Genomic DNA, 1,153,433 nt, shown 5'->3' with positions numbered 1-1,153,433 from the left:
ACATTCAGAATAAAAGGCTCCTTGGTTTCAGTATGCCTACCTTGGATAGATTTGACTATTTAAGACACAATAGCAATGTTTTTTGTTGTTGTTGTTGTTTTGTTTTTTGATATTTGGCTCATCATAAGGTTGTCCATTCTTCCCTATTGTTCCTAGGCTGGGGAGAAGGAGAGTAGAGTTGCATCTCCAAACTTCAATATGATGGTATGGATTTCATGTCAAACACAGTAGCACCAGTCAGTCTATGTATAAGGTTCAGACCACCTAAGTGCTTTCTCGTTTTTTTTCTGTAAGAGCATAGCAATATTAATACCCACTTCTCTTCCTCAAGGACCAGAAATCGAGTTCCTATATGTATTGGCTTCCCCCCACCCCCACCCCTCATGGTACTAACAACAGAACAGGGGATTAACTAATGTCAGTCGAACAAATTTATCTTACTTGGGGACACAATTTTTAAAAAGTGAAAACTTCATTCCATATAGGTACTGCTGCTGAAGTAATCTGATCTTTTGATGTATGATTGTGAGACCAAACTATGTAAGGGGAGAAAAAACATCAATAGTGAAAACTTGGCTGCACTTCCTTCATTTTTTCATTTCAGATGTCAAAATTATTAATCTCACATGGAATTGTAAGGGATATATACAACACTCCATTCCTTGATTATGTGCTTTCTCTTGTTAATATTGACATGAGGAAGATAGATTTTTATACTGGGTATTGATTTAGTCCTAGGTACCTCTCGATCATGGCTAGTAGGCCTTCCAGTTGGCCATGTAAATCTGTAGTTAATCTCTTTTTTAATTATTTTGCAATTTTTTTGATTCTAGTTTTTTTTTATTTTGCTCTTAATGTTTAATTTATAAAAGAAAGCAAAAGGACAAAATGATGGACATAAACACAGTGTATAATGCAAGTAGGTGAAGTTTACTTTCTGAAGAAACCCTGTTTACACTTAGCTATATCCTCTATTACTTCTTGCTGGAAATGTAATCTTTTAGTAGGAGGAGAATGACAGACAACTCAAATTCCAATTCCTCACTCAGGTAACGTGGGAGAATCAAGTACAAATTACTACTACGGAAATGTATAATATATCAAAATGACTCACAGAGAATGGCTGGAACAATGTAGGTTATTTCTTGATTGCCAGGGAAATATTATTAAATTGTGAGGAATAAAAATTGACTAAAAGGTGTTACTCATCACCATCATCTTCATCATCATTATCATCATGATAATAAAATTTCCTCCCTCTCCCAGGACAGTTTACACAGTAATAAATTATATCCAACCGATATTGTGTAATCACCATGGTTGGTAAATGGTAAAGGGGGGGAAATGGCACTAGACAATCGAACAATTAAAGAGAATTTAGAAAACTGATGGGAGGGGGGTATCAAGAAAAGGTAGTTCTCTGATAATCTCTGCCTAATACCTAGACTTTATGCTAAAGAATTAAGTTTGAAAGTCATCAACATTTATTTTGTATATAAAATGCCAAAACTTGTTTGACTGACTTTGTTGACTTGTTTGTTGTTTGTTTGGCTTAACTGACAGATTATGCCATATTTTTTTTTTCTGTCAGTTTAATACATTTGTAAAATGGCTCTAAATTGGAGAGTGCTTGCCTTGTTGAATTTTTGCTCACTCCTACAAAATGACACAATAGTGACAGTCTGGCCATAAATATACTGTTGAATAAATCTAAGAATATGCATGTTCAATATGAACTCAACTTTAAATAATAGACTGTGAGCACTTAAACTCCAACCAGTCCTTATATTAATATTCCTATCAGAGCCCTTTGACTAAATAAAATCTAAAATTTACTTCCACACAATCCCTGAAAGTTATTGGTTGATATGCCACAGTCTCTTTACAATAGGCCATGATCTGAATATGAAAATTATTTACTAAAATAAATGAAAACCTCAAAGTACTGTAACTTATTAGGCATTCCTCAAAGGTTATTTGCAATTACTCTCTAATAGCCCTAAGTGTATGGCAGAAAATATCTGAGAACCAGCAAATAGAATCATAAGCAGGAGCTGACACTGTAGTTAAAATTTTAGAAAAGTATTTATTAAACTAAAACTTGGTGTCATGGTACTTACTTCTGTAATATGTAAAGACAAGTGATATATACTCATGCACATACAATGCAAAAAAAAAAAATCCTCTGATTTAATACCCAGGAACTTTGCTCAGTCAGGTTTTAATTACTATGTACTATTTTATAAATTAAAGTGATTACTTCAAAAAATGTTGGACAAAAGTTCCTTTGACTTTGAAAAATTGTATCTTTAACAATACACATGAATGTAATGGTTGTAGTTTTAAATACAGAGATCCTAAGTCTAAGGATAAAATTAATTTAGTTTGTTATAAAGTGAAAATGTAAAATTCAAGTCTCCAAAGAATTTTCTTCAGGTTCTCTCAAACCACCCACAGATGTTAGAGAGCTCTGTGCATACAAAATCATGTTAATACATCTTATTTTTAAAGGGTTAAATACCTTCCTGGAGTAATAAGTTTTCTCTAAATAAACAGACATTCATTCAAGGCATGTGGTGATCTCTTGAAAGGGGAAGAAATGCTCTCTGGACCATAAGACACTAAAGTTGGTGTCACACACTGCCCTGATGATCTCAAAAAGAGAGTTGTGTTTCAGTGTAAAGACTTTTTGGGACTGTGTGTGGACAGATGTCTCGAGTTCTGGTTGCATCTCCTTCTCCCTAGAACTCAGGTCTAAGCCCACAAAAGCTGAGCCTTTTTTCAGTTTCTCCAACAATCTTGTCACTGTCACCCCAAAATACACCGCACCCCCAATAACTGTCAGTGGGGTCCCTCACCAAATGCTTATCTTTTTTTTTTCAGTTGCTCATTATATGCCCTGAGTTTCCTAATCAGCTAATCTGTGCATATTTTGCATTTTTCTAGACTTCAAGACTGTTGTTTGTACCTATGCATTCTAAGTTTTTCCTATCTTTAGAAAACATGTCTGAAGAAGATATTGGATAATTATTTGTTTATTCATTGGAGCAAGTGATAGTCTAGCTTTGTGTTTTGTTTGGGTGCTGATATAAAAAGGGTAAAAGCACATATAGTCTTTTACTATAACACCTTGAGCAACTCCACAACCTCTCATTCTTTCTTATGTAGTTTCTGCTGCTGTTATAGTTTCTGCTTTGTTAATGAATTCCATGGTTCCCTTGTATTATGCCTTTCTGTTATTTACTCATATATAAATTGCAATAAATTCTTCAATATTTTCTTGTAGCATTTATCCTTTATCTTTAAGAATACACATACATTAGATCCTAAGCTTAATGATAAAATTGATTTTATCATCTTATTTTATTATATTTATCATATTTGTTTATAAATAAAACTACATTTTATATCATTAAACTGAGATTAGTGCTCAATGATCTATGTTTATGGGATTGGTTTCCAAAATTCTGTTTAAATCAATATTCATACTTACTATCAAGAATTTAATGGCGTACATAAAAGTGGAAGCTAAATTTTTCAGTTATGTGTGTGAGAACACAGGTGTTTCCATTTAAAATTTTGAGAAATTTTAATTTACTTGTCTTACTTGAAAGTAATAAGACTATCTGATTATTTGTAAATCCACAATATTCCATTGTGCAGTTAATTTATTTCAGCATGGGAGGAATACGCTTTAATATTAGTTTTTAATATAGTCACTTTTTATTGCATCTTTGAATGTCAAGAGTATGTGTATGTGAGAGGTGAATCAGTGCCCGATATGTATGTTAAATTTAAGAGACAGAAACCAGACAGGTAGTTTTAATTAACATATAGGCTCTTTGGTGATGGGCTATAAATGTAATAATAAATGTAATAACTCTGGAAATGTTTGCACATGAAACTCCAGAAGGACCTTTAGAAGCAAACCTCAGATAATCTCAGAACCTCTGGATTTGAGCAGCTCTGGACTCAGGAGAAGCAATCATAGAGCCATGCACTCCCCTGCCAAGTGAACTGTGTTGGGGAGGAGAATGCAGAATCAGTCGTATTGTTGGAAAACAACAAGACTTGAGAAATTTTAAACAAACAGTTGACCTGAATGATAATCTTCATGATTTTTTAAATCTCACAACAGCAACTCCTAAGTTTATTTTTCTTTCTTCTTTTTTTAAACATTCTCCTCTATGGAATAGATTGACTTTGACAACTGAAATATTTTCAACTGTATAAACATAAGCACTTTATATAAACTGTCTTCTGGTGAATAGTATGCCTAGATCTCTAGCAAGGTGAGGAGAGAAAAATGTATCTGAAAATTGCTATCCTCCTTTATCTCTTGAAACCATATTCTTTATCTGACATAGTATGAAGTCTAAGTCAGATATGACAGCAAAACCCAATAAATTGAAGAGAATAAGGAGAGTTGGGATAACTTGTTATAGTATTAGCTCTGGCAGTGTTACCATTGCCTTTCAATTTTAACATCTGCACAAAGAGGAAAATCAGAAAATCATAAAAAATGATGGTGAGACTATTGCATCCGAAGATCGTACAGTATCTATGCCAATCCTATAAACAAGAATTGTTTCAGTGGAGTGTCATAACCTACAAAATACACTGTTTTATTAATAAATAATCCAATTTCCTATGAAGAAATAAAAGACAGTTATTGCCATAGACCTGAGCTTGTAATCATCACAATAACTACATGTTAGTGAGTTCATTCAAATCTGATAAAAAGCAAGGACACTTGGAAATTTAATTGTTATGTGCAGCTTTATCACAGCACAAGAAAAAAATCCAATTGACATTTTCCATACTGAATTTTACTTGACAGTCTTACATTTGTACTTTTCCCATCTACATTGAGGATGGAGGCCAGAAATTAGGAATTTGGAAACCACCTTCACAGGTAATTACCATTACACATAGGGTTTATTTTTAAGAAATCATTTTTATTCCTTTTTCACAACCAAGTAATCAAGCTAGAAAAAAATATTTAAATCATTTTAATGATCAAAACTATTTTATCACCATACACTAATATATTTTAATGGGGTGATAAGGGTAACATTTTGACTTCCAGTGTCAAATTTTGGCCAAAGATAAAATATGTAATTTGCATATCTCTGGAGGTAATTTTAAAAATATAAATAGAATATTAGTGCATCTTTATGCATTCTAAAATTAAATTTATATTTGATGCATGCCTATCCTAAGTCAAGATTTTTTTTTGCTCTACTATAACATTTTAATTTTCATGTTGTGCTAAATATGTGAAAAAGTCTATTCTTTGGAAACACAAGGTCTCTAAATATTTCCTTAAATACCAACTATAAAATATAGGGTGCATTTTTTCAATTTTAAATGCTGCTCCTGTCTTATTTATTGTGGAAACCTATATTTCAGCTTATGTTACAGAAATTGCACATATATAATTTCATAAATACTTATTGCTGGTCCTCTAAAACATGTTGTAGGTAAAATAGTTAACTTGTGATAACTACCAGTTAATGCTTAATGGTACCCACACCTTAAGTCATTTGTAATTTAATGGTTTATATCACTGAATCATTCCTATCTTACCTAAAATTAAAATATAACTATTTACATATTAATATCACATTTCTAGCATCAGAACAGAGTTAATATTATCATTTTACTAACTTTGAAAACATTTACAAAGATATGAGATACCAATATTTTTATTTTTTCATTAATTTGTGAAATATTTACCAAAAATTAATTAAGCACTACTATAATGAAGTAGCATGGATTTAAAGATTGGTAATGACAAGCATATTGCAGTGCAAAGGATTCATGAATAAGTATGTAAAAAGAGTGGACACTACTCATTTATGTCTCCTTCATTTCTGCTGGAAGCCTGCCAAGACATCCTTCTTTAATAAATCTCATGGAGAGTGAGGTATCCACAGGGCACGGTTGCCAGAAAACTATGGATTCTCTTCCTTTTATACCAGGTGTCAGCAAACTATAGTCCACAGGTGAAATCTAGCCCTCTACCTGTTTTTGTAAATAAAGTTTTATTGGAACACAGCCATGCCTGCTCATTTACATATTGTCTGTGGCTGCTTTCACTTTACAATGGCACAGTCTAGTAGTTGCACTAGAAACTATTATGGTCCATAAAGCCTAAAGTATTTATTATCTAGTTCTTTAAATAAAAAGATTGATGACACCTATTTTATATTATTAAATTGAGGAAAGGACTATATTAATGCTAAATGGTCTACATAATCCCATCCAAGGCAAGCACTTACTGTGTTAGAGTTGCATTATTCTATTTCTATTTCATTCTCTGTGGTCAGATCCAGAGCATGTTGGGTGATGGCCCACTAAACTCCATTCCTTTGGTTGGGACATGGGTATCCATCCCTTATTCCTCACCAGTTTCTAACTCTCACTGATACATACAGATGTCACCTTTTTAACATAGCAACAGCATATCCCCCTCCAAAAAAAAAACAACTACAAAATGAAAACAGGAAATATTAATTATTATGGCAACATTGTTTAGAAAAACCAACAAGCCCAACTGAGTTTTGCAGCTCTAGAAGGAGTTGAAGGGCTTAATTGCTCACTACTTAATTTTAAGGCTAGAACTATGCCTGACATAGTGCCTGTGCCTGACAGGCATTTCTCTCACTTTTAATTCAAAATTTCTTTTTTTAAATGAAACAACATTAAGGATGATTTGTCTGGGTATTCACCCATTGAAAAGGGGATAGTGAGTATCAAGACAAGGATAGTCTATGTATGATAAAGAAAATCATCCTCAGGAAGCAGGCTCAGTGCCAGATTGACCAGAAGAATATATTTGCAACTTTGATTTCCACCTGGCTATTTGTGATAGCCCTGTGCCCAGCTTCACTAGGAAACAGACAAGAGTAGCAAGCAGAGCTCGACAACAAGATATGGTAAACAAGGGCCCAGCTATCTCAGTATTGAGGGTCTGGGCTATTCCACCAGATAAGTCATATGGACCAGCAAATATGCTCATGACTGGTGAGAGGAATATAGAATGGTGGTACAGGAGAGGGGTGGCGCGTATCACCTGTGTCCTTGAGATCAATTGCACATCAGGGCTGTGTCTTTCTAAACCTTTCCTTGTAAGTTTCCCAAGATACAATACAAGACCAACAAGATTCCTGGAAAATCTGTTTCTAGATGGGACAAATTTATGTTAAGAAGCCGGTAAGTTTTAGCTACATTTACTGTATTAGATAATATGGTCCTGTCTCATATCCTCTCTTTAGGGACAATTAACCCAACCCTTATTTGCTGAGGGTAACAGTAGCTGGTTGCTCACAGCTTTACCCTTCATTTGGAAAGTGCCCTTGACTGCAAGGCACTACATCATACTTCATGGTTATGCCCTCCTGAGGGATACAGTCGGGGGCAATAGAAGAGGTACATGCCAACTCCAAAGTGTCCCATAGATTTGATTAAGGTGTGATTTGCAATATTATAGCATTTCCCTCTACCAAATTGTGCCTCCATCACTTCCTTGTAGCTGTATATCCCATGAACACATCCCAGTATTCTTCCTGCATATAATTCTGCATCTCTGAGTTGGTTTACAGGGAGCTACTCTAGTAGTTCTTGATAAATTTATTCTTGATAAATCATAAGACCATTATTTCTAACCCTGCTACATCCCCACAGACTTTAAAGGTCTTTCCCAAGAATGATGACTTAAATTTGGCTGAAGTTCATTTTTTAAGTTATTGTTGTTTGTTTTTTAATGTTGTAAGAATACAAGTAAGTGCATGGCTCTCTGATGTTTCCTGGATATGCTATGGAAACTTATCTTAAAAAACATGAGAATTTTGTAATTCATACAGGAACACCATGAAGCCAGGAAGATTTTTTTTTAATTTATTCTAAACCAGAGGCACCTAGGTGGCTCAGTAGACTAAGCATCTGACTCTTGATTTCATGATCTCATAGTTTGTGGGATCCAGCTGTACTGTCAGTGCAGAGCCTACTAGGGATTCTCTCTCTCCCTTGCTCTCTGTCCCTCCCCAGCTTGTGCACTTATTCTACCTCCCACCCCACTCTCTCAAAATAAATAAATAAACTTAAAAAAATTCATTCTAAATCAATGTGTTAACATTTTGAGTGGTAAGAATGAATCTAAGAAGACATAGTCTAGGTAGGTGGTAGTAGTTTAAACAAAAAAAAAAATAGTAGTGTTAATTAATAGAAGTGGATGGACTCAAAGTATGTTTAAAGGTAAAAAAGAAAGTAATTGGTGATCTATTAGGTGGGGAGGATGTGGCATGTTTCCATGATGACTCCTTTGGTCCTGGCACATACTACCAAATAAATGGTCCTATTCACTATAATAAAGTATATGGAAGGGGATACATGTTAGAACTGTTGAATTTGATGATTTTTAGGGTATGCAAACAGTATTTCCAAAAATTTTTTTAGTTTATTTGAGACAGAGCAAGCATGAGCGGGGGAGGAGCAGAAAGAGAGGGAGAGAGAGAATCCCAAGCAGGCTCCACACTGACTGTGCAAAGCCTGATGCAGGGCTCAAACACACAAACCATGAGATCATGACCTGAGCCAAAAACCAAGAGTTGGATGCTTATTTGACTGAGCCACCCAGGCACCGTATAAATATCATTTTCAAGCAATTGGTTACATAAACTGATCTATAACTCAGAGGCAACATATGGCTAGAGATATGCATGTGGGGCTCAGAAGTATTTAACTGGTAAATAAATAAATTTGTGAATGAGATTACCTATGGAGATAGGACAGAGTGAGAAGAGAATGTGTCTGGGATTCAATTTTATGGCATTGTATCATTTAATGAGCAGTAAAGCAGAATGTGTCTGTATGGGTATGATAGAGACCAGAGAAGGAGTTGGGAGGCAAGGATGCTATTATTATGATTAATCAATTTAAAATATACAAAGTGTGTGAAACAGAATCTAGCACCTAATAAGCCCTACATACATGTAAGCTATGATTGTTATTGGATGGAGGAGAGGATGGTATAAACAATTCATGAGCTTCATGGAAGTGATTCTTTTTACAAGAGGTTAGGGAAATGACAGTCTTAAAGCAGCAAAGGTGAGTAAGAAGAATACTAACCCATTTTCCTACAATGAGATATATGATGTTTGAGAAAATCAACATTTCCCACTTTAAAGGCCCTGGGTGAGGAAATGTGTTCTGGGGGGAGTCTCTGAGAAGGTGATGTGACTATAGAGGTGTCTGGTGATAAAGAAGAAGGCCTAGTCGAATGTTGGAAAGGAGAGGGAGTGGAGAACTGGGAAGTATAGACTATCATTAAGATGGTCATGTGGATATGAATTAGGAGCCTGGAGACATATACTTTGGAAATGGAATTGGAAGTAACATTAAAAATAGGCATGATGGGTTTAATCCAAACTGCTTTTCTGAAGAGAGATGCCATGGACCTCACGGAGTAGAGCGCTTTGACATGCACATGTGTCTGAGGAGCAGTAGCACCTCACCTTTGGCTCATTAGGACCAGGATGAGGTGACGTGGCAAGTGGTTGCTCTGTCTGCATCCTGATGGCTTCTGGGATTGTCGGCTCCAGTGACTATAGACTCTGTACTAGAGGGGAAAATATGTATCTAGCGTTTAATGTATTCATTCCCAGTCATTCAAACAGGGCAAAAACTTAAGGACAAGGAAAAGGTCTTTTGAGACAATGAAAATGTGGATTTTATCTGCCTGTTGTAGGTCTCTTTTGCTTCTTTTATTTTAATCTTTTTTTAAAGTTTAACTGTTTATTTTGAGATAGAGAGCATGAGAAGGGGAGGGGCAGAGAAAGACAGAGAGAGAGAGAAAATCCCAACCAGGCTCTGTACTGTCAGTGCAGAGCCAGATGTGGGGCTCAATCTCATGAATGTGAGATCATGACCAGAGCCAGAATCAAGAGTTGACCATTTAACTGACTGAGCCACTGACTGTGCCCCTCTTTTACTTCTTTTGTCTCCACAATCGTTGTCTCCTAGGATTACATAACCTTTTCTCTCAATGTAAGCAGAGTAAGAAGAAAGATTTCCCTAACTAAATGGCAAATGAGAAGGTAGACACTCATCTTCTTCTAAATTTCCTAATTTATCAAACTCATAAAATAACAGTACTTTAAAAACTGTGTACCAGTGGTTTTGCAGAAATGATCTATTCACTTTTGATTGTTATATCACCATGAGTGATAATGATTAGATCTTTTAAATTTTTTAATACAGAAAACTGAGACTAAAACACACAGTACAACATGTCTTGGATAACAATGGTTGTTTTTTTTTTCTCCATTTGGTTTCCCCTCTTATAAGTCCTATGTGACACATCAGTAATGTTCTCTCGAAAGCCCCATCAATATTATCACTTGAGTCCCCTTAACCATTGCTATACTATTACCTAGCACTAGTATCTGGATTGTCTTGCTACTATATATCCCACTGCCCATTTTTATCCCTCAAAAATTCAAAACCTATTTGATCCAGCCTCTAATAGTCATCTTATTATATCTGAGTGCTTTGTGATGATAAACGCCAATTCTTTGGACATAACCATTGTCATGTTTCACTTCCAACAGCCTCATAGGCATAAATCCATTTGACTCTTAATAAATCACATCTTCCAAATCTGATTTTATCTAATGTTTAAATACAAATGGGATGACAATTCCTGCTTTTCCATTTCATTTCCAGTCCGATAATAATTGACTCCTTTACTAGCCTGAAGCCTATTGTCAACCAATTTATTCTTGGTCCACATGGCATTTAGGAATATAACTTCTAAATCCAAATGATCTATACTTGAATTCAATATCATGTAGAAACTTTGTTCCTGAGTTCTCTTATCTAAAAGTGGAGAGAGCTACTGCATAAACTTGTGTTAAATGTAAATGGAGATAATGAGTGTCAAGCATCTTAGACAGCCCAGTACATATGAGTCCCCTTCAAGTCCCAAGGACTAAATGAGATAATTCTTATGAAGTATTTAATCAGTACCACACAGTCAGCATTCAACAAATGCTATATTCTAAAATCAATAACACTAATAATAGTAATAATAATCTGTCTATGAACCCAATAACATTTACCTTACAAGATGTTCTCAAGGTTGGTGATAAGTTCTATGAAACAGCCACCACAGTGCTTGGTTCATGGTGGATGTCCAATAATTAGCAACCATTATTAGCACCCTAGTCTCTCTTGCCTCTATTTTGTTCATCAATATTGTCCCTTTATGCAAAAAAAACACAAGAAACAAAAAACCCACAAACCCACAAACCAAAAAAATAAACATAACAAAACAAAACACATCTTAAGTTTTATTTGGGAGTTATAAAAGTGAAAAAAAAAATGAAACCCACCACAAAATCATGTTGTCATAACTTTAATTGGGACTTTATCTTTGTTCTAGAATTCTTTTATTAAGCCCTGAGACTGATTCTTTATAATGTTTTTTTTTCAGTATTTTTACCAGAAATTGTTGCAATATTTTTTTGATTTTTATTATTTTTTTAGAATTTCTTTTATTTTTTATTATTTTTATAATTTACTTTTTAAATTTATATTCAAGTTAGTTAGCATATAGTGCAACGATGATTTCAGGAGTAGATTCCTTAATGTCCCTTCCCTTGTAGCCCATCCCCACTCCTACAATCCCTCCAGCAACTCTCTGTTCTCTATATGTAAGAGTCTCTTATATTTTGTCCCACTTCCTGTTTTTACATTTTTTTTGCTTCACTTCCCTTATGTTCATCTATTTTGTATATTAAAGTCCTCATATGAGTAAAGTCATATGATTTTTGTCTTTCTCTGACTGACTAATTTTGCTTAGCATAATACCCTCCAGTTCCATCCATGTAGTTGCAAATGGCAAGATTACATTCTTTCTGATTACCGAGTACTTCTCCATTGCATATATATACCACATCTTCTTTATCCATTCATCCATCGACGGACATTTGGGCTCTTTCCATACTTTGGCTATTGTTGATAGTGCTGCTATAAACATTGGGGTGCATGGGCCCCTTCAAAACAACACACCTGTATCCCTTGGATAAATACCTAGTAGTGCAACTATTGGGTCATAGGTAGGTAGTTCTATTTTTAATTTTTTGAGGAACCTCCATACTGTTTTCTGGAGTGGCTGCACCAGTTTGCATTCCCACCAGCAGTGCAAAAGAGATCTTTCTCTGCAATCCTCACTAATATCTCCTGTTGCCTGAGTTGTTAATGTTAGCCATTCTGATAGGTGTGAGTAGTATCTCATTGTGGTTTTGATTTGCATTTCCTTGATGATGAGTGATGTTGAGCATTTTTTCATGTGTTGGGTGGCCATCTGGATGTCTTCCTTGGAGAAATGTCTATTCATGCCTTTTGCCCATGTCTACACTGGATTATTTGTTTTTTGGGTGTTGAGTTTGGTAAGTTCTTTATACATTTTGGGTGTTAACCCTTTATCTGATATGTCATTTGCAAATATCTTCTCCCATTGCATCAGTTGCCATTTTGCTGATTGTTTCCTTCACTGTGCAGAAGCTTTTTATTTTGATGAGGTCCCAATAGTTCATTTCTGCTTTTGTTTCCCTTGCCTCCAGAGACATGTCGAGTAAGAAGTTGCTGTGGCCAAGGTCAAAGAACTTTTAGCCTGCTTTCTCCTCGAGGATTTTGATGGCTTCCTGTCTTACATTTAGGCCTTTCATCCATTTTGAGTTTATTTTTGTGTATGGTGTAAGAAAGTGGCCAGGTTCATTTTCCTGTATGTCGCTGTCCAGTTTTCCCAACACCATTTGCTCAAGAGACTGTCTTTACTCCATTTGATATTCTTTCCTGCTTTACTACAGATTAGTTGGCCTTACATTTGTGGATCCATTTCTGGGTTCTGTAGTCTGTTCCATTGATCTGAGTGTGTTTTTGTGCCAGTACCATACTGTCTTGATGATTACAGCTTTGTAACGCAGCTTGAAGTCTGGGATTGTGATGCCTCCAGTGCTGGTTTTCTTTTTCAAGATTGCTTTGGCTCTTCAGGGTCTTTTCTGGTTCCATACAAATTTTAGGGTTATTTGTTCTAGCTCTGTGAAGAATGTTGGTGTTATTTTGATAGGGATTTCTGATTCCTTATAATGTTGATGATAAGTGCTCAAAAGGTTTGTTTTTTCCATGCTTTAATTCATCCCATTAATTTTAAGGAGATGACATTTTTTAATAGACTAATTTTAGAGCAGTTTTAGGTTCACAGCAAAAATGAGAGGAAGGTACAAAGAATTTTTATATACTCATGCCCTGTATATACATAACGTTTTTTTTACATTGCTAAAATATCAAGTTTAACTGGCATGACTTCACCAATATACATCTGCATCATCCAAAATACTTCAGTCTTTACAATAGTCTTTTTTCCTTTTTTTATGTTCTCAGAGGCATTGATATACCGCTGTCTGTTAAGTTTCTTTAATTCCATTTTCTTCTTCATCCTCTGGGGACCTGCTCCTTCAATTATCCCTGAACAGTGTAAAATATCTAATCCGTGCTGAATTGGTCTCTAAACTTTCACTCTCCAATGTCTAAATCTTTGAAATATCTTCATATGATACTTTGGTTTTCTTTTCCCCTTTTCAAGCTCACTTCCAATGTTTTTAAACAATTGGTGTGTACTGACTGTCTTTATTTTGTAAACTTTTTTTTAATGTTTATTTATTTTTGAGAGAGAGAGAGAGAGAAAGAGTGAGCAGGGCAGGGGCAGAGAGAGAGGGAGACAGAATCTGAAGTAGGCTCCAGGCTCTGAGCTGTCAACACAGAGCCCAACATGGGGCTTGAACCCACCAACCATGAGATCATGACCTGAGCCAAAATCAGATGCTTAACTGACTGAGCCACTCAGGTGCACCTTGACTGCGCTTATTTAATCACCAACTCTCAACTTCTTAAGAAATATTTAACATATTTTGGCTTCTAAGGAACCTTCTCTTTCAAAAGTTACTCATTACCTCTTCATTCCAAAACTCGGTGTTCTCTCAACCTTTCCTCTCCCTAGAACTCTCTTTAGCATTTGACCACTTAAAACACTCAGAAAAATGGCATAAGGAAAGGCATAAAAACAGGGAAGCATGCATGTGCTCTAGGAACATACCCAAATTTTGTCCCTAAATTTATAAGAACCAGGAACAGGAGAATCAGTTAGAGTTAGAAAAAAAAAAGCTTCTACCATGAGATGTCACTGTCTAAACACTTATTGTGTACAAGGCTAGGGATCAAGCTTGCATTTAACCTGGTTATGTGTGTATATGTGAAATTGGCATAATTAGCTCAAATCAACAAAAAGTCGACAGTCATTACTGAGCTGGCTGGTTTTCCTTTCTGTGACTTCAATATTATTGATTAAAATAACAAATTAAAATGAATGTGAAGAGACCTGTGAAAGACACTCAGCACAGCTGGAAATATGACAGCAGTGAGTCATCAGAAGGACAAAACTTTTAAACACTGTTCTTGGAAATATGACTGCATCAAATTATCCTTGGCAGTAATTGATTACTAGCAACTGACAATTGTTCATACCATATAAAATCATCTACCTTAGTGCTCGATATGGAAAGTCTGTGTCACATTTATATAGAACTAGAATAGTAGATGTAAGGATGGATTTCAGTAAAATAAGCAGAAATTTCTGAGCAAAAATAAGCTCCTTACATCAAAAATCAATCTTCATGTGCTAAACACAAATGCCGTCTTATCCTGAGACAGGAGAACATGGAAAAAATGTGCTCCATAAGTTCATACAGAGCAACAGCTATGCGAAAGTCTTTTGTAAACACAGGATGTTGAGTCTGTGTAATGTAAGCTAAATTAAGGTATTTTATACCGTTTGAGAGATAACACTTCAGAAAAATAAGCATTAGTTGTATCACAGGGTACTTCTTTTACTTTTGACTGGAAATTCATTCCAAGCAGCATTTAAAGGACACAAAATAGTTTAATATCTAGGAATATTAAACCATTGGTAAAAGGATTTTGTGCACTTGAATCAATGACTATAATGAATGATGATTTGTACTGTTTAAGAAAAGAGTGAAATTTGAAATGAAATTTAAAAAAATAACACAGTGATTTGGAAACTAATGGAATTGTTAATAATTGAATGATTGTTTTTGCATCATCTTAAAATTTTTGTTTAATTTCTTCTAACTAAAGTTTACTAATATTACCTGAGATTTGTAGAATACACCTGGAATGCATTTCCACCTATTTTAAGATGAAGCTAAAATTCACATGAAGTTATGGTTTTGATATATACTTGTACTTTTCCTAATATATATTGAAGAAACATATAACTGTGAGTTTTTAAAAGTACATGCCACCTAAAATCATCTTGTATAGAAACTAGTTGTGAGGGGAGAGGGAAATAATTCTTTAGAAACTGACTGTCGTAGTCAGGTTGGGCTGCTATAACAAAATAACCATAGATTGGGTGGTTGAACAACAGACATCTATTTCTCATAATTCTGGAGGCTAGAAAGTCCCAGATCAAGTTGCTGGCACGATTCAGTTTTTGGTAAGAACCCTCTTTCTGGCTTGTAGATGTCTAACTTCTCACCGTGTGCTCATATGGTTGAAAGACACAGTGCTGGTCTCTCTTCCTCTTTTTAGAAGAACACTAATCCCAGCATATGCTCACCCTCATGACCTCATCTGCATCTAATTATCTTCCAAACCTTCACATACAAATACCATCACATTAGGGGTTAGAGCTTTAACATATGAATTCTGTGGGGGACACAAACATTGAGTCCATAACTCTGCTTTCCATATATTTGAAGAAATACTCAGTTAACAGTTTAATTGCAAAGCAAACAAGAATTTTTCTCATTATAGCATCAAAGATGATATTATAACTTTAAAATTTATGTCCAATTCTACCCTATTATTTTTGTGCCAAGTGGAGTTTGATGTATTATGCAATTTTCGTATTATTTGTGCACCACATTTGTTCATTTTTCTTCAGTAGTCTTCATGCCCAGCGAGGACCTCAAGAGGGTGCTTGAATTCACAACCCTGAGTTTAAGACCTGAGCTGAGATCAAGAGTCAGCTGCTTAACTGACTAAGCCACCCCAGCACCCTGCATCACCTTTCCTTTTAAACTAGGTTTAACATTCTAATCTCTGTCATCATTCCACAAGATAATACTATCGAACTTAACAAATGAGTCTTAATATCTAGTAACAGAGTAAAGTCCAAACGTTCTCCCAGTTTTATTTGATTATCCCAGTAATGTTATCAACTGAAAAGTGGCTCAACTTGTCGATAACGAGTGGTAGTGGAGGGAATGAATCTGGAAAAGTGAGTAATATTATACCATGGAAGTGACTGAGGACAAATGATGAACATGAAACTGTTAAAACACAACCACAAGTTTTTCATAATATGAGATTTTAAAGTCACCTTATTGTGATGTAATTTGCATACAGTAAAATTGTCCCATTTTAAGTGGAAGTTTGATAAGTTTGGACAAATGTATACACCAATGTAACTGCAACTCCAATCAAGAATATAACTTTTCACATCCCAAAATTGTTCCTTCAAGCCTTTTACTCACACTATAAATAATTTTTGCCTATCTGAGAATTTCATATGAATGGAATGATATAGTACATTTTTCTGTCTATTTCTTATTTTCAGCATAATGTTTTGGACTTCATCCACAGTGCTTTTATATCAGTTGTTCATTTCTTAATTGATAATTAGTATTCCCTTTTATAAACACAGCACAATTTGTTTAAGAATGAACTTTTTGATAGACATTTTGGACGGTTCCAATTCTGAGTTATTATGAATAAATCTATTCTGAAGCATCATCCTCAAGTTTTGGTGAGAAGGTAAGTTTTGCTTTGCTTGGGTAAATACCCAGAGTGGGATTGCTGGATCATATGATGGTTTTGTTAAATTTGTAAGAAACTGTCTAACCCTTTTCCAAAGTGTTTGTTCCATCATGTGCATCAACAACAGATCATACAAGGGTCCAGTTATATCACAACCTCACTAAACTTGAATTCTTGGTCTTTTTAAAATTTTAAGCTATTGCAGTAATCATGTGGTAGTATCTCACTGGAGTATTAATTTACATTTCTTTGATGCCTAATAGTGTTAAACAGCTTTTGAAGAGTTTCTTTCATGATGTTTCTTTAATGTCCTTTGCATATTTTTTTTATTATCTTCTTATTGGATTCTAAGAGTTTTTATATATTCTGGATGCAAGTCTTTTTTCAAATATATGAATGCAGATATTTTCTGCCTATCTGTGTTTTGCATTGTCATTTTGTTAATGAAGTGGCAAATTTTGAAGAGCAAAATATTTTTTTTTAATTTTGACAAAGTTTACTTAGCAATCATTTCTTTCAAATTTGGTGCTTTTTGTGTACTATTTAAGCCACTTTTGCCTACCCCAAACATTTTCTTCTATGTTTTCTTCTAGAAGTTTTATCATTGTTGCTTTGACATCTGGAGTTACCACTCATTTTGAGTTAAATTTCACATATTGCACTATGTAGAGATTGAGATATATATGTACTACTAAAACCATACCACATTGTTTCAAAGTTATTCTTGAAATAACTATTTCCCTATTTAATCACCTTGACATCTTTCTGAAAATCACTTCATCATGTATGTGTGGCTGTATTTCTCTAATCTCTACGTTTATGCCCATCCTATTGGCAACACCATAATTTCTTGTTTAATTTGACTTCATGGTAAGTTTTAAAATTGAGATATTTAACTTCTCTAACACGGCCCTTTACATTTATGATTCTGTTTGCTGTAATATTTCATTTTCAAATACTTATAGATTCTAGAAGAAGCTTATAAATTTCTACCAAAAAGAAAAAAAAAAGCCTGCAGGGATTTCTCTTGGGATTGTACTGAATCTATAGATTAATTTGGGAATAATAATCATGTTTACAATACTGAGTTTCTCAATTTATGAACATGGTATATGTCTTAGTGTGATGGTTAAATATATGTGTCAACTTGGCTGGGCTACAATATCCAGTTGTTTAGTTAAACTTCAATCTGAACGTGATGATATTTTCAAAATGTTATTCAGTTGTAATCAGTAGACTTCTGAGTAAAGCAAATTATGAGTGTACCTCATCCAATTGAAAGCTTTAAGAAAAGCACCTTAGGTTCCCCAAAGAGGGAGCATTCAAGACTGCCTTCAGATGCAAAACTACAATATTAACTCCTGCCAGAATTTCCAGCATGTTGGCCTGTCCTGAAAATTTTGGATCCACCAGCCCCAACAAATGAGTGAGCCAATTCCTTAAAATAAATTTCTTTCTTTATTTACATACATCCTATTGGTTCTGTTTTTCCCGAGGACCCTGCCTGATAAATTCTTTTTTCTTCCCTTTTTTTAGGATTTAATTTCCATTCAGAAAATATTTTTAAATATGCACTGTAAAAAATGTTACACACAGTATTTAAAATTTATCCCAAAGCATTATATGTTTTGATGCTATTGCTAACTATATTTTTGATTTTATTTGTTTGTTGCTAGTATAAAGAAATTCAACTGATTTGTGTTATTTTCAAATTGCATTATTCAGTTTTTCTAAATCCACTTGTTTGTTTAGTTATTGTTATTAGATGCTCTAGGATTATTTCTGTGTATGAATATTCTCTTCTACAAAAGAAGACAAATTACTTTTTTATTCCGAATTGTATACGTTTTATTGTTTTTTCTTGTTAATCCAGAAAGGCTTCTAACCCAAGCCTTAGAAAAAAATTATCAGTTCTTTATTGTGCTATGACAAATGATTCATAAGAATGGAAATAAGATTGATACTGAGAAGAGAAAGGATAGTATTAAAGAAAAATTTATGGCCATATTTGATTCTACAAACAACTCAGACTTTTTCATATATCTTTACATACCTAAAATAAAATAGACAAATTCAATACAATATTTCTACAATAATTTTAAACCACTTGATTATATTTTTGCATCTCTTTAAAGATGTATTTTTGTCCATATCAGAAATCAAATATTTACCAAATATAGACAAGCATGCAAAAAGAATGCATGCTCTTTTAACTTCTGAGAACTTTCTAAAAATAATGTAGCAGTGTGATAAAAGGCAGAAAGAAAGCAAATTTTTCAGGTGTGATTTATTTTCAAAGTTGATCAGTAATCATCATCATGCAAAAAAAGGCAGAACACTGTGACACAAGTGGGTCAAGATAAAAAAAGAAAGAAATAGCAACTGTTTGTACAGCATAGTCTCTTTTGATCCAGGCCGTGGGTGTCAGCAATGGGCACTATAGCCTAAGAGTTACAATCACGAACCAGGAGTCACATCACCTGGTTCACACTCTGTCTCTCTTACTCCTTGATCACTCTTGATTCCTGTGCTTCAGGTTTCTTCATATGTAAAATTCAGATAATTATTGTGTCAACCTCATAGGGTTATTATGAGAATTAAATGTGTTGTTATTTGTAAATGACTTAGAATGCCGGAGACATATTGAACTCTGTGTGCATGTTTGTTTTAAATATAATTTTAACTGCATTCCACTTTGTGGAGAAGGCATATTATTATATGCCTTAAGGCAAAAGGATAAAAGTTGTCTCAAGAATTGTTTCCATGAGTAGTTCAAGAAGTGGTATATTTAATTATAGAAAAATTACAGATTTTACTATACAGAAAAACTTCTTAGTCCATTTTACAGGGTAGTATCACAAAAGAAAAACATGTTACTAATATTTTTCATCATTAGGAAAGAGCTAAGGGGCACCTGGGTGGCTCAGTAGGTTAAGTGTCCAACTTCAGCTCAAGTCATGGTCTCATGGTCGGTGAGTTTGAGCCCCGCATCAGGCTCTGTGCTGACAGCTCAGAGCCTGGAGCCTGCTTAGGATTCTGTATCTCCCTCTCTGTCTTCCCCTCCCCTGCTGGTGCTCTCTCTCTCTCTCTCTGTCTCTCTCTCTGTCTCTCTCTCTCTTTCTCTCTGTCTCAGAAATAAACATTAAAAGAAAATTAAAAAAAAAAAAGAAACATATAGATTCTCCATCAGCACTCTGTGTTCTTTCTTCCTCTCACCATTCATTACAACACAATCTCCTGGTCCTCAAATGGCAGCTTAAATGTGTTTTTCTCAAGGAAGTCTCTGATACATGTGTTGTGAAGTCTACATTCTTGCCTTTATCGCCCTCATCACAACTGTAGTTAAATAATTGCTCCTGTAGTTATTCCTTTTACGTCTTTTTCACAACAAAATAGTAAACTGCTCAAATACAGGAATCATTCTTGTTTGCAACTACATCTCCTCTTTCATCAGTGTCTGACATGAAGGATCTGTAAGTTCCCTGAGAGAATTGATCTAGCCTAATCTTTTTATCTCTAGCTGTTGAACATATTAGAGGATGCAATAAATATTTGTTGTATGAATGAATAAAAAACTTAACATATAACAAAAATGATAAATTATTATTTTTTGATAAATCAAAGATATTCTGAAAAGTTCCAATATAGATTTTTGGTGCTGCACTTTGAAAACATTGCCTTAAGTCACTGTCCAGCAATATAATCCTAGTCAAGTTCTCTGGCATTTACTTGATGTCGTCAATATGTGTTTGTATTAAGGACTAAGTGAAAGGCAGAATTTTGTGATAGTCCTCAATAGTTTGGCCTCTACCAAACCTCAATAGTTTGGCCTGTACCAAAAGTACAAATATGTCCTTCTAGTAATTCAATAAAACACTAATGTTAAGTGCTGCTATGAAGATATTCTGCAGATGGAATTAAGATTCCAGATCAGTTGACCTTACAACAGGAAGATTATATTTTGGAAGGGTTTGTAACCCTTCAAATCTAGAGGTTGGATTCTGGAGGTTGGGGAAGTGATCAGAGATGTTTGAAGTATAAGGAATTCCATGCAGGAAAGATCCTGTGTTGCTGGCTTTGAAGATGATAAGAGACCAGTGGAAAGGAATGTAGCAGCCTCTAGTAGCTTAGAGTGAACTTCAACCAACAGCCAGCAAGGAAACAGGAACCTCAGTCCTTTAGCTGCAAGGAACTGAATAAGCTTGGAAAAAATTTCTTTGCCAGATGCTCAAGAATATAGGTTAACCAACATCTTGAATTTTAGCCATTGAGATCCTAAGAAGAAAACCCAACCACATTGTCCCTACGCTTCTCACCGACAGATTTGTGAGCTAATAAGTGGGTGCTCTCCTGGGACACCTGGGTGGTTCAGTTGGTCAAACATCCAACTTTGGATCAGGTCATGATCTCATGGTTCCTCAGTTCAAGCCCCATATTGGGCAATCTGCTGTCAGATTCTCTGTCCCTTCTCTCTTAACCTCTCTCTCTCTCAAAAATAAAAAAAACATTAGGGTGCCTGGGTCACTTAGTTAAGTGTCTGACTTCAGCTCAAGTCATGATCTCATGGTTGGTGAGTTTGAGCCCTGCGTGGGGCTCTGTCTGACAGATCGGAACCTGGAGTCTGCTTCAGATTCTGTGTCTCCTTCTCTTTCTCTGCCCCTCCCCTGCTCGCCTCTGTATCTCTCTGTCTCTCAAAAATAAATAAACATTAAAATTTTTTTAATTTTTTTTAACGTTTATTTATTTTTGAGAAGAGAGAGACAGAGCATGAGCGGGGGAGGAGAGAGGAAGAGGGAAACACAGAATCTGAAACAGGCTCCAGGCTCTGAGCTGTCAGCACAGAGCCTGATGAGGGGCTTGAACTCACCAACCGCGAGACCATGACCTGAGCTGAAGTTGGACGCTTAACCGACTGAGCCATCCAGGCACCCCACATTAAAAAAAAAAATTAATAAATAAATAAATAAAACATTAAAACATTTTTTAAAAAATTTAAAAAAATAAATGGGTGCTCTCCTAAGTCATTAAGTTTATAGTACTGTACTTTATTATGCATCAGTAGAAAAAGTTTATATCTCTATAGAAACAAGTAGATTTGGTACAAATGCAAAGAAAAGTTGTACAGGACTCAGATGAATTAAATTTGCCTGACCATAATTTTTTAAGACTCAATTTTAACTGTGTAATAATAAAATTTATTTTAATAAATGAATAAAATTAAACAGTTACAGTTGAGTTTCAAAAAATGAAAAAGAGCAGTTTATTAAATTACTTTGTTATAAACATCCTATAAATTAGCTAAACGTGACAATGTTAATGGAAATGAAGGTTTTGAAACAATATTTTTAAAAGAACCATTAAATATTTGGCAGGGGTTTTGCTATTTATGCATTGGTACAAAACACATGCTGATTTCTTTTATATGCCAGAGAGATAATCCAGATTTACAGATCTCGAAAGTTTGTTTCCTTCAACATCCCTTGACCTTCCTCTCTTCTGTTTCTTGCGCTTGTTTGAACCCAGCCATTCCATGTGGAAATCACAAAGGAGAGAGAACAATTACAACCCCCGTTGTGTTTAAAGATCAGATCGGCGACATTTTTCTGTGTCCTCTTACAGAAAAGGTGAATCTGCAACCTCTACACCATGATGACAATAATTCCTCTGTGTCACTGAAACAATCTGTATATTCTGAGTCAGGGAAACTGCAGGTGGAAGAATCAAGAAGAAGGGCGAGGTGAAGAGGGACTTGGATTTTCTTCAGCCGTGCGACAGCTGCTACACTAAGTACAATTCCCAGCACTTCTTACTTCTTCTTCATAATGTTTTTGGAGCAATACTGAGCATGTCTTGTACACCCGAGTCCTTAGCATTGTCTCATGTTGCTTTATTACCACAATAAGCTTGTGAATCACAGTAACTAACTCAGTAGGGCTCCTATGGCGAATTCATTTTCATAACCTGTTTTGTTGTCACAAATGTGATCCAAAAGGGTGCCAAGTCAGCAGTTCCTTGCTGCTTATTAATATAGCACATTGCAGAGATTCATTTAAAACTTCAACAGATGTAATATAATGAAACACTTTACTTATAATTACAATTATGCTAACACTTAATAATAATTGGGCCTCTGTGCCTATATTTCATTTTGCTCCAAAGACAATTGGATCTTTTCAAAAGTAGCTAACCCCTCAGCAGGTGTTCTGTTTAAAAAGCTGGCATAATTAAGTGAGAAAGAGAAAGTGGATATGGCATAAGCAACAAGTGCGCAACAGAAAGGTAGAAATTAAAGCGATTGGGGAGCTAAGTTGTTCTTAAAGAGAAAGCAAGGTTGCAAAATAAAAATCAGGAGGCTTAATGACAGTATATAAACACATGGAAGTATGAAGTAGGAAAAATGTGTCTTCTGATTAGCACAAATTGTTACCATTAAATTAATAATTAGGGTTATATGTCAAATGTAAACAAGCTCTACAGAAACAGCTCATCCTAACTCTGTTCTTGAAGGCTTAGTAATGGCAGAGATTCTAAGTAGCCATTCTACTGATTAACATAATACCTATTTTTCTTTAGTTTTTTTTGTAACTTTTTTTTTTTTTGAGAGAGAGACAGAACGTGAGCAGGGCAGGGGCAGAGAGGTTGGGAAACCCAGAATCCGAAGCAGGCTCCAGGCTCTGAGCTGCCAGCACAGAGCTGAATGTGGGGTTTGAACTCATGAACCGTGAGATCTTGACCTGACCTGAAGTCAGAACTTTACCTGGAGACACCCAGGCGCCTCAACCTATTTTTCAATCAGACCACATTTACCTCTGTTATAACATCTATATCCTGTCACAAATATAGCTGCAATATAAATTTATACATCCAACATGCAGAAACATTGCATACAAATAATTCAACTTTCTTCTCCAAATGTGAAATATATATTTCAGATTTTTAATAACTCAACAATTCTTTATAATGTGATCTCACTGTGGGCTCACAATGAAACATGTAGTTTTATTTTTTTTAATATTTATTTATTTATTTATTTTGACAGACAGAGAGAGAGAGAGAGAGAACAAGCAGGAGAGGGGCAGAAAGAGAGGGAGAGAGAGAATCCCAAGTAGCTTCCTTCCTAACAGCGCAGATCTCACAAACCGTGAGATCATGACCTGAGCCAAAATCAAGGGTCAGATGCTTAACTAACAGAGCCACGTAGTAGTTTTAAATGGAATTCACTAAATGATGCTAACATGCTTAATTTTAATTTTAAGTAAATAATTGAGTAAGTATAGCAGAGTTTTAAATTGGTGGTGAAACACAGTGAAAAATAATAAGTAGATTTATATATATATATGTATATATATATATATATATATATATATATATATAATGTTTTAGGAAAATATATTTGTAAGTACCCACAATTATTCTTTAATGATCTAAGCTAAGTGATGGTCTACTAGCTGCTGGATATCAGACAGCCTTCCTTCCTTTGGGGGAATTTATCCTCCAGAAAAAAGCATATGATAAATATATAACGATTAATTGTGACAACTGCTGTGATTACAATAAAAATAATATTATGTAAGAGAATAGCCCCAGGGATCGAGTTTAGAACAGATGATCTGGAATGGGAGTTTTCACAAGGAGTCACTGTAACTGAGCTGAGGTTCTTAGAGGATATTTGGGGGTGAAATGAATGGGAGGAGATAATTCCAGGCTGAAAATATGCACCTAAAAGTGCTAAGAAGCAGATCAAGGTAGACACAGCAGAGTGTGCACAATCTAGGATAAACTTGGAAATATCGGGTGAGTTCAAGTGATCAAGAATCTCTTAGGGCAGGTTAAGGAATTCGGGATTTTATTTGAACTACATTGCAAGGTCATGAAAATATTTTAAGTATATGGAAGATGGAGACTATGTAATCTTTTGCAGCATCATTTTGGATGCTCTGTGGAGAGGGTACTATGAGATCAATTCAAAAGCTACTGCAATAATCTAGGTGAGTAATGCTGGTTTAGATTAAACATTAGACATTAGGTCTTTGGGAACTTTAACAGACATGAGCCTCTAAAGTTTGACAAGACACAGGAAAAATTATTCTGTTAGTGATATAAGATTATTTATTTCTGTACTTACAAGTTTTTATGCCATGTCTTGTTGTATAAGGTTCTAATATGTAGTTGTATTAAAGATATTGTTGACTAAAAATAAAAGCAAAATCATGGTGAACACTGAGCAAAAAGACAAAAGGTAGGGGCTTTTGTCTGGCTCAGTCAGTTAAACATCTGACGTCTGAGTTTTGATTTTGGCTCAGGTCATCATCTCATGGTTTGTGAGTTCGAGCCCTAGGTCAGGCTTTGTGCTGACAGTGCTGAGCCTGCTTGGGATTCTCTCTCTCCCTCTCTCTGCCCCTCCCCAGCTAGCACGCACTCTCTCTTTCTCTTTCTCTCTAGCTCAAGATAAATAAATAAACATTAAAAAAAAAAAAGACTAAAGGTAAAGACCAAAAATGAGAAAAATTCATTAGGTTGTAAGCTATACTATTTTGTATATTAACTCAAAGGGGGACACGATTTGTTTACAAAATTTCTAGAAATTAATAAAATACAGAAACATGATTCTGTTTACAAAGTAAACCATTTTGAAAATCCTAAAAGAAATTAAAGAGTTTCTCTGTTGAAAAAAAGAATTCCTGACACTGATATTCAGTGTGAAATCCCTCATATGAAATTCTCAAATAAAAATCCTACGTCCAGAAAAAAAATGACCACCACAATACCATGGTACTTGCATCGAGTGTACTATGACCAGGCTTATTATTTCTTCTCCAGAATTAATTTTGGGCTTGTCTTAGCTGCTATTTCAAATATATGGTCTCTAAATCTCAGCACAGACTTAAGTCTGGCTCTGCACAGACCATTACAAATTCAAGTGAATGGGCCAATACTGAGGAAAGGCCAGAAAAAGTAAAAACAGAATCCTTATTCCTCATAGAGTCCTCCACATTGTGCTGAAGAATGTAACTATTATCTGTAAGGGAAACACTCGGTCCAAACCCGGACCTAAATATTGGTCAAGAAGAACACAGTGGCGATAGCAGCTGGACATGGTAGAGAGAGCAAGAATTGTGCTCTCAGAGGGCCTGGCTTTGCATACTGGGTTTACATTCAGCAGTGTTTTAAGCTCTCTGAGCTTCACTTACCTGGTTTTAAAATGCTGATAAGACTGGCTGAACATAGCCGTCATGAGGATTAGAAATGACGCATGCAGACTATCATTAGAGTGTCTGATGCATGATAAGCACTTAACACATCATGACTATTTTTCTTTACTTACTTTAAACAGAAAATAAAGCTTATTTAATGTTGCTTCCAAAAGCTTAATGCTTGCAAAAATAATGCCAGTAAAATTGCTGATCTAATGAATTTGGCAAGTCACAGCACATTTTGTTTTACTGTAAGATACCAGGGACTAGGAAGGTATTTTATGCAGTAAATTATCCTAGTATATAAATACACACTGATCATCCCACCAATTTCTGAAAAGTCACTCTCGGGACAGGAACAATCACCAGATGTTGTTACCACTAAGGGAAAATTAAGCAGAGTTATGGGGGGGGGGGAGGGTGGGGGGGGGTGGGGGGGGAGGACTAATGCAGTAAGGAAGTGGTAAGGAAGGAACACACATATAAAATATAATAGCAATACATTACCTGCTTTACTATAAAGCACACCATTCATTTCAGATCAAATTATGTGCTGATCTTTGAGTCTGAGAACAAGGAGTATATTACAAATTCATGTTTTGCCTTTTTTAATTTCTCTGTGATATTTTAACATTGGTTTATTAATTTTAGAAATCAAGAAATTCATATACGTATGGAATTATATATTAACCATATAAAATAAATGTACAAGAAAATAAACGTATACACCATAGTATCTTTTGTGCACAGTTTCAATGATCTTGGATCACATATATTTAGCTCTGAATTTAGCAGACTCAACTGTTTCTGTCCCAGGCGCTGAACATCAACTGTGTCTGTGTGTCTACTGAAATCTAGAATACCTGACTGCAGATTCTGCAAGTTGGTTTCACTCTTCAGCTACCCTTCAGGCTTTGTTTACAAATATAAAAACATTAAGGATAATGCAGTATGGAATTCTTAAACTTCCTTTCAACGTGCTTTCCTGAAATAACACTAATTTGGAAAATACATAAGCTGGTAGGTGTAGGTGCATTTGGGTGCAATGCTCTGCCACTTTTTATCATTCTCTTATTCATTATGAATACTTAAATATACGTTGTATAACGTTCAGAGGTAAATGTAGGTTCAGTTCTTCGGAGTTATTTTTCCAATCACAATGCATCAGAAAGATATCAAAGATAACAATAGAAGACTAGAAAAGTATAAATTGTAATGTTTGGGTTTATGTTAATCTTGTAAGAGAAGAGGAGGAGCGAGTTTCTCTAAGTAGATACTTTGATAATAAATAGAGTCTTGCTAGCAATTATTGCTGCAATATTTTTCAATTTTCTACTAACTACTCACGGAAAGCCAAAAATAAGAAATAGTTTGAGTGCAGAACAGTAGAGCTGACAGTCGACAGGTTTTCACGATCTGGGACAAATTTTCAGAAAATATAAGACCTATGGACCTGGATTAAATAATGCAATTAGGGTAAATTGTTCAGATAATATTTTGCCCCTTCTCTTCACCTATTCCCTGGTTAAGAAGTACAAAGTAAAAACTAACCAAGAAATTAGTCATCTGACCACAGGGTTGTGCTTTGAGGCAACCATGATGCTACTGTGAGCTCAAATCCCACTCCAAAATCGCCATTGCCATATACAATCGGCCAGGACACTTTGGAGGCAAGGAAATGAGAGAGGTACCTTGAATTTGAGAGTTTTCTTTGTCAAAAGTAATTTGTTTTTGGCAGTCAGAGTAAGAGCCTTGCTCTATCTATACTGGGATCAAAGGGGCAAGGGAAATTGACAGATGGGAAGAATCACCATTTATCAGAGTATTATGGAAAAAGCTCTCAGATGAAAATTAAGCCATATGCTGATGCACATTGACCTACAGTCCAAGTCTGGTTCAGAGAAAAGGCTTCAAGAGACTGAGATGTGAGCCAACTGAACACCAAACATCCATTTGGTAAGAAGCAGATTCTGACAGGTGACTCTCCACTCAAGGATCAGTAAATCAAGGATAATTTAGGATTGAAAAACGACTCCCCTTCTTTGTCTGTGGCATTTCAAGGTATCCTGCTGAAAGTAGTCAATATCTTTGCTGTATTGTCACATTCTCACAGTGCCCTCTACTGCCTTTTTGGCAGGCTTGGGGACAACAGTTGGTTGACAGCTAAAGGATGTGCTTTCAGATATGACAGACCAATAAAAGTAATGAGTAGATTTCCTTTTAAATTGTTCTTGATTACTAGAATATATTTTAAAGCCACCCTAGTGCTTGTAAGCAGTATTTCTCTTTCAGTCCTAGGGCAAAGATCCCTCATGAATACCTCTCAGAATATTCTATCCAAGTAAATTTAAAAAGAAAAATTACCCTTCCATTGGATGATTATTAATTTATTTAAAAAAGTACTTTTTAACAAGTTAAAATAGTCTTTTAATTGATGAGTTAATTGATAGGTTAACTTATCTTATAGTTAACCTTATATAACTCAATTCATAGGTTAATCTTAGCTACATAAAAATAAAATGTGCATACTGCAGATTATGAACCCAAAAAAAGCAGTATTCCCTTCCACTAATTGTTGGAAATTATCATTTTGCAAATCAATAAGTGATGCTAGAATGCTTTCACTGAGAAAGTCCAATTTGATGTAAGAAGAATTATCTTTTTAAAATACAAATGTTTAGGGGCGCCTGGGTGGCGCAGTCGGTTAAGCGTCCGACTTCAACCAGGTCATGATCTCGTGGTCCGTGAGTTCGAGCCCCGCGTCAGGCTCTGGGCTGATGGCTCGGAGCCTGGAGCCCGTTTCCGATTCTGTGTCTCCCTCTCTCTCTGCCCCTCCCCCGTTCATGCTCTGTCTCTCTCTGTCCCAAAAATAAATAAACGTTGAAAAAAAAAATTTTAAATACAAATGTTTAGAAAGAGAAGACATTGAGTAAAATAAAATTTTCAGAAAATTGCAAAGACAAATGAAACAGACGAGAAAGGATTTAAAACAAAGCTCATGAGGTGGTGGCAGAACTTTTTTCTTATTACCACAGTTACATCTTTAAAACTCAATTGTTGGGTCTCAGGGGAATCTGTAGTGACTTAGCAAAAACCGTACAAAATAAAGAAGTTATTCTGCACAAATTAAAAGTGTATGCTTTTAAGTGTGTTTCCTTTAAAGAAATCCTGTAGTAAGTTAACATGAAATGGGGTTTAAAAGATACCATAGAATTGCGTATATATAAGATTGTATCCACAATCACATTCAGTATCACAAGCCAGTTTCATAACACACAAACACAACAGCAGATAGTTTTACTCTAAAGTTTGTTTCTTGTCAAATCACATCTTGGTATTTCTTTTTATACAGAGTAAATGCAAGAACACATGTCAAAGTGAAAAATAATGTATTTTATACCTGGTTTGGGTTAAAAGTACAAATTTATCAATGAATATTGAAACTAAAAGTAGAAAAAACACTACAATTTGTTCTTTTTCCAAAGCAGAGACAGTAAATCACACAAACACATAATTTGTTCTGTTATATATTGTAAAGGTTATGTTTATACTACGAACTGTGAATGAGATTAATGAGTTTTCTCAGCACAGTAAACCTCCTCCACAGAAACAGAAGCTAAATTGTAATAAATCATGGGTTTATGTTCACGTATTTATGGGATGGGAAAGATTTAGAGTTCCTCTGTACAGAAAGCCATCCCAAAGTAAAAGAGAAAATTATGGCGTCTGTAACATAAAGGTAGACAAACTGGGGCAAGCTGAACGTTGTGCATTCATGCACTTTAATAATGTCAGTAATTTATTAAAAGTAATTATAATGGCACAGTTTCATGGTTATACTTCACCAGAAGTGACAAAATGCTAGTTCAATATGTTAGTTACCTTCACATGATTATGTATCAACACAAATTAAATTAGAGCTGTCATTTTACTACATTTCCCTTCCAACTAAATACTACTTTTTTTCCAAAAATGTGTCAGCAGTATTACAGGTGGCATGGTGTAATTCATCCACTATAAAATATCTCATTATTATTTATGCCAGTAACTGAGTCTCATATCCCTCTCTAATGATAAGGTTTTGTTCTTTGGTTACAAACAAAGGAAAAAACTGTAGTCGTATTTGACTATCTGGTAAGAATGCACTCAATGAAATTTATTTATAAATAAAGAGGTTTAGGGGATGAATTTTGTGGACAAACATCTTGAAGAAAATCTAGTACCATTTTGAAGTGAGTAGTATATCTGCAATTTGTGAAATCATCCTGGAAAAATTAACTGAAGCCAAATGCTGAAATACAATTATAGCAGTACTAACCTAGATGCCAAGATCTTTGTAAATTTTACTTTGTTCATACCTCTGAAAGATTCAGTATTGGAAACAATAGAGTGACCTTTCTACTCAATATCTTGAAAAGAAAAAAAAAACAATAGAATCTGATATATTCTGCTTCTGGGAATGTCATTCAATCTGGTTCTAATATGATGTAATGCTAAGAAAAGAGGAAATCATGTTTCAAAATACATCAAGATCATTTCAAGTGAAGGATTGATAAATAAAACAACTCTTATGAGAAGATCAAGAAAATAGTTTCAGTCCTGACAATTAATGATGCGGTAATCAAGTTCAATAAAATATCATAAGGCCTGGAATGTCATATTTTAGACGTTTCAAATGGGCTGCTTTTCTCATCTGTCTTCAGAAAGAGATCAGACAAAGTACAGAACTAAAATTACAACCTTCTGTTTTCACAAGTGAGTAAGCAGTCTTTGTTAAAATATACAGCCTTAATTAACTAATCATGGAGTAGGGACGTTCTGATGAAGCTGGAAGTTACTCAGATTGAAGGCAATATAATCCTTCTAATATAGATCATATTAGGTCTTCTGAGAAATTTGTGTCCATTAATGGATGAATAGACACTCATATTACTAAAATATTTTAACCCATCAAGTTTAAATATTTCCAAATAATATATTGAATGAGCACTACCTCAGAGAGAGACAAAGTACAAAAATTAATAATGCACAATGCTGTCTCTAAAGTAGTGAAAAGTCCAAAAGTGAAGATAAGATTAATCTAATTTGAAATATTTTGATATCTGCTGAAATGAAAACATTTTTCTTTAAATAATATGCAATCTCAAAAAAAGAAACCATACTCTATATTGATTTCTAAGCTACAATAAATAAGCAATTGACAAAAGGTAAACTATTTCTGATTTGGCACCCCTTCTGACACCATATTATTGACAAACATCTCAGCCTATATAGTATATAAAGTGTTATATGTCACATTTTCACATACTTCCTACTTTTACGTATTTTTTTATTCTCCCAGTGCTGGCAGACTATTTCCTACCAATAATTGATAAGTAAGTAAGTGATCATTTTTATTTTATTACAGAAACCTTCAAAAGCATCCACCTTATTTCCAGTGAAATTGTTCCCTTTCTACCTGAACACAGAAAAACAATAAAATTAGTGTCAGTTGCATACTTCAGTAGTTTGTTCACACTTGCTCAGCATTTTTATATTGGCTTGATAGGAATCATATTATTAGGAAATTAAAAAATACCAGACTCAAAAAATAAGCCAATCAGTCCACTTACTCTTGCCTTATAAAGTCATACTATATGAGATGAGGTCAGAAGTAAGAGTATTTTGGCTTTAGCTCTTTCTTAAAACTTAACTCATTTACTGTCAGTTGTATTTAGAAACAGTCTACATCTCATTTCTAAGAACATTATCGTGTTAGATAAAAGAAACATAAATTTATTTAATAAATTTAATAAACAAAATTTTATTTAAAAAAAGAATAATGCTATGACCACAGCAAAAGAACATCAAATCATTTCCCCATTTACAGATGACATAGTTATGCTTTATTAGGAATTAGTTCCAGAACACAAAAGCTAAGGAAAATTAAAATGTTGTTAATGAAGATTTGGAGTTTAGTAAAAGAGTGTTTCACAGTTTCAAGGTGAGTTCAAATCTGTACAACATTCAAGGTAAGTAGCCATAACAAGCTTAGAATAAAATAAACAGATAGGCCAAACAGATAATGCCAATTCGATGGCAGAGGCATTTATTTTCATTCATTTTCAAATGAATTCAAATCTTCACAACAAAAACTTTAAGCACAAATAACTTTACTAATGAAATCTACAAAGAAGAAATAAAACAAAATTTACTCAAATCCTTTTAGAATATAGAGAAAGTGGGAATATGTCCTAACTCATTTTCTGATGCCTTAATACCTTAATACTACAACCTTAACACCAAAACATAATAAAAGATTATCAAAAAGTATATATATGTATCCATCATAAATATAGATGAGAAAATCCTTGAAAATTTCAGAAAATAAAATTCACCAATACAGTAAAATGTAATACAACATGCCCAAGTTATGTTTACCCCAAAAAGGCAGAAATGGTTAACTCATAAAAAGTAATCAATTGTTACATTAACAGAAAAATGAGCACAATTACATGGTCATCTCAGAAAATTTTTAAAAATTGCATGACAAAATTGAAAACTTTTAGGCTTTTCAAAAACCCAGCAAATTAGAAATGAATAAAAAGCATCTTTAGGGGCCCCTGGGTGGCGCAGTCGGTTAAGCGTCCGACTTCAGCCAGGTCACGATCTCGCGGTCCGTGAGTTCGAGCCCCGTGTCAGGCTCTGGGCTGATGGCTCCGAGCCTGGAGCCTGTTTCCGATTCTGTGTCTCCCTCTCTCTCTGCCCCTCCCCCGTTCATGCTCAGTCTCTCTCTGTCCCAAAAATAAATAAACGTTGAAAAAAAAATTTTTTTTAAAAAAAAGCATCTTTAAAAAATCTCTGTCTAACATAGTTAATCCTAAAGGATTTAGTGCTTTTCTCACAAATACCTTCAATGAGGCAAGGAATTATTTTCTCCACACTTCTGTTTACAATTTTACAAGTAATGGGGCACCTGAGTGGCTCAGTCGGTTAATAGTTTGACTCTTGATTTCGGCTCAGGTCATGATCTCATGGTTCGTGGGTCAAGCCCCACATTGGGCTCTGTGCTGACAGTGCTGAGCCTGGCTGGGATTCTCTCTCACCCTCTCCCTCTGCCCCTCCCCTGCTTCTGCACACTCACTCTCTCTGTCTCTCTCAAAAATAGATAAACATTAAAATTTTACAAGTGACCACAACAAAAAGCAAGAAAAAAATTTTTTTTAAATAGAGTAAAGATAAAAGTGAAAGAAATATAACTGCCCCTATTCACAGATAGGATTATTTATATAGAACCCTAATGCATAAAATCCTCAGGGATCTACAAAACAACTAAACTATAAACAAATCCTGAAAGTTCATGGGATACAAATTCAATATGTAAGAATTAATTTAACTTCTATAATTTAGAGCAAAGTAGAAGAATACAGCTTAAAATAATTTTAAAAGTGTTAAAATATAAACATGTTAGAAAAATTAGGCTGTAGATAGACAAGTTGTCTCTATAAAAATCTACAAAATGTTGTTAAGAGGAATTTAAAGAGACCTTAAAACATGGAGAGATATATCAGATTCATGGATTACAGGGCTCAAAATGTTTAAAAAATATCAGTAAGATTTGATGAATCCTAAAATTCATATGAAAACATTGAGGTGAGTACCTAGTATACATAGAGAAATCCTGAAGAACAAATTTGGAGAACTTGAAATCAAGATTCAATACAAAACTAAAATAAAAGCAAATAAGGAGAACCAAATAAATAAAAGAAAGAAACAACATAGGGCCCAAACAGAAATAGTCTCAACATTGTCTTTCCACTATGGCACTCAAGGAATCCAGTAAGTAAAGGCAAATATTTTTTAACAAATGGTACTAGAAAAACTGAATGTACATACGGGGGAAAAAATTCAGACTCCTATATCATTTTACACACCAAATTATTTTAATAACATTGCAACCTTGGGTTAAGCCAAGTATTCATAGACTAGACATAGAAAAAATAAGAAAAGAATAAAATTAATCAAACTTCACTGAAATTAAATACTTCTCTACAAAATACGTTTAAGAAAATAGACAAACTATAAACTGTGAGTAACACGGAAAGATGGGAAAAGTCTTAGCAGTTTGTTACAAAAGTATGTATAGGCAGTTTGAGAACAGGTAAAACAAATATATTGTGGAAAAAATAATGATTATTGACACTGGAAGGTAGAGGGACATGGTTTATTGGGAAAACCTTCTGGAGTGAGGGACTTGTTTTTTATCTTGACATGGACATAAAATACAACACTCTATGCATAGCCTGGACCTAATCATCAGGAAATATCTATTATCCCAACTGAGGTACACTTTACAAAATCACAGGCAGGCCCAGAGTCCAAAAATGTCAACATCAAGAAAGGCAAATAAAGATAGCATGTGTTCCAGATTTAAAGAGCTTAAGAAAACAAGGCAACGAAATAGAATGAATGCATCATCTTGGATTGGTTTTTGGAGCAGGATAGTTATAAAATATCATTAGAGCAATTGATAAAATTTGAGTATAAACCAGGATATTGTAATAATGACAACTTTCCAGATTTTGATAATGAACTGTGGTTATGTCAGAGAATTTCTGAGGAAGTATATATTGAAATATTTAATTGAAATATTTAAGAGTTCATAACTTTTATTTTTTTTTTTTTAATTTTTTTTCAACGTTTATTTATTTTTGGGACAGAGAGAGACAGAGCATGAACAGGGTAGGGGCAGAGAGAGAGGGAGACACAGAATCGGAAACAGGCTCCAGGCTCTGAGCCATCAGCCCAGAGCCTGACGCGGGGCTCGAACTCCCCGACCGCGAGATCGTGACCTGGCTCAAGTCGGACGCTTAACCGACTGCGCCACCCAGGCGCCCCAAGAGTTCATAACTTTTAAATAGACAAGAAAAATGTATGTGTATATAAGAGAATAATAAAGGAAATGGATATTTTCTGAATTGTGTAAAAGATAGACTGTAATTTCTTGTACTATTTTCACCAATTTTCTCTAAATTTAATGTATCAGAATAAAAATCACATACACACCAATCTAGGAGCAATAGGAAATAGGGAACAAAAAGGAGTGCATTGGGGTGATAGAAGGCTGAGAGGTAATACAGCAGAAGCTTACAGTCTTCAGCGCTGAGAACACAAGATTCCTTTTGTTTTAAAAGATGCAATTGTTATCCAGATGAAGATAGTGGAGGAAAGCCTTGGAGAATATAGTGAGGAAAAAAATAACTCGCCATCTGGAGGATGACTGTACTTAGAAGAAGGTGCATTTGCTTTTGAATTTTATTTAACAGAATGATGTCTACTACAAAAACAAAAAGTACAGAGAATCTCGAAGTTTCAACTAGAAAGGATTTTCTTTAATGCTATATGACTAGCTCAATATACACTGACCAAGATTGGTCAGTCTTAGTCCAGATCTGCTACTTAGTACTTGATATATATCTAAATTTTATGTGTATGAATTTTCTTATTTATAAGTAAAGCAAGAAGGATATCGGATTCCTGGAATTTTTATGAAAATGTAATGACAATTCATATAAAATATTATAAAACATTAAACACATTAATTACTCAAATCATTAATGATTAACTAATCAACAACTAAGTATTATATGAGATGTCATCATGCATCTTTATAAATATAAAAATTATAGCATCTCCTGATATTGATAGATACAGATAGATAATATATATCATTAGATTCCATGTTACATGGCATAAACACTTGCAAAAAGTAAACACAAATTGCTAAAGCAAATTTTTATTTAAAGCTTTTGACATAAGGTGAGATCTTTAAACATAACATATAATCATGAAGGCATACTATCTTAATTTTCTTAAATTTCCTTCTGTCTATTGTGTTTTGAATATTTTGTTCTGTGTTCCATTGGCAAACAATTTTGCAAAATGCAGTCAGCTTTGCAGATGTTTTTCAGGTAGAGAATATATTTGAGCTGCTGTCTTGGGAACTAGGCCATTTTTATACAATGAGTTGCTGCATATACTTTAAACGTCAAGACATGCTCTCAAAACTGTATAGGTTTTTCATGAAGTCTAACTTAAAACATTGTCACATTTTTAATTCTACACACACTGATTTATGAACAATAACAGTAGATTTTCTTGACACTATTTTCTGACTTTTAAAACTTGATCTAACATTTCTGGTTAAGTACATTTTCTATTGTCTTCCATGGGATATCAATAGTTCTAAAACTTTATTTTAAAAACCTCAGCCATTATATATATTTGCAAAAATCATATAATGTAAAAATATTAAAATTCAATCCTGACATTGAATATGATAAACACATCTGTGTATGTATATATCTACGTGCATTTATAATGAAATCCACAAATGTCATAAAATTTCAGCCGGTTAAGAAACTCACACTGAATGCTTCATAAATCAGTGATAATAATATATATAGTTACAATAGGAAAAGAATCTTTGGAATAAATCAAATACATATGTAAACTATGAAAATACCTTTTAAAATCAATGTAATATTCTTTATAATTGTGAAAAATAGTGAGCTATAATTTCTGGTTTTAAGTAACATTTTATAAATTAAGGATTTAGGATTTGATCCTGTATCAGTCTTTTATAATGTATACCACTATCTTTCATTGTTTTCTGCTTAGAGCCACAGTGTTTATTTATTTTGGTAGTGAAGACGACTATATAACACAAAAATCTATTAAGGTTTATTGAAATTTAAGTGACACATGGAACATAAATTGATATAATGCCTAGGAATTTGTACATCTATCTAATTTTAATGATTAATTAGGTTATTAATCATCCAACAATGACTTTCTCTTCCACTTATTCAAATTAAAGAAACCCAACCAGAGGATTAAAATCTGATTCCAAAGCTGTACACTGTATATTATATAGCTATGCATGATACATTGTAAAATGTTTGAATATAAGTGAGAAAGGTAAGGCAAAGAGAAAAGAAGGAACTTAAGAATCATCAGTGATACGTACATTGCACATAATGAGCTGCATGGGATTCCTTACACTTTTACTTGGGGTCCAGGAAGCAACACAGTTATCAGTAACGTGATGTATAATCATCCATCAAATAAATGCAAACTAATTACTTGGCAGATATGTGACTTTCCTTAGGATTTAAACCAGATAACTTGATTTTTTTCTGAAGACATTGTAAAAAGAACTTTGTGATTCCCAAAAGAGGTCAAACTGCTAGTCTGTGAAAGCCCTTCAAAAAGGGGCTGTTTGCTCTCTTGCTCCTGGACTATTCTCTTCCTAACCCTTGAGAGATCTTTTAAAATGTAAATCAAATCCTTTCTTTCCCAAATCCTCCAATGATATCTTATTGCATGTGGAATAAAGTTTGACCTCCTGAGTTCTACAAGGACCTATATGAACTGGTCCTTGCCTGAGTCTTACATACCATCTTTGAGCTGGCATCTTTTCTGCTTCTCCCACTCAGCCTCTTAAATGCTCTCCTTCTTTCTGATCTTCTAATAATTCCAACTCAATAGAGAGTAGTGTTGCATTTGCGCTACTCTTTTCACAGAAGGCTTTCCACCCAGATCTTCACATGCATGACTAATTCATTTAATTCTGGCCACTGTCCAAACATTACCTCCCCTGAGAGAACTTCCTCACTGACCCTGTCTGGCGTGATCCCTTTCTGCAACCCATACTCTTTGGTATAACACCCTGTTTTTATCACCTTCGCAGAATTTACAATGTGATAATGAATATGTGTGACAATGATTAGTACACTTATTTTTTACTTTTTACTTATTTGTGATTTATCTTCTCTCCTCTCAAATATAATAAAGCATGGCCCAAGAAGCTGTTATGTCATTGCTATTCCCCCACACTAAGGACAATGTCTGGTTCACAGCAGGCATTTAATAATGATTTTTGAGTGATTCAAAGAATGGGAAACTAGGGGCACCTGGGTTGTTCAGTGAGTGAAATGTCTGACTTGGCTCAAGTCATGATCTCACTGTTCATGAGTTAGAGCCCCATGTCAGGCTCTGTGCTGACAGCTCAGAGCCTTGAGCCTGCTTCAGATTCTGTGTCTCCCTTTCTCTCTGTCCCAACCTCACTCATGTTCTGTTCTGTCTCTCTCTCTTTCTCAAAAATAAATAAGCATTTAAAAATAATAATAAAAAAACAAAGTTGATAAAAAGAATGGGAAACTAATTCAATATGAGTTGAGTACACAGTTCTCTGACTTCCTTGATAATATAAGAATAGAAATAAAATTATCCAAAGGAGTAGTTTTCGATCCTCAAAATCAGAGGATTCTGCATTATGGACTAAAAGAGTTGATGAATAACTGTGTGGTTATGATGGTCCTTACATCCTTCAAACTGAGTAAATTCTTTGAAGTCTCTTTCATCTCTTGGTTTTCTCTGTAAGATTTCCTTGGAGAATAATGCTTTTGCTTGTTGAAACAACAAAAATGACAACACCACAGCAGTGTTTAAAAACCAATGATCTCTACTAGTGGGTGCAGCATACATAACCTTATGGCAAGCCTCCCTCAATGTTTTTTCTTTTCAACTAAAATATAACAACTGTTGAGCAATATTGAGCTAAAGATTACCTCCCTGACAAATCCTTTTAAGGAAACTATTCTATGTAACTGTTCAAGTATAGAGAACAAACTACTAACTTTTTTATAAAAATTATAGATCCATACTAGAACACTTGACTGAATATAAGGTCATCACATGTTTGTTGGAAAGAGAGCCAAGGAAGTCCACCCTAGTAGAGGTAGTTTCTGCTTACATAGATAAATTAAAATTGAAGGCCCATTTCTCCAACACAAGATGATATTAGTTAATAGTTTTGTTTTCAGGCCATCAAGCAATGGATAAGCTTTGAGAAGTGTCATTTCATTTAGTCCTCACAACAATCCTCTGGAGATAGTATTATTATTTCCATTTTACAAAAAATTCATGTAATTTGAATCCAGAGACATTGCTTCTGACCACACTGCTATCATGTAATGTAAATTTCTTTCTTTTTTTTTAACAGACTTTATTTTAATTATTTTTTATTTAACTCCAACATAGTTAACATATAGTGTAATAATGGTTTCAGGAGTAGAACCCAGTGATTCATCACTTCCATATAGCACCCAGTGCTCATTCCAACAAGTGCCCTCCTTAATATCCATCACACATTTAGCCCATCCCCCCCACCCACCACCCCTCCAGCAACCCTCACTTTGTTCTCTGTATTTAAGAATCTCTGATGACTTGCCTCCCTCTCTGTTTTTCTCTTATTTTATTTTTTCTTCCCTTCCCCTATATTCATCTGTTTTGTTTCTTAAATTCCACATATAAGTGAAACCATACGATATTTGTTTTCCACTGCCTCACTTATTACACTTAGCATAATACACTTATTGTTGCAAATGGCAAGATTTCATGTTTTTTGACTGCCAAACAATATTCCATTGCATATTCCATATATATATATATATATATATATATATATACCACCTGTTCTTTATCCATTCATCAGTCAATAGACATTTGGGCTCTTTCCATAATTTACTGTTGTCAATAATGCTGTTGTAAACGTTGGGGGTGCATGTGTCCTTTCAAATCAGCATTTTTGTATCCTTTAGATATAGTCTAAATTTCTTAAAAACAATTTTAAGCAAGAAAAATGGAGGAAAATTGATTAGTAATTATTAACTACAAACCTATTAAAAGTTGGGAGAGTAGTTTCTCCAAAAAGTATCTTTGACTCACATAGATAAATTAGATATTATACATGATATTTATTAATAAGAATATTCACTTAATCCAACTTCTATAATTAAAGGGGTTATAATATTTATACATGTACACAGGCAAACATGTACACACACACACACACACACACACACACACACTATATTGTTTTTCAGGAAGGCCTGTATAAACATGTTTCTCAGGCAGTCTATTATTTCAAATCACCAAGAAACACATTAAAAAGGATCATCATACTCATAAGTATTTATGGAAAAATTCATCAAGAAAGAACCCTAAAGAACCTCCTTCTCATGGCAGCAAAGAAGGACATGATTCCAAAGAGAATCATTAACTGGAGATCTGTATTGCATGTATAGCTTGAGAAGTGTTTTTATGAATATCTGTTTGTGAAAGCATGCTGAATAAAGGTCAATCTAAAACATACTCACGACCATCCCTCCTGTTAAATACTAGTGTAAGTAAATTAGGCTTTCCTGAAGACCCTAAAGACATTTTGGTTAAGATTATAATAAATTAACAGATGCATAATTTTGAATGAGTAATATACATTAATGCCAGGAGTCCTGCAAATTCTACTTACTCCAAGATGCTTCCTTACCAGGGTCAAAGTGGTAGATAAGTGGGAGCCCCACCCAGATGCCAGAAGGGTTTTCTATGACAGCAAGAGCTAAAGTGAGGCCAAGAAAGACTGGATCATAAATTATAGCTACTGAAGTTTTCAGTTGCAATTGCCAACAGATAGTTGTGGCAAATAAGTACCCAACAGATAGTCCTGCAGAGTAAGGGAACTGGACTGCTCCCACCTCGCCAAGTACCACTTTCTCCTCCCACCATAGAGTTCATAAGGCAAAGTTCTTCTCCAAAATACTCAGATATTATAGTGGACTATAACCATGGAGGAAGGGTAAATGAGTAAGAAATCTGAGAGATGATGATTTTTATTGTCTTATCATAGAAAATTATTTAAATGATCAATTTACTACATTTTAAAAAGATGGGACCAAAACTTAAACCCTTTTTTTCTTGTAATAGATATCTGCCAGCTTAAAAAAAAAAACACAGGATTGGTTCAAGACAAAAACAAAGAAGTCAGTTTACTTTTGTAAATAAATGTTGCAATCTATCTCAATATTTTTATATTAAAATTTTTATAAATCCTCATTTTGCATAGTTTTATCCTGTGAGTTCAACCTCAAACAAGCTTAATTCTAAAATTAATTCTAAAATCTCCACTTTGAGTTTGACCTTTTGTCAAACATTAATGGAATTTCTAATTGATTGCTGGGCCAGGGCCACAATAATAAAAACCCCAAGTTAGCCTATACAGAGAGCTTTCCAATGAGTTCACATTTTTTCATAATGGGTATTTGATAAGATCTTCAAGACATCTTTCTAATCTGATGGCTTTTATTTATCCTCCAATTTCCAACACAAAATTTACCTGATATAAGATTCATGCCATTTTTAATATAACCAACATTTACTAACTTTATATTATGTACAAAACACACTGCAGATAGAAAATACAAAGATAAATATAATACAGTACTATATATATATTACATATATCAAAGTGGCATATGTTACTGAATATATGGCCACAAAAATATGCAAGAATAACGTTGGCGCACCTGTGTAACTCAGTCAGTTTTCATCGACTTTTGATTTTGGCCCAGGTCATGATCTCATGGTCTGTGGGACTTAGCCCCGCATCAGACTGTGTGTTGACAGCATGGAGCCTGCTTGAGTTCTCTCTCCCTCTCTCTCTACCCTTCCTCAACTTGCATGCATGCTCTATCTCTCTCAAAATAAATCAATATAAAATAATAATAATATAATACATAAGGGCTGTTATAAAGTTTAAAATACTTTGGGAGCAGAGTGGGATGAACAACAATATTGCTTTGGATGCTCAAAGGTACTTCAAAATGTAGGTGACTCTGAGTTGTATCTTAGACACAGATTAGATTTTAATAGTCAAGTAATGGGAGAAATGTTTTTTCAGACAATAAGAGTAGCTTGTGCAAAGGCACAGTACCATGAAGAAAATGTGTATTTATAGAATACCAAAAATTTCACTATGACCAATGCATAGGAAACATGACAGTGAGTGACATTAGATACAACTGGAACAAAATCTGTTGATAAGACACATCCAATCATCAAATGATATTAGATGAAGGACTGCAAATTATTTTAAGACTAAACAAGCAAGTAACATTCCCCTATTGATCGAGCTGCCTGAATTCTGACCTTTCTCCCAAGCACCTTTAGTCTTTCACCCATGTGAGCTTCCTAAAATATAAAGCTATTAGTAATAAGCACATTTACTTTGTAAAAGATGTAAACCATCCTAAAAACTCCCCATCACCTAAGAGACTACTAGTTAAGGCACCTTTAAATACCACTGACATTTCACAAACTGGCTAAATCAACTTCTCCCACTAAACTGTCACTTTTCTCTTTGCCACTCTAGCCTGAGGGCGCTTTGCCATTCTTGTACATGTTTCAATTCAGTCTAATTATCACTTCCTCTTTCCAACTCTTCCCTGGTGCCTTTTGGTGGTCAGTCATACCTCTCTGTCTGCTCCCACGAAAGAAGGTCGTTGGCTGCTAGTCAAACATCTTATGGAGCTTATTACAGTACTGAGACAGATGCTTGATTAAATAACCACAAAGGTCATTTCCAACTTTTTATCACTTGTCTACAAGCTATTATGTATGCATAAACATTAGCCACATCAATCAACAAACCCAAATACAACTATGTTTCACTTAATTTCACTTTTATCTTAGAACTTTTTGTGTCTTTCAGAATGGTGGCACTATGTTTTATATTAGAGAGGTAGGTGTGTATTACTATAGATATATTAGTATATTAGGTATGTCATCTATATCATGTAGTATAGTATATTAGTTTGCTAAAGCCATTGTAACAAAGTACCTCAAGTGGTGTGGCTAAAACAACAGAAATATATATTTTCACAGTTCTGGAGGCTCACAGTCCAAGATCAAAATGTCAGCAGGGTTGGTTTCTTCCCAGGGCTGTGAGAGAAAACCTGTTCAGTGCTTCTTGTGTTTGTTGAAACTCTTTGCAATTACTTGGCTTGTAGAAGCATCACCAATCTCTTCATCTCCACGGGCATTCTCCTTGTGTGCATATTTGGATGTTAATTTCCTTTTTTCCTAAAGGCACCAGTCATGTTAGATTATCCTACTTCAGTATACCTCCTCTTAACTGATTGCATCTGCAATGACCCTATTTCCATATGAGGTCACATCTAAGATTTAGAATTTCAACATGATGAATTTTAGGGGGGCACAATTCAACCCATAACCCACAATATAAATATATTATTAACAATACAATACTATCTAGACCATTAGCCAAATATGTTATTAACAGTACAATGCTATCTAGACTAATTAGTATATTACTAGTTCTATATTAGATAATAGCACCTACACTATTATGAGATATATATATATATATATATACATATGGAACATAATATGTGTCTATACTACTAGCATATTAGAAAATATACTAGTAAATTTTATAGTACATAAATAGATGATAGATAGATGCTAGGTAGATGATCGATGAGAAGTATATTTAATCAGCCTATTGGCCTATTCTGGACAAAATCTATAAGCTGGCTTATTTGTGGGGGTACCCTGAAAAACCTATCTAAAACAATTTTTCCTGCAACTCTCTTAATATACTAACTTTTTATAGGAGAAAACACAAAATATTAAGAATTGTAAAATATTAATAGCATCTTACTCAATGTGTTTCAACATTAATATAAAAGTTTTTCTTGGTAAAATTTCAATTGTATATGTATTTTAAAGCTACAACTTTCAAAGTTGCAATTCTATGACTAACACTGAAGAAATGGTAGAGAACCTCCATTCTTTCCTCTTGTCCTATTTCTCTTGTCCTATTCTTTCCTTAAAGTCATGCACAAATTAGGGCCTGGGTGGCTCAGTTGAGCATCTGACTCTTAGTTTGAGCTCAGGTCATGATCTCAGAGTTCCTGAGTTCAAGCCTTGCATCGGCTCCATGCTGTCAGCTGTTTGGGATTCTCTCTCCCTCTCTTTCTGCCTCTCTCTCCACCCCTCCTCTGATCACTGCTCTATCTCTCTCAAATAAATAAATACTTTTAAAAAAAGGCACATACAAATTGGAAATATTTTCCAATACATATTTAGACTCTGTTCTCTCCTTTTATACTGGTGAAGTGATTAATCTTATAATGGTAGTTTAGAATACAGGCAACATGAAGTATGAGGTCCTGTACGTAAATGTGTGTGTGCGTGTGTGTGTGTGTGTGTGTGTGTGTGTGTTTGCCATTTGCTAAAACCTATTTTAGTTAGAAGTCCAAAAATATTTAGTGAAGTAAGTAGCATTATATAAATCCAATCAAGTGTTGCACAGTGACAGTGTTTCTATGAAAACATTCTGTTGCTTTCTTTTTTTCATTCATAGCCTGGCCCCTCTCCCCTACCACCAATCTAAATTGTCCCTGGGATCCCATCAGAGTTCACAGAAGTATTTAAGTGTAGAATCTATGTTGTTTTTAGAATTACTGCTTTCATACAAAAACAAAGCTTTAGGTAAGGGTGTTTATTAGAGGCATCAATAAGTAGGCATGAATAGGTCAGTAGCTATTGGTGACTAATACAACCTCCATTGTAGTGGGGGCAGGACTGAACTTTCCAATACTTTAGTCACATGACCAATTGCCCTGGCAATCATCCCCTACCATCTTTAGGGGCTTTCCAAAAGTCACATCGGTAACATAAACCCAGGGGTGGTTGAAAGATCCTTTTTATAAATGACAAAAGATCATCCTTTTATCACTCCAGAGCTGTTTTGAGAACAGGACAAAAGGACAATAACCAAATATTATAACAAAACAAATATTATGGCTCTTAATAAGAAACTACAAGGGTTTTAGCAGTCAGGCCAGGACCAGAGAAAAAAGACTAAAATAGATATTTATTATTATATCACAAAATCATGCACACATATGCATATGCATATAACGTATATATGTATGTATGCATGTATGTATGTATGTATGTGATCATATACTCCTGGTAAGGTGGCTCTAATTGCAAAAAACCTGCAGTCACTTCTACATTCCAATGTAGGTTCTAGTGGGGAGCCCTACTATATCTGATTGAATTGTTTCTATTCCTGCTTCTGTTTATTAACCTTCCTATGCCTATTATAATAGGGATAATAATATGATTGTATGTATTAAATAATAGCTATAAAGTGGGAAAATAATCTTTGGTGTAGTAAGAACTCAGTAAGTCAGTTATCATTATCATCATTATCACCATTATCACCATTTTTTTAAATAATACAAACCAAAATATTTGCAAGGCTTATCTTTATACATTAGAATTAAAACTTATTATTTTATATATTTTTAAATCTTCTCTTTTCCAGGTCTTTACAAGGATTATTAATTATATTAGCAGTACATAAAATAGTGTTTTGAAGTGAAATGAAAAGAATCCAACAGTACTAATCCAAAATATTAATAAGCTATAAAATATGTATTAAACAAAATAATATAACATTAACTCCATTTCAAACCAAACTGTATAAAATAATTATTGAATCCATTAAATATATTTATTGACAACTGACAAATTTGAAAGTGACACAAACATTACTTTTCACTCATTGTCTTCCATTTGTTGATAGTGGCTCTAAGAGCCATATAATGGTTTCCAATTGGTATTTTTCTATGGCTTTTATTTTTGGACAATTTACTCTTCTTGAGAAAATACTTAGAAAGGACTCTCTTCCCCCCTTTTAACACCATTTACTTTGCCTTCTCATTTATCTGAGGTTAACTTTGCTGCACCAGGATTTATGGGATAGCACTTACTTGTGTATATCTTTATAACCCTTTTATAGTCAACTTTTCTGTGTCTTCTGATTTAGGATTTCTCTAAAAGGAGCATATATCTGAATTTCAGCTTTTACCCAATGAAAGACTTTTTTATCATCTAATATGGAGTTAAGGCTTTTTACATTTGTTGCAAATGCTGACAATTTGGACTGTTTTGCACCATTGTCTTCTGACAATTTGCTTCACTTTGCTTTTACTGTCTTTTGACTATTGTTAGATTAATTAGTTTTGTACTTCCCTTAATTTTCATCTTCAGAGTTGCATATTGTATATTTCTTCCTAGTTTTTCCTTCAGTTGTTAACATTTAGTTTTACTTTTTTTTTAAGTTTATTTATTTATTTTGAGGAGAGAGGAAGAGAATATGTGCATGAGTTGAGGAGGGGCAGAGAGAGAGGGAAAGAGAGAGAATCCCAAGCAGGCTCCATACTGTCAGCCCAGGAGACTGATGCAGGGCTTGAACTCAGGAACTGTGAGATCATGATCTAAGACAAAACCAAGAGTCAGTTGGGCACTTAACCAAATGAGTCACCCAGGAACCCCTGTTAACATTCATATTTAAATCTACATTTTTTCCCTAATAAATGCTAATATTAATCAATGCCTTGCTCTTGATCCAGAACAAAGAAGGTTGAATGGCCTATACTTTAGTTTCTTATGAAATTGTCCTCTGCAGAATCTCATGCATCTTTTGCACATTTAGTTCTAATTTTTATTACCCATAAAACTGTATTAAACTTATTCTATTTTCTTTATATTTTACTTCTTATTTTTTATTGTTAGTACTTAGTAAGTATATTACTACATTTTGCCAATGTGTGTTCTCATTGACTTTTTGTCTTTTTTTTTTCTTCAGCATTCACTTTTTCTTCATTTGCAGAAATGCATCTTACAGACTTCTTTCACCAACAGTCTCTGGGATTAACCTTTCTAAGTAATCACATAATTTTCTTTTCTCAGCGATTGTATCTGAAGAACAGTTTGCTGTCCTGATACCTTTCTTCTGTAGAGAATCTGAAATTGTCTTCTCTGGTGGACTCCAGGATTTTCAGTCTGTCCTGATGTTCTGTGAATTTACTATAATGTGTTCATTCCACACATGGGGCTTCTCAACCTAATCGTTCATACATTTGTTCACTCTGGAATAATTGAAGATTTTATTGTTTCTAATATTTCTTCTCTACCATTCACTTTATTTTTCCTGCTTATTCTTCTTTTAGAAGTATGTTACAGAATGTCATAATAATCTCCTTGTCTCCTTATTCCTGTTTCCTGTCTGCCATCTTTTTATCCCTCCATACTGGTTTTTGGGACATTCTCTTGCTCTGTCTTTAAATTCACTAAGTATCTGTACAAAGACTTCAATCTCAGTGTTTCCCAGCTTCCATCTCATCATGGAACTTATAGAAAATACTAATACTTGCAGGGCACACTTGAGTAAAAGGCAAGCCTGCTCATTCTACTAATTTGCTTTAAATATTGAACATAACAACTGAGGTCTTTCAATAATGTCTCCAAGATTTATAACTAGTATTATTTAACCAGCCACAGTGACTAATATCTTTAGGTACTCAAAATTATAGTAATAAGGTTTTTTGACTTAATAATAAGATTTTGTGGTTTATCTATACCAACTGACATGTGATGACATGTATTCATCGTGTTTTTTAGAAACCAGACCTTTATATTTCTCTTGTTGTAGTAATACCAAATGTTGACAATTGCCATGCAGGCTAATTAAGAGAATTGTTCTGCAACATGTGTGCTATTTGGACTTCAGCTATTAACTGCAAGACATTACAACTAGTGCTCAAATGAATACTCTTGTGATGTCCTCATAAAAGAAGTTTAAAAAGTTTAAATCTCTTTCTGTCTATAAAGGATAGTTTTGTGATCATTTGCTAGTATAATTATATAAGGCTTGGCACTATTGCTGGTATAACTACATCATTGCTTTATTTGATAAATTTCTGATAAACTGTTTAGCTTGAAAATTAATTGTTGAGTCACACTAAGATACCTTTGTGTAGCTTAATTTTTGTTACTTCTTACCTCCTTCCTTCTTTCTTCTCTCTTTTTCTGCCTCTTCCTATTCCCCCCACTCCTTCCCTTCTCTTTCTCATTTCTTTGTGTCTTTCCCTTGATTACTACATTTACTTGTGCCTTTGATTATTGAAATCAAAATTTTCATTATGCTTAGACTATAAAAATATGCAAAAATTAAATTATTTTATATATAAAATACTTAAGTAGAAACATTTCTGGCTTCAGAAATCAGTTTTTTAAAAGATAATGTTTTAAAAAATTATAATGAAGATATTGAAAAATCTAGCATGGTTTAAAAAAATTAAAACATTTTGAAGTAGTAATTTTGTTTAATTCAATAAATAATTTTATAAAACCACAAAAAAGTAATGGTATATTTGTATATGATAAGGTACTTAAGAAGCTCATTTTATTTATCAACATAGCTAGTTTTTAGAAATAAACAATGTTTCCATTCTAAAAAATAGTTTATTATGAAATTCTGCCAAATATCAAACTGTGGCTAATTTTTAGTTTCAAAAATTAGTAATGATAAAAGAGAGAAGGATCAATAGAAAAACTGGGAAATGAATGTACTCAAGCATGTTCTATTTCAGAAGACTTAAGTTCAGATGTTGAGAATAAAAATTGCTAGAACAGTTCAACAAAAATTCTAAATTACAAAAAAAAAGTGCAGGATTAAAGAATAAAGTATATAAAATATAATACAAAACAAGGAATGTCTATAACAACAAAAAGTACAAGTAATTATCACACTAAGTGATATATTTAAAGGAAAGATGGGAAATGGGGCCATACAGCACAGCCAATATAGAACATTCTATAGTGTCAGGGACTAGGCACAGAGTCACATGGACAGAAATATAAATTATGCATTCAGGAATTTTATAGAGGAAGACGTGAACATGTTCTAACATAATTTCAGTGGTTGTGAAAGTATTTTAAAATTAAAATTTATGATCATTTATATCTCATAGTAAATTATAATTTACTAAAAGAACCACAGTGGTGGGAAACTCTGAGCTTATTTATTCTTTAACTATATATTGATTTTTTCTAAGTAAAATAATTTTATTTTTTTAATAACTGTATTTCTCATTTCCAGGTTTTTACAATGTTTTATGCATGTTTTGTGGGAGCTATCTCATCCCCAAACTCTCTGAATATTACAAATCACTGCCACTACCATCAACTTAAAAGCTTAGATTCACCCAAAACCTCTGAGCATAGGGCCTGTGCATCTCTTACTCTCAAACATTCTGCCCAAGATTAGGGTTGAAAACCATAATTCCTAATATAGACTTTTCAGGCCCTTTAATCTTGTTCTGCTTTCTTTAAACTGCTGCAAATTTTCCTAGGTTAAGTCTGTGGGCTTTTCATACAGTAGTACTTCACATATATGCTATAGTTTTTGTTTGTGAGCTCATCTTCGACAGTAATCATCTTTCACTGTGTCTTTGAAGGGTGTTTCTACTATTACTTTTTTCCTTGTAAGTTCCATAACACTGCTGACAATTGTTGATTTACTAGAGGTTTAAATATCATTATGAGTTCAGTTGCTACCAATTTTAAATTTTATTTCTATTTTGTTCTTTGTAAAACTGACAGCAAGTGAGAGTTATGTTTTTACTCCTTAGTGGTTGATTCCCCTATATTTCAGCCTAGATTGAGATTTGTCTTCAGGTGAGGTCCTAAGATAGAAGATAGACATTGTTCTAGTCCTTAATTATAGGGAGTGTAGCACCATTCTGGCTTCTGGATTTATTCAAACCAGTTTTAACTGTGGGCCCCACGTGTGTTTTAAATCTTATGCTTAATATCCATATTTACTTCTTGTCCCTCTGTGGGCTATGTGAATTTAACTCCTATTCGCATTCTAGATACCCCTTTTCTTTCTAGTCACCTGGGGATTTTCTTTTCTTGTTTTTGAACATGGCTATCTGGTAAAATTAAATGAAAGAATATTCTAACATGTCATGAATCAATTATCTTGGCTGGAAATCTTGAACACTGACTTTTTAAATATAATGACACACTATGATCTAAAACAATTTTTTCAGATTAGAAAAAAGAACTTTGCTTGTTTTATTCTTGAAAGTCATGGTTTCTCTGATCATATAAACTAAAGACCCAATGTTATCCTAAAATTGACAGACAAAATTTTTAAAGAACTTGGAAATAAATTATTTTATCATATTAGGCTATTTATGTACTCAGAAATATGTGTAAATATATTGCTGGAAAATTTAAAACCCTACAATATTTTCCAGAAATGTGACCTGATTTTTACCTAAAATCTAAAATATGAAGTCGGGTACCATTCACATTTTAAGTGCAACTTTTTAGTGGTTTAATAAAGCAATCAAGAATTTATTAAGCTCTCAGGAGGCTTCTATGTTTAAATATTGAGGTTTATTTTTATAGTACAAACCAGATCCTGAGGTTGCTATAGTAATGGTCAAACAACAACTATAGATAATGATATTTTTGAGGTAGGATAACAAAAGACACTTAATTTACTCATGATGATTATATTTTCCTCTCTGTCCTGGTTAGAAATAAAATCCTAATTACCTTATTTTTTAGTAAAATATTAGAATATCCTTCATAATTCTAATTTATGTATTACCTAAAGTTTGCAAAAACCTTTTCTGTTGGAAATTTTGTATCAATCTGAAATTTACTTCCCATCTTCTTATGTGAAATAATTCTATGTGGTTTAGACATTTGAATTTTTTTTAAATGTAGAACAGTTTAATAATGAATCTGTTATGTGACTGCTTGTGTTTTATATGCATTCTCGAAAAAGGTTTTTATAATAGCCTTTCACTCAAAAAGAACTATTCTTGGCTAATATGATTGTCTTTAATTCACAAATCTTTTTTGCCTGGCCTTGCTTCTTTGCCTTCTATATGTGAATTCCTTACAAATTTAATATTTTTCTCTTAACACTCCACTCCACTTCTGCCTTCAGTACTTCTGATTCCCAATTATGGAAAGCAGACTTTGTCAGCAACAAAGCACTAAGAATTTTTAAAAGCAAGGGTAATGTTTCAATAGCCAAGTCTTAGCTTGAGGAGTTAAAATTTGGAAGGCATGCTTTATAAGTTCTGATATTCTATCAAATTTTAATAGTTTTAATTGCCTAATTATCTACTCCAGTGCAATAATAAAGCCTTTTAATATTTCACTTTCTAGTACAGGAAAAGGTATTCCAATCTGTGCAAGAGAACCTTCTAACCCTCTGTTGAATGTTAAGTTGAAGTTCTTTCATATAATCTTGCACTTTTGTAAGCTGGATCCATCTGTCATCTTACTTTTGTCCCCTCCATTTCCCTCCTTACCCAAATGTTACTTGTTTATTCAAGGAACACCCTCGTTTTCTTTCCTTTATCTTTTTGTCATTGGCAGCTCTGCTTTTTATATCCATTTTTATACTCTTCAATAAATTCCTCTCTCTATCTCTGTGTGTGTGTGTTCTTTAATGCAGGCAATAACTTCGTTTCTAAATCGTATATGCCTCCCCATGCCTCTGAAAATTTTGTTCTCTACTCCCGATCTTGCCATAGCAAGATCCTTAATCTGCCTGTCTGTGCTGTACTGAATAGTTAGGAGAGAATCAATGCTTTTTTTCTGGCACTGACAGCAAGAACTGCCTTGGGCACACTCAGCAGAACAAGGGACCATGAGGTCAACAACAATAAGAGGATTTAAAGACAACTTCTAGGCTCAGAATTTCTACTTAGGAAATTCTATGATCCATTTTGGGTCTCTGTATTGAATTGATCGATCTATGAGAAGTATAAAATAAATAGGAAAAATTATCTTATTTATTTACAACTTCAGGAATTTATTCCTCAAACCACGAGTGCACAAGAAATTCCAGGGTTTCATGCACAGAATTACTGTCATGAATGTTCAAAATATTACTATTTTTGTACCCAAGATCAGTACTCTCAGTTTCTGTTTCCCACACTAGGATCAGCCCATCAAGTTTATTCAGCCTCATTCTTTATTTAGGTCCGATCTGCTAACTCTAAAATTTTTGACACTTCACAAATGAAAATGAAAATGTTTACTTTCAGTTTCATTATAAGGTAACAAAAGAACTAATCAACAGTAATTAAGGCTTTAAATATTCTTTAGTGATGATGTTCCATTATACTCAGCTTGGGAAACTATGTAAAATCATTTTTCTTCCGGTGAAAAAGGTAATGTTCAATCGAGAAAATTTGTGAGAAACCAAAGCAGCCACATTTTTGAAAATCATTTATCTGTAACATAATATTTTTCTGTAGAAAAAATTAATGTGTTGCAATTCACAAGAAAATATTAAACCTGAGTGACAGAATTTCACGAGTAATACTACTATCATTAATGCATTTCAATAACACATCTCAATAATTATTAACTACATTACTATCTCAACTTAATCAAAATTCTTTTATGACTTAGGGCTAATGAAAATGACAGGGTAAGACTTACGTCTTAAATCCACAACTGGTCTCAAAATTTGATTTAGTTTTATTTATACTAGGAATAAAAAAGTAGAGGCTATATGTCTCTTGAAATAACACATTTTACAAATAAGCATCTAAAGAAGAAAGTTTCACAAGAAAGAATCTTTATATGTTAAAAATATGCTACACCAAGCTTAAGTGTTTTTGCACCATACCCGGATCATTATTTACATGTATGTTGAAAACAGAGAAAAATAGGTTTCATTTGTTTTTGAAAAAACCTTTAGTGGTAAAGTTTTGTGACAGGCACAAGTTGAAAATTATAGCATAAATGATCCAGAATAAAACACCAATCAAAGGAATTTGGTTAAAAATTGAAGTAGAGCATCTGACAGGAAATGATGTCTATTATGGTTTTAATGATCACAACTCTTGTTAGTAATACAGATGGAACTCGTGCTCTGACAAAACAAAGCATTCACACTATAAAAGAAAATATATTTTAGGAGATGACAACTTATAAAATATTTTATATTTTCTTTGAAAATGTTTTAAGTTGGTAACATTAACATAAACTAAATGTATATCCTTTATTCATTTTCAAGCCATCTCTCTTCAAAAAAAACTCTAAAATATTCATTTACTTAACGTGTGCATCAATTTGTTCAAAAATCATCTTATATGTGTCACCTTTCTTAAGCTGAACTCCTTTAAATCAGTGAAGATGAATTAAAAAAAAGTAAACAAACGATCACTTCTCGAATTAGGCATAGTTGGCTACATTAGAAATAAAATTTATAAGAAAGAAAATAGAGCTGATATCTTAAAGGAGCTTAGTCTTACCAAAGAAGTGATTTTTGCAGTTTTGTTATTTTATTACATGTATTTGTATATTTGCTTGTATTCCTGTAAGTGTTGCAATAGTTAACTTTACACCTAACCCACAGTGTGAGCTGCAGGGTGTAGTGGTCGCTAAGCAACCCAACCAGAAGAACATTAAGTACCAGACTCTCCTCATTTAAATCTGTGTGAAAGCTAGAGAAGTGAGAGATTTTTATGGGCAGAACTTTTCAAGTTGATTTGGCTAAACTAAGCAGCCTGCAATTTGTATGCCTGATATCTTGTCAGGTTGGCAAAAGCCAAAACAGAAATTGCTTTAGAAGATACTATTACTTCTGTGAGGAAAGGTTTTCTTTAAGGGGTAGACTAAATTTTATTCCTAAGTAAAAAGATACATTTTTCAAATACTATAGAAAGTTCATATTGGTATATGAATAAAAATTCCTGTATCACTTGACATTCTGAAAATAATCCTTTTTAAGGCCATTTATTATGCAGTTAATATTAACCCAATCTTATATGTAAGTAGAAAATCTTTACTCTTCTTTATAGACTTCCATACAGACAATTTCTATTCCTACTAAGTTCCCGAAATTAATAACTCAAGTTAAAGAAGTGGATATAGTTTTAGTTAAAAAACTTACAAAATATTTTTATTTTTTCATCCCTATTGTGACTTTTAAAAAACAATTACTTCCTTGTTTGAATGTATGATTTCATTAACTATGTTATGCATCTTCCTAGTTTATAATTGCCTGTTTTAGATTTTATATGAATATAATCGCATTACGCATTCATTTATCAATTAATAACTTTTCCTTAAATAATAAGTTTGTGAAAAATATTTGGATTTTTACATGAACTGTAATTTACAAATTTTATTACTATGTATGACTTCATCATACAAATGCAACTCTGATATAATTATTTGGGTCACATTAATAGATAAAATGGATAAAAATATTAATAATTTGTCTATCTTGGAATGCAAATTTAAGGTGTTTCCAATGTGATGGTATTAAAAACAAAACTGCTATGATTCTTGTATATATCTTCTCTCATACCTGTGAACGTGTCCTTCCGGGTATGTTTCAAAGAGTAGAAGACTAAGTCATAAGTGTGCAAAAACTTTAATTTTACTAGACTTTAACTTTACTAGGTAATGACAACTCTCTTCCCAAAGTGTTTCTACAAATATATATTCCCACTGCAGTAGTTGAGCACCTATTAGTTGTTCCAAGGTTACCCTCAGATTAAAAAAAAAAAATGCCAACCTGGCAAATCAATGTATCTCATTGTGGTTTTAATTAACATCTTCATGATTGATCATGGGAATGAGTGTCATTTAATATATTTCTCATCTGTGACCTGCCCCTTGGGAGACTATATGAACATTTAAATCTTCTCCATTCTTACCTAGCTGCACCTCCTAGGGCTGTTCCTCCCAGTATCAGGATTATACTCTGTCCTACTGAATGAAGGGTGGACACAGTGTGGGTGTAAACTGTGTGTCATTTCTCTGCACAGAATTTTAAAGCCCACTTGTGATTTTCATAATTCTATCTATCCTCTGTCCTGAGACCAATATTTCAGATGGGTGCTCCAATAGCCAGGGTTCCTAAGACCATAGAGTAGGGTTAAAGCCCACCTGCGGTAGACATGCAGTGTGAGAAATTAAGGTTTGCTGTTTTAATCCACTACCGACTCTTAGGAGCTTAAAAAAAATATTCTGGACACTAGTCCTTGTTGAATTAAACCTTTGAAAATATTATATCTCATGTTATTTGTTTTTCATTCTTTTTGTGGTGTCTTTTGATGGAAAAAAAATTCTTAAGTAGAATTTAAACGAATTTGTCAATCTTTGCCCTTCTGAATAGTCCAGTTTAAAAATCCTTCCCTTTCTGAGATCATTATATTCTAAAAGCATTGATGTTTACCTTTCACATTTCAGTAGAAATTCACTGTAAATATATCAAGCCTAGCAATTTGTCTGCTTGTTTGGTTTTGTTTTGAGAAATGTTTGACTACTACTTTTTAAGTGACTATAAAATGGTTATAATTTCTCTTTTTCCTTAAGTTTTAATGTTATTTTCTAGGAATTTATTAACTTCATATACACATTTAAATTTATTTTTTTAATTTTTTTAATGTTTATTTATTTTGAGAGAGAGACAGTGTGAACAGGGAAAGGGCAGAGAGAGAGACACAGAATCTGAAGCAGGCTCCAGCTCCAAGCTGTCAGCACAGAGCCTGACGAGGGGCTCGAACTCACAAACCACAAGATCATGACCTGAGCCGGTCACATGCTTAACCGACTGAGCCACCCAGGCGCCCCTACACCTTTAAATTTATAAGCATAAAGTTTTTCATAGTATCATTCAATATTTACATGAAATACCTATAATATAATGGATTTTTGCCTTCTTTATTTTATATGAATTTAAGTATAAGCTTATCATTTTATTAGACTTTTGTATAACCAACTGTGCCTTGGTTAATCTTTTCTTTTGAATGCTTGCTTACTTTTTAATGAATTTCTGTATTTATATTATTATGTCCTCAACTTTAAATTTTGTTTCAATTGGTATTTTTTCTAATAGCTTGAAATGGATGCTAACATCAATTTTTCATTTTTATTCTTCTCTATTTCAGTAATTAGGTCTCAATCACAAGTTTTATGTATAACATTTCATTATCATGAAGTTCAAAATAAGTTTTATTTTCAATTTTCACTTCTTTGTTTAATTCCTGGGCTATTTAGAGGTGGGTTTAATTTCTAGCATTTTTTCTTTTAGATATTATTTTCTAACTTAACTACATTTGGTCACAAAATTTTAGTTCTTTGAAATGTGTCAAGACATTTGCATGGACAAGTATATGATCAAATTTTATAAACATTCAAGGTGTGCTTAAGTAAATATTTATTTCACATTTGTGTGCAGGGATAATGTAGAAGGGTAAGTAGATAGATATATTTTTATTAGGAAAATTTTTGTGAATTTTAATATTTAAATTACATCTATACTTTCTAATATTTTTACATGTTTTATCAATTTATCAATTACTGATAGTGGAACCATAGTGGTATATTAAAATTTCTAACTATGATTTATTATTTCTTCTTATATTTCTCTCAATTTTAATTTCATTGATTTCAAAGCTGTATTATTGGTTGCATAGAATGATAAAATATTTTATCTTATTAGTTACTTGAACTATCTCTCACTTAATGTTCTGCCTTAAAATAAAATTTTGTCAAATATTACAGTCCTAATGACTTATAAAAGAATGAAAAGGAACGTAGCACCAGACTTCCCAACAATAATGAAATAACATTTCCAAAGTACAAAAGAGTAAAACTATCAGCCTAGAATTAAAAGACATGGCAAAACGCTTAAGAGTGAATGTCAACCCAAAGCTATGAAAATTTACCAAGAGACGTTCACTAAAGGAAGTACTACAGTTTTAATTCAACAGTCAGGAAAATAGTCTGACAAATTAGATATTGGGTGAAAAAATTGAACAGATAAAACTACATAGCAAATGCATAGGCAAACTTTAAATTCATCTTGGGGCACCTGGGTGGCTCAGTAGGTTAAGCATCTGACTTCAGCTCAGGTCATGATCTCACTGTCTGTGAGTTCGAGCCCCATGTCGGGTTCTGTGCTGTCATCTCAGAGCCTGGAGCCTGCTTCAGATTCTGTCTCCCTCTCTCTGCCTCTCACCCACTCATGCTGTGTCTCTCTCCCTCTCTCAAAAATGAATAAACATTAAAAAAATTGTTTTAATTAATCTCTAATTCATAATGTTAAATCACAATATTTTTAAGTTTATTTCTTTATTTTGAGAGAGATAGAAGGGGGAGGGGAAGAGAGAGAGGGGGAGAGAGAGAATCCCAAGTAGGCTCCCTGCAGTCTGCATGGATCCTGAGCTGCTTGAACTCAGGAACGGTGAGATCATGACCTGAGCCACAATCGAATAAGATGTTTAACTGACTGATTCACCCAGGCGCCCCCTAACCACAATAGTTTTTGTTTAAGTTCCAATTGTTATACATATTCTGTTATCTTTATATCTCCTACTAACTCACATATAGTAGGAGATCAAAGACTATTGCCTAAATTTATTCAGTAAGCAGGCAGCAATGTCATTTTTTTCAGTACAAATTTGCTTATAATGTAATACTTGGTAAATCTTGTGAGCTCTTGAGAAAAATACATGTTTATTTTTACTTTTTGCATTCACTATGGCTAGACTTTGCCTAGCACAGAGCATTTTCAATGGCTGCTATTTGAATAACTGAGTGGTTTAATAAATGAATTTTATAATCCCATTAATCTTTCAACATCAGACTATAAACTATTGGATTTTGTTCTGCTTTCTAATGGTATTACTCATGAAGAGCTACTGTGTGCATTTTTGGCCTCAAATTTGTAGTACATTCTCTCCAAAATGCCCTTGTTTATAATACGTTTGGTATAATAACCACTCAGGCAGCATGAAACAAGGCTAGGACAGAGTAGTGAGGCTGACAACCAGGGAATTCAGATCATTCAAGCAGAGAGAAGCTGAAGGCATAGGATTACACAAATAGTGAGTGAGGTGATGTCTTATAATAACTAATGGGATCCTTTGGTGAATGACATCAAAGCCACTTGGCAAAAATTTTTATTTTTGATAAAAATCCCATAGTTAAGGTGATCTTTGGATAAAAACAGAAGGAGAGTCTGAAAATAGTCCTAAACAGTAGGGCATAACCATTCCAATACAGAATCACCTTGGGCAAAATAACAGAAAAGTAACAGAAAATCAGTGGTAGTGTTTGGAAAACTCAAGAGGAAGAAAAACCAAACCTAGCCAGAGAAGAACATTCTAAAATTCTAACATTCTGGTATAAAATTTTCCCAGTTTCTAATGAAATGTTATAAGAAACTCATATCAAAAACCTGTATTATTTAGAGGTAGTTCCTTAAATTAACTCTGGAGAAGAGTTTTTACTTACCCATTTATTTATGCATTGGTAAAACTATATTTTCTGAACACTTACTAAATGCTAAGCAGTAAGAGCATGACAAGTTTCTTCTAAATTTTTCACTGTGTGAGCTTTATCACCTGTTAAATAGGGTTAGTATGCTCTCCTCACTGACTTGCCTTAAGGATTAAATGAGTTGCTCCATCTCAGTTGCTTAGGACAGGTCTTCGTACATAGTAAGCACTCAATAAATGCCAGCCAACACGAAAGATACATTCTGCCAAATAAGTGAAGGAATAGCACTGAACAATTTTCTGTGTGAAGCTCTTTTTTGTCTTTCCAAGTCAAAGGAAAGTTGAGAAATGAAAAACAATGATAATTATTATAATAATAATTATGAACAAAAAGACTAGGTAAAAAAAAAGAAGCATTTCAGAATGTTCTTTAATTCCACCTATTCAAATGTTTTTCATTCTCCCTCCTTGAGACAGAGTCTCAGTGACTGAAGAGAACGTTTTAGCCTTCTGTGAAGATATCAGCTAAGAACCTCTCTGTACTCAAAATATTTTCTGTGGAAATTGTGCCCCAGCTCCCTATGTTTAATTTCATTGAGCATGGAGAATGACAGAAGAGGCTTGAAGAAGATCAGAAATAAGAATTCCAAGAGGACAAGTAAATGCTTCACAACTGAGAGGCACTAAGTATGGGATCCTGGTCAGCAGGTATTATGTACACCCCCACTACAGGCTTCAAAACATAAGAAGAACAAAAATCATGAACTTTATGAATGGTCATAGCTTCGAACTCCCGTCTTTCACAGTTTTGAATTGTGTTTTGTTTTGTTTTGTTTTGTTTTTATCAGATAGTAAGTGCCTGGGAAGGAAAAAAGAAAGCTGAAACAACATGAGTTTTCTTTTACCAGGTGAAAGTTATTGATAATAATAGCATTAGAATCAAATGTCCCCACTCCCAGAAAAAAAAAAACGATCCATAACCAGAAAATACTGAGATAGATGGTAATAGTATTTGTGAGTAATTTGTGTAATTATTGTCAAGATTAGTGATAAAATGAGTTGCAGTAAAAGGATTTTCAGCACTGAAGATCTCATTATTATGATATTTTTACAGGAATCTATGTTTGATTATTGTTTAGAACATACATTTTTCTAAAGCCTATAAAGAGAGTTAGAAGGCCATGTCTATTCTGTTTGTTCTATTCTGTTTGTTCTGGGACGTATCCTCCACTTATCAATTAAAGGATTTTTTTTTTTACCTAGGTGCAACAAGTTTTTGATCTTGTCCCAGAGAAAATAAACAACAACTTCAATCTTCTTGGCTGACAGTTGTTTTAACTGACCTTTCAGATCCTAGCCTGGAACAAGGTCACATTGTTGCATTTAGTTCCAACATATGTTTATAAAAAGTGAAGAAAATCTATAATCTTTCCTGAGTAAATACATCCATAAGCAGGAATTTACTAGTTACATCCACTTGCACTTTCACCTGAATCTATAATTGTTTAAGGGTCACCTTGTCATGATGCTGGCCAGGAAGAACTCGTTATCTGCCAGCCTTAAAGTTACCAAACAAATGAAGAGTCAAGGCCAACCTGTAGATGTACACCATACAAAGAGCATAGTACCCAACCTTCAAGGTACAATGTGAAAGAACTAAGAATTGGAAGGAGGCTGAGACTAGAGTTTGGGGAAAGAAACCAGTTACAAAGCAAGAGGTAATAAAATCCTGAATGTAATTAGTGGTGGCTCTTGCCGTGGAGATAAGGAAAGGGGTTAGATCCCACAGAATCTGAGGATTTCAAAAATTGATCTAAGAAGAGTGGAGAGAAAAATGCAAAGATATCCACATTTCAAGTCTAAAGTTCTAAGAAGGAAGAAAACGGAGCATGAAGGAAAAAAAAATAGTAGGAAGACCATTAGCTGAAACTGGGCATGAACATTCTTGTTGGCAAAAATTTATATTGTATGGACTTGGCATTTTAAAAAGGTCAAAATTCCTTCAATTGAACAAGAATATGGAAAGGAATGAAACTGGAATAAAACCCCTTTTGGTTACAAAAAAAATGTGTGACTATCTGGTAATAAAAAGTAGTCTTTTATTAAAAAAAAGTATTTATTTTAATTCCAGTTAGTTAACATACAGTGTTATATTAGTTTCAGGTGTACATATAGTGATTCAACAATTCCATACATTAGTCAGTGCTCATCATGACCCCCATCACCTATTTAACCCATCCCTCTACCCCCTCCCCTCTGGTAACCATCAGTTTGTTCTCTATAATTAAGAGTCTGTTTCTTGATTTGTCTTTCTCTCTCTTTTTTTTCCCTTTGCTTGTTTGTTTTGTAACTTAAATTCTACATGTGAGTGAAATCATATGGTATTTGTCTTACTCTGACTAATTTCGCTTAGCACTATACTCTCTAGCTCTATCCATGTCATTGCAAATGGCAAGATTTTATTCTTTTTAATGGCTGAATACTATTCCATTATATATATGTACATATACATGTATATCACATATATATATCATATACATATACATATATGATATATATATTACTTCTTCTTTATCCATTCATCTATCAATGGACACTTGGGCCACTTCCATAATTTGCCTATTGTAAATAATGCTGCTATAAACATAAGAGTGTACATATGCCTTCGAATTAGTGTTTTTGTATTCTTTGGGTCAATACCCAGTTGTGTGATTGCTGGTTCATAGAGTAATTCTATTTTAAACTTTTTTCCACACAATTTTCCAGAGTGGCTGCACCAGTTTGCATTCCCACCAACAGTGCACAAGTGTTCATTTTCTCCACATCCTTGCCAACATCTGTTGTTTCTTGTGTTGTTGATTTTAGCCATTCTGACAGGTATGTGGTATTATCTTATTGTAGTTTGATTTGTATTTCCCTGATGGTAAATGGTGATAAAAAATTTTTCCATGCGTCTGTTGATAAAAGTGGTCATTTTGTAAAACTTTCACAATAACTTAGAAGATTAATAAGAATTATTCCATAAAAGTTTTAAACATTGATAATGTTACTGAAGTGAAAACCTTCCAAAATTACTACTTTGAAGAATTATCATTTGGATACAGAAGTTCTAGTGTATACATTTAGAAAAATAAATTCTTTGATTTTTTTTTGCCAGTCTTCATGTTCTATACATGTGTGTATATTTTTAAAAAATGGATATTCTAAGAGCATTGTCAAACTTTGATGGTTGTTTTTTTTTTTTTACCACAGCAGATACTACTAAAAATAATGACACTATAATAATAGAATTCATAGGAACTCAGTGAAGAGGGAGTAACAGGTAAAGAAATATACTTAGTTAAATATACTCAATGCTCAAAATTCTCTTCTCAGACACTACTCCTACCAGTATACAAATTCCTAGTAAATCTGGGTGTAAAAAGTTGCATTTGGAAAAATATATGAAGAAAACAATAGTGTTTACATCTGGAGAGCAAACAATGTAATCTAGAAGAAAAGAGAGTTAAAAGAAAGGCATGACTTATCAATGGGTTGTGAAAAGAGGGTTAACCGAACTAGATAAATAAATAAAAACATCAGCTTCAAATTCTAAAATAATATTCATCATGAGACAGAAACAGTACACAGCATGGAAAGACCCCCTAGGTTGATGGATACAGTGAAAACATAGAAGTTTTTCAAAAACAATTACAGTAATTTCATGCTCACAAAGTGGATGAGGGGAAAAAACAAAACTTAAGCTCCGCACGATGGCTGCATGGGGAAGAGCCCGTTACCCTGCCACCCATGCTTGCGGGGTTTACTCTATTACTGCCTGATGTATTCGAGCATACCAAATAGGTATAAAATGATGGTAGATGACCTCCTGTGGGATTCTGTGCACAGAAATTGGAGGATGAATCAGCCTGAATTGAATTGTGTTTCTGTCTCCCACAGATAAATATTGCATACTAAATCAGTTTCAGTGTACTCACGTTGCCTTCCATTTAGCTTAATACATGCAGTGTCAAGTTATTTCAAACAGTACGGTTTGACTCTACGTACATAGTTTGTCTAAGGTAAAAAAAAAATGAAACCTTTAAAACAAACTATAATGACATTGTTTTCCCAGTCCCATCGTTTTTCAGGGAATAGTGAGAAAAACCTGAGAGCTGGAGCACCAACTTAATTGGTACTTCTAATATCAGTTAGAGGCATGAGAAGCCCAAATCCTTCAAATTCTAAGAGAACCTACTAAATTATTTCATTCAAAGAATTCTGTGAATTAAGATACTCTTTGGTTACTGTCTCAGTTAATTGGAATAAATCAAGTTAGGTCATATTTTCCAACAAGAAGTTTCACTAGGCTATTATAGTCCTGAAAACGTTGTCACCCATACATCTCACATCAGAGACACATGTTTTTTATGTGTGTGCAGAACTGTTTCCCTATCTCTGAAGACGTATAGTAATAAAACAGTGTGTGTACACGTGTATATACGTGTGTGCATGTAATAGATGCACAGTGTAGTTTATCAGCAGGGTAACGAATGCTGGATATAAAGATCTTGAATAAACTTATAGTAAACATGTAATACTACCTGCTCTGCTCTCTTTCTTCCTGCAGATATTTTAGTGAACACCTAGAGAAAAGGTGAGGGACAGGCAGAAGGGAAACTGGTGATAACTGATGCAAGAACTACAGTAAATTCAACTCACTTACATTGGTCAGGGAATTGGTTATACTTCACTAACAGAGACGTACAATAACAGGGGTTCAAGAAAATTGGAGTTTCTTTCTTTTCAAGGTAGATTCAGGTTGATATGGAGACTGTGACACATGAATTTATCTATGGTTGAGGTGCTTTCTCTTTTCTTATATAACATCCCTCTCTGGGTGACCTGACTTTACAATTTAAAATGACTCAACACCAAGTGTGCAATCTACATATTGGGATAAGGGAAAGGAAAAGGTCATGTATGATGTGGCCAAACTTTAAGGGCAAAACCCTGCAGAAAAAAAAAATTTACTTATATAACATTGGCCAGAAATTAGTCACATGCCACATCTGGGTTTGAGGATTCTGGGAAAGATAGTCTTCATTCCAGGCAACCTTGTACCAGGCTAAAAATTGAGTGTTCTGTAACTATAAGGTACATTGAATGCTAAGACTCATACTAATCAATCCTATTATTCTAATAAAAATTCTTATGTAATAATTTCTTATTGTCCTCATTCTACTAAGATTTATAGATCTTATGAGAAGTGGTATGATACCACTTTTTAGAAAATCATCTCTTAATACATGTACACATCTGTTGATTGAATCCTGGTTCTGCTACTTTCTTGCTGAATCATTTCTTTGTACCTTAATTTCCTCATCGGTAAAAAAAAATGGAAATAAATTTCATTAAGTTCCTATAAATATTAAATATGTTTTTCGATTCAGACACCTGGGAAGCTCAGTCGGTTAAGCGTAGGACTCTTGATTTCAACTCAGGTCATGATCTCACGGTTTGTGAGGCTAAGCCCCATGTCATGCTCTGTGCTGACAGCATGGAGTCTGCTTGGGATTCTCTCTCTCCCTCTCTCTCAAAGCACCTCCCTGCTTGTTCACTCTCTCTGTCTCCTGTCTTTCTCAAAATAAATAAATATTTCTTTTAAAAAACTTTAAATATGTTTCTAGATGTTCATGCTTAATACTGGACACATAAGAATGCAATAAATTTAGCATGTAGAATTATGTATCTGCTTTTCTCTAGAATGTTTTTTGAAAATAAAATCCTTCTTGGTCTTTTATAATTTTTTCATTTTTAATGCCTGTTTATAGATTTCTATTTTACTTTCTTAAACCTCATACTGTTTAATAATGCCAAATATACAATTAAATCAAGACCGTATAATTTTTTTTCTTAAATTGAAGTTTATATTAACAATTTCTAACAAAGGTGTTTTTTAAAACTTTTACATCCAAATCCATAAATGATGTCTTCATTAATTGGCTAAATAGGTTTATCAAGTAGCTTATTCTTATTTTTAAATGTTAACTTTAAAAAACTCTGATTATGTTTAAAAAACAAAAACAGACTGCTTTAGACAACAAGAAACTAATAACTCTTTAATCTTTCATTCCAAACATATGGCAATAATAAAGATTTGTGAGTATTTACCAGAGCACAACACAGCTTGAGGAATACAGCTCAGAATGCTGAAGCCATCCTGCTGAAAGAGAGTCAGATAAAATTTAAGAAATTATGTGGAGTATAAATTATAAGCAAGCATTAAACACCACAAACCCGTGGCAAGTAGCTGATGTTCTGCAAAAGCACAGGGCTAGGCAGTAGTAATAGAGTGTGCAGTTCGTGCTTGAGCATGTGGATGTATTAATATCAAAAAGAAAAAGCATTATTGCCCCACGATGGATCAACAGTGAATGGATTTTATGTCCCAAGACAGAAGAATCAGAGAAAAGACACACACTGGGAGAGCAAAGAGAAGGAAAAGAAAGGCAAAGAGTAAAATAGTATAGGTGACAAATCAAGTTTGATATAAAAATTTTGGAGATGAAAGGGGAAAACAGAAATAGAGATAGGAAATGAGAGAGAGAGAGAGAAAGAGAGAGAGAGAGAGATGGGAGAGGACAGACACACGGAGAGAGAGACAGAGAGACAGAGAAGCAGGGGAAAGATGTCACAAGAAAAAGCAAAATGGGAGATCTCTTTCTGAAAATGCAGGCCTGAAAATAGAAACTAAAATGCGAGACGGATCTCACTCACAAAAGACTTACTCTCCCGGGCTCCTGCCTCTACCGACATTCTAATAGTGAATAGGCCTTTTTGAAGTTTCTTCTCATCTGTCTCTCACAATGTGAGTCCTATGCCATCCCTCAGTCTTGACGTCTTTCCTCCCTGTTCATATACACATCAGTACTTGGATGACCGCTGCTGCTTGGGAAACCATAGCACCTTGGACACATATGTCTGTCCATGGCAGGTAGATCTAAATTGAAGCAATGGATACAAGTACTTCAAAAACATTGACATCTATAGTCTAGAACTGCACTGTCATTTACAATCTAGAGCTGTGCTGTCGACATGTCAACCTCTGGTCACATTTGTCCAGAAGCACTAGTCCAAATTGAGATGTGTTGTAAGTACAAAACACATACTAGATTTTGAAGACTTAGTACCAAAAATATGTAAAGTATTTCACTAATGTTTTATATCGATTGCATGTTAAATAATATATTTTGTTAATACGGATATCAAAATATATTATTACAATTCATTTGTTTCTTCTTTTTTATAAGTATCGATACTAGTAAATGTTAAATTACATATGTAGTTAAAATTATTATATTTCTATTGGATTGTACTGGTCTAGAACTTTACCCACCACAAGGCAAAGTTATTTGCCTTTCTATAAATTAAAAAAGAGGGGCTTTGTCCTAAGTAGTCGTAAAAGCCTTATAAGTGCCTAGACTAGCACATGGTCCAAAGTGTAATGGTACATGGTTGCACTGGCCAATCAGCACCCAAGCCTCCCCTTTATCTAAGGAATTAGGATGTATGCAGCCCAATTTTGCTAAGCCAATTATACCAATCACTACTTCTTATACTCTTCAGTCACATTTTATATATTCTTCCTTACCCATAAGAAATAACATAACAGGCAAAATGAAAATTATAATTTATGCTATATATAATAGTATATATGATATGTACCATATAATATATATTATATATAATATATATGAAATGAAAATTATAAATATATATATACTATATAGATAGTATATATAGTTATGCTATATATACTCAGAGTCAGAGTAAAGAAATTTTTTAAATATTCATTGAAAAATTTAGGTAGACATGAATTGAAATGAGGCATAGAAACTCATGTATCCTAGTCAACATGAAATATCTGGGAAGGCAGTATTTGATGGCCATGTCAGTCAGTAGCAGGAAAGTCCTATGGTAGATAAAGTATTGCATTTCATTCATTATAACTTACTTTTTTCATACTTTAACACGTTTGAAATCAAGATGCATCTTATGATTGATGGCATTCTATAATTTTTGTCAGGCAGACGGCGTTCACAACAAACTCATCACTGCCCGTGCATGCACACACATCATTGTTACTTGCGGCATGATAATACAACTGAAATGTCGACATTTTCATCTCAAACTATTTAAGAACCATCTGGGGAAGGAATATGAGTTCTGTTTATATTTTGAAAACCTTCCACAGACACATTCTAGTATGATAAAGCAGCAGCAACAAGTCTTGTAGAATTGGCATCCATATCATAGAAGAAAATTCTGGAGACAATGCAGAGCAGCCTGAAAAAATTATCTATCATCAACTATCTTAATGGTCCAGGAGACAAATATTATGGGAGACAAAAATAGGGACATTAATAAAACAGATGAACAGTAGTTCTGACTCCTCATGTAAAGAACTTTAAAAAATACCTTATCCAATTTATTTCACTTCTATTTCCCATTCATTTATTCACCAAGGTGATTTGAGATAAAAAACTCTATGTAAGTCGGACAGACCTCTTTTAAAAAGTATAAAATTATGGTTTCAAATTATAGTAATTTACTGAATGATAGTTTAATTTACAACTTTTTTCTTAAGGTTTTAAAATAATGATACTTTCGATTGGTATCATTAAAACTTTAATGAAGTAGAATGCTTAAATTGTAAGATTGAAAGGAGGCCATTCATTGTCAGTGATAAAATACCTAGAGTCTCTTTGAGATCACCAACTTTAATTACTATGCTTTGGGATCATTTTGTGGTTCTCAAGAAAATATCAAAATATAATGTTTGTACTTCATCTTCTTATTTCATTGCCTTAGACAGGGTTTATTGGTTCCCCAACACAAGGAAGGAAAATATTAGAGAATTTGTTTATCTTTTAAAAATTTTCTTTGCTATCGCCTCCTAATTTTTGTTACTGTTCATTAGTTTTAGTCCTTTACCTGGGTACACATTCATAAAACCAATTCTTACTCTATTAATTATAGGTAGGATTTATTGAAATTTGATATCTGACTCATCTCTCCTACGGTCTCCTCTCAATTACTGTTCATTGTGTTGTTTTTTACACTATATATGTTTACAATATTTACATTCCCAAACTACAAGTCAGTCTGCTGCCTTTTTTCTATATGTTGATTAAACAAATTAAAAAGCCATATACAAAATCATAATAGCATGCTTAAGTAACTGCTTTCTTCTTCAGGATCAAGTACGATGACTGAACCCATTAACAAAAACAACAACATAAAAGTATATCAGTTAAATTTCTGTCAATTGCTTTAAAATCATACTGCACTTTTTGGCATAGATAGATAAGGCTTTTTTAAAATAGATTTTTCTTTTTGTTAGAATTATAGATTAACTTTCATCCTGCTTAGAGGGGGAAAATGTCCTCACAAAATTTTAACTTTCCTTGAATTGCAGTGTAACACCTTTTTGGAGATATGTTTTATAGATTTCTCTTGTTTCTTGCTACCTCTTTAAAATTCAGCACTTGAAAAAAATTTTACTCCTGGGTTTAGTGCACTGTTTCTTTAATTTAATGGCTTCCTGCTTTGTGTGTGCACGTGCACACACACACACACACACACACACACACACATACACACATACATATTTAAACTTTCATTAGTATATGTGTTTATCATCAAGTAATTTTTTTCGAAAAGAAGAGTCTATGAAGGGTAGATTTTATGAGTTTCTTTGTGCTAAACATTTTTAATTTCCTGTCCTTAAACCTAATTTGTTTGGTGTTCCAGAGAGTGTAATTGGCTTACTTAACACCCTTTCCCAGCTCCAGGCTCCCTTGTTGGCTCCTAATATAAGGCCTGAGAGAATAAAAATCAGCACTCAATTCTCAGCTTCCTGGCAGCTATGGATGGCCAAGAAATGCAGTTACATTTGGTGGACCTAAGTGAAATCTGGCTAGCAGAGGGACGTATCTAAAAAAACCTTTGTTCTCTAATGAAATACAAATAAAAAGATCCAGCTGGTATGGCATCTCTACCCTTTCCTTCCCACTTACTTGCTTGCACATTATTAGGAAGAATGGTCAAGAAGATTGGCCAGCAACCAATCTTTGACAAAGCAGAAAAGACTATCCAATGGAATAAAGACAGTCTCTTCAGCAAACCGGGAAAACTAGACAGCAACATGCAGAAAAATGAACCTGGACCACTTTCTTACACCATACACAAAAATAAACTCAAAATGGATGAAAGACTGAAACGTAAGACAGGAAGTCATCAAAATCCTCGAAGAGAAAGGAGGCAAAAACCTCTTTGATCTTGGCCGCAGCAACTTCTTATTCAACATGTCTCCAGAGGCAAGAGAAACAAAAGCAAAAATGTACTATTGGGACCTCATCAAAATAAAAAGCTTCTGCTCAGCAAAGGAAACAATCAGCAAAATTAAAAAGCAACCAACGGAATGGGGGAAGATATTTGCAAATGACATATCAGATAAAGGGTTAGTATCCAAAATAGATAAAGAACTTAACAAGCTCAACACCCAAAAACCAAATAATCCAGTGAAGAAATGGGCAAAAGACATGAATAGACGCTTCTCCAAAGAAGACATCCAGATGGCCAACCGACACATGAAAAAATGCTCAACATCACTCATCATCAGGGAAATACAAATCAAAACCACAATGAGATACCACCTCACACCTGTCAGAATGACTAACATTAACAACTCAGGCAACAACAGATGTTGGTGAGGATGCGGAGGAAGAGGATCTCTTTTGCACTGCTGGTGGGACTGAACACTGGTGCAGCCACTCTGGAAAATAGTATGGAGGTTCTTCAAAAAACTAAAATAGAACTACCCTACGACCCAGCAATTGCACTACTAGGTATTTATCCAAGGGATACAGGTGTGCTATTTCAAAGGGGCACATGCACCCCCATGTTTCTAGCAGCACTATCAACAATAGCCAAAATTTGGAAAGATCCCAAATGTCCATTGATGGATGAACAGATAAAGAAGATATATATATATATATATATATTCAATGGAGTATTGCTCAGCAAAAAAAAAAGAATGAAATTGTGCCATTTGCAACTACACGGATGGAACTAGAGGGTGTTATGCTAAGCGAAATTAGTCAGAGAAAGACAAATATCATATGACTTCACTCATATGAGGACTTTAAGATACAAAACAGATGAACATAAGGGAAGGGAAGCAAAAATAATATAAAAACAGAGAGGGGAACAAAACATAAGAGACTCTTAAATATGGAGAACAAACAGGATTGCTGGAGGCATTGTGGGAGGAGGGACAGGCTAAATACGTAAGGGGCACTAAGGAATCCACTCCTGAAATCATTGTAGCACTATATGCTAACTAACTTGGATGTAAATAAATAAATAAATAAATAAATAAATAAAGGGTGGCCAACATCTAACCAAATACCCATCGTTGATCTGAAATTGCAATGGAAGTAGATGCTCTGTTCATTGCTTTGTTTGCTAAATCTGGCAACTCAAGGGCATCCTAAGATTAAATACAAACTCACACACATTTGGAAGAGATCTAGAGAGAAAAAGAGTACCCATTGTATGCCCTCTGGCATTGGCAGCCAAAATTTTTAAGGAGTATAAAATTAGATGGAATGGACTAAGTATTCTGAATGTTCATTTCTAAGGTGAGTCAGCTCCCAGAAACTTTTAAATGCTTGAACTTTAGGAGAAGCTGAAGGAGACAGGAGTTTGAGTGAAGAAGAATGGAGAGAACCAACTTATCCATTTTTCAGTCTTCTAGTTCAGCAGTGGGTGGTTCAGAAAAGAGGTGTACATTCTCTTCAAGTAGAAGGTTCCTGTATGAGAAATATATAATATATCTGAAAGAATATACTCCCTGTTCCTACACATTTTTTTTCAGTGCCCTCAATATAAAGGGGAAGATATTAAAGTGGTTTTGATGTATATTTTATAAAATAAGGAACATAGGGAATAGTAGAAATCAGTGATGTTGCACACAATGAATGAGAAGGGGCTCCTGGGTGGCTTAGTCAGTTAAGCACCTGAATCTTGATCTCAGCTCAGATCTTGATCTCAAAGTGGTGAGTTCAAGCCCTGTGTTAGGCTCTGTGCTGTAAGTAAAAGAAAACATTTGTTTTTCAGAAAAGTAAAACAAGAACATTAACCCACACAATATTTCTTGGGCATGGGGAGAGGCAACATCGGTTTCATAAGTGGCCAATCCATTTTTACTGACTTTATAGGGTTCAATGTGAGAAAACAGAACCCTGTTAAAATAGGCTTTCACTCCAACCAAGTTTAGTGTTTTGTGTATGTGTGTATGAGTGTGTGTGTGTGTGTGTGTGTGTGTGTGTGTGTGAGTATGCATTTACTCAAGCACATGCATGTTTCAGATGGGATGAACATTAATTCTATATGGAACTGTAAACTATATCTGTATATATCCACTGCATATGGTCAAACTGTAGATACTTTGTGTTAGGGTTTTTAAAGAAAGAAAATTTCATATAAAAGTATATTAAGCTACAGAATCTTTTCTGCTTCTAAACAACATTTAAAAACCAGGATATATGAAACATCTTCAGAGGAATGACCCTTTGTTTTGCAGTGAAAGAAAATCTTCTGGGTTATCACCCTTGCTACAAAATATCACAGAGTCTGTGAAATAAGAAAGTCAATATGTATTAGACAAAGAGAAGAAACAAGTGTATAGAGAGTGAACAGGAAACCAGCGATGAGGAAAACAGCAGGGGGTTGCTTGTTGAGCCCAGTGACCTTTTTCTATTCTTAATACATTGAAGATTGTGTAGATCAAAAAAAAAAGATTTCTTTAATTCTTTAGTTTTAGGTATGCAGATAAGGATTTTTCTCTCCTCTATTTTCTATTTAACTTTAGTAATTTTCCCCATTGAGGTTATTATGCTTGTAAATTCAACTCAGTGTAAGCTAAATAGGAGAAAATAATAAGTATCTTGAAGTTTTACTCACTACTATTTATAAAACTATCCAAGAACTGAAAGTATTCTTCCCCTAACAAGTAATACTATATTCACCAAGGGAAATGAAACAAAGCTTAGAGTGAGTCTTTCAGCCTATTAAACATTTAATAAGTAATAAGAACCTATCAAAGTGTGGACTATTTTTTGCATTATGACTGCAGACAGTCACTTCCCAATTTGATCTGCAGAAGCAAGGAAGAAAGCTATTGTGACAGAAGAATCAAATATAAAGTGACCAAGAATAGCTGATTTATTGTGTTTGACATTTGTTAATATGAACTTTCAAGGACTGGTCGTGAATGCAGACAGTTTTGTACCATTGTCTATGTATGTGTCTCTAGCTCAATATCTCAAAATATTGAGTTTCTATTTCATTTCCAATGTCTTAATAACCACTTTGATACATTCATTAATCAGATCTCTGGATTGCAATTTGTCTTGTCTTGGGATATCAGAGACTAAGACCAATACAGGAGACATAAAACATAATTTGATAATTCAGAATGCCTCTCATATTCTGCTTGTCAAGACTGGCTAAATTCACAGAATCAAACTAGAACATTTCAGTGATAGCAAGCTTACAGTCCACTTCTACCAGGGGCCTATCACTTGCTTCTTCATTCCACCTTCCAAATCTAGCCTATCTTTATAACCTTCTGAGAGTAAGGCACATTTGTTAGCATCCTGTACTGTTCAAATCAAATTATCCTCACATGTGATAGGTAGGCATAATTCAAAGTTGACCCCTAGATTCCTGCTCCCAGCTGTCATGTCTTGTATAATTCCTTCTCCTTGAGTGTGGGTGGGACCTACGAATATGATGAACTATCACTGACATAATTATGTGATATTTATGTGAGATTTCATGATGAGATAAAAGGACTTGGTCTAGGTAGGTCTGTCCTAATGAAAGATGTAGTCTAGACTTTAAATGTAGTTTAGACTTCTCCACATCTCAAGCATTCTCTTCATGGCTTTGAAGAAGTAAGCTGCCGTGTTGTGAGTGGGCTTCATCTTCAGGCATTGAGGTGGCCTCTGGTTCCAGAAAGGGATCCTCATCTGACAGCCAGCAAGCACAGAGGGAACTCAGAAATACAACCACAAAAACCAAATTCTGCCAACAACCTGAATGAGCTGGGAAATGGATTCTTCCCTGGTCAAGTTTTCAGATGAGAACACAGCCTGCCACATCTTCGTTTCAGCCTTGTTAGCAGAGGACCCAGGGAAGCCATGCCCCAACTTCTGACCTACAGAAGCTATGAATTAATAAAAGGGTGTTGTTTTAAACTGCTAAGTCTGCATTTGTTATGCAGCAATAGCAGACTAATATAGTACATGGCTTTTAAGCTAGGGGCATCATAATATAAACTCTGGTTGGCTGATACTGTTTTAAGGGCTCTGAAAGACTTTGAATGCTGGATGAGGTTAATATAAGGTCCTAATGTAGGGTTGAACATGTAGTACATGCTGAATAAAAGTTGTATATGTGATTAATTAAGTGGTTAACTTATAATAAATACTTTACACTGCAGATTAGAAAGCACTTTGAGATGAGATACATCGATTTTCAAATGATAAAATATTGATAAGAGTGTTACTATTAAACACACATTTTAGAAGTGAGAAAAGTAGTTCACAAGAGGTGAGTGACTTGACTAAAATTACAGCATTGGTAAGTGACAAAATTTTCCACCATAATCTCTTTACCTCTACTAAACAGAGGTATTGAGAAAATAAGGTGATGGAAAGACATTTGAAAATAAATAGGATTCTGATTAATTCGTGAAAGCAAGTAGAAATAACATCAAGAAAATCATTATTGGGGCATGTTATCTAAGATCTTTGAGTTTCAATTCCTTCATCTATAAAATGAATTAAAATAGTATCAAACTCATAGAAGGAAGAGCATTCCCATAATTGTATCTCTTGTAGACTGATAAAAAGAAAATGAAAAATATAGGGTTTCGACATTTTACAGCTTTTCCAACCTTGAAACATGCCGTCTGTATAGATATCTTCAAAAAAAATAAAAAAAATAATGAAGAAAACTAAATATTTGTGAATGTAACTTTTAAAATAAATTTTACACACTTAAAAGAAAGCAGTGTTAGAAGCCATGGGTTAAAGTTTTCTTTTGTTTTTAAACACTTTACTTGAATGTTCAGTAGGGGGGGTTGTGTTGTTTACAAAAGTGTTTGTTAGCTCTAAACATTTCTACCTATTGCCCCCAAAATAACATAAAGTGTGGGGTTTATTTAAAATGACAATAAAAACATAACATAGTTCTGATTTAACTATCATCTTTAGAATTTCTAAAGCAATCAAAATCACTCTATAATATAGGAAAGGACTGGGTGATTTCTCAAAAGATCTTTACTTTTCTGAAAGGAGGTCAGGATGTATCTCTTCATTAAATATTGGAAATAAAGCCATTTAGCAAATAGCTTCTTTAGACACTCTCACTGAAATAAGTTTCTCCTTAAGAATGCAAGACAGGGGCGCCTGGGTGGCGCAGTCGGTTAAGCGTCCGACTTCAGCCAGGTCACGATCTCGCGGTCTGTGAGTTCGAGCCCCGCGTCGGGCTCTGGGCTGATGGCTCAGAGCCTGGAGCTTGTTTCTGATTCTGTGTCTCCCTCTCTCTCTGCCCCTCCCCCGTTCATGCTCTGTCTCTCTCTGTCCCAAAAATAAATAAACGTTGAAAAAAAAATTTAAAAAAAAAAAAAAAAAAAAGAATGCAAGACAGAACATCCCCATATTTGTATCACTTAAAGAAAAATATTAAAATACCTTCACAAAAATTTTTCTACCTTTAAATGGCTTGAGAACTGACAATATATTTCCAAAATTTACTTTCTATTTTCCAAGTTGCATATACATTTTTAAAGCCTAGTAATTACTTTTGATAATTCCAAAACAATTCACTTCAGTTGTTTGCCCAGAATAACTCCACTGGACCTTGAATAGGACTTCCTGACAGATACACTTAGATATGAAACATCTTGCAACATGATTGACAGATTCTCATATATACACTAGAGCTACAAAAAGTAGATGTCATTTTCTGGGGCTGCAAAAAAATGGAGTTTAAAATACCTAGTATTAAATTTAACTAGCTATATTCTTTACTGTCACATAAAATTAATACATTGATATGTTGATTCATACATGACAACTAACATTGCATTCTATTCAGAGGAAAAAATAAAATTAAACTATTGATGTATGTTTATTTTTTCATCACCATGTGCTGGGAGTATTTATGAAAAATTCTCACTTTTTAAAGCATTTGGGTTTGTCTCTTTTCAGTAACTATGTTCAAAAGATAAAATATTTGGAGAGAACCCAAAAAATTAAATTTTTGTTCATTTACTGTAGTTTTATGATTTATGCTGTCTTATCTTATATGGGAATGTAACAAAATGAGTTATCCACCATCACAGATACTAAACTCACACAAGATGCCTTTACATAAGTTTTCACACAAAGCCATAGTTGTTCTTTCTATGATGATGGTATCTTTAAACACAAGAAAACTCTTATCTCCATCTACCTTCACCAAATAACAAAGAAATTGTGATTTTTATCTGTCTACACTTTTCTATTTAGTAACATAAGCATAAAATTAATTATATCAACTATCTGAGGGAGGGAAATAAAGGCATGTATGCAAGGAGGAAAGCTTTAATTTTCAGAGATCTGGAAGGAGACTGAAAATGATTAAGAAGAAGATACAGGCCTTCTGTGCCTCCAGGCAAAAAGAAAAGCTACGGGTATTCAGAGTGCCTTGAACTTAGTGTATGTTGACTGTGTGTCTTGATTGATAGCATAGAATTGCAACATTGTCATAAATTACATGAACAAGTGTAAGTGATCAATTGTGCTTATATATACATACACATACATCAATAATTAGGCAGACAGCAATAAAACAACACCTTTAGTATTTTATTGGGTGGTTTTTAAATGTTGCAATAACTGCAACACACAGATGAAGATTTCTCATAAATAAAGTTCTGGAAACTAAAAAGAATACATTTTCATTCTCACACATATATCCTAAAAAATCTACGATAGGTATTGTTGAGAAGGTTAAGCACCAGGAAGAAACTGAGACTTCTATATAACACTAAGATCTATTATTTTAAAAACTGAGCAATTTTCTACAATTAGCAGATCATTTTACTGACAAATTGTTACTTTTAAAAAATCTCTTTATCTCCAGGAGAAATTCAACTAGGTGCTTTCAAGTCCCCATTGCCTGAACAGCAGTCTCATACACCTTGTCCCTGTCACAGTGCTTGATATTATCTAGAGGTGAGTGACAGAAAAGTCCAGGACTAACAAAGGCTCTCTCTGTTCCTGTCAGCAAGCTCTGGTATATCTTTCTTATTGGAAGTACCCAGGAGCTTTCTCTGCACAAGTAGAGTCCTAGAATAGGTAATAGCTGTCTCTGTTTTTAACCATTTGTATTCCTGGATGGAAGCACATCTCTCCCGTTATCATGGAAATGCCTGCCCCCTTTTGGCGAAAAACCAGCAATTTAATTTACATTGAGAAAACAAAACCGTAACATCCTGTCTTCCCTCTACATGCTTCTGTCTTAAATAATAGCACAAGCAGTTCTCAAAATGAAGAAAAAATGAATTATTATGATGCAGAATTTGAGTTCCAAGTAGACTCCTAACTTCTGTTGTTCTGCCGAAGTAGGAGTTTGGAAGGACCACATGATTTTAGTTTTAGTTTCTGGATGAAAGAGAAAAAAAGGCCTGCGTTCAAAGAAGCTCAAGTTTAAATCTGCATGTCTACAGGCATATATTTAATACTTTTCCCTGGACTCAGATAATTATAAGAATAACAGGAATAGTTGGAAACACAGGTGTAAGAGGTTTATAAATTAAATGTCCAACCTAAAAATGTGTGCTCATTTAAAAACTAATTTTATGTATTCCATAACTCTTAAAGGCATCATAAATTAATACTGCCTAAAATAAAAAGAAAAATAGTAAGTCTGTATCAGTTGTTAATTGATTGCTTGATTCAAAGACTGTGTTCAAGGAATACTGTTTCATGAAAAATATAGACTAGAATGTGAAGAACAAGAAATACCCAAGCACAAAAATAGCTGATTCAATCATGAATGTGAATAATCAAGGAAGTAAAAAGAGCTGATGTTTTGGGAGAAAAATAGAACAATTTAAAGTGAGTGTCAGGTTGGTCAAACGCTAACCTTTGATTCTGTGATTAACAATGAGAATTAGGTTGCAGTTCCTATTATACAGAGAGAAAAAAAGAACAACTAACACTTCTTGCTTTTGTACTGAAAAGGTGATTGTTTAATCAAGAATGACTTTGGATTTACTTGCCTTTTTGTGGTATACTCAGTACCTATGTTGAGATTGGATGGCATAGCATTTCTTTTAGAGACAAACTGAAAAAGAAATGGTAGGTTTTTTTTATTTTAAAAAGCTTGTTGGAAAAACCTCTGCCTCTTGACAAAGCCAAGATACTTTATTTATCTGTTTAATCTGATCTAGTAAATATACAATACTTTCTGAAATCTTTCTGGATCTCAAGAACTTATCATTTCAATAACTCCTTGTTTTAATTTGCTATTGTTTATTAACATTCAGAATCGTATTTATGTGGTAGTAATGTCCATTATCCCGAATCTCTCTCTCTTTCTTTGTCTCTCTTTCTGTCTCTCTCTGTCTCTGTCTCTGTCTCTCTCTCTCTCTCTCTCTCTCACACACACACACACACATCATTATACTCAGAAATAGTCTATTTTGTAGGAACATAAACCTGATTCTGTCTCCCGCATTTTACCTTGAAGGAGTAATGTTGTTACAAGCTAATCAAGATGAAAAGATGGCCTTCAGGTTTTCCTCAGTTTGACTAGTCTTTAGACAGGCTTATTCTTGACTCTAGGCCCTAGCTCCCTTTTCTTAGAACATTTGTTCTAAGAACATGTTCTTAGAACATGTTCTTAGAACCTTAGAAAACTTGTAATTGTAAATTCTTTATCTTCTTCTTTGAGATGTAAATCTTTTTTAAAGCCTCTTGCAAATTTTACAACCCAGGAATATTTTTCTCGAGGACCATAATTTTCAAATGTATTCATCAAGGAAGATGGCACCCCAATCTCTGTTTCTGTAGGCAAGGAGGAGCATAACTTCAGTAGGTAGCCTTGTTCCAGATTGTAAACCTACTTCTTGGCATGAAGGTAAGAAAGTTTAGTTTTCCTTTTGATAAGGCCAGTTAACAAATATGGGTGGCCTAGGATTCCCCCTCAGCTCTTAAGGACTTCAGCTCTTAAACACTTTCCTAACCTTCCTTTCCGTGGAGTTTTCTATCTGTCCGCTCTATTACAATGGTCAGAATAAAGTCTTCCTCTCTTGTTTAACTTCTACCATTTCAATGTTTGCTTTGACAAAGCCAAAATCATGGTGTTAGGAAACAATGTCTCTTAGTGTGATGTGGGATGATACTGTAATCTTTGTTCAAATTCTCTGTTGACAACCTCTTTCTGAAACCCTCTTTCCATTTGTACCTAGAGATTTTTCTTAATCCTTATCCCTCTGGGGATTTATTCTCTCATGTGTCTCACATTCTAAGATACAGCTGGAATGCCTCTTATTTTGAAGGTGTGTAAATTTTCAGAGACTCTTAGGTATAGGTTGCTAAGACCCAAGAAGTAATTAGATAACATACTTCTTTTCACTTGTTAACCTTTTCTTAGAGTGATCTTTCCTAGTCTTTGATCCTTGGTAACAGCAAGGCCATGAGGACCAAGATTAGAATGTATGGATAGGGTATTGAAACTTCTTTGTCTCATAAACCTTTTTGACAGTTTGGTGAAGCCTATGAACCTCTTAGAATATTCCCATTTAAATCCATTAAAATAAAATACTTACAAATTAAAATTAAAGCCAATTATTTTAAAATACAGTTACCAAAATGTTTAAAAAAATTGTTGTATACTAATACATTTGCCTTTTCAACACTGTAAATGATAAAATATAATATAAAACAAAATATATAAAATATAATAAAATAGAATTAAGCATAACCTCAAAGTGGTGACAAGTGATATTTCAAGATAACCACAGCAACTAGGCAACCAGAAAAAGAGATTTAACTTCATTCGTATATATCACTGGTATATATCAACAGTTTAGCTGATTCTACAGTGTTTGTTGCTGTTGTTGTTATTGTTGTGTATTCATAATTGAAGGAAGTGTTAAATTCCAGTTGGTGGTTAGTGGGGAAAAGAAAGATGTTTTATGTTTTGTTTTTGTTTTTGTTTTTTTCCTATTCAACCATAATGGATAGCCTGGCCTAGAGTACATGGACCAGAAGAATGTTCTGGTTCTAAATCAGGACTTCAAATGAAAACTTACAGCCATACAAGCCCATTGTGGCTTTTCCCCATTAGTGACTATGTGTAGGAGATTGTGACTGAATCCCTATAGAACTAAACAACAAATCCCTTCCATATCTTCCTTATAACACAGAAGCAGTGCTAGAAAGAAAATTCAAAAAGTTGGAATTCCAGCACAATTTAATCACATCTTATTTTTATTAATCTCTGACTGCGTACGCATAAAATGTCCTCACTCATCAGACTATGCTAAATTCCAATGCCTTAGGGACAAGCTATTCACTTTCAGTGGATATTTTTTTAGTGGGAGATAGAAAAAGGCCCCCTGAGAAGGATTTTTTGCGTAATGGCAGAGATAGGGATCATTTAAAGTGTTCTCTAACCTTTTAAACACATCGAGTTTTAGAAAAACTTCCATAACAGCTGTATAAAAGTGAGTTTGTTTATATATTAGAATGGCATTATGCATTTCTCCTAAATGCTGGTTTCTTTGCAGTTCCCATATTGAATAGATTTTTGCAATCATAATTTTGAATAGACTTTGAAAAAAAAGATAAACAGAAATACAGCTAATGAACCCTGTAAGAAAGAAGTATTATATACTTTTAACCTTTGCTATTATCAATTTATGTTTCATTCTGATACCAAGAACTATCAACCTTATTAAAAGCAAGAGGACTAGGAATTTTTTTAAGGGAAGAATTCTCAAACCAATACAGGGTAGAAATAGTAATTCTTGAATAAAGGCTTCAACAATACCAAAGGTAGGGAGGAAGTGGTAATTAAAATTAAACCTAATGCATTTAATCTTATGTGACATAAACTCTGCCAAAATTTACTATCATGAGCCTGAATTATATTTTTCTCTGCAGTGTTTAATGCTTCCGTGCTAATTCTTTTGTGTTTTATAAATGCCAAAGTTTTAACATTTTTCCCTTTGAAAATTACTAAGGAGATGTATAGAAACAGAAATAACTCAATAGGCAATTGTGTTTATCAGAGAAATCAGGAAAGCCCACACCACTCATTCCCATCAGATAATACCTAGATTGTTTCTTGAAAATAGAGTCATCTGAAAAACAGACTCTCAAGTTCGGACATAGGATTATTTCTCCGTGTCAGGCGAACCAACAATAAAAGGATTTGGCCAGCAGACTACTAGTTTACCACCTCTTGTTTGTTGATTTGCATAAAGCACACCAGAGTTAGAAAGAAAGGAAAATTGAGGGGGCATTTTTGGTGCTGCAGCCAGCTCATTGACATAGAACACCTCAGTCTCTGATGCGGAGAGAGAAAGGACCACTGTGTGCATTTTGATTTGAGAGCCTCTCAGATTATCCCTTGACCTAACTCCACTCAATCAAATGCCAGGAATCGAGGGAAACGGAGGTTATTATAAAGAACAAGGCAAATCAAAGCTGCATCACTGTGCTTTCTGTAGACAAGAGGCAGTTCCACCTTGTGACTTTAGTACAACAATAAGAGCTTAATAAAAGGGAAATATTTGAGAAGTGACAACAAGACAGATGCACTTTGCAGTATTTTTTTGGTGGAATCATTCACCTGGGTGCAGCGCTGGTCAGATGCTGTCAGCTTCTAATACACCTGGAGACATCAATCAGAAGCAAATATATTGGCAATATACGAGCCAGGAAGCCATGTAAAAATGGGAACAAAGATGGAATTGTGAGACCTCCCAGGATTTATCCAATTGAGCAAGTGAAAAAAAAAAAAAAGTAAATATATGCCATTACAGCAATCTAGCTCCTGAGTAGAATCACTGGTGGTAGCCCACAAATTCCTGGTTTATTTTTATTTTTATTTTTTTTTATGTTGTTTGTCCCTTGATCTATTATTACCCTCAGTCCACTGGCTTAGGTGAGACCAATTACAACTATGATAAGAGGTGTCTAAACACTTCTAGTTAAGTGTTCAGACTCAACAATTTACTTTGACCTAAATAATATATCTTCTGCATGTACAATTGTTTATTCAGACGCTAGAATTCATTTTTTGCTTAAGATATCAGTATGGCTCATCAGTGCATCGACGAAGCAATTTTTGAGTTAATGGTCTATGCAGTATCCACAAGTAGAATTATGAATTTTTGAAATGTAGTAAAAGAGTATCTTCCTTCTGAGACATTTAACTTCTGGATATCATAATTATAACTTCAATGATTTAGAGAGAAAATTAAAACTAAATATCTATACTCGATCTGAGAGTCCATGACTTAGTAACAAATAAAGGAAATCAAAGGAAATAAATAAACCTACCATTCAGGGTTAGAAATCTCCTTATTCATATTACCCTCAGAAGAAGATGCATGCTTTTCTGCTTATCAGCCTCTTAACACAGTTCCTGGCCCACAGTTTGTCATCATTAATACAATAACAAACGGGAAAAGTCAATTCATAACAGATTTTTTTATCAGAGATAGAAGAAGCAAACTATAACAAGCATATATGGGATACGTAAATATCACCAAGGAAATTAACTTCATACCCCATAATAGTTTCCTAAATGAAGTGTTTACAAACTTTCCTTAATGTAAGCTAACAGTTCCTATATGCATCTATTAAAATTTTGCATCAGACATTGTACCATTTTTCACTCTGAGAAGGAGTTTACTTATCTTTGACCTGTTTTTGTGGTAATGACATTTGTTCAATTCATTGAATCCTACTTAGTTAAGAAGTGTACTCTAATATAAAATAAGTAGACTTTTGCATACTAAGAAACACGGCAAATGTGATTGAAATTATTTGCTGTTAACAAACAGAAAAAAAGGAAAAAAAGAGAAGTAAAAAAAGCTTTTCATCTAAGTGTATTTGTTTAGTTCAATGAGACTATTAAAACATTAAAATTCTGTAGTATCATTTTTTAGTTATTCTCTGTGTTAATTGTTTGCACTTATATACCAACATAATATTGTTTCCATATTCTTGCACCTTTTTTTTTCTAAATAAAGCATATGTCACACAAAGAGGCAAATATATTTTATTTTAAATACAGCATCCTTCTTACACATGGTATCTAGTTAATAATTATCAGTTTAAATGTATGCCAAGTCTTTTATGCCATTGCCTGAAATATCTGTCTCCTCCAATCCCAATCCAACTGGAAACCCATCTGGATACACTTCTTTTATGTTTCAGTGTGAAATTTGTATAAAAACACCATAAAGATACCCTTTTTTCCTCCACTGCAATCCAAAGACTCTTCTTTTCTTTTGAAAATTTTTTTAGATCTGAACCTATCTTAGTGCCTGGTGGAAGTTGAGACTTTCTAGAGAGTCTGCAAGTCCCATATCACCAGAAGTGGGGCTTTTTCCAAGAGATGTTTAGGGCCTTGGGAACTCACTAATTCTTTAGTTCCCTAGTCAAGTTTCGATTTCATTATCTACTGCTGCTTTTTCAAACATTAGTAATCTCTTGAACATGGCCACACACCTTCCATTTCACAGACAAAATAAAGAGAAGATATCAAAGAGAACTCTCACCAACCTCAGCCTTTCTTTTTCCAAGTCTTCCCATGGATCTGCCAGGTCACATCTTTCAAAGACCTTTCTCAATGTATCTTCAGTTTCTTTCCAACCCCCAGGACATTGAAGATCCTTTTATTTGTTACTAAGTCATGGACTAACCCTCAGTACCTACCTTCTTCGAACCTTTGACAATGATTCTATATTTAATGCTCTCTTCCTTTTGCTGTCTTTTTTCTCCCATGTCTGATTGTTCCCTTTCAGTTTCTTTCTATTCCTTCTATTTCATAAATATTGGTTTTCTTCAATCAAAAGAAAAATGATGAGCTGTAAAAATATGTGCAACATATTTTTCTTCTAATTAGTAATAATGCTTATAACCGATGACAAGTTCCCAAAAATGTTGAATTCTGAAATTCTGTACTTTATTTCATATGTACTCCCAAAGTTCTCCATCACCATCATTATCAGAATTATTAGCCCAAACTGCTATTATCTTACTTGGAATATTAAGAACTTCCTTCCTGTTTTCCCTATAAATGCTGTGGGCACCTGTGATCTATTTTATACACAGAACCTGGATTAATATTGGTAAAATACAACCCAAACATGCCCTCCACACACACACACACACACACACACACACACACCACACACACACACACACCATCACTTCAAACTCTTTTTTTCTAAGAAGAAAGCCCACTGTTCTTAACCTGACCTGCAAAGTGCTATATGGTTTCTTTTGCTTTCTGCAACCGCCTCACTTCACACAAGTTCCCTGTGCTCTCCGGACTCTTGTTGTAACTAGTCTGCTTTCATTTCCTGTAACATGCCCTAGTTCTTTACGGTCACTGCAAGATTTGGCAATTAATGTTCTACTTCTATCTAAGTGTCCTCCTCCCCTTTGACCTACTTAACTCATTTGCATTCCAATTTTGCTGACACATCACTTCTTCAAGGCAGCTCTCCTACCCTGACTTCTGACCAAGTTAGATTCCTTTACTTACATTGTTTTAGCACCGTCCATCTTTCCTTTGTTGCATCGTTGTAGTTTGTAACCATGGATTAATTTTATGGCATCATTTATGTATTTACTCAAGCCAGAAATTAAACATCCAACAAGCTATTCCTATCTCTTCTGCTCCCTTAATTTCTCTCAAATCTTGCCAACTCTTTCCATGCTTACCGTGAAATTTTACCCCGATTACCTCTACAAATTAGCAAATATTTCCCCTGTTTCCAGTCATGGATTATTTAATCTAATCTCTGTTCCTTAATCAAAAATAACCCTTCAAAAACAAATCTGATCTCGTTCTTCTCTTGTTTAAATCAGTGCAAAGAAGCACCATCGTCCCCAGAAATAAAGTGCAAATGTTTTAATTTGGTTTATAAAACTCATTGTAGGAGAAGTTCTTCTCATCTGTATTTATTCCTCACCTATCACTTGATATCAAATGTCAAGGGCTCCCATGCTTCCCTGCCACTGATTCCATTCATTCTGTTTCCTTACCTGCCTATCATTTAGGCATCTCTGTGGGGTTGTCCTCCTTGTTTGCAGTAGTTTAGCTGCTCTTTTTCACGTCAGATTTCTCAAGGTAGCTGAGTTTTGTTGCTTTTAGTCTGATTCCATAGAATACCTGGATTTTTTATAGCTTATCTATCTATCTATCTATCTATCTCAGTATCTATCAATAATATATCTAAACACACACACATATGTATATATACGTATACATATATATGTATATATGTGCATATGCATGCATGTGTATGTATGCATGTATACTTTAAAAAATTAATTTATATAGTTCTCCTTTGTCCTACAAGGCAGTAAACTCCTAGAGGGCAGGGAATACTTTATTCACTTTTGTTTCCCCAAGGCATAGAATATATACTTCTTAGACATTCATTAATATCTAAGTTTTTTTAAGATAATAAAAATTTTTAATATAACAAATCGAAGGAGTCTGAACACCCAATTCCAACATTTGGGGGGAAGTTTCCCCTACACCACGAAGCAATTTTCAGATACCAGATGGATAACCTATAGTACAGTTCAGTTCCTACACTATCTCCCCAGACATAGCCATAGCGTTGCATCCCACAGGTTAAGGGCTCAGTGCTCACTTCTTCAAGACTGCCTGCCCTCTGCTTTAGATGCCAAGCACAAGTCCAGGTTGTACTTCTGAATGACTCGCTACGGAATGGAGGTTCCCTCAAACTCTTCTTTGGGTTTGGTTAATTTGCTAGAATGGCTCACAGAAATCAGAGAAACATTTTGCTTACTAGGTCACCAGTTTATTATAAAAAGATATAACTGAGGAAGAGCTAGAATGAAATGATAGGTGGAGAAGATATGGGGAAGGGGTTCAGTGTTCCCACACCTTCTCTGAGTGTGCTACTCTTCTGAGTGTGCATGTCTTCAGCAGCCTGGAAGCTCTCCAAACCCTATCCTTTTGGATTTTTTAGAGGCTTCATTACATAGACATAACTGATGAAATCATTGGCCATCAGAGATTGATTTAACCTCTAACCTCTCTCCCTTCTCCTGCGATCAGGGGTTAGGACTTCAAATTCTGCCTGTGTCATCACATGGTTGGTTCTCCTGGCAGCCAGCCCCCAATTTTAGGTGTGGTCCAAAAGTTGGATCATTAACATAACAAGAGACAGCTTTATCTTTCTCAAAGTTTAGGAAATTCCAAAAGTTTTAGAAGCTCTTTGCTGGGGGGCACCTGGGTGGCTCAGTCAGTTAAGCATCCTACTTTTGATTTTGGCTCAGGTCATGATCTCAGGGTTTATGGAATGGAGCCCTGTGTTGGTCTCTGTGCTGACAGTATGCAGAGCCGGCTTGGGAATCTCTCTCTCCTCTTTCTCTGCCCCTCCCTTGTGCATGCTCTGTCTCTCTCTCTCAAAATAAATAAATAAAAATAAAGAAAAAAAGAAGAAGCTCTGTGCTACAAAAGGAGATGAAGAACAAATGCATATTTCTTATTTTAAATCACAATATCACAAAATCCATGCCCTATCAATGAACTTTTATTGTGATAATGTATACACTCATCTAATGCATTATGAACTTTTTGAAAACTGTAATATTAATATTTGTAAAACTTTATCAAATGCAAGATAACTTCACTTGCAGTATCTCATTTGACTTTCAGAACAAATAAGATTGATGAAGCAGTCATATTCATAGCAAACCAATATTGCTATCCTCATTTTTAGAAATGTATAACTGAGACTCAAAGCGGTAAAATAATTTTTTCAAGTCCATATTCTATTACATATTAAATTCAAAACCCATTTTTTGAGTTTCAAATTACATACTTGTTACTCTATTTGACTCACATGTTCCAACTATTTTGCAAATTTAAAAGCACTTGGCTGGGTGAATTGCATACAATTTTTTGAATTAATTAATTAATTATCTAAATGAAAACATCACTTTTGTGTTAATATTTTATGATTATTAGAGGAAAATAAAATCTGGTGGACTTAGTTTTCTGGGAGCTGGAACTGTACAAGGAAAAGTTTAAAGTATTGTAAAATGAATGACATATAAAATGGTATTTAACTTTTTTTTGGAAAAGATCAAGAATATGAAGAAAATAGGAAGTGTAATGCAGGATGCAGAACTTTGTTTCGTGTTAGAAATTCAAAAATTGGTTTAAAAGGTTATGTATCAGATTTAACTTTCCTTAATACAGAAGTTTTCCAAAACAAGTCACAATTAATCTTTCAGACAGATCTATTTCCATTGTAAAGTGAGTTTATATTTAAAATCATAGTGGGGCGCCTGGATGGCTCAGTCGATGAAGGGTCTGACTTCAGGTCAGGTCATGATCTTGAAGTTCATGAGTTCGAGCCCTGCATTGGGCTCTGCGCTGACAGCTTAGAGCCTAGAGCCTGCTTCAGATTCTGTCTCCCTCACTCTGCCCCTCCCAACTCACGCTCTGTCTCTCTGTCTCTGTCTCTGTCTCTCTCAAAAATAAATACACGTTAAAAAAATTTTTTAATAAAACAAAATCACTGTGATTTTATGGGATACCTGGGTAGCTCATTCAGTTAAGTGTCCTACTCTTGATTTTGGCTCAGGCTATGATCTCATGGCTCATGAGTTCGAGCCTTGCATCAGGTTCTGTGCTCATGAGACAGAGCCTGCTTGGGATTCTCTCTCTCCCTCTCTCTTTCTGCTCTCTTCCCTTGCTCTCTCTCTCTCTCTCTCTCTCTGTGTGTGTCTCAAAATAAATTAACTAATTTAAATAAAAAAATATATATATATACACATATATACACACACATATATACGTGTATATATGTGTGTGTATATATGTGTATATATATATATATATATATTTAAAAGCTTAGTCATTTTGTACCCTGAAAACTATAGAATGCTTATGAAAGAAATTGAAGAGGACACAAAGAAATGGAAGAACATTCCATGCTCATGGATTAGAAGGAAAAATATTGTTAAAATGTCTACGCTACCCAAAGCAATCTACACATTTAATGCAACCCCTATCAAAATGACACCAGCATTCTTTACAGAGCTAAAACAAACAATTCTAAAATTTGTACGGAACCAGAAAAGATGCTGAATAGCCAAAGCAGTCTTGAAAAAGAAAATCAAAGCTGGAGGCATCACAATCCCAGACTTCAAGCTGTATTACACATCTGTAATCATCAAGACAGTATGGTACTGGCACAAGAACAGACACATGGATCAATGGAACAGACTAGAGAACCCAGAAATGGACCCACAAATGTATGTCCAACTAATCTTTGACAAACAGGAAAGGATTTCCAATGGAAAAAAGACAATCTCTTCAGCAAATGGTGTTGGGAAAACTGGGCACCAACATGCAAAATGAACATGTATCACCCTCTTACACCATACACAAAATTAAACTCAAAATCGATGAAAGACCTAAATGTAAGACAGGAAACCATCAAAATCCTAGAGGAGAACACAAGTGGCAACCTCTAATCTCAGCCTCAGCAGCTTCTTACTAGACATGTCTCTGGAGGCAAGGTACACAAAAGTAAAACTGAACTACTGGGACCTCATCAAAATAAAAAACTTCTGCCCAGCAAAAGAAACAATCAATAAAACTAGAAGGTAACTGACAGAATGGGAGGTGATATTAATAAATGACATATTGGATAAAGGGTTAGTATCCAATATCTATAAAGAATTTATCAAATTCAACACCCAAAAAACAAATAATCCAGTGAAGAAATGGGCAGAAGACATGAATAGACACTTTTCCAAGAAAGACATCAAGATGGCCAATAGACACATGTAAAGATGCTTAACATCACCCGTCATCAGGGAAATATAAATCAAAACACCATGAGATGCCACCTCACACCTGTCAGAAAGGCTAGGATTAACAACTCAGGAAACAACAGAGGTTGGCAAGGATGTGGAGAAAGAGGAATCCTTTTGCACTGTTGGGAATGCAAACTGGTGCAGCCATTCTGGAAAACAGTATGGAGTTTCCTCAAGAAATTAAAAATAGAACTACCCTACAACCCAGCAATTTCACTACTATATATTTATCCAAAAGATACAGGAGTGCAATTTTGAAGTGGCACATGCACCCTAATGTTTATAACAGGGCCATCAACAATAGCCAAGTTATGGAAAGAGCCTAATTGGTCATCAACTGATGAATGGATAAAGAGGTGAGATATATGTATGTATATACATTAATATTACTCAGTGATCAAAAAATAATGAAATCTTGCCGTTTGCAACAACATTTATGGAACTAGAGTGCATTATGCTAAGCAAAATAAGTTAGAGCAAGACAAGTATCATGATTTCACTCATATGTGGAATTTAAGAAACACTACAGATGAACATAGGGGAAGGGAAGGAAAAAATAAAATAGGATAAAAACAGAGAAGGAGGCAAACCATAAGAGACTCTTAAATATAGAGAGCAAACTGGGGGTTGATGGAGGGAGGTAGGTGAGGGGATGGGCTAAATGGGTGATGGGCATTAAGGAGGGCACTTGTTGGGATGAGCACTGGGTGTTATATGTAAGTGATGAATCACTAAATTCTACTCATGAAACCAATACTACACTATATGTTAACTAACTTGAATCTAAATTTTAAAAAATCATAGTGATATAAGACTTCATAAGCCTGTAAAGCAGTATGAGCTGCACCTGCATTTATGTATCTCTGTTCATGTAAGTATAAATGCAAATTGTAAGAATAAGAAAATTATACTTGACCTTGAACAGTGCGAGGGTTAGGGACACTGACCCCCTCATGTAGCTGAAAGTCTGTGGATGACTTTTGACTCCCAGAAAACTTAACTACTAATAGATTACTGTTGACCAGAAGTCTTACCCATAACATAAACAGTCGAATATACATATTCTGTATTTGTATTATATACTCTATTCTTAAGCTAGAGAAAAGAAAGTGTTGTAAGAAAATCATAAGGGAGAGAAAATACATTTAGAGTACAATACTGTATTTATCAAAAATTCCACGTATAAGCACAGTTCAAACTCAGGTTGTTCAAGGTTCAGCTGGGTATGCAATTCACATTTGTTGTAGCCTTGTTTTTGTAACAGTGGGAGATGACCATAATCTCTCATCCTGGTGAACACACAGAGCATCATAAAAGGCCACTCCCACAAAGAGTTTTCTTCAAACATAATGAGAGAATAAAATGGACAATACGATCAACTTTAAATTACCTTCAATAACATGGCAAGAATTGTTCACTTTAAAAATGAAACCACCGTCATTAACTCTTGTAAGTGTCTGCATAACCCTCATTATTGCTGAAATAAAAAGAAGTGGAAGAAGAAGAAGGAGAAGGAGAAAGAGAAGAAGGGAAAGGAGGAGGAGGAGAGAAGGGAAAATTGAAGTCTTTCTTGTCTTTAAATTATACCCTGAGGTAGACTAACTGTAGTCACATTTTTAAAAAAGTAAATGTTTTTGACTCAAAAGAAAGGAAGGAAGAATAAAAGCAACAAAAAGAACATGAATTGCTATGTATCATTAGTTTACAAATATGTCTTAATCTTTTATTTTAATGATTTAATGGGACGGGACAATGTTACTTTAAATATTTTACCCAACAGGCTACATACCTTGGAAAAGCAAAATACTTCTGATTGTCAGGCATAAAAGTTCTTTTTTCTGCTCTATTATACAAATGCCTTACAGGATTTATAATAATTACTTAATATTATATTATTTAATATATTTGGGTCTACTTCTCAAGAAGTAAGTATGCATTTTATTAAACTGTGTACAACTGTGTTCACACAAGCAGTTTGAGAACAAATATATAGGATTAAATGGTTATACATATATAAGCATTTCAAAAGATAGTAACTCTTTTAAAAAGTTAGCAATAGCCCTTAAATATACTCTGGGGGCACCCGAGTGGCTCAGTTGGTTAAGCATCTGACTTCAGCTCAGGTTATGATCTCACGGTTCGTGAGTTCAAGCCCCGCATCAAGTTCTGCACTGACAACTCAGAGCCTGTAGCCTGCTTCAGATTCTATGCCTCCTTCTCTCTCTGCCCTTCCCCCACTCACAGTCTGTCTCAAAAATAAATAAACATTAAAAAAATAAAAAAATATATATACTCTGAAGACTTGCATTTCATTGCAAAAACTGTAAATGAAAAGCTTTTGATTCTAAGGCTTAATGTCCATATCATGCAGAAAAGTTGCAACTTAGATACACAGTTGTAATGTGGCCAAATATACAGTTAGTGAGTTTATGAACAAAGGACTCTGGAAACAGCATACACATGCTGCTAAATAATGCAATTTCTATTTCTTGCTTAGATCACCCAAGAGGTCACTGAACAGAATTTTTCTTTGTTGCCTATTTTCTGTGGTAAACAAGACCACACTGAGGAAGAATGTAAACATTCCCCAAAGTTCTCAATTAATACGTTTGGCATATTATTTCATTATTTCATGTTAATAATGGGTAACTTCATATGCTATTCTAATTTACAACTTCAGGAAGACTACTTCTGCAACAGATCTAACAGGGATCCACCCACTCCCAGTGCTTAACTGGATCAATTTTATGCAGAGTTAAATTCTTTATATTGACACCTGTCCCATATTATGTAATGCCTATGTGCTTGTGATTCTTTAACACCAAGCACAATTGGAAAAAAAAAAGTCGATGATTTGAAAGTTTGCTATCCATAGGCTCCAGTTCTAAATCCATCCTGTAGGACTCAGGACTTCTGCACACTCACCCACCAACCTACATGAATCAATTCAGTCCCATTTTTAATCATTTCCTAGCACAACTCCAAGTTTACTATTCCTGCTTATACTTGCTTAAACCATACCTAGGATTCCAATTCATAATATTTACACATACAATATCTTTTTTTAGTCCTGCAAAGCCTGAATTGTTTGGGCAAGAATACAGTTAAGAATTAACAGGCAGTAGCTATAGCTGAATAGCTAAAAAATCCTAGGAAGCAATACATATTCTAAATCATGTGGACTTTGCTAGAGTAAATCCCAGTAGAACAAAAATAACTACTATTGACCCATAATTCCACTTGACCTATAGTGATTCATGAATACCACTCTGCGTCTTAGATGTGTAGTTATTCCCAAGTTTGCTCATTATTATCCAACTCACCCTGAATCGTCTCTCCCTTGACTTTCTTCACTACTTGCAAAACTATATGCAACTTTTGGTCAACAATTCAATCTTATTCTCTCCAATTTGTTTCAGGGTTTGAAACTCCTGATGGACAAAAGTCATAAAACTCTGATGAATGGGTCACATATAATCTTTGCTATCAAACTATAACTGGTCCTTTATTTTTCCTCATTAAATATTTTCATTATTTTTGGGCTCATTTGAGGCTTCTTTATAGCAGTTCTTTTCATGTTTTCAGAATTCCTCCTGTTTTCAGTATTATTCCTGCTTGACTCACTAAGTAGATAATTTTGCCTATTCTCTGGTAAGACTAAAATCATTGGAAATAATTTTCACAATGTCCTTTTTATAGACAAACTCAACACCTATCAGCACATACTTATCTGTACCTTTATATATTACTCTTCTTAGGCCAGAGGTAACCCTTGACCCCAGACCTTCTTCCTATCTGTCTTAGCAAATAGCCTGTCTCTATTCCTCTTTGTTCAACAATAAAAGTATTCTATGATCCCACATAGGAATTAAAATGCTACATCAAAGAGAGAGGTACAAAGAACTTACCAAGATCACTATCTCTACTTTGTAACACCTAGTCTAGGATTTTTTCATCATTAAGAGGTCTACATATACTACAGAAAGTCCACTCTGGCATTTCCAAGGAGCTGCCAAACAAGAATACCTAGGAAAGTCTGTTACTGAGAATACAGGAACTAGAAAAAAATACTTCTTACAATTCAAATTTGGTTTCAAAGGCAACATGTTTGAAGTTCAATTTGCTATAAAATGTCTAATTAAAATATGAATCTTAATAAATGGTGCTTAAGGAGTATTTATTATGCACTTTTAATTTTGGTAATGCTATCTCATTTAGAAAAGCAGTTATAAATACATTATTATCACTTGAAATTTCCAAGATTTCACATTGCGATCGGATGAAGAATTCAGATTTTTTTTCCCTCTCAGTATACACCAGCGTATAACATGGATATTACTCCCATGTTAACTCATAATGTCCTTTATTCTTTATCCCTATGCTGATATTAGTTCTTTCCTTCTCCCCAGCCACTATCACAAATTTCCAACATAATTCTAAAATAATTTTCTATTTTACACAACCCAATCCATAACATGTTCAAACCAACAGATATCACCCTCTGAGAATCTTTGATGCACATTTACTAATGGCCAGACCTGAGTAAATCCATTATCTCCTTTATTTAATTCTAGCCTTGCTAGGAAAAGTATGGTAATTGTATTAATCGGTCTCTGTACATTTTCAATTTCACTTAATTCAACAAATACTTATTCATTGCCTCTATCACTCAGTTCTCATCACATGGTTGAGCACAGGGAAATAAAGGAAAAATGAGATAATTCCTCTTTTTGAGAAACATTCCTTGTGCTAGGTGTTAGAGACATGAGCTAAGATAGAAATCAATAACGTTGGACACGTGCTAAGAAAGGAAGAAAAAAACCTGTGCATGGCCTTATAGGCATGCAGATGAGGAACATCAGCCAGCCTGGGCTGAAGCTTGGTGAGTGTCATGAGAATAAGAGGGTTCCATTTAGAAAGATGAGTGCAACCAGGGGAAATAGTCCAGTGTGTTTAAGGAATTCTAAATCCCTTCAACCTAGGTAAGAGTTGAGGCTATACAAGTAGAAGAAGATTGGTTCTTGAAGTATTTGTCCATATCAGTTTAAGAAAAGGAATAAAGTGTCAGCATTCTTGATCAAGAAAAGAGAAGAGACTGGATTTTGGACACGAGGACTTTGATTAGAAACTTCCAAAGTAAGGTGCACATCATGCAATAAAATACACAGTTTTAAAACATAGGATAGATATTTGGGTAAAAAAACACATATCTGAGAAAATCTTTGTGTAAGTAATAAATGAATACGTGATTGTAAATGAGATCACTCATCTGAAAGAGGTGAAATAAGGATAGTTCAAAGATAGAACCCCAAGGAATTTTAGCAGAACGTTTAGGAACAGAATGAGGAGGAGAAATCTTGAAACAGCTTAGAAAAGCATTTGAGAATAAGAATAAAATCCAAAACTGATTATGCCGCAGAAGGCAAGAATGAGACTTCAAGAAGGCTGTGTAGAAGAGGACTTCATTAAAAAACATAGAACAAATGACACTGAATATCCATATGATTTCTATTTAGAAAGATGTTTTCTAAACATAAAAGAAAGTATGTAAATTTCAAAGAAAAAATATAAATATAACTACAAAAAGTAAAAAGAAACATGTACCTCAAAAGAATAAATACATTGAAGATACTTATCAAATCAGGAAAAACACTAAGAACAAATATAACATGTGGTTAAAATTATATTACTGTATAAAAATTCAACATAAGTGAATAAGGGGGAAAATCTTTCCAATAGAAAAATAGGCAAAAAGCACGAAGAGAAATTTAATAGAAGAAGATCAAATACTAAAACTAAAAGTATATTAAAATGCTCCAAATTACCAGTAACCAAATAAATTCAATCTGAAGCAGGAATAAGGTAACATTTTGCCTATCAAATTAATTAGACTACTTCATTACTGGCTAGTGTGTGGTAAGATAAGAAATCTCAAACATTGATAATTAAGAGCAAACTGATTCAAAAACTTTTTAAAAAGCCATCTGGAAAAATCTATCAAGAGCCTTAAAAATGTTCATTTCCCCTTACTTAAATCCACCTGTAGGGTCATATGCTTCTAAATGGTAATAAATACTTAGGAAAAAATACATTTATTTCTGGTTTGATAACCAAAATAAAAATTATAAATAATAGGAGATATAAATTAAATGAACCGAATGTCAGCATAAATTATGACACATTTAGATAAAAGAATTATTGTAAACATAAAAATTGTTTATGTCAAACTTTCGGTGATTGTGCAAATAAATTTTAATTGGCCGTTCATTGAAACAGTAGGAGAAATGTAGAGCATATTTTTAAACGGATATGGATTTTTTTCTGTGGTGGGGTGAGGATTGTTTGCAGCAGGAAGTCCCAGTTGAGCTCTCTCTCTTTATGGAATGCAGATATATCTGGGAACTTGGAGACATTTGTAAGGTGGACCTATCAGAAGCCTGCTCGGAAATATTCCATTCTAAAACAAAAGGAATATTGGATACTGAAAACTTTTCTTTTTTTGAAAATGGTTTTCCAAATTCTGCTTCTAGAATGATGTTTGTCACTTAAATTTTTTAACTCCATGAAGTCACAAGTGTGCCCTAAAGTAATGCTATTATTCTAAATAAGTAGTGTAAGGCCTAAATAACAACAATTTGGGAAAAATCTAAATAAGTGTTATGCTTGAGAGCAAATAACATTCTCTCTAGGTCTGAGTGTAGCTTTGAGGACCTACAAGATGGTATCTAATAAATTAAGAAGATATTTAACAAGGGAGACACATTAGTGGACACCAGAGAGAGAGCAGCATATATAGCAGTAAAGGAAGATGGCAGAAGCACTTAGTCCCAAGGATTTGACCATAGTTTGTATGGACATGTTCTACTGATTCCCAGAAAAGACTGGAAGAAATGTTTTCAAAATCAAAATTTCTACAACTACCTAAGAAATATATTATACTAGTTTCTTACTGCTGTTATAACTATTCAGCATAAACTTAGTGGATTGAAACAACACATATTTATTATCTTACAATTCTGGAGATCAAAATGGTTCTCACTGAGCTAACAGAAAGCTGTTGACAGGGCTGCACTCCTTTGGGAAGCTCCAGGGGAGAATCTGCTTCCTTGCCTTTGTCAGCTTCTAGATGCTTCCTAATTGAGTGATATTAACTCAGGGATCCCATTCCATCATCAAAGCCAATAATCATCTGTCTAGTCTTTCTCATGATAACATCTCTCTGTTTCTGACTCTCCTGCCTACCTCTCTATCATGTAAAGACCTTTGTGATTACATGGAGCCTACCTGGGAAACCCAGGATTATTGGATTATTATTGCTATTTAGCAACTTTAATTCCTTTTTTGCCAAAACAGGTTCTGAGGATTAGGATTTTGACATCCCTGGGGGACAAGTATTCTACTTACCCCCACACAGTTTACATATTGTTTGACCTAAACTGTGTGTACTACAGTAAAATGAAAGTCTTCAGGGTTATTATGAAGAAGCAATTGTTGGTTGGACTTTGGCTAATAACAAGGTTTTCCTTTTTCTTAGTGATACCTAAATAGCTTTGTCTTGCTAAATGGCATAAGATTCTGGACAGTTTTAAAAAGGAAGTATTTGAGAGGCAAGTTAAATCCATGTCAATGGAGATGTTGAGCAGAAGATTTTGATTCATTTTAAAGAGATTGTTGAGTTATATATAATGTGATCCAAATTTTCATCTATGCAAAAACTTTAGCTGAATATCTTCAATACTCTGGGAGTCATATTTGTTTTCCATTGCACATAATCAAATCTTAATGTTATATGATGGGAGAAAGAATGATGCCCAATGAAACCCCCATATATTTGGGTTGCAAATATAAATATTGCTTTCAGGCTTTTGATCCAAGTGCTCCCCAAAATGTGGTTCACAACCAACTTTTTCTCTGTTTCTGGTTGTTCTGGTGTGTAGCACATGACTTATGTCTGTAGCCCCTGAGAACACTTTTCGGTGATAATCCTATTGACAACCATACAGAAACTTCTACGTAACCTATTATGTGTAAAAATCCAATAGCTTATCCTCTTTGTGTTTATTATACATTCACTAGTTCTCTAAGATTTTTGTTGTCTTTCAGAAATAACTATTTTCGAAACTCTCTAAAATTTTTAACTTTTAGAAACATCAATTTTTTAATACCTCTCAGGATATTGTTATTTATAACTATCTATTCCTGATGAATCTCCACTAAAAGAGTTAAAAGTTTGATCCCTGGTGTGCAGGCTAGTAGTACTTGCTAAATAAAAGTACCATAACAATACTTATGTATATCAGGATATGATACATTCTCATTAAGTGTATCTCTATGCCTTGAGCACATGCTCAGATATGTAGTGTTTCTAAAAACGTATAGATTAGGGGCGCCTGGGTGGCGCAGTCGGTTAAGCGTCTGACTTCAGCCAGGTCACGATCTCGCAGTCCGTGAGTTCGAGCCCCGCGTCAGGCTCTGGGCTGATGGCTCGGAGCCTGGAGCCTGTTTCCGACTCTGTGTCTCCCTCTCTCTCTGACCCTCCCCCGTTCATGCTCTGTCTCTCTCTGTCCCAAAAATAAATAAACGTTGAAAAAAAAAATTAAAAAAAAAAACGTATAGATTAAAATATTAGCAGACCACAGTAATACATTTTTATTTAACCCAGCAGCTGATTTGAGTTAATGAAAAATATAAATATTTCCCTGGATTAATGTAATATCTCTCCTCCTCATCCAGATGGAAGCCATATTATGGAGTACCTCCTTGAAGAGACTTATACACATTAGGACTACAAACTTGTCTATAATACAGATATGTAATAGAATTATGATTAGTCTTATTTTCAGTATTGTAATAGATAGATGGAGTAGTATACTATATTTGGTTATAATTTCATATTTGATTTATTTAATTATTTCAATTGAATAATGTTAATGGGTTAGTAAGTCTTTTAAAAAATCCTATCTGTAGTCAGAAATATTTTTATCAAAATCCTAAAAATACAAATAATAGAGCACAAGATGTAATTATTTAACAATATCTTCACACACACCATTTGAATATGCCTTTTTTCCTTATGTTCCAAAGAAGCTCAAGTGAGATTTTCATCTATTTGCATCATGAATAAGAGATATAGCTTAAGCAGAAAAAAATGTGTAAACTGTTTGGAAAAGGAAGATGCTTGTGGCAGAAAGGGTAGCATGCATGCTGGGCAGGTGAATAGGTTTGCATATTTAAATATTTATACAGTTATTAAAGCCCGTAGAGTTATAAAAATAAGTTCTACTTAATTGGCTATGTATCTCTAAAAGAAATACTCAAGCATGTTATAACGCCTTCTGCTTTATATAAAAAGTTAATCAATATCTTTAGAGAGAATTGGTTAAATTACTCCCCTGCCAGAAGACCTTTGTATTTTATCTAACATAGCACTTAAATTAACAATTGTAAAATCAACAGGAGAATGCACCAAGATTATTGCGCTGTGCCTTCATGTGCTAGGGTACTTTGTGTGATATTTCACTGCGAAATCAGCAAATCAACTCAATGCTATTCAGTAAAAATGAATGGATGAAGATCAAAAGGATCTCTTCAATCCAGTGTTCTGGAAATGCGTGATTTTTGCATTTGCAACAACGCATTGTGATGTTAATTACTTAAAAGAAAAAGACAAATAAAAGCACTGTATCATTTTAATTCTTATAAAATTCTCCTCTTCAAGTTCCTGGTTGTTTCATTGTTATTTATTTATTCATTTATAACACTCAAATACTCAACACAAATCCTTGCCAAGATTAACTTAATTATTTATATCCCGATTTCTTTGATGGGAAAATATGGATGATCATTATTCACATCCAGAAATATTAGAGCTAAGGAGTCGTAATTATAAAATCACGGTGTGTATCACTTATGCCACTGGCTTATCCGCTCAGTACCCCTTTCTCACACCTTCCAACTAAGTTTTGCATTTTAATAATTGATTTTAGAACAGCAAAAGTTGAAAGGAATGAAGTTAACCAAAAATCCAATGGCAGAAAGTAGTAGAATAATACGATTCTTGTGTTTTTTAGCATTCAGTGTGTCTGCAAGATTCCCCTTCCTCTGTGTGTAAAACGGGTTTTCTACAATACAAGCTCTATGTATCCTTTCTGAATAGACTGAAAAGGAGGTTCAGATAAACATTGAACAGTGCCACAGTCAAGACGCAAGTGTCGTGCATTAACATTGGTGTTATTTCATCCTAGTTACATAATTATGCCAAGAGAAATTGCAACTGTTTTTCATTTGGCAATTATAGTTACCTAGGATTTTTGAGAACCAAGTGACAAAGGGAGATAGAGAAGGAAGAATAAATCATTGTGAATCCAATCAGCACAGAAAAATTGTAAATTAGAATTAAATTTGGACCACATGCCTGAAAAGATGGTTTTCCACCTAATGTAAAAGTGCTATTTGGCTATCTATTTTCCATGGAAGTCCACAGTAGCAGAATTGTTAAAGATTCACACAGTGGTCTACTACGTGGTGCTAGGCATGTACCCAATGGCGGTTCAATAAATAGTAATTATTGCTGCTATTTCAGTACGCTAAAGCAGCCTCAGAACATTGTATAATCAATGGAAAGAGAGTACAAATTACATTAGTGGATTTTAAAATTATTATCTCGGGGCAAGAATGGCAAGGAGTAAACAGAGCAGATACCTACCGACGCAGCATTGCTAAGGGGTACTTTCAGGACAGCATGAACAAAATGTCTACCATAAGTTCTAGATATTGCAATCCTTCCCTGCCCACCTTTGTTGGAAATAATATTGACCTCTCTGCAGAGGGCATAGGTAAATTCAAGCTCTTATTTTATTTTCTGTGATAATAGAATAATTAAAAAGAAAACAAAAATAAAAGAAAGAAATATGGAATGTTAATTTAAGAGAAAGGAATAGATGGATGGATGAAAAGAAGGAAGAGGAAGAAACTGGGGAAAGAGAAAAAATGGTAGAAATATCCTTTGGAATCCCAGTGTCTTTTGGAGAGAGGTACTCTACTGGCTGTGGGTGAGGGGCAATGACTCTTCCTTGTGGAGAGATAGTTCACATCCTTTGATCCCCATGTAAAAGATAGTGACACCTTCAATCACTATGAAAAACAAAACTATATGTAAACATTTCCAAATATAACCAGGTTATATTGGGGGGGGGGCTTAGGAACCCCCCCGGCTTAGGAACCACCCTCCCCCCACCCCGGCTTAGGAACCACTGCAGAACTTTGTAACTCATGAAGCTCCTGTTAAAGTAAAAATACACCAGAGACCCATGGCACATGACACCACTGGTTCGCAACCTTGGTTGCACAGTAGAATCATTCAGAGAGTTTTTCAAATTCCCAAAGCCAAGGCCACAATCCTGGTCAATTATATCAGAGTCGGTTGAGGAAGAACCCATATATCAATATTTTTTAAACATTCTCTTCTCCAGGCCAGTAATTTCAATGTTTTAAACCACTTCAGTGACCCACCCTTCTGCCTAAAACTTTAAAATTGATGAGTTGGCTTATAACCAAGTCAAAACCATAGTACCCCTTCCACCTGTAAGTCTGGGACTAATATTTTAATGAGTGTAACAAAAGACATTAACCATTTATTGATAGCCTATTATGTATCAGAATCCTGCTAACTTATATAAAATATACATATATGTACATATGTGTGTGTATTATATATATATACACATATATATGTGTGTGTGTGTATATATATATATATATATATATATATATAAATATGTCAGTTCTCAAAACCAATCTGCAAAGCACAAATTACCATTCTGTTTGGTTTTTTTTTTAAATGAGGAAACAAGTTGTAATAATTGACTCATCGAATATGTGAGTAAAAGATTCCAGTTACAAACCAGTTACAAAAGAAACCAGTTACAAAAGATTCCAGTTACAGAAGGCTATTCACTTCTTTCTGTTTCAGAACATGAAGTAACGCTAGGAGAGAGCAATTCCATGGGAGAGATGCCAGCAGGGGCCACAACCAGAATGTGGGGAGACGGTGCCCCTGAAAAAAGAGGAGGAGGAGAGGAAGTGGCAGGCTATGCTGGCTTCTGTCTTTGGATCAACAACTCCTATAATTAAACTTGGTTTACATAGTCAGGTTTCAGCAGTCAAGACCTAACAGGAGGTGAAACATAAAAATAGTGAAACATGAACATGAATTCTATAGAGTTCATGAAAGGCAGAGATTGGGAGTAGGTAGGGGTGGAGGAAAGACAGTATGATCAAAGAGGTGCATTTTTAATTTTTAGCACTTTCTGTTTAGATTCAGGGTTTATAATATACAAAACATAACTCAAACCTGTAGAGAATTTTCCTAAATAAATAAAGAATCCTAAGATTTCTAATTTTCTTATCCCAAAATGAAAGAGACACTAATAGTATGTAAATGTAATGGGTACAAGGGTCAAAAAGAAGATGAGTTGTTAAGGAAATAACATCACCACAGAAATAAAGTCCCTGGGGAGAGTAATTCTAAATACTATAAATATGTTTCATTTTCAACCATTTTATTGAAGCAAAAGAGGAAATGGTATACAGAGAGGAGAAATAAAGGCTTATAACATTCACCTGCATTAAAAGAAAGGAAAAATCTGCAGAAAACATTTCATTATGACACCTCACAAAAGGTAACATGTTCTGCTTCTTTTCATTATAATAGAAAATTAATGCCATATTTTGTTTTTAAATTATATGTGTTCTAGATTTAAAGGTTGTTTTATTTTTTCCAAACTATATATAATAATTATGGTATACCCCCACAAGTGCCGCATATTCATACCAATCTGTTTTGAATTCATACATTTTAAGAATATGATTAAAAATTAAAGTTATTCATATTTTCTAAAGCATAAATCAGGAAAATTATATTTCACCATTTAGCTCCTTTACTCTTTGTTTTGGTTTCTTTCCTAAAAACTATTTTAGAATGTTATAAAGTATAAAGACGAATTATGGGTTTTAAGTTTATTTTTGTAAATAGCATTTGTTTAGTGTTTTCTTTTTATTGTATTATGTTAAGTGATTAGGAGTTTAAATTTTTACTTACAAGCATATTTTGCTTAAATTAAAATATTTTCAAGCATTTTGAGCAATATATTATAAGTATCTACCAAAAAAGGATTTGGGAAAATAAATGACCCACAAGAATCAGCTACAGGCTTGGTAATCAAATCCGTAATATCGTGCCTTGAAAAGGAATCATGGGCTGCATACTAAATATCTGACATTATTTTTCCTACTCCCAAAGAGAATATGACTTTCCCCTGCAAAACATTCAAATTGTAGTTTGTATCCAATGCTCTCAGACTCTCAAATTGTTTAAGACTTTAAAATTTAATCAAGGGATTCCTTAATGGAAGCTAGGAAGAGCAACATCAGAAATACATTTGACAAAAGGGTAACAAATTTCTACTTAATTATTTACAATGGCCATATACGGCTACAGAGAGACAGAAAAGTAGTCAGACTCTTGTGCATCAAACTCAGCTGTCTGAAAGAACAAGGGCATCAATTCGTCCTCACACCATGCAAACAGTTTTCAAGATTGCATCTTGTTGATCTTGATGAAATTACAGGACTAGGATCTGAAGCTTCATGCTGGTAATTTATGGCCACAGGTCACTCAGAATTGAATGTTTTCAGGGTACAGAGAGCTAGCTTGTCATTTGCATGCATCTCATTTTACCACCTGAAACATGTTTTTCATCATTGCTACAAGCCACTACTTTTTCATTTTTTTCCTTCTCTTTAGTTCTCTCCCTTTTTCTCTTTCTGCCCGTCTCTATCGCTTGCTCTATCTTTCTAGAATAAACTAGATATGTTTTCCACTGAGTCCAACATTATAATGAACATCCACAAGAAATGATAGATTAAAGCAATTTAACTTAGTTTAAGCCAGAGATTTTCTTTTGTTGCCATAGACTGAACTAGAATTATGGTATGAATCAAATATTTCAGTTGTTTTATTGACAGGGAAACATCTTAGCTTGCATACTTTGGATTATGCATTCATTAACTTTCTCTTACAAGTAATTGCCCAGGCTTTCTGTTACTAAGACACAGAGGTGCATTTTCAGACCGATGTTTCCTATCTTTGAAATTTTAGTATATAATGCATTTGTTAGCCTTGATATTATTAACTTTGAGTTATAATATATATGAGATTTTTTAAAACCTAAATAAAAAAAATGAGGTCAGAAGTTTCTTCAAGAAATGTCATTATAAAAAAATCCATAGGCCTCTGAAAAACTGTTTCTTGAAGAGAAGGTATCAACTTAGTTTTTACAATTAAAGGACACAAAGATTGGGTAAATATATATGCATTTCTGGGTTATAGGCTTTATTTGCATGAGTTAAGCTTTCTGAACACACGAGTGTTTAGGAATTTTTATAAACCCAAATGTATATAATACCTGAAATGTCCCAGTATACCTTAAAACTTGCTTTATTTTTAGCTTATGTAAGGGATGAAACTGGAGACCCTTGTGGCACATTAAATACAAGACGATTCCATGAATAGGATTAATGTAGTGATGTGTAAACTATAAACTTGCAATTAGATTGTTAGGAAAAATATATAATTAGAAATACTTGTGGGGATTTTTAAAATTTCTAAAAGTTGTGAAATCATTGAGTCTTAGAGTTGCATGTGCCATCTATAGGAAATCCCTTTCACAACATCCTGCATGAGCATGCAGTCACGTTGAGAAACTAAATAGAAAATATAATTTATATCCATAATTAAACCTCTTTTATTGTACATTATGTAGCTTGGATTATTTATAATATTTAAGAACTTTTTATGTGCCTCTTACCAAAGCAAAAGTAAAAAGCAAAAAGGTTTCCTTGGAATCTCCTTATTTCTTGTTTAAGGTACACAGGAATATGAACTAGAAATCTCGCATTTCCCGCAGTTAAACTCAATATATTTTAGGATTTATGTTGGCCCACTTAAAATTTTTATAGTAGATTCAACATCCTGTGTACAAGATGTTAATAGTAACTTTCTTGGTTTCAGTTAATGCTAAGTGGTCAGAGCCAGGTTGCAATTCTCTTCACCATGGCAGCCATCTCAGAAAATTCTACTCTTTGGTTTTGAAGATTCACTACCACAGCAAATTTGAAAGAAACTGGTATAAGATAACTGAGAAACATTCACACTTGGGATAAATTTTTCTCTAGTTCTGCAAGAATTCCTAAGCCATTCTGTCATTGGGGGAAACATTAGGAAGTTCACTTAGAATGAGCAGTAGTGGTAGCTACAAAAGTGTGCAAAAAATGATAGTGAAAGAAGCATTTTTTTATATATTTCAAGGACTGTGCGAGGTCTGAGGTATTACCTTTTTTGCAAACTAACATAGTATTAGTCTATCACACTTTCATAGATGCTGTCAGAAGATGTGAGACTCCGGCGTCTGAAACAAAGGACATTATTATTTTATTTCACACTACACAGGAGACAGTGTATCAGTTCCCCTCGCCCCAGCTCCCTCCCCCATCCCCCACCCTAGATTCCACCGAGTTCAATTGAAGCAGAGTTGGGTTTAGGTGGATGTTATATCATTTTTTTAGGGTCACAGCTAAAGAACTCTGAGCTTAGGAACCCCCAATCTTTTAAAAGGAGCCACTAGCAAACTTGTCCACACTTTTCCTGAAGGGAGACATTCTCTTTTAAACTGGTCTTCAAAAAAACCTGTCCACAACATTGAAGGGAAACACTATTTGAATTTTCCAAGGTTGTTTGCTATACAAAACATCCTTTGAGTTGAGTTCGGGACAAAAGCTGATACATGTGCAGAAATGTCATGGAGAAGTGTCTTCCAACATTGATATGTGAGTCTCTCTAAAACACACTGAATATCACTTCATTTTGATTGTGGGATTTTGAAACTAGTACAAGCAGCTAAAATTGACAAAGCTGTTACCATAATCCAGAGAAACTTAAATATTTCATATGTATTTGTCACCAAGGGTTGTGAAACCCTTCCGTTGAATTTATCTGAATTTTGTAATTATAATTTGCAATCATTTTTCCTGCTCTAATACTCTCGGGACAATAACAGGATCAGCATAACTGATAGATAAATATTCTAATTGAAACATTCATCCATTTTGCATGAAATATAGCCTTGTTATAATTAAATTTTCCTGACAGTTCTAGAAATCGGTAGATAGTTTTAGTCTTGAAATGTCTCCTTTTTCTCTTTCTCATACTCTTTTTGACTGTAATAATTTATACAATATTAATATAATATAGTGTAATATACTATAAATAATTCAAATTTTCCCCCTTCTGCTGCATATCAGGAATCTATATTTTAAACTGAAGTTTAGATCTTTGTGTCCATCCCCATAATCTATGGTGCTCAAGTGACCAGCACAAAGTGAGGACAATGTCTTTCATATTCACTCCAGTTAAATTGTTCAATAATCTACTGACTTGTGCTGCTTTGAACTGTCAAAGTCCTCAGGAATTTTAAGAACAAGAACTTTCATTTAGTCATTTGTGGTCTCTGTCATCATGGTTTATTATATACTGTTTTTTTGCATTTTATTTTATTTACTTTTCTAAGTAGGCTCTCTACCCAACGTGGGGCTTGAACTCATGACCACAAGATCAAAAGTTTCATGCTCTACCAACTGAGCCAGTCAGGCACCCCTTTTGGGACTTATTTTAAAAGTAAGTGTGGGGCATTTGGGTGGCTCAGTCGGTTAAGTGTTGGACTTTGGCTCAGGTCATGATCTCAGGGCATGAGTTTTAGCCCCGCATCCCACTCTGTGCTGACAGTTCAGAGCATGGAGCCTGCTTCAGATTCTGTGTCTCCCTCTTTCTCTACCCTACCCCACTCAAGCTCTGTCTCTCTTTCTCTCTCAAAAATAAATAAACATTAAAAAGTTAAAAAAAAAGTAAGTGTGGGCACAATGATAATAATATATATATATAATATATATATAATATATAATATACTATTATCATTGTGCCCATACTTACTTTTTATATATATTATATATATTATATATATTATTATTATATATAATTATATATTATTATTATAATAATATATTATTATTATTAATATAATAATATATATTTGCTTCATATCTAATCAACAAGAATGAGTTGACAGGAAAAAGATACCAAAAACTAATAAGAAAAATACAACCTAATGGGGAAATGGGTAAGAGTTATAAACAAATATATCATAACACAAACGGTCAATAAATATGTGAAAATATGCTCAGCCTTAGATAACACAAAATTCATAATTGACACTACAATGAAATAATATTCTGTACCATTAATTTAGCAAGAATTCAAATCTGTAAGAATATGAAATGCCTGCACACTGCTGCTCACTCTCATACACTGCTTGTGAGTCAAAACCATTATAATCGGTCGAGAAAATACTTTAATGACCTCATGTAAACAAGTAAACCTTGTACCTTTGTCCCAAGAAACATGAAAAAGAACACCATAGAAGTGTAGTTTTTAATGTCATACAACTGGAAACATTGTATTATACCAATGGACATCAAAATTGTAAAAATAAAAATGTATATATGAAAACATACTGTAAGGCAAAGCAAAAACTGCAAATGTTTTAAAATATGGTACATACATAAATAATAAATATATTACAAAAACAAAGAGCATGATAAAACAAACTAATTTGGAAATTTGTGTATGTGTTTTCTCTTTTTCTGAAATAAAAGCAAAAAGATAGAATGGTAAAAACCTACAAAAACATTGGAAATGTTCCCCTTCTTTAAATGGAGAGTGAGTTCATAGATCTTTAATTATTTATTTATTTTTTAAATTTTTTTAGCGTTTATTTATTTTTGAGACAGAGAGAGACAGAGCATGAACGGGGGAGAGTCAGAGAGAGAGGGAGACACAGAATCCAAATCAGACTCCAGACTCTGAGTGTCAGCACAGAGCCCGATATGGGGCTCGAGCTCACGGACCAGGAGATCATGACCTGAGCCAAAGTCAGACGCTCAACTGACTGAGCCACCCAGGCGCCCCTAATTATTTATTTTTTTACTTTATAATTTACACATTTATCTAACACTTTTTATTTACAACTATTTCATAATAAAAAATGGGGTAAAAGTCAACCTGAACATGTAAAAGTGGTAAAGGAATGGTAGATAACTGATGTCCCCTCCCCCACCATACACACACATGAGACACAGAGATAGAGGCAGAGACAGGGACAGATGGGGTAGGGAGAGAGAGGGGGGAAAAAAAAGGAAAGAGATTTGATTTGGTTTGGTTTGGCTAATAAAGCAGGTACATTCCCTCTGCCAGTGTCATAAAATGTTTTGGCACATCTTCCGTATTTAACCTAATCTTTATTGCAAAAACTTATGAGGTTTTTTAGACTAATTGTCCTTGACTTTTGAGCCTTAATTCTCTCAAGATGCATTTCCTTCTTAATCCTTATGAAATTAAAAATTAACAGGAGTGTTGAGTAAGAAGTTGCTGAGGGCAAGATCAAAGAGGTTTTTGCCTGCTTTCTCCTCGAGGATTTGGATGGGTTCCTGTCTTACATTTAGGTCTTTCATCCATTTTGAGTTTATTTTTGTGTATGGTGTAAGAAAGTGGTCCAGGTTCATTTTTCTGCATGTTGCTGTCCAGTTTTCCCAGCAACATTTGCTGAAGAGATTGTCTTTATTCCAGTGGGTATTCTTTCCTGCTTTGTCAAAGATTAGTTGGACATACACTGATGGGTCCATTTCTGGGTTCTCTAGTCTGTTCCATTGATCTGAGTGTCTGTTTTTGTGCCAGTACCATACTGTCTTGATGATTACAGCTTTGTAATACATCTTGAAGTCCGGAGTTGTGATGCCTCCAACTTTAGTTTTCTTTTTCAAGACTGCTTTGGCTATTTGGCATCTTTTCTGGTTCCATACAAATTTTAAGATTGTTTGTTCTAGCTCTGTGAAGAATGCTAGTGTTATTTTGATAGGTATTGCATTATATGTGTAGATTGCTTTGGGTAGTATTGACATTTTAACAATATTTGTTCTTCCTATCCAGGAGCATGGAATACTTTTCCTTTTTGTGTGTCATCTTCAATCTCTTTCATAAGTTTTCTATAGTTTTCAGTGTATAGATTTTTCACCTCTTTGGTTAGATTTATTCCTAGGTATTTTATGGTTTTTGGTGCAATTGTAAATGGGATTGATTCCTTGATTTCTCTTTCTGTTGCTTCATTATTGGTGTATAGGAATGCAACCAATTTCTGTGCATTGATTTTATATCCTGTGACTTTGCTGAATTCATGGATCAGTCCTAGCAGTTTTGTGGTGGAATCTTTCGGGTTTTCCATATAGAGTATCATGTCATCTGTGAAGAGTGAGCAAAATCTATAGAGAATTTACCAAATTCAATACCCAAAAAAACAAATAATCCAGGGAAGAAATGGACAAGACAGTAATAGACACTTCTCCAAAGAAGACATTCAGATAGACACATGAAAAAATGCTTGTCACTCATCATCCAGGAAATACAAATCAAAACCACATTGAGATACCACCTCACACCTGTCAGAATGGCTAATATTAACAACTCAGGCAACAGATATTGGTGAAGATGCAGAGAAAGAGGATCTCTTTTGCACAACTGGTGGGAATGCAAATTGGTTCAGCCACTCTGGAAAATAGTATAGAGCCTCCTCAAAAAAATTAAAAATGGAAATATCATAAGACTCAGCAATTGCACTACTAGGTATTTATCCAAGGGAGACAGGTATGCCATTTCTAAGGGACGCATGCAACCCAATGTTTCTAGCAACACTATCAACAATAGCCAAAGTATGGAAAGAGTCCAATCGCACATTAATGGATGAATGGATAAAGAAGGTGTGGTATATATATACAATGGAGGATTACTCAGCAATCAAAAAGAAAGAAATCTTGCCATTTGCAACTACATGGTTGGAACTAGAGGGTATTATGCTAAGTGAAATTAGTCAGTCAAAGACAAATATCATATGACTTCATTCATATGAGGATTTAACGATACAAAACAGATGAACATAAGGGAAGGGAGGCAAAAATAATATGAAAACAGGGAGGGGACAAAACATAAGAGACTCTTAAATATAGAGAACAGAGGGTTGCTGGAGGGGCTGTGGAAGGGAGGATGGGCTAAATGGGTAAGGGGCTTAAGGAATCTACTCCTGAAATCATTGTTGTACCATGTGCTAACTAACTTGGATGTAAATTATAAAAAATAAATAAATTATAGAAAAAAAAAGAAAAAAAATAAAATTAAAAAATTTAAATTAAAAAATTAAAAAAAATTAAGGGGCGCCTGGGTGGCTCAGAGCATCCAACTCTTGATTTCTGCTCAGGTCATGATCCCATGGTTTCGGAACGAGCCCCGCGTTGGGCTTCATGCTGAGTGTGGAGCTTGATTGGGATTCTCTCTCTCTCCTTCTACCCCTCTCCTGTGCTCTCGCTCTCTCTCTCTAAAAAAAGAAAAAAAATTAATACTATTAATGCTTTTAGGTTTGTCTGAATTCTAGGGAGGAAAAAACATAAAATTAATGTTGGCTGTGGATTTGAAGATAACTTTTTGGATATTGATTCGAGTGACCATAGAACTACCTTTGAAGCAACTGGCAAGCTAGAAAGCTTGCTGATTCCCTCTCCCATGTATTTTATTTGCCTCGTTGTATGTTTACTAGTTAAAGATGATTTATTGTTTAGAGTTTATCACATATTTTCTTTAAATTTGGAGTATATTCTTGTAATATTGATTTTTCTCTAAGATGTCTCGATGCTGCTTTAGGTTTTACTAAGAAAACAGGAGAATGAGTAGAGAGCACTTAGGTTTCAGAGTGCTGTGGATAAAAAAAGGAGTACTTTAATTGTTCTTCCCTTTTTATTAAAAAAAGTGGGAGGTTAGGTCAAATTTAATTTTTCAAGTAAACTTGATATAGTGTTGATGTTGTACAATACATCTGTTTTATAGACTAATCAATTATTAATCACTGAATTTTAAAATGACTTGCAAGACTACATTAATATTTCATAAAACTGCTGAATTTTGTGGTATCTAAATACATATGTTAGACTTTCTGTGGGTTCCATTGATGACTGTTTTTTAAAAGAACTCCATATGCCAATGTTTATATGTATATTAATATTGGATATCACTACATTAGATAATTTGGGGCTCAAGCCTTCATGTTACTGACAATTTTCTAACTTGTAGAATTCAATACACCATTATTACAGACTTTCTTAAAACCACAGAAAATATGTAAATCTTCATGTCTGTGAAAATGACATTCTCAACATCATCATAAATAATATAAACTACATAGAATTTTCATTCTGATCTACTCTTTTATCTCCAGATTTTAAAATAGAGAGGAAAACTAGATTGGTTTTGGTGAGAATAGATTTTACATTTAACACTATTTTATTTTTTTATTTTTTATTTTTTATTAAAAAAAAATTTTTTTTAATGTTTATTTATTTTTGAGACAGAGAGAGCATGAACGGGGGAGGGTCAGAGAGAGATGGAGACACAGAATCTGAAACAGGCTCCAGGCTCTGAGCTGTCAGCACAGAGCCCGATGCGGGGCTCGAACTCACAGACTGCGAGATCATGACCTGAGCCAAAGTCGGTCACCCAACTGACTGAGCCACCCAGGCGCCCCAATTTAACACTATTTTATACCAGTTATTTGTGACTATACCTTTAATTTTAAGTCAAAATTATACTTTAAATGCCATTGTACAGGGTAAATATGCATGTATTTGCCAGAATTATATTTAAAGAACATTATAATGAAAATATAACCATTTTTCTGATAATAAAATGTGTAACACTTATAGCTGCCAGGTAAAATACATACATGTGTGTTTAGCTACTCATTAAGTAGTAAAATTGTATTTATTCTTTTTTGCTTTTTTTCCAGAATTAGAAGAAAACAAGGGGTAGATTTGAATATATATATATATATTTATACATATATATGTAGAGTTGTTTGAATATATGTATATATACAACTACATATGTATATATGTAGTTGTTTATTTGATTTGCTTTTGCCCAACACACTAGATAGTACTTGTGGTACAAAGAAAATATGAACTATGGATTTTACACTCAATATGTGTATGTAAATATCTGCACATTTCATATGTATAGACATATATAAATGTATGCATATATACCTATATGTGTATATGTTTACGTATGTGAATAGATAGTAGCATGTATGTCAATGTTTGCATATGATGAACATAATCTAAAGCAGAGATTCCTGAAATAAATTATTGTTGCATAAAACATGAACATTCTTATAATGAGTTAAGCTCAAATCACTTATTTTTTAATCTCTGCAAGAATTCTGTAAAAACTACTATCAATGTGAAAATGAACTGTCTTCCCATAATCCTTTGAAGAGACAAATACAGAAAATAAAATGTAAAAATTCTGGCTTTACTGTTATGTTTTTTGTAAGGTCAAAAACTATTACCAACTCAAACGTCACTCTTTTTCAGTTATAGGAAATCCTTTTTAATGTATACGAATCGCTATTTGTATCCCTGCAACAGGACAGAACCCCTCAATATTAGGCTCAAAGCTTTTCAGTGAACATACTATGGTCCCTAGTCACGAATCCTGTGGTCCACAAATACAACTAGCTCTCCTTTGGTTTGGACAAGATGATTCTAAGCTTTACTATAGCTGCACATTTCTATGGGTTTCTGGTATAGTCAAATCAGTGTGTTTTCTATCAAGTTCTTATATTACCTATATCTTTCATGCATGATAACTTATTTTCATTCTGAAGACCTATGTGTTTTTTCAAATTCATTGGGGCTGCTTTTATATAACAACTAAGTTCATTGTATTATAGAATTGTAAAATCGTGAAAAGATTTCTCTTTTCACCCCCATGATTACTGCAATCCTTCAATCCCCCGCTTTTTGTTTTCTGAAGTATTAAATGGTCTCTGCCTCCAATTTCATCATACTGTCACTTAATTGATTTTTTTTTTCTAAAACACAAGTCTGATCATATTAGTCTTCTTAAAATCCTGCAATGGCTCCATTGCCTACAAGCTAATATCCACATATTTCAACATGATTTAAAGGTACTTCATTGATCAGGTACAAACCTCCTTGCACCTTCCTTTCCAATTATTTCCCAATTACACTTTCCACTTCTGAAGTACATTATGCCTCTCTACATTTGTTCATGCTGTTCCCTCTGAATAGAACACCTAACCCAATTTGTTCCTCTTATTTTTCTTTCAAGCTTCAGCTCAAGCATTACTTCTAGAAAATAGCTCTTTTATCCATCTGACAGGTGGAAGAGACATAGCCCTTCTTGTTTTTCTCTAAAACCTCAAATTTACAATATTCATTCAGCTACCACTATGCTATGTTTATTTTTCCATTTGCCAAACTTCAATATCAGTATTTGTTAAATTATGTGCCTTTTTTATTAGATTCAAAATACCTTTAGGGAAAAGTCTTCATCTTTGTATTACCAGTCTTAGAACAGGGATGAAACATAGTAGGCTCTCAATTGATGCCTATTGAAAACACAGAATGAAGCATCCACACTAGAATATAAGCAACATAAGATGCATAAAAATATGTATTATACAAATGATTTTATGCATTATATTAATTTGCTTATTATACATTTATATGAAAACCAGAGACAGTATAGTTAATAACTTTATAATTTTCTAAAGTTCTTATTATAAATACAGATTTCTGAGTCCTAAGAACCAAAATCTGTATTTCTTAGGTCTGTGGAACACAGAAATCTGTATTTTGGCTAACTCCCAAGTTAAAATAAATCCTTACAAAATACTGCAAGAAAAAGTGGGTAATTTTTTTTAATAGGCTGGTTGACATGAAGCAAAGTCTCATCTTTGTTTTCATAATGAGCAGAGTTGAATTATGGAATTCTAAATCCCTGAATCTTGGTTTCCTCACATGCCAACTTAGCTGTCTCCCAATATTTTAAGATGGCACGTGTAATACTTGTTCTTCAAAAACAGAGTTGCTTAATACTTTTAGCAGTCATAGTTGCTTGATGATCTAAGCATTAAATATGCTTAAATGAAATGCCCCTTCTTGAATTAAATCTCTGTTAGCAGAATTTGCTGAAGGACAATCAAAGGTTTGCATAATACATGAATTTCTCTATCATATATGCTATACACTTAATTTTATTAATAGGTTTCAGTAATCAGAAGATAAGTTATGGAGCTAAAGTCTCTATGAAACTGATAATATATGAAATGTATGGCATATTTCTTCAGACATATTTACTAAAATATTTATATCTGATCCATCTTCCTAAATCCAGTTATCATACAATTAGTGGAGTGAGATAATATAAGCAAGAATTGTATATATATATATATATATATATATATACACACATCTTTTTCTTTTTTTTACTATGTAGCCTTCTCTTCTCAGGGGCATATATGACTTGCAAAGAAGTTTGTATTTCTGTATGGACACTCACACACACACACAAATCGTCACATACAACTTCTTGTCTTAAGTGCCATATGGTCTCTTTTTAAATCTTTTGTCTCCCAGATTGTATAGACTTTTACTATTGATTTGGCTTATCTAACTCATTTTCAGAAATGAAATGAGTTTTCTGATTAACTTGACTCATTCTTAAATGTATAGATTAAATGCCCCTTAATGTGTCTGCTCACATCTGGTATTCCAGATGTTTGCTATAATAATCATATAAAAATCGACACAGCATTTCCAGGGCCATGAAAAACACTGAAGAATGAATAAAGGCAGAATTGTATCTCTTCCGGCATATGATTCCCTAGAAATTGGGTATTCTGTACTGCACACCCAAATCAATTCAAAACCCCAAAACCTAAACAGTTCTAACCCAGACTTCAACAAACTAGAGTCCTAAATAGCATGAGGTAAATTTCCCATTCAAAGATTCTTATCAGTACAGAAATCTTAACATAATAATACCCTTAAAGGAAGCATCTTTAAATATTTTCTTTATACTGATGATTTTTTAAAAATCCAGAACTGGTGCTTGACAGGGTATGGTGTCATCTGGGCCAGACAGACATGACCAGGAGGTTAGACATCCACATAGAACTGGATTTTAAGAGAAGATTCAAGTTACATGTATTAAGAGAGAGGGTGATGACACATAGGTGTCACCTCAGCGGTGGTTGCTCTCCGACAATAGATTGCGACACTGATGCATTGGGCAACACGAATGTTTCTGGGTAAGTAGCAGTTAGATGTTTTAGGATGTGAATGTGGCACAAGGATTTATAGTGCATCCTTGTATTTCAGGAAATTTCTGAGGCACAGAAATTTATCTTCAACTTACCTGAATTAAGAACTGAGATTCCCAACATGAATGCTAGCAAGAATTTCTGAGTTCATGGCTCTACACTGTGCAACTTCAATAAGAACTACTAGGTATTTTTATATATTTACTCTTCATTCAATAATGGTCCTTTGTACAAAGCCAAACTAAAGAGTATACAGGTAAGTTGAAAATTTTTAATATAAGTACACTCTGACATACTGAAATGATGGGTATAAATAATCAAGACAAAATTAATAATAATGCAGATTTCAATTGTAATTAAAACAAATTCGGGGGAAGTACAGAATGGTAAGGCAAAATCTAACAAAAAATATCTGGAAATATTTTCATGTCTATATGAGCATAATATCATTTGATGTCTCAAATTCTAATACAATGAATAATAACCAGTTAAAAGAACTATGGCTTTTAGATCAAGTGAAGCAATATTCCACTATGTTTTACATACCTAGTGTTTAATTCTGGACATCTTTGTTACAAAGAACATTGGCAATTATTATATGTTGAAGAGAGCAATCAGTTTAATTCAGTTTATCACACATCAGCATGTTGATAATTTGCAAAACACTTTGCTAGTTGTTATAGAGGGTCTAGAAAGCATTATAGGAAACTCAACCTGTAGAAGTGCGACTATACTTACCCAGAAAAAAGAAGATTTTATATGAAGTGGAGTCAGGTTTGAAGGAATATATTACATTTCCTTTGAATGTATAAAGGACCTAGTGCCCAGGGCAATGACACTCATTAAAAGTAACTTCATATAAAAGAAACTGAATGGAGTATCTTATGAGGTAGTAATTTTCCTATTAATCTACATGTTCAAATAGAAGACTGGTGATAATATTTAGGTACCTTAAAGCAAAGATGGGCTGCATGTTATGTTTGGTGGAAAACTGAAATTCAAAATTTTGTGTCTTCCCAGCTCTTATGGCATGTGCAGAAACAGAACCTAGGTATTCTGTCTTTTATTCTTTCAATATACTCTGACTTATCTGGGTGATACTTACCAGCCTGCCTCATCTCCTTCAGCAAGTAGATAATGCATGAGAGCCACTTCATATCAAAAAAAAATGTATATAGGCTGTGAAATGTTGCTCTAAGTATAATATTTCTTGGAGAATAGCAATACAATGGCTTACCTTTTCCAGAAGGATGGAAAATGATTATCTAATGTGAAGGACCATAAGGAATTTGGAAAAGAGGATGTTATTTGAAACCTAACTAAAACAAACATTATTTTATTTACCATTGTGAAAACAATGGTTATGGCGATACTGTTTCTGATGTCTTTAGACATAATAATTAGATTGTACCTATATTTTCTTCTTTTACTTATATTGTACTATAAACATTATTTCTTTCTTTGTTCCTACTGTGCTGGGAGGACAATTTGGGATGAGAATTTAATAAAATGTGTCCTATTTGCTTCTCTATCGGCTTTGAGAACAATGTAGGATATAAAAACATGAGCAACTTATGATATACTTGTTTCATTTTGAATAATATGAAGGCTTAATAGGTGCTTGATAAGATTCTGAATATATCATATAAATTTTCTCATTTAAGGAAGTTTCAATTACATAATAGGATAGCACTTTAATCAATATTGAAAGAAAAGCTCATTTTCACCTAATGAACATACCAAGCTCATTGGCCATCATTTACACTCCTAGCAATGTGCAAGGTAATATAGTGTCTCAAAATAAATTTAAGAATGTTCTTGACACAAGTAATTTAATATTTTCCCAAGAGATGGAGATTATATCCACAAAAATCATGTTAGCCTTAAGGTATCCTTGAAAGTGGCCAAGGTAAAGCAATCTTTCACTAACTTTCATATAATTACAAAAGACAGGTTTTTTTAAACAAATATCTGGATGATAAAAATCATTTTGAATGTGAAGCATTTCAACTGTGCTTGAACACTGCATATTCCTTATATACTAGTTTCTCTACGTTAGTAGATGTTTTATATGACAGTTTAGCTGACCTATGATGTCTTTGCCAAGGAAAGATGCCCTGGTAACTATTTTGTTATAGTACAGAGATGTGAAAATGGCTGCAAAAGAATTCCAAGCAGTTAAGACCTAAGGATATTGGTAACAAAACACTGAAAACATGCTCATGTAGCAGAAGCAGTTTGAAAGTTCTTTGTCCTTGTCCATTATCTAGCACTTAGAGTATAATCAGTTTTATAAATGGAAATGATGTACTATAGGTGGCATACTGCTATTTGAGAGAGTTCTCAAGGAGTTTTTCTTTACTTCTAAACTAATTCCACATAAGTCAAGGGCTTGAGTCACTGATTATAAAGTGGAAAACTATAGAAATCCTAGCTTAAAGAAAATAAAGATGATCAATTTGTAGTTGGTGTAAGTCTTTGTATATGTAATATTTAAAATCATCCTCAAAAAGTATTTTAGAAAATGAAGACTAAAGTTGGCTAATCTATTTTGCTCTAGAATTCATTCTAAAATGGGTAAAAAACATGAAAAAAGAAATAAACTGTTGGGAATCAGCTAAATTGTATCTCAGTGAAGACAGTTTTCATTAGCAATTTTGAATGCTGACCACATATGTATTTTGGGAAATAATTCACACTGAGTAAACATATGTCCTCAAGTCGCATTGTGTATTTTTTCATTCTTTCTATGAGTGGTCAGTTACACATAAAAAATTGACATACACAAACTTTATTAGTAAGATAATTATAGCATTTTGTCCAACAACATGACTTAAGTGAAGCAGGTCAGAAAAGAAAACAGAAATATACTAATGATTTACATGTAGTAGAAAGAATGCTCAATCTTGGTCAAATTTTTAACTATTCAAGTAGGTTAAATATTTTGGATATTATTACCTTTGTCTGTAAAGTATAGAAAATAATATGTACACTACATAACTCAATGTCATTGCATGTTAAAAAAATGATTATAAAATGAAGTTGTTAGAAACTGTAGGAAATATAACTAAGTGATTAATCAATGAACACAGAGAGGTTGAAAAGGTTAGTCTACTTGAAGTTTGTAAATGTGCAGGTATCTTAGTTCTATTTGAAGAGTATGTGCTTCTTACAGGAATCAGGTTCTGAAGGTGCAAGATCCCACTCTCAGCAGCCTTGGATAGTGAGGGGTGAGCAAGCGATCTCAGTTTATTGACTCATAATCTCTTTCTTGAGACTTTGAATCCAGAACAAGAGGCCCCTGGAAAAGTATAGATTGCAATTTGTTTTCCCAGCCTCTGTGTCTGGCAGTGGTGGTGGGAACATTGAATGTTGCAGGAAAAGAGGCAGGGATGGGAGAGTGAGGGCAGATACGGCAGAGATGTAGGTTCTCTGTGATGTTCTTGGGGTGTGGGCCTATCTCTGGTTCCCACAACCTGGTGTCCCCTGGCTTTAGCTCATCTTCTGATCAAGTTCTCCAATCTCCTGGTGGTTTCCAAGACCTAACATTCTTCCAAAATGCATTACTTACTGCATGAGAGAGTCAGAGATGATTTTTGCTGCTTGCAATAAAAAACCCGATTACCATGCAGTGAATTCATCAAAAGTGTGTGTTGATACATAGCATGGCTGTAGTAATTTGATTGGTGCTCTCTTTTGAGGATTTAAAATACGATTATTGATTTCATGAGTTCTTCTTCATTCCTAGAAAATACTCCTTTCTTTTTTTTGAAGTTTTTATTTAAATTCCAATTAGCTAAAATAATAATAATAAATTCCAGTTAGTTAACGTACAGTGTAATCTTAGTTTCAGGTATACAATATAGTGATTAGACACTTTCGTACAATACCCTGTGCTCATCACAACTGCACTTCTTAATCCCCATCATCTATTTACCCCCCCCCCACTTCTCCCCCCCCCCCATCAATTTGGTCTCTATAGTTGAATCTGTTTCTTGGTTTGTTTGTTTTATTTCTTAAATTCCACATATGGAAAATACTCTTTTCTTTCTAGCTGCCTGATCTTATATTTATTTATTTTTAAAGTTTATTTATTTTTTTAAATGTTTATCTATGTTTGAGAGAGAGGGCAAGCAGGGGAGGGGCAGAGAAAGACGGGGAAAGAGGATCTGAAGTGGGCTGTGTGCCGACAGCAAGACAGCTGGGTGTGGGTCTCGAACTCACAAACCTTGAGATCATGACTTGAGCCGAAGTCAGATGCTCAACCACTGACCCACCCAGGCACTCCTAAAGTTTATTTATTTACTTTGAGAGAGGGAGTACATTCACGAGTGGGACAGAGGCAGAAAGAGAGGAATAGAGAGAATCCCAAGCAGGCTCCACTCAGTGTGGAGCCCAACACGAGGCTCGACCTCACAACAGTGAGATCGTGACCTCAGCCGATATCAAGTGTTGGATGCTTAACTGACTGAGCCACCAGGCATCCCACTCTGATCTTTTAGATATCCTAATATGATAATACTGTACTGTGGTGGTCTGAGATCTCTTCTATGATGCCTTACCTGAAATTGCCATATTCAAGACATTCCATATTTCCTTTTATAGCCCAAATCACTATCAGAACTTATATTATGGTAATTACTATCCTAAAAAGAGCTAGCTAGAAGTGGTATACACCAAAATAAGAGGGTTGATGTATTAGTAGTAATGTGTATTTTAGTGTCTACAGTTGTTCTACTTTTCACTGCAATACAGTGCTTCTACCCTTCACTTGTGTAATGGAATTGATAGTATATTTCTGAGGACTGATTTATTTGGCCCAGTTTATATGAATTGATTCATTTTGGAACATTTTACAGAATGGTTGGTATCAAAATAATGCTGTATACAGAGCACATAAACACATTATTGAATGAAGAATGAACTGAAAGATCATAAGTTCTCAAAGATGATGCTCACAGCAAGAGGATTAAATTGCATAAAAATCAAGTCACTACTCTGAAATACATGGTGTAATAAAAGCTTGAAAGAAAAATGTGAGATGAACTCAATTTCTCAGCCATTGCCATGAGTGTAGATGCGCATCCTGCTGTTATGTGAACAATTACAATGCCTGGAGGGAACTGAATGAATGCTGGCACCTATTGGTAGACAGAATAAAAACCCAAGCTTGTTCTCCTATCACGAGGCTCACATGCCATATGCTACAAGCTAATACATTAAGTTGGCATAATGAGGAAGATAACATTTTGCCATTGCTTGCTTACACTGCTAAAACTGGAACACCATTACATAAGTTGCCTGTAATTCACTGCATTTCCTTTGTCATGCAATTCTTAGAAATTTGGAGGAACACAAGTCATGTAGAAAATATACCAGTCGATTCACTTGGTTAAGAATGTAAGGTACTTTGAACTTTGGCCTACATATTATTCTTGCCATTTTCTTGGAATCTTCCAAGCTACATGCTGTACATTGACCACTGATATATATATTGATATATATATTCCCTATGTATCTTTTTTTATGTAAAGTAGACGAATGCATAGAAAATGTGCAGAAAGGATACAGAGAATCTTATTTTCACTTAGTGGATTATTCTTATAAATACAAGTTAATCATATAATTTCAACATCAATGTTAACTTTATGGCTATATTCTCAGTATAAGAGAGGTGTAAAATGTCTGGGGGTAGTTTAAGTTTTGAAGCAAGGGGTCAGTGAATGCTTGACTACTGACTGACAATTGATACATAAAATTCTTGAAACTTAGAAGTTTGTGTAACCAAATATCATTATTTCTGACAAACCAAAATGAGGATATATGGAGGGAAAATGAACATTTACCTCAAATAAAGAGGAAACAAATTTAGTCCTTCTTTCCAATTACTTCTGACAGAAACTATATGGATATCTCTGAACAAATAAACAAAAAGGGTAGGGTGGGATGAAGCTACCAAGAGTGAAAAAGAATAATGTGCATGTGATTATTATATCCCTAGAGCTCTCATCAAATCAGCCAGTCAACAAAGTGTTTTGCATTTGACCATGCACTGTGGGATATTCAAGAAAGTATAAGACACATTTTTTTCTTCGTAAGAAGTTTAAATTTCAAATAGGGTGCCAACACATACAGAGTTAAAATAGTAAAAATAAAACCTTAATAGAGAAAAATGATATGTAACATAAACAGAATACACCAAACTAGTGTGAAATTTCCAAAAAGTTGGAAGGCTTAGTGCCGAAGATTGGAGTTTATTGTCTCATGAAGGGTGTGGAGGATATGGATAGGTAAGAAAAGGTATTAAAGAATGCCATGGAAAGGCAGGCCAGAGAGCAAACCCATTCCAGTATCAAGGAGCATGCTTTGTCTTCAAGAGAAAGGAGTTGTACTGCTCAATGAAATGTCACAGGATAATTTGATATATATTTGGTTAGGAAGGAGCAGATAGCTCATGGAAAATAATGAAAAAGAGCAGATATTTGGACTTGATCTGCTGGATAATAAGGAAATACTGAAGAAAACACAATTTCATTCAAAACCAATACATATTAATGTAATTCCCAGCTACTCCCCGGCCAATGTTCAGGATGTTATCTAGCTAAAATAATTTCCCCTGCATAAAGCAGTTTCAGAGGAAGGAGAGGACTCCAGGAGTTTTATCATCTAGGATAGCCTATTATTAATGTTGTTTAATGGTTAGGTATTCTAGGTACATCAGCTAGTATCAGTGTGTGGTTTCTTCATCTTTAAAATGTTTTCTGCCTTGCTTAAAAGGTTATTTTTAGACATCAAAAAAGTGAAAAATAAAATATGGTATTTCTGGGTAAGATGAAGCTGTACATTGACACTTTTAAACTTTGATTTCTCTGATACCCTACCTCCTACACCAAAATGTGTAGCAACAGTAGAAAAATCCATGAAGAGAGATTTTTAAAAGCCCAACAAAATAAGCTTTCCCAAGTATCAGATGCAGAATATAAATGTAAAGCAATGAGTAGAAGTAAAGTCACATACTTCTTGGGTTTGGGATATCAGTGTAAGCTGGGAAAGCCTAAATTTCAGTCTAAGTAATAAAAATGGAAACTGCACCATATAAGATGGGGGGAAGGGAGGTGCAGAGATAGTCTCACCTCTTAAAACCAGAGCTGAGGAGGATGTCTACTGATAGTGAAAGGAGCTAAAATAAGTTAATGCCAAATAGGGCCTACAATTTTGCTTTATCAGAAATGATGAACCTGACAAGTAGATGGACAAAAACCCAACTTAAGACCAGAAACTAAAACAGTCCAAATGGAATGGCATTTGAATTTACTATATCCCCAGTGTCATTATAGGATAGGAGCTCCAAGTAGATGGACAAAAACCCAACTTAAGACCAGAAACTAAAACAGTCCAAATGGAATGGCATTTGAATTTACTATATCCCCAGTGTCATTATAGGATAGGAGCTCCAAGCTGACATTTTAAGAATGGGCTCAGTGACAGCTCAGAGCCTGGAACATGATTCAGATTCTGTCTCCCTCTCTCTCTGTCCCTCCCCTGCTCTCATTCTGTCTCTCTTTATTTCTCTCTCTCAAAAATAAAATTAAAACACTTTAAAAAATTTTTTTTAATTAAGAATGGGCTCAGGATTATGGGCCTTATAGGTTAATTGGAGGCATTTAAATACAGTATTCAAGATGGCTTATTCTAAAGAGATAAAGATAGGGAAAGAATTACTGCTGTAATCACTGTCACATACATACCACACAAGATGAACCTGAAAAATCAAAATGTTAACAAACACGAAAAATGAAAAGCTAGCAAATTAAATGAATTTACACTACATTAAATAAAAATAATATGATAATATGTAAAAACTTTTACATTCTCATATTTAGTATCATTCAAGAGCTAAATGAGAGAATAAGATTCAATAATCTATTTCTGCAAAAACAGTGCAGAAATGAGATAATATCAGACAACTGTAAAAAAGCCCATTGGGAATATTTGAAAAAAATATGACTATTGTAAACAAAAACTCAGGATAAATTCCAGAATGCCTAGAGTTGTGGTCCACTATGCTAATTGGACCTGAAGGTTGAGACAAGTATTTTGAATGCTTTGGAAGGATGCAGATATGCCAAGAGATGAGAGATTAAGCCTTCAAAAATTTGGAGGTTGCCATATCAGTGAAGGGTTTCAGTAATCATTGGTCTGCCAGTGATATCCTTGCAAGGATATCCTTGTAAGTCAGTGGTTCTTAAACTTGATTGTTCATTAATATCATCCTCAAAATTTCTGATTAGTTGGTCTGAGTTGGAGCTCAAGAATTTATATTTCCAAAGACATCCCTGGTAATGCAAAGTCATGTCATCTGCAGCCGGAAGCAAAACACTATTTAAGAAGCAGACTTTGTAATCCATTGGGCACCAGCTGAGGTTAGGTACCTGACCATGTGACATCAATGAATGTTTATTATCACACACAGAGACTCATAATGTCAGGTGCGTACAGAAGCAATTCATCACTTGGTGGAAATGATATACTTAGGATAGAGTCCTTGAAGTTCCAGAGGACATAAGTAAGGCACATAAATAGGAAGCCCACACTCTCATGTTCTCTACCTCTGTCTCGCTGCTACCTCTCCTTCAATTTTACACCTATAGTCTCCTAGAGGGATCCCTAAGGGTCACTGACAAAGGTGGATACTAATTCAGCTGTAATTTACAGGTAAGAGGAAAATTGACTACTTCCAAGCCACAATCCCTTTTCAGGGCTGGCCCTGAAGATAGTGAGCAGGAAGAAATATTCTCCCAGTGGGAAGAACGGTACACTGTGCACACTGGACATTTTGGGGGGAAATGGCCTTCAGTACCAATGTACGCTAACTCCCAGGCAGGCAAGGATGGCCTACCGTTTTGCTCAAGATAATTGAAGGACAAAGTTGGGAAAATTAGAGTCAAGGGAAAGTGACAATGAGTTGGACAGGATATTTCTAATCTCTGTCTACCAGTCTCTCTCTTCATAACCTCCTATGCTTGCACAGTGGGTCCAAGAAGAGATTGCACATGGTAGCAGGGTTATAAACTATATACGGGTTCAAGGACATATGTTCATTATCACCACCTATAAACCTGCCAGCAGAAGAAAACAACTCTGAGCCCTTTATCTTAGCACCATTCCTCAAAGAGACTTCTGGTGCCAGGTTGAATATATTGGACTCTTTCTACCCTGGAATGTGCAGCAATTCATTCTTACTGGAATTGACACCTACCTCAGATAGAAGTTTGTCTTTCTTGTCTGCTGCAGGGCCTCTGAGAACATTATCATCTTAGGACTAAGAGAAACTCTGACTTATTGGCATGGGATCCTGCACTGCATTGCCTTATACCAAGATGTCAATTTCATGGCACAAGAGGTTGAACAATGAGCTCCTAGTCATAGAACCCACTGCTTCCACAATATGTTATGTCACAAAGACATAACTTGACTAATAGAATAATGGAATGGACATTAAAGTCACCACTATGAAATAGCTCAGATTAATATATCTTATGAATCTGAGTTGCAATTTCCCAGTATTTTCTTTGAACCACCAGCTTACATATGGTGATAGGTCCTCAGAAGCTTGAATGCTTGGGTCTAGGAACAATGAGTGGGAGTAGGATTGGCCCCTCTAAACATTACTCCAAAAGAACTACTTGAGAAACAAAAGGGCAAGAATAATGAAGATTTTTGAAGATTTTGAAGAACAAATTTGGGAAGACTCACTCTACCACGTATCAAGGCAGTGTATCATCAGTATAGATTGACAAAATAGAATGGCATGTTGGCAACATGGGAAATGACAGATTTGACTTTACAAAGCAGTAAAGAATAAACTTTCTACATAGTAGAACTAGGATGATTGGTCGTTCACATAGAATATATAAATTTGGATTCTTCCCTCCTATCATATGACAAAAATCCCCACTCCAAGCAGACTGAAATTTAAGTCAGAAAAGCAAAATGTTCAAATTTTAAAAGAAAATATAACTTTTTCAGATTTCATACACAAGCAATATAATACAGTATTAGTCTTTCTCTGTCTGACTTACTTCACTTAGAAATTAACTTATTCGGGGGCGCCTGGGTGGTGCAGTCGGTTAAGCGTCGGACTTCAGCCAGGTCACGATCTTGCGGTCCGTGAGTTCGAGCCCCGCGTCAGGCTCTGGGCTGATGGCTCAGAGCCTGGAGCCTGTTTCCGATTCTGTGTCTCCCTCTCTCTCTGCCCCTCGCCCATTCATGCTCTGTCCAAAAATAAATAAACGTTGAAAAAAAATTTTTTAAATAAAAAAAAAGAAATTAACTTATTCATTCATAAGTTTTTAAAGAGAAGATATGACCACAGGATAGGGAAAGGTATCTTAGAGAAGAAACAAAGAGCACAAAATGCACAGGAAAATAATTACAAATGTGACCACAATTAATTTACTCTTCGTCTAGATAGAGATATCAAAAACAAAGTGACAAGAAAAGCTGTAATCTGAAAGAAATACTTATAAGCATATATAAAAAAATTGCTTGTTGTTAGGAACAATTCACACAGAAGGAAATCTGAATGAGCAGTGAACACAAACAAATCTAACACCACTAGTGTCCACAGAAATGAAAATTAAAACACAATTAGATGTCATCCTCATTATTATTATATGGGAAAGAACTTCCAAATACTTGACAATGCCAAGAAATATCAAACATGTGGAAAAATAAAATTAGGCATTGTCTCATACTCCTAATGGAAGTGTAAAATAACAGCAGCATTTGAAACTAATTTGGCAATATCTAGAAAAGCTTAAGAGGCACTGTATCATTTAGCATGATGTTCACATATAAGTAACTGTAAAACAGATTACAGTGGTTTGATCAAGCAAAAGGTTTGTCTCAGACATTAAAATTAAAATTATCTGGACAGACATCCAGGGCTGGAGCAGAGGCTAACAATGCCCTCAAGGAACCAGACCTATTTTGTCACTCTGCTTTCCTTAATGTGTGGCTGCTGCAGCTCCAGAATCGCCACAGTCCCAGGCAAGAGAAAGGTTAGAGATGACTCAATTGAGTCATCACTGCTAATTTATGCTTATATTGCAATGGCCAGAACTATCTCATAACTTAGCTACCTCTAGCTGCAAAAGACAGGGGATCCAGAATACTTTGTTTTTCAAACTCTAAAGTAAATTTTTCAAACTCTAAAGTAAAGGTAGCCAAATGTAATACACACACACACACACACACACACACACACAAAATGTAGGATACAGGAGATATACATTTAGAGAGAGGATATCCTAGTGTGTTGCTACTCAATGTGTTCTGTTCTGTCCTCCATGAACAAGCAGCAGAGACATCACTTAGGCATTTGTTAGAAACTTATCATCTCAGGCTCCATCCCAGATCTATTGAATCAGTATGTGCATTTTAACAGGAGTCCCAGGTGGATCCACATGCAAATTAACATTTGAGAAGCACCACTCTAGAGAAAGCCCTGGACGTGTAACTGTATACTGCCTCTTCCAGGGGAAAGTGGAAATAAGTTAAATGGCCATCCATAACAGAACATTGGACATATTAGGAATTCAGAAGATTGCAACAAATATCGAACATAAATGTATTTATTCAATAGAATCATTTACAGGGCATTTGAAATGAATAACTAGATGGACTGGTATTAATCTGGACAAATACCAAAAGTATAATATTGACTTTAAGAGACAGGATACAAAACTAAATCAATGGCATGATACAATTTGTGTATCTTTTTAAAGTGCAAAACAATATTTCATATGGATGCATACATACTTATTGAAAATATTTTAAAATGCATGGATGAAATTTGCTTTGCAACTTCACTTCTTACACTTTGCAAGAAAATGTGATTGAAAAAGGATACAAAGTGGGTTCAATTGAGTCTGTTGTATTTTATTTCTTAAAAAACCTGAAGCAACTCTGGCAAAATGTTAAGAAACGTATGTATATGTTTGCACTGGTGTCTGCAGAATTATTCTCTAAACTTTTTTATATATTTAAAATATTTCATAAAGTGTTTTTAAGGATAAAATGAATCCAGATAATTTTTTGAAAGGATAGTAATGGTGTAACTCTTTTCACACTGGCAATTTGTTCTGAAATGATTTAGCAATAGCTGGGTAAAATGAATACATTATTTATGAAGATTAAGTAAGTAAGCATTAGACCAACATTTGTAACTGATTTTTATGATAGTGAGTCCAGAATATTTCAATGAATTTGCAGCTCTCTCCCGGTAATAACACAGTTAGGGAACTCAAGAATATATCTAAATACATGCACACATATTTATAACAAGCATGCTTCGAAACTGCTAAAGATGAATAGAAAAAAATGTAGTGAAGCTGAATATTATGCCTGTTTTTGAAAGGAATCTGAATACTCTTAGAACCTATATGCCATTCTTCCAGCCTCTTGTAGTCTCCTCTCCACCGAGTGCTTTGACTTTGACAGTGATGTTTATTATATGCTTGCTCCTGTTCAAAACAGTATGTCTGTTTTGTATATTGAAAAATTTACATCCTGGTTCTTGTCATTAGGTTTCCTTCATTTTTAGTACACAACTTTCTCTGCGTTTTTAGTGTTTAACGTTAACACTAGAAATAGCATATTGTTTCACACTGTAGAAAACAATTGCTTAGCATATAACACTCCCAGATAGAAATAAGCCTTGTTAGTAAAAGGATTGTTCACCTAGTTTCTGCCATATACACCACTTTCACGTTTGTTAGCCATAAGACAAGTAAAATAACAGGAACAACATTTAGTGACATGCCATGAAGACATGAAGACACATGATTGAAAGTGGCACAAGCAGAGTTTGAAGTAATCCCATGCGATTTCCACGCTCTTCTCTTTGAACCTTTCTCTATCTGCACAATATACTGAAATATATATACTGTATATATATATATATACATGTATATATATGTGTATATATATATACTGTAGCTTCTTATTAAAATATGAGATTTTTAGTTTATTCTCACATTGGCCTCATGTACTTACCATTCCTTGTCTTCTCCCCATAATAGATGTCAAGATAGTTTATCAGAAGAAGCTGATCCGTGGCTCCTTGGTCATCTTCACCTGCATACACAAGTGCCTGAAGCTGGAGCATCTAGAGAGTAATTAGACAGAGAAATCTGGCAAACTTTTACACTGGTGAACCAAGAAGGAAAAAGCTAAATTGTCATTAGTTGCACATAATATATTCCTATTCCTGGTAAATGCAAAAGGACCACTTAAAAACTAATAAGCCTAATGAGTATTCAGTAAAATAGTCAGATACAAGGAAACATACCAAAATAATATCTTTCTCAAATGCCAGCAATAATCAGTTAGGAACTCAAGCGCGCGCACACACACACACACACACACCACATACACACAATTTAAAGGAGAAAAAAACTCCTACTGGGTACTTAGGAATGAACTTCAGAAATTAGAGAAAGGTGCAACTGAACAAAATAACAAATAGTAAAGAAGTATTAATTTTAAAGTCTTAATAAAAGGTACCGTATTCCTGGAACAGAAGAATCAATAATACAAATATATCAGTTATCCCAAAATAAACATGATATTTCAATGTAATCTCCTTCCAAACTGTAATAAGAAGTATATATACAAGTGCTGACATGGAAATACACTCCATGCATATTATTAGTTGAGAAAAAGCAAGATGTAGAATAATATCTGATCCTGTATCAGTCAACTGAAGTTGTATATACATAGAATACATAGAATCTGCATGCATTTTTCTTCCTTTCTCTGTGTGTGCATTTACACAGGAATGGAATAATCCACACCAAACTCTTAATATTGGTGATTGCTGAGAAACAGGAGTCAGAAAACTTTTTATATATTATGTTCTTCTGTTTTTCGTGAAATTTGTATGATGATCATACTATATTTGAAAAAAGAGAATAAATCAACAAAGAAGCCCAAAGAAAATATGTCATATTGGGGGGCACAAAATAATCATTTCTAGGAACCTCTGGTTACTTACAAATCTGTTTCAAGAAAGGCAGTAAGGTATGCTGAAATGACTCCCTCAATGATGTCATCATCTGGGTCCCTGAAACCTGTGAATAGATTACCTGATATAGTAAAAGGGACATGCAAGTGTGATTAATTTTAGGACTTGGAGACTGGGGGGGAGTATTCTTAATTATCCAGATGGGCCCAGTGTAATCACAAGGGTCCATACAAGAAGGAGGCAGAGGAAGATTTGGCTACAGAGAGAAGGGGAAGTGGAGACAGAAGGAGACATTAGCTGAGGCAGCCACGAGCCAGAGATGTCAGCAACCTCTAAAAACTGGCAGAACCAAGGACGGGATTTCTCCTTAAGGCGCCAGCAGGAATAAGCACTGTCAATATCTTGATTTTAGCCCTATGAGAATGATTTTGAACTTCTAGCCTCAAGAACTGAAAGGGAATATATTTGTATTGTTTTAAGCCACTAAGTATGTGGTAATTTGCTACAGTAGCGATAAGAAAAGGATGAGAGAGAAAAAATGCACAGAGTCAAATTTGGTCCATAGTTACAGTAACCAGGTAAACTGCATAGCCAAAAACCTATAAGTTGATGAAACTATAAGTTGATGAAACTGATGAAACTTGCTTGCAGTGCCAAGCAAGAAAGAAAAGAGAATGAGAGTGAGAATCACCACAGTATGGGTACAGCCAGTGTTTAAATCACAAGTAGAAAATTTAAATAAAAGTCTAGGATAAGACTGAGTCAAAAGTGAAAGACCAAGATGGTTATCAGGTCAGTCAGTCAGTGGATTAACAAACAGGTACTGAGTGTGTCTTATGCAAAGCTTCAGATGGAAATGTAGTGAGAACTGTACTGTGTCTTTCAGAGTTTGCAGTTAGGGAAAGACAAACCACTGACTGATTTTAGACTGTTGTGTGATCTGATCACTCGCTTTGTAGTATGATTACTCTCGCACCATTGAGGGAGATGGGATTGAAAAGACAACAGTAACCGCAGAAGAACAGAAGCTTATGCCCCATGTGGAAGCTACAAGAAAAGCCTAGATCAGAAGTGGGAAAAGCTGGGGCGCCTGGGTGGCGCAGTCGGTTAAGCGTCCGACTTTAGCCAGGTCACGATCTCACGGTCCGGGAGTTCGAGCCCCGCATCGGGCTCTGGGCTGATGGCTCAGAGCCTGGAGCCTGTTTCCGATTCTGTGTCTCCCTCTCTCTCTGCCCCTCCCCTGTTCATGCTCTGTCTCTCTCTGTCCCAAAAATAAATAAAAAACGTTTGAAAAAAAAAATTAAAAAAAAAAAAAAGAAGTGGGAAAAGTTAGTGTCAGAGCAGCCATAGGAGTTAAAGGTCAAAGGAACGAGCTGTACCATCACAGCTTCTCGGGACCTCAGAGACCTCTCTCGATATGACTTGAGGTTTGTGCTGGAAGAGGGGGCCTGGCGTTGCAGGTGTTCCCAAAAGAATGACACTTCTTTTCTGCTAAATAGAGCATTATACCGTATGAGAAAGAAAAAACCAAAATATCACATTGAACACATCAATGTCAAACTAAAATTCTCTGCCAAGCTAATGCTAGTTTGCTGCTGATCATTCCTGTAACAGTGTCATTGATCAACTACGACCCTCAAAATGGAGGCATGAAGAAAAATGTACACACACATGCACACACAAATATGCATGTTTGTTTTGTGCAATATTAGGTATTCTATTAAGGTTTTATAAAAAATAATCTACTTATTCAATGTCCACATTTGTTTTCATCCCGTAGTATTGGTTTTAACATATAAACTTTTTTGATGAGGGTGCTGTGGTCTTGTTAATCTGTTCCAAAGCCATTTTCAGTGTCAGGCACACATTATACACTAATTGGATTCCTGATGCATCTTTAAAAACTAATTTCAAAACACTAAGTAATCAGAGGCTTTGTCTTCAATACAAGACATTGCATCAGCAAAAAGTGTTTATTACTCAGCCACCTGTGTTCCTCACAAAGCAATTTAAGCAGACACAGTCCCTGCCCTGAGGAACTGTTTAATGCCAATGCCATTTTAACATTCAAAGACATCAGACAACTACGAGCTACAAACGTTATTAAAATATAAAAGAACCCACTTCATAATGTTATTTGAATCAAAGAATGAGCTAGTATTTTATTTGGGGGAAATGACATGACAACTTGCTAAATACTCAATAAATATTTGTTGAATTAAATATTGCATACAACAATCTTATTTAGAGTCAAGTGATGGAAAAAAATTAAAATGCAAATATGGTTTCTTGAGTAGACTATGTTATAAATGGCACACTCCATATGAAGTGGTCTTTAGATAATTTATTTATCTGAAAACCAGGTTCTTATATACCTTTATACAAATTCCATTACTGGAAGACCAGATTAAGACAAAACTTGAAGACAAGATCAAGAAATATTACCATCTAGGGGCACCTGGGTGGCTCAGTAGGTTAAGCATCTGATTTTGGCTCAGGTCATGATCCCATGTTCTGTCAGTTTGAGCCCCGCATCAGGCTCTGTGCTGACAGCTCAGAGCCTGGAGCCTGCTTCGGATTTTGTGTCTCCCTCTCTCTCTGCCCCTCCCCCGCTCATGCTCAGTCTCTCTGTCTCTCTCTCTCAAAAATAAATAAATAAACATTAAAAAAAAAGAAAACAGAAATACTACCATCTGTGTATCAGTTTTCACCATAGAATCTGGCATATAATATAAACTTTACAGAAATGTTAAGGATTACTAAATGAAGAGCATACAATAATATTGGAACCAGTTTTCTACAAGCGGAAAAGTTCCTGTTTATTCCTTCTTACTAGGCCTGCTATCTGATATTTGTGGAGGATTAGTAATATCCTTCAATAGAAAGAATTGTTAGATCACTCTGGCTTTCCTAATAACACTTTTCCATAATACGGATTATCCCTCTTGACTTCATATATGCCACTACAAGTGTTTCTTCAGTAGCAAAAAAAGGGATTAAATGAATTTCCAGCTGAGTCCATTTTATGAGACTCATAAAATGGTACATCATATATGGATGTACCACACAACTCTAGGGGAGCACCATTTACATAGAGAAAGGAATATAATTGTAAATTATACCCCTGGAGTTGTGTATTGTGGTAGCCCTGAGTGAGCTAAAGTGTACACATGATTTTCAGTATAAACAATGACTTTTCTCACAAACTGATGTGTGGAGCCATCATACCCTGTCAAAGCAATCTATACACTGGAACTCTCAGTCTATCTTCCAACATCCAAGTGTTCTTTCAAAATACAACTATTTCTCAGGGAGCTTGGGTGGCTCAGTCAGTTAACTGTCCAACTTCCACTCAGGTCATGATCTCACAGTTTGTAAGTTTGAGCCCTGCGTCAGGCTCTGTGCTGACAGCTCAGAGCCTGGAGCCTGCTTCGGATTCTGTGCCTCCCTCTCTCTCTGCCCCTCCTCTGCTCACACTCTGTCTCTCTTTCCCTCTTTCAAAAAAAAAATTTTTTTTTAATTCTAAACACAACTTTTTCCTCCTTCCCAGTGGAGAAACAGATTAACAAATAAACAACAACATTAAAATATTATGGCATCCGGGGCGCCTGTGTGGCTCAGTCGGTTAAGCGTCAGACTTCAGCTCAGGTCATGATCTCACGGTCCGTGAGTTCGAACCCTGCATCGGCTGTGCTGACGGTTCAGAGGCTGGAGCCTGCTTCAGATTCTGTGTCTCCCTCTCTCTCTGACCCTCCCCCGTTTATGCTCTGTCTCTCTCTGTCTCAAAAATAAATAAAACATTAAAAAAAATTTTTTTAAATATTATGGCATCCTCATACGTCTGTTTTAGGGAAAAATAATTACTTCCATCAAGCCATGGGATCAGTTTATTCAATAAAGTTCTGAAATCAGAATTCATTGAATTAAATTCACTTGTTCTAATCAATTTTAAAATATTGATGATCTATAATCAGATTTGTTCTGTGATATGTATGAGGTTTAGAAAAATATCCTAAACATAGTTTCTGCCTTTAAAGAGATTTCTGGGAAAATAAGAATTAGCAAAGTACATAGAGTGAGTTTCATTGCCAGATCTTTCACTATCAAGACACTTGGGGAAACTCTCGTAGGACATACAAGAGAGAATTTTATATAATCAAATATATTATCTTAAATTTATATCATATGTTTTTCAAAGTATATTAGAAATATATGACAGATGATAGATACATGCATAGATAGATAGACGACTGACACCAACACCTGGCAGAATGAGAAGGAAACAGAATCAACACAAATAACTACAAACAAGGGTGCCTGTGCGGCTCAGTCAGTTAAAAGTCCAACTTCAGTTCAGGTCATGAGCTTGTGGTCCATGAATTACAGCCCCACATCAGGCTCTGTGCTGACAGCTCAGAGCCTGGAGCCTGCTTTGGATTCTGTGTCTCCCTCTCTCTCTGTCCCTCCCCAACTCTCTCCCTCTCTCCCTTTCTGTATCTCAAAAATAAATAAACATTTAAAAATTTAAAAAAAATAACTACAAATAAATAAATCAGATTCGATTAAAGTTTCATTTCACAGCTACCATGGTAGGCTGAATAATGGTCCCCAAATTTATAAAGTCATAATCCTTGGAACCTGTAAATGTTACCTTATTTGGAAAAAGCATCCTTGCAGATGTGATTAAATTAAGGGACTTGAAATAGGGAGATTATCCTGGATTATTAGGATGGGATATAAATGTAATCACATGCATCCTCATAAGAAAGAGGCAGAGGGAGAGAAGAATGAGAGGAAAATGAGATGTGAAGACAAAACAGATGCTGGAAGATGCTATGTTGTTTAACTGAAAGATGGTGAAAGATGCATGAGTTAAGGAATACAGTCCTAGAAGCTGGAAAATGCAAGAAAATATTTTCTCCCCTAAAATCTCTAGAGGATGAACAGCCCTGGTGAGACCTAGGTTTCTACACTGTGAAACATACTTCGGACTTCTGACCAAAAAGACAGGAGATAACAAGTGTTGGCTAGGATGTAGAACACAGGGAACCCTAGGGTATTGTTGGTGAGAATAGGCAGCCACTATTGAAAATAATATGAAAATTCCTGAAAAAATTAAAACTAGAACTACTGTATGATCCAGCAACCTCACTTCTGGGTATATATCCAAAGTAAAGGGAACCAGGATCATCTAATAGATGTCATTGCAGCATTATTCACAATAGCCAAGCAAAGGAAACAAACTAAGTGGCCGTCAGTGGATGAATGGATAAAAAGATGTGGTATATATGGTGTATGTGTGTGTGTGTATGCGATGTATGTGGTGTATATATATAATATATATATATACATGTATACATATATAATATACATATACATGCATGCATATGTTACATGTTATACACATAATATGGATTCATATATATATGAATTTATACTTACATATATATTTTATCATTTTATCATATTATATATGACATCACTATATCATATATATATATCATTTATATATATATATAAAACATGGAATATTGTTTAGCAATCGGAAAGAAGGAGATCCTTCCATTTATGACATGGGATGGATCTTAAGGACATCATGTAAAGTGAAATAAGCCAGGCAGAGAAAGTCAGATACCATATGATTTCACTTATATATGGAATCTAAAAGAGCTGAATTCATAGAAACAGAGAGTAGAATGGTGGTTGCCAGGGACTGTGGGATTGGGAAATAGGGAGACATGAGTCAAAGGGTATAAACTTCTAGTTAAAAGATGAATGAATAAATTCTGGGGATCTAATGTGCAGCATGATGATTATAGTTAACAATAATATATTATATACTTGAAAGTTGCCAAGACAGTAGATCTTAAATGTGCTTAACACACACAAAAAATGTTTATTAAATGAAGTAATGGAGATATTAACCAACTCTACTGTGGTAATTATTTCACAATATATAACTGTATGAAATCATTACATCGTACACCTTAAACTCTTACAACATTATATGTCGAGTACATCTCCATAAGGCTGGAAAAAACAAAAAAGATTCTAGACAGGTTTGGGTGTACTTTCAGGTGGGAAGATAAAGATGGTCCCAGTCTCATGAAGACAAAGCTGAAGCAATGAAGAGAAGTAGTATGTTTTAAGATAAAGGTGAGTTAACTTAAAACTTGTGGGCTATTAATGGCAGTTCTACCTGGACTTTTAGAGGCCTCCCTGCTGCTCAGACTTACTCACTATAACACCCCTCAAAACCTCCAGCCACACACAGAAGTTTCTTATCCTGGACATGCAAATGAATCTTTAAGATCAGCACCTCTTCCAAAATAGATTGGCCCTTTAAACAATTCCTATATTGATTGTCTTGAATTGCCAGTGAAGTTATATTACCTGGTAGCACAAGACTATCTACATTAATTTTCTCTCCTTACATCCAAACATCACTATTGAAACCATTGCCACCACCCCCCTACATTCTAAACTACAATTTGTGGCATTTGTATGTGACTTATAATTGAGAAATGAGCAGGATGATAGATCCAGAGGTTGAGATTTACCACAGTTTAACGATCTGCCCAGGTGCAAACCTAGCAATAGATTTTATCTGTTCATTTTTTTTTTTGTCAACTTAGTTGTTTGTTTGTCTGTACAACTCGGCAGAGGTTTGACTTTTAACTTAAATTTAGATCCCTAAACATCCCTGAAAATGTCTTTAAAATGATAGCACTACAATCTGGCATTGAAAAAAAAATCATACACAGAAAATTGCCTGTCACACACCAAGCAATGTAATCAAAGTTGGTAGAAATTGTCAAATTTCTCAGTATAGGACAAACCTTTTCAAAATCTGGATTTTGTGCAGAACAGATTCATACATGATGAAGAACTATGACACAAATACCAACAACTATCAAAAAAGAAAGTATTTTGGCAGATTGAGACAAGAGCTATTTAATTTTCAATAATATTTAAATTAATTGTAGTTAAAAAAAAGAATTTAGCCAAATAGGAACTACAGACAGAATCATGCTATTGTTCAATAGTATTGGGAATCATATATTGAGGATTAAGGATACTTACATAATGACGCTTACAGATATTACATAGTAGAAGTGTATCATATTGCTATAATGATTGTAAATTGTCTGAAGTGATTCACAAAAATCTTTGTACCCTGAAAGTGAACTAGGTATAAGATCAAATTCTAATTGTGACATTTAAGAGGAAAAATAGTTAGGAATTGAAAAGGTAGTATTATTTATTCTTGATTCATTAGAAGTTTGGTCTTTAACAGAGTACATTATTCAAAAATGGATTGTGCATCCTATAACTAGGTGACATATTGGCTTCAAGAAAATATATATGACAGTAAAATCATGATTAAATGCTCTAGCTAGATTTCACCAGTGTTTCAAGAATTTAGAAGCCACAACTCATTGGGGTCAGTCTAGGGTTGTTAGGAAAATTAGTGAAAGTTTGTCAAGAGATTAAGGGTCTCATGAAAAGGGTCAGGAGTATGAGGTTCAACCATCACTCTTCCCATTGGCAATTTTTAGGAATTAAGTTTTAATTTAGTAAAGAATAATAAATTCCCATTAGAGTTATCAATTGATAAGTGGTCTTATGATTCTGAATGCTACCCTCATATCTTGTAGAATACTGAATTTGAGAATTCCTAGTTTAACTCTTTCAATACCATACTTGAAGATACTCTGTTGGAAAATGGAGTACTTCTGCTAGAAGATGCCTATTCTGGGTAGTTTTCAGGAAAAGGTACACTAACATGGTTTTTCCCACTCTAGGCATTGGTAAATTAAGCATTGTCCTTAGACTGTATCCATTCTATCTGGTTATTCATGGATCTGAAAAGAAGTACTTTTAAACTTTGGACCTTATAAACATATAAAATACTTAGTTGTGAAAGAAAGAATCCACATTTTGGAATGATATTTTGGACCCATAGAAAACAACTTCAAATAATCAGCGATAGAGATATTATATTAGTGACCATTAACTCTTAAAAAATTGTTAGAAATCCTAGGCAAGTGTGACTAAGAAAAAAATGGTTCCGTTGGTCTTTCATCATCAAAAAACTGCATCACCCTTTGTTTGGCTCCTTTGTGTCCCAAGCTGTTTTATAAGATTGTTTCTTTGCAAGTGAGTAAAACCTTGGTTTGTGGGCATAATTCATTCTGGAAACATGCTTGTAATCCAAAGTACTTGCATATCAAAAAGAATTTCCCTAGAAGAAATAATGGAAACTCAGATGTTTCATGCCACATCCCCCAAATATTCATATAAAAGCAATTACAATGCAGCAATATAATACAAAATAATCAAAAATATATAAAATATAAAGAAAATAAATTAATCGGCACTTATATTTGAAAACCTTTGTGGCTGGTGTAAGGGAGACAAGAGAGAGGAGGGTTATCGTGTAAGACGATTTTCACTATCATTAGCAGATGCTAATTACAGTACAGTATTAATAAACTCCTGTCGCATACTGTATTTAATGTAACTGGCAATAAGACAGCAGAGGAAAGGGTCTATATCTGCAGGCAGCCTGACCTAGAATGAAGCAAAGCATTCCTAAACTTATTCTTGTATGGAAAAGCAAAGGACTGTCCATAGGTGCTTTGACGTGACAAAAAAACACACTAGTGCCAGTTGTGGGCACTATCCAACCTTCTGAAAAATCACTGATTTCTGCTAAACACCACAGCCTGAGACCGAGCATCTAAGCATGGAAGACAATCACCCACAATCCGGCAGTAAGAGAAAGAGAAAAACTATTGGCTCAGTTGTGATCATGTGACATTTGCTGTCACATACTACTTATATTGCAAGACATTGCTCTTTTAAGTTAAAATTCATTAGAAATCTTCGCTCATCTTGTGAAAAACTCACAGAACAAGTTACTCGCAATCCAAGGTTTTACTGTACTTACTACTATTGTTGCCCAATTTCCCATTGTCACCAAAAACCCAGGCATGAGGCAACTGAGATAGGCCTCAGCATTCACAATATACATTCCCAGTCTGTAACCCAAAGTTCAAGTGAAGCAAAGTATATGGACAGGTCCACCAGCCATTCTTTGCTATGTTGCACGAACACTGATCAGATGTCTAGTGTTCTAGTCCAAGTTAATATTTCTTCTCCATGAGAACCTCGTCATCTCTGCTGGCTCCTCCTCCCCACACTTTCTCTAATAATTTCCATAATCTGTATTTTCCTAAATATCTTGAAAAATATCTATAATCTTCAGTAATCTTATAATCCTGTTTTTATACACTAAGAAGCTGCGGAAGCCTCTCGCTTTTTTAATACTTTATTTATTTTTGAGAGAGAGAGAGAGAGACAGAGAGACAGAGTACAAGTGGAGGAGGGACAGAAAGAGGGAGACACAGAATCTAAAGCAATCTCCAGGCTCCAAGCTATGAGCACAGAGCCTGACTCAAAGCTCGAACTCAGGAGCAGTGAGATCATGACCTGAGCCGAAGTTGGATGCTTAACTGACTGAGTCACCCAGGCACCCCAGGAAGCCTCTTGCTTTCCCTGGCAGATTGAATCTTCTAAAAAAGATCACCCTGCACAGCCCTTGTCTTTTCTTCTTTTTTTCCTTTCCCTGTTAAAATGTTTTCTTTTTAACAGAGTAGTAAATATCCATAGACTTAATAACAGAGATCTAGAAAACTGGTTATAAAAAATAGATCTGTGGTTCACATTCCTTATATATCATGCCTCTTCCTCAGAAATAGCATATTTCATATTTATCTTTTGTTCTATATTTTATCCACATTTCTTCTTTTTTTTTTAGTCTTAGAAACTATTTTCCTAATTTCTTGATTTAAAAAAATTTAAATATGATTACCTATTAAATTCCATCTACAGGTGGTTGGAGGTTTATCTCTCTTAAATCTAAACATCCACCATAAATCTCATCCCCTCAATGTAACCATGTCAAAAATTTTGGTTATATTGTTTTCTATGATGGCCACTAGCATTATCCTTTAATTGTTGACTATTATTTACAGCTGAGCTATGTCATTTATTAGTATCATATTTCCTTTCTTATATAATTTCTTTTGTTTTACTCATAATTAATAGTATAGTTATTTTTCATTGGTGAGGATTTTTTATGCTTTTCCATAATTCATCCCCAAACTCTCCCACAGAAATAAATATCTCCTTTAATACAGTCAAACACATCAAAGTTTCTATTCATTTCTTTTCTTTTTTTCTTGGGCAAGGTTTCACAGGAATCCTCTGGTTCCAATGAGTCATTTCCTTTATATATCTGCTGCATGACTGTCATTCTGGGTGTTTCATTTGTGCTGGTCTCCATTTCTCAAATTAACAGTTCTCCACAAATATTTCACATTCCTTGGCTCTCAGTTCCTGTTTAAGAATGAAGCACAAATAATCCCATGCATTGGGGTTCATTAACAGGTAGGTGATCATTATCCTATAATGATCAGCAGGGATCCAACAGCCTAGTTGGGTATGTGTAGAGCTTTCCTCCTGAGTATCTAGGTTTTCATTTCTCAGAGAGAAATTTTCCAGTCTCACACTTACTGCCCCCAATATGGAAGCAAGTTCAAGAAAGACGCTAGGAGTACCCTGTTAGGTATGTAGACTTTCACTTAGTCCTGTTGTTCCTGTGTGTAGTCCTCTGTTTCAACATCTCCGGAGACAAAATTCACAGAGTTCTTTCTCACTTTGCAGGATGGATGAGAGAATCTTTGATAACTCCAATAAGACAGCGTTTCAAACAATCTTCTGGATTTTGGCCACAGCAGCACACCTTTGTTATAATCGCCACCCCCCCCCATACCTGAGCCTTTTCATGATTCAGCCACATCTTGACTATCTTCTTGAAAGCTTAGGTGGCAGTTTTCTTGGTTCTGCTGAACTTTTTTCACATTCCAAGTTCAAAACTTTTATTGATAGATACCTTCTATTATCTTTTACTATCTTCTTAACTCTCTCTTTTTTTTTTTTGGTCCATATGTGTGCATGACTTTTAAAAGTCTCTAATTGTTATATTGCTGGAGTTTCCAGAGAACATGGAGATAAAAGCATGTGCTCAACCCACCTGTTTAACTGGCTCTCTGCTGCTTTTGAAATCAATTTCTCATTAGTGAAAATTTCCCTCTAACTGTTGTCCTCAGTACACTGCAGTGCTCTTCATTTCTTGCTTATTATAAAGCCGTGAAGGTTTCATCTCCTAGGAGATGGGCAGTACCTGGATGCAGTTTTGCCACCTTCAGTACCAATCACCTACCTGACTTTAAGGTAATCTGAGATTAACAGTGTTTCTGCCTCCAGCCATCAAAACAGGAACTTTTAAGTAATGCAGAAATAATTCTTATATGTGCACCAACTGAAAAGAATTCTTTCTCTGAGTCTGTAATGGCTTAAAGTTGAGTCTTTAAATGTACAGAATTCATAGATGACTTTTTATGGAACTTTTGCTTTCCTAAAACATGTTCTGCTGAGTCTCTGTTGGCACTTATTTTCTTTCAATAGGCACAAATTTGCACCTCTCTTTTCCTCTCTGAGAATCTCAAGTGTTGATGCTTTTAGGAATAAGAAGATACTCATAATACTGTAAAGAGCTACACAAATGTATTAACTGAAAACAGGGCGTCAGAATCCCTCCTAGAAAAGTAATGATCATTGCTGAGCAAATTACGCTGCTGAATCTATATGGAGAAGTAGGAATTTCAAGCTTGGGTTGTGGGGAAAAAACAACAGTATTAGCTAAACTGCTCTGCGTTAGTCAAAAAGAGGAATTTCTTTTGCCCCTGACTAATGAAGGAATTGGAATGATAGGAGATGGGAAGAGCTTGGGGAAAGAGCCAACAAAGTTGTGGTTATCTTGTATTCATTTGAACATAAACAAGGTCATAACCTCTATCCCTGCATTCTTAGGAAGGGAAAGAAAAATGGAATCAGGGAAAAGTAAAAACAGGACATAAATTCTATCTTTAGTGTTTTACTTCTTTAAAAAAATCTGAATTAAATATGGCAAAATGGTAGGCCATATTAGATTACATGGTAGGCATATAAGTAATCATGAGTGTCTTTCTGTGACTTTATGTATGCTTTAAATACCTCAAATTTAAGAAAAGGCAACATTGAAAGAATATGGCTAGGCCTTTTAAATTGAAAAATCATATCCATTTCACAATTAAAGAACCAGTCCTATGATTGAAAGTTTATAAACATCAGCCTGATCAGAATGTTCACAGATCATGAGACCTAGGTCTAGGACTTATTCCAATATCTGTCCAAAGTTGGCCTTCTTCCTCAGAGTCAAATGAAGGGAAAAACAGAAATTAAGAAAGTAGAAAAGAAGCATCAATTATATTCCATTACAAAAAGGAAAAAAAAAGTAGAATTATCAAAGGTGAAATAGTAGAGAATTTCCAAAAAATGAGATATTCTTTCCTTTGTACCATGTTACTCTATGCAGGCAGATTCCCAGACTCTGCTACATTTGCCCCATCCCCTACCTGTGCATCTACTTTTTGTTATTTTGTTTTCTATGTCATGTCTTATTTCCTCATCTATTTATTCACATGTCTTATTTCCTTACTAAGACTCTTAATTATCATTTATTATCATTTGTGTTTTGTCTTTGTTAACACAGAATTTTCTAAACTTAATTGGGGATTCAAGGATTTATTATTATTATTTTTTTAAACCTGGGATCCTTCTCATTATCCCACAGTTCTAGTATCTCATGGAATACACCTTAAAGATGATGGATTAGATAATTCCCTAAGGCACATTCAAGGGCTAATATTAGATGATTCCATCATTTCCTTGAAATATTGCCCCTTCCTGTGCTGGTGGTGGATATTCTGCTGTAGCTTATTAAACAGCAGATGCTTAGGTATCCTGCTGTCATCCAGGGAGCAGGTTTATTTTGTAGCAAGTGACACTTCCAGATGGTGAACTGGATGCAATCTAGCAAGCTGTTGATGAAAAGGCTCAGGAAGTAGTGTAAGGCATTTGTGGGTAGTCCAAATTTCATTCAAAATTAGAGATTAACATCATGTTTTACACATTCAAATGGTTTGGAGCTTAATGCCAGGGTCCAGCTTTGTCTGTTAAGTTCATAAAGGTCACGCTTCATCATTAAACTCAATACATTTCCTCCAGTAACATGTTATCTTAGTAGCGGATTTTGTAAATAATTGTCATTTCTGTCTTACAAATTAAAAAATGCCATACTCCGATATTAATAGACATATGACCTTCTCTTTTAGCTTATCAACATGCAACATTTTATCTACTCTGCAAAGCAAGTTGGATTTTTTTTGTATTTCTTTACTTTTACTTTTGTATATTTTCAAATAAAATAAATTATTAACCTTTTTCTCAGCTGATTTTTCCTTCTAAAATGATCATTCGAAAATGATAATATACGAAGGGTATATCAAATCATATAGTTTAAGTGTCAGTGTTGTTGTCAGCCTAGAACAATAGAGAGCAGAAAGCATAAAAACTAAATTGAAGGAAACATTAAGTAAACAAGATCATTACATCATAAATGAAAGCACCAAGGACCCATTTTAGAAACTGAGTTATTCTGAAACAAATTCTATGGCATTAGCATAGTTTTTGTTCTTGTTTTTGTTTTTGTTTTTCTACTTTTCCCCTTTTTGCTTCACAGAAATAGTACTCTGAGGGAGCCTGGTGACTCAGTCAAACATGCAACATCCACTCAGGTCATGATCTTGCGGATTCATGAGTTCAAGCTCTGTGTAGGGCTGTCTGCTGTCAGCAGGGAGCGCGCTTAGGATCCTCTATCCCCTTCTCTCTCTCTGCCCCTTACCTGCTTGCGTATGCTCTCTCTCTCTCTCTAAAATATAAATAAAAATTAAAAAAAAAGAAAGAGTTTCTAGTTGTCTCATAGCAATCCCTTTTCTAAATAATTTATATTGGGTTATGCCCAACTATATTGTTCTAGTTTTCATAAATCCAACAGGGTTCAGATTAAAGAAAGTAGCTCATTAGATCTGAGGATGTGGCTTAAGAATTTACCTTTGTAAATGTCATGATCGAGGTATATAGTATCATCCACATGCAAAGTCGTTTATTTCCAGATAAATAAACCATGAAAAAAATGCGCTCTGGGTCTACACAGAAGAGAAAACGTATAAAACTTACTAGAACATCGTGTAACAATTTACTTCAAATATAGCAGCTTAAAGCAGCAAATATTTTGTTATCTCACAGTTTCCGCTCATCAGGATTCTGGCCATGGTCTAGCGTGATCTTCTGACTTAGAGTCTTACTAGGTTAAAGTCAAAGTGTTAGGAGTGGCTGCAACCTCCTCTTAAGGCTCACGTGGTTGTTGTCAGAGCTTGTTTTCTCTTCCAGTTGCCTCGAAACAAGATGGTTGGCTTCTCCTAGTGTTAGTGATCCAAGAGAGAGCAAGAAAGAGTACCCAATAGTAAAGCCAGAGGCTTTTTACAACCTCATCTTGGAAGTGACCTCTCATCATGTCAGCCATGTTCTGTTCCTTGGAAGAGTCTTTAAGTCCTGATCACACTCAAGAAGAATGGATTACATATGAGCATGGATAGCAAAAAGCCATGGTCATTGAGGGTCACCTTACTGGGTAACTACAATAATACGTTTTGTATCTTAAAATGACTGAAATAAATACTATTTTGAGTGACCTTAAGTATTTTTAATACATAAGATCATTAGGAAGTAATTGAGGCATACATGTTTTAAGAAAAGGAATTAATATCCAAGAAAGTGTAAAAACCAACAGTCTCTTGAGGTAATTTTCCATTTTTTATGTAAACAGACCTAACTGTAATACTAATAGAGATTTGGCTTCATATAATTCTACACTGGGAAAAGTAAATTGTTCCATCTGTGAGATTTACCTGACTCCAAAGGGAAACATTTATGCATGCAGACATTATATATGGACATGTATCTTACGGTAAGTTGTAAAAATTCTATTTGATCAAGTACCTTTGTAATTATCCACTACTTTTAATGCACAGAGCCAAAACAATCTTACTTATTATAACAGTGTAAGAGGTTAAAGGCTTTTTGAACAGATGTTTTATATTTCATTATGAAATGTGTTGTTCCTAACAATTTAAAGATTTATGTCGGTATTGTCTTATTATATTTAATAATTTTATTTATGGTAGAAGAAAACATATTTGTTCCTTTGAACAAGCAGAAATGATAAGATATTTTAAACTATCTCTGATACATAAAATATCAACAATGAGCTGACAGCTAGAAAGATGCCTCTCTTTTTCTCCCTTCGATCATATTTTCTCTATTAGGTTTAAGAGTTCCCCTGAAACTATAATTTACATTTTATACCATTGAAAGGGGTTAATATAAAGCTATTTACATGCAAGAGAAATTTCAGGTCATTTATTAATTATTATATTTTCAGTTAATAAAATCTATGCTATGAAAGAATTCAAAATATGAACTCATAAGAAATGTGTAGAAAATAAAAGTTGCTTTACAAAGTCATTTTCCAAAATCAATACAGCCTCCCACATTACAGATTGACACTCATCCTTTTTCAAATAATCCTAATTACCATCTCATATCTAAACATTGAAAAAGTAACCTATTTCAGATCAATACTTCATGATAGATACTTTTAATGATAGCTATCCATACCACACAGCTTTTGTTTGTTAAGCTGACACAGAAAATTAGCTCTGCTTTTTCTTTCTTATGATTTGCACTTGCACATGAACCAGATGGCAGTAAGAATCAGATAAAAGAATAATAAACTTAAGCTAGAGAAATTGAGATGGTTTGAAACAACATATCATTTCAAAGATATAAAAACCCTGATGGTTAAATCCTTTTCCTTTTGCTCCTTGCACGAGCTGTCTAATGCATTTATTTCCATCTACCTTTATTGGAGAATCTGTCCATTAAATTAAACCACGGAAATGCAGGGCAGATGAGTCTTCGTTCGGGGAACTAATAAGCCCACTAAGTCATGAACAGGACATCAGATGAGCTGTAGTTTTTCACCTTTCTTACACACCTGGGAGGCATTATACAATTTTTCCTGTGAAGGGGACTTTTTTCCTTGTCCAGAGGAAGTACTTTTCTTACACAGGCTCTAAATAATGAGCCACTTTAAGGTAACTCTGCGTGGAGGGACTTACGTAGCAGAAGTACATCACAGGATGTGTGCTGTATGAAACCCAAGCTTATTACTTTGATGTACCAAATGATGCCACAACTCAAAAAGTCCTAAAGCTCTATCTGTTTGGCATGCAATGAGGTGACAAATAAAGATGTTCTAATATAGTCTTGCTGTCTCCACGTCAAGGCCTGCATGAAGCAGAAACCTCCTTCTCATAAAAACATCTTGTGAGACACTGGCATGAGTGTGGATCCTTGTGAGATTATAAATATGTCCTCACTGCATGAGAGGTTAGCTTTAATAGCACCTTAAATATAGTTAATAAGAAAGCTGTTCTGCCAATGGATAAAAAGAACCTAAGAGGTTGAACTAGTGAATAAAGAAGAGCAAGAGAAGAAAATTTAAGATGTCAGTTATTCTAAATTCAGTAAGTAGAGATACTGAAATATGTGTGATATAACCTATATATTTGAATTAATCAAATACTGATACAATAAAAATGAAAGAATTATATGGAAATATTCTATTTTTTTATTGTTTCCAAATTGTTCAAATGTACATTTTGATAAATTAGCTATCTATTTCAAATTTAAAAAGTCATCCCACAATTCTGGGAGTCTGAGGAAATGTGTGTGTGTGTTAAAAAAAACACAAACCATTTTCAGGTAAGAACTAAGAAGTTAGAATTACTAAGATTCCATTTGCTAATAAAACCTGATTTTTGTGATATATTTAAACTGCTTCACGTAATTACTGGCTCCACATAATTACGTGAAACAATTCTAATATGTTTCATTAAATTGAAATAAATAAATAAAGTAAGTTGAAATAACTAACGGGGTGTGATAAGTTATGCACAAGTATTTCATTAGCTATTGTTAGTGTTTTTTGTGTAAATTGTAGGTTAAGTTCCGACAAGCTGGAGAAAGAACGCCAATAGGAAGTCAAACACATGCACCTTCTGTCTGTATATTTTCAACTTCAGATAACATTTCTTATATAATAATTGACTTCTACTTATACTTTTAATAATAATCATTTTAAAGCACCTATACAAAGGTAATATTGATGAACATCATCCTGAGCTGAGAGAAAAGGATTGAACTGAGTCAACATACACTTGACAGAATTAAAGATCTATATTTTTCCAAAAGTAACTGGCTTAAAATCAAATTTCAAAATTCTGTCAATAAAAATAGATTAAACATTGAAATTTGTTCAACAAAAACAGATTGAATTCAATAGTCCTTAGCATCTTGAATTTAGTGAGAAATAAGTAAAAATATAAACCTCTGTTAAGGGCACCTGGGTGGCTCAGTCGGTTAAGTGGCCAACTTTAGCTCAGGTTATAATCTCAAGGTTCATGGGTTTGAACCCCGCATCAGGCTCTGTGCTGACAGCTCAGAGCCTGGAGCCTGCTTCAGATTCTGTCTGCCTCTGTCTCTGCCCCTCCCCCACTTGCACTTTTTCTCTCTCTCTCTCTCTCTCAAAAATAAATAAATGTTAAAAAATAACCTCTGTTATTCATTTTTAATATTTTTAAAGACACAACTTTAATAATGAAAATTTTGAATGTGTCATTATACCTACCAGTTTATAAAACAAAATTGAACACTGTTTGGATTCTGTTAATAGTTGGTCCAGTCTCACATAATACTCCATTCACCTCCTGCACGTTCTAAATTTTGGTCAATGTAACATATAGGTGCAATGCCCTTGAGAAAAATAGCACCTGAATGGGGAAAAAGGAATTACCTGAATAGCATCCCAGGTCTCCCAGTAAATTACCACATGTAGAGAAATAGACTGTAGTATGGAAGTTATCACTGGCTGCTGGGAAAATGAGTAATACGTTTACTTATTCACCAGTGCCACTCGCAAAGAACATTTGGAGTATGTTTTGGTGAGTGTATCACCTGTCATTGTGCTTCAGAGAATAGATAAACTGGTGGAGAGTTTTTCAATTGAAAGCACAACAGAGAACCAATCAGATGTTCTCTTTTCTGATGTTCTTTTTTCTTTTGATAATGTTTGCATATGTTAACTATGTCTAACATATTTCATTGAAAATTGTAATATGACTTTGCATTTTTTTGCCACATTGAAAGAAAACAAATCTCTGAACAAATCTCTCTTGTTATTTTGTAATAATAAAAATCAAGACAAATTATGCCCAATATAAAGCCTCATAATATCTTAAAAAATGAAAGGTAAATAATAACATTTGTATAAAAATTAAACTGCTAACTTATATTAATTACAGTATAGGCTCAGCTATTGTAAAAAATTAAATTGCAAAATTCAAAATATAGTGATATAAAGGAAGAGAGTATATATATTTTCTCTCTCATCACACTCCAGAGATCAGTGGCAGGTTCAAATGATTCTACTCCAGGAAGTAAACAGGGTTCCAGTTTCATTTCACATTAAAAATTTTTTTTTATTGTTTTATTTATTCTTGATAGAGAGACAGACACAGAGCACAAGCAGGGGAGGGGCAGAGAGAGAGAAGGAGACACAGAATCTGAAGCAGCCTCCAGGCTCTGAGCTGTCAGCACAGAGCCCGACACGGGGCTCGAACTCACCAACCGTGAGATCATGACCTGAGATGAAGTCGGACGCTTAACCGACTGAGCCACCCAGGCACCCCTCATTTCACATTTTTGCTTTGCCATTGCCAACGTGCTATTCTCTTCTGCATTGTCAAATGTGACTCAGTGCTTTTCCACACTATAGCCTGTGGAGAGAGAAAAGGCAATTCAAATAAATTTCATTTAACAAGTGAGCTGGGTGTTCATTCATTCCCATATTATACTGAAGGAAAAATGTCATAACTAACTGCAAGGGAGGTTGAAAAATGTCTCGACGGTCATGTGCCCAGCAAAAATCTACTGTAATGGAAGAATGGGTTTGGACCAGCAGTGAATAAATAGACCCAAATACATGGGTCCTTCCTTATTCCCACATGCAGATTCATTCCACAATTAATTGCATCTGGCTCAGTTTAGGATCTCTTAGTGAAGTCTGGTTGTCTCCCTCAAGCCTATAAATGACTCTTTGCAACCTGATAATGTATAAACTAACAGACAATTTATATGACTACCTCTCACCCAAAATGTAATAGCATGATACATCAGTCCACCATATGCAAATAACTGGCTTTGGTAATCAGAACATTTGGTCTGGTTTCATTAGCAGTAAATTTCTCTCAGAAAACGCGAGATTTTCATCTTATTTTATTCCAGTCTTTTTTGTTGTTGTTGTTCAAGTAACCATTCCCAAAGATTTCCTATAGATATATACCTCAAGTCTATCAATTCTTCTACTTCCTGGTTCTGGCCTAGACTCATCCACTCTCCAATGATGTGAAGGTATCTAAATGAAATATATCTTGAAACAATACAGTTGGATGATAAGGCAACACCTTCATCTGAGCTTTACCACAGACTAGCTCCCTTTTCTGTCTAAAAAGTTTAATTTGGAGGCTGTGGAGATAGGTTGCAAGTGACAATCTCATCTTCTGCTATTTAGGATAAAAAGGCAGTTGGTATTTTAATACTTTTAGGGCCCAGAATAATGCTTGCTCAGTCAATATGATTGCTGATTGTAGGCAGAGATTAGCAGTGCTATATTTTCTTCTATATAGAATTGCAGAACTTTTCATTTCTTGCCTGATCTCAGCTCTCTTTACCAGTAATTTTGCTAAAACAACGAACAGCAGCCAAACACATCATTCGTCTGAATTTTTTAAACAAATTCCAGTAAAGCTACAGACGTGTAAGCATATGGTCTGCCACTGAGATTATCACAGGTGATAGCTTTACAAGTGTCCCACTTGTAAGTTAGCTGTGTCCCAATGTAAGTTATCATCTTTCCAGTCAGGACACTCATGCACCCCTTTCCACTTTCTTATAGCAATGCCTTGCCACATGATTTGCTTTTTGTTTAGTAGCATCTCACTTCCAGTTATGCTTTATTGTACTTTTAAGGACAAAGTTGATTACAAATAAACCACAAAATACACTAGTCTAAAAAGGAGTTATTTCTCTCACACATGCAGTTTGGGAGTGGTTCAGACTGAAAAGCATCATGCCTCTGTGACGTCCCTTCTATGAGGAAACCCAGGTTCTTTCCATTCATTGTCCTTTCTTCCCCTACGTAATTGATTTAATCTTTATGTTATTTGCAAAAGAAGTTATTTGCAAGACATGTCTTGGCCTATGGAAATAAAAACATCTCATTGAGGCAAGCAACCTCCTTTTGAGCAAGACAATCAAATGTTACACAAATTACATCTACTATCTATACTCCATTAGAGAGAACTTGGTCCCTTGGCCACACTTACCTGCAGAGAACCCTCCAGACAGATTCTTCTTCACTGAGGGACTTGGAAAGGGGAATTTCTGGAGTGTTGTCGGCAGATGTATTCCAGCTGTCATGTTTTTGTTTATTTTTTTCAAATATTGCCTCTGTTGCAAAGAGTTATTTTGTCTAAGACAAGCCCCATCCAGGACAACCTGTATGCAATGACTAGTACATGTAGGGATATAGCGTCTGGCTCCCTCACAAAAATTGAGGACCACTCTGAAAGCCCATTCAATTTTCAAAGCCATAATGGGCTCAGGCAACGCTGGGTTGAAGCATGGCTTCTCTGACTGCTCTTATTTCCTTCTCTGCTTCCACAGGCATTGATCCCAAGGACCTTCCTCAACAAACATCCTGCATACTAAACTCCAACTCAAAGCCAGCTTCCTGAGGAACCCAATAATCAACAATGATAAAGTATTTCATTTAATTAATGCATATATAAATTTATCTTTCTATAATTTAGCTAGCCACATCAAAGCAAATATAACAGATATCCCTATACATGCCTTCCACCTCATTCAAACTTTCCATCAATATAGAAATTTTTCCCAAATAAGGAAGTTATCCCCTATCCTTGTCTTTGTGACTATAGTATCAAATTGAATAAAGAGAAGGAGGAAACTACATAGCTTTAAATATTTTAGTGTATATTCTCATGGGTCCTTAACAACCTATTTATTATATCTGTATTCAAAAGCTACTACCTGATAGGAGTAACCAGCCTGCCTCTCATCACTTCATTCCAAATTCGTGTCAATTTAGTAGGCAACGGTAATACTCTGACCCTCTCTGCTTCTATTTGTAAGTACTAGTTTTCGTTTAAATGGTTCATGCCAAAGCCAATACATCATATATCACTAGAGAATAAGGAAGTCTTTCGTCAGCCTCGTAAGCAATGCTTGTAAAAGAAAGAAATGCGCACAGAGGAAAGAACATGAGGTCTATGAGGGCTCACAAGACGAGGAGGATTTAGCTTGCTCCTTCCCATTGTTGAGGACAAATGAATAGGGGAGAATGAGAGAGGTTGCTAGTGGGCACAGGGGTGACTTTCCTTCTGGCCAGGGGAAAGATGTTCCCAGAACAGGGGGAAAAACAAAAGTGAATTCACTCCTGCTAGTTGGAAGATAAGACTTCATTCTGAATAGCCTGTGTCATATTTATCCTCCCATTACATTTTTTGAGGCAAATGAAGGCCAAAAATTTAATACATTCTACATTACATAAATTACCGCAGTGTGTTTTGCTGTTTTGACCTTTTCAACATTCCTTCTATAATTTGATTGGGCAGCTATCATACTTGCTTTCTGTTTACAACATTTAACCTGAAAGGAAGAGAGATATTGAGCCAAACAAGGAAAATACTAAAATAACACAGAGACTTAATTAGAGGTATAATGTGCTGCAAGTCAGGGGACCAAAATGCCAGCAAGTCTGGAACTGCCTTGTGAATTTCTTGACTGACAGAAGCAGCAAGAGAAGTGAAAGTGATAAGTAAAATGAGGACAACCAAAACCAATTATTGGTATTGTTTAAAGGTCATTTACATTAGAATTTTCTCTAGTATATTAGATGCAATAATAAAAGTGTTTCAAAAATAAATTCACAACTGAGGAATGTAAAATGTACTGAATTTACAATAAAATAGCTTTAAATAAGATTTGGCAGAATGGATCCAATCCATCAGGTGGCATTTCTTGAGCATCTAGAATGTATAACATGTTGGGCTGGGAACTGAGCACAAAAAAGTATATTACATATTTCAAACAGCTTACAATCTCCAGCTGAAGTTGCAGACAATGAATGTGTACTGACACAAATCCATACAAGTGAGTGATTTTCCCCACGGGCTTTCAGCAACCTGAATGAAGAAGTAGCAGCAATAGACAGTTGGATTTATTGAGGGTTGAACTTTGCCAGTCCATGTAACAGAAAGATTAAGGAAAAAGGAAGTTGGGGTTGCTTGTAAGATGGTGGTTTTAGTGAGTTCTAGGAGTATGATGAATGGAATATACTATGTGAGGTAGGGGAGGAAAGACACAGTGGACAGTTAAGAGAATATAAGGTGTTGTAAAGGAGGAAGCAGAGATTAATTTGGAAACAAGTGTGGTAGAAATGCCGTGAAACTAGTGCCTACATTTCTGATGTTGAACAAGAAAGACAGGGATTTGAGGCATCATAGCAGTAGCTGATTTTACCTTTGTGAATTCTCTCTCAGAGAAAGAATTATGAGAAAGGTAACTACATCAGAGTATGTGAATCTTAATTTTTGAAAGATAATTTAAACATAAACTAATAAGAAAACTGTCTTTAACCCATCCAAAAGCCCTAATTACATTCTATGTTTTAATTAGATAGCTTATATCTTTAATTTATTATAATCCACTAGATGTGCAATGCCTGCTGTTGTGAAATAGGACTCTAAAAAGTATAAAAATGAGTATAAAATTAGTTCTGTCCAATATACCAATACCCTGACATTCAAATTAGTACTACTTTTCAAAGCACCCTAAGTCTAGAACCCAAAATGGTAAATGGTTGAATGATTTTAAATTTCCTTGGTTGATGATATTTCTAAATCATTGATTTATGATTCTTATGTAAACCAAAACAGGTGCATGCTTCAAAAAATAAGACATAAATTAAAAAAAGAATCAATATTTTCTAGATTTGCCGGCCAGGAATTTCAATGTTCCAAACTTCTGAAAATAATACAAATTATTTTCTAGTATTTTATAATATTGCATGGTAGTAGTGTAAGTACTCTGAAGGTCTTTCTACCAAAAAAAAAAAAAAACAAAACACCCCCCCCAAAAAAAAACTAAAAAAACACAAACCCCAAATTCCTAGTTAAAACTAACAATATTGTGTGCTAGCAGGCTTTCAAGAGGTAAAGGCAATCTCTATAAATCCTATTCTCAAAAGATGGGAGTTAAGATTCCTTTTCTCAGAAGATGGAGAAGATATACTTTCCCTTATTTTACCCTCTAATTATATCTAAAGTCTTGGACATTACAGATAACAAAAACATAAGGATTATCTGAAAATGTAGAGAGAAAAAACTAGCTAGAGACCAGGGGACCCAAGGAACAACAGGTGGTATGTTCTTAGGGTTTCCTTTTTGCCTCATATATCCATGATTTTGAGGTGAAGAAGTCAACAACCCAGAATACCAATTGGTGCAGATAAATTTAAGAAAGCCTGTTCTAGCTAAAAGAGCAAGAAAAGTGCAAGATGGCAAGACAGTACTGTTAAACATTAACTGCTCTACACCAACAAAATACCACAGGAAGCAAAGAAAAACTGTGGTCCCATCTGGAAGAGTGAAGGCTTAGTCAGGACCTTGACTTTCACTCTTGCCAGGAACTGACAAGACAGAAACTTCTTGCCAGTGTGGTGTCAGAGAAAACTAAGTAGTAAGCTAGAACTTTGTCCCTGCTAGTGCTAACATTCACCCCCCACCCCCACCACTCCACCGCCTAGCAATAGCAAAGTCCTACTCCTCTTCACTGCTAGGAAAAGTCAAATGGGAATTTTAGAGCTAAAATATACAACATGCAAGATAAAAAACTCAGTGGATGGACTCAACAGCAGAGTGGAGAGTATAGAGGAAAAATCGGTGAATTTGAAGATAGTACAGTAGAAATTATCCAATCTGAGAAAACAGAGAAAATAAAGGGGAAAAAAAAGAAGAGAGTATCAGTGACCTGTGTGACTATAAAAATTTAATATTTATGTCATCAGAATTCCAAAAAGTGAGGAGGAAGAGGCTGAAAAGAAACCTGAAGAAATAATGTCTGAAAACTTCTCAAATTTGACAAAAGACCTAGACTTACAGATACAAGAAACTGAGGGAAACACACACACATACACACACGCACATACACACCAATACACATGATGATCCAACTCTGAAAATTCATGATAAAGAAAAGTCTTGAAAACAGCAAGAGTGAAATAACACCTTTCCTACAGATGTAAAGCAACTAGAATATCAGGTTTTTCATTGGAAATCACGCAGGTCAAGAGGCAGTGGGATGACATTTTTCAAGTGCTGATAGAAGGGAAATGTTGGGCATCTGGGTGTCTCAGTCAGTTAAGTGTCCAACTTCAGCTCAGGTCATGATCTTGCAGTTCATGAGTTCGAGTCACCCCATGTTGGGCCCTGTGCTGACAGCTCAGAGCCTGGAGCCTGCTTCTAATTCTGTGTCTCCCTCTCTCTCTGCCCCACCCCCACTCACACTCTGTCTCTCTCAAAAATAAATAAACATTAAAAAAATACAAAGAAAAAAAAAGAAAGGAAATGTCAACACAGAATTCTATATCCAGAGAAAATTTTCTTTAAGAATGAAGGGGGTATTGGGGCGCCTGGGTGGCTCAGTTGGTTAGGCTTCCGACTTCAGCTCAGGTCATGATCTCGCAGTTTGTTGGTTTGAGCCCTGCATTGGGCTCTGTGCTGACAGCTCAGAGCCTGGAGCCTGCTTTGGATTCTGTGTCTCCTTCTCTCTCTGCTCCTCTGCTACTCATGCTTTCTCTCTGTGTCTCTCAAAAATAAAATAAAAAACATTAAGAAATAAATTAAAAAAAGAATAAAGGGGGTATTAAGACATTTTCATGTGAAGAAAATTCAGGAGAATTTATCACCACCCTAAAGATTGGCTAAAGGAGGTTGTCTTTTTTTTTTTAACTTTATTTGTTTATCGACAGAGAGAGAGAGAGAGAGAGAGAGAGAAAGTGCAAGCAGGAGAGGGACAGCAAGAGAAAGGGGAGAGAGCGAGAATCCCTAGCAGGCTCCACACTGATAACACAGAGCCTGACACGGGGCTGAATTCCAATAACCCTGAGATCATGACCTGAGATACAGTCAGACACTCAACTGACTGAGCCACCCAGGTACCCCTAAAGGAGGTTGTCTTAAGAGAAAAGAAGTGATACAAGAACTCTTAGAACATTTGGAAGAAAGAAATAGCAGAAAGAATAAAATAGAGGCAAACACGATACTTTTTTCTTCTCTTCAGGGTTACAAATTTTGTTTGATGGTTGAAGCAAAAATTTAACACTGTTTTGGTTATAAGTGTACATAGGAAAGAATTTTAAGGCAATTGTATTATGAACAAGTGGGGCAAAAGAGCAGAATGATAGGTTTCTACATTTCACTCTAGCTGGCAAAATGTCAGAATGAATCTACAGTGATAGGCTCTGTACGTGTTATGGAATACTATAGAGATACACTCAAAACAATCTCACCAACAATATATGAGAATTCTAGTTGTTCCACATTCTTTTTGTCTATTAGCATATGCCAATCTCTTTAATTTTAGCCATTCTATTGGGTGTGAAATTGTTCTCTTGATTTCAATTTATATTTCTCTAGTAACTAATAAGTTTATGCCTTGTCTTTTGTTTTCTATACCATATATCACGATAAGCAGTGATATTTAATTTGGATGAAACACAATTTATCATTTTACCATTTTATGCCATCTTGCCTTTTGAGTTCTCATAAGAAATCATTGCCTAATCCAAGATAATGAAGGTATTTTCCTATGTTTTATTCTACAAACTTTGTAGTTTCAAGTTTTTACATCTATATCTAGAATCATACTCGAATTACTTGTTATGTGTTGTATGAAGTAGAGAGCAAGATTCATTTTTAATAGATTTTTCAAATTCTTCCAGTAACATTTGTTAAAAAGTCTTCTCTAGTCTCCATTGAATTGCTTTTGGTTCCTCTGTTCCACCCCAATTAAGTCTATTAATCAACTTTCTATTCTGTTCCATTTAACTATTTTCTTTCCTGTAACAATAGTCAATGGTTCTGAACACTTAACTTTTACAGTAAATATTGAAATAAGGTAGCATGAGTCTCTCAGCTTTCTTTTCAGTCAACATTGTTTACTTTTCTAGGCCCTTTACATTTTCTTAAATATTTCAACAACTGTTTGTCAATTTTTCCCAACAACTCTGTTGGGGTTTTGACTGAAAATGTGTTCATTTAGGGGCACCTGGGTGGCTCAGTTGGTTAAGTGTCTGACTTCAGCTCAGGTCATGATCTAATGGTTCATGAGTTTGAGCCTCACATCCAGTTCTGTGTTGACAGCTCAGGGCCTGGAGCCTGCTTCGGATTCTGTGTCTCCCTCCCTTCCCTGCTCATGTTTTTTTTCTCTCTCTCTTTCTTTCAAAAATAAAAAATAAACACTATAAAAAAAGAAAAAAAATTGTTTGTTTGGTTGGTTGGGCGTCTGATTTGGCAGGTCATGTTCTCACAGTTAGTGGTTTGAGCCTCACATCAGGCTCTGTGCTGACAGCTCAGAGCCTGGAGCCTGCTTCCGATTCTGTGTCTCCCTCTTTCTCTGCCCATCTGCTGTTAGCACTCTGTCTTTCTCTCAAAAATAAATAAACATTTAGATATCCTTAATTTCTCAGCATTTTTTGTTTAGCGATTTTGTTTTTTAGTTTTTGTTATGGTGGTCCTCACATTTTTTGTTAAAATTTTCCTAATATTTTAAGGTTTATGATGCTATTGTGTCTTAGTCAATTATTAAAATAATAACAACATCAACTCAAGAGCAACAGCAATAATAAAATACTAACAGACCTTGAGTTAGGCATTTGCTATAGAAAAAATTTTTAAGCTTATTTATTGATTTTGAAAGAGAGAGAGAGTGAGTACGAGCAGAGGAGGGACAGAGAGGGGGAGAGAGAGAGAGAGAGACAGAGAGAATCCCAAATAAGCTCCTCACTGCCAGCACAGAGCCAGAGGTGGGGCTTGAACTCACAAACCCTGAGATCATGACCTGAGCCAAAATACAGAGTTGGAAGCTTAACCAACTGAGCCACCCAGGTGCCCCTAGAAATATTTTTTGATAATGGGTTATCTTATTTCTTTACCCTCCTTGAGGATGGATTATATGAAAAAAAATGAGAATAAAACATTTCATTTGCAAATAATGCAATTGAATAAACCAAGACAAATATTTCTAGAAGAAAGTTGCTTTAGGAAAGCAAAAAAATAAAAAAATAAAATTTATAGCAACAGACAAAATTGTATTATGAAAAGGCACTGGTTTATTTAATGGTCAAAAGACTAGTATTCTGGGCTATGCTGTTGCACTAATTAGCTATATGACCTTGAGCAAATTATGTAATCTCTTTTGTCTCTTGACTTCAATTTTCCACATCTGAAAAATAAAAAGGATAAGTTAAATGATCCTTTGGTTCCTCGCAGTTTTAAAGGCACTCTATTTTCAAAGATCACTAAACCACAAAGTGAATATTGCTATTTAGAAGTTCAGGGAAATTATTGTATATGTTCCTTCTGTAGAGGTGGAGTGGCATCGTGGAAATATTTATGCTTTGAAGACCTGGTTTATGGCTTGAATTGTGCTCACCCATAAAAGATATTCTGACGTCCTAGCTCCCAGTACCTTAGAATATGACCTTATTTGGAAACAGATTCACTGTAGGTGCAATTAGTTTGGTGAAGATGAAGTAATACTGGAGTAGGGTGGGCCCCTGATCCAATATGACTGGTATCCTTATAAGAAGACAGTCATGTACCTACAGAGACCCACAAGGAGAATGTCAAGTGAACAGAGAGGCAGAGATTGGAATTATGTAGTTGCAAGCGAAGGAACACGAAGATTATCAGCAAACCACCAAAATCTAGGAAGAGCCTAGGAAGAATTCCACTACAGATCTCAAAGGAAACATAGCCGAACTGACACACTAATTTTCTACTTCCAGCCTCCAGAACTCTTAGTTTTCAGAACTCTTGAGAAAATCAAGCTAACCAGTTTGTGTTAGTTACAGCAGCCCTAGCAAACTAATCTTTATGGAATACAGATTTTTATATTAATTCTGTGGTTTCCAGTATATATGACTGTGGTACTTAACCTGTATGAGTTTTAGTCTCTTCCGATGCAAATTTTGGAGAGTGAAATCTACTTCATAGTTTTGTCTTGTGAATCAAATTAGAGAATCTATAAAAGTGACTCAAATACTCTCACACCATAGCAAGCATTCAACAATTTCATTCCTTATAATTTATATCACTACTGTTTGAACTGTGGGAGAAATGTCGTTAAATGTGGATCCCTTAGCCCCACCCCAATTTTACCAGCTAAAATTTCTGGGAGTATGTTTTATGAATTTATATTTTTAACTTGTTCCTAAGGTGATCTTTGTCTACTTCAGCCAGTCTACTTCTAGTTCTATTTTGGGGTGCTACTTATTTCAATAAGAATGGTTTCATTATTGATCTAAAAACTCCTTATATCTGTAATATGGAGTTATTGCTTTCAAATTTAAAGCACTCTTAACAACTAGAATTGTTTTCTTGACTTTATTATCCCTTTTAAAGAAAATCTATCTTCCCCCTGGACAGTAGTTTGTATACATTATTTCGTAAACTGGGGTTTTCAACCAAAATTCTGAAGTTTGCATATCAAATAAAAATCTTAAAAAACAGTGTTTCAAAGTTTCTAATGGTCCATCAAAAGAACCAAGAACAGTTTATTTAAAAAGACTATGTGGGGCGCCTGGGTGGCTCAGTCAGTTGAGCGTCCGACTTCGGCTCAGGTCATGATCTCACACTCCGTGAGTTCAAGCCCCACATCGGGCTCTGTGCTGACAGCTCAGAGCCTGGAACCTGCTTCAGATTCTGTGTTTCCCTCTCTCTCTGACCCTCCCCTGTTCATGCTCTGTCTCTCTCTGTCTCAAAAATAAATAAAACATTAAAAAATTTTAAAAAAATAAAAAAATAAAAAAAATAAAAAGACTATGAAGTGGGTGCCTGGATGGCTCAGTCGGTTAAGCCTCTGACTCTTGGTTTCAGCTCACGTCAGGATCTCAGGGTTCCTGAGTTTAAATCCTGCGTGGCCACATCTCACGTTCTGCACTGGCAATGTGAAACCTTTTTGGGATCCTCTCTCTCCCTCTCTCTCTGCCCCTCCCCTGCTCTCTCTCTCTCTCTCTCTCTCTCTCTCAATATAAATAAATAAACTTAAAGAAAAAAAAGAAGACTATGAGGGGCACCTGGGTAGCTCCATTGGTTGAATGTCCAGCTCTTGATTTCAGCACAGGTCATTATCTTTCAGTTTGTGAGACTGAGCTCCTGGGTCATCGACTCTGCACTGACAGTACAGAGCCTGCTTGGTGTTCTTTCTCTCCCTCCCTCTTTGCTGGTCCCTCACTCCCTCTCTCTTTCTCAGAATAAATAAATAAAATTTTTAAAAATAAATAAAAATCAAAGAGACTATGAAATAAATTTGGTTACATGCATTTCACAGATTTGAATTTGTAGCTTCATTGACATTTTCTCAGAAATTTTTGTAGTGTCACAATAATCTTTATATTCTTAAAGGTTTTTATTAAAGTTTCTAAATTTTGTGGGTGTGTGTCTTATTTAACTTTCTTTATCAGCTTAATAACTGATTCTATCTGAGGTGATGATGGGGGGTCAGTTCATTGTGCCTGTTATAAATTATATTTTTAGAATTTGTATTTTTATTGAATTATGGAAAAGCATATAAATGGCATAGACCCAAAAGCAATTTTTGAAAAGATGAAAGTTAGTGATAAAAACAGTCATATAAATATTACAGTCAAGACTTGTCATAAATAAGTAGTGAGATAGATGCCAATACTGATGTAGATTATGAGTCTGTGTGAGCCGGAGAAAATAAAACTGAATATGATAATTTTACACAAATAGACTAAAATGATTGAAAAGTCATAAGATTGGAAAGTGGATTATATTACACTAGAAATTCATTAACTCAAGTTTCAATATGTTATAATTTATGAAAAATTATAATTTTCAAAGCAATTTTAAGTTTGGTAGACTAATCACATTTTTTTCTAGAACAAATACTCAATATTAATTCCACTGTATTTTGACAAATTTATCATGGTTTAGGTACCAAAATTAAGGACATATCAAAATGTCCATAACAAACAAACAAAATATAAAGAGGAACTCATAAAATATTAGAAAAACACACAATCATATTAGAACACACTATTTCAATGCATTTATAATAAACATTACCCTTAGAGAGAACACAGAATGGAGAACTAGCAAAATTCCTTTATCAATGAAAATATAAATGGTAGCAGATACCACATTTTACATTTTAATTAGACCACTGATGTGCAGAATATGAATCAGCTCTTGGCATATATGATTAGGTAGAAGCGTTCAATGATTTATAGTCAATTCTCATTATTCCCAGATTCTATATTTGTGAATTAATCTACTTCTTAAAAGTTATTTGTGGGGCGCCTGGGTGGCGCAGTCGGTTAAGCGTCTGACTTCAGCCAGGTCACGATCTCACGCTCCGTGAGTTCGAGCCCCGCGTCGGGCTCTGGGCTGATGGCTCAGAGCCTGGAGCCTGTTTCCGATTCTGTGTCTCCCTCTCTCTCTGCCCCTCCCCCGTTCATGCTCTGTCTCTCTGTGTGCCAAAAATAAATAAATGTTGAAAAAAAAAGTTATTTGTGACCTCAAAATTAATACTTATGGTTCTTTCTCGGTCATTTGTGAACATGCTCACAGCAGCAAAAAAGTTGGGTCACCTGGCATCCACATTCTCAGCTGAGCTGATAGGAGTAGCAGCCGCACCTTCTTGTTTCTGCTGTCACACAGAGATGGCTGGAAAATGGTAACAGTAGCTGGTAGTGAAGGAAAGTGCAAGAGGCTCCCACTCAGGGGTGAGGACTGAATTCTAACGTTGGCACCTGTTCGTGGAGAGGTCTTAAGTCACTTAACATTCCCGAACCCCATTTTCTCTTTTACACGAGAAAAAAACGAGAGAGAGAATCAACCAGGAGGAGTTGTTTTTAGGATTTAAGATTATGATCTATGTGAGTTATGTATATATCTATATGTTACATACTTCCCCTGGGACAATGGTCTCGTGTTTGTGAATTCAGTGTTTGGCAACTTTCTAGAAGATAACTACTGTGCATAACAAGAATTAACTGTACACATCTACCACTGAAAAGCTGTAAGAAGGGAGAAAACACTTACACATACACGATTTTGTGATCAACTATATAGATTGCAAAGATGTGTTGTATGGAGCAAGTATCTTCCAATTTAATATGGAAGGTTGGACACATGACTTTTTAATTGTTCCCCAAACCCACTAAAATAATAGTTAAGAGATAAAAATGTAGATACACGGAAGGAGGAGAGAATAGACAAGATAGGTGTATAAATTTTGGGAGATTGAAGGTATATGATTTGAAGTAATGGATTAGAGAAGAGAAGGCTGAAAGTATCAGAGCAATAAAGGCAAATCATCTTCCTTTCAGTAAGAGGTCCCCTCTCTAATCAACAAGATAGAAGGAACCTGAGTCCCTGGACAGTCTCTAGGAGTAAAGCTACTATTCATTTTGGACAGTCTTCTAGTCTGCTGGCTGTCTATGGAGAGGGGAAGAGCTGGCTGAAAGGAATAGTATCTCCAGGTCCCATCCCCATTCCAGCAGGAGACGGAAAGTTGATTCTCTTGAGAGACTGAATCAAAAATACTCTGAATAAGAGGAATTAGGACTTAGCTGAGGGCAGGGGTAAAGCACCACACTCAAATAGCAGATATTGACTAAAACTTTTAAACTTAAAACTGTACAATTCTAGTCTTTCTCTAGGTCTATATATCAGGCTTCTCATATAAAAAATTAGAAGACTCCTCTCTGAGGAAATGATAAACCAAAGAGTAAAATCGACAAAGGTTGATAGGTAGGTGTCTCTTAAGAAAATGGTAAAGTCTACGATTTGATAAGAACCCTGTGAACACTAAGCTTTTAGTTAACTTTTTAACATTTACTTCTAAATTTAATGTGGCAGCCAAGGAAAAAAAATACCACAAACAGAGGATAACAAAGCAAACAAACAAAATAGAAAGAGGAACTCATAAAATATTAAAAAACACACAAAAAAGCAATGTTTTTGATCTGAAATTAATATTACCCATATTAGTTATCTAGTGATGATTGATAGATTATCTTAAAGTTTAGTGGCTTAAAACAACAATAAGCCACTACACTAATAACAACAATGATAAATGGGTGATGGGAGTCAAGAGGTACAAACTTCTAGCTATAAAAAATAAGCAGATCATTGGGATATAATGTACATCATGGCAGCTCTAATTAATAATACTGTATTGCATGTTTGAAAGTAAGAGAGTAAATTTTAAAGTTTTTACAAGAAAAAAAATTCCATAATTACATATGGTGATAATGTTAACTAAACTTATTGTGATGATCATTTCCCAATATATATAATTTGAATCATCATGTTGTACACCTGAAACTAATATAATAGTGTGTGTCACTTATATCTCAATTAAAAAATGAATGAAGCTTCCAGCTGATTTCTAGTTCAAAATGGCAAAGAGGTCGCACACCTGTCTCCTCCTTTTCTCCATAAATACTAATGAAATAACACTCAAAAACTCAAAGAGTGCAGTGCTGAGAGTAGTAAGAGGGAATGCTTCGGTATAACAGAGAATCTGGAAAAAATAAACATTGGCTATCTTCCACAGTTTCTTTGGGTTAGGAGTTTGGGAACAGTTTAGCAATGTGGTTCTGGTGCAGGATTTCTCATGGTGTAACAGTTAAGATGTCTGAAACTTCAATCTTCTTTTATATATATATATTTATATATATATATATATATATATGAAATTTATTGACAAATTGGTTTCCATACAACACCCAGTGCTCATCCCAAAAGGTGCCCTCCTCAATACCCATCACCCACCCTCTCCTCCCTCCCACCCCCCATCAACCCTCAGTTTGTTCTCAGTTTTTAACAGTCTCTTATGCTTTGGCTCTCTCCCACTCTAACCTCTTTTTTTTTTTCCTTCCCCTCCCCCATGGGTTCCTGTTAAGTTTCTCAGGATCCACATAAGAGTGAAAACAGATGGTATCTGTCTTTCTCTGTATGGCTTATTTCACTTAGCATCACACTCTCCAGTTCCATCCACGTTGCTACAAAAGGCCATATTTCATTTTTTCTCATTGCCACGTAGTGTTCCATTGTGTATATAAACCACAATTTCTTTATCCATTCATCAGTTGATGGACATTTAGGCTCTTTCCACAATTTGGCTATTGTTGAGAGTGCTGCTATGAACATTGGGGTACAAGTGGCCCTATGCATCAGTACTCCTGTATCCCTTGGATAAATTCCTAGCAGTGCTATTGCTGGGTCATAGGGTAGGTCTATTTTTAATTTTCTGAGGAACCTCCACACTGCTTTCCAGAGCGGCTGCACCAATTTGCATTCCCACCAACAGTGCAAGAGGGTTCCCGTTGCTCCACATCCTCGCCAGCATCTATAGTCTCCTGATTTGTTCATTTTGGCCATTCTGACTGGCGTGAGGTGATACCTGAGTGTGGTTTTGATTTGTATTTCCCTGATAAGGAGCGACGCTGAACATCTTTTCATGTGCCTGTTGGCCATCTGGATGTCTTCTTTAGAAGAAGTGTCTATTCATGTTTTCTGCCCATTTCTTCACTGGGTTATTTGTTTTTCGGGTGTGGAGTTTGGTGAGCTCTTTATAGATTTTAGATACTAGCCCTTTGTCCGATATGTCATTTGCAAATATCTTTTCCCATTCCGTTGGTTGCCTTTTAGTTTTGTTGGTTGTTTCCTTTGCTGTGCAGAAGATTTTTATCTTCATAAGGTCCCAGTAATTCACTTTTGCTTTTAACTCTCTTGCCTTTGGGGATGTGTCGAGTAAGAGATTGCTACGGCTGAGGTCAGAGAGGTCTTTTCCTGCTTTCTCCTCTAAGGTTTTGATGGTTTCCTGTCTCACATTTAGGTCCTTTATCCATTTTGAGTTTATTTTTGTGAATGGTGTGAGAAAGTGGTCTAGTTTCAACCTTCTGCATGTTGCTGTCCAGTTCTCCCAGCACCATTTGTTAAAGAGGCTGTCTTTTTTCCATTGGATGTTCTTTCCTGCTTTGTCAAAGATGAGTTGGCCATACATTTGTGGGTCTAGTTCTGGGGTTTCTATTCTATTCCATTGGTCTGTGTGTCTGTTTTTGTGTCATGAAACTTCAATCTTCTAAAAGCTTGAATGAGGCTACAAGACTGCTTCACTTGGTTGGCAGGTTGGTGTTAACTTTTGACAAGAAGCCTCAGTTTCTCCCCCTGTAGGTTCTCTCCCTAGGGCTCCTTGAATGTTCTTATGACACTGGTGGCTGGTGTCCCCCAGAGCAAGTAGTCCAAGAGAAGCCAACACAGAAACTACAAGGTCTTTTAAGGCATAGCCTCAAAAGTCATAAAGTCACTTCCTCACAGTATTGTATTTGTCATACTGGCTAATCATTATTCATTGTAGAGAGGTCTACATAAGGGTATGGATACCAGAAGACAAGGATCATCAGAGTCCATTTTGGAGAATGTCTACTGTATCATCTGTAAGAGAAAAAAGTAAATATCAAGTTAAAGAAAAAAGAACAGCATACTCCAAAAAGGAACTCTCTAAAAATAAATTATTAGAAATTAAAATTTAATGCAAATACTAAGGGTCCAATGGAAATTTTAAAATAAATTTCAGGAATTAAAATTTTAAAACATTTCCCGATGTTAGAACTAAAAGGAAAATAATTGGAAAGTTTGAAATACATGAGTATTGCGACAAATCGTCTAGAAAGCTGCCTAACAAGAATTCCTCCCATCTCTGTATATTCGTGAAACAACTTTTGTCATGTTATGGAGTCCACTTCCACTCACTTTGAATATAGGCTGGCTCTGAGATTTGCTTCGATCAACAGAATTTGGGAGCAGGAAGATCAAGAATAGTAAGGTGGGGGAAAAATCGATTTCCAAGCTGGCTATTGATTTTCAATTAATAAAACATTCAGTTGCTTGTTTATGTAAGACATTCTGAAGAGGGTATGAAACTACCCATATGCCCACAGGCATATGAAAATGTCACATGATGTTCAATATTGGGAGAAGTAAGAGCAAGTATTTATCTGCTATCTCCTCCTCACATACTATCTTTTAGGGCTTGAAGTTCACCTCATGAAGTATGAACTTTCCTACAATCCTAGGTTGTTATTGATGCCACTGGACAGTAGTTACTAGGGAAGTCAGAGCCTACCACCAGCACTGCTACCCAGCAGGGAGGTTCTTTATTTGACCCTGGAAATAGTGAGCTATGAGAATATCTAGGCATTCAATAGGGCAAGACTCGACTGCTGCAGATGATTTGCTGTCTCCACAGCAGGTGCAGTGGAGGCCAGACTATCACTTCTAGGACCCCTGAGACAGCTAGTGGTGTTAGGAGATTAGGGGGACAATAGTGGCAGCTAAGTATCTCCATTTTGTAAGATCTCAGTTCGAGAGGCAAATGGGACTTAGCAAATTTGTTGGGAGTTCACATAAATTAGGTTTCATCCCTTGTACCAATCAGATTTGCTCACATTCTCCATTAACAATATGAAAGTAAGATTGCCATGCTACTTCACCAAGAATGGAGGTACAAATCCAGTCACTCAGCTGGTTGATTCTAAAAAGTATGTCAGAGGGTTAGCAAACTATGCTATAGTTGCTATTGCTGCAGCTGCTCCCAAGCTTTCATTGATATTCCTCTTCCAAATTCTAGATTCATCACCCCATTCTATTTTGACCAGTATTTCACCTTGCCTAGTGAAGTAATGAAGTGACTGAGATCTTCATATGTGAAGGTTCTGAGTGTGGCTTTCTTGCTTGTGTCTGGCTGAATTTGCTGCATATACACAACAAGTAATGTCACTTTGAAATTCATCCATTCCATACATCTTCTTTCCTGCACCTGTTGTGCAGAAGTACCTCCAGCTTCTCTTGGTACTCAGGGTTAACAATACTAGGCAATCGAGTAATTCTTTCTTTGCCTGTTAATCCCCTGGAATAAGAAACCCTCTTATAGTTTCCTCTGGTGGAAATCACTCCCATACTAAACAGAACCTCTGTTTCAGCAACTATATATGTATTTTAGAGAAAGCCTGTACAAATTCTATAAGTTGATTACTGGAAGCTATGACAAGGGAATCAATTCTATTTATTCTTGTTGCCCAAAACTTTCAAGGATACAGCTCCACATATCAGCTCATGTACCATCTCCAAGAGGACAGTGCATTCAAATTCATATTTTCCAAAATGGCCACAATACTATCTTCCCTTCACCAATGTTCTTCTAAAATGTAACCTTGCCAGTCCCACCTCAGAAGGTGGGGTGCCCACCTCCTTCAATTTTATGGAGTGTTGAAGTTCCCACATGTGTCTTTTAGAACACCTGGTGTGAGAATGCTCCCTTCTCAAACCTAGACACCAAGCCCAAGCTATGAACCTCAGCTGAGCTCCTGACATCAGCAGTTAGTCATGTGAGTGAGCTATCAGTCCCATCAAGCCTTCTATACCCCAACTACAAGTCAGCCCCAATATGTGACTTAAGCTCTCTACAAACCTCCAATGAGGACATTCCAGGTGAGCTTAGTCAACCAATAGAAGAGTGAGGAATAATTTATTTAAAACACTTAGTTTAAGGGCAGTTATAGCAACAGCTGGCCAGAATAGTGCCCCAAACTCTTCAAGGTGGTAACACCAAGTTGATAACTGAGTTGAGACTTCAATAGGCCATTTCATCATTCTATGGGAACAATCATTTTGAATAACAGAAAACATTGCAAGATAAAAAAATCTCATGGTAATACACCCATTGTCATAAGTCATTCCTATTATATACGCCCCCTTAGAGACATTGCTGGGTAGAATATTATGTTATTGGATCAGGGATTCTAAAAGTCATGGCCATCAAATGGTGAAGTTGGCAGTAGTAGGGAAGACAAACCTCTAACCACAATGTGTATCAATTTCAGTGAACGGAATCTCTGTTCTCTCCAACATAGAAGGTACACAGTATAATCTACCCAAACTAGCTGATTTCCCTGATAACAATGCCATATTGAAAAGCTAGCACTGTTCTTTACTTTAGGGGTTGGATATTCTGCCATAGCTAATTTAACCTCAGTAACAGGCAACCTACAATTTTTGACAAATACATAGCTTCCAGCCGTGCCACCACCATAGCTACTCTATTCATAGGGCCATTTTGTGGGTGTTGGAGTGGCTGAGGAAAGCTAACATGCACAGTATAGGTCATATGTTACCTAGTTTTTGAAAGCCTGTTCTTCAGTAAAAACACACTGGTAGGCATGTATCAGACAAAAATCCTCATGCTTTATGCTCTCTCCCATAAGTCCATCCCATATAACTCTTCTCTAGACATCCTTCTCCTGAGTCTTCCATTCTTATTCCCTTCCAGTCATTATCCACTACACAGCATTTTATGTATAGCCATATATTAGATGACACTTCCATATGAAATGGATAACTGAGTACTTTGCTCACAACTTTGTCCCCTGGCATGATTAATTTTACTAGTATCTTTCAGGGCACCTATAAATGGGGGTATAACATGGCAGCAGCTTTTCTCCTGATAATTCCAACACAGTGTGGTGGTGTTTCAGTGAGCCAGGCCTAAATCTTTTCTTCCTTCATCAATTGGTCAAAAGTTACCCTCCATAAGGACATAGTTGTGAGTAGAAGGATAAACATCAGATAAACAAAAGTAAGTGACAAGGGAGTCTGGGCCATCTGTTCATTTAATTTACTTGTGCTTTCTGAAATCTGCTTCAGCCTACTCTTAAATGTGTCACTTCTATTAAATATTTGATTGCTATAGCACCTGCCTAACCTTAGGACTAGCTGAATTCAAAATAAGTTACTTCATGGTGGAAAGTTCTGGTTATATAATCTCTTGGTGTTCTTTGGTCACGTCTGCAGACAAAAGCAATTGCTTAGATAAAAGCAGTTTTTGGCATGTGCAGACAAACTATACTTTTCAAACAGAGGATAATTCTGTCATGGTGTGTGTGGCTTTGCTCCAGGACCCTTTGTGATTATTCCATATCCAGAGATCCAACACAGCATTCATATCACAGATTCCTCTAGCATACATCGGTCAATGGATGAAATGGCTACAACAGCAGGGCAGTCTGCACTGAAGACCGGATCTTTGAACTTCATTCAATACTGACAGCATTCAGAAACTTCTGATCAATGGTTTGGAGCTATATTCTCAAATGCTGTGTGTGTTGTATCAATAATGCAAAGAGATTTATCAAGTACGATGGCTCTTTGTTAGTGATATATAGTTCTGTGAGCAGCAACAACTTTTCTTTAATTTAATGCAGGATATCCTGAATGCCCCAGATCTCTAAACCCCTAAAAATGCCCCTAACAGGTCTATGGTTCATATGGGTTTATTATTTCACTGTCATTATTTCACTGTCATGACTCTCACTTGGCTATACGACACCTGATGAGGCTATAAAAACAAAACCAAAAAACAAATAGAACTCCAAAAACTTTCTGGCAATTCTACCAATCCTATAATCAGATCTCTGGTCTGATTTTCAATAGAATCTGCCTAGTGACTGCAGAGGATAAAAGTCTTTTTCAAATCTACCACAGAAGCTCTTTGGCTTTGACAGGCTACCTTAAGTTGACAATTTACTTTTAACAAAGTCTGCAAGGCATTAAAAAGGTCATATTACATGATTAAATGTTCAGCATTGGCCTTGTACTGATCAACTGCACTTGCCATACACTTGCACCTTATGTGAAATGTGACTGATGTCATTGAGTGCAAAGGGTTATCAATATCCCACTTATCACAAGAAGCACGGTCCTATTTTATTCAAATAGTGTTAAGTCTACAGCCTCAAGAACCATCCTGCAGATTGACTTTTTTAGGGCCAGGGCCAGTCAATTGTTTCAGCCCGAGTTCCTCTGAAATTGTGGCTTTAACTGAGGCTTGCATATCAATGCATTGTTGGTGGGTGAAACCCCAGCTGGTGAGAGTGAGGTGAAAATGAATGTGGAACAAGGTTGGAGAGAAAGCAAATGCAATGTTTGTCATGAACCTGGTCTAGTCTCACAAGGTATCGTTTGTGGGTGGACTTGGACTTTGGAGCTACTGCAACTCTTACTGCAGTGGAATAATGGAGACCGCCTCGTCCTGAACCCAGGACAGAGAGATGGGGCAGCGAGCCATGGTAGAAGTTTAGTGATAAGACAGCATCCTGGATTGGTTAAACCACAGAGAAGGCACTATGGGAAACTAGTGAATTGGTCCCAATGACATAAATTATAAAGCATAAATTCTGAACACTGCTCTTGAAATTATATTTTGTTTTTTAGATTATTCACGCTCATTAATGTTAGTAATTAGTATCATTTTCTTCAGGTATTCTGTATACCAGACATTTGCAAGAATTTTCTTTAATCTTTACTGTAAGTATCATATAAAATCTCCACTTTAGAGATGCCATAACTGAAAGTAAGAGACATGAAATAATGCCCCATTATCAGATAATTAGAGTTTGTGATTCCAACCTAGTTCTGAGTCTGAATCCCATGTTTGCTTTTACTATACTGTGACAACTCGGTAAAATCAAATTGCTGTTTGTCCATTGCTTTACAGTATAAAAAAGTCATGAATTTTGTCCCCTTTAAAACTTACAGAATGATATAGATTATTACTCTTATTATACAATCAAGAAATCTGAAGCTCAGAGAAGGTAAACATTGTACCTAAGTTCACATTTCTGGAGGGCATAAAGTTAAGGAAATATTTGCATCATCAATATGAAAATTCAGTAAACCATCACAAGAACTCCAAGAAACACAGAAATACTTTTAAAATGTGGCTCAACTTTACATTATGTATCACATTTGTCAATGTTCACTCCACTGCACATCTGCCTGCTAATTTGATTATTTTTCCCCCTTGAAAAAGGAAGACAAAATTCTATGAAGAAGGGCCATAATGTGGACTCCACTTAGAAAACATTTCTACTAATGGAAAAACAGAAAAATACAGTAACTCATAATGTTTAAGAAGTTCTGTAAATCTTTTCCAGTAATTGATCAGTTTGCTTTTCCTGAATTGATAGAACATTCTAGCAGTCCTAGGATAGTCTGTGCCATTATATAGGTGCTTTTAGGGTTCATAGTGAGGCTCTCAAGTATGAATATGTGCAGCAGAGGAAGACAGACCTGGGATCTAAAACTTCATACAGCCTTTTATAACTGTGAGACCTAGGTGAAGTCAGGGAATCTTTCCCACATCAGTTTTCTAATATGCAAAATGGAGATTTCTAACTGATGTGTAAAATACATGATTTTCAGTGAGCTCAGTAGATGCCTAGTTCCAGATTCCTTAATATCTGGCAGTCCTATGGCTTAATTTCAATACCTTAAATTCCTATTTTATTATGTATATATTTCAGGAAAGGTAGGGTATTTATTCATTTTACTATCCCTCTTGTATAGTCCTATAAAGTTGGACACTAATAAGGTTAATTTTCAGTTGCTAATTAATCTGAAAATGCTAAATACCCACGTGAATTAAATCCTTGTTTTCATCATGAGTCACTCACTAAAAATGAAGAGCTATTTAAGGTGGTGTAAAACACTGATTAATTATCTATCAAAAATAAGAGTTCAGGCATATTCAAATTCTTTGCATTGCAATAGCAGACGGTGTTTAACTTCTATCACTAAGTCATTTTAGGATTGAGGATGCGGAAAAATGAGCTCCTAACTGTGAGAAAGGGGTAACATGACACAAGAGAATGACCCTCTTCCCCATTTTTGTGACAGCATGCAAAGTGTGTTGCTGTGAAGTGAACAAACAAAATCACATATGGGGAGAGGCAACAGCTGTCTCCATAAAGTCTTTGGCCTCCCGCTGCCCTCCATCCTAGAGGCAGACGAGGTGGTTGATGCCTGCCCACCATGCTATACTTTATTGCTTCATTGACTGTGTTGCAAATGCTGACAACAGTTTACCAGCCGCAAAGAAATTATTTGATTTACTCAAGTTCTTTTGCTACCATTCCAGAGTCTTGCATGTCCTTGGTTAAATGGTGCCCTTGTAAAATTGCAAGGCAAAAAATAAACTGTTTTCCCCTTAACCAAATAGATATAGTGCTGTGATGTGAAATTACTGAAAAAAAATGTGATTTGGGGAAATTACAGTTCCTTGTTTAGTATGTATTTTGCATGCCCTACAGCCTCCCCTAACCAGTAGCTCCCAATTTCATTTAAATTGTAATGATTTCCTTTAAGGACAATTAAGTTGCCTAAGAGCAGTGCATGCATACTAATGCGGCAGAGGCAAGACTCAGTGTAGAAGAGAGTAATAACTGTTTATTAATATGATAATTAAGTGTTAATGCTTAGCAACCTAATGATATCTGTTAAATAACTTACATTTTGGAACCAAATCCTGGCAAATGGAATTCTATTAAAAAATAACAAAATGCAGTGAATATAAAAATAAATGATGCTAATCTGCCATTAAATCACATATATTTTCTGATTTGCATCTCATATGAGAGAAGTCCTCTATTCTCTCTTTTCTACCAAATGTGTGAAACCAACGTAATTATCCATGCCCATTTTAGAGTTTTTTTGGCTTGTGGATGTTTAGATATATTCAAAAGGAAGAAGTAATAAAAAGTGGAGATGAAGATAAATACCATTTTAGAATATTCTTTTCAAACCTATCCTTTCAAAAGTATACATTTCTTAGGTTTTTACCAGATTCTAAAATAAGAAAATAAAACACCCAAAATGTGACATTCAAAATTTTAATACTTTCTATGGGTCCTCATTCTCCAGTTTCAAATCATCTTTCATTTTTGCATAGACTATTCCATAAATAATGAATATTTCCAATATCCCCGGTATTATCTGAATTATTTTCTCTTTTTAAACCTTACTTTAAAATTGTTAAACGCATATCTTTAATTCTTCATTATCAGTACACTTTTAGTGACATACACACTTGAGAGTGTAGCCATCCATTCTTAAATTAACAGTTTTAATCAATGTTAAATACTGGGAAAACAAGTAGAAATTGTCATTGTTCTTGCAAAATGGGTAACAAGGAAAATTTGTTCTACAACTGTAGGTCACTCTTCTATATAAATAAAATGAACAAACCTCTTAGGAGTTGCTTCCTTTTGGAGTTGTCAAACTACTTCTTAGGTAATAATGAGACACACCATTAACTTATCTATCTATCTATTTATTTATTTTCTTTTCAAATTTTTATTTATATTCTAGTTAGTTAACATACAGTGCAATATTGGTTTCAGGAGTAGGATTCAATGATTCATCATTTACATGCCACACCCAGAAACAACACTATCTTATCCATTGAGTGTTTTTTGGTCTTTGATCTAAAATCTGAACCCAAGAATCAAAGAAAGAAAATATCCCATCCAAAGCCAGAGTCCTGAAATTCCATTCTTTCTTGCTCTCTCTCAGATTGCACTCTCTGCTTTCACTGCTGGTCAGTGGTAAAGCGTATACAAACTAACTGTAAAATCCTTTGAAAGAGGATAAAAAGCCAGGTGAACTTTCCTGAGAGTGACATGTATGAATGTTGACAGAAGTAAGGAGAAGTCAAATGCTTTTAGCTGATCAAATAAAAATGAGAACTAGGAACACTCATTGGATTTAATCACAAAAAACTCCTTGATGGCCTTTAAAGGGCAATATTTCTAAAGTATTAGGAGCTAGGTCAAGACTACAATGGTTTGGGGCTTCTTGGTGGCTCAGTTGGTTAAGCATCCATCTCTTGACTCTTCATTTCAACTCAGGTCATGATCTCAAGGTTCATGGGATCAAGCCTCACATTGGGCTCTGCACTGACAATGCGAAACCTGCTTGGGATTCTCTCTCTCCCCCTCTCTCTCTGCCCCTGTCCTGCTCTCTCTCTCAACATAAATAAATAAGTATATATTTTTAAAAAGCTCACAATGGTCTGAAGTGTGAACTGCATTAAAGTACCATAAAATCAAAACAAAAAATAATTTTCAGATGGCACTTACAGATGGCAGCTACACTTGCTGAGAGTACCATAATGTATAGAATTGTCAAATCACCATGTTGTACACCTGAAACTAATGTGACATTGCGTGTCAACTATACTTCAATTAAAAAAGTATAATTTTCACAAAGCTTGGCTATAAAGGGAGGAAGAGATAGAATGTGTTAAATAAAGAATATAAAATTGAGGACTGTTTTAAAGGTATAGGATATGTTTACTTAAATATGTTTAGATGTTAAAGAAATAGAGATTGCAAATTAACAGTAAAGGAGTAAAAAATAACTTCACAAGTTCTCTGAAAAAGTTAGAGGAGATGATACTGAGAGCACAACTATAGATATTGGCCTTGAATCCTAACCAAGAGTACTTATGAAGTGGTTGTATTTATATTTGTGAAGGCAGGAATCTCTTACCAAATCACCTGTAATTTCTCAGTGAAATAAATTAAAATAAAAAGCACTGCTATTTAATCTTTTCTTTACTACAAGTAGTTTTATAGTTGGTTTATTTCTCTTCACAACATTAGATAGTGGAGTTTTCAAAATATAGCCTTTCATGGCACACGTGTTATTATTCTCCTTTAGTGTGCAGACCTCTCAACCTCGAAGGTTGTAGCTGATCTAGTTAGTCTTCCCTGTCTCCAACTTCTGGCTCAAGTTATTGTCTTGTGTCTCTCTTTGAATCTCTAGGGTAGTGAGGAATTCTTTCCTATTTGGCCCCAGTTTCATCCCTTTGGCTTCTGGTCAAAATTAGACTGGTATACTGCCCAAACTGGGCTGATATCCATAACAGTAAGAGGAGAAGGCCTCTGTCTCTTGGCTAACTCTCCTATTCAGACAGTGGCATAGGTTCTGCTCTTTCCATTAAAGTATGCTAGATACTCTGTTTTTCTACTTTTTCTGCCTGACTTTTGCTATTCCTGTGTCTTATCTTTTGTAAAGTGTAATCAAGAAAAAAAATGCAGACAGAATAAGAAGATCGTTTTTGTTGCAAGTGCTAGTAGCTCTTTATGTTGAAGAGTTTGGAGTTTCATTAACATTCCAAGATCTTGGAAGGCTCTTGTTACCTAATACAAGTCTCCTGAGCAACAAGTAAGGGAATAGGATCCACAGCTCTAGAAGAAGAGATTAATAGTTCGTTTAATTTGGAGTCAAAATGATCTCTTATTTGATTTTATGACTGAATAGAGTAGAATTTGTATATAAGGGCTAGTCATGTGATAGTAGTAAAAATAACACATTCCAAACATGTTTCTAAGCAAAGTTCTGCAGGGCGTCAAACTCAAGTCAGGAAAAGCTAGAACATTTAGAGGTCTGAATGGAAATACAGCACATTACCAAATTTTCCTTGTTAACCTAATGAACAAACACGTGTCATGGTTGGGGGTTGGGTAAATTGGTATCCAACAGTGAGTTTACTAAGAGATTCTAAGTGTGCACAAGAAATTTCTCCCTCAATGCCAGATGTTTATATTTATTGTATTTTGCTTAATCAGATTTCCTAATATAACTGCGTCAGAGTGCTTATAAGAGCACTTACATTTTGAAAATTGTTTGGCAGTAGTATCTTGTCTAAAATTCAGGGTTAAAATGCCACTATCACCCTTAAATGAAAGAAAATTTCTAAAATGCTCAATAATATGCAAATTTTAAAAAAATCTAAATTTTAGATGAGAGAAGCTGGGCACTAGAGGGAGTAGATGAGGCAAAATCCTGAGGCAAAATGATAGAAATGAAATAAAGAAATACTGGATGTTGAAGAAATTTGCCCACACCAAGCTGACGGTGGCTCAGCTGTGAGCTATTAGTTAGGCCGAGCGGGCAGGTGCTCCTTGTAAGTTTCCCCACACAGGATAGTGTTTGGTAAACCCCACCTCAGGGCCTCCATCCCAGGTGAAGCGAATGGAATCTAGGGGCGGGGCACTCCTTACAACTAGGCTCCAATCAGGAACTGAGAAAGGGAAAGGAAGCAGAAGTGGGTGGGTGGGATTGCAGGCACTGGAGAGCTATATCTTGACTTTGAAAAGGGAGACTTCAGTCTTTGGAATGCTTGAATCCCAGATCTTCAGGAGCCTCTGTTATTGTTGCTTCCTTCGTAAGGTGAGTAGGCTTTGTTTTTGCCTTCTGTCTTTTGCCTCCTTTTATAGTATTTCTCTAATTTTGAAAGCAAACTCTCTGCAAGGAAAGCACTGATTGGTGTGATGGCAGAGGGCTTGCCATGTTTTTCTCTAACCCTTAGTATTACTTGAAAAGGAGATGCTAATTCCTAAGACACAGTGCTGTGGTTAATATTTACTAAAATAGCAATACAGACATAGCTGGCATAGTGCACTGTGCATAATGGAAACTCACTAAAGGAGAACTATTAATGCTTGTGAATTTGTAGCTGCTAATGACATATTTTAGTCATTTTCATGACTTTTCTCTATGAATATGAATTGCATTGTCTTTTCCCTGAAAATATTTAAGAATGTGATTATCATAGTTGCTACAGCTGTTTTTCCTACTATTACAATTTTTCAGTCAGTTGTCAATGTGACTAAATTTTATAGAATGAAATGCTTAAGATGGTGCATAACCATAATTAAGAAATCTTTCTTTGATCAATAGGAAAAACTGTAAGGTATGGTTGACAAAACCTAGAATGTCCAAAAAGCACCTGGAAAATTTGGTAAAGAATACCAGTCCCTCTCTGAGTTTCTGATTTGGGCCTTGGAGTAATTTGCACAGAACCCACAGTTCCCCAATTCTATACTTGGGAAATCAATCCTTGCCTATGAATTGTCTAGAAATTAAAATATCTTCGTCTGTCTGAGTCAGCTATTTCTGGTTGAGCCATTTATTACATCTTAAACTATTAATAGAGTTTAATATCCCCATCTTTACTCTTATTTTAATTCAAAAGGAAGAGAGTTCTGCTGTAGGGAAGTCAATTAAACTACTCATTACTATAAATATGATGAAGGTAGAAAAATTTTATATTACCATAATCCTGTAAGGTACTTGCAGGCAGATTTAAGAGAAAGCTTAGCAGACTATTTATGGTGTGTTCAACTTCACAGGTGTAAACTGTGAGTAAATCTGTGGTTGGGTGTATTTGATTAGTGCTTCCGCTCTGGCTGTGATGGCTCAATACACAAATATGGGCTGGAATAAATTGAGGTGAGAAAAGGGTTGAAGGCAGTCAAATGGCCATTTCAGGTTCTTGTTTGGGGCTCTCTAAAAGCAAAGTTACTTACTTTAACTTTCAGTTGGTGGTTTTCCTATCCAGAAACCATTAGTTCATTTACTTATTCAATAAATAACTACTATAAGTGCCTACCACATACCAAGGAATATGAAATTAGTTTCTTATTCTTACACACAGGTCTTTAATGAATATTTACAGAGCTCAATATTATCCAGACCTGAAAGAATAACATTGTTATCAAAAGGCAAAACTCAGTACAGACTACTTCCTTTTGAAACCTATTTCAAATTCTCTTTGCAACTCTCTCCCCAGGGGAAGCAGGTGAGTGAAACTGGTTCTAGAACTTTGCATTTATGAACCTCAGCCAGTTACATTTAAATCACCTATGCAGCAGCACATAGAGCCACACAGATGATTTCATTCAAATCTATAGTTTGATTTGCTTATGAAATGCCACCCCATTTTAAAGCCTGAGTATTTTTTTAGTTCTCCACAGGTCATTGTTTGGAGGGCTCCATGATGAAATAAGTCTCCTCAAACATGTCCATTATTATCACTTGCCAAAAGAAAAAAGCATTTCAGAACATTTTGACCTAGGAAATATTTATTTCCTCTTTATTTTTACAAAATATGTCTGGAATTATGAAGACAAGATTTAACATTGGTAAAAATATGCTAAGTCAATAATAAGTAATACATTAAGTAAAAATTACATATGATTGGTAAGCTTATTCCACTAACACCTTTAAAAAGATTTAGTATTCTGATCTTTAAAAAGTATTCATACTGGATTAAATATAAAATATATGGGCATCTTTTTAAAAGAATTCAAAGTTATGCCTCTATCAGAAATATTTTCCCATTATTTGTGTAGGAAAATCAGGTTTGATTTATATCATTTTTACTTAAACTACCTTTTATGGGTCCATAACACACCTTATGTGTCAAGATTCTTCTTGCCCGTTCTTTTTTTTCTTATTTCTTTTGGTACAGAAAACTCAGGTTGACTGTTTTCAAGAATATCAACATTACAAGAACTGTATCTACAGAAAACAAAGGAAACTTGAAAATGACCTCAAAATATTACAATAGCTGTCTGAATTCAGTGAAGTGGAAGTAATAAACCTGGTGGAAGGAAATAAAACTGATGGGATATATAGATAGTAATCTGTTAATGGAAAAAATAAGCTCAAGGAAGATCTAGGAGAGATAATGGAAAATAGAGTGAATAAGTCTTTCTAGACAGAAAACCATTTTGATGACAAGTTGATTCTAGTAATTAGAAATTTTGATACTGAAAAAAGCAATCAGATATAAGCAAGAAATGATGGTGGCTTGAGGGTTAGGACTTGTGGAGTAAATACTGTGGCCCCTAAAAGATCATCTTCTTGATTATAGAATAACTACTCTATTTCAGTGAATGTAGGATTAAAAACATGAGTATGCTTATGAAAAGAATATAAAGAAAATAGAAATTTTATAGATAACCAAATGAGTAAGAACTATTCCAAGAAAAATTCTCTAAACCAAAATAGATAATGGAAGTGTGAAGGGTATAATGAAAATCCTGTAGTATGAGTAGCACCTTAGAAAGTTATATGTACATTATTCAGTCTTTTCCATATGATCCCCACTGCCACCAAACGAGAGATGAAGATAATAATCTCAAATGAAAAGACTTCCACTCAGGCTAAATTTTCTAGGCTGTCTTCTGTATTTTTCTCTGATGTACCCATAACTTCTAGCATCTCTCGTCCCTATGATTTTGTTTTTGTTTTTTGCTAGAAAACAATAAGTGTTATGATTTTATCCTCTGGGATTCTTCTGCCTTTTTTTCAGCAGAGGAAAACTGAATGGTATTATCAAGTCTTCTGTTTTCTACTGATACACGCTGGTGCGGAGGGCTAAACCAGAGTTATGTGCCATGTCTTTGTCTCTGAGCTGCTTGCTATCTGTACTCGAGTCCCTTCTGGATTTTGAGGTGAAGATTTTTCCCCCCATTTACATATCTGTTGGCAGTTAAGACTGTTAATAAATTACTCCCTCTCCTTCCTACTTCTTAACTAATGGAGAGACTGGAAATGGTGTTGTGCAAAGTGAACAAGTTGTCATGAATGAAAGTTCTGGAGAAAGCAGTTGAGGGTGAGCCTAAATCACCTGAACTACGGTCTTGACACAGCCCTCTTGATAGAGTTGGTAGAGCAGAAATGTTAATATAATCCACTGTCTGTCTTGAACCCTTGATGCAGAAAGAAGGAAAGCAGACCTTTCTACTTTGGAATTTTTAGAAAGCCAGACTCCTAGAGACAGACGAGCATGGTGATTATCAGGGATAGAAGAAAGGGGACGATAGTGGGCAAAAAAGGACAAACTTCCAGTAGAAGATGAATAAGTCCTGGGAATCTAATGTACAACATGTTGATTATAGTTAATACTATATCTTATATACTTGTAAGGTGCTAAAAGAATAGATTTTTAAATATTCACACACCAAAAAATGGTAGTGATGTGGATATTATTGTGGTAAAAAATCGAGGTACTGTTTTTTTTCCTTCCCCTACTGCCTAGTCAAAGAATTTAGATTTCTGTTCCTGTCTCTTTTCCCTGGATTCCAGGAGTGGGAAGGTGACTCAGAACGGGTAAGTTGGGGAGGAGTTCCATTTCTCCTAGTTGTAGGGATGGCCATGGAACACAAAATCAATAGAATCCATTCAGAACTATTTAGAAAGCAGTTACATGTCAGGGCCACAACCAAATCCTACTGGACCTACAGTCAGGACAACCTTGAGGCTGAGACTTTTTTGTTAAACAAATTACCTTTTTTTCTTTTTGATAAAGCCAGTTTGAGTTTTTTTTTTCTTTTTTTTTTAAATAACTTGTTCCTTAAAGTCTAGACAGTGTGGAGGTCAGACTGTTGGAGTCTTATTTCTTTTACTGTAATTGAGCACAAGCATTTGATATGAATGTGTTTGCAATCTTAGGGTGGCTGTAATGATTCTGGTCTCTTAGTAGTCAGTCTGGTATAATCCCCTCCTTTAAGTGTGAGCTTACCCAGTAATAATCTTGTAATGACCAGAAGGCAAAGTGATGGATTATCCCTTCCAAGATGAATTTTTGAGGAGTTGTGGCTTTTGTCTTGTGTGCCCTTCCATTGTCTCTATCTCCGGTCACTTGATCTGAGACAAACCAGTGACACTGTTTAAGCTGCTCAGTGGGGAGGTCCTAGTGGGGAAAAACCTGATGTCTCCAACCAATAGGCACGAAGGACCTGAAACGACAATCATATGAAAGAGCTTGGAAGGGGTTCCTTCTTGAGTTCAATCCTCTAGAGGTTGTAGCCCCAGCTTGTACCTTGATCTCAGACTTGAGACACAGTGAGCCCAAGGACCCAGATAAACAGCTCTGAGCTTCTAAACCTATGGAACTATCAAGGAACTAATGATAAAACAATTTTTTTAAGCTGCTAAATTTGGGGATAATATGTCATGTAGCAGTAGCTAATTAATGGAGTTAACCCCCAAATGGATTAACACCATATCTGTCCTTTTAAAAAAAAAAAGTGCTTAATTGGAAAGATGTAATACATCATTCCAATAGTGTTGACAACACTAATTTATTAGTGAAATTTAAATTATTAAATCTATGTATCTTTTCTGGTATAATATAAATACCTGGAACAAATTTTTTAAAAAAGGAGACTGGATAGTGGAGATAACCAGCAATTTCTACTACCTTAACCATCAACTTCTTGCACACCAGCACACTACTGGTGGGGTAAAGTAACATTCACCTATTCATACCATTTCTTTCTCTGGCTAATAAATTTCCAACTACCTTAGGAGTTTTTACCCCTAATTTGATTACTGCTGTCGTATTTTTTTTTTTTTTTTTTTTTTTTTTTTTTTTGCTGCTTTTCTTTCTTGTCCCTTTACTTGTTTGTTTTATTAGGTATGGAGGATGGGAATGTTATGACCCTGTTTATTCTGCCATTTTTTCTGTCAGCTTTATTTGATACATGCTATTGGGTTTACTCAGGATACTTTCTAATCTTTGAGGCATGTGATTTCTTCTTTCACCCTATAATTTTTTTTTAAGTTTATTTTGAGAGAGTGGGACAGAGAAAGAAGGAGAGAGAGAATCCCTAGCAGGCCCTGTGTGGTCAGAGTGGAGCCCAATGTGGGGCTTGAACCCACGAATCATGAGATCATGACCTGAGCTGAAATCAAGGGTCAGATACTCAATCAACTGAGCCATCTGGGTGCCTGTCTCACCCTATAATTTTAAGGAAAGGACACATGTAATAGACCTATGTAAATAATATATGTACATATATACATATGTGTATACATATATACATATATAATTCCAGCTATGGTAGAAATTATGAAAAGATATCTAGGTTATGATCAGTGGATTGTCCATTAACTTAAAATTCATGTATCTTTTCTCTTACTGGATTAAAAGCTTCTTGGGGGCAGAGAACCCTCAAATGTACATAGTTATATAAAGGCAAGAAATCAAGATGAATTCAAGAAGAGATGGGAAAGTGGGTTCAGGTGAAAAGGAAGGGGAAGGAAATATGGGTGAATAATTTATGCTAAACTTTATGAAATAGAAATATTTGGTATATACCAACAGGCTTGACTACCATGGGAATTAATTGAAGAAAAATGGACACTCAATTTTTTTTTAATTTTTTTCTTTAACATTTATTTATTATTGAGAGACAGAGCATGAGCAGTACAGAGGTAGAGAGAGAGAGGGAGACACAGTATCCGAAGTAGGCTCCAGGCTCTGAGCTGTCAGCACAGAGCCCGACGCGGGGCTCGAACTCACAAACTGTGAGACCATGACGTGAGCTGAAGTCGGTCACTTAACCAACTGAGCCACCCAGGCGCCCTGACACTCAATTTAAAGTATCTATCTACATTACATATCAATTCAACATTATTCAAATATATAAACATGACTAAACATGTAAATTATGGTCAAAAGAGACAGGAAAGCAAGTAACACATTTTATTAACTTTCAGTGATGCATAAGGTAATTGAATAATCGCCCTTGTAGGTAATTTTTTTTCTTTAAATAATTCAACTCTCATGCTTTCATGAAAAGAACAAACCAAATGCTAATGAAAATATTATACCTTAATACCTAAAGCCAAACTTCTGGCCAGTGTTATTAGTTGATACCCATTATTTATGACCAGTGCAGTTTAATTACCTGAGCCTCTGAAGCTCAGTGATCAATGTTGTGTGGTTTATTTTACCAAACTGAACATACCTCAAATGACAAACATAGATTTATCAAAACATATTTTATTAATGCTGTCATGACTTTCTTGAGACTGCTTTTTCTGCATAAAACTAAAGATACTATGTTAAAAAAAAAAAAAGTGTCCTTGTCCTTTAATGGTGGGTAAGCCAGGCAAGGTTTCAGGAAGGTAAAAAACTTGTCCTTGCACCTAACTGAATTATTCAGTAGGGTCCTAGTCGACTTATGAAATAAGATAGAGAATGTTAAATAATAATTCTTGTGGAAAGTGATATCAGGCAAATGAGTTTTACTCAAACTGCTTTGTCCATGCTCTTATTCTAAACTAATGAATTTCTACTTTCTCTTCACATGAATATAATTCCCCATATGTGCTAGGTACCTATATTACTAGCATGTTTAAGTGCTCCTTGAGAAAGGATAACTTAGATGCCATCCTTGTTCTCTATGGTCTTTGCTACTAGAAAGGAATACTGTAGTCTATAAGGGCATAGTAAACTTATCACTGTTAAACCTTACAAAGTTAATATATATGCAAGTGTGTGCATATACACATACAAATACACTCTGTACACGAAATAGAAGGCTATATAGTGTTGCACTTACACTCGTTTTTCAATACCCCTTACCATACCTAGCATGGAGTTTCCAGAGTCCATGAAGTAGGCTGCAGTATCTGGGTACATTTTTAGTTCTACTTAGGTAAGGTCAGACTTCTTTGTGCTCAAGATTAGGGGAGCTTTCTCAGAATTAGAATGCTAGGGAAGATGCAGGCGGTGTGATTGTCAGGCTAATAGAAGATGCATGGTATAGTCGTTGGCATCTTATTAGAAGTTCAGGCTTATGGCTCAATTATCCACTTGGAGGCAAAACTTTGTATAAAACCTATTATCTGGTCATAAGATACATTGAGAACTGCTATCTGTAAAGACTGGTTCCAGAGGTATATCAAGGCAGACTGGAAACAGGCCAAATAATTTGGCAAGACCCATGTGATCTCAGACAATTGTAAGTACGCATACCTGTCATAGACAAGTATCCACAGTTCAGATAGTACTGTAGGATTGAGGGGTAGGGAGGAGATTCAACCAGGCAACACACTTCATAACTGATTATATCTTGGAATGAAACTAGAATTCTAAGACTCGGGGCACCTGGGTGGCTCAGTCATCAAACATCTGACTTCGACCAGGTCATGATCTCACAGTTCATGGGTTTGGTCCCCATGTCAGGCTCCATGCGAAGAGTGGGCTCTGTGCTGACAGCTCCAGCTCGAGCCTGGAGCCTGCTTCAGATTCTGTGTCTCCCTCTCTATCTACCCCTCCCTGGTTTGCTGTATCTCAAAGATTGATGTAAAAAAAAACAAAACCAAACAGACAAAAAAAACCCCTCTAAGACACGATCCAGTTACATTTAAAAAGCCATCACCACAAAGGAAGTGGAAAAACAAAAACAAAAACAAAAAACAACTGACTTGGGAGCTAATGGACTCCAAACTGTTCACTCATAGGGTTCTAACCTAGCTCTATGGTTAGCCAAGAAGACTGAAGGATGGGAGAGTTACGCTGCCAGTCAAGAGTGCAGAGGCAGAGTATCAGTCCCAGATGAGGGAGTTTTAGGAAGCCGTGGCCAGAGGAAGTAAGGTTAAAAAGCTGAAAACTGGGAGATGGATTGATACTCATCATTTACTTCTGCATAGAATAAGGGTAGGCAACATAAAGAGCTGAAAACAAAAGAAATGGAAGTGGTTTCCAGATTTAATAAAAATTTTAAAGGAAAATCTGTAGAACAACTATTTTAAACAACTTTTAAATCAATTCTATGAAATGTCATATATTTAAATCAAGTATAAATTTAAAATGGAATAGGTAAAAATCATGCTGTACTTTGTACTTATTACAGACTTGGAGAGAATATGCAAATTGTGACTTAGGGGCAGGAGCTTGTGAGGTACCAGAGGAGATCCTGTGACCTGGCAATGTCAGCAAATTTAGGGCTGTCTCCAACATTTAAGTTGCAGTTAGAAGAAAGACTGATGTAGATTTGATATAGAGACCGAGGATTTTTTTAAGCAGTAGCTGGCCTAGAACTATTTAGCAACTGTAGGTTTTATTTTAATTTTCATTACAAATTAGCCATCTACATATCTTTTTTTCTACCCCAATAAGAAGGCTAATCTTCAGTATTTGTCACTAACACCAGCCTTGCTCATCTTCAGCTATATTCACTTTCTTAAGGAAATCTCAGCTTTGTAGTCATTAGTGATCATTATCCTTAAATGAAAATGTACTGGAAATAACTTTTATATCATTCTTATTGGGTAATTTAAGGGAGAAAATGGGAATATTAATGTTGAAAATGTACAGTATTATAGCTAAAAAGCCTGTTGAAGAGAATAACAAGGATTACCAAGAAAGAAGCATCCTTGTCTGGGTGCTTCATATAAAGTCTCCATTATTTCATTCCCATTACCAGAAAAAACTCCTCCTTGCCTTTCACATCAAAGAGAAAGAATGCCAGCCAATACAACCTAACACCAAACTGGTGCTCTGAGCTCTTACTACTTGAAGTACCAGCTTTCTTTTATTGCCAGAATTATTCACTAAAACCCGAATTCATGCTTGAATTCTCCATCTTAAAAGATCTGATAATATAACTTTTACTCTCAATCTGGACCAAGCATTCATAAGCATGAAGCCTTACTTGCCAGATGCTGCCTTTACTCTTCAGTGAAAACAAAGTACCCAAAGGTACTCTCACTTTGTAGTAACCTGTGCTCAACAGCAGATGGGACACAGCAAGTCTAGGCTCAAACAATAGTGGAAAAACACTGATCAGCCCTGCAGACAGGAAGCAGGACAAGGCACTCAGTGCTCTTTTCCACTTAGATTTGGGTTACACAGAACCTGTTGAGATTGTACCAAATGCTAGTTGAAGCTATGCCCAGCTGGGCTCACCAGCAACCTGCCTGTAGTAGACACTGACGTCCCCCCCCCCCACCCATATCTTTCTGTTGCTGCAGTTCCTGAGGCTATCTTACCCTTCGACTTACCCGTTTTTCTCATCCGCTTTTTCATATTCCGCTTTCCACTCTTGTTGCAAAATCCAACTTCGTTGCATTTCAAAAGTTCTCTGTAATTAGTCTCTTTATAAGTCTTCCATTTGCTTCCCATCTTAACCTGAAACCTGGATTTCCACTAGAAACTTCTGCTTTTTCTGCAGCCTCCATGCATGGAAATTGGTCCATTTATCTCCCCTCATGTTATTGACCATGAAGCCAGGAGGCAAAGTCCCCATTCTTCTAACCATGCTTTTCAAAGCATTCTTATTCTTTCACCCTCTCTCCATAGAATACCATCCTTCAAATTCCTACCCTCTTGCCCTCCTTTTCATTAATCTACTTTGAGGAGTCCCTTGTTTACATTCATTCATGGCTTAAACTGAACTAAAGGCACTTTCCTTTTCTCCAATTGCCCCAAGACTGAGAAGTACACGTGTCTATTTGGATATTCATCAGACAACCAAATCTGTTTATTTTCTTCATTCAGTGACCTCTGTTACCCGTCCCTTTCTGCAGCTGACTCCCAAGAGTACACTTTAAACTTCTAAAACCTTGGTTCTTACTCTAATTTTTCACTACAACTTTCTATTCCTTTTATAACATCATTTCTTTAGAATACATGATATGTAGGTCACTTAAAATATTTGATTTTGCAATGGGGGAAAGATGAGAAACATCTTAAACTTTGAGGAAGATATCAATGTCAGTGAATTTTTTAAAGTTGTAGAGAACAAAAACAATTTAAAAAAAATTAAAGATTCAATAGAGAAAAAAGAAATGCCAAAAATTATTTGTAAAGTTGAATAAATTAGAAATAACATGAGTTTAAAGAAAAACACAGAAGGCACAATTAAAAGATCGAATCCTTAAACTTTTTGTAAATAAAGGAGAATGTCCTAAATACCAATAAATCAGAGTCTTAGATAAATGACCAATTTCTTGAAGAGTTTCTAGAAATGGATTCAGGAAGTCAAGAATTTGAAAAGCCTGTAACGAGGGAAATTGAATTTATAGCTGGCTTTATGTCATGCACACAAATACACTAGGCCCAGATACTTATGTTCTGCTTTACCCTATTGCTGATTTTCAAACTTTTAAACAAGATTTTCTGAAAAAAAAAAAAAAGGCTATATATTTCCCCTGAATACAGTTTTATTTTTCAATGAAATATGTTTCTGGAAAGGTGAAATCCCCACAGTTCACAAATGAAGAAACTGGAAACTAGGAAGATGAGCTTTACGTGGTTAAGGGGTTGTATTCCCCATAATTGTTCCAGTTACAACAACTGCAGAAACAAACAACAACCAAAACAAAACAAACCCCGCTAGTCCATAACTTGTGACATTTTTTTTTTTTTAAAACAACCTTAATTTGGTCCGTGAATCTGCTACCTGGGGGGAAATGTCAAAGAATTTGCAGACCTGTTTTAAAGCCCTCCCACTAACCCGAAAAACAGTGTTTTTAAAGATGTGAATTGAAAGAAGTAAGATAGACACTTAGAACTGAGACTGTCTGGACAATGATCCAAAGAGACTCAGAACATAGGATCTTCACCCTCAATGAAACAGTGCATTCATATGATAGGAAAAAGAGGATAAATAGGCAGAGGGAAAGATTTGGACCTGAGGTCCCTGGGGCAGAGGACACACATTTTGGAACAGTTGCGGACCACAGCAAAGCCTCTCAGGTATAAAGTTCCTCTTAAGAGTGTACCATAGTAACATCATAGCCTAGCTGCTCCCCCTCATTTTGTGTCCACCTCTTCATTCTTTTTTTTTTTAAAAAAATTTTTTTGAACGTTTATTCATTTTTGAGAGACAGAGTGGGGGAGGGGCAGAGAGCAAGGGAGACACAGAATCCGAAGCAGGCTCCAGGCTCTGAGCTGTCAGCACAGAGCCTGATGAGGGGTTCGAACTCACAGAGAGACAATGACCTGAGCCTAAGTCGGACACTCAACTGACTGAGCTACTCAGGGTGCCCCACCTCTTCATTCTTCAAAGCGTGAGACAAGGAATCTTGGGTATTGAGGTAAAAAAAAAAAAAAAAAAAATCCTGCAGCGTTAGGAAAGACCAACCCACTAGCAGGACAAAAACATGTCTGTCTTAGCCAGGATTCTAGAGCAAGAAAGTCACATTTCCCCCTCCCCCCCCCCCGCCCCCTTCAGGATTCTTATTACTGATGCAGGCCTTGGTTCTTGATGAACCATAATGCATCTCATTATGAGATCATAATGCAACATTGCTAACATACATTGAAAAATATCTTAAATATCTTGAAAGCAAGAATTGCCCCCAAATTTTCAAGAGAATAGTAGAAACAATATACCCACCTCATTTATGAGCTTAATATTTTTAAAAAAAATGTTTTATTTATTTTTGAGAGAGAACAAAGTACGAGCAGGGGAGGGGCAGAGAGAGAGGTAGACAGAATCCTCAAAGCAGGCTCCAGGCTCTGAGCTGTCAGCACAGAGCGCGACATGGGGCTCCAACTCACCAGCAGTGAGATCTTGACCTGAGCCAAGGTCTGAAGCTTAACCAACTGAGCCACCAGGTGCCCCTATGAGCTTACTATTGAAATGATAAAGTGACAGCTTTCTGTCCCCCTTCCTATTGTCAAAAACTGACCTCTGTGCTTCTGAGCAAAATACGCATAGACAGAGTTTGGGATAAAGAGGAAGGATAACTTTGTTGCTTTGCCTGGCAAAGGAAAGCTGCAGCAGGTTATGGCCTTCAAAATACTGCACACTTGACCCAAGAAAGGGGCGGGGGGGGGGGGGGGTTACAGGGAAATACAACATCTTGCTTGTTTTGACAGGAATTGTATACTTGCTGCCAACCTCCTTTATCAGGTCTTTAGGGTGGTGCTGAGTTCCTGAACAAAAAGCTAAGAAGGGAGGAGGGGAGGTTTGCAGAAGAAAAAAAAGTTACTTTAAACTCCAGCCTCACTGAGGCCACTTGGGTTTTTCTATTACTGGTAGAAACTCCATTACTGGAGTGGCACTGTACCAAGGTAAAGCCGTCTATTCCCCAGGCTCCTTGTTAGAAAAGGGGTAGACCTGTGACTATTTTGGTCCAAGTACAGGTTACTGAATCAAGATTCTGAGAAGACCATTTTTTTTTAATTTTTTTTTTAATTTTTTTTTTAACTTTCAGTTTTGAGAGAGAGAGAGTGTGTGTGTGCAGGAGAGGGGCAGAGAGAGAGGGAAACACAGAATCTGAAGCAGGCTCCAGGCTCTAACGAGCTGTCAACACAGAGTCCAACCTGGGGCTCAACCCACAAACCCAGGAACCATGAGATCATGACCTGAGCTGAAGTCGGATGCTTAAACTGACTGAGCCACCCAGGCACCCCTAGAAGACCTTTTAAAAGAGGCCTGACTCAACTTCACATGCCCTTTTATTCTTTTTTTGTCTCTTACCTGAACTGCCTGTGTCTTGACTCTTGAAGTCATTTCTTGAGCATGATGATAAGGTTCGCAATTACTGCCTGGTTTGAAATCTTTTGTGTCCTCTTTTCAAACCACATGAATTTATTGCCCTCCCCAGCTCCCTTCTCTTCTCTGTGTTTAAAAGTATATAGGAAACATTGCAAAAGTGATTTATTTTCCTCCTCTAACAAGAATCCATAACTAGGGCAATGGCCCTACAATGTCATCAATGCTTTGGGCACCATCTACCTATGGGGCCTGCAGGTTTGAAAAGTGACTTTTATCCTCAGTTGCAACAGGGCTTCTGCACTCCCATGCATCACAAAGACATTCCAGAAGATAAAAGGAGAGGTGGAAACTAAAAGTAAAATGGGAAGGACAGCTAAATCTGTTTCATTTAATCCAAGAATAAAGCACTCTCCTGGGGTTCTGCCCAGTATTATTCCATTTACATTTTACTGGCCAGAAGCATATCACTTGGGCCACACCTAGGTGGGCAGCAGCCTGGAAAATCATGTACTTAGCTGGAAACATTATTAAACCAAATAGAATTGGGTTTCTGTTCCTTTAAAAAAAAAAAAGGGGGGGGGGCAGAGGAGGGGATGGAGTGGACAGTCAGTACTGTCTAGTTATGACCTCTTTCTCTTCAACATCTGATCTTGTTTGATTATATGTAGCAAACCAAAGTCATTTGGATATTTAATATTTAGTCCAAATTAGACATATGGACATTTTTCAAGATAGGAAAAAAGTCCTAGAATTTCAGTAATGATTTTAACTATTAATGCATACAGACCATTTGTCCAGTCTTCTAAAGAGATTGCATTAGTGTATGTGATACATTCAGATTATTATATTTATATTGGCAGTTAGCCCCGATTTATTAAAAAATCTAGGATAACTTTGTCTAACTTCCCAGTGAAAGCTTTTGGATATTATGTTCTTAACCCAAATGTCCTTATTATATTTTCCTCAGGCGTTTAGCCATTTTGTTACATCTTACAGCGGCAATAATTCTCTATTCCATAAAAAATGGAATTTTACAAGCAGGACAAACGGTTCCATAAATTAGGAGGAATACCTGCCTGTGCTGGAGAAACGCATTTCTTTCTTATTCACACTTTTGTGATGTATTTGTCTTGGAATCACACTCTCATTTTTCTTAAATTTACAACTCCTTTTTATGGGTTGAAAATCCGGTGAAAAATTGGTTGACACCTAGAATATCAAGAAGCAAGGAATTTATAAGTAAAATGCATATTTCCTATATGAATGTTTTCTCAAAACCTAGCTCTTCCTAAAATGTTCCTGAGTGTATTTAGTAAGGTTTTTCCCCCAGCCCACTTTCAGTAGTTGAGGTGTGTGTAAATACATAGGTACATGGATGTAGTTACCCGTGTCATTGAGAATTTTTTGTTTTTCTGAGACAAAATCTCATTGGTATTTTTTTCTTGAAGATGTACTAGTTTTGATGCAAATCTATAGATGGCAATTGCTAAAGGAAAATAATCCTGTAAAAACAATAGAACAACAATAATTCACATTTTGCATTTCAATTAATATTGCATCTGATCATTTTCTCACATGTTACCAGTGTGGCAACTTTATCAGAATGGGTAAGCACTTTTCATATTTTCACATTTGAATCGTGTAGTTATAGGTCAAGTCAGGACTGTAGAACCCAAGCGTTTTGTGCAAGACAGACAAACCCATGCAAACACTGAAAATAACATTTGTAGAAGTATGAATTCTAACATTGTTGACAAGTATTTTAAAATGTCCATTGGAATCTATGCTAGGTGTTTAAAGCTAATGCAGATACGAGAATGAACAAGACACATGCTGTGACCCTCCAACACTTAAAATCCTGCCCAGTATATATTAAGTACCTACTAAATTCTAAGAAAAAAGTATAAAAATTAAAAAATTACTAATTTTTTTTCAAAATGTACGTGGCTTAAGAATTTCAACTTAAATATTCGGAAATATTTTTCTTCTGATATTCTTAGGACAACTCTTCATAAGAGTCAATACTAATTTATTTTTTTATAAATGTACAATATCTCTGAACTTTTATAGATTTTCTGCAAATGGATCAGACTTCACTCATAAATATGTATTAAGCAACTACTGTATCCCAAGTCCCATGCTTTGGAAAGTTTGTTGATCCATAAACTTTAGTTAAAGAAAAAGTTCAGGTTTGCAGGGGCAAAAAGTAAAAGCTAAATTTAATTATGCATTCATACTTCATATGACTTTTTAAAAATAAAATTGTTAATGTTTTATTTCTATGTCAGTTTCAGATTAAATAGATCGAGGATTAACTTTTAGCAAGCCATTTCTGCATTGGTGAATCATGACTCCTCTCCAAATATTTTAAAATGTCCACTGGAGTCTATGCTAGTCTATGCTATGTTTAAAGTTAATGCAGAGATGAGAATGAACAAGACACATGCCGTGACCCTCCAACACTTAAAATCTAGCAGACAAAAAAAAATACTAGTACAAGGCAAAACAAAATGTGGAATGTTTGTTACAGGTGTTTGGGAGAGAAAGAGAAGGTGAGAGGGAATGAACGTTCTCTTTGTGACTTCAGAAAAGTGCTTTATGTATTATCCTGAAAGGTAGGCATTCCCATTTTATTGATGAGAAACTGTAAGAAGACAATTGTACTGCAGGGTCTGTATCAATCTATCTCTGAGAGACTTGGTAGAACAAAGCACTCCCTCTGCCCACCTACCTCACCCTGCCACACAAACATTGTCATTGTTAGCAAGAAATAAACTTTTCTTGGGTTGTATTACTTAGCTTTGGTTGTATTCCAGACCCTCAGTCAGAGGCATTCTGGGTAGAGGAAACAGTAAATATAAATGTTTCAAAGAGTACATCAAGAGTGTGAAATAGCAAGAGTATGGCAAGAGTAAGTCACCTGTATAAGGTAATAATGTGGGAGAAAATTATAAAGACCAGTTAGGTCTGTGGTTTGGAAGTCCTTAACTGCTGGAAGGAAAGCAACAGTCCTCAATTCAGTAGGTGTAATTCAGTGCTTAAGCAGCAGGCTCAATATACCCCATGAAGATTGCATTAACATGCAATGCATAGGCTAAAAGTGCTTTCTAAACTAATGAATCTATTATTCTAGATTTTGAATCTGTTCTCTGTATTAAGTAGATATAAACAATCCTCCTCTCAGATGGTTTTTGTAAAATCTATAAGCTGGAAATAGTTTTGGAATGATGTTATTTAAAATAAACATGTTTGCTGTATTAGACAACTAAGGATGATAATATTAGGAATATAAATATACTAATGATGAGGATTTGGGGTGATGGGTGGGTGCAGAACCAACAGCCAAGAAAGAATTCTTGAAGATGTTTTTGGTGCAAAGAGGTGATTTTATTAAAGCTTGGAACAGGACCCATGGGCAGAAAGAGCTGCACTGGGGTTGTGAAGAATGACTGGTTTTATACTACAAGTTGGAGAGGTAAAGTCCAAACTGGGAGGCCTCCAGAAGGACTTTGATATGCTAAAGAGGATTCCTAAGATATCTGAGGCCTTGCTATTGTCATGCTAAAGTTGTTTTTCCCTCTAGTGAGGCATTGACAATAGGAAGGTAGGAGGTTCCTGGAGGTTTCTGAGGCAAGAAATACTCGCCTCAAGTATTTGTCAAAGGGCTGCAGGTTATAAGGAAATTTAATTTTACCTGCCATTTCCTTCTTGTCTTTGTTCCCCACATCACTATGGAGGGGAGGGTGATATTAGAGGCTCCAGAAAAGTCTATTCGTTTCTGGAGATGAGGCTATTGATAGGATTGCCCTTTTGTAATTCCCTGAGACATTTGTAAACTGATGGAGACTCATGTCCTGTATGACTGTGATCTCTATCAACTAACCATTTGTCTTCTTTCCTTTGTTCTCTTGCAGCCAGGAGTGCTTGAGGAATATCACATGTATCCCACCTGGGGGCCGGGGTGTGCCAGCTTTTGCTGCTTGCCCTATGGTCCCTCATCACTAAGATATAATAACTGTTCAACTAACTGGTAACTTGAAGAAATACCAAAAGCTATTTTGGTAAAGATTTGGTTGTCTGCCCTTAAATCATTGCTAGGCTTGTTAATATACAAAAAGGGCCTTCCCATAGCTTGGATTCAACAGCAATGGCTGGTTACCATCTATAGTGTAATATATATTAAATATTGGTCTTCTTTCCAACTGGAGCCACATGTGGGGTAGATACTGGGCTAGGAGAAACTTCCATTACTGCAAATCACAACTGAAGGTCTAGAGCCTGAAAGTAAAAGCAAAGATGGTACTCAGTGGACTGGAGCAAAGATCTGGGCAGATAAGCAAATATTGAAACAACAGTAGCAAATAGGCAGTAGGGCATTTTGAAACTCATGTAGGGTCATAGAGAACACCCAGGAAGAAAGGTAGCAATCCCTGCCACCACTCTAGCTCCTCCCCTTTGCAGATGAGCTATGCAGTCCCTCTGCAGACTTAAAGTTCTAGATATGCTGTGGCACCTGGATGGCTCAGTCAGTTAAGGGTCTGACTTTGGCTCAGGTCATGATCTCACTGTTCATGAGTTCCAGCCCCAAGTCATGTTTTGTGCTGACAGCTCAGAGCCTGGAGCCTGCTTTGGATTCTGTGTCTCCCTCTCTCTCTCTCTCTCTCTCTCTCTCTCTGCCCCTCCCCAGCTCATGCACTCTCTTATGTGCTCGTGTGTGCTCTCTCTCTCAAAAATAAACATTAAAAAAATAAAGTTCTAGATATGCTATAGAGTATTCCAAGACCTCTGTAATAAAGAAGCATCACTGAAACAGTCTAAATGATAAGAGATGCATATTTTTAGTATGTTTGATTTTGTTAGAAATTAGGAAGATAAAGCTGATTTTTAGCTGATTTTTAAAAAGTGTACTAATTTGCACATTTTTCAAAATTCAATCTTAAATCTTCAGCTCAAAAGATATTAATTTTCTAAGAACAGATCTTTGTTCAAATGCTCTTTAGAATTACTATAGAATTAACTTTTCTCATTAAGATGTCAGAGTTCCCAAGATGTCCCATACTGAAGAAACCTCTTTTAACTTTGAGTTAAAGAAGCCTATTTCCACAGAAGTTTTTTGTTTGTTTCTATGAAAACAAACCTAGTAATACCCCTTTAGTCCTAGACTAGAATGCTTAAACCACGGTTTCTCAACCTTGGCACTACTGAGATGTTAAACCTCTATTTGTTTTCTATTGGTGTAACATAATAAAGAACAAATTAGTCAACTCAAAGACCACACCCATTTATTAATATGCAATTCTGTAGGTCAGAAACCCAATACAGACTAGATGGGTAGTTTCTCTACTCCGGCTTGGGCTGAATTCTCATCTACAGGCTTCATATCCTTTTCCAAGCTCATTCCTATTATGGGAAGAATTCAGTTCCTTGTGGTTTCGAGATCAAATACCCTGTTCTTTTGCTGGAAGAATTTCTCTCGGTTCTGAGAGGCTGCTCACAGATCTTTGAACACTGGCCCCTGAATCTTAGTAACAGAGAACTTCCCTTATATGTTTTCTTCTTCTGTGACCATCAGGAGAAAACGCTCTGCTTTTAAAGGGCTCATATGATACCTACTTGATTATCTTTCTATCTTAAAGTTGGCCAGAGCATATAACTGAATTACAGGCATGAAATCTCATCTATTCACAGTTCCATTGTGAACTGGATGGGATGGGATGATCTATCTTAAGGGACATCTTAGAACTTTGCCTACCACAGGGCAGAGTAACTCTTGGTTGTGGGTTCTCTTCTATGCATTGGGGAATGTTTAGCAGGATCTGTGGCCTCTATCCACTAGATAACAGTTACACGCTCCACCCAGTTGTCATAATCAAAAGTGTCTCCAGACCTTGACAAATATATGCTAGGAGGCAAAATTGCCCCTGCTTACAAACCACTGGTGAAAAAACCCTACTATGTAGCTCCACACAAAAATATGCAGTTATATTTTTTTATAGTCCTGTAAAATACAGATTTTATTAATACAATTTATTAACTTGGTGCCGATCTTTAAGTGTGTTTCCTAGCCACCATCTGTATAATAAGCATCTGCCTCATGGAACCACAGCCTTTGTTTAACTTTGGTAGCTAACCACTGTGATAACCCAGTCTTTAAAACTTAGGCAGATAGAAGGCAGAGTAGTGGAAACCTCAAATATTGAGAGAATTCATTAGTACAAGTCAGAGCTTGGAGTGTATTGACTTTCAAGTTCTAGTTTCCCTTCAGTCTGGTATGAATTTGCTACCTATGGAAATTTTTCTACCCTCTTCAGGTTTATTTATATCTTTAACATGCAGCATTTTCAGGGTTTTAAGTTTCACAGTTTTACAACTAACTCTGTAAAATGGAAGTATCTTTTATTACTTCTAAAAAGTATCTTTTGTGAGTTTCTGGGGACAGCCTCTTCAAATGTTCTCAGATTGCTAAAAACTTTCATGTCCATTCTCTCATAATATTTTTGAATTTATGGATTTTATAATATTCCTCCTTGACTTTTATTTCTCCAGGTTGAAGGATTCCAATTTTTAAAACTCTTTACTTATATAGTAGCATTTTTTGGTTCCATAATTCATGAGACCTCAAGCTTCTGTGAGGAGAGGATAGGTTGCCTTTTTTTTTTTTTTTTTTTTTTTTTTTTTTTTGTGAGGCCTTGATATCAGTGGTATGGAGAGAAGGGCTATGGACTGACACTACCAAAGCAGATTACTAACTGGTTATGTGACTTTAGACTACTTAAATTTCAGTCCTTACTGTCCATATACTAATCTAGGTATTATTTATCTCTAAGATTGTTTAAAAAAAAAAACTGTAGGGGCACCTTGGTGGCTCAGTTGGTTAAGTGTCCCACTTCGGCTCAGCTCATGATCTCACAGTTGGTGGGTTCAAGTCCCACATCGGGCTCTGTGCTGACAGCTCAGAGCCTGGAGCTTGCTTCAGATTCTGTGTCTCCCTCTGTCTCTGTCCCTCCCCTGCTCATGCTCTGTCAAAATAAACACTAAAAAAATTTTTTTTTAAAAAGCTGTAATTTATGCAAAGGCCTAATATTGCTACTTAGTACTTAGCTTATAGAAGTCTCTAGTAAATGTATTCATTTGTTTAAGAAATAATGTTTTGGAAACTTGTTTATGGTAATGCTGAAGAGAAGTTGATAATACGTGCGCGCACACACAGTAGGCTGACCCTGGTCTTCATTGGTTTAGTAATTTTTACACACATTCATATGAAGATAAGGGAAAGGAAGACAAAGACTTTAATTGATGTCCCTGCCCCACTGGTAGGAAAACTGAAATTTTGGAAGCCATCACACAGGACTAGACACAAATGATAATTTCCAATTCTATCTTTTCGAAATTTAACAAGAACTAGTAAACAATTGATGAGTAGTTTATATCCTATAATCATCTTCTGTGGGAGACTTTACAAAATACAGGTATCTAGGCCACACCGGCGAGATAATCTGATTCATTAAGTTTCTAGTGGGGACTACTACCTGAATGTTCAGAAAGGGCCGCAGATGAGTTTGAGGCATAATTCAAGTCCAGAAGGTGTGGCTATGTATCACATCATTCATTGACCAACTGGGGATCACTGCCCTAAATTTTTTACATTGTATGGGCTTTTCTCAATGTGTTAATTTCTTGCCTGAGGTGGCTTCCAGAAATGCATGTAATATTTCATGTCTGGATGCATCATTTTACAGAAGAGTAGAATATTATTCTATTTTGTGTTTAACATTGCTTAAGGATTCTCAACTTCCCAGCATATTGTGATATCTTCAAGGCAAAGCTCACCTTAATTAATCCTGGAATATGGCTGATTACTAGAGAAGTTAAAAGTGAAGTAATTTTTTTTTATATCTAATATAGTTATATACTCTGTACTGTGAAATTCTTGTGTTTCATTTGTTTCTCCTCCATCCATGTATTTAACTTCTGATTACCTTTAGATTTTATTACTCAAGTGCCATTTCATTCTCCACAAACTTAGTGACATCTATAAATGTAGCAGGTTTACTAATCACTTTAGAAATCCTATTAAACTAGTAAATTATTATGGTCTCAAGCAATTTTTAGAAACCCTTCCATTCACAGCTTTCCATCTATTTTTAATCTACGTTCATTGGCTTTATGGACAAATAACAGAAAAATGATTTCTTCCTTTTGCCTAATCCTTTAATTTTTCAACACTTTGTTTAACTTTTTCAAAAAATTTTGACTGCTATTGGTCTTTTCCAATTGTAAAAATAAGCCAAAATATTCTTCAATTAACCAAAATGATCTTCTCGTATAGATCATTTTGCTATCTCTTTCTTAATACATGCAATTCAATAAACGTCTCTTAATCCTACCTTTTATTGCATCCTAATTGGAAGTAAGTATGTAAATGAGACTAATTGGGCTATAATTCATAGTTATCCCAGGAACCCCTCTCAGGAATGAAGTCAACTGGTATTCTTGAAGGAACTACTTAATTACATGGTACCATACTTTCATAATTTTACCCTGACATTTTTTTCTCCAAATTCTTGGTAATTGCTTATTTAGTAGTTCATCTGTTTCCTTAAAATGCTGGGTTTTAAGCATTTACCACAGCTGTAAGATCACTGTCTGTGAGATATGTTTTCCATGGTGACCAAAGAATATCCAGCACAATTGTTGATGACCAGAGGCATCTTCCCAGCCCAGCCTACATACTTCCCTCCAATTTTCTTGGATAATAGTAGCCCCAGATTGAGTAGAGAGGCATGTATGTCACTGAGTTTTATGCTGACCTTTGCAATGGACATCCAGAACTTGATGGACAACCAGGATTTGATTTGCTTATAAAAGTGGATAAATGTCACAGTTCTTCCGTTTCCAAAGTCCCAGGGCCCTTAATACCCATTGCAAATGCAATCCTTATTGTTTCTTTGCGGCCGTGTAGTCTTGTTTCACGCCGGTTCTGAAACTCACCATTTTCTCTGGAGACTAGAGATCAAGCTCTATAAGTGAATAGAAACTGGTTGTGATTTGAGCTTTTGTAGTCTTCTAGAAGAGATGTATGTGATGCCCTCATTATAATGATGGACAGAGTCCTAGAAAGTTAAGAATTCTCAGGTTGGTAAACTTTGCATTTTTTTAAGAAGAGAAGTAAGGCTGTTTGCCTGTGACTATTTGCCAAAGGCACTAAAAATCATTTATTTTTACAAAGGTTTTCAAGGCAAGAATAGTTTAGAACTTTCTCTTTTAAATATACAAAGTATCTGCTGTATTTTTAGGATGATGATGAGTTGTTTCTGAAAATATATACATTTGAACTGAAATGTATCCCACTTGAAAAAAGCCTAAAGGCAAGTAAAGTTTAGATATTTGAAATTACCAAGTTTTGTGTACTAACATATCATCAGCTGATATGTTATGTTAAAAATGTAAATATTAGTAAAATATTCTTTCTCACACAGGGATTCTTTCAACTTCTAGGAATATTGTATTTGTTTTGACAGTTAAAATCAGGACTCCTAAAATTAAGTTGACTAGCACAGCCGATAAGACTGATAAAATTAATTTGTAGAGATGAGAGTCACAGAAATAAGGTGGAAATGTCACTGTCCAAATATTAAATATTTGAATTCTGTCATTAAGCAAAATATAGGAAAGACTTCAATGCCCTTTTAATCTACTTATGCTATTTCATCACAGGATACCATATTTGAATAGCAGATAGGATGAAAACGCATTGAGAAAGAACAAAGGGGTCATTAAAATACACGTCAAAATGGGAAGTAGCCTACAAAAATTAATTTAAATATTTGGATTCAAAACTGGGAGCTTCTTTTTTATGTAGCTGTTTTTGGACCAACTTTTTCAGTTCACAAAGGTGCATATCTTAGGTATAGTGTGGATAGTTTTTTTTTTTTAATGGGATACTATAGGAAATAAAAAATTTAGTGAACGAACTTGTAAACAAATATAATATATTGAGGTGATTGCTATGGGTTTGGAAGGAAGTCTGTCTTAAAAGAAATAGCCTGAGCTTTTCAGTGAGAATGAAATAATTCGAATCCCTGTTCTGCCACCAACCACTGGTATGAACTTGTCATGGCACTTAACAGTGTTTTGAGAGGTTTATCTGCAAAATGAAGATAAAAGTTCCCAGAAGGGCGAAAAAGGCTTACACAGGAGATGGCATTTGTAAAGTACTTAGTGGAACACCTGGCACATAGTAGGCATTCAATAAATGATTGCTGTGTTCACTAGCAAAATGATTTTTCTCAACATGAATGTGTGGGAAGGAATATTAGAAAGACTTATCATTATAATCATTATGATGATAATGTTATATAATGATAACATACTGTTGGAACTTAACCTCAGAGGATGGATTTTATATGCTGTCTGTCATCAATAACATTAATTTGCTCTAAAGTTGTATTTGTCCCTGGCCCTATAACAAAAAAGCATACAGCATGAAGAAAATGTGCCATCATGTTCATTTAAAAATGTTAGTTAGACTCAGCATTGAAGGATGAGAAAATGGATGAATAAGCAGGAAGATATGGACCAAGACTTCCAGCTAGAAGAGCAGTAAACACAGTATGTTTGGGGGCCAGTAAAGAGGCAAGATGACTGTACTTGTCTATACACATTCTTTCTTGAGGCAGCTGAAGAATGGAGTGGCTGGTGGGTAGATGGGAGAGAGGACTTCCTATCACATAATCTTTTGTACCTTTTGAATTCTGACCCTTATGACTATTATTACACATTAAAAATACACATTTTTAAAAAGGAAAAAAAAAATTAGGTAATGGACATCACAATAGAGTAACAAGAGCAGCTTATTCAAAATACAAAGAGTGACATTGAATTAACTACTTTTTAACATATCTGAGTCCTATCAACCTTGAACCACAAATACTTTAAAATAAACCAATACTGGCTTGATAAATCTCTAGAGGTCAGGACAGCTTCAACTATGTTTTAACAGCTTTCCTGAAAGTATCCCTTGATATATCCAATAAGTTGCCAGGAAGTAATTAACAGAGGTTGAAGATAGAAAAATATAGTTAATTTCCAGGTTGAAAATAGGGCAATTAAGTGACTTCAGCCCTGCCACTTTGCATACCTCCAGTCCTATCAACCCTCTTTTCTGCTGGGACCTGGTTTCATCTATTTCCATAGAGGCATAGAGAGAAACATTTGGAATAAAGGCTGTGGTTATCATTGCGGTTTTTGAGTAAAGTTTAGAAATGGGTGAAACTGTGAAGGGCTGAGGTCATAAACGTAATGAAAAATGACTCGTTCTTGACCCTTAGTTCCACTTTCTAATGTAGGTTTGCTGTGAGAGTCATTTGTCAAATACATAATTACTAAGTGTCTATTGAGATTCCCAGGAGTAAGACAGGAGACACAGAGCATCCAGAAGAATGCAGAATGCTCTCTTCACCTTTGGTCAATCAGTGTACTGGGCCAAAGGAAATGTATATTGGTAAGTAGGAATAGAGGGCATTCAGTGAGATAGAAGACCTGGAATGAGAAGAGCACATAACTAAGACACTGGTGGGGGTGCTTGTTGTACAAGGGGAAAAGGGGTGTTCTCTGGGAAGGCTGAAGTCTTTCTGGAAGAGGAGCTACTTTAGTTCCCTTGCCAGGGATGAGTAAAGGAAATGAAGAGAAAAGATGCAATGTTAGGGTGGAAGAGAGAGAGCTCTGATAGAGAGTTGAACTTTGAACTAAGTAAATATTTAAAATGTACATTCGTAAATAAGAAAAGACAGATACTCAATTAGCAAACTATCTGTCACTATTCAGTATAGAACAATGGGTGTTAGAAGACAAAGTTTGGGTCAAACATAATTTATTCAACTGAAAGTACTAAGTGAATTTGTTCCAGAGACACATCAAATGCAAATGGCGGACTCCTTTACCTTTCACGACCCCTCTGTCCCTCCAGGTAGACAGAGTGGTTTTGGAATGTTCTACATTTTGAAATGGGAAGGTTGTCCACCTGGCATAGTTTAGACGAGCTGAGCAAAGATTTCAGACTCAGAGGCATCAGCTCCACTGAACTTTCAGGCGGAGATAGGCTAATACCAAAGAAAAGTCCCTGCAGGACAGAAATGAGAAGTACAAGTAGTTTCTTGGCCACGTGGTTGTGGGGAGAATTCATTCACACAGTGAAGACTGGTAATTCACTGGGCTTCCGTGCAGCTGTCTGGCACTGACCAGCGAAGGTGCTTGATCTTCTGAAGCTGGCACAGACTGTTAAATCACTGCACGGGAATTCCTATCTAAGATGCCATGGACTTGGGGGGCTTAGCCCTCAAATCCAAGCTTTTGGAACTCATTATTTTTCTCTCAAATTAATGCCTTTGAGGGGCGCCTGGGTGGCGCAGTCGGTTAAGCGTCCGACTTCAGCCAGGTCACGATCTTGCAGTCCGTGAGTTCGAGCCCCGCGTCAGGCTCTGGGCTGATGGCTCAGAGCCTGGAGCCTGTTTCCGATTCTGTGTCTCCCTCTCTCTCTGCCCCTCCCCTGTTCATGCTCTGTCTCTCTCTGTCCCAAAAATAAATAAAACGTTGAAAAAAAATTAAAAAAAAAATTAATGCCTTTGAGATGAATATTAAGTGTATTTTGAAATTCAACAGATAGGCATTGTGTTTCTAGTCTGAACTTTTCCTTTCCCAGAGGCAGGCAAGGTGAAAAACCAGAACTTCCCAGACTAGAAGATTATCAGGTTAAGGTATATGCATATATAAACAAACACATTTTATTTACGCATCTAGACACAAATAGCAAATGCGTTTAGTTTATGTATCATAGATACATTTTGTCTATTGTATCCTGACACACCACTTGCAATTGCTCCTTTGTAAGTAAAAGTGTTCAGTTTAGAAACACATTGTTTCTTTTAGTAAGTGATAACATTTCATATGGTAATATATTTTATGTAGAGTCCTAAAATATGTTTAAGTAGAACATTCCAAAAATATTTGACCATAGGACCCATTTCTCTTTAGATCTGTTTTATTTTCTCATGAATGCTGAGAACACCTTATAGGAAATGTTGTTGGATGGCATAGAAATCAGCTTTTTAAGTGAGCTTTTTCTTCTTGCGTTTTCTACCTCCACCTGTTCTCTGAGAGGGCAGAACCACTATTATTTATCCTGTATTCTCAACATTTGACATGTTATAAATTATAGTTGGGCTTAAACCTTTTTCGTTCAAAATTTCCTCATAAACTGGGTGTTTTTCCTGTTAAATGCATCAATATTCATTCCTTGCTAAACTATTGTACAGGTTTGAAATTTGGCTTTTATTGTTATTGCCATGTTAGTACAGTGTTAAAGATGGAGGGTAATAAGTAAAACATGTTTTAAAGTCTGTAACTGCTTAATTTAGTGACTTTTTTTATGATCTTGGGATGGGTTAGATTCTTGTAGCTATGATGTGAAACTCAAAACTGGAAAGGGACACATAACAGATTTGATGACATTTAGTCTTAAATTTTCTATTAAAAGATCATAAAGTTGAAAAGCAAACAAGATAGAAATAGTTTGAGAATATTTTCAAAATGAATCGGCTTCTGTATTTCAATAAGAAATAGATAATTTGTTAGAAAACAAAATGACATGAACAGGCAACTACTAAAAGAAATAAAATGTGTGTATATATATATATACACACCTATATATATATACATATATATATACACACACATATATATACATACACACACATGTAGTTTTAAAATATCAAGTTAATGATCAAATAAATGAAAAGTTAAATCGTTTTTGCCTGTTGGATAATGATCAGTTTTGTTCATTTTTATCAATGTTAGAAAGGATTGAAAATATACTATTGGTACATCTTTAAGTTGATTTCTGTCCGGAAGGCAATTTGGAAATATTTAACATATGCATTTCCTCCTACCCAGCAATCTCAGTTCTAGATATTTATAGGAGGACAAAAGAAACAAGGATATATGTGTTGTGATGACCAACATAGAAATGAGTTTTAGAGAAAAAGTATATGGAAATGGTTAAATATCAAGAATGTTCTCCCCAGTACTGATAAAGTTGATCTCTGTATTTCCATACAAAAACTAAATAACGAATTCATATTTGTGTGCATGAGTATGGTGTGGGGGTGAGGGAAGAGCCAGGCAGTCTAGAGTTATTGCACGCTAATCTGTTGGTAATGCAGAACAGACAATGTGAGAGGAGACATTCACACTCCATATTACACTATTCTTAAAAAATTTCCCTTTCTCTAACGAGTTGGTATAGCTTTGTAATTCAAGGAGCTATTTCAACTGAAACATTTATATATATAAATGCCACATTTTGGTGGAAGGAGAATATTAAAAGATTAAATTAAACATGGAATTTAATCACTAATGTGAATAGGTAACCATTCTTTCTGTATCATACTAAATTAAGTAATCCTGTTACTAACCTGAACTTGTTAAAATGTTTATAACACTTGCTTCAGTTATATGTAATATACACTATTTCTCAGCTGTTATGAAAGCATTGTGTGAGAGATTTGAAGATTAATTGTATAAATTTAAGATACTAAGTGACAAAGACAGTGCAGTTAACACTATCAGAATTACAAACAGCAAGTATAATTCATACTGACATTTAGGGGTGTCTGGGTGGCTCCATCGTTTAAGCGTCAGACTTCAGCTCAGGTCATGATCTCATGGTTCGTGGGTTCGAGCCCTGCGTCTGGGCTGACAGCTCAGAGCCTAGAGCCTGCTTCAGATTCCATGTCTCCCTCTCTCTCTGCCCCTCCCCTGCTCATGCTCTGTTTGTCTGTCTCTCTCAAAAACATTTAAAAATAATGGTTCAGGGGCGCCTGGGTGGCTCAGTCGGTTAGGCGGCGGACTTCGGCTCAGGTCATGATCTCGCGGTCTGTGAGTTCGAGCCCCGTGTCGGGCTCTGTGCTGACGGCTCAGAGCCTGGAGCCTGTTTCGAATTCTGTGTCTCCCTCTCTCTGACCCTCCCCTGTTCATGCTCTGTCTCTCCCTGTCTCAAAAATAAATAAAACGTTAAAATAAATAAAATAAAATAAAAATGATTCATACTGACATTTAAAATATAAAATACCGCTGAAATAAAATCAGTAAAATAGTTAAATTGGAAAACAGCAAAATCCATGCAATTGCTGTATGTATGTGTCTTTGGCTTCAGTCATGATCTCGCAGTTCATGAGTTCAAGCCCCACGTCAGGCTTGCTGCTGTCAGTGGAGAGCCCACTTCAGGTACTCTTCCCCACCCCCACCCCTCCCCTACTTGCACTTTCTCTCAAAAATAAACATTTAAAAACATTAAACAAAAAATTTAAAGATATTCGGAGAAAAATAAACCATTTCCACGTTGCATGATTTAGACCTCCTAAAAAGTTAACAGAATGCTGGAAACCTGATTAGTGCATATATTTGTTTCACTGTTGGTCACTGAGTTTTATTAAGCATGTAATTCTGTTGAAAGAGATATGCATGTGGTATATAGACCTGGCTACTGTATGGCAATATTATATATGTCTTAACTTGGAGTTCAACCCTGAAACCTCAGGAAAATAATCAACAGACATCACAGTAGGTGGATACCAGTTCTTGAAATTGTGAGTAAGCACTCTACAATGCACTGTGGTCTTTTATATTTGTTTAGAGTACAGAGGATTATCTTTTTTTTTTTTTGTAAGTAAAGAAGTTACAGAAACAACAAAAACAAAACCCTTGACTTAGAGTAAACACTTTAAGGAAGTATTCATGCAATAAGTTTAGAAGCCAGGTGGGAATGCCCTCAAATCCATTTGAAAACCACTACCACCCCATTGGAAGACTTTTCAGTATTTGTAAGGGAGAGAAGAGGAACAGAGGAAGAATGGAGGGTGTTTAGGCAAGCAGCTGGGCCAGAAGACAGCAGGGAAGAAGCTGATCCTTTCTTGAGGTTTAATTTGGTTGTTGGAATGCTCCCCGGAAGTGCAGATGGGGGATGAGGGTGGAGAAGGTAAGCATTACAAATGTTAACATCCAAGACAAATTGATCAGTGAGTCTAAAACACAGGACACCTATTCTAGCAGGTCCATATTTGGTGACTGGTCTGTACCACAATGAGGTTCAGAGTCTGGCCAATGACAGTATTTGGCTCCTCTGTTACTCTATGAATTAAGGCCTCCTGCAAACAAGGAGGTGTAGCAACACCTGTCAGGAGGAAGGAGTTCAGGATGCCTGCAGGCCAGGACTCTGCACAGGCCTCAGACCCCATAGGGAACTGAGGGGAGAGCCAGGAAGACAGAGCAGGTAGAAGTTAGAAATCTTAGGGAAGGCTGGGGATTCCCTAGCCTTCATGCTAGGGATTTCATGCTTTGTCCTGACGCTGTCATTGAGGATTCCTGGTGAATTCTCCAGGAGGGCGGTGGGTTGGTCTCCCATTCTACTTCAGGTAATGCCATTCCGAGCAGTGTTTATAGCTTTTTCAAGATGGTACGAAAGCCCCAGCAACGAAAATGGCAGAACAGAGATTCTTTAAGTTTCTTCCTCAAATGGTTTTGCAAATGTAGAAACGTACTTAGCCACGAATTCATTTTATTCAATTGCCAGTGATGTTCTTTTAATATCTGCTGAATGGTAAGGCAAGGAAAACCGCCTTATACTCGGATACTGTGACCGAGGACTGTTTTTTCTACCAAGCAGCAAGCTGGATATCCTTCATACTAGGAAAATGGCATCAGTGATTGGTAGGAAGCATGAGTAAGGAGCCATGACAAAGCCATGAGAAGTGACATTTTTAAGTGTTTTCTCAGAATTACATTCTATGTGCAAAATGACAAAAAATTATATGTTGAATTTATCTTCTAAAGGCAGAAATCATCAGATGACTGGAGGCTGGCTTTTCTAAGTGCAACCAGCATAGGTGAAGTTGTACTCACATTAATGTGAATTAACTCATTTCTGAGATAGATTTCTAAATCTAATATGGCATATATTTATTTATATAAAAATATATCTCTAACGTAAATATAAATACATAATTAGTATATAAATATACATAGGGTTTTTTCTTGATAAGGGAATGATTGCATGTTTAACTCTTCCAAAAAAAAAAAACCCTTCACAATTACAGTAAAGAAATGAGGCAAATGCCACAAGGTTGAGGAACACACAAAGTTGTAAGCAGATGTTGAAGTTTCAATACATTTATGAAAGATCAAAAAACAAGGGAAGCACATGTTCAAAGCAAAGAAACTTATAGTTTAGGACACAGGCAGTTTAGAGCTGAACTTAGAAAGATCCCAGGCTTACAAGAAGTTTAGGATTAAGAAAGACTGCCTATGTGATTTTAGGTTATCCTAGGTGAACTGTGAGAGAACCCCGAAATCTTAGTCTTCTATTTCATGTTCATTCCTCCATGGATACTACTGATCAGAGTTTGGGTCTCCAAGGTCTGAGTCCTGGGTCTTCACAATGTTCATTTGGGACCTCAGACACCTTCACAATGTGCATTCAAAATTAAGCCAAACCCAGGACTATCGACTACACAAAACAATTTGAGGAAAAACTTGCATTCAAGAGGTAAGAACAGGATACTATGAAAAAGGATCTTCTATAGAATGTGAAGAAGCATTGGAATTTGAAAATCTGATTGGGAATTTTTTTTTTAAACGATAGTAAAAGAAAATGAGGAAGGACAGCTTTTTGAAAAATGACATCTAGGTCTCAGCTGTGCTGACAGCTCAGAACCTGGAGCCTGCTTCAGATTCTGTATATCCTCCTCTCTGCCCCTCCTCTCTCTCCTGGCGTTCTCTCTGTCTCTCTCTCTCTCTCTCTCAAATAAACGAACATTAAAAACATTTTTTTAAAAAGACATCTAATAAAAGAAGAAAACATAATAGCATTAGAAAATCTGTTTTGTAATGTGTAATTACTGATTCAGGTCAAAAATAATCAGGGCATGTCAGGAGCATTTGTTGCCAGTTTGGCTCTCTTTGAATATTTCGTTATTTGACAGTGTGTCATCCTATAGATCATTTACTAATTGAAAAGTGGAAAAATCCCTCTACAGTAGAACGGATTACAGTCCTTTCCTATATAAAATGACTGTACTCGGCATCATGAATAGTGAAACAGTCTGAAACTGAGTTTCCTGGTGTAAGTGAATGTGAAGAACACAGCCTCGCCTAAGACTCTGGTTCTAATCCTGTACTACCCAGTATGGTAGCCCCTAGACCTATGTGGCTACTGAAGACATGAATTGTGCTCTTAGAGTATATGCCAGATTTTGTAGATCTGGTACTCCAATAATTAATATATTTAAAAATTATATTGATTAAGGTTGAAATGTATTTTTGATATATTGGGTTGAATAAAGCATATTATTAAAAATTAAAAATAATTTTATGGTGCACCTGGGTGCCTCAGTCAGTCAAGCGCCTGACTTTGGCTCAGGTCACGATCTCACAGTTCGTGGGTTCAAGCTGCGTGTTGGGCTCTGTGCTGACAGCTCAGAGCCTGGAGCCTACTTTGGATTCTGTGTCTCCCTCTCTCTGTTTCTCCTCCACTCACACTCTCTCTCAAAATAAATAAATTTCAAAAAATATTAAAAAAATAATTGTACCTCTTTTTTTCTTAAGAGTGGCTATTAGAATAGTTAAAATTATATATGCAGCCCAAATTATATTTTTATTGGACAGCACTGCTTTAGATCTCACTCTCAGTTTACAAAAAATTCAGATCACAGAGAATCAGGTTAGTAACCCAATAGGAAGCAATTAAGTAAATCCAGATTATGGAATAGTCTATCCTACAACTGTCTTAAACTGGCCAAAAAAAAAAAAAAAAAAATTGAGAGCGCTTTAAGACTAAAGAACTGGGGCGCCTGGGTGGCGCAGTCGGTTAAGCGTCCGACTTCAGCCAGGTCACGATCTCGCGGTCCGTGAGTTCGAGCCCCGCGTCGGGCTCTGGGCTGATGGCTCAGAGCCTGGAGCCTGTTTCCGATTCTGTGTCTCCCTCTCTCTCTGCCCCTCCCCCATTCATGCTCTGTCTCTCTCTGTCCCAAAAATAAATAAAAAACGTTGAAAAAAAAAATTAAAAAAAAAAAAAAAGACTAAAGAACTATAACAAAGGCATTGTGAACGTAGCTTGGATCGGATTGGATTCAGAACGTAGCTTGGATTGGATTGGATTGGCTATAAACTTCCTGGGAATGAGAAGAAAATTTTGAATATAAAGTAAATATTAGATATTTTGGAATTATTACTACTAAAGCATGATGATATTGTGGTTATGTGGAAGATTGTTCTGAGCTGCATTCTGAATGATTTTGTAGTGACAGGTCTATATCTATGGAATAACTGAGCAAATATGTGATGAAGAGATGGAGGATATTGGATAAAATGTTAAAAACTGCTGAATCTAGTGAAAAATTATATTTTTTGTGCATGTAAGTTTTCTTATTAAGAGGCAAGGGTCCACAGTTTTAAGTGGGAAAGAATGGCCCAAAATTTTATGTTTCTATTTCTCTGTGGCATGCTGTTTCCTTCCATGTGTATTTCTTACATTGATAAAAAAAAATACAATACATAACTATGTAATATCAAATAATATGAAAATATTAGCATTCTCTACTATAAAAATAATTTTCTATGTACATTGATATTGATTTAGTTCCTTCCTTTCTCATCAGTGATCATTTACAATTGAAACACCAGATGCAAAATGGTGATGATTATACCAGTCAGAATTCCACCATATCATTAACCCTGTAATTTTTACTCACGTAAATGTAAAATAATAATTGAATAAAATTGGTCTCTACCATGGATATTCATTGTGATTAAACCATCAAATTATGAAAAGAAAAATTACTTGTATAATAACTAGTCATAGATTTCTCCTTCAGCGAGGCATCTGAACAGCTTTATAGCAACTTTGCAGAACCGCATTTTAATGCTATGTATCTGTCTTGTTTGACTTAATTTGAAATTTACACTCTTCCATTGTCTTCCTACTAACAGAATAATCTCTAGCAGTTTAAGTGTGGATCTAACATGAAGAAGATACTATAATAGAACCCAGCCATCTAAAAAATTGCAAATACACATAACATTAGTTATCTTTTTTTAACATTTACTTTTGAGAGAGTGCGCGTGCGCATACACACACACACACACACACACACACACACACACACACACACACGTGGGGGAGGGGCAGAGAGAGAGGAAGATACAGAATCTGAAGCAGGCTCCAAGCTCCCAGCTCTGAGCTGTCAGCACAGAGCATGATGTGGGGCTTGAACCTACCAACCATGAGGTCATGACCTGAGCTGAAGTCATACGCTCAACCCTCTGAGCCACATAGGCGCCCCCACATGACGTTAGTTATAAGTGATAAAGTAGACTTAACAAATCTCATTAATAATCTGGAATTCAAGGAGCATATAAAAAATTTCAGTAACACTTGTATAATTTTTCACAAAATGCTTACATTTAATAGCCATTTAAATTTAAAATAGATGCCATTGCTATTTGGAAAAATTGTCATAGAAAATACATGTATTTTTTGTTTTTACTATTCACTGATTTTTGATGATGGAAACTTCACAAGTGTTGAGCTGTTGGTATTTCTATTTAAATAGGCAACACAGCAAGGTACCTCTTTTTACACCTTTTTAGGTCCTGAGTATCCTGCAGAGACTCAGCCACCATTGATTAATGGGTAAGGCCTCAAAAAGCAGACCTTAGAAATCAGCACATTGTCAGTTACTGAAACAGCAGTGAAAAATGTTCAAGTTAAAACTAACACAAAAGAGTAAAGAAAGAACTAACAAGAATAGCACACGTAATTTTGTTGTTTTTTCAAAAGAAACATTAGTTTTAAAGTATATACATTCGTTTGTTAAAATCACTGTATTGTTCCTTTTTCTAGCTCTTGATTCTGTTTCTTTCGCAAGAATCTGACTATAATTCTGTTACAATTAGCTTATAATTAAATATCAAATTTACTATGTGACAAATGTGAGTAAACAATATCACGGTTAAAATTTCAAAGAACTTCCTTGATACTTGAAATCATAGAAAAAATATTTAATAGTTTAATGTTGCCTTTGAGTTAACTTCATAAGCTAGGAATTTTGTTAGATTTGTGAAACTTCTAAAAATTATGGCATGAATCCATACATTTAATCCATTTGGGTATTTTAGTTTTGATATGTATTACCAAAAAAGTCCTCTAGATGGCAGTGTTTACCACAGTTAGGAAATATTTTAACTTTTAAAATTATTCTCAAATGAGCCAAATTGTATATAGTAAAAACTTCATTTTTCTAGTACTGTTTCTCCAGAATTTTTATTTTGCCCTGAGTGAATGTTTAACCTAATGCAGCAAGATTTTTCTCATTTATTAAGTCACGATTGCAATTTAATTTGTAAATTTCCAAGAACTGTTAAATTGACCTCAAAACTTTAGAATAAACATATATGTGATTTATATCCTTTGGAAGAATGAAAATAAGTTCTTGAGACTATGATAACCAGGATTAAAGAAATTTTAGCAACTAATTGGATTTCATTTTTTGGCTTGTATATAGAGTTATAGATGCTTTGAACACAGCTATAGATGCCTTACTGGGAATTATAATCTTATAACCAAGGGAGGTTTTCATCTTCTGTTTGGAATGATTGTAGTTTAAATTTTTGCCCTGATGAACAACCCAAATGTGTCAGATATGTAACAAAATCTAGGGCAGTCGTGTTTTGTGAGAGTACTTGTGGGTGGGGTAAATTTTTTAAAACTGTGAAATAATAGAAATAATAAGGGCATATAAACTTAACTTACACTAGATAAAATTAACTGACACACTAGCATAAAACTAGTAAAAATACCTCACATATACATGAACCTTTAATTTTCTGAAAACAAGAATGGACAGAAATGGCCAAGTTTAGGCCCAACTGAGTTGGAAGAGATTTCTTCCTATTTCAACTAGTATTTCAGAGATGTAATTTGTAACCTATTTTGTCCATTGTCCTATTGGGTATCAAATGAACTCCAGTGGTATTTTAACATTTGCTCTGGTGATTTAGATATTATAAATAGAAGTGACATCATAATATAAAACATACAAATGCTATTCGTCTAAGGTAGTGTTCCTCAACTTTGACACCACTGCCACTTTGGGCCATTTAATTCTTTGGGGTGTGTGTGTGGGGGGGGAGGGCAGAGGTTAGGGAAGGTGTTCTGTACATTATAGAATATTTAGCCTCATCCCTTGGCCTCCACCTACTAGATACCAGTAGCAAACAGTAGCAGCCCCTCCCATGAACTCTTTCCTCTCCCACAAACCCCTCTTCGTGCTCCAGTTGTGGTAATCAAAAGGTCTCCAGGCACACCCCGAGTTAAAAACCACTGATATGTTTGATTTTTATTTTCAGGTATTCTCTCTTGCAATTATAAAATGCCAGTGATGTTAGTGTAGTTCATTAGTCCTTCAGTGGGTAAGTTAGGAATGGGGTCAAGTAAAATTACCAAGTTGCTGTGCTGAGCTCTTACATTAGGGCTCACTGTTGCAAGTAATAGCTGTTATAAAGGCTACTATAAAGTGTAGCTCTGACATAGTGGCAGGGATATGATTGGATACTGACAATAAACTGGAGCCAGGTAATTCACTACCATAGGGGTTCCTCATCTCTGGTTCTTTCCATGCATCATCTCCTTTCTGCTCTCTCTCAAACTTCCTTTGGTTTTCTGGCCTATGTAATGAAAAACGGATTCTAATTACTCCTGAGTACATAGTTCAGAGCAATTAGATCTTGGTATATCTTTGTTACAGACCTAGGTTCTTTAGTGTGGGGTTTGCTGGTCAATCTTGAATTTAATATCTTCCTAAATGTAATCAAGTGTTGGCAGAGTGGGATGGATCCATCAACTTCTGGCAGGATGGGAGGAGTCCACACCATGTGAACATGGATGTTTTGCTGCCCATGTGGATGGAACATGGAGAAAAACGTTTCCAAAACAGGAAGTCTTGTGAGCTGTGGAGATGTCCACACAAGGTGTCCACACAAGTATTTTATCATCTCAAATAATAATAAAGGCAAAAAAACACTGGAGAAAGGATTATACCTATCTCCAGTATAGGTATAATCCTTTCTCCAGAAAGGTATAATCCTTTCTCCAGTATTTTTTGGTCTTTATTATTATTTTTTTCCTGTGTGTCAGGATACTTTTTAAAATTCCTCTTAGGTCTTTGCTACTTAAGGTGTGGTCCACACCTACATCAGGATCCCCTGGGAACTTGGTAGAAATGTACAACTTCAGCTCCCACTACGAAACTAATGTATCAGAACCTGCATTTTAATTTAACAAGATATATGGAGAGTTAGTATTCATATTAAGGTTTGAGAAACACAGAATCAGGTTCATTCTTATTTAAATCACAAAGTCAATTTTACTATAATAACCTTAAAGTAATAAACTCAGTAGACCTTCTGGACTAATGTGAAGATTAAAAACAACTAGATTGCTGGCATATTTATGAATATTATCAAAAACTTGCTACTGAGCATTTAAACTATTAAGAATAATGTCACAAGCAAAATTTTTTAAATCTAAAATATGAAGAAGAGATATTGTCATGGGTATTAGCAAAGTAGAAAGGACTCACAGGCTAGTATGCTCACTGTAAAAAAAGAAAATAGTAAGAGGCCTCAGCTGAATTATGTTTGAGACATTTGAATATTTCTATGTTGAGCATATAGGAGGTTTTTAAAAGTAGAGTAGGTTTTTTTTTTTATATAGTGTGAGTTTTAAATAGATTTTTGAATGAACTCATGAATAGATTAATGACACTAAATTTGTCCCATAGGAGTATAATAATTTCATGTAATCCTCACTTTATACTCTTAATTGCGATATTTACATGAAGTGTCACTTGGTCATTAGGATCTTCTCTGTTGCAATATACCAAAAAGTCAGCCTAATTCCATGGTGAGAGACAAATATTACTGAAAAATAATCCCATTACACTCCATTATAGCTGTTAAAGACACGTCTATTGGTATAGTTGTTATTCCCAGAAATTAACAAATAAATTTGCAATTAGGTCATAGATACACTGATGTTGCTCTCAAACATGGTGCTATTTACTCTCCAAAATCAATACATTGCATGAATATTTTTGTGACATAAATGTTTATGATCTTTTTGAAATTATTGTAAGAGGCATTTACTGCTTTTTCTTATATTTTACAAGTGATATTTTTCCCAGGAAAATTTTCATACTTAGGCTTTCTTATAAGCTCCATGTAATGTGTCTCGTAACATACTATTTTTAAAAATAAATCACTTATGTGTCCTGGTTTGCTTTAAAGCAGATCAACCCCATTCTATAAAGTCAAGAAATTTCTTTGATGCTCTTTTAATCCTTTCTGAAAATTCACCAATCTTATAGCTGGAGCACAGTAAATTCATAGGCATAGGATTGAAAAGATGATGTGCATTTTAGAACCTTTTAAGGAGTGTATTAGTATACACTACAGAATCAGTTTTTCATTTAAGAAAAAATTAAAGAATTGTATGTATACACACAACTTTTGTCAGCAGAGTGGTATTGACTTAAGTCCCAGTCAAAGGATACCAGTATCTTTTAAAGGCTGAGCAATCCTTATATCCATCACTTGGGTCTTATCAGTGATATGGAGTTAAGCCAGAGCTACAGGAGTCAATGGAATATGCATCGTCTCCCTGACTCATCCTAATTGAATTAGAGGGGACTGTGGGTTAAATTTGGTTCCTGAGAGGAGATTATAAGAGAAAAATGAGGCTTATCCATCCTGCCCTATATTAAGTCTATTTATGTGCACATTATGTAACAAATTGGGCTCCTAGAAGAATATCATGTGAGTTTGTCTTAAAACACACACACACACACACACACACACACAGGAAAGATTTATAAGCAAGAAGTTGTGTGTGTGTCGGGGGCGGGGAGGATATAGAATGAGTTACCAGAATGATGTTTCAAGAAACAGGAAGTTTTGTTTTCAACAACATACTCTTACTGATAAAGTACTGAAAGAATAAAAAACTTGTTCTATATTTTAAGTTGAGAAAGTCCTAATATCTAAGAAAATCATTTTCCCAATTATCCTTGGGCAAATACTGTTGTGTTTGAACCAGGTTTTTGTCTCGAACATTTTCCTATCTCTATTTTTCAGTGTAAATACAGGTGCTTCCAAATGTGCATGCTATTTTTGCATCTTTGGACATTTATATAAATATGAATTGTGAATAGATCATACCTGATATTCTAATCTAACAGTTTTTGCCCATAAAAACTGGGAAATAGAAATATACACAGGAAATAAAGTTTTGTATGTTATATTTTACTTGAAATTCCATGACTTAAAGTGATCAAATTAAAAAACATCTACTAGCTTAAAACCACTTTTTCATGTTTTCCTGAGTGATTACCTGAGCCCCACCTATGAAAGGGGAAAGGCTTTGTTATGAAAGCTATGTCTTCATATGACCTTATGTCTTAAAAAACCAATAACGAAACTTGAAAATTCAATATTTTCTTTATATAGTAGTCATGATAACATAGAGGCACTGGAAAATGTCAGTTAATATTGTAATAACTGTTAGAGCTACAAACCTGGCATCTATAATCGTTATCAGTCATAAAAATATAGCAAATTGGGATAAATTTAGTTCAGTCATTCAAACAGAATGAAGCTTCTTGTCACCTGCTTTCCTTTGTGATTTGATTACCTTGAACTAGGTTTTCGTTAAAGAAAAAAAAAAGTATTCAAAGAAAAAGCTAATAGTGAAGCAAAAGAATTATTCAAGAAGCTTACTACACTTAACCAGTTTGCACAGGCTTAAAAGGTGTTAATTTTCTTTTTGTGGTGTTAGAATTCTGCATTGTCATTTTCTAAACAGTGATAATACAAATAACCCTTAGTATTCTTCACACAATTCTCCCCCAGAAGTAGGGTACAATAGTCTAGCATCTTTTGTGAAATTGGGACAATAATACCTGCTGTGAGGTAAGAGCCCCTGTGATTGATTGATTAATGTGTGTCAGACACAATAAGACATCTAGATTAAAGGAACTTTAGAAATATAGGGCATGGAAATATTTTTTAATTTTTAACTTTGATTACAATATAGAACTAGTATATTAGAGTCGAAAGTTTTAGTTCTGAAATCCTTGAGTTCATTTGATCATTCCAAGTACCACAGTCTGTTTCTTGTATAAATTGTTTCTTAAAGAAGCCTTTACAATTGATATGAAATGTAATTTTAAAATGCTGAGTGATAACTAGAAAATCAGATGAAAATCCAATTAAACTTCATAATTTAAGTTATTAAGTGCCATTACATGGAAACTATTGTTTAATATATATAAACAGAACAACATTAAAATTTCAGAATATAATAATTTCAACCTGACATCTTTTTCAACATAAGTCTGTAATAGCATTTTAGTTTTCAGTTAGCTGGCTGAAGGTGACTTAGCTTTGTAAGTGTCCCATGACTTACATAATGCAGAGAGAACACTAAGGCAATTTTAATATAGCCCAGATGACATAATTCCTAAAGTACTAATCAGGTACAACACAGGTGAGAATATCGTGATTCCCGGCTCTATAACACATGCACTAACAAAGATGAATAATGGTTAAAAGAGATCTAACTGGAAGTCTAGAATACATCTTGGAAGATCTGTATTGGAAGTCATAATTGGAAATCTAATATTTTATTCAATTCACTAAGGAAAAACAATTAAAATGCAGTAAAAAAAAAACCACAATATATTCCCCTACGAAAACTAAAATTACTATTTCCCAAGTTCATAATTCTGTTGACACAACTTTCAAAAAGTAGAGGTGAATTGTGAGCAGCTCTCATTATGCACATGTTTTACATAGTGTTTTGGTCAGAAGCCTCAAGTTATTTTTTCCCAGGAATATTCATGAGATCTCTAATCGTAGTTCTCAGTCTATAGTTTATAAGTTGGAATATAATAGGGTAACAATAAGCTTCAACTGTTCTGGCTTTAAGAGCTAAAACTGGTATGGTTAAAGAATCTCAGTGATTTAGATATGCTAAATAAACACAAAATAGAATACACTGAAGTCAGCTTTATTTCTGTGTTCAATTTCCTTTGCAAAGAATCTAAATGTATTTCTTTTTGGGGGCTTTGACCTGTGGTTTCCATTAATTGAAGTCTCATGGTTGTAAATTTAATCATGTGATAATTTTTTTTTCTCTTCCTAACCTTCATCTGTGTTCTAAGATTTCGTCTATTGAGTATAAGATAATAATGGGTTCTGACTACAAGTCAAGCTATTCTTTAGCAAACAGAAACAATTACGCTTGGTAATAAGGTTAAATAATTATTGCTAAGCTATGTGTTGCGATTACAACAGAACTTTGAAATGACTACAGTAAGATTAGAATAAGAAGGTGAGATAGCATGATGCTTATGAAATGAACTGGAAAGTGCCTGTGCTGCTGTGTTTATTGTAAATGTATCAGGATGATGGTTCATTTATTTTAAACTAGTTCAGAGCATAAAATAGGTGACAGTTGGAACAATGCACTAGCTTTAACTGTAGATTTTGTGAATGGCAAAATAATCATCAGTAGTAAAATAAAAGAATTCCTGTAATTCACATTGTATCAGGTAATTTTTTTTTGACTTTTGTATACCTAAGCAGACCTTTTCATTCCATATATTCTAATCCTACAAAATACTATTGTAAGAGTCATTAGGCTATTTAAAAACAATATCCACCTATTGCTTGCAATAAACTGTTTTCCTATTTTATGTATAAGGGATCAATGTATTTTACAGTGGGCTTTTAGGTACTGCACTTTTATTGTGAATATTCGCCAGAGGAAAAGTTTGAATAAAAAGGAGCTTATATTTTCACAGATGAGGGGAAATTGTAATGCCAAATGAGTTGGTTAAATAATGGAATTATTTATACAATATCTAAGAATGGTAGGCTTAATGATTTCCTTTTTTACTTTTAAATATCTAAAATTAAGTTGTTCTTATTGGAAAAAAAACAACAACAACCAAAACATTGTACTGAAACAAAAGGAACATGCCATCATAGTGCTTAACTGCAGAGTCTTTAGTGCTTCTGCAGCCCAGTACAGAATGAGGAACACGGAGGTTTAAGACAAATACTCTTTATCCTCTAAGTTAGAACAAGTTACTCAATCACGCATTAAGACTTTCTCAGACAACTTTTACAGGTCATTCAAAAACATTTTTTGTGTGTGTTGTTCCAAGTGAACTGTTATTAATGCCTCAAACTTAGGTATCTGGCGTTGTGGGTAGAGTCCCACAGAAATCTTCGTGGTTTGCTAATTTTAAAAGATCAATCGAAAACAGTGCTTCGGGGGCTAATATTTAGGGAATAAGGCTGATCCTTTCCGGAGTCATTCCGTTTAGCTCTTGTATGAAAAGGAGAAACCTGTGAGGATTTGGTACAGAACTGGAGTCAGAAATGCACAGGGAGAGACAAGTACTACATGTAAAGTTGCAATCAGAAGTGCAAAAGGAAAGGAAATGCTCTACAGCTTGGGGAACAGCTGGACGGGACTCCTTCCAGCCTCTCACAAGCAAAGTTTGCAGTTAGGTGAGCTGGATGCAGGTTTTGCTGCAGCCGCGCGACCTGACGAGCTCGGGTTCCTAGGTTTCTGGACACCGCGGGAGTCGAAGTGCAAGGACAGCTAAGATAGGTCGCCGTGGCCCACGCTGTTCTCCGAGACGAGACTTTGCACCGCACGCCAGACAGGCCTGGGGCTGATCAAGGGCGTCCCAGAAGCTGCCACTTTCCCTTTCCCCAGGCATCTTCCATCACCCTGCTTCTAGAAAGTGCGCAAATTAATTTTCTTTCCGGTCCTGGTTGAGATTCAAATATCCCGTCCCGACCTTTCGCTATCCGCCCTCTCTGCCCTTCTTGCCAATGTTCCTGCCAGCAAAAGCCTCTAGTTGCAGCACCGGGCATGTTGTCTGTTTAACGCTCTCCGGAGATCCGTTGGCCCGTGCTTCCTCCTGAGGGGTGACAGCGCATATCGTGTCTCATACCCTGGTTTGACTCTTCCCTCCCTTCGCATTCTGGCCCCTCCATTTAGTAAAGACAAGTGCGAAATGTGCTCTCGGAGATGAGCCCTCTCTGCACCCCCTCCCCCCCACCATCCGCCCATCGCGGTGTGGGAGGCTCCCCGGATCCTTGCCTGCACTGCCCGCCTGCCTCCCGCGCCGCCCCGGCTCGTCCCACCACCGGTGCTCCGCGGTTCTCTGCCCCTCGCCGCACAGAGCAAACCAAAGGGCGGCTCACGCTGCGAGAGCTGCCTCCGCGCCGGCCTGGGGAGCAGCGGCACTTCCCTCCGGGCCGAACCCTGCTGGGCATGCTCAGTGCGCCTCCTGGAGCCCGGCTCTCCCGGGGCCAGGATCAGTTCTCCGGGTTTTCGCGGCTGCCGAGGGGGCGCTGAGGAGGGGAGGCTGGGAGACAGTCAGCGCCTTGTTCCTCGCCCCCTCCCTCGTGCCTGGCTGCAGCCGCCCGCACCGCAAGATGCGGGCCAATCAGGGGCCGGAGGCGGGGCTCTGGCAGTCACGCCCTCCCTCTGGGCTTATTGAGAGTTATATCAAGAAATTCAGTTCAGAGAGGAGAGAGGAGAGGGAGAAGGAGAGAGGGGCAGAGGAGAAGGGAGAGAGGGAGAGCATGCAAGACAGGAAGGAGCGCCTTAGAGTCTCTGAAGCACGAAAGAGATAACCGATTAGGAATTTTTCGGGCAACTGTCATCCCGGAGAGCAGCCAGAGAATCACCATCACCCCAACTCTGACGTTTCCTACCAGAAGTTAGACTTAAGCAGTATTGACATCGGAGGGAAATGGTATGCCTGATGCTGTGGAAAATACCCCTGAGCTGAAGAAGTGCAACTGGATGTTGTGTGTGTGTTAAATACCAGAAGAGCCCAGACCCCGTGGTGATAGAGACGAAAATGTGAAGAGAATGACTAACGACAAATCTGTGAATTTGTTCTCTGGAGTTGCTAATTTGCCAGCCCGAAGCAACACAATTCACAAGGAGGAAACGTTTTGCTGCTTCTGATTTCTCCCCAAACTGGTGCTACCAGATGCATGGCTTTCTATGTGTTGGAACAAATCATTCCTAACTGCAGCATACCGGGAAAGGGGAAAGGTTGAGGCAACTAACGTAAGTGTAAAGTTTCGCATGCACAATTGTAAATTTTGTGTTTAGATATGTCCTCAGTGTGGATGAGGGATGTTTGTAATTGGGTAGACGGTTGGGGCAGAGCTCACCTACTAGGCTGTATCTGCATCCCTACCTGCATCACTCTGCTGGAACTAATCGCGGGCATCAGCTACCGTACAGCCTAATGCAGATAAGATTAGAGCCTGGGAACTGACCAGTTCTACTCAAGTAGGTAGCTGCCTGGAGCCTTGCACCCATTTAAATTGCAGTTAGGGGAGCATCTAAACAGAAGCCTTTTTACCTGCGTTACTGGGTTGCAGTATTTATGTGTGGCAGATGTTACTCATATTATAACCAGGGATCAGGGTTAAGAAACTGCATTTTTTCCTCTTTTATGTTCAGTAGAAAATATTGTGCTGTTACATGGAAATGTTAGCTGCGTTTTACTTCCATCTCCACACTCTCTTCCACATCTAGGATGAGGAATCTTGTATTATACATTTTTAAAAGTTTTAGTGTGTTTCTTAATCCAAATGGGGATAATTTGGCAATATGGAGAAATGAGAGCAAGGTCTGGGTAGGAAATTTGAAGTGTTGGTATCGTGCTTTTAAGCAATGAGGCTATGTAGTGGCCGGTGACTATTGCTTCTGATGCTGCAGCAGCATGTCCGGGTGCTTGCTTCCCAGTAAGATTGTATTAGAAGGCAGTTGAGGAACTGGGAGGAAAGAAGAGATAGTCTTTTTAGAGGAAAGAGGTGACTCAGTGTAGCAGAGAAGAAAACATCACATTTGACATGTGACAAAGCAATTAGCAGGAACCATAGATAAATACTTGGTGTTTTTCACTTGCACCTAAAAAAACTAAGGGAGGTGGGTTAGAAGCCAGGAGGCGGGTAAGACAGGGGGAGGGGAAGAGGAGAACAAGAATGCATGTTTTGAATTAAACAGTGTCCTGAAAAACAGTGTGGGTGAATTCAGGTAAAAATAGCAGCTGTCCTTAATTCAAAAGTAGATTAATTTCATTTTCTCCTGGCAAATGCAACAAGCAGTGGATATTTAGTGTTTTCATCCACAGAGTTAACTTGCAAACAGTGGCAGAGCAAACTGCCATGTTTACTAATGTGCAGTGGAAAATGTGTTGTGATATTTCATGACTGTGTGTTTTTGTTTACTGAAGAATAATATTGTCTATACGATTGTGTTGACAGTGGCTGTCTCCAAATAAGCGATGAGATGTAATGCATCCTCCAGTCCATGCACGCTTCCTCTTGCAATTCGTGCATCATTCCTCAGTGGAAACCTTTAAACCCTAAAATCCAGGAAAAGAAAATAAATACATTATCATGGACCTGAGGGATTTTTACCTGTTGGCTGCTCTGATTGCCTGTTTAAGGCTGGATTCCGCAATAGCTCAAGAACTTATTTACACTATTAGAGAGGAATTGCCTGAAAATGTGCCCATAGGAAACATACCAAAGGATCTGAACATTTCTCACATCAATGCTGCCACAGGGACCAGTGCCAGCCTTGTCTACAGACTGGTTTCTAAAGCTGGGGATGCCCCTTTGGTGAAAGTATCCAGTAGCACTGGGGAAATTTTCACAACCTCCAATAGAATAGACAGAGAAAAACTCTGTGCTGGAGCCTCTTATGCTGAGGAGAACGAGTGTTTCTTTGAACTTGAGGTAGTGATCCTCCCCAATGATTTTTTCAGGCTGATCAAAATAAAAATAATTGTCAAGGATACCAATGATAATGCCCCCATGTTTCCATCCCCTGTCATCAATATTTCCATTCCAGAAAACACTTTGATCAACAGCCGCTTTCCAATTCCATCAGCAACAGATCCTGACACAGGCTTCAATGGTGTACAGCATTATGAATTGTTAAATGGGCAGAGTGTTTTTGGACTGGATATCGTGGAAACTCCGGAGGGAGAGAAGTGGCCGCAATTGATTGTTCAGCAAAACTTGGACAGAGAACAGAAAGATACCTATGTGATGAAAATCAAAGTAGAGGATGGAGGCACTCCACAGAAATCCAGCACGGCCATACTGCAGGTCACAGTAAGTGATGTAAATGACAACAGGCCAGTGTTTAAAGAGGGTCAAGTGGAGGTGCATATTCCAGAGAATGCTCCTGTGGGCACCTCTGTAATTCAGCTCCATGCCACTGATGCAGATATAGGCAGCAATGCTGAAATCCGGTACATTTTTGGTGCCCAGGTCGCCCCTGCAACCAAAAGGCTCTTTGCTTTAAATAATACTACTGGGCTGATTACAGTTCAGAGGTCCCTAGATCGAGAGGAGACAGCCATTCACAAAGTGACAGTGCTGGCTAGTGATGGCAGCTCCACTCCTGCTCGAGCAACGGTTACCATCAATGTCACTGATGTAAATGATAACCCTCCTAACATAGACCTCAGGTACATTATAAGTCCCATCAATGGCACAGTGTATTTATCTGAGAAAGATCCTGTCAATACAAAGATTGCCCTAATTACAGTTTCAGATAAGGACACAGATGTGAATGGCAAAGTGATCTGTTTTATTGAAAGAGAGGTCCCATTTCATTTGAAGGCAGTATACGATAACCAATATTTGTTAGAGACCTCCTCTTTGTTGGACTATGAGGGCACCAAAGAATTCAGCTTTAAAATTGTTGCCTCTGATTCTGGGAAACCCAGTTTAAATCAGACTGCCCTGGTAAGGGTTAAGCTTGAGGACGAAAATGACAACCCACCAATTTTCAACCAGCCTGTAATTGAGCTGTCAGTTTCTGAAAACAACCGACGTGGGTTATACTTAACAACTATTAGTGCCACAGATGAAGACAGTGGGAAAAATGCGGACATTGTTTATCAGCTTGGACCGAATGCCTCCTTCTTTGATTTGGACCGAAAGACAGGAGTTTTGACAGCCTCCAGAGTCTTTGACAGAGAAGAACAGGAGCGGTTCATTTTTACAGTAACTGCCAGGGACAATGGAACCCCTCCCCTCCAAAGCCAAGCGGCCGTGATAGTTACTGTTCTGGATGAGAATGACAATAGCCCCAAGTTTACTCATAATCATTTTCAATTTTTTGTGTCTGAGAATCTGCCAAAGTATAGTACTGTGGGGGTAATCACAGTGACAGATGCAGATGCTGGAGAGAATAAAGCTGTGACTCTCTCCATTCTAAATGACAATGATAATTTTGTGCTGGATCCCTATTCTGGAGTCATAAAGTCAAATGTCTCATTTGATAGAGAGCAGCAGAGTTCCTACACTTTTGATGTCAAAGCCACTGATGGAGGACAACCACCTCGTTCCTCCACTGCAAAAGTAACTATCAATGTCATGGATGTCAATGACAATAGCCCAGTTGTCATTTCTCCACCTTCCAACACTTCTTTTAAGTTGGTACCCCTCTCAGCCATTCCTGGCTCTGTGGTAGCAGAAGTTTTTGCAGTGGATATCGACACTGGGATGAACGCCGAACTGAAGTATACAATTGTGAGTGGGAACAACAAAGGCTTGTTTCGGATCGATCCAGTAACAGGTAACATCACTCTGGAAGAGAAGCCAGCGCCTACTGATGTGGGCTTGCACCGTTTGGTGGTCAATATAAGTGACCTGGGATACCCTAAGTCTTTGCACACACTCGTGCTTGTTTTTCTTTACGTTAATGACACCGCTGGGAATGCCTCCTATATCTATGACTTGATTCGCAGGACTATGGAGACCCCACTGGATAGGAACATAGGGGACAGTAGCCAACCCTATCAAAATGAGGACTATCTCACCATCATGATTGCCATCGTCGCAGGGGCCATGGTGGTCATAGTGGTGATCTTCGTCACCGTCCTGGTGCGATGTCGCCATGCATCGAGGTTCAAAGCAGCTCAGAGGAGCAAGCAAGGTGCTGAGTGGATGTCCCCAAACCAGGAGAACAAACAAAACAAGAAAAAGAAAAGGAAGAAAAGAAAGTCTCCCAAGAGCTCTCTTTTGAACTTTGTTACAATTGAAGAGTCCAAACCTGACGATACAGTTCACGAACCTATCAATGGGACAATAAGCCTGCCCGCTGAGCTGGAGGAGCAAAGTATAGGAAGATTTGACTGGGGCCCAGCCCCTCCAACAACCTTCAAGCCTAACAGCCCTGACCTGGCCAAGCACTACAAATCTGCTTCTCCACAGCCTGCTTTTCATCTTAAACCAGACACTCCGGTTTCCGTGAAAAAGCATCATGTGATTCAGGAACTCCCTTTGGACAACACCTTTGTCGGGGGTTGTGACACCCTCTCCAAACGCTCTTCCACTAGTTCAGATCACTTCAGTGCCTCAGAGTGCAGTTCCCAAGGAGGCTTCAAGACAAAGGGCCCCTTACACACCAGACAGGTAAACGAGCACTTTTACTGGTCTATAAGTACTGCATACAAGTGCCCAGTCAACCAGTATTAACGTGCCAGTGTGTCTCTTGTTTTGGTCTAACTTTAGCTTAGTTATAAAGAGGGAAAAAAAAAACTTGACCCCTTTTTTTATTCCTCTGGGGCTCAGTCAAGAATTTTTAGAACAGCTTTGAAATTTCTGAGTTCTGATAATTATTTAACTTCCCAGTTTCCTTCAAATGACAAAAGATGAAAAGAGGAAATAATTCCAAAATGTCCCAAGATAATGTTTGCTGAAGAAGAAAACCTGTCCTGTTATGCCAAATTCTGCTCCTGGGGTTTCCAAATTGACTGCTTCAAGATTTTCACGTTACCTTTTGATCTAAAAAGTCACCTTCAAATCCCAAGTTTTAAGTGACGTTTGAAGGTGTCGCTATAATTATTTTGGAGCTGTGGTTGCTAAAGGGGTTAATTTTTTTTAGTCTCTAAACAAGATAGTAGTTTATTAAATGTACATCAGCCGTGAAGCACATGATTGTTGATAGATTGCAACGAAGCCATATAGGAAGCCTTCTCTTTGATTTCAAATGATTTCATTGTAATATAGTACATTGGGTATTGAATAGAAGGTTGGCAAATTGTCCGTAATGGCCAAAGTACTCTTTCAAGAAAAAAAAATAGAAGGAATGCTTTCTCCCTGATATAACCAATTTATACAGAAAAGAATGAATCCATTGTAAATATTCTCCCATCTTAGTAATGCATAAGTGATCTGTCATAACTCATTTTAAACTGTGAAATATGCCATATGAAGAGGGATTAAGAGGCTGAGAAACTCATATTTCAACCAAATCCAGAATTAGTTTTTCTTAGGTCTAATAATTCCTTGTTAATAAAGATTTAAATGCAGTGCTGTCTAATTTATTTCACTGGTGCTTGTCTATTGCCATGAAATTTGAGTGTCAGTAATAGCCTGTAGATGGCACTAGGGTATCATGTCGCTTGTGCTGGCCAGGCGCCCATCCCGCAGTAGCAAGGAAAGGGGGGAGGGAAGGATCAAGCTGGTACTACAGCCAAAGATACCTTTTATTTAATGATAGTTGCTCTGGAGCAACTAGCATTTCAATTCATTTGGTTGCTCTTTTGTGATTAGCTCTCACCACACCAACTTTCTAGGATTTCCTAATCTGAGTTCCACCCTTGTTGGTACTGAGTCCCCCTATGGTGATGGCCCATCTGAATTTGTTCAAAATAAGGAACATATAGATTTCAGAAAATCAAGGAAAGCAAAAATAAATTTGCAGGACAGTATTGACAATTGTTGATCAGTGTTTGAAAACTCAAGAGTTTTTCCTTTTTTTATGTGGGACGTGGGGTGAGATAGAATGTTTTATTGAAACTCTATTTCCCTCTTACCATCTAGTGTTTATTGCTCTGGAATGACTTTAAGGTTTTGTGGTAATAAGATATTCATAAAAGTAATTTTGACAGTGAATCACATAGATATTCCCAGAACAGTAAGCATAATGTCTATCTGTGATTATTCAACTAAAATCTCTACTTCTTAATGTAAAAGATTAGATATCTAGAGCATTTTAAAAGTCCATATACTTAAAGCTTGAAGGCACAGAATTAGAGGAATTAAAATAAGTCCGTGTCAGAATTCTAGAGGAGCATATGAAGTTATCTGATAGAAGTTGAAGTTGGAAAGACTTATTTTTATGTTAACTTCATCAGCTTTTTAAGAGAGGTTGTTTTAAAATGTAGAAGATTTCTGAGCTTAGTAAAGGTTTGTGAAAGAAAGTTGGTAAATAAGATAGTTAATCATGCTAAGTAATTTTTGAAACTAATGGACTTAATGGATTTAATGGACTTAAATATGAAGGTACTATTGATGAAAAGAAAGAAAACGGCTTTTTTATTTACTTTTTAGGTGAAGGTCACTCACAATATGCTGATATTTTATGATTTGCATACTCTCTTGAAAAAAGCAAACATGATTTGAACTTTTCATACAAAATCTGAAATTTGTTTTCCAAAGAAACATTCTGATATTCTTCCAACATCATCTTTCTTTTCATGTAAATGTGGTGTGGATTAGCATTGACGCACGGGCCCACTTTTTCTGACTTCTCCACAAAACTTGAAACTCTATGTAGTACAGTGACATAAATGTTAAGTGCATTTCAGCAAATTATGGAAAAGATATTTTGTTTAGGCTTAGTCATAAGAACATTTGTATGATGTAATCTTTAAAATAGGATGCTGACTAATTCTCTAACTGGAACTAAAGTGCATTTTAGACATTCCTTGAGACCATGTGTTACTGTGCAGTTCTCATTGTAGTCATTTGGATGTTCAGACATAGCTGTAATTCAGTATTATGCTGAAGAGCTATTGAAATGGCTTTGCTTATACCTTTTAGAAATTTTCACGCCGAGAAAGAAAAATTGCAGTGTTGGAGAAAAGGAATACTGGAAGTAAGGAGAAGTGTTGGTGATAGCAATATGTACAATTTTAGTGTAAGAGGCATATTTTCTATGAATGAAGAACATAAATTATATACGATCCTTTTAGGTTTTTTTTTTTTTTTTTTAACTGAACTACATGAGTGTTATCTGAAGATGTTCTAGTTAAGCTAAAATAAAAATTCTATTTTTAGCTCCTTCTCTTCAACTAGTTGCTTTTATACAGAATATGCTCCTGAAGCTACACAATTTTGAAAAAAGTAGGGTTTATCACAACAAAAGCTTTCAAAGGAATTTATAAACATATAATGTGTGAAGATTTTTAGTTGAGTGGGCACAGAGTGCTGTGAACAGGAATACCTTTTTCACTTAATGGTGCTAGTTGATGTGTGAGTAAAATGCAAGATTCTTGAGTAAAGGGCTACCAAATTTAAATATCATTCATCTGTGTTGTGGATACAATGAAAACATAATGTCTGACTCTTCTGCCATCAGGGCATTAGTTCCTATTTTGTCTTTCATTCCCCTGCTGTTTTGCCTTGTGTGACCCTGCAAAGAATGTTGGAAACCATATTCCTCATCCACTCGATTTCACTGAGCTTTCATTTTCCTTGAACATAACAAATCTGTCACTGGATTTTCCACAAATTATTTTGCATGAATTTTCAGAAGTACCCTTATCATTCACAGATTGGGTGGAATTTCCCGTTTTTAAGAAAAGCAAGAGCATGTCTTGATATTTATTTATAAATAAGCAAAGTTCACTGTTATGGGTTTAAGAGGATGGCAAGATAATCAATTCCAGTAGGGCTTTAAGTGATAAAGCTCATTGGTGTATTTTTCTAAAAGGAAAATATATTCTTAGTGGATGTGATTTTTAAAATGTGATATTAAGTTCTCAAACTTTAAGGTGTCTCAGAACGATCCGGAGGGTTTCTTAAAACATGGACCCCACTCCCAGATGTTCTGATTCAGTACCATTGGGGTCAAGCCTGAAAGTTTCCATTGCTGACAAGATCCTAGGCATGCTGATGCTTAGTCCAGAGACCATACTTTGAGAACCACTGCCTCAGCATATTGGAATAAGAAACGTCAGGTCTTTTCCCTTTCAGATTATCATTTCCAGAGTACCTGTTTGTACACAGCCCAGCTCTCACTCAGCTCACTTATTGACAGCCTTTTTATTGTGGCTGGAGGGGCTTTACAGTAAGCTGTTTATTGCTATTTCCCAACCTGGTTGACAGCACTTGGGGAATTAATTTTCTTGGCCCCAGTGTGCTTTTTGTGGGGGTATAAATGAAAATGTAAAAAAAAAAAAGTGACCTATTTACATTTGACAACTTCTTCCAGTAATAAAACAATCTGTGAGAGTTGCATTACAGTCTGGTTGTGGGTAAACAGTCATGTTTAATTTTCTAAATGAAATGCTTATTTTAGAGTTTAAGTATCCTGACTTCAACTGTTCACAATCGAGAGTATTTGCTCATATGTATATCTGTGTATGTATCAAAGAAATTAAACATTGAAAATGTGTGTGCATGCTATACTCAAGTGTATACATGTACTTTTACTACAGAAAGGGAATTGCTTCTATTCCCAGTCAGTTAGAGATACCATACTACAGTTATGATTATTTTTCATTTTTGAAGAATCCCACTACAACCACTGAAGTGCTGTGTCACGTAAAATGCAGAAGACAGTCATAGAATTGCTATTTAGAACAGTGGGAAAATGCAATTGAAAGAAGTGAAGGCAGCAAATCTGAACTAATGTGAGGCTACTAAAAAAAATGTGACGATACTTGAAACTACTAAATGTTGCAGTATATCGTGACAGTTGAACACAGGTGGTATGTGGAGAAAAATTGCTCCCCAAGATGCAAAGTATATTTAAAATGTTATCAGTTGCGATTTTTATTTCCACTCCTTCCCTTTGGCCAAGTGCCCTATGATCAAGAAGTCAGTTGTGAGGTAAAGGAAACCCAGACCCCTTGGATTGATTTAGGAATTTGAAATGAGGATGGGCCATCTATACAAACTGGCTACCTTTCCTCTTGGATTTGTGATACAAATACTTGATTTTTTTTTCAACCTCATACAGCTAAGCTATAAAATTCAAGGTACATTTTAGTATTCATTGCTAATAACCTTGAGGAGAGTAAAAATAAAAGTTGCCACTGTATTAAGCATAGATGTGTCTTCTGATTACTGAATACGTGTTAACGTAGAGAAAACAATTTCAGTAGTTAAAAGACTATCTCCTAAATTTTACAATTATTTCTATATATAGAAACACTCTAAACTGATGTTCCCTTAGTTTCAAGTGAGTCATCCTTACGGTGTTACAGAAGAGGCTTTAACATCACTAAAATTACCTTGCAAGTATTGTACTGCCAAGAATATGTGATATTCTTTGGGTATATGTATAGTCTTATTAAATATTTCAAGCTATAATGTATCTTCTCATAATAGCTCAAATTAAAATATACATGAAATAGTAAAATAGAATTTAGATTTAATGAAAAACCTCAAATCTAAAACCAATTTCCTCATAACCAATTGTGAATTAGTCTGACTCTTGAACTTTCATTTTTTATGTTGACTGACATATGTGAGATGTGCATAAACTATACCCAAAATATTAGAAATGGTCTCTTAATGAATTATTTTTCATATCACATTATTTTCTGTGACAGTACTGAGGTATGAAAGTGAGACCTGTAAATTATTTTCTCAGAAGCATTGTTTCCACAATTTTATTTTATTGTTCAGATTGTTTTGGTTTCTAATTTTTTTTGGGGGGGGTAGGTGGGAATGCAGAAATGGTCCAAATGCTAACTAACCCCCACAGACGCCATGCTGGTCTAGCGGTACCAGACTGAGTGTTTATGGGATCGAGGGCCATGTCAACTTTACTGCTCCTTTATTAGCATTTTCTCAGTTTGACTTTGTCAGAGTTGAACTCTTAGCTTGCATATTATTTCAGACAAAAAAGAAAGTGAGTTTAGTGAATTATTTACCACTTTCACTTAAAATCCCTGCAGTAAGCATTCTCTGAATTTAGTGTGATGTTTTCTTGAAGGAGACCCTTTATTCAAACTAGTCTCTTGCTAATATTAACAAGTTAGTTAATATCTTATATAGTCAAGGTAGTTGGAAACTAAGAATTATTTAGAAATACACGGGTTTTTAAATTTTGGCTTTCTTGACAGCTGATTTTATCTTTAATAGATTTTCCAGAATTCTACATACCAGGGCCCTAAAATTTGTCATTAAAAAAAAAATATGACTCTAATCACAGGTCAGATATTAGTGAGAATTTGGGAATGCAAGGCAGCAGGGGGCTTGCTCTAAAGTTTTCAATATCTGGAAGCATAGGAGTTCAATAACTAATAATGCTAATGTGGTACATCCTTTGTATTAGTTAGGACCCCCTGAATCTGCATCAGATCAGGGGAAAAAATCCAAATGTAGAAATAAGATTTCTCATGTACATTAGGAGATAGGCTGTGCTGTTTAGGATTTCATCAGTTATTTCAGATAGCTGTTAAATCTGTCAAACATTTCATTTGGAAAGGAACACATGCTTTTTACCTTTGTTTGATACAAACCTATTGGGCTGTCAGTCATCAGAAACATAGAACAAGAAAGACATATTACTATGATTGACATTTTGGTTTTGATTTATATTCTTTTTTCCCTAAGCCAAGATTCATTAAAATGGAAGTTCATTAAGTAAGTTAAACAACTACCCTTCCTTAATGGTAAAGGGTAATGGCAGGAATAAAGTGGGAAAACAACCCATATTTACTCTCTCACTCACATTTTGTCCTCTAGACAGTTTGTATCCTATAGATAAGAATAGTACTGGAATTAGTAGAAATTTCTGAGCCATGATATGATTTTAAGGTATTCAGAACTCGAAGTCATTGATTAGGGATAGGTTTTTCCATACTTCTCTGTTATTTACATTATTTAAATATTTCCCCAATTTTAACAGTCCAATCGATTACTGGTCCGTCAGCACATATCACATTTAAAATGATGGACTTGGGACCATCTGTACAGTTGGGGGTGGTGAAGATATAAGCACAATTTGAGGGGCATATTTGATTAATTCTTTCTAGTCATGTTATACTCATTATTCCAGAATTTGTTAACAAGTGAACTTATCTTTTCTTAAAAGGATTCTATTACAGCCTCAGCATTTATTCATTTATATAGATTTTTAATTATGTGGGCTGCAAGGAGGTGGAAATTGGGTTGATTTTACCATGTTTGTATAATATATTTTAACATTCTTCCACAATTTGTCTTTCTATCTGGCCATCTCTGCATTTTAGTATTACCCTGCTTTGTTAATATCCACTCTCTGGCCTTTTTCAGTCTGTTAGCAGTTGATTAAGAAATACTCTAATCCCTTCCAGGATATTGAGAAACTAATGGATTGCAGAGTATTTGGGTCTTTAAGCTTCAATTGTAAATGGTATGAAGAATTGTCATTGAGCTGATATTTGCATATATCTCTCCCAGTGCTAGTTACTTTGCCTCCTTTTTGTCCTCGTAATCTTCAGCTTTCATTCTAAGGATATTTATTTTGGTCGGAAATAAGCACACCAGTGATAAAAATTTGGGATTCACCTCCAAATGAATGCCATCACAGACAGGGAAATTCTGGCACATTTTGCATAGATCTGTATGAACACAGTGAACCCTTCATAAGCTCTTAGATTGCAGGAAATCGGTACTGAAAATTAAGTGGGGTTTTAAAGATTTGCAAAGTAGAGAGCTTTGTATAATGCTGGTATTGCAGGTGCCTATTAAATATGAAGTAAAGGCTTTGTAATACAACCAGCTAACACATTTCCCTCCACATTAGAGTGATTTATAGCCTAGAGAATTAGTCTTGCCTATTTTTTCCAAAAGCAGAAACATTGGATGTGTCTGAAAGAATAAAAATCTCAAACACATGCCTTGGAATAGACAGATTTACTTTTTGATGAATCTAGTTATTCCAAGTGGACAGTGCAGGCCTGCTCACACTTACCTTTGGTACCTCCGATGCCCGTGATCTGGCTTTCAACTCTTCCTGAGAAGAAACTCTCAGTTGTGTGTGTCGACTCTCCTCCAAAAGTAAATCAGATGAAAACCCTAGGTATCCATAAAACCATAGCATTACCATAATGAAGAGGGCTGGCTACTAAGTGAGTGCTCTGATCCTCATAGGAATTGATATTGAATCATTTCTCAAGCTGTATTTTTAGAATTCATCCTTGCTCCATTTGTAAATAGTGTGTGTGTGTGTAGCACGGCATCTCATTCCAGACATACGTGTATTTCAATATATTTACCTCATGACAGTGTTCAGTAAAATGCCTCGCAGTTCTTCAATACTTCACATGTTTGGCCCTGTTAGGTATAAATCAGTGGAAAGAGCCATGTATATTTTTAAATGATTTTACAAATCCTATATTTTTGCCTACTAGAAAGAGCATATAATCCACGTGCAGTACACAGTAGGTATGGTGGACTTGCTGAGAATCTTCATAGATGATTGATTTTTAAAACAAAACTGTTTTTGTGCAAGACAATAGCAACCGCAATTCAGTGAATGAGGTTTTTTAAATTTTTTTCCTCTTTAAACAAACCTCAATATGGAGAAGAATGGAGACACAGAAGGATATATAAAATGAAACCCTTTCTTTTATAGGAAGAAAATGTCTTCTGCTGACAGTAGTTCCATAGTAGATCTTTTCTTTGAGGAAAAAAAAAACAGTGCTTTTTTGGATTCGAAGGATACAACCAATCTGTGCCTCTGTGTGATAGCAGCTGCACGCTGAGGACTTTCAAATACACAGCTACACAGGATTCTGCAGGAAACTTTTTGTAGAAGGTGCAAGTGACAAATGGAGACAAAATGGAGTGAGTTCTGAGTTGTGAGTTGATGCCCTCCTGTGTCATATATTCATGTCATTGAACCAATTTTCACATTGGAAACCTAGAATCACAATAGCCTTACCTCTGTTTGTCAGCTGTAAACACACCTGCACTGGCAACTTTTCTTTCCTTCATTTCTTATCATTCACTAGGTGGATTATATTCATTTATGTTACTTAATATACGTCTGCTTTCTTAAATGTCTTGATAGATTTTAAAATACACAGATAAGTTTCTTGATATATATACATATATATGGATGGATGCATATATATATACATCCATCCATATATATGTATATATATACATCCATCCATATATATATGTATATATATACACATACATCCATATAATGTATGTATATACATATATATATACATATATATGTGTATATATATATATATATATATATATATATATATTGCTCAAGAACATCCCTAAGATATCACAATACCCACAGTGTGTCCTTTCTTCCTAGAAATAGAAGATATCTATATTTTTTCCTTTGCAATTTTTAAAATTGAGTTCTTCTCACTGATACCATTTTCAAGGTGAAGATATAATGCTAAATTTAACTGTATGGATTAATGTTGCCATTCCTAATCTTCAAATTTCCAACATAAAAAAAGATGTCAAAATTTTATAAAAATAAATTCTTTTTGCTGCAGAATTGAAATGAGTATCAAAATTACATTAAGTTGTAGTAAAAACAGACAGTCGTTAGGATATTTTAGTTTGACATGAGCTCATTCTTGGTCTTGACAGCAAAATCTTCTGCCAAGCAGTGATGGCAAAATATGTTGAATTCATTGATTGATTTTTAAACATGGTAATAATTAAGCAAAATCATTTTGACACCTAAAGTCTCTGTTTTAGACAATTAAATTCTGCTTTAGCTAAGGTTATTGACTTCTGGATGGTACTGAAAGCAATACTCCTCAGGGTTTAAACTATTCCTGTAGGACCATCTGTTATTGGCAAGGCTGTGCATCCTCTCCAGCCAAAGCAGTATCAACCCCAGTCGTATATTCAGGATTGTTCAAAACACGGCCCTGGTTCCTCATGATCCTTCAGTCTCAAGTGGTAATTCAGTTAAATCAAATACTGGTATATCATAATTTAAAACTTAATAATTAAGGAAACTGTAAGAAAGTTCTTTAGAGTAAGAGACTGAACCTTTCTTACCTTTGTATTTGCAAGACCAAATCTACAATGCCTAAGAGTGAACTTAGTAGGCATTCAGCAAATATTGACTTAGCCTGAGAGATAAGCTGATAATGGAATCATACTTTATGTATGTATAACAGTTCCATTGATTTCATTCCTATAACCATATAAAGAAGACAATCCATTCTTTATGTAGAAACTGAGATTCAGAAAATGTTGCTTGTTTGTTTGTTTTTTTTCCCAAGTAACATGGCTAAAGCCAATGGCTTTTATTTCCAATCCAGAGCCCTGCCTTTACACTGGTATTTCTTCCTTATGTGTGGCCTACTTTTACTTGTAAAACACTATTTTTAGGCTATATATTAGTTTGAAACATTTTCTTCAGTAGGGATATAATTTCACTGGAAAGGATTGCAACCCATTTATATATTTAAAAAAAGTAAACAAATATATTACAGGGCAACTCAGTGTACCCCAAATTGTTCTTTACAGGTTACCTCTGAGTAAACCAACTCTAGATTATATTGAAATGTGGTAAGCATATGACACCCAAAGCACATCTGTATCCATTGCGGCTGTGACAGAGGGCAAAGGAATAAAGTATATGTGGAGAGTGAATGTTTGGTTTCAGCTGCTGTCCACATTTTCCTCTGTAACATCTTCGGCCTGATGACGAAAGCTCTAATTAGTTTGAAGAATTTTTTGTGGCTGAGGAGTCCTCGTGCTCTCCAATCTAAGAAATTATGATCTCCCTGACACCCTCCATTCATATTTCTGGAGGTCTAACTTACAGATGAGGAAGTATAGGCCTTGTTAGACTCTGCATTTTACCATTTTGATTTTTTAACAGTGAAGTACAATTAACACCTTTATATCATTTATCAGTGTCTTGACTCAATGATTTCAGCATGTAGGACAGAGAGAAGCAGAAAATTAGAAAGCTGCTGATTCTGAGGTACATAAATACTCTTCTGTCACATAAACAGATATCTCTGGTTTCCATTTTCTCCCTTATTCCACACCACTATGTTTGCCCATCATAACATTTTTTTTTCTTAAATTGGGATATAATGGGAAAAGAAAGGGTAAACTAAATAAACAGGGTCAGATTCCTTTGCCTCCTTATCAAAAATTTGTACTTATACCTTTCAATACTTAGATTGAGTCATTACCTCTAAACATAATGATCAATAGATTTACTTTGTTATCTGCTTGATAGGGACAGGTGTTTTAGAGGGAAAAAAGTTGTCACGTGAACGTTCCCTTAATAGACTTTTGAGTCATCTAGACATCACCCTAGAATCACGTATGAATTCTATAAAAAGAAGCAAAATAATAATTGAATAGTGACTAGAGCAGTGTCTAGCTACTATATTAATTTTGGAAAGATAAATTTGGTGTCTAAAAGAACTCACAGGATAGTTTCTCAAGACTCAAATGGGCCTTTGAGACTATTTGGCCTATTTAATTCTTTTTCTAGATGAAAAAAACTGAGACCCAAGAAGTAATTTGATATTTGGCGTAGGAAAAATGACTCCATGAAATGCTACTTAGAAACTGTGACATTGGGCACATCATTTAAATGCACCAGTTCTTTCTTTCCTTGTCTGTAAAATGAGTGTAATCATGCCTAATCCATAAGGTTATCATGAGATTAAGTGAACGGGTACATGGATCCCTGTCAACGTCTGTTCCATGGTAGGCAGATACTTCAAAAAACCCCAAAAAACAAAACCTACCTGCTTTTCTCTCTTTTGTCTTCAAGGATACCAGTTTGCCATTGACAGAGGTGAAGATTGCACTTAATGTGTGTCCTCTTAGTTTTGTTCTTGGTGGTTTTTTGGAATATGAGTTTTATGTCTTTTTAATAAGCATGTCAGCTGTTAATCTGCTTTTGGTTTGGTTTTTTTTTTTTTTTGGATATTTAGGATTTCTGAAAAGTTGGTCTTGTAACAGCATCTGAATAGTACAGACAGGATCCTATGTTTTCTTTTGAACTTAGTCCCTATTGTGCCACATTTATTAATTGCTTTATCTTTCATTTTGAGTATTTCGCCATTTTCATTCACATGTTGTATTTAAAATTATTCTGCTTTTAGCGTTTGTTATTAATTCACTTCCCTGTTGATTACCCATAGGAACTCCACCCGTCTGGGGATTTTCACCTTATACATCACTCCTATTACAAAACAACATATAAGAGAGAGAATCTGTTTCACAGTCAGTACTTAACACAGCTGGAACCATTTGGAACCTGCTGGGTTTTGCTTCCAATTATTCCATAGACTAGAAAGCATCTCCGTTGAAGTAGTGACATCCATGGTGTAATCAAACTAGTTAAAATGCCTTGGAGTATATGGATCATATTTCTGGGATTCATCAAATGTAAGCCAGAAGCATAATAACCAATAGTTTTTTTTTCTTATTTTAAAATACCATATTCACTTATAAATGAGTTTTTAATGTTTGAATATGCAAGTTTATAACATTTGAGTATATGGGTGACATAATAACATAAATGAGACCCAACAAATAAAAATATAACACAATATGATAGTATCTGAAAAAATACCTTTTCTTAATATACCAGAGGTCAAAGTCATTGCCTTATGGTAGCTTAGCTGAAATCATCAAGACAAAGTTATTGATTTGGATTTGGAGCAGAATGTAGTGGGGATTTGTTACTAATTCAATTAACTTGATCAACTAAATAAGTAGATATAGCCAATTTTTAGTTGGCCTCAATGTAACTAGGATTGTAGAAATTAAATTTTTAACTTCTTACTGACCTTTACTACTTTCTCAGTGTGATAAAATTATTTTTGTATTGGCCTTTTAGTTTAGTTCTAATTTTATATATAGACAGTGGCTAAGTAAGAAAAAAGGACTTTAGAACAAGAACAATATGAAAACTTATTCCTTGTGCTTGGAAAAATTGAATCAAACAGATATAACATGACACACGAGTGTGATTTCCTTTAGACTACTGCTTGTTTTATACTAAGATGTAATATACTAAGATAGTGAACAGAGCGGGGATATAGTATGAATATTACCTCGAGTATCAAACGTCATGGAGTTGTAAGGATTATAGCATGGCATTATAGATGTTCAGTAAATTTTACTTAATGTCACCATAAGGACAAACATGGAGATAATCAGGTAAAATGAAGGTAAATGGCAAGAATCAGGCTTCAAGGATTTAGATTCATTGCTTTGGTTAAAAAAAAAAATTTAGTTTTCTCATGGCATCAAGCACATATAAATGTATACTAAACATGGCTAAATGTAAGTTAAGATGGCCACCATTATGTGTTGTCCATCTCAGTGATAAACCTTTATTAACTCTTAGAATAGAGAGGTGATTGTACACCCCTGGAAGTATATATGAGTTTCAGTTCAGATAATGACCAAACACTTATTCTATGAAGAAAATTATATTTCTTGTACTGCAATTCTCACATCTCTCCTTATGTAAACAGGGTCCACTTGATTTTCTCATCTAGCAATGTGAAGGATTTTTTCTGCCTGGAACCCCTACTTGGGTATAAGCCTGACAACCAGACAATATCCAGCCTTATCACTGGAATATTAAACCATGTTATATTTTCCTTAAGGGATACTAAAATGTATTCCAGAATTAATATCCTATAGTTTTAAATGTATGCTTTTTTAAGAATATTTTTTATCTTAAAAATACATAACTGATTTTTCTTGCCAAAGACCTCTACTGATATATACAAAAATTAATCTATATTTTTTTGTTAATTCTTTTATTCAACAGACATCTATTGTGTAACTTCAGTGGTCCTGAAACAGTGTTTGACAGTGGGAAGTTTTAAGAAAATAAGATATTTTATTTGCCTTAAAAGATTCCAGTGGGTTTTAAACACAATACTTTTTTTCTTGGAATCCCCTTACTTAAAATATGAGTTCTCTCTGTTTTAAATTGATGTCATCATTTCCCTGAAATATATTTTTTAAAACCTTTTTTTTTACACTAGTGCTGGAGACTTGATCTTTCAGTAGGGTAATAAAATTCTAAGATCTATTACTTCAATTATAAGAATGCCACATTTAAATTTATCCTTTGGTTAATTTAGAGGGAAATACACTTTTTCATCCTTAAAATCACACTTCTTCCACAGGCAAAGGTGTTAATAAAATATAGTCGCAAGAAAACTTCATTTCTGTAACTCTGAGATTAGCATATTTGCCATATTAAAAATCACTTTAAAAACATGGCATACATTGATAATGTTGAGTAATAACCTTAGTTGAAGAAGACAGTGTTCTCTACAGATGGAGATCCACTTACACAGGGATCCATTTAGAAAAGGGTATTTTGAATCATGATATTCTGCAAAGCAGTGTTTCAACCTTCACCCTTTGAAAAGGCATAAGCATAAGTGGAACAGAGATGTTAAACTCTGGCCAGAATAAATGTTTGGTTTAATTGGTTTTTACCTCCAGATGGTTATGATTTGGGCAAGTCCATTTTCTTTATGAATATTTATCACAATATTTCAAGGAATCGATGCAATAAAATACTAAAAACTAGAGACCTTTATTATATATATATATATACATATATATGTGTATATATATGTATACATATGTGTATATATATACATATATATGTGTATATATATATATATTATTTCTTAAATTGAGAAACATTCATATCCTAAAAATTTGGTTTCCTTTAATCACAGAGGAAAATGTCATAATTGAGCTTTACATTTCAGGCAAGACAGACTATGTTATTTTTAACTGTAATCATTTCTCAAACTAATTTGCATATGGATGATGTTTATATGAGCAGGTCATTTTGAAATTTTAACATAGCATTTAAATGCTATGGTGGTTTTTTGAAAAATAATGCACTTAATGCCTCACCTGCACTTTTTTGTGCAGACATTTTTTAAGATAAATTTTTACTTCCAGCAAATGTACTATTTTAATTGCAGTTAGGCTTCAGTGATAACCATCAAGCTGGTGCCTAACTCCAGAAAGATCTTTCCAACTGTTCTGTGGATACTTAGGCAACTATCTCTAAGAAATTATGATAATGTAAATGAGCTACAAAATTGAAACCTGGTAAAATATGATATACCTTAGAAATAAAATGTGTAATGGCACTTAAATATACTGATTAAAATATAAGCAATTTGGGGGGAAATAATAAATGTATTGCTATGACCCACCATATAACTGATGTAATCCATTTTCAGTGTGAAAATATGGACAGTTAGGTAAGCTAATTTCAAACCAAGAAACAGGATAGATTAAGCTTAGGATAACAGATACATTTAAACAAAGGTTGGTGTGGAAATCACATGAGTGTTACTCTGTTGGCAGTAAGTAATTTCCATACACAATTAGAAATGTGTCAATCTCATCATTACAGTGATTGTTGACTTGGTGTTTTTACCCAGTTTTAATTTCTTATTATGATTTTTGGAAGTGACTATGCATTGCTTTACCAAAGAAAATGAACCAGTAGGGGTTATTAAAATAAATAGATTTTCCAATTTTCAAAACTTTGGTATTTCTTACTAATTTTTGGCAATAGTCCTATCTATCCAAAACCACTTATACTTGGCTGAAGTTTCACTTAGCATCTTAAGAATTAGATTTTCTCATCTGAAATTAGATAATTGGATTCAGCCTTTTTTTTTTCATTTTTATTAAAAATTGAACTATGTCTTTAATTAATAACTTAGTCATCCTTTTTGGCAGACTTACTCATACTACCCAACATCTGTCTGGCCTATTTCTTTTTATCATTTGATACATGTTCAAACAGTGCAAATCAATGTTGACATTGACTCATGAAAAACAATTACAAAATAAACCCTGTGGTTCAGTCTCTCCTGACAATGAACAATTTGCAATATCCCCATTGTATGATCTGTTGTCACTCTCTTGCCTTAGTGTTGATAACAGAGCACTGCCTTTATCTTCTTTGTCTCTGCCTGATTAATTTTTCCCTTCTGAACTAGAAAATTAACTTTTTCCTCCTAAATAAAAAAATCACAAAACAGAAGGACTCTAAAATCTGAAGCAGATTATTGGTGTTTATAATTTGATTAGGAAATTATCCACTTGAAATAGTACGTAGCTACCCTATTTTTGTCAGTAATATTACTCTGATTGTTTTTTTTTTCTGTAGTAAAGCATGAAGATGAATTTAGTACTTTAACTATTGTGAATATTGGAGACACATAGTTTTGGGATAATGTGTAAATATAATTTTTGAAAAGTCAAACTGGTCATTTGGATTGCTGGCGTTTATTATCAGGATGTGTCTTAGAAAAGCTAATTAATGCTTGTTTTCATTGGCAGCCTGTTCATTCAAAGACAAAATAGAGTTAAACTGAAGAAATAATGTAAATAATCAGAACTGTCAATCTGCTGAAGGAAAATCAAGTTTGGGATTAAAAGGACTGAATTGCAAATTAGCTGAAATAGCCCCCAAATATGCCACCTGAATGTCAAACAGCAAGTGCTATTTGCTTACAGGTACATAAATTGGAGCTATGTTTTGCCACAACAGAGCAGCCTACCATATTCTCTCCAGAACAATGCAGAAACAGGGCCTTTCAGGATGGTTCTGAAACCTGGACAGTAGCCCAGGAGTGCTTATTTTTATATCTACTACCTCAGTGATTTCTGAACCATTTGCTTACATTTATCATGACTTACTGCACTGTGCTCTGTCAAATTATGAAAACTTCAGGAAAGAGCAATTCAATCAGGATTTTGGTGGAGGTACTACCAAAAACAAACAAACAATTTTACACCGTAGGTGGATGGGTTTAGGAGTTGACAAAGATGGAGGAAGTACAGTTCTAGGAATGCCACATAGTGGCCACAAGACACATTTGTTTTTGTTTTTCGTATTAGGCAACCTTATCCCACTGCTCACATCTTGAATGTGCAGCAAGAGAGATGCCTTTCTTAACCATATGGCTATATGGACCTGATATTTTAAAAATATTCCTTCCATGGATATAAGGTCATTTGGAAGTTATTTAAAATAAAACCCCCAAACTACTTAATGTTACTAATGCAGGCAGCAACAAATTATAAAGAATCTAAAAGTAATATAAAACAAAACAAAAAACTGCATAGATTAGTGTCAAATGAGTACTCTATGATTTTTGCCTAAGAGGCGTCTTAGCTATTTTGAGCAGTAATTGATGGAATGAGATGTAAACAGTCACTGGCAAGGTGAGAAGCTGGACAGGCTAAGTCTTAAAATCCTGTGAGTTTAGGGAGCGTTGTCAGTGTGAGCCATTCTGTGGACAATACAGTGAATCACAGCTATATGATTAATCAGATCAGTCCTCTATTCTAAAGTACAAAGAGAATGATGTGTTGGCATCTGATTTGGAATTGAATGCTTGTATATTAATGAATTTGTGTAGACTGTGCCCTCCAATGTTTTGCCTGGAAAAGAAATTCATTAGGAATTTGGACAAAAGCAACATGAGATAACCATAATAGAGCTGGAGTAACCTGTATCGAGGAAAAGCTAACATTAAGAAGAAGAATAAACTCCTTAATCCTAATAGTATGTTATCGAGGTTGAAATTAATTATTGAGTACTTTAACATGACTAGTTATTGCTTTATTACTAAAAAAATATAAACATGCTTTAAGCGTATATTAAAGTAACTGGTCAAAATAAACCACAGTAATTTCAGTGAAATAGCAAGCAGTTTCACAGGAGAAATGGGGGGCATTTTGGGCTCTGAAAGAGATCACAATATTCACTTTGGCACCATTATCCCTTTGTTTCTAAAACGTAGTTTACAGTGCTTTGAAACTAGATTTCCAACACCAGACAATGATAATAGCCAACATTTACTTGAGAATTCACTGTGTGCCTGGCATTCTTCTCAACACTTTACATGTATTAACTACTTAAATAGGAACAGTGACCTTGTGAGTCAGGTACTATTATTAATATCTCTTTCATAGCTGAGACGAAGTTAAATGATTTGCTTAAGGTCACAGTTCCTGTAACTGAAGAGTAGTCCAGGACTTGAACCCTCCCAGTGTTCTACCAGAGGCTTTGCTCGTAGTTGCTAGGCAATACTGCCTCTTGATTGCACTTTAAGTTAAAAAGATGAAATTGTGGTGCATCACCAAGAGTCAGTTGTGCCAAAAATAAATTCTTTGTATGAAGGCAAAAAAGGATAAAGTCTACTGCGTTTTGTTTTTAATTCCTTTCACATATGCATTTTGCCGTTGAGCACATGGCACGGTGATGCAACTGTACCTGGGGCTTGTGCACTTCTTTCCAGGTTGCAGTGAACCTTCACAGGCAGTAGGTAGGAAGAGTAGGAAGAGCATTTGTATCTTTTAGGCAGTAGGATTCTGAATGCTTTTCACAAACAGTGGATTTTAGCAATGAATTTAAAACATTCTGCTAAGCTCAAAATAGAACAAGAGTTTTTTGATTATCCTCTTTTTAAACTACTCATATCTGATAAGAAGGCATGGAGAAGAGGGGGAGGTCAAACCATAATGATAACAAAAAGATCTTTCTTCTCCCCGTAGACTAGAATGATGCTTTCTGACTTAAACAAAAAATTTTATTCCAGCCCCTGTTTCTGCATGGGTCAGAAATATCAACCACCGTCCACCTCTGCACAAAGGAGCCAGCTAACATCAGCACGGGCCTTCTCCCAACCTATTTCTAATGTACTGAGGGAACACATCCTCGAGTCTATTTAGAAACATGCATATAAGTTATTGTTTATTCAATTTTAACCATTTTCTTGCTTAGGTTTTTCAGATTTATCACCCACAACCCCCCAAATTATCCATTAATTTTATATAGTTTGATAAATATACCATATTTCATTACTGGCTTAATGCTTCCTTGCTTACAACTCTAACAATAGATGGTAAACACTTGTCAACCTCCTATTGGACTTTTAAGATCCCTCTGAAGTCTGAGAACTGGGGAGAATGATTTCAGCCCTATAGTCAAATAGAATTTCTTTATCATTGATTCTTATAAAGGATGCATTATGATAAAACTTCTAAGGAAGTTGCAGTTCTGAGGTACATTTGAAGGTTAAAGTGAAATACTGAGGTGTTAGGCATACACAGCTTCCCTTATTCAATTTGGCAAAGGAAATCGATTCTGGGTACAACATGCTAAACTTTCTGTCCATTGTGTCCAGTGCATGTGGATCATTGAGTAGCTTTCATGAATGCTATTTTCATTTAGAACATAAATACTGTCACATTCCCAAAGAATACAAAAATTAGCTCTTTGAAAAAGTTTGATATGAGACAAGCAGATTGACTTATCCTTTTAAAACCCTATAGTTTTGAAACTTGCGTCACTTACATTATGATTTTGTGGCCTCAGTTATTATTTAAGGTTTAGTATGATTTGGGGGCAGCAGGTTTTTCTTGATGACCCTTACTAATAAGCTTTAATTGGCAGAAAATTTTCAATTACTCTAATTAAAGAGCAGAATTGAACATGTTGACCAAAGATTCCATGTTGCTAATTAGAAAACAAGAAGCTGGTAAGGGCATACTTTCAGATCAACCATTGGTGTAAGAAACTTAAGTTTATCTGTTAATTTGTCAGTGAACTAGAGTGGCAAGATTTCTTTAAATTATTAAGGTGAGATATTGGAAAAACATAATTCTCAGATGTGAACTCAAAGGCATACAGGCAGGTTACTTTGAACTCAATAACATGTAAGGATAGAAATCAATTTGTGGTAGGGCTGTGAGGAATGATTTTTGTATGTCTGTTTAAAGAGTCATTTTTAGAGAAGTAATCTTTTTTTTAAATTACAGTTTTTTGATGTAACTCATGTTCAATGAGACCAAACATAAAAGCAAACACTTTTAATCATCTCTATTTATCAGGTTTAGGTAGAAGACTGCCAGACTGTTTTGGTTTTACAATAGGTTACAGTCTTATGATAAAGTTCCAAGATGGGGTTTGGAAACTATAATCCTGGCGTGCAGACATGAATATAGTGGTTTAACATAATGTGTTGCTTTAGCTTTCTAGAAGACTTAAAATATGGCTGGAGTTCTTCTGTATTTAGAAACTAAACAGACAAGGCCTTGTGAGAAACTAAATTAATTTTGCATTGACATTCTCGGTGTTGGTGATAATTTGTAGTAACATTATGCCTATTGGTTATGATTGTGAATCAGAAGCTCCATCCAAATGGACATTACAAGAGCCAAATTTAATAGTCTTACTATCGGAAATTTCTGCCTTAAGGAGAGCAGAGGCTCTCCAGCATGTACTTTGTTTTCTGCCTCCATAATTATGTATTAATATACATCAACTCTTGGAAGTTGAGGAAGGACATGAGAGGAATAATGGAACTGGACAACATTATAGTAGTGGAATAAAAGTTCTGTAGTGGTTTTTCTGCAGGGAGGTAGTAGAAAAGGCACATGGACACCAATTCCTAGCCTTTGCACATTCAGAATTTCAAGAAAATGAATAAAAAGAAAAGTAGAAAACAGTTATGTAACTTAAGCTGATGCGTTTTTGCTCATCAAATAATTTTTCACAAGTATCAAGAACTGATTCAACAAAGAGGCCTGATAGTCTATGTATTGTATGCTTTTGTCCTTTTAATTACAACCACTTTTATCTCTTAAAAATATTCACTGGAAAGGTATGCTTAGCCTGACCGTAATAAGAAAACTAGATACAATGATTGTATGCATCTATATAACCATATACATATTGCTGTATGAATTGTCTGAAGTGAAAAGATTTTTCCATACCTTACCAAAAGTTTTAATAAAAATATTTTGACTATAATCTATTGAAGGCTTCCTTCAGCTCTTTTTTCAGCTACAAACGTATCTATGATAGTGGTAGAATTATGGCAATATACTGTTGACCCTTGAACAACATGGGTTTGAACTGGCTCAGATCCACTTACATGTGGATTTTTTTTTTTACCAGATACAGTACAGTAAACTTCTTTCCTCTTATTATTTTCTTAACAGTTTCTTTTCTGTAGCCCGTATTGTAATAATATGGTATATAATACATAGACAACATATGTGTTAATCAACTGTTTACATTTTCAGTAGGGCTTCCAGGAAACAGTAGGCTATTAAGATTTGGGGGAGTCAAAAGTTATGCACAGATTTTTGACCATGTCCCTAACCACCGTGTTGTTCAAGCATTAAATACCTTCTGCTAAGGCTGTGTGTTTTTTCAAGTTATCTGAGAACTTTTCAGTTGTTTTTATTGCAAATCGATTGTGTGTCTTAATAAAATTACTGTTTTGATTTGGCAAGCTCTTGAATATATTTTTACATAGATTTCTGATGGGAGTGCTAATCTTTAGATTTTTGAGTGTGATTCTTTGGAGAGGATTAATGGAACTGGACAACATTACAGTAGTAGAGTAAAAGTTCTGTAGTGGTTTTTCTTCAGTGATGTGGTAGAAAAAGCAAATGGATACCAATTCCTAATTGGAGATATCTTCTCAGTAGATACCTCTATTGCATGCATTTGATTTTTTTAAACCACAAAATGTATATGAATGCTGTGCATGGATTGACAGAAGTGAACTATAGCAACATGAAAATAACTTATTTGGTACCATGTATAGATCAGGCAATGGACTCTAGCAATTCACAGTATTTTTTTTTAAGCTTTTAAAAATTAAGTCTTATAATGATAATTATTAAAGCCAGAAGGATCAGAAATATGCTGAATATAAGATCATTTATAAAAAAATAAGTCCCAAATATGATAATCATATGACATTTGAGGTGATTATGGGTGAGTTTTTGATATACAGGGTGGCATTAAAGTAGAAATATAGTCTATGGACCATAGTAATGGAGTTCCAGATATAGATAAGTGAGATGACTCTCTTTAAACTTTCAATAAATTTGTTACCTAATTTAGGGATATTTGGAGCCTATGAGCCCTTATTTATGTTTATTTAACTTCAAAAAATTAAGAAAGAATTAAGGAATTATTTAGTTTCTAACATTCTGAGAGAGTGGCCAAGAGACTGGAAATGTCTTCTCTTGGTGTGAATGTAGTTAAACAAATCATTGCTATGCTACCGTCCAGCTCTTAAAGTGCAAAGTGTTGAGAAGACATAGCAATTTGCTTAATTAACCCCTGTTCTTTTTACAGGGCAAGAAATAAAATTACTCTTTGGCAATCACATGTTACTTGAATTATATTTAATCTTGTGTTAACCTGAAAACATACCAGCACACTCACACACACAACCCCTAATGCAAATATGGACAGAAGGAATCCCCCCATCATAAACCAGTATATTTCTTTCTAACATACAAACAATGTTAATAGCTCTGATGGAAAAAAATAAAGTGCCATAGTTAGTAAGGCAGAGCTCATGTTTTAGAGGTTTATGGCCTAAAAGTAGATAAATCTGCATTTGTGTGTTTCCTCTACCCGGCTCCCTAATATCAACTGACTTCTTGCAGAAAATGTGTATGCTTTTCATTCTGACCAATAAAAGGCAACTTGGTGAGTTATAGAGATTGACTGGGTGCTTGACATGTGGTGCTGCTCCAATAAAACAGTAGGCAATTGGTACTGGGGAGGTTTAGAAGAATTTAACTTGTCTTGCTTGTTTTTAGATATGTTGATATCCTAATATTCTAAAAATATAATAATGCAAGTTTAGTTCACATACAATAGGTTTCCTTATATTGCTTTTGTAGTTCAAGTGTAAAAAAAGAAAAAAAACTGATAATGTGCTCCTAGTCATTCTATAATTGTGTTCTGATATTACCAGGCAGTTTTTGTAGACATAGTCAGATAAGCACATTGTTCATTATGTAAATGCAAAATGCATCTTTTCAATCATTATTGCCTAAGTAATTTTTAGAGAATGACCATTGAGTTGTCCATCTTCCCACTTCACCACTCTAAGGCAGGTGGATATGTTTGATTCCTTTTCCATTCTTTTATTATTAAAAGAACCTTAGGGAAAATAAAACATTTGTTTCCAATTAAAAAAAAAAAACCCTGGTAATTATGTTGTTTTACTTCTGCAAAATAGCCACATTTTTATATACTCCAAATAAATTGTCACGTGTAACTATATGCTACAAATGATGAAATATGGCTGAAAATAATTTCCCTTATTGTACTACAATGTATGAATAATTATAGATGTAAACACTTAAAATGACATTTTCCTATAATACCAATATTCTATAGGTACCATTCACAATACAGTATATTCTATTGCTACTTTGTGAAATGAGTTCTTGAGATTCATAGTAAGGCACTACACAAAGCATTATTATTAAAGAATTATAGGGAAAATTTTCCCAACTGAAAACTGGTAACTGAAGGTATTATTTAAAAGAAATATATTACAGAGTAGATAAGTTCAATGTAGCAATATCTTTCTATTTTGGTTTCAAATTAAGTTTCTATATACACAAAAACAATTTGCCTCAAGTATTAGGTAATATATTTTAGAAGACTTAAAATAACCAAAATAATGTCGCAGTGTGTTACATTAGTAATTTATCAATAAAAATTATTACTATTAATAATTGGTAGAATTTTTTTTCCTCCCTGTGCTAGTGATTTCAGTTGATGGGGCTTTAGTAACATGTATAGGGATGCATCTTAATATCTATATTTGCTGAACAGTGTTAAAAACACAAAACTGTCCTCATTAAAATGGACTTTTGTACACTATAATTTGAATTAAGTAATGAATATATAACGTATTTTAAAAAGTTGTATATCAAATGTGTAACATTCCATTTTTGGCTATATTTTGTAAAACATTTTTGGTGTAATCAGTATGACTCTCACATATGTCAAATCAAGTATTTTACTATTTATTTAAACAGATATATACCTAATGTATTTGGAAGCTTATTGCACTCATATAATTGTATATATTGTGACTTCAAAAGTCTGTACTTATCCTTGCTTTAAAAAAGTAGTATGTGCATTTCTTTCCAATTTATTTTAATTAATTATATTAAGGAAAACATACTTTACTAAATGTATCTTAAAATTCACAATAAAGTTTCAGAAATTGTTTTGTACAATGTTGAGATTTTGTGTTGAATTTGTTTGTGAACATTTTTTGAAATTGTTCTCTGGTTTTCTAATAAGGGTTCCCTGAACTTAACCTTATTGATCAAACGATGAGTTACAACATTGGTGTGGTGAATAGTTAGCCCCTGTTTAATCGGGAGGCTGGTCTCCTAAGTGGTGAATTGCTAACACCTGTGGAACCTTGGCTAAAAGACACCAAATGTGCTTCCCCCTCAAATTTCTAGTAACTCATTACGTCCAGTTTGCAGCATTGGGATGTCAAAGAGTTTGGACTTTAACTGAGTGCTCTAGAATGAGGAGAAGCAGTTACATGGAGGTAATGTGGAGAAAATATATGAGATCTGGTAATCAAACTTGTTAATGCTCTAGTGACAGAAGTTAAGTGGAGATTTGAGAGTGAAAGTTTGGCGAGTTACCTTTGACATCCCACTAAAAAGATAAGGCTAGACTCCCAAATACAGTAAATGTAAATGTCCATATTTGGTTTGGGTTAGTTCACTGAGGGATAGACTCACTTATTTCGCTAAGAAAATTCAGGTTTCTTATGTGAGTTCGCCACAGTAGTTCAAATCACCCTTGAAGCCTGCTGGGGCACAACCAGTTGGCCATTTCCACATGAAACACATGTACCCCTACACGCTGGATGGGGATAAATGTGTGTTTCATGTTTAGATTTCCTACAATAAGAAGCGGGGAGTTGAGTTAAATTTTCATAACCACTTTCCCAGCTGCATATTGATTATTTTATCCATATACTTGTTAAAGAGAAACAAAAAAACCACGGATGTCCTTTAAAAGTTCCCAGCATTTTTCATGTGAAAGGATTCCATTTGAAATAGCAGAGATGAAAACTTACTAATCATAAATATGGAATGCATATTATAAGATTGCTGTTGCCTTTGAATTTATATGTTAGCCCAGAGAGATTTAGCCCATCTGCCCTATTTGCTGATTTTGTTTTTGCAGATTTTTCCCCTTAAAAAGAGTAAATTGGTCAAATCCAATCATCAAATGTTGTTGAATGAAAATATTTTCGCCTGCGCTGACATTCTGATGCTACACATAAAACAGAACATTTCTTTACCTTCCATTCATATGACGAAAAATATTTCGAATACTGACGTAGTTAGATGTGAGGACAAATAGGAGCTGGCAAGTGGCTTGTTGGTATCTTAAATATTAAACAGCCAGGGATAACAGGGTGCTTTTTCTATTGGAGAAGTGGAGCGATCCCAAATATGCATTCCCCCCGTTGAATTAGTTCTGTTTTTTGCTTTTGTTTTTTGTTTTTGTTTTTTGAGAGACAGAAAGAGAGAGAGCATGTGCATGAGAGCAGATAAGGAACAGATAGAGGGAGAGAGAGAGAATCCCAAACAGGCTCTCCACTGTCAGCACAGAGCCCTATGCAGCTCAAACTCATGAACCGTGAGATCATGACCTGGGCTGAAACATATTAAAACACAAGAATATAGCACATTATCCAAACCACTTTCACCACTTAATTGCACCTGAAACATGCATTCTGACATTAACCTGGAGGGTTAAATAAAAAATATTAGTTATATTTTATAAGATGCAAGTGATTTTTAAACAAGAATCAGTAGTGGAAAAGGATGAATATTATGCCTGACACCAATATGTTCTGATAGACAACACCAGCTAATGTAGTCTATATTTTTAAGTATTTGATGACTAGAAATAAAGTGCTTAATCTTAGAGATGTATATGAGTATATGTTCATATATTTTTATATAGATAATTTGTATATATATATATATATAAGAATATATGTATATTTAGGTAGATTGAGAATGATTGGGACATTAATTCTTTTATATTGTAAAACCTAATTATTGTTATTTATTAAATGTAATGAGCTACCTATCTACTACAATCAAATTTTAATACATATTTTAATGCCAGCAATTGCTTTTGATATTCTTTGAAATAACATATCAGCTTTCAGTTTTAAATTTTTGAATAGAACCTTTGAAATTATTATTAATATTTTTATTAGCCTAAGCATCATAGGCTGAGGTCATTATTTTTATATAGTTGCTTTTGATATTTAAATATATTTCCTCTAGTAAAGCTTTAGTAAAGCACCTACTGAATCTTTGAAAGTGTACAAGTAACCATTTACTCGCATGAATATATTAAAAAATTAAGAATTCTCCAGTGTAAATGAATTGTTCTTTTAACTTTCTTTTTTTGGTTACTTTAAAATATATGTCAGAAGAAAAAGGGTGATTCTATAGTTTATTGACTAAATATCTACTGGTCGCCTTTATTATGGCGTGTATTTTTGCCAAGCGTCTTCTTTACGCATAATTTGATGTGTTTTGCATGCTGTACTTACAGCCTTCATTTCTAAGGTGACTAGGTTTTTTTTGGGGGGTGGGTGAGTGAAGGGGTTAAAGCAGAGTTTTGTATGCCAAATGGGATTTAATAATATGTTGCAAATTCAAAAGAATTCTGGCAGAATTCCTGGTTTATAGTAGGAACTCAAATACTTTATGGCAAAATGAATTACGGAAGACACCTGATGACAGAGTTGTTGTTTTTATTAATGCATATTAGCAATTATAATTTACATATATTTTTTCGAATAAAATTTCAGTTAATCTTGTTAGATAGCAAGGTGTATGCTAAGGTGACTTTATTTTCATTACTTTTTCCTCACTATACTTGGAAGATAGAAAAAGGTATGTTTCCTATACAATGGGGAAAATAACTATTTTTTGTTTTGTTATACACAGTGCATACTTGATATTTAAAATACATTTTTTTTTACAGTCCAGAAAAGTCATTATCCACCTATTTGCCAGTTTGAGTATAAGTCTATATTTAAACAAATGGTATTCTACTTTTAAAGTATTGAAAGCAAATCCTGGTAAACTTTGGTTTTGATAAGCATGTGTTATTTTCTTTGCATCGTTACTTCATGTCTTACATATAAGAGTAAGAATGCTGAAATTAATCCATTTATGAATAGTAACTATTAATTGGCACAGTTAAGGGACTATTCCTAAATATATGGATTAAATGCATGCATGTTATTTTGTGCCCTTTAGCAATTACTTATTTTAGTCATTTCGGAAATGTACAATAGCCTCAAGCATATAAATGGTTATTGATATAACAAATATATTTGTTACCTTAAGTATTTCATTTTATAACCAGTAGTGCTTAAATGTTTTGTGTTCTGACTCCTTTGATTATCATTTAAAAGCTGTAGGCTCACTCTCCAGAAAAAATCATATACCCACATATATTTTTTTTTAATTGCAAATCATTCAAAGTTTCCACAGATCCTGTGAAGCCCATCTATGAAATCTGCCAGGGATCTATGGCCCTGGGTGATAAACCAAATACATATAAATTATTGGGCTCTCTATGCAACTCCTACTAAATATTCTTTGAAAATAGTTAAAGTATTTCAAATAAAAGAAATTTAATATTCTTAGCACAGTTTTTTAGAAAATGAATTTTTTGGGGCGCCTGGGTGGCGCAGTCGGTTAAGCGTCCGACTTCAGCCAGGTCACGATCTCGTGGTCCGTGAGTTTGAGCCCCGCGTCAGGCTCTGGGCTGATGGCTCGGAGCCTGGAGCCTGTTTCCGATTCTGTGTCTCCCTCTCTCTCTGCCCCTCCCCCGTTCATGCTCTGTCTCTCTCTGTCCCAAAAATAAATAAACGTTGAAAAAAAAAATTAAAAAAAAAAAAAAAGAAAATGAACTTTTTGGGGGATAATTTCTCTTATGATAATGGAGAGAACCTAGAAATATTTGTCCTTCCTTATCTTGTACATACAATAGGAAAAATAAGATAGCACATTAAAAACATACATTTTACCATAGGAATGAATACTTTGATCACATTAATAAAATGTTCTTCATCACATATATAATTGATGCTGTGAGCAGACATGCAAATAAGCAGCTAGACAGCCAGCCGAATGAAATAGGCAGCTTTAAATTTAAACTCTCTTTGATGTATGCAGTCCTCACTATTTGTTAAATTTGATTTCTTTTTTATATTTTGTCCATTATCCTTTTGCTGCTATAAGGTGCACAGACAGTCCCCATGGAGTGACATAACACAGGTGTAATTTCCCGTTCACCCTCACATTTCCAACCTAGATTTTGCCTGACATTTTCTTTCTTCTTACAAAGAAAATAATAACAACAATGTTTTTCTTTATTGCCCGTAGCCACATAAATTTATAAAGTAATTTCACATCAAATAGTGTGTTTGGACCCCACAAAAAGTGTACGAATTTGGTTTCTATCCTCGTTTCTGAGAAAATTAAAGCTCGGTGTCTGAGCCTTTTTCAAGGCCACACAGCTCCTGTGTGACTCAGCTAGGATTTTTTTTTTTTTTTTAATCTTCCAACACTCATTCCAGGAGTCAGGATTGATTTGAAAAAGAGACAAAAGTATGTTAATGACAATGATATGAAACATTGTATAAGCATACGTCAAAAATGTATTTGCCAAGAATTCATCTTTGAAAATATGTTCAAAACTTTAAGGTGTTTATTATAATATTTTAATAGTATTTGTCATATATATATGCAGAGAGACTTTTCACTGTACATTTTCACTATCTATAGTTTTCTCTAATTCCTGATCAGAGACATTTCAAAGTAGGTGAAATAGTTGTCTGTCTTTCTGTCTGTGTGTCTATTTCTCTGTCCCTTGTCCTTCCTTCCTCCCTCCCTCCCTTTCTTCCTTCTTTACAAGTGTGTGAGTCTTCTGCCAGAATTGAAAGATAAATGTAGTTTCTCTCATCTTTCAGGGGTAAGATGTCCTGAATGGGAATTCTAACCAACACAAACTTACTTCCACGTCCTGAGTATGATGCTTTACCAGTCCGTTTCTTGAGGATGCATTTCTGTCTTTATTCCCCTCCAGTTACGATTCCTCTTCAGCTTGGGTGAACTGATATTCTTACCAGAACTGCTATATGTAGTAATTATTATGCATTAAATACATTCCACACATTCTTTTATTCATGGATTTTTTTAACCCACAAAACAGCCCTATGAAGTAAATGTTACTCTTATCCTCATTTCACTGATGAGGAAACTTAAGCATCAAAGACACTAAGTAATGTATCCAAAAAGTTTGTTTCAACTTCATAACAAACTATTACAAGATTAAGTAGTAAATCACTTCAACTTTTCCTTTAAAAGTTAGCAATCCCTTTATTTTTTATGACTTTATTGAAGCACATTTTACATAGCATATTGTTCACCATTTATAGTGAACAATTGCACAACTTTTAGTGAATTTAGCAAGTTGTGCACACTATAACTCACTTTTAGAACATCTTTATCAGTTCAATGAGATCCCTGTGTCTATTTACTGTTGATCTCTTCCCCCCAATCTTCAGCCCCCAAACCTTGGCCCTAGGCAATCACTAATTTACTACCTATCTTTATAGATTTAGTACTGTGAAAATATAATAACATCTTCCTACATTCCCATGACCATGAATCATCCCCCACCCCCACAGCTTATCGAATTGGCCTCAATCCTTGTTATTAATTTACTGGGTGGGGCTGTACTTACTGCATTTTTACAAGCATTTTTTTGGCAGCGATTTGGATGTGGCTCTGATGACCTCCTGTTAGGAGATTCACACACAGAATTCACCTTCATTTAAACTGGCAACTCTTCCTTGACCTATATCACACCCTTGTAATTACTACTGGCTCTTGGTAGATATTCCCTCCTTTATATCAATCGTGTCTTTTCATTATGTTTTGGAGACATGTTCGTTTTTTTACTCTATTTCTACGTGTATTCTAACGGGCAGAGTGGTTCCAACAATGCGCTTTTGTCAGAAAAGTTACAGAACCATAAAAAACTATCAGTTCTCCCTCAGGAAGTTACATGAGCAGAAACAAAGTACCAACAATTTCCTTGCAATTATTTACGGAGGTAATTAGAACAAAAAACTTCAAGTTTAAGTAATCAATCTAATAAAATAATAAATAGGAATATTAATATATTGGAGAAACAATGATAATATACATTACAAAACAGCAGACTATCCAATTATATCTGTTTTTATCTTAAGATATCATTCCTGGGTTTTGGTAGTAAATTTAATTCCTCAATTGTAACTTTTGAGCCAATATTTCAATGATTTTATTCTCTGGGCAAATAGTAAGCAGGTGGTAATATGAGGAGATGACCAGACACAGTCCGTAACAGGCCAATAGTTCACTGAAGATGCATCATCTCTATGAAGAATGAAGTACATAAAAATAATGGAGAGGAAAGTGAAGTTACAAAGCTTATTTTCATCTTCCGTGGTCAATATTGAATTTTTTTGTCTTTGTCCCCTCTTTTCATTTGGAGCCAGTGAGTTTGCAAGTGTCTCAATGTTTGTGAAACAGAGAAATATTAAATGTATCAACATTTGTATCATGCTTATATGAGTGCAATAATCAATAAATTAATATGATTTGAAAGGGCTTATAATAGTACATGGGACATGGTGAACATCATAAAGTGATAAATAATATTGCTAAACAAAACAAAGTTTTCCTCTCAGTTTAGCAACTTTTTTTTTGTTTTAACAGTATTCTGTCCAGTTTTTTAAAAAAGATTCATCTTGACTTGTATGAAAGAAAAAAATCAAAATAATCTAAATATATAAAATTTGGAAGTCACATTGTTTTTTATTCCTGTATGTATATGTGTAGCTTAAATATCACTGACACTGTTAATAATAGCCCTGTTTGTAGAATCAGATCTGATGTAACAGAAATATTTAAAACTAACTTCACTTCTATAGAAATATGGACAGAACTAGTAAAAGGATGTTGCCATGGGGATTATAAGAGACTTTCAAATTTGAAAAATTAAAAGAGCCTTTTTTTTGAAACTCCTATAAACATAACTGTAGGCTTTCTTTTTTCATCATTATTTGAGATTAGAGTTTTTCTTTTCTCACTTATAAGGAAGTGAACTAAGAATATATATCCAAGGTGACCTACAGTAATACAGATTTGCATGAGAGGTTCCTTATTTTTACGACTGATTTCTTTTGAAAACACTCATGTTTTGGACTTTAACAGATAAGTAATATAGTTGGGATTCAGATTCTCTTCTTAAGTCCATTCAACATCGGATCAGATTTGAGATATTGTGCTTTTATGCATTTACTTATATCAGATGTAATGAAACTTAGAGAAAAATAGATAAATGACTACACAAAAGGAATTGTGTGAATGGAAGGGATAAAGTTATCAGGGAAGTGTGACAGAGGCTTTCTTTTTTCTTTTTCTCTGTGTGTGTGTGTGTGTGTGTGTGTGTGTGTGTTCAACATCCTGTGGCACACAGCATGATTCCTTATATATAACTGACCAAGAACTAAAGCTTCAAGGAAAAGGAAGATCTGATGACAGTAACCATTCTGGTATGGGATTAATTTATCAGATATCTTTATTTCACCAGGCTGAAGAATTTATCCTAGACATACTTGAATCTGGCATGACGTTGGATGTATGTTTGATTATAACTAAATGAGAATTTCATTGGGTGTATGTGGGCACAGTAGTAATTCATTGTGCTATAATTAGGTTTCACGTGCAAATTTTCAGTTTATCTCCCCTAGTTTTTACAAAATTAAATTGAGTGTAAATGGACTGAGAAAGGAGCGATAGGAGGAAGAAACCCACAACAGAACTGGGGAGAAAAAAAAAGAATTGGGTAGAAAAGATGGTTCCTACTAAACAGTTTTCCCTTCTGGCTACTTGATGAAAGATACTAGAATTTTGCATACACACTTTTTATAACACATGGAAGTCATATATGCTTCTGGCAATAAATAGTTCAATGACCAAAGTGTTTAAATTTAATGGTTGCAAATGTTGCAGCTTTGTACACAAAAGTAAGGAAAGGACTATCCCTCACATAGGATATCTATATTATTTTAAATGACATCTCCCAGGGAATCTGCTTTACTCACAATTAATTCTACTTTTCTGAGTTTAGCCACCAATGCTTATTCAGCTGTCCTTCCATTTTGTGAGAAAGTCCAGGACCCCTCTGATACATTTCTAACTCCACCCCTCTAGCTTTGAATTTATTGTCATTAAGTCACACTGGGTATGTGTGGAACCCAAGGATCCTAAAAGCGCTTTATAAAAGCACTTATAGGGGCGCCTGGGTGGCGCAGTCGGTTAAGCGTCCGACTTCAGCCAGGTCACGATCTCGCGGTCCGTGAGTTCGAGCCCCGCGTCAGGCTCTGGGCTGATGGCTCGGAGCCTGGAGCCTGTTTCCGATTCTGTGTCTCCCTCTCTCTCTGCCCCTCCCCCGTTCATGCTCTGTCTCTCTCTGTCCCAAAAATAAAAACGTTGAAAAAAAAATTTAAAAGCACTTATAAATCTATGGATTTTATGTAATAAGATTAGACAATATATATGCAAGCCAAAAGGTTCTGCAACCAACAGGTTCTGTAATTATGAGTGGGATGGTCAGGAAAACTTTACAGAAGAGATTGACACTTAAGAAAGTGTCTCAAAGTTTAGGTTGGCAATCACATATTTGTTTGGTTTTTAGTCTTTTCATATCACTTTAATATTTATTCTCTCCATTACACACAACAAATGGGTTTGGGAAGTCAGATATTTTTTTTTTCCCCACGTCTTACCATTGGTAAAATTAAGATTGAATGATGGACTGCATAGTGGAAGAAAAATATATATTATATTCTTAATAGATAATAAGAACTATATTAATTTCTTTTAAGTCTTCCAACAGTACTTCTAATTATAATTTGGTTTGCCCCAATTTTTACAAGTTAGAAATCCAAGAAGTGACTTTGGGTCACATGGAAACAGATAGTTCAATTCTAGTAAGAAGGCTTTGTTTCTGATTTGATTCAATTTTCTTTCTTTCGTAAAGTTTCTTGAAGGACAATTAGTAGAGGAAAAAATAAAAAGGAGAATGCTCTGGGAGATGCCTGAGGCAGGGCCCGTGGAGGAGAGATAATAGCGTGCAGAAGTATATTAACAGTCTAGGTGGGGGTGCTGCTGGTTTGACCAGGCAGAGCCTTGTGTAGACAAGTGGTTAGAGGTGTGCCTGAAGTAGCATCTGGGGTTAAATTACAGGGAGCAACAATAATTCGCCAGGTGTTTCCATTGTTTCCAGTGTTTTCAACCTGAAGGGTGGGGAAATGTTCCTAACATGTAAATTATATGTTGTTTTCTTTTACAATATTGGAAACAGTTCTGGCCAGCAGAACAATCCAAGATTGTGAGCAGGAGAGGACATGAACAAAGTGGTAGATTGTGGAGATGAACTCTTCAAAGTCATTCAAATACTTATCAAGTATTTATTGAGAACCTGCTATGTGCTAAATCTGAGACAATAAAATAAGCAAGACATTCTCCCTGTTGTCAAGGAATTTCCATTTTTCAAGGCACATATATTTTCTGAGGAATTTACATTCTAGTCAGAGAAATAATAGTGGTTATATAATGTATGTACTAGGTATATTTAGGTATATATTTGTTTTGCTTCTGGAATTAGGACTTAGCAATAAAGATTAAAACCTCGAAGAGTGAATTATTTTCCAAAAAAAGGAGTATTTTCATAACATCCACCAAGTATTAGTGGTTATTAAAACATCAAAAATATATTTCATTGCTTTGAGAGACTCAGTCTTAAGAGATCATACGTGAGTAGAATAGAGGTCAAGGCCTTGAGAACTTCTTGTACAATAATTTCGCAGTATTTTTCAGTAGGATAGAAAATAGAAATTACCAGTGTGACATTGTTACCCCCATTTTCTACTTATCTATAAGAAGGTCAAATGAAAAATTAGCTTTCATTTGACATTTTTATTTTTATTTATTTTACTTTTTTCATTTAACATTTTTAAATATTACCAAGAAGAATCAAGAACTTAAGGGACATGGAACACTAAAAAAGCAATGTGTATTCTAAGAGAAAAATTAAGTTTTCTGCTATGTTTAAAATATATCATTCAAAATTATAGAAATTTTCAAATTATAAATAGTAAGACTAATCATATTTAAAAATTTTTGTTGAGGGGTGCCTGGGTGGCTCAGTCAGTTAAGCATCCGACTTCGGCTCAGGTCATGTTCTCTTGGTCTGTGGGTTCAAGTTCCACATTGGGCTCTGTGCTAACAGCTTGGAGCCTGGAGCCTGCTTCGGGTTCTGTGTCTCCCTCTCTGCCCCTACCCCACTGATGCTCTGTCTCTCTCTCTCTCTCAAGAATAAAACATTAAAAAAATTTTTAAATTGTTGAAAAATCTATATTATTTAATGCATTTGAGCACTTCTCCTATCTATAATTGCTAATTTTGCATGGACAGCTTTTTACTTGATTCTGACCACCCAGTGTGCTGGATTCAGCATTTTCAAAGTAGAAATCCAAAGTTCCATCGTGGAAACTACATTATTCAATTTGCTAGTTCATCTTTCTCCAAAGGATACATTAATTACTCAATTTCCTCTAGATACTGAATTAATTATGGACACAAGAAAATAAAACATTTCTTCCTAATTTAAGGTATTAAAGTCTTACTGACCTTAACATGAAGAAATCTGGGAGTTTCAAATTTGGGAAAAGTGAAAATTAGTTCTACTACCATTCATCATTAGCTCATTAACTTAACAAACATTGATATTTTGTTCACAAGTAGTGTCTTACTTTCTGTCTTACTTTCTGCTTATCTAATGTTTGCTGTATTAAAAATACCAGGCTTAGCACCATCATGCAGTAAAGCAGAGGACTGGATGTCAAAGGGCCTGGTGACAGGAATTATGTAATATCTGTATACCTCAAGGTCTTTATCTACTGTACAATCAGAAATTTTGAGTAGAATTTCCAAGATTCTTTGGAAATTAAGATTCAGTGAGGACCTCTCCAAAACATTTTGAAGAGTGTAGGCCTTACAAAGCAATACTGACAAATAAACTTTTAATTGATAAAGGTAAATATCAAAAATGGCATAAATGTTTGACGTGCCTTTGTGGCAGTATTTAAAGTTGTATTAGTTGTGATCATTTTATTTTAGGAGTATTTGTTTCAGTGGATTAGTTTATATCCACTAATTGCATTTATAGAGATAAGTTAAAATATCATGATTTTCTTTTGAAGCTAAGTTACTTTTTCCTTGAAGTATTAGCTTAGTAACCTCTAAGATAAGTTGCTTATCTCCACCTGGAACATTTTCCCCCCAAGATTCTCATGTGGCTTTCTCTCTCACTTGATTCACATCTCTGTTCAATACTCCTCCAGTGCTGTTATTATTATCTTTGGTAATATTGCACATTTATTTTTTATCTGTATGTATTTTTGTGACTAATGAGAAATAAGCTTTATGAGCCTTTTTCATAGCAAAGCTGTATCCCTATTGCTTAGATTTGCTTTGCTAGTCAGTAAAGTAGACCCTAGCTATAGGTGACAATTTAGTTAAAAGTGACAACATAAGAAAAGTATTTCCTTAGTCACAGTAGTCACATATCTGCTCTCAATAGTCAGATGTGGCTAGTGGCTACTATATTGGACAGTGCAGACATATTTCCATCATCCCACAAAGTATTGTGGTCAGCACTACAGTGATTGACATACAAAAGATACAAAATAAATGAGTGGTCAAAATGCAAATCCGAAAATCTAATGTTTGGAGTTAAAACCTATCATTTTCCGCTTTCTTTAGATGGAATTATTCCCAGGCCATGAAAGATATTATAAAAATGAAAAGGTGAAGCCTGTCTCCCAGACCCTTGTTTACCTGAAGAGTCAAAGATTTCCAAGGCAAATCACTAGTTTTTTCTTCTTTTGAAGTGTAATTCCAAGTATTTCATTTAAAGAGAAGATATATTTCTTTATAGATAAATAACTTACTGAGATTAGCAGAAAATTAATTTGTTAGGAAAATAGAATTAGTATTACTGGACATGATCGCGTGAGGAATTATACCTCCCTTGTGAATTATAACAGCATTATCCCCAAATAAGTAAAAAATAAAAATCCCCAAACCTTTATCTTTAAAAACTACACTTGTTTCACATTAGTAGGTTTAATAAAAATTTAGACAACATTAAGATAGGAATGGGAGGGTGAGTATTTATGACAGCAAATAATCTCTTTTATAATAATACTAGTATAGGGTTGCTATGTAACAAAGTAATGACTAAAGCCAGTAAATTATTATCAACAAAACTGTTATCACTAAAATAGTAATCTCACATAGATGCATAGAAATTGGTGGGGTAAGAATAATGCAGATTTTTTTCCCTTTCTGTTTAAAATTCAACTTTATTAGTAAATTATAACATATAAACTGGTTTGTTTTAATACTGAAAATTTCTTATAAAATATTTATGGTTAGATTTTACTCTTGAAATGGACTTGCTCATCTGAAGAACATGGGCTTTGAAATTGCTGTATTGTGGATACAGCTGCATTTTCTCTTAGCCTGTATCAATAAAATAAAAATAGATGTGATTTCTAAATTTTATTACCATTTATAGGCATAGACATGTGACAACATTTATGATTATACCTATTTATATATGAGATCATATAAAATCTATAATGTAGCTTCAGAATATGTTTTGATCAGTTGTCCATTATATAAACAGAATTTATAGATATACCACTTAAAGGTGTTATAAGGTCTTCTGCTGGAAATAGAAACTATATCTAAGAAAACCCATTATCTAATCTTCACAGTTTATAGCAGACCATACTGTGTAAATCAAATCCATCTGTGGACACTTTGGTGCACATTTCTATACGCTGCCTTTCCTCTATCCCCAGAGATTCAACAAGACTCAGGGAAAGACAGTTATGATTGTTTTCAGTTACTGAAGAAAGCGGCTTTTATACTTACGGGGAGGATCATAGAGGCATCGTGCAACCTGGAGAGCTCCCTTGGCTCCAGGTTGTAAGTCGTTGGGGTGTGTTTGTTCTTTTGTTTGTCTTTCAGGGCTGCATGGAACAGCATGACCATCATGTTCAGCTTTGATGCCTGTGGGAGAGATAGGTTAGATATAAAACACAGTACAGAGGAAGACAGATGCTTGCTGCATTTGTATTGAAAAGTTTAGAGGAAAACGTTAAAAGCATTTGGGTTCACCTAAGTTGAAACAAACAAACAAACAAACAAACAAATGAACAAACGAAAATACTTATAAATTGCTGGTCAAATTATCAGTGGTTCCTCTCTTTTAATTATAGCATAGGCCATAAAAAATGGCCTTAGTATTTCAGTTTTTGCTTTGCAATACCATTTTATGTGCAGGCTTATCAGCCCAAGAATTTACCGTGTCCAAATTTGATGTTTTTATTCATTTTGGGGTTATACTGAACCCATATGGTAAGAAATAAACATTACTATATCTAACTATTGTTATGCATTAATTAAAGTTATTCTCCATTTGATCTTTGATCAGATCCTTCACTTTCCCTTTCCTCTCTTCTTCCTAATCTCTTCTCTTTGTGGTAAATCATTACAACTTAACTAATTCTATTTAAGGTCTTGCTACTAAAAATGCAGTCCACCCATGAACCAGAAACATCTGCATTACCTTAGAGCTTGTTTGAAATGCAGAATCCCATTCCTACTGAACCAGAGTCTCCATTTCAGCAGGATTTCCAAGTGATCTGAATGAATATTAAAGTTTGCAAAGTAATATTTTAGTGTATACACTATATTACAGTGGATATTTCCCAATCCTGTGTAAATTTTTGATGCCTGAAATGAAATTATACTTATCTATTATATAAAATCATCAAGACATGAATTTTTAACTTCACTGTTCCTCGACATACTCAAAGGTTCAGTCCACATAAATTATTTTAACATTATACTTATCCATCAGGATCCATATTGTTGAGTATATGCTCTTAGGATTCAAGCGTGTGAAGTATAATTCATTCCAACAACAGATCATTTCATGTTTATTGGTACCTTATGTGTTTATACACCAGAACAAGTTTTAGCTTTTGAAAACTCTTAAGTGCTTATTAAAAATATTTCCAACTAGTTGAAGAGTATCAGTGGTAGAGTGTCCCCATGATACTAAGGAGTTTTTTTCAGAAGGTTTGAGATCTGTGGTCTCAGTGTCAGGTCTTTGAAAGCCTTAATAGTAGATTAAATATGTGAGCAAATTAAATATTTCAAGTGACTGATTTTGCTTTATTAACTGCAGCTTGTTAAGCTCATATGTAAAGATTTCTATGATGAAGTACAGTGTTTTAATGTATACTTATTTCATATATTGCAATTACTTGTACACATGTTACATATTTATATATTAGTATATTTCACACAGACAACTATAATCCTGATTCATCATCACATCTGTCCCCTCATGCCAAACATGTGAACTTTTAACCTGCATTTATCCTCTTCTCTTGGTTCTAATTTTAGCCATCTTATGTAATTTAATTGAGTAATACTTTGTTCTGCCATTTTATCTAATTTTTTTTTTTTTTTTAGTTTGGTCATCTATACATTCAACTACTTTTCATCTCTGAAAACAATTTGGGAAAGAATACCATTTTAAATTGTTTATCAAAGGCCTTATCATTAATTATAAAGTATAATGCATTTAATAAACATTTCTTTTTAATTTAACCAGTTTACTTCTTCCTGGGCCATATATCTTCAACTAGAAATCAGAGATACATTGGATTCTCAGAATACAATATACAATTGCACAGACATTTTCAGAATGTCATGAAATTCTTAAAAATCTATTATATATATTACATAAAGTAATACACAGTTCTATATTTTAAGAAGCTTAATTATAAGTAGCTACTAATTATAACACTAGCTAAATATTAATGTATTTTATTTAATTCTGTGCAAAGTAGACAATTTAATTTTTAAGTTATTTTATGTTACTCATATAGGGTTGGAGATAGATTTTCACTATTCACCACTAAATAAATAGAATACCCAAAATTAGGCAATGAGAATAGAAATATATATTGTAGAAATATTTTTTAATGTTTATTTTTGAGAGAAAGAGAGCACGAGCAGGAGTGGGGCAGAGATACAGGGAGACACAGAATCTGAAGCAAGCTCCAGGCTCTGAACTGTCAGCACAGAGCCTGATGAGGGGCTCAAACTCAGGAGTGGTGAAATCATGACCCGAGCTGAAGTCGGCCGCCCAACCGACTGAACTACCTAGGCGCCCCAATATTGTAGAAATATTGTTAAAGAAAATGCTGCATAAATTGTCCTTGGTGGTGGTGATGTTTCCTTTCCGTGTGTGTGTGTGTGTGTGTGTGTGTGTGTGTGTGTGTGTGTGTAGTTATGGTAAGAACACTTAACATGAGATCTATTTTCTTATTGTGCATTTTTAAGTGCCTGATACTTGTTGCATTCTTTGTAAAAAATGAATTTATGAATTTTAACTGACATTCTTTCTAATGGATCAAGAAATTAGTATAGCATTAACTCACTGCCTTCGAGTACATTGGTAGGTATAAGAGGGAAGATGAGTGGGCAAGTAATTATAGTAGAAGGTTGTATATGACAGTGCCATGAGGCAAATCTTGATTATGTCATATGGACATTCTGTGCAAGAGTTATTGCAGTCAACTGAGAAGACCAAAAAGAAATTCATTAGCATGAGGTTTGAAAGGTGAATCACCTTTTGAGGGGTCTGGAAAGGTCACTCTAAATGAATGGAAAATGGTGAAAAAGTATTCTATTTCTAGAATTCGTGGTTTTATTTGCCAAGATAATAAAATTACTTTCTCTGATAACAGAATACATGAATTATATAGGGAAAAGTTGTCATTTAAAACTTATGAACATCCCTCCCCCTCCCCATACCTTAGTTTTAAAATCCTGTACCTCCAGAAATTCAGAGACATAATGGCGATCAAATTAGATTATCACATGGACAAAAGGCATAATTTGTTTAGAATTAGCATAGAATCCATTGCATGAAAAGGACCTTTTTTCATTATAACTTTCATCTTCATATTTTTTGCTCTTAAAGAAGCTGTGTGACTTTTAATTTCCAGCTTGTTCCCTGTGTCATTTAATAGCATGTTCAGACACCAAGCACCTGAAGGAAACTTTATCATGCATTTCTACTGATCAGGTTGTTGTGAAGTACTAACTAAAGAAAGAGACACTGTTGTATTTTTACCTGATCATGAGACATAGAAAATTTAGTGACACATACAAATTACTAGCTATTTTAGGAGAAGACAAATACACCACTGGGGCACTTACTAACACCATGTATTTAAGTAAGAAAATTATCAATACGTCATAGAATGATTTGAAAATATACATGAAAAGATGCTGCAAATCTGTATATTAGATCTTAATTTTAATCACTTAAACAGTGTTGTTATTTTATATCTGTACTCAAATTATTATTTCAAAATGTAATAACCTTTTGTTATAAAGGTTAAAACCAGTCAAACTGCTTAAACCATTTTTCTTTTATCTCAAACATCAGTCAGGATATTTCTTTCCTTTTTTTCTTTCTGGCTTTTGGAAAATAAAATACATAATGTATGGGAAATTTTGTAACTAAAAATGATTGTCCTCTGAAGCACTTTGTTTTAACAATATCCCAAAGACTTAAGAGAAACATAATAAAAATAGAAACTAAGATATTTGGAGTGATGTTTGGATTCTAAAAAGAAGAAGGAGGAAGAGGAGGAGAAAACAGGCTGTGGATACAGGAACTTGTAAGGAATCTAGTTCATAGCAAGCTTTTTCAAAAATGTATTTACCTACACTGCCCCAAATTCCACCTGACATGCTAACGTTGTATTTTTTTCTTAGTAATTAGGAATCCAGGCTTAAGAGTGAATAGAACTGAACTGAATTTCATTCCTGGCAATTGCTTGCTTTCTGGTTTTAAGCAAAATTTTAGCCCCTCTGATACTTTCTGAAATGCATTGCGGTAAGGTTCAAATGGATTTAATGATTTAGCACTAAATACATAGTAATTATTATTTTTATTATCAATGATATCGGCTATAGTAGTAGTAACAGTAGTTGTAGTGATCATTCTAATCTGTAGATAAATTCATTAAATCCAATTAACTCATCTCAACATCTAGCTAAGAAAGCTGCACTGAGGAAATAGAGGCATTATTTTTGTTCATTTTCCTTTTTCAAGATATTTAAAGGAGAGTAATTTTAGAATTTAGATCTTGCCATGGCACCTACCAAACATTCTGCTAATATGACATAGTAACAGATTAAATATAGAGGTTGAAAGAAAAAGACGATTTGTGTCTAACCTCTTGATTCCTTGGTTTTGGGCCTGAATGAAGGATCCTAGGGCTGGAGTAGATTTAGGATGGAAACTAAGAGTCCTGTTTTAGTTAGAAGAAGTTTAAGATGCCTATTTGACATCTAAGTAGAATCATCAGGGAGGTAGTTTAATTAACGAGTCCTGAGAGGGAGGGAGGTTTTATCTGGAGATGTATGTTGAGAATCATCGTTGTATAGTTTGATGCCCTGAAATCTGGGTAGCATGTGGGAGAACGGTCCATTCTGTCTTTTAATGCATTCATTCACCCTTAGCAGAATTTTACCACTTAATCACCCCCTTTTCAAGACACACTGTCTTTACTTGGTTTCTAGGACACCACTGTCCTCAATTTGCCCCTCATCTTACTCTCTGTTTACTTTGGTGGCTCCCCTCCTCCTGCATGTAAGCATGTCTCAGGGCACTGTCCTTGAACCAAGTAAAGAGAGTGTGTCTGGGAAAGGGGGGTGATTAACTGGTAAAATTCTGTTAAACGTGCATAAATGCAGTAAAAGACAGAATGGACCATTGGAAGAGAGGTGGTGCCCTTGAGACGAAAGGTTCTAGAGCCTGTCTTGTTGTAGTTTTCTCATGTCCTGTATTTTCATTCACTTCCCTTTGATGACTTTAAAAGCAATAGCTAAACTACAGTGTCCCTCCATGTCTCCAAGATTAACCCACATTATTCTGATTTTACACCTGGCATACATGGTTATTCCCACCATTTTTAGGATTTTCATATGGAATGTTTATACCGCCACTGTTACACTATTACCTATGAAGATTCAAATGCTGTCCCATCTTAACAAATTAAAAAATTATCTTAACCTCCAATGCTTTCCAATTTTTTCACATTCATTTTATAAACTTACTTTGAAAAGGGTCTGTATCCTTTTTCTCCCATTTCCTATTCTCTCTCAAACCTCTTGCAATATGAATTTCCTCTACAACTCTCCTGAAATCGCTCTGCTTAATGACACCAATGATTTCTTAAACACTGAAACCAGTGGCTTTTTATGATTATTCTCTCTATGCAGCTACTTTAAGTAGGAAGTTGAAAAAAAATTATTTGTACTATTTGCAAGTTTGATTTACCATGACTTAAATTTCAATAATAAATCCCCAGGAACTCCTCTTTGACTTAAGCTTTTCATAGACCCTAGTTTGAAAGCCACTGATCTAGAAAACAAGCATTATGCTAATGTCTTTTACAGAGGACAACACCTAAGGTAAAGGCCAAGCTGCTTGTCTCTGGGTTCCTACACATCTCCCACGGTTAAATTTCACATTAATTTGAAATTGATTTTTAGTAATTAAAATCACAGTTATATTAGCCTCTTGACACAAATTTAAAATGAAGAGCTTTAACTTTATAAACGATAATGCTTATTGCAGTTGATGGTACTAAAAGGTAACAATACAACTCTGTAAACACATTTGGAGTTGCTATCCCTGAACATGAGCCAGCATCATAATCTGCTTATCAGTGAGAAATGTTCAGGGAGTGTGAAATTCAACAAGACAAGCCAAAGAAAATTAATTCAGACTTGCCTTAGAAATGCCAATTGACCTAATCTTCTCAATCTATTAATTCTGAAGGTAGAAGGAGGAATAGATAGAAAAGCCTAGGGGGTGATCATAATGACACAAGACCTCGGAGCAGCTCACTGAGTCGGCCCTGCTCCTGAAGACCAACGAGGGAATTCTGAATAGTTATTTTAAATGTGCATAGGCCATTCAGAGTCTTATAGGTCAAAAGCAAAATCCAAAAATCAATAACAAAAAGTGAATTAGGAAACCTGAAGACATAAATAATGTGATGGGTTGATTTAATACAAGTTACTCTTGGAGTTGAAGGCATCCTGTAATAATAGCAGCAAGCCATGCGGAATCCAACAGTGAGCTCCATAGTGAGCTTCACTGGCAGATTTGGAGGTAATAAAAGCTTTGAATCATAATACTTATAAAATGGCATAACTGTAAAAAAATTCCTGAAAAGTAGTATACAGATTGTAGATGTGACTTAAAATTTGGAAGCTTCACACTCCACAGCCTGTCCATTCTTCCATTTTCCATGATGAATAATAAAGCAGAAAGCATCTGTAGGTAAGAGATGAAACTGATCTTCTAGGAAATATTATAGATTGTTAAAAAGCATCTCAATATATCATACTTAAATCAAATATTCATTAGCTATTTCATTTAACCTTCCAAGCAGTCAAGTTTTGTAGAAAGAATTTCAAAGAAATAGTAGCAACTGGTAGTTTGGAAATGTAAAAGAAATTCTATTCTAGGTGTCTAACTGACCATAAACACATGCACCGATACCTATATTTTAGTTTGGAGTTTTCTTGGGGTGGCTGAAATATAGACCATGGATTTCTTAGCAAGCCATAGTTTTAAGTCTGTATTGCAATCAATATTTGCTTTCCTGTTCTATTTCTCTTTTCCCTTCCCCTTAACCTTGACTTTGAAATAGGTTTTAAAAAAGATGATAGAAACAGATTCCCAAGAGAAGTAATGAGAGCACATCTAAGAAACCGGGAAGAAATGTAGCTTAGCTTAATTTTTATCATTTTACTCCAAAATAACAACTCTTGGTTAAAGAAGATCTATGAAATATTTGCTTCATAAATGATGACCTCAACATGACTTCTGGTATTTTTAGCTTTAATTCTAATAGAGTATGACAAGCATAAAAACTAGATTTAATACCAGTAATTATTATAATTATTATAAATTAAATAAACAGCATTTAACACTAGAAATCTGTTTTTGCTTAACCTGGTTTGTTAGGATGTAGTCCCTGTAGTTTTCATTTGACCTATAGTTACGTTAACAACCCACTTCATGGTTCAGCTGTGTCCTGAACAGGCTTTGTTGGGCGGCCTCTGAATAGATTGCCATGAATCTATCACAGACACTGCATTAAGCCCCAGTGATCCCCTTAAAAGGACTACTAATGAAGATTTTTAAATAAAGAAAAAAAAATTTCTACCTGGACTTTTGTGTCTGACAATCTAGGTGAGTGCTGGCCTTGACAGTTACTATGGGCATAATAAGTAGGTGTTCTCTGAACCTCTGTTTTCTTTTCTGTAGAATAGGGATTTTACTACCTCACTCATAGTAAAGAACGCAAACTCAATACAAGACCTGGGATGTAGTAATGCATTCCCTTATGTCTTCAGAGCTCAACAATGTTTATTGTGCATTACTGTATACCACAACTGTGTTTAACTGGGGATATGGGCATAACTGTACAACCTTATATTTAAAGTCTCTGTTCTCATGGACTTCATAGTAGAACTGGAAAGAAAATTATGCAAGACTTTGCATTGTGCTGTTTGTGGTCAGTATAGAGTACCAAAGCGTTTTATAGCCAGCGTAATCGATTTTTACTCTTTCGGAGCTCAGGAAAGTCTCTCTCCATCATGGGACTATTTTGAGGAATTTAAAAAATGAAATTATTTATATATATCTTTAGTATCTAGCATAAAATAAGCATGCAGCAAATGTTACCTATTATTAACACGTTTAAGATGAAATTTTAAAGATCTAACTCTAGTTGGACTTAACTGGCAAAGGCAGAGGGGCAGATGATTCAGAAAAATACAACAGCATGTGAAGAGACCCAGACTGAATGAGACTGGCACTTAGAGGAGCTGGGAAAAAAAGGCGACTGCATACAGTAACAATTTCAGACTGAAAGTTCAGGGTAGAGTATTCAAGGCTAGAGTTATGAAAAGTCCAATTATAAACTAAGTTAGAAAATGTAGATATTAAATTATAGAGGAAACGCATCAAAAGTGTTTAATATGAAGAGTTGGCATAATCAAATGTAGGCAAAACAATGATAAGGAACAGTTACTGAATATTAGAATTAACAGTTATTGTATGCCACGTATATCATTTAATCCTCCCCATATAAGATTTACTGTCCTCATTTTACATCTGAAGAGATTAAGACATAAAGAAGGGGCGCCTGGGTGGCGCAGTTGGTTAAGCGTCCGACTTCAGCCAGGTCACGATCTCGCGGTCCGTGAGTTCGAGCCCCGCGTCAGGATCTGGGCTGATGGCTCGGAGCCTGGAGCCTGTTTCCGATTCTGTGTCTCCCTCTCTCTCTCTGCCCCTCCCCCATTCATGCTCTGTCTCTCTCTGTCCCAAAAATAAATAAACGTTCAAAAAAAAAAAAGACATAAAGAAAGAAGCCATTTTCCCAAGAGTATACAAAATCTATCATAGAAGTTAAAGGCAAGGCTAAAATGGGATTCCATTTTAGCCTTGCCTTTAACTTCTATGATAGATTTTGCCCCCATCTGAGTGATCGTAACAAGATCTCCTTCAGTGTACAGAGAGGTAATATGGGAATTGGCAGCAGTAAGAATTGAGGAAATAATATCACATGGATTAAGAGAGTAGCAGCGAAATAAAAAGAAAAAGAAGGCTTGAGAGATATTTAGAGTTGACAGCATTTGATACCTGATTTATATTGTGTTTGAGAAAGATGATGGGAGGATGAGTTCCAGGCGTGGCTTTGGCATTGGGTGAGTATTGCTTCCATTGAGTGAACTACGGAAAACATGAAGAGGACTGGTTTTAGGAGTGGAGGTTAAACATCATGGGTTCAGTTTTAGACATCTTGGGGTTGAGACATCTGAGACATATCCAAGTTGAGAGGCCTGGTGTAGTAACGTATGTTTTCCTGTCTGAGGGCTGAGATTTGAAGACCATCAGTGGTAAATGGTAATAAACAGTAGTTGAAATCTTGCTCTACAAGAAGTTATAAGAGAGAAGAGGACAAAGGGAGGAAACATCAACATAGGGGATAACACCCAATATTTATGGTTATACACCGAAACGAGACTGTGGAGTTATATTTTCAAAGTTGGACAGAGGTATGGGGTGAGGGGAGGAAGGGCCCAAGATCAACGAGAGAGGGTCAAGGTGTCAAATGCTGTCAATATACTAAATAAGGTAAAGACTGGGAAATCAACTGGATTTGGTGAAAGGACTCCTGTAAGAAATTTCAGCAAGGTGTAGAATCCAGATGGCAGTCAGGCAATTGAGCAGCAAGTGGTCGTGACAAAACTGGATTGAATGGAGATATTTCTTTCTTTAAAAAGTTAGAGTCTAAGTGGTGGAGAAAATATAGAAGTTCGGAGAGGTGACAGGTGGCAGAAGATTTTATTTAAAGACAGAAAGGCACCTGGGTGGCTCAGTCGGTTAAGCATCTGACTCTTGATATTGGCTCAAGTCGTGATTTCAGGCACAGTTTGTGAGATTGAGCCCAGGTTGTGATTTCACTCATGGTTTGTGAGACTGAGCCCTGCGTGGGACTCTGCACTCCCAGCCTGAAGCCTCTTTAGGATTCCCTCTCTCTCTCTCTCTCCCTCTCTCTGCCCCTCCCCCGATCATGTAAACCCTCACTCGTGCACTCTTTCTTTTTTTTTTTTAATTTTTTTTCAACGTTTTTATTTATTTTTGTGACAGAGAGAGAGAGACAGAACATGAACGGGGGAGGGGCAGAGAGAGAGGGAGACACAGAATCGGAAACAGGCTCCAGGCTCCAAGCCATCAGCCCAGAGCCTGACGCGGGGCTCGAACTCACGGACCGTGAGATCGTGACCTGGCTGAAGTCGGACGCTTCACCGACTGCGCCACCCAGGCGCCCCTCGTGCACTCTTTCTGAGAATAAATAAACCTAAAAAAAATAGAAAGTGTTAATTGTTTAGTAACAAAACACAGTAGATACTCTGAATTTTCATTTAAAAAAGCAAGTCTAAATTTTGCTAGTAGTTTCAATACCTGAAACTTTTATGACTTACGAGTGATAAGTCATAACAATTCAAAGCAATCATAAAATAATACATCAATGATAAAGGTACTTAACCGAATGCTTACTATAGACTGGACACAATATTCCATATTAGCAATAAGATACTTTAATTCCAATACCGACCTATTATGAATGTTTGACTCTTGCTCCCATTTTTAGAAATGGAGATATTATGGCTGTGAGAAGTTACAGTTAGTACCAAAGATAGCTCAATAATTGCACTCTCTTTCCAATAGCAAATTGGTGTAGCATATTTTTCTTTAAATTTTTTTGGTAATAAGATCACAGGAATAAGATCTTACGAGGGTAGAAAAAAAATATTCCTCACATGCTCTTAAAAAAGGGAATGCCTGTCAGTGCAAAAAAAGAGAAGTCCCACAAATGAACCAGGTTTGCAGTGGAATAGACAAAGCCAGATAAAGAGTAAAAATAATCTCTTTTTTCTTAATGTTGTCTTATAGGTATATATTCATTTTTGCTTAGTCTAAAAATATTAGTGGTGCAGGAATAAGTGAAGCCAGGTAGCACTGTCAGTTGAAACACCTCTAAATACGTTTTCAGTCCTAATAGAGACTTCTATTTCTGCGTTTTGTTTTTATTTCTGGGAACCATTCAAAAGACACTTTAACAATTGTGCTTTGATAGTAGAATGATTTTAGTCAAAAACTTTAACGTTGAACGGAAAGTGCCTTTTCATTGAAGAGGAAATAAATGACGAGAGTGGGGCAAGATGTATGTGCAAAGATCTAGGCAGATCATCTGGTTAAACATGGGGGATTGAACCTGAAAAGATTTACGGGACCCTGAGCAATTTGCTGGAGGCTGGTAATAATTGCAACACTGCTTATTCCCTACTTCCCTTATTAACTTTCTCTGCATCGCCGCTCTTTTTGAGTTCATCTACCTTAATGAAATATCCATCTTCTGTCTTTCTTTCCTGCTTTACATTTTAGACCTTATAGGGGAGTGAAAGTAGTTTTCTCAGCTGGACTCACTCACTAGCCAGAGGCCAACTTTGCTTCCAAGCAAGACTTCATGCAATTTCCCCCATTAGGCATTTGTTTCATTGTCTACATGAGAGCAATAAAACTTACCAGCTAACTCAATCAAACACATCAGCTGGAAATGTCTTCTTGCTGTGAATGAACCAATCAGTTTAAAAAAAAAAATGGTTTCCCTGGATTTTGTTGTTAGAACACTATGGATCTGTTGTTTGAATATTAGACATGGTTTCTATGTGTATATATTTGTGCATTTCTAAAATCTAGTGCTGGCATTTTAAAGTAAGTATTATCATGTTTCTCTTTATAATTAGTTAAAATGTGGAACTGGAGGAATAACTTTTAAGTCAGTTTTGAGAGTTATAGAAGTAAGTACTTTATTCTATCTGGAATGAATTTGAACAAATAACCCCTCTGCAGCAACAATTAAGTTTCCATTCGCTCTTATGATAAGGGAAATTATATTTATGAGATCTTTTTCACATATCTAGGATGCTCCCTGAGCTTTGAATGGGAGGGTCATTGGCATGGGTGGTATCACGAACAAGTGAGAAGTGAAGGCTTAGGGGAAATAGTTGTGGAAACAGGAAGCTGGGCTTCACCAGAAGCAACCATCAGTGTGTGTGTGTGTGTGTGTGTGTGTGTGTGTGTGTGTGTATGTGTATGTGTGTAAAAGATATTTAATTTTCTTACAAATACATATTCTTGCTTTTTTAATTCATGTTTTATCATGCAGATCATATAGTCTATAGGATATCATATGTGGTATGTGTGTGTGTTTCATTTTATAGCCTGTTTGTTCCAGGCCCTGCAAAAGGTATTCTCATGGATAGTTAGGATCATTTATATAGTAAAGTTCAGATCAGAGAGCTTACCATATCAAGGTGATTTATTTGTAATGAATCTTGTGTTGTGGTAGGTAGAAACCAACCAAGACCCCTTTATTTCTGGGGTTGTGAAAATTACTTTTCTATAATAGTAACAATTATTTTTCATCATTAAAAAAGCAAGTTTCTTTGAAGCATACCATAAATGTCTCAGGCATAAGCACCATACTGTCCAAGTTCAGAGGATCACTAAAGACATACTAAATCAAATAACAAAGAATGTTTGTTTCTGCCCATATCTGGATATTTCATGCAAAAGTGTTTCAAAAGCAAACTTCTCAACGTTTCAGTCATCGGAAATGCCTCTTTATAAAATAGCATTTAGCTTTATTTAGATCAAAATCAATGAATAAGTATTTTTCTGACATGAAAGATGCTTAATTTGTTTTCAAATTGATAGAAACTTACTACACACCAATTTGACATTAACACAAGACAAATTCAAGACCAGTTTAAGATTGAAATAAGAAATCTAGGATGGGCACATTAGCCTTGTATTTAATGCTGTGGGATTACAGCATTACACACACAGATCCAGCCCACCTGACCTTCTCTTACCTGAAGAATGTAGCCTTAGATATTAGTTCAATGAACAAATAAGTTTATTTTGAACAATGTTTATAATCCATAATAAAAGGGACATTCATAGCTGGACTTTCTGTACATAGGGCCACTGTAATAAATAATAAATTTCTTTCCTCCCTCCATACCATCCATATGTGTATGTATGTAGGCACGTATATATGTATCATCTACTATCTGCAATCAGTGTTATTTTAAAATTAATATTTTATATACAAGTACATAAGAACAAGTTGGATGTATATTTGGAGTGTGTGCATGTGTATGTGTGAAAGAGATATTTAATTTTCCCACAAATAAATAATCCTGTTAATCAATGTTTTTCATGTAGACCATATGGTCTATGGGATATTAAAGATGCTTTTAATTTTTTTCTTCCACCATAAAATCTTAAATAATATGAATAAATTAATTATAAAATTTAATATCTATACATTATATGGACTGTTAACCTCTAGTCCCCTTTAATGGATAGTTTCATGTGACAAGGAAAACCTGTCATCTAAGTTGTTGAAAAGTTAGCTTTTGGTTCTGTACAAAATGATTTTTTTTAAAGGCACAAATAATTCATGCATACAACTCTACAGATCGAGCCTCTTTGGAGGAAGTTTATGGTTTGATAAGAGGGTGGTGGGGTTCTGTTTTATTTTTGTCTTATAGCTGGAGGCATAAAACAGCATTTTCTGCCTATAAAGGGTACTTAGAATTCGAAATTCAAAACATACCGAGACATATACTTCCTGCTGCCTTGCTAACCTATTTTCCAGGGTCATTTTCTTTCAAGTGCAGTTAAATTTTTTCTCTGTCGAACTGAAGTATGTACCAGAAGCTCTTGGGATTTGAGTTCACCATTCCAGACTTTTATCCAGAGCAGGTAGCCTAAGTGAATTTTCCATCTTGTGAAACTCCTGCAGCGAAGCCGCAGAGGGGAAAATGGAGCTAAGTACTGACAGATGCATGAGTCCCCATATTGTGAATCAGGCTGGTGGCTGGAAAAAATATATATAATTTGCTGATCTTATAGGATGTATGTTTCAAGGGACTAAGATATTCACCCCTACATTTTCCACTTTAATGCTTTTCACTGGAAGGTCGATTCAATGCCTATACTTCTCAGGTGTCATCGTTCTCCAGTCTCCACTCCCTCTCCTGGTTGTTTTTATATAGCAAATTGCAAATTCTATTTATTCGAGAACAGTTATATGGGAGGGGTGCAAAAAAAAAAACTTTAATGTGGGTAACTGTTAGTACTCCCAACCCCTGCTGCAGTTTTTTGGTCTGTTTGTACAAGGTAACCACAGTGATCTAAATTTCTCTCTCTTTGATTTGTCCTTAAAGAGTTATTATTGTTGTTGTTGTTGTTATTGTTATTGTCATTATTTTCAATTTTCTGAGTTGCAAGGGACGTACTTTGAGAGAATTGGGTGACTCTTTGATTTTTAGATTTTAGCAGCTATGGGTACAAAGGCATGAGTTTCTGCCTGAGGTCTAAATGCAGCCCACAGATTCATTTGGTATTGTAAGTGTTTCAAATTTAAATTAGCTGCCAGTATTTAAGAATTAAGAAATGTTAGCTTTCCTTGAATGCTTGGATGAACCAGTAACTCCACTCCACTCTTTTTTTAAAGTTTATTTATTTATTTTGGAGAGAGAGTGGGAGTGGGAAAGCGGCAGAGAGAGAGGGAGAAAGAGAATCCCAAGCAAGCTCCACACTGTCAGCACAGAGCCCAACGTGGGGCTTGATCCCAAACACCAGAGATCATGACCTGAGCTGAAATCAAGAGTCAGACACTGAACCGCCTTGAGCCATCCAGGTGCCCCAACACCACTCTACTCTCAAATGGCCACAAAACCCCTCTAAAGCTGCCACTTTAGAAAGCACAGCCTCCCTCAGATTTGTTGGTCCTATACTGCTTATCACTCCCTTCACTTGAGGCCATGTCTCCATTGCCATTTTTCATCTTTCCACCCATTTTAGCTTCACTTATTTACTTAACTGCAGGTTCATTGAAGTCATTTGAGTTTTCTGTTCATTCTGTAGGAAGAACAGAGATGTTACAAATTTTCTAGCAACTCGTATAAGTTAGTATGTGCTGCCTGGAGAGAGGCAATAAGAATAATGCTGGGGTTGTGGCCTAAGCAGCAAAGTAACCCTTTAAGAGTTACAGTATTTGCCAGGGGAAGCAAGCAATCACATCAGACATAGTGGACACGCACTTGAGATGAAGGCAAGTTTGCCTGAAATAGTTCCATTACGGCAATTGGAAGAGAGGCTGGTACTTACTGCACATTTTATTGCGGCGGATTAACACACATTCTGAGATTTGGGCTCCATAATAATCTTGTTAGGTCCAATTTACAGATAAGAAGCTAAAGTCTAAGGTCTCATCTGATGTGATAAGATCAGTAAGTGGTAGTCTTAAGTTTTGAAGGTGCATTTCTGTTTATTATATTGTACTCCCTTAGTGTTATGAAAACTTTAACATTTTTTACAGCAGCCAATGAAATCCAGATATCTGTAAGCAGAGAATTAGATGCTAAGAGTAAGGCTTTTCAAAGAAATCAATTCCACTGCTCTCATTTTTTGAGGGCTTATCACGCATTCATCATGCCACTAGGTACTTTATAAAGGTTATCTCATTTACCTTTACAATTTCTCAGTTTGTAGGAAAGTATAATCATTACTCTATAGAAGAGGAAACTTAGGTTCATGGCCCCAGGCAATATATCTAAGATCACAAAACTAATAAGTCACTGAGGCAGGATTTATATCCTGAGGATAATTTCTTCAATGCCTACTTTCTATGCGCTATACCATTAAACTCTTTGTTGAAATATATAACAAAATGAGGATATAACCATATGAGCAAAGATATATCACTACCATCACAATTTTGCCTGTGTCCAGTTCTTGAGATTTGGGATGAGATCATAAGTAAGTCAGTGTCTTGGTTCAAGGCTTTTAGTTTCACTTCTGACATATAGGGAAGAAATATGTCAACTTGACACAATATCGAGAATAAATTTAAGAGTTTTAATGATTGATGACAATCTAGTACCACAAAGTTTTCTGCTATTAATGGGACTAGAACCCTGAGATATACCCTGAGCTAGAAAAGTCAACTGTTAACCTCATTTTAACATTTTATCCCAATTTGTAACTATTTATGCTTGCCTTGGCTTAATGTGGATGCCCTATCTTCACCTTTGTCTTTTAAATACTTTTTTGGGTTGGATTGCATACAGTTAATTAAAAAATAATTCCTTGTAGAAAAACTTACTTGGAAAAATTAAACTGACAAAAATCATTCATTAAGCATAAGGAACCAGTTCATGGTAAAGGGACTTGAATATGCTTTATTTAATGTAAGAGAAATAAGTTGCTTGGGCCAGGAGTTGTTAAACTTTATGACATCACTCCTTGATAGTTCCAGGGATATGGTGGCCATATTTCTCCCTTATTTGTGATTATATGGCTTTCAAATTACCTCCCTGGTTCTCGGGTCTTATTTCTGGTTAGGTATATATTGGAATATGCATCCCCATTGTTATTATATTACAACATTCTAATGTTATGTTTAAAAAGTGTGATTCTTAAGGGAGGACCCTCTTATAGGGTTTCCTTCGCCATCTTAAGTCAAAATTGTATTTCTCACTTTAGACTTCTTGTTGTCTTGTTAGAACTTCTTTCTAGACAGTTACTCTCCATATCCAGTATAGAAATAATTCTTCTTCCATAGATTTCACTCAGCTTTCAAGTAGATTTAGGGATGTTTTTTGAAACCTTATGTGAAATGCAGTCTTCTGTGTTAGGAAAATAAGCGTGATTTCCTTTCATAAGCAAACAGCTATTGTCTACAGCAATATTGTACGTGTTACCATTTCTTTCCAGTGGATATGGGGATACAGGACTATGTAAGTTTTAAACTTTCTTAATGAAGCACTGAATTCAAATAGGAATGCCAAAAAGAACTTTGCAAAAGAACGTTAAATAAAAGTAACCTGATATTTTATAATGCTAGAGTACCCATACCTCTGAATAACATAAAACAATTCTTGTCCTCAAAGAATGTAGCATCTAGAATGAAAAGACCAGCCTGTAAATAGGCTGATACTTATTATGTGATAAATGATACAAAAGAGGAACAGTATTATAACAGGATGCTCTACAAGCACACGGGGGTACACCTAACCTAATCCTGAGATCTGGGGAGTTGGGCGTATTGTCAGCATTACAATTTGACACAGTGAGATACAACAGAACAAGAAACTGAGACCCATGTGAAACTTTCAGAAATGAGCTGGCTGGACAAAAAGATATAGAGAGGAAAATAAATACTAAAAATATTAATTTTCTTGTTCAAGAGCACTTACATGGTTAAGAGAAGAAGCTTTTACTTCTTTTTTTACTAATCATAAAAAGTGTCATTTTCAATATCTTGTTAGGAAAATACATAGATACTTTGTTGTTGTTGTTGTTGTTGTCTTTGTTGTTTCAACAAAGGGTCCCTGTGATTCTGTAAGTTAACATTAACATGACTGTTTCAACAGCTACACAGGAAGTTTAAAGTATTGTTTAACTTACAAAATAATCTTAGTCCATTTGAGCTCTTTGGTGACAGTAATTAAAAAATGAACACAATATGCTATAAGATTCTATTTAAAAGAAGCGAAAAGAAGGAAACAGCAATAATGTTATGAGTAAAATCTGTCAGGATTTTCCCTGACAACAGAAAAACAAAATGGAAGAACTTTTCTATAGTAGAGCACTGAAACACATCCATGTATAAGTTTTAAATTTTCTTAATGAAGCATTAAATTTATATACAAACCACAATGAACATTGCAAAATATATGTAAATAATTTGAACTGATGAACTTAGAATCGTATACCTTTGATTTCCTTAAAGTGTGAATTTTCAGTAGTTGTATAGTTCTGGCCTCATATTTGCATTCTTAGTTTTTATGTCAAATACAGTAATCTGTGTGAAAAATATAACTGTGGTGTCCATTCATAAACAACCATTGATTTTCTACAATGATTCTGATGACTGTCAGTGCCAACAGTGTAAATAGAATAACATCTCTACACTCGAGTTTGCAGTGTCTTGTGAATGTGTGAGGAATAGGGAAGAATGGATAAAACATGTATTAATAACTACTAGTTCAACAAACATTTATTAAACATTTATTGGAACTATTGCTCATCCTTAGAAATAATAAAGCGATCCGGACTTACTCATGAAAGTTTCCCTAATAGTCATCCTAAAAAGTATTGTGGAGGGGCACCGAGATGGTTCAGTCTGACTCTTGATCTCGGCTCAGGGCATGATTTCACAGTTCATGAGATCAAGCCCTGAGCTGGGCTCTGTGCTGTCCCTGTGGAGCCTGCTTGGGATTCTCCCTCTCCCTCTCTCTCTGCCGCTCCCCTGCTCATGCTCTCTCTCTCTCTCTCTCAAAATAAATACATAAACTTCAAAAAAAAAAAAGGTTCTCTGGAGACTCAGAGGAAGTTGTGCTCATTCAAGTTAGAGATAACAATAATTTAAAGATTGAGATAGCATTTTACATGAATCTTGAATAAAGTTTGACAATTGGTAGTCTTTTTTTGTATTTTTATTCTATATTATTAATATTCATTTTTATAGTCATTGAAGACCTTTTTAGTATTCTTGGTATAGGTCTGTGTCTCTCCTCATATTTCCTCCTCTTCCGTTTATTTCCCCATGGTTATGAACATTCTGTATCAGCCTTTAGAATCAATGTTCTTGAACTATAGCAATATAAGATGGTGATATGATGCCAAGGCTTAGCAGTGAGATTATATATTGAAATCATTTCCAAATCAGATATTTTACATTAGAGGAAGGCTGCAAGAATAAAGGTTTTGTCACAACTTGTCATAAACGTGAATACGGATTGCCACCTGCTTTGGATAACAAGTGATTTTCCAGAGAAGTTGTCTACAACATGGTTGCCTTTATCAGTATGTTTTCTTCTCTGCTGGCATTGTATTTGTCATTTTTAATATGGGCTTTTGTTATCTATTGCTGTAAAGCAAACAATTTGTTTCTGCATGAAATAGTAAGGATGTGACCTCAAGTTCCTGAAGACAGCTCTGCCTCCTTTTATTTTTCCTTGGGTGTATTAGGGGAAGGTTTATTTTTGACTATTTTATGTAGATCTACATTCCTCTATACATGAATTTTAATACATTTGCTAATCAATTGGATTATGAATGTAACTCCAGACAGCTGATCTCTTCTAAGTTTCATCCTAGCACAATAACTACTATTATGGCACAGTCCTAAAGAAAAGGAAGAAAAGAAATGTTCCAATATTTTTTTTTTCTCCCAAAATTGTTTTTCAGGTTTATGTATTTTTTGAAGTAATCTCTACACCCAAGATGGGGCTCAAATCAAGACCCGTGGGTCAAGAGTTTCACACTCTTCTGACTGAGTCAGCCAGGCACTCAAAAATGTTCCAATATTTAGATGGAAAACGGGGCTTAAAAATATTTAAAAGGCTTTTGAAAACAAATTGGAAATGGATAGGTGCCAAAGCTGGGCCTGAGTCCGTTATTTAAAGTGAGTGACTCAAAATGTTTATTTTCCTGCCACAGGGGAATGTCAACACTTGTAAAGAAAAGGATATTGACTTAAAGCAAATGAGTTAGAAGGCTACATCAAAAGCTTTTCTATGGTTAAGTGAAAGCTTGATGAAGAGTGGCTTTTCTCCTTATGAAACAGTAAATTTGACTTTATGTACTAGTGAATTATATGATATAGACCTTACCAAAGTCAGGTGCTGCCCTTATTGTTTTTATATTAACATCTTAAATCTTCACAGTCACACTAGGAAGTAAATATAGTTATTATCCTTATCATTTTAAAATATGGGAAATAGATCCCCAAAGGGTTTAAGCAATTTGCTGAGAGCCATGCAGTTATTAAGTAGTAGAAGCAGATTAAAACTTACATAGTCTGGTCCCAGATTCTCTCTGCTCTTAACCATTTCATTATGCTGTCTCATGATACACATAGGCCCTTTTTAAAGTCAAATAACACAACCTAAATATTTTACACTTACATTAGACAAAGGCTTAAAGAGTCATAATGAATTCTTACAGATTCAGTAAAAGAGAAAAGGGAAGGGTCTTGTTCTAAGGCAAGAAGCTTGAATTAAGTAATTACTAATGACAGTGTTAACAACCCTTATTTTTCAGTGACCATTTGATAAGCTATGTCACTCTCAATGTTATGCAAAGATCTTTTCTAGTTTGTCTACCAAAGAATTTTTTGAGATAATAGAAATAAGTGTAAGTTGTGGTCCTTTGGGCGGAAATGCAGACAGAGATAAGCATGGACTTGGATCACTCACTGTAGGCCATTTTTTCCAACATGAGACTTTTTTCTTATCCTGCTAAAGAACCTTATTTCTCCTATTACCATTATAATAAGATAGCACAGAGTAAAAAAGCACAACAAGACATTCAAAACAAACTCAAAATCCTCAAAAATTCTTACTGATCATGCTTCATATGTGAGTCTTATAAAATAAGTAGACAAGCCCATGTGACAAAAAATATCAATTATGGTGTGTTACCAAACTTTAGTTGGTTTTAACAATGTATTAAGCAAATAATTTATATAAACTTTTTCCACTCAGAGTTTAGGTACATACTTAAATATCTACATTTGGTATAATATAAAATTGAATTTTCAAAGGGGTTAAGGGACTTGTTCAAGGGTATGTAGTCTAGTGGTAAGGATGTGATGAATGCCATGAATCAGTCCATTCTCTCAGACGTTTGCTCTAGGGGGTCATCTTTTGGATGCCTGATCCATAGGTATCAGACGTTGGGGGGATAGCACGAACCCAACTGAGACCCCACACTCATGGCATTTATCTGTATCTGATAGAAGAGAAAAACAAATAACTTATTATACGTCAGATGCTCATAAAGATATCAACAGTGAATTAAAGAAGAATACAGAGCCACAGAGTTATGGCAAATGTGAAAATTATTGTATATGGAGTGGCCAACAGAGGCTCTGCTGATAGTAGAATCCAGAGGAAGCCATTTCTGAGCCCCCGATCTTAATTTTCAGGCAAACTGACTTCACCCTACAGCATTTTCCACCCAAGAAGAAACAGATTCAGAAAGCCTAATTAATAATAGTAGTTTAAGTGTGGGTAAGCTGTTACTTGTAATACATATATTAAGTCTGTAAAATGGGTAGAATTATGTAACTAACAGAGCATAATAAACTGTTAAGAAGCAACATAAATCAACAAATCAGTCCTTTAAGTATGATTCATTACACTAATGAAAAAATGCAAATGCCAAAACATCTTGGAAAATTATTTAAATTTACTAAGAAAAAATTATATTAAAAAGATAATAATTAATGCCTATCCACCTGTCAAAAATAAAAAATGAAGTATCTAAAATTGACTTACATTTCAAAAAACAGACATTCTCTTAAAGAGCTGATGGCAATAAAATTAGAATAACTTTCTTTTTCCTGGAAAGGATAGATAGATGGATAGATAGATGGATAGATGGATAGAGAGATAGATAGAATAAAATGTTCCCTTTGTCCAGGTTTCAATCTCAATTCTGCCATTAAATCCTAAGGCAGTTTTGACAATTCATTAAACAGAACAGTATCAGACTTACTGAGAACATAAATGAGGTAATTAACATAAGATTTTTAACCCAGACCATAGTACAATAAACACCCACAAAATATTAGCTATTACTGTTGTAAAATACATAATGGTATATTCTGTAGCCATAAAATTCAGCTTTAGAATTTAATAGCATGCCGAAATTTTTATTAATGTATTATGTATAAATAAAAACTGTAGGTTACAACACAATATTTATAGTATAATTTTACTTTGTAAAAATAATATTTATTTTATCATGTATAACCACATTTATGTTTCACTGTTTAAGTAGTTCAAACTCTTTTATTCATTATAATAGTTCCCTAATGAAACAAATGAAAAAAGAGAAATAAATAATACCAAAAGAAACAACAGAGTTTATTTCTTTTTTTAAAGTTTATTTATTTATTTTGAAAGAGAGAGACCAAGAGAGGGAGTGGGAGAGGGGCAGAGAGAGAGGTAGAGAATCTCAAGCAGGCCCAGTGCTGTCAGTGCAGAGTCAGATGCTGGGTTCCAGCCAGGGCACCATGAGATCATGACCTGAACTGAAACCAAGAGTTGGATGCTTAACCGACTGAACCACCTAGGCACCCCTAACAGAGTTTATTTCTGAGTGGTAGGATTGCATGTGATTTTAAATTTTTTTTCATTTACTCCTTCATATATTGTTTTTCAACTCACATTATCAAGTGCCTACATTTTGCTAGGGCCCTGTTTTAGATGCTAGGATGGTCAAGGTCTCTGCCTGATGGGGCTTTCACTGAGGTGTATAGTTGACAGGTAAAGAAATTCATTTATAAGGTAATTTTCACAGTGTTATTGTTATAGGGACTTGAAACAGAGTAAGGAGGTAGAAAGTGACTGGATAGAGAGAGGGAGGCAGAAGTTGCTACATATATATATATATATATATGTGTGTGTGTGTGTGTGTGTGTGTGTGTGTGTGTGTATATATATATATATATATATATATATATATATATATATATATATAATTTATATTGTGGTCAGAGATCTGAGGAGTTAAGAAATGAACTGAGACCAGTATAGGGAAAGGAAGACAGACATGTGAAGAGCAATCTGGTCAAAGGCCTGAAGGGGAAGATTAAGCTCCGCCCATGTGACAATGGGAAAATGACCACCAGAGGGCGCATCTTGGAGGACAGGGGAAATTTGCCAGCTGGAGTCAAATGTTCCTTCTTCTTCACACTCCTGTTGATTTTAGTGTTTTTCTATATAGACATGTTACATATTTCCAGATATTTTAACTGATAATATGTATAGATCTGTGCTATTCAAAAATACAGAAATAAGTATAAAATGTTTATAGACAAAGTGAGAAAAGCAGAAAATTAACTTGGAGATGTATTATAACTGCATTATGTGCAAATGCACATGCATTTGGGCAATGACTAGAAGATATCACAGCACATAATTATGTTCTAGGATTAATGACTTTTAAAAATCGAAATCCTGGGGTGCCTGGGTGGCGCAGTGGGTTAGGCGTCCGACTTCAGCTCAGGTCGTGATCTCCCGGTCCATGAGTTCGAGCCCCGCGTCAGGCTCTGGGTTGATGGCTCGGAGCCTGGAGCCTGTTTCTGATTCTGTGTCTCCCTCTCTCTCTGCCCCTCCCCCATTCATGCTCTGTCTCTCTCTGTCCCAAAAATAAATAAACATTTAAAAAAAAATTATAAAAAATCGAAATCCTTTAAACTTCCAGCTAATTAATTTTTTACAGTAAGGTAAGGGAAAAATCATGTCATTTATTCCCTTCATAAACTTCAGGAACAACTTTTATCTTTTACTTCAAACTTCCTGTAGCCTGTCATGCTTCTCTTTATTATAATGGCCTGGTTTCAGATTACTAATAAACAAATCTGGATATATTTCTGGACTGTGTATAGGAAAAAATGAAGAATGTAAGCCACTGATTATTAAAGAATTGTACAGTTTGGCCACCTCAATATAAGTGATGATATATCTTTGCAAAATATTATGCAGTGTTTAAATTCAGTTACTGGACACAGCACGTTTTGGGGAAAAATCAACTTTTTTGGGTCTGCTTTGACATATTAATAACTAATATTATAACAGAAATTATAATTACTGCCTGAATATCATCCTACATGATAAAATGAAATGTTACATGATTTGAAGTTATGGAGTTTAATGTTTTTGATGTGACCTTGTTACAGAAAACCCTCACTGGAATTTTAAATGGTTGGAACATAATGACAGAGAAGCAAATTTAAGATAGAAAAGTTAGAGCACACGTAGAGGATAATTGCAATAACTGTTTGACAAAGGAGATTAAAGTACCCGATCTATCTTCTGAAAACACCATTCAAGATCCTATATATTACATATTTTTAAAAATATGGATTTTAGATATTTTTACTACATATTATACTTGAGAGTAGCTTGATTCTTATCTGCTGAAGACTGATAAATTTATGAACAATTGTTGTATGGCAGATTTCTACAACTTTGTGCCGATGGATAGCAATACTGTATTGTCCCCTTAAAAAATCTGTCAAGAGAGTAGATATGTTAAGGGTTCCTGCCACAATACAATTTTTAAAAAGGAATATAGATAGATTTTTATTATATCATGATACTAAAATAAGATAGATTGGTTCAAAAAAATTATGAACAATTAGTGAGATTTTAATTGAGAGCTGTGGTTCTTCCACATTTTTATTTATCAGGGCTAAGATCTGGGTGCACTTCTTTATATTTGATTCCTTTTGATTCTCATTCATGCACATAGAGTTGCTACAGTAACGAAACATTTGAAAGCCCAGGGTTGGTTACTTCCCTGATTTTATATTCAGGAACTTAAAAGTGTTACTATTTATATATAGTAACTAATTAATTGTCCTGGCTACTGTGCATGATGATCTGAATGTGGAAGAAATGGATAGCAATAAAAGACTGCGAAAATACACATACAGGAGCTTGCCCATATTTGCTCGTTAACTTCTTCCTTTCACTACTAAATTTAATGGCACGCTTAAGAAAGATTTTCTCTTTTAGCGGCCTCAAACCAAAATGCTGTTTTCTCAGTTTAGAATAGTGCAGGCAGTTGTACATTGGACAGTTATCTTTTTTCTGTACATTGGACAGCATGCATTATGACTTAAACAGCCATGTCTGGGGGGGGGGGGAGGGGCTCGATGAGTTTTCCTTTCTCTCTGACATGAAAAAACATGTGAAAGACTCTGAAGCACCTTATCTTCTCCCCTCACTTGGGAGTTTTAGAAGAGGGCATTGAAGTATGGCCGATTTTATTTTCTGTTGCAGAGTCCTGCAGGCCAGGAACTAGGTCAAAAACTGCTGACCTTCTGTGAACAATTTCTTCTGGTGATCAGATAGGAAAGGCTTTTGATGGTTGTTCTGTGAGTTCGGAGTCCAGCAAGTGGAAGCCAACACTGCTTGTGGTCTTTGGCGTGTGAACTTTAATAAAAATATTTCACACAGAAATTCCCGAGAGAATATATCTAGTCCACTTTAATCAACCCAAAATTTGAAACTAAAGTTATAGAGAGAAGCTTTCAGACAGTCAGATGCTTTCAAAGTTAACATGTGTTTTGAAAATTTTGTATTTGAGGAGAAATTCGAACTATAATTCAATTTGAGAAAGACACTGGCTTATCTTTCTATTTGATCGAAAGTTACCATTTACAAATATTAGTTTTGTGCAAATGTACATTATTTAGGGTAGCCCATAAGTATTAATACATGGAAGGAATGAAGCCAAGGAAAATTTAGCCTGAACATGAAAAATTAATAACACGAAAAGATATTGGCTTTATAATTGTTTCCCAGAAGATGTGGCAATGTCTCTACTCCTGGGGTCACTTGAGGAGGCTGATTTGAACAAAAGGCTTAGACTGTGGGTTGGCCCCGCTGATTAGGTTTCAGCCCTCTCCAATTCACAAACACTGTTGACCGTACATCGAGTATCACAGTTATGACTTTTGTACGTCCAGGGAAGGGCAAAGCTCTTTATAATCCTTGGAGGAATTGTGGTATTGCTGTTATGACCATGCCTTCTCCAGTCATGAAACGAATGAAAGAGGCACAAGTTACAGACATTTGGCAAGGGGAATAGTTTCCTTTTCTATCAGTCTCCCTTATTAACTACCAATTCCCTCTCCCTGCTCACATTAACCCTTAGAAATTGACAGTCCTTAGAAATTGAAGTGTTTATTAGGTCCCAGTCTTCTATACACTGTCCGCGGTACTTTCTACAGTCAACAGTTCCCCACCATAAATAACAGCTCTGCGTGTGGGACTGTGACCTGCAGAAAGTGACTTACACCTCTCGGAGTTCAGTGGCTCTCTTTGGAGCTTACCCTCAGATAAGCTGCGAGAGCCTTGGGCTCCGTGGATAAATTACGTTTAGAACAAGAAGGAAGAAAGGGATGTAGCTATTTGAAGGAGACTGGCGTCAACGAGTGCTAAGCCAGGTGTTTCTGTCATTGAAGAGCTCTAAGCGTGGAAGTGGCAGCAAGACTTCCTGAATAATTCATCACTGCCCGACGCTCTTTCGAGGCTGTACTCTTATTTACGAATATAGATTATACTGTTATTGATTGCAATCCTCATGGAGGCATTTCATTAACTAGGAGGTTTGTCTGTTTGCATATGCTTTGTTTCCCTGAGAGTTTCCTTGTATTTGAACATAAATTTATAGCTGAAGTAAAATTAAAGAGAATCCTCTAACAATTCTGTCTCATTCTGCAATCAGGAAGGGGATTGGAAATGGTTTCCTCTAGATACCCAGGGTGTTAAATCGTTTTATTCCATTAATTGTGCTGTGATCTGAAAGTGTGATGAAAAACACCCCCAAAAAAATGCTCTTCCCCACGATCTCTCTGCCTACATCATTTACTACTGTTATTCCAGGTAGATTAACTGAAATTTCAAATAAATTTTCCCACAGTACTTGGATTTCAGAGATGTTTAAAATATCTAAGTGACTAGGAAAAATGCTTCAATGCTCCACAAACCAGCTCCTAACCACATTACTTCAAGGTTGTGAGCATTCAGCTGTACTCAAAACTGCATGAATGTTCAGAGGGTATCCAGAATCTGACTCAGTAGGACAAATTGTTCTCTTAGATGCCTATGAACAGAAGCATTCTTTCCTAAGAGGGACCCTGAATGAGGCTTGTGCCACATGATGCTGTGGTAGCTGATTACAGAGAAATGCTAATTAATATCTCATAAAAGCATGATGGTGTAAAGGGTGCCACAGCCTGCATTTTGTCTTGGATCATGATATTTAAACCAGAAACCCTAAGATAAGAACAGCATTAGACTATGTATGATTGAATCAAAACAGAAATATGAAGACAGTTTTCTATTGCAGGAAAGGAAACTCATGAAACTTTTGTAGTATTTGTTTTTGCTGCATTTTGTTGCTGTTGTGGGTGATGATTTATTTGTTTGAAACCTATAAAGCTGAAAAGAAATGAATCTCCAAAACTCGGAGGGGTCAGGATTTCACAGATGGCGGTGATGTTCATAGGAAGAGGCTCTTCAGAATGACTCTGAGCTGCAGTACTTTGACAATGGAAGAAATAAGAAAGACGTTCTTATCTGGATTTGATCCACTTGCACAGTAACAAAGAGACCCATAGAGTTCTAGCAACTCTGCTAAAAACAAACAAAAATAAGCAGGCCAATGCTTCTTGCCTACAGAAAGAAGATACTTTGGTTGCATACTTATTTATTACCATTATTGGGTTTATTTGCACTAAGTGATACTTTTTTTCAATGTGAGGTTTATTTTTTTCCTGAACGAACTTGTTTTCAAGAGTCAATTACTGAACGAATTAATTCTCTAAGAAGATATATTGCCAGTTGTTAGGCAAAAAATTATTCACCACCTGTCCCTTCAGTCATTTCTCCAGTTATCTTAAGGGTTTTAGTTTTTAAAATTTTCATTCAAAAATGTTCATTTATTTATTTTGAGAGAGACAGAGTGGGGACAGGGAGAGAGGGAGAGAGAGAATCCCAAGCAGCCTCCATGTTCTTAGCGCAGAGCCCGACACAGGGCTAGATGTCATGAACCGTGACAAAATCAAGAGTCAGATGCTTAACCAACTGAGCCACCCAGGCGCCCCTGGCTTAAAGGCTTTGAATGCAAATGTGCGAATACATCACAAATCTAAAAAAATATATATTTTATTTTCCAAAAACATTTTACCTTCACCTTCTGGGGTGCAGTCTTGTTTCTCTGACCTCCATTATTTTCTACTTGAGGTTCAAGAACTCATCCGATTGCTTTTCTTTTTGTAAATTCCATTTGATTTCAACAAGTGCTATGAAGGGCCAGTGTGCCAATAGTGTGCCAGATGTGACAGACCACACTGGCCTCAAGTCAAGTCGTGTTATTCCTGTGGAAAACTCTTCAGTGGCAAACCTTTTAGAATAAATTCTAAACTCCTTGCGGTAGATTTTATGTCTCTGCATAGGTTGCCCTCCTCTCATCCTTTAACCATGCCTGTCCCAGGTTAGCCAAAAATCCCAGGTCTCCATCAGTCAAGACAGTTGATCACTCTACATGGTGACCTAATTCTCTAACATCCTCCCATTCAAATCCCTTCCTTCCTTCCTTTCAACAATTTCCAGTTGTATGATCTTGAAGAAATCATCTTATTTTGCTGATCTTCAATTGCTTCATCCATAAGAGAGGAGGTAATAATATTTCCTTTCATGGTTTTTTTGAACATTAAAGATAGTGTCACTGGACTGGTGTCTATCTTATTATCCATAAATAGAGTGATACGTTTCTTTAGCCTGATGTTATTTTGGACTACAGGGAGATGGTTATTTCCTCTTGTTGTTAGGAACTAAACTAGTGTAATTTCAACATGGAAGTTTGTGTATCTTTTGTGTATATCATTCATTCAGTGCTCTTAAGGTTAGATAGGTCTAGTAAAAAACACCATAGAAGGCAGTCCCATTTACCATGTCTCATAAGGGTAAAGGCTGTAACAAAAACTTTTTTTTTTTTTTTTTTTGGTATCCATGCTTTGGGGCCTTTCATCCTTTCATTAAAAAGGAAGTCAGTGCTTCTCATTCCTGTTCTCTGTTTGTTACATAAACACTTGAGCCCAGGATATATGGAAATGAATAGATATTTTGTTTTATTAGCTTATATGGTAGTCCCCTCTTATCCATGGTGGATATGTTCTAAGAACCTGGTGGGTGCCTGAAACCGCAGATATTACCGAACTTTCTCTGTATGTTTTTTTCCTATACGTATCTACTTATGATAAGGTTTAATTTATAAATTAAGCACAGTGAGAGATGAAAGCATAATAATAAAATAGAACAATTGTAGCAACATACTGTGATAAAAGCTGTATGAATGTGGTCTTGTGATGATGTGAGATGATGAGATGAAGGGAGGTGAATAACACAGACATTGTGATGTAGTGTTAGACTACCATTGACCTGAGGATATGTCAGGAAGAGGATCATCTGCTTCTGGACGACAGTTGACTGCAGGTAACAGAAACCTCAGGGAGTGAAACTGCGGGTAAGGGGGCACTGCTGAACTGTGTGAAACAAAATGAAGAAGCAGATGTATTTACTTTCTTGGGGCCTAAAATAAGCACTGAGACCCTTATCCTTGTAACTCGTCTCATAGAAACATTAAAAGGTCTAGTGATACCAATTACGTCAATTATAGGAGCATGTATTCGATGTACTACAGAAAGACATGGTAATTATCGTTGTTTCAGAGAAAAGCATAAGATTCTGACATTCAGTTACCTTTGTAAGAAGTTTACTTTTAAAATCGCTTCATCTCATTTGGCATCTAAACTCACCACAGATGCTTTATGATTTTATGTTTTTAATTAATGTCAACCCCCAGGTTGCAGTGAGAGTTGTTTGATTTCTCTGCCAGAGCCCAGACTGAGAGAATTATGCTGGCAATGAAGAAATGATGATGCCCATTAAGGTTTCAAACTCAAGTTTGAAACTTTAACAAAAATCTGTGTTTATGTGCTACTCTTAAGTTGTCTTCTGCTAAGTGCCCTTCTGATCACCAGAGAAATATCTTTATGTATTATCACTGAAAAACAGACCACATTCATAATTATACTACTATTTCATTATCTCACATGGTGTGTTTTATTTCCTATCCAATTTCTATTCAATAAAAGAAATTGTTTGGAATTATAAACACTTTTGCATGATCTTGCATGGGCTTGGGGGTCAGTAGAGTTTTCTCACAGTGCAGGCCAGTGCTATAATCATATAGATGCCATCTCAGAGACTTTAGAAAACTGAACATTTTTTAAGCTTCTGGGTAAAGAAGAAATAATCGTTATTAAACTTGCCGTTAATGTAATTTACATTCATTCGTTTAAAAAATATTACTTGAGGGGCACGTGGGTGGCTCAGTCAGTTAAATGTCGGACTTTGGCTCAGGTCATGATCTTGCGGTTCATGAATTTGAGCCCTGCATCGGGCTCTGTGCTGACAGATCAGAGCCTGGAGCCTGCTTCAGATTGTGTGTCTCCTTCTCTCTCTGCCCCTTCCCTGGCCATGCTCTGTCTGTCTGTCTGTGTCTCTCTCAAAAATGAATAAACATTAAAAAAATTAAAAAAATATATATTACTTGAGCACTTTGTGTATCTAGGTCTTTGAAACATGCATATTTCAAAAACAAATAAAAGAAAACCCAGCTTTCAAGAAGTTCATAGTTTAGTAGAGGAGATTTTTAAATTGCATAAATCCAGAGAGTGATGTGGTCCAGGTGATATATAAATATAAATGTAAATATAAACATGTACACACACACACATACATAATACACACACAGTGTCAGGGCAGGAATAAATACAAACAGGTACGGTGCAATTAGGATCTATTAATACCCACAAAGGTGGGTGTTTCCTCAGTCAATTAATATTCTATATATGTCAGGCATTGATGTAGGCACCAAGGGTACAGGGGATAAAATGAAAGATTAGGAACTTCTTTTATAAAGCAAAGAAGGAAATAAATAAAAAGTAATATCAGGTAATGTTAAATAATCTGAGGAAATGTGTTAGAGATTGAGAGGAACGATATATTATATGGGCTCGTCTCCTTAATGATATGGTATTTGAGCTGAGGCTTGAAGGATGAAATTGGCCAGCCAGAAGAAAATCAGGGAAGTAGATGCTCTAAGCAGTCAGAACAAGCTGAAAAGCTCTGAAACAGTCATATGTTGGCCATTCATATTAGTATTTGACTTGGATTCTTAGTTATTGATAGAATTCAGAAACCTAAAGGCAGATGAGTTTGATCTTGCCTTTTTTTATTCCCACAAAACAGCTTCTTTTGTTGGTTATTTCAGAGTGAGTCCAATGTTTTACTCCTCTTCGTACAGTTCTTAGTATTCTGGATATTTCCTTTAGGGTATCTAGCTTCTGTCAACAGTGAGTAATTCCTCAGCAAATACAGAAGGAAAAAGGAGACTGCCTCTGGGAGTTGAGAGAAGATGGCTTAAAAATAAAATCACCTAATGGAAGACATCATGCATCTAGGGTATGCTCCATTGTTATAAAAAATACAAGAATATTTGCTTTCCATACATTTGGTAATTATGACGAAGGTTATAATCCAATTTCCATGTAAATAAAATTTGTTTTCTACACCTCTCTCTTTCCCATTTGGAAATCTTCCCACGCTTAATGTAACGCTCTAGCCTCTGATACAATAATATCCAGCAATCACTTAACCAAAACCTTACAACAGGTTTTAAAAGAATTAGACAAGCCGGAAGCATTGAACTATCTCTGAAAACGTTTTGAGAGATTCAGAAGTGATGCTGGAATTACTTGAGCCTGCTGGCCTATTGCATTCAGTTCCAGACAGTTTTAGTTTGCTTCTGAAAAATAACCGATATAAGTTTTAAGAGGCAAGTTAGTGAGACACTGTGAAATATCTGATACACCGAGATAGGATGCCAAAATACAAAACTGAAAGTCATGTGTATGGAAAGTAAAATCCCTTTGACAGAAGACACACATTAAGAGAATGCGATGAAAATTAGGTAAAAAGAAATCATTATGGGATAACATTTCTTAATACAGCATGAGTTACCAAAACAAGGTAGTATCTCTTGCGTATTCTATACTGGCAGTGGATTATTTTATACATTTACTTTTTACATCTTACAGGAGGAGAACTTTCTGTCATTGTAAGTTTGTTTATTTTTATTCTCTCCTTCCTTACGTTTGTTTCAATTCAATGCACCAGTTCTTTTGAAATTAGTTGCATGAAACAATATGTGCCTTGAGCGAGATGCCCAAGTATATGTGTGTGTTTATTGTGTGTCTTTAATTCTAAGGTCACAAGGCCAAATGAGACTGCTATTGCTTTTGTCATTCATACAAAATGATTTCCCTTGGCGATTTAGTTATTTCAGGGTGAACTAAATTTTTCATCAGTGCCTATTATACTGTAAGTGTGTTCTTTCAGCAAATGGTAAATCTCCAGTAACTATAGATAAGAAACCAGAGGGAAAGCAAAAGGATAGACATTAAAGTTTTGTTTGTTGTTGTTGTTGTTGTTTTCATCAACATCTGTGGAATACCGTAAATATGTAAGGCATGTCAAAGTATGCAAGGATGAAAATGACACAGCTTTCTTAGGTGAGAAGCTCATACAGCTCACAATTTTACAAATAGAGAGTACATTTAAACAAGTTAAGTATGTTGTGAGAAGTGCTGTAAATTTAAAAAATATATTGTGGGAAGGACAAGTCGCTCTGTTAGACAAGATTAGAAAGAGGAGCTTGACCTGGGTCATAGGGCCATGAAGGTACCCCTGGGCACACAAGATAAGAGGAGAGGATGGCATGGCCATAAAGCCTAGAGGTGAGAAAGAGGCACAGGGAAGGTCAAGGTGGCACTGATTAGGGTTAGTTGGGGAAGTATCTGGAATGCCACACGGAGATGTGGGGGCCCGGGGCAGTAGCTAACCTCTCCCAATTCAGTAAGAAGAGAAGTAATCATATATGCATTTTGACAGAAGGCACTGCTTCATTGAGATCTGAGCCTCAGTCCTCCAATTAGCATCCTAGATTTATTCTTTCTAGGTATTTAAAATGTAATGCTCTCTCATCTTCCTCGTTCTTATTTCTGGAGTATAATTTTCAAGGAGGTTTCCCCAAAGAAAGTGAGTTTTAAAGTAGCATTAATGATATTTCTTTTTCTCATTGATTGATAGAAGGTTTTATTTTTCATCTTGCTTGGGGAAGAAAGAAAAAAAGGTGCTGTTTTTGTTTTAAGAGTAAAAGGACAAGACAACATGCCTTTGAACAAAGCTAATATTCCTTCGTTTCCAAAAGGGCATCCATCATTTTGTGGCAGCAGACATTTTCTTGAGATGCTTAAGCCTATCCTGTCTAAGGGGATTTAATCAGAGATTTAGAAATATTCTGTTATCATCTACCCAAAGAGATGCTGATTTCAACTGATTTACCGTTGTTGTTGCAAAATTGAAGAAATGCTTAGAGATTTAAGTTAGAAAACATATGTTGTTCATAATTCTTTCTTCATCAAAAAGGTAAAACCAGAAGTCTAGCAATGTCATGCTTTTTACTCTGAAAGGTACAGAGAGGCCTTAGGCACAAGTGGATTTCCGGAAGCAGTAGATTTCATAAATTTGAACTAAATTGTGTCAGGCATGGAGTGCTGCCAAATTCTAATTCATTAGTTCACGGTTTGGCAGAGTTCTGCCTCCTATCAACAGTAAAGCATACAGGTTTCTTGTGGGGTATGGAATGGTCTCACTTCAAAAGGCAGTTTGTGCTTTTATTTAATGTAAAACATAATTCCTGAAGCAAGTACAACACAGAAAGGTCTTATAAGTTCTTTACTTATGAGAAGATGAAATTTGAGGGAACTTGTGAAACATTGCAATTTCTCTTCTATAATTCGGATGAGTGTTTTAAGAAGTGAATATATATATATATATATATATATATATATATATAAATATTTATTTTGAGAGAGAGAGACAGACAGAGACAGAGAATGAGTGATGGAGGGGCAGAGACAGAGAGACACAGAATCCGAAGCAGGCTCCAGGCTCTGAGCTGTCAGCACAGAACCTCACGCGAGGCTCAAACTCATGAACCGTGAGATCACGACCTGAGCCGACGTCAGATGCTTAACCGACTGCACCGCCCAAGTGCCCCAAGAGGTAAAAAATATTTTTAAGAATCTTTTAATTCATTTGCATCATCTTGCAACAGAAGAATTAGTTCTTTAGGAGTTCCTGAGTGGCTCAGTTGGTTGAGTGTCTGACTCTTGATTTCAGCTCAAGTCATAATCCCAGGGTGGTGGGATCAGGCCCCACATCAGGCTGTGCACTGAGTGTGGAGTCTGCTTAAGATTCTCTCTCTCCCCCTGTCTCTCTCCTTAACTAGCATGCATTCTCTCTCCCTAAAATTAAATAAATAAATAAATAAATACACAAATAAATAAAAAAAAATAATTATCTTTTTAGGCACAATGATGTATGGGAACCCTGGGTGTACCTGAGCCATGATGCCTTAAAAAAGAGTGTGGTCCAGAATTGAGTGGAGATATTCCTTCAGCTCTACTGGCTGTTACTTTCTGAGGTCTTTACAAGGCCTTAAACGCCTAAAGTCCCTGAGCTTAATGACATTTTTCTCCTGATTATGATTTGCCTCAGTTTGATCGATTGATAAGGTTTTTTTTCTTCCTCTAGTGATTTTTTTTTTCTTCCTCTAACTATTGAGCAAAAAGCTTTCCCAGCTTCCAAAAGGGAAGTATTCCCCATTGTTAGTGGCCGTATGAAATGAGGTCCTTGGATCAGATGAGGTCTTCCAGTTCTAACATTATAGGATTTTAGAATGCAGTGCTTTCTCTTAGATTTCCTACCCAAGTCGGAATCATGCCCATTTCTTTCAAACCAGTCATCAAAGAAGTTACAGCTATTGATTTACCAGGAAAAACTGACCCCATTCCCCATGCATTGCTCAGACACATACACCCACATCCAGCAACCCATAAGGAGAAATGGCAAGGGAGTTAGGAAATACGCTCATGTTCCCTCACTACATTAAATATTAATATCCCTAAAGAAGAAGAAATGTTATTTTTTTCTTCAATATTTTTTTGGTCACCTGCTGTATGCACAGTGTTGTATTAAGCTGCAGTGGGGGAATATAAACGTGAAAAAAGATTCTGTCTTACTTACCAGAAGTTTGTCTCTAGTAACAGAACACACAATAATAAATGGACCTATTTCAAGATAGGACAAAGCTAAAACCCACAAATGTGATAGAAACCAGGAGACTTTGATACTCGTGGATGGGACAATTTTGAGTAGAAAGGCCAAAGAGAAGAAGCCTCAAGAAGAGGATGAGCATTGCCCTGGATTTTTAAAAAAATGGAGAACTTTTCTGGGTTAAAATAGGTAAAAGAAGAAGATAAGGCCGTGTACAGCATAAGTCCTATATGGGGAATGTCGAATTCAGTTTTTTCCATAGATAAAGTTTTATTTATGCAGTGGACAGTGGAGAGTAATTGGAAGGTCTTGGGAAGAGGAGAGTCGCAATTAAAATTGGTAAGATAAGGCTAAGCTAGTGTAGCAGGTAGGTTGGATTAAAAGGGATTAGTTACTAACTCTTGTTGCAAATAGTTGTGCCATGGAAAGATACAGTCTTCCTAGAGTTATTGTCGGGCGTGTGAATGCCTGTGGTTGCAAAGGGCGAGTTCTAGTTTCTCTGATTTTCCAGTGGTTTTTTTTGGTAAGTTAACAACAAGTATGCATTAACTATAAATGGTTTTCTACTTACTTACAAATCATTATTCTCACTCCCTGATATAATTACAGGCACTTGTTTTGGTGTATTGTGGTTAAGAATCACATGAGTTAAACAAATTATACTTATTGATTTAGCAAAACCAAGGGTGGGGGAGCAACGTGGGGCCATTGAAAGAAATAAGAAACCAGTGATTATATTTCTTGGTAACATTTGTTCAAATTATCTTCATTACGCGTTTATTTTACTTGTCAATGCAGTCAATATATGGCTTAATAAGTGTAACAATCTCTATTAGTTATGATTTTTTGGACTTATTATGGAAAGCAATGCTTTAGAATTTTTGTTTTGATTAAAACTAAAATTATGTTTTATCATTAAAATAAGGACTGAAAATATTCCTCCCTACATATGACCCTTATAAGCATTTATTTTCAGAATTTTGTCATTAAAGGTGAATGTCAGATATTCCTGCCAGTAAGAAGTTCTGTAACCTTGAGTCTTAGGTTCTTTATCCATAAAATGGGGATAAAAATACATCCCAGTGTTTGTAAGGATTAAATACAATAATTTGTGTGAAATTCTCTAGCTAAAAGCAGAGTTTTTAAAACTCTATACAAATGTAATTTTACTACTGCCATTGTCTAGTTTTAAAGTTAACAATCTTAGATTATTCTCAAGTTAATATTAGAAAATAGACTGTTAATTAGTTAACTATTAAGTAATAAGATTTTAAAGTAGTTTTTCTTCATGGAAATGGAAGTTGCAATTTCTTTGTGAGTTTAGGTTAATGAGTAATCCCCAAAAATCAAATAAAAACTCATAGCTATTAATATTTATAGTTTGATTTTCCTTGTAATGTTACTTTGTTGTTTATGAAAGTGGATGTTTGTTCAGGTTTGTTCCTTTACTTTCTTGTAAAAGTGATGATGACCACAAGAACATGGGCACCATGCTTGAAAGATTATCTCATTGAATTATCATCACATCTGTAAAGCTGGCACTATTGTACACCTTTCACAAATAAAATGAAAATGAGACTTAGAAACATTAAAAATAGCATGTTTGATACAACAGAACTAGGGGGAAGAAGCAGAACCCCCGCTGAGGAACAAGCAGTGGGCGCACGTGTCCTTGTTCCACTATGCTTGCTGTCTTCATACCGATAGTATGAAGGTAGCCTTTGAAGGATCACAAGTTCTAGGAGGAAAGATCTCTATCTTAGCACTTTCCCACATAATTACTCCGTTAATATTACTTCAAAATATCTAGTAACACTCTTGGCACCTGATTGCTTCATAGAGTCACAGGGTTATTGGGGTTGGAGTAGATTAGAGCAGAGACTTGGGTGTTCAGGTTTGAGTACCACCCTGGGAGCGGGGGGTGTGGGGGGAACCATGGCACCTCCCTTGCTTCATCCTAGTTGTAGTCCTGTAGTAGATGCTCAGTAAAAGTTTGTTTCATTGGATGATTCCATGCTTGATTAGAACTGACAAGATCATGGGATAGTTTTCTATCCTAGGAATGAAAAACTTCACATAATACATTTTTGAAGATCAAAGGAACTTGTCTATTTATTACATTCATCCCTGGATAGTTTTCAGTAGCTGTATTTTTGCAATTTAACACGTAAACTCAAGCCTTTAAGAACATGAAACCTCCGGGCCTTGATCAATTTTTCTTGGGCTTTTAATGGTAAATAAAAATGTCTTTATGACAAGTAAAGAATGTAGAGAAGGACTTCAAAGGACCTGTAAGAAAAATATGACTGAAGCACAAAATGCCAAGTTTTAAATGCAAATGAATATGTTGATTGATTCAGAAAAGTGGTAATTTTAAAGAGAATGTTGGTTTCTTTTGCCTTAATCTTTTCACTTAAAATTAAAACTCATACAAGCATCCTAACCAAATGCTGGTTATTGCACGTAACAAGGAACGACATAATTACTTTTTCCTTTTTTTTTTTTTCTTTTCTGTGTCTCATTGCACAAGTGCATGCTGCTGTTACCTGGGAGAGGAAGTGGTGTACATCAGCTGTAAAAATCCAAAGAATAGAGGAAACTCCTATAATTGGTCCCTAACTGTCTGGGGAGAGCTGCTTCACACATAGAAATGGTCTTGAACAAATTTTATTCTGTAGTATGTTTCCTTCAAATCACAAAGGGGAAGAAAAAATACAAATTCCAATTAATGTAATTTTGCAGGAGGAAAAAAAAAGACATGGAAGGTATTCTTAACATCCTAGATATGCTTATAAATTCTCAAAGCCACTGAGACTTAGTGACTTCTGAGGACTTAAAGTATGTTAAAAAGATAGACCCGCATTTAAATGCTGATCTCAACTTTTCACTGGGGACCACTAAAAAGCCTTTCAGAAGAAAAGACCAGGATCAGCAAAACATGAAATCATTATAGCAGCAGACTTTCTAGGTCTGCTTTATATCATACTTTTGAAAAGGACATTTGTTTAAGGAGATGATAGTTTTATCCTGCATGTACATCATGCCCCTTTACTGGGGAGGATGGAGCCTGTTGGAGAAGAATGGAATACTACAACAGTGAGTTTACAGACCAAAAATGCAAGAGAACTGGCCCAGACCCCAGCTATTTCTTAGCAATTCATCTGTGAAGGCATTTTCTAATACCTAATGGGGGCAAAAAAAATGAACAGTAGTCTCTGCTTGTAAATGTGTCCCTGAAATAGAAGGAAACGATTTGGCTATTTGAAAAGGTTGCTGTTGTGGAGCAGTCCCCAAATGTCCTTGCCTTCTTTGAAAATCATTCCATCTCAGTTGTTATTCCTTTGGGTTAAAAACAACAACAGGGGCGCCTGGGTGGCTCAGTCGGTTAAGTGTCCAGCTCTTGGTTTTGGCTCCAGTCATGATCTCACAGTTCCTGAGTTTGAGCCCTGTATCTGGCTCTGTGCTGACAATGCAAACTGCTTGGGATTCTCTCTCTCTCCCTCTCTCTCTCTCTCTGCCTCTCCACTACTCATTCTTTCTTTCTCTCTGTCTTAAAATAAATAAACTTACCACCACCACCACCAACAACAAAAGTGAATATGGTACCCTCTTTAAGCTCATTAACACAAATGTGAACATTAGCCAAAGAGGTCACTTTAAAGTGAGACAAGTATATTCTCCCTCCAGCAACAGTTCAGTGTGTGGTTAGATGTGACCAAACAGCACGTTATTTTGCTTTCCTAGTGAATACACATCGTGGCCTTCTATGTGTGATGCAGACTACTTCTCACTCTTTCCTCCTATCCCACTCCCACCTGTGCTGTTAAAAAAAATACCATAAGTAGATTTAAATAATTGCAAAGGTAAAGCCACTTTATCTTTCCAAAAATGATCATTTCTCATTCAAAAGATGAAGGTCTGATGAGAAAGTTTAAGCATCCAATTTTCAGCTGTTGAAAATAAGAAATTGAAAACAAAAAGAATGCTAAGTCTAAAAACAATGGTAAAAGATGTCTTTTCAGATGAACTGTAATACTTGCAGAACAGATAAAATGCTGTAGGCTAGATGAGGGGAGCAGAGAAACGGTCCATTAGAGCATCTTTCCTACATTGCTTATCTACTTTGTATGTATAAAAATGCTTCTACTTGCCTCTGGGCACCTATATAAGAAAATTCAGAACCTTGAAAGAATAACTAAACTTAAAAAAGAAAGCCCAAATCACAGTTGTTCCTCGCCAAACAAAAATCTCACTTCCTAACAGAAAAAAAAAAAAAAAAAAAAAAGACAGGAGAAGAGAAAAAGCTGCTTCACTATTTACTTTATGAAAATGTTTAGAAAAAAAAACTGCTCTTAAGTGGAAGTTTGTTTTGACTGAAGAAGGCTTTTCTGGCAGAGTACTTTTAATAAAAGAGAAAGAAGTTGCCAGTTATCCACAAGCATTGAAAGCATTTCAGAATTGGAACCCTTTCATAAGTCCTTAATGTAACCACTGCCGCTTCTAAATGTGAACAGTCTCAAAGATTCCTGGAAGGATCTATTTTGGAAAGGGTCATTTGCCGGTTTCCGATGTTCCATGCATATTTTTTGTGCACTTTACAAAATTTACTGAGCAGATGATTTTTCAAGATTTCCATTGACATAAATAATGGCAGAAAGCCTGAATCAAGATGTCCATCAGAGTAAACCAAGGACAATCATTCTGGTTAGTTTGTTTGTTTTATCTTGGTTTGGTTTCTTTTTAGGAATCTGGCTTCGAAATTACACTGGAAATTTCATTTGGAGGAAAGAACATATGGCATGTGTGATATCCTCCATTGTATAAATCATCACATGTCCACACATTAATTTATATGCATTTTATGCCTGCTTAGTTTTGCAACATCTTAATGAGTAAAGTAAGTTATCACGAGCACGTGGCTTCATTACATACAATCATAGGAAAGGCTTTGTTAGATACAGGGATTTCTGCTGTTACTCAATATCAAATATAACAGAGACTGTTTAGCATGAATTTCCTGGAAACATTTGAAGACATTTCAATGTCATTTTATGTTGACTGAAAGGGAACGTGGACTATTTCCTCAATTACCTGCCTAAAACATTCAGCGAAAAGAGACCTATTAAATCTGAAGATTAAAGGCAAGCCAGCTTTATAGCAGACAAAATTAATTCTTAAACTTATTGCCTTGCAAGTTAAGAGCAAAAGACTTTCTGATTATAGATATTAAGATCCTATAATGTCATCCTTCAAAAGCACGTGTTAATCTAAAACCCTTATAAAATATGATTTTGGTGTCATTTTATTGACAGATATATCTTCTCTTCTGAAGTTGAGAAATGTCATTGAAGTGACTTTCTAAACACTTTAGGGAGACTTTTCATTCATTAAAATAGTATAATTTTTTATATCCTATAAAAAATAGTACAGTAACCATCATGTAGTAATTTGACTTTGAACTGGACTACTTTGCATTAATGCTTCTCTTAGTCTTTATCCATAAAAGATTCCTGTTACTTATTTCTGGATTTGAAAAGTTATGACATGCACATCTGAATATATGACTGAAACTTCAAAAGGTTTTCTTTGTGTAGTCTACAATTTTATACCATAAAACCTATGGTATAAACTATACTATAGTGGATGATAATTTAATAGGATAAGGTATCCTTTCCTATCAGGCATGAAGGGTCTCTACTTGTTATTGAGAAATCATTATTTTGTCTTCATTAAGACTGTTGAACTTCTCTGGTACTAAATGAGGTACCTAAAAATCCCTCAACATTCCTATCATGTATGCAAAAGGAAGAACAAAAAAATTTGACAAGGTAAAAATAATTAATTCAGAACACTTGGAAGCAGCCTAAGAATCTTAATAGAGAGATACTTCATTTATAAGTATCTTGTTCAGACCAAACCATGAGTTCTTGAAGAATTCTATTTCTTTGGTGTTTGCTGCTAATATTTAGACAGTCCTCCAAAGAATGCTTTGGGCAGTCATCAATACATGTTAGAGTGGATATTTTTTTTTTCAGTATCTTCATTTCATTGTGCAATGGCACATAATAGATTTTCCCTTTAAAGGCAGTTAGGGAGACTAATGAATGTCTGATTTAACAGAACTTTCATTTCTTTGTTGTTTTTATGTCAAACACCAAAGATGCAGAATCTGAAAATCTGTGAACACACCCACCTCACAATTAAATCTATGGACATCCTGGGGTGGCTGGGTGGTTCAGTCAGTAAAGCGTCTGACTCTTGATTTTGGCTCAGTGCTGACAGCATGGAGCCTGCTTGGGATTCTCTTTCTCCCTCTGTCTCTGCCTTTCTCCTGCTTGTGCACCTGTGCCTGCTCTCTCTCTCCAAAGTAAATAAATAAGCTTAAGAAAATAAATCTATGGGGGGCGCCTGGGTGGCGCAGTCGGTTAAGCATCCGACTTCAGCCAGGTCACGATCTCGCTGTCCGTGAGTTCGAGCCCTGCATCGGGCTCTGGGCTGATGGCTCAGAGCCTGGAGCCTGTTTCCGATTCTGTGTCTCCCTCTCTCTCTGCCCCTCGCCCATTCATGCTCTGTATCTCTCTGTCCCAAAAATAAATAAACGTTGGAAAAAAAAATTAAAAAAAAAAAAAGAAAAGAAATCTATGGATATACTTGTAAAGTAGTCATTTAGTGTCTAGAGGAACTTTTTTTTTTAGGAATTCAAGGGGTCAAGGGACAGGTGGGATTTAAATAATTGACAAACACGAGAGGTTTTAATTTGAAAGAATGTGACCACTGAGATAGTATTTCCTATGTCATCTCATTTTTGTGTAAGGCAAGTACAAAGCGAGTTGCAGAACATTTGCATGTCCTCTGCATGTTTTCTCCCTGATGCATCCCATACTCCCCTTCTATCAACAGCTTTAAAATGTAAGTGGAATGAATCACAAGGAACATTGGATCTGATATACAAAGGTATTCTCTGGACACTCTATTAGCATTCTTTTACAGTGAATGATAAAAGTCGTTCACATAGGGATTTGGGATCCTTGACATTTTTACTCCTTCAGTGTCAGTTTGCTATATAGCAAGTGCCTAATGTTTTACACATTTAATATGTGTGCGTGTTCCCAGAACTATAGGTATTTCTTAGTATGAATACTTTATAAATTGTATGAATGCTTCACTAATTAACCTAGGTGGTTCAAGATGAAAAGACACTGGTTCATTATCCAGACTGTATTTTCTTTAGTAACAACAACACCAACAGTAAGATATATATGGCAAGGCCCTTCTTCTCCCATGAACATTGTTAATGAGGATGAAAAACAAAGATCATTGTTCCTAAGAAAGTGTTACAAATTTTACAATGTTGTAGCACTCTGTCTTTCATTTTAAAACATTTTCTTCTTGTTTCCTGACAGAATAAGCTCACTATCTTTAAAGCAAATTAAAACATCTCTTTTGGAAATTGTGTGCTAAAATGAAGATTGAGAAATGTCACTCTAAAGAGTTCTATTTGCATTTCCTCTTTACACATTTTTTGTTGGAAAGCTCCTAAAATGGGCCCTTTTTGCCTTTCTTAGGCCAAAGGGAGTTCTTCCATGATAGTTACTATTGCCTTTTAGGGGGATATAGGACCCGTTTTCTCGGGAGAAGAAATGGGAAGCGTGTTCCCTGACAGGGTTCATTCTCCCAAAATATACACGTACATAATGCTGATGAGGCACTAAACATCAGGGTGCATTTTCTCTTCAGTTGCCCCCGCTCACAGTCGGCCTGAGCATGTAACAGCCATGATAGTTTTAGAGGAGTTTGAATTGAACAGGACTTCAGTTGGAAGCTTGCATCACTGGGGAGGCTACATGTATGTGACGGTATACCTTTCCCCTTGACTCACTCCCCTAGAGTTCGGCCTGCTATTCTGTCTAGCCAGCAGAACTTTTGTGATTTTTCTAAACCTGTAAGGAACAGCTTCTCAGAGACCTCTTCTACTTTTTTGGTTCCGATGCTACAGCTGTCTTTTATTTTGTGCTAGAGCATTTATTTATGTTAGTTGTATTTATATTTTATGCTAAGTGTATTTATATTCGATGTATTTATATTTTATAAACATCTGCATTATGAGGTCAGTGTGATGAAAATCACTTTTACAATAACTAGCAGAAAGGAGCATTGTACAAAACCCCAAACCCGGAGCAGAACAAACTTTAAGCATAAGACTTCCTAATTCTAAACCTTAGGGTCCTTAACATTAAATCCTACGTCTACCTCATCGGATGGTTGGTAAAGTTCAACTGAAGATATTTTTGAGAAACTATAAAAGTAAAATTGAGTAAAAATGAGTTCTTAACAATTATAATCTAGTCTGTTGCTATATGTGATACTAATGATGTATTTGATGAGATAATTTGTTTTGATATATATAATATATATTTATGGAAAATAAGCCTAAATCTTCAATGCCTGTTTTCTCATTTTATTTACTTTCATAAAATCTAAAGGTTATTTCTAAATTTTGCGAGGATTTCAATGTCAGAAACCCAATTCAAACATGCTAGTACTCATTGTACTTATTTATTCTCTTAATGTTTTCATTTTCCCTTTCCTTAATATCACTTTGTGCGCTCAAAGCTAATCTTTGTGCGTTCTGTAACATTTTCTTGAGCACATGTTATGTGCCAAACACTCTTAATTGCTAGGTAGAAAGTAGTGAACTAGGTTACCATCCTTATTTCCATTTGAAATTCAAACATCAGATATGAATGAGGCCCTTGAAACTGTTGCTGATGTAAAAGCCACAAAATCAAAATGAATTATAAGCCATAATTGTTAAAACAACAGCCTTTTATTAGAATCAATTTGAGCCATTTTTCTAGGGCTTTGATGCGGAGCTATTTTATTTCCATATTGAATCAATGTAAGATCTTAACTGAGACAATTAGTGTTGATAAATGGAACTATATAAAAGTTTATTAAAACTTATATAAGGATACCTTGGAGGTATTGCAGGTTTAGTTCTAGATCATTACAATAAAGCAAATACTTCGGTAAAGTGAGTCAAATAAATTTTTTGGTTTCCCAGTGCATATAAAAGTTATGCTTACATTATACCGCAGTCTATTAAGTTTAGCATTATATCTGAAAAAAAATGTACATTTCTGAATTTAAAAATATACTATCACTATCACTAAAAAATGCTGACCATCATTTGAGCTTTTAGCAAATCACAATCTTTTTGTGGTTTAGCAAATCACAATCTTACCTCAGTGTTGATGGCTTCTAACTGGTGAGGGTGGTGGTTGCTGAAGGTTGAGGTGACTGTGTCAATTTCTTCAAGTAAAACGATGAAGTTTGCTGCAGCAATTAATTCTCCCTTTTGTGAACACTTTCTCTGTAGCATGCAATACTGTTTGATAGGGTTTTACTTACAGTAGACCTTCTTTCAAAATTGGAGCAGGGGCACCTGGGTGTCTCAGTCAGTTAAACATCTTGACTTCAGCTCAGGTCGTGATCTCACAGTTGGTGGGCTTGGGCCCTGGGCTCTGTGCTGACAGCTCAGAGCCTGGAGCCTGCTTTAGATTTTGTGTCTCCTTCTCTCTCTGCCCCTCCCCCACTCATATTCTCTCTCTCTCTCTCTCTCTCTCTCTCTCTCTCTCTTTCAAAAATAAATACTTAAAAAAATTTTTTTAAGTTAAAATTGTAGTCAGGCCTCTCAAATGGTGCCAATGATTTATCAACTAAGTTTTTGTAATATTCTAAATCCTTTCTTGTCATTTCAACAATCTTCACAGCCTCTTCACCAGAAGTAGATTCCATCTCAAGAAGCCATTTCTTTCCTCATCCATAAAAAGCAATTCCTTATGCATTACAATTTTATCATGACTGCAGAAATTCAGTCACGTCTTCAGGCTCTACTTCTGGTTCTCTTGCTATTTCTACCACATCTGCAGGTACTTCCTCTACTGAAATATTAACACTGTCAAAGTCACCCATGAGGGTTTGAATCAACTTCTGCCAAACTCCTGTTAATGTTGATATGTTGACCTTTTCCCATGAATCACAAATGTTCCTAATGGCATCTAGAATGGTGAATCCTTTCCAGAAGATTTTCAATTTACTCTGCTCAGATTCATCAGAGGAATCACTGTCTATGGCAGCAATAGCCTTATAAGATATATTTCTTAAATAATAAGACTTGGATATTACTACTTGATTCATGGGCTGCAGAATGCATTGCTGTGTTAGCAGGCATAAAAATATTAATCTCATTGTATATCTCCATCAGAGCTGTCACATGACCAGGTGCATTGTCAATTAGGAGTAATATTTTGAAAAGAATACGTTTTTCTGAAGGGTAGGTTTCAACAGTGGGCTTAAAATATTCAGGAAACCATGCTGTAAACAGATTGGCTACCATCTAGGCTTTATTCCATTTATAGAGCACAGGCAGAGTAGATTTAGCATAATTCTTCAAGACCCTAGGACTTCTGAAATGGTCAATGAGCATTGGCTTCAACTTCAAGTTACCAGCTGCATTCGCCCCAACGAGAGAGTCAGACTGTCCTTCATTTGAGCTTTTGATGCCAAGCACTGACTTCTCTCTAGCTATGAAAGTCCTATATAACATCTTTTTCCAATAGAAGGCTGTTTCACCTACACCGAAAATCTGTTGTTTAGCATAGCTACCCTCATTAATTATCTTAGATCTTCTGGATAACTTGCTGCACCTTCTACTTCAACATTTGCTGCTTTTCCTTGAACTTTTGTGTTATGGAGATGGCTTCTTTCCTTATATCTCATGAACCAACCTCGTTAACTTCAAACTCTCTTCTGCAGCTTCCTCATCTGTCTCAGCCTTCACAGAATTAAAAAGAGTTTGGGTTTTGCTCTGGGTTAGGCTTTGGCTTAAGGGAATGTTGTGGTTGGCTTTATCTTCTGCCCAGACCACTCAAACTTTCTTATCAGCAATAAGGCTTTTTGCTCCCTTATCATTCATGTGTTCACTAGAGTAGCACTTCCGCATTTCCTTCTAGAACTTTTCCTTTGCATTCACAGCTTGGCTAACTGGCACAAGAGGCCTATCTTTCAAGCTGTCTCAGCTTTCAAGGTACCTTCCTCATTATAAGCTTAATCATTTCTAGCTTTTGATTTAAAGTGGAGTCATGTGACTCTCACTTTCACTCGAACACTTGGAGGCCAGTGTAGGGTTATTAACTGGCTTAATTTCAATATTGTTGCATCTCAGGGAATAGGAGAGAAGAGGGAGACAGACAGAAGGACAGCTGGTTGGTGGATTACTCAGAACACACAACATTTCTGATTAAGTTTGTTGTCTTAAATGGGCACAGTTCATCATGGCCCCCAAATAACTATAATATTAACATCAAAGATCACTGATCACTGATAATGAATATGTGATAATTATTTAAAAGTCTAAAATATCGCTAGAATTACCAAAATGTGACAGGGACACAAAGTGAGAAATTGCTATTGGAAAAATGGTGCCAATAAACTTGCTCAACACAAGGTTGCCACAAATCTTTAATTTGTAAAAAAAAAACCAATTTCTGCAAAGCACAATAAAACAAGGTGTGCTTGTAAATTTACCACACCATACAAAAGTCTGATTCTGCTCAGTTTCCTTAAAACATACAATACCAAAACAATGGGATGAAATGGGATTAATTGTCCACATTCTGGATTCAAATGAACACATTCTAATATTTACATATATCTTCCCGGACTTTCATATCAGAATTGTTGTTTTACTGATGGTAACATAAAATAGCAGTCACCAATACCACCACAATATTTTCTTACCCAAAGTGTATTTAGGAGGTCATCTAAAATTGTTTCATATAAAAATGTAAGCCCCATATTTATAAATGGTGAGAGGCAAGTCTTTCAGCCACCAAAAGTACTGACATTTTGTAAATCAAGAATTACTGATGCAGGATGGACTTCATATGATGTTGCCAGAAAAAGAGGAATTCTAGAGTTGGTACAATCATTTGGTGAGACTCAGGATCATGGTTATTCCATGTAATCAAACACCGGCCATCATTTTGCTTCCCTTCCTCTCTTCCCACCACTCAACTTCCATGCCTTCTGCTTTCCAGTTCTTGTTTCTCCTTTTCCCACCCACTCATAGCACTTAGCCCGCTGTTCCTATTGCATATGTGCTCTTGTTTCTCTTTTTATTTTTGTCCATATTAAAGGGTTTGCAGAATTCCAAGTAATAGAGAACCATTCTAAAGTTTACTTAGGACTCTCACTGCTTTTAAGCACATGCTTGTGTTATATTTTATCCATAGTTAGGGAACTAGTTCCTTACCTTTTGTGATGTCCCAAGTTATTCCTCAAAGGTGGCTTCCAACAAAACACAAAACAGCAAAATAACAGTTATTACAAACCAGTGAGGGAAAAAAATGCCAAAGAAAGAAAGTGTAGTGCCTTAAAACTGAATCTGAAGAGAATGTATGTTCTGGAGGACCATACAGACACTGCACACTTCACACCAAGCATTCCGGTAGCCAAGACAACAAGAGAAATGTATTGCACATGGTCCTCAGTGTCCAGAGCATGCATTTCTCAAAATAAGAATGAACTGTTTCTGATCCTAAAAGAAGAGAAACATTTCTCCTGATGGTGCAAATAGATATTGTTGGGAAGACATATTAAAATTAACTGGGGGCTTTTAAGAAATACCAGTTCTGGGCCCTGCCCCAGATCAATTAAATCAGAAACTTTGTGGGGAGGGGGATCAATAATGCTTATTTTTAAAAAGCACTGAAGGTAATTATAATGTGCCTTCAGGGTTGACAACACCTAACATAGAGTGGGAGAGGACTGGTTCTTAGACTTGAAGCAGCTACATACCAGATATATGTGCTTGTCAGGATTATTCCCCTAGGTTTTCTGATTTCCAAATCAAAGAGGTTGAATTAGCTACTTTAAAGCACCTTTCAAGTTTGCAATATTTTTCTCCTTATTCTTTCATCACTGGACTTTTACCCCTAATAGTTCTCATGTTGCACATTTTCCAGAAAAAGCTAAGATATACATGGATGGCCACCTGCGGTCATCATAATTAATGGTCAATTCTGGCAATGTGAGTCAGACACTTTGTATGACTAAGTTCTGGACCCAGGAGGTACATTTAGTCTTTCAGACAATAATTGACCAAAAGTACTCATCATAAATCAGTGACCATTGATGCTAGCAAGCATGTTCCTTTATGATTTAACCCTTTTTTAAACCCCAGGAATATTGTTGTTTTGAAAAATAAGGCAATGGGGAGTGAGTAGAAAAAAGCATTTCCAGTAGCAAAAGAGAAATCAACTGATGGAATGACATTATGAGGAGTGTACTTCTGGTAAAGAAAAACACCCAATCTTGTTACCAAAGTAACCCCCAAACACCAGAAAAGACCACTTGAAAATAATCCAGACGTCTTACTTATTAAATGTTTGTCATTTGCGACCAAATATCAGCTGATGGGAATTGTTCTGAAGTTAATGAAAGCATAATTACTCCATTTCAAGGGTTCCTATCCAGAGTCAGATTGTGTACTGTAGAGCAGATGTCGTGCTATGGTGCAACCTGAACCTATTACAACGATTGCCTCTCGACTGGATTGGGTAACCAGATGTACAAGTCATATACTTTGAAAAGCAAAACTGCTGATTGTTGGGATGCTTTTAATTTTAAAGTAATGGTAACATTTTAGATATAGTTAAATCCTTGGTGATACTGGATATTAATAGCCACTGCAAATTTAAGAAATAACAGCTTACAAGTAAGTCTGTATGATAGTTTCATTTTTATTCACAGTGAAGTGGAAGAAAAGGAGATGAAGTTAGAGAATTTTGTATTATCACTCTCTTAGTTTCATTGGTAGCTTCTGTGCTGGAATCAAATGGGGAATTTGCTCTGATTGCAATATCCTACTGTGCTGAATCTCTGAGCGATTAAGACTTGTTAATAGCAGTGAAGAGTCGATAAGACTGCTCATAGATTCTAATGGCAACGTTGAACAGTCGGAACAAAAACTAAATTATTTTAATAAGCAAACTTGATTTGCACATAGTGTGACAGCTTATGTCAGAAGAGTCTTCTGTTAATGTTTCAGATGGTTATATTATTACTTGGGTGATTTGACAGGAATCCACCATGGCTTATGCAAAGTAGGACATGGCAGATGTCAGGACAGCAGAAGATACACATGTGATGGCATGGACTAGAGTTTTGTCTCTGAGAATTGGGGGGAGGGGGTGCATCATTTCCTGCCTGATACAGGTATTATCTTAATGCTTTGGATTCTCACAGTAGAAGATCCATTTCCTGGATCACACGGAGACACACACTGTTGATATCCTTTCACATTATTTTCCTTTAAACCAGAACTGTTCCATTTTGTTTCCATGGAGAATTTTTTTTTTGTGATTTGATCAAAGTATTTAGTCACTCTGATTTGTACAGGCTATTTCAATGATACATTAACAGATTACCATGAATTCAATACTTTAGATCAATAGAAGAAACAGACTGTCTGTAAATAAAACATGAACACACAACCCATTATAATCATATCTTAAACATATCATGAAATTTACATAACTTGCATAAATAATGGGCACTACATATTGGGTACCTATGAGGTGCTAGAAAATGCGCTAAACATTCCGAAGAGTCCAGATCATTAGGTCCTCACAACAACTCAATAAAAAGGGAATGTTATTTTTAACTTTTTTTATAGGAAAGGATACTAAGTCTCAATAAGACAGAATACTTTGCTCAGAATCTTTAAAATAAATAGTAAAGATGGGATTTAAAGCTACTTTATATGATTAGTTCATACATTTTCCACTGAGCTACAATGTAAATAATGTTATAATGAACATACAGTGTGTATATTTTTTTGAATTAGTGTTTTTGTCTTCTTTGGATAAATACCTAGAAGTGAAATTGCTAGATGGCATGATATTTTAATTCTCAATTTTTTGAGGCGTTTCCGTGTTGTTTTCCATAGTGGCTGCACCAATTTACATTCCCAACAACAGCCCATTGCAAATGGCTAAAATGGACATCTTCCCAGTCTCCCTCTCTGTCTCTCTCTCTCTCTCTCGTATAGAAAATCTCCTTTTTCTTTACTGTATAATTTATGCATAGCTACTGAAATTAAGACTGGAACCATAGTGGTTATGAGCATTCCTTTCAGCTTTCAAATTTTTAAGATATTTTTGATGTGGAATTGAACAGATTTTCTCTCCCTTTTGGACATTTTTAAAGTTTTGATTTTTAGTAAAAGCCATGTATAGATTATGGACAAAGAAAAATAAATAAATCTTGTGGTTGATGACATTTTTGGGCCGAGCAGCCTTTCGAATAGCTGGAAGAGACCACCAGTGAAGAAAGAACTCCTTTTTGTTCTTGTATATTAATAGCACATAAGTGGCTTTAGCAGAATCTGTAACAATAGCACTACCTCTCACTATTGCAGACATAGCTGAATAAATGTGGATAGGTTAAATGTTCTAAAATGTATTATAAAATTACATGTCACAGCAGCTGAAAGCCAATTTCCATTACCACATAGCTTCACTGTGCAGAAGTTGAGTCATCTCTATTTTGGTAACTGTTCTTTATCACTAAAGATAATTCATGCTATATTTTCACCCTCAGATAGAGGCAAGAAGATCTCCCCAAAGTTTTGACCTATAAAATTGCACTTGATAAAGCAGACTGAGGAAATAGTGATAGATACTCTCATGCTTTCATTGAGCTTATGGTTGTAGATTTCAATAGACAAGATTTGCTTTAAATAGATTATCAGCTAGTTTTCATCCTTACACTATTACCTGAAGATGACTTGGCTTACGTGTATCAGTTTCTGGTCTTGTACAGGCAGTGATAAAATGTTTACTGAGTAAAATGAATGAGTGAGAAGTTCTTCTCAGTGGCTTCTTGTGTTGCAACACAATAACATTCCAGTGCACATAAATATAAATAATTTCCGTAAGTCATTTGACAGAGCCTTCTACTGACACATTGCATAAAATTTGGGAAAAAAGAAAATGGAGCCACAGATACTTTACTGTTCTTTCCTGTTATTATTACCTACTTTGTAAATTGTCAAATTAAAGTCCAAGTGATTGATTCAGATGGCAACTTTAGTCTCCGTTTCAAGAGATTAGATAGTGCTATTCATCTGAAACTATAGCATTATATAGACAGTTTAGTTACCCCTCATTTCTAGTGAGTGCAATTAAATATAACATATCAAATTCCCAAAGCATATACTTAATATACCTCCCAATCTGCTTTACTTTAGCACTAGATGATGTAACAAGCTCAGAAGACCAACTATAGCTCTTGGCTGTGATGCCATCTTGAATACAGGTACTCTTAAGAAGACCAGCTGCTGCAGTGAAGGATTGATTCATTCTCTACCTCATCGCTTGTAGTTCGAGTTTAAGGATATTCAGTATGGGTGGAGAGGAAGGAATAGCAATTGAGGAGCACTGTAGCAGACACATCAGAGATGCCCTTTCTTGTTTTTTAGGAACAGAAAATCTTATTGTATATGAGAATGGTGTAGTTCACTATAGTCAACACTACCAGATCTCCTATTCTCCCACTGTCCAAGAAGAGAAAAAAAATGTATGGTGGGAAAATAGGCCAATACGTCTCCCCACTTTGCAAATGTACTATAATTTCTCCCACTTGTGTTGTCTGCAACTGTTTTTTTTTTCCCATTGACTCCTGACAAGTTTACTGCTTGCATTTTCAAATCCCCCCTGTCTGCTCTCATTGTACAGCCTCCCCTCAGAGCTCTCTTTGTAAACCACTGATTGTTCGTATCTCCTAAGCACTGCCCCCCCTGTGTTCTTATTGTGACATTGCCTTGGCTAGGGAAGTACTGGTATTTGGTTAGATGTTCTACCTCATAATTTTACAAAACCTTAAGCTTTATGTGAATTAAAGTGAGACAGATTGGAAAAAGGGGGGAGGAAAGAAAGGAAATATTCCTTATAAAATGAGATCTGTGGCAAGGAACATGGAGGGAGACATAGAAACTATAAATTGGATATGCGCAGCTGGAGATTAGATTATTTTTCCCAAGCTGGGCTCTGAAGCCAGATGTCCAGTTTGAGCTACCTGTGATACCTCCACATGCCTCTGCCTTACCCTAATGTATGGCATCGTAAACCTCCAAACAAAATAAAAACGAAAAAATATTAACATTTTAACGATTCACAACAGACATTGTGATATTTCTGAGATTTTGCTGCATCTTGTAATCTTGCTATCATAAAACTAGTTGATAACATTTTTAATGGCAAATGGAATTATAATACATTGTATAATTGTTGGCATCTTTAGGTCAATGAAATGCATTATTATTAGCAATAATAGTTAACAGTGATCTTTCCTACCTAGGAATGATTTGTAAACCTATGCATATTACACAGGGGCCTGGAGATTTCTTATTCCTCACATGACATTGCTACCTCATAACTATAGCCTCTCTCCAGTTTCTGCAGCATAATAACCAACAATCACAACATGATTTTTTCCTCTTTTTAAATTTTTTTTTTTAATTTGTTATTTATTTTTAAGAGAGAGAGAGAGAGCATGAGAGAGGAGGGGCAGAGAGATAGGGAGACACAGAATCCGAAGCAGGCTCCAGGCTCTGAGCTGTCAGCACACAGCCCAATGCGGGGCTTGAACCCACAAACTGCAAGATCACGACCTGAGCCGAAGTCAGATGATTAACCAACTGAGCCACCCAGGTGCCCCTTTTTTCCTCTTTACATGATCAGTTGTTTGAAGAAGTTTTAAACATAAATTTGAGTGAAGAGTTGAGAAGTTTAAATTGCCGTCTCACCCAGATGCCACTTTCACATTGTTTTAGAAATTCCTGGAGTGTATTTAGAGATGGCTTGTTTATCTCATGAGTGTTACTGGGTTTATACACGCTGCTTTCTGGAAGTATTTTCAGATGAACTGTAGTAGGAAACGACCCTGTAGTTTGGCCCTGTATTCCAGAAGAATGCGCTTTTGAAAAACAAAAACAAAACAAAAATAAAGAAAGGGGGGAAAAACAAGCTTTAAATAAAGAAGCACATATACGTTAGAGGCAAATGCAGCAAGAGGGCAGTGGGAGCAAAATTCCAGTGACTCTGATTCTCCAGGGTCATCTTACTGCTGCCTAAGCACCAGGGCTAGTGATTCCGGGTCCCCTTGGGGTGGTCACGTATATGAACCATGGTGAATCAGAGTGCTGAAAAGAACGGCTTATTCAGGATTATTAAAACAGCTAATTCTGTGATAAAGGGTGATTTATATCACTTATTATAAGTTTGTGTTTTTATCTAAATGAAATGACCTATATCGAAGAACCTCAGGGAGTGTTTTGAATTTTAAATTCTCCTGAATCCTGATCTTTCTTATTTGAAAATGGGAAAAGAAGAAGATACAACTATTAGAGTTTTTGTTTCTTAGATTGCATATTTTTGTCAACATTGGGTTTCGTAGCGACTTTGAAAATACTTGGAAACTGTCTTAGGTTTTATGAAGAAAAATCATTTTTATTAGAAGTTAAATTGCTCACCATGAAAATATAACTATTGGACATAAATATTTTAAAATCATCAAAATGCTATTGATGCAAATTTTTAAGCATGGGAGTCTCCCTGACTTTCTTTAATACATTTTCATTGCTATTATCTTTTAAGACACCTCTCTGACTGTGACCATTCCCTGGTATCATTAGGTCGAAGTCTTTCTCATACTACCCACACTGTGGACTTTTTAAAAGAGCACGAGATTTCCATGTATTCCTAAACTAATCTATGAAACAGTCACTGTTTCTAGCATTGGTTTTGATTAATTTGCCGCATGGAGAATCTAACCTTGACTATTGAGGTATTTTCTTAGTGATGTCTTTTTATAACCTTTCATTTGTGGGTGAGCAACACAAGAAGAGGTAATGCAGCCATTTAGATAAAGCTCAAACTGCCTGCCAGGGAACCTGGGCTTGTTCCAGTTTTCCTCTTAGGCAAATCCTTTATCTCTCTTTGATGTAGACAAGGGTTCTATAGAGCACTAAACTAATGAAAAAGGATTGTCTTTTTCTCTAATGTTATGACATAGAGTTTTGATATGATATTATAAAGTTGTGGAATTGAAGAAGACCTTATAGGCATGTAATCTAACTTTCCAAGCAATGTAAGAATTCCAATTCAGAATTCCTTGCAGGTCATTCTTCTATGCAAGTGTATCCAGATATATATAACTTATCATTTTTATAGGTAGCTTATTTCACTATGGGGCTTCAGTTACGTCAAGCTTCAGGTATCAACAATAGCCAAATTACAGAAATGGTCCAAATGTCCGCTGACTGATGAGTAGTAAAGAAGATGTGGTACATACATACAATAGAATACTACTTGGCGATCAAAAAGAATGAAATCTTTCCATTTGCAACAACATGGATGGAACTAGAGTGTATTATGTTAAGTGAAATAAGTCAGTAAGAGAAAGACAAATATCATATGATTTCACTCATATGAGGAATTTGAGAAACGAAACAGGTGAACAGAGTGGAAAGGAAGCAAAAATAAGATAAAAACAGAGAAGGAGGCAAACCATAAGAGACTCTTAAATACAGAGAACAAACTGAGGGTTGCTGAAGGGATGTTGGACAGGGGTATGGGCTAAATGAGTGATGGGCATTAAGGAGGGCACTTGTTGGGATGAGCACTGGGTATTATATTTAAGTGATGAATCACTAAATTCTACTACTGAAACCATTATTACACTATATGTTAACTGACCTGGATTAAAATAAAATAAAATAAAATAAAATAAAGTAAAATAAAATAGTAAAAATGAAATGAAATGAAATAAAATTACATGGAAAGGTGAAGGAATAAAAAAATCATTAAAAATATGGGTTCATCCTGAAAAAAAAATTTAAAAATAAAATAAAACCCACTTCTCTGCTACTTTTATCTGTTGTTCCTCTTTCTATCCACTGAAAAAAATGGGTAGATGAACTTTTCTCCAACTTAAGACCCATCAAAATTTTGAAGCAATTTATCATGGTCCTCTTCTACTGTAGATAGATCATGATGTCACATGCCAAATTAAGTTTATTTTTTAATTTTTGAGATCTTGCATTTCTTGTTTGAAAATCTGATATGCGGATTTTATATGAGCACAGAATTGGCTGTGTATGGTCTGACTGTGGCAGAGTACTTTTGAAGTGTTATTGTTCATTACATAGGTACCCAATCCATGAATGCATCTTTTTAAAAGCATTACTAAAATATCTTACAAGAAGATGTCATCTTAAGCTCTGGTACACAAAATGATTATTGTAGACATTCAGAAAACACATAAAGAACTCAGGATAGATTTCCTGGATATAATTGCATCTGAGTACAGCCTTAAGGAATGCAGAGTTTTAAGTAGAAAAAAAAGGATCAGGAGTATTTTCCAACTAACAAAACATTTTGTATTGAATTCTTGAATTTTATTGACCCCGTCTAATACATTAAGAACCTCAGTCTTTCTCACATATACTTTGTCAACCATATCTGTAGTCATATGTTTAAACTCACTTTTTTTAATGCCATGTTCTGCCCTTGGCAAGAATTACTACTAAGTTCTCTGTTGTTGATTTTGACCCACAATTATAGCCTTTAAAAATTATTTTGAATTTTTGCTGTACCTGTCATTGTTGTGATCTATGTGATACTTTCTATTTGACACACATACCTTCTATATCTTAATTAATTTATTGATTTAAACATGGTGAAAATGGAAGGTCTTTGAACTAAAATTTCAGTTTACATAGGTATCAGAAAGTAAGCTCAATTGTGAATCCCTAAGATATTTCTACCTGTAGAAATCAGGAACAATTTCTTTTTTTTTTTTTAAGTTTATTTATTTTGAGAGAGAGAGTGAGTACACATGGGTCGGTGGGGGGTGCAGAGAGAGAGGGAGAGAGGGAGAGTCCCAAGCAGTCTCTGCACTGTCAGCACAGAGGCTGATGCAGGGTTTGATCTTCAGGTTTGACCTGAACTGAAGTCAAAAATTGGACACTTAACCCACTGAGCCACCCAGGCTCAGCCATCAGGTGCCCCAGGAACAATTTCTTAAAAGGTATAGCCTTTTAATTGTGGACTAGAAGATGAAAGGAGAGGAGAATGAGGAGTTTGCTTCAAGTAATTCAATTATATTCCTGGAGGTGAGAAGGCACAGTAACATGGTTAAATGGAAGCATCGGTTGCTAAGAGGGAAGAAACAAAAACTGAGGCTGAAGTAATATCCATAATTTCATTTCCCCTGATCAGAAAATCAACTTTAATTTTCTAACTTTCTGATCCCTTATACTATCATATAACTTACCAGTTGAAATGTAAATAATAGTTATAGGTACATAAAGCAATTTGATGGATAATTAAACTGAACTAGACACTTGTGTTTATAATCCCTGTGAGAAGAGGACACCTCCTTCCCGGTAATAGCAGCAGGTATTCCAGGTAGGCATTTGACTCGTTTGGGGTAGATCACAGAATCAAATGTGTGGCCAGGTGAATGGGCAGCAGTGAGTTCTCAATGAAAGGTGGTCTTCTATTATCAGAACAAGGGTGGAGGTCTGCAGGCCATTACAGAGTCTATTTTAAGTGCAATCATGTTTCTCATACCTATGATTCCTGTCTCATAGGAGCTTGCTCTAGCAAGACTGTACTGTGTGGTTGAAGGTGATCACTGAGGTAGCAACCACAAGTTGTGTGAAAATAAGGCATGTACTTTGTTTCTTTGAATTTTATTTATCTTCCAAATTCTCTCTGAAATTCCCCAAATTTTTCTGCAACATTACCCCATAATTGTTATTAATGCTTTCTCATAAGCAATATTGGAAAAAAATCACATCACCAAGATCTTGTGAATGTAATATTTTCTATCCTAGTTTAACCTTAGAAGGTGCAAATTGTAGGGTTAGTAACCATGGTGCCAACAAGTTCAGTAATGCACACAAAAAATTGGAAGAATTTGCAATGTTAAATCATACATGTTAACCCTTTTAGTTTAGGAGCAATGTGTGTGAAGTGTACCTTCTTTTCCTTTCAAATAAATTCCATTTTCCAGGAACAATAAACCAGTCACAGAGAGGCAAAGTATCTCGGATGATCAGTGGAGATGAATTTATTTAGCATCCATCTCCAAAGAGGTAGGTCTCCTGTGCTATGGACACTTCCTAGACCCTTTCTACAATTCCTGTTTTGGGATATATAATACATTGGAGACCAGAGGTCTAAATGATAGTTTAAAATATAAGTCGAAACTCCATATTTAATTACAAAATATATCATCTGGCCCAAACTATAAGTAATGTAAGTAAGCCTCAATTTGAATTAAACATTTAAGTGTCTGATCTTTCTTTTCGTTGTTCTCAATTGATATTTCTACATTTTAACCTGGCAAAATTTTATTTTTTTAACAAATATGTCAGTTTTCTCACTGCAAAATACATCATAGAACATGAAAACTGATGTTATATCCTGTAAGCAACCTACCATTTTAGAGTATTAGATCTATGAATTTTAAGATAATTCATACATTAAAAAAAACTAATGAATTACTTCACTACATTTAAAATTGAGGCTTAATATTATATATGATGGTCGTCTTCTAGTTCTGCTTCTTGTTGTTGTTTTGATTTTAAACATTTATTCATTTTGATGTGTTTTGTTTCTAATAGCAAGATGGTATCAGAGGTACACTGAAATAATCCTTTCCTGCAGAGCTAAGTGACTACATCTGTCTCCTGTTTCTTTCTTTGTGTGTGCAGAAAGTGAAAATGCCCATTCATAATAAGAAAATGTAAGTCTGGTAGGCACCAAGGTTTTAATATTTAATTTTCCACATTATAAAGCAGACTCTTCTCTGCCTTCCCATAAATGCAGAAATGGATAAGATTAATTAAACATTAAACCATTATTCTTCATAAAAGAAAAGTCCATTGCTAGTCATGTTTGATATACTTTCTTTCCAAGGTGATCTTTCCCAAGTCTTAGCTCTCATCCCTCTTAAAATTTTTAAAATAATAACAAGGAATGTAGTCATTTTAATGTCATTTTCTTCTTTTTTTTTTCTTGCATTATTGTGACAGACTTTCATATGAATTGTGGATTGATTCCAGAATGGAGAATTCCTTTGATGTTATCTGACCTAGACTTATTTTGTGGTAGAATTGTCTGACAGGATAGAAAAACAAATTTCTTTTCTAGATCTTGTAGCTATAGAAAATAAATATTATATATTTTCATAATATATATTCATTACATATTACATATATAAGTAAATATATGACATTTATTGTTATAGATTTACATATACATATATATATTTGATTCAAGGGAAGAGCAGATATGTGAGCACTTAGCAGCCAATCATGTTGAAGTTTGTGATTATACTATTTTAATCAGGGACTTATTTCTAATAGATTCATAAGGTAAAAAAAAAAAAAGCAAAGAAATATCGGACCCATGTGTACAGTTAAGGCTGGAATATTGGATTGAAACACACACACACATGCTCATGCCCACATTTCTCATGTGTATAATTTCTTTTTTTTCATGCATATAATTTATATCATGCATTGTTACCTTCTACATCTATAAACATAACTCATAATTGCTTGCACTTTTTAAACCATGGGCATAATTACCATGAACATAATTATAGCATTTTCCAGATTCTGTTCGTCATAGAGAGATTTCCTTTCCCTTTCTCCCCTTCTTTTGTTAGGAAAGGTTATTAGCTAATTTCACTGTCAGATGATGATCGACTTTCTGCATTTTACAATGATATTGAAGAGAATCCATGGAAACATTCAGCATAAAATGTGAATATAACAGAACTGCTGATAACCATTATTCATGATTGTTACAACTGTTCTCAGAGGATTGCCTTCTGTCCTGAGGTGGCATCCAGTTGAAAAAACAAAACAAAACAAAACAAAAAATGGTTGCCTATATTCAAGTGGTTACACTAGGCAGAAGAATATAACTGTGATTGGGAAGAGACAAAATGGATAGATAGACCGAGATCAAACTTAACCTCTGCTGTCCCCTCTTTAATGCTTTCTGAGAGTAAGTAGGGTTTCACTAAATCATCAAACTCATGTCCTAGTGGAGAATTTTTTGAACAGGATTGTTTGCTAGCTGTTCAATCACCCTTTCCTAGGTGGAACCTCATGTGGGAACATACTTGTGGAGGCTTAGTATCTCCTAGGGGAATTCAAGAAATGGAAGGAGGTGTAACAGCAGTGTTTATCCACAGAAACCTCACTAGTAATGACACTACATCCTCTTTTCTAAACAGCAACTGAAGCAAAAGTTTACAACCAACAATACAAACTGGGGGTTAAATGATAGAGGGAGAGCAGAGGGTGATAATAAACCCACTGAGTGTATGAATTCAATTAAATAAATAAATAAACTTAGGAAAGACCTTTGTGGTACCCAACTGCCATCACTTTGATTAACCTCACTGTGTTTCAGCACTGGGTCATGCAAGCCTTTGACACAGTTTCTTTGAGATGTCAGTCACATTTCAATAACTTTTCAGCATGGGCTTGTAAGTCCTGTCTCTTCATTGACTTTGAATGAGGCAGGTTGCTTATGAATGCAGCTTGAAGTGTCACTCAGAGATACTTGCATTGTGTTATCTTTGATTGGCATGTCTGGGAGTTGTGGAAAAAATTCCAGCATATCCAAATGTGCTTCTCTAAATACTGAACATATTTACACAAGTGTTTTCTCCAGGAGAATCAGCTCATACCCTTATGATGATAATCTGTTATTGCAGTGTTCCCTCTTACTATGGATGAGGTATATCCTAAAGGGGTAAATTTATAGGACTTGGGAACTCAGACTGTGTTTGCAATTCTGATCCTACAAGCCTTTGGGGCTACAATTTAACTAATGTATCACATTAACTGCCACATGCACAGCCTATCTAACAACCTAATTACTTTGATGAGAATACCTGTGTAATATCCTTCTACTTGGCAAAAACAAGTGGTGCTGAAAAGATCCCAAAGCATCTACTTCATGTAGAAAAAAATAATAAAAAGCATTCCCTCCATTAACAAAATGCCAGACATATAAACAATTGATTTGCAAATGATCCTTATGGACAAAGAAGTGCTTTAGACCCCAGTACTGACTCCCTTGCAACAAATGACATGAGCTGTTGGTATCCACACTAGTGCAATTAGGGAAACTATAGCTTGGTATGTTATACATACATACATATAACAAAAGCAAAAGACCTTGAAATGCATAGGGGAACTGACCCCTAGACGGCTGAAGCAAGGATATGCTCAAATGCCCTTCCCCACAGCATGAACCATTGTTCTGTTGTAGTTCAAGGAGGGCACACACGCACACACACAGTCTCTCTCTCTCTCTCTCACACACACACACACACACACACACACACACCATGCGTATTGGGTTATCAGGGAAAGGGTCACTACCAAGGTCCCCTCCAAACTCTTATCATCCCACAGAGCAGATGGCCAAGCCTGGGCATGGCTAGACCAATCACAATAGGGAAAATGCTCTAGGAGGGGTAATCCACCCCAACAATGCCTTACATATTAGAGACCAAAGGACAGAAACATCTGGACAACTATGTACAGCTAGAATTCTAGAATTTCCAGGCAACAAAGTGGCCTTGGAAGGTGACACCTTCAGAGAACACCACATCAGTCATCTCTTTCATTAAACTCATTGGGTCTGCTGGGCAAGCTTTTTATGAAACTACCAAAAACAGGGGGGAAAAATCTGCTTCTAGGGCCATCTGGATTGTCTCTCCTCATTTAGAGACCAAATTGAATTAATTCACTCTTAATGTTGGTAAGGACTATCTTTTTATAATATAAATATTTCTGGGTCCATTATGGGACGATTGTCATTTATATATTATTATTCAGCTAAAGTCTGCACTCCCCACCAACACATTGCAAAGATCAATTAGTTTAATGCAATAAAAATCTTGATTGCCATGGAAATGAAATATGATGGGGTAAAATAGTTTGAGGACACTAGGGATATTTGGGAAGTAGCAAAATTAGATTTCACTTATTTAAAATTTTTGCCTACAGTCAGCCCTACTCCTTTTTAGGAAAGGGAAGAAACTTCTCTCTACTGTTCTTGGTCATACCTCTCTCCTTGCTGCCAGGAAATAGGAGCTTGAATGCTTTAATTAATGATTAGTTTATTAATAATAAACAGGGCTTTATAACTATCCGTGATATCTAACCACTGTTTGTAATATTGTTTCCATATGTAAATAACTGATCTCTATATCTTGAAAAAACAATCCACTTATACTAATATCTTAGGTACATTGATCTAATGAGAACTTATTTAATGGAGGAAATTTTCACACTATGAGTATACTAGAGTGTACTAGAGAACAATGTTATTGGTCGATTAAGATGGTGAAATAGCTTCAATATGATAATTAACCTACTACAGCGTATCAGCTAAAAGCCTGGGCTGAGGAACCACATAGTCTAAATTTGAGTCTTGATCACTACCTACTTAATATATTACATAATTTTTTTAACCTTTTTGTACCTCATTCTTCTGATCTGGAAAATAAGGATATTAATAGACCACCAGGACTATTAAATTAATAGAAGTAATACACTGAAAACATTGACTGGCACATGAGAAGTGCTCAATAAATATCAGCTATATAATATTAAATATTAGTGGATTATTTAGATTATTTTGAAGAATGTTAATCAAAAAGTAAATATATTAATATATTAATAATACTAAATTAATCACGGAAACTAGGTATATAAACATAACACCTATTTTGTAAATTTTTAATATCATATTTCTCAAAACTCTCAACTCTTTGTATGTTAATACATGAAGGAAAATGTAAAAAGAGATGCTTTGAAATTCCTAAAATACAAGGAATGTTGCAGGAATAGGAGATTAGGATACTTCACATGTTAAATCATGTTCTCATTTTTCTCAACTCAGTTATTTTTTTTTAATGTTTATTTATTTTTGAGAGTGAGCGAGAGAGAGAGAGAGACAGAGGGCAAGCAGGGAAGGGTCAGAGAGAGACAGAATCTGAAGCAGGATCTAGGCTCTAGGCTCTGAGCTGTCAGCACTGAGTCCGATGTGGGGCTCGAACCCATAACCTGTGGGATCATGACCTGAGCCAAAGTCGGACGCTTAACAGACTAAGCCACTCAAGTGCCCCTCAACTCAGTATTATATAAAATTATAAATAAAACATATAAACTTTAAGAAGAGACTTTAATTTTTAAATGTTTTATTTCTTTATTTCTTTATTTTTATTTGTTTATTTTATTTTTGAGAGAGTGTGTGCGTGTGTGCTGCGAGCAGGGGAGGAGCAGAGAGAGAGAGGGAGAGAGAGAATCTCAAGCAGGTTCTACGCCCAGCATGGAGCTGGACACGGGACTCAATTTCATGACTGTGAAATCATGACCTGAACTGAAATCAGGAGTCCACACTTAACCAACTGAGCCATCCAGGAACCCTAAGAAGAAACTTTCTTTAATTGAAATATATTTGACATATAACATTGTGTAAGTTTAAGGTATATAACATGTTGATTTGCTACATTTATATATTGTAATGATTGACATTATAGCATTAGAAGAATCTTTTTAAATGGACACTATAAATGTCAAAAATGTCAGATCAATCTAAGACAAATCAAGCAAAAATAAGTGATAATTTAAGAGAGACAAGTCCATTGGAATATATGAGTGGTGATTATAGGTCACTTATTCTTCACTTTATTGAGTTTAGAACTAAGAATAAATAAATTTCAAATGCATCACAGACTAGATGATGGTGATATTGATAATGAAAGAGGTAAGTGAAACATGGTTTCAAAAATTTCCAGAACTTACTTACTTCTCCTCCTTCATGTATTACCATGTCCATACTCATGCTGTAATTTTTCTGCAGCTTAATATTTCTGCACAAGGGAGAGGAGAGATTCTTCTCCCCCCCCCCCCCCCCCCCCGCTCATATTTTTGTTCTCTCCTACCTCTGACCAGGTAAGGTCAAAGAGCTTTTATTTCAAGCCATGGCCTCTACACAACACCTACACAGGTGTGGGCAAAGGGAACAAGGATTAAGAATAAAGGATAAGAATTAATTTTTCCCTAACCCATTTGATTCTTCGTGCATCAGCAACACTAACGCACATGCACTGTGTTTATGCACTAAGGCACAGGCTGCAGAGTCACAGAGGAGCTTCCAGATACGATGACATCATAGGTCTAAATCCATGTCTGTGGGAGGCCCAGTGGCATACCATGGAGAGTACTGATCTAGGAACTAAGAAGAAAAAGGGGTGAACATCTTATGCATGTCTACTCTGTCAGACACAGACACTTTATATCAATTATTCCACTAAATTTTCACACGTTTCTGCAAATTTCCAATTTTGCAGACAGGAAAACTGAGGCTCAAAACTTGCCCCAAATCAGAAGTTTCATGAGATGCAGAACTAGGATTTGCGCTCTGCTCTGATTCCAAGCCCGGGATCCTTTTGCTTCCACATGACCTGATTTCTAGTTTTAGGCCTGCCATTGGCTATGTTGACATAAACAAGTCACTTCCCTAATGTGTTAATTTATGTAGTTGTACCAGGTCCCATCTGGTATAGATCTTGGGAATCTGTAAAAGAGTAAAACCTAAAGGGGTGAAACTGAATACACTCATGCCATTGACAGGAATGCATCACACAGAAGGCACACAGAAATCTCTTCTCAACACCAGTGAAAGGTTTTAGTCCCACAAGAATAAGGCATCCTGAACAATAATATTACTCTGCCGGGTCAGCTGAAATCTAATGTAGACAAGCAATGACCATAGGGGGGAAAGATGAAAAATCAAAGAGAATCCAAAATCTGCCTTCTATTCCCATTTCTTCTAATTCATTGTGTATTTCAAAAGAAGGTTCCTTTTGTTTCCTCCTCCTCCTCCACTTCCTCCTCCAAAAAATTAATCAAAACAAGAGAGAATTACTTCAGGTGAGGTCAGTGATCTACATCAACAAATAATACCGCAAGAAAGGTAGGGGTGATACTCTAGTAGATGTTAGGTTATTAAATTTAATAAAGAATAATGTAGCTTGAAAAGTGCTTTGGGTTTGTCATAAATTAATACTGGGCAGACAACAATATGTTTATTGTTTTACAGCTAAGAACTGATTACAAAGCCTCATAGGACCTTCTACCTTGTTACAGAATTAATTTTTAACATCCTTTTCTACTTCACACGATTGAAAAATGCTTGAGGAAAGAGAATAGGTTGTTTATATATCCTTATTTTTCATTATACCTATAATATTCCTATATACATGTTGGATATTTAGTAAGTATATATTAAAGTCTTCAAATGAATATATATGCCTACAACATCTGAGACCCTCTCTAATCATTTATCTAGTTGAGTTTAGGGTTTTCATTTACTGTATTTATTTGTCATGAATAACAAAGACCTAAGCATACTTAAAACTCAGTTTGATCTTCCTTGTCTCAGGTGGATAGCAGTATGGCATACTACAAATGCCATTGTTTTAACAATACTTAGCAGTTATGGAATGCATGCATTTTACTCTTTTGAGACTGTGGATTCATTATTATTTAGTATTTGAAAATAAAGAAAACAAAGTTATGATTCATAAAAATTGTCTAAATTACAATAAAAGTGAAGACTTATATTCAGTCATGGCTAGGCATGATAGCAAGAATTTTTTTTTTGTTTTTGTTTAACTCTTTACATGAAGCACATTTTGAGAATTAAGAGTGGGGTGATTCTTTTTTTTTTTTAAGTTTATTTATTTATTTTGAGAGAGAGAGAGAGAGTGCACATGCAAGCAGGGGAGGGGTAGAGAGAGAGGGAGAGAAACAATCCCAAGCAGGCTCTACACTGTCAGCACAAAACCCAAAGAGGGGCTCAATCCCATGAACCACGTGATCATGACCTGAGCCAAAAGTAAGAGTCAGATGCTCAACTGATTGAGCCACCCAGGTGTCCCTAGGTTATTCCTTAGTACTGATTGTTTAATTAATCTGAACTAATTTTGAGCAATAGTATATAACATACATACAAATAACAGATGTTTTATAATTTACTGTGGGTGTTTTATGAAGGAAAAGTACAGAAACTTGTTTTTTTAAATAACTTTTTGGAAAATTTTAATTTCCTCTTAATATACAGAATAAGTTGGTTCTCTAATACCTTATATTGTCTTTAGATGAAAGAAGAATGAGATGACAATATTGAGTTTAAGTGTAAGCACAGACTCTCTCCTAACCATGCTTTCATAATTTAATAATTATAGTAACCAATGATGGGTGTCATAAAACTGCTTTAGAAAGACACATATCTGAGTAAAAGAAAATGAAAGTAGGTCTTCAGCTTATGCTAAAAACAAAAAGGAAACATAAGTAATGACAGTTTTTCTCCTCAACCAAGTGTATGTTTGTAAAGGATGGAGAGCATTCTTCTTTGCCTTGAACATGTGAATAGGGATGCTATGTTGGAACACAGCCACGTCTTGATTTGCTCGAACTGGAGATCAGCTAGGAGAGGGAAGAGGAGTTCTGGGTGGTTACATCTCTCAGCATTTCTTACAGGAAATATGCTGCCATATGTCCATTTAAAAGTAGCAAACCATGGCAGTCTCGATTTATTTGCTTTTTGCTTCTAGGAACCTATCTTTTGTGAATCAGGTAAGTGTATAAAAATGGGTAGAAGGAGGTCCTTTACGACAACATGTCCATACAAGTGAATAGATTTTTGTCTTTCCAAGTTTAAAGGGCAGAACCAAACTAATTTAAAAGCAGTGATATTAATACCTGATTGAATGAATGAATGAATGAGAAAGCCTACGGCAAAAGTAGGGAATTTGCATACTAATTTTGATTAGCTCTCTTGAGTAACTATTTTCAACATTTGTGTCACTAACAAACTAGCAACAAATAATTTTTCAGAAAGAATAAAATTAATTTCATGGGTTAACTAATCTATACTTTAAAAGCAATATTATTTGCTTCATCTCCTTGGAGGATTTCTGGAATGGGAAAGTTACATTCAGCTGAGTAGAATGCTTGCTTCCTAACTGTTAACTTCACACTGAGCCTCAACTTTTTCATCTATAAATGACAAAAACATATTCTTCATGCGGTTCTTGTTAGGAGTAACCTAGAAAATATATATATATATATATATATATATATATATATATATATATAAAATGTAGTAAAGAGGTAAGACATTTCAGAGATATTCATCCCTCTATGCAGGTATCTCCAGTCTGTGAGAAAATGCTTGGTGGTTACAGTGCCATATTGTATTTATATAGAAATTAATTTCCTTTATTGCAGTTGGAAGTGTCCCATCTGTAATTCAGTTATTCATAAATAAGAACAAAAAAACAACATAAAAACACAATCAGGAATCTAGACCAATTAATGGACATTGGGAGAGGCCTTGTCAATAAATCCAACTTGGTCATCTTAAGATAGATTCAAGTTCTTTTTCTTTTTTTTTTAATGTTTACGTATTTTGTGAGAGAGAGAGTGACAGAGTGCAAGCAGGGGAGGGTCAGAGAGAGAGGGAGACACAGAATCCAAAGCAGGCTCCAGGCTCTGTGCTGCCAGCACACAAACGTGAGGCTCAAATTCACAAGCCGTGAGATGATGACCTGAGCCGACGGACGCTCAACCGACTAAGCTGCCCCGGAGCTCCTCAAGTTCTTCTTTAAAATAATGTGTTTTGGGGCGCCTGGGTGGCGCAGTCGGTTAAGTGTCCGACTTCAGCCAGGTCACGATCTCACAGTCCGTGGGTTCGAGCCCCGCGTCGGGCTCTGGGCTGATGGCTCAGAGCCTGGAGCCTGTTTCTCGATTCTGTGTCTCCCTCTCTCTCTGCCCCTCCCCCGTTCATGCTCTGTCTCGCTCTGTCCCAAAAATAAATAAAAAAAAAATAATAAAATAAAAAAAATAAAATAAAATAATGTGTTTTGAGTTTATTCATTATGATCAATTAGACCATCAAAAAAAAAAAAAAAAAAGGAACTAAGCAAGCAATCTAGAGCTAGTGAGAACACTGAAGCCCCTGGCAACTACACGAGTTCTATAAGATTACACACATTTATTTAATGGCAGATCCCAAGTCATGCCAAATCTCTGGCACTCTCAATTTCAGACAACTTTCCACTATATAACAAAAGATTTTTTTCTTACAGAGAGCAACATCCATATGATCATGCATCTAGAGGATTCTATTCATTGCTATTATACAAGGACTTTTTCTAACTCAAAATTCTGAAAGGGGTATACTCTTAAGTGGCATTCTCTTGAGATTGCTGATAGTATGTAACAAAGATTAGAGCGCACAATACAAAGTAATGTGGAAAAGGGAAGAGAAGAATAACTGTTCTGTATGATGGTGAAAAAAAAGTTTAAGATACCACAACAAAGACATTAAAAGTTAACATTGCTCTAGGCAGCAATATGTTGTAATTCTCTGGAAGAACACAGAGCGGATTTCCTGAGTCCCAATACAGTAACTCATGGGGCCTGCAGGTTCAACACATTTTAAAATAATAACTCATGCTCATTGTTTGCTTGTGAGACAAATAGTTGGAGCTTCTAGGAGAAGGAAGAATAAAAATCTATATGTCTCTGACTACACATAAGGCCAAAATAAATTATATTTGCAAATCTTATAATGTCCATTTATTCTGACATTTTACAATTCCCACATTTTAAAAATAATTATTATTGTGCAGGAGTACCCTGAAACATATGAAGGTTATTTTATTATTTTAATGTTTATTTATTTATTTATTTATTTATTTATTTTTGAGAGAGAGACAGCACAAGCAGGATGGGGCAGAGAGAGAGAGGGAGACACAGAATCTGAAGCAGCCTCTAGGCTCTGAGCTATCAGCACAGAACCTGATGCAGGGCCCGAACCCATGAACTGTGAGATCCTGACCTGAGCCGAAGTCAGATCCTTAACAGACTGAGCCACCCAGGAGCCCCCAGATAAAGATTATTTTATGATAGCTTTGTATATATGTCTGTCTCACTGCTCAATTCTGAGTTGTTTTGAGGTACTGACTTTGTCATTATTTGGTGTCTTCAGAATCTTGCAGAGTATATGGTAGGAAGTCAGTAGTTGTTAAATAGATTAATTAATAAGTAGGTAGAGTTTGTTAACAGTGGAATGTTCCTTCTCAATAGAATAGTGCCTCTAGGCCAATTTCCTCTGCAGTGGTCTGAGTAATTTCCTCAAAACAGATGTTTTTAAGCTACTTAAACATATGCTGACTCCTTATTACAAAATCTATATTTTTCTGTGTTTTAATATATGAGAAAGTAAATTGAAAACTACCAAATGTTACATAAACATAAGAAATACCAATTTATTTTAGCAAGGTTTTAAAGAGGGCTTATTATATGACACTGAGGACTCAAATATTAATGAAACCTAATATTTGTCATATTGGGTCAAGTATTCCCGTGACTAAATACTGATATAATGTAATTGAACTATGTGTAAAGTACTATGTAAGCAATAATGAAAAAGCAACTTTGTTTGTTGTGCCAGGGAAGAGTTAGAGATAATTAGAGAAATTCATACTTTAAACTGAATCTCCAAGAGTGAGTAGTACAAAGATTAAAGGAAAAAAGGGAGAAGCAAAAGGAAAGGGTTCCAGTAGGAAACGCCACATTGTTAAGTGGCAGAGAAAGGAATTCAACACTCATTTCTAACCCCACATTCTAGGTGTTAGCCATGAGTGAGGGCTAGTAAAGATTCGTATTCATAACAGACAGTATCAGCGTCCACAGAGGTGGCCTGTATACAAAGAAAAAATCTATATTGCACATTTCATCATGTGATTGCATATAGTCCCAGAGTAAGAACAATGACATAAGTATTAATGTGTTTTCTGGAAATGCCATCAGCCTTCTCCAGGGCCTTTATGAAGATACTTCTCTCTTAATGCACAGGCATGATATGTAGTACAGTTTAGAAGACTTGTTTTTTAATTTACATGCTACCTACATATACAGGCTTGGGAAAAAATAGAAAGTCTTCTTAAATTCCTCATATATTTAAATATATTTTCTGTTCTTATGGATGGCATGAGATTATTAAAGAAGCGGCATATGAAGTTATAAAGTTAGAGTAAGATGAATGCATAATCATTGTTGTTGTCTGCATGTAGTTACATAGTTTCTAAAAAAAATTGACAATGAAAGATCTGTATACAACGAAAGCCATTAATGTGCTTAAGACACAATGTTCTAAACCCAACCCACTCATGAATATCTGGCTCAGTATCTTCCTAACTTGCACCATTCTTTGAGGTCATGAGGTTATTCATCTGGCTCGCTCCTGCATACCCTATCTTAGTGGTTTAAGAGCCATTACAAATCATTGCTTATACATTTCTAAAACGTGTCCGTTTCCACATCTCAAGGCAGATTACATCATTTGGCCAATTACTGCGTGAGTTTAAGTTCTGCTGCATCTTGAGAGAACAAATGAGTTGGTGTCATTTCCCTGTGTAAGTCACCACAATTCCAGATCATATGTTTTGTTTTGTCTACTTGACTGTATTTTGTTCCATGTTCTTTTTTCTCTGCTAGTGTATTGCTGAGTGGTACATTGTGCATTTACCCATCTTATACTAGACAGCATAGGCTAAGAATATGTTTGAAAGATATTTTAATAGTCACTTAATTTTTAAAAAGAAGAAAGATTGATGTGGAAATGAATGAAATCTTTCCTTATTTACTGTTGCAATGGTAGTGTTCAGAAGGAAGTAGTTGGTGTTGTGTTGATCCTGTTATAACAATTAAGCTCTCATAGATGATTACTTTTAGATAATGTAAGGGTGCATTATGTATTTTATTCCAGTTTAAGATCCAAAACCCAGTTGATTAAATGATGAGGATCATAACAACAACAATAACAACAACAAAATCAACAAACCCAAAAAGGAAAAAGAAGCAAACTTGTAAACCTCTTAAGGCTTTAGGCCTACAATGGATTTTCATTTAAGCTTTTGTTTTTCCATTCACTACAGCCTAGCTGAAAGGACATTCTATTTCTTACTTGATATATTCTAAACATGATCTTAACTGTCTGTGCTTTAATTCACTGTTATAAACCACCTGCTACTGCAAAGATGTTTTAAATCCCAAGCACAACTATATTAATAATCATATGATGCATGCCAGGTCATCCAGCTTTTTTTCTGACCAAATAAACTAATTTAAATAAGTTACTTGTTCTACATTTAGATGCTGACCCTGGTAAATTGTGGTGACATCCAGAAAATTACTTGTTAGGAAAAGGTATTTAGGATAAATAGGTTACAGTGTGAAGGTGCTGCAATGCCACAGATACAAATATTTGGGAGCTTGATTAAATTTTGATCTTTAGTTCAGGCCAATCTTCCGTTGAATACTATCATGTTCTATGGCTTCATACTTTTCAGAAAGCTGTGGCCACTTGGAAAGTTAATTTAAGGTGTACACATACATTTCACCTGGCTTGGCTTGCAAGAAGTCACTTTTATAATAGATCTTTCACAAACAAAGAAGAAATTCTGGGAGCTCACTTTAATGAAGCACAGATAAACAAACAAAATCCATTGTGCCATATGGCAATTATGCCATATGATTGAATTTATTACCGAATAAAACTGTTGGCTCATGCATTTCACAGTTTTTACTATATGTATCCAGTATTTCTTAGAGGTTTTCTGTAGGGTTATTTGCCCAGAATTCAACAACAACAAAAAATAACAACGTGTCTTTGTTGTGGGAAGTGTAGGAAAATGAAATCCCAGCTAGAACAGTGAACAGAATTACAGACTAGTTCCTGCCCAGTTCTATTGCAAGTGCCAAGAGCTATGAAGACATTTAACCTAATGAATATAACATCTTGTTTGGTTATGGAGAGGTGTATCCTTCTATCCAGTATCCACAGCAAAAGCTTCTGCAGCATATAATCTTTTGCTCCTAAAGAGAAAGTAGGTATTTCCTTACTGTAAAATTGTTTAACATTGCCCATACAAAGCCTTAACTGTCAGTTAGGCTGCTAAATTGTATTGAGTTCAGACAAACTCAGTGTTGGAAATTTAATGTCATTTCTCATTTATAAGTGATGTTACACTGTTCTTAATATTTCATATATGCTAGTCCTGATCATTGAGTCAACATACCTGAATTCCATAAGGAATACTAGAACGTCCTTTTCTTGGGTAGTAACTGAATAGTTCTTGCATTTTATGTGGGTTATCTTCAAATCCTCAAGTAAGTTATACTTGAGATCTGACATTTTTATGGCTCAAAATCTTTTTTAATTTACACCCTTAATTAGGTCACATTAAGAAAAGTGCTTTTTTTTTAATCCAATGTATCCATTCATCTGTGAAAGTGGACATTTATATTATTACTTCAGATAAGATTGCTCTCTGTGGTTCAGAGGCTCTGATGCATTTAACAAGTGTAATTTCATAGCATACGTACATAGACGACATTATAAATAGCATTCAGTGTAACTTTTATTCAGGCTATAAATTTACAGTTTATTTTGTTTTCTTTCTCACTCTTCTGTGTTTCTCATTTTTCATTAAGCCACTTTAAAGTAAATTTAAAATGTGATATTCAGTGATGCTTATGTTTAGAACCCATCACACTTCCCTCTCCTAAGAACAAAGCTGGTGGTGAGCCCCCCTTACTTCCACTTGGATATGCAGTTTGACTTTCTCAATGAAGTTGGCAGTGATCCTTAAGGCTGAAAGGGAATCCTTCAAGGAGGACAATAGTGCTTTTCTCTGGCAGTAGGAAAAGAAGCAAGAGAACACAATTAATTCCCTACTCTTGCCTTCAATGGCTCAATTCAGCTGGGCCCGTTCACCGGCATTTTCCGTGATTGGCGTGGAAAGGAATACAGAAAAGTGGAGCTACAGAATTGCTCCTCAACTAAGACAACTCACTTATCTATAACCTATCAAATTTGCCACCAATTAGTGTCAGTATCATAAATTCTTTACAAATATGTCAAGACACTTTCTTTTCCTTTTTCTTTTCTTTTTTTAAAGATGCGTTCTGTTATCATACCTTAAAGTTCATCCTCCTTCATTATATAAATGTCTTCCCTTTTTAAATGGATAATGTAAGATACGATAAAGTTGTGAATAATATTTGGCCCAACTCACGTGGAAATGGAAATTCCCTGAGAGGCAACATTAATAATGGGTTGGCACAATAAGTTTGCTAGAATGAATCTGAGACCTTGATTGCATTTCTGAGGTGTATTTGTTGTTGCTTTGGGGAAAGTATGTATATTGGGTTCAATAGAGCATAGCACTTTAAGTTAACCTCTTATTTTCTCCTCTTGAACATAATGATTTTAGTAGTATTTTCTTGCCTACTTAGATGTGTGGAACAAAAGAGAAATGTGTTTGCTTTTATCAATAGCTCTAGCCTGATTACAGTCAGTTCCGCTTAGAGTGAAAAAATATCAGTGACTGCTCATCCATGTGTTTTGTAGGTCACTTGACTAAGCCTCACTCCCAAGACGATATTTTTTTTTTATCAGGTTGATTTCAATAGTAGTTTACTCTAGTCAGATGCTAAGAGTGGGAATGATTAGTACTTTATTTTTCAACTGGCCTACCTAATCTTTTCTCCCCACCCCCCACCTCCAACTGGATAAACTTTTGAAGAATCTGGGAAAATCACTAGTTGATTTTTGAAAGTTATCAAACCTTGTCAGGATCTACTTTTGAGGTAAATAACAATTTTTTTTAACGGAGAGGGGTAATTAAAAGTAATTTATAAGGACCAATGCAATACTTCCATCTAATTTCCTCTGATTCTGTGTGGCTATGTTTCCAGCATTCTCTGACTGATAAAGTGATCTGCATCCAAATATCTAGGTTTGAGGGTTTCCATCTAGGTTTGGGGGGTTTTCAAATACCAAAAGAAATATGACAGTCTTTGAATAAATCTAAGAGAAAGAGGCTGAAAAAAAGAATGTATGTGTTTAACAGATTAGGAAAGAAGAAAACCAACATTTTGTCAGTCACAAAGGAAAAAGAAAAAAGGAAATGATAGCAATTCAAATACCACTACTACTCCCATTTCTACTCCAAGTAGTTTCTAATATTTAGCTCCAGCAGTTTGGCTGTCTACATTCATTGCATGTATTTTCTCATTTACTCAATTTAAAATCCCATGAGAGAGGAGCTGATGGTGTTCCCAATTCATTGATAGGAAACAAAGGCCCATTGATTTTTTTAAATATATAAGGAATTTATATTATGCAAACCCTTTGTCTATTGCTGAAATGGATACTTGGAGGATTTAAGTAACTTTGCCAAAATCACAAAGCTGGCAACATTTGGATTCTAACCGAAAAAGTCTAACTAGTGTCTTTGTTCCTGAAACTATGCTGTGCTGCCACTCCTTATTTGAGTTGATAAAAGATAAAACGTAAACAGGATAAAAGTATTACTCTCATCCAGATATAAAATTAAAACATGACAAAGATTTTATTTAATTCATTAATTAATGAGGGAGTCAATAAGTTATTACATTTGATTCAAAGGGGAACCCCAAATTCCACACATTAAAGTCAGATAAAGAATGCTGCAATAAATTTATAAAGGGATGCAAACTGGGATGCCTGGGTGGCTCAGTCGGTTAAGCATCAGACTTCAGCTCAGGTCATGATCTCGCGGTTCCTGAGTTCAAGCCCCATGTTGGGCTCTGTGCTGACAGCTCAGAGCCTGGATACTGCTTCAGATTCTGTGTCTCCCTCTCTCTGCCCCTCCACTGCTTGTGCTCTCTCTCTCTCTCTCTCAAAGAATAAACATTAAAAATAATAATAATAAATAAAGGGATGCAAACTGGCAAAACAGGCCAGTCACCAGAGGGGCCTCATGAATTGCATTCCACTAGACAATTTATATTTTTATGGATGAGAATTATTTGTATTACTATCTATATTAATTACACATTCAGAATCCCCTTAATTTTCCCACTGCTAAAAGGACCCTCAAGAGTCACTTGGTTCTTATGGGACACCTTGATTACAGGCAAAAGATTTAAAACAGCAGCAGCAGGAGTATCTGCAATGAAAAGAGTCCAGAGCTGTTAGGCAAAGGCTCTGTTGTACTCGCACTCCTGGGTGGGTTGCACAGGACTTAAACCATCACCAGGGTATATGCAAAGCACCTCTGTGCCAGGTGTCCCAAAGTCTTCTCATTGTGGGAGGCATGCTGTTCACATAGGCCTATCCTAGCTAGATGACCAGCATTAACCTTTAAATCCCCACTCGCCAAAACTAGATGCAAATCATAAATCCAATTACTATTTAACAATGCTAATAGCTTGATACACCATACTCCAAAACATGTAGATTCGTGGTTACTGAATAGCATTCATCATTAGTTAATAGATTTTATAGCATTGGGTCAGTAGCCATGGGGATTAGTGTGTGGTCAATCTAAACCAGTTGAAATTAAGTCATGCATTTTTTGATAGTTTAAATTCTATCTCTACAGAGCCATTTAAAAAATACACAAAGACAATTAGATAACAATGAAGTAGAGACGTAGCACAGATTAGTGATAGGACAAATTTTAGTCTTTCATAATTTTTTCATATAAAGTGTACTCAAAAGTAAGACAATTGCTATATAATACCAGTCTAACCCGATAAAAAGTAAAAAAACCCAGGCAATCTTCTCCTTGTGTTTCTATCTAGAACCAAAATTTCTGATACATGGATATATTTATTGCTGACTTTCTCCTTTGTTCCTCTTCCCCTGCATATCCTCACCCTCCCCATTGAGAGTATAGTTTACAAAATTAGAATTCACAGAAAGGGGCTGTTGCATAGTTCTGGAGTTAATTTAAAACTCTTTCTTTGTAAATATAGTTGAAATTGTACATTCAGAAATAACTCATCTCATGAAGTAACTGCAGTATATTGCTTTAAAGATGGTTAAAAAAAGAGTTTCTCTGCTTCTCTTCATTTGTCTCATTTCTTTCATTCAAAATTCTTTCTACAAAAAAAAAATCTGAGAGTGGGTTAAACTATGTGACTGGCAAATAAATGCTTCATTGAAATGAAATAAAAATATATTTTCCATAATTTAAAACTTTGAGCTTTGTCTACTCATACCTTCTCAATGGGAGATATAGCTCCCAAAGGGGCTAAAATTGGTTCCTGGAGGGAGGGTGGTGAAAGAAATCTTACTCTTTGTATGTACAAAGCACAGATATACATACATTACAGAAACATTTATACCCTTTATCTGTAGCATTAAAATTTAATCGAGTTAACAATTAAGAAAAAAAAAGCTGTAAAAGTCTACCTAGGGGAAAAATGAAAAAAAGGTTGGCAGACACAACCTCTGTGTAGTTCATGGAACAGTGAATTACAATATAGTCAAGAGATGATTTTTGTCTACCTTTTTTTAAAACCTTGAACTGATCAATTGTTTTGACTTTAAGTAGATTGTACTCAGACTTTTCTGATAATTTAAAATTATGCTATGTTATGTTCTCTAATTTGATTCAAAAAAGTAAATAAATAAAACTTGGGCTACACTGTATAAAGCATTACTCTCTGTGATGTACCAAATTGAACACCTTGACTTTTAATTAGCTCTATCCAGCAAAACAGGAACATTTTATTGCCTACCTCAGTGATTGCATTTCTCAGTGTGATCCAGGTGTTTGATGGGCAAAGTTTTGGCAGTTACTGTATCAGAAGAAAACGTGACTTGGCAATGCATAATCTAATGTAAAGTGTTCTTTCTGTTACCATATGGAACAAAAGTAATTACTAATGATGGAAGGTAGAGCAATTTTATCACTTGCAGTTTGTTGAGAAATATTCCTCATAGATGACAATGTTGATGTTGAAGTTATAAGACATGGAACACTGTAAGTCACCTGTGTTAGCAATGTAAAAAATATTTTCCTTTGCCTTTTTCCAGGGACAAAGGCAGAAGAAATATAGTCACAGATATTTTGTGTGGTTTTTGTTTGGATAGAGTTATATTTATCTAATTAAGATGAAAGGCTGATTTGATCTACTTCATTACATCTGGGTGCTGTACTTTTACTTAGTATTACATTGTGGATTCAAAATTAATTCTAATAAAGTTTTAGCCTGAAGGCAAAGTATTAATAAGGAATAGGGTCTAAGAGTAGGAAGTAAGATCATGCTGAGGTCAGTAATATGATTCTAACTGGAAAATTAAATAGTGAACTTTAATTTGTAGTGAAATTGGGCTAACATCACAAGGCAAAGGAGGCCCAAATAGATACACAACATCATCTTGTGGAGGCCTTACACATTTTTGCATTTTAGTCAAATGACATGAAAATGTTACTCATTTTTGTTAAGTTTTATTTATTTTTAGAGAGAGAAGTGCGTGCTAGCGAGGGAGGGACAGAGAAAGATGCGGAGAAAGAGAGAATCCCAAGCAGGCTCCACACTGCTGAGCATGGAGCCCATATGGGGCTCGAACTCACAAACTGTGGGATCGTGACTTGAGCCAAAACCAAGAGTTGCATGCTTAAACGACTGAGCCACCCAGGTGCCCCCAAAATGTTACTAGCTTTTTAAAAAACTGGAAAATTTTTAGCTTCATTTATTCTTTTAATTGTTTGATAAATACTTGATTAGTATATATACTCTATTAGGAACAACAGATCAGGGCAAATGAGAATCCCTTTTCCAGAAGAGTTGTGTTGCTGAGGGCAAGGAAGCAGTATGCATGGAGAGTTAAAGCAGAATGTGTCTTCTGTGGATATGTTCTGTCTCAGAATGCAGTAACACTGTGGGTCTAAATGTGGAGCTTCCACATGTTGCCTATGGGTCCTTGGAGAGATGTGTTACCTCAACTATTGAGTGATAACCATGATGATTGTATCATGAAGCTATTTTGAAGGTAAATACATATAATTTGACAAAACACCCTGCCTAGCACAGTGTGTTGAAAGAAAGTCTAATATTAGGGACAAAGGAAATGACATTAATAATAATTGTATACCCAGTCTTGGCAGAAGCCCTGAGCAGGGGTGCATATGGATGTTGGGGCCAGATGCTATTCCAAGTTGGTTATGACTTAAATGCAGAAAAGAACTCAGAAATAACCTAACTGGCCTTATCCTGAAGTCAAATGGCACTGTTAAAAATATGTATGAAACTAATGTGCTTGCTAATATGGCACGAGGAATAGCAGCATAACATATCTAATGATTGAATTAGACTAAATATGGGTGAATTTCCTGAAATTTAGCTCTAGGTTAAGACAGTAACACAATTAGTTACATAAAATTAATAACTTATTTATAAATGAATGACAATAGCAGAATGAGAGGCTTAATTAGCATAAAGAGGTGAAAGTTACATATAATCGACATTTTGGCAGCTATTATATTTACATAAATTATATATGTTTATATATAATATATAAAAACATATGTTTATATATAATATATAAAAACATATGTTTATATATAATATATATTATATATGCTTATATATGTTTATATATATAATATATTAATAGTTATTTTATAGCTATTATATTCTGTTCCATCAATCTTTTCAATGCCACTTGAAATAAGATTTGACGTACTAATTTCCAGTGACTGAACCCATCTCCTTTGAAATAAATAAGAAAATATACCTTTAGAAGAATGAATGGCAAAAAAAAAAGTTCCAATGGATAATTAATCAGTAAGGTGACAGTGAATTTCAAATTTCTCCCATCTTCCTTAAGAGGAAAAAAGAAAACTATTTGGTAGCATTGACAGGAATTTGCCATTTTCACAATATTTCACTCCTTGGCTGGTATGTATTATTTATCCCTTGCACTAGGCCATGTGTACGTAGCATAACCTAAGACTTGGTCTTTTGGCCTGGTGCTCACCTCTCCTGAAGATGAGTATGCTTGTTTATTTTATGTAAAGCTCTAGCTTATGGGACCATTTGCCTAAAGGGATAATATGGAAATATGGTATACTAATATCTCGGAATGATAATAACTATATCTAAATCCCACATGTTACTAGATTCATTATTTCTCTTGCTATCCCAGGTTTATTTATTTACCTGTTATGCTTACTTTATGAAAAGGAACTTGAAAATATGATTTTAGAGACAGAACTGGAATTTTGACTCACTTTGGTTAAACAAATAAATGTTGCTACAGGAAGCCACCTGAAAGCCACCTGAAAGAATGGCAAACCAGATAATGGAAGGGGGATGAGATTCAGTAAGTTCAAACTGTTTATTTATTTAGACAATGTCAATTAATATGCACTGAATAATCACTATGTTCTAAATGCTAGGAACACAGAAAGTATTGACTTCATGGAAGAAAGAAAATAAAGCAGGGTAATAGGTAAAAATGGATTGGGTGGGAGTGCTTTACTGGGGAATAATATAAAAACAAGCACAGGCCTAGAGTCAGAGAGGTAAACAGAGATATATATATCAGTCAAGGCTCAGCCATTTGCTGAGTATGTATGTTATTCAGGGTCAGTGAACTTCTGTTTCCTTTCAGGATAAGGAGGATCGCACCAACCTTGTGGAATTATGTGAGGTTACAAATATTATGTGTATAATTTTTGGTGCATAAAAGGTCTTCAATAATTGTAATCATTAAAAGCCACATAATAAAAGCCATGAAGATCTCTCAAGTGGTTGTATCTTGTCTATAATGTCTCTTTCTTTTAGAATTGCCTTTTTTTTGTTTGTTTGTTTGTTTGTTTTTGATGAGAGAGGGGTGGGGAGAGATAGCAGTGGACAGAAGATCTGAAGGGGGCTCACTGCTGATAGCACAGAGCCTGATGCGGGGCTCAAACTCACGAACCATGAGACCATGACCTGAGCTGAAGTCAGATGCTCAACCAACTGAGCCACCCAGGCACCACTAGAATTGCTTTTTCAAAGGCCTCATAAACTAAATAAATAGGTATTTGTATTTAACTTTTAATTCGTATATAAGTGGCATAATTCTTCCTTGGTCGGGAGTTTTTACTCCTCTAAAAGGATGAAGAGATGGTGGTGACATGCTCATTTGGTATTTTAGGAAATTATTGATCTCGGTGAAACTGGTCCAAATGCATTACTACCAGTTTGCATTTCTGGGGCCACCTGGCTTATTGTCCGAACAACAACAGGCTGTGTGACTTTAAAATAATCCTTTCTATACTTTAATTTTCTGCAAATGTCCACTTATGCATAGTAGTTTTCCATATGAGGAGCTTAAACCTAGATTGCAAGGGCTCTTAAAATGTGCACTTTGCGGGGCGCCTGGGTGGCGCAGTCGGTTAAGCGTCCGACTTCAGCCAGGTCACGATCTCGCGGTCCGTGAGTTCGAGCCCCGCGTCGGGCTCTGGGCTGATGGCTCAGAGCCTGGAGCCTGTTTCCGATTCTGTGTCTCCCTCTCTCTCTGCCCCTCCCCCGTTCATGCTCTGTCTCTCTCTGTCCCAAAAATAAATAAACGTTGAAAAAAAAAAAAATTAAAAAAAAAATAAAAAAAAATAAAAAAAAAAAATGTGCACTTTGCTTAGATGTTGCTTTGTCATTCTATTTATTATTAAATTATTTCGTGTGTGTATAAAGCCTCCTCCACTAAATTGTCATGCCTTTGAGATCAAGGACTCATCTACTTCTTTAAAATATTATGAAAATGTAGTACGCAAAGTAAGTGTTATGTACATAGTAAGGGTCACTTGTTATGGTTAAATGTAATTATGTTATATGATGCATTTCAAAAAGCATGTTGTCATTACACTGGGGATTCATCACAAAAGCTTTGATTTTTCATTTTATAAATAAGAAATCAAAGCTTCAAGATGCAAAATAGCCTGTCCTAAAACTAAATAGAGAAATTTGAAACAGCTTTTTTTCATGATCTCAAAGAACCATTTTGATCTAAAATAAAATATTTCACTATTTCTAGATAGTATGAAAATCAATTTAGCCTTACTGGAGGATGAGATTTGAAACAGTTCTTATGTCATTATGATACTAAATATCAGGATTTTCTAGAGACTTTTATTCAAATGGGTGGTATAAATATTGATTGTGGGTTAAAAAGTATCAGGCACAAATTTTAAAGAAACCTTTTAAAAAATCAGTAACGAAGGTTTATGTGTGCTTATGAATAGGGAAGATGTCCAGACTATAAGCATACCAATTAAAGACAGATGCATTTGAAAAATGAAATACACCAAACGACGTGAGTAGGCTACATTATTGGCTTACTTAGGAAAATGAATTTGATCATTTTCATAACACACAATTACCTAAGTCCCATTGGCAAAATAGAACTTCAAAATAAATCAAGATCATAGCCAGTAAAATGTTAGTTATGAATCTAGGGAGAAGATGAGGAAGTGTAGAGAAAAGAGAAAAAGTGGCAAAATCAGAACACCCTCTTTCAGTACATCAGAGATCGCTTTTTATTTTTTCTTTTGAGACATGGTTAATCTCCATTATCTCTTTAAAATTTCATATGTATGAATTTGTAGTGGGGTAGGTATTATTGTAATAAAATTTTACAAAATGTGTATATTTTTGAATTTGCATAGATGTTTTCTAGACATAGAACTGGGGCCACTTACCTCAATTCCAATAGGTCACATAATTTTGACTAAAATTGACTAAATATGACATGGCAATGATGTTGAGCCAAACTGCTAAGTTTATGCTAAAAATTTTGGTGGCCTGATTAATCGTTTTGTGTGTCCATACTGCAGTGTTATTCTTTATGAATTATTAAGATAGAAAATGTTGCATATTTCCTCAAATATGCATTCACTGGTGTAAAATTGATGTTTATTCAAATCTATTAAAATATTCACTTTGGGGAGCCTGGATGGCTCAGTTGGTTGAGTGTCCAACTCTTGATTTTGGCTCAAGTCATGATCCCAGGGTCATGGGATCAAGCCCTGTGTTGGGCTTCATGCTGAGTGCATAGCCTGCTTAAGGTTCTCTCTCCTTCAGCCCCTCTGCCTTCCCTCCCAGCTTGCACTCTCTCTCTCTCTAAAGAAACAAACAAAAAAGGTTCACCTTGTTTCTACCTAGCTATTTAATATAATGCCCAGTTTAATTAAAGTTGTGTATTTATTTGACAAAGAAATAGTGATTTTCATGTTTATATTTGTGAGTTTAATCAGTCCCTGCTGTATCCTTATATATTCTCTATTCCTGTAATAAATGTTATATCAGACTATATGCTATACAGTAGACATGGTACAAATAGGGATGAGCTCTTCCTCTGAAATAGGAATTTTTTGTTGTCCTGAAGAGGGATTTTTTCTATGCTGAAATTGACAAAACAACTTATTTATTGCTTTGTCATGGGTGTCCTTTCTGGCACATCTGCCTCATTCTCACGGTCACAATTTAAAACATTACACATTGCTTATTATGAATAATCTTCAGTTTCATATAATTATGCTATCATCTTACTAGTAAGTAATTTAATTATTTTGAAAGATAATATCCTGAATCAGAACTGCATTACCCTTAATTTACCATATTAAAATTAGAATTATAATATGGCCAAGTTAACTTTAATCATAAAATATGAAATAATCACAACTGATGATGAACCTGCTGCTTTTCACTTAAAGATGATATAAACCTTTGTTAGGTTAAATACAGAGCAAGTCCAGGAATATAGTTAATGTTTAAGATAACCTTGATGATCTTACATTTATATTTTACATAAAACACTCTTTTAAAGTAAAGCACTTCAAATATCTAGCACACAGTAAGTACTTAACATATATGTGTTGGATGAATGAGTAAATGGATACAAAGCAATTGCATATAAAGCAGGGCCCCAAAAGTTTTAACAAATTGTCCAATTTAATCCTCATAGTGACTTTGACACAAACAAGGGTATTTTATTGACTGTCTTCCACATGTGAGGCTCCTTATAGACTTAATATTCCTTAATTTTAGTAGCATTATCTTCAATTTAATCATGAAGAAAGAGATTTGAAAAATTGGGTGATTTGGTCAATGACATCATCATCTTAGTGGTCAAGTGAGTATCGATGAAAGTTCTAGCTGACTCAGAAGTCCACCAAAATTTCTTTCCTTATACCATAAACTACTATATATATTGAGATTGTGTATATGTATACACACACACACACATATAAAAAGATATTCAAATCTTTTTGAATATACACATATAAATAAAGATATGTATATATATGCATATATATATATATATATATATATAGAGAGAGAGAGAGAGAGAGAGAGATATTGGATAGAATTACATGTTATGTATTTGATGTACTAACTATGCTTATCTTGGGGCTATTAGTATATTTTACATTTAAGCTTGTCAAAATACAAGCTTTAGAATTTTATAAATATTACTCACCTATGGATGAATTTAATGGCATAAAATAAAATCAATAACTGCTCATTAAAAAAAAGAAAGGAAACAAAAGACGAAAAAATGGATTTGTCCCTTAGTTTTAAAAGATGCTGTATCATTGCTCTTGTCACGCATTTTCTAAGGAGGCTGCTCTTACTCTGTAAAATTAGATCTTTTTTTCTTTTTTTTAATTTTGAGATAGAGCGTGTGTGAGAGTGGGGGAGGGGCAAAGAAGGAAAGAGAAAGAATTCCAAGCAGGCTCCACACTGTTAGTGCAGAGCCCCATGCAGGGTTCAAACTCATGAACCCTGAGATCCTGACCTGAGCCCAAACCAAGAATCGGATGGATACGTAGCCAACTGAGCCACCCAGGTGCCCCAAGTTAGATAATTTCTGAATGCACATCATAAAAATCATAATGTCTTTCAATTTTTAATTAAAAAGTACCCATGTATTTCACAAATACATAAGTTTTATTATAGTTAATTCGTGTGCTCACTTCATCTCTGGGTACACAGAGAATTTGCAGCTAGAATTATTTATTTTAGGACTTTCCTGTCAATGACCCATTCTTTTCCAGTAATCTAGAATGCAATTCTCAAAACCTGTAGCCAAAGAATATGGTGTTTTATGGTCTAAAATAAAGTGTCCTGTTTCTTGTGTTTTTGTTTTAAAAGTTTAGTGTTCTTTACCCAATAGTATTTTAATTTACAAAATTATTGACACGTGAAGGAAGACTTGCCTTTTATCTAATTTTTTTTTCTTGGAATAGAAAATAGTACAGTCCTCCATATTTTCAGTCTTTTGCCAAAAAAGTGTATGCAATTTCCCATGATCTTCTTTCCAAATCAGTTGGTGATCTAACTATAGAAAAGAGACATAAAATACTGAGTGAATGGAACAGCAACTCAAAGGCCAGGAGGTTTCAATTTTAATAGCGTGTGAGTGGCAAGATATGTGACTGTAGGGGCGTCTGGGTGGCTCAGTCGGTTAAGCGGCCGACTTTGGCTCAGGTCATGATCTCGCAGTCCGTGAGTTCAAGTCCCGCATCTGGGCTCTGTGCTGACAGCTCAGAGCCTGGAGCCTGTTTCAGATTCTGTGTCTCCCTCTCTCTGACCCTCCCCCATTCATGCTCTGTCTCTCTCTGTCTCAAAAATAAATAAACGTTAAAAAAATTAAAAAAAAAAAAGATATGTGACTGTAGATGTAGCAGTGAGTGATGGGACAGGACTTGAGTTCAAGAGTGAGGTAATTTTGTGAAGCAAAAGTTTCAAAAGGACATTCTAGGGAAGAGGCAATGGTTTTCACTTCAGTGAAGTTGAACTGATTTAAAAAGTGAGATTAAAAATTATCTGATTAATCCAGTCTAAAATTTTTCTTATAGAAAGGGAGAGATCCTAAAGGTTAAGACCATTTCACTGTATAAGCAGATATGATTTATATGTTTAGTAATCCAAAGGGATCATTTGTAAAGTGTCTTGCTAAGCAAATTTGCAATCAGTTAAAAATCTATATTGTAACTGGGAAGGAACATGACCCCAAAGGGAGGTGGGGGGAATGTCAAACAGCCGCTATAGTTGACATAACTAATCTGACAATGTTCTAAATATCTAAGTACCCTTTAAATTTTCCCTGTGAGTTTATTATTTTTGCCAGAGAATCCTGAAATATTTGAGTTTCCAGCAGTTCAATGCATAAACAGACTCGTTAGAAGTAATAAAGATATGCATTTCCGTAATCCTCACAGTAAAACCTAACCTAAACTCAACATGATATATTTAAACTCTAGGACCCAGATTTTACATGAGGGGCTGCCGGTTGCTTCTTCACATGAATCATATGAACTTCACACCATTCTTTTCAAGGGATAATCTATCTAGAGGGAAACACTAAGCTTAAAATGTTCCTGCATTTCATGATGGTTGACAGCAAGGTCTAACTTTGAATATCTCATATAAAAACTATGTATCAGTCAAGTGTATTTGATTATCTTGTAATGTCTCATGCAATAGTCTTAAGATCACTAAACTCTGACCATACCGTCACGACTGTAATTTGATCTCAATTGGCCTCTTTGCAACTAGATTCAAAGTATTTCACTTAGCCCTGCACATAACCATCAAATTGACTGTGTGAATTCCCTGCTCAAAGGACATCAATGGCTCCCCACTGCCTACTCAATGACAGAAATTCCTTAGTCAGGCATTCAAGTCCCTATGCAATCCACCAGTCTCCTGCGTTTTCTATGAGTGCAAGCTAAATTATCTTCTGTGAGTGCAAGCTGAATTATCCTGTTTCTTGTCCATCATGCATCACTTCTGTTTCAACATAATTTAAAATACTTTCCTTAACTGTATAAGTAATACAAGTTTATTGTAGAAGGTTAGGAAATTACAGAAAAGGAAAAAAAAAAAGAAAAGCACTTGTTCTGCTGCTTGAAGAAAGTCAATATTAATTGCTAGTATTGTTAGCAAGCTTGAAATTATATTGAATTTAGAGGTTTGTAATGCTTCTCTTAAGTCGTCTCCTTTTCCTAATATTTTACAATATACAGTTTACATGTTTGTGGGCATCTCTAATATACTTGCAAATATGTGAAAGTGGAATTACTGAATTACAAGGTAAAAGAATTTTAAAACCTTTTCAATTTTTATCAACACCTTTGTCCACCAAGAAGTCACAGCGATTCGCCTTCCAAAAGGCAAGCGTGCTGTGTTTGTTTCCCCTTCCCTCTTCATGTATGTGTTGGTATTTAATGTTTTAAATTTATGAATATTTTTTCATGGGTTTCATTATTTTCCCAGTATTAGGACTGTGTTTTTATTGATTTTAAAGATCCTAATAAATGTTAACACTTTGTCACATATCGTGACATTTCCCCCAGGTTTTTACTTAAATTTTGCTACATTTTAGAAACATTTAAAAGTATTTGCATAGTGAAGCTTTTTTTTTTCATTTATGCTTGTTTCCTTTGCTATAATGCTTAGAAAATATTTTAGGCAAATCCTTACCTATATTTTTTACATATATATTAGTAAGTATTAAAGTGTTATTCCCCTACTCTATAGGGACCTTGTTTTGGTATGGGATGAGAGATAGAAATATAACATTGTCTCTTAACAAATTTATCAATTGCCCAGGTACTATGTATTTGATAAACCAATGGTTTTCATGTCAATTTAATTATGAACTAAATTCATGTATACACTAATCTGTTTCTCTTATTTTTGTTTTTCACTTTCATCTGGCAATTATCCTTCCAATAGTACAGTGGGTTTATAATATGCTTTATTTCCTGTAGTTCAAGTCTAATCATTCTTTCTTTGTACTTCTCCCCTCTGGATAGTAAAGAAAAGCTTGAATGTGTTTTTCATTTACTGTGAAAGGTATGAAGGACAAATAAAGATGATAATTTGGACATGAAGTAGTTTTTGTTTTTTTTTAATAGTGTTTCCTTTTTTTGGATCGTTTGACTTTTATTGTTTTATATTTTAGGGCACATTGTTGGCAACACTAATATTTTAAATGCCAGTGATTCATATTTGTGTATCATTCCATGTTCAGAATATGTTGAGTTGCAGGTGTCCTTTGACTACAGATGACATCACTGAGGCTCAGAAAGATCTCAAGATTACAAAATCTGAAGAAACTCATGAAGGAGTCTTTGTTTTGCCTGTGTGCAAAGTCTATCATTGCTCTGGTTTGCAACAGCTAAGAATCATGGGACTTGAAGTTCTAGCAGTTTCACTATGGCACTGTGCAGAGTCCCTCATGTCCTTCACATCTGATGCATTTAAATCAAAGCCTTGGAAGACTCACAGTTGTTTGATCTTTCAATGTAGGAGGATGACTTTTGAAAAGGACCTCTCTGCCCTTTGATGATAGAGAAGTCTTATTAAAATGGACATAAATATTATGGCTACCACAGAAAGAAACTTTCTCAGAAAGAGTCAGTTTTGGGACTGAGAAATTGTTGAGATTTAGAAAATTTTAATTATTTATCAGCATTGGTATTCCATTGAAGTGTCACCTATTCCATTCCATAACAAGCATTGGTATTCCTTGTAACATCCTAGGTTATCCATTGTTTGCTTTTATTCTTTTCATTACTCTTTTTTCCTTCATTGTCACTCACTGATGTCTACCCTGAAAGAAAATATGTGTCATAGCTGAAAATAGTGTAACATAAACCTAGACTTAAAAATCAATAGGTGATTCTCTCTGGGGTTAAAATGCTCATTGAGTAATACATATAAAAATATTATTTTCAATGTATACGTCAATATGGAAAACAAAGTTCCTTACTATATTTTGGAGTTACATTGTTTTACATGGGTCTGCATTTTCAATTTTGTAGATACACTTAGTAGGTATGTGTGTGTGTATACACACACATATATGCATGAATGCACGTATGAATAAACACATGTATTTAGAGGATGCTAAATGGGTGAGGCAAATGTATATGCTAATTTATTGGCAACCTACTTTTTAATTTCTTAAAGAAATCCTATTTTTTTTCTTTTTTAAAAATGTATTCTCAAGTTAGTTAACATACAGTGTAGTCTTGGCTTCAGGAGTAGAACCCAGTGATTTATCACTTACATATAACACCCAGTGCTCATCCCAACAAATGCCCTCCTTAATGCCCATCACCCATTTTCCCCACCCCCACCCCGATCAACTCTCAGTTTGTTCTCTGTATTTATGAGTCTCTTATGGTTTGCCTCCTTCTCTGTTTTTATCTTATTTTTTTTTTTATAAATTTTTTTTTCAACGTTTATTTATTTTTTGGGACAGAGAGAGACAGAGCATGAACGGGGGAGGGGCAGAGAGAGAGGGAGACACAGAATCGGAAACAGGCTCCAGGCTCTGAGCCATCAGCCCAGAGCCCGACGCGGGGCTCGAACTCACGGACCGCGAGATCGTGACCTGGCTGAAGTCGGACGCTTAACCGACTGCGCCACCCAGGCGCCCCTGTTTTTATCTTATTTTTAAAGAAATTGCTATTACATTGGATTTTAGAAGAAAAGCTTAAATATGAAATCCCTGCATATTTTCTATTAACACATAAAATATACTCGCTCTACTTCTTTTTCCCAGCCATACAGAGCTGATTCAGTGAGTGATGATTAAATGGTAGTATACATCATAATTAGAGTTTTGGGGTAACATGTTCTTGCTTCTAACCACATTGCATTTAAAGGGTTTTCTGAAAGCATGGATGAAAAGGTAGGAGTTAGTGTTTGGTATTGTGTTTACATGACAAATAATCCGTTGGTGGCTGGCAGTGGCATGGGATCAGGGTAAGGAATAGCATCGCTGTGGGGAGCTGACAAGACACTTGGTATCAACGGTTCTGCCTTCTGCAGCTAGGCAGTACTTTTCCAGTCTGATGGACATAGTTAAGCACTTGCTGACACCCTTCAAGGGTAAATCAGAGATTCTGTTCACGAGGCACTTTACACTCTAGAGAAATGTACCCATTTTTTGAGTGATTACATTACTTTTGTGGCATTTTCTCTCTTAGCTCTCTTTCTGTACTTTTTGTTGTGTTACTTCTTTAGGAGACGTTTTCTATAGATATGCCACAATAAGCCTAAAATATGTATATTCAAGCTCAACTAAAAAGGTTGCGAAGGAATAAATCGTTTAGATCACTTTGTCAGCAAGCAGGCAAAGAAGGAAATTCTCCAAGTATTTCCTGATATTAGAAGACAGTAAGGAAGAGAGTGAGAAAAGACAGTGCCAAGTATCTCTGAGAAAGAAAGGAGCAACTACAAGGTCTTTCTGAAAGAAGTTTTGATAAAGCTTTCCTAAGATAGAAACCGCAGTGATTACTTTTTTGGAACTTATTTCTTCAGTTTCTTAGTATTAATTCTTCCATTAAATTAATAGCATTCCTTAAATGCAGTGACGTGATTCAAGATACAAATATTTCCTCCGTTTCAGCAGACTTTACTTTGATAAACTTAGTATGATTCAAGACAGAAATATTTCTCTGGGTTGTGCTTTATGTATACATTTAGGGGTAAGTTATTTTGTGCTCTTCAAGTATTTTTGCATTTCAATTAAACTAAATAATGCATATAAAACAGTCCCTGGTACATACCGAGCACTCAGTAAATTACCTCATTATTATTCTTATTATTACTAAGTGTATATTATTTCTTGATTGTATAATGAGGATCAAAAGAAGCCAGTAAGGTTATAATTTAATTAATTAGTATGTTACAGGTTAGCTGACCTAAAATGCATTAATGACTTAAGCAATGTCATGTTCTTTAGGGACTGTGAAGAGGGAGCATTAATGAAGATGTCAGCCACTTCAGAGGCAAGGGCAAAAAGCCACAGACTTAGTGACATATCTACTCTAATGTTTTCTTTTATTTTCTTTTAAATGCAGTTCAATGATTTAAAATCACTAGGAAGAGTGTGTTTGAACTTCTAGAGATGTGTAATAGATGTTATACAGTGCCATGGAGCACAGGGACCCATTATTATATTTCATTGTCTCTTTTATTACCTGAGGGTAAGTGCAGGCAATAGAACAAGGTGTCAAACTTACTTTTAACCTTTGCTAGAGGAAGAAGTTAGATGAAGGGTTGAAAGGTATTTCTAAGTTATTATCCTTAGAGACACCTCACTCGCTGTCCCTTTGCAGCTACTGAGCATGAATGTTATCCAGTCTGTAGTGTCAGCCCCTCATATCAAGTTCTACTTAGTCCTGTTGTGTTCTCCACGGGGCCATTCACCTGAGTGCCTCTGCTTTATCTAATGCATTGTAGATGAGTTAGCTTTTCCCACTGTGCAGTCTAGTTGGATGAATTGTGCTTAACAACACAATAAATTCCCTTTCTGAATATTTAGAAAAAGTTATTTCTTTCCATCATTCCATTTAGGACATTCTGGATCAAATGTCAGATTTATTGACTATAGTACATTCCCTTAAGTTAGACATATATATCTCTACATATATGATAAGATAATAAAAAATTTACTATTGGAAGTCATTGATATTTACCTCAGTTATTTTAAGTTTTACATTAAAATTTTTACATTTAAATTTTTAATTTAATGACAGATACCTAAAAGTCCATTGACTTTTGGGGTGCCTGGGTGGCTCTGTCAGTTAAGCATCCAACTCTTGATTTTGGCTCAGGTCATGATCCCAGGATTATGGGATCGAGCCCCACATCGGTCTCTGATGTGCATGGGGCCTGCTTAAGATTCTCTCTTTCTCTCCCTCTGTCCTTCCCCCATGATCCCCCCCCCAAAAAAAAGTCCACTGACTTTTGACTTAAATGGATGGCTTCATGTGGGCCACATTAGTTTTTTGACATGTAGTATACATAAAAGAATGTAGAGAATATGGGCATTAGGATATGTCAAGCCAGACTATTCAGTGAGCTCTTTGATAATCGTTCCTCTGACCAAAAAAAGGAACACTAGAGCATCAGGGTAAAATTCTAAAAAGTCTGATAAATGGCATCTACTGTATTCACAGCATTTCTAGGTTTATGTAAGTTAATTCTAAACTTTGCTGACCTTGTTGTTGTTTAGTTGACTTCAGGATTAGAGTCAGAGAATAATGACCACATGAATCCACAGATTTTAGTGTAAAATCCTAGATTTCTGAATCTAGCCTAACTTCAGGTCATTGTATGCAAAGGATTAACTGACATGACAGTTATTTAGGGCAAATGTTTCATGATTTATTCAGTATATACCACACTTATAAAAATAAGTGAACAACTAGTCTACTCAACATCACATACTTTCTAGTTAGGAATCAGTTCTCCTGTTGTCTCATTGCTATTTTATTTTTGGCATTTTAACTTTATCATTGGTTTTATGGATATAAACCATATTGTTTTTATGGATATATTGGTTTATGGATATTTTAACCAACCTTTCCTATCACCCAGCAATAAAAAAGTGTAGTTCATCAAGTAAGATCAGGTTGTAGGAATACAAATTTTCTCTATCTCATTGTCACTTTTGTTGGTATTATTCTTTTTAAATTCATTTTTCCTAATACTTTCGGCATAAAGTAGCCACGCAAACTATAAAGTTTGAAGAAAATTTAGTCTAAAGAAATTTAATCAGAAATAGGGTACAGATAAAGAATTTTAAAATAATTGTGCACAATAAAATTCATTATTTATAATCAGAAGATGTAAGAAAAAAAGATATTACATTTAGGAGACTTTGAAAAAGCCCACCTTTAATAAAATAATACCTAGATTTTTTTTATTTTACTTAATAGGCATTTTTATTAAGCATTTAAACATTCTTTAAAATTATATTATTAATTCCTAGATGTATAGAATTACAGAGCTGGGCAATGCTTCAAAGATCACTTAGTCTCATTACTTAACAGATGTGAATGCTTACAGAATGTCATGGTCCAGAGATGATATAAATATTTTGACATTCTGCAGGTTAATTTATGTATTGCACATTATTCTATAGCTCTATTTAATTTGTTCTTTTTAAAAGTTATTTCTTCCTCCTATGTCCCTTGTTCTTGTTGCTGTTACTATCCACGTTGTTTTTAATCTTGCCAATAATACTATTTTTACTTTTTCAGTGATATCTTTCATGATCAGAAATTGTTGCGTGAGTGTTTTGTATGTATGTGATTGTGTGTATGTGTGTTGTGTGTGTTTAACCAAATTTGCAAGAGTGGGTTTTGAATTACTTTATCTTCGGCAATAGTTTTTTTTTTAATAGTTTTTATTCATAAAAGTGGATAACACTTAATTTCACAAGGATGTTGTCTGGAGTAGCTAATTAAAAACTACTTAGCACATTTATAACAAGTCCTCTAAAGTCCTTATCTGATAATGTTTCCTCACAACAGTAAACTGTTTAGCTCTCAATTGGTTGTGTTCCTTGTTTTTATCAGTTCTAGTTGTGTAGTTTTTCTTTATATCAAGAATGCATATAAATGCTTTTTACCCTAGAAATTTGCTTTAGTGAGGGTTCCAGGATGTTAAAATAAAAATAAAAATAAAATTACTTTTTTTCCTTTACTGGAAAGAGTAACTATAGACCAAATGATTATGAGAGCACAAAGTTCACTTAATGGCAGATTGTAACAACTTTTTACAAAACTCCTGTCCTTAAAAGCCCAGTTACTATTTTAGCTAACATGAGTCCCTTTTTTTTCTAATAATAAACAGCATAGCAGTTAAAGTATTTTTTATAAAATAAATATCCTATTGCTATGCTTCATGTTATATTTGATAGACTTATTTTCAAATTGTTTGACTCCTAAGAATATAGATCATTTATTTTGTAATGCAGGTAAAATTCTTAAATGAAAAGAGAAATTAATAAGATAGCTTGTAGTCAAACCTGCAATTATATTTGGAAAGTATTTCAATTAAAATTTTCTTTTTTTTAAATTTTAGAGAGAGAAAGTGTGTGAGCTAAACAGAGGGGCAGAGGGGGAGAGAGAGAGAAATTGAGAGAGCGGATCTCAAGCAGGCTCCATACTGTCAGCACAGAGCCCAATGCAGGGCTTGATCCCAAGGCCCTGGGATCATGACCTGAGCTGAAATCAAGAGTCAGATGCTCAACTGACTGCCACCCAGGCAGCCCCAACTGAACATTTTTTAAAGTCTTTAAAACTGTGCCAGTCACACATTTGATAATGAAAGCAAGGTACAGGAAAATTATCGTTTTAATTTTACATAGTTTTTGAAAATAGACTTCAATTTTTAGAGCAGTTTTTTAGGTTCACAGCAAAATTGAGCAGAAAGTAGAGTTCCCATATAATCCCCATTTCCACACATGCATTGCCCCGCTATTGCTATCCCACACCAGTTTCACATACTTTTTGCACTTACTATTAACAGAGAAAGATAACAGAAATGCATAAATAATGTGGGAACACAAAATCCACAGTACTACTATGTCAGATATCATTGTTCTATTATATACTATGGTTGTCCTTAGCCAGTGGTGTAAAAGAGAACCTCTGATGAGAGCAGTTAAAGAGATGTGAACAGCATCTAAAAAGTGGTCTTTTAGCCAACCTGATGTAATTAGAATCCTGTTCCTTGAGTAACTGAGGAGTCTTGTGGTGTTGCTGAGAACTATATCCATCTAGAGAAAAACTATCTACAGAAAAATAAATTCAGTTTTTATACCTCTTAGTTGATACAATGGGTATATGTTCTATGGAGACAAGATTTAAATAAAATGAATACTTTTTGAAAATTCGGAAACTCTTCTGAGTCTAGGAAACAGAATGTTTTTCAAATATTTGGTTGAAATTTATGGGTTATGGCTTTGTTGTGTTGCTATATGATAATCTAGTTAAAATAGTGACAGCAATACTGGAAACTGATAAGGAAAATAGAATATAGGAACATTTCCCCTACATTTCACACACACACACACACACACACACACATACACACAATCTATCATTTATTGCTTCCTTTTTAATGGTTCTCCTATGTAGATGTTAAGTAAATGTTTTCCCCAAATAGATTAAAATCTGTTATAGTTTCTTAAGAAAAAAAAATTATTATCTGTAAAATAGTAACTATGTTTCAGCAAAAAGAAAACATTGACTATTATGTGCTTGCTTATTTTTACCAAGATAAAGTGCATAATTCTAAAACTTAGCATTCTTTTCCTTACTGGCTTGACTACAGCTTCATCTTTGGTGTAAGAGAATCAGCTTTGCCTTTTAGTAAACAGTATTTAGTTTCTATTTAATTGTGGCTTTTTTGTGAGTATAAAGATTCCAACTGCAGTTATTTGGACCAGGTGTTGTTATATAACAAGCCCAGCAGTTCATGATAAATAAGGTATTGTCTGAGACCTTGTTTTAGATTCACTCAGCCAAGGAAAGGAACTAATCATTTCTTTGGTAACAAAGACTTGGTAGGTGACAAGTACTATGTATGATAGGTACTTTATATACATTATTTAATCTTTACAACGAGGAGCCCATTAAAGTGAACTGAAGAGCAGAAAGCTAATAATGCTTCTAAAGTCATGTAACTATGAAATAAGAAAGGTAGAATTTAGTAAAATGTACTGCCCTGATGACTTGTTTGATAATGTTTCATTCTAGTCAAATATGCACCCTCTTCTGTTTTGTTTTTTTTTTAATTTTTTTTTCAACGTTTACTTATTTTTAGGACAGAGAGAGACAGAGCATGAACGGGGGAGGGGTAGAGAGAGAGGGAAACACAGAATGGGAAACAGGCTCCAGGCTCTGAGCCATCAGCCCAGAGCCCCACGCGGGGCTCAAACCCCTGGACCGCGAGATCGTGACCTGGCTGAAGTCGGACGCTCAACCGACTGCGCCACCCAGGCGCCCCCCACTTCTGTTTTAATAGAGAGGTCACCATGCTGAGCTGTGCTTTCTGACTGGCCTTGAGGAACACAAATATATTACCTTTAAATTTTTTTTTAAATGTTTATTTGTTTATGTGAGCGGGGCGGGGCAGAGAGAGAGGGAGACACAGAATCTGAAGCAGGTTCCAGGCTTTGAGCTCTTAGTGCAGAGCCCGATGCAGGGCTTGAACTCACGGACCATGAGATCAAGACCTGAGCCGAAGTCGGATGCCCAACCAACTGAGCCACCCAGGCACCCCCTAAATATATTACCTTTTTGAAACAGCACATTTAAAATCTTTCCTGAATTTGGTAATAATTTAAAAAAAAACCATGACTTTGAAGTAATAACCAAGAAACACCTTGGGTCCAATTCAAACTGTAATACTTCATATGCAATTCAAGTGAATTCTATACCATCTTATATAGAGTTTTTAAAGGAACTCTGAAATACTTCTTGGACACAGCTGTATTCCATGCTGCCTGAGTAATTGGAATGCAAGTAACACTCGATTGAATCACACACAAGCCAAAGACTAATGCCTACTTCTGTGCTATTCATGCTTCAGTGAAGGTGGTAAAAATGAACAAAACAATTTGAGAGAATATTTGTCTTTTGGAAAAAAAACTCTTAAGATTTTAAATCAAAATATATGTCATAAGGAGGGCCAAATGTTTAGTTTTCCCATCAGCTGAGGGAGACAACTAGATTTTTAACTAAGCATTGTTTTTTGGTTCTTAAAATATTATTTACTGATTTTAGTCTGAGATTTTAGCCAAATTCTGGGCTGAGAAGACAAATCAGTAAAACACCTGAAGGGAATGGACTACTTTTAGTTGGAAGGCAGCAATGGTAAATGGTTGGATTTCCCCAAGAATGAAATTCAGAAAATTCATAAGATTTGGGAATTGGATAGAAGGGAATCGTGAATCAAAATACTGGCTTGGCAGTATTTAAAAAAACACAGAAATTTATGCCTGTCTTATTAAGTGTGTTTATACAGACAAAAAATGAAGAAGATGTCAGGTCTTTTTTATTAATACTTTTTTCATATTTATTTATCTGGGGGGGTGGTAAGGGAGAGAGATAGAATCCCAAGCAGAACCCAACATGGGGCTTGACCTCACGAATCTTGAGATGATAACCTGAGCCAAAATCAAGAGTCAGAAGCTTAACTGAGCCAAGTGGGTGCACCTGAGTCTTTTTGATAGACAACACAGCAATGCCAGACATGACTTTGTATCTTGGTATTCTTATTGTACCTTGTCACTTTGGGCAAGTTTGCATGAACTTATTTCCATCATCTACAAAGTAAAGAAACTAGGGTTTCTTAGAATAGGAATCAGGGTTAAATGCTACAAAATATCTATAGTATAAAACACATCGAATGCCTTCCATAAATGTCAGTTTCATTCTTTCTCCCCTTGTATTAAACCTTGACCATTAGGCTGAGAGTGGAAATTATGTCACCAACAAGAAGGTTTTGTGATAAAATTTGCTAAGTTACAGGATTGGGAAACTGAAAAATGAGAAGGAGATAGTACAATGATTGAAATACTTTTTCACCAAGAGTTCTTACTAGTCCATGATTTGAAATCATGCCCATCACTGCTATAGATATTACTTAGGAAAGTCCTGTTCTGCTCCTGAATATCCAGAAGTTCTAACTGCTTGAGGGAGTGTATTTCCTATGACTTAACATCACAGCCAAAGACTAGAAGAGTATAAAGACTTTCAATTATATAAACCAAAGTATTGTTGTAGTCAATAGGACTCCTTGGAGTAGAAGAGTAATAAATTCTTGTTCTATTTTCTCTTTCCTACCAAATCTACACATTCCATATCTGGTACCTTTTCTACCACCTCATCTTCCAACTTCCCTCAGACTAGAAAGTAAATTTACTGAGATAAATTGCATAAATAATGTTGGAACTAGATAGTAATGTCATTGAATGGCCAACAGCCCTATTCAGAAGGTCCCGGTGTCTGTAACTGTGTAGCCATCCTACAGACCAGTATTGATTGCAGGGGCTGGAATCCCTACAAATCTGTTGTATTTAAATAAATGTATTAGTCTCCTAATGAGGAAAGAGAAGCAAGATATCATTTTGAGAGAAGTGATTAGCATAGCTTTATCTGAAGTATTATTCTGAGGTATTTTTGTTTGCTTCAGAGTCCTGAGATTATAGTTGACACTTTTGCTCTTTTAAAGACAAATTAATCACATCTTATTTTTTTATGTATAAAGTAAACTTCCCTAATAGCTACTTCTTTTGGGTTTCAGATGGTATCAAGTAACAGTTCTCTTTTGGGGGTCAAAACATCCTTAGCTCAGATCTTATTAGTGTGTTACTGAATTGTGTGATTACTTAATTTTGAAGTTGCTATAGCGCACCCCCCCCCCTTCCCTTTACCTATTGGCCTGGTAATCTACATCACTAAATGGCTGGAATTCTAGTCAGTAAGTGAATCTAATAGCTGGTTGGGCCTCAGAAATGCTGAAGCCAATATGAGAAACTCATTCACATTGCCCACATTATTATTTTTCTGTAAGAAACTTAATGATGTTATAAAACTGAACATTACAGTTGGAGAGTAAAAGCTCTGGCTCCTAGGATATTTCTCATTGTGCTTTTTATGGGAAATAAAATGAAATAACATAGGGGAGAAATCATGTGGTTTAGTGCTGTGGAGATGACAACTTTAGAAAACAAGGTATGCTAGCATCAAGGAAGGCTGGAGAGGCATTAGGCATTAGAACTGTCTCCTCAGTTGGGGGAATAAACTGTGTGGAAAGAGTTATGGCAGTGGCAGTAGTCTAAATCTCTATGGGCCCTTAAATATAAGGTTTTTGCTTTTCTCCCTTAGGTTTTTGCCTGGATTCTAATAGCTATACATACATTCAGGTACATTGTTATTGAGTCATTTTCTTTACAATTCGGTACAGGTTTAATGAAGAGATTAATAATAAGCCAGTTATTGAAGTGTTGACTCTGCTACAGATTGAGTACTATTCATCCATAGAGTCAAAAGCAAAATACCTCAAATAAAAATTTTCCAGTGATAAAAGACTGGGATCACTTTCCATGTATGTTTTATAAGTTAGATATAGAATAGATCCTGGATGTGAATATTAAGAAATTTTTAAATCCCATAAAATCAGAACCACCCAAGTAAGTGGACAAAGTGCTGTTACCTTAAAAGTAAGTTTATTTAAAACTGCTAATTTCAGTGTAGACCAGCACATCCTATTGGTGTAGAAACTCTGGAACTGTTTTTGACCTAGGTCCAAAATCTTAAATCTTGTCTCTATATTTTATTTTTTAAATTTTTTTAATGCTTATTTTTAAGAGAGAAACAGAATGTGAGTGGGGGAGGGAGAGAGAGAGAGAGAGAGACACAGAATCTGAAGCAGGCTCCAGGCTCCGAGCTGTCAGCATAGAGACTGTTACGGGGCTCAAACTCATGAACCTCAAGATCATGACCTGAGCCAAAGTCAGATGCTTAACTGACTGAGCTACCCAGACACCCCTCTATATTTTAGATATAAGTAAAACATACTCCATTTAAAGGATTACATTGTGCCTCAGAAAATAATTATAAAACAATTTGAAAAAGTATAAGACTCAATAAGCAATAAATAATCGATAAAGCCATTTTATTGGGAATGAAAGCACATGATTTTTTTTTATTTCTCATGAGTCACTAGATAGTTGATTTTCTAAATGATATCAGGAAAAAAAAGATAAGGTGTCTCTGACATACCTGAGGTAATATTAATGGCAAAGGTCTATCACAATTTGAACCATGCCAACGTTTTAAATAGTCTACTGATTTTCACATATGATTTGGAAGTTTAATGTTTATATGAGTGTTAGTATTTTCATTATGCAAATGAAGCAACCAGCAAAGGGTAGAGCAGGATCAGCTGTGTGTGATGTCAAAGGCAATGATCTCACAGCCCTTGTAGGAGATTCTGAAGTCACAATTGTATTGGTTATAAAAGTAAAGAAATGATGTTTGAGTGCCTGTTTGTATTTGTTATAAGTAGGAGTTTTAATACGTAGAAAAGATAACCATGGTATAATAAATAGCAGTAGGATTTTGATTCACAACCCCTGAATTCAGAGTATTTCCCTTTAGGCTAGTGAGCCTCAGTTTTCTCATCTGTGAAGAGAAGTATTAATATCACCTCTGGTTTATATGCAATAGTCATATGATATGTGTGTTTTGTCAATTACAGAGCACATACAGCTGTTGGTTTTTTACTATCATAATTATTAACTACCTTAGCAAGGCAAAAGTCAGGAAGCAGTTTTAAATTTTTAAAAATTTTTTTAAGTATTCATTTTTGAGAGAGAGAGAGAGAGCGAGGGGCAGAGAGAGATTGGGGGAGACACAGAATCAGAAACAGGCTCCAGGCTCTGAGCTATCAGCACAGAGCCTGATATGGGTTCGAACCATGAACCATGAGATCATGACTTAAGCCAAAGTCGATGCCTAACGGAGTGAGCCACCCAGGCACCCCCAGGAGCAGTTTTCCAAAGCACTCCAATCCTGCTGTCTAAACTTGAGCCTATAGTCATTCTATTTATGAAACTGTTTCTTAGGATGATTGAAATGGAGGACATTTGTCTCTGATAATTTGATTAATGTTGGAAGATTAAAAATATGACAAACTAAAGTGAATATGAACAAATTCTAAGGTTTTGGCTGCCATCACAGATTCTTGGGCATGTAAGCTAAAATCTGTACATAACAGTAAGAGAACAACATTGGCAGCAAATCCTACAAGTCATGGCAATCTTCATATTCAACAAAACGTGATAATATTTGTAGTTGCAATTTTATAAACTTTAGCTTTTGTAATTTTGAACAGTGTAGATTTAAATTTGCAGAGCCTACACCATATTAGCTTCATCTCTTGCATTTTTCATGAGGGTTTTTGTGTAGATAAAACATAGATTTTGTTTTGAATTTCAGTTTTATGTACTTTTATAATATTTAAGTCATTTAAATAAAGAACATATGTGATTTTAAATTTCATTGCACCAAAGGGATGTAGAATTTATTTAAATTAATACTTGAGTTCAAACATGTTATGAATTTACAAATTCATTGGAGGAGGAACAAAGTGAAATATTTTAGGAAGGATTCAAAGGAGAAAGAAGTTAAAACTGAGTCATTTCATAACCACTGCCACATATAACATCAAGGATTGAGGAAAAGTACAATCAAGTTCTAGAAATGATAACACACTGTTAGATCTACAGTCTCTTTAATGGCCAAGAAAAATAATTTCAGAGAAGATTATAGAATTACTTTATGTGAATACTGGTTCTACCAGTTCCTAGCTGTGTGATCTAAACCAAGTGATTTAACCTTCCTGTATTTCCATTTTTCACCTACAAAATAGTACGTTTCTCAGGTTATTCGTAAGAATTAACAAGTACGAGCATCTAAAATGTGATTGTTTCAAGCCTTTTGTAATTGTAAGAGATCCTCAATGTAATAGCATACGTTCTTTTTCTATCAAGCTTGACAATTTTCTTCATTTTCCTTCTTCAGCATTTCAAAACGTCACTGTAATTTTACACAAACTTTGCTTTTATAGCTAATAATGGTTAATGCAGTTGCAACTATTTTTTCTCTTTAAGTTGTACAACATTCTTTATTCACCCTCCAGTGGATTTATGAATTCCTAACTTATAAAATGCCTGCCATGTGGTAAGCACATGGTAAATACCAAATAAGAAACAAATGTCATCATTATTTTTAAGTTTAATGCAAGATCATTCATTCTAATGGCTGTTTAATCCAAGTGTTTTTGGCTAAGAAGCATGTACTCAATAATGACATTTTACAGTAGCACCCCAAATTCTTCCAATTCAAAGTGTTGATGGAGACCACAATATTAGCATTACCTGAAAGCATGTTTGAAATGCAGACTACCAGCTCCCACCCCAGCAGTAATGAATCACAGTCTGTATTTTCACAAGTTCCCCCAAATAATTCCTTTGAGAAGGACTGCCCTAAATCATTTTGTCTACCTGGAGTTTTCATTAGTCATCATTTAATTCATCCTTTCAGATACTTAGTAAGTGCCTATTTTGGTTTCTTGAAATTTTTCCATTCTAATTGTTTGAGGTTATGGTCAATACTAAGGGGGACAAAGTTGATTTGGAATGACCATGCTAAGACTTCATCAGACTAATTAGCATCTTATCTTGAGCTAGGGGAGAGGTCCCAGAAGCAATTAAGAAAAATAAGGACAATCCTGTGAATTTGGGATGCTAGTAAATTACAGGTGTGACTGACTGTACTTACAGGTATACTAAAAGCTCTAGGAACAAATTGTGTAAAGAAGTGATACCAAATATGATCTTAGTACTTTTTGCCCTGGGACCTCCAAGAACACTTGAAAAGGGACAGAAAAATAATGTTAAAATGCAGATAAATGTAGGGGAGAATATTTATGTTCTAGGGGATTCATTATTTGACCAAAGAGATTCTTTATAAGAATAACTTCTCTTGTGTATTTAGAATAATTTTATTTATAACATGTGTCTAAATAATTCTATTTCAGGAGATGGCTATTTGTTACAATATAACTTTTTATAAACAGAAATTACAAAATTTCACAAAACCCTATATTGCATAAAGACAGAATGCAAATTTTCTTATCCTTCGTGTATTCATGGCCTAGTGCATTACATGGATACGCTATATGTTCAGAAAAAAATTTTTCAATAAAAATTTATTGAATGGAACTTGATTTGGATTCATTCACAAGAGACATAAAGTTATTCAGATGAATTACTGCTATCTCATTACTGAGGAAAGGACCACTGAGGTCATATATTTTGGGTTTTGTAAATAAATAGCAAACTTAGAAAAAGCCAAATTAAAATGAAATTTATATAACTAAGCAATTATATTTCTGTACTTGTATACAATTAAAGTGAAAAAGAAGACAAGTGATATTTGAATCTCTAATTATACATCCTCCACACACATTGTTCCTTCTTGTTGTTATAATATTCTGCCTCTGAGAGTGGAATTGGATATTAGGAAATAAAGCACACAGTATTAATGATTTTTGCTCTTCCTTCTTTTGGCATATATAGTCTGAAGCAAATTTAAAACTTTTCTAGGTAAAAAAAAATTGAATGAAGGCAATGAATACACAAAAAGAAACATTAAAAAGTCAGAGGGTGTCTATGTATATGCTTTTATAGAGAGTAAATTCTGTCATCTCTCTACTTATATTGTCTAATTTTATAGCTATTATTCTCCCATGCGACAAATTAAATATGATTCTGAGGCATCTGTCTGGCTCAGTTGGTGGAGCATGACTTTGATCTTGGGGTTTAAGTTCAAGCCCCATGTTGGGTTACTTAAAAATTACTTAAAATTAAAATCTTTTAAAAATTTAAAAATGATTCTATTGTTAAGATTAGAAAGACTTGAAATATTAATTCAGGTGTAAGAGACTTACATGACAATCACTGACTTTCTTGTAGTGTTCTTTTCACTGAAATACAGCTAGAATTGTGTCTTTAAGCCATTTAGTAATATTTTTTAAACGTATATTTGATAAAACAACCATTCTCACAGAATTCAGAATGCCTAGTTCTCGACTGAAGCACTCTGAAACCTAATACTGTATATACTTCAAATTATAAAACACTTTGTTTTGTGCTGGATGAAGTGAAAATTATACTCTCTACCCAACTCTTCTTTTTTTTTTAAATTTAAATTCTAATTAGTTAATATGCAGTATAGTCTTGGCTTCAGGAATAGAACCCAGTGATTCATCTCTTACATATGACACCCAGTGCTCATCCCAATACGTGCCCTCCTTAATCTCCATCACCCACTTAGCCCATCCCCTCACCCACCTCCCATCCAGCAAGCCTTAGTTTGTTCTCTGTATTTAAGAGTCTCTTATGGTTTGTCTCCCTGTCTGTTTTTATCTTATTTTTCCTTTCCTTCTCCTATGTTTATCTGTTGAGTTTCTCAAATTCCACATATGAATGAAATCATGTGATGTCTGTCTTTCTCTGACTGATTTGTGTCACTTAGCACAATACCTTCTAGTTCCATCCATGTTGTCGCAAATTCTGCCCAAGTCTTAAGACCTCCTAGGAAATAGGGATAAGTGTCCCTTTTTAGATGAGAACAAGTGGCCAGTCTGTCAAAAGTTTAAACATTATTAGCTCAAAATAAAGACATGAATAAACATTATTAGCTGAGATACTTAGCTCATCATTAGGGTTTCCTTATGACTTTTGTCAAAATTGTACGTTATTTTATATCAGCCTTATGAGGAAAAATCAGGAAGAAGATATAAAAGAAAAAGAAAAAACCTGTTTTGTCACTACTGAATTGTCCATGCAAGTTAAATCACTGGCACATAGTAGATTCTTGACAAAATTTGGTGAATGAATGGATGGCCCACAGACTAATCTTGGTATAGGATATCATCTCAATGTGTTTGCATACCCACTTCTAAAAGTGAACCGCAGTCTAAAATGATTTGAGATCCAAGAGACATGGGTTAATATAGTACATTAAACAACACTATGACCTCATCTACACTACTAGAGTTAAATGTCACATCAAGCCATTCAAGCAGAAATTCTTATTCTTTTAGGCAGTAACTCTAGGAGGGAAAAAAAAAAAAAACAAATGATGAAATAGACCAAATCCCCGATCTTTCACATTGCAGAGTAACTGCAATTCCTAATAGTGAGGCTCAGCAGCTTTTGGGCTGATCAGGCTATTTTGGTGCTATATCAAGAGAAAATTTTGACAGTCTTGGCTCACAATTTAACCTCATTCAGAACTGTTACAATCTGGTGGGGGAATATCCATGGAATACTAACCATCTATCTTGTTTTAAAACCAGCCATTCTCTCATAAATAATAGCTGTATTTCATGCATGATCCTCTTTTTGTTCTGTTGCTGCAGAAGCAGCCAACTAAGCAACAGAGGAAGCAAAAGTAAACTAACATATTCCCAGTTCTCTTGGCATCACTGATGAAAATGTCTATGATGCTTACGATGATCCAAAAGACATCAGAAGAAAAACCGTGTTGGCTTGTGTTGTATAAGTAAAGTGTGTGTAACAGGAGGATGGAGCATGGACAGCCGATGTTTGCCAATTGAGAAGAACAAAGCTTGGAGGGAGAATGTGTTACAGTTCCGCAGCATGCTGCAGTTCATGGAGACTAAGAGATGAGCACTGAAAACATTTTTAACGCTTATAACTTGCATTTACCATTTATATTTTAGTAATGGTTGAATTACTTACTATATTAAAATTTATTTCTTAAGGAAGATTAGAAAGTATAAACCTTTCTCTCTGTAGATTAGAATAAAATGGGGTTTTCGACATATTTGTAAAATTGGTACTAAGAAGATTTATTCCTATATCCTTTAATCTTTGCTCTCGTGGAGCATATCAAATACTTTTTTAAGGCCTCCAACTAAGAACCCTAGTGGAGGATTTTAGCATAGGGACTAGTAAAGCCTCTTCGTTGAAATACAGGCAGTCCTGGTGTTACTCACTAGGGAAGGACCTTAAAAATGACTGCTAGCTGAAGTTTCGCAAAGAGATCTTAATAATTGATGGGAGAAATACAACTGTTCTGTCACTTTTTTTCCCCAAACATTGAAAACTCTCTTCCTAATGGCTATACAGGTATAGAGAAGTGAACAAATAGTAAAACCTATATTTATTTAGTACACTATAATTAAAAACGTCAGAAACATTGAGAATTAAATTGTTTTTTCTTTGCCAAAAAAAAAAAAAACTTAAGAGGAGTTTAAACAGTGCTTGCCTTTTTCATCTCATATAACTTAGAGTACAGAAAAAGCATCTTTTCTATGTCTTGGTGAAATGTCATATTCCTTTCTAAGTTTGGATCAGCTAGCAACATTTTATCATTTGCAGTTTCAATGTTTTGAATAGCCTCTGAGAGTTCCATTATTTTGCCAAGGTCATTTCTTCTGGGACATCGTCATCCTTTCTACCACAGCCTCTTTGTTCATTTACATCAATAGTTTTGCCTTCACTAAGTTCCTCTAGCTGTAGATCTAGAGTCTTGTGAACAGTACCAGGATCAATATTCCTACACTCAGTTATTTCTTCTAAAACTCATTTATATTCTATCCAAATTTTACTTGTGATATTATCACTTTTTGTTTGTTTCCTGCATTTTCACCTTTGTTGGCCAATTGCCTCTTTCAGTCGCCCATTTATGTACAATGTCATGTGGGTTTACCACTGGGAGACAGAAGGCAACAGAACTATATGCTTCGATCTCTGTGCATTTTGAAAGAAGTGCGAACATTGGTCACTGATAAATACATAGTGATTTGTGGACTGAACAGCTAGCAGCAAATTTTTTGCTGTGTAACTTTACAAACTGCCTATCGGCCACTGTGGGAACTGAAATTTGAGCCATGTTGTTGGGAGACTGGTGTGTTTTAAATTAAGGTAACTAAAATTCATACATATAAAAGATACATAAATGAGCCTGCTTGCATAGATAATTTGTTAACAGGTTACCCGATTTAAGATGTTTTATAACCAAAGAATAAATTATTTTATAAAATAAAAACACTGAACAGTCTATAGGGGATATATGGTTTTTCACCCACAGTAATACCTACACAGAATTTGTCTGAGTAGAGTGTTACTATTTCCCATAATTATAAAGATGATTAGAAAGAAAACTGTAGAGGTGCCTGGGTGGCTCAGTTGTTTGAGCATCCGATTCTTTCTTTAAAAAATTTTTTTTAAGTTTATTTATTTTTTTAGAGAGACAGAGACAGTATGAGAAGGGAGGAGCAGAGAGAGAGAGAGAGAGAGAGAGAGAGAGAGAGAGAATCCCAAGCAGGCTCTATACCACCAGCACAGAACCCGATGAGGGGCTCAAACTCACGAAACTGTGAGATCATGACCTGAGCTGAAACCAAGAGTCTCATGCTTAACCGACTGAGCCACCCAGGCACCCCTTAAAACCTTTTTAAGTTTTTCAAATTTATTTTGAAAGAGAGAGAGAGACAGCGTGTACACATGCATGCAAGTCGGGGAGGGTCAGATAGAGAGAAGGAGAGAGAATCCCAAGCAGGCTCCACACTGTCAGTTCAGAGCCCATGTGGGGCTTCAAACCATGAGACATGAGATCATGACCTGAGCTGAAATCAAGAGTCTGACACTTAACCTACTGAGCCACCCAGGTGCCCCACACACCTGACTCTTGATTTTGACTTGGGTCTTGGGATTGAGCCCTGCATCCAGTTTCATGCTGAGTGTGGAGCCTGCTTGAGATTCTCTCTCTCTCTCTCTCTCTCTCTCTCTCTCTCTCTCTCTCTCTGTCTCTTTTTCTCTTGCTAAAATAAAAAAGACAGAGAGAGAGAGAGAGTGAGAGACAGAGAAAGAGAGAGAGAGAGAAAGAAAGAGAGAGGAAGGAAGGGAGGGAGGGAGGAAGGGAGGGAGGAAGGAAGAAAACTGTAGATTATATCTAGCTTGGTCTCACAGGATTAGCTAGTGGGGTCCTTTGAGGTCAAAGAGGGTTTTGTTTTGTTTTGTTTTAAAACCTTACAGATTGTGAAACTTCACTTTAACAAATGGTCTGTATAAGTGATGAGGTTCTGGGGCATTCATTCTTGTTAACTAGGCTAACAAAATACTAATTTCTATCAGGAGATTTGTCTATCCCCAACAGGTCATTTGCACTTGTCAGTTCCTTTCTACAAGCTCATTCAGTCAAGAGGTGAAATCATTTATTGGAACATTGCTTATTAGCTACAGAAATAAAATATATTATGAGCTAAATCTCAAAGTATTTTTTTCCATCAAATAAGCACCTTCAATATTTCGTCTCTCCCTATTTGAGAAATATTTATCTTTTTAAAAAAATTCTTTTTAATGTGTATTTATTTTTGAGACAGAGACAGAGTGTGAACAGGGGAGGGGCAGAGAGAGAGGGAGACACAGAATCTGAAACAGGCTCCAGGCTCTGAGCTGTCATCACAGAGCCTGATGCGGGGCTTGAACCCATGAACTGTGAGATCATGACCTGAGCCGAAGTCGGACGCTTAACCGACTGAGCCACCCAGGTGCCCCTAGAAATATTTATCTTTATATCATGGGTACCTCCTAATAGAATAAGCACTTTACATCCTTGTTAGTGTGAAATGAATATTGACAAACTTTAAGACTCTGACACTTGTTTGTCAATGATGATTATTAGAGATCAAAATTAATTCATTTTTAACTCTTCCCTTTATAGTTCATATAGCAATATTCTACATATATTTGAAAATTGCCAGCACATTGTATGTGTATATTGTTTATCTTTTCTTTCTTTAGTTATTTTTATTGTTGTTGATAATCTTTCCTTAAGGACATACAATATTGCTCCTTGTAGAGAATAGAAACCTCCTTAGGATTCTCAAGGGCAATATTTATAGAACACTACCTTGATTATTTTTGTATGGGAAATATTCCCATCAGGAAGCCATTTTAAATTGTTGGTGTAAGTCTTCACTCATAGAATGATTTTTTCCTCTGAAAGGAAAACACAGAGAGTAAAATTTTATAATTTTGACCCTCCCCCACAGTGAGGGTATGTGTTAATAAAACTTATAACTTCCAATCAGTAAATATACTCCCAATTATGAGATTAAATGACAACATCTACCAGGAACTATTGGGGCATGAACTTTAAATAGAGGTCCTACATTTAGATGGAGTTTGTATGCGTTAGGAAATTAAAACAGACTAAAATTACCGTTTAAACTAGATTGTCAACCTGTTTCCAAATGAGTGTTCCCAAGGCACGGTAATAAATTGAGTTATGCCACGTTTATATTTGGAATCTCATAAGGGCAGGTTTCAAAAGAGCCTTCTTTGGTGTTGCGTGGATCCAACCCTCAGCGTGTCTTGAACTAACATGATGTATATATTCTCTGACATGTTCACTTAGGGAGATCTTTGTGCTCATTTTTCTGCTGACCACTTCCTTGTCAACTTTTTTTCTTATTACTGGATGAACAACACTCTTGATTTAAAAAGACAAAAAAACTATATTGGGCTCATGATGTCTCATAATGATACTTAATAATGAGAAGCCACTGATTACTTTCCTGATATTCTCTGTATATACATTATTTTAAACAGTCACAATTTCCTTTTCCCAGTTGTAGGTTGATATTTTAAATTAATATATAGACCCTCTTTTCTTAATAACGCTAGTGACACATTTTTTGTTGCTCTCTCTAATTAGTTATTTAAGGCTGATATAAGAATGCTTCCCACTAGACATCACTAAATGTGCCTAACCCAGTTATGTTTCCAGACTGACTTCTGTTATTGTAACATGATTAAAATACCACATTAATTATGCAAAACTTTATAAAATGGAATTCAACAGAGGTAATACATGCATATTAATAAAACATAAATTATTAATCTGTATATTCTGTTGTATGAGATGCAGAATATATTTTCAATTCATAGAGATTAACTGTACTTTTTATACAGTTATTATCTTTAATCTTATCCAGCTAAAAAAAGAAAACCTTTCTCCTGGTTAACCAGGATTCAAGATCATTGTCATTAATTTTATTTTAGCTTTATAATCTAATTTGAATAATTACTTGGTACATTGGAAAGCTCCAGAGACATTGTAGTATTTTTTTAGACTTGAGTTTTCATTTAACAAAAGAACAAGTAGAAATCAAGTCTGAAAATGTAGAATTTCAGAAGTTTTCTGGGAAATTTTATCTAAACATAGCACTGTAAAATTATTTGGTTTGTATATTTAGGAATTTGCAAATGGGTATAGCTCTGAGAATATATAGTTGTGATTGTTTCGAAGAAGCAACACAGACATGAGAATGATAAAATGTACCATTTGTAAATATGGACTTCTAACTAGATAATTTTTCCCCAAATTCTGAGAAAAAAAATGGGAAGTCTAAATTAAGGGATAGTAGAGCCTAAAAAGATGAAATTATTGGTGAAGTTTTATTTAAAAATTAAGCCACAACTCAGAGAAGTGTTAAGCAAAATTAAGCAAAATTCGTGAGTGTACATGACCTAAATTATAGGCCAAACAGGATCACTGATTAAAAGAAAAGTTAAGAGAAGTGTGATAAAGTAAAATAGATAAACTTCTAGTTCCAGTCAGCCTCCAGGAAACTATTAAGTAGAGTAGAAATACTACATTTCAGATATGAATAATAACTTTAATACTAAAGGTATGACAGGATTTTGCCATTTTAAAAACAGAAGATTCGCAGTGCAGGGAAGTGAATACAGATTACATTTGTAGAGTTTCAACATACCCCAAAATTAATCATATAAAACAACATCCTGTTCTATGAGACTGTCATTAACCACAGATGGTACTTGCTTAAATGCACAACAAAACAACACAAACAAAAATCATCACATTGCTTAAAGTATTATCACCACAAATAACCATTTATTACACATGATTCATTCTTGAATTACTGATGTTCTCTATATCCTTGTCATTTTGTGTCAGTGTTGCTATTCCCAGCATAATAAACTGAACAAGGTTTAAACTATAGGACAATTAGGTATGGGTATTTTTTTTCCAAAATGAAATCAGAGATTTCTTTTACCATCACTACTACCTTAATATAAGAACACTGCACATTAAGTTAGATTGATTGACAATGTTTTAATGGTTTGCTAATCAAAAAGTTACTGTACTTTTTGCAAACTAATGAAATTTATTCCACTAGATTTTATAATAAGATCACACACAAATAATTTCATGTGTTTATTATGTAGTGATACATGTATCATACCTAATATAAATAAATATTCTCCACAAATGGGCTTTAATTCACAGGTTATGCTTTTGTGGAAACTTCTGTTATCCACTCAGCACTGAGTATAGCCTAATAGGCTGTTAACATTGGGCAGTGGATTTCAAAGCTGTTTGCCTAAATATTAATAATTTGCTTTTATTTTCTAATTCCTTCTGAAATCCTGAATTGTTTTATTGATTTTGATTTGCTAATTCTTCTTAATGCAGAAAGTGGTCACAGTTACATGACTTCATAGAAATATAGTTTAATAAATGGCCAGAGTAGTGCATAAATAGGGACCTTTAAACATTGACTACTAGGCAAAAAAAGTTGCTAATGTAGCCATATGTCCATTAGAATTGATTTTGAAAGTTTTGATTTCAAATAGTTTTTTACACACTTTCCACTAAAATCCCAAAGTTGGTGTTCTGAAGTCTATGTGAAATATATGAACAGGAATAAAATATTTATTACAGTTTATTGGGTACTTAGTTAAAATTTTGAAGGCTTTGACAATGATTTAGGAATGATAAAATCATATTTTAAATTAGTGTAATTTTTTTTTTACCAAGACAGTGTTTCTTTTCCTATTTAAGATAACACATTTAGAAACTATTTTATGTTTCATACATTTCATCATATTTTAAGTGATAAACAGGATTAGATTTCTGAATATTATCCATTTTTTAGTATTATAATTTTTTACTACACCTTTTCTTTCCTACGTGATAAATGTATCTTAATTACTTTGCCTTTTGTACTCTTCCAAAATCCTTAATTCCAGGTCCCCTTACGCTGATCCTTAATGTTTATCTAACATATTTTAGGAGATGGTAATTATACTACTTACACATAGACTTTGTTAACCACTCATGAGCCTTGGACTTTGTCCACTATTGTAAAGTGATATTTTCTTAGTTTCTTATTTGTGGACCATATCCAGATTGGCTACTGCAGAACTGTAATAGAGAATTGCTTTCTGATTTATTGGAATGTTATGAAAGATTTAGATGTAAATGTGAAGAGGGGCTCTAGATCATAAATAGTACTTTATTTTGATATACTAGCCTCTCTCCCTTCTAATAAAGAACCCTCGGCAATCGAATTCATCAAATACATATTGAATTTCTAGAACTTCCAAGGTGCTGTGTTTACATTATATGAAGATAAATAAGACATGGTTCCTGCCATCAAGAGGCTTGAAATTCAATGGGAGGATAAGATATTGTACAGGAAAAGCTTCAATAAAAGATTTTTTTAAGGAAGTTCACAATTGGAAAGATTACAGAGCAGGGGGGTATATATGAGGCACAGTTTTAGCCCTTGAGTTTGCCATCTTATGGACAAGTTAAGATTTAGACCAGTAGAAAGAGAAGGAAGGCATTGTAGGAAGAGCAAAGACTGGCTGAAAAACATTACCATTTTTGATCATCAGTGAATCACATCCTAATTTTCCAAGAGAAGCAGGCAACAGGATCAGAAAAGATCTACAAGAGATTTATTGAAGGATAAAGAGGAGGGGGCTGGAGAAGACAAAACCTACAGACCAATTCATGTTCTCAAATCTGTGAAAGGTGAGTAGGTAAGGGAGGTTGGGTAGGAGAGACTCAGAACTCCGTGCAGGTCTGAGAAAAATGTGGCCGGGCTGATGGGGCAGCTGGGAGCCTCGGCACTGGCACTAGTCCCTCTGCCATGTGAGCCTTTGGTAGGAAGCAGCCCTAGGAACCATGGCTTCCGTGTCAATGGGCAGCTACTAAAGGTTACACCCAACTGTGGCTCCTATAAAAGTGTGAAGGAGATCTGGGTGCTGATGTCCATTGATATCACAGCCACTTGGAGGAAAGTCAAGTAGTTTTGTTATCAGGAACATAGAGAATATAACAGGTAAGGAGCTACATCATTAGGGGCCTGAAATGTCATGCTTTGGAATGTGTATTTTATCTAATGGAAAGACAGTGGAAAGTTTTAGGCATTTCTATAGAACTATTATTTAGAAAGAATTAGCATTTGGAACTACATCTAAATTAATATACACATAGTGCATTTTTAAAGGTGGGTAGGTTGACTGCACAAACATGTTCAGTATGTATTATAGTAATTCCACTGGGAAAACAATGATGCCCTAAATATTAATATTAAAAGTTAATAGCTGTGAGTGAAATGCAATATCAAAGAAACTTGTTGACAAAAGAATCAAAGACTTAAGGAGAGATAACGAGTAGGAAAAATGGGGGGGGAGAAAAGTGATTCTGAATTTAAATCTAAATCTGTCAAAGAATGTCAGTGTCATCCATTTACTCATTCAAAAATATTTACTGAGTATCTACTATGTTCCAAATACTATAATAGACACCAGAGATCTGGCAGAGAACAAACAAAAATCCCTTTACAAATGGTTTATATCCGCGAGGGATGAGACCGAAAATAAAAGTAAGATTTTTATCAAGTGGTCATAAGTGCTAGGAGAAAAATCAAGCAGAGAGTGCTGAAGAATAAGAAGTACCAGAGAGGTGAGATTAGTCGTTCTTTAAAAATAGTGATCAGGGACACCTCGTTAAAATGACAGTTGAAAAACAAACACAGAAATAGCTGAGGATGCAGGCAAATGGGTATCTGAAGCAAAGGGAGGGGTAGAAGAAAAGTAACAAGGGCAAAGGCCTTGAGGTAAGAGCATTTCTATCACATTGAATAAATAGCAAGGAGCCAGAGAGATTGGAGAAAAGAGAGTGACGGAAAGTAGTGGGAAACAATGGCAGAGACTGATGAGTGATGATTATGGGGTGGGAGCAGGTATCTTTTAGGGCATGACATAAAATTAAAGGTTGTTGATATTTTTGAGCAGAGCAGTGACACGATCTCACTTTGGTCTTTATTCTGCTTATTCTTTTGAGAACAGACCACAGGAGAGCGATTTCAGGAATAGGACAATCTCACTGAAGGCTCTTCTATTACTGGGCAAGAAATGTTTAGCAATGAAGGTGGTGGGAAGAATTCAGATTCTGGATATATTAATCAGACATAATCAGTCATTAAACACAGCAACCCTGTCATTTTTGTGCACGTTTACTTCTCAGAGGTTGAAGCAATGGTAATAAACACATCTTATGTTACTTTGAATAGGAGAATTAAACTCTATAATGTACATACATTGAGTGTAGCTGGTGATCAGTCTTGAATAAGATGTAGTATCGTTTCTCTTTAGTTTTTGGAAAAGCAGCTTTGTTTCATGAAGTTTTATGATCAGTTCTATTAATAGTTTTCATGGAAACTAAAGAAGACTTTGGAGATGTGGATTCATTTGTCAAGAACACTATTTCCCTCCCTCATAGTTTTGCTCTTGGTTTAAAAAGCACTTCAGCTGAGAAATCCTTCCTGACTGAAAGGGTATACCACCGGTTCCTGTGTTACCACTCTGTGCTCCCACAGCCTCGCTAGTTTGCCTGTTAATGGCATCTATGTTTTGTAGTGCTTGCTGATTTAAACTTCTGTCTTCCCCTTAGCTCACTAGTCCTTCCCATTGAATGAGATTTATTCTACTACCTCATTACACAGCTCTTTGATTTACCAAAGAAGGATGAGTGTTTCCAGTTATCCACATACCAAAAAGGCATAGCTTCTCACAAGTGTACAGAACATTATCTATTTCCACAAAACAAATGCTCTACTATGCTAAATCTCCATCTATGGACTCTCTTTCAAATAAGAGATTTGCTTTTATTCTTTTCTATAAGAGATCTGTAGCTAAAATAATGCAGGTAAAGTACTTAGAGCAGTATTTGGCATATAGAATGTGCTCAACATGTTTTTCTTCCCTCATTATAATGACTATACTCATCATTTCTTTTTTGACATGGTTGGAGAATAGATGTTATAAGTGGAATGCTTTGGACAATCAACATATTTGCATATCTTAACTATTCTTTTTTCTTTACACTTTTAATTTAGGTTAAAGCTTTTTGTTTGTGAAAATTATATTAATATTACATTCCTATCACTGCTTTGTCAATATTTTTTGTCAATTCTTTCTAAATTCTAAATTCTAAATTTCTCCAATCTGGCCCCAATATAATGGGGCTGGCCAGTATTCCACACAGTAGAGTAGGATTTTCTTACACTTTTGGCATATCATGATGTATTGGCATTTTTATTTATTAATAGTAGTGGTCACAGTATCATCATTCACTTAATCATTATTTTCTTAATAAATAAAAAAATTTGAAAGATTATAAAATATTCAGATGGAGTGTTTTATTTGCTAGTAAGTAAAACAATGTACAGTGTTGAGAAAACTTTAAAATTTAAATCAGAGTTGGGGCACCTGGGTGGCTCACTCGGTTAAGCATCCTCTATCAGCTCAGGTCATGATCTCACAGTTTGTGGGTTCAAGCCCCTCATGGGGCTCTGTACTGACAGCTCAGAGCATAGAGCCTGCTTCAGATTCTGTGTCTCCCTCTCTCTGCCCCTTCCCTGCTTGTTCTCTGTCTCTCAAAAACAAATAAACGATAAAAAAAAAAATAAAAAAAAATCTAAATCAGAGAGTGTATCAGGTTGTGTGTGAAAATATGGAAGAAAGCACAGAAATAAATGAATAGATATGATGAGTTATAGCACAGTAAGGTGTGATGGAATTTTAACCAGAGGGGAAAATAGATGGAGAGATTTTAGGAAACTTTCTGAAATGTGCATGTCATAAGTACAAAAGAAAACATTAGTGTTTTCTCAGTCCCTCAAGGAACAATGGATTGTTACAATAGAGAAGCTAGAGCTGGAGATGGCAAAGCAACTTTGAAAAAGCTTCCTAGGTTCTCTGCTCCCCTTCCTTAGGAGAACCAGATTTTTAAAATCACATTTTTCCTTCAAACAATTAATTGAATTAACTCAAATGTTATACTATATAAGAAAGTAGGGATTTAAAAGGAAATGAGGGGCCCCTGGGTGGCTCGATCAGGTGAGCAATTGACTCTTGATTTTGGCTTGGGTCATGATCCCAAGGTTGTGGGATCAAGCCCCATGTCAGGCTCCACACTGAGCAGGGAGCCTGCTTGGGATTCTCTTTCTCTCTCTCTGCCTCTTTCCCCCTCTTGCAGCATGTTCTCTCTCTCTCTAAAATAAAAAAAAATAATTCTAAAAAATAAAAATAAATAAATGAATAAAAGGAAAATAGTATAGAAGGGAAGGCCCTAGAATCCTTTTGTACCTTAGCCAGTCAACATTAATAAAGCTACATCTGTCAGGGTTTTTCAATTTCCATTTTATGTTTATGGAAAATCAAAACATTCCCAGTTCCTTTCCTCTTCTTTCATTCTTTCATAACTGAATTCAATAACCTTCCTCTTTGTGCACCCACAAGAACAATAACCTTGTTCCCCCAAGAGAAACAAATGTACTAAATTGAGAAGTTTTGAGCAATACAAACTGCTTCAAAGGAAAGAACTAAAAATTTGAAAATGATACACATAGGTGGATTATACTCCTTGGTGTCATTTGGCTTTTTCTGAGCACTTAATTTTAAACAAAAAGTTACATTTTTTTTTCTTGTCTATCACACTAATAAACTAAGGGATTGCAAATAGGAGTATACAGGACAACTGATCCATTCCTCATTGGAACAATGCAAGGCACTAAAAAAATGTCTACATTTAGGACAACCAAATTCTGGCTGCAGCTCAGTTTAACAATGTCTGATCAGGTTCTAGGGGATTCTCCTGTTCTCAGATGTTAGAATAAACTAATATATATTAAGAATCATAGTTTCCATAAAAGCATTTCTTTCTTCTTTTTTTCAGTTCAAAATAATCTTTTACATATTAATACTAAAATTTTATACTCTTAATTCCTTTTTATTCAGAGATTATAAATCACATATTAAAGACATACTAGGTTGCAATACATCTTTCCAAGTTTTTCTCAATTTTGCTTGACTTTTATATTTTTTACAGTTGAGTAGAATAATTCTATAGTACTTGTCATGAGTTTTCTTCCCCTGGATAACCTTATAAATGAAACTACCTGTAGGTGTTTCAGGATATAAATATCCTCTTGGGTGATTTTCAAGATATAACTCTCTTATATTGAATTTTACTCCATAATATTCACTACTATAGGGAGATAGCTAGTTAGCTAATAGATACATTTTTCTATTATTTACTATTACATAGCAGAACACATGCTTCTTTTTAGAAATTTTGGAATATTTACATAACACCACAACTATTTTTTGGAAGTATATTATGTAAGAAATTCCCTTCCTGCCGCTTGGTTCTAGCATGCAGAACCCCACCTCCACTGTCAACAATATGGGCTTGATATCATGAGGTCAGCAATGGCTCCTATTCTGCTCAAAGGAACATCTCTCAATTGTCTGAAAAGAGCCTTCTGCAAGACTCTATAGTTTTCAGCAGGAACTCAATTACATTACCATATTGTAACTTCCTTCGGTAATTTAACCAAGATAGTATTGGTCATTGAATCATATGCTTTTTAAGCATTCTCTTAATATTGAATAGTTTGTTTTAATTTTTCTTGATACACTTCTAATAAGTGTGTTTTATTTTTCTAGGAAAAATGATTAAAAGTAAGGTTGCCCAAAAGGTTATGATGAACTTAGCTTTGATTGATACTACCATATTAGTCTTGCCATTGATTTTGCCAATACTAGAACTAAGTTTTAATATTTAAAATTTTGTCATTCTAAGAATTGAACATTATATTACACAATAATATCCATTGGCTTTTTATAGTATTCGGTGAGTTTTGCTTTTTATATTTCATCTTTTGTGATTTGGAGGGTGGTGGTCATTCATTTTTTTAAAAGAAAATGACCGCAGTGGTCAAGGCATGAAACAGAAATGGGATTACTAATCTATTAAAACAGGTCATGCTATTGTTATTTAATAATTTGGTTCGTTTTGTTTTCTCTATTATGCCCAGGGAATAGAGGGCTGGGCAGGGAAGTTGATTTTCCTTAAAGAGAAAAATCTCTGAAGAGAAAATGCCTTTTGCTTGGGAAATTAACAGGAATGAATATGTAAATTTGAATGTTAAGATTATTGCTTCAATTTGCTAGAATGACATTTCGTCAAATATATGCCAGACTACCTAGAGCTTGATAAAAATGCAGATTACTGCTCCAGACCTTTTGAATTAGAATCTCTGGAAAGTGGGGTTAAGGAATCTGCATTTTAACATTGCCCAAACAATAATTTGAGTGTCAACGCTGTGGCCAGAATGGGGTGCGGGTGGGGAGGGGTGGAGGGGGAGGAACCAATTTATATGTAATTATTAAATTTTGCATTCAAGAGCTAAAGTGAACAAATACTTAGAAATACCTACTACAGACCACAATGTTTTTTTCTAAAAAGGAGAGCTATTAAGATGCATAATTTAAAGAGGAAATATACGTTAAGACTGAATCTAATGATTCTCCACGTCCTCTGCATAATTTAATCAGTGGCAATTGCAGTGCTTAGGTGAAGTAGGAAAAGCTCAATATAAAACAGTTGTTTTGCTTGTTCTATGTAATCATTAAAAACAAGCACAGCAGGTAGATTCCTGAAACAATTGTGAACCTAAAGAGGAAAAGTTTAAAAATAGTAAAGGCAACTTTCATGCAAACTGTAAAGTGCTAATACTTTTCACACTTAACAGTGAAAGGCTGGCCACTTCTGTTTACATTCAATGTTACTGATTTCACAAACCTCATAATATCTGTTGGCAGAGTTATTTATTTATTAAATTTTTTAATGATTTTTTTTTTATTTTTGAAGGAGAGAGAGACACACAGAGAGAGAGAGAGAGAGAGAGAGAGAGAGAGAGAGACAGACAGACAGACAGACAGACAAAGCCTGGGCAGGGGAGGGGCAGAGAGAGAGGAAGACAGAGAATCTGAAGCAAGCTCCAGGCTCCGAGCTGTTAGCACAGAGCCTGACTTGGGGTTTGAACTCATGAGTCATGAGATCATGACCTAAGCCAAAGTCAGACACGTAACCAACTAAGCCACCCAGGTGCCCCTGTTGGCAGATTTAAATGAACTTTTTTTTGTTTTTGGAAACTGTGAAGGTAAAATGGACCTCTTTTTTTCTTCACAATAGTTATGCTTGGCATTACCTAATATCAGATGGAAGTCTTGTTACTGGTGCCTTTAAACATTTTTTTTTAATATGCACAGAATCAAGGGGTAAATACTCCTTAATTTGACCCATAATAAAACAAAGTACTAATATGTAGCCATTAAAAACCTCTACATGGAAAGCAATCATATTTTATCTAAAAGATACATTTTTGTATTTACAATGTATTATATCTTGTTTAATCTTTGTATAGTAAGTGGCAGGTTTGATAAAAGTCAAGAATCTGCCAATTACTCAGAATGCTCTTGAAGCATTCTGGATCACAGAATGACAAGAGATGGAAGAAAGCTTAATGGTCTCTGTCAAAAGAGGTTCTTAGTCTTTTACTTGATGTAACATGAACGATGGATGATATTCACATGCCCAACATATTCCTATGAATATACCCTGCTTTTGACAATCCTAGGACTTTTCAGAGAAGCAGAGCAATTAGCACCACCGGCTTTTTTTTTTAAATCAATTAATCTGCCTAAGTCTGTTCCCATTAGTACTGTTTATTCTTAGCCTCCATAAGGGTAAAAAAAAAAAATAGAAGAAGAAGAATTTAATTAGAGGAAATTTCCTCACAGTAAATACATGTAATGATTTCTTTACCATAAAGAAGTTTTGTGGTCTGCAAAAAGCAAATTCGGAAAGAAAGGAGCTTGTCTATTACAGAGTGTGAAAAGCACTAGTCAGAGAGCAAGTTGCTCATTTTCAGTGTGGACTGGGAAGTAAGGGCAAGTTAAGCAGGTTTGAAACTGGCTTGATCCTTCTTTTTTTTTTTAATTTACATTCAAGTTAGTTATCATGGAGTGCAACAATGATTTCAGGAGTAGATTCTTTAATGCCCCTTACCCATTTAGCCCATCCCCCCTCCCACAACCCCTCCTGTAATCCTCTATTTGTTCTCAAAATTTAAGAGTCTCTTATGTTTTGTCCCCCTGCCTGTTTTTGTATTATTTTTGCTTCCCTTCTCTTACGTTCATCTGTTTTGTATCTTAAAGTCCTCATATGAGTGAAGTCATATGATGTTTGTCTTTCTCTAATTTTGCTTAGCGTAATACCCTCTAGTTCTATCCATGTAGTTGCAAATGGTAAGATTTCATTCTTTTTGATTGCCAAGTAATACTCCATTGTGTGTGTGTGTGTGTGTGTGTGTGTGTGTGTGTAGATATAGATATAGATATAGATACAGATATAGATATAGATAGATATATATCACATCTTCTTTCCCATGCATCCATCGATGGACATTTGGGCTCTTTCCATACTTTGGCTATTGTGCTGCTATAAACGTTGGGGTGCATGTGCCCCTTCAAAATAGCATTCCTTGGATAAATACCTAGTAGTGCAATTGCTGGGTCATAGGGTAGTTCTATTTTTAATTTTTTGAGGAACAGGAACCTCCATTCTGTTTTCCAGAGTGGGTGCACCAGTTTTCATTCCCACCAGCAGTGCAAAAGGGTTCCTCTTTTCTGTATCCTCACCAACATCTGTTGTTGCCTGAGTTGTTAATGTTAGCCATTCTGACAGGTGTGAGGTGGTATCTCATTGTGCTTTTTTTTTTTTAACATTTACTTATTTTTGAGAGACAGAGAGAGACAGAGAACGAGCAGGGGAGGGACAGAGAGAGAGGGAAACACAGAATCTGAAGCAGGCTCCTGGCTCTAAACTGTCAGCACAGAGCCCGACGTGGGGCTCAAACCCATGAACCGTGAGATTATGACCTGAGCCAAAGTCAGTTGCTTAACTGACTGAACCAACCAGGCACCCCTCATTGTGTTTTTGATTTGTATTTCCCTGATGATGAGTGATGTTGAGCATGTTTGCATGTTATCAGTTCACCATCTGGATGTCTTCTTTGGAAAAGTGTCTATTCGTGTATCTTGCCCATGTCTTCACTGGATTATTTGTTTTTTGGGTGTTGAGTTTGATAAGTTCTTTATAGATTTTGGATACTAACCCTTTATCTGATATGTCATTTGCAAATATTTTCTCCCATTCTGTCTGTTGCCTTTTAGTTTTGCTGATTGTTTCCTTTGTTGTGCAGAAGCTTTTTATTTTGCTGAGGTCCCAATAACTCATTTTTGCTTTTGTTTCCCTTGCCTCTGGAGATGTGTTGAGTAAGAAGTTGCTGCAGCCAAGATCAAAGAGGTTTTTGCCTGCTTTCTCCTCGAGGATTTTGATGGCTTCCTGTCTTACATTTCGGTCTTTCATCCATTTTTAGTTTATTTTTGTGTATGGTGTAAGAAAGTGGTCCAGGTTCATTCTTCTGCATGTCGCTGTCCAGTTTTCCCAGCACCGCTTGCTGAAGAGACTGTCTCTATTCTATGGATATTCTTTCCTGCTTTGTCAAAGATTAGTTGGCCATACATTTGTGGGTCCTTTTCTGGGTTTTCTATTCCGTTCCATTGATCTGAGTGTCTGTTTTTGTGCCAGTGGCCTGATCTTTCTCAGGCAGGTTGTAATCCTATTAACCTATGATTTTGATTGGATTTTTTATAATTTGTAGGTCATTAATTACAAAATATTTGATAATTTTTAAAACAATTGCAAACTGAATAGTGCTTCAAATTTTTTCTTCTGTTAAGTTGTTATTTTCTCCACCACTGAACACCAACACAGAAAATAAGGGTTGCCCTTGCCTCAACTCACTTCTGTTTATTTGCAGTTTTGGAGGAATTGGGGGGATGGAGAAAGATACTACTATCATATATGATGTTCTCTTCATTTAATATCTTTTGTGAAAGAAAGGATATTTGCAGTCATTGAAGAAATTCATTAGAATATTACTAATATAACTAATATAGCAATTATAATGAGTAATACTAGTTTTATGAAATTATAAATTAAACGCATTTTATTATATGCCTAAAAAGTGAACATTAAATGTGAATCAAGTGGTTTTATTTAGCTCTAGTTTTTATAAAACATTGCTGTAGTAACATCCCCAACTTTAAAATGTTAAGAAAGTTTAAGAATTTAAGGAAGGAAGCTTTGTGTTGTTAAAAGATAAACTGGGTACATCGTTTCATTTGAACTAGTGGAAAAGGCTGTAAGTCCTACTGATGCAGTTTTGGAATGATAGGGGTGGGTGTCCAGAGGTGACTGCCATGAAAAATTCTTGAGACCTCTTTGGTGCACAAAAAGGTGATTTTTATTAAAGCACGGGACAGGACCTGTGGGCAGAAAGAGCTGTGCTGGGGTTGTGACAGGTGACTTAATCAGAGATGGCCTAAGTCTCCAAGGAATTTTGAAAGCAAGGTTTCCAGAACTTTGGGGGGTGGGGGGCGGGTTGCTACTGTTAGGAAAAGGACTTTTATTACTGTCTAGTAAAACCTCAGTCATGAGACCCTTCATATGTATATCAGTGGGCCATAAGCTTGGAGTATGATTTCCAACCTGTATCTTGGCCAGGGCGTGGCGGGGGTGGGGGGTAGTTATATAGATAAAGGAAGTTTCCAAAGGATTTTTTATATATTAAAGTAGACTTACAGGATCCTGGAGGGTTGGGCTAAGATTGCCTTCTGTCGTTAGCAAAATGTCATCATCAAGGCAGCTAAGTTCCTAGTGGAAGGTCACTCTGCCTATTTCAAGGACATGTCAATGGGCTGTAGACAGTATGAAATTAAATGTTTCATTTGCCTTTGTTTCTCAGATCACTATTAGACTCTGACTATCCGCTGCCAAGTTGGCCAGCTTCTGGTGACTGAAAACCTTTCAAATATCTTGTCAGGTTTCAGCTGGGATAAACAGTAAACATTCCTGGCCATATTGAACAACCTCTTGGAAGCAGGAGGTTATCTCCAAAAAACAGTGCAAGGGATGTTACTCTCTCAAGATCCACAACCACTCCCAAAGATAACCAAAAGAAAGAAAGCCTTAGACAATTCCCAAGAGTAGGCAATAGTCGGTAGGACCCTAGCTGCAAGTGGACTAAAATTCCCATTTCTGTCTAGCCATACCATGCTGCAAATGGGGTGCAACTCACATTGCTGTTCGGCTATATTTTGGGGGTCCCCAACCTGATTGGGGGGAATTGGTTGCCAATTCAAGTTATTAGGATATAAAAAGGAGCAAGAAGGCAATAGATGTTCCTGAGAATGAAAGGATCAACAAGTCACAATTCAAAGATCTAATTCATACAAATGTCTTTTGCCTGCCAATCTGAATTTGGAAAGGAAGGGACAACATGAAATTTTACCTTTTTTTTCCTTGACCAGGCACCACAGTAGAGATATGGGAGAGCTGACTTTGGTAAGAATTCTCACCTTTTGCTGGCTTCTGCTAGTTTTCCCAGGATCCTGTCTGCAGGCTCCAAAGTGACAGGGCTGTCCCAGTGGGTTTCATCCTGGTCACTAGAAACTGTAAAGGGGGAAAAATAATTTTCTTTCTATCCTTAATGGTGAGTATTTGGCTGAGACCCCTTTTTTCTCTAAGGCACCTCAGTAAATGTTTGTTTATTGAAGATGGTTAAAAGTTCTCCCCTGTGGCCACTGTAATTTAGGACTATCTTTGGTAAGGTTAACCTGATTGTTCAACCTTAAAACAAAATTTTACTTAGGTACCTGCGGCTTCACCCTGGACCTAGTCCAGTTTCAGTAACACGCAGTTCAACCTTGGACCTAGCTTGGTTTCTGTCAGAACCAGTCTGTCCCTGAACCTAGCCTGGTTTCTGAGTTAGACCTAGTCCCACCCTCCCTCCAGCCTAGTTTCTAAGTCGGAACCAGTCTGATTCTGAACCCGTTCAGGTTTCTAAGTTGGACCCTGTCTCACCCTGGACCCAGCCTGGTTTCTAAGTCGGACCTGGTCTGCACCTGGACCCAGTTGACACTGGACCCAGCCCGGTTTCTAAGCCGGGCACAGTCCGACCCCGGAGCCAGCCCGCTTTCTAATCGGAACCAGTGTGACCGCGGAACCAATCTGACCCTGGACCAAGCCCAGTTTCTAAGTCGGACTCAGTTCGACCCCGGACCCAACCCACTTTCTAAGTCCCAGCCTGTCCTGTTCTTAAGTCAGACCCGGTGAGTACAAGAATTGCTCAAGTAAAGCCTGAAAGCTCGAAATGCAAAAGCTGCTGAGCTGGGCTCCAAGCGGGACTTTCCCATCACCTCCAGGCACCACAAGAAAGCAGCCAGTTCCGGAGCGCAACAGGTACAGCTCAGGGCGCCAGTGTTTGCTCCTTGCTCCTGGGGTCTCGGCGCGCAGGGTGGGGGGGGGGGTGCGGTGCGGGGGGGGCTCCCTGGTTCTCTCTCCTCTGACATCAGAACTGTTAAAAGACGAACTGAGGCATATTAAAACTTTGAAGAGTTTATCTGAGCAAGAACTGATTCTAATCAGGCATATCCATTGTAGCAGCAAGTTGCTAAGGGGAGTTTGCAAAATAAGACTTATAGGCTGGAGGGAGCAGGAACAAGGAAGTTATACTGGGTAAAAGAGTGGGTTGGTTATTGCAAATTTACTTTCCTTTAGGGGATGGCAGGGGTCTGTCAGGCAGATTACCTCACTAGTGCTGATCAGGTGATTGCTGATTGGTTTAAGGTTCCATTACTGGGAGAGCTGAAACTGTAAGTCTTGGTTGGGAGACATGGGACTTAGTGTAAGTAAGCATTTGGGGTCTCTTGTCTTGCTTTTAGCGTTGTGCAACTCAACTTAGTTTAGAGACCTTTCTAAATGGATAGGATGCAAGTTTTAAATTCAAAGAGATGACAAGAAAGTAAGGCATAAACATATTCTGATAGGATTAGTCCTTCATATTCTAACATGTTGAGATGATTTAAAATATATTTGATGTTCTTACATGTATAGCTGTTGATGAATTAAATGCACCAGTTTGGCAAATATTTGGAAGATTGTTTTTCCTTTTTTTTTTTTTTCTGCTTCATTTTTTTGCCAAATGACTCTAAAGTAAGTAACATACCATTCAGAAATGAGTTTGAGGTTTGGGATCAAACATACCTATTCTAATGCAGTCTTTGCCACTTACCTGTAGAAATAGGTACAGGCTGTTTAATATTGCTGAATTTCAGTTTCTTCGTGTGTAAAATGACCACCTTTTAAGGCATTGTAATTAAATGTAATAAATATGTAGCTCCTGGGGTGTCAGGGTGGCTCAGGCAGATGCTTATGTAGCTCCTAATTTTTTAAACACAACAAATAATTCTCTTTTCTGTACATTAATAGAGGTCACATATCAGGCATCCTTGTATATAAGGTATAGCCTTAGTATAATGCATATACCATGTGGCATGCAAAGCTAATTTATGTTGATAACTGCTTTTTGAAAAAAAAACCTTTTAATGAATACACCTTACATAAAAAATCATATTCTAGAATATCCTCTTATCTAATACTTGAAGTCATTTTTAAAGAAAATTTAAATGAGGTATTATTTATTAAATATATGTTGATTTTATCAATAGTATTGTTTGTGATGAAGCTATGTAAAATTGGAAAATAATTAGCCTTATTTTGTATTTAGTATGCTTGTCTTACATTGCTGTCTTGGGTTATTCTATTGTAAACAAGTATGTGCTGCTTATTGAGGTATTTGCCTAGGAGCTAAGAGCTATCAAAGCTGAATGCTGTGTCACCACTACTGGCTCTACCAAAATAGAGTAGTAAAGAACTTTGGGCTCTGAGTGACCTAAGGAGGACAAACCTTTATTGGAAGTAACTGAAAACTTTTCTGCCTGGGTATCATTGCCATTAAATCCTGACAAGACTTAACACATGCGATTCAATCCATGGAGCTAGCTTTCCATCTTTAGTTAGCATAAATTGAGCAAAATCCCACCTTCTCTGTTCTATATAGGCCCAGCCCTCAAACCCTGGACTTCTTTCCCTAAATCAGTGACCTACATGGCCCACTTCTCCATTGCCAGGCATTCCCTAGCCTGAGAAGTTAATACATTCAGATTTTTGTTTTATTGTTGTTTTTTTTTTTAACTCTGGTGGCTTTGTTTTATTCTTTAAAATTCCTCCCCCTTCCCCCTCACCCCCAGAAAAATTAAAAGAGACAAAATCGCATGGCTACAGAGTGGCTGCTGTGGGAAGAGAAATTGTCTTTTACATTAGTAAAGTCTGTGTATCCAATAGGGTACTTATGAACCATATGTGGCAACTGAGTGCTTGAAAGGTGGCTAGTTCAAACTGAGATGTGCTGTGAGTGTAAAAATGCACAGTCATTCCAAAGATAGTGCACATACACATGAAAATTGTAGGATCTCATTAATATTTTAAATTGATTTCATGTTTAACAGATGGTATTTTGTACACATTGGGTAAAATAAAGTGCATTATTAAATTAATTTCACCTATTTCTTTTAACTTTTAACATATGACTGTTGTAGATACTTAAAATTACGTATGTGATTTACCTCTTCTGGACAGTCCTGGTTTAGAACTTGAGAATTATGTTTCTCTGCTCGTTAACAGACGTGTCCCACAATTAAATTGAGGGACAATGTAAAGTAGAATTGTTAGATATATGAATGAAAAGATTTTGTCTGGAATTCTTGGCTAAAAAAGGAAAAGGAAAAGAAAGACAGCAAATAACCCTGGAAGGCATGATAGCCCTAAGTGTTTTTTAAGCCTTAGCCATTTATCACTTTGAGAGGCAGAGTTCAACACCACTAATAGGCAACGATGCTACTGAGGATATAGATTCATTTACTTAATATGGATATGCTGTGTCTGTTCTGAGTATAATGGTGATAGGTGTAGGAGAGGAAGTTGTTTTCCTCCACCCACCCTCTTAAGGTCCCTAGGTGGATCTGAAAATTAAACTGGCAAAGACAGATTAACAGGACAAAAGCACATGTATTTATTTAATATAAGTTTTATGTGACATGGGAGACTTCATAAGAAAATGAAGACCCAGAGAAACAGGCCTGAGTATTTTTCTGCTAGGTCTCATGAAAAGTGGACAGAAGTGGAGAGATATCAAAGAGTATGAGTGGTGAAGAGAGATCAACGAGTGTAAAGTAAGTATAGTAAACCAGGGGAAACTTAGCAAGTCCTATTTGTTCTGATTCTTCCCAGCATTCCTTTGTTCTCAGAGATAAGGATCCTTTGTTCTTCCAGGTATAGAGGGGGAACCTCTCACGGGAGAGTTTTATGACCTATTTCAGAGAAGGGTGGAGTAAGGTTAGACTGAACTTCCTGTTTTCATCTGTTTTCTCAAACTTCTTCAGCTTAAAATATTCAATATGCAAAGGTGTCATATTTTGGGGGGTAGCATGTCCTGAACCCCATCAAGGGACATTATAAATGCATATCCTTATTATCTAATTAGGGAAATGCTGTATGACCTCAAACAAATTGCAGAAAAATCAGGCATATTGCAATTGGTCATACGGGTATAACATTACTAGGTCTATATTAATGTGGAAAACTAAGAAGTAGCATCTTTTTATGTTAACCATATCCATTATTCTTTCAGCAAGACACTGATAAAATCCCTAGAATGTCAAAGTATAATAAATGTCAAAACATAATAAGTGTAGAAAATATTTTTCTGCATGAAAAGCTTCGCTTAAATTTTTAAAATATTTATTCTACTTATTAAATCACCTTAAAAAATAAGAAAAAGAAGTCTCCTGCATATGTGGTTGAAGTTAAAGCATACTTTCTCTTTGGGTTTGAAAACCAAGTGACCCAAATTTATAATGACTGCTTTTTAATGACTACTAAATATTCCACTGAATTGATAGGCTAAAAATGTGCACATATATAATTTCTATTTAAGAAAGTATGAGAAACAACTCTTAACCCTCACATCATCATAGAGTACACATCTTATTTTTTTTAAATAATTTTTTAAGGGAGAGGTGCATAGTGAAAAGAAACATATATAACATGATTTTTATTTTTAAAGTTTATTTATTTTGAGAGAGAGAGAGAGAGAGAGAACACAGGAAGGGCAGAGAGAGGGGGAGAGAGAGGGAATCTCAAGCAGGTTCTCCACTGCCAGCACAGAGCCCAGTGTGGGGCTCGAACCTGCAAACTAACCATGAGAGCATGACTTGATCCAAGTCAAGAGTCGGATGCTCAACGGACTGAACCACCCAGGTGACCCTGCAACATGATTTTTAGAGCCATAGTTTGTGTCAGTTTGTACTTTCACATGCAACATAGGTGACTCTTTTTTCTAACTATGACTTCTCTAAATTTTAATCTTTCAAAATGTATACTGATTTTCATTTCCCAACTTGATGTCTAAGTATTCAAATTAATATATGCTTTATTTTATAGCCTTAATTTTTTTAAGTAATCTCTGTGCCTAACACGGGGCTCAAACTCATGATCAATAAATCAAGAGCACATATTCTTCTGACTGAGCCAGCCAGGCGCCCCTTAATTTTTTTTTAATTATAAAATTAAAGTACAACAAAAGGAGTGACAAGAGCAAAATTCATTTCATATCAAATGAAAGAATATTGAACTTGTGTGGTAAAACCTGTTCTGTCCCCAACAACCATATGGCTTTATGATTTTCATATCAAATACGAGTTATAGTTTCCTCATTTCCAAAGCAGCAGTAGTGGTAGATAATATTTATGAGTGGAATTTTGAAGTTCAAAACTAAAATTTTGTTTTTAAGTTATATCATCAACCTTACCATTGTGGTGTTTTTAGTAGAATTTTTAGCTCTTAGATTCCTAGCATGTATATGACATGATTAGGAAGCTTCCAAACTCAATTCTGTCTCACTTCTGTTATATTGGAGTTGAAGTTCAGTAATTATCTGAAACCAGAATATAATTTTAAATAACTGAATAGCATCTCTGAAAGAATAATCATATCTTTAAGTGAAATTTTCCTTTTTTTCAGGTATTATTTTAAAATTAGATGAATAAAAATTTTTATTCTTTTTTTAAAATTATTTATTTATGAGAAAGAGTGAGTATGAGAGAGAACCAGGGAGAGGCAGAGAGAGAGAGGGAGAGAGAGAATCACCAGCAGGCTCCACATTGTCAGTGTAGAGCCCAACGTGGGGCTCAATCTCACAAACCATGAGATCATGATCTGAGCCAAAATCAAGAGTCAGATGCCTAACCAACTGAGCCACTCAAGCGCCCAAAACTTTTTTCCCCCTAAATGAACACATCTAAACTCCTGTTCTTCTTTTAAAAAGCTCAGATGTGAAGGGGTGGGGTGGGTGGAACACTTGCATGTTTTTCTTTTCATTTTATAGTGGACTTGCAACAAAAGAATGATTAAATCCATGATTAACATCATGTAAGCATGGTTCATTCTAGTTTCCTGACAAGATACCAAATCCTTTGAGTTTTATGTGAGAAGTAATCCCAAGATCCAATGTCAGAGTAATTCCCCCAAGACAGCTTAAATATTTATCATTCTTTCTTAAATCAAGTAATCCCTTAGGTTTGTTTGGATTCCATTTCTGCAGATATACATATCAATATTCATCTATCAAACATCTATCTCTTTACACAGACACATACACACATATATAGATACACATACATATATTTTTCCCCCCTTGGAATGCCCTAAAGGGTTGTTGAATGCCTGCTGTTTGTTTCTGTTCATAGTACTCTAATGAAATACATTTTAAGAAGTGTGCATGGTTGACAAATTATATCTTTTGGGAAAGTCTAAACTGGGAAAAAACATGAGGGGGGAGAGACGTTTATTATGATTACTAGACTGGAATCTCAGTAGGCTAGGATTATTGTAAGTAAAATTGATTTTGTCCATGATTTGATTTTAATCTAGTTTCACAGAATCATATTCTACAAGGAACAGATATTTAATTTAGTACATTATGATGAAAAGGCTTCAATTCAAAGAAGTTTAATGCATTTGATGCAATAAAAGCACTGATTATTAGGTTTTTAAAAATAGTCCTTATTATTTTATTACCATTCACGTAATTTTTGTGCTTATAATATTTATATTAAATGTAGAAAATATTTTAGGCTCTTGTGCTGGTACTCAGGCTGATTGCCTCTATAAAATGCAGCACTTTAGGAAGGAATAAATAGGATTTTAAATTTGCTGCACGGTTTATTTTGTTTTGTTTTGTTTTGTTTTGTTTGATCTGGAGATTTTCAGAGAAACCACTTGCCATAGAATGAGTTGGAGCTGTCTACTTACCAGCTACAGTTGTAAACAAGACTCTATGGAAACCAATCTCCTGTAATTTTCCAGTCTACTGTTTTCCAATATCAAGGAGATAGAACACTTGGCAATTTTGAAGTTGCTGCTCAACAGAGGTCTCTAGCACTTTAACAGTTGGGACCAGATGGGACTATTTTCTGAAGTTAAAACCAAGGCCAAGAGAACTATCCAAGCAAAGGAAAGAGACAAAAGGAGAAATTTAGGGAGTGGCATATCATATTTTTTTTAACTGAATAATTTGTGCCAAAATGTTCTTGCGCTCTCTTCATTCTCCTATAGGTCTTGATGCATATAAAAATCGTGTCGATTCATCACATTACCTGTAGCTCTGCAACTTATTTGTAGTACCGTAGTCCCCCTTTATCCATGGTTTCACTTTCTTTGGTCAACCGCAGCCTGGAAGTAGACGATCCTCTTTCTGACTTCATGTCAGAAGGTCAGTAGTAGCCTAATGCTACATCACAATGCCTATGTCAGTCACCTCACTTCATCTCATCAGGTGGATATTTTATGATCTCACATCACCACAAGAAGGGTGAATGCAGTACAGTAAGATATTTTGAGAGAGAGATACCACATTCATATAACTTTTATTATAGTATATTGTTACAATTGTTCTAGTATATTATTAGTTATTGTCATTAATATCTTGCTGTGCATAATTTATAAATTAAACTTTACCATAGGTAAGTATGTATAGGAACAAAACATATTATATATAGGGTTTAGTAGTATCCACAGTTTGAGGCATACACTGAGGGTCTTGGAACATATCCAGAGACTGCTATATATTTTTGAGTTGCAATGAACACAAAGAGTATTCACATTTTTAAAGTTGTGTTTTCCTTTTTTTGTAAAAAAATGATTAAAATCATCTTTTAGCTCTATATCATTAACATCCTTTACAAACATTTTGTTATATTAAATCACAAAGTCACGTCAAAATGGCCATATGCATGAAGCATGCATTATTGTTGCTTTTAAGGTGAAGAGTTAAATAATACCTGAGACCTAATGGGAGAAACAGCAGTGTGGTATGGAGAAAGGAGGGTGACCATTGTCAGATAGTAATAGCTTTTTTGCTTTGGAAAGCTTAAGTTCTATAAGCCTCAGTTTCATTTAGTAAGCCAAATGGAACCTTAATAATACCTACCTACAAGAGTTACTGTATGTGTTAAAATTATGCAAAGTAGTTAAAGCACCTCCCCAAACTGAGCACTTAGTTGGCCCTTAATAAATGGTGGCTGCTGCTTCTGATATTTATGCTTCCTGATTCCCTTGTGGTTAGATGGTCTCTTGTGAATAGTACACAGTGAATTGTGGGCAGAAGTGAGGTTTATTCCTGCTGGGCTGGAGCGTGTAATTGCTCATGTAAGATTGTCCAGACTCTTTATTTCTCTCTACCATGGCAACCAGCAATGTTACAGGTAGTAGTTGTTCCATCAACTAAGATCCGAAAGTGAGTAGGACACAAAGCAGAGCCTCTAGCTGATCTGTGATGATCATGTAATATGTGTGAGGAATAAACCTTTTTTATTTGCTTTAAACTACTAACCTTTGTGGGTTATTTACTGCAGCATATCTACCCTATTTTGATTTACATAACCTTTAGATAGATATAGAGTAAAATACCAACATTATTCTAGTTCTTTGAAGCTATTTACCACTAAGCACATTCTGTCCTGGATTAGGAAACTTTAATGCATATGCTTTAGATTGCTTCTCTTCTTTTTTAAAAGAAAAGTGATGAATATATGCTGTTGTTCTCAAACACATTAGAAAAGACCGAATTTACATCAGTTTAATTAAGCTGACACATGTTTAAGTAATTTCTTCAAAATTGTTTTAGGACACCAATTCACTCCCAATACTTCTGATTTCACAATAATTTTGCAATTCACTAGATTGCTGAATGAAATATATCTGTATACAGTTTTGGCAGTTTTAAAAAAATGGAATAGTTTAAGGCCAGTACTCCAGATGTTGTAAGGAACACACAATTGTTCATAGTTCCTGATGATGATCTTTTTCTTCCTTTTCAACATATATCTGCCTCTGCAAATGTGAGCTAACAGTATACAATGTGCAATATGCAGTCATACAGTAAAATGGCAGGAGATGTGCTTGCCTTTTATATTATCTAAGATGGTTAACATTGTGAAAAAAATCTCGCATCCTCTGCAAATTTCTCCCTCACCAGTCTTGGGAACTGCAAAGAAGGCTTTTCTTTTGTCAGATGGCTGTAGCATGTTTGCACCAATTCTGATAAACACTGGAATTTTTCCTGCAATATGTTGAGGAATTGGGGCACAGGTCATAAGCTTGAATGTGTGTTGTGTTTTTCTGTTTTTTTGTTTTTGTGTTTTAATCTATCTATCTAATCTCTCCAATTTCTTGTCTATGTTTCACTATCTGTTTGGGGCAAATAAGATTGATAGTGGTACCTTGGATTCCTGTCACTTGTGGCCTGCTGAAATAGCGCAAGACACATCACCCACGCTGAAGCAGGGGAGCATGCCTTCGGCCTGTCTTATCAGTAATCTTTGGCTTACACCAGCTGGAACTGCTGGAGTGCCTCACTCAGCCTCCTCCTCCCTCCTGGAGATTCAGGAGTGATGAGAATTCCTGCATTCCTCCCTGCAAGTCCTGCACTGAGATTACATCAGTTCATTTAGCTGGAGCTTTTCAGACACTCGTTGGCAGGAATTGATTTCCTTATTTTGGTCCCTTTGCTTTTGGATTCTGCTCAAAAGACAGATTCAAGGAAGTGGATTCTACCTTTACAAGGTCTGTTTCAGATAATTACCTGAAAATGTTAGAAAATGTAAGCCAGTAGGGAGGTTGTTTTTCTTTATCTGTAAACCCACTAAGAACATGTGTATAATGCACTTTTCTTCTTGGGAGTTTGTTGAGAGGCAAGAGGTAGGAAGGGAAATGAAAAAGTTAATTGATTTGCCTTTCAAACTATTTCATTAGGAAGTTTCTAAAAGATCAAAGGTTCTGAAATAACAATAAAAAGTAAATTGAAAGAAATATAGCATGTGTTTTTAAACCAATCTTTTCTTCATCAGTCATCATGTCATTTCAAATACATTTCCTGCCAGTTTTCAAACCATATCCCCTTTGCATACGAATATAGCAATTATTTTATACCCATGCTAGGTATATATAAAAATTATCATTAATGCATTGTTCCTGATCTCAACGACCTTGCAGTTCAATGGGTATTAGTTTTCCTGCTCATTTGACTACCCCGTAACTGATCTGCAAAGGTCTTTGTGGAAGTAGTCAAAGGAGCAGAAAAACTAGTATCTGTTGCTAACTGTTGTACCTCTGGGCTGTTTAACCTAGGAGAATGGAAACAATGTAGATACTAGGGGGACAAAGTCACTGTTTGAAGGGGAAGCTTTTACCTTTAGTTTCTGTTTTTACTGCTACTAGACAATACTAGGCAATATTTTTTTTCGTATTTCACCTGACATAATCCAACTTCACATGAGTACAAAAACTAATTAAATTAAAAAAAAATCATTTGACTTCTCAGCTATGCAAGATGTAGCTTTATTTGGTTCTATAATGATGATAATGATGATGATGATAGTAATAATAATAAAATAATAGTATAAGCCAGATCTTATTTGCCAAATGGGTTGCTCTTCCTTCCTCCCCAAAGATTTCATACAGGAGCATTCGAGTATAAATGATCATAATTTTTTTTAATGTTTATTTATTTTTGAGCAAGAGAGAGAACACAAGCAGGGAGGGGCAGAGAGAGAGGGAGACACAGAATCTGAAGCAGGCTCTATCCAGGCTCTGAGCTGGAAGCACAGAGCCCAACTTGGGGCTCCAACTCATGAACCATGAGATCATGACCTGAGCCAAAGTCGGATGCTTAACCAACTAGGCCACCCAGGCACCCCATAGTGTAAATGATCTTAAAGAAGCCTTTATAGAATAGACACTAGAGAAGGTTCATATACTCTAATCCATGAGGAATCGTGGAAGGAAAATCCAATCCACATCATCCGGGAAATGATTCAAGAATGGATAGAATTGGCTTAAATTATTTTTGATGTTCTACTTGGATTTGAGTCCATGAATGTTGCTCTCAGAGTGATTTAGAGAAAGCAATTTGGGGATAGAGGAGGAAATGGGAAACAAAAAGGCTGATTTGAATATCATCATATTCCCATTATATGGTGATAATTGTCAGGATTGTGGTGCTGGTGGTGAGAATGGAGATGAAGAGATGTATGAAAGAGCCACTTCAAAACAAAACACAAGTAATATCCAGGCCTTAGAGAATGATTAGATATGACAGGTGAGCAAAAAGAATCTAAAGCATTTATTATTTGTGAAGTGACATAGCAGACAAAAAACAAATGAAAACCAAAAAACAAAACAGGTATTTGTGGTTGTAAAGATCCTAGGTTTGAAGTTTAGCTTTCCACTTCTGTGAGAGCTTGGAGAAATTACCTAACTTTTCAGGACTTTGATTTCCTCTTGGGGAAACTGGGCTGTTGTAAAAATCACACGGAATGAAGCGTGGGAAAAATCCACTACCTGTGGTCTCCTTTGTTCCTCTGGAGTGCCAAGCATTGCTCAGGCATTTTGTGCACATGACCTCTTGAAATCCTTCCAGAAAAAATGCTGAGGAAGTTTGCCTTTCATTATGACTTATTAAGCGTGAGTGTCAAGTGATGTGAACAGCCTGCTCTGTCTTAGTTTATTCAAGCTGCTATGATAAAATACCACAGATTGGGTGGTTTACACACAGAAGAAATTTATTGCTCACAGTTCTGGAGGCTGGAAGTCCAAGATCGGGGTGGCAGCATGGTTGGGTGAGTGCCCTCTTCTGATCATAGTTTTCCTTGTATCCTCACATTGGATAAAGGAGGCTAGGGGGTTCTTTTGGGTGTCATCTGTCAGAGCACTAATCCCTTTCATGAGGACTCTGTCCTGTCCTGATCTCCTCCTAAAGGTCACCTAATGCCATTGTCTTTAGAGATTAGGATTTCAACAGATAACATTTGGGGAGGGATACAAACATTCAGGCTGTAGCATCACATGGATAAAGAGTAGCACCATTAGAATTTCTATGTAGGTCTCTCTGAATTCAGCGCCATATTCCTGTTACACAGCAGGCACTCAGTAATGGGATTTGTCCTCTTTGCAAAGTGTTTGTTATACTTTTTTAAAAAAAGTTTTAAAGATGTGTATTTATTTTTGAGAAAGAGAGACAGAGCACAAGCGGGGGAGGGGAAGGAAGAGAAGAAGACACAGAATCTGAAGCAGGCTCCAGGCTCTGAGCTGTCAGTACAGAGCCTTACCCGGGGGGTGGGGGGGGGGGGCGGTGCTCAGGCCCACAAACCATGAAATCATGACCTGAGCCGATGTAGGACACTTAACCGACTGAGCCACCCAGGCGCCCATCGTTTGTTATACTTTTTGAACGTACAATAAAAGCAGTGGGCCTTCACCCCAGCAGGAAAAATGAATGTACATAAGCAGGAAATGTTGGTGTTATGGATGTTCTTAAAGCACTAGAAACCTCTGAGAAGCTGATAGTTTCGAAGTTAATTTTTATAAAATTGAAAAGTATGTTAGTTAGAAAAGAGGAGCAATGCTAGAAATACATTTCCTCCTTCCAAACGGTTTCTTCTGTTAAGCCTCTGTTTGATTGGGCAAAGGTTGAATAGCTTCTGTATTGTCTTTAAAGGACAGACAGTTAGACCCACAAGTACCTGGATTCTCTTCCCAAGACTACACTCATTCCTCTCATTCAGGCCTCTGCTCAACTGTCAGAGGCCCTCTTTCACCAACTGGATTATCTACTGTCACCCCACAACTTTTTGCCTTTTTTTCTTTATAACATTTGAAATTACTTGACAGTATACTCCAGTTTTATTTAAAATTTTTTCCCATCTTCCCACTGGAATATAAGATTCGTGAGGTCTCAGACTTTGTTTTGCTCACTCCTTGTCTTCAGCACCTAGGACAATGGTGGAAAACAGTAGGTAATAAATGTCTACTGTGTACGTGAATGGAGGAGTTTCTAGGTGGTAGACAGTTACAGGTGAACAACAGTAAGATTGTGCTTGCTGTTTGCAAATAATAGAGGAGGACAGAATAGGAAGGAGAGGACAGAGTTGTCCTGGAACTTTTGGTTCAGGGTACTTGAGTGACCCTGTGAGAGCTCAGACTCACCCGGGGAATAGCTGTATAAGGAGAGGAAGAAGATAACAGCGTGCTGTTGGGTGCACTTGGAATATCCTCACTTATGTTGTGCTAATCTACTAACATTTCCTTTACACACCTTTTACTCAATACATGTTGAAAGACCCCTTTAAAAAATTACACCTAAAAGCAAGTAGTATACATGTGTTTAGAATTATTAGAAAGCTGTCATATATTTGCAGGTTATCTGTATCCAGTTAGTTTCAGGATGTGGGCTTCCCTGTACCAGATGATGTCTTCATCTCTAGATAAAAGCCTTTCTAAATGTGTGTTAATGTATAGAAAACTATTAATACAATTATTTGTTATTCTTTGAGGGTCAGAGGCGAGCCACTTAGTGTTGCTATTTAACGTTGATCATAGGCATGCTGTTATTGCTATTTCAGATTCCCCACACACTTCAAAGTATAAAAGTCTGTTTGCTTTCATTTATAGTAATACTTCTGTGGTAGGAGGAAAAGTATGTATAGTTATAAGTTCAGTTACAGCTCCTGGTGTATCGGTAGCAGTGTCCTAGACAGGACCATGGCCCTGACGAGGGCAATGCAGTGAAAAATGAGGATCATGCTGAGTACAATGGAAACTTAAAATGAGATTGGGTTTAAATTCACTGCTGGGACTTGCACACTTGGCACAGAAGAACATGGGGTCACTATTGTAAGATAAGATGCATTCAATCATAGCCTTCAGGGAAGCTAAGATACTGGTTTTATGGCTGTTGTTTAAATGCCTAGAACTTTCTCTTGGATGATGTATATGTTTGTATGTGGATATATATACATATATATATGTATATATATATATATATATACACACACATATATATATACACACACATATATATATACTTTGACACACAAACACATAGATATATGTGTATTTTGAATATATAAGCTTTATTTGTATAATTGGCATTATTCATTTTCCAATAACATTATTTTCAACAATGTTTGATTAAAAAAGAAAATATCAGATAATGTAAAATGTAAGGATTTAGAAATAATGATTCCTTATGATTTTAAAAGCGATTGTTAAGGCATGTTACTATTTCAAAATAAGAAAGAAAAACAAAAAAGAACACTGCATTTTATTCATGGACTTATTATGTGCCATGTGTATTGTTTGGCCATTTTTTTCTTTTTTTGATGGCAATACTGTTTAAGCTCAGAGCTAATATAAAAGCTAAGTGTCATCTCTATTTTTAGAGGAAAGGACACAAATTTAAGACATTCAATAATGTGGCTATTATTAAATTGGTAGTCATTGGTAGAGCCATAACAGGTTTTTCTGACTTCAAAGTATATCTTTATTATTGCTGGGCTTATCCAATTTTTTTCCCCTCTTTCCACAAAAATATTGTTAACAGGTTTTGTTTTTTATTGTCTGTTTTTCTTAACATGTAATTTAGGAAAAGGCATTATAGAAAAAGCCTAATTCAATTCTGGGAATACATGAAAATCTCTCAAACACAGCAAATACATGGTTAAAAGGTCTGGACTAAATACATTTCTACTTTAGATGGCTAACTATTGTGCTGATGATCTATTACCTTATTGTAAGATGCACACTTGATTATTTCCAAGCGTTCTCATGCTGAGAATTTCATATCCTCTCAGTTATTTCCCTAGATCAGTTGTCAATGGATAAAAAATTGGTTTGAGTCTTAGAAGGAATGGCTAATTAAAAAACTACTGTGCTTACTTTGGATTTCTGTCATTTATTTATTCAACAGATACATGATGGATAGTTACCTGTGTAGATACTGTGCCAGAACTTGTCCTGATCTTTATAGAGCCTAAGGGCTTCTATAAGAGTTGAGAACACAAAAATCTGACAGATAATATAAAGAAGAGAAGTAGGTGTATGGGGTCCACCTGTAATAACCCAAAAGACACTTGCCCCATGTTAAAGAGTATATAGATGCTACTCAACCCTTGCCAGTTGTTGCCATGTAATGACATAGCTCAGCATTGCCTATAGTGTAATTTTTTTTAGGAGAACAACAAATTCCAAGATTTTTGTATGAAACCATTCATTTTTAAATATTGACTGTTTTTGTTGTTTTTGGTGTTGTATAATTATGTTCAGAACAAGTGTATTCAGCCTATAGCCAGCACTTTGAAATGTATTATTTATAGAGATTGTAAATCTCTATGAAAGATTTTTTACCAATAGATAGTAAGTTCCTAGAGGACTGAGGTTATCTTTGCATTTGTAGAGTTTAGGAGGCAATATAAGTTAATAGTTGCTTTATAAGAAGAGAAATATTAATTTAGGAAGCAATTGGTAATACCTAGTAAGTGGGAATTAAGCCTGTGACCAAGATGGAAAGAAAATATGTATGAATACCTATTATTATAGGTATCTTGAGTTGGTAATGCCATTTAGTGATCCAAATCAATGTTGTTAGAATTATCTATTTTATAAATGAAGAAGATAACATAATTAAATAAGGTGAATGGGGTTTCATCCGGCAAAAATGTATGTTTAAAATGATTGGAATCTTGAGTCAAATATACCTGACTTCAAATTCTGGTAATTTCGAATTACAGTCTTGTAGTGCATTTTGTAAGATATTTACTTTTTTATTTTTATTTAATTATTTAATTTTTTAATTTACATCCTAGTTAGCATATAGTGCAATAATGATTTCAGCAACAGATTCCGGTGATTTATTCCCTATGTATAACACCCAGTGCTCCTCCCAACAAGTATCTTCCTTAATGCCCTTATCCATTTAGCCCATCCCCCACCCACAACTCCTACAGCAAACCTCAGTTTTTCTCTATATGTAAGAGTCTCTTATGTTTTGTCCCCCTCCCTGTTTTTATATTTGTTTCCTTCCCTTTTGTTCATCTGTTTTGTATCTCAAATTCCACATATGAGTGAAGTCATATGATATGTGTCTTTTTCTTACTAATTTCACTTAGCATAATACCCTCTAGTTGCATCCACATTGTTGCAAATGACAAGATTTCATTCTTTTTGATTGCCAAGCAATAACTCCATTATAACTCCATATATATATATATATATATATATATATATATATACACACACCATATATGTGTGTGTGTGTGTGTGTGTGTGTATATATATATATATATATATATATATATATATATATAAAGACAATGTGGTGTGTGTGTGTATATATACACACACACACCACATTGTCTTTATCCACTCATCTGTCGATGGACCTTTGGGTTCTTTCTATACTTTGGCTATTGTTGAAAGTGCTGCTATAAACACTTTGGGGTTCATGGGGTGCATTGTGATGGCTGTGCCCCTTTGAAATAGAACATCTGTATCCTTTGGATAAATACCTAGTAGTGCAATTTCAGGGTTGTAGAGTAGTTCTATTTTTAACTTTTTGAGGAACCTCTATACTGTTTTCCAGAGTGGCTGCCCCAGTTTGCATTCCCAACAGCAATGCAAAAGAGATCCTTTTTCTCTGTAATCCTCACTAAAGTCTGTTGTTGCGTGAGTTGTTAATTTTAGTCATTCTGACTGGTGTAAGGTGGTATCTCATTATGGTTTTGATTTGTATGTCCCTAACGAAGAGTGATGTTGAGCATCTTTTCATGTGTCTATTTGCCATCTGGATGTCTTCTTTGGAGAAGTGTCTATTCATGTCTTTTGCCCATTTCTTCACTGGATTATTTGTTTTTTGGGTGTTGAGTTTAATAATTTCTTCTTAGGTTTTTGGATACTAGCCCTTTATCTGATATGTCATTTGCAAATATCTTCTCCCAATCTGTTGGTTGCCTTTTAGTTTTGCTGAATGTTTCTTTCGCTGTGCAGAAGCTTTTTATTTTGATCAGTTCCCAATAGTTCATTTTTGCTTTTATTTCCCTTGCCTCCAGAGACATGTTGAGTAAGAAGTTTCTGCAACTGAGGTCAAAGGGGTTTTTGTCTGCTTTCTCCTCTAAGATTTTGATGGCTTCATCTTACATTTAGGTCTTTCATACATTTTGAGTTTATTTTTGTGTAAGAAAGTGGTCCACGTTCATTTTTATGCATGTTGCTGTCCAGTTTTCCCAACATCATTTGTTGAAGAGATTGTCTTTATTCCATTTGATATTCTTTCTTGTTTTGTCAAAGATTATTGGCCATATGTTTGTGGGTCGGTCCATTTCTGGGTTCTCTATTCTGTTCCATTGATCTAAGTGTCTGTTTTTGTGCTAGTACCATACTGTCTTGATGATTACAACTTTGTAATACATCTTGAAGCCCAGGATTGTGATGTCTCCTGCTTTGGTTTTCTTTTTCAGGATGGCTTTGCTTATTTGGGGTCTTTTCTTCCATACAAATTTTAAGATTGTTTTGGCTCTGTGGAGAATATTGGTGTTATTTTGATAGGGATTGCATTAAATATGTAGATTGCTTTGGATAGTATTGACATTTTTGTTCTTCCAATCCATGAACATGGAATATTTTTCCATTTTTTTTGTGTCTTCTTCAATTTATTTCATAAGCTTTCTATAGTTCTCAGTGTATAGATTTTTCACCTCTTTGGTTAGGTTTATTTCTAGGGATTTTATGGTTTTTGATGCGATTGTAATGGGATTGATTTCTTCATTTCTTTCTGTTACTTCAGAAAGTGTATAGAAATGCAACCGATTTCTGTGCATTGATTTTTTTTATTAACTTGTTTTATTTTTTATTTTTTAAAATTTACATCCAAATTAGTTAGCATATAGTGCAACAATGATTTCAGGAGGAGATACCTTAGTGCCCCTTACCCATTTAGCCCATCCTCCCTACCATAACCCCTCCCATAACCCTCAGATTGTTCTCCATATTTATGAGTCTCTTCTGTTTTGTCCCCCTCCCTGTTTTTTGTATTATTTTTGTTTCCTTTCCCTTATGTTCATCTGTTTTGTCTCTTAAAGTCCTCATATGAGTGAAGTCATATGATTTTTGTCTTTCTCTGACTAATTTCACTTAGCATAATACCCTCCAGTTCCATCCACGTAGTTGCACATGGCAAGATTTCATTCTTTTTGATTGCTGAGTAATACTCCATTGCGTGTGTGTGTGTGTGTGTGTGTGTGTGTGTGTGTGTATACACACACACACCACATCTTCTTTATCCATTCAACCATCGAGGGACATTTGGGCTCTTTCCATACTTTGGCTATTGTTGATAGTGCTGCTATAAACATGGGGGTGCATGTGTCCCTTTGAAACAGCACACCTGTATCCCGTGGATAAATGCCTAGTAGTGCAATTGCTGGGTTGTAGGGTAGTTCTATTTTTAGTTTTTTGAGGAACCTCCATACTGTTTTCCAGAGTGGCTGCACCAGCTTGCATTCCCACCAACAATGCAAAAGAGATCCTCTTGCTCTGCATTCTCGCCAACATCTCTTGTTGCCTGAGTTGTTACTGTTAGCCATTCTGACAAGTGTAAGGTGGTATCTCATTGTGGTTTTGATTTGTATTTCTCTGATGATGAGTGATGTGGAGCATTTTTTCATGTGTCAATTGGCCATCTGGATGTCTTCTTTGAAGAAGTGTCTATTCATGTCTTTTGCCCATTTCTTCACTGGATTATTTGTGTTTTGGGTGTTGAGTTTGATAAGTTCTTTATGGATTTTGGATACTAACACTTTATCTGATATATCATTTGCAAATATCTTCTCCCATTCTCTAGGTAGCCTTTTAGTTTTGCTGATTGTTTCCTTCGCTGTGCAGAGCTTTTTATTTTGATGAGGTCTCAGTAGTTTGTTTTTGCTTTTGTTTCCCTTGCCTCCAGAGACATGGTGAGTAAGAAGTTGCTGCGGGCAAGATCAAAGAGGTTTTTGCCTGCTTTCTCCTTGAGGATTTTGATGGCTTCCTGTCTTACATTGAGGTCTTTCATCCATTTTGAGTTTATTTTTGTGTATGGTGTAAGAAAGTGGTCCAGGTTCATTCTTCTGCATGTCGCTGTCCAGTTTTCCCAGCACCACTTGCTGAAGAGACTGTCTTTATTCCATTGGATATTCTTTCCTGTTTGTGAAAGATTAGATGGCCATACTTTTGTGGGTCCATTTCTGGGGTCTCTATTCTATTCCATTGATCAGAGTGTCTGCTCTTGTGCCAGTACCATACTGTCTTGATGATTACAGCTTTGTAGTATAGCTTGAAGTCTGGGATTGTGATGCCTCCTGCTTTGGTTTTCTTTTTCAAGATTGCTTTGGCTATTCGGGGTCTTTTCTGGTTCCATACAAATTTTAGGATTATGTGTTCTAGCTCTGTAAAGAATGCTGGTGTTACTTTGATCGGGATTACATTGAATATGTAAATTGCTTTGGGTGGTATTGACATTTTAACAACATTTGTTCTTCCTATGCAAGAGCATGGAAGCTTTTTCCATTTTTTTGGTGTCTTCTTCAATATCTTTCATAAGCTTTCTATAGTTTTCAGCGTATAGGTTTTTCACCTCTTTGGTTAGATTTATTCCTAGATATTTTATGTTTTTTTTGTGTGTGTGCAACTGTAAATGTGATTGATTCCTTGATTTCTCTTTCTGTCGCTTCATTGTTGGTGTATAGGAATGCAACCAATTTCTGTGCATTGATTTCATATACTGCAACTTTGCTGAATTCATGAATCAGTTCTAGCAGTTTTTGGGAGGAATCTTTTGGGTTTTCCATATAGAGTATCATGTTGTCTGTGAAGAGTGAAAGTTTGACCTCCTCCTGGCCGATTTGGATGACTTTTATTTCTTTGTGTTGTCTGATTGCTGAGGCTAAGACTTCCAATACTATGTTGAAAAACAGTGGTGAGAGTGGACATCCCTGTCTTGTTCCTGATCTTAGGGGGAAAGCTCTCAGTTTTTCCCCACCGAGGATATTAGTGTTGGGTCGTTCATATATGGCTTTTATGATCTCGAGGTATGCTCCTTCTATCTCTACTTTCTTGAGAGTTTTTATCAAGAAACGTTGCTGTATTTTGTTAGATGCTTTCTCTGCATCTATTGAGAGAATCATATGGTTCTTGTCCTTTCTTTTATTGATGTGACGAATCACGGTAATTGTTTTGCAGATATTGAACCAGCCCTGCATCCCAGGTGTAAATCTCACTTGGTCATGGTGAATAATTTTTTTTAATGTATTGTTGGATCCAGTTGGCTAATATCTTGTTGAGGATTTTTGCATCCATGTTCATCAGGGAAATTGGTCTATAGTTCTCCTTTTTAGTGGGGTCTCTGTCTGGTTTTGGAATCAAGGTAATGCTGGTTTCATAGAAAGAGTTTGGAAGTTTTCCTTCCATTTCTATTTTTTGGAACAGCTTCAAGACAATAGGTGTTAACTCTTCCTTAAATATTTGGTAGAATTCTCCAGGAAAACCATCAGGCCCTGGACTCTTGGTTTTTGGCAGATTTTTGATTACTAATTCGATTTCCTTACTGGTTATGGGTCTGTTCAAATTTTCTATTTCTTCCTGTTTCAGTTTTTGTAGTGTATATGTTTCTAGGAATTTTTCCATTTCTTCCAGATTACCCATTTTATTGGCATATAATTGCTCATAATATTCTCTTATTATTGTTTGTATTTTTGCAGTGTTGGTTGTGATCTTTCATTCTTGATTTTATGTATTTGGGTCCTTTCCTTTTTCTTCCTGATCAAACTGGCTAGTGGTTTATCAATTTTTTTAATTCTTTCAAAGAACCACCTTCTGGTTTCATTGATCTGTTCTGTTTTCTTGGTTTCGATAACATTAATTTCTGCTCTAATCTTTATTATTTCCTGTCTTCTGCTGGTTTTGGGTTTTATTTGCTGTTCTTTTCCCTTCTCCTTAAGGCATAAGGTTAGGTTGTGTAACTGAGATCTTTCTTCCTTCTTTAGGAAGGCCTGGATTGCTATATACTTTCCTCTTATGACTGCCTTTGCTGCGTCCCAGAGGTTTTGGGTTATGGTGTTATCATTTTCATTGACTTCCATATACTTTTTAATTTCTTCTTTAACTTCTTGGTTAGCCCATTTATTCTTAAGTAGCATGTTCTTTAGTCTTCAAGTATTTATTACCTTTCCAAACTTTTTCTTGTGGTTGATTTCGAATTTCATAGCATTGTGGTCTGAAAATATGCATGGTATGATTTCGATATTTTTGTACTTACTTAGGGCTGATTTGTGTCCCAGTATGTGGTCTATTCTGGAGAACATTCCATGTGCACTGGAGAAGAATGTATATTCTGCTGCTTTAGGATGAATTGTTCAAATATATCTGTTAAGTCCATCTGGTCCAATGTGTCATTCAAAGCCATTGTTTCCTTATTGATTTTTTGATTAGATGATCTGTCTATTGCTGTGAGTGGGATGTTGAAGTCTCCTACTATTATGGTATTATTATCGATGAGTTTCTTTATGTGTGTGATTAATTGACTTATATATTTGGGTGCTCTCACATTTGGCACATAAATGTTTACAATTGTTAGGTCTTCTTGGTGGATAGACCCCTTGATTATGATATAATGCCCTTCTGCATCTCTTGATACAGTCTTTATTTTAAAGTCTAGATTGTCTGATATAAGTATGGCTACTCTGGCTTTCTTTTGTTGACCATTAGCATGATAGATGGTTCTCCATCCCCTTATTTTCAATCTGAAGGTGTCTTTAGGTCTAAAGTGGGTCTCTTGTAAACAGCATATAGATGGGTCTTGTTTTCTTATCCATTCTGTTACCCTGTGTCTTTTGATTGGAGCATTGAGTCCATTGACATTTAGAGTGAGTACTGAAAGATATGAATTTATTGCCATTATGATGCTTGTAGAGTTGGAATTTCTGTTGGCGTTCTCTGGTCCTTTCTAATCTTTTGTTGCTTTTGGTAGTCATATATATATATCTCTTTTCTCCCCTCAGAGAGTCCCCCTTATACTTTCTTGCAGTGCTGGTTTAATGGTCACAAACTCTTTTAATTTTTGTTTGTCTGAAAAACTTTTTGTCTCTCCTTCTATTTTGAATGACAGCCTTGCTGGATAAAGAATTCTCTTTATCCAGCATATTTTTCTCATTAAGCACATTGAATTTATCTTGCTACTCTTTCTGGTGTGCCAAGTTTCTATGGATAGGTCTGCTGCAGACCTGATCTGTCTTCCCTTGTAGGTTAGGGACTTTTTTTCCCTTGCTGCTTTCATGATTCTCTCCTTGCCTGAGAATTTTGTGAATTTGAGTATGATATGCCTTGTTGATTGATGGTCGGTTTTTGTTGAATCTAATGGGGGTCCTCTGTGCTTCCTGGATTTTGATGTCTGTGTCTTTCCCCCGGTTAAGAAAGTTTTCCGCTACGATTTGCTCACATAACCTTTCCACTCCTATTTCTCTCTCTTCCTTTCTTGGGACCCCTATGATTCTGATGTTGTTCCTTTTTAATGAGTCACTGATTTCTCTAATTCTTAAATCATGCTCTTTTGCCTTCATCTCCCTGTTTTTTTCTGCTTCATTATTCTCTATGTTTGTCCTCTGTAGCACTGATTCTCTGTTCTGCCTCATCCACCCTTGCTGCTGCTGCATGCATTCATGATTGCAGCTCACTTATAGCATTTTTAATTTCATTCTGACTAGTTTCTACTTCTTTTATCTCTGCAGAAAGGGATTCTAATCTATTTTTGACTCCAGCTAGTATTATTATCATGATTCTAAATTCTGGTTCAGACATCTTGATTGTATCTGTGTTGATTAAATTCCTGGCTGTCGTTTCTTTGTGCTCTTTCTTTTATGGTGAATTCCTTCATTTTGACATTTTGAAGGGAGATAAGGAATTAATGATATAGAAAAATTAAAATTAAAAAAATTAAAATTAAAAAAATATTAAATTAAGAGATTAAAAACACAGACACAAAAATCGAATAAATGATGATAGATCCTAGGTGTGTTTTGGTCTGGGTGTTGAAAGTGGTTTAACAGATTAGAGAAAAAAAAGGGGGGGGAAGGAAATCGTCTGAGAATTTGAAAAAAATGAATACACTGAAGTAGACTAAAATTAGATGATGGGAGTAAAATAGAATTTGACAAAACTTACACAAAAGTAAAGAATATAGTAGGAAAAATTTAAAGAAAAATATTTTTAATAAAAATTAAAAATAACAAATTTTTTCTCTTTCTGTATTCAAGAAAGAGAAAAGAAACAAAAAGAAAAAAACTCGCTTGAAAATTTGGAAAAGTGAATACACTGTAATAGACTAAAATAAAATGATGGAAGTAAAATATAATTTGAAAAAATTTACATAAAAGCAAAAAAATATAGTAAAAACTTAAAGAAAAATATTTTTAATAGAAGTTGAAAGTAAAAATGAAGTTTTTCACTTCCTGCATTCAAGAAAAGAAACATAAAAAAGAAAAAAGAAAAATAAATAAAACAAGGAAATTGTTTGAAAATTTGAAAAGGTGAATACACTGAAGTAGACTAAAATAGAATGATGGAAGTAAGATAGAATTTGAAAAACATTACACAAAAGAAAAAATGTAGTAAAAAAATTAAAAGTATTTTTAATAAAAATTGAAAAGAAAAATGATTTTTTTCTCTTTCTATATTCAAGAAAAAGAATAGTATAAAAGAGAAAAATAAGAAAAAAAATTGAATAGATGCACCTGCTAACAGATTGAAATAGGACTGACATTATTTCGTTTCCCCTAGAAGTCAAACTATGTAGTGCTTTATAGTCTATAAACTAAGTAGGCGGTGAGACTTGTGTTCTTGAAGAGCGAGGATGGCCCACTTGGGGGGGGGGGGGGGCTTAGTGTAACGGCTCCGTTCTCCACTAGATGGCGCTGCTAGCTTACTGGGGTGGTATGTTGCAGCCCTTGTAGGTGCCTATGGGCGTATGCGGGAGCGGTGAAAATGCCATCACCCAGCTACCCCAGTCTCTAGTATGGGAGCTCTGTTCTCTCTGATCAGTAATCACTGATTGCTGATGCACCTGTCCTCTGTCTTCAGCTTTCATCCACTCCCCGCTTCTTCACTGTCTGTGACCAAGCCCCAGGCAGTACCTCTCTCCTGAGTTCTGTCTCAAATGAGGCTATTTTCCCCGACCCCTTACTTCTGAAGGACTGTGGCTTTGACCTGTTCTACCCCTCTGTGGGAGGGTCTCACCCAGCAATGGCTGAATGAGCAATGGCCGAATGTCGGCTGCACCCAGGAATGCTTGCTGGACCCTGCTGCTGCCGGTGCCCCGAGACTGTAGCCAGGTGCCTGCCCGTCCCAGAAAAAGTTCACGAGATAGTGTAGCAGCAGCGTTTCAGGGATTATGGAAAATCACAACACAAATCTGGCACCGGGCTTTACACTTAACGACATTCTTCCAACACCAGCAAATGTAGCCATTTTCTGGGGTCTGCTGGGACCAGGTGGCTTCAACAGCCTCTACCAAGTGTCCTTCCAGCAGTGGAACCGCTTTTCCCCATGTGCTCCGAAAACCTCCTGGACCCCACTCTATTCCTGGGGAGTTGCCCTTCTCACCAAAGCATCACCAGGTATCAAGCTGCAGAATTCCAGACTTTGTGCTCCACTTGTTTACAGTCTTAATGGAATTTAAACCCTCTCCTTTCTCCTTTCTCCCTTTTTAGCTTAGTCCCTGCAGCTGTTTCCAATTTTCTACTTTCTCTCCAGCTGCTTTTGGGGAGGGGTGCTTTTCCCATATTCTCCCCACCCCCAGTCTCCATCCTTTCTCTACCTGCAAAGCGGCTCCCTGCCTACCGCTGGCTTCTCTCTCCCCAAGTTCACCTCTCCGCCCCACATACCTGCTGAATTCTGTGGTTCAGGTTGTGCATATTGTTGTGTTAATCCTCCAGTCAGTTTACTAGGTGTGTAGGATGGTTTAGTGTTGGTCTGGCTGTATTTCATGGGTGCAAGACACAAAAAACTTCCATGCTGTTCTGCCATCTTGGTTCCTCCCCTGCCCATTGATTTTATATCTTGCAATTTTGCTGAATTCATGGATCAGTTCTAACAGTTTTTGGTGGTATCTTTTGGGTTTTCCATATAGAGTATCATGTTGTCTGCAAAGAGTGAAAGTTTGACTTCCTCCTTGCTGATTTGGATGCCTTTTATTCCTTTGTGTTGTCTGATTGCTGAGGCTAGTACTTCTAATACTATGTTGAATGACAGTGGTGAGAGTGGACATCCCTGTCTTGTTCCTGACCTTAGGGGGAAAGCTCTCAGTTTTTCCCCATTGGGGTTGATATTAATGGTGGGTCTTTCAGATATGGCTTTTATGATCTCGAGTATGCTCCTTCTATCCCTACTTTCTTGAGGGTTTTTATCAAGAAAGGATGCTGTATTTTGTCAAATGCTTTCTCTGCATCTTTTGAGAGGATCACGTGGTTGTTGTCCTTTCTTTTATTGATGTGATGTATCACATTTTTTGCTTTGTGGATATTGATCCAGCCCTGCATCCCAGGTATAAATCCTACTTGGTAGTGGTGAATAATTTTTTAATGTTTTGTTGGATCTGGTTGGCTCTTGTTGAGGATTTTTGAGTCCATGTTTATGAGGGAAATTGGTCTATAGTTCTCCTTTTTGTTCTCTTTTAGTTCTCTTCTCTGTCTTGTTTTGGAATCAAGGTAATGCTGGCCTTATAGAAAGAGTTTGGAAGTTTTCCTTCCATTTCTATTTTTTTGGAAGAGCTTCAAGAGAATAGGTGTTAACTGTTCCTTAAATGTTTGGTAGAATTCCACCAGAAAGCCATCCAGCCCTAGACTCTTGTTTTTTGGCAGATTTTTGATTACTAATTCAATTTCTTTGCTGGTTATGGGTCTGTTCACATTTTCTCTTTCTTCTTGTTTTGGTTTTGATAGTTTATATATTTCTAGGAATTTGTCCATTTCTTCCAAATTGCCCATTTTATTGGCATATAATTGCTCATAATATTCTCTTATTATTGTTTGTATTTCTGCAGTGTTGGTTGTGATCTCTTTCTTTCTTGATTTTATTTATTTGGGTCCTTTTTCTTTTTGATCAAACTGGCTAGGGGTTTATCAGTTTTGTTAATTCTTTCAAAGAATCAGTTCCTGCTTTCATTGATCTGTTCTACTGTTTTGTTTTGTTTTTTTTTGTTTTTGTTTTTGTTTTTTTTTTTTTTCATTTTGATGGCATTGATTTCTACTCTAATCTTTATTATTTCCCACCTTCTGCTGGTTTTGGGTTTTATTTTCTGTTCTTTTTCCAGATTTTTAAGTGTAAGGTTAGGTTGTGTATCTGAGACCTTTCTTCCTTCTTTAGGAAGGCCTGGATTGCTATATACTTTCCTTTTGTGACTGCCTTTGCTTCATCCCAGAGGTTTTGGACTGTTGTGTTATCATTTTCGTTGGCTTCCATGTTCTTTTTAATTTCCTCTTTAACTTCTTGGTTAGCCCATTCATTCTTTACTAGGATGTTCTTTACTTTCCAAGTATTTGTTGTCTTTCCATTTTTTTTTTTCTTGTGGTTGATTTCAAGTTTCATAGCATTGTGGTCTGAAAATATGCACGGTATGATCTTGATCTTTTTGTACTTGTTGAGAGCTGATTTGTGTCCCAGTATATGATCTGTTCTGGAGAATGTTTCATGTGCACTTGAGAAGAATGTATATTTTACTGCTTTAGGATGAAATGTTCTGAATACGTGTGTTAAGTCCATTGATCCAGTGTGTCATTCAAAGCCATTGTTTCCTTGTTGATTTTCTGCTTAAATTATCTGTGCATTTCTCTAAGTGGGATGTTGAAGTCCCCTACTATTATGGAATTATTGTGAATGAGTTTCTTTATTTTTGTGATTAATCGATTTATGTAATTGTTTGCTCCTCATTGGGGGCATAACTGTTTACAATGATTAGGTCATCTTGGTGGATAGACCCCTTAATTATGATATAATGCCCTTCTTCATCTCTTGTTAGTCTTCATTTTAAAGTCTAGATTGTCTTATATAAGTATGGCTACTCTGGCTTTCTTTTGGTGAGCATTATCATGATAAATCGTTTTCCATTACCTCACTTTCAATCTGATGGTGTCTAGAGGTCTAAAATGGGTGTCTTGTAAACAGTATGTAGATGGGTCTTTTTTATCCATTCTGTTACCCTATGTCTTTTGACTGGAGCATTTACTCCATTGACATTTAGAGCGAGTACCAGAAGATATGAATTTATTGCCATTGTGTTGCCTGTAGAGTTGAAGTTTCTGTTGGTGTTCTCAGCTCCTTCCTAGTCTTTTCTTTCTTTTGGTCTTTTGTTGTGTTTTGTCTTTTTTCCCTTCAGAGAGTCCCCCTTAAAATTTCTTGTGTGGCTGGTTTAGTGTTCATGAACTCCTTTAGTTTTTGTTTGACTTTATCTCTCCTTCTATTTTGAATGATAGTCTTGCTGGATAAAGAATTCTTGGCTGCATATTTTTTCCAATTCAGCACATTGAATATATCCTGCCACTCCTTTCTGGCCTGCCATGTTTCTGTGGATAAGTTGGCTGTGAACCTGATCTTGTAGGTTAAGGGCTTATTTTCCCTTGCTGCTTTCATGACTCTTCCCTTGTCTGTGTATTTTGTGAATTTGACTGTGATATGCCTTGTTGATGGCCAGGTTTTGTTGACTCTAATGGGAGTTCTCTTTGCTTCCATTGATTTTAGTGTCTGTCTTTCCTCTTTCCCCAGGTTAGCAAGGTTTTCTGCTATGATTTTCTCACATAATCCTTCAAACTCTTTTTTTGTTTCTTCATTTTCTGGGACCCCTATGATTCAGATGTTATTCCTTTTTAACGAGTCATTGAATTCTCTAATTCTTATATAGTGCTCTTTTGCCTTAGTTCCCCTCTTTTTTTCCTGCCTCATTATTCTCCAGAATTTGTCTTGTATATCTCTGATTTGCTGCTCTGCTTCATCCATACTTGCCGCCGTGGCATCCATTCGAGATTGCATATCAGTTATAGCATTTTTAATTTTGTCCTGGCTAGATTTTACTTCTTTTATCTCTGCAGAAAGGGATTCTATGCTTTTTTCAACCCTGCTAGTATTCTTATTATCGTGATTCTAAATTCTGGTTTAGCTATATTTCTTGTATGTGTATCGATTAAGCCCCTGGCTGTCATTTCTTCCTGTTCTTTCTTGTGGGATGAAGTCCTTTGTTTCATCATTTTGGAAGAAAAAAAGAATTAACAAAATAAAAAATTACAATTAAAAAATTTAGGACAACACACAAAAAATCAACTAAAGGGTGCTAGATCCTAGATGTGTTTTGGTCTGGTTGTTGAAATAAGCTTGATAGAATAGAGAAAAAAGGGAAAGAAAAGAAAAAAAAAAGTAGGAAAACATCTGAAAATTAAAAAAAAATTAATATAATAAAATAGAATAAAATGAACGTATAAAAGTAAAATAGAATTTAAAAATTTAGAAAATAATATAGTAGAAAACTACAGAAAAATATTTTTTATAAAAACGGAAAATAAAAATAATTTTTTCTCTTTCTGTTTTCAAAAATAAAAGAAAAAGAAAAAAAATTTGAATAAATGGTCCATGAACACAATGAAATATGATTGAAATTACATCCAGTTTCCCCTAGAAGTTAAATATGCAGCACTTTATAGTCCGTAAACTAAGTAGGAGGAGAGACTTGTGGTGTTCCTCTAGAGCGGGGTTGGTATAGTTGGACATTGTGACTACGTTCTCCACTAGATAGCAATGCTTAGTTCACTGGGGTGGATCTCTGTGGCCTGTGTACATGTGTATGTGCATGCACAGGAGAGGTGAAAATGGCGTCACCCAGCTACTCAGTCTCTAGCATCAGAACTCTGCTCTTGCAAACTGACAATCAAGCACCCCTCCTTTGTCTCCAGTTTCTGTTCAACACTCCCACTTCTGTGCCATCCACGACCAAGCTGTCAGGCTGCCAGGCAGCACCTCCCTCCCAAATTTTATCTCAGATGGGGTTGTGTTTCCAAACCCTTGACTTCTGAGGGCCCTGTGGTTTGATCCACTCCAACCCTCTGGTGGAGGGTTTCGTCAAACTATGGCCAGGTGCCAGCCTGCACCCAGGAACGTTTGCATGACCACGTTGTTACAGATGCCCAGAGACTGTGGCTGAGTGCCAGCATGCCCCAGAAAAAAGTTCATATGATCATGTAGCACCAGTGTTTCAGGGATGATGGTAAATCACAACATACATCTGGCACCAGACTTCTCTGCACGCTAATGTCCTTGTTCTAACACCAGAAAACATGACTGTTTGCCTGTGGGACCTTTGCCTGTGGGGAGGCTGCACAACCTTTACCAAATGTCCTCTCAGCAGGGGAACCACCTCCCCCTGTGTGGCCTGAGGCCCCCTCGGACCTCACTGTCTGCTCCTAGGGATTCGCCCTTCCCACCAGAGCACTGCCAGGTATAGAGCTGCGGAGTTTCAGACTCTGTGCTCCCTGTTTATAGAGTCCTAGTGGTATTTTAACCCTCTCCTTTCTCCTTTCTTCTTTCTCCTTTCTCCTTTCTCTCTCAGTCCCTTATGGGTATTTCCACTCTTTCTCCTTCTCTCTAGCTGCTTTCAGTAGGAGTGCTTTCCTTGTACTCTCCCCGTCTCCATCCTCTCTCCACAAACAAAAACATCTCCATACCCTCTGCAGCTTCTCTCTGCCCCCCTGTTCACCTCTCCGTGCTGTGTACCTGCCGAGTTATGTGGCTCAGGTTATGAAGATTGTTGTGTTAATCCTCAGATCAATTTTCTAGGTGTGCAAGATGGTTTGGTGTTGATCTGGCTGCATTTCAGGGGTGAGAGAAGCAGAAAACTTCCATACTGCTCTGCCATCTTGGCTCTCCAGCACTGTGTAAAATATTTAACGTCACTGATCCTCAATTTTCTGATATATACAGAGAACATAATAAAAACTCTATAAAGCTTCTGTGATATTATTTGAGATAATATATATGATATTCTTTGAAGGGTGTGTGATATCTAGTTGGTTTTTAATGAATGGTAGATAACATTATAGCTGTTGTTTTGTGCTTAAAATCTGTTCTCTGTCTGCTATACTCTGAGGGCAAAGGTTCCCAAACAGTATATCAATGGTATTGACTTTTAGGAAAGCAGAGACAGTGGCTTGTTAACTTTCTACACGTTTGGTTATTTCTAAGTCACTATGCCAGTAGGCCCAAAGGCCACCAAGACTATACCCATTCATCTCTGTGGATACAGAATCAACTTTAGGATACAGAATCAACTTTAGCATCTCTCTCAAAAGCTCCAGTCATCCAGATTTAGGCTGGCCAGTTAATATCATTCAGTAACGAAGTAGCCATTCTTCTAAGGAAAATATACACTGAATCATGGATTTCAACCTGGAGAACACGTTCAGATTTCTTGATGTAGCTTTTTCAAGTCCCTGGTATTCCTCCCTGGTATGCCAGGGAGACACATCAAGTAGCTCACCCTTAATTGAGAGCCACTGGTTTTCAAAAAAGCTGATATTCAACTAGAAATGTTAAAAAGATAAGAATACTCATTTCATGGTGATGATTTATATATTTTAAATTAAATATCTATATTGTCATGAATCTGAGAATATATGATGAATAGCATAGTAATATAGTTACAGAATAAATAGTTGTTCATCTTTGTATCTTACATTCTTTGCATAGTATATATAAAATGGTGCCTACATCATAGTGCTGGCTTAAAAGCTTGGATTGAATCTGCTCTTCCTGTCTTTGTGATAGTGTGGATGATGATGATGATGATGATGATGATAATGATGATAAAGCATCCACTCACACTCACGGAGTACCAGGCCCTATATAAAGTGCTTTACATATAGTATCCCATATAATCCTGTTATCCATATAATTACTAAGGTGCAATTTTCACCTGCATTTAACAGAGAATTAAATGAATGGAGAGATTAATTGGTCAAGGTTTATACACTATTATGGAGCCATGATGTAAACCCAGACATTCTGACTCTAGAACATGGGCTCATGGTTTTATGCTTTGTTGTCCCTCATGAAGAACAAGGAACTGAAAGGGTAGGGGTCTTCCTTAAATAATTCCCCTGAGATACATTTCTACCAAGAAAGCTTGTTTATCATCTGTAATGTTGGACCTCTGTCCCTTCCTTTAGTGAATATAATTATTAGTGAATAACTGACTGTGCATCTTACTGGGATTCAAACACAGAGATATAAAAATAGACAGACATACTCAGATAGTATCTGGTCACCTCGCTGACTAGAATAGATGTAGCAATCAGATCCAGAAATAATCACATCTTTGTTAATTAGACTTTAGTGCTGTTTTTTTAAGTGCCATCCATTCTTCTAAACAAATAAGTACTTGTCTCTTAAATAAGTAAATTGCAGCCCTGGCCTCATTTAGTACATTAACGCCTATGAGAATTGATAAGACCTCTTTTAAATATCCTAATATCTTGTGGTTCTCCTTTTAAAAGCACTCAGTTTTGTAGATTCCACTTTAGTAAGGCCGTGCATTTTGCATTTCCTAAAATATGCTATTTATGTATTCTGTAACTGCTTGCACTGTTTCTGTGTAGATTTTTTTTTCATAAAATATGACCCCTCTTACCCGCCCCCCCCCCATGTCTAGAATTCATAATTCCCTTTGAATATGACAAAAATCCTAGGGGAAGTACCGTGCTTTTAAAGACAGTGAATATAGATTGGATGACTACTGATTCTGCCCACACAACCTGTTGAGATATACACGTATTTATTTTAAAATCTCAGCAAATATATCAGAATTTTCAGAAAAATAATTTGATATTTGTAAACTGTTTGGAACTTCTTAGAGTTTATTTTGACGAATGTTTCCTATAGCAACTATTACTCTTATATTTAGTGCTTCAAACGTACTGTAATAACATGAAAAATGTCAAAGCAAATAATATTTTTTAGTAAGTGCAATATTTTCCTAAAATGGAAAAAAATCAGATAGGATCAATATAGTTCAATGACATTTAAGTAGAAACAACAAATTATAATCCACTAAAGGGAAATTGAGTTTCATAATAGGATCAACATAAGGTTGAGAACTTTAAGCAAGAATTTAGCACCTCAGGATACATTTAACATCATAGAGTTCTTTGATGGTCTTAACAAATAGAATGTGCTTATCCTATTATTGTCCACGCAAGCACGTTCATGCATTTATCCATGTAGAAATGCATATTTTTTTGAGTATCTACTGAATACAAGTCCCAGTGCCAGATAATATGACAGATGCTGGGAAGTAAACATTCCTGACATTAAGGATTGTGATTTTTCTCAGGGTGAATTTAGTCCTGTTATTTCTACTTTTAACCCTTCAAGCTGTTTTGATTATAACAAGTTTCTTAACATTCAAGCATTGCAGTTTTATTTTTTTATTCTGAAGTGTTGAAATTGTTAACATAATAACTCTGTCAAAACTTACATTTACCCATCATATGTGAATTAGTAAAAGATAGCTAGAAAAACTCTGACGTTTTACTACTTCCAATTTATCTAACCTCAAAGGCTGCCACTTAGGTCTTTTACAGATCTTAGATGATTTTTTTTTCAGACAAAATTAGAACATACAACACAATCAACAGTAACTAATCCAACATCTTTTAAACTACTATGTACAAAAGCTCACATATTCCCAGAAAAAATAAGCAAAGATCTTTGCCTGTTTGTCTGTGTGTGTGTATGTGTGTGTGTATGTGTATGTGCATATACATATATATATATATATATATATATATATATATATGAATATACTTACGCTTTCATTTACAGATTAAAATATATGGAAATAGCAATGATAATAATCTCAAAATAGAATTTTATTTCCCAGCGTATTACTTTGTTAACTAAGTTATGTGTCTTCAATTAAAGTGAACTATTATTGATATTTGAAGAGATTTGAGAAGTGATGCTAAATATATGGTCAGAAAGAATAGGAAGAAAACTTTAATGGTTTACCCCTCCACTTCTTTTTTTCCCTTTATTTTGTCAATCTATCTGTTGCTCCTGATTTGCTATTTTTCCCCCAAAGTGGGTAAGTGGGTGAATGAGGGGAATCAACAGTTTGTATCTTCCATTGATGACAATTCAATGATTCTATAATTGTAGAGCATTTTAGGATAGAGTATTTTCCTCCACTGAAAGGAGTATAATGATTAGCTCACTGAATTTTTATGATGGTTCAATGAATTAGTAGCTATAAATTGTTTAGAACAATACCTGGAATATTGTTAGTATTCTTAAATGTTGTTATTCAAGTAATCACAGAACTAGTTTCAAACATGAGTGTTGATAAATATTGTAATAATAAACTTCAGTGTGTCATCTCTATCATTAACATACTTAAATGTCAACTTTGCCTAAAAGACAAATCGTGTGTGTGTGTGTGTGTGTGTGTGTGTGTGTGTGTGTGTATTTACCAATACATCACAAGGGTATTTTGCATTATTGACTTTGTTTTGGTGCACAAATAAGGAGAACATGAATTCAGTGTAAATTACTGTTTTGAGATAGCTTATGGACTGGAGACCCTATTTGGAAAGAGGGGGTGAGAGCAAGAGAGACCAAGTCCTAATGTTTTTATGTGTGTCTCTGTCCCCTCCCCCCACCCCTTTTAATATCTTTTATCATGTTTTATGTGGTTAACTGAAATTTCCCACCCCAGAACACCACACTTTGTTCGTTCATTATGAACACTGCTATTTCTTGTCCTGTGTCCTGTTTCTTCTGTGCTATTTGTGGCTTCCATATCCTTCTGCTCCACTCTTTCATTCTGAGGTTCCTGATGATAGTGAGGTTCTGGATATATGTATGGCACTCATCTTTGGACAAAGCTCTGGCACAAATTCCTCTCCCACCCCATTTTTAATAAAATGTATTGGACAATCTAGATGGAAATTGAATTTCCCGTTTTATTTCACTTTCAGAGATAATTATGCCATAACGTAAGTTTTACTCAGATGACCTTTCTTTCCTCTACCTTAGGATCTCTCCTGCTCCCTCTGGCTTCTCTGAAACAAGGCACTCTGTTGTGCTTGACCTCTCTACCCTTTCTCAGACTATGAGCTGCATCTCTAGATGACTGCTTCCTTTCAAACTGATAGAACTGCTTACTTGTCATGTCCATATGGGCAACACCATACGGATATCTGCTGTGCATCAAACTCACCCTTGTCTACAATGGTTCTATCTATGCTCTGCCTTTGTAGCTTGTTTTAGTGAACAGCATGCCACTTCGTCCAACCAGAAACCTTGAATACTCCTTTGTTCCCTACCCTCTACCTGCACAAGTAAATCACAAAGTCAGCTCTTTCTGCCTAATACATATCTCATGAACTTATATATTTATATATGCGTGTATATGTAATTTATATAAATAGCTCACTAGCTCCCATCGCACATTCACCCACCACTTGTACCAGCCTTTCATCTCAGTGGCGGCACCTCCCTCCCACCTGGTCTTCTTTCATCCCCTCTTAAGGCCTCTGTGTGTTTGCTTTTTTTTTTTTTTAATGTTTTAAGGTGCTGCTAGCAGGATTACAGGTATGATTCTGCAACTAGAGCTTCCCCTGGATTTTTAGTTATCCTTCAAATAACCACCCACATCTTTAACAGGGCTTACAGGGTGATCTGCATACTGACCCTTTAACTTCACATCTTTTAGTTCCTAGAGCCCTTCAGCCTCCTTTCCCTCCTGACCTGAGGATGTGCTTTTCCTCTGCCAGAAATCATCTTCCTTTTCTCCTCTCCTCTGCTCCTTAAAGGGGTAACTTCTACTCTCACTTCAAGTGACATTTCTCAGGGGATCTCCTTGGCCCTCTCCTACTGGCCCTGCTGTTGTATATGTGCCTTATCCTATTTGTTTACACTCATCCTGCTACTGTTTGTTGATATTCCCCAGTATATATTTATTTGGGAAATTGAATTTGGATTCAGAAACATGAGAACCCAATTCCAAGCACATCCTTTGTAGCTGAGTGACTTTGTGTATGCCACTTAATTTCTTTAGGTTTTATTTCCCCCATCTATAAAATATGGACTGTAATATCAGTCTTGCATGGCTAAGTTTTAAAAATATCATATAGTACTAACACAGTACCTGGAACACTTAAGACACATCATAAATGGCAGCTATTATCTGGATATTTCCCAATATAAGTTATTCCAATGAGTTTACTTTTGTATAATCTCTTCATCCTGGCTATTAAGATGCGACCTAACAAATACGAAGGCATCTTAACATATATTAGGAGACAGAGAGAAAAGTTGAGAGGTGGATGGTTTTTCTTGCCAAAGTTGTAAAAAATGACCAGTTTCCCTTAAGTCTTTTCCTCTTGGCCCCTCACTATTTGAGAATGGATTTTCATATTGTTTTACCTTTTTCATTGTGCTGCTGGCTTTTTAACCCTCATTAAGAACCATGGATCCTTACTCCAGATCATGCAGACCCATCTCCCAGAAAGATGGAGACAGGAGAGGATGGTTAGCACATCAGTGCTAATTTCAAACTAGCTAATGTTTTCTTCCCCTTTATTAATGTTTTTGCATTTTATAAGCACTTTCGGAGATAAAATGGTTTAACCTAAAGGCTCTAAGAGTAGGTATTTTCATTGCCAAGATCAGTCTGGTAGGTAATTATTTTGGAGCAAGTTCTATTCAAGGAATCTTGAAACATTCTCTACTTTATCTATGCTCTGAGTAGAGTCTGATTCCTAGAGCTACTGCATCTTCATTTGTAGCCATTGATACAATTCAAAAACCAAGTGAAGGAATAACATTTCTAATCCCCCAAAGATCTATATATATTGCTTGTTGAGCTTTTAGTTGTATTTTTTATTACTGACTCTGGACATGTTTGCGTATGCTGAAGATTTCAATTAAAATAGACAGCAGGGTGATATGGAATCAATACTTGTTGTTTTGTATCTAGGGAAAAAGAAGCAATATGAAATATGGAAATCTGAGAGAATGTAACTGCTCTAGGATCTGCTATGAGACATAACCTCCTGCTTGTCAGATAGACATGATTTTTAGAGCAGAGAATTTGTTGGCTTAATGACGACAACTTGCCAGTTTCATTAGTTTCATATCTTAGTCTAGACAGAGTCACTGTTCCAGTCATTGAAGTACCAATCCTAAGCTTCCGTTAAGTTTGAGCCAAATGATAGCATATTTTAGAAGTGCTTTGTAACATAACAATATGCAGCTAAATACTGCTTATAGATGAGTAAGCTTGTGATAACTTCACTATAAACTGGGTTCTGCTCTCTTTTTCATTCTTGCTTAGGTTTAATTTTCATGAGCTTGCTAAGAACATCATTATTAGTGCTTCTTATAAATACCCAGTGAATATCACATTGAAAGAGTCATTCTGAGAAAAGTGGAAGAGTTATAAATATAAACTAACTACCAATATGGTAGGAACTGAGTGGGTATATCACCGATTGATTTTCATTATGGTAAAGTTGTGTGTGTGTGTGTGTGTGTGTGTGTGTGTGTGTGTGTGTGTGTTTTCCCCTACCTACTCAGGGGTGTGTGGAGAGCTCAAACAGATTAGATCCAAAGAACAGTGAATTTATTAAACATATTTAAGGAACTCTTCAGAATAAATATCAGATCATGGGATATCTCTTACGACCAAAATTTGGAGGGGAAATCCATCTGCAAAGAGCAAATCTCTAGTGAAGAAAATAATATGTTTTCATTTTTAAAACCAAAGTATTTCATTATTGTGTGCCATACTGTGCACCCCACATAGGATCAGCCTGGGATTCAGAAGAACCTGCGGGAAATCTTGTGACAAACATTTAAGGTCAACTAGATAACATTTTCATTCTCTGTGATTCCTTCTGAATTTGCTATTGTTCCATCTGAATTCATTGTTCTCTGAAGGCAAGAAGCAGAACAAACACTAACTGTTGGATATCTTGTCTTGCTGTCTATCTGCAGAATTTTTTGGCTACATGCAGTTCTTCAGAATATGATGGAAAATAGTATTTATGATTATATATTTTGTGTTTTTCCTGAATGTATCATTTTCCTACAGATGCTTTAAACTTCTTAAACTGCTAATGTACTTTCTTAAATTAGAAGTTATTTCATAGACTGGCAAGGTAGATATTTCTTTTGTTTGCAAAGTTAACCCTGAAGAGAAGATGAGGATACTCAGCCAGCTACCAGTAAATATTTGGCGCCTTGTTAATAGCACGTGGCTTCTTTATAGTTATCCACAGGCAAAGATTCCTACAAAAGTTGTTAATAAGTTCTTAATATATATACATATGCCTTTTGGGCTTCTCCACCAACAGTGAGGTGAGAACTGTAATAATCTGCCCCTTGAGAAAGCTCTGTGCATTGTAGGGAAGAACAACCTGATTGCTTTTTTCATAATGCTTGGAATGTGTTTCATCCCTATTGTTATAGATGTCCAAGTATAAGACAGTATAGGCAATACAGGAAATTTTCCATGATTTGCAGATATCTACTATTAGCAACATCAACTCTTAATATGTGCCTGTAAAATAGTTCATCAGGACCATACAATAATATGCTCAAGATTCTTTTTAAAGGAATGTGCTAGGTACATGAAATAATTCTATATCACTCAAATATAATTTTTTACATTTATTCATGTTTTAATAAACGCAGCCTAGTATTCAAGAAAGCCAATTTCCATTAAGATTACAAAAATATTGATTAAGGAAAGCTAAAGCTTAAAGAGAGATGATCATTTTAAATTTTAGACTATTAGAAATATCTGATTACAATGCAGTCACATCTAAAAAGTAATTTACCTTTCAAGGGTGACTACAATTTTAGGTCTCCTAAGGCTTTAAGCACATGTCATCACTACAAAGCCTGCAGGTATTTCAGTATTATAGTGTCTTCCAGCGGTTTTGCTTTTAATTCAAACTGTAACAGGCCCCCATGTTTGCCTGTCGGTATAACAGAACTAACCCAGCAGCAGATTCAATTCTACAGACATGATATGAACACCTGCTGTGTATAAAAACTCTGTGAGCCACTGAGCAGGACATACCTGTGAATAAGGCAGAGGCCCTGCCTATAAACTGCCCACAATCTAGGGGGAGAGGGATAGGCTTTATCGAGCTTTTAATTAAAGCCAAATAGCTTCAGAGTTAGCAGGCCTAGGGAAACTCCATTCAGTACACATTTGTTCTATCCCCCTCCCACCCATTTACTGTTATCTTTGTTTCCCATGCAGTCTAATTTCTTTCTTTTGGCCTCCTTCCTCTGAGGCTGAGAATATACATCTGTGTGGGAGTAAATGCCCTGAGTCACTGCACAAGCGCATGAAAACAAACAGAAGGGACAGGCAGCATGTTATGCTTTTAGAAGCATGGCCTTATTCCCCCTCACTCCTGACAGTGTCACTTCAGGCCCTGAGCATATGGGCAAGGGCTTGTCTTTAGAGCCACTTATGGCACATATATAAAATTTACTGTACCTTTTAGGAAAAATGCAGTGTTTGTGAACCACTTGGGAGAGAGAGAGATTTATACAAGGGGAAAAATACACCCAGTCAAACTATTAAACACTGGTTTCCATGCCATTTTTAGCCAATAGATATGAATGAAGAGGTCTCATGTTAGACTATAAGATGAGCAAGTATTTGGATCCTTTTTGAAATAAATAACTTGTTGATATCTCTTTTGGGGATCAATTTCACTGTATCTTTGGAATCTTAGGTTTTGAGGTTGATTATCAAGGATTACGGAAAAATTAAGGATAGTTTTTCTATTACAGAAAAAACAGTGCAGTCTCAGAAACAACCATTTTCTCAAGTAATTAATCCCTCTGAATTGATTTTTCAAAGAAATCTGGTTCATAGAGTGTACCATACTTTTGCTGATAGAGAAAGTGGTCCTATGCTGTACATTGTTTGGGGTGAATAATCTTAAAGTAGTAATCCAGGGGCCCCTGGGTGGCTCAGTCGGTTAAGCGTCGAACTTCAGCTCAGGTCACAATCTCGCGGTCCATGAGTTCAAGCCCCGTGTCTGGCTCTGGGCTGATGGCTCAGAGCCTGGAGCCTGCTTCCGATTCTGTGTCTCCCTCTCTCTCTGCCCCTCCCCTGTTCATGCTGTCTCTCTCTGTCTCAAAAATAAACGTTAAAAAAAATTTAAAGTGGGGCGCCTGGGTGGCGCAGTCGGTTAAGCATCCGACTTCAGCCAGGTCACGATCTCTCGGTCCGTGAGTTCGAGCCCCGCGTCGGGCTCTGGGCTGATGGCTCAGAGCCTGGAGCCTGTTTCCGATTCTGTGTCTCCCTCTCTCTCTGCCCCTCCCCCGTTCATGCTCTGTCTCTCTCTGTCCCAAAAATAAATCTTGAAAAAAAAAATTTAAAGTAGTAATCCATGTAAGTCCTTACATCAGCCTTCCAATTTGACATTAGTTTTCCCATCTCACTACACATAATATTTTTAACATCAGGAGAGTTGGCTTTCAGTAGGCATATATTAGAACACAAGATTTTTGTGGCATGCTGTTAAGGACCTGTTTTACTTGGAATTGTACATTGTACATTTTCACTAATATGTTTTGTTTTACTTAAGGTCATTACACTTATTCTTTCCTGCATCTATTTGTGAAGTTGTATGAAGAACTTCTCATGGTGAAATGTGATCCCAAATCGATAGGCAGCAAGGGTGGGAAAGAAATAGAACACTGGTAGAGAATACCTTCTGGATGTCAATTTCCAATGAACAGAAGGAGGGAGAGTCCCTTGTATATAACTATATGTTTTGCATAACTTAACCTTTGAAATGCTGGGAGACTTATTTATATATATGAAATCAAAAAGAAAATGCCATTCTTTTCTATCGCAGATGTCATTTTGGTTACGGCTATAATTAGAAATACATAACTTGAATATTTAGAAAGTGTTTTGTTTTTTCTCGCGTTGGGGTTGAGGAGGAAAGAATGGCAAGTGTACTTCAGCAGGTGCTACTTATTATTCAATTGAAGATTTCATCCCAGTAGAGCCTGTGAGCACCATGGCCTTTTGGAAAAGGCATTAGAGTGGGTGTTAAGAAACCTGGATTCTAGCTGGTTTTGCCACTAGTTATGTAACCAAGAAAACATCACTAGACTTGTCTCAGTGCATCTCATTCATTCCTCAATTAGTAATTTATGTTATGTGCATATTATATATATGTGTATATATTATATTATGTATTATGTGCTTACTATGCAGGCATGATGATAAATCCATTACATGCATTGCTTTACTTGAAATGTCTTATCAGAATATTTACTAGATTATATTGAAGTTATCTTTGCATGGCTCTAATTCCTCTGTGTGACAGAGACTATGACTTATTGACATATTGGATAGTTAGTAAGGTTTGTTAAGATGAACTGATCTTTTATGTCCCTTATTTCTCAATTGTTTGGGCTTTTATTTTGTCAAATAAAAATAAGATCATATTTTCTTCTCATCAGGGTGAGGAGGGTTTTCTTAGTGTTTTCCCTATTGCTGTTATGTTATGGTTTAGCCTTTTTTGGGGTATACATTTCCTGTGTTATCATAGATCACTGCTGTTTTAATTTTATGTTTATAGCTCAAATGACTCACCCAGACACAGTGAAACATTCCCTCAATAGATTGCTCTGAGTGATAAAATAAGCAAAAACATCATAGATTCTCAGTTTCATGAGACACTAAAAACGAATAGTGAAGCAACAGGGTTTGCCAAAATCTTTGATCTTTGTGTTGATCATTGTGAAGGTGACCGTAGGTCTTTTAAAAACGCCATGCCTTTTTGTTTTTGTATTTGTTTTTGTGATCCAACTACTAATATGTTTATTAAGCTGTATCAGTTTTATCAAACAGAAAAAAAGTTTGTTTGATTGACCAAGATTTGTTATTCTGTCCCTGTTAATCTAAAAACGTCTTTCAAGTGTTATTTTCCAAAATAGTCTTAGGGTCTATGTCTTAAAGCTGAGTGTAAAATCCATTAGCAGCCCACACTGAGGGCTAATTGCTAGAGTGTAATCTTGGCAACAGTTTTATAACTGCTAGTGAAGCCCACATAGCTAAGTGAGTACATTATCTTATAATAATTATATTCTCGGGGGATTTTGTTCTTAACATATTATAATAGTGTGAATAATAGCATAGGCCACTGGCCAAGGATGGAATTCTGATCTGTTGAGATGAAGATCTCCTACTAATATAAACTATGTTTGAGGTGTTTTGAGTTTATATTTGAGGTGGATGAGAAAAGTTACACTTAGTTAAACATTCTTCCTTTTTCCCTTTCTCTTTGACCGTTAAAATATCCCCGTACCATTCAGAAGGAGGAGAGGGAATAAAGAGAAAAATAAGAATTAAAAAAAAAGAGAGAGAGAAAATGAAAACAAAAACAAAATGAGTACCAAAAGTAATCAGGAGACAACAGTCACCAAAGTATCATGGAAAGTTTCTTCCCATGCTGTTCTGGACAGCCAAAATGAGGCCAAGTATTTATTCCTTTTGGAAGGGAATACTGAAGCATCTCCTCCTCATACTCAGTTAAATTTTAGTAGGCATGATAAGAACATTAAACACATTCATAGGATTTATGTAAAGAGTGGTAAAGTATAAAATACAAAAGGGGAGTTTGAGTCATGTTGTAGAACAACTCAAACTCAACTGAGAACATTTACCACATGAGGCACTAAAGTTGTTTATTAGGCACCAAAACAATAAGGATGCTAGACTAAGGGCTCTGTTTTTAAATGTTATTTTATCCAGATCTTTGCTGAGGCTCCCCCTGCCTCTTGGAGATCTGAGTAAACTTGCTCTGCCTCCCTCATTCGTTATATCCTGTGAATGTCTCAGTCTTTCCCCACAATTTGTAAATTCCCAAAGGCTGGCATCTCTGATGTCTGCTTCATTTTTGCCCTCTCTGTGTGTGCACAGTCTCCACTTCACCATGTATCTTCTAGATATCTGATGGGATATCAGATCAGGCATCCTCATTTTTCCATTAAAAAAATCCACTTACAGCAAGAATCTCACATTTTTAGTAATTTTGCTGAAGATTTGAGAGGCCATACCCCTAAGCTGCTTCCTCTTTACCCTCTCCCTTCCATTTCACTGGGAATAATTTCTCCCCCTTCTCTGGAGCCCTGATACAAACTGACATCCATGCCCTTAAGGGGCTCCCCCACCACCTCTATGAATTTGCTCATTTTCTTGAATTATTAATGTTCAGTAAGATTTAGTCACAGCCTTTTCCTATCTCTGAAACCATAGTGTAAAGTCAGCAGCCTTTGTAAGATCCCAGGATATACTTTAACATCTGCCATTTCACTTACGATACTCCACTGAAAGCATTAGACTTGTTTTAAAAGGGATGGCCTGGAGCAAGCTCAGGGCATAACTCTCTTGGGGCTAAAGAAATGAGTTAGTTACTGCACTTTGTATGTATGTGTGCATATATCGTGCGCAAACACACACTTTCATACATGAAAATAACACTGTGAATAATTTTGAGAAGTACTAAGAATTCCATGTGGAATTGGCATTTTGGGTATCATTTTGATATCCATACAAAATGTGACCTGAATTGTAATCTTTCTAGCCACTCTAATAATGGAATTTTGTTATAAGATTATATTTCTTACTATTTTTGGATGCAATGGGTAGTTTAAACTTTTCAAAATGATGTTGCTTTTTTCTATTTTTCCCCCTTTGAATGCAGCTTCAGGATAAAGGAGTTTTAGGAATTGGCCCAATTTCTTCCTTGAGCTTTATGGGCATTTTTGGTTGTCTGCCTCGTATCTGTGACTCCACTCCTCATTCCCAATAGACCCCTGATTGTGTTTGGGTTTATTTCTCAGTTCCAACCCTCATTCCAGGGCTGGAACTTTGTTCAAATGAGCTAATTTTATTAATACCATTCTTCTTTCCCTAGGTTAGGGATGGATTAGTCTAAACCAATTTAAAGTAATTTGATGAGAGACTTGCAGTGGCCTGTTTGATTTGCAGTGGCCTCTAGGATAGGGGCACCTGGGTGGTTCAGTTGGTTAAGCATCCGGCTCTTGATCTCAGTTCAGGTCATGATCTCATGGTTCATGGGTTTAAGCCCCATATTGGACTCTGCGCTGACCGTGCAGAACCTGTTTGGGATTCTCTCTCCCCCATCTCTCTGCCCCTATCCTGCTCATACTCTCTTTGTCTTGAAATAAATAAACTTAAAACAAAAACAAAAACAGACTAGAAAGCCCACACAGCTCTCCTACAGGACATCAACAAAGTCACACTAACAAAATCATGATTATTGTTCTGGGGGGGGGGGAGCATCCCATCGCCATCAGAAATAGCAAACTTATGATGAAACAACTATAGACCACAGATGTATAAAGGAACTAAAAATTGATGGTAGTATTAAACTGCTAGATCAACTAATGCTGACATAGGCTCTAACTTTGGATTCTTGTTAGAGGAGCCAATACTTTTCCATCTACTCTGAGGCATTTCTTCCCTCTTATTAAACCAGCCCATTTTCGTATCATTTGAATCTATATTTCCAGTGATTGCATATTTTTATCTCAGTTTTCCATAGGCCCTGCAATTTTATCACATGGTTTCCTTTGTACTATTTCCTATATGTCTTATCCCAATATTTGATATTAGCACTCACTTTGTCACAGAAATCTTAGATTTTTCCTTTCCACCTCCCTCTCACTTCTCACATCCAACTGATTACCAAGTCTTATTGACTCAAATTTCTGTATATCTCTTAAATTCATACATTTCTCCTGTGCCTGCTTCAACTAGCATGCTTCAATCCTTAATCACTCTTTATATGGATTGCTGCAATAGATGCCAATCACTTCCTTGGCCTTCCATCTCTTACCCCAACAATCCAATCTCCAAAATTACTTCCAGGAAGAGCATTCTAAAATACAAATTTGGCATGTCATTTTCTTGCATAAAATTTGTAAGCAATTTCCTATCCCTTGAGGATAAAGACACAAGTCTTTTTCATGATATTTAAGTCATGTTATTTTTACTTTTCCTTTTTGTACATTATCCTAGTTTATTGCTGTATGAATCCCATGTTCCAACTAAACTGAATTTTCTAAAATTCCCTAAATATGACTTTTTTTTTCTCTCACAACTTGATGGTTTTTCAAATCACCTCCTTCCATGTACTCCCTCTAATTTATAATATTTCTGTCTGGCAAACTCTTTTTTAAGCTCAGATTGTCAGGTATTCTGTTTATGTAATTGCTACCCTAACACTCCTTACGAAGCATTAGGTCTTTCTCTACAGGGCTCCTGCCATATCATTGCATACCTCTATTAGAGCATAACAAGGCAAATTCTAATTGTTTATTTTATTTTCTGTTTCTCTACTAAACCCTGAACTCTTGGAGCTAGGCACCATTTGTCATTGTATTTCTGATATTCTCATTGTGCCTGGCACATAGTAGACAAGCAATGTTTGTTTTCTAATGAATAGTGAGAAAGAGAATTGCTAATGTGAAGACTAAAAGCTGTCTGTATATGATGTCAGCCAAGCTTGTTAAAAAGGAAAATTTCAGAGAGTTAATTGTTTTTTTTTAACTATCCTTGTAATAACACATGACCAGTTTTACATTTGTCTTGGTCATTTATTTTTTCACTTAGATACCTCAAATTATTTTGTAGTTTTTGTGTTGTTTTTCTGCTCTAGACTGTGTTTAGTAAAAGGAGATGAGGTGGATTTGTCTTATGTAAGACTCTAAGTCACTGATCAGGAAAACAAGATGGAAATCATATTTTAAACCAAAAGTATTTGTTAATTACTTGATGTTAAATGAATGTATATTCTGTTCAACTTAAGGGTAGACTGTAGAGCTTACAGTGAACTCAGGAGATAATCTTCTATAATTTATTGTGAGTGAAGATATTATAACTATCAATATAGGCTAGGTCATGTTGTAGTAAAACTAAACAAAACAACCCCACACCCCTCCCCAAACCCCAAGATCTCAGAGGCTCAATGCCACAAAACCTTACTTCTCACTTGTACTACAAGCCTCATGCATGACAAATTACCCCCATTCCACACAGTCACTCAGGGACCCAGGCTGACAAAATATGCCCATCCTGAAGATGCACCCTCAGGAATATGGAGCCTCCCTGAGGAGGGAGTCCAAGAGCAACAGGGACACCACACCTCACTTGGGGAACAAAACAGACAAGGATTGTGCAAGGGTTTTTGTCTTTTTTGTTTTTTTGGGTTTTTTCCTGCCAAAACTTGGAAGCGACACACTTCGTTTTGATCACAACTCTATGCCAAGAGCTAGTCATATGGTTTTGTCTAATGCTAGAGGGCTGAAAACATAAGGGAGCAAATGTGACTGTTAACAATTCTTTCTACCACATTCTTACGATACCTCTTTCATACGTGGGGGTATAGTAATGCAGTTTTGGAAAAGTTAGTGAAATTTGTGATAAGGCAGGGAGAGAAAGGAAAGATCTTTTATTTCTTTCTTTCCAGTGAGCAATACTGCTTTTCATTTGAGAGTCCAGTTCTCTCTCTCTATATATATATATATTTATTCATTTTTGCATTAAATTGCATGTGGAGCATTAAATAAAATATAAGTAAAGTTTCAAAAGTAATGCATCATCCTTCTGTTTTCATCAGGACTTCTCATTCTAAGGTATTGGACCCAACTGTGTGTGTGGGTTTTTTTTTTTTTAAGTTTATTTATATTTATTTTGAGAGAGAGAGAGAGAGAGAGAGAGCAAGCAGGAGAGGGGCGGAGAGAGAGGGAGACAGAATCCCAAGCAGGCTTAGTGCCATCATAACAGAGCCTGATGCGGGGCTCAAACTCACGAACCGTGAGATCATGATCTGAGCTGAAACCAAGAATCAGACACTTGACTGACTGAGCCACCAAGGTGCCCCCAACTGTGTTTTTAAACATGAAGGGGAACATGTTGGCTGATAGTATTGAAAAGTTCAGGCGTAGCCTGCACTTACTTCAGGCTCAGCTGTGCCCTGTTGCTCTAATGATGTGAGGACCTGCATTCTTTTTTCATTTTCCATCTTTAGATCAACTGTCCTTCATTTGGGACTTATTTCTGGGTAGGCTCTTGTCACTTAGTTTTCGACATCCCCTCACCCTACTTTATCAGTAAATGTGGGATTGTTATTAGGAGGATGACATTAGTTGCTGTAGGTAGTGTCTAGAAGAGGGCCTGGTACTTGATAGACTTCCATGTGTGTTAGTTATATATTTGCCCACTGTTCCAGGAAAAGTCCTGCAAGAAGATTTTATTACCCTGACTCATATGAGATGTTCAGATCTTAATTAATTAGTGTGATTAGTAGATCAAATATTGTGACTGGCCAGTGTATTATTTGCACAACTTTGAAACAGGGAGAGATATGTTGGTCAGCTGAACCTGACCTTCTTGAACTGATTGTTGGGGAGGAGGATTGTTGGAGAAGGAAAGGATCCTGGGAAGGCAAAACAAACAAATAAACAAACAAACAAAATGCCCACTGTGCTTATTATCCAAATAAACATTAGCATGTTCATTTGGAGTTGTCCATATGCATATATGTGGTGTACTGATGAAGTCTCATTTTCTCTGAAAATACAGTATTTATCAATGTTTTCATAAATTACTCAAAATTATCAATTATAATGGAAGGAAATATTTCAGAGTAAATATAGTATATGTAAATTTTTAAGTCCTGAAGAAGTAGAAATTTTCCTTATGAAATAAAAATAAGTATTTTATGACTTTAGGAGTTAATTATTTAGTGTAACTATAACTTGTCTTATTTGTACAGATGAATTTTTATTGTTTCTTCAAAATACTAAGCTTTACCAGCAAAATGTCTTCAGTATTTCTTACCTCCAGCACTGCTCTGTGCCCTTGTTGTGTACTGCAATTTTTAACCTAAATTACAAATTCGAAAAGCTATTGGTTATTGAAAAACATACTTCTTAGTTTTCAATATAATCTTAATATTTATTTTTTATAACAAGTTATATTAATGAGATTATTATTGCTTAAGTGCTTTACTTTCATGAAGAGGAATAGATTACTTGACTAGATGTTTTAAGTATTAGATTTATAATTTCTTCAGGAAATTGGATACAAAAGTTTCATTCAAATCTAATTCAGTTTTGGGGCATGTGTGTGTTTTTTAAGGCAACCTGCTATATTATTTCTTTATCATCAATTACATTAAAAAATTGACACTTCATTTTTTTCTAAAACAATTTTTATTCTTACCAAATTAATATATGTACATATTTAAAAAATGATGTAAAATTGCCCATAACACTCTCAACTGAATCCAGAAAAATTCAATTGTATGATATAATATGGGGTTGTAGCATTGTTAACAAAATAATTAGGGTGAGTCTAGTACAGATCATAGGAACCAATCACCAATTCATTCAATCACACTGGAATTCATGTTATTGTGGGCTATGTCAGCAAGGGGTTTTTCTGTAGTTCCAAAATTCATAGCTAAAAGCAGCAGTTTTTCCCTAACCCTTTTATACCCCTAGTTCCAGTCCTCAGACATAAACTCCTTCAATATTTTGAGTGGTTCCTGCTAGTTTTGACAAAAAATTAACATTTTAAACATCATACCAGATTGCATTTTCCTAAATTCCTAAACATATACATGTACATTTAAATTATTGTAGTTATCTACAGTGATGATGTATATAATTATATAAACATAATATATATTATATTTATAATGATTGTAAACATCATCACTATATTCTTATTCTCTCAGGTCTGTGGTAATCTTAAAGTATCTTGGATAAATGTTTGAAATATGTGACTTTTCTTAATACAATCAATATTATAGTATTTTTACTTTAAAAACAATCATATTAATTTAAAATTTAATTTGTTTTATAATCTAAATCCCCAAACAATTTCTTATACTGGCAGCCAATATCAAAGCCTATTTCCTTGGATTCTAGGTGAGTTCTTGATTTCAAGTGGAATTTTGTGCTACTTATTTTAAAGTGTTTGTGATTTCTGTTTCTGGTTTAACAGCTGTTTTCATCATTTCCATATGAGCTGTTATTTATATCTTAATGTTAAGCTTCTAGGAATTTCTTTTTACTGGACTGTCTCACGACATATTCTAAAATTTGGTATCTTCTTCTCAGCCCTCTCATTACCACCATCTTTCCATTTCTATTGAAATGATCTTTTCACTATTTTTATTACCAAAAAAATTGTTCTATATGCCAATATTCTAATAGTCTTACTGCTCAGAAAGACATTTCTCCATTGGCCAAGAATTTAGGCTTATGGATTAAATAAACTACTTCATATTATCAAGTTTATCTTCTTTATCAGAAATTTCCATTAATTGCATCTTGCTGAGATTCTAAAGTATAGCAGTAAACTACTTTCATTTATGAATAGAACATTCCTGAACCATGACCCATCTGAGAGTTTCAATCTCTCATTCTTGTGATCTATGACAGTCAGGTTGGTACCAGAGAGGAACTTTCAGAATAATTCTCTTTTCTGAAAGATACAATATAGTTCTCACAGGAAGAATTCTCCTAGTATTAGATTTATACAACATAACAAGAATAGCATTGTGTACTCAACATAAACCTGAAAATTTCTTTAAGATGATACATGTATAGATCCAGAATCAAGACCTCATAATTTTGTATGTATACTTTGGATACATAAGAGGTCACAAAGATGGCCATAGTCATGTTAACAGCAATAAGAAAATAACCCTTAAAAATAACGCTTTTAGAATTGATGTATAGTGAAATTTTATGTCTGTTCATAGGATCTGTACAGTAAAACTGAAGAAAGTATAAGTATCCCCAGACTCGGGGCTGAGAGTATGTATATAAGTGAAGAAGCTAAGTCTAAAAACCACTTCTGTGCAAACCAAGCAAGTAACATACATCATGATTTAACATTGTTAAAGTAAACATCCCACCCCCCCCCCTACAGTTTCAACACCACTTAATCTGGAATTGGAAAGAGGTTAAACAAAAATCCACAACTTCTCTTGAATTGACTTAGACTTTTCCTCCCTATGAAACAGCAATCAGAAAAAAAGTGTAGGATTTTGTGGAAAGTTGAAGGGGATGTAATCAGGGATTGAGGGGTACTCTAAAGCTGCTTTCAACTAAGTCTGTGGGGTAATCTGAAACCTAGATCCTCTAGCCTAGTGTCGGACGTTATGCTAAACCCCAGTTTTAATTTACAACCCACAATACAGTTTCCTTGGCAGTGATTCACAAATCCCCGTTTCAGCCGACCACTGCTGAGTGATAACGTTGCTTTCTCTGGAGCATCTTCTATCTCCACTAAACCTGTTTCTCAGGCCACGAAGGCTTCCGCTTAGCAAACACCATCCAATGGCAGTCTTCACAAATGCATAGCCTTATTGAAAATGTGCTGGTGCCTCATATTGTTATGCTGGTCCGTGGTCATTAAAATTTTATCATATAAACCCTGCTGTCTGCACAGAAGAGGAATTGAAAACGTTGGCAAGAGATGACCACATATTTTATCAGAATCTCCTAAAAGGGAAAACCAACATGTTTAGAGCAGGAAGGAACCAAAAAAAAATCATCTTTAATTTAAATATAACAAAATGTCAAAAACCCTGAAATTGACATTTATCTACTTCAGTTCATTTTCACATTTTCCTTGAATGTTTCAGTTTCTCAAAGTTGCATGACCGTTATCCAGTTGTACATGATATGATTTTCATATGTTTCTCCTGGGGAGCTGATATTAATCAAAGGATGCCACTGAGACCCAAAGGCAGCATGCTCTTGATTACAGTGTTGACTTATCAAAGGGCTGAGAGATTAGTGGCTTTAGCGCTTTATGTAGGAAGAGAGATTTCAATGGCTGGAAACCTGATTTGGGGAATGTACTTTAGCTTATGAACGCCGATAAAATATACAACAGTGGGGAAAAACCAATCTCACAGTATCCACAACATTTTTGTTAAATACCCATGCATTCCCCCCACCCCTGCCCCTTATGCCTCCTTACATTTGTCTGAATACATTTTGTTTAATGTGAGATGTGACATTTTATGTTTCTCATTTTTAGATTTAGAACAGACTGTAACTCAACTAAAATGCTCATGTGCCGTTCCAATTTCCATCAATGGCATGAGTAATCATTATGAAAAGAGAAAATCTATCAGAGCTTTGAAAATATATAGGAGTTATTCTTTCTTGTCATATTTTAACATTTTATTGTTTGTAATAGTTTTTTTTTAAGTTTATTTATTTATTTTGAAAGAGAAAGCACAAGCAGGGACAGGGCAGAAAGAGAAGGAGAGAGAGAGAATCCCAAGCAGGCTTCTCATTGTCAGCCCAGAGCCCAACGCAGGGCTCCATCCCATGAACTGGATGATCATGACCTGAGCAGAAATCAAGAGTCAGAAGCTCAACTGACTGAGCCACCCAGGCACCCATATTGTCTGAATAGTGCGTGTTCAGATAACTGAATAGAGTGCGTTCAGATAACTTTTTAGCAGATGAGAAAATCAACCCAGGACAAATATTATATTATGTGCTAAACTGTTAAATATTTGTATTATTTTGTGTATTAGAGAAGACAAGAGTTCCTATCATTGGTAAGCAAGGTCTGGATAGTGTTCTAGAAGCAATGATAGATTTGCTCTGATTTATGATGTTCTCTTCAACATTTTTAAAAAAATATAATGTTTTATTTATTATTTTGAGAGAGAGAGAGAGAGAGCAAGCACGAGTGGGGGATGGGCAGAGAGAGACAGAGACACAGAATCCGAGGCAGGCTCCAGGCTCTGAACTGTCAGCACAGAGCCCAATGCAGAGCTGGAGCCCATGAACCATGAGATTGTGACCTGACCTGAAGCTGGATGCTTAACCGACTGAGCCACCCAGCCACCCTCTCTTCAACCTTTTGAGATTGTTGTGGAATTTGGTGGGGAGATTTATTGATCCCCAGCAAAGTTAATTAATCTATGTTGAAATTTACCTTAGGTGCCTATCATAATTACCACCCATTTTTTTTCTCTAGCAAGTCAAAATTTAATAGTTTATTAAATTTTAATAATATAATTTTAAAATATAGTTTAGATTAATATATAATTATGCATTATATATTTATTTATTTGAAGCATTCTTCACTTCTATTGAAGCCCAATTTCTGAGTTTATTTTTAAAAGGTTTAAAAGGTAAGAGAAGATAAAGTTGTGATGAATAATTATGTTTGCTTAAGAAATAGAAAACTGTGTATTAGTTATATGAACATAATTCTGCCATCATGGAATTTCTCAGTAAATACAGTAGAAAAATTGAAGTGGTGATTATATCTATTGTGTATAATGTATTTGCATATATATGTTATGTTTAGCACATTCATATAAGAATAAAGCTTGATAAGACATTTTGGTAAGGGATGCATGCTTTCTATGTGACTTGCATACAATGGATAGTATATATATGTCTGCCTGCCACGGTATCCTGTGATATACTGTCAGTCTGAAACCAATCTGAAATCTTATAGGTACATACGACCAAGAGACCACAAAATTTCATGACCATTATATTCATGATGTAACCATAGAGTTCTTTTCTGTGGGAATGTAATATTATTCTAGGATTGACTAGAATAGTTGAACAAATTGACTAAACTTATAGCAATGAGATATTCCTGAACTTATGTTTATTAAATTATACTCCAAACAGTTTAAATGCCTTAAATAGGTTAGAATTTTGAACCGACTAAATTTTAAGAAATGGAAGAATATTCTAACATAAAAATATAGACCTAAACAATTTCATGGTATATTTTGCAAAAGACCACAATTGTTTATCATATTTGTTCCCCCAGAATTGGTTCTGTCGTATAGTTCCTTGTGCCCAGGGTGGCATAGGTAGAACATAAGTCTTTATTTTACAGTATACATTGGTTTATATTTTTGATTCTTTTTCTTTAACTGAATATGCTAAAATATCATCAGTAAAATCCCACTTCTTTCATAATGAAGACTTTGGTATGAATGTCATAGGCACGATCAATATATTGAAAATGGAAAAATATTGGCTTAGGAGACACCTGGGTGGTTCAGTTGGTTGAGTGTCTGACTCTTGTTTTTTTGGCTGAGGTCATGATCTCGTGGTTCATAAGTTCGAGCCCCATGTCAGGCTTTGTGCTGAAGGTGCAAAGCCTGGTCAGAATTCTGTCTCTCCCTCTCTCTCTGCCCCTCCCTTGCTCTCATACTGTCTCTTTCTCAAAATAAACACACAAACATTAAAATTAATAAAAAGAAAAATTGGCTTTAGATCATTACATTCATCTTCTATTTATATTCCAAATAATATATAACATGTTTAAGATTATATCACTGTCCATTTTATTTGTAATGATTAAAACACCACCCTTTTGAAGTTTGTAGGTTTATTTCCTATAAAATGATTTCACAGTCTGAATTTCTTCTAATCCTTACTGTCCTCAAAGAATAGATGTTTGCTTATCATTACTGAAATGAAATGGGCATTAAGTGTTCAAAGGATATTAAATGCCTTGCTTCATGGGATTGTCTCAGAATGATTTCTAGTATAAGAATACTCAGCCAACTCTTCTTAAGCAACAACAACATTTAATAATATAATAATCTTATAGAAAGTGGAGAGGTTGGCAGTTCTGGAGTTCAGTGGCTCAGTGATATAAGGGTAGCTTTTGTGAAGAGTAGAATTTTGAAAATGCTCTTGGCTTTCCCTCAAGGTCACAAGATGCCTGCCACAGTACTGATTATGATGCCCTCATGCCATTGTTTCAGGGAGAAGGACACTCTAAAGCAACTTATCCTCATTAGCAAAACCTTTATGTACAACTCCAGCATCTACTTTCTCAAAGATTGAATAACAAAGTTTTCTCCTATCAGTGTTTCATTTTTATTTTCCCTTCAGACTTTTAGTATCACATCTGTGACACGTAAGCTCAGCCTCTAACTTTGCAAAAACACTTCCTAATCAGAGGGTTAGTTCTTTTCCCCTATCCCCTGTACTATACCTTTTCCTTGTTTGATGGCATTATTTATATGAACATTGACTTTTCCTTGCAGTCATCCAAAGCTTTAACTATGGAAAATATTTCTTTATCTTGCCTCAACATTTAGTAACAAAGAGATGCACTATTTGATAACACAGGACCACAGTAAGAAAAAAAATCCTAATTCTCACTGGCATGAGGGTGACTATTATAGCCTCCTTACTTGTAAATGTATGTAGAAGGAATGGTGGGAAAGGTAGACAGAAAATCAAGAAAGCGAGTCCAGCTTGTTTTCTTTTTTTTAATATTTAAACATTTTTAATGTTGATTTATTTTTGAGAGAGGGAGGGAGAGACAACAAGCGGGGGAGGGTCAGAGAGAGAGGGATACACAGAATCCAAAGCAGGCTCCAGGCTCTGAGCTGTCAGCACAGAGCCCCACACAGGGCTCGAATTCACCAACCATGAGATCATGACCCGAGCCAAAGTCAGTCGCTTAACCGACTCAGCCACTCAGGTGCCCCAGTCCAGCTTGTTTTCTAAAGATTTCCTCAGACCTTCTAATTTGTTTACTTTTCACCACTCATCACAGCAGTCAAGAGAACTAACATTTAGAAGGAAACTTAACAGTGGTGCCCAGGTGGCTCAGTCAGTTAAGCATCAGACTCCTGGTCTGGCTCAGGTCAAGATCTCACAGTTTCATGAGTTTGAGTCCTGTGTTGGGCTCTGTGCTGGTGGTGCGAAGCCTGCTTGGGATTCTCTCTCCCCCTTGCTCTCTGCCCCTCCCCCACTTGCGCTATCTCTGTCTTTCTCAAAATAAATAAATAAATAAATAAATAAATAAATAAATAAAATTTAGAATAAAATAAAACTTAACAAGCAGACTAAAAACATGGACCAATATTAAAATCAGTGACTCAGATTTTGGAAACTGTGTAAACCATTCTGGTAGATCTACAAATAATAGCTGATTCTAAATGTTTCAACACAAAGCACTTGTGCTTGGGAGGCAAGCTCTTCCAATTGTTACTCAGTAACTTGTATGGAACAGCATCAACCCTGTTACATGTTAAGAACTATCTTTTTTTTAAGTTTATTTTTTATTATTTTGAGAGAGAGAGAGAGAGAGAGAGAGAGAGAGAGAGAGAACCCATGAGTGGGGAAGGGACAGAGAGAGTGAGAGAGGGAGAATCCCAAGCAGGGATCCCAATGAACTGTGAAATCTTGACCTGAGCCGAAATCTAGAGTGTGACATTTAACCGTCTGAGCCATCCAGGCACCCCAGAACTATCTTCCTAAGTTTGGTGCCCTTTATATAATACAGCTAATGATACATAAAGCTTCTCAGCTTTCATTCAAACTAAAAAATAACATGGATATTTGTCTGAATAGTTTTATAATAAGTCTCATTCAAATTGTGCTAATAACATGTAAAAACTTGCTGCTTTTACATTAATACTTAGGACAAGAGAGAATTTTTTTTAATGATCAGAAGAATTTTTACATAAACACAAGCAATTATTCACTTTTCCAAGTTAGAAATAGTGGCTTCTTAAAACTGAAGGGTTTTTTTTGATTTGTTTGTTTTGTTTTAACTGAAGTTTTAATTCCAAAAGCCATTTAATGATTGCCTTCACACCTATAATCCATGACTGCTGGCTTTTCTAACAACTTCCACTGGAAGCTCAATGGCTAATTGCAAAATTCTTGTTGGTGCACGTGTACCTGTTTTCTCTATAGAATTGCCCCTCTTCTGAAAGCTTCTTAGAACTTTTGGTTTGAAATTATTTTTTCCCTACATTTATCAATGGGAACTTTCTGCAAAAATCATATGAAGCCCAATTAAAAGACCAGAAGGGCTATGTCTCCTTGATAGGCGTTGTTCTCAAAATTGGTTTCTCTTGTGTAGTAAGTCAGAAACAATATAAAACATTTTAAATTCAAAAGGTGTACTAGCAAAGCAAGTGTTTCAGACATAAATAATGGAAAAAGCTATCAAAATACCCAAACAATGAAAAATCCAGTGTTTTAAGAATTATATCTTACACATAGACTATTGGATGTTTTGGAGGTATGCAAACATTATTTGAATTGGATTTTACATGTAGGAAAAAAGAGTTAAGAATTCTGGATGAAGTTATTACTATGAATTGTAGAAAATAGGATTAATCCTTAACTTCACTGTATATATACATATTTTAATTTTCTGAAATAACTTTTTTATCTGCTTGCTCATTACAAAAATTATAGATGCTCTCAACTTTAGATTACTCTGTGGTTTTGTTATTGGTTCTTTTCTTAACACATGCTTTCGAAGTACTTTATGGCTGGAAAAAATGAGGCAACATTATAGCTCTCTCAAAGCTTTCCATAAATGGTTCCACTTTTTTTCACTCACTTATGCTTTGAATACGAAGTTAGTTTGAAGCAGTAATTTTTTTCTTTATTTTACTCTCAAAATGTCACTCGTGAAACCATAGTGTATAATTAAAGGGTTAATTATTCTTAGTTTCCAGTATCAGTGTTACTAGGACTTTGAAGGGATTATTGTGAATGACTAGTTTAAAATACTAATAAGCAAGCTTACTTTAGGAGTTGTGGATTTTTAGGTCTTCTTATACCTGCTACTTTTTACTTTATTGCCCAAAACTTTAAATTTTGCCTTCTAAGTGATAAGGTAATACCTTTAATCAACAATGAAAGAAGAGTGAAGGTAAACTTTAATATATGGAGCAACAGACCCTTAGCCTTTGGAATGAAAACTCTAAGGAGGTGTAAGGAACATACTGTTCTTTTCATGAAGAATAGGGTCAGTGGAAAGCACCTGAATTTTGGCAGAAGTATCCTCAACCTCAGGTGAAGGAAAGAGTGTTGGATCTAGAGACTCTTGTGAGCATTCTGAATACTAGAACAATTATTATCTTCCACCTTTGCCCATTTGCATCTATGGAGAATGTTTTCTTGTTGGTCTAAAGCTATAGCTCCAGAGCAGGATATGCCTGGGACATTCTTCTTTTACTCATGCATGATAAAATGTAATCTGTTTCTGATAAGGGGATCACTAGGCAAGAAGAATGACTGTTTCTAAACCTGCAAAGTTGTGGGTGTCCCAAGGCCTCTGCTAATTTTTACCATGCTTTTGACAAGAAGATAAAAGGTTCTGACTTTTTTTCCCAAACATTATTTGTTAAATTGAGGAATTTACCTGGAAAGAATGCAAAGATAATAATAAAAAAAGTAAAATACTTAGAGTTTGGGAGTTGAAAAATGGAGAGTAATGAGAGGTTGCAAGAGGTTAGTATTATTATTTATGTTTAAATGTTCTTGGCAGAATTTTGATGCATTTTCCTGGTTGGAAGAAATGATGAATAAGCATAGTACCGTAATGCATATTGATCATTCAAAAGCACATTGCAAACTAAAAGGCAAACAACTCAGTCAGGGCTCTTAAAACATGCAGGGAATTATGCCAATAAAGGAAGCTGCTTTCTAGGGAACACAGGGATGTATTAGCTTTCGAATGAAAAGGTTAACCACTAAGGAGCTATTTTAGAAGTGATGGAAAAACAGCAAATATTGAAAAAAGATAGATAATTCTCCATGATTAGGGAGAGACTTCCATGTAAGTCTACGTGGGATATTTTTAAGAACTAGATAATTAGAGGGGAAAGTGGCAAAAGATTACATTAACGTTCTTTTTCAGAAACCATTATATTTTTCTGAAGCTTCCTTGCACAGCTTTTTACACATAAATCCCATCTAAGGACAAATTTGAGGATGATATCATTCCCCTTTCTTTCTGCTCTTCCTTTCTGATAAAAAAAGATTCCAACAGCTTTTTAAGTATTTTATCAAAATTATTATTCCATCTGTCTTGCCTTGATATTATGGGTTCCATGACAGCAGATCATTTTTTGCATAATCAATGTTTAAGTCAAAATACTTATTGAATAAATTAAGAAATTGATAGGAATATATTAAGGTTTATTTAAAATTACAGAGTTCATATAAGCCATTTTTAGAATTTAATTTGATTTTAAGCCAACATGATTTGGCCAGAATTATCTTTCTGATATAATTCAACTCTAGTAGTCTAGCTTAGGTTAAGAAAGAATAAAGTTCTTTGAAGATGCCAAGATATCTCTAGTCCTCATTTAAATTTGTAAGTAATCCATTAAAATTAAGGTGTCATTTATCCTAAGGAGTCACTGTGTATGCAGTGAAGGAGATATTTAAATAACATATTTTCCATGTAGAGAAGTAACACATATTAATAAAATATTTAGAAGAAAAACATTTGGAATGCAAGTACAGGAGAGGAAGTTTTAAAAATTGCAGTCTCATAAGCCTCCGGTTACCTTTTAATAGTTAAATATCTTTATTTTTTTCTCCAAGTTGCACATTTTAAAAATGAATTTATTCCACATGTATAGTGTTTTACTTGCTTAAAAATATAGAATAATTTGCATGTTGGTTACTTTTTGAAAAGAATATATCATAAAACATAGAAAAAGTAGGCACAAAATCAGCCACACAGTGGTGACCCTAATACCATATAGTAAAATACTATGTATTCTGTAGTGTTATATACTGTTATATAGTATTAAATTTTATGATATAGGTTATATAGTATATATACATACATATATATGTATATATAATTATACAAGTTATAGTTGTATATATTTATATACATATAAATTTACATACATTTATATAAATTTATATACATATATAAATTTATATGCATATATAAATTTATATACGTATATAAATTTATATACATATATATTTATATACATATAATTTATATACATATAGTTATATATATTTTTATATTTGTATATATTTATATAGTTTTATATATATAGTTAAAGTATTCTTTCTTTATAAACTTTCAAAGGGGTTTATTGAGATAAATTTGCAGGGAATAAAATGTACATATTTAAAATGCAACTTGATAGGTTTTGACATGTAGATATACCTGTGAAATCATCACTGCCATCCAAGTAGGAGACATCTTCAAACACCCCACCCACAAAAGATCCTTCAAGCCTTTGTAAACACCCCCTCCTACCTTCTCTTAGTAACTCTTATCTACTGTTTCAGAAATGGAATTGCTTTCAACTTAACGTATAGTGGACATTCAACAAATGGAAATTAGGTAAATCAATATTAAGTTCATGCTTCAAAGCATTTTTTTCAGAGAGAATAATTTAGTTAATTTTTGAGACCAGTGGCAAAATCATTATCATATATTTCTGCATGTGCCCCTATAGTCTGCGGAGAAAAACGTAAAATAAAGGGGCTTCCCCTCAACAGCAATGGAGAGTTTTGAATACTTAAGGAAGAATAAGGAAACATTCATTTTAATTTTTTTGGATACTCCATTAATTATATTTGAAATGATTTGATTTTGCTGTTTTATTACATTTGTCTAGTATCAGATAATGACCTATAACAGATGGCCTAGCTTTTCATAGGAGAGTTAAGATAAAACATACTAAGCCATTTTCTCTCATCCATTTAGAAGAAAAAAATTAGAATACAGCACCACAAGTAAGCAATAGATTCTTCTTCTCTAGCATGTGTACGCATACATAGTTTCACACTGACACGCATATGTTAATTGTAAATTTTACTGATGTAAAGAATGTGTAGCTCACAATTTATAAATAATAACATGCTCATGATAAATTCCATATAACCAATTGATTCTTAAAGAATATTTTCATTAATTGGTGGTAAATGACAAATGAGTATTATTTTAACATGCATGTTGGTTGATATTTTCATTTACATTAATAAATAAAGCTGAAGTAAAACAGAAGTAAGACATATTTCAGAACTTCACCCATTCATCAAAAATGTAAGAACTTATTTGTGTAATCTGATAATAGGTTTTAAACAGTGGAAGAATATTTCATCAGTATTTTTATCTTGTTTTCAATGTGACTGCTATAGTTTATTCTGTATTATTAACATTTTTCCATCACTCTCTTGAGTCTAATCAACAAAGCAATAAATCAAGCCCTCATATGTGGTGTTTGCCAATTTCTATGGTGTAAGTCCACCACAGTCCATTTCAAGGCACCAACATGATATTACAGAACATAGAGTTGAGTTGAAAAGGATTGCACATAGCACACCATTATAGACTGTTTCCGCCATAAAGTTACAATAGAAGGAAAAACCTCAAGAGCATAGTTAATAGTGAAAGTAAAACAGCTATTTATTTATTATAATTTTTTTAATGTTATTTTTGAGAAAAAGAGAGAAAGAGCGATCACAAGTCGGTGAGGGACAGAGACAGAGGGAGACACAGAATCCGAAGCAGGCTCCAGGCTCTGAGCTGTCAGCACAGAGCCCAATGTGGGGCTTGAACCCACAAACCACGAGATCATGACCTAAGCCAAAGTCAGACCTTCAACCGACTGAGCCACTCAGGTGCCCCAAAACAACAATTTGAATATAATTTATTAAATTACAAGTTCATATGCATTAATTTTTACTAATGATTGTTTACTAACTGGCTTAAACAATTCCTGAAAATTTTAACAAGTTTTAACAGCTCCATGCACCATTGCCAATAGAATGCTCTACTCCTGGATACAGAAACTATGACCGATGGCCATTGAGTATTATGGTAGTTTGCACTATTCTGATTCAAATTTTTGCTCTTTAGTAATTAATCACTAGTCAATCACTGGTCAATCTTTGCTAAAGTCAACTTAAGTTTGTATGAGATTGTAAAGTTCTATATCTATTGGTCTAATATGGTCAGTAATTTCTTATCCCTTTACATTAAAATACACCCATTTAAAGGTAAAATAAGAAAAATAAGTTTCTGTTGGTTTTCTAATGAAAGAATTTAGCCTAATACGTGGGCTAACAGTTGCATGCAGGTTTTGCTTTTCTGAGGTGCCTGGGCATAGAAAATAATTATGGCAGCCAGTTACTACCATTCTCTTCCTTTTCATCTTTTTCTTGCTTTTTCTTTTCACCTCCAGATAGAATATCTTATAACATGGGACGTCCTTGAAATACAGTGTGGTTTTGTATTGATATAATTTATTTTCTTGGTTTATATTCTTTCTGACAGGCTCTGTATTTGCCTAAAAATTACATTTAAATATGTATTCTTTCCAGTCCAACTTGTTTTTCTTTTAAGTGTTTCCCAACTGCCTTTTTCTTAAATTAGTTTTTTTTTTTTTTTTTCCTGTTGGTTGCTTGTAGCCTTGACAACAACCTATGGTTAGCCACTGTGAGCTTCTCCATCCAGGAGCTTTGCAAAGGCTGGCCAAATGCTAGGGTTATGTGTTGATTCAGAACTTTGAAAGAGTCCATTTAGTTGTCCACTCCTTGATCCAAATTGAGAGTTCTTTGTTCTGTTTGCTTCCCTTTAGCCAAACTATCTTTCATTTACTTGGTTCAAATTCTTGACTTAGCTATTAGGTGTCACTTCAAGTAACTCTTAAAACAAAAAGATTCACTTCAAATATGTCTTTATTTGCTTTCCTATTTCCTGGAAGTTGATTGTGTTGGCATACAGAAGATGCAGTTTTACTGTAGAATTTCGGGTATGTCTCTGAAGTTTTGAAATTGTGTTACAAAGGATGCTAATGTGATTGCTTTTTTATGGGTGAAGGAAGGCAAATGACAGTTGGTGGGGAAGAGAAAAAGGAGGGTAGGTCTGGGGTACTAATTTGAAACAGATGTTGATCATTTTTGCCTAGATTAAATAGTGTGACTATAAACAAATTGTTTTCTAAAATAAAGGCTAGTAAGGCTTTCCAGGAGAGCTTCGCCAAGCCTCTTCCTGACACAGAAATGTTACTGTAAAACAAGTTTCAAAATGGTTAAGAGTGGTTGGTTGGAAATAAGAGCTGAAAGAGAAAACTGCATCGCAGTGATTGGTTTGATTTGGTGAATAAATTGCTATTTTCAGATTCAGTTTGTATCAATAGGTAAAGCTCTGTACACCTGCAGACCCTGTCACAGTCAGTATCAGGGCACTGAAACAGCCAATCTTAAACAGTCGGTTTCCCTTTCGACGATAATTGCACCCCCGTTCTTGAAGCCTCAACCTAGGAGAGGAGAGGAGCCGATGTCTGATCAGCAAGCACTACTCTTTTCTATTTCCAATGGATAGAACACCAGGGTTTAAAATTTAGAGAATATCTCAGAAAATTCTGCCTCCTTGTTGTTAAAAGAGCTAAGGGTGTTGAACTGCTAGAAAGATTCATCTGTATTAAATGTGACTGAACACTGGAATGTAAGATACTGTTTCCTGAAAGAAAGTAAAGAAATCACATTTTGGGTAGGTACAGTGCTCAGTGTAGCAGATTGAGCTAAACAGGTATTAGTGGAAGCTGTGCATAGTTCCTGGCTAAGAAGAAAAGCAGCAAAGTAATTTCACACACTTTTCACCATTGAGGGGTAGAGATTAGGGTGAATACCTCAGTCTCCCTAGGCTCTGAATCAGGCTCATAATTAAAGACCATCTCCTTGTTATTTTAGCACTTAAAAGATGGAGCATTTTTATGAAAGGAAAAAAATAAACCTTCCAATTTGAGGCCCTAATGCATACAAACTAATTAATTCATAAATACTTTTTTTTCTAACTTTCTACTTGGTGAATATTAACAAAAATTCAACATATATGTATAGAGAAAGAACAAAATATCTTACATTTGAAAATCAGTATAAAATCTGTATAAAGTCCTAATCAGTATAAAAAATGCCACTCTTCATCCCTTGGTATATTCATAGTAACATATAAACTTTTAAACCCAGAGGTATAAGAGGAAAAATATGCAATTTATTTCAATGATACTTTTCTAGTGTCAAAAACTTTTATAAGGCACTTGAATAAAATAAAGCTATACTACTTGTCATGTGTAAGTATGCATTGAAGTATTTAATGATTCCGTTTTTCCTGTTACATTCATTTATTAAATATTTATTGAGTGTCTGGTACTAAGGCACTATTTTAGGTGAGAGACATTACAGCTGTGAATGGTTCTTGCAGAATTCCACTTAATCTTGGAAAGAGAGCTTTTTATATAGCAAAATAGTCTTGCTTGTCTGCTAGTAGTTGTAAAGTGTAACAGTATAACATAAGCATTTGTCACTTTGTTTCTCGAGTTTGAAGCTCCGCTAGGTCTGTACGGGGTAGCCTAGGAATGAATTGTACCCTGAATGACAAGAAATATAAAAGGAGACTGAAATTTTGAAAAAGGAGTATGTTTCTTTTACTTCACATAGACAAAGAAAAAATGAGGATAGAAATGCCAAGTTATAATATGTAGATATTTGTATAATGAAGGCATTCACATTTAATATGTGCTTAGTTTCAACTGTCTTAGGTCTTACCTGAGTTTTCTCATGCTTATTTTCACTGGTGTTTTAACAGTTGATAGAAATGTTATATATTCAAATTCAAACATTCATACACCAGATAAAATTTTTCCATAGTCTCCTATGATTTAGATTAATAGATGACAGATACATAATCCATTCAAAACCAAACACATTGTTAGTGGTGTCGTTATGATGATTCTATTCTCACAATTCTGCATATGACATAACAGCCTGGATTGATTTATTTGACCTCTTCTCAGATATTTGTTTATTGACTGAAATCTACATAGCATTTTTCCCTGTGGGGATTTGGCTAGTATGTAAGAACAATATGCCAACTACATATTTTACTGTTTTGATTTTTCCAGCTGCTTTCTTGATGGACAGTCTGTTCTTTATTTTTCTTTTTGCTTTGCAAACAGTTTGGGGAGAAGGGAATGTCTGCATTTCATCTCCTGATGTGGGGGTATTTTTTTCAAGGGTTCAACCCTCCTGACCCGTGCTTTGCCTTCTTAGTAATCCAGACAGATATGGACATTGCTTGGGTTGCTATGGATTCAACAAAGCTTTACTTGAACAGTGAGTCCAAAAATAATTTTGTCTGTCAATGTACTTCAGCTTCTATTTAACTGCAGCTTGTCAATGGCTGATGGGGAGAAGCCAGGTGGTTGGATGCATCGGCATTAGTCACACATGATACAGCATAGTCAAACTGGGATAAGTGAGTATCACACAAACAAAAGGTTGTTGTTGTTGTTTTTCTGTTTTTTTTTTTTTTTCACAGATTGATGCTACCGGTAAGCAGTACTTGACTTTTATATATATAAAAAAAAAATACACTACACACATAGACTAAAAAGAAAATTATAATTTGATACATGTACACTTTGAAATATAAAATATAAAAGGCTTGTTTGCAGAAAATTTATAAAAAACATTAAGTTGCTCAACTACAGAAGATTTGTTTATAGCTCAAGGACTCTTTGTTTGTAAATGACTGAGAGAGTATATCTAATACAGCAAATTATTAGGTAAAAGTTACCTTATCCACTTTACCATCCTATCCCAGGCACTCTTCTCTCTCAGTTAACTGTCATATGGGCAAAATAGTTTGTTCATTGCCTCTGGAGTGTGTTTAGAATTCCCTTCTCCTACCCCTGAAGTTTTGCTCTGTCCCCTCCAGGCATCTCCTGTAGCTCCCTCTCTACCTTCCACATCATCCCTATATAATCTCTTCTCTAACGTTTCCCAGTCTGCCCTCACTTGAGGTTATCCTTCTCCTTAAGCATTTACTGAAGACTTTATAGCCAGGGTAATGTTCAGGCCCTGGGAACAGTGAAAGAATACAGTGCCTTCCCTCAAGAGGTTATAGTCTTGTGGGAGACCCGTAAAAGGCAAACATCACAATGGAAATGCATAGATAGTAAAAATAAAAGAGCTACTGCCTGAAGACATTGGGAAGGCCTCAGAGACAACTATTTGAACTGACATTTTCAAAAGGAGGGGAAAAGTCTCATGTGAACTTTGTGAGGGAAGGCATTTCAAGAAGAGGGAAAAAAAGTATGAGAAAACAATGATGTGAATAATGGGGCTGTTCGAGGAGCTGTAATTAGCTTAGCGTTACTTAAGGGAAAAGTGAGGAACAAGAAGGGCATGTGATGAGGTTGTTCTGAGACTAGGTATTTATGAAGTCATGAGATCAGGAATGTTCTTATTTGGCCAGATAAATTAAGTTCGTACTTTATAATGATTTTGATTTAGGGGAGGGGGTGACGTTGTCATATTTAAATGTCAGAAAATTTAATTATCAAGGTTCATTATTGAGTTTAACGGCAGAGAGACTAGAATGGGAGCATTGCAGTACCTAAGTGACGGATGTGAGAGAATTGAGGTGTTAAGGAGAGACTAGTGCAAGGAGTGGAGAATCAGAAAAACCAAGGGGTCTAGGAGAAGGATGGCAAATACAGCTGTGAGTTCCCTCCCTCCCACTCTTGTACCCATGGGCACAGTACTAACCAATCGGGGTACTCATTGTAGCTAAAGATGAATATGGCTCAAGAACACAGCAGTTCTGAAACCCACCCCCAATCAATCCAAGGGGCCAAGTGAGAGGACATAAACTTGCCATTACTGAGATAAGATGACTCTTAGTTTATTGGTTCTTTTTGGGAATCTCGTGGAAAAATGTGTTCTATTTAGTAACTCATTATTTGGCCATTCCATTTGCTATTATGTGTCAAATATATTATTTATGTTTCTTTTGAAATGCAAAGTGAATCTCTCATTTTTATTTTACCCATTTATGACTCTCTTTCTAACTGAATTGCAAGTTCATTTAGACTCTTGATGATGTTATTTGCCTAACGTAACTTTTCTTATTCCAAACATAATTTGCACATAATTAGTAATTAGTCCATATTTGCTAAGTTAACTTGTGAGCCATAGTCTATCACAGGCAATATCCAAAGAATTGTACACATTCTTGTCTGGACACAGATAAGAACACATTGCATGTTAGTGATAGGTGAATTTGTAAAATAAAAGAATAGATACATAAGCAGAATAACAGCAAAGAGTTGGATTGTTCCCAAAGGAGAAGAGATATAAATGTATCTGTGTCCAAATACTTGTATTTGAGTCCAGCCAAGCTGTATATGTGTGGATGTTCAAAGTAGTTCTTTTCCTGCATCTACACCATTACTTCTAGATTAGTGTGTACTTTCTGGAGTGTCAATCTGAGATTACTGGATTTGTAATTGTTATCTGTACACAGCAAAAGCTTTTAACATTTTTTCCCCTACTTATCACTATACATAAATTCATGTGCACTATAGTTTTAATTGCTCATAGCCTGTTCATGGCAATAATTTTAGTAAATTCCTAAAAATTTTGCAATTCTTGTTAAAAACAGTCATTAGTTTACATTTGGGATATACTTAAGTTCTAAAAATACAAAAATAGTAAAAATGTCTTAACTATGATTTATCCTGTTCTCCTTCATAACTGAAACAAAAATGTAAAAATAGAGCTATATCCTCAGTAAACCTGGGATCATGGGCACATACACAGTAACAGGTGGGCACCCCTCCTTTTCCCCTCATGGTGCCCATCTGCTGGTGCCCATCTGCCTTATCTTTGTAAACAGGGATGTTTTAAACTGTAAGGGGTATCAATGTCTGTAAATTGCTTAGAGAGCAAGATTTATTTAGATTCCCAAAACTGACAGTATAATTCACTTAAAGTGAAACTTCATTTATAGTAAAACCGAATGAATGTTCAGGTATCTAAATGTATTGTGTTGTTTAAATTGCATTTTTGGTTTATACAGAGCCACTTTCTTGGAGCAGGGTTTACTTATGAAATCAAATTGAATTCTACTCTATTTCTGTTCAACAGATCATGATTCTGCCCTAAATGAAATCATTCTGTTTTCTAAACAGTGGAAGACAGGACATGGCTAGCTTTGTCTGGCCTGCATACGATTCACATTTGCCCATGAATGCAAGCTTCTTCATACTCTATGGCTAGTTCAAAAGCATTCACATTGTTAAATTCAGAACTATTGGAGGTTGCATTGATTGTATTGCCCTTCTGAGAGTGCTAGAAATGCCCTCGGAGGACAAAAAAAATGTCTTGTAGAAAATATCATTGAGCACTTAACTGCTGCCCTTGGGTCCTATGAAGTAGGTGTTATTATTGAAAAAGACTGCAGTGCAAGAAGTACACTTTTGAAGGCTTATGTGAATTCTTATGTAGAACCCCCACGTAAATGTAATAATATGAAAGAGAAAATGCTTTTATATAAAACCAATATTGTTATTTGAGACTATTGCTATAACATTAGCCATGAAACGAGTCAAATGCACTTGTATTCTGATTTTGATGAGTAGTAGCTTTGGTGATGTAATAGGTCAGTGAACTATTTGAGAGAATATGGGAAAAGTACAAATAAAATTTACTGAATTGAGACCAAAACTCATTTTCAAGAAGTTCATTTGCTGAGCTTTATAAAAGACTTGTATGATTGTAAAGCTTGAGGTAAATTGGCAAGATGATTGGGAAAATGACACAGTAACTTCCTCTCTGTAGAGGCTTTGAGCCAATCCACTTATTTGTGAATCCAATTTATCAAATTCATCTCTTAAATTATATAGCCTGCTTTTCCTGAGTAGCTCAAATTGTTTTACAGACATTATCTCATTTGTCCTCATAAAGAGATGGGAAGTTACTATTGAATGAATGCTTCACAGAGTGAATATGTTAATGAATGGAAATTCAAAGTAAGTGTTTTTAATCCCTACTGTATCACCCACTGGCTTTGTGACAATGATAAGTAACTTAACCTCCATTAGTCTTATTTTCTTTATCTATACCATGGAGAAATATTCTCACTCTAATCTTAATATCATGGGGAGATTTGTAGGAAGTCATGCCTATGCTGGAGAAAATTCTTGGAATTCTTCTGAAGATAAGACATGCAATAAATTTTAATAAACTTTAGGCTCTGCTAAATAAAGTATGTTTTGTATTGAATTAACCTCATCTAAAGACCTATAAAATCAGAGTGATTTTAATTACTGAAATTAATTAAAATTTTTTTTTAATGTTTATTTACTTTTGAGAGACAGAGACAGAGCATGAACAGGGGAGGGTCAGAAAGAGAGGGAGACACAGAATCCAAAGTTGGCTCCAGGCTCTGAGCTGTCAGCACAGAGCCCGACACAGGGCTCGAACTCACCAACTGTGAGATCATGATCTGAGCTGAGGTCGGATGCTTAACCGAATGAGCCACCCAGGTGCCCCTGAAATTAATTTTTAAAGCATTTATCGAGCCGGAAATATTTACCAGAAATTGTGCTGGTATAGGTTACAGAGATGAATAATATGGTTGCTACCTTTCAGGAACTTCTAATCTAACTGGAAGGACAAACATGCTAAGAATTTAATAAAACAGAAGCAGTTGAGAGCTGTAACTGCCCCCATGAACGATGAGCCATGGGAGCATAGATTCAATATAGATTCATTCTCCTGGTGTAGAATGAAGAGAACAATTATGTAGGAACAGAGATTAGAAAAGGAGATTGGGGACAAAAGTAAAGGACTTGAATAATATATGTAGATTGAGTCTTGTTAACAAAAACATCACAGGTTTTAAACCTCCTGCATCTTATCAGTGTATTTATTCTATGTGTTTGAAAGGTAATTGTGATGGTAGTGAGAAAAGTAGATTAGAAAGGGGTTGTGGAAAGGAACAGCAACAGAGAAGGATAAATCAAATAGGATTTGCTGACTTCTAAAATGAGTTGACTAGGTGGACAGTGATATCATTAACCAAATATCAGAAGTAAAGGGGAAGCAAATCTAAATGGAGGGAAGGGATAACAAAGTATGATCTTTGTAAATTAAGTTTGATATTCCTCTATATTCCACATTCCAATCTTGACTTAAAAATCAAACTATATTTTTTTAATTTCTACCCAAATATATACACCTTTGATATTTACCTGTGTTTAGATAACAGTAGAGCCATGGAGGCCAATGTGCCCATCCAAGGAAAATAGAGAAAGAATACAAGAGAGTGAGACCAAACCTAATAACATTTAAGAGGTTATTTACAAAGAAAGTGCTCATGTAGGTAGCAGAAAAAAAGTTGTGAGGAGACAAGTGAATAATGCCATGAAAGCTCTAGAAGAAAATCTCAACAAATGAATATCCTATTGTTAAGTGCTTTAGTGATGTCAAGGACACTTCATTGAGACAAAAATTCATCTTGTAAGACCAAGAATTGATCTTTGGAATGAACAATTACAAATTCACTGTGGGGTGGAATGCAATGGTTATAATAAAAGAAGATAAAACTAGACAATTCATTCAAAAAGTTTGGTAACTAAGGAAAGGAAAGATAAGACTGCCTCTTGAAGAGGAACTAGGCTCAGAAGAGATCTTTGACTATGGAGAATATTTTAACACATCTACAAGCAAGAAAAAAAAGGTAGAGGGAGGCAATGGAAATTCAGGAGGGAGAACATAGCATTCTTAAAGCGGCAAGAAGTAGGGGAAGAATAAGATCAAAACACAGTTCAAAATTAATTGAGCCACTTATTCCCAAGGACTGTAAAGAAGCCAGTAGTGGTGGTGCAGAAATAGGTCACCTGCTGAAGGGTTTGGTATATGTGTTTGGTGGTGGGAGGGATGAGTATTTCGGATAGGGTAGTTGTAACTCAGAACCTTGTTAAAGGAAATGGGAAAGGAAGCCATGTAGATGTGATTAAGTGTGCCTGGTAGCACTGAGATAAAAGCAGTCATATTATCAAAGGAAATCTGGACTTCAGGTAAACAGAGCAAGAGAGATAAGGTTGTGAGAGAAAAGGTTGAGGGCATATATTTTCTCTTAGCAAGTGGATAAAAGTTCTAGAGGACACAGCCAACCTAGAAGGGATATTTTGCAAGGCAAGAGACATCGAAGTGTCCCATATGGGCCTGTGCCTGTGCTGCCACGACAGCCCTACTTCTACAAACTGCCAGTAGTTTGTTTACACAAAGGACATCAACGTAAGACAATCTCACTTATTAGTCGGGACCAGAACAGCTGTCTGCGGATAATACTCCAGCAAGATGTGTATGTTATGAGTTATAGAAAGCAATCCTTCTTTTAGTGGGGATGAATGAATTGCCTAGATTTAAGGAAGGCAAAAGTAGTTGTGTGGTCCTGACTGGTTTCAAATTTGAACAGGGGAACATGTATTTTAATCTGTGTTTTAATGCCTTAAGTATGCAGAATGTAGAAATGGTTCTGAAGAACAAGTAAATAGTTCAAAATGGGCTGATGGCCAGAGCAGTGGGTTACATCCTAAGAATGGGAACAAGAACATGGGACTCAGCACTTGTGCTTTGGCAGGTCTCTTGCGGCATTTGTCTTCTACCCTCAAGGCCTTTCCTCTCTTGGCCGCCTTAGCTTTCTTCATAGTTAAAGTCAGTAGTCTTATGCTAAACCTGTTTCTTCAATCCAAAATTGCTTTCATGCTGAACATTTTATTTATCCTATTGAACCTCAGTTGTTTTTTTTTTTTTCTTATTCATCAACTTGGGTGGAACTCCTTTGAGGACAACCAATCAGGGATGAGTGAGTCCAACATCTGAGCAATGACAAGTGACCAGGCCCAGTCTGTGCACAAATCATAGGTTATGTAGTCAACACATGGATTTCAATGATGTATTTTTAAAAAACATTTTGTCATGAAGCATATAATCATCAAAACCTGATCTACTTCCTGGAGTTTATATCAATGAAAAAAAATCAGACATATGGAGAAAGAATTATGTTTAGAGTTTATCAGAGATAGATAAATGGTTAAATGTATATGGTCTATCCATAGATTGCAATTGTAATGTTTTTACTTAACATGTAATGATATTGGAAAAAAATACTTCTTATAAAGTTAACTAAAAAAAATAGGATACAAAAGAATGACCCATATTTTAGGAGGGAGGTGTGTGTGTGTATGTATTACAAGCATATGTTTAGAAAAAAAAATCCTGGAAAAATACAATATGATTCTTGCATTGGTTGTTCCTGAGTAGTAGTTTCATAGGTGACTTATGCTTTTCTCATACAGTTCCCTAGATAAGCTGAATTTTTTACAGTGACCATGTATCACTTTTCTAATCATAGAAATGTTACTAATAAAAGGAATACTTATGTGATCACAGCTATAATTTTGTTATGCCATGTTTTTTATGGTATACACAAGTACACACACCCATGCACACACTTTGACACAGTGTCTGAATCTTAAATGAATGCAGTGGCTTCACCTAGTAATTGGGCCTAATTATCTCCTACAGGTCTGGGAAGTGTGTTCTTTTTGCCACGATGTCTAATGCCAGCCAATTTACACTTAGGTCCTTTACAATTGATCTTCTGGGCCTTTCATGATATAATAACACTTTAGAATTTTCTCAACAGCATAACTGTTTAATCTTCTCACATAAAAAAGGAAATATTTGTCTGTTATCAAGTGTCTCAGTGTTAATCATTTGATTTAGTTGGAGGAAAGGGGTGTCAAAACCATCACAGTTACGGGGGTAGGAGCTGGATGAATCAGGCCTTCTCTGCTGTTCATGAGGTGGGAAACAATGTGATTCACTAACCATTAAATGTATTTGTACTCTTCCTGTTCATTAGTGCCTGAATAGTATAAACTGTGTGAAACAATGATTCATAATATTCTTATCAGTGTTCATTCGGCAGGAGAAATCTTGAGGTCTCATGGTTTGTTTTGCTTTCTTTCCTTCCTTCTTGCATCAATGATAAACTACAAAAAAGTAATTAAATACTGTTGGTAATAATTTGCTTGTCGTACCTTGAAAGAGAATGTAACTCATTATAGAAGACATGCTGGCCAGGTTTATTCTCATTCTTTCTCTCTTTGCTGCATACACATGTGCACACAAAACATGCTACCAGATATTTAAAAATTGTTTTGCTGATGCGACTACAGCCTAAATCCCACTAACTCTCATGGTCATCAATAATGCAACTATTATTAAAAATACTGTCAGGGAAGAGCTGTTGAGCTCTGAATATGGGCCAGGTGCTGTTTAACATGCTATGCATGACTCATTCCTCACTGATGGCTTTAATATTCATTTGCTATTATTTAAAGGGTTAAATTTATTTAATTTCTCATAGCTTAACATTAACAATAGAATTACTGTTCTAAAATTTTGCTGAATCAATTGCAAAATGCAAGTCAAATACTTCCACATTTGACTTTACCCACTATTTTCTACCTCCTGCCAAAGGTGACTGATCTGAGCTTGAATTACTTGCCTTTAAATTGGTAAAGTCCAGTGGAAATGTTAATATGCCCTGAGGTGTAGTATCTCTATCACTGGGGCAAGGGACCTCTGCACGAGTTAAGAGTTGTAACAAATTGAGCAATATATACACAAGTAAGGAAAAGAATATTGCAAATAGATCAGGATAATCTATTAAGATGGAATTCTAAGTCTGATAGAACATTCATCAAAATAATAGCAACTACCACAATCTGTTAACAATATTTTATCATTCCGGAAGCTGTATCATTCCTGATACTCTTTAGTGCTATTCTTCTGGCTTCCACGTGTATCTGTTCTGTTTGGAGTCAGTGTCGTGCTGTTAGCCATGGTGCTGTTGTGCTTTTAACTAACTGAAGTTAACATCTCCTGCTTTGCAGGCTTTTGTACGTAATAGAAGAAAAGATGTTTGAAAGAACCTCCCCACATCTACTGCACCTAAACATAATAGGTTACGGTTTCTAGTTCAGGTGATTAAAAGTTAAGGTTTAGGAATTCTATAGTTTGGAGTTTGAATAGGTACTCTATATTAGCTGAGAGACTTTGAGGAAGTTATTTAACCTTTCTATGCCTCAGTTTTATTTTAACAACAGCAATTGTTGCAACAATAATGGTACTTATTTTAGGGAAAATGTGAGGTTAGAATGAAATAACGTGTAAAGTCCTAGCACAGTGCCTGCCACTTAGTAAGTCTTTAATAAATACCAGCTGCTATGTTACAGTTATTTTAATCAACACGATTAACTTATTCTTCACACTTCTCTACCATTAATTTGTTAGCTGATAGATATGTAGCTTGGCAAAGTAACATCCAGAAGGATTTTTACATTTATTCTTTTTAGAAAAAAACACATAAAGAGCTGGTAGCAACACAAAGCAGTTGACAGTTGATTAAAAAAAAAACTAGATTAGTAAATAAAGAAATGGTTTTGGTAGTAAAAAATGGGTGAAATTTGTTGTGGGAGAAAAGGAAATGCAGAGTGAGTGCTGAAGGACTTACTAAACAAAGGGAACAGATCAGACAGGGTACATAAATGAAAGGAAGTTTAACATGCTCATAAATCAGTGCAAAACTCTAGATGGTTAGCAGCAGAGGGGGACCCCGTCTTTGTGTGACTTAAAACACATATTTTTAGAGCTCTCTTTAAAGAAAAGAATACACATTAACCATAACACCTTCAAAGAGGCCTGTGCAAATGAAGGACTGATATATTAACTTCACTATAAATCCATACGTATCTAAGAGAAGTATTAAGTGAAATGAAATGAGTAGGGTGGCCTCAGATTGTAGAGAGCTTTGAAATCCCAGAAGAGGAGTTTAGAACTGTGTGTTAGAACAGTGGTTCTCAAAGTATAGTTCCAGGACCAGCAGCAGCAGCCTCATTTAGGTACTTGTTAGAAAGGCATATTCTAGGGCCTAATCCCAAGCCTTATGATCCAGAAATTTGGAGGCCAGCAGACTGTTTTAACAAGCTCTCTGGGTAATTATGATGCACACTCAAGTTTGAGAGTCACGGCATTGGATGATGGGCTCTGGGCTGCCTATAATGAAGATGAGTAAGGGATTAGCATGCTCTGAATGAGACAGGTTTAGGCATATTGCAAGTACTCAGCATTGGCTAGATTAGGTTAGCTATATAAGAAGAGGGGTATTGAATAGATTTGATTGCTGCCTGTCAAGTATGAAAGAGATTCAGTTCAGGTTGGGTCTGGGTATGCAGGTTGCTTTGGACAGCAACAGTGCAAGGAAGGAGAGGTTGTTTGCTGGAAAGAGAAGATGGGATTGATGGATGATTGAAATAATAGAAAATTCTGTTTTCAGTGTTAGAGACCCATACTAAGACATGTTCAGCGCACATTATAAATTCTTTTTTTCTTTTTCCGTCCTGGAGGTGTCCCCTGAAATCTCAAGTTGACAACAAAACTCATTCAGGGCTGACATCCTCCCAAATCACTGTCCCAAAGAGGGGAGTGGGGAGGTTTTCAGGGCTTCAGGGCTGCAGCAGGTGATGTGAAGATATGAGTGAGGCTTTATGGATGCAGGGGCTTAGTGTAGTCTCTTCAGATGCATCTTCTCCACCTCAAACTGGAAATGAGTTTATACCAGAATTGGCTATCTGAATAAACTGGGGAGGGGGAGGCAAATCTGAAGATGAGCAAACCGTAGAACCACTCAGAGGCATCAGAAAATGAAGTCTGAGATTCTACAACAGTACACATTTATTTTTCTTGTTCCCCTTCATCATTTATAAGTAACATATAGAACAAAAGAAGGGGAAGAAGGGTTACACTACCTAGAGTTGCATAGCATCTTCTATTTTTTCCCAACTTTTATTTTGAAAAAAATATTTTTTTATTTTATTCTTTCATCAATCCTGTGATGTAAATAAGGCCAATATTAATATCCTTATTTTTATTTTTGAGGTGAGCATAGGGAGGCCCAGAAAGAGGAATTGACCTCCTTCAGTTTAAAAAAAAAAAGAGTCTGTTTGAATAAGCAGACTCTGGGATATCAGTGAGTCATATCAACTAAAAAAAGTGTCTAGTACCCAATGGGGTGAAAGGGACTGACGTTCATTGCAAAGGGACTGGAAGTATAGGGTTAGCGTATTTTCTGAATAGCAATACAATGCAAAACAATATATAATAACATACCCCCCCAACCTCGCAAAAAATAAACTAACAATTTTATGGATTGTGCACTAGCTGATTTCTCCTTGCTTGAATTGTTTACATAGAACAGAAATGTGATATAGTTCTTTTCCCAGTGGGTAGCTGTACCTAAAAAAAAAAAAAAATCCACTATTGGTTTTAAAGCTTTTTTACTTTCCAGTAACTTTGAATAGGCTCTAGCTATTTTAACTGCTAGGAAGACTGCAAACAGAAACAAAGGGTTTGTTGAGAGCTTTTCATTATTTTGTTCCATATTATTATGGTTTGTTTCATTCTTTTATTCCAAAACGTACATATTACATCGAATGCTGATTGGGAATTATTCTTACTTTAATAAAATCTGCCTGTTTTATTTGTACCTTTGCACTACGTACATAATAAATGTATTTGCATTTCATGATGTATGCTGATATGAATGGTGAAGTAAGCTCTGATTAGACGCCTTCTTTTGTGTACAGTCACACAAGACCAGGAGCATTTTCCAGATACGAGTTGTTTCCAAAGCAGTGATACAACTGCCTTTTATGTCTTGAATTGTGTGGAATTGTTATACTCACGACTGTCCCCACCGCTCTCAGATTAGCTGTTGTACATGTTAGGAAAGACACCTGAATAAAAATATTAGCCATAGTCACAAGGACTCAAAGGTTTATAGGTCCTGAGGTTTGGTCACACAAATTGCTGAGCAGCAAGCACTAGCCAAAATGAGGAGCATGGAAACAACGGTGGACATCACTCGCAGGCACACATGGAGTTTCTTATCTAAACTCCACTGCATGGCCTGAACGTAGTATATGGTTAGTAACTTCTTGCTGAATGAACGAATGGAAGTAATGTATTCCCCCTTCTCTTTACTCTGTGCTCCCAACTGCTCAAGAAAGTTAGGAGAGAATAGTGTTTCCACTTATGCCACAAATGACAATGTGCTGGACAGATTTCTAAGCCAAATTAATACAGCGTTTCTCCCTATACAGGAAATTTTAATTAAAAAATCATTTTATTAACACATTTTCTAAGTTGATAAATATAATTAATATTTTGAAATTTAAATAAATATTTCTGAATCCCTCATAATCCCACTATTTTATCATGATTAATGTTTTAACTCTTCCTTTGTTCTTTGTGCTCTGATACAAATTTTACAAATATATCTACAGATTTATTATCTTAATGTTTGTTTGTTGTTTTTTACTCAAAATTATATCTTAAATATTTTAAATGTCTTTACTATTTTACTATTATTATTTTGATGGCTGCACAATATTTAATGTAATAACATTGGATTGATATTCTAAAATATATTTAGTCATTCACCTCTTGTCATAGATATTACTGCTATAAAAGAGAATAGCTGGAGAATAGATCTTTCTACTTTTATAAACTTAGGAAGATTTTTCCAGAGAAAAAATTCCAGAATAAATTTTCATGCTCTCTGAAATATTTCATTATAACGTCTTCATACATTGGCAGTACTGTTCAAGCTTGAGTGTGTATACACACATGCACACACACACACACACACACACACACTCACGCACACACACACACATATGGTCTTGACATTGAAGGCCAAATTAGGCTTAGATGGGTTACTTCCTTTAAAAAATATTTATCCTGGGGCACCCAGGTAGCTCATTCCATTAAGCATCTGACTTTGGGTCAGGTCATGATCTCACATTTCGTGAGTTCAAGTCCCATGTCAGGCTCTGTGTGTACAGCTCAGAGCTTGGAGCCTACTTCAGATTCTGTATGTGTCTCTCTCTGCCCCTACCCTGCATGCACTCTCTCTCTCTCAAAAATAAATAACATTAAAAAAAATAAAAGGTATTTCTCTCTAGGAAATTTTATCTTTCCTTTGAAATTGAATTATATTTAAAATTTTGAGAAAATATGTGAAATTATTTCCCTTTAAAGTTATAAATATAATTACTTATACCTTATTCAGGCCTAGTTATTATATATAATAAATACAATATTATGTATAGAGTAATATATGCTACATAATAGGAGCTAAATAAATGAAAATTACATTCAAATTAATGGTCCCAAAGAGATGCTTTTAGAATAAATGACCTTAATGAAACTTGTAAAGCTAAAAAAAAAAAATCTGCTTTTAAATATATCCCCTCACTGATCTTTCCTCTTCTTTTAGGTTATTGAGTTCCAAATGGTGGTCCAAGGACCAGTGTGGAAGGGACTGTATTAAATCACCAGGGATATGGCTGAAAATATTATTTCCAGATCTCATCAACCAAATCTTTAGGGGTTGAGACTTGGGAATCAGTATTTTTAATAAGTTCCCCAGGTAGTTCTGATAATTTCAGGCAGGGTTCAGAACCAATGACCTAGATTACCAGAATGCCCACTGCATTTCTATTCCTGTTTTGTATTTCTTACGTCCCTCTCCAGTTCCTTCTTCATGTTTTAAATAGACCCTGTTCTCTAAGGGCTTGGACTTAGGTGTTATATTTTCCCTGTCAGATCCAATTTTAATCCCATTATTTAATGACGCCTGCTACTTTTTTATTTTTATTTATTTTTGTAAAGTTTATTTATTCTGAGGGGGTGGGGAGGGGCAGAGAGAGAATTCCAAGCAGGCTCTGCACTGTCAGCACAGAGCCCTACCCAGGCTCAAAGTCAGGAACCGTGAGATCATGACCTGAGCTGAAATCAAGTCAGATACTCAACCGACTGAGCCACCCAGGAGTCACTACTTCTTCTTTAGATTTATCATCTAATCCTTATTTAAAGCCATTCTGTACATAGGGCAGGACAAAATACCTGTGAAATAAGTAGAAATATATTATTTAAAGGACATTGTAATACCTTCGTCATTCTTCACTTTTACTGAGGGAATGCAATCATCACCTAATATCTAGCTAAATTCTAGTGTTTGAAAATTAGAGTGTGTATTTTTTTTAAGTTGGCTCTACACCCAGCATGGAGCCCAGCATGGAACGTGAACTCATGACCCTCAGAATAAGACCTTAGCTGAGATCAAGAGTTGGACACTTAACTGAGTTACCCAAGCACCCCTAGAATGTGTGTATTATCTCTGGAAGACATTTTTAACATCTACATATTGACATTATTATGGTATAAATTAACATGATCGTCACTATAGGAAGCACAAAGGCCTGAAGAGGAGTTTGGTGACAGGGAAACTGAATGACCCACTGGATACGGGGTGCCACCCACAGGGAGCACACATGGAATGTTTTGAGGGAAATGGAAGGTGCACTTAGAGTTTTAAAGTGGGATTGTGGAGGAGGGGGTGGAGCAGGAGTTCTGAAGACAAAGGGATTAATAGTAGAGACATAGCTCTACAGAAAAGCCCATCTAGCCCTGTTTTTTGCCAAGGTTAACTGCCAGCCAAGCACACTTACCCAAACCCTAAAACAAAAACAAAAACAAAACAAAACCCAATGACTTAAACTGAGCCCAAATAATAAAAGAAAGTCCCCTTACTTCATCAACCAGTTTCCCCTCCTGACTCTTCTTTCTCTCAAGTTTTTCATAAAGATACAGCTGAGAGGTCTGTGATTCTACTTGCCTTAATTTTCAAATTTCCTCCATCTTCCATGTGACATTTTTAAACAGGAAACACTTTCTGCATAATCTCTTCCTTCTGTGTCCACGTCTTTCCAAAGGAAACCTTCTTTAAGTTAATGTCTGTTAAATTACAGAGAGGAGAAAAAAGATGCCACAAATAATTGGGAAAAAATATTGTTATACGGACCGCGTCAAAGTACACCTTTTACTGATTGATTGATTGGATGTTGACATTCACAGTTAGAGTAACTATGGGTTGAAGGACCCTAATGCTAGTCATCATCATCAACAACAGTAACAATAATTAAACTATTTAATTATTTGGCATTGTTTGTCAGGAAAAACAAGAGCCTTAAGTAAGATAGCTCATTTAATCATTCCTCAAATCCCACGAATCTAATTTTTCCCTCCCCACTTTAAAGAAAATTAAAGCCCAAATAATTCAAGACACATCTCCAAAATCACACATTTACCAAATGGGAGAAGCTGGATTCCAACCTAGACTCCACAGAAGCCTACAGTCTACTGCTTACTGCCCACAATTTTAAAAACATATTTGTTTTAAAATATGTTCTATGTAATGAAACTCTCATAACAAAGTACAAGGTATAAATTCCTTTTTCAATTTAAGAAACTGATATTTTATGTGAATATGTAAAAGAATCTGATTATGCTATTGTGAGAAGTTTCTAAATCCATAATGTGGCTTTTAACTGTATGTTTGCACTAAGCAAATAAATATATCAAAGGAAAACAAAAGTTAATATTTTCCTCCGTGACCTAATCCTTTGTATGGAATAAATCGGGACCCTAGTAACACCACACTGCAGAATAGGAGCATTTTTCAAAGGCATTTTTCTCTCCTCAGTTTTTCAAAGAACTTCATCAAAACTAATGGGACTATAGAGAAGATTTATCAGAAGCGCAGTCAGGTCTGTTAGATCTCCCCTGCACGTGGGAACAGGCACATCCATCTGCCTTCCCTAGAGACTAGTAGGGAAGAGAACTCATGACAGATATTATGCCTTTTAAAGAGACTATTTTTTTAAAATAAAAGCTCTTTCTTCTTATGATATTCTCCAATAATAAGTACCAATCATTAAAATAGTTCCTGGAAAATGTTATTTAATTTTGTAGTTATAATGGATAGACTAGAGAGTGAAAAATCTTAAGAGTATATTATGACTGAGTTTACAATTGGGACAAACACTTTGGCAGTGAATGAAGTAATGAAAATTCCTGCTTCATACTGTATTGGTTTCATTTTAATCTTTATTTAAATAATTGGAAGTGATGTTTGTAAGTATATTCCAAGTAAGTATATTAGATCTATCTAATAATATGTGCATCCAACAGGGTGCTACTTTTGCTGGAGAAAAACATCTTGTGTAGGTATCCTCAGAAAGAGTAAAAGATTAAATTGTGAAAGTAAACTTCCGTCATTGTAGTTTCTTAAAGTAATACAGTGATAATATATGTTAATAAACACACTATAGAATGAGGAGACAAATTTGTTGAATCTATTTCTCCCCATTTTTGAAATTTAAACTGTTGTTCAAAGTCCAGTATAAGGGTCTAGAATATGAAAGTGTTTGGAATAAGTAACTTTTTAGAATCAGGTATTATATATATAAAATAATATAATATCTTTGTTGCAAGGAAGTTATTTGTAAAGCTGCTTTTAAAATATAACAGGAGCACCTGGGTGGCTCAGTCAGTTGAGCGTCTGAATCTTGATTTTGGCTCAGATCACGATCTAATGGTTGTGAGACTGAGCCCTGTATCTGGCTCTGCCCTGGGTGTGGAGCCTGCTTGAGATGCTCTCTCTCGCTCGCTCTCTCTCTCTCTCTCTCTCTCTCTCTCTCTCCCTCCCTCCCACTACCCTTCTTCCCTACTCACATTCTCTTTCTCTCTAAAAATTAAAAAAAATAATAATAAAATACAACAGTATTCCGGAAGTATATTTGCTACATAAAGTGGTTTTCTAAATCATGTGCACTTACCATATATGTATATGTGTGTACACTTATAATTGGGAGAAAGCTCCATAAATGAACCAGGTCAATTCCGTTTGATTGGGAGATCATGGAAAACAAGTCTGGTAAAGCCAAACATGATGTAGTAGGGAGTTTTATAAACTGATGTGTGATTATTTTAAAAACAACCCTGTCTCAGTACAATTGTTATATTTAACATTAAAACAACAATCAAGAAACAAAACCAAACAAATGACAATCCAAAACAGAGTCTGTGTTCATGCAATAACTACACAAAGACCTGAGGTAGATGGCTGAAAATGTGAGCACTAGATAGACTAATAATTAATGGACTGGTCAATATGTCCTTTAATAACACCATTCATAATATTTTCCATTAGAGACAAAAATAGCATAATAAACCTGGTAGTAAAAATATAGTCAGATGAAAGACCAAAGTTCATAGAAGATTAAACTCTCTGTTAGAAAAAGCCAACTTTGTTTCAGTGAAAGTTAAGTTGTAGCTAATTAGATTTAGTGCATCATTAATCCTGTTTGGAAACCAGACAGGGATAATCATTGATCTCTAAAAATTGGTAGTTGTCTTCTTAAAAGAGGAAAAAAATAAGAAATGCAAAAATTGTATATCTTAGAGTCCTGGTTAATTGTTAAATTCATTTCAAAAACAGAGTAGTGACCTCTGAGACTGGCTCCATAAATTAAAACATTCAGTCTTGCACATATTTATTACCATTCTAACTCAGTATAAAGTATGGTTATGCAACTAGATGGTATGCATTTTGATATAAATTTTGAGAAATTTACTGTATCTTTTTATTTCAGTTAAGTTAGGATTTTGAAGTTTATGAATTATTATAGGCAACTTAAAAATCCTTAGTAAAGTCTTTTAGCGTGAGTTTATTGACATAGTAAATTAGGTTTTAGTAATAAACATTTTTCTTCATGATTGCTATGTTGTCCTTATTTCAGTGATTGATAGATTGATGGTTTTACATAAAACTAAATGTTTTGAATTTTTTACAAATATTTACCCCAATAAATTCTTTTTTTTAAATATGAAATGTATTGTCAAATTGGTTTCCATACAATACCCAGTGCTCATCCCAACAGGTGCCCTCCTCAATGCCCACCACCCTCCACCCCCCATCAGCCCTCAGTTTGGTGTCAGTTTTTAAGAGTCTCTTCTGGTTTGGCTCCCTCCCTTTCTAACTTTTTTTTTCCCCTTCCCCTACTCCATGGTCTTCTGGTAAGTTTCTCAGGATCCACATAAGAGTGAAAACATATGGTATCTGTCTTTCTCTGTATGACTTATTTCACTTAGCATCACACTCTCCAGTTCCATCCATGTTGCTACAAAAGGCCATATTTCATTCTTTCTCATTGCCATGTAGTATTCCATTGTGTATATAAACTACAATTTCTTTATCCATTTGTCAGTTGATGGACATTTAGGCTCTTTCCATAATTTGGCTATTGTTGTAACTATTGCTATAAACATTGGGGTACAAGTGCCCCTATGCATCAGCACTCCTGTATCCCTTGTACCCCAAGGAATTCTGAAGATAAAGACCTTCTATGGGAAAATTTAACTTGCTCATTTATTGTATTAAAGTAGTTTGGTTGTAACCATTTCTGGGGACTCTGGGAAAAATTGCTTAGCATTATTTCAAATAGTAAAGACTTATTTTAAAAATGATACAAGAGAAACCTATATTCATTTTGTATGGAAGCTTTGAGGCATAGTAACTAAGCTGAAAAGTCTTCCTGACAATAACAGATTTCTTACAAAATTCCTACCGAGTACTCATCTGTACTGATAGAAACTAAAGCTAAGAGAATAAGAAATAAAAACTAGAAATGCTTAATATATCAAATGCGTTCATGTTTTTGGCATGACTATTACTTGTCTCTGGAAGATTCTCTTCTTGAGCAGGGTTTCTGGGATTCAGTATTATTACCATGGGGGACTCTCCTGTCCCCTCTGTCCCACTAGGAGTATACGACTCCGTCTGTTCCTCCTACTTCTTAGATCCCATGTTGCTCTCTCTCTGTCTTTCAGTCACAGCCAAACAACTCCAGTTTTAATTAAACCAAGGGGATTGACATTCTCTCCTAGGTACTTAGAATGCTATACCAAGAGCATTCTCAGACCATGCCAGGCAGGGAACAAGCCACGGCTTTTCCCATTTTGGGATTTCTCTACCCTTGTTTTGTTAGCCGTAAGAAACAAACTAAAACTTGGATTCCCGGCAGCACAGCATAGCTCCTACTCTTGCTCCTTTGTCTCTGGTGAAATAATTTTCAGGGACATAGTTCTTATAGTTTTATGGCATAATTTTTCAATGTTTTACATAGTTTTGAAATTATTTTGTTGTTTAACCAATGTGGTTAATAGAAGGATGATAACTGTACATTTGAATCCCAGTTCACATATCAAATCTCCCACTTTTACTTGAGTATAGTGATTATACAAACTAGCTTAACTCTGTAGTTGGAAAGTAAGCTTCAGTTTAACACAAACTCAGTTGTGTGTTGAATTTATTAGCTATGTGACTTCAGGAAGATATTTTGCTTTCTAAGTCTTAGTTAATCTTTGTAAAATGTGGGTAATTACAGTAAAATCTAGCCTTCATCTATAGTTTTGTAAATGGGTAGAGGATGTTAAGTACTTAGAAAATGATAGGGTCGTATAAGTACTCAATAAATGCATATCAGTAATACCAATAAATATACTATTTTATATAAGTATATTTATATATTTTATATATATAGTATATTATATATAAATAAATTTACCACTTTAAAATATCACCAGAAATTAGTATTTTCAACATTAGGAAAGTTTTGATATTTGTTTCCTAGCTTATGACTATTTAAATATACTATGAATGCTGTGAATTGGTCACGATTAAGTCTAAAACTCACTTTTTTAGCATGGATAAAAATTAAGAATGTTTGGAGCCTGGGTGGTGCAGTTGGTTAAGCATCCAACTCTTGATTTTGGTTCAGGTCATGATCTCACGGTTTGTGAGTTTGATCTCATGGTTTGTGGGTTGGAGGTCCGCTGACAGTGTGGAGCCTGCTTGGGGTTCTCTCTCTTCCTTTCTCTCTGCTCCTCCCCTGCTTGTGCTCTATTTATCTCTCTCAAAATAAATAAATAGACATTAAAAAAGTTAAGAATGTTATTATTTCCTAATGTACAAAAAGAATCTGATTCTATTCCTTGTGAATTTTATTTTCTCAGAAATGATTGAAGAATGGAAATGATGTTGAGTTACTTTTTCCTTTAGCAGTTAGTGTATTTAGTTTAAAAGTCAAAGAATACAGAAGAAACATGCAAAGATAGCAAGTACTTTAGAAATATAAATGGGTTTTTGCTCATCTCCCTTTGCGTCTTTTTTTTTAATGTTTTTCCTTTGCTACTTTCATCCATTATCAACATTCCTACTACTTGCTGCTGACTCTGAAACTTGTATCTCAAACTTGCTTGACATTTTAGGCCAAACTAATTGATTTAGAGATTAAATGACATATGAACTAGGCCTTGAAGGATAAGTAGGAGTCTGTCAGGCTGGGTACAAAATGATAAATGCTATATAGCCTGGGCACAGAGGTGGGAACTAACCAGGTTTGTTTGTTTGTTTGGAGAGCACAGTGTTGTAAAGGGTGGTTGGTTGGGGAAATGGTTACAAAGGAAGAAAAGGAGCCTGGTATAGATGGCAAAGGACTCTGAGTCTTTCTGAGGTATTGATGGTTTATCTTAGTTTGTGTTGTAGTCAATAATGATTGATTGAAGTATTCACTTTTTATTTTATATTTGTTTTTGAGTTTTCATAATATGACTTTTTTTTAAGCTCTCAATGAATAAGTGGGTAAGTTTCTTTTGGATATGGCCCAACATTCAAGTTGCAATATCATAATCCAAGGTGAAGTCTGTGTTACCTCTTTTAAGGAATATTTAAGAGCCTATTAATCACCTCTCATACCTCCAGTTTGATACCTCCACGTCTAATCTAATTCAGCCATCCCTTGATAGTGCAGCTCTGTGTTACCACTCGTTTCTTCTCTTTTCCTCTCCACCTTGGCTCTAGTTTAAAACTTCACTAGTTTTCAATTCTATATTGAATTCCCTATAAAATCCTTCATCTTTGAATTTAAAACAAAACTCTATCCTAACTTTTTCACTTTTTTAATTTCAAAATTTTATTTAAAGTTTAGTTAACACATATGGTAAAATTGATTTCACGTGTAGAATTCAGTGATTCATCACTTACATACAACACCCAGTGCTCATCCCAGCAAGTGTGCTCCTTTCAGCCCATCACCCATTTAGCCCCGCACCCCCACTTCCCTCCATCACCCCTCAGTTCTCTATAGTTAAAGAGTCTCTTAAGGTTTGCTTCTCTGTCTCTGTCTCTGTCTTTCTTTTTTTAAAGCTTTTTCTACCATGATTCTGCTACAAATACCACACTTCTCAACTAAATGGGACTATTTAAGTTTGGACAAGTGCACTAGGTGATATTATTAAGGTTGCTCATGCATTTATTCATTCACTATATTTTTGTGTGCCTGTTCTGTGTCAGTTTAGTACTAGGCTCTTAGGATAAACATAAAAATGGATTATAATTTTGATGCTGTTTCCTTCCTTGAAAGTCTTTCCCATAAGCAAATGCTTATTAAAATTCTTCAAAGTTCTTGTTCACATGTCATTTTCCCAATGAAGCCTATCTCATCCATGCTATTTAAAATTGTAATCACTCATATGCAGCGTAAGCACTCCGAATCCATGACTAACCTCGCTTTTCCTTTTTTCTTAGCATTAGTGTTCTAACATGCAATATAACTTACTTTTATTATGCCTATTGTAGATAATTTGCCTCTACTCACTAGAATGTTAGCTTTGCAAGGGCAGGGATCTGTGACGGTTCACCATTGTATCCTAACTGCATGGAACATAGTAACAGTCAATAAAATGTCCAGCTCAAAAGACACTGTTAATGAAATTTCCTCTGAGGACTCAAGCTACAATTTATTTAGTACTTTTCTTGTGCCTTTCTGATAAGACTTAATGTTCTTCCTTGCTGTATCTTCTTATTAAAAAGCTCTGTGAGGCTAGACAGTGTCGTTTACATATTTTTATCTTCCATAGCATTTAGCCCTATTAGCCCAGTGAATGGCAAATAACTGTTTACTGGAAAAAAATGACTGAGAATTATAAACTGAGGTAATATACTGTGAACATCTTCTTTATCTTTTTTCAAATATAGCCCAATAATATTGGGATGATCTGTTCTCTCTGACCTGGTTGAGTATGTTTGATATAAACTGTTTTCTAATCATTTTATACAATGAGATTGAGCTCTGCCTGGAAGGAGAAGAGTTCAAAATGCTGCAGTATTTGCTACAGGAACACACAATATAACAGCTGTTCTTTTCTTTAGAGTCACAGTAAACCATCTTCACTTTGCAAAATTAAAGGGTAGATCTGACACAGATATTGAACAATTCTCCTGACTTCTTAACCCAGCACTAAAACTTAGAGTTTGAAAATTGGTTACAGCTGTTCTTTCTGTTTCTTAGGGTTTCTTTCTTCTCTCCCCCCCTCCCTTTTTTTCCAAACCTTAGTGGTGGACACATTTATGCACCAGCACTAAAGCAGAGCGTGTGCAGGTGCATTTACCATTTGGGGAGTGTGCTGCCCTTGTTTTGTTAACCTCAGCATCTTCAAAAACCTCACTTCGCCTGTGGTGCTTGTGAATATATCACTGTCCACTTCTTTTGCCTTTTGTATTTACCGTTGTCTTACGCTTCAGCGTTTCTGATGCCCTTGAGAAGCCTTAACCATGCTTTACATTTGAAAGAGTGCCAGCTCATTTAATCAGGAGGAGTTTGAGAGGCATGGATGAATTTATTCTATCCAACATTTAATAAAAAATAAATTAAAAATGTGACTTACTCCATGACATGCTTAGCATTACCCTTCTAGGTTTAAATTTGAGAGTTGTCAGCACCCTCCCTGGTCTGGAAACTGACATGTTATCAATCTAGTGCGTGGGTGACAAGGCCACTGATGTCTTCCCAAGGTTCTTGTTTAATAATTAATTTTTCATTGCAGGCATGTTCAATAAATGGATTACAAAACTTAAGCCCATTTAAAAGGTTTTAGAAATTCATTATTAGTTTTAAAAGATGAATGCACAAATTAACTATCCCATGATAGATGGGGCATACCAAATATAGCTAGGTCCTGTGTGGTTTTAGCCTATATTTATATTTGGTATACAATAAGATATAAAGTCAGTAGGTTTTGTAGACAATGCCACTGAATCATTGAGGAAATGATTATTTTCAGAGGAGACTCAAAAAAGGAGCTCAGATGACAAAATCATACTTTGAACGTTTTCATCTTTTCTCTTGCTCACAGAAGTCTTCAGCCACCTAGCCTGTGGACATGCTCAGTGCTATTTCTGGAGTCAGTACCTTAGTTCAAGTTCTTCCACAGAATGATATTATGATTCAAAATGAAAGGAATCTTATCAGTTGTCACATCTTAATTTCCTTGATTAAATTTCAGTGTTGGTAATAAAGCTGTTATCTTCCAGCTCCAGACCCACCAGCTTTGTGATTTCAGGGCAGGGGCTCTTTGAACTGCCTTTCCCCTTGGTCATCTGGCTTCCTCTTAGGATCTGCCAACAACAGGGAGCCCTAGAAGGAGGCTGACCGGCCTGGGGCGGGGGGCGGGGGGGGGGGGAAGGAGGGGAAGGGGAGCTATGGCTTCCTTCTTTGCTAGTTTGCCTTTCATTGTCCCCCAAAAATAGCATTTCACCTTGGCAGCAGCCCTTTCTTTTATGCAGTGCTTTTTCCCTTTCTTTTTCTTCATTCATTCCTAGAGTCTGTCTTATTACACCCCTGTGGCATCACCAGGTGTAGCCAGGCATTGCTCCTCTTCAGAACTCTAAGTTCCAATTGTATGGGGCCCACTGACAGGCATCTAGTTTCTAACAACCCCAGGCTCTTCCCTTTATGTCCTAAGCTGTATAAGTGTTTGATCTTCTCCACGGTTATTTATAACTCTGTCACCTCAGCATCTTTTTTCATTCCCTTTCTTTCTTCCTCCTTCCCTCAACTTCCTTTTCTCATTTCTTAATTTGCACCTTTAACCCTCCAACATCTGATTAACAATTCCTTATGTTAAATTCCCTCTGTCAAAACAACTAATACACTTTGTGTTTTCCCAACTGGTCCTTGGCTGGCACAAGTGCCACAGAATATTAAAAAAAAAAAAAAAAAGAACCAATTTGTCTCTAGCTTCTAAGGGATTCCATGTCATTGGATGATTGGACAATTTTGATCTCTTTCATTCTTAGACCTCTGAAAATGTCTTGATTGTGTGTATTTATTTATTTACTTATTATAAAATCAGAGTTCTTAGCAGGTTACCTCACAGCTTCTTTACCTACTGATTCCTTCCTTCCCACCCTTCCTAGCCTTTCGGTATGTCTTTCTGTATTTCAGGCCAAGGTGTGACGAAGGAGGACAGTATGATATGACATGGCTACAACTCTGAAATCTCTTCCTTATTAACTGTTGGCACTAGTGAGAAGGTCTGCTATTCAGTCTCCCTGCTCCCTGCCCCCTCAGAGTAAATGAGAACCTTCTGATAAAAAGCAGAGAAGCCACCTTCCTTTCCTTAATGTCTTTCATCAGTATATGAACAATGTTGCTTTCTGAAATAGCTTGTCTTGCTTCATAGCCATGCCTCAGATTATACTGAACAAAGGCTATGTTAGGAATTAGTCTAACTTCAATCTTTCCCCAAATGGAATTAAAGACCCTAGCTGCTAGTGTTTATTTATAGGGAGTTAGAATTATTGATGTTGTCCTATTTTTCATATTACGTGTACACGTAAATATCAGCTAAGTCAGGAAAATAGAGAAAACCATCTCCTTGGTTAATCATTTTTCCATTTATTATATATTCATTCATTCATTTTTTTTCCTAATAGGTAATTCACAGATGGTTCCTAGGTCTTATGCAACATATTGAACACTAAAACATTTTTAATGGCAACTTCTTTGTGGAATCACTCTTGACTAAGTAATAGCTAGTGTAAGCATTCAGAGAACATTGTTTCATAAAGACTAGAGTCCATTTTATAGGAAATCTAAATTTTAGTGTCTAAACTTTGATGTAAAATATTTTTTTCTTAGGTAATGGCAGACATGTTTTCTCTTTGCTGCTCTTTTACCTTTCAGCTGTAGTCCATTCTGGACTTTGTGTTTTTTGTTGTTGTTGTTTTTGTTTTTGTTTTTGTTTTGTTAGTCCAGACTTTAACTGATCAGATATTTTTACTCTGTAGTTCTGATTTACATCTTCATAAAGATAATTAATAGGGAAAATTAATGATACTCCTTGGTCCTAGGAGATCCTCGATGATGAAATTCATTGGCCTATTTTCTCTGCTGTTCTGTCTTTTGTCTTTTGGAGCATGCATTTTTATCAGTTCCATTTGTTGTGAGTTGTCCAGGGTTTTATGTCTGGATTAAGCTATTAATTAGTCAATGTTTTTGTACTACTTAATGTTTTTAGCTAAGAGTATCTGGGGTTTATGAAGAAAGAACAGATACTGGCTCTAAAATTAAAAGAGCTTATCTCTTAAAAGAAATGTGTTGAGATATATATATATCTATATATATAGATATATATATAGATATATATATCATATGATATATATTTTGATAAATTTGATATATATCATATTATATATATATATTTAATTTTTTAAACATTTATTCATTTTTGAGAGACAGAGAGAGACAGAGCATGAGTGGGGGAGGAGCAGAGAGAGAGGGAGACATGGAATCCAAAGCAGGCTCCAGGCTCTGAGCTGTCAGTACAGAGCCCGATGTGGGGCTCGAACTCACTGACTGTGAGATCGAACCTGACCTGAAGTCAGCGCCCAACTGACTGAGCCACCCAGGTGCCCCGAAGTGTGATGATATATTAAAGAATAAATGAATTAATATCACAAAGGAGGTACAGGAATCAAAGAAAGGAGCATTACTTAGATGTAGTTAATCTGGTGCGCTGGTGAGGAAAGCAAGCAGCTCCTCTGATGGCTTGCTGTGCATTTCAATTTGCCTCATTTCACTGGAGGGAATGGTTTCCCCAATATCAAGTTAGATCCCTTGCCTGTTCTTGAGGCAGCAACAGTATCTTTCCTCCACTGTACTTCATCTGCTAGCTTAACATGTAAAACACAGTAGGTGCTCAGAAAGTACTTAATGAGTGAGTGTATCAGTAGATGACTGAAGCCTTTGTTTTCCTGTGGGGATATTAGTCTCCTTTCTTCTCCTGAATCTCAGGTTATAATCTGCTCATTGATAGATCAAGAGACATAGAAGATTTATTGGAAGTCATTGTTCACCATTTTAATATGTTTCTCTGAAAACCAAGAGTTTGTGGCACTGTTTTTTATTGTAACATTAGGCAAAAACAAATCTTATTCTTGAGACTTAAAACTTCGATCAAATTGGAAGGAAGTAATACTAAATAAAAAATATACTCAAACATGATCATCTATCATTTCCTACCTTCTGAAGGTATGAGACTTCTCCTTATAATCGAGGAGTATGCCCCAATGATTTTTTACATTGCCTCTTTCTCTTATTTCCGTTTATATTTGTGCTAGTGAAACTTATTACTATCCTTCATGAAAACACTATTATTTTTCCCCTAAGGAAAATATTTTATTTCCTTCATGAAAATATGCTTTACTTCTGAAATAAAGACCACATTTGGTTTTGTTAGTTTTTTAGTTTAGTTTTTTTTTTTTTGCTTGTTTTCAAGTCAACCTCCAAATTATTTCTAGGTTTGAGTTTTGATTTTAGGTGAAAATTTTAATGGAATTGAAAAGCAGTTAGTCAAGTGAAATTACAATGAATAAATTAAATTTGAGTTAAATTAAAATTATAGCAGATGGTAAGTTTATTAAAGAAGAGTAAATCAAAATTATGCTTTAAAAAAAGTGTATAGTTGGAGAAGGTAATTTTATTCTGAAGTCTCCTGTGATTCTTAGAAAAAAATATATTTTTTTTCTTCCTAGAGAGTACTCTTTGGTAACATATACAGGAGATAGTTAATTTTAGTAAGACAGCATGAATCATCCTTGTTCACTGCGATGGGAAAAAATGTGCCTCATCTGTTCTTCTCTATTAATAGTTTTTAGATATGAATGAGTTGGTCTTACAAAATTGAGTTTACACCTGCTGATGTCTTGGACCTCCATCTTGATTCTGTGTCATAGACCCAGATAAGTTGTGGACCATGGACAAGTTAAAAGCACACGCTCACAGAAAAAAAAAAAAAAGAAAAAAAATAAAGAAAATATATTATGAACTCTGGTCTTGGCAAACTACAATCAAGGACATACTAAAAAAATACTAATATTGAAAATCTTTTCAGATGGGTCTCCTGGAAAGGAAAATTATCATTAAACAATAATAAGAAAACCAAACTTTATGAAGAGAGAAATGCCAGAACCTATTTTTTTGGGGTGGGGGGAGAGATTTGCTGTAGTGAACTTTTTCTTTTCTTTCCCATTTTATGATTGTAACTTTTTGTGTTTGGTAAAATACTCAAAACATGAAATTAACTATTTTAACCACTTTAAAGTATACAGTTCAGTGGCATTTAGTACATTTACAGTGTTATGCAACCATCACCCAAATGTAGTTTCTGAACATTTTCGTCACCCCAAAAGGAAACTCCTTGTCCATTAAGAAGTCACTTCCCATTCTCTCCACCTCCTCATCTCTGCCAACCACTAATCTGTTTACTGTCTTTATGAATAAGCTTAATCTGGATATTTCATATAAATGGAATCATAAAACATGTGGCCTTTTTGTGACTTTTGTGGCTTTCTCTTAGCATAATGTTTTCAAGTTTTATGCATGTTGTAGCAGCTATCACCATACATCATTTCTTTTGATGGCTGGGTAATGTTCCTCTACGTGGCTATACCACATTTTGTTTATTTTTCAGTTGGTAGACATTTGAATGGTGTCCACATTTTGGCTGCTGGAATAGTGCCGCTGTAAATATTTGTGTACAGGTTTTGTTTGAACACCTATTTCAGTTCTTTTGAGCATACTCCTAGGAGTGGAATTTCTGGGTCATATAGTAATTCTCTGTTTAAATAATTGAGGAAATGCCGAACTGTTTTCCATAGTCACTTTATCATTTAATACTCCCATCAGGGATGTTCCAATATCTTTATAACCTCATCAAAACTTATCTTTCATTCTGTGTTAGCCAAATCTATTGTGTCTGAAATGACATCTCATTGTGGTTTTGATTTGCATTTCTTTCATGACTAATGATGTTGAGCATCTTTTCATGTGTCTATTGGCCATTTGTATACCTTTTAAAAGTTTATGTATTGTAACTTATTCCTTAGTTTTAACTTTGGTTCCTAATTGCTATGAACATCTCTCCATAAAAATTGTCTGCATATGTAGTTATTTCTGTAGGATAGTTTCCCTAAATCGGGTTTGCAGAGACAAAGCGAATATTTCTAGCGTATTGATATGAATGAACTTATTCTTGATTAGAAAAAGTGCTTCTCTATTAAGAAAAAAATATGGAAACTTTTAATCAAAATTAGGCTGACCAGGAGTTGTAAAGTAGAAATTATATAAGTTATCCAATGGATAATGAAATAATAAACATAAATAAGCATAAAGCTTAGTATTTTATTAGAAATCAAGTATGGAGACATCTACCCTCTTCAGAAATGTAAATTCCCTTTGAACGTAAATGAGAAGTTGTTATCAATTTTGTTTGCTACTAAATTTGTTTTTGATATTGATTTGGTTCCGGCCTTGTGCTTAACTGTGTTACAAATGCTCTATACTTCTGAGGAAAAGGAAAAGGATAAGGAGATGATGGACTGCCACCTGAGTCTTCACCAGCCCAGACATTGCTAGTGTTTGGAGTTTACTGCTTATCATTGTTTAAAATAGGCTGGATTTTAAAACTTTATCCTATTTTACTCCTCAAGAGAGAAGGATGTACTTGATTATTATTTTAAATCTCATTTAGTTTAGTCTTTAAGTTAATGGCCCCATTCACTGGACTATTACCAAATTTGTCAAGAAATTAGAAAACTGTGAAAAATGACAAAAACTGTAGAAAACGAAGCCAAATGAAAACAAAACACAACCTTTCTTCCATTGAAAAGAATTACTATCTTCTTTTAGGTAAAAAAGTTGCTGATAAGATTTATTAACTGCTATGACCTGAAAACTTATTATTTTTCAATCAGTCTTTGAAATGTGCTATTACAGAGTGCCTTGTTTCTTCTAAGAAAATAGTCTAGGCATCTAGCAAGATGGTAATTTCTAATTGTGCAGGTGAAAATGCTGCCAGTCTGAAGAAGTATTCCTCTCCTTGTTCAATTTTTTATTTCCCCATTGTGCTAATGGCTCACCCTGTTCTTTCATATTCTGTGAGGTTCTTAGGAAGTGGTTGCTATATCAAGTGCATAGTCAATTAGACACACTGTCATATGAAGTGAGAATGTAAATTTTAACAATAATTTAGATATCTAAAATAATTCACAAGTACACAGGATTGTTAGTTCATTATTCATGAATAAAGTGATTTAGAGCTGAGGCTGAGATGAAAGTCTTTCTGGTAAAGAGGTTAAGTAAAAAAAAAAAAACAACAACAAAAAACAAAAGACTTAGGAGCAAAGAGTAATTTCATAAAGTGCTATTTCTACAATCACCATGTGGCATTTATTACTTGATAAAATTAGTGGAGGAATAAATTTTTGTCTGTTTCTCAAATAATTGTAAGATCGTAGGACACAAACCATTGGAAAGATGAAATTAAACTGTAGCCTATTTAATGGCTACAGTCTCTATATTAAGGAACCTGCCTGTTCCTACTAGCAATGTGACTGTCTTACTTCATAAGGTCATTTGGGATATTGGTGGGTCAGTTAAGGAAAATATTTTTAGCTAATTTAACAAGTAATATTCATAAACTAATTAGAATGTAATGTTTCAATATTACACATACTAGTTTCTCCGTATTAGTTCAATTGGAATCACAATTCATGATTTGTAACGCATCGCATATTTATACTAATATTTATTCATCGTGATTGGGAAGCAAGAGTGTAGATCTTTAATTTTTGCTTCTCAAAAATTCTTTCAATAAAACTCACCTATCTTCTTAGTAGTTTCTGTTGCTTAGTGCTTATGTTGTGCTCCAACAAAGTTTGCTGTATGTGAGACTCTCTTTCATATGTCAGCAAATTTGTACACCATTTATTTACCCTGAATGATTCCATAGTTTTCTCTGCAACTGCAAACAGCAACAAAGCCCTAGATAGGTAGTTACAAGATCTCTTTGGTTTAGGTCACCATTGCACCCCCTGAACCTGTGAACAAATCATCTAATGATTATGGGATTCCATTTCCTCATATGAGGAAATAGGAATGGGTAGTTACACTCTACTGCATCTAGTTCTAACATTCTATACCCCCTAATTCTTTCCCCATTCTTTCATTTGTGTCCTTACCTAGTTCCTTCATTTACATTCCATATGGGAAATATTGTATGAGTTCTACTTTCTAAATCATTTTTAAAAAATGTTTTCTTAACGTTTATTTATTTTCAGAGACAGAGACAGAGTGCGAGCATGGGAGGGGCAGAGAGAGAGGGAGACACAGAATCCAAAGCACCCTCCAGGCTCTGAGCTGTCAGCACAGAGCCCGACAGGGGCTCGAACCTATGAACCGTGAGATCATGGCTTGAGCCGAAGTCAGATGCTTACTACATAGCCACCCAGGCGCAACATTTTTAAGTACTCAGAGCACTATATAGAACAAAACTCTCCAATAATGAAAATTCAATAAATATCCCAAAATCTGTGTCATCCTTTCTGTTATGGGATGTAATACCTTATTTTACGCTTCTTTACAACACAAAACTCCCAAACTTGCTATTTGGTGTCTAGTGAGGGAGAAATTATGTAAGCATTCTTTAAAAACAACAACAACAACAACAACAACAACAACAACAACAACAACTTTTCTTGGCATTTGGAGGGTGCACTGGAAATGGAGAAATTGGCAAAAGTGCTCTGAGTGCGATTTTATTGTATAAACATCAGACCACGTGTTAAAAAGTTGCCTTTAATATAGACGATTTTCTTTTCATCTTGCATCATAACCACATTTCTATGGCCTAATTAACTTGTGCATTTTCCAATAAGCCTTCATTTCTAGGGAAGCATAGGACTTTATTCAGGTTTTACAAACAATAATTCTATTAACAAAATACTTTTGAATAGATATTTATAGTATCATAAAGCACATTCTTAATTTATTTGATATTTTTAATTATAATCTCTATTTAAAGTTTAAGTTTTAGAGTCACTTCCCTTGCTTCAAACCATGAGTATATTGCCTGGCCCACTCATCTGGTAATTATTATTTAAAAGAAAATTACATTTTAAAAAATGTGGAGCATCTTTTCTAATCATGAGGCTGTAGCATCACAGTTTTGCGATTATGCAGTTCTTTGCAATATAAATTCTGCCTACCAATGATTTAGTTGATTAAAAAAATAATGAGGTGCATATCATATGACTCTCTTTTCATTTTGTAAATTTATTGGTATAATACACATTATGTAGGTTGTTGAATGTGGTGATTCACTAGAAAAGTGCAAAACAAGGTCAAATTGGAATGCAGATGAGGTCATAAACTTTTAAAATAGTCAATAAAGCAATTAATGTATCAACAGCATGTGCTATTAAGCAGCAATGTAATGATGCCAGTGATCACACCAGGGTCCTCTGAGTGTTTATAAACAGGCGAGGAAGCTGGGCTCTATAGATATTTCACATGCATGCTGCAGAAAAATACCAACATGTAGCCTTGGAATCATTAAAAAGAACTTGATTTCAAATGTTTCCAAGAAGCTTAGCAATATACATATTACAAAGCATTACTTTGAAGGAATGAAATAGAAGCATACAAAATATAAATTACAGGCCCCTTTTTAGTTTGGCTTTCTTTTTAATTGCAAAGCAATACACGTTCGTTGTAATCCATTCAAGTAAAATGGAAGTGTAGAAACTAAAAATTGAAATCTCTGCCCTCTTCAGTGCCGTTTGTGGAGGTGGGCTTTGTTCATAGTTTAGTTTGAATTATTTTTTTAATTTTCCTGCTTGTGAAATCTGTCTATTAAATGATGTAGATAGGGGCGCCTGGGTGGCTCAGTCGGTTGAGCATCCGACTTCAGCTCAGGTCATGATCTCACAGTTCGTGGGTTCGAGCCCTGCATCAGGCTGTGCTGACCACTTGCTCAGGGCCTGGAGCCTGTCAGATTCTGTGTCTCCTTCTCTCTCTGCCCCTCCCCCACTCACGCTTTGTCTCACTCTGTTTCTCAAAAATAAATAAATATAAAAAAAAATTAAATGATGTAGATACAGATATACGTATAAATATTACCATATGTAGATACATACAGTAGATATGTATCTATTGTACATGCAATGGTAGTATAATAATGAAATCATGCTTTATTGTTTTGCATATTTACTTTTCTCTATTTCACCCTATTATGTGATTATTTTATGTTTATTTTGAATACTTAAAACATTGGGAATGAAGTAAATCTCATGGAACAGTATATAGCTTAATATTCTGTGTAGTTGATGATACTTTGCTATATATTTTTAGGCATCTCAAGCTATCATGGCTTTAGTACCCCTAAAAATCTATTGGAAAATCACTCGGAAGATTCACCATAGAAATTGTAATAAGATGTTAATGAATTTAAATTCCAAGATAAAAGAAGCAACTAAAGGTCATACCTCTCCCATCAACTGTCTAGGTAGATTATCTAGTATTTGGACTTTTTTTCCAATCTACATATTAAAGATAGTATCAGGTTATCCTGAATTTTTTGCCCTGAATAAAAAACAGATTCTTCAGTTGCATTTGTTTTGTTGTGATCATTTATTCATATTAAGGAAAATACAGGAAATGCTCATGTTCCCATTTTGGTGGATGTGATGAAGAGACCTACCAGTGAAAATTAGACAACCTGTGCATTTATGAACTCGTACGTCATATTCATGGCTAAACGAATATAATGGCTATTGACTCACTGAGGGTTTAGGGTAAGATTGACCATTTTTCTACACATTTTTCCCTCCCAGATTGTACAAAGAATGCACAGCACTGCTCCGAAATGCAAGAGCATAATATACCCAACTCTAACATACAAACACACACATATGTAATTAAACATCTAGTTTACTAATTTACCTGCTTTTGCAGTAGAAAGATGATAAACCATTGTCAATCGTTCACCCTGTAGTTATCAGACAGAACTTGAACAGTGCAGCAGCTGAACATCATTCAGTGAATAACTAAATTTTATAATCAGTCATGCAAATAAGCTATGTTGATGCTTGGTTGAGATCAAAAGAGAACTATAGCCTGTGAACTTTGCTACAGTTCATGCTTGAAAAAGAAAACAACTCTGGTCTTGTTAACACCTGAAATTTTAAATAAGCTTTAAGAGAAAAAAACATAATATTAGATTTAATTATATATACAATGCATTTTATTAGGTATAGCTACTTATTGATAGGCCAAATAATGAAAACAGCTTAAATATGTAACATGATCATAATTTATTAACTGTGAATGAACTGACTTTATATTATGTTAATAATCATTTAGCTTTTTATATATTATAAATCCTCAAATGCACTTTTATATTCCTTTAATCATGGTAGTTTTTATTGCCAGGGACTGACAAGTCCTTTTGCCAAGGCGAAGAAAATATGTATTCTTCATATATATAAGTATATGAATGTATATTCTTGTAAGGGCAAAGGAAAAAAACAAGCAAATACACAAGCAGAATGATTTCATCTTGAAGCTCCCTGGAGAAGATAAACCTGAGAGGTAACAGTAGTAGAGACTGCAGTACAATGGGCAGTAATAGCTAGACAAATCAGGGACTCTTCTCTGAGATTATGAAGGTTGAACTGAGATCTTAATGGTCTAGGCAAGCAAAAATTTGGAGAAGTGCTTCAGGCAGAGATTAGACATGCAAATAACCCGAGGCTAAGACTCTCTAGGCAAGTTGGAAGAGCCTCCAGAGCAGGAACAGGAAGAATGAGGTGGAGGGTCTGCTGATATAGAAGACCTTCTCAAATCAACCTTTGGCAACATTATGGAAAATTACTAAAAACCTACTTATCATTAAAAATAGTGAGGAAATTGGGGCACCTGGAAGGCTCAATCAGTCAAGCAGCCGCCTCTTGATTTTGGCTCAGGTCATGATCTCATGAACTGTGAGACTGAGCTGCTCTGCACTGTCAACCCAAGCCTTGCTTGGAACTCTCTCTTCCTCTCTTTCTGCCCCTCTCCCATGTGCACTTTCCCTCTCTGTCTCTCTCAAAAATAAACACTTAAAAAAAAATAGTGAGGAAATATACAAGTGTGATATTTTGTAAAATAACATGTCGATTATTTTATAAAAAGGAAAAAGATAATCAAAAAATTGGGTAGAAATTATTTTGGTAATAAATAGCAATCATAGTTAGTTTTCATATTCATTATATGGAGCTGGATTTTATTTCTATCATTTACTTTCCTGAGTCTAACCAATGTATGGTTCCATGAGTGTTGAAAAATATTAGCTGTTATAAGATCTAAATATATCCTTGCTTTCCTTTTACAAATGAGGAAATCCAATGCCAGATGGTTTCAGTGATTTTTCCTAGGTCAACCAAGCGGTGCTAGGAGAGCCTCTGGAAGTAACTTAATCTAAGCACTCAGGGCAGTGTGTGTTTTCCTGCTGCACCACATGTGAGTCTTTCTTATGGAAATACTGAAGAGGTGGGAAAAATGATGTTGGTTTCAAAGTGTAGATTATAGGTACCTTAAAAGCATACGACAATTTCCATGAACACTTAAATGTCTTACCTCAGTAATTCTAAAAGCAACCTTAGAAGATGGCAAATATTATTTTAGCCATTAAAGAAATTGTGAATGATTTCCTTGTTCTCAGTTTTACAATAAATGGAATCTTGAGCTGGTAAAGAGGTTTTCTCAATCCTAACCTAACATTTGATAAAATTACCATTTATTTATATCTGTCTTTGTGAAATTTTGAATTTTGTAAAACTTAGTATTTGCATGGTAAAAATGCATATAGAGTGTAGTAAGTTACCTATGGTTATAAGCATTTGTCTCATGTTATTTAGTTGGTATTAGAATATGATGTTCAAGATGCAACTTTTGCCAAAAAATTCCTTTTCAATAGAATGCAATTCTTATTTACATTGGATTACATCAGCGAAAACAAGAGTGAATGTATAAAGTAAAAGTTTATGATTTCTGTTGCCAGATCACACAGTAAACTCATGTTTTAATTTGAGAATATTTTTAAAGCCATCTGCTGCATCTCTAGTAATTCTGAGAACGCAATCAGTTCCCAATTACCTTCTCAAAAGAAGGATAAAGTAAAGCAGTGAATAATCCAAAAACTATTTATATTTGGCTAATTACCTTTCTACCTTCTCTTTCTATTTTTTTCACTCACAAATTTTCTTGCATATACGCTTAACCTCTTTCACATTCACTTTTTCACAAATTGGAAATGAACCTTTATTTATTAATTATTTTTTTAAGTGGCACCACTCTGCTGGATGGTAAAGGGGAAAAAAGTATTCCATCATAGTGAATCATCTGCGAATTTTATTCTACAAAGTGACATTTTAAAATGTCATAGTTTTTTTTTCCCTTAAAGATAGTGACAACTCTGAGCAGAATCCTTACCACCTAAGAATAATTCATAGGAATCGGAAAACATTCCATTAAGACAATGGGGTATCATTTTTCTCCTTCCATTACTTAACACATGATTTTAATGTAAGTATGTTTGTATAAACACAGATGTGCTACTTTAGATATATCTCTGTTCTGTCACAGGACGGCACTATTAACTCTGGCAGGAATCCCACTGAAGTTAGTCTATAGTTCTGCAGCTACTTCTTAATTTACATATTTTGAAAACACTCAGGAGGTCATAGTAATATGGTAGATATTATAGTAAATCTTGGCTGTCAGCAGCAAAACAAAAACAACAACAACAACAAAAAGACCAAAACAACTCAAACTGTCTTAGACAAACAAACAGTACGTTGGCTCAAGTCTCTGAAAGGCCAGGATGTATAAGCTTCAGGTATGATTTGATCAGGAATTTTGCTCTATATTTCTGCCACTTTCTTGGTTCATCTTTGCTTTGTCATAAGACATATTCCCTGGCTGGTTTCTCTCAGGGTAGCAAAATGCTGTAATAGTTCTTGACCTTACATAGAATGCGCTACCTGCAATATCAAACCGAAGTTCTAGGCTTCCCTCAGATTAGAGCAATTTGTTTCATTGGGTCATCCTGAAGCAGTCAGTGGTGTCTATGGATGCCATACATGGGTTGGCTTACTCTTGGGTTGTGTACCTGTCCTTAAATCAACCACCATGTAAGGAGTTTTATTATGTGGATTAGCAAAGCAGTCAGAGGCCACCCTGAAGGCCAGAAATGGAGTCATCCTTCCAAAGCTCTGATAATATGTAATGTAAAAAAAACCCAAATGCTATAATTTATCTCTTGAAGGAATGAGAAACAAACAGAAGTGCTTTTGTAATGAGAATGAATGTACAGAATTATTTTTGGTTGTTTTTGAGTAGAACATATAATTTACATATATAATTCACGTATGTATATGTATATATACATATACACACATACATACATACATACATATATGCATTACACATTTTAAAGTGCTTCAATTACTATTAATGCTATGTTATAATAATTTTATCATGAAATAGTTATGTTTAATTTTCTTATTACTCAACAGTATATTTTGTATTATTACTTTTTAATTTTTTATTTAAAAATTTTATTTTTAAGTAATCTATACTCAACATGGGGCTTAAACTTACAACCCTGAGATCAGCAGTCACATGCTGTACCAACTGAGCAAGCCAGGTGCACCTTCAACATTATTTTTAAATTGAATTTTAATGATTAGAATTTTCACATTTTGCATGAATATTAATATTCACAGAATGTTTAATATTAATACTGTGCTATTTAAAATAGAATATTTTTATATTATATTTATATAGCCTCTCATATTAATAATCAATCATATTAGTATTATAAAATGTTCAGTATTCACAGTATAGAATATTTAATACAAGACTTAGAACTGTGCATTTTCATGGAAGTTCTGGCATATGGTATCTAGATCATACTTAAAATGAGAGAGTAAGATACAATTATTCAAAAAAAACTAATAAAATATTTTCCATCTGCGCTGTCCTAAACATATGCTCTAATGAAATTATTGGACTATGTTACTTAAACCAACTAGTATAGTCTATGATCTAACTCATCTGAGAACATATATTCCTTGCATCAGAGGTAGGAGGAGGAAAACACCATGATGTTCATGCCTGCCCAGCCCCTGCTTTAATCAATATACAATAAGTAATTTTTGACTCATTTCAGTGTTGGATTGATCCCAGACATGTAATTAATGGTAGGTGGGTTTGGAGATAGATAATCTCCCCCACCATTTTGTAAATATACATGCATGTATTTTGTGTGAATAATTGTATATATGATATGTGTATACATAATGTGTGTATAGTGTAGCAACAGGTTAAATGGTGATTCTCCTCTTCTCCAAAATCCCTTACTGAATATAAAATTGCTTTTTTTTTTTAAATAAGGGAAATTTTTGACAGGAGTTTTTTAAACTAAAGTTGAAGGAGATATGATCTTACTTTGAAAAATTCTATTTATGGTCTTCAAAACTGGATGTTTGTGTCCAGATAACCTATTAGGTAATTGAGATGCTAGTGATGACTAAAACATTTAATCTCTCCAAATGACTTTCTTGGGTCATTTTCTTCCCTTCCACTGAATGTCACTAGCAGAAGTTGGGATCGTTCTTCTTTTTTTTTTTTTTTTTTAAGAGAGAAATTGTAAATATTGACAATAAAACTAACGTTTAATTTACATATAATATATGTATATTTTACTTATTATACACACACACACACAACCATAGCAGTCTATATCTATACAGTATAATTGATTACATAGTATGAAGTTGCAAGTACCCACTGGATAAAAATATGTCTGAAAACACGTCTTTTGAGGAATCACTCTTTAATATCAATAAAGAGACTGATACGTAGGGGCGCCTGGGTGGCTCAGTCAGTTGGGTGTCTGACTTCGGCTCAGGTCATGATCTCACGGTTCTGGCACGTGGGTTCAAGCCCTGCATTGGGTACTGTGTGGACAGCTCAGAGCCTGGAGCCTGCTTTAGATTGTGTCTCCCTCTCTCTCTCCTCCTTCCCCCCCCCCCCCCCGGCTCTCTATCTCTCTCTCTCTCAAAAATAAATAAACATTAAAAAAATTAAAAAAAAGAAACTGAAATGTAGTAGATGTTGTGAACATATGTACATTTTTCTACGTAAGTAAGCATTCAATTTAGCCATGTGAAAAACTGAAATTAAGGGAGAGAAATAGTATAATGAGTACTGTATAGTAAACACTGAAAAAAATGAGCCATTAATTTTTTGGTGCTTCTAAAATCTCGTGCAAACCTTTCAACAATCTGTGATGCATGTGTTCCATTTTAAAAATGAGGAAACTGTTTAGCTTGCCAAAAGGATTTTGAACCCAAACCTATTTGACCTCAAAGTTATGATCTTCATACCGCCTAATTTGAAAGCAGTTATGTGTAAAAGGGAAGTGGATCTTTTAGGACAACTAATGAGAGGTACAGAGCTCCTGTCTGATTTGCTAAAAACAAGAAAGAAAAAGGATTGTATTTATCCTAGTTTATTCGTCATATGGAAGGAAAACAGTAATGAACCCAAAGATGCTGAGAAACAATGGGAGAAAGAACAAAATTATTTATTTCCAGCCATAAGCTTCTACTTTGAGTGGGACTCCCTTATCAGCGGACTGCTCCTTTCTCAGAACTTTTATAGAAATCTTTATTGATAAGCATAAATAAACTTATTTTTTTTCCTAGAGAAGCTACCTTTTGTTAACTGATAACTTTTTCAACTTTAAAGTTTCAATGAAAATTTCACTCTTGAAAAAAACGGAACATACAATAGAACATACAATAAATTTAAATGTACATCAAAACCAGGAGTTCACATTTGTTAAAAAAATATTGCTTGGGAGATTGAAGAATCCAAGCGTTTTCTCTTTTCCTAAATTTTCTGCATAAAGCATACATTCTCACCGTTTCTTTTATAAGGCAGTATTTGGAGGAGGTGCTCTGAGCAGGCCAGTTTTGATACACGTGGTAGAAATGATCTAAGACATTTTGAGGAGGTAGATAGGGGGAGCAGGTGACACTGTCTTCCTTTCCGGAAAGCCTGGGTGTTGGTAGGGCTGGAAGACAGCATTCAGATACTTAACAAATTCAGCCAAAGCAGAAAAGGGTACTTCCAATCTTCCTTTTATAACTGTTGAATTATACTGTACTTTCAACATCCTAGTTTTTACTCATGTTTACTTCTATGTATGTCTTGTAATTTTGGCTTTTTGGTAGATTTTGGAACACCTTCTATAGGAAAATGTGTATTTGATAGGAGTTGATATAAGGGATTTGTTATTTATTGTTACTGGCAAATAAATCTTACCCCTGTCATAAATTTTAGGCCAATTTTCCATGTTAATTTTCAACTTTCACCATTTCAGTTTATTTTTAGCTATTTAATAATGTTTGCAATGAGCATTACGACAAATCAAGAAAGTGGATGTAAATATATTGCATTCAGTAAGTACAGAGTTTTAATTTATAGGATAGCAGGAATTCCATTAATAAGTTAATCAACCAAGGAAGGTTTTTTTTTTTTCAGTAGAAATTGTGTAATTAACAGGATCTTTAATAAAATACAAGAATTCAGTATGTTTAAATTGAGTCAAGTTTTAGATAAGTAGTTATATTAGTAATAAAGAAAAATTAAATCTTTTTCAAGTATATTTTTTGAGTATAACTTACTTGTTATATTTTTTTAATGTCTTAGCCTTATTTTACCTTATTCTTGAAATTTCCTTAAGGTTAGTACTTTATATATTCTGTTAATAGATATAACACCTAACATATAGCACATGTTTAAAATAGACTGTTAATAGCAAAACACATGGAGCTTACTTTAATAAGCATTGTACAAAGTCTGGGTATGATGGAACAAATATAGCTTATAAAACAGCTTGGAACCAGCATGTGTGTTTTTATGCATTTTTTGTTTATTTTGTTTTAGATTTATACTGAATTTTACCTTAATGCTCTTTACTACTGAAAGGGTTTTGCTACAGTATTTGTTTCTTTGGAAAATATTTATTAAATACCTACTGATTCTCAAGTGTAAAGCAAGGGGTTGCATATAAAGTAGTAAAGAAATCATATATAAACACAATTTTTATGATTCTTTAAAATTAGTGATTAGTTTTAAATAAGTAAGCATGCAAAGGACTATATGATTACAAATTGTAATAAGGATTGTACTGGAAAAATAGAGGGTATGAGAAAGGAAAAAGGGACTTTCTTTAGATCAAATAAGGAAAATTGTCTTATAGGAAGTAATAATTCAACTTGAGAACTGAAGGATGGATAGAAGATTCTAGAACACTGGAGAGTGATTGAAGTGGTTAGAAATCATAAGAATATGCTAGACAAGATAATAAATCTTTATCTTACTTTAACAATCATTTTAGATAGGAGAATACATGATCCCATTATACTTTTATAAGATTATCCTGGCCATCCTGTATGAAGTGAGCTTGCACTTGGACTATGGAGATGGAGAGAGATTGTGTGTGTGTGTGTGTGTGTGTGTGTGTGTGTGTGTGTGTGTGTGTGAATATGTGGTATGATCAAGATTACCTCTCGATGGGGCTGATGAGGGGGATGGAGATTTTAACAATGCCCCTCAGGTTGGGAACATGAGCAACTGAATAATCAACACTGCCATTTCTTGAAATGGAGAAACGAGATAAAACAAGTTGTTGGAAGGATCAGAAGTTAAGATAGAAAGATAGATGATAAATATAAGTATATGTATGTGTATGTATGTATATAGTTTATATATTTACTTAATGTGGATATCATTTCTAAATAGATGATATTAAAAGCAAATGGGAATAGAAGATATTACCTTGTAGGGAAAAAAAAATCACTCCAAGCTGAGCTCTTAAGAGTTTTAGTAGTTAGTAGTTAAATAGAAGAGAATGAGATGGGAAAGAAAATCAAAGAGACAGGCAGTGGGATGGGAGAAAATAACTACCAGGTGGTATGTGAGCAAAGCCAAAGAGAGAGAGAGGGAAAGGAGAGGGATGGAAGAAGAAGGAAGAAGGAGGGTAGAGGAGGACAGTCATATATAATGTGGTCAGTTGTGTGAAAGGAACACTAAAAAGTATCCATATGATTTAATTTGACAGATGTGGAGGTAATTGGTGGTCCTAGGATTGTAGCTTTTTGAGTTATAATGGAGAAAACCTAATTAGAATAAGCAACTCTTTTAAGAACTTTGAACATAATTGAGAGAAGAGAAAATAGATGATATTTTAAAGGAAGTGCAGAGTAAAATGCAATTGGTTGTTTTGTTTTAAAATGAGAGTGATACAATGTTTGTATGTGGTTAGGATGATCCATTAGAAAGGAATGCTGAAGATTCAGGGGAAGGATGTCTTTGAGAAGGCATGGTCCATGGGGGTTGACTCCAAGACAGATGGTTATATCAATACTTGATAGGAAGAAAGATATTTCCAGTATTGTTAATTAGCAAGATGATGGAAAACATAGATTTAGGACTATGTGGATTTATAGACATTTTGGAAAAAATATGAAGTTTCTGCTAAATGTCTTTATTTTCTCAATGAAATGTGATACAGGGTCTTTGTTTTTTTCATTGGAATACACATAAGGCATTCTGTTACAAAAGTAAGGAAAGGATGTAATTTTAAGAAAGTTTGCCTAGGATCCATTTTTGCTCAGATTGCAGGTGAAACCACTCAGAACGAGTGAGATTCCAAGTTTGTAGTTTTATTTTTTGTGTGCGCTTTAATCTCTTTGCTCTGATAAGGACATTCCATATCAAGTCAATACTAACAACATGTAGTTAAAAAAAAATCAAGTCATTCTTTGCTAACCAATTATAGATATTGACTGTAAGAGTTAAGGGTAATTATATTTAATTCTTCATAAGTACAAATATGTTTGTTCTTTATAAATACAGATAGGTATGGTATTTTGGCTTTGATAATTTAAGTGGCTTAATTATATATATATATATATATATATAATATGTATATGTATATACGTATGTACGTATGTATATGTATGTATATGTATATATGTATGTGTATATGTAATATGTATATGTATGTATATGTGTGTATATATATGATGTATATATGTATGTATATGTATATATATTCTCATAGAAGTTAATATAGCTTTGATAATTTAAGTGGTTGAATAATATATATATATATATATACACACACACACACACACATATATATATATATATTCTCATAGAATTAATAGCTTAAAATAAGGAAAAAGCAATATATGTATGGGTTTCTGATCTATGATTAACTTCTATAGATAAAGGCTGGATAGATATGTTTTGTAGATGATGTGGAAAGATTAAAATAGGAATACATGTTATTGTCTGATAATATATTTCACTTTATGAACAAATACATATGTATAACAGGTACCTTTCAAAAAATTTTTTTAATGTTTATTTATCTTTGAGAGAGAGAGAGAGACAGAGTGCTAGTAGAGGAGGTGCAGAGAGAGAGAGGGAGACACAGAACTCAAGGCAGGCTCCAGGCTCTGAGCTGTCAGCACAGAGCCCGACATGGGGCTTGAACTCCCAGACTAACGGACTGTAAGATCATGACCTGAGCCAAAGTCAGCCACCCAACCGACTGAGCCACCCAGGCACCCCTAACAGGTACCTTTCAGAAGTTGTAATAAAGCATGCTACGTAATATTAACCGTTTTTTTGTAATCATGCAGAAATTATAGTAGCTTTTATTTTGCAGATGGATAATACTGCATAAGAAGAAAATCTGTGTTGTTGTTTTCTTTCTCCATATTTGGTTTGCAGAGCAACTTTACCCTAAATATCTTACAAGCTCTAGCTGAAAATTATCATTTAAATGTATTCTTAAATTTCACCTTCTGAAAATAAGTCTCCTGTTCTTTTATGGTTAATGACAGCAAAAATAATAGCAATAATAACATAACCTAAATATTAATAGAGATAATAATGTAAGATAAAAAATAAATATCAAATACCTGAATGTATTTATCTAAATCATTGTTTTTATCTTTGGTAACCTAATCTTTTTATGTTATTTTAATGGGAATGTTGGATAGTTTTAGTGTTTTCTTTCCATTTATGTTGTGAAAAGGTTTTAGAGTACATTAAGGGATCAACAGGTATGAATAAAGATTAACTTAACATATTTTCACTTATCAGTGTTGACATATATGTGGGTTATGTGTTTCATTCAACTATTGTAATTTTGCCTTTAAAATCAGGGTTCTTTTCATTGCTCTATAGCTATTTTCTGTAGGAAATCTGGTGGCATGGACCATTTCCACTGAGGAGATCAGATTTCACCAGAAGCACTATTTCCCAGCACTCCTTTCTGGTAGAAGCTGGGTTCCTAGTGGAAATGATGCTGCTATTAGGATGATCTGAAGTACGCTGGAGAGAGACCTTCTGCTCAGTTACCATTCAAGCTGGAGCCTGCTATGACAGTTGTCAACAGTGCCCTTTCTGATGTCTCCCAGTTGTGTTCCATTTAGAATAAGTACTTAAAGAGACACCTGCTAGGAAAGCCAGAATAGAGAAGCTGCATGATTCTGGCAAACATATGTAGACAATAATATCCCTTTCCTACCTTGGGCAATAACTTAATAAAGCCTTTAAGACAACAGAATCTTAAGTAGTCATCCTTTTTGTTGTTGATGAGAAGGAGGAATATGGATACCAGCATCAAAACTTCCTTTGTGTGCCTACAGCTGTGATCTGGGCACTGCCACACTTTCCTGCTGCTATGACTCTCTAGCCATATGCTGCCGCTTAGAGCACAGTCTATGATTCAGGCTGCAGTGCTTGTGAAGTTGGCATATAGGCTGTCATCACTGTATTCTAAATACCCTGCAAGCAAGATTTGTCTTCTTCCTATGAAATTAGACAAGATCCTCTGAGTGGCAAACATATAGATGTATATATTCTACAGGTAGAGAGAGGTATACTATTCAAGAAGAGTGAAATATTATTTATGAATTATTTCCTAGGGGGAAGTATAAAGAGCTCAGACATACATTAGCAGAATGAGAACAAAATGACACACCCCAAACCTATTACATGTTTCCAGTGAGTAAAGGGATAAGACACTCCCAACAAGTCATTTAAATGTGACAGATCAGGTGTTTGGATCCCTGGGGTTGGGAGCCACGGTCCACTTTTGAGAATCTGGAAAAAGTTTAAATGGAAAACAAAAATGAAAAATTACGTTCAAATTTCCAAAATAGATGTCTCATTTTGTTTTCGTCTTCATTCTCAAGAACTATAAAATTAAAAAAAAATGATAGTGCAGATGGATCTATAGATAGAAAAAAGGGTAAAGTAAACTCTCTTCACTCCCCAAGACCTGATATTTGTTCTTTTACTGTTAATTGATAATAGATAACAGATACAGTGTAATATGCTAGACAGGATGTAGGACGTATAAATGACAAATGGCAGTTTGTATTCGGTTTTCCCACCTTCCCTGACTTCAGCTTAAAGGACATGCCCCCAAACTTGGCATTGCCTATGTTGCCTAAATATTGACTTCTGTTGTCCATATTGTTCTCAGCTTTGTCAGGTTTACTTAATTGCTACTCCTGGTAAAATACAATATGCTTGGGAATAAGGTGTATTTCTTGCCCAGGGGGATCTACAGTTTATTCATGAAACCAAAAATCATTTGAAACTAAAGAAATTATTTTACCAGTAAAATTTCAGGCACTGAGAGATGCCATAGAGGAAATGAGTTTTAGCCAAAGGGCCTGTATAGTCCTTCTCAAATTATGTCCATGTAAGAGCTACCTAGTGGAACTTTAAATACATCTCTTGTTTATGTGTTCCTTAGATGGACTGCTTTATAAGTAAGTACTGTATCTTCTATACATTTTTCTGTTAATTTTTTAAGATGAATAATCATTTCTTTCTCCAATATTTAAAACTGGAAAAAAACTGGAAAATTAATTGCTCGTAACTGAAATGTAGTTTGCTAGTGAGGAGATTTTAGGATTGAAGGATATTCATTAGATTGATTGAAGTAGACAGTAGGCAATAGCTACTTTGCATATTTTTCCTCAAAGGACAAAGGGAATACCTCCTGTCTCACTTTGTACGTGTCCTATCTTTCAAAATAAGTATTTTTTTCAATGCCTCCTTTCTCTCTCCCAATCTCAGTTCCTCATTCTTTAAAAAAAAAATGTAGCAAAAACTCACCTCTTACCGACTTTCATGTGATTAACTAAATCACACTGATTATTGAATTGCTCTTCCACATAATTTTACTTAGAAATATATTACTTTTCACTCATTGTAAAGTTGCTTTTGGAAGGGGATGATATCATAGCACTTGGTTTATAAATATATTGCCTCTTACCATATCTTATGGCAATTATTTCTATTTCCTTTACTATACTGAGATCTCCCCAAGGTCAAGTACATTATTTTTGTATTCCTGGCACCTAGTTATCTAGTTCCTGGCACATAGGGTGCACTTGATAAAGGTTTGCTGAATGAGAACATTAATGAATATAGAAATACCTATTGAGTGATTCTTTAATTTCTTTGTCCCCTGTTCCACCTACCTCCTGTATCACTGCTCTAAGTAAAATGTTCAATATCGAATGAATTGTCTTGGACTTCTCAGAAATAGCCTTCAACTTCCTAAACAGTAGTTATTTTGTATCAGCAAAGTGGTTAAAAGCACATGCCCTTGGGTAAGATACTTATACCTTTGCTTTTGTTTCCCTATTGATTAAATGGAAATAATAATACCAATCTACCTTATGAGATGGGTTTTGGATTAAGTAACTCCATGCATATAAAGCATGTAGGGCAGTGTCTAACACATAAGTGTTGGTCAGGGTAGTAATTATTATTAATTCTTATATTATAAAAAAATCCATTGAGATAATTTGACATTAGAATGGATTGGTGTTCCTCTCCCAAATAATTTATAGTTTATTCATATCTCTTCTACTGAGAAAACTTTATGGTAGTAGAAATAATTATGATTGCTATAATTCAATAATTTGAGGTTATTTATATTTTTTTGTTCAGTAGCATGGCCTATCTGTGTCTCTTCTGTTCATTATAAACTCTAATAAGATGGAGATACTTTATAGGCATTTATCATCCTAGTTCATGGCAGAGATACGGACTTTTAAATGGAAATTTTAAACCCACAATTTTCTTTTATTAGTTTAGTACAGTGGTTAATATTCTCAAAATAAACAAAGGAGTAAAAGCCTGAGCATCTCTAACATCAGACAGGCTTTTATTAGTGTCATATGAAAAGTCATTTAACTACTATGTGGTTACAACTGTCTTATTTAAACCAGGTTATGTCATAACACTGTTGCAGATAAGGTGAACAGTTCACACTGTACTGCATGTTCAGTCGCTCATAATTAAACTTCCCAATAGAAAATTTCGCTTTAGAGCTGCTTTAGACTCTCAGTTGGCATAAGACCTGGAAATCTCTACATGTGTAATTTGTCATTTATGAATGGATTTTGTTTCCAAAATACGTGGTTAAGGTCAATTGTTTGAAATTAGAAAGATGTTTTGTTATAGAAACAATATGTTTTAAGAAGAGGTTAGGTAAACAGACTAGCTCACAAATCATTTGCCCATAAATTACCTCCAGAAAAAGCTCTGTAGAATGTCTGCTGATACATGATTGCTATGTGGAAAATGCTTTCAGAAGTTCAAAATGGGATATGAAGGTTGTCTTCCCCTCAGCTATGGACTTTAATTTCCCTACTTCTTATATAATCCAATTTCTACACAAATGGAGTCAAGTATCCTTCCTCTCAAGCTGGTAGCTTACAGCAGGAAGTTGACTAAGGTAGGCATCAAAAGGCTCTAGAAAAGGATTGTAAATAGAGAAGGAGGAAGAGAATGGGGTTGGCTTAGGGAAAACAGAATGGGATTTTCTTTTCTATAGCAGTCCTTTACGGAGACTCCTTTATAACAGTAACCTCTAAAGTGGGGGCTTTATCATTTCCCAGGGGAGATTGATGTGATGCATTGTAGTGTAAGGAAACATATTAGAAATTCATTTTTTTTCTTAAAATAAATAATGTTTAACCTTCTAATATTTAATATATAAATTAAGACTTAGCTCCATCACCAAGGTTATTGTGGTCATATACACCTTTAATAGGTATTTTGAGGGAAGGGTAGCAGAACCATAGCATGGAAAGATAAAGAGTGGCATCATTAGTCATGCATTTGCTTTCACTATGATGTGAAATGTTTACTCCTGTTATCTGAAACAGCACTTATATTATTCCATTATAACTAAACTAATCCTCAGCAAGTAGACATGTGTTCGTGTTCAAATGGACAAAGCACATAACTGATAATTGAACATACTGAAAGTAAGTGCAAACAAACATTAAGAAAATCACTTGTCTGCTCCTAGAATAAGCATTTTTTCAAAATGTTTATTTATTTTGAGAGGGAGAGAGAGAGAGAGCATGAGCAGGGGAGGGGAGCAGAGAGAAAGGGAGAGAGAGAATCCCAAGCAGGCTCCACTCTGCCAATGCTGCCGACACAGGGCTCAAACTCATGAACTGTGAGATCATGACCTGAGCTGAAACTAAGAGACCGATGCTTAACCTACTGAGATACCTAGGGACCCCTAGAATAAGCTTTACATCAGATATGCTGTATTTTTGAAACTGATGATTTGTCTGATCTGATAAGAAGTCATAAAAATGAAAAATGTAAAAGATATTTGAAATCAGGTGTTACATTATCTGTTATTAATGATGAATTTTACCCTAGGTTTATTATGTCTTGATAAATTAGCTAACAATGTAAATACATAGATATAATTGAAAATGGATACTTACATATAGTCAGTCCATGTTTCTATCTTATTTTTAAAATTGGTTGAATTATGTGATCAAAATAGATTGAACCATTGGTCTAGGACACCATCCTGTCGCTTCTTCCTTTTTCTTTGAGGAATTCTGGTGTCAGTCTGTCCTATTCCTCTTTCACTACTATACCTTACGGCTCATACATACCGTTTCTTTCCTTTAACAGCTTACTGTGCAACACAACCCAATCTCCTATGCATTTCTTTTAATAAAATAGCTGTGGTGTACTGTCTCGTTATTTGGGAGTTTGCTCTTGTTCTTGATTGTAACAACTTACATCTTGATAAGGGGTAAAAAGGATAAAGATGAGCCTTTAGAATTCCAGAGGACCAAAGCAATATTTCAGAAGATCCTATAGCATTTAGTACAGGAGTGATGGGAATTAGGAAAGGAGGAGAGTACTAAGGAGTTGGATGCAAGGACTATGCCTGGGGAAGCCAGAATGAAGAACAGAACACAGAGCTACTCAGAGGGCTAATTCCCCCAATGATAACTACAATTAATTGAATACCAAAGAACTAAAGTAGCAGTTTTAGGGGATAGGTACAACCAGTAATACTAGATAGAGTTTGATTGGAAAGGGGATGGGCATACTATATGAAAAAAAAAAAAAAGGCCAAGAAAGGAATTGCCTGAGGCTTATTATCTATTTACTAATACCAGATGAATTTTTATATACAAAGCATGGACAAAGAAAAGACAGTGACCAATCTTCTAACTTAGCTTTATTTCCTTGTCTTATCTTACTATTAAGGAAGGATGGTAGCATAAGTGTAAATCATAAAGCTTAAGTTTCTGTTAGAACTACCAGTGACTCAAGTTAATCTTGAAACTTTTTGTCTGGCAAAGCCAGGTTTGGAATTTCTGTATCAGTGTAATGGAGATTAGAACTGTGTCAAACCATTCTTGTGAAAAATAAATGAGACCATGAACCAGGATTTCAGATGGATGTTTTTGGAAACAGCCATTGATCTCAACAACAAAGCCACAAATTAATGATTTCAGGACTATTGTAAACTGTGCTCTAGTATTTTGAGAAAAACTATAGTATTGCAAATATGCTTGGGGAGTAGAGTCGCAGAAGCCTTTTCTTAAGCAGAAATGACTGCAAACATACAGTTTGCATCATGTAAGTCATTATCCCTTTCAGGATTCAACACTAGTTTATATTGCAAGGTTAGGAAAAGCCTATAAAAATAAAAAGCTTAGCATGTGAAAAATATACTTTTGAAAGCAAATTATTTTTTTCTTTTGTTTAACGGCAATTGTCTCTCATTCTCCTTCTACCACTACTTGTGTCTGTATTTGGTAGGAAGACATGATTAGTCTGTTAAACATGGAAGAGAATCCAGGTTTGGAGATCTTTTAGCAATTCTAGTTCTAAGAACTAGAGCAGTTACCGTGTATAAGTAATTTGATTTCTTGCATTGTGGAGTGTGTGTGTGTGTGTGTGTGTGTGTGTGTGTGCACGTGTGAGCAATTCTTTCAGGTGGAGTTCTCCATAATCAGTGTGAAATAGCATAAGCTTAGGAGATAAATAATCATAATAACCTAACATGGTTTTCCTCCTTGGTATTAAGAACATTTGCCCTCAATGGAGATTATATACCTAAAACAAAATTTATATTACATCAATTGTATTAAGATCATACGTAATGACCTAATGTTATCTTTTAGTGTAATACACTATTGTTTAAGGGTAGCCTGAAGTCTTAACAATAATGTAATTAGAATGGTTCCTTATAAAATGCAAAAAAAGCAAGAAGCTATTTAGTTTTTACTCCTTTCATCTAAAATATCTTTTGAGCTTCTAAGATCTCTTGGATGTATTGTTTGAAAGGGCTTTCTCCCATTTTTATTACTCTTGTTTTGTTTCTGCTCTTCATCAGGACAAACACATGTTCAAGGACACATCTGAAGGATGGAATTTATGGGCTGCCTGTTCCAGTGTGCATTAGATTTGCAGTCATTGAATAGATTAGTTTAAGCAATTAAAAGAGACACCATATAAACCTTACACAAGCATATAATGATGCCAGGAGGCAGTAATGGCCTTGGGAGAATATAAATCAAATAATCAGAATAAGATTATATTGTAGTTCCTTTTCAAAAATGCAAGAGAGAAAGCATAAACTTTTCCATGCATTCATCCTTGATCTTATTTAATGTTTTTGAGAAGATAGGAAAAATGTGGTTTTAAGACAGGGATTTTTTAAGGACACATCAGTAAACATTATTCTGGAGGTTTGTGTTTGGTTTTGTTTATGTTCATTTGCATATTATGGACTGCTGTTTGCATAATAAGACTACTGTTATTTCTAGTCAGTCCATGGGTGATTACACATATGAATAACACAATCGTGTATCCTTTGTGATATACATTATTGTAATCTATAGAAGTATCCTGACAGTTCTCTGCACTGAAGGCCTGTGAATCATGCTACAGTTTTAGATGACAATTCCACCCTATTGTACTGCCACTTAAAAGGAGAAAGATTCTAAAAACACATAGAATTCATCCAAACACACTTCAGATCTGCAGTTCTGTGATTAGAAAGCTTGATCTCATGCTTAGCCGAAGATCTGGACAACTTGGCCCCCTTTGATCAATATCTGTGACTGACATTATTGCGCAGTGATCTGCATAGATAAGACGGCCAAACAATTAGACTGAGTAGCCGGCAATTCTGACACTGATCATTATAGGCTAGACAGAAGAATTCGATACAGGCCAACTTTTTTTTTTAAAAGATGTCCTCAGAGACTTGTAACCATAATGGAGGAGGGGATGATGTGGGGAATAATGTAAACCTCACTGCCTGGAACACTCCTGCAATCTCTGAAAATGTTAAGATCAGTCTCATTAGCCAGAGGGGACCCAGACTGAGAACTCAAGAGTAGTCAGCTGGGCAAGTGAGAGAAATGGGGCTGGTAAGCCTTTTTTTAACTTAATATTTTTCGTTTGGGCTGCGAAACAAATGCCTCATTGCTTGTTATTCTCAGTATGCATGTAACTCCACATAATGCTACACATTTCAACAAACTAGTTTTTACGTTCTTCTGCAGTGAAAATTATGTGACAGTAATAATCATCACACTATCTCTATTTGTTACCCATTCAGATTTTCTGAAATTCTAATCAGTTTCAAGAAGCGTCGACCTGGAACAACTTTCATAGGTGTGAGATAATCTAGTTTTCCTTTGCAAGAATATGTAAGGCAGATTCGCTTCTCTATTTCAGAGAGTATATGTTTATAATTGTAGAAAAGAGTAAAAGGAGAACTGGGTATAGAATGATGTCTTAATAGCATACATATATGCAAATACTTTGGACATATAACCAGGAGCTAAAATGTCATTGTTATCAATATGATTATTTTAAAACCTATGATATTTCCAGGAAGCACTTTTGCAATTAACTTCTGCTCTCAAAAAGGTAAAGGGAAGCTAATTATGCCTCAAGAGTATGTATATGCTCCATCTCAGAATTATATAAGAAGAAATATCTAATAGCTGGTACTCAGAAGAATAGATTTAGCTTCTATAGTTGATTCTGTGTATATCTATGAACATAGAATATAATGAAAATACCATTTAAAATTTTTTTTTCTTCAACGTTTTTATTTATTTTTGGGACAGAGAGAGACAGAGCATGAACAGGGGAGGGGCAGAGAGAGAGGGAGACACAGAGTTGGAAACAGGCTCCAGGCTCTGAGCCATCAGCCCAGAGCCTGACGCGGGGCTCGAACTCCGGACCGCGAGATCATGACCTGGCTGAAGTCGGACGCTCAACCGACTGTGCCACCCAGGCGCCCCTAAAACAGAATATTTATTTTTTTTAATTTTTTTTCAACGTTTTTTTATTTATTTTTGGGACAGAGAGAGACAGAGCATGAACGGGGGAGGGGCAGAGAGAGAGGGAGACACAGAATCGGAAACAGGCTCCAGGCTCTGAGCCATCAGCCCAGAGCCTGACGCGGGGCTCGAACTCACGGACCGCGAGATCGTGACCTGGCTGAAGTCGGACGCTTTACCGACTGCGCCACCCAGGCGCCCCAAAAATACCATTTTAGATGCCTTAGGTCAAAGCACAGTTATTCTGAGGTTTTTGGTAGTAATTATTAGAAAGTGAATCAGTCAGTGCTTGTTATTGAAAAATTATTTGAAACAGAGGGTATTTAATTGATGTGCATGGTCTTGTTTTACATAGAAAGTGCTGGGCAAAAGAGTCAAATTTTGATTTCTCAATCAGAATATTGAAATTGAAGAGGACAGTATTACTTTATCTGACTTTACCTTATGCTATGAACATAAGTGTATGCACTAGACTGTAGTGATTTCAATTTATTATTACTTTATATGCTTCTGGACATAACAATGAGCAATAAAATATTGAAATAGAAAGTGTCTACATATATAATTTGCATTTGGGGAGTTCTGAAATAAGAAAAAGTTTAATGATAGATTAAAAAAAAATAGATTAATGAACTTAACTCCTTTATACCAAAGTATGAGACAGAAAATTAGATGTGTTGCAAACATTTAGGAAAAGAAATGGAATCACTGAGAAGTATCTACAGTAACAAAAATGCCAAACAAAGTTCATTTTTAACTTTGAAGAAATAGATTGGCAGCTTACTGGAATGCTAAAGAAATGAATTAGCAATGTCAACATGGCTTTTGACAGTCTTTATTATATTTCAGGGAACGAAATAGATAAATAGATTCTAGGTCTAAGAGGATCCAACTTTACTTAAAGGGAGTCTTTGTGTGATGTGGTAACAGGCAGGCTTTGGAGTGAGAAGGTATCAGTTGTAATTCCAGCTTTGGCAGTGCCTGGTTAAGAGCTCTTGATGAAATCATTCTCATTTTCCATTTCTTTCTCTGTCAATCAGGGATAGTATATTAAAAGGTTGCTTTAAAAGTTAAAGATCATATGTGTGTGGTTCCTAAAATATCATAAGTGATAAAAAAGTAATGTGTGAGTACTGTCTTAGAGAGAGGTTTCCGGTGTTGTGTATGGGCATTTATTTACCCTGGGTCTATTTTTATCAATGACTTTGATGTAGACATATAGGTTATGCTTATCAAATTTGCACTCAACACAAAGCTGAAGATAGATAATATATTAGATGATTGACACAATCAAGGGTTTAGAAAATTTTGACTGATGGAAACAACATTGCCCATGCTATCAGCATGGAATAAAGCCCTCCACTCAAATACAAGAAACTGACTCTAAGAACCAAGGACAAAGGAGTCATGATTTGACAACATCTCATCTTAAAGAGTTAGGAACTCAGTTGATTGTAAGTGGACTATGAGTCATCCTGTGATGAGAATGCCAAGAAAAGCTAATGGAATCTTGGGCATCATTAATAGAAGTATACTATACAGAGCCATGGAGGCAATTCCCACAGTTCTCTGCACTGATCAGACCAATTGGTAGATAATGTAATGTTCTGGACATTGCACTTGTAGAGATGTGAAATTAGAAGAGGAAAAAGAAGCGTCTGGAAATGATGCCTTATAAGGCAAGTTGGTAGGTTAAGTGTATAGTCACCTGCAAGTTTTCAAAAGCTTTTATATGGAAAAAGAAATAAATTTCTTCTTTTAAACTTCATCTGCTAAAATGTAGGATTAATGTAAGTTACATAACAGGTAAATTTGGAGTTTTTGTAATTAAGAAACTTCTTTCTAACTGAACTGTTAAAAATGGAATGCTTTTCCTTATGAGGTAGCAAATCCCTTGCCAATGTAAGTGTTGAAGCAGATGCTGAATGATTTCCTGTTAGAACTGGATGAGAGTCTCCCTCATTCCACAAACAAGTACTGTGTGCGTGCTAGGTACTAGGGTTACAAAGATGGTAAAGAGAGACTAGTAAATGGCACAAGTTTTAAAGTACAGTATGTGCCATGAAGGAGCACCTAATACCCCCCCTGTCGTGATTTGTAATTATCCTGTAAATGTGAAAGCCTATAATAAAGTTTAATAGATAAAAATAAAAACATAAAAAATGATAAAAATAGAAAATGAACAAATTAAACCCTTGATGGTAAAATATTTAGTTTTATTTAACTTCTGACTTTAGATAGCATTTATTCTGAAAAAAAAAACTGTTGCATTTTCCTTATATTTGTATTCTTTATTTTTCTGTTGTAATTAGTATTATTATAGTTACATGTTGGGCTTATCTGTGATTTCAGACAGCCGTGTCCTTTATGAAATATTCATTTGAATATGTGAGAAAACTGTATTACCTTAAAGCAGTACTGTTCAAAGAACTTTCTGCAGAGGTAGAAATGTTCTGTATGTGTGTTAACCAATACAATAGATGGATGTGGTTCTTGAGCACTTTAAATGTGACTAGTGTAATTGAGGAACTAATTGTTGAATTTTATTTAACTTTTCTCAGCTTAAATTTAAATAGCCACATGTGGCTAGTAGCAAGTATATTGGACCAATGCTGCTTTAAACAACTGAATTATTTTGATATTAGTAAAAACAATAGCACCTGTCAATTAATAAGCACACATACATAGAACTGAAGGGGTTATTTATTTTCTTTAGAGTAACGAGGATTTAAACTCATGTTACTATTTGAGGTGATCCTTTTCTTCTAACATAACTTAGAATTGGTCTCATCTTTGAGAAAGTATAGTGTATTTGAATCCTTAAACTTTCCTTTTCAAATAGATCAAGAGCTACCTTGGAATAGTCCTCTGGCCTTGTTCCTTTTCTTTCACATTTTTCCATAGTTAGACATTGGAGTTTGTATTTGATATGTTTATTTATTCATATATTTGGGGGTCAGGCTATGTGTCACTTTTAGTTTATCCATTGGGCTTCATACCATTGCATCTTGTTTCCTGATGCTTCCCAATTCTGAGTCACTAACAAATCTATACCGAATATGTTTCCAGTTTTCTTCTATTTTTCACATCCTGGTTTTCATTTTATTACCACGGAGTTCATTTCTGAACATCCCATTGAATGCACCACTGCATCTGTGAATACTGGCCTGCCCTCACGACTCTGCAGCGAAAGGTGTGGAGCACTAAAATTATTGTAAATAGTTTTTACCTTACTATGAAGGCAGCTTAAAAAAAACCCGTCATCTAAAAATCATAGAATCGTAGACATTTAGAGCAAGCCTGAATTTAAGGGATATTTGAATTTCTCTACTGCTTTCAGATGAAATTGGGTTTATTCTCACTTATATTTTAAGAAAGATATCGTGTTATTTCCTAATGAATGATTATATTTTCCTAAGAAAACCATTATTATTAACAGTCCTGAGTATATATTATTATAACCACCATAGTAACATGCTTAACATGTAACATGTATGTATATATGTATATATATGTATATATATGAACTATATATAGCTATATATATAATATTTAAGAATATATATATATATATATATATATATATATATATATATATATATGGAATTTCTGCTGTGTTGTATCACTTGTTTCTTATTCAGGTGAATGCTTTCAATTAAAAATAATTAGAGCAGTTTTAAGTTCACATTGAGGGGAAGATACAGAAATTTCCTATATACCCCTGTCCCCACACATGCATAGCCACCCCCATAATCAACATCCCTCACCAGAGTGGTACATTTAGTATAGTTGATGAATAGACATCGACACATTATAGTCACCTAAAGTCCATCTTTTACATTAGGGTTACTCTTGGTTTTGTAAGTTCTATAGCTTTAGAGAAATGTGTAATGACATGTACCCACTATTATAGTATCATACAGAGTTTTCTCACTGGTCTAAAAATCCTCTGTGCTCTTCCTTTTCATCCCTCCCAACACTCAACCCCTGGCAACTGCTGCCCTTTTTAATGTATCCATAATTTTGCCTTTTCCAAAATATCAGGTAGTTGGAATCATTCAGTATGTAGCCTTTTTAGATGGGTTTCTTTCACATATTAATATGCATTTAAGTTTCCTCCATGTCTTTTCATGGCTTGATAGCTCATTTCTTTTTTGCACTGAATGATAATTTGGGTTCTGGAAGTACCACAGTTTATCTCTTCTCTTACTGAAGGATGTTTTGGTTGATTCCAAGTTTTGGCAACTTTAAGTATAGCTGCCATAAACATCTGTGTGCAGGGTTTTGGGTGGATGTAAGTTTTCAAGTCCCTTAGGCAAATACCAAGGAGCATTATTACTGGATTGCATGGTAAGAGCATGATCAGCTTTGTATAAGAAACTGCCAAACTGTCTTCCAAAATGGCTGTACCATTTTGCATTCTCATCAATAATGAATTTGAGTTCCTCTTGCTCCAAATCCTCACCAACATTTGGTGTTGTCAGTGTTCCAGCTTTTGGCCATTCTAATAGGTGTTTTGTAGTATTTTGTTTTCATTTCATTTTTATATAAATGTTTTTATGTTATCTCATTTGATACTTCAAACAACTTAAATAGCAAGTGGAATAGACAGGTAATCATTACTGTCCCTGTTTGCTATATGAGAGAACCAAAACTTAGAATAAGGGAGTTGCCCAAGACTTTGTATGTATTGAGTTGCAGAGATGGGAGAAGAATTAGATTTTTTCTTCCTTAATTTCCCTGATCCTTATGTCAAGAAATAAGTACCATGTGCCTATATAATAATATTTTTAAAATATCATATACAGTTTAGCTATTTCATTGTTAATGGCATAAATTAGTAATGAGAACATTTTCAAAAGGATTTAGGTGACCTGAATTTAATTCTTAAAAGTATAAAGTACTCTTTGACCTTGCATTTCTAGCTTCCCCTCCTTAATTTATAATTTGACACTGATTTGTATGTTTTGAAGAAATATATCTTAATTTTTATGTAAGAATATATATGTTTTCACATATTTTATCTCCTCTTTACTATAGAAAATACAGCTGACATTAAAAATAACCAGAGATTATTCTGTTAATACGGTAATAGTGTTATCACCTTCACCATGTTATTAGGGCATAATGAGTTGCTGTGATTACAAATAATCATTCATTCATAAGCATTACAATAAATAAGTTATGAAACCTTCTGTAATCGATTAATAATAAATTTCTGATCTAAGGTATGATGGCCCTGAACAGAAAAAAGAAGTAGAACAATCCAATATAAATAGGAGAAATTGAGATTTGTAAAAGGTCACGATTGGAATGTTTGAGCAGGTTGCTTTTTGGGGATATATGGAGGAGGCTGCAATAGCTTGATGCATGTAATCTGGAAGGCTTCCTAAGCATATGGAGTGGTGAGAAAAAGTGGCACAGAAATGCTGGTGAGGAGAGATGGAAATTGGATAAATCAAGGGAAAGGCTGGGGGAAGGGAAATGTCTGAGGGAAGATGAGAGCAGATGTAGAGATGGTCAATTTATTTTTTGACTTCACAAGATTATTTTGAATATGCTTTTTAAAAGAGTAAGCTACTATAGTAATTCAATAAGAGGCTGGATTGGTTGGAATGATTAAAGAAGGTTTTATATGATACCAGTTTCTAGTTTCAGCACATTGATTAAAGGAGAATTTAAAATTAAGAATATCTAGTAAGGGGTAAGCTGGAGTTTTTCATGTTATCCTTTGCATGGCATCATACTGAATTATTTTATTGTGTATATTTTATTTCCCTTCTGTATATAAGGACATTTACAATGTATGAAGAATTTTAAATACTTTATTTTTCTTTTATTTCTAAAAAGAGACATTATAATTACAAAATGTGCAGAAATTTGCTTGTTTTAGTGCATTATTTCTAATAAATGAAAAATCTGCATATTTAATAGTTTTAGATTTTTATTTGATGATATTTAGGCAGATGCAAGGTGTATAGTTCTGTAATGCCCTTGATTTTACAAGTGCCCCAGATTTCTCACTCAAAAAAAATTATGAGGTTAATTAACCTTGAGCATACACTTTTAAGTAAAAAGAATGTTTATATATAGATGTTATTCCAGATAATTGAAGGAATATTTTTAGAATACACATTTTGTCTGTCATTCTGAAACTGGAAAGAAACTTTGCCAAGAAAGGACTTAAGATTAAAAGGAAAGATTTCTTAATTGAAGATCTGTTAGAATCCTGAAGAAACTTTTAAAATATTTTTCCCAGGAAAGCATCCCATCCCAACAGATTGAGCCATAAAGACACACAGTAGGTCTACATTGCCTTAGAGCAATCATTTTAGGTCATAGAGTTGACAGAGTATTTGACAATGACCTCCTAAGCCAAAGCTAGGGATTACACTTGGTCCAGGTCAAATGGATACAATTTATTTGTCTCTCAATGATAAGTGTGCAATCACCACAGTCCAATTACCTTCTGGTTTTGGTGTTTACTAATATCATTAGATTCTTTCTGTCTTTATCTTGTATGCCTAATCTTGTCTCAGAAGAAGCCAAATATATAACCACACTGAGAAGTATTCCATTTAAGCCTAAATTTTAAATGCACCCGGTAGTATTGTGTTCCCCAGGAAGTGCTACAGAATTAGATTTCACTACATGTTTGTTTAGAACTTACTTACCCTATTGCCAATAGAGACATCCATGTTACCATTGGTTTTCTGAATATAAGTATCAACTGAGTTTATGCTCTGCATTCATTTCATGAAGTCATAAAATTCACAAATTATCAACCAAAGAGATAACATATTATTGTTTTCATTATTAAATCTGTAAACTATTTATAGTATGTCTAGTAGTTGCAATATTTATATCACTACAATTTTAATGTGTTACTTAATAGACAGCATGAACACACACTTTGTCTAAAATAATGTTTAGCCTGTTATAACTGTTAGCCAAAAAAAAAAAAAAGAAAAGTTGCCTTATTCAAAATTATGACTGTGCACAAGATCAGGAACATACAGGATCCTCTGCTTTTAGATTGATAAAATGAATCCATATGTCCATTGTGTATTGACTGATTACATTGTACTTTTTCCTGACTCCCCAGAAGAATAATAATGGACATTTAGAGTTTTCACATGGAGATGCTGCCCTCATCTATGTTACCTTTGACCAACAATTGTGTTTGTAAGATTATTTGAATATTTTTACCCCATCATCTCCACATTATTAGGGGAAAAAAGAGGACAAATAAAAAAAGTGCAGATGCCAGTCATAAAAGCAAAGTTTTATCAATTTAATTCACTTACCATGGATATCAGTAAGAGTAAGTAGTGGATTTTTACACCTTACTTGGATACTCCCTGGATAAACCCATCTACTAAATATTCAATTATGAAAAGACATTAAACCAAATAGTGTAAAATACTGGAGATACAAGATTGTGTTTAAAAACCAAGGTGAAACCCCCAAGTATATGGTCAGTTAATCTTCGACAAGGCAAGAAAGAATATCCAATGGGAAAAAGAATATCTCTTCAACAAATGGTGTTGGGAAAATTGGATAGCAACATGCAAAAGAATGAATCTGAACCACTTTCTTACACCCTACACAATATTAAAAAATTCAAAATGGATTAAAGACCTAAATATATCTGAAACTATAAAAATCCTAGCAGTTAACACAGGTAGTAACCTCCTTGACATCGGGCATAGCAACTTCTTTCTAGATATGTCTCCTGAGGCAAGGGAAACAAAAGCAAAAATAAATTATTGGACTATATAAAAAAAAAAAACTTCTACACAGTGAAGGAAATAATGAACAAAACTAAAAGGCAACATATAAAATGGGAGAAGATATTTGCAAATAACATATCTTATAAAGGATTAGTATCCAAATATATAAAGAACTTATAAAACTCAACACCTATAACCCAAATAATTTAAACATGGCGGAAGTCATGAAGAGACATTTTTCCAAACAAGACATCCAGATGGCCAACAGACACATGAAAAGATGCCCACCATCACTCATCAGCAGGGAAATGCAAATCAAAACTGCAATGATATATCACTCACATCTGTCAGAATGTCTAAAATCAATAACACAAAAGACAACAGGCATCGGCAAGGATGTGGAGAAAGGGGAACCCTCTTCACTCTTGGTGGGAATGCAAACTGGTGCAGCCACTTTGGAAAACAGATTGGAGGTTCCTCACAAAGTTGAAAATAGAACTACCCTATGGTCCAGCAATTGCACTACTAGGTATTTACCCAAAGGATAAAAAAATACTGATTCAAAGGGATACATGCACCCTGATGTTTATAGCAGCATTTCTATAATAGCCAGATTATGGAAGCAGCCCAACCAACTGATAAGTGGATAAAGAATATGTGGTTTGTGTGGTTGTTTGTGTGTGTGTGTGTGTATGTATACATACCACCCATACAATGGAATATTACTCAGCCATACAAAAGAATGAAATCTTGTGAATTGCAATGACATGGATGGAGCTAGAGAGTATTATGCTGAGCAAAATAAGTTAGTTAGATAAAGAAAAATACTGTATGATTTCATTGGTACATGGAATTTAAGAAACAAAACAAAGGAGCAAAGGGGGAAAAAAAGAGAGAGAGGCAAACCAAGAAATAGGATCTTACCTATAGAGAACAAACTGATGGTTACCAGAAGGGAGGGTGTTGGGGGGATGGGTGAAATGGGTGGTAGGGATTAAGGAGTGCACTTGTGATGAGCACTGGGTGTTGTGTAGAATTGTTGAATCATTGTATTGTACACCTGAAACTTAATAGTATGCTGTGTTAACTAACCGAAATTTAAGTAAAAACTTAAAAAAACACACACAACCAAAGTGAAAGGTAGGAATTCATATGGCATTTTAGTGTTCTTTAAATTGAGTCTTTTCATACATAGCACAAAAATCCAATGTTTGATTTTTGCTATAAATTTCCATTGGTATGTATAAAAGAAGATATCTACTTACAGCTGGTGAGATTTTCTTTGGTGGTATCTATAGCATTTGAGAAACTTCTGATTCATATCCAGTTTTGCAGATTTTCTCTAATACTTAAAGACAACTACTTATGACCCCACTGTACTTTAATGTGAATCTAGGAGAGTGATACATGTCTTCAGAACACTAGAACTCTAGGTGAGTCCATTACTAAACTCAATAATGGAAGTCTTTCTCATTGCCCTTTCTCCAATTGAATCAATTTTATCTAATTTATTATTAAGTAATTACTTGACTTACAATTTTTATAAATCAAAGATATCTATAATTTATAATCAAGTTTTTAGTCATCATAAAAAAATCTAATACTGCTTTTCTTAGTTGATTCACTTCTATCTATTCAAACAAAAATATTTGATGTTTTAAGCTGTGTGGACTTACATTGGATAAACATTTTTAAAAAATTTTTTTTTAATGTCTATTTATTTTTGAGACAGAGAGAGACAGAGCATGAACGGGGGAGGGTCAGAGAGAGGGAGACACAGAATCTGAAACAGGCTTCAGGCTCTGAGCTGTCAGCACAGAGCCTGATGCGGGGCTCAAACTCATGGACCGGGAGATCATGACCTGAGCTGAAGTCGGCCGCTTAACCGACTGAGCCACCCAGGCACCCCTAAACATTTTAATTATATTAATTTAATTTAAATATTTCTTAAAATTTACAAAGAACATAAACTTTGGTTACTCCCTTTGAGAACTCTCTTAGCATTTCCATTTATTTTGTCAGTTCACCTATTAACTAGCATCAGGCAATGTGTCTGTTGGGAACTATGTTGAGGTTAAAGTGACTTGTTTTTTGCCATCATTGTGCTCAAAATCTAGTGGACCTTATTTCAGGGATACAATCCCCATGTTACATTAATAAACAATGAACTCTTTGCTTGCTTTTATAAAATCCTTTAAATGGTACACCAACCAGAATATTTGAACCCATGCTTTAAAATGTATCACAGTGTTTCTTTTTTAGTTCTATTTTAAATTTGTATGGTGTTTAAAGAAAAATAGAAATGGTAAAGTTTTTGTACTACAGTCATGTTAATGTTGGTGCAAATCAATTAAAGAAATACCAACTAGAAGATATACAGAAGTTTTAAATACATATACCTACATATATGTGTGTGTGTGTGTGTGTGTGTGTGTGTGTGTGTATGAATAAATATTCTACAGTTGCAACTTTTTAGACATAACCAACAAATTGTGTGATGTTTTGCTTATTTTACCAATTAATAATCTATATAGTTTAACCTTCCACAGAAACCAAGCCAGCCATGGATAAACATGTATGGTTTTCTAATAATTTAAAAAAATAATCAGAATTATTTATTTAAAAATTTTTAAACTTATTATTTGAGAGAGTGTGTGTGCAAGTAGGGGAGGGACAGAGGGAGAGGAAGGGAGAGAATCTCAAGCAGGCTTAAAGCAGGGCTCAATCTCAAGACCATGAGATCATGACCTGAGCCGAAATCAAGAGTTAGAGGCTTAATGGACTGGGCCACCCAGGCAACCCAATCCACATTACTTTTAGAATTTTATCAGTTAATTGAACATTATCATTAAGAGTTGAATTAGTGATACTATTTTCTTTGGAAAAAAAAATTTTTTCATTCTCTATGTTGCATTAAAATTGTAATGAATGTTGTTTTGTTTTCTTAACTGGCCAATTATAAGTTCTGTTAAAGTAATAATTGTAATATCAATAACTAGAATATTATAGCTTCTGATCTAATCATGTAAAAGTCATGTAAAATCCAAGGAAGTAAATAATAATGTGAGAATGACCTTCATTATTTCTTGGGCAAATATTAATTAACGATAGATCATCTCCTTCCATGAACTCACTGTGGCCCTTTGAAATTGTTTGTTGTGATTGAATCCCTATTATAAATTCTTTATAACACTTTCACAATTACTGGAGGAAAGTAAGTAGATAAGATAAATCTAGATGTATAACTTTGATGATAGCCAACAAAGAACTCTGATTCATGCAGGGTCCCATGATGTGGTATTGCTTAGAAATATTTAATTATAAGTCATTTTTTTAAATTAAAACCATTCTTTTGTTATTATTTTCTTTTAAATTGCTTCTGTAAGATGTTTATAGAACATTGACACCTAATTTTAGCTGATGACCAAAAGTTCAGTTTTCAATTAAATATATTTTTTAAGTGAACATGAGGTCATCAGAGGTGTTTTGATTTCAGTTCAGTTACAAAAGTATAAGGACTGATCTTTATTGGCTTTAAGTCAATTCACACACACACACACACACACACACACACACACACACACACAAACTGTTAGGTAGTTTTCTAGGACTTTTTGCTTTGTGCTTTTTGGTGTCAAAATCATTCCCTAAGAAGTATTCTGATATTTTAGATGTTGTTTCAGAATACTGAGTCACTCAGGGAATGATATAAACATTCTCCATGAATTAAATGGGTTCAGAAGCCATGGAAAACTTTTGACATAAAGTCTTAAGCACTTCAGAAAGTCTGTTGATTTCTATTTATATTGACTGGGATGCAAAAGTCTTAGGCCAAAAGAATATTTTCTCTTATTTAATTTCTTAATTGCTGTTTTTGTATGGATAGCTTACAGTTGGCCAAATATATGAGAATTTCTTTCTTCTTAAAATAATGCCTTTGTTTTAGTTTATAATTATTAAGTACCCTTATAGAACAGAGTGATGTAGGATGTGATTTTTAGTTTTTAAAATTTTTAAATCATATGTATTTCAAGGCACCTTCCCCAGTATTCATTTAAGACTTTGAGAAGCTCTATGTGCCAGCTGTTATGTGTGCCCCATGTTATGTGAAGAATACTATATTCAAACAGATTTTTTTATCATTTCTTTTAAAAAATATCATTTGAATATTTCCTGAATTTTTATTTCAGGATGTGAATCTGTTATTTAAAACTATATTAACCCCCACACACTCTTACTTTAAAGTATGTACTGGGGCACCTGGGTAGCTCAGTCAGTTGAGTGTCTGACTTCAGCTCAGGTCATGAACTCCTGGTTAGTGAGTTGAAACCCCACATGGGGCTTGCTGCTGTCAGGGCAGAGCCTGCTTCAGATCCTCTGTCCTTTTCTCTCTGCCCCTACCCTGCTTGTGCTCTCTTTCAAAACAAACAAACAAACAAACAAACAAACATTAAAGCATGTACTAACTTGCCACAAATTGGAGTACAGTAAAACCTTGGATTGAGTAACTTGTTCTACAAGTGTCCCACAAGAGGAGCAAATATTTCTAATAAATTTTAATTTGATAAATGAGTGATGTCTTGCAATACAAGTATTATGTAATGCCAAAATGTCACATGATCACAACTGAGCCAATGGTTCTTGAAATTTGCTTTGATACACAAGTGCTTTGGATTACAAGCACGTTTCCGGAATGAATTCTGCTTGCAAACCAACGTTTTACTGTATTGGTAAGTGATCATTTAACTCAGGTCCTAAAAGTGGAGGAAAAGGTGAATGTTGAGTTTAGGATAGAAAGAACAGCAAGTTTTCAGAGAAAAAGTAGTCAGAAAATAGGATGGGATATTTAAATGTTTTCATTCCTGAGAAAAATGTCTAAGTATAAAACACAGCATGACAAATCTCTGTGGAGGGAACCACCTACTCACTATCTTTTGAGTACTCCTCTGAGTGACACTTCAGTGGAAATGGGGAGAGCTCCTATTTATGTTTAACTTAGCTTAAAAACAGCAGTAAAGCTCTGTGCCTAATATAGAAAGGCTCTCAGAAGATCTGGTTCATTTTACAGAAAAATAAAAGGACAAAAACTAAAAAAAAAATACATCAATGAATAGCATATCCTAGTTGCACTTGTAAGGGGAAAAACGGAGAGGTGGTTTGTTTGTTTGGTAATGTACTATATGGGAAAACAAATATGGGTCCTTAAATATTAACTACTATATAGTGCATGTTTATAAAATTAAAGTCATTTAAATCGACATTACTGCCTGACCATCCTTCTCTGTCTCCAGTCTTATACAATTTAAGGCATGCCATGAAAAAATGGAAAATTAACCCTTCTGCTATATCAGTGCTACTCCCTGACTGTACTTTCAACTTCCTTTGATCTTATTTGCAAGCAGTGAAATTAGTCATAGAATTCCTTGTCTTTATCCAAACTACCTCATAAATCCATCATTCTAAACAGTCCAGCTTGATACTCCAGCTCCAGGATTTTTTTTGCATTGTTAGCTTTCATTTCAACCAGTTGCTCTTACAACTATATCACCCTTTTCGTCATTTTCAGTTTCGGTGTTTTCATGGATTCCATATCTTCTGCCTTCAAATGGGAGATCTCTTAAATGTGAATACCTTCATGTAGAAGTCTTCCTTTTCTAAACATCAGTCATATTTCTTTTTGTTTTTGGAAACAAAATTCTCTTTGCATGATATATAACAAATGTGTCCGTATCTTATTTTTACAAATCTTATATTAATCCACCATCAAAAGTGTAATAACTCCTCTCAAGCTTCCAAGTAGCTCTCTTTCATTTTTCTTTGTATTAGTCAGCTCAGACTGCCATAAGTAATCCCGAAGACTGGGTGGCTTAAACAACAAAAATTAATTTTCTCATTTCCAAGGGATGAAAGTCCAAGATCAGAGTACTAGCATGGTGTGGTTCTGGTAAGAGCTCTCTTCTGTCTTGCAGATTGTTTCCTTGTTGCTGTGTCCTCACATGGCAGGAAGAGAAGACCTGAAGCTCTCTGATGTCTCTTCCTTTATATAAGGCACTAATCCCATCATGAGGGCCTCACCCTCCTGACCTCATGTAAACCTAGTTATCTCCCAAAGGCCCCATCTCCAAATACCATCACACTGGGGGCCAGGGGCTTCAACATACAAATTTTGGGGAGTCACAATTCAGTCCATAGCAACGCACCTGAAGTATTTAACATCTCTGACTGATCTTTCTTGAGGAGAGGATCTGTTTTTAACTTCATGACATGCCACCAATGCATCTTCATTTGTTTTCTCTGTCAAAAACTGCAGCAAGGTCATGGATACCCAATAGACATCACATTTGCAGATTATGTGAAACTTGGAGGTGTAGTACTCTGTTAGAAGGCTATCTTGTAAGATGGACAAAAGTAAGGGTGAAAATAGAGTTCAGTGTAGCTATAGCACCAGTATAGTTGGAGGATTATGAGGCTTATCAGCACATGTCAGAAAGATGTTGGGATTTTAGTTGCTGGAAGTCTGAATATTAGTCAATAGTGTGATGTGACTGCCAAAGTGCAAATGCAATTTTAAGCTACTTTAATCAGCATACAGCTTCCAAAATAAGGGAGATAAAAACCTTGTTCTATGCTCTATCTAACTACAAAGCACGGTTCCATTAAAATCTGGGTGCCGCATGCTCAATGATTTATTAGGGCAAATCAAAACCATGCTTTACGAATATGAGTATCCCCTGTGGAAACAGAAGATTCAGTCTGAAAAGACACCAACTTGGAAGGGAAGGCTTCAAATTCCTTATAAACTGGAACACTTATAATGCTACCTCAAAAATAATCCTATTTCCCTGGTAAACAAACAATGACCTATCTGAATATATAAACATGTAAGGATATAAGAGATCATCAAATTTCTACTCGTGACATTTAAATTGCAGCCATTATAACATATCATCCATTGTCAAGTTATTGTTAAGAGATGCTACTTTTTTAAGGTTGCTATTCTCACAAGAGATTTTTATTTCAAACCATAATTAACCATATATCCGATCATTCCTTCTGTTAGCAGAAATGCGTTCTGAGCCCATCCTCGCCTTCAGGCACTGTTGTAGGTAATAAGGATGACTCAGTGAGCAAGAGTAACAAAGCCTAGCCCTATGTTCTTATATTTGCATAATAAAACAATCAGTTGTCATTCATCATTTTGGTATGTGTACCTCATTGCCAGAGCTGCTTCATTTTGCCCATTGAGTTTTTGAAGTGGTTTTTAAAATGTGTCATTATACATTTCTGGTTCATTCCTAGACTAATTATTGAGCACTATTAAAATACTTTGCCATTTCTTTTTAACTTTTGGCCCCTGTAAGCATCCAAAATGGAAGCTGATTCATGTTCTCAAAGCTGATGTGTCTTCCTCAGACAGGGCTCATAACATGAAAAAGTCCTAACAATGCCCAACATAATGTAGCTTCTCTTGTTCTGAAGGATAGTTTTTGGGGAAAAAAAATCACCTTACATTCAAGCATGCATGGTACTTGATGAACCTTAAGGGGTGCCTGGGTGGCTCAGTTGGTTGAGCCTCTGCCTCTTGTTTTTGGCTCAGGTTGAGACCTCACAGTTTGTGAGATTGAGCCCCACATCAGGCTCTGTGCTGGCAGTGCAGAACCTCCTTGGGATTCTTCCTCTCCCTCTCTGCCCCTCCCCTGCTCTTGCTCTCTTGCTCTCTCTCTCTCTCTCTCTCTCTCTCTCTCTCTCTCTGTCTCTCAAAATAAATAAAATTAAAAAAAAAAAAGGAGGTACACTGAAATCTTTCTGGTTCCAAAGGACCAATGTTTGAGTGGCAGATTTCAGTTGATTTTATTTATTTGAATAATATTCTAATAACTATTCTTAAGTTTCCTAAAAGTTGAGATAATTTTTTAGGAGAGCATGTTTATTAGCACTGGCAATCATAACAGAGCTGGATGATCAGTTTTCTTCCTTCCTTCCTCTGTCTCTCTCTCTCTCTCTCTCAAAGTTCTCCTAGTGAATCCTCAATTCCCTCTGAATTCTAATTTGCTATGTGATTTTTAACCTCATAAGAGGCTTTGAAATAATCAGATCATTGCTAGTTGATGACATGTCCTTGAGCAAGGAAGGATAGGTAGCGATCTGAGTTGTGATGGAAGATATTTGATCTGAAGAAGATACAGTTTAGGAGAGATCTACTCTAATTGTGTCCTTGGTCTTTGAGAGAGAGGATGCTGTTGAGTTGTTACATTTTGTGCCGGAGCATAGGCTGGGTCCATGAGCTGAGACCTCTGGTAGGTGTTCTACATCTCAATTTTCTGCAAGGAGGCAGTGGGGAGGAGCCCAAGGTCCCTGGGCCGATATACTCTAGCACCCTTGAAGCTTCACAGTGATACGCAAGTTCATGTTGCTCTTGCAACAACCCAGAAACTGCTCTTTCTGTCAGCTTCAGCCTATTCAGTATTTAGATTAAAACTTTGTATGAGACAATGCAGCAAGTACAAGGTAGTGAGTGCAGAGTCTTGGGCCTAGATTTGAGCTGTGTTTCTCCTATTGCTCACAGGGTGGCCTTGTACAAAGGACTTAATCTCTGTGAACACTAGTTTTATGAAGAGTAGAGAAATAGTTTTTATCTTGAAAGTGTGGTAAGATTTTATATGTAGATCATGCACATGCATAATTATGTACACATATAATTATATACACATAAACACAACATATGTACATATATAGAGAAAGAGACTCTCAAGTGTCATAGTGTCATAAAGTGTGGGCTCGTAGCAGTTTTGAAAAGTAGATAATTGTGTTATTTCAAAGTTGCAGCAGCTCGTGGTACTTGGCATAGGCTACTGCCCGACCCCATTCTTCTGAACTGTTGGCGCAGAAGGTTCTTCACTTGATATTGTGCCCTGACCAAATTATGATCCCAAGTGTGAGGCATCCCGATTGTCATGTATCCCTGAAATTTCAGCTGGCTTGCCGAACTACAGAACTACTAAATTCCACTAGCAAAGGGGAAAGGTAAAGTGAAAATCACTGTTATGCCTCCCAGTAACTCTTCAGGAAATAGAGTGTGTTTTTCTTGATTTTCTATGATTCGATTCCCTCTTCCTCTGTTTAGTGTCGCTCACCCAGTAGAATTCTGAACCTAAGGAGAAAATATATATACTAGATATACTAGGTAAAATTGCTGTGAAGAAAGCTATTTCAAACATATACTGCACACTGGGTTTGTTGGCAAGAGGAGTGGAAGTAATAAATGAGGAGTCATGAGGATGTAACACTAATACCAGCCCCCCCCCATTATTATTAGTGGGTGCAGGGTAGAGGACTGACATGTGACAAGAAAAGATCAAAAGCAAGGACAGAGGAACTGATGCAGTTAGAAATATTTTGTGTAATATTTTTGCAGCAATAAGTCTGTACTCTAGAATCTTTGCCAAGAAATTTTGGGGATAGGTTTATGAGTGTATGTATACAACATATATATTAAATATTGCAGTGACTAACCTTGTAGTTAAGAGATATAATAGAATGTTCAGTCATTGATTCAGTGATTATTTTTGAGCATGTACTATGTTCCAGACATTGTAAGCACTGGGGATGCAAGAATGAACAAATTCTACCAGGTCCATGACATGAGAGAGCATAGGGTAAATAATTACAATATTGTGGCAGATGGTTTAAATGTTAGCATTTTTAAATAGTTTAAAAAAATCATATTTCACATATTGGTAATTACTCTTTACTAGCAGAACTTTGTAAGGTCTAATGCCTATAGTACATGTTTATATGTATATATTTGAGCATACACACTCTGGTTTTAACTTTTTTTTTCTTAAAAATCATATCTCTAAGAGGTGCCTTGGTGCCTCAGTTGGTTGGGTATCTGACTTTGGCTCAGGTCATGAACTCATGGTTTATGAGTTTGAGCCCCGTATCAGGCTCTCAGCTCTCATCACAGAGTCTGCTTCAAATCCTCTGTCCTCCCCGACCTCTGTCTCTAAAAACTAAATGAACATTAAAAAAAATCATTAATCTGATTATCTGTTTTGGTACTCCCTGCTTTCATACTGGGGAACAGCATGAGTAGCCAAGATATAATATAGGTTATGGCATTTAATTAGTATACCTTAAATATGTGACCTTACATTTAATACTTCATATTTCTTTGGCTTCACATTACTACTTACCCTCTCGGGAGACTATTTCCCTCTGCTATGAAAAGGATTTTATTTTGGATGAGATGAATGAGAAAAAATAGGATATAAAAAAAAGAAACGCATTTCTTGAGCACCTGTGATATGCTAGATACTTTCATGTACTTGGAACCAACAATTAACTTACACTGATTTTTTAAACACGTCTGTGAGGCAGTAAAGAAACACGGTAGTGAGAAATGTCAGCTTGAATAATTAGGACAATGTTGTTGTAGATGCAGGAGGTTGAACATCACTCAATAAATACAGGGAAGCGGGATTTGTATCAATTACTGCCCAAGGTGCCTTCCACAATCCATTGTGCTTTTGCTGGAGAAGCATTTGTACCCTAGAGTGTGCTGTCAGCATGCTGCTATTGCATGAAGGAGAAACTAGCCTGCGCATAACCATGTGAGATGTTCATCTATAGGAGTTTAAGGTTAGAAGATACAACAAAATTGAGAGAAATGACTTGCAGGGTTACCAGGCCAGTAAAGCCAGCTTGCTTACCTTAGCACAGATGCTTCCCCCTACTTTAGTTAAAATCATCTCTAGTAACAGATGAAAGAAATAATTACAACACACCCCATGTTTATTTTATAGGGAGAGGATTAACATACAAATTCACCTTCTCCTTTGAAATTTTCTTTGAAATAGATAGATCCCTGCAGACACTTAGAAGATGGAAACTGTATCTACATTTAAAAGGGGAATTGGGAAATTAAGGTTTTATCGGGGAAGTGTAACCCCCGAACTCCCCTCTTTCTAAACAAATGCTATAGGATGTTCCATGAGGAAAAGCTAGATAGCACCATCTATTCTGTCTGTTTTTGTTGGGAGACCTAGCTTGGTGTTGTGACATCTGAATCATTATGGATGCTGACTCTGTTAGGAAGTGGCAATACTGGGAAACTATTTTGCTCAGACACACTCATCTTTGCTTTCTTCTTTCTAGTTCACAACTCCAGCATTTAAAAAAATGATCCACCAGGTTGCTTATGTGAAAACATGATCTTTGACGGCAATTTCATTTGTGACTGCTGCTTATTTCTCATTTGAAGTTATGAGTCCAATTATGTCAGCATTCACTCTTTCTGATATAAAAGAAAACTCCCTGTGGCTGAGAGAAATATATTCCATTTTGTTGATCTTCCCCAGACACCTTTCAACCCAGGCTGCTTTGGGAGACTTTCGCTTGGATGTGTCCCTATGTATCTTCACTTCATTTGTAATACCATTTGCTGTCACCATGAGCAAATAGTATATATTCCTTCTGCACTGAAAAGTCGAAAAGAGAGAGAGAGAGAGAGAGGAATGAATTAATACTTAAGCCCAAATCCTTCATCATTATGAAGTATTTATTAATAATCTATTTGTATGTGGTGCTGGACTAGAGGCTTTGCAGAGGAGCTAAGTGCTCATAGCAGTGTGCTCTAGGTTTTCACTGATAAAAAGACACAGGGCAGAATGGAAGACATTTTACCCAGTAAACGTTGAGAAAAATAAACTAAATTATACAATTCAGTATTTTCTTGTTTACAAGCCAAGGGTTAAGTGTATCTGATAGAAAATTCACATTCAACCAGCTGTCCTTAGTAATGAGAAAAAAATAAATACACAATGGGAAAACCTGTCCCATACCATATGACGGATGGATAGCTAGCTTGTGGAGGAGGAGCTCTTTCTTGTTAAGGAGACAATTTTAAGCTCTTCACATGGTTTTAATCACTTAAAAAAGCCCACATGATCACCTGTCTTGAATGTTTATTTTCCATATTAAGGTGCTGGCAGTGCTGAGTAGATAGTTTCTAGTAAAGTATTTTCTGTGTATATATGTCTGTGGTCATCTGTTTCACATTTTTAAATTCTACCACTTAGGATTATAAAACATGAAGACAACAATATTTTTTAATCAAATATATACAGTGACCTAATATACAAGAGAAAACAATATTTTCCCAGAATAGACTGAAATTTTCCTTCACGTAATAATCCTAAGAGTAAAAAAATATCACAGATATCCTTTATTGTGAAAGTGCTTATGTTTCCCAACCATAGATACTATACATCAAGTATCTCAAATTTGTTTTAAAGAATCCTACATGACATAGCATAATGATAGTGATTATACAGATGCGGAAATTAACATTTATAAAGGTTGAATAAAGTGCTAAAAATCTCACAGCTATTAAGTGACAAAACCTGGATTTGAACCTTTATTGTAATTATACTCCACTGCTCCATGATGTCCCAGACTCAGGAGAGAAAATACCGACTTCTCAGGGAATTCTGTGAATTAAATTGGAACATACACAACAATTTGAGTTACAGACAAAACTGATTTTCTTTTGTTGTCTTTTAATTTTTTTGTTTATTTATTTATTTTTTAATGTTTATTCATTTTTTGAAACAGAGAGAGAAAGAAAGAGAGAAGAGAGAGAGAGAGAGAGAGAGAATGAGTTGGGGAGGGGCAGAGAGAAAGACGCAGAATCTGAAGCAGGCTCCACGCTCTGAGCTGTCAACACAGAGACCCATGCCAGGCTGGAACCCACTGACCAGACTGTGAGATCATGACTTGAGCTGAAGTCAGACCCTTAACCAATTGAGCCACCCAGACACCCCATGAGATTACTTTCTCTTTAACAATTGTTTCTTTAGGCATATTGAAGATTTAGATGCCATAGCCTATTTAGTTGAAATACACTGGTATATTTTCATTTGAATTCTCTTTTTTAATGTTCATTTTTTTTTTGAGAGAGAGAGAGAGAGAGAGAGAGAGAGAGAGAGAGAGAGAGAGAGGCAGAGAGAGGGCGACACAGAATCTGATCTGAACCGGGCTCCAGGCTCTGAGCTGTCAGTGCAGAGCTCATCTCAGGGCTCAAATCCACAAATGGCAAGATCACGACCTGAGCCACCCAGGCTCCCTGATTTTCTTTATATATGGTTATTTTGTGTCACTGTATATATCATCTAATTTAATATTTACAGGAATTCTATGGTAAGCATTATTATTTTCTATTTAGTATGATAATCTTGTTTACCAAGATTAACTAAGTTTCCATAGTCATTTAAAAAGTAAATAGAGCCTAGACCTAGATAGCAAGGTCTAAAGACATTTTTCAAACCACTAGATTCTTTTCTTGTTGAAAGTTATTTGAGTAGCATCTAAATCTGAATCTAAAAGCCTTTCTGTGTCGTTTTTCTTTCTTTCATACACAGGTATCCAGTTTAGTCAGAACTGGTGCCAGGCTAAATTGCGAACTATAGAAGTTTCTATTTCAGGGTCTTCTCACTCCTGCCCGTATCCCTTTTTTCCTTTATCTTGTTTCTCTACTCATTTTTCCAAAGCTCTATTTTATTTCTTGTTTCATTCCAACTAGTCCACTAAGATGATAGTTGATAAAAGATTAAGGCTCTGCATCTCCCAGGAGTATTTACATTTTAATGGGGGTCTCATGCCTATCAAAAAGGCTCCAAGATGCAGAGAAGTAAATTCTAAAGGTAACAGGCGGGAGAGATATTTTTAGATAGGAGCATCTGGCTTGCCCCTCTAATCACATCCCATAAGCTGCCTACTCCATTTATTTGTAAGACCTTGGCTTTGCTGTTTATGGTGAGAAGGTTCTCTGTAATTGCACATGCTTTTTCAAAGGTTTGAATCCTGTCTCAGAGATGGTGTGATATTGGTACCTCAGTGTTTATTCTCTCCTCGTTCTGCATTTTTGATGACTGGAACAAATTCTAAAAGGCTTTTTAACGATGATGTAAGGCCTTGAACAAAATGAAAATCTGTTGTTTTAGCATATTTGGAAGAGAATAATTCAGCTGTCACAGGATGAAAGACTTGTCTGGAAATGCCATCTTTCTTTCGATGTGTTATGATGCACACCTAAAAGGGAAGTACCATTTTGTTAGAGTCCTCTTAGATATAAAGAAATGAATGCATAATAAAGCACCCAGCAAGCTTTTGTCACTTCACCTGCAGAAATCTCTCTTTAAAGCATATTTAGCCAAACTAGTACGCCTACTTGTTTTATTAACTGAAAGGACTTGAAAGATTAAGAGAGAGGTTTTTTTTAAGCATTGATTTAGCATATATGTTAGATTAAGTTGGGTGTTCTCACGTAGTAATTTTCTGTGCAAAAATAGACACCCTACTGGGTAGTTTCAAACCCAAAATGCTGAATAATTTTCAAAAAGGCTTAGTAATTAAGTGTGATGATAACGCATTAAAAATGGAAAACAATTAAAGGAGGCTTTCAAACACATTCTTGAAATGAAGAAAGTTGGGGAAACATCCTGAAAAACTTGGCTTTCATTTGGTCAATTAGTTAACATCCTAGTTTTTAACTGCCAAGTAGAGCATTTTTTTTCTTGACAAAATGTTAAAATTTGCCACTCATTTTAATATTTGTATAAAAATCTCTAGGCATTTACCTACTTCCTGCTTTATGTTATTTGTTTTTCCAAACACTCTGAGGATGCTTTTGTAACATAGAGCTTATAATTAAAGATAAGCTGTTCGGTGTCATACCTTTTTTTTCCTGCATCGCTATACATACTCAAGAAGGAAGCAAAAAGAAAGAGGCATATAAATCTGAACCCTAAATACAAAACCAGCTTTTCAGCTTCCTTCCCAAGAGCAGGATGAATAAGTCTGAGAAAGGCAAAACATCACTATAATATCTTAAGTAGCAACTGATTTTTTTTTTAGAGTCCCTAACTATTACTTTGATTTACCGGTCAGTCATTAATCACCAGTAATTCCTTAAATTTCTGTGGTATGCCAGGAGCTGTACCCGTATGAACTGCGTCTACTTCTCTCTGAATAAATATCTACATTTATGCAGTTTGAGGTCTCCAGATAGCCTGTTAGTATGTCCAAATGCATGTGGTAAACCAACCATTTCTGCAGAATTCCCAGATTATGTCAATGTCACCACTATTCTCTGAATCATACTTCAGTTTATGAAAGTATCTTTAAAAAGTCCATTAGACTCCATGCTCCCACATTCGTTAATAAGTCTTGTCACTTCTACATCTGTACTATTTCTCGCAGCAATTTTCCCCATTAAAAACAATTCCCCACCATATTTTATTTCCCTCTAGGTTAGGTGGTTTCAGTAGCTACTTGACTTTCTTCTTAATCCAGTGCTTTTTATTCAATCCAGACAACTCCCTAAAGACAGATTTACCTTGTTAAAGAGTACCTTTAATTACGTCAGCCCTCTAACTCTGCTGTTTCCCCCCCAAAAAGCATGAACACATTTGCCTAGCTGCGCATGGGCCTTTAAAATTTCACCGACCTATCTTTCTAAATTTGTCTCCAATAGTTCTCCTAAACATAACCTAATTTCAAGCTAAAATGAATTATTTATTCTTCTCTAAAAAAGATCCCAGACGTTTCTACCTCTAGATGTGTACTGCTGATTCTGTCCTTCTGTTACAATTCTTTTTCATTTAACTCTGTCTCCATGAAGTCTTTTCTCACCAACACCCCTATCTACCATCAACAAAAAGAAAAAAAAATCAGTATGTTATTTCTTTAGCTTCTTAGGGCTTTATCTTCATTTTTCCTGTGGCAATTATATTTTGCTTTGTACTTCAGTAATCTGTGTACTTGTCCTAATACTCATACTGGGAAGTATTTTTTGGAGGGAGAAGGTGTTTACCAGTTTATTTTTACAGTGAAGTTCATTTTTTTTATAGTTAAGTTTATGCTAACAGCTATTATCTCTGCCTCTTGGTTTTGTCACCTTTAAAATGGAGATAATAATGTTTTATTGGCAGGCCTGTTTTGACAGATGAATAAGGTAACACTGTGTGGAAATAAGTTAGCATTGGTGTGCTTATTTTGCCCCTCATTACAGGGTGTCAGAGATGGATACATACAGTATGAAAATTTCAGATGAGTTGTGTAACCTGGAACATTCTGATTATTGTACACTGCCTGCTGCTGGGCCAACCTGCTCCCCAGCAAAGAGGTGCGTCATGGCGGGCAAGCTCTCCCTTCAGCACAATTGAATTAAATGCCCTAAAAATCAACCTAGTCAATATTACTTAGTTAGCATTTTACATCCTTATGCTAAAATGTGACTTTGAAACTATTTCTCTTTCTTTTAAAGTTAAGGAGAGTATGTGCATTAAGGATGAAAAATTCATGACAAAAACATAGCACATTTATTGAACATATATTTTGTGCAAGGCATATGGTGGCTTCTTTTTACATAAAAGTGTCATGTTTTTAGAGCTGTTCTTGAAAAATCCATATTGATTACATATTATCTCCTTCAGGCTACTAAAATTCCAATAAGAATTATTTCTAAAGGATATACTCTTTGTGGTAAGGTCAGAGATGGAAGAAGAGATATTTTTGCCATAAAATCCATGAAGACTTTATCGTTTTGAGAAAGCCAGTGACCCCTAGATTCTCTAGTTTTCACAAGGTGTTATAATTTAGGATTATATACTTATGGCCTTTGCTATGACTTAATTTAATTTGATTTAATTTTTACCATTGTTGCTATTAAAAACTCAGTGCCATAATTGGGGTACTTTTTTCACAGGTGTTATATATGACCTTGGAGAAATATTTTAAGGCAGCAAATGAAATACAGTATGTCTCCATAAATGTACTAGCGTAATATTCTCTGTATTTTCTTATGCCTTCAATGTGATTTTAATTGTGCCACTGTTTAATGAGTATCTATTTTGTACTCAGCAGTTCATCACTCTAATCATGACCCTCTGGTCCCCTTGGTTAGGATTTATGCTAAAGTGTGATTTGTAAGTTTTTCTTAAGTTTTAAAATTAAAGAGACAGTCCTATTAAAGGAAGAAAGATTTACGAGAAGAAGAGCATTTATTGATAGGTATTTTGTGTAATATATATTATATATATTATAATATATAATATTATATATATATAATATATAATATATATATAGTGTGTAATATATATATTATATATAGTATATATATAGTATATATATAGTGTGTAATATATATTATATATTATAATATATAATATTATATATATAATATATAATATATATATATAGTGACTCAGTCATTGAAAACTATTGTGGGTTTGAGCAAGTTTTGAATTAATTATAATGACTGCTATTTGAATATTGCTTAATAATTTTCTCAGTCATTTAATAGTCATTGTTTTATTAGATTCTCACAAAAGCCCTAAGATACAGACACAGAATCATTATAATTATTAAAATGTGCTATTGAGAAGAATGAATTGCTGAATTTTTAAGAGATAGTCCCAAGGTCCTGCAGTTTATATTTAGGAAAGCAAAGACTCAAAGTCTATTCATGAGTCTGTACAACTCACAATTTTACATGGTCTCAAACAGATTTTCTGGCCCACATTGATGCCATTCACAGCAAGAAGATCTTATAGTCTCCTTTCTGTCTTCCCACTGGCTGCATACAGTAATTGCTTAAGGACTTCTATTCCTATACTGAAATAAAAATTATGCCAAGAGTCGCTCTTCTTTGAATACAAAGCATGACGATAGATATGGATAAGTACAAGGTCCTTTGAGTATAGAGATCTATATTAATCTCTAGGAGTCTCCAGAGAAAGCTATAACATGAGAAGTCTGTAGTTAATTTCAAAAAAGTTTCCAAAACCTTATAGTAATTGTGTTTGAATCTAATGGAAGTAATTTTCATGTGAGTTCAAATTTTCCAACTTAAGTAAACAAAATTTCAAGGAACAAGAATTGTCACTAGAGAAATTATTGGCAGTAGTGGAGTAAAGCAATGTCAGTTCTCTGATTTCCACAATCATTGATTATCTATTTAGGCAATTTAAGGTAGAACATTAAAATAATCTTTGTTAATATTCTTCAGTTGTCCCATTTTGAGTAGATTACTGTGCCTATGACAAAAATAGATCTGCAATTAATTAAATGAGGGCACAGTGGGGCCTGGGGAGCAGGTCAAGGGTGGAGTTCTTGATGACAGAAGGAGCAAAAATATACTATTATAAAATTATACACAAGTTGTAATGTAAAGGTAATGACTTACCATGATTTATTTGGTTTATGAATGCAATAAAGAGGAATGTTATGATAACTACCTTTAATATGAATCAGTACTAGAAAATGATGTATGAACAAGGCTTAATATAAGAGAGTCATGATAATGCTTCTCAAACTAGCAAGTAGGGTTAATTAAAACCTCTTAGTTTTTTTTTTTTTTCTTCTACTTGTGAATTTGATGTAATAATGGGAGAGATATATCAAATACCCTTAAGGATGTGAGGTTACAAGTAACTCTGTTCTTCAAAACTTGCTCTCCAGCCATTCTTTTTATTATTATTTTTCAATGTTTGTTTATTTGTTTATTTATTTAGAGAGAAAGACAGAGCAAGTGGGGGAGAGGCAGAGAGAGAGGGAGAGAGAGAATCCCAAGCAGGCTCCGTTCTGTTAGCATGGAGCCCTATGTGGGGCTTGATTCCACAAACCGTGAGATCATGACCTGAGCCAAAATCAAAAGTCAGATGCTTAACTGACTGAACCACCCGGATACCTCACTCTCCAGCCATTCTTAACCCATTACCTTAGTGGTTAGTTTCTCTAGGGATATTCATATTCTTGGCTCAGATCAATGTTAAACCAGAAAATCAGTTCCATCATTTAAGTTAAGAAATTCAGATTCCATTTTAGGTCTTTACTAGCTTGCTTTCAACTCATAAATTGTGCAATCCTGGTTGATTAAACATGCCTATTGAAATAATAAGAATGATTTAAATTTTTTTTTTCAACGTTTATTTACTTTTGGGACAGAGAGAGACAGAGCATGAACGGGGGAGGGGCAGAGAGAGAGGGAGACACAGAATCGGAAACAGGCTCCAGGTTCTGAGCCATCAGCCCAGAGCCTGACGCGGGGCTCGAACTCACGGACCGCAAGATCGTGACCTGGCTGAAGTCGGATGCTTAACCGACTGCGCCACCCAGGTGCCCCAATAATAAGAATGATTTTAAAGAAGCTTGAGAACGGTATGTTTTGTTTGCTAAGGAAGAAAAGGCAGCTAAGGCTCCAGAACATGTTCCTGATCTCGGGGGATTATTGGTTGAAGCGGAGTCTTTATTCCATTTCTTCATCCTCCTCATAAAGCCTTCAAATGTGTACGTGATTGCATAAACCAGATAGGGAGAGCATATAGTTTTCGTTTAAAATATGGCTTAGCTAGCAAGGTCACTCAGAATAGTTCCAAAAAGAATGGTGCAATACTTCATTATTCCAGAATGATGAAGAAATGGTCAGATGAAAATTTCCAAAACAGAATTAGATAATATAACTATATGCAGTGAATTGCATCCTCACCCAACCTCAACCCTTTTGTTCATTTTTTGGTGGAGGGGATTGAAAGGTGTAGGTTTATTGAGTAAAAATCAGAGGCAGTAGTCATTTGAAGCACATCACAGATGCATATGCAGGGATTGACAGAAATGTTGCATTAATGTCCCATTATATATATATATATATATATATAATATATATATATATAATATATATATATATACACACACATATATATCCTATTTATTATAATTTGTCCAATTCATTGAATTATGCATTGCTAATGAGGACAAAACATCATGATGTAATGCCATCAGATATATCATGTGTTGTAACATAATATTACTAATCCATATATTGTACATATACACCCATGTTTCCGATAATTGTTTTATATATTGAAATGCCAGAATTTCTTTGCAAAATCTATCAATACAGAAAATTCCTTTTATCAGAACGTATCTTGAAAATGATTTTTTTAAGAGAGAGAGAGAGAAAGCATGTGAGGGGAAAGGGGACAGAGAGAGAGAGAGATAGAGGATCTGAAGCAGGCTCTGTGCAGACAGCAGAGAGCCTGATGTGGGGCTTGAACTCATGAAATATGAGATCATGACCTGGGCTAAAAGCCAGACGCTTAAATGACTGAACCACCCAGGTGCCCCCCAAATGACTTTTTAAGTCAAGCTCTTGTAAAGATATGTTTTCCTGAAAGAGGAATGTTATTGAGATTGTGTTCTTGACCAAAAAGTTAGAATAAAAAATAAGCAAAAGCTTGGTTTGCGAGCATATTTTGTTCTGGAAACATGCTTGTAATCCAAAGCACTTGTATATCAAAGCAAATTTCAATAACCATTGGTTCAGTTGTGGCTTAATGTTCAGCGTCATACTACTCATATTGCAAGACATTGCTGATTTATCAAGTTAAAATTTATCAGAAATGTTTTCTTGTCTTATGGAACACTCGCAGACCAAGTTATTCACAACCCAAGGTTTTACTTGCATCTGGTTATGACAAACAATTATCACAAGACAGAGACATAATGTTTATAAACTTTATTATAATTTGGAGTAGAAAAATTTTGTTCCAAAGCATCAGCATGGTTTAAGGATGCCTAAATATTTCTTCCTCCTCTCCCCAAATCCATATTATTATATGAATGGACTCAAGACTAATGTGCATTGAAACTTTGTAAATAATTTAGAATTTATTTAGATATAAATAGTCTGTATCTGTGCAAAATAATATGTTTGTAATTTCAATAGTATAGTTTTGCTTTGCAGATGATACCATTTATACTTTCTTTTTTACGTTTAGATTCATTTTCTGCCAATCTTAATTTTCCTATTATTGAAATGTAGGTTGCAGATTAAATTTTCATTAATGATATGTACCTTGATTTTATGAAATGATCTCTCCTTCCTGCCAATCTTCACTCATTATTGCTAAATCTTTTATTATATATCATCTGGTTTATATTTGAGTTATCTATGTATTCTATGATTTAACTTATGATCTCAGTTATCTATGATTATTACTTGTTTTGAAAACAGAATCCATACAAAACGGAAGAGACCTGGGTTGTATTTTTAAGCATAACTTCATTAATTACTAACTTTTGGAGTCTGTGATTTGTTTTATTATAATATGGCATGATTTTATGGAGATTTTGATAACCAAGATTCCTTAAACTATACAACTACATTAATTAAAATTAAATTCTAATTAAATTAGTCTTCTTGGTATTCTAAGTGATTTCTTGATAAATAAAATTCTTCTTTATGAGTCAGATATTTTAAATGTATTTGTTTTGCATAATAAAAGTAGCCAAACATTTACAAAATTTTCTTCAGAGGAATTTCTGAGAGCTCTATTGCAAAATCAGTCCATTGGTTTACTAAACTTTCTTTGAAAAGATGGCACCCTTTTAAAAAAAAAAAAACAACTGTATGTTTTCTCCTCTTTTGCTCTAAGTAGAACACCAGTGAGTTGTTAATTAGATGAAATACAGCCATAATGGTAACCGCCTCTCTAATCTATTGATTTTTTTTAAAAAAAATTTTGAGAATGATATTACCTTAAATAACTCCATATTGATTCAGGGACATATGTTACTAACAAGAAGGAAAAAAATGTGTTAATATCATTCTGAATGACTCCACGGATGGGGTACGATATATCCTATACAAATGACAATGTCTGTCTATTTAAACTCAAAAAGAAGAAATTAACTGGAATATTATCGACAGAATAATATTTACTGAATGTCCAATGTCAGTAAATGTTTTAAGTAGTTTAAATATGTTCAGTTATTAAATATAACTTTTATAAGGTGATGTAAGTATATCATTAGCCATTTGAATGACTCAAAGTTAAATACAGAACAGCTTGAATAAAAACCGTGGTACCCAAATGCAAGCAAAGACCATTATCTCATGGTAACTAACCCATTACATTTTAGTTGAATATGTAAAACTGCCCCTTTTTTTACAAATGTTCTGGTATTGTATCTCAATATTAAGAAATAACTGATATATCCTCAATTAAATTGAATACTATATAAATAAATGCATTTTAAAATAATTCTATTGGAACTTTTTGCTTGTCATATGTTTGCACATACAATTCAAATTAAAGTGATTGCATGTGTGAAATCTGCATAGATAGATGCATAAATAGACTCATAATATAATACATCTTACTCAAAGTATAAGTGATTACATTAATCTAACAAGAATAATTTCCTGGATTTTACCACTCTTCCAGTGTTGTTATGGTGATGAATTTAAAGTGAAAGAGAAAGATAAAGAAGAACAAAAAGGAAATAGTTACTTTTCTTTTATTTAAAAGGATGATATGAATGATAGTGGTTTCTGGATGAAGTTAGGAATTGTTGAAGAGAACATTGGAAGCATAAACAACCATCACATGGAAAGATTGCATTTTGATTTGCAGCTGCTGCAGGGTTTTTTAAGGTTTATTCATTTTAGAGAGAGAGTGGCACTGAGTGAGGGGCAGAGAGAGAGAGAGAGAGAGAGAGAGAGAGAGAGAGATTCCCACAAGGGGCATAAAGAGGGAGAGAGAGGGGGAGAGAAGGAGAATCCCATGCAGTCTCCATCTGTGGAGCTCTGAAGCAGGGCTTGAGCTCACTGGAAGCAGAGCTCCAACTCAGACCCTGAGACCATGGCCTGAACCAAAGTCAGATGCTTAACCAGCTGAGCCACCAGGCACCCCATGGCTGCTGAAGTTTTTACAGGGTTTCCATAGTTTATTTCAAGATCCTAAATTCAGTCAAGATTCTCCATTCAAAAAGAGCCATGACTCCTAGTTTCATAGAAGTTCACATCCAAATTGCTACAACTAAATTAATTGATTAGTGCAGCTTGCAAGCTTCACTATATTCTAATTCTATGGCATCAGTTTTTAATCAAAACTTAAACATCAGTGCTTACTTATTCTGGCCTATCACGTAAAGGAAATTATTTCATTTAAATTTCAGCTTTGTAACTATGATCATCTTAAATAAGCCCTACTGATACTTTACTCTTTTATTTTTTCTAATGGTAACTAATTATACCTTGGGTAATTGAGGACTTCTTGTCAAACTGCTAATTATCTCTCAGAATTAAGGCTAGGAGCACTCTAGTTTGGAAGACTGAAATGTCTGCTACTTATGGAGAAGTTGGTAAATTTTATTTTGAGTCATATGAATGAGCCATACTTTTAGAGTGTTGAATGATGAACCACACACAGTTTTCTCCATCTGAAAGATTATTTATTTACATGTATATTCAATAAATACTGAGTTACTACATATAAAAGGGTTATACCAAATGTGAGACATAAAGCAATGAACAGATGATATATTTTCTGCCCTCATGGATCTTAGGAGCAAGTTGAGGAGGCAGGCATTAACAAGAATAAAGAAGTAAGTATTTAACTTCAGGTATTTTTACAATTGTCCCTTGAATAATAAGGGTTTGACCTACATGGTCCACTTATAAGTGGATTTTTTGATAAATTCAGTATAGTACTATAAATGTATTTTCTCTTCCTTATGATTTTCTTAAAATTTTCTTTTCTCTAGCTTACTTTATCATAAATATATAGTATATAACATTATAGTTGAGGAAGATTAAGGAACTTGGCTGAGAGTTCACTGTAATTACTGGTAAAACATTGCAATTCAAACGAACATGTCTTTGAATCCAAAGATATTGTTGCTTCTATTATGATATTATTGATATATCTTTCTCACCTGTTTATTTAGCAGACAGACAGATAATGAAAAAGCCAGGTATAATGTAGGGTTTCCTTTACTGTCTGTGTGAAGAGATTTCTCCTCCAAGAACTATTTTACTTTACATTAGTTTCAACCTATAATTTCTGCTTGTTTAGATTTCTTCAGATTTTTTAATTTTGTCACTCAACATGATGGCATAACTGTATTTAATTTACGTTTCCACAAATCTAGTTAAATATGCCATTAAAAATGAAAGCTCTTTAAAAATAGTCCTTAATTATTCTCTACCTGCACCTAGTTTTTGGACCCACATTATTAACTGGAAAACAAAATGAAACAACCCAAAAACTGAAGCTCAGAAACATACTATAAGTTATATTGTCAAATCATAAAATGGTTAAGAATAGCATTATAGATCCCCGATGCAAAGCTGTGACTATGCATGCTTTCTAAACAAAAATATTCCAAATGAGATTCAGCCTTCTAATACCTCGAAAAATAACATATACAAGATATTTAGGAAAAACCAGGTATCATTTTAGACCCCAAAGAAATGCCTATCCTTTATTACTTTTACAAAGTAGATTTCATTATATTCCAAAGGATATTCTATAACTAACATTGACAGCATTAGGATTTTTGTTTTTAAATTTTTAACGTTCATTTGTTTATTTTGAGAGAGAGGGAGAAAAAAGAGCGTGAGAGGTGGAGAGTCAGAGAAAGAGGTGCGAAAAATCCAAGCAGGCTCTGCCCCCTCGGTGCAGAGCCCCATGCGAGGCTCCGACTCAGGAACTGCAAGATCATGACCTGAGCTGAAATCAAGAGTCGGTCGCTTAACTAACTGAGCCAACCAGGCACCCCAAGGATTTTTAAAATCATAACATTTATTTTTGTGTTCTTTATTTCTAGTTAAATACTCTTATTTTTCTGCTGTTTCTCTACTAAGGTCTACTTTGTAATCAAAACAATGCACCTCCAGGTGAACAACTGTTATGTAGTAATTATCTACAATAAAGATTTTACTTTTCATTATTTCATTGGAGTTAATTGTAACTATTCACCTTGACAGAGTTTATTCCTTCATTTTGTTTGTACCATCTGTCACTATATTTCTATTTGTATAATATACATCTAGTTTATTACACTATACCTAGTGAAGCAGGCACCACTGAGTTCAACTCAGTATAAACTTAACTTGATAAACCTTAAGTGCTCAATTAGAAAAAAACAATAACTAAATGAATTAGTGAAATGTAAAAATGCAAACATATTAAAATGGAGAACAAATATCAAAAGGAAATGTTATCATCATGAAGTACTCATTACAAACTCCACAGCATGTAACTGATCTGCTTTTTGTTGTATCTGCTTTTTTTTCTCTTATGGCTCACAAGCTTTTACATTTTTCCCAGATAGCATAGGTTAGTTAGTGATGACAACTGTGGTGCAACTTAGAGACGTAGCTGCAAAGCTATAGTCTCAAGTCTTTCTGCTGAGTCAGTGTCGAAATGAATTCTGGGACAACAGTAACAAGGGCAGTGGGCATGCTGGCTTTAGGTACTTTGGGTATATTTGTTTATCAACCATGATTTGTATTTATATAATTTTTACATTTGAAAATTGATAACTTTTGGTTGGGATCATTACATTGTAAGTGGATCTTCGTCTTCCTTTCTTAGTTCAATTGAAACCCAGTGTCTCTTCTGCCCCAAGATTTTCTGTCCAGTTTGTATTTTTTTATAGAATTACTAGATTCTAAATGTTTCGTATAAAAACATATGTCATGTTTTGAGCTGCTTAAGTAGAGCTGAGGCAAATTAATACAAATTTCCTAATTAATATTTACAGAATCCAAGACACTTCACAGGATTCTAAGATTTGATTGGTGACTTTTTTTTTCCTTGTCTGCCTGACATTCAAATGGCTGAAATCTAAGCAGGAGAACCCAATGTTTTGTCTTGGCAGGAAAACAACAACTGCAAATATCTCTTACCTTGGATTGAGTAAAGTACACTTATGAATCTAATCTGTGAACCACTGGGCATTCTTATTCCCAATTCAGTTACTGGAGTCTAATAAATCGACTTTACTATTACAGTAGTACCAGATCTTGAAACCGTTTACCTCAGTGGTTGCCAAATTTGGCTGTATTATTTGAATAGGAAAGAACACCACCTACAACACGATGATATTATATGCTGTTCACAAGGCATCTTAAGTCTTTTCTGTTTTTATAAGACAGTGACTTACCTTATTTGGCCGAGTTATTGAGAAACTTATTTTCTCTAAGCCAGTTCTTTAATATTCTCCTGATTAACAATGTTGAAAATATAGTGATGTCAAAAATAAAAGGCACTTTATTTCACAGATTATTAAGAAAATTCCTTTATAGAAAGGGGACATTTGCTTTCAGACAAAGAAAGAGTTTTATACAATAAGAAATCACACATATCTCAGGACATGGGTAGAATGTAGAAAGGCAAAAATATTGTGTTAGTTTATTGTGAAAATGAATAGTATTGTGGTTCTCTGGGTAACGATAAAAAGAATATGCAATATTTCTAAAAATTTTGTTATATTTAAATATACCTCTTATATGGCTTAGAGAATAATGTTCCCATTAACCTAATAAATTTTATTATTTTAACTATTTCTATACCAGTGTATTATATAATATATAATGTATTTTATATCAATACAAAAACTATACTATCTAAATAACTGGCTGTTTTCTAAACCTTTGACATACTAGATATTCTAGAAATGGTTTTATGGACATATGTTTTCCCTCAGTTATACTACTATAAATATACTATATTCTGAATTTGAAATACATAATTTAAAAGCCTCATAAGTCTATTCTAAAAAAAAAAAAACTAGAGTATTTACACATTGGAGTCAGAACAAAAATGGAAGTTGTTTTTTTTTCTCCTAACTTTCCAAAGTGAATGATGTAGCTTTTCTTCTTATGAATGGAGTAAATAGAATATTTAATTAGAATATACTACTGTATCTAGAGAAGTCATTTTTTCTTTCTTTTTTTGGGGGGGCAGATGTTTTTGTTTTGCTGATATAAGTTTTGAATATTCATCTGAGTTTACAGTCACAGCAGAAATATTTTAGAAATCACTTCGGAATCAAAGAACAATGAAGGGTTTCAAAAGTTAATTTCTTTAAAATGATTTAGTTTTGAAAGACAGTTGAAGGAATGTTTTTAGCTAACTTGATATTATATGGAGGAAGAAACTGAGACACTCAAAAGCTAAGTGAATTTACTTTAATATTAAACACCTTGCAGTGGCAGAGCCAAGATTTTTACTCAAGGCTTCTATATCCTGTGAATCAAAAGTGCTCTGATAACTCTTTCAAGAAAGAGAGATCATGAATTATTCTTTGAGGTCTCCCAAAAGAGAGACTTTACAATTTCCTTCCTGTTATGATAGTGCGTACTAATATTTATATTCAGTTGACTAGTGGCTTCCCCTCGCAAATCTTCCATGTACTTCATTCCTAGTAATGTTAACAGTTTCATTCAAACAAGAGGAAGCAGCTATATACACTTCCCATTCCTCCCCATATAGATAGGTAGGTAGATAGATAGATAGATAGATAGATAGATAGATAGATAGACAGACCTTATATAAGTTCATACTCATCTGTTCTTAGTCATTTCAAATATAAATTCTCTCAGCTAGCTATTCCATAGTACCTTGCTGTGTAGTCAAACATTTGTGAGGAGAGGGATGTTGGTAATCAAATTCTGTCACTTTTACAAAATCTTTATGAGAATTAAAATAATTAATAGCATTAAATCAGGGTATAATTACTTGGGTGGAATCAATGGCTGATGATATCAGGTGTTAAGGACTTGAGAAAGGAAACTTCTCTCTTCTAGGAATATACCGATGGAGCAGAGAATTCATGCCAGCTGTTTGATGCTTTCTACTTTTGAAAGCACTGGGAATACAATGCATTAGAAATCCAATGGGTAAGGGCACCTGAGTGGCTCAGTTGGTTAAGCATCTGACTTCGGCTCAGGTCATGATCTCACGGCTTGTGAGTTTGAGCCCCGTGTCAGGCTCTGTGCTGACAGCTCAGAGCCTGGAGCCAGCTTTGGATTCTGTCTCTATCTCTATCTGCCTCTCCCCTGCTCGTGTTCTGTCTCTCTCAAGACTAAATAAACATTAAGAAAAATTAAAAAAAAAAGAAATTCAATGAGTAACAGCATTTTTCTTTTTGATTTCCGTGTGTGTGTATGTGTGCTTGTCCTCTTTCTTCTAAAACATCGTTAGCTTCAAAATAAAATTAAATAGATTACATTTTTCTTTAATATCAAACATATCTATTTATACTTTCCTGAGGATACAGCAGAATCCCTCTGATTGACCGTGGGAATTTTTTTCCTCAAGATTCCTCAGAAATATATTTATAAAGCACGGAGTGGGTGAGATGCTTAGAGGCTGGATTCTCATTATTTCTTGTTCTTAATATCTTGTTTGTTATGTAGACCCCATCCATTCTGAGAACATTTTTACATCTCATTTTTTACTACAATGTGGTTAGGTCATCTTTGAATATTAAAGAAACAAAGAAGAAAAAGACAAAGTAACATTTATTGTTGGAATTAAGCTTACAAAGAAAATTTAAATACAAAACACTCTATTCATGACTAATACAATTTTTACAAAGCTCTAAGCTGATCCTTTTTTTGACATAAGTAAGGTGCAGTGGGAGTTCAGTGAGCTGTAGTCAACAAAACAGAGCTGGAAAACATTAGTTGATGCGGGCAGAAAAGATAGGTTTCCCTTTTGAAAATTTTAAAACCCTGAGCACATTCAGTGTGTGCTGCCACTTAATGCATTGTCCAAGTATTTCCTGCACATCCAATTTTTATGAGAACCTTAAAAGGTTTCTAGTAGACAGGTTAATCACATTTCCTCTCACCACTTGTATGTGTGCTTCTTATATAGAGGTCATTGTCATAAAAAGGAAACTTGTTTGGTTTCTCAGTTTGCCTTTTCATTTTCTTTTTCTTTTTCTTTATCTTTATCTTTATCTTTTTTTTTTTTTTTTTTTTTTTTGCAGGGGCAGGGGTGGTTGGGGAGAGGGTGGGGAAGCAGGTAACATTTACAAATACATGCCATTGCTTGATTTTGTCAAATGAGCTATCATTAATATGTGCAAAACACATATTTGTATGTCTCTAGACTTGGCTCCGCCTCCTTCCCTGTCCTCCAAAGGAATTAATGACTGTGAACCTTAATAGATAAGCGACAGCAGGACAATTGTTTATAATCCCTATGATATATGTGTAGTCAGATGAAGTAATCTTTAAAATTTTTTTTCAACGTTTATTTATTTTTGAGACAGAGAGAGACAGAGCATGAACGGGGGAGGGGCAGAGAGAGAGAGGGAGACACAAAATCTGAAACAGGCTCCAGGCTCCGAGCCATCAGCCCAGAGCCCAACGCGGGGCTCGAACTCACGGACCGCGAGATCGTGACCTGAGCTGAAGTCGGACGCTTAACCGACTGCGCCACCCAGGCGCCCCCAGATGAAGTAATCTTTTAAAACTGGCTTCATAAGATTTCATGCTAATACTTCTCCAATGGCTTTTACACCAGATATCCTAAATTTACAGATCAAAGGTTATAAGGAACGAAAACAGAGCCCTGAAATGGAAAACCAAGCATTGTCCTCCCCAGGTCTCATTTTCCACCTGTAAATATTCTTTAGTTGAAGTTTTAGCTGCTGCTGTCACTGACAGGGCGTAGGAAAGTACTAAATCAAAATTACTCTTCTTGAGAGAGATTTTATAACAGGAACAATGGAAGAAATAAATTTTGGTCATTTTATGAAAACTACTCAAAATGATTTTTAAGGTCACAAATGGTGTTACAGATTTGAATGACTGTATCCTTGGAATGAGAGCAGAATGCTAAATAGCGAAACTTTTAGGTAAAATAAAAGTGCATATTCTGTTGGTTTGCTGTAGTACTTTCAAAGTCTGTACAGGGCTAGAGCATACCATAGGAAAACAATGTAGATAAAAGGACCATGTCTACATTTCGTAAGGTGAGTACTGGTTTCTTATTAATACAGGTCATCAGAAAGCAGCAATGAAATTCTCAATTTAACCAGATAACTGCCAATTAATAGTGTGAGGATATATACTTTGTCACAGGACTATATTCTACATCGCTTAGGAACATGGTAGAACACAGTACTTTTGGGTTTCTATTTATTTAATTACAGGAATTATGAAGATTTTTGTATGATATATTTAATGTGAAAATCTCCTATTTCATTATATACCTTAGTATATCTCAGTATTTTTCTCATGTGAAGACTAAATAATATAGAAAATATACAATATGCTAATTGATATATTCCAAAAGGTATACCACTATATTTTATTATATGGATGTGTACAAATCATTATGGTATAGAACAAAGTTTAAATTATCAAAAATATACAGTTTCTAAAGTTTTAAATTTTCACATAAAAGGTCAAAATAAAAGGTCAAATTAATATGAATTATTCAATTTAATACTAAAGATAAGATTTAATAAGTTATAAATTATAAGGCTCAAAGACATGAAAACATCAATATAATATAAAGTGTCAGGTAAACATAGTTTTTAAAAATATCAATATTGGGGCGCCTGGGTGGCGCAGTTGGTTAAGCGTCCGACTTCAGCCAGGTCACGATCTCGCGGTCCGTGAGTTCGAGCCCCGCGTCGAGCTCTGGGCTGATGGCTCAGAGCCTGGAGCCTGTTTCCTATTCTGTGCTCCCTCTCTCTCTGCCCCTCCCCGGTTCATGCTCTGTCTCTCTCTGTCCCAAAAATAAATAAACGTTGAAAAAAATAAATAAATAAATAAAAGTATCAATATTTATTCTTTTAGGTTTCATCAAAATATTTTGATAGCATGAGTTTTTAAATTTTTAATGTCTAGTATTTAAGACAAAACCAAAAAACAGCATTGTTATTTGGTTAAAAAATAATCTGCTTAGGGGTGCCTGGGTGGCCTAGTTGGTTGAGCGTTCAACTCTTGATTTTGGCTTAGGTCATGATCCCAGAGTCATGGGATTGAGCCCTGCATCGTGCTCCACACTGACCATGGAGCCTTCTTGAGTTTCTCTCTCTGCCCCTCACTCCTGCTTGTGCACTCTCTCTCTCTCTCTACAAAAAAAAAAAAAAAAGCAATCTGCTTAAAGATAAATACATTTAAAATAGAATTATGTCCAGAATTTATATATTCAATACAGAAGTTATTGTCTGTCCAAAAAATATTATTAAGCATAGAAGATGGAGTCAAGAGACTTTTGTTTTAACTGTACATGACTGTGAAACTGTAGGCATGCTTCAGCCTGCTATGGGAAGGTGATAAACTGTGGAACACAGTGCCCAACTCTTTCCTGGTTATATGGCTTTAGAAGATTTCTTTAGGATTCTGAGCTTTCATTTCCTTATCAGAAAAGTGAAAAACTAATGTTCACCTTGTGTTTTGTGAGAACATGAAATTCTATACACAAATTGCCAGGGTAGGATGTCTGAACTTTGTACTAAATACAAGCTACCAGTTATTACCATCTCCATTGTCATGATCCCACCACCATGTTAAAATAGATGCCATTGAAATCTCCTTTAACTAGGAGAAATTTCCAGTTTTATACTTAAAAAATGAGATAATTGATCCTAAAAGCTGAGACCAAACAGTAAATGCATAGCAAACTAAGAAGGAACCCATAGCTCGTGACTTGTGGTCTCGTATTCTTCCCATATGATTATAAGTAAAGAGAATAAATATGATACACTTTTTTTTTCTAACATTCTTACACCCCTACTCCTGTTTGACAAGTGTGAAGTTTAGGGTGATATGAATTCAAATAGGACTTCAAAATTGAAGAATTTGATTGATGGGGGTTACTTGGCTATTTATTTCATTTTCTACCCAACAAATGTGCATTTACTAGATGTTATGCACTGAATTGTATTCCCCCAAAATAAATATGTTAAAGTCCTAACCCCTAATATTTCAGAATATGACTGTATTTGGAAATATGTCTTTAAAGAGTTAATTAAGTTAAAATGAGGTCATGAGGGTGTGCCTTAATCTAATATTGATAGTGTCCTTATAAAAAGAGGAGATTAGGACATTGGTACACACAGATGGAAGACAATGTGAAGACAGAAATATGATGTCTATCTATAAGTCAAGCAACAAGACCTCAAAAGAAACCAACCCTTTGGCACTTTCTTTCTTTCTTCCTTTTTCTTCCTTCCTTTCTTCCTTCTTTCTTTCTTTCTTTCTTTCTTTCTTTCTTTCTTTTTCTTTCTTTCTTTCTTTCTTTCTTTCTTTCTTTCTTTCTTTCTTTCTTTCTTTCTTTCATGTTTTATTTATTTTTTGAGACAGCATGAGCAGGAGAGGGGCAGAGAGAGAAGAGGACAGGACCCAAAGCGGGCCTCGTGCTGACAGACTGACAGCACAGCGCTTAATGTGGGGCTGGAACCCATGAACCACGAGATCATGACCTAAGCTGAAGTTGGATGCTCAACCGAATGAGCTCTAATGGATGGCACTTTAATTTTGAACTGCTAGCCTCCAGAATTGTGAGAAAAAATGAATTTCTGTTGTTTAAGCCAGTTTGCAGTACTTTATTTTTTCATTTTTTAAGGGTTTATTTTTTTTTTTTTTGAGAGAGATTGAGAGAGAGAGAGAGAGAGAGAGAGAGAGAGAACAAGCAGGGGAGGGGCAAAGAGGGAGGAAGACACAGAATCTGAAGCAGGCTCCAGTCTCTGAGCTGTTAGTACAGAGCCCAATACAGGGCTCGAACTCACAAACCAAGAAATCATGACCTGAGCCAAAGTCGGACACTTAACTGCCTGAGGACACCCTGGTGCCCTAGTTTGTGGTACTTTGTTATAGCAGGCCTAGTAAACACTACGCACTAGGCACTCTTCTGAAAACTTGATGTACATTATGTCATTCAGAGCTAAGATTCAAAATTAGTTATTGCAACTCTTGTGGTAATGTTAAGGTCATTTATCCAACTGAAGACTTTATTCTTTCTTGAAAAAAAAATTATGATCTGAGTGAGTGTCAATGGAGAAGAGTGGTACCGAGAAATCTCTCATTAGAAAGCCATCCTAATGTTCCTTGAACATACTTTCCTAGTGCAGTCCTATGAATCTACTTTAGTACCTTTGTGTGAACTTCTTCTAGGCAATTCTTTATATTGTGTTTTACTGATTTTTATGTGTCTTTCACTCCTAAGAGAATGTTTGCTAGCTCATATAAAATAAAGACTCTATCCCCAAGCACTTAGCACAGAAAAATGTAGTGTGGGGCACATGTAGGTACTTGATAAATGTTCATGGAATTATACTGAAACCACTTCATAATGCTGATCTGAATACCTATGCTATGTAACTGTTTGCCTTGGTGGTGAAACAGTCTTATAACATGATCTTTAAATACCTCAATAATTAAATTTACATGGATGATCTCCAGGAAACACCAGCTCATGCCAATGTTATTACAGCAACATTCCAGAATGGTGATTCTGGTTCTTGGTTGTAGAGATCATCCTTGGTACCTAGAGCTAATTAACATAACAATACAAATATTAATCCATGCAGCTTGCAAATGGAAAGCCCAATTAGAGTGATGTGATAATAATTAGAAGAGAATAAGAAGTTTGGATTGAGAGGGTGGTGACATAGTATTGGTTACCAATAGGGGCATGTGTGAGAGGGAGGGAATGAAGGAGATTGTATCAACACAAAGCATGACAGCTTCAATTACTTGAAATATTGAGTGTTATTTTTAGGGTATTTCAAATGTCTTTTAACTTACCTAAAGAAGAAAGATATAACATAAAAAAAATAATGATTTTTTTTTCCATAGGTAGTACATAGTAGTCAAGAAAGGGAACAGGTAATTGTGTTCAGGGATGATCAGTAAGGAGCACCTGCCTCCAAGTGCTCAGACAAGATGGGAGCCACATGCAATGATAAAGCCATATAAGGTTACTGTTTTTTGGGGAAAATCAGTATGTTAGTTAATGGTGCTTCTCTAGGAAAATAAGGTTTGAAAAGTAAAATAATATTTGGAAATATAATAATGCAATTCAGGTATTGCTATTGCCATGGAAGTTTTATTCAGATCATTATATATAGATAATAAATAAATGAAGCCCTGCAAAATAATTAATTATAATTAAATTACCATATCCAGAGACAAGCTTTATTTTAAGGATTACCACAGAAATTGTTAGGAAAAATATTTTTATTCTGTTATCTATTTATTTTACTATATATTATTATATTATAATGCATTTGTATGATAGAAAGTATTTGATAAAGGGACTATAAATAATTTTAAAAGCATCCAAATATGTCATTAACAAAAGAGGCATTGAAGATGTAATAAGAATAAGGAGAGAACATACAATCGACTTAACAAGTTAAATAGAACAACAGATAACAACTGATGACTCTGTCATTGTGTCAAACTCAAACTCAAAATAAACAGGGAATTGAAGTTAAAGATTGTGTTCAGGGAAAAACAAACTTTTAGATTCCAGTGTGACTTAGTTAAATTAAATCTGTGCATTGTGGCCCCTCTACATAGGACCCCAAAAGGAACACATACAGAGTTATCAAAATATTAAATGATGATATATTAGGCCAAACATTTTATGAGGTACATATTAGAGATTTGGCATAGAGACACAAATGTAAATTGAAGGCTTTTAGGACTCTGAACATGGGAAAGTGAATTATTTTCACCATTGTAAGACATTTTTGATTTTGAAATAAAATGGCTGTATAAAGAATATTTGGAAATCATATTTTAAAATTTTTGAATAGTCATTTATCATAACAGTATTCTTAGCTCATTTTAAACTATTTGAGAATATAATATTGATAGTTGAATCAAATTGACAAAGAATAAGTTTAAAGTTTATTTGTAGGTCATTTATCCCTTTAGTTTTATGATTTATATTCTTCCTATTTCCTGTTTGACAAGTTCATATCATTTGCTGAGATCTTTCGTGTCTCTTACAAAAATTTATGTTTATATTTGTGCCATTCATTCATGTACTCATCCCACCTTGTGAGTTTTAAAAAGCGGGGTGCCTGGATGGCTCAGCTGGTTAAATGTCCAACTCTTAGTTTCAGATCAGGTCATGATCCCACAGTTTCATGAGTTGGGGGTCCCACGTTGGGCTCTGTGCTGACACTGAGGAGTCTGCTTGGGATTTTCTCTCTCTCCCTCTCTCTCTGCCCATCCCTTACTCAAGCTGTCTCCGAGTCTCTCAAAATAAATAAATAAACTTAAAAAATGTTTAAAAAAATCAAGGATTTATATGCTGTATCACAGCATGCCAGTTTGCCTTGTGGGATAGTGCATTCTACTGATCCCAACCCCTATAGATTTATATAGTTATTTAACTACAGAAGCCAACCTGAGATTCTAAACACTCTGAGCAGTGAAACTCTCTAATATTTATCATACCTGTATATATTTAAAAACATTTTTCATATGTGTATACTTTATGTATGCTCATGTATGTGTACTTTTCTATTCATTTGTATTAATAACATAATTTTCAAAATATTTAAGAGACTGATTATACACATTTCCAGATTGTATTTTTATTTGTTTGCTTTAATTAGTACATGATGAAATTACTTATGGATTTTCTTTAAATGAAGAGCTTCCCTAGTACATTTGAATACTGGTAGAATCTCATTTTAACGAGCATTACTAAGATCATCAAAATTCTTACCCTGTGTTTAGACCTAATTATAAAGTAGTTGATTAAGAATATGTACAGAGTACACATACTATATGTTTTACATTTTTCTCTCCACACAAAGCATGTGGTTACCTGTATAATATATTTAAAAACAGTAACATGGTGGGGAGAACACATTGCAATGGGGATCTTATTGTGTTCAAAGAAGTACTACCTGAAGGGTAATTGTTTTTTAATCCATTCTGCTCTGTCTGGATTTGAGGACTGCCTGAGATAAGGTGTGAATATATTTTAAATGCAACATTATTTGATTTGATGAGAGCTAAGAAGAGTGATTTATAAGTTACATGAGTTTTTAAATGATGCACTTCCTGTGAGGGGGCAGGTGGCTACTTGTTCATGGATTGGTGACCACACTGAGTTCTCACCCAAAGAAATTTTCAGAAAGTTTTAAGTTATACAAGTTGAAAAACAAAATTGAAAAGGGAGTAAATAAGTGTTTTTCAAATATGTTAAGGATAAAATAAAATTTAAGAATAGCTGTCTTTTAGGTTACAGGACTTAAGAGTAGGTGGTCTCTTTATTTCTCTTATGTTACTTTTCTTTTCTTGGCCCTCTTCCTTCCTGCTTTAATTCTGTGCCAACATGACTTCATGCTTTTAGAACCTCAGGCTGAAAGCTCATTGCAGGGAGTAGATGAAACAGGAGGATCCTATTTCTTTAAACCTTTTTAAAACATAAAATTATGAAATTGCATTGATAGGTTAAGTATTGTATTAAAGCACCAGACAACAGTTTCATGAAATAGGCCATAGCTAGTAAAATGGAAAGAACTATGGAGGTGTATTAATAACTTTTTGTTGATTCCTAGAATCTACTTCACCCACATTAAAAATGCTGTAGCAGAAGAGTGCAGTTGTCAACATTAGGACCCTATCACTATGGCAGAGAACTCACAAGTGGGCTTTCTAACCAATTAGCTTTGTGACACTGAGAAAATTACTTATTTACTCTATGCCTAGGTTTCATTACCTAATAAAATGAGGATGGAGAGTGCATACATTCTGTTGGGTAGTTATGAAGATTAAAAAAGCATGATACATTTGAATTACTTGGAACTATATTTGGCACATAGTAATGTTGCCTATAATTATAAGCTTTTGATTTTAACTTGGATATTAAAATAACCCCAATCATATAGAACTATACATGTTGATTATCTTGATTAAAATGGAATCTTTATTCAATTTATAAAGTTAAAACATTTGAATACAAAATTTTCAGAAATAACTCTGTTATGAAACAAAGTTTACATATAATTATGTACATGCCTAAAAGACGTGCTCTTTTTCGCATCTCACTTATTCTTCATACGCAAGATTTGGTAACATATAATTAGTTATCAAATGTGCTAATTATATAACTGCATATGTGTGTTAGCCAGGTGTAGCATACCTTAAATATTAGTTCTGTGAATCTGGAAAAATTGTATGAATGATGCCATTTTCTGCTCTTCAGATAATGGACATACAATAATACACCTATTCACTAGTGATTTCATCTTTTCAGATTTGTGTGTATTTTTTTTAGTTGTCTGAATCATGGTACATTACTATATCATAGTCTCAGGTTCTCATTGCGCATAAAGCATCTCCTCTTTTCATACTCTAGTGATGCCAAGAGAATATTAGATAAGATATACCTAAAAGCTAATAAACATACACTCCTAGTTCTATTTATTTATAAACATTTACTAATATAATAAGATTTTTAATAAGATGAAAAACTAAATGAGTTAGAAAAATATGACCATTGCAATAATAGTCTTGGTAGCACTATCCTTTCCCTAATGAGAATCGAAGGGAGATGTATTTTGAGTGGCTGTATCACCTAAAGAAAGGCTAAACTGTAAAACTGAGCAGGACTGTCAAGCCCTTCATACCTAATACAAAGAGAGGCAAATTAGAGTTATCTGCAGCACTAGCATTGGGAACAGATTGCATTATAAATCATCATATCATTGACAGACAATTACATTCAGAACTTTCCAAGCATGAGGCAGTGGTAATGTTTGTCCACCAACGAAGTTATTCAAGCCAAAAGCTCAGTGAGGATGTGAACATAAGGAAGTTACTTCTGGGTGAGTTGCTGGAATTAATTTCTCCTATTACCTTCCTCCCACACATCTCTGAAGGAATAATGAAAACTAAAGATAGAAAATGCCTATTAGTGCCCATTGAGTCTTCTCTCCTGCCCATTCAGAAGCAATTTGAATGTACTGTCTTTCTCTCTTAGGTCAGGGGAAAGAATGGTCTTTGTAAAAAGAAGGCAGAGAGGTAGTTCTCCTGGAATTGAAGAAGAAATGACGGATCTTTTTATTTCCCTAGAAATGTGTCACTTGATATTTATAATTAGATATATCTTTTATATATTCTAAAACATTTGTATAATATTAAATCAACAATTTGTGATGAATTATACATTTGCATCACATTTAATTTCTGCACAATCATTTTATCTGGGCATAGTCAATCACATGATTGAGTATAATAAATGGAAAAGATGGCATGGTCTCTCTATGTGAAAGGAAGACAAATATTGATATCACTTAAACATGAAACAAGTTAACCCAGCTAGTGAGTCATATCATGGCATAGTTGACAGAGTTTGCCTAATTTTTTTAATCCTCTCCATAGTGATGTTCATGTAACAATATTTTTAAGTTAACAGTCTTAACTGTTCTAAAATGGTTAATTTATTAAAACTACTACCAATATCATTGAATCCATTTTAGAATAGTTTAAATGACTGTTAGAATTGTTACTATTAGGATAGTTTTGAATATTTCCCCAGAAGTTTTGCTGATCACCCAACTCAACTCCAGTATACTCATTTAGGAAGCATTCAAATAACAGTCCACCTCATTTGAAATGATTTTTTTTGTACTGCGGTCTTCCTTTGAGGTCCAGGATTCTGATGGAGAGGTGCTATGTTTCAGTCTTTCCAACTTATCCAGTAGGTCTGAATATGTGCTTTTTCTCTTGATTTATGCAAAGCATATATTCACGTAATATGTGTATGTTCATGTGGTGCACTTTAGGTCTTCCACTAAAATTGATTTTCCCTTTATATCACTTTGGTAAAATAAAGATTACTTACCTGATATGAGAGGACCATATGCAATAAATATAGCCCTTCACCAGTTTTATCAACTGGATTAGCCAGTAGAACCTGTTCAAGTTGATTTAGTTGTCTGCCTGATAAAGGGAACTAGTCTGAATGTAATGCTGGTTTTTAGTATTAAAAAAATCCTACTTACTGAGAACTGAGAACAAACTGAGGGTTGATGGGGGGTGGGAGGGAGGGGAGGGTCAATGATGGGTATTGAGGAGGGCACCTGTTGGATGAGCACTGGATGTTGTACGGAAACCAATTTGACAATAAATTTCATATTTAAAAAAAATCCTATTTCTTACATAAATACAATCTCTGCTTCCATAGTTACAATATTAAATGTAGTTAAGAATATTGAATTTTAAAATGCTTATCCAATATTCCTCATTTTTTCACTTTGGAAATCTAATCACCTGAAGCTTTTTAACTAATGTTTCCTGGTTTACCAGAGAATTCTCTGACATAACTCTATTATCTGCTCTAGATTGTGTTTTTCAGGTAGAGATCTTTGCAAGCTGAACTAAGAACTTATGTCAGTTTGTTGAGTATATACTTTATGGTCTTTATGCATAATGAAATTCAGTACAAACATTCATCAATCTTGCTCAAAGAGGAAGCCTCCATTACTAAACTCTGAGATTCACTCTTAGATAGTTTCATGTAAATGGTAGTCTTGCAGATTCCAAGAATAACCCTATAATCTGGCTTCACCATAATTGTTGAAGCATTCATATGAAGAGGCATTTTTTAAATACTGATTGAAAATATGCAAACATTCAGGAGGTTATTGTTTTAGGATGCCTTTGATTTTGGAAAGGGGTTATTTTTTTTTTCTCTGAAAATTATGGCTCACTGGAAACAAGAATTCACTCAATAGAATTGATTTGGAACACAAAATGCTACATAATTTTCAATATATCTATGTTACATAAGTGCAGAAGGCTGCATAATTTTGCATTACATGGGTTGAGGATTGGGGATATGTGTTTTGTTTCTGCTTCAACAATTGCCTATAAAAAAGATGATAAATTGCGAGGTGGTTACAGGCTTTAATTTTTTGATTGAATGAAGGGATTGTATTTATAGAAGGTCATTCAGCTCCTGAGGGGAAGGTTATTAATATAAGAAATTATGTGCTGAGGTAAACCACCTCAGTCAGACGGTGAAATTCATCATTCAAGACCTGTTTAGCGACATGCAAAATACACTGTAAATTGAGTGTCTCCCTTTCAAGGAGATTAATGCTGCAGCTCAGGAATTTTCAGGAAGTTGTGATCAAAGTCCTGAGAATTAGTGACAACCAACATACAGTTAATTTTGATATTGACATCACTTAAACTGAGTTTATCTTAGTTTATCAGGAAACTGAATTCATTTTGGGATATTTCCTTAAATTCTTATTCTGCATACCTTGCTTGAAAATATAGGGGGGAAACTGTTTATTCCTATTATTCTTGAGTAAAAGTTAAAAGCACACATCGTAAAATATGTGGGTTCATTAAGTCAAGTCTCTTACAAGGCCAAGAGTATATAAGTAAATGCAGTATTTAGATACAAAGCACATGTCCTTCTGAACAATAGCGTGCCAATGTTTATTTTTGGGACAGTATTGTCAGGGTCACAGACAGCATATTATTTATATGATTCTAGGGAGCAGACATATTGTCAGTTATATGAATATACTTAAAAAGGAAAAGAATGTTAAAACATTGCCCTAATCTGTTGTTTTGAAAAATGAACATCATGCTAGCTTTAAAACTGAACAAGGAATAGATGGAACATGTTGTATATAATTTTAAATGTTAATATTAGTTAACAGAACCTGATTTTTATAGCCCCTCATAGTTTTCAAATTCTTTCACAATCTAATTGACTTATTTAAGCCTCTTAGCCACCTTCCTTGACAGTCAGGAAAGGGGTCATTATCCCCATAGGGACATAACCATTTGCTCATGGTGTTACAGTGAATACAAAGCTTTTCCCACGAGAACACTCTGAAGACTTTGCCTGCATGTAACCAACCTGTCTGAATGAAACAATCCCAAATATTCAATACTTCCAATTAGCTGTAGCAGATCTATGGAGTTCTGTGAATGCCAATGTATGTTGTGGTTCCAAAGTAGAATTTGAAATTGAAAATACTGAATATTTTAATTCAAAAACAGTTTTAAGAATATACAACCTGCTAGACACTATGCACAGCACTGGAACATCAAGGGGAAAATAGGCACAAAAACAGCTGATTATTATTCAGAGCAATGAATGTTCAGAAAGTTATATTTGCTCTGGATGCACAAGGAAAAAGAGTAAGGAGGGTGTAAGCCAATAAGTGGGACTTTGGGTGAGTTGGTTTTAAGATGAGGTTTTAAGATACTCTTAGATGGAGTATTTAAGCAAACATTTAAAAAAGCACAATGAAGCATAGGAAAATACTTGGTTCTGAAGCAGTGAATTTGGGTATCATCACTTAAAGGTGTATATGACATTATTAAAGATATGGAATTACATGAAGTTTCCCAGAGAGATAAGGACTAATGAGAAAATAAGCTAACAAAAAATGTGGACTTGACCAACACCAATATAGAAGATGCTTCCAGTAAGAAAGGAACAGTCAAGGATACTGAAATGAAGAGAATTATTGAGGAAAAGAGAGATTAACATTATAAGAAAAGGGAAAGAAAGAAGAGTGGAGGCTTTCCAAGTAGTTTTTGTCAAATGTTAAGGAAGGTGATGCATAATTGAGGAATGAGGTAGTTGACAACAGAAGGTGCAGAATACTCTTTCCAAAGTGCCGAACAAGAGAAATATGTGGAAAAGAGAGTGTTGAAAGTACTCTGAGACTTAGATTAATGATAAGTAAATTAACTGACAAAGTTATATCATTATTTAGATTTAAACCCATTTGGCATGTCAGGAATACTTAGTGGTCTTATCATGATAACCTAGAAATAGTGGGGCATCCATCTGATACCTGGGCACATTCTTGTGTACTTATTTTTTTTTCAAGAGGGGAAAATTAGTGAAAATTATTACTATAACAATTATAAAAAACTGTTAAAATGATAAATTAAGACACATTCTATTTTCTTTTTGAAAATGTTTCCCTTTACCTGTCTTAGCCTTTCCTGCAAAAGAAGAGTAATAAAGTGACATAAAGTAAGGTTTAAAAAAAGTCTTGGGGCACCTGGGTGGCTCAGTCAGTTAAGCGTCCGACTCTCGATTTCTGCTCATGTCACGATCTCATGGTTCATGAGATCAAGCCCTGTGTTGGGGCTCCGCACTGTCAGCCCATGCCCTACTTAGGGCTCCCTCTCTCCCTGCCCCTCACTTTCCCTCTGTCTCTCTCTCAAAAAGAAAAATAAAATGGTTTCAATCATGTCAATTTAAAGAAAAAAAGTCTTAATAAAGTTTAATGTATACAATTAAGAAAGTTGATGATGAAGACACTTGTGGTTATAAGAAAGAGAAATTCCTTTACACCAGCTAGATTAAAAATAGATAACCTGGAATCCAACGAAAGAGAATGAAGAACACTCAGATTCTTATCTAAAGTGGAACAGAGAATGATAAATGAAGTACTTTCTCCATGTATTTTTATGTGTCTCACTCACTGTGTCCCTCTCTCCTTTTACACTTGGTGCCTGTGCATTTCTGGAAATGTCTGCTTACTTTCTCTGTACGGTTTTGTCAAACTTATACATGACTGCTGCTGGGACCTTGTATACTCCAACCCTTCAATTTCAACTTCAGTCACCAACTGAGACTTTCTTTTCTTTATCTTGACATCCATTTCCATGAAAGCATTGGGGAAAAAGAACTCTTTTTTTTTTTTTTTTTTGAAAATAGCATATACAGCAGTTTCAGCCCAAGACATGGTCATCTTAGATTTTGCTTGTCTGGGTGCCTGAGGCACTTTCCTAATGTGCAAGGTTGTATGGGAGAAGGAACGGGAGAGAGGTGAATGTGTCTTGCATGTTGGGGTGTCTCTTCAGAGTGTTTGGGTATAGTAGAGGGAGATGTCTTAAGTAGTGTGTTATATACATAATTTAAAGTGAAAACATGGCACTTTACAGAATTGTTCATATAAAGACAATTATTACTCTGGGAACATTTTAATAAGAGGATATTTGTGTATTTATTTAACTTAGTAATGAAATTAAAAGGGGTCTTCTGGTAGATTCTCTCTTATGTACTTTCTGTTTGTATTGGATTCTCACACCAAGTATTTGTCACTTTTCCATAAACTTATTTTACACTGAATCACAATGAATAACCATCATAAAAACAAATAGCATGTCAACACATTTATTGGGCCAGAGCCCTCTTGAGATAATGTCTGAATTTTCATCAAGACTGTAGTGATTAGTGTTTCTGATTATGATAATCAAATAACTCATTTGTGGTTATGTTTCAAAAAGGATCTAAAATGCAAAATGTGTCTAGAATATTGTGAGTCATTTGACTCAGGCTGTTGAAGGATGAGGAAAGCTGGAAAACATTTTTGGTCCTCAATATGTACTTAATATCATGTATGAAGCAAGGGTGCCCCACTTTTATATGTGACACCTTCCCAAAGGCCTGATTTTATGGCAGTTGATGTTAACGTGTACTCTGTTTGTTTATGAAGAATAAATTGAGCAAAAGTTGTTGTCTTGTCGAACTTGAAATCAACATAAACCATCCAATGATTGGATAAAGTTTTCAACAAGTGAAGTGTATGTTTTATTACTTGATGCTCAATATATGAAATAGGCAACTGAAATAGGGGAAAGTAGGTTGTTACTTTAATTTTCAAAGAAAACTTCATTTGCAAGTTTCAGTTTAATGAGCAGCAGAAAATAAGGTTTTGTTTTCTTTCATGTGTACTTTCTATAGCTTATTTAAAAGTTTGTAAATATTTGCTGAATGTGTCCTTTACTGGATGTTTGTGTGTGAATGAGTTTTCCCTCCTTATGCAAAGCTTCCCTGTTGTGTTTAGCTATTTATTTTAATAAGACTGTGGCCAAATTTCTATACTTCTCCATGCTTTAGAAAGCTCACTAAGGAATAAGATCAGAAAGAATATTCTGTGTTTTGAGAAGATGTGTACAATGTCAATTAGCTTAAAAGCACAAAATACAAGTTGGGAAAGTTCAGCTAAGTCTCGCTCACGATCAACCATTAACGCAAAAGGGTCTAACCTGTATGGATAAATTACACATACAGTTACAATACATAGACCTATAATTTTGGCCATATTCATTTCATAGTATTTGGTTTTTAAATTCATGAGACTCTCTTTTTTAGCTGATTTTTCAGAATATCTGATTGGCCCTTTTAACTCCCCAATTCTGAGCATGGGATATTTTGAGTTGAACTGAGAAAGATGTGTTTTATGAATACATTTGAATATTGAGTTAAGCAGATGGTTTCTTGAGATTTGGTTATAAGTCCCTTCTAGGGAGATTTTTTTTTCCTATTAAATTGAATGGCCATCTGGATTGAATGAACTAGATGGTCTAAATTCAGTCTATTGATGGGTCTTTGTTATTAGTCTTTTTCGTGGGAGTGACCTAGGCAATTTGTAAGAATAGTAATGAACTAGGTTAAAAGGTCCCTTTAAACTCTGTAAGCCTATAATTTAAAATATGGTATTGAGAATATGACTGAATTTCTTTCTGCTTCAATTATATTAAAAGGAATTAAGATAATTTCTACCCTATGTAAAACGTCATCCAAAACAAAATATGTCGTCTATTGGCCTCTGAATATTTGATGTTGGGTCAATCTCTGTGCCTTAATTTCTTCATTGATAATAGAGTTTAAGAAAAGAATCTTTAACATTCCTTTCAGCTGTAACATTCAATAAGCCTATCAGATGTTGAAGTCACCCAAAGGAAGCGAATTGCTACAAATCCTTACTTGCAAGCACAGTTTTCAAGTCCAGATTCCAAGCTCTTAAAAGAGTTTCAGTGCCACTGAGGGGAATAAAAAAGAGACCTAATAGAACTTCAAAAGAGCAGAGGCTAAAAGAAAGGCAAAGAGGGATTCAGAACTACTGAGCTCAGTGTCAGGAGTATGAATCATATTTACTCTGATTTCTTATTTCTTTTCATGTTGAGTCTCAAAAGAAGCCAACTACCTTATCTGGTTGCTTCCTTCTGCTTCTCTATGGACACACAGACATGCAAACACACACACACACACACACACACACACACACACACACACACACACAAGCTCCTACCTCTTAGAAGCTGGACAAAAGTTATATTTTGTTTTTTAAAGTGTCCCATAGCTGTTTGGATTATTGTGTAACATTACGAATTGCAAGATTAATTTAAACAACATCTTGCTACAGTGAGATAAGAAAATCAACACAATTTAGTGTTGGTGGTCTCATTCTCTATTTTAGGTCTCTTGGTAATCAAAATGATAAGAAAAATATTGTGTAAATAGTCTAGCAGAATCGTCTCTGTTATTTCACTGAAGGGGAATGAAAAAGTCTACTCATTCTTGTCAGACCTCTATCATCTAAAGTTGAATAAAAAAATCTTAATAAAAGAGCTTAAAATTGTAAAAGAGTGCTAATACAAGACCACAGGGTGCCATGCTTCAATGGTATTGAATTTACGTTAATATGCAATAATTAGGGTACGGATACATTTTTTTCTCTTTTCCTAAAAGGGAACTTTTTTTTTTAATCATACCTTTTCTTGGTTTGGAAGTGTATTTCTGTTATCAATATTATTAATAGCAAGAAAAATGTTTTATAATACCCAGAGGCGCCTGGGTGGCTCAGTCAGTAAATTATCTCACTCTTGATTTTGGCTCGGGTCATGATCTCACAGTTCCTGGAATCAAGCCCCCTATCAGGCTTTGCACTGACAGCATGGAGTCTGCTTGGGATTTTCTCTTCCTCTCTCTGCCCCTCCCCCCCTACATGCTCGCTCTCTCTCTCTCTCTCTCTCACTCTCTTTCTCTCTCAAAATAAATAAGCATTAAAAAATAAAATGTTGTCTATATATTGTTTAGTCACCTTTAAATATTGCCCCTCCTCCAGTACATAAAAACTGTCATGAACTTAAACATTAATCTTTATTTAGTTGGAGTACAATATTTTATTTTATTATTTATTAAAATTTTTTTTTAAAGTTTATTCCTGAGAGAGAGAGAGAGAGGATGAGCAGGGGAGGAGCAGAGAGAGGGAGACACAGAATCCAAAGTAGGCTCTAGGCTCTGAGCTGTCAGCACAGAGCCTGATGTGGGGCTCGAACTCATGAACTGCAAGATCATAACCTGATCTGAAGCTGAATGCTTAACCAACTGAGCCACCCAGGTGCCCCTGGAGTACAATATTTTAATTTTTTTTAACATTTATTTATTTTTGAGAGACAGAGTGAGACAGAGCATGAGTCAAGGAGGGGCTGAGAGACGTGGGTACACAGAATCCAAAGCAGGCTCCAGGCTCTGAGCTGTCAGCACAGAGCCCGATACGGGGCTCAAACCCATGAACCACGAGATCATGACCTGAGCCGAAGTCAGATGCTCAACTAACTGAGCCACCCAGGCACCCCTAGTTGGAGTACAATATTTATTCTAATACCATTATAGGACAAAAGTGTGGTATTGTTTAACAAAAAGTCATCTTTCTGTATTCTTCTTAAAAAACGCTATATGAGGGAAGAAACTATAAAAATGCCACCATCTATTCCCTTCTCTTCAAGTTTTATTCTCTTTTACCTTCTTTTTGGAGATATGTATATATATATATGAACACATTTGGGAATATAGAGTGTTCACAAAAATGACCATATTGAAAATACCATCAATTCTTTGAGGACAAGGATTATTTCTTAAGTATTCTTTTAACAAAATCATTAAAAAGTATTTGTGACATGGAGGTTCTTAAGAAATGTTGGTTGATTAAATGGATGTGTTTATTTGGGAGAATTTATAAAATCATAAAATTTACTGCATTTAATGTGTTTCTTGAAGACAGTATTGAATTATATGTTTTATCATTTTCCTATTCTGAAAATAAATGTTTCCCAGTTATGCTTCACATTTATTAATATAAATTTTCAAAATGGATTTTTATATGTATATGTAATCTATTTCTGGTTCATTTTTATACCTTCCTTCACCAGAGGAACAACTTAACAAGGATAAATCAAAGAAGTGATAGTGTTTTAGAGAGTCATCTAAGTGTTACAGTTCTATGACCTGAGGATTAAAGTCAAACAGTAAAGTGGTTTTGCCAATGTTATTTTAGTTTGGAGCTTGGAGGTAAAGTAATTCAAAAGGCGTATTCTATTAGCAGTGACTACATCTAAAGATATTTTCCTTATTTGTGAAAATACATTCCTTCGGGGATTCTCAGCCCAAACCTATAAGAAGAACCAGTTTTAAGACCTTGAAAGTGAGCATGTTTCTCATGTGACTTGGTTTTGTTCCTTAAAATACATAGAACTTTAATTTTAAAAATAGATTTTAAAAATGCTCTAGCCTTTTAAACATTCACAGCTAGAGAGATTCCAGACTTGCTGAAGAGTTTCCATCCAACATCACTGTGATTAATTTTTTTAATTTGGCCCTAAATACTCTAAATTATTTCAAAAGCTACCCAAAGCACCAATTCTTTTTATACACAGAAAGTAGAAGTATAGTAAATAAACATCAGGCTTTGATAGTAGTTTTTTTTTTTTTCCTCTTCACGAATAAACAGATGTATATGGGGCATGAGAATTAAAAGTTTTCCTTTTGTTTTAATACAGCCACACACATTTTCAAAGCTATCAACAAGATGAGAGCAAATGAATCAGTGGTGAATTATAACAGAATCAGTGGCAAAGTTTCTAATTTCTTGCAGTATATTTTATCAAGTAAATTATTTACACCATTTTATGAAGATCTAAGTTTAGAGATCAGTATTTGGAGAAAAAAACTACCAAGTTTTGGGTAACGTATATAATAACATCTCACATGTATACTGCATATTTACTTGGAGAGGTGGAGAAGATCTAACCTCTAAACTTCCCATTTTACAGATAAAAACACTGAGGCAAAGACATGCTGTCAGATGGTGGTGGGGCTGAGAGTCAAATCTAAGTCCCCCAAAGACCAAGTGGCACTTTCCAGGGTATTCTAGAACATCTTTTTTACTGTAAATCATGAAAGAGATATGTTTTCACTCAAATTAAGATACTGTACAATTTGCATAAATGAATTAAAATCAAAACCCAAAACACTCAGATTATAAAAACACATCTTAAAATTATGTATTCAAGGGATAGCATTTGTTATTAGTGTACTATAAAAAAATCAGTGTGCTTGCTCTCTCTCTTTTTCTCTCTGTATATGTTATTAATACTATAGGTTCCAGCTTCGGGTCTGTTTCAGAAAACTTTCCAGGAAGGGGCACCTGGTGGCTCATTTGGTTAAGCATCATGGCTCAGGTCATGATCTCACAACCTGTGAGTTCAAGCCCCATGTTGGGTTCTGTGCTGACAGCTCAGAGCCTGGAGCCTGCTTCAGATTCTGTGTCTCCCTCTTTCTCTGCCCCTCCCCCACTCATACTCAGTCTCTCTCAAAAATAAATAAACACTAAAAAAAAAGAAAAAGGAAACTTTCCAGGAAGAGAAGTATAATAAACCACTGAACTTATTTAAGCATTTGCCTAGAAAAACTAATATTGAAATACCTGGCATAGCCTTGAATTTTGAATTCACTTTAAAGCACTCTAGATTTGAATCTCCAAATTTATTATCTGATTTCTTTGACTAAAGGTTGACTTGAAGTCTGTTGTTAAAGACTGGCATGCAGATAGTGAAAGCTAATATTATGGTAAATATTTACTTTTGGAAAGTATTTTTGATGATAAATAGACATAGTCCTACTATTGGAAATTACATTTAATCCAGGTTTTAAAAAAATTTTCTCTCTCTACGACAGAAGTTTAAAAATATAATTCTTGATAGGATTATTTTTCAGAAATATTTTACCCCTAAACTCTAAGATGCATTTGTGTTAGACATTATATATTAGCTTAGTATAGTAAAAATATGTGGCTTATTTATAGCACACTTAAAATTTTATAAACACACACACACATATATATGTATATATTTTATATATTTTATATATTTAAAGGCAAAATCTTTTAGAAAAATATATTACCTGTAATATTAATGAAAGTAATTCTGTGTAATAAAGAAATACTCCTTCATATACAAATATATGTAATCATCTCTATGAAAAAATATATGAATCACCCACATGGAATATGTATTTACAACCATGGTGTGTGTGCACACATGTACATGCAATTCACAAATGGGCCATCTCTGCAGGGATGGAAAGCCCGTCATTGTATCCCTGGGCTCTGCTACATCATAGGCTCATATGAGGCGTCATAGGCTTCTCTGTGCATTTTGATGCCTTTTAATGGAACATGTTATAAATTAATACTGTTTTTTTTAATAAATTGGTTTTAGCACTATGTATTTGGTACTGTTTCAGAACTTCTGTCTCAGGGATTTTATTACAACATATAATGAAATAAACTTAAATGAACTACATAAAACGCCAAAACAGTTGCCTTGAATAAAAATATAGCATGAATGATCAAGATCAACCCTGATATTGAAAATGTCTGTTATTGTATTACTTGAAATATATTTGGACAGAAGTTAAAATCTCTCTTAAGTGTATGTGGAGTTGCAAGAGCCTGTGTTACCTGCATCATTTATTTAAAAGCACAATGAAACTACAATGTGCAGTGTCAACTGGCATTAATAGGTCTTTGCCTCAGTCACAGAACGTGGAATCCTTTTGTAATTTGAAACCTTTCTATGTATTATTGCTCTTGTGAAATGGGCTTTAGAGCAAGGCACAGGAGGGGACCAATGGAGAAATTTTAAAGTAGAGAACACTAGTGTTTGAAGTTAAAATTCTGAGGAATTTTATTTCCTATGCCTATCCATGTCAACTGGTTCAAAAAAGGTACATAAAACTCTAATATAACATAATATCCAGGAAGCATTTAAAGAAAAGTGTTGTAATGTGCACAGAGCCGCTATGATTTGTGGTCCTCATAAAGGTGGTTTTGCATTGCTCCTCCTTCATGAGTAATGACTTGAAATTGTATCCGGTTTATCTATATTAAGTTAGAGAGCTTGGTAGTAATTGCTCATGAAGAATTTACAGCCAGATGTGAGAAAATGTATGGGCTTATTTATGTATTTTATTTACTTAGCAAAATTTTGTCATCCCATGTACCCAGCACCGCGGCACCTTGAAAAAGCTTTGGCACACTGAATGTTCAGTTCTCAGAGCTCTGCTCTTCTATTGCATATTTAGAGGGAACCGGCTAAGGAGTATTGCCATAGGGTGTTACTGTTTGACTCTTCATCGAATTATCAAAAATTCTACGAGACTTATAAATTATTTTCCCCTTTCTTCTCACTCTCATTATATATTTTATTGACAAAAGAAGACAGAATTCAGCCTGATGCAGCATATAAAAAAAACTGAATTATTATTTTTGGAATATATCTCTATCCATCTATCTTTCTCTCTTTTTCTGGATTTGTGTATAGCCCCTTAAGAAAAGCCTTGAAAGTTCTAGCACAGAAGGAAAATCAACTGAAAAAGCATTGTCAGGAAATGGACAATATACAGAGTTGCTAAAACTCCATAGTAACCGAAGTTATTTATGACGATAGATTGCTCTGAAATATTACTTAAGCAATAATACATTGAAAGAAACTATTCCTCGGTTATGGTACTTGGCACCTCTACATTTTATTAAATTGTTAGAATTATTTGAAAAATATCAGCCAGCTGGTGATAGAGACCATTAAATTTTGGAATAGTGTAGGAGAGAGAAATTTCTAAACAAAGAAAAAAATAAGATGTTTCATCTGGTGCTTGAGCTGTATACCTCTTACTGAATTTCCTCAGACTTTAATTTCACATTATTAACATTTTTTTCCAATCTGTTTTAAACTTAGATTTGTTAAGATTTTTTTCTGGTTATAAAGTATTCCTTGTGTGTTGACTGGGAACAAATGGGTTTCATTTAGTGTATCATAAAGTAGTAAATTGAGGGAAAGTTTCTACAAATGCTTTAAACATGATCTACTTGCAACAACAAAATGCACAATAAGAAATACGTTTTTAATTGTTAATTTCACTTGTTCACAAGGAACCATAATTGAATGTATTTGGCCTGTGACAAAAGACTATATGGAATCATCTTTTCTTTTCTCATAAATCCTACATGGAATGGTCAATTTTTGGCTGTTTGTTGAGCAGTAGTGACCACCTCTATCTGGCTAGTCTCTCTGCATACCTGGATTAAAAGTCAAAAGGCTTGTTGGGATAGGGAGCAAAAGAAGTACTATTGAGAAAGAGAAGAGAGGAGGTAATTTTGAGACAACAAGAAGAAAGGAGAATGGTGTCTCTGGACTGAAAGGACATCTGGAATGGGGATTGTGAGGGGGTGGGGGAAATTTACTCAAAGTGATAAGGGTTATCAGTCAGTTCAGGGAGTTCTGAAGCAGATCCTAGTCAACTTGCTTGCTGGGTGGTCTACTGCCCTGGAAGAACCAAAGTTGGACTTGGGAAAGTCTCTTGGGTAGGGAAATGCTGCAGGCCCCGGCAGTTGAAGAGAAGCTATTTGTTCATGTGTATAATAGGTGACTTCAAACGTATTCACTTAGGTAAGAGAGTACTGTGAGGAAGTTGCTTCCTGCCATGAGTTGCTGAGGGTCCAGTTGGAGAAACAAACCATGAAGACCAAAGCCACTGCTTTGTTTAATGTTTCTACCACAGGTACTCTCAATCTGTGCTACTAGTGCACCTTATTTTTGTGATAGCATCTGTGAGACAAAATACTAATTTTGGGATGCTAATTGCAATGAATGTGTCTGTTGGGAACAAAAAAAACAAAAACCAAACCAACCAAACAAAAAAAGAGAACAGCTACAAAGAAATGATCACCTGGAGAGTTAGAAGCCAAAATAATCTAGGTGAATATAAGTCACTGTAAAGACTTTCATTTATTCTTTTACTTCACTTAAAATTTTCACTTAAAATACCTATAAAACATCTAGCGCTGCTGCAGGCATTATGTTACATACTCCTGATAAATTGTCAACAGGATAATCATGTTCCCTTGTAAAGTGAAAAAAGGAAAACTATATTTAAAGAAAGTAGAGAAAGACCTTTATGCTGCAGAACTAGAGAAGGGAAAATTGGCATGTTTCTCACCTGGCTTTAGAGAAACATTCTCTACTGACAAGGGGAGAACTGACCCTGAGCCAAATCAGAAGACACCTAACACCTACATGGTCTTTACTTCTGAAGATGCACAATTTCAAGATTTTATGGTTTTTAAAACTGTTTTACAACCATTGTGAAAAATCTTGTTGAAATTTTTAACAAAGCCATGCTTTCTATGTGCTTATTCACATTCAGGTATTTGAAAAATTTAGAAAAGGTAAAGAGAAATAAGGAAAATACCTAGGTCCCTGGTACTCCGAATTAACATATGGCAATTAACATGTAACAATATTAACATTTTGTAATATTTCTGTCTCCAATTTTTAAAGAAAAAATACTCTTTTCAAAAAGAGATTGGTAAAACAAACAATTTTTTAAGTTTATTTATTTATTTGGAGAGAGAGAGAGAGCGAGAGCGAGCATGCACAAGCCAATGTAGGAAGGGCAGAGAGAGACAGGGAGGGAGGGAGGGAGGGAGGGAGAGAGAGAGAGAGAGAGAGAGAGAGAGAGAGAGAGAATGAGAATACCAAGCAGGCTCTACACTGTCAGCGCAGAGCCCGATGCAGGGTTTGAACACATGAACTGTGAGATTATGACCTGAGCTGAAAGCAAGAGTTGGACGCTTAACCAACTAAGCCACCAGGTGCCCCAAAACAAACAATTTTTAAAAAAATAAACAGATTTCCTGTATACTACAGGTATAATTGATATTCCTTTTGAATCCTTTGATGGTTTATCTTTGTTTCTCATCTTACTTAAGTAATCTCTACCTTGAAATTGATATATATTCTGGCCATCTGAATTTCTGTGATTTGAATAGCTATTTATATGGCATTTGGTTTTAAATTTTATTACACTGCATTTTTATTTTATTCTGTTTTATTTATTTATTTTTAATTTTATTTATTCATTTTGAGAGAGAGGGAGCAGGGGAGGGGCAGAGAGGGAGAGAGAGCATCCCTAGCAGGCTCTGTGCTGTCAGCACAGAACCCCACATGGGGCATGATCTGACAAACCATGAGATCATGACCTAAGCCAAAATCAAGAGTCAGATACTTAACCAAATGAGCCATCCAGGTACCCCAATATTAAATCAAAATACCTATTACCCAAGATGAATACCTTTGTGTTCACCACAGTTTGACGAACATTTTAGTTTTGTTTTCTAATTATATTTAATGATGACAAGAAAATAAACTATGGAGAAATATATATAGAAGACAGTAGAAGGCTGTCGATAGCCAGGCTCAAGGCTTCCTAATTTGAAACATGGTAGGCTTCAGGACAGTAAGCGATTCGACCACATTTTCAGAAATGGTAAGAATCTACCCTACGGATCTCTTAAACTATAAATTTTCATCAGCTTCTGGAAATGCTCATAAAATATCTTCTTTCAAGTAAGCATGTTTAGGAATATTCTAAGAGTCCTTCCCTTGTCGGCTTGTAAATAAGAAATTATGTGTCTATCTGAGAAAGTATTTTAGGAACCCATGGAGAACACCATCAGAGAGGATACTTTCTGAGAAAGTACTCAGACCTCATTTTCTCTATGCTTTGCAGTTTGTTTTTTACATCAACAATAACAACATGAACAGTTAAATGATTGCAGAGAGAGAGCACAAGAGGTAAAAAGAAAACCATGAGTGTGTGGTGTCCTGGAAGGCTGGAGACATAAATATGTTCGGAAGAAAGGAGTTATCAGTTGTGTCAATGAGATGAGACCTGAGAATCACTCTTTGAGTTACTAATGTGGAAATGATTGGTGGTTATGACAGAGCAGTTTCAGTGGGATGGGTGCAGTGAAACCGGACACATATGGGTCCTCGAAAGGAATGCACAGATGTTGAATTCACCAAGTACAGACAGTTCTTTCAATTCTTTTCTGTAAATGTGAATATCTTACTAACCTCAGAGCTCTTTTTAATCAAAAGTTTTAAGACTGTTTTATAATTCTTCACCAAAATAATTTCTTAAAATGGGTAGGAATAAGATTTTCAGTGGGAGTTTTTAACAAATGGAATTTTTATTTAATGAAACCTATAGCACAGAATTACAAGCTACTGCCTCTATAATGATTGCATGAAATTTATAACAGTGGCATTGAATTTTAGCAAACTACCTTGATTTTATAAGAAGGTAGGGGGAGGAGTAGAATAAAAGGACATATTGTTGCTACTATAGACTTGGGTAGAAAATGTAAAAAAAACACAAAAAACAAAAAAACCACAACAACCCTTTTTTGCAAAGAAAACAGCTGTGCCTTACTTACGTGATTTTTCATTAAACTTTTGTTGCTTTTGCTACTGTTGATATTCTTCTCTTGATATCATGGCTCTGAAGTCCCTTTTCAGAAATTTGTCAAAAATGAAAAAGCTAATATTCCTGATTATGAGGCAAGTTTGAATAGGTATTTCCTTTCTTTTTTCTCTTCTCATCTCTTCGACTTTTCTTTTTCTTAAAAAAATTTTTTTAATGTTTATTCATTTTTGAGAGACAGAGAGAGAGCATGAGTGGGGGAGAGGCAGAGAGAGAGAGGGAGACACAGAATCCAAAGCAGGCTCCAGGCTCCAAGCTGTCAGCACAGAGCCTGACGCGGGGCTTGAACCCACGAACCGGGAGATCATGACCTGAACCGAAGTCGGTTGCTTAACCGACTGAGCCACCCAGGGGCCCCTCCCCCCACTTTTTTTTGAGTAGGTATTTCTGTAGGTAGTAAATGACAATTTCCCAAGAACTACAATGGGTGTTTTGGAGAAGCAAACTTTATGCACATATTAAATTGAGACTATTAACTGTAGGTAATGGTAAACATCAAATGGATTCTAAAGTATAAAACAAATGTATTTACAGTGATTTCCATATACTATGATTGTTGTTATCAAGCTCTGGACCTCTCAAGTGATTTGTCTGCAGTATCAAATCTGATTTAGCAAATTCATCTTAACCAAAATTCATTATATAGTTATTCATATCAAATTTGGCAAAAAGTTTTTAGTGGGTGAAATCTTGAGACACTTATAATAAATCTTCTTTCCATTTCAGGCTACAGCTCTTCCTGAAATAGCAACTTGTTAGAAAGGATTCCTGGTGATTAAATTGTTCTTCACTTAAGAACTTGTTTTCTTAAAGTTTTGGCTATTTATAGTATTTGATCTCAAAATATTGTTTAGAGTGTTATTTTAAAATTTCTTTTTTTTCTCTAGCTCATAGACTTATAATCCCCAGAGGCTATTTGCATCATAACACTCAAAAATCTTAAAAAATGAGGCAGGAAAAGTGAGTTAAACTTTTCCTTTGATGCCATTTGCTGCTCTACAAACAGGCTGATCCAGAATTAGACACAGAGGCTTAGGGTTGAGTGAGATCTTGTTGGGATGGAGAGACTTGCTCAGGCATCACGGTCCTATTGCAAACACACTCAGTTTGTTTATATTTCTTTATTGGATTTGGGAGAGAGAGGATGGTGACTAAAGTTCATCCGTGACACCACCACCATGAGGCACCTATACCATTATTTGGTAGTCTTTCCTAATGTTAAGCCTGATTCTGTAACTTCTCATCATTGGATCCACTGTTAAGTAAGATGCTCTAATAACTTCTGTCCCTATCCCCAAATGAGTTCTCACAGGGTCCGTGGTTAATGCACCGTCAAAATCCTTGCAGTTTACAGAGTCACAAGAATTCATGTCTTCTAGCCTTTGCATATGCTGTTTGTTCTTTTGTGACTATGTGCTAACCATGATTCCTTCATTGGCCCATCTTTCCAGATTCTTCCCATGTATCAAACCCAGGAGTCTAGTCATTCTATCTGTTTTGTCCCTTAGCAACCTGTGCATACATTTTCATGTGGCAATTTCACATATCATTATGGTTATTTCTATGTGTGGTTTCACTGCCAGAGTGAGAGTACAGTATGCACTCAGCAAATGAACAAACACGCCAAATAGAATATGTGCATCAGTGAGCAAATCAACGAATTACGTAAGGGAGATATGGCAGAGGAGAAATAGCCCGACTCTTGTTACTTAGGAATTCTCTCACTTGGCAAATCTTCACACAAAGGGCATTGAATATATCTGAACCTCTGTCTTCCTCATGTGTTAAAGAAGGTTTATGTTTCTACCTCTCTGCAAAGGTTTCTGGTAGATAATACATAAAATCTCATATGTAAAGGTATAAAGTATTATACAAATATGAGATATTTTTCAGGTTCAAGGCATTATGATATAATCTGTGGGAAAAAAAAAACCCTAATTATATGACTGATTATATCAGGAAAAGTGAAAACAAATACTAAAGAGCAAGAGATTAGATCAAAAGAGGAGCGAGGCCAAAATTTACTGTATTGTCATGAGCACCAGACAAAGAAATGTTAACCCAGGGATTCTAAACTCTGGGTGCACATTAGAATTACCTAAGCATTTAAAAAATGTTTTTAACTGAGCTCTAATTTATCTGGTGTGAGGTAGGACTCAGTTTTTGGTATTTTTTAAAACTTCCCAGGTCATTCCCATATATAGCAAGGGTGAGGGCCACTGCCAGGCCACAGGAATTGAAATGATTCTAGGGAGAAAAACTGCATAGCACAAACATGAGACGTTTTAAAAAAGATTAAACAGCATGAAAAGTTAGAAGGACTAGGGACAGGAATTGAATGATTAAAATGTTTAGGAACATCACAAATGAAAATAACTGTTTTAAGGTCTAAGCTTTTTTCTTTAGAAAGCTAAGGGAGCCACTGTGGAGATATATGAGAGACAGTCAGTACTTCATAATTAACAGGGAAGTTGTTCAGACAAATTTAGGCACAGGCCAGGAATTAACACTGGCAGGGCAGCATTTTACAGACTACACCTTAAAGTTAGGTTAAAAGCAGAGTTTAAAATGGCTATTGCTACCTGTTTACTTACTCATGAAAAGTTCCTAGAGGAGGTAAGTTTTGAACAGGGTTGAAATGATACTGTTTATACAGAAGACAGGAACACAATAGTGTTTTTCATGTGAAAAAGTTTGGGTTTGGGTTTGAGAGTCATGTCTTCCTAGTCTGTCATATTGCTATTTCCCTTAAACCAACCAACAATGAGGTAATTAACTGATATATTTGAAATTGTAATGAAGGGAATCCTGGAAGTCTTTTTTGGTGTTTATTCCCCACCTTTTCCGTGTTTAAAATTATTTCAAAATAAAAAGTCTTAAGGAATGTAATGTGTTTAAAAATATATTTAAATATATAAAATGGTGGTCTTGAGGTAAAAACATACTGAACTTATACTAAATTCTAAAATTAACTTGCTTTTAAAGTGTATTTGAAAGTCATTTTCTAATAGATTATTCTTTGGCATGGGAAAAGTAAAATTTCATTAGTTAATTGAAATGTGGCATACTAGTGTGAAAAAATAGTATCTTCCCTACTTATATCATACAAATCTGTGCATATGTTGTAGTCATATAGGGGAGGAAAGGTTATATACCAATGGTGAACCTTTTTTTGGAGGCATTACGGTATCTTTTATTAATGTAGAAACCTTAGAAATCCCAATGTTATGTTTAATAAGTGGCCAAACAGCAATACTTATAAATATTCCTTGCCTTGAATCTAATAAGAGATTTAGGAAAGAAGGAAGCAAGGATAACAGGAAGTGAATAATATCTTATTTTCATATAAAAATTATGTAAGGAATATAGAAAACAACCATTTTAATATTTTCATGGAGAAAGTCCAAGCCATAATTCAATATTTTACTTTCCACAATTCACATCCTTTTCCAAGTGAATTATTTTCGTTAACTTGTTTCAAAGAATCTTGATATTTGGTACAGAAGAAAAGTGACGTAATATTTTAGGACCTTAAACTTTTAGTTTTTCAATTTTGTCTGTTTCAAATGTATCATTTATAAAGGCCATGCATGTAGTAGAGAAGGTATGGGGCTTGGTCCTAGAAAGCTGGGTAACAGCCCAACCTTGAGAAGTGTATTTTGTACGCCAAATCTTCCTCATCTGCAAGTGGGAAAAATAATAATAACTCTGTTACCATGTGTATTGTATAATATGTCACACAAAGAGTAGCACCATGTAAGATTTAGTTACCCAAATCATAAGAACATATTGCTTAAAAAAAGAAAGGGTAAAAATAAAATAGCTACATTTGAGATTTCTTTAGCTTCGCTTAAAACATTTTGACGATTTGTCTATCCTGGGGATTTTTTTTTCTTTTTTTGGTAAAGGCTGCATATTAATGCATGTACCTATGAGTATAGATGCTTGCTAGTTCAAATGGTACTCCTTTGATTAGACTCTTAGCAAACAGCCATGTCTCTCAATAGACACCCTGAATGTGGAGTAGTTTGTCACAATTATTTGGTAATCTCTTTCAGTGTAACTCACACAGCAAAAGTGACAATATTCCTGTCACTCCTCAGAAATGTCCCAGCTCTGCGGGTTTCCACATTCAGGAGAATGAAGAAAGCCATTACGAGGTATGCCGTATCTCTATAGAGACCATGTTAGTAGTGAGCAATATGCATTTTCCTAGTGATTGTATATAGTCTGAGTTAACTATTATAAACATTTTCTTTGCCATCCTCTTTTATGTTCATATTTTTATGCTAGTACTTTTTTAAACAACTTAAATAAAGAATTTTAGAACAAAAAGCAAACAATAATATCTTTCCTCTTTGGTAATAGTGCAGCTGTTAAATTCAATATTCTTGCCATTGAATGCAAAGTGTTGATTATTACCTATTTTTGGAGAAAGTAATGAGCAACTTTCTTTTGGAGTTAAAGATTCTTAATTGATTCATTTTTATTAGTTGAGCTAAAAGATGTGAACATGTATTTGTTGAAAGATTTATTTGCTTCATATCCTACAGTTAGGGAAGGTAGAGAAGACCATGTTGCTTAATATGAACAGGGTAACTGGAATTTTTATTAATCTTTTCTCTTTCTTCTACCTTTTCTCAGCTTGATTCTTTACTTCCTCATTTTTTGAATTGAAAATAAAAATTACCTTCCTTTTTGCTTAACGAGTCCATCCACTGTAAAATGTAGAAGATCCACATTTTGTTGTTTTTTCTTTTATCTTTTCTTTTTTTATGTTGTGAGGGCTATTCTAGTACCAATCGTTCTAACAGGACGGGTTGCAAAAATCTATTATATTTATTTTAATTTATTAAAATTGTAGTATAAAACACATAATATTTACCATTTTAGTCATTTTAGAGTTACAGTTAGTAGTGTTGAGTATGTTCACATTATATAATAGATCAATTTTTTAAGATCAATGTTTTTAAGGAATTGTGTTTCAATAGTTAACTCTAATATTAACACACACATATTTGTTTCATGTATTTCTGCAGTCATAACATATGGATTGCAGAGAGATGATGAATAGATAGATAATATGTATATGTATATGTGGTTAATAGCATGTATTCTATTTTCTCATTGAAGCTAGTTTTTTCCCCAATTTCCTTAAAGTTATTGAAAACATTTTTATTAGTAGTAGTAGTACAGAGTTGCTTTTTAAAAGGTATTTATTTATTTATTGTGAGTGAGAGAGAGGGTGGGGGAGGGGCAGAGAGAGAGAAAGAGGAGAGAGAGAGGGAGGGAGGGAGAGAGAGAATCCCAAGCAGGCTCCGTGCTTAGTGTGGAGCCTGATGCAGGGCTCAATCTCATGACTGTGAGATCATGACCTGGGCTGAAATCAAGAGTCAGACACTTAAATGACCAAGCTACCCAGGTGCCCCAGTACAGGTTTTTCGCACTAGTTTTTGCCAAGTAAAGGCATCTGTCATTCTCAAAACTCCCAGTAGTAATGTAGGTCAGAGAAACTATTTTGATTAATAGAAATTTTACTGAGTAAGCAACTTCTTTCTAACAAACCATTAATTGAGATGGAAAAATGTTAAAGTGATATTTTGGTCAGTTTTATCTCCTAATACTTCCTTCACATATTTTATTTTTCTTTGTGTGGATCTAATTATTCAGAAGCATCCTTCTTACCTATAGCATATATTCTTCTTCCTATTTTGCTTTTATTTCCTCTCTCTTTCTCCAAAATCTCAATCACTTGGCAGTTGAGAGAAGAATGGTAATTTAACCTCTTGATTTATCATCATTAGTGTGTATATTTCAAGTGTGTAGAACATGGAAATTTCTCCCATGAATCACCCTTATTGCGTCCAATAATAACACAAGAACAGTTATTTTATGGCATAAATAAATAAGTTTTATTCATAAATAAAAACTCATGTAAATATTTACAAAGCCCATGCACAACATTCTGAAAGCCACTGAAATCCCGAAGATTTCCTTATTTTTTGTAGAGAATTTAAATAAGCCAAAATTAAAATAGTTTTCTGTGAATGGTATTTTTATTCTTCCCTGGATATTTTATAAGGCCCAATGCACAAGAGCACAGTTTGTACAGGGTTTATTTGTCTAGAGAAGGTAGGTAAGAAAGAAAAAATGATACTCCAAGTTATCATGTTGATTTATATTATGATTCCAATTATCAAAGAACAGTGAAAGTAAATCTGTGTTATACTTATAAACAAAAGAAAGTAAACAAATTATTTTTTAAAAAATCCCCAAATTCTCATTTAACCATCATATTCCAGGCCCATTGTAGTCTGAATGGTTTCAGATTAGGTCATCTCTAAGGTCCTCTCTCTTTCTAGTGGTCTATGATACTAAATAAAGATAATGACATTGACAGCTGATATTTTTGTGGCACTGATACTTAGTGCTGGGGTCTGTTTCAAGCTCTTTATGGGTATATTTGGCCACCATTTACATTTTGTCCTTTAAATGGCTTTTCATTTTGTTATTTGTTAAATGGCTTTTCATCATAATATACCTAATTTACTGAGTATACTTTTTTTTTTTTTAACACAGAGAAAATCTCTGCTGACGTTTCTTAGAAAATAAAACTTGGAGACAGAAGTAATGCCTGTTTTGCAGTGTTATAAAGCATTCTGTAAGGGACACCTGGGTGGCTCAGTTGGTTAAGTGTTCAACTCAGGTCATGATCTCAATGTTCATGAGATTGAGCCCTGCATCAGGCTCCATACTTACAGCACAGAGCCTGCTTGGGATTCTCTCCCTCCCTTTCTCTACCCCTCCTCCACTTGTGTTTTCTCTCTATCTGTCTCTTTTTGTCTTTCTCTGTCAAAATAAGTAAACTTAAAAAAAAAGCATTCTGCAACACAGGGTTTCTGTATAATGTTTAATGTCTATAGAACAATAACAAAGGGGATAGTTTCAGTAACCAGTTCCTTAAAAGTTCTTGATCTAATATTAATCATTTTTTAAAATTAATAATGGAAATTGATCATAACCTACAAAATTGGTTCCTGTGCTATGCTGTTATTATTTTTCCTTTACATCGAATAATGTGGTAAGCCTGGTAAATATATTACTAATTTTTTATTTTCTCACAATTTATACTTTCCCACTTTAATCACTTTACTAAAGTAAAAAAAAAACATGTTAGGTCTTTTTATCATAAAAATATTTAATTGAATAAAGCCATACTGTTCAAGTAGAAAGTCATATTTTTGTCAACTAATATTGATTAATCTGAATGAAGCTATTAAGTTTGTATTACAACTTTAGATACAAAACAAAACCAAGGCTGTATGACCAGCAAAGTTTTAATCATTCTTAAATTATCGGACTTTGCCCATCATGCTTAACTTAGATATAATAATTACTGCTCACTCATAGAGGAATGCTAGTATCAGCTAATGGGTAATCTTTTAGCAGACATTATTCCAGACTCTTCATATATATTACCAAATTTTGTCTAATCTATGATGTTAAGATGTTAATGTATAACAGTTTAGCATAACCCATGCTATAATTTCATTTACCATTGAGAAGAATTGCTATTGATTAAACTCTGGTAAGTGCTTATATATGATTTCCTTAATATGTATCCCACTTTAAGTTATGTTAAAGTATAAGAAAGCTTACATATTAGAATCATTAAAATGTAGCTCATTTTAATTCTGACAGCAACCCCATTATTCCCATTTTACAGATAGGGAAACTGAGGCACACGGAAGTTACGTAAGTTGCTTGCATTCACACAGGTAGTAACTAATGGAGCTGGAATATAACCACAAGAACTACAAGGTTAATTACCCTAAGATAGTATTGAAGTCAAAACAAATTCGCAGGCTATTTAGTCATCAGGGACCATGGAGATTATATATTCATATTACTGAGGCATAAGTTGAAGACAAGAAAGATGGAGGAGCTTGCCCTAGGTCACAGAGCTAGCTAGTGATAGCACTAGGATTAGATCCAGGCTTTCTGATCCTTGAGTGACCTAATGACTACTTCTAAGCTACGTAAAAAATTTCTATGCAAATGTTAGAGAAAATAGTTCATATTTGAAAATTTTTCTTAAACTAGATTTTAAATAAGGTCTGGAATTTAAACGAATTGTCATGTTTAAGTTTTCCTGACAGAGCTCTGTCACTGGATACACAAAGCCTTCATAGTTAAAATACAAGCATAGAAATGAACAAGTGCACATTGTTTTCATGCCATAAATGCATATTACCTTTACTAAGCCTCTTTGATCCATAAATTTTATTGTCATTTCCCTTCTATTATGTTCAGTTCCCTTTACCCATGAAATAGCATAGCATGCAAGTGGATAGAGCTTTCAGTGTCTATATTCTGCAATCTGTAGGAAAATGTCTCATAGTTATTGGAATTCACACAAGACTGCATCTCAGTATGAGTAGCTGTTCCCTGTCACTGTTTTTGATGCTTGAGCTAAAGTATTTTTACAAAATGGTCTAGTGTTCAGTGTATGAATTTTTGAGATAAGACTTTTCCCTTGTAGCAATGAAATCCGAAAATCAATGTCAGATGAAAATCTTAGCTCTAAGAGTTAGGGAGATTGGTGGAAGACTTTTAAAATAAGTATGAATTTTAGCCGCCAGACTTTGGAAATGTGGCAGTTATCACAAGTGTGAAATTCATGGGTACAGATGGTTGATCAAGATATCCCAGGATGGACCACTACTATAAATCTCCAGACCAAAACTGGGAAAACAGTTTTGATAAGGAAAATGTTTTTAACCTTTTACATAAATTTGTGACACAGGGTTTGCTGGTCAGAGATACATAGAAGTTAAATTATCATTGGCTTCACAAACATTCCAATGGTGTCATTTGATGGAAATATTTAACAGAATAAAAATATGTCAAATGGAGAGTGAGAGGAGCATGTGGGAAGAGAATAGAATTAAAATGTATTAGATTATTACTATTATTTTGTGTGTTGCATTTCACATTCATAACCTCATTTAGGACAATAAGTCTTCCAGGTAAGTATACTTTTCCCACCATTAAAGATGGAGTTACAGGTATACCTTGAGCTTGGGTTCACCGAAACAAAGGCACACTGAGAGCTAGGAGAACAGTGGTTCTCCATGTTTGTAACCATAGCATAGAACACTCTAATTTAAATTAATAATATCAAATGGAGTAATAGCAAAATGATAACGTTATCTGTTACGTTCAAATAAAAAGGGAAAGATAAAGCCAAAAGGCTTTTGCTTTTGTCTCACTTGATCTTGGTCTTTTCTTTTTTCTCTTCTCTTTCCTTTCCTCTTGTCTGTATTTATTACAGATTAACTTTGACTTAATTAACTAACAGTCTGGATCTAAATAAACAGAATCTAGTATATGAAATATTACACTACATACTTACATTTTCCTGTTTTTGGTGTTTTATATAGTTGTGTGACCCAAGCAGATTTAATTTTCAAAGAATAAATGTGTTCTGTCCTTAGAATAGAGATTACAGTTGATATCAGCTTTTAAGTTAAAGTAATTAATAGTCAAATAATTTAGCAATAATTACATGTTATAATATTTGGGAGTAATTTTATCTAATAATACCAAATTAATTCACAACCCAGTTTGTTTTCATTTTTTTTCATTTACCTTTTCTAAAATCCCAAAGGTAAAAATATTTAAGATATACACACACACATACACGCACACACACTCTTATTATATACATTGATATACATATATATTTTGGGAATAATTCTCAGTATATCAAAATATTTAAATTCTCAGTAACATCTAAGATTACCCGCCAAAATGATAAAAGCTGTGTTACACTTCAGTCACTTATGGTGAAACTTTGCATATATTACAGTCAGTAGAGAAAGGATGCTACACGACAGACCAGCTCACTCACTAGATAAGGATTTATTCCTCTTTTCATTCTTTTATCATTAAGGACCCAAATCTGCACTTTAGCAAAATAACAAAAAATACGTATAATGGTTTGCAGCTTGTTAGGGTTAAGTTCTCACATGCCCAACTGGGAAAAGTCAAAGATCTTACTTACATGCCATTTTATGTAAGATTAGCCTTGTGGACAGTTTCTAACAAATCCAGGGACAATTGCTGACTACTATTTTAAACCATACTTAATGACTGATTGAAAAGTCTCCTTGATATGTATTTGTCATGTGTGGTTTATATTATATAGAGATAAATTTTCCCTACATCTTTGAATTTTTGTTAATTACCACTTATTTGCTACCAAGTCAGTATAGATAAATTTGAAACAAATTACTAAGAAGTCAAAGAATTTATAGTACAATAGTACACAGACACTACATACATTCATGTCTAATGCCTATGTATGATGTTTTCTACAAACACATTAATATTGTTATTTCACAGTATAAACTTATGTTTGAAAATCATAGGAGGTATTAGCAGTATGGAGTAATATAAAAATATACATATTTCACCAAATCTCTCCTACTTATCTCTGCCTTCTGAATGTGGTTTGATTTAATGTTTTAAATGGAGCCATAAATACATCCCCTAAGCCAGATAAACAGAGATTGGGTGCTAGACATTCTTTCCTTTGTTCTCACCCATAAACATGATGTCGAGACTGTTCTGTGGAGTGGAAGCAAATTACCCATCTTCCCCTTGTTGACCTTTTCCATAATTGTACTGAAACCAGTCTGTAAATCCTACATTAATAATCCCTGTCTGCCTGCCTGCCACAAATAATCATCCAACAAATATACCAAAGATTCTGTTACATGATATGCTAAGTACATCATGCTGAGCAGGCAGGCACACGTACTTCTTTTTGTCTCAGGTATTACAGGGGACACATTTTTATATTCAGCAAGTTGCCATAAAGTGCAAGCAGTGGTACAGTAAGATATGTTCAAGAATCAAGAACACATGGCAGGAGCAAATTTAACCTAGGAGAGGAAAACATAATAATGTTACTGTAAGGCTTGAATGAGTCTACCAGGTAAATGATCAAGAGTGGTGTGATTTCTGTGGTTGTGGACAAATGAGAATGTTTCTCAGAAAGATTGCCTGTGTGAAGCCTAGGTGTTGGGAAGAGGCATCACAGGTTTGAGGAAATTTCCATTGGGTTATTTCTCTTCTCAATTCAGATGTCTTTCGGCTCTATTATCAAGACATCATCCTGGCTCATAATAGAGAATGGCAATAGCTATCAAACTTGTAATGCAATATCCACATATACTTTAAAAAAATGAAGTTTATCTTGAGACAGAGCGAGCGAGCATGAGCTGGGTAGGGGCAGAGAGAGAGGTAGAGAGAGAATCCACAGCAGAGAATCTGATGTAGTGCTTGAACTCAAGAACCATGAGATCAAGAACCTGAGCCACAATCAAGAGTCAGATGCTTAACCGACTGAGTCACCCATGTGCCCCTCTACATATACTTTTGATTATTAAGAACAGTGACTATATAATGTTTCTCAATGCGTGTTCAATATTGTTGTTTTAAAAACTTTTGAACAATTGTGAAATCAGATATGCATATTAATAGATGCATTCCTACAGATTTGGATTTTTAAGTGAATTTTATATATAATAATTGTATATACTGTATATGAATATATGTCATAGATATTACTTAAGGTTGCATCTGTATGTGGATGTGCAAATCTGATTTTATATGTAATAATTGATAACCCCCTATTATTTATTTATTTATTTTGATTTTATTTATTTTTTATTAAAAATTTTTCGAATGTTTATTTATTTTTGAGAGAGACAGAGTGCGAGTAGCAGAGGGAAGGGAGTGGGAGACACAGAATTCAAAGCAGGCTCGAGGCTCTGAGCCGTCAGTACAGAGCCTAATGCGGGCTTGAACCCACGAACTGCGAGATCATGACCTGAGCTGCAGTCAGATGCTTAACCCACTGAGCCACCCAGGCACCCCAAAAGCTCCCTACTATTAAGAAAGTGCACATTAATGTTTTCCAGAAGCTAAATAAATATACTTGATCCATTGGGGATTGTTCCATTGGAAATTCATGGAGAAGATTTCAGTTTGATTCCCTGTATTCCAGCAACAGCTATAAATCAGTGATCAAATTTTCCTGTAACTTAAGTTTTTTTTTTCCATTACTTAACCCTGTGTAAAGGATGGCCATCACCCTCTTTTACTTTTTATTATACATGTTCTGCCAATTTCTTCTTCACCACAGAGCAAGTGGCCTTGGGTTTATTCACAAGAAGAACCACATTTGACAGATTTGCTGATGGTGTCAGCCATGGTTGCATGCTTGATGGACAGCACCAAACCTTGCTGTGGCCCAGCTCCTGCTAATTAGTCGTTTGAAGCCACTTTGTGTGCCACAGGCACATAGGCTTATCAGCCAAAGACATCTTTGCCATCAGAATGACAAGTGTGATGCAGCTGTTTGTGGAGAGAATAGAGTGTACAAAGAGAGAGAAGGGCCTTTCAAACAAGTGACAACCATAGTACCTTTCACTGAAGGATCCTGAAATTATAACAAAACAACCAAAAGGTAGAATACAAAAAGGTGTAAATCAATATCTGTTACATCGGCATGGAACCCACACATGAAATGACTATAAATAATATCAAACTGTGAGAATGAGAGAAAAATATCCCTGCCTGACAGTACTTTTTAAATCAACTGAGGTTGCATGTTGTGATTAATACAGGCCAGGCATTTGCATATAGAATTAACATAGATGTGTGGAGTTTTCAGAAGGTTCTGCATATATCTGTGGATACTAATAGAGAAGCCTGACGGAAAGCTTTGTATTTAAAGTCCTATAGAGTACATGGTCATAAATAATTTATTGGGACACTAAATACCTCAGGACATTGAAGACCCATTGGGAAGAGTGAAGGTAATACAAATACATGTGAGAAGAGGATAGAAATAGAAAAGATAGAAAACTAGGAAATGTTAACATTTTTTTAGAAAATTAAAATATTGAAATAATCATGAGTGAAATTTTCTTCTCTGTGATGATTCTGAACTGTGAGATTTCTTTCTAGTTACCATTGAAAGGATTTGGAAATCAAATGGAAAGTCAAAAGATCTATTGTTAGAAGTGCACATTGACAAATTAAATAGATATTTTTCACAAAAGCTTTCATATTATAAAATCCTCATTCTAATTTCCAAATATCTACCAAGAATAATGTTTTTATAGATGATATTTAGTATTTTATAAAACAATTTTAATTGTATGTATGCATATAGGATATAGAAATTCTTATAATAAGATACTTCAAACTTGAAATGGGTTTTTGGATGTTTACACTAGTTATATATATTTATATAACATAGATATTATTATTATTATACTCTATAAATATATATAGTGATTAGTGCAAAGGGCATATGAGATGTCATTTGTTATGTCACCAAATCCTGGTAAGTTATGGACATAGAATTATAGCTAGTCTTTTTATCTGTTCTATAGTCCATAAAATTTTGGATATAGATATAAAAATGTTTTACCTATTTAAAAAGCTTGAGACACACTTATGTATGCCAGTTAAATAGACAATGATACATATCATATAAACTACATAAACCCAGCTTTGTCTTGATGTTAGCTTTTATTTTAGCTTTATAATAAATAATTTTGACTTTAAAAATGCTAAAGCTTATTTATAAATAGAAGTGGCATAGAATCACTCTAATTATTGAGGAGTGGTTACCTAGATTTACTTTTTCTCCTTTAGATGATTCAAACAAACAGTGGAGTATGTTAGAATTTATGTGTATATGTTGCATATGTTAAATACAGATGAAATCTTCAAAAAGAATAGACTAAGTACATACTTTCTCTTTAAATGCCATTTATTTCTTCAATTTTGGAATTACTGGAAACCTCGATTATTCAGTATCTACAGCATATTATGCATGAGAAAGAATTTTGGCACCAAGACCACCAGGAGATCCATGTTAAGCAGGTCAGGAATGGGGTCCGAATATGATCTTTTTGAAAATTTTCAAATTTTATGAAGTATCTAATGGGTTTAATGTGAAAGGTGGACAGGAGGATTGAGGCAGAGTTTCATTAATGATCAGTATATAGGTTATGTAGATAAATGAGTAAGTCTTTCAGTCTGAGGTTTAGCATCAGCTTTTTCTTAATGGAATAGAAAAGAACAGAGTAGAATAAACTGTATAGAATTTAATAAATAGGTTAGAACAGAATAGAATGAAGAAAGAAGAGGATAAGGGAAATAAACAGAAGATACATATGAAGTATATGTTATATACAATTGTTAAATATTATTTTACTTTACTTCACATGTATACATTTGTTTATATTTGAGTGCGTATACCATGTTTCTATGTAAAATGAGTTGCTCAGTGTGGGACAAGTTAAAAAATTTGAAAGTCACTGATAAAAAATAGCCCAGACTTACCTACCACTTACCATTGGTCAATAGCTCTTCAAAATCACTTTGATTATATTAACTTGATGAATTAACTTCTCAGTGGGGTAAACTCTTCTATGACTCTGGTTATAGTTGAATAAAGGAAGGTATAGGAGACACATGACTTGTATAGTCACACAGCAGATAAGGGGCGGTGGCAGGATTCAAATCCAGAAAATCTAGATCTGTGGGTTGTGCTCTTGGCCACTGCTCTAATGCTTCCACCAAAGATGGCAGCAGATCCAGGGTTTGAGACCAGCCTCCTGACTCACAGTTGAATACAACTCTCTTTCACTTCGGCAGTGACCTCTAAATCCCAATCTGAGGGCAGAGTTTACAGATGTAAACTCTCAGCCTTGTAAAGAGGGTGTATAAACTCAATGAGTCTAAGAAGTTCTCCCCTCAGTGACTTCTCTTGGTGATAGGGTTAGCATACAAATGCACTTAAGTAATTTAATTGTAAATGCATCTATTTACATTTAGTTTTACCTACTCCGTGGTAAACTAATTTGACTCAAATTGAAAGAACATCTATTAATACTATTTTCCATATAACTCACTTTGACAAATTGCCTAGTCCATGAATGATACTATATGCTAAAATTTATTTAATGATGTTAAAATGAAGAACCTTGAAATTTAAGTAAAACCTCCATTTATTAAGATGCATGTCAGAAAATAAAACAAAAAGGAAACAAAAAAAAATGGTGTCAAAGGTGTATGCATGTATTATCCACACACTTATTACCAAAGAAGTAAAAGTATTTTTTAAGTTTCTGATTCTTCCTTGCTTTTCAGACAAAATTTCAAATGATATATGTCTAACATATTTTTCAAATAAGCATTCATTCAAAAAAGCAGCAGCCCAAGGTCTTTTTTATTGAGGCCAAATTCTCGCTGTTTTGGACATTGTTACCCATTCGAATGTGTGTGTTTTTTGTTTTGTTTTGGCTTGGTTTTTAAGATTTCTATGTCTTATCACAAATATGGTATCTTCTTTTTTTTCCATTTTTGCAAAGAATGTTTCAGAAATAAGATCAATATGAAATTATTTTTTCTAGTTTTTATCTACTTTATAAAATATAAATCCCAAACACAATGATAGGTTGTAATTATTGCACAAACACTGTTACACGGTGAAAAATGACAAAAATAGAGCTACATTTTGGGCAGCAGCCAACTCCAACTTCTTTGTCAGGTAATGTAAGTTTATGAATTTTGCATGCAATTCAGAGAGTTTCTGAATTTGGACACATTAAAAGAATGGCTAAAATTTAATTTGGTCAAGTACTGCTCACATATATGAAATGTAAGTAGTTTCAGATTGACCACTAATATTAGAAAACTAGCCAGTTAGATGTATATGGTATTATGAAAATAGAGGGAAAAGTCATTCATTACTTGATACTTTCTTAACATATTTTGATTTTTCTTTATGTCACCCACATGTTTGCATCTTAAAATAGGGATGAATGTGAGGAGATTGCCACTACATTCAAACATTTTAAGAATCTGTTCTCTACCTACAGAAGATGGAAGTTCCTTGAAACCCAGGAGTCAGAATCTCCCAAATAATTCCATTCAGGGTCAGTTAAAGTAGAAAAAGTAACTAAACAAACTAACCAACGAACTAGCCAACTAAATCCCGTAACACATGTAAGTTTGATAACGAATTCTGAAATAATGAACTCCATACATTTAAAATAGGTAACTATGTGAGTTTAGCCTGCATCTAACAACAGGCATTTTCTTTAAAAACATACTTTTAGGGGCGCCTGGGTGGTTCAGTAGGTTAGGCGTCCAACTGCACTCAGGTCATGATCTCATGGTTTGTGGGTTCGAGTCCCGCATCAGGCTCTGTGCTGACAGCTCAGAGCCTGGAGCCTGCTTTGGGTTCTATGTCTCCCTCTCTCTCTGCCCCTCCCCACCTCTCACCTTGTCTCACTGTGTCTCTCAAAAATAAATAAATGTAATAAAAAAATTACAAAAATAAAAACATAGCTTTAGGGAAGAGGTTTATACTTCTTTTCAAATTGGTTCTTGTAGCCTTGTACTTTCCAACACTCCTGGTCTATCGGTAGATAGTTATTCCCATGTTTTTGGCCAGGAAGCCAAGCAGCCTTAAAATGTACTTTCTGGGGGTGCCTGGGTGAATCATTTGGTTAAACATCTGACTCTTGATTTTGGCTCAGGTCATGATCTCATGGTTCATGAGTTTGAGCCCCGTATCTTTGGGCTTTGCGTTGAAAGTGTGGAGCCTGCTTGGGATTCTCTGTCTCCCCCTCTCTGCTCCTCCCTGCTTCTCTCAAAATAAATAAATAAACTTAAACTTTTTTTTAAATGTACTTTCTGTCTGAATTATCTCAATTTTGACTGGAATGGATATTTAGGACATGATACCTATTTAGAACAAATGAACAGTATAAAATGTCAGCAAATTTTATATTGATATTTAATTTTAAGCATTTTGTAGATATGCATTTTACTGACATTTTATAGATTTGATATTGTTTTTTAAAGAGGCGGCTGGATTGTTTATTCACTTATTGGCATAGTTATTACATGAGATATTTTCCATTTGAAACCATGGAAAACTTCCACTCAACACAAAAAGGGAAAGCAAGAACCTTTTGGGTGAATCTAATCTTAATTCAGAATGTATCTAGAAAACACAATACTTAGTATCTTAAATAAGGCAAATATTGATAAATAAAGAAAACCAAATTTAAATTCAAATTATGGATTGAAAACATAGACAAATTGTGGTAGTATACAATGTAATACTATGCAACAGTGAAGCAAAGAAACCACTGATACATGCCACAACATGGATGAATATTATGCTAAGTGAAAGAAAAAACAGAAATAAAAGGTTACATATTGTATAATTTAATTTATATGACATGTTGGAAAAGGTAAAGCTATAGAGACAGAACTTAGATCAGTGGTTGCCAAGAGCTGGGGCTTGAGGGGCTCAGAGGAAGTTCTTGGAGTGATGAAGATGTTCTATAATTTGGTTGTAGTTGTATGTATATCAAAAAAATTGCATTCGATGGAGTTAAATAGGCAAAGGAGACCTTATTCAAGACTACAGTTGGGAGAGAGATGAATTCAACCTCTTTGAAACAAATGCAGGAAACCTTTTAAGCATTGGGGTGAGCTCATGGGAAAAGATTGGAGCATGTTAGGAAGGAAGCTGGTCAATGTGATTAGACTGGTTGTGCTTACTGACTGGCACTTAGTAAAGTTAGGCTCCTCCCTTCCCACAGAGACCAGGAGATGTGGAAGCCATTTTTCTTGATGAAAAATTACATTACATTTCAAAGGGATAACCACTAGGTCTTTGAGAAAGACATTCCTGAGTCATGAAACTGGCAAGAGCTGAGAAACCAAGTTATGTCTTGAGAGGACAGAGACAGAATTTACAAGTTTTGTTTTTGTTTTTGTTTTAAAGGAAATGTTCTAAGACAAGGGAGGTCAAGGGCTTAGCATAAGGAAGGAGCCTGTCTCAAGTTGAAGCAAGCTAAGGGGAGCATTAAGAGCATCTTAGATTCCATGATTGTGTGTGTATCAGAACTCATAGAACTTTATTCCTGAATGGGTGACTCTCACTGTATGCAAATGATTTCACAGTATGCAAAAAAAAAATGCAGCTAGGAAAAATATCATCATGGGTGTAGACTGAAAGCAGTAGAATCATGATGCCCCAGAGAAAGGAAAAAAGTGAGATTATAACTCCACAGGAAATGAGTCTTTTACTCTTCCATATATGGACCATCTAACATCTTTCATTAGTGACATGATAATTCATAAAACCCGATATATGCACCAGGTCTCAACTGAGAAATATAAAACAGAGACCATAGATGCTATAGATAAATTGTTTGCTGGCTCATCTTTCTGTTTACTGGATTGTTAAGCAAGAAGTCTTTGTTACCCAGAGGAGCATATTTGATTAAAATCAATACACATATATCCACATGCTACACCACAGTCACTATTCCACCTTCATGGAATTGAAGCATCTGTACTATTCTTACCACCACCACTGTGGTACATAGTTATAGTGAAAAGCATCTCAGCAGGAGTGAACTTTGCTTTTTGTCATGTGCCTCTTTCTCAGAATGCAACAGTCTAGTGGCCGAAAAAGAAAAGAGAGTTTCTATAGGTTGACTCCTAAAATGCTGAATGCTTTATTTTAATTCCAGAACCACAGTGTCTAGTCTCCCTGTAGCGGCAATGGGAGAGCAAAGTTCTTGTTTTCACCAGGGAATAGGTGACAAAGAACCAGGGGCATGGGGAGCCAGGATCTCCAGGGAACAGCTGGTTAAGGGGATCCACCAGCGCCTCGGTCCCCACCCTTTAATCACTTCCCTGAAAATACAACAGGCTTATTTAGCAGCACCCTTAGGCATATGCATCACAGAACCACTCAACAGGAGTATTTCCTCTCTGAGGCTTCCCCCACTCCCCCCTCCTGACCTTGAGAAGTGTTGACAAAGGACATAAAAGATGGAACAGACAGAAGTTTCACGATGAACTAAAAAATTATGTTCTGCTGCATGATGAAGAGAAATAAAAGGGAGAAAGCTAGATATATGTTTGGTTTAAATAAGGCTCCACAAATTCTGTAACGCTTTGTGCAAACTTGGCCCCAGATCAGAGGTACTCAGCCTGCACGGTAATCAGGACTTTCTCAATAAACCTCAGCCTGTTACGGTTCTTACCACATTTACTTTCTCAATATGATAGTACTTTACAGCTATCTACTCGATTATGGCCAGAGTTCCTAGCAGTTATTGATAACCATACCATCGACTTTATATCTCAGCCAGCACAGGCAGGGGGAAGGCAATCAGCACAGTGAATTTCCTAACCTGGATATATCTTCCTGAAACGCGAAGATGATGACTCAGTTCTACAATTGAGCTTGTGATTCTCAGTGTGGCGAAACTTCTTATGTCATTTTTATTTTTAGCTCTTTGGCACAATTATAGAAAATTCTTGTAGGAAAATCACAGCTTCCATAAGGAGGAGCCCTGACTGCTTTTCAGAGGTTCAAAATGTTGGGGAAATTCATAAACCCTGTGCAATGCATTCCTTGGTGGGGAAATGCAGATAAATTTTTGTTTACTGAAAGAATGAAGCAAGATTGCAAGACAGTTTCAGTTTATCTTTTCCATTCTCTACCCTCTCTTTCTGAACTCTGCCTTGTATTTCCTTTGCCGGAGCTACTATCAAAAATCCACACTCTTCTAAGGCCTACCTTTCTTCAAAAATCACATCTCTGAGATTCAAGGGTCCATTTCCTGCGTGTGCAGCATAACTAAGTTGTGTGAACATGTAGTTGATGAGAATGACGATTTTGAGTAACTACTCTTCCACCTTCCCCTCATTGAGATGTGAGTAAAATGAGTTAGTTTCACATAAAGCCAGAGGTATTTGCAAGCTGAATTCAGTAAGACCATGTCATAGTGGTTTGATACATCAGAGTGACTTCAATCGCACAATATATGGGGCCAAAATTTTGGATCACCACCTATATAACCTTATATATGGTTATTACCCACATTATGTATATAATCACTCCTTTATTAAAAGTGGTGTTATGACTTTTAGTTCTGGAAAAATATAATTTTAGATATTCTTATTATGTAGGAAAATGACATTTAGATTTTACAATTTGGGTTTTTAGTAATTTTAGCAATATAGGTGTGCTTTTACTTCTAAGTCAGTGTCTAGTGCTTCAAATACCATAGATGATGCGAAATAATGATATGAATGCAAGATCTAGGTAATATTTTACAGCAAAGCTGTTACTTAATGGTCTTTTCTGATATCTTGTTAGTAATTAGTATATTAGTATTACTGTTACCAGTTCTAAAGTATAGCAGTAGCTGGTACCGAGTACTCTTTTTTTTTTTTTAAGTTGATTTATTTTGAGAGAGAGTGCAAGCAGGGGAGGGAGGGAGGGAGGGAGGGAGAGAGAGAGAGAGAGAGAGAGAGAGAGAGAGAGAGAGATGGGGAGAGAATCCTAAGCAGGCTCCACGCTGTCAGCACACAGTCCGATGCAGGGGTTGAACTCATGAACCATGAGACCATGACCTGAGCTGAAATCAAGAGTTGGACACTTAACTGACTGAGTCACCGAGGCACCCCCCAAGAGTACTCTTAATGATTTTATATTGTTATGAAGGCATGTCATTTATGAGGGCACCTTACAGTTACAAATCAGTGCATTCCTTATTTGAAAGTTTCAAATGTTGTTATTAACATCTCCCTTTTATACAAATATTCTCATGCTTCCTTTTCTACATTATGTTTGCTAAAAAGTGTCTGTTGTAGAAAATAGAATGGGGCATTTTTTCCCCATGGCAGAATGCACATCTCCGTTTTTAATGCATGAGCAGGAGGTTTGGTTCATTAAGCTCAGTGGCACCGATAGTAAACTAAAGAGGAATGAAAGGAAGAGGAACTGAAATACCATCATCCCACTAATGATACTGAAACTGCGCAGCTTTATTGGGAGACTGCCCAGACAGCCACTAATGGAAGGCATGGTCCAGGATGTGAACTTGGTGTTGGAGTGCCAAAACTACAGATCTAGAAAAAAAAAAGCATTGCCTAGAAGAATGCCTGGAATAATTTAAGCAATTGTCCAGAATTATGTGTGTGTGTGTGTGTGTGTGTGTGTTACTATATTTGTTGGTGGGTGGGTTAGAGAGATAGAGAGCATGCATACACAACAGGATGGAAGAAAAAATGAAAGTGGGGAATATTCAATTACCTTAAGACTGTATTGAACAAGGAAAGCAGTTGTATCACATATATGTATCTCAGGATGCATGAATTGGAGAATATCCAGAGAGCTCAGTGTCACTTTTTGACTTAAAGAATGTGGCTTCAGAATGTTAAATAATTTCTGAGAAATGTCCACTTTCCTAAGAAGGGACTAGAATACATGGCTCTTCATATCCCCATACACTTCCACATCACAATGCTATTTAGGTATTTACTAACACTCAGTTATAATAATTAACACTATTATTTCTCTTATAAATGAATATTATTGTTCCTAGTTCACCCCTGCACATGAGGAAGTATTCAGAAATGTGCCCTTTGAAATGAGGGAAGAAAACAGATTCTCTGTTCAAATTGGGCCTGTGCCCAGTTTGAACAGAGAATCACTCAGCTGGGGATGGCAGCTTTCGTGGCCTCTGGCTGACACAACCCCCTCAGTGGCTTTTCACAGCCACTTAGAATCAAGTCCCAGCAGGCTCCAAGCGGAAGCCGCAGCTGCGGACACTGGGGAACACCTATGTGGCCCTCGGCACATGTCACAGGTCCCTTTCTGATTTCAGTTCTGCTCATGTTTTGTGTGGAAGGTTGGAGGGCAGGTAGAGAAGGGACATTCCTCTCACCCGATTACCCCCTCCTCTTTGATACGCACTCACAGAGAGGGAAAACTTTTGGAAATTGCCCAGGTGTGCTCTGAAAAACACAAGTCAGAGTTTGGGTTCAGTGACACCTTTGCCCTTCAAAAAACTACAGAACGAAACACAGAAGTCCCCCTTTTAATGTTCCAACAAAGGCAAATAAATTCAGTAAGAAGGCCAGGTTTGATAATCGTACCTGAGTTCATGCTGAACATTTAAACGTGGTAGGGGAATCCGTCTGTGGTTAAAGCTTTCCTGCTGGAGGACTTCACTGAGAAGAAAATGGTATGTTTTACCATACCAAGAGGGATAAGACATGGAACATATGGAAGAAATGGAAAAAGTCCAGCAGGAGATCCTTAAATAGAAATGAGTTTTTAGATAAAGAAAAGACTTCCATGAGAAAGAAATATAAGCTATTTCTGAGACCCAGGTGTTCATAACCCAGCATAAATCTCCATTTACTATTGCAGACTCTAGCAAATTACCTTATTACAATTCCTACAATTTGTTTCAATTTTATTCCTATATCCTTCAAGGTAACAAAATAAATTAAGTATTCTAACTGACTAGGGGAATAAAAGGCCTTGATAAAATTAAAAACATCTTAGAGTTCAGAAACATCAACTGGTGAATTAGAATATTGGCTGGTTTGGCACTATAGAAGCACAATCGTGAATTTTACTCCAACCCCACCCCCCTTCTCCCAGTTTATCTTCCATTAAATGTTGAGCCCAGGAACTTCATATTTTTAAAAAGATATCCACTAAAATAAACATCTTGGAACTTAATGAAAGCAAATTCTTTGAGATATCATAGATTATTGTTTTATAACATCATGGCTCAAAAGTGAGTGAATGTGTTCAATTCAACACAGCCTAGTTAATTAAGTACATTCTTTTAATACTTAGTTTAACATGCATATGTTAGTATCTTGCTTATCCACAATACTTAGATACTTTTCTAGGCACTTCAGGGATAAATATTTTAGCCAGTTCTTAACTTCTATGTCCAAATCTTCTAGAGCTTGGGACAGATTCTACGTACATGTTAATAGTGCAACCCTTGTTACTGTATGCTGTGATGGGGCACATCAGGTGGAAGAAAGTTGGACAGTGACATAGATTCAGGCTGACATATCAAAGAATGCCTCATGGAAGAAGTGGGATTTGAGTCGAGCATCAGAGAATAGTTGGAGAGTCATCAGAAGGTTAGAGAGGTAATTGGGAAAGAAAATTGTGACAGAGTAGTGCACTTTAGACAAGGTAGCAAAGTGAGGGGCAGAGGATAGGAAGTTTTAGGGTACATCTTGGTATAGGGCGTGCACTATCAGGAGGGGTTCATTTTGACCCTTGATCCTAGCTGAGAGGTCAAGAAGTGGTAGAAGAGACACACTTTAATCAAATTTATTGCTGATATGAATTTGTAAACCAGAAATAATATTATGGCACTAAAGACTTAGTGAGACAGGCAGGAATAGAGCTCAAGTTTACAAATGTTTTTAAAAATGTTTTTGAGAGGGACGCCTGGGTGGCTGAGTCAACTAAGTGTCCGACTTCAGCTCAGGTCATGATCTCACAGCTTGTGAATTTGAGCCCCATGTCGTTGGGCTCTGTGCTCACAGCTCAGTGCCTGGAGCCTGCTTCGGATTCTGTGTCTCCCTCTCTCTCCGTCCATCCCCTTCTCTCTCTCTCTCTCTCTCTCTCTCTCTCTCTCAAATATAAAATAAAAAATAAAAAACGTTTTTGAGAAAAACAGCACATAACGTGCCATTTTTTTTTTTAATTCTCGAAGCTTCTACTAAAGGAATTTTTTCCTTTCAGACAGTAATGTTCAGGAGGTGGGAGAGATGGGAAAACAGAGAAGGAAAAAAAAACCCATTTTTATTAATAACATTGATGTGGCATATACCCTTTATTTTCTTCTCCTCTTCAAAGGCATACGTTCTATTTGACCTTGTGAACCTCATCAGTTTACAAAAGCATTTATTTTATAGGTGGTCTGGTCAGCTGTCATTATGATGGTACCTAATAAAAATATTATAACGAGGCAAAAACCAGTTTAGCTTTGGGATTCTTTACTTATGCTGTCCTTCCTTTTACCTCCCTCCTCCCGCCCCCTCCTTTGAGCATAACCACCACAATCCACTCTCCCAATACACATCCACAGAAAATCAGCCTAATTCCCAAGATCCTTTCAGTATTGCAACATTTTAGATTGGTGAGTGCAGGACATTACACCCACATAAATTAAGAGTGAGAGGCAAGCATAAAATAAATGTGATTTCTACTACATTGTAGGTGCTGTGAGAACACAAAGGAAGAAGCAGTTTGATTCTGATAGAGGCCGAGTGAAAGATCCAGTAGAGTATGATATTTAAGATCTATCCTGAGTGGTGATTAGGAGTTCGGTGGGTGAGCCATCAGGAGCAAAAGCCCTTCCGGTGGAGGCATCAGATGGAAGAGGGGAGAGGATGAAGACGTAGGCACGTAGTGATGTTACTGGAAGAGCTGCTCATCTGCAGAGGCTGGACCAGTACTTCCCAAACGGTGTCCCATGAGATAGGGCAAAGCAAGCAAACAAAACAACATGGCATAAAAACGGCAAATATTTAAACCTCTTTAATAAGCCTATATGTTTCATTACTCCCTTAAGACACTTTTATTATTTCAGGAGGCATCTAATGTAACTAATGTTTTATGGAACATAACTTGGGAAAGGCTGACTCAGTAAGTAAAATGTGCCTATTTTGTTAGAAGAAGGAAAACGAAGGTATTTAAGATTCATTGGATGCTTGAAACTGGGACAAATTCTTTCAAACAAATACACACACACACACATTAGTACTGATTATACATCTGGCAGTATGTCTATGGCTTCGTAAGCATAAGAAAAACATGAGTAAAACACAGTGTAAGTCTCTAAGTAGCTGAGAGTGTGTTCAAGTTTTACAAAGGAGTGAACATTATTTCCAACTGTTGGGATAGTGAACACTTTTGAAGAAGGTGACATTGATCAGTGTCTCACAGCAAATAGAGATGTACATGAAGGGCTTTCTGGGCAGAGGGAGCAGCAGGAACCAAAGTTCTGTTTTGAGCTCAGGCAATAGTGAGGTGCCCTGGCTCAACTAAATGTGTGCAGCATGTTTTGAAAAGGGAGATGAGAAAAATGAGGAAAAAGAGTTTAATGTTATCTAGATACTAAAGGACACTGAATGTCATGAGAAAGAGTTTGAAAGTCAATCTCTAGATAGTGTGAAGTTGTACATTTGTGAACTGTGACATCATCATAAGAAAGAAGAAACCGAGAACTTCATGAGATCAGCATTATTTATCTTTAATTAAGATCGTGTGGCAGATAGAACTTAGGCACTCTGATATCTTTTTGAAGACAGTTTTGTTTTATGGGATTTATACATTTTTAAATGATGTCCCCAAACTGGACAGCATTCCCATTAATTATTGTCATGGTCAAAGTTTAGTTGCCATTACCTTGTATTTAAACCAGTGAACAAATTGCCATTGAGTAACTGATTTTTGGATATGTTTTGAGGGCATACAAAATTGAACAAATATTTATCAAGTGCTTTTCTGATTGAGGGGAGCCATATCTGCATATATGACACTTTTTGAGGGCAATTATATTCTATATAATATGGAATTAAAATGTAAATACAGGGAGCCTGGCTCAGTCAGTTCGGTGTCTGACTCTTGGTTTCGGCTCAGGTCATGACCTCAAGGCTTCATGGGTTCCAGCCCCATGTCATGTTCCTCATGGACAATACAGAGCTTGTTGGGATTCTCTCTCTCTCCCTCTCTCTGCCCCTCCCCCCTTACACCGTCTCTGTCCCTCTCAAAATACATAAGTAAAGAACTTAAAAAAATAAAAAACTTTAAAAAAAGTAATAAAAATGTAAATACAATAATTGAGAACACAGAAAGAGGAACGTAGGATGCTTGTCCTTAGTAAAGAAAATGAAAATAGGGCCCATCAATGATGAATGAGGAAGATTTGGAAAGGTAGAGAGGAAGCACTAAGTTCACGTGGTAGGAGAAAACATGAGCAAAATTGCACCATCAAGTCTCATTGCCTCATTTTCCTGGGATTCAAGAGGATTAGGCAGGATTCTGACATGATGAATAAATATTGTTTGTGGAGTGGAAGCACACTAAGGAAATAGAAGGCGAATTATGACAACCAAGAGTTTCAATTTAGAGAAGAGTAGATTACTTTTAGATTTCTAAAAATGTTAACCAGAGTTTCTCTGTGGCACATGAGATAAATGTTAGTTTTAGAAATATATTGCCACCAAGATAATTTCTTAGAAACCAGTGTTCCCTGGAAACAGAAAACTACTTGTTTTGGAATTTGGTGACTTTGCTTTCTAGGCCCAATAGGCAATATAGCAGGAAGTTATGTTTTAGATAAGAGTAAATTTGCTTTTTTAAAAGTGGATTGTACTGCATATAGATTTAACAGATTATACATAAAATATAACAACAACTAAATTAAAAACAGGCCATGTATTTTTAAAGCATTGCTTAAGGTCACCTTAGATAGACGTACAAAGCTATCCTGCTTTACCCAGTTCTCACACTGGTGAACTTTCCTTTCCCATATTTCACACATGCAACGATTTCTCTTCATTTGCCTTATTTCTGCGGTTATGAATTCAAAAATATTTAGAATCTCAGCATTTAGAGAAGGCATTGGAAATAACCCTACAGTTTTAGGACTAGAATGGTTAAAAACTGATATTATTTTTATATGCCTGTACAATAACCCATTTTTAGATGTCCATTGTTTCTTTTATAAAATATTTAAAGTATTTTCAAATAATGTGCTTTGCAGTTACATACTGTATATCTCTTACCATTGTAAAATGCTTTCCTGATCACAAATCAAAATTGCAAATTACAGTTAACTTCTAATGGTTTAGTTAGTTGCAAATAGATATTCATAGATGACCTAACTACTATAGTTGAAAAATATTCTTGTTTAACATGTCTGATGTACATTACATGAATTATTTTATTCAAAACTCAAAAATATTACTGTCTTCCATTTTTTAGAGGAGACTACTGAGGTGTGAAAAGGTTTAGCAATTGGTCCGAGGTCATACATTCAGGGTTAGTGTTGGAATCTGATTTGGTGCTCCAGAATCTAGTTTCTGCCACAATATGAAACTCAGTATCATCAGTTTATAAGCAGTAAACAATTCTTTGTATTAGTATATTGAATTATTACCATACATTAAGGAAAACAACCAAATATATGACCCCAGTGTCTATTACCTGCTTTATATATGTCATGTCAAATAAATACCAAATATATAAATGTAAAAAAAAAAACAGGCAGATATTCAGATAGTCTTCAGACAATTAAGATTATTTATACCAGGACTATGAAATATTAAGTACAATAGAATTAGGGAACGATTATCTTAATAAACACATATTTTTGCTTTAAATTTTATATTATTTTCCTGCCCAGTAATATAATTATTTGCTTTCCTACTATTTTTTTGTTGTTGCTACCGATGAGGTTTTAAAGTCTTTCTGTTCATGATTGCCAGCTTTCATTACTGAGAGTAGACCATCCCATTTGAAAGGCACGTGTCTCATCCCTCATCAATTTTCCTTTAGTTTGGAGTTGTTGCTGTCACAAGTGATGATGTCTGATGTTTGAACTTCATAGGATGATTGTACCCAGAGGCTTTTTAGGCAGCTGTGTTTGGTGTCTCGTGGACATTAAAAGGAATGCTCTCACCATGGCTTCCTAACAAAGTACTAATCATATAGTAAGTACTATGAATCCAACTAGTGTTTTATCATTATTCTACTTAGTTTGATTTACTCTTTAGTACATCAACGGCACAATATAGCCAATCTCTTGTTTGTTCTATTCACTGCCACTATGCATTGAGCTGAGTGCTTTGTAGCTATTTTTTCCTTAAATAATAACATCTCCTTTTTCATCCTGTATCCTGAAGCATTTTTTGGATTTGTCCTTTGGCTTCAGGATTTGTTTGCATTCATTTGTACTAAACTACATTTTTAAAAAAAAATTGTCTTCAAGCCAAGCCACTTAAATTATCTAAATGTGTTAGTAAGTTTTAAAGGATGTCTTATTTCATTTCCTATTCTGCCTTTTAATTTTACAGTACTCGTAATTGTGCAACCTATTGTAAATCTAATTTGAATAATCTTTTATTCAATTAGATGCTTGATGTGTTGTCTCACAAATGCATTTCTGAGATTTCCTTTCATGTTTCTTTCCTATCTCTAGGTTTAGGTAAAATGAGTGGAGCTGTCTTTTGTCAAAGATACATTTTAGTTGAGGGTATTTGAGCAAGGTGGGAAAATGGGCTTCTTACAAATTCATGTTATTTACACCCAGTTAATCCTAAATTGCCTTTTGATATAGGTAAGTACATTAGTTTATTTTACAAAGCCACCATGCCATCTATAAGGTTATGTGTCTGTGTATATCTCCCAAGGGGGGAAAAAAAGAATGATAATTGATAGCCAACCACTGGGACTAACCATGTTGGGCTCCCTCATTTTTAGCCATCTCTTTTCCACATAAGAATGCATTTTAGAGTAAAGGCTGGCCTATGACTGTTGCCAAGGCAATTTGTAGCCAGCTGTAAAATTAGCTTAAGATTTGTACTTGTTTGCTTTTCCACGAGTCTAGAGAATGCCTCCACTAGTGGTTATGATAGTGGAAATTCCGACTATTCACATGATAAAATTCAAAATAGGAGAAACATAATTATTAATTGTGCATTAGGTATTTCTTCATTTGACTTGAGAAGTCACTGTTCTCTACTCTTTTAAAATTAGCTCACAGCAAATCTGCTAAGTGTCTGTTTTCTAAAGTGACTCTCTTCTCCATGGGAGAGGCATAGCTTTTCGCAAACGACAGCTTTACTGTTTCTATAGTGATGCTGCCTCCTTACTACACTGAATGACAGTGTACCAGAGTCTTAGGTTATTCACACTTATACAAGTATTCCATGGTTTAATTGTCTTCTAAATATATGATGCTCCTGTCCAATTTGGAAGCGGACATTCATTAGAAAAGAAAGTAGAAAAACACTGAAGCTATTCTGGTGTTCTTACTTGTCCTCTACTTTGTTCTTCACTTTCTGCTCTCTGGTTTATTATACTTTAAAACCACCAAGATTTCTTCTTAATCTCAAATTCCCAATGATTCTCCTTCTCTGTAAATTTCTTTGTTTACAAATAGATTTTCCTTTTTTATACATTATTTATTTTGTTTTCAGTTGTAAAATGTATAACATGCCAACTATTCCTCACTTCACTTTCAGGATCACGGATACTAAAACCTAGTTGTTTATTTTGCCTCTCCAGCCTCGTACCCAACATCACACTCCATAGAGATGAAAATAGGCTTTCAGGGTCCATATGTGAAAAAGGTTCTCTTTTTATTTGGCTTCTTTTCCGTTTAAATCAGAACCCCTGCTCTTACATTTAGCCCCTTTGTGAGTTTCATTGCCCTTATTAATCTCCCTTTTATTCATCTCTGCGTCTTCTATGTTCTCCTTTATGATACAGTCTTCATTTTTGTATCTGTCATTATCTGTGAAGCTATTTCTGAAGGTATTTAAAACTCCCTTGGATTGAAGACTTGTGTCAAATGCTAACGAAGTAAAAAGGATTATTGGATTAAAAGTTTGTCTGTGATCAGCAAGCTAAACATTAACTATCCATTTAGGTGAAAGGGCTTGTGGGAGTCAGTGAAATAAGGAAATGTTCCCTGTTTCCACTGAGCTTAGGAGAATACAGTTCCAGGTAAGGTATATTTAAATCCACAAGAGCCACCCACTAGAACAAAGAAAAATGTAGGTTCTAAGGAGTTGAAGAATAATCTTTTTTTCCTCTATGAACATCAAACATTGTTTACTTGGTAGGTGCATTCCAATGAAGGTGTTATTTCCTGACTAAGGTGTTGGTTTAAACATAAAACTAACTGCATGATGCCTAGAGGGAGAAACTGGAGTAAAAATTATCTAAATGCTTTCACAAATATCTGAAGCCTAGGATGGGCAGAATGCAGATAATTTTCCCAGAGAAAACCCCTAAAAACCTGTTAACTGAGCTGATGACTCCATGGCTTCTAAGTTCCTATTCTCTAGTTCTTTGACCACTTCTGATTTGGGATTCTCCTTAAACTTAAAACCACTTTAGGAGCATTGCAGAGGTTTACCTGCAAAGCAAAAACTGCCAGGAGAGAAAGTAATCCAGTGATACTCAGATTTACATTTCTTTGAATCTTGCTTCCTATTAATTCTAATACTATTATGCATTTATAAAAGTATAGTACTGTTTTAAACAGAGATCTACTTCTTATTGTCAAAAGGACATATATGACTTTCTTGCCTTTCAACTAGTACATTTCTTTTTTGTTTCAAGTTTTTAGTTAATTTCTAGTTAGTTAACATGTAGTGTAATATTAGTTTCAGGAGTAAAATGTAGTGATTCATCACTTACATGTAATACCCAGCGCTCATCACAAGTGCCCTTTTTTTTTCCAACGTTTATTTATTTTTGGGACAGAGAGAGACAGAGCATGAACGGGGGTGGGGCAGAGAGAGAGGGAGACACAGAATCGGAAACAGGCTCCAGGCTCTGAGCCATCAGCCCAGAGCCTGACACGGGGCTCGAACTCACGGACCGCGAGATCGTGACCTGGCTGAAGTCGGACGCTTAACCGACTGCGCCACCCAGGCGCCCCACAAGTGCCCTTCTTAATACCCATCAACCATTTAGCAATTATTTTCAATTTCCTTTTTTTTTAAATTTCTTAATGTTACTGATTTTTGAGAGAGAGACAGAGCATGAGTGGGGGAGAGCAGAGAGAGGGAGACAGAGAATCTGAAAAGTAGGCTCCAGGCTCTGAGCTGTCAGAACAGAGCCTGACACAGGGCTTGAACTCAAGAACCATGAGATCATGACCTGAGCCGAAGCTGGACACTTAATGACTGAGCCACCCAGGCACCCCTATTTTCAGATTTCAATGTGGCTAAGATTCATTGAATATCAAACATTGCTAGGAGCTTTCATATACATATTTAATCTTCTCAATGAAATCTATGAGGGAGATGTTTTTATTTTAATATTTAGATTATAAACCTATTCCAGTATCAAAGAAGAATCCAATACCAAGAGGTAAAAGCAATCTGAATTTCAGGACAGTATTCCAAAGAAATATAACTTTAAGAAATCAGAAAATATCATCATATTAGGTAAAAATAGAATATGTGAAACTATCAAATTTTTCTTTTTCTTTAAAGTCATTTCTTGCCTGGTGACATTTAAAACATTTTGATCTTTGGAAGTCTCTTTTCTCTACTTATTTCAAAAATAATTTCTTTGACATAGTTTGTAATAACCTCTTTTTATTATTCATCTCATTTTGACTGCTAATTAGGCTATACACACCATGACTAGAGATCATCATCGTTGATTCCCTTGTCTATAAAACAAAAACAAAAATCAAGTAATATCAAACACTAGAGAAACTGAATTTCTCCTAATTCACTCCTTTAAAAATTAAGTTCATTAGTTTCTTTGTTGACATGCTGAAGAGCAGAGACATGCACTTGAATTTAGAGAAGGAGTCAGATTTGAATTAACAATACAAAACTTGATGTTTTGTAATTTTCTTTTTTTATATACTTCACTCTTGCTAAGGCTAAGTTATTTGTTACACTGAGCTTTCTTTCTTAATCAGCAGCAACTCAATATCTAATCTGTTGTCATGCTTTCGTTTTTTTACTGAGAAAGACAGATGCACAATAATTGAGTAATATATTTTTTTATTTCCCCAGTCTCTGATTCTTGATGCATAGTATCCACTTTAATTCACAGTACAAAGTCTAATCAGTTCTGGTCATTGGTTTAAGTAAGTCCTGGCAATATTTTAGTAAATAACTTTATCAACTACTAAACACTGTGAGAATTCATACTTTAAATTTACAGCTATGTTTACAAATTCTAAAGGGCCAATGAGCCCTTTCATATCTGTTTATACTGGAACTCTTGCATTATTAGAGTTAGTGATATAATGTGAGGAGGCCCGGAATATATACTTTCATTCTTCCTGAATACTGTAAACACATGTTACATATTAGGCAGCATGTCAGATCCTGAAGTCATACCTTTCTCTTGAAGGACAACCAATTCTAATATATGTCTATTTCTTAGAAAAGTTGACTTTGGATTATAAATATAGATATTGCTGACTACCAAGACAATTCATCAAGGCATTAAATATTGTCATTGTAAATTCTGCTTTCCTGTCTTCTCATCATATGAATGATAATGAATTGATTAATGTCTACTAAACTATAGCAGTAAACTATAAATAAATTGGGGGCAGATTACTTTTTGGACTGTAGATAACAAACATACAGGATTATATAGAAAAGACCTGGTGAAATGTGATTTTTATGGTATGTGGAAACTTTTCCCTGGTTGACATTTAAAAATACATAGTGCAGTTCTTTTCACTGAAATAGACACTGGAATGGAAACTGCCCACACTCCCTCCTGTAGAAAAGTAGGAAAATGTTTCCAGCAGCCTCTCACCCTTGCTTTGTATGCTCTGAGTATCTGGCATCATGTGCACTCAGTGAGAATCCAAATGTGTTGATGTTTACTAAACAGCATGGTGCACAATTTCCTACCATAGCGCATACGAAGAAAAGCAGAACATATGCTTGAATATTCCAAATAACTTATTAGAAAATGCATGTGGATCTATATCTAATATGAAATTAATTTTTCACACACACACAGAGCCCTGTAACCAGATTTTTACACAGTGGGTTGTGATATTGTAATCCCTCATTCATGAACTATGTGTTTGAATTACACTACTTGAATTATCAAAGTCATCTTGCTGTTTGAATGCCGCTGGCATGGTATTTGAAAGAATTTTATAATCAAGTCTAGCTCCTTTAGGGGAGATGTTGATACTGCCCCTGTAGGTGGTACAATAGATGTTAGTTAGTGGCTTGAAGCTAATTTTTCTATTTCATGTACTTATGAAACATTGTTTTTCCAAAAGATACCAGAATTCTGATAGATTCTTCCTTTCCTCTCTGTCTCACACACACACAAACACGTGTGCACACTTTTGCATGTGGAATCTCTTAATTTCCTCATCTATAAAATACTGTTAAAAAGATAATTTAATGAACTTTTAAAAGTTTGAAAAATTTCAACAATTTATAGAGGATTGGATACTTAGGATAGTCTTCAAACCTCCAGATGTCCAGTTAAATGAGTGTTATTCAGTGAAATGAATCTTGTTTAGTGTTTTGGCCTCAAAAGAATCATACCAAGTATATTTTACCAAACACCTATTCTAAGCCAAATATTTCCCTAGGAATTCTCATTTATCTTTCTTAGTTGTGACAGCTCCATTATATTATAATTATTTCCATGTGATGGCTGTGTAAAGCTGAAAGAGTTCCACATATTGTTATGCAACACGGTACTGCTTCTGATCCTAGTTTAGTCTAGCCTTACATTATTACTGACTTTGACTAAGATCCAGAAAGTATGTTTATCATATCTGCATGTTGTATGAAGTAAAATATAAAAGGTAGATGACAGAATCAGGATGAAGAAAATTTCAAAGTGACTGGAATAACGAAGAAAAAATTAACTGTTTTATGTGTGATATTCTACATATGCATTAGAGCTGAAGAGGAATATAATTAGAAAATGCATTTTATCTAGCTTTGCAATGGGTCAAGTGATAAGATTCGGAATGTTAAATTCATCGTATCATAATTCATTGTAATCTAGTAGGTTTACATTGTTTCTGAAAGATGGTGATATTTTCTTGGACCAGATTAAGAAATATTCTGGGCCTGTGCAATGAATGTAATGATTTGACTTTATATTGGGGTAGTCAAATCCTGTTTAGAGTTTTACCTTCAACTCTGGGCACCAAACTTTCAAAGATGCATTGCTAGAGCAGAAAGTATATGCAAAGGAGGTAAACTTGGACAGTTGTGGTCTGGACTCCATTTCCTGTTTCAACCAGGGATGATATATCATCCAGAAGACTTGGGAATCTGGGGGAGAGAGGGTGGGAGAAGGAACTGTGTATGTTCTATATATCTCCAAATATTAAAAAAGATTATCCTGGGAAAATAAAATGAACCAAATCTATGGCATTCATGGACCAGTGCCTGGAGATTAGGAAAAAAGCCTACCACATTAGAAGGAAAATTATAGCAAGGAAAAATGTCCTACAACAGAACAGCTTGTAATGAGCTTCCTTTCTTTGGAAATGCATCTCTCATGTTAAAAGGTAAATTGGACTGTTTGGCATTCACTATTCCTTCCATTTTAAATGCTTAAGACTCTATACTTAAAATGTAGAATGAAGTAATGAGAGAAAATAGCTTATGCATATTTTAAATATGAAAATGGCATTCCTCCTACTTAAAAAAAAATTTTATGGGTATTATGGTGACATTTCATAGCAGGCCATAATAACATAAAATAAGTAGAGTGACTCATGAATGTTGTTTACAAAAAGAGAATCCTGTTCAGATATAGATTAAGTTGACTTTTTTTCTTATCAAGGTGATGTTTCTTTTTTTCAGGATAAATAGAAAAAAGGAAATGCTTTATATAATTATCTATTTTTAATGGTAACCTTAAAATGTATCTATATACACATAAATATGGTAGATGTTAGAATTCAAGTTAAAAAACATTTTTTTAATGTTTGTTTATTTTTGAAGGAAAGAGAGAACGTGAGCGGGGGAGGAACAGAGAGAGGGAGACACAGAATCTGAACCGGGGTCCAGGCTCTGAGCTATCAGCGCAGAGCCTGATGAGGGGCTTGAACTCACAAATCGTGAGATCATGACCTGAGCTGAAGTAGGTCTCTTAACCGACCAAGCTACCCAGGCGCTCCAGAACTCAAGTTTTTAGACTTCTAAATTTAGAAATTGGAAAGTACCTCCTTCCTACAATCATCCATAGAAAATGGCACCATAAATCTCTATATTTATTAAGTCTGTTATCATCATCCCTTCAACCACTCTATATCAAGGTTTACAGATATTATTGTGAAAAACATTTTTGACTTCATAAAGTACATTCTTAAAGTAGATTGTAACTAGACAAAGGAGTAGAAAAAATATATTGGCCAATATATTTGAACATATTTATTTAATTTTAATGACTTTCAAGTTGAATCCCACTTCAACTTGAAGTTTTATGAATTTGATTCATAACCATCCTTAGAAATTATATTGGCTTTCATACATACTTTTCACTTGGCCTCACTGAAGAATTTGATATGAAGAAAATAAGAAATAATATCTTTAGAAGTGTTAATATAGATAAAATATTTGATTAAAAACTTATTTTCTTTTATTGAACTCATCTTTGTACTGTTTGTGGGGTTTTTAATTTGCCACACCCATCTTTTTTCTAGGACTCTGTGATTTTATAAGGAATTACCAGATACTTAACGCTCTTCCAAACAATATAGCCTTGTTAGATATATTCTGGGGACATGGATATGGCCAGATATGCTAAAATTATTTCAGTTTTATTCATCACAACTACAATCAAAAAGGGTGGGCCAACATTGGAGATAAAAATGAACAAACAAAATCTTTATGTTTCCATATGGATATGGAAATTTCCATATGAATCATCACTAAAGAGATGAATATAATTTATTTTACTTGGCTAGGTCTGATAATAAAATAGTTGTGACACATAGTGAAAGGTATATTTCAACCCCTTGAAATCAAAGATTTATAATAGCAACATCATTAATTTTGATACTTTCCTTAGATTTGGTTCATACCACTGTTTTTACCATATGTCTTTTATTGAAAATCTTCAACATCTGGCACTTTAAGATAATTTTATAAGAATTCAAAGTCTGGTAGTAGATAGACATGTTAAAATAATCAAAACGCTGTTTTACAAATATGCTAGAGGTATGTGTAGAAAGAATTGTCACTCATTCTGATTAGGAGACTTGAAGAAGTCATTTAAGGGAGATAAAGTTTGACTTGTGTCTGGAAGGGTCTGGCAGTGTCTGGAAGGTAAGGTTGACTATTTCAGACAAAAAGAATAACAAATGTAGGAAAAAAGAGATAAAATAGCATTAACAAAAAAAGTTTGATTTTATAAAAATGACAGGAATTAAGTCTTTAAAGACCTAAATTGTACTAGGGCAGATCAATATATAACCAATATCAATAATCAATGTAGATAACATGGTAAATATAAATAATAAGAAATTTAAGCTTATAGTGACTTGGGCATACAGGTATGGCAGAAGACCACTCTGAACACAGTATGGACAGAGGAATTAGAGTATATCTAATCCTGATTCAGAAATATGAATGACCAAGACTGTCACAAAAATCCAGTTTTGAAGCAATAAGAAACAAATTTACAACCAGCAGTAAACCATGATGATCAGTTTATTTTTCTTATCCTCTGTGCTCACAGAGGAATTAAAGAGAATTGTGTTTTAACTGGAGTTCAGTTCCCCTCTATAGACCCAACCCTCCCTTCTCTACTTTTCCTCCTTTCCATCCAGAAATTTGAGGCTATAATCTATCTTCAGTCTTCTAGTTACCAGAGAAACAATGGTGAATAAAGTAAGGAAAGTGTGACAGGAATGTGTCTAAGTTGTGTGTGTGTGTGTGTGTGTGTGTGTGTGTGTGTGTGCGCGCACACGCGTGTGCATGTGTGTAGGGTGGGGAGGCTGACAAGGTTTTGCAAATTCAAGTGGAATGAACAAATACTTGACCAACAGCAAAATGTCAATATAACATGTCTTATATAAAAACTAAATATGTAGGTATGCAGAATAAATCCTCAGTTTCCTGTAACAGTATTATCATTGTTCAAAATATTTCTACTAGAGCACAACATATGAGCAAGATAGATGGGAAGGTAAACAGGATGGAAATGGGAAATTCCAGCCTTTACAGTCCAAGAAATCTGTGTTCAAATCCCATGTCTATTGCATGCTAGAAGTAAAACTTTAAACAATGTATTTGACCACTCTAAGGTTCAATTTTTTCCCCCTTGAAAGTCTGCACAAATACAATAAATAATGTATTCAGCATCTGGCTCATTGTAGACCTTCAGTAAATGTTACTTTATGGACACCGATAATGATTAGGACTCTGTTAGGACGAGGATGCTCTTAAAACTTCTCTTTGTTGTTACTGCTGCTAACTGTTAAACTCAGTACTAATTTTGTCATCTGAGAATCCCCTCTTAAATGTTCAATCTTCAGTAAGAGAGCAGAAATTGTGATGAAGGACATCTTATGGTGGGTAGCTTTTCATCATGACTGTCAATTGTAGACCTAGAAAAGGTGCACGGTCTATGGTTACTTTCATCAAATAACTCATAAATGAAAATCTTGTGTGGCTTGATCGAATCTTAAATTTAGTGTGTAGTCAGTTGACTTAGAGCTCTGTAATCACACAGTTTATACATTTTTTAAAAGAGCCAGTTTTTTTTCTCATGTTTTAAAACTCTGCACTTCTTAGCATGGTGCCTGGTACATGGTAGACATGTAATAAATACCTGTTCACTAAATCAGGTGGAAACTGTATTTTTCCAACTTCTCCTTGAAGTGAACAGAAGTTATCACCTGGAGCCAGTCAACTTCTGCCATATACCCTTATACCATATGTCTTCAAATCATTGTCTGTAACAGCAAGTTTATTTCACATGCACACTGCAGTCGCCCAGTATCTATCTTTGGCCCTTATTCAGTCTGAATCACAGGATTCATGTCTGTGATGTTTCTAACTCATAACATGACAGAAAAATAGTATAAATACCATCTACAGAACACTCAACACATTTTTGTTCCTATAGTTCTGAATTATTTTTTTTCTTGCACAAGGTTGGTATTCCTCAAACATTTGTTAAAAATATGTGAAAGGAAGGTATGTTGGTATATTTGGGTAAATGCTTCTGTTAAGAGAATATGAAAACCTCAACCAATAATTTAAATGATTGTAGTATTTCATATAATTGTATATTATCTACTATAAAAATTTTGACGATGAATTGAAAACCAGTTAGTGTTATTGAAATTTGCCATGTAAATAAATGTAATTATAAAACTAATTATAGTATTTTGTCATGGTAAAATTACCTAATTTGCCCCGTTGTACTGTTATCTTCATAGACTAATATTGAATCTAGCCATGCTAAATTTGTACTGCATATTACATTTTAGCAGCAGTTTCAGGAACCCATTATTAACTGTCAAATGTCATAGTATATCAGTGAAATTTGAATCACTCATTATGTTTTGGCATTTATGTTATGACAGTAAACCAGTCTAGGAGACCTATTTAGAGAGTGACTTTAACTTTAGCTAATTTATTATTTAAATAATGTACATTTTAACTATCTATCAATTATATATATGTGACTGGCTACATACTATAAACTTTTAATTAATCAGAATCAAATTAATTGAAATCCACATTTATTCAGCAACTCACAAAAATAACTACAGACTTTTAATAACTGATTTTATTTATTTTTTATTTTTTAAAGTGTATTTATTTATTTTGAGAGAAAGGGAAAGAACACGTGTGCACACACTCAGTGGGGGAGGGGCAGAGAGACAGAGAGAATCCCACGCAGGCTCCATGCTGCCAGTGCAGAGCCTAACTCAAAGCTTGAACCCACAAACTGTGAGATCATCACCTGAGTCTAAATCAAGAGTCAGACACCTAACCACCCAGGTGCCCTTAATATGATTTCAAAAGGAAAAATGAAAGAATAAATACTAATATTTGGATAGTTTCAAAAAGTTGATTATATTTCGTAGAGGCAGAAAATGTTCATGTCAACGTGCTTTACTTGACTCCTACGGATTTACATTACCAATGATTTTGAAAGACTTACTTTTCAATAATAGCAAAATTCAAGTCAACAAAGATAGATGATAGCTTGATATACATCTATGATCACACATTATGGATTTTTTTTAATAGCATGCTTAACAATTACTTTTCTCCTAACTTTCAGTTATTCAGCAACTTTCAATTATTCAGCACATTTCATGTTTCTAAACTTTTTGAAATTGTAACTCTTCTCATCACACATCCATGCTTCTGCTTTGTCTTTTACATTTTATGATTCATACAAAAATATTAAATCATATACTATTCAGTTACTCAACATTGTACTCTACAGGCTCCCTAAAGGGAGAAAATATTACTTAAAGATAGCAATGAGGTATTTTAAATATTTAGATACCTAAAGATCATTCTACAGTCTTAGTTTTTCTTATTGAGACAAATTATTCCCTGGTTCCGCATTCATAAACATCACCAGAAAGAACATTAATAATCATTAGGTATGTGCCTCAATAGAAATTGGGAAATAGTTTAATGGGATTTTAACTTAAATGAAGACCAACCATGAGTAACACTTTCTTTATGATGAATCCTCAGGGTCTGGGAGATAACCACTAACAAGAAAATGATCACTTATCTTTTGGTTTGCTCTTTCTTCTTGTGTGAGTTTCAGAATAAAAGGCCTAAAAAATAAAACCAGGATAACAATTCAGTCTTATTAAGTGGTGAATACAAAAAATGCAGCACAAGAAACTGATTTGATCATTACCATAAACAGTTTGAGAACCATACAGATCTAGCTTTTGGATTTCTAATATTAACATCCATTGTCTTAGAATAACTGTGTTTTGCTTGCTGGGTTTAGAAATGTCAGAAATTTAGTATACCTCCCTACTGCAGAGTGGTGGTGTTAATATAAATGTTAGCAAGTTTTTTCCCGAAGATTATATATTTGCCCCACATAGTGATACCTATAGAAATGATGAAATAGAAACAGATTCTCATAAAACAAATATTCCTAATGTATCTCATGTAACATTTATTCCTGCCTTTTCTTCTTTCAGTGTTCTGGTTTCTCTTTCTTCTCATCATAACAAAGCAATCTACTCCACACCTTTTATCTTCTATATTTTTATACTTAGTAATGGAAATAATTAATTAAGGCCCACCTTTTTATACTTGTATATTTTTAATATTCACTATTTTTTTGAGAGACAGAGAAAGACAGAGTGTGAGCAGGGGAGATGCAGAGAGAGAGGGAGAGAATCTGAAGCAGGCTCTAGGCTCTGAGCTGTCAGCACAGAGCCTGATGAGGGGCTTGAACTCATGAACCACAAGATCATGACCTGAACTGAAATTGAACACTCAACCGACTCAGCCACCCAGGCACCCCTATTTATTGATTAATTTTTTTAACTTTTATTTATTTTTGAGAGAAACAGAGCATGATCAGGGGAGGGGCAGAGAGAGAGGGAGACACAGAATACAAAGCAGGCTCCAGGCTCTGAGCTGTCAGCACAGAGCCTGATGTGGGGATCCAACCCACGAACTATGAGATCATGACCTGAGCTGAAGTCAGGCATATAATGGATTGAGCCACCCAGGCGCCCCAGTAAAGGCCCACTTTTAACTGAAAATTTGTACTAAATGAATGAATTTGAAACCATACAACTTAGCGATAATCTTTAATTCTTCATTAGACCATATAAATTTCTGGTTCAAATGATTGTTTGACAACAGATAAGGTATACATTTTAAAAAATATATCTTTTTAAAAACTCAACCAGTTGACATTGCTACATGTGAGTTCCAGATACAGTTGCTGTATTTCAAGAGTTTAGAAGCAACTTGGAAGAAACATAATATGAAAATAATGTCTACCACACTGGAGAGCCTTTATAATAATAGCATTTTGAAAAAGAAATGGACGCTCCTAACTCATCCTACGTTATGTTCATCAGGCATCCCTAAGTGATAGGGAAAATACTTTGTGGCTTGTCTTAGCAGAGACCCACTGAAAATGATCTACTCTATATTGACTGATGCTTCTGACCTATGAAAAAGTCAAAGAATTAAAGCTGCCCCTGTAAAATAAAAGCTAATAAAGACCAAAGGCATCATTTTTTCCCAATAGGTTCTAATCACTCAAAACCATTGAGTCCTTTTGGTAATAGAAATCATAGCAATTTGTAACAGCACATAAAGAAATGGTTAAAATTGTAAAGAAAAAAAAAATTGACTACATACATAAATAAAGACTACATCATTCTGGGATTGAATGCTCTATTAATATGTTATTAGTATTCTTTTGTGAGGCAAATACACCCATCCACCTGAAGTGATCATTAATAAGGATAATAAGCACAAGGATCATAATGTGCCTGTAACTTGCTTAAGGATAAATTATTTTAATTATATTTAAAAATTGACCCTAAAATCCTTTACCATGATCTGAAACTATTTAGACAATATATTTTTAGGAAAAGAATAAAAGTAAAGGGATAAAAAAATGTGTTAAAGTTCTGTTTTAGTGATACATACATTCAATTTTTAACATATTTGCAAAACTCAATCTGAAGGAAAGATTTGCTTTTAAAATCTTGTATTTGTTCCTGTTCGGCACCTCTTGTCCTTTTTCCAACTTTCCACCATGACAAAGTGATTGAGAACATGTGTTGGGTTTCTTCCTTAGCACTTTTGTTCAGTAACTGTTCTTTTTTGGTACTTTCCAAGCAATTGGGCCGCTTTCAAGTGTATTTGCATTTTTAAAACAACACGCAAAATAAAACACTCTCAGATCTGATTAATGCTCACAGTTTAACTTCTGAAACACAAACAAACAAGCAGTGCAGGCCAGCCACCTGCAAAATACGAAAGGGGGCCTACTGATTATTGGGAGAGAGAGCATCGCATGAGAAATTTTGTAGGCAGGAAAGAATATGCAGGGTTGGCTCTAGAGTAAAGCAGTTTGCTCACCAATTTTGGATAGAGTTAAATATAAACTAAAGAAATATCTTAAGTGTGCATTGGTAGTGATATGATGAGATATTGATAGTAAATAATTTATAATCACTTTTTTAATGAAGTGGCTTCAACTATGACAAAAAAGAAGAAAACTACATAGAATTCAGACCTAAGTTGATCTTGTTTCAAAGCACCTAATATCTGCTTTTCTTTCTAGTCCTGCTTTCTGAGGGAGGAAGGTGCACTGAGTTAGGCTCGAAAATTGGTGGCTCAATGACCAAAGAATGTTGGAAATGTTTCCACTGTTACCATGAAAATGAGAAATAAAAATGCAGAATGTCTGCACTATAATTTCCTATAATACTACAAAGCACTTTTTGTATTATAATTTTCTATAATATCCTATAGTGTTTAGGCTCCCTGGAAATTGTCTATGTCACATAGTTCATACAGTGGCTTTATTGTTGTTATTATTATTAGATATTATCCCAATAAGTCAGTTTCAGAATGTGCTTAGTCATATGTTTTGTTTTGGAAAACCAAAATTCAGAAAATTGATTTCCTAGGATTTGTCCCAATGATCATTTATTATTTGCTAGTCAGTATGCTAAGTGTTTTTTCCCTTCATTATCTCAATTAATGCTCAAAGCCAAATTCTCACATGGTTATTATTTTGCCACTATCTTACAGATGAGCAAACTGAAGCCTAGAAAAGTTAAGTAATTTTTCTTTAATTTTTTTTCAATGCTTATTTATTTTTGAGAGAGAAACAAAGTGCAAGTGGGGAGGGACACAGAGAGAGAAGGAGACACAGAATTCAAAGCAGGCCCCAGGCTTCAATCTGTCAGCACAGAGGCCAATGTGGGGCTCAGACCCACGAACTGTGCGATCAGGACCTAAGCTGAAGTCAGACGCTTAACCAACTGAGCCACCCAGGCGCAAGTAACTTTTCTAAGGATTATATGACCAGAGAGGACAGAGGCAGAATTGGAATCTAAGCAGTCTGTTTTCAGACCTTGTTTTTTGCTTTGCTTTTTGTTTTTTTTTTAAACCTTATTCCAGCCCTATGAGACAACTAAATTAACCTCTGAGTAGGAATATTTACATGTTTGAGTGATATCAAATACTTTTAAAGCAATAGGATGTTATGACTTTGAAAATGTGACTTTCAACTTTCCCCTGTTACAGATAAACTATTGCAGAGGTAAGGATTTTTTATTTGTGGTGAGCTGCTAAAAACTGTCAGTTTTGGAAAGTTACACCTTTCCAAATGTCTAAAAGTAGACCATTAATTTTCTGATTGTTTACCTTTTATTTCATAATTCGTTCTCAAAACGTTCTTGCTTGCCACCATTTTCTTACTAGGGTGTGCTGGAGGATGACAAAATAGTGAGTTGCGAATACATTTAGTTGAAAACCTTGGACACAGCAATGATGCAAGTCACAGGGGATTCTTTCTTGAGGGAAGCGTGCTCATTTCATGAATCTAGATTGCTCATGTCATATGATATAGTAATAATTTTTGTGGGCAAATGATTCCATCTCTTTATGTTAAAAATTACTGGCTTTAAGGGACTTACAGAGTAGTTTGGAAGAAGGATGGGTAGATCATTATAATGGAGACTGACAAATGCAATGAAGGCTATATAGGCAGGGAGGATATCCTGCATGCAAATGAATCCACACAATCTGGAGTATTATTTTAAGAGATATTTTGAGGGACGCCTGCGTGGCTCAGTCAATTGAGTGTCCGACTTCAGCTCCAGTCATGGTCTCGTGGTTTGTGGGTTCGAGTCCTGCATCAGGCTCTGTGCTGACAGTTCAGAGCCTGGAGCTTGCTTTGGATTCTGTGTCTCCCTCTCTCACTGCCCCTCCCCCAGTTGCACCCTGTCTCTCTCTCTCTCTCTCTCTCTCTCTGAAAAATAAATAAACATTGGGGTGCCTGGGTGGCTCAGTCGGTTAAACGTCTGACTTCAGCTCAGGTCACGATCTCGCAGTCCGTGAGTTCGAGCCCCGCGTCGGGCTCTGGGCTGATGGCTCAGAGCCTAGAGCCTGTTTCCGATCCTGTGTCTCCCTCTCTCTCTGCCCCTCCCCCATTCATGCTCTGTCTCTGTCTCAAAAATAAATAAAACGTTAAAAAAATTAAAAAAAATAAACATTAATAATTTTTTAATCCCATTAAGAGATACTTTGAGAAGGAAAACCCTCAACTAAAACTTCATGAACTAGGGAAACGAAAGTGGGCTTCATTTCCTTAACGATTTACATGTCAGATAGTTTAAAACAGATAATGAAAAGAGCAAACAACTAATTTCCTTCACAGTGCAAAATAAACACTAGCAATAGCTAAAGACACCTGTCAAAATTAACTCTGAGTCAAAGATCTGCACTTAGCAGCCATTTGGGTGCAGGCTGTCTGTACAGCAGAAGGATATGGGAGTACCAGACCAGAGGATGATGTAGGGGATTTAAGTCCTTTGTTTCTCTGGAACAGAAAAAGTTAACAGCAAAGGATTTTTATTCTCAAAATCACTAGACTTAGTACAACTTACAACCCTCCACCTACTCTCCAGAAACACATCTCACTGAATAGGTTTTATCCTGGCTTAAAATCAAAGTTTTTTCCAAGTGATTCTTTTTTGCATTCACTCCCTTTTAAGTTAATAGAACACCTATAAGATATGGAAAAAAAAAATGCGTAGACATGCACTGTCCCTTTCTCTAAAGATTGCTAGGTATTAGTAATTGAGGTTTGAGAACATATTATTTAAATGGCTACAAAGCTAATATAAAGGCAATAGAGCAATACTGCTAATACCACTTAGAGTAATATTACTATGACTAATGGTGGTATATTGCTGTAAAGTTGAATGCAAAACAAATAATAGATGAAAATGTTAGAGTGTATGGCTGGTTATGGAATCTTTGTTTTCACTTTTACAGCCCTCCTTTTATAAAATGGGAAGTTGCAATTGCTAAAAAAATCAATGATACTTGTTAAAGATGTTAAGGCAGACTTTAATTCAGGAGCATCGCAATAGGTATAGGGACCAGTGCAATGGCATTTATAATGGGAGAGAGAGATTGGACTCAACTCTGAATATGGCTTGGGCAGGTGGGAATTTATAACCAAGGAGTAGGGTGGGAGGGTCAGTGGTTGGAAGACTACTAGGAGAAAACATCAGAGGTTAATTGGGGTTCTGGCTAAAGCAACCTAACAGGGTTATTACTGAAGATAGGCCAGGGTGATCAGATGTCACCTAGGGATGGTGGAGGATGAGGAAACTGATCAGATGTTCAGAGTGATCGGATAACTTGGAATTTGCAAGAAAGTGCACAGATGAACCTAGAGGAAGGTTCAAGAGCCTGACTTAAGTTTGGCCAAGCAAAGAATCTTTGTTGCAAGAAAGGAAAGGTTATAAAAGTTTATAAGGATTGCCTCTCCACAAGTGTTGTAAATTCTTCAAATCCCATATAGATTTCAGTTTCTTTCCTTGCTCTGTGATTTTCTTAATGATAATGTATAATATCAGCACTATTTCATTTATATAAAAGCAATGCCATTTTATTTATTTATAGATAAGTAAAGCTCTGGAAATATGAAAATATTTTTTTAAGAGCTGAGAATAATGGGTGAATTGTATGTAATGGAAACAACATGGCTCACTGGAAGCATTTAGTGTCCAGAATGGAATAGCCTTTGACTGATTAAGTGAGCAGACTTTATTGACTACATTATTAAATATGAAATCTATTAAACTTAAGTACAACCTTTCCCCCCTTCAAATGTTAACATCAGTGCCAATGGGAGAGTGAAACTCGTGACATTTAGAAAGGAGAAAGAATCAGATGAGATTTACCAGAAAGAGGATATATAAATAATTGAATAGGAATGTCTGTTAACAGTGCAGATCTTTTAGATAACGTGTGACAAAATATTTCTCTATTTTCTAATAGGGAAAAGTTTCTAATAGAGGCCTCAATCAGTTGTTCCTAGGGCACTGCAATCAGGGTAATTTTGGAAGCTTCCTTCCAAGTTCTGATTTATCACCCCAGTCTCCCAAGGGCCCTCCATGTGATTGCCTTGGCACTGATATTTATGCTGGATGAACACAAAGTGCCACACTTAACTCGATATTACCCTTTAGGTCATGAGAGTGCTATCTTTCAAGTAGGTTTGGGTGATTTTCACACCGCCCCATATCTGACCAACACTAGAGGTATCTCTTCTTTGAAACTTAGAAGGAGTCCGCTAGATCTGTAAATAAAATTCAGCAAGTCTCAGTAAATATTTCTTTTCCCAGCTGGGATGCCAGTTCACAGAAGAGGAAAGTCGATGCACTGAAGTGGGATAAATTAGTGCATTGGCTCCTAGTACCAGCTTTGCAGCTGTGTCATGATTTCCTTTAGGGGTCTAGGAAAATGTAGCTTTTCATGCCTGATATTCTTTCTATTATTGTTATCTATATCCTCTTCAGAGGTGTAAAGAGATGACCTTTCCCCTGGAAATGCCAAACTGATTCTTTCAGAGAGACTGCCGTTGCTTCTAAAGCGACAGGCCTCTGTTTTACTCTTTTGAAGAATCTGCCATTGCAATCACAGGGAAAGTACTTCGTAGGAAGAAGACAGTGCCAGGAGTCTCCAAGGTAGGCTTATTCTCACAACGGGGTGTGGGGTTTGCCACTGCCTCACCACGTTCAAGCTGCCAGAGGGCTTCTCTCATGCTTATATCTTTAGATAGCAAGACCTTCACCGTCCTTGTTTACATTCTTAAAGTGAGGCTTTCTTTCTGCTCAAAGTTTGCAAGCTGACAGCTTTGGAATGTGAATTTTTCTGTGTCTTTTCAGATCAAGTAGCACTGACAGGATCTTCCCACACTGCCTCATGTTGGTTTTCTGCCAGACTTGAGTAGAGGCTGGTGTCAGCTCTGCTTGCCTGCTAGCTGGACCCTGGGCCAAAGGCAGCAAGCCTTCCCTAGCCCAACAAGGTGCTGAAGTGGCATTGCTCCGCAGGTTGCTGCTAATGCTCATATAACATTTGATATATTGATGTCTTACAAACACTGGCTTCTTTCGTGTAAGTCAGGAGTGAAAAGATTCTCCTTTTTGATCCTATGCCCAAAACAGATGCCACTGTTGGGGGGAATGCAAACCGGTGCAGTCACTCTGGAAAACAGTATGGAGGTTCCTCAAAAATTAAAAATAGAACTACTCTATGACCCAGCAATTGCACTGCTAGGTATTTATCTAAAGAATAGAAAAATGCTGATTCAAAGGGGGCACATGCACCCCTAATGTTTATAGCAGCATTATCTACAGTAGCCAAATTATGGAAAGAGCCCAAATGTCCATTGACTAATGAATGGGTAAAGAAGATGTGGTATGTACCTACAATGCAATATTACTTGGCAATCAAAAAGATGAAATCTTGCCATTTGCGACAATGTGGGTGGAACTAGAGTGTATTATGCCAAGTGAAATAAGTCAGTCAGAGAAAGACAGATATATGATTTCACTCACGTGTGGAATTTAAGAAACAAAACAGATGAACATAGGGGAGGGGAAGGACAAATAAGATAAAAACAGAAAAGGAGGCAAACCATAAGAGACTCTTAATTACAGAGAACAAACTGAGGGTTGCTGGAGGAGAGGTGAGGGGGTGATGGCTTAAATGGGTGAGGGGCATTAAGGAGGGCACTTGTTGGGATGAGCGCTGGGTATAATATGTAAGTGATGAATCACTAAATTCTACTCCTAAAACCAATACTACACTATATGTCAACTAACTTGAATTTAAATTTAAAAAGAAACAAAAATAAATTGTTGAACAGAGAAAAAGAATAGATGCCACTTAGGACATATATTGTTAGAATGGTCTAGACATTGACACTGTTAGGAACTGGAAATTCTTTACTCTGAGAAACCTTGATTTGTCATTTGTATAGCATTAACTGATTGGCCAACTCTTGATTGCCATATATACTTCTTTGCAATCCAACCCATCTTGCAATGAAATAGACTGAGGACCTAAAATACATCAGGCCATAATAAAACTATGCTGTAGATGTTTGTAAATTTTTTAAATTTAAGAATTCATTACATTCATATGACCTTGTACACCTTTAAGTTATAACAAAGCGGCATGTTTTATTAGTAGAATTGCATTTCCATAAAGTCAAAGGTTTACAAAGCAATCAGCAATTGTTTGGCAGTTACACCAGAGTGTATTGCTCCACATAGTTTTTTTCTAAGACTATATAGTTATCCTTATGCTGTATTTTCTTAAAATAATTTTAAAATTTCTGTTTTAGAAATGTCTTCACAATCAGGTTAGTAATTAACACAAGAAGAAATTACTTTATTTGATTTCTTTATATTATTTCACCAGAAGCAGTATTACATATCAGTTTAATCACCAAATTTCTTCTGTAAAATTGCACTCAAATGATTTTTGTGCCTGGAAACATTCAGGCTTTCTGTTCTTGAGAGCATTTAAAGACTGACTATAAAACTTAAAGATGGTTTTTATGAGATATTTCATAAAGCTAATCTACTTCATCTAAACTTTATCCTTTAACTGCAATTTAAGCTGACGTGTTGGTTAAATGTTGGCCCTACAAAGGATCTTTTCATTCAAATGCAGATACTAACAGAAATTAATATGAAGAAATGCCAACAAAAGAACAATGAATCAGAGTTCCTATTTACACGAAAAAGGAAATGTTAATATTGGTGAAATAGAGCTCTGAGTTAGGGAACTCAGAGAACAAATGGAAAGTTAGGCAACAAATAGAAAGTTTTCTGGAAAATGAAATGTATTTGAAGTACGGATATCTATTTAGTAATTTGGATAAAGAAAAGTTTTATTTGTTATATCTCCTTTTAAATGCATAAGCTAGCCAAATAGCCATTGGTTGTTCTTTCTAAAAATCATGATTTAATATGGTCACATAGTCAGGAAGGTGATAGAGATAAAGCCATACACAAATGCTTTTGTTTTGAAAAGATCTTTCCAAATATCTGATATTCAGAGCACTGACTAGTAGACTCCCCGAAGCTCGCTTTCACCATTAATTGCTATAAAATATTAAATAAAACTGTGCAGTGAATATGTAGACATAATACAATTGATATCAGAGGAAGTAGGAGAGAGAATGGGAGGGGCTTTATGAGGCATCAAGTCTCTAGTGTCTAGTCTGAGCCAGACATTCTCCTCAACACTGTGAAGGAAGAATCGATGGAGGTGTGAGGAGTTGTTACCTAATCAAGGAGGCAGACACATAAACAAACCATTAGAGCATATGAGAATTATTAAAATGGAAGACAACAGAGAGCTCTGAGAACATCCAGAAAAACATGCAAACTCTGTCCTGTGGAGATTGGTAATCCTTAAGTGGCAGGGCAGAGAAAACTTCAAAAGTGTGTTGAAATTTGAACTGATTCTTAAAATATAGGAGTTAGGCCAAAAAAAAAAAAAAAGAAGAAGAAGAAGGAAGCAAATTCCAGATGGAGGGAAAAGTATACATTAGCAGCTGCGGACTTAATCTGAATCTGAATAAATCAGTATGGCAGGACTATTGTGTGTGGACATGGTGAAAGACGGATTTGGAAAGTCAAGAACATAAGCCATATGCCACTTTCATGTCATACTAAAAAATGCACACCTTTTACCTGCAACAAAGGAATACAATGAAATATTTTAAGCATATTTTATTAGGATCAAACTTGATTTCTAGAAAAAAAAAATCACTCTAGCAAGTGTTTGAAAGTAACTATTGTATCATTTGTTCAGGTTAATGGAGCTGATCAATTAACAGACTACCCTCTCAAATAGAATCTCCTCTAAGAACCAAAAGAGAGGGGCGCCTGGGTGGCGCAGTCGGTTAAGCATCCGGCTTCAGCCAGGTCACGATCTCGCGGTCCTTGAGTTCGAGCCCCGCGTCAGGCTCTGGGCTGATGGCTCGGAGCCTGGAGCCTGTTTCCGATTCTGTGTCTCCCTCTCTCTCTGCCCCTCCCCCGTTCATGCTCTGTCTCTCTCTGTCCCAAAAATAAATAAAAACGTTGAAAAAAAAATTTAAAAAAAAGAACCAAAAGAGAAAACAAATCAAGTGAAAAATGAATAAATTTACCATATTTAAACTTTACAGTAAGTCAGGGTGGCTTTAATAATTTAATTGCACTATTTTCCTAGTCAAGATATTATTTTAAAGAATTAATTAACTGAATTTAAAAAAAGATCCCACACATTTTAGTCATTTCAGGACTTTGATAGAGTGAAGCCTCTTGGGTTATTAGGCACACAATAAAGGAGAAGCGCATTTTCTGCTGAGGGCCTGTTTTTCCCTCGCACAAGCAGTTTGAGGTTCTAAGACTATTGCTATGGTCAAGACAGATATTATCCACAGGTGTATGAGTTTGGAGGGGTACTTGCTTTGCCTTCAGCATGTGGGTATTTCCAAAGATATAACCACAAGAGAAAATGATCTATCAAGCTTTAATATTTGCTATATTTATTCTCTGTGTCAAATAATAATATATAATCTGAAATCACTTATCTAGTTGGAATTGGTTGGGTGTAAGTAAATGTAGAAGGAGGAATAGAAGGAGAAGCAAAAGGAGAAATGAACATACAGACCAAAATGAAGAAAAAAATGTGTTTAAACTTCTGATGCACAATCTATGTTTTGTATTAGGGTATAAGCAAAGCAATGTGAATAAAGGTCTGTATTTATTCCTTAGTTACCTCCAGCATTGCTGCTTTGAACAGTACAGTTTTCTATAGTGTACAGGTAGATCAGGTGCTCTTTCACAGACTGCTTTCTGGTCACTTAACATCCTTTTCCCTCATCTCTTCTACTCCCACCTCCTTAAACATCTATTGCTAATCAATCAAACCAACAAACAAACACATCTTGACTGCTCATTTATTTTCTAAAGGATTTCAGTAAGCCAAATGTACCAATGGAATAATGCTCATTTGCCCCAAAGCAAAAAAAGGCATTTGAACTTCAAAAGTCAAACATAGATTGAATTCATGGTAAAGCACAAGACTCCTAATACCCTCTGACCTCTTCAAAGACTTTTTTATAAAATATTGTTAACACTCTGAGAGCTCAGAATTTAAGACAGATGTGGAGAATTTAGCATCTCTGCTAGATGAAATTAATTGGCATGATTAAATTCTTGAAAAATAGTAAAGTTAAAAAATTAAAGACAAAATACTATGGAATTATGTTAAAAGGAAAAGATAGAAAATTTAAGAGATTGAATGTTATATAGGGACTGCTATAAATTCTTTATATTCAATTATATGAACTTTTTAAAAGGAAAGGCCTTATCAGATTTTTTATAAAAAAACAATAAATATTCAAAGGTACATACCCCTCCACTCTAAGGTAAATCCCTCCCTCACCAAGGTAAGAGTGAATGCATTTGGTTTTTAGGGAAAATTGTGATTGTAGAGATACCTTTTTGGAGGGAATACAGAAGTATAGAGAGCAGGTGATGAGTATCACACTTTTGGCATGAACATTACTGTGTTAGGATGTTTACTGAATATCCATATTTATAGTGGACATTCTATTCCCCTAATCTCATCTCCGACTTTCATCACTTACTAATTTGGGTTCCTGTGGTAGTTGTCCTGAATCAAAGGGATGGGATTGAGAGACCTGTAATGAAAATTTTAAGGGGGATTCATGATGTTCTGGAAGAAGTACAATGAGACAGTCTGCATAATATCTTGAAAAACAAGACAAACCGAAACAAACAAACAAACAAACAAAAAACCACAAATATGCACACACACACACACACACACACACACAGGGAAAAAATTATCTTTCTACCATTGTTGCTACAGGTTTCAGAAAATACTTTCCAGGCATAAAACTATTATTTTAAAAAGAAGTTATTTATTGTGGTTGATAACCTATTTTCAGGTGATCAGAGAAACTAATTACTAGTCTTTCACATTTATGGTCTAACACTAGATGTCTTAAATGCAGTTGAGCTCTCATAAGTTAAAAAGAGATTATCTCCGACTTTCTCCCATTTCTCTTGATGTGCAGTGTATTTTACTATTCTTTTATAATCTCTAAAATGGTGATAAACATTTAGTTTAAGCTAATCTATCATTTGTCAAACCTGCTACAGTGTGCTAGAAAGTAGCAGAATAGTATCACATTTTATGTTTCTATACACGTTACTGAAGTTAGTAAATTCTTTCTTATTGTGGAAAGGACTAAAATAAGAAAATCCTTTATTCTTGTATTTGAAAGTAAAACAACATTTATGAAGCCAAAAACCCATATCTATCATGCATTCAAATGATCCACCTTTTCTCATTTATCTCTCTGTAGAAAGAAACTGTGAACCATTATTATCACTGTTTTGAGATTTATGATTTCATCTCTCTATTTTATTTTTAGAGTATCTTACAGAATTCTTAATGTTTCGCTCTTTCAATAGATCTTATCCATGATAATATATGTCTCACTTTTGCTCAAGTAGATAAGTGCATATATATTTATGTTCATACATATATAAGTACACATAAAATTGCATTTTCAGTGAAGAGAACAGAAGGAACAGTAGACAAATACATTAAGGGTTTGAATTACTGCTTAACCATTCACTCACTTGCCTTGCACAAGTTCCTTAACTTTTTCTAAGTTTTGTTTTTTGTTTTTGTTTGGTTTAGTTTTGTCAGTAAGCTGGCACAGTAACAGTAGTAATACCTAATTCATAGAGTTGCCATGAAAAAATGTATATATCCTGTTTGACATAGTTTCTGGTGTAATAGCTCAATAAATAGTAGCTATTAGTTTAGTCCTTGGACAGTTGAAAAGTTGTTTATATTTTTTTGAGAAAAAAGTCTAGCAAAATCAGGAAATGAATAAATGCCCCCAAAGCATAATCGTTTTCTAATAACAGTGGGTCCCATCTCAGAAGATTAGGACATTTGTACTTTGTCAGCACTTAGCACATATTAAGGAAACAATCAATCAAGACATTGTTACAACATGGCAATCCTGATCCATTATTCATTTATTTTTTTAAAGTTTATTTATTTATTTTGAGAGAAAGAGAGAGGGTGAGCACGCGTGCATGCGAGCACAGAGGGGACGACGGTGGAGGGGGGGAGAAAGAATCCCAAGCAGGCTCCATGTGAAGCACGGAGCCGGATGCAGTGCTCAATCTCATGACTGTGAGATCATGACCTGAGCCAAAATCATGAGTCGGACTCTTAACAGACTGAGCCACCCAGGGGCCCCTATTCATTTCTGAAATACTAGTTTAAAGGCAAAGGTCTGTACGTTAGAGCTGATTGCCCACCTTATCACGTTATCTCTTTTTTTTGTTTTTGTTTTTTTGTTTTGTTTTTGGTAAATGAGAGAAGTGGCTTTTCTCTCATGGACTAAGTCCACACTACTGCTATGAAAAAATAATAAAATAAGAAAGACATCAGCCCAGGACACAGACTAGTCATATTTTCATGAGCATTAGTAGCATAACACCAAATCCACTCTTACTTCTTTGTAATTAACTCATACTTTGTCACCTGTTAAGTAGAAGAAAGGAATTTAGTGGTGAGTAAATGTTCAAACTCCATATTTATACTTCCATTTAGGAAGAAATACATCTGGGTTCTTATTATTCGCAGTACTTATATAGTCTATAAAGTTGCCTCAAACACTGAATTTGTGAATACCGAACCATTACTCCTGGGGCAAACACAGGGCTAGATAGCCTCTACGAGGTTCTGGTCACAACATTTTAATATATTATCAGTACATAGCTGTGTCGTATATGTGCTCCTATTTAAAGACATCTTATGCAATACATATTTTTGATTCATTAATATTGAACTTGTGACCAACAACGCTGTAACTCATGCTTGAACAAAGCTTATCTAACACACATATTTTCTCTGGAAGGCACATCACAGCCCTTTTGTGCTTAGGAACACTAGGCAGCACTTTATCACTATACTTGGAGTCCATTTTAAACAGCAAAATCAACAACAGAAAGCACAGATACACAAAAAAACATGGCTCTAAATAGACTTCAGGGAAAAAAATGCTTGTTTACAAAATGAGAGCTGAAACAGGAAGGCAGAGTGCTTACACTTTGACTTCAGCTGGGAATGTGTTGGGCAACTCACATTTTTTAATCACTGGGCATATCCAAAGTGACCACAAAAGTACTGTGATTAGACTTTGAGATAGCAAATAAGTTTCAGCAAGTAGGAAAATTCATAAATATGAAATATCTGAATCAATGAATAATGAGGATTGACTATACCTAAATAATCTGTATGTTTAAAAAGTTTTTTTTTTCATTACACTAGGATAACAATGGTCCAGAGATGATTTATAATAATAATAAACATTCATTGAGTAAATGTCAGCTCAGGTTCTGAATTCAGCACTTTATTTTTTATTTAACCACCTTGCCTTTACTACTCTTATACAGGTAGGAAAGTAAAGGCTTAAAGAAACAATGCCACAATGTCACAGCTAGACCTGAACTAGTCAGGATTTGAACCAGTCTGCTTGAGTGTAGAGACTACAAACTCTTAACCACTATGTCGTCCTTCTCATTATAAGGATGCAATATTCAATTGTTCACAACAGAGCAACATTCATGACTAAAAGAAAAGCATGTTTCATTTTAGTGCTCCTTTGATCTTTGAATCTCATGTTCAAGGCTTTATTTGTTACCTTTGACCATGCTATTCAAGTATAAAATAATATTTCCCTCTTTGTATACATTATGCATCCATATTCTTATTCATATTTTTGATTATATAAATAATTTCATGTTTTTCTCTATATTTCCATTAAAAATTATTCATGGATGAGTCGTGTTTTTTTAACGTTCATTTGTGAGTCATTCAGAGGTTTCATTATTTAAACATAGTGGGTAATGTCCTGGACCAACCTCTCCGAGCCCATTTATCTCATAGTGAAACTTCACTAGCAAAAAAATAGCAATAGTACTTTTGGAATCACCTTTTATAACAATATTTCCTTGGGACAAGGGTTTCTGGGTAGAATGAGAAAAATATATGTCCCCAGTTCAGTTGGTTAGCTACTCAGAGTCACTTGATGCCTGGAGGGTATGGAGATTCCCCCGCCTCAAAGGCATTGCTGGAAGCCTGAGAAAGGAACTGGAGGGAACTTTAGAAAGTTTGGATCTGGTGAGAGGGTGAGGAGAAAAAACAAAAGATGGTGATCAGAAGTTTGGGAAGAAAGAAGTAGTTGAGAATAAGAAATGAGGGGACCAGAAAGATTCCTAGTCCTTCTGAACAGCCTTTCTACCAGGGGAGCCTCTTAGGGCCAGGACATCTTCCTACCTAAATAGTAACTCTTTTTACCACTACTCCCTCCGATTTTGATGGGTAAGCTACCTTTTTTACATCTGTATTTGTTACTTCTGATCAATTTTTTCCCATCTCCCTATTACCCTGAAGAAGATAATTCTATAGACTTTCACATATATTCTTGTCCCTAAAGTTCAAAATTCACAAATAATTGAGATGTTCTTAAAATATTTAGTGTTAATAATAAAAAGATAAGCTTTTTAAAGAATTCTCTTCTTCTCCCTTCCTCTCTTTCTCCCTCTGCAATTATTTTGTCTTTCAGATTTTAGCATAAATCAAGATTATCTAAGGGCCGTGTATTTTAAAACATATAGATCCATGGATTTCATCTACAGATAGTCTGATCAAATAGGTCTGAAGTAGAGCTCAAAAATCTGCATTTTTAAAATGTGTCCCAGGTGGTTCTGATAGAGGTGATAAGGGACCACCTTGATTCCTATGACTTAGTGTTTAAAAAGAAATGAAGTTCATACAGGGGGTTACCAAAGGATCTTTTCATACCAATATGGAAAAGTAAATGGAATCAGCATTTCAGAGATCCCAGAGAAAAGCTCTACACAACGTTTGAGTACACAGTCAGGAGCAAGAGGTTGGTAACAATGGTGCCATCTTTTGGGAAGAAGTGTTGAGAATTTGGTCTGGGAGAACTTAACTGTTCTCAGCCACAATGGGCAAGAGAAGAAAATGAAGAATAATGCAAAGAAATCTTTCCTGTTCATACCTTTTCCTTGTCTCTCACTACTGATAATTTGCCCATTAAATGCATTACCTTGATTGGGTTTAAGCAGACAATTCAGAGAGAAATTAAGATTAGAGGAATGTGACTTGCAGTACTTATGTCAAAAGATAGAGAAAAAAATGAAGATCAATTACTTTTGGTCTACCAGGTCCTATATACGGTGGCACTTTCTGGAAGGTTGTTCCTGTATTAGTAGATAAGCAACATTATCATAATCATTATTATTATAAGAGGCATCATCATACATTTCTACTGTTTATTCATAATTAAGGACTGAATGCCACGGACTGAATTTTACCCCCCCCCAAAAAAAATTCATATATTTACCCTAAACCTCCAATGTGATTGCATTTGGAGATAGGACCTATATAGAAGTTTAATTAAGGTTAAGTGAGGTTATAAGGATAGAGCCTCAATCCAATAGGATTAGTGTTTTTTTTAAGAAGAGAGGTACATAGGTATCTCTCTCCCTCTCTCCCTCTCTCTCTCTCTCTCTCTCCCTCTCTCTCCCTCCCCTGCCCCTGTCTCCCTCTCTCCCTATCTCCCTCTCTCCCTATCTCCCTCTCTCTCCCTTCATGGGCCTTGAAAAGGCCAGGTAACAGATATAGAGAGATGATGGCCATCTGCAAGCCAGGAGGAGAGCTTTCACCATAACCTGCATCAGCCAGCACCCTGATCTTGGATTTCCCAGTCTGCAGGACTATGAGAAATAAATTTCTGTTTTTAAGCTACTCAGTTCATGGTATTTTCTTGTGGCTGAAAATAAGCAAACTGAGACAAGAACCTTAATATATTCTCATTTTGTGGTCTTAGGAATTTGAAAAGAATTAGTGTGATCAATTTTAGTTGAAGATTCCCAAGTCTAGAGAAGTGAGGTAACTTGTTCAAAGTCACACAACTAGTAAAAATTGTGTATGTTTGGGCTATTAGGTGTAATTCAGTCTAACACCAGAACCTAAAATACTAGTGATAATCCGATAGATACATGTAATTTCACTTTTTAATATTTTATTATGGGCTTATCACTTGAATATTATATTTTTCTTTTAAAATAACTTTTCATCATAAGTAATTTATTTGATAAGAAATGTACCAATCCATCATTGTATAAACTTACTGTTACATGTTGAATAGAATCGTTGTCAATAAATTTATTATTATTTCTGTTTTAAAGGATTTGTGATTCTGTATGACATAGTCAGAAATTTTACAATCTATTCAGAGGAGATTTTTTTTCCCTAATAGGTGGAAATATTTCTAGACACTAGAGCTTTTGTCGCAGACTTCAAAGGACAGTTGTCTAGGGGCAGCATGTGTTTTTAGAAGAGTTTCTCAAATGCTTTCCTGTTCTTTGTTACACTTTGTATTTTTAAGTTCTTTGAAAGTAGGTACAGTGCCTCATATTCAAAAGATGTTAGAAGAACCCAAACTAGATTTCTATTGGTTTAATTCGACATTTCTTTGAAAACATGCAAGTTGGCAGAGACAGAAGTTCCTCAAGGAGGTCCCGAATTTCAGTTCAGAAAAGACTGGTTGTCCACAGACACACTGTTTCAAAGCATTTAACACTGTGATGTAACTTGAGAAGAACACAGAGCCCACATAAGATATCTGAAAGATCAGCTGGGTGTATTTTCAAACAGAAGAATTTTCTATTAAGGTTGGCTCCCTTGTTTGAACTAAAAGTTTCTAATGTTTCAACTCAATGTACAATCAAAAGAATTTGCAATCATTGTAAATGGAAAAACCAACAAATATGTTGGCTAACCATTGGTATATAATTTCACTTAAAGAGAAGGAATCATAGGTGTTATCTTTAAGTTAAGCCTGAATAGATTTTAAAGAAATTTTTAATTTATTTAAAATAACTTCCTTGACAAAAGAAATAACTATATCTTGCTGTTTATGTCTTCTTCCTTTACTTTGTTATTTTAACTTGCATTCTAATAGTAACAAAAAATAGTCACACAAAAAAAATCTAAGTTTCTGTAGTGGTGTCACTCTAACATTCTGAGCACTCAGTCCCATTTTCTGCACTTCCATTTCTACTACGCACTAAATCATTGTTTTTCCTTGGTAGGTGGTAAAATGGAAAGAATAGCTATCTCTGGGAAGGAGGGACCCTGAGATATTAAATGGCCATGAGGGACTGGCCCTCTCTTCCCTGAAGAGTGACTCAGTACTGCAGGAGAACAGGTGCTGTCAGGCATTACCTAGCCTGGTCTGACCTTCTGTTTATGCGAATGTGGCAGCACCATGGTCAGCAGCAGTTCTCTGCAGTTTCTGTTCCCCCTTGTCTCCCTAGCTCTTGAAGACTTGGAGATGCTAAAAGCAGCATCACCTGGTGGCTCCTTATGTTCCCAGATTTCTTCCTACCTCATTTCTTGCTGGCAGTGAGTCCTAGTCATAATTACATAGCTCTTTGCCTCCTCCGAAGGGTTCAATCACATGCTTTCCCCTAAAGATAGATATACCTTCCGTGACTCTCTCAGAATCTGTTACCTTAAAGTACCACAGCTCCCCCATTCTGCTCATGCCTAAAGGGCATTGACAGATAAGACTTGCTATTTCTATCTGTCATCTCTCTCTATCATCATCTATCTATATATATATTATATAATCCCTAAATATCGTATAGGTCCTCTCGGAAAGTTACATAGATACTAACCAAGTGCAAAACCATTTATCAAATCCAGTGTGCCTTAAAGAAGGCTGTCTTCAAGCTCTATTTTAGCAAAACCACTGTCACTGGCATACATTGCCAATATTAAGTATACTGTCATACTGAATTGAACAAATGAATGTCATTGTATTCTTCTATCTTATTTAGTGGTAACGGTGGTAGTAATATTGATCAAATCATAATATATAAACAAAATATTATCATGGGAGAAAATGAGTAATATTAAATCCTTAGATATCCAATTATTGTTACTTAAATAGTTGATGAAAGTGGTTACAAATGTATAATATCCCCAAAATGCTAATGTGTTAGAACTTCTAACTTAAAGGGATCACAAGTAGAAGAATATTTGGTAATGAAGTTACTGTAAGCTCTTTATAACAAATGAAAGGAAATTAATTTTCTCTCCCCTTATATATTCTAGAAATTATGTCCCCAAAGTATGTAGAGTTATCTAAACTGCATACTTATGAAAAGATTGAGCTATAGAGTACTGTTCATATTAAGCAGTTACTGACAGAGCATGAACATTTATTAATACTCCCACATTAAGCTAATTTAAATTATACATCCCAAGATCTGCTGTTATTGCTTTTTGGGGGTGAAGGTTTGATTAATGATTTTCTAGCAAGTAAATTACAATGGCATTATTTTTTCCTTTGGTCATGTAAGACAGTAATAAAATGTGATTGGCCACTTACAGATCTCTTGCCAGGTTTCAGCATAAGCAAAGCTGAAAAATTAAATTACAGAATTTTAGAAGTATGTTAGCTGTTTTAAAGTTACAAGTGTTCCATTATTCTAAATATAGCTTATTTTTAGTAAGCTTAGTGATTTTAATATCAATTTAAAATACATCCAAAAAGGGGGATAGCAGTTTCTTTCTTTCTTTCTTTCTTTCTTTCTTTCTTTCTTTCTTTCTTTCTGAAACAAATTCTTTATGGTAAAACTCATATATCTTTTTATTCAAATATGACTTGCTTTTTAGGCCCTAAATTTTGTTGATATGCCAAAATACTTATAAGATATTCGAGTACCTGGAAAACCACTGGTGGTAAGGCATCAGAGATGCTGGAGCAATCAAAACACACAAGCATAGTCACAAACTCACAAATACACACACACACAGAATAATCAAGTTAAATACTTACAAGTAGAAATATACTTTATATAAATATGTAGACATGAAATAGTAGATTACTTTAAAAAGGCCTATAATAAGAGTGGAAAGAGAAAACAATGTATTATGAAATCAATTCTATTATAGAAAAAAAACTTGAATGCTTTAAAGGAATATTTAGGTATATGAAAATAATTTTACATAAACCTTGTTTGGAGACAACGTCAATACAAATCTTTTCTGAAGGCAAGAACTACTTAATAGCTTTAATGGATCAAATTTATAAAAATGTATCATTTAGACTTTTTTAAATTTTTGTATGTGTAGTTTCTAACATTTATTTCTTTATCTGTTCAAGACAAATGGGAGAAATGATTCACTGGAATTTTGAAATCTACTCTTAAAAATTTGTCTTGTTTATCAGGAAACAGCACTGTGTGTGTGTGTGTGTGTGTGTGTGTGTGTGTGTGTGTGTGTACGTGTATAAGGGATAGAGGTAAAGATGGCTGGAATGTCTATAGAAAGATCCCATTCTTTTTCACAGCATCTCTTACTATTATAGTATTCACACAGAAAGTCAAGGAGAAGGAAAATCTACTTTAAATATTTTTGGTGGGGCATCTCGGTGACTCTTGGTTAAGCGTCTGACCCTTGATTTCAGCTCAGGTCAAGATCTCACAGTCATGAGATGGAGCCCTGCTTTGGGTTCTGCACTGAGCGTATATCCTGCTTAAGATTCTTTCTCTTCCTCTGCCCCTCCCCTGATCTCTCTCTCTCTCTAAAAAAAAAAAGTGATAATTTTACTCACTGCTTAAAAATTCTGCTTTATTGTCAGTAATATTCACATATTTTTCATAGATGGAAATTCATTTGATATAAGGGGACTCTGGCCAAGCATAGTGCTCAATAATTTGATTTGTGAACAGGAAAAGAAAAGAAATATAATAGAAAAGAAGACAAAAAAGAAAAGAAATGTAACTCTCATGGGACTATCAATATGAATCATCTTTTTACAAAGAAAGTATAAGAAAACACATAACTTTAGGTGATAGAATTACTTTCTATTTCTAGTATTTTCGGTGGGTAATAAAACAAGTTTAATACTTAGTGGAAAAAAGGCATAAATATATTCTCTCACTCAGCAAGATTGGAATCTGCTTAATTATTTAGCAGAGTATATTAATCAACAGTAACCCACACTGGAGATTTCCTTTTATATTCAGAGGACACAAAATTAAGTTTTTCTATTGAAAAGGTATTTACATATTTAGCGATACTCTCCCCAAGTTCTTTGCAAATCATTTTCTAAATATATACCCAGTGTCCTGTATTTCACTCCCAGGAAGCTTTTATACACTGCTTGTATACAAGCTGATTTTTGCTTCCCTTCTCTCAGCCCCCGCATTATCTATATGTGTTTACACGTTCACTATAATGGCCCCAGAGGAAATATTATGGTCCATCTCGTCGATAATCCATGTTTTAAATTCTCTAAATACATGGATGGCATTATCAGCTATCATTGTACTGATCTTCATTTTAAGAAGTATCTAAATACATATTTATCAGCTTAATCTGTATCTTGAAAGGTCCCTAAGTGTGTATTTATATGATAAAGTATACTGACATAATGCAAACTGGCCTTTTATACATTGTTATAGCTGTTTTTTTTTAATTATTAAAATAAAACACAAAGCTATAGGGTACATTTAAAGTACACGTTTAGTTGCACAACTTAAGTTTTTTATTTTTTTTCTTTTTGGAAAATTGTTTCATAAATCTATGACAAAAGTGTATCCATGGCTTTTTGTCTCCTAACTTTTATAAATTTCCTGGAATCAAAAATTTTGAACAAATTACATAAGAGCCAATAAAAATATAAGGAATGCTTAGGGTATTTTCTTTTTCTTTCTTTTTTTGGATTAAATTTATTATTCAAAAGCATGGATATATGTGGCAGGACAAAATATCTGTTTCCAATAACAGAAACATTCATTGATATAAAATATGACTTTTAGGTATGCTCCATTACCCAAAGAATTCCTACAGAATGGATACTCTTGATTTGCATGTTATGTGATCTTTGAGGGACTTTTGTTCCATTTAGAGTATTTGGAGTACATTCTTTATTCTTATTTGTTTCATACTTTACTGATTCAAACTAGATGGGGCACCTGGGTGGCTCAGTCGGTTAAATGTCTGACTTGGCTCAGTTCATAATCTCATGGTTCATGGGTTCAAGCCCCGCATCGGGATCTGTGCTGATAGCTCAGAGACTGGAGCCTGCTTGGGATTCTGTGTCTCCCTCTCTCTCTGCCCCTCCCCTGCTCATTCTCTATCTCTCTCTCTCTCTCTCTCTCTCTCTCTCTCTCTCTCTGTCTCTTAAAAATAAATAAATATTTTAAAAAACTAGACACAAAACTTGTGTATAATGTTGGATATGAAGAATTTGGAAACCATACTTAAATACAGAATTAAATAGTAATAGGTATATTTATGTGGATTTTTCCCCTAAATTAACTAGACTGAGGTCTCTCATAAGGCAGTCCCAGATCTTCATTCCCCCCATTACTCACCTTGTCAGTTGTGTCTCAGAAATCTGTTCTTGAAAACGTGCATTGGAAAGTCGACTACCACTGAGTGTTAGAGTCAGGTTTGTTAGTTGCACAATACATTGTGTATAACTGATGTAAATGTGGATTTTGAAGCCACAAATGCACATATATGCAAGGTACTTTCACAAAAGAGCATTTATAAGGGCACTTACTGACTTGTACCTTGATTGTACCTTCATTGAAAATCCAAGCAATGGCACTAGTTTGCATCTGACAGTCCCTTTCCTCTGAGCCTCTCCACTGACAGCTCGTCTCTGTGGCCCCAGCAACAGGGCTGGCTCATGGATCAGCACACAGGCTTGTCCAGGTGTTTCTACATTAGATTTAGTATTCTCTCTATGTCACCTAGGAAAATTGGCCCACACTTCTGTCCCTGAACAAGTGTCTGTGTCTGGGATAGAGGTGCTATTTGAAATGGTTCTTGCCCCTGCCCTCAGATTCAGGGATTGAAAGTGAAAGTGAAGAAAACGTCTCCCTATACCAAGTTTGGGATACCATTACCAAAAGAAAAGGAAGTAGGTTCTGGTCTGAAAACAATGACAAATATCCACTACATGTGTCTCTAAAATTTTGATAGGTCTAGACTCTAGTGTGTTCATAGAGAATATTTAAGTGTGTGTGTGTGTGTGTGTGTGTGTGTGCGCACACGCATGCATGTATATTTGTGTATGCTTCTCTAATAGACCTGGTATTCTAGAAATTCAACTAGATCAGGCAGATATTTTTGTTAGTGATGTTAGGTGGTTTATAATATTTGGGTTTTTTCCATCTGTCTCTGTCTACATTTAAAACACAACCACTTAAAATCTCAAAGCAGTGAGATTTTAAGCAGCACTTCTACTTAATGAAGGCTTAGTCAGAATTATCTTTGCTGAGGGCACACACCTGCGTGTAGCTGGCATCTCAAACCCGGGTCTACCTGAAGTTCACTGCCGATAATAATTGATTTTCTTCCTTCAGTCAACTTAACATAGATCAAGAGTGAAGTGGCACTTGGCTACATACACAATCTCAGCAGCTGCAATTTTGCTGTTGACTGTCAAACAGAGTCCTTCTTTTACGGTTTCCATAGAGGCTGGGCATGTTACTGAATTTAATTTTGAAGCACTGACTGATTCCTTCCTATGCATCTGAGTTTGGGAGACATCCCACACCGCCAGATCTGAAAAGAAAACCGTCTCCTTTGCCATCATTGAATTTGTACCTTTCCCCTTTATTAAATACTTATAATAGTATTATAATATTTCATTCTCATTACCTAAACATCGGCAGATGATATTTTATTCTTAGGTTTCAAACATCAGGATTAATAAAATGGGTAATACCAAAAACATGTACATAAAAACCTGGTCCTATGTTGTTTTATGCTCAGATTGGAAGTAGCTTTATGCCGTCCTCAGTTTAGAAAAGAGATTAAGTTTCCCTATTTCTATAATTTGAGGAAAATAAGGTATAGATAGTCTTGGGGGCTACAGTAGGTCAAAGCTCCAGTGAGACGCTTACTGTTCCTTTTGAAGGCATCATTCATTCAAAGCCTGAACACAGTAATGGAGAAAAGAGCGGGGAGAGGGGAAGAGACCATGAATTGCTCTTCCCTCTTCAATGCATGTGGCTTTAAAGAACTGGGATTTGAATCACATTAGAATTAATTTGCTATGCATACATTGAGAAAAGGAGTAAAGGAAATAAATTTTCTTTTTCCAAGATAATGTTTAAAATAAGACCCAGGTCACTGCTGAATTATTTTATAGCTGACACTGCTTTCATACATAATGGTAACTCTATGAGGATTTACTGGTTTTCAAAAACCTTATGTATAATTCTGTATAAAAACAAATTAATATAAAAGATAATTTTCAACTCTGAAGTTAAATGAAGCTACATTTGATGTTAGTGAAGTATGGCATTGTGTGCCTGGAGAAATCCATGGCAGTATTCCCATCTTATTTTTCTACAGTGTTCTCCACTCTTAGTTTCCTAAGCCGGGAATCCCAGTTATCCTACTCTCTCCATTTCCTAACCTTCACCTAAATTGTTCTCTAATACCTAATTCCTATCTTTAGAATGTCATGTTTTTCCCACACTGTCCTAAATGAGCCCCTAATCATATTTTATCTGAATTAATATAATGATTTTATACCTTCCCATGTAAATTTCTAGTGAGAAAAATAAAACAATAAAGAGATTTACTTCAGGAGGACTCCAGATAAAACTTCAGATCCGTGTTCACTCCCCCAACGTTGATAGCAGGGATGTGTGAGCTACAGGGTAGATCTTGGAGAGTCTCCATTAATATTTATTAAAATAATAATAATTGTTATTATTGTTGTTATTTTCCTAAATCCATATATGTGAATTTCCTAAGAAAGTGGACTGGGTGGGTTATAGATTGGGCAATTCAAATATGGCATAGTTACAAAGTTAGTTTTATTGTTTTCTTTCATTATTGTTATGAAATATGTTAATTATGAAAAGTACAGAAAAAATGTGCTGTTCTATAGAGCTCTAACATTTTATAACCTATGGCTAATTCTTAACTGTATTGCTAGATCCTAACTATGTTAGAAAAAAAAATACTGAATTTATTTTCAATAGCATATTATGCTGTTTTAATTTGCACTGCTTATAGTTCATTTAATTAAACATAAGAAAAACAGGCTTAGAGGGGGCAAATCACATAATTTTCATGCAGTATACATAGTGGAAGGACTCCTGATTTTTTCCTAAGACTAAGATGTTTGTCGGGAAGACTTTTATGTGTGCCTATATTTATGCATTGCTTATTTAGGGACCTGCAGGCTATTGTAAAACTCATTATCATAATTTTCTTCATTTTTTTCACTTTGCTACCCTTAAAGATAGATACCCTGTCTTTTAAACATATTTGGATCTAATCTAAATGCCTACATTTAATCACATTGAATTTTTAAAAATAAGTTGCCTTTAAAAAAAAGTAAGATATTTTTATATTAGAGTTTGCTTTTAAGCTGCTCATGAGGCAACAATTACATGAGAATTCAGACTGAGACAAGCCACTGAGGTGCTGTTTTCAGTACCCAAATGGTCTCCACCTAACAGAACATCGAGGGGTATATTTTCTTTTAACTTGACTTCATTTCTCTCTAATTAGTAGTGTGCAATGTACCATTGTGATGCCTGCTTCACCCCCTTGGTTCTTGCACCTCCCCTTGGGGATTTCCCAGCTGTTTTGCTCTCCTGTTGTAATTGAAATCGTACTTGTTCCAGCCTGTAACTGATAGTGAACCCAACCATTTTATGTTTGTCATGCAACAGATGTACAACAGAAACACTCAAAGTGGCAGATGGAAAAACTGCCCTACTAGAGTGAAATCAGATCCACTCTTATATCACAGTCCCATTCTCTCAACATTCTGTGATTTTTCTCCTCCTTGCAAGTGCTTTGTTGCTGCAAACAAATCGTAATATCTGTTGGCTATGTGGTGATTCTTCTTTAGTCTTATTACATGATTCTATATCTAGAATAAGGGCTTCACAGAATAATGTAGACAATTTAACAAATATAACAGGGCTTTCTATAGACTTTTGTCAAGTCTGGTCACCACTATTAAAATAATTAAGCTTATAGGAAAATGTCTTGTTCACGAATAAATCGAGATATTTGAATTAGCTAACTATATTTCTTAAAAAAATACTTGCAAATGCAAAATGAATCTCCAAATCAATTAATTCCAATTATAATTACATCTGTAATTCAAGAGTAATTCAAGTGATTCAAGAACCCTTTGCATAAAAAGAAATATTATCTTTCCAATATAATATAAAGGACTTTGAGTAATTGATTCCATATTATAGGATATAGTATATATTCAAAAATAGTGCTGGGTGCCTTGTAGATTGTTTGATAGGCTTTTGTGAGGATATATTAGGTCCAGAGTAGCTTAACTAGTATAGAGAGAGACAGAACCTGGACTGAGCAGGACAGAGTCTAGGGTAATTGGCCATTTCTTAGGATGGAAAATCCTCTACAGGTGGAATGGGACATCCAATTAAAATGTCCATTAAATTAAGACTTTTTAGGTAAATATGTAATGAATCTAGTAAGGATCTAATGAAGTTAGATCCAGAAGGAAAAATATGGAAGTAAAATATTTGGGTAGTGGCAAATCAGGAAATAGAATGAATAACAACTTCATATTGCAAATATTCTTTTTAATTTTTAGCAGAAACTCAGCCAGTCTCTGAGAATGTGAGGACCAGGCTGAGAGGGAAAAATAATTGACAAGTACTTAGGATTGTGCTAGGGTACCAATCAAGGGTCTTAGAATCCAACTCAGACCTCTGAGCCCCAGTGAGACTGCAAGGGCTCATTAGCTAACTGAGGCAGAAAGCTGAATGAATAACTGATATTATCAGAGAGGTATTTTTGAAAAAATGATTGATGATATTATAGCCAGTGGGTTTAAGGATAGAGAAGTAAAGGCAGGAAGATGAGTTAAAGGGTTGCTTAAATAACCACATAAGATACCAGAATTGAACAGAAGACCTGGGGAGTGCCCATGACATTGTAGACATTTCAGATGTGTAATTGGCATAAGAGTCCATGAAGTGTGAAGCAAAGAAAATGTGGCAAATGGCCCAGATATCTGTAGCCTGACTGAATGGACACTGTTTTAATATTGGTAGAAGGTGGTGAGTGTGTTTGGGGAGGAGGGATGGATATTGGAGAAAAAGAGATTTGGGAGATAAAGTGAAGAAATTAGGCACCTAATTTCTTGAAATTCTTGAAATTCTGTTGCTATATCTAGATTCAGTGCAAAATAATTATTTAGAGATAGGAATCTGGAGACAAGTCAGATTAGATATACATTAAAAAGTAATGATTGCATACTAACCAGTTACACAATATTTTACATATGTTTCAGAATCTTCTATAAGAGGCCATTTTTGAACATAACTATATTGATAAATTAATAATATATTATTTTAAATGATTTTAATACCACCCTTCCCTTGAAATAACTTATGTTTATACAAAATGTATTGGAAAGGAAAATGGTTAAAATCTCATTATTATATTTTGCAGTTTATGAAAGCACAGATTGGATTATCATTAGAAGAGCTAGTTTTCTTGCACCAATTCAAAATTCATTTGCAGTTCCTTTCTTTTTGTTCTGAATTATTCAAATAGCTGACGTTATTTTTAAAGTGATCACTTCTCCCTTTTGAATAAAAGTCTGTTACTAGAGATTAGTGCCTCATACATTATAAACAGAACAGACAAATGAGCTGCTCTAAATAATTTTAGTATATCATGTTTTCCTTTTAAGTGAAAAAAAGAGTAGAAACATGGCACTTATATTTAGCTATGTTTGTAATAAGACATGGCTATAAACTCATAGATTTTATTTCAATTGTAATATTAAAATGCAAACATTCACATGGGTTTTTATGTACTATAGTTTTTCATGCTAGCAAGAAAAATTGTGTTAATATTGGTTCAATTTTAATGAAGCAGAACAAAAGGTTGTAAAATCTATCAAATACATTTTAGCTATTAATATCAGAGCAAGGTTTCTCTATTGAAAGCCTGGCTAAATTTTACATTATTCTTAAGTTATCTGTGAACATGTAATAATTTATTTTATTTACAATAAATTCAGAATTTACTTTTTTCCAAATCATCAACACATCAAAAATGTGCTCTTTTAAAAATGTGAATATTTTTGAAGATTAAATTAAATAAAATACTTTTATAAACATAAAATTTAAAAGTCCATGGTACTGCTGAGTTTATTTTACTAGTCTACGTATCTCAAATGGCTGAAGTGTACCTAGAGAAGATCTTTAAAGGAGAAAATGTAAATGGCTTTCTGGTTGGACTCTAGTGAGGTTGTCGAGATTCACAGAAGACTGAAAGATGAGAAAAGATAATGTGGAATGAAATATATGTTCTGTAACATGAATATATATTTAGAAACCTGGAAGTAATGGTAATGAGTACAAAACTGGAAAATTTGGCACAGTGGATTAATCTCATTTTTAATTTTTTATGCTTTAATTTTAATTTTTGATGTTTAATTTTTTCTTTTATGTTCAGTGAAAATCAAGTATTCAGTTTCATTCACACCATCTTCCAATTGCTATGCACTTTCTGGCACTGATTAAAATGGGAGAGGAAGAAGCTCTTGGTGTTAATTCCCATGGGTGTGTGTTTGGCAGTCTTGTGGTATAACTCTCATCTATTTCCTGGGGATTGCCTTTATTTTCTTAAAGCTTATTTGATGAAAATATTACCAAACCTCAGAGCTACACAAAGATGGCTTAGAAGGTTGCTATTTCTAGACAAAGTCATTGAATCATAAAAATTTGAGACGTGTAATACTTGGGACATATTTTTCATAGGCTTTGGAGCAGGGCAAAAATTGAAGGTTTCTGTCCACTACATAGTTTGTTTTCCTCCTTCCCTTACCAACTAGTTGATTTGGAAAAAGGAAGCAGAACAGAATCAGAACAAGAAATAAAGGGAAGGGAGGCAGAAGAGGCTTAAAAATGGCAGGGTGTTCAAAAGGAGTTCAGCTAGGTGAGGGACAGAGGAATGCAGTGATTCTTCTAAGCATGGTCTTTGGAGCCACTTATTTTTGCCTCATTTTGTTCAGATCAGTTGAGTTCTCTATCCGTCACTTTCCTCCTCTATAAAATGAAGCCACTAACAACAGCATGTTAGTTCATGAGAATTAGGTGACTTACTATGTATGAAACATTTGGGAAAAGACCTGACATACTGAAATTGCTGGATGAGCATTTGTTAAATACAAAGTAAAGGGAAACTCAAAAGGCTATTTGCTTTTGAGAGATTTTGGAATTAAGGCTGACAAAAAATTAAAACATGTACCCTAAACAGTACTTCAAAAGTATTAGCTAGGCAGTTGACCTTCATAATTTTGGTATCTCTTGTGGCCTAGCAATTCCATCCATGGGTACACATGCCAAGGAAATCCTCACGGTTTCGATACAGGTGGCTCCATGCATTAATGAGAATGCTAATCGTTAGTGCTTGCTTGGGTACTTAGTATGTGCCGAAGTCTTTTGTGAGCAGTTTTTGTACATTAACGCATTTACCCCTCAGGCCAACTGTTATGGGTAGACTGTTTTATAGGGGAAGTATTGAGGCCCAGAAAAATGACTTGTTGAAGGTCACACACCTAGTCCATCAGGGATGCGAAATTCAAGCCAAGACAATCTGACCTGGAGTCTGGTTTTTACCTATCAGTCATAGAAAATGGAATGTCAGACACAGGGAAAGCCACGGACGGATTCATTCAGAAACGTTTACTCCACAAAGGGCCAGAAAATAAATATGCCAATGAAGCAAAAATGGGGGGTTGGAGAGGATGGTATTCCCAATCTCAAAAAGCTCAGCTTTTCTTGGATGAGACAGACATATAAGCAAGAATTACCATTTAGTGAAGTAAGTGCTGAAGGTGCACAGAAAATAGAGTTAACTTTTGTCCTTTCGTGTGTGGGGTTCAGGTAAAGACATAGTAGAGAAAGGAGACTGTGAATGGAATCACTAAGAAGGTCAAGAAGTTTGATAGGTACCAGGATGGCTTTCCAAACAAAAGAACATCTTTTAAAAAATCATATGAAAATGATATTTAAGTGTGAAAGGAGTGAGATAAAAGAAAGGACAATCTGTAAAATTTGCATAACATAAAAAAGTCGTCAAATTTAAGTAGGCTATTGATAAGAAGATCCCACATCAGATTTTCATTCTCTTTTATTCCTAAGAAATGTAGAGCCAAAAATAGGGGCCAAAGGTATAAGAGAAGCAGCTCTGCATTTTCAACTTCAGGGTTCCTTACTGTTCCCACTGTTCCTTCAGTGGACAATATCAAATTCAAACAAATATAGTTTCTTTCAACTCTGTTTCTCCATGTGACTAAATGTACTGTCACTTTTGTTTCTATCTATTCTGTACCCAGCTGCTGTTTTCTTTGTTTCTGATGTTTCAACTCACTTAACATTACTTTTTTGCTCAAACCTCAGTATTTCTTACACCTGGAAAAAGAAATGCTGGTTCTTGTATTTTTCAATTCATAGTGCTTTTGATTTTCCACTTTTATCCCCAATTAGATGTCTAAGGTCATATTTAAGCTTTTGTCCTCCTTGCTTTTTATAATTTGAGTAAATTGCTTTTTTGTCCTTAAAAATCTGTTAATAAGTATATGAACTGGGGGGAGGATAATCCCTTTCAAATTTAAAATATAAGCTTGTTACCTAATATTTCTGTATAAAAGAAATAATGCCCACTGATTTTAAAATCATTATTTAAATGTACATAGGCTAGGGTTCTAATGCAAAAAATATCTGCTGTGATGGTTAGGAGGAAAACAAATTTCGTAGCATGATAACAAACCCTCAGAGTAACGTTAACTCTGCATCTCACGCAGATTCGGTGGGAAGAATGGAACTGCAGATCATCCATCACTTTTGTATCATGACCTCTGCTGAATCCACTAGCAAAGTCTGTGTTATTGAATCACAATGACAGACCCAAATACAAATGTCACGACTTTGCTGTGTTCCCTGGGTCTTGCCACATCACCATCACCATTTTATATTCCCTTCCTGGGGACGCTTGGGAAGATTTAGAGGCTTTCAACCTAATCTGACTGGCTCCACGCAAACACCTGGAGCTTTGCCAAGAGCCGAGCCCGATTATGTCAACAAGACGTCTCCGTCCACAGGGGACCTCCAGACGGGTATGCAGGAGCTCTGGGAACTGCCATGAATTAGCTTTATATGCTCCAAGAGGCAATTTCCTATAAAAACAAACTTCAAAAGCTGCCAGAGGAAATCGTTTCCCATTGGAACTGGGCCTAGCTGGCGATTGTCTTTAGCAACTGTGTCCTAAATACACTTGGTAGTCAGTCCTCAGGACATACCATGCTTAGCACTTGGACTTCAGTTTCAAGACAGAACCAAAGCCCAATTAACACGGCGCAGGTCAAAACACTCCTGTAAGAAATGTGGAGCGCTGTTCAGCACCTGATTATTTAAGTTATTGTTTTGAAGTTTAAAAGTAAGCTTGCTAAACAGATATTTCCTGATCTCGACTTGAAGAGGGTTGCTCCTATAACTTGAAAGAGGTCATTCTATTAAACATTCTATTAAACATAGCATCCAGATTAAGCAAAGCACCAAGTACTCCTCAGTTCATTAGTCTTTTGCTAAAGTGTTAAATGGAACAGTGGGAAGCTTCACTTACAGGTATGTTTAAATATTAGTGGCATTTAACTTAAGACTTATGCATTTTGATTCTTTGTTCTATTCTTTCCGAAGAGTGTTCTAACTGAAAGACCACCAGGAAGCTTAACTCTTAGATTCCCCAACGTGCTATGAATTTGTCATCTTAACAGCAGTTGGTTGGTGTTCAATAGCTAATTATACAAGCAGCACAATATACTGACTTTTTGAATGACCTATAAAGCAAACACCTAGAGTTTGCAATGATTCTAGTGTTCTTCTGGGCTTTTACAAAATTTAGAAATACCCGTAAATTATAATTTTGGGTATGGTTTTATATATGCATCCAAAAGTGCATAAACATTTAGATTATTAGGCATATAGAAATTATATTCAGGATAGTGAATTGGCAAATGTGTGTTAAGGGGATACCAGAACATAAAGACTATGTGGAAATAAAGAATTCCATATTAATGCAAAGGAATGGATTTGTAAAAGCTGAGTTTTTTTTTCACTTTACCACAAGGTAGAATAGGTATTCTTTTCTTCCATAGAAAAATATATTTTGGTAGTGGTTTTACTGAACTTAAGTATGTTAGCTAATTTTCAGCTATTTAAACAGGACAAGGTGGAGACACCTGGGTGACTCAGTGGGCTAAACGTCTGACTTAGGCTCACATCATGATCTTGCAGTTTGTGACTTTGAGCCCCAAGTCAGGCTCTGTGCTGACAGTTCAGAGCCTGGAACCTGCTTCAGATTCTGTGTCTCCCTCTCTCTGTGCCCCCTCCCCCACTCATACTCAGTCTTTCTCTCTCTCTGTCTCTCTCACAAATAAATAAACATTAAAAATTTTAAAAAAATAAACAAACAATACAAGGTGAAACTAGTCATGGTTAGGTCATTTCTGTTACTAATCACCTATTCTATTTTCATACACAACCAAGGAAGAATTTGTTCAAATTTCAAGTTTACAAAAATGGTTCTCTGTAAAAGGCCTACTCTGCAAACATTATCAGATACCAGTTCCCTTACACAATTGTGACCTCTTTTCTATATGAAATTGCTAACTTAAACTAAAAACTATATGTAGAAATAGGGAGGAATGTTAAAATCATTTATTCATTCATCTATTAAAAATCATCAAACATGTACCCCAGTTAAAATAATGTTCCTGGCTGTTTGAGGAATACAAAGATAAGAAACAGTGCCTACCTTCAATGTGGTCGTATTTCCCTAATAGGAAGGACAGGTACACAGTAGGTAAAGAAAGAAAAGAAAAGAAAAAAGAAAAGAAAAGAAAAGAGAAAAGAAAAGAAAAGAAAAGACAACAAAAAACAGAATTTGATGCTGGCCACAAGAAGGAAAATAATGTGAGAGGAAGATGAGAGTATGATTCCCGTGGCCTTGAGATGGAGAGAGGATCAGCCAGGATGTTATGGGGGAGTTGGCATTTCCAAAGATGCCCACAAGCAGAAGTTATACTTCTAGAAATATGAGTAAAGGAAGGAGAAAAGTCAACAGGATTAGTATGGTCAAGATAAGACCTGGGCTCCAGGGAGGAGTTTCACTTTAGTTTTGTTAGAAAGAAGAAAGAAAGAAACAAGATGGGTGCATTCTCTGTTACTGTGAGGAATCAGTAAGGAGCATCACAGCTCTCTTTGGGGTAGTTTACCAAGTATTAAGGTGTAGGATTGTTGGGAAAGGAAAGATCGATAAGCTGGGACACTGCTTGGTGAAGTGTTTGATTTAGAATAAGGGCACTGTGAATGAAAAGAAAGAAACACTTTGAGATGCAAAAAGACTTGATAACTGATTCTTTTATGGTGTGAAGAGGCAGGGCATTCAGATCTTGACCAGAGGGACTTAGAGCTTATTGGTTCCATCAACTAGCTTAAGGACAAGAGGAAGGATACTGATGGCCTTAGAAATAAACTCAGCGCTATGCATGATTAGTGTAGTGCTGATATATCATCCAGTGGCTTAAAGACCTTGGGAAAGGGGCCAGGACCAGAGAAACATTGGGTAGTCATCTGATTTGAGCTAATGTTTAAACATCTCTGAGTTGATACTAACAGCTGTCTTATAAGATAACAATGATGAGAAAAAAATACATTTTTAATTTTATTTGATTAAACATTTGGGAAAAGGATTTAGGTATTATAACCTAAATTTAACCAAATGGGATCATCCTATATTGAGACTGAGAAATGAATAACCATTACTCGTATCTATATATACTCATTCATGTATGGCACATACTAAATATAAACATATATCAGTATATGTGAAAACTATTTCTATAGATTTGATTTTGCATAAATGTCTATGAAACATTAGTAATTAGAACTTATCATTTAAAGTAAAGCTTAGGGGAAAACATATGGTATAATAGTGAGTTTAGATTTTTGCAAGGTGTTTTAAATACTATTGAATCCAATCATTCTAATTCTGTTTTAGTTGTTAGTCACCTTTAAATACACTAAATTGTATATAAAATTGTATATGCTCTAAGTTTATTATATGTTTTACTTTTTGAATATGATCAGACATGAACAATTTTTATTTATAATCTTTAAAGAATGATTTGTGTCTTGGGTTAGATTGTGTTCTTCTCAGCCAGCTGTGCTCCTATACCCTTTGTGTACCGTTATTGTAGCAAACAGAATTTTTTTTTTTGAGGTCGTTGATCAGTTACTGTCATCCTTTAACTCTGTGAAAATTGAGTGGTCTCCTGTGGTTTGGTCTGAATCCAGTAACACATTTAAGCAACTGTGTGAAGAGAAAACAAATGTATTTGAAATATTTCCCCATAATTTTATATATATATATATATATATATATATATATATATATATATATATATATATATATATAAAGGTGACATACAAGGAATTATGTAGCCTTTTTGAGCTTTTGTTTTTTTCCACTGATGTTTTCATTATATCGCTCAACTGATAGAGATCTGTTAGCAGTGTTGTCCCAGAAGATGAGAGCCGTGTGCTTAAGAGGGTAAAATCTATGTTTAAATTCCCCCAACCCCCGGACTGTAACCCCAGTATACTAATAGTGACATACAAATCTGAGGCTGAAAACCAGCCACTCATCACGACAATTAATTTGGATGCATCTTAATATACAGGCCCATTTCTCAGTCTCAGATTTAATTTGGTGCTTCAGATGAAATCCTATTTGTGAAAATCAAATGGAAGTCAATTGAAGATTAGGCTTTTCTGCTGTTTAAATGTCCTCAGCTTTGGCACCAGTGTGCCATCTAGGTTTTATTTCCGTATCCCTATCCCTACCTCTCCGTCTCAGAGATCATTTCTTCCTGCCAGTTAACAAACACAAGTGGTGCACAAGAATTAGTATGCTCGTCATAGCTGCTATCATTTTGGAATTCTCTTGTAACAACTTAGAACGTAAAAGGCGAGGAAAACATTGCCTGCTTAGTGCAGCTTAATCTCTCGGAAGATTGGTGTCCATAAGCCACACCTCATACTTTATACTGTCAATTTTAAAAAGGCTTTTAGCTTGAAACAAAGAGAGGTCGAAGGAGTTTTTTTGTTTTTTGTTTTTTGTTTTTTAATGTAGAATGCTGCATAACAGTCAGTAGAAATGATCATTCACATTTTGGATCAACAACCTAGCATGCACCAAAGATCTATATGACAGAAAGAGATACCACTGCACCCAAAGAACTCCTCATCTGCAGCGTGCACCCGTCTATCGAGAGCCTGACTCTACTTAACTCATATTCCTCTTCCATCTAGTTTCTGTTTGTAACAAACCATGCTATAAATTCATATCTTTGCTTTAACCTACCCAAGGGACCTCACTTTTGTAATAGCTGCAGCTGTTTCCATTTAATGTGTTTTCTATTAATGTTTTTACTTTGATGTTTGTGCCCCAGGCACAAAGTTTCTGAAAGGTATAATTTGAAAAGTTGAAGTTAATTAAAAATATTCTCTAGCTTTAATGTATATATGTGGTAATCATCTTGAACTCATTCTCTTTTTCCTAGAAAAAAATTTTTTTTCAAAGTTATTTATGTAATTGTGAAAACCTATCAAGTCTTTATTTAAGATATCTTCAGTCATTTATTGGCCGTGGATCAATTAAAGTATCTAAAATTTAGACATTTTGAATTTCAGAGAAGTGATCCACTAATTTTACTGTGTTGACAGCTACAACTAGGGTATAGGACCTTGATTTAAATACCCATGTCTTATATGTCAGAACTTAATCTCTTGAACCTTTTTCATAATATAATTATAAATAATACCTTTGATTATATGTTATATATTTATGAGTGTACATATATTAATATTTTATCTTCCATTCATATTATATTTAATTAGAATATATTTATGACTTAGCTTTAAGAGCCTGGAGATGATGTTTATTTATGGAAATATATTTAATGTGACCTGCTCGTTTTTGGAGAAGTCAATAGTGAAGGTGTGTTAATGACCACTGACAAACCAGCCAAATTGCCTAAGGTAAGTAGCCATTAGCCTTTTAAAAAATCAAGTGGAATTTGAGCCGTCATGAAATCACTAGTTTAACCAGATAGTATTTGTTTCCCCTCATATCCGTGGTCCTTCACTGCTAGTCACTGTGAAGCAAAGCACATGCTTCATATTTTGTCTCTCGCTCCAAGGATTTGCTCTGGCTTTATTCACATTAAGGTTTCAATGACGGTTGTGTAATATTTATAACCCTGCTTGGCCAGTTCATGCTGTTTTGTTTTCGTCTCAACAAACTCAAAACCAAAGTAATAAAAAGTTGGAACAATTTCCTTTTCTTTTATATAATTTTTATATGTTGTAGCCTTAGGGTTGAATGTAAATGAGTTATTTTTTAATATAAACTTTAGATTTTTAAAAAAATTTTTTTAACGTTTATTTATTTTTGAGACAGAAAGAAACAGAGTATGAACAGGGTAGGGGCAGAGAGAGAGGGAGACACAGAGTCTGAAACAGGCTCCAGGCTCTGAGCTGTCAGCCCAGAGCCCCACGCGGGGCTCGAACTCACGGACCGTGAGATCATGACCTGAGCCGAAGTCGGACGCTTAACCGACTGAGCCACCCAGGCGCCCCTAAACTTTAGATTTTTGAATAAAGATTTGCTAAGTTAAAAATGGGCTGTAAACTTGAGATTTTGGAATAAATTCTAAAACTTAGAATTCTAGGACGAATGTATAGTTTTTTAACATTTCAAAGGGATATATTTTTCTCTCACTTTTTTAAGTTAACTTTACGGAGTCATTAATTTTATACAGTGGAACCACCCTTTTCAGTGTACAGTTGCTGTATGTTCAACAAATGGATACAGTTCTACAGTTACACGATCAGAATACGGAGCATGTCCATCATCCCCAATAATTCCCTCTGCCCCTTTATTGTTGACCCCACCCCCAATCCCATCCCTTGGTAACCTCTAATCTGTTTTCTGTCCCAATATTTTTGCCTTTTCTAGAATGTCACATAAATAGAATCTTACATTGTGTAACCTTTTGATTCTGGCTTTTTACTTGTCTTTCATTTTTAATAATGTCATTACTAGTTTCTTTTTATGGCTGTTGACAACATCTAATGGAGACAGACATACTTATCAAATGTGGCTGTGGTAGGAGGTATATTTTTTAACTCAACTCACCTAAGTGATAAAGAAACGTGTTTGTTCTTCTCAAATTATTACCAGCATTTTGATATATGGCTTACAATAATTTTTTTTCTTTTTAAATTTATTTTGTTATTAAAATACAGGTTAGTTAACATATAGTGGAATAAGGATTTCAGGAATAGAATTTAATGATTCATCACTTACATATAACACCCAGTGCTCACCCCAAGTGCCCTCCTTAATTAATGCCTATCACCCATTTAGTCCATCCTCCCCCCCAACACCCTGCCAGCAACCCTCAGTTTGTTCTCTGTATTTAACAGTTTTTATCTTTAAAAACCACCCTCCCTCTCTGTTTTTATCTTAGTTTTCTTTCCCTTCCCCTATGTTCATCAGCTTTGTTTCTTAAATTCCACAGATGAGTGGAATCATATGATATTTATCTTTCTCTAAGTGACTTATTTCGCTTAGCATAATACACTCTAGTTCCATCCACATTGTTGCAAATGGCAAGATTTCATTCTTTTCATTGCTGAGTAATATTCCATTGTATATATATATATATATATATATATATATATATATATATATATATATACCACATCTTCTTTATCCATTCATCAGTTGATGAACATTTGGGCTCTTTCCATACTTTGGCTATTGTTGATAGTGCTGCTATAAACATTGGAGTGCATGTTTCGAATTAACACTCCTGTATCCTTTGGATAAATACCTAGTAGTGCAATTGCTGGATCATATGGTAGCTCTATTTTTAATTTTTTGAGGAAACTACATACTGTTTTCCAGAGTGGCTGCACAAGTTTGCATTCCCACAAGCAGAGCAGAAGAGTTCCTCTTTCTCCACATCCTCGTCAACATCTATTGTTGCCTGAGTTAATTTTAGCCATACTGACAGGTGTAAGGTGATATCTCATTGTGGTTTTGATTTGTATTTCCCTGATGATGAGTGATGTTGAGCATCTTTTCATGTTTCTGTTAACCATCTGGATGTCTTCTTTGGAAAAGTGTGTATTCATGTCTTTTACCCATTTCTTCCCTGGATTATTTGTTTTTTGGGGTGTTGAGTTTGATAGGTTCTTTATAGATTTTGGATACTAATCCTTATCTGATATGTTGTTTGCAAATATCTTCTCCCATTCTGTTGGTTGCCTTTTAGTTTTACTGATTGTTTCCTTCACTGTGCAGAAACTTTTTATCTTGATGAGGTCCCAATAGTTCATTAAATTTTTTTTTTACATTTATTCATTTTTGAGAGACAGAGAGAGATAAGAGCATGAGTGGGGGAGGGGCAGAGAGAGAGGGATACACAGAATCAGTAGCAGACTCCAGGCTCTGAACTGTCAGCACAGAGCCTGACATGAGACCATGACCTGAGCTGAAGTCAGACACTTAACTGACTGAGTCACTCAGGTGCCCTCCCCCATACTTCATTTTTGCTTTTGTTTCCCTTGCATCCAGAGACATGTCGACTAAAAATCTGTTGCAGTCGAGGTCAAAGAAGTTGTTGCTTGTTTTCTCCTCTAGGACTTCACTGGCTTCCTGTCTTGCTTATGTTTAGGTCTTTTATCCATTTTGTGTTTATTTTTGTATATGGTGTAAGAAAGTGGTCCAGGTTCATTTTTCTGCATATCATTGTCCAGTTTTCCCAATACTATTTGCTGAAGAGACTGTCTTTTTCCATTGGATATTCTTTCTTGCTTTGTCAAAGATTAGGTGGCCTTATCTCTGTGGGTCCATTTCAGGGTTCTCTATTCTGTTTCATTGATCTATATATCTGTTTTTGTGCCAGTATCATACTATATGTTTTGATGATTACAGCTTTGTCCATAATTGTGATGCCTCCATCTTTGTTTTTCTTTTTCAACCTGACTTTGGCTATATGGGGTCTTTTCTGGTTCCATAAAAATTTTAGGATTGTTTGTTCTAGCTCAGTGAAGAATGCTCATGTTATTTTGATAGGGATTGCATTGAATATGTAAGATTGCTTTGGGTACTATCGACATTTTAACAATATTTATTCTTTCAATCCATGAGCATGGAGTGTTTTTCCATTTCTTTGTGTCTTCTTCAATTTACTTCATAAGCTTTCTATAGTTTTCAGTGTATAGATCTTTTACCTCTTTGGTTAGATTTATTCCTAGGTATTTTATAGATTTTTAGTACAAAAAATTTGCCTATTTGTATGCCCTTTATTTCTTTTTGTTGTCTGATTGCTGAGGCTAGTACTTCCAATACTATGTTGAATAACAGTGGTGAAAGTGGACATTCCTGTCTGTGTTCCTGACCTTAGGGGGAAAGCTCTCAGTTATTCACCATTGAGGACAATATTACCTGTTGGGGTTTTTTTATTGTTTTTTTGTTTTTTTGTTTTTTTTGTTTTTTTGTTTTTTTGTTTTTTGTTTTGTATATGGCCTTCATGAACATTTAAGGAACAATCACTGTGGATCTTCAGGGTACATTTAATAATTTATTCAAATTCCTTTAAAAAAGTTTTTTATTCTATGCCTTCTCTCTGATTCCCTGCACTCTTTGTCACTTTTCCTTAGTATACTATGTTAGTGTTGACTAAGACAGATGAGTGATTTATGGACATCTTAATCATTTTAGCTTTTTCCTACTGTTCTAAAACATCATGTACTGATAGACTTAAAAAAATGATTTTCTTAGATGATTAATGGTATGTAGTATTGTTTATAGATGCTGCTGCTTTTACCTCAAAATGTTGATTAAATAGCATAATTAAAATACTCATATGTGTTGGAGAAGAAGTATATACTTTTATAACTAGGGGCAGACTTAGTATTTAGTCCTGTTTTCAGTAATGTTGTCATTAGTTTAATTTTGGAGTGCTGTATTTATATTTATCTCCTGAAGTGGTTACATCACAGGAATTTTGGAATTATTTTGTGTTTAGGATAAAACTGACTACCACATAGGACTTTGAAGTCCCAAATTGCGCCTTGATTTACCTCTATATACTACAGGTGTACTGATTTTCATTTATGCTTTCATTTATCCCTACATCAGCCCTGTAAATTAGTTATTAGTACTTTCATGTTTTAAACTTAGTATTCTATGTTATTTCTTCTGTTCTGTGTGCCAGTATCTTCCTCAGATGTTGTTAAGATACTGGCTTGAATTTAATTAGTAAGTGAATATGTTTGCAATTTTACTTCTAAGAAACTGGATGAGAGAAGAGATGAGATCTATTTTTATATTCAGTAAATTTTTTTAAATAATGGTTGGTTTTGTTGTTTAATTACTAATTATTGATAATGTGATCTCTGGGGAAGTCATTTTTTTTGTTTTTGTTTTTGTCTTTTATTTAATTTTTAAAGGTTTATTTATTTATTTTGAAAGAGAGACAGAGAGAGCGAGTGGGGGAAGGGCAGAGAGGGAGGGAGAGAGAGAATCCCAAGCAGGCTCCATGGTAACAATGTGGAGCCTGATGCGGGGCTTGAACTCACGAACCGTGAGATCATGACCTGAGCTGAATCAAGAGTTGGATGCTTAACTGAGCCACCCCGGCACCCCTTTTTCTGTCTTTTAATAATGTCCTCTAACTGTCCCATGGGAGCAAAAGGGACTATCATCCTTACTGTCCCTGTTCATTATTTTTAGCTGAATCTCTTTGTTACCCATTCATTAATTAACATTTAAAACAACTCCATTGCTTAAAATAGAACATGGAGAAGATATGAACTCTTGATTCGCTTTCCACCATTTCCTACCGTCTTTGTTTAGGCTTAGCCATCTCTTGTAAATGGTGCACAATCACCCAGTTTCTCCATGTTTTTGGATGTGTTCACTCCACAAATACTAACTATCAGCAAGTCCTGTCTACACCACCGTCAAAATATAACCCACACCTCAGCATTTTCTCTACCTCAGTCACCACCACTCCCCAGGTATAATTTACCATCATCTGGTGCTCAGAGTATCCTTTTCTATTCTTGCTGTCCAAATTACCATAAACTTAGAGGCTTAAAACAACACAAAGTTACCTATGAAATTTCAAAATCAGTTTTGCTGACCTATAGTCAAGATGTCAGTGGATTGTTCCTTTTGGAAATGCTGGGGAAGAATCTGTTTGCTTGGTTTTTCTTACTTCCTGCATCCCTAACTGGTGACCCATTCTTTGCACCACTCCAGTCTCTGGCTTCACATCTCCTACCACCCTCTGAGTCAATTCTCCTTTTGCCTCCGTTTTACAAAAACACATGTAATTACTGGTAATCCAGGGTCATTATCCCACCTCAAGAATCTTCATCACATCTGCAAAGTCCCTTTCATCCTATCAGGTAGCATTCACAGTTTGCAGGGATGAGGATTTGCATATCTTTGGGAGTCATTACTCAACTTACCAGAGCCCTGAATTGCTTTGCAGAAACCAAAACTTAAACTTTTTATATGCTTTGAGTTTTTTGCTTCTTCTTTCTGTCCAGAATATGGCCTCTTTTCATCATTTAGGTCTCTGCTCAAAAGCCATTTCTTCAGAGAGATCTTTCCTGACTCCATATTTTAAAAGTCTCCCCCTCTTCCCTTTTCGCTCTTTAGTTCTGCATTATTTTCTTCACAGCCCATATAACTCTGATATTATTTTATTTGGCTTTATATGTAATTGACTCCACCACCATAAGACAGGGTTTTTATCTTGTTCATTGATGCATTCCCTGGATTAACTATATTGGCAAGAACATAGTAATCTCTTTAATACATATTGAGTAAACAGTATATTATTCCAATTACAAAGGAGTGAAAACTGAGACTCACAGGTGTTAATTGTTTGAGATCACAGATCTAGTAGTGTAGAAATGAGATTTCATCTCAGATTTTTCTAACTTGAAAATCCACATTCTTTATATTGCCTCTTTCTTTTTAATGGAATTTAATCATGACCTTTATTAGTATGCATCTACATTAGCCACAACAAGAAGAACCAAACCCAGAACAGACATCATTTGCATTTTTTCAGGGAATCCTGGAGAGTAATATGCTAATAAGTGCTATTGTCAGTGCTTTCCTGACATTGTGCCATTTTGGAATCCATTCCATGACCATGTGGTGAATTCAAGCTCAGGGAATGATTTATGTAAGTCCTTGAATATGTTATACAATATGGTCTTTAACATGCAAGTTATCTTTCTATCATCCTAAAAATGATTCTGGAATGTTAAATGCACTCATTCTTTGGGTAGTTTTATTGAAATCTTTAAGGAGTCTCTAGGTTTTAATTTGATTCTAGAAATGTAATTTTATACAGGTAATGCATTTTACTAAATTTACTGTTTCTTTAAGGATAAATATTAATGCCTTACCAAGTCAATGATTATGATCAATATGCAAACACTTAGTATAATATTTTAAATAAATGAGAATAGCTTCCTTCTATAGTGTCATGTATTTTGTGATTTCTTTTGGCACCATTTATTTTATCAAGCTGGTTGTCTATCAGCCAAATTCTTGAATAGATGCGTTCATGTGGAGTAGTTGCTTGGGTGTGTGAGAAAACAGGAATTTCATCATGTTGATTTTGTTGAGACAGTCGACTTTTATCACTACTTTGGCAATTTTGATTTAGCTAAACAGATAACCTAACAAACCTGCATTAAACTTTGTTAAAGCTTTTGAAATACCCTGCTTCATGATACTGAGAATTTATACAAGTAAAGTTTAGTACTGGTCCTCAATGCTCCTCAAATATGCTATGAAAAAAATACAATGTATCCTAAAGTAGCAAGTTCATTTGCATTTGTTCCATGTGTCCTTTAGTGACAGGCCATATGGAATGAAAGCATTCTAGAACCATGTTTCTCTTTCAGATGATTAGAAAATGCTAGCAAATTAAAATTAAAGAATGCCATGTTGTAGATTATAACAGAATAAACATAAGTATCTTAAACTTATGGGGCTATTTTATTCCTGCAGAGTTTAGCCTCTATTCTTAATTTGTTGACTATGCTGATAATAGAAGTCTCCTGTGGCTTGAAATCTTTAGTGTTGGGACACAAAGAAAGCTACAAAAACCCATCCTTTTATGTGGGTATAATCTTTTGGATGGACTTCAGACCTTGGGATATTTCTGGAATATGTTCCATTCTCTCACCTTGCTCATTTTTTTGAATTAGAAAATCAAGTTTAATAATCCTATGTCCAATTGGACTTAACATTTTTGAACATTTAGCTATATACATATTATTTCAAGCAAAGGAAAGTGGAATTAAAAATTTAGTCCAAGCTACCTTTGACAAGTCAAAGAATAAATTTTGTTGAAAATATCTTAGTATGTTAAGACAAGTTGTTAAAAAATAGATTTGAAGTAGTTAAATCGATTCAATAGATTGCAATTTTGTATTAATAAGTAAAATGTTTTTAATGGCTTAAGTTGAATTGATTAATTTTGACTATTTAATAAATAATGAAAGGAGTTTTTGGATACAAACAACTAAGGCTCTAACAAAGTTGCTTAGGTACCATTCATTTTAGAAGTCCACATGGTGCCTTCCTAGGAAGAATGTTTCATAAATATTACATGTTTTATAAATTTTGGTTGACTGGGTGAACACATAAGATGAGATAACTGCATAGAAAAGGAAATCAGAAAACCTGACATTTTTGATGACTGATGTAATATAGTGTCAGAGAAATGAGTTTTGTTCACTAAAACAAGTTCTTTGTGGTCTGAAACTAAAATATACTGCAAATATCCTGGACAATTTTATGAGCTCTGTCTAAAATTACTTAGAATGTTTAATATTTAATATTAGGGCACAGTGGCTGAGATGAACCAAAATATGCTTTGAGAATAGGGTGAGATTTTAAGCATTCTCAATAACTAATCTGTGTTCCTGAAAGATCAGTGCATTATCACATGCAGTTAACATTATATTAAGATGTCTTATGAAAATTCGTTATCAAAGGAAATCCTTGGCTAACCCTTTGATATAAAGAAGCAACTTGCAAAATTGTTACTTTCACTCTATATTATAAAATCTCTACTTTTAATTATTTAATCTATGTTTTTTCCCTATATATTCATGGCTTATTTATTAAAATCTGCCTATACTTAATTAAATATTTTGAAGGGATTGTCGTTATAAATGATACTTTATACTTTTTAAAAAATTTTTTTTAACGTTTATTTATTTTTGAGACAGAGAGAGACAGAGCATGAACGGGGGAGGGTCAGAGAGAAGGAGACACAGAATCTGAAACAGGCTCCAGGCTCTGAGCTGTCAGCACAGAGCCCGACGCGGGGCTCAAACTCACGGACCGCGAGATCATGACCTGAGCCGAAGTTGGCTGCTTAACCGACTGAGCCACCCAGGCGCCCCAATACTTTATACTTTTTGCATTAAATTGGAAACATGTATATAATGCCCCATTTTTTTTTTTCAAAAAAATTTTAATGTTTATTTTTGAGAGAGAGAGAGAGAGAGAGAGAGAGTGAGCACAAGTGGGGAGGGCAGAGAGGGAGACACAGAATCTGAGGCAGGCTGCAGGCTCTGGACTGTCAGCTCAGAGCCCAATGTGGGGCTTAAATTCATGAGCCAGGAGATCATGACCTGAGTCGAAATCAGATGCTTAACTGACTGAGCCACCCAGGAGCCACTATAATGCCCCGTTTTTAAATGGGGCATGATTCAGTATGCTGTCTTTGTTAGATATGTGAAAATACTGTAATCATAAAAATGACTTAATTTTTATATTTTAATAATTATGGAAAACTAAAAACGTAAACATATTAAAAGTAGAGTCACTTTTTCTGTTTAGCATAGAAATATAGTCTCAAATTCCTTTACATATATAATTTTTAGTATTGTTAAATTTATAATCTGAGATAGAATACATTTCTATTTCTCAATAATTTTACATGTCTTTAATATTTTACATTGCATTATTAAATGTATAGATGAGTGTATACTACAGGCTCTAAAAACTCAAAACTATTTGAAATATATGTTAAAGTCTCACAATACAGTTCTATATACAAATATATGAATAATACCCATATGGTACATAGGTAGTAGCTTATATCCATCCAGAATTCAGAGAAGTCAATTGTCTTTATTTAAAACATATCTTTTAAAAGTAATAATGAGGGGCGCCTGGGTGGCGCAGTCGGTTAAGTGTCCGACTTCAGCCAGGTCACGATCTCGCGGTCTGTGAGTTCGAGCCCCGCGTCGGGCTCTGGGCTGATGGCTCAGAGCCTGGAGCCTGTTTCCGATTCTGTGTCTCCCTCTCTCTCTGCCCCTCCCCCGTTCATGCTCTGTCTCTCTCTGTCCCAAAAATAAATAAACGTTGAAAAAAAATTAAAAGTAATAATGAAAATCAATAATAGGTTAATGATTTAAAAACTCTAAGGTATCACAAATTCAGACTAATTTCTTGTTCAACATAGCTGTAGCACTGCATAGTAAAAACTTCTATTCATAATTATGACTGAAACATGTCAATAATTGAAAGTAGGATTTGCTTGATATGATACAAGTTCTAAATCTTTGAATATTGGTCATCCTTTAAGCATATACATTTTAACTTTTTAACCAATTTCATCAGATATATTCATTCCCTAGTAATTATGGATAAATTTGAAATTACTGAGCCTGCTGTATACTCAAGATCTGCATGCAGAGACAAAAGTAAATACATGAAGTAAATAAATCCTATACATATGTTTATGTGTGTAAATAAAAAATTCTAATACCTAAGTATACAGTATATGTGTGTGCTTATGTATTAAATGAAACATATTAACACTTGATCCTTGAACAACACAAGGTTGAACTGAATGGGTCCACTTACACGTGGATTTTTTTAAGCTTTATTCATTTATTTTTGGAGAGTCAGAGAGCACATGTGCAAGTGGGGGAGTGGTGGTGAGAGAGGGAGAGAGAATATCCCAAATAATTCAGAGCCTGACCCTGGGCTTGATCTCACAAACCGTGAGATCATGGCCTGAGCCTAAATCAAGAGTTGGATGTTTAACCAATTGAGCCACCACGGTGCCACGGATTTTTTTTTTTGTTTTTATAAATGCAGTATAGTACTGTAAATGTATTTTCTCTCCCTTATAGTATTCTTATTAACATTTTCTTTTCTCTAGTTTATGTCATTATAAGTATATAGTATGTAATACATATAACATACAAAATATGTGTTGATCAACTGTCTATGTTATCAGTAAGGTTTCCAGTCAACAATATACTATTTGTAGTTAAGTTTTTGGGGAGTTAAAAGTTATATGCAGATTTTCCACTGCAAGGGGGGAGAGGATGGTGTCCCATACCCTCCCACCACCACCCATGAGAGTCAAATGTATGCTGTTAGTATCTGGAGGGCATTATGCCTAGCAAAATAAAAAAGAAAGTATGTTATCACCTACATGTGGAATAAAAAAAAAAAAGGCCAATTTCACATAAGCAGAATAGAATGGTGGTTACCAGGGGCTGAGGAGAAAGGGAAACAGTGAGATACATCAAAGGGTACACATTTTCAGTTGTAAGAAACATAAGTTCTAAGGGTCTAATGAACAGCCTGGACTATGGTATTGTATACTTGAAAGCTGCTGATAGTGGATCTTAAGCATTCTCACAACACACAGACAAAAGTTACCTATATTAACTAATGCAAAGTGATGATTGTGTTCATTATCTTGGTCTTGGTGATCATTCTATAATGTATATCTATATCAAATTATCACATTGTACTCTTTAAATATACATAATTTTATGTCAGTTATTCCTCAAAGAAGTTAAAAGAAAAAGAATGAAAAGCTAAGGGACTAGTGAGCTGACTCATGCTGCTTTATACTGACATGTTCAAATTATTGATATAGATTGAGGCATAAAATTCAATAATAAAGAAAACAACTCTCAACATTTTATAAAAGCAGTGTTAATATAGTATGCAATTTTGAGTAGTCAGTTGACATAAAATCATATAGACAAACTCAGTAAGAAATCTGTGAAAATAAATGTGCAAGATAAAAGAACTATCTCCAGGCCAAATTAACATGTTTCTTAGCTAAATCTTCTAGACATGTTGCTAATTATTTCCAGTTATGATATTATGGCACATTGGGAATTGAGTGCACCACAAAAATCCTCACATAAGGATAACAATTTCATACAGGAACAATTAACAGATGTTTTTATTTTTAAGTTGGGGATTCTGGTCACAGAGTTTGTAGAACTGCTATGAAATTAGGATGACTTAATAAAAAAAAAGTTCCTGCATCATTTACCACTCCAAATTTATTTCCTCCAGAAAATAAATGGTCTGGCTTACTCTCTTAAGGATGCCATTTAAAATACTGCCTTTTTCTATGAAAACTGACTAAGTACTTGGTAGAAGATATGTTGTGCCATTGCTAGTGAAGTATGACTCTTATGAGTTTGGCTTCCAGAAAGTCTCAGAGGGATATAAAATGGTCCGTTTAGCTTATGTTTATATAAACCCTATTACTCTGTAAGGTTCAAAAAGGAATAGCTACTATATTTCTGTGATTCAATTTTCCTCTTGTTGCCTATTTCTTTTTGATCCTCTGAAGTATCTTCATTTTTTCCTAATCCAGAGGTCTAAGAGAGATCTGAGTAGGAAAACATGATTGTACTTATTTATCTAGTGTAAAATACTGCTTTCAGCTGAACATAAAAATGGAGAGAAACATTTCCACCTTTAATGTACAATTGTACAACAAAGAATTCATGGTCACCAGAGATACAAACGTTTTACAAAATAGAAATAACTGAAGACATAGAGTTCAATCTGAATTTACATTATAATCAGAACCCAGTAACCCTAGTTTATAAACAATTTTATCGGAGAAGGAATCCTTTTAATCTCAATGAGTTGAATAGAGACTAGAAAGTTAGAAGTATCAATAAAAGAAAACAAACCTAAAAGAAAACAAACCTAGAAGTAGAACAGATAAGAAATTAACAATGGTTAGAGAGGACAATTTAGGTGATACAAAAAAAACTTAATTTAACACTTCATGAAACAAATAGTCTTATTTTGGAGAACTGCAAAATGGGACAGAGGGCAGAAAGGTTTTATAGGATAAGGAATAAAGAGGAAAATAGAAAAATATCTTATTGACTAGGGCCACAGAGTCCCCCTAGTTTCGGGTGAAAAGGAATAAGGAAATAAGTGTAGAGACCATAGCTGGCTTGATGTTTGGAGATCGGCTGCCTAGACGTACTGTGTTCTGGTCAAGCAGAACATTTACAGGAGCTTATCTTGGACCTAGAAACTTATTTCAACAGTCCCCCCTTTTGATCATCCTCTTGACCATTTAAGAGGTTTGATCAAAAATATCAGTCTTAGTGTGACTCTTAGTTACCATTGTCTTTTCAGGTCTCAGTGTAGTATACACAAGAAACCATGTCAGAGTATACTCTTACACATAGTTACAACGTTTTGTTCTTCTGTCATTCCAGTCAGAGACCATGTGTCAGCTGGTCAATAGCTGCCCATGTGCATTTAAAACTTTTGAGAGAACATGTCATATTAGACAATAGTAATTATTAGCAACAAAACAATGTCCATGGTTTTGAGAATACTCCTGAGCCAGGGTCCCCATGACCCAAATCAGCCAGAATCAAATAAGTCAAGAAATCCCAAATTGAGGAATACTTCTATAAGTCAGTTGGCCTATTTATATATTTTTAAATAACTGTGTCTACTTCCCTCAAGTGTTTATTCAGTGAAGCTGTTTGAGAGAAACTGAGACATTGGAATTCAGGGTCAGTTTTGATTATGGACCCCTAGCAGAGTGCACAGGGGAGTCCGAAGTGTTTTACATCTCTAGTCTTTAAGCTGTTGCAATTGTAAGCCCACTAGCTCGATGGACTTTCGTTTATAGGCTTGTGATCTCTTCAGAGTGGAAAAGCAATTCAGATAGAGGGTAAGTAGACTGTGAGTACTCAGATAAAGGAGGATAGAGGAAAGTAGTAGAAGTTATTTCAGTCCTATATGTTTTTGTTTAAAGTACATGTGTCTTTAATTTTTCATTGGCCTTTGCAGTGAATCATCCGGTGAAGCTATTTTGGAATTTTGAAGCCTTTTGATAGCTTCTGCATGATAATTAAAATAGGCATTTCATTCTGTTTGATTTGGGAACGATTTCTTTCAAGCACTCTTGTTGATGTAAATGGTCTTATCTAACTGGTATGCTCCTCATAATGGTCATTGTAATTCTTGGTTGTCTTAGTAAGATTTTACCATTTTTGTCAGTATCTACAGCTTCCAGGATCACAGTTCTTAGACATAAAATAAGCAGATGTGCCAAAAGGATGGTATGCTCAATTCTTTGAAACTTGAGGATCCCGTTTCTGTAACTAAACTTTGGGTTTCTCAAAGCTACTTTAATACCTAAGAAGGGTACATTGTACATTGCTGGGTTGGGGAGTTTGTGATATTTTACATTGTACCTCACTGTGCATAAATTTTCTTGAGATTAGCAGGTTGGTTTAGTGTCAATCTAACCCATTCCCTGACCAATTTATTCCAGCACAGGAGTCTTAGAGTTAGGTTGTGAGCTTTTTAACAGCTTTATAGTGCTCCACCCCACGTCTACCAATGTTGTGGCTTTGGCTTCCGAGATTGCCATTTGCAGTTGGTCTATTATTCCTTTCAAGAGAAGATTTCCTTACAATGGTGGATACCCTAATATCTTTTAATAGTCCCATTTGCACCTGCTTAGATTTTTATTTTGATGAATTTCTTATTTTAATTTCTTTTCCCATGTCCCCTATCAGTTTATGCTGTGGATTTACCTTAAGGCTTTTTCCTAAGAGCTACCACCCACAGTGGACTCCCAATGTAGTTATCCCAGAATTTTTCTGGAGACCCAGAATCTTTCTGGTAATTTTAATAAATCCTGAATCTTTTCAGGACCTCAGAACCTTTCTGAAATCATTTTCTCTCTCTCTCTCTCTCTCTCTCTCTCTCTCTCTCTCTCTCTCTCAGAGCTGCACACAAAGGAGCAGAGTTTAAATCTGAGTGGCTTACTCACAGTTCTCATTACTATGACAGAAACAGTGAACTCAAAGGGTTCAGTGGCAACCTGGCCTGTGAATCTCATTGTCCTGCAGGCTGTTAGCAGCCTCATTCCTTATCACCAAAAATTGTTTAAAAATGATTGAAGAAAAACAATTTAGGTGACACAGACATTTACTTAATGCTTCATGAAGTGGGCAGCTTCCTTTTAGATAACTGCAGAATGGGTCAGAAGAAAGAAAACTTTCAAAGGATAAAGAATAGAGAATGAGAAAAAAATAGAAAAAAATATCTGATTGGCTGGGGCAATATAATCTACCTTGTTTGGGGTGAGAAGACTGCGAGTTGGATTGGCATTTGGGGATTGGCTGCCTAGAAATACTCTTGTGTCTTATCAAGTGGAGAATTTACAGGGACACAGAAGTTATTTAAGTTTTGGTTTGCTGATGTGGTACGTGGGCAGGAGAGGCTCCATTTTAGGCCTAGAAATTTATTTCACCAAACATAAATCCTCTTTTTATCTTATAATAGTATCTAATACCATGAATAGCACATAAGATAGATTATGTTTTGGTTTGTATTTTAATGACTAAATTTATTGTCATTGGAAAGCAGATAAGCATTTTAATTTAATCTAAATATTTATAAAATACTTTATTAGAATAAGATAAATATTCAAATTTTCTGATTATTCATAATATTAATAATATTAATACCCTAAAAATTACTTACTTTGAATTACTCTGAATAAAGAGAAAGAAGTAAGCATTATTTTTTTTATCTTAATGTACCATAGTTCTCTTTTCTGTTAAACCTTATGTTTGTCCCTTAGAATGAATTAGAATGAAGAGAAATTGCAAAGCATATTTTAAAAAAATACAACAGTTACTCTCTCCAATGTGCTCATATTTAGGGATTTCATGAAAGCCTAACTAGAGGTGTTGACTTTTAAAATCAAATAGGTTCCAACCATAAAAGAATCTACATATTTTTTGTCATAGTGAATATTAATTTGAACCACTCTGGACTACAGAGTGGGTAAAAAAGAGAGTCTAGTCTTTCCCTACAGTCCTTTCAAGATTGTTCATTTTAATAAAGAGTCAAGCAAAATCCCTGTTGAAGGATTTGTTTTTCCTTCTCATCAACTGCTGTGGGAGAAAGCAAATGGAAAGTTTTATGATGGGAAAAATAAATATATAAATCAATGCTTGAGTAAACAGCTCTGTTAAGATTTGAAAATCCAAGTTTGGCAAAACAGTGGTTCCGGTAGGCTTCTTTTTATTTGTTAAAATATGGACGCCACAGCCAAGCACTTTATCTTTCTTATGCTCAGTTGAAGGAAGTGATGACATAGAACACATTTTTTTGGTTTTGGCTGCCCTAACAGACCCCTTCTTTGTAGGGTACTTGTTGTAATCACGCACACTGACACCCATTTTAAGCTTTGCTTTAAACAACTTTGGCTTTTATTTGAAATAAATTATCATACCTTTTGACAGAGAACACGAATTCTTTTTCTTTCTGTGTATGTTTCTGACCTTGTCAGCATTTGTAACATGGAAGGGAAGAATACTATGAGTTATTAATTTGTCTATTGATTTGATATATTTTCAGTTTAGTTTTTTTTTTTAATTTTCTTTTCTGCTGATACTGTGTCACAATATAAGAGTTTGGACACCGTCATTTTCTGTGCTTATTCAGGATAAATGAATTTTTATTTAAAAAATTAGATGCTCATTGAACTTGGAGTTGAAATAAATCCTCCTCTCCTGAGAAACATGATCAAATATTTTTTTTAATTATAACAGTAAGAAACAACAGAACTTAAACACCAATTAAGGATAGCAATATAACTAACTATAAAAGAGAATTTAAGACTTCTTTTTGTGGACACATTTTAATTAAAATGTGTGTTTTGTCATTTGCTCAGCAAGTGAATCTGCACGTGACTAGGAGAAAAAGGGCAAAATCATACACCTGAATTTATAAAGGCTGCTCCTTACTACAGCAGTGTTCTGAAACCAGTCAAGATTTCAAATCTTGATAATAGATATATATTCTCAAAATGTTATCAATGAAGAAACTAGATGAGAGTCTGTTCTTTAAGAAGGAAATCTCTGTATATTTTATATTCAGCAGCAGTGATTTATTTGGATATTTTTATTTTGGTCCCTAGTAAAATAGTTCTTTAGAGTGATAAAAAAAATTCTTGGGATCAACTATTTTTCTCCATAAATTGGAAAATCTAATTAAATGCATAATTTTATTGACATGAAATTTCTTAATTAATTTTACTCAAAAATATCAAAATATCATTACAATATTATTAGGATATTCTGTTAAAATTGGAACTAAAGTAGAAAATCCTAAGGTATTTAATGTACTCATTTAGCTTCTATGTATTAGGTAGTTTTTTTAAAACACAAAGCAGATTATTACAAATGGTTCAGTAAGTGGACTGTAGTTATCAATTGATATGAATCAGTCACATAGATGTGAAAGAGACATATAGATGTGTATCTGTGTGTGTGTCTTGTGTGTGTGTGTGCACGTGCGTGTGAAAGAGAAACATTTTATATAAATTAAAATTCCTAAACAAAATGGTATCCTTTGAAGTTTTAGTCTTTTGCAGACTCCGTTTCCTGGCCCTAATTTAGGAAAAGGGAACAGGTATATACAACATTCATCATTAAAGGAATTAATAAACTTCCAAAACTTTGATCCCAATGTGTTAGCCGTGCAAATAGTAATTATTATACAGTCAACTAAGTTCATACTCTATACAATATTGCCAAGACACCAAGATTTACAAAACTATGGCTTGTTTCACAAAAAAAATGTTTCTTTAATAACCCATCAAGATAGAAAATATTTATGAAGGTACACATGACCTTTTGAAATACCTACAGAGAAATTTCCCCTCCTACTCTCTCTAGGCTATCCACAAACCTAGAAAGGAAAATTAATGCTAACTTAGGTAAAGTCAAGGAAATCCAGTTTAAAAATATTTTGAGAGTATGTGGTGTGTGTGTGTGTGTGTGTGTGTGTGTGTGTGTGTGTGTGTGTGTTGGAATTGATTGTGCACATGCCCCGTACACTTGGGTTCTGACTCTTGGCATACTGGCACTTGATCACAATCTTACTGATCTAGAAATGGTTTAGTTTGTTGGTTTCATAGACACCTTTATCTAGGGCTAGATCAAAGTGTCCTGGAAAGGGAATCCAGTCTGTCCTCATGTGTACATGCTAAATTCTGTACGGCTAACATTTTAGTAAATTTAATGTAGTTACTTAATTTCTTCACATCTTAATTTTCTAGTTTGTGAGAAGGAATTAAATCTACAACTTAAAGATTTGATCTGGGAAACATATATGATATATGTAAAGCACCTGTCCTAATGAACAGCAGTACTCAATAAACTTTTCTCTAAACTTTGAAATATCATGAAAAATATATGCATTTGTATTAGAATCGTGTTATGTAATGAGGATGACCAGCCCAACATAATATTTGATTTTAATTTAAAAGTCAATTAATAGAACTAGTGCATTCAAAGCTGATTATTTCATTGGGAGCCCAATAATGAATATTTGGATATTTGTACCCAGATAGGTAAATGTATATATTTTTTCTGTGCATCAAGCCAGGCTTGCTCCAGGCATTGGTGACTAACAGACTTATACTATTACCTAATATGATAAGTATTTATTTTTATGCAAATATATCACTTTAATAGCATAAACACTCAAATTGCATTTATATGAATATCTAAGCAGACTTTGGAATTAGTTAGAAATTGTGCATCTTGTCTCATAACCATCATTGATTAATAACAGCTTAATAAATTTATGCTAGAGAAAATTGTAAGTGAGAAAGAGGAAATAATTAAGCTACAAAGAAGTTACACTAGTTGGGGCTTAAATTTCCATGGCGATTATTTATAATTAGTCTGCAATAAGTTATTAAAAACGTTCTGAACAAGCCTGTTTATTTGGAAGGCATAGCTTTCTTAATGTTACATCTTTTATCTTCATAACTAAAAGGAGTCTTATTTTCTTGCCTTTTCTGCTGATACTGTGCCACAATTTTGGCATAGCCACATTAAATACTATGTGTTGACATTTTAAAAGGTAAGAGGCCTGTTGTCCATTGTTCCCTGTGACCAGTGGTTAAACTAAACACTAGTGGCATTTACATGTTTTACTTCAGAACTACATTTGCACATTAATGTGACTATGTTTTACTAATTAGTACTAAACTTCTGGTAGCTTGTCTCTGACTCCACTCTGTCCTGCTCGTATTTTAAAAGCATGGGTTTTGGTAGTAACATTCATTATTTTTCAGATTTCCCCCCTTGGTTGTTTAAAGAGGCTAGGCTCTTTTTGAACCTGAATTTCACTATGTCATGTATAACAGAACACTTGTCCTTGTTCTCTTTTTAAGAACACCCGAAGGATAGGGACCCCTGGGTTGCTCAGTTGGTTAAGCATCTGACTTCGGCTCAGGTCGTAATCTTGTGCACGGTTTGTGAATTCGAGTCCTGCATCAGTCTCTGTGCTGACAGCTCGGAGCCTGGAGCCTGCTTCGGATTCTGTGTCTCCCTCTCTCTTTTACCCTCCCCTGCTCACACTCTGTCTCCCTCTCTCTCTCAAAAATGAATAAACATTAAGAAAACAATTTTTAAAAAAGAACAATGGAAGAATAATTTGCCAAGTTGGATAGTATGGTTAACAACAAAGAATAAAAGCTGCTATAGTTAATGAAGAACAGAATAATAGGCAAATTATATTCAATACTATCTGAAAAACCACCATGAAATCAATACAATTTCCAAAGATATCTTTGTTTTTATCTTTCAGATTTTTATTTACATATGCTAGGTAAATAATACTCATCTTTATTTTGATATCTGTTTTTTTCCTTCAGTCCTTCCTCCCTTCTCTCCTTCCTTTTCCATTCATTTACACATTTCAACAAATATTTATTGAGTATCAACTATGCACCAGGAGTTATTTGGCAAAAATCTGTGTTTTCTTTTATATTCTGCTTAAAGAATACAATACATCTACTTTATTTTAATGCTTGCCTTCTTTGCTTACATTCAAATTAGATAGTGTTTTTACTGCTTTAGGAATTGCTTTAGGAATTCTGAGAGTCAGAATGCCTTGAGGCGGTCATCTCTATTCTATTAATTCCAGGAGCATCAGCCCATGGTAGCGATCTTCTCATTTTTTGACAAGTGAAAAGAGTTGGTGCTTATGAAAAATCAATTTCCACAACCATCACTGACTCCATTCATCATGCTCCTGCCAGAAAAGGGGAAAGTGAACAGTTCCATGTGAACAATTTGCATTTATGCGTGTGAGGAATTACGCTGATTGTCTATTGATTGCCTATCCCCATTTAGGCTGCTCCAGTGTTACTAGCAAGCGTGAACACATATAACCACAGGATCGGGATAATGCTGGAACAAACTGGTGTCTGTGATGGTTGCCACTGGAACTATAAATACTGAGAATGGTGTTACTACCTGACCTTTTTAGGAAATAATGTTTAAGCCAAAAGAAAAATAACTGATAAACCTGTTCTTAATTATTTTCTCAAATGTTATTTTTAATCTTGTAACAACTAACCTGTGGTCACCCAGTCATAAGATTAGTGTTTGTGTGTGTGTGTTACTGCTTATGGAAATAACAGTCCATAGTCAGATGTTGTACTCGGCGCTATTCTATTTTATGGCACTCAAATGCTCTCTTTCTTCCACACACTACTTTAAATCCCCCCAGGCTGCGTCAGTGCCTTAGGCTGTGAAATCGGAATAGAAAATAAGTTGCTTCTAGACAAATCAGATACATTTTATATGCAAATGATTTCTTTCTCGGTATCATCAGAGTGTAATAATTTCAGTGTTTGACATAGTGATTTTTCAGTGTCTATAATATGTCTTTTAAATATTAGAGTCCTCCTGACCCAACACTGTTTGATTAGAGTGGAAGCTAAACCCTCCAAGTTTTTCTTTTCCTTTGCTCTGCTTTCTTTTCTTTTCTTTTTTCTTTTTAGATGCCTAGTTTAGAATTACCTGATTCTCAAAGATTTGGTATATAGTGATATTAGGGATTTTATATTTTATCACCTTATATATATATAATATACCTCCTTCCTCTAAACTAAATTTTTAATCCTTATAGGTGTGATGTGTATCCTGAAAGTTCTACCCATAAGACAATATTGAAAGAGGAGTCTCAATTCAGAAGTAATTTTATGAAATCTTTATGTTTCATGATTTTCTACAGGCTTGTGAAAATATTTTGGGCTGCAAACTTTGTAACCAAGAAGAAGAAGGAATGAGAGAGAGAGAGAGAGAGAGAGAGAGAGGGAGAGAGAGAGAGAGATGGGTCGGAAGAATATTGGAATTAACTGCCAGTAAGCAAAAATATTTCAAGTATGAGCTATTAATTTGATGAATTATTTTAAGCATAGAAAAATAGCATTATTATGGAAGCTGAATGGGAGCATTCCTTAAAATATCTTTATTAGTTATTCCCCTCATGATTACAAAATCTTTGACAATCACACACCTGGTACACTGGAAGATGCTTAATGCAGGACCATAGGGGCCTCATTAGCAGATTCTTCAGTACAACTGTTTTGCCCCCTTTGTCAATTAGAATTTCTTTGTAAAATGGCAAGAATACCTCTTTCCACTTGTTTTCCCCCTGGTGGACAAAAGATTTATGAGGCTATAAACTAATAATTGAAATCAGCAGTCACAGTGTTTTGATATTCACTGTTCTAATAAGTTTTTGTTTCCTTACTGAACTAAAATATAATTTTATTTATAAACAAATATGAGGCAGAATTTGTGGTAGGCATGACTTCTTATTGACACAAAAATGCCTATGCTAAAATAATATTCAATGAAATTGCAATCAAGTCTCAAAAAGTGCTATTAGAAGTTCCACTTCATCATCAGTGTTAAGATGATCACAAATGGTAAGTGTGACAAAAAATATATTTGTATTAGCTAAAATTGAATTATATGGGTGTTGTTTCTTCATGTATAAGAGAAGATAGCAATGAAAAAAAAGTTAGCAATATGTATCTTGTAGTGTTATTGACAATACCATAGAAAAACTCCCAACCAGCTTCCATAATGATGTTTATTTTTCCTAAGCTTGGAATATTTCACCAAAGTAATATTTGCTACTTGAAAATGTTTTGCTCTCTGGCACTTGGTTATAAGATTCTTCGAATTTCTTTTGGTGTCTTTTAGATACATATTTAGAGGTTAATATAGCTCTCTTAATAGAAACAAAGTGTATTAGTGTTAGAAGTGTAATTTAAGCTTGTGTCATCATATACTTCAGTGTTCCTTCTTGCTTATATAAAGTGGAATAAACAATATAGTTACTACTAACTGAGTACCTACCTGCCCTGGTATTTTACATTCATTATATTCCCGGTAACATTAAAAACTATACATTTTTTTAATCTACTTTTTAACAGATGAGGCAATTGGGAGCCTGAGAAGTTAAATAAATTATCCATTGTCATACAACTAGTAAGTAAATGACAACACTAACCTTAAATTTGAGTGGATTCATTGGACTGTAAAATCCTACATTTTTCATACTGATTCATTTTGATTTACAAGGTATTAAAAATATGATGTAGACAGAAGGTAACTTAGAGAAAAAAAAATCTGTATTTATACTAATCCTTTCCTTCCAAAAGAGAATTTTAAATCCATAAGAAATTATTCCAAACCTATGATCAAAACCTTTTTGTAAAGTTAACAGCATACTCAGTGAATTGTGTCTGCATGCTTTTATGATAGTAAATGACAGTAATAAAAACATAATTCTATAGCATATAGTCCTTTTTGGTTAGCACTTTCCACACATATTCTCTTTTATGACTTATTGTCTTTCACTTGATATTCTATGCCTCTTTTTTTATTATTATGCCTTGTGTATGCTTCAATAATAGATTTATTTTTATTTATGATAATTATTATTTTGATAACATTGCTTTATCTAGTAACAATGGCCCAGGCCAAAATATTGAATATTCTTATAAAATTTATGAAAGCTTCTGATCATATTGACTTTGTTGAATATGTTTTCAGTGGTATTCAATAAATATTCATTAAGCATCCATTGTTTTTGCCAAGGACTAAGGTAGATAACTAGAGTACAAAAGCTAATAAAACATGATCCCTACTTTAATGAGCCTGTAAGTACTTACAAGACAGAAGTAGAAACAAAGAGATACACTGAAATTAGAAGGCGCTGAACTGGAAGTATATACAGATTGGTGCTAAATTGTAATGATCATGAACCCTTGCAGGAAATACACAAAAAAGTGCCATTTCAATAATGATAGTGACCCTGAGAGACAGAGAGACCTGCTACTGTATTTAGTGCCTTTGTAGAATTTACTGATTTCTTTTCCTACTTTGGCCACACATTTGGTAATAATTTAAACATTCTTGTTTACTATAGAATAATTACTAAAACAAGTAGATTCTAGGGAGATCTTATCATCTTTATCATTTTGCCTGTTTTCCATTATAAGAAAGCTGAATAAAGTTTTCTATAAATCTTAAGATGTATTCTACTTAGTCATCAGACTCCAGGTGTTCTTCCTTTCTTTTCTGTTAAAAAAATGATTGTTTTTGTCTTTAAATCATAGGAATACCTTTACTGTGGTTTCTCAAAATGTAATGTGCATGCAGTTCCCTTGGAGAACTTGTTAAAAGGCAGATATGCCTTCAGTAATCCTGTGGTAGGGCCTGAGATTCTGTATTTCTACTAAGCTTTTAGGTTTTGATGATGCAGCTGGTTTAGGGTCTGCACCTGAAGAAGCAGGAGCAAAAGTAGTCATGACTAATCTGCATTTTGTAAGGCTGATAGCATATTTAACTTCTGTGGTCAATTAGCCTAGTAGTGCTTTATGGGGAAGCAGGAATGGAAATATATTCAATGAACTTGAATTTAATCAGATTGAATTTGAAAGACTTATCAGGCAAGTATCAGGAATTGGGTCACATTACCTGCTCTTAAGTCTGTTAACAGTTAAAATCTCTTTTTTTACTTTAACAGTAGAATAATTTGAGGTTAAATTATTCCATGACTATATAATTGTTTAAAAATGCTTTTATAAATATAAAAATCACATATCATATATTTGCTATAAATAGTAATGACATATTGCCTATGTTGACTTTTATCTAGTCTGTGTTGTTCATGGCATGTTGATGATATATCATTGCACTATAGAAATTTGATTAAAATCAAATTTCATATGCCCTGCCTTGCTTCAGTATCAGAGAGAAAGAAATCGAGATTCCCAAATATAATTCATATCCTTACATTTGCCAAGATTTGCTTTGTTCATTAGGATAGACTTGTGGGCTATAAATGTTCTACATATTTTTTTTCTTTTAAATTTATTTAGTTTGACAGAGAGAAAGAGAGAGAGAGAGCAGGAGAGGGGTGGAGAGAGAGGGAGAGAGAGAATCCCAAGCAGGCTCCATGCTATCGGTGCAGAGCCCCATGCTGGGCTTGATCCCATGAACCTTGAGATCATGACTTGAGCTGAAATCAAGAGTTGGAAGCTTAACCGACTGAGCCACTTAGGTGCCCTTGCTGTATGTATTTTTATTATTTGATAGTAATGTCCAGCTTTTTCCTGCAGGTCTGGTCATTTGCATTACTTTGGTTGCAAATTTGAGAGGAAACTACCCAGAATACTCTTAAATTGAGAAAGCTTGTCCTTTGATCTGCTTTTCTAGCTGGTTCTTGAATGTTTCTCCATTCACCCCTACCACACCCACCACTATTCCTTCACATCCAGCCTTCCCAGGATACATCTGGAAAATGGAAACCAACTGGATGGCTATCCATCTGCCTCCCTTTATCTTTTACCATTAAAGAGTTCATAAAGTTTATAGATTGTTATAATTATGAATACCTCTGAAGAATAAAGAACTATTAAGATATTTAATTAATGTTTATTAAGACTTGTGTATTGCTTTGAATAATACAAAGGATTAAAAATTCTCAGGACCTAAAAATAATATATTTCATCATCTACTACTTATAACTCTCAAATTATTTAAAATTATGTTAATAATAATCACAAATATCTCATGTTTTTATGCTATGCACTGTGTGCAGTTCTTCATGTACGTGATCTCATTACAGCTCATTAAAATGCTGGTTATTATTCCCATTTCAGAGAAGGAAATTGATGCCTGAGAAGTTAACTAACTCACACACCTGTTGAAGGACAGAAGTAGTTAGAAAGTTTTCAGATCCTAGCCAAAGTTCTTTTATACCACCCTACAAAATTGTTTGTATTTAAACGATAAGATATATTAGACTATAATGCTTTTCTAATTTTTCAATTTGAAGCATTTGAAAAATAGTGTGTTTAACAGTGTTGTCTAAATCCATATATATCTATTTGATAGTCATTTAAACTTTTAAGCAATGCAGTGTTTTTTCTTAGATTTTGAATGCTATGGGCTAGAACAAAGTGTGTTTTTGATGAAGAAAGGGAATTATAGGGGAAATCATAAAACTATAGCTTTTAAACTATAATCTAAAATAATCCTGAAAGTTACTGTATATTTGCATTTATATTTCTCATTAGAGAAGAAAAATGGTTGTAAATGGTCTAATTTCATACTGATAAAAATATTCTATAAATATGAGACTTAATTATGGACCAAACTTCAGGTTTGAGTATGTTAATGGAGTTTTTGTTTATATTGCTAAGGGAAAAATAAAAGTAAAGTGCCAGCTAGGATACTTTCCTAACTTAATTTATAGGTATCTGGGGTAGAAAAGTAGCTGTGATGAAATATAGAATTAAGATTAGATTTTTAAAAGTATAAATGGACACAAATGACCCTGTTTTCCTTTTGCAAAATGCATAATAATTGCTACCATTATGCATGTGCTAGTTGCCAATATTTGAAAATTAAATGGATTGATTGATAGATGCTTGCATGGAAGACACTGTGCTAAGCACTGTACTAATTTGTCTCACTAACTACAGCAAAATAGGGTATATTATCCCAAGTTTATATTATTATTATCCCAAATTTATAAACAGACTTAGATTGAGTGCTTTACTGTAGGTTCCATCAGAAAGAATTATAAACAGCAGAGTCTACAAAATCCAGGAACTGTCCTAATCTATATAGTAGTTATTTAATTATGCTAATGAGTATATGTGGGTTGGAGAACTGTTTGTAGAATAGATGACTAGCTGTTTGCTTCCATAACAACGACAAAGGTAATCGTACACAGCCAAGATTACACTGGGCAAAAAGTGTTCAGCAGATGGGCCTGTTCTAATATAGTAACTAATAGTCTGATTCATGTTGGATACTGGCTTGGACACAAGTTTCCAGCAAGAAGTGGTTATCTATTCTTCCAACATCTTCTAAACTGTGAGTTAGTCAACATTAGATCATACCACCTGGGGCTACTCTGAACTACCAGAGCTCTGAACAGCTGCTAGTCTGGTAACACTGAACTGTTCATGATACCAAGCCTCAGAAAGGAAAAATTAAATTGAATTGTATTTGAGATTTAAAATAAAATTTAATGTAAATATTTTTAGTGGGAATGTTTATACATAGATGAACACACATCTATGTGTGGGTATGTATAGATAGATCTACATCTATTCACACCTACCTACACAAGAGTCTAAAATTTGACATTTTTCCCCTGGATTTGAACTATTAAAAATATATTTTGCATTCATAAAAGACATGCTGTCAGCAGGTAGAGCTACATTGGCAACCCATTGAAGAAGTCATTTTTTTTTTTCAAGAATTGATTGATGGTTTACTTTGGAAAAGAACATTGGGCTTTGGGAAAAAATGTCATAAAACAGAAAATAAATATGAACTACTGTGGTATTTGGCAACCTTTTATCAACTCTGCTAAGCCAAAAGGGCAATCTGCCAAATATTGTATTGTATCCAGAGTGGATAAAAATACTGTAGCAAAATAAATAAGGAAAAAGTCACAGTATCATCTTAATCTGAAGAAAATATGAGGGGATTGGAATAGTGACTACTTTTTATGTCAACAAACCTATTAATATTTTTCTTTCATAAAATATATAATGCAGGGAAGGTTATAATCCCAGTAGGCAAGTGGCAGGTTGAGTAACTCATGCCTATTTTTTAACTTCAGTGATCTTGATGTCTGCCTGTGTAACATAAAGGGATTAAAATACATCACTACTCATTTCCTTCTAGCAATAAAAATCCATGTTTCTAATTTTACACACTAATATAAGATTTTATTTTTATTTATTTTGGTTTAAAGTTTGCATCTTTCTTGAAATTCTCTGTGGATACAGACTTGTCATCCTTGGATTCTCCTAAAATGTCTTCAAGCATTAAATTATTGTCTTTGGACCACTGCTATTGAGTATGCTGAATAAGTTTGACTGTAGAATTAATTCCCTTGTTCAGCAATTAGAACATAAAAATATTCTCGAGAGATCTGCTATACATCCTGTAGGATTTCTGTAGTACGTGTACTTTAGGAAACACTGCAAAACTGGATTTTTAAAACTTAGAACTATTTACTTATTGTAAACTGAATAAAAATGGTGCTATATGGTACCATCAAATCAAGCATTTAAGCACCCAAAGGAGCATAAATAAATAATGGCTTACAAAATATTTATTAGGTGTCTGTAAGACAAGGAAGATAGTAGAATAGGATACATTCTGGCCAACGTACCCCATCCATGGAACCTTTCTATGTAAGCTTAGGCAATGCCCTTAGAACCTCCAAAAACATTGCTTAGAGGTAGGTTGACCATATATCCCAGTTTGTCTAGGACCCTGCTGGTTATCTTCATGCAATTATTAACAGCAACCTCTTTTACACTCAAAAGTGTGTGAAATTGGGTAATTAAATAATTTATCATTCTACGAAGGAAGTATAACAAATCCCTTGAGGCTCTTAGGTGGCTCAGTAGGTTAAGCTTCTGACTCTTGGTTTCCACTCAGGTCATGATCCCAAGGTTTTGTGGTTTCAAGCCCCGGGTAAGGCTCTGTGCTGGCAGTGCAGAGCTTGCTAGGGGATTCTGTCTCTCTGCCCCTCCCATACTCACACTGTGTCTTTTAAAAGAATAAATAAACTTTAAAAAAAAAGGAAAGAAAGAAATCCCTACCAACTTTCTAGATTTGAACGTGAACTTCAGGTCTTCATAACACTTTCTCCTACATTCCTGGACAAACTTGGGATGTATCAATTATATTTCCAACTTTCTAGAAAAAGCAATAATAATTTTCATTTAGGAGAAGTATATGAGCTATGGCTATGAACTAACTTGACTGTTATGAGAATAATTCTAATTAGTTAACAGATCTTCTAAGCAGTAATAGGGCAAGGAGGCTTTCTATGTATGTATGTATGTATGTATGTATGTATGTATGTATGTGTGTATTTTTATTTTTCTTTAATTTTATTTTAGAGTGAGAGAGAGCACAAGTCGGGGAGAGGGGCAGAGGGAGAGAGAGAAAAACCTAAGCTGGTTCCATGCTTAGCACAGAGCCCTACGCAGAACTCAGTCCCAAGACCCTGGGATCATGACCTGAGCCAAAATCAAGAGTCTGAAGCTGAAAATCAAGAGTCTGAGCCACCCAGGCACCTCTCTATGTATTTATTTTAGGTATTAATTTGTTTGTTAATACTTCTTCCCTTGCACCTCTAATGGGAAGATGTAAAAGACAGCTGACAATCGTGCTGCAGTGCTTGTGAAGACATGCCCCCTTTACAATCTTCATCTTCTCCCCAACCAGGACCCTTTACTAAAATAATTTAAATTTTACCTTAAAAGTTCAGCAATTTAGGAATCATGCAAAATATCATAAAATATATCTATGCATTTAGTTATGCCAAGTACCAGTCTCCTCTGTTCTTTACATGTATGGTGATTGTGGGAATACATTCTCATGATCAAAATATTTACTAATCTTTAGGGAAAAAAAAATACTGACAAGGTTCTTAACCCAGAGATCAGTTTTACAGCTGACTTAATTGAGTGGTTGGTCCAAAATGAAATGTAGAAAAGTGTGACATCTTACTGGAGAGGGGAGGAAGGGAGAATTAGATGCATATAGAAAATAAGATAGGCAGGCTCTTGATTGATAACAGTGGAGTCACATGGCCAAATGCTGCTATTACAGCAGGATTTCATTGATATTAACCAGGAAAATGGCTGCCTGTATCAAAATCATGTTGTGGTCACTCAGCAGTCTCTGTCAGGCTCAGGGCTGAGCTGTTCGAGTTATCCCTGGCACCCAGTGAGCCAGAGACAACTGGTTATTACACTGAACTAATCACACAGATCACTTAACAGCATGTCTGTCTCAGCAAGTTGGAAAGCACCTTCATATTTTGTAGATTATTCTGCAAGCCAATACAGTTGCCACACATGTTTCCAGATACTGTTTAAAATATTTTACTAAGCAAAAGAATATAGCTGACAGTTCCTTCTCATGGGTCAAGTTAACTGTAACATTATCAACCCGTTTTTACAAAAAGCAGTCTCTAAACCTGTCTGCCATATGCATATGAAAGGAGTCATTATTGTAATGAAATTCCAAACACCCTAGTGTAATGAAGAGGGAAGGGAAAATGAAATAAAAAACCTCCTGGCCTCTTACTGAAGACTGCCAGAGAAAAGGGATTGCTTCAGTGAACATGTGGTTTGTGATTTCAGAGAGTGGCTGCAGGAGTTCTGCTGTAGCCTGTGGTTGGGGGCAGGTGGTCCCTACTGGATACTCAGTAGTAGGCATCAAATGTGTAGGGAGATTCGCTGAGGCTTTGCTATCGTGAATATTATGAAATGGTAGCATTTGAAAATAGGGGTGGTTGAGAGTGGACACTTGTTTCATTGAGCTCTTAAATGTCACCTTTCGATGTAGTTACTACTGCATAGGTTTCCTCAATAGCAATGCATTCTTCATGCTTGCTTTGGACAGCTTTTCATTCCAGTCATTTATTGCATCAGGGATTGCATGTTTATAGAAAGCAAAGAAGAGAAAAAGAGTGCTTGTTTTATGGCATAGGGCTGAGAACAGCCCATATGAGTTGTGTACCTCAAGGGACAGGATACCCACTCTAGAGAGGCTGACATCATAATTAATTACACCCATTTGTTTCATAGGAATTCCGTCTTGACTCCACCATGTACAGAGTTGATCCCATTTGTAAAACTGTATAGCACACTTTAATAACTTGAACTCTAGAAATAGATCTTTAAAGTAGTAATGTCTTCCATACTTTATGACTTGACTGCTAAGTTAAAGATGGTTCAACACCTGGTTGAATTTGGGAGAGAGAAGGGCCCCTATAATAATCTGTTAGTACTGTTAGAGTACTAGTGACTCCACTGTCACTCTTGTTTAATTAGCAAATCACCTCTTAGTTGGAAATAATTGAAAAATAATGAAATGAAAGGACAGAGTGAGAAATTGATACATTTTAAGATTGTTCCAGTTGCTTTGCAATACTACAGAAGTAAATTACTTTGCAAACCATATATTAATAGTTTTTTTTTATTATTTGGATGGATTTTTTATAGTTTAATGACTCTCATGAGAGAAAAATTAAGTACTTTTAAGCTTTACAACAACTCATGGTACCAGACATACTTTATAAGAGATTAAATAACATGAAATGGACAGTACCTGCAGTAGTTTTCATTTGAATGAGGTTCTCCATTGTCTTTAAGAAGTAGGCCATACAAAATATGTTATCATAATTGCAGTTATTACATCTCTGATTTCAAAATATTCCTAAGGTAAAACATGTGAATAATGTCAATTTTTTCCTTATTGAGAAAAACTGTGCCTAATAGTTATTAATTCACATTTTCATTGTTTTAAATATTCTATATGAATAAATAGCCTTGTGTGTGCCAGACTCTTCACAGGATTTTATATTGGAGGGGCAGTATGTTCAAAAGGAACTCACCCTTTTGAGAAGTTTTGTCTTGACAAAGATTCCTGACTTAACCAAACTTTAGTCAGGCTCCTGAGCCTTGTCTAAGGCTCATCAGTGCACTTCTTTAAAAAATACAATTTTAGCAGGATGATGCTAATTTAGTTGAACTATAACCTCCACCCTTGATATCCGATCACCCTCAATATCTGTCCCGGTTCCTCATCCTCCACCATTTTCCAGGTGATGTCACATTACCCCAGCCTGTCCCATTAGATTGGTTTAGCCAGAATCCCCATTACTCCTGATGTTTTTCCTCTTAGTAATTTTCCATCCACTGACCCCCATCCTGCTCCTTGGCTAAAAATTCCTGCAAGCTGGATTTGGAGTTGAGCCTAATCTGTCGCCCACGTTGTAAAATCCCATTGCAGTGGGCCCAGTGCCTATCACAATGGTCCTGAATAAAGTTTGCCTTAGCATTCTTAAGAAGCTCACTGAGGGGGCACCTGGGTGGCTCAGTCAGTTAAGCATTCCACTCTTGATCTGAGCTCAGCTCTTGTCTTGATCTCAGGGTCATGAGTCCACTCCGCATTGGGCTTCATGCTGGGTGTGGAGCCTAAAAAAAAAGAAAAGAAAAAAAGGCGTCGCTGAGTATTTTTCTCTTTAACAGTATCTGGGATCACTTAAGACTAAATCAGTTATTAGAACTGTATTTTGGCAACTTTGATATATACTGACTAAAATTAATTTTTAAAAGCAGATGAAAGCAAATAATAAATAGCTCTAAGGGAAAAAGAAAACTGATTAATGAATTCTGTGCATAGTTGACTGGTTTAGAGGTGTTATTACCATTTTGTTATATTTCCTTTGGAAACTTTTATAAAAAAAATTCTCTTAGTCCACACATTAAGAATTCAATATATCATATTCAATATTCATATTGAATCATATATGATTCATATATCATATGAATATATTCATATTCAATATATGATATATATATATATATGATATATGTTTTAAAATCCCAATTTGGGGGTCTGATAAATTATTTGGAAATAAGCTATATAAATCATTTTCTGAAGTTAATATAGTCAGTTTAAACAATTTGTAGAGAAATAGGCTGTATAGATTTTATTTTTTAAAAAATGTTCAAAAGAATTTTAAGATGCAGAGGCCAGTCTCCATTTGCATTAATATATCTTAACTTTTCTGAAATTTGAACTACATATGCATTGAATTCATATGTATAATATAAAATATAAAATAACCAAAAACTGACATAGCAATTTTGAACATTCAAGAATTATATAACATTTTCTTGCTTGAACTTACATAGTAGTCTGTAGAGATAGCTGCTTGATGTTTAAAAGCATTTTTCCCTAAATCCTCAACCAAATAAAATGATAAATTCTGACACTCTTGTAATTTGCATAACAATTGGCCACAAAGAGTAATTCATTAATATTCAATGAAGTTCTAATTTGCACAATGCCTGCAGCAATACGTAAACTTCATTTAGCTTTAAGATGGAAATTTGTTACAGTGAAAATATCGGTAAGTATAATTTTATTAATCAGCCCCAATGAGCATTTGATTCTGTGACCTTGGCAATGTCTATACTTTTGTCCTAGAACACACACAAAAATGGAAATTTAAGGTCACTATGTTTTCCTCTGGTTACTACTTATTTATACATAGTTCTAGATAAACACACTATCTGTGCAAAAAGCCCTCATTATTCAAAAGAAAACTAATGTTATTGGTTAACCTTCTTACCCCTGAAAAATCAGGTTTATTTTTACTCATGTTCATTAATTTAGTCAAATAGAATTTGTTAATATCTATTTTTTTCCAGGCAACTTATGAGATGCTGGGGATACATTTTGACTTGCTTTGGCCTCCTAGGGCTTTCAGACTACACATTTTGAATTAGGAAGGATACATTTGCTGTGAAATAGGAATCACATCATTTTGGTTTGAACTGAACTAAATAGTAATAGTAATAATAAGAGTCAACATTTATTGAGTGCTTATAAAGTACCAGATACTATTCTAAGTGCTTGACATATATTAGTTCATTTAATTTTCACAACAACCGTGGAAAGTACATATCATTATTATCACCATTTTAAATATGGGAAATGGAGAATAGAGAGGTTGTTAAATATGTTTGCATAAAGAGCAATTTGATGTGCCTGTGATTTAAAATCAAAATTTAATTTCTTTTTGTAAGTTTTAAAAGAAATTTTATTTATTTTTGAGAGAGAGAGAGAGCATGTGCAAGCACATGGGGGAGGAGCAGAGGGAGAGACAGAGAGACAGAGAGAAAATCCCAAGCAGCGTCCACAGTGTCAGAGAAGAGCCTGAAGCGGGGCTAAAACTCATGAACTGCGATATCATGACCTGAGCCAAAGTCACCTGAGTCCCCTGAGTTACCTGAGTCCTCTGAGTCAGATGCTCAACCGACTGAACCATCTAGACACCCCTCAGAGTTTAATTTCTACCAAGATTTTCTGGTTATATTAAAATATACCAAGAAAGTTAATCAAAATTAATATGCAAGTGATGCATTTTACTGACTAAAACCTTGTCTCAACATTTTTAGATTACAAAGTACTTTTCATTTATTCATTTGAAATGCATCTCTAAGCTGTCCTATTTAGGTACTGAAGATTTGTTGTTCAGTAAAACAAACAAACTTTGTGCTCTGGGTGCTTGTATGAAGATGTTGGAGATACATGATAAATAAACAAATAAATATATGCATAATATACTCTCAGGAAGTGGTAAGAAAACAAAGTAGTACAAGGTGATTGACAGTGGGGGTTGATAACGTTAAGTTGTAGTTTGAGTAGTTAGGAATTGCTTAGTTGAACAAAGATTTCAACGAATGAAGTGAGGATGAATTCAACAATATGAAGGAAAGTACTTCAAGAAGAAGGAATAGACCCTAGGGGGAGAAAAGAGATTGGTTTTATGGAGGAAGAGATCAAAGGGTTGAAGTGAGTGTACTATAAATTCTCAGACTGCAACTGCTAGACTGCAACTGTAACTCAGTGGCCATGGAAAACACTTGGGATTTAATTCTAAATATGATAAGAAACCAATGGAGATTTTTAAGGAAGGAAATCAAGTGCTATGGATTATGATTTTATTTTTTATTGTTATTTTTGTTGTTTGTTATAGAGAGAGAAAGAAAGAGAGAGTGGGAGAGAGGGGCAGAGGGAGAGAGAGAGAGAGAGAGAGAGAGAGAGAGAGAGAGAGAGAGAGAATGAATCTTAAGCAGGCTCCACACTCAGCTTAACACGGAGCCCAACACAGGGCTCCATCCCATGACCCTGGGATCATGACCTGAGCTGAAAGCAAGAGTTGGGTGCTCAATCGACTGAGCCACCTGGGTGCCCCTGGATTATTATTTTAAATAATGACTCTGGTTTCTGTATAGGAAACAGATTATAAAACAGCAAGTTGGGAAGCAACCAGGTAAGTCAAAATTTTCTGTACCAATCCAGATGACTAGGGCCTAGATGGTATAGAAGTGGTGGGACATGGTCAGATTCAGGAAATATTTAAATGGCTGAGCCAACAAAACTTTCTGATGGGTGGGAGTTTTAAAGCTGTCACCCAGACTGCTAAATATCCAAATTTCAGGCAGACTCTTAAAATACTCCATTTTTTGACCTAGTTTCTGATATTGTGAATTGACATATAAAAGAAGGTAGGCTTTGGGGGGCTAGGGTGGCTCAGTCGGTTAAGCGTCTGACTTTTGACTTCAGCTCAGGTGGTGATCTCACGATTTGTGGGTTTGAGCCCCTCATTGAGCTCTGCACTGACAGAACGAGTCTGCTTGGGATTCTCTGTCTCTCCCTCTCTCTCCTTCCCCTGCTTGTGTGCTTTCTCTCAATATAAGTAAATAATAAACTTAAAAAAAAAAGAGAGAAGATATGGTTTTATTTATTTTATTTTTTAATTTTTTTTTAATTTTTTTTCCAACGTTTATTTATTTTTGGGACAGAGAGAGACAGAGCATGAACGAGGGAGGGGCAGAGAGAGAGGGAGACACAGAATCGGAAACAGGCTCCAGGCTCTGAGCCATCAGCCCAGAGCCTGACACCGGGCTCAAACTCACGGACCGCAAGATCGTGACCTGGCTGAAGTCAGACGCTTAACCGATTGCGCCACCCAGGCGCCCCTTTAATGTTTATTTTTGAGAGAGAGAGAGAGAGAGAGAGAGAGAGAGAGAGAGAGAGCGAGCATGAGCGGAGGAGGGGCAGAGAGAGGGAAACACAGAATCTGAAGCAGTCTCCAGGTTCCGAGCTATCAGCACAGAGCCTGACATGGGGCTTGAACCTACAACAGTGAGATCATGATCTGAGCCAAAGTCGGATGCTTAATTGACTGAGCCACCCAGGTGCCCCAAAAAGGTAGGGTTTTAATTAAAGTTATGAGGAAAGATAATTTAAAATCACTGATTGTTCCTTATAAATCAGTGGTTGTATTAAAGGGAATATAGGAGCAGACAATATGTAGTAATTCTTTATTCCCTAATAATAAATTATAAATGAAATAAATACTGGTTTTTATATTTCTTAGTTTATAATTACTGAATATTGCTATACATTAAGGAAAATAATTTTATTACATATTGACCACGTTGCTAGTAAAGTCAATCATATGTTCATAGGTGACTCATCAGGGTTATAAGTTAACGGTGATAATATTCCAAAGCAATAGATTGTTTCCCTGCCAGTGTTATTGAGGTATAACAGAAGAATAGAGTTATAATATATTTAAAGTGTATAATGTAATGATATACATTCATATATATATTTTCCCCACCTCCTAGCCCCTGGCAACCACCAATCTACTCTGTTTCTATGATTTTGAATGTTTTAGATTCCACATATAAGTAAGATCATAAAGTATTTGGCTTTCTGTGTCTGACTTATGTCACTTAACATAATGTCCTCCAGGTTCATTCATCTTGTTGCAACTGGACAAGATTTCCTTTTCTTTTTAAGGCTGAGTTTTATCTATAAATATAATATATTACATTATAATCATATATTATTTTATTTATATACTATATACTTATATATAATATATATTACATATTCTATAATCCAGATATATTACTTCTATATAAATATATATAATTTATATATCTAAATTATATTATTCTATCTCCCTGTATAAATAATCACATTTTCTTTATTCACTCCTTCATTGACAGGTTGTTTCCATGTGTTGGTTATCATAAATAATGTTGCAATGAATATGGTGGTGCAGGTAGCTCTTTGAGATCCTGATTTGAACTTCTTTGGGTATATCCTGAGGAGATTGCTAGATAATAGAGTAGTTCTATTTTTCAATTTTTGAGGGATTTCCATACTGTTTTCCATAGTGACCACACCAATTTACATTCCTACCAACAGTGTATAAGTGTTCCCTTTCCTCCACATCCTCACCAGCATTTGTTACCACATATCTTTTTGATAATAGCTATTCTAACAGATATGAGGTGATATCTCATTGTAGTTTTGCTTTGAAATGCAGGAAGATTTCTAAAGTGATTTTTATAGTGCAGTGTCTCCACTTTGCAAACCACATAGCCTTGGCATGATGTGTGTGATGGGAGGCTCTTCACAGTAAGCTGACTACCTGTGTTTATTTAGTCATGGTGCCTACTTTTGACCATTTAATTATATAAACCAACTCCTATGCTATCCAGCTTAGAAGAGGGCAAAATGTGGATGTAAATCCAGTGATTAAAGATAAGAAGGAGTTTAAAGTATGTGGTAAAATTTGGTTGTGAAATGTATAAGATATATCATGGTAAAATATTCTCTTCAAAAAAAAGGAGTGGAATAAAGATCAAATAGCAAAATAATTCAAATAATTTGGAGCCTCTTTTGCATCTTTACACTGCACCAGTGATTTCTGATTGAAAGCACCTTCTTTGGGAAGAAAATATTATGGGTCTAAGATTGTGTTTCCTCTTAGGAAGTTGATTGAATGAATGAATAAATGAATGAAGCAGCCCTGAAGTCTGAGTGTCCTGTTGAGCATCTGACCAACAGGTTTCCATTAGGCAAAACTCCCCTTCAGAATGACTGCCTCTATTGCCAAAAGATCATTTCAAATATGTCTACCTTTATCAAATGCAGAGGGAACCAACATTTCCCTTTCTAATTTTGATGGGGTAACTGGAGTCTTTTCTCTGTGACATTACTCTTTTGTCTACATCCAATGTCAGTGGACACTTATGCCTGCTAGTAGAAATGCTTATAACTCCAAAGGAGAAAGGAAGATGAAGGGCAGAGAAGATATGTAGAGACTCTCCTAAAGGAGCATTTGGTTCTAGAGATTCACTGACCAGGAAAAGGTGATAGTTTTAATTATTAAACAAAATCCTTTAGGATATTTAGGATTCAAAAGTCAATAGGATATTATGATAAGTCATATTTAGAACACATTTTGAGGAGACAGTCATACATTTTGCAGAATGGTATTTGTGTTAATAAAGAATTTAGTGAATATCTAATTTAATATTAGCATGTGGAAAAATAAGAAAAAAAGACTGATTCCCAAGAATGACTTCCTTCTTTCTCCTTATTTTCCTCTTTCTCCTTCTTATTCTTTCTTTCCTCCTTTCTCTTTTCTTCCTTCCTTTTATTGCATACACAAAATGAAAGAAAATAAAACACTGAATGCTCTCTGTGTGTATGGGCTGAGAACACCACATTGTAACCAGACACATGATTGGTAGATTAGTCTAAAGAGAAAGATTCCAGATAAACTGGAAAAGGGATTAATGACTACTAAGAGTTATAATCTCCTGTTCTTGTATGTATATGATGATACCCCTTATTAAAAAAAAACATTTTGTATTTATTTTAATGTGTATACTCTTTAAATACAATCATTTATGTGGGGGAATTATATACAAATGAAAGACATGTCATATGGACAAGGTTCAATGTTAAGTTATTTTGTAAGAAATAATCATATGTGTTTTATGCACTGTAACATATGTACTGACTTGGTGATGTCTTCATTTACCATTTGTGCACAATTATTTTTGAAAGTTAGGATTTATATGGAATATTCCATATACTAGATTAATATTTTATATTCTGCAGTAACTTTATTCTTTAATAAACTTTAAGCAGCCAGAGATTAACTCTTACAATTCAGAGAGCCATGTCAGTATGGCAAACTGGTAAATTCTACTTAGAAACCTACGCACATTTGGATTATGGGTTAAATAATTTTAAATAAAACATATCATTGTCATCTTGAATTTTTAATGATTCCTTATCTCACTTTCCCCAAGAAATCCAAATATGGGTAGGTTGGATGTCTTTAAACCAATACAAGACAATGGCCTAAAGCACTAGAAAAATTAAAGCAGTGCTTATTTTGAGAGTAAATTCCCAATCGACAGATCCCTGTAACCCGTGCCTTAATAGAGTCTTAATTACTTTACATAGCATAGAACAACACCTTCCATTGTTTCTTTGTTTACATCCTTCGGTTGTTCTGTCTCAATGTATGAATTAGTCATATCAAATTTCTTGAAATTTACTGTACTGAGCCATATTATTTCTTTGCTTTATGTCTTTGCACCTTTTATTTTCTTTGCACAGAAGTTTCTTCCCCACTACCCATATTTTAAAGTCAAAAATGAAACTTTTCCTTTTCTTTATGACTTTGTCTAACATTCTCCTACTTCTCCTACTGTGCTAATTATTATCTTCGTGAACATTAATGCACTTTGATTGGCACTTACTATATCAATAATGCAAATATAGTATGATTATGTATCTACATGTCTATCTCCCTAGACATTGTCTTTCTTGAAGGCAGGAGCTATTTTATTCATCATTTTTTATAAACAATGTGTGGAAGAAGCTCAATAAATATTTGTTGAATGAATTAATTCTCTAGAACAAAACTATATTCTGAATAATGCTATTTTTTTCATTTGTTCAGTTTATTATGTATATATACTTCCTATTGGGATCACTGAGTTATATTTGCCTTATATCAATATCATCCAGAACTAAAAAACAGTTGTACTTAATTTATTTTTCAAACTAGAGAAGCAGAATTGTTTGAGGAAGTTGCCACTATCTGTAGTAGACTTGGGTTCCTCTTAAGTGATTGTCACTAATTGAAGAAATTAGTTACAAGCGATACCACTGCAATAATGAGAACGTTACATTGACATTATCATGTTGTTCCTTGGTAGGCTCACATGTTTTGCATACAAGGGGCTGCAACATTATTCTTCTTCAGCTTCTGTGCACATTACAGAAATACCATCATTCTATTGTAAGTGTGAACTGGCTAAAGAAATGAGCTTCCTTCACACATATTTAAATGGATCAGGTGTAGTCACGACACAACTTCAGATGAAAGCCACCAGTTCCCCATAAGCCAATGGCTAGTGATAACTGGTCTCCAAAAATGCTCCCAAAGATCACACTGATTGTCATAGGAATATAGTGCAGTGAAACCCTAAACTATTTGTTTCATAGAGTAAGTCACTGATTAACCTGCTAATATTGCCTGTATAAAATGGGGGAGTGAGTTTGCAGACAGGCATCCTAGAACATTACTGGGCAACAGTTACTGCTTCCCAGAGGAGAGAGGAGCTGAATCCTTCTAAAAGCAGTGAGCACACACATAAACAAATTGGTGGGGAGAGCAAGAGGATATAGCAGACTTCACTGTTTGTAGTAACAAAGGGATGCTGTTTTATAGCCACAGTAAAAGTTCAGTTGTAGAACAAAATGAGCACAAACGTTCCTCCTCGTAATGAACTGCTTTAAATTGACAGCATTATCATGTTTTACCATCTTTGCAAAACATTTTTATTAGCTTGATCTGTAATGAATAAACAGAGCCCACTTCCTTTTCCCTATCATTTGAATGTGGAAGAGTACCTTTTATAAAAATAATGACAGCCATTAAAATACAGGGGCCATAAAAAAACACTTCTAATGTGGAAACATTTCATTTCACCAGTAAAGAAGGAGAGTAAATTAAGAATGGGAAAATATCACATTGCAATATTTTTCTCCAGTTATATATTGACTAGAATTGTTTGGTTAAAGATATTTATAAATTGTCAGGTGGTACCTTTTATAAAAGTGTAGGCTATAAGTATTTGTTAATCATGTTATAATTTATATTTATACACAATGTTATTTATTTTAGACTACAAAGGAAAAATAATTGATGTCATATTAAATAAGTCCTTCAGAACTTGATTATCATGTGTTGGTTAGCTTTCAACACAATACCATCCTTTTTTCTTATTTCAGTCTGTGTGTGTGTGTGTGTGTGTGTGTGTGTGTGTGTGTGTGTTTAATTCCATTTATGAAACTATCTGATTAGTGACCCTAGAACTGAAATTTCATTAGGGTTCATTCACTTTAAATATATTTATTAAAATACTATAGATCTAGCCTTGAGTGTTTTGATAAAGTAAAAGCAGAAAAAAAGACCAAAAATGCTAATAACAGTGCAAAGGCTTTTATATGGTATCATTGCTTAATCAAGAACTTCACAGTACAATATACATACAGGATGAAAACGCAAGTTAGCAGGCTGCAATACAGTATTGACAGCAGTAGAGTTAAGGTCAAGCAAAGTTGAATGGCAACATTACTGCTAACCATTCTTCCTTGTAGATCTGAACTTTAATCCACAGAGATTGTTAAAGCCTCAGGTGGAGGCTGGGTGATAATGGTAGCTGTTATCCTAAGAAACAGATGGTAGAGTGAGTGACACCTATAAATGTGCAGGCTGTGTTGCTTCAGTGACAAGATGCTAAACCCTTCTGGCACTGAAGTAAAAAGACAGGTGTCTTGACACAAAAAGAAGTATTGAAACTATGCCTCTAGCCATGTATAACAGTGGAGCCAATTCTTCAAGCCTAAGTAACTGAAAATCTAAATTGGGGTGTATTAGTATGGGAAGATTGCTCTTGGATGTTCTCCAGTAACCTTCCTTCCTTCCTTCTTTCCTTCCTTCCTTCCCTCCTCCTTCCCTCCCTTCCCAATGAGTCTCATTACCTTTCATCCAATAGTAAGTTAGCAAGTAATTGTTGCAGTCTAAATTTCTGATTATAATGGGTTCGTGCATTTATGTGAATAACCTCTATTTCTTATTTGTAAGACAAATAAAATAGCAAACACAGTTTTTCTTTTTTAGAATTATATATGACAGTAGAGTTCTTCAATTACCTCTATGTCTGCTTTAAGTGTAGGGTGAAGTTAATCATGTATACATATACCGTTTATTATAATTGTAATTAGCAATGTCAGGTTTAGAGATTCATGTGGCCAACAGGGAAACCACAATAGTGTAAAAACCAATTTAATGAATGTACTTACTTTAAATTCCATTATCACTTCAACAGATTACTTGTTTTAAAAGGTATTAAAGCTAATAACATTTAATCTACTTGCTTGAATGTAGCAGCATTTTTGGGGGAAGCCAATGAAAATAAAGCTTCAATAATCAAGTACAACAGATGTTGTGTTTTCAACACAATTCTTTCTGAAAGAAATTAGGTTCTAATAGCCAAGTCCTTATACCCTCTTTTTCTTCCCTTGGATTTTAAACGATATGATCATATATTTTTCTACAAAGAGAGATAAATTTGACAGAACAATAACTCATTTCATAATACTCCAATTAAGTGTTTTGGCACTACTAATAAATAAATAAGAACATTACAAATGTTGAAAGACAACATGAGGGTTGTTTAGATATATTTCAGTGCAGTGATAACATGAGTGTATGGTATCACTAGATTCAATGTAGTAGTGATATTTAAAATTAATTACATCTTGGGCCCTCCTTTTCCTCACCTTCGAAATCAATGACTCATCTAGAGTAGCATTAAATTATTTTCTAGCTATATTATTCTTATCTTAATTCACTACATCCACTCTTGCAGTAAATCTAATATTTGATGAAAGATTATAGGTAAATATATATCACTGTAGGCTTGAAGCGTGAATACAATCATGGTTAATTAACAGTAAATCAGTAGAGTCCAAGTTCTCTGAAGATGAGAACTGGTATATGATAGATGTTCACAGATTAAATGTAGAGCCAGATTTCAGGTCTTCTGACTGTCATATGATGATGCATTTTAAGCTACTATGTTGTCTATTTTTTATATATTACATATGCAATATTGTGAGATTGTTAATTTGGTAGCAAATGGCAATTTTAATCTTTTTGTATTTGTTTTGTTTCACAAAGGATCCCTCCATAATAATGGAATCCAACCAACCAAGGGGAAAATATTACTCATTCTTTGATTCACTGTTGAAATTATTTTTAAATTATTTCAGTGATTCTATTTAATATTTTAGATACCAATATACCCTATGTACCTACTCTGAATATTCTTGTTTAGTGTTTGATTTGCTTTGTCATTCTACCCTTAAGTGCAAAATCCACAAGTATATTATTGAAAAAAATTCTAATCACAAAATTAAGTCTATACATATTTATGAATGTTGTATGTAGCAAATATCTTATGCATAATATATGCAACATATCTATGACATGTATACGACACATGTGTGACCTATGTATGCACTCATAGGCATATATACATGACATATATGTATGTGTGTGTGGGTATATATATATATATATTTTTATATATATATGCACATAGAGTCAATTTAGCGATCAGACATTTTCAAAGGTAACATATAGTAATGCAACAAATTATCACAGGCTTTGGTTTTATAATAAGCCACACGTATATACTCTATTTTCTCCTAACTGTATAGAATTAATATGTATACATGTGTTAATATTTAATAAAAGCTCATGTTCACATAATTTTAACTGGCACATCCTTGTAATAGTTTATCCCCAGCTGTATATATTAATATAGTCAGTTTCCTACTACTTTGGAATTTTTCATGACCCTGGAATAAATCCTGAAGGTGATAAACTGGCCAAGAAGAAAAATATTTTCAATGGCTGTATTACATAAAACCACATGAATATGCCTTTTATAGACCATTGGAGTTTTGTGAAGTGAAATTTGCAAAGTGCTCTGGTGTAGCAAAGTAAGCATTCTAAATAGGAAATTATTGATTTCCATTGTAAAATTCATAACCCAGGTCTTTAAGAGTCTTAGAATAAGTATGTATTGACTTTGGGTCAACAAAGATTTTGGGGACATAATTCGATATATTTGGGTGGTAATTGATACACTGTAATACTTATATTGTAGGAAAGTTCACATGATAGGACAAGATTAAAGATAGTGTGGTTTATATATGTTTAGAAAGCTGTTACAACAAAATGTTATTGTATGCATTACATGTAAATCTCAAAATCTTTACAGTCCTGCAGAGTTAGTCATTTGAACAGTGCCAAGAGCCTAAATTTATTTCACTGAAGCGTTTTCCAGCATAGCCTTGTAAAGAGCTCTCTTTTAAACATACACTTAATTATTTTTATAAAACACTGCCCAAGTTATACTATACTGACTACTTCACAAATTCAAAACATAAAATAATTGTCAAACATTAAATTCTCTGTGTGCTCTGACTCGCCAACCTTGATTTTGCTGTATTTATTTAAAATGTATTAATTCCCTGATGTGTTAATGTGCAAAGCCTTGCTCTCGCAGTATTGCAGATTAACAGAGCTACAATAGAAAGTGAAGTCACTCCACCTACTCTGGCAATAAATCCACTGCGTGGTGAAAGATGATAGCTAACCTTACACAATAGGGTCTGCCTTGCTACAGGCTCAGAGCTAGAAAATTTGCATAGTGATAGTAAATTGCCTGTTTAGAAATTGTCTCACATTTGAGCATTAACTTTCCTACATTGAGTTTGATTGATTATTTATTGAAATGTAACTCCCACAGAGAACTTACATTGACTGGTGTAGATAAAATACAATTTTAAAAACAGCTTAGGTGGTTAGATTCCTGTATGACATGAGATTTCTTCTTGAATCCTGTATAAAGTTTCACAGATTAAAAACAGGGTGATGGGTTTCTGGCCAAATGGAGGAATATTGTTTAAAACTATATATGAGATGGGGCAGTTGAAAAGGAAATAGTGATATTTGATATATAAGAGAGGTGGCATTGCATATCATTGTGTTAAGGATAGAATTTTCAATAGATATTGATGGGAGAGTTGGTTATTCATTTGAATAAAAACATTAAATAGGCTCCTGTCTCACACCATACCCAAAAATCAACCCCAGAGGCATTGAAGAACAAAGTATGTAAGGAAAAACTAGTTAACTTGTAGAAGTCAATATAGAAATATATCTCTGCAGTACCAGAGCCTCTTTTAAAATATACAAAAAATTATATACTGTGAAGAAAAAGGCTAATATGTTCAAACACAATTAATAAGAAACTTTATGTGAAGTTACCAGACGTGAAAGAAAAGTTAAACCATTAACTGGAACATATTTTCCACTTATTTAGTCTGTGAAATCTATGAACGATTACTGTGCAAAGTATATAATGAACTCTTATGAATCAATAAGAACAAAAACAATAATCCATTGGGAAATAATTGGCAAAGTAATTTTACAGGAAAGAAAGAATTACAGTTGTATGAAATGATGTCTCATCTTGTTAATTATGAGGGAAATGCTAGTAAAATTATAGTAAAATACCATTTCACACCTCTCAGGTTGAAAAAAAAAATTAAAGTCTTACAATACCAAGTGGTCTGCATGCAGCTTCTGTGAAATCCTTATTCATCTTGGAAACAAAAATTGGAAGATCCACTTTAACTATAGGTTAGCATTACCTAGTAAATGCCCCATAATCCAGCTATTCTACTACAAAATAGGTTTTCTGGAAATAATCTTGCTTGATAAAGTATTGCAGACTTTAGCATTACTCAAAATTAACAGAATCCTCTACCAAAGAATAGACATATCTGTCTATTGTTCACTTTTTTAACATTAATTTAGCAAATATTTGCTAAACACATATTATACGTTAGATATTATTCTAAACATGGAGGATATAGCAGCAAACAACACTGACAAAAATTCTGTCTTCATGGAGCTTGCATTTTATGAAGGAGGGCCAGATAATAAACAAAAGAAGCAAACAAATTATGGGGTATATTGTAACATGATAACTGTTAGCAAGACCAATAAAACAGGAAAGAGGGAAACAGGGCCAGCGGAAGTTGCAGTTAAATTTTGCTTTACTAATAGAGGATATTGAGCCAGGAAGACATATGTAATCCATTTTGGAGTCTGGAAGTAGCTTCAGTTGCTCTGTCAGTCAACACTAGGTTCACAATTAAAAACTTCCTAACTGAAAAAAAAGAAATCACTGTGGATAAATGAATGCCTTACTATATGGAGACTATTTTGATAAGTTAAAGGTGAAAATTTAAGTTTACTCAGTTGCCAAGGAAAGAAACATTTCATTATGCCTAGAACAGCAGGCACTGGTTGAAATAGAAATTCTTCCAATGCTAATGGCCTGGCTAATAGGAGCTGTAAGCCACCTACAAGATTGCCTCGAGATGGAAGAGTGCCGGTTAAGAGTCTGGACTACCGAGTCAGATAGACATTCACACACATCTCAGCTTTGCCAGATGTCACCCAACTGAATTTGAGCAAGTTCCTCAGGGTCTGAATTACCCATAATCCAAAGGGACTTTATAAGAACCAAATTGGACAGCATCTATAAATGTCTCACTTCAGACCCTTGACACATGGAAAGCACTCATAAATGGAGATGTTTGTTGTAACTGTTGCTTGAGTGTTACAATTGCTGAGTTTTCTTGGGGAAGGCCAGGAGAGGAAGAAGAGCAGACCAATTTTTTTAATGTTTATATTTTTGAGAGAGAGAGAGAGAGGGCAAGGGAGAGAGAGAGAGAGAGGAAGAGAAGGAGCAGGGGAGGGGCAGAGAGAGAAGGAGACACAGAATCTGAGGCAGGCTCCAGGCTCTGAGCTGTCAGCACAGAGCCTGAAGCAGAGCTCGAACCCACCAACAGCAAGATCATGACCTAAGCTGAAGTCTGACTCGCGACCCACTGAGACACCCAGGCACCCCGAAGAGGGGAGCAATTTTTAAAGCCCGGTGGATTTGTAAAGAACCAAGGGAATTCTGGATGTGCTAGTCAGAGTGGAACTTTTATCTCGACAAAACTCTGTATCCTCTGTTGCCAGGAAAGAAGGAAGATTAACAGGGAGAATATAGTAGGATGAGTTTAATTTGCTGGGATGTTTATTGCTTTATTTTGTTTTGATTTTTCCTTAGAGCCTTTAAGATATTGACCTGAAGCCTAGGGAGAAACAAATACTGTTTCTTTGTGTACCCTGGGAGATAATAGACTGAAATTTCACCCTGAAATTCAGAGTGGGAAGTCTGTGGGCCAGCAAGCAATTCCAACACTTAATATTAGAACAACAGGGGTATGCTAAATGTGCCAGGCATTATTAAATGCCTTTACAAATGCCATTCAACGTAACAGTCACATTCCTATGGCATATATATTATTTTATTATTATTATTATTATTATTACTATAATTACAGATGATGAAGGCAACAGTCAAAGCATATAATTTACTCAAGGTTGTCAAACAGTAACATGGTAAACAGGGATTTAAACCAAGTCCTGGTGTCTTGTGCCCATGCCATCTCCCTGACCGCTTTGAACATGAGATGAAATGATAAAAACAAAACCAAAAAAGATGCAAAAACAAGATTTTTCATTTCCAAGGTCTATATCTTTAAATTTTGAAGAATTCCTCTTTTTAAAAAGTGAGTTAATTTCCTCAACATACTTTCCTATCAAAGACTTTAATATGGTCCATTGGTAATATAGAAGGTGTATATTCTCCTTGACAGTAAGGACTTAATAGCACCGGGTCTTTAATTGGTTGGGGAAAAAATTCTCACCAGGGGATTCTAAAGGCTAGCTACGTTTGAAAATCACTGGGTTACAATTCAAAAGCATTATTTAAAATAACTAAAGTATGGGGCACCTGGGTGGCTCAGTTGGTTGGGCGGCCGACTTCGGCTCAGGTCAAGATCTCGCGGTCCGTGAGTTCGAGCCCCGAGTCAGGCTCTGTGCTGACAGCTCGGAGCCTGGAGCCTGTTTCAGATTCTGTGTCTCCCAATCTCTGACCCTCCCCCGTTCATGCTCTGTCTCTCTCTGTCTCAAAAATAAATAAACGTTAAAATTTTTTTTTTAAATAACTAAAGTAGGGGCACCTGGGTGACTCAGTCAGCTAAGTGTGTGACTCTTAATTTCAGCTCACGTCATGATCTCACAGTTTGTGAGAGTGAGCCCCATGCCTGCTTGGGATTCTCTCTTTCCCTCTGTTGGCTTCTCCCTTCCTCTCTCTCTCTCTCACAAAAGTAAATAAATAAATATGAAAAAAATAAAAACTAAAATAAAGCAGCAATTACAAATTTAACATTTTCTTAACTTTCACATTTTAACAGTCCTCACTTTGGAAAAACATTAGTAATACAGTATCATATAGAAAGCATTCTGTGTTTTTTACTGAGTGTGTTCTTTTCCAACCTTGTATGTCAGAGATACTAGTTTAAGAGATGAGAGTTACACCAAACAACATTGAAGGTATTTGATTCATGCAACTTACTATAAACACATACGCTCACAAACACAAATGCAAGTAGCAAACCTGATTACTTTGGTGGCAGACTATCATAGACTAGAAATCCATTATGAATTCTAATTCCCACCTACATTTTCCAATCAGGATTAATTTTTAACTAAGTCTTAGTGGTTTGGGAGCATTCGTTTAGGAAGTCAGATTAATATTTTGATTTGCTTTTGAGAATCTATTGCTATCCTCTCTGTTGTCTTCTTTGGCCTTTTTTAATATGCTGCTTAGACATCTCCTGTAACACACCATTGGTTGTGATTTTTTTCGCTCTCCTTATTCTACAAGCCAAAGTCTTTTTCTTATGTTTCATTTTTTAAAAATTGAATCAAGGTTAAATTTTCTCCACTGAACAACTTTGTCTTAATTGACAGGTTTCCAGTTTGAATCATTAAACTATTTGCTACCCTTAAATCCTATGTCTACCCAAATGGCATTTTCCCTAGCCCTACTTTCTGGAAGGATAGGACAGTTGAAGGAAGATGGTTGATGCGCTGGTAGGCCAAAGGAATAAATTGGATGATTTGAGCTACAAGTAATCGAAAACCTGATTCAAACTGGTTTTTTTAAAAATAAGAAAATGTGTATTTCACGTAATTATCTTGACACAATCAGATCAATGACTCAACAATGTGGAGAAATCCAGAACTTTCTTCTATATTCTGTCTAGCATCAGATTTATTCCTGTTCTCATGTTTACAAGATAGATGTGAGTGACAATTTGGACAGTTTCCTTTACATGCAGGAGTCCATAAAAGCAGACCTCTTCCCCAAACATGAAACTTTCTCCTTTGATCCTGTTGGACCAGCTTATATAATGGTTCTAATCCTTGATCAGGAGTAGTCACCAGGGCAATACCACATGGCTGATGCTCATGAGGATTTACTTTCTGGAGCTTGGCATGTGCACTGCTGTTCTTGGTGCATGTGGCTGTATGTGGCAGAAGTAGACACCTCAAATGACACCAAGGGTCTATAATGAAGTGGATAGGAAGAAATGGATATTGAGCATTCAACCAACTTACCACTGGGGCTAATTAGCTCTGTGACCAGGAAAACATTGATAAAGCTCTCAGAGCAATATAAATGTAGAGATTAAAACTTTACTTCATAAAGAACTAAGAAATGGGGCGCCTGGGTGGCGCAGTCGGTTAAGCGACCGACTTCAGCCAGGTCACGATCTCGCGGTCCGTGAGTTCGAGCCCCGCGTCGGGCTCTGGGCTGATGGCTCAGAGCCTGGAGCCTGTTTCCGATTCTGTGTCTCCCTCTCTCTCTGCCCCTCCCCTGTTCATGCTCTGTCTCTCTCTGTCTCAAAAATAAATAAATGTTAAAAAAAAAAAATTAAAAAAAAAAAAAAGAACTAAGAAATTAAGTGAGGTAACATGGCATGAAGTAATAATATAATACTGAGCAATGATCTATTGTCAAAATTGTTACATAGTTGTATTATAACAGTATTATGTTCATATCACTATTATTTTTTTTAAATGTGAAAATTTATCATTGCTGTCTCCTCCAGTCTCTATGAACTAGATAAATGACATTCTCAAGTAGTTAAACTTTTTTTGGTAGGAACCATGAAACCTCAACCCTAATCAGTGAGCAAAAGTCAGGATGTCCCACATATGCCGTGTTCAGTGATGCTCTTCAAGTGAGGAAAATGGTGAAATAGTATATTAATCATTACATTCTGCTAGCCGCTTTCTATTGGATGACAAAATAAGAGGATGTAGATCAGAGTGATAGTCTTGCAGATATGTCACTTTGACGTTGCTGATGGTCTGTCACTTATCAATAGAATGTAAGTTTCTGAAGCAGACTAAAACCAATGACAGCATCCCTGCCTTGACAGATATATGCTTTCTGAGGTAAATGTTTCTAGGAAAAGTCTACCCCTCTCATATTAAAAACCAAGAGAAATATATTAATCAAATGAATGTAAATTGAATCAAAAGTATTGTCCATAAAATAAAAAAAATGATCAATCTAGTCTCAGTGAAGGAGACTAAAATAATACACTTTTCAAAGAGAATAATTTGAAAATATTCATCAAAAATATTAAAAATACTCATACTTTTGGACTCAAAATTACACTCACCAATTTTCCAAAGGCATAATTGATGCAGACATGGATTTATTAACTTGTTACCATGCTGTATTTTGGTAAAACATTAAACAAACTTAATAATATCTAATGATAGATATTTAATGTCATGGCTAATAAAGCTGTTGTCATGTTAAGTGAATAAAACAAATTCAAAAATTGCAGTTAGAGTCATCCCATGTGTCACCTCCTTAAAGGTAAATATACAACAATTATTAGTATTTTTAATGCATTTTAGATTTATTAGTTTCAATAACAGTGGAGTTACTAAAGCAGAATTTCAACAATGAGAGAAAAGGGAAAGATAATTTTCAGCAGATCCCCTTAAAGTTTAGAAAAATTATTATATCTATTATTACATATAGTTTATGGAAGTATAGGCATCATAATTATGATTTTCCTTTTGGAAATAATGTTAAGATGTATTGACATCAGGAATATGTTTTAACTGACCTTTTTATATAAAGATGCTATTGGCAGTCTAAATATTTTGTATTATGAAGTATATGCTTGACCTTTTTTTAAAATAACCCTTTTGTAAAGACACCAATAGAAGTTTTACACTTACAATTTTGGGAAAAAATGCCCATGTGAGTTAAAATAAGAACATGACTTTAATGTTAGTAATAATCTATCAGTAAGGATTAGATTCAGTTGCATGTAATAGGAAAACACAAAATAACAATCACTTAAAAGATACCGAGGTTTATTTATCTGCATATAAATTAGGTCTGGAGGTGAGTGGTCTTAAGTTTCTGGATTGCTTCCCTGTGTGCTCAGAGACCTGCTGCAACATCCTGGTATATGGCTTCATTCTCAAGTTCGCCACAGATCCTAGAAGGTTATTTGAACTCTAGACTGGATTCCTTCATTCCAGGTAACTGGAAGCAGAAAGGAAGGACAATGGGTGAATCTCTTTTACAGAAGACTTCCCACATGTCTCACACATTTCTGCTGATATCTCATTGGCTCAAACTGAGGCCATCTGGTAGTACCTAGATGCAAGGGGCACTGGCAGATCTTTTTTTTTTTTTTTTTTTTTTAATGTGTGGTGGCATGTGCTAGCTAAAAAGCTAAATATTACAGTACTATTACTAAGGTGGAAGAGAAGAATAGTTGTTGGGGGACGCAATCAACAGCTTTTTCTGCATAATTAAATTTCTACTATTCGTGCTTGTGATACCACTGTCCTTTCCTTAATGGAATTTCTGTTTAATCTAAACTGTTTATGAAATTCTTCTCAATTATATAATCCCATTTTACCATCTTGAAATTGGAGATTTATTCTGTTATATGTCAGCCCTTAGATAAAATTAAATCATATTCAATGATAGAGCAATCATTAAAAATGAATTTAAAAAGAATAACTATGCCATCTTGAATGCAGTTTTATAATGCTCAAGATATTTCAGTTCTGCTGTGTTGTACCTAAAGTAAGTCAGAAAATGTATAGGGATGAAAGGAGTGATAATTTTTAGGGGAAAGAATATGGAATGTCTAATGAATATATTATACATTACTAAGAAATACAGCAGTATGATTATCTCCTTCATTTTGTTTCTTCATTCAGTAATGTGTGTGGGATTTTTTTCATATTTGTTTTCTATATATTTTTAAATCCACTAAAATGAATTAAAATAGTAATTATTAAAAACTATGCATGTTTTTGATAAACATAGGAGTTTCTATTTTTGTACTGGGCATTGTTCATTAGTTTCAATTAGGTTTATTTCATTTCTTTCACTGTGTATGACATCACTCATGATATAATTGGCTTAGAATGGCACTTTTGAAAGAAACTGCCCTGCTCATAACCTGGGCACAGATATGATCTGAGTGTCTCTTTGATTTTTTTTGCCAAACAGCCTTGTCCCTGATTGTTATAGCATCCAGAGGTTAGCCAGTCACCTTTGAGCTACAGCAGGGAATGAGAAGATAAACAAGGAGAACCAGATTCCCTTTGCAGGGAGTGTGAATTTTAAAATAAAGCGGGATCGACTGAGAACACAGGGATCAAAAGCAAAAAAAAAAAAAAATCACAATTAGAGAGAGGCTGGAGGACAGCCCTTGGGAATCGTGTAAGGGCCAAATCTGAGGGGGGCAAGGAATAAAGCAGAACAGGAAGTCAAGAAAACATGGGCTAGAGAGAATTCCAGAGTCTGCATACAGAGACAAGTAGAAACCTATGGGGCAATAAAGACCATGTATGTGTCTTTCAGAGAGTTGAAATGGCCTTTGGAGTTGCTTTGATTCTAGTCTAGACCAGCCCTGCTGCTTTAGAAAAAGTTTCTGTTCTTACAATGGGAAGAACAAAGCTAAAACACATAAATGTGGAATTGTTTAGATTAATTTACGTTAAATGAGCCATACTGTATAGTGGGTCATTAATTTAGAAATATTAATAATATCCATTATGATTTGACAGAAAAGAAAGCTTATTTCTCTGACTAAAGTTATGTGTAATTACCTCTTGCAGGACACACTCCCCTATTTAAGATAGTCTCTCTAAATGAATTCTAGAGAACTGCTGTCTAATAGAAATACAATGTGAGCCACAAATGCAAGCCACATTTGTAATTTAAAATTTTCTAGTAGCTATATTGGCACACGTAAAAAGAATTGGGGGGAAATTAATTTTAATCCATTAACTAAATAATTAATATTAATGATATGATTCATTTAATCCCATATATCTAAAACATTATCACTTCAACATGAAATCAATGTGAAAATATTAATGCAATATTTTATATTTCTTTTGAAATATAATGTATACTTTACATTTCAAGCACATCTCAGGTGGAACTAATCACATTTCATGTGGTGATGGCTACCATATTGGGCAGCCTGGTTCTAGAGATTATCATGACTGATATCATTAGCCTCTGGTCCTCTTTAAAATAAATAAGTCAGCTAGCTGACAGCCATCTCTTCTAAACTCTTCTTGCTTTTTTAATTCTTTCATTAGACTATGAAATAATTTATATTGTGTGTTCACAGAGATGCAATTCTTTCTAGTTTCTAATTCATAGGAGATAGGAATTTCCATTTCATAAATAGAAGGGACATATTCTCATAGAAACATTTGCAGTGTGTTGAGGGGGTGAATAGGAGCAAGAGAGAGGAGGAACACCCAAAGCAAGATGTAAGGTTAAGAATGTGAGATGTAGTGATGAGACTGTGAGATGCAATGCAATGCAAGATATTAATGCTTAGAAAATGGCAAAAAATTAAAATGTCAAATTCTGAATACAGTGAGTTTAATATATTGAGATTTACTTGAACAGAAGAATGAAAATATCAGATCTATTTACTAGGTCTTTTCCATGAAGAAAATAAGCTGATAATAAAGAACTAAAGGTGTTTGGGGGCAAATTATCATGTTGTATGTGGATACCGTTCGTTGCTTGAACCCTAGGTACAGCCATTTTATCCTAAAACTCATTATTATATGACTTATTTTATTGAAATAGTTTAATATATCACTAAAGTAAGTTATGTACTAATTGCATGATTGAAGTATTGCTTTTATAATTATATTTCAGATAAGATATAATTTTAAAAATCCATACCCTGAAACATTTTTTAAAATACATGAATTCATATGTTCTACCAGCTTGGCATGTTACTGAAGTTACTAAGTCCTTACTTGGCCAAAAAACTATTTCCTATGAAACCAGAGAATATGTAAGCCTAATGTTTACTTTTACATTTTTCTTCTCAAATATGTTTTCTTTTCCTGCCAAGGACAAAATATAAGTGCTGAACTAACACGATCTTCAGAGATCAAGCCCCTACTAATTATAATTTCCTATGCTGATTTTTAATTCCTTTGTAATATCAGTAACAGTTTTAACACCTTGTCAGGCCTTCAGGAACTTCCATCTGTGCAGTGTACTGTATTCATGAAATAAACCCATCTGTACAGCTGATTAAAAGTTGGATTAAATCCATGTTTTGACTTTGCCCTGGAAGAGGTGAAACCTAGTGCAGTTGTTGCTGTTAAGGGCAGAATGTGCAGTGACTGACATATACAGAGTTTTAACTGAACCAAAAATCATTTTTCTGTTTGATTGTTAGATAATTTTAATAATCTACATATAAAGAAAATCAAATAATACTTAAAGTAAGTGTGATATTCAACCCTATTAAAAATAAAAAGATCTCTTGCATTATTCTTTGTCATCAAAAACATATCTATAGCAAATTCCACCCAGTTTTATGCTACTTAATATTGGCCACATCATAAAGTAATTTGTGGGGAAATTATAATTACAAATTATAGTATCTTATTAATATTGTGTTGCTATTGTATAATATCATAATAACATGGCCTGAAATTCCTCAATTACGGCTTCCTGCCATTACCTCACTTAATTTTTTTATTGGCCTTTTCAAGTGCATGTGTTATGGTAAAAAGTAAAATAGAGTTTTAATTTACTCACTTAGTCAAAAAACATTTATTGAGTACCTACTGTATTGTAGGTACTGTTTTAGGTACTGGGAATGAAGCACTGAGCTAAACCAAAAGTCATTTGTTTTTCTAGGATTTACATTCTATTGTAAGGAGACCTAAGATATCTATATGTATGTATATATATATATATATATATATATATATATATATATATATACAGATATATCTATATATATCTAAGATATATGTACATATCTTCTATGTGTATGTATGTGTGTGTGTATATATATATATACATATACACACACACACATTTTTATATGTATACACAGTTTTAAATAGAATGGTCTTAATTATCATTGAAAAAATATCTCTTCAGTGAGGATCCCAAAAAAGAGAGCAAGCTGGCCATAGGGAGCCATGTTTCTAGTCAGAGGAGACATACCCAGCTCCTAAGTCAGGAGAGCACCTGGTGTGCTTGGGGAACAGCAGAAGGCATGCAGTCAGGATCTGAGCCTGGGGGTTGGCAACCAAAGTGTACTCTCTTCCATACTCAGCATGGCCTCACGTGGTCATGTTTAAAGTAGAAAGACACAGATGCTGTTCCTACTGAAATATAAACCGTATCCTTAGGAAATAAAATTTAAAAAATAAAATTTAAAACAAAGGAGAGATTTGCTTTTACACACAACCTTTCTAAATTGAAATATTGCTCAAGGAGAAGGGAAATGTAAAAATGACATAAAAATACTGTAAAATTATAAATAAACCCAAAATCAAGGTGACTGCATAGGGAGATCTCTGACAAATTAATACTTTATAATTGTGAAATATATTTTAAGCTATGAAATATTGATAGGATGTGACCAAAGATAAATACAAAATGATAGCTTAATTTGTGAAAAAAAAATGATGTTCTTAAAGCTCAAATCCTGAATGCACTACAATATGTAGAAATGTCAAAGAATTTGAAGGTGATTTACTTAACCTATGTTGTAAATAAGATAAACAAGGTGAAGTTTACCACTTAAGGTTAATATTAACAGAAGAGAGTAGGCAGTGATCCATAGAGTGTCGCTGGTTGTGTTATTGCATTAAAAACCCCCAGAAAATACTGACAGGCCTTAGTTTCAATCCCAGCTTGGTCAATTAGTAGTTACATGACTCAAGACATAATATTTAAGTTTTTGAATCTCACTCAGCTTCATCATTGCCGTGTTAGGTATGTGCAGTTTAGAATTATGTGAAACAATATTTTAGAGTATTTATCACAGTGGTGGGTACATAGACAACAACTGGGGCTAGTAATATAACTGTAGTATAATTCCTGTGTAATTACCTCTTCAGTAATCTGTTTAATCAACTCAGTAAACACTGTGTGGAAGTACACTGTGACAGGCATCATGGCAAGGCAAAAAAGGGAAAGGCACCATTCCTGCCATCTTGGGGGCATGATTTGTAGATAATTATCTGCAATATGAAGAAACACACTTGAAAATAAGAGGTAAAATATACAGTCTAAACATGGAAGCCGAAGTAAATACTTTCACAGGTGTTCCTGGAAAGTGGTACTGGAGAGAAAAGAATATGCCTTTATCTGGGCTGCTGTAGCAAAACTACTGTGGACTGGGTGGCTTATAAACACCAAACTTTTATTTTTCATAGTTCTAGAGGCTGCAAAGCCCAAGATCAAGGTACCAGCCAATTCAGTGTCTGGTGAGAGCCCATGTCCTGGTCCACAGACAGTAGTCTTTTTGCTGTGTCCTCACACAGTAGAAGGAACAAGGGAGGTCTCTGGGGTCTCTTTTAGAAGGGCACTAACACTATTCATGAGGTCTCCACCTCCAAATAGCATCATATTGAGGCTTAGTTTTCAACACATGAATTTTGGGGGAGACATAAACATTCAGCCTATAAGCAAATACTTGTGGAAAGAATTTTGAAATGGAATTTGGTAACGATATTTCAGAGAATAAGATAAACAGCAAGATCTTCAAGAATGTGAGTGTGCGAAAAGACGACATAAAAACAGAAACATTAATGGGGCCTTCAGTACGGTAGACTAATAAACTGCCTTGTAACAAAAGGGAACTCAGGCTTGACTTCAGAGAAAGCTTGGTTTTACTATGTACCCAAGGATTCATCTCCCTTGAAGGAGAATTCCTGTGAAATATCCAAGCATCCTTAAATCCAGGGTCACTATGTCCTAGTTTACCCCAGTTACAGCTGCTATCTTAATTATTTACACAGCCTGATTTCACTCTCAAAAGTGTCCCATTCTGGCATGATAAATTATGTGGACACTGTACCCAAGTCTGGAAGCAACATTAGGCATATTGAAAAGGTAAAGTGATTTAATTTTACCACATATATGCCCTGCTTCCTGAGACACTGATAAATCTCTTTATTCCACTTTTCAGTCTTTAAAATGATCCTTTTTAAAAGGCAAACAAATGTTATGTCATTTTTGAAATAGACACTGTATTAGTTCATAATCCATAAATCAAAGCTGCTCAGGTAAAAGGCTCTTCGTTTTATAAAGCATTAGCAGTAATCAGCATAAAAATAGTAATGTCATTATCATACATACAGAATCTGATAATTATAAAAGATTTCAATGTCATATACTTAGAAAATAATACCAAAATTAAATCAAGTGCGGAAAAGTAACAAGCTAGTCAGTGGTAAAATGGAAAATTTTCCCAGGGAGACAAGTACCCAAACTTGAGTAGATAAAACAAAGCTGTCTATTTGAAGGTGAGTGTGTATGAACAGTGGCTAAAAGTTAGAAGAACATGGGTAATTGTAATTATACACAATAGAATTATTACCCACAGAGTACTGATTTTGCTTGAATGTAGGCCACTTTAATGCTTGGGTGATAATAACAATACGTCATTTAGAGTATTGTAAATCACCTCAAGGGATCGATATGAAAACTCTAGGGGTGAACAATACCCAAGTGTTGGTACCGTGATGAAGCACAATAAATACATAGGCTTCTTTTATAGAACAAGTAGTACTAAAATACAAGCATTGTGCATTATGTTTAGCATGACATCCTCAATCTGTCCATTTTATGTGCTTTGGAAATATATTAAATACCTTTTAAAATTTGGTGATGAGTTGCCCCCAGAGTGAAAATGCCGTGGATGAGGAGGAAAAAAAAAATGACTCCATCACTTTCCCCGTCTTTCGGCACAGTGATAAACCATCTGTTTGGGAGCTGCCTTCTTCCTCTCATCGCAGAAGCAGACGGTGATTCACGCAGGGACAGTGCAAGCACGTTAGGTTTGCAAGGTGGCTTTTTATTCCCCTAGGTAAAGATGGGGTGAGTCAGACATTGCCTCTCATAATAGCAAGTCTGTCTCTTGTGATCTTCAGTCCCTTATGAATATAAGTAAGGAGACTCAGGAAGAGTCCTATTCTGCAACTTGAAACAGATTATAATTAATATGTTTGGACATATTTGTCTTGTTTCTTGATGCCAATGTTATTTTTAAAACTTGTAGAAATAGATATAGGGACAGTTATTCAGATAATCTTTTGCTATCCAATATTGTAGCCCCTAGCTATATGTGGCTGTTTGGATTTAAGTTAATTACACTTCAGTAAAATAAAAAATTCAGGCCTTTAGTAAACAGTAGGCACGTTTCAAGTGATCAATAGCCCACATGTGGCTTGAAGGTACCATATTATACAGCTCAGATATAGAACATTTCCATCCCTGAAGAAAGTTCTGATGGAAAGCACTGACCAAGCACATATAAGTTTCTCTTTCTTTTGTATTTGATGTCATGGGAACAGTCTTAAATGGATGACATACCATGGGAACAGTCTTAAATGGCTCACTTAGAATCAGTCATGTGGTTGAATGGATACTTCATATTACCAGAAGAAGTGAAATTCTACAACTTATACATTTAGTTTAATTTATGCCATTCTTGTCTAATCAACTAAACTTAAGAGAGTTGCTGGCATTCTTTGTAATCAACTAAATTTTAAATGACTAAAACTATTTTTGTGAGAGATTTTTTATTCCTGGCTTACTTTCTACCAAATGTGAATCTATGCATAGACAGTAGAGAAATAATAATGGCTAATGTGCAAGGCATAAATGTTGATAGTCCTATGGCATTGATATGCTTTGTAATGTGTAAATCATTATATAATTTGATATTTGAGAATGAACAATCAAAAAATTGTGTTTTCAACTTATAAGGTAAACTTCAAAGTTTTCATGGTTTTGTGTTTTGTTATTCTTATTAAAATGTTGTTTTTTTAAATTAACTTATTTTCAAGTTAGTTAACATAGAGTATAATATTGGCTTCAGGAGTAGAACTCAGTGATTCATTCATCTCTTACATATGACACCCAGTGCTCATCCTGAAAAGTGTCCTCCTTAATGCCCATTACCATTTAACCCATCCCTCCACCCCCACCTCTGCAACCCTCTGTTCTCTGTAACTAAGAATCTCTTCTGGTTTGCCTCCCTGCCTGTTTTTATCTTATTTTTCCTCCCCTTCCCCTATGTTCATCTATTGAGTTTCTCAAATTCCACATATGAGTGAAATCATATGATATCTTTCTCTGACTGACTTATTTCACTTAGCATAATACCCTCCAGTTCCATCCATGTTGTTGCAAATGGCAAGATTTTATTCTTTGTCATCTCTGAGTAGTACTGCTGAATGGATAAAAAAGATATAGTATACTAAAATGTTCTTTTATACCTATGCTGACCCCCACTCTGTGACATTTATAAATATTATGTACACCAAGAGGAACAGAATGTTATAAGCTTATTTATATTAAGTTTACATGGTATGGAATAAAGAAAATTAAAAGACAGTAGTGTTTCTGATTGGCATAATTTTCTCAGGGACAATTCAAACAAATGCTTCAATAACAGAGCCTATAATATAAAAGAATTAAACATAGCTTTTATTTGCTTACAGTTTGTCAAATATAAAAAACTTCCAAAGTAGGTTTACAAAAGAGGCAAGAATCAGCTAAAAATTGAATATTTGCATGTAAGCAAGGCCCACCCCTGATAAAGAGGTATGACTTAACTTTGGATTGCAAATGAACACTCAGCAGAGGCCACAAAGGATGGGAGTTTTAAGAATGTATAGAAACATGATTTTTTTCTCCTACTGCAGGTGTCTTGAGGCACACAGGATGATTGCTAGAGCAAATCTGATCAGATTTATGCATGAAACATACTGTATTAATAAAGCTGTTTTATTGCATTTGCCAGGTGGCTTCTTGTACATAAAGCTATATTTCTGAAGCTCATATAATGTGGGTTTTTTTCAAATTCCTTATGCCACAATGTTGGCTACCTTATGCTTTGTGTTTAAAATTCAATTTTTTCGTGTTTTTGTAAAGTTTTAATTATGCTTAATTTAAATTACGATAGCCTTCTAAAAATAGAAAAGATATAGACTATTTTTGATTATGTTGATTCCTTTTTTTTTACACATTTGTATACATAGACCAAAATATCTTTGCTTTTCTAGGATTACTACCTAAATGCTACCTCTACATGTCTATCAGATTCTCTTCTCAATGATTTATGTAACTTTTTTTTCATTTGATGTTTACACTAATTCCATAGGGATGATTTTATAAATCCTTTTTATAATTAGGAAACTGAGAATTAGGGAGATAAATCAGTTTGCCTACTGTCCACAGGTAAGGAAAGCCAGAGTCCAAAATTTGAATCCAATTAAAACTGACAGCCCACCAATGTTCTTTATCAAAACTCTATACTGTGTCCTTGCCTTATGGCAGGTCTGTTATCTGCCAGTTTCTGTTGGTTCTGATGTTAATGCAGTAAACATGGTATACGACCTTGAATGTTGTCCTTCTAGTTTTTGTCATGATTATAATTAAATGATTAGTATTTCAATTAATGTTTTAAGATCTGCCTTCCCTGTCAAAATGTAATATCCAGGACAGCAGGAACCATGGTGAGCACTTGCTAAATATTTATGAAAAGAACAAACTGAAAGAAAGACTGACTGATGAAGACTAAAGACATGAGTGAAGGAAAGAAGTGGGGAAAGGGAGAGAAGAAGAGAGAGAGGTGGGAGGAGGGAAGAAAGAAAATGGTCCATATTCTCCTGCAAGTCAAAAGCTAATTAAACAAATTATTCACTTTTAGATGATTGCTGTGAGGAAGTACTGGACACAATAGGGATATGAACCTGGATAGAATGTGACATTTAGGTTGAGTCCTGAAGAGTAAGTAGGAGGTAATTCAGGTGAAACTGGGCTGTTAGGGAGCAGCCGGGACCTACTGTGTTTTATAACTCAGGTTAACAATTTAGGATTTATCAATGACCGTATTTATATTTTTGAAAAGTTCCTTTGACCTCACTGTTTGAAACAGACTTAAGGGGGCTACATGTTTTGTTTTGTTTCTTTTTTTTTCTTTTTTTTTTTTCCTTTTTGCCTGAAGGGCCAAAAAGGAGAGAATTTTCCAGGATGAGGGAGAAGGCTATTATTACAGCAGAAGCTCTTTGGCAGAAACTGACTTTTCTTGGAGGGACACAGTGACTGACTATAAGAACAGCCCTTTCATAAGGGATCCCAGGGAATAATTACCCAGACTTGTTTCTCTGTCCACCATCCGATCCCCTACTGATGTCATCTTGCCTGAACCCAATAAGAAGACAGAGCATAGGAGGTTGTTTTGAGACTGTCTATAGGGGTCAGCTTTCTGAGCTCAAAACAGGTAAAGAAGGCAAAATATCCAGCACAGTTATAAATTAGTCTTCTTGAAAGAGATAGTCCTCTTGAGTGAGTTGATCTAAGACTTTTGGGCATAGTATAACCAAACTAATGTGAGTTCATTCCTTGTTGAGTCATAGCTAGAAACTATACCAGATGGGGTGCCTGGGTGGCTCAGGGGTTAAGCATCCAACTTCACTTCAGATCATGATCTCACCAGTTTGTGAGTTCGAGCCCTGCATTGGGCTCTGTGCTGATAGCTCAGAGCCTGGAGTCCGCTTCAGATTCTGTGTCTCCCTCTCACTCTGCCCCAACCCCATTCTGTCTCTCTGTCAAAAATAAATAAACATTAAAAAAAAAAAAAAACAGAAAGGAACTATACTAGATGGAGTTGTTACACAAAGTAAACTTTATTTGCCTCAAATAAGATCACAGAAATAACTTTGAAAGTCATGACTCCTTGAACAAGAGTGAATGTTTTTTGTTTGTTGGTTCATTTGTTTGTTTTTAGGGTTGGGATGAATGTTTAGATAAAGGAGCCTTGCCATCACATGTAGAGGCAGGCATAAGGTCACACATGCACTTTAATATGCATGCACTGTATATTATGTAAAAAACTACGCATACACTGTGTGTTGTGCTCCCCCTTGAGCAAATATTTTAGTATTACAATGAGATAAAGGTAACTGTCGGTCACTGTGAGTCACTCCATGGTCCATTTGTGCCAATGTGAGTCAGAGGTTAAGCTCAAACTGGTCTGCGTGGTCTGGGCTGGCTGGAACTCTTTGTCCAGGCAGTTGTCTTTGCTTGGGGGGTCGTTTCAGTTTCCATCATGGGATGCTTTGCCCCTCCAGTCTTTTGCCTGAATTAGTAGATAAGCTGGAAAGAGCTTAAGGAAAAATATGGGACAAAGGTCATTGGGTACAAGCAGGTGAGCAGTAAGTTTAGGTCTTGGGGTCTAGCTGGTGACAGTGTACCACTATAAAACCTGCAGATGCTAGATCCTACTGAACGTATTATTCAAGGTGACCCATTTGCGTATGTAGGTATTCTCCTCTTTCTGTTGATAGTAAGAATTGAGTATTGTTTCTGCCTCTTTACGTAACACACTTTTCATTATTAAATGGTACAAGCAACCCCATTTCCCAGTGCAAATAGTGATTCTCTGTTTGCCACCTCTATGTTTCTCTTTGTAGAGAGTTGTTTTTAAAATATTATAGAATCACAAGGTTTTGAGATATATGCAAATGCTACTTATTTCTCAGTGATTTATTTTCTAAAGAAAATACCCTGCCTTGACCAAAAGAGCTCCCACACCGCCTAGCCCCCAATAAAGACCTAGACTTGTTCTAGAACTTTCAATCATTTATTTTCATGCAGTCCCTTCAACTGTAAAAATAGGGCGTTTGACCAAATAAACGATCAATGAGGTTCCCCGAGGCTCTACAATTTTGTGGTTCTGTTTCCTGGAAGATCATCTAATTGAAAGCCAGTGTTTGTTGCAGTGAACATTTAAGGACATCATCTTCAAAAAAGCAGCCTATTTTAACTTCAATCACAGAGTGATGTGATCTTGTTGAATATCTAATTGCAAAGCAGCTACATGTGGTCTGTAGGTCAGCTTTTAATAGCATAAGTATATTTTGGTTGATAGAATTGTAACCACACTGTTACAAAGTGGCTCCAAGAAACCTAGAGAATTGCATCTTTGAAAAAAAGAACGTAGCTATTAATGATGCCAGAGAACTTCAGGAGATTGCCTTCCCAAATATTAATTTTTCTATATTATTCCTACTTTTATTATAGTGCTACACCCAATTAAAGCATCAAGCACTTAACCTATACTTGTGAAAAAAGCAGTTTATGATGGGTGTAATCATATTCCCATAGGTCCAATTATCTCAGCTGGTTCCCAATTAATCCATGGAGTTGTTAGGGACTCCTTTTAATTAGATCTCTTCCTCTCAAAGAACAATCTTTTTTTTTTTTTCATATTTTATTTTATTATTTCCTCTACTGGAACCCTGCAGTGTGGGGATACTACTTTGAAATGCAGTTGTTTGTTTGATGGCTAGTTGAGATTTAATAAAGATGATAGTTTTAACCAGAGTCTTTTGAGTAGAGTTATAAATGCAAGTCCTTCTCTATGAAAATTAAAGGCAAATATGTACAAAGTGAGATGAGGCATCTCTTGTATATTTTAAGTTTAACATTTTTCTTATTAAATCCCATTGATCTTTTGCATTATCTCCCTGAATGTGAAAATTGGCATAGAATTAACTGCTTCTTTTTTTATACTATCTGATTTACCTGTTAACTTTATTACCTTTAAGGACATTAATTTATGTTTTAAATTAAGATATAATAAAGTGAGCTCTAGAAGGAAGACATTTGATCCACAGTGACATTTTGCCTGTTAAATCTCCTCTAGGCCATAGATAAAGTACGAAGGATAAAAGGTTGCTTTGTCAGCAAGGGGTTTCTTTTATATTTTCTTTCTGGTAGCTCGTATACTCTTGCTTTCTTTTTAGAGTTCATCAAGAAAACTCTTTGAAATTGTAGATTAAAATCTAAAATTGTGTCATTCTTGTCCAACTTTCTAAGCTGTTAATAATATTGTTTTATGTATGAGTAAAACCTCATTAAATTCAGAATTGATACAACTTTATAGGAGTACAAGTGCCTTTGTCACATCCTGTATATCCTGTTCACTGGCATAGAGTGCATTTCCCTGAAGGGAAGGAAAGTAAACCATTTCATCTTTCAATTTATTGACATTACAGGAATTTAGGAAGTTAGCCTTCATGAGGACTGAATTACTTCAAAAACTTTGTTGTATATACTCAGCCTAATATAAATAAGTACGAAGTTAAGCTTTTGTTTGGAAAATCTGGCTAACCACATGAGATATAAATTCAGTCTAGTTTCTTTTATTATTTATGCCTTAGATTGTGTCTACTATTGCTATGCGGGAAAAACTTACACACTTAATGGGGAGCCATATTTCTGTAGGATGTCAGCGAACAATAAAAGTCATAAATGTATCAAAAGCACCTATAGATAGAATATTTGCAGTAAAATAGATCTTTCCTGACTGGGAACCTTTATAATGATAAACTAAGACCTTGACTGTAGCATTTTCTCAATTCTAGTCTTTTCCACTGATGAGTTGATTTCTCAACCCATATAGCAACTATCACACTTTGTTGCTATTATTACTTTTCAAGTCTTCTGCTCTGCTAGACTGGGTAAGTGTAGCACTAAGCCTTAGGAATCTCTGCAGGCGCAGCTCTTTCTGTATTGCTTGGAGTATTTACAAGACTTTCAATAAATGTTTATGGAAGGAAGGGAGAAGAGAAAGAAGGATCACTTTTAATATCTATGTCGTGGGATTGTTCTAGAGACAAAATTAACCACTACAGACATTCTTTCAGTACTTACAGAATAAACATCTATAAGGTCTTGAGGCCTTTCAACAGAGTTCACTTCATCCTGCATTCCACCCTTTGCTGCCAACAAAGTTTCTAGCTCTTTGCTGTCAATGCTGGTCAATATCATTAACTCTTTTCCCGAAAGTTACCTGCTATGTACTGTTAGTAGAAGTTCAAAAGCATCAATGGATATATCGCAGTTACGGTGGGGGTCAATTTTAGTCTCCATCTGGCATGAACTAACAAAAATGTACATAAACCAGACTCTCCAGTTATTAAATGAAAATGAAGAATACTTGAACAAACATTAAATCAGGAATAATTCAGATTATCTTGACTCCTAGTTTTTCTCTAATTGAAAATTGGAAGGGAAGTAAATTGCTAGCATATTGTTTATTGATCTAGGAATTCCAACAGTGGGATCTGTTTAAAGGAATTAGGCTAAGATGTTGCCTTAACATTAATGCATCTGCACTTTTTAGGCAAAACCTCCCCTTTTGGTCTTACGAGAGATCTTCTCCCCAACACAGTCCCTGAAAGTTACTGCTAATGTGTGTTTCAGTGACTCCTTTTCCTTGCTGCTTTGTCAACCATACCCACTTCAGATGGGCACAATTTTTCTTTATGTGTGACTTTACTGCAGTTATGTTTTTAGACTCTAGATCAGACCTGGGACTCAGTTTACATAATGAGATTGTAAGCATCTCCACTCAAACCATTAGTTGTTGATTGCATGTTTTAACTAGTTTGAAATCAGTGTTACTTCACTGTTTTGGTATACAGAGCCCTACCTGTAGCTTCAAGTGACAACTACATTAGATGTTCAGAAAGCTTATTGAATGAAACCACTGTGTGGTACTCTAATACCACGTTACAATATCCGTTATCAGTTGTGAGATATATTTATTCAGGAAACTAAAATCTCAACTTTTATTTGGGTCTTGCTGTTTTATGTAGTGATCTTCAGTCATCCAGCACCATCGATCACTGACTCATCCCAATAATTAAATTTCCCAAATACATGGGATTTAGAATGTTAGAATATCTAATGCTGTCAAGACTGACAAAAAGTAATTTTAGTATTCTCCCTCTCTTCCTTGCTTTTCTCCTCTTCCCTCTTCTCCTTTCCCTCCCCAACTCTTTTTTCCCCCACTTCTCCTCCTTTTTCCCCTCCTTCTCTTCTTCCTCCTCTTTCTTATTCCTACCCTTTCTTTTCTTCTTATTCTTTTCCTCTCTGAAATATAAAATACTATTCTAACTCAGATCTGTAGATTGCTGCTGTGTTATTCCTCATTAGCACCATCTGCACAAACCCAAAAATGTTGGTAGGGATTGTGTTTTGGTAGATCTTGGATTATGTTCCCTTTCCCTTTAATGTTCAGTTATGTTTGGAAATGATTATGTCCTATATTTGTGCATCAAGTCTTTGAGAGAGCTTTTTGCCACCTCCTTTCCTAAGCAATAGCCTCTTCTACCTTGGCAAGGCTGTGGGATGGTGGATTTCTCTTTCTTACTGGTTCTCAACAGCTACCACAGTGACCGCAGCTATTTGACCCAGTCAACCTCCAGCATTCATTCTAGAGTTGCCGCCACTTGAAAATCCCTGTACTTTTTTCTTTTCTTTTCTTTTCAAGTTTATTTATTCTGAGAGTAAGAGAGAGAGAGAGAGAGAGAGAGAGAGAGAGAGCGAGCATGAGCTGGGAGGGGCAGAGGGAGAGGCAGAGAGAGAATCCCACATAGGCTCTGTGCTGTCAGTGCAGAGTCCAATGCGGGACTCAATCCCACGCGAACCATGAGATCATGACCTGAGCCGAAGTCAAGTGTCTGATGCTCAACCAACTGAGCCACTCAGACACCTCCCACCTCATACTTTTCTTAACTCAAATTTTCTTCTCATGTTTTCTCTTTTTGCTCACTTCCTTCTCTCTGTGATGGTCAGTTATGTCTCTTGTCCCACCACAACCTGAAAAGTATCACCAGCGTAGGTCAAGCAAATAAAATTACAGTTGTTTTATATTGTGAATAAACTAGGCAATTACAGTTACATGTGGTGTGCTCCTTAGGGTCTTAATTCAGTTTTGCTAATCAGGGGCTGGTCTTTTCTGTATTTAACACCAAAGGATCCTGGCAGACTGGTCTCCAAGTAATAGAAAATAAATTGTAATTGTTATTATATAAGTTATACTACTGTCACTACCTAATATTTGTGGGTAGAATACTCTGTACCAATCCTTGTTCTAAACAATTCACAGCCAAGATTTTATGGTTTCTCAACAAGCCTAAAAAATAAATGCAGATCTTAATCTCCATTATATAGATGAAGATGTAGAAGTTTCAAAATTTTAAAAAACTTTGAAATCTCTGAGCAATTAAATGAAATTACACTTTAAAAGAATGTAAATAATCATGTTCACAGAAGATATTTGCTATCTTCAGGTAGAGAAACTGAAGTACCAATATTGAGAGTTTGTTTCTTGGCTAGAACCTAAGGATTCTGACTGAAAATTTCATTCTTCCCTTACTCCATTAGCACCGATATATGACTTCAGTACTTTCTCATTTTGAGTATATTATCCATTTAATCATTTCTTTAGGATAATTTAAAATAATTTTAAATGATAAAATTTGCCTGTATTAATAGACTAGTATTAATGTATTTAAAAGTGTTCCTAGTATTACTTTATTTGAAAAGTTTAAGTAACGATATGGTATTTGCAAATTAACAAAGTTATTGAGAAGCTAACAAATATATGCATTACTGCAAGAAATGCTCTTCTTTTGGGGCACCTTGGTGGCTCAATTAGTTAAGTGTCCAGTTCTTGATTTCAGCTCAGGTCATAATCTCATGGTTCAGGAGATCAAGCCCTATATTGGGCTCCGCGCTGGAGCCTGCTTGGGATTCTCTCTCTCCCTCTCTCTCTGCCCCTCCCCTGTGCACACACACACACTCTCTCTCTCTGTCTCTGTCTCTGTCTCTCTCTGTCTCTGTCTCTCTCTCTCTCTCTCTCTCTCAAAGTAAATAAATAAATAAATATTTAAAATGTATAAATGTTCTTTTTTCTTTTGTTGTATGGTCACATGTAGACCCCTAGCCTTCGTCCATTTTTCCCACTGGGATACATCCAAATGGATGCACTCAAACTGGGTACAATTTTTTTGTGAGACAGCTCTAAATCCACCTGTTTTTCTCCCCTTCAGGAAAACATATCTGAGTGAAAGTTAAGACTGATCTCTGTGCTGAAGTACCTGTGAATCTATTCCAATATACTTTTAAAATAAATCATTCTGAATCTTTATTACTTGTAAAAAATCATTTTCACACATTTGGCAATTATTAATGTCATTTTGTAACCCAGACTCTGAATCCTGGCTTAGAGCTGATCACAATGAATACCTATGAAGAACATTACATGCGAATTAAAAACCTCAACCGTTTAGCTAATACCTGGTGCATCTATTCACAAGAACCAACTTTTGTCATGAAGCAATTTCATTTTGCAGCCCATTCCAAGAATATTAACAGGCATAAATAAGATCTTATATATGAAGAATACCCCAAGGACAAGAATGTAGCAAATATTTATCATTTGGGGGCCCACAGGGAAAAAAAATCCCAATTTTTCCTAAATTATAAAGAGATAATTATTTTGAATACATTTTTTTTCTCTCTGTGTATTAATTACTCATTGAATTGGTACATTTTGTATAGCACCTAGGAAAAAATATATTTTTATTTCGTCTTGTATTTTTTATGCTATTTCAAGGTTCAAGTAACATATTTTATATATTTATGTGTATATAAATAGGAAACATCAAGAAATCAGGGTTTTCTTAATCAATGTACACATCCACTAACATACAAAAAAGATGTAATAGCATTTTTGTCACTGTCAATCATTTCTTTGCTTGCTCATAAATCACTGAATTTGTGCTGTACTAGGAAAGTGGAAGTGATCAACTGTAGCCTTCTTTGCTGTTGAACTTGCACTGCACGTGACTTTGAACTTCATTCCCTAGCTCTGCTTTAGAAGATGTAGAATAATTGTGTTGCTCCTTCCTTTCATTTTTTCCCCCTCTTTTTCATTTTGGAAAACAGGCATTTTAAAGCTAAATATAAAATGATACTATGTTATGAGAATTCTTGTCACTTCCTTCACACTATTTAACCTTTAGCTTAACAAAGGTGTAACTTAATGATCTATGGTTCTTTCAAAGTCTGGAATTGGAACATCTCATATAATCTGTATAGAAAGTTTTACATGCAAACGTTAAGGGCTGTATCCCAAAGGAATTGAAGTAAGTTAACTCCTTTCTAAGTCACAGGCTCCTTGTTGCCTGGGTCATATCTTTTAATTGACCTTGACTTTGTTTAAGTAAAATCTTCTCTAAAATAAAGACAGGATGAGATCGAAGGGTTTTTGTTAGTTTTGGTTCACCTATGTGTGTGTGTGTGTGTGTGTGTGCGCGCGTGTGTGTGTGCATGATTGAATATTGTGTTTTTATTTCTACTATTTAGACCTTCTCCATATTCCACCTCTTGAGAAATATAATACAGAAGGCCCTACATACAATTGTCTAGTTTTAACTATCAAAGAGAATAAATTCCTCAGGCGTACCATTAAATAAATGAGATCTAGGACAGACAAACTTGGCACAGGACTCCTTAGAAACATAGACTGAGTCTCCTGGTTGTCTTGTGTGTGGGATCCCTATAGTCAGCCTTGACACTATCTCACCTCTTCTACAAAATGCTTCACTTGTAATAAGGATGATTTTTTACCCCTTCCTACTTAGTGTGATAACGTAATTTCTTCCACTCTTTTGGAAGTTCCTTGGGCATCTCTAGGAAAATGGGATGCGAATAGGTCACAGGTATAAAGTATTTGGCTTTAGCTCTGTTTTAAATCTGGAATTAAAATTCTGTTATCTTTAGTGGAATCATCTTTAGCTTAATCCATCTTCACTGTCCTCTCCCTTATGCTTAGAGACTCACTGTACTTGCCACTAAATACTGTCTTTTATTTGACTCTGGTTTTATCTTTCAGTACAACTGCTATTTAGTTAAATATGGCTTGTTTTTGTTTGCCTGTTGCCCTGTCTGAATTCTGCTTATTTTCTAATTTTATATGTATTTATGTTTTCCTTTACTCGTGTATATAGATTATAGAGAAAATATATGAGCTATTTTATAAAATTTATAAATACATATGCAAAAAAACTAAGTACTCTTGTAATTCTGGAAAATAATTTACTTTTACTTTAAATGCTGAATTCTGAATTTAAATGTGAACTGATTCATAGAGTTCATCAAATTTCTTTTTCAGTTCTCAAGAGTTCTGTGCTAATAAATTTGGATACTCATATGGTATGGACTAACCCAGTGATTTACCATAACTTATGTTTCATAACATCAAATAAATTTTAAGATATGCACCTTAGAAACCATCTGTTTACTTTTTATTCCTTATCTTTACTATCATGCCAATAACATGTAATAATGTTGGCTGTACTTAAGAAATAATTGACATTTTAAATTTCAAATCCATTTAAGAATACATTGAGGAATTTTGACTAGACATTTGATCTATTTTGGTTCCTTAATAATAGAAAATTGGAATATCTTTCTGTCTTATTCATGTGATTAGAGTTTGGCAAAGTCTTATTTTCTGTACTTCTTTACTCTTTCATCTACACAAAAACATTTTAGTTTAATTTGTACTGAGGAGCTTGACACTAACTGGTGCATATGAGAATTTGAATAATTACTATTGGATGTTTTTTTTTCCACAGTAGTTAGATATTTTCCCTATTTTGGGGGAAGGTGATGTAATACCTTCCTTCATGTGCTATGTAAGTTTGACTCTGTAATTTACATGTCGTGGTTGAGTTCTACTCTTATATCCTGAAAGGTAAACTCTAGTCTGTTTTCCAACATGTCCACATTCTAGGAATTTTTCATTTTTTTAAATGAGGGCATATAGAAATGAACTGAATAAATAAATGAATAAAACAATCATATGATGATAATGTAAGTAAACCTGGGCTTGAACTTTCAGAACTATATTACTTTAGTAGTTAATTTAACTAACCCTTTGTCAAGGGACCTACAATAATTCAGTTACTTAAAGAATACAGAAAAAAAAAAGAATAAAGTAAAACAAATAAGTTTATTTTAATGGTCCAAATGAGCTATTCCAGGTCAGTGAATGGTTGTACTCCATGACATCATCCAGGGTAGCTCTGTCATCTTCAACCAGTGCTCTCCAATGTCATTCTAGAAAAGGTGCAGGAAGAAAAACTTAGCATCTAACATGCAAGTTGGCCCAGAAAGCAACACATCACTATGCCTAGTTACAGGGAGTGCTGGAAAATATGGTCCCTAGGTGGTCACTAACTCTCACTTAAACTCTATTATTATAAAATAAGCAGAGAACAGATTTTGGTATACAATTACCAATAGCCACCATAATCCCCTTGACACATAAAAAATATATTTTTTAAAAAAGTATAAGGCTCGGAAATAAATCTCACAAACATGGGAATTAGAATTGTCATTCCAATAATGTGTGGCCCTAGATTCATACTGGTGTTGCATCAGAGTTTATCCCATGAAAGACGTTGTTGACCTCCCTGATAACAGCATCAGAGGTTATTGATCTTTTTGCCAGTATCTCCTTGTTATCTTTAATAATGTACAATGCTTATTTACATATTCAGACTATAACCTCATATGGTAATCAATTTAATGAGTTAACTCATGGTTTATAAAATATCTGTTAATCTTATTCAAGTTTCTTTGACTTTTCATTGTTCTGATATGCTAGGATTCAGTATATATATTCATATTCACCTTATATTTCTCATAATTTTAAAAATATATTTATTCTGAATGTATAGCTGTTTGTTTCTTAAGCGCTAAATACACTGATTTACCCATGAAAGCCATTTAATTATGAGTTTGTAGATCTAAATCTAATTTTAGACTATTTTAAAGAGCATCCATATCTTCCCACCCTTGAGTAGTGCGCTGTTTGCTCTGCCTCTTCTGGAAGTCCATGATATCAAGATATGACCATACTTACTAGGCATTTGTTATTTTGTTTGTTTGTTTTTGTTTTCGAGAGAGAGAGGCAGAGGGAGAGGGAGAGGAAGAGAGAAAATGTTAAGTGGGCTCCTTGCCTAGAGCAGAGCCTGGCATGGGGTCCAGGCAGTCGTTATTAATAAGGCACCTTGTTGAGAGCTGTAAGGGATCCAAATGATTCTGACGTGCACATAAAGCCACTTAAATGCAGAGGCCTCCTGGTACATAGTCATCAGGACACATGACCTAGGATTCAAAATCTGGAGAAATTCTCTATACTTGTCAATTTCTTAATCATTGGAATTTTCTCTTGGTGCTTCTCTATTGTTTTGTTCATCCTTGTTTTCTTGGACATTTCAAAATCCACGGCATAGATTTCTTATTTCCTCAACTGGCAGATTTTATGTGATTCATCTGTCTCCATCCCCCAACACTTTCGATTCCCAATTTCAGTTAGTTTTATGTTTTTATTTTTTATTTTTTGTAATATAGTATGTATTTCAGAAAACCAAAATTTCTTTTTCACAATAAAGAAGGTTAAGCAGGAGGTATTTGCAATGTACTGGACACCTGTATTTTGTGACAAAAAGAAATTATTTATTCAGGAGAATGTTATATAACACTGTGGAAAAATGATGAGTTTTAGTGCTAAAAAAATACTTTTATTCCCAGCTCCAATATTTTAGTTCAATTGAACAGACATGTACTGCATTCCTAAGATATGTCAGTTACTCTCCTAACTATACACTATAGGTTCAGAAAAGAATAAGACAGTCATAGTTCTCAAAAGTATTTACAGTTCCAGCTGTGTGATATAGACAATGTAGTTCATATTTATAAGGACAAGTTTCCTTTTCTGTAGAAAGGGGATAAGATCTGCCTCATAAGAATATTATGAGAAATCAAATGATGTTATTTGATTCCCATAATTATGATACATATGAACTTTTATGTTTTTACTCTGGGGTCAGCAAAATTTCCTTCTGTGGATTAATTTCAAAATTTTAACACTGCAGTTTTAGGGGTTGTTTGAATATTGTCTTTACATAGAGGAAGCAAAAAGTAAATATCCTTAAAGTACATTACAAGCTGGTGATAAACAATTTATCACAAATTCTTTTCACATTGTTATAATTCATATATTTTATTTTTCACTGGTGGTTTCCTCACATAAAAATAAATCCTAGAGATATATTCATTTCACATGAACTTCAACCTGCCTTAATGTATTAATATTACATATATATATGTGTGTGTATTTATGAATACATATATGTAATTTCTTCCTTAGTTAATACTTCTCACAAATAAGAGGAATCAGTGAATTACCAGTATGATTTATAATCTTGATCTAGGAAGGGCCAAACGCTTCATTTTAGTTTCTAATATAAATACTTGATTTATTTCCACTTATATAATTTTCATTTGGTTAATGTATTTATTACATAATTATGAAAATAGTCAACTAGCAATTATGCTTCTTTATAGAATCCTCAAGGAATCAGAATTCCTAAAGCCTATAGATTAAGTATAGCATGATATATTTTAAAAAATCTTTCATGCAATATTTCTTGACAATTCTGGACTACCAGATTTGCTTCATAAGTGAGTTTACCCCTTCCCTACCCCAGCATCTCTCTCTCTCTCTCCCTCCCTTCTCTTTCAAACACACACACACACACACACACACACACACACACACACACACATACACACACACACACACCCCACAGCTCTTTCAACAAAGAGAATGAAGAAAAAGTTAAGAAGCCATTTAGTTAAAATAAATAGGTTCATGAAGAAAAGGATGACAGCACTACCAGAAACTAGAGGGGAAAAAATTGATTAGAGAAGCCTGGGTGGCTCAGTCAGTTAAGTGACTGACTTCAGCTCAGGTTATGATCTCCTGGTTCATGGGTTCGAGCACCGCATTGGGCTCTCTGCTGTCAACACAAAGCCTGCTTTGGATCCTCTCTCCCCTTCTCTCTCTTCCCTTTTCCCATGCTCGCTCTCTCTCTCTCTCTCTCTCTCAAATAAAATGTTAAAAACGTAATGATTAGGGGCACCTGGGTGGCTCAGTCAGTTAAGCGTCTGATTTCTACTCATGTCATGATCTCACAGTTCACGAGTTTGAGCCCTTCATCGGGCTCTGTGCTGACAGCCTGCTTCATTCAGATTTTGTGTCTCCCTCTCTCTCTCTCTCTCTGCCCCTCCCTCACTTGCATTCTCTCTCTCTCTCTCAAAAAAATAAATAAATAAATAAACGTTAAAAAATTAAAAAAAACCCATAATGATTAAATTTACTTATTGATAATCAATGAATTTCTAAAACTAACAGAAAAATATTAAGATTCAAAATTGACATGATTACAAGAAACTTGATGTTTGTAACATTTATTTGTCCCTATATGTGTTTTGACAGTTTTGATTGGATGCCATATGTTTAAACAAATTATGGCATATTTTATGCCTTTTTGCCATACTGCTTAGAGCTGGAGTATAGTATAATTAATCTAGAATGATTAAATGGTGTTCAGCTTGGGGTCAATGCACTGAAACTTTTTATAGGTAGAGCTGATGTGAGAGTGGGAGTGTAGTCACGAGGGAAATAGTGATAGAATAGACAGCCCACTCTGCTGACCTTGTCCCCCCAGTCAGGATCCACTGATCCAGTTTTGTTGATCAGGTGACATTTCCCCATTAATATTTAAGTGGAAAATTACTTTAACAAAACTTGTATTAACAATCTACTAATAAGTTTTTTGGGAATACAGGTATGAATGTGTGTCACACTTTTCTTCTTTATCAGCTCCCATTGGAATCTTCTTTATTTATTCCTTTCTTTGTTCACTGTCACCAGAACTAACCCATAAATTCTAGGACTGGTTTCACTTTTCACTGTGCACCTGCCTAGTATATTGGAACTGTGGTGTCCAATATGGTAGCCAATAGACACATGTAGCTTTTTAAATTTAAATTATAATTAATTAAAAATTAAATAAAATTAAAAGTTTAATTCATCGATTGTACCTGCCACGTTTCAATTGTTAAATAGGCACGTGAGGCTAGTGGCTATCAGATTAGACAGTGTAGAGAATATATCCATGACTGCATTAAAAAAAGAATAGTGCTGCTTTAGAATGAGTAACAGGTTAGTTGCTTGCTTCTGAGAGATTGCTATATTATTCTACTAAGAATTGTTAACATACCACAGAATTGTAAAAATCATACATTACTGGCACATGGACTTACTGAAATTTTATCTTTTATAATAAGGCAAAGATATTTTTAATAGTGGGGGATTTTTAAACTTGTTTTTGTTTTTGTTGGCCTTTTTTATTAGTTTTTAACTAATGTGAATCATTGTTACTTTATGTCCTAACATTAAAAAACTTCAGTTTATACATTACAAACCTTACTCACTTCTTTCACAGAAAATTTTTCTTTGAAGTCATTGGGAGATCCAAACAGGAATAGTAGATAGAAGAATTATGCCAGGGGGCAAAATGCTGTTCCTTTTCATGTATCTATAAAATGAAATAAAATATGTTTGATGAATTGCCAGTCTATTTGCTCTACTTCAAAACTTGCAAGGCACCTATGTTATTATGAAATATAGATGCCAAGGAAAACTGGAGTCTCTGAAGAGGGAATGGAAATGTTAGAAGATAGAGTACAGAACTTAGTAAAAATACAAAGTAGAAGAATTAGAATGCCTGGGTGTCTGGGTCTATTGTCAGCTGTTTGTTCTGAGCTTTTGTGTGTGTGTGTGTGTGTGTGTGTGTGTGTGTGTGTGTTTTAATGTTTATTTTTGAGAGAGAGAGGGAGAGATGGAGTGTGAGTGGGGGAGGGGCAGAGACAGAGACACAGAATCCGAAGCAGGCCCCAGGCTCTGAGCTGTTAGCACAGAGCCCAACACGGGGCTTGAATCCACAAACTGTGAGATCCTGACCTGAGCCGAAGTTGGACACTCAACCGACTGAGCCACCCAGGTGCCCCTGTGAGCTAATGTTTTATACAGCATGGCAGTGCCCTCTGTGTTTCTGGTGTTTCATGACTTAGGAATCTGTCTCCATGAATGTGTCGCATTGAGTCTTCAAACAAATGCTATTCATTATATTTATAAGTAAAACACATCATCTGGCCTCAGAAGATTTAAATATTAACTTGATATTAATATAGCTCTACCTGCCTCCCTTTTGCTAATGTTTTACAACTGTAGCTGTGCTTGTTTCATTTTTTTATTTGTTATGAAATTTTATTTTATTTTATTTAAAAAAAAATTTTTTTTTCAACGTTTATTTTTGGGACAGAGAGAGACAGAGCATGAACGGGGGAGGGGCAGAGAGAGAGGGAGACACAGAATCGGAAACTGGCTCCAGGCTCTGAGCCATCAGCCCAGAGCCTGACGCGGGGCTCGAACTCCCGGACTGCGAGATCGTGACCTGGCTGAAGTCGGACGCTTAACCGACTGCGCCACCCAGGCGCCCCATGAAATTTTATTTTTAAGGCTCCTTATGTCTATTTTAGGCAAAACATATTTAGATGAAAAAAAATTCCACCAAAGATATAGGTTTCATTTTAATGGATCAATTTGGCTGATTATATTTGTCATATTTAGTTTTAGTAGTTAAATTTTTATGTGACATTCTAATTTATGCTTTTGTGACTTATCTTTTTGGGTTTTTGTTTTTGTACAATAGCGGATGGGGGGTGTGGCATTGTATTGTCACAAAAACAAAGGCAGCTTCAGTGACCTGAGGGCTTAGAGAGAAGCAGAAATTGCACTTCATAGTTGAGGCCTCTTTTACACAAGGAGATGCCTTCTCTACCCCTCCACACCTTGAATTAGCAGTAACAGGCCAGTTGCCATTCTCTGTTCCTCTAATCCCAGCTTGGGAATTGTATTGCATGTCAGAAATTGTCACTTAACTGCAGGAACGTAGGTCCTAAGTCCGAATCCCCTCTGCTCCATCTGCCCACACCCACATAAATATACAAGTGTGCCCTGTATTTCAAAAGCTCTCTCTCTCTCTCTTTCTCTCTCTTGTTTCTCTCTCATGCGCGCGCTCTCTCTCTTTCTCTCTGTAAGAGGACAGTGGGGCCTCACTTGATTGAAAAAGGAAAGTGCTTTGGACTGAGAAAAAGAAATATGCAGTGTTGTGTCTCAAAGCCTGGCTGGTAAATGACACACTTAAGTGCACGGTGAGGAAGTCTCCCCACTCTCTTCCCTAACCACTGTTAGGCAGATGTCAACCCCAGTCATGGGACCCAATAGGCCACAGTGAGGACGATTATAAATGAGGAGCAGGGGTGCAAGCGCACCTGGCTTCAGGGGTCCCAAACAGACCAGGCTCTGCCCACTTACCACTGACCAAATCCAAAGGCAGAGAGAGTAGTGGTGGTAACACTAGAAAGGAATTTATTTCAGTGAGGCCCACACTGGGAAGACAGTTGGCTAGTGTCCCAAAGGCTGTCTCCAAAGTGCTGAAAATACATCCAGGTTATATAAGGAAAATGTGGTACAAAGGTGAGTGGGTCCATGCAGGTGAGCAGTAAGGGTCAGATCGATCATTGTCTTGGGGTCAATCATGTGAGGTCTTTATTGCTTGAGGTGGTAGTTTCGGTTCCCATCGCAGGATGCTTTGCCTGCTGGGTCTTTTGCCTGAGTTGAAACATAAGCTGGAAAGGAGAACTTAATCAATTAGAAAGTACAGACAGGTCAGAATGGAGGTAGTTAAAATTCTCTTTCATGATTGCTTTCACCCTGGCTCCAAGAGGCTGGGAGTTGAGTCCAACTCACAGGCAGTAGTATGCTTTTGGCAGTGTTGTGAGGAATAAAACCTTAGCTCCACCAGAACACAGAAGGTATGGGGGAATGCAGGGAAGCATAAGGCAGGACTGGACAGGACAGTGACATCCTTTCACTTTCTTGTACGCACACACATGCACACACACACACACAGGAGACACACACGTGCACGTACATATACACACAGGAGTTCTGTTGCTAAGGCACTAAGGGATCTGGGTGATGTCGTAGGGCTCTACTGCTCTCTCAGAGTGCCAAGACCTGAGTGGGTGTGTCTATCCCCACCCTGGGAGTAAGAGACAAAGTTTGCTAGGAAAGGCAGAAGAGCCACAGATGGAAGAATCCCAAAGGAGGACAGAAGAGGAGGCCATGTAAGAGATTCACTCTTGTTTATCCTTTTTCTAACACGGATTTTTAAAAATATATTGGTTGAGTAATATCTCTGACTTATTTTCTTTTGCTTCCCTGATCATTGTTCTAGGATATTGGTGAATTAGTTTCAGGACTGGCTCTGTGGACATTGGCCCACAGAAGGGTCCTGTGCTTGTTTAATGTTCTGCTGTTGCCATCTTGGAATTCTTAATACTTTTGAACAAGAGACTCTACATTTTTCACTGGGCTTCACAAATGATGAGCCAATCCTGATTAATCTTACCTGTAACAACATTTTCCAGAGTTAGAGGAATCTCTTATTTCTCTCTCAATTTCACATTCCATCAATCATCAAACCTTATCTATTTACATCTTTTTTTTTAACCTTTTAAATCCTCTTTTCTCCAATCCTGCTGCCACCTCCTTATTTCAGGATAAGGTCGTCTCTCACCTGGACCATTGTAGTCTCAGAATCTTTTTGTTGTCCCTTTCTAATTCAGCCTTCACACATCTACAAGAGTTATTTTGAGTCAAATATATCATCTAGATTGCCACTTATTTAGGAGATTGCTATTACTCATGACAAACCACTTTTTGTAAAATTATTTTTATATTCTACATATATTATTTTTCTTTTCTACATAAAATTATTTTTCTATTCCTGAGTATATTTTGTACCTAGTAATAATTTAGTGATTTAATAATTTGATTTCTTCTGTTAAAGAATTTCCATCATTTTCTTCTTATTTAATAGTGATGATGTTTGTCTTCTGTGTCTGAGATTAGATGATACCCATTTTTTTAAAAATTTCTTCAACGTTTTTTATTTATTTTTGGGACAGAGAGAGGCAGAGCATGAACAGGGGAGGGGCAGAGAGAGAGGGAGACACAGAATCGGAAACAGGCTCCAGGCTCCGAGCCATCAGCCCAGAGCCTGACGCGGGGCTTGAACTCACGGACCGCGAGATCGTGACCTGGCTGAAGTCGGACGCTTAACCGACTGTGCCACCCAGGCGCCCCAGATGATACCCATTTTTAAAGAGTCACTCAGTAACTTCTGGTGTGTGTGTGTGTGTGTGTGTGTGTGTGTGTGTGTGTGTGTGTCTGTGTGTGTGTCTGTGTGTGTTAGAGAGGAAGGGATATTGACTAAAACTTTCTCATTGCACCTACACTGTTTTTATGCTTTTTCTTGATATTTCCTTCATGCTGGGATTTTCTGTTGTAGAATGGAGCCAGTATAAAAGAGATGGTCAGTGTCAAGTCTCTGATTATGAAGTAGATTTTGTCTTCTAGTTCATTCTATTCCTCAAGCAAAGCTTAAGCCAGAGGGTTATGTTGGAACCTAGAGGTACATAGCTAATAAGGGGTAAGTGTCCAACTTCTACTAGAGAAATTTACCCTGGCTTTAGGAATTGTGCATTTTTACTTTGAAATATTTTGGACTCTTTCTAAAATCTAGTGTTAAGCTACTGGCAGGAATGGGAAAGCCAACATTCTATTGTGGTTAAGATAACTGATTTTGGAATTAAATTGAATTCCAATCATACTAACCTTCCTTTTATTTACATTTTTTTAATGTTCATTTATTCTTGAGAGAGAGAAAGAGGCAGGGCATGAATGGGGGAGGGGCAGAGCAAGAGAGGGACACAGAATCTGAAACAGGCTCCAGGCTCTGAGCTATCAGCACAAAGCCCGATGTGGGTCTTGAACTCATGAGCTGTGTGATGATGACCTGAGCTGAAGTCTGACGCTTAACCAATTGAGCCACCCAGGCGCCCCCCCATGCATTCTTAATATGATTATATCTTTGATTCCTAAAGTATAATTTTTTTGTGTGAAAAATCAAATTGTAATGCTTATGTCATAGCATTGTTCTGAGTGAGGATAAAAAGAGATAATTGCTTGACACATGGTAAGTACCTCAAAAATGACTGCTGATTGTCATATATTATTTGTTGTTATTGTTTCTAGGGTGGGTGCAGGAAGGTACAGATGGATTTTGATCATCCTATCAGCACATTTCTTGATACTGGCAGAGTTTAAAGTGGGTACAGTCACTGTTACATATTACAGATATTGCTGAAATGCTTTCTATGCCCACATCATCTTATTGGTGGAAATGACATTTGAGACAAAATAATTCTGGGGCACCTGGGTGGCTTAGTTGGGTAAACATCCAAATCTTGATTTCAGCTCAGGTAATCTCACAACTGTGGACATGGAGCCTGTTTAAGATTCTCTCTCTGCCCTTCCCTGTTTTGCACTCACATGCACTTTCTCTCTCTCTCTCTCTCTCTCTCTCTCTCTCTCTCTCTCTCTCTGAAAAAATAAAAAATAAAAAATAAATAAAAAAAGAAGATAAAATTCTTTGTGCTGCTAAAGAGTTAATAATCTAGCTGAGTGATACATATATATGTATTTGCATGTGTATCCTTCAGTAATATTATATTTTGATAATGGTGACTGTATTTGGGAGAGTCTCACAAATCATTGTATAATCATTACTATTGGTTTCTTTCTGAGTCACCGTGAGCAACTTTCAGATGAGTTGCATATGGAGTGTGCGCTGCCGATGCACTATACCTATGTGGTCAAGAAGAAACAGTGGCCATGTTTTTAAAGATACAGCTATGGAGCATAATAAAGATCAGAGCAAATGCACATCATCTTTTGAAAATACATGGCCACTTCCAGAGAATTATCTTAGTGGTACTTGAATGGTCTGGAGAGTTTCAGAATGGGAGAAATGCCTGAACCTCCGTTTGTGATGTATTATGGTTTAACTGTTGTGCATTCATCTACTTTAGGAATGAATTTGACTTTTGACAGCTGTATAAATCAACCTAAATTATATTTGTCTAAACAATATACAACATAATTCTAAGAGAATCCACTTTATATTTCTCCATTGCTATTGGTTTAGGTCTCTATATTCCTAACAGCTATTTAAATCCTTATGATAGCCTTGTCAATGTATAATTAGTACTCTAAGGCTATCCTACCTCTCAGATTTACAATATGCTTTGGGATATATCAGCAATTCAAGTTTTTCTGCTTGAATGTGCATGTTCAGTAGCACTGAACCCAAAATATGAAGGTCTAATGAATTGGCTTTAATGGTTTCCTTGCCTCCTTAAATGTTTTTGTTTTAATTGGTTATGCCACACTATATACTGAACTACATTGAAAAGTTCACAGCATTGATGCTAATGCTCTCTTTCTAATTACTGCATGATGAACAAGGTCTGACAGTGCAGTTTTAGAGGTTAGATACCACGCTTAGTGATTATCTTCATATTTTTATGAAGTAGAAATCTTAAACCTTCCATTATAATGTAGATATTATATATGTACACATGTGCTTTAGGGTATACGTGTGTGTATACGTGTCTGTTTTAGATAAATCCCTGGCAAAATGTAGATTTAGGATAATTTATTTTTAGGTTATATATAGCAGTATATGTATATATGTTGTATATGTAAATATTCATACATACATTGGAGAAAAAAAACCTACATAATAATCAGATTCTCAATTTATTTGTCAAAAGCTTTATTTCCAGTTTAATATATTCTTCTATAAATGTATCTAGTACTTATGAATCATGAATCTTCTCTCTCACTCTCTCTCTCTCTCTCTGGCTTGGAGTTTGAACAAAATATTCATATTGTTTACAGTTAAAATACTCTAATGAAAAGTGTTAGGACCATGCCATATATTTAACTGATTCAGGCATCTTGTTTTCATTATAAATACATGTCTTTGCAGAAGAGCTTTATAAATTGTTACACTTTGATATGTAGGTGGAAATAATAACAAGAAATCTAACAAATTATGAAAGTTGGGAGGGAGGTACAACCACATTAGGAATCCAACACCCTTGTTACACAAAAAGTACCAAACATTGTTATACATACCCCTTCTAGTATTGGTTCTCCAAAGTATTGTGGGTTTTTTTGTTTTTATTTTGTTTTGTTTTGTTTTACAAAGGTGGTGAGAAAAATTTAATCTGGTTTTGGCTATGCACATTTTAGTTTAATTTGCCTTTCCAGAGTTAAAATACAGCTATTTAATTTGAAAGAAGTTTGATGCCAAATTACCTATCAATAGATAGGTAGAGCAATAGAGCAATAGATGATATATTGACTTTATTTTAGAAAAAAGACCCCTAAATATATTTTATGCAAACTAAACTGTACTTACTATATTAATTTTATGAGTTTGTATTACATGCTTTTATTTTTTTTCTTGTTCTTTATTATTTTTATAATTTAAATTTTAGTTAGTTAACAGTTCAATATTGGTTTCAAGGGTAGAATTCAGTGATTCATCATTGACATACAACACCCAATGCTCATCACAACAAATTCCCTCCTTAGTACCCAATTCATCTAGCCCATCTTCCACCCACCTCCCTCCATCAACCCATAGTTTTGTTCTCCGTCATTAAGAGTCTCTTGTGGTTTGTTTCCCTCTCTTCTCTACCCTACCCTCCTTCCGATATGTTCATCTGTTTTGTTTCTTAAATTCCACATATGAGTGAAATCATATTTGTTTTTCTCTGATTGACTTATTTTGCTTAGCATAATACACTCTAGCTCCATCTATGTCATTGCAAATGATAAGATTTCATTCTTTTTGAAGGCAAGTAATACTCCATCTTCTTTATCCACTCATCAGTTGATGGACATTCGGACTCTCTCCATACTTTGGCTATTGTTGATAATGTTGTTATTAACATTGGGGTGCCTATGTCCCTTCAAATCAGATATGTCGTTTGCAAATATCTTCTCCCATTCCATTGACTGCCTTTTAGTTTTGTTGATTATTTCCTTTGCTGTGAAGAAACTTTTTATCTTGATGAAGTCCCAGTAATTCATGTTTACTTTTGTTTCCCTTGCCTTCAGTAACATGTCTAGTAAGAAGTTGCTCCAGCTGAGGTCAAAGACGTTGCTATGTGTGTTCACCTCTAGGATTTTGATGGTTTCTTGTCTCACTTTTAGGTCTTTCATCCATTTTTAAAAATGTTTATTTTAGAGAGAGAGAGAGAAACAGAACATGAGCGGGGGAGGGTCAGAGAGAGAGGGAGACACAGAATCCGAAGGAGGCTCCAGGCTCTGAGCTGTCAGCACAGAGCCTGATGCAGGCCTCAAACTCATGAACCGTGACATCATGGCCTGAGCTGAAGTTGGACACTTAACCAACTGAGCCATCCAGGCATCCAAGTCTCTCGTCCATTTTGAATTTATTTTTGTGTATGGTGTAAGAAAGTGGTATAGTTTCATTCTTCTGCATGTTGCTGTTCAGTTTTCTCAGAACCATTTGTTTAAGAGATTGTCTTTTCTCCATTAGATATTCTTTCCTGCCTTGTCAAAGATTAGTTGACGATGTAGCTATGGGTCCATTTCTGGGTTTTCTAAGCTATGTGTCAGCTTTTGTGTCAGTACCATACTGTCTTGATAACTACAACTTTGTAGTACAGCTTGAAATCCAGAATTATGATGCCTCCAGTTTTGCTTTTCTTTTTCACGATTGCTTTGGCTATTCAGGGTCTTTTGGGGTTACATACAAATTTTAGGATTGTTTGTCCTAGCTCTGTGAAGAATGTTGGTGGTATTTTGATAGGGATTGCATTAAATGTGTAGATTGCTTTGGGTGGTATAGATATTTTAACAATATTTGTTCCTCCAATCCATGAGCATGGAATGCTTTTCAATTTCTTTGTGTCCTCCTCAGTTTTTTTCATGAGTGTTTTATAGCTTTCAGAGTATAGATCTTTTACCTCTTAGGTTTATTCCTAGGTATCTTATTGCTTTGGGTGCAACTGCAGATGCGATCGATACTTTGATATCTTTTTCCACTGCTTCACTATTGGTGTATAGAAATGCAACAGATTTCTGCATGTTGATTTTATATCCTGTGACTTTGCTGAATTCATATATTACTTCTAGCGATTTTTTGGTGGAATCTTTTGGGTTTTGTACATAGAGTATCATGTCATCTGCACATAGTGAATGTTTGACTTCTTCCTTGCTGATTTGTGATTTGGATGTCTTTTATTTCTGTTTGTTGTCTGGTTGCTGAGGCTAAGACTTCCAGTACTGTGTTAAATAGTAATGGTGAAAGCAGACATCCTTATCTTTTTCGTGGCCATAGGGAAAAGGCTGTCAGATTTTCCCCATTGAGGATGATATTAGCTGTGGGTCTTTTGTATATGGCCTTTCTGATGTTGAAGTTTTCTGAAGGTTTTTTATCAAGAATGGAGGCTGTATTTTGCCAAATGCTTCTTCTGCATCTATTGACAGGATCATATGGTTCTTATCCTTTCTTTTAATAATGTGATGTATCTCATTGGTTAATTTGCAAATATTGAATCAGCCCTATATCCCAGAAATAAATCCCACTTGATCATGGTGAATAATTATGTTAAGGTACTGTTGAATTTGATTTGCTGGGATCTTGTTGAGAATTTCCGCATTCATATTCATCAGGAATATTGGTCTGTAATTCTCCTATTTTAGTGGGGTCCTTGTATGGTTTTGCAATCAAGGTAATGCTGGCCTCGTAGAATGAGTTTGGAAGTTTACCTTCTATTTTTATTTTTTGGAACAATTTGAGAAGAATAGGTGTTAACTCTTCTTTAAATGTCTGATAGAATTCCCCTAAGAAGCCATCTGGCCCAGCACTCTTGTTTGTTGGGAGATTTTTGATTACTGATTTCAGTTTCTTTGCAGGTTATGGGTCTGTTCAAATTTTCTATTTCTTCCTGTTTCAGTTTGGTAGTTTGTATGTTGCTAGGAATTTGTCCATTTCTTCCAGATTTCCCAATTTGTTGCTGTATTGTTTTCCATAGTATTCTCTTGTAATTATTTGTATTTCTGTGGTGTTGGTTGTGATCTCTCCTCTTACATTTGTGATTTAATCTATTTGGGTCCTTTCTCTTTTCTTTTTGATAAGTCTGGATGGGAGTTTATCAATTTCATTAATTTTTTCAAAGAATTAACTCTTAGTTTAATTGATCTGTTATACTGTGGGGTTTTTTTTGTTCCTATATCATTTATTTCTTCTCTAATCTTTATTATTTCCCTTCTTCTGCTGGCTTTGGGCTTTATTTGCTGTTCCTTTTCTAGCTCCTTTAGGTGTAAGGTTAGGTTGTGTATTTGGGATCTTTCTTGATTCTTGAGATAGACATGAATTGCAATATACTTCCCTCTTAGGACTGCCTTTGCTGCATCCCAAAGGTTTCAGACTGTTGTGTTTTCATCTCCATTTGCTTCCATGTATTTTATTTCTTCTTTAATTTCATGGCTAACCCATTCATTCTTTAGTGGGATATTCTTTAACCTACATGTATTTGAGGGCTTCCCAAAGTTTTCATGTGGTTGATGTGTTTCATAGCATTGTGATCTGAAAATATGCATGGTATGACTCCATCTTTTGGTACTTGTTAAGGGCTGATTTGTGACACAGTATGTGATCTATTCTGGAGAATGTTCCATGTGCACTTGAAAAGAATGTGTATTCTTTTGCTTTAGGATGAAATGTTCTGAATATATCTGTTACGTCTATCTGGTCCAGTGTGTTTTTCAAAGCCATTGTTTTCTTGTTGATTTTTTGCTTAGGTGATCTGTTGGTTGCTGTAAGTGGAATGTTAAAGTCCCCTACTATTATGGTATTATTATCAATGAGTTTCTTTATGTTTGTGATTAATTGATTTATATATATATATATATATATATATGGGTGCTCCTAAGTTGAAGGTGTAAATATTTACAATTGTTATACCTTCTTGATGGATAGACCCCTTAATTATGATGTAATGCTCTTCTCTAACTGTTGTTGGTCTTTGCTTTAAAATCTAGTTTGTGTGAGATTAGCATGGCTACTCCAGCTTTCTTTTGATGTCCATTCACATAATAAATTGTCCATCCCCTCACTTTCAATCTGCAGGTGTCTTAGGTCTAAAATGAGTCTATTGTAGGCAGCATGTAGACAGATCTTGTTTTTTTTTTAATCCATTCTGATACCCTACGTCTTTTGATTGGAGCATTTAGTTCATTTATGCAGAATGATTATTGAAAGATACGAATTTACTGCCATTGCGTTACCTATAGAGTTGGTATTTCTGGTGATGTTCTCTGGTCCTTTCTAGTCTTTGTTGCTTTTTTTTTTTTCCTCTCTGCCCAAAGAGCCCCCCTTAAAATTTCTTGTAGGATTCAGTTTAGTGGTAACAAACTCCTTTAGTTTTTTTGTTTGTTTTGGTTTGGTTTTTGGTTTTTGTCTTGGAAACTCTTTATCTCTCCTATTTTGAATGACGGCCTTGCTACATAGAGTATTCTTGGCTGCATATTTGTCCTATTCAGCACATTGAATGTATCTTGCTAATCCCTTCTGGCCTGCCAAGTTTTTGTGGACAGATCTGCTGCGAACCTGATCTGTCTTCCCTTGTAAGTTAAGCACTTTTTTTCCCCTTGCTGCTCTCAGGATTCTTTCCCTGTCTATGCATTTTGTGAATTTGACTACAATATGTCTTGGCGATGGCTGACTTTTGTTAACTTTAATGGGGGTTCTCTGTGCTTTTTGGATTTTGATGTCTGTGGCCTTCCCAGATTAGGGAAGTTTTCAGGTATAATTTGCTCACATAAACTTTCTGTCCCATTTTCTTTCTCTTCATCTTTTCGGACTCCTATGATTCAAATGTATTACATCTTAATGAATCACTGAGTCCCCAAAGTCTGCCTTCATGATCCCTCACCTTTGTTTCCCTTTTCTTTTCTGCTTCATTATTTTCTATAACTTTATCTTCTTTTTTAAAAAAAAAATTTTTTTTTCAACGTTTATTTATTTTTGGGACAGAGAGAGACAGAGCATGAACGGGGGAGGGTCAGAGAGAGAGGGAGACACAGAATCAGAAACAGGCTCCAGGCTCTGAGCCATCAGCCCAGAGCCTGATGCGGGGCTCGAACTCTCGGACCGGGAGATCGTGACCTGGCTGAAGTCGGACGCTTAACCGACTGCGCCACCCAGGCGCCCCTATAACTTTATCTTCTGTATCACTAATTCACTCATCTGACTTGTCCATCTTCATTTTTATGGACTCCATTTGGTTTTGCATCTTGGTTATAGCAGTTTTAATTTTGGCCTGACTAGATTTTAATTCATGTATTTGTGCAGAAAGGGATTCTGTGGTGTCTTCTATGCTTTTTACATGCTCAGCTTGTGTCCTTAACCTTATAATCATTGTTTTAAATTCTAGTTCTGACATATTACCTGTATCTAGATTGATTATGTCTCTGGCTGTCATTTCTTCCTGGTTTTTTCTTTTGAGGTGAATTCTTCCATCTTGTCATTTTGGAGGAAGAAAAAACAATAATAATAATAATAGAATGAAATAAATATTAAAAAAATTTAAAAATTAAAACAAAGGAAGCTAGATCCTAGGTGTGTTTTGGTCTGCTTGTTAAGAGAAGCTTGATAGAAAAAAAGAGAAAAGAAGAGAAAAAAAATATAAGAAAACATTTAAAAATTAATTTATTATTAAAAAAATAATAACATTAAAAAAAATAAAAGTAAAATTAAAAAAAATTACTCTATCTGTATCCATGAAACAGAAAAAACAAATAACAACAAAAACAAAAACAGAAGCAACAACAACAAAAAAACCGAACAAGTGATCAAACCAAAGAACCCAAATGAAGCTATGTCCACTTTCCACTGGAGCTGAAACTTTGCAGCACTCCCTGTACTATAGACTGAGCTGGTGTAAGGAATTTGTCTCGTCTTCTGGGTTAGAGGCCTGCTGCTCTGATTCTCAGGCCTACTTGCCTTAGTGAAGATGTGCTGGAAGGCTCAGAGGGGCGGGGCTTTCTCCCCTTGGTGGGACTGTTTAGCTCACTTGGGTAGATCAGTGCTGGTGGGCTAATGATGAAAATGGTTTCACCTCACTCTCTATTCTCCAGAGTGGGAAGTTCACACCCTCAAAAAAGTACGATCAATACATGTCTTGTGTCCCCCACTTCAGTCAGCTCCCCACCTTCTCCCCTACCAGGAGGTACTTCCTTCCAGAGTTTTATCTAGGGCACAGCTGTGTCTCAAAACTCCACGTTTCAGAGACCCCCTTGGTTTGGACCTGCTGTGATCTGGGGGAGGGTCTTGCTGAGCTGTGGCCAGGTCGGGCTTGTCCCAAGGAATGGTCATACCACCACACAGCAGCAGTGGCTCAGATTTTATGGTAAATCACAACACACAACTGACACCAGGTTTTCTGCCCTCAGCCAGTGTATTTGTTCCTATACCTATAGGGTGGTGGCTTGAGGGTGCCTTCTGGGTCTTTTGCCCATGGAGAACCCGTATCACCTCTACCAAATGCACTCCAAGCAGGGGAACTGCTTCTCCCTGTGCATCCTAGGCAATCCTTAGATGGAGCTGCCTGCTCCTGGGGCTCCATCCTGCTTCCTTGTCAGAGCACCACCAGGGGGTGACCTCTGAAACTTCAGGCTCTATGCTCCACTGGTGGGATCGCAACCCTCTTTCTCCCCCATCAGTGTTTTTGGGCAACAGTTTTCTTGTGCAGTTCCCTGTGCACATTTTCACTCTTTCTCTCTAGCTGCTTTCAGGGGGAGTGCTTTCTTGTGCAAACCTGATGTGCTGCTCTCTCTCCCCTTCTTTCTCCCCCCGCAAAATGGCTCTCTCCTCTCTGTGGCACCACGGCTCTTCTCTCCTCCAATTCACCTCTCCTTACCATGTACCTGCCGTGTTCTCTCCCTCAAATTATGCGGATTGTCCTGTTAATGCTCAGAACAGTTTCTTAGGTGTTGAAAATGGTTTGATGTTGATCTAGCTGTGTTCAACGGACCAGACAAGCCCAGGGGCCCCTTACTACTCTGCCATCTTAACTCCTACCCCCTCCATTTTTGTGAATTTTTAAAAGAATTTCAACTGAATTTTTGTGCTTACTTGTTTTGGAGATTTTTATTAGTAATGGCTGTCAAAATCCTCTTTTGATTCATATACCATTATTCCTTTCTTTCTTTATTCTATTTAATATAATTTATTCTATTTATTATTATTCTTTAAATGAAACTTAAAGTGTACTTTCATATCTGAAAATTCTATTTATTCCTCCTGTTAGCACTGCAATAATTTTTTCTTTAGTACAGTAAAGGGAAACATTCCCATTATATTGTTTGCAATCTGAAGTTAAAATAGTAGACAAATTTAAGGTATGTGACAACATACAGATAAGGCCAAATGAATGGAGAGAGAATGAAACAAGAAAAAATGATTTGAGCGAATATATCAGTGTGTTGGGTAAAATGAGCAGAAATGAATCAGTTAGTAGCATTTCTGAGAGGAGAAAATCTCAATACGGATGTAGAAGAAACATTTAAATTTTAAACAGGAGGCCATCGGGAGCCAGGGAAAGGATCTAAGAGGGTAATAATGTGCTTGAGCAAAGTAAAAATGTTCTCCATGTTGGCAAATCTTAATCATTTCTTGCTGTGATAATTAATCAGACAGCTAAGTACTAGCCACTCACCTGCTTCAAAACATAAATTTTGCTTTATGTGCACAACAAATTACCCTTTCATGCACACATAAAAAATATACAAATTCTCCATGGGATGGAGGAGATGTTCGATATCTGCCTTTGGTGGAAATAATTATTATTAATTTAAGATTAGCATACTCTAGACAGACTGTTAGCATTCCTGTTTTATCTAAACACAGCCATGTGAGGGGCACAAGGCTGTCAGTGTATTGGTGAAAGCCCTCCCACTGTTCCCAACAGCTGCTGAAATCACAAACATTTCAATCCTATTAATTCAACATGAAAAAATCATTAGCATTGTACTGAGGTGTTGGAACCAGCTCACGCCTGCTTGGTTGATCTCTCAAGTCAAATTAGGAAACCTCCTGCTCAGGAGCAATTTACTTTTTGTTGAATCAAGCCTATTATTCTGGTCACATTTTAAGATGGTGTTCCTTTTGCTTGTCGTACAAGCAGTGATGAATTTAACTCAAGAAGGAAATTGAGTATTAGGAGTTTGAAAGGAATGGCTTTCTGTATCTTATGAACCTCTTCAGGTAGAATACTTGGGAAAAAAATCCATAAAACTGGTACATGAATAAGAGACCATCATCATGGTCATCACCGTCATTAGCAACAATCAGAGTTAACAGTTACTTCATCTTCATTAAATGTGGAGCGTTATTCTAATTGCTGAGGGTTAACTCTTGATCTTCACATCATCTTTAGGAGTCAGATACTGTTACTCTCATTCTCTGAGGAAACAGATACAGAAAAACTGAGATACAGAAAGAAAAAATAAATTATTTACAGTTTTATAACTAAGAAGTCATGGAGCCGGAATTTGGATCTAGACACTCTGACTCTGGAGTATATGCTCATTGTATACAATTGAATGTAGGAAAAACATGAATAAAACAAAAGAGAAAGTGCAAAGAAACAAGAAACTTTTCTAAGATATTTACAGACGATGTCTTTATTTCTATAGGTGAGGAAGTAGCTAGTAAATGCCAGAACTGATAAATTTGAGATATCAGATTATGAAAGTCAATGGATTGGTGGTCTGATTGGGACTAAGAGCCATGTTTTCTTTCAGTCTAAAACTGTTACCTTGGAAGAATAACATTGAACTGAAAGTGATTCTTTATATCTGGATTTTTTTTCTTTTTTTGTGTGTGGGGTATGGTATGGAGTATGGAGGGAACAACATAATAAAGATTCATTTTATTATATAGCATTTGTTTACTACAGAAAGTAAAACAGTGACACACTTGACTTTATGTGTAATTAACCAAGTTTGGGGAGTGTATTTTCTCGTATGGACATGTATTGTGGGTGATGGATGTTGAAAGACTAGCACAGTCATAATGTTTAATTTGGACAGTGATTGTACGCTTTTCATTTAGTTTTGGGCTTCTCTAAAAATGGTAATTCACTGATATTCCTGATTAACTTTTACTTCAAAGTCATGCTTTGGATACCATCTTCATAGTTTTGAGCATTTGATCTAAGTATATAAATTGCTTAGTTATTTCATAAATACAATAAGAATTTTTGTTCTTTCAGGCCCATTTAGTCTTCATAGAGGCATAAAGTATCTTTCAGGGACTATAAATGGATTATTATGAAAATAATAATTATGACTCCTAAGAATTGATAACTGTTTAAAAAATGTTTTATAGTCGGGCTCTGTGCTGATAGTACGGAGCCTGCTTTGGATCCTCTGTCTCCCTCTGTGTCTGTGCTGCTCACACACTCTCCCTCTCAAAAATAAACAAATATTTTAAAAAATGTTTTACAGCTTAGGAATTCCAGGCACAAGCATCAGAATTCCACTACCCAGAGTTAACTCTCTACTTCCAGTCACAGTGCCGAGAGAGGGTTTCAAATGAACAGGGGTAAAGCAGTAATCTTATTTGACACCTTTGGGCTGGCTGTTTGTGAACATAGCACTTCATCTTTCCTTTCTCTTTTGCATCTTTGTTTTCTGTTTTATTGTGGACGTGTCTATTTTCCTAAGTGGACTTTAAGCTACTTCAAAAGCAGGCACATGTCTTACACATGTTTAAGTTGTATCTTGTGACTTCACTTGTTTTTGTTTCCTTACAAAAGATTTGTTTTACAAAATAATTCAATAAAAGTACAATAAAATAACCTGTCTGGTTAAAACAATGAAATGGAACATGATAAAATGATATCTATTGAATTACTTTATTGCAATAAATGTCCTGTTATGACTTTGGCAAATTTCATGGTGCCCTTCCAAGTTATTTGTGCACCACCATGAAGGTTTCAAGATCCTTCATTCACCATGAAGGATCACTGCATAGATCCTTCTTAAGCAGTGAGTATACTCCTCACTTAAGCAGTGAGTATACTTTCATTAAATGAAAACTTGACCATTTTCACATCGCTTTCCTACAAAAACCTAGTGATCTCCATGATAATAGCCTATTAATCACTCTAAGTGTGTTTAAGATGGTGATCATAGACATGAATTTTGAGGAATCTGTGAACTTCTGACACTGATTGCAGAGAAGTGTGTGTGTGTGTGTGTATGTGTGTGTGTGTGAGTTTGAAGTGAGAAAATCTATAGCTTTTGATGAGATTCTGAACGAGACATCTGACAAAGCTTCAAGAACCACTAAATGTAGGGGCGCCTGGGTGGCGCAGTCGGTAAAGCGTCCGACTTCAGCCAGGTCACGATCTCCCGGTCCGTGAGTTCGAGCCCCGCGTCAGGCTCTGGGCTGATGGCTCAGAGCCTGGAGCCTGTTTCCGATTCTGTGTCTCCCTCTCTCTCTGCCCCTCCCCCATTCATGCTCTATCTCTCTCTGTCCCAAAAATAAAAAAAAAAAAAAAAAAAAAGAACCACTAAATGTATCCATCTTGAATCACTATGGTAATGACATTAAAGGAAACCAGACAAAACCAACATGTTTTAATGTTTATTTTATTTTTGAGAGAGAGAGAGAGAGAGAGAGCGAGAATATGTACGAGCAGGGGAGGGGCAGAGAGAGAGAGAGACACAGAATCTGAAGCAGGCTCCAGGCTCTCAGCTGTCAGCACACAGCCTGATGCGGGGCTCAAACCCAAGAATCGTGAGATCATGAGCTGAACTGAAGTCAGACGCTTAACTGACTAAACCACCAAAGTGCCCCAAATGTGTGTTTTTATATGACAAAAAGAAATAAGAATTTTTCTTATTATTATCTAATATCTAATATCTTATTATATAATATTTTAATTAGTTACTGCAACCTGTATAAAACAGCTATCATTTGATGAATGAATACAAAATAAAAATAGTGTATAATAATTTTCACCTGTTAATATTTTATTAAAATTATCCATTAATTCAACATCATTTTCATGCTTATTTTATGGAATGCATTCTCCTGGCGCTTGTGTAAAATACCCAAACTATAGGCTCCCATGCTTTTTTCTCTCAGGAAATTACATTTTATATTGCTTTATAAGTAAGGCAAATGATCCTGAAAGGTTACCAGATAAAAAAGGTAAGGGTCAATTCCGGGGAAGGATCTCTGGGGGCTTGAATCATTGGTTACATCTTTATGGAGTGAGCTAGTTTCTGAGTGACAGATTAGATTCAGGTAGATGTATTGGAAGTGTAAGTTTCAGAAATGGGAGCTCTGTGAGCACAGATAGAAGTGAGACTGTCATAAGCATCTTCAAGTTAAAGAGAATAGAGCTACTTACTCGCATGCTGTGATTCATGCATTGAAAACTATTGTAGTAGTGACCAGTTTTCAATGTCTGAACAAGCATTTGTACTGCCAATTAAATGTTAATCTAAACTGTTTTTTTTTTTTAATTAGAAGACTATAGTAGTTTGCTAGGGCTGCCAAAACAAAATACCACCATAACAAAATACAAAACAAGACTAGATGTCTTAAACAAGAGAAATTTATTTTTTCACGGTTCTGGATGTTGGAAGTTCAAGATCAAGGTGTTGGCAGGTTTGGTTTCTTCTGAAGCCTCTTTCCTTGGCTTGCAAATTGTTGCCTTATGGTGTCTTCACATTGTCTTTTCTCTGTGAGTGCACATCCCTGTCTCTCTGTGTGTCCAAATTTCCTTTTCTTATAAGACACCAGTCAAACTGGATTGGAGCCCACCCTGTCAACATCATTTTAATGTAATTACATCTTAAAGACCCTCTTTTCAGATACAGCCACATTCTGAATTCCTGTGTATTTGGGCTTGAGAGTATGAATTTTAGGGGAATATATAATTCAGCCATAACAAACTCCAAAGTTCTGACTGTAAGAAAATAAATATTATAAATATATTAAACTATAATAGCACATATAATTAATATAATATATGAATCAAAAGCTTAATATCCTCAACTAAGTTTTATTGAACAACTATAATGTTTCAACATGTATAAGGAACATTTTCAGACACATTATGTTTCATTAAATTCTTACAATTACTGCGTGAGGAGATGAGCAAAATCATACAGAGACAAACCTCAGATTAAAATTCATGAAATTCTGACTTCAAATTTATTGGTTTTTCTATCAGTTTCCGTCATGCCTATATAATTCCTATATGTGCCTGGACAAGAATATTTGTGGTTCTCTTCAGTTAGGTTTGCCTACGTCCCACGTTTCTATACATATACAGTTATGTGCATATCTAAATGTTTGTAAATGTATGTGATACCAGATAACCTTGTGTTTGTGCAAAAAGTGTACCCAGTCTTTGGTTTATGAGACATTTTCTGATATCTCACAAATCTCTCCCTATTTTAATAGTTAAGAACCTCCCCAGTCCTAATACAATGAGCTTTAGTTACATAAGATTTTGCAAGTGTTTGATAGTTAAACTTCACATTATATTTGGGAGCATCTTGGCAGCATGTTGTGTCAAATGAAAGTAGTAAAATCAGCCTGAGATTTCACAGCTGCCCTAATTAGCTGATACTCTTGAAACTTTGAGAAGTCAGTAGCACAATCTGTTGTAGATATAATTTTGCAATGAACAACTGTATATTTTGGGTTCACCAAAAGTGTCCAGCACTATATTTATGTGTCTTCACCAGCTATTCCTTGTATTTTAGCTAATCATGTTAATCAAAATTGCATACGCTTTTAGCCTTAAGATATTTCAGACTTAATCAACTCAGCCTCAAAATAGGTTTGGGAGCTGTGTTAACAAGGAAAGGCTGCATTTGATAGTCATTCAGAGTGTGGGATTTGAAATTGAGCTGGTTTTGAATTCTGGCTTTGCCACACAGTAGGTGTTGAGTCTTAGACAAGCTATTCATTTCTCTTCCTCTCTGGAAACAGACATAACAATATCTGTTTCACAGACCGATAAGATAAAGCAGTTTTTATTTAAAAAAAATTTTTTCAACGTTTATTTTATTTTGGGACAGAGAGAGACAGAGCATGAACGGGGGAAGGGCAGAGAGAGAGGGAGACACAGAATCGGAAACCGGCTCCAGGCTCTGAGCCATCAGCCCAGAGCCTGACGCGGGGCTCGAACTCACAGACCGCAAGATCGTGACCTGGCTGAAGTCAGACGCTTAACCGACTACGCCACCCAGGCGCCCCGATAAAGCAGTTTTTAATACATGTACAGAGCCTACCGTATAGTTAGCACTCGATACGTAAAACTACTATTTATTTTACCAGTTACATATTTTAAATATTTTTCAAAAATTTGCAACTAAGCAGGGGTAGAGATATCAACTAAAACTGATGTCTAGTATACACTAGTAGTATGCTAGAGGATTGAAAACTGCCAAACGGCAAAGGCTGAAGGCACAGTCCCCGAGACTGCCTTCCATTCTGACGCCACTTGCAATTTTGGGGTTTCGCAAAACCGCTCTCTGGTACAGTAATTCACTGGAGAATTTACAGAACTCAATGGAAGCTATTATCCTCATGGTTACAGTTGTTTTTTGTTTGTTTGTTTGTTTTTAAGATTTTATTTGTATGTAATCTCCACATCCAACATGGGGCTCAAACTTACAATCTCAAGATCAAGTTGCCTACTTTACCCACTGAGCCAGCCAGGTGCCCCTCATGGTTCAGTTTATTATAGGGAAACGATAAATATTAAACCAGCCTGAGAAGAAGAGTCAAAGGGCCAAGTCTGGGAAGGTACCAAATGCAAAGCTTCCAATGCGGTTGGAATGTGTTATCTTTCTGTCATTGATGTATGGCAAAATTCAGGGAGTACTGCCGACCTGGGAAGCTCACCTTAAAGCTCTGATATACAGAGTTTTTTTTTTTAATTTTTTTTAACGTTTTTTATTTATTTTTGAGACAGAGAGAGACAGAGCATGAACGGGGGAGGGGCAGAGAGAGAGGGAGACACAGAATCGGAAACAGGCTCCAGGCTCCGAGCTATCAGCCCAGAGCCCGACGCGGGGCTTGAACTCACAGACCGCGAGATCGTGACCTGGCTGAAGTCGGACGCTTAACCGACTGCGCCACCCAGGCGCCCCTGATATACAGAGTTTTTACTGAGGTCTCATTACATACGTCTCATTGATTGATTCACCGATTGCCCATGTGGTTGACTTAGTCACCATGTTAACTGATACCATGTGGCTCACCCTAAATCACATGGTTGGTGTTTTGTGGCCCGGCCAACCCACTCCCTACAGTGTTTGGGGTATGACTAGCATCACCACAATACCTGATGTAGTCAGCCTCTGCCCTAAACAAAGTCAATCATATCAGGTATGACATAGATTACCTTCCAGAAGCCAAGGGAAAAGGTCAGACTTCTCATTGGGTAAGGCTAAATTGTTGACTACACAGTTATATTGCCGGAATTGTACAAGTAAGCTGATTTGTTATTTGTTTGTCGCACTGTGATTTTATAATAGCCCGGTTAGGTGATTACTGAGATAATATAAAATATGAACAAAAATACAAAATGTTGCTATCATGAAAATTTTCAAAGTATAATCTCCAATAGTCATTATTATAATGATGTTCTTAATATTATAAGCATACCTACAAGTTGGCTTGACAGCTGTGAGGCCTTCAGAATGTTAATGCTATTTAAAAAAGGCCACTTTGATACCTTTTTCTCTCTATAAAAGTATCCTTAATCTTAATATACACTGAGAAATATTGGAATACAATACACCTATAAATATTTGCCACAGAAATTTGTTGATCTCTGAATATAGAATTGAACTATCTGCCTTGATTGTTAATTTGTGGTATTTGAGCACATATTCAATAGCTTATACCTGCTAATTTGGGGAATGAATTCTTGGCATCAGTTTTGTAGATTGTATGTTTTTAATTACAAGACTAATAAATATATCCATCAAAATTGATTAGTGTGGAGGAAGGTGATCTAAACAAGTAACTAAAGGTGATTGAGTAGCACTTTTTAAATTTAAAAACATGAAAGAAATAATCTGTGGCCACACCTGATAGAACTGTAAGGAAGAGTTCTAAATTTCTGTCCTATTGATGTCAGAGTTAAAGGGACATTGTGAGAGGTGGAAATATCCTCAATAGGACAATTATGTGAATGAAAACACTCCCTGATGACTAAGTTTATAAAATTATATGCAGAGGATTTTCAAGGTTAGATTTTCAAAGCCATAGAACCAGGTCTCAAATCTGTAATAGTACTTGGTCTACCTCATGACCTATAAAGCTTTATTTGTGTTCTTGATGGTGTAACCAACACTTGTTTCTGTTAAAATATTTAATTTTAGTAAAATATATACATATATGCTTAAATTGTAAATTTCCATTTTAGTATCAGAGATTGTAAATATCACACATGTCCATACTGAGGTGAGATGAGCTAAATAAAGTGAGGTGATGTGAGCTTCAAGAACTGAGTAGGTAAAATATCAACAATTAATACGTATCATAAAGTTTCTCTCGTAAACTGCATCTCTTGGAAGATTTTGTAGTTTGTGGATCAATTAAAACTCTTAGGCTAATTTTCATATACTTATCCTTATACAAATAAAAATGCTAATTGTAAAATAAGCCTGTCTAAATTCAAGAACTCGATTAGTTTTATGTTAACAAAATTTGGAAACATGGCAATTTGGCAGAAATAAACTATCAATCCTTATTTAGGTCTAAAATGGAAACAAAACAATGAAGGTATTTGTTAGATATTTAGGATTTAGAAATTTGACTTTAATGACTTTGAAAAATAAATTTTTTTAATGCTCCATTAGTTTTGCCTTAGGGTGGTGAAATTTTTCTCTCTTACCTCAAATAGAAGCTAAAATTGAATAACTTTAAATTATTTCCCAAATTTGGCCTATATGCAAACATCTAGATATTATTTAAGCCAGATCAGTGTAGACATTAAATTTTATATTACATCACAGATGATAATAGCAGGTTGAATTTTAAAAATATTGCCTAAAAAATTGAAGATTGCATTTTATTTTCAAATCAAAAAGAATCTTAGATGTAAGAAAGAAAATAAATGAGAAAAAAATTTTTCCAAAAATATTTTGACTTTTCAAGAGAAGTATACTAGTGCTTATAGCCATCCACATATGGTGACATTTTTATGGTTCACAAAAGATAATAAAGCAACATCAAATGTTTTAAGAAATATAGCAGAGTCTATATTTAATGATATAAAATATACACTTTTATTGAATATTGATATGAGATATTTCAAACTGTGTTTTCCAGAAAGGTGTGGAAGAGAAATCTATTGATAAATAGGACATATAATTTAATATCATGATAATACTAGTTTGGATTTGGGCTATGGCACTTATAATATATTTCCTTTGACTTACTTTGGGTTTTACTGCTTGTGAATTATTGAAACTTGATTCACTTATGAGATATGTTTATCTCAATTCAGTTCAAAGTGAATTTCCTTTTCCTTTCCATGCAAGAACTCATATTGAATGTTCAGTGGGACTGTAATCCATCATGTTGTGTCTTGGAAAACACATTTATAAACTTAATATTGTACAGATAATTTACATTTCTTTTGTATAGGAAACACAAGGTTTTATTTTATTAGGCTAATGAAACAATATGGAGTATTATCTGGGCATACTATTCAAGAATTTCATGATCATAAATAAAATAAGGTGGATTCAAAATCTAAAAGGCTAAAAATAACCCTAAAAAGCTATCTTCTCTGTTTTCACTAGAACCATATTCAGACACAAATTGGATACAAACTGTCTGACTTCAATAGCAATCCTATATATAGCTGTCATGCTTGTACAGAAGAAATTCCATAAACTTCCTTAGCAGGTTATTTTAGTTTCTAAAGCTTTTCATTGGAAATAAATTAAAACCTCTAATGAAGGTTTATTCTTTGATTACTACCATTTCCTCCTGCATAGACTTGGAAAAAAACTGGCTATTCTCTTGGAAAGATCCTTTTCTAAGCCTAAGGATTTTTATTGAATCACAATTAAACTCCCTCTTTGGAGTCATTGAATCACAATTCCCTCTTTGGAATTATATTTATCCATTCTTTGACTATATATATAAAGATATAAGATATTGTCATTAGAATTAAATAGTTAAATGATTAGAAGTTTCAGAATATACTGAAAACCATAAATCTGTAGAAAATGCATAATGGGGCAACAGGTCCACTGTAGTTGGTGAAATGTATTTAAAAATGAAATGAACACAAAGCAATGGCTTGACAGTCATTCAGAAAACTTTTCTTAAACATAGGTATTCTGTAGTCTTTGAAGTTATAGGGACTAAGATGGAATAAGATGCTGTGTTTTGGGCTCTTAAATAATCCATAGTCTGCTTGGCAAGTCAGACAAGCAGAAAGTCTGACTTGCTGTTAAGCACATTGTGATAAGTTCTAAAATTTTGGTTAGCACAAAGGACAGTCAGTGCACAAAATGTCAAGAAATCTCAAGAAAGTCTTCATGGACTGAAAAAAGAATAGGAGTTAACCAAGCAACATTGACCTAGTAGGTATTTGAAAGAGTTTTCCCAAGCAGAAGGAGCAACAATAGCAATGTAAGTTGGTAACTAGGATAAATAGCAATTTGTTCAGTGACAGGAAGAAAAGAGTGCAGAGGTTGGAAATAAAGGAGCTGAAAATAAGACTGAAACAGTCCCTAGAAGCATGTCATATATTCTAAAAAGTTTGGACTGTCTACTGAAGCTAAAAGGAAGTTTTGAAGATTGTTAAACAGAGAAGTAACAAATTGATTTTCATTTTATGGAAATGTTACTGGAAGCAGAATAATGGTGAAGTTTTTTTAAAAAATGCATGCTTAGTAGCATACACACACACACACACACGAATAAAAGTAAGGAGTGCCCTTGATTGTCTATTGTACTAACACTGGAATGTAACGATGACAGCCTGATCCAAGGGGAATTTGTAATAAGTTTTGAGCCAAAAAGAAATGGAGGACTAAAGATATCCAGCAGAGATCCAATTTGGGTATCACATGACTGGGAAGAGTATGATACTATCTTAATTCACTCATCAAAGGAACACAAGAAGAACAACAGGTTTGAGAATAAGATGTTGAGCCTACTTTTAGATATGTTGGCTATTAGAGATTTCTAAGACATTCAAGTAAATATGGCATAGATACTCAATGCTATAAAAAGTCAAATTTCTAGGTTCAAGGCTCAGAGGAGATATCTACACTGAAGATACAACACAAATCATCAACAAATAAGTGGTAATTGATGATGATGTCATCCGTGAACAAAGACAGTTTTACTTCGTCCTTTCCAATGGGTATACCCTTATTATCTTTTCTTGCCTTGTTGCGTTAGGAAGGACTTCCAGTATGACCTGGCAAAGGAGTAGTGAGAGGGACATCCTTGCCTTGTACCTGATCATAGTGAGAAATCTTTGAGTTTCTCACCATTAAATATGATGTTAACTTTAGGGATTTTTTTTTGTAGATAGTCTTTATCAAGTTTAAGAAGTTCCCCTCCAATGATACTTATTTACTTAGTCTAAAGATTGATGATTTATATATTGAAGGAAGAATCAAAAGAAATCTTAACAAGACAAATGTAAAAGTACCAAATTAAAGAATCAGTTGCACAAATTAGGAAGGGGCGAGATCTAGTTTGGAGAGTATTGAACCTGGAGAATTAAATTAACTATTATCTCCTAAGGAATAGCAATATAGCATGATGAAAGAGACAAAGAGACAGAGACAGAAGAGAAAATATGAAAATTAAAAGCAAACAAAATATCCCTAATGAAGCTTCTAGGTTTTATTAATTGGCACATCTACATAATTCACAGGCCCCAGAAAGATGAGAATATGGTTTAAGAACAAACAGTTATTTGGTAACTCCAGTGTACAGAGGAATTTAGCAGTATAACATTGTTGCCCTAAAATAAAAGTAATTGTAAAAAATTAGAGTTATTGAACAATATAATTAAAATAGTGAATTGTATGTATATCATATAATGTTGAAGGATAGTTACCCAGACTGAGATGCTTTAGGAAGAGTATAACAATTCTTTTACATTTAAGGATTTATCATGTGAAAAAGGGAATTAGGTTTATTTTTGTATTATTCTGAATGATCAAGTAGGAATTACAGAGAAACATAGTTTTATTTTTTTAATGTTTATTTATTTTGGAGAGAGAGAGACAGGGAAAGAGAGAGAAAGCGAGCATGGGGGGAGGGGCAAAGAGCGAGGAGGACAGAGGATCTGAAGTGGGCCCTGCACTGACAGCAGAGTCTGATGTGGGGCTTGAACTCATGAGCTGTGAGATCATCACCTCAGTCGAAGTCAGATACTTAACCGACTAAGCCACCAGGTGCTCCACAGAGGAATATTTTTGAATTAATGTACAAAAATAAATTTACTCATAGTTATCAGTACATAAAATGTCTGCCTCAAAATAATGAGTTCTTTGACACTGAGACTCTTCTAGGAGTGTTTTAAAGACCAACTACTAGTGGTTTTATAGTCTCCTAGATGATATAAGGCCTTAAAATTCTTTAAGTTATAAAGTGATGTTTCCAATATTGTTACCTCATTGGAAAAATGAACCATGGGGATGCTTTTCCTTTTGTACTCAGTTTAAATTAATTTTCTACATTAATCACATTTTTAGAAGAAAAAGAAAAAAGGTAAGATGAGGGAGAGGAGAGAGAGGAAGGGAATAATTTGGCTCTACCTGTCATATATAAATTCCTATTTGTGTTTTTTTTTAAGGGTTTTGTTCTTTGGGTTTTTTTTGTTTGTTTTGTTTTGTTTTGTTTTTGAGAGAGAGAGAGAGAGAGAGAGAGAGAGAGAGAGCGCGCGCGTGAGGGAGGAGCAGAGAGAAAGGGAGAGAGAATTCCAAGCAGGCTCCATGCTGTCAGCACAGAGCCTGATGCAGGGCTCGATCTCATGAACCATGAGATCATGACTGAGCCAAAATCAAGAGTCAGACACTTAACCAACTGAACCACTCAGGCACCCCCATTTTTCTTTCTATATCTATATCCTTAACACACACAGAGTAGAATATTACCTGTAAAAGTGCAACCTATTTTTATTAGACTTTTGTTTTTTCATGGTTAAAACTCAAAATTTTGTAGTATATTCTACTGATTTTTTTCCTCTGTTAGGAATTTCAACAAATCTCTTCATAGTTTTATTTTTTGAGAAATAGAGCATAGAGTAAAAGGTAGACAATGAGCAACAGAGGCTTAAATTTCATTATTAGGCAGATGACTAAAGGAAAACACTGAACTACCTACCCTCTTTTACTATATTTGAAAGAGAAAGAGATTGTAAATTTAATGTGTAAATAATTATGTTATTGAAACTCTTGGGTTAAAAAAGTCAGTATACCTAAAGATCTGTGAGAAAAGAGGTGAACAAGTGGGGCTGATATGTGAGAAGAAGCTTCTTGCTCTTAGTGAATATACTTGAGATGCATAAGGAGTCGAAAAGACGGGTTGGCTGACGTCAAGAAATTTGACTACATTTGTTCAAGACACTTTCGTTGTCTAAGCATTTATGTAACTCATACTACACCCCAAGAATTGTTGTAGAAATCAAATACTAACATGAATAGTGCTATATTTGGGGTCTTTGCTATGTAGGAGGGGGAAAAAGACTAATTCAAGCTACCTCAAATATCGCAAGGTTATTTTGAGATAATTTTGGGAGGAATCCCACCAAAGCCTTTGGAACAGCTGGCATTCACAGGGATGGGAGTATATTCTCATAACCATGAGAGACATAGTGACTCAAATGTACCTGTAGGGACTAGAGTAGTAAGAACTCTTGAATCTTCATCCTAATGTTGTGCTTTAAAGAGATTCCTAGGGGCGCCTGGGTGGCACAGTCGGTTAAGCGGCCAACTTCAGCCAGGTCACGATCTCGCGGTCCGTGAGTTCGAGCCCCGCGTCAGGCTCTGGGCTGATGGCTCGGAGCCTGGAGCCTGTTTCCAATTCTGTGTCTCCCTCTCTCTCTGTCCCTCCCCCGTTCATGCTTTGTCTCTCTCTGTCCCAAAAATAAATAAACGTTGAAAAAAAAAATAAAAAATAAAGAGATTCCTATACTTCTCCATTTTTCTTACTCTCTGTATATGTATGCTTTTTTTTAATGTTCATTTATTTTTGAAAGAGAGAGAGTGTGCATGCGTGTGCACACAAGTGGGGGAAGAGAAGAGAGAGAGGGAAACAGAATCCGAAGTAGGCTCCAGGCTCTGAGCTGTCAACACAGAGCCGGACCTGGGGCTCAAACCCACGACTGTGAGATCACAACCTAAAAATTTTTTATCAAGCCTTCTTTAGCCCAACTCTACTTCCTTATTACAGCTCAAAATCCATTTCCTGAATTCTCACAATACATCTTATCATCTTCAGGTCTGGTTTTGAATTGTGTGATCTTTCAATGTTGCCTCTTTCAAATTTTAAAGAAAGTTGAGTTCTCTTCACATGCTGCACAGAAAAACATTCTTCCCCTCCCTTTCTCTCTTCTCCCCTTCCCTCCCTTGCCCCTTCCTCCTCTCTCCCTTCCTTCCCTCTTCCTCCCAGTTTCTTCCTTTTGCTAGGAAATGTTTTGAAACATTTTTAAACAAAAGAACGAAAAAGAAAAAAAAAGAAAACACTAGGAAATGTTCTAACTCACTCATGTGATTATTTCCTGTTTCTGCCTTTCATTGTGTTGGACTATTTTAAAACTGCAGAGGTTGGAGAAAAGTGATAATAATGGAAATGATCCTTATACATAGAAAACTAATTGCTCCTTTGGCTAATTCTGATCTGCATCTATTTGTAAATTCATTTCAGAATCCCTTAGTCTCTGTATATGCCTCTGCTTATTTTTGGATCTTCTTGGAACAAGTTGTAACATCTTACTGGTTCCCTCATTAATTAAAAAGATAAATAAATTATTTGACACCATTTATGTTATACTTGTGTGAGAATTATGGTTTTATTCTTTTTAAAATTTATCCTTTAACACTTGTTTTTCTTTTTTCAAACAAGACTTCTATCAAAGGTCATTGCGCAGCCTTTGGAGAGGTAACTAGCACACTCCATACAGCTGTAGCTGGGAGTTAACCGAGGGAGAGAAGGTGATAACTAGATTGTGTAAGACCTTGTAGAGAATTTTAAAACGTTGACAATTATTCTGAATGAGAAAGGGAACAGAGAAGTGCCAAATTGATTGACACTTTAAAAGAACCACTGTGGATGTGGTTTTGACAGGAAATAGGAGGTCAAGGGTAGAAGCAGGGAAATCAATTAAAAGGCTATTACAGTTATTTGGAAGAAAGGTGATGATACCGTGGACAAACAACTAAGTAGGTAATGGTAAAACAGTACAATTTAATCATATTCTGGATATCTTTTGGGTGATTGGAATTTACCATTGAATCTATGCAAAGCATGTGAAATGAGAGAAATCATAAGCTTTGTCAAAATATTGGACTTAGGACACTGGAATGGTGGAGCATTTAGGAAATGTGTGGGGTATGGGTATTTTTGCACTTGTTAACTTTAACAAAGTCACTCAATTTCCATGTATTGATGTTGTGAAGGAAGTCAGGCATTCAGGGGAAGTCTGGGCTAGAAGTATAATACTGGGAGTCATGAGCATTGATATGATATTTTTAACCCAGGCATTTGTAGCAATATACAAGACCACCCAAATGAGAACAAAGAGAGGTCAGTAATTCAGAATTTATTACATCAAGGGACTCAGCCATCACTTGTGTTCGGCATCTTTCAAGACAGGCAGGGGAGTAAGGGGAGGAAAAAAAGGAAGACTTCAGATATGCTCTAATTGGAGGTTGTTGGCATGGGGAAGCTGGAGGTGAGCTCATTAAAAGTGAGCCTTAGATTGGTTCCAGAAGGTGATTTGGCTTACTGTTTGGTCTCACTTGAGTTGTAAAGGGAAAGGGGTGGTAGCAAAATAGCAAGCATTTGTTGACAAAGTACTAACTGTTCTGGAATAGTTGCTGCAGAGATTGTGGCTTGGCTTAATGGACATTTTATGTGGGTCAGAGTTCTCTTGTCATATTTGTCTGGTCATTGCTGGCATATTCAGTCTTTCACCCTAAATAAGATGACCATGGAAGTAAATTAGGTAAAAAAGACAAGGGTAGAAATATGAAGATTTACGTCCATATCAATGTGTCTAGAATTTTGTTGCTACGTTGGATGAATCATGACTCCTGGTGGCAACTTTAAGCTCTAAGCTCTTGTAGTTTTCCACATAGTGCTTCTGACCTAAGTTTAATTCATCTCTGCAAGGACACAGCTAACTGAAATATGATTGTTGCCTTATTCAAATAACACCTGTAGTAAAAAAATAGTCCAATGAATTGTGTGGAAATCCCAAGTATTAGATTGATATGTGGGGATACCTTAACTATGAGTTGAAGTAATTTGGAAAGAAGCAGAAGGTTTTCTAAAGGGAGGAAAAAACATTCTGGGCACGGTCACCATCTCAACATCATAATTGATTAGCACTGCTGTTATTGTAATGTTGCCCACTTTTGTCTTTCACCTCTTTTCTTCTTTCATTGCGTTCTATTGTCAGGTTTTTCTTCCCTAAACCTGCGGCCTTATTTTAAAGAATGACTTCCAATTAAGCAAAGCGATGTACTTTAAATTTTAAAGGACTCTCTGTGGGGTGAGGCTCACTGCAAGCCCCCTGGCACAATGCTACATTTAAAAACTGTCCTACTGTTGTGTGGCCTTTTACTGTTGCTCCTTAGCTCTATGCTCTCCAGTGCTGCAGCTTTTCATTAGAATTCTGGGCATGTTACATCATGTTGGCATCCCTATCCTTCCTTTTATTACTGTGCCCTTCCTTTTACCCCCTTCTCTTTTGCTTCTGCTTGGATCTTTTGTTATCTGGCTTCTTTTACCCTCCTTGCCTTGCTTCCTCGTCCTTTGTCTTCTTCTGTTATGATTTATGATTATGCCCTGCTCCTTCCTTCTTCAGGCCATCTGCTTCCAAGTGAACTCCCTACCTTAAACCACAGTCAATACTTCCTATAACTACTTGACTTTATTTGCAACTGTATTTTTAAGTAGAGCACTGAGATAACTTTCATTTATAGTTATTTTAAACACATACAGATCCTTTGGTGTGATTTTCTTACAGCATTTCCCTGAATTTGTAAAACTTAATTCTGTTCGCTTTTTCAACACTTTATTCTAAAAATTTCAATTAAGAATGATTGTTCATTTTATCAAGGATGATTCCGTTTCTATGAAGTGTTACATGTAGAGCTCTGTTTTATAGATATCCAGAAAGGAAGGGCATAACTTCTTTTTTCTTTCTTTCTTTCTTTCTTTCTTTCTTTCTTTCTTTCTTTCTTTCTTTTCCTTCCTTCCTTCCTTCCTTCCTTCCTTCCTTCCTAACTTAAGAGAGACAGGAGAAGGAAACTTAAAGGAAAAGCCACATAATAAGGCAAAGAATCAGGCAGACTTAGAATATTAGCAAGAAACTATTTGGTGGCATATAATATAAAGCAATGCCAAATTACTTATGTTGGAAATATAATTGTGTGGTGATTTAATATGAAAATTTATGGGTATACCTTGTAACATAAGAGCAGAAATTAGAAATTTGCAGGAGTAAGAAATAGGAGTCCTTCATTGTTTTTTTTATCACATTTGTTTTATTCTTCTCTCTTCCACTTGTCTTTCTCCACGAGGAGGAAAATGGCTGCCCCACAAATCACACATTCAGAAGATTAGCTGACACTGAGACAGGAATGTCTCCCACAGGAGAATTTCAGAGTGAAGGTACTCAGCATGGCCTATCTAAAACAACCGAGTCCAATTAATAATTGTTGGAGTAGAAGAAGGGTAACATAGTACAATTAATCATGGCTTCCAGGGAAGTCTATCTCCCACACTTCCTAATTGTTTAAGTTGGAAAAATGTGCTCAATCTCTTTGAGATTTAGTGTGCTCATTTGTAGAATGGGGATAACAGTGCCTACCACTAAATAAGATCACCAGTAAATGCTAGCTGTTGTTATTGCCAAAATCAAAACATTAAGTGCATCATATTCTAACTATGTAATTATCGTGGAGCACATTCTAATTTGGTATATTCACGTACCTGATATATAGCTTTAGTTTTAAGAAAACGCAAGCAGCACTTACCTTTTAATATTATGAGGCCATTTGCACATGGATGACAGTTCTGGCAAATGTCCATGATTATCTAGGTCACCCTAAGTACTGCAGAAAGAAAGGAGGGTATTAAAGTCTTCCTTTGAGCAAGTATATTTAGACAATGGCTAAAGATAAATGACACCCAGTAGAAGGAACCAGAGAGCAGGATATCCCTTTTGGGTCTGTGTTCATAAATTTATCCCCTCAGAAAATGAGTAGAAACCGTAGTAAGGTTATAAACTGGAGGTTCATTTTGTTGGAAGTTTGGGGCGATAAGAGGAATTTCTAGTACTTGAGATAGATTGAGAGCAGCACTGTAAAAGAAGACTGTGGCAGGCCAAAAGGAAAGATACAGACTTCAGTGGTTTTAGAAAAATATTGGAGGTTTACATACTGACTAGGTGCTAATGATATTGGCTCTCAGAGATCTAGCTGTGACATGAGGATTCCTGATTTCGTATTTGGGGTAGCTGCTAATGCTTCAGGAGAATATTGCCAGATGAAATGCACTGTATTTTAAAAATATAAATTGCTCTGTAAGTTCTAGGTGTTTCTTTCTGAACCAGGATATGGCCGTAGGGGAATATGAGTTCTGTCATGTTTTTTATGAGAAAAATCAAGAAAAAAATATATCCAAGATCTAATATAAATATATTCAAAGAACTTTCACAATTACAGTTTAGATCAGCATTTCACAACACATATTATACATTCTTGAAATGTTAATAGGTGATAACAAAACACACTAGATTAAACAAAGATAAATAAGTATCTGTACTGCAGGACTTCACAGAGACTTCAGTATGCCAATGTGCTTTATACATCCAAGACAGGAATATGTAATGTGCTGAATTTCCAAGATGTATTTGAGCTCGGTGCACTCTTGGTATTCTAAGGACCCAGCTTGAGGAAACATAACTTGGTTACATTGTTTCTTCATATTGCATTATATTGTCCCCAAATTAGTAAAATGCAATCAGCACAGCCTATATAACAGCAGGATGGTTTTATACATACTTCATTAAAAGCACTTGCACGGTCTGTGTATAAACACATTTGTATTAAATTAATACTAGTGGTTACAAACCCATAACATTTAGAAATTTTTGCATAAATGGATTTTTTTATGTGTATGACAGTCACTCTTACACTGTGATATAGTCATATTCAGTGTAGGTGCACAGATATTATGGACTCACTTAATGCTATTTATCTTTATTCTACTGTACAAAATTTTTTACTGTGTATACTGACAATTCTGTCTGGATTTTTGGGCCCAGAATATACAGTCATCAAGTTACTATTATACTCTCTAATTATCTCATTATTATAGCCTTCTCTTTTGTACTTTATTATGTGTCAGAATTTATTGGTATCTTAGTTTTACTTAATGTGTTGAGGGGTTTTTTCCCTTGGTTTTGTTTCATGATTGACATCTAAATATTAAAAATCATTCCATAGAATGTATTTAATATTTTTGGTTTCCTGAAAGATACAGCTCCTAAACTTTCTTAACTTTGCATTTTGTAGCAGAATTGTATGTGGTATATATATACACCACATACATATATATGTATATAATATATATAAATTTGTATATAAATATATATAAATAGTATATATATATATATATATATAAAGAATTGTGTGTGGCCTATATGGCACTTAGTAGAGTTCTAGTGGTTCTTAGAAGAAAAAGAATGTTTGGATATTCCCCATTTTTTTAAAATAACTACTGGTGTTATATCTCTATATAAATGCTTTTTCCCTTTGTTTTTATATCATCTAATATAAATATTTTAAATGAACTAGTTTCTGGTCCTAAATTAAAGATATTTAACAACATTTAATATTGATTCCGCCCATTTCTCCCTTAGGTTACCTAAGAGGTCAGACGTAGTGGCTTGGCCATGAGGAATTAATTTGCACCTTGGGGCCAACCAAGGAGGTAGAGGATTCAATTATAGCTTTAGGGCCACAGATGCTTCCTTCTTCTACTGAACTGCCTTTCTTGTTGTTACTTAAACCTCTGGTGCTGTCAACAATATGTCCCCTCATTTGTTATTATGTCCTAGATGAATAACTTCATCAGAGTTGCTTAGAAAAGAGATCTGAAATCATTTTCAAGTTACTATATTGTTTGAATTCTGATGCTAATCAACTATACTATGGTTGTTTAGTAACAGATCTAAAATCTTCTTCACATTATTCACTTAAACAAAAGCAATACAAATGTTTAGCTACCTTCATCATTTCTATCATCACTTTATACTGAGCACTAACTCATGTTTCATGTTCATATTTAAGCCATAATATCAGCACATTCATGAAAATGAGAGAGGTTATTTTTAAGTAAACAAGACATTAAAGACTTCTCTAAGACCATTTAGCTACAGAGTAGCAAAGATGGGATCGAAGCCTCCAAGACCAAATTCAGCCTATTAAACCACCCTTTCTTCTGTAATATCTGAAAAATTTACTATTCCCATTTACATTAGGCAATGGGTTCCTGTTTGAATAAAAGAAATAAAAAGTTAAGCCATATTAACTAAGGTTTGTAAATTTAGATTAAAAACTAAATCTGCAGGCAGGAAATACTTTCACTAGCTTCTTTATCACCGACTCATAGGCTTGGATTCTGCTCAGCTATAGGCTGGCCCCTGGAACAGTCCTGCACCCATGATTCCAGGACACCTTCCCCATGCTTCCAGCCACGTAACACCAAAGCTTTGGGAAGATAAAAATAAATTTACTCAAGGAAATATTAGGACTCTTCTCTTACAGGCCATGCTTAAACTCAGAACTATCATAAGACATGCTTGAGTCTGGTGTTTATTTGGGGGCAGTACTTTTTGGATGCTTCCGTCTCATTGGAAAGTTTGAATCATCAAAACATTTGTTCCTGGTCCCTCTGCAATTGCTTATAATTCTTATGACAACTTAATAATTAGCTTTCTAGAAATTATTCTCTGTGATGACTTTTATGCCTTTTTTTTGCCTCTTAGCACTTAGCAATTTTAAGACAAAGAATATTTTACAACCTTCTAATTCTATCATTCATAGTTTTCAGATATACACATAAACAGGAGTCATTTTTCTACTACTATGGTGTAGTGGATTATCAAATTAGATTCAACAACATCTAGAGTCCCACCTCAGTGGGTTATAGGAGTATTTTTAAATGTCATGTAACCCCTTGGAATGTCAGTTTGTATATCGACAAAAAATTTGACACAAAAACACAAAAAAATGGTTGTGAAGCATAAATAACAGAACATATATGAAAACACTTTATAAAGTGATATGTGTGTGTGTTTGTGTATAGAGAACCTTACCTCTTTGTGTGTGTGTGTGTGTGTGTGTGTGTGTGTGTGTGTGTGTGTGTTTATGTATGTGTGGGTATATATATCACCTTCCCTCTTTGTATAAATAGATATTATGGTGAGTAAGTTAAATATAAATTCTAGCCCTCATACTTATCTTTTAATTTTACTAAGTATATGAACCCCAATTTGCTCATCTACAAAACGCAATTAAAATAATTGTTTCCAGGGTATTTTGACCATGAGCATATTTTAGACAAGTACAATGGTTAAAAGACAATTTTTTTTCATCCCATCACTGTCTCATCATCCAAATCCACTTGATGTGCCCTTCATCAGTTGGTGGTTTTCTTTTTCAGTATGAAAGAAAACATACAGTTACCGAAAGTGTTAAGCTATGAAAAGACAATGGTTTGTGTTACAATGATCTTGATTATTTTGATCATTACTTGGAATACCAAAATAATCTCTATCTTTCTCTATTTGAGAAGCATGGGACTATATAAATAAATAAATAAATAGATTACTTATAAACTTTGCAGGACATCTCAATAAGCACATATAAGACATTTAGGAAGTTTATTCTGAGAATCAGATCTAGGAAGATTAAACATTAACATTAGTACCTACTTAGAAAATACCACACTAAAGAATATTTAAGAATTTGGAGATAGAAGAATGACACAAAGACCCAGTGCAGTCTGATTATAAAACTTTGTGGGATATGTGTAAAATAGTCTGCAAATATTAGGGCTATTTACACAGCACACAGTAAATAAATTGAGATTCATAAACTCTTAAGTGAAGTTGTCCTCATCTATCAGACATATTCTATACTACTTAAATTTTGGTTTCATTTTATCTTTAAGGTGCCTTGTGGTGTAAGTAAGTGGAAAACACCTAGAAGAGTCTCTACAAAGTTAAAAAGAAAGAAGATAATTTTATGAAACTTACACTTTAAGATTAGAATATACACATGAAAAATCACCATGGTATGACAAAAATGGCTCCTAGACTAGGACTACTGTATTTAACCATAACCAGGAATAGATTCGGGTTTTGTGGATAAAAAAGTTTATATTGGAGGAAATTCCAATAACAAATACCTTATTTTTCAAATGTTATAAAAATATATTACCATGTGAACATTTTTCTCTGTCTTCTCTCAGACCTTGGAAGAGACCTGTTCAAGTGAGGAGGTAAAGCTTCTTTAGCTTCAGGCTTAGTCTCCCACTAAGTAGAGCTGATTAATGGGTGAGCTTATGTGAAAGAATAACATGTCAATAAGAAAAAAGTGGGTCAGCCAGGAAATGGTATAACCAGGAGAATCCCTGAGACCAATATTAACATTGTCCACCTAAGCAATGCCAAGGAGTAGAATCAAAGATAATAGATTTGAGATTTTGAGTTTTGTCAGCAAAAGTGCCAGTATTGTGAGATGGATCCATCTGGTCATTTTGGAAGCCTACCAGCATCTGATTCCTTATTTATAAAGCCAAGGTTGGATTAATCCCAACCTAAACCTTATCACTGCTCTTCTTCACTCCAATATCCCCAGTCCTCTGTTTATAGAATGAAAAGGCAAAATGATCCTGCCTCTCTTGTCTCTTCTGTACTTCTCATTGTGAATTAATAAACAGACTTACTGATTATACACATACATTTATCCAAGCCTAAACACTACTTAATTATCTCTCTGAAGGTATTTGACAGACAGCCCACATGTTGACTCAGTAACTCAGATTTCTGCTTTCATGAAGTAAACATAGCTATTTTCCTATAGCACTCTTTATATTAGCAGAGATTTTACTAGTCTTCTAGACAAAAACAAATTCTAGGAAAAAACAAAATAAATTAAGAGCTGATCATTTGAAATTTGAAAAGCAGCAATTACAAACCAGATATAAACCTATTCTCGATGCTTTACAGCTCCCCTCTTGATTCTCCCTGATAAGATCAAGCATGAAATTCATTAATCCTATTTTGTACAAAAAACCGTGGCTCTATTCTTAGAGCAGTTTCTATAACTCTTGCAGATAGGAATAATCCATTATTTCTATTTTTCTTTGTGAAATGTTTTGAAGGTTCCAGGTGCTCCTGTACGCTAGTATCCTAAGTATATCCTTTAGTATATCTAGGAAAGCAGAAGATGTTGAAAGAAGGAAGAAGGCAAGGCATGCATGTGAAATAGAGCTTTTCTTTCAGTTAAACCAAGTCTGAGATGCAGACACTAATGCACATTCATATTGATCTATTGGTTCTTAGTATCTGTTTATTGTTGCATTTATTTGTCTCTGCATTATTTATTGACACCTTATACCTAGAGGAATTGGATAAAGACTAGACTTTTTATTATGGGGAAGTAGAGTGTTGTAGAAACAGATAGCACATTACACGCACAATGATGAATTAGATATGTATATCATCTGTACTATAACATCTTACAGGGCCATGTAAATAATTGAGTTAATTTATTGAGTTGAAACCCAATTATAAGTTATATATGGCTCAAGCATACTATAAATACAACATGTTGATGGCTAAATTATGGATCCTCTTATTTTCAGGTAAACAAATGTCTCATTATTACATATTCTTCTTATTAATCACCTCATATTTAAATCATATCTTTGAAACCCAAGTAAACCCATAGTTAGCATTAAGGAAATACCAACAAAACCTATAACCTTGAGAAGGAAAATATTGATCACTTTGGTGAGATAATTTAACACTTCAGATTTGAAAAAGTATGGTCAAGATAGCAGAAAATATAAATAGCAGATGCAGTGTGATATGAAGTAATTTAGAATTTTGGCCATATACATATTGCAAAAGTTGACCCCATACATATGATAAGAAATACCAAATACCGTATTCTAGAGAATCTCTGTCAGCTTAGTGAAGCAAAAACACACCTAAATAATGATTTAGGGCTGAAGTTAGAAGTGGCTTGCTATGACAGCTGTCATAGCTGTTGCTATGTGCTTGTTGTTTTCTGCTCCAAAGATACTAACTTTTATGTTCTTACGTCCATGTAATTCTACAAGACCACAAATATTTATCATTCTTGCTCTCTCCAATAGGGGCAATATGACCACTGCTTTTGGAAAAATTCACAATCAGTTGCTGATACCTGACTTAATTCCTCGGCTATACATTATCGTGCTGGGGTTGGGGAGAGGTAGTAACAATGAGTTAATAGAATTTAAATAATTAAAAATATTTGAATTTCTGATGTTTCCTTCTCAAGAAAAGGTCATGCTATTTTAGGTTGCAAGGAAAACTTACTAGAAAGAAAATGGGAGTCTTGTATCTTAATTCAAGCCACAAAAAATGGCAAAATTATACTTTTATTATAACATTCAGTAAATAGCAATTAATATAATCTCAGTTTAAGTGGTGGTGTGATAGAAATGGAACCAGTTTGCATGAATACCTAAGTAAACCAGATTAGATAGATAGATAGATAGATAGATACATAGATACATAGATAGATGGATAGAAATGTAGTCATATAACATTTATTTATTGATTGTATTGATATTTCCTATTTTTCTAATGTATATTTATTTTTGAAGGAGAGAGCATGAGCAGGGGAGGGGCAGAGAGCAAGGGAGACACAGAATCTGAAGCCGGCTCCAGGCTCTGAGCTGCCAACACAGAACCTGACACAGGGCTTGAACTCACGAGCTCTAAGATTGTGACCCTAGCCGTGGTCGGACGCCCAACCGACTGAGCCATGCTGGCGCCCCTAATTGTATTAATATTTTCATTTCCATTACTTATTGCATTGTTGGACTCTGAAATTGTTCCCTGTGTTTATAAAATAACATGCCATGTTTTCTTTAGCACATCATTGATAAGCAACACCCTTTTGTTTATATGAAACATCTATACCCTAGTATAAAGTTATGTTTTTATTTATATTATATAGCATTAACATTTATGTAGCTATCTACTAGCCTTGGAATCTGATATAACCTTCAAAATCTATTAATTTTATCACCTTTAGAATAAACTATACAATAAGGAAACAATGATCAAACTAACGGATCAATCTTTCACAAGCAATAGTTAGAGGTCAAATGATTTCAGGAACAAAAATAATATTTATCAGGATTCGCTCTCTATGCCCTTGCATTGCAGGAGATGTTGAGGGCTATGAGAGCTTCAACAAGTTCCACGAACATCTTACCTCACAGAGATTTAACGTACTCCATTGCAATTTGACTGACACTATTAATTGGTATGGGCATCAAATGTGCACAGCAATGAAAGGAAAAAAACTAAGGATAAAAAAGCAGAACTCAATTTTATTTTGAATTCACACAGGATCATTCATGTAACTTTAAATCCACCCATTCATAGAAGCTCATGGTTGTAGCATCCATTTCTTCACCAGGTCTCAACAATATATTAAGCAGTGGATATACCAAGAGAGCATGCACTATTTCCTTGCTTCTTCTCATTTATAAAAAGTTATATTTGTGTATTTATTTGATAATATGTTTAATTTCTGTCCTCTTTCCTAGGCAATAACTAGAGCAAGGTAATTTTTTAGAACAAGGTAATTTGGGAACCAGAACAAAACATCAGGAGAGGGAGAGAGTCCCTATTAGGGATGGGAGTTTGAACATAGATTTGGAGACTGAATGGTTACTGGGTAAAAGAGAGAGGTGTAGGGGCACCTGGGTGGCTCAGTCAGTTAAGTGTCCAACTTCGGCTCAGGTCATGATCTCACAGTTTGTAAGTTCAAGCCCCGTGTTGAGCTCTTTCCTGACAGCTCAGAGCCTGGACCCTGCTTCGGATTCTGTGTTTCCTACTCTCTCTGCCCCTCCCTAACTTGTGTTCTGTTTCTCTATGTCTCTCAAAAAATAAATAAATGTAAACAATCTTTTTTTTAAAAAGGAAAGATGTATATCCTTTTCCATGTGTTCTTTATTACTGAAGAGGAGAAAGCCTATGGTCTTAAAAAATGTGTGTGGAAGGCTCTACTCACTTATAGTTATGATTTAGCTATATCTTTAAACATATATATGTCAGAAATATTATGAAACATAATACCTACATATGTCAGAAATATTTAAAAGTAATGAGCCATTGCAGAGATAATCTGAAAGAATAATTAATCCAAATACTCCAATATTGGAATTTACATATGGTTTATAATGTTAGCCCCTCATCATTACATTTATGAGCTAATTTGGACAATTATTTTAAATGTTTTGCAGAGGTGTTAAACAATAATGACATCATGAGCTATAAAAAGGAGTGTAGAAAAGATTTATTAAAGAACAGTAAACATAGTAAAACTAAATTTGATATGAACCTTTTCCTGATAATACTACAAAAATAATATTATCTATTCTCAGGTTGTTAAGCATCAATTCTACAATTTGGATATTATCCTATTATCTTTGGTTGCACAGCCAATAAGGGGATAAAAGACAACAGATCATTGTCAACTCTTATTTTTGTAGAAAACATCCATTTCATTTCCTTTAGAATATTTAATTTTGGTCTTCATACGTGTCCTTAGAGTTGTAGTAGTTATAAAAGATACATAAAATAATTAATAGAAAATGCGATGGTTTATCTTAAAATCAAACATTTTACACATTATGAGGTATTGCTACACTCTTGCTATAGCTTCTTTAGGGTAATGTATTGAATTGTATTTGGCAGTTACAAATGATCTTGTTTGGCTACCCTGCTTTTGAATATTTTAAGGCCAACTGGAACTTGGAAGAGCCAGCAAGTGGTATTAGCAAAACTTTCAGTTTAATTAGAAAATATAGTTTGATTCTGGTATATTTCAGCTTGTGTTCATTTGTAAGTCGCTTGTTTAGAACCACAAATAAATTTTCTTGTAGAGAAAATGTGATGAATGGTTGCTAGCTTCCTAGTCCAGATGGTGAAACTCATTCGTTCATTTGCTTTTTTATTCATTTGAGTTTTTATTACATGTTACCTCAGTGAGAACTTCCCTTGGCACTCAGTCCAAAATTTCAAACTCTGCACCAAATATTTCATATTTCTTTTTTTTTTTTGCTTTGTTTTACCTTGCACTTATCACTGTGTTATCCTTACTATTTATTATGTCTATTGTCTCTCTTCCCCAGTAGAAGATAAGATTCACTTGTGCCAGTTTTTTTTTTTCTTTTAACTACTCTTTTTCTATGGCTAGAATAAGACACGTAATTGATGCTCAATAAATAAATGATAAAGGTGATTCTTTGTGTTCTTTAAGAACTGAAATGAAGTACAACTATACAGTAGAACTCCCAGACTTACCACAGTTCTGAGCATTTTATCTTTTTTCCTTCAATTAAAAATTTTTTTTAAATGTTTATTTATTTTTGAAAGAGAGAGCATAAGCAGGAAAGGGGCAGAGAGAGGGAGACACATAATCTGAAGCAAACTCCAGACTCCAAGCTGTCAGCCCAGAGCCCTATGCAGGGCTTGAACCCACAAACCACAAGATCATGACCTGAGCTGAAGTCCTACACTTAACCAACTGAGCTACCCAGGCACCCCGCATTTTATCTTTTATACTGAGACAGAACCCATTGGTTAGAGCATGGAAACATAACTACCATCATTAAAATGGGCACATTAAATATGCAACTAATACATTCCATCTCTCACCTCCGTAACAGCTCTGCCTAATGATAAGGAAACAGAAGCTCAGAGGCTTTAAGTAAAGAACTTGCATTCACACAGCTACAGGGAAAGAATGACAGTTGGGTCACTTTTTTTTTTTTCCTCCAGATCTCACGTTCGTACTCACGAAATAAAACAAAAACCTTTCTTTTAATTCTTCTTTATTCCTGCTGTTATTCTTTCCCGGTGGTGCTAATGCTTTACCTTGCTAATGCAAGGTAATGCACATTATTGGGAGAGAGACAGAGAGGTAAATGGAGCAGGGAATGGAAAGGACAAAGGGAAGGAAATGCCAAGAGGGAGCACTGGTAAGATTTCTGTTTCTGGCTGCTTGTGTACATCTGACTTTTCTCTCTCTCTCTCCATCTATTTATTTTGTATATTAATATATACGCATATATATATTTCATATATACACCTTTATATATTTCATATATGAATATATACGTATATTTATATGTGTATATATGTGTGTGTATGCGTGTATATATATGTGTGTGTGTGTGTGTGTATATATATATATACACACATCTGTGTGTATATGTATATCTATATCTCCTATTGGAAACACAAATGCCACTCATTCATTTATTTTTGATCTTTAGCATTTCTCTCTGAAATTTGAATGGTCCAAGTGTGTCTAGATTATTCATGCTAAAGAAGCATATAATGTTTAGGGCAGCATAAAACAAATCATATGAGCTTTTTTTTTTTCTATTAGTAACCTACTGAAATTAAATCCAGTTTTTAAAAGTTAATTTTTACTGCTCCTGACTATAAAACATTTCTCGTGATGCAAAATGTTAGTCTAAGTTGTAATTTGCCTCACCATGGATAAGTAGGGTTTTATATTTGAAGCTCTTCATGGTAATACTTTTATTAACATCTTGCCTCACTTTTTTCTCACTCACTAGAAACATTCCAAAAAAAAGGCTAAGATATATAATTTTAATATGTTATTTAATTTATGTCTATTTAGTTAAATTTTCATGTAGCACATAGTTTCTGTTCTATTTGATTAGACAGTGTAGACTGTGATGAAACCTTCAAAATTCCAGAGAGGAACTCATATTCTCCCATAAAATTTAATATAATTTTATTGTTTGATGAATGAGGTATAGTCTACTTTACATAGGTTAGCAGAACACCTTTATATTTGCAATGGGAATAATTTCTAGAGGTAAATATCCCAGAAAATATATTTTGGGTGAATATATTGTCAAAATAACTTCTTGGAAAATTGGTATATGGGTTGTCTTTTTCACTCAGGAATGTCACTTGCCTTCCTACATTAGAGAAAAGGTAAAAGAACAAAATAGAGGTTTCAATTCCCAGGAAGTCCCTGCTCATTGAAAAACAAAAAGTATTATATTGAAATATGACCCCTGAGATTATGTAATAAGATTTTGTTAAACAGCTAGATTGATATCCACTATTTGTGAATAGTTTATATATTTTCTTTTACAAGCCAGACTCTATTATTTTGTACATTATTATGAGTGTGCTCAAAACAGTATAAATCAAGTAGCAGTATCTGTTTTTCACTGACACACACACCTGCCTACACACACACATAGAAACACACATACATGAATACACTCATGTCTCAGATCTTTCAATTAGTTTTGACTTGAAATGTTTTCGCAGAAGAATTTTTCTTCTCAAAAACAAATATGACTCAAGTTTTTTATACATCTGACTTTCTGTGTATTTGATTTATTTAAAGCCAGTTCCTTTATTTTATTTATTTATTTTTTTTTTAATTTTTTTTCAACGTTTATTTATTTTTGGGACAGAGAGAGACAGAGCATGAACGGGGGAGGGGCAGAGAGAGAGGGAGGCACAGAATCAGAAACAGGCTCCAGGCTCCGAGCCATCAGCCCAGAGCCCGACGCGGGGCTCGAACTCACGGACCGCGAGATCGTGACCTGGCTGAAGTCGGATGCTTAACCGACTGCGCCACCCAGGCGCCCCAGTTCCTTTATTTTAAATAATGGTTTTATAGAAAAAGAATATCGTGGGAAAATGATAATCAGATTTAGTAAACACTAGAATTAAAGAAGGAGGCATAGATGCTTATAGTATTAAAATGGCCAGAAAATTTCCAAAGAAAGTTGGACAAAGTTTAATGACTTACAGTTTAGTTTTTATTTCTTTTTTTTTTAATCTAAGAGAGCCACCATTTTTATTCAAAGCAACATGGCAATGACATGAAGCACACAACACAAACATTTATTGTAAAATATATAATTTAAAAATAGGCAAGGACATTTTTTTCTAGTGTCTTTTTGTTTTTGTTGTTGCTTGCTTCTATCTTGTTTTTGTTTTTGCTTTGTTTTGTTTTTTTTGAGAATATCTTGGTAAGGTCACCTTATTTCAAGACCAAGCTTCCTTTTTGAACCCAAAAAACTCTACTGTCAGGTTTTTCAAGAGTAAACAGTTCGTCCCCCACCTACCTCCAAAACAAACAGATAAACAAAAAAACCCAACACTAGCTCATTCTGTCTAAAATTCCGATGTGCAATTTGGAAATATACTGATGTTGGACTACTAACGCATTCACTCACAACAAACAGCCAAGAGCTGAGCAAACAAAATCGGAGCTCAAGGTTTGGGTAATCTGATATTTTAATTGGCCTCTTACTTTTGCAAGTACTTTCTCAACTAAGCTGGATTTAAGTATTTAGAATTTGACATTGAAGCCTGAATTTGACCATTTTCTCTTTGCATATATATATATATATATATATATATATATATATACATATATATATGTATATATATATATTAATTTTTTAAACATTTATTCATTTTTTGAGAGACAGAGAGCAAGTGGGGGAGGGGCAGAGAGAGAGAATCACACACACACACACACACACACACACACACAAACACACACACACACAGAATCCGAAGCAGGCTCCAGGCTCTGAGCTGTCAGTCGGCACAGAGCCTGATGCCGGGCTTGAACTCAGGAACTGTGAGATAATGACCTGAGCTGCAGTCAGCCGCTGAACTGACTGAGCCACCCAGGCATCTCTCATAGATTTAATATAATACATGCCTTTCTAGCTTATGTAGAAAAAGCCAGTCCAAAGGCTTCAATTTTGTTACAATGTACTAGAAAATATGTGATCTCTGCAACATCAATAGTTCCACAATTCTATCTTCAAAACTAATAGCAATAGGAAAAAAAATTGGAGTCATCTGAAGATAAGATTGCTAGTATAGAACTGACAAGATTATCTAAATGATTTGTCTTCAAAGTGTGGCAGTGTCCATATTCCTCTTAAAAGGAAATCTTATTTTAAAATTTTAATAGGAAATTCTTCTGTATTCGTTTTTCATTTCCTTGTGCCCATTATAATATTTATTTTCACATTAAATAAATGAAAATCATCATATTTGTGTGAAGGCTATTTTAAGGAAAATCAGAACTCTAATTTCAGACTTGTATTTTAACAAGCATTAACATGACCCTATCTATCATATTTAAGCTGAGTGCAAAATGAAAAATGCTGATTTTTTTGTTTTGTTATGTTTTGTTTCATTCCATTTCTCTTGACTATCATTTTTATGGACTAAAAACCTTATATTGTTTTCATTCACTGCGATCTAACAAATGCATTCTATGATAATTTTAACTACTTAATGCCTCTGATAAAGTCAAAAGACAAATAGTCCTGGAGATAATAAAATATGAAAATGACCTTGATTTAGTTTTAGCGATTTAGTTTAAACCTTGATTTAGTTTTAAATTAGTTCAGAATTTCAACAAATGCAAATGAAATGTCCCCTTTTAGTTTTCCAAATATCTATTTATATAACTATTAAAAATTCAGATTAACTACTAAGTTGTACTCTTGCTCTATAACCCATGAAGGAGGAACATAATGAAAGAGAGAGGGGGAAAAAAAACAAACAAACTTCATGAGCTGGAAAGGGATCATGCAATGTCATAAACCTGGGAATTGGGAAGCAGAGACATAAAATAGAAGTGAAGTTGCTGTTTGTGAGTTTGAATAAAATCTCAGCAGTATGCTTGCTGTCCAGAGCAGAAGCCAACAAGGGCTAAAAAATCAAGTGAAACTATTGCAGCAGATGTTCCTTGAAACACTGAGCATAGAGCAGGCTCCAAAAAGCTCAAGGCTAAGAGTATAAATGATTCCAATAATGTGACCGTGGGTTTTAAGAGGGATAAGTAATTGGTGGTAAGGTGTGAACATATTTCAAATGTAATTTTAACTCCAGTTTTCATTATTTCCAAAATTACTGACATAACCCAGTGTCTACCAGTCTTGGGTTTTATAATCTTTCATGGGTAAGACATGAACGTTAAATAACACTTCTTTTAAAGTAACATACTACTGAATTTGTTCTTTATTTTTGGGACTCCACAATGCTCAAGAATAGGGCCTGAAAAATAGAATACTCTGAACATCACAGTCTCCATATGACCTTTAATAAAATAAGTTATAATACACTGGTTGCTGCAATTCAGTTTACCTTATTTTACAATTTTCTTCTTCCTCAATACATATAAATTCGTTCCTATAAGAAGTCAATATATAGACTTGTATCTGAACATAGTGGAGCTGAATCCACGAATTCAATTGTGTTAACAAACATACTGGAGAACACTTTGCTTTTTGTATTTAACATTTTTAATATTGTTATCATATTCTCTTTCACTATATGTCTTTTTCTTTGTAACAGGTGTGTAATGTTGCATTGCATGTGTGTATCGGAATTTTCTTAGTTAATTCTATGTTAACTAGTTAATTCTATGTAGTTTTCAATTTAATGTGAATTTAAATAATATTTTATATTTTTATTTGTACAGGAGGCAAACAATGCTCCCTTCCCCCAAAACTCCATATCCTAATCCCCAGAATCTGTGACCATGTCACCTTACATGGCAAAATGAACTTTCACATGTGAATAAATTAAATAATTTGAGATAGGGAGATTATTTTAGATTACCAGGGTATTCCCAATGCAATCAGTAGGTCTCTAAAAGTGGAAAAGAGAAGAATAGGAGAGTTGGAGGGAGATGTGACCAGGGAAGAATGGTCAGAGACATGTAACATTGCTGGCTTTGAAGATGGAGAGTCATGAGCCAAGAAATTCGAGCAGGCTTTAGAAAATGGAAAAGGCAAGGAAACATAGCCTGAAGAGGAATGTAGCCCTGAATTGCCTTGATATTAGCCCAATAAGAACTGAATCAGACTCCCAACCTATAGAAGTAAGATAATAAACCTGGCTTGTTTTAAGCCACTAGCTTTGTGGTAATTTGTTACAGCAGCAAGAGACAACTAATACATTTATGCTTGTATTAACATTTCTGTAGATAGCCACTTCTTGAAATAGAGCTACTAAAATACAGATAATAGCAAGCTTTAAGTGTTTCAAAAGAGGTATAAAGGCTGCCAAATCAAAAAAAACATACATCTTTTACAGTAAAAGCAAATGTTATACAAAGCAAAGGGCATTGCTGTCTTGTCATCATATATGCTTTTCTCTTTAAAAAGTGGATGGTTAGGTATTATTGTTTAGGGTACCAGAATAATAGAAGATATAAAACATTCTCATATAATGTGCAAAGAAAGTTATGTATTAATTTTCAGTAAGAAAAAAAAGTATTCTAGTTCCAGTTATATGTTGAATAGTACAGACTTAATGCTACAAATCTCATCCCAGACTGTATATTAAATTCATATAATGCCAAATCAATTGATGATTGCATTTATTAAACATGTCTTAATGGCCGACCATTGGGTAATTTTAACCCACAGATTTTAAAAACACAGGGAAATCCATTAATGTTTTTAAATCACTGTGGTAAATTTTATTTTACATAAGAAGATACTTTCTTTTCTGACAGTATTTAAATGATTTGATATTTAAATTTCTGACAGTATTTAAATATTTCACTTATTTATATATACAGGTATGCACACGTGTATTGAATGATTAATTGTCTCAACCCAAATCGTTGGTCAGAATTAGCCTTAGAAAATATAACAAAGACACTAATATTTTTCTTTGACATCCTGTTACCTTGACTACTACATCCTTCTTCTAAAATACATATGTCTCCTTAGATGAGGGGAGATCTCAAATTTGCCTCTGCCGTGACTCTGTCAATAATATATTCCCTCTTGTACATCTTCTATCATCCCATCAAAACATGCATGTTCTGTATCACAGCACTGGGGCTTTTTGCTAGAATACAAATTGAATTAGTCATTGGCAGTTACTTTTAACATATTATTCTCATGTTGCAAACATATTCATTTTAACATCAACAATCAAAGGCCAATGTCTTGACTCAAAACAATGTATTTGACAGTGAAATTTCCAGGCACCAGAGAAGGAATTGATGTTTGCTTCTTTTGTTTTGTTTTGTTTTGTTTTGTTTTGTTTTGTTTTGTTGTGTTTTGTTGTGTTTTGTTGTGTTTTGTTGTGTTTTGTTTTGTTCATAAAGCCACCTATGGGTAGATTACTAATCAAGGTCTGTTCTCTGATATCTGTTAACTCATGTGCTTACTTAGAGAAGGGGACTTGAAATTTGGCTTTAGAAAAAAATCACAAGATACCATGTATCCTGTTCTAGGTAAACTGAAACTGGAAACAGAAGTGTTTCCGAATGATAAGATAAGTGTTTCTGAATGCCAAATACTTCTTTTCTTTGATAGAGTTGCATTTAATTATTGTGGAGACTAGGAAACATTTTAAAATAGTATAAAATATACTCATGAATACAGTTTATTTTTAGAATAAGATAATCAGTTTAAATGTGTAGTCACTTGCTGTCCTTCACAGTGCCATGATTCCCTAAGTCTGTAAATGTTAGTAACAGCAGTATAGAAAATATTATGTTATTTTTCCAGTGGATTGGAAAAACCTCCTTCCAGGAAGTTGTGCAGTAAATCAGTTGTCAAGTCGTGTTTTCTACCAGCACATCTCACTATATCCTACAAATGAAAAAGCCTGAAGACTATCTTATGGCTAAAGCTTTCAATCTCAATTCTGATCTTGTCCCTGAACCAAGGGCTTACTTAGAAATGGTATGTTTCCCAAAGATATATCAGAGCACACCATAACTACTATGACACTTTTGGGTGGTATAATCATCTCCCTAAAACCAAACCTCTGAAAATTTGGTTGGGGGCAGAATGAGTGATCTCTATCGAAACAGCAGCAGAATGTCATGGATTTTGCTCTTGGGTGTTATTTTTGAAGCCAAGGATTGTTTTATCAACACTCTACTTTTGAGCTACAGGGTCTTGGGTTTAATTGCAAATTTGATTCTCCTATCGCTGAAAGCAGTGTCCATTATGTGGGTCACAAACTTATACTGAGGAAGGCATGTATTTTCAATAGATCTGTATCTTTTTGAGGTGGAAAATGATTCTGTGATAGTGTATGTTCACGGTCCTTTCTTATATGGCAAACTGGAATATCGATTTCACTTGTCATTAAGAGACATGTGAGTATCAGCCTATACTTTTCCATGGCTGTTAATTTTTCTAAAACCAATATTATGCCTGAGGAAATAGTGTCTTATGGAACACCACCCAGAAGTACAGTTGTTGCCTGGCTGTTTCAAACCAGACCAGACAAAAAGAAAAAAATATATTGAACTGAATCACCACACACACTTCTAAGTTTAAAAGAAGAATTAAAAATAAAGGGGTTTCCCTGTGTTTAATTTGAACATTTCCTTGAAAATCAAGAAGGAAACACAGAATCAAAAGATAAGAAAATTCTGTCAATTGGTGTGAAGATTGGCATCAAGAAATTGGTATAACAACAAGAAGTTAATAAATAAGCAGAGTAATTTTCCAGGAAGAACAAGAAAGAGGTGCTTATCATGGCATATCAAGGAAAGCGTATTAAATCATATAAATATTTTAACTAGTAAATCATTATTACATTGCTTGGCAATTCAATACAGAGTGATATATTCATGAAGCATTCAATAAATGTTAATTGATGGTGATTAGATAAAATCCTGCCAAACACCCCCTTGCATTCAATCAAATGAGTGACCTGAGCAAAGAGAGGAACATGTTTCTTTTCCATTGTTACTAATTTGTCATCCTTAAAATCTTGATAATCTCTATGGGTTATTTTCATTGATGAGTTAATTAATTAGTGTTTATTATCTGAGTTTAGTAAGAGGGCCTATGTAATCTCATTTATCCCTATGCTGATCGGTCCTAGCAAATAAATGTGATGAGCATTCCCTTTAAGTGTAGAGAGACTTAAGTGCTGCCTAAGCTAAGGCAAGTTCATTTTAAATTGCCAGGACGTGAGGGTTACTGTAGCTTCCCAAGTGGCTTTATACGCTGCTTTTGGGATCTAACCCTTATTTTTCCTAAATGCCTCATCATCATTGTATCTCCTCATTCTGCACTGTGAAATAAGTCAACAGCACAAATATTTAGAGTAAGAAACCCAGTCAAAGATGTTCTGTATGTTGGAAATGGCAAAAAGAAGTTGAAATTATCAACCTGAGCCTTTCTTAAATGGCTACTACTTAGCTCCTGAGACTCTGTTATAGCTATATGCTTTGGTTGAGGACCAAGTATGATCATGCTAAGTTCACCTCTTTCACATCAATGGTATATTCCATACCTCTTAGGGTAATGGAGAGGGTTACTAAAATTAAAATATTTGCTGGGGGAAAAACTTTAAAGGAACCTTAGCACACACTAGTTTGCAAGATTACTTAGTCAGATTTGAGCTTACCTTTGGTTCAAAGCTTTGACCGTAGCCCTAGGTCTTACATCTGTCTTCTTAGAGTCTTAGAATGCTGAGCCCAACATCTGTGGACTGATGCCCACCTAACACCAAAATATGAGAGGCTTTATGACTGAGCTAGATGTCAACCAACAACCCATTGTCTTGGCTTGATAGGCAGCACCTGTGAGCCATTTGATAACTGACTATGTTTAGTCCTGGCCCTGACAACTAAATTCCTTGCTTCTTAACTATCTCAATTCTGGTTTCCAGAGTTTTAACAGGATAAAGAAAAAAAGTAATGGCTGGCCTCTTATCTTTCATAGCCTTCCAGCCTTAGCTTATCAGTCACAACCTCTGATATTTCTACTGTCTAACACATCGTTTGGCACTTGGCATTTGCATTATGTCTTGGATATATAGATATGTTTTTGTTAATAATTCATAAATATTACTGACGCTACCCCTCCAGCAGTTACCAGTGTTTTCATGTTTGTCAAGCATGTAATATTTACCACATATGTCAGGAATCACTTTACATATCTCAGTTGATACAATCCTAACTAAAAACAAAACAAAACAAACGAAACACAAAAACATGGGATCAAAGTGTTTCTTTACTCTGTATTATTAAAGAAATAGTTTCTTTTTCTAGAAAAAGAAAGAGGTTAAGAGGTTAATGAATTTGTCCAAATTTGTGCACCTAGTAAGTGATAAGAGTATGAATTTGGACCAACATTAGCCTGAGTCATAAGAACTTTGAAGAAAGAGTCTTTGAATCTAACTCAGTATCTTTGTATCTCTGTCACCAAACATAACCCATTACACCTGAGGGTGTTCTTGAAGTTGGCAATGATGATGCCAGAGTTTCATGGTCTTGCTTTAACTCCCAGGTTTCTAAGCATTTCTAAGTTAAATTATTTCTTCTAAAGAGTATTTTCTCCCGTTCAAATACACACTCTACTCTTCATGTTTTGGCTCAACTATAATTAATAACTCTTCATTTATGTAATGTTAGCTGTCTTTTGGCCCCAAGTGTGCTTTTTATTCTTCCCTAATCAAAGTATTTCATTACAGACACTTGGGTTGTGATCAATAGCTGATGAATAACTTCAAAGGAAATTGTCTAAAGTCAGATGCCTACAGGGCCAAGAAAAAGTAGCCATGAGATGAAGGACTTTTAAATAATGAACAATTGAATATATTTATTATGAGTAGAATCAAGTTTTTTATAGCCCCCTTATGTTTATGATTATTTATATGGTTTATGGAATTAAATCCTCGGTTAAGTTTTAAATTGTCATCCTGTCTTATGATATATTATTTTCTCCTTTGTTAGTATATGTGCTTCTCATGTAATTCTGTATTTCTGTCTTTGGGTAGAAAAGAATGAAACTGCATATTAGTTTTTATTTCTTTCTATAATATATTTTCACATACAAAAGAGGCTTGTTTGCCAAGCTTTAATATATGTGGGATATGAATTTATTGATGAAAAATGCCATACATGACACCAATTCACAGGCACTTTCAAGCTTCTCCTTCTAAGATAGATGAGGTGAACTTTATTTAGGTGTGATGGGGGACTGGGCGATGTGTTGTTTTCCTCTAGCTAACTGTATAATTTAGGAGGAAGTCAACATAAGCAACAAACATGTTGAATCAACATATAGTTAAGCTTGGAGAAATGTGCTAGCATACAAATTTGATTAATGCCAGCGTGGAGAACAATCTTTCCCATGTCTCCTATAAACATTATTACAATAGCAGCAGATTTTATGCCACATATTTTGCCTTTGTTCTTCATTTTAGAAAATGATGTCCTTGTATGCACATGTGTTATGTATAATATTCCTAGGATGTAAAATCATCCCAAGAAACGTTATATATTTTCATGAATAAAAAGAACTGAGTTATCTATTTCATAAAATATCGTATAAAAGATCACTATAAATTTAACCCTTTGTAAGCATTTCTGGAATAACTGTTTTTGATTAGAGAAAAGGTGTATATTTTATAGTTTCAGGTTGAAAGGGTATTAAAAGTTATAAAATTTACAAATTTAAATTTTTATATGTTAGCATTCTTGAACACAAATTGCTATAAACTATAAAATAATGGTAAAGTGTCAAGTATTGGCAATAGGCTTCAGTGCACTAATATTTCAATACCAATATAATATATACCCAAATGAAGAGAATATTTTAAGACCCTCTAGGGGCGCCAGGGTGGCTCAGTTGGTTGAACGTCTGGCTTCAGCTCAGGTCATGATCTCATGGTTTGTGGGTTCAAGCCCCGCATCGGGCTTGGTGCTGACAGCTCAGAACCTGGGGCTTGCCCCTCCACCCGCCCCCCCCCCCCCCCCCGCTTGTGCTCTGTCTCTCTCCCTCTTTCAAAAGAAACATTAAAAAAATAATAATAGGAGTTGCGGCAAGATGGCGGCTTAGGAGGACGCTGGGCTCACCGCACGTCCTGCTGATCACTTAGATTCCATCTACACCTGCCTAAATAACCCAGAAAACCGCCAGAGGATTAGCAGAACAGAGTCGCCGGAGCCAAACGCAGACGAGAGGCCCACGGAAGAGGGTAGGAAGGGCGGCGAGGCGGTGCGCGCTCCACGGACTGGCGGGAGGGAGCCGGGGCGGAGGGGCGGCTCGCCGGCCAAGCAGAGCCCCCGAGTCCGGCCTGCAAAAGCGGAGGGGCCGGGCGGACTGTGTTCCGACAGCAAGCGCGACTTAGCGTCTGGGAGGTCAGAAATTAACAGCTCTGCTCGGAAAGCGGGAAGGCTGGAGGACAAAGGGAGGGAGAGCTGCTGAGCCCCCTGACAACAGAGCTCAGTTTGGTGGGGAACAAAGGCGCTCGCCAGCGCCATTTCCCCCGCCCATCCCCCAGCCGAAATCCCAAAGGGAACCGGTTCCTGCCAGGGAACTTGCTCGCTCCGCGCAAACACCCAACTCTGCGCTTCTGCGGAGCCAAACCTCCGGCAGCGGCAGCGGATCTGACTCCCTCCCGCTGCCACAGGGCCCCTCCTGAAGTGGATCACCTAAGGAGAAGCGATCTAAGCCTGCCCCTCCTGCCCCCGAGCACCTTGCCTACCCACCCCAGCTAATACGCCAGATCCCCAGCATCACAAGCCTGGCAGGGTGCAAGTAGCCCAGACGAGCCACACCACCCCACAGTGAATCCCGCCCCTAGGAGAGGGGAAGAGAAGGCACACACCAGTCTGACTGTGGCCCCAGCGGTGGGCTGGGGGCAGACATCAGGTCTGACTGCGGCCCCGCCCACCAACTCCAGGTATACACCACAGCACAGGGGAAGTGCCCTGCAGGTCCTCACCACGCCAGGGACTATCCAAAATGACCAAGCGGAAGAACTCCCCTCAGAAGAATCTCCAGGAAATAACAACAGCTAATGAGCTGATCAAAAAGGATTTAAATAATATAACAGAAAGTGAATTTAGAATAATAGTCATAAAATTAATCGCTGGGCTTGAAAACAGTATACAGGACAGCAGAGAATCTCTTGCTACAGAGATCAAGGGACTAAGGAACAGTCACGAGGAGCTGAAAAACGCTTTAAACGAAATGCATAACAAAATGGAAACCACCACAGCTCGGCTTGAAGAGGCAGAGGAGAGAATAGGTGAACTAGAAGATAAAGTTATGGAAAAAGAGGAAGCTGAGAAAAAGAGAGATAAAAAAATCCAGGAGTATGAGGGGAAAATTAGAGAATTAAGTGATACACTAAAAAGAAATAATATACGCATAATTGGTATCCCAGAGGAGGAAGAGAGAGGGAAAGGTGCTGAAGGGGTACTTGAAGAAATCATAGCTGAGAACTTCCCTGAACTGGGGAAGGAAAAAGGCATTGAAATCCAAGAGGCACAGAGAACTCCCTTCAGACGTAACTTGAATCGATCTTCTGCACGACATATCATAGTGAAACTGGCAAAATACAAGGATAAAGAGAAAATTCTGAAAGCAGCAAGGGGTAAACGTGCCCTCACATATAAAGGGAGACCTATAAGACTCGTGACTGATCTCTCTTTTGAAACTTGGCAGGCCAGAAAGAATTGGCAAGAGATTTTCAGGGTGCTAGACAGAAAAAATATGCAGCCAAGAATCCTTTATCCAGCAAGTCTGTCATTTAGAATAGAAGGAGAGATAAAGGTCTTCCCAAACAAACAAAAACTGAAGGAATTTGTCACCACTAAACCAGCCCTACAAGAGATCCTAAGGGGGACCCTGTGAGACAAAGTCCCAGAGACATCACTATAAGCATAAAACATACAGACATCACAATGACTCTAAACCCGTATCTTTCTATAATAACACTGAATGTAAATGGATTAAATGCGCCAACCAAAAGACATAGGGTATCAGAATGGATAAAAAAACAAGACCCATCTATTTGCTGTCTACAAGAGACTCATTTTAGACCTGAGGACACCTTTAGATTGAGAGTGAGGGGATGGAGAACTATTTATCATGCGACTGGAAGCCAAAAGAAAGCTGGAGTAGCCATACTTATATCAGACAAACTAGACTTTAAATTAAAGGCTGTAACAAGAGATGAAGAAGGACATTATATAATAGTTACAGGGTCTATCCATCAGGAAGAGCTAACAATTATCAATGTCTATGCACCGAATACCGGAGCCCCCAAATATATAAAACAATTACTCACAAACATAAGCAACCTTATTGATAAGAATGTGGTAATTGCAGGGGACTTTAATACACCACTTACAGAAATGGATAGATCAACTAGACACACGGTCAATAAAGAAACAAGGGCCCTGAATGAGACATTGGATGAGATGGACTTGACAGATATATTTAGAACTCTGCATCCCAAAGCAACAGAATATACTTTCTTCTCGAGTGCACATGGAACATTCTCCAAGATAGATCATATACTGGGTCACAAAACAGCCCTTCATAAGTTTACAAGAATTGAAATTATACCATGCTTACTTTCAGACCACAATGCCATGAAGCTTGAAATCAACCACAGGAAAAAGTCTGGAAAACCTCCAAAAGCATGGAGGTTAAAGAACACCCTACTAACGAATGAGTGGGTCAACCAGGCAATTAGAGAAGAAATTAAAAAATATATGGAAACAAACGAAAATGAAAATACAACAATCCAAACGCTTTGGGACGCAGCAAAGGCAGTCCTGAGAGGAAAATACATTGCAATCCAGGCCTATCTCAAGAAACAAGAAAAATCCCAAATACAAAATCTAACAGCACACCTAAAGGAACTAGAAGCAGAACAGCAAAGGCAGCCTAAGCCCAGCAGAAGAAGAGAAATAATAAAGATCAGAGCAGAAATAAACAATATAGAAACTAAAAAAACTGTAGAGCAGATCAACGAAACCAAGAGTTGGTTTTTTGAAAAAATAAACAAAATTGACAAACCTCTAGCCAGGCTTCTCAAAAAGAAAAGGGAGATGACCCAAATAGATAAAATCATGAATGAAAATGGAATTATTACAACCAATCCCTCAGAGATACAAACAATTATCAGGGAATACTATGAAAACTTATATGCCAACAAATTGGACAACCTGGAAGAAATGGACGAATTCCTGAACACCCACACGCTTCCAAAACTCAATCAGGAGGAAATAGAAAGCTTGAACAGACCCATAACCAGCGAAGAAATTGAATCGGTTATCAAAAATCTCCCAACAAATAAGAGTCCAGGACCAGATGGCTTCCCAGGGGAGTTCTACCAGACGTTTAAAGCAGAGATAATACCTATCCTTCTCAAGCTATTCCAAGAAATAGAAAGGGAAGGAAAACTTCCAGACTCATTCTATGAAGCCAGTATTACTTTGATTCCTAAACCAGACAGAGACCCAGTAAAAAAAGAGAACTACAGGCCAATATCCCTGATGAATATGGATGCAAAAATTCTCAATAAGATACTAGCAAATCGAATTCAACGGCATATAAAAAGAATTATTCACCATGATCAAGTGGGATTCATTCCTGGGATGCAGGGCTGGTTCAACATTCGCAAATCAATCAACGTGATACATCACATTAACAAAAAAAGAGAGAAGAACCATATGATCCTGTCAATCGATGCAGAAAAGGCCTTCGACAAAATCCAGCACCCTTTCTTAATAAAAACCCTTGAGAAAGTCGGGATAGAAGGAACATACTTAAAGATCATAAAAGCCATTTATGAAAAGCCCACAGCTAACATCATCCTCAACGGGGAAAAACTGAAAGCTTTTTCCCTGAGATCAGGAACACGACAAGGATGCCCACTCTCACCGCTGCTGTTTAACATAGTGCTGGAAGTTCTAGCATCAGCAATCAGACAACAAAAGGAAATCAAAGGCATCAAAATTGGCAAAGATGAAGTCAAGCTTTCGCTTTTTGCAGATGACATGATATTATACATGGAAAATCCGATAGACTCCACCAAAAGTCTGCTAGAACTGATACAGGAATTCAGCAAAGTTGCAGGCTACAAAATCAATGTACAGAAATCAGTTGCATTCTTATACACTAACAATGAAGCAACAGAAAGACAAATAAAGAAACTGATCCCATTCACAATTGCACCAAGAAGCATAAAATACCTAGGAATAAATCTAACCAAAGATGTAAAGGATCTGTATGCTGAAAACTATAGAAAGCTTCTGAAGGAAATTGAAGAAGATTTAAAGAAATGGAAAGACATTCCCTGCTCATGGATTGGAAAAATAAATATTGTCAAAATGTCAATACTACCCAAAGCTATCTACACATTCAATGCAATCCCAATCAAAATTGCACCAGCATTCTTCTCGAAACTAGAACAAGCAATCCTAAAATTCATATGGAACCACAAAAGGCCCCGAATAGCCAAAGGAATTTTGAAGAAGAAGACCAAAGCAGGAGGCATCACAATCCCAGACTTTAGCCTCTACTACAAAGCTGTCATCATCAAGACAGCATGGTATTGGCACCAAAACAGACACATAGACCAATGGAATAGAATAGAAACCCCAGAACTAGACCCACAAACGTATGGCCAACTCATCTTTGACAAAGCAGGAAAGAACATCCAATGGAAAAAAGACAGCCTCTTTAACAAATGGTGCTGGGAGAACTGGACAGCAACATGCAGAAGGTTGAAACTAGACCACTTTCTCACACCATTCACAAAAATAAACTCAAAATGGATAAAGGACCTAAATGTGAGACAGGAAACCATCAAAACCTTAGAGGAGAAAGCAGGAAAAGACCTCTCTGACCTCAGCCGTAGCAATCTCTTACTCGACACATCCCCAAAGGCAAGGGAATTAAAAGCAAAAGTGAATTACTGGGACCTTATGAAGATAAAAAGCTTCTGCACAGCAAAGGAAACAACCAACAAAACTAAAAGGCAACCAACGGAATGGGAAAAGATATTCGCAAATGACATATCGGACAAAGGGCTAGTATCCAAAATCTATAAAGAGCTCACCAAACTCCACACCTGAAAAACAAATAACCCAGTGAAGAAATGGGCAGAAAACATGAATAGACACTTCTCTAAAGAAGACATCCGGATGGCCAACAGACACATGAAAAGATGTTCAGCGTCGCTCCTTATCAGGGAAATACAAATCAAAACCACACTCAGGTATCACCTCACGCCAGTCAGAGTGGCCAAAATGAACAAATCAGGAGACTATAGATGCTGGAGAGGATGTGGAGAAACGGGAACCCTCTTGCACTGTTGGTGGGAATGCAAATTGGTGCAGCCGCTCTGGAAAGCAGTGTGGAGGTTCCTCAGAAAATTAAAAATAGACCTACCCTATGACCCAGCAATAGCACTGCTAGGAATTTATCCAAGGGATACAGGAGCACTGATGCATAGGGCCACTTGTACCCCAATGTTCATAGCAGCACTCTCAACAATAGCCAAATTATGGAAAGAGCCTAAATGTCCATCAACTGATGAATGGATAAAGAAATTGTGGTTTATATACACAATGGAATATTACATGGCAATGAGAAAAAATGAAATATGGCCTTTTGTAGCAACGTGGATGGAACTGGAGAGTGTGATGCTAAGTGAAATAAGCCATACAGAGAAAGACAGATACCATATGGTCTCACTCTTATGTGGATCCTGAGAAACTTAACAGGAACCCATGGGGGAGGGGAAGGAAAAAAAAAAAAAGAGGTTAGAAAGGGAGAGAGCCAAAGCATAAGAGACTGTTAAAAACTGAGAACAAACTGAGGGTTGATGGGGGGTGGGAGGGAGGAGAGGGTGGATGATGGGTATTGAGGAGGGCACCTTTTGGGATGAGCACTGGGTGTTGTATGGAAACCAATTTGTCAATAAATTTCAGAAAAAAAAAAAATAAAAAATAAAAATAAATAAATAAATAAAAAAAATAAAAATAAAAATAAAAAGCAAGTTGTAAAACTGCAAAAAAAAAATAATAATAAAAAGACACTCTAAATAGAACAAAAATGAGCAGATTAGGTGCTTCATGTCACTTGCATTTTCTTTCTTTTTTTAAACCACTGTATTGAGGCATGATTGACATGCAAAAAGCTGCATATATTTTACGTATGCAACTTGGTGAGCTTAAAGATAAGTATGCACCCGTGAAACCATCACCGTAACCTATACCATAGACATATCCGTCATCAGCAAATGCTGCATGATAGCACCTAGAGGAGGAATCTAAAATAATCCAACTCATAGCACCAGAGAATAGAATGGTAGTTTCCAGGGACTGGGAAAAAGGGGGAATGGGCTAATATTAGTTAAAGGGTACAAAGTTTTAGTCACAGAAGATGCACAGGTCCTAGAGGTCTGCTATACAGCAGGGAGCCACTGCATTTTCTAAATTAGTATACAGAGAACTGTTTCTCTAGAATATGTTTCAATACAGTATCTATTATAATGGAAATGTGAGTTTATTTTCCTATGCTAAAAGTTACACTTCCCAGTGTCCTGTTCTTTCATGACATCATTCCCATTGTCATCATTCTTCCTGGTTCTATTATAATAATTTACTATAATTTATAAATAAATTGGAAATCTTCTTCTCCCCTCTTCCCAATTGCCTTTTGCATTTGCTTTAGTTTTCTTAAGTGCCAGAAGCTTACCTTCTTTTCATTTTTACATTTTACATTAAGGAAAGAATAAATCCAACTAAATTTGCTTTTATTTAGACTCTTAATAAAACATGAATTATCTATGTAAGGCAGAAATGTTACAGAAAGAAAACAGCCCTAAGAAATGTCTAGTCTTGTGGCTTATATCAGCTTAGCCTCAGGCAACTAAACTGCCTGTCACATGTAAAACATCAGTTTATGCTTTAACTATAGTGAAGGCATGTTACAAAATTGAAGCTATCATTTTTTCCTGAATGTATAGCAATTTTATTTCATCCATAAATGAAGATTTCAAATTTCATTTCATAAACAAGCTTATTTTAATCAGAACTAAGCATCTATTCAAAGTTTTCCTTCTGTATGGCTTACATTCCTGAGTATGCAAAAATATTCAGAAAAAAATGATTTTTAAACTGTGCACCATGAGTGTAATGAAGTGTAGTGAAGCATTTTTAGTATTGTTAAAAGAAAAAATAATAGGGCAGATATGTTTTGTTGCTTTCTATTCTTTATGGACTGAATCAACATCAATGAATGAGAATGTATGGCTGTAAATATTTTACCTAATGGAAAAATCTTTCTTAATTTAATTTAATGTTTTTGTCTATCAAATGTATATAGACCGTCTTGAGAAAACAAATGATTTCTTAATTCCGTCAACTCTTCTGTATCCAAAGGTGATCAACACCAAGAGAGTTGACAATGACTGTTTCAGGTCTTTATCACAAAGCTTGATCTATCTTAGCATATAACTGTTATTCGTGAGGCCAATTATTAAATTGCTAACACTTTGTTCAATTAATTGTATAAATGAAGAAATATAATCCATTATATAAATTCAGAGTCAAAGCCAGTGAGTTATTTGTGGTATTGTTTGTATGAGCAAGAGGGGGAAAGGCAATCCCTAGAAGGAAGTAATTGGGTCAGTTGTAAGCCTTGAATAGAATTACGTGCACTTAACAAAAATATAATGATAATACAATGCATTGCATGATAGTAGTAAACTGAAATATTAAAATTCTGGGCAATCTATACTGGTATTTATTTTAGGACATTTTTCCTAGAAATAACAACTTCATTGTACTAATTTGTATTCAATGTATAATTTCATTGTTTGTTCTAAATTTATCTTGAAAAAAACACACTCACAATATGTACATGTATTTATACATCTATGCATACATAAGTATATATACATATGTAATATACATATATACATTTATACATATGTATATTTTGGCATTTTATTTTTCAAAATTGATTTGTTTTCCATCACTGGGAGTCTCATACCATTATGATAGTGGTGATACAGGGGCACCTCGGTGGCTCAGTCATTTGAGCATCTGACTTCAGCTCAGGTCACAGTCTCAAAGGGTTCGTGACTTCCAGTGCCACATTGGGCTTGCTGCTGTCAGCTCAGAGCCTGCTTCAGATCCTCTGTCCCCCTTTCTTTCTGCCCCTCCCCTTCTCATGCTCTCTTTCTCAAAAATGAATAAACATTTTTTAAAAAAATGATAGTGGTGATATTGGAATTTGAAACATTCAAATAGAATTCATATGACATAGATTCCAAATTTATGTTTTTCCTTGGAAAACTGGAAGCTTTGTCATTATCCATTTGAATGTTTTTTTTAAGTTTATTTATTTTTTAAAATTTATTTATATATTTAGAGAGAGTGTGTGTATGTGAACAGGGAGGGAGAATGAGCATCCCAAGCAGGCTCTGCACAGCCGAAATGGAGACTTGGATGCTTAATCGACTGAGCCGCCGAGGTGCCCTTCCATTTGAATGTTTTGATTCCTATTTCCTTTATTATCAGGGTGTTAGTATACCTATTTTCCAAAATTTAAAATCTGTGTTCTGAAAAGCTTATTTTTAATTTCCTCTTAAATACCTTTAGTGATAGAAATGTTAGTGCTAAAATATAATTGAAGTATATTTAGTGCTTCATAATTTTCCAACGTTCTCTCATGCAAAGTTTTTTTTTTTTTAATACGAGTTCATTTTTTAAAGGAAGTATGTATTCAAGCAAATCAGGAAATTTTGACTTCATATCATGGAACTCTGTATGCGTCAGCGTTGCTTATGTTGCCATTCGAAATGAAACATGATATATGTAAAAGAAGAGTAGAAATGGGACACCTGGGTGGCTCAGTCGGTTAAGCGTCCGACTTCAGCTGGGGTCATGATCTCGCGGTCCGTGAGTTCGAGCCCTGCATTGGGCTCTGGGCTGATGGCTCAGAGCCTGGAGCCTGCTTCCGATTCTGTCTCCCTCTCTTTCTGCCCCTCCCCCGTTCATGCTCTGTCTCTCTCTGTCTCAAAAATAAATAAACGTTAAAAAAAAAAAAAAGAAGAGTAGAAATAAATAAGCTCTCCTGCAGCAGCAGGACTTCCCAGGTGAGAACATGTACTTCAGAAACAGACCCCGTACCTGTGCCTTTCCTAGATTCCTGGCTTTAAGCAAGTTACTCTTTTGTTAGATTCTCATTTCTTCATATGAAAACAAGCAAATAACAATATCTGTATCACGGGAATGGACATGATCAGGATTAAAGTAGAACATGCATGGTGTGGGCACAGAGTTAACCAGCATTAAATGAAAACTTTTGCCATTTTTTTACTATATTTTTAATTATTATTATGCCTTAACACAGAATATGAGATAAATTAAATTCAGCGTACAAAAGCCTAAAAAGTTATCTTGTTACTGATAAAATAAATAAATAAACAAAACCAACCAAACAATAATAGAGGCAACAATCAAGAGTAAACTTGGTTGTTGAAGGCTTCTGAAGCTGCCCTTTAAAAAAACGCAGTTTCGGGGCACCTGGATGCCTCAGTTGGCTAAGTGTCTGACTTTGGCTCAGGTCATGATCCCATGGTTTGAGAGCTCGAGCTTTCATGAGTTCAAGGCTGCATTGGGCTCTTTGCTATCAGGACAGACCCCGCTTTGGATCCTCTGTCCCCCTCTCTCTCTGCCCCTCCCCCGCTCTCTCTATCTATCTCAAAAATAAATATTTAAAAAATACAGTTTCATTCTGCACATAAGTAAATATCAGGTCAAGCAAAAAGATAATCATGATAATTAGGAATTTTATGGTTCCTTAACTTCTGTTGAATTAATCTCAAGCATTCGGTAGCCTGAGCCTCAACAAAATGTAGAAACATACAAGCACATGTATATGTATGTATATATGTATTACATGCATGCACAAATATATATATATATAATATTTACATATATATATAATTATATATAGAGAGAAAGACACACACACACACGCACACAGATTAGCATACAGTATTTTTGTTCATAGCAGCCATGTTCCAAAAATCTGATCAGAGAGAAAGCATGCGGCATCATTCTATCCAGAAAAGTCTCATTGACTGAGTGACTGAGTCTGATGGTATTCTTCAAGATATCTGAAGTCTTCACATAAATGTCAGTCTGATGCAAGTTATGGAATGCAAATATGTGTAATTTTTTACTTCTAGTTAGGGTGTATGTTTGCTTATTCCAGACAAAAACTACCGGAAAATAGAATGCAATGAAAAATTTTAAATATCCAAGTAGAGGAAAAGAGGAGTCTAATTTAATTCTTTGTGCCTATGAAAAGGAAAAGAAACATGTACACGGTAGAATTTCTAGAAAGAGGATTTGGAAGCATGGAAAAGTTATGAAATAATTTGTCCATATGTAAAAATTATTTCCACGGACATATATTTTTAAAAGACTGCATGTGAATCTTGCTGGATATAAGAGACAGCTTATTGTTGGAGTAGGTCGGCACATTTTGCCAATTCAGCACATGTTTGACAGAACAAATAAGTTTGCTTTTGAAAGTCTTGTCCTGATTTATAAAGAGCACTTAATTTGTTTCCTTTTGTTGAACTTCAGATTAATCAACCCGCTATTTTCAAGCTGGCCTTTGGATGTTCTTCCCTGTTTTTCCCTCAACTATAATTACTTGCTGGGAATTCTTGTGTTCTTTTGAGAGTTTGCAGCGAGACAACCCAGAAGTTGTGACTAATGGGTTCAGACTAGTACTGCATTCCAGCTCATCCTTTTCAGAACCTTTTGGTAAGCTTAGAATCCCTTGTTTTATCAACAGCTTATATTAGTTTTAATCTCAGTTATGTCCTGAGAAACCTTTGTAGAATTAAATACAGAAGGGAAAGAAATGACACCAGTTTTTTTTCTGCGGGACCTCTTGTAGGCTTCTGTCTCATTATGTTAACAATCTGCCAAGAGAATGGAGTCAGATCTCAAGAGCAGACTAGATTGATTTACTTTACAGGCCTTTCCACCCAGCCTAATTATTGCATTACAAATAGCGATTCTTTCACCCCATGAAGGAGCACTTTGATTAGTGCTTGCGATACAGGTGCCGGGGTCTGCTACTGTACCTGCATGTTAACGAGCTTCCTGTATCCCAGTCAAACGGCCCTAACAGCACAGAACAGAGGCAGGCACCTTCCTTTACATATTTCTGAGGTCTCTAAATGAACATGTTTACATGGTTACAGACAATGCTATATGATGCTTTTAGTGTTGGGTAAAAACACACTCTATAGCAACATCGCTTAAAAGGCAAAAAGTATGGCTTCACGTGGTCTCTCCTATCAACATTATGCTTGAGATAAGGTTAAATATGTGAAATCTTGTTTTAGAGAACAGTGAGTGTGGTGTTTTGAATTACAACTTGTAATTGCCTTTTGTATCAGTCTTCTGTGACTGCTGTAACAAATTACCAAAAGTTGGGTGACTTAAATTTATTCTCTCCCAATTCTGAGGTTAGAAGCCTAATATCAAGGTGTTCACAAGGCCACATGCTCTCAGGAGGCTCTGGATAGTCATCCCTTCCATGCCTTTCTTCTAGTTTCTGGTGGTTGCAGCAACCCTTGGTTGGCATTCCATGGATTGTGGTGGCATCCATTCCAATCTCTGCCTCTGTCATCACGTTGACTTCTCCTCTCTGTGTCTCCTCTATGTGTCCCTTATAAAGACACTTGTTATTGTGCTTAGGGCCCACCTAGATAATCCAAGATGATCTCATCTAAAGATCTTTACCTGAGTTTTACATGCAAAGACCACTTTTTCTAAATAAATTCACGTTTACAGGTGCCAGGATCAGGACATTGACATATAGTTTTGGGTACCATCATTCAACCCACTACATATCAGACATGCCAGGGTGCTGAGTGATGTGTCACGTATTTGTTGGTCTTTGAAAGTTATTTTCTGTTGTACTAATTAAAGACTCACTTGAAAATGGAGACTGTTTCTAGTTAAAAATGGGCTTGGGAGAAAAGTAGTATTGATCAGTTAAACAAGGAGAAAATGGGGTGCCTGGGTGGCTCAGTCAGTTAAGTGTCCAACTTTGGCTCAGGTCATGATATCACAGTTCTTGGGTTCGAGCCCCGTGCCGGGCTCTGTGCTGACAGCTCAGAGCCTGGAGCCTGCTTCTGATTCTGTGTCTCCCTCTCTCTCTGCTCTTCCATGGGTCACGCTGTGTCTCTGTCTCTCAAAAATGAATAAACATTATTTTTTAAAGAGAAAAATGTTTTCCTTTTAAGAAAGTCGTTTGAAATGTGAAAGAAATAGCAGTACATTATGGGAAATAAAGTTATTGCTTAAAAATTAAAGAAATGTAAATACAAATTATGTTGTAGAACAGTGGTACCCAATCATGGGTGATTTTGTCCCTTCTTCCCAGTCTCTAGGGAATATTTAGTAATGTCTAGAGACATTTCTTTTCATTGTGGCAAAATATACTTCACGTACATTTTTTTTACATTTTTTTTAAGCATACAGTTCAGTGACACTAAGTATCCGCATATCACCACCGTCACCATCATTCATCTCCAGCACTTTTTCGTCTCCTGAGCTGAAACTCTGTACCCATGGAATAATAATTCCCCATTCCTCCCTCCCACAAGCCCTGAAAAACACCATTCTATTTTCTGTTTCTATGACTTTGACTACTCTAGGTACCTCATATCAGTGAAATCACAGTATTTGTCCTTCGGCACCTGTCTATTTCACTTAGCATAATGTTCTCAAGGTTCATCCATGCCTTAGGATGCATCAGAATTTCATTCCTTTTTGAGACTGAATAATATTCTATTGCATGTATATGCCACATCTGGACATTTCTGTTGCTTACACCTTTTGACTATTGTGAATAATATACTATATGCATTGATATATAAATAGCTACTTGAGTCTCTGCTTTTGGTTATTTTGGGTATGCACACTAGAAGTGGAATTATTGGGTCATATGATAATTCTGTTTAGTTTTTTTGTGGGTTTTTTTGTTGTTGGTTTGTGTGTGTGTGTGTGTGTGTGTTGTTTTTGTTTTTTGTTGTTTTTGTTTTGTTTTTGTTTGTTTGTTTGTTTGTTTTCTTTGAGAAACCATCATATTATAGAAATGTTTCTTACTGTCAGGACCAGAGGTGGTAGTGCTACTTGCATCTGGTGAATAGAAACCAGGGATGCTGCTAAGCAGCCAATCATACACAAGATAGCACCTTTCCCCATAAACAAAGCATTAAGTGGTCCAGAATCTCAATAGTGCCCCTGTTGAGAAACTCTGTTTTAAAGAAATCTTAAATTAAGAATGATCTTGATTCTATTACTTTAATTCTTCCAAATATTGTCAGAGAGATACCGGATATCGCATTGTATACTTCTATAAATAACGCTCCAACCATGGATCATTGTACAATACAATTTCTCTTTCCCTGTGTGAGGGCCCGTCACCTCTTTCCTCTTCCATTGCTCTGCTCTCTAATATTGGTTTACATGGTGTGCAGTGAAGAGGATTGATGTTTAATGGCCTTTCACTCAGTTGGGGGCTTTTGGGGGGGGCAACTTTTAGAAAATAATTTATGAAATCATAATTTATGTTCCAAGAACATAGCTTAAAAGCTTATAATTTTCCCTTGTTCAATGAACATATTTTTAAAAGGTAAATACATTAGGGCCCTTTAAAACCTTGCAGGAAGAATTTGACAAACAATAATTAGAAGAGAAACTACTTTATAGAAAAGAATTTAAAACGTCTAGTGGTCATACAATTTCGAGCTAGAAGAAATTTTCAGGTTGTAAAGGGCCTACTGTAAATGGAACTGTGTAACTATGACTGCACTGAATCCACAATACCTATTTCATTGATAAAGAAACTGACATTCTAGGAGATTAAATAGATTCCTCAAAACCACCCAGCTAATGAGTGGTAGTCCAAAGATAAATCTTTTCTCTGCTGGTCCTCATGCTGCCATTTCAAATCCCTTGAGTCAATCTGTTTCACAAGTGAAGAACCTGTAACCCAGAGAGTTTTGACTTGGCCAAAGTTGCCAAACAAAGACCAAACCTAGCTTTCAAACTTGTGTATTGTCTTACTATAGCTTTTATTCAGTCTTTAGTCTCTGCCATCCACGGCTAGATCCTAGCTAACTGGCAGCTCTTAGCCCAGCATCTGCATGTACAACTAGTAAAGCGTCTCCTTCAAAGTCAGAGCTGGAGGATGGGTCATTTGGTTCCCATGTTATATGTAAAAAAATGTGACTACAAACATTCGACTGCACAAAATTAAAGTTACACAGTATACTATTAATCAAAACTTCTTCCCCCATCAATCCAATTTTGCTTTCAGTAAGTCAATTACATAGCTCACCAAGGGTGATGGTTTGTGTAGAAATCAACTAAGATGTATATTGTAGAACACCCAATAAATGAATGAGGAATACTCCTTTTTACAGGAAAGGTAGAGAATAGTTATTTTGTTTGGTGAGGCCGTGAATATGGAAGCTATTGTAAGAGGGGTTATCTTATGTCTTTTCTAAGATAGGTCAATGCGCAAAGTAAAAGGAAAGATTAATATTTCAGTTATCTTTTCTACAAGAAAGATTAAAATTATCAGAAAGCCACATCAATAATTACTGAAATATTGAATTATAACATAAATGAAGTTTTAGTGATCATTAATTTAATACAACTGAAAATTATTTCTCCTTTTTTACGGTGTTATAGAGTCACAGATAAATGATTTAAAATCTACCAGATTGACTTATAAGCTGTAGAATAGTTCTAACTACCAGTGGTTTTTAATCAGTGCATAATGTTCTGTTTTTTAATCACCATGCAAAATAATTCATGAGGTTGTATGCTTTTCAATATAACAAATATATATATATATATATTTTTTTTAATTTTTTTTAACGTTTATTTTTGAGACAGGGAGAGACAGCATGAACGGGGGAGGGTCAGAGAGAGAGGGAGACACAGAATCTGAAACAGGCTCCAGGCTCTGAGCTGTCAGCACAGAGCCTGACACGGGGCTCGAACTCACAGACCGCGAGATCATGACCTGAGCCGAAGTCGGACGCTTAATCGACTGAGCCACCCAGGCGCCCCTATATTTTTTAATCCAGGATAGATAACTAGCTAAATCTATTGTGTTTACTCATCATGTTCATATTTCCTGAGTCATGATAAATGCAAAGATAATGCATGATAATGCAAAGAAAATCATGTTCTAATTGCTTCTTTTAAACATTTCTTTTTTTAATGTTTACGTATTTTTGAGAGGGAGAGAGAGGGGCAGAGCATGAGCAGGGGAGGGGCAGAGAGAGAGGGAGACACAGAATGTGAAGCAGGCTCCAGGCTCTGAGCTGCCAGCACAGAGCCTCTCATGGGGCTCAAACCCATGGACTGCAAGATCATGACCTGAACCAAAGTCAGATGCTTAATTGACTGAGCCACCCAGATGCCCCATGTTCTTATTGCTTTTTTTTTAAAGGGGGCCCCTGGGTGGCTCAGTTGGTTAAGTGTCTGACTTTGGCTCAGTTCATGACCTCATGGTCTCTGAGTTCGAGCCCCGTGTCGGGCTGTGTGTTGTCAGTTCAGAGCCTGGAGCCTTCTTTGGATTCTGTTTCCCTCTCTCTCTGCCCCTCCTCCACTCACTCTCTGTCTCTCAAAATATGAACAGATGTTAAAAAATTAAAAAAAAAAAAAATATTTATTTGAGAGAGTGAGAGAATGGGGGAGGAACAGAGAGAGAGGGAGACAGAGCATCCCAAGCAGACTTGGCTGCCAGTACAGAGCCCATGGCAGGCTTAAGCCCACAAACCATGAGACCATGACCTGAGCCAAAACCAAGAGTCGGATGCTTAATGGACTGAGCCACTCATACCCCCCAATTGCTTTTTAACATATAGTCACAAATGTAAATTTTAATAATGATTATTTAGCCACTTATTGAAAATGTTGAGATGGGCCAAGAATATGATAAAATACAATTGCCTCATAATTAAACTAATATGTAAACTACAGTTAATCTCACATTCAAGCTCAGAGACATCAAAATGGACACGCATATTTTTGTGTTTACAATGCAATCACTTGATTAATAAAATAATTTTATGGGACTAAAATTTTTTTAAAAAGTACTCATGTCAGCCAGGATGAAGTTAGGAAAACAGAAACCCTGGTAGTTATTTCAATAGAGAGGGTTTTTTTTTGTTTTTTTAAAAAGCTATTTATTTTGAAAGGGTGAAGGTGGGGAGGGGAAGCAGAGATAGAGGAGAAAGAGACTCCCAAGCAGGCTTTTCATTGTCAATGCAGAGTCCAGTGCGGGGCTGGGACTCATGAACCATGAGATCATGACCTAAACTGAAATCAAGAGTCAGGTGCTTAACTGATTGAGCCACCCAGGTGTCTCCCAATAGAGAGTTTTTATTATAGGCAAAAGATTAAAGAAATATTGGAAGACAAAAATGACAAAGTGAGAACACTGAAGGGACACTGAAGTAGTAACTGCTGGAAACAGTTACCATCCTTAGGACCCCAGATTAAAGGGAAGAGGGTGTTTGGAATCTAGGAACTTGGAGGAGGTGCCCTATCATACTGGGATTACTGAGCAGAGGGGCCCACGTGCCTAGTGCAGATCTCTCATGAGCTTGCAGGTCAAGGTACACAGAGATAGAGTCCCAACCCCAGTAGCTCAGGTGATGGACCTGTGGAATTTGAATTCTGAAGAGGTGCCACCAGGGGTATATCTTGTGACAGGTCTGGAAGTGTGGAAAGAAGCTAGGCTCTAAAATGAATTTCAGTTGGAACCAGTGCCACAACCTGGATAATGTGCCTTTGCTTCGGTGGTGCTGTTAGGAATGGACAGAATCTCTCTCCTACAAGGTGTGGGTTACATCTTCCATGGGCCCCTCTTGTAAGCACCAGCCTGGCAGCAGGAGTGACTCCTTCCTTCAACTCAGCTGAGTGCCCCATCCGGGCAGCAACTACCAGGGAGCCAGCTCTCAAAAAAGGAACTCCGTTTGCAGAGTTCAGCTTCTGTCCCATAAAGTAGAGACTAGGAGAACAGATTGGGATTGACAGACAATCGTTTAATAACAAGCACAGTGTCCAAAGCTGGTTTCAAAGCCTCTCTGAGAGAATAATAGCTGTTACATTTATTTCTAGCATAGGAAATTACCATCAACTCACTAGAACTTACTAGTGTACTGAAAATAATTACTGGAGGAGAAAGCACGATCATGTTATATGTGCTCAAGATAGTTATCTCGTGTGAGTCATGGTTATTGAGATTTATTTTTAAATATCCTGTCTTGGGAGTATGGTAGTTTGACATTAGACTCAGATTTCATTGAATCAATTGCTGGAAGAATCCACATTAAAAATAGATTATATTATAGGACTTAAGTCTCAGATTTAGTGATAGAAACTAGAACCTGCATATTTTGATTCTCAGTTTTAAACTGGTGTCAATATAACACAATTAGTGATTAAAATATTTACATAAATGATGAATGTGTATTTTTAAAGAAATGCTCATATATTTAATTCAGCAAGTGTTTATTGACCACCTGCAGTGTGCCTGATACTGTCTAAATTGCTAGATATGCAAAGATTAATGAAAAAAGGCCTTTAAAATTGTGAAGTTTCTAAAATCTATGACATAATGTATATTATATTTGGCTATTTACTTTGACTCTAATATCTTCTATAAAATGTGTTTAAAATAGCCAGTTAACATACAACAACCACAAATTTTTGGAATAATGTTTTTCCCTAGACGGGCCATATTTTTTAACCTACTGGTGCATTTGTGTGAGAGTAACCACAAATTAATGCCTGATATCACCTGAGGGTATCCCTGATGCAATCAATATAAACCAAAATACTCCTGAGGAGTAAATGTACCTTCAGCTGTGTGATAATGTCTGGAAAGACATTAACTGACCTTATAAATTAACTTGCCTGAAACCCACACAGTTGTTTTCTGATATTTTGGTTTATGTTGATCATCTGACAGCCCCTTAGGCCAGTGCTGTGCACAGCCACTATTAGCAAGGTGTTTATGCTTTGGTAATGCATTTCTTGAAATCACATTATATACAAGCCTTTATTACAGACATCCGTTATAGAAATTCAGATAAGATCCTTCCAGCTTTGAGTTACAGTGTCACCCATAGATGACTTTTTACATTTATAGAATATTGTCAAATGGTAGTATAAAAACATTTTTAAAACAACAAAACATTAACTAGATTTCTCAGCTGGGATGTCCCTGTAGGAGTGTCCTATACTCCAACCCCACAGAAGGCCACCTGCAAATTCCACCTTCATTTCCTTTTTATTTCTTGTGTATTTCACAATATTTGTGAGATAATGTGTAGCTGGAGATATGTCATTGTGTTTTACTCTCTCTAAAAAAACTGTTAACTGAACCAATGCTGTTTGCCATGCAAAAAATATCTCACAGATGGAACTGAATATCTTATCTACCACTCTACCTCATGCTACTAATATTAGGATTAATTAACTAGATCCACCTAATGACATATTGGTCATTTATCATGTGGATATATTACATATTTCTGTTTAGGAGGAGACAATTTGACCAATCTGTATACAGTTTGGAGAAATATAAAGCCTGCCAAAACAATTTTGTTATTGGGAAAACAGCTGACAAATTCAAGGGCTTTGGATATGTAAACAGTTGGCAGATTGTCCATAAAAAGTAATCTCAGGAAACATACTGATGTTTCTATTTTAAAAAATAAATAATGGATTTAATAAAATCATGAATTATAAATAAATAATAGATAGATTTTTCACCAAGTATTTATTTGTGGTTACTATGCTCAGGTCACAGTGATATATGGCTCTTTATAAATCCCTTTTATTTTCTATTCTTGTCTGTGGGTTCTGTAGGAATCTTAAACCAAACTATTCTTTTCTCAGTATAATAATTTAAAAAGCCTAGTGAAAAAAATAGCAGAAATAAGAAATCATTTATAATCAGTATGTATTTGAGACTTGACAATTTTCAAGCTATATAAAGTTTATGAAAATAGGTATGATGCCATAATTCAGTGATACAAGCAAAAAATGTTATTCCAATTACACCTAAGGATATTAATGTTCACAAAGAGTAAAACATTTTGACAAGATGACATGGTTAATGGTAGAACCTGGATTAGAATTTATGTCTTCTACATGCACTTGATAATACACTACCCTAAGTTTTCCCTAAACCTTAAATAATTCCACCACAGAGAGCTTGGTATCTTTGATTTCTCATAATAGATGTTAATGTCCACTCATTATATTCAGTGTTTTATATTTAGTTGCTTGTATTATAGGCATATTTTACAGTTCTCCTGAAATAATTGATCCCTTATTTGTTTCACCTACTGTGCCCAGTACAATACCATGTTGATAACTGTCTAGTGATAGAGTAGTATACGATGGTACTCTTCTTGATTAAAAATTGTACATAATTGTTTCATCAGTATATCTCTAATGCAATGATTGGATAATTTGCAACAAAAAGTAAAAGTAATTATAAATGTAATTGAAATGTTCGTGATGTCTAAGTTATGTTGTTATGCCACAACTAAGGGTATTTGTATAAGATACTATATGACATCTTACACTGAATCAAAACATAATGTGTAAATGGTTGGTTATGGATTAGTATGGGTTTGTGTGGATGCTCTCAAATACATTGGCTGCGTCGGGATTGGAAATATCTTAGAAAAGAGAAATAAAATCTAAGAATATTATTTTCCTTAATGCTTGGCAGATGAACTTTAATCAATACCTGTAGAGTAAACATAATTACTGTTACACCTCAACACTTCTTTCTCAATGTCTTACTGGAGACTCAGAACATTGAATTATGTAAAGATCTTCAAAGCCAAATATGATTCTTTCAATCCTCCAAAATTAGAATTTTTCCTTTATTTTTTAATAATTTACATACTATGATCAAGGAAATATTTTGTTTCTGAGGTTCTAACATGTTATACATTGATGATAAGGCTATAGTTTTAAGTTTCTTTCAAGAAATTGAAACGGTTTCTCATTCAGTTGTATAATTTAGAAGGTGGATTGAAGATTCCATAGCATAGGCATCATGTAATCTGTTAAATTTGTACACTGACAGTAAGATTTTAAATAGAAATTCAGAAGCTCAATGCTCTATGGTTTAGAATGGCCTAGCCAGAGCTTTGGATACATGATGGTAGATTTTTAAAAATTTATTTTCCATGCGCATTAAACATTGCCCAGTTTTAATCAGGTGGTACAGTATCCTTCCTTCCCTGCTTTTGCCAGTGAAAACTCTTACTTTTATTTAAAAATGTGTCATGTTTTCAATGAAACTAAATATAACACAAACATCTATTTGGAGATCAGAAGTAAAGATACTAACCATTGTTTCAAATATTATGACTTTAATATGAAATTTAAAAAGATATCATTATCATATTTTTAGCATTTTATGGCATTGAACACATTTTTTACAAACATAATGTGTTATCTTTTTCTTATTCTTGTTCTTTTCTAAAGAACTCTAATTTCAATGAGTATAGAATATGTGGGTTTATTTTCCCAATGGTGATTATAGTGATTAAGTTTATTTTTCCTCTGAGATATCAAGACAGATATTATAGTAATTTTCAGATGCAAAAGCATCTATGTTTAAGTAAGTTTATATTGCTTATCACATAAAAAGTTAAAATAATCAGGAAGTATCAGAATCAGTTTTTTTGGATTTTTTTAATCCTACAGCAACAAAACACAAGAGGACAGGTGTTTTGACAATACAGTGGACCAGATGTTATTTCTTAGCACACTTTAAGCATTCTATCATGACGTGAATTCAGTATTCTGTCGTTCTAATGAACTCAGTAGAAGTACACAGCAGTTGAAAAGTGTTTAAATTTGGGTAAAAGAAATTGCTTAAACTTTAGAAAAGTTTTAATAATTTTAAAAACAGTGCAGTATGGCTCAGGACTAAATCCATGAGATTCCTGATACAGTTCATGAGGTTCATAGTTGAGAACTAATGTTTTGATTGCATTCTAGCATCTCTTATTTGCCTATCATTCCTAGGACTCTTTAATTCCATTCTGAGCAGATGCTAATATATACTTCACCTAGAAACGTGTTTGTTGTTGAGAGAATTCAGGAAAGGAAACAGGGAAAGCTCATTTCTGACCCTGATTTTGACACCTATCAGCCGTGATGTTTTGCCAAGTCAGTTTCTACTTCTGGAAAATAATGAAATTTTCCTAGGTGACCTTAAAACTTCAGCTTAACTGACTTTTTAAAATTGCCTTTCTGACATAACACAGTACTTATGGTTACAGTTTCCTCCTCCATTTCCACAGAACTTTACACTGTCCCAAAGCTTTTGATGTGTCTATTATGTACTTTAACTGTAAAATTCTTGAAAGCAGGCGATGGTTTAGGTAATTCTTTAATCCTAAAACTAACCAAATGTAACCATTCACATGAGTTACATTTGTATTTGTTGAAAGAATGAATGAACGATTCCTAGTTCTCTTCTAACTCTAAAAATCTACACATTTTGTCTGGATTATCACCAAAGTTCCTTCAAACTTTTTTAAAAATTAGTTCTATATTCATCTATTCCATACTTAGATTTTCTTAAGTAACCATGTCGCCTACCTGCTATATTGTGATGATGGAATATTTGATGAAAAAAATGTATTCCATCACAGAAAGTATTTTGAATATTAAATGTTAGATAACTTATTGTGCCATGTTCTAAGTTTCCATTAAGGAAGGGAGTGATACAGAGTCTATTTCTGCACTATCATTTCTTTTTTTTTTTTTAATTTTTTTTAATGTTTATTTATTACTGAGAGACAGAGCGTGAGTAGGGGAGGGACAGAGAGAGAAGGAGACACAGAATCTGAAGCAGGCTCCAGGCTCTGAGCTGTCAGCACAGAGCCCGACGTGGGGCTCGAACTCACAAACCACAAAATCATGACCTGAGCCAAAGTCGGATGCTTAACCGACTGAGACACCCAGGTGCCCCCCCTTTTTAAAAAAATTTTTTTTTCTGCACTATCATTTCTTATATTACATTGCCTCTCTATGTGCTTGAATCACTTTTCACTGACATGTATCTCTATTTTTATTTATGTAGGTTTTATGTGTTACAAATCTGTGAACTAAGATAGATAATGCACATCAAATTTTGAAGCTGTTTTTAATTTTCAAAGGATAGATTTATTTTAATTAAATACAATAATACTTAGGATATGTCTTGAGGCATAATCCTTAAAACAAAACAAAACAAAACAAAACAAAACAAAACAAAACAAAACAAAACAAAAGGGAAAGAAACATTCAATAAAACTCTGGGCCCTGCTTTTTCTCAAGTGGATAGTACTGTTTTGTCAATAGCTCCATCTGCAGACCAGGGACAGCTTGTGAATCTTGCTTAGCGATCACGTTTTAAAGAAGGAGCTCTCAGCTCACTGTTGTCTATTAAAATTTGATTTGAAAGGCAACACCCGAAGACACCTTTTTGAGGTTAATTTTTTAGCAGTGTCAGGTTTTATATGATTTCTGAGAGGATAGCTGTAGGCTCTGTCAATGGGAATTCATTGGGAGAGAGGGAAAGAAGGAAAAGGAAGCAATAACTATTGCTGAAGGCCTGCAATCAAGCATAATAAACTCTTCAGTCAGCTGTTTAAATAAGTACACAGCAAATTAATTTTTCCCCTTTTTTTCTGCAGAAAATTGATTTATCTGAACATTTTCCCCCATGAAGGCAGTTTCTAAGCTGTCATGTACTCAGCGCTCTTTCCCTAGTGATGTGAGAACAGTTCAGTTCCCACTGCCAACGCTATAATTTCAGTAGTTTAAATAATATGTGCTTCTAGCAGTGGTATTGTCAGCAGTGATTCTGCATTAAAGGAGGTGGGTGAGGGGATGAGTTTTGCCATGCTTGAATGTATTTTCTACTGGGGGTCTCTAGCTTTGGAACACTAGAGGGCTGTATAAGTCTTTTTTTTTAGTAACCTGTAATGGTACTGGAATCCCTGAGAAGGTGGGGTTCACATTATATATTAAAATCAACTCTCAATCTTTGAAAATGCAAAAATATCAGCAGAATTCAGAAGTATCGTGTATACTAGTGGCTAGATACACACATGCGTGCTTCCTTTTATCCAGTATATTTCAAAGCATAATTACCAAAGCTGAGAACACCTGTTTATTGAATGTATCAGTCTTCAATGCAGCCATACCTGAATTTTTAAGTGGCCATAGATTTTTTCCCATACAGCCATCAGAGTCAATATATTTTCTTACCTAATTAATATGTTTGTAATGGAGCACATTAATGTAGGCTGCAAAAAAAAGCGTGTAGTTACAATGAATTTGTTCCTATGTGTGCCATATTCATAACAGCAGGTGGTTAGGGGGCTGATATGAGGTAATAGCTGAGAAAATGCTTTGAAAATATGCAGGTGCTGTAAAAATATAAGGTGGCTGTATTTATCGCTATTAATCAGTAAGTTTCCATGGTGTAATGGTTTTCAGAACATGGCTTCTAGAACATAACAGACTGGATTAGATTAGAAAAACTTTCATTGTTGGGGAAGCAATTTTTTCAAAACCACACCACAAACAAAGATAATTCTTGTTGTTTTTGGCTTTCAAGCTTATGTATATCAACTTTTAGTTTCAAGCTAATATGCTCCTTCCACTTCTACTTTCATGCTGAATAGATATCAACACTTTGTGAGCATCTGTTCTTAAATACTCTTTGAAAAGTGGAAAAGAACTTTTATATAAGACACCTACACATGTGGTCTCTATCAGTTAAAAACTGAGAAAGAGGGGTGCCTGGGTAGCTCAGTCAGTTGAGAGTCCAACTTCGGCTCAGGTCATGATCTTGCAGTTCCTGAGTTCAAGCCCCGTGTCCGGCTCTGTGCTAACAGCTTGGAGCCTGCTTTGGATTCTGTGTCTCCCTCTCTCTACCTCTTCCCCGCTCATGCTCTGTCTTTTTGTGTCTCTCAGAGATGAATAAATATTTAAAAAAAACTGAGAAAGAATGGGAGACAGATCAATCTACATGAACAATAATAGATGGAGTTCATGATCTAATTTTAATTATTTTTGGTAATTTTAATTATTTTGGTGTTACTGAGGTAACACAATGGATGTATGAAGTGTAACAAAGGTATAAGGATAAAGGGAGTGCACTTCAGGCATTTGTGACAGAAAAAATAAGGCAAATGTATTGAGTCAGATGTATAATGTAGGTACATAAATAGCTATAGAAAAAGGCAGACTATGATAAATGTCTCAAAATAGGGAAACATAAAGAGAAGAGAATAGTATATGTAGATATAAGTGTAGAAAATGCTTCATAAACAAGGCAGCCTTTGAAACACAAGTTGGGGTTTTGGTAACATTCTGAAAAGTACAAATGAATAAAAGATTATTAAGGAGAAAGAACAGCATGGGCAAAGTTTCCCAGGCACAAAAGAGCAAGACTTAATTCCACTACTTAAACTATAATTCAAACTAAAGGATTTTAGACTTTACCCTCTAGGACTTATTGTATAGGCATTGGGGGCAGGAAAATATCAAGATCTCTTGGAGAGAATAATCTTATAGCACAAAATGAAAGCTATGAAAAGGGAACAGTTGAAGGCACTTTGCTACTTCATTTCACAATGAAGTTTTGAAATAGATGAGATCAGTAGATATGGGTGGGAATAGAGTGAGGAAAATTAAGGAATAAGAGGCAATAAAGGTGCATGGCTTTGTATACCAATTCATTCAAAATAAGTGCTAGACACTAAAGTTCTAGAAGCCAATAGAATATATAGTTGTAGGTATTCAAACGTAACAAAAAATTCAAGTACAGAACTTGAAAAAGAACTCAACACTAAGTGTGTGGAATTTGGAAAAATCTACATAGAGTGATAATCGAACTTAGGTTAGACACAAAGTCTGAACATAGTAAAGAGAGAGGGAAGAAGTCCCCAGGAAATGGGCTTTTGAGGATCTAGAAGAAAAAATTGCTATGACTCAAAGTAAAACAAAGGAGTAAGTGCAACAAAGTGGAAACATATGAAAAAAATAGACATCAGTAATGTGGAACTTAAAGAATGGCTACTTAGCATTTTCAAATTCTGGAGAATGGAAATGCTTATCTCAGAAAAAGAGACTAACTCATGGATTTACTATCTCTTCCTTTCCTATATTTCTGAGTTTGAATCAAGTGTACTCTTCACTTTGGTCATAGAAAAACTTTTCAGCTGATTGGAGTTGGTGCTTGCCTCACAAAAGTAACTCCTACTTCTCCCATTATCACCCTTTGTCTCACGGGTCACCTGCAGTTTACCCTGCAGATCCCCAAACTCTATCTGATCCTGCGTTATGTGAGAAATCTGTCTTTCTTTGGGCATGAATAAGACCCAGGACTTTTGTTCTGAACAGTCTTTTTTTAAAAGTTTCACTTCTCTATGTTCCATCTCCTCAGATTTGAGTTTGTAAGTCGTAATTAAATTTTTGACAATCTATACTTCTGAGAATTTTTCTGAACCAAGTAATGCTCTTTTTTGCCAGTCCTATATTCTGCCTCAGAATGTCACTTCTGAAGGAGAGGATGAGGCCTTTATTCAAACCCTTCGTCTGCTACTTACTAGCAAACTACTCACTTAGCAAATTACTCACTCTTTAATAAGTGTTATAAAGTGGTATCAGGTAAGAAATAGTTATACTACCACCTACAACTGTATTTCTGATACAGTAGATGAGATCAATGTGCATTTTCTAGAGAATAAATAATACTTATTTTGCCCTATGATTTTTTTGCAGCATATTGAAAAATTGGGATTAATTTGCTCTTTTAAATGCAAACATTTTATTGAGCCTATGTATTGACTATGTTGGTTGATCCCTCCAAGAGACTTGAGATAGCACTGCATTGATGGTGTGCTCTTAAGTTATTCAATAATTTTGGTATTGATTTAGAAGATTCTAACAAATTTCCAAGAAATAAATGCGAATTGAATTTTAAAAAGAAATAAAATAAATTTCTGTTAATAAACAAAGTATACTTCAAACTCTCCTAATGATTACTATCACAACTCATATTTTATTTCTTAGATATGAAATGCAAGACAATGGCTTTCTTCATAATACATGTAATCAATGATACAATTTTCAAAGGGACTATATTCAAATAGAGTTGAAACTATATATAATAGAGCATGAGGAAAATTCTTTTCTCTTCCTTTTATATTGCTTTTTAGTAAGGATCATGCTGATTCAAGCCAAGACTTGAATCACAAAATATAATATCCATTTTATAAGCAAAGCAGGAGTTCATAGGCAAAGCTTATAACTCAATTCCTGTTTTGTATAGAGCTTATAACTCAATTCCTGTTTTGTATAGAGAAGTATAGAGAACTTCCAACTTCAAGAATTTCCATTTGTAATAGCTTAATTATAATAGTTTCCTCAAAATACCAATCAATGACAAGAGTAGATAATTAAAAAAAATGTTTATCACCAGGTTACACTAATGACTGAATATTTTAGATGAATAATTTGTAGTGTTACATTTTATATCTTTACCATAATTTATCAAAACTACTTGAAAAAGTGGCAATGTGTAGTGATGATGACCATAATTGCAGTAATATTTCCTATAACAATGATTAGGGACATAAACACTTAAGTGATTTATGTTTTAACTAATTTACAAATGAGAAAGTAAGAGTTGGGAAAATCAAATTATTTGTCAAGGGTTACAACCACTTAGATGCAACCATATCTTCTAGCTTCAATCTGTGTGGTTTCCTGTCTAATTTGGATTCTAGGTTGCCATAAAAGCTTTTCAGGTCTGGTTTCCCATTATTACTATTAGACAGCCACTATTATTTCTTCCTACATAGTCATGATTTTCATGCCATTTCTCTTGATCAAAATGTCACTGGTGTCTTGATCTGCTTGCTCTCTCTCTCTATCTCTCTCTCTCCAGCTCTGTCTCTCTATATATTATATACATATAATAATAATTTGTGTATGTATATACACCTTTTTTTTTCTATTTGGAAAACAAGAAAGAAACCAATAAGCAAAATTCTGGGGACAAATGAAGTAATAATTTTGTGTACTTGGGAGCCAAGACCACTTCATTTACTAGGTCAATAACTATTTGTTTGCTGCTGGAGACTCTTCTGCTGCTTTTCATATTTGTGTGTCTGCCCTTCAGATTTGACTTAAAATAATTAGGAGCTTTCCAAGAGATTCTGTAATTTGTGCAAAGAATTTCAAGTGTTTATTCATGCATTGATAAGTAAGAGTATAGCAATAGGTAGGCTAAATCAGACAAGTGACCAATTACACCGAGTAACCAAGGGGCACAATTTTAATTAAAATACATGACTCTTAATTGAGTATTCTGTAGGAGTCAAGTAAAAGACTAGAAAAGCTGAGTATATGGTAGCTCTAGACATTTCCCAGCTATTGCTAAATCAAAGGAATTTTTTTAAGATGGATAGATAGATAGATAGATAGATAGATAGATAGATAGATAGATTTAGAGCATGTGTGGGGGAGAGGCAGAGAGAGGGAGAGAAAGTATCCCAAGCAGGGCTCGAACCCACAAGCTGTGAAATCATGACTTAAGTCTAAATCAAGAGTCGGATGCTTAACTAACTGAGCCACACGGGTGCCCCAGGATTTGTTTTTTTAACAATTGCCTACTATGTACAAAGCATTGTGCTACTTGTTATAAAACACACTAGAAGTATCAGAAATAGTTCCTTCCTCTAAAACCTTCTAATCTGTTTAGAAGTGATCTACTTATGGCATAAATTTGAAAAGTTAAACAATAATACATAAAATGATAAAATGGCTAAAATTTGGAGACGTGTGTTGAAGGGGAAACACAATTGGCTTTGTTTTATAATATTGAGCAAGGTGATGCAGGTCAGCATAAAGAGTAAGCCCATGGGTTCTATACGCACGCACTCATGCTTTGATTCTGTTCTTTAGATCCATTTTTAGATCTATTCTTTCCTGGCTGTTTCCTCATTTGTAAAAACAGAACGGTAATAACTCCTACATATGGTTGGTGTGAGGATAAATGACATGAAACACTTCAACACACCGTCTTCCAACAGAGTGGGTGCCAGCTGTTATTATCAAGGTCTGGGCTATGAGTACATCCCTGGGACTGGACGAGAGGGTTCGTGACAGTAGCAAAATTAGATATTATGATCCCTCTGGTTAGTGTGGGGTAGGGGATTTGAGAACATGTGGAAACTTCTCTAAATTTTGCTGTAACTAATGCCTGTTTGGTTCTGAAGCCAATGTGGTATTGGATGATTCCACTGAGGCCAGCAACTAATGACTTGTGACAAGCATGACTTGGCAGTTAAACCATGCAAATTGACAGTGTATCTGGACTAACCTGGTGTTAGGCAGATAGTTTGTGAGTGCCTGCTGGGCAAAAGGGAAAAAAAAGACAAATAAAAAGTGTCTTTTAGATTTGGCATCATCATTGAAGCTTCCTTGATTGTGGGCTTTTACCTGACACCCACCTTCTGTGTCATAACAGGTGTACCACTGTATTTAAATGACAACCACCACTGTAAGTAGATTTAACAAGGTGGTGGTCCCTGGAGGCATTGCAAAATGTTCCCAGCAAACCCCTGCCATTTGTTTCTAACCACTCTGTGGACTAATAAAAGCCGGAAAGAGTAAGAAATAGGGCTGCAATCGCATTCTCTCTGCAGCTGCTCATGTAAGACCACAGTTTTCCCTGCACCTGAGATGTTTGCCCGTAGAAAGTTATTTTTCAAGCTGCCTGTGGAAACTGAACAGATCCTAATGCCACCAATAGCTTTTAAAGCTTCAACTCTGATACAGCTTTGAAAGTAATTAGATAAAGAAAATTAATTCCAGTTGGGAACACATAAAACATTTCATTTGGAAACTGACATGAATAAAATTATAACTATGGTAAATACAAAATATGAAAATCTAAAATTACAATACATTCTGACTTTAATATTTCCATACAAATTAATGTTTTGTTAACACTCAATAAAGTACATAGTAGCCAGGAGACCAGCACAACAATCAGAGAGGACGCTCTTTTTGTGCAAAGCGCTCTGGGCCAAACTCTGAGACTAAACTGGAACCAGGAAAAGATTCTGCAAAGAGCAGCTGAAGCAATACATCAAAGAGTGATCAATTGGGCACTTTCTCTCTTCTTTTCCCGACTGCCTCCCTCCTTTTCTCTCTAGATAAAAAACATGATAGAAATAGATAGACAGAAAGACATAGAAATAAAGATAGATGATACATTCTCAACAGGGGCAATATTGCCCCAAGGGGTGAAAATTCACTTTGAAGAATAAAAAAAATCTTAGATGTTATAGACCCTCCAAAGGGTCACAGTACATAAAGAGCTATACACTTGTGTGTGTGTGCGTGCATGAGCATGGCATTACAACTTCACTGGGCACAGGCAATTAGAGGAAAAGGTGTCTAATAATAGCAGTGAGACAATGCAAAAATGCTGAGAAACACTGATATAGATATATGGACTTTTGGTCATAGGTAACTTCAATCAGGCCCTCTAATTATAGAGAGAGGGCTCACAGGACAGCAGCATTATGGAAACCAAAACCAAAACCAAACAAAACTCCCAAACGGTTATGTGAATATATCCATGCTGATATCAGATGAACATACATTTAACTTCAACTGAGCTTCACAGTTATTTATGAAGTGCCTGTTATATGCTAGGCATTGTACCTCCTCTGGAACGGAGATGTGCTCATATGGGGAATATAAGCTAGATTAAATCAGAGGTCAAACTATTACTAGCAGGGAGGATGCTAGAAGGAAGGAAGAAGTACAGTGTTTTTAGAGCATGTAGCAGAGAAGCCCTTGGAAGGTGACTTTTAATGAGAGACTTGAGTGATGAATAGAAGGCAGCCAGGCAATTTTCACAGAAGAAAGCGTTACAAGCAAAGGTACCAGCATGGCAAAACTCCAGAAGGCAGAGGCAGTGTGATGTGTTCAAGTAAACAAATGGGATCCAGAAGGCTGAGATTTGAAGGCAAGAAAGAGGCCAGTTGAGGACATTGAGGCTGAAGAAGGAACTCAGAGGTAGATGGGGGCCACATATGTCATGGTAAGCATTTTGGAATACATCCCAAAAGGATAGGGAAACTGTTACAGAATTTTAAGGAGAGTGATTCCTCAGGATTGTGTGACTAAAAACCTGGATTAGGTCAAGTTAAATTTCCAGTGTAAAATAAATATCTAACAACAGATTTCCTTCCAAGTACTATTAAATACTCTTGCAACAACCTTAAGCTCTTGTTTAAAATAAAAATTCTGAAAGCTGGAATCCTTGCTCGGCAATATGCTATCTGGAAATTGGAGTGAAGAATGCGATGGCTTGTTTTGTCAAATACAGTAGTTCCCCCTTACCCACAGTTTTGTTTTGTGTGACTTCAGTTCTCCAAGGTCATCCCTGGTCTGGAAGCAAATGATCTTCCTTCTGACCTACCTCAGAAGGCGAATAGTAGCCTAATGCTAGGTCACAATACCTACCTCATTCCCCTTGCTTCATCTTCTTACGTAGGCATTTTATCATCTCAGTCATCACAAGAAAAAGGGTGAGGAGCATGTGACTCTTGATTGTGGCATCGTGAGTTCAAGCCCCATGTTGGGTGTAGAGATTACTTAAATAAATAAAAAGTTAAAAAAAAACAAGGATGAGGGCAGTACAGTAAGATACTTTGGAGGAGAGAGAGCGCACATTCACATAACTTTTATTACTGTGTACTGTTATAATTGTTCTGTTTCATTATTAGTTATCATTGTTTATCTTTTACTATGCCTGATGTATAAATTAACTTTTAACACAACTATGTATTTTTAGGGAAAAAATATAGTATAAAAAGAGTTTGGTACTATACATGGTTTCAGGCATCCTGAACATATTTGGGGTCTTGGAATGTATCCCCCATGGATAAGTGGGGGACTACCGTATACAGGTAGTGTACTTGTAGGGGGTAAAACTATCATGACAAGTTTTTATAGGGCAGGGGGACAGTTTGAAATAAGATGCCTGTGACAATTGTCATACATTTCTGCAGCTAATGGGGCAGTCCCTGTTGGGGAATGCCTCAACATAGAGTTTGAATAAAAGTAGGAGTATAATTAAGCTGGTTTTCTTGACCTATATGATTTCTATTTGCAACATTGGGATCATTATATAATCTCTATGGATTTGTTGGGACCAGTCTATCGATGGGAAGCTGCAGTTCCTCTGTGAGCTGTATTCAAGATACCTTTTGGAACACCTGTTATGTTTTCTTAAAGTAAAATTGAAAAGGAGTAGAAGATTTTAAGCCAATTCCTTAACAAGAATATGCAATCCATTAAATTATTCCACCACCCTATCGATGCTCTTTATTTGTTCACAAATGGAGTGAATATAAACCAAAACCTTACCTCAAAATATTTTCTATAAAGCAGGTGACAAACTGTGAGAATTTAACAATCAAAGCTTTTGTAGGATGTAAATAGTTTACATATGAACATAAAAATACACTGCAGTGAAGACATAAAAATATAAAAGTCTATTGTCTGTTTTATTTTGTATCAGTGCAGTTATTATGCACATATATATAATTTGTATTTTTGGTATGTTAATTTTGTTGCTATTTTCTCCTTTTTGAATTATATTTGGCTGCAAGAGTATTTACAAAACATATTTAAATTCATATTTCCTTGAAGTGGGTGACTTTTGTTGTTTTATTTTGAGTTTGTGTTCAGGGGAGTTTATTTTGGTACTGTGTATTGTGTACAAGTTCTCATTGGTAGTAGCCCCTGAGTTCATTTAGAAGGCCACAGGGCTTTTGAAATACCATTAATCAAATTGGGAAATTATAAATGACAATGCAATTTTATTTTATGGCAGTAACGTGTGGATGAAAGTAAGACCTGTAAAAACCCTAAGCTGTTCAAACACACTTTGTGAAAAAGTGACTCCAAGAAGGCAGATAGTTACAGAGTAAAGGGATATGAATACCGTCTTTAAATTTAAAATACTCAAAAAAAATATGAAAGAACTAACCCAAATAAAACTACCCAGGTTATCTAGAGAATAATCTGTGTATTAAGTATAGTGGACTGTAAAATTAGTTGATTGATTGTTTGGCTGTGTTCTAAACTGGCAATATCCCACTAATCTCTGCCTCTTCTCAGTGAAAAGAAACTTTCTATATTGTCTACAAATAAGATGGTCATTAATTCAAAGTGAGGAAGCACGAAATCAGTGTCTAACTCTATGTGTATTATTTCTGTTGCTGCCTGACGTGGATCACTTTTATGGAAGTCCAAGATGATGCAGCATAAAACTGGGGACAATATATATATATATTCCATGCTGATGTCAGTTTCTAACGTGCCTTGGACATAGGTGATCTTCCATAAATATTTGCCAGAGAAATCTGGGAGTTGAAATTGTGAACCTAAACTCTTAAACACATGCTAATTCTTACTAGAATAAATAACAAGAATGAAAAAGATATGAAAACCCTCACTAGATTATCAAAATTCTTTAGTAGTATTAAGGATTTTTAAAAAGCAGTTTAATGTGATGGTTTATCCCATGAATCATCTGCCTCTTTTTAAATAGAATTTTCAAAAGATCATCTAATTGAAGATGCATTCAGGACCTTGCCATGTATCATGTGAGCTAATTTTCAAAGGCATTTGCATATAAAAATTATATAAGTTGTTCTTTTCAGCATTAGAAATCTATGCATATTATATCACTGAAAGCAATTATGTCTCTATATTCTTAGATAACATATTTAAATAATCTATTGGGGATTTGCTTTTCAAATTAAATTACTGTAACATTAACATTGCTATCTTCATACAAAAATGAAGGTTTCAGATACATTAATTCCAATTTAAACCTTTTCTTCTCTTCATCTTTTGGAGCATTGCAATAATAATTTGGAACAAAAAAATTAAACACACATGAGAAGGTTATGTTGAGTCGGGATCTTTAGCCTAAAAGCTTCATTATTGGATAAAGGGCTTTTTCCTGTGTGGGTACATGCTGGTGAATGCAGGTGTAACTATGGTGTGTAAAATGCAACTGAGCTCAATTTTTTCAAGGTTTCAATTCCACCAGGCTGTCATTATAATTATGTTGATTTTTGTATCATGGCACAATGAGCATTATTTTATGAATTTTTACAATTGATAAGGCTATTAAGAGACTATACTCCCCCAATTTTTTAAACATGCAATTGCTTTTTCAGAATTCCAGTTGTGTATACAAAGGGTTCGAGAGCTTAACAATTAATGCATTTAAATTTTTTGAGAAAAAAATACTGGAAAAGGACAATTAATTAAAGTTTCATTTGAACACATATATTATGTATTTATTTATATGATGTAATTGTGCGTCCAAAATGATCATGGTTAATGGGTTACATATAATTAATATGTACCTTGAAATACTTATTTTGCCTCAGAACGTGTAATGTACAGGCCATGGCCCTTCTTTGAATGATTACTGGAGCTCTGCCCCTGCTTTCTTAAAAAATAAGCAAAAAAAAACATGCATTAACTATGAATCCTAGGTTTGGGTTCAAGAGTAAGAGTGAGAATCAATAGAGATTTTTTGACTTTCTACTTTTTCTGCAATTGCTCTTATCAATCTAAACAGAACTTTTTAACCAATTCACCAAAGTTTATGTAAGTACTCAACTCAGTCTCCATAGAAACAATATTTCTTTTCTTGTGCTCATACTTCACTGGAAGTTCATATTATTTCATAACATCTAATTAGTTTATATAGTACCAATAAAAGTATTAGTGAAGTAAACAAATTGGAACAAAAATAACTTAATGTTGTAAACACCCCATGCCACCCATGGGTGTTTATGTGCCCAGGCAAGTGGACTGTACAATATCCTGTTGACCTCAAAATTTTTTGATTGATATTCTGACCTCCTTGCAAAATTCACGAAGATTCACATAATATGCAGCTCCTAGAGAAACTTCTCTCTCCCTCTTCCACTCTCTCTCTTCTCTTTTTCTCTCTTTTCCCCTCTTTCTCTTTCTCTCCCCACCACATATGTATATATTTACATGTATGTTTATTATTTATACGTTTAAATATCAGATTAGTGACTAGCCCAAAGCTCTCTGAAGCTTAGTGGTAAATATAGTTAAAGGGCCCACGTTTTCTGTTTTGTAATCCAGTTATTTTTCCTATTCTCTTCTAAGAAAATTCTTTCTCTAATTAAATGTTCCTCACATATAAAGGAATAATCACCATGGTTGATAATATGCAGAACATATGCTTTGTATTGACAACACCTGTTTCCAGTCTTGGCTTTTTTAATAACTATCTCTGGCTTTGTACATGAATAAATTATATATATATATATATATATATATATATATATATATATATATATAAGCTTAGAATAGTGCCTAGCTGGTAGTAAGTGTTATGTATTTTAACTAGGTTATTCAATCACTCTGAGGCTTGGTTTCTAAACCTTTAAAATGGGTATTTCATAAAATAATGTATATCAAGAACCTCAGTGACTGATTTCTATAATAAGTAGACAGGTTTATGTTCAATTTTGGTTCCTTCATTTTTAATTAGCTACTAAATTTTAAGGAGTTTTCCATTATAGTAGAGTAATGGAGATAATATCTAAATGCTATACTGCTATGTATTCATTTCTTTTTAAAAAAATGTTTATTTATTTTTGAAAGAGAGAGCATGTATATGAGTGGGGGAGGGGCTCAGCTAGAGGGAGACAGAGAATCCCAAGCAGGCTCTGTGCTGTCAACACAGAGCCCAGAGGGGGCTTGATCTCACAAACCATAAGATTATGACCTGAGCCGAAATCAAGAGCCGTATGCTTAACCAACTGAACCACCCAGGCATCCCTTCATTTATTTAATTACATTAATTTATATTCACATTTAAAAGCACATGATTTACCATGGCAGCAATTGGCTGTAATATTTATTATAATTATTAATGAATATCATAAATAAACCAATAGTGAAAAATAAAGGATAATGGGATAAAAAATAAAGAATAAAGCAAGGTAAGGCCAATGTTTATCCACTAACACCAGGAGTAGGTAGGTAGGAAAATGAGAACCATAACAAACTTTATAAAATAATCATAAATTTTCATAATTTACACAATAACTTACAATAATATGGTAAATGTCTTTTTAAAATATTCTGTTCATGATTGTTTAATTATAGTTAAAAAAGGAATTACTATTTCTAATCTTTAAGTAAAAGTGAAATTCTTCTTTGAACAAATATTCAAATACAAAGCAAGTATTTTAAAAGGAAACCAAACTGTCACCAAAGCAGAGTATTTTTAGCTAATACATATTTTTAAGAAATCTTGTCAATACTATATGTGCTACTTATTTAAAAAAAGCTTTGTACATGTTTATATATATCTTAAACCAGCTTATTTAATATTGTAGAGCTTAAAAGAATAGAATTAATATTTATACAACTTAAAAAAATAATAAAAACATTGAGAAGTGGCTTTTTCTAAGTTCAAGGTACTTAAAATGAAGTTTCACATTGATTAGATAGCATTTTTAAAAAATTCTATTATCTTAAAACTGCTGTCTGGGCATTGTGTTTATGGTTTTCTAAATTGCTTTATAAAGAAGTTAAGAGGACAGGTACCCTGATGGCTATACACCTTTTAATGATTTTCTAACTATGGCCAATCCATTAACCTTTAAGACATTCATGTATCACTATCTATATCTTCTTGAGTTTGAGCCTAAAAGAAGTTTTAATCCACATACATACTATGAATAGTTGGGAAATGAATCAATATTGACATGTAAATAGATTTGCATGTTTTAACAGTATAAGGGAAAACAAATATATGAATTATGTTAGGATTGCTAAGTGCAATGAATATTTTACAGAAAATGATGCTCTTGTACACCCAAAGGTCTACAGTTTTATGATTTTAACAGGAGTGCCTGATCTGCACTCTAAAACACGCATGCCGATCAGTTATAGAACGAGAGTCACCTGTGCACGTTTAAATACAGAATTGCTTTCTTTTCCTTAGCTAGATTTTAGATTCACCAAGAGATAGATGATAGTTACACATCATGAATCCTTAATTTCAGTAACAATGTCATTTTTTACGAGAATGACGTAATTAATGAAGAGAGCCTTGATGTTGGGAGGAACAGACCTAGATGAAGATCTTAGCTTCACCAATAACTTGTCACACGAGCTTCAGGAAATTGATAACCTATCCACAACTTTCCAAGTTTTAAGTGTATATTTTAAGTCACCTGAGGATATGGGCAGAAGTATTTAATTTTACCTCTTATACCTTTGGACGTTTCAGAAAATTGTTTATACTGATTTAAAATAATTAATATTTAAGCTTGATCTGATGGAATAGAATCAAATTATGAATATTATGTCTCCATTGGATGTGTGTCTATTGGACTGCAATGATTACATTGATTTCTTTTGTATAAGATGAGTAATTCAGTGAATCATATTGAAATATGAAGCAAAGAGTTTCTCACTGTTTTTTTTAAACTAACAGTGCTGAGGTAAGAGTTTTACTTGGGATGCCAAGCTAACTGAAATGAAATGAAATTCCTGAAATTGTGGTTCTTCATGCTGTGAGGATTGAGATAAAATATATGAAAAAAAATAGCACATAAACGGACGAATGATAGATGTCCTTAACAAGGTCTGGACCTACCAAAAAAAAAAAAAAAAACCTCTTTGTGAATGTTAAAATTGTCTAGATGCAGTACTAAGTTGTTAAACAAGGTGTAGGGGAATTGAGCAATCTCCCTGTTTCAAATTACTTCCTGTGATGCTTGAAAATAGACCAGAATAATAACAGTAGAGATGAAAATATCTAAGAAAGAAAAGGAAAAGATCTAAGAAGTTAAACCCCTCTTTCTACAAACAAGAATATTTAGAGTGCTTAACTGACTTGCTCGGGAACCAGACCTTTTTGGTGAGGGCCCTACAAAAGCCAACAATCCTGGCACCTGCACTAACTATTCCGAGGAAAGATGAAGGAAGGGTCAGGAAAGGAAGTAATATTTGCTAGGTGACAGTTGGAGATTCTGTACTATGCACTTTAACGCTGTGTAGTTAATCATCCCACAGTGTAGACATCATTATGATCACTTTAGGGAGGACACCTGAAACTCAATTTCATTAAGTGACTTGTTCTTTCACAAGTGAATAACTCCAAATAATGGATGAAAGGCTCAATCTCCTCTCCTTCTAAGTACTGAATATAGATCCTGATCGAAAGTGAACATTTTTGACTACTTTGAAGGAGATAGTAGCATTCATAACCAGGAACATTCACAAAACAATTACCAGCATAATTCTCTGCTAAATCTATCAAAAGTTTGAAGCTTTGAAAGCCAGATATATTTGCATTTCTTTTGCTCATTTAAAAATATCATTCAAGATTGCATGAAAGTGATATTTATGATTTTAAAAAAGAGCACTTGGATAAAAATCAAACCATAGGAAAGACACAAGCAACAGGCTTCTGAAAGGAACACACAGGTCTTTGTCATTTGTGTTTATTGAATTTTATTCTTTACTTCAGAACTGAAACGCCACAAAAAAAGTCTACAAAATGCAAATGTAGGATTTTATCTGAAAATCTTCAGTGTATTTGTACAGATATGGAATGGCAGGCATCAGGAGTTTAAATTTCCTATTTCTGCAAAATTCCTGTTTAGTTTTCCAGTGACATTAAACAAACCCTTCAAAAATTAAGACCGCAGTAGTAAGTGGAAATACAAATCATGACAAGAGTTAAATTCAAATATTATCAGGACAGATTTAGAATTAAATACATGCCGGTATGTTTTTAGAATAATAATTTAATGGTAGTTCCCTTACTTCAGTGGAAGCATCAGGTAACCTCACTTTTACGTATAACTAAACTCAATGTAGGTTTTCATGGCTATAATAAGAAAATTTGTTTGTTGAGTTTTTTTTTTCTGTAATATTACAGCATCTTAGAGAAGCGAAGTAAATATTAATTAAATTAAAGTGAATTACATTAAAGGCAAACATTTATTTTACGGATGGTTGATTCAAACTCACATATCCACAACTATGATGCAGTTTTTTTCAACGTTTTTTATTTTATTTTTGGGACAGAGAGAGACAGAGCATGAACAGAGAAAGAGGGAGACACAGAATTGGAAACAGGCTCCAGGCTCTGAGCCATCAGCCCAGAGCCTGACGTGGGGCTCGAACTCATGGACCGTGAGATCGTGACCTGGCTGAAGTCGGACGCTTAACCGACTGCGCCACCCAGGCGCCCCTGATGCAGTTTTTAAATAAAAGCAAAAGAAAAGTAGTTATTATTTTATCCTAATCCTTATTGTTTATTGTATGCCTTTGATAACCCTGATGTTTAGTGAAAAACTCCTATGTTCAAGTTTACAGTATGAAAAAGAAAACTAAAAATGGCAGCTTCTTTGTAGGTTATACAATTCCAAATTACAACACAAATTAGCATAATGGTTTGCCCACAGATCCCATTTTTTTTTAAAGTTTACTTATTTATTTTGAGAGAGAGAGAGCATGAGTGGGGAAATGGCAGAGAGATAAGGAGAGAGACAGAGAGAGAGAGAGAGAGAGAGAGAGAATTCCAAGCAGGCTTTGTGCTGTCAGCACAGAGCCCAGTGGAGGGCTCTAACTCACCAATCGTGAGACCATGACCTGAGCCAAAACCAGAAGTCAGATGCTCACCTGACTGAGCCACCAAGGTGCCCCTGCCCACAGAGCTCATTTATACTAATATTAAACTATACTACTGGTTATCCATCTGCATTCAATCATGTTTAAATCAATAAGATATAAAACAGAAAGCCTTTCTACATACATAAGGGTTGCTATTATATTGTTGATAGATAGTTCTTTTTAGTTTATACTATAGAGAGTCAAGTAGAATGTGAATTTTTAGGGTTGAAACAAATAACTGATCATTCCTTTGATAATTCTATCAGATAATGTTTATTTTTGAATATTCATTTAATATGGATATAAATGAAGATTTTTAAATCACTCTCATAAAATTATCACCATAGATTTTAAAATGTTATATCATTTCTATTCCTAATATTAAACATCTTGCTGGATGGTGAGAAAATCTCTTGTCTGATATTTGAAGAGGACACAAAAATTATAAATTAACTTCCCATAATTTAACGTGCAAATTGTATTAATATTTAAGTTTATACACTCTACAAATAAAATTCAAAATAATTACTCTAATTTTAGCCTTTATAATTCCCTAAAAGTACTGATGGCAATAGAATGAAACCACAAACGAATTTTATAGCAAGAGAATAACACAAGAAAGATAAATTAATTGAAACTCTGTAATTATTTAAGTAAATTATTAAATTAAATGTTATTAAATAATGTGAATTATTTAAATGAATATCATGGAACTTAATAAATTAATTGAGCCTGTGTCCAGATATCTAGGCATCGAGCCTGTGTAGTGACGTGCACCACTAACGTCGGAAATGGATTGTGTGTTAGTTTGCTAAGGCTGCTATAACAAAGTACTGAAACTGGGTGTCTTGAACAAAAGAAATTTATTATCTCATAGTCCTAGAAGGTAGAAGTCTGAAATCAAGGTGTTCTCATATTTGGTTTCTTGTAAAAGCCCATCAATGAGAATCTGCTTCAAGCCCCTCTCCTAGCGTCAGGATTTCCTTGGCTTATAGATGGCATTCCTTTGTTCCTGTTTCACATCATCCTTCCTCTGTGCACATCTCCATATGCTTGTCTCTGTTCACATTTCTCCTTTTGATAATGGCACAGTCCTATTCAGTTAGGGCCCACCCTAATGGCCTTATTGTAACTTGATCATCTGCAAAGACTCTTTTTCCAAATAAGGTCACAATCACAGGTACTACAGATTACGATTTCAGTTTTGGGGGGACGTAATACAATCCATAACATATGGACAAAGATTGATTATATGACCAGTATTTTCCAGAAATAGTGATTGTTACATGTGAATGTAAGGAAATATATTTCTGTTTCAGTTAGTGTTACACAATTTGTATCTTTCCTTATACATTCCTCACTCTTCACACTTAATTGAGTACCTATTGTCTTCTGGGAGATAAGGGAAAATATATTCATGCCATCTAGTCGGTTCAGTATTTTTAAAAGTACTGTTCTAAATTTTTGGATCCCAACCCAGAACCGAGATAAGGATGTTTGTGTAGGCTTTATCTCAAATCTCCATTTTTCTTTCCACATGCATTTATTGAATACCCACTATGTGCTGCACTTTTTGTTAGGTGTATCTCACTATGTATTATTTCAATCAAATGGACAGATTACTTAATTGCTTATTTTATTTTGAAACTCAATTTCTTTTATCTTTCAACATATATTTTTGATACCTATCATATTCTAACATCCTATTAGGTACTGGTAAAACAGGATGAATCAAGCCACTCCCTTATGGAACTTAAACATTCTCATACTATGACAGAGAATTTAAAAATGCTAAATGAACAATTTCAGATAGGAGTGAGTTATAGAGGGGCTCCTGAGTGGCTCAGTTGGCTAAGCATCTCTGACTCTTGATCTTGGCTCTGGTCATGATCTTACGGGTTGTGAGTCCAAGCCCTGTATTGGGCTCTCTTTTAACAACGTGGAGCCTTCTTGGAATTCTGTCTCTTCTTCTCTCTGCCCCTTCCTGGCTTTCACTTTCTCTCTCTCTCAAAATAAATAAATAAAACTTAAAACAAAAAAAAAGTAAATTATAGAAGAAAAATAACAGGATAGTGGGAATCATGTTAGAGAGAAATTTATGGGTGGGGCTACCTAGAGTCAAGGAGGTCTTCCTTGAGGAGGTGCACTTTGGCCGTTTATAAGAGAAACCAAGTAAAAAACTTTTGAACAAATATGATTACCTATGTTTAGTGTTCTTATTTACAAATTACATGTATAAAGTAAAAACTTTGCGAGAGAGCTGTTTTTCAGTGTGTAGTCAAGAAGAGTGATCCTTGTAACAAGCCTGATGGTTCAAAGTCCCTTCACTATCTTGGTTTATTTCGTGTAGGTGTGTCAGCTCAAATAGCGACTAGTTAACTCCAAGTAAATATTTTCTTATACCTATGTTGTCTTCTTGCTTTTCTCCTTACTTCCACTTTCTTATCCTCCATAAATATTTCGTTTTCTGAGATGTTAGAGAGAGGCTTGGGCTGCTTGTTAGGAAATACGGCTGTAACACCTCTGAGAACATTGGCTCCATTTCTGTCAACCTGGCACAATTCACACATCTTCAATTCGCTTCATTATTTATTGTTTTGTAGAACAGTGACAGGATACTTGGCTGGGGAAAAAAAAGATGGAAGGCCACTCTCTGCCCCAAGGACATGCAATTTAAGTTAGACAATTCAGACATAAAACACAATGGCTGAGAAACTGTTTTGTTTCCGGAGTGAAAACAACCTGAGTTTCCATTCTTGTTTGTGGAGGTAGCAAATTTACTGTAGGATATATTTTCTTAAAGAACAAATAGATATGAAGAGATGAAAACAGAGGGATAGACAGTGCAATGTTCACATTTTATTCTTTATGTTTCAAACCAATTGCTAGCTAAATCTCATCCCTATAGTGAAACAATTCCCTGATGTACGCTTAGATCCATAAGCATGCGTGTAGATATTCCATCAGCTTATTGTAGGACAAAAAACAAATGAAACAGATTCAATGAGGTAAAATCAAATTCAAAATCAAATGTAAAATGAATCAATTATTACCAAAAATGGTAGGTGAAATATTTCCCTAAAGAGTTTGAAAATGCTTTGTCTATCAAATCAGTAATCAGAAAGCAGGGGGACAGAAATTACTGAACACAAATACAAAATAATAATGCTACAATGAAAGAGTACAATCTGTTAAATACACTAGATTTAAAAAATCCGAGCAAACAACATAAAATGTCCCTTCATTAACAATGAGCTAACTTATACATAGTGGATGTCAAATAAATGTCCTTGGAAGGAAGAGAGCAATAAAAATTCTTCAGAAAAAGAATGATTTTCAGTAACAAGTTGCTTTTACAATTTTGGTCGGTGAAAGCCAGTTCTTCTGCAAATTGTTATAGGGCTCTCTGTATCATCACTCCATATTTACCATCGACATTTTACCAAGAAATTTATGTCTTATTTTGAATCGCTTAAATTGAACAAATGGGATACCTAGATAGTATATTTTTAAGAGAATGAATAAAGTTTGGATGGCAGTAGTCAAATACTAGTATTTCTGAGTTCAGGGCCTTTCAGTATGGGGCTGTTGTGGGTAGGATCCCACTATGTATGTGAGATTGATGTACAAATGGAAAAGATGTAAGATTTGGGATCCTGGAGGATAAGAGAGATGAGTGGAAAGACAGACAAACAAACTCTTACAAAAACAAATTATTGTGTACCAGTTGGGTTGAAGGCCAAGAAAAACCACGTATGACACCAAAAAAAAAAATCTTTAGTTATATCTTTAGTTATAAAACAAGGGTTGCCAGTGTTTTGTTTATATTTTTATCACTCATATTTTCAAACTGTTCCTAAAGAAGAGGCAGAGAAAAATAATCACCCTAATCTGCCTTACTGAATATAGGCTGCTAGGAATTATAACTATAGAATCTACAGAGACAGGGAAACAAATAAGTAATTTAATTCCCAACCTCCTGAAACTCATATCTTTTCAAATCATTCAGTGGATTTTATTCATTGTGGTTATTCCACTGTAAAATTAGATGTACAAAGAAATACATAATCCTTTTATTTGCTATTGGTTATAAATCTTTAGAACAAGCTTAGGCTACAGTTATTTAAAACTATGTATCATGACCACATTTGCAGGGTTTTTCCAATACTTAGTTAATACTACGTAGACAGATACTTATTAAGATTCATTTAGTTGTGAAGCTAAATGTAGCTTGCCTTCAAATTATATTGGTGAGATATAATCGTATATAATACAACACTGTGTGTAGTACGAGATATGTACACTATCAGGAATAAATTCAGTAGATAAGGGAATATAATGTTGACTCTCTATGGCAACCAGAATGAATTCAAACGTGCCCATTTGTAGGTGTAGACAGACCCTAGATTTTCATAATTCAGAAGGACTTATTAGGCTAATAAGTAATAACATATTACAAATTTGTAGTTCTTAACCTATGATTCATGAACTTCACTAGATCCATGGACCTAGGTTCAATACTCAGGGTTCCTGTAAACCCCAGCATGTGCGGGGTTTGCATTTTGCTGGAGCGATTTCATTAGATTTTCGACGAAACCTAGATAAAACAAAGAAATAAACAAAATTTAAATTTAGAGTAAGGAATTATTTTGTAAAATTTTATTCCAGTATATTTATGTTTCCATAGCTGCAGATGTTTTATGAAACATCCAAATGTTTGCGAACAACAAGCCTCATAAGTAATAAACCATCACATCTGTGAGCACTTTATAGTTTGCAAAGACCTTTCACATGGGTATGCACTCCCAAGTTCCTCAGTCCCTCCCTGTCCTTCCTCCTTCCCCCTTCCCTTCTTCCTTACCCAGTCTTCAAGCCGGGTACTGTGTTAGGCATGGGCACCTTGTGTCCACTGTTAGATCCATTTTGACAGAATTTGTTCCTCTCCCTTCCTTTTCTCAGCTTAGTCTGCTCACTTTTTAAGATAAAATGTGCTTACAGCCACCCTGCTAGCTCTAAAGCTTGGTGTCCTAAATAGATGATTTATATTTTGAACCTAAGGCTGGCATTATAGCTTCCTTCTATATATCATGGTTCCTCTTCTTATTTGGTTCACAAGTATATCGAAATGTCACTTTCCTTAGCTATGAAGGAGGAGGAGAGTAGTAACAGCCCACTTTGTCGGTTTGTGTAAAAAATAAAACTGAGTATAAATTTCATATATTCAAATGTTTTTGCTAATACCTGGAATATAACAAGTCAAAGCAAGAATCAATAATTGCCAGCCATTACCAGGAAGTAAAGGATGCAATGTGAAAATCTCTTGACTCTCACAGTATAGTCTGTTTTGAATAGGAAATTATTATCATGATTATTAATAGCGATAAATAAATAGGTGTTTTCCTGTGGAGAATCTGGCTCATTGTAGAACAATTCTTCCGGAAGCTCATTCTGGAATCTGCCTGGCTAGCATGGTGAGAATTCTTGAACTGTTTCATTAGAGTACAGAAAGATATATTGTATCTATCTTTCTAGGTAGTTATAAAGAAAAACCTATCCTTTAATTTACTCCTGGCATTTTCTATAAATGGGGTCACCTTCGAGAGCTTCTGGCAAAACAGCTTTACCAGGTTTCTTCGAGAGCAACCAAAAGATAGAAAACCATAGAACATCAGAAGCCAGTTGGAAGAATCTGAGCATGAGGAGCAAATGGGACCCTGAGCCAGCTGGAGCTGAGACCAGACATCCAGCAGAATTCCATCTGGGCTTGCACAGAAACTACCCTTGCAGCCTGAGTGGCACAAAGCATTCCCTGGCTTTGACCTAGTTTGGTTCTCTGGCTGTCACCTCTCTGCCCTGACCAGCAGCCTGTTCCACATTCGACCTGCTCTGTTTTTCAGCTCTGACTTCTGGAGGTGCCCCTGTTGCCATGACTACCAGTCCTTGGTTTTGACTCAGCCTGGCTTCTGGTCACAGCTTCTGCACTCACGCACAAACGGCTGCTCTCTTTCTAGCTTTGGATGAATGTGCAACCTTATTTGTACACTTGCTTCAGGCCTCTAATTCAACAAGAACCTCTTTGGTTTCACTCATTGGATTGAAGTCCAGACCCAAGGTCTCAAAAATGGGCCCGAAGGAGAAAACTTCAGTTTGATTATTTGATGCTATTTGGGTCCTGTCCATGTCCCTCTTTTGTGGATGGCTTTGAAACAGCACTTCATTACTCACCCTTAGTGGGGAATACTTCCTTACACTAATCTAATCTCTCTTGAAGCCATAAGTAAATCAATCCTGCCGACATGTGTTTACTCTTCTATGCATGATCCAAGTGTTAACTTACATAAATCTATATCAATAATTCAATTTAAAATTATATTGAGCATATACAAGGGGAAAGCATGTATAGAGGACAATACTGGACATAGAATAACCATATAAATAATAATCAGGCAATGCCAAGTACCTCACAGGTACATTAAATAACAACAAGATAAACAGAGCAAAGGGAGTACATTTACAGCTGGCAGAAATGGTGTATATTGGTGACACCATGGAAATCTTCCTTGTAGAGGTAAAATTTGATTTAGATCTTAATGAACTAGAAGGATTTGGGCAGCAAGTGGGCAATGCATGTGGAACTAACAGGATGAGAAAACAGTTAAGGGAGAAAATGGGGAATCGGTAAAATATGGAACACAATCAGTAAAGTAACTAGCTTTCTACTTTGGCAAAAGAATAATGTTGGTACAAGAGAATAATCCAAGAACAACATTGACGGGTTGGCTGGAATTTTCCAGAGAGCTTCAAAGCTTGTGTGAGAAGTGTATCTTGTGTTATGTAGTACTGGTAAGACATAGCATATCGTACTTACACCTTAGGAAGATCATTTTTTATGTTGTATGGGAGAAAGACTGGGAGTGGGATGGCAGGGATAGGGAGAGGCCTCAGAAATATTCCAGGTAAAAGAGTGTAAGTGCTGAAACAAAGATAGTAAAAGAGAATTGATAAGAAAGAGTGGATGGGAGATATGTCACATAGAGTAGACATCAGAAGGCTACAATGTTTATAACTATATCTGCACTTCTAAGCATATTATTTTCCGTGGGGAATACAGATCATAGTTTAAAGGAGAAAGGAGTCACTTTTCTCTTTTTAGAAAGAAAACTTTAAAAATGAATTCTGTCTTGAATATCATAGAAGTTTTTAGGAGCCACAATATCGTCTAGCGCAATGGTCCCTAAACTTGATGGTGTATCTGAATCACTTGAATAACTTGTTAATTTTTAAAAAGTTAGTAGGTGTTAGGTAAGATGTTTGAGTCTTTATTTTGAAAAAAGCAAGTAGCTCTCTGGGAAGAGATCTGAAAATTGCTGATGGCAGGACAAGAGTATCTATGCGCAACCTCCAGCTTTCCCTGAAGTCATAACAAACTGCCACTAATGCTCTTTTGACCTGCTGGCCTTGCTGTAAGTTATTTTAATGGTAACTCAATAAAATGAATTTCTTATTTGTCCTTATCCACGATAGACAAAATTATACAGACTGTAAATGGCATAATTATGTATGCATGCAGACAAATTATTCAGAAGAGAATTTCAATAAAATAAATCTTGAAGCTGTTTAGAAACAGTTTTCTCATTTTTAAATGGGAACAACTATTGGCTGATTCGACAAGATTGTATTTTTTATGTAGCTAGGGGGCTAGTGAACTTATCCCTCACTGGTCTGGTTGGATGGATTCAGTGTGCCCTGCTAGCAGAATTACAGTTGAAAGTCTGTGGTTCTTTTTTTTTTTTTTTTTTTTTTTTAATCTTGCTCCAAGCTCCATGGTGCTCAGCCAAGCAAGAAGCTCCTATTGCCTTCAAAGATGGTTCTTCACTCGAATGAGCACTGTGGGGTGCAGAGCAGGAAGAGAGTCTGGCCTTGTGTAAGAAGCTTTAACATATGCCTCATTTTAGATCAGACTCTACCTAACAAGGACTTTATGGAAACTTCAAGGCCTGTGCACGTCTGTAATTCACAATAGGAAATTATGAATTACAGAATAAACCAGATTAAACTGTATATTTGAAAGAGATTTAGGATATTAGGGTAAAGACTGTACAAAATTAGCAAATTTTCATGTCTGGATTCTTTCTATGCATCTAGTTCATGTGTAGGGAGTTATAGTAATAATTTAAAGCTCATTGGTACAGGTAAGATGTATGCAGAAAGATGTATATGTATATCCTTTTATTCCATGAAAAAAATTGTGTGCTTTAGGTTATAGGCCACTTTTCTACGTTAGCGAAGATACTGACTTAAGTCATGAAAACCTTCATCTTTATTTCTCCAACCTCTTTTTGACACTGACTACCAAAGATGATAATATATGGTCTATTCCCCAAGGCCTTTCCAGACAGTGCTAATTCAGCAGCATTTTTCTCTCATGCTGCCAGGTTCTGCCCAGATTTTTTTCTTGACATTTGGAAGGATCCTGCTGCCTTCAGAGGTCCCTAAACCTGAAATGATAGTAATGATTATAGAGAATTCCAAGTTGTGTGTTTGTGTGTTTGCTTTGGATGAATATACACCTTAAATATCCCAGGACAATAATCTCCTAGGTAATGTAAATGAGCAATCTGCCAAAATATTTATGAAATATCATATGCCCAAAATACCAATAGTTGCTACGACCTAACCAGGAACAGGACAAATTTACTGTGTTATCTGCTTACTTCCCTTCACATCATTTAAACTATGGTTGCTAAGATTCTCCTTTTGAGACCAATTTTTCAAAAAGATGCAGAAAAAAGAAGATACTGAATTGTGTCATTTAACATTAAATAATGCAAAATTGTTACTTATTTTTAAATTGTAAGAGAACTCCTGATAATCTATGGTTACTGGAAATAAGGACAGCTGAAATCTAAGCTAGAAATGTTTCAATTCAAAATTAGTTATAAGTCTTAGCCACTAATTCTCTCTCTCATAGTTTTCCTTACTTATTTTCATGTACCCTACCATGTTATCAAACAGAATTATTTAGGTCTTACTTTCTTTGTCTTCTCCTATTTGCCCTTGACTGATTGAGCTGAAGAAGAACAAGCCACAGTCCTATCCCACCTCCTTCCTTCACCCATTGATGCTTCATCTGCCAATCCATCCTTTCCTGTTACCTTTTCACTCATGTCTGAGGGTTTGCTACATGCTGGTCCCTTGCAGGACACTGAATATGAAATATCTTAGACAATCCATTTAATTAGAAGACTTGTTTAGTTTTTGACATTCAAGTTCTGTTTTCTACATTGCCTTTGAATCATTCATTTTACTAGTCCTTCTGGGTCTCATCTTTTATATACCTAAGAGTTTTCTTCTCAAAGCTATTAGCTGCACTGAAGGGATTAAAATTTCTGGAAGCCTTCCTATTCTTACTCCCAACACACACACACACACACACACACACACACACACACACACACACATATGCTTACAAAGCACGTGACACTAATGATAATTTTCCAGCATGTCATTGCATTGATCTAATGTGGGAATGTCAGCCTGAGCTATTTTATTGGTTGGCTTTGAGTGATTATATCCTAAAAAGTATGTGTTGGTTAACACCAAAGGACTATGCTGTTAGCACTCCAGAACTATATGGTTAGAAGTGTAAATCAGCCAGAAAATGTAGTTTGTTCAAAGTCCACCCTTCCCCCTTGCATATTTGGAAGTTAGCTCCACTGGTCCACAGATAGGGTTTAGCTTCTCATATCAGTTTGTATATCTGCACATGAACTTATTTGGTTTATGATGAACTTAGGTATTTGCGTGTGGATAAAAATGAGAGCCAGGGCACCTGGGTGGCTCAGTCAGTTAAGTGTCCAACTTCAGCTCAGGTCATGATCTCGCAGTTCATGGACTCAAGCGCCACAAGGGGCTCTGTGCTGACAGCTCAGATCCTGGAACCTGCTTCAGATTCTGTGTCTCCCTCTCTCTCTCCCCTCCCTCACCTTCACTCTATCTCTGTCTCTCTCAAAAACAAATAAAACATTAAAAAATTTTTAAATTGCAAGCCAATTTTATCAATTTAGTTTCAACTTTTTCATTTGAATTATGAAACAAATTATGGTCCCAGGGTTGATTCGACCATGAAATCATGGTCTAACTCAGATAAATAAGGGTAAACCTCAGGGGACCTCTCAGTGGTAAAGCGATTTTAATTAGTAAAAGATCCCGCAACTGCACATTCAAACAAACGATCTTGTTCAGCAGAAGATCTTGGTGCCATTAGTCAGAGTTCTCATTCACTACCTGTGAAAGACAGGGAGCTTTGGGGAAGAGCTGGTGAGGGGTAATGAGAAGTGTCACTTAAAGTGACTTCCTGGAAGTAAAGATCAGAGTGAAGGACACTCATCCTCCTGGCACTAGAATTCATATCAAAGTGTCAGGCTTTGGAGTTCTCTCAATTCTGCAGTTACAGCCAGGAGAGGGAAATGCTTGGTTAGCTTTCTGTAAGAAATAAGGTTCTTCATCTTGAAATTCTTAGTTCTTAATTTTTATTTCCTTATTAAAGGAAATAAGAAGTGGCAGCTATAGCTAAGCCAACATGTCACCAAATTGAAATCCTCACCTCAGAAAAAAAAAGGGGGGGGAAGATTCATACATGGACTTGGTTTTTCACTTTTTTGTTTATAAATGCCAAATTGTTAAATTGATTTTTTATTGATATTCCTCCCTTGTATTTTCAAGAATTATTTTCTTTTAATACTCTATATGAATTGTTTTAGATCTGTTATTCATGCTAAATGGCTGATAACATATTGTGAATAATTTTGCTAGATGTATTTCTAAAAAACATCACTAAAATAATTTGCATTGTGTAACCTTAAAACTACCACTGCAGTTAGAAATAGAATATTTCTTTTAATTTTTTAATGTTTATTTTTTTTAGAGAGAGAGACAGAGCATGAACAGGGGAGGGGCAGAGAGAGAGGGAGACACAGAACCCGAAGCAGGCTCCAGGCTCCAGCTGTCAGCACAGAGCCTGACATGGGGCTTGTCTCATGACCTGTGAGATCATGACCTGACCTGAAGTAGGATGCTTAGCTTACTGAGTCACACAGGCACCCCTAGAAATTAAATATTAAAGAAAAACTTCAACCCCCCTCCCAAATTTGTTTGTTTTGCTTCAAAAAAGTTTTACATGTAAATTTATTGGACACTGAAATCAGATATTTGAGTACATAGGTCATTATAATAATAATCAGTGATCAATATTGGAACACACTTCTTTCATAATCTCAGGCCACCTTGTCTCAACATAGCCTGTTGCTCAGACAATCAAATGATGAATTAGTAAGAATAATAAAAACAAAAAAAAAGCAAACCCAATGTAGACAAGGGTGGAAAAATAAAGACCTCAACTCTGTAGTGCAAGTAACTAGGATTGCTCTTGTTTCTCTGGGTGAACGAAGCTATTGCTAAACCCATTTAAAATAAGATAAATAATCCCATTTTTCCAAGGAACACTTACCAGGCTGGAAAATTTCTGTTCCTCCAGGATTCTTCCATATCCCTAGCCCCAACAAGCTATGATTTGCTCAAGTGTACAATGGTGCGTTAGCATTTTCAACTCACAGAAAAAGGTGGAGAGAAATAGAGAAGGAAAGAATGAGATTTAGGCACTTCTATGTCTATGAATATTGGAAAGATTTAAATATTTATCCCTTCTCAGGCAGTGAGGCCACATTTTTAATAATTCCATGAGTGGAGTTGAGAACAAGAGAAGAATAGATACAGAAGATACCTGAGCAGGGAAGGGAGGGTGTAGAGGGAGCAGGGGAAAGAAACAAATTGCAAATAAATGTTTAAAAAGTCACTCCAGGAAAATGCAACAGGATGTATGTGATTTCAAATTGGAGAAGAAAATTAAAACCTGCTAAAGAATAGGCAAACACTCTTTTCTTTGCTTCTTCTGTCAAACACACAAAACATGTACCCTAAATGGAGGGATAAACCACATTAAACTGCATCTGGTTTCAAATGTTTCAACATCTGCTTTAGCATCGTTATTTTTCCATAAATCATTCTGGAATTACTTGGAACATGGGTCCTCCCAAGGATGAGAGACTTATAATGGAGTCTGATGACTCTGATGGTGTTAGACCTCCTTTTGGATAAATGGTGAATGCATAAAATCAGCCTTCACTGGAGACTGAAATTCTGTGACTCAGTCAATACACACTGAGCACAGCTTGTAAGACTAGGGATATATTTGACAGTAAAACAAACATGACCCTGTCTTCATGGTACTTATAAACTAGTGGAAAATTAGTCAATTTATCATTGCATTGGTTATTTTCTATTTTTATCACTTTAAATATTTTGGTTACTTGTCCTGTCATTGGAGATAATTTAGGTTTTCCCTTTGTTTTTGTTATGTTTGTTTTGTTTATGCAATGGAGACAGTACATGCAAATAACAGGCAAGGGATTTGACCCCGATAACTGCACTTAAAAATATGACCTGGGGCAAGTTATTACTGGACCTCTTTAAGTCTATTTCTTGCTCTGCAAAAAGAGGATACTAGTTTATAAGTCAGTTTGTTGAATATAATCATTAGTATAAAGTACCTAGTTTAGTAACCAGAAAGTAATAAATGTTAAAAAATGTCAGTTCCACTTTTTTTTCTTCTCTTGGCTATTAAGATAGTATTTCATCAGTTCTGAGAAGGCATAGATTGCAAAGTACAGAGTATCATTGTTTTATGTACCATTAAGAAAATAATGCTGACAAATTACAGTATACCTTCTTAGCACATTGATTATATGACACATCTTGAATCTAGAATGCATGTATGCATTTTAAGAAATGGGTGTTTAAATTGTGCTCATGAGACGTAATGGTGGTGGTGTTTTAAACTTTAAGATAACTCTTATTAATGGATATAGAGAAAAGATAAAATTGATAACTATACGTGTATACATTCGTGTGTATTGAGGAAAGGACATGGAAATAAAAGTAAATTAACCAGTAAAGGATCATGACTAAACATTACCCTTAAGAATTGCTTATTTGGTAGTTTAAGCAATGGACTGGAACAAATGAATAAGCAATCTTTAAAAACTATAGGTATCTCATAAGCTAAAATAAATTTATCTTATTTCTACTTGGGAAATTAGAATAGATATAAGAAATACTCAAAAATTAAATACAACTTAACATAATAGTGTTTCTTATTGTATTAATTATTTTTAAGCAGAAAAAGTTAAATATAATTAATGATATTGACATCATTCAACCAACTCATCCAATAATGTTTTTCTGAAAATAAATTTGATTGTTATAAACAACTTGAGAAAACTCAAACCACTCAACACAAAATATCAAAGTCTAGCAAAGACAAAGTCTTCCTGATAGATATCTTTTTAATTTTTTTTTTAATATTTACTTATTTTTGAGAGAGAGTGAGACTGTAAGTGCGGGAGAAGCAGAGAGAGAGGGAGATACAGAATCCGAAGTAGGCTCCAGGCTCCGAGCTGTCAGCACAGAGCCTGATGTGGGGCTCAAACCCATGAACTGTGAGATCATGACCTGAGCTGAAGTCAGATGCTTAACCGACCAAGCCACCCAGGCGCCCCTGATAGATTTCTTTGATGTGGAGACACTTGAAGACTAACATTAGGCTTATAACAGACAACTTGATGGACAGCTAATCCATGTAAGTGATGGCACTTGGCACTCAGAAATGAGCCCAGGTCTTTGGGATGCCTTTCCTTGCTCCACTGTCAGGAGGAGTATTGTGGGAATATCTTTCCATGAATTATTGGAATGAAATACACCCCCCCATTCAGATCTACTGGATTCCAAAAGATTGCTTCAATACAGGATATCCAATTGCTCTAAAATTCTGCACAGAGAATGAAAATTTTGTTTAAAGTCACATTTGGAATTAGAAAGTGCATAGTTGTTAATCTCCCAAAAACCATTTTTGTGACATCTGAGCTATCCTTGTCCACTAGTCTCTTTATTATCCTCCTACTTCCTGAACTGCTAGGGTTGATACCCATGTGAGGGTCCCATATGATTAAGGAGCTTTATGTGCAGATGGATTGGTGCCAGATGACTTTCTTTCATTTGTATTAGCCCTTCACCTAGAAACAGCAGATGCTGTGGTGACCCATTGAGAACTGTTTACAGAAGAAGAGAATAAGGAAGAGCTCTTGGGAAGTTAAGTGATCCACACAAATGGGCGGAGTCTTCCATAAGTTAAGTGGAGCTAGAGTGGAAACTCATATAAATGGTTATCGTGTTTTAGATCCATTTATCTCTACATACTGAGACATCCTAACAGATTCTAATGTAGATTGCCTGGTGGCCCAGGCACACACACATAATTAAAATGCACACAGGATGTTGCTTTCAGAAGCTCCTTTCTGCTGTTTTCTTTTTCTTATTCTCTCTACTCTGATTTGCTCTTCTGGGGCAAATGTTCAAATGCTCTTGCTTTCTTCTGGGGACTCAAGAAAGCAGTGGCAACCTTCTGAGAATTCACCAGGTAAATGGCCAAACCTGTCATTTGTTTTCCTCTGTCTGGGTAAAGGGAAATCTACAGCGTACCTAAACATTCTAAGAAATTTCTAACTTGGAATTTTATAAATATTTGTCTACTTCTTGTCAGATTATTCTCCTATTAGTGGAAAGCACAGGAGCATTAACTCTTGGAAGTTCCTTTTTCAAGGGACTGTGGAGGAGGAGGGCATTTTTGAAATGTCCCCCACCCTGCAGTGTTCTTAAGAAATGCATGCACCTTTAAATGTGTGCCACATGCCTAGAAGGAGTCACTTTCACAGTTGGAGAGTGACACTTATTAAAAAAGAAAAAGAAAAATGTCATTAGCTTTTGGAGGAAATTGTAGATTTTTTTTGTCTTTTAAGAGAGAACAAAGTACCTAACCAAATTTGTTTTTCAAAGAGTAGCCTGGATGCAAAGAAGAGGGAACTTTTTCTAATTAGAATGTAATTCCAGAAACCTCTGATGGTGTCTCAATTCTACTGAATATGGAAATTTCAAGCCTTCTCTGTTAATTAACTGAATTCACTAATATTAGGATGGACAGGGCTCCTCATTGCTAAGCGTTAGTATTACACTTTGATAGCAATAGGCCAATGGGGCTTCCACCAACATGCCTGTGTGCACAACTGGCTTTATTCAGTAACAGTCTGAGCCAAGTAAATGGCCTGCTGACAAGCATTTTGCTTTGGTTTTGCATTTTTTTCCTTTTCCTTTTAAAATCTTTCATTTGTTTTGCCAACATGCCTGCTTTTCTGGCACACCTGCTTTCCTCCTTAGATAGTGTTAGTTCTCTCAGAATCAATTGCGAGCAGCTTGCAACCAAATGCCTGATTAAAAAGTTAGCAGACCTTGAGTGCAATTACTTCAGCTCTATAGCACTCAGGCATTAAACCCGGTGTTAATTGTTTCCCATTTTTGTAACGATCCTTATAATAGGATAAAAACAGAAGAGATCATTTCTTGTAGTTAAAGCAGCAGAAAATAAAGTCATTCACTCTGATTAATCATCGTAATATGAAATTAAACTCTATTGGGAGTAAATATATTCTAGGGTATTTGTTGACTCCAGCGAAGGTCATTAGTCTTTCTGCATCAAAATGTATCTACCAATTGCCATTGCAACAAATTATTTACCTAAGTAAAAGATTTGTGTAATAAATAAATTTTAATGTTTTTTGTAAGGATTTTATAGTTTCTGAGCATAATTTAATTATGATTATCATAAATACGTATTTCCTTCATAAATCATTATATGGTCAGAGTGACTTATATTTTCTTGCATTGGAATTTTTAAAACACAAACTGAATATTTTTAATGGATTGACTACATAAAGAGAAGACACATTAAGAAGATTGCATGAAAAAAATTCTAGCCAACATTGTCTTATTACAACATTTCTCAGCATTGAATGTATTAAGATTTAGAATTTTATTAAACAGACCTAATATTTTAAATGTTTTCTGTTTGTGAGAATAAGGAGATGCTTGAAGGCCTCTTTTTTTTTATAAAGTTCATTCATTTTGAGAGAGAGAGGGAGAGCTAGCAGGACAGGCAGAGAGAGAGAGAGAGAGAGAGAGAGAGAGAGAGAGAATCCCAAGCAGGCTCTATCAGTGCAGAGCCTGATGTAGGGCTTGAACTCATGAACCACAAGATCATGACCTGAGCCAAAGTCAGATGCTTAACTGACTGAGCCACCCAGATGTCCCTTGAAGGCCTCTTTTCTATTACTTACTCTGTACAGCTGTTTTGTACCACCTTTTCTTTGTCATCGTCTTCTTCTTCTTCTTCTTCTTCTTCTTCTTCTTCTTCTTCTTTTTAACATATGAACAAGAAACTGAGCATCATTTGTCAGGGGGTTACTCATTGGGTCATCAGTTTTGACCCAATGGTTATTATTGTTGCAATTCAGGCTGTGATTCTGTATTTTCTCTCATGACCCAAGGGGTCATCCATGGCAGAGTCCCTTATAGTTACCAGAGAAGAAGACATTGTAGGAAGGAATACAACTTTTTGGATGGCTTTCAGAATTAAAATGGTGGAAAAATCCATTGAGGCAATGAGCACTTATATAGAGTCCATTTCACTCACATTCATATATGCTTTTTTAGTTATTAAAAGAAATGCAGAGCTTATCTCCTCTTTCTTTCCATCTGTCAACTCATAAATTTTTAGTATTTTTTTCGACAGATAAGTACTTTGTTTCATGTTTAAAGGAAAACCCAGTCAAGACAGTTATTTTGTCTTGACATTGTTGTTAAAGAAATCTTCGTGATTATGTAGACTATTATATATTTTCATTCAATACATATTTTGAGTGCCTTTCAGGTGTTAAAGTCTATACGAGGCACTAGATATGCCAAATCAAAGAAGATATGGTTCCTCCCTTTCAGGAATTTCCATGTAGTTCTGATTGGTCATAATTTCTTCATGTATAATTTTGACCATAATTTCAGATAATAAGCTAAAAATTTATTTCAGTCATCTAAATAAATCCTGAGAGAAACAATGGAAGCTATATCAGAGTACCATTATATATTTAGAATATATTTAACACATGTTGCTAAAATAACTTTAAATCTCAAGTTGTGAATTTTTAATTCCTTCTTTCACCAGAAACGTGATAATTGTACTGTTTGGTCTAATAATGTTACCTACAGACCTTAGGAGAGATTACATGTGTATGGTAAGTCAAGTGATCATGCCCTTGCACTGAAAGAACTTTTTTTCCAACTGAGTTTCCCAGGAGCTAAAATTGGTTAGCTGCCATGTTTAATCAGTTATCACCCAAACTGCAGGTCTGATAAAAATCTGCTAGATTTTCATATCTATGAAAAGTTAGTGATCAAACAGGATCTCTGAGTTGCATTCTGTATGTATTTTGTCAGTCTGTGAAACCTAAGATAAAATTCCTTCTATAGACTCTAAGCTCTATGATCTATTCCAGGATAGGTAATTCCTTAATTCCCCAAATACCATCATCTATCTTCTTTCATCTGTCGCGCAGGGACATGGACTAGATCAGAATTATTTTCTGATATGAGGAACATTTCATTTCATCTTCATGAAGTTAACTCTGAAATACGTTCTTAGAAGTGTCAAGATTGGTTTATATCATTGTAAAATATGAATTAAAATGTCTTTTTAATGGAGTACCTTTAAAAGTGTATACTGTTTCAAATATTTTTAAAGGAACAAAGGATAGTTTTAGACAACAATAAAACTTATGTGCATATAGAAATATTTTTTAAATACATATAGTTATGTGAATTATAATCCTCCCTTATGACTTAAAAACACCGAACAAGGCTAAATATAATGATACATGAGTATTTGGATCTCCAACACACACACGTGCGTGCACCCCCCCACACACACATACACTAGAATTAATATTCAACATAATATAGAATAGTGATATTATTTAAATTCCTTGAAAATGACCTGACATTTCCTTAACTTTCACTATGTAAGTCCTTGCCTACCCCTCTCCCTAATTCTTTTTTTTCCCTTAAATTTACCATTTTTAGGGCAGGTTTAGGTTTATCAAAATACTGTACACAAATAATACAGACTTCCCACATATACTTTCTTCCTGAACAGTTTCTTCTATTAACATCCTGCATTAATTTGGTACACCTGTTCCAGCTGATGGACAATATTAATGTGTTATTATTAACTAAAGTCCATAGTTTATGTGTTGCCTCTTTGTATTCTAATCTTTTTAAATATATTCTAGAAAATAAAATTTTCTTTCAAATATTTGATTGTACTCCCCCCATTTAAACACACATATAAATAATTGCTGACTACAATATTCCTTTGAAAACAATATTCTAGACTAGCAATTTATTTATCATTTATAACATTTTGTAAATAGGCTAATATATTCCTAAATTTCAAAGTCCTAAGTGTAAGCTTTAGGAGATTTAATATTTTTCTTTTCAAATTTCAGGCTGCCTCACTGTTCTTAAATTTTGAGTGCACAGGCTAAATTGTACTATATAGTAAGTTACCCCGATGGGAAAATTTTGTAAAGTTTCATTCCGAAACTGTCTTTTCCTCTCTGCCCCAGAAAAAACTTAGAAGGCATTTCTGTACATACGTGTTGGATCTTAGGGTCAAGTGGACTTACAGGTGTTTACTTTCTTCTCTTCAAAAAAATAATGTTCAGGTTTTTGGATCTTTACCTTCTGGATCGGTGTATTCACATTTGGAACATATTTGAGAGTTTTGTCTCTTCAAAAGTAACCACCTTTTTCTGAGTACAGCACATTATTTTATAGATGCTACCTAAATCTACAGAAGCTTTTGACATACAGAAGTTCTTGACATATGTTTGAATTTTATATTTGTATTCAGGGAAAACAAATTATCCCCAGTGCACAAATAACTGAGATTGGTGACTCGGTAATGTTTTCAAAGGAAAGACTAAGAGCCACAGGGCAAGTGCGATTATCACTGAGATGTAGGAGTGATTTTTGTTTCAGATATCAGGCTCAAAATGACAGTGACTGTATGCAATAATAAATGGATATGTTTTTTAAATACAGTCCAGCCAATTTGACTTCAGAACAAAGACCTCTCTACCCAGGAGAAAAGTGATACAAAGTCTTACTTATGTTTATTCCAACTGGGTTAGTTTCTCTGTTTTCTTAAGATCATTATGAGGCTCTGATTCTTGCAGAGTAGAGGAGGTAGACATTTTTCAAAGCAATAGAAGCTTAAAACATTTTCCTCCAGCTTATCAGGACATCACTGTTTTACACGTTACAGAAGAATGCTTATTAATTCTCTCAAAAATATTTTGACATGATTTCCATATCTAAATGTTACTGCTCTGTACATAGGTAACAAACTTGTTTTGAAGACTTATTCTGTAATTCAAAACCCCTATGAATGCCATCACATTCATCTCATTCTTTCATACCATACCTCCTTCACTATACTTTATAAATTTATGATCCAAAGAGAACATTCCTGTACATTAGCTGAGAATAAAGTTAAGACTGATCTTTATCTCAGGGAACAGAAATTATGCACTTAGATGAGTACTGTCCTTCAAATTTGCCCTATTTTGTGCCTACACTTAAAATTGTAATTTCTCAAAATATTTTGACACTCCTCTTTCATGATGGTCCTCGAAGAGTTTTGAAGCCATTGAAGAAAATATGCCATATCATTTTGCAATCACTCCGTCTTAAAATGCTATTGTTCACCAATACAGATGGTTTTTAGTTGTTTCAGAGAGTAAAATCAGATCACAAAATTCAGAGCTGGCACCTTGAGACTGTACAATATAATGTCATGCTCTCATAACAACTCAAAACCACAAACTCCAAATATTTAAATTATTGTGGTATCATTGCAGTATTTAGATGATTAAGTACCTCTTCTTTTCAATAATTAAATAGATGCTTTATACATTTTTTGTTTATTAAAAATGTTTTTCCTCATCTAATAATCACAATCTTCTATGATGACTTCTACTCTAAATGAAATATCATTGCTAAACAAGTAATTTTTGTCACCAGGCAAGACTATATATTATATGGCACTAAATATAATCACAAAGAGACTTTCTAGAATGGAATTTATGGTATCAGAATTTGTCTGGATGGATTCAGTTAACAAATTAGATTCAATTAACAAAGTTTGGATTTCATTTTTAAAATTAATAAAGTACAGATCTCAGGTATAATTAACAATTTCCTTGTCTAAGAATAGGAAAAGTGTATGTTCTAAGACATCTGTCTGTAGTGGAGTTTGTGCATAACTTTTGTAACATATATGCATGTATAAATATACACACAGAAATTTATATCTATGTTTTATCTATATTTTTTAAGTTTATTTATTTATTTTGAGGGGGTGGAGGGGAGAGAGAAGGAGAGAAAGAGAATGTACAGGCAGGGGAGGGACAGAGAGTGAGAGAGAATCCCAAGCAGGCTCTACACTGTCAGCTCAGAGCCAGATGGGGGGCTAGAACTCACAAACCATGAGATCATGACCTGAGCCAAAATCAAGAGTTGGACACTTAACTGACTGAACCACCCCGGTGCCCCTGTTGTATCTATATTCTTAAAAGTACCCTCATTTTCTTCCTAACTTACTCTGAAAAAGATATGACTTGGATATCACACATTCCGAATCAAAATTTTCAACAGTAAGCAGTATTTTCATTGGCTTCCTTTTTTTTTTTTTTTAAATTTTTGTTTCAACGTTTATTTATTTTTGGGACAGAGAGAGACAGAGCATGAACGGGGGAGGGGCAGAGAGAGAGGGAGACACAGAATCAGAAACAGGCTCCAGGCTCTGAGCCATCAGCCCAGAGCCCGATGCGGGGCTCGAACTCCCGGACCGCGAGATCGTGACCTGGCTGAAGTCGGACGCTTAACTGACTGCGCCACCCAGGCGCCCCTCATTGGCTTCCTTTGAGAGAACTAAAAAAAGGCAAAGTTAAAAAATGCTTGTCTTTCACAATGGAGTGTTTTTCATAATACAATTACAAAGAATAAATGAGGTTCTTAGCAATTTTTAAAAATTTGATAGTTAATGCAGTTAATTCATCAGAGGTTGATATATCTATCAATATGTCACCTGTTAGATGATTTACCAATGATTCCAAGATTTAAGTCGAAAATCCAAGGATGCTTGTTTGTGTGTGTGTGTGATCTATATTGCCAAAGACAACCTCTTCCTTATCTGCACTGCTTTTGCCTTCCCCACTCTGGAGAAACTTTTCTCATTTTAGAAAAGTCATGTCATGTTTATAGGAAAGCCTAGAAGAGCAAATTCAGTAGTTGCTTAATAGCATCATCGTCATGTTCTGTGCCTCTATACACATTTTCATATTAGTGTAACTTGGATATTTACCTAAGTTTTGTGGACTGTGTCCCACTATCCATCTTCTCCATGCAACTCAGCCCCCTGCCATTAACTTTTCTATGGGGATCATTTTCCTTATCATGACTGACTGTTGGGGTGGCTCCTATACTGATTATTATAAGACCATCTCCATATTTGAATCATGTAAATCATAGACAATAAAGAGGACGCTCTTCTTGGAGTATTTTTCCCATTGCCATTTTCCTTTCTTTTTTTTTGCTGAGGGAGATATGATTGATGGCTGAGAATTAATTATAAGCCAGGGGCTGCCAATGATAGATATCCATTACATGTGTTAGGACTACTTCAAATAACTTTTTACTCCTTCACTGCTTCTAAAGAGTTTTAACATTCCTCCTTATACTTCAAAAATAGGACCAAAAAGTTAAATAAACAAAATCAAACTGTGATATAAAGGTAATTTCTTCCACCCCTCTATTTGTGTTTCATTCTCTAACATAGAATAACATGATCTGTCCTCTAAAGCCACAAATTACTAGTTTTTATTCCTCCTAGGTAATTATGATTTTGTGCCTGTTCAGCAATATATAAGGGAAGTTTAAAGTGTGTATGTACGTGTTTGTATGTGTTTGTGTGGGGGGGACAAGTGTATGGGTGTGGGTGCATGCTTAAACTCTTCTGAGTTAAATGCCCATGGTCTGAGGTTAATTATAAAATTGGGGCTACCTCCTAAAAGATACTACTGACTTAAAGAAAATAGGGCCTTCTTTGGTTTTACAAGTCCTGTTTTGTGTTGAGAGTTATTAAGAGATATGCTAGAGAGATGCCCATTATCTCTCTTGTCAATTCTGCTAAAATGACCTGAGATGAATTCTTGAATTCCAGACACTGAGCTAAACTCTATTTCTGATATCAGTACTTATATATTTGACACATTATTTTTTAGTGATTTCTTGTTATTCAAAGGAAGACTCACGTTTTGTAAAAGACCAACACTATGTCAATGGGTTTTATATTTTTACTTAATAACAGTGATGACTTCGTGTAATTTCTAATTAAATTTCTATAACTATTATGTATGCTGATTTTGTAAATATGATGAGGGTAACTTTGTCACATGGATTTGTTTGTACTAGAAGACTAAATTGGAAAGGACTCTTGCTGAGTCGTTTCTTCCCTATTTCTGTACGTATAATTTATAGATGCAGAAATTCTGCTTGCAGATTCAGGAGCAGCTCCTCCTGTTTAATGTAGTCATTTTATATTTTGTATGCTCAGATAAAGTGCTGCATTCCTACTGGGCAACATTTAACTGTGAGAAATAGGTTGAGGTTGTTTCTGATAGCAGGAACTAAATAAGAATATAAGAAGCAAACTAACCAACAACATTCACAATGCTGAATCCTCTCTGCTTGCCTGAGACCCCAGAGGAAACTTAAGGGTGGGGTCATGTCACCAATCCAAAGGGGAAAGTTGATTCAAACCCTTTTGAGGCAGGGAGGAGATTCCTGCTTTGTGTTTGTTTGTTTTTTCTAATATTTAAATTCAAGCACCAAGGTTACTCCCAAAAAGAGTACAAAGAATTTACTTTTATTCTTAAAGCTATCAATTGTTTTTGCACATGAAGAGAAATGCGACCTAACTTTCTCACAAATCATACTGAGATCAAAAGGAAATAAAAACAAAATTATATTAAAAATTTCGCCACACGTTATTAACATGAGTCTTTCAGCCATAGGTGCTAAGAGGTATACAATGCACTTCATGTACAAAGCACAAGAATACATAGGTCCTTACTTTGAGGGCCGTTTCACAGTAAGCTTACAAACTAAGTCAGCAGGCTAAGTTTAAGTTAATGTGTGTTTCCCACACATGTTGACACAAGTTCCCCAAACTAAACATACAGTTGAGTAGTGAAGTTCAAAAATAAGTTGACAGATCTATCCTAAAATGCAGCAGTCCTTAGCTGCAGATAGCCAATGGGTATGGATGAACATTCTTCACATCCGTGGAAAATGCTACTCAGCTTTATGTGGCCAGTTATCTTCCACACCCTAGTCCTTTTTTGTATAACACAGACAGCACTAAGAATCAAAACAAAAAATCATTTTAAAGTTGCTGGCACCTTTACATCCATCACCTATGGTCAGTGAAGTTGTTACACAGCTTTCTCAAACATAAACTGAACCTTCCCATTTGTCTCCAAATATTCTAAGATGTAAACAATGAAAGAGGAAAAAGGAAAGACTGAAGGTTACTTTAGTTATCATGTTTCATTTTGTTACTTTTTTAAATAAAGGCTTGTGGTTTTTTTTTAAGTTTATATTTATTTATTTTGAGAGAGAGAGAGAGAGAGAGAGAGAGGCAGGGAGAGAGGGAGAGAGAGAACCCAAGCAGGCTCTTCACTGTCCCTGCAGAGCCGAATGCAGGGCTCGAACTCATGAACTGCAAGGTCATGACCTGAGCCAAAATCAAGAGTTGGATGTTTAAACTGACTAAGCGCCCCTCATTTTCTTACTTTCAAAATAAGGCAGAACTTACTGTAAATTTCTTGCTGGAAAGACAGAGAACTTTTCTCATGGGAAATCACTTTTGGAAGATGGACAATGATGCTTCATTGCTACTACATCCTCGTTGGATTTCCTGGTTCAATTCTGGGTAAATCATTTTCATCTAGTAAATATTCATTATAAGCTCATAAAATGTGAAGTGTATATGTTCCTCAGAAAAACTTGATGGATTTGATTTCATCAATTCTTATTTGAGGTTGTTAACATTTCTGTATCTACCTGGAGATGAAAAAAATTGTTCAAGGATGTGCAAAGTTAAAATGATTCTACATTTGAGTCAAGAATAGTGTGCTCTAACAGTCTTATTACTCTTTTAGTCCTTTTATTTTTTGCTTTCACAAATTGGCAATGAATTCCAATCTAAGGATGGTAACAGACTAGGGATTGTTTTGGCATAAACTCATAATGCACCCCCCTTCCTTCTTTTTTCTCTCTAGGTTATTGTTAATTAGTGAAGGTCTCTCATTTGTGCACTGACCTTGCCTAGGTCTGCAGAGTTTGCAAGAATTAGAAGGAAATGACATTTTAAAAGCTGCTGGCCAAACACATCCTCAGAACTGGTAGACACTAGCTTAATGAAATTGACTTTTTAAGAAGTTGTGGGATATAGTTTTTGTATTGTCCACCATTTTATTCTTAGCAGCTAGAATGGTGTTTAGCATATAGTATGTGCTCAACAATATTTATTAAATAGCTAGATGAATGAATGAGTAGTGCTTCATGTTGAAATCAGAAAATGAGGGTCTGATTTTCATTGTAACTTACATAGACAGTCACTTTATTTCCTCATCTGAAAAAAAAATGTAACGTTAAAATAGAAAATCCCTAAGTAATTTCCAGCTAAAATAAGTAAATAAAGTGTACCTTAGCCAAACCATTTTAACATATGTATTCCCAATAAATAGGAGAGGAGAATGACTCAATTTGTCAGTTTCAAATAATAAAATGACTCATTATAAAATAATTCTGTACTCCAAACATTTCACTTATCACCAGTCAAAAAAGTTCCTTATGATTTTGTCCTTCAAAACTATTCCTTGTTTTTGATAATGGGCTCACTTTACTCACAATTACTAATAATTTTCATAAGCTATGAATCCAGAAATCTTTTTTTTTAATTTAAATTTTATTTAACTAATATCAGAAATCTTTTCTTGTTCTACCACTTTGGACCTCATGTTTCAAACATGAATGAAGAAAAACATGTGTGTATTAATAATGGTTTTCCTTAGTTGAGCCTGCAAGTATTGAGTAGTAGCAAATTAAATTTATAACCACAGATTGCTTTTTGGGTCCCATTTACCTTACTTTCTAATTTACCATGAGTTTTGCTCAATTCTGGATTTTATTAAGAGGATACAGGTGCATTGATTTTTAGATGGCAAGAAGCTATTGAGGAATTTGCTGTTGAATTGAATCAGTAGTTTCAGCTGAAAATGTGCTCTTCTGTCATTGTGCAGCCGCACCCTAGTGGACTCTAAGCCCAGGGTGGGTGATGGTCTGGCAAAGCTGAGGAAAAGACTCAAAGATTGCAATTAAGATGTAGGTTCATTGGGGGAACTTACACACAGGGAGTCCAGGAGCAGGAGACTGTACAAAGCATCCCCTGCTAAAATCTACATGCAGCAAGCTTTTATAATGTAGCAACTAGCCTAACAATTATCTGTAGCTGCTCCTTCCTTGCATGGCCAGTGTTCCAAAGAGATTGAAACCTGCCATCCAGACATTCTTTGTTACAAAGGAGACACTCCAGGTTGGTGACCCCAGGCCCCTGACCTTGAATGTTGAATTGTTTCTCTACACGTTCTGCTTGATGGAAATATAAAGGGGGGACTGGATCGGTACATTCTCAAGATAGTGATTAACAGGGCATTCAGGGTGTGTTTGTACAAACCAGCCATCCAGCACTGACCATATAGTCATTTAAATATTCCTTTTCTCAGAGCTTGCAACCTAAGACTACACTCATGACTGTTCTTTTTTAGATCTCAATTAAAATATGTTCTCTTAAGGGGCTCCTGGATGCTTAGTTAGTTAAGTGTCTGACATTGGTTCAGGTCATGATCGCAGTTTATGAGTTTGAGCCCTGCATCAGGCTCTGTGCTGATAGCTCAGATTCTGTGTCTCCCTCTCTCTCTGACCCTCCCCTGCTCTCTCTCTCTGTCTTTCTCTGTCTCTCTTAAAAATAAATAAACATTAAAATTTTTTTAAAAAATATGTTCTCTTAAGAATAAGGAAGGTCAAAATGTGTCCAATTAATATTATTAGAAGTATTTGTATTAAACTACAGTTTCTAGTCTCTTATTTTCTTTTAATCCTCTTTGGGGTGATTTCCTTTGCTACCTTAAGAGGGGACATATAGGAAAATACTATTTCAAATCAATAAAAAGCATATGTTCATTGGATTTAATGCTGAGGTAAAACAAATACAAGTTCACATATTGAACTTTAATACTATTTTTGTTTTTTACTTCATCGTAAGCAATTTCTGGCAGGTTGTGTGTATATGTATACTATTTAGAGATTAGATAGATGAATGATGCATTCGTATTTCTTGAATGTGGTTAAAAGAACTAAATCAGAGTTAGGAATATTTCCTTAAAAGATATTTAAGGAATTCTGCACAAATGAAACCATATTTAAACAATTCTAAAGTGCATTTTTCCCTACTTCCAACAATATTAGTGTGTAATTTTACAGAGAATAATTATTTTAAGTGTCAGTTATTAACTGGTAAAATTGTTTATTTGTCTTGTAATAATTGGCTTAGTGTGCCAACTTCTTGTTGTTATTTTGTGATTTGAGAAGGCAAGCATTTTTAATTGCAGTGATTTAGAATGTTAGGTAAAGAAAGTAAAGAAGTTAGAATAGCAGGGCAAGGATAATCAGATTGTTTAGCATTCCTTAGCTCAAGAGAAAGCCCACCTACTATCTACTAGATTTTTCCTTTTCTTTTTTTCCTAATTGCTATAAATGATGAAGAGGAATACTTAAATATTAGAATATGTTGTAATATTACCAAGATCATCCATGCAAATTTTAGTGTGGCCAAAATATTGAAATTTTAAAATATCGTATTCCATGACCAGACAATACCACTTTAAATACTTAGTATACACATAGTCAGATCTTAGCTTATGCTAATGCACACACAAAAACATATTAACAAAGTGTAATTCAACCAAGTAAAATCTTTACTAACTTCCTTTTCACACTTAACAATAGATTCCAAATATTTTCAGTATCAGTAAATATTAATATAATTTTAAGTATTGTGATATTTTCAATTGTATGATACATTATTTATTAATTAAATACCTATTAGGCATGTCGCTCATTTCTACCTTTTTGCTATTTTATGCAAAGACACAATGAACTTGACCACCAAATCTTTGCACCTAGGAATCCCTGTAGGTTAATGGGACTGTGATTGTAGACTTGAATGTGAGTCATTCATTGCTGAATAGAATAATATTCTGTACCAGTAAGAAATGCACAAGAGAAGCATTCAAGCAATGGTTGAGATTTCACAGATGACTCATTCTTTTAGCAACTCTTGAAGAACAGTGCCCAATATAGGAACATGTGTATCTTACCTGAGCATCTTGAATTTTCCCTCCCTTTCCTCTCTACTAATCTACACGAAAAAATATAGTGAAAGTGTTTGGTGATGTTTCTTAAATTAAACCAGTGTGGCCTCTTCTGACTTGCAGCGTCCTGAACCTTTATTTGTATGCATGGCCCTTTATGCTTGTGTAGAGTACAGAATTTCTGATGAAAGTTTCACATGGTTAGAATTCATATCAGCAGCTCTGAGATAAAATAACATGAAGCAGCTTTAGTAGTTACTGGTTCCCATCTTATTCTTTCTCAGGGCAGCCAGGGACCTAGAGCTAACTTGTTAGTGATACATCAGATAAACAAATGTGACATTCAAACCGTTAACAAGACATAGCCAATAATAATAATAATGTTTACCATGGGAGAAAACGGAATGGATAGGAACTAGATTTTAGGAAAACAAGAGTGCGAAGCCTTTGGAAAATCTGAAGTAGTCTCATGATAACATATGTTGTCCCAATTCAGTCAGGCAGCGCTTCACTGTATTTATAACGCAAATTGGGTATATTTCCATGGGGATAACCCAGAAGCAGAATTCCCAGAGGCAATAAGTAATAGCTTATCCTCTTCCTCTTTTTTGAATGTGCAAACAATTATAGGTTTCTTGAAAGGATAATGGGGAAAACCTTCACTTTTTTAAAGGAGAAACCATGTATTCTAAACTGTTGGTCTTTGGGGCGCCTGGGTGGCTCAGTCGGTTGAGCGTCTGACTTTGGCTGGAGTCATGATCTCATGATCTCACAGTTCGTGGGTTTAAGCCCTGCATAGGGCTCTGTGCTGGCAGCTCAGAGCCTGGAGCCTGCTTCGGATTCTGTGTCTCCCTCTGTCTCTGCCCCTCCCCTGCTCATGCTCTGTCTCTCTCTCAAAGATAAGTAAACATTAAAAAAAAAATTAACTGTTGGTCTTCGTCTATGGCTTCCATGAAAACAGCTTCCCCTCAGAAAGGCTCTGAGCTTCCATGATGTACTATTTAGGAGGCATGCCAAGGTTATGGGGTGCAGGCAGTTCCCCTACAAAAGGACAATACTTTTTTTTCCCCCCAGTGGTGAAGGAATCACATCTTTAAAACAGCTTGGCCCTGGGCGTTAAAAGAGAATATGCAGCTCTAAATTTCAAGAATGATAACTACTTTTTATTGAGTACCTACTATGTGTCAAGTTTTATAAACCAGCAAGACTTCTTGGCACTATTTTGTCCATTTTACAAAGCCAGGAACTCATTCAAAGAGGTAAAGTCACTTGCCTTGGGCCATTCTCTGCAGAGCAAGGACTCCTGGCCAAGAGGTCTGGTTCTGGCTTCTTCACCTGGTCCTGTTGTGCAACAGCTGAGCAAGTATTGTTGAATCCTTGATGACACTTACAACTCCTAATTCTGAACACTTCATGAATCCTTGTTTTCCTTCATTTCAGTCTATTCAGATCCTTTCCTTATATCTACCTTGAAATTTCAGACATTGTTGTACCTGCATCAATCATTATGATGATAAATTAAAGATAGATTTGCTTGATCAATTTGCTTCGTACCATAATATCTGTGTTCCAGTTCTTAGTCCGCGTGCATTACCACCCCCACTTCCCATTAGACTGATAAATTGTGCACACTTTTGCCAATTAAGACTTAAACATCTTTGAGTCAAATTAATTAGGAAATATTTCCATAAGCCACAGTAGTTTAAGCATTATATCACTCTAATTTACACTGTCATTACAAATAAATTATGCTAGATTTCTAACTTTGCTTATTCTCACTTATAAAGTGGTAAAGAAATATCATAATATACTATATGTGAGGTATATTTGAAATAATTTTCTTCTAATTCTCAGTGAAATTATAGTACTGTAAGAACTGCTGGGTTCAGGTATTACTGGTGTTGCCGATTTGGACATTTCTTAGGAGAAAAAAATATAGTAATTAAAGCAGTATTATTATGCTTAGAAGATCATAGATGGAAAATTTCCATTTTTCTTCTATGAAACATATACTTTATAATGGCTTATAAGGCCTGGAAATGCCTTATAAAGACTGAAGAATGTGTCCCATTGTCTTTCTCTGATATTTGACTTGTTTTACATTTAGCTGAGTTATAAGTAAGAAGTATTCCTCCAGAGATAGTACCAAAGATACTTTAATCACTGAAACTACAGACATTTTAGTAGGCCACTTTATTTATTTATTTATTTATTTATTTATTTATTTATTTAATTTTATTATTATTATTTTTTGGTGGTTTGTACTTGTTAGGCCAATCACTTTAAAAAGATATGTTTGAGAGTCATGTATAATGGGCAGCCTGGTCATTGTCCTTAATACTGTGTTTATTACAAAAGGATATTGATCAGTTAAGGGCATATTGAAACAGAAACAGAAAATCCTTGTATTGGTTTTCTCTAAAGGGTTAATTTCGCACGAGAGAGGAAACAGTATAATAAAAAAAATTAAAAATAGCCACATTTTTCTTTCTATACAAGAAGAAATACATCTCAGATATTAATATTCAAGTTTGACTGGTATTTTCATGTAGCATTCACCTAGGCACATTTCAAAATCTATTGGGGGGGGTTTGATGGTACCGAGATAGTTGTGCATGAAGGTGAATGTGCTACAATAGACTCAATTAGTACCATTTATGAGTATAGTTTATGTGATGTCGGCATCAGTTCATTAAAAATGTACTGAACTATCAAATCATTTCACACAGGTCATTGAACAGCAATAAAGGGGTATCAGCTCTTCTCCATTATGACTCTGAGCTGGATTTGAACCAGTGACTCATAGGAAATAGACTATGTTCTATTGTTGTCTATAAAAATGCATTTATAGAGTAGCAGTATATCTATAGCATTTTGTGTCTAATTGCATTCTTTTTTCTTTGAAACGGATACAATCTATAAATCATCTTCTGGAAAAACACTCAAGTTTTAGGTATTATAAAGTGATTATACATTATACATTTATATTTTATATACTTTATTATTTATATAACCATAGTTTTATTAAATATGAGTAAGAGTGGTCACATGTGACATGATATTGAAAGGTCTTTTGGCTGTTAGACCAGAATGAAAATTAAGTGCACTCAGACATACAGCACAAATTTACTACTCTCATATAATTCCAAAAGTCATAAATCTCCACCCCACACTGCTGTAAGTATTCCCATATCTTGTGGATTACATCAGCTAAAAGAATATTTACCAAGAGTAGTAAGCAACAATCTGTGCTGAAATGCACACTTTTATTTTATTAAAACATTAAAATTTATTGAAGTAGCCATCTACATATTTTAGGTCACTTCTGACAGTGACATTGTACAAACAGATGCCAAAATAATATTTCAAACATCTTTCTGCTGGAATGTTCTATAGCCAATGACTGGTAGTAATATCTGAGCCAGTGGCAATAATGACTTCATTGCAAAAACTACCTTAAAATCATTAGGTAAACAAAATGCCTATTCACTCAAAAGAAATGGAATGTCACATTATGTATGTATTTTATTCAGATCTATGGAACAAATATTTTCATATTTCTGCTTATTTCAAGTTTTTTTTTGTTTTTGTTTTTGTTTTTGTTTTATAATGGGTGGCCTGGTCATTGTCCTTAATACTGCGTTTATCACAAAAGGATACTGATTAGTTATGGGCATATTGAAACAGAAAATCCTTGTATTATTGGTTTTCTCTAAAGGGTTAAATTCACATGAGAGTATAATATATAAAAAAGTAAAATTAAAAATAGCAACTTTTTTCTTTCTGTACGAGAACTACATTTCAGATATTAGTATATTAATATTTTACATATTAATATATATATTTACATATATATATTTGTCTTTCTTGCTATCATTTTGACAATTTGCCCTTAGTTTTTTTGTTCTTAAATTAAGACCGAAATTCCTTCTTGTGTTTTGCAAGTTGGACATTACGTAGCAAATAGCAAATGATAAAGTTTGTTCCTAGCTTTGTTCCCAGTTTTATGTTTTCGTTTACATTGTGTCATCTGTTGAAAGTTGTTTTGCTGTTGTGTTCCGCTGCACCCATTTTACCTGAGAGGAGTGTTAATTGGCGTGTCCTGTGGTCTTCTTTGTAGTCGCAGCGCCGCGTTACGTTTCACCTCCCCGACGGCTCCCAGGAAAGCTGCAGTGACAGTGGTCTAGGCGACCACGAGCCGGTGGGTAGTGGAACCCTGATCTCACACCCTCTTCCTCTGGTTCAGCCACAGGACGAGTTCTACGACCAGGCCTCTCCGGACAAGAGGACCGAAGCAGATGGCAACTCCGACCCCAACTCTGGTGAGTCCCCTTGTCAATTCTGACTGCTTGGAGTTCTGGCTTGCTGTTGTGTGCGCTCGAGTTTTAACAGTGATTGGGGGAAGGAAGTACACGGACATTCGGTTGTTTGCTGCTGGCTTTATTGTTGTTGTATTCAAAATATTTAAAGTCTACTGTGCTTCTTGTTCTGTGGAATGCTGTTTTCCAAAGGCTTTTTTTTTTTTTAAAGATACAATGGTGATTGATTAAAACAAGTGTGAAGAGGGTGATAATGATTTTGGGGTTTTACTTTTTTTGTGTGTTTCAATTGTTGGGTATGTTTTTAAACAATGCATTGAACAAGTAGAAAGAGTGGGATGGAATTGGCAAATGGCTTTATTCTCCACAGATTCATACCCCACCTCAGAAATCACTGCCCCTTCAAAGTAAGCCCCTTGAAGTTCCTTCTCTCTTTGTCTTTGGTGGAAATTTTGGCAAGTGCTGTACCATTTTGGTGATGCTATTTACTGTTATTAGAAAGCATCACTGACTAGCTCACTTCTATTAAAAAGTTAAAAGTCTGATTTAATAATTATGTCCAGTCCAGAGTAATGACCATGATTTCTATTCAATTTAAGTTAAAACTGTTTTCAAACTCATCTTGAACCTGCATCAAACTGGTCGCCTATGGTGAGAGATGGGGATGGGGTGAGTTTTCCCTAATTTGCTAGCTGCTTCTCTTCTCCAGCTGTAGACATTAATGTGCCTCTGGCAGTTCTATGGTTGAAGTGGAATACCGAGGAGAGGCCAAAAAGCACAAAAAGGCCTTCATAACTAGTCCTGGTGTTGGTGGTCTCTGACTTCTAGGATTTTAAACGGACTCTGTTTCCAGGGTGGTGGTGGGGATCTTTTGTACGTATTACCTGCCCCCTCCCAAGCTGTGCATCCATTTCTCCATGTCTCTCTGATGTCTTTCTTCTCTTTGGCCTGTGTAGTTACCTTCGCATCTTCTTTCTGCTATAGTTTCTCCCTACTCCCACTTAGGAAGACCTAAGTGAATTGCACACCAGCTCTGGTTTTTAATCTTTCATATTATATATGTTCACCTATAAGTAAAACATAAGTGCATCTTTTTACTTCACATACCCAGAGGGGCAGGCCATATGCAAAGAGGCAACTTCTCATTATACAGCATTTGGTAGACTGGCCCACTGTCCGCCTTAGATTTCTTGGTTTTGATTAGTCTCTAAAGTACCACTGAATCGAAGTGGTTGCACTGAATTATCCTTTCCTGGACTTGTATGAAATGGTGACATAGGTAGGATAGCTCTTTCTAAGCTGATTTCCTGGTTTCCAACTTCCCTCTTCCCAGTTTTGAAACATTTCTTATTGGCATTAAGCTAAGAGTACCAAAACTGGTTCTTGGCTTCCTCTTCTGGATATGGGAATGGTTGGATTCTCTTATCTTCAGGCCTTAGCTAAAACTAAGACTCCATTTAGAGCAGATACTTTTATTCTATACAATTCACCAAAGATTTTTCATTTGTTTGTTTGTTTTGTTTGTTTTTACAGAAGTAAAGGGGGGAAAAAGGTATATAGAAATATGGTTAACCTAAGGTACCTTAGGCCAGAACTTTATCCAAAATGTGTAGCTACTCACCCAATGACTCCTTAGACCAGGGCAATAGCACTAAATGAGCTGCCAAATGGGAGAAGGCAGAAGAGATTCTAAAGCACCCCCCCCCCCTCCAAATAAGTCCCTTTTAAGCTTGAAGAGGCCCCCAGAGTTTTTACCAATCCAGTCACATGGAAAAAGAAAGCCAAGGGATGATGCACCCTTGCACACTGCAACATTCAACTCAACAAAGTGACTCCACCCGGGAGAATCATAGTCAATGAAATGTGTTAAACTGAACAGTGCTCCTTGGTGGAGACAGCATCCTTATTTATCTTTAGAAAAGAAGAAAATAGGCAGATAGGGAAAGGAGGAGCCCTGAGGGCCCCTGGAGGCCAACTATGCTTTTGATATTTAATGGGACTTAAAATATTAACTTCCTTTGTAAATGTCTAGAACAGAATTAATTAGAATAGCCTAGAAATATTAAGAGATTCATAACTAAATGGTAATTCATATTAGGATAGTATTATGATATATTATCTGAAAATTCTGTAGTCGCATTTTGTAATTAACTTTGAGGAATTTGTGAAGTGAGGTATAGAATAATTGAAGCACTAATCTTCAATAGTAATAATCTTGCTATTTAGATCTAAACTGTATTTTTTGTCTTCAGTGGGATTTTCTGTCTGTGGTGTGATAATTCTTGAAGAGCTAAGATTTTGTAGTAACCATGCTATCTTCATATAAATCATGAATGTAGGTATTATCTGTAGAGTTATTAAGTATCAAATCTGTATGGGTACCTTTTTTTCCCAAATATTAAGCTTCTCAGTAAAAATAAATCTTTAAAGATTAGTAGTAAAAAGTAACTTTTTTTCATTATATATTTTAAAAGAAATTAATGAAAATGGTATCTTATGGGGGAAATTTTTGGAAACATTGGGCTTTAATATAGAGTCTTGCTTCTTTTTTTTTTTTTTTTTTTTTTAAATTTTTTTTTTTTTTTCAACATTTATTTATTTTTGGGACAGAGAGAGACAGAGCATGAACGGGGGAGGGGCAGAGAGAGAGGGAGACACAGAATCGGAAGCAGGCTCCAGGCTCTGAGCCGTCAGCCCAGAGCCCGATGCGGGGCTCGAACTCACGGACCGCGAGATCGTGACCTGGCTGAAGTCGGACGCTCAACCAACTGCGCCACCCAGGCGCCCCTAGAGTCTTGCTTCTAAACACACACACGATGTACAATATTTTTTCCTTCCAATTTTATACTTTGGGTTTGTTGGCATCATAAATTTTATATTATATGAAGCTCATGAATTTTGAAAAAGGTGAAGAAAGTATGAAGGTCTTTACATACAGTGCCAAAAATAAGGTTTGCAAATTATGCTATAGTTTATGGTTTTTGTAAATAATATTGTGTAAAATCTACAGTAATCTTTATTTATCAGATATGACTCATGCCAATAATTTAGATGTGCTGGACATACAACTTTCTCTTTTTCTCACATTGAAAAAAAAATTCAAGCCCACATTTCACTAGTGTGGCAGAGACTTTACTTTTCTTTCCCCCTCAATTTCACAGGCTCTACATCATGCTAAAAAAAAGTTGAAATATTCTGGTCCCTGGGACATCCACCCACTCACATGTCTACTGAGATGCCCATTGTCTTATGTGTCCACATGGGTCTCAAATGATACTGCCTTCGCCCCAGTCCTCCTGGCTCCTTCAGGATTACTGCCATTTTCTTCATGCCACTGACGGGCAAAGAGTTTGCACGTGGCTATCTCTGGCCCATAGTGCCTAGATGTGTGGTATGTTTATCACCCTCTAGGATCTTCCTGCCTCCCTGGACTCTGACTCAGGTCTGTCTAATCCTAATCCTTTAGGTTTTTCAGAGTTCTGCCCAACAAGCACATGTAAAGTCTCTCCCTCTATTACTATTTCTTTTCATCCCTTTCCTTCCTAGCCAGGCTAAGTTAATGTTTTTAATGTCTGGAGTTGGAGATCCCCACTATATTTCTTGATAGTTTTCCACAAAGACACAATCCCCCCAATCTCTCTCCTTTTTTTTTGCTTAGTAGCTATTGAAAAAATAATCACCATGGTAGGTTTAGGATTTTGCAAAATAACTGATGCTTTTACTATTCTCTACCCTGTTTCATCTTCATCTATGCAATGAATACCAAAACCTGTATGAATAGGCTGGGGTAGGTAAAGGGATATATACAAGAAGAAAAAAAATATATGTATATTTCAAAATTATTTTCATAAATAATTGTGTAAAATGATATTTGTGTTTATTGCTAAAACAATTTGAGAGCATGCTTTTAAATTTTATAGTAGGTGGATATAAAAGTGATAATTAAAATAAATTATTCCCCTTTAATGAATTGGTTTTAAAAAACATATGGTGAATAACTCCAACACCATTAATCATTGATTACCACATGAAATTCAGTTCTCACAGGAAATCTAAGATATATACTTGACTAGTTTACTAATTTATAAAGTGAATTGGTGCCCTAGAAGCCTCCAGTGGTGACCAGTGAGTTTGTTTCTTTTTTCAGTGTCATAAAAGAATTTTTATGACAATTGCAGATTTATGAGTATGCGTTGGGTTTTAAATGATATCAAGAATTATTTATTTTGTTAGGTGTGATAATGGAATTGTAGTTTTATTAAAAGAAAGTCCTTATTGGTAGTGATAGATTGTGAATTTAATGGAGAAACAGTTTGATGTTTAGAATTTGTTTTAATAATACTCCAACAAAATACTAATAATGATGATAATGATGAGAGTGATGACAGGAATTAAACAATGAAATGTTAGTGGTTGTTGAGGTTGGATAATGGCTGTAGGGAGCTTTATTATACTGTTGTCTCTAATTTTTGAAAAGTTTTAAAATTCCTCAAATACAGAGTTTATTTTAAGTATACAGTGAGAGAGTGATATAAAGGTCAGAGTCAATATGTGAAATATACATGTTCTTCCTTTTTCTATTAATTGTTTTGATCCAAAGATATAGTGTATTTTACAAAACTATAGCCAGATGGTTTTGTATATAGCAAGCATATTTTATACATCGAAGTACATTTCAAATGGTGAAATAGCAATTAGACAGAGATTTTCAGTAATTACATTTGTATTTAGAAAACCAGAATGTAAATTGGTATATGCCTCCATTAAAGTCCTTTTGAGTAATATAAAGTCTTTGAAAAGTTCTCTTTAGAATATAGCAATAAAATCATTAGGCAGTAACTTCAGCCCTGCTCTGTTTGTATGACACCCAGGGGGAATTTAAGGACAGGGCATGACAAGCGTCCTACAGCAACCAAATAGATGGTATCTCTGTGTTCTAGGCACATCTGAGTCCCAAAGCATACTTGGTCAACTATGCCACAAATAACACACTCACATGCAGAATTTCTGGCACAGAATTTTGTCACCTTTTCTGCATATAGAAATTTATACTACTCTCAAATAGCAGAGTAAATAATATTTCCTTAAGAAGTTAACTCATTAATGTTATCATACACTCCAAGTATAATTCAATAAAATCACTACTTCTAAGAAAATAGTTAAGGGGATTTTCAGTTGAAGGTTGCTATTTAAACAACTGTAACTAGACTGATGAAACAATCTCACTAATTTAAAAGCAAACAAAAACAATTATGTGATCAGATCAGGAAGAGCTTATTACTACTAATTCAGAATAAAGGCTTAATCTTGTCCCATTGAGAATCATGAATAGAGTCATTTTCATATCTGGCATTTCTTTTAAATGTCACTTTAAAGGATTTTCTGCTGTTTAATCATGTGCAAAATTGCAGATTGTATTTACTTTATTAAAGCCCTATCTGTTCATATGCTCCTGATTCTACCTGGACTGTATGTGAATCAGTTGGTGAACTTTTCACTAAGGATAATTTTGATACTTGAGGATATTTATGCGATGGGTAATATTTATTCGGTCTACTTATGAGTCAGGAATGCCAGTAAATGTTTTAATATATTGCTTATGATCCCACACCAATAATACAAGTTGATAGTATTATAAGTCAACTGAATAACTTCAGAAACTTAAAGTTATTTGTCTAAAGCTACTTAGCAAGTACCTGAAGCAGAATGTGAACTTTAGGTGTGCCTGACTCAACAGCTTATGCTCTTACTATTCAGAGAAACTACCTTCAGTATACACATATTTTATGGCAGTGTCATCACTGACATTGAGCTTTAAATTCTAGGACACTAATATTATATATGTGTGTGTGTGTGTGTGTGTGTGTGTGTGTGTGTACACACATATGTATATGTATATTTAAATTTTTATATTTTAATTTGTATTAAACATATATTTTTAATTTTTATATTTTAATGTAAATATATATTTTTTTTATTTTTTACTTTTTACTTTTTTTATTTTCTTCTGGCTGCCTCAAGCCTCATGTACTCACTAGACCCTGTAAAAATGTTCCTTCTCAGGCTGTTGGAGAAAACTTTCCATGCTTCTGGGTGGACTTTAGGGATCTGGTTGATGTGAAGTTGGACTCACCTTTCTGCTCTCATGTTGGAGTTCTTGTCAACACTAATCTTATTTTTAAGAGAAAATTTGAGAAATTGAATCTTAAGAAGATAAGTTTATTGAATGGTCTGATAGTTAGAGAACAACTTGTGAAAGATCTCCTCTGGTAGTTTTTTGTTTGTAGGGTTTTTTTTTTTTGACATTGGGCTAATGACAATTTAGTGCTTCATAAAACCCTGCATATCATACCGTATAAAATATTTTCATAAAAGAGTCATGAAAAGGGAAGGCTTTGCCTATAGTTACACAGCTTGTGAGTGAACTCATATATGCCAACTCTTGTTTACTGTTTTTTTCGATGGAAAAATTTTTCCTTTTCAAGACCCTTATACTCTCTCCTCAGAGCAAACCTGTATGATTATTTGATTAACAACCGTCTCTCCCTTTAATCAGTAAGGACAATTTGCTTACCTTTATATTCTCTTTGCATAACAGAACCTGGCCTAGAGTAGGCCAGCCATGTATATTTGTTGACTGAATGAATAAATCAATATTTCAGAAACATAATCAGACAAATTAAAAGTGTTTATCAAGATAAAAATGAATAAACAAACAAAAACTAGAGAGAATTACACCATGTTAACTGTGGTTATCTTTAGCTTGGAGCATTGATTTATTCTTTTTAATTGTCTATATTTTTCACAATTTTCATAATGTATTCAAAATTATATTTTCATTTGGTGATGAGTTGACATAAATGGAAGACACCTGATATAGAGCTGAGAAAAAATTCATTCTTAATGCATACATATTTGTTGTATCTAGTAAAATTTTACATTAAAATATTCTCCCCATCAGTTTATATGCTAAGAAATATTGAAAATTTAAAATATTTGGGCACAAGACACAGACTGTCATCTTGGGGAGAAAAGAAAAACTAGTAAAGTAAAAAAAGACTTTAAAAAACTCAGAAAAAAATATAATTAAATCCAAATTCCAATCCTAAGAATTTGTGCTACTACTAACCTGCAGGGGGGAAAAAATCACTAACAATAATATGCTTTGAGAATTAAATTAAGCATGAATTTGACATTTTTGGTACAGTATTATATTAAATAGTTTTATGAACTGTATTTATATGTTTTTGTAAGTAGCCTGGGTTGAGCTAATTATACAAACTCAAAGAAAATTGTTCAGAAGTTTTATATTGTTACCTGTTGTGTTCATTTCCCCATGGGATTTTTATAATCCATTCATGGTGATCCTGGCATAGGGGGCCCTAAGTTAATGAATGTAGAGATCCTTAGGGAATGTTATAAATAAAAGGTAATCAGTCCTACTATGATTTGAGTTTAAGGGGGAGGAGGTTGCCAAAAACTCAGGAACTTAAAAAAATAATTTTATTGCCCTTTTAATCCTATGACACTTTAAAATTTTGCTTTATTAAATATATTTTTCTAAACCTAACCTCAAAACTTATCTATTGTTATCTATTTTCACCTCAAAATCAGAAAGGGCAGAAAGTTTTCTAGAGTAGAATCATCGAGATTATAATCCAAATATATATCTACTCATCTCCATATCTATCTATCTATCTATCTATCTATCATCTGTGTTCTTTTGCTGATTACAACACTTAGTGCCTTATAACAACACACATTCATAATGTCATAGTATCTTTACGTCAAGAGTCTGAGCATAGCTTGGCTGAGTTCTTTGTTTAGGGTCTCAAAAGCCTACAGTCAAGGTATCAGGGAGGTTACATTCTTATCTGCATGCAAACCATGGAAGAATTTACTAAGATTTTTCAGACTGTCAACAAAATTTATTTCCTTGCATTTGTAGGACTAATAACCCCAGCATCTTTCTGGTTTTTAACTGGAGACTGCTTTCAGCTCCTAGAGGCCACCCGCAGCTGCCTTCCAACATGCCTACTTACTTCTTTAAAGCCCATCGGGGAGACAGAGTCTCTATAGTGAGTTTGTAGCAGCATTAAGTCTTACAGACTTAATCACAGGAGTGATATTCCACCACCATTTCCATATTCTATTGGTTAGAAGCAAGTCTCAGGTCCTGCCCACACTCAAGCAAATGGTATACACATAGTTGTGAACACCCGGAGGTAGGGGCTATGAGGAGCCACCCTAGAGTAGTTCTACCATAATCTATATAAGACTCAGTTATCCTGATATATCTTAGTATTTAAAGTTTTTGCTTCAGATCCTTTATTCGCTTGGCTTTTCCATGATTTACTTATTTATTTATTAATTTGTCTGTTCGTTCTGTAAATACTCATGTAGAGGCTACTGTATACCAGGTACTAAGACAGGTTCTAGAATAGACATTAAAACTGAGACTTAGAAAACCTTACAAAAACTCACTGTTACTATAAACTAGGAGAGCAAAAGTTCTTACTCTGAGTTCCTTAGTTGGCAAAGCCTACGAGAAGGTTTTTGGGAAATGTGTGAAGTTCCTGAAATTGTTTTGCATTTTTTTCCTATGATGGTATGATATGAGCATTTTATAGACTGTTAAGAAAACAAAAAACAAACAAAAAAAGAATTAGAAGAAAAAGGAAAATAAGCACTGATTTTGTTAGAAGATACTGGATGCTAATACGTTAGTGAACTATAATATGCTAATGGTTAAGTGTATACAAAAGTGGGTTTTAGCATACAATAAGTCTTGAATAAGTAATCAGTAAAGATTCTTTTGATAAAGTGATGCTTTAAAGAAGTGGCATTGAATGAATAGAAATTGTCTAAGTAAATAAAATGTTTGTGCATATGCATGTGTGCACGTGTGCAAGCACTCTTGCCAGTGTAGGCTTCTTGGTGCTATTAAAGGTCATGGACAGTTGGGCAAGCAGTGAATAGTTCAATAACTTTGAAGCACATGAAAATATGATTAGGTCTGTTTCTTGGGCTGAGATTCCTAACCTCCAAAATGGGACTATTAATAATCTATACAAATATTATTATAAAAATTACAGTTATTTGATACAGATATTAACCTAGCACAGAACCTGAAACATAGTAGATACTCCGTGAATGGTTGATATTAAATTGTTTGAGTGTGTGACAATAAATGAAACTGGATTCAGAAATAGGTTGGGACCAGATTTTAAATGATGGTAAGGATAGGATATAGCAGAGAAGGGAAAAGAAAGACTTGAGGGTCTTTTCAAGATTTCATTTTGTGAGACATTGGAAAATTATGAAATGAAATAAATGAGGGAATATAAGAGAAAAACTCAGGTTAGGAATTAACAATTTTTCCTTTAATGTTGAAGTTTGAACTGCTGGACAAGATTATCTAGGAAGTGGGAATATGATTCTGGGTTGGAAACTGAAAACTAATGAAACAACGTGAATGAAATTCTTTGAGCAAATATCATAATTATGAGGAGAGACAAGGAACCCAATAAAGAAATCATAACAAACCTTAACATTTAAGGCAGGCAAAGGTGAAGGTGGAGTGGAGTAAAGATATTTGAAAACTCTGGGGAGATTTAAGTCCTGTATATAGTTAATGACTTCTTTTGAGAGCAGTGTGGAATTGTTATTAAGAACAAAGACTATGGAATCAAAATAACCTATGACCTAACACACTGAAGGTTGGGGCCAGCGGGCCACTGGCATATAACATGCTCAGTTTACAGGTATCATTATATTTTAATACTAGTATTATCACTAGATAGTGAAAAAGTATAGAACAAGCAAAATATGTATCTGATTATTTAACAATATAGGCTCCAGTCAGGTTTTAAAAATTACCATAGTACATTTTAATATGTAAAATTGTTGGGGCGCCTGGGTGGCTCAGTCGGTTAAGCATCCAACTTCGGCTCAGGTCATAATCTCTCGGTCAGTGAGTTTGAACCCCAGGTCGGGCTCTGTGCTGACAGCTCAGAGCCTGGAGCCTGCTTCAGATTCTGTGTCTCCTTCCTCTCTCTCTTCCCCTCCCCCATTCATGCCCTGTCTGTTTCTCTCTCTCTCAAAAATAAATAAACATTAAAAACAATAAAATGAAATGAAAAATTGTTATACATTTGAAGAAATTAAATTCCAAAAAAATGTTAGCTTCAAATTCTAAAAAACTTTATGCTTTAAATTCTTTTCATGTGACTTTTTTTTTCATATTTATCGTATCAGATGAGCATCACTATTTTATTTTTGCTAAATAAAAACTGGTAAAAATTATGTACTAAAGCATATTTATGTTCCAGCATTTGCATTGTTTTACTTTAAAATACTTATGTTCACTTTAATATTTTTAAAGTATTTGTTATTAATTATACACAATATATTTTCTGTTTATTATCATTTTATTTTTTTAAAAAAAGATACAATTAGATGACTTTATAAAATATTACTTAATGTAGTTAAAAGATGGCTGTAAAGCAGGCCGGGACACAAGCTTTCCTGCTGGAAAGTTTTAGATCTCATCAGTTTAAAGTATGACTTAATTCCCAAAAATAATTAGCTTTGAGTACTCATTTATTATAAATACTTAAAACATTTTAGTAAATACTCTCTTGCATTTAAGCTTATTAAACGGGTCACAAAGTGTTTAGTATTATAGTAGAAAAATCTATAGTAACAATATGCCTCCTAGTGTAAAGTAAGGGTAATGTCAACTTTCATTGGTGTGCTGGAGGAATTGAATTTCCTTAGCTATATGCTGTCATGTGATGCATTCTTCTAAGGATCCATAAAGAGAAATGATGTTACTTAACCCTGAGTGTGTGGTATGCCCTAGTGGTGAAAAACTGTTTGTATGTCTCTGTTTATATTCTGAGATTGGTAAAAGTGATAGGTAAATCAGTAGTGATATCTAAAAAGAGCTTACTGATTTCAGTAACTCTTAGAAACATAAAACTAAGTTGTTCTCTTTTTAAACCTCAAAATAAAGCCATCTCACAGAAAAGTGTGGAAATAATTACTAATTACAAAGGACATATACTCATAAAATCAAACTAATGTCTCTTATCTTTTTTTAATCTTTATTTATTTATTTTGAAAGGGGGGTAGGACAGAAAGAGAGAGTGTGAGTGTGAGTAGGACAGGGTCAGAGAGAGGGAGAGAGAGAGAATCCCAAGCAGGTTCCACGCTGTCAGCACAGAGCCACTGCGGGGATGGATCTCACCAATCGTGAGATCATGACCTGAGCTGAAATGAAGAGTTGGACACTAAATCGTGGGAGCCACCACGTACCCCATATTATTTTATCTTAATATATAAAAATAAATAAATAAAATAAAATGTCTATAAAGTTTTAAAACAATTTGAAAGTTTTGAAGAATACAGCTGTTTGTGTAAAATGTCCCAAATTTACCTTAATGCTATTTGACATACATTTCCGCCAGGAGATATATTCAGATTTATGTGACTAACAAATATATGACTACCCAAATTTTAATGACCCTAAAGTAAGTTTGCCAGATAAAGCACAGGATGACCAGTTAAATTTAAATTTCATATAAATAGTGAATTTCATATAAACAAATTCAGGAGGGAGATCTATGTATATCCCAAATATAGCAATATTGCAATATACCTTGTAATATTTAAGAGTTACTTAACTAAAATACATTTATTGTTTACCTGAAATTTAAATTTATTTATTTTTTCTAAATCTGGTAGCTTTACCCTAATGATACACTGAATGAATTAAATCATATAATTCAAATATTATGAGGAAATCTATCCTGGGCATATATTTAATTGTAAATAATATTCAGAGCAGTGATTTGTTGACATTATATTACAATTTGTCATGCAACATTGCCTCATGTAAAAACATTATATATCATTAATATATAATAATAATTTATATATCATTAATATAATATAATATTATATTATATAATATATATTATACATATATTAATTCCTGTGTACAGAAAATAATCATATTTCAACATTGGAAATTCAGTTTGTGCTTATATATAACACTGTAAATGTACTGTTCCAATGCTGAGTGATGATATCTATGTTGGTCTTTTACTGTTGTTTCAAACAGAAATTCTGGTTAAAGTTTTTGATTCATGATTATTTATTTATTTATTTATTTATTTATTTATTTATTTATTGCTTTGATGGTTCTTGCAATACATCGTATTTTAGGATTCTTTATGTTTTCATTGACTTTTATGTCCTTTCTTTACTGTCAGGATCTAATCTATACTTTTTAGGATCTTACCGCTTCCAAGAGAACCTTTGTCAACATGGGAGGAGGGTGAGGTGGAGAGAAAGGGAGAGAGAAAGGAAGAGACAGTGTATAAATTTGTTCCTGAAATTTTAAGGCTTTGGTTACATTTCCTAGAAAATATATCCGTATAAAACACACAAAATACGTTTTAAAGACCTCAAACAAAAGACACTCATTAATTGCCATGGAGCTAGATAGACTGAGCACAAACCAGGCCTCTTCCATTTTCTGGCTGAGAGAGTTGGGGCCAGTTACTCTGCCCCAGTGACATCATCTGCCATGTGGGATGAGCACCAGACCATATACCTATAGACTTATTGTACAGATTGCAACGGGTCAATACCTGTGACTCACTTAGAATAGTTCTAGATTCATAGTAAGTTTTCAATTATGTTAGCTGTAAGTATAAGAATTAAAGTCAAACAATTATCTAAGCAAACTCTTTGGCTTCAACTCTGTCCTCACACTAATATACATGGAAAGAAACAGGGGACCCATCTTCCCTAAATTCCAATTTCTTGCTGACCAGTTAAGGAAAGATAGATATTGTTTTTTGTTTTTTTAGTGTATTTTGAATTATCAATATGTCTTAACTCTGCATTCCACTTTACTTTCATATATAGAAAATTTTGTTTGAAAAACTTGTGTGATTTAATACCAATTTGAAGAGAGAGAGTGTGTGTGTGTGTGTGTGTGTGTGTGTGTGTGTGTGTGTGTGCTTTTTGAATAATAACATGGAGGGAATTTGGCAATTCTATAAGATCAACTCAAGCATCTACAAATAGTATTAACTGATAAGCGCTTAGTTATATAAGAGGAATATTAATGAAAATCTTAGGACATTCCAGAATCCTAATCTTCACTTGAATTTTGGACCTTTACAGATTTATTCCTAATTGGCCAGAAAACTCTTTATTTCTTTGCAATTAGTAATAACCTAACTCATTGTCAGATCTGCAAACAGGCAATATACTGTACTTTGAGCAAATTTGCCATTTAATCTCTGCAAATAAACAGTGCAGTGAAAAATAACATAATGACAATTACAATTTAAATGCTCATTGGAAGGAAAGAATTAAACCTAATCTTCCTAAAGTGCAGGCACTGGTTTCATTGATTTTTTTTTCATGTTTTTGTGTTTTGATATGAAAAAGTATTTTATCATTCCTCAGTATTCAAATAATAAACCCTTCACATTGGCATAAAATAAGAAAATTTAAACTGTTTTTTGTTTTGTTTTGTTTTTTAATTTTAGAGAGAGAGTGAGTGGGCAAGAGGGGCAAAGGGAAAGAGGGGGAGAGAGAGGAAGAGGGAGAGAAAGAGAATCTCAAGCAGGCTCCATGCTGAGTGTGGAGCCCAACTCCAGGCTTGATCCCAGAACCCTAGGATCGTACCTAAGCTGAAATCAAGAGTCAGACATTCAATTGACCGAGCCATCCAGGCACCCCTTAGGCTATGTTTTAAGATTTCCATGGGGGTACGTGCGTGACTCAGTTAGTTAAGTGTCTGACTTTTGATTTTGGCTCAGGTCATGATCTCTTGGCTTGTGAGATCGAGCCCTGCATTGGGCTCTGCGCTGACAGCGTGGACCCTGCTTGGGATTCTCTCTCCCTCTCTCTCTACCCCTCTCTTGCTCTCTCTTTGTCTCAAAATAAATATATAAACATTTTAAAAATTAAAATAAAGTATTCCATGAAAGAAAAAAGAAATTGCTTTAGTTAAGGAAGGGTGTACATTATTTTATATGTTTTTTGAAGATACAGTCTTCAACTAAGCACAATATGACAATTGTGAAACTATATCTAGAGACCAAAATAGATGCAGGGGCCCCACAAAACAGCACACTGAGTCTTAGCGAAGGTACCATCCTATCATAAGAAGAGTGGTGTCTCAGTGGAATATTTTCTCAAGACCTCTTTTTAATAGGGGAATATATTTTTTTAAAAGAGGTAAAAGAGTGTTCTTCTTTTGGAAGACAATGTTGAGTTCTGATTGAAGCTCCCTGAGAAATAGCTATAGGGGCACCTGGGTGGCTCAGTCGGTTAAGTGTCTGACTTGGCTCAGGTCATGATCTCACGGTTGGTGAGTTCAAGCCCCGCGTCGGTCTCTGTGCTGACAGTTCAGAGCCTGGAGCCTGCTTCCAATTCTGTGTCTCCCTCTCTCTCTCTGCCCCTCCCCCGCTCACACTCTGTCGCTCTCTCTCACACAAATAAATAGAACACATTTAAAAAAAATGATAGTAACTATAGAATATCTAACAGTAACTCTTTAGTAGTCCCTCCTAAGTCAAAACTATTGTGCAGTAGGTTATGTTTTAAAATAAGAAGTCCAGGTATTTTGAGCCAGAAACACCAATACTCCACATGCAGTAAAGTTTTGACATTAGCAACAAACAGCATAAGAGAGAAGGGAAATTGGTCTGTAGTCTATCAATTTTACATGATGCTAGCACAGTTGGAAGGCTTTTTAGTGCTTTGGTTTGTTTGTTGTTTAAAAAAGTATGGAATAGGCAGGTATTTTACTATCTGCAGGGACCTAGGAACATGTGCTCCAAAATAAGGAAAATTGAGGTTGACACTGGCCTTGCACTTTCTAGTGATGTTAAGTCTCAGTCTCTCTCAGTGTGTCCTCCTTTCTCTATTTCTCAATCTTGTTCTCTTTCCTCTGTCTCTCTTGTTTTTTCAGTCTTGCTCACTCACTGTCCCTTTAAGATAATAATGTAACTATTGGAGTATTAGAAATAATATAAGCAAAATGTCCAAAATAAGGTCTGACAGATAATAAGAGCTCAAAAATGTCAGTATCATTGTTATTAAGTGAGAAATGCTTTTTCTCCTCACACCTAGTCCTATCGTTATGATGTCTCTAATGAAATTTGAGTTAATAAACTAAAACGATAATGTAAGTAAACAAATGAGGAGACACCTGTGGGGTATTTCCATGAATCATGTGCCAGAATTTGTTTATGAATACAAGGAACTGTATTTTGACTGTTCAGACAACATTTGTATCTACTTCATAGCTTTCAAAAAGAATTGTTTTTTTCAAATAATTTAAAAATTTTTTTTTCAACGTTTATTTATTTTGGGGACAGAGAGAAACAGAGCATGAACGGGGGAGGGTCAGAGAGAGGGAGACACAGAATCGGAAACAGGCTCCAGGCTCTGAGCCATCAGCCCAGAGCCCGACGCGGGGCTCGAACTCACGGACCGCGAGATCGTGACCTGGCTGAAGTCGGACGCTTAACCGACTGCGCCACCCAGGCGCCCCTTCAAATAATTTTAAAATATTTTTTAAAATATAAAATCGGAGGAAAGGCAATATGCATAATTTTGATAGTTTAGGTGGTTACTGAATGGTTTTAAAATTCTCACGTGGTCAACTCATCAAAATAATCTGCCAAATATATATGGAAAGTACAAATTTTCATAGTTTTTAAAGTTGAAGACCCACTCTGTCTTCTATTATGTTTTATCTTCACATGATAAAAATTCATGTATTATAGATTTATGTTATACTGATAGATATTTGAATTAGTAATAGTAACCTGTAATGAGATAAAATTGCTGTTGGAAAGATAAGGACAAAATACAACATCTGCTTTTATTTTATATATATATATGTATATATATGTGTGTATATATATATATGTATATATATTTATGTGTATGTGTATGTTAACAAAAATGATATATTTATAATAATTTATTACACTCAAAATGCTATTGATACGGAAATCAAATTTTTCTATTTCATTTGGAGTATGTTTCCATTTTTTTTTATATATGTGAATTGCTTATTTATTTGGGCCCCAAATGAATTGGGGGCAGATATTCCTGATTCATTGTTAGAAAGCCTGATACATGGCATTGACTTTCTCATTTTCAATGAATTGCATGAGTGCCTGAATGGAGTGTTTCCTTTCTCCATGGCTAAGCGTCCCCTTCCTCTTTGACATTAGCTGCCATGTGATCACACACTTGCAACATTACTGACACCCAAAGACCTCACTTAGTACACACCAAGTTGGCGATTTCCATGGAGTGAAAAGGCAGAGAAGTAAAGGAGACCATGAGAGGTCCATAAGTAAATTCCTTTGCTATAATTCAAGATTATATTCTGTAGAGATCATCCGCTTTCAGTTTTTCTTACTGTTATATTTTCCCTCCTCTCACAATTCAAGATGCTAATTTTGACCTAAAACATTTTTAATCTATTTTCCCACTATTTTAGGAACTGTGACTTCCTTTCTTACCCTGTGGTGATGTGGAGGTCAAATGGAGCAGCACGCCTAAGGAGTCCCTTGGTTTGATTCTGAGCCTGACTGTAGCTTAGGGTATCTCCTGCTTGGAGGAGTTTGACAGAACTTTCTTCTATTAGCCTTTAGGGTGAGGTTCAAACTCTGTCTATTCCCTTCGCCTCTTTTCTAGCACTATTAGTTTGGGGAATTGGAGGTTTGAGTGAACAATGTGACTTGTCCTCTTATTGGAAGCAGCTGGAACAAAACGTTAACTATAATGCTGCCTCTTTGCACTAGTAAAGCAAAATGAAGGGACTTTTTAAATATTAAAATTGTTTTTTCCCTCCAATGTGTATTCAGAAGAAATGTGTGAGATCGTAAATATGTGGGACTTTGTAATTATTAAAAAAAATCGGTATGGTGTCCTTGAAATCTTAGACCTTAGTATGTTTTCTCCAGGCAATAAGAGCAGCTTATGGAAATTACACAATAAATTAAAAGTTTAATCTTAAACTTAATGATACTCTGTAAACTCTATAATCAATTATCATAGACATCTAATGGATAGTTTTACTAAAAATTTTATTAGCTTTTATCTGTTTATGTTTTGAAGGATAAATATACCACAAAATACACAGTGATGAAATTCCCTCTGATCCAGATTGTTCCCAAAGAAGCAAATTTCTTCTCTCTACACCTTATTCATTGCTTCATTCTTTCATTCAAACATTTTAACTTATTTCAAAAAGCATTTCATGTATTACAAAAATTTCATTTTTTATTTATTCACACGCTTGGCCAATTTTTACTGACTTCTAACTTATGTTGGAGGATATCTGAAGAAGCATTTAAAAAACATGCTATTGTTAATTTACTTTTGTCTACTTAGGCAATGCCCATTTTATTCACACTTTATATGAAAAAGAGGATTATGTATAAAATATGTAGTCACATAATAATAAATAAATTATGAAATAGTCTCAAAAATGTTCAACTCCTTAACTGGAAGATTTCCTCAGTCATTTTAATTATGACTTAGATGAATATCTATTGGAAAATTTTATAGCTACTTACAGTAGCCAACAATGTGCATAGTATTCCACTTAGCAGATGTTTAGATTTTGGACATACTTTCCTATAGCCAATCCAATCAAGTAAATTTTGAGGCCGATTCATTGGTACTATAAAAACACGTACAATCATGTATGTCACATATGTATTTATGTATAAGATGTTAATCTGGTGTCTTTATGTGACATACTTAATTAGAAATTAGGATTAACTTTGGTAGAATACATTGTTTTATGCCTGAGGAGGCTTTAGTTTGCTTTTATTTTTTTAAATTTTGTTTAATGTTTATATTTATTTTTGACAGAGAGAGAGACAGACAGACATGAGCAGGGGAGGGGCAGAGAGAGAGGGAGACACAGAATCCCAAGCAGGCTCCAGGCTCTGAGCTGTCTGTGGGCTCGAACCCACAGACTGTGAGATCATGTCCTGAGACAAAGTTGGACACTCAACCGACTGAGCCACCCAGGTGCCCCAAGTTTGCTTTTAATAGGAGTTCAGTTTGTAGGGAGCCCCCATAATTTTTCTACCTCGTACAACTGTGATTACAGCCGAGTTTAATGAAAGAAAAGTGGAAGACACTACATAATTTGTTATACAGTTTGGACTTTAATAATAAGATCTATCATTTATTGAGCACTTACAATGTGCAAAGAAAGCACTGTGATACATTATGTTCCTGGCTGAAATCATTTCATCCTCATTACAACCTTATGAATTAAGTATTATTTTCCCATACAAGGAAAAAACCCCTGAAGTTTAAAATCACTAATAAATTGCTAATAAATTCCTCATGGTCTCAGTGCTAATGAGTGGAGATTAGTAGCTTGAATTCAGCTTTCAGCTACTAAAGTAAATGGCTCCTTAAGACACTCCTTAACTAAGGTTCTGTTGTTAATCTTCATATTTTTATATTTAGCAAATCATTTTTCAATGAGGGTTATTTAGCATTTTACCAGACCCATTGAAAACCATTGAATTTTGGACTCCTGAATTTGAGTGAGATGAGTCATTTCAGATTAGCCATCAACTAAGCTTTGCTTTTCACATCACAAAAGGACAGCCAAGATCATAGTGTAACATGACTTCAATGTAAATATGTGGGTTATGAGAAACACTAATATCATAGCTCTGACCTCCTTTTAACTTTTATTTAAGCAGGGCGCCTGGGTGGCTCAGTTGTTTCAGTACCTGACTTCGGCTCAGGTTATGATCTCATGGTTTGTGGGTTTGAGCCCCACATCAGGTTCTCTGCTGACACCTCAGAGCCTGGAACCTGCTTCTGATTCTGTGTCTTCCTCTCTCTCTGCCCCTCCCCCACTCATGCTGTCTCTCTACCTTAAAAATAAATAAAAATTTATAAAAATCAACTTTTATTTAAGCAGTGCTTAGATGATTATGATCCTAATTTGGAAGCTCCAGATAAAAGAGAAAGGCTGCTACTTATGCTATAACAGCCTACCCGAAGAAAAACAAAGTACCTCCTGGTTAAATTGCCCATTTTAGCAAATAAAATACAGGACACCCAGTAAAATTAGAATTTCAGATGAATCATTTTTTTAATGCACCGTGATTAATCAGGGGCATACTTATACTGAAGCAATACTTATGTTTATCTGAAACTCATATTTAACTGAGTATCTGATATTTTATCTGGCACACTTACACCTACTGGAAAATATCAATTATGCTTTACTATTAGTAATTTTATTGATAGTAGTTGCACACAGATCTGGATCACCATTACAATGAAAACAGAAAAAGATCAGTTAATTCATCCTCCTTCCCAGTGAAGCAAGCAGATTTTCCTCCAGAATATCTTCCAGTGCTATTCCCTTTGGTGTATTTTGCTGAGTACGCGTTGCCATCTAACATATTTATGAGTTTCTATAGAATGGAAGCTCCAGGAGAAGGTTTGCTTGGTGCTGTGTCCCCAGTGCCTAGAATGATGCCTACCACACAGGGGACACTTAATAAATGTGTTTTAAAAAAGCAATGAATGAATATGAAAAGTGCTCACTACAGTTGTATTGGCTATTCAACATTTATTAAAGCGGGAAATGTGTACATTTTTCTTACCACTGATAGAAGCAGAAAAAATGTTGCAGTGACCCTCTGTGCCAGAGGCAGTGAACCAGCCATTTGTTCTCACTGCTTGTCCTCCTAATTCTGATTTTGTGTGGGAAAAATAAGTGAGTGGGTGAGCCTTGTTTCTCTGTAAACTCTAATCCCAAGGCCCGTTGATAGATGAAAGGGCTGCCTGCAGCTTAAAGAGCTGCATGAATGCTGAAGGCAGCCTTTTGATTTCCATTTCACTCCACCAAACTGCATTTTAGATCCTGCAAATCTTGGCAGACCCTCAAGGAGGTGGACGCCCCTGTTATCCAGAATAATGAATTGTACTTGAAAACGTGAACTCAGCCAATGTTGCTATTGGGGAAAAAAAAAATGACCTAGCACATGATAAATGAATGTTTCTATCTAACACTGAGAATTCTAGAAGAAAAACTGCAATCGTTTGAGACACACACATGACATTGTATAATATTGTCTTTGCATCATCAAGTCTATTAAGATAATGTATGGAAAACATGTTTATTCATCTGGCAAAACTGATAAATAAATAAAACTGTTAAATAAGTAATCAGAGTGCCAGTTCTGCTGAATAGTCTGTCATGTGGACACTTCATTTACTGTTTAGCTTAGGGCTGAACAGGACAGACCAGGAGCCAAGTAGACAATAACTTTTAAATATAGATGAGGCTTTATTATTAAGCCCTACAGTTCAATATTTGTAAGAGCTGCTTGTAAAAGTCATGTATCGTCCTTTGGTATTTTCTCCTTTGTTCTTTTGTGTCTTTTCTTTTAGAAATTTAATTCTTAACCTTTGTATTCAACAATGTAAAATATCATAGGAAGCATGTACAAGGAGTCCTGCATACCACAGAGAGTAACACATATAATACTTGTTGATTCTCATTCCTACCAAATGCAGTTTCTGCATAAATCCAGTGGTTTTGTCTTCAGATAGCATAACGGGTCCGTTCTAGTACAGACATTATTTTGGTCAAGTATTTGGTCCAATATGTAGAAAATACAGATGAATCTACAACTCCAGGTTATATATGTGTGTGTATGCCAGTTGTGGTAAGTTTAGATGGAAGGTATATTTGTTATGTCATAAATATTCCAGCAATTCATATAATTGCACTAATATAGGAAAGTTCAGTTTAGCATAATAGTATGCTAAATACAAATCTCAAGGATTCTTTTTTTTAATGTTTTTATTTATTTTTGAGAGAGAGAGACAGCACCCAGAAACCTAGTAAATGTCACAGTTTGATCAATATGTGACTACATCTAGTTGGAAATTTTCAGCCTTACTTAACAGCACGTGTTAAATCAGAAGGAGATACTGTGGAAACTGATACATTTGTTGCTCCACCAGCGGAGCTATGTTTGGAAAAATTGTGCATAGAAAAGACTTGGAAAACATATTGCTAATGGATGGTTTCCATTGAGTGATAAGGTTGAGAAGGAATTTAGCATTTCTGTTTTTCTGTGTATTTTAATTTTATATTTCAAGCCTATGTTCATTTCTCATTAAGGAAAATAAATCTTGTTAATAATTTTTAAAATTATTTTATACACTGAGCTAACAGTTTTTGGTAATCATGTTAGAATAAATCAGTTACCCATCTGGTCATTAACACTTCTTGAAATTCATGTTAATTAAGAGAGATATGCTAATTTTTGAATGCATAAATGTATAATTAGTAATATACAATAACTTACCCAAAATAATAGAGATCCTTTTTTTATATTTAGGTCAGCAGAAAAAAAATTGTTAGGTTGAATAAAAACAATTACCTGTCCCATTATCATAACGAATTGATGGAAGTAAAGTGTACATATATAACTTTTCTCTAACTATGTACACATTTAAATTTGTTTTAGAATATTCCACGCTGCAAAGAAAGATTATAGTGTGAAAAATCATATGTTGAGTCAGGTGCATTGGGATAACATTGATTTCAACCTGAAAAAGAATCTCTTTCTTTGAAGCAAGCAGAAGAACTCTGAGCTGCTGAGAGAGTTGCTGACAGAGTGGAAGAAAGCATAAAGTAACAAAGTGCCAGAGAGACAGGGAGTCAGAGAGTGAGGAAGAACCAGGCCAAGGTTGCGTGCTCACTTTCAGGAACTATATTGTAGAATATAAATCTCACAACCTAAAACACAAATTATAAAAAGTAGTATTTATATTTATAAAGAGGAGTCAAAATATCTATCATAAATGAAAAGGAAGTGCAGAGTTACAGCATGTTTAATTAAAGAGAATTTTACTAGAGAAAATCAGTAGAATGAGAAACTACATGAAAGTTTAATGGAACAGGTGTCTATTATGCTTTTGTTTTCATACTGGTGATTTGTTTGGTAATGTCACGTATTTTTCGACTGGTTTGGAACTGCATAATTAGATAAAGTTTTAAAACAATGGGAGGATTTCTACAGGCAACTAAAATATAAAACTTTAAAACATAGCTGAGACAGCAGAAATATGCCATGCTTTTTCTTTAACTCTTACACTTCCATGAATACGTGTCACAACCTAAGATGGAATATAAAAGTGGTAAAAAGGAGCTGTTTATAATAAAGAAAACACATTGACCAAAGCTCAACTATTTCTTAATGCTCACTGTATGAATTCAGTATAAATGTACAGTCATATGTTTCTATAAAATTTCTTGGATACATATGAAATACGTTGAACAATTTCTCAATGACTAAAGTGTCACTACTCTTTGTACATGGAAGAAATCTCTTTGATAGTATGTACAAGAATATTTAGAATTTTAGAAGACTTATGCTGAATACATGCAAGAAACTATATTTTCAAATGAATTTTAAATAAAAAAGACATTTTTGTGTTTATCACTGCCACATTCTCCAAGTGGGAAGGCAACCAATCTCTCTCTAAATGATCTAAACTCTATTGGATTTCTACATGTTTAATAGTTAATTTTGTCATAGTCATCGATAGCATTGAGATAAGTAGTGTTCTTAAGAAAACTTTTTAACTCTGCTTACCTTTCTGAACTTATATAATTTATTTTTTAAATATGCTTTTAGAATATTTCTGTCTGGTAATACAACCCTTTGATAAAATGCCAATACAAATAATATGTTTTATATATTAAGATATTTGATTTGATTTAATTATTATACTAATGAGGACAATTTTGAGAGAGGATGTGCTATCACAATTAAGTCAATTACAGTTTTAATAGTTTGGTATCCTGATTATTTAACTCCTCCTATACACTCACCAAATAAAATGAAGCCAATTTCAGTTACCCAGTGAAACTAATATCTCTTTTTAATATCTGCATTAGTCAATTAACTAACAAATTAATTGCATTTGTACTACCTGTAAGTGGTCAATATCATTCTCTAGCAAAAATTCTTCTGAATGGTGTGTGTGTGTTTATGTGCATGTATGTGTGTGTTTCTGTGTTTTAAATACAACAAAATACATTTTAAGAAGATCTGTACACGGCATTTAGAAAAGTTAAATACCTACTTTTTAAAGACAGACAAAAGGCACCAATACCTTTTGCAAAGGATACCTCTCAAAACTCCATCAGCTGGAAATAAAATCTGGAAGTTGTAAGACCCAGCCCGGAGCTATCATCTAAAGAGTATGATTCTCTATGTGACATACATGTTTTATGAACAAAATAGCATAACCTGAGTTAAAAAGACCCTTCAAATATAAAGCAGTATTTTCTTATAATATGAGTACACAGAAGTGTATAAATGAATCCCAGGTATGTTCCTGGGGAAGATTTGTTCAATTTATTTGTGAAAAGTACTAGAAATGGAATTATATTCCCCCCCCCCACCCTGCACTCTCTCCTTGGAATTTTACAGTAATTAAGAAAAGAAACATGAAAAAAAATATAATGTTTTCAAGTAAATTAGAGTGCTCCCTGGGACTTGTGTGCAATTTCAGTATTAATGCATAAGTCTAGAGAGAGGAAATAAATCAATTATAATATGGCATAAAATTAGCTCTTTTAAAAAAACACACATACTTTTAATTTGTCTAAAATGTTATACATGTGTTTTCTTGGACAGATAAGGAGTTCAGACATAAACTCCAATGCTTACGTCTATACCAATATCCATAATTAGTGTGCATAAAATGTAAAGCACAAAACAGATATGATAATATAATATTCTACTTGTGCAGAACATGTAACAGGACCAACTGCTAATTGCTAGTATAGGCAATTAAGTATTCTATCATGCACTTATACAATATGTTACAAGAAAAATGTGTAATTACAGAACTACTTGAAGTGCTTCTGGTTTGTATTTATCTTTTGTCAGCTTATTAGAAACACAAGAAAACAAGTCAAGAGAAATAATATCAGCAGATCAAAATACGATTTTTTGTTTTCTAGAAAAAGACATAATTGAAAATCAATAATATCAGCTGCTAGACAGTTCCTCAGGAGACTCTGTAGTGCTAAAATGTTTGTCTTTGGATTGTCTCAAATGAATTCTAAAGCCATGGTTCTGATCATGAATTTTTACATTTGATGTACACATTCTGGAATTCAAATCACTCTGGAAACCAGCGCAGTATATTTAACACTTCTTTCTTGGTCTATTGGTCTAATAAACTCATTGAAAGTACTTGGAGAGGATCTAGTTTAATTCCACTTCTGAATGCATATTCCATTCATTTATTCATGCTTTTCTTGATTTAAAATTTACTGGGGGTTTATATATAACTGAGGAAAGAAATATAAATGAGATATGGTCTCCATTTGAAAACTGCTATAATTGAGGTAATGGGGCATTTGTAAGCATCACATCATATTAACCAGGAACCTTATCATTGTTAAATATTAAAATTGAAACCCAATTCTGAAATCCCTCTTTAATAAAATAGTAATAAAATTATATTAGGAACAAAATTGATCACAGAAAATATTGAAGTACTAAAGTTAGTTTCTGGCATTTTTTTTCTCCTTACTATGTATATAGAGCATTCACATAATTAAATTGATTGCATTAAAATAATTAAAATGATTGTGCTTGGTTTGAAAATTGTTAATGATGTATAGTATAATTAAATATTTTTCAAGAAGTATAAGCACTTGCAAGCATAAACAAAATATTAACATTTAATTTAGTAACTTGTAGTAGTTGGAAAACACTAGAAAAGTAACCCACTGAGTGATATACTAAGACCTTAGGTGTTTTAAATATTTCTGAATAGGAATTTTAAATATTTTTTTAAACATTTATTTATTTTTGAGACAGAGAGAGACAGAGCATGAATGGGGGAGGGGCAGAGAGAGAGGGAGACACAGAATCAGAAACAGGCTCCAGGCTCTGAGCCATCAACCCAGAGCCCGACGCAGGGCTCGAACTCCCGGACCGCGAGATCGTGACCTGGCTGAAGTCGGACGCTTAACCGACTGCGCCACCCAGGCGCCCCTTAAATATTTTTTTAATTAAAAAATCTGCTCAATCAAAACAAATACATATTGAATTCCCAGAAGAAAAAATAAATTTTGTTTGAAGGGAGGTTTATATGAGTATATTTCACAAATCTATCAAGTAGTAAAATATAGAACACAATTTATATTAGGGACAATTAATGGAAATATTGCTAAACAAAAAAGTTAAAAATAGAACTACCCTGCTATCCAGCAATTGCACTACTAGGTATTTACCCAAAGAATACAAAAATACTATGGGGCACCTGGGTGGCTCAGTCAGTTAGGCATCCGACTTTGGCTCAGGTCATGATCTTGCGGTTTGTAAGTTCGAGCCCCACATTGGGCTCTGTGCTGACGGCTTGGAGCCTGGAGCCTGCTTCTAATTCTGTGTCTCCCTCTCTCTCTCTGCCCCTCCCCTGCTCATGCTCTGTCTCTCTCTCTGTCTCAAAAATAAATAAAAACATTAAAAGAAAGAATACAAAATACTAATTCAAAGGGGTATATCCACCCCAGTGTTTACAGCAGCGTTACTTACAATAGCCAAATACAGAAACAGCCCAAGTGTCCATCAACCAATGAATGCATATATATATATATATGTGTGTATATATACATATATATATATGTATATATATATATATATATATGGTATATATGTACAATGGAATATTACTCAGACATAAAAAAGAATGAAACCTTGCCATTTGCAATAATGTGGATGGAACGAGAGAGTATCATGCTAAGCTAAATCAGTCAGTTGAAAGGCAAATATCACATGATTTCACATATATGTGGAATTAAGAAAAGAACAAATGAGTAAAGGCGGTGGGGGGAGGAGAGAGAGAGAGGCAAACCAAGAAACTGACTCTTAACTATAGAGAACAATCTGATGGTTAGAGGAGAGATGGGTGGGAGGATGAGTTAATCAGATGCTGGGGATTAAGGAGTGCTCTTGTTGTGATTAACACCAGGTGTTGTGTGAAAGTGTTGAATCACTACATTGTACACGTGAAACTAATATCACACTGTATGTAAATAACTGGAATTTAAATAAAAATTTCAAAAAAACTTGGGGCACCTGGGTGGCTCAGTGAGTTAAGCATCGACTCCAGATTTCAGCTCAGGTCATGATCTCACAGTCATGATCCCATGTCTGACTCTGTGCTGAGTGTGAAGACGGCTTGAGATTCTCTCTCTCCCTCTCTCTCTGTCCCTCCCCCACTCACTCTCTGTCTCTATCAAAATTAAAAAATAAATATTAAAAAAGTAACAGCAATAAAATAAATGAGCAGAGAAAAAAAAGTTAACTGTGAGTTCCCTAATTGTCTTTTCATCTATTTTATTCTTATCATTACTTCTTCCGAGTAAACTTGTTCTACCACTTACAGTAATATATATATCACTCATATTAAAACAGCTTAAAATTAAAATGTTTTTAAATGTTCAAAATAATGGTTTTGTGAAAGAAACCATTCTAAGATTCTAGATGTAACGAGAAAAATAAATTGCATGATTTTAAATTGTTCACTTGAAGTAATTGTTACAACAGGGAAGCTCTAAAGAAAGCTAGTATTCTAATTATATTCTACTTTGATTATCACTGTCTTTTCTTTAGAGCAGTTTTATAGATACACTGTACTAATCAAAGCCATTTCAGTTTAGCAATATAAGGTAAATAATTACAAGGCCAAATATATGAACTCGTTTCCTCAAGTTCCTGATACAGTTCTTATGAGGCATTTATGTAAGATCTGGTAATTGTCCCTTTCCCCCTAAAACACTTTTAAAATTTATGAATACACCCTTAGTTTTTAATCTCCATTAATGTGTCATGTGCTAAACAAATTTAAGCAAGCACAAAATTTTGCATGTTTAGATTAATTAAATCATTAAGCCAGTAGTTGCTATGCTGCAAATATCCATTTGGCCCTGTTGAATTTATTATCTAATATCTGTGGGCACTGATTAGCAGTTTTGCTCATTATTAAACTGAACTTGTTGCATAAATCAAGGCCCTAAAACATTTACTTAGCATGGTTGTTCCCTGAGCCATTTTTAACCTTTCTGGCTCAAATACTTCATTAGTTTAAAAAAGATAAATATGTATTAATTTCTTGAGCATAATTTTGAATATAAATCATTACAGTATTTGAAAATTTTTCTCTCAACTTGTATATTGTTTCTATACATCCTCTCTGTTTAACTTTTCATTTAAGGTAAAGAAAAATAAAGGAATATAATGCACAAAAAATTAGTTTCTTTTGCATAGCCATGTTTTTGCTCCAGGGCAAATCTACCCTCTCCCTTTTTTTTGAACTTTATAAAAGTGGTTACTTGGCAAAAACATGAATCAAAGCAAAATGTTTTTTTTTTCTGGTAGAATAATGAACTATTGCATAGTACATATGGGAATTCTATCATATAGATTTCAAATATTTGTGTTGAGTGTTTAATCGTTTGACATATAATAGTTAAGGAAAACAATGATCCAGTGATGGAGAACATTATTTCTAAATTCTTATAAAGTCTTTGATTCATCCACTTATTTAACGTGTCATGTGTAAAATTCATAAAAGGAAAATTGCAAATAGCAAATACCTGTATGTGTTACATATAGAAGAAATGAAAATATCTATAAGTCTATATGTTTGTGTGAGTATGCATATATAAATAGATGTATATACATAAATATGTACCTAAAATCATCTTAATCTTTGCATTTTATTTTTTAAATTAAGGAACTCTTTGAAAAAAAATGGACAATGTTCAATTTGTTAATGTATGCATTGAAGAATCATTTGTTAGGAAATAAGATATAGTAGATATTTAATGAAGACATAATATGACAATTTTTCCCCTGCCAGGGTAAGGGGTATGTGTGTGTAATAAAAGGAAACTCTACACACTGTGGAGTTAAAGTTTGCATTTCTTGGATACCTTTAATACTGCATCAAAACAATGTGACCTTCATTTGATTCATGGGAATACAATAAATATTTGTTTAGTTTGTAATAAATCATTGCATATCATTGTTATATGATCTTATTGATTAAAAATAATTATTTTTTAGTGTTTGTTAACACAGCATATGACCTTGTGTATTTAATATGCTATCCAGTCCAAAGCATTTTTTTTTTAATTTTTTTTTTCAACGTTTATTTATTTTTGGGACAGAGAGAGACAGAGCATGAACGGGGGAGGAGCAGAGAGAGAGGGAGACACAGAATCGGAAACAGGCTCCAGGCTCCGAGCCATCAGCCCAGAGCCTGACGCGGGGCTCGAACTCACAGACCGCGAGATCGTGACCTGGCTGAAGTCGGACGCTTAACCGACTGCGCCACCCAGGCGCCCCAAGTCCAATACATTTTTAAAATCCTATTCTGCTAAAAGATTATGCCAAATTTTACTTTTACTTTGTAAGGTCAGGGTTTTTGCTTGCTTAATTAACAATGGTGTTCATGGGCTAAGAGGAGTCTGACACTCTTTAATGAGTTTTTTTTTTAATTTTTACTGAAAAAAGGAATAATTCCTAGCTGTTAGTACACTGTATTTAGGAAATGTGCTTATCAATAACTGTGCATAAATTTATTCTAACTTATGTCACTAATACTAAAATGTTGACATGTATTTTCTCTCTGGTGCACATATCCTGAATTCTTTGTTTCTGACTGATTTTGGCCATTGTTGAGAAATTATCATTAAAAACAAAATTTTCTATCAACCCAGAAATCCTTTCTACAAGTGTAGAAGAGAAAGAAAGTGCTTTCCTAATTGAATATGCATTGGACCAGAATGTGAGGAGCATCATAGGCAAGCAATTCTGAGAGATGGCAAAGACAGAAAGGAATCTCCCCCCGCGTCCCCCCCCCCGCCCCACTCTGTATCTACAAGCAGATACAACCCACTACAGATATGTTTTCAAGATAGACAATAATCAGTCCTCAAGGAACAGGACTTCATAGCACCAGTATTCACATATAGTGCAACTAACTTTATAGTTATAGGGGTGACTATCTGTATTGGCTCATTCACGTCTCATATCTTTACAAGAGAGAAATTTGCAACCTGTAGCAAGGTGCCCACTGAATTTAGGCTCCTATCCTTCCACAGAAACTGGGAGACAGGGGTGCTATCTACCTTGATGTGTACAGTTCAAAGGGGTGGCTCCCAGGTTCTTGAGAAGTATTCCTGGATTATAAAGATGACAAAGGCCTCTCTAGTTTTCAAAAGATTTACATATATTTCAAACAGGTGAGAAAGTACTTACAATTTTAAGTTTTATAAAGTAAATGCTTTAAGAAAAAAGGAAAGGATGGTAATCTACTTTATTATTGATGGAGAGAATTAAATCTTTTACTTATAACTGTCTTTTGTACTTACGCCATTAAAACTAATTGTTTAAACTAACCTGATGCTGCCTTAATTTTGGCTACCTTCACCAGTTATATGGTCTATGTTCAACAATATTGTTCTCTCCAGGAATTTTATTTATTTTCTTTTTTTTAAGTTTTATTTACTTATTTTGAGAGAAAGAGAGAGAGAGAGAACATGCACACATGCAAACAGAGAGGGGTAGAGAGAGAGGGAGAGAGAGAATCCCAAGCAGGCTCCACACTGTCAGCACAGAGCCCAATGAGGGGCTCCATCCCATGACTGGTGAGATCATGACCTGAGCTGAAACTAAGAGACGCTTAACTGACTGAGCCACCCAGGTGCCCTTTATCTGTTTTCCTTAAAATAAGGCATGGATGTGGTAGATGCAGACTGCTTTCATATAAATTTTCTCCTAGATATTTTCTCAGAGAACCAGGGTTGGAGGTGTTTTGTTCCTAGTCTTTGTTTCCGAAGATTATACTCAGATGTTGCAACATGTTAAGTAGGATATTGTTCATGAGAATGTAATGGACATATTATTTCTCTCTTCCCTCATGTCACACATTTCTTAGTCCTATTGTTCTGACTTCAGAAAATATTTTACCTTGATTCATTACTTCTAAATTAACTTAAATTTAGCAAAGCCTTGTTTCCAAGTGGGTGTTTCGTGTGGTTCTACAGTATGCTATATTAATAAAACATAATTGCTTCAGTTATGTCATACCATCTGTTGCCCCAGGCACCAATATCCTTCAAAAAATTCATTCTTAAACACTCTATAAAAATACTTTATTTATAATAATATTAATTCCACCATGTTTCAAACCCTGATGAGCAGTATACTGATGTATAGAAGAAATTGATATCATTTAAAATAAAATTACTTAAAGAGTATAGGGGAGGAAAAATAATTTTTCCTCTACCTTTCTGAGTTCTTGGCTGAGATGTCTGTAATAAAAGACAGATTATCATGAAAAAAATCACCACCCAGGTTTACTAGCATTTTATATTTCATATATATGTGTGAGATACCCAGAGAAAAATGAATAACTCCCCAAGGTGCTACCCTTCAAGAGTACAACGAATTACAAATCTATTTCCTTCTTGAAAGGACTATTTTTTCCCTTTGTTTTCAAATTTGAACTTAGAATTAAAAAAAATCCCTCTCTGCCTTAAAAATAATTCTAGCCATGGTTATTTATAATCAGACTATTGACTAATGCTTTTAGGGTGTTAGAAAAACAATTTTTCTGGCTCTATAACCATTACCAAGTAAAAAAAAACATGTATTTTAATGTTTTCTGTGTTATAAATGATTTTTTATATATACAGAATAAAGCAAATTTTTTCATAAAGCCATATCCTTTACAAATATAGTGCCACCCTTACTCACTGGATCTACATCAGAACCACCTTCTAGGGGAGGAATGTATTTCTTAAGAATTCAATCCCATATTCTCTTGTCTTGAATTTGTTTTTACAACTTCATACGTTAACTTACTGCATTCCAAATCTTCCAGGGGTATCATTAAAATTCCTTTCTACTTCATCACATGAAAATATAGCTCTGGTTAATACAACATCATTAAAATTAGCTTTTACAATCACAAGAAAAAATGCTCTAAGTAGATGGTCTTTAATGCAGTGTCTGCTTATACACAGTGAGTCCATATGAGCACTGTATCTAATAAGACAACAAAAATGTTCCATGGAGTTTTAACAGTTCTTGATAAATACTTCCAAATTTAGAAAAGATTCCAGAACTAGTTTTGAAGATTTATGGTCCATTGTATTCTTGAATTATTTTCTTTCCTTGGGCCTTTGTTATTATTGCCATAACCTTTAATCTTAAGGTACAGTGGGAAATAAATGTCCAAGTAATGCTTATTTTTTAAATAAGATAATAGGAAACTGACTGCATTGAAACATTATCTTTCTCTATTTTCATTTTTATTTTACCTCTTTCTTACATTATATCTATGTGTTACTTTCTAAACAAACATGTTTATATAAAATAGTTTTAACTAATAAACTATTTTTATAATTTATTTTATTCTTGTCATTATCCCCTTGTTATATTTCTTTTGAAAATTTTCTTAGTCATGTCCCTAAAATGATATTACAGAAAATTAAGCTATATTTGCCTCACCAAAGACAAAATAAAGAAAAGTTTAAACAAGCCATTTACAGTAAAAATAGGTATAACTGGAATAAAGCAATATGAAATCTTCAATTCACTGGAACTTTTTTGTCTACATATGACTTTAGAAGAAAGACAAAAATCACAGAAAACAAAGGGAAATTATAGTGTTTTTGAAAAGCACTATCTTTCCCTGGTATCAGTATAGATTTAGTTAATTTATTTTGCTTTTAATATCTTGTGCCAATGATATACCATATTTCAATAACACTACATTCTGAGAAGTCCTGAAGCATAAATTAACTATAGGGACACCTGGGTGGCTCAGTCGGTTGAGTGTCCAACTTTGGCTCAGGTCATGATCTCGCGGTCTGTGGGTTCAAGCCCTGCGTTGGGCTCTGTGCTGACAGCTCAGAGCCTGGAGCCTGCTTCAGATTTGCGTCTCCCTCTCTCTGTGCCCCTCCCCCACTCATGCTCTGTCTCTCTCTCTCTCTCTGTCAAAAATAAATAAACATTAAAATTAATTAACTAATTAATTAACTATTAAATATTGAGGCAGGAAACCATTAAATAGACTATTTAAAATCTTCCTTCCATCCTTCCATCTATCCTTCCTTTTTCCCTCTCTCTGCCTCTCTCTCTTTCTCTCTCTTTCTCTCTGTCTCACACACACACATACCCCTTTCTTTCTTATTAAAAGCTTAATACTGATCTCTGAGTCAAGAACATTAGATGCATCAAAATGATTCATGCCCATCATTCTAGTAAACTAAGGTTGTATTCTACTGTTTGTGTTTTGTGGAACATATATATTTTGTTGATCCAGTCTTGCTGTTTCTTAAAGATGAGTTTAGTCCAATCATATGCAGGATCTAAATAAAGCCTCTCCATTATTGTACTTATTTGTACTGTATGTTCTGAGAGTTACCACTGCAAAGAGGCTCACACCAAATTAATACTCTTTGAAACTCTCTCTGGATAATGTATAATTCATTAAATAGTTGACCTTCTCACAAGCTGCAGATGTTTTCAATTTTCTCTTTTTATAGCCGTATTTTCGTTAGATACTTTTCAGTCAAGATTGTCATGAAAACACATTTCATTTATTTGTAATGTTACTATTTAATGTTTAAAATAGTAAAGATATTTCTTCAATATTTAAAATTGTTTTATTGTTTTGTTTTCCTTCCAGTACCTCTCCCCACATTACTTTGCATTGAGATAACTAAATCATAAAACTTTTATGCTATTTCAATATTATCAAGGCTATAACCATTGCAGATCTTTTTTTCCAGCTTACTCAAAATTCATTGTTGTTAGATAATTACAAATTAAAATGTGTTCTAATCTTCTTGTAATTCTGTCTGAGTCAACTCTTCTTCCCTTGAAGCTTAAATCATAGCTGATCATTACTTGTTACATGCTAATTGATTTCTGTTTAATTTGGCTTCTTTCTTTATTGCAGTAGATCAAACTACTTGACAAGATTCCAAAAGTAGGATTTTGCTTTTAGTTTTTCTTTTAAGATAGTTACCATCTGTGGGAAAAAGTTTGGCTCATACTGGCTTAGTTTTCATACTACTATTTCTCTTAATGTGATTCATCTTAAGGTAAATGCAATATTAGCAAAATCTAGATTTAAATGAGAAAAACATTTTAGGCCAAATATATTATTTGCAAAATGTTGACATAAAAGAGCTGCGTAAAGCATATGATATTCTAGAAAAACCAATATATCACAGTTGCTTTATTTTAGGTACAAAACAACAAACTAAACCAATAATAAAATAAAGAAGAAACAGAAATGGATTATGGATTGATGTCAGTGCCCTCTGTGGGACATTAACATACAATTCCTATAGAATTTTTTATATGAAGTAAATATAGAAAACAAATTTTTGCTTATCATAGATTAACATTAACTTGTAACATTAAATAATAAAGTGCAACTGAGGTACATATTACTTTTTAACATCAAATAAAGATTACTCACAGTTTAAATGTAATTTTGCATTTTTAAAAATTATGGTTTGACAGAACCCAATACATGTTTGGGGGCTACTTCGGATACCTATATTTTTAAAAATGCCCTTATATTAAATTGCATATGTTATTGTTTTTAGGTTATATATTAAAGGAAGAGAGACAGTAAAACAACATAAGGAAAAAAATCAAGATATAGAATGATATATAAAGAAAATATAACATTTTAATCTAGAGAGTTAAATAGACTTCAACTTTTAGATTTCGTTTGGGATTTCTGAGTATGAGTGGGAAGCGTAAATTTTAAGAAAGCTAAACTACAGCTTTGCAACAAAACCCAAAAGCAAACACTGAGAACAGCTTTCACTGAATACCTGTATATTTCGACTGACAACTTCTAATCTTCTTCTGAAAATGGTAGATGCAGATTAGATTTGGACTTCATTAAAGAGATTCTAATTCCCTGATAAATGGTGTGTGCTTTATTATTTCATACTCTGAATCTAGGTTTCACTTAGTGTAATTGTCTACAGACTCATGATTTAACATAAAGTTAGATAATTTTTAGAAAGACTTTGTCTCATATTTATTATACTATTAAAAAAGTAGGTTCAAGAAAAATTTGTTTTCTCTTGCTGGCTACATAGATTTTTCAACTGTTCTGAAGGCTGAATTACTGGTATTTATCAAGACTCTAATGTCCAGAACAAGGATAAAAGACTTATAACATCTGTAGAATTATTGTTAGTTTTTATATTTAGAAACTTTAGGGTTTAAAAAATTCATGCTTAGGAGTTTTGGAATCAAGAGGTCTTTAGGAATCCTAAATACGTTTTCATTAATGTTTTCTTAAATATATCTTTAGAATATTAGTTGGAGACAATAATCATGTTAATAACTTTTTAAAGATTCCAGAATTTCTTAGCTAAGCCTCAAATTTAAAAGTTAACACGTTAGTTAAATAATCACTGTGGAATACAAATGTACTCAATTTTGTTAGTTGGTTTGAGAATAGAAGCTTAATATATGTGTGTAAAAAATAGGAGGCGTTAAGCAACGCAAAACAAACTTACATGACACCTATAGAAATTGATCATTTATTTTTCTTTTAGAGTTCTTCCTATTTTTCTATTTGATTAGGCATTTCTATATGTACAAAGTCAATGAATCTCTGCTTTTAACTGACTTGGAAAGCATGCCAGTCTTTTCTTGACATGACATAGTATATTTGCTTCTGATTTCTTAAAGAGCTCTGTGAAATTACTGCAGTCACATAATCTCCCCAGCTGTAGGTTATTAAATTCACTATAATAGGTATTCTCAGACTTTTTAATTTCAACTAGAAAACTTCTTAATCACATGCATTATTATTTATAGTATCAAATGGCTGCTACGGTAAAAGACGACAAACAACACAGAGCTCAGCCTGTTGCCTTCCCAAAAACCACCCCAGCTTCCACAATGGTGACCACCTCCCAAAAGACCCTCAGGCACCTTTGAGCTCCTAGGGACCCATGGAGCACTACTCTGAAATCTTGCCATCCTACATGACTGTCCCATAGAGTTACTTTAAAACTAACTTTTTAATATGTTCATGATCCCGCTCTACAGTTTTGATATAATTGACAGAATTTATCAGGGTTTATTACTTCATTTCAAGTACACTGGCTGTACCTAATCTGGACATATCCGTAAGATTGAAGACAGTGAGGCACCGACTAACCGTATTTATAAAAAAAATGCGGTAATTATTCAATTAACAGGATTTAATGAATAGAACATATTCAAACATTTTTAGGAACTGGATAAACAATAGCCAACCACTAATGCAGCACCTTTTGGTTGAGGTGAAAGCAGTCATTTAATGTAAACATCCATATTAAAAGAAAACAAAAGCAAAAAAAATGTATGGGAAACCTTTCAGAAGTATTGATCATTAGGTAATTTAAAAGTCAACCTTTGTTCTTCATTTTTGAAACAATGGAAAGGTTTTAAAAAATAGTTTTATAATAATGTGTAATTTCCCTGGAAAACTAGGGTGTTTTTTTTTCTTTGTTATTTCTCCATTTCAAGGTACCGTCTGCATTAGAACACCAAACCATAAAATTATATAAAATGTTTTATGCTGTCAGCTTACTGAGTTTCCATGAATTATATTCAGGGAAATAACTTGTTTAATCAGCTTTCAATATAATCCTTAGAAATTTTATCCTGTATATCTTTCTCCTGTGGACATAGAAATGAAGGACAAAGTATGACAGATATTAGGGCAAGAAGTTTATTTAGAAGTTTTCGTGTTCATAGACTTTAATTTTCTTTAAATTTTCAGCAGTTTAATAAATACGAAACACGTGAATATATATGTGTGCGCACGTATGTATATACACACAAACACACACATAAATGCACACACATGTAATAAAGGTTCTCTCCTTTGAGTGAAAAATAAAATAAAAAGTAATAACAGTAAAAAGCCGATGGGCAAAAATTGATTCATAAATGAGATGGTGGCATTCATCTCAACGCTCTTATTGGAAACCTAAATCTCAGTAAATTTGTAGCCTAAGGATACAATGGGCTTAAAGGATTTCTGTCTCTGAAGAAAAATTAGAAGGCCTTTGAGGTAAGGTAAATGGAAAAGGTTGTTTGGGCAAATGTGGAGCTCTAGCACTATTAAATGTTAAGCACCATCAGGGGGTATCTCAGTCATTAACAAGAGTGGCATGTGGGAAATTGTTTCAAGCAGGAGAAAAATTATAGATGGCTATGTGAAGGTGGCCCAATGCCATAGGGAAATTCTGTCAAGCAAGAGATGATTTTTTTTTACAAAGTTATTGTAAAGAAAAAATGAAGAGGTTGTGACCATTTCTTCCCACATTTTGCCCATCTCCCAGAATATGGAAGAACAAGATAGTTGTAAGACAAGAGAGAGATTTGGGAGGTGAGTGGATCACTCAGTGGCATTCAACCGAAAACGGGAGGGCAAGTAAAGATGTGAAATTCAAGAATCATTACACTCCAGCTGTATAGCATTCTTGATTGTTTGGCGGTGTTTTAATTTGGTTTGAAAGTTTTATGGATGTTCAGAAATCTCCAAGACTTTTTTTTTCTTTTTCTTTTTTTTTTTTTTTTATTGCAAGTTAACTTCTGCATTTTGCTGCAACATGCTTTCACTTGAGATGCTGCTTCAAGAATTAATTCGGGAATTTTTCTCTCTGACCATATTAGAAACCTAAGTACCACATACACACACAGAGGACTGTATTTTCAGGCAGCTACTGTCACACAGCCCTCAGCAGTCCAGCTGCCAACAATGAGAAATACCCTCAGATTCAGAGCTCTGGGAGAAGACATCGATATACTCCCAGCCGGAAACCTGTAGTGATGACAGAGGTTACATAAATTTTGCCGATACTGAGGTGGGTTTACCTTTAGAGTGCTAACTCAGTATTACTCTTAGATTTCCTTATAGGCCAAACGTTGGTAGCCAGTGAAGATGATATTTCCAATTATTTTTTAAATTTGACATAATTTTCATTTGGTTTGCATGCTTGTATTTTTTATTTGTAGTTTTGTAACTTATGTTGACTTATACTGTATTCTAAGCCATAATACTTTAATTTTACTTTTAATTTTTCTTTAAATATGTTATATTTATCTGGGCAGGGAATTAATAATAACATAGTTCAATCAATACTATCAGTTTACCTTAAAAATGAAAAAAAACATTGGTGCTATGAGGAGATAGTTTTTGGTTTTTTGTTTTTGCTTTTTGTTTTTTTCAATCCATTTTAGGAAATAGATTATGCTAGCCAAAAACTCTGAATTTATTTTAAGATTTGTTACTTAAACGCTCTAGCCCTGAGCGTATTGTGTATTAATTTTATGGTAGATTTCTTTTAAAGAGCCATGCTATTTTGCAACTCTTCCCATAAAAAGGCGGGAAAGTGTAGGCTTGTTGGAATTTGCTCTGTTTTACTGCTGGGAACTCTGAGACTTCCATGCAGCCTCCCAGCTGAGCCCAGACCCCAGTCTGTCTGCCAAAAGACTTGCAGCAAAGGCTAATAGCTACACATGTAGATGTGCTTGCCTCAGAAATGCACACAGTGTCGTGGTGATTATTTGCTTCTAAAAGGCATTGCTTGAGCTGAAAATTACAGTCGGTTGAAAAAAATCTGAAATTTAATCTCTGAACTATACCTAACATGTTTCCCTTTTGTGGCTGAAACATATTCTTATTTGGGCTCTCTTGATAGTGTTCACTTTTTTAAAAATGTGCCGGCATCGATCTGTCTAAAGTCTAACGCGTCATTCTGCTAGTGCTTTAACTACTTTTAGTTCATTTATGTTTATTTCTCCTTGAATCTAGTGGAGAGTCTAAATAGTCAGGGCATTATCTCCAGTATACTTACCAAGTGTATGAGCTGACACTCAGATGTGAATGCTTTCTCTGGCTCCTTCCTATCCCGTAGATAGACTTTTATAATAAGAGGTCCGTGTTTGATGTGGTTTGAAATGGACCAACCTTGTATGACGAAGTTGGATAGAGTGTACTAACCCAATAGAGTTGACCGAAGATAAATCCCTCATTTAATAGTCTCAGCTTGAAACAAAGTGTTGGCCGCAAAAGACACGGAAGACCTCTTTTAGTTTCTTTGTCTTAGGTCAGAATTGAAACTGAATTTGTTGGTCATAAATTCATGTTATATGATCATTGGTTCACCTCTGCACACTGCAGTACAGTTCAAAGTCATTGTCCGTCTTTTCCAAAAGGAAAAGAAAGGGCCAATGGCAGCACCACAAGCCACTTTGGAGGTCCTCTGATAGAGAGGGTGAGGTCTTCAAGTCCCCTGCCTACTGCCAGTAGCACTCGTGTTTTATTTTTATGATGCATGCCAGTAATTTGTAAGAGAAAATAATGAAAAATAGGGGGGATTTTAAAGGATTTGATTTCTAAAATACCTTTTTAACTTCTTAAAAGAGTGGATAAAATACTCTTTAAAATGACTTATTTTGTTTTAAAAAAAAAACCCGATAAGATAAAAAGCAGCCTTGCACAGTCTCACTCAGGAAGTTTTCTCAGGAACTCAGAGATAAGAATCTATTAAATATATAGAAAGGAGATACACATTTAAATTAATTTTAATTGGTTGCACTTGATATTTATGTAAGGGTTATTAAAATTACTAGTTATACTAGAAAACTACCTAGTTTCAACTTCTCACTGATAATCAAAACTTTAAACAGCACAGAGGCAATTTATTTGTGTGTGTGTTTTATATTGTACACTTTCCCAACATGCACCCCCATATTCGTCTCCCCAAGCTACTAATTCATGTGCTTTCCTACTTATATGCCTTTGTGTAAACTATTTCCCCTAACTGGAATGATCTTACCACTTCTTATTACATAGCAGAGTTTTATTTATCTTTAATTTAAATACTACCTTCTCTTTGAAATGCCCTTAGCTTATTTCTGGTTGGAGTTAAACAGTTTCCCCTCACTTTCTTGAGATACGTGTTACAACTTTTTGCATTTACGAAACTGCCTCATACTTCAATTATGAGCCTCTAGAAGTCAAGGACAATATTTCATTTTTTCCTTTATCAACTGCCATGCCTCATACATATTTTGAGTCAAATGAATGCTGTTCGAACTGAATTTAATGATATTTTCTTGGCAGCATTTGAAATAATGAAGATAATTATGAAAAATGTTCAAGATTTTTTTTGGAGGCAGTGATGATATAGAGATCAATGAAGTATAAAGGTTAAAACGAATATTATATTGGTATCACTTGAACCATTGGAACCTGAAGTAACTGAAACTTTTGTCACTCATTTAAGAATTGCATGGTGATAGTAGCTAATGGTTCTCCACTTTGGTCAATGATTTGGTAACTTGAACCTCTCAGTAATCAAATGGAAATGCCTAAGTTGTTTGGAGCAGTAATATGTGGTTACAATCTAAGATTCGTGGCTTTCATTCAAGTCTAGAAATCACATTAATTCTCTGCTCAAAAACAACCTTGTTGAGTATACAGTTGACCCATTAGCAATGTGGGGGTTAGACCACCAATCCCCATACAACAAAAAAATCTGCGTGTTAACTTTGGACTCCTCAAAAATGTAACTACCAATTACCTATTGTTGACCTTAGGCCTTACCAATAACATAAACAATAGATTGCCACATATCTTGTATACAATATGTATTATATACTGTATTCTTACCATAAAATATGCTAGAGAAAAGAAGATGTTACTAAGAAAATCATAAGGAAAACACATTTATAGTACTGCACTGTAAAAAATTTACCTGTAAGTAAAACCATACAATTAAAATCAGTGTTGTTCAGGGATCAAGTGTATATTTTATTAGGATTTCTTTGAGAAACAGCTTTCTAAGGCTTTTTCATGAAGTATTTTCCATGACATAGTTTCTTTCTTGATATATGAAGTGATTAAACAGAGCATGGGACATTAAATTATTTTGAAAAGTTTCAATTCTACGGGCACCTGCATGGCTCAATAGGTTAAGAGACCAACTCTTGATTTTGGCTCAGGTCACAATCTCATGGTTCATGAGCTTGAGTGCCACATCTGGCTCCATGCTGACCACGTGAAGCCTGCTTGGGATTCTCTCTCTCTCTCTCTCTCTCTCTCTCTCTCTCCCTATCTCTCCATCTCTCTGTCCCTTCCCCCTCTCACTCTCTTTCTCTCAAAAGAAAGCTTTAATTCTAAATATTGAATAGGTAATCAGATGGTAATATAGTAGTCTCAAATAAATAACAATTATCAAGATGTCATAGCCAGGTGCATGTATGCAAATATTTTTCTGAAGAGGATATCCATTTCATTAATCAGATCACCAATGTGATTCGTGACACCAAAATGAACCACTAAAAGAAAAATGCATATTCATGTATACTCAATTTTGCATATAATTTCAGGATCAGTCTTAAGCCCATGTATGGATCTTGTTTAGGGGAGGATAAAAATGAGACTAAAGGAGAGAGAGACAAATGTAAAAAAGCAGTCTAACATAATGAAAATGAGGGCTTATGGAACACTAAACTTGGTGTTGGCACCCAGATAAAAGGAGGCATAAAAACCAGATGAAAGGTGTTTTGGTAGAGAGTATATGGAGAATTTGTGTTTGGAGCACAAAGAGAGCTTGAGAGATGTAAATAAATATTAACAGGAATTGATGGCGGATCCCTGTCCTCAGAAGACTATTAAGATGGAACCAAGACCTTGCTTCAGATTCTGTAAATTCCTTGTGCTTACTGAGCAATAGATTTTATAATAGATTCCGCTAGTGGTAAACTAAACTTAGAGAGGACAATTTATGATTCCCAATCTGGTTGTCTACTTATGCCTCTGTACTACTTAGGTAGTTTTGACCACAGAGTAGTAGTTTTGCAGATTTTTGGACTTAATAGTGTTGTCAGCATTCAGAATTTTTATGAAATAAAAATCACTTTTAAGTAATTGTACTAAATATGAGAGATTATAAAAGGTATGTCTGTTAGTCTGCATTAAGAAATGTTAAAAGAACAAGGCTCTCTAGAAGTAGCAATTATCAGTCAACTAGTTAATATTTTATCCTTAATATGAGATAGTTTCCTGAGATGAGTGAACTATGAGGATGATTATTGAAATGGCTTAATGACATTTTAATTTATCCAGATTGTTCTTAGAATAGGTGCCATCTAGATAAAGAAATCTTACTTTCTGATATGGAATATAACAGTGTGAAATTGCAAAGGTAAGCCAATTTTTTTTGAAGAGACCAGAACCCAATATTATGTACTACTATTAAAAAATAAGAGTACTTTTCTCTATCTTCAATAGGTTAGGTGTGTAATGATATATACTTTGGTCTCAACATATTACCCAGAATGACCTGATGGAGCATGAGATTCTCACTGGCTTTCCAGAGAAAGATTTAAGTTTGAGAGTGACTGATGGAGGGGGCCTGAAGAGAAATGGATTAGTGGATCATTTGTTGCATATCCATATGAATAGTTATAATGCTGCCTAGATGAGGTACGTTTTTTCAAGATCTAAATAGGATAACTGGTGGACAGTGTAAATTTCTATCATTATGTAGATCTCTGAGGCAGAGCCTCAAGCAGTAGGCATTTGAAACCACAAAGAGACTGAAGCAAAAACAGGGGCCTGCTGTTGAGTGTCTGGTTTTCACAGCACCTGGCACCCTTCACTTCTTGGGCACACTTGGACTATAATTCAATTTCTGGGGATGAAATCTAAATCTTTGGAGGAAATGTGAGAGTAATTAAATGATTTTGCTTCATGAAGAGAACTTTTTTGTTTGTTTGTTTTTGAGTTTTGAAGTGGTGTATTTCCTTTTGGTAGTCTTATTTGCATGTTTCTTCCAACGTAAGTTTGTTGTCATGAGGAATAGGAATAAATGGTATAATTAAAAGCATCTCTGATAACATTGTACTTCAGGGAATTCAGTTTTGCTGTGCATCTTCTTTGAGACAGAAGACCCACGACAGATGGTGTATTTAATGTTAGTCTCCTTATTATCCGCCACCCAGTATTGCAGGAAACCTTCACAAGGCAAATTATTGCCTGGCTTAATAATCATGCTATCTTGAAGCTTATTTTATCCCATCCGTGGAATGACACTGACTTGCCAGTGGCAATTAAGTCTCAAGACTTTGATTTGCATTTTGAAATTTGCTCTAGAAAGCGAAACGATTTTCCAAACATAATCTATTTACACATTTTCACTGTCTGGAATTCAAAACTTAACGACTTCATGGTTCCTATTTGCGGCAAGTGTGAAGCATCACATATTTTATGGTAAACCTTAGTAGCTCTCATAGCCTTTTTAAAAATGGGAATAAAGGGATTTAATGTAAGAATCAGGGCGTCATAAATGTAGGAATATCTGTGGAACTGAAGATTGGCAAGGCTGAAGCCAAGAGGTCACGCTCGCTGAACACCTCTGCGTGGGTCAGAAATCAGGCCATGTTCACTACTAATTGAGCAAACTCCCACTTCCTGGAATCCTCTTGCATTTCCATGTATGTCCCATCCTGTTCTGATCCCTCTCCATGATTTTCAACATCAGCTTGAGAATGTAGAAAAAAAAATGTCAAAATTGACATGGCAATAATTGAGCTTCTTGTATTTTTAACAACTTTATTGAGATACCATTTGCATATTCTAAAATGCACTCATTTAAAGTGTACATTTCTGTGATTTTTAGTATATTCACAGAGTTGTGTAATCATCAACTCTCAATTATAGGATACTTTCATCACCCCAAGAAGAAACCTGTATCCGTTAGCAATCACTTCCTGCCACCACCACCCTGTGTGCCTTATTCGTATTTGACAATATTTAGCACTTCATGCAAGACTTAATGACCTTTTCCACACATGCATTATGGTGATATCAGAGATATGCTTGTTTAAAAAGCATTTTATGGAGTATCTCCCAAGTGTCAGACAGCACAATGAGTAGGATGGAAGGATGAATATAACACCAGATTCAGGCCTCAAGCAGTCTTGTAAGTAAGTAATCTAGTAAGGAATAAAATCATGTATGCCATACTTCTAGAAAAATGAGAGAGATATTTCAACAAAGATGTTTTAAATTGATATGTAATCTCAAAGGAAGGTTTGGTTACAATTTATCTGGAATGGGGAAATGGTTTATACATATATACTGTATGGAATTATTTATTGCTTTTTTATTAAAACGTTCATTTCTCATGATCCTGTCTGACGTAGTTTATGTCAGGCCTGAATCTATAGTCTTTCAAGATATATAGATCCTTTGGATACTAGAAACTTGAAAGTTCAAAGATACATTTTAAAGAAAGATATTTGAACACCTTCACAAAATTTTGGGAGGGATTTAGATCTAATTTTGACTCTGGAGATAGTATCTGGATGTTTAATTGTGTCCACAATTGACTCATTTAACATGTTCCAATGAAGGTTCTTTGAAGATTACTTTTTTTCTAGGTTTATAGTTAAGAACACCAGCTTTGTGAGTTCTAACATAAATTCTACCTTTGTCACTGTTGTTTTTTTTTTCTTTTTCTTCCTAACTTCTTCTTCACTTCAAATATTTGAGATATTTCAATATTTATGCGCCAGGCACTATTTTGCTTTAATGTTTGACAGTCAAGCTACTTCAAACCATTTTTTGGAATAAGGTGGGCAAAAACAAATAAGTCCAGTCTAGCTGATCGATACCCCCATTTTTCACCATATTTTTTATTGTAAAAATATCATTGCTTGATAACTTTCTCTTTCCCCATCACACCAACACATTAAATGGCCAGGTTCACAGCAAAATTTTCTGCAAAGAGAATTTGTTTTTCTACTCTTGGTCCATATCTCTCATAACAGTCATTTTCTCATTCATGTTTTTGACCTTCAGTAAATGAATGAGAGCAATATTTTGTTTGCTGGTGATTTAACATTGCTTGTCCCTGTCGCAATATTTTTCTGGTTCGAAGTTTAGCATTTTGGCTGCTGATATACTTCAGTATATTTATATGAAGCCATTTTATGTAGTAGATTTTATGATCTCCATTATGGAACACTTATTATGATTTATATATTTATATTTTAGTTGTGGTTAATGGCTACTGCAGAATGAAACTAATAGGAGCATCAATTTCGGAAGATAGAGTTTCCTATTTATTATGTATGCCAAAACTACAGACAAAGCAATTAAGAGACCATGTACCTGTAGAATGGAGGGGCTTCTATTAAATATGTAGTATCCATGGTTATGAAAAATGGGAGGATGTTTATTCTAGGGGCCCAGCCCTACTGGTTGATCACTAAGTGTTGACCTATACAGGCAAGAAGAGAAAGACCCACATTGAGTGTCTCCAGTGGGGATCAATGATAGAATTATAAGTAGCCTTGCCTTGCAGAGATAGTTAAGCAGCCCTGAGATCTGCAAAGATTAAAGAAGCTTAAGTTAACTGGAAATTCAAGGGAGGGGAGGGTTTGTGGCTAGGTGGCAGGGAACAAAATGAACTCCACTGGTTTTCTCAATGTTTACTGAATTTATTGTATTACCTCCTATTAAGGGTTATTACCATTGTTATGTTATTATCCTATTATGTTATTATCATTGTTGTTATTTTTAGTATTGTTTTTACAGAATAAGTGCAGGCAATCGTTTTCAGTGGATCATTTGAAACTCAACTTTCCCTGTCTTCTCCTTAATTCATGGACTATTGGAGATTTCAGTATAGTTTCTAGTTCTGGACATTTGTTTCTTTCTTGTGAAATACGTTTGTCTAAGATTGAAACATTTGAGATCAGTGTTTTAGAAGTTGCTATTTGAGCAAGCTTCCTAGTGGTTCTGTCCCGATAAGGCAAACCTATGACAGACTGAGCACGTATCCAGGCCCTATAGCAGACCAGCTCCAAGCCATTTGTGCCTCATCACCCTGGAGAGTGAGTAGTTCTTATCCTCACTCTAAAGATAAAAAAATCTGTAGCTCATTAAACTAATGTAATTTGTTCAAAGTCAGACAAAAACATTCAATTCAAAGTCAACTTTCTTGGTTGAAAAAAACCTTCCTGCAGATACCCCTCCCTGAACAGAAAGGCACCACACTCAGACAAAACAAGACAATATGAGCCCAGACAGTAGGATGTTTTCTTTGAAGCTGAAAAATATTTTGACAAATTATCTGAAAGAGTACACATTTCTAGTTTGCATGGATTTTACTAATGTTTGTTTTTATACTTGCTTCTGGGGTCTTCATGGAGCACATTAATACGTTAGGGAAATATTTAAAATATCAAACCTTGTTAGATAATGTATATAATCTTCTAGATAGATATACAGTATACGTGTTACACAAAGACAAATATTAACTTTGATCTCAGGCTAATTGCTAGTTGTGATAAGAGGAAAGGGCCAGAAATGTGTTTGTTATCATAGCTTTCCTACCTTTACCTCTGTATCAGCACTTTAGAGAACTAGTAAATTGGTGATGGGAGTTTATCAGCTGAGTTTACAGTTGTGTGTCCTATTTTTCAACTTTGCATACATCTATCATCTTCTGGATTTTAGCCAGGTTTGCTGAGCCTCAGAATCCTCAGTCAACAATGTGCTAAGATCCAGAGCTTTGAAAACCCTCTTTTAACCAATAACTAATGCTCTTCAACTCAAGTGGAACTGCAAAACCTAAGAAAATCAGAACGCAATCCCCTGCCAGTGAAAGAGGCTGCTTCTATTTCAGTTTCTTTGGGGATACAAAAGTAATAAAAATACAGATATGAATGAAACACCCAATGCACTGTATTTCAGGACTACCAACTAGGGAAAAGGACAAAACTCTGAAAAAGGTGTCAGACCATACATGGTTTCCTGGCAGTGTAAGTACTTTGTGCTCCAAATGTAGAATTTGTATAATATTGATAATATACATGTTAGTCCGAAATGTCACTAGTGAAACAAAATTTAAATAAAAAAAAATACTGTTATCCATTTTTGTTTCTGTTATTTACCTGGTAATTCCTATTCCTGAAATCCAGGGTAGTTTGTTTACTGCAAATGATAATTCCACCCCTAGAATGAATCAATTCTGAAAAGAATTTTTTTTTTAATTTAAGGATCCATCTTAATTTGTATACTATTGGCAAAGGGTATGCATGATAATATTTCTAATTTTAATTGACCATATATTTATTTGTTAGTAGACTGGTTCATGGAAGAAATCAATACCAATGATTTTGATCTTTTATAAGAGTTGTAAAGACTTTTGAAATTAATTTATGTTATATAAAATTATTTCTCAGGGAGATAGCTTGTCAATTACTTGTTCTGTGAAATGATATGCTATTTTTTATTCAGGCAGCTGTAAAGTCTTTTATATAATATATATAATTGCATAATATATATTATTTCTCTTTAATGTAATTTTACATGGAAAAAATACAATGCACTGATAGAAATGTCTGCCCCTGAATAAATTCACTGACGAGTTATAACCTGTTTTTATTTTAATTACTCATAGAAGCTATTTCTCAATCCCAAGACAAAGTACTGCATCCAGTTTTTCTATAGCTTCTTTTCTCATAGGATTTCATTCCACACAAGAATGGAAAATTGAAAAGGAGTGAGATTGTGGCAAAATAATTGATGTCCCTTTAGGTTTTCCCCATGAGAATGCTCCCATAATAGCTTAAATTCCCCTGATTTAGGTCTCACAGTTTAACTTGTCAATATGTAATTATGATTCCCAGACAAAACAGATTACTTTGCAGTTATGGTGTGGATGATGCTGTCATGCTGAATAAAAAAGAAGCATTGGCTAGAAGAAGGGATGTCTCATTAGTAGTTTCTTATTTAATGATCTACCAAGGTTAAGACTAACTGTGAATGCTATCTTTAACAATCTTAAGCAGGATTCCTTTATAGGCTCTGCAGTAGCTGTAAAGGTTTGAGGCTACAACCTTAAATTTGACTGTTACGATTATGGCCATTATAAAGAGAAATAGATATACACACAGCAATATGTATGTATCTGTGTGTGCAAGGAAACTTAGGTGTTAACATATGACAGTTCATCACATAGAAGTATACACTTCATTTATAAGGAACATTTTTGGATTATATATTAACTTCAAAATTCTAAAGGAATGAAACTATCAAAGCAATAAAATGTTTATATTTAAATAGTTGATTGGTTCTAACCTCATGTTGATTATAAAAGTAAAGACTACCTGTTTTGGACTGTTGAAGAATTTTCGTTTATTTTCTGTTGTGATGTTTTATGGAAATTGCTTTTCTTATTTAGGTTGAAAATAATCCAGGGTGTTCAGCTTACATATTCCTGTCTGATTATATTTTGTTCTATACCCATTGTTAATTTTAAGAACAAAAAGGTATAATTAATGTATTTATTGAGCAGCTGCTATCTGCAAGACCATGCTAAGGATCAGGTATAATGGGTGTATATATAATACCTGTATTATTACCTACGATATATCTCTATATCTATATATATGATTTTTTCTCTCATTAGACTTGTCTAGTGAGGAAATAACATATAATTCATTACTTTGTAAAAACTACATAAATTGAGAAAAATTACAGGGTGTTTTGAGACTTAATTAAAGAGAAACTTGGTATAATTGGATGGAAATGGGTAAGGAATGTCTCTGAAGAAACGACATCTCAGCTAAGACCTAAAGAATGGAAAGGTGTGGATGGATGAAGAAGATACCACATAATGAGAACAAGAGGTGCTTATGGCTTGGAAGGAAATAAGAACAAGGCATATATCTTTAAAGAATGAAATGAAGGCACTGGCTTAGAGCATACTAATCACTGTAAAAGAGAGTAGTAGACAGAGGGAGATCATGTAAGGGCTTGTGAATCATGTAAAGCTTTTCAACATGATTCTAAAAGCAGTGGAGAACCCTTGTCAGATTCTCAGTAAATGCTGCTGGGACTGGATGTGGGGAAGAGTCAAAGGAAGTATCAGTAAAGACACTCAGGTTTCCGACTTAAGAAACCTGCTGGATTATGGTGCTATGTCCTGAAGTAGGAACCAAACCACTGGATGAATCATAGATGCTTGTGAGAAATACAACTGGATATTTCTGTTAGGAACCAGGAAAGATCTGGGGCTGAACATGTGAACAGAGGTATTTTCAAACATAAATGTCTGTGTTGTTGGTAGACCACTCCTTCTTTCTCCTTCTAAGGCATTTAGAGTAAGGCCACCTTCTTTGAAACAGTCAAGGGCAGAGGCCACACTGGAGTTAGTTGAGTTGGAAACTGAAGGATGTGACTTTTTCAGGAACCTTTGGTGGAAAGTAAGAAACTTAAGGTCATAGCTAGACACTGACTTGAGGAAATTATTTCTGAAGATGAACATGTTTTAAACTATTTGAAAGACCCATAAGAGAGTAGGAGTTTGAAGATACAAAAGAGATTGATTTAACAGCAGTAAGGTATGGAGAAGCCTAGAAGAATTGGAATATAAAACCCAGAAATAAAAATTAAATAACAGACACTGCTTTTATTTTATAATATTTTATTTTTTTATTTATTTTTGAGGGAGGGAGGGGAGAGAGACAGAGAAAGAGAGAGAGGGAGAGAAAGAACAGGAGAGGGGCAGAGAGAAGGGGTCCAGAAGATGTGAAGCAAGCTCCAGGCTGACAGAAGAGAGCCCGAGAGCCCAATGTGGGGCTCGAGCTCACAAATTGTGAGATCATGACCTGAGCCAAAGCTGAATGTTTAACCAACTGAACCACCCAGACACCCCCCAGACACTACATTTTAAAAGAAGCACGTGAAAACTAGCTGGCAAAAGTGGTTGTGGAGAGGGTACTACAGACTGACCAGAGAACCAATACAGTTGTTGCAAAGCAATGGTCAGCTTTCACTAAAAGCTAGTGATCGCAAACATGTCACTAAGCCATCCTGGTTATGTGATGTGGTTTTTCTCCAGCAATGATTAACAACTTGGGTGTAGACATGGAGGGAAGCAGAAACGAATTTATTGGGAAATGGTGTTTTTCTTGGTGGTTTTGCCCAGAGTGACAAAGGCAGGTAGGCTATTGAGTAGAGGGATTTTATGAACAGACTATAGAATTTTTCATTTTATTTTTTTTTTTCTATTTGCCTCAGTTTGGAGAACAGATTTTTACAATGAAAAGCAGGGAAGAAAAATAAATCTGGAGTAGAGTAATTGAGAGAAAGAAAGCAAGGAGAAAATTCACTGGAAAGTAGCTATAAGGTAAAAGAACCTGTAGTGGAATTCTTCGGGATGCCTGTGTCGTTATGCAGGTAATGTTGACTAATTAGTTGTATTGCATTTCCGTTGGTTTTGTACTGCCCCGCAAAAAAAAAAAAAAATCACTCAACTCAATACCCTTAATTGTGTGACTACCATTAATAGCCATAAATATAAAGATGTAAGCCTAAATCACTTTTCAGTTTATAAAGCACCAAACATACACTATCTCAACCTGCTATCTCAAGGTTGTATCTAGCCAGATAGTGTACTAAAATCCAGTGATACAAGGTGAACAAGCTGTGATCCTTACCTTCAAGAAACTCACATAAGGCAATGGGGAATTCTATTTAGGAGAGTCATACAAAATTACAGAAAGAAGGTGATAGTTAAATTGGATCCTAGTTGAGAACAGGGAAATTCAGAGGCTTTAAAAGATTTACCCAAAATTAAGTGATCAAAAAGTCAGAAGTTGAAGTAGAATCCAACGTTTCTGAATCTAAATCCTATTACTTTGTTTTCCCCACTTGGACATACTGTCTGCAAAATTTCATGTATTTAAAAGTTAATGTCATCACCAATTTGCCACAAGAGCAATTAGAGGGACTTGCAGATTTTAACATGTAATCAGACATTCATATTAATTCAGACATATGCAATGGCATATTTGCTTCCAAGACCCAGCCAAGATAGCCAGCAACAAAAGTGTCAGATTAAGATACTGGAAAAAGGGAAAACAAAACTTGTACGGGAACATTTGACTATTTTATGACCTCAGCAGAATTATTTGCCCATTGACTATTGAGGTTTCTCATTTGTAATTGCATATGCAATAGACTTATCAGTCTATCTCATAAGCTTTTTATGAAAAATGGCTAATAAGAATAATTACATAAAAACAGCAATCCTTTAGCAGTTGAACTGTCAAGTGATAATGAGGGTGTTCGCTGGGAGTACATCTGGTATGTAGGGCAGAAGAGGAAAATTATTTCTCATGGCAACAAGGTAAAAAAGAACATCAATGCCATTTAATTGCTATTTTTAGCCTAAATAGAGCTTGCTAAGACTTTGATAATGCCCTTCTATTTATCCATAACATTCAATCTCTGGCTATTATAATTTCTCAGATATAGTTAGGTGAGTAAATCATTCCGATAGGTCTACAAATAACAAGTGAAGGGTCAATGTTTTAAATTACATGTATTTATTGCTTATAAAGAGGCTTCCAAATGTATTAGAATATTATTTGAGATAAGAACAATTCATAGTAAATGCCTAGGAGGACCAGCCTTAGAGCACAGTATCTGATATTATATGTGAGTGTGCTATTTAGGTAGGATAACTTACCATATCATATTGAACATATTCTCATAGGAAACATACTTCAAATTTTATTAGGCTTCATCTAATATATTTTGATAAAGCAAAATCTCTTGAAAAGTTACCTTGAACCTGTGGTAAAATTTTGATTCTTTTGTGCCTGATAATAAAATATTATTTATAATATAAAAAATTATATGTTGCCATCATTGAAGAGTTTACTGATATACATGTTAATACAGTCTGGTCAATTTTACCTTTTTTTGATACACAATGTTCAATCATATAAGTGCTGAAATTATAAAATATGCATTCTAGACTAATTTTCTTCTATTTTCAAGAGCCATTTATTTAAATGTGTCCTCTAATTCATATATGAAGTAAAATCTTATTTTATGTCTTATAACTGTTATATATGGATTCTGTAGTCTTCAACCTTTACAATTCTGTATTCAAAATACATTGCCTAACTAATCACTTTGTGAAGCTAACTACTTACATTTCCTTTTCTAAACTCTCATTTGCCTTTACTTTTTTCCACTATAAATCTTCTTCTTCAATTAATTTTTTAATGTTTATTGACCTAATTAAAGATTTACTTGCAGTTTTAAGAAATAATGCAGAGAAGTCCCACTCAACTTTGCCCAGTGTATCAGATGGTAACATTTTTGCAAAACTATAGTACAAAATCACAGTCAGGGTATTGACATTTGTACAATTTACTCATCTTATCCAAATTTCACCAGTTTTACTGGTACTCGTGTGTGTGTGTGTGTGCGTGTGTGTGTGTGTGTGTGTGTGTGTGTATTGTAATTAGTTCTGTACAATTTTATCTCCTGGGTAGGTTTATGTATCCATGATAACGGTCAAGATACTAAATAGTTCCACACTACAAGTATCTCTCCTATTGCTCTTTTATAACCCTAGGTATCTTCTTTCCATCATCCTGTCCTCTTCCCAGACCATCCCTAACCCCTGGTGACCACTAACCTATCCTCCATTTCTTAAGTTTTGTCACTTTACCAGTATTAATGAGATCATACAGTATGTAGCCTTTTGGTATCAGCAGGGTTTTTCAGCATTATTTCCTGGAGATTTGTCCAAGTGGTTGCATGTATCAACAATTAAATCCTTTTTATTGCTGAGTAGCATTCCATGATAAAATCAGTTTGGTGAATCGTTCACTTGTTCAAGGATATCTGGGATATCCAGATTTGTATAGGATTCCAGATTTGCTTACTAAGAATATAGCTGCCGCTGAAGAAGATATGTATACAGGTTTTCATGTAAATATAAATTTCTGTTCTTATGTGATAAGTGACCAAGAGCACATCATATAGTAATTGCAGCTTTAGTTTTATAAGATTTGGTAAGTCTGAGCTTCCAGAGAGACTGTACCATTTGATATTTTCACAGCAATGTATCCAGTTGTGAATCTAATGTGATCTGTCTCCACATCCTCACCAACATTTGGTGTTGTCTTCAATTAAGTTTTGATCACTCCATCTTCTGCCAAATAAACCTTAAAATTCTCTGAATATTATTCATAAATACAAGAACCTCCCAACCAATAAACAAATAAAAAGCCCATAAGTGGTGATATGATGGCACAAAGTTTTGAGTATGGAGTGGACTCCGTGGTAACCTTAAAAATAATGTATTTACAGGGGAACCTGGATGGCTTACTCAGTAGACTATGTGACTCTTGATCTCAGGGTTTTGAGTTTGGGCCCCATGTTGGGCTTAAAGATTATGTAAAAATAAAATCTTTTAAAAAATATATAATAACTATAGTATATAATGACATTGAAAAAATGGATAATATATCTTTAAGTGGAAAAGGCTCACATGATTGTATGTATTGTACATTATATAGAAAGAAAAATCAAAATGTTTATTATGTTTAACTTTGAGTAATAGCATTGTATGTGACTTTATAATGTATTTTTATTCATTAGCAACTTCTTTTTTTAATGGCAATTTATAAGGAAAAGAAACAGTTAATAAAGAATCCCAACATACCAACATTTCATAATACATATTACTTAGTATTTGCACGTCAAAACCCATCTCTCTTACATCCAAGTTGTTTGAAGAAACCTTCTCCTTTCCAGAACTTCCATTAATTTTCACCTTCTATTTATAAGCTTACATCCCTCTTTTCCTTTAGAATGCTGCTATGGAGGTACCTGTGCAATTTTGTGAATGAATTTTGCTGTTGCCCTCTTTACTTCCATTAAGTGGTAAAGAGACATTTGAATTTCACTTGTCACTTCTCCCTAATGTTCTTTTTTTTTTAATTTTTTTTTTAACGTTTATTTATTTTTGAGGCAGAGAGAGACAGAGCATGAACGGGGGAGGGGCAGAGAGAGAGGGAGACACAGAACCGGAAGCAGGCTCCAGGCTCTGAGCCATCAGCCCAGAGCCCAATGCGGGGCTCGAACTCACAGACTGCGAGATCGTGACCTGAGCTGAAGTCGGCGCTTAACCGACTGAGCCACCCAGGCGCCCCAACTTCTCCCTAATGTTCTTTACATGTTTCTTACCAGTTGGTGTGTGTGTATGTGTGCGTGTGTGTGTACATGGGTGTAGACATGTGTATAAATATCCCCAGGTCTTAATTGTGCAGTGTCTTAGTCTGCTTCGGCAGGCATCACAAATTAACACAGACTGCGTAGCTTAAGTAACAAAAGTTCATTTTCTCATAGTTCTGGAGGCTGAGAAGTCCAAGATCAGGGTGCCAGCCAATTCAGTTCCTGGTGAGAGCTGTCTTCTTGTCTTGTGGATGGTCACTTCCTCACTGTATCTCACCTGGTGGAAGAGACATAAAGCTCCTGTGTCTTTGCCTCTTCTTACAAAGGCACCAGACCTTTTCTTTGAGGGCTTCACCCTGATGATCTCATCTAATCTTTATCTCTTCCTCATTAGGCCCTGTCTCCAAATACAGGCACACTCAGGGTTAGAGCTTCAATTATATGAATTTGGGGACGGGTAGGGGAAGCACGTTCAATGCATAGCACACAGAATAAAACATAATGGGCTTGCTTATTAAGCAATCCGTTAGGCTTTTGCCACAAATCAAAGAAAAATGTATTTTGCAACCAATACATAGTTCTAAACTAGGTAAGCATGGATGTCATTCTTTGTGGCTTATATAATAATTAAAATTTCAATTTAGAGCAGAAACTCTAAAAACACTATAGTCTTTCTGGGTTCATAAGGATAATTTTTTGATGATTACATAATACGATAGTGAAAAGTCACTGACTGTAGTGTTAATTGAATTTGCTTTTGCATTTTAAAATGGTACTTTTGACAGTTTTAAAGAAAACTTTCTGTTGAGTTGTTGGTACTGGTGGTAAGTTGTGTCTCAGTAAATATTTGCTCCAAACATGTCCTCTTGACCTTTAATGCAAAAGAAAGAAGTGTAAGGGGTTAGTAGGTTTAGGCATTTCTTTGTTGGGATCATGCATTTGCATTGTAATATCATTTGTTGAGGTCAAGACTATAGATTTATTAGCTGAAGGATGGATTTATTCAGTGTTGTAAAAATGAAAGAAATCTAAATAGTAATTGAAGGTCAGTCAGTGATTGGGATTTTGATGTAATGGATGGGAAAGGGAGAAAGAAGACAAGTATCAGGGAAAAAGAGAGCTTATTAAAAAAAAATGTAAAACAGCCCTGAAAACTACCTAACCCATACCATGCACTTTTTATTCCAATCTAGTTTGGTAATGTTATCCATGTAAACATTTCCTAAGTAACTAGAGAGTGAACTCCTGGAGAAAGAAGGAGAGATGTAGATTCCATCATATCCTCGGTATCACCAGCACAGTGCTCTTCCCAGAGAAAACTGAATGCACTTTCTGAATGGAATTAACTTAAACTGAGCAACACTGAATTGATCAGTTTTCCCCTTAGGAATGGCTAAAGGTCCAGGAAACAATTGGATCTTATTTTTTTTTTAATCACAAAAATGGAAAATTTTCCCCTCACTATTTTCTTCCAATCAGGTATCATTTTTATTTTACCTATGTTGCCAATGAGGTTTATCCGAGGCGCGATTATTGCTATTTTACCTATGTTTTCCACATAATCCCAGTGGATTTGCTGAGATCCTATCATCCCCTTCCTCGGTTTACTAATTGCAGCTTGCTTGTGTAACTGTGTGAGATGTCAAAATAGTCTCTGTTAACATTTAAAACACTATGCTTTACTCTTGGTATATTATTAAATGAATGCATCAAAAGTCTGCATATGATTTTTTATAAGATGCTGTCTAACAAAATTATAACTAGATGTTAAAATTATGACCCAATTGACCATCAAAACCACCCATTAATTTGGTTTCCAAGATATTTTAAAGATAGCTCTACTTCAGAACAACTAATAACAGGCCCAATCACTTTGATATATCAATTATTAAATCCCTGACAAGCAGTAATACTGTTAGTAAAATAAATGCATGCAAAAGAAAGCACTTTGGGGATAGTCATTCTATTTGCTTTGAATTTTTTGTTATATACTCTCTCACCTTTTCTCTGAGTAGTTGTTTAGTGTGAAGAAAGGGATAGGCAATCTATTCAGACCTTGTTGCTATTCCTTTATTAGATAAGGCACATACATATAGAAAACAGAAATCATCTAAAGGCACATTGCTTCTTGATATCAAGATAAAAATGGATCATTGGTGGCCCTGGTTACCTTGTGGAAACCCAAAACGCTCTATTTTATGGATATCTAAAGTGGGCTTGCATTCCTACAGCTGGTTTACCTCCAGAAGTTTTCTTCTTTCTCTGCATTCTACTTCCCCAAAGGTGAAGCGTTATTATTATTTTTTTTTTTTAATACACACTCCTGGAAAGGATTTTTCAATGTGTAGTGAACTATTTTTTTCTTAATATTCCAGGATGAAGGAACATCTGATGAGTTACCTCAAAGGCCAAATAACTTCAAACTTAACATTAAGCTTTTATGTTTTTAAAAATCCTTTCAGGGACTCTGTCACTTTGAATTTCTCCCAAAACTAGCCCTACTCTGAAGCCAGATTCTCCTATTCCTTTCTTGTCTCTTCTCCAAATCCCCTCCTCTACTGTTCTCACTCCTCCTGCCCTCCTGGGCAAAACAAATAACATACAAACCACGAATTTCTTTTTCCAAGGGATTTTCCATGTTGGCTTGCCATCATTTTCTGAATTCTTAGAGTCTCTCCCCAGCAGAGGAAATATGGGGGCCAGATGTTAAATTGACAATGAATAGATTACCACTTTGTATTTATATTCTCATAGACCAGTGTTCTGGAAGGAATGCACTTAAATATACACGAATGTATGTGAATGTCTATATATTTTCTTAAGGAACGTAGGTCTGGCCATAGGTTTTATCAAGATGTGTGTGTTTTCATAAAATCACATTTTTAGCACAAAAATAAATCTGAGTATGAAAATGTCCAATGACAGAAAGTCCTAAAGATGAGACCACTAAGCATATGAGAGGTGTACTGCAGAGCACGAAATCTAAGATGGAGAGAAGTTGAAGATCTCTCTGTACTAGCATTAACAGCTGTTCTGTCAAAATCCGTCACTCTCCCTAGTTTCTATGAACCCAGGACTGGGAAAGTTCATTTCAGGAATTTGTTTCACTGCACTTTCTAGGCTTCTCACCCAGCTTTTCTTCATCATACCCTGTGAATCTTGAGGGCACATCCATTCGTGGAAATGAAAGAACGATCCTTATCACAAAACTAGATAATTATTTTTTGTCACTTCAGTTGTTATCACTGTTTACTTATTCGCATGCTGCTATGTTCTCCATACAAGACTGAAAACTTTGTATATCAGCATTAGGATCAATTTGAGGTTACAATTTCAAGACATAGCAATTTACCAACAAAAATGATTTACATAGCATTTTGGCACCGATCAACATAAATGAGTATATGGTATTCAAAATGTACATTTATTGATTTGAAACAGTTAAAAGAATATGTACAAATTTTATGATATTGTATTATACTTGTATAGCTTCCTAAGGGAAGAATATTCTCCACATGATGTCTATCAGAGAGAAAAGAGGTTATATCTGTGTGGATGAGTATAACCCTTCCATTGATTTATGAAGAATAACAACAAATCCTTAGGGTATCAAAATTAAAAAAAAATAAAAACCTACATTATATGCATATGTATCTGAGTGAGTTTAATTTTTATTTGCATTTCTGAGATGGATGAAAGGTGTAGAAAAAAATTACTTGTGAGAGACAACTCCCTATTGACTGTGCATCAGGAAAAAAGTAAAATGGGTTGGATGGAATATTTTTATGACCAATATACTAACTTCCGAGAAGAGAACTCAAATAACTGGAAGAGGAAACAACAACAAGAACACATAGTTCTTCCTGCTTTAAAATGGTCTTGCATTTTCAGAAGATATTACTTGTCATTTCAGTGACATCATATGTGGTGATCCTGCCACTACTCCTTCATTAATCTTGCTTGCCATATTTAAAAACCATTTTGGGGGCGCCTGGGTGGCTCGGTCGGTTGAGCCTCTGACTTCGGCTCAGGTCATGATCTCAGTCTGTGAGTTCGAGCCCTGCATCGGGCTCTGTGCTGACAGCTCAGAGCCTGGAGCCTGCTTCCGATTCTGTATCTCCCTCTCTCTCTGACCCTCCCCTGTTCATGCTCTGTCTGTCTCTGTCTCAAAAATAAATAAACATTTTTAAAATCCCTGCCAAGCCGTTAGTAAGAGAATATCAAAGTTTCTCATACATATATTGAAACAGGATGTCAATGTCAGTGTTCCTTCTGGGTCTGCCAGCTTTTTAAGATTGCATCCTTCTGGTCTATTGTCAACAACAAAGCCCTTTCATTCCTGTCCCACAATTGTTTCTTAAGCATGGATTGCATGATAGGTACATTTTAGCCCCTGAGAATATAATGGGCAAGGGCAGTCAATACCTTTACCAAGGGCTGTAGTGAGGGAGGTTAGAACTAATAAACAAAAAACAAAAGCAAAAAAACCAAAACTCTGTTATTTTGGTTGCAAAAAGTGCTTTGATGAAAATAAAAGTGGATAATGTGATTCAAAAAGGGGGGTAGGTGGGCAGTTAGGCTGCTAATCTAACATGGCTAGATAAGGATTCCCTATCTCAGAGGTACCATTTAAACTCAAACATGAAAACGGAGAGATGTCAAGGGTAGGACAATGGTTTTGGTGAAAAGCCTTTCAAAATAGGGCCATGTAAAGGTATTGAGGATTGAATGGGCTTTTCTCCTGAAGAACAAAATAAAGACCACTGGAAGTGGAGCTGAGTAAGTGAGGTTGGGTGTGGTGGGAGATGAGAACAGCCAGCAACAGTCAGACCACACAACACCTTATTCTGAAAATGAGTTCAGGTTTTGTTTGAAGCACAAGGAGAAGACAGCGTGGTGTTTAAGGCAGAACGGCAAGCTGTCATGTAGAGTTTTGATGGATTTCTCTGGCTTGAGTCTAGAGGTGGATTTTCAGGAGCACCCTGTAGAGGCATGGAGAATCGTTTGGAGCATACAGCAGGCGCTGTGATGGTGGTTTGGGCTAAAGTAGTAGGAGTCAAGAGATAAGAGGTCAAGTGCACGCGCAAGATCTATTTTGAAGGCACAGTTAGCAGGACTTGCTAATAGACTGGATTTATCTGTGGCTCCTGGGTTTTCCAGCTCACAACTGGGTGGATAGTGATGCTGGCATGAGAACTGGGATGTGGGAGTGGGGCAGAAACGGGTTTATACAAGGAAGAATCAACAAGAATTCTACTTAGAATAAGTAAAGATAGAGAAACATAGAAGACAGCAAAGTTGAGACATCAGTCCGTGATATCTAATTCCCCAGGCCTGAGTGATGTCCTGCCAACCCCATGAATGTTAAATAAACTCCACAAAAGTCAATGAGTTCAACCAGAGAAGAAAGCTGTTAAAGGATGTGTTCAACTGAATGTTGTTTAAAGTATTACTATACAAGCATACGTGTAGGCAGCATATATATACTTCAGACACACCAATATGCATACACACATGCCTGCAGTTTCAATACAAATGAGGGGCGGGACCCTGATCTGCCAGTCATGCTTGACTCTGTCTCATCTGGGTGGCTCTGGGAGTCTTGTAACTCGGTTTCATAACTCTCCATTGACTTACTCAGGGGAGACGGCTTTGCTCTGACCACTCATGCATTTCTTATATCTGCTTTACCGAGATCTATTTGTGTCCAAAACGAGGAGCTTTTTAAAGGTTTAATGATGTGTAAAGCACAGCAGCCTACTTGCTGGGCACAGAAAAAAAATGTATCAGGATGATGATGTCATCAGTGATAATAGATCTACATTTCATTGTGTTTGAATACTTTCTTTTTTTTCCCTTGAGATACATTTTTATGCAGAAGTAGTGCCTCACATAGTTCAAGAAATTCTAGAACTGCACAGTCCCTGGCTGCTGGACTGAGATCCGATCACATTTCCATAAGTAAATGGAGAGGTGACTGGGCAGTCAGAACTGTGGCAGAGGCTGTGGGAGTATTCAACCAAAGTAGAAGTTAGATAAGGTAGCCTTAAATCAAAAAGAGGTTTTAAGTTATGGCCCGGAGACAAAGATGTCTTGAGTCAAATCTTCCCTTTCAACTCTGCAATTCAAAAGTAGCTTGCAGCCAATTTTATTAATTGACCATTTATTTGAATTCACATAATTACCTACTAAGACATCCAGAGCTGAGTGTTTTCACCATTCACTGGGAGGCCAGGCTGTGCAGTCAAGATTAAAAGGCAGATAAGTGCCACCCAGGGAAGAGACCAGATTATGATTCAGTGTTGCTAAGAACAGAAAACACGCACACCAGGCTCAAGCAGTGCAGCCTTTACTTACGGCGAGAAGGGGGAGAGCGCACAAGACCCAGTGCCTGCAATGGCTGGGTCCCTCGTGGCCAGCTGACCCACCCTGTAGCCGGGTGGGCGATGGACGTACACGCCCCCACCTCGTGTTGCAGTGGAAAGGCCCCACCCCCTCGCCATGGGGTCTGAGTGCAGAAATCTGAGGGTGTGCCTGAGGTCCATGGATTCATGTGCTTAAGCAGAGTAAACGAGTGCACATCAAGCCTAGAACAGAGAAGGATATTCCCAAGCCAGGCAGGCATAGACTGTGAGGGCCCGTAGCCCCTAGTCCTGTTCTTATGTGGTCCAGTGAGAGCTGAAAGACTTTGCATGAAACTACCTCTCCCAGAACTGAGAAGCAGTTGAGAGTTGGTGTTTCTAATTTTTCATTTCTGTTGCTCTGCATACAGAAAGATATGTTGCTCCTTAGCTGTGCATATTAAAGTAACTGAAGACAGAGGTGGTGATGTGAGAAAGAAGAATGGGCTTTGCCTCAGGTTCACCTCCATTTGAATCCTCATCCACCCTTTCAGTGAGCTGATATCAAATAGGTACCTAACTTCTAGGAAGTCCACTTTCACATTAAAGTAGAGATACTGTCTGCCTTGAGATGAAATGAAGCAACATATAATAAAATACTGTTCATATATAGTAAGCACGTAGTGTCTTCTGATAAAATGTCAAAGGGCAAATTTTCCTACTCTGTGGGCATAGAAGAGGTTTAAGAAATATGTGTGCTTAGTAGCTTATTTGTTTACACAAATATGTTCTAGATCACCAAGATTGCCAGACACTAGGAAAGTCAACATATTCATAGCTTTAAGTAGTCAAAAGGTTAGATGTTTTATTCTTTGCTCTCCTGACAGTCCCCTTCTGGTTGTGACCAAAGGTAAATTTTTCTAACAGAAACAACAGGTTTTAAATTCGGTGCACAAAACAAACTAAGTGCAAAGTTTCCACTCCTAGCCTTGTAATGATTCCTTCTGACCCCGCTTCTCAAGTCTTCAAAACTCTGTGTTTGTCAGCTTTGTCATTGAAGCACAAATTAAGAACTTTCAACTACCACCAGGTAATTATGTCTCACTTCATTGACAAAGTCTTCCATTTAGCTTACAGAAATTCACTTCCCTTAATTACAACTAAAAACAATCCTAGGAACAACTTATAGAATAAGCCATTTGAACCTTTGCCCTGAGGAGTCTTGAGAACCAAATTTCAGCTTCTGGCTGACTGCATCCAGAGTGGTCTGAAGGGAATCCAGCATTTTCCAGACTAAGCCCATACTTTGCATCACTGCCTTCTTTTACTGTTAGCGCCTGCCCTCTCTGCTTGAGGCGCTGACTCCGGCAATTGCTCCAGAGGAACTCACTGTGTACCAGGGCACTTTCTTAAAGTTTCAGGGAGGGAAGAAAGGTTTTTTTTTTTCTTCTGTCTGTGCCAAAGAGGGCTTTGGGGTATTTTCTTCCTCAGCAACTCTTTAACTCTCCCCTTGTGAAACATCTTTCTGTGTACTTTGCAGAGAATGGAATCTCACCAGAGGCCCTCTGAAATGAGTTCAGAAAAGCGTAGCTAGGAGTCTAGTGCAGTTCAGTATAGCCTCCCCTGACCCCCTCCCAGGGCAGCTGCAGGACAGAACTTTTGACCTCTCTTTTGACTATGCTAAAATTGTCATGTCTTAAAAGGTTTTTCTTAAAGCCCAAATCTGTGTAGTACTATGTAAAACGATTTCCAAAAGCTGAGTCTTTTCACTTAAAACAGACTTTCATGTGCTAACAACGCTATTTAGTAATAAAAGAAATAAGGGGGCATGGCCAGCTTATTATCGTTCGCTTCTGTTCTTTGTCAATAGTTTGGTCATACTTTTGATTATGACCTTTGTATAAAAGTCTACATATCATAGTCCAGATGTGCACTCTTAGTATATCTTTATGCACATACACATGACAATACTTTGCATCTTTTCTCTATCTATTGATCATACTCTTAGAATATAACAGTATTCTATAAACTTATGAACATTTATCACATTATAACAGACTAGATTTTTTTTTGCATTAGCTTTACCCCCTGTTTTTAAAATTGCTTATCAAACTTATTAGAGAATTCTATTATAATTAGTGCAGAGGGAAATAATGGTTCCTGCCGGGAATGGCCAGCAAACCGTGAACAGAGGGATGAAATATTAGTCCACACTTTGTTGAGAAAAAGAGGAGAAGGCATGGGGTCAATGTTCACAGAGGAAGACCTCACAACGTTCCCTGCACTGGTATTCTCATTTATTGCAGCATCAGGCCAATCACAAATCTCAGTTGGCTTGAGGTGTACAGAGGGCGTATAACATTTCAGGCATGCAAAAACAGAGTGCATGACTTAAAGGTGAACAATTACAGGAGAGACTAATCAAATCAGAGCTATGTAGCAAGGGTCTACTTGTCCTGTTGTTTTGCTAAGCTTTGTATACAGTGTTTAGAATGGAGTTCCCCAAGGACTGCAGAAACACCTGGGAGGGCTGGCCCCCTGAGCATTCCAAAATCAGGGCGGTTAAGCAGGCCTCCAGCATTCCAAAAGACCCACCCAAGCCCTTCCCAAGCTTAACCAGAAATCTCCCTGTTACATTTTAGCTGGCTAAGCATTGTGTATAATCTCTCCATCCTCAGTAATAACTCCAATGGGTTCCTATACAGTAAAGGGAAAGCAGTATGAATCATTAGTCATGTGCATGGCAATACCTACATTTATTAGCAGGTGAGAGCCTATTTTTCTGAAGTTGTCTAATTTTCTGTGAAATAAAATAGTTCTATAATCTACATTTGTAAGATAGATTGCACTTTGTATTATATATTCAAAATCTCAATGAATATATTGTTTTGTAGTGATACTTTTGTGTATTTTAAAAAATTTGTGTTCACATTTTTGGATTAACCAAGGAAATTCTTCTAAACTAACCAAATTTTTATGATAAATAATGATCAGTTTTTTTTTTACACTGTAATTATGTCAGTACAATTTTTACATGGTTTACACACTGACCAAAAAAATGCATTCCTTTTACATACCGGCTGGCAGTTTTTTTCCCTTTATGTTTTTCTTTAATCCATTTGAACTTGAAATGGTGGACTACTTCCTCAGCAATATTTGGGTGTCCCTCGTCCATAATCTTATTGATGGTCTCCTTTGTAATTTGTAAAGCAAAATTAAAATCGACCTGTAATCTGTTAAAACAGTGCTAAGCATTCACATCAACCATTAGCTCTGATAACTCCTTTATCTTTGTGAAGAAGGAAAGGTTCTTAAGTATTGATTTTAAATAACAAAACATAGCTGCTGATCTAGTTTTGCCTGTCAAACATAGGTTCTCCGGTTTTGTTCTTTCTACCTAATGGTTGTTACCCTTTTTGTTATGAAATAATATCCTCTTCTATTTCAGAGAAGCACTGTAGACTTTTTTTTTTCCTAACAACAACTGCAGTTTGAGTGTTTGCCACAAATGGTCCTAAGTAAAACAATGTAAAACTGTAATTCAGGATTTTTTTCCTTAGTTTTACAACGAAATATTCACTATTGAACTATGTGCTTCAGAAAAGCATTATAAACATAATTTACCGTACAATTTGATCAGCATATTACAGTTCCATTTACAACACATAGACTTGCGATGGAGAGTAACCTTCTCCCAAAATATTTCATCTGCTTCCCGGTCCTTCCCAACTGCTTTTCAGCCAGGCAGATCCATCTCCCTCATGCAGGCCAATTGAATGGAGTGTTTCATTTCCAGGCTAATGAAAAGCCCAGTTCTGGAGACTCTTTTTCAGCTGAGGTGACCTAAAAGGCTGCATGTTCCAGAGGAGAATGGAGTGTTGGTTAGTGTGGCCTCTGAGTGACTCTGTAAGGAAACACCTGCAAAGGTGAAGTGAAATTAGCAAGAAATAAATTTTTGTTTAATGATAGCACATTTTCAGTTATTTTGTTCTTACATTGTAATGTAGCCTATCCTGGATAATATAATTTTAGACTAATTCACGAGTAGAAATGATCAGGTCACCACCTACACTGATATGTCTGTCTCATGAAAATCCACTGCAGAACTTTCAGAAAAATCTTATTATAATAATATTCTCTATATTAAATTGGGGAGTTTCTTATTATTCCATTCATCCACTTCCATGCCAAGGATAAGAGTGAATGAAAAACCAGAAAAGAGTGAAATTGTTCGTTAACAGAGAGAATTGTGCTTGCTATAATTCATCTTACCAGTGAAGATTCAAGGGCAGAACATCTCTAGAGATTTTGAAGATATTATATGCCGGTTCCTCCAAGAAGACATTTTTTAACTTACTTAAAAATCCTCCTAGATTATTTTGATGTTACTTTCTCAGGTTCAGTTGTCAAATATCTTCAGAAAATGTTCAAAATGTGATTTGTTTCCACTGAATTATATGTAATTTGCATCTAATTATCTCAGGCTCAAATTTTATATTAAAAACCACTTTGGAATCTACTAAGGACTGTTTATAATTTACTGTGTTTTAATAGAAATTCGTATACAATGTGATAAAGCTTTTGATCTTTTCACATTGATTTATCTAAAAATCTAATTCTGCTTTTAAAGTTCTGAAGTGTTTAACTACCTGTGAAGAAAAAGATTGAGTTTCTTCTATTTTTTGAATGTTAGGACATATTCTATATGTGGAAACAGAAATTACCTATATTTGTTTCTTTGAAGAAAATCCACCCAAAAGTAAATACCTTTTTACACACAGAGAAATAGAGTTTATGCCTTAATACTTGAGTGTCCAATTATTTATTTTTTAAATAATTTTTTAAAGTAATTTTTATTTTTATTTTATTTTGAGAGAGAGAGAGAGAGAGAGAGCAAGGAGGGAGGGACAGAGAGAGAGGGAAACGAATCCCAAGGCTTCGCACTGCCAGCACAGAGCCGGATGTGGGGCTCCAACTCACAAACTGCAAGATCTTGACATGAGCCAAAGTCAAGAGTCATATGCTTAACTGACTGAGCTACCCAGGTGCCCCACAAACTATTTATATTATAGTAGCTAGTTTTTCCCAGTACCCATACCTTGTATTCAGGCTCTAGCAGAAAAAAACAAAAAAAAATATATATATACAATTTATATCATATTATATACATAATATACATAATACTATATTGTATACATACATAAAGTTGAAGTCTTCATTACCTGCAAAATTTTTTAAAATTTAATGATATGTTTAAGACTATATCTCTTGTTAATTAAACTACTACAGGACTCTAAACCAATTTAGAATGGGTTTTATATTGCATTCAAAGCTTAGTATTGATGGTGTATGCTCAGAAACTAATTTCATTCCACTCCTGTACTATCTTAGATGATAGAGGTTAAAGAAATGAGTATGTCAGGGACCTTTACCCTCCAGATTTACCAGTGTAAGGGAGAACATCGATGTGTAAACGGAAAACTTCAAAGCTGATTATTATAACTGTTAGATTAATACAACTAATTGAGTACTTTAATATGCAAAAAGAACTTTAGATTGTTTCAGGAGGGAAGATTAAAAGAAATAATGCAAATGTGAAATAGGCAGTAACAATGATACGAAAAAATGAAAAGTATGTTTGCAGATAATTTTTTTCTGAATTTGACCAGCGTTTGGATGATAAAAGCAACAAAGAAGTTTAAAATTGCTATCTAGTTTCTAGTATAAATGACCCAGTAATTCCACTAATTATATTAGAGAATCTATAAAAAAACAAGTAAGAACATTAGAGAGAAAGTGCCTTTTTATTTCTGTGAAATAACTCTTGTATCTCCAACGTGAGCATGTTGGAATCAAAGGAGCACTTTTTAAAATGGACACACAGAACTACTTTAAGTTGTACATTATACTTTTCAGTAGATGTGCCTCTGGGCCATACTCAATTTTAGCCATTAATTTGCTAGCATGTCATTTGTTTTTCCTGCAAATATCTTGTTAATCTTTAGTAACTGCTCTGGATTTTTGTAATATTTTCTATTAACCTTGCTAATGATGATGTCCTACACTTATTCAATAAAATCTGACACCTAGGCAGTTTTTCTGTAAACCAACAAAAAAATGCCCAACTGTGTATTTATTTATCAGCCTTTACTTTTTGGATATAAACTACATGGATTTTAACTATTAGTTTATTTGAGTTCAGAAGAAATATTTCATAGTATGTTTATATTTCTAGCTATCCATTTAATGTTTCTGTCCTTATTCAATAAAATTTTGAGGCTGATTGGAAGTATTTTACTGCCTTAATCTTTCAAAAAACTACAACTTTTACAACTACCATCTTGGAAAAGATCTTATTTCACTTTCAGTTGCTGTAAGTGGTCCTCCTATAAAGTTGCAACAGAATACATTATAAATATCAAAACTGAAGTTATAGCTACATATTTAATGTTTAGAAAATAAGTGTGGTATATAGCCTTCTAAAAACTTACTTCTAGGGGTTAAAGAGTACTTTTTAGGTGGTTAGAAAAAAAGTAATTACTATTGATTAGCAATTGGCTCAGATTCTCTAGAAGGGTTATTAAGGTCTTAAAATACAGAACAGAGTGTTATAAACAATATTGTGTTCTCCCTAGTCTGGCTTGGACTAACCATTTCTTTGTCTGAAATGTCCTTTTGACATAGCTTATGCATCTCAGGAGCTTTGATATAAGGAGCACTTTACCGCTAAAGATTATTCCGGCATTTAAAAGAGAGGATGCTTGGAAACCCCCACTGAAGCCCTATAAACTCTGAGTGAATTGAATGGAATAATTATAGTACCTATCAATAATTACTCAATGTTTATAATTACTTTGTGAAACTAAGATTAAATAATTCTTCTGGATTTATATGATTGTAATAGAAATACAAGAGGCTCCAAAATTTGTAAAAATGGGTATATTACCAAATGGCAGAAGAAATAAAATATCCACTATATATATATATATATATATATATATATATATATATATATATATATGTTTCGGAGAAACTTTATATTATGAAGAGGTTTCTCTTGAGACCTTCATTAATTTTCAAATGATAGAATTGCTTGTGTAGGCCCCTGGCATTCACCCAAATCACATTCCTGTTGAAGGTCAGGTCTTTTTTTCCTTTGAATAACTTCTTAACACAAGTCACCAAGTTAACTCTTCAATCTTCCACAGAAGTGTTCTCTGTCTTTTGGGGCAGTTTTTGTCCTGATGGAAGTAATGTATAAAGCCACTTTACAAATCAACTTTATGTGTTACAATTTAGTACTTATGGTATATATATTTGAGTTACAGATCTGTGTCAGTGAGAAGTTCACATGAAACTAATTTATATGACAGCTTCTGCTGTAAGAATAATCAATCCATTCAAAATGTATTTAGTGCATTTCTACAATGTACTGAGCTATATTTTAGGCATTGGGGATACAAGAACACACAAGGGACATTCTGCTCTATGTTGGTTCTTTAATCTTTTTTCCGAATTAGTTGAGTGATTTTATTTTAGAACTAGACTTCCTTTTGACCAGTGCAGATGTCAATCTTTCTTCTTTTAGCTATTTCATACTGTTAAATCTCTGGGCCAAGCATCAACATAGTGAACACCTTATGTTGATTTTCAGATGTATGACTTTCCCTGAAGATACAATCAGTGCCTTATTAATTTTCATATATCCGGTGCCTGGAACTCTGTAGGTTTGCAACATTATTTGTAGAACTGAATTGATCATAAGACTATCTCAAGAACACAAAGGGATTTGGGATAGGCATCAGACTGTGTCACTGGACTCAGTAAGTGCATCAGAAGTTATCGGGATTATGCCCAGCTGATACCTGACAGAGAATAACACCATCCAAATTTTGGTTTTCTCTTACACACATCTGTACTAAAAGTCCAAGGTGGAACATAATGATGCCAAAAGAAAGAGATGGCCTAGGATTAGAGAATAGAGGAAGGAAGTAAACATTCAGAGAGGCAAATAAATGTTGAACCTAGGGGACCACAGAAAAATAGCTCAGAGGCTCTCCACAGAACTCTTCACAGAACTAGACACCAAGGTAGTATAGGCTGAGATGGAGGAATAATCTAGAATCTAATAATCAATATCAGGAAATTTCAATTAAGACCAGATGTTTGGGGTGATATGGATAACAATCCACCTTGAACCAGACTGGTGTGGAAAGTGGGTAGGGCCAACTGGCATAGTAAACAAGGCACCTGTGGGCTCATCTTTGATGGTCTGGAGAGACAACTTGTTGGGGACTGACAGCTATAAGACAATGTACATTAGTATTCTTTGTATTTGGTCTGTCCATAAATGGGTTCATTTTACATTTAAAATTCAGCAATAGGCCATAGAAAAATCAGGTACTTCCCTCATTAGGGTAAAATCCCCACATAAAATAGATCTATTTTTTATTCATGAAACTGAATAAAGGAAATGTAGGTTATTTGGCTCCTGAAATTTCATCTTATATTTTAGGATGCTCCACAGTTTTTTGCTCCACTGTTTTTGAGGTAGAGAATTATTCTACATTATTTGCAATGCAAAAAGTTAGAATTTGACAGTCAAGAAATGCACATCAATAGCTAATCGTAGCCTTGGAGTTTAAATTAACCAAACTTTGTTCTGCTTAACACCAAGCTCTACTAAAGAACTTCATTCTTCTATATCATTAGGGCATCAGTGTTTGTTTATACTGTCAGGTAGGTAACAGAGTACATGGAAAATTTTAAAAATTGGTTAGCTGTCACTATGCATTTGCCTTAAATTTGACATGAGTTCTAGAACTGTTCCATTTCCTGTTACCTCCTCCCTCCCTGTTTTCTTCTGTGTTGCCACCTTCTTTGTAATTCTTTCTGATATAATTCTTTCTAATGGAGAAAAAGCCAATGAACAGCAGAAGGGCATGTGATTCCAGGTGCTTTTCCCAAAGTTGGTGAGCTATGAATGCTATGAATCATATGGCTGCTATGAATCATATTCTCTATCTTTTCTGCAGCAAGATGCATTGTGCTTCAAGTCTGTTGCTGTAAAAAATAACCAGTGAGGCTCCTTTTGGCAGAAAGGGCTTAAATTGGATATGGTCCTTTGGGATCCTAGTTCCAAGGTCATTTTAAGGAGGTGTCACATCAAGTCAAGGAAAAGACACTCTTGGCCAACATAAAGGGAAGGATTTGTCCCTAGAAAAGCTCTACATTTCTCAGAAAATTAGAAATTAAAAAAAAGAAAAATTAACTACTGAGTCACCCTGAGCTTCAAACCCCAGCTGACAAGCTTGTGAAAGTAGATTAGCCAAATTTCTGAAAATGTCATAAATTACTTTTCTTTCCCTCAATTGAGTAGAGTGTCAAGGGGCTAATCAAACAAGTTGTAGTAGAGAAATCAAGGATATTAGTCTAGAGTATCATTTGTAATGTCGTAAACATGCAGTATGTAATGTCTCTCTTGTGTGTTCGTGAATCACTTAAAAGGTAAAGAATGACTGTTCTTTGATAAAAATGCCAGGCTACTTAGTCAACATCATCCCTCTTCCCTCCAACAATCCTGTATTAGTTAAGATGAAGTTTAGCTGCAAGTGACACAAAACCCAAAATAGCATGTAACATTAACAAAATAATAATTTAGTTTTTGCTTGTATACAAGTTTAAGGCTTTGTGCTATCAGGGATACAGCTTCTTTGTACTTGTTACTTCACCATGTATTGCCTCTAACTTAAGACAGCAGCTTTGAAACCCAGGCAGGGGAATGGTGGAGGGGATGAAGAAGAGGCCAGAAACATCTGAGAGGTACCCCTGTTTATAATCCATTGCCCAGTACTTAGCCTCCAGGCAGGCTGGAAAATATATTATGGTGGCCACATGCCCAACCCAAATGTCTATTTCCATGGAACAAGAGAGGGATAGATGTAGAAGGAAAACTAGAAGTCTCTGCACCTCTTTTGTTTCAGAGAAGTCTTACAAAATATTAATATTCTTGTACTATAATTTTTTGTAGAAACACCAAAGGAATTTCAGAGTCCATGACTTACTAAGGATTTTGTAAACTTTGCATGATATTCTTTTACTTGAATTTATCCATTAAGCTTAAGTCATTCAACAATTACAAAATACAAATGCAAAACACCAGTAAACAGATGAGGATATGGATTATATGTATCAATAATTCGAAAGTCATCTCTTTGCCTTATACTCAAAAGTGTTTTGAAATTATAGACTTTCTTTTTATTCAATTATGGTTGTCTTTTGCTAATACAGAGGGCAAATTTTGAAATGAAAATTCTTTTTCTTTCAGTTTATGTTATTACAATTTGTTTTCTACTAAAAAATAGTATTATTATATCCATGAATCCGAAGTGGCATTTCTCATAGACTTATCTATTATTCCCTTTAATGAGGACCATCTAACAAAGAAAATTAGGTTTACAGTTACCCCAGATATACTTAAATTTTAGAACATATCTTTGACCATCAAACTTGCAAAACTAATTTGACTTGTCAACCATCTTTAAAATCTTTCATGATAGAGGTGCCTGGGTGGCTCAGTTGGTTAAGTGTCTGACTTCGGATCAGGTCATAATTTCGCAGTTCATGGGTTCAAACCCTGCATCGGGCTCAGTGCTGACAGCTCAGAGCCTGGAGCCTGCTTCAGATTCCGTCTCCCTCTATCTCTGCCCTTCTCCTACTCATGCTCTGTCTGTCTCTCAAAAATAAATAAACACTAAACAAATTAAAAAATCTTTCATGATAAAGTAGCCTTTGGACCAATGTTTCCAATATAATATGTTCCTTTTAAAACTAGTTTAGTATACACATTTGTACACTCACCCACGCAAAGTTACCTGTATGTTTGTATTGATTTTTCACTGGTTTATAAAAATGTATTTAATTCCATAATCACATATTTGGGCAAGTTTAAAAATACTAGGTTTAACAAAATTCAGCAGAATTCTATGATGGAACATTTTGAAGATCTTCTAATACATTACTCTTCACTGAACCTTTTCCAGAGAGAATTGTGATATATAAACATATTTGACTACCTGTCCTCTATTCTAAAATCAATTAATCAGTTCTCATAGAACCAGTATTCTGTGTAAAACATTTTAGGAAATGATGTTTAGGAATTATTACTGATGTATAAATGGTTAGTTTGTGTATTTATTAAAATCAAATATAAAGAATCTCTAATTTTGCTGAGCTAACATTTTTTAAATCCAACTGTATTATGAATAATAATCCTATAGAGTCAGAGCACCCGGATGGCTTAGTCAGTTAAGTGTCTGACTTCAGCTCAGGTCATGATCTCACAGCTCCTGATTTCAAGCTTCCAATTATGGAAGAAAGTATGGGAGTGAAAGGCACAGCGTAGGGAATATAGTCAATGATATTGTAATACTGATGGTATAGTGATAGATACAGTTGTGGTGAAAAGAGCATAATGTATAGAGAAGTTGAATCACTATGTTGTATACCTGAAACTAATGTAATATTGTGTGTCAACTACACTGAAATGAAAAATATATCATACAAAATAAAGTGGATATCACTATAGTTCTTATGATCACAACAATAAATTATAGGAAGTTACTAAAATTTTAAAAAGAATAAAACTAACATTTATAATTTTCTATTTAAAGAATAGATCTTAAAAAAATAGAGTAATGTTTTGCATTATAAAGTTCTAATGTTGAGAAGTTAAAATATCTATTTAAAAGGCATTACTGTTATGTTTTAGTATACCACATCTCATTACACAATAAAAAAGGTATAGTTATTTTCCTCAACATTAAGACAGTGGGAAAACAGGCACTAAAACACACACACACACACACACACACACACACACACACACACACCATAAAGCTTTTTACAAGTTATAGTGTCTGTAAGGTCATTATTTTTTAATGAAATATTATTTAAATAGTTACATGAATTAATTTATATATTAACATATCCCTTTGACTCTTTAGATTATTTAAAAATGTACATTCTGTGTTGCATTCTTAAGTATATCTTGCTCTATTTGGAAGAGAAAACAGGAATGTCACTTTTTAAAATAACACCCCTAGGAAAATTTCCTTCCACAGGTTGCTAAAGATAAACAACAATAGGGTAGTTCTTTGTTATCCTTCTGTAAAATTAGGGGGAAAATGTGCAAGGGCACCTTTATCTTTAAGAGGATTAGGGAAAAAATCACAACCCAAACAAATATAGGTGTGATGTGGGAAGGTTTTCTCCAATACTGGAAGTAATGCAGAATGCAATCACCCTAATGCGGGTAAGAAAATCTACTTTATGGTTCAGCGGAAGACAGTGGCAGTGGTTACTAGGAAGTTAGTCTAATTAACCTACGCTCCCAAACAATAGCCTTGTGTACTCTGTTGATTTGAACATTCACTTATCAAATGAGGAATGTAAACATATTTTTTTTTTCTTTTTCAGTAATAATGTCCCCATATTAAGAATAAATGCCCCTATGACACTCTTGGCTCTGCAAAGTCCCACAAAGAGTATACAGGCCACAGCTTGACTTAAGTGGTCGATAAAATAAAATATTTTTGAGCAATTGCTGCTTACATGGCAAATGGTAGCAGATTAATTTAAAAGTTATCAATTGAATTTCATTTCTATGCAGTCGGTGCTGTGAGTAACTGGGTTGAAGGCTGAAGTAGTTATAGGATAATGGACCAATATAATTTGTCAAGTTACAAAAGTCCAATTTTATCAAATACAGAAGTATTCCATCATCAAATTAAAACAAGTTTGATTTTTATTACATTTCTTGAAATCTTTTATTAACTAATTTGGTATGTTTTATCTTATGTGTTTAACCCAGAGAATGAAAACCTAGGGATAGGTTAATCGATATCAGAATGTTCTGTTCTGGTTCACCAAGGGAAAAACAAATCTTGAGGTTTTTCAATGAAAATGACTACTGTTCTCTTTGTTGTGATTCTAAGTGACAATAAAACATCATAATTAGGATAAACATATAAATCAAGTAAAGGAAATTAAATATACTTTATGTTTTTCTTGTTTAATGTATTTATATAATCTCAGGATAACAAATGGTGTGTCCCAATTCTGTCTCATTCCTTATGTAGCACATAGAGGGTAGTTTGGGTCTAGACGATTTCTGATTAAAGACAAAATTCTTATAGCAGGGCACCAATGTGTTACATTTCTATATTTTATTTGTATTATTTGTTTGTGTAACACATGCTGTTTAAAAGAAAAAAATAGAACTGTCTTTTTTAAATGTGTAATTCAATTGACTTTTCACTTTTTTCCTTAACTACTTTACAGTGCACTTAATGGGTTTGTGAGATAAATATTCATTTCTCAAACTGAGAGGAATTACACTACCTGACCAGATTACATATACATGTTTGAGGTGTAAATCAGATATACTGCTGATTATTTTTATTCTACTTTCTAGTGATAGGAAAGAATAATGTGTCAGGGATTTTCACAGTTTTATGTACAATTGATTTAAATTATTTAATTCTCTTCCTCAAGAACACCATTGTGTTAATGAGTATGTAAAGAGAATAAAAAGGAAAAAATAAGTTATTAAAAAGTAAAGATATTCTGGTCAACACTCAATTACAATAATCCTTATATATGTTTCTTCTACGTTGAAGGTACATTTTATGACCATATAACTTTCTACACACATATATTAATTTGAAAATTATAAATATTGTGAATTTCTCTATAATTATGACTTGTGTAACTCACCATTTTTATTAGTAAGAGTTCTCCAGAGAAACAACCAATATGATAAATATATAAAATTTTAAATGTAAAATACATACATACAAAAGAGATCTATTTTTAAGAAATTAGCTCCCATGTTTGTGCAGGCTGGCAAGTCCAAAATTCATAGGGAAGGATGACAGGCTGGAAACAGGCAGGAGTCAATGTTGTAGTCTTGAAGCAGAATTTTTTCTTGCCCAGGAAATGCCAATTTTTTTTCTCTTAAGGCCCTCAACTAGTTGAACGAAGCTCATTCATATTATCTAGAGTAACCTTCCTATATTCGGTTGATTATAGATGTTAACCACATCTATAAAACACCTTCAGAACAACACCAAGATTATAATTTGATTGTATAACTGTGTCCTATAGCTTAGCCTCGTTGATACATAAAACTAACCCTATACCTTTCACTGGTAAAATCTGATGGTCAAATTTAATTTAGTTTTATAGCCTGGTATCATTAATGGAAATAGTCTGTTTGATACTTCACATAGACCTTAATAAAGCAGGTATAAATGATATAGCGTATGGTGATGATTACTAGTCTAAACCTACCCAAAACTTTCACATCACTTCATTTAAAGCCTTCTCATCTACTACTACCTATAGAAGATTTCTCAGTACTTCTCCTAAGTTCACTTTACCTATATGTGCAAGCCTTTAAAATGTAAACAAACACTGCAGAACTAAAAACTGTAAGGGTATATATAATTCAAGTCCGTTAACTGACACATAAGGAAAATGACAGTGAATGTCTTGATTCTATGGTTCAAGTAGATGCATGAGCACATTTTTCTAGTTCTTTCTGTGTTTTGCCTATAATTGAGTATAATGTGACCATATTTAGAAATAGTTTCTTTGCTGATGTAATTGGTTAAGATGAAGTCATACTGGATTAAGGTCCTAAATCCAATGATTAGTGTACCTATAAAAAAAAAAAAGAGAGAAAGAGAGAGAGAGAGAGAGAAAGGAAAAGAAGGAAGGAAAAGAAAAGAAAAGAAAAGAGAAAAAAGAAAAGAAAAGGAAAGGAAAGGAAAGGAAAGGAAAGGAAAGGAAAGGAAAGGAAAAGAAAAGAAAAAAAATAAAAGAAAAAAAGAGAAGAAAAAAGAAAAAAAGGCAGGGGGAGAGGGTGCGAAACAGGAGAATATCATGCTAAGATAACAGAAACAATCAGGGAAGATGGCCCAATATAGATGGAAGCAGAAATTGGAGTTAGGTTTCCAGAAGCCAAGGAACACCAGAAACCACCAGAAATTGAAGGAGGCAAGGAAAAATTTTCCTCAGTGCCTTCAAGAGGAGCATACCTCTGTGGACACTTTGATTTGGGACTGTAGCTTCAACTGTGAGAAAAAAAAAATTTCTGCTGTTATAAGCCACCTAATTTGTGGTAATTTAGTATGACAGGTCTAAGACATGAATACACTATCATTGCAATTAACCATTGGGTCTTTCTCCATCTTCCTTACATTACTTTAGGAAGGAATGATGAATCTTAAATCTAGCTTGACTTGTGTTAAATCTAAGACACTCTTGGTACTTTGTCTGTAGAGGGAATGCCCCATTTTGGCACTTTTCTTCAGAGTCTTGCATGGTAGAAGTAATGGAATGAATTAGACTGTCATATACTCTGTCAAGAAGGAAGGGATTCTTCTTGCATGAAAATGTCTAACATACCATTTGGTTGCATTGAACTGAGTTGAACTGAATTGAATTGAATTCTGTTAAATTTAGTCAAAATGCTTTTCCCATCCAATTTGTTCTTGCCCAGAGAATTAACTGACCTAATCTGTGGTGTGTTGAGTACAATAAGTTACTTCCATGAGCATAAGAAAGAGCGGCCAAAGCTGTCAAAAACATGGTCTTTTGAAGTGTATTGCTCAGTTTAGAGCCACGTGGTAACCAAAGATTCATTAAACTCGTTTAATTAAATAACAACAATAACCCAAATAATTAAGGACAAAGTCATGACCTTTAATGATCCCTTAGCTTATCACTATTACAAAATAAATTTTAATTACCATCAATGGTCTATGTATATCTAAGGTATGACACAGCAGTTATAATCTACCCAAAGGGAGTCCTCAGTTCCTTTTGTACATGAGGTACCCATTTGGAAATGGGTATTAATTACTCATACACAGATATAAATGTGTGTTACATTCTCAAGACATTTTCTGACAACTGTCATAAAATTTTAATTGTATCCTGGGTAGCTTCTAATATAAAATTATCCTTGAGAGCTTTAGGAGAACTTTGAACTTTAGTTGCCATGCAAAGACAGCTTAATAGCTAATTTTCTGATTATGTTCAGGCAGCATAGGTTACATTTAGTTTACATGAATAGAACTGACAGTTTGATATGTGGTTCAGGTCAAATTTAATTTCCTATTAAAATTACTAAATTTACAAAACCAACACTACAATGGACTGTGTTTATATGAACCTACAATTTGTTTTTCAATAGTTTATTCATAAATATGTGTGTATAAATAGCCCCCCCCCAATTCAGTGTATTGTTCGGTTTTATTTAGAAGGCTATTCAGTAGTCAGTTGTTCATATTTTAAATTGTAAGTCTCCTTTTGGGAATCTCTTAGAAATGAATTTTGGAGAGGCAGCAAGACAAAAAAAGTAGTAAATGTTAAACTTTTAGTGTTTATAGGAAATAACCTAAGGGTGTATATTGATTATATATTACTGTGTAAAATCAAATGAAAACTAACAAAGAAAGCCCTGAAACTGCATGATTTGATGTAATGGCCAGTTGTTTAGCTTAAATTCTCTGGGTCAGCAGCTGGAGCTGGGCTCAGCTGGGTGTTTTTGTTGTTTGTTTGTTTGTTTGTTTTTGTTTTGTTTTGTTTTGTTTTGTTTTTAATATATGGCTGGATTCTGTGAATGTATTTCAGCTGCCAGTCATATGGTGGATTGTGTAGGAGATGCATGGTCTAAGATGGCCTCACTCACATCTCTGGTTGTTAGTTTTAAGTCAGCTGAGGTGAAAGGACAATTAGGCCACCTGTTTCCCATCATCCCACAGGCTAACATAAGGCTGTTCTCATGGGCAGCTTTGCAGTGTCAGTGGTGAAAGTGGCAGTGGGAAAATCCTCCCGAGTCCTAAGCTTAGAACTGGCACAGTTCCATTTATCCCATACTGTGTTACTCAAAGCAAGTCACAAAACCCATCAAGATATAAGACATACATAAATAGACTCAATATATCAATGGGAGAAGCTGCCAACTCACAATGCAAAAAAAAAAAAAGTGACTGTAGGGTAAGATAGAGAATTGTGATCCCTTTTGTAGCCTATCACAAGATGCTTGTCAAATATGAAGATACTAATTCCACACAAAGATACTAATATGGTTGGTCTAGAAACTACTTCAGTAATATTTATAGAACAGAAACAGCCCATAGTGACACTCAAAGTACCTTTGTTCTCATAAAGTTGGGGTCAGTCATAATTTTGTTAAGTATTAATTTCTCCACCAATGAAATAACAAGTTAAGAGTTGATAATTCTAATGTCCCTTCAGTTCTGTAAGTCTTACCATTTAACTTTAGTCATCTAAGAAAGCATTTCACATTTGTCTTACTATAGATTTTAAAAATAATATCCTTCTTTACATAGAGTAATTTATATTAATTATTTTTAAATATCTTATTCAGTCCAGTCCATTATTTTATACTTATAAATTAATGGATCAATTTACTTTTTATATTTTTTAAATTTATTTTTGAGAGAGAAAGAGAGACAGAGAGACAGAGTATGAGTGGGGGAGGGGCAGAGAGAGAGGGAGACACAGAATCCGAAGCAGGCTCCAGACTCTGAGCTGTCTGCACAGAGCCTGACTGGGGAGGGGGGCTCGAACTCACAAACTGTGAGATCATGACCTGAGCCGAAGTCAGTTGCTTAACCTACTGAGCCACCCAGGTGCCCCAATAGATCAATTTAAAAACTGATGTCCTTGTCGATCAAGTTTCAAAACAATAGGTCTTTTTCCCATTGGATATTCTTTCTTGCTTTGTCGAACACTAGTTGACCATATAGTTGTGGGTCCATTTCTGAGTTTTCTATTCTGTTCCATTGATCTATGTGTCTGTTTTTGTACTAGTACCTTACTATCTTGATTACTACAGCTTTGTAATATAACTTGAAGTCTGGAATTGTGATGCCCCTACCTTTGCTTTTCTTTTTCAAGGTTGTTTTGGCTATTTAGAATCTTTTGTGGTTCCATACAAATTTTAGGATTATTTGTTCTAGTTCTGTGAAAAATGCTAGTGGTATTTTGATAGAGATTGCATTAAATGTGTAGATTACTTTGGGTAGTATAGACATTTTAACAATATTTGTTCTTCTAATACATGAGCAAGGAATTTTTTTTTAATTTCTTTGTGTCCTCTTCAATTTCTTTCTTAAGTGTTTTATAGTTTTCAGAATACAGATCTTTTACCTCTTTGGTTAGGTTTATTCCTAGGTATCTTATGGTTTTTGGTGCAATTGTAAATGGGATCAATTTCTTGATTTATTTTTCTGCTTCTTCATTATTGGTGTATAGAATGCCACCAATTTCTGTACATTGAGAAAACTGGACAGCAACATGCAAAATAATGAAACTGGACCACTTTCTTATAGCATACACAAAAACAAATTCAAAATGGATGAAAGGCCTAAATGTGAAAGAAGAAACTATCAAAATCCTGGAGAACACAGGCAACAACCTCTTTGACATTGACCATAGCAACTTCTTACTAGATATATTTCTGGAGTCAAGGCAAACAAAAGCATCATCAAGATAAAAGGCTTCTGCACAGGAAAGGAAACAATCAACAAAACTATAAGGCAACCTTCAGAATAGAAGAAGATATTTGTAAATGACATATCTGATAGAGAGTTACTATCCAAAATCTATAAAGAACTCCTCAATCTGAACACCCAAAAAACATATAATCCAATTTAAAAATGGGCAGAAGACATGAATAGACATTTTTCCAAAGAAGACTTCTAGGTGGCTAACGGATATGTGAATAGATGCTCAACATCACTCATAATCAGGAAAATGCAAATCAAAACTACAATGAGATATCACCTCATGCCTGTCAGACTGGCTAAAATTAACAACACAGGAAACAAGTGTTGACGAGGATGCAGAGACAGGGGAACCCTCTTACACTATTGGTGGGAATGCAAACTGGTGAAGCCACTCTGGAAAACAGTATGGAGGTTCCTCAAAAAGTTAAAAATAGAACTACCCTATGACCCAGCAATTGCATTACTGGGTATTTATGCAAAGGATACAAAAATACTGATTTGAAGGAGTACATGCACCCCAACATTTGTAGCAGCATTATCAACAATAGCCAAATTATGGAAAGAGCCCAAATATCCATCAAATGATGAGTGAATAAGGAAAAGGTGGTTTCCATATACAATGGACTATTACTTGGCAATCAAAAAGAATGAAATCATGCCATTTCCAATAACATGGGGGATCTAGAGTGTATTATGCTAAGCAAAGTAAGTCAGAGAAAGACAAATGCCATATGATTTCACTCATATGTGCATTTTAAGAAATGAAACAGGTAAACATGGGAAAAAAGAGGAGGCAAACCATAGAACAGACTCTTAACTATTGAGAATGAACTGAAGGTTGCTGGAGGGGAGGAAAGGGGGAATGAGTTGAATGGGCAGTGGGTATTAAGGAGGGCACTTGCTGTGATGAGCCCTGCATGTTGTATATAAATGATGAATCACCAAATTCTACTAGTGAAACTAATATTATACTCTATGTTCAATAACTGGAATTTACATTAAAACTTAAGAAAGAAAAACAATGGGATGGTATAGGCTTATAATGGGATCAGTTATATACATATATTATATATGTGCGTCTAAAAATTAGGTTACAAATGCTATGTATGTAAAGTATAATAGTTTCACTTTTTTTAAAGAGAAACTACCAAGCATTGCAACATTAAAAAAAAATAGGTCTTTTTATTATAAGGCTTTTAGGTTGTCTGGATTATAAACTATTTAAATTTAGAGAACATCTTTCTTTATGCTTCTCGGTTTTAAAATGGTGCTTATTTCAATGTCATATACTTCATATGGAGTGTCTTACAATACAAAAAAGAGTACAAGTTTGTGGTTGAGATATGTCAGAATTTTTATTTCTTTATTTCATTCAACAAGCAGCAGAGACATAAAATATCTGAGAGTGTGGTTCTTAGGAAGAATTTCTAGGAGGTTCTATTTGAACTAAATCTGACTAGTGAGGACAAGATGTCAGACCAGTCTTTAGGGAGTGTGAAGCAAGTAGTAAGACAGAAAAAAGGGAAATATCCCAGTTTGCACAAAGATATCACGTGGTGTTCAAAGTGCAGTGCAAAGCAGAAGAGTGGTAAAGCTGAGTCTGTGCCACGAGGTCTGGGACATCACGTAAAGAGCTTGGGTATTACCCTATATTATCTAGGGGGGGGGGTGTCGGAAGGTAAAAAGTAAATTTTCCCAAATTAATAGAAATTTCAAATCATTCCAAGTGAATGATACTGACTTGGAGTTTTGGGGGAGGGAGAAGAGAATCTGCAAAATCCTGCGATGATCAGAAAATAGAGATCCCATAAAGGAGATAAAGAAGATCATGGACTTTCGGAAGCTAATGTTGAGTGTCGAGAAGAAAGAGCCTATACAATCAATGAACTGAAAAATACCCATTAGCCTTACAGAGGTCAATGATGGCTTTAGTGAAAGTGGTTCCAGTAAACTGTAGTAAGGTGTTGAGTGATGTTAAAGACATGGAGGTGGTGGATGCTCTGAGTGGTTTGCAAGAAAAGGAAGAAAGACTTAAAAAAAATCTTACTCTGGGGGCACCTGGGTGGCTCAGTCAGTTAAGTGTATGACTTCGGCTCGGGTCATGATCCCACAGTTTGTGGGTTCAAGCCCTGCGTCGAGCTCTGTGCTGACAGCTCAGAGCCTGGAGCCTGCTTCCGATTCTGTGTCTCCCTCCCTCTCTGCCCCTCCCCCACTCACACTCTGTCTCTCTCTCAAAAATAAATAACCACTTAAAATAAAAAAAAAATTTACTATGAACATATCAGACACAAAAATATTTTAGTATGCCTTTATATATAGTAAACAATACATTTATAGTTTACTTTAAAGTTTTGCTTCCATTTTAGTTAATGGCTTTAGAATCATGTTGAAAATTTTACTTCTCCCTGAAGTATAATCTTTTGTCAAATATTTTGCTGAGATGAACCTTTCACACTCCCTAGAGAGAATCTTACTCCACTCCAAACCTGTAATGGACTTTATCCCATATATGATGGTTAATTTTATATGTCAAGTTATCTACATCACAGTACTCAGATATTTGATCAAACATTATTCTAGATATTATTGTGAAGATATTTTTACGTGAGATTAATATTTAAGCCAGCAGAATTTGAGTAAAGCAGATTATTCACTGTAATTGTGGTGAGCCTTGTCTAATCACTTAAAGGCCTTTATAGAAAAAAGGTGGTCTGGGGCACTTGTGTTGCTCAATCAGTTAAGCATCGGATTTTTTATCTCAGCTCAGGTCTTGATCTCAGGGTCTTGAAGTCAAGCCTCAGGTTGGACTCTGTGCTGTGTGTGAAGCTTACTTAAAAAAAAAATTACATTAAAAAAAAAAAAGTGGCCTTCCCAGTGAAGAGGGAATTCTGTCAGCAGAGTTCCCTTAGACTCAGACTTGAACTCTTCCCTGGGTCTCCAGCCCACCAACAACATAACATACTCTGCAGATCTTGCACTTGACAGATTCTACAGTTATATAAACCAATTCCTTATACTAAATCTCATTCTCTCTCTCTCTCTCTCTCTCTCTCTCTCTCTCTCTCTCTCTCTCTCATACACACACACACACACACACACACACACACACACACAGAGACCCTATTAGTTATGTTTCTCTAGAGAACCCTAATGCCCTATAAGAGGTGAATATTGAAGGTCTAGGAAATATAATTTGGTAAAAGGTTCCATTCTGGCAAGAATAATTTCTCTGAACTTTCTAATTGTGGACAGTGTTTTCTGAGCATTTGTATAAATGAAAGTATTAAATTATTACCTTCCGGTGATATATGCTTTTTGTAGATGTTTCCCCCACTCCTAATTGCTTTCCATATTCATATTTTAATTGTTACCCTATTACCTTTCATTCTGTCTCTGTGAATAATATGCAGAAACAAAGAGCACAAAGCCCTAATTAATGAAAATATAAGTGAGACATTTGTATTGTCTGAACATCATTAGCACGGAAGACTTTTTAAGAGTATTCTTGTCACTGAATTAGACAACCAAGGTAACTCTAATGAGACATATAAAAAAATATTTTACCTTCTTTTATTCCTGTGTTGCATTTTTGGTTTACTAGTGGTCTTGTCAAATAGAAAAGCACACTAGTTTTTCCACAGGGAGAATTCACAGTGATTTACTTGGAGGGTCTTTTTAGTATTTAATGAAAATTTTACTGGGTAGCTTTTAATAGGAAGTTGTGAAAAAAACGTTCCCCTCACTTTGGTCACTGAATACCCAAAGCCTAGAGGACTTCCTGTTCAGTGACTAAGTTATTCAGTGACCAAATGTGCCCTGGATAAAAGATTTATTTTAATTAGAATAACTGTTTGAATGACTTCTGTGTTAATCTTTACAGAGTAAACACTAAAGACTTTTCAATAGTCTGCAAGGCTCTACATAATCTGGCCGCTGGCTCTCTCCTTGACCTCATCTCCCCACACATCTCCCTTATTTCTCTCAACGTCAGCACGACAGGCTTCCGTTTATTCTGCGGACCTGCAAGGCTAATTCTGCCTGGAATGTTCTTCACCCAGGTATCTTCAAACTCCTTCGCTTCTCTGAGGTTACCTGTTTAAATGTCACATGCTCAGTGGATCTTTTACGCTACATGAAATGTCAACCGATCCTATCCATCTTACCTCTTTATTATGTATATCGAAAAACTGTCTGCTAATTATATAATTAATTAATTAAATAGTTAATATGGACACCGTAGATAGGTTTTGGGTTCATTCCAGTCCAGATCCTGTATCTCCAAGAGCGATGGCAGTGCTCAGCCCTCGTGGAACATAATGCATCATTAGCTGACTAATGAGCCATGAAGACTCAAGGGTGCTCATAACCAGGGTGCTCACGATCACTGTGTGCAATGCAACTGGTGGTTCTCATCTAGGCAGATAATTAGAAATACCTGAGCGCACTCCCAAGACTCCCACGAAACACATGCCAGATAGCTATATATTATTTCCATCCTTCATCTCCATCGTTTCTAAAGTTGAGGCCTGTTCCTCAGAACAATCGTGTGGAGAGCTAAAGAAGCTAATTCCTTTAGAGCTGCAATTTTAATAAGCTTATGTTGCACCCCCAAAATACTCCAAAAAGATGTGTCAGAGTTTTTAACTACTAACATTCAGCAGCAGAAGCCACGTAGATAATAGGAAGATGAGGCTTCCTTTTGAGTCTTTCCATCACGGACAGGTGAGGATTGAGTGTGATAACACATGGGAAGAATTTAGAAGGCCATAAAACAAGAGCACAACAAAATTTTTCTAAAAACCAGACAAATAAGTTTATTTTTATGTTGAACGAAATGGTGCTAAATGATTAAACTTATTCCTAGTATTAACTGATATGTTGGTTCAGGGGGCACCTGGGTGGCTCAGTCGGTTAAGCGTCTGACTCCGGCTCAGGTCATGATCTCGCAGTTCGTGAGTTCAAGCCCTGATTTGGGCTCTGTGCTGACAGCTCCCGAGCCTGGAGCCTGCCTCAGATCTGTGTCTCCCTCTCTTTCTCTGCCCTTCCCCACCCCCCTACACACTCTAGCTCTCAAAAATAAATAAACATTATAATATGTATATATTGGTTTAGGTACATCCTTCCTTGCACAAAAGGAAGAAAGGCACTGGGAAAGGCAAGGCAAGGCACAGAAGAAAGGATTGTAGATGAGGAGACAGAAGACCTTTGTTGGAGCCTCAGCTACCCCAATCCCTAAGCTTTATGACCTTGAATAAGTCACATGATAAAATCAAATTGCTTACTATCTATAAAATGCCAATAAGACCTTTCCTAAAACTGTATGGGATAGTGAAGATAATCAAATGAAATAATACTTGAAAAATTACTTTCTAAACTTAATGGGCCATACAGATATGTCTGAGTGGTCTGTGCAGATACATACCCTTGGTTGTTAAGATAACATTTGATAACTGATTACCTCATTTCACTGATATTATTACAAATGTAGTTAGGATTCTTTACAAAAGCACTTTACAGTGGCCATTTTGGAGTTATACTTTGAAATTTCTTCTGGGAACTAGCATCATATTCCTGGAAGGAATTGTTCCTTCATACTACTGTTCCAACACTGTGATTATGATGAGGCTGCCAATGATGGTGTCACTGACTCTTGGAAAGTTGGAGGAAGGTATGCAAGCAGTGTCAATCAGAGCCCTTCCTAAACACGGTGTTTAAATTGGAAGAGAATTATCTGGAATCCATTGGTAACCATAAAATCTGCTTTGCAGAGCTTTTCACCTCTTACGTTCTGAATCAATCCATTTTGGTATGAAATTCTGGCAGATCATAAGTTAAAATGATACTTTAGAAACAAAGTGGCATAAAATTGTATTTGGGATTATAACAGCTGTTCTTCTCATGTCTGGTTCATTTAGTGGAGGGCTGGGCAGAAAAAGTTGTATGTATAGCTAGGAGCTTGTTATTCTAAGAGTTTCCACAAGAACATCTGTGATAATAGTATCGTGTTTTGGACTTAAAGGGGTTGCAAAAATATTCAGTGTGTATGTCTGTGTGTGTGTGTGTGTGTGTGTGTGTGTGTGTGTGTGTGTGTGTGTTTGCTTAAAGGGACCATCTTATTCTATGTGTAACTCAGGGCCTAGTGGTGAGATGCTGCACAAGAAACCAGGTATATCAAGAAAATGTTTCCTTCTTGCTAACAATTTTTAATGTCCCCTCTATACAGTTTATCATTTCTACTGTTACTAAATATCAAAGTGGCCATATTCTGGTTTTTCAATATTGCATGTTCTGAAAAATATCATTTAAATATTATTCTGTTACGATCTTTCACTAATCAGAATGCCAAAAAAAAAAATTAGTGGATCTCTGGTTTGGTGTCCATTTATACCATGTATACATAAACAAAGAGCTTTGGATCAGAGGACTCAATAGTACTTCTTTATTACAGAGACATTTTATCCTTTGGGGGCCAGGTGTTTTTCATATAATAAATTGAGAAAAACAAAAAGATGAGCCACTGTCTTATACTAAAATATGCCTGCCAGGTATTAATAACTATAGCTTTTGTCACACTTCACAAGAGCTATTTTTGAATTTGTTACGAATTTCAGAATCTCTGACAACAAGATTATGCTGCCAATATTCATAAAGGTACTAGAAAGACTGTCAGCCTTGATGTATGCTGCATTCATTAGACAGTTGCAGTGAGTCCAGAGATACAGGTAGAATAACTCTTGTAGGAATGGGTGCAGCTAAGGCCAATGTAAAGAGAAAGTGTGTATAAGAGACAAAGGAAAGGAAACGTAATAAAATTTTAATGAAGACATCCTTTAAAAGTATCTATTCATCTTTATAAAACTAGAGTTTTCATATTTTCCTGACTTTTCTCCAAAAATTACCCTGACTCTTCTGAATTATATAGTTGTATCTAAATGACATCCTAGAGTTGGGACCAGCTGAATTTCCAATCTTGAATTCATCTGGTTCATTCTTTGAGGTTGAAATATCAACATGCATCAATGAAAATAGCATTTCTTACAGCGAGAGGAAGGAAAACAAGTGAATCCCAACAACATGTATATTCTGTCATGGTAACCATTCCATGGTGTTATTTTTGATTATACTTCAAATTGGCGAATTGATGGACTTCCATCCTCCATAAATGTGTGGCCCATACAGAGCTCCAGAAGTCAACCAATTGCACTAAAATTCGGTTTGATTAAATAAAATAAATTTTGGTAGTTTTTGCTTTTTTTTTGGTTTTTCTTTTTGCAACTTTATATTTGGTTTCATTTTAACCAAAATATGTTGTTAGATTATATAATCAAATTAATAAAGTTGTTGGACAGCCATGCAAAATACTTGTTGACTTCTCTCTAGGCTTATGCCTCTTAAAGCTAACAGCACAATATTGTGGTTAAATAAGTGCATCGTGCAATGAATAAGTAATGACATTTCGTCTATTTGAATTTAGTGACATGAAGAAAAAGTGCTTAAAAGCAGATGTTTTCATCAGTGAGTGTAAGAATGGGAGATTGGGATATAATGCTTTTAAAGTGAAGTAGATTTTAGAAGTATTTTGATTGTTAAATTTGCAAGAGACTGAAAGATAAATGCTTAAACTTTCAATAATTTACTGCTGTTTCTTAATTGTAATACATCGATACTTGCTCTACATGGGAAAATACGTGAAACAGGTTTAGAAGAGTTTTCAGAAAAATTCTTCCTTTTTGGTGTAACTTCAATATGGTATAGTTTACTTGGCTTTATGACCATGTATTAGTTTTCTCTTCAATTTTATTTTAGAGAGAGAGAGAGAAGCAAGTGGGGGAGAGGGGCAGAGAGAGAGAATCTTAAGCAGGCTCCATGCTCACTGTGGAGCCTAATGCAGGGCTGGATCTCACAACCCTGGGATTGTGACCTTAGCCAAAGCCAAGAGTGGGACACTCAACTGACTGAGCACCCAGGCACCGCTTTATGACGATGTATTTTTTTAAGTTAATGATTTTATTTCTTTTTTAATTTTTTAATGTTTACTTTTGAGAGAGACAGAGAGAGAGAGAGAGTGGGGAAGGGGTAGAGAGAGAGGGAGACACAGATCAGAAGCAGGCTTCAGGCTCTGAACTGTCAGCACAGAGCCCAGTGTGGGGCTCGAAATCATGAACTGTGAGATTATGAGCTGAAGTTGGATGCTTAACCAACTGAGCCTCCTGGGCATCCCCAAAATCAATGATTTTAAAATAAGACTTTCTACTTCAGTTTTGCTTCTAAGTGAGGCATATGGGGCCCATGACATTAACAGTTAAAACTGGTAAACAAAATGTTATAATCACTGGGGACATTAGAACAATTTTTTTTTTAAATCACATGGATCCTTTCAATATAATGTATTCTTCTCAATTTCTTAACCATCTTATAGGATATTGATCAAAAATAGTGTTTACTCATCAAAAGTGAAAGATAACATACAGCCTCTTCTAGAAGATAACATTTTTTCCTATTTTTAGCAAATGAAATCCAGAATTACTAAATGATTATGTACTTTATAAACTTAATCTATATATTCAGTACTATTTTTTTAAGTTTATTTATTTATTTTTGAGAGAAAGAAAAAGACAAGAGTACAAGCGGGGGAGGGGTAGAGAGAGAGGGAGACACAGAATCCAAAGCATGCTCCAAGCTGTCAGCACAGAGCTCAGCGTGAGGCTCGAACTCACAAACTACAAGATCATGACCTGAGCCAAACTGGGACACTCATCCAACTGAGCCACCCAGGCGCCCCTGTGTATTCAGTACTTTTACTGTTATTGTAACATTTCTTCCAGGAAATAAGCCTAGGTACTTTTCATTACTTTCTTTTTTATATTTGCTTGTGCCTTTCATTTCTTTTTCAGTTATTTAACTACTAGAACCTTTCTATAGAACTTAAAACTTAGAGGTCTATATGGAACTTATAGACTTTTATATAAAACCATTTTAAAAGTATAGTATATTTTATTACAGCTCGGAAAATAGTTTATAACTTAATTCAACTTAGTGGCTACCTTATCTTTCATGTTCAATGAAATCATAAAATCATTATGGATATTTATTTTATTTTCATAGTCTTCACATACTCTTTAAAATATTTTTATTATAAAAATCATAGTTCTTTGAAAAAAAAAGAAAAAGTTAAATGGTACAGAGATGTAAAAAATATAGATAGTTAAAATTTCCATAGCTTCCTCTCTCAGGCTTTAGTCTCATATATATCTTCAAGATGTATAAATAGATGTAGGTATAAAGGTAAAAGAAATCAAGCTTGCCATGTTGTTGGGAAGTCTTTTTTTTTCCTTTGAACAACATATTTCAGAAAACTTTCACATTCTATTTGTGCTGCTGCCTTCAACCACTAAGTTTACTATGTAACACTAGAAACAACTAACATTTTAGGATCTAGCTAAAACAGGATTTTAGGATCCAAAGAACAATGCTATTCATTTAAAAAAAAAATAAAACCTCTTTCTCAAGGTAATTATTATACTCAACGGCAAAGGGAATTTGATTATTAATTTATGAGTATCTAAGTAGTTTTGTACTTTCTATTTACTTTTATATATTCTCAATATTTGACCTTAAAAAAAGTATAACCTGTGAGATGTAGAAAGGGGTTCAGTAGTCATTATGAGAAAATAGAAAAGTGAGTTAAAATTTAAAAAAAAAAGGAATAGATTGATAGTCTGGAGCATATCCACAATTATCTGGAAACAGCTGGTGCCCTTTCACCATTGCTTCAAGTGGAGGCTCTGGTTTTATGCCTCTCTGCCAGAAATAACATCAGTCTAGAATCCTCGAATGCCAGCAGCACAGAACTACCAGGGTGTTGGGTGCATGAGGGTACAAGTGGCCTCCTCAGCCTGTGTGAAGATGTGTCACTAAGACCGTGGGTAACCTTTTAACTTTTCCATAGACACTTTGAGGTATGCATATCTTTAAGCTACTACATCTTATCTGTAATTAAACCATTTTCTAAAAACTAAAATTAGTTTTCATGCTGTCACAGTGTATTACAGTCTTAAAAAAAGCTTTGATAGCCAAACACTAATAACAGGTAGAAAGAAAAGTGAAAGCCATGGTGAATGGCTACTATGATATGGGGGTGATCAATCAAAGATGAAATGAATCAAATATTTATATATTTGGAACAGAAAAGAACACTACAATTAACTGCTAAGAATGTCGAAAAACATTTAAATTTGTTTCTTCATTTACGACTCATTTTCAGTGTCTTAAATGTTAAAACTCATGAGTCTAATTGTGAAGCTTTTCTAATCCTTATTTGGACAACTGATATGCTGACATATAGGACATGTTTAACCATAGAGATCTCCAACTTACGAAGTAAACACAAATAAAATACCTTAGGTTGGATGAAACAGAGCAATTAGAGATGTATAGACATTTTCCTCATCTTACAGAGAAAGAAATTGTAACCCAGAGAATTTAAGTTAATGGGAGTCTGTAGCCTAAGTCTCTAAGTTCCTTTTTTGTTATTATTAATTTATAATTACATGATGGAAATCTAACTTAAAATTCCACAGACATGTTGTTTTAATGCTTCACTAATTAGAATGTATAAACAGCATTTAAAATTTTTTTAACGTTTATTCATTTTTTTTGAGAGACCCGAGAGCGAGCTGGGGAGGGGCAGAAGGAGGAGACACAGAATCTGAAGCAGGCTTCAGGCTCCACACTGTCAGCACAGAGCCCAAATCCAGGCTTGAACTCACAAACCATGAGCTCATGACCTGAGGCGAAATCAGCATCTCAACCCACTGAGCCACCCAGACACCTCTAAACATCATTTTTAAATGAATACTATTTAAAACCTGAAATGAAAATGTGTTCTCCTTGTTCGTTTGTCCAGGAGCCTTCTTATATTTTACAGGTGTAAGGAGTGGACCACCAAACCAAATGAATCTCAAAACATGATCTATATTTCTTAGAAGAGCCGCTAAAATTTAGAGGAGGCTTTTCGTCTTTTACTACACATTCTTGGAGTAAAGAATTTCAAGTGAAGGAAAAAGACTCATACCATAACAAGAAGATTGCTTCTTGAGATGTTCATAATATACAATCCTTTTATTTTAACCTTATGTCTTGTTGGTAACAGTGCTTTCCACCGCCAGGTTGAAAACAATGATTGTTAATCAGCTCCCCATATATAACTTTTAATGAGTACATCACAGCAATACACTGAGATTAAATGGGGATAAAGACTGTTGTTTTCTTGTACTTGATAGGTATAGAGGGCAGCATCCTCCCAGTCTGAAAATAAATGCAAAAGGGGAGCTATCTGTTATCAGCAAGTTCTCATTTGTCTTTTGTTCTTTAGACCAGAGTTCTTATCACCACCTGAGTCTGATAGAACCAATATTACCAAGAAAGCAGGGGACAAAAGGGATCAAAGACAGGGGACAAAGGAAGCAAAGACAAAAAAAAAAAAAAGTTTCAAAAACAAAACAGGGATTTTGTTTTTACCTCCAACACTTTATCATTTAAAGTTATTTTTAAAGTCCTTTTTCTTAAAGCACTCCAGTACTATCACGATAATGAGCATGGGGAAAACAATGGAGGATTAAAAACCACAGAGTTTTTAACATCAAGCATCTAACAGCCAGGCCTGAAGAAATAGGAGAAAATATTGGTAGAAGTCAGTGAGTTGCACTTAAAGGTAGATAAACACTTCAAAAGAGAAAGAGATTAGTAAAGTATTTCAGAAAGCAGTGTTCTCCCCAGAGTTCTCAGAATGATAATGATAATGCAACCAACATCAGCAAAGGATTTAGTTGTGCTATAATTGCATAAAATCTCTGATTTGCTCACTATCAGTTTATTTGCTGGTAAGAAGAGAGGGAAAACTGTGTTGGTTGTATTAACCAGAATTTTATGGTTTCATTCAACAGCAGGCATATGGAAGTACCAATTGTATTTGGAGGATTCTGCTAATTTCTAAATAGCATTTATTTTAGCATGTATGGGATACTAGATTGAGGAAAAATAAAGACTTTTTTCTTTTTCTTGTTAATGTGACAGTTTACTTTAAAAAAAAAAAGATACCACAAAGACACTTAATAGATAGCACAAAGATAAGAATCCCCCAAATAGAGATATGACAATGGAACCAATCTACCTCAATTAATAGATATCCAATACTCAAAGCCCTGCAGTAAGAGAGAAGTAAAATGTTACTAAGTCAGCATTAAGTTTTCATCTCATTTGAGGTGGTTTCAGGAGATAAGCCACACACTGTCTAAAAGTAATGAAGTCTGAAAGGTAGGCCATTGGGAATCCTTGTCACAAACACATATCTTCTCATGCTCTGACAGTATTAATAATTTCTTTCCATAGACAAAAGACCTTCAAAACCCTGGGCCATATCAGGAGGAAGTGGGAGAAGCTTAAAAAGAATTTAAAGTTAAAACCTGTACTTGAATTTGAAATTGTAAGCAGAGAAGTTATTGCTTATTAAATTCCGCTAATAGTGATTGACAATAACAAATTATCAGTATAACTTAATTACATTTGTAGGGAGATAAGAGAGTGTGTGTGTGTGTGTGTGTGTGTGTGTGTGTGTGTGTGTGTGTGTTCAGGGTATACTTTGTGAATGCATTGTGTGTATATTTATGACTCTTATCATAAAAGTTTTGTTTGGATCATTGAATTCCTGCAAAAGAGAATTTTTTTTTTCTGAAACAAGTAGAGTCCTTTTCCTCCTCCCCCTGCCCATAGTATGGTAATATAAGTTTTTTGTAGTATGCAGTACTATCTTGTGCTTATGTGGTATTGATCTGTATGAGGAGCCTTTTCCTTTATATCTTTGTTCTGTAATGGTGGTATATATCATATTTTTATGACACAGATATATACTACCTACTCTATAAGACAGATATAAGAAGAAAATGCAAATGAATCGGTTTGATCTATCAGATACTTTTGCAGACAGAAAAAAAAATTTAAACAAACTTCTTATAATAAGAAGAGATTGCACAATATTCAGTTCCAATACAATTTTATTGAGTATTCGAGAGACAATCAGATTTCATTACATCTCAACCAACAGTGTAGTTGTTAGTTTTAGGAACAAATTTGACTCTACCGACGTGCAAACAAAAAGAGAGAGATACAAACCTTTTTGTTGCTCAGAAAACTTCATACAAATGGTAATAAAAGGTAGTTACTTTTTCTCTGAAATAGTTCACTTTAGTGCGATAGGTTCTATTTTCTCAGCTGTCAGTACTATTATTGGCGTAAAGACTGGGTGTATAGCTAGAATTTTCCAATTCCCTTAAGTGGGGATTCTGTGTCTGAAGAAATGGTGCATTTCAAGTCCTTTTCAACCTGTCAGTATTTGAGAGTTATTAACTTCAACTTCCTTTCTGCCTTTTGAAATCTGACACTGATTTGTCCCATATTTCCCAGAGGCCTCTATGTGCAATTAGCCATTGGATTCACTGAGTAATTACTTCATTTTTCATGTAAAATGCTCTTGATTTATTATATACTTGGGAGGCAATGGCAGAGATAGGTCAACAGCAGTTAGAGGAGATTAAAGTAGATATTCTATTTAACTGTGGAAGCCATCAATCCCCATAAGTCCGCTAGCGAAGAGCAAGAAGGGTGCCACTCAAAGTTGAACAGTGGTTTTCTAGGTGAATTTGCCACTGCTTTGAAAATCCACTGAGTAATGGGAGGACATTTTTAAAACTCCTACCTTACAAACTTATCTAAGTGAGTAGTGCAATGATACATCACTTAGGATAAATTCAAGAAAAAAATGTTTTTAATTCGCAGCAAGAGTTTTACAGCTCTTCTAAACTGTAAATCAGTGCAGTTTTACTGTTTAAAAGGAAAAAAAAGGAGGCCATTGTTATATTCTTCCTGCCATCCTCTTAGGAGAATTTTGCTAGCGGTTGCTGTGCTAATGTAATACTTTTCTAAATGGATTTTCCCTGTCTATGGATAGGTTACTCTGACTTAAATAAATGATACTTTACAGGGTAATACAAAAGGTATGGCTGGCTTAGAATGAAGAAAGGTTGTTTCCTTTTGACTAGGTACTCACGGTTTGTGTGTAGTTTTGTAGTTGATACTGTACAGCTGAAAATTACACTTCACTTGCTTGGGAAAACACATTTTAGCAAGATGCCAGTACTTTGTTTCTGTGTGTACAATTGCACTATCACTAGGAGCTTCCTCAGTAGAGTAGTTTCCTTCTGTGGGGCTGGCATCTGAAGAGAGGATAATTGAGTGACCTTGTATGGCTGGGGAGGAATGCCGGGTCGGAAATGGAAGATTCCCCTGTGAAGGGAACTGCTGAGAGTTTTCACTGCACAAGATAACAAAGCAGGGGTGGATCTTTCAAAAATTATAAAGCTAGCTCCAAAGGCACTGGACTGCCTCTTCCTCTGCCATTTCTGTTTTTATAGTTCTAATTCTAGTCATTGAGAGAAGGTGAAATTGCTGGAAGGAAAAAAAAAAAGCTATTCCTTCAGGGTTGTCACCATTTACTTTAACAACATATTAGTTATTATTGCTGTCATTTAGGGTTTTTTCCTATAATCACATCTTCACCCCTCTTACTTTAGAGACTACCTCATAATAACTCACCAATGGAGCTACTGTAATTTGATTCTTTTTAGCATTTATTTAGGGACGCATATGGGTATCTTTGAACAATTGATACGTGTATGCATCATTGCTGCATTTGATAAGTTATCTCTAATAAATGATCCATTCTTGTCTACTTTCTTTTATCTTCAACTTTCTTTTCTTTATTAAATTTTTTTTAATGTTTATTTATGAGAGAGAGACAAAGTGTGAGTGAGGGAGGGGCAGAAAGAGAGGGAGACACAGAATCCAAAGCAGGCTTCAGGCTCTGAGCTGTCAGCACAGAGCTCGACGCAGGGCTCAAACTCATGAACTGTGAGATCATGACCTGAGCCAAAGTTGGACACTTAACCAACTGAGCCACCCAGGTGCCCCATATCTTCAACTTTCTTATACATTTTGGGCCATCATGTCAAGGTATGTTTAAAAAGGTAATAGGGCAAGCAGGTTTCCTTATGTAGGTTTTACCATATGGAACCTCATCAGTCCAAAGGGAACTGAGTGTATGAAATAAGAAGTCCAGAACCCTGGACTTTCTACTGTGGAGTGTCAGCACCATGTCCCCACACGTTCCTTAATACGGTCGCCTATTTTACATAAATTGAAAGAGAGGGGGCAGAGATGAGTGCAGAGAAAGAGAAACCAATCATCTGTAGGTCAAAGTAGTGGGAAAGATTTATATGTAACATACTAAACGATGAGTTCAGAGAGAGAATTCTATCTTTAATTAAAAGAAATGACAGGACAATATTTGCCAGTCTGGAATTCTCTTTTTAGTAGCTTGAATAAAACAAGGCGGCCGGCTGTGTTCCACCCTGACACTTACGGTAATTTGGGAATGATTACACACGGAAAAATGGACAAAACTAACAACATACGTCTTACATAGTCAGATATTTTCCCCAAGGAGTGTCCAGTGAGAGTGATGATGTTTTCTGAAAAGCTCCTGTAGAGGATTAGTGCTCCTTGTTTTAGCGTCCCAAAACAAAGCCAGCCAAGGACTGAGGAAATCCCAGGAACATTCATAGTCAAATTCCAGAGCCACTGCAAGGCCCGCCTGCTCAAATGTAGCTCAGGCAAGCAGGGAATGGCTCACAGTCCTTTGATGCACCTTTGCTTGCACCAAAAGCAATCATGTAAGTTTATCATTTATAAGCAATCCAAAACACAGACAAGTTCCCTTATTCACACAGATTTTGTTAAAAAAAGTATTCTAACTTTTAAAAAAAGATGTGACTTTGAGACACTCTTGCTGGGGATGTGTTAAGTGTGTTTTGAGCTTCCATTCATGTGAAATTTGACATTGTTGTTTCAAATATTCACTTCAGGTATTTGTTCCAGATATTAGGTTTCCGACATTCAGAGAAAAACCAGAGTATCAAAAGCATCTTGGATGTTAACTCCCAATGCGATGAGAACTGATCTCTTTCAAAATACTCATAAAATAAGAGGACAAATTATGCCAAAATAAAGAATATTAGTGATTCAGGAGAGGAAGGAGGAGAGACAGGGAGAGAGATTTCAAAGCATTGCATACATTTAAAAATACACGGAATTTAAGACTATCACGATTTTTAGGCAGTGTAGCTTGGCAACATTTCTGAACTTTGACCCATACAGATATTCCTCTTCTGGGGAATCTTCATTCTGACAAAATTGTTAATCAAAATATTTGTGCAAGACACAGGACTCTTATTTTTATCTTTTATTAGCACCACAGGATCACAGTCACTTTACATAACATTTGTAACTCAGACCTCAGGTGTTCTTTCTTTATGCTTGTTCAGTTCATAATTAAAATAAATAGCATTATCTCTTCTCTAAAGCACTTACAATAGGGAAGCTCCAGTTAGTGGAAGCTTTCTGCCCTTCTTGAAAGGAATTGAGAGGCGGCTTTCCGCTTGCGGCTATTATTTATTTTTATTGAGCACCAATTATGTCCAAGCCTGGTGCTCAGTCCTAGGAATAATAAGGAATAATACTGTCATAGCCCCTTCTACTGGGGGAATCAGACCGATACTCAATTAAGTAGTGAACATAAGAGCTTTGAAAGGGAAGAGCTGTGCAGTGGAGGTGTAAATAAATGGAAGGATTTAAGTACCTTTTAGGAGCTAACCTCCAACAGTTAAATTGGGTGGAGTGAGGGACTGGGTTGTGAAAACAGACAGACCAGTGTTAATTTTCAACACACCGAAGCAGAAAAGAGAAGTAAGCAATACAGGAGGATTGTAAAGAGGTGGCAAATTAGGGGATTTGCCTACTGATGGTGTCCATTTCCAAGAATAGGAATGGCCGTTTTAGAGAAGACAGGAGATTGGCGTAGATGAGGGGTTACAGAGAGCAAGGGAGATTTAAAATGCTGCTGTAAAGAAGGAGAATGAGAGGGAAAGAGAGAACTAGCAGGCACTGACTGGCAACACTAAGGAGATAGGGCTGAGGTTAGAAACACGGAGTCATTGGGACACTAACGTGCAATTCTGGGATTTTTCTCCTGAGGCATACAAGGGCACGTGCATCTACATGTGTGTATACGCACACACCCACAAGCACACACACACACACACACACACACACACACACACACACACACTTCAGATTTTTAGTAGAGATTGCCAGCCATGCTAAAACAGGAGCAAAAGATGGAATTTTTTCAATATACTGGGGGTATCTACATATTTTGTGTTAAAAATCATATTCTCTATTTTAAGAATGAATATTCTCTACTTTTTTTATTGCTCAGTTTATATCACGATAAACAGCCACATGTGGGCTTCTATTGGCTTTACCGGAAAGCTCACGTAACCACTTTAGCCCTTTTTGCATTTCTCAACAGTCTGAGTTAACATTTGGAAGGATAGGGTGGGATAATCAAACATTCTCACTTCTGTTCCTCTCCTTTTGGATTGCCCTTTTGATAGCTTTGCATTTCCAGATTTCTCCAAGTCATTTTGCAAATCCAAATTGTGTTACCATTAACACTCCCCTTTTGCTGAAAAGAAGAGAGTTTTTAACTGGTCTTGAAATTTGTCAGATTTGCCTGTACCCTCTTTAGATATTCTTGAACAGAAAGGGTGCTGCTTATTTGTTCTGGAATTATATATAAAAGCTCAAGCCATACAAGATTCCCAAATTAAAATGCCAGGCTTCCATGGCAGAATAAAGATCGACACAAAGGGAAAAGTCATAAGAAAAAACAATCTGATACTTCTGATACAAATGGGATGCATATTCCAAAGGAAATTAATAACCATTTATGATTATAAAACTATGAAGATTTATCATACATAAGATGCTTTCAAAGTATTTTTATTACTTTCAATTTGTTTGATTTTAACAGAATAATTATTACAATTAGATTGTAATAAAAGATTCGGAGTTTATCTCAGCAAATCCATGAACTCATTAAAACCCTTCCCACTACCTATGTAGTTTTTCCCCTCAGTTCTCCACCTGAGTTCTGAATGATTAAGCACATTAATCATTATTTAGCATCACTTCATAATGGGCTATACTGACCTTGATTATCAGCATGGATTATCAGCAATGGAGGTTTCATTGCTGTACACTGAACCTCAAGTATATAACCCAATTCAAAACTTTTTGATTGTTCTTCTAGGGAAATCATTTTCTATTTAAGTGTCTTTCAAAAGTTGAAACTTCTAAGAACCATTTTTAAGATGTCCCCCCACCCCACCATGATACATGCTTTTTTTTGTTTGTTTGTTTGTTTGTTTTACTTCTGTGCCAGCAGAGAAAGCCAGGTGATGAGAGTGAGTCTATAGGTGCCATCACTTGATCCAATCATGTTCATAGTGATAATGATGATGATAATAAAAAGCATCATTAACTTAATCTCTTCTCACTCCTGACTTTACCTCTTTTCCTGAATCCAACTCCCCCAAACTCTTGTGGACTGCTGGGCATGTGCATCCTTCTCTCCAGTCACTGTGCTTACCATATTATTCTTAGATACAAGTTAAATTCATCTGAACTTACTGGGGGAAGGAACTGTGCTCTTGGAAGGCACATATCATCTGTTACTTGAGCAAATGAATTATTGTCATTATCTGCCAGAGTGTTACCACTTGGCAGTTTCTTTTTCTCATGTCAATTCTTTTTCTTTACTTCACTTTTGGGCAGTTACTCAGCTCTGTTTTTCAGATCCTCATCTATAAAATCTTGCATAGGGCAAGTGCTATGTAATTGTAAGTAATGACAATGATGGCACTGGGGACAATGATGGTGGACATTTCACAGAAAGGCAATGGTGCAGGAAAGGCGTATGAGAGAGTGAGTTAACTTTCAAGAATGCTGATGGTTTTTCCCTGGACACATCACTATGACTTCACCTAAAATCATCCTTGCTTTTAGGTTATTTTGAAGGAACACTCTACAAGTAAGAGGAACACAGCACACTCTCTCCCAAGATTATAATTTCAATCCAGAAACTAAATGAGGTTATTACTGTCCTCATAGTTAAAATAAGAATAAGATGTTTTAGGAGTTTCTTGTAGCTGCTGTAACAAATTACCACAGACTTGGTTACTTGAAAACCAGAAATTTCTCCTCCCTATTTTTAGAGGCCAGAAGTTAGAAATCAAGGTGCTGGAGTTACTGCACTCTAGAAGTTTTAGGAGAGATCTTATTCCTTGGATCTTCAGTTTCTATGGGAAAGCACATGTTCTGTGGCTTGTGCCTGCCTTACTCTAGTCTCTACCTTCATGGTCACATTGCTTCCTCTTCTTATTTCTATGTGTCTCTCCTCTCTGCGAGTCCATTCTAAGGACACCTGTCACTGGATATAGGTCCCAACTGAAGAATCCAGGATGATCTCATGCCTAGATCCTTAATTTCATTTACAGGGATCCTTTTCCCAAATGAAATCACACTCACAGTTCCAGAGATTTGGATGTGAACATACCTTTTTGGAGCCATGATTCAACCTCCTGCAGATATACTTATGTCATAAGAGGCTATATTTCTAAATAACTGTGAAATTACCCTTCTTAATCCATATTGAAGTTACTTAATCTCTTTCCTTAATTCTAAAAGCTACCCAATCCTAAGCTAATGTCTTAGTCAGATCTCTTCCAGAAGATCTCTGGTCACTCAAATTTATATCAGGCTCCCATTTTCCATGTTAATAGCATATATTGTCTGTTCTGCTTATGTGTTATTTTAAGGTTTGAGGCGTTAGAAGAAATTCCATACTGTGATCCTATTCCTTGATATTTTGATTTTATTCATCTTCAGAAAGGATTCTGTTATTGACATTTGAAAACATTCCCTAGGTAATTTTTGAAGTACAGACAAGGTATAGGAGACACTGTCTTATGCAATAATTCTTAAAAGTTTGGTATCAACTTTTTCTTTCAAAATCTAATGCTAGCTATTGGATCATCCCCAGAAACGTGTATATATATATGTATACACACAAACAAAATAATGTATTAAAAATGCTGAATGTATGTGTGCTCACATATGTCCATTCAAGCCCTTTCACACAGTCACAAACTTAGACCTGTATTAAAAAAAAAAATCCCTGAATAATGACTGGTTTTTGTGAATTGTTTCCTATATCAAATTTTTCTAGAGCAAGTCCCACCAATTAAGGTAATTCTTTTTGGACCAGTTTTGCATTTTTGAGGATTCAGTCACACTGTGGCTTAAACCAAGCCTCTCTGTTAATACAAATGTCTCACGATGGCATACCACAAGTGTCCGGAGGCCTGAGTGATATAGCGGGCTCTTCCCTGTTTTCACTCATGATAACAATATCAGTGCTCCTACTGAAAGGTAGTTTCTTTTGACAGTTTTTATAAAATTGAAATTCTATGTTAGCCACCTGTGATAGGATCTATGATGTTCATAAAAGCAGTTTTCTTATTCCATCTTCAAAGAAGTGACTGTGTTTTGAGTGACTGACAGAGAGCAAGATTCTACATCATGTGGCAGAAACTACTGACCTCATCATGGCCCATTTCCTTTCAAATTGTGCAGGAAAATAAATGATGAAAAAATGTGAAGGAAATGTTTCCGAAACAATCTTTCATGTTTCTAACCACTTTACACAACACATGGAAAGGCTAATACTGTATTTTATCTCGGTTAGTGAAATGCATAGTCATGCTTTCCACTGAGGAAAAAAAAAAAATTTAAATACAGGTCTTGGTTTAATTTAGAACTGATTGCTCATTAATCTTTGGAATAGGTATGCAAGCTGTCTTCCAAATGAAGGGGATGCTGTTGGCCAAGTACCCTAAACCCTACTGTGCTGTTTTCAATTTGTTTTTCCATATGATATTTAGTCTTTCATTCAGTGTTTAATACTAAACATTAATGGGGAAAATATTGCTTAATGAGCTGTTGTGTTGGGCAGAATGCAGTGAAACACGCCTCCTTTGCACGAGCTCGCCAGCTTGTGCCAGTATTTAGATAGTGTCATTAATCATGAAGCATTTCATTCTCCTCTATCCTGGAAGACAAGGGTTTCCTGATGTCATGGAAACAGGCCCTTTTAAAACTGGTTTTGAATCAAGACATAGGATACCTAAGTACAAGACATCATATGGTTCAATTACTGTGAGGCAAATGCCCCATTTAGGGTTCAGAGGTGCTTCTGTTGTGGATTTTATTAGTTCTAAACAGTACAGGTCCAGAGTTAAGAACTCATCAGGCCAATTCACAGGACCTAAAAATTCTGCCATTAAAAAAGACTGTCTAAATAATCAGATACCTGATAGATGAATTCTTAGGGCAATGAGCATTAAAATAAGCTTGTGGTCCCAAGGAGACGACTTTGCCTCATAGGTTTTCATGTGGCTTCCGGACTGCAAGGTGACCTGAAGGACAATTGCAAGACTAGCACTGGAGCACACGATACCTGGCAATTTCTGACCTGATATTATCTCCCACACACAGTAATGAAAAAAAAATTAAATGTATTTAGTTCATGTTCAGATTACTGATTTCTTTTATTAACAGAAAAGAAGGCCTAAGGAATTTCAGGACAATTATAAATTCCAAATTAAATGGGAGAGAGAGAGAGAGAGAAAAGTCATTATATACACATTTAATACAAATTCAGGGGAGTCTGCATTTTACTACCTAGTATTTATCAGTTTAAGAAGTTAAAGGGGAAAGATGCTAAAATAAATAATAGTATTAAGGATGAAGAAAGGACATAGAGAGGTGAAGTCACAAACACCCCTATAGCCTCTGACTGCTGGGAGACACGTTGCTCCCTCTCGTCATCGCTAATAGTCAGGAGAGGACAAGGCCTCCTCACTTTTTTGTCGTGAACCTATTTGGGTTGCTGCTTTGGCAGCAAAGGACAATCTGAGTAATAGGAAATATGTGTCAGTCAAAAAAGTTTTATTTAGTGTAATCCCTTGTCAGTAAAATGTGAAAGTGTAGATTCTGTTTTAATAGACTGCCACTGTTCACTCAAAAAGAGAAGCTCCGAACCTTTGAATCCCGGCCATCTTGGTTTATGCAAGGTTTTGCAATGGTCTAAAGCCACTTCAGTCTGCAAAATTAGAAAAATTCTTAACAAAGTTTATATAATTGATAATGTTATTGTGTCGTGCAAATGTGGATTAAAAGGCTCTTTAGTCATAGCAGGATTGGAACCTCTGGTAGGGAAGCAAACTAGCCTGTGTTTTGTCTGTTTCTTTCATAATGCCTAGTGAAGGTCTGAAGAGGATTCATAGACTAATAAAATCTTAGGGCCAAAAGGACCTTTGGGATTCTCTAGACTAACTCGTTTTTTATCTTTCAGATATGGAAATTAAGTCTCAGAGCTGTAAGTGGTTTACTCAAGGACATACTGCTAATTAGAAACAAGCCTGAGATTATAAAAAGTGTCCTTCTGACTCCTCATTGATGGTCAGTTTGATCATCGCAAAGCTTTTGCCCATTTTTCTGTCACCAGTTACATATGTAACCCAATTAATGGTGAATTCAGCCAATCAGTTGTACTGATTGGCTACAATAATACACATTCACTCATGTAGGAGTTATTAGCTAACTGATTTTTTTAAAAGGGTTTACATATATGAACTTATTTAATCCTTACAGAACCCCAAGGGGAATACACTATTGTCATCACCTTCTTTCCAAATAGGATATCAAAGCACTGGCAGCAGAGGTAACCCATCTAAGTTCATGGAGTTCAAATACTCACTCAGCTTTCCCAAAGCACAATGTTACTCCCAAGTGGCTGGGTCCACTGAGGTTCCCAGCCTCAAACACAGACTATGCCTAGAAACAGGCATTTCCTCATGAACTCTGACAGAAGTTTTTGTTATGTCTGGGTCTCCAGACAAAATTTCCTTTATTTCAAGTAGTTTTACTTCAGAGATCTTTTTGCCCTGATTGCCTCTAGGCCTCTGTTGGGACCACTGGGTTCTTTACTTTCTTCTAGTAAAGACACTTGCCCTGATTTCAAATAATGGGTTAGGGTTCTGGTCCCTCTTACCTTAAATGTTTTAAAATTCTTTGTAAAAATGGATTGACCTCTCCTTGAATTCTCGTGCTCTTCTTCCCCTGGGCCTCCCACCAGCTCAACAACACCATAGAACAAGGATTTTAGAGTACGGCGAGTCAAAACTTTCATTCAAATAAATTCATATTCCTCCTAAATTTACAACCTTCAGGTGTTTCCTCTTGAACCAATTATCTGCTTTGAGGTGACTAACTTCTCACCCTTGATGTAAGTAAACTAACGTAAATTTTGAATACCTCAAAGTGTACCATTTAATGTCTGCTTAACAGCCCCAGTCTTGTACATACAGGGGTCTATCTCCGTAATATTAATTAATATTTAATATATACGGAAACATTTTAGACAGATTGGATAATATCAGCTTAGATTAATACTTAAATCTAGTTTTTATTTGGGAGAAGATTTTTCCTAACTTAGAGTCAGAAATCAGCTATTGTTTCTAAATTTTACTACTGAAATTTTTAAAGGTATTATTCTATTGTGACTTTGTTTTGATGATATAGGAAATTAGGATTGGATAGAATTTGCCAGTTTATCTCATTGGGAATAATGAATGCCATAATCTGGAATGTATTTATCCACTCCTTTATTCATTTAATTATTCATGCATTCATTCATACTTTTTTGTCATGTCTACTTCCAATATGATTTTATTGTACATAATTTTTTAAGTATAAAATATTAAAAAGAAGAAAAACAGGAATTATGTATCAGAAGAGTGGAGTGCAAAAGTGTGGAGAGCATGACAGGAAGGAAAATGTAAAAGTAGCTACTAAATTGAGCTTTAATATTAGCTCTGGGTTTGCAGAAGGCCAATTTTAAAAGGGAAGGACAGTGGATTGGGTAGCAGTCATTGTTTAATAAAGGGAAGCATAGCAGTTCATTAGGAAACACATACTTTTCTTTAATGTTGAATTCTGGTAAGTATTTCAACATGAGCTTTTAAAAGAAGCTTTGAAGAACATAGTGGATGTTGTCCTTGTTGCCTATTATTATTATTATTATTATTATTATTATTATTATTATTATTTTAAATTACAGAGACTTCCAAGGATGCCTGTTTCATTGGAAAAGCTAAAAGCATAATTATTGTCAAAGGTCCTCAAAGCTATCTTTAATCCTACAGTTACGCAGCCCAGTTATGTAGTACTCTGGTGATCTCACTAGATAAAGGGATCAAGCTTAGAGGAAATGTGGTTTATGCTATAATTGGATTTCTTGCTCTACAATGATTTAATAAATCAATTAGGTATCAAGTGTCCAATATGTCCCCTGAGCTGCATGAGGTACTTTGAGGTCACACTCAAAATACAAGTTTTAAAAAATTATTCTTAATCTCAAGTATATTACATTTTTGTTAGACAAATACACTTACTGAAATTAAAGAATGTTGGAAAAATACAGTTAAATATTTTTTATGTTCTCTTCTATATTAAACGTAGTTTACCAGGAGTTAGCAAACTTTCAGTAAAGGCCGGATGGCAAATGTTTTAGGCTTTCCTGGTCATAAAAGGCTTCATTGGCAGCTACTCAGTCCTACCACTATAGAAGGAAAGACACCATAGACAATACTAAACAAATGGCATGGCTGGATTTGGACTGTGGTACTAGTTTGCAAACCCCTGTTACAGAAAATAGCATTGAACTTAGTTCTAAACCATGGGACACTGACTGCGGATGTGTTTTGAATTTAAGGGAATAGAGATCCTTAAGTAAGCAGATAGCTGCCAAAGGCTTTAATAAAGAAGGTGAATTAGAACATGTCCTGAATATGCGGCATCTGGGTGGCTGCATTTATTTTGACTCTTGATTTTGGCTTAGGTCATGATCTCATGGTTTGTGGGATCCAGCCCCATGTCAGGCTCTGCCCTGACAGCGCAGGGCCTGATTGAGATTCTCTCTCTCTCTCTCTCTCTCTCTGCCCCTACCCACTTGTTCTCTCTCCCGCCCTCCCCCTCTCTTTCTCTCTTTCAAACTAAATAAACATAAAAAAAAAAGACTGTGTCCTGAATAGATAAAATGGCAGGCACATGCACACAGTGTGTGTATGTGTATGTTGAGAATAAATAGTTTTAGGAGGGTGGTATCTTGTCACCTTGAGGTATGCGGTCAAATAAAGTATCAAATAGCCTCTGACAATAACGGGATCCGTTAATTAAAGTACTGAATTGCTGACAAAGTATATATGGAAATATGTTAAGCCATGTTGGAATGTCTTCCTACTCCACCTTAACATATGTTAAGGTATGTTTTTATTTATTTTAATTTATTATTTATTTATTTTTTAAAAAATGTTTATTTATGTATTTTTGAGAGAGAGAGAGAGAGAGAGAAAGCAAGCAAGGGGCAGAGAAAGAGAATCCCAAGCAGGCTCCACATTTTCAGCACAGAGCCTGACACAGGGCTCCAGCTCACAAACTCTGACATCATGACCTGAGCCTAAATCAAGAGTAGGATGCTTAACTGACTGAGCCACCCAGGTGCCCCTGTTAGGGTATGTTTTTAAAATGTTATTAATAAATACTTGTGAGCAAATATGAAAGGCTTAGGATATCATGTTAGCTTTTTTGCCTTTACAGAGAATTATAGAAAAACAAAAGAAGCACACCTTCTAGAATTATGATTACTTTCTAGGATATTGCAGATATTCGGTAGTTCTCTTGAAGGTCTTTATATCATCTTAAGCTACTATATTCATAACCCTGAATATTTTTGCAAATTGTATCCATTGAACATTGTATATATTTTGCAGACTTTTGCTTTATAAAGTTAATATATGTTTTATCTATTGAATTGTACTGAGGAAAATAAAATTACCTTGGGCTATTATACTAGTTTCTACTACTTTCACATTGATGAGAGTTAACAAAGAAAGCAACGTTATGTGGGCCAATATTTTCTTCTAAAACTGATGTATTTCAAATGATATTCAGAAAAATTCTTTAAAAAATATTTCATGTTCAAAAAGAACAAAACCAAAAACCAGCGGTCATGGGAGGAAAATGTTACACTGTAAACTTAGAAACTAACGTTAGAGTCATCCTCCTTTGTATGAAAACAGAAAAACAACGTAGATTCCTCAAAAGTGTAACTGATTTTAAGGCTAAATCAAGAATAGTACGACACAGTCAGTAGGTTTAATTTATATGAGGTCATTCCTATACATATAGAAAAGCAATCTCTTTTTGTACCCTAATTTTGTGTTCTCAAAGAAACTTTTATTGCTTACAAATTTGAAATTCGTTATAGGAGGGATTATAAATTTGTTTTACCAAGAATTGGGGAAAATAACAGCAATAAATTTGCTTTTGTGCAAAACTTGTATAGAATGCCTCTACATTATCCATTATCTTCTATCAATTTTACTACTCATTTGTGTTTAAGCTAAAGGATATTTTTAATTTTTCCTTTTTTGATTATGAAAGATTTCCAATATAGGGGAAAATGAAATGCTTATGTACTCACTACCTGGACTTAACAGATATTAACATTTTACTATCCTTGCTTCTGTTTGCTTAATTTTTTATGAAAGAAATAAAACATTATGGAAAGAACATTCTCTCTCTTTCTACCCAGGAATGTCTTTCCATGTATGTGTGGTTTTATGATTTTTCTAAATAAATAGGTATTCCCCAAGCAATATATGATAATTTTTCTTATTTTAAAATTTACCTAGATGATATCATGCATTTATCCTTTTATAACTTTTATTTTAGAAATGAAATTACCTTAAGAACACTTTAATGACAAGAAATTTGATTAGCTGAAGTTATTAAAATACAGTTACTGAACGTATTAGTAACTCTCTCTCTCTCTGATTTGTTGAATAATTATAAACTTGAATTTGTTTAGCCATCAATCATATTTTGATTTCTTACTCAAATATAATATATTGTGCTCATGTGAGCAGAACAAGGTTAATATGAGTACCTTCGTAATACAAATAAATACATTTATTTATACAAAGCTGGAAATCATGCATTATCTAGAGGGAAACTCTCCATAAATCCTTTCTGAATCTTCAGCCCTTTTCTTCAGTAACTGTGTTACTCATTTTCGAGTGGGGATACTAAAGAACTGGGAATGAGATTGGTAGCTCTCTCACAGAACTTGCAGAATTCCAGGTATAATCAGGAAGCTAATATAGTTTTATGATGATGAAAACACTGTACTTATAAAACAGAATGGAAATAAGTAGATATTTGGGCCCTGAATTTAAACTGAGACAAATGTCTCTGTGTGAAATGGACTATTACAGGTTTATCTTCAATTCATTTCAGAAATACACTACAGTAGACCAGTGGACCAGATAATCACATATAGTTGAAAGTGTGAACAATGCAGTGTAGCCATTCATTGCTTTTACATTATGTAGCAGGCAGAAAATTGGTAAGAATTCAAAATGCCTGTAAATAGCAACCTCTTCTGAATAGAGATTTCCAGAATGCTTACTAAATAAGACAATGGAAACTTGCTAAATCAACTGGTTTTCTTATGTCAGCCACATAAGCACACCTGGAGAATAAATTTTCTGCATTGAATTTCTGAATTCTATATAATATACTTGAGAAAACCTTAATGTAATCTGTTGCCTAAGGCATCTCCTTCTGATACTCAGAAACCAGTTTTGCATGTCTGTCTTCATTGTTTCTACCTCATTTTCCCATTCATTAATTTTTACACTCACACAATTAATTTTTTAGGCATGCTGCCATTCTCTGTCTACATATGAAGAGATACCCTGCACCATGTCTCAGTCCCACTACTAAATGCATTTTATATTGTACAAACCGGGTCTAGATCTTTGAACAAGGTGAATGTCCCAGTAAATGTGGCTAATTCAGGTCCAAAAACATAGATTTTATTGAATCACATTTAGGAACTTGGGATATGCCAGGCAGCAATGTCTTAGCAAGATCAATTTGAGAACTTTGATTAAGTATACAGTACTGTGTATGCCGAATCAAACTTTATTTTACTCAGACCTATTTAACCAGGTTTGCAAATACAGAGTCCATATTTTTAAAGAGATAAATCTCCGCTCAGTCCGAATCCACCTAGTGATTACCAGCTGCTTATTTTACTTCCTAATATGTGGATGTGGGCTTGGGGTCATAGAAAGGAATTTACCCAAGAGTTGTTGATTCAGCTAAAACAAAAATGCCATGTCAAACCTCCTTCTGCTGTTAGTGCTAGTTATTGCCAGGAAATAGCTTTCTGAAAAGGAGTTCTTAAATTTAATCTCCACTTGATTGAATTAAACACACATATCTGAAAAGAGAGTAAGAAGAGGGAAAAAAAAAAGTTATCTCATTGCCAAACTGTTAAAGAATGGATGGACCTTTTGAGGGAAAAATATCTGACTACAACTTATTTCAAGGGCACAGTCAGGGCGTTTTTTTTTTTTTTTTCAAGTTAAGAAAGGTTACACACTTGTATTCTGTCAGCCATTCTATTGTTTTCATTAAAGACTGAAGAATGAGAGACCATGAGAATATTCAGCTGCACCTGATAAGATTTTTTTTTCTTTAAAGATGACCCCAACCTGTAGAAGATGATTTATGAAATCATGGTTTTCATTATTGGACTTGGTGCTGACTGTGTTGTTTTTGATTGATGGGCCTGTAGTTTTTGTCTTCTTTTGTCTTCAGTAGAGAACAAGGGCATAAGAACACTGCTAGCAGATGGATGAAATTATGTAAAAGGTAGCACTATTTAGGGATGGGTCATTTTAAGGAAATGGAGGGGAAAGTATTCTAACACCTTAGATACATAATAAAACATGAGGCTTCATTTTATGTTTTTAAAGTAGATTATTATTTTTAAAGAATATACATAAACCATGGCAGACAATTTGTAAGAGTTTTCATTTGCTGTTGATGAGAATAATACTAAAATGCAAAAAAAGGGAATTGAATTCCCAGATATAAAATCTGTTTATAGACAAACAGAAAATAAATTTGTCTGTTTTTATAGTAGTATATGGGGGAGTGTGTGTGTGTGTGTGTGTGTGTGTGTGTGTGAGTGTGGGTGTGTGTGTTTGCTAGAGTTAATATTCCTACAGCTTAAATTTCAGGGGACTTTTCATCACATAAACAACATCCAATATGAAATAATATTTTTTCTTATTTTTTTGTAAAAGTAAAGACTGTGTGTATGTGCATGTGTGTATATGTGTATGTGTTCTTTAAAACTTCTCAAATAATACAGGCAAGCCTATAAATTGATGGGGATAGATTTTCACAGCATCAATGGAAATTGTAGAGATCCAGCTAGGACCACAGACAGTGTGAAATATCTTCATTCCCCTCCTTTGAAATACTGTCTGGTAACTCTCAGAGCCTATTCTCACTTGATATTTTGTGCATTCTGATTTCTCAAAGAGAACGTGAAATAAAGTTGTTTAAATGCCACATAGATGTTATCAAGTACAAGTCTTTATACACGATTGATATAATCCATTTGGCAATGAGTAATGCCTCTTTTCTATGAATCATTCTCATTGTATGCATCTAATTCTTTTTCCTTTAATTTTTTTAACATTTATTTATTTTTGAGAGAGAGAGAGAGACAGAGAGAGAAAACGAGCCGGGGAGGGGGCGGGGGGGGGGGGGGAGACACAGAAATCCAAAGCAGCCTCCATGAGCTGTCAGCGCACGGCCCAACGCAGGGCTGGAACTCACAAACCGTGAGATCATAACCTGAACCGAAGTCAGACGCTTAACTGACTGAGCCACCCACGCGCCCCTAATTCTTTTTTTTTTTTAATTAATTTATTTACTTTGAGAGAGAGAGTGGGGGAGGGGAAGAAAGGGAGAGAGAGAATCCCAAGCAGGAGCTGTCCTGATCGCATGGAGCCTGATGCAGGGCTGGAACCCACAAACCATGAGATTATGACCTGAATCCAAATCAAGAGTAGGATGATTAACCGACTCAGCCACCCACGTACTCTTATATGCTTCTAGTTCTTAATGTATCCATATATAGATTTTTGTTGGATAAATTACATTGTTTTCTGTTTCACTAAAAGCTCAGTCAAAAAGTAGGCAGCCATGGATCCAGCCCTAAATACCATAAAAGTCGTGGGACCCTTTTTAAGGATAGTATCTAAAATTATAAATGTGGATATTTATAAGTGTGAATTAGAAAGAGACCTATACAAGGGAGAATCCCTAAAAGTTAAGCTTCGTGAACTTCATGGCAAACTTGCCCCTGCATTTCTTTTCAAAATGGAGTGGAGCTAAAAAGTTATCAAACGTAGGTAAGACCCATCAGTTATGATAACTTGACCAGTCTATACCACGGCCACCACTACCGTCATCCACGGAGCAGTGACGAAGCAGTTACAACTGTGGCAGAAGCTGTACAAGGACTTGGCGTTCATGATCTCATTTAATTCTCCTAAGAAGGCTATGAGGCATGTGTGATCTTCTTATCTGCATTTTAGAGATGAGGCAGTTAATACCCAAGGAGGTTAAATCATATGCCCCAGAGCATGCAGCTAGTAAATGGAGGAATAAAAATTCCAATTCAAGTTTATAGGGATTTAGAGTCAATGAAATTCAATAGGACACTATCCTATATTGTATATATACAATGAAAAACAACAACAATGCAAATAATGTAAGCATTTTCATATTTATTCAGAACAGTACTCCAATTTACAGTGATTGTATGTTATATAAATACTTCAGGAATTGCGATGCGACAGATTTAATATCAGAATCTTTCTGGATATTAATCCTGAGAGGAGCACTGGAACGTTCAAAGCTCATCACAATTTCAGGCCTCATTGACACCATTTATCCTGCGTGTTTATTGGAAAGAGTGGTTTTCTTTAGTAAGTAAAGGAAGCATTGCCACAACAAATTTCTTGGCTTCCAAATTTCACCTAGTTGTTTATAGCTAACAAAAATTTAACAGCACTCTGATGAGAAATTTCAGGGGTCATCTGAAAGGTCTACTTTTGCATGCATTTCATCCTCTTAAAAATTCAAACACAGCTAGTCTGTAAGTAGAGGATGTAATGTAAAGATGTTAAAAATATGCCTTTCAAATCAAAGTACGCAATTCAGGGCTTGGCTGCTTTATAAGTGGAAAACAAAAGCAAAATTATTAAATCCCTGAACAGCATGGCAATGCATGTATTTTTTTTTTTAAACGAGGCCCATTAAAATGCAAAACACTCAATAGTGTTGTTAAGAAAAATGCTTTCATTGAAGATATAGAAATAATGATGCATATTAATAACTCGTAGTTCAGTGTAGCTGTTGGGTCCTGGCTCCACCACTTATAATCCTGAGAGATACCTTGAGACAGAACTTTTCAAAATTGTCTGCTGTACTTTTCTGAGGGGAGAAGAGTGAACAGAAAACAAGGGGAACCTGCAAGTCCAGACCAAATTGATCAGTCTTCATTTGGAAATGCAGTGAAATTTCTTTACCTCATAAGTACATATGAAAATTGAATTCTCCATAACATGCACATGTTGGTTTTCATAGAAAGATGTCTTAAGTGTCCAGGTAAGCTGCTTTTTTTTCTTCCCAATCTTCGTGTAAATTTGTGAGTTCCAGGAAGATGTCACCGGGCTCCGCACGAACTGTCAAAGCAGACATTGCACCAGCTAAAATTAAACAGGCAAGGAAGACTTTGTTCAAGATTACTGCAGCACAGGGGAGAGACTGACTGAGGAAACAAAAGTTGGGGGGAGTTTGAAGCCCTGGGTGCGCCATAGGCAAGCACTGGAGGCCACTGTAGGAGAGGTGGATCAGTGGGCGGTGTTAAGTTACTTTAGGTACTCCTGAGTCTGCGGGTGACTTTTTTGTTGTTTTCCTCTGACTGAGGCAACTGTGTTTGCTAATTGCCACCCATCTAAGAAGTTGGGCTCCTAGGCTCCCACAGAGAGTGGGATATAGGGATGCTCCCTCCTCCAAAGTTTACATTTAAAAGGCATGGTTCCCAGGTCCTTGAGAAAGGCATTTCCTGGGTTGTAAAACTGATAAGAGCCTGGGAGAAGATTTGCAAATATTTCAGAGAAATAGAGAATGAACTCACAATTTCAAGCTTTCTAAAGTAAACACTCTAAGAGCAGGGAGTTCAGGGGTCTAGAGTCAGGAAGAAACACATCGGAAGTTTAGTCAGGCTGAGGGGCCCTTGGTCAGAACTCAGTTACACTATAGAGTCGGATTTGAGAATCTGCTGTCTTCTTTTTGACTGCTACTACAGACCTCCACCTCTTTTACACCTAATATTCTATAATAATCTTTTACAATAGGCACATTTATAAATACGTACAATATGCCAAGCAGAATTCAAACCCATTATGTTTATGATCTCAAGTCCTCACAACATCCTGAGAAGTTTTTTTTTTTTTTTCATTGTCACAATTTACCTATGAGGGAGGAAGCTTGGGAGGTCCGTAAGTGATGGGGCTGGGATTTGAATCAAGCTCTGTCTGACACCAAATAGCAGTTTCACAGTATTACCTCCCCAAGAGTTTTTCAAAAGAAAGTAGCTATCCGTTTCTTCATTACAAACATAAACGTGTTTTCATAAAGTAGATTGGATGGCACGACGTCTGTTACTCAATCTTGCCATACGGTGCAAGACAGTGGGAGTGAGTAAGACGACTGGCTAATATGATGGATAGTATTGAGTAACATTATTTGATGTGGGCTTTTTGTGAATATCTCTGGGGTGTCAAGATTCCCTGTCTAATGAAGTCCGGTGCTTGTGAAAAATTGATTAATTGAGTACAAAGTTCTTGTGTACTTACTTGATATCTGCATTTCAAAGTACCTGTTGATACTTCTATATTATGATTGGTAGCGAGCAACACAAAAATTAAGAATTCAACGTCTGTTATCTGATTAGCACACGTTTCAATGAACTGTTGCATTAGAGAAAAGCACATGGAAAAGAGAAAACACAAACATGTTTTGAGAAGCATGTAAATCAGTACTTTGGAAATGTGGCATCCAGGCCCACAGCCTGAAGGTGGTACACAAAGTGATATATTTCTCCTCTCAGCATGTGGCTGAGAGACCAGGATGGTATGGGGAAGTCATTCGGTTCCCTGGGAGTGAGTGCTGAGATATAATGCTCTAAAAAGGTCTTTACTACTCTGTGATGTAAAACCTTTCTTTTTGAGGGGTGCCTAGGTGGCTCAGTCAGTTAAGCATCCAACTCTTGATTTCAGCTCAGATCATGATCTCACAGTTGGTGGTATTGAGCCCCATGCTGGGCTCTGCACTGTCAGATTCTCTCTTGGGAGATTCTCTCCCCACCCCTGCCCTCTGTCCCTACCTGGCACCCCCATGTGTGCATGCTGTCTCTCAAAATAAATGACTACACTTGAAAATAAACAAATAAATAAATACCCCCCCCTTTTTTTTTAGAATAATAGCCTTAGTTTTCAGAAAGAAGGGTGAAGAAGCTACTTCCAGATATGCTTTCGCTCAGATGGCAATAGAGTGTTGCTCGGTACCAAAGATTCATGACTCTGTTTTAAAATTACCTGAGGACCTTTTAAAGATACATTTACGTAGGTGCCCCTCTAGAAATTCTTGTTCATTTGGACTGGGTGGAGGTTGGGCTTCAGTAATCCTTGAAATCTTCCCAGGTGATTCTAATATTAGACAGAATTGAGATCCATTGCTCTGTATCCTCATAGTTGATGGTAAAACGAACAAACACACGCAAACATTAACCCATCTGTCTCAGGTCAGGAGTATAAGGATATAGCTAACAATTTGTCATTTCTGTGTGAAAGCTCATAGTCTTAGACATTCCAAGTATTTTGTCAAAGCAAGCCATCTCTTCAATATTACATCCCTTCCTACAAGCAGAGAATAATTTGAGCAATATTTACTCCTTCTGGAAAGTAGCATGGTATAATGGAAAAGAGCATTTGACTAGGTGTTCGAAGATGGGGATTCTTATTCTGAATCTACCACAAAATAGCCCCTTTATCAGCCAATTAACAAACTGAGCCTCATTTTCTTCCCCTAAACATGTTCTTCCCTTTTAGATCTAGATTTTATAGATGACTAAATTACAGTAAAAAATCATCTTGACCATTTGCCCAAGTTCATACCTTTAAGAAACAGAAATAAGAATTCCATCCAAGTCCATTTGGCTTTGATGCTGAATAGGTTAAGGTTCATTTGCAAACAAAACCCCTTTAACTTATTTAAATAGAAAGGTGGCTTACAGAATCAGTGAATGAACTGTAGGGGCAGGCTCTAGGCTCAGCTTCCAATAATGATTACCAGGCCCTCTGAGACACTAGCCCTGTCCTGGATTGGGAAAACTCCTGCTGACGTTGTAAGGAGCCATTGAATTACAAAGCTGCTAACAAAGAGAGAGACGCTGTTAGAATCCACACCAACAAAATTGATTCTTGGCACTTCGCCTGTCCTTCACTTAACTCAGTTCTGAATATAAATGTAAGTTCATCTGATTGGTAAAAACCTAAATTTAATGGAGACCATGGTTGCAAAGACATTTGGGAACTGTAGTTTTACCTTTCCACCTTCTGTAGTACAGGAAGGTACAGAGAAGGAGGTAGAATGGATCTTAAACAGCCAATGTACAACATCCACCACAAATTTGTATGTAAGTTTTACTGTTTGTGACTATTTTATGTGCTTGTTCTGATCATGAAAAAGATAATGTGTGAGAAGTCCCTAAAATGTCAGGTCTTTTTCTTTTTCTTTTTAATATGAAATTTATTGTCAAATTGGTTTGACATCCCCAAGAGGTGCCCTCCTCAATACCCATCATCCACCCACCCCCTCCCTCCCACCCCCATCAACCCTCAGTTTATTTTCAGTTTTTAAGAGTCTCTTACGGTTTGCCTCCCTCCCTCTCTTTTTTTTTTCTCTTCCCCTCCCCCACGGTCTTCTGTTAAGTTTCTCAGGATCCACATAAGAGTGAAAACAGATGGTATCTGTCTTTCTCTGTATGACTTATTTCACTTAGCATAACACTCTCCAGTTCTATCCACGTTGCTGCAAAAGGCCATATTTCATTCTTTCTCATTGCCAAGTAGTATTCCATTGTGTATATAAACCACAATTTCTTTATCCATTCATCAGTTGATGGACATTTAGGCTCTTTCCATAATTTGGCTGTTGTTGAATGTTCTGCTATAAACATTGGGGTACCAGTGCCCCTATGCATTAGCGCTCCTATATCCCTTGGGTAACTTCCTAGCAGTGCTATTGCTGGGTCATAAGGTAGATCTATTTTTAATTTTTTGAGGAACCTCCATACTGTTTTCCAGAGTGGCTGTACCAGGTTGCATTCTCACCAACAGTGCAAGAGGGTTCCCGTTTCTCCACATCCTCGCCAGCATCTATAGTCTCCTGATTTGTTCATTTTAGCCATCTGACTGGCATGAGGTGGGAATTTGTATTTCCCTGATGAGGAGTGACGTTGAGCATCTTTTCATGTGCCTGTTGGCCATCTGGATGTCTTCTTTAGAGAAGTGTCTATTCATGTCTTCTGCCCATTTCTTCACTGGATTATTTGTTTTTTGGGTGTGGAGTTTGGTGAGTTCTTTATAGATTTTGGATACTAGCCCTTTGTCAGATATGTCATTTGCAAATATCTTTTCCCATTCCATTGGTTGCCTTTTAGTTTTGTTGATTGTTTCCTTTGCTGTGCAGAAGCTTTTATCTTCATGAGGTCCCAATAGTTCCTTTTTGCTTTTAATTCTCTTGTGTCAGGTCTTTTTCAAATGCAAATGGTTACCATCACCAAGTGTCCAAATAATAGGTAACACTCCTTTAGAGCAACATTTATTTAGAAAGTACCATGTCCCAAGCACTATTTTCAATGGTTTATATCAAATAATTTATTTTATCTGTACAGCAGCCTTGTAGACAAGTCAAATCATAGTGGTTAAACAGCCGTCATAGATAACAGGAAATAGAGCCAGGTTTGTACCCATTTAGTCTGCACACTTAGGACCAGTAATCCAATGTCCCTGTGGCAGGCATAGACACAGCTATGCTTTCATTGAATCCTTAGATGCTTTACAACTTGATTAATGCTAGAACATGACACATACAAAAAAAAATCAAACAATAAACAACACCCACAAATACATGCAGTTTTCCTGACAAAGGAGATAGATGGCTTAGGCCAGAAACAGTAAAGAGGTTGCATAAGGAAGAAAGAAAGCCTGACCCTCTCCCCATGTAAAGTTCAAAATAAATTATTATTTTGCAATTTGTCCACCCATGATACCCATTCTGAATTTTTGCTGCATAAAAATGAAGAAAAAATGTGTTTCAACTTAAATACATTTTGCCTTAAGGAGCTTCAGACAGTTTGAACTTGAAATGCAGCCTGTGAATGAATATTTAATTTCACTTTCCTTATAAGTGAAGTTGAATCACTTTTGCAAGTCTGAGGGTGACAGTTTCAAATTTCAGCTCAGGCAGGCAATCAACAGAGAATAATATTACAGCAGGGTAAAAAGTTGGTGATTCAGTAATGACATTTTAATGTTACAGAACAGAGTATTGGTATAGAAATTTGCAATCCCTTGTGATAGCTTTCTGTTGACTTAACAATCAATACCATCATAACAATAAAAATATGCAAGTCCCTAGCTATAGGCAATGCCTAAGAATGAGAACTTGTCCATCATTTGTTACAGCCTTGCAGCTTTTCCGACACAACAAAGAATTTTCCATGTATTTAATCTAGTGTTATAAAGCGAGGCATAGACATTTAAAGATATTGAAAAAGTATTTCTTCCTTTTGGCTATTATTTACCAAAGCATAGGTGCTTTCATAGAACACTTTTTCAAGTTAGCTTCTAAAACTAATTTGCATTTTTGTTTTAAAATCAAATCGCTTTGAATGCAATAGACGGTATCTTATCCTCATTAAGCATTTATTAAGCTTCCTTGTTGCATGGCGCCATAACCAGGATTTAAAACAGACATGGTCTCTGTCCATTAGAAGAGAGTGGCCTATAACCTGCTATAACCACAGAATGGACTTAAGCCCACTCACTGTCTTTACTTACTGAGTTAAAGAATAATGACTATAACAGCCTGGTCTTTTCTAGTAATGATGTTTATAAATTGGTCTTCTTTCTTCTTATGATCCACAAGCATTTTCTCATTTCTGACATGTTTTTCTGTTTCCAGGGAACCCTGAAATAGATTCTTATTATGTCCATCTTCCAGGGTGGGAGGAAAGAATGAGAAATAGCAGGAATCTACAGCTTTTTAAGTTTTGAGTTAGGGAAATATGATCATAGAAATTTTCCAGCCTTGTTTTGTGGGACTATTCACCTCCATCTATAAACAAAATATGTGTAAGCTTACAGGCTCGTAAAATTCACAGCATGAATATTGGATTGCTGTCCCTCACCAAATACTTCTAAGCCTTATTTGTTCACCTCACAACTGTTTGTAGTGAATATCTATCTGCCAAAGATAGGGAAGACAATAGGTAAGATGTCTACCCTCAAGGAATATGTAATCTTAAAGAGAGAAAATAAGAAGTTTTTAAAGCTTACTAAAAGAAATGTACTCTACGTATGTCACGAACTATGTGGAGTACAGATTACTCTCCTGCCTTAGTAAATGCATCTCATGAGACATGAAACTAAAAATAGGCTTTGAAAGCTCTGTAGAGTTAGCCCATACTCAGAAAAGTAGAAAGGGCATTCTAAGAGAGGTTCATCATCCTCAAAGTTGGAAGTGTGTCTGGAAATGGGACATAATCTGATATGGAAAGAGTGTAGGATGTGTAAAGATGGAATTTCTGAAGATAACTATGGAACAGAATACAAGTGCCAGCTTTTGAAGGATCATGTTTACTCTGCTGAGGAGTTTGCATTTATCCTGATGAAATTAGAAGCCATTGAAGGGAAGTGATTTGTTAAGACTATTTAAGGAAAGATAACCAAGGGAATAAATGTTTACTTGGAAAGTGTTTTACCTCGTAAGCATTACTTATCCTGTTTCAGATCCTGTGAAGTGCCCCTGATACCTTTCCTAGAAGTCAAAATTTATTAGTCCACTTTTTTATCTGGCCACCTCTCTCCACATGTATTTGTTAAACATTATTCTAGCCATAGCTCTTGGCTCTGTGGACACAGAAATAGCCAATGTTGACAATCTCTGTGCTCAAAGTTTAATTTCTTGAGGGTATATGAATTAATTACCTATAAACAAACCATTCAAACCATAGCCATTTTTCTTTCTCAAAATTCTGTGGGTTCACCCTGAAATATTCTACTGGTCTAATCTGGGCTTACACTTGGGGCTGCATTCAATGGCAATTAGCTGGACTTGGTGATCTATACTAGTCTTACATGGCCGGCCCAGATTAAAAGATAGATAAATAGACTCCATCCTTTGAAGGGAGAAGCTGAAAAGAAGTTTGGGCATCTGACCATAGGAAGAGTTAGGAAAGAAAGAAAGAAAGAAAGAAAGAAAGAAAGAAAGAAAGAAAGAAAGAAAGAAAGAACAAAAGAAAGAAAGAAAGAAAGAAAGAAAGAAAGAAAGAAAGGAAGGAAGGAAGAAAGTGACAAATATCAAAAAATACTTTGAAGGCAATAGATGTTGTCATGAGATGGACATGAATCGAGCAGATCACCTTAGAAAAAAGAATCAGCCAAGACCTTTTTAGGAAGGTTGTATTAATTTGCAACCTGAAAAACAAAATGAGTCAACAAGTACAATGGCTTATCTTGCAGATGCAGGAAAGAAAGGGTATTTGAGGAGCAGAGAAGAGGTCAGTGTGTCTGAGGAACAGTGAGCTCTAAGGGCCAAGTGGCTTGAAATGAAGTTGGATTTGTAGTTGGGAACCATCCATTCTGCTTCATGGATTTGTGCATGATGGTAAGAAGTTTTAAACTTTTGTTTTGGCGTGTCTCACACATTATTTGTCTCTTTTCTTGACTTTACAGATTTATAGGGATATGATGATATCTTATATTCCTTCATTTAACAAGGCCCTACCTAATTTTCGCACATAAAGGGTGGTCAATAGATGTAATCTGAGTGAAAGAGGTAGGGGAATAGATAACAACAATAACTTGGAAATACTAAGATTTAAATCAGTCATTGAAAGATGTACATCGCTTTATGATCTTTTGGATCTTAAAATAAGATGGGATCGATACAATTATTATCGCTTTTGTAAAGATAAGAAAAATGAAGCTTGAATAAATCAAATTGCTTGCTCACATTCCCTCAGAAATTATCAGTGGATCTAATTACCCTTATCCAATACACTGTATGACCTTTCATGCTTTCTTTTTCTTCAAAGAATAAAACAAGGAGAATATATCAGTAAAGGAGAAAAAAATTACACACTAGTATTTTCTTACAACAATTCTAAATTATTGTTTAGGTTAACCATGAAAGAGAATCATCTCTCTATATGTTGATTCTAACTAAATCAAACAGTTCCCGTGGAGACTCTGGAAATACAGATTTTTAACCTCTCTCCAGAAACACTGATATTACCTACACTATATTTTGGAAAACAGTGTCTTCATGTTTCTTCACAGGATAAAGACATATATTCTGAAAACTTTTGGGAAATGAGTTATTCCATTGCTTAATAATTATGGCATAAAACAAGAATTATGTGATATTGGCGATTAAGTACACATTTATGAAGATAAGTTAGCAGTAAGATTTAGTGCAATTCCAAGTTGTAGATAACAAGCATTTTTGTGGAAGGAATTGACTGGTTCTTAAAGGAAGATTTTACAGTGGGATTTTTACTCTATCAATATTTCTACAAACTGCCTTGAGTGTTTACTTCTATTTTATTAAAAGTTTTATCTTCATTCAGTTAACTTCTATTTATATATCTAGACATTCCTCACATGCATATACTTCCATATTCTTATCCTTTTGCAATACAAGGGGAACATTGTTTTAAAATTTTGGCAATTAAAATTGCTAGCCTTGGGAGATTGTTATGTTACTTAAATGTGTTTTTATATAGTTTCAGTTTTTATATAGTTTCAGTTTTTATAAAGAATAAATCACATTTGTATTTAAAAATCTAATAAACTTTAAGAAAAAATATTTTGATCATATTAAAGACCATAATTTTTAAGTAGCCTGTTAATAGAGCAGCCCTGTAGAATAGACGTATGTGAGACAAATATGAAATTCTAAACTTTCTAGTAGCTGTGTTAAAAATAAAGGTAAGAAGTGTATGTGTACTACAATAACACCTTATGCAATGTGACAGCTAATGTGAAATGAAGTTTTCCTAGAACAATAGTCTGTTTAACAGAAAAAATATTTTACTTCAGTTTGTGGAGTAAAAATTTAATTAATTAAATTTAGCCTCTAGGCACCTTTCCAGTGCTCAATAGCCACATGTGTGTCATAGGCACCTTATTGGATAGCGAGCACAGAGAAAGACTATCAAAGCTAGCCATCGGCAAAATTGCAAAATACTGCTGTTTCTCACCTATATATTAATTAAACCTTTATATCACCTTCTGGATGCCTAACACACAACTTTAGAACAGAAAGCACTGAAGGGTTCTCAGACTGTATGAATTATTTTATAACTCTACCTCCTGTTAGATGACAGTGCTGTGTCAGAAGTCACTTTGACTCTATTTGCTTTATCCTTTCTGGAGAGCTTAATGCCTTTAAGTAAAATGCACGTAGCTTATTTAAAGGTCCTTGAAAGTGAGTGTGCTACTGACTGGTGGAGGGGAGATTTTGGGGGGTCAGTTTGATTTTTCAGTTCTTTACGACGATGCATATTACTACGATGATGAATACTTCTTGGGATTCTCATTTATTTTAATTGTTCAATATTTGAACCTGTTAGAATTCACTAGTATGATGATTGTTGCTGACTATTGAAAAAGTGACTTTTTAAGTCTAGGTACATTTTTCTTAAATATATAAATGGACAATTGGGGTAGAAGCATTTGGACGAGGAAGAGATGATTTATAGTTGGCAGGAGAACAGAGGATGGAAAAGGAATAATAAGGCTCATAATGAATGAATAGAGAGGAGGAAAATTTCCTAAAATCACTCTGTTCTTTTTTTCTGTGTTGTTTAATGAAATTCTTTATGACACAAGAGATTATGTTTGACATTTGAGAGTCAGCAAAATGTTTAATAATGATTCACCACGTGGTGAAATACCTTAGAGTCGAAGACTGCTTTATCCATGATGGAGAAATGGTATGTAAAACACTCAGGTTCCTGAATCTCTCAGGAAGGAGATGGCTCTCTCATAGGGAAACTGGGCACAAACCTTACAAGGAACACATGGAATACTGTTAAGAATGTGCATTATCAGTTTTAAATTAAACAAGATCTCCTTGTTAGCAATCTTTCTTTCTTTCTTTCTTTCTTTCTTTCTTTCTTTCTTTCTTTTTCTTCCTTCCTTCCTCCCTCCCTCCCTCCCTCCCTCCCTCCCTCCCTCTCCCTCCCTCCCTCCCTCCCTCCCTCTCTCTTTCTTTCTTTCTTTCTTTCTTTCTTTCTTTCTTTCTTTCTTTCTTCTTTCTTTCTTTTCCCTATGCACCAAGAAGCCAAATATTGCCAGAACCTCTAGCCTTTATTGGAATGATTGGGGTGATGTGGATTAGGAGACACCTGAGAGGCCGGGGACCCCATCAACAGCAGGACTAAATGGAGACTGATTATGGCCACCTTTGCAGCCCTAGTTTCAGATTGTATTGTGCGGGTCCCCTTTTACTCAGAACAGTATCCCAGGGATTTAGATGGACGTGTCCCCACAGGCCTAGAGAACCCTGGAATCCCACCACCTGTTGCACTACATTCCTGACTCAGAGTGTCAGGAACGAGTCCCCTGTTGGCCGTGTGCTAGCAAGAGACACTCGGTGTGAGTCAGCTCTACCAGCTGTCTCTCAGCACATTCCCTGGTGACATAGGGGTTAAGAGGCAAAAGAGTTCCCTTGAGATCTGTGAGATAGATATAGTTACATATGGTAGGTCTATTTTTCATTGTTTAGGGAATCTTCATACTGTTTTCCATAGTAGCTGTACCAATTTATGTTTTTACCACTATGTATAAGAGATTTCTTATGTTTTGCATTAAATTTGAAAGTTTCTGTTATTCTTCTATGAAATATTCCCTAAGAAAATAACAGCTAATCAGTTAACTCAGCTATTAGAAACATAATTAAACCTGGGGTGCCTGGATGGCTCAGTAGGTAGAGTGTCTAACTCTGATTTTGGCTCAGGTCATGGTCTCAGGGTGGTGGGATCGAGTTCCATTAGGGCTCAGTGCCGAGTGTGGAGCCTTCTTAAGATTCTCTCTCTCTCTCTCTCTCTCTCTCTCTCTCTCTCTCTCTCTCTCTCATAAAAAAAAATTAGAAATATAATTAAACCTAATAAAGTTTTGGAAAGGTGAATTATTATATTTCAGGTATTAGCTATTTCTAGTATTTTTTATTATTTCAACCAAATAGAAAATGCTATGTGGAAAGAAGAAAAAAAGGAACGAGTAATTTTCGTGTTGTACAAGGAGTAGATTTCATAATAGAAATGGTGATATTAGAATATTAGTTTAGAAATTAATGAAATATAGTCTACAGAAACAAAGTAGAAAATAAGAGTAGGAAACATATAGGAAAGCCTGAACACCAAGAGTATAATGTAGTCTTTCAAGTGAATTAACAGGTTTTTTTTGAAACTTACCCGTTTTATCAGCAATAAAGTATGTTAAAGTTGTAATTTTCATGATATAAAAACCTTGGCATTTCAGACTTTGGATAGTACCGATGAAAATAACAATAACCATCTCTTTCTGAGAGTCAGTTACCCTGATAAATGGTTTATACGCACTATCTCATTAGAAATTTACCCTGGTAGGAAATTTTATTTTTCCTGTCTTATATATTTTTTTTTAAAAAAAGAAATGAAAAAGAAATCCCTGAAACATACACAGGACTTACAAGCTGGAATTAGAATTATTTTAACGATGTAATTACTCTCTTTTATGTCATACATTTAATAATTTATTAATTCTACACAATAGAATGAGAGAAGATTATCTTAGTAGGTTGCCCACCTTTTATGTGTCATTATGGTATTCACACAGTTAGCATATTTCTATCAGTGCTTTTGCACTCAGTACATTTCAGAGGAAATGATTAATGACTCTTCTGACTCACCATCCACCCCCATGGGCTATGTGGTTTGAACTGGCTTCTGAAACCCACCAACAACACTGCCTCCATCACCACCAACTAGAGAATTATGACTTCTAGCTGAGTCACAGAGATGTTCAGATCATATAGCTGGTTAACTGGAACTATAGTGTTCTTTACATCCTGACATACTGCTTTGGACACATTTTAAAAATGAGTTACTGTGTATTATATTGTTCCATCATTATTCAAATATATAATCATGGAAATTGATTTTTTTCACAAATGAGCATTTTTGAAATAAAAATATCTGTTTCAAAGATTTGGTAGGAAGAAAAGAATAAATAAGATAAATCTCTTCCACATCAATCTTTCCTCTTTTCACTCAAATATTTCCTTTCTTGTTATAGAAGTATTATATTTTAAACATAATACTGGGATAAAATATATATGGCATAAAGATTCTTCTAGCCCCAATTCTGTAAGCTTTTACTTTGTCTCTCTCTCTTCTACATTTGCCTTTGGGTGTTCAGGTCTAACATATCCATCAGAATATAAATAAGCAATGATGAAAAGTAAAATATTTCTTTAACACTTCGTTCTGTTTGTTGTTCTTTAAATGAACTATGGCCATGTGGCATTTGAGAATGGCATTCTATGTTTTTAAATCTAAAAATTGCTCTTTATTTTGATTCTGCTGATGGAAATCAACTTTTGGTGTAGCTGCCAACCGACCTAAGAGCCAAACTCAAGGCTCAACTGTAAGAACGAATTTATCCAAAGGCAAGATGAAAACTACTTCTCTGCTCCTTTAGTTCTTCTCTTTCCCCACATCATATGGAATAAGATATCAGCATTTTATTGTTAGAACATCCATTTAAATTGTAACAATATTTCTTGAATTTAAGCTATCACATGTTCTACTTGAAAATTTGAATATTTGTAGGGGTTAGGAATGAGATGTGACATTAAATTATTATGTATAGGGAACAAGTTCCAAAAGTTGTTTCTTTTCAGACCACAGGCATGTTTAGGAAGTGTGTAGGTTAGTAGTGTAGCTTAGTAGTTAATGCAAGAGTATTCCGTAATGACACGTCTGGTCTATGTTCTTCCAACTTGAGAGAGGGGACATTGGACTAGGAGGTTGCAATTTAGGGAGATGAGAGTGTCAAAAACAAAGAGAGTGACTATAGCAGTTTTTCTTTGCACACTTTCTTAGCTTTTGGTCCCTTATGGGGATGAAATTGGTGCTGTGTAAGGAACACCTGCTTCTAAGTCTGGGAACGTGGATTATCAATGGCTTTTACTACTGCCTAGCAATGCCAAAAATGTTTCTAAACTTTTTTGGTCTCAAATTTCTAACTGTTAGTATGTGGCATTTGAAATGTGATCTCTAACATCCCTCTCAGTTATAAACACAACTGGAGAAAGAAGGGAAGAGAGATGGCTGGGTTTTTTTTTTTTTTAGCATAAACTCAGATTTTTATTGACTACTGGACTTTAAGATAAGTGAGGAATTCAGTTAAAATTCTGGTAAGTAAAACGAAGCCTTGCTTGTTAAATACAGATCATTTGTGAGTATTGCTCTTCTTGATATGATTCTCAAATTATTGAGAAGCAGAAACTTTAAAAAATTCTTTGCAAATGTAAAGGTGTTGAAAAAAAGGCGTGTGGTTGTCAGGTATCAAGAGAAGAAGAATCAAAGATAATACATGAATTATGTGAAAGCAGATAACTAATTACAGCCAGTTACGCACTGGATATAAGAGCCTTAATAGAATATAGATAAATAATCCCACACTGCCTTGGGATTTAAATTTTTTTTTTAATGTTAAGAAAAACATTTATTTTGCTTGCATTTGGTCTTGCCACTAATCGACTATTAAGAACTTAATTGCTTGTGATATGAGGCCATGTTCACTATTAAGTAAGTTACAAGTAGTTAATTGTTGGTACAAGTATGATATTGTATCACACTGTGGAATTATTGATACTGGGGTTCCATTTTTCCAAATTACCAACTTGTGTAAACCTGTATAGGTCATCTTATGACAGATATTCACGATATCTGATTGACAGAACATTTATTCTGTCAACCAATAGTCACAGTATCTAATTGACATAGAGAACGTATTCATTCAACCAATGAAATAGTTTGTACTGGGGGCTCAATGTTAGCAATGAGGGGAGGAAATGAATGTACCAGTGTGAGGTGTAAGAAATACTTAAAGAATGGAAGAATGGAACATTAGGACAATTGTTATCTAGAAGAGAATGAACTTCAGGATTTGGAGAGCAGAAAAAGAAAAAAAAAAAAAAAAAAGACCTGAGATACATAATATAGAAGACAGGAAGATAGTTTGACTATGGTGAACAAAGATAAAAACTGGTTAGGGGGGTTAATGTATTCACTTAATTTACTGGACAGATGTTAAGTTTTCAAAAATGTGATCTAGTTTAAGTAGCAGAAGAGTACTGTTTTGAATATGGGCCAGCTAACAGGTACCCACCAAGTTAACATTTTTCCTGGCCAGGGAAGAATGAATGAAGACAGTATTGAAGATAGATTTTTGAGTGTTAATGCCCTGAGGAATAATAACAATAGTAAGTATCAAAGTTTTATTATTGGGGGTCAGACACAATCTTAAGCACTTTAAACATATAAACCATATAATCCCCTTAGCAAGGCAGTATATCACTATTACATCTATTTTACAGAGAGGAAACTGCATCCCAGAGAAGAAGAGTAAAGCAATCTGTTCAAGAATACTAAATCAATGGTAGCCAGGATTTGAAACCAGGTAGTCTGATTACAGAGTGTAAGCTCTTAATTTCTAGGTACTATTAGTGTCTAGTGGATCCTACAGAGGTCAAGGGCTGCATTGAGTGGCTTACTACACATTCTCTGTTTAGGAAGTAGAAATGCAGCCAATAGAGGAGGAAAAAGAGTCATGATTATGATCACTAGCTAGTCCTAACTTCAACAATTCTGTCCTTTTATAATGTTCTATTTTAAGAAGGAAGGTTTTAGGGGTGACTGGGTGGCTGAGTCGGTTAAGAGTCCGACTTAGGCTCAGGTCATGATCTCATGACTTGTGGGTTTGAGTCCTGAGTCAGGCTCAGTGCTGACACCTCAGAGTCTGAAGCCTGCTTCGGATTCTGTGTCTTGCTCTCTCTGTCCCTCCCCCATTCTCTCTCTCTCTCTTCCTCTCTGTCTGTCTCAAAGATGAATAAATATTTTTAAAAATTTAAATAATAAAAATGAAAAAAGAAGCAAGGTTTTAGACTGATCACTTGTGAACCCAGAGTTTTTCTCAGCAGGCAGGCAGTCAGTCATTGAGTGCCAGCTGTTTCCAAAGCACTATGTTAAATCTGTAGCATCACCTTCATGCTCAGCAGGGAAGAACTGGACCACGGTTAACTTCCTCCCAATCCATACCTGGCCGTGAAGGGGTGCCAGGTGCCATGAAAAGTATTTGGTGTGTTTTTAAAATACAGGTTTCTGGCCCAAACAAGAATTAGAAATCAAATCCTGACAGCGAATATATAAGAATCTCTAGTTGTTGGCCAGAAACTTTTTCTTTGCTTCTTTTAGTGATGAAAAATCGTAGTCATAGGTTTAATGAACCTCTATTTACCCATCTACTAAGCTCAACAGGTATAAAAATTGAAGTTTTACCATCTTTTTTCATTCTTCTCTTTCTACCTCTCTTTCTTCCTTGTTATCATTCACTGAAGTACTTTAAAGCAAATCCAAGACATCATGTCATTTCTTATTACATACTCTAATGTGCATAGTTAAAAATGTGGTTATTTTCTTATATAACTCAATGACATTATCACATCTAATAAAATTTACAATGCCTCATTACTATAATTTATATTGAAACATTCACACTTGTTTGAAGAAGAGTGTTTGTGCATTTTTTTTTAACGAAGGACCAAACAAAATTTAGACATTGCTTTTGGTTGTTATGTATAACAAGTATAATATGTAATAAGTCCTTTTAAATTTAAAGCAATCCCCCCACCAATTTTAAATGATTTTTTCATGTAATGAATATGTTGAAGAAACCAAGCCAATTCTCCTATGAAATCTCCCACAATCTGGTTATGGTTCCCTGCTCTTAATGAAAAAAAAAATTATATAAATATCTTTAATGTGTATATATCTTAAAGACTGCAAACCCCAGACTTTTTGTTTTCTGCTTTAATTGTTGGAAGTAGAGGATGATGGAGAGTAATGGTCAATAGATAGAGCATAGATGGATGGATAAATAGATAGGTAGACAGACACACATATATACTTAAATAATTCTTATGTATGGTCAGGATATATTCATCTCCTCAAGCTCATGGCAAATTTGAGAGCTGTTTTGATTATCTAATTGTTTATTTACAAAATCAAAAACCACCTCCACTAGATTTGCCACTTCATTGTTTGTCGGGCTTGGTGGATTATTGTCCATGTCAGGATCATCTAGACCTAATATTTCATGCTATGATGGAATGTCTCAGTATCTTGACTGTTATCAGTTAGTACAATTTCATGCCCTGAAAGCTGAGAGCTTGCTGTTTACTGAATGTCTGCCAACCTAAAAGCATGTAAGTTTCTGAATAGAAAATTAATTGGGTAAGTAGCTCTGTTGACCTTGTTCCTTAGCCAATCAGATTCATTTTCTAATAATGTTTCACATCTCTGCATTCTCATCCACAGAAAGTTTACATTCCATTTCCTTTCACTTGCTACAATTTCTTTCCTCCTCTATAAATTAACAAAATGATTTTTAACTCATAGGTCTTACAAATTAAATTCAACCAATTACTCAGTGATCCTGGACATTACTGCCATTGTTATTTATTAGTGACATATTATATCATCATAAATATTTACTGTTATAGTGAAAAATGTTATTAAACCTTTTAAGCATTGCAATTATCATTAATAATTATGTTTCATCATGCGGTATACCATAATGTGAATACATAAAAAAGGCAAATGTATTGACAGAATGAGCTGTTTTTATAAATTAGCCAATCTGTCAAATTCCTTCATCAGTGGCTACTACAGAGTAGTAATAAATATTTGTTGAATGAGTGAGTGCATAGTTTTGATAATACAACAGTGTTTTCAATATATTGAAATATTTATCTGTTAATAAATATTTGTTGAATGAGTGAGTGCATAGTTTTGATAATACAACAGTGTTTTCAATATAAGTTATGGCATTTTCCTTGGTGTGGCAATTCCTTGATAACTGTGGATACTTAGACATTAAAGTTATTTGCATTTGAGAAACCTGGAATTAAGTTGTTTTTTTTGTTTTGTTTTGTGTTGTTTTTTACCATTCACACTTAGGAGTTTAAAATACTTTTTATGCTAATCAATTAAATTACCAAGGTTGTATGAAACATAAATGAACAATTTTGCTTGTATAAGAATGAAATTATTGTGATTTGCTCAAGTATGCCAAGTAATAAATATATATGTGTGTGCTAAATTTACTAACACAACTGTTGTAACAGAAGACGATTATTAGAAGGGGGGCAAAGAGAACAGTTTGCAGTAGCTTTAGAAGTTGAAGTTAGGGACATAATTTGTTGCCCTGTCTCATAAAGGAAGACTTGCTAGCTAGTATTCAAATTTCACAGGAATATATTTGCCAAACTGATGTAAAGTACAATTGAACTTTTCCTCTAAATACCAAATGTGAGATCTACTACAAATCTGCAAAAGGATATAAATGTGAGCATTTATATACATTATTTTCCTCTGAACATTTCACTTGTGTGTGTGGAATATGCTCTAAGAAATTTACAGTCACTTAGGAAACATATCTAGTATTTTATTTATTTATTGTATAGTATTCTAGTCTAGATTGGAGTTTAGGGTTACCCCATAGGTGGTGAGAACTCAGGATATTTTTAATGAGGCAGGATTTTCACTTCATTAATAAAACATTCAGTAGCACTGAGTTCCAGGATCACACTTAGCTCTAGCCTGCTCACCTTTTCTTTGAAATAATGTCTCTAATTTGTTGTATTAATTTGTATATATTTCATGTATTCACCAGAGAAATTCATTCAATTTGACCATGACCTTATTATTCAAAGCTTAAATGTGAAACATAACCTTTTCTCCTCAAGTGGTGTCACAAAAGGTTGCATCTTAGTCGAGCTGCAGATCAATGACTGTCATGCAGAATGAGGCTTCCATCAGCTCTGAGTGGCACCTGGTGGTTATTTATAGCATGACCAGCAAAGCCATCTATCTTCTCTGACAGTTTGCAGTGTTACTATCCTAGCATCATGCTTTCTGCTACTTGCAAAGCATCCACCCATCTATTCATCACCCATTTGTTCATTCCAGCTTTAAAGAAATAGATATTGAACGTCTATTTAATGCTAAGGATAGAATGATCAACAAGGTATCTCCTTACCTTCAGGAAGCTTTAGTTTTCTCTTTACTGATTTGAGAAAATTTGATGGTATGGAGATATATGCATATACAAGACAAGCCTCCTAAGCTGAAGGACCTTAGTGTCTTATAAGGGAGTATAGCCATGAAAGCAAATAACTGCAAATCAAGGAATCTAAGAATAAATACCATGAGAGAGTGATAATACAATAGAGAAGACAGAAAGTGTCTCTTCTATGTTTCTCTCCAGGATATTTCTTTTAAGGGAACTTCTTTCTCAGAAGTCCTGAGATGAGTCTTCTCTCTCATTTTATTGATCCAGGTTGGGTTTTGTATGCCCATTTGAAAACCAGACTAATGACTAGAAGAATGGCATGCATGTGTGGCTGTATCAATCCCTTTAACCTAAGTTATATAGAATAGGGGATGGGACATATCAATATACATTCCCTTGATGTGAAATCAGCCTAAATCAAAGCACATGAACTACAGAAGGAAGACATGGATAATAAAACATGTCTTTCAAAAGGGGGAGAGGGAATATAATTAACAATTATAAAAAAATTACTGTAATGAACATTTATCTTGCCTTATGAGAAAAAATGCCATATAAAAGCAAACAGATACATTATGTTGCAATTATCTGAGCAAATGATATTGTGATAAAATAATTATATTTATATGATACAGTATACGAGTTAAGTCCTCAAGTATCTACACATTATGTGGAATATATCAAAAACAATGCCAATTCCTTAAGAGGAACCAGATTGTTTTTGGTATCTTACTTTATTGAAAGGGTAGCTACTAAAGAAGAAACAAAAAACTTCTCAGACATTGAAGTTGGAAACCGACACATTATTTCATTCACTAGTGTGGCATATTTGGGAGCCTTAATTGGTACTAGATAAAAAATGTTTGTATTCTCTATTGGACCATAGTTGGTCCTCACTAAATATTTTCTGACTGAACCCCCCCCCCCACACCCCATTTTTTTTGTCTAAAACCTATTTAGTTCTAGGCAGCAAAATTTACCTGAAAATTTCAATAAAAGCTAGCTTCTCATTAAATTTCCCTATTTGCATGTTAGGCCAAATGATCCTTAACCATTGTCTACAAAAAAGAACTATGGACTAATTAAACCCAATCCAGATACCTGGGTCCTATCCAAGTGTGTATTTATTAAAACAAAGAAACCAAAAGGCAAAGGAAGTGTCCGTTTTGTTAGGAGCCCTGGAAGGGTTTAGTGAGGTTTAGTTTCAGTGTAAAAGATGTTGAGGAGAAGCTGAGAAGGCTGTAAAGCTAATACCCCAAAGTGGGAGGATATCTCATTTCTATAAACTGAGGGCTTAATTAGCTGAAAGAAGTAGGCTGGCTTCCAGACCAGCTGTGATTCTCTACAGGGTAGCCTGAAGCAGGGACAGGCATGCTGCGTAGAGAAAAGCCACAGAAAGTTCTGACCAAAGAAATAAATTTTATACATTTTCAACTTTTATCTGTAAGAGAAAAGCTTATTTGGATCAGGTGCCAGGAAGATAATTGCCCTAGCTTTGCTCAGAGTTCTTTGTGTCAGGAAATTGTTTTGTGTTTTATGTGCTCTAATTTGTCTATCATGAAATAGTTAAGCAAGTTATAGATTCACACAGTCGACAATTTTCTTGCTTGAAACACTCTTTTGGGCCAACACCTCATCCATTAAAAATAGTTTAACATCACAAGCTGACCAAAAACAATCCCTCCCAAATAAAAACAAAACCATAAGTCACAGAAATACATGTAATAGATCTAAAACAAACAAACACATCTAAAACCTGTGCTAAATCTCATGAACTACACCCACAAAAGATGTGTCCATATTCTTACCAGCTCAGTTATCTGGTTTTAAAGTGCACAATGATCAAAGAAGCAAATTAGGAGAAATGGTTAGCTCCAGCTGATACACTGAGAACAGGACCAGTAAGGCCGCTAGCATGACAGGGTGACAGGACCCAGCTCATCTACAGAGAAAGCTTGAAAGTACCATTTAGGCCTTTTGGTAAAAAGGTAAAAAAAACTGAAAAACTCATGAGGCCTTGATGGCATCGATGTCCTTCAGCAGAGGACAAGCATTTCTATTGCTAATGATAACACTGGGGCATTATTTTCAACATAGTCTCCTTAAGAATCAGGAAAGCGGATGCAAGCTTTAGAAAGATTTCAGCCCAGTGCTTGAGTTTTTGTGTTTCGACAGGAATCAGGAAATCACTAGCTTACTCGGTTGCTGACAGTTTGTAATTAAAATGATTTTCCTGTTTGAAGACAATAAAAACTGAAAAATTTTCGACTGTAGCTTTCCGAGTTATGGTCATGACAGAAACTGGTTATACTTTAAGCTAGTAATAATGTGTGTAATTGATGAGTAGCCTTCACTGATTTTCTCTCTATGTATGTGTTCACTGGGATCAACAAAATTACACAAAGCACTGGGCCTACAAAATGGAATTTTCCTGAAGGGATTTGCATTGGAGTGCATGGATATATACATAGTGGATATGTAATTGTATACTAATAAAAAATATGCTAAGGGAATTTTAGAATAAGAAAAAGGAGCAAAAAGCCCAGTTTGGGATGGACTCCTTTGGGAGTAGGCATTAAAATGGTTTTTCAGTGCAGTCACACAGGAATATTCAATATATGGCATCAGCTGTTAGTCATGCCACAATTAAGAAGTATCATGACTAACTCAAAAGGACAAAATATAAAATTAAAACCATCTATACGTAGTTTGAAAAGCATCTGCCTGCATGATTTTGTGGATTAAAAGCTTTACAAGTTGTTAAAATTTTAAAACCACTAATAAATACAAATAATTTACAATGCAACTAACATGCAGCTATGTCAGTGTCCATACACATTTTATTTTTATATATTTTACATTTTGTATATTCTGGTACACTCACCTGTGGGAACTAATTACTAAACTAATTAATAAACTGCTTTTATTGCTTAGTTTTATTTTTTTATTTATTTTATTTTATTTTATTTTTTTTCCAATGTTTATTTTTATTTTTGGGACAGAGAGAGACAGAGCTTGAACGGGGGAGGGGCAGAGAGAGAGGGAGACACAGAATCGGAAACAGGCTCCAGGCTCTGAGCCATCAGCCCAGAGCCCGACGCGGGGCTCGAACTCACGGACCGCGAGATCGTGACCTGGCTGAAGTCGGACGCTTAACCGACTGCGCCACCCAGGCGCCCCTATTGCTTAGTTTTATTTCAGTGTCTAATTCATCTGAGAAACATTTTTATGTAACACAATATAGGGATTCAATTTTATTTTCCTCGAGATGGATTACCAGCACTTTTTATGCCAGCAACTTTTATTAAATAATTGATCCTGCTCACACAGAATTGAACTATTATCAGTATCATACATTCAATTCTCACAGGTATATAAATTCTCATATGTATGTGTATGTATATGTACATATATTCTATTTTATTTCTATAAATTATTCAAACAATACGTTACTTTTATTACAGTGAGTCTGTGGAATCTTGTGGTATCTGTTAAAGCAACTTCATTCTTTTCTCTTCCTACTCTTGACTCTTTGGGGTGTTTAGTTTTCCATATAAGCTTCTGGGTTTTTATATTTGTGCTACACAATTACTCCTTAAAGTCTTCTATCCTTTAATTATAATTTACCACTTGTTAAGAGTATTTATTTTTTAATCTCCGCTTCATGACATCTCTTGCATTTGTTCTCCAGGCACTCATTTGGTCCTCACTGGTGACCATCACTTTATCAGTTCACACACTCAACTGTTAATTGGGAAATCAGATTTATTAGGTCCAGAATTCTCCTTGATGTTATATTTGAATCTCTGTAGGCCACCTCTCCCCCTGTGTAATTCTGGCTCACTGCATCTGTCTGTGTCTCTCTGGACTGATCCACCTCCAGATATGACATTACTACATTAGCATGAGTTTTACTGCTCAATGGTGGTTCCTAGGTCAGAAGCGGTGGTTGGACTTCCTCAGCGTCAACAGTTTGGCTGCAGTATAAATTATCCTCAGTGGTTTTAAAACAAGTGCCAGGGGCACCTGGGTGGCTTAGTTGGTTAAACATACAATTCTTGGTTTCAGCTCAGGTCGTGACCTCACTCATGAGTTCGAGCCCCGCATGGGGCCCTGCGCTGACAGTGCAGAGCCTGCTTGGGATTCTCTCTCTGCCCTTTCCCCGTGCTCACATGTGCACTCTCTCTCTCAAAATAAATAAATAAACTTAAAAATAAAATAAAATTGGGGTGCTTGGGTGGCTCAGTCGGTTAAGCGTCTGACTTCAGCTCAAGTCATGAACTCACTGTCCATGAGTTTGAGCCCCGTGTCGGGCTCTGTGCTGTCAGTGCAGAGCCTGGAGCCTGCTTCAGATTCTGGGTCTCCCTCTCTCTCTGCCCCTTCCCCACTCACGCTCTGTCTCTCTCTTTCAAAAAATGAATAAACATTAAAAAAAATAAAAAATAAAATAAGATAAAATAAAAACAACAGCAAAACAAAACAAAACAGAACAAAACAAATGTCTGTCCTCGGTCATGAAACCTGTTGGATGCTGTGGTTCTGCTGCAGGGCTGCTGTGGCTCTATGTCGCAAGCCTCCTACATTGGAGTCCTCAGCTCCCACTCAGCTCGGCGCTGAAATTTCTGCCACACCGATTTCTGCCGGCCACTATCTTCTCAAGAAGTGGCACTTTTTGGTAGTCACCAGTGGCTCTCCTGATCCTGGCCTAAAAGCTTCTCTAATTAACTTCCCTGCATAGATCTTTGTTCCTCATTGCATCTAGCTGGCCTAGCTATCAGTTTGACTCCAGAAAGGCAAAATTAGAGTTGGTCTTGGAGGAGAAATGAGACTTTTTCAGGTATGTTCTTAGAATTCACCCAATAAAACTATCCTTGGTACAGATTTTGAAATAGCTCATTTCTCATAGAGAAAGAATATTTTCGATTATTCATACAACAAGCCATTTCACTGTTTTTATATACATCCCTAAACAGTTTATGTTATGAATATTGACAAGGTAAGTTTGGCAAATGATGGAAAAAACATGTTATCATATCTATACTATAAATATGCAGGCTCTATTGACTTTACAGGCACAATTTCTTTAAAAATGAAAACATCCGTGGGAGGAAATTTAGTGAGAGACACATACGTATTTTTTGTAACTTGATAACTATAAACTAAGCCTTTTGACATAAATGGAAATTATCCTTTTTTTTTCTAGGTCATACAAAACTAAATGTGTGCCAAATTAGACAATGCTTTGAGGGATTATTAAATGTCACAAACACATCTCATCTTTGTACATCGTAGTTTATACAGTTAGCTTGTTCATATACTTAGCGTATATATTGAGAGCCTAAAATTATTCTCTAAACATTCCCAGTCCAACTTGATTCACAAAGGAAATTCCTGGCACCACATCCTGGCAAGACAAATGAATAATTGTCAAAATCTTTGCAAATGTGTATATTTAGTGCTAACATGATATATTACTATTAAGAATGTGGTAATATGTTCAATGTTCCGTTTAAAAATACATATATCACGGGTGCCTGGCTGGCTCAGTCAGTAGAGCATGCGACTCTTGATCTTGGGTTGTTAAGTTCAAGCCCCATGTTGGGTGTAGAGATTACTTAAAAAATAAAATCTTTAAAAGAAAAAATACATCTATCAGACAAATAAAGTTTAATTAATTTCTAAATTAGTCTTGTGAAAAGTTTTTATATATATGCACACCATTAATGGTTCCAAAGAATTTTTTTAATAATGTGCGGTTACTGGCATGTACGTACTTTCTAGGTCATTTACGACATTTCACTACTAGATAACAATCCAGTGGGTTATTATGAGCCACACACATGTTGCCAGTGCCAACCTTATTTGATTGGTTGGCAATCCAATCACTAGAGGTTGTCAGGTTGATAAACACACACACACACACACACACACACACACACACACTCACGCACATGCACGTACATACACACGCAAACATATATAACATATACATATATTCATATGCATGTATATCATATACACTCATATGTACATACATCTCTCCTTTCCCTATTTGTCTTTTGAATATAGGAGCTCTTGAATGCAAAGACCAAGTCTTATTTAATATTGTTAAATTTGAACTCAGAACTGATTGGCTAATATATGCACATGGTAGATATCCAGTAAATGTTTCCCAAATGAAGAAATTTACTTCAAACCATCTAGCATATTATTTTGTAAATCTAATGGTTCATAATCTCAAAATAAGCCATTAGGTGCATGAAAATAATTATGCACCTCAAGAATAAGCTTTTAAAAATGAATTTCAGAGTGACTAGTACATAAAGAAATTAGGCAGAGAATTAGTCTTGGTGAGGTTATTCCATGAGTTTTAGACATGTTTCCATGGCACAGCTTTTTACTTTTTTAAAGAAATAGAAAACAAAAGTAGTTTCAAATTTTCCCCAAGCTATACTTCAGGTTTTCAAGAATACTATTTAACTGTCAGAGCTGAACACCTTAGAATTTATCATCCACCCTTCTACTTCACTTTCTTGCAGAATGGGAAAAAAAAGTGACAGATATCAGTGTTTTAAAATTGATTTTGTGAACACATAAATAATCCAAATTGCAGGTACATTTTATTTTTTAATACTAGAGCAAAACTTTAAAGGGTACCTGTGTATGTCTATACATCCTTTATTCAAACATTACAAATATTTTTATACCTCCTCTTATCTTAAAAAGCACTAGTACATGTTTTATTCTACTTGAGTTTTACAACAAGTGAATGAAATATTCACATAATTGTTGTTGTTTTATAGTTAAAGAAAAAAGTCTCAGAGGAGTTAAGTGATACTCCCAAGGGCAGAATTTGAATCCAAAGCCATATCTGGGTTCGGATCACACTCTTCGCATACTATGACTCTAGTGCTCTGTCACTGTACATGCATATTAGCATGGTATAAAATTTTCCAGGCAGTATATAACTATCCTACATAGGTGTCTACATGAGAGTTTCTCAATATCATTGGCAAGACAGCTGGGGAATAATTGTAATTTAATAAAAAAATTACTTAAATTGCATGTATGTTGCTAAAAACTACCCAGAAATATACTTTTCTGGAATTTTCTTTTTCTCTTCTAATTTGGGTTACTTTATAGGAGAATACTGGTTAAGAATAATGCACTGTATTGCCCTTTCCTGTTAGAAATGTAGATACCAAAGTACTTTTAGAAGAGGAATTTTTTCCCATCTAATATTGACATATGACCTTGGGAAAGTTTAAAGTGTATAACCTGGCCATTATATATGTGCATGTATGTGCATGTATATTATATATATTATATATATATATGTATATAATGATTACTACAATAAGGTTACCACTGTGTGTGTGTGTGTGTGTGTATGTGTGTGTGATGAGAAGATTAAGATCTATCCTCTTAGCAACTTTCAAATTTACCATACATTATTGTTGATTATAATCACCATGCTGTACATTAGATCCCCAGAACTTATTCATCTTATAACTGGAAGTTTGTACGCTTTGACCAACATCTGCTCATTTCCTTTACTGCCTAGCTCCTGACCACCAATCTACTCTGTCTTGAGTTTGACTTTTTTAGATTCCACATATAAGTGAGATAATGCATAATTTATCTTTTTGTGACATCTTTCACTTAGCATAATGCCCTCAAGATTCATACATTTTGTCACAAATAGATGGATTTCCTTATTTTATACTGCTGAATAATATTCCATTTTGTATATATAGTCAAGGCATGGAAACAACCTGTCTATTGACAGCTGCAGATTTATCACCTTCTCTTTATCCATTCATCTTTCATTAGACACTTAGGTTGTTACCATAACTTGGCCCTTGTGAATAATGCTGGAATGAACCTGAGAGTACAGATATCTCTTCAAGATAGTGATGGCATTTCCTTCAGATATATACCCAGAAGTGGAATTGCTAGACCATATGGCTGTTCAATTTTTAAATGTATTTTTTTAATAAAATGACTTTTTCCTTGCTTTTGTATATATGCAATGAACATATGTATATGTGTGCTGGTGATGAGTTTTCTTATGTTGGAGGTGGTGTAACCTATGTCAGATAGGTTTTTCTTTTTTATATAATGTTGTGTTCTTGGAATAACCCAGTTAGGTCATGATGTAACCTTATGTATTTCTGGGTGAGACTTGCTAATATTTTGATTAAGATCAAGGTATCTATGTTCATGAATGAGATGGCCTCTAAAATTTCCTTTACTGACACTAGAGGCTTAGATCATGTTAAGTTAGCCTTGTAACAAATTATGTATGCTAGCTCTCTTACTGTTCTCTAAAATCTTGTGTAAAAATTTATTCCTTCACTAAATGAATTTCCTAATGAGAGAAAAAAATAGAGCTTTCTTCACTTTTCAGGAGATTGCTATGGTGACATGGTTATGGTAATGATAAACTTGACTTTTGACCTGCCTACATCAGTTGTCCTTTTAAATAAAAATATTGACACAACTATCTCCTTCTCTACCCATAGTATGTTCGATCTGTAATTCCTGTGGGGTATACAATTGTTTCCATGAGACAAAAGTTTAATAAAAGAAAGTGACAGTGCAATGTAGTTTTGAGTATATTCTCTAATCAGAGGCTCATAATAACTTTCAAGCAATCATTAAAAATGTTTGAAGGCAAACATTCAGATGTAACTGTACATCTCTCTTCTGTGCATTTCAGACAAATTAACAATTTCCAAATCAATTGTAGACTCTTTAGAACATGAATCACAAAGAACAATTTTTCTATATTCAGTCATCTGGTTGATATTCTTCTTTATAGCAAAAACTCTCTGTAGTGTCGACAGGTTTAAGAGAAACACAGTGGGGCTTAGTATGTGTGGGAGGATACCAACAGCCAGGAGAAGTGAGACAGCCAGAAGGCCCTTACAATATTATCCAGAACCATTTATTCTGTAAGCATCATAAAATTGTATTTCAAGATTATTTCATATTGTTTGCCTCAACGATGCAGGTTGGATGTTTCACTTGACTTTGTCCTAGTAAGAATAATTTTTTTGCCCAAGAGTGTTGGCAAATTCTCAGAATTAACTGAGTATTTGGAGAGATCTAACTAGAAGAAAAGTAAGAGGAAAATAAATCATGCCATTGTAATACAAATAATGCTGCTGCTGCTGCTGCTGCTGCTGCTGCTGCTGCTGAAACAACTGTTTGTTGTAGATGCTTGGATTTGCACAACCAATATCCATCTCATAGGTACCTTTCTTCCTTGCTTGCAGAGCATGACTCAATTTGTGGTGGCAGTATACCTGGAATTATGTGGTAAATCATGATTTGTATAAGATTATCATGAAAATTTGATTTCATTTTGTCAGGCACTTAATTTCTCAGCCTCACTGTAGCTAAGGATGGTAGAGTGACCCACTTCAGATCAGTAAGGAATGAAGAGAAGTCTACCGGAAATGGACAGCAGTGGCTGAGACTGCTTTTAGATGCTATTCCTGGAGCTGAAGTAGCTGTATTGGGAGACTAAAATGACAAACATCAGGTCAAAAGACCAACTGCCAAAAATGGCAGAGAGAAAAGTAGAAAGAGACTGGCCCTTGCAGACATTGTTGAGCTGTAGCTCCATCATTTGTCTTATCACCAGCCATCTTGCTCTGTGGGATATTGATGCCTTCATTGCTCAGGTCACTGTTAGAAACTGTGTTGCTATTGCTTGAAGCTGAGAACATTCCAAACTAATAATCTCCCCCTTACTATCTGCAAGTAGATGAAAAGATTACATCAGTTGGGTTTACAGATTTTGGTTTATATACTGAATTGAGTCACTTATCAACTTTGTATTTGTGCTTTATTTTGCATTAGTGTGTGTGTGTGTGTGTGTGTGTGTGTGTGTTACTTTTAATGACTTGTGATTTTTTTCAATATTTCCTGAAATGTTTTTGTTAATGGATTTTGCTTTGGATATCTTTTTCTTTCTTTCTTTCTTTCTTTCTTTCTTTCTTTCTTTCTTTCTTTCATTCTTTTTTTTTTTTTTTTTGAGAGTCAGTAAGGATTTATTTCCAATATGATCAGCAAATTCAATTTGGCTTCAATAAACATGAAACTGAGATGGAGAAAAAAGGCTGTGGTCCTACTGCAAGTTTTGAAGTCTTCATTTATAGAAGTACTATTCAAAGTAGCTTTGTATATGGACCTGAATATTGATAACCAATTGCTTTATATATCTTTCAATTCTCTTAAAGAAGTGGAGATTTTACATTTTGCTTAATTTAAGGCATAGGGTAGAAGAAGATAGATTACAATTGTTGATTACTTTTTCAGAGACAAACATTTGTAATTGGATCTACAAATAACTTTGAGTAATTCAGCATTGTGTTGTGCTGTTTGAAACTGATTTCACAAAACAGATGTTTTAACTGACAACATAGTTTCTCATAATAATCCGTTCATAGTTTCATGGTCATATAAGGTCATGCTAAAAAGAATTATAAGTTTATGTAAAATAAGCCCCATTTTTATATTTTAAGTGGATGGATGGAGCATGATTTTTCTTGTTATTTTGTCATATATACATATATGTATATATGTATATATCTGGAGGAAAATGATTCAGTATGGTTTGCTGGAAAACTTATATGCCAGGTGCTATAATTAATGTTTTACATGGTAATTCTTTTTTTTTTTTTTAAATAACAGTAGATCTTTAATGCTACTGCAGGGAGTACATTTTTTTTTAATGTTTTTATTTATTTTGAGACAGAGAGAGAGCATGAGCAGGGGAGGGGCAGAGAGAGAGGACGACACAGAATCCAAAGCAGGCTCCAGGCTCCGAGCTGTCAGCACAGAGCCCGATGCGGGGCTTGAACTCACAGACTGTGAGATCATGACCTGAGCTGAAGTTGGATGCCCGACTGACTGAGCCACCCAGGCGCCCCTACATGGTAATTCTTTTAATCTTCACAAACAGCCCCAGATAGGTACTATTGTTATCCCTGCTTTTCAAATGAGGGGCCAAAGCACAGAAAAATAAAGCAGTTTTCCAAACGTCATATAGCCAGTAACAGTAGAGATAATCCAAGCCTGGGATATTTGCTGGCTAGCTCTTCTTTCATATCTGTAACTGGCCTATAATCCATCTCCAATCTCATATAATTTATGTAAGCATCAAATCTCATTTAATTTAGGTAAGCACAAATTCCCATAAATCAGATCATAATCATAACTAGTCATGACATTAGCAGATGTGAAATACACACTGTAAAGTTCTTGAGTGTTATGAACCCATTTAATCCGCACACTAATCCTCTTAATCAGGTATTGTTATTACTTAGTTTTATAGATGGGAAAACAGGTTCAGAGAGTAAGTTGTCCAAGTCACATAGCTTATAAATAGGTGACATCCAGAGCTTTTAGGTGTGTCTGACTAGAGTATCTGCTTCTAACCAAATCTTTCCTAATAAAATGTATGGCCTTATGATATTGTTTTATTTCACACACACACACACACACACACACACACACACACACACACACTTACACACACTGAAGACCCTCTCTGTTCATGTCAAAATTCATACTTTGCTTTCTTCCTAATGACTGACATAAATGAAATAGAGTTAATTATTTAAGTAAAATGACTACTGAATTATTTGCTCTATAATCCATATCATTGAATAATAACTCTTAAGAAAGCTAACAAAACTGAGTTACCCATATTTTACCTGCTTATTTAAATGGATATGGTCTAAGGATCTTTGCATCCAAGAAGTGGTGTTTTACACAGAGATATTTATCTGACAAACGGAGGGTTGAAGTAATATCAACCGGTATCATCAAATTAATGTTGTACCTTCTTTCCTGACAATATTTTCAGGTATTAGTCTCCAAAAGACACTTGTAGTTTCCTAGTTTATGATAATAAAATAAGTCCATCATTACTGAGTCAAACTAATCTTTTTGGATTTGCTGACAGATTTAGTTAGGAAGGACATTGAAGTTAATGAATAAAATCATGTTTTACATTAAAAATATAATGTCAACCCCTAAAAAAATACTTTTCTTAGGTGATATGAGAAAGAAGCAAGCATCCCATTTACTGGGTTTCATAGCACTGACATCTAAGAGGTATACATTAAATCCACTTTGCAGCAGAGATGTTGTTATTCAAATCTTTTAAATTTTTGAAATATAACTCATCTCCAATATTAAAAATATATACTTATTTTATTTAAAAAGTATGATAACATTTTGCTTAATCTGATAATATTTTAATATAGTTGTAATTAATTAGGATTGTAGATCATCAGATATAATAACAAGACTGGGGTGCCTGGTTGGCTCATTCAGTTAAGCGTCTGACTTCAACTCAGGTCATGACCTTGGGGTTCGTGAGTTCCCCCCATGTGGGGCTCTGTGCTGACAGCTAGGAGCCTGGAGCCTGGAGCCTGCTTCAGATTCTGTGTCTCCCTCTTTCTCTCTGCCCCTCCCCCATTTGTATTCTGTCTCTCTCTCTCTCTCAAAAATAAACATTAAAAAATTTTGTTTAAAAAAACAAGATTGGAACATCTCACTGAATGCGTATAATAGTAATTCTATTGACAATTCTTTTTATAACAAAATTATGTTTTATCTGTCTTTATGTAACCTAGCCTAATAACTTGGGTAATGTTAATAGTATATAATATTTTAGTGATTTAAAAAATACAACTCTCCTGTTGGGGGGGAGAAGATTTTGGGTAAATAGTGATAGTATTTTGAATTTGTACCTGAGAGTGGACAGATGCAGAACAAACTCCTGGGCTGCATCAAGAATATTTGAGCAAAGAACTAATTTTTTGACTTCATAAATCTATGTGTGTGTTTTAAGTGAGGTCATGGTAAAGTTGTAGGGCATTTGTCTTTGGAACAAATTTTGAGAAGGTTTTTAAAAACCGAAAGAGAACCCAGTTCTCAGCAAGTGAGAGGCTCATTGAAGAAGGCTGCGGACCGAAAGGGAAAAAAAAACGACATAAAACCTAAAAGGGCAGAACACTTGAAGAGTTAACTCAAAGACAGTAAAATATAAAGGAAAAGGGAAGAGTCAGGAGACAGGGCTCAGTTGTGGAAGAGACTTGGAGGTGAACTGAGGCACTTAAATTCAGAGAGAGAGAAAGAGAAAGAGAAAGACCATCTGGTGCTAATGCTTTATCATAGTATTTAAGTTGAACTAATGTTCACAGTTCATTGTGACTAAGTAAGCATTAAACCTCCCTTTCTGTGCATGCGGCTGTTAGGACTTCAGTGGTGAGCTGAGGATTTCCTATCCTGACAGGAGGCCATTTTGAGGGCACCTTACTAAGTAGAGCTCATATCAAATATATGTTTATTGCATTCTCTTTCATCTACCTTGTGTGAATGTAGGTAGAATAAAGATAAGAAAGTGTAGTGAAAGGGAAGATGGGAGAAAAGGAATATATTCATGCAGAAAAAATTGGAAAGTTGCAAAAACTAGTATGCTAGTTCCAAATGGCTCATCTCAGAATGGATGAATTTAGACATCTATGAGAATATAGAAGTTTTAAAACTTATTGTTTATGAATTGAATAGCATGTCGTAAAATATCATGATAAAAAAACCCTTATAAAGAAACATGTTTTTTGCAAACCTATTTTCAAGTCACAGTGACAGCAGGGGTGTAAGAAGGTGATTAACATATTCTGCGCATCTACTATGTGCCAACAAGTGTGCTTTATACATATGGTCTCTTTTAGCAAAACTGGCAGATATTTGCTAATCTTGTATCTAGATAGTCTCCACAACCAACAACAAATGCGTTTCTTTATGCCATAAGCATATAACACTTGTATAATGAAAAAACCATCTTGTTATACTCAGCAGTCTCCTTTCCTTCTAAATTTTATAGAATTCATCTTCTCTACCAGTCTGAGAGTCTTCACACATCATCTAACTTGATAGGTTATATTTTCTACCTATCTGTTGTGATATAGTGTTTCAGGATGATGTTTACCCATAGGAAAAAATTGTAGATGTAGGCAAGTTTCAATTATTCTTTGGGATGGCAAAGAAACTCTTTCAAGGAGACTCTAGGTAATGTCTTCCATTCCACCTCAGAATTCATTAGTACTAAGAACATAAACCATAGGGACAAACATTTCAGAACTCTGAAATTTCAACTCTGGATAAAAAAGATAGAGGGTTAAGTGTGATAACTACTAGTCTAAGAATCGCGTGTTGATTCTGGGATACACGGTGATGAGCCAAGAAATATCAATCCCATTTACCTTTCAACTCCAGTCATTCAAATAATTTATCGAAGTAAAATTTCTGTATATTAAACCTAAATTTATGTTGCATTTTAATCCTACTCAATAACTATTATTGATATGTTTGTATTTTGGTGTATTTTATTCCATAATTTTTATGATTTTTACTTTACTTAATGTTTTCTTCTATGAATAGTAAAGACCCTTATGGCCAAATATTGACTACATAGACCTTTCAAATTTTCAATTCAGCAAATACGTACTGGTGCTTAATATAACTTATGTTATCATTTACAGTTCAGTCTACTATATATAGTTTCAGATTAGTAAGTACGTCAGATGTTAGAAGTGAATCTCTATGTTTTTCTGTGGTTTTCTCATTTTATCTGTTTAAATCATGTCTTCAAAACATCTAACATCTGTATGAACTCAGAGAAATAAGGGCCATCTTATTCACTGGGGACTGTCTTTATGTACTATGTGCCATGGAGCTGTGTTTCCTGAGTCATACAATGTTTGCCCATGCAGATGGATAAGCCAAAATGATAAATGGATGCAAACTTGTGGTTTTGCATGATAATATTTGGCCATGATAATAAAAATTTGGTCATGATAATAAAAATATCCAGAGATTATCTATGCCTAGGTTTGGTCATGATAATAAATTTGGTCATGATAATAAAAATATCCAGAGATTATCTATGCCTAGGTTTATAGTAATATGCTGAATATGTTGATTGTCATATCCAATTTCCTTAAATGTTGATGTTAAATAAAAGCTAAATAAATGGAAATTTTATTTTGATCTTTTAAGATTGGAAGGTCATTAAAAGTTGTGATTGGTATGTGCACATCGAGATGAAAGAGTTAAGGATTTTGTATCTTTTATTAAGACACTTATTTATGGCAGTGCTAAATGGAAACCTATGCAAACATATAGTCTACATATTCATAGGAGATAAAGAGCCAGATCTGTTTCTTTTATGGATACTATATGAATGAAACTTTGCTCTTCTCTTTGCAACATTATGAGAGAAGCTTTACTAGTCCCCAGGGAAAAGTCAAAAGCTGCATTTAAATAAAGATATTAATAAGTTGAACTGGGCTCTCTTTAGAAAGCTAAGTGGTTGGAGATATTTTGTATAGGTAAGAATGTGAAGTGAATTGCTAATGACACATACGGAATGATTTTGAAGGGCTCATCTTTTGTCATTTATCACATTGTGTGCAGTAAATTAATAGTTACATTGCAACATGAATTCTAATAAATGTATTATGCAGGACTTATTGATAGAATTTTAATAGAGATATACAAGTATAGTTTCAGTATGCATTTATTAGTAGTATTCATTGTAATAATTCTAACTTATGTTTCTAAGTGGATTATCTGTATATATGCCAGTAGAAATTTTAAAAGAACATATAATACCTTCATTATTATTAATTTATCATTCATATTTATATTAGATTATTAAAAGTAAAACTGGCAAATGTTAATACTTCAGTTCTTTTTGCCTGCTAATTTTTTTCAATTTTATGCTATATACCTGCTTTATATTTTTGTCAAAATCTCTACCAACATAACCTTAAAAGTTTTCCATATAGATAATAATCATAAGCTATATGATTTTTTCTATAAGACTTAGCATCTCTGTGAAATCCAAAGGAAGCTTAAATAAGCTGCTGTGGTTTAATATCTTAGACTATACAATTGTCAGTTTAAGTTCTTCAGGGGCTACTGTAAATAAATCAAACAAAAAACCAAAAAAGTGTAAAATATACTGAAAAAAATTCGTAAGTTCATGATCACATACTTGTATGTAAATGGACTAAATACAACTAGAGATCATAGTTTTGAATATAATAGCTAACAATAATGCACTGATGTTTTAAACTTTTGGAAACTATTTAGGGTTATCAACCCTCACAGGATTTATAAAAAATATATGGAGTGCATAAATACGTAGCTCTCAAATTCTTTCCTCCCATCTAGTGCTTTCTGAGTTTGAGACAATTCTAATAATAAAACAGGCTTGGACACTTCAGCTGTAAAACTCAGTTAGAAGGTTTTTAACTAGAAAAAAAGGTTTTCAAAGATGAGAGTTCTGGAATTATTTTCAATATTGAGACAGATGTCCATAGTCCATAACTTCAAATAGGAAAATCAACAAAGCAAAATTGTAGCATTGATTCATTTTTCTTTCTGACAAAGATGAACTATATTTCTATTTTAAATCCATAAAAATGTTATATTAAGAAATATAATTTTAAAAAAAGAAATATAATTTTGGGGAACCACAAAATAATCCAGATCTTGAACCAACACACATTCTCTTTTTTATTGCTTTATACATTCTTCTGACAGTAGCAGGATGGTTGTTATGAGGGTACAAGATGGAACTAGATACCAGTGTTCAGATTCTAATTACGTCACTTAGTTGCTATGTAAATTTGGGCAAGCTAATTAAACTCTGTTGTCTCACCTGTGAAATGGGACAATAACAGGATTTTCTTCATAGAATTGTTATGAAGATTAAACATGTTCATCATAAGTAAATTGCTTTAAATAGTGTCTGGCAAATCGAATATGGCATATGTGTTAGCTACTACAATGCTAAACTCAAAAGTGTGTCCGTGTTTCAGTCATATCGAATCATTACGTATATACAAGCTGATCAAATTGAGATCCATTATGATGGAATTAAAATTATTGCCAACTTTTATTTCTGCACATTTCTTTAGTAAATGTACAGCAGTAATGTTTTTTAAACAATCTACAAGATCAATTAAGTGAAATGGACTGTTTTTAGCTAAACTTGTAGGAGTTATGTGACTACTAAGAATGTCTCTTTGCTTATTTCACAATTGGTTCTCTTTGTTGTCAAGGTAACAATTTAACAGTCACCTTTTCTCACTGCCTCCCTCCCCTGAAAAAAGGCACGTACTAACTGATCAGTCCTTTTAAAACTGTAGCTAAAAATATGAAGTAGAAAACACAGATAAATTTTATGTGCAAGTAGCAATTTTTTTTAAGTGCTAGGTAAGGTTCTATGGTGGTCTGGTTTACTGGATTAAGGAATCATTTCCCCTAGGTTCTCAATAGAAGTATTTTCTTCATACTAGATATTAACAGTTGAACAACATTAATAAAGGCTGCCTTTTATTGAGTACTTACTGTTTACTATCCAATGTACTTTGTGTACTTCACATGTATTTATTTTAAAAAGTTAATTCTTCTAAGTTACCTAAGGGCCACATATTGTGTCTCCATTTTATATCTGTGGAAGTTTATATTTAGAGAGATAAGACACTTGTCCAGGTTGTACAGAGAGAAGCAGAATTGGTAGGATTTGAACCCAGTCATGTGTCTATACAATCTTTAATGTTAATTCCTACATGAGTTTCCAAAAGTATTTTTGGATTTCAAGGCTCATATCTGTACAAAGCCACATGATCCACCCCTCTTGGCTTTTTCCTCTAGGTATTTAAGATTTCACATTTTTAGTATTTTGTACCTCATAATAGAAAATAGCGATGTGTTTGTGTATGTTATTGAGTGTGGCCCTGCTGAGGTGAGCTTTTCTTCACAGTTAAACTGACCCAGATTCTGGTAAGTCACCAAATACTCTTCAGGAATATTGCACTTTTCAAAGATGCATTAACACTTTCAGATTTCCAGTTATTTTTGTGACTAGTGGTAATGTACTTAGGGAATTGAGTTAATGCATCTTATATAAGTGCCTGAATTTTAGGGAGTAGGCACTGGATAAATATGGCAAGCCATGTGTTGGGTGTGCACATGTACTAAAATTCAACAGAAGGATGTGTGTATATATATATATATATATATATATATATATATATATATTCCTAAGTATAAAAGCATCTTAAGTCATACTGTTTCTTTTTGGAGTTTATTTTCTTGTTATTTTCTCATTCTCATCTATATGTATATATACATACCTACAGATGCCACAACTCAAACTAGCAAGGAAGGGTCTGTCATATTCTTTTAATTCTGGAAGCAATTGTACTAATATAGAAGTGGCATTAATCAGTACTTGCCTAATCACTTAGAAAGAATAGAAACATTCCTGTGAAACACAAACACAGGAAACAGAGAGAAAGATAGAACTTCACCAGAGAAAGGGCTTCACCAGAGACCACCGCAGAAGATGGGCAAAGTCTAGAAAGACAGGCAGGCAGTGTAATTCACAGGATCACCCCTTTCCCATTAGCTTTGAAGGATGATTAAAGTGCCCCTGTCCATGAAATGCTGTGGCTTTATCAGTTACAGACATGACAGATACAATGTCCGTGATAGAAGGGGAAAAGAGAGAAGGGTGAAGCTAAAGGGAGAGAGAGAGAGAGAGAGAGAGAGAGAGAGAGAGAGAGAGAGAAAGCAAACCATCAGGGAATGAGAAGCCTGCAGAAAGCCATAATGGGAAAAGTAGCACAGCTCTGTGTACAAATAGGAGGCCCTCTGAGATACTACATTTTTCACATTTTCAGTGTACCATCACCACAACTTAAGGACTATTTAATAATATGAAAAGTGAAGTATAATAAAAATGCTCAGTGGTATAGAAGGAATTATATCAATATCTTCTTAGTTATAAAAAGCCTGGAAAATAGGAGAGAAAATGGATTCAGTTTGAAGTGTTTGGTTACACTATGAGCAGTTATTTTCTTCTTTCTTTCCTTCCTTTCTTCCATCCTTCCTTCCTCCTTCCCTCCTTCCCTTCCCTTTTTCCCTCCTTCCTCTCCTCTCCCTTCCTTTCTCCCTAGCTTTCTATAATTAATGCCTTTTTGTAAGTCAATAGTAATATACTATATATATTTAAGTAGGTATCTGAGAAGACAACATAATGTGGTTTTGTCATAGCAAAATATTTCTTTTTGTGTAAACAGGTATGGTACTGTCCTCATTAAAGCAAATTACACTGTCAACTGAATTGCATATCTAATTATTAAATTTACAAGCAGCTTTGGAGCAATATGAAAAGAAATAATAACTAGTACTTAAAAAATGGAAGCAATGCAGTCTCAAATTGATAAAAGACATAAGGAAGACATTTATTAGTCATTAATTAGGCAATAGGGATATTTTTGACCCAATTTCCTTTTAGATCCTATAAACATACACAAACACATATACTCCACAGCACCACACACACGCATGTGCGTGCACACACACAGCACACTGAAAGGCATGCATAAATGAGTCCTTTAGAGAGCTTCCCTACCTACATTATGTTTTCAGAGTAATGCTGTTACATATTTTGCCCAACTTTATTCCTTAATCCTGTTTCCTTGAATGCAGAATTACCATATCAGAGTGAGCAAGCTTGTACCTTTAGGTATTTAAACCTCTTTGGGAAGTATACAGAAGAATGCTTAGAAACTTTATGGAGAGGGTCTACTCACAGCTTTATTCAACTCATGACCAATGTGAGGTACTTGTAGATATGGAAACAAGGTATGTAACCTAATTTTTAATACAAAACAAGTTAGGTGCACAAGACATTGAACAAAGAATTATTTTATCCATGGTTTATTCATGAATAAAGTAGGGCACTAGTCAAAAATATATGTAACTGGCAATATGCCTTGTATTTGAGAGACATTTAACAGAGAATATTTACATTATCCCTGTACTACAAGCAGACTATGTATTGTCATGAAGTGTAAGTGTGATTCATGAGGATGAATTTTCTTTTCAAGAAATTCGAGTATGTGGGGCACTTGGGTGGCTCAGTTGGTTAAGCGTCCAACTTTGGTTCAGGTCATGATCTCACAGTTAGTGAGTTGAAGCCCCGCATTGGGCTCTGTGCTGACGGCTCAGAGCCTGGAGCCTGCTTCAGATTCTGTGTCCCTGTCTCTCTCTGCCCCTCCCTCCTCACCCTCTGCCTGTCTCTCTCAAAAGTAAATAAAACATTAAAAAATTAAAAAAAAAAAGAAATTTGATTAGGAAAGTGGTTAATAAAAAGTGGGCAAGACTAAGAGATTCAATACTAGGTGATTAAGAGGAATGATAGTTAACTACTTTACATTAAAAAAAAAATTTTGTTAACGTTTATTTATGATTGAGAGACAGAGAGAGACAGAGCATGAGCATGGGAAGGGCAGAGAGAGGAGGAAACACAGAATTTGAATGAGGCTCCAGGCTCTGAGCTGTTAGCACAGAGCCTGATGCAGGGCTTGAACTCACAAACCATGAGATCATGACCTGAGCCTAAGCTGGGATGCTTAACCGACTGAGTCACCCAGATGCCCCATCTACCTTACATTTTTAAAAGGCTCATTCTGGATTCTGGATTAATGATATGAGATATCATTTGAGAAGTCTCTGAGATGATGGTAGGCAGTGGAGATACACAGAAATGGATTGATTTGCAAATTATTTTTGAGATAAAGCATTTGATGAGAGATTAGAAGTAATGTGTGAGAAAAGCCAAGGATGATCTAAAGTTTTTTGGGCTTTGTTTCTGAAAAAGCATGGTGGTGCCATTTCCTGGGATGAAAAAGAGTACAGGGTAGACAGGTTGATGCTTGGGGAAGGAGATAATAGACTAGTTTGGGATATGTTAAGTTTAAGAAACCTATCAGACATTTAATTGCAGGTATGGAGGAGACATTTGGACAAACAAATCGAGAGGACAGCTTGCAGTACAAATACAGATTTCAGAGAAGAGAGGCAGAGGATAAAGTATTATAAGGACTGAGAATTTCTATGGGAGTTAGTAACAGAAAGATCACTGTTGACATAGATAAAAGAGGTTTCAGTGAAGGGAAATGAGCATGAAACCTATTGGAAGGGGCTCATGACATAATCGAAAGAGATAAACTGGAGAAATAAGTGTAATCAATTGTGAGAATTTTTTTTGCTATAAATAAGAGCAGAAAAATGTAATAACTGGAGTGGGATGAGGGATCAAGATTGATTTTTGGTTTGTTTTTGTTTTTGTTTTCCTTTTCTAAGTGTGATATGATGCATTTGAAAGAAAACTTAAGTGGTACTGGATAGACAGATAATCGCTGGAAGAATATTCTTGAGTCAGCAACAAGAGCTAGTTTTCTAGAACACAGAGGATGGTATCCAGAGCATGTCTTTAGACAGGAGAATGGGCAAGTCAATCAGAATGATGAGGAAAGACTGAGGATATGGACACAGATGTTAGTGCATAAATGTGGGATGCTTCTACTTTCTCAGTGAAGTAGATAGCAAAGTCATCATCTAAGAATGAGGTTGAGAAAGAAGGCACTGGAAGTTTGAAAAAAGAGAAGGTGAACAATTCCTAGTGAGTAGACTTGGATAGTGCACAGAAGATCTCCTCAAGAATCCATAAGAAACCAGGAATAATGATTGTCTTTGGGAAGAGGCCTGATGAGGCTGAAGGTTGGTGTTGAGGAAAACAGAGTTAATAACAAATGGTGATGGAGTGAGTGAGTAAGAGCAAGCCTTTGTGGAACTCAGTGCTTCTTTAGGTCATCTCAAGGACCCTCACATTTAAACAAAATTGTGAATAATTTCCAGTGCTCTTATCCATATGCTGTACCTCTAGATCCAAAGCAGTTTTTCTAAAGTGTGCTTCCCAAACACCTGTATTAGAAACATCTGAGATACATGTTAAAGCACGGTTTGCTATCACTCCAAGTATGTTCAGTCATCATCCCCTTGAATACAAAAGTTTGAAAATTACATTTTTGCTTCATAGGAAGTCATTAAAGGAAAAGTAAAGGTGATCAGATATCATTTTACAAAGATTACCCTTGAAGTCCCAGAGGGAATAAACTCACTCTGTAGGAGTGGGCTTTCAGAAGCTACACTCACTGCTTGTCTTAGTAAGGAGTCTGGAACCAAGGCAATAGGAATAGAAAGCACAAATAAGATCTGAGACATACTTAAGAGGTGTTAGACCCTCTAGTACATGGCGACTCAACAGATGTTTGATGGGTGAGGGAATGGAAGGCTTGAAAGAATCTCAATTACTGGCTTTGAGGGAATGCTGATCCCATAAATGAAGATTAGGGTTCATGATAAAAAGCAGAGTGTTTGGTGAGATGAGGCAGGTGGGAGGTGGGGAGAGCATTAAAATTCAGAAATGGATTTGTTACACTGTAAGTAGTACATCAGTGGATAAAACAAGATAAATATTTCTAATATGAACATTTCTTCTTCCTCTCCTCTGCATGGTTGGGGAATGGGTGGAGAGGAGGAAGCAGAGTGGGAAGGAAGGAGGGAGGAAAGTGAATTTTCTAGTTTTGTACTGAATTAAAAATTCTGTGAAGAACTATAGTTTCATTTCCGTGAGAAAAATAAATTCACCAGTATTTGGGAAAAAAAGTAATTCTAGTGAAAATTCAGAATCTATATTTTTTTATTGTGAGAGTTCTTTATTTCTGTTGGTGAACTTGGTGCTTCTTGAAGAACATAAGACATTAACATTTGATTTAAGGCAGCCTTTCTTAACTTACCAAATGGTAAGGATTTTGCATAAGAGGCTTGTACTATTCCTTTTTTTCTTTAGCTTAGCTTGAATTTACCATATCTATACATTTTAATAAAATATTATATTGGCTAACACAGAGGAGCTTTTACTTAAAAACTTATGCATTTATTAAAATAAACGTAGGCATTTAATTTCCATGGGATTATTTAGACGATAAAAACAAATTTATACTTATATAATAATTTAACAAATGAACAAACTGAGGCACAATGATACGACACAGCATTTTGAGTCTTAGAGCAAGGCAAGAGCCCTTGAGTGTTCATTCTTCTATCATGCTCTGGTTAGTTTAAGCTCACCAAAGCATGAGAAAGAGTTTTGATGTGAATAAAACTAGACGGTGTCCTGCCTACCTTAATAGTATAATTATTTTGAAGTATATAAATCATACTAATTGAACTGTCACATATACTTACATTTTACTAAAATTCATTTTATATGTGTTTAACTGGCAATTTAGTTATAATCCAAAGCTAAACTACTTAGTCTGAGTCATTATAAATACTGTTAGGTTCGGGTTATGACAAGATTTAAATGAGTTTGAAAGCATTTTTGGGTCCATCCAAATTTCTATATTTAATTTTCTGGATTTCTTCAAACGTACTTTGGTCTGCTATAAAATGTTTTTTGTTTTTTGTTTTTTTTTTATCATTTGAATCCTGGTAACATCAAGATTGCGTTAAGATCATCCAAGGTCGTGATCCTGATACTTTTGGTTTTCACAGGGTGAAAACTGCGCTGTAAATCAGTGCTCCTTCTTGCTATTAAATCACTCAAGTCACATTTCCCCCCAAGATGGTACAGATGTATAAATTGCTACTGCTGAAACTTCACTTTCCACCAGATGTTCAAGAAAGGCTAATATGCTTTCACCCTAAATACGGCTTAGTTGTTGCCTTTCTATAGAAAAATATGTGTTAGAAAGAGTAAGAAGGCATCCTTAATGAAGGTGAAATTTGGTGTGGCCAAGTAGAAGAGGATGGGAAAATAACTGCAATAAATTAAATATATTTCTTGTAAGTGTTTCATATCACATAGAACCTTTGAACACAAGAATCAAATTTCCAGGAGACACACTAACATGAAGATACTTTCACTTGTCCCTTTCTAAATCCTCTTTTTCCTAAGAATGCCACCCAAATTTAGGGAGATGTGCCCAAGCACTCTCTTACAAATAGTCCACTATCAGTCCCCTCTCCGCACTAAAGGGGAGAGTAAGAGATTTGCTCCTTTAAGTATGTCCACCCTTTGATTACTTCTATTACTGCACAGTCCCTATATCTGGCTATTAAATTGTGCAATTTTCCATCATCATAGAGTTGGGCTGCTTCAGTTTGAGCATACTGTACTCTGTCTTCTAATTCCAGTAAAGTCAATTATGTAAAATCTTTTGCTTTTACAAAATGCTCTTTAGCACACTGGCTCCCTCGTAGCAGGCAGAGCCAAGCAAAAGAGAATTGTGGAACCTTTTCAGGTATAACTGTGTTCTGCTCAGCAGGTACATTTATTACTAATGGGTAAAATAGTCTCCCTTTTTAGCTACATAATGCTTTTGAAGCCTTCCGTTTTCTGGTTTTGATAGACATTCCGGTTACATTGAGAGAGGAAGGTGAATACCATTGATCACACTATGAAGCTGCCACAGGAGCACTTTTTTTTTTTTTTAATCATTTGCTTTGCTTCATATGTCAGTGACTGCACTTGTCTTAATGGGCTAATTTTCATTGTGTACCGGAGTCCTCCCTGGCTTAAACAGTTGAATCTGCTTACTGGTCTGTGCAAGTACTTATAAGGAGAGGAGACTTCAATATTTTGGTTTCATATTTACAAAATAAATGAGCAGAAAGGATGCCATCGATCACTTTGGTGCATATAGTGTAAAACAGATACGCTCTGTAATTCTGCCATCAGTTAAATTTGAATTCTTAATGCTGATGGATTGTTTTGCCTTTTCCCCCCTAGACATCTACTTACACATGAATAAATAATACAGAATCATATGTAGATTCATGGCCAACTTAAGCCAATACTTGAAAAAACATTCTTTGCTAACAATGACTAATTGTACCTTTGAGGAAATGTGGTGATTTTGGAGGAAGGTTGCGGGGAAGATAGTCCCATGTACTATATATTATGATATTCTCCATCTGAGCCCAGTATTTCCATGAACGCTTTAGGGTGTAAAGGGAGTGAATCCAATGGATCCAACAAACTTTTTATTCTGGGCGTTTACCATCTTGCTATTCAAAGTGAGGTGCATGTACCAATAGACTTTAACGGCAAGAACTTCCCCTGGGAACATAGTAAAAACGGAGAATCTCAGGTCCAAAACTACTCAATCTGTGTTTTAAATGCATATTTAGTGCTGGAAATCCTTGCCTCCCAGACCTGTTTCCGCCCTTTCTCTGACTTGTTGTTTTTTGTACTCCCTTGAATTCAAAGCGTAGAATCAAGCCGATTACTTATAATCTTGAATTCTCTCTGTGGGGAGAGCCCTAAGGAGGTAATTCTCTTCTTTACAAAGTGTCACTTAGGAGTGATTGAGCTACTTCTTCCACCACGATTTCAAAAATGTTTATGGAATTATATTTGGTGAGTTAGACATGCGTTATGCCAGGTATGAGACATTTTATTTTGGATAGCTGTGTGCAAGTGTGACATCACATTTCAGTTTCTAGCAAGAACAACTAACTTTTTCCTCACGATTCCCTGACTACCAACTGTTAAAGTGTGGGGGTAGTGGAAAGCCACTGAATTCATTTAACTCAACTCCTCTTATGTGGTAGAAAATAGGAGTGCTTTTTTACCTTAGCTCTGAGTAATGGCAGTAACTAGCATGCTTTGAGGGACGGATCTGAAAGGCTCTAAAGCTTGTGATGTCTCCATTTTTCTCTGTGTTTCAGGAACTTAAGGCATTAAAAGACTTTTAAATGTTTGAATCATAGACCAGAGTTTCTCAAACATGTCTGCACATTAGAATCACTTGGCATCTTCAAAATATTCCAAAGCTCAGACCGCATTCCAGACCAATTAAGCCACAGTCTCTGGGGGTGGTATGCAGACATCAACTTTTTCTTGATGTTCTTAGCTAATTTTAATGTTTAGACAATTTGGGGAACTATTGTCATGCATAAAAATGTTATTGTGGATGATTTCAACTCCTGTATTTAGTTCCCCTGATCTTTCCATTGAATTTCATCCTGAGGCAAACAGCTCAGGTCCCAAGAAAACTTCCCGAATGAATGTCCTTCCCGAATTCTGTGTTTCTGATAATGGCACTTTCATTCTCCAAATCATAAAGGTTTAAGCTGCCAAAAATTAGCTTTGACTTTTTCTCTTTTAAGTGTTATGCCTCATCTCTTTAATTTGGTCTCTTCAAATAAGTATGTTAAGAATTGGGGCTGGGGTTTAGTTATTAATTTTTACCCTGTAGCACTCCTGCACAGATTTTTCTGAATAATTTATAGTGGTGCATTAGTAAAGGGGCTAGGGAGAGACATAATTTATAGTATTTGCCAATTTCCGTAGTGTAAATTCTCCCGTGATGGCAATGATGGCTTGTGAGAGTCAGAACACTTACCAGTCAGCTCTTGCAAGCTGGCGTGAGCTGGCTCCAGAGCACCCCTGAATCAGGTGCTCAAAAAATACAGGTGTTGAATAGGATCACTGACTGAGGAATAGGAAAACTAGGGCAAGGGCTCTGATTACACGTGGATTTTGACATTAACATCTGTTCACTTGTATGTTAAATTGTTTAACTTTATATTCCAATATGCTCATTTATTTAATAACTAAAGAAAAATTAGCATTTGGTACTCTCATATTGTTTCTTCACAATTTACCTCAAAATTGCATATAGCTTAATGCAATTGACGTTGGACCTAAAGTAGCTATTGATTAATTCTCTAGGCGCTGTATGACATTTCTTGGAAACAAAAAGGACTATACATACACATAAAACAATAAACTAAAATTGTAGGCCTCACATTTTGTACATATTGCATTAATGTCATGATGTCTCCTGCAAGGAAAACAAAATCACAATCCATGTTAAGCACATTAATTTTTTTGGCATAGCTGATTTTATGGACACTCAGGTTTTAACATGGATTAGAAGGGGTATGCATTTGCAGTGTTAGTCATTTAAACTAAAACCATTATTTTGCTGACCCATTATTTCAAGATCAATATTACTTCTCAACATTTTCTTTTCCATTCAACACAAAACACTAATTTGATTTCAGTGAAGTCTGAGAATAGAAACCTACAGTATCCCAGAGGAACTTGAAGATTAAAAAGTATTTTTGGCTAAAGATGATTTATTTCATTTTGATATAACTGAAACTATGCAACGGGAATTTTCTAAAATGCAACAAATGTGATTTGTAGTCTTCAATTCCACATGAATGAATAATCAAAGAAGTATGTGAATCAGGCATAATCTTTTAAGAAGGCTTAATGTGGTAGTGATGTCTTAGAAACTGACTCCCGATTAATTTATTTTAGCTTTTGAAGACAGTCTCTTGAGGCATTCCTTAGTGGTGGGCAGGCAGACAAGGTGCATTCAAAATTGTTGACCAGCATTAACCTTCCTTGTTTTCACATCTAATAATTTGTCTGAACGGATATGAAAAACCTTTGACCACTTTCTCTTGTGGTGTTTGCCCCATAAATGTTAGTAATCTAAACAGTATTATTTTTAAACATGAAGTAACAACCAGAGTGGAGGTAGAAGCTTCCAGTGTTGTCATCTCTGCTGAGATTCTATAATGATTAGGATGGTGTCACCAGTGAAGGGCTTACATGCTGGAGTAGTTTAGGCAATTTTGCAGGTGTTGAGCGAGAGAAGAGTCTACAGCTCCTGCCGTCTCTGTCACTCAGCAGCTATACCTGTCTCTCCCACTGACTTATCTATGTGACCTTGGAAAAAGTCACTTAAAACCCCAGGTTTCTTTATTCTGATATCTTTAAAACAGGAAATAGGTTTATATTTAACCATCTCATAGTAACCTTGGTACAACATCCATTCAACACTTTGCAGTCCCCATAAGAAAAGGCCAAGCCTTTTTATAATTTTTTGTTATCTGTGAGTTATGTTCTTACTTTTGAAATTTGAATTTCCCCTCACTTGGAAGTGTTCCTGAATACCCACCATTTCTCTCCACAATTATTGACATCCTACTGTCACCTTAGATAGAGAAAATTCTTATTAAGTAAGCCATATTGGGCTGGCTTAGAGTTCATGTTTTCCTATTTCTTGTTCAAGTAGCTCCAGGCTGATAAAGCTCTTAAATTAGGAGAGGTAACAGTCCTACATTTAGATATTTATATTATATTCCTAAATTATAAACTGCTTTCCTATTTTTCTTATCTCTCCTATTATTTAGGTCTATACCTCAGTGTATTTTACTTGATAGTGTCATTGATTTTTCTGTCATACTAATTTCAGTTGTATATTTCAAGCAACACAAACAATATGTTTTGTAAGTCTAGACGTAAGTCATTGCCTAGCCCCAAACCTGAAAACAATTAAATAGTATATGATAAAGATATTAAACTAGCTCTATTGATTTGACACATGAGACCATTCAAATGTCATGTTAGTTTTCTTACTGGTGTTGTTCCTCACTTCTTTAAACTGGAATACAGATCCTCTTTAAATAAACAAAACAAACTGCAGCTACAAAGTGGAGGTGGGGTTTAGATAATGTCACTCTGCATAAGCAAAACAGTTGTCCACCTCCTCACCATATTTTCGTGTGCTGTGTATAATTTACATAATTTGTATAAATGTTAAATGTTAAAGGATTCGAAAGCAATCCCAGCGCAAACTTTGAATCTAGAATGCAATTTGATATGCAGATATTTATTAGATGCTATAACGTTAAACATTAATGTATAGCTTTAAGCATGATAATACATTTTGTCTTCAAATTCATTAGGAATGTAAGGTAAACGGTTAGATACCGAAGTGGAAATCTTCTGCCTTTCTCACACTCCTCTAAAAACAAACTATTTTTTTTTCTGTTATTATTTTTTGTGGGTTGTCATCTATTTTATGGTTTTATATTTTTAAGCCCTCCAGAAATTTACATCAGTGAATAGCCTTTCAATTTATTAACCCGAACTTAAAAGCTATTAAACTCCAAGAGTTGTTTTTCTTCAATTCAAAAATAAAACCTCATGTCATTTCGATCAATAGCATCCACATGGAAGGCAGAAATAAACATCTTTCTATTTTTCATTCAGAGATGATACCAATGTCATAAATGCTGTCAATTCTCTATTTCTCTGCACTATTGAACTAGGTGACAGTCGTGGTTAGGAACTGGACCCTCTAACACTGTAAACAACCCTGAAGCAGAGCCCCATAAGTGCACATGCTTCTGTGACTCAGCTGGTTGGATTCTTTTCCTCTGGGTCAACCTCTCCTCGGGCAACAACTTACCACAGGCTTAATATCTTCCACCTGGAACATCAGGCCCCTGAAAGTAGTATTTCCTGCAGTTTCAACTGAAAACAGACAACCCTGAATTATAAGTTGTTATTTTCAAAAGTCAGAAGCAGCATCTCTGGGTCCTTGTGGAGTTAAAGTACCCCTATCCCTATGCTCCAAAAAGCATATCACTTTGATTCCATGTAATGGCCCTGATATATTTGTCACTAGCTTCGGGCTTTCCTACCACATAAACATTACTGCCTCCTGCAGAATGTCACCTTAGTCGAGAGCAGCAACGTACAACTGACATAATTTGAATTAGAGTATTTCATTTTTAAACTAAATGGCTAGGCCTAATGTATAATGATAGTCTTTTCTCATGGGAAAATTTGGGAATGTAGAAATTGTAATGCACAGTAAGTTTGTAGTCTTTGAATGTCACCATTTGCCCTTTCAGTAAATAATCCAAACTGCCTTAAATAAGATTTTGTATGGGGTCAGGGTGGTGCCTTTCTAACTGTACTGATGATGCATGTAGCCTGAGTACCTTCTACCACACCATCAGTTCCATCAATTAACTTATCTACCCACATGTAGATAAGTTAAAGACTTTATATTACCTTTGGAAGTGATGGATAAAGCCGGAGAGAGATGGAGAAAGTAAGGAAAGCAGTAGAAATCAGCAAAATGTAGGACAACGGAAAAGGATGTGTTCTCCTTGTACCTTAGCGTCAGCTGGAGGTGTCATGGCTTCCTGAGGTTAGGTTGAATTCAATACATAAGTTCCTTTGTACTGAAGATAATTCTCTGTTCAAAAGATGAAATATTTGGGGAGCATACATTGTTAGCTCTAAATATGCGTGCTATCTGGTTTCTGTTTAATTTAGATGTGATTATATTTAAGTAAATATGAATAAAATTATGAACTGAAAGAAGTTAAGTAAAAAACTAAACAATTTAAGCTATTTGTAACTGCATATAATAGGTAAAGTTGAATAAAAACAAAGTACAAAAAAACGGCTCAGGTATTATATATGATTGAGGAGAGTTGATACCAGATTTTAGAGTTATAATTTTTATTCTCTGCAAGATAATCATTATCAGAAAAAGCACAATTTGTTTATCTGCATGTACCAGTTTGTTAGGTACCGTACAGAGCTAATTCACTGACATGGTTCCAAATTCTTAGGACCTTAGGATGTACAACTGGTAACAATAAAAACATATATAAAGGACTTACCAACAACAAAGAACAAAACTGAGAACAGGATGAGTTAAGTCACATTAAGGTATATCATTCAGGGACTAGAGAAGGTAGTTTTAGGGGTAACATGTATAAAGAAAATGAGCCAATAAAAATTTCTCAGGGAAAACCCTTCCTAGAGTAGAGGAAGGTTATGGGAGTTAGTCAGTGTGCTTGAGGCTATGAGGAAAATGTTGAAATCTCAATACTTAAAATAAAAAATGGCTCAGCATAACTCAGTGGTTGCCAACTTTGCTGTATTTTGCAATTACCTGGGGATCTTTTAAAAATACTAATGCCTGGCTTTCACTTCACAACATTCTGATTTGATTATTATGGGGTATGAGCTAGGCACTGGGATTTTCAAAAGCTTCCTAGCCTATTTTGAGGTACAGCGGTTTGGGGGGATCACTGGCATGAATGTGATACCCTCTAAAAAGAGAAATATATCAGGGAGGCTTTTTTCTTTTTTGAATAGGCAGTAACTTTGTATTTACAGCTTTTCTTAATTGTATTTAAATGTAAATATACCTTGTATTTTAAAATTAGATATGCTTTCTAACTACTTGGATTCAAAAAGCAATACGGGTTCTTTGGGTTGTCAACAGCTGGCAGATGCATTTAATGAAATTCTATATAGCATTCAAAATGAACATATTGAAGGCTTACATATTAATGAGGATTAATGAGGATAAGTATCAAAATAAACTTTTTAGAGAAGGAAAACTCACGAAACATTGGCATAGTATGATAACATCCATATAAATTATAAAACGATATGGAATAATTGTTCTTGTTTAAGAATATGTAATAAACATAAAACACATGGAAAGGCATAACATTCACTAAATTTAGAATAGTGATTACTTCTAGGAAATGTGGGAAGAAATAGAATGATAAAGGGGTACTCAGTTGTTATCTTTAACTCCTTTAAATAATATCCCAATCAAATACAGCAAAATGATAAGATTTGACAAGGCTGATGGTAATACATATGTGTCTGTTATATTATTCTTTATAGTTTTCCCTGTACTTAACATGTTCCATAACTTTAACTAGTGATGTTGGGAAAACTGGACGACCACATGCAAAAGAATGAAATTGAACTTTATCTTACATTGTCTACAAAAATCAATCCAAAAGGATTAAAAGGCTTACACGTAAGACCCAAAACCAATGAAACTCCTAGAAGAAACATAGGCAAAAAATGTTTGGAAATGACATTTAACGCATAGGCAACAAAAACAAAGTTAAATAAGCAGGACTACAGCAATCTAAAGCTTCTGCAGGCAAAGGATACAATTGACAAAATGAAGAGGCAACCCTTTGGATGTTAGAAAATATTTACAAACCATCTGTTAAAGGGTTAATATCCAAAATGTATAAAGAACTCATAAAACTAAACTGCAAAAAAACCCCAAATAATCTAATTAAAAATGGGCAAAAGACCTAAACAGACATCTTTCCAAAGAAGATACACACATGACCAATAGATATATAAAATGTGCCCAACATTGATGATCATCAAGGAAATGTGAATCAAAACCACAATGAGATATCACACCTCACACCTGTAGAAATGGGTGTTATCAGAAAATCAGAAGATACCAGTTTTTGATATGATGGCGGATAAACAGGAACCCCTGGGCACTGTTGCTGGGGTACAGTACAGCTACTATAGAAAACAGTATGGGGCTTCCTCAAGAAATTAAAAATAGAACTATGATACAATCCAGCAATCCCATTTCTGGGTATATATCCACTATTCCTGAGAGATATTTCAACTCCCATATTCATTTATAGCATTTTTCACAATGGCCAAGATATGGAAACAGCCTAAGTATCCATCCACAGATGACTGCTGTATATCACATTTTATTTATCCATTCACACATATATAATAGAATATTATTCAGCCTTAAAAAAGAGGGAAATCCTGCCATTCATGACAGCATGGATGAACTTGGAATATATTGTGCTAAATGAAACAAGTCAGATACACAAAGACAAATATCACATGATTTCGCTTACATGTATAATTTTTAAAAAATAGCTCAAATTCCTAGTAAGAGAGAGTAGAATGATGGTTACTGGAGTTTGGGGCTAAAAAAGGAAGATATGATCAAATGTTACAAACTTTCAGAGATCTAATGTAAAGCATGGTGACTATCGTTAATAAAAATGTATTGTATAGTTGAAATTTGATAAGATCTGAACTGTTCTCACCACAAATACACAAAAGATCACTCTGAGAAGTTATGGATATGTTGATTAGCTTATGGTAAATATTTCACAATGTAATCAAATCAAAACATCACGGTGAATACCTTAAATATATACATTCTTGTCAAAAATAAATAAATTTTTAAAAATTCCATAGAAAAAGTGAAAGATTCCTTCCAATTTTACTGTTATTTAAACTATACAAGAAGAAATTAGGTTGTGATGGTTGGAAGAAAAAAATAAAAAATTCCAAACTGAATCGGTTATAACATATTTTTAACAATTAACAAGCTGGGAAAGAATTGGGATACTGCAGTCTTTTCATAGGGGAACTGAGACTCAGAGTCGGATTTTAATACAGTAAAACCAAACCAAGAAGAAACTCAATAGAGACAATTTATCCAATCCATATTTATCCAATTCTTTATTACTAGAATGTGGGTTTTCTTAATTTTTGGCTTGAATTTTCTGGATAACTTTATTAAATTTTTATTTTTTGTAAATATTCAACCATCAAATAGAAAACATTTTATTTTTGTTTTTGGATTATTCAAATATATTACAATGTGTTCATTATAAACTTTTCATGATATTTTCTAACAGCAGTTCTAAACTCTCTTTGTTAAGAGATCTCTTTGAGATATTTTAAAATCAATGGACCCTCAACACAGAAAAATGCAATATTGTTCATAGAATTTCATACCTTATGTAAACCACTCTGCAGTTGCTACATGGGCTCCAAACTAAGTATCTTATCTTTAGACTAAAATAACCTTGAAAATTAAGGTGCCTGCTGGCTCAGTCAGTTAAGTGCCCTACTTTGACCCAGGTCATGATCTCATAGTTAGTGAGTTCGAGCCCTGCATTGGGCTTTGTGCTGACAGCTCAGAGCCTGGAGCCTGCTTCAGATGCTGTGTCTCCCCCCCTCTCTCTCTGCCACTCCCTTACTTGTGCTCTGTCTCTCTCTGTCTCCCCCTCTCAAAAATGAATAATAAACATTAAAGCAATTTATAAAATACCCTTGAAAATAGTCTTTGTTTTCTTTCCTTTTTTTTTTTTTAGCATTTGAAAATTTAACAAGGCATCATAATGATTAGATATTTTCACTTAAGATGAATACTAACAATTAAAAAGGTAAAATATTACTTTCCAAGTTTGGGAACCAATGTAAGAAATTAAATATTATAAGTGAAGAGAAACTCCTTCAGCATCACATGCACACTGTTGCTCTAAAAATACAAATCTGGTAAATATGAATGGTCACACTGAGCAATTTAAAATAGAAAAATTCCAAATTGGAAGAATTGCCCAACTGGAATTAACCAGAATTTATTCACTTATTTTTTAATACTCTCAGTCTAAAACCATTTATTGGGAATCTAATAAGTAAGTGCCTTATATTGGACCAAGATTAAAGCATATTAGTTTTCCTTTGCTATCTGGCACAGTATGGGAACAACAAGGAATATTCTTAATAGAATTTTGTGTGTTTATTATAAAAATACTAAAAACTATTGTGAAAATGTTGTTATGAGTATAAAAAAGTGAACATTTTTATGTGGGGGGGAAGAAGAATTTATGCAAAAAACAATTCTATTTTATGTAACATTTTAGGTTTTAAAATATGGAAATATATGAGTGAGAAGGCAAGGAATTGTTGATCAGTGTCAACAAAAGAATAATACCTTAGACTGGGGTTAAGAGAATTTAAATGAGTAAATATAAACAGAAAAAAGTATAATAGTTTATTTTGTAATTAAATCATTAAACCCCTCATTGAATTAGGTAGGTAATGATCTTACCTTGACTTTTTTGTATAACTGCAGAAATATGTGAAAAGAAAATCAGCAAACATTTCTAAAAGACATAAACATATCAGAGAAAATTAACACAAATAATTGCTATACTAAAATATCTAATTGGAAAAAAATAATTCTCATTGTTCCTCAACAGGATTTCCTCATATTAAGATAGAAACTTGGTAATTTTTACAATTACACATTCAAGAGGATCAACTAATAAGCTCAGAAGACAAACTCCTATCTCAGAATTAACTTTCCCTAGATTTTGCCAAAAAATGATATGCAAAGATCATGTTTTCCAGGAAGAAAGAAAACTTTACCAGCAATCCCCTGACCTTTATGTTTCACCCCTTCTTCTACAAGAGAAGACCTTGTCTGGGTCTCTTTTCTTCAAGTCCTCTGTGACTTCAGGCAATGCATCTTTAAGGGATAAGAAGATCACAGCCCCCCATATGTCTTTAGTATACATTCCCATTGAGTGGGAAGGAAGGAATAGTTCCTGCATTGGTACTGCTTCCGTTTGTCCATCATACAGCATTGGGGAGGTCAAATTTTATTTATGTTTTGCATAGACAGAGAACAGAGATCCTTATGAGCTTTTTTATTACCGTTCTGTGATTTGTATATTTAGTGCATCTATGAATGTTCTTAAATATTATAGGTGCTAATTAAAAATCTGATGGTGAGGAAATTCAAGTTTGCTATTTTTTTCTCCTACATTGTACCTCATTATATTTTATTTGCTCAGATATAAACTTTTATGTAGCTGTAAGAATAATGTTTTTTGTTGTTGTTAAACTATCCCATAAACTGCATATTATTTTTAGGAAGAAAATGCATTCTTTTAAAGAAACAAGTCTTTGTTTGGAGACTTTTTTCCCCCAGATTAGAGGATATATTTTATCTTTATTCTATAATTATGAAATATCTTTATTAGAAAAGCCAAAAAAAGAAGGTCTTGTAAAGTTTTTAGTTCCAGGACTATACATTTGTATATAAAATAAAGTGATTGTGCTGTAAAAATATCATAGTTATTATTCCAGAGACAAATATCATAGTTTTCTCTAATTAAAAAAAACTGTCACGTGTGCTTTTGGGATTGATTATTGGTAATGAGATGAGTTGGGGTGAAAAGATTTATTTTGTTTATTTTTAGTCCTGAATTATTACTAATGTGGTATATGTACAAATCAGTAATAACTCAAAAATATTATTATTCTTAATAATTCAGGAATTAAACCCAACTTTGACCAATGTAGAATCCATTGATGTCCTAATTTCAAATTCTCAAAAGAAATCTGATTCAGCCCAGCTTGGGCCTTGTACCACAGCAGAAACATGGCTACTGGTTGCCTCCAAAATGACATTTCCACAGATGTCCCCATGGGTGTCTGCAGTGGCTGCAGGATTACTGGGAAGAGGAGCTGATTTAATTAACTTCAAGAGTGTTTATGTTAGCACACTTAAAAGTAATTCATCATTATAATAGGCACTGGAGGAACAAAGAAGGAGAACCAGCCTGCCTCTGATGAAGCTAGTGATTTCCTGGGGATAGATTATAGTTCTGGGACTTGCAAAAAGGAAATATTAGAGAACAATATGACATAGGATCTTACTATGTTGAAAGTGTGTTTGACAGCCAGTGAAAAGAGTAGCTTTCTAGGTCAGCTCACTTTGTTGAGGACAGCTTTATGTAGGAAGTTAGACTTGAGATTTTCATTGAAAATAGTGGAGTCAGATTTTTTTTTTCAGGGCAGGGTTTTATATGGGCAGACATAAGAAGAGAGAAGATTTTAAGATTTAGTTTAGGTTTCACCTTCTTTTCCTGATTCTTGCAAGCTGAGTTAAAAGTCCTTTCAAATTCTCTTCTAACACACCTTATTTGTAGTATATGCTGCCATGTAATTAAGTAATGTCTGTCTTCCAACTTGACTGGGGATATCCTGAGGACAGAACAGTGGTTTAGTCTGCATTTCTAGTGCTTAGCACGGTGTGGGGATCTCTTCCTAAAATGTGGACTGTTTGACTGGACGGACAGACAGATAGATGGGCAGATGGATGGGATGGGATGGGATGGATGGATGGATGGATGATGGATGGATGGACAGATATATTTTACGTGAAAAAATTGACTTGGTCAAAGTCATGTAAGAAAGGATACCTAGCGAGTAGTTGTAAAAGTCAGGGCAATATCCTGTCTGAAACAGTATATATTTAGTTAAAGTTCTATATTTGGTTGTATAGGTAAAGTGAAATCTATATATGGCGCTTCTCAGAGGCCACAGATGTGAGTCTGCACCTGACCAAAGAAGCTTTGAAAAAGTCATCGAGAGCTCTTAGGAGAGTGGCATCATGAAAGTAGTAATTTGAGCAGACTGAAAGACTAGTGACTAGAAGCCTATTGTAGTAATCTGAGCATACAGCAATGAGGTCATAGATCAGAAAAGTAGCAGTGAGGACGTAGCAGTTCAGACAAGGCCTAGAACACTCTGAAGATAGGATCTCCAGGATATCCAATAATATAGGATATTATATATATATATATATATATATATATAATATATAATATATATATTATATATATATAATAAATGTGGGTGATGAAGAGGGAACAGTAAGAAATCCATCCAAAATTTTGAGTTTGCCTGTTGGGAAAATGGTAAAATATTGGCAGAATGGAAAACTGCCAAAGATAGTTTGCTTGAGGTAGGTGGCTAATAAGCTATGCTTTGGACCTATCAAACATAATATAGAATGCATTTTAAATAATATAATTTAATAGCAATAACAAAAACCAGTTATGGACCACATTATTAGAATAATGAAGAAGCCCTTTCCCCCTCCTCAGAAAGCATCATTTTCTCCCTGTGCAACCTACATGCGGCAATTTTGCATTCTTCCTGTCAGCTACAATATCAAGATATTTTCTCTTGGATATTAGCAGATGGAGTTGTTATCCATTAAAGTGATATGTTCATGTCTTCCAGAGGATTATTGAAGACATAAGGGTCATCAAGCCTCAAAAGAATATTTGAGAATTAGGGGCCCCATGACAGGTGAGACCTTTGCTCAAGCTTAAAAACAAACAACCAAACAGAAACACCGAAGGAAATCTTGTCAACATTATCAAAATTATTGCAAAAGATAGTAATTGTCATTATTAACTTTGGACTCTAATAGTATGTAAATTTATTATAAGTTCCTAAATAGTCTAGTGAAAAGAGAATATCATAGGATCTCCAATTTATGACTCTAGATGAATTTTCCACGTGTTGATAGTGTACTTTGGATTTTTGTGTATTCGTTTTTTTTTCTTTTTAAAACATTTTTTAACGTTTATTTCTTTTTGAGAGACAGATTGCCAGCAGGGGAGGGGCAGAGAGAGAGGGAGACACAGAATCTGAAACAGGTTCCAGGCTCTGAGCTGTCAGCACAGAGCCCAATGTGGGGCTCAAACCCACCAACTGTGAGATCATGACCTGAGCTGAAGTCAGATGCTTAACTGACTGAGCCACCCAGGTGCTCCTATGCATTCATTTTTAATAGAGCACTTTCTAGATACCTAGTTACAAAAATGCTTGATTTTTAGTCTTGCATGTCTTACTTGCTAGCTTTGTGACTTCTGGGAATTGATGTGGTCTTTCTAAACCTTAGATTCCTCATTTGTAAACAGTTTTCTGAATGTGCATGAATACTGAATACAAAATGCACTGAATACAAACAATTGCTAGCATTATTTTATATAAATATTACTTTAAAGTTTTGTTAAACTAATTAACAATAACTTTGCAAATATTAAGTAAATAATAGTTTAGTAGATAAAGGTATGTTGAAATTAATCAAAGTTGTTTTTATTAAAAAATTTTTAATGTTTATTTTTGAGAGAGAGAGAGAGACAGATCGAGTGAGAGCAGGGGAGAGGCAGAGAGAGAGGGAGACACAGGATCTGAAACAGGTTCCAGGCTCTGAGCTGTCAGCACAGAGCCCGATGCGGGGCTCGAACTCACAAACTGTGTGATCGTGACCTGAGCTGGAATCAGATGCTCAACCGACTGAGCCACTCAGGTGCCCCAATCAAAGTTATTCTTATGCTCAGGTTTATATTAAAATGTCACCATAGCTCATGCTTGGGACATTATAACTTGAAAGAATAGATCCTATTTACTATTTTCCAAAGCCAGATTAAGTAAACTATATCAAAACACATCCGGCAAAGGGGCGCCTGGGTGGCGCAGTCGGTTAAGCGTCCGACTTCAGCCAGGTCACGATCTCGCGGTCTGTGAGTTCGAGCCCCGCATCAGGCTCTGGGCTGATGGCTCGGAGCCTGGAGCCTGTTTCCGATTCTGTCTCTCCCTCTCTCTCTGCCCCTCACCCGTTCATGCTCTGTCTCTCTCTGTCCCAAAAATAAATAAACGTTGAAAAACAAAAAAATTTAAAAAAAAAAAAAAAAAAAAAAACACATCCGGCAAAATAGAGAGAATTCTATGAAATATGAAGAATAGAGAGTTGTGTAAATTAGGTTTATACATTTCCTAAATTTTATTCTGTAAAAGTATTTTCTTCCCTCATTTTGTGTAGAATAGACCTGGGTTTAGAAATACAGTTTTTTGAGTGAATTTTAATAGCCATTAATTTCCTAAACTATCAGAAATTTTGGCATAAAAATTACATAAAATATTGATTACAATTTGACATTAGTAATGTCACAACTCTGAATACACTCGGGCCAACAGCAGTGTTCAAGCATGCTCTTGTATGTCCCAAAGCATGCTTATTCTCCCTCTCTACCCCTCTCTAGTATCTTCCAATTGAAATGTGATGGATCTTCCTGCCTCCTTGTAAATGTTCAATCTTCTTTCAAAGCGTCTGCAGAGTCTTCCAGCCAACAGGAAAGTGCTTTCCCTTCTCTGACTCATCATTGCCCGTTAGTCAGAATTCTCTGGAAAATATCCTGTCATTCATTGTCGTTAGTTACTTGTGTTCTCATGTTTGTAGGAATGAAAGTTTCTTGGAGGCAGGGACTCCTTGGTAGTGATGTCTGAATCTTATAGCATATTGTATAAGAGCATATATATATATAATAGGTGTTCATTAACTATGTTTTGTTAAATTGTTGCAAAACAACAATTAGTTTATGGTGCTATTAACTACTTGCACACAATCTAGATTTTGTACAATTTGAAATATTATGAATAAAATCAACTGATGACTACTGACCTTTTCTTGGATCGGATTCGGTTTTCTATATTTTTCATTGTTTCTTTATTCTTTGAAAATAATGAACTCCTTTGAAGGGAACGATTGGAAGTACTAAAGTCTAAACTTCTACTGCCTTCTTTATATTTTATGACGGCAATTTTCAAAACAATATTCCTGTCTATTGTGTAGAGAAGGTAAGACTCATCAAGGTGATGGAATATTCAACTGTTCCATGTTTTAGAAGTCACAAATAATTGCTTATGTACAATTAATATAATTAGTACATGTAGGAAAACTTTTTCTAACCCTTAAAAAGAATCATGTATGGAGTCAGGGTACTCATATTTGTTTAAGCAATATTATAATATGCCTACACTCAAGTGAAATTGGGGTAGATAAGTCTGATAAAATTCTAGAAAGGTATTATTCATAAATTTAAATACATTTTGATTATTTCACTCATTTTGAAAACCTGCCAAACAGATATTGGTATTTTTTTTATTAATTAAAGTTTTCTTTAACTTTACACTATATTTGTAAGATAGGATTTTCTTAACACCGATGTGAGGTGCTCAGGGCAGTATTAACGACACTATTATACCCATAATACAGTGGAAGGTGATAAAGTTCAGGTGACAGGCCCTGTAGTCCCAAAGCAAAACAAAATACCAAGTCCAGATCATTGTTTTCTTTCAACAAAAAAAAATCTGCATTCTAAACCGAATACAGTAGAAGAAACAGGAGGGAAGAAGGCAGACAGGAAGACATAATAGTGAGAAATAAAAGGAAGAATAAATAATCACTTTGAAGTTATACCTTGACGTTAGATGGCATATTTAAGCATGAAATAATATTAAATTTTACTCTTGTTAATTTTCCTGTTTGTCTGAAACATTCTGAAGGCCTTTCCCTGGTTACATGTTTAAATACTAGTGGCTAATTGGGTGTTTCTTATTAAAGTACCTTAAAATATTGATTTTTTTTTCCTTTTTCAGTTCCAGTCAGTTTTTCATAGAAGATTGTATAAGCTCACTAGGAGGAGCAGATTATTTTATCCCTTTGTCTCTTGCTGAGCTGCATTAAGAGGACTGTCTGGACTATTAAATTTCTTTATATCAAAGGCTTATCACCTCTACTAGGGGCTGAAAGGTTGATTGAAACTAAGAATTGGACAGCTAAAAGGGCCAAAAGCACCAAAATGTGGCTGATAAATTTCCATGATAGATATTTTTTCAGCTAGAATTATTTCATGTTTCAAAGAAGGTCTTGCAGTATAACTTAATTAATTTCCTTGAAACAAATCTACTAACTTGGCTGAAAAAATTATTTGAAAGTCAAAAACAGTAAGCAGCAAATGTCTTAGTTCTTTGTGTTATAAAGCAATAGATGTTCCTTTTGGCTGTATTTCTAAGTATTTTCCTTTCGTTAATGTGGTACTTTTGACATATGGTCTAATTTACCTTTGTTAGCCCACAATTAAATCCTATCCCAGTTTCTTTGATGTAGTATTATCAAAACTGCATGTGCTCTTATACATACCTCCAAGATAGGTCGGTACATGCAATTTGAAAGACTTTCTTTTCACACTAAGATTTTTAACCTGTCCTCATAACTCAGTCTCTTTAATCCTAGGATTAACCTAGCTACAATTCTGGGGAATCTTTTCTTTAAAGTGTTGCAATGTCTTTTTGCTATGTAGTGAAAAGAACTAACACAGGACTCCAATTAGGGCCTGACCCTTACGATGTGAAATGCAGCTTTCACTCAGTTTATCTCACACCTACACGTGGACCGTGCATACACATTCACTACACACAATGTACGGCTCTGTCTCTGGGGATGTAATTGGAGTTCTGTGGGTCTGAACCATCAAAAATATACTTCTATAGCTGCTTTTCACAAAGCTATGTGAATTTCTGGCATTAGGTCATCCATAAATACTACACGACATAGATTTTCACATCTCAAATCCACCACTTTCTTGGACTTGAATTTGTGTCTATTTTGGTCTGAGAAATTCCTTTTTCAAGAGTCAATAACTAAATTTCTCACTAGCTTTTTATCTTTTTTACTGGCTAATGAGGAAAAAAACAGGAACCAATTCAGCCAAACATCAGGACTTAATTACAGTGTGATAACTAAATGATTAAGGCATAAATGACTAAGGTGAAGTTCATATAATGAGAAAGAGGTAGAATGTTGTTGCTCTCTAACATAATAGAAACTACTCAGATACAATGTCACACTACGTGGTATTTTTTCAGTACTTGAAAATTGATTAGTGATTTGTAAAACATGAAAGATCAAGATCTAATCATGTTTTACTTTGTCCTTGCAACATTAAACTGAATTTGTTAGATACTCAGGTTTAAAAATTGTAAGACGACTTTTATTCACTGTATTTGTTACTATTTTTTCAAGCAATTCTAATAACAGATTATCTTTGTCCCCGATAACCATACTTTCTGTTTTGATTTTATTAAGTTCTGTAACCTTTAAGTACCTGGCATTTTTAAAGAACTACAATAAGTGACAAACTGATAAAAAGGAACTGAGTTCTGATTACCTCATAGAGATTTAATTGAGCACAGAATATTAAAACATTAAGTAGAAAGGAATGTGAAATGATTTTTTTTATAGAAAGAAAAAAGTCACAAGTAAATTTCTTGGGAAAAGCTGCATTAGTATGGGCAGATTCCTCTGACATAGACTCATAATATGTGGTAATTATTCCCAGTTATGTTTCTTAAGCATTAACAGTTTATTATGAACACAGTGCAATTTATAAGCCTAATATTAGACTCAAATCTCCCAGGCTATTAGCTATGTTAACTCTGACTACACATGTTCAAGCAGAGTTGTGTTGCACATATCGCAAAATAAAGGCTTAATTGATAAAGGAAATCTATTTTGCAACTTAAAAACTGTATTTTAGCCTTTTCAACAATTTTTATAGAGCTAGAAAAGCAGCACCTCATAGATTTCATTAAATATTTATGATTGTAAATAGATGATGAATATAAAGTTTGTATTCCTATGTTTGTTGAAAAATTTTGCTATTAGAGTGAAGAAAAAAATGCTTACAGACAAATCTTATCAGCAAGCTAGAAAGAAAATGTTAACTTTGTAATTTTACAGCCCAAATCCCTAGTTACATTTTAGGGAATCTTTTGTTTATCCCTACCTATTTATTTGCAGAATATGTCATTCATTTATAAATGCGTTTTTATGTGTTTATTTATTTAAAAAATAATTGTCTGCCAGAATGTCAGAATAAAAATATGGATTTGCATTTTTCATAGCCCACAATTTCACTTTTCACTAGATGAAAAGGGTCCTACATTTAGCAGATTCTATGATTTTAATATTTCTAAATATGATAGTCAACATAAACATCCTTTCATTTAGTACAAACATATTATTTCCTGATCTTTTAGTCATTGCCTAAGGGAATCAAAAGGAAATTTGCATTCACCTGCTTCATCTTAAGTATAAAAAGTGCTTTCTCCTATGGAACAGAAAATTAGCAACATTCTTTTCAGATGTAGCATGGATATGTTAATATTCCTTATAAGTCTTTATAAGAACTTTTGATAATTCTAGTTTCTTCTGGTAAACCTTATTTTGGGTTCTCTTTTTCCACCCATCCTTCAGAAATTCCAATAACACTATTTTTATCTGAGTAGGAAAACATTGGAATAAACTTACAAATCCATAGTGCTTATTTGATATCATAATCTCTAGCTGTCTTCTTTTCCTTTTTTTTAATTCCCAAGTGTTGATTTGCCTTTTCTTGACATTTTTATAAATACCTTTTATCTGTAAGTTTATGTCAATAAGATTAATTCTTAGGAACAATATGGGTTAACACTATGAAAAGTTTGAAACAGTCCCTTGTAACAGTATACTCATCAGTAATACTTTTAGCAATTTTTTTATTGAGGTGTAATTGACATATAACATTATGTCAGTTTCAGGTTTACAATATAGTGATTTAATATTTGTATACATTGTGAATTGATAATTACAAGAAGTCTAGTTTCTGTCATCACCATATAAAGTTAAATAATATGTAATATAATATTGACTATAGTCACCATACTATACATTATATTCCCATGACTTATTTATTTTAAAACTGAAAGTTTGTGCCTCTTAACCCCCTTCTTCCATTTCTCCCCACCCGTCTTGCCTCTGACAACCACCAATTTGTTCTCTGCAGTTATGAATTTTGTATTGTTGTGTGTTTTAGATTCCATATATAAGTGAAATCATATGGTTCTTTCTTTGTCTGAATTATCTCACTTAGCATAATACTCTCTACTTCCATTCACATTGCTGCAAATGGCAAGATTTCATTATTTTTTATGCCTGAGTTGTAGTCTACATAAACTTTGTTTCTATACCTTGGCTAGGCTAATAATGCTGGAGTGAATTAGGGTTGCATATATCTTTTCAAATTAGTGTTGTTGTTTTCTTCAGATACTACTTAGAAGTGGAATTGCTATATCATATAGTATGCCTGTTTTTAGGTTTTTGAGGAATCTCTGTCTTCCATTGTGGCTGCACCCATTCATATTCCCACTAACAGTTCAGGAGGGTTCCCTTTTCTCCACATCATTGCCAAATCTGAAAAAGGTTGATAATAGCCATTCTTATAGGTGTAAAATGATATCTCCTTGTGGTTTTGATTTGCATTTCCCTAATGCTTAGGGACATTGAGCATCTATGCATGTGCTTGTTGGCCATCTGTATGTCTTTTCTGGCAAAACATCTATTCAAGTCCTCTGCCAATTTTTAATTGGATTTTTGTTGTGTTGTCTTTGTCTTTTATTACAGTCTTTGCTTTAAGGTCTATTTCATCTGATATAAGTATAGCTACCTAAGATTTCTTTTGGTTTCCCAAAGTTGTAACAATTCTTTATGTATTTTGTGTATTAACTTCTTGTTGGATACATGATTTGCAAATATCTTCTTTCATTCAGTATGTTGCCTTTTTATTTTGTTGATGGTTTCCTTCACTGTGCACAAGGTTTGTAGTTTGATATAGTCCCATTTGTTTATTTTTGCTTTTATTGCCATTACCTTTGGGGTGGGATCCAAAAAGCTATCCCCAAGTTCAATGTCAAGTTTACCACCTGTGTCCTCTTCTTGGAGGCTTAAGGTATCTGGTCTTATATTCATCTTTAACCCATTTTGAGTTAATTTTATGATATAGGATAATAGTCCAGTTTCATTCTTTTGCACGTGGCTGCCCAGTTTTCCCAAACTACTTATTGAAAAGACTGCCCTTTCCCCATTGTATGTGCTTGGCTCTTTTGTCATAAACTGACCATATATTGCATGAGTCTATTTCAGGGCTCTCTATTCCATTACATTGCATTTGCTTTTATGCCCAAACATACAATTTGCATTACTACACATTTGTAATACAGCTCAAAATCAGGGAGCTTGATACTTCTAGCTTTGTTCTTCTTTTTCAAAAATGCCTTGACCACTTAAGGTCTTTTGAGGTTCCATGGAATTTTAGGATTGATTGTACTATTTCTGTGAAAAATGCCTTTGGGATTTCCATAAGGATTGCATTTAATCTATAAATTACTTTGGATAATATGAACATTTAAAAAATATTAATTCTTCCAATCCATAAGTACAGAATATATTTCCATTTCATTGTATCTTCAATTTGTTTCATCGGCTTTTTTTGTAGATTTCAGTGTACAGGTCCTCCTTGATTAAATTTATTCCCAGTGATCTTACTCTTTTTGAAAAAAATATAAGTGGGGTTGTTTTCTTAATTTTTCTTTCTGATAGTTTTTGTTAATGTATAAAAACACAACATAATTTTTATGTTGATTTTGTATCCTGCAAATTTGTTGAGTTTTTTTTTATTAGATATAACATTTTTTTGGTGCAGTCTTTAGGGTTTTCTATATATAAAATTATGGGGGCTTTTTTGCAATTAATGAGTTTAACTTTTTTCTTTCCAATTTGGATGTCTTTTATTTCTTTTTCCTGCCTAGTTTTGGGTAGAACTTTCAATATTACGTTGAATAAAAATGATAGCAGTGGGCATCCTTGTCTTTTACGTGACCTTAGAGAAAAAGCTTTCAGATTTTCACCATTGAGTATGATATTAGCTGTAGGCTTGTCACATATGGCCTTTATTATGTTGAGGAATATTCCATCTATATCCACTTTGTTAGGTGTTTTTATTATAAATGGATGTCAAATTTTGTCAAATGCTTTCTCTGTATCTATTGAGATGGTCTTATGACTTTTATCCTTCATTTTGTTAAGGTGATGTTATCATGTTGATTGAATTGGAGATGTTGAACCTTCCTTGCATCACTGGAATAAATCCCACTTGATTGTGGTGTATGATCTTTTTAATGTATTGTTTAATTTGGTTTGCTAATATTTTATTGAGGATTTTTGCATCTATGTCCATCAGGGATATAGGCCCATAATTGTCTTTTTTGAGGTGTTTTTGTCTGGTTCTTGTGTTAGGGTAACACTAGTCTCATAAAATGAGTTTGGAAGCATTTGCTTCTCTTCAGTTTTTTGGAAAAGTTTGAGAAGGATAGGTATTAAATTGTCTTTGAATGTTTGCTAGAATTTACCAGTAAACCCATCTGGTCCTAGACTTTTGTTTGTTGGAAGGTTTTTGATTACTGACTCACTCTCCTTGCTAGTAATCAGTCTACTCATAGTTTCTATTTTTTCTTGATTAGGTCTTAGAAGAATCTGTGTTTGAAAAATTCTTAGAAGAATTTTTCCATTTCTTCTAGGTTTTCTAATTTGTTGGTGTATAATTAATTTCTTGATCTTTTGTATTTCTTTGGTATTATTTGAAACTTCCCCTCTTTCATTTCCAATTTTATTTGTTTAAGCCCTCTCACTATTGTTCTTAGTGAGTCTAGCTAAAAGTTTTTCATTTTTGCTTATTTTTTCGAAGAACTAGCTCTTAGTTTCATTGACCTTTTCTATTGTCTTTTGGAATTTTTTGAGCTTCCTGGATCTGGATGTCTGTTTCCATTTCTAGGTTAGGGAAATTTTCAGCCATTATTTCTTCAAATAAGCTTTCTGTTTCCTTTTCTCTCTCTTCTCTTTCTGGGACTCCTATTTGTGAATGTTGTTCTGCTTGATGTTTTCTCATAAGTCTTTACTTTTTTTAATTTTTGCATTAAAGTATCTTTATTTTTTTTTCTTTTTGCTGCTCTGTTTGGGTGAGTTCCACTGCCCTGTCTCCCAAGTCACTGATCTTTTCTTTTGTTTCATCTACTTTGCTGTTGAACCCCTCCAGTATATTTTTCAGTTCAGTTATTGAATTCTTCAACTCTGTGACTTCTGTTTGTTACTTGCTTATATTTAACATCTCTCTATTGAAGTTCTCTCTGTGTTTTTCCATTCTTCTCCTGAGGTTGGTGAACATCTTTATGGCCATTAGATTGAACTCTTTCTCAGGTAAATCATTTATCTCTATTTCATTATGGCTTTTTTTCTGATGTTTTATCTTATTTAATTTGGTACATATTCTTCTGTTTCTTCATTTTGCTTGGCTCTCTGTATTTGTTTCCCTGAATTAGGTGAGACTTCACAGGAAGACTGAGAGTGTGTTTTAGTCCACTATCTGTGAAGTGCCCTGGAAGTGATAGTCAGCTGATAATTGTCTCTTTGGTTGTTTCAATCCTGTAGGGCCCAGAAACATAACTGCCCCTAACCACTAGAGCCAGGCCTTCAAGAAGTGTCTTCTGTATGGAGTGTGTGCAGTGTGTGCACTTACTTGCTTTGGTGGGGCTGTGGGGGGGGTGGGGGTGTGGGCACCGAGCTGGAGCAAGCCCACCTGCCAGGTTTAGTGGGGCAGGGCCATGGGGAACTGCTGCTTTTAGCATAGTGAGGCTGAGGGGGAGCACCAGTCCAGGCAAGTCCACCTGCTAGGATTAGTCGGGCAAGGCTGCAGGAGAGCACAAAGTCATGACAAACAGAGCTCACAAGGTAGAATGAGAGCGCAAAATGGTGTCTGCCAGCACCTCTATTGCCAGAGAGAATTCCTTGCCCTTGAGAAGAGGCTCTAAGGTCAGCCAATGAATCTCCTTCACATAGGGTCTAGGCACTCTTCAACTTGATGCTTTTGTGCTGGGTCCCTAGGAAAGTGAGTCTTTATGTGGGCCCTTTAAGAACAATGTCTCAGGGGGTGCCTGAGTGGCTCAGTCAGTTAAGTGTCCAAATGGTGATTTCAGCTCAGGTCATGATTTCACAGTTGTGAAATTGAGCCCCATGTTGGCCTCCACCCTGAGTGTAGACTCTCTCTTGGTATTCTTTCACTCCCTCTCTTTCTGGCCCTCCTTCTCTCTCTCTCTCTCTCTCTCTCTCTCTCTCTCTCTCTCCCTCCCTCCCTAAAAATAAATAAATAAACATTTAAAAAATAAGAGTCTCAGTTTCCTACTGCCCTTTTGGTCTCCTACACACAAGTCCCTTTGGTTTTCAAAACCAAATATTTTGGGTACTCATCTTTTCAGTGCAAATCCCAAGAGCTAAGGGTGTCTGCTGTGGACTCAAACCCCTTGCTCCTCAGGGATATGCTCCCCAGCTCTGCCATCCCTCCTGCTTGAGGGTCATGACACAATGGGGGGAGTGGGTTTTGACTAGACTCCATCTCTGCCTCTCCTACCCATCTCGATGTGGCCTTTTTACCCTTTGTTGTGGAGGGGCTGTTCAGCTAGTTTTCAGGTGTTTTTCAGAGAGATTTTTTCTATAAGTAGTTGTAAATTTGGTGGGCCTGTGAAAGAGGTGAGTCCTCCTACATTGCTGTCCTCAACTGTCCTCTTGATTTTGCCTTTAATAAGAATTAAGTATTGAAATAGCATGTTATCAAATGCTTGCTACTCTTTTTCTAGGGTTACCAGCTGGACACTGGAATAAAACTCTGTTAATGGACTTCCTGTTTCAAACATAAAAGGATGCAGATATTTTAACCTGCAACAAGCATAAAGAAACATATTTTTAGATATCTGTTTGTGGTATTGCAACTCTTTCTAACATGTTAATATTTTCTAAAATATAAGCTCTCTAGTATTACAAATTATTTTTCTATTAGCACAACAAACTTTCAGTGAAATTCTCATTATAGATATACAACTCTCAGCTCCATTTCTTATAAAAATTCTTTTCAAAGTATCCTCTTTCTAATGCATAATATTCTTGGCTGGAGAAAGAAAAAGTCTTATTAGGAAAAAGCAAAATAATATCTTTCCTTGTGGAAGCTTTCTAACACTTAAAACTCATAACTTCATTTCCTCTGCCTCTAAGCTACACTATGTAGAAGTCACTCCTAGTAAGTTATAATTAGACATGTAGGATAATTCTAATGATGTCTTACAACTGATGAAATCAGTTTCAGCCCTGTCTACCACCTGATTACCATGGAAACCATTGCTGGCCAACCAAGTAATTCTGATCAAAAGGAATTATTATTAATCCTCCTAGTATATGTTGGATAGGGATTTGCACAGCTTTTGTTAAAGTTTCTTGTGGAGGCTGAAAGGTCCAGTAAGGGTAAATATTAATTCTTAATGTGCTGGAGAGCAAGAATGGCTTAGTCTCTATGGGGCACAACTGGCTCTTGGTAAATCAGATATTAACAGATTATAGGATCAGCCTTGCACTACCCAGGGATTAGAGATAAACAGGTGAATTTGTAGAGGAGGAAAATAATTTCTAAAGCTGGCTTAACCAAGTCATTGCCTTGTCAAATTGGAATTTAAACAAGAAAGACAGAATGAACAAGAATTAGAAATTAGTTAAATAAAAAGGATGCCTGGATGGCTCAGTTGGTTAAGAATTCTACTCTTGGTTTTGGCTCAGGTCTTGATCTCATGGTTCGTGAGTTTGAACCCCATGTAGGGTTCTTTGCTGACAGTGTGGAGCCTGCTTGGGATTCTCTCTGTCTCTCCACCTCTCATCAATCTCTCTCTCTCTCTCTCTCTCTCTCTCTCTCTTTCTCCCTCCCTCCCTCTCAAAATAAATAAATTAATTTTAAAAAAGAAATTTGTTAAATAATATTTATGTAAGTCCCAAGAAATTGAATGATAACACTCAACAGTTTTCTCCTTCTTTGCATAAGTAAATACATGAGATGGTGTGGAGGATGATGACTAATGTCTGATGAGAGGCATAGTGCTGCATAGGGATCTTTTTTACGTATCTACATCAAGATATTTATCATGCTATATTGTGCACTTAAAAATGGTTAAAAGAGTAGATCTCATGTTAGACATTCTTAACTCATTAAAAATGCAGACCCAAAATAAAATAAAATGTAAAAATTGTGAAATCAGACTTGACATAATAAATACTGCCAAGAACTGAAAACAAGCTCTTAATTAAAAGAATCATCACGCAAACTCATGTCATGTAAAGTTGTGACAAAACCATAAGTATTTCCCAAACTTTCAGTTTATATTCCAAGACCAAAAATAAAAATACATGAAAACCAGGACTATTAGTTATGTTAGCATTTTGTCACTATTAATCATGAACATTTTAAAACTCTTTTGTCTCGCTGGTTTGTTCGTATTACAATGAGTATATGGAAGCTCAAGATTAATAGCAATGTGAAACTAATTCATTCAGACCAACTGAAACTTGTAACCTTGAAAAAATGTCATAGTTTTTACGATTATGTCAGAATTAGAAAGATATACATTCTTTGACCAATTAAAATCCATTATCAATGACGACTAAAATTGTTTCAGCATGTTGGCCAAGGAATGAATGGGTTTGTTTTGAAATGCTCATTAAGTATGTGGTTTTGTCTTAAATCCATTTTTTGTGAATGATAAGATAAAACCAAGCCATTATTTTCTGAACTGTTTCTTGGCCATTCTTACCTTGAATGTTACTTTATATATTTCTTGTCTGTTTTAGTTTTCTGGTGTGTGTAGTTAGCCCCTTGTTTTGCTCTTGTGTTGGCATTCAGAAGGAGTCAGAGGGTTGAACTGGCACTTGGGCCATGCATTTTTGGCGTGCCCTGATTAAACATGTTAATTTCTGCAGCTGTGTAAACTGAAAAAGGAAATATCATGTGGATGTGCCTGGAATTAGGAGCTACAATTTACACCCTTTGCTAACTTAATAAAGTTAATCGTGAAGGTAAATTATGTCTATTTAATATGGATTTTTTAGTCAACAGTTAATTCTCAAAAATCTGAAAAGAAATAATGTTATGGTGAGCAGAGGTGCCACTATGGGAGTCCAAACAATTTCAAAATTGAATTAATCATTATCACTAAACTAATATTTTATACTAATAATACCTTTAAAGCTCATGACAAAATGATTTAGATCAGATAAAATTAATGAGCAACAATCGAAAGAATTTATTCTTTTAGGCAATTCCATTCGAGTAGTTCTCATTAGTCTGAAATCTAGAATTTACATATTTGAATAATTAAAGTATTTTATATATTTCATAAGCTATCCCATCCTTCAAGAGATCATCCATTTCTTTGTTACCCTAGATTTATTTCATTACATCCTTTTTCCATGAAAAGAATGCTGGTCCATGACCTAATGAACAAGGAGGAGAAATCTTTTTGGACATTTCTCCAACTAATTAATTAAAGAGCTGATTTAACAGTAATCTTGGTCTAGAAACCTCTGTGGTTTTATGTAAGAGGAGGAACATATATCCTCTCTTTGAAAGACTAGAGTATGCTGTTTTATCCCCACTTTTCTCCCATTTTTCTTAAGAGTGCATCTATATACTTTGGGTATTGTCCAGGGACCTTGGTGGTGATCTCTAACATTTTAGGTATATACTTTCTCGGGCAGCCATTGCAAGGTACTCACAGGAGAGTCAAAGCCAATTGCTGTCGGTAACAGTCAGTTTTGATACAGTCATGCTTTGTCACTAGATAAGAAAGTTTCTAGAAGTAGGAGGTAGAATCCTGCCCCATACCTTTATGTGGTTGGAAAACATAACAGGTAAATTTATGGTGTAGATACAATCAGATACATTTGTCTAGCATTAAGTTTAGATTAAGGACCCAACTAGTTTATTCTACTGGAGTAATGTTTTCAAATTTGCTATTTGCATACGTAACCTGGCAGCTAGGTGTAATCTAAGGATATATAAAGAAATAGTTTTAAGATTTATAATGTAAAAACCTAGAAACCTGTAGAGTAGAAAAAAAATGTAGTACTGAGAAGTCATAAAACATGCACTGCTTCTACCCAGTTTTTTTTTTAAGATACTTTTAGTGTTTTTCATTGTTCACTAATGATTATTCTTTTCCTCTTTTAATTCATTAAAATAAAAACCCTAATGAGTTTAGTGAAAATATAAAGTAATAAAATATAAAAGAACTGGCTTAATGTGGTTTTTGTTCTGAAGATCATTTTTATAAAGATAGTTTATTGGCTTTGGAAACTCTGTCCTTGCATTTATGAATTTCAAAACAAACCCCTGAAGTTAAAACACTCTATGCCTGTATATATTTTTTGAAATATCTTTTAATAATTATTTAAGAGAAACCAATTCTGTTATAGTGGAAGAATTTATTTAAAACGTATCTTGCTTTGCAAAGTACATGCTAAAATTAAACAATTTTTGCTTCAATGTATTTTTAGGTGGTTGTCCTAATAATTTACTGCCCCTCTTTACAACACAAAAATATTAAAATAGACAAAAAACTCACCCCAGTCTCTTAAATTTTCATTGCTTTGAGAATACAAAATTTGTCTTCAGCTCTGGTGGATACTTGTGAAAACATTGGCAATATTCAGACTTGTTAATGCAGCTTGTCTGCCTGTACCCATACAGGAAGTACTCAATTCACCAGAGATCGTACAAATAACACACTTCACTTGCTGGTGAAGTCACATTCAAAGAGTGGTTTTAATGTTCTAGAGATGTAAATGGAGTGTATGGTAGAATGGCAATAAAAAAGCAATTTCATTTAGGAAAACTCATTTCTTAGTGTATATCCTGCAAAGGGATATTGTTTGATTAAAATAAAAGACATTAAAATTCAATAAAGACAGGATGATCATGGCTGAAGAAAGTTGAGTCATTTTAAAGTTAATTATGCTTGCAGTTGATCTTGTGGCTGTGTGGCTGATATATGTGATGTAAATCTGTATGTTTCCTTGAAATCATATCATATCTCTATGTTGGATGCATGGAGGAACATGCTGGCCAAGAAGAAAATTTTTTTAAAGGCACAGAAAATAAGAATAAGAACATGAGAGGTTCTTTACAAGAAGAGGTTTGAAAATAATGTTCTGTTAGATACATTTGTCACACATTTTCATTAATGAAAGAAGAAACGCAAAAGAGCTTATTACCAAGGATGTAGAAGACCTGGTCTTCTTGAGGTCTTCTTGAGTCCCACTCCATCCATTTGTTACCTATGTGCCTTCAGACTTGACTTTACAGCATTCTGAATTTATTTTCTCATGTATAAATTGGAGCTGATGGTGTCTGTTCTACATATATCATACTGCAAAGAACATAAAAGCTTTATATACATTGTGAAATTAACCTATTTCAAAATATATTTATTAGTCTATAGTATTTATAAATGTAATATTCGTTACAGAAATTGATTTAACTCTTGAAGTCTCCGCCAAAATCTAACAATTATTTCTAGACATCGAACACAAGTTGATAATAAATTAAGCAATGCCCTAATTTCTTTTAGCAGTGGTTTGGGCAGTTTCTCCTATAAATCAAAGTAGCAAGTGACATCAGCATTGGTATATATGCCTCTTGGGTCAAAAACCATAAATGCACAAGGGAAATTCTGAGACATTCTTTTATGACAAACATGCAAGATCTCCTGATACAATCATTACTGCATTGGCTGAAGTTGGCCTGCTTGTAGCACATGAAGGTATACATATATACCAACTGTTGGTGGAATAACTCACATTACGTGGAGAGAAATTCATTCAGTGTAAAGAACTATTCATCAGTTATGCCAAATGTTTAAGAATCCTTACTGCTTTTTTTCTTTTTTACCTCAATGTGACTAGGCATTTTATCTTGTGTGATATTTGTTTACCTCAAGGTAAACTTTAATTCACTCAACAAATGTATACTTGAGAAATTAAGGAGAAAATATAAACTTACGTATAGACTATAATGGGTTGTAGAGTTGTATTCGAAAATAAATTCTTCTAACCCTTTATTAACTCCCTTAACATAGTAGAGCTGTGATAGCTATTTGGTGGCACGAAACCAATTTGAACCTCATGAAAGCCATGGGCGACTTCAAAGGATTTCGTGAGAAACTAAAAGGGATGTGTATACAAAATTTTGTATAAATTATAATAGGCCCTGAGCCCTTCCTCTATGAATAAAATCGTGTGGAACAATAAGCTCTTATTTTAAAGAATAAACCCTAACTAGAATCTCTCAATTTAAAAAACAACAAAAACAATAACAGCTGTGGCAGCCACTGTTTATTGACTGATGACTGCATGAGAAGCAGCATACCTTACATGTATTTATATTTTAATGAGCTAAACAAAGATACTATTATATTACTAACCACATTTCATAAATGAGATAAGTGATATCTATACACATTAAATTTCATCCCAAGTTCACGCAGATAAGAAATAACTATTTCAGATAAAACTCAGGTAAACTATGGGAAATGAATTAAAGCAGTTCCTGTCTTGAAGACACGATGTTGGGCCAGGAATGAAAAATAGGGATGTTCCTAAGGAAAATGGCAACTCCACACTGAAAATCTAAGAAGGAATGAGTGTTTAATCTTATGCTGAGTCACAACGTTTGTACAGAATTTTCTGTATAAACGTTTCTCCTTGATCTTGGGTTTCAAACAGACCCACTTACTTTTGTTTAGGATCAGACTGTCCAGATTATAAACATGATGGGGTATATTGAACCAAATGTTTCAGTATTGGGCAGAACTATCCTTCCTCATCCTCCTTGACTATTCTTAGCTACCTTTCTTACTGAATTGGTTTCAGTGCTAGTATTTTAGGACATGCTTGCTGTTTTGATAACCCCAAATCTTAATGACTAAACACAATACCATTTATTTATTCTTATGTCACTGTTCAGAGTGAGTCTGAGATGAGGTTTTTTTGTTGTTACACAATTGGCTAGGTCTTAGACTCCTCTCTCAATCCTTTAACTCTTTTAGACAAGTAGAGAGATATGGAAGAGGTTCATGTGGGATTTTATGGGCTGGGACTGCAGATGATGAATAACAATGCACACATTGCATTGGTCAGATCAGTCACATATCTGCTATCCACCAACAGTAAAGAATGGGAAAGTTTTCTTAATGAATGCCCGGAGGAAAAAAAAAATAGTTTTGTAAATAATTAACCAGACTTCCATTTTGCCTTAGAATGGTTTCCTGATTGAGATAAGCTATCAACAATTATTTAGCATGCCTTCCCTTACTAGTGCCTAAATAAATAGGATACATGGTGGGAATGCCCAGTTCAGATAAAATAATTTGCTTCTGATGTCAAAGAGTGGCCAGGATGCTCTTTTTTTTTAATAAATAAACTTTTTGTTAAAGTATAATATAGTTAAATAAAAATACATAGAAGTGTACTTGCACAAACTGAAAACAACCACATAAACAGTGCCCAGATCAAGAAACAGAACATAACCTCCACCCAGAATTTCTTTTAGGGGTCCCTTCCAATTCCCTTTTAGTACATGTCTTGTGGTGAACATACATGTGGAATTATTTTAGGTATATACATAGGAATGGAATTACGGGGCATAAGACATGTTTTATTATTATTATTATTATTATTATTATTATTATTTGTTTGTTTGTTTTTCAGCTTTAGCACATACTGCCAAACCAAGCAGCATTCCAAAGTTGTTAATGCCAATTTACATTCCCACCTACAGTGCATAAGACTTCTGGGTGTGCTACATGCTCTCCTCCTTGGTATTTTATGTCTTCTTCATTTTGGCCATTCTATTGGCATATAAACTATTTCACTGTTATTTTATTCATATGTCCTCAATGGCTAATGTTAGTAAGCATCTTTTTCAGTCACAAAGTGTTCTGATTTATGTGATGGGAATCCCACTCCTAAATGTTATTTGTTTCTGTTTAATTTCAAATTATGTCTTGAAAATTGAGAAGGTGCCATTGTGTTTTCTCTCCCTTGTTTTTAACAAGATCAGAATACAGGAACTATCCACAGGGTGAGATCTGCATCCTAGATTGTAGTTTTCTCATCATGGAGGAAAGTGGTAACAGGGGACCTGGTATGTTTGATCATAATTCCTTTACTGCACACCAAAGAGAATCACCTATTGTCTATTCTCACCTGAACTTGGAAGGAAAATGTTTTATTGTGACTGTTTTGCCATTCCTAAAATTTTTAGCTTCTGAAAACAATGTTCATTTGAAGAAATCAGTAAGAAAAATCTAACACACCATTGAATGGAAATTGCTTATAAGCTTTCTCTCTTATAATTTTTCTTTCACTTCAAAAGAGATTATAATCATATGTTATATATGAGTTTAAGCAATTTAAAGGTATGGAACTTAGGCCTGTACTATCTTTATATCAAGAATTATAACAGTTTAATTGAAATTAAGGCACAGTTTAAGTTTCCATACTCAACTCCATATGAAGGAATGACCTCAGAGGTGAAGTTAGTATACCATGCTGTGTTCAGAAACAGAGTTCAGGATGTAGATGTTGAATTGAACAACCCAGAAGCAAATCTGGGAGGCCTAGAATTATTTTTGGAACCAAAAATGGATAAAACCTCTAACGGTCTCCAACACTACAGAGATTATGATGACTATCCCCATATGTAATTTAAATTAAAATAACACTGAGCCATAAAACAAATATAAGAAATTTAGCAAAATGAGGTTTATTATTATGGTTACCAGGCAATGATTTTTTGTGTCCCAAATTACTTTGAAAAATAATGCTGTTGCTTTTCTGACAGTCCTAATACTGTCAAATCTGTGAGCTATTAGAATGAAGAGTGAATCTCTGGTATCCAGGGTCCCACGATAATACTAAAGAGAGCACTAGAGAAAACCATCTTCTGGCTTCAGACATTGGTTCCATTAGGATCTTCCAGTGTGCCTCTGCCTTCAATCATGGGCTCCTAATACAGGATTTCTCTTCTTAGCTATTCAGCTTTTTGTGAATATCTGTGAATGATTAAAACAGAAATATCTTGTAGTTCATCCATTATTCTCAGGCAATATATAATCTCTCTAGTCTCTGCTTTGTCTTAATGAATTCAATTTTAATGAATATTATGTGAAAGTACTTTGCTATATATAACATTAAAGCCTTAACGTGTGAGTGAACATGAAATGGGTTAATCTTCGTAAAGTTATTAATACATCTTAAAGTATTATCACCACTTTAACATATTAGTGATTTCCCTACTCTGACTTGGCTCATGTGATAAGAAAGCAATTAGAATACTACCAATACAAATATTATGATAAGAGTTTTATATTGAATTACCAGCTTTGATAAAACCCTGGTAGTTTCCATTTAATAACTGATTTATATGCTGTAGATAATGTACTAATATCCACTATGGACATGATATTTAGGTAATCATATATCCTGTTTTTCTTTTTCCAAATGTATCTCCACTTAAAAGGAACTGGTTATAGACAGAGCTCCTTTGTCAAAAGCACAATAATTTATAGTTTTACTTAATTCTCCACTCACAAATAATGATTAATTTTACCAGCTACTTTCCTAAACTTATTTGCTATTACCCCTCCAACACATCCTGCAACACAACTTATTTTTAAACAATGAGCAGTCTTCCCAGCCCATATAATGAATTCCTTTGCACTTTTGTCATCTTCCCAGAATGACCTTCTTGACTTGTGATTTCCACATTCCCGATTTCTCCTTTCAGTCTTAAATCAAACCTCACTTTCAATGTAGCCTATACTGATTTCTAGGCAGTCAGACATTTCCTTCTTTGGACTCTCCTAGCACATTTTTTTTCCATGCTCCATTGTAGCATGTTTGCATTACTATTGAATTATTTTTATAGGTCACTCTCCTTCTTATAGACTAAGAATATGATTCATAGACTCCTACTATTATGGCTGGCATATCATGGAAATATTCATAAATGTTTTTATGAATGAATGACTGTTACAGTTTAGCTTTAGAAAATAGCTTACAAATGAAGTTAAAATGTTTGAGGGGCACCTGGATTACTCAGTCAGTTGAGTGTGGGACTTTTGATTTTGGCTCAGGTCGTGATCCCAGGGTCATTGGATTGAGCCCTGGGTCGGGTTTTATGCTGAGCACGGAGCCTGCTTGAGATTCTCATTCCCTCTCTCTCTCTCTCTCTCTCTCTTTCTTTCTCCCCCCGACCCCTCTTGCCTACTCACATTCTCTCTGTAAAATAAAATAAAATTTAAAATAAAACATTTGACCATTATTTTCATTTTATATCAATGACATTTTAAAATGTACATATGTTCTAAATTCATGGAATTTTTAAAAAATGATGGCAGTTTTTACTACTATATTTCAATTTTCTTGGCTTTCTTCATACTTTTATCTAGTTGACAAGCATTGATCACCATTATGTGCTACACACTGAATTCTACTAATGATGCAACAGTGAACAAAACTGAGAAATTTTCCACTTTAATGTACCTTGCTTTAGAGTCAGGGAAAAAGGAACACAAAAAAATGAATATGTGACATATGATGTCAACCCAAGAAATGCACAGCTGCTTTGATTAAGTTTAAAGGACAATTCATTTGAACTTACCTTCTAAACACTGAAATTCGACTGAGAATATGAACAAAAATTATCTGATACATTGTGTTTTCTATGTAAAATCCAGAATGCTTATACCTGATAAAATGCCCTGGATATTTGTCAGTTTAAAGAGAATTGGGGAGATTCATGTGAAGATCTTGTCAGAAAAATGAATCAGTATCACATAGATAAAGTTGCCTTCATTACAGATTTGATCCAATTCTTGAAATTTTCAACCATTTTCACAGACTATCTTGATAATTTTGTATTTTATATATTTCTATTGTCCATATACATTTTAAATTAGAGTAACATTGGATCCAACTCTATCAACACTACTGTATTTAGCCCTTAGGTCTAAAAAATTAATTGTTGCCTCTTGACCATAGATAATATCTATCTGATCATGCTGTTGGTTTCAAGCAAGATTATCCAAACAAGAGGTCAGTTAACATGATTGAAATAAAGATCCAATTGTGAAAGTCTAATCAACACTCTTTCTTCAGTTTTTACTAGGACAAATGCTTATTTGACTAGCTCTGCAACTTAATATTACATCTACAAAAGAGAGCCTTCTAATTTAAGAGTATATAAAAACAAGAAAATATATTTTACCTAACTTAAATGTGGGCAAATTTGAATGGAACCAAGGTTTGAATGATATTTTTAATACCTAGCATATTAATACATGAAGTGTGATATTTTGTATTGGATAATAAGCATTATAACATTACAACTGATTATAGCTCAGGTTCTCAACTCCTACAAACCAATTAAGAGATACACTTTAATATGAATACATACATGTGTTTAAATGTATGTCAAGAAAAAATTTGTTTCCGTAGCATGTGAGTTGTTCATATTAGCATATAGGCATTATTCTCTGGTCTCTAGATCTGTTTATGAAATAGATAAATAGCTTGAAAAATAAGTTTCTCATTAATTTTCAATTACGTGTTAATTACGGTAATTTTTACGAGAGCATTTTTGTATGTTAAGTTAGATTTAAAAATCTGATGAAAGTGAGGGAAGATTAATTGCTTAGTAATCATAAATACAAAAATGTGAAAACTCCAAAGGCACTAAAATTAAACTAATAGTTAACGTTTATTCTTTTAATTAACATTTGGCAAACTTGCTATTGCAAGTTAGTGTGATATAATTTAGTTGATGAAAATTATAATTGACATTTAATAAGTGTGTTGATTAAAATATATGTTGTTTTGTCTTCCATTTCAAATGACAATTACCTGCTTAAGCATCCCTTTCATTTCACAGATTAATAAGAACAATAGAATTTTAATATTCTTCTGGCCCCAGGACTGTTATTTATATGATTTATACTGCATAGGATTTTCCCAGTACAGAATTTACTACCTTGTAGTAAATTAGACATCTTCCTAAGGGCATTGAGCCGTATTTTCCTGGTGTGCACAATCTATGCCCTGGGAGTAATTGAGGCACATTGGGAGCTGTGTGAACTCGTACGGACCAGTGGGGTGCTATTTAGTAAATAACTACTTAGACTAGATGGTAGTCACCATTTCTTCCTCATTCTGAAGCTATCATTTTTATTTTCCAAGCACTAGCTACAATTCTGCCTCCTTGCTTTCTCATGTCTTCCATCCCACGTTCACCTGTGATAGGAACATGTAGTGGGCCACAGAGCACTAATACTGAGAGGGTCCTGACAACTGAGAAGGGCGGGACCCAGAGTAGGAATTTCTCTTCTATCTTTTCATCTCCTCCAACCATCTTTTCCTCTTCTTTGCTTTCTGTAAGGATTGATGAAAAATAAGTTTTCCCACCACATTCATTAGTCTTTTCCTTTGTAGTCTGCGTTTTTCTTCCTGCTGCATCCTAGTACTTAAAGAGGTCTCTGTCCAACTTACCTTTCAGGACAAGACATTAATTCATCTAATTTTACTAAATATTGCATATTTTAAAATTCTAAACAGTAGCTTTCATGAAAAGGAATTTTATTTAAGAACATCAACCGTATTTTTATAGTTAGAGTAAAAACTGTGAAGAATTGACTACTATTGCTTTGAAAGTTTTCATTCTCTACTCGCCTCAGGTAAATTAACTCAAATCTCTGGTATCATGTTGTCATAAATTCCCAGAGGCAGCTCTAAGCAACCTTCTCATCTCATTTTCTATCGGCCTGTTGGATTTTCATGATACATTGGGCATATTAGACCTGGCAATGCCATAATATTCCATTTGATTCAAAACTTCTGTGTAGCTAAGGTTTACCTAAATATAAACATTTGGCTAATAAATATTATCTCCTTTATTTTCTAATATTTTCTTGAACTCAATCTTTTCTTGAACTTACTTACTTACAAGTAAGTAAAAAGAATTTGCTTAAATAAAACATGTTTCCCTATATATAAAAGAAATTTCACACAGAAGAAAACTATACCATTAATATCTTTGAAAATACAACCAACAGAAAAAAATCTTGCCATTTGAAGCATATTCCTCGAAACTATTTAGAATTACTAAATTGAATGTAACAAAGAAGTATTGTTAATCATCAAAATCAACATTTTTAGAAATCTGCCCATTGACCAAATTGGCTTATCATTTCACTGGTCTTGTTTCTGTAGTCTATGAAAGCATAGAAAGGAGCATGATGAAACACAAACCCTAATAAATCTCAGAAGTCATTACAATGCTATTGCCCATGTTTTTGCAAGGTTTTCTTTTTAAAGTCTCTCTGCATATCACCGGTGCTTTTTAAGAAATCACTTAATGTGTTTGTAGGTATCTTGGTTTCAAAATATAGCATATTGAAATGAAATATGTTCTACTTATTTAGTAGAATTAGTTCTACTAATTAAAGTAAAATTTAGTTCTACTTTAAATTTGCTAAAGATTTTAGTCAGCATGTATTGTTAAACCATTGTATGTTCATGTTATACAGGAGAAAACTAATATTCGATTAGTAACGTAGTAAGAGCCTTAAGAAGATCTATTAATATTAGATATGCTGCATGTCCTTTATGGACTTACAATTCTAACAAACTATATCATTGATAAATAGACATAAACACTGAACAGTTTGAATAGGACCAAGCAGCATAGTGGAATAAAAACAGATTTCTTTGAGTTTTGATCTCTTCTCTACCATTTGCTAGCTTTGTTATCTTGATCAATCTGTTTAGCCTGTTTGTATTTTAGTTGCCTTTTTTTTATTAAAATTTTTTTTTTCAACTTTTATTTACTTTTGGGACAGAGAGAGAGAGAGCATGAACGGGGGAGGGGCAGAGAGAGAGGGAGACACAGAATCAGAAGCAGGCTCCAGGCTCTGAGCCATCAGCCCAGAGCCTGACGCGGGGCTCGAACTCCCGGACCGCGAGATCGTGACCTGGCTGAAGTCGGACGCTTAACCGACTGCGCCACCCAGGCACCCCTAGTTGCCTTTTTATAAAATGTAAATATTAATACTTATAGCATTGATATGCTAATTAAATTAGCATATAGAGAGTACTTTGTATTGTTCCTTACACATAGAAGATGCTGAATACATTTTAAATCGTCTTGTTATGAGTCAAAAAAAAGCCTCAAATTTTTCTTCTTTGAATAAGAATGTGTAGTAATAGGAATTTATGCACAATTATAGATGCAGATTTGAGCTGAATAAAAAATTATTATGGGGCATTTTGGTAGCTCAGTCGGTTGAGTGTCTGACTTGGTTTCAGCTCAGGTCATGATCTTGAGTTCCATGAGTTTGAGCCCTATGTCGGGCTCTGTGCTGGCAGTGTGGAGCCTGCTTGGGATTCTCTCTCTCCCCCTCTGTCTATACCCCTCCCCCACTCATGCTGTCTTGTTTCTCTCAAATGGATAAATAAACCTATAAAACTTATTCTTCCCCTTTCCTCAGACCGACATACATACACTATCACCACATTTCTTCAGAAGGCGTAATTGGTAAGATGTACAGATATTGCAGTTTTATTTAAACAAAGTGTTCAAACTGACATTATTCAAGTATGCCTTATTGCTAAACTGTAGACTTGCAAATTTATTTGTGAATTTGTGAATTGCTGCATCCAGTCTCCTTATGACTTGGGAATTAACAGTTCAAATTTCTCCTGAACTTTGAGAGGAGGTTTTTTTTTATGCCTACACCCCAGAACTATTGTGCCTGTGTCTCACTTTGAGTCGGCCTAAAACTGTAATTCTTACCACATCATATTTTAAATGACTGTTTACACGTATAGCTCCCTCCAGTTCATTTAGCAACATTCCAAGACTCTGCTATGTGTCGGTGATAAAATGAATCAAAAATGTTTATTGTTATCCCAGAGGCAATAGCAGGGTAAGGAATCAGAGAGAAACCCTTGATGGCAGGACCCTGTCACCATGTTGTTGTTGCCTGGCTACTAACACAGGGCCAATGTCTTTTCCTGTACATATACATGTTTGCTGAATGAATGAATGAATATACTGTTACTCCCTCACTGGAAGAATTTAACATCTTTAAAAATGCATACTCCACTGTCCCTTGAAGAGAACACTATGCAGAGCCAAGATTTGCAGCTGGGAGGAAAATAGAGGACTAGTTTCACTCTTTCTTACTCTACTTTTAGCTTAGCCTATTCTTATTCTGACCCAAATTTATTTTATTTATTGATGTCGAAATATGCCCTGATACTATGATCCCATTTTTTTTTAAAAAAAGTACAAGTTTGTCTGTCGTTAATATAGGTGAATATAAACCAGAATACTTACAGTACCTGTCATTGTGTGGTTGAATTAAGAATAATCTTTATTTCTCTAAATGTTTGTAGTAAACATGTATTACTTTTAGAAGTAGGAAAAAATAAGCTATTTTTGAAACAGAGAAGTAACTCGGACTAGAAATAGAATGTATAATGGCCAACGGGTCTGGATTTGTGCCCATCTACATACACAAGTACAGTTTCTAGGAATGTTACTTATCCTCTGAGGCACACTTACCTCATGGTGAGGAGGATGAGTTGATGAAGGTACATTTGATTTGCCTCACTGGTATTTGCATTCCTCTGAATAAGCCCTGTAATGCTAAGGATGATCTGGATTCTAACATGCTAACTTCACGATCTGTGCTAGTACCTTTAACAAAATGTCCTTGACTATCAACAGCAATCATTGCTGTGAGCTTGTCTGCTAGTGATTCAAACCAGTTGACCTCAGTCTTAAGAACTTTAAAAATAACCAGCAAAAGTTTTTTTTTCCCCTTCTCTTTAGCTACAGGCCATTGTTCTGTGTCCTTATATCTTTTGACATATGAATGATGTCCTTCCCTTAGTCACACGGTTACCTTGAAGATATTTATAGACCGAGTTCAGATCCCTCTGAGGGAGCTCTTCACTTTGCACTCTTCAGGCTCCATGTTTTGTATCCTCCAAACCTCCTTTGTAACATATTTATTCTGGCAAAAATGTTCTGTATTAAAAAAAATTTGGGGGGGGTCTATTTTTCTTACCTACTGTGGGTGCAAAACAAAAAAAAACAAAAAAAAGGCGAAAAAGGAAATGAAAAAACAAAAATCAAGTCACACCAGGAGATTTTTGTGGTTCACATAGTCATCATTGCGTATTACATAATTTCTCCCACCCCCACTCCTATTTGTACTGCTGCTTCTTCAGGAAATGACATTGGCTTGTTTCTCCCCATGCACCGAATTCTTTTGTGTACATTCTTATTAATCCCTTTTGCTTTCCTCAGATGTGTCATTCTTTAAATGCTTTATTTATCTATGGTCTGAGTGTAATCTTATATTTTGCTAAATTGCAGTCGTATCAGAATAAATTTTACTGTATAAACATATTTTGCCACAAAGCAAATAGGACACAGTGTGCATTCTTTCTTATTTCAGGTCACCATTGTAAAACTGCGTGTGCTAGAACTAATTTAATCATATGCATGCTACAATAAAACTAAAGTTCTCTTCCCTCTCTTCTTTATTTTAGATCCGATTGTACACAATGAAAATGTGGCTATGAATCCACCAAATGTTTAGTTATTTTTATGTATAGATATATTTTTCACAAATTTAACTTTCTTTAAATGTTGAGGCATATCTTAAAAAGATTGATATGTTAATTGCTGTCAGGTCTGAGCTAATACTCCATTTTTATTGACTTGAAATGATTGGTAAGACAAGAGCTGAATTTAATAATACAATTGATGAAAAGGAAGAAAGACTATCTGGGAATGATATAAGCCCATTAACCCTAGATATCTCGTACATGCATTCAGTCACTCAGCATCTATCCAGTTGATATATATAAATATAAATTTCAATCTTTATCATAACTCTATAGTAGTAAATTTTTTTTTTCTCTACTTGGCCGAGGAGGCAGCTGAGGATAAAAAGATTAACTTTCCTGAAATGTGTATTAGCACTCTACTGTCTTTTACATTTCACTACATTTGCAGACTAATGTTTGTCAATAAAAAGATGACACAGTTCCAAGGTCTGTCCTGAGGGAGTTCAGAGTGCTACAGTTTTACATCCATTCTGTATAGTCCCTTGCCAAGACCTTGATCTAGTTTCATGGGGCTATAAGTCAAGCTTACAGTAAAAAGTTTAACAATTTTTGTATAAAGTTGTGCAAGGACATGTATTGTTCCTTATGACCTTTGTTAATATTTCTAATATGGTTATTATTAATTTAAGATAAAATTTTATGACATTTATAGATTCACTGATTGTGATTTTTCTGTATCTTTTATGCATTGGGTTATACAGAATGAAATCAGATATTTAAAAAAGATTGTAGACAAACATGATCCACCATCTAATATGGAGATTCATATACAAAACTTCCACTGAACTTTTTCAAAATATCAGCAAAAATGGGATAGCTAAAATGCTACTACTTATAGCCAAGTAATGTTTTGAATACAAATATTTTTACAATAAAGAAGAGAGAAAATTATCAAGCTTTAGCTTTCAAGTTTACTTAATAATGTTTGATTACCTCAAAATATATAATGCTAGTTCTCCAGTTGTATTCTTTATATGTATTGCCATTTTTACTGAGCTTGGCTCATTTTTTTTCATCATCATCAAAAAAACACATTTACTGAGGGTGATCCCCCTTGGTGATGACTGAGCTTACCATGAAAAACACCTGTGAAGTAGAATACTCGATGCCAAAGTCTCCCAAACTTGGTTGATGGGCTTCTTTATAAGACTAGGTTCATTCAATCCTCAATGAACCACACTTAAAAAAAAAGTGGCTAGGAAAGGTATATTTTACATTCTCAAAATTTTTAATAGATAAAGGAAGCCATTCTGTGAGGATGCAACTCAAATGGAAATGGGGCAGTTACCCAGATTTTATTCCTGGGCTCCTGACTTCCAATTTACAACTATGACAAGAACAAACTTTCCTATCTGGAATTCATACAAAACATGAATCTATGTAAACCAGTGAGCTGCTAGTTTCCCACACATGAGATTAGAAAGATTTGAAAAGACATTCATTTGTAGACAAATAAAAGAGATATAATAGCAAACAAGTCAAGTAACTAAACAAGCTTCATTTTGCCAATGAACGTGCAGGCAAGAGGTACTATAGATAATCAAGGATTATGCATTAGGACTTAACTGTTACGATAGTGATATAGCTTTGTATTCAGAAGTATTTACCATCTATATTAAACAATTATTTTTCACAGATTCATGGCATACATTAGTAATTTAGAAAATTAGTACCTTTACAAGTGGTGTTTTTTTTTCTATTTACGTAAAAAAAATATTTTGTTAATCTTTTCAAAGCAACAGTGTCCAATTTTCTGATGTTGGCATTGTCACTGAAACCTGTTCTCTTTTTCATTTTTCCATATGTTTGTATGCCATAAAAATGACAGCACATAGCTCACTGACTTCAAATTAAATATATAATATCAGAATTTATACAATAGATAAACTAGACAGTAATCATGCTATGTAAGATTCTGTGATAAAATGCTCTAATTATAAATCATGTTAAAGAATTGTTTTTAATGTGGAACTCCACTAGTACATTTAGTTTCCACATATTTACTCTTAAAAATAACAATGATAATAATAGTAATAATAATAATAATAATAATGAATAGTGATTCAGTGAGTGAGTTTTCAACATTACATGGTGTAATTTTCCCCATGTTTACGAACAGTATCAACATAAACCTAAATTTGTACTGTTCAAAGGTCAAGCGGTAATCTGGAAAATACAATATATTAAAATAGATGCTTGAATAAATTAAAGGACTATTTAAATATTAACCACTTCAGTGGAGGTATTCTCTCTAGATGTGCTTTAAGTTCAGAGAATATACTTATGGCTCATATATTCTACTGAATATCTATGGTTGAAAAAAGATAAATAGAACTATGCTGTTTACTATTCTCCTCAGACTGCATTAACATGCAGAACCCCAATTCTCTGCTTCTGGCAGGCAATGTTTTTTTTTTCTTTTTCATTAATGCAATGAGTTGAATAGAAAGAAAGAATCACTGTCCTATTACCTACTAAACAGACTAGTGTCCACGTGGCCAATTTGATCACTTTCTTCCGTAATCAGTATTTAGTACAAACCAAGAAACATTTTGCTCCTACCTCTCCATTTTCTATCATGGCTATCAGTACTGATCAGCTTCTGTCATTCCAGCATTATGTTATGATGGACATGTTTACAATTAATTAGACTATAACTTAGCTTTCATTAATTACATTTTGGATGGATGTCTTCATTTCTTGCTGCTGATGAGATTTGATAGGGATTAGAATTCTTAATGAACTTCAGAAGTCACCCCTGTCTGTTCAACCAAGAGTGTATTTACCAAACTTCTAGTAGGATACCTTTTTTTTTTTTCCTTTGGTATACCACCCACAGATGTCCAAATGCATCTAATTTATAATAAACACTAGTTATTCTAACAGGAAGGATTTTGTATAAAACTATTTCCCCAAAAGTTTGGCCTGCACATATACATGTAAAATGCTATGCTAGATAATCCTAGTAACCTGAACATATACATTTCAGCTACCTCCTCAACTCCTAAGACATAATTTATGCTTTAGGAGAATTTTTTAAGAGAACTTTTGTGAAACAAAGGCACATTCATAGGCAAATCTTTTTCCCCCCATTTTCTGAAAATAGGTTAAGCTCTGAGGCCATTGGGATGGATTGCCTTCCCAAATAAATGGACAAAAGGTCTTTGATTAGACTGGAAAATTAAAAAATAAACTTGTTATTTACTAGCTGTGGTTTGTTGGATTCTTGCTTTTATTAGTGACAAGCCATGGGAAACTAAGTTACACATTAGTGCGAAAGGAAGTCGCTGAGACTGCTGCACCATTAAATGTTGTAACTTCAGAAGGCATTGGGAATAAAAAGTTCACTGTGACCAAAATCGTCCAACTTTAATGGTCTTTATCTGTAATGTCTTTCACAAAGCTCTTTAGGCAGGAAGAGAGATGAAGTTTTATTGGTTTACTAGTGACATATATTCAAACAAGATATGTAGTGCAATATTCACTATTCTTTTGTGTCTAACAGCAAGTACCATAAACTGATGAACATAATAGAACTTTAGATTTTGAATTTTTCACTCAAATTATGCAAAAGAGTTGTTCTGCACTGATACTAGCATTCCATTTGTTATGGTTTGACCATCCTGTGCAAAAACATTATTTCTTTAGCAAATGAACTGTGATTGTATGTATTGCTTTTAGGTATAACTGCAAGTATCATTGATGAAGTTTCCAGGTATCTATCTCTTTACTTTTCAGTAGAGTAATTAAAAGTAAAGATTGACTAGTATAATTCTAAGCATTGCTAAGATCTTGCAGAAGTTTACATAGATTTAGCCCCATGCCTCTTACCCTGCAAATTCTGAACAACTTTAATGTTTATTTACTTTTGGAGGAGAGAGAGAGAGAGAGAGAGAGAGAGAGAATATGAGTAGGGGAGGGGCAGAGAGAGAGAGGGAGACACAGAATACAAAGCAGGTCCAGGCTCTGAGCTGTCAGCACAGAGCCCAACATGGGGCTTGAACTCACAAACCGTGAGATCATGACCAGATTTGAAGTCGGATGCTTAACCAACTGAGCCACCCACGTGCCCCCAGACAACTTTACTCAGAGGACAATCAAATAAAATGATGAGTCTAATAATATGATGACCTTTTCTTTCTCTTTTTTTCTTCTTATTTTTAAAAATATAGATGTGTATTTGTTTTGGTAGTATAAACTTTGGGCAGTGTACAAGGAATGTGTAATAGGACTTCAGAATTATCATGAACACTTGTGGGACAATTGGGAAATTAACAATGTTGCCATCCAGTGGCACTTAATTCAGGTTAGGTTTCCATTTTCTTGTCTGTGGCCTTTATAAATGATAGAGTCTCAGTGTTGGAGGAGACCATCTGTCTAGGTCGCCTGAAGCTTAGATTCTTACTATACTACTCCCAAATGGCCTTTCACACAATGTTTGTATATCTCTGGGGAAAGGAACTCACACCTTCCTCTGAAGAAACTCAATTTTCTTAGGCTTGCTCAGATTATAAATTTTGTTTTTTCAAAAATTAAATAAAAACCCATTTTATCATTATCACATACTTATCCCACTTATGATCATACAGAAAAAGTCTAATATCTCATCCACATTAGGGGCCCCCAGGTGGCTCATTCGTTTATGCGTCTGACTCTTGGTTTCAGTTCAGGTTGTGATCTCACGGTTTGTGGGATCTAGCCCACATAGGACTCTGCACCAATAGCGTGGGGCCGGCTTGGGATCCTCTCTCCTTCTTCCTCTGCCCCTTTCCTGCCTGTGCTTGCTTTCTCTCTCTCTCTCAAAATAAATAAATAAAATTAAAAAAAAAACTGCCCAATCAGTACACTTTTGGAGTCTTGGATATGATCTGAAGGAGAGTTTTTAGAAATTCTTATGATTTATTTTAATTTTTTCCTTGCTTTTTTAAAAAATATTTTTGTCTTTGGGCTGGTAATGTGCACTGTCTGGTGGGAGTCCATAAAGTGCCAACAGTACCCAAATGTTATCTCCTTTCAACTTTGACTCACACCATTGAAAAAGTAGATGGTTTCAGAATTCTCAGGTCACACTGCTTTCAGAGTGCCCAGAAAAACAACAGACAAAAAATATAAAAGGTTGTATTAGACATGTAATAGCATGTAATAGACATGCTATTGTCATTTATTAACAAAATTTTTTTTTCATCCCTTCCACCCCAACAAAGTAGCAATATCTATTAAAACAGCTTGGAATTCACTGAAGCAACAACACTTAGAATTTAGTAATGAGGCATTCCTCTGGCTTCACATCTGTTAACATTTTTGCCGTAGACTAAATTTCGAAGGGAAACCAATAAAAATTCCTGACAGTAATCAGGAAATATTCTGAAACAATTACACATTAGAAGTCCATTCTTATAATATGGTTTTTAAGGTGAAACAATATGTGATCTCATATGAATTAACTTACAGCCTCCTTGTATATAATACAATGATTCGTCTTTTATAATCAAAAGGTAAAAGGCATAAGACTGATGCTTCTGTCACTTCTCTCAGTTTTTCCTATTATCTTGTATCTCTTTTATTTTTCATGTGGCTCTTTTTTCCCCCTTAGCATTCTTATCTATCTGTTTTTAAGATGATAATGTCTTTCATTCTTTGAAGTTGGATGAGGGTAGAAGGGAACTGGGAAGTGGTTCCAGAAGAAAGACAGAGCATGATAAGGGAATGCAAGATAGCAGCAGTCAGCACAGGGTGGAGCATCTGGTAGCAAAACGATGTGACAGTTGTTATACATTGGGTACTACCTAGCCAGTTACAGTAGAACTTATTTGTGGGTTGTGGAAAAAGATATGCCATGGATTCTACCCGTGAAGAAATGATGTTTATCACAACGTGGGCAGATTTGAAAGTGTGGCAATATAGAGCAGGGGGTCAATGAATCTGAACTGTTTTCTGGAACAGATGCATTTGAGGGAGGCATTCTGGCAGACAATGTTTCCATCATAAACACTCCCTTGAACTTTCACTTCATAGCACAGCTATCTTCATTTAAATAAGAAGGGGTGAGAGGTAGATGGTCAAAATAATGTTGGAGGGAGAGCTAAGTTTTCCTTGACATTATGGATGTCTTTAATCACATTCTCTTTTAAAAATTAACTTACAAAATATCTTCAGCCTGTTTATTTTAAAAACTTAATCCCAGATACTACATTTGGGTCTACCCAGTCTCATCAATTTATCTCATTCACAATTTTAGCATCAAAAGTCTCATCTATTAATACCATACTGATGGCTAAGAAGTTATGAGCATCTTCCTCTAAGCAATGCTAGTTCTTTTCAGTGTATTATTTTTATGCTTTCAGAAGTCATACTGTCCCATTTTTATAAGTCTATCTCTTCACAAAGGAAAGCGGATATGCATGTAGTTTTGTTTGTGCGTCTGTAACATTTTTACCATTTCAAAATTCAAATCTGTTTTTTTTTTCTGTGGGGGGCAAAATAAAAAGTATGACATAATGGTTGTCATGTTGAAATATTACACATCCAGAGCTGACGGCAAATTACAGTGTGAAGAATTGTAGTAGTAATTTGATCACATGGGCAAGTCTGATCTCTCAGAAATAACATATGTTCCACATTTTCAGCAGTATTTGGTGGCATACTGCGAGAACTCTAAGCCTTTGAACTTGTTTAACTCCTGGACTTTATTAACCCCTGTCACAGACCATTCAGAGCTCAAGTGCACAAAGCAAATGTATTTATGTTTCCATAAAGTTAAAACAAGAAGATCTTCCTCGGGATCATAAAACAGTCCATACATGCCCCCCTCCCCCAACCCCCCCCTACCCCCCCACCCCCACCCCCAACCCTGGTAGCTTTTGTCATGCCAAATGTTCTCCATCCAGGAAGGGAAGAGTTGTGGGAACACTCTCCTTTCTATCAAGAAGGGGCTTTATTGCTGTAAGGAACCTGCGGCCAGCTCAAGAGTTTCATGTAAACTTTGCATAACCAAGGCCCTACTTTATTTTGTAAGAGCTGTACAATGTGACATATGCCAAAGTAAATAACTGTTGTAGCTAAGTCAGCATCTCCACAAGTTTGTAGAAAACCAAGCCCATTTGTTTATTTTCATTGCAGTTGAAAAACACTGACACATGAAAGCAAGTTGATCAAATCTGTTCCAAATTGCAGAGTGAAATTTAAAGTGTTAGGAAAGAGATGAAAATAAATGAACTGCACAAAATGCATGTCTAGTCTTTGATTTTTTTAATGTAGTCTTCTTTTTAATCTTTTAGGATAGAAATGTATTTTTTTTCTTTCAATTTTCAAGTGTTTGAAGAAAGGGCCCCTTTCTACCTATTAATCTAAGTGAGAATTTCATATACAAAAGGAAAAAAGTACATTTTAACATTAGATACCCACGACACAAGTTTAATATATGAAACTGAGTATGTGAAGCTACATTAGGAGACAACTTTGGTAATTTTTAGAGGGACATTTATTTTTTGCTCATTTGCCTCATATCAGAGGTCAGTAATTAGTTTACAATCACAAATTACAGCTCAATCTTAACAAAGATTGTTTTTAAATAAAAAATAGTAAATAGTCTGAGAATTCTTGGAAAAGATAATTTATATATTAAATCTGTGTCATAATAGGTACATGGGTGTTCATAGAACATATCACTAAATAATTGTGAACGTATTAAAATTGTAGTGATTTCAGAATTTCTTTAAGGACAAATTTAGTATTTAAAAATCAAGAACTATACCCTTGCGACCATAAGTAAATGGCCATACAGGAAGATGGTAAGATATGAAAAGATGGGGAATGAATTATAGGCACTTGCATTTTTTCCTTGTAAGATTCCTTGTCTTGTGACAGTTTTACTCAAACGTGGAGGTGTCAACTTGCAGAACAATGTGCTTGGAATTAGGCACACGATGCTTGTTAACAGTAACAAGGCTTGTTAATCTAAATCTCTGCAGACTTCACTGAAAATATCCTTTCGTGCATAGGGGTAGCAAATAATGAACATATTCCCTGTGTGTGTTTGTTTAGCTCAAGCAGTGCCTTCAGCTTTCCCTATAAAACATTTTAGATATCTAGAGCAATTTACCATATCCAGCCTTCAGTTCGCTTAACGTCATGCCAGATTATTTTTACTCAGTTAACAAAAGGACAAAAATTGGGCAGAGGCCAAAGGAAAGCAACTGAGATACAAAAAGTGAGTACAAGTTTGGACACCAGGATTGGTATGGAAAGGCTGTTAGCCTAAGGGAGGAAAAAGTTACTTTATAGCATTGTTCAGTTATCTGATTGTATCTTATATTCAGGATACCAATTATCTATCTCTGCTGAAGGGGAAAAATAATACTTAAAATTAAAGAGATTATTTAATTTATACATAAATAAAGAATAGCTGTAAGCGTTCTATGATAAATGTAGTAATAATACAAATAAAATCTTCTTTCCAAAGAACGGTGCATTACAGAAAAATCCTTCTTCCTTGCCTGGTCTATATCTGTGCCGATAAAGGAAGGTCCTATTAGTCATATCCCTCTGACTGGACTATAACTCTGAGTTTTGGATGTAATTTGAACAGGGTCCCAACCATTCATATCTGCTCTCAAACTGGTCTTGAGAGCTCTATATGTAAATTCTCCTAGGAAAAGTTCAACAGCAGAGAATTATTTGATATATGTTCTTATGGTCCCTATATAGATTATGGAATTGGTTTTTCTATTTTATTTATTTTTTATTTTTTAAAGTTTGGGGTGCCTGAGTGGCTCAGTCGGTTGAGTGTCTGACTTCGACTCAGGTCGTGATATTGCGGTTCATGGGTTTAAGCCCCGCATCGGGCTCTGTGCAGACAACTTCGAGCCTGGAGCCTGCTTCAGATTCTGTGTCTCCATCTCTCTCTGCCCCTCCCCCGCTCACAGTCTGTGTCTCTGTCTCTCAAAAGATGAATAAATGTCAAAAAATTTTTAATTTTAAAGTTATTTATTTATTTTGAGAGAGAGAGAGAGAGAAAACCAGTGGGGGGAGGGGGGTGGGCAGAGAGAAGTAAGAGAGAATTCCAAACAGACTCCCCACAGTTAGCGCAGAGCCCAACACAGGGATTGAACTCATAAACTGTGAGATTGTGACCTGAGTTGAGATCAAGAGTTGGATGCTTAACCACATAAGCCACCCAGGCTCCCCTCTTTGTTGTTTTTCAATGAGGAGTATTACTTGAAAATATCTGTAGGGTGATATTTCTATTTCTCTGGGAGCAGCTCTCTACTCTAGTGAATGATACTGAATTTCAGCATCTATAGCCACATTGTAAGTATCTGTCTAGATCAATATTGAAATAAAACCATTTGGAAAAGGTTGACCTTACATGAATAAAGGTTGTACACATTTCAGAAGAGAATCTCTTTCTTATATACACACATAGTGAATTTCTCTTCCTCGCTGCCTCGAAGGTATTTATTTTAGGATATCTGTGTATGTATGTATGTATGTATGTATGTATGTATGTATGTATCTATCTATCTATCTATCTATCAATCTATCTATCGATCTATTTTCACTGGTCAAAGTCAAGCATGCTAGCCAGGCTTTCAAAATTGTAAGAGTCAGCATTTCAAGAATTTTTCTGTAACATTTTAGGCAAAGATAAATGATATTTAACTTACTACACCAAGAAGTGATTATGCAATTTATCCAGTTTAAGGAAAGATTTCAACTGATATGAATGTCAGTCTTTATGTAGAACTCTCTTGTCATTAATAAGGTCAAAATATTTCTTCCCAGTGACATGACTGAAAAATTCCAATCATTTAAGTGATAATATAAGTTTGGGACTTATTTAAGTAGCAAAATCAAAAGGGAAAATAAAACTACTGATGGATATTATTTCTTCTAACTTGTTACCAGTATGGGGGCTAACAGAGGCAAGTATTGAATTTGTTTGAAGAACTCTGTCAGCAGTTAGGAATTTCATTGTTTAGGGGGGGACTTGTGGGTTTTAGACCAGCTTAGCATTCATACAGCCTATTTCTTTTTTTTTAAGTTTTTTTTTTTAACGTTTATTTATTTTTGAGACAGAGACAGAGCATGAACGGGGGAGGGTCAGAGAGAGAGGGAGACACAGAATCTGAAACAGGCTCCAGGCTCTGAGCTGTCAGCACAGAGCCCAACGTGGGGCTCAAACTCACAGACTGTGAGATCATGACCTGAGCCAAAGTCGGATGCTTAACCGACTGAGCCATCCAGGCGCCCCATACAGCCTATTTCTTAGTCAAAAGTTTTTACAGATACCTGGCAACAGAGAAGCATGAAAAAAATTAAATTACTAAAATCTTCTGTCTTGTTTAGGAAAAAAAAGTTAGCATTTTGTCTTCCATTAAGGTAGCTGATACAGAGCTTGTGGGCCAAAAAGAGCTGTATGATTCTAAGTCTAAGCCTTCTATTCAGAAGGCACTATTCAGTGAATGAGTGATACCCAGCTTCTCACTCACCTCCTTACCTCCCCATGCTCAGCAACATTTCTGTCCTCAGGAGCTAAACTTTTTACCAAGAAGTTCAGGTATGACTGCAGGGGCTGGTGAGTTTCCAACTTTCTGGCCTTCCACTTTTCTGGAACACCAGAAGTCATTCATTTTGAATAGTAACATCTGGCCCTGAAAATGGCCATAATAACTAAGGAAAATAATCAGAGAGTGACATTGGCACAAGTTGTAGTTTCCAGTGGCCACTCAGGAACATTCAACATTACTTATGGGATTCTGTCTAATTTCCTATTCTACACTGTGCTCAAAGGTATGAACATGCCACAGTTTGGGCATTGCAAAACTATGTTAAAATGCTAACCCTTACGTGGAGAACACATTCCTACATTGTAGTCTTCCTAAAAATGCCATTCTTTGACACCATTGAGCTTTTTCTTTTTTTTAAAGAATAAGTGATTTCAGAAATACAATTTTATTTCTCATATTTCCATTATTATCATTACAGATAAAAATAAATGCAGAGGCTACTTTTCTCATACTTGGCAGTTGTAGTTTATTACTTGATATCCAAGTTAAAAATCTAAAATTGATTTCCCATGTGAAGTGAGTTTTAGCCAACCATCTGCTTAGGAGAGGGGAAAGGCAGACAAAGCTCATTCTTTCCTGCTGCTGCTTCTCACTGCTGTTAAGTGGCTACTGGGAACCTTAAAATAGGATTGCCAGGTTTAACTTTTCGGAATATGGAGTAGGCATATGTGTCTACCAGGGATTTGGGGCAGGGTATGTTGTACTTAGACCAGTGGGACTAACTCACTTATTAGATCCTGACGTTGCTGAATGCCATAGATGGAAGCCCAGATGTCACAACCATGTCCTGCTTTCCATCTCATATTCATGATTCGGCAATAAAAATGGGATGATCTTGACTATACGGGCCACCTGGGAACCTAGGTCTAGACTTCAATGTTATTATAATACCTGGATTGCTTAATCTAGCGGATGGCAGTTTTCAGAATGCACACGTTAAAGAAAAATAGCTTTGGTGCTGGCTACAAATTAAAAGGATATCTGTGAAAAAATAAACATTCTGGTACCAAAGAATTGTGATGATGTTCAAATGTAGAAAATGTTGGAAACTTTACTGTTCTGGGTACACCCAATTGTGGAAGAGAATTTCTGGCATTATAGAGTTTGCCATTACAACATATGCTTTAATAGGGAAAAAAAGGTGAAAATAATTAGTACAATACCTAACTAAATACTTAAATCTGATGTTTGAAGCTATATTTTGAAATGCAGCAAATACTTAATCATATTTTAAAAGACCATGGAATTCATAGGAAGGCAACATAATGTTAAAGGTGTTTTCTATCAAAATATATAAAAAATATTATAAACCCTGTATTTATTTTCTCATATTTATGGGTTTTTCTTGGCTTCCTGGCTTCTTTTCTTCATTTATCAAAGTCTGTGTGGTATTCAAGCATTAAATCTCTCTGGTCCCACATGTACTCATCCTCATTTTAATCTCTTCCTCTCTCTCCCTTGCCTCCCATCCTATTCCTGTCTGTCTTTCTTCCATTGTGTTACCTAATCCTTACGTATAAAGAATTTCTATACTGTCTGCTTTACTTCACAGAATCCTTAAATATGTTTCTATAAATTTCGAAGTAGGGAGATTTTCTTCCTTACGTGTCAGTGCATATTTTTCCCCCCTAGAAAACCTCAAAGGCTAAAATTTATCAACTGAAACAGAAATAGTCATGTCGAAGCAGGAAAATGTTTGCTACTTAATGCCATTCAACCTGAACCTAATCAAGGATTTAGTGTGCATCACCTCTATAATTGCTATTTGAAAGACACAGAAAAGGAAGACGAGAAGAAGGAAAAAGAATGGGAGTAGGGTGAGGGGAGGGAAACAAGAAGAGGTAAATGTATGCATCTGTAATGGCTATTCAAGACTCAGAGCAAGTAGACATTCACAAGGATTTATCCAAATGGTTAAAGTAGGTTCTACTGTTTAGCTAAAGTAAAAGAAATTAAAACCAGGAGTCACAATTATGCTTTTCTCTTTCCAGAGTTTTAAAGAATATCAACTAAAACTGGATCCATGTGTTTTCCTGTTATTCTCATATTTATCCCAAGTCTGCTAATGTAGATCCAGAAAAAATAGTTATTTTTGTTATATTTATCAACATTTTAAATTATGTAGTCCCTGTCAGGAAAATTATAAATGTAGACAATTCTCAATTAGCCACACCCTGGTTCTTCTGATTCTCTGCCCTTCAAAAGTGACCCTTGCCAATAAAGGATCCATTTCAGTTCTGAGTATTTTCATTTTAACTTAGTTTAAGGTCTAAATTGTCTTTCTCAATTCTATAATTCATGTGGTATAGTGAACCTGACTTTATTTTATGTAACCATGTTCAAAATACTGAAATAGGATAGACCACATAGATAAAATTTCATTAAGTAAGTACTGTACATCTAATTTAAAACATTAAAGGAGCCATCTAAGGGCCTTTTGTTTCAGTAGAAACAAATGCATTGTGTTTTATTTTAAACACAGTGAATCTCAGGAATACCAAAACTGAGAGATTGCAGTTCTTCATGTTAAATGCTTACAACATAATAAGCTTTAATGCTAAAAATTAGTGTTGGCCATAGGTTGTATTTCTAATATTTTGGAGTGGGATAAAATGGAAACAATTTTCCCATGAATGTTGTAGGTGCTACAATGAAATATTTAAGATCTGATTTGTTGAAATGTTCTAACGTATGTTTTACATACACAGAAATCCACCTAAAGCAGCAGCAATTAAGAAAAAAAATAAAAATTCCTGGGGAGTCTGGGTGGCTCAGTTGGTGAAGCGTTTGACTCCAGCTCAGGTCAGGATCTCATGGTTTGTGGATTCAAGCCCCGCGTCAGGCTCTATGCTGACAGCTCAGAGCCTGGAGCCTGCTTGGGATTCTGTATCTCCCTCTTTCTCTGCCCCTCCCCCACTTATGCTCTGTCTCTGTCTCTCTCCAAGATAAATAAACCTTAAATTTTTTTTTAAACTTCTGCCCACGGTTGCAATTAGATAAATGCTGCCCAAGGGCAGGCCACACAGTTGGCTCCCCTCTGCACAGTGTCACAGAATACATTTGGAGTGATAAAGCACATCTTCCTATTAATGAGTCCAAACCCGTGTCCTTTATTGAACACAGTGTTTAACATGCAACAGTGAGCATAGATTAGAAGAAAGAGATTTTTGTCAGGCAGAATTCCTAAGCTATTTCTTGCCTTGTTTTTCTCTCTCAGATATATTTACGCTTGAGCATATCTATTGCTACTTTTTTCATTGCTTTGTTAGTATTACTAGCACTTTAAACTTTGAGAAGTTCCCCATCTCTGAGGAGAAATGATAAAAGCCGTTTAATAGGAGGACTTTGCTCCGGTGGAAAGGTTTACCCTCTAATGCTTTTCAAGTGGGTCTTTTGGGCTGTAAGTGAGATCTGTGTCTTGCTTCTGAGAGAAACATATAAACTCTGGTTTGGTAAGGCATGGCTTTTCTTTAGTCGTCTCTTGGGTGCTTCTTTCTAAATCACTGTATATGGGTTTGCTGAATCATGGAAAATAGAAATTTCTCTGCAGCTAAAAGTCTCATATATATTTGAAATCAAAAATTGGTAATACTGGACGAAAAATATAAGAATCGACAACTTTGTGGCATTTATGGATATTATATCTATGTATTTTATATGGTTGTTTTTTGTTTGTTCTGTTTGGGTTTGGTTTTTATACTATACCAGACACTGATGATACAGTGGTGAAGAAAATCACACACAGTCTTCCTTAAAGGATGTAAATTCTAATTAATTCAAAGATCAAGGATATAACTGAATTTAAACAGACTTAAACTGTGATCCTAACTTCACCAATTATTAGCCCTGTGTAGATGGATATGCATTGCAAATTCTCTGAGTCACAATATGTTCATGGGTAAAAAACAGTAATCACTTTCTTGGAGTTTATGTTGCATAATGAAAGCAAGGAGCCTAAGACACGACTTAACTTCCAGGAAGTGTATAATAAATATTAGTTACTAGTAGTATTTGACGTGTGCTTAGATGCTAATAATATACCAGCTTGTACATTGACTGTGTGGGTCTCAAATATCGTCTGCAAACTTTGCAGCCATCCTGCAAGTGGTGTATAATCATTATGTTTTATGGCTGGAGGATCTGGGGCTTACGGCAAGAGTCTAAGTAAAACTCATCTGAGTCTCAGCTGCTTCTTTGAACAAAAACTTGAACCACATTCATCTGATGCCAAAGTCCGTGTGTTTTCTGCTGCATTACCTTAATCCGGGGTTTGCACTGCTTGGAGCAGCCATTCTTCTCTTTTTTCCTATTTGGGAGAAAAACTTTCCCTTTCCCAAGCCTGTATTCTAAAAGCAGCAAGACAGCCAGCAAATCTCCTCATAAAAGCAGCCCTCTGGCTACATAACCTTGGAGCAGATTTTGGCCATCCACCATTAAAATAATCTCTCTCTAGAATCACCTCTTTTCTGACTTACTCCACTCCAAATTTGTGCCTGCATACCTAGGTCTCCATATAATTTATCTCCCAAACTGGAACGTTTTGGGGAGTATTAAGGGGTACTAATGGTAATTATTCTGAGCTAACAGTTGTAAACCAGCTATATGCTGGAGAAACTAAGATGTAGGGTCATTCTATTTACAAGAGTCCAAGGTTTAGATTATGTGTTAGATTAGGAAAATACTGAGCATAAAAGGGAGAAATATTCTTTGTCCCGATAAGTGGACACATAAACATTTCCCCCTTAGGCCAGAGTAAATTCACTACACTATTAACGCAGCTCAGCTGGTACTCAGCCACCTGCTATAGTTGTGTGATAGCAATTTCCACCTGTCTTGCTCCTTCAGACCAAGGGGAGATGAGTAACCAGCACCTTCTTATAACATTTAAATAATCTATTTTCTGTTCAGGGGATCTTTGGATAAAAATATTTTATTTTCTCCTGCAATCCTTTGGTCAGTGCCCAAATACACACCCTGCGTATCTGGGAGGAAATGTGCTGTGTAAAATGGTTTGTTGAATCATAGCTAAGTATCTCTTCAAAGGAAGAGGCATTTGTAAACTGTAATGCAAATTTCCTATCATGGCAACCACCAGTTATTTGAGGCAGTTTCTTATTGCAACCAACATCTTGGAAATTGACTGCTAGGTTAAATCTTTTCGAAAGGAATAATGAAGAGGAGTGAAGAGATAAGCAGAGTGTTCAGTAGGTGATTGAACCCAGGGGTGGGGGACAAAGAAAGGAAAGAAAATAGAGCAAATAGAAATGAGACACAATATAGCTATTATGATTTCCCTCAGATTCTACTGAGTTTCAGGATCTGTTTAGAATCAGTGAATTTGCTGAAATTGGTTGTCCATCTTTACCAGGTATCTGTGATACCTGTGATAGTTGATGTCTTTGAAAACAGTATTTGTTATAAATAGAGCATTTAAAGAGCAAGCAAGCTATAAATAAAAGGAAAGAGAGGGGACTATAAATCTGGTTTTACAGTATCATAGTTACAAGCAGGAGTGTTTTAATAATTTACCTTAAAACTCACATAAAATTCATAATTGACAGAAAATATATCTTAATCTGTAGACACTTATCTCAAAGTAGAATGTAGGGGAAAGGTCATTGAAGAGGGAGATGCAAGTAAAAACATTTAAAAATTCTTTAGCACCCCCCACCACCACCAACAAAACCCTTATTAAAACAGCATAGGCTAATTATAAAGCATAGAATCACATTGTGAATTTCAGTAATGTATTTAAATTGCATGATTTTTGCTCTGATTCATAATTCCATTTATTCTTTTTCCTTCCCTCTATTCCTCTCTTCTTGCTTGCTTTATTCATTCATTTCATTTTATTTACTTAGTTATAAGTAATAACTTATAGATATTTTAAATTTAAAAACCTGATTATTTCACAAAGGCAATAATAATTTTAAAGTTTACTGTAAGCAATAATAGTCACTTCACACCAATAAATTTTATTATCAGGCATTCATATTGACAAGTTTGGTGTCATTACCTTCCTCTTACATGGAGAATAAAAGAACATGCTTAGAAGATGAAAATTAGGGCACCTGAGTGGATCGGTGGGTTAAGTGTTCAACTCTTGATTTCAACTCAGGTCATGATATCATGGTTCGTGAGTTCGAGCCCCACATCAGGCTCTGTGCTGGTAGTGCACATTTATTTATTTTGGGATAGAGAATGAGGACATAGGAGGGGCAGAGAGAGAAGGAGAAAGAGAAAATCCCAAGCAGGCTCTGCACTGTCCTAAAATAATCAATTTCTTTCTGAACCTAATTTTCTTAGAAGACTCTTAGACCAACTTCTTTATTAGCTTTCTGTATAGTTATACTACTACATTTCCATTTTTAGGATTCCCCCCTTCTTATCAGTATTATTTTTCAGAAATTCTGCCAATAAAATCCTGTTTCTTTTCATAGAAATGTTGGACTCAGCTCATCTAAAACTGCTGCTTGACTATAGGTTCTTTCTTTATTATTTAAAATATGAACAGTTCATGTCTTCTGAGGATTCCTACCACTTACACATAAACAAGCACCAGTTTTTCCTTATTTATCCGAATTAAGCCAGGAGGAAGCAGTGCCTCTATTTATTTCTACTTTCAGTGCGATAAAATTGACTTCAAGGCAAGTCTTAAATTTTATCAGATATTCTACTTTTAGATAGCAGAGTCGTCTAGCAGTTTTCATGGTGGTTAATGTACCCATAAGCACTGCCAGCTACAAACTGAATTAGAAAAAGCATTTTGCAGGCTTTTCAGGAGAGTATCTACGTTTTATCTTTGTTCCTTCAATCAATTGTTCTTTTTGAATACTTGCCTGAACAACAATGTACCTCCCAGCAGCTTTGGTCTATTCATTTTGCTCCAACTTTTCCTTCCATTACTGTAAGCCAGTGGTTATCAAAAGTAAGGGCTGGGGACTCCCAGGTTTCCGAAAGATCACGACTGTTTTGTCAATAATACTAAGACACCACCATCATTCTCTCACAGGTAGAAGAGGTGGCCAAAGACATCACGTGTGATGGCTTTATTGCTCTGATCACTAATAGGGTGTGTGCTTGGTATTCCTGTGTTTTAAATTTTTCTGTTTAATTTCTAATATGGTAAATGTTGACAGAAATGCCTCATATAAACAAAAGCTTCTTAGAGTCCTCAGTACCTTTTAAGAGCTTACAGAGCTCCCGAGACCAAATATTTGAGAACTGTTGCTCCAGTCCAGTCAGGGGTAGTGATATACCAAGTCACAATGATAACTATAAAATATATATAATTTGTGTAAAGTTGCAAGTGTATTTTGCTTATTTCTCCTACTTGGTGAAATTGTAATTGTACACCTGAAGCTGAAGTGGTTTTACCAGCCTTTTCTATGATAGTTTCTCTTAAGACTTACCAGTAGTTCTCCAGCATTTTTCTTCATTCTTAGTACACTTTCTGTATCTCTAAAAACCTTTTAGCCTGAGGACAGTGTGCTTTATTTGTTAAACGGTATTTAAAGAAAGAGACATTCGTATTTATTTCATTAAGGAGTGTTAGTAGTGATATGATTTTAGTCAACTGCCATCACCTTTTGATAAAAATAAATAACTGGCATTTGGAAAGATGATTTAAAACACATAATGGCATAATGTAGATTAGCTTTTGCTTAATATCTCTGTCATTATTGTATCCATGGGATAAATAGCTTTTATTTTTCGTTGTTTACTACTATGTTGAGTACGTTTTGCATGACTAAGAGTCAACATTATTTCAGTTTAAAATGCTGAGAAACAGAAGTTTTCAGCAGAGGTAAATTTAACATATTACACATTTAAATGGCATGTCAGCATTAATAAGAATTTGAATTTATAACAAAATTAATAGTGACATCCCTGCTGCATCCATTAAGATGATTTAATAAATCAAAGAACCAGGTCAATCAACAATCAGATTGTGATCATTGTAGTTTCAAAGCCTTAAATTAGGAGGATGGATATAAATCTTTAAACCATATTGGCATTTACTTTATGTGGCCACTAATAATATAATAATAACATAGATATTGGGTATATTAATGAATAAGTTTTTATGTAAGTTTTTAGATTCAGTGTTTCTCTTATTAAAGAAACATATTCAAATAAATCAGATTTCTTTGAACCATAAAGACATTTCTTGTTTACTTAATAAGACCTCTGGTTCTACTCAATTTCAGAATTGGTTTAATGGTATTTTAATGATGTCATCAAGGGCTGAGTGTTTTCTATTCTTCTACTGTGTCACCTTTTTTTTTCCCTTTCATTGGTTTCAATATGTCTGCACTGAATTGAAATTGCACATATTAATTCTGTCTTCTAAGGCAGAAAGCAGTCCCTGAGAAAGAGATGACTTATTTATTATTTTTTTAAAACAAGAAGGATAGATCTTCTCAGAAGCCCTCCAAGAGACCTGTTTATTTTTTAATGTTTATTTTGAGAGAGACAGAGAGAGAGAGAGAGAGAGAGAGACAGAGAGAAAGAGAGAGCGCAAGTGAGGGGAGGGGCAGAGAGTGAGGACGAGAGAATCCCAAGCAGTCTCCTTTCTGTCAGTGCAGAGCCCGACATGGAGCTCGATCCCATGAACCATGAGATCATGACCTGGGCCAAAACCAAGAGCGGGACACTTAACTGAATGAGTCACCCAGGCACCTTCAAGAGACTTCTCCTAATGTGTTACTGTCCTGGAGTGTCATATAGCCATCCCTTAGTGCAAGCAAATCTTGGAAAGTCAGCATTATGTGGAAACTCAGATTCGAATAGCTAGTTTATACTTCTCAGTCACTTTCTAGGCCGGGCACACTGACATTCTGAAAAACATACTAGTTCTATTAGGAACGGAGGGGGTCAGTACTGTTGAATGGGAAACTGACAGCTTTTGCCACAACTGATACGTGATAAAAACAAGGACATGCACAGGATGCTCAGAAACCAAGAGGGTCAGGAAGCCCTGTCTCAGTAGCTGGGGGAGGCACACTGGAAGGGTGGATAAGTGATCCGAATCTAGAAGACATGGGAAGAATTAGCCAGGTGAAGAAAGTCATGTGGAAAGGCAAATGGAAAGATACTGTCTAAGGCATTAGGCGGCATGAACAATCTGAAGTGATTTCAATAAGGAAGGCCAACTTTTCATACTACAAATTGTACTTGTTTGCAGGCAGTTGCTATACATTTCTCCTCATCTTTGCATGGGTATGTTTCAACATACACGCAGTGCTAAGATTAAACCAGTAGGATGCATGTCGACATAGTCATAGCATTGCGCTAGCTCAATGAAGTACTTGTGCACATTTAAAGTGGAGTGAGGAAGTCATGTCTTTTTTTTTTTTTTTTTCCTCTGTTAGTCCTCCAAGGAGACTGGAATTCCTTATTGCCATCTGTTAGATTACATTGTCAGTTCCTAGTGAGGTCTTCTTAACCTCTAGAACACAGAGGAATTGGGGGCATCTGGGTGGCTCAGTTGGTTAAGCATCTGACTTCAGCTCAAGTCATGATCTCACAGTTCATGGGTTTGAGCCCCGCGTCGGGCTCTGTGCTGACGGCTCTGTGCTGACGGCTCGGAGCATAGAGCCTGCTTCAGAGTCTGCTTCTCCCTGTCTCTCTGCCCGTCCCATGCTCGAGCTCACACACACTCTCTCTCAAAAATAAGTAAACATTAAAAAAAATTGTAAGCAAAAAAGAATTGAAATAACTGAGAAAAGAGGCTTGGGACCCACTAATGCGCTTTTGTTTTTTCTCTAAAACTGTGCTTTCAAGTTGAACAGTTGAAATCAGACACCTTGTTTTTATAGAATATGCTATATAATGATTATTAAGACTGTGCTTTTTCCACACAAATTTACTTGAGATTCAGTCAATTAATTGCCAAATCCTGCAGCAACCTTATAATCCAATCTGATTAGCCCACTGCAGTTTGCCTGGAGGATAGATATTCCATGAGTTTGTTTCCAGGGAAGGTGGAAACCCAGCAACAGTGACTGTGCTGCTTCTGTCACTCTTGCTATTCATTACTGTAAGTGCAACTTTATAAACTTACCTGGATATAGTAAGACTCTTTTCAATAAGGAAAGACATAATTGGAGAGCAACTACTAACTATGGATAAGTGATGATCATACATTTTTGCCCTTAGTAATTTATTGTGTATATATGATCTATTATTCATGCATTGCCTTTGATTAAGAAGTACTTGTAAGGGGGCACCTGGGTGGCTCAGTCGGTTAAGTGCCCGACTTCAGCTCAGGTCATGATCTCACAATTTGTGAGTTCTAGCCCCACGTTGGGCTGTGTGCTGACAACTCAGACCCTGGAGCCTGCTTCGGATTCTGTGTCTCCCTCTCTCTGTGCCCATCCCTCACTAGTTCTCTGTCTCTCTCTCTCAAAAATAAATAAAAACATTTTTTAAAAAGTTTAAAAAAAAGAAGTACTTGTAAAGATTTTTTTTAAAATACATTTTTTACTCTGACGAACAGTGCCTCCTTGCTTAGGACTCGTATTCATAGTATGTATCAAGAAGTTTCATCCTGGTATTGATAAGCAAAGCTATACCTTGAGAGACATGTATTTGTAGCTGATCGTTACAAATAAAGTGGGCAGGCTTTATGCTAAAACATGAATATAAAATAATACTTTCCCTAAATCCGTTTCTGTTTAGATGACCTATGACAGTGGGTCAGGATGCACTGACCTAAAGTGATTACAGAGTGTGAGTGAGTGTGGAAACCCCTGAGCTGTTACAGGATTACCGATGATGTTGTGGACCGCACTGGGAATAATTTTGCTTAATGAACCCAGCTTTTTTCTCTGAATTGAACTGGAACGTCAAAAAAAAAAAATGTAAGACAATAAATTGTAACCTAGGATCTCATGCTCACTTTTTTCATTTAACTAAAAAATGAAAAATATTTGTGTATGATCATCAAATATGTTCTCGTATTTCCTTACTCTAACCTTCCCATCCTAATTCCAAAGAAGTATCAGTAACATCACCACATCTAATTTCCCAGCTTCCTAATTTAAGCACTACCAGAAGAAAAGGCAGGAAATCTTTGCTCCTGCATAAACCACTTGAACGTCAAAAATAAGCTGCTGTCGAGAGAGAAAGATGCCGGCCTTACCCCAGGTGTAGCACACGCCTTTCAGAAGTTTCTTTCTAGCACAGAAAATGCATAGTCTTACCTTGTGTGAGCTGATGGATATGCCCAGCTCAGGTCAGTGAAGACCATAGGCAGAGACCCAGGCTGGTTATTCAGGAGGGAAAAATAATTGAACATGTGTGATGTTAGGCTCTAGTCTAGGAACCTTCAAGTGCGTGTTCATTTACACTCCTCGGTAGCTCTACAGGATAGGAATGATGATTCCCAAAATTTATAATGAAAAAAGTGAGACTCTGAATAGCCTAATAACTTGTCCAGGGTCCCCTATTTGCATGTGGTAGTACCAGGATTCAGTTACAGGTGTGCCTAACTCCAAGTTTTTCCCACTCAGTAAAAAGCTACTGTCTTTTTTTTTTTTTATGAAATTTATTGACAAATTGGTTTCCATACAACACCCAGTGCTCATCCCAAAAGGTGCCCTCCTCAATACCCATCACCCACCCTCTCCTCCCTCCCACACCCCATCAACCCTCAGTTTGTTCTCAGTTTTTAACAGTCTCTTATGCTTTGGCTCTCTCCCATTCTAACCTCTTTTTTTTTTTTTATTCCTTCCCCTCTTAATGAGTGGTGAGATGAACACTGCCTTATCCCTTGCAACATAATCAACAAATCTCACAGCATGCAATTAAAAATTATTTTGTCCAGGTGCATACTATTGTTATATGCTTTTTTCTTTCTTTTTTTTTGTAAGTTTGTTGTGTTTAGTGGATGAAAATCACACTTTCACTTGTAATAAAAACTTCTCTCCAAGATTTCAGTCAATATTAGCCTGGTGATTAGTCTGGTGATTGACAGAGATAATGCATTGGTCATAGTTTTTAAACTTTCATAGTAGGTACTAAAATGCTATTTTCTTATATATTTAAATTTTTATGTGACTCCAGAATTCGATTTAAAATTCCCTTAAATGTGACCTATAAACTTTTTCTGTCTTTTTTCTTTCACCTTTAATGAGGATATCTCAATTTTCCATATTTGTAAGAGTCAACACAAGGGAAAGGAAAATCTAAGGCAGATATAGATTTTTTTTTTGAAATAGACAAATCAAGTCCTAAATAAATTAAAATACTTTAAGCCTCCAAGGTCTTTTGCACTCTTCACTCATATAAACCTAAACCCAAGAATCTATTATTTATAAAATGAAGTCATAATCATTCCAACAGTAGAATTTCCAAGTACATTTAATGAATGCAGTTATAATAATTCAAGAAATATCAACCAAAAACATCCTGTACTTTCTACTGAGCACTTCAGAAGTTACTTGCTTATTGCTATCATCCTCATTCCTGACTTTGGTTTAAAGCATGAGATGTGGTATGTGGTGGCCTCATTTCTTCCAGTTCTAACTCTGCCTATCATGTACTATATGATGTTGGACAAGTCATGTAACCTTTTGGAATCTCAGTGTTCCGTTTCATAACATGAAGCTAAGAGTATTTTCTAATTTTGAATAACTAGGATTGATTGAATTACATATATGTTGCTATTTTTAATTCTATAATTTAAGTATATCTAATTTTTCTTTTCTAAAAAAACCTGATTATTTCACAAAGGCAATAATAATTTTAAAGTTTACTGTAAGCAATAATAGTCACTTCACACCAATAAATTTTATTATCAGGCATTCATATTGACAAGTTTGGTGTCATTACCTTCCTCTTACATGGAGAATAAAAGAACATGCTTAGAAGATGAAAATTAGGGCACCTGAGTGGATCGGTGGGTTAAGTGTTCAACTCTTGATTTCAACTCAGGTCATGATATCATGGTTCGTGAGTTCGAGCCCCACATCAGGCTCTGTGCTGGCAGTGCAGAGCCTGTTTGGGATTTTCTCTTTCTCCTTCTCTCTCTGCCCCTCCTATGTCCTCATTCTCTATCCCAAAATAAATAAATGAATTTAATTAAAAAGCAGAAAAGGAAAATTAGGGGTGCCTGGGTGACTCAGTGGGTTAAACATCTGACTCTTGATTCTGGCTCAGGTCATAATCTTGCAGTTTCGTGGGTTTGAGCCCCAGATCAGGCTCTTTGCATTGACTGCAGGGAGCCTGTTTCAGATTCTCCCCCTCTCCCTCTTTCTCTGCTTCTCCCCCAGTCATGCTCTGTCTCTCTCATAAATTAAAAAACTTAAAAAAAAAGGAAAATTAGTTCAGTAATTAGTACAGAACTGTTTAGCCAGTCAATGATATCAAAGAAGCATGTAGAACACAATTTCACAAAGATATTTTTAAAAAATTAATTGCAATCCGTTTATGCTTTACTATTACTGTAGTTAGAAACAGGACTGAATACTCCTCTAATACATTTCAATCATTGATTACATGATATCAACCTGTGATATCTTCTTAGAGTCAACACATTTCCTAAATTCAAAGTATGTTTATGATTCAAGAGGTGTGGGCATACATTTGGCTGATATGCTGAAGTCATTGATCCAGTAAATGATTTTGATTTTATTATCAGGCAAATAGAAGATCTGTATTTACATGGCTCCCTGCTATCAGTAACATTTTCTTAAGCAGAAATGTTAATGCTTCTCATAGAATTATACTAAAATATATTCTCCATGACTCACCCATCTCCTTTTTCCGATTCCATCGTATTAATATTTCTTTCTCATTTATTTTTCTCATGCTTGGCCTATATCACTTATGTCCCTTTGATGCCTTCCAAATTCAGGATCTACAATCATTGGGGCACTGGGTGACTCAGTTGGTTAAGTGTTGGACTTCGGCTCAGGTCATGATCTCGTGGTTCAAGAGTTCAAGCCCCACATCAAGCTCTGTGCTGACAGCTCAGAGCCTGGAGGCTGCTTTGGCTTCTGTGTCTCCCTCTCTCTCTCCGCCCCTCCCCTACTCTTGCTCTGTCTCTGTCTCTGTCTCTGTCTCTCTCTTTCTCTCAAAAATAAATAAACATTAAAAAAAGAAAGAATCTACAATCACCTACTCAGCTGAAAGCTAATATGTGCCAAGCCCCACGAAGAATATTTTTATACACATTATTTTATTTATTGCTTACAGCAGTTATATGAATAAAGATGTCACTGTCCATATCTATGAATTTAGTATGTGACAAGGCCAAGAGTTGAACTGACATTCTTTTACTCCAAATCTAGTGTCCTTTCCACTGCAACAGAGCTGCCTCCAGACCCACAGACCTTTGCTCGTTTCTTTGTTCATTTGTTCATTCATTCGTTCATTCATTCATTTCTGATCACGGATAGGAAGCAAACATTATAGGTTGTAATGACCGGTGCTGAGAGTAATTGTGACATTTGGGATCATTGTTAGAGTCACAGTGAATGGTAATTAACAGTCTGTGTAGAGTTAGCCTTAACTCAGGTCTTCAGCATGGGCTCATCACATATTCCATCAGGCCAGTTCATCACATATCCTAAAGAAGCAACTATGCCTTTGGGAGGTGTTAGGCTCTTGGAATAAAAATGTGCATAAGACAAAGTTCTTGCCTTTGAAGAACTTTCATTTTTGTAAATGGTGATCTGTGAAGGAAGAGTTGAGAGGAGTTCTATGATGATCAGAATTATCACCCATATCCCCTGGATGGCTCCTCTGATATTGTGATATTCCATGAGAGACCAAAAGTGCTTTACCCAAGTTCTCAGGGTAATTCTGATACTTAATATTTCTGTCCTTATCCCCTCCTCTCCATTATTACTAAACATTACTAAACACTAAAACATGTTAGATGCATATTATACACAAACTCAGCCCTCCTACCCATACTTTCTCCGGATATTTATATATGGCTTCCTCAATAGATTTAAATCTTCTGTGACAAAATAAATTGTAGTTATTTTTTATCTTCATTCCATAATCTATGCATGGGTCAGGCTATGCTAGAAGAATGATTTTCACTTGGTAGGAAATTTTGAAATGTTTGATAGTTAAATAGCTGATAGTGTAATGAGACTTTAGAGTTTATGTAAATACACCATGGAAGAGACAACATAAGGGCATTTTTTAGTGTATAAATTTTTACCTCATATTTTACCCCATAATTTCCAAGTGCCTAATGATCTTTTGGTTTAAGAAGGAGAGTATTTTTCTGATACAGAATATTTTTCTCATTATATAAGTATGTTCTCTGGGTACTGTAAAGTTCAGTCCTATGTATTTCAAACTTCCTATAGATATTTATTTTTTAGTGGTGTCATTCAGTAGGGGTACCTCAGATTCTTGAATAAACCATTAGTGCACAAAAATATCCATCAATCGTGTACTGATGAAGTATCTTTTACTTTTCCCCATCCTTTAAGCTCTAACACTAAAATTTCGAGTTTTGTTGAATGTTGCATTAACATTTGAAGTTTTTCTCATATATGAAGGGTAGTATCATGTTTCTCTTTTTTAAGATGCAAAGATATACAAACAAACAAATGCACAAAAAGAACATTTTACATGACCAATATTGTTTTGCAAGGATATTCCCTTGAGCTCTGCCATTTTTGGAATTCCCCTCTTATCAAGAGACCATCAGAATTACTTAAATATATATGCTCATGCTCTGATCATTGGCATACATTACAATAATTCAACTTTATTCAGTATATTTTATCCAGTATAGAATAGTATCCTTTCATCTTCTGGTTATCTGACAGCTACATTTATTTAAAATTAACTGTGTTGTGTCCTCTACTATATGAAATTGTCCCTTGTATTCATTTAAAAAGTAGACCGTGTTCATTAAAGAAACATAATCTATTACACCTCTTTTTCTGGTCCATTTCTCAAACTTCTGTATTAATTAGAACATTTTGTATTAAAATCAAACATCAAATTAGAAATAGGGCAGTTGGCATTGTAAAGATGATGGCTTCTTAATGTATTACAAATGAGATGGAAGTTTGAAAATTCTCACTTTTTTTCCAGAGTTTGCAAAGATGTGAATGCAAATATATCTAGGCCACATATTAATAAGCCTATTTGGTTCTGCTGTGGGCAAATGATTATGTTGTTTTAGGTTTTTGTGTAACTGATTATGGCTGGCCATTAAGGAAAAGACCACAAAACATGAAAATATTTATTAGTCCCAATCTTCTCCTTCCCATCCCCAAGTAAATCGGTAGATCTATAAGTAAGCACCATACAAACAAACACTAACTTCTTTCTGTAAACAGTAGAAGGTATACATTTAAATGGAAGGAAATCTGGGTGCTGGTATTTCTTATAGTAAGGTAACTTCCTTTATATTTTACCAAAAAAGATCTGTTTCACTGCAGTGTTGTAGAAGGTAAACTTTATAGTTTATCGTTGAGGCTGATCACCCATGAAAATCTAGAAGAGTCCTCCACTGCCATGGGTTTTCAGATCTTCCTCATCCTATCTGGATAATCACAGGAGTTTTCTAACTAGACTCCCTTTCGCCTCATTCCAGCTCACTGAGTCACCTTCCACCCTTCTACCAGATGAAAACCCATTTATTTCTCCTGTCAGCCACAGTATAGTAACAAATGCCTTAGCATTGTACCAGTTATGCCTAACAAATTCTATAGATTTGTTTCTTGCCCCACCTTCTCTCTTTCTTATTCCATTAATATTTCCTAACTACCCAGTAGACACAGGGATAAAGGAACCTCAGTGCTGCTTCAATAACTTACAGTGTATTCTTCATTTAAAAGATAACTCAAGAGTCACCTCTGGAAACACATCTTACCTTCAGTTAACCTGGAACCTTCTCCATTACACCTACCCACAGTTTTGTGATTCTAGAACATTTCAGGTATACTTGATTCATTTATTTATTCATGCAATTTATGCATGATATGCCTTTAAAGCCATTCACTATTTAATAAATATTTATTCAGCATTAATTATGTGTTAATGACTGGTCATTGCTAAAAGCTACATTGGATTCCTGCTGGCCTTCCCAATGGCATGAATCTCTTTTGCCTGTCAATGTGTCCATACTTTGTACTATTTTCAATGTTGCTGAGTTTCTGTTCCCCAGCCAGACATCAGCTCCCTCTTCCACTGACAGCTTTTCTCCCTGCAGAGCTTTGGAGACAGTGTGCCAACTCAGCTCTTTGCATAAAAGGAGTTAGCAGTGGTTCTGTGCCCATGGTTGTGTTTACAAGTCTTCTTTTCTCCCCCTATTCTTATAACATAAATCATTACTTGTCTTGTCTGAATGGGCATGTGGCTATTTGCTGACATGAAGTGCCATCTACATTTTGGCTTTTCTATTATCAGTGTGCAGAAATTTTTTAAAAGGAAAAGAATTTAGATACAGGATTTTAAACATCAACAAATAAGAATTATATCATTTTAAGACTAGAAGGAAATTTACATTTGGAACAATTGAGCCCAAACTGTCCAAAATCTCAGCTCAAGGTCATGCAACAAGTCAGATGAAATATACAGAAAACAACAAAAGTGAAAGTATAAGAGAAGTGTTTTAATTTGCATCTAAAAAACATCCAAGATTGAAGTAACTATCAGTGTAATAAATGTTGTTTATGCAACGAACAAATCAATTAAGTCCTCTTCAAGTGGATTTTTAAAAGTCCCATTTTAGGAAAGAAGCAATGCCCATATTTTCCTGCTACTCTCCTCATTTGAAAAGGAGAGCAATAATTTGCTTGTAGAGTTAGAGAGGCTTCTTCTAGCTCTGCCATGGTGGGGCAATTCAGAAACAGAGATGTGACCTTCATAGCACTTTTTACACAGCTTACCCTGAAATAGTATTGGCCAATTTTCTCTCCATAAGATATGAAAGTATTCAGTTCAAAGCCAGTAGTGTAGACTGCCAAGGAAAATATGTTTAACCCACTGACCCATCTCTGCTTCACTTTGTGCTCTGCAGACTTTAAAGTTACCAATTCCAAAGGCAAACAACACTGTTTTATTTTTTTTTTATGTTTATTTATTTTTGAGAGAGAGAGAGAGAGACATAGTGTGAGTGGGGAGGGACAGGGAGAGAAGGAGACACAGACTCCAAAGCAGGCTCCAGGCGCTGAGCTGTCAATGCAAGGCCCAATGTGAGGCTCAAAATCAACTATGAGATAATGACCTGAGCCAGTTGGACACTTAGCTGACTGAGCCACCCAGGCGCCCCAACTCTGTTTTACATGCAAAGAACAACAGAAAACTGCACTGCACACAGACTGAGAGGAACAACTTAAGGAACGAAAAAATGTGTTGTGAGAGAATAAAATGTGTTTGGGATTTATTATAAAATATTTAACCTGAATTATATATCTGACCATAAATTTTGTAAACGGTAGAGATACCTAAGTATTTTTGAAAATGTCGTGAATTATAATCCTTTTGCGTTGTATTTCATCTATCACTAAAATATATATATTTAATACTCCTACCTAAGATTTATGTCTTAATTGGCTTCGTAAGTTATTTCCTCAAATTATTGGCTGAAATAATTTTGTTAACCTTGGAAAAACATACATGTTTTTTCCATTGAGTTCCTGATTTTAGTATTTCAATTCAGTTTCATTTGACAAATTTATTTATTTATTTATTCATTCATTCATTCATTCATTCATTTTCATTTGTCAAATTTATATTTGATACACACTGTATGTCATGTAGTACTGAGATTATACAAACTAGCAAGGCATATTTCCCTGTTTCCGATGATTCAAAACTTGTCTCTAATTCCTAGCTTCATATAGCAGTAGATTTTAAGAAGTTTGCAAGTGTGTCACTTAATATATTGTTTTCTCTTAACAAAAATTACCGTGTAAATTAAAAAGAAAAGCTTACATACACATATCTATGTGAGAGTGTATGTGTTTGTGTATATATACTATATGTATTTTTACTATATGTATATGTATACATATAGTATATGTACATATACTATATGTATTTTTACTATAAATTATCTATCAGATTTATTTTGGGTGACTTGATTCCATATCAGGATAGATTGGACATAGATCGTTTTCATGGCTGTCATAAACTGAACCCTTTAAACTGAATACATGATAAATTCCTTCTCTAAGACTCCTACAGTCTGAGCTACCTTTGAGTTGTTCATTCATTTATGAAGGTTTAGGTTTGGTTCTCTGAATTGGGGGAAAAATTGCAATTCATGATACCAAGAAATGAGCATAGACTTCTTGCCATGCAACATTGGATTTGTGAATCTAACCTGAATATATAATGTGAGTTTCCTAAATTCGTTGGCAAGTTCCTCTTTTATGAAATCACTGAAGCTCAAGGCTCTATTAGATACACTTGTTGACACTTGGGTGCCTTAAAAATGTACCTGTTCACTGAAGAAAAGGATAAAACAGAGAATTTGTAGAGTTTAACAGTATTTGGAACCTCCTAGTTACATTGTACAATTTTCATTAGGAACTTTCAAGACATTGACATGAAGAATACATTTATAATTGCATAGCTTGTCAGCAGACAGTACATATGCAGGACCTAAAATCTTAAATAGGTTCTGATCACTTACTGTAGAACAATTCTCGTTCAAAAAATTGTTGGTTGTTATTGGATATTATTTTTTTTGACATTTTACTGATGACAGTTTATTTTCTATTACAACATTCTACTGAAACAAGATAAAAAATAATGCATGAATTATGGATTAGTGTTAAAGTAAGGAATGATGCTGATAATCTAACATATTATACACTGCTTTACAATGACTGTGTTAGTAAAACATAAAGATGCCATTTGAGTTTATTTTCTCAAAGAACTGCAAACTAAAAACTGTTGTTGTTTCCACATTTGATTTTTTCGTGATAATAGCATGCTGGATTGGGATAGAGGGCACAGACTTAGGAAAAATACCTTGGTGCTCCTCACTCTCCACTTAATAGAGACAAATACTAATTTAAGTAAGAATATGGGAAGCTTTGAAAAGAAAAACAATGAAAAGACAGCCCTAGGTATAAGATAAATGGAAGTGTGAAAGGTTGATGACCTTGGAAGCTAGTTCCATTCCTCCATGATAACAATTTCTATGCTCATCATGTAGATTCCATCCATTTCCTGGCATGGGACAGTGGGTGCTATACGATAAAAATCATAGTATAGGAAGCAGTGTTGTGGGTGGGATGATCTTGGCCAAAGTTTTAGGCAACTACCAGGTATCCCATTTGTTTCTGGCTGCTCTCTCCCCAGGAATTATTGTTTATTCAGAGAATCTACTAGAGGGTGTGATCTAATCATAAGTCACAGGGTGACTTCTATTTTTGGGTCAGAGTAAAAACGAGATGGAGGAGTGTAAGCTAGATCAGTGGCCCCGATTGATTCTCATATCAAAAATCACAGAGACTTGGCCTACCATGCTTACCATTTGTCCACAGTTTAAGGGAAGTGGGGATTAACTCATATCATTGGGGAAATGCATTCTTTCTGGAATCAGCATTTTGAAACATAGATGTGTGTATTTTAGACATTGTTTATCAATGAAGATTTTTTTCAATGGAAAATTGTCTAACAATCATTTTTAGTTGTAGTCATATGTCTAAATGTTGTCTCTCTATATCTTTGTCCCTGTTTCTTTCTCTCTCTCTCTTTCTCTCCCTCTTTCTCATTATGAAAAATATGTGACTACGAAAACAAGGCGTGTGTGTGTGTGTGTGTGTGTGTGTGTGTGTGTGTGTGTGGCAGCATTCTCTTACAGCAAAGACAACAGAAAGGTGATAGCATTTTCATTAAAATAGACACATATATCTGTATAAAATGCTATGCAAGCCTTATAAAATGTTTTTTAGTTGAGGTAAAGATCACTATCTGGAAAGAACTTTCATGGATAAAGTCATTGACTACATTTTTGAGTCTGCATGAAACTGGAAGATTAGCTTCTAGGAAGCAAAAACAAATCAATATGGCTCTGCTTATCTGACATTACATTTAGTCCCCTCTAACTAGTCAAGGGAATTGAAATCTCTTTTCCAGCTAACTTTGAACCACCTGAGAGCATAAACATCAAGTTTTTAAGCCTCTTTTGGACCCTGTTTTAATATACAGGGGAGATGCTGTTGAAATGAATTTATATACCATCAGAATTTATGTTTAAGTCTAGGGGCGCCTGGGTGGCGCAGTCGGTTAAACGTCCGACTTCAGCCAGGTCACGATCTCGCGGTCCGTGAGTTCGAGCCCCGCGTCGGGCTCTGGGCTGATGGCTCAGAGCCTGGAGCCTGTTTCCGATTCTGTGTCTCCCTCTCTCTCTGCCCCTCCCCCGTTCATGCTCTGTCTCTCTCTGTCCCAAAAATAAAATAAAACGTTGAAAAAAAAAAAAAGAATTTATGTTTAAGTCTCAAAGCCATTTGGTTCAAATTCTTTGAAGGTCCTAGAATATTTAATAGTTTTTGAGAATTGTTATCATTTCAAATGGTCATCATCAATCCTTGACTCAGAACTTATGTATAATGGCAGAACATATTTGTTCATGTGTTTTTAGAAATCAGTTTTCATGAACCAATTCCTGTGTGCATACAAGAAAGAAAAAGGTCATATTTCTTTAATGATCTTCCACACTGGTTTCAACCATTTTGAAAAAGAGTTTGAGAAACAGGAGGAAGCTAAATATTGGGGAATAGAAGATGGTAACGGGGCCCTGGGATGATACTTTAAACACATTATCTAGATAAAGATTAGATGGTAAAATTTGAAGTGGCTAACTTCTTAATCCAATGACTTTATTCATAAAATAAGGAGAGTTTCCTTCTTGCGTGATTTTATGTTACTACAATGATTTTACAAATGCATGTTCTGAGAGTGTGAAGAAACATGAAAACACATGGACAGACAAAATGAGATTGAGCACATAAGTCAAAGGAAAATTGAGGACTGTAATCTATTTTAGAATAATATAAGACATGATAAAATAAGTCATATTCAGAATAATTATATTGGTTGTTACTAATTTCGTTTCTTGGAAATGTGATCTGAATGTATATGTAGACTTTACTCTGAGAAGCTACATCATTACATATTTATGAAGATGGGCTGTTTTTCCAAGAGACTTGCATGATCACATGTTTGTGAAAATATATGTTGGTTAGCAGGATTTTGAAACAAGTGTTTGTGATATTCAACAGCATGAACAACAGTAGCATATAAAATGGAAGTGTCTGCCCTCAGATTACAATTAACATTTAAAATTACTTTTAACTAATTTTTGTGAATATTAAATCACAACACTTGGATAAAAGGCATGAAAATTTTCTTTTAATTCTTAAAAAAAAAAACTTGCTAACAGTAAACAATCTCACAGTCAAAAGTAAAGCCTTCAGGGGCACCTGGGTGCCTCAGTCGGCTAAGCGTCCGACTTCAGCTCAGGTCATGATCTCATGGTCAGTGATTTTGAGCCCCACGGTTGGGCTCTGTGGTGACAGCTCAGAGCCTGGAGCCTGCTTCAGACTCTGTGTCTCCTCTCTCTCTGCCCCTCCCCTGCTCATGCTCTGTCTCTCCCTGTCTCTCAAAAACAAATAAATGTTAAAAAAAAAATTAAAAAAGAAGTCAAACCCTCAAATCTTCAAAACCTCCACATAGAACCGGTTAAATATTACTGAAAAACCCTACAAAGTGGTTGTAGTAGGAAGTAGAAGGAAAAAAACTTGATAAAATCATAAATACCACACTGACTACCTTTGAACCTTGGTAACAGTCACTGTGAAATCTATATTAATCCATTAATGAAAAAGCTAAAATCAGTTCTCTGAAGGTGAAATCATTACCCAATATAGACTAATTCCATTTCCAGTGAGTAGGGAGTATAATTCTTATGAGTATAAATATAGTCATACATCTCAGAGTTTCATAAATATAAATGATATATCTACCATTCCTTTTAGTCTAGAAGAGTTCATTCTGTTAGCAAGCACAATTATTTAAAAGAAATATATCCTTACATTGAGTGGTCGTGGATAAAAATTGAGGCAACTATAAATTAATGATAGTCTCTGATAGGAGGCTTTTTGAAAATATGTTTACAATCATCACCCTCTCCTTAGATACATATTCCAGGGGATTTGATTGGCATCCAGATAATAGCAAACTGACTTTTAAAAACTGCCCAATATCAGCTTCAGGGAAAGAACCCTATTTATATATATTTAATGCCTTTAATTATTTATTCATCGAATAATTGGTACAGCCATGCACCATGCACATAGTAGGCTCTGGAGACAGACACAAATAGAGCAGAAGGCTGAATGTTAGAACCTTCTGGTGAAAATCAGAGTAATAATTGCAGAAAAAGAGTTTTTGTCAGTAAACCTGCCCAGGGAGATCAGAGGAGGAAGCAGCAAGCTCTTTGTAATTTCATGGGAAATTTCACACTAGAAATAACTTTTGAGATCCATTTGAAAGATAAGTAGAAATCAATCAAAAGGTGGGGACTTTTGTTGCTTAATTGGTTGGCTGGAGAATAAAGTTTTGTAATTGCTAAGTGTATGGTCAGGAGGGAAAAAATAAGGTAAAATAATGCTTTGTATCTGAGGGGTTTTTTGCTTGTTTATCTTTTTTTAATTTTAATTTTTAAAAAATATTTATTCATTTATTTTTGAGAGATGGAGAGAGAAAGAGCAGGAAGGGGCAGAGAGAGAGAGAAAGAGAGAGAGTACCAAGCAGGCTCTGCACTGTTGGTGCAAAGCCCTATGCAGGGTTCGAATCCACAAACCCTGAGATCATGGCCTGAGCCGAAATCAAGAGTTGGGCGCTTAAGCAATTGAGCCACCTAGGCGCCCGTTGTTTGTTTGTTTGTTTGTTTTTTAAAGAAGTATATCCCTAAAGAACTTTTCTCCAAAACAGTGTCTTATCTTTAGAGTGCAGAATGATAAATGGTTATTTCAATACTGAGTATTAATTACAGAATTGAGTTTTGTGTCTCAGGGTACCATTAAATTAACAAGTTATGATTTTTTTGTGGAAAGTAAAACATTCAAGAATTATTAAAAATGAAAATGTAACTATCTTGACATTGCGGCATGAGGTGAGAGACAGAGAAACTGACATCATGTGGCAAAGCTGATGTTCAGTGATATAGCTTAATACCTTGGTCTATTTGACAGATCTCTGTTTGGTGTTTTGTTTCCAATAAATTAATGTTAATATTGATAGATAGTGTTGCCATGTAACACATGCATGCTGGTGCTGGAGGCTACTCAATTTTGTCTTGAAGTTAGAATTAAGTAGTCCTCCACTTCTACCAATCACTGCTAGCATATTTCTATGTCACCATAACTTTTGGAACCCATTTGCAAAGTGGGGGCCATATTATAATTATTTATAATGGATTAATCTGACTGAAAAATAAGAATAGTTTTACTACTATGAGTAAGACTATACTGCGTGAGTACAATGAAATAAATCATTATGTTTTCAAGTTACATTTGGTAAGCACTTCCTTTGTTCTCTGGTGGTATTAAGACATTTATCCAACTAAAATTTCATCATTTCACCCCTCCTCCCCAAATAAAAACCTAAAGCATATTCATTATATGTCCGTCAGGGACTTCATGGGGTGGAGTGGGACGGGAACAAAGAAGGTAAAGACAATATTTGACTTTCAAAAAATAAAACAAAAAATCAACCTGTAGTAATGGAGAAGGGAATACATTTCACCAGATTTTCTATTGAGAGGGAAGAATTAATGTCAGTTTCATTAAATGATAGTAAGTAATAATGTTAAGAGGAAAATGTATACTGGCCTAGTATTATTCCTGAGCAGTACAGACACAGTGCTGTTTTAGACTAATGGATAATGTACAACATTGTTGCAAAATATATATAATTTGTGTATATATATATATATATATATATATATATATATATATAAGAGAAGAATCTTATGAGCCATTAAACTGATTTATTACCAACATCTTTGACTCTAGTTAAAGATACCTTTTCTTTCCTTTCTTTGTCAGACATGTTTCTTAGAACAAAATAGAAAATACAGTTGTAACCGTCTTTCATTTGCTACATTAAACACATTTAAGTGCCTGTCCACCAGACTTTCACATTCCAGGCTTTTTCCCAAGATTGACATATTATTCCCCAGAGTTCTAAAACTTGATTTTTTTTCTGTTAAACCCTAGCAGACAGGTAATATTTGAAACCATTGTTAGAATTTAAATGTAACTGAACCCATTTTACTCTTATTATAATGACTACCCTCTTATAATCTTACTGTTAAGAATCCTCTAAAAATCCATAACCTTTTACCCTAAGCTATACATTTCAATTATAAGTAAGGATAATGAAAAAGAAGACAAAAGCTCTGAGAAGGTGGTGATCATATCATCATAAGCCTGATTAATCACTTCCATGACATCATCAATACCTCATTTAGATAGTCTGAAACACTTCTGGTTAATTTGTGGGACTGGAATGGGAGACAAGGAGTGATTCTATGCTGAGTCAACAGTTGGATTAGTGTTTTTTTGAAGCACCGTTCTATTGGGTGGGGAGATGGGAGGGGATGGGCAGGGTGGCGGTAGGCATGAGAAAAAATTACAAGTATATTTCATTTCATTTATATTTTATTTATTTTTTACCTTTTCTGAAAACCGGTGTAAATATTCTTCATGTTTTCTTGCCTAAAATTTTCTCAACTCTCTTTCTTTGTAGAATCAACAGATACACACAAATAACATTAGATTTTTTGAACTTTTAAGATAGGATGCCTAACTAGTAATCAAAGCAAGGGTATAAATACGTTAAACATCACATATTAAAATATCCGTAGCTCAAGTGTACACATAAAAAATGTTCATTTAGGGGCGACTGGGTGGTGCAGTCGGTTAAGCGTCCGACTTCAGCCAGGTCACGATCTCACGGTCCGTGAGTTCGAGCCCCGCGTCAGGCTCTGGGCTGATGGCTCAGAGCCTGGAGCCTGTTTCCGATTCTGTGTCTCCCTCTCTCTCTCTGATCCTCCCCCGTTCATGCTCTGTCTCTCTCTGTCCCAAAAATAAATAAATGTTGGGAAAAAAATGTTCATTTATATGTGATATATACTGTTACTTATACTCTAATCTGAGGTATTTTTACTTGAAAATAGTGACTTAGTTTAGATTCTGTGCTTGAAATCCAATTTCTGAAACACAAGGATATTTAAAGAAAAAGGAGCAAGCATATTTAATAATGTCCACTAACCACCTGTAAGCAATTAATATAAATAAACAATATACCAATAGAAACATTGTATCTTTGTACTGTTATTACCCCTCTGTTAGAAGGTCATCTTGCTAAACAAATTTTGTTTTAATTATTTTTAGTTAGAAACCTTTAGCAGTGTTTGTATTGATCTCCACATAATGATGCATATGCGGAAAATGAGAATTTGGAAAATTAGTGGTTGTTAGAAATTCCTAGAGAGTGAAAAGACTGATATCAGGTCATAAACGGATCACTAGCACAAACAAGATGTATATATTAGTCTCTTTATATTGAAAATCATGGTGACACTGTATTATTGTTATTTTTGCTGAAATCTGGGTATCAAATGATCAGCCTCGCTTCCCTTAGAATGGCTGCTGGAATAACTAGGTAGCAATCATAGTTCTTGGAAAACAACTAAAACCAATTAGCAAATTGACTTTGATGTGTGCCATCCTTGAAAATGGCATTGCACTTCCCCCGAGGAAATAAGATATTTCTGAGCATTTCAAATGAAACATGAGCACCAGGAGCTCACATTTCTTTAGAAAAAAGGCAATGGGATATGGTGTTTTTATTTGTTTTGTTTTGTTTTTAAGTTCATTCTGGAACAGAATTGTATCACCTGGCAAAGTCAGTTTAATCTGTTTAACATTTATTTATTTATTTATTTATTTATTTATTTATTTATTTATTTATTTTGAGAGAGAGAGAGAGAGAGAGAGAGAGAGAGAGAGGCAGAGAGAGAGAGAGAGAGAAAGAGAATCCCAAGCAGGCTTCGTGCTGTCAGCACAGAGCCCAACGTGGAGCCCAAACTCCCAAACCATGAGATCATGACCTGAGTGGAAATCAAGAGTGGACACTTAACAGCCACTCAGGCGCCCTGGGGTGACAGTACTTTTAAACCAACCTTATGGATGTGGGAAACGCAATGAACTAAGAGTCAGAAGATCCTTCTACTTATATATTGGTGAAGCACTGATACAGACCCATGCCATTTTTTTGTGTTCTTTGTATCTGGTTTGCCTCATCAGATAAAGGCTCATATTGTAATCTTCCTTCTTCTGTGACAGTCTCCTTGATCAGAGAAAGTAATGCCTACTAACATTTAATGTGAACTATATTATACTTTGTAAAGGTAAGGTACATTTTCCCTCAAATAGGAAATAATTAAAAGATATTTTATTATTCTTGTATCACAGTTGGAGAGTGTCTTTTAGTGATAAAAAAAAAAATCACAAATCCTCACCCTTGGACAGCAGCTTCTCATAAGTGTTCAGTTCTTCTCCGGAAAGTTTTGTTCCTGAAACGAAGAGTGGTTTCTTAAATGAGCAAGTAAATAAATTCACAAAAAAAATCATTGAAACACTGTCATAATTGAAACCGCAGCAATGCCATATGTATATACTGATATTTTAAGTTCTTTAGGAGTTAGGGAAAGAGCAATTGGTAATTCCCTTCTTGTCTCAAAGAGTGAGGTTTTCTGTTTTTTATTTTTATTTTTTTTCATTCCACCTAGCAACCGTATTGTGTCATTAGCCGCCAATTCTGCCATCCTTGACATTAATAGCATCCCCATTTCTAGCTCTCATCAGATGGCTTTGCTTACCCGTGGGCTAGGTGGCCTGTTCTTGCTAATTAGATTCACTTCAAAGAATTTGACCTACCGGTATACCTTGGATTTGAATTAGGGTCATTTTCAAGAAGTACATTTGTTTTCACAGTGTATTTAGAAGATGAAAAGTTTAACAATTAATAGATTTCCTGGCTAAGAGTTCATTTTTAAGCATAGCTTTAAAGGAAAGGTCGTAATATGTTTCCTCTATTCACCTACCCTTTTTGATCTTCATATAATAATTTCTTTTTAGGAGAAATTATTGGCGTGCCTAACCCATACTCTTTCCACAGGCACCTATACCAAGTCAAGATCTTCTTTCTTTTTTCCTCTTTTCCTTTTAACAATCCAACTCATATGCACCCCTTATCACATTGAGTTTGCCCTTGGTATAGATGGCAAAGCTCTAAGTGAGGGTTTAATTATAGCCATTTAGAGACAACTTACAAACTCCTGTCTAATTTACGGCAGTTCTAAAGTACAGTCTGGATGAGAGTTTCAAAGTTTTAAAACTACTAATAGATAAGATGCTTACAGGGAGGTTTGTACACTTAAAAATTTTTTTTCAAGGGGAAAGGAAAGAAGCAAGAGATTTTTTCATATTCAAGTTACATGACCAGATCTAGCTTAAAATTTTAGCTTCTTTACTTGCACCCTAGAATGTAATGGCCTCATTGACTCGCTTTATGTTTCTCTTCCCTGAGAACCTTTTGCTACACTTCTGATTTAGGACTTTTTTTGATGTGTTTTGTTTTTTCAGAGGAAACTGCCTTAAGTCATAAGAAAACCTGGCATTGTTTAGCGTCGGTACCAAGACTTACAGTCTGACAAGAAGAAATCATCCTGAGTTATTTTTAATTCTGTAGAAGTTACTTCAGATATATATATGATAGTTTTCGTATACCTGGGTTTTCTCTTATTATTTGAGGGCACATATTTTCATCAAATATTTTATGTCAGTGTAAAACAAAGAAATAGGTGCTCCAGATATTTATCCTGTATGTTCTCTTTACTATTGAATGCTAAAAAAGCTCTTCCCAGGAATTTCCCAAATGAATTCTAATCCTTTATAAATTATAAGATGTAAGTTTGTCTTTTGAAGAATAGAAACTTAAAGACCTGATTGAGTTTAGGAATGAAAATACTATCCCTAAGAGAGAGGCTATTGCCAGGGCAATCGTCCTTAGAAGGAGAAATATCATAACTGCTATTTAAAAAAAATATAATTTCAAATTCAATTCCTCAAAGCAATAAAATGGGTTTTATTGTTTACACCTATAGAGATGAGGGAACTATATGGTGTCACAAGCACTGTATACACTGATAGAAACACAACTTTATATTTCTCTTACTGAGGGTTGACATGAATATGTTTTTCTCAACTTGAATCAGGGTTACATTTTTGGGTCACAAAAAGGAAAACAGATAATATCATATTTTATGGACCATGGTGGAAAATGTGATTTTCTCCCTTAAAACAACCACAATCCCTTCTCCATCCTTTTTCTCCCAGCAATCTGTGCCATCTACTGTCCTTATTACAATGTCAGTTCGCTATGGAGGTTTGTATTGCTTATGTCTTATCGTTTCCCAAGTCTCTCAGCTTGCTTACAGTGGTTTCAGTGTATAGTTTAATGAAATCACTGAAATAGGAAAATAATATGAAATATCCTCAGAGGATATTGGAATGAACAAAAGTTTTGAAGTTTCTGCCTTGAACTTCCAAAGATAGAGCTATCATTTTGTCTAGTGTGATTCTTATTATCTCAGTATTAGAAAGCTGCTTAATATATATAATTCATGAAACCCAATGTATTCCTCAGGATTAAAATCTTTACGGCTTCTTCTAAATTGTTGATGACTAAACAGCCAATTTAGAAAGAAGTTACGTACTTTTTCTATATGCTACATATAAATAAATCCCTGATCTCAACTGTGTGTTTGGATGACTTTTAATTTCACTAGGTGCATATATATTCTTTTTTTTTTAATTTTTATTTATTTTTGAGAGAGAGAGAGACAGAGCATGAGCACGGAAAGGGGAGAGAGAGAGGGAGGGAGACACAGAACTCGAAGCAAGCTCCAGGCTCTGAGCTGTCAGCACAGAGCCTGACGTGGGGCTCGAACTCACAAACCATGAGATCATGACCTGAGCCGAAGTTGGTTGCTTAACCAACTGAGCCACTCAAGCACCCCCTGGGTCCATATATATTCTAAGTGTAACCCTTTTTGACTGATCTTTTTCTCTACCTTGGAAACAACAATCTAATCTTTGTGTTTTGCTCATTCTTTGTTTTTAGGGCAGAGGCCATTTTCCCAACTATTCTGAACCCCTGATGAAACAGCCAAGAGTAGTTTCTCCTTTTAAAGACATAACTCTGGAAGGCTAATTGCCTTCATCAGCTTTATATATCCATGCACAAACATAATGCACGAATTTGATTTTAAACTCCCTGTGTTCCATTTCTCCAAGCAGATTTTCCTCTCCTCCTTTTCCTTTTCTTCCCCCTCCCTTTTTATTCTCCTCCTTTTCCCCTTCCCCTCTCCCTCCTCCTCTTCCTCCTCTTCCTCAGTGAGGTTACTAAGGAACACAGCAAGGTTAGGTTGTGCTCTGCCCTTACACATAGCCCTTTCATCCCCAGGGATGAATCCCAGTTGCACCAAGACCTATGGCAGCCCCCCTACTCAAACCTATCACCCAAATCCTGCCTCTGCAGGCCACCTCATGTACGTCAACGAAATGACTCTATCCTTGTAATCATTCACCAAAGATTCATTCATCCAGTTGTGTGTGCCAGGAGAAGAATTTTTCTTTTCCTACATTTGAGCTTTGGAAGTAAAGATTAGTTAATATAACACCTGAACTGTGTTAAAATATTATGCCGAGTTCTGACCTGATGTCAACACTAATAATCAGGGTAACCCTGCGGGATAGATACCATACTTCTTTGTCTCAGAACTTTGTCAGCATTAAATTGGCCCGTGACACCCTACAGCAAGCCCCCATCAGCCTTCGTTTCACCCATAGGGGTGTCCTAGACAAGAAGCCACCCTGTGGAATTCCTATATCACAGATTAACTCTGCACCCTCTCTGCCACTCAAGAGTGACAGCAGAATGTGGTGTGGACAGAAAAGGATAACGTGACACTAATTTATTTTTTAAATTTTTGGGGCGCCTGGGTGGCGCAGTTGGTTAAGCGTCCGACTTCAGCCAGGTCACGATCTCACGGTCCGTGAGTTCGAGCCCCACGTCAGGCTCTGGGCTGATGGCTCGGAGCCTGGAGCCTGTTTCCGATTCTGTGTCTCCTTCTCTCTCTGCCCCTCCCCCGTTCATGCTCTGTCTCTCTCTGTCCCAAAAATAAATAAAAAAACGTTAAATTTTTATTAGAGTTTATTTATTTATTTTGAGAGAGAGAGAGAGAGAGAGAGCAGGGGAGAGGCAGAGAGAGAGACAGAGAGACAGAGGTCCAAGCAGGATCCTGGCTGACAGCGCAGATCCCACGTGAGATCATGGCTCGATCGCAAACCAAGAGTCAGATGTTCAACAACCAACTGAACCACCCAGGTGCCCCTTAAAAAAATTTATCTATCTATCTATCTATCTATCTATCTATCTATCTATCTATCTAATACTTAAAGCCTTGGGGTCCTTTAAGCAACAGTGGCAGCACATTCCTTGAAATACCAATAAAAACTCTTCTACTCCGGTGTCATTCTGGTGTCATCCTGCTGTTGAAAGCTGTCATTTGCCACTCTGGAAAACTTATTTGTGACTTTTGCTCAGCTGTCCACTCTCTTCACATCCTCTTGTGATGTGCGGCACACGTGGTGGAACAGATGGCCAGAGAGAGGTGTGCTATCTGTGCTCATGCAGCAGTTTCTCTTTGTGTCTTTACCATGAGCATATGACTCTTCTGCCCTTATTTTCTTCCTATGATAGTGTTAAGTGAGGTAGTCACATCTGCTGTACAGATTGTTGGGATTCTTGCTGTGAAACAATTAAGTAGGGATTGCCTATACAGTGGAAAACTTCTAAGTGTCTCTTTGTGAACGGTTTCCCTGGAGAGGCAAAGGCCATATATTGACGGCTTGAAGGTGATGTGCCTGGTGAACTTTTGTCATCTTCCTAATTCAGCAGCAAACTGCAGGTTCATAGAACTGAATGACCTAAAAATCTTTTCTCCATTTTCAGACCTCTAAAATGCCTAACCTTGCATACTAGTATTGACTATGAATGACAGCATAAAACCTGAGACTAGTCCTCTTATGTGTAAATATTCAACTGGTTAATAAACAGGAAGTTATAGCAAGTTCTAAGAGCTACCAAAATTGTAGTATTCTTAGATTTTTCCCCTTTAATAGTCGATAAGTACATATTTTGAAACAATGAATAAAATAAAGATATAAAAATACATTTCCTAACCTCAAGAGGTCTCAAGTCTAGCTGAAGAAATGAAAACGCATAGCTTCCTTGAAGTGTATTCCATGCTTGGGGGTGAGATGGGTGGGAGTAGATATGTTTGGTCTTATCTGTGAAATACAGAAGTATAATATTACACTTGTAAAATATGGTGCTTTAGGGTAATTCTGTGTATTTTGATATTTTTGTCTTTTGGATAGCATGGCATTCAAAATGAATTAGGTTTTAATTTCGTCCTGTAATTTAATTCAGTGATCACATTAGAAATACATGGCATTTACTTAATATTCTCTTGAAAACTCATTTTTAGTTTATGCTGTTTTTTACTTAATAAAAGTAATATCAAAATTTAGTTTTTTACTGTATCTAGTTTATAAGCCTAAAGCTGTGACCATTTTCATTTCCTTTCTGTGTATACATAGAAGTAATGTTCATATGCCCATTTTGTTCCTGGAGCACATAAAAACAGTTTTTTTTTTAATAAAAAGCACACATCCCTTATATAGAAAAAGGTAAGTTAAATTCTAGAATCAGAGTTCTTTAACACAGCACCTAAAATCAGAGCCTCATATTGTTTTCAGGTTTCTCATTTAGCTTTGAAAAAATGTCTTCCCTCCTCCCCCACCACATCCCATGACTTAATGACACTTTCTTCTGGAGTCAGTGTGAAAATGTATAGTTTTAAAGCACACACACACACACACAAAAGGTACTTATTGTCCCAATCTCAAAGTACTGTTTTACAGAGAGCATAACTTCAGATACAAGGCAAGCACTTACCATCCACAGTTAAGGAGCTAACAACTGTAAAATGAACTCAGGATAGATTACTTCTCACAAAAACCAGGGCTCAGGCAAGATGGTGTGAAAAAATTATTACGTCTTTGAAATGTTGAACGAAAATAATTCCAGCACAGTTCATGTGATTAAATCTATTTTCATTTAACCACACAGTTTGCACTGCTCTTCATCCTCAGGGCTTTTTAGCAGAGTTATTTGTATAATCAATCCTCTAAAGAGGAGAAGAAAATGTAACCTAGAGTCTCTGAGTGAATTTTTCCTTTCTCTCCACAATTTAAATTTCTTCGAAAAACGTTTTCCAAACAGATTTTAATCTATTATACTAATGAACAGAATTGTACCTTTAGGATCAATTTGTGACCCAGTTGGAGCTATTACTGAAATACAGACTTTAAAAACCTCATTTGTTGGGGCGCCTGGGTGGTTCAGTTGGTTGAGCATCTGACTTCGGTTCAGGTCATGATCTCACGGCTTGTAGGTTCGAGCCCTGTGTTGGGCTCTGTGCTGACAGCTCGGGGCCTGCAGACTGTTTCAGATTCTGTGTCTCCCTTTCTCTCTGCCTCTCCCCTGCTCATGCTCTGTCTCTCAAAAATAAATAAACGTTAAAAAAATTTTTAAAAACCCACCTCATTTATGGTAGTGACTATATCTGAAACTACAGACAGAAAGAAAGAAAGGTAGAGAAAACAAGAATGTCAGGCAGAAAAGGTAAGGAGAAGGAAAGATAGGGATACAGATATGAGAAGATAGATAGTAAAAATCTTTTCAGTTCTCTCTAATTTGCATAGTCAAATTTTAAGAAAGGGGACATACACTTTTATCAGCCTGCTTTCAAAATATTTCCTAGCACATGCTGAGGCACATTTGTCTGTTCCTACAATTATTCAATTACCTTGCTTTATTCTTGGGAAAGAAGATTTTCTGGCTATTTCCTTTAAAATCCTTTGTATCATGAACTCTAGCCAACTCTGGGATGCATCAGTGGACAACCAATTGGTTAACTTATATATTAAATTACGTGTATGGCTTGCTTTTTGCATGTGATTTCAGCTTATGTGAGTTTTTTTTTTAGATTGCAAAATGTTCTTTTAAGTTTTTATTGTGATCCCCGTTAGTTAGCAGAGTTATATTAGTTTCAGGTGTACAATAAGTGACGCAACCCTTCCATACATCATCCTGTGCGAATCAGGACAAGTGCTACAAAGTTTTCCAGAGCGAAAGTGTTTTTGTTTGTTTTTTAACAATCTAAAATAGTTTCTAAAATAGTTCCTTTTTTTGGTTCCTAAAATGTGGTCTCTGGACCAGTGGGAAGAGTGTCACAGGGGAACTCCTTTGAAATGCAATCCTGGAGCTCCATCCCAGACCTCTGGAATCAGAAACTCCAGGGGTGGGGCTTGGCAGCCTGGGGTGTAAGGAGCCCTGCAGGTGATTTTGATCCTTCTAACGTGAGAACTGGTGCCCTGGAGCATGCGTTGCACGGTGAGCTGGGCAGACCAAGTGTCCACTAAAAATAATATGACTGTCGGTCTCACTTCAGTCCATGTGTGTAGAAGACTGACGATTCAGGCTCAATTATATTTTGCTCATAGCCACCATCATTGCTTACAGATGACAAGATAACCATAGCAAAGCACAACATCCTTCAAACGTATTGCATTCTGGGAAGGAACCTTAATTACATTGGTGGCTAGTGTTGGTTTCAGCACCGTTTTTCTTTGTATTTTTCTACTATTGTGATTACATATATATAATACTGATGCTATTTGCCTAGATAGGTTGTTGATTATTTAAATGAGTTGATGAAAGTGGGAATAACAAAAACATCTTAGTTAAAACATGTAAATGTGTAACTATTTGCCAATTATTTTGGCGTAATGCCAGGGCTATTTTTTCATTAGTCTCCTTAAGGAACTTGTATGTTTTTTGTGATTAATCCATACTATAATTCATCCATTTTTGTAATATTTAAGTGAAAGATTCTCTAGAATTTTTAAAATACAAGAAAAGATAGAGAACAAATTGAGGGTTGATGGCAGATGGCAGGAGGGGGGACAGGGGAGAGAAAAAAATGGGTAATGGGCATTGAGGAGGACACTTGGGATGGGCACTGGGTGTTGCATGTAAGCAATGAAACATGGGAATCTACTTCTGGAGCCAAGGGCACACTGTATACACTGTATGTTAGCTAACTTGATAATAAATTATATTAAATAAATAAATAAATAAATAAATAAATAAATAAATAAAATACAAGTAAAGACTTTTTTTTTAACTTTTGAAAACTTTTATTTATTTTTGAGATAGAGAGAGACAGAGCAGGTACAGGGGAGGGGAAGACATAGGAGAGAGGCAGACACAGGATTCAAAACAGGCTCCAGGCTCTGAGCTGTCAGCACAGAGCCTGATGCAGGGCTCGAACCCATGAACCATGAGATAATGACCTGATGAGAAGTCAGATGCTTAACTGACTGAGCCACCCAGGCACCCCAAGAAAGACTTTTTGATACAGAACATTTTTGCATTTTTATGATATTTCTCTCCCAACGTTCACACATTTTACCCACATATAATTCAGAAGTGCCTTTTTGGTTTGTTTTTGTCTAGATAACTTATTTTTTTTCATTTTGCCTTTCAAGAGAGATCACCGTAGTTTTCATGATGAAAAGTACTATTTAATGCTTAAATTTTAATGGAATGTATCATATTTAACTATGTATTTATAAGAAGGATTATAGAAAATATCTCATGTTAATTAAATTAGATTATTAAAAACAATTAAAATATTAAGATCAAATTTGAGAACAATCCACAGCAACTCTTGGAAAGCAGGCCAGTGAACTAGAGCAATCTGTTCAGCATCGGGTGGATGAGGGAGCTCCTATCTTTAGGTTTTAAAAACAGAGGTCCTTGGGGCGTCTGGGTGGCGCAGTCGGTTAAGCGTCCGACTTCAGCCAGGTCACGATCTCGCGGTCCGTGAGTTCGAGCCCCACGTCGGGCTCTGGGCTGATGGCTCAGAGCCTGGAGCCTGTTTCCGATACTGTGTCTCCCTCTCTCTCTGCCCCTTCCCCGTTCATGCTCTGTCTCTCTCTGTCCCAAAAATAAATAAACGTTGAAAAAAAAATTTAAAAACAGAGGTCCTTTTAACAGGTAAGTTGGTTAAGGTCTGATGGTAAGTGACCTTCTACTATATTAGAATATGGGTTATTGTTCTAAGTTCTCTGATTCAACATTGTTTCATTTTTTCTATTTTAAGTGATGGTGAATTGAGGGGCATTGACTTTCTTTTTTTTCCGTGCATTTGTGCATATGTGAGTCAAAACTTTAGGAAATTTGGAGTGGTCTAACTCTATAGGAAGTCAGTTATGAGGATGTTCTGACTTTGTTTTTTGGTAGTGTATAAATTGAACATCTGTTTCTCATTAGATGCACAGCACTCACAAAGGAGAACTGAAGCATGATTGCTTTTCCTTTCCTTTCCTTTCCTTTCCTTTCCTTTCCTTTCCTTTCCTTTCCTTTCCTTTCCCTTCCTTTCCTTTCAGTGCCTCATGCATGACTTTGACCCTAAACGAGGCTCAATTTATTCTATGGGATGATGGCGTGGTAGTGGTAGTGGTCGTGGGGTGTGTTCTTGGCTCTGAAAGAATGATTTTACTTACTTACTTACTTAACTACGTACTTACTTAATTACTTACTTATTTCTTATAGAAGAACAGCTTCTCTTTTTTTTTTTTCCAAAGTTTATTTATTTATTTTTGGGGAGGGAGAGAGAGAGAGAAAGAACGAGTCGGGGAAGGGCAAAGAGAGAGGGAGGGACAGAATCCCAAGCAGGCTCTGCACCATGAGCGCAGAGCCCGATGTGGGGCTTGAACCCATGAACAGTGAGATCATGACTTGAGCCGAGATCAAGGGTCAGACACCTGACCAGTTGAGCCACCCAGGTGCCCCTGAAATAATGATTTTAAAGGCTGAATTACTACATTTATTCAAATCATATTTCATCTTAAATAGTAATTAACTCCATTATTATAAGCTGTTCTCAATTTGTTACCTGCGTTTTCTTAATATTACATTGCAGCTTGATGAGTGTTTTCCAGCATGGCTACATTCCCTTTATAAATCTCGACGGATTAACACAGGATGAATTTTCAAGTCCTGTAAGTCACACCCAGTATTGAGGAAGCACAGTTCTATTACTTGTCCTGATGTTTCTTATTAAAATATACACGTGTTAACTATAATGAAAGAGAATGAAAGGGGAAACATACTGCCTAATTTTTTTTTCCTGTCATGTCGATCAAAATAAAGCAACAGCATAGTATTAGGGATTAATACAAAGGATGCAATTAGTAAGGAGGAATTGTATCAGGAAAACAAATGATTCACTGAAAGGATGGGAACTAAAGAGTGCCAGCTTTGCTACCACTTTTTTACTACATTTTACTGATTACGGCTAATACTACGGAGTAACTTCCAAGAATTTTGGTGATAGAGTTAAGAAAAAACATCACTTAGTAGTAGGCACTTGGGTCATAATGTGTAATTATAAAAGAAGTAGCGTAACTCCATCTGGCAAATACTGACAGCTTTTGATAAAGTAACTATGCCATTGGCAATGAAATTTCTTTTGCTTTTAGTGACAAGTTCAGTGTTTTTAATGGAGTTAATCACATATTAGACAATACTCTATTAATCCCTGAATGGCTTTAGAATATTGATAAGGAATACTTAGCCACTTAAATCTGTTTACCTGAAATTGGCAGTGTTTTATGAAGCGGCCGCATAATATACTGGAAGGGTATCAACTGGTTGAGCCTGTTTGAAAAAATTCTTTCCTTTCTCTGGGTCTCTTGTCCTCAATGAGAACATTAGCTGTGGTGATCTCTGGGCATTCTATCAGCCCCAAACTACTCTGACCTGTCTGTCCTCATGGAAAAAATATATTTTGTTGTTCGCCAAAGGAATATATTCTGTTTTATAGATAAATGCCCTCCAGTTAGAGACAGTTCATATATTTACAACATAAAAGGCCATGGAGGCTGTGATCTTTCTGGTAAACCACCTGAGTGCATTTTGAGAAGTTGAAGTTTGGTCAGATGGTATTCTAGAAAATGCCTGGGCACAGGTGCTAGAGAGAATTGTCTAGAAACACGCCCCCAAATACTACTTGTGTGCTTTGCGTCAAAGAATTTACAGTGTCCCGGTCTGAAAAATGAGGATAAAAGTCTATTTTCTAGAATTGTTGTGAAAATTGAATATAATAAAATGTGTAAAGTGCTGAGCTCAGTGGTGGAAACTGCTCCTTCTCTCCCCAGCTTCCTGTCTGTTGCAATCTAAATGAATGAGAATTCCCTAATCACATTTCTAAAAGTAGTATTATTCCATCACTTTTAGTTCCTCCTCAATGCTCATTTTTCTCTTGCCTTTTCATATTCTGTCATATTCACATAGGTCCCCCATTCCCTTTCCATCCCTTCTTCTCTGTTGCAATGAAGAGAATTTACCTGAAAGATCTACACTTATTAGCAAAGTATAGCAAGGAGTAAAGAAGTTCTGGATTTGTCTACATAAATCATATTAATGCAAATATAAATACCTGGTAAATGAGTCCAGCATTTTGAGTCTAAATGATCTAGTTTGGGGGTGCTGGGTGGCTCAGTCAGTTAGATGTCCAACTTCAGCTCAGGTCATGATCTCACAGTGCGTGAGTTCAAGCCCCATGTCAGGCTCTGTGCTGACAGCTCGGAGCCTGGAGCCTGCTTTGGGTTCTGTGTCTCCCTCTCCCTCTGCCCCTTCCCCGTTCGCACTCCCTCTCTCTCTTTCTCAAAAATAAATAAACATTAAAAAAAATAAATGATCTAGTTTGTTCTCAGCACTGACCTGAATGCCCTGTGTGACGTTCATAACTAGTAATGGTCTCGGGCTGCCCTTGACAGCCTGACGATATTCTCTGCAGCAATTAACCTAGAAATTGCTACCATTGTTTACACAAAACCCATCAAGGAGGTCAGCAGATAATAATAACATTTGCCTTTCTTTTATACCAACCACTAATAAATGCATTATTTGAATCTCATAATAATCCCATGAAATAAGCAGGTATTATTATTTATGAATTGTTTGTTTTAATTGAGTCATTAAGTAACTTTTCCAAGGTGTTATAAATAGAAAGTGTCAGAAGCCAGGACTGGAAGTTAGACCTCCTGTTATATTATCCTCATACATACACAGCGGGGCCTCTTTGAAAATCTTTCTTTGACAGGTTCCAGTAATTAATTTCATACATCTGTTGCAATAAATAGTAACACCTACCCTTTTTTTTTTTTTTAATTTTTTTTTTTCAACGTTTATTTATTTTTGGGACAGAGAGAGATAGAGCATGAACGGGGGAGGGGCAGAGAGAGAGGGAGACACAGAATCGGAAACAGGCTCCAGGCTCTGAGCCATCAGCCCAGAGCCTGACGCGGGGCTCGAACTCACGGACCGCGAGATCGTGACCTGGCTGAAGTCGGACGCTTAACCGACTGCACCACCCAGGCGCCCCAACACCTACCCTTAAATAGACCGTCTGTACCTGCCTTGTTCCTGTTGCTCTTAAATGGATACTGGTAAATTAAATTTTTTTAATGTTTATTTATTTTTGAGAGAGACAGAGAGTGCAAACAGGGTGGGGATGTGCAGAGAGAGAGGGAGACATAGAACCCAAAGCAGGCTCCAGGCTCTGAGCTGTCAGCACAGAGCCTGACACGGGGCTTGAACTCACGAACTGCAAGATCATGACCTGAGCTGAAGCCAGAGGCCCAACTGATTGAGACACACAGGCGCCCCCGATACTGGTAAATTTACAAGGCCATTTCTGTTTACATTCTGTCTTCACTATGCAGTGTATTGAGGAAATAATTTTGGTTAACTATATGTGTATATGGCTATGTGTTTCTTTTCCTTTTTTTTTTTTTTTTGTTTCTTTGTTTTTTGTTTTTGGTCCTTTTCTCTCTCTTTTTTTTTTTTCTTCTTTTTCTCTAATAATTTTTAAAAATTTTTGGTTAAGATAAAATGCATATGATTTAAAATTTACCATCATAATAACGACTCTTACTTGAGGGGTGCTTAGGTGGCTCAGTCAGTTGAGCGTCCGACTCTTGATGTCAGCTCAGGTCATGATCTCTCAGTTTGTGAGTTCAAGCCACTCATCAGGCTCTGAGCTCACAGCATAGCCTGCTTGGGATTCTCTCCTCCCTCTCTCTGTCCCTCCCCCACTCACCCTCTCTCTCTCTCTCTCTCTCTGAAAAATAAACATTGAAAAAAGAATTTACTTGTACCATTCAGTAATGTTAAGTATATTCACATTGTTGAACAATCCATCTGCAGAACTTTCTTGTCTTGGGAAACTAAAACTCGATACCCACTAAACAACAATTCCCCATCTCTCTTTCCCCCAAGAATGTGGAAACTACTATTCTCCTTTCTGTTTGACCACTCTGAGTACTTCATCTAAGTGAAATCAGATAGTATTTGTCTTTTTGTAACTGGCTTATTTCACTTAATATACTGTCCTTAAGGTTTATCCACATTGTACCATGTGTCAGAATTTCCTTCATTTGTTTGACTGAATAATTTTCTATTGTACATATATGCCACATTTTGTTTCTATTCATCTGTCAAAGGGTATTTGGGTTACATCTACCTTTTGGCTTTTGAAATAATATTGCTATGAATGTGAGTGCACAACTATCTGTGGACCATACTTTCAATTTGTTTGGGTATATACTTAGAAGTAATGTTGCTAGATTATATGGTAATTTTTTTTTTTAAGAACCACCATACTGTTTTCCATAGCCTTGGTGCTGGGCATTAATAGTACAAGACCTCTTAGGAACCAGGCTGAATTCGAATCATCTAAGACTTTTTGTCTACTCTATGCCTTATTCTTCACATCCAATCACTGATCATGTGTTACAGATTCTATTTCTTCAGCATATCCTGATGCTTCCATGTTTACATACCAAATTACCTCATACCCAGATAATTAAAATTAGGTGCTTAGGGACTTGTTTTGCCAATGGTCATTTTCTCCCTCCAACATGTTTTTAAACCCCTGCCAAATATTTTTTTTTTACATTATTGCTCTAATATTGTCCTTCCTTTGCTTGATATTTAAATGCCTCCACATTCATTGGCTACCATATAAAATCAAAACCGCTTAGTCTGGTGATCAAGATTTGCTATAATTTCAACCTCTTTTCCAAACTAGGTTTCACTATTTCTCTTTACCAAGCCTGGGTTCTAGCCAGGTTGAATTACTTACAGACATATTTTCTACACTTTTTACTTTCTGATCTTCTTGCCTGTTTGTATGCTGTTCACCATCTGGAATGTTTTAGACATACTTACTCTGCTTCTCATCCAAATCCTTCATGTTTTTAAGCCCCAGATAAAATTCTGAAGCCATTCCAGATTTCATGGTTTTATATAACCTCTCCAAACCCAGGATCCTAATAACACTTTATTGATTGTTATTCTGTTCGCATTTATCACTTCCTATCTTGTACAATAGTTATTTATGTATCTTAAATTTCCTACAAGATTTAGCTTCCAACATGCAGTTTGAGGGCAGATATTCTGTGTGTGTGTTTGTGTTTTCATCTTTTTATCTTCTTCAGTACATAATAAAGTATTTCACACACAATTAGCAATCAATACGTATGTTTTGAGGGAATGAATCAACAAGTAAAATAAGTATATGGACTGGGACAGACAGTTTCTTCAGATACTTAAAATTGGTGAAAACTTTATATTTGCTGAAAGGAAGCAAGGAGAGACATATTCAAACAGGGCTGGCATTTGAGCCTATAACCACAGATCCTTTAAGGTAAACTACTTCTGTCTTTTCTGAGTATTAGGGAGGTATTTGAGGAAACCAACAAAAAAGTTTAGCTTCTGAAATATGTGTTTCAGGAAAAATTGTAAGTAGTGGCAGTAGGATTTTGCTAATCAATAAGTAGTCATATTTTATTTGGTAGTTAGAATCCTGTTTTGTATAAATTATTTATTATTTTTTTAATATATTCGCCTGAACACTAAAACTAGCTCAATTTAAAATTAATTTAAGAGTCACTTTAAGGGGCGCCTGGGTGGCGCAGTCGGTTAAGCGTCCGACTTCGGCCAGGTCACGATCTCACAGTCCGTGAGTTCGAGCCCCGCGTCGGGCTCTGGGCTGATGGCTCAGAGCCTGGAGCCTGTTTCCGATTCTGTGTCTCCCTCTCTCTCTGCCCCTCCCCGTTCATGCTCTGTCTCTCTCTGTCCCAAAAATAAATAAACGTTGAAAAAAAAAAATTAAAAAAAAAAAAAGGGTCACTTTAATATGTTAGATATTTCAACTTCTATCTCTATCTTATTTCAGGAATAGTAAAACATTGAAGGAAAAAATATTTTAAAGAGTTTTATTGTAGCCAAATAGCTACAAAAGGACACATCATTTTGAACACACTTAAATTTTGCCTTAGAAACATTACAAAATACATGTTGGTACTCATCCCTTCTATAAAGAGCAACACTGTATGTAAGAAATGAAAATATTTCTTTTGAAATATAGACAAACTCTTCCACACAGGCAGAATACATAGAAAGTCAAGTGCTACTCTGGTAAATTGTACATACAGGTGTTTGAATAATAAGAATGTATGATCCCCAAGTATCCAATAAAATCTCAATATCGTGTCAATGACAAATTAACTGAAAAGTTACTGAACTAATTTTCTCATGTTCTTCAGGTTGACTGACTATTTCTGCGATACGCTTCTTTGTAATTAATAACTGACCAAAAAAATTGGAAAAATGTGATTCATGAAAGACTTTGGCAAATATAGAGAACAATTTGATCAACTTTGTAACATTTTTGTACTCATAGTATTACTTTAAGAATCATCTTATAATGGGGTACCTGGGTGGCTCACTCAGTTGAGTGTCAGATTCTTGATTTTGGCTCAGGTTATGATCCCAGAGTTGTGGGATGAGGCCCCACTTGGGCTCCATGCTGAACATGGAGCCTACTTAAGATTCTCTGTCTCTGTCTCTGTCTCTCTCTCCTTCTCCCAGACTCATGCTCTCTCTGTCTCTTAAAAAAAATCATCATATGTCATCAAGACCGATGGTCTTAAAATTAAAAGCGAACATTTATGATTTTCTCCAAACCTCATTAAGCTATAATCAACTAAATCTGTGCCATTATCATTTCTATATGTTTCTTATAAATTCAGCAAAATATTATTTTATGAATTTACCCATGTCCAGAAGTTTCAAAGGTATGATTGAATAATATGGCTCAAATTCATAAATCCAAAGAAATAATGACGGCAGTAAAAGAAAAATTGTACCAGATACTTGTTAAAGATTGCAAGGGAGATTTTATTCAAGACTATTGCAATAGGAGTCAAGACTGCTGCAATCAGGGGAGAAAGTTGAACTCAGTTTGCTGAAACCAAAGAGTGGTGAGCTAATGGAAAATTACTTTAAGGAAGAGGTTGGTCTAAATGATTAAGTCATTTGTATTTCTTGAATTTCCCTTATGCAGGTTCATCTCCTACCTGCCTACAGGGACTGGGAAGCAGGGGTTCTATTTTTGCTTGATGATTACATTTCAAAGGGATGGCTTCCAGGTCTAAGAGAAAGACATATCTGGATTGTAGAAGATTTCTATCTCAAAGGGGTAGAGAAAGAATTTACCATTGCAAGTTTTCTATAGTAAATGCTTCAAGAAAAAGAGGTCAGGGTACTAGAGTCAGGAAGAAACATTTCTGAAGTTTGGGTCAAACTGAGGAAATGTTCTGGCCTTCTTGGTCACAGTAGATATTTGCTTTTTAGGAATGTTATCTACATAGGAGAAATTTTGAATTTGTCCTATACTACACTTTGCATTGGAGTTGATTCTGACCCAATGTGTGACAGAAATTCTTCCCAAAGGAAATATTTCATTGCTTTCTGGGGGAAGTTAATTTTCAATACGTTTGACAAATAAAATGTCATACACAGAAGAGTAGAAATAGACAATTTTTAGGCTTTTCTGTCAACAATTTCCAAATACCTGCCTTTTTATCAAAAATCTTTCTTACTGGATCATTCTCAATCCACCCTCACTTCACCCCATGCTTCCTTACTTAGTAATTCAGAAAGAGCTGTTATTTCTAAGTGCCTAAGTTCATATTCTGTGACTAAAAAGTTTCCCTGTATTCTTTCATCCATGCTAGAATTATTTATATGATGAGAAAAGTAAAATAAAATAACTTCCTTTTTCAAAAATAAGTGGCATTGTACTCTCATACATAGCATGTGATTTTAAAGCCAAAGTGATTTTAAAGCCAAAGAGTGTAAGAAAGAAGGGGACTGTATTCTCCACCTAAGAAACTAGCACTTTACTAAAGAAAAGAGAAACGGAAGATATCTTAAGTTTTCTTCTCAGCAACGCAAAATCTCAATTAAAGAAATGATCTGATTCTAATTTTATCTTGTAAACTAATTATAGAAAACATAACAGTGTTAAGTATAAAGTGGTATGTCAAAGTTGTACACATAAACCTTTAAATATTCCTGATTTACACTAAATAAAGTGAATTAGCAAGTGACTACAGGGTACAAATTTAACCACACATTCTTCTCAGATAACCATCAAAGTATCTACATAGTTGCAGAAAAGGGCACAGATGTTCACCCTAAAAAAAAACCTGTAATTAAGACACATTTATGCTCTGCAGATGCAGCCATTTCTAAGGACTACCAAGCACTCTGTAAGCACACCCAAACCAAAGAAAAATCTTTTTTGAACTTCCTTAGTTTTATTTTCACTGAAAAATCAAAACAGGAATCCCAATGATACAAATGTGATAGTGTAATTAATCTACATTTGCTCTCCAGCCATATATATTTTACAGGGTGTGTAGAACCTAAGTTCGTAACATTTAATGTTTTTACCCCAGACACTGTTTCTGAAACTTACCAGGGAGATTTATGTAATATGTCATGAGTAATTTAAAATTAGAAGTGTCTCTGATTTAGGTAAACCCATATAAATCGGTATTTGGATGCTGTAAGGAACTAACAAACACCTATGGAAGGAAAGAGACTATCTTAAAATTTTACTCTGACACTATATTAAATAATTTGGGCACATATTTTTATTTAATCTTGAAAATACTAGAACATATATGGCGCACATGCTTCAGTGAAAGGAAGACAAACCTATGCTTTCAAATTAATTTTCGCAGTCAAATTTTAACTCATGTAGTGGTGTTAACAAAGAGACCAATAAAGGATTCACTGTCTGTTCTGGAAATGTCAAATTTAATCGTTCTTACAATAGAGTCCATTGTTTTTTCTTTCTTTTTTAAACTAAATTTTGTATACCTAGTTTATTTTTAAATATTTAATTTTGTCACTTAAAATTCTTAATGTAAATATTCTACTTGTGTTTCCAAAAATATATTTACATCTTGACATCTTGATGAGACTTTAAGAGATGTAGAGATTTAACATAACTTGTAAGCATTGCATTGACGTTGTACAAAAATAGATTTGGGTCTTGGATTATGTTCTGCTGGCATTTTTTCCACCTTTTCGAGGCATTACGGAGTTCCTAGAGTTACCATTTTAAATCACATTTTATTACATGTCATCAAAAATATTTTAATGATTTCTCCTCATCATAATAAAGTTCAAACACCTGTAAAAGCCCTTCATGGATAGCCCTTTGTTTCACTGTCTCAGTAAATTCCTGTCACGCTCCATCATCTGGGACTCTGCTGGTCAGTTCCCCAGGCACACTATTTTCTTTCTTACTACAAGGTCACATGAAGCTTCTTCCTTTCACTGGTCACCTTTGAACCCATAATTTTCCAATCTTGATGTTAAATTGCAATTAACCTGTCAAGAATGCTTTTTTAAAAGGGTTTCCTTGGAAAGTGACATTTGAGTTTTAAGATTCACCCTATAATGGCAATGCCAACACAATATTTAGAATTGAAGCCATGTTTTAGTTGACAAGGAAAGGTTGTTAAATGTGTATTTATTTTAAACAATTGTTTCTTTTTTAAAAAAAATAATAAGTGTCTTTTATTTTACCTTCAAAAACTTTTTTATTTTGAAGCAATTATAGGCTCAAAGAAGTTGCAAGAAGAGTACAGAATGTCCTCTGTATCCTTCCCTGAACTTCCCCCAATGGTGACATCTAATATAACTACAATATCAAGACCAGAAAACTGACATTACTATAACTAGACTATAAATCTGACTTCGTTTTCACTATTTTCTAGCATGCATCCATCTGTGTTTGTATACTGTAACCTCTATTCTGTACTAGTGTAGACATAGGTTGTATATCAGTCCCCACTCCAAATGTTTGGGTTTTTTTTTCTTTGCGTATAATTTTTCTTAGAATGAGTCTATCAGTTATTTATGATTTTTTTAAATGAATGAATACACAACAGAAAAACATTCTTATCAGTGGAAGCAAAATAAAATGGATATTTGACCTCCATAATATCTGTTTAATGTTGGTTTGGTTGGGATAGACATATATATGATCCTGAAAAAAATAAAAGTTGCTAATCAGCAGCACAAAAGAATGTGACGGTAAGTTCTGTTATACATCATGTGTGACATCAAAGTAAAATTATGATTAATGTTGAACCTTGTTAAACATAACCACAGTTTGTGAGAATTGCTGCACTTTAATGTGCATGTAATAGTTGAGGTAGATTTTTGGTAGACAGTTGTGAGTCAGACTGCTTTTACCACATACTTTTAAAAGAATTTAGGATAAGCCAGGTCAATTTAATTATAATTATATACACTATCCAGGTACATTGGATTATAATGAAATCAATTATGTATTGGGCTTCTGCTATTTTAATCAGCTGATATTTTTCAGACACTATATATATAGGAATGTATACACATTGATCTAAGAACTGTGCAATCTTCTATTTGAAATTAAAAGTATGATGCATTCATGTCCCTCTAGGAACATGCAATTTCATTAGGTAAATAGTATACTTACACATAAAAGTTTAAAAAATAGTCAAGACATTAATAGAAATATGATAACTCATGACTAATTTAAAAAATAGTAAATTTTATTAAGGATGTTTTAAAAGAGAGAGAAATCCATTTCAGTATCATTTCACAAAAAGACGGAGTCTGGGTTAGGGTGACCTGTAAGATACTGTAATGGAAGAAAAAAATACCAGTTTTTTAAAATGTTTATTTAGTTTTGAGAAAGAGACAGATCACGAGTGGGAGAGGGGCAGAGAGAGAGGGAGACACAGAATCTGAAGCAGGCTCCAGGCTTTGAGCTGTCAGCACAAAGCCTGACACTGGGCTTGAACCCACAAACCTTGAGATCATGACCTGAGCCAAAGTCAGACACTTAACCAAATGAGCCTCCCAGACACCCCCCCAAAAGTTGTTAGGAAAAGATTATTTTAGTCAATAAATTCAGGTAACATGTTTATTTCATGGATATAATCTCTTGGCATTAGGTGATACATACATAGAATTAAAGAATGATTATAATCAGGAAACAAACTTTCTAATGCTGTAGAGGTCAATTTTGTGATAATAAAAATAGTAACTTGGGTAGGAAAAATATTTTTTAACATGAACTTATGGAATTTGCAAGAACTTTGTAAATCACCCAAGTTGAATCTGAAGTCCAAGGAAGAAATCATAGATTCTCTTTGCTGTTATTTGTCTCCCATTTTGATTTGATGAATTCTAATATGAGTATACCTTGATAAATAAATTTACTACATGTACATTTTAAAGTATTTTAAATTTTTTTAATGTTTATTTTTGAGACAGAGAGAGACAGAGCATGAACAGGGGAGGGTCAGAGAGAGAGGAAGACACAGAATCGGAAGCAGGCTCCAGGCTCTGAGCCATCAGCCCAGACCCCGACGCGGGGCTTGAACTCACGGACGGCAAGATCGTGACCCTGAGCTGAAGTCGGACACTTAACCGACTGAGCCACCCAGGTGCCCCTAAAGTATTTTAAAAGTATTATAATAAATCACAAAGTGATACTTTTAAAATTTGCAAAACTATTTTATAGTAACCTTCTACTACTCCTATATGATTATATGAAATCTATATACGGATTATATAATTTTTTACAACAAATAATTATAGCACTCATTCAATAAACATTTATTGGGCCCTGGTAATATATCAGGAATTGTACTAGGCACTGGCTATTCAAAGGTAAACAAAATTTGTTACTGCAAAGAGAAAAATCACAGGCCAGTTGAGATGGAATCTAAGTGATATGTACATGCCATCCACATACCAAACAACAACAAAAAATTCCATTTTATCATTTTTCTCTATGTTTTAATTTAATAAGCACCATTCTTTTCTTCATCTCTGCCATGGTTCAAGAAAGACAGAGGAAATGAAAACATAAACCTGGGGGTGCCTGGGTGGCTCAGTTGTTTGAGCATCTGACTCTTGGTTTCAACTCAAGTCATGAACCCAGGGTCGTGGCTTTGAGCCCCTCTTTGGGCTCCATGCTGGGCGTGGAGCCTGCTTATGTCTCTCTCGTTCTCTCTCGCTCTCTCTCGCTCTCTCTCTCTCTCCCCCTCTCTCCCTCCTCTGCTCATGCAACCTCTTTCTTGCTCTCTCTCTCTCTCTCAAAAAAAAAAAAAATCCAACTGATTATCTATTAACACAATAGTCACACATTTAAAGGAATAAAAATAATACCTACTCTGGAAAAGGTCTGTTTCTGTTTCTAGCACTCTAATTCTTACTTGAATTGGAAGTCACAGTTTTCACAGCTACTCAGATTTTCCTGATTTCATGTAGCTGGTGACAATGTGCCAGTTAAAACATCATCTGCACATGTTGACAAGTGTCTAAGGAAGAGAATCAAGTGTTTCAAATACACCAAGATGACTCAGAAATAACTGTCAGACAACTGTGTTCTCCAGAGGTGGCACATCACTTGGACTACAAGAGCCATTAGGTGACATTTCTCCAAGAGGGAACCTTGTCGTTCTGCTCCCTGCCTGCTATAGGGGCTTCACTCCAGCAATGTGCTGAGCCAGAAAATAGAGTAAAGGAAGGTAGCAAACAACGGTGTGTAGCATAAAATGAAAGAAATTAAGTCCTCCTGTGTTACTCCCTTTTATGACGAAAGAAGGGCTGATGCTTCCAAAAGGGCATTCATGATAAAAACTGTATCTGAGGATGCACCCATCCTTTCTGAAGTACAGAGCTACAGAATTAAAAGGTTGGAAGAGTTTGTTAGGAATACCTCCTGAGCCTTTCCCTCGTTTTAAATTTGTTAGCAGCAGAGCCTCTATTCGACTTGAGTCCTCAATTCACATTGGCAGTTGTACAATTATGTTCTCTCCTGTTTTCAGCATAATCTTTGCATCTACTTTGCAGAATGCAAGAAAATCAATCTTTGACTCACATATTTAAAGGATGTAGCAGTATCTAGCTATTTCCTCCCTCCAAGGTTTTCTTTCTCATATAGAGATCATTTTTTCTTTCCTTAATCTGCATAGGGTTTCACTCTCTATTTCATTCTATTTTCTATGTCCTCTGGTAATGTATTTCTAGCTGTCAGAAAATTAGGCAATTTAATGCAGTGGGTAGAAAGAAGATATTCCTAATCATTTCCCCATATATCCTAAGTATATTAGTTCTGCAAAGCCGACTTTAAAAAAAATAAACTTACTGCTGGGTAAGATCATGCTTCAGACAGCTGTTGGAATGAAATCATCTTCTTTTCAGTATAAACATCTTAAATGTTTACCAATTACCATCAATATTATAGCTCCAATGATGGAGGACTTGCTGAAGATTTTGACAGACCAAATAGTCATCCATGATGGAAGACTTAGGGCCTCCACCGCCCTTCAGCTCCATGGCTAAAGGTATCCGTGTATTTGTAGACAATCAAGTCAACGATAGTTTACCAAACCTGCTCCACTGTATGAATATGTGTTTAAATAAAATAAACACAAAGTAAAAAGGAAATGAGAAAATTTTGTTTCTTTAGAAACTGCAAAAGTAGTAGGCCCAACATCATTATTCCAAACCTCAACGTGTGTTCATGGAAATATGTACACACTGACATGCGGAAGAGAATGCATAATGCATGAACAGAATATGCTCACATGTACCAATATAGTTGCTCATATTTAAGTACATTTTCTCATGGAAGTCAGTAAAAATTGAACTCTGCCATCTGGCTTTCACATATTTTAGTTATAGAATTTACTATGGAGTCTGTCTTGAATCTATAAAATAAGCAAGGAGGACTTGGAGTAATCTTCATAATTTTCTCTCAGATTTTAAGGGTATTTCTTTTGAAGTAAACCCCCAAAGATATTATTTCCATACCAAACTTCTATTTTATAGTTTTCTATTCTAATTTCATGGTTTATCCTTTTATTTCCATTGAACCTGATATGTATAGTTCTCAATTGATTTCTGGGTAATGTTAAGTTGGATTATACCAGTAGACAATCTTAATCTTGATCCTTTTTTTTTTTTTGGCCAAAGGACTTAAAGGAAACATGAAAATGTACTTTTAATTTTACCATTGGAGAAAATAAAAAGATCTGCTAAGGTGATGATAAATAAAACAAATCTAAAGGCATTTGGATTGTTTGGTAACACTTAAGAATCACAAAATGTAAAGATCTTTACATAAATTTCTTTTTATAAGTGAAGGGAGAGGTAAACTAGATAAAATATTTAAGTTGTGTAAGATATTGCCCATAGTTAGCACAAGAGCTACAATTAGAATGTGATATGGTTGTCCTTTTTTTACACTTTGTACCTCAATTCGTCAGTCTTGATATGTTGTAAGATTACACGCATCCACACGCATGTGCACACACACACTCACACACTCACCACTCAGTGTGTAACCAAATCCTTATAAAGAGAGACAGAGAAAGAGAAACAGAGAGAAAAGAGAGAGAAGAAGATAAACATGCATTTGTATATTGGTCAGCTCTAGGAACTTGTAAGATTTTAATCATTCTATTTCATACAAAGAAAATGTAGGAAGGACATATTCATGGATAGAGTTTTCTCACAATGAATAGAGGCTTTCATCCATAGAATCCCAGTCAGATCCATAGAATGTTAGAATCATACTGTGATAAGACTTTGAGAATAGCTCCCTAATAGGAAGGCCCCAAATTTTGCTAATGCTTAAGTTAGATATTCCTGAAATGTAGCGCTCAACAATTTTGATTAAAAGATAGATTTCCATTATGTTTACATAACATTGGGAAATTATTTTCTTTAAGTTGGTAGACTGAGTTTTAACTGCTCATGAAAGATTTTAGAGGCTCCTGGGTGGCTCAGTCAGTTAAGTGTCTGACTTCGGGTCAGATCATGATCTCAGGGTTCTTGGGTTTGAGCCCCACATTGGGCTGTCCAGAGCAGAACCTGCTTCAGATCCTCTGTCTCCTCCCTCACAAATAAATACACATTAAAAAATTTTTTTAAACGAAGATTTTAAATTATTGTTTAAACACATAGGTACTCTATCCATTTTTAAATGTTGTAAATAACATTTTTAAAGTGTTTATTAAAGTGCCTTCTAATGACAGTTACTACTCCATAGAAATTCTAATGGAAATCAGTTAAAATTTCCAAAATGATTAGAGGAAGAAGATGAATCTGATATCTCAACCAGGGATTTAAAATAATACTCTGCCTAATTTAATCAAAATATTATCAATTAAAAATCTGACATTACAAAATTAAGAGATTTTTTCTTTGAAATTTAAGTGTTAGCATAAGCCAATAAATGGTATCACATTAGGCAGCTAAATAAAGGATTTTGGAGGGCTGCTGGAACACTAATGGAAGCGGCCACTATCACTGCACATAAACCTACACATTTTTTAATAAGCTTGTGCTATAGAATATGCCTTTTTAAAAATCCAGTGCTCTGAGCAATTTATAGGTGAAAATTTATATTACCTTAAAATGTATATTCTGGTGATCAGTATATAAAATAAATTGAATTTATGTGGTAGGCATTTGTTTTTTACTCCTTTCTTGAACTTGGCAAACATCTTGAAATATATGCTCTAAAATCATTCTAAGAACTCAATTTTGAAATCTCATTTTTATGATGATTTTACTGACACTGGAGATATCAAAGGAATGACATCTTTAAAAAGAGAATGCTATTTCGACAAGAAAAACTAATGCCATGAAAGACTATTGTATTTATTGCTTCCTAAATAGATCACATTTTCATCTATTTCTAACTCCATACGAATACTACTATGTATTATTTTAGGTATATTTGTATTAAAATTCATTATTTGAGTTAGTAATGATTTACACATATCTAGTCCACATAATACACACACACACACACACACACACACACACACACAAATAATCAGAGCAATGTATTTTAACTCATTTAATTAGAATTATACTTGGAATGCTACTTATTTTACTGCCAACAGACAAAATTTGAACTGAGTGGAGGAGTAAAGAGGTGTAATTATGGGATTAGTGCGCAATTCTTCCTGTCAGATGAGTAAAGGCACTGTGGGTCTGTAGATCCAGTCCACTTCATAGATGCCAGGAGCACTTTTGTAGAGAGTCAATGCTCCATTGACTTAATAGAAACCCACTAGGGCCATGTTATTATGCAGATTACCTCATCAGCCATCCAACCCTGGGCTGTATGAGAGCGCTTGAGGAACACAGTGGCAGCCCCACTTCATTTGCTCTGAGTGACCTATTGTTCTCAATGGTGTTCCATCAAAAATTAGCTCAGCTGGGAAAAGAATAGGTTTGGGAGATTATCAGGTACTCACACAAATACCATATCTAGTGCTGGGTAATTGCTTGAGATTTGGTTACTGTTAGTTATACCTCAAACTCAGAAATTTTGATGTATTAGAAAGGTATTGATGAGGTTAAAAAGAACCTTCATTTAACATTTATTTCAGTTCACCTTGAATTCCACTACTGCTTTAATGCAATCAATCATCTAGACTCTGGAACATGAATTATGGCAATTTTCAGTGATTTCCAGAGAACCTAATATTACTTTCAATTTTTAATGTACAATTGACTCAAGCCACATTCATTACTTACCAGTAGAAAATTTGAATAACAGCATAAAAGGAAAGCAACTTTCAAATATTGTCAAATAAAGATTTTAAATAGTTGCTCAAACTAGCCAATGTCTCTTTTAATTAACATTCATAAACACCTAAGAAAGAAAACCTCTGAGTTTTAAATTTAAATTAAAAGCCAAGCTGTTTTAGGAGAGGGTAGGCATATTGCACACCAAAACATCCTCTGAGAATCACAGTTAAGGTTTAATAAACACTCTCCCTATTTCTGCTGTGGTGTGAGTTTGATTTTGCATACACTGACCTTGATTTAGGATATGGAAAGTCTGTTAATAAACTTACAACCTGCCATCAAGGTGGGCATCAGCTTTTGCAAAACAACCCCTATCCATATATTTCCCTTTTTAGCAGCATGTCTTTTCAGCTACCACACAAATATCCAGGGCATCAAACAAGGACATATGCAAAACAAGACTCTTAGTTCCTGTACAGATGAGTCTCTGTATACCAGGTTTGCTTTGCAGAGCTCCGTGGGGTCCTCCCCAACGTTTCCTACCAGCTGCCAACATTTGCCACGTAGCTTAATGTCCTTTTACCCGAGAGACAAAAGCACCTTTATTTAGAGCTAGCCAAACAGACCTCAAATCTGTTATTCCATCACACCTAAAGATATGTATACGAGATATAAATAACTGTCATCACCCTAACTCATATTCATGTCTTACGTTTTAAAAGTACACATGCTTATACCGTTAACCCATGTAATTACATACTGGCCTTTATGAGCCCAGAGGTAATAACAGAGATTCTGAAAACCGAATAGCCCAAATAGTGGCCAGATGAATGAATTGAATGGTTAAAGAGATCATTTCTAAAGATGGTCCTTTGTTACCATTTAATTCACCCAGCCCTGTTCAGACAACCTTCAACTTAAGACACTGAAGAAATAGTTGTGCTTTGTCCTCACTGTAGTAGATTTGCCACTATGTTACCAGACAGTCTCAATGTTTCTCCTAGAATGTAATTCATCTTCATTGTTTCTGTGCCGACAGGATGGAACCTGCTTACAAATTTTACAGCTAGCAATACTTTTTATTGTTGTTCTGAAAGGGCTCCTGAGGGCTTTCTATTTTATTTTTAGGAACATTCTGAATTTTTTCCCCTTTATGCTATACTTTTCACTATTATGAGTGATGACCCTGGAATACTGGGGAGGAAAAAACAACCAACACCCACCAAACTCTGAAACTGTCATAAGTTTTAATGCAATCTTCCAATACTTTGATTTATTGCAGGTGTTAGATTTTAACTATGTTATAGCTAATGAAGAATATCAACAGCCTTTGTGGAATGCTGACATTCCTTCAAACTAAAAAACCTTCTGAATGACTCAAATGCCTTTCAGACGAAAAATGATGCAATAAGAATGTAATGCTTTTCTTGTGCTTTTAGGTATTGAATTAAAACTTTAGGCATCTGAAATGTAGTCAATTTTATGATGAAACTATGAAATTATATCATTCAATGTCAACTGTGTTACTTTCAGTGTTTTATTTTATTTCTGTGATACCCATCAGGCTTGATTATACTTGAAAGTAGCCAAAAAGAGACCCAAGAAGCCAGTACAGTATGAAATCGCCATTAGCAATTGTCTTTTGCCTGAAATTAAAACTAATTTACGTGACTTCAGAGAAAAAAATTATTCACCAAACCATAGTGGGGAGAGAAAGAAGCTTTGTGAAAACAAAAACAAAAACAAAGTTTGTAACATTTAAAATGAAACTGAAAATAAATGTGGCACTTTGTATGTTAACATTTTACAGACCTCTATTTATAAATCACCTTGCAAGAGAGTCAGTTGTCCCCATGAAAAACAGCACAGGCAAACAAAGAGACATGCTGAAACTAATGGACTAATGCTTAGGTGGAAGATAGACGTAGCCCATAATGTACCATACACTTATTTTGTTGTAGAAGAGATAGATTTGTTCTCTTATGCTCTTGCATAATCAGGTTTTATACTACTGTTGAAATCCAATTGCTAATTAACTGTTTTGTAATAGTTTACAAAAAATAAATTCATTCCAAGTCAACGTTCGAAAAACAATGGGCGTTCTAAAAAAAACATTTTCCATATATGTTGGTTATTTTTTATAAAAATGAGAGTTTGTAATTGTTCAGCCTAGAAAAGTGAATTTATCTACTTTGAAAATAATTTTTAAATTTATGAAGGACCTTTTATAAACAACATACATATTAATAAGAATTTTGTCTTGTTTTTATATAACAATAGCTACACGCAATCTGGTAAATTCATTCTAACATTTTAAATACTTTTAGACAAAGACTAATAAAAATGTTGAAAATAATTAACCTCCTGCCAAAGGTGTCGTACTGACATAGAAATGACTATGTTATTAACATTTGATAAAATCAATATTTTCCTTTAATCAGTAGTTTTGCTTAAGTTAATGTAATAATTTACTATATGCTGCAAAAGGGAGATTATAAAATTATATCAAAGTATTATCATTACATAATCATCAACGTAAACTTAATTTTGGTAAGCAATTTAATTATATTGCTTACACTGTATCAAATTTAACTTTAAATAGAATTATAAGTCATATTGCATTGCTCAGAGTATATCACTGATGAATATTTCCATGCTGGTTATGAAGCAATACATCTATTCCAATTACTATGACAATTAAATAAAAAATCTTCTGAGCTTTCTCCATTGATAAACTTATTGGAATAATATCAGGAAATAACCTAAAAGTATATGATATCGATTACACTTGAAAGGCATTTGTGCTAATAGTTAATGGTGTGTGTGTAGTGCAGAAATTGTTTTTAGTCACCTAAATTGTGTTTTCTCATCTGTAGGGAAATTGTTGTGAGAGCACACAAATGAGTTTTAATCAAGGTATACCTCAGTGATCAAATAAACATTGATTATGAGATAGTTTCTATTCTTTGTGGTCTTACAGTATAGGGAATAGACATCTGAGAGGAAGTGAGCATGTGAAGTTGAATCTTTGCATGTTAACACCTTGTCAAATGTGTACCTATGTTTGTGATCTACCTTCTTCCCTGAAGAGTCTGAAGTTGGCTATAAAGGATTGAGAGCCTGCTGGTTTAAATTATTCAAAGAATTAATTGATAACTTGTTTCATTCATTTTGGCATCTGTGGCTAATCTTTGTTAGAGTAAACAATATACCCCCTACCTTCACCTGGAAAACATTCAGTTTTCCTAATAGCTTGCCCTTCAAGGTTTATCTCCCTAACATTGCCCTGAAGAAATCCTCTGATTCAGAAAATCTGATTTCATCAATGTCCTCGTTCAAACTTTCTACTTTTGTTTGTCTGTTGTAATTCTCTCTACTCGTCTTGCTAGAAATGCTGTCTACATTTCTCTTTATCCATCTGAATCTTGCCTATTCACCAAAGCTCATCTTGATGCAACCTTCTTTACGACAGTTTGGGTGGGTACTCTGAATTTATTTTTTTGGCTTAATTTGTCTCAAATCTTGATCATATTTTTCCTTGTGATATTCTCTACTTCTTTTCTCTCTTCTGAGAAGCTGCAAGTTCCATCGTGAGTGGACATGCCTTTCTTATCCTTCTAATTCTTTTTTTTTTTTTCTGATCAAGAGGACAAAGTGGAAAGGTGGGGCCTTGGCGCTCATTGCCAGGCTTGTTTTCTACTTCTGCCATGTACTAATTGTGACCTTGAGCAAATTACCTAAGCAGTGTGTGTCAGTTTCCTCATAAGGTAGCCCTGTCATCAAAGGAGTGTTGTGAGAATTAAACAAGACACTGAATTCGTGCATAAACCCACATAGCAGGTACTGAACATCTATTTGTTCAGTGGTAAGTGATTTGGCTACCACTCCAGGATTTCCTTTTACTTTTAAAAAATAGTCCTTAATTTAGTCTATCTGGACCCCACACAGTCACTGTTAATGGTATTGACACATCATCTTTGTTATTGTACTTTGTCTCAATTGCCTTTTTTAAACAAGTTACATTATTGTCTTTCATATGATGATGAATTTTCAATCTCTCTCTCTTTTTTTGAGCAAAAAGGACTGACCAAAAAAATATATTGGTGAGAAAAATAAATATAGGGTATTATAATTGTAGAACAAGAGCTATGAACCTGTTAAGGGGTTTGTAGAGGAGCTTTGAAGAAAACTGATTTTGGTTTATCAAAGACAGGAGTTGGAAGAGGAAACATATTGTAGAACTTAATGACCTTGTCAAATGCCTAAACTGTAAGATTCTTTCAAAAGAATGGTTTTCAAGCTAACCTTTAAAAATGCAAAGCTTCTGTGAAGCTTCAACAATTCCATAAAAGCTTAAACTTTCATTTAATAAACTATTTTTTACTGCTTAAAAGAGTTTGGAAATATCTAGCTTGAGAGTCTGTTAGAGTGGACACCCAAAAAGGAATATTATAGTCAAGGGGGACATCAATTTGGAATATATGTTTCAATTGAAGTTTTTTCCTAGAATAGTACAAAAGGTAAAGTCAATTCTTGTTATTTTTAGTAGTAGTATTCTATAAAGTCACCATGAACACTAAATTAGCCAACACTGAATTGTTCTTTGGGGAAGTATAGGGTTATGTTCCAATGAACATCTGGTCACATTATTTTCATCAATCAATATATGAACTTGTTTTATGCATGTTTCTATTTGAAGACACTTCATTTAATATATATTGTTGATTCATTAACACTGAACTCATGGCCAACAGCACCATAACTCATGCCTGAACTTAGCTTATCTAACACATGTACTTTTTCTGTAAGGCACATCACAGCTTTCTTGATCTTAAGAACTCTGGACAGCACTTCTGCCTTATGCTTGGGGTCATTTTAAACAGTGAAATCACCAAAAAAAAAAAAAAAAGCACAAAAAAATGGAACATAATATGGCAGTAAATAGACCTCAAAAGGACACTTGTTTACACTGTAAGAATTGCAACAAGAAAGCAGAAAGTCACCTTATTTTAAACTTCAGCTGTGAACATGTACATCAGGTGACTCAAATTTTCCACTGCTCTGTACATGTCCATTACTGACTGCAAAGGCATGGTCATTGACTTTTGAGATTACAAATAAATTTTAGTAAGTAGTTATATTTCAAAATACAGAATTTGTGAATAAGGAAGATTGACTGCTCTTGCTTCTTATTCCAGCTGGAGAGTTAAAATGTAGTATTCACTTGGTTTAAGTTGTTGTAAGGTGAGAAACCACTATGCACAATCAAGCAATGACTCATCTATAAATGTGCCTCTAGACTGTATTGGAGAAACTTAACCTTCAGCTTATACTCTAGCCTTGTTACTCCAGTGTGCCCTTCTCTAACAGTGCGAAGCTTGCTTGGGATTCTCTCTCTCTTTCTCTGTCCCTCCCTGCTGGTGTGCTCTTAGACACTGTCTCTCTCTCTCTCAAAATAGGTAAGCATTTAAAAGAAAAAAGAAAAAGAAAATGCAGACTTTTAGGCCTCACCCCAGACTTACTAAGAAGAATATGCATCATAGCAATTTATATGCATATTAAAGTTTGACTAGTATGAGTCCTGGGATGGAATGAGGGAAGTATATATGAAAATTATAGGTAGCTGTTTTATGCTATAGAAATGTACTAGTGGAAGCAGTGGGTCCTAAATGGTGTTAGGAAGAGGGAGGGGCATTTTTTTTTTTTTTACTTAGCTAAACCATCCTTGTCAAAATGAAAGCCTTTCCACATATGATCTTGTTCAATAAGTATGACATTCTTAAACTCCATTTTGTAAGCAACTGTTTCTCTTTTCCATTTTTTTCTTACTTTTATTTCTGTTCTAAAGTGTTTGTCACTTTCTACACTTCTTTAATCACATGGGAAAGAAGTGTGTCAATTTTTTTCTAAGTAAAAGCTTTGCAACAGACAGGAAATTAGATTTTTAATATGCCACTCTCAAGATCTCTGCACATATAATTTTTCTCACTAGAAATAAAACAAAACATGGGGTGCCTGGGTGGCTCAGTTAAGTGTCTGACTCTCGGTTTCATCTCAAGTCACGATCTCGAGATTCCTGAGATAAAGCCGTGCGTCGGGTCCTTTGCTGACATCATGGAGTATGCTTGGGATTCTCTCTTTGCCCTCTTTGCCCCTCCCCGGCTCATGCTCTCTCTTTCTCTCAAAATAAATAAGTAAACTTTAAAATAAATAAACAAAAACAAACAACTCACTTCCATCTTAAAAGCAAGAGAAAGCCACATTAGAGTTTAAGAATTGCTGTGCTATTAAATGCCTTTATATTTTATTTCAGCTGTTTTGAGTTGATTAAAGAATGTCTTTCTTTAAAATAAAAATGTCAAAGAGACTTCCAACTACAGAATAAATCCGGAAAATAAGAGGGAACCTGATATTTAATCTTGTATTCTCTAGCTTCTCTTTGGGTAAAGTTTAAAAAAAAGAAAAGAAAACCCACTCCAACCAAGTTCAAAATTCATGTGGTTAAAAAGAAAGCACAAGAGAGGAGTAAACAGAGAAAGGGCTGTTGTTTCTGTTAAAACATTATCAAAGCTCCTAAAAGCAAATTTTTGTTTTCGAAACAGAACACTGTGTGCTGCTGTCCTCTAACAAGAGGATTTTCCTTCTTGCCAGTTGTTTCCATTCACAATATTCAGCCACCTAGTGACTGATTTGTGCCAGGTGGAATTTTTCCAAGCATGCAATATTTACAATTCTCTGTTTACTAGTTCCTGGAGACAGTTAGATAAAAATACAGCAGCAAACAGTTCTATCTCCAGACAGAGGAATGTACTTAAGTATCTGAGACTCCAATGCAGACAGAGCTCTGAAATGCATTTGTTCCACTTACAAAACACTATTTTATTACATTTTTAGGACGATGAAAACATCATCATATTGAGTAAGCTTAGAAGACGTGACTTTAGATTATGACATCGAAAAGCGTTATCAGCTGCAAAAAGAGGTGTCAGTAGAACCAAAAGTGGTACAGAATAAAGCATAAAGTGTATACAAAATTTGCCTTATAAGTACCAAGAGCACTTTCAAGAAGTAATCTGAAATTGTGTCAAAAATCAGAGTTGAATGAAGAACACTTAAGCTCGTTATTAACAATATCCTTATGTTGTTTTATTTTCAACACTCACAGATACACTGGAGGGAGTTGTTTGTCTCAATTGATTTATAAACTACCTACCTCCCGCTAGCAATAGGCATCTCTTAAATTCTACTTCTTAAGTATGCTCTTGAAGTTTAGGCATTAATATTTTTATTTTTCAACCTTTTCATGCCTTCAAGGTTTTATAACACTATTGATTCCAATGCCAGTGAATCATTATGTTTGAGGACCACTCACTTGCTACCAATATGGAAGTGCAGCCACTGTAAAAATGTATTTTAAAGAAACCATACTTAGGTCACACACAAAAAAAAATCAAAACAGGGGAAGGTAAAGGAAGAGATTTCATTGAATCTTGAATCAATACTATTTGACCTTATCCAGTGTTTAATTGATTGGCTCTTCAAATCTGTAAAATGGAGGATTACCCTCCCTGGTTAGAGAGGCTGTTTTACAGCCACTGTGTACATCTGTATTGATCACGACTGTGCATTAGGTCATGGTTATCATTTAATGGATGGATCCGAATGGAAGAATCCATTTAGTGTTCCACAGCAATGTGATCCATCTGTAGGTTGCCAGATGTTTGTGACAATCCATGTCAACTAGCAGTTTTATTTTGGAATTGTGACCTGGAAACACGTCCAGCTATTGGTTATAAAACATGTATACAGGACCAGTGACAAAATGGATTCTTGTTATACCTGAATATTTTTGTCCCTCCAAAATTCCTATGTGAAGCCCCACCCTGGTGTAGCTGTGCTTGGAAATGGGGTCTGTAAAGAAATAATTAAAGTTAAATGTGGACATAAGCGTGAGGCACTGAGTGGTAGGATTAGTGTCCTTATAAGATGAGACACCAGAGAGCTCACGCATTTGCTGTCTCTTCCCACGAGAGCGCAATAAAGAGGTGTGGTGAGTGCACAGAGAGACAGCTGGCACCCATAAGCCAAAGGAGTCCTCAGAATGAAACCTACTTCATTGGCACCTTGATTTTGGACTTCCCCATCTCCAGAACTAAGAAATAAATTTCTGTTGTCTCAGCAACCCAGCCTGTGGTACTTTGTTATGGCAGCCCAAGCAGACCCTACTATCATATAGGGCATAAAGAAGAATTATGACATGCCCAAGCATGGACAGTTTCAGAGAAACCTCTTAATTAGGTGGCTTACAAACAAAGGCAAAATGGAAGTATCTTTAGTCGCTATTTATTTGTGATTAAAGTTAAGCAGCTCTCTTGAGAATGTTTCCATGCGTAGCATCAATTACAACTTTGAGGGAAAGGATGCGACATAGGAAAGGAATGTATAGTGTCAAGCCAGTTTGTTTTGTATTTATTTTGTTACAATGAGGAATTAAACTAGGCCAAAATTAAGAAGATATAGCTTGGAATATATTTATTCAGTCAATCTGTGCCTTATGGTCCTGAGCATGTCAGCTAATCTCTTTCAAATGCAGTTTCTTCATGTGTAAAAGCAAGATAAACTTTGTGGTATTGTGCAGATTAAATGAGGTAATATGGGGGCGCCTGGGTGGCTCAGTCGGTTGAGCTTCCGACTTCGGCTCAGGTCATGATCTCATGGTCTGTGAGGTCGAGCCCCGCGTTGGGCTCTGTGGTGACAGCTCAGAGCCTGGAGCCTGCTTCCGATTCTGTGTCTCCCATTCTCTCTGACCCTCCCCCGTTCATGCTCTGTCTCTCTCTGTCTCAAAAATAAATAAACATTAAAAAAAATTTTTTTAAATATGTGAGGTAATATGGAGTAACTTAGCTCAGTGTGTGGTAATAGCACTCAAAAATATTTGAGAATTTGGAATGCTGTTCCCATTTTCCATTATTTCACTGAATATTGACCTTGAATAAAGTAAATACAGTTGACCCTTGAACAACATGGGTTCGAACTGCGTGGGCAGTTATGCATGGATTTTTTTTTTCCAGTAAATACAGTACAGTCCTGTAAGTGTATTTTCTCTTTCTTATGATTTTTTTTAAGTTTTATTTACTTATTTTAAGAGAGAGAGAGAAAGAGAGCATGAGCAGGGGAGGGGCAGAGAGAGGGAGACATAGAGAATTCCATGCACTGACAGTGCAGAGCCTGATGTGGGGCTCGAACCCTCGAACCAGGAGATCATGACCCAAGCCGAAATCAGGAGTTGGATGCTCAACCGACTGAGCCACCCAGGCGCCCTTCTTATGATTTTCTTAATAACATTTTTGTTTCTTCTAGCTTACTTTCTGATAACAGTACAGCGTATAATACGTATAACACACAAAATATGTGTTATCTACTGTGTGTTACTTGTAAGTCTTCCTGATCAGCAGTAAGCCATTAGCAGTTATGTTTTAGGGGAGTCAAAAGTGATACACAGCTTTTCAACTGCACAGGGTTCAGTGCCCCAACCCCTACATTGGTCAAGGGTCAACTGTAGTTGTGTTTTTCCCGTAGGATAACTATAAATCAAACATACACCTTTTTTTTTTCTTTTACTACCTCCTTACTTTAAATATACAATATACAACCAATTTCTTAGAAAGAACAGAAGTAGCCTCATTACTGGTAGTTTTTGGTATTGTTAGCCGTAGGAGACTCCTGGCATGAAGGTATAATGTGGTTCAAATTACTCTTCCATTATTAGTTACTATCATAATACCATTATCTTCTAGTACTCTTTAAATTAACGTACCCAAAATATAGCTGGCCAAGCCGGGCTCATCTGTCAAAACTCGGCTACTCTGCCAAAGAAGGATGATTTTAACAACTAAATTATGGAATTGTAGACAGGATTAAATGAGAGAATACATGTGAAGTGTTTAGTATTGTGTCTGGACTGAAGTAAGTTCTTTATGAATGATTATTGCTGATATAGCTCTTTTTAATTTCTATGATTATTAATATTATAATGTTTATCCTATGGGTCACACCACCCATATCCTTGGTCATGTATTCTTTGGAACAATGTAAATGAGAAAATATTAGCCATGAAGTTTGTCAAGAAGGCAAGTAGCATTTTGGCCTATGATATTTCGAAAGCTATTAAGTAGCATAGACATTGTCAATGATCGATCTAGTGATTAAAGTGAAATGGAAGTTTTAGGAGAGTTGTAAAGAGAAAAATGACGCAATCTGACATAAAGATCAAGAGATTCGCTCTAATTGTGTTTGAAGAATACATGTAGAAATAAGACGTAGGAAGACCAGTTAGGAGGTTATTGTAATATCAAGGCAGGAAATGATAGCAATCTGGACAAGGGTGCTAGACATGGAGAGAAGTGGCAGACCCTGGATTACTTATGAAGACCCACAGAATGTGACTGTGCAATGAACATGGGGTGGAGTAAAAGATGGTTATGTGAAATAATTATAAGATTTTCATCCTGAGACACCAGGAGCATTGATTTTTCACTGACTAAGATACACAAGAGAAAACTGAGACTATATGAGATTCCATCTGCCATGAATACCGTTAGAGAAGAGAAGAGGTCTAAGGACTATGGACTGTGCCTTGTAATACTCCAGCACTTGGTAGTCCATCACCAAAAAATTGGAGGAGGAGGGGACAGTGATGTCAGGGAAGAACTCCAGCAGAGTGTTTGCTCGAAACCAAAGGAAGGGAATATACTGGTTCAAGAAAAGGAAATGATTAACTGTGTAGTGCCCTGGTGAAGAGGGATGGGATTACTTGAAGATTTCATGCCTATATAATTGGGAATATGATGTTGTTGTATGCACTAGGGTCGGAAAGAAGAAGTTGCAATGCAATATGCATTGGGGGTCGGAAAGAAGAAGTTTGGGGCATAAGCTAATGAATTGATTTTAGGATGAGTTGACTCAGTATACGTGAGACGTCAAGTCAGATATTTTTTACTGATCTAGGAATCTGGAGGTCAGAGCTGAGACAAGTTTGGAAGTTATAAGTTGAGTATCATATGAATAGAGATTATGTTGAATGTGGGATTAGATAATATCAGTGAGCATGTAGAGTGTGAAGTGACCAACAGAAGTACCTTGGGAATGCCTAAAATTTAAGGGTATGATAAAAATGATTTAAGAGTAGAGGGTCAGTGAGAGCAATATCAATAGAACCAGGACTGTGTAATATTTTTTTAAGTTTTTTTTTAATTTATTTTGAGATAGTGAGTGAGTGGGGGAGGGGCAGAGAGAGAAGGAGAGAGAGAGAGAGCATCCTAAGCAGGCCCCACACTATCAGCATGGAGCCTGACGCAGGACTCGATCTCACGAACTGTGAGATCATGACCTGAGTCGAAGTTGGATGCTGAACTGGCTGCGCCACCCAGGTGCTCCTGACTCTGCAGTATTTTTAATGTCAAGGATTTCTTTTGACCATACACATCTATAGATAAAGAGGTAATCAAGCTGGTAATAAGAACCAATAGTTCCTTAGCATTAATCCTTCTGACCTTGCAAGACATGCAGCTTCCATGGGCTCCATTCCTGCAGCTTGTAACTGGTGTTTAACATTTCCCTTCTTGGGCCCTCTTCTGGTAATCCACTTGGCCAAATTTCCCCCACTGGCTAAGCCAGGTAAAAGTAGCACCACTGCTGTTGGGATTACTGCTGATAATACCATCTCTCCTGTTGCTCCAAAGCCCTGGTTCTCCCATCAGCTGCTGTGGAAGATGTTGGCACTTGGTGCCCCTGGCATGTCGGATGCTACGAGACCTGCCAGGGCTGTGGGCACTGCTGCTGTGCAAAGAGTTCTGAATGTGCCAAAGCTATGACACATTTTCCATCTCCTCCAAAGCACAGTTCCACACTCTGATCCAAAGAAGGAGGAAACCTTCTCTCACCTTCTCTATGTTGATCACAATAATTTCTGCTCTGGGTCCTAAATATCAAATAGCAATAGCTTGTCATCCCTGAGACAATGAGAACTGGACAGAAAACAAAAAAAAAAGTGAAAAAATGCAGGATTATATGTTAAATCATGGCCTCTCCTTAATAGCCAAGGCAGTTATTCATAAATTTATTTCTTCAGCAAACCTTTACTGAGAGCCCAGCATGCCTCAGCATCCTTCTTCCAGCAAACACTGCCTACTGGTTATCATATGAGGAGGTGTTTTCCTCTTGTAGCTACCTCATCCCTGCAGGTCTCTGGATCCATGCTTGACAAACTGAGTACTTCAGAATCACACCACTGCAGTGTCTGAATCAGGAGGTCTGGTGTGAGCCCAGGAATCTATTTTCCAGATTGCTCTGATGCACGGATGTGTTTGGTCACCATTGCTTTTGGCATCCCGCTTCTATCTGAATGATACATGTGCACAAGGTTTGAATCCTAGGCTGAAACTCCTAATGCACAAGGAAGGAGGAAGCTCACGGGCGTGATAAGCTGTAGGAGTGCTGGAAGGAGGGAAAGGAACATGGCTGGCAGGAAATAAAACGCAATTGGCTGACGTGGAAGTCAAATGTGACCTTGAAAAAATAATTTTAGTCGGGGGAGGGTGCTGATTACAAGGACTTTGAAAGGTGATGTGGAAGTGGAATCTATTAGGCCTTAGGCTATTAATCATTAGAGAAACTTGGTAGCAAAAAGAAAGGTAAATTACAACCATGTGAGCACTTGAGAGAGAGAGCAGTAGGTTAGGGGAAAGTGTTTTTCCTTGTTGAATTTGGTTTCTTGTTTGGCGGCAGGGCAGTTACGTCTTCAGTGGAAGAAATCTGCAGACGGGGAAGTTGAACGGAACTGTGTCTTGTCTGGTCAGGGAGGGTGGGTGAAGATTTACAGATCAAGATCCAGTGGTGTGCTGGTAAACCAGCAAGATCCCAGGAATGTGACAGCAAAAGAGATAAAAGAAAACAGGTGAAAGATTAGGGGCAAAGAAGGGTAGAGGTTCTTTCTCTGAGAGACTAATGAAGAAAAGGAATGAGAGTAAAGGGAAAAGATAAAGAAAATTAAGGCTCCAATTCAAGGCTTCTCCGTTAAATAACAGATGGTGTCATTTGCCAAGAATGAAGCGTTTAGGCCCGAACTGAGGCCTGAAGAAAAGCTACCATGTTGAATTCTCCCGTGAGTCAATAAGCGATCATTACAGGAATTGTTGAACACCAGGGAGGGTCGAGTGGAGGTTGAACAGCACAGATTTGTAGAAGAGCCTGTCAACACCAGTTTCGGAGTTGCTCCAGCCCTAGCTGGCAGCTCGAGAGAGAAGCAAAGGAAGCAGACGGGTGAGGCTTTTTGCAGGGTAAAGAATTAGCAAGGAGGCCAGAACTGCAGGTCAGCAGAGCGAGGCTTTATAAGGTCCTTGCAGGAGGACCCAAAATGCCTGCTCATGGGGGGAGGGGAGAAGCCAGGGCAAGAGGGCTGGTGCGGCCAGAAAGAAATTCATGAACGCGGGGGGCAGAAAGCGCCCAAAGTATCTTAGGTCTCAATTAGGGTGGAGGACACACTGAGTGGGCAGGAGAAAGGAGATGTGATGGATTTTGTTTGCAGATCATTTCAGGAGTCAAGTTTTCTGGGAGTGGGGCAATACGGAGTGGTAGAATCATTTTTGCCCATTTTGACATTTGTTTTGGTTTCTAATTTGCAGTCTCAACCATAGCCTAAGGCCTGAAACATTTATACATGTTAAGTACACTGAATGATAAGGGAATTGTAACTGTTAAAGATCTTTTTTTCCATCTAAACAGAGCGACTCACTAAAACTATTAAAATTCAAGATGTAAATGCGAAATACTATTGCATTCTATTTGTGTATTACATATGTTCAGAAACATGAATACATTAAAATACATTTGGTATGCAATTGAACGGGAGCTTTAATATATTTTTCTTTAGAGACATTCTTAAATTTCCTGTGCCAGGTACATTTTATATCCGTGTATAAAATTTATATAGCTAGCTATAACTTATAATTGTAATACATAGTGCAATTTTAGTTGTAAAGAGGTGTTGTCGTGACACAAAAGCCCTCAAGGCCTGAAAGAGTTAACGTACCCCCATAATCCTAAATTTAATATAATGAAATGACTGTGTTTGGGGGAAATGAGCATTTTTCTTTTGCCTATTGGTTGTTTGCTTTTGTTATGAGCCGTTCTGACTTTTATGCATTCATTTGGAATTAATAAAAACCCTTCTGTGGGTGTTTGTGATTCATAGATTCCTAGAGTTGGGAGGTGCCATTTGCATTTGTCTGGGTTAATTCTTCACTTGAAGGGTGTGTAAAGCCATACGTACACAGGTTAGCTGACACGTAGCCAGGTGGGGAAAGAGCTGGGACTAGAAGCAAGGGCTCCTAACCAGTATTTTCTGGACTGTGTAGCTCATGAATTCTGCCGCATTGAGGAAGGGATTTTAGAAATAAAACTCTCATTCCTGCATTTCCCTAAGTACCCAGGCTGCCCCACCAACTGCATGGACCCTATTGTGAGGCATTGTTATAATGGCCGCCTTGTGATGGATGGGTTTATATCCTAGTGTCAACCCCTGGTATTGATTCAGAGGGTTTCACCTCTCGCAAAATAAGCCTCTTTACCTTGCTTTCAAACTGAGAAGAAAAAATGCCAAATCTTTATCACAGAAGGTTGTTTCAAGAACCATATTGTCTAAGCCCTTGGAGCTCATACACTCAGTGCATGTAGCAGACATGCTTCCGTATGCACCAAAATCCCTAGTCAAGAATGAATCTTTAAGTGGTCCTATGCTCATCGTGAAAGACAACCTAAGGTGAATGGTGACAAGAGGCTTAGAAGTCTTGCTGTTTGGGGTGTTTGAGAGTAATCAAGAAACGCTTGCTGTTTTGTTCCCACTTTAAGAAAAGGAAAATACTCCACATTAATTGAATGCAATTGGCTTGGTAGTATACGTGTGACAAATAGAGATGTGCCAAACTGCCTGAAAATAATTTGGGTCATCTGCAAATCACTGCGCCTGCCAGTTTGCAGACAATTCTTAGTCCTTGTGGTCTGTCACATTCCTTTTCCATTAGCTATTTACCATCTGACGAGTGAAAGAGTACACTAATTTATTTGTTGAAAAAAAGATCTCCTGTTTTATTGATGTTCCTCCCTACCCCCACAAGCTTATTGTGTAGAGTAAACTCCAATACCTTTGCAAATATGCTCACTGGGATCTCACCCCCAAAATGGGGAGTGTTAAAGTCACAGAGATGGAAAAAAAATTTTAAGTCAGCCTGCTCTATCTTAGGAGATGACAATTGTTTTCAGATTAGCTTATACTTGGGATATGCTTCCAGATGTTAAGGAGTATTTGTGACTGTGGACATTGCACATCTCTGTGGGCTGGACAGCAGGCATTGTTCTTGCTCTGTGACTAAGGTCCAAATCAGCCTTATGTTTCTGAGTTTACAGGAAATTCAGGGTAAACCTTTTATTTACAAACAGGGAATACTTGCCAAGATGGAATAAAAAAGCAACTGATTAATCAGCATGCAGCCTTCATCTTGAAGGGCCTCGCTGCCAGGCCCTTTTCAACGTTCAGAAGATTGGCCTTGTGTGAGAGGGATGTAGTGTGGAAATGCCTTTGATAGCTTGGTGATTGAGTCTATCATGCTTTGGAAAGGGACAGGACTGGGTTTAAACAACCCTGCCTGACAGAACACAGAGTGTGCATGGCTGGAAAAAAAATTACCTCATTATAGCTCAGTGCTGTTGCCCTTTGGAGTAAAATGAGAGAAAAGCTTGCTCTGGTACTTCTGCTGATAAAATTCACTTTCTGGAACACAACCAAATCCCAGCATATATCATCTGAGAGAAATAAAGCAGTCAAAAAATTGTATTCCTAAATAGGCCCGGAACATCTTGGCAACTGCTAAAGCAACACAAATAAGGAACGGTGCCCTACTAGCTCGACCCTTAAATTATGCAGCTGTTCATTACCCGAATTATACATCTCGGGCTGCCCTTTGGAAACAGGCATGGAGCACAGAGCTGGAACAATCCCTGAATTATAGCACAATAAGAAAGACCTCCTAAAGTGTCACATGCATGTAGTGGGAGATAAGAAAGGCCAGCTTAAGTTCTTGGCATTTTAAAGAAGGCAATCAAGAAAGCCTTTGAACTCCTCAGTTTTCTTTCTCTGAAATTCATTTGCATTTTTGTGTTAGTTAGACAAAGCATCCCATTCATGTGTCAGCAGTCCGGTGTCAGTCCTCTGCTCTGGAGATGTGCATGTGTGTTTTGGTTTAAGCTGCGCGGTTTTTACAGAAGGGACGGTTAAAAACATTAATAACCACAGCGGCAAGCCTGGCATATTTAGAGAATTAGTAATGACAATATTTAGTATCTCAAACAATAAAGACATCATAAATAGAAAGCTATCAGAGAGCTTAAGGGCAGAACTCCAAAATTTATTTTGCCCCCTCTAATGGTTTCTACATTTATGCAAATGTGAAACGTATCACACTTGCTCGCTTGAGACTTGAGTAGCGCAGTTGTTTTATGTTGTTGTGGTAAGATTCACATTTCTTCACCATGCTATGTCATCTCTACATCCACTTGATTGTGCTAAAAATATGTGGCATGAGGTCAAAACTGAAAAGATTTTATTTTCGCATCCAGTTTGTAATTTTTGGACAAAAGTTAATGAGGAAACTGACACTTTGTAGCATACTTTTGGCTTAAATTACAAGGGCAATTTTTTTTTATGAATTTCAACGATATTCATTTCAATGAATATTTGGTAAATAGTGGAAGACATTGTCTTGCATAAAGCAAATAATTAAAGATTATGTGTGAGAGGGGAGCATTATGTGAGACAAAATTAGGTGATCGCAAAATTTATTTTTGGTCCCCCAGTTAGGCTGTCTGGGCTCCCTTACCATCCTTCACTTCTTCCAAGCCTAGTGACACAGGCAGAATGCTTCCTCCCCCCAAATGTCCATGCCCTAACCCCTATAACTTGTGAATATGTCACTTTACATGGCCAAAGGGACTTTGCAGATGTAACTTCAGTTATGGACCTTAATATGTAGAGATTTTCCTCTGTTACCTAGGTGACTCAATCTAATCACATAGAGCCTTAAAAGCTTGTAACTTTCCTTGGCCAGAGCCCAAAGACATAGGGCTGAGGAAGAAGTTGGAGGCATTTAAAGTAGAGGAAGGATTCAAATGTTGTTGCTGATTTAAAGATGGAAGGGGCAACGGAGGAAGGAATGTAGGAGACCTTAAGATGCCAACCATGGCCCCCAGCTGACAGTTATCAAGGAAACAGTGTTCTCCACCCAACAACCACAGGAAAGTGAAGTTGGCCAACAACCGGAGTAATCTTGGAAGTGGATTAATCCCCAGAGCCTCCAGAGGGGACTGTGGTGCTGCAGATACCTCTGTTTTGCAGAGGACCCGGCTTGGTCACTCTACCCAGACTCCTGACCTACAGAACTAGGATAGGATGAATGGATTTTGTTAAGCCATTAATTTGGGATAGGCTGTTACATTAGCAATATAAAGTTAATACACTTGTCCTCTGGTATTCTTTCAGAAACTCACCCTTCCCGGAACATATGCAGTTCAACTGTTATTTTTACCTGTGTAATTAAGTACTAGTTACCATCTATACCATCTATACCAATTACAGATATTAGTAACTGTTCAGATATTAGTAATTCAGTTGTGAGTTGTTTGTTTATTGCGTGTTTTCTTGCTTATTTGGAAATAAGGAAGAGAACCTTCTGATCACCAAAAACACATCAGAATGGATGTGTGGAACTTGATTAAATGAGCTCTGGAGACAGACAAAAAGAGTTTGAATCCTGACTCAATTTTACTAGCTTTATGACCTTATGTGAGTTGTTTGTTTATTGTGTGTTTTCTTGCTTATTTGGAAATAAGGAAGAGAACCTTCTGATCACCAAAAACACATCAGAATGGATGTGTGAAACTTGATTAAATGAGCTCTGGAGACAGACAAAAAGAGTTTGAATCCTGACTCAATTTTACTAGCTTTATGACCTCAAGCAAGTTACTTGACCTCTCTGTGCCTCAGTTTTTTTATCTATAGAAGGAGAGTAATAATAGCACCTGTCCTGTTTATGCAGAGTAAATAAGTTAATACATGTAACATCTAGCATATACTAGGTGTTTTTAAATCTAAATTATTTGATGATTATTATAATTGTCCATCTTTATAGCTGTAGAAGATGCATTTAGCTATTTCAGTAGGAACTCTGTTTAAATTAGGAATTGTTATGTTTTATTAATTTTCTAATGTGTTGCAAATGTAATAACAGCAGTCCTTGAGCTTAAAATTTTGCAACAGAATTGCCATTTCTTTTAAAATTGAAACACGTTCTTAAATGGTATTTAGTTAACCTTGATGTGAGACTTGCTCCATAAAATGGAGATCTAATAATCTGTATGTAAGATTAATTTTGGGGACGCCGGGTGGCTCAGTCAGTTGGATGTCCAACTTTGGCTCAGGTCATGATCTTGTGGTCCTAGAGTTCGAGCCCCGCATTGGGCTCTGTGCTGACAGCTCAGAGTCTGGAGCCTGCTTTGGATTCTCTCTCTCTCTCTCTCTCTCTCTCTCTCTCTCTCTCTCAAAAATAAATAAAACATTTTTAAAAAGATTAATTTTAATCCCAGTGAGATATGAGTTAACAGTTTTAATAACAGTTCTTTCCTTCGCAGAAATAATCATGTCAAGTTTCTTCCTTTGAATTTATGAAAACGTTAGTGATGAGCCTGCCGTCCCCATCCAGCCCAGACCAGAAGAAGCGAGAGTTTTCTTTTTTTCAGTTTTACCAAGACTTCGATCACTAAGGTGGGCACTTGCGGCCTGTGCAGCTGCTAGCAAAGAGTATGTAAACACACACTTCAAGTGTGCATATTTATGTCTCCCTCGAGTGCAGTGGGGGCCACAAGCGCTCCTCCATTCTGCCTCTGTTCTGCCCTGACCGTGCCCTCATTCTGGAGATTTATGACCATCGCTACACAAAAGTCCTGTGCCCGTTAGTGCAGGAGTCATTTTAGCAAACCAGCTCAGTGCAGGCGCACACCTTGTACCCCAGGACGCACATAGATATAAGATGTTTGTTTTCTCTTTGGGTCACTTGTACAACCCAAAATCAACAGAGTCATTAATTAAATCAGTGCCTTTCAAGCTCCACTGTGCATGGGAATCAGCCTTGGGTTTGTTAAAATGCAGATTCAGATTCAGGTGATCTGAAGCTGGGACTGAGTCAACCTTTCTAAAAGCCTCGGGGGGAGGCCACTGCTACTGCTCCTTGTACCACACTTGGCGCAGCAAAAACATTTAAACTTAGTAATTATGTTCTTTTGAAGCAAGTCATTGTCACCTGTGAATAAGTGACAGTATCTTTGAATGTGCACTTTAATTCTTAATCATCTCAAAGTACTTGCATTTTGCTATGAGAATACAGACTTGGTATCTGCTCTTACGTAAGGACAACTAAAATCATCACGATCCTGTGAAACTTTAATTTCCCTTCAGGTAATAGTAAAAACCCCACAGGGATTTGGCATTTGGACTTCAGTATTACTACATGCAGAAAACCTAGCATAAACAATCTCTAGTAGTTCAGATTTGGGAAAAGAATAAATGTCTGTTTACCTATGAGCTACTTGCGGCAAGTTCTACTCTAGAACAGGTCACCCAACATCTGCCTGTAAAGGGGGGATAGAGTTGGACCTGTGGCTAGAGTATTTCCGTAAGAATTAAATAGACTATGTAAATAACTTAGGAAAAATGCCTAGCTTAAAGGAATAAACCTTTTTCAAGTCATTCTGCAGATATGAAAAGGTACGTGTTTGCAGATCCTTATTGAGGAACATCCTTAAAAGAAAGTTTCGGGGCGCCTGGGTGGCGCAGTCGGTTAAGCGTCCGACTTCAGCCAGGTCACGATCTCGCAGTCCGTGAGTTCGAGCCCCGCGTTGGGCTCTGGGCTGATGGCTCGGAGTCTAGAGCCTGTTTCCGATTCTGTGTCTCCCTCTCTCTCTGCCCCTCCCCCGTTCATGTTCTGTCTCTCTCTGTCCCAGAAATAAATAAAAAACATTGAAAAAAAATTAAAAAAAAAAAAGAAAGTTTCACTGTCACCGCAGAATTATCAATTCTATGGGAATAGCTAAAGTGTGAAAGGAGCTATTTGATTTGTCATTAAAACTAGATCTAGCCTTGCCAGTTTTCTATACCATTTACGTTCATTCTTTTTCTTTAATTTTTTTTTTTAAATTTAATGTTTATTTTATTTTTGACAGAGAGAGAGAGAACATGAGTAGGAGGGGGCAGAGAGAGAGAGGGAGACACAGAATCTGAAGCAGGCTCCAGACTCTGAGCTGTCAGCACAGAGCCCAATGTGGGGCTCGAACCCACAACCCATGAGATCATATGCTCTGAGCTGAAGTTGGACACTTAACCACCTAAGCCACCCAGGTGCCCCTCATTTACATTCATTCCAAGCCCATTGGCTTGGGGCAGAAAAAACAAGCCACATAGTGGAAAAGCATCACCATAAAGTGTTCCCTGAAGAAAAAAATACAAGATCTTTCATTTTTCCCAATTCTGAATTTCTCCTGGCTGAGAAAATGTGCTAGGATAAAACTAGTTGGGGACAAAATAGAAAAGATCCTCTGGACTTTTAAACCATTAGCTTATTCTTACCAAATTAATTTTGGTTTTATGTATAAGGAGTTCAGTTTGAAATATTTGAAAATAATATGACATTATCACAGTATTGATTTACTTGGTGACTGGATATTTGCATTGCTCTGGAGTTTTTAATTGAGGAAATCATTGAATCAGCTTTGGTTTAAATAAGTTTCTCTCTTCATCTTTTCCCTCAAGGAGAATTTCACAGGGACTGTAAAAGAGGAAGCTCATGTCAATAGGTTACTGAGCCTAAAGAACAATAGAATTTTAAGAGGTGGTGAGAGAGTCTGCTTCAAAGAGAGTGAAAATTATGTGCCAAGAGAAACAAAAAATGAATAAAGAGCATTCTTGATATGATGGAAGGGTTGAAGAAAACCAGAGAAGCGAACCAGAAGAAGCCACTGGTTGCTATAATATTCCCCTTTTTAAAAAGTGCCTCCAAAGTGTGGCTAGAGCTGTCTTTTCTCGTCCTGCTATTCAAGTCAACCACAAGCAGTGTGTTCAAAAAAATTGAAAATAGGGGCGCCTGGGTGGCTCAGTCGGTTGAGCTTCCAACTTTGGCTCGGATCATGATCTCATGCTCCTGAGTTTGAGCCCTGCGTTGGGCTCTGTGCTGACAGCTTGGAACCTGGAGCCTGTTTCGGATTCTGTGTCTCCCTTTCTCTGCCCCTCCCCCGCTCATGCACGCGCACGCACTCTCTCTCTCTCAAAAATAAACATTCAAAAAATTTAAAAAAATAAAAATAGAGGAAAATTAATGCATATATTTTGTTTACTCCCTAATGTTTGGAAATAAAGCAATGCATACACTTCACAGCAAAAAATAAAATCATGATATGGTACATTCGCTTAACATCTTTATTCTGAATGTCTTGTACTTTAGGTATATTATTTCAGTAATTTTTAATAAGCTATCTGTGATGTAAGAGGCAAGTAAAAACACTTCTTAAAACAACCTAACTATTAATGTAGCTGGAAAGCTGGAGACTGAGGTCATCTCAGAGACTGAGAATAAACAAAGAAATGTAGACAGAGTTCTCTTAGAATCATCCTTGTGCTTTTGTTGTTGTTTTTCTCATACTATATAGTATGGAAAGTTGAAATGAACACCTTCTTGAGTCTGTTTCAGCTGTGGTCATAAAGGCTATCACTGTAGCTTTGCTAAGAGTTGAAGTTGTGTTTTCTCTCTTCTGGTCTAATTCACTTTTAGACTCTTGCCTATGCGTAAAGCTCAAGTCCCCTGAAACTAAGAGATGTGCATGTTTGTGGTGAAAGTTTTCATTAATAATTTCAAATCACACGCTGCCAAGGATCTGCTACTGTTTCAAGTTATGGCTATTTGGAGTTCTTGTGTTTTTCTGCCAATGTGAAAATTGGTTTTGCAGGATTGTTTATTGCTGCTTCTTTACTGCTTTTTTTTCTCCCTCCTTCCACCAAGAGAATACTTCTGTTCTGCAGAAACAATGGAAGCCTAAAAAGATAGAATGTTTTCACGTCAGAAAAATTAAAGTCATAAAGGAGATAGATTTCCAGAATTAAATTAGAATTGAACAAGTCAGTTATGTGTACATCCATCAGCCCAGTGGTCAGGATCTCATTTCCACTGAAGCAAACTTAGCTAGAGGGCAGATAGAATTTCTACACAGAGGAAACCCCCCCCCCCACATCTTTCACAGCAAATTATGCTGAGAAGAGAAAGCACTCACCTACCAGTGGGTATAATGTCTGAAAAAAGGCATTCTCCTTTTTAAGAATAACTGTTAATTAAGTTCACAAAATATTCTAAATAAGTACCATATGAAAGAGTTTTCAGATAGATTTACTGACTCTCATACCCAGAATACAACATTAATGCTTAGGTGTCCATTTCTTATCATATTAAAGTGAGTAAAACCCCTCATTTTGATTATTAGCTTTTAGAGAACGTTAAATTAATATTCACTAGTGACACTAGGTGATGTTTATGCTAAATAATGTTTTTAATATGTTGGGTGTATATTCATGTTTATATAATTCACTAGGGACTGTGATAGTTTTGTCCTTCAAAAATTTTGACACAAAAAGATAAATGTCAGGGAGGAAGAAAAGAAAGAGTGGAAGCATATTAATTGGACACCAGTATGTTCTGTGTATTAGATGACATGATGTTATTTATGTGTTTTAACAAACTTCACAATGATTTTCAGAGGTAGGCATTACCATTCCAAACTTTACAGAATTGAAAACTGAAGTTCTGCCTGTCTAATTAATTTACCCAAAGTCGCGATGCTCACACATAGAACATACAGTTTTCTGAAGCCAGTTCCATCTGAATCCAATGCAGAAAAGAAAAATTGTTCACTGATTGTGGGCATTTCCTCTATCCACCTTTTCGTGTATTTTATATGTGTATATGTGTATGCATATATATGTATATACACGTATATACATGCATAATTCTTATGCCATATTCATAATGGCATGTTGCTTTTTGAAAATCAGGAGCACAGATTACTCTCTCAACGTCATTCTATAGATTTATTTAGTTAAATCACTTTTCATTTTAAATGAATGTTACTCAAATAGAGATCCATTACCCTTTTATTTACTTTGTATAATGATATATAATTTAGTGCCTCTATTATACATTATGTTATGCTCTATGCCTTTAATATATTGGCCTATAGTTAGGGTTTTTGAACCTTATGGAAATTACAAAAGCTTTTGAGGTTGGTGACCTCAAAATTTTAAATGTCCCTAAGTGACTTGAGCAGTTTTTGACTTAGATTTGGAACTTCACATCATTAACAGACATTAGAGGGCCATTAGGCTGTATTTTTGTTTGTTTCTTCACAAGGATCCCCAGGTGAGTTTACATCCAATGGGGGATGGTTGGAAATACTGAACTGTGGAATTACAATCCAATAGCATTGCCTTTAGGGTAAATCAAATTTTAAAAGGGATATAACCATTAAAAAGCCAGATATGCCAGCCTCATACCTCAGTCACCAAAAGCCTCCGGGCAGAAAATCCTTAACTTCAGGCAAATCAGTACTGGGGCCATTAATGAAACCCTCTTGTATTTTTAAGAGTAGTTATCTATTTCGTATTTGTGTTTCCCTCCAGAGAACAAATCAAGTATCAGGAAGTAATTTTCAAAACAACCCTAAATTTCAAAATCTGTGCACATTGAGCCCAATTTTGACCTCATATCATTTACAGTGTTTTTTATAAAGTGCTTTAAATTGGATATTGAGAGACACCAAATATTACTTTATTATTACATTCTATGATTTTGTACATGTAGCCATTAAATCCTCTGTTTAGTATTTGATGTTGATTTATATTCATGTGTTTTTCAAGCTTTATTTTAGGGAAAATAGTATTCCCTAAGGAAAAAAAACCTTGTAAGAAGAAAATTGTTTCATTAATTATTGCACTGTATCTTATAATCGCAGAGGAGAATTTTCATTATTTTCACTTATTTTATTTTTTAATTTTTAATTTTAGATAGTTTGCATATAATTGATTTAATCAAAACTGCCTATATTTAGTTGCTAAGAGATCTGGAGCATTTGGAATTAGGAAGAAACTGATTCTTATGAGACACAAGAGAAGTATTTTGGGCTGAGGTTGACAAAACAATTTAAAAATAGAATTTATACTGACTTACTCCATTAGGATAAAAAAAATGATGTTAAAGACCCACAAATTACCAACATGCATTTTACCATTTAGCACTTAGAAACTATAAGCATTTTAAAATTTAACTTCAGCCCACTGTGCCCAAATCACAAAGCTCATTTATTTTCTTTTATGTAAAGCTACAAGAACATTAAACTATATTTCTTCATTCAGTTCTCTTAAAAGGTTATTTGGCACTTTTAAAAGCATTTATAATTTTGTTTCTTTGTTAACATACTTGTCTATTTTTTGTTAACATACTTGTCACATTTTATTAATTTAAACTATTTTTATTCAGTGATGTCTATTATTGAAATAATTGAGATAACTTTGCTTTTTCCAGAGTGTTACATCATTCCTCTAACTTACCTGACCAGCTCTGAAGTGAGTAACACAGGCCCTATCGGGTCTAGGCTGTGATTTTGCATTTGCACAACAAATCTTACCCCATTGCTGGCAGTCCAAACGTGTGTTCTCTGCTGGTACAGTACTGTGGATTTTGTACTTAAACAAACACCTGCAACTTGAAGCCTTTGGGTGGGGTACTAGAATATAGGATAAATTGGGGCACCTGGGTGGCTCGGTCGGTTAAGCCTTTGAATCTTGATTTCATCTCAGATCATGATCTTAGGGTCGTGAGATCAAGTTCCAAGTTGGGCTCTGTGCTGGGTGTGGAGCCTGCTTAAAGTTCTCTCTCTCTCCGTCCCTCTCCCTCTGCCCCTACCCCATGCACACTCTCCTTTTCTCTATCTAAAAATTAAAAAAAAAAAACAACAAAATTAAATTAATACAGGATAAATTATTGGGGTGCCTGGGTGTCTCAGTCAGTTAAGTTTCCGACTTTGGCTCAGTTCATGATCTCACAGTTGGTGAGTTCGAGCCCTGTGTCGGGCTCTGTGCTGACAGCTCAGAGCCGGGAGCCTGCTTCAGATCTGCATCTTCCTCTCTCTTTGCCCCTTCCCTGCTCACACTCTGTGTTTCTCTCTCTCTCAAAAATAAGTAGACATTAAAAAAAATTTTTTAAGTTGTTTCTGGGAATAGCTTTCTTCCTGGTATAGGCCCCCATCTAAATTATTTTAGGCAGTTCAGGGGGAGGTGAGAAGTTCGTCCTAAGTTTCCAGGTCCCCAGCTGTCTTAGGTCGAAATAATCCACATGCCGAAGAGGCACATTCTGCTGTGGTGTAACCTGCTTGCCCTCATGCCCGTTACCACACATGATTGCTTATCTTTAGAAGGGGCTGCGGTGCAGAGAACGTTGGGGTCTCCAGTTGGACAGTCTGTTCTTCCAGGATTTTCCAGTGTGTGCTCTGTGCAAGACCAGTCATTGTCGCATGGCTCTTATGCAGTAAACCTTACTTGAAAGTGACAACACAGGCCTCAACAAGCTGTGCTTTCAAATTCAGCAGAAGCCCCTTGTACTTTTTATTAATGTTTTATTGACTAATAAAGAGAAGAGTCAGTTTTTCTTGTTTATTATTAAAAACCATGGAAAACTGTCAAGAAGAAAGGTTGCAGGGTTAAACCACTTCTCACAATAAAGGAATATTTTATCCTAACTACCACTGTGGCCAAAAGTATATCTCGTAATCAGACAACCCGTGGTTTAGATGCTGGTCTGGCCACTTTTGAGCTCAGCTATTTTGTGCAAATTAATGTCTCTGACTTTGTGTTTCTTCTTTGCTAAAATTTTAAAAAAAAAGGCCCACTTCACAAGATTATTAAGAATTTAAAAAAATAATGCATATCAGATTCTTGGCATGGTGCCTGGTATTTAGTCCTGAAAAAAATGTTAACTTTTTTTCTTTATTTAATTTGCTTTATGTTGATGTTGGTTATTACTGTTGTTAATGTTATTATCCAAGAAGATAACAAGCTAGGAAATACATAAATATTAAGTGGATCACGCATGTACAAGAGGTCAGAGCAGGCCCTGTTTTAAGAAGAGATGAGTAAGAGATGGGAAAATTCTTAAGTACCAAATGAGGAGGAAGCAATTAAGACCCAGAAATTTAATACTTTGAAATAAGCAGAAGTGAGGTGTCCACCTCATGTTTTTGTTTGTATGTTCCTGCTGGACTAACATGTAAAGGCAACGCAGAGCAGATCATCAGGATTGCCATAATGCCTGTTTTGGACTTAGGCAATTGTGACGTGATGGGAAAAGCGAGGTGAATTTCAATCCTAACTCTGCCACACATTGTTTTAGTCCTGAGATAAGTTTAGGACACCTGGATGTACTGCTGGATATGACTCTGGGCTCCAGTTCTTGGGTCTGGTACAGGAGACATGCTCAGAAAATGTCTTTCCCCCATCTTTTTATTCACTTATATTGTTAAGATTTGGGCAAGACTCATCCTCAATGATCATCTATTAGATAAATGTAAAAATAGCTATACCTTAGGGTGTGTGTGTGTGTATGTGAGAGAGAGAGAGAGAGAGAGAGAGAGAGAGAGAGAGAGAGAGAGAGACTTAATAGTATGAAATCAATGACTATAAATGTGCCATGAAACATTAAACTGTTATTTGGGGGGAGTTGCTAGGATTATAGGGACATACTTAGAGTATATTACAGGTTCAAGTATGAAGGGCCATGCCACTATCTGTTCTTTATAAAATATGAATCAAAAGAGACATCTTTGTTATAAGAATGGGACTTTGTGCCCAATCACAATAATTCCATTAAGTGAACATCAAAAGCAAGTCATAAAGAAAAATTAGGTGTATAATCAGACAAGGAAACTTTTTTTTTTTTAAGTAGAGAAGAATTACTTGCTGTGGGGGTTTGTATTTGTCAGAGTTCTCCAGAGAAAGAGAACAATAGTGTGTGTGTGTGTGTGTGTGTGTGTGTGTGTGTGTGTGTAGAGGGAGAGAGACAGATTGACAGACAGTCAGAAAGACATAGGCAGAGAGGAAGACAGAGAGCGAAAGAGACAGAGAAGCTTATTTTAAGGTTTTGGCTCACATGATTGTGGAGGCTGATAAGTCTGAATTAAAAAAAAATTCTTAATGTTTATTTTTGAAAGAGAGAGAGAAGGTGAGCAGGGAATGGGTAACAGAGAGGGAGACACAGAATCCCAAGCAGGCTCCAGGTTCTGAGCTGGCAGCATAGAGCCTGACACAGGGTTTGAACTCACAAACCACAAGATCATGACCTGAGTGGAAGTCAGATGTTTATCTAACTGAGCCACACAAGCACCCCTAGCCTGGTAAGTCCGAAATCTGCAGGGTAGGATGACAAACTAGAGACCCAGATGTGTAAGTCTGGAGGCTGAATGCCTTCTTCCTTGGGGGAAGTCTGCCTTTTTTCTCTTAATACATTCAACTGATTGGATGAGGCCCACCCACATTAGGGAGATAATCTGCTTTACTCAAAGTCTACTGAGTTAAATGTTAATGTCATCTTTAAAAATCGTCACAATGACATCTAGACTTGTGTTTGCCCAAATATCTGGGTATCATGACCCAACCAAATTGACACATAAAATTAACTATCACAGGGTTGTATCCATGTTTTTTAAATGAATTTAAATTATTTTCTTATTAACTGATTTTTATATCACTAATAAATACTCCAAGCACCAGCAGCAGAAACACAACAAAATAATCCTTCAAAAGCTATTTCTGAAAGAAATATATTTTTATTTAAGCTTTTGCTTCTGTTTTTAAATCCAATTTTTTATAACAACAATAACAACAACAAAAGAAAGAAAATCGGAATTGAAGATCTTTGTTTTCAGGTCATACCGTTTTAAAATTTCCATCCAAAGTAATTTTTCTCCTTCAGAGAAGTATCTGGCCCTCGGGGACCCCACTGTTTACTTCAAGCTGGAGGAGAAAGAGCATTGCGAGGGGACTAGCCGCTCATGGCTGTGTTGTGAAGGACACAGCACCCCTGCTGGTCTGGCCTTCATGGGGGGTGCCTAGCCCATCATTTTTACCTCAGTGCTATATTTGTGTACAAAGAACATTGCAAGTTTCTGATGTCTCCTGCAGTTAATGTCTGGGACCAGGTTAAAAATAAAATCTCCATCTTATCCTTTTGACAAATATTCTGAGACCATTACACTACTCTGGTTCCTGAAAATCTATACGCACTGTATGCTTATTTCTCTTACCTAAGAAAATAGTTCCTGGGTCTTTTCTGTTTTAGGTTTTCCTTGTAGTTGGTGTTTTAAATGGAAAAGTATGCTGGTAAGACAGTCTTCCTTGTAATGGGAATCCTGTATGTTTTCAATTCTATCATAATTAAGAGTCTTTGCAGTTGTAAATGCCACCTTTAGGTTAAATATAAACCAAGCATCTGTCAGCATCGATGTAAGAGAGCAAATAATGCCATAAATGCTCGGAGAGTAGAACTCTAACTGCATTGAAATGAGCTTGTCATCTCCATGAGCAGTGACAAACAAATCCCTGTTTAGTTCAGTCAAAGAGCAGAGTTAATAAGTACATATATTTTCACAGATAGTGATTTATATTATATAAACCTTTCCTTCGCATTATGCTGAAGAACATGTGATTTTCCAGGGCGTGCTGCTCTGTCCCCTTTGACTCCGGCTCCTATTCCCCAAAATGCCCTTTCCAGGGAACTCATTGCAGGAGCCACCTCTCCCTGGAAGCATGCCCTGACCACTCCTCCCCTGAAAGTCCAGACCTCAGTACTCTATAGCACGTATATGTCATGGCAATTGCCACCTTGGACCTGCTGACTTGTGTGTCTCACCCATGAGACTATGAGTTCCTTGAAGTTCTTTATTTCCCTAGCACCTCGCACTGGGGGCTGCCCAATTAGTATTTGTTGAGTAAATGAATCAATACACAACTTGTGATTTCTATTGATTTAAGAATAATGATAGAACGCTATAGATTGTGTTAAGAAAAGGGTGTGGCAACATTCTTTTGACAAAACAGAGACGGTCATGGGCAAGCCATGGCTGGTCAAGAGTTGAGTAAAGAACCTCTTTCTAACATGTTGTACTCTATCTCTAATACAGCTTCTCACTCTTTGCTTCGAATTCCCTCCATCTCCCCTGAATGGGCACAGCAGTATCACTTCATAATGGAGAGTTACTTAGCACTCCTGAATGCCTCAGCAATTTGGAAGGCACTTCTCTCCTCAGTGAGCCAGGGAGGCGTGGAGAGTTCTTTGAATCCTCTCCTTAGTGGGACCACTGAGAGCAGCCTTCTCTTTGCTTTTTAGAAAACACCTGCTGGCAACTTTGATTCTCTATTATTCTCTCTCACTACACACCCTTCCCTTGCTTTATAGCATTTATCACCATCTGTAATTATTTTTAAGTGTTTGGTTATTTCACCGTAGAGCCAAAGAGGCAATACAGAATCCAGCCTCTGCATCTCCTCTCCATTTTCATTTAACCATTCTCAAGCTTACCCTCCACGTAAAGCACAGGAATTAAATAAATACATTGTTTCTCAGGTGAGAAATACTTTGCTTGCTTGCCAAGGATCTTGCTGCTCCCGAGTTCTCATTTAGAGCAAGTCTGCCTTGTTTACTCATTTACTATACTGCTGTCATCGTGGGGATAAACTTTCTTGTTCTAGCTGTGTCCCCTGTCCCCAGCAGTATCTGAAACAACTAGGGGATCACTGAAGGTTTGCTGAATAGTTATCCTTCTGCCAACTCATTTGGTTTGATCACCAGTTTAAATAAGTTTGTCACTACGTCATAAAACATTTCATACCATCTTATGCTACTTTCAAAATTTACTTCATTGGGGCACCTGGGAGGCTCAGTCAGTTGTGTCCAACTTTGGCTCAGGTCATGATCTCACGGTTCATGCATTTCAGGCCCCCTGTTGGACTGTGCTCTGACAGCTCAGAGCCTGGAGCCTGCTTTGGATTCTGTGTCTCCCTATCTCTCTGCCCCTCCCCTGCTCATGCTCTGTCTCTCTCTCTCATTCAAAATTAAACATTAAAAATAATGTTTTTAAATAAAACATAAATAAAACTTGCTTCGTCAAATTCTCCAAGAATTTTGGATCACTTACATGATTGTTCCTTAATTGACATGGAGATGCCTATTGATAAATTCCACTTAACATTAAACAGAAGAAAGAGATTTATTGCAACCACCACTTTTCTTCTGGCTCTCATGTAGTCTGGGGCCAGAGTGGTCCCATAATACTATTTCAGTATGCATCAGTCAAACATCATCTCTTTCATGAATGGAATTGCCAAGATTCAACTCTTCCCAGTGACCATCGGATATGACTGTACTTTAATTCAAAAGATCTCCCAAGTTGTCTGGCAATCATGAGGACTTGTTGACCCTATATTTTTCACACAGTATAAATGCTTATTTTAAATAACTGAGTATATGTTCCAAGGAACACATACACATATGCAGGCATGTGCAGACACACAAACTTCCTCTTCTGAGCAGAGTTTAAAGTTTGTGTCTATCATTGGGCCTGAGTCCACTAATTTCTAATCAGTATCCTTCTAATTATACATTTTTGTTGTTGTTGTTTTTGCTGTTGTTGTTGTTGTTGTTGTTTTAATGGAGAAGTACATTTGGGAGACATCATCTCAGACATCAATAAAATATCCCACAACACACATTTATTCCCAAAAACCTGCCTAGCCTTCAGATGTGAGCCTTTTTTCCCCTAAACAATAACTTCTTTGCTTACAACGTAGTAGTCAGTTCAGGAACTATCTAATGCTAAGGCTGGATGTGATGAATATAGGCCATTTGTACTTAAGCATATAACATACCGAAGGCATTCATTTTATACAGAATCGTGTGCTTATATGCAGGAGTTTTATCCCTGCTCCCTGATGAAAAATAAGTCTTAAAAGTCTTTAAGATCCATACTCTATCTATACTATACCAGAAGAATCCAAAACACTCTTTTTCTGGAAGTTATTTTTGTCCCTGATCTTTTCTTTTAAGGAATAGTTTTATTTATCACATTTCCCTCCTCTTACCTTACAAGGGAATAGGGTTGGAAAAACAAACTGAGCACTGGCCACAAATCTGTCCAGTGGACTATAGTTGAAGCACAGTAGGTGTTGGCAGAGAGGGTGAGTGTGTAAAACACGGTGAATATGCAGCATGGACAAGTGCTTCTGGTGCTGAATTTTGCCGCAGGACATGCTGAGGCAGACACTTGTATAGACAACTGCTTCTAAATATGTCACTGTATCAGCAGGAAACAGAAGATCTCCCCACTTCTATTTTTCAATTCTGAAAATGGGTCCCTGTGAGTAATTATGTGGTGAATTAGCAAGCATCCTGAATAAGCAACCGGTGCCAAGCCGTTGGACAAGAGGATTTTAAAGAGCAAAGAAAAACAGGAAGAAACCATCAAAATAAGCATTGAACAGACTTCCATATGATTCATGCCATGTGCAAGTGGCGTGTAAGGGGAAGAAGTGACGGAGTGTAATGTTTCTCAAGCAGCGCTGCTATCAAGCACTTACAAAGTGTTTTTAATCCTCTAATTGGGTTAAATTCATTTAATTAGCACTGAAAGGATGCATTTTAAGTGTTTAATAAAACGTTTTATATTCAGAATCGCCACCAGATGTTTTTCATTGTAGATGTGAAGTTACGCATTTTTTTCTTCTAGAATTTCAGTACTTTCATAAAATAAGCAATACCTATTTTTCTTCTTCAATAGACGGTGGCTGAGAAGAGAAAATTCACCTTTATGGGGTTGTCTTTGTCATTTCAGAAGACCTTTGTTGTTCTCCTCTCCACGCAGCCTCCCTGTGCCCATCTGCATGGCACACACCCGCGCCCACTGCTCTGAAGAGCTGAGCAACAGCAAGGCTTCCCTTGGTTGACCAGGGCTTCAAAGGGATTCCTGGACATTGTATGAAAAGCCCATTCCATGTATTAGCCACAGGGAAAGACGGTAGAGAGCATCGTGAATCATGGCGTCCTTCATCAGCTGAGACACTCCTTAGAATGTGACTCGTTCTCAAGCTGGAAAAACACTGAACAGAGATTCCTTTGGGCAGCAGTGCTGGGAGGTGGGGGTGGTGAGGGTAAGTGGGATAATATGTTAAAATTATATACTTGAATTGAATCTTCAATTCAGTGACTGAGCAGCTACCAGAATCAGTAGATGGTAACTTTTTTTTTTTCCAAACTGTTTAATACAGCTTTTCTACACTGCAGTACATATCAGAATAATTGTTAAGCATTCAGAATCTACCAGTCACACAGTCACATGGGCAACTATGCCTGAGGGCTTTAACTCCAAGTTACAGATATAAAAGTCCTGAAATTACAGAGAGTTAGTTTATAGAAAACCTGTCTTGATTAAATGATACGTGCTTTCCGACGTGACTTACTATTCTCCATCTTCTTCCATTATCACTTTTCAGTGTCCTAAATCCCTATAGTTAACATGAAGAAAAAATGATCTCTGAAGGGAATTATTTGTAAGCTTACTTTCTTGAAAATGAAAAAAAAGAAAATAGTAAGGGGAAGTATTGCTAGCGAATGACATCCTTGAATGATTAACTGAAAGCTCACAGATTAAAACATTAACTGATCTTTTAAAGTGAGGTTTAAGAATTCCTTAAGTTATGTTCTAGTTTAAAAAGAACATTCAACTTTTAGGGCAAGTCTCCAAGAAAATATGCTTTGATATTTCTTTGAAGTTCAATTCAATATCTTTGTCTAAGAGGAAAAAAAATCACATCTCGACTGTAGAAATCATACTGAAACACTAAAGTGCTTACTTGTGTTGCTGCTGTCAGTCATGCTAGTCACACTTGGTGACTGTCCTCAATCCAGGCAGAGAACCCATTCTCAGTTAACATGGATCAATTGGAAAGAATATAAACCACTCCACTGCCCTTAAGACATATAGACGTCAACTCTCACTCAGGTTATTTGAGGCTCAGTAGGAATGGTGAGCAGCCCAGGAGGGCTCGTGACACACAAGGAGGTTGGATTGTAGTACCACATTGTAAATTTGCTGTATTTGTATGAAAAATAAAACAGTCATTGAAAATAATAGATTCATGTCTTACCTTAACTGTTCTCTCGTTCCTATAAAAGACAATAGCACACTTCGAAGGTACTTCTTACTCTCGTCATGTTTTTCTTTGGATGCTGCCAGGGCACTCGCGAGCTCAAGTTGCGTGTGCCCACTGAATCGCAGACAGACCTGGGCCAATAATATTTCCATCTGAAAAATATCCTTAGGGGCGCCTGGGTGGCTCAGTCAGTTGAGCAGCCGACTTCGGCTCAGGTCACGATCTTGCGGTCCGTGGGTTCGAGCCCCGCGTCAGGCTCTGCGCTGACCGCTCAGAGCCTGGAGCCTGTTTCAGATTCTGTGTCTCCCTCTCTGTGACCCTCCCCTGTTCATGCTCTGTCTCTCCCTGTCTCAAAAATAAATAAAACATTAAAAAGTTTTTTTTAAGAAATATCCTTAGTTTGGTTTCTGTAATTACAAAACCAGAGGATAAAAGTAACAAATGAGAGTAATTTGGTAAAGCATTTCATTCGACACCTCAAAAATATGTTAAAGAGAACAAATATTTCTGGCTTTGATAAAAGTAAACCTAAGAAAATTAAACACTGGCTGATGAATTTCATGCAACAAGTAATTGTAAAGTAACCTACGTTCATTTTTGATACCTAATGGGATCTTTGAAGGGTCAGTGATATTTTATTTATGTTTTCAACATTGATCTTTAATGAGTAACTAAAGGTTTATTAACTAGATGTTACATGATGCCAAATCAGCTCCAAGGATTGTGGAAAAAATACAAATAGTTTCAGAAAGATTAAAAGACACCAGCAGGAAGAAACAAAATTAAGTCAACTCTAGGTTCCATAGCTGAGGAAGATAGAGTACAAACACTTGGATTCATTGCCCATGTATCTTTCATTTTGTTTTTATTGTGATTGTGCACCAGTGTCACCTAACATACTTATCCAATTGATTTTGATGCTCACAGTAACCTCATAATGAATCAGATAGTATAGTTTATAATTTTAGAGATGAATTTAAGGTACAGAGATGTTAGATAATGCCCCAACATCCACTACCGATGATGATATAGGTATTTGAAACTTGGAGCTCAAGAGGGAGTCCACAGCTCTTTTGCCCACACTATGCTGCCTCTCATGAGAATATGTTTTACATATTTACATGGTTGGTTGGTTGGTTGGTTGGTTGGTTGGTTGGTTTATTTATTTATTTATTTATTTATGTATTTATTTATTGGTTACTGCTGGGTTAGTATTTTTAAAGTGGCTAACGGTACATTTAGGCAAAAGGAAAGACTTGTGAAGAATATACTTCAGGACAAAACAATTTCTTTCATTTCTCAAAGCTCTGCTCTGTACCAAAGGGTCTCATATTCTCCTAAAGGTGAGCTTCCCAAACCAAAGTAAAGACAAGCAAACTTCAAGGGACTAGCGGTCTGTTACTTTCCTTTCCACCAAATATAAACTAAAATACTGTGGCTTTATGGTCACCTGGGACCATAATAGTTGAGGGATTTAGGTTTTCCAAAACAACAAAGGCATCCCCGATATCAGAAGCTTAACACGTATTGGTCTGTTGGGCAGGTTTTTAGGCAAATGAGTACATACTCCATTTTTAGAACTCTGACTTGATGTGACTATTTCAGAGGTGGTTAGGGGATTCTCAAGGCCATTCCTAAAGCTTTGTATACAGAAGAGTGTCTTAATCATTTGAAAGATAATTACGTTAAGAATGATGATTGCAACTTCCTTGGAGAGAAAAACTAAAGGAAAGAAATAATCTTTGTGGAAACAGGGAGCCCAGTCTAAGGTACTGCGTTTATCTAAGGGAGAAATGATAGGTTTTAACCTAAGGCACTGTGCTTACGTTGGGTGGGGGAGGGGAGGCATTGGTTTTTATAATTTTAGTAGTTTATTTTTACTTAAAGCCAATACATTTATTTTTATCTAGAAAGTTTAAAATGGAATAAAATTTTGTGATGTCATTGTCATTAATTTCACCCTTAGGAATAGAATCACCATGAGTTGAAGCTACATACATAATGTAGCCATAGAATTGCTCTGGTATCTATGGGTGTTTATAAAATAATGTAAAAGACATGGCTGTTAAGGCTGAAGGACTTATAATTGGGAAATATGAAAGAGAGAATATACAGCCAAGAGAGGACCTAAGGGGTTACAAACATGTAAGTTGGAAAGGATCGGCAATTATGTGTTTCAGTTCTTAATCCATCTATGCCCTGGTTAGAACCATATGAAGATGTAATCAAGGTCATACAAGAGGAATATAATTTTGTTGTCATGGTATTTAGAATCAACTAGCCAACGGTGTGAGAAGCAGGAGACTGGTAAGGACAAGGCTAATAGGGTTTTCAGGATGTGAGTCAACCAGCCACTGGCCAGAAGTCTGATAGAATAATGAGAGGAATAGTGTCGCTGAGACGTCTTACAAGGAAAATGTGAGCCACAGTGCCTGTCAGATTTCTGAATAAGAGGTGGGAATGATATGCCAATTTTGCTTTATTATGATTGTAATGAACCTCTGCTTCAAAGCTGTCTCATTCTGATTCAGTCCAACTCCATGGACACAAGATCACATAGTTAATCTAATTCCGTGACTTTTTTTTTCTCAGTATCTTCCGAAAATACTTGTATTCATTAGTCGTAACCAAAAGCATTAGCTTTAATGATTGTGAATAAAATAAGAGTGACTTCTCACAGATGTATTCTTGGATTAAATATCTGTAACAGGAACAGTGACCCTACAGAAAATATATACAGTATGTAAATGCAGGTGCACAGTGATTATTCTTAAGTACCACTTTTCTAAGTAAATTCTGGAACAAGAAAAAGAGAGACATTCTTGTATTTGTCTGAATGCTGGCCTATTCAGTTTAAAAGAATATCAGAAATTTAAACTTGTCAGCTCTAATTGTACAATAAACTGACATAGTTTAACTTGACACAAATGTTATCTCTGTCCTTAACAATTTTCTGTTCTTCTGGAAACTCTTTTTCCCCCATTTCCTTGGTAAAAACAAATCATCACAAGTCCCAGAGACGTCGTGAGTGCATTTAAACCTTAACCCTTGGAAAAGAAGTACTGTGTCACAAACCTGAAGATCGGTGCTTCCCCTTCTAGTCTTTATAGATTAGCTTTTTGAATAATGATTCTCTTTTAGCAAAAGCCACAAAATCCAACCCTGGAATAGAGCGTCTACTGTTTCTTATACAGAACTAAGAGTAGGGAGGGGACATGTTATAAAAATACCCGTGAAGTATGCACTGCAGATTTCCTACCTGTTTTCTCTTCCAGAATTTGAGTAATGTAGATTTCTCGTGAAAGGTATTGTTTCTACTGCATCAGCAAATTATTTTTTTATGAGCTATACTAAGTCAAAGTATTGGTAATTTAGTCCAAGTGACAAGGTTGATGTCTAGTTACCCAGACTGGGAGTGAAAGATAATAGATGCTCTAAGTTTGTATATGTGTACACATTTACTTATTTTCAGCACAAGGAAGTTTTCCAGGTTTTGAGGACCAACCCAGAAACATTAGTGGCAAGTAGTGAACCTGTCACTTCTAAATGCTTACTTGGTGAATTGTATTAATCTAAGTGTTACGAATAATCCCAGTTTATAGGCAGTGTATTTCTGTGTTTAGGAAGTTACTTGTTCTATTTGCTTACGAAATTCCACTTTTTATAATACTTTACCTTGCAGCCAATTTTTCTGTGCCATCCTTGCACTGGCTATTATTCTACTTTCTGAAGTGTTTTCATTCCACAGAATGGCTTAAGGTTGCACCTGCACTTTAGACTATTCTAATTGACATATGGAGTTTATTTTATTTTATAATGCTTGTTTTAAATACCATTATTAATCTAAAATTTGATGTCCTCTGTCAATGACAGAGAAGCAGCAGCATGCGGCACTATTTTTGTTTTTTTGTTTGTTTGTTTGTTTGTTTGTCTGTTTTGAATTAGAAGCTCTAAATCATGGCCTGGTTCTAAAGAGCTGAGTGACTTTTGGCAGGTCACTTTACCTCTCTCGACCCATCTCACCTCATGAAAATGATGGGGCCAAGGGAGATGCTCTGTACTATCTCTCTCCAACAATTCGAAAACATCTCATCTACACTATCTACCAAAGTACCTACCTTTTTCCATCTTGTGAAGGGAAGAACATGGCAGGAGAGTGGAGGGAGATGGTGCATGTCATGGCCCCGGAGGTATTCTCTTAGGAACGCCTAGCCTCACATGTTTCATGTGGTCTTTCATAGTTTGCTGTTCTTCTGGAGAGCACTCTGCTCTTCCTCCTTCACAGACCTTCTGTAGGAAAAAACAAAAGAAAGGAGGGAGGAGCTGGGAAAGAATTGCAACCAAAAAGTCACCACTGTTTCAGAGAACGAAGTCACATCCTGTGTAGGCATGTGCATTTTAGCAATACAAGTTCAGCTGCACTTGCCGAGCCAAGATGGAGAAATAGCAAGGAGACAGATGTAGTTAAACGAGGGGTGCCTGGGTGGCTCAGCCGGTTAAGTGTCCAACTTCGGCTCAGGTCATGATCTCGCAGTTTGTGAGTTTGAGCCCCGCAGTGGGCTCTGTGGTGACAGCTCAGAGCCTGGAGCCTGCTCCGGATTCTGTGTCTCCCGCTCTCTCTGGCCCTTCCCCTCTAGAGGTCTGTCTCTGTCTCTCAAAAATAAATAAACATTAAAAAATTAAAAAAAAAAATAGTCCAGGTGATTCTACTAGTAATTCCTCCCTGGACAGTAACAAATGCTTGTTCCCCCGGGTCCCTCATGCTCCTTATAACTCAACCAACTTGACAGGCTGAGGGGGCTGCCAGGGTCCTTCTGACTACCCCTGAATTTTGCCTTAAGCACTCACTTCAACACCTACTTAGAATATGATGGCACTGCAGTTCCAAATATGCAAGTTCCTAAACAAAACAAACAAAACCAATGAAAATATTTAAAATGCAAATCAGTTTATCATAAAAGAATCTCCACACTGCCCATAAAATCTGTGCTTTAGAAGCAATGATTCAAATGACAAGAGAAAAGCCAAAGGAGCAAACTCTTTAATTCCCTAAAATGAAACCAAACACCTCTTTGTTTCTTCAGTGACACTATGATTTATTTTATTTTATTATATAAGTACTGTGATATTATTATTTTTGTTATTTGGGATCTCTCCTTGTGTGCGTGGGCACACACACTTAACAGCTATTGCCTCCAAACAGCTCACTGTGCTGGAATTGTTCCTTAATAATTGAGTCCAGTAGTGGAAGGGTAAGTAGCTGGTTAAAGTGCAACAGCAAACTCTCTCAATGAAAATTTTACAATCGTTCCAATTTTTGAGGTTAACCCAGATGTTCTGGAAAGGGTGGGAGATGAAGAGCTCATTTAAAATGACTGTTAGAGATCCATTTCCTTATTTTCCTTCATAAGCCAGTCATCAAACCCGGCACAGGACCGGAGGATCAAAGACCAAGGATTTTAGGCGTCTTGACAGGTCATTCCTGTATATTATAATTAACATCTGCACTGCTATTCTTGTAAGAAAGGGAAACACTGAATATGTTAACGCTTGGGAATGCTGTAATTCCTTTACTCCTGATCTCACTTAATGGTTCTGTTAAAACTATACTTTGCTTTAAAAAATGGAAACTCATGAAATATCATAATTCACAGTGGAGGAATTTTCCTGTTAAGTATGACTGGATGATTTTTAAAAAAGAAGAAGAAGAAAGAAAAATAGCCAGAGAGCTTTACCAGGCCATAGTGTTTGTAATCCATTTGGACATGAAATATGTAGAGATTTTTCATACATCTAGTTTTGTTAGCAATGCTTAAGAATGAACATATGTGCATATGCAAATGAAACTGAAATGTACACCAAATACTAATTATGAAATCATTGGATCTACTTCAGAAAACTTAACCTTATTGGTTCCTGGAATATATCATTTCCAACATCCATATAGCACACTTTCCTATCTGAAAACACGAGTTCTTGAATTAATAAGGATGGTATGCATGCAGTCACTAACAAGCATGCTGTTAAATAAACAGAGGAAATGTGGCCTATGCCTTGTTCTCTAATGATATGAAGGAAGCAGATGGCTCGAAAAAAAGATGTGTCAGTGCACGGTGTTAAATCATAAACAGGGATAGATTGCCAGCTTACCTCAAATCCAGCCTATTTTCCAGTCCCTACGTCGCACTAAGTGCTGCCACTCAAGTTGAACTTAACTGTGTCAGATTTTTGATTCATGCCTTTAAACACTTAGGCAGTATCTGTATGTCACAAACTGAGTTGTGGCCATTTTCACAATCAATACTGATCGTCTCAGCCAAAATGATCATAGGTTAATATACATCTGTCACTGAGATAACTAGAGAGAATGGAATGGCTTGGCTTCTATCCATTCATTTGGTACATTTTGTTAGGTTCTCAAATACTTGGATCCAGGAAAGTCTTCTTATGGAAAGGAATTAAAAAAAAAATCCAGCATGGGAGCACCTGGGTGACTTCAGTCAGTAAAGCGTCCAACTCTTGATTTTGGCTCAGGTCATGATCTCAGGATCATGAGATAGAGCCCCACATCAGGCTCAGCACTGAGCGTGGAGCCTGCTTAAGATTCTGTGTCCCTCTCCCTCTACCCCTCCTGGGCACCTGCTCTCTCTGTTTCAAAATATAAATAAATAAGTAAAGTCTAAAAACTCCAGTGTGCCCTTCAGAAAAACAGCAAAAATAATGTGACTTCAATTTAGCAGCAATTCCAAATAACAAAAATAATCCCAAAATTGGTGCTTCCCAAAATATAAGAGCCTGTTAATGTAATCTGGGTCGTTTGATCAGTCTCACTGATAATTTAGATTTAGTAATAGTTGGTGAGGCAATAACACTACAGGCCTAGACATCTCTAGTCTACTGACACTGTAGCTGTGTACTGAAGATGCTGAGGTGTTCAGACAGGGAAGAAACAAAGAATCACAAGAAACAAAAGTGAACTACAGTGAGACAGCGTGCAGAGACTTTGAGCAGCCCAGAAGGAGAGAACATGAGAACATTAAATAGTAATTTCAAGTCTTGCAGGAGTTCCGAAAACGCTCATAGAGACTGCTTATCTTGTCATGTAGCAATTAGAAAGAGTAAGTTTTTTTTAAAGCTCTATAAGTTTACAAACACAATCTGTTCATTTATAATGACTATTTTAATTAAACAAATGAAAGCAGCTTTGAATTTCTTGTATTGACCTGACCCTCTTAGGGATTCAGAGGGCATTGGAATAGGCAGCCAGCCAAATAACACACTTTCAAACAGCTTTAGCTCCTAAAATAGTAGCGATGATCATTAACCAAGAATAATTAATATAAGTACAAATAAGTTCTCAGTGTCGCCTTGACCTTCATCCCTACTCATTCACCTGGATACCAACTTTAAAAATGAATCTTGGGGCGCCTGCGGGGCTCAGTCGGTTGAGCATCTGACTTTGGCTCAGGTCGTGATCTCACAGCTCGTGAGTTCGAGCCCCACGTCAGGCTCTGTGCTGACAGCTCGGAGCCTGGAGCCTGCTTCAGATTCTGTGCCTCCCTCTCTCTCTGCCCCAACCCACTTGCATTCTGTCTCTGTCTCTCTCAAAATTAAATAAACATTAAAAAATTTAAAAAATGAATCTTTACATAAGGAAAATATAGTTTATAGTTGTCATTTCTAGCTCTTTGTAAAATGAATTCGACATCAACCTCTCATCCCCTGCAAACAAGCAAATTAAAAAAAAAAAAACATTGAATCTTTATTTTACCACAAGAAAAAAAAATGTAATGGCAAAATAATACCCGCATTTGAGGAAGATCTTTGATATTTTTCCTAGTTCATGACTTTGGCTCTCTTCAACATTATGTCAAAGAATTTGAAAGACAGTTTGTAGTCACTGGTATATATTCATACTTTGCTTCAGGAGCCCAATCAGGCATGATTGTGTAGAAACACAAAGTATACTTCTTTAGCTCTGCATAAGGTGTTTATTCACCTGAGAGGAAAATGCTTTTGATTCACTGAGAAACACTCTGAGAGAAAAAAATTTAGTTCAGTGGTATTGCTTGAAGGGAGGATGCTCAAGCAATATGTGATCTTAAGTAGTCCATTTAATCCACTAACACCTCTTAATCTTCTCTCATCTCTGTCATCAGGAAAATGAGGCTTGGAGAATGTAAATAAGACCTACACTCTATAGTTATATTAGCAAAAATAATGCTATCTGTATATACACACATATGTGTATTTATATATGTACCCACATACATGTCTACACATGTGTATATGTACATAAATGTATATATACATATATATGTAGGTCCCAAGGAGTAACTTCAAGTAATTTATTAGTTTTAACATGATTATAAAATATGCTTTTGTTTCTCTATTTACATTCCATGCTGACAGGGAGAACATTTTGGAGTATTTCAGCCAGATACAAAATACTCTTAGTGATTGATTTTGAACCAAAGCCACACCACTTGTTCTAGATGACAACTTAACTTTATAAATCTTGCCAAAGGTTCACAGATCTCAGAACCTTTGACTGTCATCCAGATTAAAAAATAAAGGTTCATTGTGCAGGTCACTTCTATTAGAGAGAAACTAACTGACATCCTAAGCATTATTGATAATGTTTGGCAAGGGCCAGCTGTCTTATGGTTTTATTGATGTGGTAGACTGAGGCACAGAGGCCAACTCAAGAACTTGAAACAAGAATCAAATGTTTTAACCATACGTTACTGCATAAGTCAAAAAGACAAGAAACTACAACTTATGAAATTAACCAATAATTTTTACTTTTGATGAAGATATACTAGGTTAGTTATTTTTGTTATGATTCACATATACAAAGAATGAGATTTTTGGTGAGAATCTGAAGTGCAACATTTGAAGAATTTTTACTAAAATATTAAAAATATTAACTCTCTTTTTACTAACTCACACAGTTACTCTGAATTTTAATTAATTAATTAATTTATTTATTTATTTATGTTTTATGTTTTATGTCTTATTTATTTTTTAAAGAACACAAGCAGGGGAGGGGCAAAGAGAGAGAGGGACAGAGGACCCAGTTACTCTGAATTTTCATTTATTTATTTATTTATTTATTTATTTATTTATTTATTTATGATTTATTTATTTTTGAGAGAGCACAAGCAGGGGAGGGGCAGATAGAGGGACAGATGATCTGAAATGGGCTCTGCACTGTCAGCAGCAAGCCTGATGTGGAGCTTGAACTCACGAACTGGGAGATCATGACCTGAGCTGAAATCAGACACAAAGAACTGAGCCACCCACGTGCCCCTGAATTTTTAAATAATATTTATTCTGAGTTATTATCCTTATTGTTGGCTCATATATTATGCATAGTTAGTAGGAAGTAACGTTTCCAAACTGATCACACTTGGATTTACGGTGGATGACCATAAAGGGATTTGAAAATGTGTCTAGACCAGTGAAGACTTTACAGTTGGATTTCAGTTGGAAGGATACTTATTGGCTTTGTATCTAGTGATTCACAAAAGAAACAGAAACAAAGACTTTCCCGTGTTTGTACTTATCTTTTATATTACCATTTATCTTGTCTATTCACTCTCTGGTTTCCTGAATACCTTCTTCCAGACCTTCCATAGTTCTTTCTAGATTCCAGGCCATTCTGCCCTCCCTGTTGATTACCCCTTTAGATATAGGAGTGGTAATAACATCATACTTTTCCAGGTCCTTGCTTCCCTCTCTACTTTTTATTGGTTTTCTTTCCCCAGCCCATACTCCACAGAGTTCCTTCATTAAACTCTTTTGAGGGGATCCTTTTGAGTGCCATCTCTTCCATGCCAGGACATTGAAAGGTACCCAAGCTCTGCCAGCTCATGGAGAGGCATATTTTCACGTTATGATTTGACGGATGCCTCCAAGCCTTCTCTATTCCTCTGCCATCAAGTCTCAAGCCTTCCTATGTGCAGACTAAAGCATCTTGATCTGGCTCTTACTGACGTGTAGCTTTTCTTCCAAAGGATAACACTTAGCGTGTTAGTCGATGACATTATAAGATTAATGAGTTTGTCAGAATAGCCAACCACCAATTATGCCCGAGAGACAGGTCATTTTCGTGAGACATATTGGAAAAATAATAAAAAAACATATTTAATTGCAAAGGGACAGGAGACCTAGATAGGAAGCAGATGTGATTGTGACGACTCCTCCACAGAAATTATTGTAGTAACCCAGAGGAAGAAAAAAGATGACCCCTCAGAAGATAAGGTCAAATTTTGCTTACCAAGAGTTTTTCCCTAGATGTAGAATTAATGGCAGCCCCTCTCCCCTATTTTGTTTTCTTATATTCACTGTGAAACTTAATTCCAAGAGTCTGCCTAAAATTTTGCATGTACACATCAGATTAATCGTGAGAAATTTGTAAATATTTTTGATTAGATATTAAAGCACATTGATGTAACAACAAACTTTTTTCTATCTCCGAAAAATGATAATGACATATGTCTCATAACATAAAATCATCATGACAGTGATTTTTTTATGATAAATATGTCAACATTATTATCTGTTGAATAGTTGGGACTTAGGGTCAACTACCTGTAACATCAAAATATTAAAGAGATGTTTTCTAGTGTCAGAAAACTATGGTCTCTGATTGGCAATAGGCAGAGCGGAAAATAATGCAGGAAATCTCAGCCAAATTTACATAGATGTTATAAAATTCACATGTAATTCTTATTATTTTAAGAGAGAAATTTATCTTTCAAAGACTGATATTAATGAAGTAATTTCTCTGGATTTGCAAGGTGCATCCAGAGATAAACAGACATTTTAGATTGGAATGGGTAATTCAATGCATCACCCTGAGAGGGCAAGATTTCTCTCCACAATAGTCTATTATACAGGCCATTTTCAATAATGAAGTAATCCTATTTTCAACAGTTCCCTTAGGAGATTCTTTCAAAATATAACATTAAACTTCTCATTTTTAGAGTAGGTTTTCTTTATGTACAACTGAATTTAAGCAATAAATTTTACCATGACATTCTATATGTAATCTAATGTGACATATTAGCTTCTTTTAAAATCACCTTATCCCCTAAAATTTGTGAACAATAATTTCATCTCTTATAATTGTAACCAATATATTTACAGAGGCTAAACTACATTTAAGTTTTCAATACATTCCCTAATCAACTTTTTTTATTTCTAAATGGCATCCCATTTACCTGAGCATACCTGTATCAAAGAGCTAAATCCTACACAATTATCTGCATCTCATTAGGGCTCTGCTTTAGAATAATTGCTAATAATTACTTTGGTGTCTCAGGCTTTAAAGAATTATTTTGTTATATATTCTGTGAATCTGGACTTCTGAAGACATCTAAAGGGCTCTGATGGTTAAAGGAGTTACGAATTTTCTGGCATGATAAAGTAGTTTGATAGGATATAGGAAGCAACCTAATTATGTTTCACTTTGGAACATTTCACTTGCTTCAAGTCCAAAGTAGGATAGTGCATAAGTGCTTTTGAATGCAGCTTCTTTCATTTATTAATGCCATTTAGATGTTCCAAGTATTATCTTAGTGAAATTTTATGCTATGAACTCTTAGCAGTGTTTCTCATGTACAGGTAAAAACTATTGGATCACTATTTTTCTAAATGTAAATTACTTGTCACATAATGTTCTACATACAGTTTTTATGTTAGTTCGCTGATTCGAGGACTCAGAACAAGCTTCATTTATGTTTTGTTTTAAAAAAAAATGTATCCAGAAATTATCTATAATGTTCCAGGCCATAGTAACACATGTTGTGGATGCAGTTATCAAAAAACAAATTACCTGGCATTGTGGCGCTTAGATTCTACTCTTAGAGATAGATCATTAACAAATAAATATATTATGACAGGTAGCAATGAGTGCTAAGAAGAACTCAGCTGGGTAAGGAAATGGAGAGTGACTGGGTAGGGGTGTATACATATATATATATGTATATATATATATATATATATACATATATATATATGTATATATATATATATTTAATAAAGAGCTCAGGAAATGCCTCTATGAAGAATTTAATTTGAGGAAACATCTAAATTAAGTGAGTGAGTTTCTCCAGAGCCAATGAGAAGAAGATGTCCCAAGCAGAAATCATAGCAAATCCGGAGACCCTGAGACCTCATGGATCTTGGTGTATTTGAGGCACAGCAAGAAAGTGAGTGTAGCAGAGTAAGATAGGGTACAGGAGAACAGGTGGGAGGGTTGGCAGATACGAGGTCAGAGAGTTGGGCAGGAGCCAGATCATGTGAGACTTTTTGAGCCATGGAAAGGACCCTGTCTTTTACTCTGATGTGATGCGAAGCAAAGGAGTGAGGTATTCTGCTCTAAATATCGAGTTAGGCTGAATAGCCCCCAAATGTACCTAAATCGTAGTCCCCAGAACATGTGACAATGTTATCAAAGGGGCTTTGCGGATGTGACTAAATTTAGGATTTTGCAATGAGGAGATTATCCTGGATTATCCACCTAGGTATTATGTAATTACAATGGTCCTTATAAGAGGAATTCAGGAAGAATTTGAGGAGGTGATGTGATAAAAGAAGCAGAGATTGGAGAGATGTGCTTTGAGAATGGGGCAAGGACCCAGAAGCTAAGAAACATGGATGGCTCTAGAAGCTGAAAGAAGGAAAGGGGATGGATTCTCCCCACAGGGTTTCCAGGAGGAAGCATTGCAGTCGACATGCTGACTTCAGTTTAATGAAATTGATTTCAGACTTTTGACCTCCAGAACTGTAATTGAATGAACTTATGTTGCTTTAAGCCACTAAGTTTGTGGTAATTTGTTACAGCAGAAATAGGAGACTAATATAAGTATATTAGTTATATACTTACAACTCTGGCTGACCCTTGAACAACATGGGTTTGAACTGTGTGGGCCCACTTATACATGAATTTTTTTCGATAAACGCAGTACAGTACTACAAATGTATTTTCTCTTCTTTATGATTTTCTTAACATTTTCTTTTCTCTAGCTTACTTTATTGTAAGAATACAGCATATAATACTTCAACATACAGATGTGTGTTAATCAACTATAACATAGTTATAATAACTGTATTATGTAAAGCTTATAGTTAACAGTAGGCTATTAATAGTTAAGTTTTGGTGGAGTCAAAAGTCATATGACTGCATGAGGGTCAATGCTTCTGACCTTCATGTTGTTCAAGGGCTATCTATATCTTTTTTTTTTATTTTGTTTAATGTTTATTTATTTTTGAGGGAGAGAGAGAGAGAGACAGAGAGACAGAGACAGAGACAGAGACAGAGTGTGAGTGAAGGAGGTGCAGATAGAGAGGGAGAGACAGAATCCAAAGCAGGCTCCAGGCTCTGGGCTATTAGCACAGAGCCCGATGTGGGGCTCGAACTCACAAACTGCGAGATCATGACCTGAGCCGAAGTTGGACGCTTAACTGACTAAGCCACCCAGGTGCCTGAAGGGCTATCTATATCTATATATCTGTATCTGTCTATATCTATATCATCTATCTATATCTATCTATCTATATCTATCACTTAATTAAAATATATAGATGACTCTAAAGATTGGAGAATAGAATTTCAAAAGAGTAGAAGAAGGCTCAGTCAGTAGAGCATGAGACTCTTAATCCTGTGGTTGTGAGTTCGAGGCCCACAATGGGGATTGAGCTTAAAGAAAAAGGGAGTCCTGTTAGGAAATAATAGTGGTTTGAGCTGGTGGGTTTTCAGGGAAGTAGGTAGACTAAAGAACTTGCTGACTGACGGTGTGTCTTGAGTAAACGACAGATGTTCTATTAGTTTTCTATTGCTGAGTAACAAATTACCACAATTTAGCTGGTTACAGCAATACAAATGTATTATCTCTGCTTCTGTCCACTTATTATCTCATAAGTGCAAGTGGGCTCAGTATGCCTAGGGTTTCCCACGGCTGAAATCAAGGTATCAGCTGGACTGAACCCTTCCCTGGAGTCTCTGAGGAAGAATCCATTTTTTTAACTAACTCTGTTAGCTAAAACAACTCTGTTGTTGGCAGAATTCTGTTCCTTCTCATTGTAGGACTGAGATCCCTATAGTCCTACTGACTGCCCAGCTGGAGTTGCTGTCAGCCTTAGAGGCAGCTCTCAGATCCTTTCTGTGTGGTCTTTTCTATTTTGAAAGCCACCAATGGCCCATTGAATCCTTCTTGGGCTTTGAGTATGAGCTCCCTTCTGCTACCTGCTGCTGAAAATCCCCTGCTTTTCAAGGGCTCACATGATGACATTAGGCCTACCTGATAATCTCTCTTTATTTAACTAAAAGCCAACTTTATTAGTTGATAAATGACTTTATTATGTCTGCATTGTCCCCTTGGCCATTGTCTTAGTCAATACTTATACTCCTGGCCTGGTTTTTAGATAAGCAGCTGAGAATGTTTTTAAGGAGATGGAAGATTACATAGGCCGCTTCTCCGTTTTACATTTGGATCTTGGCCTGAAATAAATCTGTAAAAAATTACTTCATTTCTCAATACCTTAGATTGGCTCCTTAAAGTCTGTTGCACATTAAATAAGCCACACTACATTTTTTTGAGAAATAATGCAAATTCCAAGCAATGGAGAATAATTCAGGAAATATCAATATGAGAATGAGTATTTAAAATGAAAGATATTAAATATAATTTAAAATGTGGTAAACTATAGTAGAAACTAAATATGATCAGCGATAATATAAATATTTCACATCATGCAGTTTGGTCAAAATTTGGTAGTGAATAACCTTAGACCTTTTTATTCAACTGATTGCAACATCAAACATTAATAATAGTTAATAAATGACATTATCTCTGATAATTTTCTTTTCAGCGGTTAGCTTTTGCAGGTGAGAAAAAGGCAGCTGATATTTATGCCATGCAGAAGAAAGCTAAAGACTTATAAGGAAGTGCTCTCCATTCTTTGTGAGCTATAAAGTCTGTCCAAATAGCAATATCCTCTCCCTCAGAGAATCTGCTGCTTGGGCCGGCCGTGTGTTATTGTATTTGGACCGTCTCCATCTGCAAATGTTGACTTTTCATCTGTGACCAAGGAAAAAAATCTGTATGAGGAATGTGTAAAACATTTAATCCTTGTTTACTTGTTAACCAAAGGTTTTGTCAAATCCTGCTGGTGTGGGTTTTTTTTTTTTTTTTTTTTTTTTTGCATTTGCTTCTCAAGGTGACTGTAGGTGCAGTCTCAATGTAGCGTTTAAATCTGAGCTATAAGCTAAACTCTGACTAAATCATTAGGGTTTTTTTTACTTAGATTTAGAAACATAAATACTTGTTCTAAATATAGTTTCACATTCAAAAAACTGAATGTGACCTAAATAATACAGTAATCTACAGGAAAAATTGATTTATAATTTCTTTGCTCTGTCTGGGGCTTCTCATAACTAAAATGAAAACAACACTGAAAAGTTTGATTATCTATGGCAAACCACAGTGGTATTTGATGAGAGAATAAGAAAATGGTAGAGGTCATGCATGAAAATCTAGTCTCTTACTCTTAATTTATAGATGACAAACTAGGACTAGCTAAAATCTTTTAGGAATCTAAAATTACTTTCACAAAGTCTATATTCATTCATTGTTTGACTGTGACTTAAATCTATTTCTGTTTGACCTAGCTATCCGTGTGACCTGATGGTTCTGATTTTAGATATTCTATTTAGCAATCTCTTGAGCCTAACATGATCAAACAAAGCTTGTTGAGTGAATGAATGAAAAATATTTTTCCCATAAGTGTGTTCAAATTTGCCAGATCTATTTTTGGGTCTTAGACTGTCCACATAACTGTGCTGCACTATTTCGTATGCCAATGGAATGGCAACATTAATGGCAATGGAATTTATTATACTTTTTGATTGTTTTTCTATATAAAAGAGTAATAACTGATATTTATTCCCATGTGACATTGATTTAAAAATTTTGATTTGGCATTGTGTATTGTGATCTGAAGTAGAATGATGTCTCAAAAGGGAATGTGGGTAATGCTAAGCAAGTTCCTCTGTTTCTCATGCCAACTCTCATATTTGAAATTAATTTTGGCCGTAGTTTAGATGGGAAGAAAATTAATTGATTTGATTTTTAACAGCAACTGTTCAATAAATATAGTAAGTGGTGATAGAATAGTAGAGAGGAGGGATGCCTAGCAAATGAATTTGACCCATTTTTCAGGTCCCTCCATATTTGCATAAGCATAAGCATTTAGCTTCAGCTTTTCATTCAAGGTAATCCACAGCGATGATAAGAAATCATTACACTGTTACATCGTTCCAGAAAAAAAAAAAAAGAAAAAGAAAGAAAGAAAGAAAAGAAGGGAAAAGAGAAAAATGAAAGACATAAGCTGAAAATGAGGGTGAGAATGAGCTAGCAAAGATACTGATGTTTTTGTATTGGTCTCTTAGAGATGCTAAAATTAACTTCAAATGTAGTGGGTGAAAGTATTTGTTTCCCTGAGCTTTTATTATAGGAAAATTGATTAAGGCAAAGAGCAATCATGAAAAATAAGATTTTTCACAGTATATTAATAACAGCAAGTGTAAAGCAAAATTATAGGATGAAAGTCTACGTAAAATGGAAATTTATTTAAAACAAGTGAAGAAATTTTATCATTTGCCTAGAGATCTGGGAAACTGCTGAAGCAAATCCAAGTCTGGGGATGCCTCCTTCACTGTAAGGTGCTTAGTGATGCACAGCTCTGCGAACTTCCTACCTGCTACCATAAAATCTTGGGGAAATCAGCAAAATTGAACTTAAGAACAAATGTTTTGCATAAAAATACTGATATATGTTCTTACCACAAAAAAGGCCATCGTAACATGAGAATCAGGTGTGTTCTGCATAAGAGATGTATTTTTCTATCATAAAAATCAAGTGAAATGAAAAATTGAGTGAAATGGGATGAGTTTGATCCCAAATGATATAAAAATGACTCCTCTCTTTTGCAATTCAATCCTGGTAGTCTGTTTAATCATATTTTACCCCACAGTAAAAATTCTAGAGAAAATTCATTCACATAAAAGGCCAAATATTCATATAGTATGAAACCTAACCAGGAATAGGAAAGATATCATGATTTTTTTAAAAATATCAGTTCCAAGCTTTGGAATTAAAAGGTTTCAAGTCCTCAGGTTGAAAAGTAGGTGGACCACAAGCCAGAAGGTACTTGTTAATTACAGCAGTTGAGTTAATCAATGAAGTAACGGTTCTGCCTCTGGGTATAATAAAATGAGATCAAGACCCATTCAGCTATCCTACCACTTAGGTATAGCTGGAGATCCATTAACTTGGATCGTTTCACATTTTAAACTCACATCGTTAAAACTCAGCAATTCAAGCAGCTCTCTGACAGCTATTGATGCCTAACCATAGAAAAAGTATTTTGTTGGGTTTTGAGTGAGAAGGTGAGCTATGCAAAGGTGGAGAGGGAAATACATTGGCACCTGATATAAATATTAATTGAGACAACTTTCAAGCTTTTGGTTATGTGCTTTTGTATTTGCTTTCAACATTTAAATGCAGAGACAGATGGCTTGTACAATTTTATCAGCCCTCGTGTCTTTATACATTCAAAAACCTGGAACGATAACCAAACCCATAGATTGCAGATTGTGAAAGGGAACAAATAATTTAGTTTTTTTTAAAAAAATCAATAAATGTTTCAGTCTTAGAAAAATCATGATGGTGGATTTTAATTATTTTGAAGAGAAAGGAAATAATTTGGTGCAATGCTGAAATTGTAGAAAATAATGTATGTGCAGTTCGGAATCCTGACCTGGGTTCTAAACAGATATTGTATGAGGTAGGACATTAAAATGTGTAAAAAATTGGAGAAATGGGAAAAACACATGTGCACACAAACACATGTACACGCATAAAATCTTAAGGCATTTATTAAGAATCCAGCATAGTATCTGATATGTGTGGTACATGATAGATATTCAATATACACTTGTTGAGGGAACTTATGAATGGAAAATATTATTCATCACTTAAGATAATTACTTATTATGATAATATTAAAAATAATTATAGTCAAAGATGAAGAGCAATATTTGAGTGCCTATATTTTTCATATTTTAGCAAAAATGTCCTGGTATTTTAAGTGCTATATATCTGATGGAGAATTATAGGTTGATTGTTTTTAATCATATTTTGGGAAGTGACAGTATTCAATATCAGTGCTTTATAAAGAATGTGTTTCTCCTTTTAAAAAGTACAAAACAATTCAGTCATTGTATCTAAAAATGAAAGCAATGAATGGTAACTCTTCCATGGTTAGCATGCTTCCGATTATAAGCTTTTACTTTTTTTACAATTTTTTTAAAGTTTATTTATCTTGGGAGAAAGAGCATGCAAGTAAGGTAGGGGCAGAGAGAGAGGGAAAGAGAATGACAAACAGGCTCCACGCTGTCAGTGCGGAGCCTGACCTGGGGCTGGAACTCACGACTTCTAAGATCACGACCTGGGCCGAAATCAAGAGCCACTTAACCAACTGAGCCACCCAGGTGCCCCCTGATTGTAAACTTTTAAAGAACAGGGACTTTTAGGGAACCAGAGGTGTGACTGTTTTCCCTTTAATAATCCCTAATTTAAAAAATGTGTTTTTTTCCCCTTCTTACCAAGTCATGACAATTTGGAAGCATTGTTATTTTCCAAAATAAAACCCAGGAGTAGGGGGTGGTTTGTTGTTGTTTAACATCAAGGCAACTACTGGTGATTAAATATAGGCCCAAATAAAACAAGTAAAAATTTCCTTATTCAATGTCATGTCCCTAAATAAAACTTAACCAAAACATAAAGCGAAGTATATTTCCCAACCATGTGGTTCAAGCATATAAGAAAATTTGTGTCATACAATTTCATATACTTACGTTTTTTCTTTAATGCTGTGTTGAGTGAGTGCTGAGGTCCTGGTGAAAGTCTGGTCACTTCCCCTTGAATGATCCCACACCACACATTACTTCCCTTCTAGAGACCTCACACTCCTAGATCATTATGCACCCTCCTTAATTGCCCAGGGGTAACATACCAGACAACTTCAGACAGCCCCTGTCCCCTAGAATGTGAGAAATTATTCAAATTCATCAGTCCACAGACAGCCCAGGGAACGAGCTCACCCCACCCACCCTGTCTGCCAGGCATAAACGCCCCCCCTCCCGAAATTCCCCCTTTTTCACCTTTTCCTGGTGCAACCTTCTGTGCCGCCCTGCCCCGTGGCCTTTTCTCTTTTAGAGCCATAAGGAACACAGACTTCTGGCTTTCATTCAAGTGTTGTGTTGTGTTCCACCTTGCGGTGGATCTTTCAATCTTATACAGGAATCAGCTACCTGAAAGACTTACCTAAGAATCTACAAATGTCTGGAAATATATTTATGCATTTTATCAAAAGCCTTCGAATATACTTGTGCGAATAAATCTAAGTATAATTCGCAAAGAGCGATTGATATTATTTAAAATTTTTTTTTCAACGTTTTTTATTTATTTTTGGGACAGAGAGAGACAGAGCATGAATGGGGGAGGGACAGAGAGAGAGGGAGACACAGAATCGGAAACAGGCTCCGAGCCATCAGCCCAGAGCCTGATGCGGGGCTCGAACTCATGGACCGCGAGATCGTGACCTGGCTGAAGTCGGACGCTTAACCGACTGCGCCACCCAGGCGCCCCAACGATTGATATTATTTAATGGAAAGAAGCTCATTTTTTTACCAGTCAGGATTTTGTATAGTACTCATAACTGTAGATGTCTTCAACTGTCAATTATCTGTAAGAGGAACTTTCAGAAAAAGGTAGAAATGATGTAATAGGGAAAAAAGTCCATCTGTTACCTTGCAAAGAGACAAGCCTTCCTAAATCAGTTGACTGCTAATGACACCTGTTCCTTCTTAAGGATACCCTTTTCTTCCCTCTTTGTTCACTGCTTGTAAAATAAAAGTAGTGAGAATTTTAAAAATTCCCAGGGTAACCTGAAAACTCTATGAGGACAGTGTTGACATCTATTTTGACCACTGCTGTATTCCTGGTGCCTGTCACAGTGTCAGCATATAATATGTGCTCAGTAAATATTTATGGAATAAATAAATGTTACCAGTTCTGAAAAAAAATACAGTATTTGTTAAAATGTGTCACTCATTGCTGAAGACTTAGGGTCCACATATTCTGATACACACAGACACACACACACACACACACACACACACACACACACACAAACTTTCTCAATCTCTGGGTAATCTTTCTTTTTTTAAATATTTTTAAAAGTTTATTTATTCTGAGAGAGAGAGAGTGAAAACATGTGTGTCAGCAGGGGAAGGGCAGAGAGAGAGAGGGAGCAAGAGAGAGAGAGAGAGAGAGAGAGAGAGAGAGAGAGAGAGAATCCCAAGCAGACTCTGCATGGAGCCTCATATGGTGCTCTATTTCACAAATTGTGAGATCATGACCTGAGCCTAAGTGAAAAGTCAGGTGCTTAACTGACTGAGCCACCCAAGTGCCCCCTTGAGTAATTTCTTAATTTAATATGAGGATAATGAATGTTGGATAAAGCTATTTTTAAAAATAATCTTGAGTGAAATCATATGATACTTATCTTTTCCTGACTTACTTCTTTACTTAGCATAATACCCTCTAGTCCTATCCATGTTGTTACAAAAGGCAAGATTTCATTCTTTTTGATTACCTCGTATGTGGAATTTAAGAAACAAAACAGATGGACATAGGGGAAGAGAAGGAAAAATAAGATTAAAACAGAAGGAGGTAAATCATAAGAGACTCTTAAATACAGAGAACAAACTGAGGGTTACTGGAGGGGTGTTGGGGTGTTGGGTGGGGGGATGGGCTAAATGGGTGATGGGCATTAAGGAGGGCACTTGTTGGAATGAGAGCTGGGTGTTATATGTAAGTGATAAATCACTAAATTCTTCTCCTGAAGCTATATTACACTATATGTTAACTAACTTGGATTTGAATAAAATTAAAAATAAATAAAAATATTTATAAATAAAACAAAAATAATCTTGCATATTCTTTCCTTTTATGTACTCAATAAAAACCTGATTCTATTGATATTTCTGAGATAGCTAATTATTTGTTTTCCTTTGAGATATCAACAACAACAAAAAAAGAAAAACTTAATGGTTCTAGAAAAGTAAAAAACGAAGGTTGGTTTAGAGGCCTCAAGCTAGATTGCACATCAAATTGGTGATTACTTTATCTCCATTGATGTCTTGAAAGGAGTGAATATATTTAACAGCGAAGTTAAATAATTCATTTATTATCTGTCACAAAGTATTGTGAAGCAAAGAGATGTGCTGTTGAGGAAGCTTTTGGTGTGATGTTTGTGAAATCAGCATCTTCTATTAGAATTACTTAAGGTCTGCCTTTAAGCAGAGGATATTTTTAATTATTTCTCAGAACATTTTCAACCTCATAAAATTTTAATTAACAATTAACATTGTTCATAGATCATCACTGTTGCTTAGCACAATAAGGAATCAAAAGACTGAGAAGTCGTTTTTTTTTTCCATTAATGGATTTTAAATCTAGTTGGGATAAAACAAAAATAAAATGAAACTCACGAAAGTACAGAACCTCCCTCAAAAGACAAAGGTATCATTAAGGCAGGAGTTGAGGAAGCTCAATTAGGAAATTGTCATTCATCACTAAGAGGAGATCTGTGGATATCTTCAAGGTACACACAAAATATGAATTGGTGTAGTTGTGGGAGTTAGCTTTGGTACTTGGGAAGCAAGCTGACCTTGAAAGAATAAGTAATTAAATGAAAATGGTCCAAAGCATGCAAAAAGCATCTTCTAAACCTGTGATCTCAATGTAAGGAGCATGAATTGGTTTGAGCAAAATGTGTTCGCTTTGTGGATACAGAATCACTGAGCACACTAAACTGAACCTAAAAGGGAGAAATTAGTTTGAACTTTTGAAGGATGGGCAGAATTCTGAGGACAAAGAAAGGCTCATAGAGAAGTTCAAATTCAATATACGAGGATGTAAGTAATCTTTGGAGGTTTGTGACAGAAATAGTTTTGAGTAATGAGCGTGTGTTTAAACGAAATAAATCTGTTTGCTTTTGGCGGAATGGAAATACAGGTCAGATGAGAAAGAATTTTAAAGTTGTTCTAAAGAGAAGGTTTTAGATTTTAAAAATGACTAAAATTTGAATTTGCAGGAAAGAGTAAATTTTAGCCACATTTTTTTCACATCTGGTGACCATTCTGATGTTGCTTGTGTTTTGTGGTCTCAGGTATTTGTATCAACTGTTACCTATTTCAGCAGGAATTTTTTCATATGCAAGGAATAACTGGAATATTAGTAAGACAAATAGATGTTAAAATTAAAAAGCACAATTTGGGGCACTTAAAAATGTTAGTAGTGCTAACTTGGGCTTTAGCAAAAACATACATTCCAATCAATGGATTAAGTGTTTTAATTGTTGATGAGGCAAAGTTGCCGAAATGTTTTCTTCATTTTCTTCTACATTTTTATTCTGGTGACTATTTTGAAAATGCTTTTTGCCTCAGCCATTCTTGCCTCTCCACTTAACCTCCTTCGTAAAATCAATTCCTAATTTCCAGCCTATCACTTATCACTTGACTGTTTAATCAAGGGGAAAGAAAACAAAACAAAACAGTTTTTTCCTAAATCATTTGGCTGTTGTTTTTCAGTAAAGGGCTAATTTCCTCTTTATATAATCAGAAAAGAGTTTACTTTTGAAATGAAGGTTAAAATATATGTTCTAGATTGCCTGCTAGGAAAAACAAGCAAACCAATAGATAAATATCTACGATGACCTTTTCCCCCCTGAATATTAGACTCCATGTGATCCAATTTGCAACTTAGCTAGACTTTCATTCTAGTGAATTTATTTAATACACTTAGAAATATAGAAAATAGTTTAGGCTTGTCGGCACCTGCGTGGCTCGGTCGGTTAAGCGTCCGACTTCGACTCAGGTCATGATCTCGTGGTTCGTGGGTTCCAGCCCCACGTCAAGCTTTGTCCTGACAGCTCAGAATCCGGAGCCTGCTTCAGATTCTGTGTCTTCCTCTCTCTCTGCCCCTCCCCCCACTCACACTCTGTCTCTCTCTCTCAAAAGTAAATAAACATTAAAAAAATTTAAAAGAAAAGAAAATAGGTTAGGTTTGGAAACAATCAAATGCTGTCTTTGAATGCAAATGACTTCTTTATTTACTTGGATTTCAGAATGCTTGCAGCAGACCAGGTGTTCCTTTAGTAATACACACAGTTAAAATATGCTTTAATTTTTTTTAATTTAAAAATGTTGCACAATTACTTTTGTGTGGTTTTGTATAAAAATAACATGTTTTTATGGAAAACTGATATTTTATATAATCATTTAGAGTATTTATTTTTTAATATTATATTTCAAGTATTTTATGTTTTTATGGAGTTGTACATTTACATATTTACATATTTTTCAACATCACACATAAAAATTTTCGACTCTTCATAATTTTTCATGAATAAGGGCTTTTTGTTGAGAATTAGACGGTAAATCAGTAACAATACATACTCCACAGAAACAGTTGATCAGAAATGGTGTCTTGTGGGTATATCTGTTTACTCATGTCTGTTTCTCGATATAAATGAAGGCTGAAGGAAAGAGATGATTCTTACTTCCACAACAAGGAATTCGATTCTTTCTGTTCCTCTTAAAAGACTGAATTCTTTGAATTGCGTAACTTATTATACTTTCATAAGAAAATGAAATCACCAATGCACTTCTTCTCAAAGGTGACAATTTTAAATTACAGTTCTAACCACTTTCTTTTCTTATTTTCTCTGTCTCTTGCCCTCTGTAGATGGGCCTTTGGGTCCCCGAGGATTAGCTGAAGCCACAGAGATGTGCACTCAAGAGTGCTTGGTTTTGGGTCACTCTGATAATTGCTGGATGCCTCCTGGCTTGGGCCCATATCAACACCCTAAATCTCCTCTCTCAACCTTTGCACCCCAGAAAGAATGGGTCAAGAAGGACAAGCTTGTGAATGGGCACACCCTTACCAGAGCCTGGAAAGAAGATAGCAACAGGAACCAGTTCAATGACCGTAAGCAGTATGGCTCCAATGAAGGCCATTTCAACAATGGCAGCCACATGACAGACATTCCTCTGGCAAATCTGAAGTCTTATAAGCAAGCAGGAGGTACTATTGAGAGTCCGAAGGAGCACCAACTCTAAAAAAAAAAAAAAAAAAGGCTATATGGGACCTAATAACTTTAATCTAAATAGACATGCTAATACTGTGTGTGTCAGAGCTTTATGTATTCAATAGATCTCTATAACTATGCCCCTTTATAGCAGGGATATCCATAACTTTGTGTTAGCACCATGGAGGATACAATATTTTACAACATAAAAAAGAAGATAGTTCTACTAGCCATGTGATCTTGTTTACTAGAATTGATTAAACTCTCCAGAGATGATCACTCCATTGTGCAAATATCTTTTTTCTTTTTTTTTTCTTTTCTTTCTTTCTTTCTTTTTTTTTTTTTTTTTTTTTTTTTTTTTTTTTTTTTTTGTTAATTGCATTTTACTTTTGACCCTGGACTGCTGCTATGAACAATAGAATATGCATTTGGAGAGTAAGAAAGTTCCATGGATTAGAGTGACTGACAAACATATCCAGTTAGAAAATTGTGCTCTTTTTGTCATTGATTTGTGCTGGGACTGCTATACTTGACATTATACTTCAAACGAAACTTAAAAAGATTAAGCATTAAACCTATTGTGCTGTTAACAACGTTAGTGGATACTTGTAAGTCAATCAGTGTTAAAGTATTTGTAAATAGAAGCAAGTTATTATTAACAACTTTTGTGTACTTACAACGTTCACCTAAAAAATGTTGTAGCATAATTCCGTGTTTTATGGTTGCTTCTTTCCTTTTTCTTAATTTGCCTCTTTGTCGTTATTTTTGTTGTTTCTTTCAGTGAGGTGTTTCTGCGTTAGTAGTCTGTCTTGACACACATTGTTCAAAGGATCTCAAACGCTTGTGTTTAAAAAAAGGTTCTGGAATCCTGCTTCTTTCGTGATTGCTTATGATGCTGGGATTCTATAAAAAATAAAGATAAAATGAAAACCTTATATAAGAACAGGACTTCTGCAAAAGCTTGGAAACTCAGAACCTATTTTCTTGACATCCTTGTTTTCAAAGTAGGCAAAAGCAAAATCACTTAATCAGTAGCATTAAGTGTGAGAGTGATGGGAAAGTGTTATCCTTCAGCAAGTAATACAATATCCTGTGCTTGTCACTCATACAAAACTAATGTATCAAAATTAGCATATATTGAAGAAAAATTACTATTCAAAAATAGTTTCAACCGGGCAAGTGTGTGTCTACAACTTTGTTGAAATGGCAGAGTTTGTGTTGATCCTCATATACAATAATGTTGTTGTAACACAAGTGTTAGACCATAGCCACAAAATATTTAATGTGTTGTGCCTTCATGATGTAACAGAACATTCTCCAGGTAGGCTAGTTGGGGGAAATAAAGGGATAAATCTCTAATTATTGCTGTTTAACTGTTTGTTATCATAGTCGGTCAATGCCTGGCAGGTACCAGCATCTTGTCACTTAGGTCCAACCAACAGAGTGGCAACAAATGTTCATAAGATCTCAGTTGCACGTGCAAACAAATCCAAATTCGAACATTCTTAGGAGGTTTTTGTTAAGGCATGACAGATGATTTAAACAAATAAATAGCATGCAACAAAATGTCTTTATTGAAAGAAGTGAAAGTTATCTTAATGCCACGGTTCAACATCAGTTTAAAAGTAAAAAAAAAATAAAATAAAAAATAAAAAAAAAGGTTTGCTAATCTGATAGTTAATTTGTTCTTACCAAAAATAAAATTACTTTGTAAATAGCAATTCACGTTTTTCCACAGTATAATGGAAAATAATGGGTAGGGGTGCATTGCTTATTGAAGTACATTTTTGTCGGTTTGTGAGGGGTGTTTGATGACTTTGACAGAATCAATATCTAAACAATTATCCTTGTTACTGCTTTGCCAGTTCTACGTTATTTACAATTATTCAGCTCTTGCAATAAATGTTCTGAATTCCTGATTGTAGTGTGTTAATTCTTGGTCAACATCCAAAGTGATAATTTCTACTCTAATTGTTGGATAAATATATGTGGGTAAATCAGCTCTTAATTAGAAATCAAGGCGGACTTTTGAGGGGTTTAATACCTATGTTCTGAAAATACGATTTCAAAGAGTTAAACTTCTGGTCTATGAAATCATTTTCTAGAGAAATTCATGGAGAAGTTCAGTTCATTTTCTAGTCAAGATTCATGCAAGTTTTATCAAACTGAAATCCCAAGTCCAGAAAGCTGGCAGGTAGACTAGTAAGTGAGGTTATTTTATTGTTGGCCAAGGCAGAAGAGAACTATTCTGGGATTAAGGCCTTGAAACAAGGGCTAACACGTCATCTGTATTTCTTTCAGATAGGAAAATAGGCACAGAAAGCTGTCAAGGATAATAAGACATACTCATACATATGCCGTGTGTTTATTTCTCCAGAGAACACCTGGATTGATTTTCATTCGTGTTAGGGTTTTAGGGGAGGTAAGGAAGTCTGACTCTCCCTCTAGAGCTTTTTGTAGCAATGGGAAATAAGATTCAGGAGTTAGAGACACAGAGATAAAGATACTTGCTTGGACTGTGGCTGGATGTGAAACTGTAACCCTTCACCTGTGAATAAGCCAGACTCACCCATGACTGTGAGGCACACCATAGAACCTCTGTGTTTTCTTCAGAGGGTGCGGCCTGCCCCAGGACACAGAGAATGAATGAATCCTGAAAACATGCCACTCTGGAAAAGATAAAGTCCATGCCTGTACAGTCTTTCTTCATTTTGTTATCAGATAAGTCATTCTCCTCTGCTTTTAAGAGTAAAGTGTGAGAGAAATTAAAACAATTTCTTTTATAGTTCTCCTGCCCATAGAGTCGAACTATTCAAATAAAAATAAAGACATAAAAATGGAACCAAAAAAAGTGCAATAGTTCTCCTCTCTATGAACAACCTTCACAAGTGTGGGAAAGAAACTCCTCATCCCCTCCATATTTCTATGAATAAATACAACAATATCTAGTCTTATCAAGACATTCAGTTATATGCTTTGTGAAATTTTAGGGTTGATAATATCACGAACCAAAATGAAGGGTTTATCAAGTAAATAAAAGAGTACATTCATAATGACTGTTGTTCAAGTATTGTCCACATTGTTTAATTGTGGAGGCATTGACTATTATGAGTCTTTATTTACCTGGAAATTAGAGCCATTTACATTTCCTAGAAAAGCACACCTATATGAAATCTATAAAGATAATGACTTCTAGAGTGATTATCAAATATTATGATGCTATATATTAATGTTTTTAAGGCAGGTATAGAGATAAACTTTATAAAGCTGGATGTGACCTATGAGCCTTTCTACACATACTCTAACATAAAATATATATTTAAATAATGGTCATTCATTAACAGACAACTGAGCACTCATTTTGTTGCACTGATGCTATTCAGCAGATCTCATTCAGCGTCAAGTGGTGTTCCCTCCCCCATCATTCCTTAGCTAAAGCTAGAAATGCAGCTGAGGCCCCAAAGCCCTTATAGTATTTATTAAAGTCTCTTGGCTAGACGCCAGGGATGGCTAATTATTATTAGTGAGGAGTGTTGGCAGCCAGGGATGAAAGGGATGCCTTGTCGGTTTCAATTCTAATGTGGATGCCAGGGTGTTGCTTTGTAAGAGGGCAAACCAAACTATCAAAAGGAGGAGGGGTGTTGCCAGTTTAAAAATGCTTCATTGTTCTTCTTTGTTTTAAACAGAGCTGATCTTCTCTCCCTGAAGGAAGCTCCTTCATTGGTTCTTTTGGGAGAGAGTGCTTTCAGACTCTCCCAGTGTTCTTAAAGGCACAGTGATCACATAATGAACTCTCTATGTACTGTTCCTTCCTATTCACAACTACCGAAGTTTTAGTAGATATCAACTGGCCTTTTCACTGTTGAGAAAATATATAATTATTCTCTTAGTATTGAAAATCTTTGTAAGGTAAATACTATTGAAACATGACAATCATAATAATATTTCTTTCACATCCAGTTCACTCAAAGTATAAATTAATGGGTATCCCAAAAATATCAGTTTTGCGTTCTCTTGATCCTACCATCATCTGTTTTAAAACATTAAATAAGGGGGAGCCTGGGTGGCTCGGTCGGTTGAGCATCTGACTTCAGCCCAGGTCATGATCTCACAGTTCGTGAGTTTGAGCCCCACATTGGGCTCTGTGCTGACAGCTCAGAGCCTGGAGCCCGCTTCTAATTCTGGGTCTCCCTCCCTCTCTGCCCCATCCCCACTCATGCTCTGTCTCTGTCTTTCTTAAATAAAACATTAAAAAAATTTACAAAAAAAAACATTAAATAAGGACTATATTTTCTATTTTTATATATGCGTTTTATTTTCTTATGTCTTAAGATTCTTAAATAGCACCCCCACATACATGGAAATGAGTTCCGTCCATATTTTTGTTATCCTAATGTATTACATTGTTCTTGAAGCTTTATAGTAAAAATGTCTTTAGAAATATTCTTTCATTTTTTATCCTTAGATTTTTCTTTAAAGTCTTCTGGTTGTATTCTTATTAGCATATATACAACACAATTATTATTGGGCTTATTCGATGCCAGATATTATAGAACTCATGTATTTTGAAAATAAGTTCAACTATAGTGATTTTTCAAATAGTATCACAGTACCATTTAAATTCAAACCCTGTCTTTTCTGGACCTTTATTGTTCTTCTTAAACTTTTTTTATTGAGATACAATTGGTTTCAGGTATACAACATGATTCACTATTTGTATATATTGCAAAATGATCTCCACAACATCTAGTTAACAGCCATCACCACCCATAATTATAATTATTTTTCTTGTGACAACTTTTAATATTTTCTCTCTTAGCAGCTTTCAATTATACAATACAATATTATTAACTATAGTCACAATGCTGTGCATTATCTTTATGGTTCTTCTGTTCTAACAAGTGTTTATGTTTTCACTTCCAAATTCATCATTAGTTTTGGCATCATCGACATCATCCTGGACAATGATACTCAATTACAGTAATAAAAATCTTCACCTTGGAACTCTAATACAATTAAGGTGTGCTGTGATATAGTATCAGGTGATTCTAAGTGAAATTTCACTTTTTTATATTTCACGTCGTTACATCCATTTTGTTTTAACTGTTCACATCAGCCATTGTAGTCATTATTATTTTGTATATGAAGCATTTTTGCTTTCTGAAGAAAAATAAATCATGAAAAGATTTAGGGTGCCATTATATACATTCTCCATTAAATTCATAGACCCCAAACATACTTCGATGTCAGTATAACCAGCAACTTGGCCTCAGTGGCAGGGCATCAAACTGCTTAGTGATAGCAGTAAGCTATAATGGAATATATGAAACACTCCCTCCTCCTGAAAACATTTTCTTCTCCTGGCTTCCTGGATACCACAACCTCTTGACTTCCTCTTACTTCATTGGCCATGTCTTCTCAGATCTTCTTTTTCAACATATGTGTTTACAGCTCTAAGTTTCCCTCTGAGTACTGCCTTTGCTTCATCCCATCAGTTTTGATATGTTGCCTTTTCATTTTTTTCAGCCATAAGTATTTTCTAGTTTCCCTGGTGATTTCTTCTGTGACACATTGGTTGTTTAAGAGTGTGTTGTTTAATGTCCACATATTTGTGCGTTTTCCCATTGTCCTATTATTGATTTCCAGCTTGATCCCACTGTAGTTAGAAAAGATCGTTTTAGAATTTCAAACTTAAAATTTACTGAGATCTGTTTTGTTGCTTAACATATCTGATCATCCTCTTTTAAAACTGAAATGTCTCCCTTAGGATTCCCAATCCTACTTACAACCTGCTCTACTTCTCCCACCCATAGCACTGACCACCTTCTGACGTAACTACAATTTACTCATTTTCTAAAAAAAATTTTAATGTTTATTTATTTTTGCGAGACAGAGAGAGACAGAGCATGAGCAGATAAAGGACAAAGAGAGGGAGACACAGAATCTGAGGCAGGCTCCAGGCTCTGAGCCATCAGCACAGAGCCCAACGCAGGGCTTGAACTCACAAACTGCAAGACCATGACCTGAGCCGAAGTCGGTCGCTCAACTGAGCCACCCAAGCGCCCCATACTCATTTTTAATGCTTATTGTTCATTGTCTCACTCGAAGATAAACCGCAGAAGGGCAAATAAAACAAATGATTTCCCTTTTACTTGGCAAGTTCTCTTCATAGATTCTATTTTCCCTTCTGTACTCCTTGAAGTCTGCACACTCTAATGACTGGTGAATGTGGTCACTGTTTTTTATAGGTTGTTCTTCCTTGCATTATGATTTGAAGTTCCAATACAAGCTTCCCTCACTCTCTAGGATACTCACTGTGCATTCCGCCCCCACCCCCAGTGCTGTCCACTCCCACGAAGGACATGTTGTATGTGACCATCAGCCTATGGAAAAGATGGTAGCAGCCATCATTTTAAAGCCACATGTCATTTCTGCCAGAAACAAGTTTTTAGATTGTTTTCTCCCCCCCGCCAAAATCCACACATCACAGGAAATAAAAATAACAGAAAAATTACAAAAACCAAAACCAAAACAAAACAGAAAATTGAGTCAAAGAGAATGTGTGTGTCTATGTATTACATGTGTGTGTGTGTTCATAAATTCACATCACCAGTTCTCCATACCTTCCAGAAATGGGCCATATATTTGTCTCTGAAGTTAGTGAAAGCAAAAGCAAAACAGGAAGCAAAAGCATTCCGTTTACCAGTAAAATAAGTAAAATAGATTTTTAAATTTCAGTGGATCGTATTCTATCTTTGAGATTTTCTTCAAAGTCTGATAACAAATGGACCATTAAAAACAGTATTTTTAAATAAACACATTTTCCCAAAGTTGAGTACATTTTTAGTAATAGTTTGTGTAAAATGTGAACATGACTATATAATCTACATAAAATTCTGTATAAAATATATTTTTTACTTTGCTTATAATAACATTTTTAAATATTCAATTATGCATCACCTATATAATCTTGCTCACAAGTTCCACCCTTCGGAAAACATCATAATAATGATAATTGTTTGTCCCCAGATCACTTATGTCACCAAGTCTCCTGTCACTAATTCTCCCCATGTATTATGGGAAGGACAGTTTCCCTTAGGAAAGTTTCAAAATGAGGAAATAATTTCCTTAGCCTCCATTGCCAGGAAGACCATAATCTTTGTAAAACATAACATGTCCAGCTTTGATAATTGTTTTCATTCCCCCACCTTTGGTTAAAGCATCTGTAATAAAATTGTGTTCAGGATCTAAGTACAGGACCATTGTCCCCAGATATGGCAGAGGTTATAACAGACTTAAAATCTCTGCTCCCAGTGCATGTGGGTTAGAGGCCTTTGGTTGTTTCACAATATGACAACTGACGAACAGTCTTTTTTAAAATCAGGGTTTTATTTCCTTTTGGTTAGAATTGTCCCAGACAGCAGTGGTGGCTTTCATCAGGCTTTAATCACAGGCGTTTATATAGCACTTACTCTGTGCTCAGCACAGGTCTAAGGATTCACATGTGTTAACATTACTTTTCTCATGTACTTTTTTTTTTTAAGATGTGTGCTGTTTGTATCCCATTCTATAGATGAGGAAACTGAGATATGAGGAGTTTAAATGAATCAACCCTAGATGGTAGCGGGAGCACGCAAGCGATCAAGCAAGGTGCCGTTCTGCCGGTCTGACGGCAGAGTCCAGGTGCTTCACTACTATGCAATACTCCCTTCTTATGAAAAATGCAAGCATTCTTTGATTCTTGGACCGAGTGATAAATTGATTTTTCTTTTTCTTTTTTTTTAAGTACCAGCAATCATATGATTTATTAATTTATTCTGGAATAAATATCCCCCTTCTACTTAGAGTTGGGTTTACCCAATGGATGACATATTCATATGTTGGTTTAAATATCTTAGTTATCAAATGTGTAACAATTGTGCTATTTAGCCTTGGGGTGAAACGATACAGTCTAAAATGGCACACAGGTTTAGAGTGAATACAACCTAAATCGTGTTACTAGGAAATCTAAAGTCCCTGCTGCTAGGTAAAAATGCTCACTTCCTTTTACATGCCCTGGGTATATCTGTTCACAGTTCACACCTTTTTAAACGTGGCCCTTGCCTTCTGTTCCCTACCTTGGAAAATCAGGTGAGGAACAAAGTGAGCCACATATGAGGCTTCCATTGCCAATAAACAGGGCATTAAAATGAGACCCAAATCAGTCTGATAATTAACTTTAGCAAGCCTATTTTCCTCCCGTCACGGAAACGCAGCTGGCATGGACATCGAGGGGAGCTACGTGCTCACGTGGAGAAGAGAATGGACTCCCCGAGTGTCATGGAGAAAGCTATACATGTTAGGCTTCAAAGCATAAATGCCCTCTCTTACTGCATCACCAATTTTCATCAGCTGTTCTTACATCTACAGTTTGGTTTATTTTCCAAATGGAGACACAGCTCTTAGTTTGACAAACAAGAATCCCAGATTACAGATATGAAATAAATTAATTACAGTGCCAAGGTCATACCATGTAGCCGGACTTCATCTGTCTTTTCTTCTCCCAGGAAGGGCTGACCATAGATTTTAAATGTCAGCTCCCTGTAGTTCACAATCTTACACTGCACTCTTTTATAATAAGGTATGATAACAAATGGCACAAGGAATTAAATATAAATATCCAATTAATAGTAGTTCAATAATATCATAGTATCACTCAATAAACCATTATTCCATTTAAGCCACTTGTATAGGATAACATTATTGCTCTTTTATATTTTTATCTTTAATTATTTGCCATGACATACTTGCTGATGTAAATAATTGAGCATCGGGTGCATAAGAAGTATCTGTCTCTTTATGCGCCCACAGTAACCAGCATCAGAAAACCAATATTAAACTTCTTGAGAAAGAAAACACACATGGGTGTTTCTTTTAAAAATGTCAGCCTGGGAATCTTTGCATGTTTTATCATTGTATGTAGATAGATATAAAATATATAGTTAATATAGTTATATAGACTGTTGTATGTTATTTTTAGCATTTATTACTAGTAACTTGTATGGTTATTTTTGTATTCGTTTGGTATTGCTTATACAATTCCAGAATTCTAGGCAAAGAAGTTCATCTAGTAAAATACCAATTTCCCAGTGGGCTGGCATTTAAACTACCTAGCGCAGATGAAAAATCACCAGAGAAGAGCTTGCTTTGGTTATGCATTCTAGGACTCATGAATTCATTTAAACTTACATGGTACAAAATGAAATACTTAACTATTTAGTTCACGGTTGATGCCTTTAGAGATACTTAGCAGTAGTGAAGTTCTGTATAATATTTCAATATTTATTAAAATTAATAATGGAATGAGGATAAAGAGATTTAGCTTATAAATCCTACTTAGGTAGAAAAATTTAAAGAGGATAATGATCCTGAATCTTATCAACTTGAGAAATTTCCATTTTACAGCATAATATCTGGCATTTTGTATAATTGACACAATCATTTTTAATGAAGTAGAATTGGGAGAACAATATTCACATTGTAAGCTTATGAGGACTGAATGGGGTGATTAATTGTTAGAGCCTAGAATGGTGTCCAGAATACTGTAAGTGCTTCATAAATGCACTTTTATTTAATTATTTTTGATAGTCACAGTTTGTTCAAAACCTTTTTTAATCACAAAGCACTTAAAATATATCAAATCTTCAGAATATTATGAATGCATTTTCCTTTAGTTCTGTTCCTACACACTAAGTGTTGGACCAAGATTTTCACTAAGTTCTCTCTACTCTCAGAGAAGAGTTTGCCTTTCATTCTAGGGAGCTGAGATGCTGTTAGTCAAGAATTCTTTCCACTTTTTACCAAAGAAGGTAGAAACTTAGCTTTTTCTCCTTCCTTTTTTTCTTTCTTCAGTTTACTTGAAAATTTTCAATATTTCTGAATCCACATCCTTTGGCTCTTTCAGGATTATTCTATAATTATTCTATTGTGACTCTATAGTTCAGTCTGAATAAATGCAAACACTTCCAGAGGCTTTGAAAAAGATAGCAGACTCTGGCCACCATGGCCCTTTCCATACAGAATAGAGGGCTCTACTTGCCAAATCTTGCAAAATTTTCAAGGGAAGCCTAAATCCCCAATGTCATGGGAAATGTCTTTCTAGAATACATCATGAGTCTAATTTTAATTTTTTAAAATGTTTTTATTAATTTATTTTTGAGACAGAGAGAGACAGAGCATGAGCAGGGGAGGGACAGAGAGAGAGGGAGACACAGAATCTGAAGCAGGCTCCAGGCTCTGAGCTGACAGCACAGAGCCCGACGCGGGGCTTGAACTCACGGAGTGTGAGATCATGACCTGAGCTGAAGTCGGACACTCAACCTACTAAGCCACCCAGGTGCCCCATACATTATGAGTTTAAAACAAACAAACAAATCTGGCCCAGGTCAGAAATTCTCTCTTCTATTTTCTGTAAATTCAACTATTTTTATTTTACTTGCTCATAAGCTTATGTCTTTTCATGAGCATTTTCAAATGCTCGGGTCTCTCTGATTTAAAACAAACAAGAGGGGCGCCTGGGTGACTCAGTCGGTTAAGCGTCCGACTTCGACTCAGGTTATGACCTCACGGTCTGTGAGCTCGAGCCCCGTGTCGGGTTCTGTGCTGACAGCTCAGAGCCTGGAGCCTGCTTCAGATTCTGTGTCTCCCTCTCTCTCTGACCCTCCCCGGTTCATGCTCTGTCTCTCTGTCTCAAAAATAAATAAACGTTAAAAATAAAATATAAAATAAAACAAACAAGAAATAACATACAAGTAAGTGGAAAGCTTCATTTCACTCACTTACCTATTGTCAGACCTGTTTTTATCCATTTCATGATCTTGAAGAAAGATCCATCAACACACTACCCATCAACCGTTCCCACCTATAACCACTCCCAACAAGATATCTCTTGCTAAATTCTCAAAATTATCTTGCCCAAATTTATTCCTGAATCAAAAGATCACCTCTTGGGCTTTACTTCACTCAGTCTTTTAGTGGTATTGCACATGTTCTTAGAATATTTGACTCCTTTAGTTTTGCAACAAGGAAGTCTGACGGCTTTCCTTCTATATCCTCAGAGTACGTCTTCTTAATATCCTATGCAAAACGCCTTCTTTTTCCAAGTGTTGACTGTTAGTTTTCCCTAAGGTTCTGTCTTCTCCCACACTGAATACTCTAAGAGCATCTTACACATGCTAATGGTTCAATTGTGAGCTCTCCAAATGTACAAATATAGTCCAGATTTTTCTCCTACATACCAGACCCATGAAAACAACTGGTCAATAAAATATCCCAGAAATGCCTCAAATGCAATTCTACTCAGTGTCTCCATGCAGCCTCTAGAGAAGTCAGATCTCATGCTTCCAGACCATGTCTGAATGTAGAAGTAAAGAAAGAACCAGAGCCTCTGTGTACCTGGGCACCAGAGTCACTGTGGACCCTGCTGAAGCTGTAGGATGGTGGTGTGTGAGAACAACCCTCATAGGGGAAGGCCAAGAGAGCAGATTATGCTAGGGCAAGAGGGGTAGTGTGATAGCCCCTTCTATTAAATCACTGAAAGCCATAATGCCACTAAACCACTAGAGCCACCAATCTCAATTGGTGCTGACCAAATTTGGGGCATTGTTTAAACTGGATCTGTGACAGACAGCATGGTGGTGTAGCAAGCTCTAACAT

General features: G+C 35.3%; 1 protein-coding gene, 1 long non-coding RNA gene and 1 other non-coding gene across 7 annotated transcripts; 1 reads left to right on the top strand and 2 right to left on the bottom strand.

The window, feature by feature from the left end:
• Window positions 1-104,000: 104,000 nt before the first annotated feature.
• TRNAK-UUU (transfer RNA lysine (anticodon UUU)) lies at window positions 104,001-104,073 on the bottom strand. The gene has a single exon. It is a non-coding gene; the product is annotated as a tRNA-Lys (tRNA).
• Window positions 104,074-214,934: 110,861 nt separating this feature from the next.
• PCDH9 (protocadherin 9) lies at window positions 214,935-1,143,624 on the top strand. Of its 3 annotated transcripts, none has more exons than XM_047867180.1 (5): window positions 214,935-215,468; window positions 217,269-219,847; window positions 557,991-558,092; window positions 827,730-827,805; window positions 1,141,397-1,143,624. In XM_047867180.1, the coding sequence occupies exons 2-5, from the start codon at window positions 217,469-217,471 to the stop codon at window positions 1,141,768-1,141,770; spliced, it is 2,931 nt and encodes a 976-aa protein (XP_047723136.1). In that variant the 5' UTR covers window positions 214,935-215,468; window positions 217,269-217,468; the 3' UTR covers window positions 1,141,771-1,143,624. The 3 variants fall into 3 exon arrangements, with proteins under 3 accessions (XP_047723136.1, XP_047723119.1, XP_047723128.1); XM_047867163.1 differs by having other exon boundaries at window positions 216,677-219,847; XM_047867172.1 differs by lacking the exons at window positions 557,991-558,092; window positions 827,730-827,805; window positions 1,141,397-1,143,624 and adding an exon at window positions 222,263-222,381 and having other exon boundaries at window positions 216,677-219,847.
• On the bottom strand, window positions 256,380-384,496 carry LOC125170485 (uncharacterized). Of its 3 annotated transcripts, XR_007154061.1 has the most exons (5): window positions 384,409-384,496; window positions 377,212-377,305; window positions 303,372-303,406; window positions 257,088-257,163; window positions 256,380-256,528 (listed from the first exon to the last, which is right to left on the bottom strand). It is a non-coding gene; the product is annotated as an uncharacterized LOC125170485 (long non-coding RNA). The 3 variants fall into 3 exon arrangements; XR_007154057.1 differs by lacking the exon at window positions 303,372-303,406; XR_007154060.1 differs by lacking the exons at window positions 256,380-256,528; window positions 257,088-257,163; window positions 303,372-303,406 and adding an exon at window positions 319,193-319,464.
• Window positions 1,143,625-1,153,433: the final 9,809 nt, after the last annotated feature.

The sequence above is a fragment of the Prionailurus viverrinus genome, chromosome A1 (genome assembly GCF_022837055.1).
Source record: "Prionailurus viverrinus isolate Anna chromosome A1, UM_Priviv_1.0, whole genome shotgun sequence".
In the NCBI taxonomy this organism is placed as follows: Eukaryota; Metazoa; Chordata; class Mammalia; order Carnivora; family Felidae; genus Prionailurus; species Prionailurus viverrinus.
Note: the sequence above shows the minus strand (reverse complement) of the source record. Positions and strands in the feature narration are given on the sequence as shown.

Excerpts from the sequence above, each read along its gene's own strand:
- PCDH9 (XM_047867163.1), top strand. The coding sequence starts at position 216,812 with ATGGACCTGAGGGATTTTTACCTGTTGGCTGCTCTGATTGCCTGTTTA. Across the intron at positions 219,848-557,990 it reads GCCCCTTACACACCAGACAG|TGTAACTCACACAGCAAAAG; the intron begins GTAAACGAGCAC and ends AATCTCTTTCAG. Across the intron at positions 558,093-827,729 it reads ATGAAGAAAGCCATTACGAG|CCACAGGACGAGTTCTACGA; the intron begins GTATGCCGTATC and ends CCTCTGGTTCAG.